Below are 1,099,251 nucleotides of genomic sequence, written 5' to 3'. Positions count from 1 at the left end.
ATTTTTTTCTTCCCTGTTTATCATTTCAAACCAATGGGACATGCTGGCTCTGGGGCAAATTGTGCACAGAAAACGGGGCTGGCAGTGGGGTGCATGGACTGGATGTAGTACTGCAGGAGGGCAGTCTGAAATGCCTCATGCAGCCCGCACCCATAGCCCTGTGCAGTGCTGAGTCCAGTCTGCATGCTGTGGGCAGCCTGTACCCCATGCAAGTACCAAGTGCACAGCGAGTGCTGGGGCCAGTGAATGTCGCATGTGGAGCTGGACTGGTTGCAGAGGGCCAGCAGTGGGTGCATGCTGCATGTGTTGCCCTGTTGGACTGGCCTTCTGCTCTGACTCAACATGGTATGATCCGGGCTGGCCCCAAGGCCAGTGCACAGGGCTGGTCCGGTGGGCCATTCCATGGATCATGCACCCCTTTGCCAGCTGTGCGGGGTGCACAGTACCGGGGCCAACATGGGATTGATCCAGTGACCCATGGGCTCGGTCATACTGTTCCACAGGCTAGATCCAGCCCGTGGACAATATGTTTGACATCCCTGGTCTACATGAAATTATTTGGTAGTTATATTCCAGTCCCAATATAAGTACAAATAAGTATCAAAGCCTTCCAGCAAAATTGGCAGTCCTCCCTGACCTTTATCCCAGGACAGGACTGAAGTACATAGAAGACTGGAACATGTTGCTGTCCATTCTATATCTACTACAAGAATGAACAGATTGTTTGAGTCTTTAGAGCTGTCCGTACGCTACCTTTCCTGACCACTACATTCACACTGTGAAACAGGAATAGGTTTCAAACTGAGGAATTTTCTACACAGAGCCATGTAGGAAAGTTACCACATGTTCTTGCATATAACCTGTCTGAGAATAAGATGCCTACCTTGTTTTTGAAGGAAAAGACATATTTCCATGTAGCTAATCAAGAGGGAACTGAGTTTGCTCATTTTTTTTTTTGCTTCCTGTGGATCTTGTGCAGGCTTTACTTTCTTTCACCCAGCAGAAGCTTAAACAGCGGCAACTGCTATTCCAGTATTTCCTTGCTTGTAATGCTTGCTTCAGTTTTCATCAGCTGTGTTTTTTTAAAACATGTTTTTTGCAAGAAAATACAGTAATCAAAGTTAAATAAGTGTGAATATAAATATATTAAACCTCCATATAGACCCTTGTGCACACTATAATCAATCAAAAGTTATCCCCCTACCATACTTCCCCTTTGTGTGCGTGTCTGTGTGTGTGTGTAAAATACATAACAGGTGATTCTTGCTGCACCTGTAACAAATACTGCAAAACACAGATTTGTAATTCAAATTCACAGAAAATCTCAAAGAGGTAAATGAACTGTAGTAAATGCTGAGAGAAAATAATCTTTTATTATTAATGATGCTATCAATTCTGTTGGTTTGTGGAGCTTAAGATTTTGTTTTTCTTGCTTGTTTTGATGTTATAACTTTCCAGCATCCCAGTTTCCTCTTCTGGCTCTTGTAATGCTGCTTGTTTCCCATATTGGCTATGTGCGTTCTGCTGTTTTCACTTGTTGTTTTTACAGAACACATTTTTCATAGATTTTATAGACTTTAGGTCTAGAAGGGACCTCGGAAGAGGAAGTCAGCAAGGGTTATAGGATCCCAGCAAAATAAGCATCCAAATTTCTCTTGAAGGTGTTCAATGTAGGTGCTTGAACCACCTCTGATGGCAGGCTGTTCCAGACCTTGGGGGCTCGGACAGTAAAGAAATTCTGCCTTGTGTCCAGCCTGAAACGGTCTCACAGTAGTTTATAACCGTTTTGACCTCGTCAAACGGGCGCTCTGGTGAACTGATGTTCTCCCAGATCCTGGTGGTCACCCCTGATAAACTTATAGGTGGCCACCAGATCACCCCTGAGCCTGCACTTTTCCAGAGTCCCACAGCTCTCAACCTCTCATAAGGTCGGTTTTCCTGACCTCTGATCTTGTACATGGCTCTTCTCTGGACTCTTTCAAGCTTCTCCACATCCTTTTTGAATTGTGGAGGCCAAAACTGGATGCAGTACTCCAACTGCAGCCTCACCAAGGCTGAGTACAACGGGAAAACGACATCCTGGAATTTGAGAAGCATCTATGGATGTAAGCCAGCATTTTGCTCACTTTACTAGCTGCAGCATCGCATTGAAGGCTCATGTTCATCTTGTGGTCAGTCATGACCCCCAAGTCCTTTTCATCCATAGTGCTAGCCAGCAGAGCACTGCCAGGCCTATAAGCATGCTGCAGGTTTTTCTTCCCAAGGTAGAGAACCTTGCATTTTTTGGTGTTAAACACCATCAGGTTCTCATCCGCCTATTTCTTGAGCCTGTTGAGGTCAGTCTTGATCGCCCTCCTGTCCTTAGGTATGGACACTTTGCCAACGACACCAAACTTTGGGGTAAACTTGGCCAGTCTGCTTCTGATACCAACATCCATATCATTAATGAAGATGTTGAATAGTGTTGGCCCAAGGACGGAGCCTTGAGGGATCTCACTGATCACAGCACACCACGACTTAGTGTACCCTCTGAGTCCGACTACGGAGCCAATTCCCCAGACAGTGGATCGTGGTGAAGCCAAGGCCGCAGTTGGCCAGTTTTGCTAAGAGGTAATCATGGAATACCAGATCAAAGGCTTTTTTAAAGTCAAGATATATGACATCAATCTCTTCTGCCTTGTCCAGGTGATAGGTCACCTGGTCGTAAAAGGAAATAAGATTGGTCAAGCAAGACCTGCCCACAACAAACACCTCAGGATGCTGCCATCAACCAGTCTGTTTAAGAATGGTCTCTTTGATAATCTTTTCTAAGACCTTCCCCAAGATAGAGGTCAGGCCAATGGGCCTACAGTTAGCCGGATCCACTTTCCTCCCTTTCTTGAAAATAGGCACCACATTGGCTGCCTTCCAATCTTCAGGCACTTCGCCAGAGCGCCAGGAGTTCTCAAAGATCTGTGCCAGGGGCTGAGCTATGATGCTTGCTTGCTCCTTGAGTACCCTGGGGTGTAAACTGTCAGGGCCGGCTATCTTGAAAGTGTCCAGCCTCTCAAGGTGTTCCTTCACAAAGTCAGCATTAATGAAGGGTAAGGAATCACCCTCACCCAGGCGTTCCCATCCTGTAATGGGCAGTGGCGTCCCTTGGGACTGGTGAAAAACTGATGCAAAGTACCCATTTAGCAAGGTGGCTTTTTCCTGGGCATCCGTTGTCAGTTGTCCATCTAGTTTAGCAGAGGTCTAATGTTGCCCTTGCTTTTCCTTCGGCTCCCCACATATCTAAAAAAGGACTTTTTATTGACCTTGATACTTGTAGCTAGTTGGAGTTCAGCTGTAGCCTTGGCTTTTCTGGTTTGCTCCCTGCATGTCTGGACTAGTGCAGAATATTCCTCCTTGGATGTAGAGCCAATCCTTCATCCTTTGTAGGTCTTTCTTTTTAAATGCAGGAGGTCCGTTAGTTCCCTGGACAGCCAAGGGGGCTGCTGTGCCCTTTTACTGCCTTTCCCCCAAGGCGGAATAGGCTTTGCTTGTTCATCCAGGATCACTCCCTGGAGGAGAAACCACTCATCCTGAACTCCACCCCCCCTTTGGGTCATGGTCTCTTAGAACCTCACTGACAAGCCTCATGAGCTTGTCAAAGTCAGCTTTCCTGAAATCGAGGACTTCTGTATTGCTGACTGACTTGCCAGCTTTATGGCGGATGGTGAAGATGATCAGCTCATGGTCATTGTCAGCCAGCTTCCCTTTGATGGTTAGGTCTCAGATTAGGTTGTCCCCTGTCGCCAGTACCAGGTCGAGCAGTGCTTCACCTCTCATTGGCCCATCAACTTCTTGCATCAGATAGAGCTCATCCATGCATGAGAGGAAGCTTTGTGACTGTTCGGATTTGTGTTAAGCAGGAGGACAAGTTCCTCCTGTTTTATTTTCCAAGCTCCTGGCATTTGTGTACAGGCAGGCAAGTGTTCCTTTAGGGGCCCTTGCCTTGCCTACAGCTTATTCTAGGGCTGGGGTGGTAGTGGGTTCCCTTAAGTGCCTTGGCCTGCTGGCTTTCATAGATTCATAGATTGTAGAGTCAGAAGGGACCACAAAGGATTATCATGTCTGACCCCCTGCCCCTGGCAGGAAAGAGTACTGAGGTCAGACGACCCCAGCTAGGTGTCTTATCAAACCTCCTCTTGGAGACCTCCAAGTTAGGTGATAGTACCACCTCTCTTGGAAGCCCATTCCAGATTCTGGCCACCCTTACTGTAAAAAAAAAAAAAAAAAAAAAAAAAAAAAAATCTTCCTAATGTCCAACCTGAATCTACTCTCCACTAGTTTAAACCCATTATTCCTAGTTACTCTTGGGGTGCTCTGGTAAATAGCTCATCTCCAATTCCCTGTTGTCCTCCCTTGATAAAAACTTATAGGCAGCTACAAGGTCTCCCCTCAGACGTCTCTTGTGAAGGCTGAAGTGATCCAGATCCCTCAACCTTCCCTCATAATGTCTTTCATGGAGGCCACTAATCATGCAAGTTGCCCTTCTCTGAACCCTCTCCAGATACTCTGTGTCCCTCTTGAAGTGCAGCACACAAAACTGGACACAGTACTCTAACTGTGGCCTGACCAATGCTGCACAACGTGGGAGCACCACCTCCCTCAATCTTTTGGTCATGCATGACAAGGTGTGGTTGGCTTCGTTACACTGCCAGCTCGTGTTCATCTTGTAGTCAACTATAACTCCAAGATCCCTCTCAGCCTCTGAGCTGCTAAGGAGGGCATCCCCTAACCTTAGGGGTGCTGGGGATTCCTCCTTCCTAGGTGGAGTACCTTGCATTTATCTTCATTGAATTGGTTCCTGTTTCATTCTGCCAATTGATCCAACCAGTCCAGATCAGCTCCCTGCCCTCCAGTGTGTTAACTTTGCCCCATAACTTGGTATCATCTGCAGACTTGGACAGGGTGCTCTCCGCACCCTTGTCCAAACTGCTGATGAAGATATTAAATAACACCAGTCGAAGGACTGAACCCTGTGGAACCCCACTGCCCACCTCCCTCCTGTCCAAGAATGACCCATCCACCACCACTCTGGGTGCGGTCCCTAAGCGAGTTGGCCACCCACCTGACTCTATAAGTGTCCACTCCATGGCCTGCTAGCTTCCCTATGAGAATAGGATGCGAAACTGTGTTGAAGGCCTTCTTAAAGTCCAGGTAGATGACATCAGCCTCAGCTCCTGTATCAAGGCAGTGTGTGACCTGGTCATAAAAAGCTATAAGGTTTGTCAGGCAGGATCTACCTGTGACAAATCCATGCTGGTTTCCTTTCAGCATCACTTCCCCTGCTGGGCCTTCACAAATGTGGTCTTTGATGATTTTTTCCAGTATTTGCTCAAGGATAGAGGTAAGACTGGCTGGCCTAAAGTTACTTGGCTCATCCATTCTCCCGTTCTTAAAAATGGGCACCACATTGGCCCTTTTCCAATCCTCGGGGACCTGGCCAGAGCACCACGACTGCTCAAACAGCCGTGTCAGTGGCTCAGCTATGACAATGGCCAATTCCTCCAGCACCCATACATGGAGGTCATCCGGACCGGCTGACTTGTACCCATCCAGCCCCTCCAAGTGCTCTTTTAGCTAAGTCAGCATTAACCTTTGGTGGTCTGGTGCCTTTTTGACATCTACCTATGTTCAAGATGGGGGAATTGTCTTGGTCAGTACTTAGGAATACTGAAGCAAAGAACTCATTGAAGAGCTCTGCCTTTTTCCTTGCGTCAACCACCAACTGTCCTGATTTGTCCTTCAGGGGCTCTGTGTTACTCTGCACCTTCCTTTTGCTCACTATGCATCTTTAGAAGGACTTTTTATTGTCCTTGATTGTTATAGCCAGCCTAAGCTCCAGGCCTGCCTAATTGAATAGCACAGCAGGGATGTGTATGCCTCCTTGGTGGCTGCCCCCTGCTTTCTTTGCCCCCAGGCTTTTCTGGAGTTCCCTGTTCAGCCAAGGGGGCTTTTTTGTCCCCTTACCTCCTTTCTTATGTAAGGGGATAGACTCCTTTTGTGTCCCAAGGATCACTGCTTTGAGAAACCTCCAACCCTCCTGGACCCCCATTTGCTTGATGCTCTTGAGTTCCGCCACCTCACTAACTAGCCTTCTAAGTTTACTAAGGCCCTTCTGAAGTCTAACACTTTAGCTTCACTAAATATTTTTCCCACCTTTCACTGGATAGTGAAATCTAGCAAGTGGTGGTCACTATCTCCCAGGTTACTGTGTACTCGCAGGTTCCCCACAAGATTATCCCCTATTGCTAAGACCAGGTCTAGCAAGGCATTATCCCTGGTGGGACTAGACACCACCTGCGTTAGGTGCAGGTCCTGCATGCAGTATAAGAACCTACATGAGCAGTTTGTTTTGGCTGTCTGCTCCTCCCAGCAGATGTCCAGGTAATTTATATCCCCCGTGACCACTGCCTCCCTTGCCTGAATGGCCTCTGAGAGCTGCCTGGAGAATACCTCGTCTAGCTCATCATCCTGATGGTGAGGTCTGTAGTAGACCCCACTACCAAGTCCTTTTCCCCTGGCCTTCCCTGGATCCTGACCCACAATGCCTTGGTATTCCCCTCCGCTACCCCCCCTTGATGATGGAAGATGTATACTGCTCCTTAACATAGTAAGCTACATCCCTGCCTTTTTTACCCACCCTGCCTTGCCTCTACAACCCGTACCCCTCAATGCCTACCGCCCAGTCGTGTAGAATCCCACCATGTTTCAGCTAAGCCAACTAAGTCACACTGTGTACTAGCAAGTAAGAGTGTGAACTCCTCCGCTTATTCCCCATAATTCTGATATTTGTGTAAAGACACTTTAGCCCCCCATTGGGTGCTCTTAGTGCCCCTTTGCCTTGATGATTAGTGTGCCCCTTAGTATTTACCTGGTTTGGTCCGGTGCCTTGTTTATGGCTTGCCAACCCTGGGTTCTCATCGACCACCGGTTCCCCATCCCCCATTGAACCTAGTTTAAAGCTCTTCGGAGGAGATCAGCCAACCTGTGGGAGAACAGATGCTTACCTCTAGCTTGGGGATCTTCTCTGCAATGTCTCAGATACGGGCTCCTGAGAAGCAGCAGAATTCCCAGGCTAAGGGGCTGGGGCGGCAGATTGCCTCCTCACTCCCCCTCAGGGTGTCATCTACCACAACAAACACTATTTTGTTTTAAGGAGAGTGGGGTCAGCAACTACAGTTGAGCCTGTGTTGTCTACTGGAGCTGGGAGCTTAGCAGGCTCTGCTGGGGCTGCGAGAGGTTCATGCCTGTTGCAAAGCTCCAGCGGGGTGGGGACCTTGGTGCAGCGGGCCTTGGGGCCCTTGACCACCTTGGTCCAACCCCTTGGCTAGACAGATTGGGAGGTCCCCAAGTCTTCCCTTGTCCTGGAAAGTGACCTTGGTCTACCCTCTGCCTCCAGGGAGTGAAGGACCTAGTAGTAGGAGTCTATCTCCTGCTCACCATCCCTGATGGTGCACAGTCTCTGGGCTGTGGTTTGGAGCTCCTCCAGCTGGTGCGCTAGAGACCCCAAAAGGGAGCAGACCACACAAGGGGAGGTGGCCATGCTCCCAGACCTCAGAGCCTGAAAAGGTGACAGGCAGCCCCTGCAGCCAAGAGCCAGAGGCTTCATCTGTGTGGAGCCCATAACCATGGGCTGCATCTGAGTAGACGCCTCTGAGGAGCTGGGGGGGTGGGCACAGACCCCAAGGGGTGCAGTGCGTGCCCATCTGCATTCTACTAGTGGTAGTCTGGCTAACTGTGGCTACCTACCCTGGGGTGCACTGGCAGGGCTGCGGGCCCTCCCGCTGACCCTCCTGTACAAACACTGTGCGAACTCGTGTGCTGGGCAGACAAGTGCACCTGTTTGCACAGCCTATTCATGAGGCTCTGGTTGCGTGGCTCCCTAGGGGCTGGGCAAAGTAGGAGCTGGGAGGGCGGGGGGAACATGTCCCTCCTCAGCTCTGACTCAGCTGCCCCACAGCTGACTAGGTAGGGGTCCCTCCCTCCCTGCTGCGGGCCTCACCTACCTCTGGCCACGCTGGAGTTCCAGGCCAGGGTCCCACCAGTGAGTCCTGGGGGTCCCTGGGCTATACCCTATGCATCTCTCCCTGGAGCCGGGGACAAGCATATTCTAGGCCGTACTCTCTCATTTATTATCATAAAGTCAAATCTGACAACAATAATCACTGAATTTGAAAGAAAATATAAACAATTTCTCAGTTTTTCTTCACAATCGAAAGAATGATGGTGTTTAATCCATCTCTTCTAACTTTTACTCTTGTAACTGTCTTCTGTGTATTCTCTATAAATCCCAGTTCTTTAGATTTCCACATGTACACAATCCTGCTGCCAACTGCAGTCATCCACTCCCACTTTCCCCCACAAATGTCAGGATCTATCAGTCACAAACCCCACCGTGGGGTCACCCCCCGGCTGTGGTTGCAGAGTTTGTGGGATGTCACAAAGATTTTCTGATGTTTACTTCTATGATGTGTGATCTCATTGGAAAGCTAATGTTACACTGTTATCATTTCTGTCACATCTTTATAATTGTATTGGTTATGTAATGCTGTCTCATTGGAAAGCCAATATTACACTATTATCATTTCTGTCACATTTATAATTGTATGGGTTTTGTTATGCTGTCTGTATAGACCTTTATGATTTTGGATATGATTTAGTCAAGGGACCTGAAAGCTGCATACTTAAGGAGAACAGAATAGGTGTAACTGCCAAACGCCTCCTGCCTTTGTGTGCTGGGACAAGGACAATTGCCATTCCAAATCTCAGACACAAGGGGCTACTGGTGAGATGGGCATTGGGCACCCAAGCTATTGTCTACCCGTAAAGGGAAATGCAGTTGCACAATAGCAACGGTAGGGTAACTGTATGTCTGTCCCACGTTAGCCAGGATAGTCCCAGATTTTAGTTTGGTCCCGGCTGGCTGTTGGGAATTACAATGGGCATCCTGGAAACACAAGGATGATGGGCGCAGTCTGGGCAGAAGTTGGAGGGTGTGAAGTGCTGGCAGGCAGGCACTGCTCACTGCTGATTTATGAGGGCAGGCAGAGGGTGCTCTCATCATCAGAAATCCTGGATTTCACAGATGATGTCCCAGATTTCCAGGATTTCCATATGGTCAGTATAAGCAAAGGAATCTGACAGAAATGGCCCATAGGCCAGAGGAGTGTCAGATGTCCCAGGAAGAGAAGTTTCTGGAGGATTCTGGACACTGGTGAGGAATTGGGATAATGGTAATTGCAGGGCTGGCTTGGAGTTTAGGAGGCTATCTAGGTGATATGCCTGGCCTCTGGATTTTTCCCAGGCTGGAGAAAGGTCCAAGCTCCAGCAGCCAGGGCCAGCAGAATCAGCAGGAAGGCGGGTTCCTCAAGATACTGGCAGGACTCTGAGGGGCAAGGTTGTAGCGAGATGAGGGTAAGAAATTGTACTTGTCTTTTTGTTCCATCTTCCAACTTGTAGTCAGTTTATCTTGCGGTGTTCTTTTCCCCTATCTAATAAAATCTTCTTGTTGTTTGTCTCCTTACTGATTGCCTGTGTGATATTTACCTTAATGGTTTCTAAGTGATATTTCAGGCTAGCCTGTGCTACAGAAAGAAGGACATAACATTTTTCACACCCCAAAGGAAAGGGCACCTAGGGATGGCAGAGATTCCCCTGCTGTATCTTTGAGGTCCAGTACCAGAGCACTGGAGCTGAGGCTTGCAGGGATAAGGAATTGTCCCAGGGCAAACCTCAGTCTGTTCCTTGGGACAAGCAGCAGGACAACAGGGAGAAACTCAGGGCTCTGAGGGCACCTGGTGGATGGATTTATGACACCATGTCAAAACTGACATGCTAAAACTTTCTATAGATAGATAAAACTTGTCTGCAAAGAGTATGATCCAACACTTACTGAAGTTACTGAAAGCCTTTCTAGTGCCTTTAATGTGCCCTTTTATGCAGTTCAAAGAAACATTTTGATATCCATCGAGAAAAGGGCTTTAAAATTGTAACATATTAATATACCTTCCCTGGTCATATTCCCTTCCTCGTATCCAGCTTTGGCTTCTTCTCCATCCTTCATGTGTCACCACTTTTGGTACAAAAAGTGGACCCCTCTGCAGCTCTTGCTAACCTGTCTGTTTTTCTGCTTCATCTGTTCCCCATCTGTTCCCAAATTTCATCTAGTCTCTTTCCCAAATGTATAGCTCTCCATTTCTGCTTCCAGCTCTGCAGTAAATCATAGTTATGAAGCAAAAGTGAAGCCAAATAATGATCTAATTTACTCTGTATAACTCCTATTTACTTAAATACAAGCAGAAACTTAGCTCTGTGTTGTTTCATTCCCTAAACAGTTTAAGACACTATAATGTACAATTCCATTGCATGAAAGCAATCTAGAAAAACACCTATTTTTTTTTGTTCAGCCTGTGAGGGTTGGTGCTTTATAAGCCACACATGGTGACAGTACTTATCTCAGATGCAGCACATGGGGAACTGTAACTTGAGAAGATTATTTTCTATTTTTCATCTTTCTCTTTGCCACGGATCCCAAACCCACTGAAGTTAAGGATCTTGTCCTGAGAAGAAATTGGGGTGGCTGGTAGGCTTGGGCACAGGAGGAGGAAGGAGGGACTTTCCATGAGTAGGGGTATTATGCAATTCAAATATGTTGATGAGGCTGAAACTGATAGTAAGCTTCTCTGAGAGTGGCATGGGGTCAATGAGAGAGAAATCTAAAATGTAAATTGGTCAGGTTAAGTCAGTTGAGGACTTCAGAATGCAGGTGTCTTTCAGAAGGAATTGAGATGTGGTGTTGCTTAATAATACCATATTTGCCTAAATCCAAGATGACCCTGAATTTAAGACAACCTCCCCCAGTAATTAGATTCTATATATGGGCTTTAAAAATATTTTTCCATGGATAGAATATAATTGTTGGAGCCTCATCTTAAATTTGTCTACACACCACTGCAGTAAGGAAAGTGTGTAGAGAGGACAGTAGATGGCCAGGCAATGGGGGAGGCAGTATAGGGCAAAAGGTGGGGAGATGGTAGAGAGCAGGTGGTAGCATAGACATGGGGGAAGCTGGGGGCAGGTGATGGCATCTGGCTCCCCGCAGCTGTCTGCCACCCCTCATAGTGAAGTCCAAGATGAGGAGCCTGTTTCCCATGCTTTTTAAAGCTGTTTCTTAGTATGCTGAATACTTCTACAGGAGCTAATTACTTGTTGATAAGAAAAAGTTTTAATTTGGGTTTTCTTCTGCTTTTTTAATTATGCTGTTCTTTTAAGTCACTTTAGAATCTCTTTGCTTATTTACATTTTTGTGTGTTTGTCATGAAAGAGATTTATGCATCATCCCTATGACTTGACTTTGGATGGTACCACAAAAGGATTGATAGATTCAGAGTAGGCATAGAAACGTTTTTTTTTTCCTCCATCCACCTTTGCCTTAGTTATTTCCATGGCTTTAGAGAAGTAAAAATCCTAGGTCAAAAATTATCACTTTATGTAATACCTCCCAGATCACTAAATTACTGTGTAACATTGCAATATGAGCAAATATTACTCAACCCTGTCCTGTGTAGAAGAGTTGTTGACTATTGATTAGAAAATGAAGATTAGAAAAAACAAACAGAAGTTTAGGAAGACCAAAATTATTGGGGGTCAGATTTTCAAACTGTTAAGAGCAATGGTATTATTGAAAGGGCATGGTGCTTTATGAAAATTCTGCCCCCAGGGAAAAACACCAGAGGCATTTGGTGTTAAATAATATCTCAGGAAAACTGGACCATATTTTCTTTCCATGGACTCAAATAGGAGTTACTGCAAACCTGCAAGCCATTCTAGCAAGGTAAAGTTCAACTGTGAACATAACAGACATTTACTTAGTTTACGTAAGTGTAGCTGATATGGGATATTGTTTGTCCAAGTGAGCTTAATAAATGATTATTCCACAAAACTTCATTTTTTACCAACAACGCATTAGCTGCCAGGATAAAATTTTCCAAAGCATCTATAAGAGACAGCACTAAATCTCAGAGGGGATCTTAGACTCACCATGGCACCTTGTTGCCTAGTGAAAAACCCCCTGTTCTAAGTTAGGCACCTAGGCTTTCCATATAATGCAAGAGGAAAGTTAGATGCTCAAGAATGGAATCCAGATAGGCTAAGCTAGACAGTGAGAAATCTTGTGGAGAAAAATGGAGTCTATATAGACTGCATCTCGGAGACTTCCCTTATTTGGGATTGTCATGTGCTGCATCCTGGCTTTAGGTGCCACATCTTTAAAAACAAAAAGAAACAAACAACCCCCCCCCCCAAAAAAACCCCCAAACAACCAACTTTGGACCTTGAACAAACCTTAGGTGGTCTTTAGATCTGAGTCTCTAAATTTCAATTAAAAAAAAAAAAAAGCCAACAGAGAATGAGGACTTTGGTTGTCTTTACGTGTGCTCTGGGGGTAGGGCTCCAAGAGCTGCTCTAATTAAAGTGCCCACAGCACCTTGTTTATTCAGCATCCTATGCTGCAAAATGGCAGCACAGACACTTTAGCTAAATTTCTTTTGACAAGCTTTAATTAAAGTGCCCCACTTGCATTTTCAAGTGTGGGGACATTGAATACACAAGACACAGGGACTGCTGAAGTGCACAAATTGGCATATTCCAGCAGACTCGATATAACTGATTTTGCTCTGACACATGTAATTACAGCACATGGAACCAGTGTCCCTGCACATGTACAGGCACCTATTGTGCCTGCCTTCTTGTATAGTAACCTGCTAGCTAGAACAATAGGAGGTGGAAGATGTGGATTCAGTCCCTTTCTCATCCTCAAGGGGTTTCAAACCCACATCCAACTGGATCCAGTGCCTGGAATACATTTCTAAGAAAGCTCAGTGTGGGGGCATCCTTTTGCAAACCATGGGCCACTGTACAAAGTTCATGGGTTCAGAAGGAGATTAAGAAAGAAGCAGCACAACTCTATAACTTAGTGGTTCATCTTGTGGGAGCTGGTTATGGATTCCTGGCTTTGCTCCCAGGATAATTTCTATGTGAATTTGTTTTTTAATCTAATGACTGTTTAACGTAAAATGCCTAAACAATCTAGGTTCCAGGACTGGATACCAGGACTACTCTCTCCCAGCTGAGTATCCTTCCTTATCCATTAGGTTACAGAATCTAGTTTCTAGTGGCTATTTTAATTTTGGCCTCAAATCTTTCACTCTTTGCTGAACAGAGTCCCAGCTCCACCAGGAAAAGTGGAGGGTGCCCCTCATCCAGCCATGTCCTCTAGCTGACGGGTTCTGATCCCTGTACTTCTAGGCCGAGTGCAGCATAGAATCCTAGTCTTGCGTCCTGGGCAAGTATATTAAATACTAGGCACTGTGTAAAAGGCAAGTGCCATTACTTCTCTTTTCTCCAGCAGCTGCTGTTAAAAGAAAAGTGAGAGAGCTCACTTCTTTCTAAAATTACTTTCAGGTGCCTGTCTTCAGGAGTAGGTAACTAGATTCTGAGTAAACGAAGGCACATGGGCACATAATTTTGGGGTCTGGATTCTATGATTGGGTTCAGGTGCTTAAACATTAAGTGTTGCAGCACCTAATTTATTCACTTAAGTCTTTCATTATATCTAGTCATAGCCAGATTGCTCTTTTATTGCACAAAACAATATGGCTTTATGTCAAGTAAGATCACCTGTCTCTCACCTCCAAAACAAATATTGTAACCAATAGCCTATCAGGTATCCTGGAATGGATGTTTCTCAATTTGTTGCATTGAAACTGTTTCATTTTGTATAAAGAATTAAATATTCATTAGGATAGAGAGACGAAAAGTGAGAGGGTGACTATAGACTATTAGGGTGCTGTTATGGGAGAGTCAAGTTCAGGTCTGTGGTCCAATGAATATTTAATAATATGTTGAAGCTCTTCCACTTTATATAAGTGATGAAATATTCATTGGAGCAGGGATTTGAACCTGACTTAAATCCCACGAGTGCCCTGATCACCAAGATATAGAGTCTCTTTCTCTGCCCCCCACCCCCCGGTAGCCCAATAAATTTAACTGTTTTTACTTAAATGGAATAGTTTCAGTAAGAGACAAAGAAGGACCTACTTCAGAATACCCTACCATCACTGGTTTGACTTCCCATTTCTCTTGGGAAGCAGGAAATCTGGGTTGTCTGCCAGATTTGGAAAGATAATCAGGGTCCTTTTAAAATCTGAGGAACACTTTCACTTCCACCTTCTCTTTGCACAAAACACAGAGCAAATCCAGTTCAGTGGGCAGATTCTATGAATGCCTACTAGATTGCCCCAGCAGGCAAGGTAAATGGAGGATTTATAGATCTCATGGACATTAGGGCTGGAAGGGACCTTGGAAAATCATCGAGTCCAGCCCTCAACCTGAAGGGCAGGAAGTCGGCTGGGGTCATAGGATCCCAGCAAGATAAGCATCCAATTTACTCTTGAAGGTGTTCAATGTAGGTGCTTGAACCACCTCCACTGGCAGACTGCTCCAGGCCTTGGGGGCTCGGACAGTAAAAAATTCTTCCTTATGTCCAGCCTGAAACGTCTTGCAGGAGGTTATTACTGTTCGACCTTGTCATCCCTTGGGCCGTTCTGGTGAACAAACGCTCCCCCAGAAACTGGTGGTCACCCCTGATAAACTTATAGGTGGCTATCAGATCACCCCTGAGCCTGTGCTTTTCCAGGCTAATGAGCCTCAATTCCCAGTCTGTTGTTGTAAGGTCGGTTTTCCTGACCTCTGATCTTGTACATGGCTCTTCTCTGGACTCTTTCAAGCTTCTCCACATCCTTTTTGAATTGTGGAGGCCAAAACTGGATGCAGTACTCCAGCTGCAGCCTCACCAAGGCTGAGTAGAAGGGGAGAATGACATCCTGGGATTTGCTTGAGAAGCATCTATGGATGCAAGCCAGCGTTTTGGTCGCTTTACTAGCCGCAGCATCGCATTGCAGGCTCATGTTCATCTTGTGGTTAATGATGACCCCCAAGTCTCTTTCTTCCATAGTACTAGCCAGTGTAGCACTGCCAAGCCTATAAGGATGCTGCAGGTTTTTCCTCCCAAGGTGGAAAACCTTGTATTTTTCAGTATTAAACATCAACAGGTTCTCATCCGTCCACTTGCTGAGCCTGTCCAGGTCAGCCTGGATCACCCATCTGTCTTCTGGCGTGGATGCTTTGCCCCAAAGTTTGGTGTCATCGGTGAACTTTGCCAGTCCACTTCTGACTTCAATGTCCACATCATTAATGAAAATGTTGAACAGTATGGGTCCAAGGACAGAGCCTTGGGGAACCTCACTGGTCACAGGGCACCACAACGATTGACTTCTGTCAACCCACCACGCTCTGGGTCCAACCATGGAGCCAATTTCCCAACCAGCAGATCATGGTGGACCCAAGGCCGCAATTGGCCAGTTTCGCCAAGAGGTGTTCATAGGATACTAGATTGAAGGCTTTTTTGAAGTCAAGATATATGACATCAATCTCTTCTCCCTTGTCCAGGTGATAGATCACCTGGTCATAAAAGGAAATGAGATTGGTCAAGCAAGACCTACCTGCAACAAACCCATGCTGGCTATCCCTCAGGATGTTGGCGTCAGCCAGTCCATTAAGGATGGCCTCTTTTAATAAACTTTTCTAAGATCTTCCCCAGGATAGAAGTCAGGCTGATGGGCCTATAGTTAGCCGGATCCACTTTCCTCCCTTTCTTTAAGATAGGCACCACATTGGCTGTCTTCCAGTCGTTGGGCACTACACCAGAGCGCCAGGAGTTTTCAAAGATCCGTGCCATAAGCTGGGCTATGATGCTCGCCAGCTCCTTGAGTACCATGGGGTGCAGATTGTCAGGGCCGGCTGACTTGAAGGTATCCAGCCTCTCAAGGCGTTCCTTTACAAGGCCAGCATTGATGGAGGGCAGGGGATCTCCCTCACCCAGACCTCCCTGTCCCGTAGCGGGCATGGACATCCCATGGGACTGATGAAAGACTGACACAAAGTACCCATTTAATAGGTTGGCTTTTTCCTGGGCATCAGTTGTCAGTTGCCCCATCTTGTTTAGCAGCAATCCAACGTGGCCCTTGCTTTTCCTCTGGCTCCCCAGATCTGAAAAAGGACTTTTTATTTTCTTTGATGCTAGGATAGCCTTGGTGTATTAAATTTAATAAGAAGCTGAAGTTGAATCACTTAGGTAACGATACGTATGCAAACTTAAAGCACATAAAAATCATGGTATCTCAAGAGGTAGATGTCAGCTGAGTCTGATCTTTAAAAATAAAAATCCAATATCATAAAAGACTAAGCCTGTCTGTCTGTTTTATGCTTTATTCGCACTCTGATTGGCTGATGGAAACAGCCAATCAGAATGTTCCAAACATTGGGGAGCGCCACCATGATTCTGAAGCCATGCCAAGGATTGGTCAGAGGGTGGGGGAGCCAAAGCCAGCAGTGAACTTAAGTTTTAAAAATGTGTAGGTCTTCCTCCTATAAAAACAACCATCTGAATTATTTCTACTTAATATTCTAAGTTAACGACACTTTTTAGATGTATTAAAATGGATTTTAAACTGAGTAAGTGGTAAACTGCTGTGCTTTTCATGTGTTAGTTTAAAAGCTATAGCTTCTATTAACATCATTTTGTTTTCCTTTAGCTTTGTGTAACAGGCAGGTTCAGCTTGGTCTTATCACTTTTTCACCACAATTTGTGGAATAACAGTATGTTAAAAGACATGTATTAAATATGCTGTTAAAAGTAGGAAAACTACTGTTTGAAAGTAGGAAGGCTACCCAACAAAATTATATGAAAATAGAAGTTTTGACAGATATTAGAATAGACTTAACTCCACTCTTCTCTAGTCAGTGTGGAAGTATTCAGATACTCAGCTGCACAAACTACTGTTACCCATTGACTAGTTACATTTGATATTGATAGTGGAGAATATGGGAATTAATACAGGAATATAAAATGAATGAGAAAATGGCTAAAGGAGGCTACAGAGAACTTCTTCAACATTTAGGTCTTGGATCAGATCTTATTTTAATATTAATAACCTTGACACAGCAGTTCACATGTGATGATCACATTGTTGACTTGACATGTACCAGGTCAACACTCAGATCTCATTATTTCACTGACAGGAGGGCATGATACAAAATTACACACACACTACACAAACACCACTCTGAGTACACATACAGAAACACGCACAGCATGGACTTCTGTGGCTGTGTGTGAACCTAAGGGGGCGTTTGAGGTAACTTGGTGCTCGGGGTTACTTGAGGTTAATTGAGGCCATGGGGTTACTTTGGGTCACCTGGTGCGGTGGAAGTCAGGGAAAAAGCCCAGTGGCAAGGAGGAGACAGCCAGGAAACAGAGGGTCAGAAAGCTGGGAGATCAAGGCTGCAAATGAGGCAGAAAGAACCAAGGGAGAAAACCAGGAAATCAAGAAGCCAGGAGATCAATAAGACGAAAACCCAAGTTGGGGTTTCAAGTTAACAGTTGTATTAATCAGGCAGCACACTATACAGCCCCACAAAATTATTGTTACGTACACGTAAACTGGTAGCAGGAGAGGAAAAGTTTGGAGGAATTGGAGTCACGGTGTGTGGGGACAGAATCCAGATCCTGTGTTTGGGGAAGGAAGGTGGATGATAGCTACCTATCCTGGGCTGTGAGTTGATGCTCGATGGCAAGTCAGGGTCTTCTCCAGCAGGGTGTTATCCAGAGGGGGTCACTGGCAGGGTCTCTGGGTGGATAGGTTGTGTGGTGAGGCAAGACAGGGATGGAGGCTGGCACGGGTGGCTGGGCCTGCCACATCAGGGCCGGGGAGTGGAGCACTTCCCTGGAGCTGGCGGAGCCCATGCCAGCCTCTCTTGGTGTGCAACCTTGAAAAGGCTGTGCGCAGCCACACTTTTAGTTGTGCCCAGCCCCGCACATGCGCACATTAGAGGGAACCTTGGTGACGACACCATTTGGTCAAAGCTGAGAATTTTAGAAAATTCTACCCATGACTTGCATGGAGTGATTTTTAAAATGCTGCATAATTTTCAGAAGTCTTTTTTAAATTGGCTCTTCTGGGTTGAGGGGAAGGGGAGAGGCTTTTTTTTTATAACTCTTCTTTTCTTCATGCTACAGTCACTGTATGCACCCTGGTTACTCAAGGCAGTAGCAATTTGATCCTCTCTCAGACAGATTGTCTGCCCAAGACTGCAGTATGCATACTTTCTGTCAGTATGCAACAGAAAACTTGCTCCTTATTTTGTAAGCTTAGATTTGAGCAGGTGGTATTAGTTCCAACATGCCTTTTTCTAACTGTTAGTCAAGCCTGCACTTTCTGTGACTAAAAAGTATTTGTCAATGGTTTAAGACACTTTAGGATGTATTTTCTCTAGAAAAGTTGATTTATTCATGTTGTACAGTTACCTTTACAAGGCCCCCATTTCTTCCTTGACTTCCAAGTCATTTTCTTAATTTTGGGGTCTGGTGCTGCACAGCGCTACTGCCTCCCGCAAGTAGCCAGTTATTTTCCATCTCCGGTGCAGCCAAGTGTGAAAGAAGCTTGAAGCCCTTCTGGTTAAATGTGGAACATTTCATGGCAGCATCCATTCAAAGTGGTCCTCCTTGCTCAGCCCCTGTGAGGGTTTCCTGAGGGTGGCAGCAAGAAGGGAAGAACTAAGGAAGGCAAAGGGGCAGCATTCCACTTTCAGATAAGAGACTTTTTGCTAGCTATCTCACCTTCCGAGCAGGGAAGCAGCTTTATGAGAGGTGTGGTTAAAGAGTTTCCTGCAGAGCTGTGTTTTTCATGGGGTTGCTGGTCTACTTCCTATTTTCCAAGAAATAAGAAATGAATATTGGGTGCCCTCCTTTTGTCCTGAGCAATGTTTCCCCTTAAATTCATGCAGCTGAGGGGCAGAGTGTGTAGAATGGAGGAAGATTTTCTTGTATGTTGGACTCTGTATTGTCTTAACCTCATCATTAGAGGCTGAAGCTTGCTTGAAGGTCTCTGCTTCTGCTGCTCTTGGACAACTTTTGAAGAGCTCAGTAACGTGTGCCCCACAGTTGTTGGTCAAATTCTGACACTGATTTTCAGATCATGCACTACTCACTTTTGAACCTCTGGCCATTAGGACCACGGCTGAATCTGTCATATGCTGAGTGCTCTTGGAAATGTTTGGGTGCCTAAGCCAGAGTAGAACTCCGTTGACAAGCTGACCCCAAATAACCTTTGTAAAGACACCGGCAAGAATACTGCTTTCTCTTACCACTCTTTTGCTGCCTAACTGCTCAGCAGATACTATGAGTTAAGTTGGCAGGGGGAGGAGCTATTTATGAAAGAGGAGTGTCTTCTGACCGATTAAAAAGCAATGTCCTATATGTCTGTGGGCCACTTGTAAGTAACTTGACCCTCTGAGAGGGGGTGAGCGGCAAGTGCTGTCCTGGAGAAACAGCTGGGATCAGTTTGAGGGGCAAAAATAGTCAGGACAGATTCGGAAGGAAAGGGAGAGAGAAGCTTTAAAACTTTGCATTCAAAGTGCTTTGGTCTTTCTCAGTTTGTGCAAAAATCAGTGATCCTTCTGGGACAAAGGGCTAAGCAGTCACAGCCTGTTATCTAGAAGTGTTGCAGTTTCTCCTACTGCTCTCTAAATTCAGACCCTCTGCTGATCTGTTAAGATCTTGGACTAGAAGCCATGGCTCCCCACCAGCAGAGGATTTTGATCAAAGGTGGAAGGGTGGTGAACGATGACTGCTCACAGCTGGCTGATGTGTATGTGGAGAATGGAGTGGTGAAGGCTGTGGAACCGCACCTGCAGCCCGGGGCACCTGCTGGACTCCTTGTCATTGATGCTTCCAACAAGCTGGTTCTGCCTGGGGGGATTGATACCCACACACACATGCAGTTCCCTTTCATGGGCACAAGATCCAAAGATGACTTCTATCAGGGAACAAAGGTAAATCTCTCCAACTCTGTCTTGTCTTTCTCAGAAAGAAAACTCTCTACTCAGCTTTCTTGCTAGAGGAGGGGAGTCAGTCATTCTGTCGTATCCTGATCACTTTTCCTTGTTAGAGAATCAGCACAGAAAAAGGAGGGGGATCTCCTCCGTGATTTGCCACCACATCCATTTCTCTATCTCGGATACAATTTCTGTTGGCCAGACACATTCGTTCATGCACTCACTTGCTTAGTTTTGCATTTGGATTCTGTTTGCTTTATCTTTACAAATAAGGTAGATTATATGACCAGGGCTGATGTTGTAACAACTCTTCCTTTAGCAATTATACGTGTTCAAAAATTTTGAGCACATTTGATTCCTTGTGTAAATTTCTGATATTCTGCTTGGCAACTAAAGTTCTCGGTCCATAGAGCAGATTCAACCTTAACTGCTTTTCTCTGCCCAACCAGTTAATTGGTTTATTGCCACCTTCCACTGTTTTCCCTGACCTAGGAGTGTGATTCTGTATCTCATCACAGAGTCCTTTGAGCCATCCTGTTCATCATAAGGTAAAATTGCCATATGCAAACAGAAAAAATTTGGCAAGAAAACAACTCTATCCTCCTAAAAGATATAAACTAAATTAAATCTATATGATATGCAAATATTTGTTGCAGTTTTAAAAATATAAAGGATACCTCCTAATAATTAAAATGTCTAAGAAATGTACATGTTCTAAAAGACATTGTGCTTTAACCACACAATGATAATTAATGCCCTTTAATGCTTGTAGTCCCATCTCCTCCTTACCCCATATTATTACTAGGGTCTTAGCTGGACATTTCCATACTTCCACCGGTTTTCTTTTGTACTTAAAATTCACTCTGAATTTGTATTTTAATGCTTATTTTTATGGTAATTACAGCTGCCTTGTAAAATGCTTTATCCTGGCGTTACTCATATGCACTTAGAATCTCAAGTCCAGTTCAAGTGTTTTTTGTACGCAATTTTTACACTGCTATTTTCTATGTTAATAGAATGCTGCTGCTTCTTAGTATGCCTTAAGAAGTCCTTGTCAACTGTTAAAATAGATGGTTCTTAAAATTAATACAAAACTGATTTTATCCATTCCAGCGGATATTTTCTAGCACAGTAATATAAGTTGTATGACAAACATCATGTTCGTATTTAGGGTAGACATAAAATAGATTAAACTAAATGATCTGATATCTACATACAGTTACACAGATGACCAACTGAAAGTATTTTAAATGTAATCGTAGGGCCTTCTGCAAAATCTGCACACTTCCAGGAATACCTGGTAAGGTGTCCATAAACAGGTAACAATTTACTCCCATAATTTTTATTTACTTTTTCTGAAAATTGTTCAACAACCAACTTTTTGTGAGTTTTGGTTGTTACTTTGGTTGGATATGTGGATCCTAACTAGATTAGTAACCCTTTAGGCTAGGAATGGACTTTGCATTTGTCCCAGCAAAAGTTGTGCCTGTGTTTGTCCCAGAATAGAAAAGATCAAGGATTGGCACATACATGTATCACCCTTCTGATAATGGTTTAGTGAGAGGCTGATGCACTGCCATGTTTCCACTATTGGTTCAATGATGCAAACTTAGAACAACCATCTAGACACAATCATTCAGGGCAAACTGCTATCAGTTCCTATCCCAGGAACCTGTTTAGTGTCTGTCCAGGGACAATGGATATTAGACATCTGAGCTATCACACTGTCTCTGGATAAAACGTTTTTCCCAGGACAAATGCAAAGCTTTAGTAGAATTAGAATAAATTTTCTGATGTAAGTAATCACATTTATGAGTTCAATACTTTCTGTGAGTATTCTTCAATCAATACTTGCTGAAGGCTTGATAATTACCGCAGACTGGTCCACCACAATATACTTTTGAATGCATAGAATTCTAGATGAGAATAAAGAGCTCAGGAGTCTGGCATGGGGCTCATCTGCAGGAACCTGGGTAAAGCTAATTGCCAGAAAGGCACTTAGAAGACCCGAAAAAAATAAAATAGCTGTCTCCAGTCAGGGCATCTCTTTTGTTTACCAAAGTAGTGTCCAAATTACATTGCTGTTGGACTTGGGTCAACTTCTGGGTGGTTCCTAGGACCAAAACACCTTTACCCACCTATGGACAACTAAGTGACAATCTTTTCCAATTAGGTAAGGATCTGGGTATGGGGGAGTATTGTAACAGGAGGCTTGTAACACACTGATCTTAGAAGTTGCAGTGGTTATTTTATTCAGCAGTCCATCTGCTCATAGAACAGCACAGCTTCATGGGTGTTTTAAGGCTAGGAAGTCCATTATGTCATCCTGTCTGATGATGCAGGTTCTAGAACTTCAGACCATTACACCACTCTCTGGAAAAGTAACTAGACCCAAGCTGAAAACATCCAAAGACAGAAAATCTTATGGTAGTTAAGTCTACATTCAACCAGATTTATCTCAAAGCAGTTTCAGCCATTTTCAAACTAATTTATGTGCACTGAACATCTGTTCTGTTACAGGTTTAAACCAGTTTCTGATCACTTAAACCAGCTTATGTGTAATGTCTGTCCCTATCCCTATCTATAACTTGGGGGTTAGGTTGCTGTCCTAGTTTGGATTCCAGTGCAGAACAGCAAATATGTTCTTGGGGCCTGGAAGGTATAAGTTGAGGAAAGGCTGATAGAACGAGGGTTATTTAGTTTGGAAAAGAGAAGACAAGGAGGGATTTAATAACAGTTTTCAAATACTGGAAGGGTGATTACAGAGAGGATAAGAGATGTGTTTTTGTCTGTGTCTGCAGGGGACACGACTAGGAGCAATGACCTTAAGCTTCATGGAGAAAACCTAGGTTCTAAGCTTTGGAACAGACTACCTAGAGAAATTGTAAAACCTTCATCCTTGGAAGTTTTTCAAGAGCAGGTTAGACAGACTCTTGTTTTATTGAGGGATGCTACCTGCCTTGAGCATGGGGCTAAATTAGATGACCTTGTGAGGTTCCTTCCAGACCTACTTTCCAATGAGCTTAAGATTCTTTTAAGGATGTTTCAGAGTACTGTTCAATATTATCACTGTTAGATGTGCAAACTGCTATACACAAATCACAAGATAAGCCCAGTGATTTCAAATAGAAATCTATGGCTTTGACAGTATTCTGACCTGTTGTGCAACAGAAGAATTGCATGCTGTCCACATCCTTTTTAAAGTGTGGGGGCCCAAAACTGCACAGTATTCCAAGAGAGGCCTCATCAGTGCTGACTGGAGCTGAAGAATCGCTTCCCTAAATTTTTCAAGTGATGGTCCAATTCATACAACCCAGTCTGCTGTTGGCTTTTTTGCAACAAGAGCACAATGTAGGTTCACTTCAGCCTCTGTGATTAATCTGTCCCAAGTGCCGGACTTTTCATTTGTCCTTGTTGAATTTCATCTGATGGATTGTGGACTGCTTCTCCAGATTTTCCAGGTCATTCTGGATCCTAGCCATTAGAGCTGTGCGAAATGCCTGCATTTCATTTGGGCTTTGGATTCAGCATTTTGGAGGGAAAGTGTTTCGTTTTGGTGTTTTGTAGGGCTGTCAAATGGCTGTTTCGTTTCATTTTGGATTTGTCATTTCAGAATGATTTGTTTCGGTGTTTCAAATCACTGTCCTGTTTCATTTTGGCCAAAACTGTTTCAGAGCCATTTCAGAATTTTGATAGTGTTTTGGCCATAGGCTATAATGGGGAATCACAAAGCTTCCTATAACTTTGTTGTTTCCTGTCTGATTCAGATGAAACGTGCAGGGATGCTAGCCCCTCCTGAGGCCATGAAGCCTGCCAAGCTTCAAGGAAATAGGTGCAGGGGTTTCTGGGAAATTGCACCTCAGGCTGTTGACAAGCAAAACCCATGATATGTGGCTTTGTGTGTGTGTAAGACGCAGGAGAGTGAAAACTGCAGGGATGGTAGTCCATGTTCTCACCCTCACAACTCCACTGCAACCAGTAAGCCTCAGGCCTTTCAAAAATCTTACAGCTCTGGGCTTTCCCCAGCCAGGACTGTGTGGTGGCTAGAGGTTATCAGGTACCTACCTGACTTTCACCAGGGAGGTTCATGGTCCTGGCATTTCCTAGGGCTGCCATCCCACTGGCAGTCCCACCTATGTCTCCTGACCCTGGCAGGGTACAGTTTTAGGTCATGTCCAGGATGATGTGACCTCATCATCGCATCATATATGGGACCTCCTCCTCCCCATATAGCCCCAGCCCTTATTACCTCCAAGTTCTTCCTGGCATGGGAGCTCAGTAGGAAGATGTTCTTCCCCTGCTGTGCTGGTGAGAAACTAAACTGCCTTCTCCAACTCTGACAGGGGCATTAAATGGCCTCCCTCATTAGCACTTGTCCTGGCACATACATAGCCCCTCGTGCGGGCATGAGGGAGGCCTGCCAGGTTTCAGGCAGAGTGGTGCAGGGGTTTTTTTTTTTTTTTTTTTTTTTTGAAACTGCATCTCAAACTGCTGAAAGCAAAACTTGTGTCGTGTGTGTGTTAAGGGGTGTAGGTTGTAGCTGTGTTAGTCTAAGGACATAGCCCAGGCAAAGTTCTTAGGGTCAATATAATATCTTTTATTAAATCAACGGAATAGTTAGAGAAATTCTTCTTTGCAAGCTTTCAGGTTTAAACACCCTTCATCAGGCTGAGAAAACATCTAGTTGGTATGTGTGTGCTCTTCCTGGATGGAAGGAATACTAAAGAAGCCAGAGGCTGGCATGCAGTGCAGGCAAAGGAAGCCAGTCAGTAAAAATGTAAATTGAGGCATCAGAGGGTGAGAGACAGTCTGGGGGTGGGGGAGCAGAGGGAAGGGGGATGTAGCAGGTAAAAGTGGAAAGTTACCTGCTGCTACCTGGGGAGTCAGATGTCAAGCAGGCTGTAATGTGTCATAAATCCAATGTCTACACTGAGTCCATGAGTTTCTGTATCTAGGAGGTTGATGAAGTGTGTTTGTAAATTCAAACAAGCACCGAACCTTGCTAACCTCATCACCAGTAGCCAACTTCCTACACTGAATGGATGCAGACCATGCCATGACAAGAAATGCAAAACCTGCCAACATATCTCCAGTACCCCCACAAATTGTACACCAGAATCTATCAAAAACAAGAATACCCAACTACCTGTGGGGACACATTTCTCACAAAAAAAAACAAAAACCAAAAAACAATAGTGTCTCCAGTCTCTCAGTCCTGATCCTCAAAGGGAAATTATAAACCACTTCTCACAGACAGGCCTATGAACTTCACTACATCAGCCTCCTAGATGCAGAAACTCATGGACTCACATTTGTTCCTGGAGCACATTTGTAGTTTCTGAGGCTTCTAGTCTTTTGTCATAAAGATCTCAAGTTTGTTACAAGGGTTTGTGGTGCACAGGTCATGGGGGCAGAGGGCATGCATTTATAAACCCAAGTCTTACATGGTTGCCTACATTTTAGGGTGCTGGACTTAATCCTTTCTGACCCCATGTTCCCTTCTCACATCTGTATTGGTCAATTTAGTGGTATAGGAATTATCATATTGAGTTGGATCCAAGGTGCATCTAGTTCAGCTTAGGTTCAATGCTCATCAGTTAGCAGCAGCTTTGATTTCCTAAAGTTTAGTGATGCAATTTAAGCCAGAAAAAGCATAATTTCCAAAGAAAGTTAAATTGAGAAACTCTGTTACAAAACTATTATAATTGGTTGCTTTGGAAACTTGGCAGTTCAAGTAGTACTGCATTGTTTGATGTTCCCAATACCTTGGACTGGTTGCTGAATACACATCATTTTTTCTAGGAAGCTTAAATTAAAAATTTGCTGATGAGCTGATCTTACTGCTGTTGTCCATATGTACAAGCTGTGGGACTGGATCGTTTTACTACTGCCCATCTATAGCTGATTCATCTGGTAGCATTTATTATGGTTATAGTCAACAATAAACAGTCATTTATTTTATAAATATGAAAAATATTTTGCAAATTATAAAAAGCAGAAAAATAATGTTCTTATTGCAAATGTCCGCATCTTAGATGCATTCTAGTTGGGAAAAGGCCATTGTATCCAAACACACATTGCAAAAAAAAATGAATGTTTTAACAGGTGCATAGAACATAGCAACTTCTCTCTCTCTCCCTCTTAAAGATGTTACTCAGTAAGACTCATAGGAATGCTATATACACCTATATATCAAGCTGTTCTTGATATATCCGAGAAGCCCCAGGACTCACTGCTCCTGCTGGCAAGGAGTGATCCCTGCTGCCCCCCTGCGCCATGTGGGGTGCTCTGCATGAGCCCCCAAAGCCCCGATGCCACTACGGGTGCAGTGAGTCCTGGGGCTTTTCTCTGCTTTTTTTTCTTAAAAGGCCAGAGCTGACCTGGGCAGGGCATCCATGGTGGAGTAGGGGGAGTGAGGGAGGGGATGGGGGGGGCTTGTGGGAGAGCCCCCCATGCAGCAAGGGGCAGTAGGGGTTGCTCCCTCCAGCTGTACCTGGTGAGCACTGGGGCTTTTTTTTTTTAAAGTACCGGGAGCTGGGGCGGGCAGGGGCAGCCATGGGGGGCGGGGGCTGGGGGAGCGGGCAGGAGTTGGGGGCTGGGGTAGTGGGGGGGTCAGAGGGCCAGTGGGGTCCCTCAAGGCTCTGTCCTTGGACCCATACTGTTCAACATCTTCATTAATGATGTCAGTAGTTTACGGGAGCAGGCCTTTAAGACTGCAGCACTAATACAGCTATCAGCCAACTGGCTTTTCTGCAATCCTGTGCCAAAAAATGTGTGTGTGTAGTGCTTTAAAATTATTCCTTGCTGCAATTTTTTGGATGATCTGACAGCTGGGAAAAAAGTCAATAATGCCCCAGAAGCCACAAAATAATACTAGAAATGAGATTGTGCTGTGTGTTATTCAAATATCGAGCCAAAAGACAAAGTGCAGCTTCTCCTGGTGAAAGGGGTTTGTCAGATGAGTTTTTATCTAAGCTGCCTATGGAATTTGCTTTGAATCAGATGGTGTTATGCAATGAGCCACATGATTGTTTTATCTTGTTGGGTATTTTACAAATGACTTTTCATTTAGTAAACTGTGAGAGAGACACTGAAGAGCAATTTAATTTGCTTACATGGGTTTTGAAACTAGAGCAAAGCAAGGGATCTTCATGACTAAAAAGAAATCATGCAATAATCCATAAATTCTATTTAAAGCATATGCATCAGGGAGCAAGAGTGGCAAACACATGCAGCAATACCAGCATTTCCTGAGTGCCTTGAACAGCAGAGGGTCTCCATAATGAGCAAAGTGATCATATAATCCATCACTAACTTTAAAGTATGTGCACCAGGGGGCAGACTAGAAAGTGTATGTGCAGCAAAACCTGGAGCTGCTGTGCCAGGCAACCATATCATTCTCCTGATATTGCCAAGAAACATATTCCATACAAAATTATATTATTTTGTGTGTACTTGTGCATGCGTTTGTTGTTAAAAGGTTCTAACCAGTGCTTAACAAATACTAATCATCATAACTTCCCACTTAGGTTAGGAAGTATTTTTATTTTCATGTCACAGATAAGGGAGTCTCTGGGCACTCAGAAAGTTATATACTAATTGTGTGGCAGAGAGGAAAATGAAACTAAGTCTCTTGACTTCTCCTGAACTAGCATCTGTCTCCAAGAACAAAAATGGCAAGATTAAATAGTTGATTGCCACACTATTTAAATATCACTATAGAAAACAGTTGCTTTTGCTGACTTTATCTAGTTGACTGAAAGATGGTCTACTGGGATATAATTAAGAAATGGCTCCAGTAAACCACTTGAATTGAAAGATGCAAGTCAAATTACCGCAAAGAGAAAACAGACAACATCACTTTAGGGAGGAAGGTGGTTGTTTTTAGTTGGGGGGTTTTTCACCCTGAAAATAAATCCCATTTTGTAGTGTACCTGACATTAGGTATTTAATAGGATTTAAAAGGTACAGACTGAAGCTTGCCACTACATTATTGGGGTTTGTAAATAACCAACCAGGAAAACTCAAGCTTACCAAATGTCAGTCTCACTTTTCTAATTCTAGTCCAACTTGCACACATCCCGATCAGTTCTGTGGGAAATGCACGCTGCTTACAAGGGCAACCTCTAGGTTCTTAAGCTTTATGCACTGGTGTTTCTTCATATTTTTTCAAAGCTACTTCCAGATGCTTTAAAATGAGATTAAATAATCGTGCCATTCCTGAAAAATACAATCTCCCCTTAGGGCCTCATTTTTATATATTATAACTGCTTTCAACTAGTGCACCTTTTTACCTGGTTTGCCCAAAAGTTCTCTAAGTTATAGATCCTTGGTACAGAGCCATGACCCTAGGAGCAGCCACCAACATCTTCCCTTTCTTTATGTTGGAGTGGGCTGATTCTTTTTTTTCCCTCCTGTTGTGACCTGAGGTTGCAGTAATGGAAATTTTGAAAACCATTGGCTTAGGTCAATATTAAGCAACCAGATCAAAAAGAAGAATAAAAGTGGTCATTCTGAGATCATAATTATTGTGAAATATAAATGATTAGCTAAGGGGATTAAATGATTGCCATTTTGGTTTAATAAATAAGTAATACATAAGTCTATGTGCATATGATGGGGGGAGAGGGAGGGAACATTTAAGGACAGAGAAAAAGCATGGAAGCACACCACTATTTTTTTAAGCATACAAATAAAGTTTTATTGAATTTTATTTAATGACTTTTCTCTATATCAATAGACATTTTCCATTTTTGTCAAAAACAAATTTTTACCATCAAATAAACACATAAGCATACATGAAAAGATATATTATCATGATAAAAATAGTTGGCAAAAGACCTGGCTGACTGTCCAAAAGCAACCTGAATAGTGACGGTGATTACAGGCTTTTTTGGTTTGGGAACCAAACAGGAAAATGAGGGGAAAAAATTACTCAATTCAAACTGAAATTAGAAATATTTGGGAGTTTTCAGCATAACCAATAAATAAATAATTTTAAGTCAACCTGAAATTTTATATTGAACCTGAAATTAATTTTTTATTTCAGTTTTGTGTTGTTTAACTATTTTAATGCACTTTAAAAAAACGTTATTTAAGTCAAGTTAAAACAGAAAATGCCATTTAGAAATGAAAAATGTGCTCTCTCTCTCTCTCTTTCTCAAATTGTTCTTTTCAAATTTTTGTCCAGATTTTTAAAAGAAAATAACTATTGAATTCCTAAATTTATGACTAGCTTGGACCCACCTGAATTTTCAGCAAATTTGCAATTCCTATTTTTGTGTGTGCTATTCCACTTCTAATTCTTATTTTAAGCATTTTTTCCTTTTTTTCCCTACCCCCCATCTACAAAGATAAACCAAATAGCTGTTGCTGCAAAAATTCTGTCAGTTCTGATACCTATACAGTGGTAGGCAGAATCCTAAAAATTGTTTAAGAAAATAAATAAATAAATAAATAATAAAAATTAGCTTCATAAAGAAAAAACTTTACTTAAACGTGGCAATTTTAGCCATAAAAGTTTTATGAAAGGAATCAGACTGCATGAGATGAATAAAGGAAGACAGTGTTGTAGTAGAAATGTGCTGCTCCTAGTGTATTTTTTCTATATTAGCTATGCAAGGAACACTGTTCAGCGGAGTTAAGGTTGTTTTGTTATTCTTGCTTATTTTGGCTGTGACTACCAAATCACAAGGCAGGAATTACCATATCGGATCACATTGGTGCTTCAGTTAGTGCAGTATTCTGTTTCTGAAAGATGATGGAAGATGCTTCAAGGGTGTGAGTTAGACAATTATGAAATAAACTGCCTATAATGAAAATGGCATTTTTTAACACCAGGCATGTAGGGCATTTATATATGTGCTTTAGGAGTTGGTGGGGCCAAGGGGAGGAGGAGGGTAGGTTTTAATTAGAGCAGCTCTGAAAGCTGCTCTAATTAAAGTGCCCAGAATGTCACATGTATCAGTGTCCCCACACTGAAAAATGGCAGCAGGGCCATTTTAGCTAAAAGCTCATCGAAAGTGCTTTAGTCAAAATGTTCCCACTGCCATTTTTCAGCATGGGGAAACTGATGCACCTGACAGTGGAGCATGGTAATTACTGTGCTCTAGCAGACTTGATTAATCAAGTCTGTTCCAATGTGCTGTAATTACAACGTGTATAGGTGCCTATAGTGTTTGGCTTCTGCCTGAAGCAGGAGATTGTATCTCCCAACTGAGAGATGCAATAATCAAACATGCAAATAAAAACTTTAATCTAGCCATGGCTATTCTCCTGAGCTATAGTGTGTTTTGCAGGGGGTGCATCTGCACCCCCTAGGCATTGCCAGTGACTCCTTGTGCTTCTTTGTGTTTTGAAACAAAGGACTGATTCCTCTTCTTTTGTAAGAAAGGACTTCAGGCATTTAACTCCAATGGAGGTTGAATCTTGAGTAGAGATAGGGGCTCCCTTTCAGCCCAGATTCAGAAATCTTATGCCACAGGAGAAGAGAAGTTTAGGTTCCATCTACTCACTATGTCCCAGCATTTCCTGTTGTCTAATGTAGGCAGGTCCCTGGACAGCGCTTGGTTCCGTGAATCCCAGATTTAGCCATGTAACTTCCTCTGCACTGCAAAAGGGAGCCTAGACACCGAACTCAACACTTGGAATTCTACAAGATGGTGGGGCACCTTCAAATTTGGTATCGCAGTGCTGATATCTGCAGTACCTTTGTCCCCCTTGTGAATCCAACCTCAGGTCTTTTCCCATGTGGTTACATTTAAAGTAGGTCCTGATAGGGTGCTGCTTTGTGGATATATTATTCCATACGTATTGCTACTGAATTCTACTTGCCTTCATGCAGCCCTTTTATTAGTTTTTCTTAAGTCATTCTCAATCCTGTGTCAACACCTTCACTAAGCTTAATAATTTAGTATTTCCTGTGAGTTTTGTTATCTCACCCATTTATCTGCCTTTCCAGGCCATGAATACATGCATTTTTAAAAGTACTTGATGTCCCACAGGACTTAGATTTTTAAACTGTTCTATATTGCATGTGTAATAATTCAAAGGCATTGTTTCTGTCTCCATTATTGTTCTGCTGATGCACAGTTTATTTTTCCAACTCAGCAGGCACTGGGGAAACATTTTCCACTTTGATTATGTGCCTAAGTTTCTTCAGGCATTTTTTTCTGTTTCATGTACCATCTGGCTGGGAAGACTCAGTGGTGCATGAGTGCTGCATACATTCCCTCTCAAAATCTTTGGTGCATTTCAGGACCTGTGGAACAAACCTCCTTCCCTCCTTTAATTTCCCAAATTCCTCCAGAGTGCTCATAAGACTTCAATCCTTCGCATTACTTCATTCTGTGCATTTCTGACACATCTGAGCTGGGAGTTAACATTGCACTTGCAGGAAAGCAAGTAGGTCTCTACAGACTCCCACTGTAAACAGATTTCACATAAGACACCTTAGTTGTCAATGGCTTTCCAATGCTTGGACAAGGGCAGGCATGAAGAGGAAAAGATGGTGCTGTTCAGATCTTAGCAATAACAGGGAGGGAGAGAGTGGAAGGTAGCTTGCCATAGTTTTTTCACAGATTACTAACTACGACTCTTGTGTTTTCAGGCTGCGCTAGCAGGAGGTACCACTATGATCATCGACTTTGCAATACCTCAGAAAGGAGGTTCTCTTATTGAAGCTTATAACACATGGAGAAGCTGGGCAGATCCTAAAGTCTGTTGTGATTATGGACTGCATGTGGCAGTTACGTGGTGGAGTGATAAGGTAGACATAATATTATAATAACACTAGTTTGGGTTTGTAATTGTCTTAAGTTGAATTACCTGTGATTAGATTTGAACTGAATTGAAATCATTAATATTGTTTATAATTAACCATATTTCCAAAGGAAGGACTGTTCTAAATGAATACAGTAATGTTGTTTAATCTGTGATTTTGTTAGAATTCAGATACAAAATGAGGGCTTCAGTTTCTGGAATAAGAGTTCTCCAGGGAAACCCAGCTGATTTCTGGGTAGATTGGACCTTTTCTGGAGAAGTGGTAGGGTCCTGCCCATTACCGTAAAATTCCATTGAATTCAGCAGGCCTTTCAGTCGCTCCCCACCTCTCTAAATTGGGCCCCCATTGCATGAAGTTCTTTGGGATGCAATAGGATATGAGGTACTGTATTGATTCAAGATACTGTTTTACTGTTAACTAACAGAATATAAATGGCCTCTTCTTACTCCCATTTTTAACTTCCTAGCTGTGTACACTAGTGCCTCCATTACATAAGTGTTCAAGGCACAAGATTCTGAGCACTGAGTAAATACTGCATCAGCTCCAGATTTGTAGTTTAAAACACAGACATAAAAGAAATTATTCAATAAAGCTTAATGCATAAACATTTGACGTTCAAGCTTATAAAAACAAAACTTGCTAAAGATGGCAAATGTAGTCTGACAGAGTGAGGAATTTAAGCCAGGAATATGAAGTGTTGTGATGTATCTGTGACTAATGACACAAATCACAATTGGCTGTGAAAAATATGCAAGCTTCTGATCAGAATGTATCCTAGCATGGGGACGGAGGAGAGTTTAAAGTGGCTCTCCAGATGACCATATACCCTGTAATTTTGCTAAAGCATCACCTCAAAATTATGATTATCTTTGACTCAAATATGAATTCAGTCACCCAAAAAATAGTCAGTGGCTGAGTGTGGAAATCCTTACATTACTGCTTTCACTTTTTGTACTCCCACTTCTAAGTAATCCTGAGGTCATGTTCAGACATGCATTTGTAGTGCTACAAGTGCCACAGCTTTTTGAAGCACTGCAAGAATATGGCACTATAAGGCATGGACACACATGCAGAGTCCTCCGGCTGGAGCACTACCAGGTCACTGGGAAGGCATTCAGTGGTGTGCTTTCCAGCCAGGGAATGCTACGGGCTTGCTTGGCCCTGCAGTTCTGCTTCCCCTGACACTGAGGAGGGCAACATCAGTGGTGAGCCTGATCCCTAATGACCTGCCCTCTCCCCTTCTGGAGAAGGAGTGGGGAGGGGAAAGAGATAGGCAGCCTGTCAGTAATTAATGGTCATCCCAGGCCCCTGCTCTGGGGGCATCCCTGGCACCCACCTGCTGGTTCCTCACTGCAGGGCAGGGGAGCAAGACTGGCTGTCAGGGATTGTTCGGAGAGTGAGCAAGCTGCATACCCACCACTGGACGGGAGCCTGTCTGAATTTGATCACTGACAACCTACTGCCCTGCAGGGTGCTACAAGTAGAACTGCTTGTAAATAGATGATAAATTGAACAGTATTCTGATTACATGGCAGGGGCTCTTTCTGCTAATTTCAGACATCTGTATAAGTCTAGGGTTTTGCTTCACTATCTCTTACAAAAATGTGCTCTTTTGAAATTGCTTTGTGCCTTGGATGTATGTTGTGCACACAGGGTGTACAGTGTGAATTAAAAACAAGCCAGAATCTTATCAAGGGATAAGGCACAATGCTGCATTATTGGAACATAAAACATGCAACATAAAAAGAATAAAGAACAGTAAGGTTATTTGCTTTACTCACTCCCATGCATACTCATTTATTCATTTATTTAAAAGAGAAAAGCACGCACACACAACTAGACCATTCTGCAAAGGTTAAGGTGTTACCAAGTTTTAAAGTTGCTCAGGAGGGCTCAGTCTGGTGGGTGGCCACATTGACCAGAGTGATGGAGTTAGGTCTTGTTGGACATGCCCAAAAACTCCTTCTTGCTGGTGGAAGAAGACCCAAAGCCTTGTCTTTGTGTTCATTCTTTATAGTCACAGCTGTCCATACAAGCCTGTGGATTCTGCGGAGTCAGACATGAACGTCATCATCCTTGGCCTGTTAAGGTGCAAAAAGCTATTTTTACCTGCTTCAAGAGGACTGTTTTCCTTCATGTTACCACATACATACATCATTCACTTTTTTTTTTACACATGGCAAACATTCCTAAAATTATGATTCTGATTATGAGTGAAAGAATGATTAGTGGGTGCAATGCTATACAGGCATACCTCGGAGATATTGCAGGTTCGGTTCCAGACCACCTCAATAAAGCGAATATCGCAATAAAGCGAGTCACACACATTTTTTGGTTTCCCAGTGCATATAAAAGTTATGTTTACACTAGTTATGTAGTCTATTAAGTGTGCAATAGCATTATGTCTAAAAAAAAATGTACATACCTTAATTCAAAAATACTTTATTGCTAAAAAATGCTAACCATCATCTGAGCCTTCAGCGAGTCGTAATCTTTTTGCTGGTGGAGGGTCCTGCCTCGATGTTGATGACTGCTGACTGATCAGGGTGGTGCTTGTTGAAGGTTGGCATGGCTGTGGCAATTTCTTAAAATAAGACAACAATGAAGTTTGCCGCATCGATTGACTCTTTCTTTCACGAAAGATTTCTCTGTAGCATGCGATGCTGTTTGATAGCATTTTACCCACAGTAGAACTTCTTTCAAAATTGGAGTCAATCCTCTCAAACCCTGCCGCTGCTTCATCAACTAAGTTTATGTAATGTTCTAAATCCTTTGTTGTCATTTCAACAATGTTCACAGCATCTTCACCAGGAGTAGACTCCATCTCAAGAAACCACTTTCTTTGCTCATCCATAAGAAGCAACTCCTCATCCGTTAAAGTTTTATCATGAGATTGCAGCAATTCAGTCACATCTTCAGGCTCCACTTCTAATTCTAGTTCTCTTGCTATTTCCACCACATCTGCAGTTACTTCCTCCACTGAAGTCTTGAACCCCTCAAAGTCATCCATGAGGGTTGGAATCAACTTCTTCCAAACTCCTGTTAATGTTGATATTTTGACCTCCTCCCATGAATCACAAATGTTCTTAATGGCATCTAGAATGGTGAATCTTTTCCAGAAGGTTTTCAATTTACTTTGCCCAGATCCATCAGAGGAATCACTATCTATGGCAGCTATAGCCTTACAAAATGTATTTCTTAAATAATAAGACTTGAAAGTCAAAATTACTCCTTGATCCATGGGCTGCAGAATGGATGTTGTGTTAGCAGGCATGAAAACAATATTAATCTCATTGTACATCTCCATCAGAGCTCTTGGGTGACCAGGTGCATTGTCAATGAACAGTAATATTTTGAAAGGAATCTTTTTTTCTGAGCAGTAGGTCTCAACAGTGGGCTTAAAATATTCAGTAAACCATGTTGTAAACAGATGTGCTGTCATCCAGGCTTCTTTGTTCCATTTATAGAGCACAGGAAGAGTAGATTTAGCATAATTCTTAAGGGCCCTAGGATTTTTGGAATGGTAAATGAGCACAAACCTTCAATTTGTAAAAAAACGCAATATCTGCGAAGAGCAATAAAGCGAAGCACAATAAAATGAGGTATGCCTGTATTTAAAATTTCTTCTGCCATGGGTGATCACCCAAAATGTTTTTCCCACCAAGAGTGTTTAGTTATGTCACAGGAATGAGTGAGGACATCTGTGATTTGTTTACTGTCATGAGAAATGGTGTAAGTTCTGATCTTTATATATTCCAAATCCCAAGGTGAAACTGTGTTGGACAACCTTATTCCAAATATAATTTGTCTCACCCATTTAAGGCAATCACCTGGCATAGGCAAATGTTGCCATCAGGAAAAGTTAGATTATACCATTATAACCTTACTATGGTACATCAGGTTTTTAGGCAGACGCAACCTTTTTCGACATCAATAAGAATGGACTTATATTGATCAAGTTGTATAGCATATTGACATATGACACTAAGATGTGGGGGGATGTGGGTGCACTAGAAGGGTGCAATAGGCTACAAGCTGACCTTGACAGGTTGCAACGGTGGGCGGATGAGAATAGGATGGGGTTTAACACTGATAAGTGCAAGGTGTTGCACATGGGGAGGAAGAACCGGCACCACACTTACAGGTTGGGGAACTCCCCTCTTGCCAGCACGGAGATGGAAAAGGATCTTGGAGTCGTCATGGACTCCACGATGAACATGGGCCAGCAGTGTGGGGAGGCAGTCAAGAAGGCCAACTGTACCCTGTCATGCATCCACAGATGCATCTCGAGCAGGTCCAGGGAGGTGATCCTCCCCCTCTATGCGGCACTGGTCAGGCCGCAGCTGGAGTACTGCGTCCAGTTCTGGGCACCGCACTTCAAGAGGGACGTGGACGATATGGAAAGAGTCCAGAGGAGGGCCACTTGTATGATCAGGGGTCAGCAGGGCAGGCCTTATGAGGAGAGGCTACGGGACCTGAACCTGTTTAGCCTCCACAAGAGAAGGTTAAGGGGGGACCTTGTGGCCTGCTACAAACTGGTCAGGGGGGATCAGCAGGTATTGGGGGAGTCCCTGTTCTCCCGTGTGCTGCCAGGAGTGACCAGGAATAACGGTCACAAGCTGGCGGAGGGTAGGTTTAGATTAGATATTAGGAGGTGCTACTTCACAGTCAGGGCGGCTAGGGCCTGGAACCAGCTTCCAGGGGAAGTGGTGCAGGCTCCTAGCCTGGGGATTTTTAAAAGGAAGTTAGATGAGCACCTTGCCGGGGTCATCTGACCCCGGTGCTTTTTCCTGCCAAGGCAGGGGGTCGGACTAGATGATCTACCTAGGTCCCTTCCGACTCTAGCTACTATGAAACTGTGAAACTATGACATACCCCATTGTTCTCACTGAGACATACAGAGTCTGGTTGCAGCATATATTCCAAACAAATAAAACCATCTGAGTGGTGTTCACACATGCTGGTGGATACAGCTTCATATCCATCTGCAGTTTTCGAGCCCAATGTCTTTTTACTTGAAGTAATATAGTTCCATTAATTCATGCTCCTAATACAAAAATAGGAAATGCTAAATCCTTTTTTGCTTTTACTATAGCTTCAATTTGAAGAGAGAAAGCCATAGTATCAGGATCATATTTGAATTCTATTAATTTGTTATAAGGCCATAACCATGCTGGTTGCTTGGTAGTATTCCAAATTAAATTTCTTAATTTCACAGGTATATGCCAATTTGCTCTTTATTCAATTAGACTGAGAACTACACCCAGAAACCATAACTGTGTTTGTATACACATTAAAGCAACGGATACATTTTCCTTGAAATTTATAGAAACATTAGCCAATACCCGGGTATCAGTTCTGCGTTCCTTTTCCACTGTTTTTACTATGTCAGCCAATGACATCTAGAATAATGTGATTAGAGCTAATCTTTTATCAGTAGGACCACCTAAGTGAAACAGTGTGATTTCAAAAGCATTTAATTTATTCATCAGTATTTCCTGATCAATGGAACTGAAAATTTTCAATCCACACTCAGCACTGTGTCCCATGAGATCGTTTAGCCCTGCGATTTTGATTGATTTTTTTTTTCAATGCTTTGTCCATTTATTTCATCCCCGTGTGAATGGAGATGGATATCTGATCCATCTGGGTGTGTTATTAATATGTTATTAGGCTTTAGATCTACAATGATTTACCATCATAGTTTTATAACTTAGTGCTGCTGTTATCTAACTTATTTTGATAGCGTGTGGATAAACTTTTACTTTGCTTGATTTTCATGAGCAGGCTTTTAGAACCATAGAACATATTGTGGGTTCATATTTTTGGAACTACCAAGATTGTGTGTGACATTTCCCATAGAACCTGTGTGTCTTTTTAGATGGGGTATATACCATTAAGGGGGTTCTTTCCCAGGTACTTGCCAATTCATAGTTGATAAATCATGTAATAATTCAAATTACAAAAGGCAGACCTACCTTCCAGTCTGTTGCAGCTGCCCAAATGGCACTGCACCATCGTTGAGCCAAATTTAATTTTGTTTTCAACTATCATTTTGGCACATGGGTTCCAGGTTTAGGGAAGTTTTGACTCCGTATATTCCTGCTTTCTTTAAAACAATTGGTTAATGATATTTTTCTCACACAACCTGGTAAGTTAACATTGTGCGTGTGTGTGTGTGTGTGTGTGTGTGTGTATATTACATGTAAATACCAATGAAATTTAACAAAAACATATATATAACCACAGTTATAAAGAATACACATAGTACCATAGTGCCTTTTAACCTGGAATTTCCATATAAATTGTTACTTTTTACTTTAAGGAGCAGGACATCCTTCCAGTCCAAGTTGGACAGAAGTGTCCTGGTTTGGGATCTGTAGACGAGTTTAATTTTTAGATGGTATATTCCCCAATAATTTTTATTACATCTCTATGATATTTATATCCATTTAAACTTTTAGGAACTAAATAAACTAAACGAGAAAATGAACAACAGCAAAAAACAGATGAGACAATCTTCATTTTTGTAGAAAAACCGTGGCTTATGTGAAGGAGATGCTGCTGATGGTATCGAGGCCTCATAGGTTATCAGTTAGCATTGTTACTGAGTTGATTACACTGTGGGTTCTGTAAAAGAAAACACACAAATCAAGCCAAGGAAAATTCCTTGCAGCAAAATATTATTCATGTTTATAAATTTACACTGCTGATGAGCAGTGGCAATGCACACATTATTGTAATTCTGGGGGGGAACATATATATACACATATTCCTTTACATATTAAATGAGGATAAAACAATACTGTTGTTGGGTTTTTTTTATTTTTTTATTTAAAATTACACTAGCACTTCTTTGCCGTGAAAATGACCAAAACCCCCACTATATTAGCCAAATTTAACGCTAAAACTCATGTTACCCCTTTTGCTATAGCTGCTGGAATTTTAGGGTATTTTGCTGTCAGGAGCTATAACAGTTATTACTTCATTCAAAGCTTTGAGGTTCATTGTTAGTTTGTAGGGTCTTGTTTGTTTTTAAAATGGACTAAAATTTAAGAATTCTCTATACTAAACATTTATACTATTATTTTTAAACTTAAGTTATTTATTATGAATTATAATTTTATTTTGGCTTATAGTGAATTTTACACTACTTTTGTGAGGAGAAAGTTTAATGTCTTCAGGCTTAATTTTTGTTATAAACATTTACATAGTTTTTAGGACAAAGTCCTCTCTGCTACTGCCTTCCTATCAAACCAGCAATAGAAGGCATTATACATAACCACAGCATGATCTTAGGTATTTTGAAATTAGGTTATAATTTAGAGCAGGTTTTTTTCCTTTAAATTGCATTTTTACTTTTTCTTCTGCCCCCTCTTATATACAAATTGTTAATTTCTTTACTGTCCTTTTTGTTTTAAACACTTTTTACATTTCTTTTTGTATAATAGCTGCCTTACTGTTTTCATTTTTCTCTGTCTTTTTCTAAATGGCACATTTCTTGTGGAAAAACAGGTTCAGTTTTAACACTGAATGTCACTAATCTATTTTTTACATTAGGGGAAGAGCTGCCAAACCTTTTGGATTTATTCTTTTTTTTAAAAAAACAAACAAACATGAATTTAATCAAATTACCCACAACATAGTGGTTTCCTTTTCTTGGCAGTTTTACTGTCACTGTGCCTCAAGGCTGTAGCAGTCTAAAGAGCTTTTGTAGCTACAACAGAGAACTGTACTTTATATTTATTAACATTTTTTTTCTTAAATTACTTCTATATATATATATATATATATATTTTTCAGCTGTTTTGAATTAAATTTGTATAGTACTTTGCAGCCTTTCAGAAAATTAAAAGAGCTTCTGTTTTCCTTTTCTTCTTAGTTACTTTTGGTTTGGTGGCAGTAACCAAAACATTAAATGCCTTATAAGCCTGCTTTAAGCTATCATGTCCCTGAAAGGCACTCAGACTCCAGGGACGGGTACTTTTTTCTTGTTCCCATTGTTTTAATAGCGTTCATTTCTCTACCAGTGTCTGGTCTCTATACTCCCTAAAACCTCTTAGTTATAAACCACATCCATTTCCATTCTTTTAAAAACTGTCGGCCACAAGCCACTCACCTCTCTCTCCCTTCTGACAACTTATCAAGCCAACCTGCCCTGAGCTTGCCGGTTTCTACCTGTGCTGAGCTTTTATTTCTAGCCTTGCCAGTCACAAACCCACACAAACTTCCCCACTCTATGCCTGTCACTGAGACTGGACTTTGAACCTTCCCAGTCTAAATCACACAGCTGGTCATAAAACCACACTTCCTATCACTTTAGAATAGGCTACAACCAAGTGCTATATTTTGGTAGGCTGAGATTGGTAGGACATGATCTTTTGGCTTTGTGATGTGCAGTCTTCAGGAGGGGCCGTTGCTTGCAGTCTTGAGCCATCAGCGTGAAGTGTGTTTCAGTATTTGGTAATCCTTAACTGCTGACTTGACATTGCTGCAGCCTTTAACTGTTAAACCACAAAAGGCTATTTTCACCTGCTACAAGAGGACTGTTTTCCTTCACATTATCACATACGTACAACATTCACTATTTTGTTACCTCTTTCCACATACGCCAGACATTCCACAAACCCTACACAAGCATTTTCCATATAGCAAATTTAAGATTTAAAGTTATGAGACCAATAGGTCAAATACGTTTAAAATCATGGGACCAATATGTCCAATATATTTATGCTAATCAATAAGAAATTTAAAATAGATGGTTAATTCCAGAATAATAATGACTGATTAAATTATTATAAAAAGTAAATCATAACAAGATAAATTTTATCTTAATGGTTAATTATTTCATTATATAAAAAGAAAAATAACAATGTAAGCAATCAAAGCAATTATAGTCACTGCAATACTACATGTACTTTGGATGTCTGCATTGCAGTAGCATTGATGTATATTGTTTATGAAGCACTTTGATACAGAAGGCATTATATAAATCATCCCTGAAACATTTAACATTCTCTACTTACTTGGACTGAGTGTGTGTGTGGGTGGATGTATTTGATAAGCAAGTAAAATATATAATTGGCTGGTTCATTTTCATCATTTCTTTCTGGCCTTTTGGCTAGGCTAGTTGAACTGGCAAATACAACTTGTATTTTTTTGTAGTGCATTGTAAGGATTGTTGACACTGAGCTTCTTCCAGGTCAAAGAAGAAATGAAAGTTCTTGCTCAGGACAAAGGTGTCAACTCTTTCAAGATGTTTATGGCCTACAAAGATCTATATATGGTTGGTGATAGTGAATTATATGCAGCTTTTTCCCAATGTAAGCAAATTGGAGCAATTGCTCAAGTCCATGCAGAGAATGGGGATTTGATTGCAGAGGTAAGTGTGTGACTCTCATATAATACCTGTCTCTCTTAGGAGCTTACGTTGGCCCCATTACCTAGTATTTGAACACCTGAATGGATTAATCCTTGTGATAAGACAGGCAAATGCTTTTAGTTTCATTTTACTTATGAGGAACTAAGACCAGGTGCCCTGCCCAAAGTCAGACGGAAAGTCTGTGGTGGGTCAGGGAATCAAGCCCCGGTGTACTGAGTTCCAAGCTCTTGCCCCAAACAGTGGGACTACTGGATTATGTACAAGAGATCTAGTGATGCCAAGATACCTGCTTAGTGTAAAATGGATAAACAAATTCTCCTAGGACCTGATCCAAACCAATTGGAATCATTCTACTGAATCACATCTGTAGGGCATGTCTACACTGCCAAAGAATGCTATAATTAAGCAAGCACCCCAAAATGTATGCACAGTGGCATAGGCACATGTATGTAAGCTCATATTGTTGAGATTGGTTATTGGTATGCACCCAGCATAGCTCTGAGGTGGCTCCATCAGCAGCCATGGTATGCTGCATTGCAGTGCTTCTTAGCACTGTTTGCTTGGATGGTACAGGCAGGCCCTTCCTGTTTATATAAAGGGAAGAGGGGAATTTCAGCAACAGCTGTGCCCAAGGGGAATTCTAATTGTGTGATTGTTTATTCACTACATATTTTGGTGTCCCTAAATTGCTTTAAAAGAAAAACACAGGCAGGTAAGAAAAACACAGGCAGGTCCTGCTCCTTCAGGCTCTTCTGGGGCAACTGCTCTTGCCCCGTTGGCTCAGCTCTTGCCAGCTCTTTGAAGCTCCTTCCTTGTGGTCCCTCGCTGGTCTCTCTGAATCAGCCGTGCTGCCCCTTTTATCCCCCTCCAGGTGACCCAAGGGGCCAATCAGGGGACACAGAGGGTGTGTCTCTGGGGCCTGATTGGTGAGGAAAGGGAATCCCAAGCCCTCCAATCATCTTTTACCCCTTCAAAACCCCTGGGCTAGGTCACTGCCAGCCAGCCTGTCACATTAACAACAGGACTTTTACTTTTTGTGTCAGTGGAAAAGGAATGCTCAGGGTTGTTGAAAACCCCATCTTAAGCAGTCTGATTTGACACCACAAGTTGGCCCTGGTATCTGGATTGGAACCCAAGACATCTGACTACTTAGGGCCACTACACCACTGCTGAGCTGAAATAAAACTAAAACAAGAGTACTAATGCATGTATACTTGCAGGGTTCAAAGAAGATTTTGGCACTGGGGATAACTGGCCCTGAGGGGCACGAGCTGTGTCGTCCTGAAGAAGTAGAAGCAGAAGCCACATTGCGAGCAATCACCATAGCAGACTCAGTGAACTGCCCCCTTTATGTAGTTCACGTAATGAGCAAATCTGCAGCAATGGTGATAGCTAATGCACGAAGAGAAGGTAACTGTTGCAAATTCATGCTTGAATTAGAGGCAGGGTTTGAATTACGGCAGAGCGTGGGGGGTTGAGACCCCTCCCCCCCTCCCTGAGACAAGAGCCACCCTGAAAATCATAACCTGGGGAGGTCTTCAATTTTATTATGGCAATGTCCTAATTAGCCCAATTTTTTGCAGATTCCACCCCCCCGGAGTCAAAGTGTAATTCGAACCCTGGCTAGAGGACTTTGCTACACCAAGTCTGAATCAGGAATTCCCCTTCTCCCTATAACCATCATTTCCTCCTCCACAAAATATGACCAAGGGCCAGAAAAGGGCAGATGGAAAGTTGCTGCATTAAGTACAATGTTCTTCCTTGGAACCATGAGCTCAGCAACAAATTTATGTTGTCCAGGCAATGTGCACTCTGTAGCTTCCCTCCCTTGAACTGTGGGATGTGAGCCTCAAATGTACTCCTGAGTCTTTGTGAGATGTGCAAGGCAAGACATACTGGGGCAGAAACCAACTTTTTGTTCTATTTGTTCATGGGACTATGACTGGGGTCTTAGGCACAGTGGTAACACAAATAGTAATGGCAAAGGCAAAAGGGCTCCAAAAACCTGGTTTCTAGCCATGAAAAGATTCCCCCAGTCAGGCACTGCAGAAATCATTAATACAGATGCCTTCTAAGGACTACCCTGAAAACCCTGATAGAGTCTATGTCAGGTTAGGACTTGGGGTGAGAGCTGTGAGTTAGAGCCAGAGTCTCAGTACCTAGTTTGCAGAAATGCCAAGCACCTAAGGATTTCCAAGTAATAATTCGAAGTCCCACTGGGATGTCTGTTCCGGGTCTTGGGAGTAGCTTAGCACCCTCTCATAGGCTAAGCTGAGTGCAGTTAGGCACTGTCAAATACTGATGGGGCAGGGGGATATCACAAGGACACATGGGAGGTGGTGGCTATTTAGGCAGCTGGGCATGATTTATGGTGTAGGAGGCTCCAGTCTTTATGGACCCCTGCTCTTTTCGATATGTATCTCTCTTGGTCCAGCTTACCTCATTCTTCTAGAAGCTTTGAATGATATACCTACCTTGTAAACTTGATTTCAGTGCAGTATCAGATGGAAGATGTATTGTTATATATAAGGCTGATTTAATATTTAATCCTATTTTGAAATATATAGATATCAGGTGTAACCAGTGTGTTGTGTTGTGGTCATTTGACCGGAAGCACTTCTACTGATGCCAGATGCATAAAGGAATCCTTTGCCTATACCTTATTTAATACCAATGGGTGCCTATACACATGCTCCACTGTCATCTAATTAGAATGCATCAGAGTAGACGTGATTAATCCAGAAGCCGCTCTAATTAAAATGCCCCCTCCCATCCCTCACCCTGGAGAACATGTATAGACACCCATAGATTTTCGGTTCTGTGCTAAATTAAATTTGTCCACTGGATGTCACTGTTGCTGGTAATGTTTATTGTATGTAAATGTTTGTCTTTCTAAATTCATCTGAGGCACATTGTCAGATTCCATTATAATAAACTATAAAATCAGTCAAAATATCCTGGTGAAAGTAGGCATTTTGACAAGCAAACAAAGAGCTGGGAGAGAGAATGGTATTTTGTAACATGTCGAGACCGTACAAAATTCTGCAATCATGGCAAATTCTGTAAAACCTGGATGTTTTATCAGAACACAGAGGGTGAATCTTTGTGCATGCCATGTGAACAAACCGCAGTGCATGTATCTGCTTTGAAGTGTACGAGACCAGACCAGTTGCAGTCTATTTTCAATTTACCAGATACACAAGCACAGATCTGGAATGACTGAAAGGTCAGAGGGGAACTATTTTCAACATCTGCTCTGACCTCCTCCATAACACAGACTATAAGCACTCCCTGAATTCATTCCTATTTGAATGACAGTCTGTCTTTTAGAAAAGGCTCTAATCTTGGTGTAAGATTTTTAGTGGTGTAGAATCCACCAAGAAGCTGGTTAAAACTAGTTCCGTTCAGTACAAAGTCTGATTTGCCTAGGATTAAATTTTCATTATGAAAAAAAACTCTCACAAGAAATATACTGTTACTAGTTTCAATATGATATGCAAACGTTTTAATTTTCAGTTAAAAGAGTACCTCTTAAAATAGCCTTTGTCAGACTGAGGAAGCATCCAGAGTTGGTGTGTGCTTTTCCTGGATGGAATGAATAGTGAAGAAACTAGAGGCTGGTATGCATACAAGAAAGCCAGTCAGTGAAGACGTCAGTTGAGAAGTCAGTGGGTGAGAGACAGATTGGGGCGGGTGCACAGCAAGGGCATGTCTCGTTGAACTCTAGCCAGTCTGCAGAATAAATCTGAACTAAGGTGCTTTACTTAGTAAAGGACTCATTTAAGTGGAAGCAACCACTGCTAACTGATTTCAGCATTTCATGAACAAGTAACTAACTTACTTCAAGCAACTTATTCAAGCAACCCAGGCTGTGAAGTACAGCAAAATGGGCAAAAAGACAAAAAGGGGGCCTACTTTATATAGTATTTATGTTGAATGCAAGAGAACATGACTATCATAAAGAAATAATTTACCATTGCATAATTCCAGTTTTATATCTACAAGTATAAGCGGGTTGAACTTAGAGACCCTGAATGCAGAATTCTTGCATGTTGCATTAAAGTAGTCTTCCTTATTTTACTACCAGTAAATACTATTGAGTCATGGTCAGAGAAATTACAATAAATAAATCAGCAAAGTTGTCCAAAATTAATCTGTCAAAGTTGCAGTGTTCCAGAGTCAAGCCGTTGCAGAAAATGGTTTGTGTCCTCATGGGAATAGAGGAGGGTCATGAAAGTGAAGTTTTGAACACAGATTGGTGATGATATATGAGCCCGTGCAAATCCAGGCAGACTGTCCCTGCCATGCCAGGGTGACTTTAGAGGAGTAACAGTTAGGAGAAATCTCTTTGTGCCTGTAAGCTGTGATATTGACCTGTAAAATAATTCACAGGCAATGAACAGGGGCCCCTGTTGTATCATTTTTACAGTGGCTGTTATCCTAGCTCTCAGTGAGGCTCACTTTAGGATCCTCCTTTCTGCTGTAGATCCAGACCCAGTTGGGAATCCTCCCAGCACACGTTTGTGCAAGATGCTTTCCAGTGTCTTTGGAGGACACCATTACAAGCCCAAGCCTGTGGGGTCTGGAAAGTGTGAGAGGCATGTTAGACATGAAGGAGTAAGAGGAGATGTCACTCGGGGTCTAGTTTAAGACAACAGAGACCAAATTTGTTTCTCGACCTCAAATCCACAAGTTCTTTTCAGGAAGAGCAAAAAAGAAAGATCAAGAGTACAGACCCCCATTTTCAGGTGCCCCATTTTCTATTGCCGGTGGCCCACGGGGGGCTGATGTGTCCAAAATTTTGTCTAGATACCTTTCATTCCCCCACCCAAATGACAAGGTCCCCTTTGACAGATGACATTGGGAACAGCCTTCAGAATGAGTTCACAGTCTTAAGCTCATGTCTACATGGCTGTAGAGAGGTACTGTAACAGCTCTGCTGCCCCACCCTCCTGAAGAAGATCATTAACGGAAAATAAAAAACCAGCACTTAACAGTATCTATTCCTGTAAAGGCCTTTCAATGATTATTTCAATGTCTTCATGATTTTTAGGCAAAGTAGTGTTTGGAGAGCCCATTGCTGCTGGTCTTGGTACAGATGGCACTCACTACTGGAACAAAGAATGGCATCATGCTGCAGGATATGTTATGGGACCTCCCCTGAGGCCAGACCCTTCAACACCTGATGTCCTCATGAACTTACTAGCCAAGTAAGTGATTAATAAGCAGTGACAAATCTTATGAGAACCCCATTTATTTAATTTATTAATAAGCCAGGACCACATCATTCTCTCATTTGAGTTCACACAACCGCATTCCTAGAAGACAGAATTAAATCCGGTCTAAAGCACCCATGAAAAGCATCAGTTTCTAGTTACATCTCTGTTTAGAAAGTGTTTGTATTTCTTTGCAGTTTGGGTGTTCCCCTCACCACTGCTTGGCCTTCACCATTGAGTCTTGCTACTTGGGCGGGGAGGGGGGAGGCCAGAATTCTCTCTGCTGCTATAGTAGATAAAATTGCAGCAGGTTTAATAGGACTGCAAGGTTGCATTTTGGTGGGAAAGGTGCAATAAATTGAGAGTATCTATAACAAAGCAGGGATTCATGGGGCTCCTGTTAATTCCTTTGGTTAGTATCAGGGCTGGATCTGGGTAAAGCAAGGTGTGGGGAGGGAAGAGGTGGTTGCACCCTTCTTTGATGCCTCAGCATGGCTTAGTTTTATTGGTATTGGTGCCATGCTATGTAGGGTACGCATAGTGAAGTCTCTGCCACCTACCATCTGTGCCCCTATTTTCAAACTTTTCAAAATCCTACATCTGCTACTGGTTAGCAGGATTTTGAAACCTGCCTCAAACTGCTGGTAAATCCTGCTAATGGTGTGGTGCGTGTGAGTGTGATTTGGTCTCTCCAGACACATGACCTTCCTTTAAGAGAGAAGTAGGGCCAGAAATGAAAGAGGGGAGAGGGGGCTGCAGGACTCTCTAGGAAACCAGTTATAGATCCCAGTTTAAGATTTCTTCTCATGTTTTGTTGTTGTTTCAATGAGAAACAATGAGGGAGAGGATATATTTGGTCCTGTATAACATGGGCAAGGATGGGGCCCACCTGATTCTCTTCTCACTGATGCTGGTGAAATTCTTCCTAGAAGGAAGGGACTGATCTGCCAACTGGAAGAGGCTAGCTGAGCATTGCCAGCTTTCCACAAACTCTCATGTGTATCAGGACAGTTGTCAGACTCCTCTTCATGTTATATCTTGTTTCTTTATAGTGATGACCTAACTGTGACAGGGACTGATAATTGCACCTTTGACATCTGCCAGAAAGCGCTGGGGAAGAATGATTTCACCAAGATCCCCAATGGGGTGAATGGTGTAGAGGACAGGATGTCTATCATCTGGGAGAAAGGAGTGGTAAGTACTTTTAATTAAGATCTAGTCAACATTTAAACAAGGAAACAATATATTGACTCTAACAGAAGCTAACATAACTACTTACAAATATTGGCTCTTGTATCAAGTACCTGGTTAATCCACCATTGTGGTTGGAAACCAATGCAGTCCTTTGTTTGTGATGGCTAACAGTGGAGATGTGGATTCTCAGGGCATCAGGAAGCCATTTCCCTTGTTTGTTCATATTTGAGAGACTGTAGTGTTACGTCCTTATCTAGTATTTGGTAGGGCTGTGCGACGCTTTGGTCGCTGATTCGATTCAGAGGAGATTCGGCCTGATTCGGCAGCTGAATCTCCAAATGGAATCAGGAGACCCTTTAACCTCTCCAAATCAAATTAGAAGCTTCTGAATTCATTCGGAGAGATTTGACAATTCTCCAAATTGACACAGATTTATATGTTTTTTGTATGTACCTTGAGGTACCAGGAGTGGATCATCATGAACGCTAAGATGGTGGGGAAGATGAAGCATCCCATGGGAATGCAGGACTTCCCCCCTCCCCCCCCCCCGCATGCTCAGTGGTAGATCCCTCCACCCCCTGGCTTCACAACTGGTGCCTCCTGCATCTGGGGGGGGGGGGGGGGGGGGGGGCACCAGGGATCTCCCTATGGCCAGTTGCTGAGCTGGCGGGGGTGTGGGGGAGAGGGTCCCCTGTGTGCTCATGATGGACCTGGAAATGGACCAGAAGCACTTCCAGTTCACTTCCAGGTCCACTGCCAAGTACGCGGGGGACCCCCATGCACTCCTGTGGGATGCTCCATCTGTCCCACCATTTCAGTGTCCATGAGTTGAGCCTGGTACCTCAGAGTACGTAGAAAAAACATATAAAGCTGCATCTGTGGCAGAATCATTGAACCTGTAAATCAAAATCAAATCTTCAGATTCAGCTGAATAAAATTGGGACAGTAATCCGAATCAGTGAATCAAATCACCGTCCCCCAAATCAGGCTGAATCTGAATCAAATACTGCCCGCTTCACACACCCCTAGTATGTGGTACCTCAAATTTATTAAAAACACATTTATCACTCTACATTATTCACTTATTGAGCTTCACTTATTGAGCATCCTTTTTTTACCAAGACTTTGTATCACAAAAACTACATATCCAGAAACATACAACTACATATATTAAACCTTTAAACAACATACATCAACATCAACTTTCCACAAAACACCCTCACAGATCTCTTTCTCTTCATACAGGAGTCCATGAAAAACTATTACCTTAGTAACCACCTGAAACTTTGTCCCTCCCATGAGTCTTGTCTGTTGGTTCAGTGAAACAAGTGTGTCCAGTTCTTTTTCCTCTATTTCTCTGCCTCTTCTTCTCTGGTATCTTCCTTGTCCTGATCAACATAGTATTTCAGTTCATGCATCCCCAGCTTCAGTGAAAGCCGACCCTTTAAATATATTTCTTACTTTCCATAAGCTAGTTTTGACACATGCTAAGAAAATCCTTAATAATGTTTCCTCCAGTCCCATTGGTATAGGTCCAAATAGTACCATCTCCTGTGATAACAACAGGTTTATTTTGGTGACACTCAGAAAACAACAGGTTTATTTTGGTGACACTCAGAAAACACCCTCTTTGCAGATGTACGTTCTTCTTTGTTGCATTCCATTGTTTCTTCTTCCCCGCACCTCTCCCCTGGGCAACTTTTGATGAGCTTGTCAAGTTCCATCTGCATTGCACTGCTCTCACTGGCAAGATATTACTTATAACCTTCCACGCTAGGTCAGCATGTTTCCCTTTTTGGTTGTTTGGCTGCCACTGCTCTTCACACCTTGTTAACTTGTCCTTCTATGAAGTTTCCCACCAGTGCATCCTGTCCCACTTTCATCAGTTTATTATGATCCTTCAGGACCTTCTAGCCTTACCTTCCCTATTTTATACTTCTGCATGAAATCCTGATGTAACAAATTGGTGGTTGTCATGCTCTTCAAAGAGGTCTGATGTACCTCCCATTTCCTCAGAATTGCAGCTGCATGAAATCAGGTGATACGTACAGCTTTCCCCTCTCCCTTGGTTACCGTCTTGCATACTTCACTTACATATTTCACATAAATAAACAATCCCAAGTGTAGCATCCCTCATCCCCCCCATCCTTCTCGTTTCATACAGTTCAGATCTAGCCAACTTTTCTCTTTTGGCATTCCAGAAGAACACACACACATTTCCCTCTACTTCTGTTATTTACTTTTGCTATCTGCTGCCATGGTGGTAAATACATTTCCATATATAGAATAATCAGCAGTAGTACAGCTTTAACCACCGCTACATTTCTGGCAAAGGACATTGTCCTTCCAGACCATAACCAAAGTATCTGATATATCCTTGCTGTCACCTTTTCCCATGCTGTATTACCTTTCCTCTCAGCATCCATCAGGATCCCTAGCACTCCAGTTTCTCTCTCTTTCATTTGAAGGCCCAGCTTCTTCAAGTCCTTCCAGTTCCCTACTCCTATTATGGTTCTTTTCAATCTATTTAGTTTAGCCTCCGTCACTTCTCCGTGCTCTGATAGACCCTTTCCATCGCAAGGCTATAGTTTCTAGGGTCGGAAGGGACCTAAGTAGATCATGTAGTCTGACCCCCTGCCATGGCAGGAAAGATTACAGGGGTCAAACAACCCCAGCTATCTCTAACTACTACATTTATCTCATCCAGGTATAAGCATCCCAGTATTTGTACTCCACTTATGTACTTTGTCTTTTCTTATTCTTTATGCCAATGGTTCCATGCCACATACAAATAGTAGTGGTGACACGGGCCACCCTTGTCTCACCCCTGTAAGGATTGTTAAAGTCCTCCTTAGATGCCCATTAATTTGGACTTGATTCTCCACTTCTCTAAACAATAACATTATCCGGCATATACATTTCTTTGGGAACTCCATTTTTCTTAGAACTTCAAATACGTAATCATGATCCACTCTGTCATGTGCTTTCTCTTAATCTAGGTTTGCTATAATGGTGTTTATTTTCCTCTTTTGGATGTGGGACAGTGCATCTCTGATTACTCTTGATCATTTCAGAGATCCTTCTATGTGTTATGTATTATCTTTTGAAGGTTTTTCCCCATCCTCAAAACTGATGTTTTGGCTATTATAGACCATATTAAGTAGAGGTGCACCAATGCGTCAGTCCAATATCAGATCAGTACTGATATAAAGAAAATTATCTATATTGGATATCAGCCTTAAGTGGCCAATAATTGAACTGATAAATGCCTGTGCTTGCAGTAAATACACAGCTGGCAATGTGGAGAGCTGCCTTCATCTGGTAAATTGGTGTGGGGGAGGGGAAGGAAGTGTGTGAGGGGGGGTCAGCTCAAGGCCCAGTCATGAGGGAGGGAGAGAGGCAGGGGCTGGAGCTGGGGCAGGGGCAAGTGCTGCCTGGTCGGGGAGGGCAGGGGACAAAGCCTCAGTTTGTCTGGGGGTGCAGGGCTCATCCAGGAGGCATCAGGAGAGGGGGAGGCACAGGCAGCTCCTGCCGCCATGCACGGCTCGTCCACCAGCTACCGTCACCGCTGCTGTCACTAATCTGGAGGGCACCAGGGGGCATGTGCCCCTGGATCTGTGCTGGGTGGGGTGGGCTGGGGCCAGGCCTGTTCCCTGCAGAGCCTGGGGCATGGCGTGGGTGGTGGTGCTGCTGGGAGCAGGGGGCTATGAGGGGGCTATGGTGAATTTTGGGGTGGCTGCAGCTCCCCCTATAGCTCCCTCCCAGTGGTGCTGCCTGTGCCCCACCCAGCCCAGGCTCTGCTGGGAACAGGCCCCAGATCTGTGTGGGGTGGACTGGGACAGGGGCAGTTCCCAGCTGAGCCTCAGATGGGTGGGGGGGCAGGGTGTGGGGTGGCACCACTGGGAGCTGCAGCGGGGGCTGCAGCCACCCCAAAATTTGCCACAGTCCCCCTCATAGCCTCCTGCTCCCACGCCCCATCCAGGCGGCCTAGGCTCTGTGGGGAATAGTCCTGGCTCAGCCCATCCTGCCCAGAGCAGATCCAGGGCCACATGTCTCCCTGTGCCCTCCTAGATGACTACAAGTGACAGCAGCAGTGGTGAGAGCTAGCAGATGAGCTCCCAGGCCAGCCACTTGTGGCAGCAGGAAACACCTCCTCCCCCCACCTCTCTTATTTGGATAACCCCTGCTCCATCCCATGCCCCCCCACCCCCCCCGACGATCTGTGGCTTCATCCCTGGCCCACCCTCTCCGACTGGGCAGTGCTTGCCCCTGCCTCCCTCCCTCATGGCAGGGCCTCAATCTGCTCCCCCATGTCCCTTCCCTTCCCCCCCCCCTTCCTTCTACCACACCAGACTTCTTTGCTGCAGGCAGTGTATCGGATATTGCATTGGTATCGGCCGATTATGCTTCCATAAATATCAGCTATCGGTAATGGCCTCAAAAATCCCTATTAGTGTAGCCCTAATATTACGGAGTATAATCAGTCTCCAGTGTTTCAGGAGTTCCTTCTCTCATTCTTGAAGAGTAAGATCACAATGTCTCATGTAAAATCTTTCCCTGCCTATCTTGTTCCTGCTATTTCCTCAAAGACTTCTACTATATCCCTTCCTTACCCATGCCCAAAATTCCATAGGTAGTCCATATGCTCCTGGTGATTATTTTTAAGTGCTCTTCTACTTCCGCTAAGCTTATCTTTTCTTCCATCATCTCTGCTTCCTCTGATGCAAAATTACTTCTCCACTCAATAATGACAACAGTGCTGAGCTTTTATACAGCAGCTGAAGTAAGCCTAAGACACAGAATGAAGAGTGACTTATTACGCTTTCATACATGAGTGACCAATATGGCAACAGAGCCCAGATTTCCTGACTTGTAGGGCCCATGGGCTTTTAGCTCAACCGAAAAGTGTCGGGGCCATTCATAGTTTTTTCCACCCAAGGTGCTTGTGCTAAAAACATTCTCTCTCTAAAGAATTCTTCCATTTCTTCCATCTTCTTCTTCACCATCATCCACCAGTCTCTGGTACTCTTAAAATGTTTCTTTAGTGTCCTCCACCCATCGTACTGCCTCATGTATGTTGACATATCTCCTCATTTTGTAGCAGTTGCACGTTTAACTCCCACATTCCCATCCTCCTACAGGGCTCTAACCAAGACTCAGTTCTGCCTTCAGCATCCAGTGATTGCTAAATGTCACAATTACGGGTTTTTTCTTCCTTATCTCTCTTTCTTTTGAAATGAACACAAAATCAGTTCTTGATAGTTTCTTTTCACTGGGGTGAGTTTTAGTACAAATTTTCTCCCCTGTCCACACATCTATTATTGACTCTTCTTTTATTATATTTGCTAACAATTTGGATGAACTGTTTAAAGTTCCATCTCCTCCTTCCCATGTTCTGTCACCTGCTTCTGTTATGCAACTGAAGTCCTCCACTATTACCTGCTGTCTCTCTCCAACCACATAAACTGCTACTTTTCTGAGCACAGCCTTCCTTCCCTTCCTCTCTGGTGGTGTGTATATATATTGAATTCTGCTCCCCTGATTGATAGTATCATTTTGTTTGGTTTGCCACTGATGATGTCTTCCACCTGCTTTGCTTTCATTTCTTGAACAGTATTGCCATTAGTATAGTATAATATAGTACACTGATAAAGATTTTCTTGGCTGATACTGATAGCCGATTATTAACCAGCCACATCGGTTACATGTGATGCCAGAGGCTGCTGGAGCACACTAAAAAGAAAGGTTTATTTATGTCAGTACCAGTTGACCTTGTATTTTTGATGACAGGAGCTTTTTTCATTCTTTCCTTACAAAATTAATGTTTTGGCTTTTCTGCACTGTCTTGCAGCACATGGGTAAAATGGATGAAAACAGATTTGTAGCTGTTACCAGTACAAATGCAGCTAAAATCTTTAACTTGTACCCGAGGAAGGGAAGAATTGCTGTGGGTTCTGATGCTGACATTGTCATTTGGGATCCCAAAGCTACAAGGTAGGATCTGAGCGGGTAAATCTGGTCTACCCAAGCTTAATGCTGGAGAGAAAATCTGAATACATTTGTAGTAATAAAACAGAACGGTGGGTTAATGTTCCATTTTAACAATGCTCTACATTTGTTGTTTGCAGGCTCTTTGGCTCTTACAATAGTTTAAGAGGAGGTCTTTGACTTCCAGAGCAACTTCTAGTTATGGATTGCTCACTATATACAAAAATAAAGTTTGTCCGTTACATGTTCTGGTGCCCCAAAATAAAAAAAAAATGCTTATATTAAGTGCTAATACTATGGTAAGTGCAATTTCATTTCAACCCTCTATCATAAATATCACATTCTTTTCTACACGGTGGCCCCCTTTCAACAATTGGTTGAATTACAGAATACAGCCTAATCTGTAATCTGGTGATTAGGGCACTTTCCTGGGACTGCTAGCTTTGAACCTCTTCAGGCTGAGGATGCCATTAAACTTGGGTCTGTCTCACTTCCTCAGCAAGTGCCTTCATGACTAGCTCAGCGATCCTCAATCAGCATGCCACAGCATCCGCTGGTGCCTTGAAATCCTTTCAAGGGTGCCATGCAATATTGGCACTATTAGGTGTGCAAAAGTGATTCACAAGATAAACCCAGAGATTTTAAACAGGAATCCATAATGTCAAAAACATTCTGACTTGCTGTGGTCTTTCTGGGTGGCCTTGGTTAATGTTATCTGCTCCAACTAAGCAGGGAGCCTGGGCCACTGCAGGCATGTGGTTGCATTTCCGAAATAAAATATACCTCCTCACTTGGTCATTGGTTCAATCAGCACAGTTGAGACTAACCTGCCAAAATTTAATTGATTCAGCCCCAGGTTTTCTGACTGTCTATACCTAGACATTAACAAAAGGTGAGTAGCACCACTATAAGCCATGCTTTAATTGTAAAGAATAGCCTTTTGTTGCAAAAAGGGACAATTTTAGATGTGTATATTCAAGAAAATGTTCAGTTGACACCTCAGAATTATAGGGAGGCTCCAAATTTTGTGAAAAGGAAGGGATTAAGATACCTGTCTTTTTAGCATTCCCTATTTCGCCAGCTTAAGGACCTGCCCTGCCCCATACACTGTCTATTGTGAATTCTGCTAACTGTGAATATCACTTGCCTCTTCCCACACACTGTAAAATGAGCGCGGGCACCAAGCTCAGGGATGAGGATTCCATTCCCAGAGTCGCATACCTACAGGTTAGGTGTTGCTGTGCCAAGTGTCACAACATTTGAGTCGCTCAGTGGATATAGCTTCAAATCGCCAAATCCTAAGCCGCTGTACCTTCAGAAAGAGTGCTGTCACAGTAGGGCTACATCTCACATTTTTCTTGAGTTGCACAATATTTGAAGTCTCTTAAAGCTCCTACTCATCGAATCAAGAGAGAATCTCATGCTTTCTTCTTAGAATGGTTAAGTTTTGCAAAGAAGGGCTTCAAAATATGACCTGAGTGTACCCAAAATGCTTAGACATCAGAAGCCAAAGAAAAAGAATTCAGAAGTTTCTTGTTCAAGGATCTCGGGTCAAAAAAGGTGACAACCTTATGAGTTGTGGGGCAGACTTTTATGGGTTTGAATGCTTGGTGTTGACAGAATGGTTACAGTATACACATCACAAGTGGCAAAATCCCATTAACACAATATAAAAATCCTTTAGGGTGTGTACATGCCATGGGGCTTACTTCGGTTTAATTCTCCCTAAATTGAAGTGGTGGGTCTTTAAAAACACTGCTTCAATTTAGGGCAGAATAAACCCCTGGGGCATGTACACAAGGGTTGGGCCTGACCCTTAGCTACCTCTCTGGCAGCAGGTGGGGGGGTGAGCTGCTGGTGCTCCCCCTGAGGCATCGGCACCACTCCTCAGGTGGCACCTGCCTGCAAGCACCCGGCCTGAGCAGTCCCAGAGGGCACCGCAGCTGAGGAGGGCAGTACCGTACTCCCACACAGCTCAGGCAGACAGGCAGGCTTCAGGGAGAAGGAAAAAAAAAAAGCTCAGGCTTCCCGTTTTTTGGGGGTTTTTTTTCCCCTTTCAGTGCAGCCTGCCTGCACAGGCTGCCACCGGCTGCCTGCACAGAGCTTGAGATGCACCAGGCCCAGTGCTTCCCTCCGCGGCAAACTAAACCACCTCGGAGATGTTTTATTTTGCTGCATCCCCAAGTTATTTAACTTGAATTACACCACCGACATATGCAAGCAGCCCACCATTAAAGCATATTATGCTGCCAAAACGTGCAAACAGCTGCACCATTAAAGTGGTGCAAAAGAGCGTTAAGCCACTTTAAAGGCCAATTTTGTGGCATGTACAAATGGTCTTAGGCTTCTGTTTTGCTGAAAACATGGGGTTACTGTTTTAAAAACCTAAATTGTATGGAAGTCCCTACTCTCTTTGAATTGCCTGGTTAGAGTAGAGCTCCTATAGGGTGCCAGGGACTGTGTCAAAAATTTATTTTAGTTTATTTTACTCACCATCTCCCATTTACTTAGCATGAAAGCCCACACTCTAATGTATCTCTTCTCATTGCTTGTGTACTTTAAGCTTTCTGGCATCATGAGCAAAACACATTCTGAGATCCTGGCTGTGAGTTGTTTCAGGAGAGTGAAGATGTGATCTCTGCTGAGGAAGCTGGTTGCTGCTCTTCTGAGTGTATGCTGTCAGGAGTAACTGGAACATGAGGAATCCCATAGTTAGACTATTGTTTCCAGTTTGCTTTGTCCAGCCCCTAAAATTATTCATGTTTTCTCCATTTCCCTCCAGCACATTTCTGCCTGCTTTAATTGCCTTTTGTTGTAAGTTTGGGCTCCAACTTACTGATATGTTTTCAAGCAGCAAACTTCTGTTTCCTTGTGGAACAGACATATTTTCAATTCAGATTTTTGTTTGCAGTCTGATCCTACTCCCATTGCTTGTAACTGGAATTGTAATTTTTAACTTTGACTTCAATAGAAGCAAGGTTGTCATTCGCAGTGGTATGTTACATATATCTAAGTACAGATAGTGCTGTGTTTTTAGTGCTACTAGTGACATCGTTGTACATTCCACTAAAAATCCTGAAGAGGGCAGGCATGAGCTACAAGAAAAACTAAGCCCATGAACTTCAACCACTAATATACAAGGATCAAACAGCTTTTTGTGCTTTGGTGCATTTGGCAATGGTTTGGAATTTCCCTTCTTCCTCTTATTCATTTATTTTGTTGCCAGCATATTTAAAGCCAAACATTCGGGGGGGTGGGGGGCGTGTATCCATCCAGTCCCTGCAGTTGGAGGTAGTGGTGCTGTAATCTCAAAATGCCTGATGATTGCAGTCTAAAGAACTGCACAAGTGCTGCTGATACATCACTGTAGGGAACTGGGGGGAGGAGGTCTGTTGCGGAGATCTGACATCCCTCTGAAGGGATGAGAGGAAGGGGGAATAAAACAAATAAAAGCATGAGATCACGTGAATTGGCCTCACTGTGTCACGCACAGTAGCAGCAAAGTGGGTGGTTTCTGTACATTGGAACTGTTTCTTCCCCTTTTGGTTGTACGAATCTAGTGGTTTCAGTCTGATAGCTCAGTGAGCTAGTAGCTGTTGCAGTTGATACAGGTTCCCATTTCCACCATTCTGCCCATTTAGCCAAGACCTTTGTTTTAAAGGTCCCTTTCACATTGAATTCCTTGGACTTCTTCTGTAGAAATCACTATTGTTTGTGCAAAAAAGCAGTGCACTGTGGTGCACAGTTCTCAGTTGTGTGCGAGTATTTCAAGATCCTGTTCTACTAGCTTTCAAGGCCTCTGTGCAGTGTGAGCAGAGAAATGTTAAATGTACAAACTCATTAGGAAATATCTTAGAAAAGATAAGTTAAAAGTTACTTGAAAGCTCCAGGAAGAAGTAGTAGTATAGCTTTTGCAAGGTTAGAAATTTTTAAGAGCTTCTCTTCTTAGGTATTTCTTGAACCCTACGTAGATGCCAAAGGATCTAACACCTTATTCATGTGCTCCAGGATGCATTCCTCTAGACCCCAACACAACACTGCACATGATTGCAGGTATCCAATATAAGAGACCTTTGAGAAAACATGCATGCATGCTTACCAAACTTGTTTAGTCCATTCTTTGACCAAGAACATGGGATACATTTCATTATAACCTCCCTGCTTGCTCCCTGAGTCGTAATGCATCCTAGCAATAAAGCAGTGAAACAAGAGCAGTCAGTGATTCCATCCAAAGCAGAAAGTGGAGCAGAGCAGGCTGTGTGTGTATGCAGGATGTGCCAGGGTATGCACAAATGCACTTATTGTTACCTGACCTGTAGCTGGCACATTTTCTGCCTGAGACACTAGCAGGCAGCACTTTCTAGACCTCATTTCAGGGAGGCAAAGAAAGGAATCTGAATGCTATAGCAGCAAAGGGTCAATCCTGCAAAGGGCTGAGTACCACCTTTAAGATCAATGAGGAAAGTCCTAAGCATTTCCATGGACATGCTTAGTTCCTTGTGTGTTCAGACATGAAGGGCTTCATCAAAAACCTACAGAAATCGACTGAAAACTTTCTATTGACTTCAGTAGGCTTTGGATACAACCCAAACTGCCTATGGCATTGAACAGACAAAACGGTTATACCAATTTAAAAGGAAAGGCTCACTTGAAAACCTGTATTAGTTCATCCCATTTGAGTGCATAGTGTGTCTACCCCTATCCCGCTTTAACTGAATCTCAGCTGAGTCAGCTTATCTTGGAAGGAAACAGCTGCTGAATTACCTGAATTTAGCTTCCACTCACTGAGAGAAAACAGATGCATAAATAGTTGTATCAGGTCAGTCATTCCCCTTCCCACCCACACTTTTCATAGGATTGGTTCATCTGTCCACAGCAAGTGTGAGTATTTGATATTGATGGGCAAATCTGCAGAATTGTAACTTTTCCTGTCTTTTCTCTTTTTTTCCCCAGCAAGTCTTATGTTTCTCTTCTTCTCTGAATTAGAGCTTCCACGTGTCTTTTATGCAGGTACAGGGCTCTCTACTTTTCTTTCCTTTTTTTCTTTTCCATTTTATCTCCTGCCCTTCTCCCAGCATATCCCATACCCATCCCATCTCCATTATGAGTGATTAGAAACAGAATTTCTGTGGCTAAGCGGTTGATTTCCTTATCCTAATGAGAAACGCTTTCATCCCTTGCTCCTCTTTTAATTTAATGTTTTAAAGAAGTGCAATTACATAAGATTCAGTTCCTCAGCAAAGTCATTCTGAACACTGATCTTCTAAATGCTGATTTTTCAACTTATTCTCACAGTTTCTCTCCTCTTGGTTTATACCATCTACATCTCTCATCAGTGTTATCTGCTTTCCTAATTGAAGAAAATTTGCTTTTGGGGATATCTTTAACATGCTTGTGATTTGTGTATGCAAATATTTATACAGTGATATGTGGGGTTTTGTAATTGCAATAGCAAACCACATATTTTTTGCTTTCTAGTTTTCATTCTAGGCATATAACAAGCCTTCCTTAGATCTTTGGGTTTTTTATAAATCTGTCTGTCTAGTGTTAATGTAGCTTTACCTAATAATCTTTACAAAGGAGTGGGCAGCTTTGGGCTGTAGCAGAAGAGAAACCTGCAAGATTTGCTTTCTGCTAGATTTTAGCAAAATAAACTGGCAATGTGGTTAGCTGGCTTCATGGAGTATGCTAAGGGGAGCTATGAGGAATCATGCATAAAGTGCACTGGGAGAAAAGAGAAGATGCTCCACCCAGATGCTGGTTTTCTATAAAAGCTCCCGGGTGAGAAAAGGTAATTGTTTTCTCTTGGGCAGTTAATGTTGAGTCAGTGCTACTTTAACTGCTATTACTGCCACCTTATCACTTAGCTGTTCAGTTCTAAAATCTACTCCTTCCAGCTAGTGAGACAGAGCAACTAATCTTGCCTTTAGAAAGGAAATTCCTCCATGTTTCCCTTGTCTTGGATTTTCAAAGGAGCCAAAGGGTGCTAGAAACCTTATTCCCTTTGGAAGACAATAGTAGTTTTGCACTCCAATCTCTTAAATTCCTTTGAAAATACTAACGTTAGGCTAATGAAATACTAATGAAAGATCAACTCTAGAGACAAATGCAGCTGAATGTTCATGTTCTCTTTCTGTCAGCACAACCTCATTCCCATATGAGTATCAACGTACATGGGTCCTCAAAATAAATACTGCATTTCTAGTTTTACTTCCTTCTACATTATGCTCCTGTATTATATTAACACATTGTTTACACTCAAAACTCAGCCTAGGCCAAAATGGTAACAAAATATTTTAATGACACAACCTACTCATCCTACCACCTGTGGGCAGATCTAGAATTTTGAAAGGGAGAGTGCTGAGGTTGAGCTGTATGATCACATAGGAAACAATATATATTTTTCTCCAGTTAAAAAGAAACTAGAAGCTTTACTAATATTCCAGGGAGCTAGGTCTGTTTTGCAAAAGAAACAAATATAACTTCATTATATAATGAGTTAAAAAAAAGCTGCAGGGCTGTGAAATAGGATCTTCATACCAAGAGCAGCTAGCAGACAGCAGAATTGCAGAACAAAGGATAGTTTGATTGGTGGAACATCAAAACAATTACGAAGAAGAGAGGGTCATTGACATGAGTGGAATGAAGAGTTTAGAAGAGATCATGTAGATTATAATGAGCCATTAATTTAACTGACTCTGGCACTGCCAAGCAGTTGGTTTTAAACTTTGGGTGGACCAGGAATCAAAGAGGCGTGCAAGTGATACCACTTGAGAGAGCAGCACACCCACTGAAGACCTCAAATAGGCCTCACCTGGAGATGGCTGCTTTGTTGATTGTCTGTATAGGGTTAGATTTTACTCCAGCACCTTCTATATTTGACTAATCTGAGGTCCTTTGTGAAAGTTCAAACTCAAATATAATTCAGGGGTATTATTTTGGGTGTAGGTATAAAATACTTCCTTCCCAGGATGCAAAAGAGATGGATGCAAGGTGCTACACCTCAGGAGAAATAATAAAAAAATACAAATATGAAATGGATGGTAGCAGGATGGAGAAGGATCCAGGAGTCTTGATCGATCACAGACTCTACGTAAGTCTTTACTGTGATGTAGTCACACAAAAGGCAAATGCAGATTTGGGATGCATCAATAGGAACATTAGGTGCAAGACACAGGTGGTTATAGTGCCACTGTACTTGGCACTAGGTAGGCTCCATCTAGAGTATTGTGTGCAGTTTTGGGCTCCACATTTTAAAAAAGAAGTGGAGAAGTTAGAGCAGATCCAGAGGCAGGTGACAAAAATAATAAAGCACTTCGAAGGAAAGTCATATGAGGAAAGGTTGAAGGAGCTAGGTGTGCTTATCTTGTAGAAAATGTACTGTAAAGGGAATGTGATAGCTGTCTTCAAATACTTGAAGAGATGCCATAAAGAGAGGGAAAAAACTGTTTTGGTCTCATTGCAAAGAATAGGGCTGGGGCCCATGGCTTGAGGTTCCAGCAAATTAAGTTTCGGTTAAAAAGCAAGAAAAACTTCTTCACTGTTAGAACAGTGAGGCAGTGGAATGGACTGCCTTGAATCTCCATCATTGGACATGTTCAAGGCATTGTTTGGGGATGATATAGGCTAGCTATGCCCATGTTCTGCTGTGAGTATTTCCCATGGTTTTGGGCTTTATTACTTGTACATGGGGCTGGGGGAACCCAGCATCCTGACCTGGCCAGGCAGCATCCCCTTGCAGGCAGGGTGGCTGCATCCCATCTCTGTAGAGTTGCATGGACCAGACCAGACCCTACCTTGGGTGCTGCTGGGCACCCCCACCCACCCACCAGCCAGCTGCAGCATAAGCCCATGGAGCTCCAGGGCAACCCCACTTCCTGCCTGGCCCCCTGCTTCCCAAGGGGCCAGCCTGCCTATGGTGCCTCCCCCCATGTCTGCTTCTCTGCGTGCCTCCCAGACACTGCCCTGATGCTGCCACCATCCAGGTGGGACAGGGCATTCATCTGCCCAGGCCCTGGCACCACCTACCTGCAGCTCCCATCCAGGGGCCAGGCTGGGCTGGGGTGTGCACCCTGGGGACGGGGGGCGTGGTCAGCAGAACGCAGACCACATCCCTGCCTATGTTCGCCTGACTCCACCCCCAGCACATGCCACAATGCTGGCACCTGTTACTGGAGAGCCCAGAGTAGCAACTTAAAAAAAATTAAAAAATATTTTAAACAATTTCCTCTCATACCTCCTGGCATGCTGGAGAAAATGTTTCTGTGCCACTAATTGGCACGTATGCCAGGGGTTGCCTATCCTTGTGCTACGGTGATCAGCCAATAGTGAGTAGGAGAGGGTTCATTCAACTCCTTCCCTTGTGCTTGCAGTCACAGTGAAGTGGCAGCCATCTTGAAGCAAGCAAATGCTATCTGTTCCCCCTGTTTCTGTTCCAGCAAAGAAAAATCAGGTTCTCCATTGAAAGCACGCACCCCAGTTTTTGGAGGCTGATATGGGGGTGGATAGGGAGGGCATGTGATATACAAGTAAATACAGTTTTTAATGCTCTTGTATTTTTTTTTTCCTGTAAGCTAGGTCACTTGGTTTACAACATAAAATAACAAAAGGGCATCACTTCAGAAAGGCTTCTTTGCTCTCTGGTGCTCTAAGGGATGCTAGACCAAAAATCTCTTTTTGTATTAATATAAATCAAAAGAAACTGGGCTGAAGTTGAGGTTATTTGGAAGTAAGCTAGAGAAGAGCAAGGCCTAAATTCTTTCCAAAATCCTTCCACTAAAGTCAGGGGTGCTGAACCCTTGGCCTCTGGGCCAAATTGGGACCTATAACAACTGGCCTTATGGGCTCCCCATGGGCTGGGAAATTTAGCAGCAGGGGGCAGTGGCAGTTAATGTTGCTACTCCTCCCTGCTGTCAATTTCCCAGACCCCACATAGCCACATCGGGGCTGGGCCATGACCCCTTACTCCTCTTCATGGCCAGGCTGGACCTGCCTCCCTCACCTGCACACACACACACACTCCTCTCCTGGACAGACAGATCAGGGCTGGGCCAGGATACACCCCCTTTTCCTGCACAGCTGGGTTGAGACTGGGCCAAGCTCCCTTCCCTCACACAGCTGGATTAGGACTGGGCTGCCCCTCACCCCGCTCTACCTGACCAAATCAGGCTCCATCATACACCCACCCCTGCCCCAAGGATGGGGCATCTCCAATCTGGCTCATGGGACACGAAGATTGAGCTCTAAAGGGGCTCTAAAAGTTGTCATTCTGATTTTCTCCACAATGCTTGTTCTCAGGTTGCATTTAAGGAAGGGTAGTTTGAAACAAAAGTGTAACCAGAGCAAATCTATCAACACACTCTTATTCAGGGTTTGGATGCTTGAAGTCAGATCACACCTTTACACTACTGAAATCCTGCTGATTTCAATGGAGCTGTTCTTGGTGCCTAGTCTGACTAAGGGTGGCAAAACCCAGTCCTTGAATTTTAACTTGGCAGCAGCAATCCAGATACTACTGCCATTAGTTTGGGTCATCAAAAGCAGTGAAATATTCCAAGGAAACAGTAGAACCCTCAGAAGTTTCCTAGGACCATGGTTTGGTGATGATGTCAGTCATCGCCTCTCATGCGTTGAGGCATAATTTTAGCAAGTCATGCTCTCCAGTTCCATCTGGTTCCTTTTTAATCTAATGATCACTCATTCTTCCTACATTTGCAAGTCTGAGATGCTGTAACTGTTGTGGCTGGTTTTCAAGGATTCATGGGGTCAAACCTAATCATAGACAGTTTTTTTTTTTTTTTAACAAGAGCTATTAAGGAGTCTGTACTTAGATCACACTGTACTTTCTGAAGATTAATGCTTGTTTCATTAAACTGCTACAAAAGATCTTGGTAGAAGTTTGTCCTTAAGGCAGCCTCCAGAAGCTCCATTTTGTCATGTGACAAGTTGTGTGTGTGTGTGTGGGGGGGTTAACTACCATTGGATATTCTTTTGACAGATACTATATCCCATGTCATCCTTTTGTTTAGGGGTATATTTATTTGGAATGACTGTCCTAGTATGCTTGAATTGCCTCCAAACTGGTTCTAAGGAGTTTAGCTTTCCTGAGGGTTTTTCTTTTTTGACACGCTTTCAAAAAGAAAATGGAAGTCTCCTTTGCAAACTTTAGTGTCCCAGTGCCAGTGAGTGATTACGGATTAGATATGATCTCTCTTCTGAGGATGATGAAGATAATTGCATTGTGATCACAGCTGTACCTGTCCAAGTAATGCAATAAGCTGGAAGAAAGCTTTTCACAGACCAAATCTGTCAAGTTGTTATGCCTCTGGATAAGCTGATACAAAGTTACTAGCAGGTTTGAGAATATGAGGGAGGCTTAGATACCGTTGTTTTTACTTCAGCCTCTTCAGTCTTAGAGGTACAGATAACCAAGACTCTAGAAGTCGACCTTTACATAGAGAAGTGTGTACAGGTGAGCATATCTGTTATCTATTCAAAGCATGCTAAATAAGGAGCAGGTTTTTCCCATGGGCAGAATGGGACTTGAGAAAACTAATAAACTGTACAAATAAACTGGCCACACCAAATGAAAACCTCTCGAACCCAGTCCTCATCACTTTCCTGCTGCAGCAGATTGTGCAAAGCAAAGATCAGGTTTATAGTCACCTACGTACCCATGTGACTTAGCCTCACCCCCTCCTTTCTCCTTCCTTTCTCTCTTTTCTCCTTTTTCCTTTGTTTTCTCCATTTCTCCTGTCCCTTTCCCATTTCTTTTCTCCCTCCCCCCCGCCCCAGCTGGATGTGGTCGTCTTTGCCTGTGAAGGAGAAACAACACAAACAAGTTCCTGATAAAAATTGGCTGTCACTTAGATTCAGATATAACATTTAAAGTGATTTCTTTTAATTCAGTCTTTGTTTTGTATATCAATATGGAAGACACATTCTTCCAAAAGCTCTGGAAAAATCTGAAAACAAAGCTTTGGGGAACTGGGGGTTGGACAAAATGGAGCTGCCTGCTGCATGGCCTCCCCCAGCTTGCCGACACAGGTCTTGGGGGGTGGGGCATCTAAGGCTCACATAGCAAAGGAGCGTTGTTCCCTTCCCCCACCTTCCCCAGCCTCCGGACAGCTGCAGCCTGGAGCCATGTGCAGCTTTCTGCTGCACCAGGAACTAGGGGTTGGCGGGTGGAGGAATGGAGCCTTCCTGCCATGTAGGCTCCCCGCAAGTGGTAACTCCCATCTTGGGGATGGGCAGGCCAGATCCACATGCCAGGGGAGGCTTCATTCCCCCACTTGCCTGGCACAGTAAGAAGCTGCTTGTGGCTTTAAGCTGCAGCCGTCAGGAGGCTGAAGTGGGTGGGGGTGGGAATAGAGCCCCCTGCTCATAGTCCTGGCTCCCACCCCAGCCTCCCCAAAGCCTGAGCCAGCGAATTGATAGGGGAGGCAGTGTGGCTCTGTTCCCCCACTCCCCACACACACACCACACATATAACCATGCAGGGAAGAGACAGAGTCTCTTCTGTCTTTTCTCTGTGACAGCCCTGGGGATGAGGAGTGAAGACGAGCACCAGCCGAGGCTAGCAGGCCACCCAGTGAGGGGCCCCTGGAGTGCCAGCAGACTGAGGCCTACCTCGACTCATGATGGGATCTGATACAGCCGTTCAATAAAGCACTTTAATCTGGTACCACATCCATCCATGGCTAACTCAGAGCGGGATCCGCCATTTTTAAAGTACTCTGTGCTGAAAGCATCTGTTCAGTTACAGCTGTAGAGCACTGTCTGTGTGCTTATCACACAATAGGTTTAACATCTGTATCTAGTCTTAAGGTTTTCGTGCATGGGGAAATTTGACTCTGATAATTATTTTTAGAGTAAGAAATACACAAAATGTGTCTTGGAGTAAAGGAATTTTTTTATGGATTCCAGGTGGAGATTTATTTTGGACAGTTCATTTCTTCTTATAGACAAGCTGTTAATATCGCAACTATTCTCAATATTCATTTATAAGCTAGAAATAACAATACTTCTCTACCTCAGAATCTTATTATGAGGCTTACATTTCTTTTCGTCATTGCAGGAATTTTATTAGAGATGTTTATAAGGTGCTAGTTGTTGTTGTTGTTATTCCTAGGTAAAGCAGTGCAACAGAGGTGGAGTTGTGGTTCTTGATCATCAGTTCAAATCCAGTCTAAGTTAAAAGTGACTTAATTTCAGAATTAATCTGCTGAGTATGTTGTGAAATGTGTTGTGGTTTATTCATACCTCAACTTCTTAAACAGACCAAGTTTTTCAAAGATTAGATTTTTACCAGTTTTATGTAATTCTGAATATTTAGATATATTTGTTAAAGATGTATATAAAAAAAGTCATATTATTAAAAAGTAAGGAGCTGTTTTTCACATTTTAAATTTTTATGTTTATCTTTTTTGCAGTGGAAAATTCTGTATTTTAAGGCTTCATAGTCCCTTCCATTTGAATCCTCCTTCAATCTTTTGAAATGCGATTACTTTTCAATGAAATGTTAATGCTGTGTTCTATTTTTACAGCTGCTTTCATGATCTACAGGGCAAGCTTGTAGTTTAATAATGCTGCTACATTTTCCTTCCCCCTCAATTTCATAGTTCTTTATGTGGAAGTTAAAATATGAAGACCATACTAATGTGGTGGTTTGTTTGTTTTGTAAACACAGGACTATATCTGCAAAGACGCATCACCATGCCAACAACTTCAATATATTTGAAGGAACAGTCTGCCATGGGGTTCCAGTTGTAACCATTTCAAAAGGAAAAGTGGCTTATGAAAGTGGAGTTTTCAGTGTCGCAGCAGGAGATGGAAAATACATTTCCCGTAAACCATTCTCTGAATATGTGTATAAACGAATCAAACAGCGGGATCAGGTTAATTAAAATAATATATTTTCCTGTAATACATTAAGCCTTTATGAAGCACAAGAAAAGCTGTCACTTGGGGCTTTTTCTGGGATTCTGTGGTTATTTCCCTTACCTTTGTGATCAAAATGTGCCAAGGTAGGAGGAAACAAGGCTGTTTTATTGCTCTTCCTCATTGCACAAAGAATCTCACATCAGCTCTGTTGCTCAGCATTTATCATCTTGACATCAGGTTCATTGGCCATTGAAATTTTGATCCCATGTGGGTAAACTGGTCTAATCATGAGAGGCTTGGAGCACTATTGGCTTTGCAGAAAGCCATAGATGCCCAGTATTTCTCATGATATGATCCTATTTTGGGGATGAGAGACCAGCAATTTTCTAATTTTTTGGGGAAACGGATATTTCAGGTTGAATACTATGAATCTTACTTTGGCCTTGATCCAGCCAACTACAGCAGAGTTAGTCTTAGTAGTGAAACTACTCAGATCTTAACATTAAAGCATGTTCTTGTTGTATTTGTGGATTAAACTAGTGCCCGACATTTTGTATTTTCTGTGTAGCTCTTTCTATATAAATAATAGGGCTGTGTGGAGCTTCGGTCCCTGATTCGATTCACTGGAGATTCAGCCCGATTTGGTGGCCAAATCTCCAAATCCAAATTGAATCAGAGGACCCTTTAATCTCTCTGAATCAAATCGGAACCCTCGAATTGATTCAGAAAGATTCGGAGATTCTTAGAGCCGGCTTTAAATGTTTTTTCTACATACCTCTACATAGCAGGGGCTCATGAGTGCTGTGATGCTGGGGTGCATGGAGTGTCCCACAGAAGCAAAGGGGGGTCTCCGTTGCGCTTGATGGCAGACATGGAAGTGGACCAGAAACATTTCCGGTCCACTTCTGGGTCTGCTGGGGAGTGTGCTGAGGAGCCCCCATGCACCCCCTTGGCTTGGTGACTGGTGCCTCCTGGGTCTGGGGGGGCACCTGGGGTCCCCCTGTGGGTGATCACTGAGCCTGGGGAGTGCAGTTCCTGGCAGACCCAGAAGTGGAGTAGAACTATTCCTGGTCCACTTCCAGGTTTGCCACCAAGCACGTGGAGAGCCCCCACACTCCTGTGGGATGCTCCATCCGCCCCAGCATTGCAGCAATCATGAGCCATGCCTGCTACCTCATGGTATGTAGGAAAAACTTTTAAAGTTGTGTCTACGTCTAAATCGCTGATTCTCTGAATCAGCATCGAATCTTCAGATTCGGATTCAGCGGAATCAAATCAGGGACAGTGATCCGAATCAACGAATTGAATTGGTGTCCCTGATTCAGGCCAGATCCAAATCTGTATCTAATAGGGCCCACTTTGCACACCCCTAATAAATAGTTATAGAAGAATTTTGTGAAACACTTCAAGATTGACTTTCCTATGGTCGTTTATCACACCCAACTCATGAGAAGCAGTTTGCTGCTTTAGTATTGCTGACAGTAGATGGGATTTTCAACAGCCTTTAAATGATTTTTATTCCCAAGTCACTAAATCATTTGAAAATCTGACCCCAAATCAGGAAGATTTATGACTTTTTATTGAAATTGAAACAGATCAACACACAAGTGAGCATTTGCTATTTGAAAGCTTCTAAACTAATTAATTTGCTTCAGTGCTTCCTTCATGTTGGACTGTTGAAAGGTATGCAGTAACATTTACAGTAACTCTTTCAACTCCATGCCCTCTCTGAACACTGCATTTTCTATAAGAACTGGTGGCCTCTTTGTTATAGTAGAGTAATTTGGAGGCGAGAGAGATGTCTGGATCACCAGCCCTAGGCATCAACTTGGTAGAGAGTGCCAGAATGGTGCCCCCAACCCAGAGACTGCTCCCTAGCAGAAGCCCCATAAAACTGCTGTTGCAGCTACAGCTGTGTACAGGGATACTCTGCAGCTGCTGTAGCAATAAATACTGAGGCAGGCAGTCCACAATGGTAGCTGCAGTCATGGACTGCTTTTGTGTCCCTGGAGCAGCTCATCACCACTTTCCAGCAGGGTTTGCCCAGGATGCAAACCCTGCTAGTTATGCCTCCTGTTTGTTATTGTCACACACATGGTTACAAATGGTTACAAAATGCACTCTCCTCTTCCTGCCAGTTCCACTGAAGGAGCATATGTTCATTTTTACTGAGAATTAATAACAGACAAGAGGCCATATTTTCACTAAGAAGATGATAGGCACCTTGTTTTTGAAAGGCAAAATGAAGAAGAAAAAAAAGATCTTTCCTTGTACTAAATGACAGAGTAACAGCAACTAGGAAGCTGAGTCTGTACCCTGTTCTGTTGCCTGTAGGTAAGGTGCAGTTACTTTTGATTTTACCCAACAGAAGCAAAAAGGCAGACATTTCTGATACGTTATTTCCTCACTTAGAATTCACACCCCAATTTCCAGGACCTGGCTTTTAGAAAAAAGGTGTGTGCTGTATGTGAGAAAATATGGTAGGTAAATAAAGGTCTAGCTCTTAAACTGGTATAGAGTAGTGTACATTGGAACTATCTTCATTACATCATATAAGAAACTGCTGTATAAATGCCTTATAAATGCCTGGTTTCAAGTTAAATATATTATATTAATTTGCCACTATTAATGGGAGATTAGTGATTGCATGCCATTGTGTCCATGATGAATCTACACTGTTTATTCCAGCAATTCAAAATAAAAGAGACTCTCTTTCATAGTTTCATAGTTGGTAGGGTCAGAAGGGACCTGAGCAGATCATCAAGTCCGACCCCCTGCCTGGGCAGGAAAGGATGCTGGGATCAAATATCCTCGACTAGGTGATTATCTAGCCTCCTTTTGCAGACCCGGAGGGTAGGGGCAAGCACCACTTCCATTGGAAGTTGATTCCAGATCCTAGCCACCGTGACTGAGATGTAGTGTCTCTTGATGTCTAGCCTGAACTGCTCTCAGTCAACTTGTGGTCATTATTCCTAGTTACTCCTGGTAGTGTTTGGGAAAACAGGGACTCTCCTGTTCCCTGCTGGTCCCCCCTGGTGAGTTTATAGACAGCCACCAGTTCCCCTCTCAGCCTTCTCTTGTGGAGGCTGAACAGGTTCAGGTCCCGTAGCCTCTCCTTGTAGGGCCTGCCCTGCTGCCCCCTGACCATGAAGGTGGCCCTCCTCTGGACCCTCTTGATGCTGTCCACATCCCTCCTGAAGTGCGGTGCCCAGAACTGGACGCAGTACTCCAGCTGTAGCCTGGCCAGTGTCGCATAGAGGGGGAGGATCACCTCCTTGGACCTGCTCATGACGCATCTGTGGATGAATGACAAGGTGCGGTTAGCCTTACTGACCATGTCCTCACATTGGCAGCCCATGTTCATCTTGGAATCAATGATGACTCCAAGATCCTTTTCTGCCTCTGCACTGACAAGAAGGGAGTTCCCCAGCCTGTAGGTACACTGCTGGTTCTTCCTCCCTAGGTGCAGTACCTTGCACTTGTCAGTATTAAATCCCCTCTTATTCTCATCCACCCACCCCTGTTACCTGTTCAGATTTAGTTGTAGCCTGTCCCTCCCTTCTAGCATGCCCACTTCTCCCCACATCTTAGTGTCATCTGCGAATTTGAACCAAGGTGTTTTTCATCCCCTCGTCCAAGTCACTGATGAAGATGTTAAACAGTGCGGCCCAAGGACCAAGCCCTGGGGGACTCCACTACCCACATCCCTCCAGGTCAAAAATGACCCATCCACTACCACTCCCTGGGTGCGGCCCTCTAACTGATTTGTGACCTATCTGACATCTGATTTGTGACCCATCTGTAGGCGTCGATGCCAGTTGCCTAATTTTCTGATGAGAATGGGGTGAGCAACAGTGTTGGGGTTTCACTTGAAAATTTTCACTTTCTTGGGTTTCACTTGAAAATTATAGTAATTTGGCCTCTTTTTGTGAGGTGCTGCAAGCTTTCTTTTAACTCCATTGGGGGTTAGGGGCATAATACTTTACAAGTTTGGGCACTTTCTTGATCCTTCTCTCTATCTCTGACTGTATGGGTTTTTATTGGAAAATAAAAGGGTCATTTTATGGTGACCCTGGCTAACTACTGGAACCACATCTGGAGCCATGGTACATCAGTGTATATTTGGGATGTTCATCTAGACGAAAGTGAAAGATTTGTTATTTATTTAAAACCTAATTAGAATCTCTTAGCAGAGCATCCGAATTTTGGCATCCATGCCAATGCAGCAGAGACGGATACTAGTAACCATATTGGAAAGTCAAAAGGACAAAAGTGGTTTTTCATAAGTCTGCAGGGTTTTTCTCATGAGAGACTCTCAGCTGAATTAGGAGCAGCCATGGTAATCACAGTATGACTTGAAATGCCACAGTAAAAATGGAAGTTTGTTTCCTATCAGCAGGAGCTGAGAATTTTTCTTGCTCAGTTTCATAATTTCATAGATGTTAGGATTGGAAGGGACCTATTAAATTGAATCTGCCTACCTGCCCTGGGCAGGAATGAGTGGTGGGGTCAGATTACCCCAGCTAGGGGTTCTTTTAAACACCTCCAAGGAAGGGGACAGCACCACCTCCCTTGGAAGGCTATTTCATATTTTGGCACCCCTCACTGTAAAGAATTTTTTCCTGATGTCCAATCTGAATTTGCCCTCTTCCAGTTTGTGGCCACTATTTCTAGTTACCCCAATGGGTGCCCTGGTAAACATTGTATCCCCTATTTCTTCCTCCCCCCCCCCCCCGATGAGTTTGTAGGTGGCCATGAGATCACCTCTTAGCCTCCTCTTGCAGATATGATTTCAACCAAGCTGGTATTCTAATGATTGCTAGAAGTGCTTGGTACATGGCACATATTGCTGGGGAAGGAGCACTCTGTTTAATTTCAATCCTCTTGCCATTCTTGCTTATAGTTAGAGGAGTATTCATTAGCTACAGAGTGACCACTTTCAGTATGCTCCAGGCCCTGTTTGGACTGAGAGACTAAAGTGGCAGTAAAATGAGAAGGAAGGAAACTAGTTGCATTTCAAAAATGATGTTAGAGTTGGATTTTCACATCCCCTAAAGGAGCTGGCCTCCTATATCCTATTGCAGCTCAGAGGGAGTTGGACATAAGCCCTCTTAAGTACTTTGAAGCTGTATAAAGTGAGATCTTTGAGACAGACTTGATGAAAACATTGTGAGACGTTACAGCATGGTGCTGGGAAAGACAGGTTGCTACTTTGATTTTGTTATGATGTGCAATTTCTGGGGGGAAACAAAAAAGAGTAAAGGAAATTAAATGTTCTGTTACAGGTCTGTCAACCTGTCCCTGTTGAGCGAGCCCCATATACAGAGGTGAGCTCAGCAATGTTTGGCATGGGAAGAAAATGAAGGCTTGGCTCTGGCAGGTAACTCTTCCTTTCTGTTAGTAAAAAAATGTCTTTCTTTACAGTACCTTTCTTAAAAATTGTGGGAAAATACCCAGCAGTCCTAGTGCATAATACATTGGTTTGGCATGAGGCCTCCTGGAAGGTGGGATGTCTTTTCATCTTTCATTTTTGTGAGAATGGGTTTGGATGGCAGCCTATGCATAGAAGCCATCTTCTTAATCAAAGCAGCAGGTATCCTGTTGGATAATTGAGCAAGATTCTGCCTGGTTTAAGCACTTGAATGAAATGTAGACATAAAATGAGGAGGTGGAACTAAGTCCATTGTTGAAACAATACATCCCTATTTGAAAGAACCTTGTCTGAGCAAGGAATGAGACCAGTATAGAAGTAATAGCACAAAATCCAACGTACTGAAAATAACCTGATTTTAAAAATTACTTGATCTTGTATTTGGAAAAAAAATATGATCACCTACCTCATTCATAACCTCTCTGAGGATTGTAACAGTTCTATTATGCACTCCAGTTTGCACTGAAGGGACACAAGTAGTTTCAACTCTAACAGAAGTATTCTAGTTGACTCAGGATTCAAGATAAAAGAAAGACTTTAATGTTAGGTCCCTGATTGTAAGGCAGTGTGTTGCCCCAGTGGTAGAAAAGGGATGTGCGTTCTGTCTCCAGTTCTTTGATGTATTCACTGTGACTTTGTGCAGGTCATTTTTTTGCTTAACACCTCAAAAGTATTATGTTGATACAAGTCTTTGGTCATGGAAGGTACTGCTCAAATGCCAAATATTAAGCTGATCAGAGACATTTCATACTCTATAGTGAAGATCCTAGGCAGGGATATTTATTAGGGCTATGCAAAGCTTCAGTTCCTGATTTGATTTTGTGGAGATTTGGCCCAATTCAGTGGCCAAATCCGCTAAACCGAATCGAATTGGGAGACCATTTATTTTTCACCAAATCAAATTGGAACCCTCCAAATCAATTTGGAGAGATTCGGAAAGTTTTGATGATTCTGATATAGACACAGCATTAAATGTTTTCTCTACATACCTCAAGGATGATGCTGGGGTGGATGGAGCATTCTACAGGAGTGTGGGGGGCTTTCCAGTGCTTTTGGCAGCAGACCCGGAAGTGGATGTGGTCAGGCAGGAGTGCTTTTTATTCACCTCATACTCAGACAGTGCATTGGGCCCCCCCCATGTCCCCCTGGCTCAGTGACTGGTGCCTCCTGGGTCTGGGGGGGAACCTGGGGTCCCACTGCATCCTATGACTGAGTCAGTAGAGTGCAGGGGCACACCCCGTGCACTCCCTGGTGAACCCGGAAGTACTTTCGGGTTCACTGCCAAGCATGCGGGAGACCCCCCGTGCTCCTGCGGGATGCTCCATCCACCCCACCATCATAGCGTTCACGAGCCACACCTGGTACTTCAAGGTATGTATGAAAAACATTTAAAGCTGTGTCTATGGCCAAATTGCTTATTCTCTGAATCAGCATCGAATCTTCAGATTTGGATTCAGGAGAATCACATTGGGGACAGTCATCTGAATCAATTAATTGAATCACTGTCCCTGATTTGGGTCAAATCTGAATCCAATAGGGTCTGTTTCTCACACCCCTAATATTTATGTTATGTACATTACTAAAGTGAATTCTATTAACCATATCACCATTCCTTAGTATTCCTTAGTATCCTGCTTAGAGTCTAAGTTGACCTATGCTTATTATCTTCTATTCTAAATATAAAGAAGAAATACAGGATTATTGTTGATAGCACTTTGTGACAATGGTTTATGACCAATAGTGGTCATGGTGGCCACTATAGCACTGCTTTAGCACTTATGTCAAGGGGCTAGGGACAGAAATTACACACAAACCTGTATAAGTGATCAGAAACTGGTTCAAATTTGTAACACAAGAGAAGTTCAGAGTACATAAACTACCTTCAAAATAGCCAAAAACTGGTTTAAGATGAACCTGGATGGATTTAGTATCAGACTTAACTGGTTTAGGTTAAATTGGTTTATTGAACTTCTGTCCCAGATCCCCTCCAGATTCAAGTTTAGTTCACATTCCCTAGCATTCCAGATGTTTTGCATCTTCCCCATTCCCCCATGACAGGGTAGGCGTGCTAGCTTTGGCCTAAGCTGTCTGCTCCAACAGAGCAGAGAGCCATGCTCTAGTTCTCCCCAGCTTCTGACCTGGGCCACTGCAGGCTTGTGGCTGCATTTCCAGAATCAAAATGTCTGTTCACTTGCTTATCAGTTCAATTTATGCAGCTTAGACTAACCTAAGCACTCATGGTGCTCTGGTGTGGTGCCAGAGGACTGGAAGAGGGCCAGTGTGGTTCCCATCTTCAAAAAGGGGAGGAAGGAGGACCTGGGAAACTATAGGCCAGTCAGTCTTACCTCAATCCTGGGCAAGATTTTTTTAGAGAATTATTCTGGCACATGTCCATGAAGGGCCAGCGGGAGAAAGTATGCTTAGGGGCAACCAACCTATGCTTATTATCTTCTATTCTAAATATAAAGAAGAAATACAGGATTATTGCTGATAGCACTGTTCATCAGTGGCAGGTCCTGTCAGACCAACCTGGTGGCCTTCTACAACCAGGTCACCAAATCCTTAGATGCAGGGGTAGCAGGACTTTCGGAAGGCCTTCAACACTGTCTCTCACCCTGTTCTCATTAAGAAACTGGGGGACTGTGGTGTCGACACCTACACAGTCAGTTGGGTCGCCAACTGGCTGGAGGGCCGCACCCAGAGAGTGGTGGTGGATGGGTCATTTTCGACCTGGAGGGATGTGGGCAGTGGGGTTCCGCAGGGCTCGGTCCTCAGGACTGCACTGTTCAACATCTTCATCAGCGACTTGGATGAGGGGGTAAAAAGCACCCTGTTCAAATTTGCTGATGAGACTAAGATGTGGGGGGATGTGGGCACCCTAGAAGGGAGGAATAGGCTGTAATCAGACCTAGACAGGTTACAGGGGTGGGTGGATGAGAATAGGACTCAACACCAACAAGTGCAAGGTCCTGTACCTGGGGAGGAAGAACCAGCACCATACCTACAGTCTGGGGAACTCTCTTCTCATCAGTACAGAGGCAGAAAAGGATCTTGGAGTCGTCATTGATTCCAAGATGAACATGGGCCCGCAGTGTGGAGATGCAGTCAGGAGGGCCAACCACACCTTGTTATGCATCCACACCTGCATCTCCAGCAGATCCAAGGAGGTGATCCTCCCCCTCTATGCAGCACTGGTCGGGCTGCAGCTGGAGTACTGCATCCAGTTCTGGGCGCCGCACTTCAAGAGGGATGTGGACAACATGGAGACGGTCCAGAGGAGGGCCACTCACATGATCAGGGGGGAGCAAGGCAGGCCATACAAGGAGAGGCTACAGGACCTGAACCTATTCAGCCTCCACAAGAGAAGGCTGAGTGGGGGATCTAGTGGCCTCTTACAAATTAGTCAGAGGGGACCAGCAGGCACTGGGGGAGTCCCTATTCCCCCAAGCGCTACCAGGAGTGACTAGAAATAATGGTCACAAGCTGGCAGAGGGTAGACTTAGGCTAGATATCAGGAGGCGCTACTTCACAGTCAGGGTGGCTAGGATTTGGAACCAACTTCCAAGAGAAGTGGTGCTGGCTCCTACCCTGGGGGTCTTTAAGAGGAGGCTAGACAATCACTTTGCTGGGGTCGTTTGACCCAGTACTCTTCCCTGCCATGGCAGGAGGTCGGACTCGATAATCTGCTCAGGTCTCTTCCAACCCTACCAACTATGAAACTAAGTTAGTTTAACCTAAAATTGAATCAATTCAGCCTCGGGCTTTGATTGTTTGTACTTAACCAAGGAGTAGGTTCCACTGGAAAGGTGTTATCCTTTTGCATGATGCCAGCGAGAGAGGAGCAGAAGGAACTAAATCCTAATGGATACTCTATAAGGAACAAACCTGCAGAGGGAGTATGATGGAGCTACCTTTTCTATCTTTAATTTCTACGATTCTGTGAAAGTCTCCAGCAGAGTGAAGCTTCATCCAGAACATCAGTAGCAGCGACAATGAATGTCATGTCATTTATTGTCCTTTGTCATAATGAAGAAAGGTTTTGTAATAGAAAGGAACAAAGGCTAAAGCCGCAATAGAGTAAGGGAGCTGTAATCATTCTTTCCAGCTCTTAGAACCTTTCCCTCTATTATTACCTCTCTTGGTGACAAATTGCAAAGTAGCAAATCTTTCTTTGGAAAGATTACATTATAGTGTCTTCCTCTTGTCCTTGTAGATGAAACCAGATGAAAATGACCTGATTCACCCAGCCATGGAGTGCATCCTGGCCCTACCAGTGAGCAAGGCCTGTATCAACTTCTCAGGAGCTCTTATGTGCCAGCCTGAAAAATAACCACTGAAGAAGTCAATGTACTTTAATCATTTTAATCATTGCTTTGAAGAAATGTAGTCAATTGAACTGAATACTGGTTATAAAAGTAGAATAACTAAAAAAGGAAACAGCAAAGTTATGTTATTATAGCAGCTATTCTGCAAGATTATAAAATGCTGATTGTTGGCATGGTATTTCTTCATACTTTACTTTTGAAAAATATCCATTAATGCATCAAAATAATAAAAGCAATACATTTTCTTCCAGTATCTACCTGAGTTTCCTATATTCATTCCCTGTAGAGCCACAATAGCTTAGGCATAATTCTCTATATTAAGATTTACTCTATATTAATGGATTAATATATTAAAGCCAGAATGTACCCCTATGATCAATCAATCTGACCTTCTGTATAACCCAAGTCACAGATTTTACCAAGCAACTTCTGCATCCAGTCCTACAACTCATTGAACTATGGCTGTCTATTTTAGATGGAGAGTCGATCCTAATGCCAGGTGCTAAATTTGATTTATCCTGCTTAGAAACCAAAAGGTTCCAATCCAGTAGCACGGTCTCTATTCCTTCTGTCTGTGCAACTAGTCATATTTGCACCTGGGAGAATAAAATGGTTCCCTACTAGCCCTGGAATCACATTTCAACAGGTCCGGTAGGGCCCTTGCTTTACTTGTCCTCTGGGCTGTGTGGTAAAAGAGCAGATGATCCTTCAGATCTTGGAGTTAAGAACATGAATCCTGAGGTTACTGTGAATAAGCCCAGCCTTTTCGTGTTGTCCTTTCGGCTCAGGAATTTTCTCAGAGGCCCTGCTGAAATCAATGTGGCACAAAAGTTGCCAGATCATTATGGCCCAAAAGAATGAAGACAGATAGCTTGATCAACAAGTCAGAAAGCCCGAATCCAGAACCTATAATGCAGTTTATTGAGAGTAGCAGCAACAGAAGGTTTTCTACTAGGGAGTCACTGTTGACTGTCCTTGCTAGCACACACATTGTGAGGGCTCCAATTCCTCCAAGTATCTTCCAGAACAGACAAATGTAACAATGTATAGAGCTCTCAAAGCTAGCTGTGCAGTATTTTTTCTAAAACCTGATGTTTTCCTAGGATGAGAGAAACAGCAGTTTTGTAAGTTATATAAGCACTCAGTAGATGAACTGAGAGCTCTCTAAACCAAAAAAGTACTGATACGTTATCTGTGAAAAAATATATAATCTTTCTAGGATCTCTGCACAAATTTTCTAGCAATGCAAGCAAGGAACCTACTTTTTGTATCTTTACCACAGAACTTCCCATTACCATTGAGGTATTTTCTGCTTTACATCATGGCTTCCTCTCCCTAGAGGGGGAGTCCTCAGGCTTTAATCATTAAGGAAGAGATGAGATTTCTGTTCATGCCTTACCAGCCTGATTTTCTTCTATAATAAGTCTATAGGCTCCATGGAGGGGGAAGAGCAGTGGATGTAATATACCTTAACTTTAGCAAGTTTTGACTGTCTCCCATGACATGCTCATTAACAAGCTAGGGGAATACAGACTAGATGAAAGTACTATAAAGTGGAGACTAAACTGATAGGATCATTGTGCTCAATGAGTTGTCATCAATGTCTAATTGGGAGGAGGTATCAAGTAGGATTCCTCAAGGGTCTGCTCTAGATCCGGTATTGCTTAACATCTTCATTAATTAGAGAAAGATGCCAAACTGGCTGGAGTTGCAGTCACTCTGGAGGGTAGGGCTAGGATCCAGAAACACCTGGACAGACTGGAGAAATGGGCAAAAATTAATCAGAGGAAATTCAACTTGGACAAGTGCAAAGCCTTCTACTGACAAAAAAATGTGTGCACAAATACAGACTAGGAAATGACTGATTGCAGAGAAGGACCTGGGAGCTAAGGCTGCTCTGTGGCTCCTTGCCACCACTGCTGCTACCACCAGCAATGCCACCTCCGGGCACCCATGTGCCCCATGGAGAAGAGCCACAGGGCAGCCCTGGCACAGGCTCCAGGCAGCTGCAGCAAGAAAGCTCCAGCAGTGGTGAGGGGAAGGTGGTTGTGCCCATTGCCAGGTCCTGCTTTTTCCTGGCACCCAGCAGCAGCTTCTGCCCAGCTCTGGGCTGAGCGCACAACCTCAGGCCCAGCCCTGAACTCTGCCCTGGCCTTCCCCACTTGGGGTCCCTGCATCGGCTGCTCTGGACCTGCCTGCCCCAGCCATGATAAGCAGTGGTAGCAGTTGGGCAGAAGTGGCTGCTGGGCATCAGGAAAAAGCAAGACGTGGCAGTAATGGCTCTCTTCACCTCACCTGGGGCCCTTCTTGCTGCAGCTGCCCAGAGCCCGCACCAGGGATGTCGTGTGGTTCCTCCCTATTGCTGCCCCACCAGGTGTGGGAGCCCTGGGCAGGCCAGAGGTGGTGACAGTGGTGGAGAGGAGTTGCAGGGAAGCCCTGGCACGGACTCCAGGTAGCCACAGTGAGAAGGATGGGACTGCGTCTGCCACCAGGTCCTGCTTTTTCCTGGCACCTACCAGTAGCTTCTGCCTAGCTGCCACCAGTCATCATGGCTAGGGCAGGCATGTCTGGGGAAGGTGCTGCAGAGACTCTGACCCTCTGTGCAGGGCAGGCCAGGGCTCAGGCCCTGCCCACATGGGTCCTGGCTGATTTTCATAGGGACAGGGCCAACTGTGGTGGCAGCTGGAAGGAGTCGCTGCTGCCAGGGAATGGATTCCAGCTGTGGAGCCACCCAGGGGCCACAGTCCTGGTCTGGATGGCTCCTGGATCTGGCCTATGGGCCATATTTTGGCCACCCCTGCAGTAGACCATATAAGCCAACAGTGTGCTCATTTTGACAAAAAAATAAAAATAATGGTGTACTACAGGGTTGTATTAATAGGGGCATCACTTGCAAATCAAAAGAAGTGATCCTTGCTCTCTACTCAGAACTTATGAAGCCTCACTTGGAGTACTGTGTCCAGTTCGGGGCCCCATACTTCAAGAGGGATGCAGGCAGATTGGAAAAGTCCAGCAGAGAGCAACAAAAAAGGCTAGCATCCTGGGAAGTATGACTTATGAGGAAAACCTGAAAGAACTAGCATTATTTAATCTAGAGAAAAGAAGACTGAAGGTGTATTTGGTAACAATCTTTAAATACTAGAAGGGTAGTTATAGAGAGGATGGAGATTTTTTTCCGTGGCCATAAGGGACAGAACCAAGAAGAAGGGCCTCAAGCTTCAGCAAGGAGAATTTAAGCTGGAAGCTTCTTACTGTGAAAGTGGTAAAGCATTGGAACAGGTTTTCTAGAGAAGCTGTGGACACTGTCACTGAAATGTCTGAGAACAGATTGAACAGGCACTTAGGTGGATACTTTAGTCAGGGATGGTTCTGCCTTGAGCAGGGAACTAGATTAGATGACCCGGTGAGGTCCCTTCCAGCCCTACTTTGCTGTGATCTATTTATTAATTGTAATGTGTCTTTTAGTCAGTGTACAGATGTAATAATTACTAAACTGTGCACTTATCCACATGCTTTGCATAAGGATTTATCCCAACATATTGTTTAGTACAAACATTATAATAATTTAAAGCCTGTGACACTGTGGGGAATGGTGATTTTTTTTTTTTCCATAGCATGTGCAGAAACTAAAACATCAGTTCCATAGTGTGGATCCTGTGGCTGTATCTCATTCCTCCTATCCGTAGCATCAAAGCTGTAATGGATTCTGCTGTGTTGTTCCTGTCCTCCGAAGGCAGTATTTGCAGTCTGCCCAAATGCTGCAGGGTTCTGGTGACCACTGGGAACTACCTACCCCTTTTTGAGGCTCTCAAATCTCACGCTCAATCCCTTAGATTCCCAGAGGGCAATAAAATGGTAGTTAAATGTCCTCAATAGTGTAGTTGGACACTGAAAATTCATTAAGCCTTTTGCTGAGAGAAGCTTTTGGTTTCTTTGTCGACTCTGCCCTAATGCACCATGCGTTTTAATTGAAGAATGCCATTGCTGTACCATGGCATGATTTCAGCAACTGAAGAAGCAAACCCTTCTTTTTTTACTGTTACTATCCCTGACATTTAGCACTCCTTTCATAAGCCTGAAACTAATTTGTTTCCCTCTGATTTTGAGAGTTGTCCATGGACAAGAGGATTCACCCATGCTTTCACAGTAAACAATGGCTCTTTGTTACAATATTTGTACTGGTTTCCCTGGACAGACCAAATGTCAGGCACATTAGATATCCCATCCATGCTAAATGTGTATACTCTATATGCATCAGCAAAGACAGACTGGATGTTGTGATCCTGAAATGAATATCCCTCTGCCATGTGAATCAAGGGAAAATCCCCACTGCCAAGAACAAGCGTTGAGGTGTTTATCTTTGCTGGGCCACTAGAGGGTACATCTGCTACTGATTCTCACAGTAGGAACCCCATTACATACTTCCTGATGCTTTAAAGGCTGTTATGATCACTCACACCATAACACCCCAACTTTAGGTTTATTTCAACAGCAGTAAACAGTAAGCCATTTACGTTCACTATTAGTACTATACAAAATGTATATAATATAAATAGATCTGGAGATTTTCGATAATTTGTAGTTTCTTGGTATGTAACAGCATCTAGGCAATTTCAGTTGTGCAGAAAACAAAGCAAGTCAGCATGTCACAATATTGACAAAGCAGAAGCAGAGTAAAAGCTAGTTGTAAACCCTGCGCCCTCCTACCTACAATACCCACCCACACACAATGCAGCAACAACATGAATGATGAAACAAAGCCTCCAGTCTCATCCTAAAGCTAGTCAAAGCTGGAGTGTGACATATTTCACAGTTTGGGAAGGGGAAGAGAGGGGAATAAAGAGACACTACTTTTTCTGCCAAAATCTTCCTTCAGTCATGTAGCCTGAACATCAGGACAGTCAGAAACACTCCTGTCAGTCTTAATTGTGTTCACAAGACAACCAAGTCAGCTTCACATTCATTTTGCAAACAGGAGTTGATCTGATTTGGGGCTTTTTCACAGTAAGCCAACCACTCTCTTCACTGGTGAAGGCTGCCTTAAGAGGAAGTCAAACATTGCAGTTGAGGCAGAAGAGGAGGGACAGATGAGTCAAAGGGCATATCCAGACTTCTCTTTCCTCCTTTCATTCTGCATGCTTGCTAGCTGACCTTAATTTCTGGCTCTAGCTGGAGAGAGAGAGAAAAGAAGGCTGAAGAGAAGGCAAGCACAGGCAGTGATGAGAGAAATGCTGAAAGAGAAATTGGCCCCAAATAAAAGATTTTATTTTCAGGTTACAGTGAGCTACCTGGTATTGAGCTGAAAAAAATGCAAATTCTTTCATCTGTGAAAAAAAATAAAAAGAAAGGTAGCTAATGCTTTGCGGGTGATTAAAACACTGAAAACTTACAAGAAAATGGAAGAGAGGGAAAGAAAATAATAACTTTCTGTTATGTTCAGAAGGGAGAGAGGGCAAGAAGAGAAACAGGAATGGTCTTCTGCTTGGGAGCCAGGAGCACTTCCTAGCAGACCTCTGAAGTGGCGAGAGCTCACAGAGACGGCCAGGATTTGAATTTGCAGTCAAATAGGATCTGCATATAAAAATAGTTGTATAAGAAGTTTGTGGTGTGATAGTAGCAGTAGTGGAAGGAGTCTTTTTGTGTAGCTGATAGGCCTGTGCGAAGCAGCTAGTATTTGCTTCAGATTCAGATTTGGCCGATTCGCAGGATAGTGATTCGATTCAGTGATTTGAATCACTGTCTGGAGTCGATTTGGTCAAATCTGATTCAGAGATTTGGCTCCTGCCAAATCAGCCAAAACTCCGAATCACAAAGACCCCAGCCCTGCCCAGTCCCAGCACCTGGCTCTTTGGAAAAAAAAAGATCCCACTCACTGACTCCTGCCTGGTGGGGAGTGAGCCCTGCTGCCCCCCATTGCCCCACACCACATGGGGGGGCTCTGCCACAAGCCCTCCCAACCACCACCCGCTCTCCCAGGCCCCCCATAGCTCCCCACCCACCCCAGCTCCTGGCCCTTTAAAAAAAACAATCCCCCCAGACTCACCAGTTCCTGTCCACCACAGGGGCAATCCCCACTGCCTCTCACTGCCCTGCACTACATGGGGGGGATCTGCCACAAGCCCCCAGAAGCCCCGAGACTGCTGCAGCAGCCTATGAGTCCAGGGGTTTGGTTTTGTTTTTTTTTAAAGGGCTGGGAGCTGGGGTGGGCAGGGCAGCCATGGGGGGCCAGGAGAGTGGGTGGAGGTCAGAGCCCCTCAGTGGCAGCACCCGATGAATGGGTCCATTTTTTTAAACAACCAGGAGTGGGATTGGGCAGGGCACCCATGGTGGGGGGAGGCTGGGGGAGCAGGCAGGGGTCAGGAGGCAGTGGGGGGGGGAAGCACACGTGGAATGGGGCCTTGTAGGGGTCCCCTATGGTCCCCCCCCTTCTAGCCTCCCCTTCCCTGCCCCCTAATTACCAGCTCAGAGTCTGTCATTCGGACCTTTTAATTGGTCTCCTGATTCAATTCGGATTTGGAGATTTGGCCACCGAATCAGTCTGAATCTCCTCCAGATCAAACCAGCACCTGAAACTTTGCAAAGACCTAGTAGCTGATGCTTGTTATCTACTCTCATCTCTACCCTTTGGTTTGCCTCTCTTTCAGGTTACCCACAGAGTACAGGTACTGCCAGTGATTCCTTTGATTTTTTTTTTAATAGCCCTTTGCAAGCAAATTAACTCTATAAAAGGAAACAAGTCCATGCAGGAAACTCACCCCTGAACATTTGACCACCCACTAGAGAAGGGAAATAATTCACAAAGTAGACCAGAAAAGAAGAAAACCCCAAACTTACCCAACTCAAAGAAAAACAGGAGAAAGGTCTGGAAGTGTACCATGCTCCAGTAAACCAAGCAAGAGTGACCTGCTGACAGATGGTTCAAGATTTCTAGAGGGAAGATTTCAGATCACTAACGTTCCCTGCAAGCTCCCAAGAGGGAGGAGAGGGAAGAGAGAGGTGCACGCACATAAAGGGGTGATGGAGGGAAGGAAGGGAGACTCCAGTGAAAACTAGGTATATAGATTTGATTTCTGTTACCAAATTCAGCATAACTCTTAGCTCCATATACATACATTAGCATAACTCCTTCTGTTTGGTATTTTAATCAATCTAGAGAAGGAAATGTAAAAAAGGAGTCCCCATCGATCCTGCTCTAAGACCTCTACTACAAGGAGCAAAACTGGAATCACACTGGCAATAAGTGTGTCAGTACGTGGGCAATATGTTAATAATAAACTCTCCGTGATTATTCATTCCTGTTCTTCCATCTGCTGCCACTCCCCATGGAATATCTAGGGAACTGAAATATGTCCCCTCCACATTTCCTTTTCTTTTCAATATAAAGGAGCCCTCTCAGCTTCAGTTTTGAGGGCTATTTGGAATTTTCTTTTTCCCATTCCCAAATATTTAATTTTCTCTTTCCTTTCCTGCTGCTCTCATCATGGCATTGCTTCTTTTTGCCCTATCATAGATTCATAGATGTTAGGGTCAGAAGGGACCTCAGTAGATCATCGAGTCCCACCCCCTCCCCTGGGCAGGAAAGAGCACTGGGGTCAGATGATCCCAGCTAGGTGTTTGTCCAGTCTCCTCTTGGAGACCCTCAAGGCAAGGAAGAGCACCACTTCCCATTTCAGATTCTGGTAACCCTTACTATAAAAAAGTTCTTTCTAATGTCCAACCTAAATTTGCTGTCCATCAATTTGTGGCCATTGTTTTACTCCTAGTAAATAAAGCATCTCCTAATCTCCTATTCCCTGATGCCCTCCCCTGATGAATTTATAGGCAGCCACAAGATCACCTTTCAGCTTTCTCTTGTGAAAGCTGAAGAGATCTAGGTCCCTCAGTCTCCCCTTGCTGGGCCTTGCCTGCAGGCCTCTGACCATGTACGTGGCCCTCCTCTGATCCCTCAAGATTCTCAGCATCCCTCATGAAGTGCAGCGCTCAAAACTGGACACAGTACTCCAACTGCGGCCTGACCAGTGCCTCAGAGGGGAAGTATCACCTCCCTCGACCTGTTTGTCATGCATCTGCTAATGCATGATAAAGTGCAGTTAGCTTTGTTGGTCACTTCATTACACTGACGATTCACGTTCATCGTAGAGTCAACTATGACTCCAAGATCCCTTTCTACTGCTGCCTACTGAGAAGGTCATCCCCCAGCCTGTAAGTCTGTTGGTGGTACTTTTTGCCCAGGTGCAGCACTTTGCACTTGTCTTTATTGAACCACATCCTACTTCATTCTGCCCATTTTTCCAACCTGTCCAGATCCACCTGGATCCATTCCCTACCCTCTGGTGTGTTAACTTTGCCCCATAATTTGGTATCATCTGTGAACTTGGACAGGGTGTTCTCTACGCCCTCATCCAAGCCACTGATGAAGACATTTAATAGCACTGGTACAAGGACCAAGCCTTTGAGGGACTCCATGGCCCACATCTTTCCAGGTCGATATTGACCCATCCACTATCACTCTCTGGGTGCAACCCCTAAGCCAGTTTGCCACCCACCTGTAAGCATCTACGTCACAGCCTGTCAGTTTATTTACAAGACCAGAATGTGATACTGTACCAAAGGTCTTCTTAAAGTCTAGGTAGATAACATCTACCTCAATTCCTGCATCTAAGCATTTTGTGACCTGGTCATAAAAAGAAACAAGGTTAGGCAGGATCTACCTGCAATGAACCTGTGCTGATTTCCTTTCAGCATTATTTCCCCTGCTGGGCTCCCACAAATGTGATCCTTACTGATTTTTTCCAGAGTTTTCCCAAGGATAGAGGTGAGACAAACTGGCCTAATGTTTCCCGGTTCCTCCCTCCTCCCCTTCCTGAAAATAGGGACTGCATTGGCCCTTTTCCAGTCCTCTGGGACCTGACCAGAACACCATTAGTGCTCAAACAGCCGTGCCAATGGCTCTACTATGCCACTAGCCAATTCCTTCAGCACCCTTGAATGAAGTTCATCTGGGCCTGCTGATTTGAACACATCCTGCCCCTCCGAGTGCCCCTTCGCTAAGCCTGTGCTAACAGTTGGTGGGCTGGTGTCCCTCCTGTGTCTATCTACAGTCCAATTGGGAGATTTGTCTTGGTTTGTGTCTAGGAATACAGATGCAAAGAACTCATTGAAGAGCTCAGCTTCGTGTGTTCCCCCCCTGGTCACCAATTGCTCTAGTTTGTCCTGTAGGGTCCTATGCTACCCTGCACCTTCCTTTTGCTCCCTAAAAACCTGAAAAAGAACTTGTTAGTTACCTTCCATCAATGGCTTGATATACGGGATGTAGAAGTCAAGCAGAGATATTAAAGAGATGCAGCTCCAGTGACTGATGCTTATATTATGTCAAGCATGCCAATGAGAGAAGTGACTGAATCCTACCTGGAGCGCAGCATCTCTGACAGAATTGCGGTAAGTAGCAGATAGATCTTCTGATGACTCTCTTACTTTCCTCCAGCTATATTACCTCTCCTCTTTCCCCACCTGGACTTCAAGGTCCAATATACTATTAGCTTAAGTAGAAGGGCATCTCAACAGTACATGGGGCCCTTAAGGTAGCTAGAGTTACTGCAGTATTAATAAGGGTGGTTGTTGCAGCCACAGCATGTGAAGAATAGATTTTATTCAGTCTGTCCCTTCTGCAGCTTACTCTCGTGATCAAGAATGCATATTTCTAGAGGCAAAAGGCTGTCACTAGTCCACCATGCCATCGACATCTACAGAGGATTAAATTGTTCTCACATTGAGTGGGTAGAGACAGGAACTCAAAGGACCAAGGGACACTTAGCTTGATGCTTTACTCTTTTAAAAAAAATAACAAGAGATCTAAGATATTGAAAGCATTTAGTAATAATGGCTTAAAGTGTATGTCAAACTTCAAACTTGTTCTGTATTTTCCACTTGCCTTGAGGAGGTAGTTCCACGCAGCATTCTGCATCAGATTGTGAGTAGTTGATGATGACTAATTCTGTTCAGATTTACTTCTCTATACTGCTTTGCGCTACTTTCATGCTGACTCATAAAATCCTTGGTGGGGAGGAGGGGATGACAATCTGCATGGCGTGGTGTAGCTGGTACATTTATTCAAACCTTTTCACATGGGCTTAACCTAGTCAGAACAGGCTAGAACAGCAATATCTCATTGCAACAGTTGCAACTTGCCTTTGGCAATCTAATGCAAGTATTGTAGAGAGTAGCTTCATATTCATTTAAGTGGAAAGTAACTGCAGACATTCAATACTGGAAACTTTAAATAAATCTTTATTACTTTACACTGGGGACATTTGTGTCAATGACAGACTGGGGTTTACACAAACATTTCAGAGTAATTGTGTTTAGCTGCTTTTCCCCTGTAGCCGAGAGGGAGAAAACGGCGTCTGGCTCAACGCATGCACTGGGCCGTATATGCCATGTGTTCCATTCATAGTTCTGGAGTGAGTTTGTTAAACCATACACATCTCTGTGTCTGGGGGTGCATCCAGGATGTGTGGATGAGTGCAGTGGTGCAATAGCACTCCTCTTCGATTCCTGTTCCACCCAAGTTTTAAAACCAGCTCTCTGGGAGGGGCAGCAGAATTTCTATTCAGGTATTCAGGCAGTGCCAAGACAGTCAACTGACTTTATGGTTCATTATTATCTCCTTCATTCCTGCTAATCTCTGAACTCCCTGATGCTGTTGCAGGGGGACATAGTCCCCACCTGGGCTCAGCCACTGGAGCCCGTCCCAACAGCAGGGAGCTCCCAGGGGTAGGGAGTAATGTCCTGCTGCCTGCTGCCCAGCTGACCAGTAGCAAATTAGCTCTTGGTCGGCCATCTACATGTGCCTTACTATGCAGTAACTACTCAGCAGGTAATTTGTTACCTGGCTGAATTAGGATACTGGAGAATAATCCAAATATTATTAGCAAATTAAGTGCCAAGTAGTTACTGCACAGTAAGGCATGTAATGTAGGTAACAATTTAATTGCCAAGTAGAGCACAGTACTGCACAGTAAGGGTCTACACACAGACAGCGACATTTAACGCACGGTAGTTCGCTCTACTTTGCAGTAATGTGTCTCATGTTCATAACAGACTATATCTCAGTCTATTATGAACAATCCCCTTCCTGTGTTTGCCAAGTTCCCTGCTTCACCACAGTTGTAGGTACTGGTCTTACTGACTGCTGACACCTCCTGAATGATGGGCCCTGGGGTTGGATAGAGGCCAGAGAGGGAAACTAGGACTGAAAACAAGTGCTGAGGGCTTTGAGGCAAGGAGTCTGGGGATGGGATGAGAAGCTTGGATTTGGAAAAAGATTATAGGGGATTGAGCAGAAGGGGTCAAGTGTGGGCTGACTTCACACACTTACTTCTAGAACCAAGAATAGAAAAACAAGACTCCTTAGGCTTCACCAACCTTTGCTATTAACAAGTGAAACCTACTAGCACATGTCTCATCCCTTTCTGATTAACTGGTATCAACATGATGCAATTTCTGGGTTTCTTTCCCCCCTAGCTCATTTGTTTTTGTTTTCAGGCAAGGAGCTGTATTAAAAGACCACAGGATGCAAAGTGAAGCACTTTTAAGTTAGGAAATGCCAGGATTCAGGTCACCTATGCAACCTCATAAGTAGTAGTGCCAATAATTTCAGAGGGAACCTCACATGCTTAAAGTTAAACCCATGATTAATGAGTTTGATTGATTTGAAGTTTTCATGTACAGTGAAATGACTTTATGCTCATCTGTTAAAAGGGCCACAGAGTCAGTGTGATAATTACAGAGCAAGACTCCCAGAGTGGTGTACCATGGCCACAAAATTAATGAGTATCAGGCCCTAAAGGATTGCACAAGTGCCAGACGTTGCCAGGAAATCTCAAGTGCTATTTCGTATTGCTTGCTTGCAACTTCCTAGCATTGCCAAACAACTGTAGGCTGCTGTCCTGTGAGAGCTATGTTTACTTCTTTAACATTTAAATATAATATGGAAATTAACTGACAGTACTTTACAGAAATATTTTTAAAAGCAGGAGCAGTACAGGTACAATATGCAGGGACCTGCTGCACAAAAAACCTTGAGCTTATCCAAAGAGTTATGTGGCCTCTTTCAAACCTTGTTTTCATTTATCATGTCTTTTTCTTTCTTCCTGATTGTCCCCATTGCCTTGAATATCGGGAACCAGAACTGGAGCTAAGAAGACAGAAAAATGGATCAGATTCCAACTGAGTACCAGTCTTTCAACAACACAGTCACCCAGCACCTTAAATCTAATTAAAGCACCCACAGCGTCTCATGTATTCAGCATTCTGTGCTTCAAGATTGTGGCAGTGCTGCTTTAACTAAAGTTTGTTCAATTAATCAAGTCTGCTCCAATGTGTGCTAATTAATATGTCTTGAAGCAGGCATCAGGCACATGTATAGGTGCCCCAATAGACCACTACCCCCTACATATTTTAAGGTGGACTTTCATAGATATGCCTTGAGCTTTGGCATGTTTTGACAATCTAAGGACCTGATCCTGTTGTCCATGTGGGGTCCTCCCCACCTGGCCACAGGATTGGGGCTTATGTGATTTGTGTGTGATATGTGGAGAAGAAAACAGCTGACATAACTCTGTTCATATCTTTCTGGCAGGCAAATTATCTCTGAATTGGGGACAGAGATAATTTGCCTACTAGAAAGATTTGAACTTGTTTGTTCTTCAGGACAAACAAAAAGTGGGAAGACTAAACCATCTGGACTTTGGCAAAGTTATCATCTGAACCCAGATCTGAATCCTGCAGCTACCTGTGGAGAAAGATTTGTTTTTTCATAGTATTTATGGCTTACCGTTTGAGCAAATGAGTTAAATTTCCTTTTCACATTTTTCTGTGGAGGCTTTTCTCTATATCTCAGTAATTTTGAATGCAGGTAATGGATCCTTGTCATCTCTATGTTGGGATAGAATGAACTTGACACAAGTACTTTAAGCTGAACCAAGATACTGGAGAATAATCCAAATATGATCAAGAAAAAGGTGATGACTCCAATCTGGATCCATGTTGAGAGCAGAGAAAACTCTGGTTTAGGACTGCAGTCATGTTTAAACAGAGGAATCTTCAAATGAAAATTATTTTGAATGACTTTTCCTTTATTGATAATGAAATTGTCCTCATTTTTCTGCATGGGAGAAATACAAAACATAGTTTTAAAAAAATTGTGTTTGCACTTCAGATAAGCAGAATTACATTTGTGATATACAAATGCTCTATTAATGATCTAGTCCTTTCTGTGTCAACGCAGGATTCATCATAACTGTATGTATGTTGAACCCTTGAGGGGTTTTTTGAGATGTGCTAAGTAATAGGATTTGTACTACTCTTTGGGGACAAAGTCCCACAAACTTGGGACGCATGCTATCAGAAACTCTCTCTTGATATTGGTGATTTTATTTATTTTTAAGTTTTCCCACCTCATGCTTGCTGATTTTTCTTCTCCTTTTACATTCTTCAGATATTTAAAGACTTTTTGTTGGTTTCTAGACTAAATTATATGCTCCTTTGTCCAGATTTACATTACTGTAACTGAAGACATAATTTGATGCATACATTTTCCTTAGAAATTACTTTCTCTGCTTCTGTACTAACCTTTTTTCCTGTTTTTAGAACTCTCCAATGGAGTTCATTCTAGAATTAAGAGGAGTGGAGGAAATATACATATGAAGTAAGTCAACATATAATTGAGGTAGTGTAGAGATTCAGTATCAAATATGGGTTCAAAAATGGGCCAGAATGTACAACCCTTTGCTTGGAATAAATCTCTCCTGAGACTGCATAGTTCATTCTTCCTATCCAGTTTTTGGTTTGCATCTCTGAAATGGACAACTCTTGCATCCAGTGTAAGCAGGGGTGTTTTTTTAATGTGGACAGCCCCATCTCAGGCACTTGAACCAAGGGAAAGACCCAAATTCCCCAGACATGAAACTTTTTAGATAAAGGCTGGAATTTTGCTGCTGGGATTTGAATCTACTAGGAGCCGGGGTTGTTTCAGATATTTGAGAAAACTGTACGGTAATTAGATGACAACATCCCTCAGAAAATGTGTCTCGAGAGCCTCCTACTCTCTGCTGATTGTAACTTGGGCCCCTCTGGATCACTGTGTATGTGTAGCTTGGCCCATTATTAAGGGTCAGAACTGCTGAGTTGCCTGTTATAAGTAGAACTGGGCAAAAATTCAACTTTCTGTCTCATGGGAAATTTAGATATTTTGAAGTTTAAGTCAAATATTGACTTTTCAGAAATGAAAAGTTCTAATGAAATGAAGAAATGTTGTATTTCAGCTCAGTTCAGTACTAGAATGCATTTACCTGAACTTCCCCCAACTCTCAAAAAATGGTATTTCAGGTACCTCATCTCCCTTCTCACCTCTGCTGCCCAGGCCTCCCACACAGACTACATTTCAGTGATGTATTATTATCATGGGAAGCCTATAGTTTCATAGTTTCTAGGGTCGGAAGGGACCTGAGTAGATCATCAAGTCCGACCGCCTGCCATGGCAGGAAAGAGTACTGGGGTCAAACAATGCCAGCAAGATGTTCATCTAACCTCCTCTTAAACACCCCCAGGGTAGGAGCTAGCACCACTTCTCTTGGAAGCTGGTTCCAGCCCCTAGCTGCCCTGACTGTGAAGTAGCGCCTCCTGATATCTAGCCTAAATCTACCCTCTGCCAGCTTGTGACCGTTATTCCTGGTCACTCCTGGCGGTGCTCGGGGGAACAGGGACTCCCCCAGTGCCTGCTGATCCCCCCCGACTAGTTTATAACAGGCCACAAGATCCCCACCCCAGCCTTCTCTTGTGGAGGCTGAACAGGTTCAGGTCCCGTAGCCTCTCCTCATAGGGCCTGCCCTGCTGTCCCCTGATCATACGAGTGGCCCTCCTCTGGACCCTCTCCATGCTGTCAACATCCCTCTTGAAGTGTGGTGCCCAGAACTGGACACAGTACTCCAGTTGCGGCCTGACCAGTGCCACATAGAGGGGGAGGATCACCTCTTTGGACCTGCTCGAGATGCATCTGTGGATTCATGACAAGGTGTGGTTGGCCTTCCTGACTGCCTCTCCACACTGCCGGCCCATGTTCATCTTGGAGTCAATGATGACCCCCAGATCCCTTTCCACCTCTGTGCTGACAAGAGGGGAGTTCCCTAACCTGTAGGTAAGGTGCCAGTTGTTCCTCCTGAGGTGCATCACCTTGCACTTGTCTGTGTTGAAACCCATCCTATTCTCGTCCGCCCACCCTTGTAACCTGTCTAGGTATGATGCACTGCACTGGTTCAGCAGCGTATTCTGGAAATGTAGTTAGGCCAAAGAGAGCCAATAATGAAAATGTGGTCATGAAGCAGGCAAAATATAAGTCCCATGCAGCACCAGAGCAATCAAGAAGTAATAGAGCAGGAGTGTCAATCTGGTTTGACCCCCTGAGCTGGATCTGGACCCTGCGGCTCCTAACAGGTCAGATTCAGACACCTCAAGTAGCAGGGCATGGGGATTAACATAGCCATCACTCACCCCACACCACCAACACATGCCCCAGTGGGCCTCTGCCCCTGAATTCCCAACCCCTCTAGGAGCCCTGTGGGCCAGTGACATGGCTCCATGGGTTGGATCTGGTCACAGACCATTTTTTTGACACCCCTGATTTACAGTAATGTTGAACTGACCCAAAATGAAATATTTTAATTCAATTTGACCGCAATTAAATGTTTGAATTTGTGGAATACCTGCCCAAAGTGTTTTATTTGGATTTCCCCCCAAATATTTTGTTTTTGTTGAAAATACAATTTCCAAAGGAATAAAAAAGAACATTGTGCTAGAAATGCCCTGACCAGCTCCAGTTAAAAGCTTTTTGAAGTTAACAGAGATCCTCCTTTACATTGATAGGAAGAAGATGGCTTAGGGTTACATAAAGGGAATCGTCTCCTAGTAACCCCATCCCCTTGGAACCTCACCGACGTATTCTCCTGAAGTGATGTGGGGAAAGGAAAGGGGCACAGAGCCTGCTGCTTGTACTGCTGTAGAGGGGGATGCAAGCAGCTACATGGAAAAATAACAGGGGCATATGGGGCACAAAGCCCACTGTTTGGGAAGTCTGAGAGGTTAGCCACCCCCAGAAAGACCCAAGGCAGAGCAACATCCTCATACACAATGCTTGAGGGAGCCCTCCCATCATTCCTACAGACCCTACTGATCTTGTAGGGAACATCCCCCAAGGGGCCTTTGTGTGGGTACAAGCTGCCACCTACTGAGATGACTGGGTTGCCCCCAGTGGAGCCCTCTGCTCAGAGGTTGGGAGCACCCTTCAGAAAGGACACTCTCCTGGTTGGGGCAGGTGATAACATGAAAATCACTATAGAGAATGCTTTCTTTAGGGATGTTCAGAAGTTAAAAAGGTGTCAGACATCTTTGCTTAGACACAGAATAGGTTAGGAAGGATTCCCAGGCCCTATCTTTGGATGGCTAGGATCTCACACAGACCCCTGTTTGAGTTGCTATGAGTCCAAATGAACAGTAGGTATTGTCTGGAGCCAACTCTTTCAGGCAAGGTGCCTGTCTCAGTGGAGATGAGGGATTGGAGATCCCCCCCGCCCCCAATGCTTGCTATGAAGATCTGAGCTGCTATAGCTCTTTTATGCTGAATACCCTAGCTAAAAGGTTGGGACTTACTGTGTGCTTTCCCTGCTTTCTCTCTTTGGCTCAGTGAAAATGTATTTATTATATCCAAAGCAGAAGAGCTTCAACATGAAGAAATGAATGTACCTGAGCCTAGAATAGTCTACAATATGATGACTAGGGCATGCTCCCTGGAGGTGAGAGAGATAAATTTAAGGCAGGCAAAAGGAAGGATTTGAACTAAAGTGTGCCACATCCCTGGGTGAGCAGGGAGCTATTGAGCAGTATCACCTTGTTAGAAAGTGCTGCCTTAGGGGAAAAACTATAACAAATAGATAACTCAGCCCCTAAACTGAAGTAAAGTTGTCTAATTGAGTGGAGAATTATCCCAAAAAGAATCAGGGGAAAAACTATTGATTTGGGTTTCATCTGTCTGAATCCATCTCCGAGTAGCCATTTCCTAAAGGCTACTACTCTGGGATAACTACATTTCTGTCCAATACTAATCTGATGTAGTTTGTTTCAGCATATTAAACCAATGTAAATTACTCCAGGGCAAGTCTTGTCCGTCCATGGCCTCTATTTCAGGAAGCTGTCTTCCTGAAATAGAGCCACAAATCTCCAGTGGAGAGATTCTTACAGGAAAGACACAGACACCTCCCTCAGGAGGTCAGAAGGAATGAATTTGAATTGAGTCATCTCTGAGATTTGAAGTTGAATTTCTTCTCTACTTCCTTTATCAAGGGGCCATCATTTTAATTTTATTTACTGAAGTGAACTATCTCATCCATGAGAGAGTGGAGGAAACTCTCCTTCCCAAATCAAACACTATATTTCTGTTTGGTTGTAATTGGAAGCCTAGTGCTAGATACATTACTCATCTTAAGAACCTTGCTCTCCAGAACACCTGGGATTTTTATAATTGCTCCTGGGATAAATTAACTTTTTGGGGGAAAATGAGTGCTCAGCATAATCAACTCTAAGAGGAAGTAATAGGAAATGCACTTGTTAAGTAGCAAGAAATTAACACAAGAAGAAACATGTGCCACCCTGCAGGAATAATCTTATAATCCCTTTGAAATGTTTAGATACCTGAGATACCAAGGGGCATTTCATAGAGGCATTTCAGGCCCTGATGCTGTGACATACCCTAGGTAGACAGACCTCCTACAAGGCCTCATTTAAGTCTACCTGACTCAACACAGACATAAGGATCTAATTCCATGGAGCAACTTGAGAGATCAGGGGCTTTGTTTTGGAACTTGATGATAAAAGGGTGAGTCCAAGAATATCCATTTCACACAGTTATAATGTGAAATATTAGAAAACTCTAGAACATTTAGGTAGAGATTTCTTCCTAACAAAGAAGCTACTAGTGTGCAACTAGTTAATTAATAACTAGGAATGTTATTCCTATAGGTAAATCAAAATGGAATAGAGTTCATAATTGTCCCCAAGACACAGAAGAGCAGGAATCTTCCTATCTTTAAAAATAAATTCCAGTCATCATAAAGCTCCTACTAAGCAGAAAACCACATTTCTCATCTAAGTCTGATCTCTAGAGAAACAAATGTGGCTTCCTGTTGTGTCCAAATGCTGGGTCCTATTTTGAAATATTATTTGATATCAGTCTCTCCCCTAAGACATCTTCTTTTAATACACTACACTTGCAGAAATCTCTAATTAAGCATTAAATGATGCCCATGGTAACTTGCTACTAGGTAGCTTATGATAATTCTGTTCAAGTGGAGCAAGCTAAGAAGGGGGAACTGTTATGAACAGAAGCAGAGTGGGATTACAAATTCCTTGTGGAAGCTAAGACCTGGAACTTGGTCTTTGGACTGATTCTGTCTGAGGCACTTTACTTTAGCTTACTGTGACTGACTGGGCTGTTCTTATTGATGGAAATCCTTCCTGTACAAGGAATGATCATTTAAAAAGTAACGAGATTGTCTTTCTGTTTCACTTATGAGGGAAGCTGCATTGTATATATACATAAATATTATTGCACAATATACCAGTGGAAAATTGGAAGTGAGTAAGATTGTTTTAACATCTGTGTGCTATGGTGTTGCTTTAAATGGTGTAATCTTTGTGCAATTCGGCTAACACCAAGACATGCCCTCTGTCACTTTCCTGGTGTTATTTTAAACTATAAACGTGGTGTCCAACAAAGACATCATAACTGACAGACTTCCAGGGTTAAGCTTTAATCAGAAAAGTCTGCGTGGAACTCCAAACCATAGGCACCATCTCTTTGGCAAGTAATGATAGTCATATCTCTCTGTGCACTTTCACCAGGATAAAGCACTGTATTGAATGTCTGATAATGGTATCCCTTCTGTATCACTTTTGATTGAAATATGATGAACCCCCCAAAAAGCAGATAATTGTCTGGTCCTATATAGCAATGTTATTTGAATGACTGTATTTGCTATGGAGGGACTATAACAACAGCCCTACTAGAAATACCTTTTTAGATAGATCATAATGCTTTTTCTGACACGAAATAACTGGAGGTATGCTAGCTATAGACCCAATCAAGCAACCATTGAAATCAGGGGAAGTTTTTCTATATTAACATTTATGGGCAATATATGAAAATGATATTATAAGCAAGGAACTTACTTGGTAATAGACTTTCAAATGAACTTCCATCTCTGGTAATTCTTGAAGATGCTTGCTCACTGAAAAAATTAGCCAATAAAGCATATAATCTATTGCTGCAAACAGAGCCCAGATACAAAGATTAGTAAACACAGGGAGAAAAAAACATCCTATGTTTTTCTTTTCCTTCTGTGTTAGGCTGAGGGATGGGATGGTTAAATACACCTTCCTTTCTTTTTTATTGAGTGGAAGCACAGATGGCTTTTGTTGATTCTTTTGCTGCTCGTCAAATTCAATGAACCGCTTTGTGATATAAATATTCTTAAACTTTGCACTCTGAGTGCTCACAAATTTTCTGATGAAGAGGTATGTACCAAGAACAATTAGAATAAATCCCATTAAAGGAAGCAGTCTCTGGCTTATGTAGGGCTGTATTGCCAGGATAGAAGATATATAGCTAGTAACACTTTGGATTTGTTGTTTGGTGGTATTTAGCCTCAGTTTGAAACCTTCATCAGAAATGATATAAAAGGTGTTGAATTCATCACTCAGTGACACTATATCTTTAAAAGGGTTATTTGAAAATTTGAGCTGATTATAAATCCATTGGATGGCTTCAACATAGTGTTTTATCAAGGCAAAATGCTCAGCTTCTATATTGCAAGTTATACTGTCTGCCAGTACTTTTATGTTGTGAAAAATACTTTGGATGTGGCCAGCTGCCACTATGCCTGTGCCAGCAGTAAGAAGAGCATTTCTACCTTCACGCAGCCCACAAGAAAGAACAAACAAGGCTGCAAAGCAACGCACACACTTGGAAGAAAACAATGCAATAGAAAGGGCAATCCAGACAGATGCAACAATTGCTAAGGTAACCAAAGGAAAATTTGTTAGGGACGAATACAAGCCAAGAAACAAGAAACTGCTTGAGATGAAGCTAGCTGTACAGCAAACTGCAAAAAGCTGTAACAGCTTCTTCCAGCCAGGCTGCCTCTCTGATGTGAAAAGTCCCCAAACATGCTGAGTTAGTGAGGCAAAACTTCTCATTTTCTTCTTAAAGCCACAGTGATCCTCTGATGGCTCAAACTGGAAATAAAGGAAGACAAACCTGCCATTAGTCCCAGTTAGTTGCAATTGATTCATAATGTGCATTTGATTGATTGATCAATAATCCTTTTTCCCACAGGTCTGATTCTCACATGAAGGTCTAATCTTCTGGATGTAGAACTCAGATTGGAGGGAAGATAGCCAGAGAGCTTCTGAACTGGAGCGCGCGCGCGCGTGTATATAAAAAGGGAAAGAGAGAACAGATATTTCTGTGCTCCTTTCTCTGTACAGCTGCTGGACAATAGTTCAAGATAACGTGAAAGAAGGACAGAAATGTCCTGCTTCCTAATGTGAGCAATGGAGTGAATTGAACCATGGTTCTCTCCCCACCAGTATACCAGTCAATACAGCTGAATCAGTACCAATGTACACCTCACCTTGTCCCTCCATGCTGAACAACTGTATATGAGGAACTGCCCTTTTCAAAGGCGTAATTCTTTCTTGGGATAGCTACATAGATATAATAGTGTTCATAGACATTAGGGCTGGAAGGGACCTCACAAGATCATTGGATCCAGGCCCCTGCCCAAAGGGCAGGGAGTCAGCTGTGGTCAGATGAACCTAGCAAGATAATCATCCAAACACTTTTTGAATGTTTCCAGAACAGGTGCTTGCACCACCTCTGAGGGGACTCTATCCTAGACTCTGGAGACTAGGATGGTAAAGAAGATTTTTCTTATGTCCATTCTAAAACAGTCTTGTAGCAGTTTGTGACTACTGGACCTTGTCATCCCTTGGGGCGCTCTGGTGAACAGGCATTCCCTCAGATCCTGATGTACTTATTGGCTACCACCAAGTCCCTCCCTGAGCCTACGGTTCTCCAGGCTGAAAAGTCCCATGCCTCTCAGCCTCTCCTCATGTGGCCTGCTCTCTTGACCTCTGATTATGCATGTGGCTTTCCTCTGGACTCTCTCAAGCTTCTCCACACCCTTTTAAAACTGTGGAGCCCAGGACTGGATGCAGTACTCCAACTGCGGCCTCACCAAGGTTGAGTAAGTTGGGAGGATGACATCTTGGGTCTTGCTTGAGATGCATCGGTAGATGCAAGCCAGAGTTTTATTTGCTTTGCTGGATGCTGCATCACACTGGTGGCTCATACTCATCTTGTGGTCAATCACGACCCTCAAGTCTCTTTCAGTTGTGGTGCAAGTCAGTGTAGTACTGCCGAGCCTATAGGTATGATGTGGGTTCTTTCTCCCAATGTGGAGCACCTTGCATTTCTCCATGTTGAATGTCATCAGGTTTCGATCCACCCATGTTGCAAGCCTGTCCAGGTTGGCCTGAATCCCCAGCCTATGTGCTAGAGTGATTGCGCTTCTCCATAATTTGGTGTTGTCCGTGAACTTAGCCAGTCCAATTCTGACACCTGAATCCAGATTGCTTATGAATATATTAAAGAGTACTGGTCTGAGTACACACTGAGTCTTATACATAGTTGCCCTTGGAGGTTCATGCTCACCTATTACAATCTTATTTCCTCTGTGACACTGTGTGTGTGCATTTGTTTACCATTAAAGCAGGATTTACTGTTTGCTGGGGAAAAATACTTTCCTTCCCCATCTTTTACAATATGTTCTCTACATTAAGAATTATCAACAAGTACAGAACTAAGTTATATGCATATTAGTGCTTTAACATCTTATGATAAATCAGATACCAATTACATAAAATAAACTATTGCAATTTTGTCTTGTAATAGGAAGCTCTTGTCTGTACAAATACCACTGGAAGATATTACATTGTCTATTTTTTAGCTGGAACACAGCAGGATATCAGTAATTAGACTAGTATTTTATATACTTACAGTATTTTACTGGCACTTGATTTTATGAGTTCACTTAGCATTTATTTTACTGTTTTCCTCTTCCTCTCTTTATTGTTACTGATTTGGTTTTAGCATTACCAATTTTGCATCAAGTAAGAGCTGAAAGTAATTCTAGCAAGGGGATGATTCCAGCAGTGTTTCAGTCTTCGTCTCCTATGGTTGCTTCTGCCACTGGCTCACTCTGGGCCTGAAACTTCCCGGTGTTGAGCTTATCCTAAAGGCTGCTGAGTGCTCTCATGGACATTAACTTCTGTAGCATGTAGAATATCAGGAGTTGCTGTGCCTGGGGTAGCAGCATCACACCCTTTGGGACCCTGGGGTAGTCATTTACATACAATAGCTCCATTTATCCATTTGTAAAACGAGTATAATAGCAACTGCTATTTACAATATCTACCTTATAGGATAAGTGTTATAAATTCACATTCGCAAAGTAGTCTGGGGTCTTCAGGGGGTAGAGGCCATGTCAGTGAATTATCGAAAGACATTTCATTACTTTCACATACCTGTTAAGATTGGGGTCTAAAGTACTAGAGGACTACTACAATCCAATTCCCATGCAAGAGTTTGTTATAAGCTCTACTGGGGCTGGATATAAATCTAATAGATAGATAAATAAATAACAAAGCGGGTGAGATTTATGAATTCAGCAACACAAACAGAACCATAACCCGGGATTACAAACTCTACTGGTAAACTCAAATTTACTTCATCAGACTATATACCAATTGAGGCTCTGCCCCTACATACTGAAAAAGCTCAGGATTTTGGTTCTTTAAGGAACTATTAGAGAAATGACATGCTAAAAAAATCTCATGTTAATGCAACATTTAAGGCAAGTGGTTATTAAGATAACAACAAATATTACGGTTTCTCTCGCAGTGTTAACTCTGCCACTTTATACAAGCATAATTTGTAATCCCATTTTTCTGATTTCCCGTTCACTCTCTTGCACTGCTATTTATTAATGTTGATGTTACTATTTAAATATGTAGGTGACAGTATGTGCACAGGAAGTTGGAAGGATTCTCAGACAAGATCAACCGGATGAGGCAAGTTCTTTAGAAAAGACAGATAGAGGGAAAGACAAATAGAGACATATAAAATAAAGCTGCCAGCACAAGAAAAGCACAGCGTCTGAATAGTGGTGGCTTAAAGACCGTGCATAAACCTTGAAAATAAATGCTGAGTGTCCAATTTCTAGGAAGGCTCTGCTGTTGCTAAGAGTTACAAAATTGATAATTCCACAGTTCAGCAATTAGGGGGCAGATTGTCCCTGAAGTTTGCTTGGATAGTTGGTGAGCAGATCAAGGAGCAATCAACAATCAGATCCTCCTTTCCACAGTTGCTCAGAAAGTCTGTATGCTTGCCTTCAATCTGAGAAGTTTGAAAAGGGTTTCTTCACAATACCTTCCCAAGTGCTTTCTGAAGCCGTGTAGCTCAGCCTTACCAATTCTGTTCAGAATGGCTGTGGACATAAGTTACACATAAACTGGTTTAAGTGATTAGAAACTGGTTTAAACCTGTAACAGAACAAAGGTTCAGTACACACAAACCAGTTCAAAATGGCTGAAAGTGGTTTAACATAAACCTGGCTGAATCTCAGGTAGTAACAGACTTAACTGATTTGGGTGAAATTGGTTTATGAAACTTCTGTCCCAGACCCCTTCCTGCTTCAAGTTAAATCACAGTCCTCCAGCATGGCTTCTAGCCCTGAGCTGGGCTGTCTGCTCCAACAGAGAGGGGGTGGGGTAGAGGGCAGGGTATGGGACGGGGGGGCGGGGTTAAGCCTACTACTGACTGTCACTGTGGACTACAAATCCCAGAGGTAACTGGAAGCAGGAAGAGGAAGTGATGAGCAACTCTACGGAGTTCTGCAGCTGTGTTTCTGGACTTCAAATCCCAGAGACCCTGGGGGCAGCGGGAAGAGAAAGCAAACACGCAGCCCATGCTGGCTGTGCACCTGAGAGCGGTGCTGTAGTGGCCCCCAGCTTGTGGTCTAAGCCGCTGCAAGTATGTAGCTACATTTCCTGAACTAAAAGTGAATGCCTGTCCAGTTGTTTCTCAGTTTAATTTTTGCAGCTTAGACTAATCTGCAAAGACTGAGCCAATTCAGCCTTGGGCTTTTTTACTGTCTGTACTTAGCCAATAGGTCCAAAATTACATGGTTGAGATCATCAACTGAATCCCAAGTGCTCAGAAGCTATTTGTGTTACTCTTCTATTACCCTGCTAAAAAAATAAACAGTTATCAATGGCAGCAGTTCCTCAATATTGCAAGATTTCTATAGAGAGTGAACACTGGACACTTTTAAATAAAAAAGGTTTGGAAGCCAAATTTTATTTGGAACTGCACCAGCAATTCACTCCTTTAAGCAACTGATTGTCCTTGGGGCTACAAAATGACACCTTTGTTCAGAATTAGAAACAGATCAGTGTTAAATGGTTCGGCTAAAGAAAATGATTAAGTCCTTAAAATAAGTGGTAAATCTTCAGAGCTTTCTGGAACTTTGAATATTGAAAATGTAAATCAGTGAAGCTCTGTTAATGTTGTCAGGTGCAAATGCACTGTTGGGTGGGAGGGAGCAGGGAGAAGTGAGAGGTTGTAAAGAACAAGCCTTTTATTTCCACTGCAGTCTGAAACAAAGAATCTCCCCCTTTCCTCTGTGGTCCCTAGTGTCAGAGTACTTTGCCAGGCAAAGGAGATTCACTTGCATTTTTGCACCAGCCTTGGGTTTGGGGCGTTGTCAGTGAAAGAGTATGCTTGTTCTGGATTCATACAAATGTAGGGAACTATTAATATTATACATGGAGCAGAGAGATCAGTGCTGGAAAGCAGTTTGCCCATTAGATGTCTTTTTGTTTTACATCTTTAGATTGTTAAGAGAGATGGGATCTCATGGTTGGAGCAAAAGTAGGAAATCTTGATTCTAATCCTGATGGTGAGCCTGATTCTTCTTCTGCCAGATGCAAGACATGCATGCCGTGTCTCTACTGCCTCTCTGCCAAGCCTATGACTGATGCCAGGAAACAAGTTTCACTCACTTGTACTATGTGCATGGCCAAATTCAGCAGTTAGACTTTAGACAAAGCTTAGTGGGATCCTGAGCACGCATCCCAGCAGGTCAGGACCCCTTCCCTAATGGCTGGGCTTGAATAGGCAAGGAGCAGGAGTACTCACTTAGGCTTGGCAAGAATTTCATAGATTCTATAGACATTAGGGCTGGAAGGGACCTCACAAGATGCAATATAGACATGGCCTCAGTCTGTCTGTGCCTCAGTTTCTCCTTCTAATGTATCTGTTTATAATAGGAATTATAGTTATCATCTACCTCTTTTGGTGCTGGGAAAATTAACTATGGTGATGAATTCTTTACGTGAGTTTTGCCAGTGGGGATTTGATGCAAAATACTTAAAAACTGTGCTATGTTTTTACAGCTTCTCTCTGGGAGGCCCAATAGATGTAAGGACTATGTGCTTTAAGAGCAGCATGGTTATTCTAATTCCATTCCTACGTGGAAGACAGGAATCATGTGAAAGGAATTTTGAATGGACTAGATTGCAATCTGCAGACGCTGGCTGCTGTTACTGGAGCTCAGTGAGAAATGGCTGCACAATACCAGAAGTCCAAAGACAGTTTCTCCACTGCAGCGGTGCATCCTCTGCTAGCAGCAGTTCTAACAACCTTGTTTGATGTACTTACTTGTTACAGCCCACCTTCACTGGCTGCTACAGGATCCTGAGCAACAACAAACTTCCACCTCACAGAAATACTAGCTTTACCACTGGTCCAGGACCCCCCAACTTTCTCTGGAGGACTGCAGGTCCAAGGGCATGCTTCTTGCATTCTGTCCCCCTTTAGCTATTATATGTCACGTTCGAATAGAAACATGTCTGGAAATATTTGTAAACACTTTTACTCTGCTATGTGCAGGTTGTGGTGAGTACTGTATTGGTGATATACAGCTTCCCTACCCTGCTCTGAGTTCATCATAACCTTTTTATTTACCAACTTTCACCTTGAAAGGAGCATGAAGAATTGTGTGTCATAAAAATGCACAGCGAGATAATTAATGGAATTTGCCAGATAATGTAAATTAGTCTCCACAAAATATTTGGATTGTCTAATACAAATCATAAGTCAAACTATGAATAAGCCAGTATATTCAAAAGGCATGACTGCATCTTGTAAGTGCACAGGTTCAAATTCTGAAGTCCTTATTTCATTTGGCACTGTCCTAACTCAAGCTAAACCTGTGTTGCAGTTCTACCTGATCTATACATGACCTATGTGATACTATTGAAAAAATACTATGTAATGCTGTAATGCCAGCTTGCAATATCCCCCTCTGCTATGTGCCCATATAATCAATCCAGTCTGCACTGCTATTATTTCAATAGAAAATCTAGTATTGGCAAGGATTTGAGATGATTATTACCTTGGTGAGGACACATCTGGAGTAGTGTGTCCAGTTTTGGGCCTCCCACTACAAAAAGGATGTGGACAAATCAGAGAGAGTCTAGTACAGGGCAATAAAAATGGTTCAGGGGCTGGGGCACATGACTTCTGAGAAGAGTCTGAGGCAACTGGGTTTATTTAGTTGGCAGAAGAGAAGACTGAGGTGGGATTTAATAGCAGCTTTCAACTATTTGAAGTGGGGTTCAAAAGAGGATGGAGCTATACTGTTTTCAGTGGTGACAGATGACAGAACAAGGAGAAATGGTCTCAAGGTGAGGCAAGGGAAATTTAGGTTAGATATTGAGAAAAACTTTCTCACTAGGAGGGTAATGAAGCACTGGAACAGGTTACCCAGAGAGGTGGTGGAAGCTCCATCCTTGGAGGTTTTTAAGACCTGGCTAGACAAAGCTTTGGCTGGCATGATCTAGTTGTGGATGGTACTGCTTTGAAGAGAAGGTTGGACTAGATGACCTCCCGAGGTCCCTTTCAACATTAGTTTTCTATGATTTTATGATTATTCACAATTTTAATGTCTGAATTATAAATCTTTGTTCCGTTCTTATATTTTCACACAATGCCCATTTTATTACAACTCCAAGGAATAATGTAGGCTATTTGTTTATATGAGATCCCATTTAGTACTAAAGTCTCTTTTGCACTGCAGTATTACATCATAGACTACATTTATATTTTGTATTTACATTGTCTGCATTTTTCTTCTTTTAAGTCAATAAGATGCACATAGAAGACAGAATAGTAGGGGAAAAGACTGGAGATGGGAATCCAGACCAAAGTATTATTTTATAGCCATTTCAGCTATAAAAGAATAGTTTTATTTCATGGGTTGGACAATGAGAATCATTTTACTTTCTTGGAGTACCACCAGGAAATACAGGGATGTTTCATGGAGAGAAAAAAAAATGAAATATAGAGAAGTCGGAAAAAACTTCTTTCTGTTTGCTTGTTAAGTGAGCTATTTCTCAGAGAAATTAGAACTTGACCCCAAAATCCAGTGAAGTTAATGGAAATATACCACAGACTTCAGTCAGACCTTTGACATATAATATATTCCTCATATATTATAAGCCTACTTGGGGTGGATAACGGCAAATGGAAAGAAATTTAAAATGCATAATCTTAAGGCTATAAATAAGGAACTAAAATAGAAAAGCATGGAAATACAAAGAAAACTGTGTAATATAAATACAGCTAGATAGACAAAAAAGAAGTATTTGAATGAGTTCAATAAAAAAAGCATAAAGCTTTTTTTCTATGTATTTGACCCAGTGATGATAATAAACATTGTAAGACATTATGGATTTCCTTTATTCTTTAGTCCTGTACATTTCCCCATTGTAAGCATGTCTGATACTTGACTGATTTAGATGCTCAGAAGGTGATTTTGCCATTGGGCAGATTAGAAATCTTTCTGTTAATGGACGGTAGGGGGTGGGGGGAATCAATTTTTGTAGTGTAAACATTGCTATTGACAATATTAAGAATAGATGGTCTCATGCTCTTACATATGGCTTAACTCCAAGGACATATGTGAGACTTTGCTGGGCTGTTAATTGTTGGAAAACCCCAAAGGTAACTTGCATTTTGACTCAAATATAAATGTACAGTCCTACCGCATATGTTCATGAAAGAGCATATAAATGAATCGTGTTGCTACCATTTATGACAGATCCTCAACTTCTGCAAATCACTAACTCTAATTTCAGTATCAGTACTCAATCACTACCAACAGCAATTAATTGATTTTCCACATCTAACATCACTTTTAGAAACACAACCCTAAAAAGTTACTTACAGGCTCTTCTGTAAAGTACGTGGAGATTTGTCAGTTTTCCATGTCTCTTGGTGCTGGTAAGAAACAGGGAATGGAGCTAATAAAAAAGTTTCACATGAGTCATTTATTTCCCCTGTCCCTCCCCGGCTGAGTCAGGCATACCACGTTTTGAAATTATTCTGGTTTTGACAAAGATAAATGAGGATGTAACTAATGCATAAGACCAAAATAGTGCTTAATTTGCCAGTGCCATTTTTAACCTTTCTCCTGTCAGAATAATAGATATCAGCAAATGAGTTTTAGGGCCAGAGTTTGATATCTTTAACTGGTATGGTGTCTTTGGTCCAGATATTCAAAAGTATTTAGATGCGTAATTCCATTGAAATCAATGACTCTTAGAAAAATGTGTCCTTTATTCCAGAGGATGCTCCCATTCTGTCCAAGTTCTTGTAGAATAAGTTGCTGCTCACTGCAAATATGAATATTGGAACGTGGCTATTCAAAATATGTAAGATATTTTGTTAATAACAGACACCCTAAAACAAAACTTGGATTATGTAAAATGTAAAATTGGATAGTCCTTAAAAGTAACAAGGGTTTTGTATAAACACTCAATACCAGACCCGCGCCATGAGATGGTAACAGTCATAATGGAGGCTGGCACAAGAGTGGATGAGGATGGTGAAAGCAAATCAAGAAGAACAACCAGTTGCTACACTGGTCGCTGCAACCCACTAGGCATGGAGTTGGATAGGACTCAACTCTCTACTGTACCCAAGCCTAAAAATAAGAGTGGTGGCTCCTCAAGGAGAGCCATCAGGGAGGAGATTGTTGGCAAAGACCTGGCACAATCATCACATGTGTATGTTGGAGACAGAGCTAAGGGAGCAGGGGAGGGTCCCAGACTGCTTAGGCTGTTGTGACCAACGAAAGCAGAGGACTACATACACATTTCAAAGCAGAACCTGTAATTTGTTGGAGGTGAGAGACTGGAATACACTGTATGTATGTTAGGTGTGGCATGACAGGCATGCTATATATGACTATGGTCAAAGCACCCAAGAAAGAGAGGGAGGTGCAGATTTGCCTATAAAAATCCAAGCAGAGATAAGGTCTGTGAAACCTAAGAATACCTGCGGATTCCCCAGAAGGACTACCTGAATCCCTGGCTGTAAGGAGACCCTTTGCCCTTGGGACTGCATAAGACTCATGCAAAATCTTTCTGTTGTCTTTTTGGTTTATTATATTGCATTTTAAATTAGGCTAAGTTGTGTGTGTTGTCACTGTGTCTTACTGGGCTGTGTTTTAGCTTAGGTGAAGTTTTCTTATGATCTTTGTCATATGCTTGAAGCTGAGAATTGTTGTGCTCATGCTCAATAAATGCTCTCTTCAGAGAATGGTCTATTCTTGTTCAAGCATTTATGAATTAAGTGCCACTACCTCAAGTCTAATATTAAATCTGGTAACAGATTTTAATATTATCTAATAAAAGATACAAAAATGTTATATAATTCTAAAATTATCTAATAAAAGATATCACTTCTACCCAAAGAACCTTGTCTGCCTATGTCCTTAGACCAACTTGGCTACAACCAACAACCTAATGGCTTTTGTATGCAGTTTTCAGTTGCACTTATATAAACATTGCTTTAATGAAATGAGAGAGAGAATAATACCAAAACTGAGGGAGTGCTTCACATGTTCAAGGTTATCTATACATATTACCTGAAGCTCATGATGCCTCTGAACTAATTAATTGTGTGAGCAGGTGCCTTTCACAGCTTGCTGTAAACACATCATCTCAGATCCTATTATTAATATTTATTGTTTGTATTATGGCAACATCTAAGGGCCTTATTCATGAATCAGGGGTTATATGCGCTAACTACTGCACAGATATACAGCACAGAGGGTCCTCTGTAAGTCTGTCAAAAACAAAGGGTGGTTACAGCAAACAGATGAGGAGAGCACAAGTTCTAATCAGCAGGCTAGATGGTGATAGCAGCACACCAGATGCCCGGTTACAGCCAAGTTTCTTGTAGATGTCAGGACAAGGTAAGGAGGGACTTAAAGCAGGACACTGCAGTAGTTTTGGAGATTTTAATAGTGACATTTTGCTGTCTTGAGATACCAGCATGAGAGAGAATATGCAGGGAGTAACTAAAAAGTAACCAGATAGGGGATGAAGCCAGAGCAGTGTTGAGCATCAATATCTCAGCAATGTAGAAGAAATAAGTTATGGTAAAGAAGGATCTTGGACTCTGTCAGTACCACAGGGAAGCAAAAAGGCTTTAACTAGCCTTTATACAGACCTAGAGTCAGTTGAGGATAAAAATCAATTTCTGGTGTTGCTTAGGGCTGAATGGTTGTTTACAGCCCCAAGAGACCATATTGGCAGGCCGGCCTTGCCAATCTATCAGGATGCTTCCCCTTCCTCTTAGGCTTGTCATTAGATCAGGTCTTAATCTCTGAATAATTGCCATACAAAGGGAAGAAAGTTACAGAAGACGGGTGAGAAAACCATTGGCTTTTAACTTTTTTGTGTCCTCAGACCAGTGCAAAACTGAGTTGAGTCCAGAATCTGGCCTGCAGCTCAAGCACAGGGTAAAAATGAATCTGGCAGTCTGTCTGATAAAAAATTGGTGTGGGTTTTAATCTTTATGGATTACCTAATGTCTGGTGATAAAATCATATGTAATAGAGTGAGCAAAGATGATGTACTGCTATCTTGGTTGGCTTTATATTTTTGGAATTTAAATGCAGGACTCAAAAGCTTTGGATGGGTGTCCTTTAGCATGGAGTTTCTTTTAGACTGAAATATATTAATTCACCTCTTTATTAATCAACAATACAATATTGGTTATTCAAATATTCTCAGTTGCTCACAGGTTTACTCCTTCAGGACTGCTCTGCTTACCCTCTATGTCCTCTCAGAAAAATCACTCCTGTTTTCTTTTTATCAAGGCAATCTTTTAAGTCATCTGCCTCAGTGAGCCAGGAGAATCAATTTAGTCTCTTTTAGTCAGGAACAGTATCAGCTAAGAGAGCACAGTGTTTCAGACAAACATACGCAGACCATAGGCAAATCCAGTATTAACTAAATGGGAGGTGCAGAACACCACCTCTCAGCCCATAGGCGGTTAGAAACAAGGTGTGGTTAGAGCCCCCAGGTCGACAGGGCACATTAGGGAATGGGGCAGGGAGCCCCAACCCTCCCCATACTGTTGCCTGACTGGATCACCTTGTGGGGTGGGGAGGAGGGAAGCCCAAAGCCACTCCTTCTCTGCTCCCCAAGGAGCAGGCACTGAAAAGAGGAACCTGCACATCACTGCTACTGCTGCTGTCCCCTGCTGAGCCTGGCAGCCTGCACAGCTGCATCTTATGACTGGAGGGAGGCAGGAGTGACTCTGCTGTGTGCACCCAGATCAACTGCCTCCTTGAATCCACCCCAGACCCAGACTCATACAAGGAATTACCATTCTTCTTTTGTACAGATGAATGGAGATCAAGTAAAAGATCTGCTTCTGCCAGCCTAACATTGATTAATATCTCACTCTGCAAGCAGTAAGATTTGCAATCCTGAGGACTGGTTCTTGACTAGGATATTATTCAACATGAGTGAATATTAATAAATATCAGGCCTTAAGTGACTTGCCCAAGACCACAAAGGGAGTCAGTGCCAATAGCGCAATTTAAATCACAGCCCTCAGGAGAACTGCCTTCTTATCTGTTGTGTTTTGTATGACAGTATAAAAGTGATGTTGTAGCATAACTGGCCAGAAATTATGCAAGAGGCAAGGATTTCTTACAGCAATATCTTTTACTGGACCAACTATGTAGGTGGGATAAAGTTAGACACATTTTTTAATGTAAAACATTCTTCCTCACCTCTCTGATTATAGGAAACTAGGCACAGTAAGTTAAGCACAGCATAGGGGAGGGGTTGAAAGAAATTATCAGATGTAGCAGACACACAATTAGAAAAAAAAGAAGCTGTGTACTGGGAGATCAAGCCTATCAAGAGGGGATGAGAGCCATCAAGTTCACTTTCCTTGTTTGGAAAGTATTCAGGAATTGGATAAATTATAATAAGCCATAAACCAATATCAATGTTTAGTCCTTGGTGCTGAGTGTTCACCTAGGTTATGAATTTTTGTTCCCAAGTTCGCCTTTTAAAGGGGTTGGGTAGATTTCTCTTGAGCACAAGGATAGTGAGGTCAGAGATGGAGTGGTTGTTCTGTGAGAAATGTGCTCCTTATGGTGTGTGTATATCTCCGTCCTTAATATTTTTTCTCTTGCATAGTTGCTGTTTAGTTGTACCCACATAGTTGCCATGAGGGCATTTGGTGACAGGCTGAGAGACACGGGACTCTTTAGCCTGGAAAAGCACAGGCTCAGGGGTGATCTGATGGCCACCTATAAGTTTATCAGGGGTGACCACCAGGATCTGGGGGAACGTCTGTTCACCAGAGCGCCCCAAGGGATGACGAGGTCGAACGGTCACAAACTCCTGCAAGACCGTTTCAGGCTGGACATAAGGAAGAATTTCTTTACTGTCCGAGCCCCCAAGGTCTGGAACAGTCTGCCAGCGGAGGTGGTTCAAGCACCTACATTGAACACCTTCAAGAGTAAATTGGATGCTTATCTTGCTGGGATCCTATGACCCCAGCTGACTTCCTGCCCTTTGGGCAGGGGGCTGGACTCGATGATCTCCCGAGGTCCCTTCCAGCCCTAATGTCTATGAAATCTATGAAATCTATGAAGCAGGGACTTCATGACTTGGCATTCTTGTCTTAGATGTCCTACAGCCTTTGTAATGTGAATAAACTGTCATACAGTCTGCTGTTCTCCAAGAGAAAATATCTTCCCTGCAGAGGTAGGATAAGTTAATTTATTTAAGGTGGCAAATGAATATATTCCTTGTTCATGATGCTGAGAACAAAAATGTGAGAAGTGATAATTTGCATCTAACTTGTGTCATGAGGACAGAGTTGAAAAATCTGGCTTCACAGTCAAACAGCAGAGCCATGTATTAACCACTAAATCATGCAGTTACCAAATAGCTTCACATATTTTGCATGTGGCAAGAAAATCAGCAGAGATTTCCAGATGACTTTGATTTATGTTGTACATGAATCTTCCGATACGTCTATTTGATACTCCTGGTCTCTTATCAAGTGAATTTGTGCATGTTTGTGTGTATGAAAGACAGAGAAAGAGAAAGACAAATAGATATATATTCAGATCCTACCATCCAGCCCAGATGTGTATCCATTTCAGTAGCAAGCAGTCTGCATCAGTATATGTTGACGAGGTCATCTTAGCACTAACGCTAGTGATTTACCTTAAAACAAAATTAAAACTAAGATTTTTCTTTACAGGGACCTTGTAACAATTATAAAAAGTGTTTTACATACCCTTTCCCCCCTGCCCCCAGGTTTCCACCACTCAAGCTCCTTTGTCAGTCTCATTTCACTGGTAACTGGCTCTAATACTGTTTCTTACTGTTCCCTTTAGGATGGAATTATTATTAAAGTTTTAATGTATTTGTTAGGTACATTGGAGAAGGAAATTGCTGGCCACAGAAAGCTTCAGTGTGTTCAAACGTGGAGTTCTGGTTTGGTCCATTGTAAAAAATATGACCTGTAAAAAATTCAGGTCTAGATTTGGGTGCACTTTCCAAAGATGCAAGGTTTTGATTTGGGCCGAACTCTGTTAAGGCCAGTTACTCAGTCCACTCAGCAATTACAGAATTGCTGACATGAAAATTATCTGGTTGCTTCAGGGACTTGGACCTGACTGTAATTTTCTGGACAGCTGGTTTTCCAGCAGGTACTGATAACACTGGAGCAGCAGGTCACACTGGCTCACTATTGGAACAGACTTTACATCCATAGCGTGGCCATGCCCCTGCTGGTTTAATGGCATCTACTGAGCTAGGCAGGCAGCAAGATTAAGATAGCACAGTCTCTGAATTATGTACAATGTGAAAGTATAATTAAACCCAATGCAAAAGACATGCTATATGTAACTGGGAGCCTTTTTGGAACAGAAATGAATGAAATAAAATATTTCAACAGAGTATATTCTGAGTAGAATTACAGTGGAGGCATATATGAAATACTGTAAATGGAATATAACATGCAGTACATTGCATACAAGCTGGAGAATGTAATGCTTGCCTCCCCCATAAAATGGCTAAATGCAACACTTGCCATAAAAGTGCCTAACTGATAAATCCTAGGTCCCTGTGTTTCCATAAAGTATATGGCTATACTGTGCTTTCTTAGTGACTTAGAAACTCTAAGGGCCATTCTAATTACAGTGCTCACAGCGTCTCGTGTATCAGCATCTATGTTTTAAAATGAAGCTTATTCACTGCCATTTTGAAGTGTAAGAACAGTAGGAGGACCTGAAGACTGCATTAGAAATGGGCCCAAATGAAAATCTTGACTCTAAACTTTGACCAAGTTTGGAAATGAAGCAGATGACTAGAGCTGGTCTTCGTACTACCTGAGCAAGTGTTGCTTGAGATGCTGTGGTGAGGCTGAATTTACCATCCTTTTGAGACATAATGACTAATGGCTTTGGACAATGCATATATGATTGTAACAGATCAGTATGCAAATAGACCATGCAAATGATAGGGGAAGAGGATTGCTGGGAGTTGCAGTACCCAGACATGGGATGTGATGGAAAATGGTTAGTTGATTAAACATAATCTAACTGCCTACTGGGGACTATATAAAAAAAAGCTTGTGCCACAGTTGTGGCAAAATTAGGATGAGAGAGGCCATGAGGGTCCTGGCAGGATGCCTGCTAATACCCAGAAATACCCAGGAAACTACCTGAGGGGAGCTTTCTCTGATTTCCCTCCCTATCTGAAGAAACCTGGAAATGCCTTTCTGTTGCAGGCATCTTGTGTTATTTTGATCTTGTCATAAAATCTCTTTTAAGTTAATAAAACTGCCCCAGAGAAACAGGACTTCCATGGAAACAGAATCTGTGCCTTATTTTAATTCTGTGTCTCTGTATCTACCTACTGGTATCCAATCCCCATAACTATTGTCATCCTGCTTCAACTATCACTACCCTGTGCTGGAATTATCTGGGGTTTCCCCCCTCAGCTGGACTGAGATGCCCCAATGCACTGTATATTTGCTTGGTTTCTTGACTGATTAAGAAAAGTAGAGGTGTTTTCCAAGGATAGTCTCTTTCTGGTGCCAAAATTATACATCAGGCACAATAGATTCTGCAGATCACTCTTCTTTCTGTTATGATTTAATTATTAGTGGAATTGCTAACACTGTTGAAGTTTAACTGTTATAACAGGGCATGTTAGGGGCTAAGATTTTGAATTTCCTCTGAGACACAGCTTTTTGTCCTGGGATCCTACAGAGGGACAAATCCCCGCCCCATGTTGCAAAGAACAATGTTTCTGCAACTATTTAGTTGGCCTAATAAAAGATACCACCTTTACCCAAAGCGTTTGTCTGCCCTTGTGCTTAGACCAATATGGCTACAACCAAGATCCCTGTCCCATGTTAAGTATCTGTGAAGTATCCAGATTTGCCCTGGGGAAAATTTTGGTTAATTAATTGTCATTCAAGCTGCAAGTATAGACAACTGTGCCCCCCCACCCTCCAGCCCCCCCCCCCGGGTCTCCTCTGCCTGCTTTAATGTGAGTCAACGTCCAGGACAGTCAGGCCTGATCACCCCCAACTGCCAGTTAATACTTTACTGAATTGAACTAAATCATAGAATCATAAAAGTAGGGTCAGAAGGGACCTTGTAGATTTTAAAGTCTGACCCTCTGCCTGGGCAGGAGAAAAACTGGGCTCAGATGACTTCAGCCAGGCAGGCATCAAGCTTCTTCTTAAGGACCCCCAGGGTAGGAGCCAGCACCACTTCCCTAGGAAGTTGGTTCCAGGTCCTAGCCGCCCTGACCGGGAAGTAGTTCTTACGGATGTCTAATCTAAACCTACTCTCCAACAACTTATGGCCGTTATTCCTTGTTATGCCAGGGGGTGCTAAGGGAAACAAGGTGTCTCCCAAACCCTTCTGGTTCCCCCTAATGTGTTTATAGACAGTCACCAGGTCCCCCCTCAGCCTTTGCTTGTGAAGGCTGAACAGGTTCAGGTCCCACAGTCTCTCATTGCAGGGTCTGCCCTGTAGTCCCTGGATCATGTGGGTGGCCCTCCTCTGGACCCTCTCAATGTTGTCCACATCTCTCCTGAAGTGGGGTGCACAGAACTGGACGCAGTACTCCAGCTGTGGCCTGACCAGTGTCGCATAGAGGGGGAGTATCACCTCCTTGGACCTGCTTGAGATGCACCTGGGGATGCACAACAAGGTCCGGTTAGCCCTGCCAACCGTGACCTCGCATTGTCGGCCCATGTTCATCTTGGAGTTAATAATGACTGCAAGATCTCTTTCTGCTTCCGTGCTCTCAAGAAGGGAGTTTCCCATCTTATAAGTGTGCTGCTGGTTACTACTGCCCAAGTGCAGCACCCTGCACTTGTCAATATTGAAACGCAACCTGTTTTTGCTAGCCCACCCCTGTAACCTACCCAGGTCTTGCTGCAGTCTTTCCCTCCCTACTAGCGCTCTCACCTCACCCCAAATTTTGGTATCATCAGCAAATTTAAACAGGTTGCTTTTCACCCTGTCATCCAAATTGCTGATAAAGAAATTGAACAGCGCAGGGCCAAGGACCAAGTCCTGGGGGACTCCGCTGCCCACTTCTTCCCAGGTTGAATGTGACCTGTCCACCATGACCCTCTGAGTATGACCCTTCAGCCAATCTACAATCCATCTGACTGTGTAGGCATCAATGCCGCAGCCGCCTAGTTTTTTTAATGAGGATGGGGTGGGAGACGGTGTCAAAGGCCTTGCTGAAGTCCAGAAAGACTACGTCCATGGCAACACCTGCATCCAATGCTTTTGTGACCTGATCATAAAAGGCAATCTGGTTGGTCTGACATGACCTGCCCCTAATGAAACTGTGCTGGTTGCCCTTCAGCATCATCCCTAAAGCCGGCCCATCACAGATGTGCTCCTTGAGGATCTTCTCAAAGAGTTTCCCTAGGATGGAGGTAAGACTGACGGGCCTATAGTTGTGTGGGTCCTCCCTCCTCCCTTTTTTAAAGATGGGGACCACATTGGCTACCTTCCAATCATCTGGCTTCTGGTCTGAGCACCACAAATGCTTGTAAAGCCATGCCAAGGGCCCTGCAATAACCCCTGATAGCTCCCTGAACACCCTGGGGTGGAGAGCATCTGGACCCACTGATTTGAACATGTCCAGCTCCTCCAGAAGCTCTCTAACCAGTCCTCCCCAACCTGAGGTTTGGAGATGTTCCTTTCGAGTCCATCTTGCATCATGGTGGGGAAGTCCCAGTCCCTGCCCAAGAAAACGGAGGTGAAGAAGTGGTTAAAGAGGTCTGCCTTCTGCTCTGGCGCAACCACCAGCTTGCCCAGAGCATCTTGCAGGGGCCCCACATTTCCCAGTACTTTCTTCATCCTCCCTATATATTTGAAAAAGGATTTTTTATTATCTTGGTTCTTGGACGCTAGTCCTAGCTCTATGTCTGCCTTAGCTTTCCTGACAGCCCCCCTACAGGCCCAAGCAGAGGACGTATACTGCTCTTTGGAGATAGCACCCCCCTTCCACTGGTTGTACGCCGCCTTTTTGGCAACCAGGCATTCCCGGATGCCCTTGGTGAGCCGGGGAGCTTTTGGGCACTCTTGCCCCCCTTGCTTCTTGTTGGGATGGTTACCCCTTGGGCCCTGAGTATCATCTCCTTAAGGAATGACCACTCATCTTGGGCACTGAGTTCCCCTACTCTCGAGAACCCCAGTGCCTCTCCCACTAATCTCTTCAACTCGTTGAAGTTGGCCCTCTTGAAGTCTAGGGCTACCACCTTGCTGCTGGCCCTTGACACCCTGAGCTGGATGGTGAATTCCAAAAAGCGATGATCACTATCACCCAGGTGGTCAAGAACCTGGAGGCCCCTTAGCAGGTCCAACAGGGCATTTCCTCTGGTGGGACTGTGCACCTCCTGAATTAAGTGGAGGTCCTGTATCTCAGCCAGGAACCTCCTGGAACGGTCTGACCTGGCTCATTGTTCCTCCCAGCGGATGTCCGGGTAATTTAAATCATCCATGACAACTACATCCCTTGCCTTAAGTGCCTCTGCAAGCTGGCCCGAAAATGGGATAATTTACATGTCTTGGCTTGTTTACAGCAAGGTGCCTCAGCGGTCACAGCAGCCTTCAGAATGACTTGACTTAACGTGTCTTGCAGCTATTGTTTCAGAGTGTTTACAATTTCAGAGCATGACCTTATTATAGGTATAATAGGTATAATTTATCTACTCTCAGGTTACTCCTTCATAGTTTACATCAGGGTATCAAACTCACCCCACCCTCAAGCCTGGGACCTTTTTACATGCTCCATGTAGCAGCTTAGTGGTATGAGAGGTAGTAGGGCAAGCTGCTGCAATGATTGTGAGAGTCACTCCAGCCATTGCTCACTCCTTGCAGCTGAAGCAGAATTTTGGTGGTGATCACTGGCCCTTATCGCTCTGGCCCTAAATTCCTAGGCTCTCTACACGCCCCATGGGCCAGATGACATTTCTGTGTGAGCCAGACAGAGCCCACAGGTCATAGGTTTGACAACCCTGGAGCAAATGATTGAGAATGTCTTTATTGAAAGAAGGGTTTGCTGGCATAGGGAAGCAATTGTGACTTAATTTGGGATGTAAACTTAAAGCACAATTGTGATTCCACATGATCTCTTTGTGTGAATACTCTTTTCCTGCACTATGCACTTTCAGTTATTGGTATAGTTTAATCCACTTTCAAACTTTAATTACTCACAGAGACAAGTCTTAACACTCAAGCTGCTGTGTCCACTCAGCATTGCACTTTGCTGTGTCTGAAACTTTTAAGATTTTTTGGGACATGCCTTATGGTTCTTTGCATTTCACTGAGATGAGCTGTTCTATGAGCCCTTTCCAGAGACCCATATGAGAATTTGCCTATTCTTTCTGAGTCTAAGGGGCATTGTGGAGAAGCTTTGGAGGACTGTCTACAGTGCTGCATAGCTGAATTAGCTGACAATTATGCTAATGTTAGCTCTATCCTGTACCATTATGAGTCTGCCAACCTAAGTTAAAAGCACCCTGACACTTGAGTTATGGGTTTTTGTTTGTGAGTGGGATTAGGAGTAGGGAAAATATTTAAATTTTAACTCAAGTTAATTTGTAGTAAAAAGAAGCCATCAAGAACATTGGTTATGGCTCATCTTGATCTTCAAAACCAAAGGGACTAAAGGCTTTTTTATCCTTGAGAATATATAGCATTGAATGGAAATGTAAAGGAGTTTACAGGTTTACTGTATAACTGCATAACCTCCTTAAGCCTTATGAAGATACATAAGGGGATGTCTATACAGCACAATGTAGGATTAGGAAAAGATACCTGAGCTGGGTCTGAACAAGCTATATTATTGGGTATTCCAACCATACTAATTACCTCTATGATAATTAAAGTATATTTGCCTAAGTGGATACCCAGGATAATGTGCCTACACTGCTTATTGTGTCTCAGCTAGTTTGGGTGTCAGCACAACACTGTGGTGTGCTGTACAGATTTACACTAAGGGCTCAATTTTACTTTGCCATCAAGATGTCTATGATCTACTCTCTGCTTTTTCCAGGCTCAGAGAAAGGAGTCCCTTGGCCTGTTTAGATGCACAGTTCTCTTACAATTTCAGTGGAAAGCTAGTGTACCTTCTGAGGTGCATTTACTCTGGTTTTCAGTCTCCCACTTATTTCACTGGGTACCAGTGAGACACTTCAAATAGATATTCCATTGACAGGAAGAAACAATGCTTTCAGTTTCAATGGAGAGGTTTAATCTGTGCTAAAGCAGGTCAGATTTCTACTTCCCCTGGACCACAAGTCATAAATAGTTCAGAAGTCCTGTTAAGCTGAGTAGCAAGGTGGCTATGTGAATGACTGCATCTGCTTAATAGACTGCACTGACTTCAGAAGACAGCTCCTCCTCCTTGTGGAAAAATTGGAAGATTGTGGGCTTACCTGCTCAACAGTTCAGTGGGTGGAAAACTAGCTGCATGGTAGGACCCAGAGAGTTCTCATGAACAGATCTGTGGCTTCCTGGCGAGAAGTGGCCAGTAGTGGCCCTCAGGGGTCCATACTTGGACCGGTACTTTTTAACATCTTTATCAGTGATTTGGATGTGGGGGTGAAAAGCTCACTGACCAAATTTGTGGACAACACCAAGTTATGGGGGAGCGTGGTCATGCCAGGAGATAGGTTGCAGATACAGGTGGAGCTGGACAGGCTAGAGAGCTGGGTGGACCAGACCCAAATGAAGTTCAACACTCAGGAGTGTAAGGTGCTCCAACTGTGGGCAAATAATCCCCAACATACCTACAGGCTCAGTGGTGACAGTTTGACTTGTACCACGGCCAAAAGGGACCTGGGGGTAGTGATTGACCCTCGCACAAACATGAGCCAGCAGTGCAATGCTGTGGCCAGCAGGGCAAACAACACACTGGCATGCATTAATAAGCACTGCATCTCATGCAGAACTAAGGAGGTGATACAGATGGAGTACTGCGTTCAGTTATGGGTGCTACACTTCAACAAGGATGTGGAAAAACTTGAAAGGGTCTAGAGAAGAGCCACCCATATGATCAGGGACTTGCAAGACAAGCCATACAAATAGACGCTGATGGACTTGGGTCTCTTCAGCCTACAGAAGAAAAGGCTGAGAGGGGACTTGGTAGCAGCTTACTGCTACATCAGGGGAGTATATCAAGAACAGCTGTGAGCACCCTGTAGCCTTCTCTACTTGAAGCTGGTCCTGTGGGCAGCCAAGAAGAAACAAGTCATGGGACCAGAAGGTAAGCAAGCAAAAGGGGGTCTCACTCTTTGACCCAAGAAAGGAGTCCTGGGTTCTGGCCCAAGAAAGCCACCTATACTTCATCCAATAACTATTCAATACAAAATACATCATGTGAATTCCTGGAAATCTGGAGCAGTGGCCCTGTAAATCATGGCATGGTTCTAGGTTAGACTCTCCTAGCAGAGGACAGAATTTGGACCAAAGGAGTTGCTTCAGTGAGAAAGGACTCTGGCCTGTATTGTCCTGGATAAATACATAAATGTATCTCCAATAAAAACATAAATATATCCCCAATAATTAGTATGCTCCCTCCATCCTCCAGTGTCAGGTGGATGCCTAGTGAGAGGTGTCACAGGGGATGTAGGATTTCCTAAGAGATTTGACAGTGGTGAGTGTCAGTCAGTGTCCCATACAGTGGGATGGGCTAATGACAGAGGGTTGGAGAATGACTATTTTATGCATGTGGGCTTTCCTTTTTCTGAAAAGATTGTAAGACATCTTGGCATTCACTACTATCAACCAGCCAGGCTTTATTTTTCTCTCTCCAAACACAGGTACATCCCTGCTAAGGATCTGAGTTAGTCTGCCAACAGGCTTTCCTGCTTAAATACTGTACTGAGGACTGCTGCTAGGCAGCTTTCTAAATAGTGCAGTATAGGCACATATTCAGTTCCCATTGAGAGGAAGTTTCAAGCAGGTGGTACACCATAAAAAGAGGCCTGCTGTCTGCTCACAGTGGGTGCCTGTAGACAGCGTGGAGGCTGCTCTGACATGCTGGAATTTCAGCACATTAGAGCAGACTTGATTAATCAAGTTTCCTTCCCCACTCCAGCAGCCTCCTCTGTCTCGTGTATCAGCATCCCCACATTAAAAATGGCAGTGGGGGTGCTTGAACTAACACTTGTCAAATGAGCTTTAGCTCAAGTACCCCCACTGCCGTTTTGAAGCGTGGGGACTTTGATACAGGAGACACGGTGGCACTTTAATTAGAGCTGCTCTATTAAAGCGCCACCCCTCCCCCAGAGCATGGTAGAAGTGCCCAGTGGTGTTTAAGCAGTTTCCTCCCAATAACCATGTGATACCAGTCATAGAAACAGCATTGGATGCAATAACTCATTCCCTCCCTGCCAAGCAATGTCCACTTCTCTGAGCCATTGAATCAGGTCCCCCTCTCATTTTTCTCCTTCTGTCACCAGGACGCTTTCCCTTATACTTGTTTATCAGCACGAGCAGTGTTACAGTCACTTGCATGTTCAATTGTCTGTATTTATATATCTCACTTGAGGTAAATGGAATGGGATGCTTCTGTCACTATAATGAATTTCTTCTGATCATGTGCAGTAGGACAAACTTGAGTAAAAAAGGCAGACTATATGGACACAGAAGAAATGTAGAAATATTTGGCATGATTACAATTGCTGTGGGGCAAAGTAGAAAACTGGCCTTGTGATTCCCATGTTCGACTTAAAATTTAACAAGGGTAGTTAGAATGCAAGTAAACACAGTCAAGCAGTTTTGCACGTATTAAATGCCCCCATGGCATTGTAAAGTTGCTCCCTTTCAGGTGATCTCTTAACAGGTGCTAACCTTAATAGATCACTACATTGCAGTGATTTGTAAGCATTGCAAGGGAACATGTGACAAGGCCCTTAGACACTCAAAAGCTGCAGAAGTCCTATATAGATGTCCTAATAGCAAAGCAGAATTTTATACTAAGTACTTTGTTGGATCATGGCTTAAATGCAGAATTTACAAGTGTCAGGTCACTGCCTTTATTACAAGAATATCTTTCCTGCACTTTTAGCTAAGTGTCTAATCCTGCAAGCTGGTGGGTACCTTCTACAAGGTACTTACTGAGCCCTTAATTTCCTTTGAGTTCAGTGAGGATACTCAGCGTCTATCCAGATTCGCAGGACCAGGCCCCAAACTATGTCTCAAGAATAAAGGGCTACATCGATAACGTTTTAAAAATTATTTTACTGCTTTCTGATTCTTTTTTCTTTTGTTTTTCCCCCAGTACTTTATTCTGTGTGTACCATCATCTCTTTCACCAATGCAGTGGGCACAAGACAGAGGAACTGATTGTACTGAATGAATCTAAAATGAAAGCAAAAGAAATACAGTGCAACTGCAACAAGGTTCTGCCCGACACTTGCATTTAAATGAAATATCAGATTGTTGCAATCTAATTGTTACACAATGTGTTCAATTTCAGATATCTAGACTCAGCATCTCTTCAGTGAAAAGGCATACACAGCACAGAGTGCCAACGTGATACAGAAAAAGGTTAAATTAAAAAAAATAGAAAAATACAGTAATAGCTTTTGATGGAGCATGTTTGTACATCTACCAGGAAATCCAATATATCACTAATAAATTACCTCCTGCACACTATTAAAAAGATCAATAAGATACGGAAAGAAATAATTTATCTAAAGGGCAGTAAGTAAGCAGTAATTTTTGCTTAGAAATAAAATTTATAATGGATTCATCAAGGCATCTGGAAATGCTTCTGTGAAGTATTTCTTTGTCTGTTGGTGTTTCTACCTTTATCTATTAACTGCTCCCTCAGAAGCTAATAACTTGATGTTTGTTTTGGTGTGGGACCAAAGAGCACCCACTGACCACCGGTCACAGGCTTACGCAGCAATACTGGGCACTGTTCCTTCCGCAGCTGTTCCCTCTCTGTGCTTCTGCCTAGTTTAGATAGCATTTGCTTATGGAAAAGACTGAATTCTCTACTTGCCTTACTCCCCACCCAAACTAGAAAACTGCAATATTAGCAACATCTTTTACCTTCTCATTATCCACCACTGATTACCACAGGCCTAAAATTTTATAAATGAATGAGGGAATAGAGGAGCTTGCTGTGAAAATCAGCTTGAGGCCTGCAAGCCAGTTATGGCTCACTTTGCTGGAGCGGTGAGTATGCAGAATGGTGGAACATTAAAGTAGCTGCTTAGTAAAAGCAGATCAGATGTGAGCTAACTATGGAATATAAGCAGAGACTTCAAGAACTGGATGAAAAAAAAAAGGATTTAAGCACCTAAATTACAATGTCAAATGTAGGAACCTTTGTCCAAGTGAGCAAGCCACCGAAAAAACCTTTCTAAATGTCTGGGCTATAAATGTCTATGTTTTCACTGGAAAGTCACATAGATAGCTACAGTTCTGCTACTGCATGTGCCCAAAGGTACCACTATCTTGAATGAACTGAATAACTCAGCAAGCATTTATACCTGGGATTAACGAACGAGGTGTTCCCTGCCTGTGTCCCCCTGACAGACCCAATTTGATAGGTGTCCTCTGAGCATACTTAACACACAATGGCAGCATGGAGTTCAGCAAAACACAGCAGAGTTTCATTCAAAACCTAGCAGACAGTGGCGCCCATCTTTTTATTTAAAATCATATAGTGGTTAGAATATTCACCCAAGAAGCAGAAGGTCTCAGTACTAAACCTGCCTCAGAGGGCTCGAAGCCACAGCTCCTGCCTGCTAGAAAGGTGCCCTAAGCTGCCAAGCAGTAGATTGAGCCAGGCTGGGGACATGCTTTTCAGGTAACGTGTTGAAACTAGGTGACTCTGCAGGCAAGAATGGAAGATTCATAGTGCTAGAGAGAGGGCAAGTAAAAGGAGCATGGGTACAGTGCTGTGATGCTCTTGCTCCCAACAAACTTTTCATATTTTATCCAGTGATCCTTTAATGCAAAATGCATGAGCAGTCCCTCAACATCTGGTCAGCTCTCAATGCAGATATATAGCGACTGTAACAGTAAGTGAAGAATAAGAAGCAAATGGTGATCAAGTAAATCAGAAATTGCTAAAAGCATTTTAATAATTCAGTCTAGATGGGGCTATGATATTCTGGGCATCAGAGAACCCAAAGGAAAAAAGAACTAGTCCAGCTGCCAGGGGGTACACTTACTAAAAAAGGTTGAAAACCCCTGTACTAGGGGAAAGAGTTATGATAAGGTGCGGTAGACAACTTTGCCTTTTATGGAGAAGTAACAGTCCAGCTATGAATCTGTAACCCAGATCCTCTGACGTGTATTTTTTTCCCTAGAAATCACCTACATTAACTTGGGAGGGAAAAGAGTGAAGCAACATGTTTGTATCTTTTATTACTAACTGGAAGTGAATTTTCATGACATTCCTGAAGTAGATGAAGTGAATGAATCAGAAATAGAGAAGATAAATGTCCTATTAATAAATATGTTGAAGTGCAAGTAAGACAGATGGTACCATAACTGTCTTGTTTGTTTTTAGTAGGTTGCAAAATTATCTCTCAAGTATGTAGCCTTTTTAGTAGCATAGTTTAGTTTCCCTCTTTAGAGCCTGATATAATTATGTTTACAAATTAACCATCACTCTGAATATTAATACGAATTGAGACTTAAGCATAAAAGAGCCCTTCCGAAGTTTTAGGTATTGGTAATGAGAATGGCCTTTTACATCTGTATTTGTAAGTAGAGAATGACTTGATATTTAAAGATTTTGTGTTGGATTCATTTATACATGATGATATTTTAAAACCATTATTAGTGCTTTTATAATATATGCAGAATTTTAACTGCGAATTTCTTGTGGTGATACTGAACATCATTAGGAGCTGGATTTCTAAGTATATTTAAAGATTTGGTCATTGTTTTTTGTATGTTCATCCTGGTTGTGGCTTTTTAAAAGTAACTTAACCATCTTATCAAGAATCTCTTTCAAGACATTTCCCAAGGCATGCTAGACACTTAAGCCAAAGGTCCACTTTGCAAACTAGATACATGTCTCATATAGAGTGGCCAGCAAAGTCCTGGCTTATGCAACCAGGAATGGGAGGCACTCTATTTAATCTGTGTAGGTGCAAAGGGCTCCTGGACTTCCAGTGAGGAACTAGTATGTAGCTAGTGTTTCTCCAGAGGTGCATTCTGTGCCTGCAGAAGCACACAGTTAATCTAGTCATATCAGTGGGAAGCACCTAGATGCCTCCAGGGATGGACCCTTCGTTTGCACAGGAGATGCTTTGCTTTCTGTTCCTTCCAACAGGAAATATTAATTTCTGCTATGGTACACCTGTCTGGCCAGAATTCTTCTTTCTGACTGCTTCTGATCTGAACACATAGTCATCTATGTAGAAGGATGAGGGACTGGGGAGAGGGAGGAGGGAATCTTTGAAAGGGGGAAGCAGACAGAGGAAATATTTCTTCTTCCCCTGGCCCCCTCATGTGAACTTGTGACACTGCTATACCCATATTGAGTCCTTCTGCTTTCCCCCTTTTCTCTACTCAGGCTGTTTCCATTCTTTTTCTCCCTCCTTTGTAACATCAAGGAGAATAAGATGGACAAGGGAGCTGGAGGAGAGACAGCAAGTATTCCGTCCACCTGAAAGCAGCTCCCTGTGCCACTGATGGCAGCCAAATACAAAAGGAGCAGACAGGGTACCCAGGCCAAGGCAGGATTGCTGAGTGTCTTAGAATTAGCTGCAAGAAATATGGTCACATGCAAATTTGGGTACAAAACATAACATCTGAGCTCTAGTGGACTTTTTGTTAGTCATATCTTTGTTAGATAACTCCTGCTGCAAAGACATCATTGAATTTAGTATTTGTCAGCCTGTTTTGTGCATGTGTGTGTGTGTGTATGCATATAGAAAAGAGAGGGAGCAAAGGGCAGCTTTACAATTTAATTTAAAACCTCCTATTGCCACTTGTTGAAGGTGTGCACGGATGGAAAGAACAAAGCTTTGCTTCACCACACTCTTACATATCTCCTTTGTGTTTCAATGGCCATTTCCTTTTCTGTTTAGTACCCCTGCTCTCTGCAAGTCCATTCATAGCATCTGATACAGGAGGCTGTAGCCCAGTGGTTCTCAATGTTTTTAGATCCTAGACATCACTTCATAACCTTTTAGAATTTTTTGGCATCCTATAGTGCTTCTTGTACTCTATGGCACCCTTAAAGGGATCTTATAGGGTAGCAGCACTGAGCAGGGCATCCCTGAAAACAGGGCAGCAGGGGTATGCATAGTGTTTGGTGCTAGGCAGGGAAACTTGGAGGTGGGTCATTGACCCCTGCAGGAGGCAGAAGGTGGGGACAGAGGCTGGTGCCAGATGAAGGTGGTGGGGTCAAGAACCACATAACACCTTAGGGCACCACAGAGACCTGGTGGAGAGCCAGTGCTATAGCCTATGAAAGCTCATATCTCTCTGAATTAGTTTGTAAGGTGCCACATCACCCTGCCTTCTGTCTTACATTCCACAACGTGTCCTTTTCAACAAGATGCCTATGGGGCAGAGAAAATCAGGGTGTTTGTAGTTTCCAGCCTGACATCTTTTTTTTAAATTAAACCTCTTTTGCATCCCTTTTAGTGCTTGTGGTAGTGATTCTCAATTTTATAGTACAGAGAGTGCCTTCCTAATGGAAATAATTCACAGTAATTCACTCTGAGGTTCTTTGCTCCTGCTACCAGTTCAGGAAATGCATTTCACAATTACTGCATTTGTTTTGCCACTGGTGACAGAAGTAGTCATTTTTGTTAATCTAGACAGTGCAGACGGAAGGAACAAAGCAACCCTGTTTCTTGGTGAATATAATGTGACTATTCAAGGAAGCAGTAATGGGCTAGAAATGTATTTGAAATGTCTTGTTTGCCATTGTGTGGCTGTTGTCAATTCAAATGGGGATGAAATGTATAAATCACTGAGGGACAAGATCAGATGATCTAAATGCATGGTTCTCAACCAGGGTGATGCAGCACGCTGGGGTGCCACAAGATGTTTTTAAGGGTGCCACAGGGTGCTACACTATATTACTGTACACAAATCCAAGATTATCCTGAATTTAAGATGACCCCCCATAATTTGATTTTATACATGGAAAATTTATAATTTTTAAAATAATTTTTCATGTATGAAATCAAATTATTGGAGAGCCATTTTAAATCTGTGTCCCTGAATCACTGCGATGGGGTAAGTAGCAGCAGGGGGGCAGTGGTAGGAGGTAGGTCGGGGGGAAGAACTGGGGGGGCTCATGGGGCTCCAGGTAAGGCAAGTGGGCAGGCAGAGGCTATGGGGATGAGAGGCTGAGGGACAGAGCTGGCAGGGAGGGGGCAGGAGCTGTGGCCCCCACCTCCATCTTGTTCTTGAAGCCAAGGCAAGGGACTTCCCCTCCATCCTGGTTAAATGGAAAAAAAACACCTCCTCTTGGATTGAGTAAATCTAGTAACAGTGTTAAGTGCGCAGAAACCTACATGTGATTCACAAGACAAATCCAGACATTTCAAATGGGAATCCACGGTGTCACAAACAGTCTGACTTTATAGTTTCACAGTTAGTAGGGTTGGAAGGGACCTGAGCAGATCAAGTCCGGCCCCCTGCCATGGCAGGAAAGAGTACTGGGGTCAAACGACCCCGGCAAGGTGTTCATCTAGCCTGCTCTTAAAGACCCCCAGGGTAGGAGCCAACACCACTTCTCTTGGAGGTTGGTTCCAGATCCTAGCCACCCTGACCGTGAAGTAGCGTCTCCTGATATCTAACCTAAACCTACCCTCTGCCAGCTTGTGACTGTTATTTCTAGTCACTCCTGGTAGTGCTCGGGGGAACAGGGACTCCCCCAGTGCCTGCTGGTCCCTTCTGACTAGTTTGTAACAGGCCACTAGATATCCCCTCTCAGCCGTCTCTTGTGGAGGCTGAACAGGTTCAGGTCCTGTAGCCTCTCCTCGTAGGGCCTGCCCTGCTGCCCCCTGATCATACGAGTGGCCCTCCTCTGGACCCTCTCCATGTTGTCCACATCCCTCTTGAAGTGCGGCGCCCAGAACTGGACGCTGTACTTCAACTGCAGCCTGACCAGTGCCGCATAGAGGGGGAGGATCACCTCCTTGGACCTGCTCGAGATGCATCTGTGGATCCATGACAAGGTGCAGTTGGCCTTCCTGACTGCATCCCCACACTGCCGGCCCATGTTCATCTTGGAGTCAATGATGACTCCGCGAGCCTTTTCTGCCTCTGTACTGAAGAGAAGGGAGTTACCCAGCCTGTAGGTATGGTGCTGGTTCTTCCTCCCCAGGTGCATCACTTTGCACTTGTCAGTGTTGAATCCCATCCTGTTCTCATCCGCGCACCCCTGTAACAAGTCTAGGTCCGATTGTAGCCTATTCCTCCCTTCTAGCATGTCTACATCCCCCACATCTTAGTCATCAGCAAATTTGAACAGGGTGCTTTTTACCCCCTCGTCCAAGTCACCGATGAAGATGTTGAACAGTGCGGGCCCGAGGACTGAGCCCTGGGGAACCCCACTGCCCACATCCCTCCAGGTCAAAAATGGCCCATCCACCAGCAACTTGTTGTGAGCTTTCTGAGTTCTTTGCTAGTCAAAAAAACAAGTGAAAGCTGAGAGCTGCAATTTTCTGAGAGGTGCCTTGAGTCTAATGAAGGGGGCGTTGAGTCTGTCAGGAGGTGCCATGAGTCTGTTGAGGGGCAGCTTGAGTTTTAAAAGGTTGAGAACCCTGTTCTGAATTCTAAAGATTTTTCAATCAGTCCGTCAATCAGTCATAAGTCTATCATGGATTTCAGTGGGAGCAGGCCTGGGGGCTTAGGCCCAAATCCAGCTTCCCTTTTGATGAGTAAATAGTGTAACATTAGTGACATTTACCCACCACCTCACTGCATAACTCTCGTTCATGAGAAAGCTATTTTAATGAAAGTGAGAGCGGGAAGAGAGAAGGAGGCTGGGCATAGGCTCTGGCAAACAGACAGTATGGGGAGCGGGGGGGGGGGATTATTGGTGATCTGGGGGTTAAGAGAGACAGCTGCAGCCACATTCCCCTGTGCTTAGCCTTTCCACCCTTTGCTATCTATGATGTGTGCTGAGCTCTGTACTTTGTGCCCATGCACCTATGCCACACAGAAGGCCTGTGCCAGGCACCTTTTCTACACACCCGAGTGCCAAAGGCACAATTCTGATGGAACTAATCCAGTGAGCATGACTGGAGGTGGCCAGGAACCGCTGTGATGCCATGGCTGTAATAAACACTCCCAGAGCCTCCTTCATCTCCTGCAGGAGCTGCATCTTCCCTCATTGCCTCAGGTCCCTTTATTCTTGCAGCAGTTTCCAAGGTGGCTATGCTCCATACTCTTCTGTGTCATCTGCCTTGTTGGAACTGAGAAATCAAAATCTTTCATGACTTGAAGCTCCAGGGGAGTGAAATTAGGCAGAATTAAGGAGCTTCATAACTGCCCTCTCTGCCTTGGCAAGAATTGTGGAAGCTCTGGAATCCAGCACAGGGCTAGCTGCAGCCATTGCCTTACACAAGGATTGAGACTGGCTGGGCAATTACTTCTCACGGTCCTCTGGGCATCCCTGCACATCCAGCCAATCTGCATACCTAAGGCTTAACCTCCCCAGTGAAGCAGAATTAACTGTAGGTCTAAGCATGCCCAGGCAACCCCAGTCCCCCCAGTTATTCTCTGTTCTGATTGTATCCTCCAGAGCAGCTAAGTGAGCCAGGACATGGTTAGGAGCCAGGACACCTGGGCTGCATCGTGCTGGGGGAGGTGGAGCTGGGAATGGTATATCCTGGGATGCTAGTGGACTGCTAATCGTTTGTTTTATTGGAACAGACTGAAGTTGCCCTAATACCGTAAAAATCCTTTTATCTGGCATTTAAGTAACTGGAATACTTTATTAACCAGAATTTCCGACCGGCCAGCCAGGCATGAGCGGGGGGGCCAAGCTCACACATGGCGACTGCTGCCACCCCTCACCACCCTGTGCTGCAGCCGCTCCACGTGCAGCTGCCACCACCCCTGCCCCCCATCCTCCCTGCTCCGCATGCAGCCCCCACCACCCCAACCCCTCCTCCTCCCCCACCCACCCCCCGCTCTGTCTGGCCAAAAACCGCTGGCCTCAGGTAAGCGGCATTTTTAGATACCCGGCACCCCCCATTCCCAACTCATGCCAGGTAACAGGGATTTTACTGTACAAGCCAAGTAGCACAACCCGGAGTTAACTCTTGCCTGAAGCAGTGTAACGCTGAGATGCTCAGAGGGCACTTGGCATGAGTTAACAAGCTTTAATATTCAGACACTTAGGTTTTAGCTGACATTGCTAGCTTCTCAGAAATGTGTTGTAACCACCAGAGCACAGACTGATCATTGCCAAAGCTACTGTCCAGCCATTCAATCAAAACTTACCTGCCAGGCAGACTCAGAGGAAACGAGCAAGCCAGAGATGATGTGGTTCGGTGAGATGGACAGTACTTGAAGGAAGGAGTCTCTGAGTTCTGGCCCTTGCCTCAGAGGAACAGCTGACTTTCTACTAGCTATCCAATGACTGCTAAACACCAAATGCAGAAGTGCCACTGGGGTCAGGACCTGGGACCAGAACTTATGAAATGTGTGTTTATCCAACATCCACATGCATTACTTGGTCCTGCACCAGACACAGCTTTATGGTTAGGTCCCATTAAGGCATTGGGCTTCTGAGTCCTGTTTTACATTGTGAACAGGGATTTAAACTCATTCCTCCATAGAAAAATTCCAGCCTCTCTCTCCAAGTTGCAGCACTGCCCTTTGACTACAGGATGAATTTTCTGAAAGTTTTCACATAATTACAATGAAGTAAAAAAAAAAAAAAAGGGTCCTTTAAGGCATTTAGTCTTTTCTTTGCCTTGGATACTCACAGACCCTCCAAACTTTCCATATGCTTAACATTCAGTGCTTTTTTTTTGCCTGAGCTATCTTTGAAGATGTTAAATTGTATTTAAATGAAGCTCTTAATGACTCTATCTACTTGTTATGACTACTCAGACTACAGACAGGGTCAGGTCAAATGATAAGAGTAAATTGCGAGTGGACTTATTGTGAAAGAAGACATGGTTGTGCCGCCTCAACAACCAGTCAGTCTGCAACATTGCATATGATGAATCACAGTATAAGAAAGACTGGCCCAGAGGACACTAAAGTTCCTTAAAATTCTGTGCTTCCTACTCACTTGGCTAGTAGTGACAACCCTCCATAACTTTTTGGAATTTAGTGGCAACCCCATTTCAAAAAATGAAATTTTACTCATTTTTTTGAGTACAGTAAATTAATAGAACAATTCCTTTATTTGGGAGACCTCAGAAAGAACACAGCAGGTCAGACTGTTTTGACACCATGGATTCCTATTTGACGTCTCTTGATTTATCTTATTAGTCATGTGTAGGAATTTCCAAATTAACAGTGCTAATTGTGCCAGCACCCCACAACATCTTTAAAAGGCACCCCAGCTGAGAATCCCTTACCTAGCTGCTTTTTCCTGCTCTAAGTCTGCCCCAGGAGCAACTTAAAACATATCACATGGTTCTGTTTGCTCTTTGTATATGACATTTAAATTAATTTTAAAGAAAATTATGTTAAGGTGGAGATAAGACTGAGGATGTTACCACACATTGCAAACCATGCATTACACATCCAGAAAACAGAACATTTCACTTAAATCTGAATATATTCAGGTAAGAAATAAACCATAAGGCAAGCAGACAACCTTAGTTCTGCCCAACAGTGGAACCATGTAGGCAAAAACTAGGAAAAATATGTGTGTTTAAAAGCAGTTTAATCTAACCTGGGCTTACAAATACTAATAGGCATTGATTGAAATAGTTGGGTTTTGCATGGGATCACTACAGGACAGAAATACAGTTGTTCAGATGCTTTTCTTGCACAAAGGCGGTTCATTTCCCTGGAGGCAATGCAGAGATCACAGACACACAGACATCAGTCGGCACAAAAGGATGTATTTGTTTGCAAACAAAGGTCAGAGAGTGGAGCTTTGAAGCTCAGATCACCTCTCTGGCAAACTAAATGCGTTTGCAAGAGGAATTTATCTTCTCTCTCCTGAGCAAGTGTGCAGACACAGGAATTCTTGCAGATTACTTCCGTTTCATACAAACATACATGTAACTACATCATTACATACATCGCATGTATAGTATAATTAGCTATTTGAGTATACGGGGCGGAGAGGTAAATATGCAACAGCTCATTAAGCATGCTCAATGCTACAAGAGTTCAAAAGTTTATACCCCAAGGCCATACAGCTAAATTCCAGTCTCTGTAATCAGTATGAGAAAGTTTAAGGAGGATGGGGGAGAGGAGCCTTGGACAGTATTTCTTTCTTATCAGGAGCAAGATGCAAGCTGTGCATTTCTAACACTTTAATGGTATATTTCAATGTGTTAAGGCAGGGCTATCCAACTTCTAAGTGGCTGGGGGACAAAAACCCTGCCAGCTGCACTAGCAAGGACTGCGTACCTGCAGGCCGCACCAGGACAAGCAATAGCACACCCCTGCCCTCCCCCAAACCACATGCTGTTCAGGTGTGTCCCCCGCCATATAATTGCACCATGCACTCCCCCACTACACTGCACTGTGCTGCCTGACCCCTGGGACAGGCATAGGCAGTGAAAGCCAGAGGAGGAAGGGTTTGCCCAGAGACTGTCTTCTCTCACAGCCAGTGCAATGGGGAGAGCTGTGGCTGGGCAGAAGCCCAGGGAACACAGCTTAGCCCATTGTAGCCTGCTAGTTGGACAGCCACGTGTTAAGGTGTTTGGATTTCTCTTAAACCTAAATTAAATTCTGAGTTTCCTGGGTTTCATGCAGTGTTTTATATCTTGATGGAATTGATGTCAGATCGGTGTCCGTTCAGTATTTTCCTTTCTATTTATTACCCCTAATCTCTGCAGGTCCATTCATAGCATCTGACAAAGTAGGCTGTAGCCTATGAAAGCTCATGCTTCTCTGAATGCGTTACCTGTGTCACCCCGCCCTTCCTTCTGACAGCTAAGTAACTCTCTCTACCATCACCAAGTACTTTCAGACATAATTCTATCTTAAGGTAGTTTTATATCTAGAAAAAAATCACTAAATATCCCATGTCTGATTTTTCTTGGACTGATGTTTTAACAAGTGTTTAATAAACCCATAGTTACTTCTGAATAAAGCTGCTTTACAGGCATTTAATTTCTTAAGGATTGTCTTATTTTAAAAATCCTTGAGATTCTAATTTTTTGTAATTAAGATTGCTTTACTGAAGTTGGATACACACCCACACACAGGAAACCTAAACATTTCTGAGCAGAGAAGAATTAGGAAAACTTCCTGTTTCCTAGATGAATTATTACCCTGTAATCTTACAGTAGTGTTCTTCTGTGCAAATGGAAGTTCCACGTGTACCAGGGAAAATGTAATGACTGAAGCCAAGCTCGCTACACTGATTCAAATGAATCTGTAAATACTACTCCACAAAGCCTGCTAACACACATGCATGTAACACTCGAGAACATATATGATCTTCAACATGCAACTACTGCTTGAGGGCTCAGTTCTTATTGGGTTAGATGGAAATACAGTGCACAGCACACAGTTAATATACTGTATGAACTGCAGTTATGAGAATTGGTTTCTTGATTGGTTGTAAACGATCATATTGAATTAGTTGAATGCTGAAAAACACAATACTTCATAGTGGCTTTGTTACATTGTTACAGAGTTATTTCAGGATAAGGTGCTAAATGCAAAGCCCAGTAATTTGAGGACATACATTTTGGACTTGAGCATATCCAGGGCTAGTTAGTTCTCCTTCACAGCAGGGTAAATTGGACTGCCTGGAGCACCATGCCGCTCCTGTACTGCTTCCACTAGCTCAGGTACCTGTGCTGCAATCTGCAGTACATGCATATCTCAAAGCTCTCTGCTTTACAGAGATAGCTCTGGATGCCTAACTTGGAGGACCTGAGTTTACAAACTTTGACCTGCATGTAATATGCCCTATCATCATGTTGCAGCCAGTGATGACCTGCTGAGTAAGTGAAGAGGAAGGCTGAATGGGAGACTCATCTTTTCTGGGCATTGCAGCATATTGTTTCTGGCTTGTTTATTTTGAGCAGGATCCTTCCCAGCTAGCTTTTCAGTTCTACTGGGATCCACAAAACCTCTTGAAAGGGCTGATCTATATTCTGGTTCAGTTAGGGACAGACTTAGCTGAGTTCAGTGGGAATTGGATGAGGACCCAGATGTACAGTGCCCCCATGCAAGTAAGAAAGCCAAAGGGCTAAAAGCAGAGGGGATAGTTTCATAGTTGGTAGGGTTGGAAGGGACCTGAGTAGATCATCGAGTCCGACCCGCTGCCATGGCAGGAAAGAGTACTGGGGTCAAACGACCCTGGCAAGATGTTCATCTAGCCTCCTTTTAAAGATCCCCAGGGTAGGAGCCTGCACCACTTCTCTTGGAAGTTGGTTCCACATCCTAGCTGCCCTGACAGTGAACTAGTGCCTCCTGATATCTAGCCTGAATCTACTCTCTGCCAACTTGTGACCGTTATTCCTGGTCACTCCTGGCAGTGCTCGGGGGAACAGGGACTCCCCCAGTGCCTGCTGGTCCCCTCGGACTAGTTTGTAACAGGCCACTAGATCCCCCCTCAGCCTTCTCTTGTGGAGGCTGAACAGGTTCAGGTCCCGTAGCCTCTCCTCATAGGGCCTGCCCTGCTACCCCCGATCATGCGAGTGGCCCTCTCTGGACCCTCCTCATGTTGTCCACATCCCTCTTGAGGTGTGGCGCCCAGAACTGGACGCAGTACTCCAACTGTAGCCTGACCAGTGCTGCATAGAGGGGGAGGATCACCTCCTTGGATCTGCTGGAGATGCAGGTGTGGATGCATGACAAGGTGCGGTTGGCCTTCCTGACTGCATCCCCACACTGCCGGCCCATGTTCATCTTGGAATCAATGATGACTCCACGATCCTTTTCTGCCTCCGTACTGATGACAAGGATGTTCCCCAGCCTGTAGGTATGGTGCTGGTTCTTCCTCCCCAGGTGCATCACCTTGCACTTGTCAGTGTTGAATCCCATCCTGTTCTCGTCTGCCCACCCCTATAACCTGTTTAGGTCCAATTGTCACCTATTCCTCCCTTCTAATGTACCCACATCCCCCCACATCTTAGTGTCATCAGCAAATTGGAACAGGGTGCTTTTTACCCCCTCATCCAAGTTGCTGATGAAGATGTTGAACAGTGCAGGCCCAAGGACCAAGCCCTGGGAGACCCCACTGCCCACATCCCTCCAAGTCAAAAATGACCCATCCACCACCACTCTCTGGGTGCGGCCCTCCAGCCAGTTGGCGACCCAACTGACTGTGTAGGTGTCGACACCACAGTCCCCCAGTTTCTTAATGAGAACAGGGTGAGAGAGAGTGTCGAAGGCCTTCCAAAAGTCCAGGAAGACTATGTCCACTGCTACCCCTGCATCTAAGGATTTGGTGACCTGGTCGTAGAAGGCCACTGGGTTGGTCTGGCAGGACCTGCCTCTAATGAACCAATGTTGGTTGCCCCTAAGCATAACCTCCCATGCTGGCCCCTTGTGGACATGTGCCAGAATAATTCTGTCAAAAATCTTGCCCAGGATTGAGGTAAGACTAACTGGCCTATAGTTTCCCAGGTCCTTCTTCCTCCCCTTTTTGAAGATGGGAACCACATTGGCCCTCTTCCAATCCTCTGGCACCACACCAGAGCACTGCAGTATAATCCTCCCTGGTTATGGCTCCTCCCTTCCATTGGGTGTACGCCTCCCTTTTAGCTAAGAGACATTCCCGGATGCTTTTGGTGAGCCATGGGGGCTTTTGCGTCCTCCTGTCCCCTTGAATCCGTGTTAGGATTACCTCTCTTTGGGCTTGGAGGATTGTCTCCTTAAGGAGCAACCACTCTTCTTGGACACCTGGCTCCCCTCACCTCCGGGACCTCAGTGCCTCCCTGACTTTTCTCCTTAGCTCATTGAAGTCCGCCCTCCTGAAATCTAGGGCTGCTGCCTTGCTGCAGGCCTTTGCTGCCTTGATGCAGGCCTTTGCCACCTTGAGCTGGATGGTGAATTCCAGCATGCAATGATCGCTGTCGCCCAGGTGGTCAAGCACCTGCAGCCCCCTCACCAGGTCATTGCTGGTGGCCAGCACCAGGTCCAACAAGGCGTCTCCCTTGGTGGGGCTGTGCACCTCCTGGGTTAGATGGAGGTCCTGCATTCTGGCTAGGAACCTGCATGAGCAGTTAGACCTGGCTGACTGCTCTTCCCAGCAGATGTCTGGAAAGTTCAGGTCACCCATGATGACCACATCCTTTGACTTAACTACCTCTGTGAGCCGACTTAAGAATTCCTGGTCTAGTTCTTCCCCTTGGTTGGGTGGTCTGTAGTAGACCTCCACCGTTAAATCTCTTTCCTCTCGACTGCCTTGTATTCTAATCCAGAGCACTTCAGAGTGCCCCTCCTCTGATTCTTTGCTAATTGATGCGGATGTGTTCCTTCTTAATGTAGAGTGCCACGCCCCCATCTTTCCTCCCTGTCCTGTCCGTCCTGTACAGCCTATAGCCCTTGATAGTCACTGCCCAATCATGCGTTGGGTCCCACCATGTTTCAGTGATCCCCACTATGTCTGGGTTGGTGTCCGCTAGCAGGAGGGTAAGTTCCTCTTGCTTGTTTCCCATACTATGTGCATTTGTGTATAGGCATTGGAGGCCTCCTGTGGATGTGTGCACTGGCCCCCTACTTTCAGCATTACCCTGGCCCCTGTTGCTTACCTGTGTATATGTTCCGCTCGTCGGCCTAGGCTGGGCTGTACTTGTGGGTGTTGCTTGGTTTGGCAGTCCAAGGCTTCCTCCACCCCCATCCTCCCCTTCCCCCAGTGAGCCTAGTTTAAAGCCCGCTGGAGGAGATCCGCCAACCTAGAAGAAAACACACACTTACCTTTAGGAGAAAGGTGGAGCCCATCCCATCTGAGCATGTCTCTTGTCGTGATGTGCAGGTCATTGTCGAGGAAACCAAAGCCCACTTCAAGACACCATTCCCGAAGCTGCCAGTTGGTGTCTGTGATGCACATCGCATGCCATCTTCCACGTCTGATCCCTGGTAAGACAGAAGAGAAAACCACCTCCTTCAGCACGCCCCCCAGAGCATGGTAGTCCACCATCAGGTGATCAGGGCTTCTCCGGCTGCATCATTAGTACCCACATGGATTAAGACCATGGAGTAGTAATTGGTGGGCTGGATCACGGCCTGGATCATCCCTGTCACGTCCTGAATCTTTGCTCTGGATAGGCAGTAGATGTCACGTGTTGAGGGGTCCTGGCGAAAGATGGGGCCCTTTGTACCTCTCAGGATGGAGTCGTCTATGACAGTCACTCAACGCTTTTTCCTCTGGGACTGCTTAGCTCCTTTGCCCTGCTCGGATCGTGGAGAGTGTGGAGTTGCCTCCTCTCCAGTTGCCTCCTCTCCCTCCTTCTCCTCCAGAGTTGCTGGGGCCTCATACCTGTTCTCCAGCCGGACTGGAGGAACTGGTGCTGCTGTGTTACGAGCAGCCCTGGTTCTGGAGGTGACCGTCTGCCACTCTGCAGTGGAGGGCACCTCCCGAGGTGCATCTTCCTTGGGTGTGTGACCCTGCAGGGAAAGGAAATAGCCGTCAATTTCTTCCTCTGCCTCCCTGATTCCCCTCAGCCTGCTAACCTCCTCCTGGAGCTTCCTCACCTGTGCCTCTAGGGCCCTAAGGCAGGTGCCTGCAGGACAGGTGGGGGGGTCCCTAATCCCTGCCCCCCCCGGGCCTTGCTGGGCAACTCCCACAGGCCAGGGGGTGGGGGGACACCAGCCCCCCCATGGGCTCTGTCTGGGTAGAGGCCTCAAATGAGCCCCAGGTAGGCTGTGCCCCCTGGGCAGGGGTCCTGGCAGCACTCCATGTCCACATCATTGTAGGAGTTGCTGCTTGTTTATGGCTTAGTGCGGTGCTTCGCCCTGCCCTAGTAGGAGTCTCCCTCCTGGCCCTTCCTGCTCTGTTCATGTGGCGCGGCTTGGGAGCGTGGCTCCCTACCGGCTCAGCTAAAAGTGATCCGGGGAGCTTCCCCTCCAGCTCAGCTGTGTCTGGTCCCTCTGCCTACTTACCTTAGGGGGATCAGCTGCTGCTGCCCCCCACTGCTGGCTCTGCTGCTGCTGCGTTTGCCTCCGCTTCAGGATCCCCACTAATGTAAACAGAATCATAACTGAACGTTTCTGACTGGGAACATCTACAAGACCCTAACTGCGCAGTAGCTTAATAACACTGCGCAGTGGCGTGCCGGGCAAAACCTGTGTTAATACACTACTGTGTATTAGGCTACTGTGCAGTTAGCACCCGTGAAAACCCATGCCCTGGCACTACTATACCATAGCACTATTTACTGTGCATTGATTTACTAACTGGTTATTAATGAATGTGTAGGTATACCCTCTGCCTGCACTTCCTCTTGTTTGGGTCTCTCAAATACTACACTGAGGGGTGCTTAACATATCTCAAAGCTCTAGGCTGCTGAAAACTGTGAGTATTGGGACGGGAGGCCTTCATACGTCTCCAGTGTTACAAAGTTACTGTTTTCTTCTAGGTGTTGCAATGACATGCATTTGAAGGATCAGTTCTCCAGTACTGCATTTCATCTGTGCCCAGCACTGGGAGTGAACAACACTTTCAATGTGAGCAAAAATGTGGGGATGCAAATCTGTCTGCATGCTTTGCAACATCGTCGGGGCTGACAAAGGTAACTGTAGGCTCTGTCTACACTGTGGGTGTTATTACTGCTTCATCTACAATGACAGGACTACGGCAACCAGGGCCTCTGCAGGACATAGATCTGCCAAAACGAATTCTTCAGTCAAAGCTACACCAGGGTCTGACAGAGCAGAAGCCAGGCATCCACCTGTGTGGGTTATTCTGAGAACTGCATCAGCTGCTATGTTTCTGCTTTTTCTTCTTAGTCTTCTTGTTCAGTTTATGGGACTTCCCATTACGTTAGCATGGCTGGAAATGGATACTTTACAGAAAGGGGGAACCTGAGAGTCTCTTTTATATAACCTCACTCTCGTAGAGTGCAGCACTCTGTGCCTTCGGGCTTTGTGGGCTCCAAAGCAGCTCTGGCAGGTTCAGACGTTTGTCCCACATTATGCCAGTTTCAAACATTCACCGAAAGGGTTTCTGTGAGTGAATCCCTAGTTTTTCATTATACCTTGTTTTCCATAGTCATGTCTGTTGCGTGCCTGGATCACAGCTGTATAATACAGGAAACCAGGCCGCTAATGCCTTGACTGGGAAAATAAAACCTCCAGCATCTGGAGGTGCATGTAGGAACAGGAGGCAGGGCAGGGCTGGGCCAGAGGGGATCAACAGATCCAAAAAGAGACGTAGTTATTGTAACTATGGGGTGTCTTGCCCCCCAGAGTGGAATCCAGAGTCCAGTGAGGCGCCTAACCTCCCTCTATGGAGAGTTAACTCTCCGAGGGCAGAGCAAGAGACAAGTCCGATGCTAGCAAGGAGCCACACATAGCTGGCCAGTAGGAAACACCTCAGGGAAGAATAGGTCCTTACAGCACCTTCCTCTTGGTGCAGGGAAATCTGGAGGCTTCCCCTGGAGCTGGCACCTGTGCTTTTTCTTTCAAAAAGCATAGGAAGTATCACTCTTTGCTTTTAAAGCAAAACCAGAGGAGGTGCTACTATCCCCCAGCCCCCACCTCTTCCGTACAGTAATGTAATGTTTAGAGCACTTGCCTAAAGAAGCCGTGGTTCAATTCCCTTCACTTGCAGCTGTGAAGAGTCCTGTCCTGTGCCTGTTATACTCAGCATGTTCTAGGAATATCTGTCAGATCAAGCTACTCAGGCAACACTAAATGTAGGAACACCTGCTTTCTGGCTCCTAATCAGGCTGAAGCATAAATTAGGTGCTGAGTTGCTCAGCCCTGACAAGATTGAAAGCCTTTTGGGCATAGGTAAAATGCAACTCTGGGCACCCAGGGAACATTAATATAAAAATAGTAAGGGGACTATGGAATTTAGGCACCTCCAGGGTTAGGCAGTAGCTGAACAGGCTTTAAAGACTGCAATTTCCATCTGAGTCACCTACATTTTACCTGACTCCTACATTAGGGGATCAACCTCCCTGCTACAGCAGGTCCTTTGTACCTGCCCTTATAATAGGGTCTCTGGGTTGTCCTAAATTGTACCTCTATAGAAAAGGCTCCTCTGAAACTTAGAAGAGGTGCAGAATAGTTAGGTACAGCTCTGCTCCTGGCAACACCCTCTCTTCTCCTTCTGCTATTCCCTTGCTGGTCTGCACTGGAAAGCCTGAGGTTTCTGTATAGATGGTGCAGTGCAACTAGTTTCTCCCTCTGAGATGGGGAGGGAGGTCTTTGGCACATTCTAGCTACAACAATGCCCCATGCCTGTTGGCTTTGTAGTGGTAAATAGTTGAAGCAGGCTGCACCCAACAGATTTCATAGATTTCATAGACATCAGGGCTGGAAGGGACCTCAGGAGATCATCGAGTCCAGCCCCCTACCCAAAGGGCAGGAAGTCAGCTGGGGTCATAGGATCCCAGCAAGATAAGCATCCAATTTACTCTTGAAGGTGTTCAATGTAGGTGCTTGAACCACCTCCGCTGGCAGACTGTTCCAGACCTTGGGCTCGGACAGTAAAGAAATTCTTCCTTATGTCCAGCCTGAAACGGTCTTGCAGGAGTTTGTGACCATTCGACCTCGTCATCCCTTGGGGCGATCTGGTGAACAGACGTTCCCCCAGATCCTGGTGGTCACCCCTGATAAACTTATAGGTGGCCATCAGATCACCCCTGAGCCTGCGCTTTTCCAGGCTAAAGAGTCCCGTGGCTCTCAGCCTGTCATCATAAGGTCTGTTTTCCTGACCTCTGATCATGCGCGTGGCTCTCCTCTGGACTCTCTCAAGCTTCTCCACGTCCTTTTTGAATTGTGGAGCCCAAAACTGGACGCAGTACTCCAGCTGCGGCCTCACCAAGGCCGAGTACAAGGGGAGAATGACGTCCCGGGATTTGCTCGAGAAGCATCTATGGATGCACGCCAGCGTTTTGGTCGCTTTATTAGCCGCAGCATCGCACTGCAGGCTCATGTTCATCTTGTGGTCAATGATGACCCCCAAGTCTCTTTCTTCTGTAGTGCTAACCAACGTAGATGATTCTGTAGCACCAGTGAGATGCCTTCAGAAAGGTAATTAATGGAAAAGTGCCAGCACACATGGAGGGCATGTTTAGTTGCTGCTTATTCTAGTTGCTCTAGTAAAATGTTCTAGTAAATGGTTAAGGTAATTCTATTTAAGTTCTCCAATGTAATTCTACTAAAATGCTCCAAAGTTAATGCTGCTAAGTAGAAAATAACAATAGATATGACAAAAAGTGTCCATATCCATGAGTAATTACTTAATAGGGCTGATGCTAGGCTGAAGCTGAGGAATCTGGACAAAATGGACCTGACCAATATGTCCTTGCTGGACCTCCTAATGATGGTAAAACTCTTGCTGAACTCGTAGCCTATAACAGCAGTGCTCAACCCAACCTTTTTGGCTGGGGGGCTAGATGCAGAGGACCTGATCCCTCTGAGGGTCAGATCCAGCAGGGCTCCACCCATCACCACAGAGTAGGGAGGGGGCAGCCTATTTCCAGTCCAACTGTGTAGTGGAAGGGGGCTTAGGCCAGCCCCAATCTGGCCCCATGGCAGGGGAGGAGCTGGGACCCAGCCCTGATCCAGCCCCACAGGGGGAAATGGCAGCCCAGACCCAACCTGGTTGGATGGAGGAAAGGGGCCATGGTTTGGCCCTACAGTAGAGACATGAGCTGGCCTCTATCTAGCTGTGTAGGGGGAGAGGGCATGGCTCAGCTCCAACCTGGCCAGGTGGAGGGAAGGGGCATGGCTCAACCCTGTGGGTGGGGGTGAGGGCATGGCGTAGCCTCCTAGGGAGAAGGGGGAACAGTTCAGTGCTAACCCAGCCATGTGGACAGAAGAGGGCATGGCCCTACCTAGCCACTGTGGGGGGAAGGTCATGGCTCAGCTGCAACCCACCTTGTGGGGCATGGAGTTTTAGAAGCTGAGCAGGGTGGCAGTATTGACTGCCACTGCTCCCCCACTGCTGAATTTCCTGACCTGTGGGGAGCCCTGTGTGGGGGTGAGTGGGGCAACTCAGGTGCTGAAGCGAAGGGGCGCCAACAGGCACTGCTCAGCCAGGGTGGGGTGCAGGATGGAGCTGTGAGCAGCTCATTTGGAGGTGGAGTAGCGGGGATAGGGGGAAAGCAGCTCTCGCTGCTGTGTGCACTCCTGGCCAAGCATGAGGGGGCATGTGCCCCTCAATCTGTGTGCAGGGCAAGTGTGGGCTGCTGCTGTGGGCTTTGCCCTGAGCACCAAACTTTCTTGCCACAGTACTGAACCAGGGCACTGCCTTGTTGCTTAGTCTCAATACAAGCTGCTGCCACATGCCTGCTTTGAGAACTCTTTTTAATTAAGTCCCCTCAGGAAGGCAGAGTTGAAACAAAAAATGCTAAAAAAATTATGGAACTGAGCTTCTGACAGTGTCACTAAAAATAACATGGCTTTCCTTGAAAGCAGATGATGCTCACAGTTTCATTATTGAGGAATGACTGGCTGATGTTCATTCTTTCCAGCTCATGACTCTTAGCAAGAATTGCCATTGGGAGCTCAGTCCTACAGAACTGTGCTGAAAAGTCTTGTGGATTTGCTAGGTTGTTAGTCTATTGGCATCAAGGGTTTGTGCTACAATGTCACTCCAGGAAGCATTTTGCAAAGGCACAAAGAGCTCTGTAGAATCATCTAATAGTAATAGGGCAACCTCTGTTGTCTCCCACCTACTGGGCCTTGATCTTACCTTTAAGTCAGTAGCAAAACTGCTAACTAATTTAATGAAATCCTTGTGATAAACTGGCTAGTAGATGTGTACTGCTGCACTCTAGTGGATAAATTACATGGGCACATATATTTCTGAAGCTGGCTCTGCATGGTGTTAGTTTGTAATGCAGCACATGGGCACGTTACATACTTTCTTCGAAGAGTCCCAGCATTCTGAACCTGTTCGTCTTATCGCCATCTGTCATTTTGTTGTTTACAGTCTTCCTTGTTCACACCGAATAGCTATAGCCTCCCCATATAATAGACTCGAGCAATAGTGACTTAAAGGAAGGGCATTACTAGTAAAGTGTGTTAGATGGCTGTGCATTTCCCCAGTATGAATAAGATCAGGTTGCTTTGAACTTTTGAGCTCTTGCCTTCTCCCTCTCCTCTCTGCCAATCTGAAAATCTAGAGAGACTACAGAACCAAAATGAAGCCAAAAGTCAGTATTAAGAATTAGAAATGAAGCACTCGAAATCAGGAAATGTGACTGGTTAAGATCTTTTACTACTCTTTCCTACTGCTATTATTGTTAAATGATGGTAGCACCTTGAGACATCAATCAACCTTGGAACTATACACTCCACAAATCTCGGGGGAAAAATACTCCCTGAGTGTCAGACCAACAGGACAAAGGACCAAGCTGCCCAGGAAAGCTGGAGGAGTCAAACTACCATCTAGGCAGGAATCAAACTTACCTGATCAGAGTCCCAGGCTAGTGCCTCAGCTACAAGCCTATCTTTCCTCTTTGGCATAGCACTTTAATTCTGTGGAAAGTCAGTGCAAGGATTTTTATTGTTAGTTTTATTTACTGTCTTGTATTAAAGTATTTGATGTCATAGAGATGACAGCTTTGATGTATGAGTCAGTTCATGGTTTGTGTGCAGCCTTTGGAATTGTATTTGGTATCTTCAGCTTAAGAATTTATACAGGCCACTAGTCCACAACAAGTCCCATCTACCACATATGTTCAACTTCAGGGGGGCTCCACGAGACTCATTACAAGTTTGGTGTGTAAGCTGTTTAAAGGATAAGACTTAAATACCAAGAACACGGGATTTAAGCAGATTGATGTGCGGAGGCAGCAGAGAGAGACTTGCGTTCCAACATCTGCCTCTTTGGATAAAGAGAAGGCTTCAGAGCCCAGGGCACTCAATCCAGCCTTAAATTTACGTTTTGTTTTTAAGGAAAATCATCTCCAGCAACTATAGTTCAACTACTTCTATGGAAAAGAGCATTTGTTAAATGATGGTGTTAATTGCTAACACATAACTAATCAGAAGAATGTGCTCACGTCAACCCCCCAAACCCTTTTCCATTTTCAGAAAATATATTCATGCATCAATATTTTTTTGTACTAAAATGCATAATTTAGAGTTTGTTTTCTGAGCAAACATTGTGTTAATTAAGGTCAAATTCCTGCCAACACTATGGAGATTGCATATTTATCAGTTTGAATGATGCTAAACTCTCATTAATTTAATATCCACATTATGAATGCATCTCCGAATTATTTGACAGCTGAGCACCTGGAACATTATGGCAATCCTGAAGTCAAGTCTAATCAGGTTAATGATTTACATTATGCACAAAAATCTCTGATCATATGAATCTGGATGACACTACCTAGGAAGCAAACCCAGGTGTCACAGTTAGCAAAGGTCAGTAAGGGTGAGCTAATCACATAATGCTTGTGGTGTGAACACTGAGTCTCCACACTTTTGGGCTTTCCAAATGAATAATTGAGCCTTCAGAAATGTAACTCGTGCAGAAAATTCTTCCTTTGTTTTTTTTCCTGTTTCTGTTTCTTTGAAGTCTAATTTGTGTTTTCAAATAATCAAGCCACTTTGAGAACAGACCTAGCCTGCAGTTACAGTCACCAAGCCCTAAGCTTCCACTACACTCCTCAGATATAGGCTTAAATAAAATTTGGGCACCAGATAAGCAAGTACAATGATTATGATTGGTTTATGCTAGTATTAAGTTTGGTGTCTAATATACATTTATGTAGGGGTGTAGTGACAGGGTGGTTAAAGTGTCTTGCGATGCCTTCATAAGCATGACTGGAGTTGGGCCAAAGGCTGTCTGTAGGCAACCCAGATGTAGACAGGTACCTGGTTATTTGGGTTGGGGAATTAAAGCTCTGATTAAAGCACTTTTTTATGTCGGTCTTAAACATGCTAGTCCTATAGGCTACTAGGCTTGAACTTTTTTTTGATACACTTATATGCAGAAAAGTAATTCTCAGGAGAGAAGGTAAATGATAGCAGAAAAATCCAGGAAAAAGTTGGCTGTGATCTGCTGGAGCCCTATGTGAAATAAATGTTGAGAAGAGACTGTACAAATGCTCCAAGTTAGCTGAAAAGACAGTGGCTGAAGCATACTTGTGTGGAAGTCTTTGAAGTGAGGCAGCATAATGGCTAAGCCTGCTGCCGGAGGCCCTCTCTCCTCATGGGGTGTAGCACTTGAACAGTGGTGTTCAACTTATCTGGTCCCCAGGCTAGATGAGGGGCATAGAGCTGGTCCACAGGCTGGATCCTGTGCACGGGGTTGGTCCACATCCAGTTCCAGCATGGTGTTGGTGGGTGGTGTTACTCTGCCTGCCCAATCCTATGTGTGAGATCTGTCCACAGAACAGCATTGTGAACTGGCCAAACCCCAGCCCCATGTACCACATGATTCAGCATACAAGGAAATGTCATCCAGCCCTTGGGGTCCCCGCAGGTTTGGAAATTTGGCAGCAGGGGAGCAGGGGCACTTTTAATTTGCCGCAGCTCTAGAAGCAATTAACACCGTGATTAAGGATGCAGTGCTTTGCAGCAATTAATGCTGCCCCTGCTCCCCTACTGCCAAATTTCCAGACCTGTGGAGAGAAAGCCCTGTGAGGTGGATGACATAGCTCTTAGGCTGGATCTGGCCCATGGTCCACACTTGAAAGTTACACCCAGACCTGAAATTCCACTTTGTACTGCTCATCATGTGCCTGGGAGCGTGACTGCTGTGAACTGCCGCATGCAGGCTGCAAAACATAGCTTGGGTGCAGCATGTGTTGGAAGGAGAAAGGCTGCTGGAAGGCTGTGGTCTTTGTGAACTCAGCATGTTAATGTAAGCACTGAAAAGCCATGTTTGTTTGGCTTTTTTCTTCTAAACATGTTGTGGTCTGCAGTGGTATAAAAAATTTGGTGTAAAACATTATCCTTTGCAAAGTCTAACAGAATAGCCTATGCTCCTTCTCCACAGGCAGTGCAGATTCCTCAGCACTAATTAGCAGAGAGCAAGTTGTATAGCACAGTCTTTTTGGTCTGTTTCCTGAGCCAATGAAAGACAGAAAGATCCAGATCAACATCAACATGAGGATTTGTTGTAAGGAGCCCATTGACATAGGAAGTGGGAGGTTACATCCAGGAGAGAAAACCCTTACAATGTTTTCACATTTAACCCAGCCCAAATATCTGTAATCTCTCTCACATTTCCTTATGCTTTACAGAATCCTTATAGATTCAGGCAGCATAGCTTGCACTCAGTGCTAATAGCCTTATATATCAGTCACATCAGCCTACTTCAGGATGAATGCTTTTTCAGGAGAGCTCTGCTTCTCTGAGGTAGTTTTTATTTACATTTGCTAAATTCTGTAGACTCTGGCAGAGAAAATACATTATGTTCAGCAGTTGTTGTACAGGGATTTAAAAGCAGGTAATAAAACTTTTATGGAAGTGCTTTCTGTCCTAAACCAACACAAATGATTTAAGTGATGCTTCTGGCTCACTTAGGCCAGTGCAACATGCTGACACTACACAATGATAGAATGTGCTTCTCTGGTTCAACACGAAGGTGTTGGGTTGCAGTGGGGGCGGAAACCATTCCCACATACCTTTCCCTGGCAAAGCTCCCTTGAAGGCAAAATAATGAAATTCTAGGTAAATTATTGCCCTTCCTAAATATACAAATGATATCCTGATTGAAAAATTATGGAGCAAGTCCTCAAGGAAGCCATTTTTGAGCACTTGGAGGAGAAGGTGATTAGGACTAGTCAGCATGGATTTACCAAGGGTAAGTCATGCCTGACCACCCTGATTGCCTTCTATGATGAGATGACAGGCTCTATGGATGCAGGGAGACCAGAGGATGTGACTAGCAGGGCATTTGATATGGTCTCCCACAACATTCCCACAGGCAAGCTAAGGAAGTATGGGCTGGATGAATGGACTGTAAGGTGGATAGAAAATTGGCTGGATCATCAGACTCAGAGGGTAGTAGTCAAGGGCTCAATGTCTGTTGGCAGTCAGTATCAAGTAGAATGCCCCAGGGGTCAGTCCTGGGGCCAGTTTTGCTCACTATCTTCATCAGTGACCTGAAAGATGGGATGGGGTGCACCCTCAGCAAGTTGGCAGATGACACCCAGCTGGGGGGAGTAGTAGACACACTGGAGGGTAAGGCTAGGACAGAGAGACCTTGACAAATTGGAGAACTGGAACAAAAGAAATCTCATGAGGCTCAATAAGGACAAGTGCAAAGGCCTGCAGTTAGGACAGAACAATCCCATGCAGGCTGTGGACCAACTGGCTAAGCAGCAGCTCTGGAAAAGGGACTTGGGGTGACAGGGGACAATGAGCTGAATATGAGCTAACAGTGTGGCCTTGCTGCCAAGATGGCTAACTGTATATTGGGCTGCCTTAGTAGGACCATTGCCAGCAGATCAAGAGAAGTGATTCTTCCCCTCTCTTCAGCACTGGTAAGACTACATCTGGAGTACCATGTCCAGTTTTTATTTGTAGATGTTAGGGTTGGAAGGAATCTCAGTAGGTCATCGAGTCCAACCCCCTGCCCTGGGACCAGACGACCCCAGCTAGGTGCTTGCTCAGTCTCCCCTTGAAGAGGGCACCACCTCCCTTGGAAGCCCGGTCCAGATTCTGGCAATCCTTACTGTGAAGAAGTTCTTTCTCATGTCCGACCTAAATCTACTCTCCATCAATTTGTGGCTATTGTTCCTAGTTAGTCCAGGGGGTGCCCTAGGAAATAGAGCATCTCCTATTTTCTGCTGCCCTCCCCAGATGAATTTATAGGCAGCCACAAGATCATCTCTCAGCCAGCCAAGTTCCTTAGTCTTTTATATGCAGCCCAGTCATCAGAGGAGCTGGCTACCTCCCTAAGGACCTGCTGCATAGCCACAACCATTCTGGGGTGATGCTGGGCAAGGCCATTGCTCCACTGGTTCTAGGGGGTTCCCTAACATCATCTCTTCCCAGTGCCTGGGACATGTTTTCTCCCTGCTTGACTCTGTTGGGGTATACAGCACTTCACAATATTAAGGTCCTGCTAATAAAATCCTGGATAAGCCCCCAAAATGTAGCTCAGGTATACACAAGTTTGTACTCCCTCTCTAGTTGAGGGAATTATTGGCAGGGCAGTGTGCTGGGGAGGGACACAGCTGCCCAGAGGCCATATACATGTTTACTTTTACAACAAAACCATTAAATGGGAAGAATATAGTTTTTTATATATATATACACATATACACATATACGTATACACACACACATACACGTATATAAAATGACTATGTACAAATTTACAAAACAATAAACCCCATACAATATATAAACATTCAATTATTATTCAAAATGCAAATGAACAATAGAACAACCCAGAACAAAGGATATTGATTGGGCAGCCTTAAAATCCTATTAATATACAAACTAATACTACAACTTAATCATATAAAATATAAGATGCAGTCCACAAATATAATAATCAATCCTTAGACTCCCTGGATACCATCTGTGCTGCCTCCAGCCTGGCCTGGGGCCACATGCATTGCCATGTGTAGCTGAATCGTGCCTTGGCCACTTGCTAGGGGTTGCAGACCTGAGGGTTTCAGCTCCATGCACTGTGCTGCGCACCAAATGGCGCTGAGGCGTGGGTCCCAGTGAGCGAGTCTTCGGGGCTCTTCAGGGCAATGAGAAAGACCCACTGGGCAGCTGTCTGCCGGTTCTTCTCTGCCCCTTCTCCTCTGTCCCCCTGACGTCCCCGTGCATGCTTGCCACGCAGCTCCTTTTATTTGCTTCAGAGGCTCCGCCCCCAAAGTCTTGTCAGATCTGCAGAACGCAGGTTTCAGTCAGGTCCCAGAGGCTCTTTTGCCCCCCACCCTCTGAGCAAGGGCTGGGGCCAGCCCCACCCTGCCCTTACCTGATTGGTGGACAGGTTCCACCAATCAAAATGAAGATTTTCCGAGCTCATTTGAGGTGGCTGAATTGGTAAGCTTGCCACACTTCCATATAAATCAAAGCCTATCAGTTAGATTAGAACAGCATCCAGTCTGGCTCTAAACGGCTTGAAGTGATGGACATTCCAGCTCTTTGGTAAGAGAGTTTGTCCAGTGACTGACTATTTTGACTGCTAAAAGTGAATGCATTATGTCAAGTCTGATTTTTGTCTAGCTGGCATTCCAGACATTTGATTGTTTGTGCCTTTTTTTCTGCTGGGCTAAAAATTAGGTCTGTTCTTCCTTGGTGAGTATTTAGCGAAACAGCACCATTTTGTTTTGACTTCCATTTTGACTGTACCTTATTCTGTAAATGGTCCCCACACACAGCTTGAACTCCTCTCAAGAGGAGAGTCCAGGACTCTCCGTTGTTGTGGATATATATATATCCCATTCTGCACTCTCCCCTACATGCTACATGTTACACATGTAACATGTTATACTCTCACCTACATTTTTATTTGTGCCTCTGTGGTGCTACATGGTCTTTGGTGACTAGGCCACTTTCCTGAGATGTGAGAAATAGGTTTGAATCCATACTACGTCATTTGGAGAAGGAGCTTGATGAACTCAAATTTCTTTCTGTCTCTTTTTGGGGGGGCAAGGACAGGTTTGGCTCAAGGGCCTAACTCCAGGAGACAGTTTACAGCTAAGAATCAGGAGTGGAATTAGGCATTTTCTTTGAATGGCTGGGTTTGGGTCCCATCCCCTCATTTCCAATGGTCAGGATAAGTAGGTCCCAGCCCAGCTGGCTAGAGCTCCATTCTAGGCACCTTGCTCTTTCCGTGCTGTGTATACATTGTGTGACAGGATATCTAAGTTAAAGCAGGTTTAAAAAATTAAATGTGCAGATAAAAATTCTAACTCAAAAAAAAGACTTTAGAAGGCATTCCTGCTTTGTTTGTTGCTTACAAAACAGTCACTTACAATGTGACACTCCTGTACAGAGAAGAGCACTGTATGAGCACATTCACTGCTAATGGAAAAATTCAGGAGATTATTCCATAGAACTTATAGTTAAATGGGACCCAAAAATGCTTCATGGAGGGAGAAAATACTACATTTTTGGAGGGAAACCCAACAACTGATAGCAAAAGAAGAAAAGGAAAAACAGGCATGGAGGGAAAGATATATTTTCAGATGGGATTTGACAACAATTTGAGAGAGGCTGACGTGCAGACAATACAGGCTGATGGAATACAATGATTTTCTAAGTGACCAGGAAGAGAGAGAGGGAGGAATACACTTCTGTAGCTTCACCCTGGAGACAGGAGTCCTGGACTTTGTTCCTGGTCCTAGGACTGTTCCTAAAATTGCATTTTATCCAATTACTGAATTATCCAAAGTACAGGAGTGATCCTGGGAGCTAAGACCAGAATCCAGACTTCCCACCTCCTCTGTAACTTGAGCACTAGGCAATAGCATAATACTCCCTCTTGTGCTCTCTTTCTGTCTGATCTCATAAATTTTGAGTTCTTTTCCGCCAAGTGGAATAAGGCCTACAGACCTGGTGAGAACCCCGCTGACCCAGCCTGTAACTTGATGGCTGGCTAGTGCACTGTCATGGGAGGAAGGGGACCTGGGTATGAGCCCTCCTCAAACTAGGGAGGCATGGAACCTAGGTGCCACGCTTCCTGGGTGAATGCTCTGACAGGCTGTTGTGCAAAGATAAGAGTGAGACCCTTGTTTAGGTCTTTGAAAGACAGGTTTTAGGCACATACCTTTTAAAGAGTCTTCTCCAGGCTATGGATCCCAAGCAGATGGAAGTGCCTCTTTCAGGGCCGTAGTCAAGTCAGTCCCAGGGATTGATGGGATTTCATGCACCTTCCTGTGCACTCTGCTTCCTACTGGCTAGCTCTTGGGATCCAAATGAAGCTCACAAGGGAGCAGCCATTTGGAAGTACTAAACCCATAAATCTTACATGTCTGCTTTAGGGATTCTGGGTGGTGTTCCTAGACTACCCATCTAAGGACAGGTTATCTCAGTGCTCCAGCAATCTTGAAGGTGCTCGTTCCTAGTCTTATCATGGTAGAACCTAAGATGATGGTGTTTCAAGACTCAGGAGAGAGCCCATCACTTTTCCTGGGCATTTGCCTAAGAGCAGGAAGTCCTGTATGGAGAAGATATGGAAAACAAGACAGTGTCTTGTTTTTTGTTCAGTCTGTGATGTGGCATTACAACCATGCTTTGTTTGTTGAATTTTCTGTGTACTTTACAGAGTAAAACAAATCAAAGTGCGCATTAGAATTCACCGAGGCATGGTGTTTAGATGCAACTAATCCAAGAAACAGATTACTTACTGCTGCTGATTTTAATTGTAGGGTCAGTATTTACATACATACATGCATACATACAATGCCAAAACAATGGCATCAACAGGGAATCAACATAATGGCAATCTCTGGTGTTGGGGATAAGAGACCCAATTACAAGATTAGAGGCCCATTGAACTGCACTGACGCATACTGCAAAGTTGTGTTTAGGTAGGAAGAAGAAAATCTGTCAGATGCTCATGAGTCTGTTGCCTGAGGCAATAATTCACATTTCAAGTGTGAAACAGACACACATTAGCTGTGGCAGCATCACGTGGCTGGCAGTACAGCACTTTGCCCAGTCTGTGGCTCATCACCAAAGAGAATAACATGAGGAAAAGTGCTGCCTAGGCAAAACTGAAGGGAAATAATCAGCAAACACAAGGGCTTAATTGTAGCACTGAGTAAGCAAGTGAAGTTAGCACTACAGCTCTGCAAATAACTGCATTTTCCAGTGTTCTGGCCAAGCCATAGGGGGAAAAATCCTTTTAGGTCACCCTGAAATTAAAATTTTCCTCAATTTGTTCCCCCTTCAGCAACACGCTGAGTCAAACAATTTTGCTAGGTCAAAGACATCTTGCTTCTGTGGGTTGATAACAGTTGTCTGTTAAGCTGAAGTGAAGCTACTAATTGGCTGTTAAGCAGAGACCTGTAATAGCAAAGCTCCTGGTTGTTTTTACAGATCGACCCCTCAGTGGCTAAACCTTGGGCCTGATTCCCCAGTTGAAGTCAATGGGAAATAAGAACCGGGGAAAGGATTATCTTCTTCTTACCCTCCCCTGTGTTGCACCACCATGGGTCATGCTTATTTCCTATTTAAAATATAAGCCTGTTGGAGCAGAGCCTAGATGATGTTTGTATGATATGAGACTCCCTGGCTGGAAGAGCTGCAAACTGCTGATAGAAATGCTAATAGTGCTGTGCAGAGTGGCACAGGCAGTTGGGGCACCTTACAGGTGAATGAAAGCAGAGAGGTGCACGGCTTTCTTTCAGCTTGCTCAGTGGGGAGTCCCATGGTAAGAGGTAGGTGCCTTTAGGTAGGTGCTGGGGGTGTCTCTTTTTAGAGGAGAGAGCTTGACAGGGCTAATTTGGGGAGCATTGAGGGATGGGAGACTGGAATAATTGTATTTAGTAATGCCTCAGTGCAGAGTGCTAAGGGTTAGGGGCTTTGGTAAAGAACATGGCTGATAAATACAGCTGTCTAGAGCTCGGGTCACGTCTGCTGTGCTCCACTTAGGATGTGGAGTGAAGGACAAGGTATTCAGCCATCTTGGTAGCCCCCTCTATTTGGGTGCAGAGCCATTCTCTGTGGCCAGCAGGGGATCATGCCACATGGCAAGAACCCCTATCCTTTGTTTCAGCAGCCACAGAGCAAGGCGGTAGGGAGAGATCCCCTGACTCCAGTCCACTTCAGTGTCATTGGCTCTTCAACAAGAATGGTCAGGGGCCTACTGGCTTCCTCCCTCCTTTGTGCCAGTGTAAAAGAGCCAGGGAAAAGAGCTGATACGTTTGTTCTCAGTTAGTTCACAGCCAGGATACAGTATAATAATTCCTGAGTGATCAGGCTGCTACATGTTGTACATGATGAAACAGTTAAGTCCTCTAAAAGTCCTAGTGAAAAAAAAATTACAGTAAATCAAGCCTTCAGCTCAGAAGTGCATGTGTCACTGGTGTGAAGTCGGTATGAAATCAGGGCAGAGCCAACACATATGGTACAGGAGGGAAAGTGTTACTGTTTCCAACATATGGCCGGCCATAGAAAGAGCTAATATGTAAATCAAATCAAGATGCTTGAACCAGGAACTAATTGCTTCCAAAATGGTCCCCTTGATACTGAGCCATGTAAAAGAGGACTTCTTATTGCACTGGCCCTCCTCAACAAGACCCCTTCCTTTTTCAGCTCAAGAAAGGCATGGCTAAATTTCTAATCACTTGGAAAGAAAACAAGGGTGCGAGGCATGTATTTGCATTGTCTGAAGAACTTTCTTGTTCCCTACCTTTTACCTGTCTTTTCACACAAACGCTTTGAGGTGGAGCACAGGCTATATCTACACATGGCACAATTGCATCTCTCTTTAGTATAAATAAAGAAATATTTAGTATAAATGTTGAAACATTGACCCTAAGTATTGGGAAGATCTCACTCATGATCACTGCATCTGGAAAAGCCCCATCCATACTGGAGCTATGGTCTATCAGGGGAGGAGAATTACTGATGGAGAGCAGAAGCACAAACAGCATGAATCTTGCAACATCTGCTGTTGATCAAGCAACCCAAAGTGGCATCTCTTGCTCAGTGTGCCACAGACTGTTCAAAGCACAAATTAACCTTATCAGTCATTCACATGCTCACAGAAACCAAACCAACCAGTGATGTCATCAAGACCATCTTCAACATGGAAGGACAAACAACAACAACAACAGTATAATTAACACTAATTAAAACAACTGCCCTTCCCCTGACCCCAATCTTGCTTAGTGCCTAGTCAGACTTGCAGGTAGAAGGCATTTGGATGACTCTGTTCTTTCAGTCTGCTGGAAAATTTTTGTGGATCTTCCAAGGGATATCTAGAAGAATCTACTTCTTCCATCTCCAAGAGAGACATTTGTAGAGACATCTGGACAGGTCTCTCTAAGCTGTCTGGACACAAGAGTACTCCTTTTGCTCCCTGAGCTCATAACCAGAAGCAGTATGAAACATGCTTTAGAAGGAACATTACAACCCAATCTTAGCAATAGATGCATTCAGGAATGACAGCCTTTTTGACTGTGCCCCCTCAGACCACCAGTGTGGCTAGCAGTTTCCTTATAGAACTAGGGACATCTTTCCATCTGCTCCAGGGGTGGCAGGGGAGCTGATGGCTGCTTTCAGTTGATCCAGCTGTATATGAGTTCCTGGTTATCTGGGTGGGAAGTTAGAGGGGTTTAGGAACTCTGTGGAGGCTGTTGAGCCTTAATCATGCTAGGCTTAGTCAAACTACAGCTGCCTTTCCCTGGAGAAGTGGAAGGGCAATGTTTTAGTGACTCCCAGTTGTAGTCCTGCCATAGCCATGACTTCCTCAAGCAATTGATTACCAGTTAGATGACATGACCAAAGCTAATAATTATACAGACACTTTAGATAGGATTTCTTCATATGAAGGATGTTTAACCTATGCTGGGAATTACTGAAAGTATTGTACTTCTTTAATTCTAATTAATAGTTACTAAATGTGGGATAAGCCTTATGGCTAAGTACAGATATTAGGAGGGCATTAGGGGGCTGAGGCTGGGGCTGGGGCCAGTAGCTGGGTTTTTCCCAGCTCTGCAGCTGCACAGGGAAAGTGGACAGAAGTTCCATGCACTGGTTTGATCCAAAATAAGTTTGATACTACATAGATCCAGGTTTATCTTAAACTAGGTTCTGCAATGTTTATACTGGCTTGTGTGCAGAGAACTTCTGTGCAGTTACAGGTTTACACTAATTGCCAGTCACTGAAACCAGTTCCATAAGTGTAAAGTTGGTACCAGGACAAGGTAAGTTTAAATAGGGCAAACATTTTAAACCCTATTTAACCTCCCCAAATCAAATGTCTGTACTTAGCCTATGTGGCAAGGCATATAGCTTTTCTCACCATACCTGTCTGTTGAGAAGACCAGCTGTGTAAGTCCTTCAGAACAAAGGAACAGGAAAGATGGTTACACTTGAATGATTTTCTAACATTTATTATTCTTGTGCCTCCTCTAAAAATAGAAAAATATGGTACATATTGAAACTCCTGTAATGATATTTATGTAATTTTCCAAGGCAGTTACGAAACAGCAAAATGGCTGCCCATGCTGTATGTCTGCAAGAAAGTGGGTACTTCAGGGAACAGTGAAGACAGCATTTTTTAAACATACCCATTGTTTTGCATACACACTTTCCAGTATGTGACCATAGTAAACATGCAAACAACATGGCTACACAGCTATTGGTGTGCACCAAAGAAAAATGATGTTCTGTCATTTGGGGGGGCGGGGGTGTTGTCCCATGTTGTGAAATTCACTGTAGGATTATGCCAGTATGGTCAGAACTGAGTGGCTCAATGGAAGGTTGAGGGAGAAGGTTGGTGGGTAGAGAAAGTTGAAGGAGTGAGTAGATGGAGAAGTTAAAAAATGGCTGCATGTCCACAGTGAACAAAACCCAGGCAGGACCCCCAACACAGCTACAAAGGAGAAGGAAGATGTTGCCAAGGTCAAATCCTCTGTGTGCACAGGTGAGTCAGCATGCCTGAACTAGTTTCATAGTTTCATAGTTTCATAGTAGCTAGAGTCGGAAGGGACCTAGGTAGATCATCTAGTCCGACCCCCTGCCTTAGCAGGAAAGAGCACCGGGGTCAGATGACCCCGGCAAGGTGCTCATCTAACTTCCTTTTAAAAATCCCCAGGCTAGGAGCCTGCACCACTTCCCCTGGAAGCTGGTTCCAGGCCCTAGCCGCCCTGACTGTGAAGTAGCGCCTCCTAATATCTAATCTAAACTTACCCTCCGCCAGTTTGTGACCGTTATTCCTGGTCACTCCTGGCAGCGCACGGGGGAACAGGGACTCCCCCAATACTTGCTGATCCCCCCTGACCAGTTTGTAGCAGGCCACAAGGTCCCCCCTTAACCTTCTCTTGTGGAGGCTAAACAGGTTCAGGTCCCGTAGCCTATCCTCATAAGGCCTGCCCTGCTGACCCCTGATCATACGAGTGGCCCTCCTCTGAACTCTTTCCATATTGTCCACGTCCCTCTTGAAGTGTGGCGCCCAGAACTGGACGCAGTACTCCAGCTGCGGCCTGACCAGTGCCGCATAGAGGGGGAGGATCACCTCCCTGGACCTGCTCGAGATGCATCTGTGGATGCATGACAGGGTACGATTGGCCTTCTTGACTGCCTCCCCACACTGCCGGCCCATGTTCATCGTGGAGTCAATGACGACTCCAAGATCCTTTTCCGTCTCCGTGCTGGCAAGAGGGGAGTTCCCCAACCTGTAAGTGTGGTGCCGGTTCTTCCTCCCCATGTGCAACACCTTGCACTTATCAGTGTTAAACCCCATCCTATTCTCATCCGCCCACCGTTGCAACCTGTCAAGGTCAGCTTGTAGCCTATTGCACCCTTCTAGTGCACCCACATCCCCCCACATCTTAGTGTCATCAGCAAACTTGAACAGGGTGCTTTCTACCCCCTCATCCAAGTCACTGATGAAGATGTTGAACAGTGCAGGCCCGAGGACCGAGCCCTGCGGAACCCCACTGCCCACATCCTTCCAGGTCGAGAAGAACCCATCCACTACCACCCTCTGGGTGCGGCCCTCCAACCAGTTGGCGACCCATTTGACCGTGTGGGCATCGACACCACAGTCTCCCAGCTTTTTGATGAGGACAGGGTGAGAGACAGTGTCGAAAGCCTTCCGGAAGTCCAAAAAGACTACATCCACAGCAACCCCTGCGTCTAATGATTTGGTGACCTGATCGTAAAAGGCCACCAGGTTGGTCTGACAAGACCTGCCACTGATGAACCCATGTTGGTTGCCCCTGAGCATGCATTCCCCCGCAAGGCCCTCCTGGATGTGTGCCAGGATAATTTTTTCAAAGAGCTTACCCGGGATTGAGGTCAGACTAACTGGCCTGTAATTTCCTGGGTCCTCTTTTTTTCCCTTTTTGAAGATAGGGACCACATTGGCCCTCTTCCAGTCCTCCGGCACCTCGCCAGAGCACCACGAGTGGTCATAGAGCCGTGCCAGGGGTCCCGCAATGACCTCAGCCAGTTCCTGTAGAACCCTAGGGTGAAGATCGTCCGGACCAGTGGTGGAAGGAGACCTAAATACTGGCAGTAGCCATGCCATTTTGCATGATTGCCTGAATTACTAGAAAGTGTACGTCCATTGAGTGCCAAAGTAACTGATAAGGTGTGCATAAACAACAGCCTGGGGAAGCATGTAACCAGCTTCTAGAATATGTATTGGACAAAGGTGAGGGGTTCCTCTCATGCTTCTTCACAAGGACAGTGTCCATGAATATAATCTCAAGAACGAAAAGCAGTGCATGTAGTGGAAATGCATATCATTGCTGCTGTCCCAACATTTTTGCACTTGATCATCTGCTAGCATGGTCTTGCTCACCCTTGTGATTGCATGAGACCATGCTTTGTCTACTTCATAGCACATGAGTATATCATCAACACCACCTACTGCCATGTCGTCCAAAACCACCTGAAGCCAGCTATTTAAGCAAGGTGTTATTTTCTAGTATAACAGTGCACATGTGACTGTTGAGACTAGGCTTCGAAATCTTACCACATCTGCTCTACAGTCCAGATATTCCACCCAGTGAGTGGTGACTCTGTAGAGAAGTGATGTAGTCCAATGAATGACTGTTGCACACAACATGGTTTTATTTTGAAATTCCATTTGTTTCTGAAACAGCCTCATAAATTTTAACTAATTTGAAACCCTGTGTGGCAGGCCAGTAGGAGGTGCTCCTGCATTGAGCCACCAATCTCACTGCCCCCAAACCACTTTCCAGACTCCAGGTGCTTCCCTGGGGGTGCCTCACATCCAGCCAACCCCCTTCCTGGAGCACACCCACAATCCTAGGGGTAACGCCACCACCACCCAGAGTCTGGACTAGCCTAGGACCTGTGCCCTCTGGAAAACACAGGCCTAGTTCTCTTTTAGTACTTTACCCACTGCGAGAACATGGGGTGCTTCCCTCAGTCTGGGGCACAAATAGTGGTCTCCCTTACTCAGCTGAACCAAGGGGACCTCAAGGCATAATCTAGACCCTCTCCCAATAAGTCTCCCATTCTAGGTACAAAAGAGAACTTTATCAGTTACAAGGAGTAGGTTTGAAACAGGGTACAAGGTAGAACAATATCAGAAAAATACGTTAGAGTAAACAGTGCTATGGTAGCATTTGATCGCACATCTGAATTACTGCAAGCTATATAACTAGTTAGAGCTCAGGTAGCTTACTCACGAGTATCATCCAGAGGCAGGCAGTTCATTGATCATGAGTTTCGAGAGAGAGAGCGCGAGTTTCAGATGGTCCAGCTTCTCTCTGTGAGTTTTCATCATGGCTACTGCCCTTCTTCCTGGGCAGTCCTTAACTTATAGGGATCTTATGACCTCATTTACCTGATCCAATGAAGGCCACCAACTGATGGCTGCTAGCCAACCAATTTAAAATGCATCACTGGTTGCTGGGTAGACTGGCAGGGTCCTTAGCCCCCTCCCACTCATGTTAACTTTCCTTAGAACAATAGGGAGCTTAAGTCCTCCACCCAGGTATGTGATGCCAGTCACGTAGACAGAGGGAGCAGGTTTCCCCTTTCCCTCAGGAATGTATCCAGTGCTGGTTACAACTCAGGGTTACCTGAAGCAGATGGGATCAGTGGTATCTGCCCTCTGCAGTGACCATGGTAACCAATAGTCAGACAGCAGAGTTTGGAGAGAAACAGAGATGGTATTCTGCCACATCCTGCAATGAAGATACATGAAACAGAAAAGTGTCCCAATTAAGGTGACATAGCACTTATGCTAGGGTTTTCATCTGCAGAGTGCTTTTCAGGCAAACTAACAATGTAAATCATGAGGCAGGATGCTGGAGGAAAAGGAACAGAAAGTAGTTACAGCAAACACAATGACTCACTCTACACAAATCAAGGAGCATTTTTGACAAAGTTGCATGTTGCTAACCCTTTTGTTCTCAGCAGTTAGCCAATATTTTCGGGGGATGGAGGGGGTGCTTTTGGGCTATTTCTGTAAGGCGAGTCATGGTTTTTTTGTGCAGAATCCTGTTTATTTACAGAGAATGAACACAAAGGACTGTTGCCCTAAATACAGTAGAAACAAGCAACAGGATGGGCACATCCACATCAGCATACATGTACATTTCCCTGGGGACAAATAACAGCAGCACATAGTTGTACCACTGCTACTTGTCCCCAGGGGAACACCCCTGCATGTGCACTCTGGTGCGTGGCCAGTTGCCCCAGATGGGGTAGGGGAGGCTAGGGCCAGCATTTGGGATGGCCCCAGCAGCCTTACCTCTGGTCCTGGAGACCTCCTGGGGCTCTAATGGTGGCAATCTGGCAGCAGGGAACTTGGCTGGCAATCAGGGTATGGCTCTATCCATCCAGGCTCTGGTTTTGGGCAGTGCATGCTGCCATCATGTGTGCTCCCCTTTTTTGTAGCATGGATTTTGACACCAGGATCTCCCAGTGTCAACCCTCCCCCCGCGCTGCAAATTAGCAGCATGAGGGTGCCTGCATGAGCAGTGTGTGCAGTGGGTAGCACCGCAGACAGGTCTGCAGCACTGCATCCTGCATGTGTGCTCTCATTTAGACATGCCTGATATGGGTTCTTTGCATCCAGTTCCAAGCCTGTCTTAAAGCTCTTTACCTTGACTTCCTAGTGCTATGCTACCTGTTCTTCTTTCATTTTCTTTTGCCTTTCTACTTCTGACACATGCAGTTGCCACCCAGACTGAATTCACCCTACTCCCTGAATTTCCAGTGGGTCCCCAAAGCACCTCTCCTTATTCTGTGTAATATAGGCCTTGCTCCTGCTTTCCTTGGGGATAGTGCTTCAGGTGGTTGCTGTTAGTGTTTCAGCTGCATCACTAAGGCTAGGGACAGACATTCAAAAAGCCTGAGCCTAAATTGATTAATTCTTTGCAGGTTAGTCTAAGCTGCACAGCTTAAACTGATTAATAACTGGACACACATTAAACCAGGAAATGCAGCCACATGCTTGCAGTGGCTCAAGCTAGAAGCCAAGGGATGCTAGAGCATGCCTGCCAGCCACTGTCAAAGGAGAGGGAAGAGAGATGCCCTCTAAGGCTCTCACCCCTCCCTGCTGGAGCAGAGGTAGTATGGCCAGGCACTAGCTTGGGACTACCAGGACACACAGCATGGCAGCCACCAGCTGCAGGGGTGGGAGTTGCTGCCAGACTGAGGAGTGGGGATGGGGAAAGAGTCCTTTCTCTGAAGCAAGCATGTATTGAACACAACAATTTGCAAAGCATACAACAGGGAACTACCAAAACTCTTCACATCAGCTAAGATACAGCCCAGTAAAACAAAGCATACACAACTTACTCTAATTTAAAATGTAAAGCAGGAAGACAAGATAAAGCTTTGCATAAGTCTTATTAATCCTGAGGGCAGAGTGTCTCCTTATAGCCAGACATTTAGAAAGGCTTTGTTTAGGTTTGACAGATTCTGCTTTATAATGTAAATGTAGCTCTCTGTATTCTTTGGTCTGCAATTTCCAGTCAGAAGCTGTCTGCAACTTCCTTTAACTCCATCTCCAGCACGTTTGTGTGATAATGATTGTCAGGTATTTGCCAACACTTCCCACCTCTCAGTCTGGTCCTGCAAGTCTTAGCTCTGGGCTCACAGGTGCAGGTCTTGCCTCTCTTCCCCCTCTGGGACTGCTGTGGAATTAACCCCCACCCTGGCTACAGGCAACCTAGACATAGGGAGGAATTAACTCTGTCTCTGGCTGGCTGCAAGAAAGCCATGGAGGTGCAGCTGGGGCTGGCAGACCCCAGCTGCAGTCCACAGGGCAGTGGCCGGGGGATGGGGAGAGGGGGACAGGAAGGGAATGGAGGGTGGAATTTGCCTCAGGGGCCATTGTCTGGCCACACCCTTACCTCTACTCTGGCTAGAGACCAGAGGGGAGGGGCCAGTCCTGCTCTGGAGCAGAGAGCCCCACACAGCCCAGAGAGCATGCTGTGATGCTGGGGGGTCTCTGATTTAACTTAAACCAGCAAGTGGTCTGGGACAGACATTGCATAAATTGGTTTGAGCCATATCAGTTAAGTCTGATACTACATTCAACCAGGTTTATCTCAAACCAGTTTCGGCCATTTTCAGGCTGGTTTATGTGCATTAAATGTCTGTTGTGTTACAGGTTTAAACCAGTTTCTGGTCACTTAAACCAGTTTATGTGTAATGTCTGTCCCTAGCCTAGATGTAGAAATTCTAATGATTCCCCCCCCCACCCATTTAGCCAAAAAAAAAAAAAAGGCCATTAGCATTCCCATCGGCTTCAGAGGTCTACTGCTACCCTTAGTGTAAAGACATACTGGCAGCTATCAACACCATTCCTTACAACAATACATATTCTCAATCCCTGGCTCACAATTAAAGTGGATCATCTAAAAACAAAAGAACCCCTTCCCCCAAAAAACCGTGTTTCCAAGTTCATAAAGATAGTATGCAACTATATGCCGAATAAACAATGAAAGCACTTAGTAAAACATATAGTAAAACACTGGAACAGGTTACCCAGACAGGTGGTAGAATCTCCATCCTTGAAGGTTTTTAAGACCCAGCTAGACAAAGCCTGGGCTGGGATAATTTAGTTGGCATTGGTCCTGCTTTAAGCAAGGGGTTGGACTAGATGACCTCCTGAGGGTTTTTCCAATACTAATTTTCTATGATTCTATGAATCCCTTTGGGAAGTGCTTCATTCCTGCCTCACTGATGGTGTCACATACAGTACAAACCTTGTTACAGCATTGTGCTAGGCTTTGTGGTAGGGAAATAAAAGGAAAAGGAAGTGCTGCAGCAGGGGAGAGAGGAAGGGTGTTCTTTGCAGGTTCAGATAATTCTCCTGCTCCTATCCCAGCCAAGCCACAATAAGAACTCCCCATTGCTGCCACTGCAAATTTAGAGCAGTCAGTAGTGTTATCTCACCTCGCCACTTCTTTTCAGGGGATTTCTGGCCAAGATCCACATAGGCCAGGAAACACTAGGACTCTCCACCCCCACTTCCTACCCCCACTCCCCTCCCCTCCCCACCCCATCCAATTCCTCAAGCTGCTGTGCAGCTGTGTGAGCCAGATCAAATGGCTCCTTGTTTTATCTCAGTAATGCTCAACTTCTTGCCCATGGAGCCATGTCATATGACCATTGGAGCTCCCCATGGGTCTGGAAATTTGACAGAGGGGACAGTGGTAGCCATATTGCTCTCAGAGCCTCAGCAATTAACACTGCTACACTACTTCCCCATCTCTGAGGAGTCCTGTGTACCAGATCATGCTGACATATAGCTGTTCTTCAGCTGGATGTGCCATGCAGGGCTGGGCTTGTGGTCAAATGGGGACCAGGCTGCAGCCAGATCAGGCACATGGGATCACACTCGAGTGCTAGATGGCACCTGTGGGCTTACCCCATGCAAGATCTGGCCTGTAGATTCACCTTGCACACAACATGTGGCCTGTATACTGTCCCTGCCCCACTCATTTGGCCCATCCAGCTGTAGAGACCGAACACTCCTGATCTAGCTAGACACTCACTTTCTGTTCCCAGTGTGTGCACTTGATTTCTCTTCCCTAGCTGCAGCACTTCCACTATTTTGCTGGATTCCATTCAATTATCTAGTGCCAAGTGCTCCAATATTAAGATCCTTTTGAACTGAAGTCATTAATTAAAATATTAAAGAGCATTGGACCCAGAAATCTAGATCCCTGTATAACTCTCATCACGCATTCTGCCATTCTAACAGAGCTAATTATAGTTACTCTGCTTGCAATTATTTACTCAACTTAAGTATCTATCTAACAGTAATTCTACATAGTGTATGTTTCCCCAGTTCTCTTATGAGAATGTCATGTGGGACTGTTTTCAAAAGTCCAAGTATATTATTCCCACTCCATTCTTTTCATCCACCAAGTTAGTTCCTGTGTCAAAGGATGATATGCTCCAAAAGAGTGCTGTTTTTCTGAGATATTAAGGGATAGCTATTAGGGCTGTTAGAAGCTTTGGTCACCGATTTGATTCGGTGGAGATTCTGCCCAATTCGGCAGCCGAATCTCCAAATCCAAATTGTACAGTTAAAAGTTCGCTACTATAGCCCAACCACAAGAAAAGTTCTATTTCTAGCAACTCACTGACATCATTATCCTGATAATAATAGTTTTATTGATCTTTTATTTTGTAGTGTGATAATCCATGAAGATCACATCAGGAATGGAGCAAATCATCCTGCTTAGGAAAGAGACAATGCATAATGTACACATTCTGTAAAGAAAATGTTTTATTTAAAGTGTTAAATACCATCACCAGAATGAATTTGATTTACATTAGTTGGTGTTCATTACAGGCCTAATCTGCCATTTTTTTCCCCCAACTGTAATTCCTTTTAACTTTTAAAATGTACTATGTACAAGACAGCAGTGATCACTGGAATAGTGCTATTTACATGACTAAATCATAAGTAGAGTTGCAGACCTGAAAATAAAAAAAAATTACATTAATTTTTAAAATAAATACTGCATAATGACAAGTATGTACAAACCTTCTGTATGGTCACATCCTTCATTTTAAAAATTAGAAATAATTTATATAGGAATATGCATACAAGAATGTGTGACCATCTCACAGTATCAGAATGGTTATGTAGCTTTTGTTTTAATCTAGGGGATATTGTCTGTATGTTTTTTAATATCTATTTGTTGCTGGTACATAAGTATCTAAATTATTTCAATAAATATTTTTTATTGGTCTGTTCATTAACTTAACATTGATCCATTATATAATCTCAGGATGACAAGACACAGTCTTGATGTATATTATATTGCACCAAAACGTAAAAGGCATTTTAAGTGTTATCTATTGATGTTTCTGCGCTCTTATGAGGCACAGACAGTTTTCTAATGGGAAAAATAGATTTTGAAACAAAATCAGAAGAATTCTGTTCTGTATGGCCTAAATTTAAAGATAAATGTTATGTATATTTTAGACGTTATTGCAAGGTTTCAACATTAAACCTTATGTATGAATTAAAGACATACAGAGACCCAAAAGAGGGACAGTTTTCATTAAATGTTAGCCAGTTACATTCCCTTTAATTAGAAGTTAATGAGAAATCTGAATGTGCAGCACCACCCAATGGTAGTAACTGCCTGTTACATTAGAGACAAGTATTTTGAGATCTGTTGACTCTGCACTGAGGCTTTTGGTGATGGTGTTAAATAGCTGTTCGATTGTTAATATTCAAATTTCTTTAAGGCGATTACAAATGAAAGTTTGACATTTTTATGGCAGACTGATAATCCCTAATTGTCTCTGCCATCACAAATATTAGTTCATTAAAAATTGAACTTTACAGCAGAAGAATTATTAGTAGCAACCTTTGCTGTTTCTTATATGTCCAAATAGGTAGCAATTTATTTGTCTAAGTGCAAATGAAACTGTTGAAATTTAGCTAATGGAAATCAGACTTCCAGTTCATTTTTTTCTCTCTCCAAAACCTTCAAGAATGATCGTTCAACCCTTGAATGAACAATGCTGGTGCTGAAAACAAATTTATTGAAGACATCTTACAATGGCCACATGATTCCAGTATTTTGCTGTAGAATTCAATTTGAAGGTGAGAAAAAATGAAAATAAGTTACCATGCACTGTACAATAAACTGCAAAAAGTTCAAATATTTTCTTTATCAAATACATGCTGAATTACTTTAATGTACTCCCAAGCCATGTTGCAAAATCCTTTTCAACATGCTTGAAAAAAGTAAGTTCTTAAACAATATTTTTCTCAAAGAATTCAGGAATGCAGAATAATCTGCAACCCTGAACCAATAATGGGGCATAAGAGTAAGAGTAAGTCAAAAGGTAGCTGTTTTGAATATGATAATCCTGGGAGATGGGAAGGGGGCAAAAAGCAAAAGGAAAAGGAGTTTGGGAGGAGAGATAGAGAAAGAAGGGAAAAGAAGTGTACAATTTGCACATAATGTTGAACTTTACAAGGCTTGTACCTTTTACATTTAAATAAATTTAATATATTACACTTATTCCTTGTCACATAAACAGAATTTTAAATATTTGCTAGAAATAATTTTTTATTTTTAATATACGTCTGCAAAAACACAGACCATGACTGGTTTAAAGAATGATAAACGTGGTGTGTCTTTGTATCACCCTGTTGCATTCTCTCCCCTTTAAAACCATGCACTAGTGAAATTTATTTTTAAAAATAATATAAATTGTTGAAAATGGCTGATTTATTCTTTTTTTTTTTTGCAAGTTGCAGCCCCAAGAAAATAATTTAAGTGTTCAGCTAAATCTGTGTCCATGCAAAAAAGTTTCTTTAATTTCATACAGTACAGTATATCCACAGAATTTATTTAGAGTCCATTGCGTCTGGGGTTTCACTGTAGCAATAGCGGGAGCTATGAAGCCTGCCACTTTAAGTCTTGAACCTTTCTAGTATGAAGTGTTTGCTCTGGTCATAAATGACTGTTCCAAACAGCAGCTGACTTTTCTTTTCCAGCGGCTTTACAGTCTTCCACTGTTCTTCTCATGTCTGCTATTCCACTGACTTGTAACATGGCTTCATGGGAGGGTAAATTCCATTTCTGTGGCATAACCAAGCTTGGGGGGGCAGATAAATAAAGAAAAGGGAGCAACAAAATAGATATGCCATTGAAAGGGGCTTTTGTTGCATGAAACAGATTGATTCTTTTAGTTTAATCCATGGCTTCAGATTGGACCAAAACTGAGCGTCACTGAACTCCAAACCCATTAGTTCTTTATAGCTCCACTCCTTCACCTGAGGGCCTTCTTTAGGGCACAATGTGTGCAACTTCCTCTGAGAACACAGGATCGCTTTGTAGCCCTAGAAACAGGCTCAGAAGACACAACATTAAGCATGCAGTGTTACCAGGGTTTGCGACCTGTAAATTTTTTTTTGTAACGCTGGTTGCTATGACAGTTTCACAGCTGCTATGAGCGAGCATAAGAAGGTCCTGTTGAACTTTCAAGAGATGATTGGGAAGCTCTTCTAGTGAGAGGGGCTAAGGTTGGATCTACTAAGGAGGAAGGGGGGAAGAGTTTGAACCACCCAATCACCATATTGGACAAGTCCAGTTCGTCTAAAAGTATCTGTGCCACTCCCATAAAAGATTTGTGATCCATACGTCCATAGTCTCCCCAAACAATTATCTGTTGGTAAAGAAAATAGAGATTTCAGCATCAAATAAGAAAGAGTGTGATCTAATGCAGCTAATTCTTCAGATACACCCAGTTACTTATTAAAAGATAAGCAATTCTAATGGAAGATAAATTTTCACATGATTTAGCTTTCAATCTGTTATAGTGGTACAGAAGTAAATGTAACCCGGGCTGTAAACCCATGCAACTGGATAAAAAGGAAGCAGAAAATTGAGGTGTACTGTGAAATGGAGCCCATACATTTGGTATAGGTGACATATACTAGTTTGAATATAGTATTAATATGCACAGAGCACCTCTTTACTGGCTAAATCATCAATAGAGCGTAACAGATTGCCATGGTAGCAATTTGCTCAGTAAGGGTTTGAAATAGAAAGACTCACAGAATAAGTCACAGAAGAACCCTGAGCTCATTCAGTGACAATACAAGTGAAACATGTTCAGAGGCACAAGAATATTCATGAAAATTACCTGTAAAACTTTTCCTTGGGGACTTTCTTCAAATGACAAAAGTTGCTGGTAAAGAGGTTCCAGCGTTTTTCTTGCTACTTTTGTTTTCTTTTTGGCTATACAGACCCCATTTTCTAATAAATACACCTTTACGTATGGTGCTTAGGAAGAGAAAGAAGAAGAAGAAGAAGAAGTGAAAGGCAAATGCAGACTTTTGCACACTAGCTTCAATATTTAATACTATAGAGATCTGTCATTTTGTACATAAATACATTAACTGTGCAAGGCTTTGCACATAGTATTTATTAACACTTATTCCCATTTAACATGTTTGTATCTTTTGGATAACCAGCCTTCTCTACATTACTCCCTTATTTGTAATCTATATTTGATAAAACAATTCAATTTTTTGAACTGAAACGATACTGGCAATTCTTCAGCATACATGGTACTAAAAAGTACTACATGTCCATTTGGTCCATTTGAAAGAGGAATAAATTATTGGAAAGCATGCACTGACTTTATTGAGTTTTGAAGTAAGCACCTAAACAGTTCTTTTGAAATAATGTACAAGGGGAAAAGTTATGCCCCTGAAATGCTATCTATTCTGGTAGGACAGCCTGGTGAACATACTTCCAAACTGTTCCTTTTATAAGCAGCTGTATACAAACACAGTAGGACAATACACTTGATAAAGAGAACACAATAAGTAGCATGTTCCTACCTTTTTCAAGGTGGGGACCTATTACAATGATTTGATTAATTTTCTCCTCTCCCACAATTACTTACATCAGGCCTTTCCAACTTCTGAGCAGCCGGGGGTCACACCTATGTGAGCCGCAGTCCCAGTGGCTACATAAGGTGCAGGCCACAGACCAAGGACTGCTAATGGCACAGGGCGGCACACTCAGGCTTTCTCTGACAGCCCAGCCTGTTCCCTCCCCACCATGCACAGAGCCAGGCAGCCTGGCTCCATGCCCCCTGGGTGCATGTGTCAGACAAGCAACTCAGCTTTCCACCCCCACTGCAGACACAGAATCCCCCTTCCCCTCTTGACCATGTAACCCCCTACAGTGTAGGCAGCCCAGCTCCAGCCTCCCTCATGCACAGCATGAGGAGCCCATCCCCATATCCTGCCACACCACTGCTTCCCCAGCCTGCCAAGGGCAGGGGCAGGACATAGAAGCCAAAAGAGGGTCGGAGAGCCTGAAGAACCCAGCTGTTGTGGCAGAAGCAACACTAGGGTGGGGGAGGCAGTGACAACCGTGACAAGAGCCTGTAAAGTGCATACTAACCCTTCAGGGGTCACTGAAGCCACCACCTGTTGAACAGTCCTGACTTATAGCTTCAAAACAGGTTTAATTTGCTATAGAATAATTTTTGTCCCTATTAAATTGCCTAGAATACATAACCACTATTTTTGTGAAGATGGAGTTGAAAATAAACACTTAGATTTACTGTAGTCTTTAATACCAGCTCCGTACTTTTTTACAACTATATAACCCACTACATTTTCTAGAGAACTTCGTGTTTTAGCATAGTATTTCTATTCATGTAAATCAGATAGTTTTTTCTTACCTGGCAGTGTCTTTGAACCTGGTTTTACAACAAGGCCACGGGCTCGTATTATTTCTACCTCCAACTGTCCTTTTTTGTCCATCATTCCTACCTGGATATCACCTGAAAAAGAAAATCTCCATGAATTGCAAATGAAAAATATCCAATTCTATTATAACTTGTGACATTATTATGTAATTAATGTGTGACAATTTGCATCCTTCCCATGAAATGAAAATTTTCAACAAGGATTTAAATAATCTTTTATAATTGATGTTATGACTTGTACTTTTCACTGGTACTATACATGCTCACTTGACCTTTCTTGGAAGTAAATCAATTTTCTCTTTATAAACTTCTGTGAGCACAGAGCCACTAAAAGTACAGTTAGAAAATGCATTTGTACTAACCAGCACTTTAATACTGACTGAAAAATGCTACATAAAGGTAGACAAGTATTAAAATATCCATTTTACAGACACAGAAACAGAGAACAGAGATAAAGGTATAAACGGTCAAAACTGACCCTCTAATTACATTTTCTAATAAATGCAGACTTTTACAGTGTCTCTGTATTTCAGTGTCAAACGTTAAGTACCTAGACACTGATTTTAAGAGTGTTGAAAGTCACCAACTTCATCCATGAAATTAATCAACTTGATCAGAAGTTGAACCCAGAGTTCAAGCAACTTTTGGAAATTTGGCTCTGAGTGGGGCAAGATTGTATGGCAAATCCAAGGCAGAGCCAGAACTAAGAACTAAAATCACTTGATTCCCAATTCTGTGTTTTGATAATAAACCAATATTATTATGCTGAGATCACAGGTCGCATGCTTACCCATAGATGGTGTTGCCAGTGTCTGGCGTCCTACAAGTTGGGCAGGACCAAGTCCATCCAGAAAATCACTGAACTGGCTGTCTGCAGCCAACCGCACACCAGGGAAAATCAGACTAAAAGAAATGTATCACAAATTATCAAAAGAGTTTTGGCAGAGATGCTTAAATTTACTCTTTGCTATTTTCCACCCTTTTTCACTTTAGTGACAATGTTGATATGTTTGCCAATCATGTCATAAAAACTTACTATCACTGACAAGACTGTAACAGCTTTATAAGCTACCCTATTGTATTCAAACAGTAGCAACTCAGGATCCCATATAGTTGAATAAGTCAAAGCAGCTGTAACCCAATCGTTCTCTCACTCAGACATTTCTCCATATTCATATGGGCCTAGACTGAGCCAGGCACATAAGCAAGTGATACCTGAAAGCTTGTGAACATTAACACTAAAGTGAAAGTTTTCAACAAATACTATTCACATTTCTAAGGAAAGTTATTCTGTTTCCTTTCTAACTGTATTCAAGCAAGTGAGTGCTAATGATCCAATGATTTATGAAACAGTGAACTGTCACTGAATCTTGCACAATATTAATAGAAACAAATTTAAATATCAGTCATGGGTATAAGTTGTAGCCATGTTGGTCTAAGGACATAGGCACATGAGATTCTTTGGGTAAATCCAATATCTTTTATTAGACCAACTCAAATAGTTGGAAAAAATCTTCTTTACAAGCTTTTGGGTACAATTACCCTTTGTCAGGCAGAGGAAGCATCTGCAGATCAGTATCAGTCATGGGTATTTGAATCTGAAATCTCACTATGAGGCTTGGGAAACAACTCACATTTCAAGCACAAAGCCAGAAATTGCTTTTAAATAGCTACAGGTAAAAAAATTTCACAGAAACCATTTGGCCAATAATAGTTTAAAAAAAAAATCTTTTTTGTGGACAACTGATTAGAACTTTCTACCTACGCAGTGGGCACCTTCCTACCTAGGCAGTGAGCAGTTCCCTCCATGCACTGTTTTATTCAGGGAAAACTCTGTGGGAAAAGAGTTTAAAATAGGAATTTACCCATGCAGGAACTTTAAGATTTAACTCGCAACTTTTATGAAGACCAATTTGGCAGAGAAACAAAAGAGAAGATTATATAAGTAGCAATCTTTCTTACTTTCCTTCAGAGCTGTAGCTATTCATGCTGCCATCTGTAGATTCCCGGCTGGCCTGACGAGTCATCCAGTTTCTCATCTCCACAGCCAGTCCAGTTTCTGTGCTTCTCTGAACTGTGCTCCGCAGTTTCTTCCCACCTGCTTCTGTGGAAAGATAACAGAAAAATCGGTTGTCTCATTAGAACAAATGAATATATTTAGAGGAGGATAATACAGATAAGTAAGTACTCGGTTTGTGGAGAGAGAGACAGTAACAATTTGCAAATACATACCAAATTGTATTTTAAAAACAGTATGCACATAAATTCCAGCAATAGACAATTTGCTAGAAAAATCAGCAGGCTTATAATGTTATAGATCTTTTAATTATATTATTTTAGAGCACTACTGATTTTCATGGCAGTAATGAGGCAGAGAAAGCACATAAAAACCCTTGGATCTTAGAAGCATATGCAGCTTATAGAGGTAACCAGACTTACTACGTGCATAACTGAGTGTACTTAAAAATATAATGTCCTTGGATAAATACATCTCCTCCAACTCTTCCATTAAATTAAAACTTACAATGTCTCAGGAATGCTCTCATGCAGCTGAATTATTGCGTTAAAACAGATGTGGCCATGATTAGTTAAATGAAGTTATCTACTAATGAAAGCAGAAAACAGCAAAATAAGAGTTCTTCTTTAAATTTCTCCTTTTTCTTTCCTTCTCTCTTTTTTTTAGTTTTTTTATCTAGGTATCACACAAGAAATATAGCCTATGCTTAATTTTCATGAACAATCCCTGGTAATTTTTAATTTCTGAAGTAGTAATCAGTGGAAATATATGTAGCATTTAGCTTTAGGTATGAAGACATCCATAAAGATGAACCGATGGACAAGAGGGAAAAAAGCCCTAATGAAGTAGGAATTTTGATGTGATGATTTGTTATTGGGAATTCTGATCAAGTCCCAGACGATATAGAGGTTGTCAGCTTCAGCCCCAAAATTTACAATGGAAGGAACGTGAAGCCTGGACTTCCCTATTCCAAAACTATAGGTATTCCTTTCCAGCCATGCCTGAGATGCAACGGTATCTTTAAAGCCATACAGCTGTGCAGGAAAGCTTATATTCCAGTTTTGTGTACCTGTTTTGTGAATAAAGAAGTAGAGCCTATAAATTAAGGCTTTTACTTGTCATCATTACAGTATACATGAGCAACAACAGAACTATTCACTTTACTGCAAAACCTGAGCCACTTACCTCATTTTTCTCTAAACCAAAGCTAATTAAGAGTCAATCCATCAATATAGAGATAATAAACATACAGGAAAGAAGCTAAAAACTTGATACTATCTTTGAAAAGCAAGGGGGAAAAGCCAAAAAAAACCCCCATTCATTTATCTCTGCTTGCACTGTTCCAAGTGTCTGCTGTGTTTATAATTTAGATTAAACTAATGGAAACTGACAGCTCACTTCCAGCACTGTTCCCGATCTTATCAAAAATCCAATCAATTCGACAGAAACAAAGATATATATTTTACATAGCTACCTGGCCAAATAGGCATCTTTTGCACATTGTGTTACAATACAATCCACATAAAATGCACACAATACCAAAGCCATGTTTCATTAGGGGACTAGTTATATTGCATCTTTTGTATGTATTCATTACACCACTCTGCTAATTTTTGTTCAGTTTTGGCTTTATTGCAGGTCATTTCCAGTTCATTGTTGTAACATTCTGACACAAACATGACACATCACTTCCATGGTGCAAGATTCAACACAGCAACTAGACGTCTTTAGAACTCATCTTTATTATGTATGCAGTTAAGACCAAGCCTAAATGCTTTTACCTGAGTAGATAAATATTAGTTAGTCACGTAAAGACAGTCTGTACCAACTGGCAATTCTAAATCTCCACACTTTAGACTCCTCAACAAAACTGACATTAAAAATGAACACTTATGTTGCACAATGATTTGCTGAGCAATTAAAGCAAACATACAAAAATCAGCAGACCAACATCAATTATACAAAAATCAGCAGACCAACATCAATTCTGGGCTCAGCAACACTTGTTTCACCTGCTGTTTTGAATGTTGCTGTTGTAGTTTCTGATTTTTAAATATTCTTCCTTTCCCACATTCATTTTATTTGAGACAAGTGGTGTTGACTCAGATGAGATGGGTCAGACGGATGGCTGGAAACAAGGTGCAAATTTGCTATACCAAACAAAAACTAGCTTTCAGCTCTGGATGGATACAAGTTCCTAGTTTACAATGTCTGACCCCTCCCAAAGCCTTGGGGTGAGGTTGGAGAAAGCTGTGCGCACAAGTGCTCAACAGAAACCAAGCTAGAGCTGTTTTATTATGATCTCTGCCCTTTCAGCTGCGTTGTGGCTAGTCACGAAGCTTATGCTTCTTGAGTACAAGAATATAGATGAAAATTTAAAGGGGAATATAGTTGTTTTTAATAAAGATATAAAGGAAAGCGTCAACTGACAGATATGTCTCTTGTATCACTGTGTCAGGGAAGCAAGAATATGTTTGGCATAAACTCTTTTAGCATAAATTGAATGGTGTTGGGAATGTCAATACTTGATTCCCTTAGGCACCACAACTGGGGAAATGGAGCTAAATTAACTAGACAGGCAATCTAATAAGACTCACACAACTCATCAGGCTAATTAAAAAAGGACAAGTTTTTCTGTGATTTATGAACTTTGTTTCATGAAAATATGAAAAAGTATTAAAAATACTAAACAAATCTATTAGTATGAAAATGCAAAGCAATTAAAGTAATATTTAATGTTAAAGTATAGTGTTGATCTAACAAACAGTGTTTGAGAGGAGCCAGTTTAGATTATTATTCAGAACAATGTATTATATAGTTATGTTAACTTCACATACAAAGGGAAATAATTTTTTTAAAAAACTTTCAAAAACAAAACAAGGTAGAAATTAGAAGATTTTTGCCTGGGGCTTGCCAAATACATTGTTATCCCCTCAATATTTCTGACTATATTACTATACTTTTACTAAAGAAAATTGAACATGGCATCTATTGAAATAAATTGTATCTAACTGCCCTAGAAATAAGCAATATGTCATGTCTGTGTTGTAAAATACAGCACAAATTATTAGAAAAAAAGGAGTTCAAATTCTTGTGGCCATATAGTAGAGTGGAACAAATTACCAGAAATTACCAGAAATAACTGTTTTGGCATTTATGAGGGCACATTCATTCTTGTGGTTAATCACACTTTTAATATAACTAATGTATTTACTATAAATAGATTTAACACGACACATTTTCTAAAACTGCATGCAAAATTATTTGTGCCTACGTTTTCTTATTGAAAATCATCCATAAACTGAATGCAAGAGAAGCCTAGATGAGGCTGATTTGAAATTGTAACTCATTGGAATATATTCTTGCCTGAGATCTGGAACCTGTCCAGCTGAGAACCCCCCAGTGGGAGAGGGGAGCTGTTCGCTGATACAGAGTCATTTGCATATACATTTGCAACAACTTCCTTGACTCCAGCATAGAAAGACAGGTGCAGAGAAAGACAGTTTTACAAGTAGGAAACCATAACCAATAGCTTGAGTACCGTCAGCTCCCACACTAAGCAGAATCTAGCCAAGGGGTGGGCAAAGCCTGGCCCGTGGGCCGGATCGGGACTGTAGCAGACTCAATTCCCATGGAGACCCCAGCAGTGGTGGAGCTGTGACAGTGCAGGACCAGGATTTCAATGGAGACCAGCCCCATAAGTCCTGGCAGGGCACCCATTTGGGTGGGGAACTGCTCCAGGGCTGGGATCTCGCGGTGATGACAGCATGGTCCAGAGCCAGGGCAGAACCGTGACCTGCTGACAGCATGCCCTGGGCTAGATTTCATTTTGTAGCAAGAGAGGGATTTTTTTCTTTTTCTCAGAGGTTTGTTCTATTTCACCCCTTACAACAAACTGGAAACCTGGTTCATGGTGACTGATTATGGGCGCTGAACTACTGACAGTAACTTCATTTGAATGGAACACAAAATGGAAGTCTTGAGCGCTTGTGTTCATAAAAGTTCTCATAATATTTTTGCAAAAGTAGAGATGCTAACTGAATTTTCTGACCAAAATTCCAATGATATTATGCAGTTTTTGCCTGTCTGGAATCCCTCTGCCATCTGGATTAGATTATCATCATTAATAAAGAATGACAGGTCTTCATGTTGCTTTTAAGACATACCAAAAGCCAACAGAGACCAGTTCAAAATGATTTACTATCACCTTATCTTCATTTCCTGTTCTACAGAACTGTCTAATATTATGGAACAATGTTAAACAGCTATTCTTGCTCCTTATACAGGGCCAGGGAAAAATGTCTGCATGCATACATATATGTATCAGAGAAAATCACTACATGATTTTTTTCTATATAGAGGTTGTACACAGTGGGGCAAAACTCCTCCAGATAATAGATTTACTACCAGCACACTGGAAGTCAACCAGAAGGAAGAGCCTTCCTCCATGATGTTACCTCCGCAGGAGCAAAATCAAAGGTCTCTGTTAGCTTGAGGAAGTGGGAAAACCTACTCATTGAGATTGACATACCTAGTCATTGAGAGTTTCGCTGTTAGGCCTGGTCCTATTTGAGAGGAGACCTTGTGTCGCGGGGCACTCCCGCACCCCGCTCCTAGGGAGGCTCAACCCCGGGAGGGAGAGACGTGTAGCAGGGTGCTTGCTACTGGCATTGGTGATGCAGATTTAGCTGTCAGTCAGCAGGGCAACACAGCCGGGGGTTGCCTAAGCAACTGAGTGGGTCAGCTGACTGAAAGGGGGCAGGGCCTGGCCTTTATAAACAGCCAGGCCGAGGCCAGAGTCAGTTCCCCTCTGACAGGCTGAGAAGCAGGAGCTCTGCTGTAAAGCAGAGCAAGGCAGAGCTGCCTGAGTGCTTGAGCATCCGTGTGTTGATGGGATGGAGAGGCCTCTATCACGGAGGCTCGATGGAGAGCCAGGGTGGCGCGGAATGTTATAGCCGGTAGGCTGATTTTGTGTTACAGCCGATGGGCTCAGGGCTTTATGTCTGTTGTTGTGATGTTTGTGTAACACCGGAGGACTGGGTGAGGCTATAAGGGGATGGTGGAGACCTCATTAGGGTCTCCCCAGTGATGTGGGGTGTTCCTGGCACCACAGAGGGTGCAGTGTTTCGGGGTGTCCTAACCCCAACCCCAGTGGGGCAGTATTGGAGAGGGCCCAGCTGGGCAAGACCCTGGAGAAGGGTCTGGGGCCAGGTAAGGCTTGGGCTGCCTGAGCCCCAGTTGAGAGAAACCTTGAGAGGGCATAGTATCTGGGTGCCAGAGGGAAGGCACAGCAGTGTGGTGCCGGGGTGGCACTGCATTTGGGGGTGTGTTGACCCCAGCCCTGCGTGGGTGATAACTGGAGAAGCCCGAGCAGGGCATAAGACCCGCGGGGAGGGTCAAGGGGGCCAGGCACAGCTACACGCCACCTGAGCCCCAACCACGGGAAGCGCGGGCGACGAAACCCCAGTGTGGGGAACCTACCGCGGAAAGCACGGGCGACGAAACCCCAGGGGGGGTAATCGGAGCGTGGGAAGCACAAGACAGAGACCCCAGTGTGGGCAAGCACAAGAGGTGCGAGCATAGGCCCCAAAGAGGCGTGAGTATACAAGGCCGCGGGGAACACGGTGAGACAAGGCCTGAGTACGGGCAATGGGAGACAGGCCCCAGTGGGGCACAGCCCACAAGGGAAAAGCCCCAGGGGGCGGGGGGGGGCAAACCCATTGAGAAGCCCGAGTACAGGTGAGTGCGCGGGTAAGAGCCCAGTGAGGGCGGACACACGGGTAAGAGCCTGGAGAGGGCGAGGTACACAGGGAAGTCCCAGAGGCAAGCCCGGTGAAGGCGAGCACGTGGGTAAGAGCCCGGTGAGGGCAGACGCGCGGGTAAGACCCTGGAGAGGGCAAGCCACCGAGGGGAGTCCCAGAAAGAAGCCCCAGGAGAGGGCGCGTACAGGGAGAAGCCCTGAGAAGGGAGCAAGCCCATTGAGGAGCCCGGTGAGGGCGAGGGGCACGTACAGAGAGAAGCCCCAGGAGAGGGCGCGTACAAGAGTGAATGGATTGAGCCCAGTGAAAGTGAACATTAGGGTGGAGGTCTTTGGCAGGACCTCTAGGGAAAGTATATAGGCAAGACGTCCGGAAGAACCGCGAGGCTTGGGGTGTGCTACAGGGGAGGTAGGAGGCACGTGTAGCCCATAAGGCTGGGGTGCATCGGGTCACTCCTTACAGGACGGACCAGTACAAACTTCAGTACCGTGTCCAAGAGTACAAGGCAGCCTCCCTTAACCTAACATAACAGCGAGACGTGGCGGGCGAGACTGAGGGTGCTAAACAAGTGGTTTGGCACGGTAGGGGCACTAGCGAGATCACGGCCGCTCCTAGGTCCCACGCCGTGACACCTTGCTTTACCGTAGGTTCCTTTAACAGACACGTTCTTTCCATAAGGGAATCAACATCTAACACAGCTCTTGACAATGCCAAGGAGTATAGTACATTTTAGCCTCCTTTGGGGAAAATGACACTATATAAACAAAGGAACAGTTTAAAATAAATTTATCAGTGCAGCACGGTTAGTTTCATAACTCAACCCCTTCCTATTTTCACAGTTAAATTGCTGCTGGCCTTAAGAAACTCACTGCTTCTTAAGGTGCAGCAACTGTAAACCCCACAATGCAATCACTAGTTATCTAAGAGAATCTAAATGAAACAATTAATAAAGCAATTATGCCATATTGTAAATGACAAAAATACAGTATTTCTGACCTTCAGGCAGAAATATATACTAAAAGGAAGTTGTTTGCACTGTATCTTTAGTAGCTTATTAGGTCAAAATAAAATAAAAACATCCCCACTGAGGGATAGAACACTTCCTTAAATCTCTGCCTACATATCTGTGGAGTAATACTGCATACATCATTCTGTAAAAAAAAAACAGAAAACATTATGACTGCTGACTTGGGAATATACTGATTTTGAAAACCACTCACTGGGGAAATATTCCAACCTAATATGCATGAGATGTTCAAGTCCAGCCTGATTTCATATGCTTTATTTTCTTGCACATTATACGCCTCCAAATAAAACATGCACTTTGTTTGGGAAGGCATAATGAAGAAAAAAGGATTGGCCATGGGTGAATACTGATCACAAAGAGCAGGGGCACAATTGGTTTTTCAGGGTCACTCACCCTCCTCTAGCTGCTCAGCCAAAAGTTAAATTTTTAACCGTCTCTTAGTCACTGCTGATTTGGTAGCACCCATGACAGGATTAAAACTTTAGGCCTAACACTGAAGAGCAGACTGTCCCTGGAGCGGACTCTGCTGGCTGGAAGTTAGGCACAGCCCATGGCAGCTATTCCAGCGTCTCTGTGCTTCAATTCCAATGCAGAAATCAGCTACTTTGCTTAAAACATATCCCCCAGTTTTGTAGGGCTAATTTTTGGAGAAAAGCTGCATGTAAATATGAAAGTAAACATAGTAATTTAGAAAAAGATCAGAGAGAACCGCTAGTATAAAACATGCTAAAGCTAATCACAATTTATGATATGTGTTCTTTCTCTTGCTACTAATTGTGTAACCTTGTTATGGTTATTACTTCTTTGTACTGTTAAAGCATAACAGTAGGTCAGGCACTGAAACCAATGGCATGGATTATATATTTTAGGACAGCAAATTTCATATTTAGGACATAAGCAAATTCAAGATTATTAAAGTTATCCTAATCCACTTTTATTTCCAAACATACATTTCTTGCTAATCTGATATACAGAAAACCCTCAGTATTCATGGATTCAGCATTCGTGGTTTCAAATGTTCGTGAATGCCAAACCTGCATTTTAAATACATTTTAAACACTTACCAGAGCTCCTCGGGAGCTCCACGCTTGCTGCTGCTGGGCTCCTACCACCGCCACCAGGCTCCTGCTGTCACCGCTACAGCCGTGCCCCCCCCCAGCCACCGGGGACACTGCATTCATGAACGCTGACTGCATTCATGAATGCAATGCCCTTTTCACAGATTTTGCCATTTGCGGAGATCATGGGAACATATCCCCCACGAATGGCGAGGGCTGCATGTAAAGAGAGGTACACTTCTTCACAGTAAATCAAATCTCCTGGGTTATTTTCCAGAGCTCCCTTCTCCCAGCCAGCACAATTTACACACCCTCCCATCTTTACATATTCAGACTAATATTCTCAAACTGCAGACAAATCTGACTCCCCATTGTTTTGTAGCTGAGCAATCATCTACACCTGTTCACAATCAATGTAAAATGCTACCATATAAGAACGTAGCATTTTCTATTCACTTTGCATTCTCCGTAAACAGATGTAAAATGATGACAAAATGTGAAAAGCAACAGGAAATCAGGCCTACCTACAAAATATTAAAGTCCTTTAAAAAATGAACGAGTTATTATAAGGATTAAGATCTTATTTTATAAATGCAAAGCACAGATTTTAGGGGTGCAAAGATTTTTTTGCCTGATAGCCAATTATTAACCAGTCGTATCGGCTGATATCAATCTGAAAATCAATTTACAGGACTGCAGCCTGGCAGTATGGAGACCAGTGCCCTGCTGTAAGTCCATGGGTGTCAAGTGGTGTGGAGGAGGCAAACTGAGGCCCCTGTGATGAGGAGGGAGGGAGTGGGGCAGTGACTGGGGCTGAGGCAGGAGCAGGCACTGCCCAGCCCAGCCCAGCCAGGGCAGTCAATGCAGTCCTGGGGCCGGGAGCAGGATGGAGCTGCAAGTGACTTGCCCAGAGGCATGGGGGGAAGCGGGGTGGGCAGCTCCCCACTGCTGCCTGCAAGCCTCAGGGAACAACGTGTCCCCCTGGATTTGTGCATAGGGTGAAGGCGGGCTGCCTGTTATGAGCTTGGGGCTAGAGGCTGCTCTAGCCTCTTCCCACCGGGAGGGAGGGGAAGGGGCTGGGCAGAGGTTATGTGTGAAGTGGCGCTGAGAGTGCCTATGGGGAGGCACTGAGTGAAGTGGCTATGGGGAAGCTACAGGGAATTTTGGGGTGGCTTTCTTACACAAGAGAGAGGCAGGGGAAGCCCCAAGCAGAGGCAGCACTAGGGGAGGGCTTGGGGGGCTATAGCCACCCCAAAATTCCCTGTAGTCCCCCCCACAGCCACCCCACCCAGTGCTGCTGCTGCCACCACCCACTGCCACCCCGGCTGGGAAGAGGCTGGAGCAGCCCCTGGTTCCAAGCCTGCAGCGGGCAGCCTGCCCTTGCACCGCATACAAATCTGACGGGGCACATACCTCCTCAAGAGGTATGCATAGCAGCAAGAAGCCACCTTCCCTCCCCCTGCCCCATGCCAACCAGCTTTATTCCACTCCCAGCCCCAGGTGGCATTCACTACCCTGGCTGGGCTGGGCAGGACCTGCTCCTGCTCCTGCCCCTGCCCCTACCCACTCCCTCCCTCACCATGGGGGCCTTGATCTGCACCTCCCCATGCCCTTTTGCCCCTCGCAGCCTTACCAGCCCAGACACTGCTTTACATGCTGCCAGACTGCTTTCCTGGCCACACGCATGCTGTAGCTACACACATGTACATGGCATTTATCAGTGACATTATCAGCTATACCCACCCAAAAACTATGATGGCCAATAAAATCATTTTTTCTTTTATTAGCACTGATTCAATATGCCACTGATATATTAGTGCATCTCTAATAGATTTGATTAGGGATGTACTCATCACTCAAATCTGTCCACTACCAGTCAATTCTGACAGAGGTAACATATCAATCATACATAAGTAAAGATAATTTAAGTCAGGGAGTTTCAAACTGTGGGTTGCAATCCCTCTGGGGGTTGCAAGCAACTTAAAAGGGGGCCGCAAATTTCCCAGGGGGTATGCACTGCGGTGTGGGGAAGCAATGTACGGTCGCATGGAGTGGTGGATGGCAGCAGTGGCAGCTGCCGTGTGCAAGCTCCCCACCACCACCATCCAGCACTCAGGGTCACAGTATCACAAAGTTTGAGAACCCCTGGTTCAAGTGATATTTCATTTCCAACTTATATTGTTTATGCATATAGACACTTTATACAGTATAGTCTCATGTCCTCGTTAATAACAATAAGAATTCTGTATAATGTCAAGTTTAGTATACATTCTTTAAACTGTAAATGTAGTACATATTTAGAAAAAATCCTGCCTTTTAATAATCATTTTTTGTACTTATATTATCCAAATTTGCAAATGATATATTCTAAATATTTAACATTCACAGTAAAGCCAACCTCTAGTTAAATATTGTTTATTTGGGGACTGCAAAAGAGCACTATATCACATTAATGCCTGGGCCCATGTAACATTTTTTAAATGATGTAGCAAACATGTTGATAGAATTCACTCTAACTGATATACCTTAGACTTAGAGAGACAGATCTAGGCAAGTTGCTGAATGGCACTACTGGGATCTCACCAATTAAACAGTTCTGAGGCCTCTTTTTGCAACAAAAGAGATAACAAAGGAATAACTATATTATCCCAACAAAAAGAACATTATTTCAACAAACCCCTTTTGCCATAGTTTAATTCTCAAAATTCTCTCATGCTCTAGTGCAGGGCTGACTAACCACCTTATACTGTTATCTCAATTTGAAGCAGTAACACCTTTTACGACTCTGACTATGGGATATGTCTAACTTTAGCTAGCTTGGGTAGGAAGAGCAGCAAAACTCGTGATGGCATGGTGTCAGTCACACAGAGTCCTTGGCAAGTATTCACAAGTGGCATCCAAGCTTCTATAGTCACCACTTCTACTGATGGATGAAGATCCACTATAGATCTCAGAGCCTCTTGCGGCAGATTCTGGAGCCTCTTGGATTCGATCCGAGGCTGAGGTGAGGGGCTGAGAGTCCACGTGCATGCATACATGTGCCCCAGCCCAGCAGGTCAGTCTGTGGGGGGGGAAAGGGACAGGGGCTAGATCAAGGGCCCCATGGTGAGGGACAGTGTTGCAGAGGCAGGAGCAAGGGTAAGTTGAATGGGGCCCTAGCTGGGTGCGACTTACCTGCTGGGGAAGCGTACACCCAAATATTTTTTTCTCCCTATACCTTGATCTGCTCCCCACCCTCCCCTCCCCATAGACTTACCTGCTGGGGAGGGGGCAGGGAGGGCAGCGCACGGTAGGTCTTGGGTTGCTTTTAAATGCCAAAGGTGATCTACTTAAAAAAGGAGACCACTGTTCTATAGCATCACTGCTCTGTTATCTGAGCAAGCTCAGGCATAACTACATGTATAATAAACACATCTCTGGTTATAATACAACCATGGTCCAAATGTCATCTAACACAGACAAAGAAAAAAGGAATACAGTCTTAGAACTTTCTTTGGGCATATTAGAGTCAAGTTGAAGTATACTTGTTGGAGTATCAGTCAGAGTCAAATTGAGTTTATGATCCTGAGAAAAGAAAGGAAGGAGAACAGCAGAGCAAGGACTCTGGACTTCAACTTGCTCAGAGAACTGATGGGCAGGATCCTCTTGGAGGCCTGTCTGAGGGAGAAAGGAGTCCAGGAGAACTGGCTGTACTTCAAAGAAACCTTATTGAGGGCACAGGAAGGAACCATCTCAATGATCAGGAAGACTAGCAAGTATGGCAGAAGACCAGCTTGGCTTAGCAGGGAACTCTTCAGTAAGCTACATTACAAAAAGGAAGCTTACAAGAAGTGGAAACTTGGACAAACAACTAGGGAGGAGTATAAGAGCATTGCTCAGACATGCAGGGATGAAATCAAGAAGGCCAAAGCACAATTGGAGTTGCAGCTAGCAAGGGACATGAAGGGCAAAAAGAAGAGTTTCTGCTTTCTACAAGTATGTCAGCAACAAGACAAGGATCAAGGAAGTGTGGGTCCCTTACTGAACGGGGGAGGCAATCTAGTGAGAGATGATATGGAAAAGGCTGAAGTGCTCAATGCCTTTTTCACCTTAGGCTTCACAGGCCAAGTCAGCCCCCAGACTACTTCACCTGGCAGCACAGTTTAGAGAGGAGGGGAATAGCCAAGAGTGGCAAAAAAACAGGTTAGGGACTATTTAGAAAAGCTGGACGTGTACAAGTCTATGGGGCCAGATGCAATGCACCTGAGCGTGCTGAGGGAGTTGGGCAATGTGATTGTTGGGTCACTGGCCATTATCTTTGAAAATTTGTGGCAACTGGGTCAGGTCCCAGAGGACTGGAAAAGGACAAATATTAGGGGTGCACTGATAAAAGATTTTCTTGGCCAACCCTAATACCCAATGATTAACCAACCATATCTGGCCAATTCTGATCCAATAACCAATATTTAGTAATAGTGCAAGGCATTTTAAACTACTGACATTAATAAACCTTTTTTTTTTTGTTTGCCTTACATTTATAAACACACACACACATTCCTCCTGCCTCTGCCCCCAGTGAAAAAGGTGGCGACCACCTTATTCCCACACATCATCCGCTCACCCACAGCTCCTACCCACAGCCCGTGCTGCCATCCTGGACAGGCGGGGTGGACTCTAGCGTAGACAGTGGTGCCAGGCACTTTGAGGTGCCAGAGCACACCGCTGCCTCAGCACCCATGGGCCCTGTGTAGTTGAGTTCCCATGGCAGCCAGGGAGAAGCTACTTTTGCAAAGGTGCCTAGTACCCAGCAGACCAGAATGCCTCTCGCACGGCACTTTACCTGCCTACGCGCAACCTGTCTCTGCAGCAGCCCTGGCACTCAGGCCCCTGCTGTGTGCACAGAGTATCCCACAACATTCTCACAATTAAGCAGGAACTACAGATTGGGTGAATGGTCTGGAAGGTGGACAAAGCACTGGCTGGATTGTCAGGCTCAGAGAGTAGTAGTCAATGGCTCAAAGTCTAGCTGGCAGCTGGTATCAAGTAGAGTGCCGAAGGGTCAGTCCTAGGGCTAGTTTTGTTCAATATCTTCATCAGCAATCTGGAAGATGGATGGAGTGTACCCTCAGCAAGTTTGCAAATGAAACCAAGCTGGGGGGAGTTCTAGATATGCTGGGGGATAGGCTAGGATTGAGAGACCTCAGAGGATTGGACCAAAAGAAATCTCATGAGGTTCAATAAGGACAAGTGCAAATTCCTGCACTTAGGACAGAAGAATCCCATGCACTGCTACAGCCTGGGGACTGACTGGCTAGGCAGCAGCTCTGCAGAAAAGGACTTGGGGGTTACAGTGGACAGTAAACTGAACATGAGGCAGCAGTGCGCTCTTGTTGCAAAAGGGCTAAGCATACTGGGCTGCATAAGTAGGAGTGTTGCCAGCAGAATGAGGGAAGTGATTCTTCCCCTCTATTCAGCACTGGTGAGGCCAGATCTTGAGTACTGGCTCCAGTCTTGGGCTCCCCACTACACAAAGGAAGTGGACAAATAGGAAAGAGTCCAGAAGGTAACACACATGATTAGAGGGTAGGGCAGATGATTTCTGAGGAGCAGCTGAGGGAATTGAGCATATTTAGTCTGAAGAAGAGAAGACTGAGAGAGGATATAATAGCAGCCTTCAACTACGCAAAGGGTGGTTCCATAGAGGATGAAGCTGGACTGTTCTTAGTGGTGGCAGATGAGAGAACAAGCGGCAATGGTCTCATATTGCAGCAAGGGGGGGGGGGGTTAGATTTGATACTATGGAAAGCTTTCTCACTTGGAGGGCAGGTAGTAAAGCACTGGAACAGGTTACCTGGAGAGGTTGTGAACTCTCCATCACTGGAAGTTTTGAAGACCCGGCTAGACAAAGCCTTGACTGGGATGATCTAGTTGGGGCTGGTCCTGCTTTGAGCAGGGGGTTGGACTAGATGACCTCCTGAGGTCTCTTCCAACCCTTATTTTCTATGATTCTAGGCTCTGCCTCTAACATTCTCAGCTTTCAAGCAGGCTTTTCTAATTGTCTTCATTGGTTCTTCTTCTAGATGTGCAAGTTTTGTTCCAGTCACACTTCTAGTTTGGCTAGAATCCATAAAACTGTTTCTTAACATCGTCTTAAAATGATCTATCTAGCCATCTAGACACCCATCAAGATAGTATCCAAATATACTTGGGGATTGAGGCAGAGCCGTAAACTGCCAAACAAGACCTCTGTCTTGGAGATATCAAGAAAACTGAAATAGTCATGAACACTGGGGCGCTAGATCTTGAATAATGGAGATATGTACTGATTCAGTGCTTCTGGGTACCCTGTAACAACACTACAATGGTGCCCCAGGTATAATTTAAAGGTCATATAAACCCATTCAAAGCAAACTCCCCTTTTGCAGCAAGTGACCCACTGTTACAAGGGATGCAAGGTGAACACCTTCTGACTGACATGAGCTGCAGTTCTGTATTTCTACAGGTTTGCAAAATAAAGCTCTCTCTTTCATATCTGATAGCTTTCTCACAATGGCTGTGTTCCCTTGTTACATTTTCTCCCTTGATCATTTCTACAGGCATTCTCCATAAGAAATATTATTCCTATTATGATGGCCCAAAGCTATTCCAGTTCCTCCAGGAACATGCATCTTCCTCACTGCTGTCTACTCTCGCTATTCCCCTGCTCTTTACAAGAGGATAATTTTAAAGTATAGATTAAGTCTGAGTCAAGATTCTGTTTCCTCTAACAATTGTTATGTAAAATGATTTTTGGTTGTTCTTTCATTTTCCATTTCTGTTTGAATTATCCTATTTATTATTGTGTCCTCCACAGACAGAGGGAAGGGGAGCACCCTATACATAAGAATATGATCTAAGACTTGCACAGTTCTAATCCCAGAGAATTTACCAATGTGTGAGCAATGGCACTGAATTCAACTGGGTTCCTCAAGTGAGTAGTTATTCATTTATTCAAGTGATGCATGAGCCTTATCCTACTCTCACTGTCAAAGTCCATGGTAGCACTCCCACTCTTTTCAACTGGTGTTGGATTGAACCAACTGTTCCAAAAAAGCTGTTCTTGTTCAATGCATCCCTTAGTAACACTGCTCTGGACTCCGATCATATTTTTCTAACTTTCTATAACATTGCATTTCATTTGAAGACATAAACCTTAAAAACAGTGATAAATCTTCTAAGTTAACACAGCTAATTCATACTTTTTTTGGCAAGGGTGCTTTAGGCAGAAGAACATTTTGTGGCTTTTCTAAATTGCCTTTTGTTTTTCAACATACTGGGTGACAGGGAGGCTTTCCAGTTCTTTCTGAATTAATTTACATCTAAAAGGATAATAAATTTTCTCCTGAAATGCTTTAAGCATTTGCATGGAGCCTGTGTGAGAGAGCCTACCTCCTTTAATGTTAAGTTTCATTATTACAGAAACATCATTCCTATAGAATACAAAGATACGTAGGTGAAAACTTTGGCGATTTTCTTCAACTGGGAAGCCATTGTACTTCTAATTCTTCCCTTTTGGGGGCTCACATCTGTGTGGGTGAGGCTGCAAGTAGCATGTCTATGGCTGAAGTTCTGAAAACCCATGCCACCATGCCAATGCAATTCAGAATATGATGCAAAAGTTCAGCATCCAAAGTAAATGCTGGGGGAAAATGTACTACAGGTAAGGAGAACAGAATCTGGATAGGCTCTGACTTAACAATCTTCTCTTCAAAAAAGTGCCATTAATGAGCCAAAACTGTCTGTAATGCTGTTTTTCTCTCACAAAGACATGTCAGGCAGTTGCCATTCTTCCTATACCATTCCTGTACATAAAACAAACATTTATTCTATGACATCACTCTCTAAACGTACCTCTTCACACAGGTGATATTCTTCTGTGCCTATATGCTTGGTGACACACAGAAATATACACTTCTACAGGAATTAGGAAGTTAAATCAATAGAGTTTGGGTGCATGGTTGCCCAGAAATAGCCGTAACCTGTCATTTTTACATCATGACAGAATCTCACACTGTGACACGACGAGCCCCTAACAGAGGCTAGGTACAGACATTCAAAAAGCCTGAGGAGGAATCATCTAAGTTACACGGTTTTCTGTATGCAGCATAGTTTGGGTCAGTAGCAAACAGAACACATGTCCCCCCTTTGGTGGGGGGAGCAAATCTTAGACCAGGTTCCACCGTTTTTAAATCAGGCTGTGTGTGCTGAACATCTGCTTTGTTATGGGTATAGGACTGGTTTTATGCACTGAACTTCTGTTCTATTACAAGTATAGATTGGTTTCTGATCATTTATACCAGTAAAAGTGTAATGTCTAACTGGCCAAGATGTCTAACAAGCTGAACTCACAGAATTAATTTTTCAGTCCTTTGAAATCAATGGAAATACTCTCATTAATTTTAGTTGGGCCAGAATAGTAACCATAAAGTTTGGGTTTGGCAGCTAGATATGAAACTAGAGCACACAGCTACCTACACTTCACTTTTCCTCAGCATTATATGTGATTTAATTTTATTCTAAATATGAATGACTGCTAGGCTTCATATTGCAATAGAAACTACCTTTTCCTGTCAGTGAATGTGACACAGTAATGCTACAACAATTCCTTTGATAAAGTTGCCGTATTGTTCATCCTTTGTTCTATTACTGTATGGATCTCAATTCATGGATCTCTATTCATGCATACGTATCCTGCAAACATTTTTCTTCCAATTGGTCTAACCTAGAACTAGCTTCTACTTTTTTTAGTGAGCTGTACCTTAGATGAGAATAATGAAAGTCAAAATAAATAAGGGTGGCTCTAATTCCGGGGTTCACACAGATCAGTAACATATTACAGTTTATGGAAATATAAAGTTCTCTATATACTGTAAAAGCTGCTCAGAATCTCATATCTTATTTATGTCAATCACAATAGCTCAGCAATATATTTTATTTGTTAAGTACAAACCGAGGGCTAGATTTTCCAGTCTGCTAAGTAACACACAGCAACTTTCCTTGCATGTGAGAACCTGGAGCTGACAGAGACAACTACACCAGGTATTGTGACACAGAAATGTTGGGGTAACACAAGAAAAGGCAAAGTGAAGCACAGCTTTGCTACATGCAGTCCTTCACTGGTATAAATTCCCAGTGATGTAAGTTAGGCTGCCCACCGGTAGGATTTCAATTACACTGGGGGTCAGGTACCTTTGAATGAGCTGCAGTTGGTTCCCATTCTCCAGCCTTCTCCACTACCTTTCAGCACAGCCGAGTCAGGGTCTAATTTTATTTTTCTACAAATTATTTTCATTCTGCTGCAGTTTCACAAACATGGCACTTAACAATTTATAACAATTAATTAGAAATAATAATGTTAAATGATACTAATTTACACTTTGATTCCTTCTGAAAATACTTCCAAATTAGAGCCATACAGACAGAGCAACCATGCGGGTTAGTCAGTTCAGTTCAAAGATATGTAGACTAAGAATACACCAGAAAGGACATTTGTGTGGGTTTGTCATCCTAAGAGGGAGACTTCCTATTTGTATCATTTATCTGGAAAACTCCTGGGCTAGGCTAAGGGTGGGGGATGGGATTGCTCTCAGGTCTCTGGCAGCAGTTTTCCTGAACCTGGTACCTTTTCCATTAAGTGCACCTATGCCAAGCATGAGAGCTAGTGCTAACTGTAGCAAGCGCTGTGTGTATATGTATGCACTTGATATTGAGAATATATGATGTACACATGAATATGCCTGATGCATATTTGTTTATTAACCTTTAAGAAATGCGTCTCTTAATTTTATACTTCTATTGACCTATCAAAATTGACACTTACTATTGTTCAAACCCTTATAGTCTTCTTGAAAAAATAACAACCATAATGCAAATTTGTTCTTCATGTGAAACTGTTAAAATGCCTTATGCCAATCTGTCTTCAGTGAAGGCAGATTTGGTATTGCACTTAAGCACATATGCTTTTTCTGTACCTACACTCAAAACGCTAACTGACTTCTGAAAAAGCAAAAAAAAAAAAAAGCTTGATTTTCTGTTATACTAATCTTGTTTTAATCACAATCAAGTGTGAGCTGGATTTAATACTATTGCTATTTAAGAAAATGCATTTCTATTACTTTTCATGTAAAACTCTGAGGGGAGAACAGGATAAGAGTTTGCAAAATACTAAATGGTGAAGAGACAGTAACTAAGGATTTACTGTCTCTCACACTACAAGATCTAGGGGTCATATAAGGAAACAAGTACGTAGCAAGTTTAACTAATGCAAAAAAGTGTAGAAGTCACCACCACCTGATATTATGGAAGCTGACTATTTAACCAGATCCAAAAAAGGGATTGGACAAATTCTTGGGGGAAAGGGGCTTCATAAGTATTGACCATGGGATTAGTGGTACAGCCTCTGAATGAGACAGTCCTAGACCTTAGCTGCTGGAGGCTGCAAGTGGCAGAGGAACCGGGGCAGCCCTTTGAGCCCCTGCTCTCTGCCACGGGGTGACCCAGCGTACTGGGCAAGATGGACCTATAGTGCCAGTAACATACACGAGGCCACCCCACGTATGCAAATACTGTCGTTGAATTCACTGGACTCCGGACCTCCGCAGAAAGGATCTGTCGGAGTCGGGACCTGCTGGCTTTATCTCGCCTATCCCCGTGCTGTCCAGGGGAGGACGTCAAGCACAGGCTTTAAACCGGATCCCTGCTGGTCTGAAATGGAGGGGCTCAGACCAGGAGGAGGAGGGGAGGCCGGCACTGCCCTGGGAAGCGCCAGGGGTGCCGAGGCCGGGAGCAGGAGCTCGAGGCGGCCGGCGCTCCCGGGAGGAGTCGTCCTGTCTACGCGGGGCCGGCCCCGCTCCCGGCCCCGCGGCTCAACTTCTCGGCGCGCCCGGCTCGGCCCGCGGGGACAGACGCAGCCGCTCACCTCCGTCGTCCTCCTCCAGGGAGTTCATGCAGGGGAAGTAGCCGGCGAGCGCCTCGAAGGAGGCGGACAGGCTGCTGCGGCTCTGCGAGCGCTGCACGCCGCGCGCCCCGGCCCCGGCCCCGGCCCCGGCCCCGGCCGCGCCCTGCCGGCCCATCCTGCCGCCGCCGCCCTTGGCGCGGTACAAGAAGCGCGGCGTCTTGGCGGTGCGGCGGGGCCGGCTGCTGCCCGCCCGGCTGTGCGCGGCGCCGGGCTCCGGCTCCGGCTCCGGCTCGGGCTGGGGCCTCCCCCCGCACGTGGCCGCTTGGTGGGCGGGGCGGTCACGGGGCGGGGGGGCTCAGCCCGAACCAGAGCCCCCGGGCACCTCGCCCGGCGGCCCCGCGAGCCTGGAGAAAGGGGACGGCAGCCCCTCGGTCCCCGGAAGGATGCAGGTCCTCAAGCAATCCATCTGAGCGCTGGGAGAGGAAGGCGGTACGAGTCAGCATGGATCCCAAGCCACGTCTGAGCAACCTGATGAGATGAATGGTTCTGGCAAAAACAGTGGACATGGTCGACCTTGACTCGATCACGGCTTTCGGCACAGTCTCTCACAGCATTCTCGCGGGCAAGCTACAGAAATACGGGTTGGATAAGGTAGCTAGAAAACTGGTGGGATCCTCCAGCTTAAAGAGCAGCAATTAATGGCTCCACATCTAGCTGGCAGCCAGTCTCAAGCAGAGTGTCCCCAGGGGTGATCCTGGGGCCGGTTTTGGTCAATATTTTCATAAATGATCTAGAAGATGGGATGGATTGCACCCTTACCAAGTTTGCAGATGGCATCAAGCTGGGCAGAGCACTAGATATGCTGGAGGGTACAGCTAGATTCGGGCAACCTACACAAATTGGAGGGTTGGGCCAAAAGGAATCTCATGAGGTTCAACAAGGACAAGTGCAAAGTCCTGCACCAAGGCTGGAACAAACAATCCCATGCACCAGTACAGCCTGGGGAGCAACTGACTACACAGAAAAGGCCTTGGGGGTTACAGTGGACAATAAGTTACCAGTGTGCCCTTACTGCCAAGAAGGCTAACAGCATACTAGGCGGCATTAGTAGGAGTGTTGCCAGCAGATCAAGGGAAGTGATTATTCTCCTTGGGGCCACATCTGGAGTACTATGTACAGTTTTGGGGCCCCAACTACAGAAAGGATGTGGATGAATTGAAGAGTCCGGCAGACATCAGTGCAAATGGTTAGGAGGCTGGGGGACATTACTTCTGAGGACAGGCTGAGTGATTTGGGCTGATTTAGTTTGGAGAAGAGAAGATGGGGGAGGGAAGGGGGTGAATAGCAGCCTTCAGCTACCGGAAGGGTGTTCCAAAGAGGATGGAGCTGGTCTGTTCTCAGTGGTGGCAGATGAGAGAACAAAGACCCAAGGTCTCAAGTTGTGCCAAAGAAAGTTTAGGTTAGATATTAGAAAAAGCCCTCTCTCACTTGGGGTAGTAACCCACACGGGGAGAGTAGTAAAGCACTGGAACAGGTTACCCAGAGAGACTGTGGAGTCTTGGAGCTTCTTAAGAGCCGGCTAAAAGTCTTTGCTGGGACGATCTAGCTGGGGATGGTCTGCCTGGGAGTAGGTGGGTCGACTAGAAGACTTCCCGAGGCCCCTTCTAGCCCTAATTTTCTATGAACCACTTAGCTCCAGAGGTGCTTCCCTGCCCTATTTCGCCAGGGCATTTGAGGTTGGCCCTGCTGAGGTCTGTAAAATGTTCTGACTTCTCCAAATGCAAGTGACTGCAGGAGGTACAACACAGTCACCAATATGTGCCTAGTTTAGGTGCCTGCCTCACTCTCTGTACTTTGCAGATAAAAAATTGGAACTGAAGAAGTTACACAAAATATAAGTTTTATTCCCTTAGTAGCATCGCCAAGTTTCTCCTTATGGCCTGCTCTTGCTGAGAGTGTTAGCAGGGAGCAATCTGTGGTATGAAAGATCAGTCAAGTTCTCTTCTGGGCTCCAGGAGCCAAGAGGAGATGCTTTAAAGGCTTTTCAGAAATCAAGTCACTCCCAGTTTCTTGCCTATATGTGACTTCTGTGGCAGATACTTGTTTAGTAAAAGAGTTTAGATGTGCTTGGAATTATTTAGTTTTATGCTGCAAGGGACAAATCCTGCAAGAGACCGGGGGACTAGATCCCTAACAACTATGAAATTATGAAATTTGCCACAAACCCTTAAGTACAGACCAAAAATGCTCCACAGTCAAGGTGCTGAACAGAAACACTTGGGTCGTTATTGCAATTTGTCTGGCTATTGCATATCTTTTTTATATGCTAGTCAATTTTATTTTCAATATAGTTTTATCACAGTAACTTAGTTTTACTATTCTTTCCTTTTTTGTCAATGTTAGTTATAATGATGTTAGTACCAGGATATTAAGCACAACCCCCCCCAAACAAACAAATGCTGACTACTGCTTGAAAGGGCTATTTACTGTTTTAAAATTCCTTTACAGCATTTAAGGAATTCTGCTACAACACTTTGTGACAATGCAAAAGAGGCAGAAAACTGAAAAACACAGCAACATTTCAACTCTCTAAATGCTATTAATTCTCTAATAAAAGACTATTATTATTTAGAGGCTGAATGCAGAAGTCCTCTGTACAGAAGGCCTGTTTGAAGCCCATTGAAGTTTTTCATGAAGAATATTTATAGGATCAGGCCTTGGAGTACATTGCATGGAGCTGTTTAATGGAAAGCTCTGCTAATGATCAAAAATTGTAAATTCTTACTCTTCCATTTTGTGAAAGAAAGAAAGAACGCTAATACAAAAAACCTTCAATACTTTGGATCTATGTACATCTAGAGAAAGTGATTTCCCTATATTCACTCATTTACAACTATGGACCATATACAAACACTAATGTCAGGGAAATTTCATTCTATCTGTTCCAATTATGTTGATTCTAATTCTTCACAATTCTCTAATTCCCATCTTTGTACACTAAATTTGGCCCAGAGTAAGCTAGTGCAACTCCAACAAATGACTGCACACATTGGGTACATCCCCATGAGCAGCCTTATCTGGGGTCCTGGGGGTCTCCCAGGGCTCCAGTGATGGTGATACAGGTGAATGGAGCCTGGTTGGCAGCTGAAGTGGCTCTAGCCACCACCCCACTTTTTTTCTGGCGCTGTTTTTTTCTTTTTGACACTAGGATCATCTGGTGTCAAAAAACCCTGCCACGCTGCAAATTAGCAGTGCAGCAAATGCCTGCATGTGCAGTGTGTGTGGTTTGCAGTGCTGCAGGCCAGATCTGCGGCGCCACAAACCACATGTTGCACGCTCATCTGGACACACCCATTGGGGCCAAATTTGATCCATGTTTTTTCTGTATTAACTGTACAGAATTAACTATATGTCTGAATGCTTCTTATACACTGAAATGGATACTTTGTTACTATAGTATGGGGGAAATTAGCATTTCCCCTTCATTTAAAACATACAAGGACTTAAAGAAATTGTTATTTCTCCCCTAGTATATTTAGTTACAATCAGGTCCTGGTAGCTATTTTTCTGGCATGTATCACATTTTCATTTCAAAATTACATTACTCTTCTATTCCTATTACATTATATATGACAAAGTTAAAAGAGAGCATCTGAGAAACAGGAAAAGACATGCACTTCTTGGTCAAGTGACTCATGCAAAAACAAGAAAAACTTGCATTCAAATTTTCAAAATAGTAGAGTTGAAAATTAAAATGCCCTCAATGAAGCTACTGGTCATGTACAGGCATTACATTTCTACTGGGAAATTGCTGGTCTCCTGAGAGAAACCACAAGTGTACTGGTGTTCATCAAGTCTCTCCTGCCAAAAAAAATGCCTCTGAGAATTTTCTACCACCAGAAATGAATGCCTTCGTCACTGTAAACCATGTCTGTTACTGTGCATTGAACTGATATATTCGTTTAACTGGCAACTAAAGGCAGAAATATCATACAGTATGCTATATATCTTGTCAGTGAGAACCCATTTAGGCTCAATTCTAATTCTTAGGTCCCTTTACACCACTCTGGCTTTGTAAAGGACTTTTTATCTAGGTGTAAAGTGTCACTTTACTTTAGTAAATCTATGTATATTTAACTGTTATGATTAAAATCATTCAGAATATTTGAGGACAAATTACACTGCAAAATAAAGAGTAAGAAAAAGTGTGCACGTTGCTCGTTCTTGGGATAGCAGATCCAATTTACTGACAGAATGCATTAGTTAGCACTAACAGCTACTGAATTTCTTATCTAGCCAGTCTTCTCTGTTTGGACATATTCTGCATCACATTCAATGACTTTCAGATTACAGAACAACTTGTTTTTAAGTTGAAACATGAACATTTTACTTTTTTTTCTCTCAAATTTAAACTAGCAAAAGATGTAAAACAGTGTGCCTTTAAATAACAAAAATGTCTGAAATACAGTAATGAAATTACAAACTACAAGCTTCCTGCCTTCAAATATATGGTAAAAAATGTAAAATGGTCTTGATGGTTACAGACATTCCACCCATTACTAAAAACTAAATGCACTAAAATCCATATTTCTGTACAATACTGCATCAGTGTAAATACAGCATATTTATACCAAACAGTGTATTTTGGGAAGGGGAAGGGGAATGTCAAAAACAGTAAATATTAGTTACACTTTAGTTGAACTCCCAGAGACTTTCATAAAATCAGTGGAATAATGCTGAAAAGAAATATGGTAAGGAGATAGAAGGACATGCAAGAAATGGTCAGGCAAGTAACAATTTTTTTACAGGAGAATGGCAAACGGGACAAACGGGACTTTTAGGAAAATGGCAGATTTGTACCATTGCCTTATGAATTTGTGATTCTTCTCTTATAAGTGAACTTATAGTATATTCTTTGTATTACAGGAAAAAAAAGACAGTACAGGCTACTGAAGAGTGTAGGGGGTCTGTGAAATAAGAATACTAGAGTCTAGTCCTGAGTTTAGCACGGACTCACTGCATATCTTGGGCAAATTATTTAATTTCCCTCTGTAGGAATTATCTTTTCTATTATATTAAGTGAAAAGCAAGTGAAAAGCATAATGAAAATCATATTATATAGTCCAGATCCAATTCCAAAATTCTCCTGAACTCTGCTAGCCTGGAACTGAAAGTTGAATAGATACATTCAGAACTTCTGTGTTAATGTATCATGCTACAAGCTTAGGCATTCAGCCACCTACCAGATTTTTCTTAAAATTCTCAGCTCTTTTGATCTCACCTAAAAATAGATTCAAAATCAGGTAAATGAAAACATCAGAGGAGAATAAACAGGATAGGGATCAGTTAGGGATCCATATTCTTGCTACAAATGTCAACCCATGGATTTTTGAGGGGCAAGGTCATAGCAGGTAACTACTGCATTATATAAATGGGCCAACTGGTGTTTCTTTATAGCCTTACTTCATCCCTAGAGAGCCAGTGTTCTGTACATGAGGAACCCTGGAACAATGGGTTCCTCAATGCAATGCAATGAGAATGACTCACCAGCCCCAATTATATTCAGGTGCACTATGCTGGTCTTCTCATATAATGCTTACATGCCAAATGATGTACATACTGGCAAATGAATAGTTTTCCTAGCAAAGTGAACTGAACTGCATATACGCATCCAAAATCAGAAATCAACCCAAGAAGAAAAACAAAATGCTTCTGCATGCCATATTTCGTTAGCATTTTTTAGTAGTTTGTTGCAAGAAACACTCTAGCAAGAAACCAGGTCAAACAAATTCAGCTTAAATATCTGTTATAAATGTATTGATGCCCTGAGGCACTTCTATTTGTAGAGAATACTCTCTCATGAATATTTCTGGAACGCAGCAACAGACCTATGAAAACAACAGCTGAATTGTTCTGTGTTGGAGACTCTACATTTCTTGTGCAATCCTTCCCTGACTAGGATCTATAGGAAAGCATCATGGGGTTTATTATGTATCAATTACTGTAGGTCAAATTATCTTTTTTAACGGCAAGGGTAATTAACCACTGGGACCAAGGGGAATGCTGCATTCTTGATGTATTCCCATCAAGACTGGATCCCTTTTTGGAAGGCATGCTTTGGTCAAGTACAAAAGAAGTTACTGAATCTGTGAAATTTATTGGCCTGTGATGTACATGAGGTCAGGCTAGATGATCTGATGATCCCTTTTGAATAAGTCTGGGAAAATATATATAAAATGCAAAGCAAAAGTTTGTTCTTAATTTCTAAGTCCTAGTCCTGAAAATATATTCTGAAACATGTTTAACTGGACTCAAAGGTATTTGAGTTTAGACCTTTTCATTCAAGTTAATTACACTCCAGTCAAGATCCTCAAGTCTGCTATCATGCCCTGTGCTCCAGGCAAAAGAGCCAAAACAGCCTACAGGATTTGGAAAGGTCAAGGGAATGGCCACAGCATGCACTGTTAAGGAGATAATGGGCAAGGCCGCAACCCACAAAGCCTATCAGAACAGCTGCCAAACTTAGGTGGCTACAGTAGTGCTGGAATTGAAGAGGTATGACTAGTGTTTAGGAAATCATAAAATCATAGAGAAGTAGGACTGGAAGGGACCTCTGGAGGTTATCTAATCCAATCCCCTGCCTGATGCTGAATTAATGCAGCTGGCTAAAATCTTATAGTTTTAGGAGCACATTAACCCATCCTTTAAATAAAAAAAAAAACCAAATAGGAGGAGCTCTGAGAGAGGAAATCACTGTGACTATGTCATCCACATCATTTAACTGAGGATACTATGTGCAAATCTAAGGTATCTTGTAAGCAGCTGCTGCCTTCTCCCCACAAATTCTGGACATCTTGGAAAACCATTTCCATTGAGATTGGAAAGAGCACACTAAGTCCAGACCTGGCATATTTCTCGTCTACTCATTTTCCATCATGGCAATAGACCCATCCCAGTGAAGAAATTTCTACAGTCTGCATATGCTAAAAGGAGATGGTGAACAGCTGTAGATGTGTGTTGATGTTCCTGCCAGTACCTAGAAAGCTCTTGTGTACATTTCTGGAGGGTCTTGCTTTTCGATTCAGGGTCAACTGATTGCTGAATTTGGGCTCAGGAATTTTTCCCCTTAGACAGAATTGCAAAGATTATGGGTATTTCTGTAGCACGTTCTTCTTCCTCTGACCCTCTGAGCATATACTGACCTGACGACTTCTCTCCTATTGTGTACTGGCAGTGCCCTTCTTTATCCTACTTTCTACTTGTGGCATATTGTTAGGTATTTTGGTTTTGCTTGTATAATATCCTTTGTGGCTGTGGTATATTAGAATGGGCTCTGGACACTGGATTAACCACATGGTTTATGAATACAATGTGGGATTGGGCTCAATGGCCCATGAGGCCCCTTTCAGTTCTAGGCTCCTGGAAATGTAAACTTCAGGGAATGGGTCTCCTTCAACATGTGGGAGGGTCCTATGAAGCATAATCCAGACAACAGTTTTTATGTTTTAACTAAGTATTGGCTTGCCAGCCTACTGTCTATTATAGTCTCAACTTGGTAAGCAGAGACTGCCAGGACAATTGCACAGGAAAGAATTTGGCTCATAACATATAAAAACATTTGATAAAAAGCTACAATAGGTTTATCAACTAATTTAACAATGCCATTAATAAAACAAAGAGGTGGTTTATGAGCCTGCATTTATCTTATTCTGATGTCAGAACAAAGGACTGACTACATTATTTTCATTGGAAAAATATTAGCTATGAAGCGGAATATTGTATCAATTATGTAGTTAAATATAGGGAGCAGCTACAGATTTTTACAGTTGTCTGTCAAAAGTCTGCCTCTAGCCTGTCCAGACGTATTATAGCACATACTGGGTGCATCTATATGTGATATTAATGTGACGCAATTAACTCCTGCCAGCCCGGAGCTTCTCCCCCTGCCTGGCTCAATGTGCTGTGGAGGGGCTGACTGGGGCATAAGGGTGCTACAATGTGGGGCTAGCTGGCAGGCAGGCCTTGCACTGTATCACTCTTGTGCCCCAGCCAGCCCCATTCACTCTCTACATGTGTTGCAGTGGAGTAAATAATTCCATTGTAGGATAGTACCAGTGGGTGCGTCTGTTTGCTGAAATGTTTGCTGCAGTTGCCTAATTAGCTCTGCAGTAAATGTTTCAGTGTCTACACATAAAATGTTTCCCGTATAGAGAGAAACAGTATTTTATGTGATCAGTGTTCCCTCTTAATTGTGTGGTGGGCACAGCCTGGCAGCACAGCATGCTTAGAGGGAATGCTGTATATGATCTGTACTGGGCAGCTTTTATACTGAACAAGACCCCAGCACATTTTCGCTTAGATTTTTGTCTAAGAAACACAGTGCCTGAAATACCAGTGGAAGCGCTCCATAGCAGAAGATTAATAACAGAACTCAAGAGTTCTGAACAAGTTCTTATAATATATGAATTCTGCTGATCACTGGACAAAATGTAAATGCTTTCTTTGTTAATTGTACCATATAATATTGCAAAGAATTTAGTGAAGTCATAGTACCAGTGTGCACCCTGTACTCCATGTGACAGATTAAGGTTCTTTCCCTCCCTGCCTGGTCAGGTGAGAGATTCTATTGTTCTTGATAGCCTACATTTTTTTCACATTAATATTTAAACTACTTATTTCAGAACAGAAATGTCATCTTGCTAAATGTGACCATTCAGTCTTGCTAGACCAAAAGAGAAATAAAAATAAACCAAAACCTGACTGCCATCCAAAACCAGGTTCAGCAAGATCTTGCACCATGCAAAGGACCTTGCAAGACTGAGTATGCCTTTGCAGCCTACTGGTTAGGGCTCTCATCCAGAAGAAGGGAAGCCTGGGTTCCAATACTCACTCCACAGACTGGCTTTTACGTAATAACCATTGAACATAAAATACAGAAAGAGTACTGGGAGCATGGACTAAAATCCTGGTCTCCCATATGAGTGCCCTAACCATTAGTCTACAGCTTCACATTAATTTTCACGTACTCTTTCTCTGCCCAATTCTCATGTACTCTTTCTTTGATCAATGAATTCCCTTGCAGTTGAGACACCTCATGGGAGATGGTTTGAATCTCCTCAGGCAGAGGAGAGACTTGAACCTGGGTCTTCTTTATTCTAAATGAGTGCTCTAACTACTAGACTATTGTATAAAAGCAAGGAAACCCTGGAAAAAACACTAAAATGTGGGGAGAAGTGGGTACGCTGGAGGAGGGGGACAGGATGCAACTAAAACTAGACAGGTTACAGGGGTGGGTGGATGAGAACAGGATGGGATTCAATACTGACAAGTGCAAGGTATTGCACCTGGGGAGGAAGAACCAGCAGCATACCTGCGGGCTGGGGAACTCCCTTCTAGTCAACACAGAAGCAGAAAAGGATCTTGATGTCATTATTGATTCCAAAATGAACATGGGCCGACAGTGTGGGGACACGGTCAGGAAGGCTAACCGCACCTTGTGATGCATCCACAGATGCATCACGAGCAGGTTCAAGGAGGTGATCCTCTCCCTCTATGTGACATTGGTCAGGCTGCAGTTGGAGTACTGTGTCCAGTTCTGGGAGCCGCACTTCAGGAAGGATGTGAACAGCATGGAGAGGGTCCAGAGGAGGGCCACTCGCATGATCAGGGGGCAGCAAGGCAGGCCCTACGAGTGGAGGCTGTGGGACCTGAACCTGTTCAGCTTCCACAAGAAAAGGCTGAGAGGGGATCTGGTGGCCACCTAGAAACTGGCCAAGGGGAACCAGGAGGCTCTGGGAGAGTCCCTGTTCCCCCGAGCACTACTGGGAGTTCCAAGGAATAATGGCCATAAGTTGACCAAGAGTAGATTCAGGCTAGATATCAGGAGGCGCTACTTCACAGTCAGGCAGCTAGGAGCTAGAACCAACTTCCAAGGAAAGTGGTGCTCACCCCTACCCTGGGGATCTTCAAAAGGAGGCCAGACAATCACCTAGCCAGGGTCGTTTGACCCCAGCATCCTTTCCTGCCCATGGCAGGGGGTCAGACTTGATGAACTGTTCAGGTCCCTTCTGACCCTACCAACTATGAAACTACGAAATGGCCACACTGCCTTCTTAGTATGTTACCCCTGCTCAATTTATTGAAAGAAATGGTGCAGTCAAACTACAGGAGGGTTGTGGTCTGTGCCCCTCTGCAGCCATAAGTGAGGAGACAGAGGAGGTAGTTTTAAGGCCCTCATCACTTCCTTGGTGGCTAGTTCTAATCAGCTGCAGGCTGAGGTTTCTGACTTCAGGTGGCTCCCTGATGAATATGCTGGTTGTTTTGGATCCTATACTGAGGCACCTAACTCCTCCCATGTACTTTATAGAGGGGCTATGTGACCTAGAGCTTTGGATTCTACTTTAGGGCCCAGGCACCTAAAAGCTGGGCATTGTAGCACCTAATTTTTATTGGACCTGACCTTAAGCAATGTGCATGAGGCTAAACTGAAGGTATGGCTTGCAGAACCACTGGATCTGGTCCATGAAGCTGGGAGGGGGAGCAGAGTTGTGGGTATTTGGTGGAGGGGAGTTTGATGATGCTGTGGCAGGTCCAGTTGACAAGGAACTGTCAGGGCAGCTGGGAAATACAGCCATGATACAGCAGGGTGCTGGGGATAAATGAAAGCAGGGAAAGCTGTGGCAGAGGATGTGTTGGGACACCAGCCCACCTTAGACTCAAGCCGAGGTATTCCAGTCCACAGATCTGAAAAGTTGCCGATCTTTGTGCAATAGTCAATGGTATCTCAACTGAGATTAAGTTAGCCCTGGGGAGTGATCACATGAAAATCCTGATTCCTAATTTTCTGTTCTGACAAACAATTATTTGAAAAAATGAAAGTGATCTCTTGTGTTTTCTAAAGAGAAGCAGCAAAAGTCTCAAATTCTAAAAGTGAACTAAAAAGAGCCCCAAAAATACTCAATGGAAAAATCACTCAAAGTTTTATTTTTCTTCAGGGACAGGAAAATACAATCTAGCATTTTAAAATCCTCATAGTTCCTAGATGATATTAGATTTTAAAAGCAACATAGCAGGATGGCTGGTTCTCCATATAATACTCTTGTCATATGTTATACATTAATGAACATTAAAGACCTTTGTAAAAGGTCCCTCTTGGTTTAATCTTAAACTTGGCCAAACTTGAAGTCTGATGATCTTATTTAAATAAAATATTCTCATCATTCCCTCTGGTATTTATAATGCAGTTACAAAAATAGGCTAAGTCACACTGTATGATTAACATACAGAGTTGTTAAAGGTCTATAATGCATTGATATGTTGTATATAGGTCACCAATAGTTAAGGCTTCTGAACCAGAGCAGGATTTCTTAAAACAGTCAAGTCATTTCTGTTTTGATTAAAATAATTTTGCACCTTCAAGATCACAAGATAATTGGCTAAGTGTGAGGAGTTTCACAGTTCAGCAAAATATATTACTGAATGATGTTTTCATCTAAGAAGGAGAAAGTAATAGAATGGAATATAATTTACCTTCTGTTTTAAAAAATATATTTTTGAGAAATGAAACAAACATGAAACAAGATTTAAATTACACAGCGATACACAGTGATTTAAAAAATGTCCAAATCATAGAGCCTATTCAAAGAGCCTATTACTTATCTCTGTTTGACACTGCCTTTTCCCTCTTGAGCAGGGAAATTTAGAAATCAGAGTTTGTAAACTCTCAGAGTCATCAAACATTTCTACCAGACTCCAGAGATTCAACATATCTTAACATATCCTAGATGAGGACAGTGCAATTGAATTTGGTTTTTGAAGTCATGTTTTCATAAGAAATTATTTGTTTCCATTCACACACAGTCTTCAGTTCAGATATGGCAGCAGTTATATAAAAATGTTGCCCCAATATGGACCTGTGGTGCATGCTAAAATGCATGATCAATACATAAGGTTATTGTAGCTGTGTTAATGCAGCAGTCTATGTTATTTATATATATATATATATATATATATATAGATAGATAGATGGAGAAGCACTTTCTGATCTTTATGCTGGTATTTTTGACAATGAAAAGTAATTAGCCATGTTTGTCTGAAATCAGGCAAAAGGCAGGGTAGATATATGGTGAAGTGAGTCTGGGCTCATGGAAGCTTATGCTATATATTTCTGATTTAATTAGACTATAAGGTGCAAATCTACCCTGCCTTCGCATTTCACAGTAGCCAGCTACAGAAACTAGTTCCAGAAAAACCTGTTGAAAATAGTATACGTAGATGATAAGCAAAAACAATATTGTGAGAAAAGATGACAAGGAAACTGAAAAAAATGTAGATGTCCCACCCCGCTTCCCATTTCTGCAGTCAGAAACAGTTATCAAATAGTACATATAAGATTTTCTGTTAGATTTGCTGCTCAAGTCTGTGTTCAGTCAGCCATGACTCTCCATGATCAGAAAATTGCATTATCATCAAGCAATGAAAGCTTTTGGAGATTCCAAATGTCAGCACTTAAATGAGACATTTGATTTGCCCTCATTGTTACATTACCTTTAGAAATAAAAGTCTAATCACAGGGCTGTCTGCAGTGTTTTACTGAGAGAGGCTTTGTGTACAATAATAGTTCATTTTCTTGTGCCTCATAGATTGTGTCTGTTGAAAATTTTATGATACCTAGTGCATCGCTTCACAGTTGAGTTATCAAGCACATTCTCTCTAAGATTTCTTTAGGTACAGAGGGCCTTACATGGATTCACAGCATTCATTTAATTTAGGGCTTAATTCTGCAAAGCAAATGAACAGACTTCAATAGGCATTCAGTCAACAGGCAGTCAGCATCTCTAAAGAGTGATTCACAGGATGCGGTACTGAGCCCTTAACCACTGAAGTCTACTGACTTCAATGGAGCTCAGCTTTGGCACAAATGTCCATAGGGTGAGCAGCAAACGCAGAATTAAGCCTTTAATGTGAATCTTACTGATCATACCAAAAGTGAATCTTACTGATCATACCAACTGTGCTAGGTTGGCCCAAAAAGATCAAAAACAGAACGAGAGTGCTTGAGATTTTCATTGACAGTTTAGAACAATAGGATAAAAAGTAGACTATGTTACAAGATTTAGCCATGAATGCCAAAATACTAGATCATTTAGGCATTTATGGCTAAAATGTTCAGGTAAGTGCACAAGTATTGCTATATTATCTATTGCTTCTGAATAAATTGTGTTATGCTTTGTAACACATTTTTAATATTTTATATATTGTTATATATAATTTACTCTGTGAATTATAGGCACTTTGTTTTCAGAATGGTCAACTTGAGCACTAAATTGTCAGCACATTAAAACCCCAGTAATATCTATGACAGCTGCACTTACTCTGCCTAATTTCATTCATGTAGAAAGAAAATCAGATGAGGCAACAATTAATATTGCTCACCAAGCAGAAATCAGACATTTCTGTCTGTCACTTCAAACTGAACATAGAGAGAGATGATTATTAAACAGAGAATAAAAATAGACTGACAGTACATTTCCATGATAGTTAGTTGATGCAGTGGACTTTGATACTTCAGGTTATAGAGTACTTTAGCCAGTATAGCTTTACCTTCTCTGTAACTTAGTAATAGATATCAAATAAATAATGAGACCAACTAGCATACACAACAACGAGGACAAAGACAGTTTAGACAAACGCAGTTCCCAGTGGGACTTCACACATTAGACAGGGCCTACTTTTAAAGGGCTAATTTGAAGACATTTACACACTAAATTGTATGGCACTCATTTTAGTGGCCTCAAAAGAACAGTGGGATAAATCAGCTCTTCTGAGTAGAGTCAACTGGTGGTGCTCTGAGTTGAGATGTTTGGAACTTCAAACTTACAGAACTCAATGATCCAATCTTGGATATTTATGCTTTAAAACTGCTAGAGAAATATAGTCAATGCCTGGCTAAAGTATAAAAACAGTAAATAATTACTGTATTTGTTTGATTCCAAGATGAAGTTTTATCCCTCATTTAACATGGGGGAAAGCCCCTCAACTTGGAGTCAAGTATGAGGTGTGAATGGGGAGAGAGGGGAAGAAGCTACTGCAGTTCTAGCTCCAGGCCCAAGTGCAGGTCAGGGCTGGAGCCGCAGCTGCTGCCTGCCCCCCACTGCCTCTGCACCCTGCCTCTACTCCTTCCTCGCAGCCTCAGGCCCCCACTGCCTCCTGTCTCTGCTTCCCTGCCCCCATCTCACCATTTCCCCCTGCACCACCTCTGTCTACCCCACTTACCTTTGCTCCAGCACTAGCAGGCTTCATCCCTGCAGCAGCCCAGAGTACAAAGCACAGCCCCAGTTGGCCCTGTAGCAGCAGTGCTGCCTCCACACTGCTGCTATGGGGCTGGGCTGGGGCCATGCTCTGTGCCCCAGGCTGCAGTGGGGATGGGACCTGCTTGTACTGGAGCAAAGATAAGGGGGAAGGGGCAGGTTGGGGGGAAAAGTTTTTGTGGGGGGGAGGGGAATGGAGGGTGGGACTCTGAGGCCGTAAGGGCCAGAAGCAGCTTGGAGGAGAAGGGTGGGGTCCATGGCTGAGGGGGACAGACACAAGGGGAGTTAAGGGATAAGCAAGCAACAGGGGGCAAGCTGCCTGCCACCCACCTCTGCCCTCTACTGTTCCCTCCACTGCTTGTCCCCTTACTACATCCCTCATCACCTGCCCTGCTGCATGCCCCTACCACTTCCCTGCTGCTTGTCCCTTTACCACTAGCCTCATTACTGACCCCCTCATCACCTGTCTGCCCACAGCCTGTCATAGTGGGGGGGCACATTTAAGATGATCTTCCAATAATTAGGTCCCATGCATGGAAAACATAAATGTTCTATATTTATAATCTAATTAGTGGGGGTTATCTTAAATTCAGGGTCATCTTGGATTTGCATAAATACGGTATAAAGCTTTTTTCAGAAGGGAACGCCACAATTTGATGACAACACTGAGGACACTATTTAGCTTTCAAGCCTTTCACATCTTTGGGGTTTTTTTCCTAGAGAAGACTGTTGGTGAGAAAGAGTGTGGCTATAAATTGCCATATTTCATTTTCCATACTAGGTAGCTTCGTGTCAAAGGATACACTTTCAGCAGTTATATCTGCTTTTCTCCTCACTCCCAGTCTCTCATGGACATGTACATATAAATGTTTTATATAAACCATTAGTACCCCAAATTCACCTGCAAGCTGAATTTCAAAAGCATACATACAGAATGTGTACAATATCTTACCAGTACAATTTAGGTGGCTATCTACAGTTTAAAAGAAAAAAGATTACAGGAAGAGATGTGTCACTGATGCATTTTACTTTTCCATCTTCTTTTGTTCATGTAAAAAAACTGCATTTGTGTATGCAAGAGAACAAGTTTCACATTTGTTCAGATCACTTCTGTGTGCAACCTAAGTTTTCAGGAATAAATTTGTTTATGCACCTAGAGTGGTGCTACCATGCGTATTCCTGTAAATTTGGCTAAACTGAGCATCTGGCATGGTGCTGGGAATTCAGAAAGACCTAAGAGCTGTGAGGGGGTGATCTCAGAGATGTTCTTATAGCACATCTAATACATATTGAAAACAATGAGTTCAATACAAAGCACAACAGTCATTGCCGCTTCCATTAAAAAACACATCCAGAGAAAAAGTGGTGGTGGTATTGTCCATTTTTTATCTAAGACCCTAGTGGTTAGAGTACTTTCCAGGAAGAGGAGAACCAGGGTTATAGATCCTGTGAAATCTGAGCAGTTTAAACCCACATCTCCCACTCGCCAGAACAGTGTCCTAGCCACCAGATAATGAGTTAGTTCAGATGAGGGCACTCTCTACTCCTTCAGTTTAGAATAAGAGCAGGAACCTTAATTTAGGACTCCCTTATTTCTAGGGAAATATTCCATCACTGGATCATAGAGTCAGATTCCTTCTTGCTTGTTCTCCTTCTGGCCCTATGAATCCTGCATCTGGACTGCACAATGGCCCAGCTTCAATGGGAAGGATGCATAGAACCCAGAACCAGACTAAAGGAGAGGGTGACAGGCACTCTTTAAGAAGCAGGATGTGGGATGAACTCCATACTGATGAGGACCTAAAACTCATGGTTCTCACCTCCTAAGTGAGTGCCCCAACACCATGAGGTTATTACCTACAGGTCACACCATCATCAACACCTGTTTCTTGAAATGTGTATGCATTTTGCATTAAATAGTTATTGCATAAAATACATAAATAGGAATGGGTGGACCATAACCCAGCCTTCCATCCTAAGAAATGCCCACCTTACCAGGTTACGGAGTCAGGTTCTTGGTTTTTTTTCCTCTTTGTCTCCAAGAGATTTGCATTCTTTCTGCATTGTATCTCAGCTCCATCTTTACGGTGGAGGATGCTCTCAGCTCCATATAGTCTATATTGAGCCTGGGGATTAAGACACTCTTTTGGGAGTAGGAAGATATGGATAAGAATCCCCACAGGCTGCAAAGGACATCAAATCAAGGCTTGCCAATAGCATACTAGCCAATAAGTTATTATGCATGAGGTGAGCACCCATTTCCATTCCTGCTTGACTTGCTCAGTCTTCCAAACATGAAGGGACAACTTGGGCATTTAATTCTAGGTGGGTACTACAGGCTCTGAAACAAAGCCTAACACAGCTTCCCACCTATGGGTAGCAGGGAGATGCCTACATTTTGGAGAGAGGAAGACATACTCCTTTCCAGTGTTTCTATAGGTTTCATTATGTTCTAAGTTCCATTATGTCCCAAGTCAAATGATGCTTTTGTAAATATCGCAATTTCATTGTAGCAGAAATCAATCTGAGTGATAATAAATGGAAGAAAGAAAATTCACTGCTGGAAAGTTAATTGAACTGAACAAAAGGAAACTTATAATCTTACTTAGACTCAGTTTTGGGACTATCTATAATCACATAAATATAAAAGGTCCCAAGGCAATACAGACAGTAAGAGTTGATGGGATGGACTGAAAATAGATTTTAGGGCTATTATTCATATCTGTGTACTATTTTGGAGAGATACTTGTATTTGTATGCACTTTCAACACCAGCAAATTAAAAAATAATATTAATATAATCAGTGAAAATAAGGTATCTGTAAAACTATATAATTGTCCATGTATTTAAAATCAGAATGCATCTTGTTTCATAGAAGAGTTGAGAATCTACTTATTTCGGTGGAAGCTGTTGGGAGTTATGGGTGCATGGCATACTGAAAAATCAACTACTTTTTCGCCCCTCTCTCCTCTATTGTTTTGAGAACAAAAGAAACAAATATTTTGTAAATTAAAATTCTGTTTTTGCCACATGAAGCTTTAATTATTGTTACTTTCTGAAATAGTCTTTTGTGGATTTAACAAATGCCAGATTCTTATCAGTGTTGTGAACCAGCACCCACCATGTTTAGAAAATTCTACAACATTCAGTTAGAATACATTCAGCCCCACTAATACAAATGAGTTATTTGAATACAACCTTCCTGCATCTGCCTATTATAAAATGCATTGAAGAGGTTTGTTTTTTTTTAATATACAAGTTTGGATTCTTTGTTAATGTTTCACTACAGCTTCTATCAACTTTTGTAACTTGTTCTACTTAGCATTAAAATCTAGTCTGATTATATCTAGTAACTTTGTTATGCTATTATGCATCTTGGGATAGCCATTCATTTTTGGATCATTTAGTATAGATGAGTTCACTAATGTATGCATGACAAAATGTTCTCTGGGTCACATGTGGCAAATTAACTTTAACTTGAATTTAGTCTACAGTCTGCCAGTATAACTGAAAGAAAAAATATCCTTAAGTAAATGTACTCCTTGCAGTGGTTTTCAATTCCCAGTTCTAGATCCTGAAAGAAGCAAGAAGAGTAATAGATATTTTTCTAACTGAATTCATGCAGACAAAACAATCAAATGGTTTAGCCTGAAACCCAGTTGGGATGTGCAGGGGAGAGAAACTCAGTTTTATGGACAGGCTACTCAGTTATCTGGTCAACTTCTGATGCTACCAGCATAGGGCCAGCTTCTGATCTTGATTACATAGACTTAAACCTGAAGCCACTTTATGGACTTCAGCAGATTTTCAAAAGATAGCAAAGCATCCAACTAAATATTCAGTTTGCAATGAATATTTACACCTTTGTGAAGAGAATATTATAGACAACTGACACAGCAAGTCACTGAAACGAGAGAAATGGTTCAGTAGAGATAAAAGTTACAGGCCTCATCTTTCTCCCGTGAATTTCAAGTGGGAGCAGGAATGGGCTCTTTATTATTGAGGAGAAAGCTGAGAAGAGGAGTCAGTGGAGTTAGAAGCTTAACTCCCTTAGGCTGGTTGAGAAGGAATTAGATCAAACTTCCTTATTTAAAGCAGATTTTACTAAGGTAGCACATTATGCTTTCTGGACACGTTGCAGAATTAAGCATGAGGGAAAAATTTAATGTCCCCCCCTCAATATATTTTTATTAGGAGCTTCACTTCAAAGAATCTGAATAAATGGAACACTCTTTTACAGACCAGTGCTCTGGGATCCTAATTTTAAACCATGGGTGTTTAAGTTAAGTTTTTGATCCTGATGCTGCAGGCCATCTTGAACATTCATTGAATGTCACTAATCCCAAACTATTAATTTAAATGGGATCAGGAACAACCAGTTTACAAATCCTTTCTCCTAGGCAGCTTCCATAATTAAGCAAGCTTTAAAGTCTTAGTATAGAAGGATGCAAATGGGCCTGTTATTGAACATATGGGCAAAGGAATCCATCCAGAAAACCATTCCTTCCACCCAACATGGTACTACACAGGCATAAGGTTCTGTGCAAATCAGGGAGGAAGAGGGTCTTAAACTTCTTGTTTATAATATCTGGTATAGTTTAAAACTTGACTATTCCTAAGATATACCAGATAGACATCTATCCAGCCTATCCTTCTTGAAAACTTCTAATAAAGGAGTTTCTACAACTCAGCTAAACAGCTTGTTCTGCTATCCTACCATCCTTACAGCTAGGAAGTTTTTTTTCCTGAGATTCAATTTAAAATTGCTTTGCTATGGTTCAAAACCATTGCTTGGAGTCCTACCCTCTGTGACAAGGAAGGATATTTTTGTTCAGTTTTACGGCAGCCTTTCAAACAGTTGAAAACTGCTATGATGTTCCCCCTTCAAAACTAACTATACCCAGCTCCTTCAACATATAGTTTGCTTTCCAATTACTATAGCATGTCATTGAGAAGACGAAGGGGATATAAGTTGTAGGCCCTGTCCTCCTCTTTTTGATTTCAATGTTAGGAGAAATAGGCCCTGTCTTATATAGGAAGAAAAATTCTGGACCAAGAAAAAAATAAATATGAGAAGTATGGTGCAGGTAAGGGAATTTAAGATACAACATGTTCATCAGGCAGCTGGTAAACCATGAAACTTTTGGGCTTAGTCATCTGCAACATGTAGATAAACTTCTGCTCTGAGTCTATCTTTGCATCTTGACAGTGTCTGTAATGAAGCTACAGATGGCAACTGATATTCGGTCTAAAAAAAGGCTGAAGTTATGCTGCTGGACTGGGGGAAGCTAATTGAGAAAATGACAGCGAAAATGTTCATCCTTTTAATTATGTTGAAACCTGGAGCCCTGTTACATTGCTCGGTGCCATGCTGCTTGTACAGCCACACTAACCAACATCTCTTTATTCACTTGTTCTTGGCAAGACTGATTTTTTTTGTGCTTTTCTTACCGCTAAAGTGGATCAGTTCAAAGTGCTGCATGTGTGGGTTCACATGAAAGCTATTCAAAAACTTCAACTGGTGCAAAATGACTCCTTGCTTATCAATATTTCGTGCAGGAAAAAATATGCACTGACTTCCAGTTTGGTTCCAGGTCCAATTCAAAGTGATTGTTTTAATTTATAACGTTGTAAATGGTTAGGATCATGGCAATTTTAATGGTGAAACAGATAGCGTTCTGTAAGAGAACTGATACATCTTAACTCTTAATTCGCTGCCTGAAATGGTCAACAAATGGCAGTGTACATGGGCCAGACAACACTGCAAACCTTTCAGCCATTAAAGTTACGCAAAGGTGCTCTATTCAGCACCAATGAAGCCTCACATGGAGCACTGTGTCTAGTTTTGTTTCTGTGCTTCAAGATGTACACAAATGGGAGAGGGTCCAGCAGAGAACAACAAAAAAAATCAGAGAACTGGGAAACATGATTTATGAGGGAAGGATGAAAGAAATGAAATTATTTAAGCTGGAGAGAGAAGATTGAGGGGAACGTGATAGCCATTTTCAAAATAGCTGAAGGGTGTTTGTAAAAAAGATGATAATAGCCTATTCTGTTGGCTCCAGAGGACAAGATAAGAACTCTTAAATTGTTGCAAGGGAAATTTAAATTGGATATTAGGTGTGATGAAAAACTCACTCACTACTGGGGGGGGCAGAGGGGAAGGAATGGGACCGGCTACCCAGAGAGGTTGTGATATCATTCCTGGAATTATTTAAGAGTACACAAACACTTGCCTAGAATAATTTTAATCAGGGATGATCTGTCCCTAATTAAGGGTTTAAACTACATTACCTCCTGAGATTCCTTACAGCCCTACTTTTCTATGGTTTAATATAAAGTTAAATGTAGATTATCTTGTTACAGAAAAGTAATATTTACACAAATAAAAGTTAAAAAATAAAAGCAAAGTCAGATCATGGCAATATCTGAACTTTACCAGTACAGGACATTTTAAAAAGACCAAATCCAACAGAGGAGGACACATTTATCCTTCTTCTGACCTTATATTTTACAGACACATGGTAGACACATTTTTAACATTATCTTTAACCCTCCCTCAAAATCAAAAGATAATTCGAATGGACTCTAGCACTCAGAATCTTAGAAGTATCACCTCTGGTGCAAAATAGAATTGCCTTATTCTTTTTACTGTTCCTAAAATGTGTACTTCTATTGATCATTCACTTTCATTACCAATGGAAATAACATCCTAAGTACCCATCTGTTTCAAAAGAGACACGTGGCATTTACTTGCATCAAAATTTTCATTAAGCAGCTTCATTTGGTTCATACATTATTCTCTTCATGATAACCATTTTCTAGTAGTATGCTTATACTGTCTTCCTATTACTGCAAGTTACATCTTTAATAGACAAATGCTATGTTGTTTTATAAGTATAAGGAAATCTTGCAATTCTACTATAAATTGTTATGACTACATTATAGAAGTGGTGGGCATTATGGCTGCTTGCAGATGTTAAAAAAAACAAAAAACCAAACCACGTTTTACTGGAAGAAGCAGAATGTTACTTTAATCTAAAGCACCTGTAAAGATTGGGTGGTTTAGTGTGGCTTTTTGGAGTTTTTAGCTAAAACTGATTCAAACAGCCATTAGATAAAAGTGCCAAAAAAGCCCCTCTAAAGTGCCCAATCTTTACAGATGCTACAGACCCGGGTTGAAGTAATGCGCTGCTTCTTCTGGGCATGTACGGGGCTTGTCACAGCAACATACCAAGTTTAAAGCAAAGCACTGTTTTTGTGGTGGGTGTTAAAGTCTGCAAGTGCCCTATTTGTTGCAAATGCTGATGTAATTTTAGGACCAGGCAAAAATTGATAAATAAAATACTGTTCTAAAAGGTATCCAAGCATTAGTGTCATTAGATTAATACCAACATGTTAATGGCTAGATAATGAACAGTAGCAATGTAAGATGAAATATGAATATGAAAACTTACAGGATAGAAGTGACTGGGTTTATTATCAATGTAAGTTCTGACATCAAGAATGATGGTTTGCATATTTTTAGGAGACATCAAGAGCTGCCTGGAGTTGGGCAGAACCAGATTTTTGACATACCAAAGAGGGAGCTGAATGAGCGACTGAGGTATAGAGAGTCCAGTATTATTTGAACATTATATATACATAAGCCACACAAAAATCCAGCATTATCATTAGAATAATTTTAGTTATGCTTTCACAACCTACTAAAGGCCTATTGAACTCTACCATGTTCTCCAACTTCTTCTCATTTTTTCACAATTGATTAGGTGAATCCAAACTAGTCACACTACCTAGTCCACCATTTCACTTCCTCACAGATGCTAAATAATGTCCTCTTTTTCCACAATCACACTTTACAGTTTCTCCATAGACATATCAAACCATTCTTCTATCCCTCACTGAGCATTCTCATTTCCTCTCTATGACAGCATATTTCCCCTTGCATATGTAGGTACAACAGATTGAATTCACACTCCTATGTCTCATTTTCCACCCACTGAACAATCATGTCTTCCAAACCTTGGGGCTTAAAACATATAAAAGGTCATTGGACATAACATCTGCCTTGGATTAGGGGAATGCAAATTTGCATTTATAATGAAAAAAAGAATTTATGAATATGTACTGTCTACACAGATATCGATAACAGGGGTATAGATTGTAGCTGTGTTGGTCTAAGGACATAGGCAGACAAGGTAAATTGTCAAGGTGAATATCTTTTATTAGACCAACTCAAATAGTTGGAAAACATTTTCTTTGCAAGCTTTTGAGTATAAATACCCTTTGTCAGGCTGAGGAAGCATCTGCCGTTGGTGTGTGCTCTTCCTGGATGGAATGAATAATAAAGAACCCAGTATGCATGCAAGAAAGGCAGTCAGTGAAGATATAAATTGAGGAGTCAGTGAGTGAGAGATAGGTTGGGGTAGGAGGGACTGGGGGAAGGAATAAATCTACATGGTAAATAGTGGAGATATATCTGGGAAGTCAGATGGTAGACAGGTTATAATGTATCATAAATCCAAAGACTATATTTAATCCATGATTTTATGCATGTACGAGGTTGATGAAGTGAAGTTCATAGGCCCATCTGTGAAAGGTGTTTTGTAAATTCCCTTTGAGGATTAAAACTGAGAGATTAGAGAGACAGTGGTTTTCTTGTGAGAAATGTGCCCCACAGGTAATTGGCTCTTTTTGTCTTTGATCACTTTCCGGTGTGTGTTCATTCTGGTGTGTAGTTGTTGTTTGGTCTCTCCTAGATATTTTCCATCAGGACATTTGGTGTATTACATTTCTGGATGTGCAGCTGTAAGATCCAGGAATGCTGATGGTTCTCTTATGGGGTATAGTAACTGTGGGCATGATGGAGATGTGTTGGCAGGTTTTACATTTCTTGTCATGGGATGGTGGGGATCCATTGAGTGCATTTTGGGCTGTAGGAAGTTTGTGATGAGGTTAGCAAGGTTCAGTGCTTGTTTGAAGGCTAGAATGGGTGGTTCTGGGAAAATCTCTTTAAGACTTGAGTCTTCTTCCAACATGGGTTGCAATTGTTTGAGGATTCTCCATATAGGTTCCAGGGAAGGGTGATATGCCATAACCAGTGGTGGGCGATTCATAGAGATTTTCCTTCAGTACTGCAGCAATTCTTCACATGGTATCTGGGTGGTTCTTTCAGAAGTGCAATCTATCTCTCTGGCAAACTGTCCTTGTTCAGTGAAAGCTTTTTTGAGATTAGTGAGATGGCAAGCATGGATGTTCTTCTCAGTGCAAATTTGGTGGTATCTGAGGGTTTGGCTGTATATTATAGCTTTCTTGGTGTGTTTAGGGTGATTACTGTTATTGTGCAGATATGTATGTTGATCCGTGGGTTTCTTGTATATTGTGGTCTGTATTTTACCATTCTGGATAGTGATCATCATGTTTAAAAAGGAGATGTTGGTGCTGGAGTATTCAAGAGATATTTTGATGGAAGGGTGACAATTGTTGAATTTCTGATGGAACTCAATCAGAGATTGCAGGTTTTAGTTCAAATGATGAAGATGTCATTGATATATCTTAAGTATAGCAAGGGTTTGATGGTGCAGTCCTAGATGAATTCTTCTTCCAGGTGGCTTATAAAAAGGTTGGCATACTGTGGGGCCATTTTGGTGCCCATAGCTGTGTCCATGGTCTGAAGGAAGTATCAGAGTGCTTAGGGTCAGAAAGGACCTAAACAGATCATCAGGGCTGACCCCCCCACCCTGGGCAGGAATGGGTGCCGGGGTCATATCACCCCAGCCAAATATCTGTCCAGCCTCCTCTTGAACACCCCCAAGGTAGGACAGAGTACTACCTCATTTGGGAGCCCATTCCAGAGTCTGGCAGCCCTAACTGTAAAGTAATGTCTCCTGATGTCCAGCTTGAACCTTCTCTCTAACAATTTGTGGCTGTTATTCCCAGTTACCCTGCGTGGTGCCTGGGGGAACAGAGTCTCCCCCAATTCTCACTGGTCCCCCCTGGTGAGTTTGTAAATGGCCACCAGATCCCCACTCAGCCTTCTCTTGTGGAGACTGAATAGGTTCAGGCCTGTTAGCCTGTCTTCATAGTTCCTGCCCTGCTGGCCCTGGATCGTGCGAGTGGCACTCCTTTGGATCCTCTCAATGCTAGCCACATCCCTCTTGAAGTGCAGTGCCCAGAACTGGACACAGTACTCCAAATATGGCCTCACCAATGCCGCATAGTGGGGAAGGATCACCTCCCTGGACCCGCTTGTGATGCATCTGTAGATGCACGACAAGGTAGGGTTAGCTTCCTCCCATTGGTGGCTCATGTTCATCCTGGAGTCAGCAGTGACTCCAAGATCCCTTTCTGACACTGTGTTGACAAGAAGGATGACCCCTAGCCTATAAGTGTGTTGCTGGTTCCTTCTCCCTAGATGCAATACCTTGCTCTTGTCTGCATTGAATTCCATCCTATTCTCATCCGCCCACCTCTGTAATTTGTCTAGATCTAGCTGGATTCGGTCCCTCCCCTCTAGTGTGCCCACCTCACCCCACAACTTGGTGTCATCAGCGAATTTGGACAGCATGCATTCCACACCCACATCCAGATTGCTGATAAAGATGCTGAACAATACAGGCAGCAGGACCAAGCCCGGGGGACTCCACTGCCCACATCTCTCCAGGATGAAAATAACCCATCCACCACCACTCTCTGGGTGTGACCTTCTAGCCAATTTGCCACCCATCTGACTGTGTTGGCATCAATGCTGCAGTTACCAAATTTTTTTAAGAGAATGTGGTGGGAAACCATGTCAAAGGCCTTCTTAAAGTCCAGGAAGATGACATCCACCCCAACACCCTCATCCAAACACTTTGCGACCTGATCATAAAAAGAAAACAGGTTAGTCAGACAGGACCTGCCCTCAATGAACCCATGTTGGTTGCCCCTGAGCGTTATCTCCCCTGCTGGGGCCTTGCAGATGTGCTCCTTGATAATTTTCTCAAAGGTCTTCCCAAGGACCAAGGTAAGACTGATTGACCTATAATTGCCAGGGTCCTCCTTTCTCCCCTTCTTGTAAATGGGGACCATATTAGCCCTTTTTCAATCCTCTGGTATTTGGCCAGTGCCTCACAAGTACTCATAGAGCCGTGCCAGGGGCCCTTCTATGACCTCTTCCAATTCCCTCAGCACCTGTGGGTGAAGAGCATTGGGACCTACTGATTTAAACACATCCATCCCCTCAAAAGTTCCCTAACTAGGTCATCCCTGACCCTAGGCATGGTGGTGCCTCCCCTGGGTCCAGTAAATGTTGGTTATTGACACTGAAGCTGTTGTGAGTGATAATGAAGTGTATATCATTTTTCTCTTGTAGGTATGTAAGGCAGGCTTTGATGCCATCCTGGTGTGGGATGTTGGTATATAACCAGGTAACATCCATGTTGGCTAGAAAAGTATTGCTGGGAAGGTGGTCTATGTTTTTAAGTTTTCATAGAAAGTATGTAGTGTCTTGGACAAAACTTGCTCTTTGGGTGAAAAAAGGTTTTAGGATTGATTCAATGAAACCAGGTATTTCCTCAGTTAGTGTTCCATGGTTGAATATAATGGGTCTGCCAGGGTTCCCTTGTTTGTGGATTTTAGGGAGCATGTAAAAAGTCCTTGAGGTAGGTGTTGGGGGCATCAAGGTCTATAGCTTTTTTTGTAATTCTGATGGAAATGATTTGATGGTAGTTTTGAATTTCAAGGTGAAAAGGGGAATAGGATCTTCCTGTAGTTTTTTGTCAGAGAGTTGTCCGTTGGCTTCTTTTATGTAGTTTTCATGGTTAAGAATAACGATGGCTCTTTCTTTATCTTCTGGTTTTATTACCCTTTGGTGGTTAGATCTTGGAGATTCTATGGCCCTTCTCTTGGAGAGGGAGAGGTTGTTATGGTGGTGTGGGTTGTTGATTATTTCATTGCATATTCTTTCCCTGAAGCAGTCAATATAGTGATCAAGGTTAGAGTGTCATCCATTGTGAGGTCCAATCTAATGTTTTTTGGGGGTGTTGGGGGTTGGTCTTTTCCCCAAAGTTGTCAGAGAATGAATTGTTGTTAGAAGTGGATTCATTTTGGTTGTGGAAATATTCCTTGAGGCAGAGGCATTGGAAGAATTCTTCTAGTTCTCCACGTTGAATCTTTACTATTCATTCCATCCAGCAAGAGCACACACCAACTTCCTCTTCCTCAGCCTGACAAAGGGTATTTATACCTGGAAGCTAGCAAAGAAGAGTTTTTCCAACTATTTGAGCAGATCTAATAAAAGATATTAGATTTACCAAAAGAAACTTGTCAACCTAGATATTGATAACACATTCATTCCCATGATCTGCTTAGGAACACTGGAAATATAAGTATTTATTTTAGTCATTTTTATTATTTGCATTGAAGTGCTACCCAAACACCTCAACTAAGACTGGAAAATTATTTCCAGGTGCTTTACAAATACATAGGAAGAGATGGCTTCTGTTCCAAACAGTGAAGTCTAATTTACAATGCAATATATGGGTGTAACAGGCAAAACAGTAGGAAAAAGGAAGGACTATAAGAGTAAAAAATTTACATTGTTACATACCCTCACAATATGTGCATCTAAATGGTTTAGAATTTGTCACACTTTTTAAAAAGCAATATATAAATCATGCTAACACTAATATTCAACCTAGCCACTACTAATTGTCTAATTACCTGAAGAAATCACAGAAAAAATTAGTCTTGAAGAAAGATTTTGCAGGAGGAGAGTCCACTGTTCCTACCAATTAATTCATGCAGGTTGGTCATCAGGTAAAGGTATTTCTTTTATTATGCTACAGGTTGTTTATTTTTATTCTTTTCCCTTAAAAACATTAGATGGTGCAAGAAAATCTTTGCACTGTTTACTGTGGGTGCATCTACATAAGACATTTACTGCGGAGCTGCCTAATTAGCTCTGCAGTAAATGTCTCCTTGTTTACATGTGCAGGCCCTATTAGTTATGAAACTAGTAAATTCCACCACAGGTTAGTACTTGTAAATGCAAGTACTAGTCTGTGGTGAAGTTTCTTCATGTGCAGCAGCATATATGTAGATATGGATCTGGATGACTGGGGCACAAGGGTGCTTCAGTGCAAGGTTGCCCCATGCTCCATCCAGCCCTTCTGCAGAACACTGAGATGGGTCAAAACAGCCCCAGGCTGGCATGCTGACTCCTCCTCTCCCCCCTAAGCCCCTGCCAGCTGAAGCTGCTCCACCACAGCTCAATAAGCTGTGCTCGCAGAATCAATAGACTCTGGAGCGATAAGCTCCAGTGTTTTTCCATTTGCATTAATATGCACCCTATTTCTGATAAAAATGGGGAGTGATTGCATGTAAAGCTGTGACATTCTGGGAGTTACATCTGAGATTCAGTGAAGTAACTAAGAGGCATCTAACCCAGTCTATGTAGCACATATAACTGCTTTTCATATGATGTTTCCTTCCTGGATTATGTATATACACCTATTAAATGGTGACTAGCATTAAATATTTGAAGTGACATTATATGTGCATTTTTAACCACTGTTGTTCTCTCATGTCCTGACATAATTAATTCACCCCAGCTTCATCCAGAGAGGTGTTGAACATCCACAGTTCATGTGGACTCCCAAACACTTATCACCGGCACTATTCCTTTCCACACATGTACTACATTTTTTGAAAATGGGTCAAAGCTGTTTTACAAGTATAAAGAGGCTTATAAACAATTAGAGCCTTCTGGTATAGGCATCAGCTCTAGCAGTAGATATTAGGGGTGCACAAATTAAGTTCTTTTAGCTGATACCGATGGTCAATTATTAACCAGCCGTATTGGCCGATACTGATCTGATATGCAGCCCATAAACTTGGAGAGCAGAATCTGCCAGGTCTGTGGGGGGAAGAGGTGTGGGGTGGAAGACATTTTTAGGGGGGGTGCAGATCAAGGCCCACACAGTAAGGGAGGGAGTGAGGAAGAGGCAGGAGCAGGTGCTGCCTAGTGGGGCAGGGCGGGGTGGGGGGGGTAAGGTGAGGCATGGGATGGAGCTGTGGGCAGCTCATCCAGGGTGTGAGGGGGAATGGAGAGGGGGTGCAGCTCCCCACCACTGTGTACACTTCAAGGGACGCATGGGGGGCATGTGCCCCCCAGATCTGTACACGGGGCATCAGAAGGCTGCCTGCTGCAAGCTTGGAGCCAGGGCCTGTGCTAGTCTCTTCCCTGTAGGCGGGGCTGGACTGGGGCTGTGCTCAGGGTGGGTGGCAGTGGCACCAGGAGGGGGGCCTACAGTGAATTATGGGGTGGCTCTAGCCCACCCCATAGCCACCCCTCCCAGCTCCACTGCCACCTGCCCAGCCCTAGCCTAACCCAAGTACAGCTCCAGCCCAAACCCCTCCACTGGGAAGAAGCTGGTGCACCCCTGGCCCTGAGCTTGCACCGGGCAGCCTACCCATGCCCCACATATAAATTCAGGGAGCATATGCCCCCCATGCCTCCCCTGGGGTGCATGCAATGGTGGGGAGCCGCACCCCCTTCCCACCCCCCATGCACCTGGGACAAGCTGCCCGCCTCTCTGTCCCATGCCCTGCCCCTCCCTGGCTGCGCAGCACCTACCCCCGCTGCCTTCCCCATCCCTAGCCCCACTCCCTCCCTCACTGTGGGGGCCTCCATATGCCCCCCCTTCTTTCCTCACCTATGCCCCTTCTACCCCATAGACTTACCAGCAGAATGCTGCTCTCCAAGCTGCTGGGCTGCATTCCTAGCCACATGCATGCTGCAGTTGTGCACTTGCATGCAGCATTTTTTCATGACATTATCAGCTACACAAGCCAAAATGCTGATTGCTGATAATATCAACTTTTCTCTTATTGGTGCCGATCTGTAAAAATGCCCCTTGTGCCTGTCCCTGCTCTATTGCATTAATGATGACAAATAATCACTTAAGTAGTTAGAGAAATTGTACATAAACTGGTATAAGTGATCAGAAACTGGCCTAAACCAGTAACAGAACATACGTTCACTGCACATAGACTGGTTTAAAAATGGCAGAACCCACTCTGAGACAGACCTGGATGGATGTAGTATCAGATTTAATTGGTTTAGGTTAGTCTGTTAAACTAACTAATCAGTTGGTCTATTCATAGTTTCATAGTTTCATAGTAGCTAGAGTCGGAAGGGACCTAGGTAGATCATCTAGTCCGACCCCCTGCCTTGGCAGGAAAGAGCACCGGGGTCAGATGACCCCGGCAAGGTGCTCATCTAACTTCCTTTTAAAAATCCCCAGGCTAGGAGCCTGCACCACTTCCCCTGGAAGCTATTAAACTTCTATACCAGATCTCCTCCTGACTCAAGTTAGGTTACAGTCTCTCAGCATTCCAGGCACATTTGTGGCCCTCAACTAACCCCCTTTTCAGGGTGGGAGGGCTAGCTTTCGTCTGCACTTGTTTGCTTTAGCCAAACTGAGCTGTCACAGAGCTGAGGCAGCAAAGCCTGTCTCCTGCCTGTGCCTGTAAGCCAGGCCAGGCAGAGGAGTGGAGGAAATGGAGGCCCCCCACCTCAGGCTCCCCAGAGCACTGGGGTGGGGGCTGTCTTTCCTGCTCACTGACCCAGCACAGCTTCTTTCACAGATCTACCCCTCACCACAGTTAGCAGTCAGGGGGGAAAGAGGGAAAAGAGGGAAAGTGGAGACCCCTGCCCTGTCCCACCCCTGAAGCCAGCCAAAACACCTAGGGGGCACACAGTGGGGGTTCCAACCTCCCCTGCTTACTGGCTCAGTGTGGCTTCTTTCCCTAGGCCTGCCCCCTGCCAGCTGTTAGTGACTGGAAGGAAAGAGGGGAAAGGGAAGAAAGCAGAGGCCCCTGTCCCTGTCCCCCCCAGACCCAGCCAAAACAGCATGTGGTGGGGTCTTTTCTCTCCTCTGCTGACTAACTCAGCATGGCTTCTTTACCCAAGCCATACTGGGCCAGTCTGCAGGGGAGGGGGGAAGACTCCACCACATACCCTGCCCCCCCAAGCTATTCTGGTTGGGTCGGGGTGGTGGGGGAGAGGTGGGGGCATCTGCTTTCCTCCCTTTCCCCACCCCAGCAGCTAACAGCTGTCAGGGGGTCAACCTGGGGAAAGAAGCTCTGCTGGGACAGTCATCAGGGGAGGAGGAAGCCCCCACTGTACACCACCACCAGCTGCTAACAGCTGGCTGCTAACAGCGGTAGGGCGGTGGGCCTGGAGAAAGAAGCCAGGCTGTGCCAGTCAGTGGGGAGAGGGAAGCCCCCATCATGCACCCTCCTCCCTAGCTGTTCTGGCTGGTTTTGGGAAGGATGAGTCCACGTGGCAGGGGCCTCTGCTTTCTCCCCACTTCCCCACATCATTGATGCTGGCAGTCAGCAGCTGGTGAGAGGCGGGGTTCAGGAGGGATTTTGTGTGTGGCCCACCAGTCAGATGCATCTGGCTACCCTTAGCAGTCTATGGCATCCTGGGAGGAATGAAAGAGTGCCTCCAGTCTGCTGGCCTTGGCCAGTGCAGGCATATGCATGTCCCTCCCCCCACCCACCTCGACTAAAGGTTGACTGTGCATTCTCTGTGTTCCTGATCCATTCTTCTATGCAGGTTAAAGAAACCCATGAAGGTTTGACTGATTCTTTCTCAGGCTTTTTAATTGTCTGTACCTAGGATTAGTCCTAACAGATTAAATTTATCTGCATCTAATTTTACAGTTTAGGAGGGGTGTTAGTTGATTTATCCAAATTAAACAGCTAGTCAGTGGTAACACCAGGTATCTGTATTCTGAAACCCATCAACTAGATCTCACTCTGTCTAATATATATCCCAAATAATCATATTTAGACAAAACCTTGCCCCAGAATATTATGTTATAAATAATAAATAGAGTACAATAAAACATAGTTCAGACACTAACTAGTGGTCAGTTCTCTCATTTTTCCATTCCACTTTTCCACAACCCTTTCTAGGGGTCAGCCTACTTCACAAATTTGAATTTCTGAGAACTCCCTTATCAGCAAAAGTTATTATGCAGATCACACTGCTGCCTGGCATTTGAAGACTGTTAGATTAGAAACTTTGTTTTGGCAAGCACTTGCTTTCTTCAAATGCCAGGCAGCAGTGTGATCTGCATAATAACTTTTGCTGATATTTTATTACATACTACGTTGACTCCCCAGTCTATTTTGTAATACTTTCCTAGTGGTGCACAAGAAGAAAGCAAGTGCTTGCCAAAACAAAGTTTCTAATCTATTTTGTAATACTTTCCTAGTGACCACAAAATAGGGTTTTCCCTATTTGGACTGTTAATAGATGCTTCAAGGATGATGCATAGATCCTTATCCCACTTGAACCACAAACAAAGCTCCATGTAGGTGCTGTGGAAACTGCTGACCCATTTTAGGCAGTAAAGGGGAGGTCCACTTGCAAGTGTGCTCTTCTAAAACAAATTTCTGGAGAAATGATCTCCTACTTGGTTGTTCTAGACAAGGGAGTTCTCAGAAATTCGAATTTGTGAAGTAAGCTGACCCCTAGAAAGGGTTGTGGAAAAGTGGAATGGAAAAATGAGAGAACTGACCACTCAATCCAGAGGACAATGATCAGAGTGAAAAATCAAACAAAATATATCTATGTAACATACCATTTTCAGTTGTCAGAATTATAGAGATTAGAAATAAAAAAGCTCAGATAATCTATCTCAGTGCCAATGCAACACTGGCTCCTACAGGATACATACTCCGTGCAATACAAGACAAAACACAGGACAGTGACAGTGAACACTACATTAGCCGAAAAAACCATGAAGCTGATAGCAACCTTTTTTTTTTTTTTTTTTGGCACCGGTCCTGGAAGCACTGCTATACCAGGTCAATGCATGGAGTGGACGGAGCACGCTCCGGTTCCACCAACCAATACCAAAAAGAATTTGCTCGACATGAGCGAAATGTGGGGAGAAGCTGCAGGGCCTGGATAAGAGCCCACAAGGAACAGAGCAAAGTTGCTGATAGCATTTTTTTTTTTTTTTTTTTTCTGTTTTTTTGCACCGGTCCTGGAAGCACTGCAATACCAGGTCAATGCATGGAGTGGATGGAGCACGCTCCGGTTCCACCACCCAATACCAAAAAGAATCTGCTCAATATAGACCTCCTATGGAGGACATATCAGAGACAAGTACCCTGGGGAGCTCGCCTACGTGGTCACGCTGCTTCCCCTGCCAGGTAAGTCACTGGCCAGTTCAGTCCAAGCTACTGATAGCAACCTACCACAAAGACAGGTTAGTGGAGCCTATCTGAATAAGATACGGTAATGGCCATTGCTCTCACTCCTCCTCAGCTCTAACTCTTTTTAAAGCCATGGTGAGCCACTACTCTCAATCCATTTCAACTTTCTTTTCACCCCCACAGCTGAGCTGCACCTCTCTTTACCATTAACAATCATTCCTGGGGTTTTTTTAACCAGCCTTAAATATCTGGCAAACATGGAATGGGGCGACCTGCACAGCTTACCCAGAATCCCTCTGTTGCACCCTTTCTCAGTGTGGTGCATTAGTGCATCCCTGCCCTCCTTAAGATGGAGCCAGACCAAGCTGCCCTGTGCCTCATCTGCTTATAAATTTTTGGAGGATCGTAAGACTTGTGAGAAGAACACCTGGTTCCAGTCATGACTAGGGGCTAATAAGCACATGGATCCTTTGTGAAGAGTATCTGAGGTATACACACATACTGAGCAGTGCTGAGCTGTTTTGAAATACTGTTGTCTCTATGGGGACCCAGCCCAATGAACTATATGGTAAATCATGAGCCTTTTGGCTTTGGATTAATGTCATGCATAGTACCTGAGCTATATCTTGCAGCCGTTACAAAAGAAGTAAACTTCATCAATTCTGGATGATCATCTATGGGTACCTGTAGTAATTTTCCTCTATGCAAATTACTAACAGTATGTTTATTTCAAAATCAGTGTTTTCAGATTTGCTCTTCACTTTCATGTGTTCACGGAGAGCAGGGTCTGACAATAAGGAAGGGGCTACAGAGGAAAGGGGGTGGAACAGAAGGCAAGGGGGGCATCTGACCCCCCTGGATTTACCTTCCCTGCTGTAGCAGTGGTAGGGGATCATCTTATATTCAAGGTCAATACAGTCATCCCTAAGACTAAACTGTACACACCATAACCCTATTGATCCTTCTGTCCCCCACACCTCTTGCCCTCCTGTAGTTTTTCCTAAGCACTGGCTTAAAAAGTAAAATAAAAATGCTACAAGTCAAGGCTGAAATACAGTAAATAATGATATATTCTTATACAACTAGCAGTGTTAAGGGGACCAAGCACTGTTTTGCTAGGTCCTATGGAAATACAAAACAAACAAGTGATTGCAATACCACAGAGCAAACAATTTACTGTGTATACATGAGAAGAAACTTTAATCAGTGGCTTTAATCAGTGTTGCCAACCCTCATTTTCATAAACTCTAAACTTTATCTTAGACAGCTACCGCATAAAATGGCTTTCACCTTGGTATCTCACATGTTCAGACAACATGGCCAGGGATAACCCTAAGAATTCTCTAAGTTACTTTTAAACATGAAATGAAAATAATTACTTAAAGTATATAAACTAGGCCTGGAATGTTTTTCCTTCTAAAAGAAAAAACTATCTAAAGTGACACTGTCAACACAAAGAACCAAAGCTTTTCTGAGCAAGTGCATATCCTATGTCTAAAAAATTATTTTTTGATCTGACAAGAGATTGACACTCCCTTTGGTTCTCCACTCAACCTACTCCACTATTCCCTTCTATTGGCTTAAGTTTGTTTCTCTAAACAACACCTGAAATGACACTGCCAACTATCCATTCAAATGACTGAATTTGGGCTCATGGCCCCCTTTCACATAACAGAGCAATCATTATTGAATAACTATTTAAGTAGGATTTTTCCAAGAAACACTGGTGGTACTTACTTAAAGATGATGTGCAATTGCAGAAATAAGAAAAATATTTAATGAAGTTGCCTCCTTTTTATTTACTGCAGGCTGAGTTTGGGCTTGTGATTGTATAATATGATTTTCTAAATTGACAAGATAGTGATGTCTTAGCTGCTGTTCCCATTAATTATGAGCCATCAGGCACACCTGTAAGTACTGGAAATTAAAAAATGAGCAATTACAGCACAAATGAGGCAGGAACTCTTAATGCTTACTGAGCCAAACATCACTACCAAATTAATTAAGGGATTAAGGTTTTGAGTATATTACATGACAAGTGAGAAAAAATAATGGTACCTCACAGAGCAGGGATCTTTGCTAATCAGTTGCCTGCATGGCCGTAGGTAGGCATCTTAGGTAGGGAGCTCCTCAAGGAACTGTTCCAACTCACTGCAGCTGATCTGGTTTAAACCCTCTGTTTACCTGACTTGGTCCATCATCAAACTCTCTTTCTCTCTCTCTCCCTTTCTGTGACTATTGCCTGGTCACTTTCAGAATGGCCCAAAAGTTTCCTCCTGTTACCTGCCTTTTGTGACTTCCATCCCATCAACACTAGATTGGGTGATTTCGCATGTGCTTTTAGCCAGCACTTCTCTGCTCTGCCTTCCCTGATACAGTTGTTGATTCTGTCCACACTTCACTTTCATCCACCCCAGAGGCATAGCTAGCTATTTCAGCACCTGGGCAGAGGGATAAAGGAAGAACTGTGCTGAGCAGTGGAGAGGAAAAGGTGGGCCACAGTTTTACCTTCAAAGCATGGGCTGACCTTACTCTGGTTTCTGCTGCTGTGAGGCAGGCATGGGTTTCTATGGCTGTGGGAGTACACATCAGCTGCAGCAGCCCTGCTTTCTCACCCCTAGTTACACTACTGTTCCACCCTTGAGTCTTTTTTCCACCTGCCCCAGCACAGCTGCAAGTTCCCAACTGTGTCCCCAGATTGCTCTTTTGCTGCAGCACAAGTTAGGTGAAAATCCCATGATCTGGCTAACTTCCTCCACCCTCTAATCAGACAAGAAGAGTCCTGCATCCTAATTTTGCTATTTCTTCAGAGGTCTCATATGTCATTTTTTAACAGAACCCACTTCCCTGTAAGCAAATGCTTTCAAAAGAAGCAGGACAATCATCCAGGTCTGACTTTTTATTTTTCAAGACTTTTTCCAGGCTCCTGATGGTGAGGCTACAGCTGGTGTACTGCCTGGCAATTTCCAGTGAGATCTGAACTCTCTCTCCATTAAATCCTGGCCCAAACACTGAAAGCATCAATGCCTGTCCCTCTGTCTTTTTTGTGAATACTGGACAGAGTAGTAAAGAATGATGAATAAAGCTGGATTTGGAAAACTCTGCTGACTCAGCACTGAACATGTGCAAATATGGTGGCCACAAAATGTATTTAAAGGTGTTGAATACCTAGCAGCCAGCTGATGTGGTTTCCATTGACTACAACATTAATGATCAGCAACACTTTAACACTGAATTAATCTAGTGTGCTGCATGATTTTTATCTGCATGGTCCTACCTTCCAGTCATACTTTTACTTCCATTATCTCAAACATATTGAAATTAAAAAAACCAAAACATTTATAATTAAATATAGAAAGTTAAGGCTGTGACCCTAGGGACAGGTGATGACTCCAGAATTTAAGCTCAGTAAGTTCTACAGAATACAACAGCTTCCTCCACCCGATATATGCTTTAGTGTGGAAGCCACAATAGAGAACTACTGTGGCAGTGTGGTTCATGATCTCATGTTTACCTTGAGTGGTACAAATTGCCAGGCCTGGTCCAGTTTCTAAAATATCTTGGGAACTTTAGGAAGTAACATATAGATGTGTGTCAAATGCCCACTTCATTTAATGCAGAGCTTCATCTGACCAGAATTGATGTATACAATATTCAATGATAGGGTATAAAAGAGGATCACCTCTTTGTCAGAGGAGAATCTGGTTGATCACTGCAGGGTCTATTTCAGTCCAGAACTTGGCCACATATGTTGCAAACTTCCAGTCTTCAGAACATCCCTTAAACCAACTTCAGACAGGTTCAGTTGAGACAAAGTCTAAGTGACCTGGCAGTTTGTGGCTCTTTGAGATCTTCAGGACACCCCAAGGGGGACTTTCCCAATTATGATACTCTTCACTCTTATAGGATGCTTCACAAAACCAGATATAGGTACAGAAGGGCACTGGGGAAGGGTTAGGGCACAGGACATTTCTCCCTTGATCCAGGGAAGGTGAGAAAAGGCAACAGGCACACTTAAAGATAGCGGTACTTGATTACTAATTAAAAGGATTATGTACAGGAGCTGATCCAGAGAGGGTACACTGGTATACTTGCACCCTGCTTTTGATTCCTGCTCCAAGAAAAGTTTAAAACCAACTGCCTACTAATGGCAGTAGACTTTCTAGTCAGGCACTTCATGGCTCATTGTAATCAACCTGATCCCTTCTAAACTCTAATTCCATGGGTGCTAACCACCCTCTCTTTTTTAATGGTCTTGATGTTTCACTAATCATGCTGTTCTTTGTTTTGCAATGTTGTTGTCTCTTAGCTGCTCCTGGTAATGAAGCTCCTATTTCACAGCCCTGCAGATGGTTTTTAACTATTTCCAATGATGTTATATTTGTTTGTGCTTCAATCTGAAACTGAATCAGACAGCTATAGGCCCTTAGAGTATTAGAAAAATTTCTGGTTTATTTTTATCTGGAGAAAAATATGTGTTGTTTAATATGTGATGATGCACCTCAACATCTGCACCACTCTTTTCATAATGCTCTAGATCTGCCCATGATTATATATATATATATATATATATATGGAATAAATCTCTGGCAAAGGAAGACTGTTCCCTAACTCCCTGTTTCTGTGCCCAGAATGTGAAATTTTGAAGGCATATTTTTTTCATGTGCCTTTCATTGTTATTTATTTTTATTAGATTACAGGCTGCAAGTGTGTTCAGGATATGGGCAGCTCAACTGGTTTTCGGGAATCTTATACAGTGTGTGTGAAATGCTCTCTAACAGGAGACATTAGAACAATTTTCTTGAGCAATCTGTGGGGAACCAGAGCCTAGGCCAAGTGCAATTTTTACTCCGTCAGTCTTTTGGATTTCACTCCCCTAAATGCAATTTCTGTATGATGAAACTTGCTAGCAAATGTTTAAGCTCATCCCTCAGTGAAAACAGCAAGCTATAGTGGCTTCCATAGTGTATATCACTTTATAGAGACATTCCCTTAAGAAACATGTAAACTCATCAAAATCACTGCTCATCAGAATCATTATTCAAACTCACCTTCACATTGCTGCTGTTGCTAATGTCTGTTCTCCGAGTGTTGAATGAGCTTCCATACTGACTAACCAGGAATACCTTTAGAAGAGACTCCTGAACTGGAAGTATGTTCAGTCAGCATGTAGATACAGAAATGACATGGTAAACAGGTTCTACCTGGTCAGAATGGTCTCTTTTGCCTATCTGTACTAGTTTTGTTAATTGTACCCATGGGAGGCCCTGAAACTTTGCCTGTTCTGTTTAAATGTCCTTAAATGCAGTTTAAATAATTATTCTGCATGCGCTACATTGAGAAGCTCTTATTCATGTTTAATGAAATAAGATGGATTTTGCCAGAATGAAGACTGAAAAGAAACTTTAGTAGGACCTCAGAATTTGGCATTTACTGAGTTCAGTCTTTTAAATTATCAGCCAAACAAGAAATAGATATTCCTTATTATTGCTAAAACATGATTGGTCTAAGTGACTCAATCACCATATTTCATGTTATTGTGTACTGTCAAATACAGGAGAAAGTCTGTCACCATATATACTTCTAAGGCAAATGCTTATCAACATAGGCCCATTCCAGAACTCCATATATACCCAGTCCAAGATTCCTGTTTATCAGAAAACTTGAAAATTCAGTGACTTTGGCCATACTACAGCAGTAATTTAAAAAAAGTTCTTTTTCCGTATCCATGAAGAATTATAAATAATATATGAATCATGTTTCTTGGACTCTCTCCATATGAACTCTTGTCCAATAATGAAACAGATTCAGTTATGTTGTACCCTTCTTCACCAGCAAGCCTTATACTTCATCTTAACTGTACCTTTTTAAAAAAAAGAATGAGGTTCTCTGTTTAATGGGGATTTCAGTCTCTTCCTGGAAAATGTACATCCTCAGTTGCTGCTTCAAACGTCTTTTATAAAATATGATATCAAAGGCTGCCAAATGGTCTGGAAGAAACATCAGTCAGGTCCATGCTAAATGCTGACTGATAGTAATAAAGTAAATCAAATAAAGTATGGCTAAATTTGGCTTCACTTGAAGGTTCAGGACAGATAGTAAGTACAGAGGCTGTTAAGACCCAAAGCTTTTTTTGACCAAGTACCTATCCTAAGTCCAAAACATAATCTTTTGATTTGACAAGCAGTGATTGACACTCAGGTTGGTTCTCCATTGAACCTGCTTCAGTCTTACTCCATGTTGGCCTAATTTAGTTTCTTTAAAGTACACTCATCATTCAATCAAATTTCCCTGGATGCTGAATAAGATTTTATTCAAAAGATTAATTTAACACTAAGACATGATTTATATTGAATTATCAGGTTAGCTAAAGCTGCTTCTGAAGTAACAGGGGCAATAACATCTGTTTTTTAAAACTGATTTGTCCCAAAACCTTAGCTTAGCCAAAGTGTGAAGATTTGAGATATCTTTGTACAGCTTATAAATGTATTTAATACTAGAGACTCCTTATGGATAACTTTGTCTGAATGTACAGATTATCTACTGTCTCTGCTCTCAATTTACAAATTTGACTGAAATTCCCAGGATGTGGGCCCAACACAAATAACCAAGAGTTATTTAATTTTGATAGTCTTCAATTCACATGGAAGCTCCCATCCTATTCAAGGGTCCAGCTTTCCAAGTGTAAATCACAAAAGGAAGCAATTATGCAACAGAACACCTGCTGGGATATTTTGATTACTGATGAGGTTGATGCCCACTTGGCAGACGAGACTGGATGTTATCAACTACATGGGGGAAAAAGAGAGGAAGCAGATGTAGAAAAGTAGAGGTGCCTCAACTTGAGGTGATGAAGTACAGAAATAAAGGAAGGCTCCTTAAAAGGACTTTCCTGTATGCCCAAAGAATGCTCAAAAGAGCACAAAACAATCACAGATGCTTTCTGTGCTTGAAGAAGGGTGTTTGTACCCAAAAGCTTGCATTGAAGAATTTTTCCAACTATTTTAGTTGGTCTAGTAAAAGATATCACATTTACCCAAAGAACCTTGTCTGCCATCAGTAGTAAGGGATATGTACAGGCAACACCCACTTAATGCTGTTTTACTTATCACTAATTCTCTATAATGCTCATTTTAAATTGATACATGATTTCACTTAGTGCTCAGCAAGTTTCATTACAACTTGCTAGATGGCCCACTGAGGTCCCTTCCAACCCTAGAATCTATGAATCTATAAACCCTCACGGTCACCATCTTGGGTCATTAAAACAATTGTGGTCGCCTTCTTGGGTCATCAAATACTTTTGGTTTCACTTAACACTTGTTTCGCTGAATGCTCGGTTTTACAGGAAGCAATTAAGAATGCTAACCGTGGGTTGCCTATATAGGGAAGGGATATATGGCTCTCTGAATATTGTATTTCTTGTACTAGCTAAAAAGTATGGTAACTATAGTGTATTTCTTGTGCTCACTAAAGGTTTTTATAATGCCTGTACAAAGTCCAGTTGTCTGGTTGTCTTTTTGCTGCCACTATCACACATTCCTGATGAGGTAAAGTATAAACCCAGTATAGCAATAAAATTAGAGGCCTGGAAAAGGAAATGTCTCAGCTACTGAGGAATTGGGAAGTAAGTGCTGGTACATGGAAAGAGACCCCTCTGGAGTCCACTAGATCAAGGTAAGCTTAAAATATGCACTGTTTAGCATGCCTAGCTCTAAATGTAAACACAGCTGCCTGGTGAGCATCCAGTTGGAGGATTGTGTGACAACAGGTTTTCTTGTTTAGCCCTGTCACTTGATACTGATTTGTTTCTAACAGTTCTAGTGGTCAGGTCAAAATAAATAATACCGAGAAGAAGGAATGGGTTGTTATAGGTCAGTGACAGCTTTACCATATTTGGGAAATATATTATCTGAATTTATGATCTTCAGGAGAAAACCTTGCTTCACTTACAGTTTTTCCTACTATATTTTTCAGAATTCATTAGCAGCTACAGCCAAGCACTCTTCCTTTCCTTGTAACATATACAACTTCCAAGATTTATACGCTACTGCATCCCTTTACTTGTCTCTTAAGTCTGATATACATGTCAGATAACCTGTGTTAGCATCTGCTTATACAGTTCACCTGACATTTTAAACATTTGCAAAAGACAATGTCAACCCATTCCAAATAAATCTCAGTTGTTGTAGCTCTTTTTTGTCTTTCCTCATAAATCCCTAATTATCTTCTACACTAGCTCTAATACATTTTTTTAGAAACTATTTCTGGTAGTTATCATCCAGAATTAAACGATTTTCAAAGACTGGCTATACCAGAGGCAAAAGGAGGCCTGGAGAACTACAGTACCTTCCTGCTCCATGACAGCTGTATGTATGAAGTCTCAGACTGAACTGCCATATATGCCACATTGTACACTCAGAGTCAATGGGTGCATCTACATGTGCATATTAATGCAAAGCAATAAACTCCAGTGCTTATTGCATTGGAGTCCATTGCTTCTAGACACATGTTTACACATGCACCTGGGATCGTAGCACCCTGAGCTGTGTTGGACTAGTTCCAGCTAGCAGGGAGCCTGGGGGGTTAGCATGCTAGTCTGGGGCTGCTTTAGCCTGGCTTAATGTGCTGCAGAGGGACTGGCTGGGGCACAACAGTACTTCAGTATGGGGCTAACCAGCAGGCAGACCCTGAACTAAAGCACCCTCATGCCTTGGCCAGTCAAGACAGCATCTGCACATGTGCTGCTGAGGGTTTTTTTACTCCACAGCAACTAATTTACTCCTGCTGTGGAGTAAATTAGTTTACTCTAGACTAATAGGGGTGCATGTATTTCCTACCTATGGGGACTTTTTACCATCTTGTACCATCTACACTTTTCCCAGAGCCTGACGAAGGGGCTTTGATCACGAAAACTTGCAGAAAAGGACAATTTTCTTGCCATTTTCCAGCTGGTCTAATAAAAGGTATCATTTTGGAACCAAGAGTTCTAGTTTTTTGTATGTCTTTTTGTCTCAGACCAACACAGCTACCAAGTACACTCCTATATAGACACGTGACACTTACTGTGCAACTAGTCAACTGCACAGTAAATGTAACATGTAGATGCACCTACTTTATTATTTTATTACTTCACACTTTACTACTCTTACATATCTTCTGGTATTTTTGTTGTGTCATTTTTCAAGATTATCAGTCTCTTTGAATATTTGTGTTTAAATTCGTTTTTCAAAGATTACTAGGATTACCTTTTCCCACTAATTTTATTAATAGGGTAAACCTATTAGACAGCTCAGAATGTCACTTTTCCTCTCTCTTTTACAAGACCTCAATCTCTGAAGAATTAATTTACACAACTGCTTCCGAACAAATAATAATTTATTGTTCTAGCAGCCAAACCTGGCTGCTTTTGGGATTATAGTATATTAGCATACCCATTCTGAGCTGGCAGGGGTTGAAGTAGTACAAGAGCAACACACTGGCCTATCAAAACTTTTCAAGGTCCCTGTGGCTTTCAGGATTATCTAAATGCTGAGCATGATGGTAATATGCATAGTCTGCAAGCACAAAAAAATACCAATTTTTTTTGTTCAGCTGAATGAAAACCATCTGCTCTAACACTGAATTTTAACACTTGCTGCTAGCAGTAATCTTGTTCCTTTCCTTGTGAGGACGGAATGAAATATTAAAAATATTCTCATTCAAACAGCAAATCTTCCACGAACAAAATAAAAATGACTTTAAATCATGGCATTCTGTCCCATTTCAGGAACGCACTTTACCTGTATGCTTAACAATAAACGCAGTTTTAAGTCTCTTTGAAGTGCTAAGCTTAATCATGTGCTTAAGTTTTTTCCTGTATGGCAGCCATAGGCATTAATAGCAGTGAAGCTCTTCAAGCATGGGCTTCGACAACTAAGTAAATACCCAATGTCACAGACAGGCTTATCCAGCCTGAGCTGGAGCTCCCCCATGCTGCTGTTTCATTTCTGTTGGCACCTATGCCAGCCTTGGTATGCCTATATGTGTAGCACTTCCACCATGGACTTTAATACAGACACAGTCCCTTAGAAACAAAACAAGTGGTCAGTAGCAGGAAAATGAGCCAGAGCTCCACAACTGGCTTAGTTCTGAAACAAGATTAAAGGATCTTGGATACATGTATGGAGGACAAACAGAAAGGGGAGTTCTGGCTGCCCAGTAATAGGGTGCAATGTGTGGAGTTATGCCTGCTGCTCCCAGGCTGTAGAGCAGTGGTCTCCAACCTTTTTAAGCACAAAATCACTTGCAAGGAGCTGGGGCAGAGCCGCGATCCCCTGCCTGTTTGCCCCTGCCTGGAGCATGCAGGCTACAGATCATGGCTTTGCCTTGACTCCGGAGCAAGCTGCCCCCATCCCAAGTTCCCAGCAGCTCCAGAGCAGCCCCCTGCACTGCTCTGCCATGCAATGTGGCTCAGGTTGGTCTCCATGGCAACCCCAGTCTGAGCTTTCCTGCACAGGTCTCCATGGAGACCAGCCCAAGCCATAAGGGGAGGGGCTGCTAAGAAATGGTGTCTGGCTACTGGCTGGATCAGCCATTTTGCCCACCCCTGTTTTATGCCTGACTGAAACCAACTGTCAGAGGCTCCACAGTCAAGCAGTTGATCGTGATCTACCAGTGGGTGACTACTGCTGCTGAGTATAATCAAGGGTATTTGGTTTACCTATGTTTTGGTGGTTGCCACATGGGGCCAGGAAGGAATTTTACCCCTCCTGCTGCTGCAGGTGTGTGGGGTTTTTTCCCACCTTCCTCAGAAGTACTGGGTATTGGCTGCAGCCAAAGCTGGGGATTTTGACTGGGGCGTGCCAGTGCTGCTGCTAGGACTAAGACCTGGAGGTTCCTGGTTAGAGCGTCTTGGCCCGCCGTTCAGAGTCCAACTAAACAACACATACGGGAGAAGGAAGGAATTTTACACTGTGGTCACATTGGTACAGACTATTTTTCCCTTCCTCTATATCTTGGAGTGTGGACCTCTTTCTTGGATCTTTTGAGTGAATGTTAACAGCCTTTGCAGCCACAGGACATTGACTGCCATTGTCCTGCTTTAACTGGGGCAGGTTAAGGTGCTTTCGGTGTCTTCAGGCAAGATGCTTTGTAGTTGTGTGATAGGGCTGACTGTGTAGTTTTAGTAGTAGGTTAGATAAGGAATTGCATGGGAAGTCTAGATAGGGATGATCCTGCCTCAAGCAGCAGCTTAGATTAGATGACCTCTACGGGTCCCTTCCAGCACTGCTTTCCTAGATCGTAAGTAAGTGATCTTGACTGTGAAGAAGTGAGGAATCTCCGTTAGTCCTAGAAATGTATATCTGTGCACCACACAGAAAAATGTAACATATTTTGAGTGCAGGCAGAAAATAGATAGTCATTAAGCACATTCTGCATCAATTACCATATTTATTTGACTACATGATGACTCTGATTATGAGGCAACCCCCCTCCCCTCCAATAATTAGACTCTTGATATAGAAAATTTATAAATTTGTTATTATTTTCCAGGTATCTAATTCTTGTGATTTTAATGTATTCCCTCCTCCCCCCCACTGCTACAGCAAGAAAAATAAATGGGGGGGGTCAAGTAGCCCCCTTCCCCTCTGTCTCCCCACAACTTCTTCCCCCTACAGCCCCTTTCCCTCTCCTTACTGTCAGACCCTGCTCTCCCTGAGCACACGGAAGTGAGAAGCAAATTTGAAAATACTGGGCATGTACATGAGACATTTACTGTGCAATAGACTAATTAGCTCTGCGCTAAAATTCTCACATCTACACATGCGGCCCTATTAGGCTACAGGAAACTAATTAACTCCACAGCAGGGTAGTACTTGTAAATACAACTGCTGTGGAGTTTTTTTACTCTGCCCCACCACATGTGTAGATGTTGATGCAGCTGGCTGGGGCACAAGGGTGCTTCAGTGCAGGGGCTGCCTGCCAGCTAGCCCCACACTGAAGCACCCTTGTTCCCCTACCAGCCCCTCTGCAGCACACTGAGCCGAGTCAGGGCAGCCTTGGGCTGGCAGGCTGACACCCCTAGGCCCCCTGCCAGCTGGAGCTGCTCTAAACTGGCTCAATGTGCTGCAGTCCCAGGCACACATTCGAACAGCATGTCTGGGAGTAATAAACTCTGGTGCAATAAGCTTCTAAAGGTGGAGTTTGTTGCTTCTAATTAATTGCAAGTATAGACATGCCCAGTGACCTTCAAATAAACATACCTGCAGTAATCTGCATATACTACTCATAGACTGAGTTCATCTAGAATTGATACATGATACTTTTTGGAAACTGCTGCAAGTTTTAGTGCATGTACTACACAGGCACTTTTAAGCTGTACTTTGGTACCTACTTATATATAGTACAAACTACATGATATTAGTCCAAAGCCAAAAGGCTCATGATTTACCATATAGTTTACTGGGCTGGGCCTCAGCAGGGTCAACAGCATTTCAAGCTATGGTGGCTCCACAGCTAGCACTGCTCAGTATGTGTGTGTATACTCCAGATACACCCCGCTCCCCTGATCCATGTCCTAATTAGCCTCCCCCCATGACTGGACCTGGGTGTTTTTGTCATGAGTCCTGAGGTGTTCTAAAAATATATATGCAGATGAAGTGCAGAGTAACTTGGTCTGGCTTCACCTCATGGAGGGCACAGCCACACAAATCACATGCACCAGGCTAAGAGAGGGGGCAACAACAGGATTCTGGGTGAACAGTTTGGGGCAGCATTTGGTGATGTTTGCAGACATTTAAGGCTGGTGAAGAAATAGGACTCATTGGAAATGGGAAAGAAATGTGCAGCTCAGATGTGTGAATGAAAAGGAAGTTAGAATATATGCGATGTGGCAGGTGGCTCACCATGATATCTTGAAGGCAGAGAAAGGGATTGACTAAGTGTCGGAGAGTAAGAAGTGGAGAAAGAGAGACCCAAAGCTCAAACAATGGCGGTGGTGGCAAGTAAGCATGAAGTGCAAAAACATTTGAAGAGCAAAAATGAAGGTCTGGAGACAGATGGAGAGTGGACAAAGGTGCAGAGGTGGGAATGAAAGAAGGAGATGGCTGGAGAAACAGCAGAAGCAACAACAGCAATGACGAAAAAGGAGGCAATGATGCCAGAGAAAAGACAGGAGGAAAGGAGAGCAGGCAATAGGAGCATCAGGAGAAGGGTGGGCAAGAGACGGAAGACAGCAAAAGCATGATGGAAAGCCAGCCCACCTGGAGTGGAACAGCAGAAAGACACAGAAGATGTGATGTGAGATGGCAAGGAGGACTAGAAACTGCAGATAAAGGCAATATAAATCAGTGATTGACAGAGATGGGATTAGTCTTAAACAGATACGACTTTTTGGAAAAGGTACTGCTTGAAATACTGGAGGTGCAGCTGGAGCACCTGAACACCTTAATTTCTTTTGCAAACAGAAATTCTTGGTAAATCACTTACTAGAATGAAAATGGGCATGAAATTTTTCGGAAAAAACATGCAGAGGGATGTGGGAGGGAGGAATTAAGAGGGATAAGGTTTAAGACAAGGGAACGAGTGAGTATAGAACAAATGTAAAGGGATTTATTAATGGAAGAAGACATAGAAAGGTGGTTGGAATTGCATGTTCAAAAAATAATGAGCGTAGAGAAAGTGAGAGACAAATATAGTATTTGGATGGGGTCCTGGAGGGTATGAGTAGTGTTACATGCAAATGAGTGGAGCCCAGGTGGAGTGGAACACCTCCCATCTGTAATCTAGCTGGGGGAACACCGGGGTTTTATAATATACCATGGGCAACCAAAACAGTCCAGCAAATGCAACTAGGAAAGGGCACCTGTCTGCACATTGCACTCACATAGTGTGCTTCAGGTGTCAAGGGAAGGGGCACAGAGTGGCAGAGTGCCAAGAGCCCCTAAAATGTGTTATTTGTGGCAGGGAGGAATGCTTATACTAGAGGTGTCCAATGACCTTTGTAAACGAAGTCAGATGCCCCAAGGAACAACTAGAATTGGAAGGGGACAGAGAAGGAGAAGAGGAGGATAAGATTGATATAGAAATGGTGGAAGAGACTCCACAAGGGGGAGAAACAGAGAAGGGTGGGGAGTGGAGTTTCATAATTGAGGCAGCACAGGAGGAAATAGGAGACAAAATGGAAGGGAAGTGGGAACAGCAAATATCTCAGACCTAGAGATGGAGAAGGAGAAGGAAAAAACCTCACAGACACTAGAGGTTTTCCTTGCTGGAGCAAGGAAAACAGCCAGAGTGACAGGTAGGGAAAAGGAAGATGACACAATGGCTGAAAACCAGGAAAAGGAAACCTGATAAAGAGGGAGGTAAGTCAGAGTCAGACCTGGCAGCAGCTGCCTACCACTAATGCCCCTGGACATCAGCCCAGAGTAGAGTGAGTAGCAGGAAATGGCCAGGAGGTGGGGAAATGGAAGTCTTCCTCAATGCAACTGCAATCAGGCTGCTTGCAAAGGCAACTGGAATGCAGTGAGTGAGTGGGGAGGTGGAGTCACCCACAGCCAGCAGCCATACCAAGAAGCCTTAAAGAGACAGGTGCATTATTTTTATAACAAGAGAAACAGTACTGTCAGGAGTGTTTTAACAGGAAAAGGATGGGAACATATTGAATCAGTGTTGCAAAAAGTAAGGGCAGATAATCTGCCTACAAGAATGTGGTATACCAGGGAAGGAGTATAAACACTTTGAGAAAAGGTAGAGATGGGAAAAGGTGTCATGGTGGTCAGGCACAAATGAGAACAAAGTAGCAGAAGTAATGATACTTTTCAAGAACCCAGAGTTGAGTGTAAAACAGGTGGAAGACAATATCAGTGACTTGCTACGATTAATGATACTATCAGCTGGGGAAGCAGAAATCTTCAAATATATGCACCGCTAGAGTGGGAGGGGAACTAGTAGTTTACGTGGTTGGAGGGGGACAGCAGATAATAGTGGGGGACTTCAGTTGCATAATAGAAGGGGGTGGCAGAGCTTTAGACAGTTTATCCAGATTGTTGACAAATATAATAAAAGAAGAGTCACTAAGAGATGTGTGGGCAGGGGAGAAAGTTTTCACTAAAACTGAGCTCAGTGTAAAGAAACAATCAAGAATTCACTTTGTGTTTGCATCAAAAGAAATAAAGATAAGAAAGAAAGAAACCATAAGTGTGTAACTTAGCAATCACCAAGTGCTGAAGGTGGAACTGAGTCTTGGAGTGCTGAAGGTGGAACTTCCTCTCTGTATGAGGAAGGGGAGTGTGGGAATTCAATGTGTGACTGCTTAGCAAGGGTTGGAAGGATTCTGAGATCATCTCTGAGTGTTGTTGAGAGCTGGATGGAGTTGAGAGCACTCCCATCAACAGCAGTCTTGATTCAAAATGTCTTCAAAGGGCTCCTTCCAATGGGCATTGATAGCTCCCCTTTCCTTGATCAGGTCTCTTCCACCCTTAGGTCTTAAGGGAGTTGGTCCCTGAGTGCTCAGACCAGAGGTGGCTTTGGTGGCACTAAAGAAACCACACATATTGTGGATGCAGTGAGATTTTGAATCTCCTTCACCTTGTCTTCCCACCATCTGTTTTTCATATTGCAGGTCCTCCTTTGGACCTCTGCCTTGGCTTCTTGTCAATTCAATTTCTTTCACTTGGAGTTGGTGTCATTCTGCCAAGCACAACAGGCCTGAAGCTTGTGGTTGATCAGCTTTTAGATCTCCTGGTCATTCTCATCAAACAAGTCTTGGTGTTTCTTGGTAGAGATTCCAAGTGTCTCTTTGCAGATGCTGATGACAGTGAACTTGGAAGTACCCCAAAGGCTGCTGCTATTCTCCCATTGTTGTTGATTGGAATTCCCTGGCTTTTCATTGAGGCACTGGTGGAAGATTTCATAGAGGACTTGCTTGCTTAAGTCCTTGAGTCCTTCAATGTTGAACTTCTGTTGGCACTGTTTCTGCTGCAGCCATTGTTTGGGAGCCAGTCTGAGTGACATAACTGAGTGGATGAGTTGGTGATCAGTCCAGAAACTGTCAGATTCTTGCACAGTTCAAGTGATGTGGACATCTCTGCAATCTCGGGCACAAACAATGACACAGTCAATTAAGTACCCATGCTTAGATCACAGGTGTTGCCATGATGTGTTGCCATGTACCTGTTTTTTTGGTGTAAGAGGATGTTGGTGTTGGTGATGGTGAGGCCACGGTCTGCACATTTGGTCAAATGGAGAATGTCACTGGAGTTAACCTTTCTGACTTTTTCCTTGCCGATGGGTCCATTCCTTGGTTTTGTTGGCTACCATGTTACTACCATGTTGTGAAAGAAAAAGGTTTCTAAACCTCTTTCCTATCTAGCCAGAAAGAAGAAGGAAGGAAGTAGTGACATGGCCATATTTAATTGTTTGCATCCTCCATGTTGACTCACTGACCCCAAAGTTTAAACCCATTTTAGATATGTATTACCTATTGAAATGTACAATATACTGTAAAAAATAACTTTTTAAATTAGTTGTTGTTCAAACAAAATATAGGTAAGCGTGCATTAATAATTGAAAAGATAAATACAATTGGCTAAAATTAGAGTACTTTCTAAAATTACTTCCAGCACCTGTAAATAAATGTGTACACCAAGAGATTGCCATAGGTGCAGTTGAAAAAAAACTCTCACTCTCAGGATTATACATTGCTTCTTATGAAGAGGGACCTTTTGGGTAAAATTAATAATGAAATCTCTAGTAGAGTTTGGCTTTTAACCATTTGGGAACAACCCCCTCCCCCTGCCTCGCATCTGCTTACAGTATTATGTGTTTTGTTGATATGTTTGTTTCAAGAATTTGGTGGGGGGAGTGAGGAATATGGGAAAACATGGGATGTAATGTTATGAATATCACTACAGCTGTAGTAGAAAATCTGAAAAAAAGACTTTACAACATTTCCTGGAGACAGTGAGATATTACATTTGCCTCATCACATTTAGCCTTTAAAAGTTGTTATGGAACTACATAAGCACTTGTTAAGAATTTTCTGCCTAATTATTTTGACAAGCAGACTGATGGAAATGTATCCTTACAGTAACAGGTACAGTAAATCATGGTTGACACAATACTTCTACCCATGAAGTTATGGGGGAAAGTCTCTTATTGTTTTGACAGATGCATAGTATAGCTCTATTCAAAGTACTTTATAAAGATTCAAAAAATATTCCTAGAGTAATTTGCATTTGAATATGTTTACCAATATGTTGTATTTCAATTCACAACATTATGAAAGGATTGTTTTTTAATTATTTATATCAATTCTAATAGATGGGCATCTAACCTTGAATAGCTCTGAAAATGCTTCAATCTCCGTTTGCAGTTTGGCCCATTAACCAGGGCCCCTTCTAATTATACTTTTTCTCTTTAATATTAGAGCTACATTTTCTTTGTTGCACATGAAATCCATTACTTCTTGTTCTATTCCTGCAGATTGAATAGTTGCTTCCTGTTCTTTACATCAAGTATTTTTAGCATCCAGTTAGAGGTATACAGGTTCCAGTGCATAGGGCTGGGACACAATCCAGTGTGTGAAGCTGGTCTGGCTGGGGCTCCATTTAGTGCACAGAACAAGCCTGACATGTAGCCCCAGCCCCACACATTGTATTGTGCCCTAGCTCTGGCCTCAGCCCCACACACCCGATCAGGCTTCACGACAGAGGGAAGATGACATGTGTCCACAGGTTGGATCTGGCTTTCAGTTGGATTGTGCACAACTGAACTAGATCAAATGTAATCCCTTGCTTCTAGCTCAGTGCATTTCAGCTTATCATAAGCTAGCCAAAAACAGTAATGCAGCCCAAGAAATAGCTTGTGCAAGCCAACCAAAAAAACAAAGCAGATTTTACGCCGGCATTTTTTGAGGACATGCATAAAGCAGGATATAAGAAGGGGAGCAAAATTAGAATACAGAAAACAAGAGATGGAGATGGGGGGAGAAGAGGGGCAGTGCTGGAAAGAGACAGGCAAGCAAGTGGTAAACCCAAAGGCACAAAGTAGTCACAGAAGTTAATTCAGATAATGGGTAATGTTTATATTGGCCAGACTGGGCAATCCCTGTGTAACAGAATAAGTGCACACAGTTTGAACATCAGCTGTAGAAAGACATGCAAGTGTCCGTTAGAACACTTCAACCTCCCTGGACACTCTGTCACTGACCTGAGTGTGGCTGTTCTCAGACAGCAAACTTTAAAAACTAATTTGAATGGGAAATTGCAGAGCAAGAACTCATCCACAGATTGAACTGTGTGAAGCAAGGTTTAAACAGGGGCCATGGATTCCTATTCTTACCTCGTGTGACACACACGCGCGCGTTGGTTAGTTTATAAGGTGCGAATCTACCCTGCCTTTTACTTGAATTCAGACTAACATGGCTAATTATGTCTCTGCTGAGAGAATACAGCCTGGAGGAATGTGATGCCATAAGCAAAGTCTCTACAAAGTCAGTTCCCCTGTCCCAGTGCAGAAGCTAGGCAAACTTTTGTTTGATTAAAAGGTAATGCTTTTAATTAGAATTTCAAGTTCAATGGTGATTATACTTTAAAGACCTTCTCAGTCTGCATGAATTTTAACGAGATAAATTATTCCAATTACTGGATATGAAGCTTGCTCAACACTAACCAACCCTGCTCACTCTTGACATTACTGAAAAAATTAAAAGATGATTAACTCATGTCAAATGTCAAATTATAGAACACTGACATTTAAATCAAGTGAGTACCGTATTGCACACATGTCTATTATAGGAGAACTTGTATTCGTGACTGATACACTTAATCCATCAGTAGGTGAATGCATACAATATACAACAGACCTATAATTTTCTTACACACTAGCACAACTTGGTGCTATATAATAACATAACTACACTTGTTAAAATAAAAATGTTAGATTCTATTTAAAATATATATAATAAAGAATATCTGAAAACGTCACTTTTTAAAAATACTGTTACCATGTTATTTGATGTATGCAATATATTACTTAGTCATTGTCATTGTCTAAACCAGTAAGCCCAAACCATGGCTTGTGGGCAGTATTCCTTCTTGGAATGCTCACAGCCACAGTCAGTTCTGCTTTTCACAGATATATATTTCTTCAAGTTGACAGCAAAAGGAAAGTATGAAGTTGCCAAAAATGCATTACTTACTGAGTATTATTCCATATGTACTGGCTTCTGCCTAATACAGGAAGCACACAATTCACAGTGTGCCTCAGTTTCCTTGATGCCTACAGTTCTACTTTTTTGCATGCCAGGGACTTCCTGACTATTGAGAGAACTGAATAGCTGGGAATTAATCTCATGCCTAAACTTCCTCAAGTGTTCCTTTGTCAGCCTCCCCTGCAGGGCTAAACCCTGGAGGTGTGCTTTGACAACATCTAATACACTCCTAGAGGGTTAGTTTCAGCAATGAAAACACAGCTGGCAGCCACCTTCTTTTATAACACAGCCAGAGGAGTGCGGGATAGTTGGGTTTGTTTGCCACCACTGCCTGCGGAGAAAGTCAAGTCTACATCTCATTTTCCTGGACTGTGTCCTGATCCTAAAACATTCTCTCTCTGTAGACATGGGGAGAAGCTCCAGGTGAAACTGTGCCATTAAGTCACTGAATGAAACAGAGGGAACTTGAGTCCCTAGTCTAGTGGTTAGGGCACTCACCTGGACAGGACAAGTCCTGGGTTGTAGCACCTTCTGTAAGGAATGTTTTCACTTTTTATATGAAGCAGTCATTGCAGGTAATGGGAATCTAAATGTCAGCACCATTGTTAATTTCATTCCCTTTCTGAGAAAGAAAAGGATGGTCACAGTTTTGCGCATTTTACTGTGACAGGTGGCATTTGGCAAAGACCACCATGATCCTTCCTCCTGTCAAGAAAACAGCAACAACACAAGGAGCCTAGCAGAGTCCCTGGGAACACTTAAGCCCTAATGAGGGGAAATTAAGCTCATGGGGTACATCCAGACAAGCACAGCCATGTGGTACGTGGCACTGCAAACATGTTTGCAGCGCCACATACCCACACAATCCAGTGTTCTCCAAGCCGCAAGGGCATGCTGCATGTTTCCATGGGTTTTTTTGACCCCTGGATATTCAGGGGTCAAAAATAACTGCAGGAAAAAAACCGGAGCAACACATGCTTGGCCAGCATGTGCTGCTGAAAAGTGGAGCCAGGCCTCCTAGAGCTGCACGCCAATGCCAGCCAGGCTCTGGGCCCCAGGTAAGGGCCCCAGGTAAGGCTGCTGGGGCTGGCCCAGCGCTGGCTCCAGCTGTCCCTACCCCACTACTTGTCCCCAGGGAACCAAACGTCCATGAACATCTAGATGTGCCCATGAAGTCCAGGAAAGACCAGCAATATATACAATCGCATTCTGTGTATCTGCATGACCTACAGTGAATAGCAACTTGCAGCAACTTGAATATCAAGTTGAATGAGTGCTACAGCCTCCCCCACTCCATCAATCTCATCCTAGAGAAGGTATCAGGCATCTCCTCTCCTATATTAGGCCACTATAAGAAAAGGGAAGGGACTACTCAAACCTGAAATATTTTCCTTGTTAGTAAAAAAGGAACAACAAAGTTTTTATACTGCAACCAAAGTACCACGTACGTGGGCAGAGACCAGCAGAATTGTCTGGAAATGTTTTGCAATGTTGTATTTCTTAGGACTGTCCTTACAGTTTTCAACTGAGCTCAATTATCTTACAAATTACTTTTTCTCCTTAGAAACAAATCCCTGTTTACCATAACACCATTATGGTATCTCTAACAGCACCTCTGTGATTAATGTAATTTCATTCTTAAAATTCAATTTGCTTAAATAATATTGCACTGTTCATTCTTTGTAAGTACAATGAATTCCTTGGCAACATAAAATGTTAAGTTAAATATGCCACCCAATATATATGCTTTAAATTATCAAAAGAATGCTACAAAATATATGCAGAAAATAACTCAAATTTTGAACATTGCTTAAAAAGTACATGAAATGAAAATTCAAATGTTGAAACTTGTTCTAGTTGTAAGAACAAGTTTCTGATTATATTCAGATAGAAACAGAGCCTGGAGCTGCTCCTAATAAAAACTCAGTAGCCCTCTCTACATTTGCCAACTTGGAACTGAAGCACGCTGGCTGAATACAGACAGTCAAAAAGCTTGATGCTGAAGCGATTCAATCTTTGCAGGTTAATCTAAACTGCATAGACTGAACTGAGAAGCAAGTAAACAGACATTCACTTTTAATTCTGGAAATGTAGCCACATGCCTGCAGTAGCTCAGGGTAGAGGCTGGGGGGCACTAGAGCAAGTTTTCCCTTCCCTTTGGCAGTAGCCAGAAGGGCTGGAGGGAAGTTGGGAGAGAAGTCCTCCAGGCTTGTCCCTGCTCCAGCATGGCTGGGCCCCAGCAGTCCCACTGAGTATGACTGGGGGGAGGCTTAAACCCCCACATGGGCCTGCACAGACCCTAGCCAGGGTGTGCTTAGAAGGGGAGGGGAGAAGCAGCCTATGCCAGGCTTCTCCTATGCTCCCAAGTGGACTGGGGGCTGGGGAAGGGAAGCCATGGCCAGACCGCAGTCAGGCTGGCATGCTGAGGGGAAGTGGGGGGGTGTCTAAGATCCCTCCTGCACCTGCACAGGACACCAGCTGGGGTCTCCTTGGTAGAGGCACAGCAGCCCCTGCCTGGCTTTTCTCCACTTGCTACTCCCGCATCTGGCCGTGTCCCGCCTCCCCCCACTGGAGTGGCAAGTGGGGAAAAGACAGGCAGGGGCTGCTGCCCCCCTCCATCCAAGTGGCAAGCAGGGAAAAGCTTGCCAGGCAGAACCCAACTGAGGTTCTGTGCAGGAAGGGGAGGGGATTTAATGTCCCCTCCCACCCTCTGCCTCATTCTGCCAACCTGGCCTGTGGTCTGGTCAACCCCCAGATCTGCTCCAGCAACAAGTGGGAGAAAAGCCTTTGGGGGGTTGCTCTGCCCCTGCCAGGCAGACCCCAGTTGGGGTCTGGAGCTGAGTTTCCCACCCCCACCCCCTTCTCAGCAGCCAGAGCATTGATAGTGCTCCTGCTAGGGAGCAGGGGGGCACAGCCAACCCCACTCTGCTGAAGCAGACAGCCCAGCCTGAACCAGGTTGCATAGGATTTTGAGGGACTATGAGTTAACTTGAATTAGGAAGGGGCCTGGGACAGAAGTTCCATAAGCCAGCTGGACCTAAGTAAGTTAAGTCTGATGCTACATTCAACCAGGTTTATCTTAAACCAGTTTCAGCCATTTTGAAATCAGTTTCACTAAGGACAGATGTTACACAGTCTAAGTAATCTGAAACTGGCTTAAACCTGTTGCAGAATAGAAGTTAAGTGCACATAAACCCGTTTCAAAGTGGCTGAACCTCGTTTAAGACAAACCTGGTTGTATGTAGTATCAGCCTTAACTAATTTATGTCTAAACCAGAAGCAGGCAATTATTTCGGGTAGAGGGCAGCTTATTGAGTTTTGGCAAGCCATCGAGAGCCATATGGCAGGCAGCCAGGGGCAGATAAATATTAATTTTCTAAATTTTTAGGGGTCCCATAGGCCAGATAGAATGGCCTGGTGGGCTGCACCTGGCCCTCAGACTGCATTTTGCCCACCCCTGCCTAACCAGTTATGAAACTTCTGTACCAGACCCCTTTTTGGTTCACGTTAAATCAGTCCCCCAGCATGCTTTTCATCCCTGGGCTATGCTATGCTGTTTGTGCCAGTACAGAAGGGTTGGGGGGAAGGCATGGACTGTCCCCTTCCCCCACCCCAAGCAAACCCTGGGCCAGAGGGGGGGGTTAAACTTCCCTTACCCAAGAACAGAGCTGGCCTGCCCTGCTCTGCTCTGCTAAAAACTTACTGGTGGCTGCGACTGTGGACTACAAATCCCAGAGGCACCTGGAAGCAGGAAGAGAAGTGATGATCAACTCTGGAGAGTCCTGCTGCTGTGAGTCTGGACTGAAAACTCCACAGACCTTGCAGGCAGCAGGAAGAGGCAGCGAACACACAGCCCATGATTGCTATGTGCCACAGAGCCATGCTCTAGCATCTCCAAATTTCTGGCCCGCACATATTTCTGCATGATGTGGCTGCAGTACCCGAATCAAAAGTGAATGTCTGTCCAGTTGTTTCTCAGTTTAATCTCTGCATCTTAGACCAACCTGGAATGACTGAATCAATTCAGCCTTGGACTGTTTGACTGTCTGTACTTAGCCTTTATGTGTACTGAGCTTCTGTTCTGTTACAGGTTTAAACCTGTTTCTGATTAAACTGGTTTACGTGTAACATCTGTCCATAGCCACTATTCCTCCACAGTGATTCACTGAAAGTACTATGTAAGAATGCTTCCTACAAACAAAATGTGAGTGATTGAATTTCATTCTTCTTGAAAACTCAGGTAGTTTTATACCAGCAGGTAATTTTTTACTTTTTACAGTGGCTATGAAAAATGATGGAAATACTGGAAATACTACTCTATCAGGAAACAAGGAAAACCAAGCCTATTCCCCAAAGTATAACTGTATACTGAATAAATACACTGCATAGTAATCTCAAATATAGATAGGTCTTTTGGGAATTTTAGGTCAACAGAAAAAGTGAATAATAACTAGAACAAAAGCATGAAAGTTGCTTATAAAGCTATTCGTTTTGTCCCTAAGATTTATCAGAAGGAAGCCAAAGTTCCTTTCTGCAGAATATCTATTCAGAAATGTAGATGTAATATATCACGCACCTGCAGAAGGATTGGCACAGGCTTCTTCTTTCACCTCCAATTGCAGCTTCTCTATGAAAAGTCCAAATTAGTTTGCTTAACAAACAAAAAAAACCACAGCTCTGGCAGAATTTGATTATACGGAATTGTCATCGGCTTTTCTTATGTAACACCATTTTAAGCAAACCTGTTCTATTATAAAAATAGATATAAAAAAGCTCTAAACTTTATTTGATGAGGTGTGTATTTTTAAGTAGAGCTTCTGGGTAATCTGTGAACTGAAATATATTTTACCATATCTTACCAACAATATTATAGTACATTAAGGCAGAAGGGAGGGCAGAGTGGCACCTTACATGGTAACTTGTTCATAGTGGCATGAGCTTCTGTAGGCTACAACAGGTTTCGTCAGATGCCACGAAAGAACTCGGAGAGAGCAAGGGTGCTAAAGAGAAAGGGGTAAAGTAATTTAAGTACAAAGGATAGGAGAAGGGAGTGGAAAGAAGGGGGTACTGCTGAAAGAGGTGAAGGTGAGTTGAAGAGATCAAAGGGGATAAACAAAGTAGTTACCTCATTGAGGGACACAGGAGTTATAAAAGCTAGTTCAGGTAATGAGATAAGAACCTATAGTCTTTGTTAAGAGCCTAATTAACACAACCCAGCCTGTGCATAATTTCTTGTTCTACCATTCAAGCTGGGTTTTAAAGTTTTCTTGTTTAAGAGCAGCTGCTGTGAGGTCAGTGCTGGAATGTCCAGGGAGGTGAAAGTGTTTTGCCTGTGACCTGTGGCAGAACACTTCAACCTCTGAAAACTCAGGCCTCTGTGAATGATAGTCGTAAGGTGCTGCCCAGCCCTGCCTTCTGCATAACTTCAGATTAACTGCTTCTCTCTACTTAGAGTACTTTTAGTCAGACTGCTAATTACAAAAGGAAAAATCTGGTAGGAGGCCAAGCTAAGACTCATCTTTTCACTCATGCTTCTTTTCCACTTTGTGTTTGTTCATTCCATGTTTTGTTTTAAATAAAACAATAAAAACACAGGTCATTTGTTTTTTAAGGAAAAAGTTGACAATACTGAAAGACATTCACAGAAATATCACATGGGTTTATCAGTCCATAAGATACTAAACTGCTGACAAAATGAGGGTTTCAATTTGGACCATCAAAATCAGTGGGAATATTTATGTGTATAAGTGAACCATGTGCTTATGTAGACTGAGGCTGAAATATTACAGGACACACGTTAATGAATGAGGCCATGATTAAAAGAGCTTGATTGGCTTAGGTCAATGGAAATGCTTCCATTGAATTCAATGGACTTTGGATCTAACCATTTGGATCACCCCAAATGAATCAAAGGCTGCTGTATATGGGGTTTTAAATCCAGAACTAAAATTGACAATTCAGCTTTCAGGGCAGGGGTTCAAAAGCCCCCATGGGAAGCCCTCATGCAGCCCCCATGGGAACCGCAAGCAAGGGTCACACAGTGCTGTGCACCAGGAAAGCCTTCCACCACCTCCCCAAATAAGCCTAGGAACCTGAAGCACACTCTCATGGAACACACCCAAGGAAGCACAAGCAGAAGACCACACAGTCCCCACCAGCACCTGGCAACCCCTTCACTCCCACTCCCCACCTCAAATGAGCAGAGAAGCAAAACTGACACAGAAACTTTCTCCTTCCCCACTCCTGTGGCCTTTGTATGCAACAGATGTTTGGACAGTAGAATCACAACTATATTACAGAGCAGCTCTTTGCCCTGCATCTGTTTCAGATGTGGGTGGTGAGGAGTTCTGCAATTTCGGATGCATTCGAGGACTGATCAGACACTAGGCACAGAATGTTCTGTGCCCACACACAATATTTCATAGATTTCATAGATTTCATAGACATTAGGGCTGGAAGGGACCTTGGGAGATCATCGAGTCCAGCCCCCTGCCCAAAGGGCAGGAAGTCAGCTGGGGTCATAGGTCCCAGCAAGATAAGCATCCAATTTACTCTTGAAGGTGTTCAATGTAGGTGCTTGAACCACCTCCGCTGGCAGACTGTTCCAGACCTTGGGGGCTCGGACAGTAAAGAAATTCTTCCTTATGTCCAGCCTGAAACGGTCTTGCAGGAGTTTGTGACCGTTCGACCTCGTCATCCCTTGGGGCGCTCTGGTGAACAAACCTTCCCCCAGATCCTGGTGGTCACCCCTGATAAACTTGTAGGTGGCCATCAGATCACCCCTGAGCCTACGCTTTTCCAGGCTAAAGAGTCCCATGGCTCTCAGCCTGTCATCGTAAGATCTGTTTTCCTGACCTCTGATCATGCGCGTAGCTCTCCTCTGGATTCTCTCAGGCTTCTCCACATCCTTTTTGAATTGTGGAGCCCAAAACTGGACGCAGTACTCCAGCTGCAGCTTCACCAAGGCTGAGTACAAGGGGAGAATAACGTCCCGGGATTTGCTCGAGAAGCATCTATGGATGCAAGCCAGCCTTTTGGTCGCTTTACTAGCCGCAGCATCGCATTGCAGGCTCATGTTCATCTTGTGGTCAATAATGACCCCCAAGTCTCTTTCTTCTGTAGTGCTATCCAACGTAGCACTGCCGAGCCTATAAGGAAGCTGCAGGTTTTTCCTCCCAAGGTGGAGAACCTTGCATTTTTCGGTGTTAAACACCATGAGGTTCTCGTCTGCCCATTTGCTGAGCTTGTCCAGGTCAGCCTGGATCACCCGCCTATCTTCTGGCGTGGATGCTTTGTCCCAAAATTTGGTGTCATCGGCGAACTTGGCCAGTCCACTCCTAACTCCAATGTCCACATCATTAATGAAGATGTTGAACAGTATGGGTCCAAGGACAGAGCCTTGAGGGACCCCACTGGTCACAGGGCACCATGATGAGTGACTGCCATCAATTACAACCCTCTGGGTCCGACCACGGAGCCAATTTCCCAGCCAGCGGATCGTGGTGGAGCCAAGGCCACAACTGGCCAGTTTGGCCAAGAGGTGATCATGGGATACCAGATCAAAAGCTTTTTTGAAGTCAAGATATATGACATCAATCTCTTCTCCCTCGTCCAGATGATAGGTCACCTGGTCATAGAAGGAAATGAGATTGGTCAAACAAGACCTACCCGCAACAAACCCGTACTGGCTATCCCTTAGGATGTTAGCCTGGGCCAGTCCATCAAGGATGGCCTCCTTAATAAACTTTTCTAAGATGTTCCCCAGGATAGAAGTCAGGCTAATGGGCCTGTAGTTAGCCGGATCCACTCTTCTCCCTTTCTTGAAGATCGGCAGCACATTGGCCTTCTTCCAGTCTTCGGGCACTACACCAGAGTGCCAGGAATTTTCAAAGATCCGTGCCAGGGGCTGGGCTATGACGCTTGCCAGCTCCTTGAGTACCCTGGGGTGCAGATTGTTGGGCCGGCTGACTTGAAGGTATCCAGCTCCTCAAGGTGTTCCTTCACGAGGTCAGCATTTATGGGGGTAGGGGATCCCCATCACCCGGATCTCCCTGTCCCATAGCAGGCATGGGCATCCCATGGGACTGATGAAAGACTGACGCAAAGTACCTATTTAATAGGTTGGCTTTTTCCTGGGCGTCAGTTGTCAGTTGCCCCATCTGGTTTAGCAGGGGTCCAACATTGCCCTTGCTTTTCCTCCGGCTCCCCACATATCTGAAAAAGGACTTTTTGTTGTCCTTGATGCTTGAAGCTAGTTGGAGTTCAGTTGCAGCCTTGGCTTTCCTGGTTTGCTCCCTGCAGGACCGGACCAGCGCAGAATAATCCTCCTTGGAGGTGAATCCCGTCCTCCATCCTTTGTAGGCTTTCCTTTTTAGCCGCAGGAGGTCCGCTAGGTCCCTGGAGAGCCAGGAGGGCTGCTGTGCCTTCTTGCTGCCTTTCCTCCATGTTGGAATAGATTTAGCTTGCGCATTGAGGATCGCTTCCTTGAGAAGCAACCACTCTTCTTGAACTCCCCCCTCCCTGGGGTCATGGTCCCTGAGGGCCTGACCGACAAGCCTCTTGAGTTTGTCAAAGTCGGCTTTTCTGAAGTCAAGGACTTCTGTGTTGCTGACTGACTTGCCAGCTTTACGGCGGATGTGAAGGTGATCAGCTCGTGGTCGCTGTCACCCAGCTTCCCATCGATCACTAGGTCGCCGATTAGGTCGTCCCCCGTAGCCAGTACCAGGTCGAGCAATGCTTTGCCTCTCGTTGGCCCATAGACTTCTTGAGTCAGGTAGAGGTCATCCATGCACGAGAGAAAGCTTTGCGACTGCTCGGATTTTGCTGAATGATCTTCCCACAAGATGTCCGGGTAATTGAAGTCACCCATGACAACCAAGGTCCTGGAGCAAGCGGCCTCAGTCAGTTCCCGGGCGAACTCCTGGTCAAGCTCAGGACTTTGAGTTGGAGGTCTGTAGTATACTCCCACCATTGTGTCTCCTGTGCTATATTCCCCATGAATTTTTACCCAGAGGGTCTTTAGCTGTCCATGCTGGTTGCCAGCATCAGCTTGCAGGGACATGTAGCTTTCCTTCACATAGAGAGCTACACCCCCGCCCCTTTTTTCAACACGATCCCTCCTGTACAGGGTATAGCCCTCTATACCCGTGGTCCAGTCATGGGTGGAGTCCCACCAGGTCTCTGTTATCCCAATGACGTCATAATTCGTCATAATTCTTTGCATTGAGCAGGAGGACGAACTCCTCCTGCTTGTTGCCCAGGCTCCTGGCATTAGTGTACAGGCAGGCAAGTGTCCCCATGGGGGCTCTTGCCTTGCCCACAGATTGTGCCAGGGCTGGGGCAGGGGTGGGCTCCCTTAAGTGCCTTGGTCTGCTGGCTTTCCAAGGGTTGCTCAGTGGGCCAGCAGTGGCAGTAGTCCCCCCATCCCCCAGCGGGCTTAGTTTAAAGCCCGGTGGAGCAGGTCAGCCAGCCTGGCTGAGAAGAGCCTCCTCCCCAGGGGAGAGAGGTAGAAGGCATCTCTTCCCAGCAGCTTGCTGCCTCTCTCACCAAAGAGCGGGCTGTGGTCATGGAAGCCAAAGCCTTCCTGATGACACCAGCTCCGCAGTCTTTGGTTCACTGCATGGATCCTCCTCTCCTTCCTCAGCCCATAGCCCGAGACTGGGAGGATCGACGAAAACACCACCTGAGCTCCCAGACCCCTAAGCCCCTGGAAAACTTGCTCATGGAAAACCAGCTCAAATGTAGTGCTTGATTTTCCCAAAGTGCTTTTGAAAAGTGCCTGCAAGTTTAAATGGATCTTAAGTGGTATGCATGCCTAGACACTTGGGCTTTAAAGTGCATTTAGAACGTTCTAAGCATTACAACTGCCCACACCGACAAAGTCCCCAGGGTGGTACACACAGGGGACTCCAGAATACAGGACCTTGGAATTAACAGCACACTCAGAGCCAATTCACTTTACTTGAAACTACTCTTTTGGTTGTCTGAAAAGTCAGACACTACTGCAGTAGCTATCTTAGATTAGGATTTCAAGCTTTTCTTCAGAGCTATGACAGAGATTTTGATGTAATAATACAATTCCAGAAACTAGAACAAGCATGAGCTGTAGTACTTACACTCTAAGAGCTCGTGGGTGTACAGGATAGATAGTGAAACAAGGGAATGATTTCCTCACACTGCATAAATGGCTGGAGAGAAATTGGCAAGACCGATATCACTAGACTTGATCCTTTCTAATAAAAAAATGCTGCTTCCTTTATCTTCTAGCATTTAAATTTTTCATTTAATGTTATGAACAGGGATGAAATACCAAGTGGCCATTTGCACACTTTTCTTTTTTTACAAGTACGTGTGGTAATATACATTTTTATAAACACTTTATATAAGAGGCAAGGATTGCATATGATCTCTTTTATTAGACTAGCTGTACAGTTGGGAGGGGTATATTTTGCAGCTCCTCTTTAAGCACAAATGGATAGCAGGAGGTGTGGGCAGGAGTTGGTCTTGGGGGGTTGGGGGGGTCTTCAAATTTTTGTATTTTCCTCAGCTTAACTTTAGCATTAATTATTCTTTGTTTTCATATACAAGACATATGGTGCTCCACAGAACAAAATAAGACCTGAAATACATATGCGTTCGAATGTCACTCAGATTCACTGTATGTACATTCACTGACTGTACATACAGTCCCTTTTAAGATCAACTGAAAATCAGGTCAGTGCTTAGTAACTATTTTAATGAGGTTAGATTCTGAGAACTGACCGAATCATAATGCTGTCCTAGTAAGTTATTCTTGATGGGCTTGGTCAGCAGGGTTACTAGGCTAGCAATTTATCATCTTTGAAGCATTGCAATGTTGTGTTATTATCGCTCTAAAGAGAATGCAGTATTTCTTATCCAAGCCTTTGTTATATTTCAGATGGATTATTGCAAATCCCTCTTTGGAGGACTTCCAACACAGACTATAGCTGAATAGATTCAAAACATTTTTGTCAAGATTGAACATTAACTGACTAAATATCTTTCCACATTTTACTTGTACTGATAAGATGTACTAACGTATTGTTAAATTATTTTAAATGCAAACAGTTACATTTAAAGGCACTTATTCAATGAATGCATCCTGTCTTAAAGATTTACCATATTTTCCTTCCTATCCTGTATCCTGTTTTATCTATTTAAGAGTTCACCATGACTGTATATGATCTGTGTCCTTTGTCCTTAGCTGAGTTGGTCATGAAGGAGTCTTAAGATGGTGATAAATTTCCCTGGACAGCCAAACTTCAGTAAGATCTTCCATAAAGCCTCACAGTTAACAGAGTTGAAGGCTTTGGTCAAATCAATAAAGGCCATATACATTTTCTGGTGTTCTTGGCATTATTCCTGGATCTACCAGACCACAAAAAATCATGTCCATTGTACCTCTCAATGGTACCTTCTGAAGCCACATTGACACGAGATGCTAAATGCACAGCAGACTCATTCTACTGCACCTTAGTGTGTCACGGCAAAAGCCATGCTAAAGCACAGCAGAATTAGTCTACTGCACATTAGCGTCACTAAAAAGGTGTATGCTTCAAACTCGGGAGGAGAGTGAAGTAATAGAAGTAGACAGCAGTAACCAAAAGAGGGAGTGATTTTCTCCTTTCCTACATATTTTCTCCTCTGATGTTCTACCATCCATTTTTAACAAGCATGATGATTTGGGAGGGGATGCTGGCTTGGAGTTCACTGCCAACCCCTCATGACTCAACCCTCTCCCTACCCCCCCTTGTCATATGCTGGAGCACATGTACGGGGGCATGCCCTGGGACAAAAATCAGCAACACATTGTCCTGTGGGAAACATATGCCCCTGCACAGGTACACTCATCTGGATGCACTCAGAGATTTCAAATAGGAATCCATAGTGTTAAAAACTTTCTATCCTGTCTTGTTCTTTCTGAGTTCTTTGCAATAGAAGAATTGTTCTGTTATATTTCTGTAGTGAAAAACTGAGGGAAAAGTAAAAGCTGGCATTTCCAGAGGGGTGACTTGAGTCTAAAAAGGTTGAGCATCACTGTACTACATAGATGTTGAGGTGATAGGACTGAGTCCTGAAGGACCACACTGATAAAAACCCCTATATGGAGGAAGCAGCAGCTACCCATCATGAACAGTGAGAAAGAAATTAGAAGGACTGTGTGGTAACCCAGACATGACAAGTCTTATAGATATCAGCAGTACCTCATGGTTTGTGCTGATAAAGGCAATTAGAAGATCAGTGTTTAAAGTCCTTAAGACAGCTGAGTGCTCACAACTTGTAGCTAAAGGTATTCACTTTCTTATAAAGCAAGAACCTAGAGAATAGATGAGCTGGACATATAGAACATTAGCATACTGAATGAGACTGTGAAAAATAAGCAGTAGCGTATTGAGGTGGGAGAAGAGCTTTCCCTTGGGATGAATGTTTGCCATGATTTTATTTAAAATAATTAATAATGATCTCACAAAAGAGGCAAAGATCACATTAAATACTCAGATCATACTAGCTTGGGAAATGTTACAGACATAAAAACAAGGCACCTACAGAAGTTAGAAAAAGCAAAAATATGAAATCCGTATTTGTAATATTGGGGTAGGATAGGATATAAATAAATAAAATATGCAAAGTAATGCACCATGGATAAAGCGATCAAACAAATTCACTGGAGATTTGACACTAGAAAAGCTGAAGATATTAGATAGTGAATTGCCTATGCAAATATGCAAATATGGTATGCATGAAAAAAGGCCTTCATTTGAGTTTGGCTTGCATATACATATATATATATCACATGAAGGACCAGTTTGCAATAGTTCTTCTTGTTTACAGCACTAGTATAACTAGAATACTACGTGCAGTTCTGGATCAGTTCAACATCAGAAAGAGCGAACAAAAACAAAATATGATTAGGGAAACAGGCAGGTATTGACTTACGTGATGACTACAAGTATTTGAAGGGTATAAATTACAAGTGAGAACTGAAATTGCTTAGATCCAATATGGTTTCATATGACCTACTAGGAAAACTTACCTTGTCAGGTAAGTATTATTTCTTGCTCTGCCTTTAACTGGAGGATCAGTATGGGAAGGAAACAGGCAACAGGAACCATTTTAAACAAACCCAAACCCTATCTACTAGCATCATCATCCCAGGATAACATTTTTCGTAGTCAGGAGTGACATCTTGTAGAGTAAGAGGACCTGAAAAATAGTGCAAGACCTTAGGCCTTTCACTATATACAGAAGATTTAGATCTATTATAAGCTTTTCCCACCTAAAAATGCCACAAGGCCTGCAGACGGAAGAGGAGGCAGAGAATGGAGCTCAGATGTTGCCTAAACACTCAAACTTTTCATACAAAATCATAGAATCATAGAAAGTTAGGGTTGGAAGGGACCTCAGGAGGTAATCTGGTTCAATCTTCCGCTCAAAGTAGGTCCATCCCCAACCACATCATCCCAGCCAAAGTTCTGTTTAGTCGAGTTTTGAGAACCTCCAAGGATGGAACTTCCACAACCTCTCTGGGTAACCTGTTCCAGTGGTTTAGTACTCTCCTAGTGAGAAAATTCTTCTTAATATCTAACCTAAATTTCCCCTGCTGCAACTTGAGACCATTGCTCCCTGTTCTGTTATCTGCCACCACTGAGAATAGTCTAGCTCCATCCTCTTTTGAACCCCTTCAGGTAGTTGAAGGCTGCTATTAAAATCCCCCCTTAGTCTTCTCTTTTCTAGACTAAATAAGCTCACTTCCCTCAGTCCTTCCTCATAAGTCATGCTCCCCAGCCCCCTCATCATTTTTGTTGCTCTTTGCTGGACTCTGTCCAAATTGTCTACATCCTTTTTGTAATGGAGGGGCCCAAAACTGAACATAGTACTCCAGATGTAGCCTCAGTAATGCTGAAGATGGGAATGATCACTTCCCTTGACCCACTAGTGAGACACCTACCGATGCAGCCCAGTATGCCATTAGCCTTCTTGGCAACAAGGGCACACTGCTGGCTCATATTCAGGTTATTATCCACTGTAACCCCTAGGTCCTTTTCTGAAGAGCTGCTGCCCAGACAGTCAGCCCCCAGCCTATACTGGTGCATGGGATTGCTCTGTCCTATGTGCAGGACTTTGCACTTGTCCTTACTGAACCTCATGAGATTCCTTTTGGTCCAATCCTCCAATTTGTCTAAGTCACTCTGAATTCTAGCCCTAGCCTCCAGCATAGTTTCACAGTATGTAGGGTCGAAAGGGACCTGAGTAGATCATCAAGTCCAAACCCCTGCCCTGGGCAGGAAGAATGCTGGGGTCAAACAACCCCGGCTAGGTGATTATCCAGCCTCCTTTTAAAGACCCCCAGGGTAGGAGTGAGCACCACTTCCCTTGGAAGTTGGTTCCAGCTCCTAGCCACCCTGACTGTGAAGTAGTGCCTCCTGATATCTAGCCTGAATCTCTCGGTCAACTTATGGCCACTATTCCTCATTACTCCCGGTAGTGCTCAGGGGAACAGGGACTCACCCATTGCCTGCTGGTCCCCTTTGGCCAGTTTGTAGATGGACACCAGATCCTCTCTCAGCCTCCTCTTGTGGAGGCTAAGCAGGCTCAGCTCCCGTAGCCTCCGCTTGTAGGGCCTTTCTTGCTGCCCCCTGATCGTGTGAGAGGCCCTCCTCTGGACCCTCTCAATGCTGTGCATATCCCTCCTGAAGTTCGGCTCCCAGAACTGGATGAAGTACTCCAACTGCAGCCTGACCAGTGTCACATAGAGGGGGGAAGATCACCTCTTTGGACCTGCTCATGATGCATCTGTGGATGCATGACAAGGTGCAGTTAGCCTTCCTGACTGCATCCCCACATTGGTGGTCCATGTTCATTTTGGAATCAATAATGACATCAAGATCCTTTTCTGTCTCTGTGCTGACGAGAAGGGAGTTCCCCAGCCTGTAGGTATGCTGCTGGTTCTTTCTCCCCAGGGGCAGTATCTTGCACTTGTCAATATTGAATTCCATCTCGTTCTCATCCGCTCACCCCTGTAATTTGTCTAGATCTAGTTGCAGCCTGTCCATTTCTCCCCACATCTTAGTGTCATCCACAACTTTGAACCAAGGTGCTTTTCACTCCCTCGTCCAAGTCGTTGATAAAGAAGTTGAACAGTGTGGACCTGAGGACCGAGCCCTGGGGGACCCCACTGCCCACATCCCTCCAGATCAAAAAAGACCCATCCACCACCACACTCTGGGTGTGGTCCTCCAGCCAATTTGAGACCCATCTGACTGTGTAGGCATTGAGACCACAGTAGCCTAATTTCTTAATGAGAATGGGTTGAGAGATAGTGTTGAAGGCCTTCCTAAAGTCCAGAAGACTGCGTCTACCACGAAACTTGCATCCAAGGATTTTGTGACTTGGTCATAGAAGGCCACCAGGTTGGTCTGACAGGACCTGCCTCGAATGAACCCATGTTGGTTGCCCCTAAGCATGATCTCCTCTGCTGGTGCCTTGCAGATGTGCTTCTGGATAATTTTTTCAAAGAGCTTCCCCAGGACTGAGGTAAAACTAATGGGCCTGTAGTTTCCTGCGTCCTCCTTCCTCCCTTTTTTGAAAATGGGGACCACATTGCCCTTTTCCAGTCCTCCGGCACTCCATCAGAGCACCATGAGTGCTTGTAAAGCTCTGCCGGGTGTCCCACAATGACCTCTGCTATTTCTCTCAGTACTCTGGGGTGGAGATCATCAGGACCTGCTGACTTGAACACGTCTAGACACACCAAAAGTTCCCTGAGTAGGTCCTCACTGACCCTGGGCCTGGCAGCATATCTATTGCTGTATTTTTTGGTGATCTCCAAAGTATTATACAGTTGTATCTGGCACATCTAAGCAAAAGGCATTTTTACAGTTGTGGATTATTTGCAATACCTACTTCTCAGTGCCTGAAAGTCAAAAGTTCTCAGGTGTTTCTGGAAGCTTTTTTTTTGTTTTTTTCTATAACTAAAGGAGATCAAATACAAAACTGTAGACAATTGTCAATTCTTATACCTAAAGAGGAATCCCTACAATATGACTCATGTAATAAAATATGAAGAAACATACTGTCAGCTTTGAACCTGATCTGGGGATAAATAACAGATCTTAGTTTTTAGTGTTCCCAAGCAAGTTACTGAGGCACAAAAGAAGTTTTAAAACCAAAAACTGAAAATTCTTCACATAGAGTTCAGTCCTTTTGCCATGCCTTGCCTTCAAACCCACCATCTTAAACCTCCTCTTCTTTCATCTTGGTTGTTGCTCTCTCTAACCAACCTAGTTTCAGCTTTTAGAGTATTCTGTTTCTTTTCTCACAGGCCTTTGTGTTTCCTTCCATGCTTGGAGTGCCCTCCCAAAGCCTGTTTGTTAAGTCACCTGACTTCTACTTCCAGATCTTTTCCAAGCACTCATATAGCTACAAAGCTGTTACGAAGCAGTGGAGGAAGGGGAATATTAACATAACTGAGCCACAGAGAGGGCAACATGGTTTATTAAGCAGCAATGTATCATCATCATTGCTATCACTATCTCTTTACCTGCTTTGGGGTCAAACCAGTTTATGCAATGTCTGTCTCATACCCCTTCCTGGTTTAAGTTAAATCAGAGTCCCCCAGCATCCTGGCATGCTGTCTGGGCTGGGCTGGGCAAGGCTGTCTGCTTTATAGCAGAGCTGGCCCTTCTCCTCTGCTCCCTGGCTGGAGCTCTGGCAGAGACTGCAGGCATCTACCTGGCTTCCCCTTGCTCCCCCCACTCCACCACTCCCTGCTAAGCAGGTATCTCCCATCCCCTCTGCCTTACACAGATACCTCTCAGCATTAGCTAGCAAAGCACCTGCTGGCTAGATCCATGCTGTGGGAGATGGGACAAAGGGAGACAGGACAGGTTTGGGGCTCTTTAGAGCTAATCAACCGGTAGTTGGTAATGTCCTTCCTTCCTTGGAATAAGTTGTTTAAAAAGAGCTTGAACTAATGGGAGATCCTTTTGTTTTGGTAATGCAGTGATAAATGCTGTGTAAAACCACTGCTAGTTCTCTTGCTGATGAGCAAGGGGGCGAACCCCTCCCTAATCAGAGCCTCCTGTTGGGGCCTAGCCATTGCCCCCCCCACTCCTACCTCCACTCAGCTCAGCATTGAGGAGGGGAAGGGAGGGCTGCTTTAGCACACCCTAGCTTCTAACCTGAGCCACTGCAGGCATATACCTGCATTTTCTCAGACCAGAAGGGATTCTGTGCAGTTACAAACTGATTCAGTCTAGGCAGGTTATACTAACCTGCAAAGATTGACTCAATTCAGGCTCAGACTTTCTGAATGTTTGTCCCTAGCCTATGTGGCCTTGTGTTCGATGAATCCAAGTTAAGTTCTGTGTGCAGGCTCTTCCGAGTGAACAAAGTTATATGGGCTATCTATAGTCAACTAATTTGATGCCTCATTATTAAACTAATTTGATGCCTCCCAATAGACAAACCTTATTTTCCACATATACCTGTACTCTTGCATTATAATATATACAAACACTTTACTTGCTTGCCCCCTGTTCCCAGGTGAACATGTATTTAGCATTGTTTATACTCAACTACAGATTTTCTAGAACTATACACCAGAAATCTATCACCACAGTACCCCAGGCCTCACGTGACCCCATCCATTTTACAGCAATGTGAACATGGGGAGAATCTGCTGAGAGACTGCAGGTTCTGGAGTTAGAACTTAACAGCCACTTATAAATTGCAAGCTTTCTGAGACAGAATTTTTGAAATTGTCCTGAATGTCCTGGGTTTTGACCCATATCAAAACATAAGAAGCACAATCACTTTCCTAGATGCTTTATTTCTCCTCTGCCATTATGTGGCAAGCAACAACACACAGCCTGACAAGCTTGTCTCAGAAATGTGTCACAATAACCTTAAAGACACTTACCACATTCTCTGAGAAAAAGCACCACCTGCATACTTCACAGGTATATAGAATCATAGAAAATGAGGGTTGAAAGAGACCTAAGGAGATCAAGTAGTCCCTGTTCAAAGCAGGACCATCCCCAAGTATATCATCCTGGATCTTAAAAACCTCCAAGGACAGAAAAGAGGTAATCTGTTTCAATACTTTCCTACTCTCCAGGCCTACCTACATATGCGTTTATGCTGGCTTAAATTTACTGTGCAGTAAGTGGGAATAGGACGGTGTTTACAGGTACAGACATTACAGCACATTAAATGCTGTGTGTGGACTGACTTGAAACTAAAGCTAGTCAGAAGTCAGTTCACACACACAGTGTTACTGCACAGTAAGATATCTACATGTGCGTTACTGTGCAGTAACGCACATTAGGTACAAAATAGATATCTGCATGATACAGGTATCAAATTTATGCTCAAGTTGGCCATATTTACTGCATAGTACAGGCATGCATGTGTAGATGCGTGCCCATACTGCACAGTAATTTCGGTTACTGCACAATAGGGCTGTGCGACGCTTTGGTCGTTGATTCAATTCGGAGGAGATTCAGCCCTATTCAGTGGCCAAATCTATGAATCCGAATCAAATCAGGAGACCCATTAATCTCTCTAAATCAAATCAGAAGCCTCCGAATCAATTCAGAGAGATTTGGAGAGATTCGATGATTAGGCCATAGACACAGCTTTATATGTTTTTTCTGTATACCTCAAGGTACCAAGTGCAGCTCGTGAATGCTGAGATAGCAGGGCAGATGGAGTATCCCATGGAAGGTCCCGGAAGCAGACCAGAAGTATTTCCAGGCCACTTCTGGGTCTGCTGCAGAGTGTGCAGGGTCCCCCCTTACCCCCAGCTTGGCAACTGGTGCCTCCTGGGTTTGGAGGGGCACATGGTGTACCCCCACAGCTGATTGCTGAGCTGGAAGGGCACAGGGAAGTCTCAGTGGTGACCCGGAAGTACTTCCAGTCCACTTCCTGGTCCACGGCCAAGCACGCAGGGGACTCCCCCGCACTCCCATGGGATGCTCCATCTGCCCCACCATCTCAGTGTTCACGAGCCGTGCCTGGTACCTACAGGTAAGTAAAAAAATATATAAAGCTGTGTCTATGGCCAAATCGCTGATTCTCCAAATCAGAATTGAATCTTCAGATTCAGCCAAACTGAATTGGGACAGTGATCCAAATCAGTGAATTGAATCACTGTCTCCCAAATTGGGCTGAATCTGAATTGAATACTGCCCGCTTTGTACACCCTTACTACACAGTAAATGCGCACATGCAGTTGTGCCCTCCTAGTACGAAAATTCTTTAGAATATCTAACCTAAACTTCCCTTCTGCAACTTGAGACCATCGTTCCTTGTTCTGCTCCATTTGAAGCAGACCACCTGTAGGATCCTGGCACAAAAGGCTTTCTTTCAAGGGAAAAGGCTATTGACTTGTTGACCATTGTTAAACACAATGAGGATCTTATTTCAGGCATTGCCATAAACACAAATAAATAATTTCTTCATATACATATGAACAGAAATGGACACACTTAAAAAAATGGTAAAAATTGCATACAAACTTTAGCACAGATATTAAAAAGTATCCTAAGTACACGGTATCCTGAATATACACTTAAAACTCATGTGGATGCATTGTTTAAATGCAAATAGCCATTTTCCTTTGCAGTGACACAAGTTTTACCCATTGTAATTACTAATGGTAGCTTTTCAGAGTGCATTATATGGATTGGGTTTTTTTTCCAGATGAGATATGAAAAATAAATATAAAGGATAATATGTGACTTGGGATGTTCAGAGTGTCAAAGCAGTAAATACCTTCATCTCTGTTTCTGTGGAACTTTTAGGTAACAAATTTTAACTGGGAACTGTAAAAAGCAATGAGAAATTTTTTTAACTGTTGGTAAATATACTTGTAGACTGAAAACAAGGGAAAGAATGAGTAGTCAAAGTGTTGTACTAATACAGTAAACAGAAGATACCACACCTAGGTCAGGAACACTTCTGTATCAAACCTTCTGCATCAAAATATATTTAGCATGTTTAAACATAAGAAAAAGGAGGACTGAAATATATAAAGAAAGTTCACCACACAAGAGAAGAAATTCTGCACCTGCATTTCAACGATCCTTCACAAAACATTAATAAAACACGCCAAAACATAAACACAGCAGCTCACATTGGTTCCTGGGAAGGAATGGAATTATTGCATTAAGTGTGCTCTAATAAGCAAAAAAATAGAAGCTTCAGTCCAATCTGAAGAAAGATGATTGCTAAAAGAAGAAAAAGTTTAATAAAAGTTCAGACAGATCATATCAATCTATTCTTTTCTCCTGGGATTATTAACTAAGCAACTTCAACACTTCACTCATATAACTACATTATAATATATATATATTCTACATTTTTAATGGCAAAGTATTGAAGAAAAAGCAAATCTGGTTCCTACCAGTTTGGCTGAGTTGGGAAGTGCTGCGGCTTTTTCGTGACAGACCCACAATTGCTACCATCTTTGCACCAATGCTGGAGCGTCTTTTTTTGCCACCGGTGCCCACAGTGCCTACTGCTGTGTCAGACTGGCTGCCATCATTCTTCTCTAGTGTGTACATGTCCCCACCGATGCTGGTGCTCTTAGTCATGTTCTTTCCTGAGGCGCCCATCTGTCTGCTTTGCATTTTGGATGTAAAGACACTGTCAGCCGACGAACGGATAAATAGTGCAGACAAAAGAAAAGGAGAAAAGGGAAGACAGAAAAGGACAGGTTTCAGATATAAAGTTTTGGGAAGCTGTAGGGTCAAAGCAGCTAAATCATACAGATGGGGTTTGGAAGTAAGGAGAAACAACTTTAATTGTCAAGCTCTTAAGTTTTCCTTACCATGTAATGGACATGCCATAATTTTGTTTTTAAATTATCTGAAGCTTTCCTCCTGTTTAGTACATTTTTAATGGAATACAATTTCCCCACTTCAGGTGACTTTATTTGTTTTCCCCCAGTGGAAACAGAAAAGCCCAGTGAACAAACTAGATCTGAATGATCAAATGCTAAATATATTTGTATTTGTAACAGCAAGGAAATCATTATGTATTTCTCATATACAGTTCTTGCTTGTTTTTTATTATTCCAATATTATCTTTCCAAGTTTAAACCTTGGCTAATCAAATTATATATATCAGTTCCTCTAAATTACCACTAAGTAGATTCTGAAAACTGGTTAGGTAGAAATTGCCTAGGTCTGGCAAGAGTGGCAAAACAAACAGAGTATAGAAAGTAATATTTATAATGTGACTTTTCTGAACTTAAGATTCGGTGCTGCAGAGTCCCTAAATAGATAAGGAGATTTTTAATTTTTTTTGCTTGAGTAGGCTCTTTTATGCAATTAAATATTTGCAGTATACTGGCATTTAGAGATATTTTCCTATAAATACATGTGCTCAGCATCTCATGTATATCAGCACTTTTCAGGCCTCTTCATACTTCTGATCCCTTGGTGAGAGAATCTCGCAAGAACAAAAATCACTTCCAGCCTCCCTGTCCGTATCCTACACTATCCCCAGAGTAACTATGGTGCTTGATTACAATACAAGAGCAATCTAAGGACACTAGTAAAGAGACCACATGAAAATAAGATCACTTGAGTACAGTGAGCGCATATGATTTGTTTCTTTCCCTCATTCCCATTTTGTTTCTCCGCTGAACTTCAGTTGGGCTTTACACTAAGTAATGCCATATTACTTTTCTTGCATGCAGACCCACTATTCTGTGTAAAGGACAATGCAATTTGTTTGTGTGTTCTATGCTTGTTGTCCTCTAATGGCCAGTAAAGAAATACCCAACACCAAATGTCCTAAAGTGGCCCCACAATTGAAGAAAAGAGTTTGATTTTGTTGGTGGGGGTTGGGAAAGATGAAGAATTGCTTGGACTTAATGCTGCTTTCTGGTTTACTTGGTTAAAGAAATACTGTGGAGACCCTAAATGCCCCTAACCTGAAAGGTAGTAAATGCCAAACCATTACTGCAGAAACAGCTCAGTGACAACACAGAAATTCTCCATTGACCACAATTTGAGAGATCTTTGTCACTGCCAATATACAGTTTGATGAAAGTGGGAGGGACAATCTGAGAAACACAATACAGGGGTATCAAGGAAGCTACAATCCATCTTTCAGACAACAGAAATACACAGAATGCTTTACAGTATGGCAGTGTGTGCTAACTCTGGGTCTGATTCTATAAGCTCCCCATGCTGACCTCAGTGAGACTTCTTCTTGTGTAACAGTTGACCTTTTACTACTTCCATTTTGTAAAATTCCACTTTGGGTACGACACTAGACAATGAAAATAAATGGCTTGAGTAGATGAAACAGTTATATTAATGCAACTGGTATTACAACAGTGTAAGAAATAGAGGATAGATTACGTAAACTTGTAAACCAAGGGAACTTTGGCCAACCTGATGGAGAGTTACCCTGACAGTTACATGGGTTAGGTTTTTACTATCTGTATTTATCCTGAACCATTTACTAAAGGCTATTGCCTGCTGCTTTGTTGTTTAGTGGGATGGTCTCTAGCCATGGCCCTATATATTTAATTTTCTGGCACTCCCCCTGTTGCTTCAGGAAGTCCAGCACTAGACTATCAAAATAAATGGCTTGTGGAAAATAAATAGTATAAATAAATGTACTATGTGGAAAGCCAGCTCTACTGGCCTGTGAAAAGAATTGTTGTCACAACTATACTTCCTTCCAACTACCTTGGAAGTGAATATAGGACTGTAAAAGTGTTCACCCCTACTGGGGCTAACTTTATGACAATTCATTACTTGTGAAGCTAGCTACTCATAGATAATCTGTTTTGTATCCATTTTGAAGAGTTATAAAGGGTAGCATTTCTTTCAGCACTTGCAAACATATTGTTTATTATTGTTTACAAGCTCATCAGTTATTATAAACTCATACAAACCTACAATTTCTACTCTTTGGATGACATAGTCTACCCCCTCCGCAAAGATGGGAAAAACCAGTGAACAAACCAGACGTAACTGAACAAAACAATTGTTACATCAACATGTGACTGCAAATCTGCTGACATTTTGGTACCTACTGCACAAATCAATCTGCAGTAGTGATCTAACAAGACATTGCTAGATATTATCTATAAATGCTAAAGGGCAAATATGTGGAAGAATACTGAATACATTTGATTGTGAAAAGTAAAAGCAATACCATACCTTCCATACCTACAAGAGATTACCAAGAATGGCAGGGGGCATTAGTAGACTTGTGTTAGGTAAACCCAATCTTATAATATGCACAGCTTCTCCCTTCTAGGCAAACACTATCTACTGGAAGCATGCATTGATTGGCTTTGACACTCTTCCTGAAAGGCTAGCAGGACTACTGAGGAAAAGTAGGTGGCCAAAACAGTTTGGAAGAATTTCCAGGGTAAGTTGTTTGCCTTGAGGCAGGAGGAGAAGGAGCCTGAGGAAGAGATGAACAGGGAAGAGTGGACACAACTTAAAGCTTAAGGTGAGCATGTCTGGCATAAGCCTTGTAGGAGAGACTGAGTAAAAATGAAGGGGGGATGGGAGGGATCAAATTTGGCATGAATCTGCCACTGAAGAAATTTGGAATACTTTTTGCCATCCATTGACTGCTGCATGAGGAAAAGAAAAAAGTAGTCTGCCTGGGACCAAAGGAAAAGATGAACAAAAGAAATGGCAGTGCTAGGAGTGAGTTTTTTTAAGTAAATACAATTTAGTTAAGAGAGAAAAAAGTCTTCAGTCTGGAGAAGAACGAAGAGAGATTTGAGACTAGTTTGTAAATACAAAAGGGTGGTTATAAAGAGACTAGACTACAGATAAAAAGGTGATGATAGGCTCTTCTTTGTGGCTGCAGGGGACAGGACAGCGAACAATCATCTTAAGTTGCAACAAGAGAATTGTAGGTTGGATACTAGGAAAACTTTCTTCCTATAGAGAAAAATTGGAATAGATTACTTAGAGAGGTGGTTCCCATCCCTGGAGCAGGTTAGACGAACACTTCACTGGGGATGGTTTAGGTAGGGATGATCTTACCTAAGGAGATGATTGGATTTAAAAAGATCCCTACTTTTCAACTGTTCTATTATTTTTAAGGCTTTTAACCAGCAAATATGCTTACTCAGCATTCATTTGATCTTCAAAACTATAAAAGTTGCCAATAAAAAGAGAAATTTGAAAGCATGTAAATTTCTGATTTACAAAAGTGTCTTAGACAAAAAAAACAGACTTACAGTAGGATCTTTGATAACTGCTTCTCCACATTACACAAGAGATGAATATTAAATAGGAAAGAAACATCTAAAAATCAGGACCCAGTTATATCCTACATAAGAAAATTTCATTGTTGGCTTAAGAAACTATGTCCACTAACTTGCAGATTTTTTTACTCATGGTCTTACTGTTGGATTCAACTTTAACTTGCCTTTGGAGTGAACAGTTTTGGTCTCAAAGGCTGTTCTAGATACAGTGTTAGTACAGAGTGATCTCAAAACATTGGAAGGAAATCTTACAGTTACTAGGGATGGAACTGGGTGGAGAGGGTAAAAATAAATCTTTTCTAAGGTCCCAACTTTGTACCACAGGGAAACACATGGGGAGTCTGAGTTAGCCAATCAGGGCTGTCCTATGCACTGGTGCCATCTGTTACCAGCCAGACTAAGGGAACCTGCAGAGCATGCTAAGATGTGTGCACAGAGGCCTGCTGGCTGGTTCTCACTTTAAGCTCTCTACTCTTCAGGGCCTTAGCATTTAAATGTCTGTACATGTAGCTTTGGGTAAGTTATTCTACCTGAAGAACAAACCTGGGAAAATTCTCCCAGATTATTTGAGTGTGTATACATAACCTTAAGCTATTTAGGTCCCCTTATGTGCAAGCCCTCAATGTGCTTAAACTGTTGTCATGCAAACAAAATTACTATAATTTCACTAGACAGAGCATTATTTCTCCTTAACAAAGTACAGTACAACCTCATTATAACAAACCTTCATTGGACTGAGAGAAAAGTTAATTAAAAGAGGATGTTCACTGTAATAGGGTTAGTCAACTTGCTGCATCATAATAAAGAAAAATTGATTCCTACTGTTGAGATTGTTAAAAGCGAGGTTTTGGTACAACAAACCATGATCATAAGGAATCTGTACCTATTTGAAAATGTGGCTAGTTAACCAAGCTCTTAACTGCAGTGGTGAGAACATATGGAAACAATGTTCTGCTATATCTATGTACGGACAGTGTAAGTGGATGTTTTCCGAAGCTAATTAGAGTATAAACAAGCTCAGCTGCTAAACTGTATGAAAGGTTTCAAAGCATAAGTAAAAACAACTGGTTTTGAAAGTATACTTGGTTTGTAAATGTAGGCCAAAACCTCCTAATTTTTACCAGTATTGGATTTTCTTTTAGAAGTTTGCTTTATGTAAACTGCCTAAAGACCAGTGGTGAGAATGTTCTCGCAAGAATCACAGTAATAGACCTAGGTCCTAATGAACACGAGAGGGGAAATAAGAGTATTATTTCACTTTCCCCAGCCAGTAGTGTATTTTTTTTTTTTCCTTCTTCATAAGTATAAATTATAGGTATCTTTCACAGGATATTATGCTTCTGAACAATGACCTCTTAAGTCAGTCTGTGTGAGGGTTTTGTAGAAGTCAGCTGGCTCTTGCAACGGCTCCCTCTGGAAATAAAAGATCCCTTCAATTCCATTCTCAGAGACCTATAATCAGAGGTGGTACATATATATTTCCTGGAAGGGTCTCCAGGTATGTTATGGGCACAACCAAATTATCTTTGTATGGCATTGGGAAGGGATTATTCTCAGGAGGTCAGAGTTACCATGTCAACTTGAGTTCACCCATGGCACAGTAGGCACAGTCTAGTTTGACATACCAAATAAGGAACTTCCCTCTCCCTACCCCACTGCCTCCAAACACAAAAGGGAGCCCATCAAAGTTTTGTTGTAACTTGCACTGGGAGTGAGTGAGTGAACAGCTTCAGGGGTACAGTTAAGCAAAGGAGATTGATGCCATTGGTACCAATCTCACCTAGTTTGGGAGTGCTGTGCACATTCTCATTCCCCACCACAAGATCAAAATGTCTGGGATTCCAGCAGGGGCTGAATCACAGACAGAGTTTTTGGGGGTAAGGCTGAGTATCATTTTACCTTCCTCTTGATTTCATAGATTTCATAGATTTCATAGACATTAGGGTTGGGAGGGACCTCAGAAGATCATCGAGTCCAGCCCCCTGCCCGAAGGGCAGGAAGTTAGCTGGGGTCATAGGATCCCAGCAAGATAAGCATCCAATTCTCTCTTGAAGGTGTTCAATGTCAGTGCTTGCACCACCTCTGATGGCAGGCTATTCCAGACCTTGGGGGCTTGGACAGTAAAGAAATTCTTCCTTATGACCAGCCTGAAACAGTCTCATAGTAATTTATAATTGTTCGACCTCATCATCCCTTGGGGCACTCTGATGAACAAACGCTCCCCCAGATACTGGCGGTCACCCCTGATAAATTTATAGGTAGCCTTCAGATCGCCCCTGAGCCTGCGCTTTTCCAGGCTAAAGAGTCACTCTCTCAAGTTTCGCCACATTTTTTTTGAATTGTGGGGCCCAAAACTGGATGCAGTACTCCAGCTGTGACCTCACCAAGGCTGAGTACAAGGGGAGGATGACGTCCCAGGATTTGCTTGAGAAGCATCTATGGATGCAAGCCAGCATTTTGCTCACTTTACTAGCCACAGCATTGCATTGAAGGATCATGTTCATCTTGTAGTCAATGATGACCCCCAAGTCTCTTTCTTCCATAGTGCTAGCCAGCGTAGCACTGCTGAGCCTATAAGGATGATGCAGGTTTTTCCTCCCAAGGTGGAGATCCTTACATTTTTCGGTGTTAAACACCATCAGGTTCTCGTCCACCCATTTGCTGAGCCTGTCCAGGTCAACCTGAATTGCCCTCCTGTCTTCAGGTGTGGATGCTTTGCCCCAAAGTTTGGTGTCATCAGCGAACTTGGCCAGTCCGCTTCTGACTCCAATGTCCACATCATTAATGAAGATGTTGAACAATATGGGTCCAAGGACAGAGACTTGGGGGACCCCACCGGTGATAGGGCAGCATGACGATTGACTTCCACCAATTACCACCCTCTGGGTCTGACTATGGAGCCAATTTCCCAGCCAGCGTATCGTGGTGGACCCAAGGCCACAACTGACCAGTTTCGCCAAGAAGTGATCATGGGATACCAAATCAAAGGCTTTTTTGAAGTCAAGATATATGACGTCAATCTCTTCTCCCTTGTCCAGGTGATAGGTCACCTGGTCGTAAAAGAAAATGAGATTGGTTCAAGCAAGACCTACCCAGAACAAACCCATGCTGGTTGTCTCTCAGGATGTTGGTGTTGGCTAGTCCATTAAGGATGGCCTTTTTGATAAACTTTTCTAAGACCTTCCCCAGGATAGAGGTCAGGCTGATGGGCCTACAGTTTGGCAGATCCACTTTCCTCCCTTTCTTGAAGATAGGCACCACACTGGCCTTCTTTTAGTCTTTGTGCACTACTCCAGAGCACCAGGAGTTCTCAAAGATCCATGCCAGAGGCTGGGCTATGATGCTCGCCAGCTCCTTGAGTACCCTGGGTGTAGATTGTCAGGGCCAGCTGATTTGAAGGTATCCAAACTCTCAAGGTGTTCCTTCATGAGGTCAGCATTGATGGAGGGCAGGGGATCTCCCTCACCCGGACCTCACCAGGACCTCTCTGTCCCGTAGCAGGCATGGATGTTCCATGGGACTGATGAAAGACCAATGCAAAGTACCCACTGATTAAACTGGATAGTTTAATTACAGCAAAACCAGATAACTGACTGGAATTAAGAGGCTAGATTTTCTACCACAGAAATTTAAGAGGGGATTTAAGGTAAAAGAGAATCAGCACCGCAATCCTTTTTTGTTCTCTTAACAGGAAAACAGAAAGGATTCTTCTAGAGAATCACTTTTTCCCTAAAGAAAACAAAAATATTTTTCACTGTTTCATAGATCTTCCTGAAAGTATTTCATGGCTACATGATTATAGGAGTGCATTTACTTTTAAGTTGAAATCCCCATGTACAGTATTTGCACCAAGGGTACTCTGTACACACCAGTCTAAATGTTTAAGCCTGAGAATGATAATATACATTCATGCTTTTCTTTTGATTGCTATTCTAAAGATATTAGCATGTCAGATACATTGTACTAACTCAGAATATCCAAAATATGTTAGGACAGAATGAAAGGGTTTAATTATTACTGAGTAAGTGTAGTTCAAACAGTAAAAGAGAACTGAAAGTACAGCTCTCAAACTGCCACACATGTCCATGTGGATTAATAATAAATACCTAACCACAGAATTTGTAGGCAGATGGGAAAAGCACCCAACTAAAAAATGTTTAAAAAACTGAATTATACCATACTTGTAATCAAATCACTGTAGTGGAACACATAATAAAAACAAAAACTAAAACAGAAGAATAAAATCATTAGGTCAGCTGTGATTGCCTGGCAAGCAGAAGATGATGCGGGCAGAAAAATAAACTTGCTTGTTATCAGACAGGCAAGCTTCTGGCTTCCATTACAAAACCATGGATGTATTGATTTACCAAGAAGTCCAACCTGATAGAAGCTCAGAGAAGAAATGTGTGTCCTCACTTAGATTCAAGAAAGCACTTGAATATCTGCTGAAACGTAGGCATATGCATAAATAAAATGGGTTAGAATCACGTAGTTAATTGTAGCCACATGCATAAATATTTTGTTGATAGGGTTTTAGTTTCTAGTGACAGTGACTGATGTGCAAATAAGGAATGATTTCTCCATCTGGCCTTCTGCTTTGCTGAAGTTCCTTTCTAGCTTTCCTCATGTACCTTTTGAAAGCACTAAACATTTTACAGCATGGAATTGTATGTTAACTCGGCCTTATTCTAGAACCTCTTCATGCTGACCTCAGTGAGAGGTCTTCTTGCACAACAGTTGGCCTTTTATTACTTATATGCAACACCCTGCTGTACTGTAAAATCCTTTTAAGAGCATGCTGCTCAAAATTAGCAGTGTTACATGTACAAACACCTACAAATGATTCACAAGATCAACCCAGAGATTTCAAACCTAAATCCATAGTGTCAAAACATTCTGAGTTGTTGTGGCCTGAGTTTTTTGCCTCAGAAGAACTGCTCTATTATTTTTCCATAGTCAAAACATGAGAGAAAGCTAAGAGCTGCCATTTTCTAACAATGCCTTGAGTCTAACCAGTGGTATCTTGAATCTAAAAAGATTGCCAATCATTGAGATAGGAGATGGAGCAAATAGGAGTTAATCAAACCTGTTGTTGGTTTTTGCCACTTTTTACTTTAGTGCACGCAAAGAAGCTAAGAACTTTCATCCCTTTCAATGTTCTCAAATGGGAGTTTTTTCCTCTTCATCTGCTTCTGAAGAACACGGACTTTCAGCTGCCTACTTTCCTGTTCATTTTTTAAGAATGGATGGTGCCCATTTACTCAACAGTTGGTTAGATCCTTGCCTCAGAAAATAGGTTTCAAGCAGAAATTGTTTTACACAAGCAAGCTTCTAAACTTCTGCAGGAAGTCTTTCACTTACATCAGAGAAACACTGATGATACCACTTGTCTCCTTATGTTATCAGACCTACTGAGACATACAATATGTAACAAACCAACAAGAATAGTACTGAAGGACTAAAAGAAAGTGAGTGTGTTTACACATTCATTAATGCACTGTAATTACAGCACATTAAGTTTAGTACCTGTAATAGCAGGTGACTTAATGCACCATAAGTGGTGCTGCAAGCAACCCCCCTTAACGCTGTCTCACTTAGCACTATTTCGCTATAACGCTCATTTGAAATTGATACGTGATTTCACTTAGTGCTCAGCAAGTTTTGTCATAATGCTTGCGGTGGCCATCTTGGGTCATTAAAAACAATTGCTATCAGTATCTTGGGTCGTCAAATACTTCTGGTTTCGCTTAACGCTCATTTAGCTTAACGCTCAGTTTTTCAGGAACCAATTAAGAACGTGAAGCCGGGGTTGCCTGTACTGAACATTAGTACAGTTGAAGTTTTCTGGTGAGACTACTGCACATTAGACTAGATCTACTGTGCATTAGCATGGGATTTGCCCACTGCACGAATGTACAGTACAATTAGTCTTCTGTGCACTAAGCGTTTCATGTAGACACACCCACTGAGTTCACAATTAGGTTTCTTAAGGACTCATTAAACTCATTAATATTTCTGTGGGCATCATAGTGTCATAGTTTCTAGGGTCAGAAGGGACCTGAACAGATCATCAAGTCCAACCCCCTGCCCTGGGCAGAAATGAGTTCTGGGATCATAATACCACAGCCAGATATCTACCCAACCTCCTCTTGAAGACTCCCAAGGCAGGGGAGAGCACCACCTCCCTTGAGAGCCCATTCCAGAGCCTGGCAGCCCTAACCATAAAGCAATGCCTCCTGATATCAAGCCTGAACCTACTCTCAATCAATTTGTGGCCGTTATCCCTTGTTATCCCAGGTGGTACCCAGGGATAATCTATTTCCTGTTGGTCCCCCCTGGTGAGTTCGTAGATGGCCACCAGATCCCCTCTCAGTCTTCTCTTGTGGAGGCTGAATAGATTCAGGCCCTTAGTCTATCTTCGTAGGGTCTGGCCTTCTGCCCCCTGACCATGCGAGTGGCACTCCTTTGGAACCTCTCAAGGTTAGCCACATCCCTCTTGAAGTGCGGCGTCCAGAACTGGACACAGTACTCCAACTGTGGCCTGACCAGCGCTACATAGAGGGGAAAGATCACCTCCCTGGACCTGCTTGTGATGCATCTGTAGATGCATGACAAGGTGCGGTTAGCCTTACTGACTGCTTCCCTACATTGGCAGCTCATATCCTAGAAAAAGTAAGGATACTCTCTGGATGAAAGCAATCTAATAGAAAGCTACAAATGTAGAAAAAGCAAATAATTCCTATTTCATATGCAGGAAATGTAATTGCTTAGCAAGATTATGAAGCCTAACCCCTGAAATAAAAGCAAATGATGCCTTTTCACATGGGACAAAAAACAATGAAAAAATGCTTGTTTCCAAGACAAATACCCTGGCTGGGAGGGTATGTGTGCAGACTGTAAGACAAATCATCTGTTACTGAACCACAATCTTTCCATGAACATGCACACCATAACATGGTCATATTTGCTGCAGCATCAGACACGATGATTGCCTTGTTTTACATTCTCTGAGTTCTCAAAAATGCAACACCTTTTTTTTTTTTACCTATAATCTATTACAATAATATCACAGGTCAACTGTCAACTTAATCAAAACAAGTCTTTTTTCAACTTAAAAGTCCATTGCCATACCTTAGGTTCTGATACCCGACAATTGTTCATGCCCTTCCCTCTTACAACTCCTGTTTTCCTCTAGGTAATTCAACCTGGATCTCTGCCCTTGGCTTGTGTTCCGTTCCCCAACATTTCCAACTCTCCCTCTTAGCCCTACACAGACTGTAGGCTAACTGAGCTACACAGACTTCCTTCTCTCCGTCTCAAAATGCATCATCTGAGGAGGCCATGCCCAACTCCCTCAAAGTTCAAGTCCACATAGGTCAATACAATGATCTACAAACATACTTCAAATACATCTAAAAATTGCCTATTTTCTAATCTTTACTTGAAACAAATCCAAATCATATATCCTTTTAATCTGATGAAGTAATCACTTCAGTCAACATCTAACTACATATACCAGTCTCCAAGTGTCAATATTTATCAATATTATAGCACAGACCAGCTTCCATATAAGGATACCTGCAAGCTATGTGATTTTTAATCCCCTGTTATTCATTCGGTGCTGCTATAGTTCGGTTTCTTAATCTTCCTGGCCAGTGACTGGAGTCAAATTATGAACCTTTACTCACAGGGAATCATGCTTTAGCTCTACACCAGAGTCAAAGGACAACTAGTGGAGCAAAGTATTAAGAAAGGTGAATGAATATATCTATTGGCATCTGCTCCTGAATGAAGATTATCCATGGCAGGTAGCAATACAGTGAGTTTTGCGCATGTTACAGTGATAAATGGGAAAATTGAATTTTGAAGGTCAGTAATTGCATATCAGCTACTTAGAAAATATTCAATCTATATTTTCTTATACCAAAAATAATGAAACTTGTATCATGCATGGTCTAGAAAATAATTACCAAAAATGATGAGCTTATTTCAATTATTATTTTTTTTATAACTTAGGTGTGGCACTTACGTGTGCAAGGTGATGCACCTGGGGATGCACTTAGGTGTGCAAGGTGCTGCACCTGGGGAGGAAGAACCAGCAGCATACCTACAGGCTGGGGAACTCCCTTCTCATCAGTGCAGAGGCAGAAAAGGATCTTGGAGTCATCACTGATGCCAAGATGAACATGGGCCGGCAGTGTAGGGGTGCAGTCAGGAAGGCCAACCATACCTTGTCATGCATCCACAGACGCATCACGAGCAGGTCCAGGGAGGTGATACTGTCCCTCTATGCGACACTGGTCAGGCCACAGCTGGAGTACTGCGTCCAGTTCTGGGCACTGCACTTCAAGAGGGACGTGGACAACATGGAGAGGGTCCAGAGGAGGGCCACTCACATGATCAGGGGGCAGCAGGGCAGGCCCTATGAGGAGAGGCTCAGAGATCTGAACCTGTTCAGCTTCCACAAGAAAAGGCTGAGGGGGGATCTAGTGGCCATTTACAAACTAGTCAGAGGGGCCAGCAGGCATTGGGGGAGTCCCTGTTCCCCCAAGCACTACCAGAAGTGACTAGAAATAACGGTCACAAGCTGGCAGAGGGTAAATTCAGATTAGACATCAGGAGGCGCTACTTCACTGTCAAGGCAGCTAGGATCTTGAACCAACTTCCAAGAGAAGTGGTGCTGGCTCCTACCCTGGGGGTCTTTAAGACAAGGCTAGACAAACACCTTGCTGGGATCGTTTGGTCCCTTCCAACCCTACAAACTATGAAACTATGAAACACTTTGTTAAGAGCCTGATCACCAAAGAGGATTTTTTTTCTGTTTACATTATTAATAATACAAATACTTTTTGAAAATATAAGAAAGAGCAAGAATATAATTCTTTATCTAGTGATGTCATTGAAAATATTGCATCTTGTAGGAGCTTTTAGGATTTTGTTATAGTTCTGTCAATTATTGTCCTGCATACCACATTAAATTGAAAAATATCAGTAGGCCAGGAGTATAATCCTGCCATTATGCTAAGTGTAAATCAGGGCTGTTGAAATCATCTGGACCATGGCTCAAGACTTGCTTGTTTGCGGTTTCAGTGAATGGTGCAGGGCCAATTTGGCCATTAGACACCCACACCCCCCACATGCCAGATTCTTGACTGTCTGCATACAGCACCCACCTTGATTGGATTGGGATGGGATGGGAGCAGCATGTGGCACCTGCTCCTACAGGTCTGGAGCAGACACCATGTCCAGTGCAGGTCCCAGACCACCTGAAGAGGGCACTGAATCTGGCATGTTGGAGACCCATGGAGTCCCCACCTCCCCCCACATGCCAGATCCAGCACCTGTGATGCACACTTTGGGACCTGTACTGCATTTGGTGCCTGCTTCAGACTGACTAGAGGGGCACCACACGCAGCTTACATCTTGAACTGGCCAGAGTGGATGCTGGATCTGGCATGCAGGGGTGGGCCTGGACAGGCCCTGCATGGGCCAGCATCAGGGTCATTGGCAACATGTAGGGGGTACATGCGGATGCACATGCACCCCCTGAGATCACCATGCACGCCCTGGATGTGCCAGCTGCAAAACCAGAAGTGCCAGCAGAACTGCACTTCTGGTTTACCTGTTGGCTCAGCGATCGGCCACTGGGCCCCCCACCCCGCAGCTGGCAATCAGCTGCTGGGGGACTCCCCAATCCCTGGCCCTTCGGTCAGTGATCTGGTGCCCCCCCAGACTCAGGAGGCACCAGTTGCCCATGATCAGGGTCCAGATAATGAGACTCCACAGGCCAGATCTGGCCCACAGCTGCATCTCAGACACGCCTGGGGTAAACGTTAGAATCCAATTTACACTGAAATCACTTTTTTCCCCCAATAAAAATACCCAAATTAATAAAAATACCAAAATTAACTTCTTTATATTTTTTCTTAATTCTTTCACTAATTATTTTTAATAGTAAGTTTAAAGTGTTACTGTGGTTGTGGTGGTGCAGGAAATGAACAAGAGATGAGGATTTTTTTGTGATATCTTTTATTCAACCAATCAATGTACAGTTGTGGGAAGAGTTAGACAAGGTTTTGTCTAAAACTGGCCTTCCTCAGGTTGCGGTCCTAATACTGTCTTTGCCATTCTATGGGGAAAGTAATGAGCTGATGTGCTGTGATATTTTAAATCACAAATGACTCCTTATTTGTGATAGAGAAATAGTTCAGCACAAAGTCATTAGACTTTTGAAGATTTCCTCATATACCTTTTTTCAAGTGGGACAGGAATTTTAATCTAAATTTTTAATAGAAATGTAATAGATGCTTCCTATTCAGAGAGGCTTTTATTCAATTAATTTGCTAAAGAACTTGTACAATAATAGTATTTGGGGTTGATTTATGAGTTATATTTCTATGGCAACTACACTTCAGGCCAAGACAATTCATCAGTCAATTCACAAAGACACTACAGGTATGAAATTATGACTTCATCCTTCGACTCCTCACTTGGCCAAAAATAATCAAATTGACTCATTTGCTAACTATTTATACAACTGATGTAGGCAGCTATTAAGTTAATTTAATTTAATGATAATTAGTATAGCTTGACCACAGAGGCTGGGGTGATGTGGGCACTAAGATGCATGATTGAGAGCCTAGAGGTCGCAAGTTTGAGGTCATAGCAGAAGTACTCACAGTATGGCCTGTTGAATTGCAAAAAAAATAGTGAATTCTGCTAAATATCTTGTCACAAGGACGTGAAAAAGGAAAAACAAAAACAACTGAGCTCATAAGTAATATTTCTTATAAAAAGTGCTTTCAAGATACATTTTTGTCTTTTTAAAGAGAAATTCATTAGTGAATAAATAGGTGATTGCAATTTGCTTTGTTATATGCAGTACTCTTTAAGCAAAGCATATATATGTATTAGTATAAAAATAAAAAATGATAAGCAACATCTAGTAATAAGGAAAGTATATATCCAAAGTTTCTTGTGATAGCAAAAACTACAGACACGGCCCACAAATATTTAATCAATGTAAAAATGCAGTGACCCCAGTGGATGTATGTAGACTCACTATGACTGCAGTCGTGTGTCAGAGGTTAGGTTCTGGTTATAATGATACACTTTAAACATATATACATCCTCTGATAGCAAGGCTCCTATGGGCTTCTCAAACAAGAAATAACTTCAAAATAATTTGTGGTCACACTGCTGAGAATACATATGGTACTGCTGTCACCAGGACTGGAAAGGAAAGAGAAAGAAAAGAAAGTTGCAGTGCATAGCCTCCTCAAAATGACCATCAGTGTTGTTTTTTACAGAAATGAAGTGACTTTTAATAAAAGATTTCTCCCTCCCTTTAAAAGGAAATAATTGATTTGTATTCAATACATACACATTAAGAGGATTTTTGTATTGTTTGTTTGTAATTCTTCCAAATTAAATGCTGGCAAGAATCAAAATCAGGTTTAAATTTAAAAATTGCTGGAAGATATGGTGTAGATCCAAATAAGCCTTCATTCAGCAAACTGAAGCATAGGCAAAGCAATAAACTCCAGTGTAGTTTACACAGGAGCAATCTTCTCCCAGGTACAGCATCTTACATGTGCATCTGAGACAGTAACATTTTGAGCCTGGGTGGAGCAGCTTGAACTGGCAAAAGGTATGGCCAAGGTGGAGCAGCCCTGGGCTCTGAGTAGTGGTATTGCGCAGAAGGGAGGCAGGCTGGGGCACAAGAGTGCTGACCCTGCAGAGCCGTGTGGCTAGGTGACAGGCAAGAGTCTGGCCCTTGCCCAATCACCATTTCCATGTGTGTTTCAGTACAGTAAATGATGCTGTAGGATAGTACCGTCTCTGAGCTAATTAGTTTAGTGCACCCTAATGCACCAGGTACACATGTAGACTGTGATGCTTTACTGTAGAACTAATTACTCAACTCTGCAGTAAAGCACATATGTAGATTCACCCAAACTGTATGAAAACTGTCACCACACAGCTAACTACAAGCCAAATAAGTGATGAGAAATGCTTGCCTACCACATTTAGGTTATGAAATATGCTTATTGTAAGAACAAAGTACATATTAATTTTAATATTAGGCCTCAATCTCAGGCCTCCCAGTTCAGATCGGAAGTCAAAGAAGTTCACAGTTTGGATGTTAAGGGCCAAGCAGTTATGAGTGAAAGCCCACTCTTGGCTTGCCCTAAAATCTCCTTTCCATTGACCCAGTTGTAAATGAGTACCTGGCCTTTTAATCAGGGGAGTCAAAGCCAGGCAGATGCGATGCTAGCCACCTGACTCGCTTGAAGAAACTGCTGAGCTTTAGCCTTACTGTCCCAAAGGGCCGCCTAAATCCAGGCGGACTTTTGACCTTAGTGATGGGAGAAGTCAGAAAAGGATCCTTTTGCTCTCATATGTATTAATGTTAAATCATAAAATGCACCCATGTTGCAAGATTGCCTAGGGCTAGCCAGATATATTCCTTGAAAGTAAATGTGGAAATAAAGAGCAAATAGTGACTCTATTAAATGCACCCTGACTCTGTTGTACATTCCACTACTAGAACCAACAGAGAAAACATTAAAGCACTCACAAAAGTAGGAAAAATCATGATGAAAACACAGATATTCTCCTATTCTTTCAGAATCAGCTGTCAGTACCAGCACCACAGAGAAGTCTTGAACTGGCTCTGGTGTAGTGCAAACATGGTTCTTAGGAGCTGCAAATATGGGGGGTAAGGGTCTTGAACCAGCCCCAATGTGGTCCAGGGGCTGGAACTAGCAATTAATGAGCTGTGTACAGGATCATGTTAGAGACCATAGTAATCATTACCTTGTAACAGCTCAGAGAACCCATTGTCAGGTTTTCTGCGATCTAAATAAAATATGTGCTAAGTGTCCTGAGTGACAAGGCCCTTAGGGTCCATGGAGATATGGGGATACTGCTTGCCAGTCTCTAGTATTAGGTTCTATCTGACATACTCAGAGACAAGAACTGTTATTTAGCTTATATGAATAAAGTTCCTATTACAGTGTATCAAATGACTGCTCTCTGTCCCAACCTTGCGGAGTCTTCAGCCACACAGGCTTCGAAGTGCATGGAGACAGGGGGAAGCTTACAATTGCCTCACACTTAATTCCTAACACAGTAGCACAAGAAGACTCAGGGTAAAAGTGTGTCAACAATAGACACTGCTATTTACAATAATCCAATTGCATAGGCAGGAGGTTGAGATGCCCACCTGCTGTGGGAACCATACTGAATACATCATGAAGACCCATAGTTATGGTAGGGTTTATAATAGTTCTTTATTACAAGACACCTTCTGCTTAAATTCCAATAGTCTTTGATGTCCTATTCCTGCATAATAGACTTCAGAAGCACTTTTTAGCTCCTGGTATGTTTTCTAATTATAGATTTCTTCTTTATAGATTAGGGGTCAGCAATGTTTTTGGGTTGAGTGCCAAAAAATCCCGCAACCTGGATTTGGCATGTCAGAGGCAGACGGCAGGGGAGCTGTAAGGAGCCCAATCTGCTGTAGCAGTGCAGCTCTGACCCCTTCCCTGCTCTGTCCTGAGGTGCACAGGCAGCTGCTGCCTGCAACAAGCAGCCTGGGCATTCGGCAGGCCTCTGCTGCCTTCCACAGACCCCAGGTTGCTAGCAGCAGGCAGCCATGAGGCCTATTCTCTTGCCCTCCGATCATGCACATGGCTGTCCTCTGGACTCTCTCAAGCTTCTCCACATCCTTCTTGAATTGCGGAGCCCAGAATGGAGCCCAGAAATGGATGCAGTACTCCAGCTGCAGCCTCACCAAGGGCGAGTACAGTGGGAGGATGACATCCTGAGATTTACTTGAGAAGCATCTATGGATGCAAATCAGAGTTTTATTTGCTTTACCAGCTGCGACATTGCATTGGTGGATTAGGTTCATCTTGTGGCCAGTCATGACCCCCAAGTCTCTTTCAGCAATGGTGCTAGCAAGCGTAGCACTGCTGAGCCTATAAGTATGTTGCGGGGCTTTTTTCCCCCTCTAGGTGGAGTACCTTACATTTATCAGTATTGAACGTCATCAGGTTTGTATCCGCCCAGTTACTAAGTTTATCCAAGTCAACCTGGATCACTAGCTTGTCCTCAGGTGTGGACGCTATGCCCCAAAGTTTAGTGTCATTGGCAAACTTAGCCAGTGCACTTCTGATACCAATGTCCACATCATTGATAAACGTGTAAAAGAGAACTAGTCCATGGACAACCTTGGGGGATGACACTGGTCACGCAGCACCATAATGATTCACTACCATCGACCACTACTCTCTGGGTCCGACCTCGGAGCTAATTTCCCAGCCATAAGACTGGTGTAGCTGAGACCACAGTTGGCCAATTTTTCCATGAGGTGGTCATGGGACAGCAGATCAAAGGCTTTTTTAAAGTACATATATATGATGTCAATCTCTTCTCCCTTGTCCATGTGATATGTCACCTGGTCATAGAAGGAGATAATATTGGTCAGGCAAAATTAGGAGGAACGTTCTGACTATGAGATGGTCAGGCATTGGAAAATTCTGGAATCTCCACCCTTCAAAACTTTCAAAAGCAGGTTAGACATACACCTGGCTGCAATGGTTTAGTCAGGGGTAATCTTGTCTTAAGCAGGGGGCTGGATTAGCTAACCTTGTGATGTCACTCCCAGCCATATTTTCCTATGAAAGGAAGCATGTGGAGGTCCAGCCATGAGAGCTGGAAGCTTGTTGACCCTCCACCATGAGACAAGTCACCAAAGGACGAATCTTAAATGATGTACTGAACAGCCAAACAGAGGCTTAAATTAGTGGCTCCAGGAGAAGGATGTTAGAATCCCTATTAGAAGTCAAGTTTTCAACAGATTAGTAAATTTTCTGGAGGCCTTGGAGGAATCTTAACTTAATATCATTGAATGGAAGAAGTCTGACAATATCAGAGCATGATACGCTGATACTGCAGCAGGGATGACTTGAAAGATCCAGCCTGTTTCAGGAGCAACATATAATCCAAAAACAGTACCTCAATGCCTCAGTTAGGTCCAGATTATGCTGGACTGCCTGTATGGAGAACCATCTACATTTGGATAAGCAGGTCTTCCTAATCAGCATTTCTGTTCTGGATGAGGAGTTTCTGAACTTACTATTCTGAACTTCTGATACAAACTAATCCACACTTTTGAGATTTGTTCCATCTCTCCTTTTCTGCATTTCTACAGTGTTTTCTGATCCTTAATTTAACCTTGATTCTTTCCATTGTTCATGTAAATTGTTCTATTGTTATATTGTTCCTACTGAAATGGAGCTGGTGCTATTCTGCTAGCCTCTGTCCTCCTTGCTTATGGTTTCTGTTTAATTTATCCTATGTACTACATACCTTAATTTCTCTTTAGGTTTCAACTGGTGAAGGGGAGCAGGATCTAGCAGCTTAAGATGGTAATCTCTTTGGAAACTGCCAAATACATAGATTTTTCATTATGATCACCTCATCTGACATTGTGGATAATTTAGGACATGTACTTTCACTCAGCGAGTCTTACATCAAGACCAAATCATCTGACTGAGCTACAATACATGTTTAAGTAATACATCTAATCTTTGTTTATAGACTTCCAAAAAGGTTGAATCCACCTATGCGCTTGAATATTATTTAGCAAAATAGGACCCCAGTCCAGCTGAGGCCTCATCATACTACCACATTTTAAGCAAAAAAAAATAATAGCATCAAGTATCTATACTGGGCAAAAGTCACTTGTACTACACTGAAAATGTTTTCGTTAAACAACTGAAAGAAATTTAACTTTTGTTTACTATAAGTCTGCTTTTAAAACACACTGGGGACGTCTACATGTGCAATTAAAGCAAAGCAATAAACTCTGGGGGCCCAGGGGTCAGCCTGGTAGCTTAGGGCTGCTCCTCCCAGCTCACCATGCTGCAGTGGAGATGGCTGGGGCACGAGGCTGCTCCAGTGCAGGGCTAGCCAGCAGGCAGCCCTTGCTCTGAAGCACCCTTGTGCTCCAGCCAGCTGGGGCAGCATTTACACATGCACTGCTATGGAGAAAAAAGCTCCACAGCAGGGTAGTGCTTGTAAATACCAGTAGTTTTTACTCCAGCCTAATAGGGCCACATGTGTAGACATGCAATGTTTACTGTGGAGCTAATTAGTCTACTCTGCAGTAAATGTCTCATGTAGATGCACCCACTTATTTTATTATTCTTGTATTTCTAAACATTCTCATGTAGAAGATTCAGAAGGGAAAGCAGGATATTTTCATTCATATCATTCATCTATTCAGTTTAAATAGAAAAAAAATAGAGAGCACTTGAAAATAAAACGTGTCAAAGATTATTCACAATTATACCAACATATACTAGTAAAGTGGAGCAGTTCACAACACAGCAGTGAAAATCCTTGATGCCTGGTGCTTTAAGATTCTAATTTAGAACCATAAATGCTCAAGAAGCACTGATGGGTCATCTAATTTATCTCCCAGTCAATATGCAATTCTGTTGTAGTAGGTTATATTGCAGCAGCAGCTAGAAGCCCCAGTCATGGTCATCTGCTATACAAACATGGAACAGTCCCAACTCCAAAGAACTTTTAATGTATAGTCCAGTTCTACCACTTCACTTATCCCACCTATTTACACTGCCATTCAAGTAGGTACATCACCAATTTCCATTCCTCCAATCCTTTTTACAGCATTGATATATTTTTAATTAATTTTAGGGGAAAGAAGGAGGCAACCCCTCTGCACCAGCATACAGCTGCATAGGGTTGCAGCTAGGCATCCGGTGGCCAGGGGCAGCAGAAACTTCCAGTTGCCACCATGACTGCAATTGCAACCCCATGGCTGCTGGCAGCAGCTGCATTTTATCGACCTCTGCTGCCCCTAGTCAGCCCTCAGAGAGGTGCAAGTGAGCCTGGTGCCAGTGACCATTGGCACCACCTTTGCTACAGTACTGCCAGCATAGACCTGACATTTCATGGAGAGGAACTGCAGGCTACATGTTATATAGAAAAAGAAAACAAAGTAAATGAGCCAGAAGGACACAAAAAGGTGGATGAAATACCCTTTATCTTAAAAACCAGTTCCTCTGCTCTTGCTTTCACACTGAGGGGAATGTGCTGGAAACCATGTGACCAGACTGACTTCCTCCACTACAAATTCACTCTCTCCTCCCCCACATTCCTAACTAAATAATTTTACTTCTCTAATTTCATTGAATCCCATGTCCACAATCCTAGCCTCCTCTTAATACATCTGAGACCCCTCAAATACTTCTCTCTTCTTGTCTTCACTCTTTCCCTACATAGCTTCTAGAAAATTTCTTCCAAAAAATGGACCAAATACAACACTTTGTCTCTTTACATAGCAATTCCTTCCCTTTTACAACGTTTTCCTCTTTCTCTCATATTACAGAAGCAGTAGTTTGTTTTCTGCTTTCGGCCTCTAATCTGGCCAGCAGTCCCAGACAGCCCACCCCTTTCAATTACCTGTTCTCTCACTCTCTTACTCCTCATTTATGTTTTACCTTAACTTGTCACTCTCTTCACAATACAATCAATCTCTGGTTTCTCCTTTCTTAAAAAAGATCCTTGATCCCACGGTTCTCTCCCAACACTATCCCTGTCTTCATTCTTCCTTTCCACCTACCTAATTAAATTAACTAATTACAATCACTTTTTGGAGTTACTGATTCCAGCTGAGAAACTCTCTACTATATTCTCCATCATTTGCTCTCACTAGAAACCACTCTTGACAAAGTCCTTATAGACCACTTCTAAACCATATCTCAAAATGAGTATTCCATCTCCATTGTCTTTGTTTTGTCAGCTGCCTTTAAGACATCCAGCCATGGTCTTCTTTTAGTCTTCCCTTGGTTTCCATGACCCTTGTTCTCTCCTGTTTTTTTTTTATACACCTCAATCAATCTTAATCATTCCTTCAACATGTGCTTTGGTGCATTTTCTTTACCCCATCCCTTTTGTTTTCTGACAGGGTCCCACAGGACTCTGCTTTGTTCTCCTTTACTTCTCTCTCCACCTTATCTCTGGATAATTTAATTCACAAGCAGATATTCAACTCCTTTCTCTTTGCTGATGATTCATAGATCCTCTCTAGTCCAGGCTGCTCCAAACCAAAATCTCAGTCTCTCGTTCTGACATTTCCTTGCAGATATCTAGTTATCAGTTTAGCTGAACTAGAACTCTTCTCCCCAGTCACTCTTCCCTACTATATTTTCTCTCAAGCATAGTGGAGAAACACCATTCAGCCTGTCACTGGACCCTGTAACCAGATGCGTAATGATGTGGCCAGGCACCCAGGGCACTAGCTACACACAGGGGCTGCAGAAACTTCCTTTGTTACGATTGTGCAGCTGCAGCAGTAGCTACTTATTTCTGCCCCCTCAAGTCAGCACTCAGGGTGGTTGCCCTAGTCACCCCACCCCACTTACACCACTACTTATAACCTAGGCATGAACTTCAACTTGGATCTCTACAGGCCTTTGCATCCAGGCTACATCTATAACTTGAAAAATAATTTTAAGCTATGGTATCTTCAGTCCATTCACTTGACTAAAACTCTTGTTCCTGTGTCTCAGTTACTGCAACATCCTTTTCTCTGACATTCATGGTTACTTCTCGTGTTGCTCACATCCATTTGGAATGCTGCGGCAATGATCATTCCCTTGACCTGTCACTTTGACCATGTTAACAATTTTTATGTATCACTTTTGGCTTCTGCTTCTATTTCTCATCAAAAATATCTTCTCTTCCAAAGCCTATGCCCATCCTAACTATCATATCTCATTCTCTCCTAAAAGATAAGTTCTCACCTCCAGTCAGTATGACCAACCTGTTATTTTTTCAAACAAGCTACTTCATGCTTTCTCCCTTTGTACTCAAGAGCAGCTTCTCTAAATGTCTGAAAAGCCACCCCATTATCCTCCTTCGATCTTCTTTAAAACTCTCCTTTCCCATGACACATACAAAAAGCCTGGTACAGTTAGGCTCCTAGTGTGATAGGACTACTGTCCTTCATGATGACCAATATTATTACACTAGCCAGTTGACTGTCAAAAATGATGGGAGGGGGACTGGGTGGGGATGGAGCCCTGTTCTCTGCCCCACCCGTCCAGGCCTGCTTTCCCCTTCCTTCCTGCTGCTTGGAGTCCGGGCCCATTCCTACCCTCCCTGCCACAGCAGCAGGTGTAGGGGAGGAGTGGGCCCAATGCGGGGGAGGACCAGTCCGAGGGTGGGGAGAAGCTGGGCTGCTGCGGTAAGGGGTGGGAAGCAGTGGGCCTGGGCTGACCCAGTGGCAGCAGGGGCATAGGAGGAGCGAGCTTGAGGCTGACGCGGGGCGGGGGAAAAAGTGGACCCAGGCCCGATGCAGGGGGAGGAGTCTCACTCTTCCTCTCACCCAGTCACTGCCACATTGGGCCACGCCGGGCTGAGCCTGCTGCTCCCACCCCCATCGCAGTGGCAGGTTGGCTTTTCCCCCAGCTTGGGCTCACTCCTCCTCCCCACCCTGCATTGGGCCCAGGCCCACTCCTCCCCTCCCCCCACTAGCACTGGCACCGCCATGGTGCACCCGCTCTTCCCCCACCCGCATCCTGCTTGTACCTCCACCACTGCCACATCAGCCCTGCAGGCAGTGACAACGGAAGGGGGGAGGGGTAGGCTGAGGCCAGTGCCAGTAGCCTTGGCCCCCTGTGGTGTCCTGACCCTGCTCCCCCCCACACCACTGCCGCTGTCACCTGCAAGGAGGGGGGGGCGAGGCCAGCTCCGGAGCTGGCCTTGCCCCCCCTTCTCTCCAGGGAGCAGGGCAGTGGGGTGCGACCCACTCATCCCGTCCACTTCATTGCCACCACCTCCAGGGAGATCCCATCCCCTGTGTCCCACCATCATGACAGCACGCTGCCACTTGTCCGAATGCTTCTTCACACTTTGACTGGCTGTTTGTCAGCCAATCAGAGTGTAAATAAAGCATTATGGACAGATAGACAGATTAAGGCTTTTATAATACTGGACTTGTTTTCTTGTGATCACCTGTCTTTATTGATCTGTTCTCTATAGTCTTATGCAAAGCCTGAGTACAGACTTTCAAAGAGCCTGATGTGGAATTGATCAAAATTATGTGAGTTTCTGTAAGAGGTGTAGGTTAGTTCTGAAGCAAACAGAACAAACATTTGCCCTTTGGTGGTAGTGGGTGAGGGACATGCAAGTTACCTAGCTAAGGCCAGCTGGTTGGGGGCACTCCTGTACACTTCCCAGTGAGCTCCCTGGGCTGCCGGAGACTGTTGAGGGCAGGTAGTAACCAGGCCTTCCTTAGTTGGCTGCCCAGATGGGCTTAGCACCCCTTCCCTTGGCACTGTCCGCCACAGGCATTTCAGCTGCAGTCAGGCAATACAGGCATCTATGGTTCCCTTCCTCTGCAGCCTAGTGGTGTTCCCTGGGGCCACAGCTGGGGTTGCTCGGGGGGGGAAGGGGGACACAGAGGTCTGTATGTGGGCTCCAACATACCCCACTGAGGGAGCCCCATGCACTCCAAAAGTGGGCATCTCCCCAGGGAGCACCACCAGGCTATAAGGCAAGAGTGAGCACCCTGTCCCCATGCTCCCCATCATCATCAGCCATTATGCTGACTCAGATCTGTGAGACCCAGGGGGCAGGACAATCGGCCAGAGCAGCTGAGTGCGGGGCAAGTGGTTGCATGTCTCCTTGTGAGGGCGGGATAGCAGGGAACCACAAAGGTGCCTGAGATGCTGGTGGACAGCGATCTAACATGAATTGATAAGGGATCTGGTAAAGCAGTTTAATTCCCAGGTCTAACCTAAAGCAATTAAGTTTGAGTGCACATCAGTCCAGGTCTATTTTAGACCAGGTTCCACCATTTTTAAACCAATCTATGTATGTCAATCTTCTGCACTGTTATGGGTTTCACCTGATTTCTGAACACTTATACCAATAAAAGTGTAGGGCTCACATGCATGCCATTATTTTTACCCTTTCATGCACTGCAACTGTGTGTCTGTTTGCATAAGTAGGATTTCCTAATGCTTTAAAAGTCTTTCTTGTACATTAAATTAAAACTCCTCGGACATAGTTTAGTTTGGCTCGCTGGGAATTAAAGCACCACTTCCATGGTTTTGTAGTATGCAAACATAAAGGCATTCAAAGATGTGTAATAAGCCTCTTTGTCCACCAGATGCTGCTGCAACTTTTTTGTAGTTCACCCCTTCAAATTGCTTTCACTTCTGAATTGCTTCCCTTTATTTTTCTTTTTTCTTGTGTGGTTTACTGGTTCCCTGCTTCCACAGCTGTGTGGCACAGCACAGGCATGGGGTGGGCGGTAGGGGCTGGGTGGGCGGGGGTGTAGGGGGGCAGCACTGGACCATCCCACTCTTCTGAGTCACTGTCCAGAGACGCATCTTAATTTGTTTGAAAACGTAGTGCATGTAAACACAGATGCGACGCTCCAAAATAAACAAGTTTAAATTTTATAAACCTATTTAATTTAATGAGGATTAAAAACCCATGGTGTGTACAGGCACCCGTAATGTCCATACCCGGCTTTAGAGTGTAAACTCTTTGGAGAAAGGACTGTCTGTTGTGCATATGCTTACCTAGTACAAGACCTAATTCAATAGGTTCCTACTTCATTACTGAGATATCCTGATCCCATAGAAATACAAATTGTAATAGCAACAATGACAACAAGTACAACCACCATCTTTCAGACTGATATTCAGAGTGATGTTCAGAAAATAGCTTTTGGCTAATTTGACACAGCTTTTCTGCAATAATTATAATAAACTTACAAAAATAATTAATCATTCCTTAGGCCTAAAGGCTCTTGGAGTTAATATATTATTACAGTATTATTCACAAGAGACCTTAAAACAATGCATATTTCACTCAGGCAAAATGACATGGCAGCATGGGCACAGAATAAAGGAATACTAGAAAAATAAGATTAAAGAAGCTTCCATGCTAAGCTTATGCTACCATATATTGCCTCAAAACCATGCTATTATGTTTAGCTATATATCAAACATATACAAATCTTTTGTTTCATAATGTTTAATCATGGCTATTTCTCCCAAGAATATCTATTACCTTTCTATGCTTAAGTGCTACAGTAACGAATACAATGCTCTGGCAGGCACGTAGTCTCTTTGGCTGGCATAAAATACACGACTTGCCCTCTGATTCTGCCATCCTTCTCTTCATGATTTTTAATTTCTAAGTCCCACCTTCTCAGCTACACTTATTTTAAGTATTAAAGTTACACTTATTAAAGCAAGCAGCATGACTAGTCAGAAACATTATCAGCACTTTGTGTATTGTTGGGAAGGGGGTTTCTAACTTCCTAGAATCTTGCAGTCTGACGTCTCTTCAAGGAACCAGTTTCTGATGACGTGTTTGTCAGCAGAACTTTGGTCTCCAAATTTCTGTTCTGTGGAAAAGGACTGCTATTCAAGTGAAGATGCACTTGTATACCAATAACACTGGGGGAAAATTCCAGTCTGGGTTCTAGTCTTCTTTTAGGATTCAAACTATGATGGTTAGATTGACAAATGATCTCCTGTCCTTCTACATTGAGACCAGTCAGTTACTTTGGTCACATGGATCTCTTAAGCAGCTTTTGATATAGATGACTATATATAACTGTTTTTTGATGAGTAGTGAACAGTGAAACTATGTCTGAAACATTTCTTGGGTCATTCACCATGTCATACAGTTATTATAGGCAATGGTAACAACAACAATCCTGTAAACAATGTGCAATGAGATGACTTCTACAAAGTTTAAATGTTAAGAAGATTACGACCTTATTTACTGATTTTAATTTATAAATTTTATGAAATGAGATGTCTACCTGAACTATCTAAACAACATATTTCCTGAACTTCTCAACAATTACGGATTTGATCTCTCAAGGCAACCTTTGGCCCTACCTAATATTTTGTCCAATATTTATATGAGGCATCTTAGCTTGGCCATTTCTAATTTTGATGAGACAACTAACATGATGATTACATAGAACTATCTATTTATTGGTTTGTTGACACGTTCATTCCTGAGACCACTTGGACTATACTGAAGCAGGATTGTTGCTTCTGTGTCTTCCCTAACCATAAAAAACCATAAAGTTACTTAGAGACATAATCATCAGTCTAACCTATCATCTTTTCTATCACTAGTGACATTTTTCTTAGAACGTACTAGACATTGTTCTTATATATCCTGCAAATGAAGGAACTTTGCACCTATGTGGCACATCCAGAAGAGTGCACATGTGCCCCTTGTGCACATGTGCCCCTTGCAGTGTCCCAAACCAATTTGAGATGCTGCAAGTGGCATGCTGCAAATGAAAAAATGTTCCCTATGCTGTATATTTGCAGCATGGGCTCAAAATTTGATACCTGGAAATCCAGGTACCAAAAAAGAAAGAAAAAAAAAAGCAGGGGGGAAAAAGCAAGGCAGGGCACAGTCCTAAACCATGCCCTGAGGTACCCCAGAAGCTGGTCCCACAAAGAGACGCTCTGGTTCCTGGCAGGAGCATCTCTATGGTTCTTCTGCTGCCCCAGCATACGGGGCATGCACCCTTAGTGTGCTGGGGCAAGCAGAAAAGCAGGGCAAGGCTTGACTGGGATCTGGGGGCTGTGGCAGGTAAGTTAGGGATGCGGGGGTGCCGGGGGATGTGTGGTCTGTGGATGGGTTTGTGGAGGCGGTTGAGGGGGGGCTGCCACATGCATGCCCTGCCAGCTGCCCCTTGCAGCCCATGGTTGCATGGCACTGCCTGATGTGGGCTCTATACATGCTGAACAGACCCGGCCTGGCCTGACCCAGTAGCACACAGCTCTGGAAAGCCGCGTGCTAGGGAGCCGGACTAGGCTGGGTTGGTCCAGTTCCATTCAGCACAGAGCCTGCATCATACAGCACAGCACCACACCGCTGCGGGGCTCTACCTACAGCTGGACCACAGCCATGCTGGCTACTGCTGCCAGCACTGCAGGGAGTGGGTGAGCAGGCATGTGGTGACCCCACTCGAGCTCCTCCACAAAGCACACATCCTCCCACACCACACACACCCAGCACTAGCAGCCAGCTGGGCCATGCTGGTGGCAGTGCTGCTGTACCTGCGGCCTGTGCAGAGAGAAAGTATGTGGTAGGACCCGACCCGGCATGGTCCACTAGTATGCCTTTGCATGAGCCCAGGAGGTGTGGCTCCAGGACGTGCAGCTCCTGTGCAAAGGTGTGTTAGCTGGGTGAGCTGAGCCAGGTCACGTTGGGCGCATTCTCCATGATGCTCAGGCAGAAATGCACAGCCACGGCGCTGTGCCTACAAGAGGCCATGGCACATTGGTGCCTGAACCTCATGGAAACACCCGGCCAGCCTAATGTGACCCAGCCCAGCCCAATGTGACCCAGCCCAACCCATGCAGCTAGCGCACACCTTTGCACAGGAGCCATGCATCCTGGAGCTATGCCTCCCAGGGCTGTGCAAAGGCACACTAGTGGGCCGGCCAAGTCAGGTCCCACTGCACATTTTCTCCCTGCACAGATGGTGGGTCTGGCAATGCTGTCGCTGGCATGGTATGGCTGGCTGCTAGCACTGGGTGTGCACAGTGTGGAGGGATGTGGAGACAGAAACCAGCCTGGTGTCACACCCGGTCCCTGCCAGCTGCACCAGGCCCTGGATGATAGCCCAAGCAGCCTGAGGCTGCCTGAAGGTTGACTGGGATCTGGGGGCCTGAAGGTTGACTGGGTTGGACCTGCAACAAGTGGCACAGGTGGCACTGGTGGGGCCTTTGGCCACAGTAGGCCCTGAGCACCCAACAGCCACTGCTGCTGTGTGTGTGTGTGTGGTAGGGGGGAACGGACGGACCACTGCGGATGGCAGGGCAGTCCCTGAGCTAAGGGGTAAGGGCAGCTCTGATTTTTCTATGGCAAAAAGGAAATGCCAAAGCATATATTTAAAATGTATTTTATTATGATGATAGAGGCACTGGTAGGCTTCCAAATTACTTTAAACTTGTTAATACGTGGGACACATGAAGTGGCTGACCTCCTGGCTATTTGGGGCCAAGAGGACACAGTTTGACAGTTCAAAGCGGGACACTGCAAGGAGCACATCTTCTGGGCGATAGCTGCCCAGATGGCATAGCAGGGGCATCTCATCTGGGTCTGGCAGGCATGCAGCCATGGGGCCTCAGGCCCAAGGGAATGGATGCTGTTGCAGATGGCAGCAGGTCACAGCCAGGCAGCAGCCCCCACTGCCATACTGGGGACTGGCCAATTGGTGCCTGGGGACACTAGCTGCTTGTGCCAGCTGGACTGATGAAGCAGCCCTAACCTAGAGTTCCCTGCACCCTCTATCCTGCTGAAAAACCTGCCATCCTGGATATGATCTGTTGCCACCTGTGAGGGCATGTGGCCCCAAGGCTGCATGCCTGCCAGACCTGGACAGGGACCGCACGGCCACAGCAGAGGCTGGGTTGGATCGGGCCTGGCCCATTCTCCCCAGACAGACTGTGGATCAGGCAACACTGCTGTAGGCATAGCTCAGCTGGTGCTGAAGGGGGTGGGAGGGCGGGGTATATGGTGGCCCCCTTTGAAATTCCCACAAAAATGCCACATCCCTCTCACAAACCCCCTGCCACTTCCCCCCTCACACACAAGCCCCCCCAGGAACCACACAGTACCCCCACCCTGTCTCTGCTTACCTGGGACAGTGCCTGGAGCCAGGTCCTGCTGCAGCCTTGCCCTACTTCTGTTTGCCCCGCACGCTAAGGGTGCATGCTCTGGTGAGGGACCGGAGGACTGGAAGAGGGCCAACATGGTCCCCATCTTCAAAAAAGGCAGGAAGGAGGACCCAGGAAACTATAGGCAGGTTAGTCTTACCTAAATCCTAGGCAAGCTGTTCGAGAAAATTATGCTGGCACACATCCAGGAGGGGCCAGCAGGGGACTGCATGCTTAGGGGCAACCAACACGGGTTCATCAGTGGCAGGTCCTGTCAAACCAAGCTGGTGGCCTTTTACGATCAGATCACCAGATCATTAGATGCAGGGGTAGCAGTGGATATAGTCTTCCTGGACTTCCAGAAGGCTTTTGACACTGTCTCTCACCCCGTTCTCATTAAGAAACTGGGGGGCTGTGGTGTAGACACCCACACAGTCAAATGGGTTGCCAGCTGGCTGGAGGGCCGCACCCAGAGGGTGGTAGTGGATGGGTCCTTCTCAACCTGGAAGGACGTGGGCAGTGGGGTTCCGCAGGGCTCGGTCCTCGGGCCCGCACTGTTCAACATCCTCATCAGTGATTTGGACAAGGGGGTAAAAAGCACCCTGTTCAAATTTGCTGATGACACTAAGATGTGGGGGGACGTGGGCACACTGGAAGGATGCAACAGGCTACAGTCAGACCTAGACAGGTTACAAGGGTGGGCGGTTGAGAATAGGATGGGTTTCAACACAGACAAGTGCAAGGTGATGCACCTCGGGAGGAACAACCGGCACCATACCTACAGGTTAGGGAACTCCCTCTTGTCAGTACAGAGGTGGAAAAGGATCTGGGGGTCATCATTGACTCCAAGATGAACATGGGCCAGCAGTGTGGGGAGGCAGTTAGGAAGGCCAACCGCACCTTGTCATGCATCCACAGATGCATCTCGAGCAGGTCCAAAGAAGTGATCCTCCCCCTCTATGCGGCACTGGTTAGGCTGCAGCTGGAGTACTGCGTCCAGTTCTGGGAGCCGCACTTCAAGAGGGATGTCAACAGCATGCAGAGGGTCCAGAGGAGGCCACTTGCATGTTCAGGGGACAGCAAGGCAGGCCCTATGAGGAGAGGTTACGGGACCTGAACCTGTTCAGCCTCCAAAAGAGAAGGCTGAGGGGGGATCTTGTGGCCTGTTATAAACTAGTCGGGGGGGATCAGCGGGCATTGGGGGAGTCACTGTTCCCCCGAGCACCGCCAGGAGTAACCAGGAATAACGGTCACAAGCTGGCAGAGGGTAGGTTTAGGTTAGATATCAGGTGGCGCTACTTTACAGTCAGGGCGGCTAGGATCTGGAACCAGCTTCCAAGAGAAGTGGTGCAGGCTCCTACCCTGGGGGTGTTTAAGAGGAGGTTAGATGAACATCTTGCTGGGGTCGTTTGACCCCAGTACTCTTTCCTGCCATGGCAGGGGGTCGGACTAGATGATCTGCTCAGGTCCCTTCCAACCCTAGAAACTATGAAACTATGCTGGGGCAACAGAAGCACCATAAAGATGCTCTGGCCAGATACCAGAGTGTTTCTGGAGGATTCACCAGGGGGTTGCCTCAGGGTATGGTCCAGGACTGTGCCTTGTTCCGCTTTTATTCTGTGGGGTTTTTTTGATACCTGGATTTCCAGGTATCAAATTTAGTCGGAGCTGCAAATATGCAGTGCGGGAAACATTTTTTTGTTCCTAACTTGCCTCTTGTGGTTTCTCAAACTGCTTTGATACGCTGCCTGAGGCACATGCACACTCATCTGGATGCACCCATGGTTACCCTTATATAGACCTTATAGTCTTTAAAAATATCATGAGGTGCTTAACTTACATTTCCTCTTTTACACGTGCGAATTCCCTCACTTTTTGTGGTAAGAAAAGTATTCTCTTTTAATTCCTTGTTTAGTTTTTTAGTTTCCCTATGTTGTTAATGACCATATTTCTCTGCTGCAATACATGAAGTCCACACTTCTTTTTAAGTATACAGTATAACCTCATAAATCTAGATATAAAAAATCCAGAATTCTCAAAAATCTGGCACTTTTTAAAAATACACTACCACTGGGAAGTAGTGGCAGCGGTCCTGGAGCAGTGCAGGAGGAAGCTTGCATGTGGCAGCTGCTGCTGCCATCTACTACCCCGCACCACCACTCTGTGTGCGGCCACTGCTTTGGGACCTAAAGACCCCCTGCCCCATGATCAGTCACCGCTCTGTTTTAAAAAATCTGGAATTTTCACATATCCAGCAGGTGCTCAGTCCTGAGCAGGCCAGATTTATGAGGTTATACTGTATAGAATTTGCACCTCATCCCATTTACCTTAATAAGTTATGTTCCTTATAAGGCCTATGATATTAGGTTCTGTGCGAGTGTGGTGGCTGTCTGCTTATATTTTACTGCTTTTCTTAGGTTCAAAATTTCTGTTAGCCAGCACTGAAGAAGAACATTGGTAAGACACAACATGAAGATACACATTTTATTTTTTAAGTGGGATACTACTTGTTAGCAAGATACATTTTGCATCTCATAAAACTAAATTCCTGCACAAACTGCAGGATATGATTATCTAATAGCAGACATCTTGCCTTTGATAAGGTTATGAAGATTCAATTAGATAAGCACAATGCAAAGTCTTCAAACATTGCCTTGAGACTGTAGTATGAAAAGCCATAATATTTTAGAACTGTGGCAACGTAACCCCAAATAATTAAAATTACTATTCTGTTCACTAAACGCACTGGATAGAAATGTGAACAATATACAGGTATCTTTACCATTCCTGAGTACTCTTGCAATTGGAAAAACCTGCTGTCCTATTTACACATCTCTAACACATACAACAACTGTTGCTTTTCCCAAACCAAAATAAAAGCTAATTTTATTTTTACCAGTGAAGAAAAACAAATCTTTTGGGGCCAGCTTAGTTAATTTGTAAACTATGCTCTTTTGAATAATCATAACACACCAACCATGGAAACCCTAATATAATGTTTAAACATATATGTTTTCCCTCTGCTTTGTTCAGATTATATTCAAAACAAACAAATACTATATATATAGTAGAATGCTTTGTGTGTAACTCCTTCTTGGGAAAAGTGCAGGATATCAAGGGATGTAACATGAAAGTGGAATGGACACTACATTAGTGATCCTGCGGCCAGCCCTTTATAGTCCTGGTTTAGAGTGGAGTACCCTTAGGGACATCAGGCAACTTTGGATAGCAGAGTATTAGCATGCATTGTCGTCCCCACACCAGGACATTCCTCCGTTATCCTCTGGCTTGTATGGTGATTTGGAAGCTGGCAATAAAGTGAGGCCACTGAAGGTTTTCCCATGCTAGAGGACTCCTCAGTTTGGAGATGCAGCCTATTTCCACCTCCATGCATCACTGGGGCTATACAAAGGCCAAAGAATGAATCAAAGAATCTGGCCCTATAATAACTAGAAACGAAGAGAAACAATAAAGGTCTTATATTTTCTGAAATATGGAAAATATAATACAAGGTCAGTGACAGACCCCTGCCTTTTGGATCACTCACAACTGAAGAAAGAGAAATTTCAGAGCAAAGGTAAGAGCTTTCACCAGTTGGCTGGCCACAGGTAGTAAGAAAAAAATCTGAACTGTTCTTGAACACGTACACAATTTGAAAAGCCTGTCATCCTCATGATACACATCCAACATATCAGTCTGCAGTTTGTTGCACATCCTATTGTATGTGAGCACATATTTATTTTGAAAGAGTGACAGTTGTACTGTTCCTTTAAACTGAAAGCAAGAAGCAAAGCAAGAGAAATTGGATAAAAATTCTAAGCAGAAGTTTGCAGTAAAACAGAAAGGGTAAGACAGCCCTGCTGGTAAAAATGATTGTCCTTATGCTAAAAAAAAATCTATGTTCAGTGTAACAAGGGTAACTTCTTTTTTTTTACCATTGTTACATGACAAAAAGGAGGTGCAAAAATATTCAGTTAGTCAAGAAACACTTTTTACTAATGATAAAATCAAATACAGAATATTGCATTTGCCCTTGCAAATTAAGTGGAAGACATAAGAAATATACATATTTAAAATCATCATTTCAGAATAATAGGCTGTAGTTCTTGTGTAACTCTGTGCAGATGTAGAAATTTCATTGATAAAAGTATATCTAATGGTACTAAAAATGTTTCGAGACACAGAACAGCAGCACAGCTATATAACTCTCTACCACTTTATAGCACACCACACCATTTAGTCACAGGAGATGAAAGGAAAGTCTTTGATTATCTATGTGTACAGCTGATCCATATATATATGGAACAAGATAACATAACTGCAGTATAGTAGCACCTTTGCTGTTACTATAAAACCCATTAATGTATTATGAAACTCAATTTCTAATTTTGCTGTGGCCACAGGTATTAAAAGAAGACATCTGTGCTAATGAGATATCATCCAATAAAAGATAATTTCCCTGAATCTCTATTATCTACTGAAGAAAAATTTAAACTGTTAAACAGGTTAAAAGAAATAAAATGTTGCAAGTACATGCATATTAATGGAACAAGTTAATGTGTGTCTCATGTCTTTGGATGAAGAGCCACCACATTTAAAGTTAAAAATGGGATTTGCTTAGATATTAGAGAATGGTGGTTGAAGGTGAAGGGAGGGGAGAGGGGGAATAAAGACTATAAACACATATATATAATATATATAATACCAAATATAAAAAGAAAGAAAGAAAAAAAGGTACGGGAAAGAGAACTATAGGACTTATGGCAGCTATCTATGAATGGAAATAGATTTTACCTGACATCCTCTTGGGAGAAATGCCTTTGTATATCCTCTTTTTTATCCTGTTTTTTCTCTTTCCCTTCCTCAGTTTCAGCATCTTGGATTTTTTCATCATCTCTTGACTCTTTATTTTCCTCTTTATCACAGTTTTCTGTCACCTCTTGCCCTTCCCCCTTCTCATTAACTTCTTGTTCCTTTGCTTTTTCCTCATGTTCCTGTTCCTTCTCCTCAGGAAATACCTCCTCATGCTCATCCCCTTCCTGCCCTCCCTCTTTTTTCTCCTCTATATCCCTTGACCTTTGGAAGTCAACACAAATTGAAGAAGGCATGCAAACAAAAAAGAAAGCAAAGCAGTTAGGGTTGTAGGAAAAAAGTACACGTGCAATACAGACAGCAAACTTTAAAAGAAAAGAAATGAACTAAAAAGGAAAATGAAGTGAGAATTAAGAGCATGCTGGTTAATTTCCCAGTACAGTATCAACAAGGATTAAGATGGGATCGTTTATCCTGGACAATCTAAAGCACTGAGTCTATGCAAATTTACATGCCAATAAACCACACACAAAAAAGGCCGTACATATTGTGGCGCTACAGACAATACCAGACCTAGAAACTGAGATAACTTAAACCTATCCTTTATTTAAATATCTCATTTTTTCTGGGAGGGAAGCCTTCCCAGCATTAAGTATTCGTGACAAATATACTTGTCAAATAAATACACGGGATCTGATCTTGTTTTCATTGTATGCAATATCTCCTTCACAGTTTGATTGGCAGTTTGGGAGTACAAAGACGGAAGGTAGGCCCAATTCTTCTCTAACATAGTCAGCCAGTAAGTATTTTGTAAATGAAACTACCCTTGAAACTGTTGAGTATTTTACTAAACTCTGTCTTTAAAAGATATAAGTTGAGGTGTCACAAATGCTTTCTGACAAGCAAGTGACATTTCATGATTCTAAACTTTTCCATATGAAAAACATTCTATTTACTTTTAAAAATAAATAGCATAAGAAACTGAAGGAGCATTAAAAAGAGAACCCCAAATCCTGTATTTTGCAAGCTCCTTAAGTATTATTAATATTCCATACATTAAAGTTTAGGAACATAGTTAACTCATACTTTTACCAGGAAAGGGTGTTCAAGTCACTGGAACTTTAATTCAGAGGCTAACATTACAGCTTCCAGCTACTCACCTTATTTTCTTGTTTCCCCTTGGTCGTTCTGACTGGACAGACATGTAACTTGTGCTGCTGAAACGAGAAGCACTGCTTGTCCTAGAAACAGCTGACACATCACTGACATCACTGTCTGAAGATTTATTGGAAATGTTGTCTGAGCCTCGCTGATGATCTCGTCCTGACCGATACTGTAAAATCAGAACAACAAAAATAAAGACGTTGTCCGTGAGATCACCACAAATTAACTGCTGGGTATATTAAATGCCTGCATCACTAAATTCTTCATTCTTACAATGAAGTTTAAACTCATTATATTGTACAGCTTACAAATATCCTTTCCATATACACATGTATATCACCCAATTCAAGATGTAAAACTCAGGTTCCTACTCTGGAACACATGTAGAGTAAGTTGTCTAACAACTTTAACTGGAGCATTTCCAAAACCTTTGCAAAGTCTGAAGTCTCCTAAAACCATTGTGGTATAGTTATTAGGGCTGTGCAAAGCTTCAGTCCTTGATCTGATTTGGTAGAATGGAATCAGGGACAGTGATCTTAATAAATGAATCAAATCACTGTCCCTGATTCAGACTAAATTCAAATCTGAATCGAATAGGGCCCACTTTGCACACCCCTACTAGTTATTAATACACTTCATTTATAAATGGTAAAACAGAAACATGGAAAGAGCACATGACTTACCCCAACTTGCTTAACTACCGAAAACCTGACTTGGAATAAAACCATTTAATTCTCTAAATGACATTACCTTCCTAGGACATACCATTTACCTTCACAGATATGTCTGGCTAATAAATATTAAAATAAATGGACACCTGAGATTATCAAAATAAAATTAGAAACACAACTGTATTTGTGCAATCACAAACACAACTTGTAGAAATGTTTAAGTTAGGCATTTTAAATGAATTTTAAGGGGCAAGAAGCCAGATTTTAAAGGTAAATGCCTAAGTTACATGCCTATTACATGCTTTTAAAAATTTGGCCTTCAATACTCAACTTGCATTGGCATTGGTTAAGAGTAGACCCCTTAGAAAATCCCAGATACAGCTATCTTGTTCCATTAAAAAAAATCAGGGTACAGATACAGGTATCCAATATATTCAATAATGAAACTTGTATGTTCTAATAGGAACTACCTCAATCCCAAAACTAAATGGTTAATCACTTTCCTTTGGGATTTAAGTTTTGCATACTGAATTCAGACTCGTACTGATTTTTTTTCTAGGTATAGGCTTACTGATTTATAAAGGCATATCATATTTAAAAGAGTTAAATGTGTGGCGTGTTAGCAGAGAGGATTGAATTTGGGATTGCAGAATTTTGTAATGAGCACCTCTACTGCCTGACCATAAAAGCCCAGCTTTCTCAATCATAGATGTAATAAGTTCATCAACATGCCTCTGATCTGCACAGAACAATGCAGGGCTATGCAGATGCAGCCTGGCTAACTCCAAATAAGCTACTCAGGAGCTGGAATCAGTCTTGTTACATTAATATGGCACTCACCCAGGCTATTTAGTTCACTTGAGAGACTAATTAAGAGACAACTTAGATATCTTCGCATAACACTGCATTGTGCTGTGCAACCTAACTCTGTGATTATGACTAAGCAGAATGCTACAATGGTCATTTAATATTATGGGCACTGAATGATAATAGGACTAAGGATTATTGACAACAATCAGTGGCCTGAGCCCTAAACAGTTACTGAGAGAAACATAGCAGCTGCTCCAAAGAGCTTACACTTTAAATAAAAAGGTGCATTGAATTACCAAATGATAGCACAGTCTCTAAGTGGGGCAGATATCTCTTTTTTTTCCTTGTTTGCATATAAAAGTCTGTTTTCGTTTATGGGCTAATTTAGACTATTTTGGTAGAAAAATATGTGTTTTATGGCATGATTTGAAGGAAAAACTGGTGTCCCAAACAATGAACAAAAGAGGGAAGGGCTGCTAAAAAACATAGGGGCATCATAAATGAAGGCTGAAGAACAGTATGGGAGAAAGTCATAACGTGCTACAATATGTTTAGTACCTGAGTTACAGGCCACAACAACAAGTCAGATGCACTGATGAAAGAGCCTAAAAGCTAAAGGACCAATCTGTGATAGCCCTTGCATGCCTGTGCAAATGGAGAAGTTTTGGGTGTCTGTACAAGATACTTCTCTCCTTTTTGCCCCCTGTGAAGCACAAGGACCTTTTATTCCAGCTTTCCTGCAGGAAGCAAGTAACAAAAAAGGGCACAACAGAGAGGGGCCAGCACACCAGCAGAGATAGCTTAGGGCAGGGATGGCCAAACTGCAGAAGGTATGTCAAAAATGCTACAGGAAGCCTATGTGTGTGATGGGTGACAGATTAGGGAGGGCACATGCAACACAGTATTAGATAGGGTAGGGAATGGAAAGCACAGCAGCAGATTGGGCATGAAGAGCAGGAGGGAGGAAAAGGCACAGCATCACATGATGCAAGGGAAGGAGATCAGAGTGGCACTTTGGGAGGGTGCAGAGCTAATTTGTGGCATGCTGTCCAAAAAGGTCAGCCCCTGTTGGACTCTGTGCTTATGTAGTAGCTTCAAGAAAGATTGTATCTGCCCGTGATTTAGCAGGTGCAGCTTTATAGTATTTAAGGCTAGGTATAGACATTACATATAAACTGGTATAAATAATTGGAAAACAACCTAAACTTGTAACAGAACAAAAGTTCAGTGCACATAGACTGGTTTAAAAATGGCAGAACCCAATCTAAGATAGACCTGGATGGATGTAGTATCAGTGGATATACTTACACGTGAAATTAGGGCACCTGAATAAACTCCGGCATGGTTCGGACTAGAGTTTGCTGCTCCTGAGACCACAGCATGTTGAACTGGGATGGCACAGCCCCAGCTGGCAGGGGACCTGAGAGGTCAACCTGCCAGCCCAGAGCTGCTCCCCCTCCACCCAGCTCAACATGCTTCAGTGGGACTAGCTGGGGCATGAGGGTGCTACAGTACAAAGCTAGCCAGCAGGCAGCCCCTGCACTGTAGCATCCTCATGCTCCAGCTAGCCCAAGTCACCATCTAAATGTCTGTTGTGGTGCACTAAATAACTTTGCTATAAAATAGTACCTGTGTTGGGCAGTACTACCCCACAGCAGAGGTAGTTACTTTACTGTGGCCTAATAGCACTGCTTGTGTAGACGATGATGCTTTACTGTGGAGCTAATTAGTCAACTTCACAGTAAAGTGTACATGTAGATGCATGCAGATTTAATCATTTTAGGTTAGAGTGGTCTATCAAACTTCTGCACCAGATCCCTTCCTGATTCAACTTAGGTCACTGTCCTCCAGCATCCAAGGATCCTCTGTGGATCCCTTCTAACACTTCTTTGCAGGGCAGGAAGGCTAACCTCTGCCCATACTCCTCTGCTCCATCCAAGCTCCAAGCCAGCCCTGCCCCCAGGCTGTCACAGAGCTGAGGCAACAAAGCCTCTGCTCTCCAGCCCTGCATCCTGTTTGCATCTGTAACCAGGCAGGGCAAAGGGGGTTGGGGTAATAGAGGGGGGTGGAAAATGAGCTCCCCACCTTGGGCATGGCTCTCCCCTTGGACTGGGGTCTGCACAGCTTGGGGGGGCCTATTCAGTGGGGCTTTCCCCCTTGCTGCCCCTGCCCAGCTCAGCTGACCACCTGGGCCAGCCTCCACAGTCCTACCCCTCCACGAGCTGCTGCCTCTCAGCAGTGGGGAAGAAGGGGTGGGTGAGCAAGGAACGGAGCTTCCTGCCCTGGCCCTCTCCCCACCCCAGATGGGGTCTGTACAGCTGGGGTGCTCCGCGTAGTTGGGGGTTTCCCCCCTTGCTACCCCTGCATGGCTGCTTGGCTGGGCTTGCCAGTTGAGCTGGTCACCTGGGCAAAGCCAAGGAGGGGATAAGCCCCCGCCATGTAAACCCCTCCCAGATGTGCAGACCCCAACTCTAGGTGGGAACTGTGTTTCTCCCCCTTACTTACGTCCACTCCCCTGCTGCTGAAAGGCAGCGACTTGGCGTGGGGGATGGAGCTGTGGAGACCAATCCAGCTGGCCAGCCGAGCTGGGAAGCTTCCCTGTTCACTCCCCACCCCGCCTGCTCCATGGTGCCTGCTGGCTGAGCCAGCAGCTGCAGCTGGCAGAAGGGCTGTGGGCTGACAGAACTGAAACCTCCATTCCCACCTCCTCCATTGCTCTGAGAGGCCCAAACTTTACATCTGTGGAGTGCCCCCTCCCAGTGCCACCACCAGCCAGGCTGCCAGGCATACCATTATGACCTGCTCTGGAAGCCTAGGGCTGGATACCGCAGTGACAGCAGGGCGTTGAGGCATGTGCCTGACAGCCAGTCATGGATGGCCCATGCTTGGCTGCATTTGGCTGCCCTTGACAAGTTCTAGCACAGAAGGAGGCATCCAGGAGCATCCTCCATCTGGCTTTACCCGGTGCAGGCATCTGCCTGCCTACTCCCCACCAAAGGGCAAACTTATGTTCCATTCACTCCCATTCCAATCTATGCAGTTTAGAGAAACCTGTGTAGGTTGGATCAACTGAATGTCTGTCCTTAGCCTAAGTGTCTTTCTACCTTTAATGTTAGCCTCACAATGACCCATTTATCCAAGGTAAGAAACTCTTATTCTCAGTTTATGATTGGGAGGGTGAGATGCAGGATGGATAAGTGACTAGCTCAAGGGAACACAAGGCATTTGTGACCAAGAATTAAGCATGGGGTTTCTGAGGCTGGATCCCAAATCTACTGGATCATCTTTCTAACACTTCTACTAATGCAAGGCTATGGCATAAATTCCATAATCTAGCCACAAATTGGTGTTAGGTCTGCATTCTTATGTACAACTAAACTGGTTCAAGAGAAAAGTAAAGCTATTCTCTGAAACTTAGGATGCAGGACCAAAGAAAGAAAAAATGGCCTTTCTACCTATGTAGACTCCAATCCAGCCATTCTGTTGCTTCAGACTTTAAAAGGATGAGATTTTAGGTAGTTGGGTATAAATCATAAATTTGGATTCTGCAGCACTTATTGAAAAAGTCATTAAAAACCTTAGAACTGCCTGATAAAGAATACAATAAAGATCTCTTTAGTTGCAAATCCCAGTGGAAATAGAAACCTGACATTTAAATAGCTCTCCTGATCATTAGAGATACAGGAACACATTGCAATAGAGGATTCACTAGTTTAAGAGATTATTTTCAAAAGAAGGAGCATAAAACATGTTAAGGAGAAATATGACAGCAGGGGAAATGTAAAATGTCACACTTTTGCTAAACTTTCTGAACCCTATGTTGCTGTGATCACATTATCATCAGTAGCTGACCTAGCTAGCTTAATGTGAGTCAGACAGGTCTATGTGAACTACAGTGACCCTTTTGGCTGCAGCACATAAACACACTTAGCATTCCACAACCAACACAGCTAAGCTGCATGGAAGTAAGTAGGGGTTGTATATCTGGATGTAAATCATCACCAGAATTCTTAACTAATTACAGAATACATAATTACTTGCAGTGATGCATGAAATAACACAACTTGATTTACAGATCCCATAATGAGCTTGAAGCACTTAAGAGAGAGAGAAAAAAACCCTGATAAAAATAAATATGATTATTACTGTGGCAAACAATGTCATAATTTTAATAGTCACTCTACTATGTAGTTTAAAGTATTTAAAAACAATAACTATACTTTATGTTTTTCAGTCACCATCCCTTCTGGATATATAAAGTAACCTTATGTCTTAGAAATTCTCATATATGTTTGGAAAAAAAATTACTGCAATATCTCAAATTGGACATTTTCCTTAATAAAATAATTTCATTCTTTTCCTGTCTTTCCAAAACATTTAAGTACTAAGACGCACATTTATGTTGAAAACAATGTTATGTTAAAAAGAATTATCTGTTGCTGTATTGTATATAAGCATTAAACCTCATTAAATATTACATGATTAGCTTACAATATAGTTAAGCATAAAGAGAATCGATCATTTTTATTTCAGAGTATTGTGAATCTGGGATGAAGGATCGTTTTAGTAGAAATAACTTATTATGCCCTCTCTCAAAGTCTTAATATAAGCTACTTTGTTTACTAAAACACATATTCAAGCATATCTTCTCAAATCCAGTCTATCAGGATCTCTTAACTGCCTAGCACAATCGTGTCTCTAATCTGAAACTTCACTGTCTTGCCATTTATCTAGAGTAAGGTCAAAGGCCTCATCCTTACCTTACAGGCATGCACACAGCTGCTCAAGTTATTGTTCTGCCCTTGTTCTGTCATAACATTGCTCAGAAATTCTGCCATTATTCTGCTCATGTATCTGGACTATTTTGATTAGAACAAGTGTTATAGCAGCAAGTGTCCTGCATATCAGAGTTTAAAGACCTGGCATACACTACTGAGGTTGACAAGAATCTTTCCACTGACCACGTGAAAACAGTATCAAGTCCTAAGTCCACTGTAATTCTATACAGGGAAGCTTCTAATATCTTTCTCTGGCCTGTCCCTATACAATACACTACCCCTTTAGTTTTGTTAACATAATAGTTTTACAAAGATAGACATTTCTTGGAATGGATCCTGATTTGCATACTTTATTTATATTTGTATGAGGTTTTAAACATTAGCCTAGACATGCCAATATCATCCCTCTTCCACAATTTCCCATACCTCCTTCTTCTGAATGTTTTTTAAAGTTTATATTTAGGGTTTTTTAAATAATTTTCACTTCATAAATCACAAGCACAGAATTTATCAATAGTTGTTGATAGTTATCACATACAGTCTGACAGACTGTAATTATTTCCTAGCCCAGGCAGAAGACAGGATTGTGTAGGATTATGGAAATTCCCTTTAAATAATGTGTTTTTTAAAGGTTGTATGGTAGAGGTACTTATGTGATCTAATACAATGCCTTCTGCTGTCTACATCAGACAGTAATCTCTGTGTGTAAGAATGAATGAACACCAATCTGACATCAGCTTTGACACCAATCAAAGACTCAAAAGGCTGTGGCAGAACACTTCAACCAATCTGGACACTCTATCCTAACTTTGGAATTGCTGTTCTCAGGCAAAAAAAAATAAAAACCAATTTGAATGGGAAACTGCAGAACAAGAAATCATCCACAAACTGAACTGTATAAAGTATGGTTTAAACAGGGCCTACAAATTCTTATTCATTACCTGGATTAGGTTTTTTTTGAACCCCTAGGGTTTTATTGCTGATTTGCTTTTCTCTCTTAGCACTGCTCCCATTATCCCCCTCCCCCAACGGGTGACTGATACCTCCTGAGTCTGGGGGGGGCATCAGTGGGGAATAACCGGGGGGGGGGTCCCTCAGTGGCCAGCTAGCAACTGGGGGTAGGTTCACCAGCTAGTGACTGGGGGGGAGGAGGTGCCCCAGTGGCTGGTTGCCAAGCACACTGGTGGCACAGCACTACCGCCAGTGGAGCCAATTTCAGGGGGGGCACTAGAGCTCTCTATGCCTCCCTACCACCTGAAGCACTCACTGTCAGGGGGGGTACCAGTGCTCTCAGGGGGGCACATGTCCCCCCATACCTCCCCATGCATTGCCTATGCCTCCCCACAATCTCTCTCTCTCTCACCTCCCTTGTCTTTTGTATTCTAATTGTTATCTCCTTATACTCTCCTTTCTGCATGTACTTTAACAGCATCTGATGAAGTAAATTTGGGTTCATGAAAGCTTGGGCACACACTCTCTCTCTCACTCTCTCTCTCTATATATAAGTATAATTTTGGTAGTCTAATACTGTTTGACCTAGGTTTATTAGCTCATTTGAAAATTTTACTTTTCATCGCATGTTCACAGGTCACCAAAAGCATCCAATCACTTCTTTTGCTTCCCTTTCAGCTATTATATATATTCAACACTGCTGCAAAACAGGAGCACCGGTTATGGTGTTATTTTTTCCAAGACCTCAGTCTCAGAAAAAAGAATAAAGTTTCATGATTATATCAGCCAAAGCATAGTATCAGACACCAAACATCTGAGATCTCCGTCCTTTGTGCTAGTTAAAGTACCCATGAGATTCTAACATTCATATTTAAAAGCTCATTTGATTTCTGATTACTTTGCATTGGCAAGGAAATATTTTTTCCATGGTAACAACTCTTACAAGAGCCTTATTAAATCTAGAAAACAAACATATTCTATTTTCTATTACAACTACCCTTCAGCAACAGTGCAAACATTTCTCGTATCTCCAGGAAATGTCATTATGTAAGCACATGGCTACATGGAATTCTAATTTTTTATACATATTTCTATGTTGGAGCACATAGTCTAAAAATAATTGTATTGTTGCTCTTATTTATATCGTTTTAATCTAGCATTACCAACCTATCTTGAACTATCACTAAACTGTTTAGGCAATTAAAAATTTCAGTGATTTCCAAATCGCTCCTGTTTGATGAGCATGGTTTCTTTCTTGTGTTCTTTTCATCAGTTTAAATTTTTTAGCATTTATATTGGAACATATTGATCTAATGTGTTCTCTCTCAGCAATCTTTCTATTGCACCAAAGGATCAGAATGCTGAGGGGCTGCTACGGACTAAAGTATGTTGCTCCACCATAGCAAGAAACTTTCTAACCTTTTGCAATTTAAGCAGGTTGAATATGTCTCTGTTATTGCTGAGCTGATAGTATCTCCATGAGCACTTAGGGCTCAACAACTCAGGGACTGCTTCATGATTTGAATGGAAATTTCTACCCCATTTTGCAGCCTCAGAGGGCTGTATAAATTTCAGCTGCAATACAGCACTTTAATTATTCTCATTAGATTTTTTTAATTTAATACCTCAATAACAACTACTCCATGAAGCAAGCCAACAAAATTAAATAAAATGATAACAGTGATAAGAACTAACTCTAACAATGACAATAAAATTACGTTTATATTGCACCATTCATCATAAAAGTTCCAAACTGTTCTACAGACAAACATATACAGATAAGAGATATACCAAAAAGATATGTATAGTGTATACTCACCAAAACTAAATTAATGTTGTGATAAGGCTGTATCTTGCTCATATCGGGCACCTGTACACACCATGGGTTTTAATCCTCATTAAATTAAATAGGTTGATAAAATTTAAACTTGCTTATTTTGGAGCGTCACATCTGTGTTTACATGCACTAGGTTTTCCAATGAATTAAGCCAGGTTCCTGGCCAGCACCACAGGAGAGCAGGATGGCCCAGCACTGCCCCAGGGCCCCCCACCCACCCTGTACCCATGCCTTGCCACACAGCTGTGGAAGCAGGGACCCAGCAAACCACAAAAGAAAAAAAAAGTGGAAGCAATTCGAAAGCAGCAGCAATTCAAAAGTGTGAACTACAAAAAAGTTGCAGTGCCATCTGGTAGACAAAGAGGCTCATTACATGTCTTTGAGTGCCTTTGTGTTTGCACGCAATGAATCCATGGATGCAATGCTTTAATTCCTGGCAAGCCAAACAAAACTCTGTCTGAGGAGTTTTAGTTTAATGTGCCAGAAAAATCTTTTAAAGCATCTGGAAAACTGGCTCATGCAAAAAGTCACACAGTTGTAGCACAAGAAGGGGCAAAAAATGTGGTGTGTACATATTTAGACATCTAAAAAAGGGTTCTGATTTTCAGGGGTTCTATGCCCCACCAGCTGCTATTTACACAAATGCTAATAGTATGTGCTAAGCTATTCTGAAAAATCACACCAATAATGTAGATACATAAATAAGCTTTCTGATAGTACAGAACCTATGCATATATTTTCTCCAAACCTTTGGAGGAAATACTATTTTTTTCAATTGCCTCTGTACATTCTTACTTGGGATTCTGATATCCGTTGCTTACCAGCTCTGATCCTGCATTTAGGTATTAAGTACATGATTGTCTTGTCTGAGAAGTCCTAAACCAAAGGGAAGCCATAAGGAACATGCTTCCATAACCTGATTGAGACCGTCCTACTGTTTGGGAGCAACAGAGAACAGCACTGAGAAAAAGCATGAGTCAATAGACTCCAAAAGCTGATGGACAGATTGCAAGCTCAAGGCTTGCACACCTGCCACTGAATTTACCTCTGCAGCATCATCTGAGGAGAAGAGCAATTCTAGAGGTTGAGCTTCTTGGCTAGGGACAGACATTATACATAAACCGGTTTAAGTGATCAGAAACTGGTTTAAACCTGTAACAGAATAGACGTTCAATGCGCATAAACCAGTTTGAAAATGGCTGAAACTGGTTTGAGACAAACTTGGTTGAATGTAGCACCAGTTTTAACTGATTTGGGAAAAACTGGAGTATGCAGTATCTGTCCCAGACCCCTTCTTGATTTAACTTAAACCAGAGCCTCTCAGCATCCCAGATGCTTTGCAGCCCTGGGCAGGGCTGTCCGATCCAGAGAGCTGAGCTGGCCCTCCCCTCTGCTCCCTGGATGGAGCTCCAGCCAAGACTACAGGCACAGCAGTGTCTGCCTGGCTTCCCCCTGCCCCAATCCCTCTCTCACCACTCCCTGCTCAAGCAGGGATTCCCCCGATCCCCTCTCCCACAGCATGGGCTGTAGCAAGCATGTGGTGTGCTAGCTAATGCTGAAAGGTATCTGTATAAGGCAGACAGGACAGTGTCCACTTAGGGCTTTTTGAAGCTAATCAACAGGTAGCTGGTATTGTCCCTCCATTCCCTCCTTGGAGAAAGTTGTTTAAGAAGAGCTTGAACTAATGAGAGAGCCTTTTGTTTTGTTTAGTTGGGTTACAAAATGTTGTGTTATTAACTCCCTGCTGGACTGGTCAAGAGCAGTGTGAAGGGGCACCCCTCCGTAATCACAGCATCCTGTTGGGGCCTGGCCATGCCCCACTCAGCTCAGCATTATAGAAGGGAAGGGAGGGCTGCTCTAGTGCCCCCCAGCTTCTAGCCTGAGCCACTGTCCAGAGAGAATGTCTTGTATGGTTACAAACTGGTTCAGTCTAGCCAGGTTAGACTAGCGTGCAAAGATTGAACCAATTCAGGCTCAGGCTTTTTAAATGTCTGTCTCTAGCCCTAGAGGTAAGCCAGAAGAGTACCTTTTGCTTTCTGGATGCAGAACAACAATGTAAATAAAGATAAAGCAGCACTATAGGTGACTCTGGGCCTATATTAAGTAGAATAACTATGTCCTAAAATAAACTCAGAAGTAGGGAGATTCACAAACCCTACTGAATTTAAGAATTAGACTGTCAAATCCAACTATTCAAAATAAGTTTCAATACATGGAATAAAGTATTGTCCCTGCTTTGCTTCCCCACAAAGAAATTATTTTTGGAAGAATAAAGACAACCCTAGCTCCAGCTGTACCAGAACCTCTTTTTTATGCAAAGAAATCTAAAATCTAAGGCCAATTCAAATCCCATTCACACCAATTTTCCACCAAGACAATTCCATGTAGCTCTATTCCTTTTTACAAAAGCATACTCTTCCTTAGAGCTAGAATTTATGAATTTTGAGAAAACTTTCTCTTGAGGCTTTTGAAGTTAGACCATAGTTGTTAAGAAAGGAATGGATGCCATTTTAATCTTCTGCACTCCTGTACACAATTCCAGTTACAATTGATAAAATACAGAACAAAGATTAAAACATGGTAAAAATGCCAGAAACTTGGCATCATTTTAGGAATTTCCATTTTAGGGATTTACCTGTCAGGAAAGAATCTGCTGCAAAACAATCTTTTTCACCTGGGTGTGTTATAAATCTGAGTGAAGTGATAGATTATAGTGACCAAGGAAGCAATATTTCATCAAAGGGCTTCCAGGTCTGATGGAAGCCCTCAGATTACCAGAACAGAGAGAATTTCAAAAAAGTCCAATAGGAACTTCCTTAATAATACTGGTAATCAGAAATGTCAGCTAAGGACAGTAGCCAGGGTAAAACTAGGAAGTCACTGAGTAGCAGTAAAGAACTTTAAAACCTGAGACAAGAGAAGAGTTCAGATAAATAGACAGGAACTTCAGAAGAAAAAACATTTACTTTCAAGAAAAAAAAAGAAGTGATTTTCTTGATCTTACCAAGAAAAATTAAAAAGTAGAAAAATATGTACCTTCAGTGCAGCTTCCCTTGCCACATTACATAGTAATAAAGAAAGGCAGGAAAAAGAAAAAAAAAACCAAAATGGACTGATTGATTTTTAGATCTTTGCTTTCAGGTTTAATTACTTAAGGGAACTGCATTTGTGAAACAAGTGGACTATATTGTCTCAGCCAACTCATAAATTCCTGGAAATCTCTGACCTGATTTATCATTCATTTGTCTGTTGCTTAATCATTATTTTAAGCATGGACGTGGACATACACAAATCCATATACACAACCCCCTTGGTTTGTGCACTCATGTAACTTGCATTGAGATTAGGCATGCAAACAGACATGCAGCTATCCCAGAGCAGTTTACACTGTAGACAGCTATTACTGAACCATGCCACTAGGCAGCAGGGGAGCAAAAAATAGCTTATTTGCATTTAGCAAGTGACTATCCTGGTATGAATGCAGACAGGTAGAATCTAAACTGGTATTATTTCCCCCAGGAGCATCTTAGTATAATTCTTTCCAGGGGAATTTTCTACTGGATGGGGTTCAAGTCATAAGCCTGCTACTTATTTATATTTATGTAATAGTAATAATACTGGAGAAAAAAATTCATCAAAACATATCATAACTTACTTTCCTCACTACATCTCCTAAATACTTTACCTCCTGGTGAACCGAGGCATGCTTACTACAGTTTACCATTAAACCAGTAAACCCAGTTAACACAGTAATTTCCATTTCTGATTATTTTTAGTCTTCTTTCACAAATAGAGTTGAGTTTAATCCCTTTACCTAAAATTCTTGTGCCCTCAAGATTTCAGTATCTCCGGAGCAGGTAGGCAAGCTTCTATAGGTACATGTGATATCTTTTATTAGACCAGCTGAGTAGTTGGAAAAAAGTTGCTTGCAGATGGTTCACATGCTATGTCTACTGCTTCCTAAAGCTATTATACATTAGCTAAGGATGCTATATTACCAAAAAAAAAAAAAAAAAAATCTGGACCTTGTAAAGTCCTGCTGCTTTGCCAACTATTGACCACAAAGATAGTAACAAAAGAATCTCTCTTTTCATTACAGTATAATTTTCTGTATGGTTGTGCCTTCTTCCAAATGTTTCTGGCCACATTCATGGTATGTGTATAAAAATCATGTCACGTATCTGCAGGATGTCAACACATATCTTTTTTTTAACATTTATGACCCAACAAATCTTTCAACAAGATTGCTGGTTGGAGGACAGCAGGGTGAGGTTATAATCACTTTAATCTTCAATTCTTAATATAAAAGTTTAATTGTGCCCTTTAAAAATCTGTCCCAGGACCTTGTCAATATCTTCAGTGAAACTGCTGCCAAATAGAACAGCTGTATCTACACATGGACCATCTGGTGAGTTTTTATTCCCATTAGTGGAAATGCCTCAGGGCAGTAAGAGGTACATTTGCTCAAGAACAAGATTTAGTTATATCTTTGTAGGTTTCCATGCCAAAAGTCCTAGGACTTTCACAGATATTCTTTCAAACACAGTTCTAAGTATAAGATTACAGAGGCGCACACAATTTTTTCCCAAGTCTCTATTCTTATTGATGCTCAGAAGAAACCTTGCAGGACTCCTACAAAATTTACCAACTTACTATTTTTCTAGATTGTTCTGATGAATAATGTGTAGAAGCAAAAGGATAAAATCAGGAAATCAGCAAAAAGTTGAGTGTGGCCATGTCCATATGAGGCACTTTACTGTGCAATAGACTAATAAACTGTGCAGTAAAGTAGCAAAGTCTATATGTGAGGCAGCATTTACTGCACAGTAAATTTGGCTACTGCATAGTTAGCTAGTACCTCTAAGTACAGCTACTAGATACTACTACACTCGTAGATGCTGCCTGGGAGCAAATTTGTTCCTGGTCAGCCTAGGCAGTAGGGGACCACATGGGATGTATAGCTCTCTGTCCCCAGTCGTGGTGCTGCTCTTCTGGCTCCTCTCAGGAACTGATCAGCACCAGGACTGGGGAGCTCTCTGCCCCCATCCCAGCATGGCATAGAGAGGGACTCCAGGGAGCGAGTGGGGAACCCAGCTCTTTGGAGCAGCTTGGTGTGGTGTGGAGCTGGGACTCCAACCCCTGCTCTCTCTCTGGAGTTCCCCACTATGTGATGCACAGACTTGCTCCAGGGAAAGGGTAGGGCTGGCAAGAAACTGTCCCACAAGCACGGCAGCTGCTGGCCAGTCCCCTGCTGAGCAGGAGGGCATGGGGCTTGCTGGCAGCTGCCCTGCTTGTGGGACAGTTCTCAGGTAGTCTTCTGCTGAGTGGGGGGACCTGGCCAGCTGGAGGCTCACCAGTAGCTGCTCCACACCCAGGACAGATACTGGTGAACCTCCTGCCAGGCAGGGAAGTCCCACCTGGGAGGGTCTCACTGGCAGCTGTGGGTCCCAATTAACACAGGGCCAGGAAAGCTCTGTTGGCTGCAGCAGCAGCAGCTTTCTCCTGCACTATACACACAGGTTCCAGCTCAACACACACAGGGCCAGGAGACAGCTGCCACTGCAGCTGCCAGAACTTTCCTGACCCTGTGCACATTGGGATCGGCCCCCTGCCAGCCCCTGGGTTAGCACCTGGGGGAGTCTGGCACTCCACCTGGCTGCTGCAGAGAGGCAGAGCAGGGCAGGAGCATCCCTGTACCAGGCTGCTCCCATTGGGAGCAAATCTGTTCCCAACAGGGTGCATGTGTTGACATGCTCTCAGGGAAGGTTTACTGCATAGCATTTTACTGTACAGTAAGCCTAAAATGTATAAATAGCACGTGTGGATGGACCCAGTTTAATCTAAGTACTCTGGGATGCCTGGATGGACAAGATACAATTTCCTAAATAACAAAGCTGTTTCCCTGCAAACAGATTCCCTTAATACCAATAATTATTTTACTTTGGGAACCTGAGGAATAGAGCTACAGGGAAAGATTGTGTAGATCTCTTTATCTGTGAGCTGAAAAAGTGGTCAATTCCCTATGCACTCTACCTCTGGATAAGAAAGAAATCAAGAGAGAGAGACAAAGTGTTTACTACCTTGGCTGGTGAAATCCCTCTAATATTTTGCAAATATTGTAATAATTTGAATATTTTATTTAACCTCAAGCTCAAACTGTAGTCACTTTTTATAATTAATCTAAATAAGCAACATGCAATAAATAACTACCAGGAGGAATAACTGTTAATTTCAACCTCTGCTTTAGGTTACATAAAACAGACAACAGTGCTGTTATAGAAAACAAAGCAACAGTACACAGCATTGTAAGAAATAAAGACTGTTATATCCAGGTGAAACTGCACAAAGAACTTAGACCACCTCAGAAAAATAATTCATAATAGAATTTTACTGAAATGCTGAGTTGATACCCTTTTAAAAATATTTAAAGATATTTATGACTTCAAAAGGTAAGACTCTTAGTTATAGATGTCATTTAAAGACACACTTTTATTTGCACAGCTTTTCCTTATACTATGCCAGGGAATTATTTTTAAACTCCACCAAGATTACTTCATTTCTGTTTACCAATTCCATACCATCCTTGAAACCCTGAGATGCTGTCTGCTTGTAAGAATTCAGTTTATCTTTCCTGGAATTTAGGAAACAGCATATCATTTTATTGTTATTGTTTTGAAAAGCACAAAAAAGTAAAATCTATTTGGGAATTAAGCCATAAATATTTGTTACAAAGTTGGTACAAACTCATATTACTATGTTGAGCTCTGTAATAAAAATGATGTAGGTTTGCTTGACACACGATTTTTTTTCCTAAGTGGGATAGCTCTTTCAAAACATGTTTTCCATGTACAACACAAAATGGTTTGTAGATGAAAAATCAAATAGTCTTTGAGCTCCCCTCCAAACATGCAGATAAAAGCATGATAGGATCTAATGCACGATTCACACCATGCACCTCCTCCCAGGCAACATGTGCATGGCAGGAGGAGCAATTGTGGGATTGTGCATTATATCTCATCATGCCTTATGCAGGGGAAGCTGATCCCAGACTCACCTTGAACTGTCAAGAAGCAAGTTCCTGCAGGTGGGAGCCTCATGCACCCCAGTTGAAGGGTACCTAGCCAGGTAATACCCTATGCACCCCCAGGGCTGAAGGATCACCACTGTGGTGATGTCCCTACCCCGCACCTCCTCCTCAGTGTATGAAACCCCCAGAGCATGGGGGACTCATTGTAGGGACAATCCCCCCTGTCTCAAGGCTGTAGAAAACTCCTGGGACCATAGGACCACCGTAGAGGCAATCCCCCCGCCCCACCCCAGGAGTGCAGGAAGCCCCCAGTGCCTGAGGATAGCTGCAAATGTAATCTCTCCACCTTGGGAGTGTGGGTAAACCCTCAAGGCCAGAGGGCAATCCCTCTGCACCTGGGGACAGACGATCGCAGTTATCCTGCAGCCCTAGGGGTTTCCGATACCCTGGAACATTAGGGTTCATGGCAGCCATGATCCCCAGGGGCTAGGGATTTCATGCAGCCCTGGACCCTGGGGATCATGATTCCCAGACCCTGGCAATTGCCATGAGCCCTAGAGCTTGGGGGTTTTATGTTGGATATGGTGTACCCCTGTGTCTGGGAGCCCCATCAGCTGACACGGGTCTGAGCTGCAAGGAAGACCCAGCTACATGTGCAAATTAAAGCTCAATAGCAACCAACTATGAAATGAGTACACATTTTCAAGGTCTAACTTGATAGCTGGTTGGAGTTTTTATTGTATGTTAGCTACTTTGCATGTGCACCTGGTCTCCAGGTAATTGTGCAATACCTGTAACACATAGAGGGGAGCTAAGGTAAGGAAAAGGACAGAAGAATGTTTTTAATGAATATCTAAATAAATTTTTTTGAAAAAACTTTAATTTTATTCATGTCTTTGAGCATTCCCTGTAGTTTATCTTGATTATTGATGAATTACGATTGACTTCACTTGGTAGTTCTATTATACATTTAATTTTACACTGCATCATGGAGTTCTAATGGATTATTTTATTTCATTTCAATAATCCAACCCTTTTATAATTCAGGTTATAAATATGTATAGCTCTTTATTACTTTTTAAAAATAATTGTACCTCTATCCACATTTAGAACTTTTCACCACACGATACATTTTTCTTCTTCTTTTGCTGGTTTTCTTCACTGAACACAGTATGCTCCTACTGAAGTCAATGACAACAGTCTGATTTTTTTTCACGTGAGCCATGTGATATCCTTCCTGATTTATTATTAAATAATGTGTTATTTAACATTAAACAGTGAATTTTCTTAAAAATGAAAACTTTCTTTTCCAGTGCTTGATCTGATGCTGAAGGTAGGCAGAAGTGTCACATTTATAATACCATATCTTAGTAGAGTTCTCAAAAAAAGGAAGCTAATGGAAAGAACTACATAGAATAGGTTTCCTAGATCCTTATCTTGCTCTTTGATTTCAACAATATAGGATCAGATTCCAAGAGAATACAAGTAATGTATGATTATTCTCATTGCTGATGGGCTGTTAAATGTCCTTGATACCTTCAACGCAAATGTTAAAAGTCATGACAACAGTCTCTTTGCATACCTCTAAGGAATAATACATTAACAATATTCTTGGAGGTAATGCAAAATATGGAATACCGTGGAATATCTGAGAGAATTCCACAGTTTTTATTCTTGCATAACAGATGGCAAAGACAGGATATAGGGAAGAATAAGATCTGCTCTCTGGAAAGTCTGATGAAATGGCAAAACTCCCACCATTTTCAGTGTTGGGCCCAGCATTTTAGCAGCAACTATATTTCTTCCTTCATAAAAATAAAGTCTGTGATAAAATGACATCATATAGTTCTTAGAATCATAGAAAATTAGGGTTGAAAGGGACCTCAGGAGGTCATCTAGTCCAACTCCCTGCTCAGAGCACTATCATTCCCAACTAAATCATTCCAGCCAAAGCTTTGTCTAGCTGGGTCTCAAAACCCTTCAAGGATAGAGATTCCACAACCTCTCTGGGTAACCTGTTCCAGTAATTTACTAACCTCCTAGTGACAAAGTTCTTCCTAACATCTAACCTAAACTTCTCTTCCTGCAACTTGAGACCATTGCTCCTTATTCTGTGATCTGTCACCACTGAAAACAGTCTAGCTCCATCCTCTTTGGAACCACCCTTCAGGTAGCTGAAGGCTGCTATTAAATCACCCCTCAGTCTTCTCTTCTCTAAACTAAATAAGCCCAGTTCCCTCAGCTTCCCCTCATATGTCATGTTCTCCAGCCCCTCACCATTTTTGTTGCCCTCCACTGGACTGTCTTCAATTTGTATACATCCTTTTGTAGTGGGGGGCCCAAAACTGAACACAGTACTGCAGATGTGGCTTCACCAGTGCTGAATAAAGGGGAATATTCACTTCCTTTGATCCACTGGCAACACTCCTACTAATGTAGCATAGTATGCCATTAGTCTTCTTGGCAACAAGGTCACACTGTTGGCTCACATTCAGTTTTTGTCCACCGTAACCACCAGGTCCTTTTCTACAGAGGTACTGCCTAGCCAGTCAGCCCCCAGCCTGTACTGGTGCATGGGACTGTTCTGCCCTAAGTGTAGAACACTGCACTTGTTCTTATTGAACCTCATGAGATTTCCTTTGGTCCAACCCTGCAATTTGTCTAGGTCTATCTGAATCCTAACCCTACTCTTGAGTGTATCTACTACTCCACCCAGCTTGGTGTCATCTGCAAACTTGCTGAAGGTGCACTTTATGTCATCTTTCAGATCATTGATGAGGATACTGAACAAACCAACCCCAGGACCAACCCCTGAGGTACTCCATCTGATATCAGCTGCTACCTAGACATTGAGCCATTGACTATTACCCTCTGAGCCCAATGACCCAAACAGTTTTCTATCCACCTTACAGTCCATTTGTCCAACCCATACTTCCTTAGCTTGCCTGTGAGAATGTTATGGGGGACCATATCAAAAGCCTTGCTAAAATCAAGGTATACCACATGCACTGGTCTCTCCACATCCACAGAGCCAGTCCTCTCATCATAGAAGACAATCAGGTTGGGCAGGCATGACTTGGCCTTGGTTACCCATACTGACTGTTTCTAATCACCTTGTTCTCCTCCAAGTGCTTAGAAATGGTTTCCTTGAAGATCTGCTCCATGACTTTTCCAGGGACTGAGGTGAGGCTGACCTGTCTGTAGTTCCCTGAATCCTCCTTTTTCCCTTTCTTAAATATGGGAACTATATTTGCTCTTTTCCAGTCATCCAGGACATCTGATTTGTATGAGTTTTCAAAGATGATGGCCAGTGGCTCTGCAATCACATCAGCCAACTCCCTCAGCACTCTCAAGTGCTCCCCAACCAGCCCCATGGACTTGTATATGTCCAGCTTTTCTAAATAGTCCCTAATCTGTTCTTTCACCACAGCTGGCTGCTCACCTTCTCCCCAAAGTGTGCTGACAAGTGCAGGAGTTTGGGAACTGACCTTGCCTGCAAACAGTGAGGTGAAAAAGGCATTGAACACTTCAGACTTTTCTACATCCCCCATTCAGTAAGGGACCCACATTTTCCCTGATCCTCCTCTTGTTACTGACATACTTGTAGAAACCCTTCTTGTTACCCTACACATCCCTTGCTAACTCCAACTCCAATTGTGCTTTGGCCTTCCTGACTTCATCTCTGCATGCTTGAGCAATACTCTTATACTCCTCCCTAGTTGTTTGTCCAAGTTTCCACATCTTATGAGCTTCCTTTTTGTGGTTACCTTACTGAAGAGTTCCCCACTGAGCCAAGCTGGTCTTCTGCCATAGTTACTAGTCTTTTTGCACATCAGGACAATTTGTTCCTGCACTTTCAGTAATGTGTCTTTAAAGTACAGCCAGTTCTCCTGGACTCCTCTCCCCTGCAGTCTGGCTTCCCAAGGGATCCTGCCCATGAGTTCCCTGAGTGAGTGGAAGTCTTCTTTTCTGAAATCCAGGGTCCTTACTCTGCTACTTTCCTTCCTCCCTTTTCTCAGGACCCTGAGCTGAATCATCTTGTGGTCACTGCTGCCCATTTTGCCATCTGCTATTTCATTCCCCACCAATTCTTCCCTGTTTGTGAGCAGGAGGTCAAGAAGAGCACAGTCCCTTTTGGCTGCTCCAGCACTTCACAAAGTTCTTAATTCCAAGAAAATTGGCTTTTGTGAATAATCCCAGTTCTAAACCTAGACATTGAACTAGATTTAGAACCAAGGACAGTTCTACTAATGCTGGCTTGTAATTTACAGCCATGTGTGAGTACCACAATGCTGTATAAATTGTCTTTGATACATGAGGCAAGGGGTGAAGAGTAAGAAGTTAACTATGTACCCCCCAGATAATTATTTGGCATCAACAGAGGATCTTTTCCACATCTCAAACACATCATGCTGCTATCAAGGACCACATTTTCAAACCCATAAATTTTAGTAGATTCCATGTACTTCTCAAATGATTTCTTGATCCTCACTTTATACTTTTGCTGACACAAGTTAATGCCTGAACTGACCTCTCTCAAGGAAAAAAAAAAACTGAATTCCTGTTCCTGGCTTACCTAATACCTTAGGACTGTATTCAACCAGTGCTCTGCCTTTGCTGGTCTTAGTTAAATGTCAGTAATTTTCTTTCTCCATCTGTTCTGTCTGTCATAGCAACTAATTAGGACTAAATGTTTCCAGACTAGATATGCAATATTCGTTTTCCTGTTTCTTTATATCCCCACCCCTTCATCCATTCCATTAAGTTACTAAATTAATTTTATTGTTTTAAGAGGCACGTACATCAGCACTCAAATATTTATCAAAATATCACCCACCTACTTCTATTTCTTGCTTTCCTTTGGGAGAGGTAGTTAGCCCAAAGCACTACCCCAAACTGCCTTCTGTCTTGCTTTTCTTAGTTTTTCTTCAAACAAACAGGATACTATTTTAATCAAAATAACCATAATCATTGTGTGCCTGAGACAACTGAAACAACTTTGGCCATATTTTGTTTTCAAAATAATCATTAGTTATTTGCATATAGAATCTTATACCCCTAAACATTTTACAGATTAAACTGATATAAAAATACACACTGATATAATTTAGCCACTTACGGGCCAAAATATATTAACAGTTTATAGCACTACTATATAGTAACTTTGGATAGGAAATGAAAACACTTTTCCAATGAAACTTTCAGAAGGAATTCAGGAAGGAGAGCTGTTAGACCGCCTTGTTCAAAGCTCAGTCAGAACAAGAGAATTAACACCTATAGATTTTCTGAAAAGTAACATGAGCTCGTTAACAAGGCCAGTCAAAATTTTTCTCTTGAAACTATTTTTGATAGAAAGCTGAGTATTTAACAAAGCAAAAATTTCAATTGAAAGTGTATGATTTCTGCAGAAAATGTCGATTCGTTTTGTAATATTAAAACATACACTTCAGTTTCCAGTCCAGAACTTTCCTTTTTATTCAGTTTTTCAATAAAAATGAATTTTTACATAAATAAAACCTCCATTTTCTGACAATAATTAACCAATGCATATTCAAAACCAAGTTAAATCTTTAGTTTGGTCTCTCATCTTTAGGAGTGCTTACCAGCATCCTAGTGTCCTTTTATACTTTGAACATGGAAAACTTTGTATCTCTGTTTCCCAGACATATAATCAGCAACAGATGCCAAAATAAAAACTAGAAGAATCTAAGATAATTAAAAAATGTTCTTGCACAAAGATAAAGACATCTAGCCTTAGTCTATTTAATTTCTTTTGTACTGCACCAATGGCCCCACTATCTGAATGAATGCAACATCTGAATATTATGTTAGTCATAGTACCTATCAAGTCTACAATACATAAAATAAAACAGACATTCAAAATTTGGAAATAAATTGGCGAGCAGTAAATATACAAAACAATATCATATTCTGTGCAGAAAATAAAGTACAGCTAATCAGCTTAATGCCACAGTGTTAAGTAAGAGTTAAGTCTTCACAGCTGGTGGTGGAGACCAATCAGCGCAGCACTAAGCACCCTGATGAGCTGGTCAGTCCCAGCTGATGCTCAGAAGGTACCTGTCTAGCCAATTTGTCTAACAGCCATTGCCTCAGACTGAAGGGAAGTCCAAGCAGCTGCACACTTGGCCACATAGTATATCCCATTCTGCCAGTAGCTTTCTGACCTCACAGATCTCTAGTACTGATTCTCAGATCCTTTCTCAGCCTTGCTCTCTACTTCTGTCCTAGCACAATTTCTTTCCTGCCAGCCTGCCTCCAGCATCCTGGACTTTTACTGCTATATTGACTGTTTTCATGAACAATGAAATAATCAACAACACACACCACCATAACAACCTCTCCCTCTCAGAGAGAAGGGCCATAGAATCTTTAAGATCCAACCACCAAACAGTAACAAAAGCAGCAGATAAAGGATGAGCTAGTATATCCCCTACCTTGGAGACTACATTAAAAAGGCCAACCGACAACTCTCTATCACCACCTGCTACAAAAAACTAAAGGAAGATCCAACTTTCCTGTTAACCTTAAAACTCAAAACCACCATCAAAGCATTTCCATCTGAACGACAAGAAAAACTACAGAACTTGATTCCCCCACTACCTAACCCTGGGACTTTTTACATGCTCCCTAAAATTCACAAACAAGGGAACCCAGGCAGACCTATAATATCCAACCAGGGAACTAACTGAGGAAATATCAGGTTTCATCGATTTCATCCTAAAACTTCTTGTGACCCAAAGAGCAAGTTTTGTCCAAGACCCAACAGGCTTGCTATGAAAACTTAGAAACATAGACCACCTTCTCAGCAATACCCTCCTAGCCGCCATGGATGTTACTAGCTTATATACCAACATCCCACACCACGATAGCATTCAAACCTGCCTTACATATCTACAAGAATGAGTTTACAACTCAGAGTACAGAACTAAAGACATTTCTGAACTTATACACTTCATCGTCACACATAACAGCTTCATTTTCAATAACCAACATTTCCTCCAGACCATGGCCACAGCTATGGGCACCAAAATGGCCCCATAATATGCCAACCTTTTTATGGGCCACCTGGAAGAAGAATTCTTCAAGAACTGCACTATTAAACCCATGCTATACTTAAGATATATAGACATCAACTTTATCATTTGGACTGAAAACCTGCAATCTCTGATTGTTTTCATCACAAATTCAATAACCATCACCCCTGCATCAGACTATGTCTTGAGTACTCCAGCACCAACATTTCCTTATTAGATACTATGATCACTATCTTGAATGGTAAAATATAAACCACCATTGTGCCGGAGCAGCTTTAGTGCTCCATTACTTTAAGGGCTGGAGCAGGCAGCTACCAGGTGGCTGATTGCAGTGCCCATTTTCAAACATCAGCCAGAAAGGCAGCAGTCAGGGTTGAGCAGTCCAGGAGGTAACATCAGGCTGAGTCCTGGAACACCTGGAGGTAAAGGCAGGAGCTATGGGGATGGTTTGGAGGCTCCTGGTCCTGAGCGTGATGTAAAACTGCACCCTGCCAGGATAGGGAGGCCTGGTGGGACTGCTGGTAGTATAGCAGGCCCCATGTAAATACTAGGACTGAGAACCTCCCCGGTATAAGGTGGGTAGGGGCACCTAAACCCCAGCCATCTGGTGGATTGAGAGAGTGTGTGGTAGCAGTTAGGCCAGGTAAGCTTCTTGAAGTGCCTGAGCCTGTAGGGGTGGATGAACCTAGTGAACTGGGCCAGACACATTTCAAGAAGCACCTGAGCCTGTAAGGATGGGAATCCCAAGCCCTGTGAGGGAAAGGGAAGAGTTGTAGAGCCAGATAATCTTGTGAGAAAGTGGCTGAGTCCAAGGGGGTCTTTGGCCCCAGGCCCCAAACGAAGGAGTGGAGATTTGGCTCAGGAAGGGACATAGACAGCTGGTGAGGGGCCAGGGCAGAATGAGCCCAGAGTTAGGTAAATCAGGCAGTCGCCACTCAGATGAGGGCCCGGTGTGTGCCCCAATAAGCTAGACTAGGGCTGCTTAAGGGGTGAGAGTGAGTGAACCAGGCAGCTGGCACTCAAATGAGGGCTCTGGGAGAGGCCCAACAGGCTGGGCTGGGGCTGCTTGAAGTGTGAAAGGACAAGCCTAATAATCTCCATGGAAGTAGGGTGGTGTGTATGCAACCTAGAGGACTGAGTGAAAGAGGCCCTTGGGGAGGGGGTGCTGAGTGAAAGAGGCCCCTATGAAAGGGAAGCCATATGTTGGAGACCTTACGAAGGTCTGGATTTGGCCTGGCTGTGAGCCGGAGTGGTTTATCATAAGAGCATAACATCTGTGAGATATAGGACACGTAAGGGGTGGTTGAAGCGTGTAGAGCGTTTCCTGTTACAACTGGAGCATTTGAAGGGCAGCCTCCCACCTATTTAACATCCTAATTATTTAACAACAAGGCGTGGCAGGAAAGCAAGGTAGGTGGTTTTCTCAGAGACAGAGATGGGCCTGAACTAACATCAGGCCCAGAAGTTGCCCTTTTCACAACCATATAAAAGAAAACCACAGACCAACCCATATCTGCCCAAAACTAGCAATCACCCTAAACACACCAAGAAAGCTACAATATACAGCCAGGCCCTCTGATACCACAGAATTTGCACTGAGGAGAATACCATCAATTGTCACCTCAGAAATCTCAAAAGGCCTTTCACTCAACAAGAGCACTGCTCCGGAGAGCTAGACTGCACTTTTGAAAGAGCCACCCGGATACCACGTGAAGAATTGCTGCAGTACAAGAAGAAAATCCCCATGAATCGCACACCATTAGTTATGACAGTAGTTTCCAACCAGTGTGCCACGGCACACGGGTGTGCCATCAAACATTAACAGTTGTGTCACAGAATCTTGGGGTGTGTGGCTCTGGGTGGGGTGTGGCTCCACCCTGTGCTGCAACCATGCCTTGGCCAGCCCTGCACCACCACCTCCCCCATTCTCTTGTTCCATAACTGGCTAGTGTGCCATGCGATGGAAAAGGTTGTGTAAGTGTGCCATCGGAGGAAAAAGGTTGGGAAACACTGAGTTATGACATACCATGCTTCCTGGAACCCATATGGAAAGTCCTGAAACAACTGCAGCCAATACTAGAAGAAGACCCAATTCTTAAAGAGATTTTCCCAGAACCACCCATCCTAGCCTTAACAAGCACTGAAACTCACCAATCTCATCACCAGAAGCAAACTTTCTATGGCCCAAAACACATCAAATGGATCCAGACCATCACAGAATAAGAAATGTAAAACCTGCCAACATATTTTCATTACTCCCACAATAACTACACCCCACAACAGAATGATCACTATTCCTGGATCTTACAGCATAGGCCCCAAAAGGCAGATCCTTACTTGGTATAAATTTTCATAGCTCCATCAAAGATTTGCTATATCTCCTATAGCACATAGCTACAAAAGGTTTCACCACTCTGAGGAACACAGGATAAAGACTACCAGCATCTGGTGTATGAATATGTGAGAAGGGCTTGAGCTTTGAAGTTTTAGGAGATGAACAACTAATACATATATCAGTATATAATTTATATTGGTTTTGTATGCCAATATAAATAGCACTGGGATATGAATCAAACAGGCATGAAGTTATCCTGGGGTAGCTGCACACAGACAGCTATTACATCAGTTAATGGTGAGAAGAGCAGGTAAAAAAAAAACCTGTTTGTCTTGAGTAAATAAGACCCTAGAATAAATAAATAAGACCCTATAATAAGCTGTGAACATACAACCCATGCATCACTGTAAATTACACCAGTGTAGTTTCTCTGCCTAATCCATGGGTAGGGCTGGATGGCATGTGTTCACTCAATTTTTACAAAGGTATGAAGGCTGATTACACTGGTGTATCAATTGCCTGAAAGGAATAGATCACTACTCTTCTGGTAATTTCTGCTGTTGGCACTCATAAGACATGCAATTTTTTTTGCCAACAACAAAATACAAGAACAGGATAAAACCCCCAAAAAAGAGAGATACAAATTTTGCTCCATTACAAAATTAAATTAAATGTTTTAATATTTTCTCATAACAGCACAGCTCAGAAGGAATGCACAGATAAATGCACAACTTAAGCAAAAAGCTCAAGCAGTAAAAAGAAAAAAAGATAGAAACTTTAGAGAGTGAGATGAAATAATACATTGTGAAAAGATTGGCAGTGAATGATGCCTTTGCAGTTTAGAATCTTTCCCTATTCAGTTTCCCAAACTAATTTATTTCACCCAAATGTATACATATAGAATGTGTGTTCTATATGGAAGTTTGCTGTTCAGAATTTAAACTGGCCTGACCCAGTTAATTTATGATGAGATTGCAAATCAACATCTTGCTGTAGTTTTGATACTACTACTTTCCCAAATTAAAGGGTCTTGGTTTCTAAATGTGTTTTGCACACAACTTTTGGAAACTACAAGACTTAGACCATTGTTATATATTAACTGAAATTATACTACTTTTCAAATATAAATAGTATATATTATATATATGGTTTATAGGGGGGTTGTTAAAATATGAACATCAACTATATCATCCAACTCATTTTCAGTAAAAATTATAGAAAGCAGAGCTGTAAAAGACCTTTTACATCTTTCAGTATATCCCCTTTCTCATGTAAATTTGCTATCCTATAGATTATACCACAGTTGCTTCATTGGACCCACTAGAATCCCAGTCTTTGCTACTTGCCTCACTACTCTTATACTTTACTTCATTAATGCTAAATAATACTACATCCAGTGCAGTTACACATAACTAAAGATCTACGTTCATCTACAGACCACACTTCCCCCTATTTTAAGACAAAAAGCAAAACAATACAAAATGAAACTAATCACCATAATTTCACCCTTGGTCACTTACCATCTAATCACCAATATGTCTTTCACACAAGATTCTGAAGAAAGTACTCTTTTCTCTTCTGATCCCTCTTGGAGGATACAGTTCCCAAAAGCTTGGCTTTTAACTATTTCATGATACTTAGACCATCCTTTTTTGAAACAGTGTATTATTTTTACTACTTGCCTCCACTTACGATTATTCTTTTTTGTTATTATTGGACCTAATTGTACTTTTAAGGTGACTGATCACTGGGTTTCTTAAGTTCCATGAAAGTAAACCATGTTTCCTCCATTATTTAGTTTTAATGTGAATCTTACTATTTCTTTCTCAATAATAACAAAGCTTGCTATTCCCATTACTTTTTTTTTATTATACAATGCCCTGAGGCTCTTTTCTTGGCCTTTCTCTCTTCTCTATATATCTCCTCTACCGCCTCAAAATAATACAGTCCTGTTTCTAGGTAAAACTTTATGGTTATTTCATCTGGAGAAGAGAAGCCTGATGGGGGATTTGATAATAATCTTCAAATAACTGAAGTGTGATTACAGAGAGAATGGAGATGGCCACAGGAAACAGGACTAAGAATAATGGCCTCAAACTGTAGCAGGGAAAATGTAGGTTGGAGATTAGGAGGAACTTTCTGATTAAGACGTAGTCAAGCATTAGAACAGACTACCTGGAGAAACTGTGGAATCTCCATCCTTGGAAGTTTTCAAAAGCAGGTTAGATCAGTGGCACTCAACCTTTTCATCCAGTGTGGGTGGGCCAAGCTCACAACTGGGGGTGAGCTAAGGTCACAATTTAGGAGGCATGGCCCAGCCCCAGCTTGGCTGGGTGGGGGGAAAGGAGGCATGCCCTGGACCTGCAGGGGAAAGGGGATGTAGCCCAGCCTCAAACCAGTTATGCAAGGGAAGGAGTATGGCCCACCCCCAACCTGGCCATTCCCCCTTCCCATACAAGGAAAGGGGGCATGCCCCGCCCCAAGCTGTGGGGCATGTGGCCTGGCCACAACTTGGCCAGGCAGAGGAAAGGGTCATGGCCTGGATGGGGTGGGGGAGGGGAAGTGGGAGTAAGGCAGCCCCAAAGCAGCTGACAAGAGGAAGGGGGGATGGCCCTGGCAAGATCAAACCATGCAAGGGGCATGCCTTGGCTCTGACTCACTGCATGGGGCTTGGGATGGTCCTGCTTTGAGCAGGGGATTGGACTAGAAGACCTCCTGAGATCCCTCTTTCAACCTTAATTTTCTATTATTCTATCATTTTGGCAGTGAGGAGGGGATACCACTGCTCCTCTGCTGCCAAATTTCCTAATACATGGGGAACCCCCATAGGCTGGATTCCTAGGTTCCTCAGGCCAGATTCTAAAAAGGATTAGACACGTATATGAATAATAAATATCCAGTTACACCAGTTAAAAGAAATATATATATAGCAGCATTAAAATTGTACTCCCCTGAAGGGATAGGAAGGGCTGCCCTTCAGAGGGACAGAGTGTGAAGAGACAAAAAGTTTGTCCCAGTAGGGACATCGTTTGCCTTGATGGTAAGTGAAGCTGCTTTGGAGGCAGCCCTCTTTTAAGTGGGAGGAATGATGTAGCCCCCGCAGGGGTTTGAATGAGAGGAACTTTAGCAAAAGCCCAGAAAGAGTCCTAGCCAGAGATTGGCTGAGAGGGCTTGTTTAAAAGGGAAGAGCAGTTTTTCCAGCGGAGGAGAACAACAAGAGGAGAGCGGGTAAAAGACAGGCTGAAGGCCAGGAAAAGGACCTTGCCATGGCCGTTCCTCAGACAGCCCCTATCAGAGTCCTGCAGAGGTGGCAGCTAGCAGCTACACCAGAAAGAAAAACAGTGTATCCTTTCTTCCTCTTGTCCCACTTGCAGCCCTGCCGGAGTAAGCACAAAAGAGGATCTGCCTGTCAGGAGACTCCGAGTCTGAGAAGCCCTCCTACAAGCCCCTGTCTGGAGTGGGTTAGCATAGGACAGGAGGGGGACACAGGACTTGGGAGAGACTGCTTGAGACTACTATGGTTCTCTCTGTAAGTGAGAAGGCACTGGGGAGGGGCACCATCACTGGGTTATGTTGTGTAACATTTTTTGCTTTATTGTATTAGTTATATGTTATCTTGTAAATAATTAAAATAATTTTATAATGGTCTGCAAGGTTGTTTTGATTGTAAGGAAAGGCTCTCTTCTTGGGGACCCTGCAGCAGCTACCCAGGGAGCTGAGCAGGACCACCACCTACTGGGTACTTCAGGATCCCATTATTCAGGTGAGAGCACAGGTGGCATCGTGCCCAGGGTTACATATATTAAAAAGTCAACTTCAATCTTCAGCAAACTACTAAGAGCCACTGCGTTAGGAAAAAAACCCCTTTCTCTACATACTTGTTAAATATTGTATAATTGTCAATGATGGAGGTTTTATATCTTTCTTAGAATAATTTTATACTGAACTTTGCATAGACAGGACAGGACAGTATGGGCCAATGGTCAGGTTCAGTATGACTTTTCCCACTGTCCTATTTATGTTGTTATAACTTGTAGTTCCATAGCAATTAATTGGTTATTTTTCTCACCTCACAGCTGTTATGAGGGAATCTCTTGATGGTAATTTCCAACAAAAGAAAGAAGCAAAATGGAGATATAGCAGGTTACACTGTACTTGCACGTCCTCCACGGCTTAGTTAGAGATGCTCTAAGATAAGACATCACTTCACCTCTCACTTGTGCTAGACTGAAGATCAGACACCTGTTCTATGCACAGACCATGAGTTTATCCACATCAAATCACTAGTATAAAAGATGGTTGATAGAAACCAGTTAATCAATAACATTTATTTTGTCTCCATGTAATATTATCATTTAACTAAGAAAAACTGAACCAAGAGTTTTTGTTAGTTAAATGATAATACTTAGGAAGAGAATATAGAACACTCTCAAAATTATATTATTAGATCTTATAAGATTAATAGAATCATATATTCATAGATTGTTAGGCGCTAGAAGAGCCTGCAGATCATTGGGTCTAGCCCCGCTGCTCTAGGCAGGAAGACAATTGGGGTCAAGAGACCCCAACAAGGTGACTGTCCAGTCTCCTCTTGAAAACCTCCAGGGTAGGTGACTGCACCACCTCTGGAGGGAGTTCGTTCCACAGTTTGGACACCCTGACCATGAAGAAGTTTTTCCTTGTATTAAGCCTGAAGCGGCCTTCCAGGAGTTTATATCCATCGGTCCTGGTCTTCCCCAGGGGTGCCCTAGTGAACAGATATTGACCATGGTCCTGATGCACTCCTCTGATATAGCAGTAAGCCACTACCAAGTCCCCCTCTCAACCTTCGCTTCTTTACGCTAAAGAGGCCCAGGTCCCTCAGCCTTTCCTCATATGGCTTGCCTTGCAAGTCCTTGATCATAGGGGTGGCTCTTTTCTAGACCCTCTCAAGTTTTTCCACATGCTTAGTGAAGTGCGGCACCCAGAACTGGATGCAGTACTCCAACTGCAGTCTCACCAGGGCTGAGTACAATGAGAGTATCACTTCCTTAGTTTTACATGAGGTGCATTGGGCAATGCACGCCAGCATGTTGTTTGCCCTGCTGGCCACTGCATTGCACTAACAGTTCATGTTTATACAGTGGTCATTACCCCAGGTCCCTTTCAGCCATGGTGCAGGTCAGGCTGTCACCTCTGAGCCCGTATGTATGTTGAGGGTTATTTGCCCCCAGACGGAGCACCTTACACTTGGAAGTGTGAAACTTCATCTGGGTCCAGTCTGCCCAATTCTCTAGCATGTCCAGGTCTACCTGTATTAGCAGCCTGTCTTCTGGCGTGGCCAGAATGCCCTGTAACTTGGTGTAATCCGTGAATTTCACCAGCGAGCTTTTATCTCCCACATACAAATTATTGATAAAGATGTTGAAAAGCACTGGTCCTAGCACAGACCCCTGAGAGATACCACTGGCCACTTTAAGCCAAGACAAAACAGATCCATTCGTATTATATACTTACAAGTATATAAGTATAAAATTATATTATTAGATCTTATAATAATAAAAATTATATTATTAGATCATTCTATGAGTTTATATTATTGCATACTCAGAGATCATTTTGAGTGTATGACTTTTCCTGAACTATCTGGTATGGGAAATCATTCTATTTTAAATATTGGAATGTTAACACTTGCAGGGAAGTAATATATCCTATACATTTCTGGATATGACTTATGTAATTAGGAAAGTATTATCGTTTAAAATAAGGTCCATATCACCTAACATCATCATTCCAACACTATCAATTCCATATCAGACTTTTCATCCCAATATGGTTGTCATCCATGTGGGGACGAATGACGTGGTCAGGGGCAACCCTGACCACATTATGAAGGATTTCAAGGCTCTGGGCTTAAGGAGATGAGGCCACAGATGGTATTCTCCTCTCTTCTTCCAGTGAGTAGGCGGAGACTGTGACACAAGGCCTGCATTGGTGAGGTCAACCAGTGTTTACGCAGTTGGTGCCACCAGGCAGGCCTTGGGTTCTTTCATAATGACCCATGCTTTCGGGTGGGGGGCTTGCTGGGGTAGGATGGGCTTCACCTCTATCCTAAAGGCAAGCACATCTTCTCTTCCAGGTTGGCTGATCTCGTACGGTGAGCTTTAAACTAGCATCACCGGGGAAGGGGGCCGCAGGAAGTTGAGGAGACACCACCTGAGCAAGACACGTAACAAATGCTAGGAGTGCCCAGGTAAGAAACAGGGGTCCAAACAGTCTCCCAAATTGGGGGGTGACACATGCAGCTAGTCAGGGCCTTAAATGCCTATATACCAATGCTTGTAGTATGGGGAATAAGCAGGAGGAACTTGCCCTCAGAATAGGCAGTTCAGACCCAGACATAATAGGGTTAACAGAAACTTGGTGGGATTCATCCCACAACTGGGCAGTTAGCATTAGGGGCTATAGGCTTTAAAGGTGTGATAGAGAAGGAAGGAAAGGCGGGGGTGTGGCGCTCTATGTCAAGGAGCAATACATATCCTCTGCCAGCAAAATGGGATCAGAGGAGGGGCAAGCTGAAGTGCTCTGGGTCAAGATACAAGGGGGCTGTGGGGAGAGGGATTTAATGGTGGGGGTCTACTACAGACCCCCCAACCAAGGGAAGGAGCTGGACTGGAAATTTTCAGGCCAACTTGCAGAGGCACTTAAGGCAAGGGATGTAGTTCTCATGGGTGACTTCAATTACCCGGACATCTGCTGGGAGGAACAGTCAGCCAGGTCGGACCATTCCAGGAGGTTCCTGGCTGAGATAAAGGACCTCCACTTAATTCAGGAAGTGCACAGTCCCACCAGAGGAAATGCCCTGTTGGATCTCGTCCTGGCCACAGGCGACAACCTGGTAAGGGTCCTTGACCACCTGGGTGATAGCAATCATCGCTTGCTGGAATTTACCATCCAGCGCAGGGTGTCAAGGGCCAGCAGCAAAGCAGTAGCCCTAGACTTCAAGAGGGCCAACTTCAACTAGTTGAGGAGATTAGTGGGAGAGGCACTGGGGTTCTCAAGAGCTGGGGAACTCAGTGCCCAAGATGAGTGGTCATTCCTTAAGGAGACGATACTCAGGGCCCAAGGGGTGACCATCAAAAAGCAAGGGGGGCAGGAGTGCCCAAAAGCCCCCCTGGCTCACCAAGGGCGTCCGGGAATGCCTGACTGTCAAAAAGGCGGTGTACACCCAGTGGAAGGGAGGTGCTATCTCCAAAGAGGAGTATACCTTCTCTGCTCGGGCCTGTAGGGGGGCTGTCAGGAAAGCTAAGGTGGACATAGAGCTAGGACTTGCATCCAAAATCAAAGATAACAAAAAGTCCTTTGTCAAATATATAGGGAGGATGAAGAAAGCACTGGGAAATGTGGGGCCCCTGTGAGATCCTCTGGGCAAGCTGGTGGTTGCGCCAGAGGAGAAAGCAGACCTCTTTAACCAATTCTTCACCTCTGTTTTCTTGGGCAGGACCGGGACTTCCCCACCATGATGCAAGACGGACTGGAGGGGAACGCCTCCAGACCTCAGGTTGGGGAGGACCAGGTTAGAGAGCTTCTGGAGAGGCTGGAAGTGTTCAAATCAGTGGGTCCAGATGCTCTCCACCCCAGGGTGTTGAGGGAGCTAGCAGGGTTTATTGCAGGGCCCTTGGCACGGCTTTACGAGCGCTCATGGTGCTCGGGCCAGGTGCCAGATGACTGGAAGGTAGCCAATGTGGTCCCCATCTTTAAAAAAGGGAGGAGGGAGGACCTGGGCAACTATAGGCCCATCAGTCTCACCTCAATCCTAGAGAAACTCTTTGAGAAGATCATCAAGGAGCACATCTGCGATGGGCCAGCCTCAGAGATGATGCTCAAGGGCAACCAGCACCGTTTCATTAGGGGCAGATCATGTCAGACCAACCTGATTGCCTTTTATGATCAGGTCACAAAAGCCTTGGATGCAGGTGTTGCCGTGGATGTAGTCTTTCTGGACTTCAGCAAGGCCTTTGACACCGTCTCCTACCCCATCCTCATTAAAAAATTGGGCGACTGTGGCATTGATGCCTACACAGTCAGTTGGATTGCAGATTGGCTGAAGGGTCACACTCAGAGGGTGGTGGTGGATGGGTCATATTTGACCTGGGGAGAAATGGGCAGCGGAGTCCCCCAGGGCTCGGTCCTTGGGCCCTCACTGTTCAATCTCTTTATCAGCAATTTGGACAATGGGGTGAAGAGCACCCTGTTTAAATTTGCTGATGATACCAAAATTTGGGGTGAGGTGAGCACGCTAATAGGGAGGGAAAGACTGCAGGAAGACTTGGATAGGTTACAGGGGTGGGCTAGCAAAAACAGGATGCGCTTCAACTCTGACAAGTACAGGGTGCTGCACTTAGGCAGTAGAAACCAGTAGCACACTTATAAGATGGGAAACTCCCTTCTTAAGAGCACGGAGGCAAAAAGGGTTCTTGCAGTCATTACTGACTCCAAGATGAACATGGGCTAACAATGTGAGGTCACGGCTGGAAGGGCTAACCACACTTTGTCATGCATTCACAGGTGCATCTCTAGCAGGGCCAAGGAGGTGATCCTCCCCCTCTATGCAACACTGGTCAGGCCACAGCTGGAGTACTGTGTCCAGTTCTGTGCGCCCCACTTCAGGAGAGATGTGGACAACATGGGGAGGGTCCAGAGAAGGGCCACCCTCATGATCCAGGGACTACAGGGCAGACCCTACATTGAAAGACTGTGGGACCTAAACCTGTTCAGCCTTCACAAGAGAAGGCTGAGGGGAGACCTGGCACCACCTATAAACTCACTAGGGGGGACCAGAAGGGTTTGGGAGAGACCTTGTTTCCCCTAGCGCCCCCTGGCATAACAAGGAATAATGGCCATAAGTTGTTGGAGAGTAGGTTTAGATTAGACATCCGTAAGAACTACTTCACAGTTAGGGTGGCTAGGATCTGGAACCAACTTCCAAGGGAAGTGGTGCTGGCTTCTACCCTGGGGTCTTTAAGAAGAGGCTTGATGCCTACCTAGCTGGGATCATTTGAGCCCAGTTTTTTCTCGTGCCCAAGCAGGGGGTTGGACTTGAAGATCTATAAGGTCCCTTCCAACCCTACTTCTATGATTCTATGATTCTAATATAAGGGTACATGCAGACTTTTGAGTAAGTTAGGGGGAGGTCAGATTGAGTTTTAAATGACCACCCAATCTAAGAATATAAGGAAAATCAGGATGGGGGAGCTAATGGGAAGCGGGCTTAGGAGAAGCCTCCTTCCCACTACAGATAGTGGGAAAGGGGCTTGGAAGGATTGAGGGGCAAGTGCAGTCTGTGCGGGAGACTGGGTGGGTAAATGGGGTCTGTGGGTGGAGGGGATTGGGAGGATCGCGGAGCCAAGCTGGGTCCTCAGGGAGGTATCAGGCATGCTAGCAGGGTCTACGGGTGGGATGAGGGGATCAAAGGTAAAAAGGATCTGTGGAGGGGTTGGAGGAATTAGAGGACTAGTTGGGTTCATAGGGGGTTTGAGGGATTGGAAGGCAAGTAGAATTTGTGGGGGGGATTGGGGGAGGAAATGGGTTCTGCAGGGGGGATCAGGTAGGCAAGTGGGGTCCATGGGGGGGACTTGGGGAATTGGGCAACCAACTGAGTCCTTGGGGCATTGGTGGGGTCAAGGAGGTTTTGGTGGGAGCAGGGGGGCTAGTGAGGTCCACAGAGAGGCTTGGGAGAATGCAGGGTAGGTTCTCACCTACCCCAGGACCAGGGGCTATTTTTAGCCCTTAGACCCACCCGCATTCCAAGACAAACAAGGTCCCCTAGCTCAAGGCCCCCAATACTGCTCATCCCTCCCCCGACCCTGACTTGCTTCTTCAGCTCCTAGCATCAGTAAATTCTGGTAAAACTGGCACTGGGAGAGGCTTGCAGGAAGGGATATGGCAGGAGAGTGGGGGACTGGCTGGTCTACAGGGGATAGGGGGAAGGGCCACAGAGCTAAGAATAGTTCAGTGCCAGGTGGGTGTAGGAAAAGCACAGCTGTGGAGATGGGGTGAGCAACTAAGCTTTCCCAGCCCTGGGGCTATCCTGGAAACTGTATAGAAGTTCAGTTAGATAGGTCTTTCCAGACCTGATTTACGTGAGACTACCTCTGGGGTACAATTAACTTAGATCAGGCTGGCCATTTTTGGACTAATCTAAACTTCCTGGACTTCTGCACAGTTTGCACTTAGATTCACCTGACTAGGTATCCAAGAGCACAGACAAGAGTGACAATTTTCACTGGATCTGGCCACACAGAAAACAGTTTACAGCTGTGATCAAATACAATTGCACATCTGCAGACAGCTTCAAAAATGGCTGATTGAGTGAAAATCTGACCCCTCATTACATGAGGAGTCAGATGAAAATGTTTCAAAACAGGGCATCTTCTGTTTGCTTGCCTGCCACTGTTCTCAGAATGGGAGTGGGGAAAGGGAACAGAAGAAGTTCAGTCCAGGGGTTTTCAGCCCTAACTGGAGCGTGGGGAGGGTACAATGGAGTTCCACCAAGATGGGTGAGGGGAGGAGGCTAATTCACCCATTCCACCTGCCAGTACTGGCTGGGAAACCTCTGCTTCATTTCCCTCCTCCCATTCTGAAAACTGTGTGGCCTTGCAGGGAGGAGGGGCCATTTTTAGGGGAAACCAGCTGCAGACTGGCAACCAGCAATAAGATTCCCCCCCCACTGGAGCAACAGTGAACTTCTGTTTGGTATGGGTCATCATTGTAACTCAGAATGCTTCCTGCAAAGCTTTCTCAATTACAGTGGGGAGCTGCACTTCTGCCTGCTCCCTCAGGGCAGGGTCTGCACATGGCCAAACTAAGTTAGATCAGGTGGCCATTTTTAATGTGATCTGACTTCCCCCAAAACCTTTATGTAGCCTAAAAGGAGAATTATGAAAACAAACTCATATACATGGGCACGTAGCAGAGAGTAAGGCAGAAGGAACTGAATGTGAACGAGAGAAGAAAGAGGCAGAGGGAAGGAAGGCTTCTTTGAAATTAAGATATATTGAGTTTTCTTTGCAAAATTCTTATTACTCCTCAAGTAGTTTCAGTGCTGTCTTTTGAAGTGAGGAACTACACAATGAGTACATCTACACATGATATAAATGCAAAACAATAAACTCTGGTGCAGTTCACACTGGAGTTTATTGCTCCCAGGCACAGCATTTACGTGTGTACCCAGGACCACAGCACATTGAACCAGGGTGGTGCAGACCTAGTTGGCAGGGGACACAGGGGCCAGCTTGCCAGCCTGAGGCTGCTCCCAACTAGCTCAACATGCTGTGGAGTGGCTGGCTGGGGCATGAGTGTGCTACTGTGTGGGGCTAGCTTGTGCCCCACACAGGTCCGGTCACTGTCTACACGTGTATTATGGCAGAATAAATAACTCCAACAAAGGATGCTACTTGTGTTGAGCAGTACTTTCTACAGTGGAATTAATTAGTCTACCCCAGCCTAATAGAGGCACACATGTAGATGGTGACGTTTTACTTCAGTGCTAATTAGTCAACTCTGCAATAAAGTGTCTTGTGTAGATGCACCTAATGTGACTAATGATGACATTCAGCTACTAAGCAGGAGAATTGTCTGAATAAACTGTAGATAGATTCTGTGCATTCACTGTACTTCTAAACTGCATAGGATCATAGTGGTTCTTATGGAAAAGTGCAATTACAGTTCTAAATCCATCCATGTAAAAAAAACCCCATAGTGCCTTTCAAAAGTAGCCATAGTATAGAAATTTAGAAATTATGTTTCCATGTAACTCCACATAAAAATATATTAGAACCCAAACCTCTTCTACGTGTTATTACAAGGCCATGGATATTATATGGTGGTGCTCTGGCCAGGTGCTCTCTCATGGTGCTCTGGCTAGGTGCAGGATGACTGGAAGAGGGCCAATGTGGTCCCCATCTTCAAAAAAGGGAGGAGGGAGGACCTGGGCAACTATAGGCCCGTTAATCTTACTTCAATCCTGGGGAAGCTCTTTGAGAAGATTATCAAGGAGCACATCTGTGAAGGACCAGCAGCGGGGATGATGCTCAGGGGCAACTAGCACGGTTTCATTAGGGACAGGTCCTGTCAGACCAACCTAATTGTCTTCTATGATCAGGTTGCAAAATCATTGGACGTAGGTGTTGCGGTGGACGTAGTCTTTCTGGACTTCAGAAAGGCCTTTGACACTGTCTCCCACCCCATTCTCATTAAAAAGCTAGGCGACTATGGCATTGATGCGTACACAGTGAGATGGATAGCAAATTGGCTGAGGGGCCGCAATCAGAGAGTGGGGGTGAATGGGTCATATTTGACCTGGAGGGATGTGAACAATGGAGTCCTCCAGGGCTCGGTCCCTGGGCCCGCACTGTTCAATTTCTTTATTAGCAACTTGCACGAGGAGGTGAAAAACACCCCGTTTAAATTTGCGGACACCAAGATTTGGGGTGAGGTGGGCATGCTAGAAGGGAGGGACAGGATACAGTTGGGCCAGGACAGGTTACAGGGGTGGGCAAATGAGAAGAGGATGGGATTCAATACTGACAAGTGTAGGGTGCTGCACTTGGGCAGTAAAAACCAGCAGCATACCTATAGGATGGGGAATTCTTCTGAAAAGCACAGTGGCACAAAGAGATCTTGGAGTCATTATCGATTCCAAGATGAACATGGGCCACCAATGCGAGGACACAGTCAGTAGGGCTAACTGCACCTTGTTGTGCATCCACAGATGCATCACAAGCAGGGCCAAGGAGGTGATCCTACCCCTCCATGTGACACTGGTCAGGCCACAGTTGGAGTACTGTGTCCAGTTCTGGATGCTGCACTTCAGGAGAGAAGTAGACAATATTGAGAGGGTCCAAAGGAGAGCCACTCGCGTGATCCAGGGACAGCAGAGCAGACCCTACGAGGAGAGGCTACAGGACCTTAACCTGTTCAGCCTTGACAAGAGAAGGCTGAGAGGGGACCTGGTGGCCATCTATAAACTTACTAGAGGGGACCAGTGGGGAATGGGAGAGACCTTGTTCCCCTGAGCGCCTCCCGGAGTAACAAGGAATAACGGGCATAAGTTGTCAGACAGTAGGTTCAGATTAAACATCAGAAGGCACTACTTCACAGTCAGGGAGGCTTGGATCTGGAACCAACTGCCAAGGGAAGTGGTGCTGGCTTCTACCTTGGGGGTCTTTAAGAGAAGGTTTGACGATTACCTAGCTGGGGTCATTTGAGCCCAGTTTTCTTTCCTGCCCAGGGCAGGGGGTCAGACTAGAAGATCTGCAAGGTCCCTTCGAACCCTATATCCATGAATCCATGAATCTATATGCTATGCTATGCAGCAAATAAACTGGATTAAATTTTCTACATGTAACAATGTAGTTTTCTTGTTGTTTCACTTAATTCTAATTCTTTTTACTACTCACAAGGCATTTATTTCTCTCACAATATGTATTTTTCACCATTAGGAATCACATTACTAGAAAACAAGTTACTAAATTAACCAAAATTAACTATAGAGCTAATAATACTGCCTAAAATTGGTGGTTTCTTTGCTTTCACATTCCAAACACCTTATTTTTGTCAGTCTTCATTAACATATATGTCTACAACAAAATTATTTTCCTCTGCAAGCTTTCATTTGTCAGAGGTCTGTTTTTCTCATAGTCTTACCCTAGAACTCCGAACTTAATGAAGTCTTACAGAAGACACTAAATATTTTTTCCTATAATGGAATTTAAAAGAATGAAAATATTTTAAATTTAAATAATACATGGTATGTGACTACCCAGTTTCCAGTAACAGGAAATTTTAGACAATAAATGTATAACCTACTACCATGAAAACAACTATTTTTTGGCAAATTGTTACAATTAAGTTGGAGTCTTGTTTACTGATATGGTGGGTAAACATATCTTTCGAGTAGCTAAACTTCACTAGACAAATTAAAAATTCTGATGTCTGCGTCTTCTTCAGAAGGCCAATATAACTTTAAATATCAATTGGAGTAGCTGATGCAACTGCTAGCTCTTCAGTATGAAAGTCAGGCATAAGTTTTAGTACTTTTTATACTGAGTTATAATTCTAGAATCTTTCTGTTACTTCCTTTTTATCTTTTATTATCTTGACTCTTATATCTATTCCACCAGAAATTTTTATAGCCAATTTTTCACTTTTTGAAGTCAATGAACACTGCCTTTCATCAGTTAACTCCTATTTCTTAAACACAAGTTATTATTATGTTTTTGTTAGTTGTAGCATTATTTAGATTTATGTTCCATGTTATAAAACTTTACATATTTTTGCATCTCTTTCAATGATTTAGAAGAAACATGTAATAACCTCTTAGTAAAATAATAAAATTCCTATACAAGATTCACAGCTTGGTTTATGGCTATTTAGAAGAGTAGCAATGTGTTGGATTATCGTATCTTTATGCTTTTCAAAAAAAAAAATCTCCCTTGCCTTGGTATGATAATCTTGCTCCAGCCTGGAGTCTGATCCTGCTACCTGTTTGTACTTGCTCATTTTCATTTGGCGATTTCTCTCTTCTGCATCCATTCCACCTGTCAAGTAAACAGAATAAGTAAATAAAATAAACACACCTGTTTTTCAGTCCTGAGATTAAAACATAGTGTATGAAATTTCTAATGGAAGAGATACAATCTTATTTTAATTATTGTGTATGTACTTCTGTATACATTAAACTCTCTTCAAAATTATAATTTTGTGGAAAAAATGAGAGAAAAGCCATAACTGCAGGAAATTAGTAGTATATTTTATTATTCTAACACTATTTTAATAAATATTTTATTATCTACACAATGCAAATTAAAATAATTCTCATATGAAGAAAGAATGTAAATGGAGTAGAATGTTTTCACCAGGTTATTACTGTTACCAAAAAAAGGAAAAAATAAAAACTTTTCTTTAAAAAAAATCAATACTAATGTGAAGGCAAACGGATACAGCCTTTTATGGTGATATTCAGTTTATATCAACTAATAGGACTGAAGCTGCTATCAGTAAATAAGATTGACTAGATATACTCTAATTGGCTGTAATGTTTTTCATTTACCACAATTTTATAATAAATACATTTTAATATACATTTTGAAGAATTGCACAGTGGTTTTACTGTATCACTCTGCAGTGACATTTAGTTTCAAGAATGATTTCATGATTTACCTTCCTGGATCAAAAGAGACCAAACACATGATTAGTCTCTGTAAAACAGGTCCTAGTTTTATCCCCCAGGAAGCATCCCTCTTCAGTCAATCTGCACTGCAACATCACACTCTACTTTAATGAAATAATAACAAAAGAAAGTACCAAAGTAGATGGAGAGGTGCAAGTGAAAATGAGAAGTTAATGGTCTCAGAATAATATTGTGAGCAAATATCTGACCAAAAAGGGGCTATCACCAAAGAAAAAATATGCTCACATTGTTTAGCCAGAAGGCCTGATCCTCCTCCCATTTAGTTTAGTATAAATCAATTTAGTTTCATATAAATCCATTGATATCAATAGACCACCAATGTAAATGAATAGAGGGGACTAATGAATGCCAAGTTTCTATCTGAAGCAACATAATCAACAATATTCATTTTTCATAAGGTTTTGTGGCTAATAGTTGTGTTGATTAACCTTTCTAGGATACTACATTTTTTTTTGAAGAACACAAAAGATTTTCAATGAAATTTTTTAATTTGTAAATTGAACCTGCTATTTACTTAGTGCTATTGAAAATCTGGCCATTATTTCTGGAATTAGAAGCTTAATTTTACATACCCTATAATTAATATCTTATTTAAATCCTAAGCATCGGTTCTATGGGTGAATTAACTGTAAAATAAAGCCTTGTGCGTGGCCTCTGTATGGGGCTTAGGATATCCTTGAGAGTCAGTTCTGGTGATAGCACTACTTACTACAAAAGATGTATGTTAATTATTAATAGGGATCCGGGTTTTCCATTTCCCATAAGAAATGAAGAAAAATGTGGATATCCCCCTTTACCCAAGAAAAACATGGAATTCTTGTTTTAAAGGAAAAACACACAGATTTTGCACATTTGCAAAGAGCTCTCTGTAAGCTGGCAGAGTTCCAGCCTGCAAGGGGAATGGAAGGAGGGTGGTTAGGCAGCAGGCACCACATAAATGTATATGCACATGGCCATCAGACAACCTGGCCAGCAGCTCCCCCAGGTAAGTATGGTAGTGGGGCGGGGGGATTGAGGCCCCCATAGAGCGGAAAGGAGGGAGTCGGCCACAGCTAGTTTCATAGTATCTAGGGTTAGAAGGGACCCGAGCAGATCATATAGTCCGACCCCCTACCTGGGCAGAAAAGAGTACCGGGGTCAAACGACCCCAGCAAGATGTTCATCTAACCTCCTCTTAAAACCCCCCAGGGTAGGAGCCTGCACCACTTCTCTTGGAAGTTGGTTCCAGATCCTAGCTGCCCTGACTGTGAAGTAGCGCTTCTTGATATCTAACCTAAACCTACCCTCTGCCAGCTTCTGACCGTTATTCCTGGTCACTCCTGGCAGTGCTCAGGGGAACAGGGACTCCCCCAATGCCTGCTGATCCCCCCCAACTAGTTTATAACAGGCCACAAGATCCCCCTCAGCCTTCTCTTGTGGAGGCTGAACAGGTTCAGGTCCCGTAGCCTCTCCTCATAGGGCCTGCCCTGCTGTCCCCGATCATGCAAGTGGCCGTCCTCTGGACCCTCCCCATGTTGTCCACATCCCTCTTGAAGTGAGGCGCCCAGAACTGGACACAATACTCCAACTGTGGCCTGACCAGTGCCGCATAGAGGGGGAGGATCACCTCTTTGGACCTGCTCAAGATGCATCTGTGGATGCATGACAAGGTGCGGTTGGCCTTCCTAACTGCCTCCCCACACTGCCGGCCCATGTTCATCTTGGAGTCAATGATGACTCCAAGATCCTTTTCCACCTCCATGCTGACAACAGGGGAGTCCCCTAACCTGTAGGTATGGTGCCGGTTGTTCCTCCCCAGGTGCATCACCTTGCACTTGTCTGTGTTGAAACCCATCCTATTCTTGACCACCCACCCTTGTAACCTGCTGCCCAGCTGGGTAATGCATGGGGCTTGGGGCCTGAGGCTGGAATGTATGGTGGGGAGCGGGACAGGGCCCGGGACAGGGCCATGAGCTCATCCAGAGGGTAGGAGGGGTGGGGCCAGCTTCCTGCCACTGCGCATTCTCCCTGGGGGGCATGGGGGACCTGAGCCCTGCAGACCTGTGTGCAGGGCAGGGTGGGCCAGCCATTGTGGGCTCGGGCTCCCTGCCCTGCTGTCCTCCCCAAGGGCCTCTGCAACCCAGCAGGCAGGACCCAGGGCAGCAGGGCAGAGCAGGGCCAGGCTGGGAAGCTCACTGATGCTTTGAGTTCCACACTGCAGGGGACATGTCGTCAGGGTGGCACAGAGCTCACAGTGGCAATGAGCTTTGCTACCCAGCCCTGCTTTGCCATGCTGGGTCCCACCTGCTGGGCTGAAGAGGCCCTGGAGGAGGCAAGACAGAGACCCCAGGCCTGCAGTGGGCAGCCCACCCCCCCCACAGATCTGGGGGGAATGGGTCCTCCCCACCCCCCCCAGGAATGCATGCAGTGATGGGAAGCCAGCCCCTCCTCACCCAAGCCCACAGCATGCAGCCTGCACCCATCCACATTATGGGCTCTGCTCTAGCTATGCTGCCTGCAGGGGAGGGGGAGCTGGGCTCCATGCTCCACTTCACTGCAGCAGCTGCCATCTCCCATGGGTGGCAGCTGGGGCTTGGGCACTGCTGTGTGGGGAGGAGGCTGCAAACCCAGGTCCCTGGCCCTGTAGCCCTGGACACTAGGGGCCCTCTCCAGTGGCGCTGGGGGGTCGGGGGGGCAGGGGCCTGTGGATAGGGGGCAAGGGGCACCAGAAGGGCTTGGGGGTGTGTGGGTGGGGAGTGAGGGGCACCAGCAGCTCCAGGGGGTTGTGGGGGGGAGTGAGAGGCACTAGGAGGGCTGGGGAGCTATTGTGGGGAATGATAGATGCCAGCAGAGCCAGGGGACTATGGTGTGGGAATGATGGGCACCAGCAGGGCTGGGAGGGTTGACTTGGGAGTGAGGGGCCTAGACTTAAATTCTGCAAGTGAAGGGGGCAGGCAGAGCTCTGATTTACCATGATAAAAACCCCAAAATCAAATACCAAAATGTATAGGTATTTAGAATTTATTTTATTACAGTTACTGAGGCACTGGTAGGCTTCCAAAATGCTTTAAAATTTAAATATATCTATAAAACGTTCTGTTCAATTGATATCTATATACATATATAGTGGCATTTCATTTTAATCATGGACTTTGAGGTTTTTACCTGATAATTTGCATTTTTATCAGAGAATTTGAGATTTTTTTTATCAGAGAAAACCAGGATCTCAGAGTATAAAACCTGTCTCTTTCAGCTAGAAAATATGAAGATGGAGGTAATAGGTGTAGAGTAGGGGTAGGCAACGTTTTTTGGCTACAGTGCTGGAAAAAAACCACAATGTCTACCTTGGAAGGTGCCAGAGTGCCGACATGCCGGAGCCCAGAGCAGCTGTTAGCAGCCTCCCGGCTGCAGTTGGCTCACGGACCCTGGTCTGCTTGCAGCAGGGCTTGCAGCCCCCAGCCATCTGCTGGGAGCAGCCCAGGTTCCGTGGCTAGCAGCAGCTGCTTAGAGCCTCAGCTGGCGGTGGTGTGCCAAGCAAACTGACCTCACATGGCATGCTCGGCATGTGTGCCTGGGGTTGCTGACCCCTGGTACAGAGTAAAGACGAAAACTTTATGTACTATCAGCAGCACACCTTCCTGACCTCTGCTTTCCTTTAAATTACCTCAAAACAAGTCTGATTGTATAGGTTTAGGAATAGGTTAGATAAGGGATGTATGGGATGAATTATCCTGCCTCCAGCACAGGATGACCCCCTGAGGTCCCTTCCAGCCCTCCTTTTCTATGAATCTATGAATTCACCAGAAATCCTAACCCTGGGGAATTCAATGTCAATGGGAAAAATTAATTACCCATAAAATGGAGTTTTAAGAAAAAAGCAGCAGGTGAAAAAGCCTGTAAGATAAATCAAATGTATCACACCCATTTTAAATAAAACATTTTATATATCTGAGGCAATAGTTGGCAGATACCAACGGGTCACAATTATTCTTTTGTAACTTTCAATTAAATTTAAAGTTCTTTGATAGTGATTAATTTTCTCTGTTCAATAATAATGCTATTTCTTTATTTGAAATAGTAGATGCAAGTGCTTTGATAAAAAGGTTGAAATGTGGCTGAATTGCTTGGTAACCTTTGAAAGGCAAAGTACCTATTCACTGCTCTTTTATGATCTGTGGAGCAATACAGATAAATATAACCTCACAGACAATTTAAAGTGAATTGTAATATTTTTTCTTTTTTCAGTAGCATAAATATTATAGCAGTTTCCTTAAACGGAAATGAAAATAATATTAGTACTCCTGGTTAAAAAGAACAACAACCCATATTTCCATTAAAATTAGGATATTTTACAGATTTTCTGCCATTTTTAATTTTAAAAAATGGATTTTCATCAAAAAGAAAGGGACAAATGATGAATTTGATCCCTGTAAGCTTGTACTATGAAATAATTAACCCTAGTCAAATTTGAAAAAGTCCATAATTTGGACATTGTGTTATGAAAAATTGAGAAAACTGCAAGAAGTGGAAATATATTAGAAAAAATCTTCACATATTTTCAAGAATATATATTTTTACCTACAATCTTGTAAAAAGTAAAAGCAGATGTTTTGTTGCAGTTCTAATTTTTCCTATCTTTCCAATACTGTCAGAATGTAATATTATCTGATAAGGAACACAGCATTTGTGCTGAGGATAATATATCTAATGAAGGATGTTGTTGCCTACAAAAACTCATGCCTCTCTGAACCAGGCAGTCCAACGTGCCACCCTGCTCTACCTTCTACATATCTGACTTCAAACTAATATGCTTTACATGGTTAAGCAGGAGTTAATATTATTCCTGAATTACTTGGATAAGCAAGATTATCAATATAAATACACATAAAAAGATTTTGTTTCAATTACTATTAATGTTTAAATCAATTTAGGCACAGTTGTTTTACTATGTGGTATACTCTTGGTTTGTTGTAGAAAGATCTATGCAGACCTAGATTTTTAATAAATTCTATCCCCCTCCTCCTCTCTTGAATTACTGAATTTTGAATTGTTTTACAGTTGTTGGTTGTAGCCATGTTGGTCTAAGGACATGAGTAGACAAGGTTTTTTGGGTAGATGTGATATCTCTTTATTAGACCAACTAAATAGTTAGAAAAATTGTTTTTTGCAAACTTTTGGGCACACACCCTTCTTCAGGCAGAGGGAGAGTTTGCTAGTGTAATGTGTGCTCTCCTGGCTAGAATAGAAGCCAATATGCAAAATGCAGGTCTGTAAAAATGCAAATGCATGGCAATGAGGATCAGAGGGAATGGCAAACAATAGATATGGGGCAGGTAGCTGGCGTGGGGAGGGTAAAAGGGGAATGTTGAACTGGTGATAGAGTATAGCTGGTAAAATGCAGACAGGTTACCTGGGGTTATCAGATAGCAGGCAGGTCATAATGTGCCATAAATCCAATGTCTATATTGAGTCCATGATTTTATGTATCCAGTAGATTTATGAAGTGAAGTTCATAGGCTTGTTTACAAAAGTGTTTTGTAAATTCCCTTTGAGGATTAGAATTTAGAGATTGGCGAGAGAATGGTTGTTTTGTGAGAAATGTGCCGCCACAGGTAATTGGGTAGTTTTATGTTTGATAGATTTCTGGAGTGCATTAATTCTGGTATGCAGTTGTTGTTTGTTTTCTCCTACATATTTTCCATCAGGGCATTTAGTGCAATGGATGGGATATATTACATTTCTGGAGGTGCAGGTATAAGGTCCAGGAATAGTGATGGTTCTGTTGTGGGGTGTAATTATTGTGAGGGTAGTGGAGATATATTGGCAGTTTTACATTTCTCATCCTGACATGGTCTGGATCCATTTCTACCTCCAGCCCTCCACCACCTACTTGTCTCACACTTACTGTTCCCCATTCCCCCTGATCCTCACTGCCATGCATTTGCATTTTCACAGACCTGCATTTTGCATATTGGCTTTTATTCTACGCAGGAGAGCACACATTACACCAGCAAACTCTCCCTCTGCCTGAAGAAGGGTGTTTGTGCCCAAAAGCTTGCAAAGAACAATTTTTCCAACTAATTAGTTAGTCTAATAAAAGATATCACATCTATCCAAAGAACCCTGTCTGAATTTTTAATTGCATCCTCCAAGACCTTAAAATCTTATTTATAAGTAAAATAGAATTCTACAATTCCTACTTACGCTCACCCATATTTTTGAACCTGAGCTAATGCAAACCAATCAGTGAGAATTGACAGCCATTTTGATATATGTCCTGCAGGAGGGAAATGTGAGATGGCTGAGTCCCTATATGTCAAAAATAAAGACAGCTCATTGTATTTCATAAGAAGAAATATTTTCAAAATTTGAGTACAAAACTTAGAAAAAACTCAAAAAATAAATTAGATAAAAATAGTTTTGAAAAGATGGTTATAAGATGACATTAAAACACAATCTGAGAATTCCATTAAACTGTTTTACATTTTATGTAATATTAAAACATCTTAAGTTAATTCAGTTGTATGAAAAAAGAGGGAATCCTGGGGGCAATGGAAAGCTCATAATGCAGCAGCTCAGCTGTGGTTCTGCAGTGCGTGGAACTGACATGCAGAAAGATTGTTCAAGGTTACTGGGTGCCATAAGTTATCATCAGTTGCATCCCCCTGTATTTGGGCAATCAAGTAGGAAACAGCATTCTTAGTGTCCAATAACTGTTGGAGTTTACAGGTACAAAAAGACTTATATAGGCAGAACACCACCCATTGACCACTACTTCTAAACACAGCTTGCACAAATATGCAAGAATTGTTTAATGTAAACCCTGATATCACTCTATGGCAATTGGGTGAAATGGAATATATGAAGGTATACCCAAGCTATCTTAGCTACCAAGAACAGTGTAACTGCAGCAGCATGAACTTCAACCTGGGTGGGATAAGCCTGCTTGAAGCCTTGGTATTTACATGGATTGCTAAACTGTAGCAAAGTCTGTTATTATTAGTAGTCAAGATGTGACCTATCTGTGCTTGCTATGTAACAGTCAGCTCAACTGTGTGCATACAAGTAGCACGCCTATAGACACCTTTTTTTTTACCTTGACAGATGTGATTACATTTCCTGATAGATTTCTTGTGCATCAGTTTTCAGAATTTTACTCTAACATATAAATATATATACATCATATCCAAGCTTTGCCTGTGTTAAAAGCTGTTTTGCTACACAAAACCTGCTGAAAGTTCATTTACTTAACTACTTGAAGTTAACTTGGGCACAGGAGACTTTTTGGATAGTGAAGAACCACTGTAACTGGCTTGTTCTTATCCGCTCCCAATCCTGACAGTGTCCCCATGAAAAGGTGATGTGGCTGGAGTGCCACCACTAAAATTGACTAGCATCAGAATGTAGTACTGTGCCTCACCATAGTTCACAGGAGTGCTTAGCTCTAACTTGTACTGGGCTAGACTGGTTCACACTGGGCACCAGAATCACTGCTGCAATACAATTAAAAATGTAGCCAATCATTTCCTAGTTTATATTTACATTATTCTTGAATTCACGATGCAACCATTTTAATAGGTTACTCAACTTTTTTTATTATTACTTAGGGAAAATTAAATATTTTGTCTTTTTTAAGAGGGTTTAATTAGTGATGAATTTTATTCTAAGTGTGACTCTTCACACAGTCAGATATATGGAAGAAGGTAAGTCATTCAAATTGGAGTGGAAATGTGTGACTTTGGCTACTGAAGTCAAACTAAGGTTATTTTCTTCATAAAACCCAAAACGGTTTTGCAGCATCTGTTTTCTAATATGAGTACCACATTCCTCAAAATGCACTGATATTTTATACTGACTAAAGGACTCAGACACATTGCGTAATACCATAGCTCAACACAAATGGCATAAAGACCAAGATATTTTGAATAAGCTGCCCTACCTGCATCCTCATTCTCTGGATCTGCTTTCTTTTCTTCTACAAATGAATGAAAGCAACATGTAAACCAAAAAAAAAGGGGGGTGGGGAAATGAAAAAAATGTAATATAAATCATACATTAAAAAAGAAAAATGAATTAAAATCCACCAAATGCCTTTAAATTCTTTTACATTTTTACGTCAACCAACCAAATTAAATACTCTACTCAGAGGCATATCCCCTGCATATTACTGTGTACATTTTTGCACCCTTATTACAGGCTTATTGCAAGGAACCGGTGAGTACTTGCACACTTTGAGCCTCCTTAATAAAATCTATAGAAAAGGTAGCAAGACAGGTGTCAGATGCAGTTAGCCTGTCATTCTTTTGAATAGGTTGACATGTAAGGGAAAGCCAAACATTTGATTGTGCTATATTCTTTATGCAAAATATATACAGTCAAGTGAGTCAAAAAAGAAATTTAAATGTTTTAGGTATAATTTGGTAACTACATTAAACCTTTCTTTGCATAATCGAGTCTTGCAACTCCCTACTGTTCAGCAAGTTTAATAATAGTGATTTATAACTTGCCCTAGAGCTGGAGTACAATGAAAAATAAAAGATACTGGAAGCACTATATAGCCTTTAGTTTGTGCAGATAATTCCTACTGACTCATGTCAACATAGATTATGAATGCAGATCAAGGGCTCTATATGGCCTTAGGGAATCTTGTCACAAGAAAAAGAAAATGCAGTGCATCCCTATCAAATAATTTGACAGCACACACATTAGACTCTGAAAGCCAGGCGTGATAATTCATATGCAAGCATTTTAAATCAACATGAAATTTTAATTAGAAATACATTTATTCCTCAGCATTCCCTCTCTCTCTCTGTAAGCCAAAATCATATTAATTTTGATAAATGTAAAACCAGTGAAATGTGGAACAAAAAACCTTACAAGTGACAAAACTAAACTACAGTATGCTAGTTAAATTAAATATCTTTTTTCAAGAATTACTGCTTATTAGAGCATTTTCTATATGCTTGTTTTTATAATTTACAGTGTACAGGCTGCCTCTCTAGCAAAACGATAATACACAAAAAATAAACTTGAGGTGATAAACAAATTTTAGTTGATTACAACAGAAAAGGCTAAGTTTCATTTAAGATACAGCTAAAGAGAGGCATGGGATACAGGGGCATCAGAGAAAAACAGATTCCTGAAATGCAGGAAGAACACTAGTCTTGACAGATGGGGTGGGACTTTTGGGGACTGAGTTCTTCAAGTCAGTGTGGAGTGCATATGGCAAGCCACATTCTATTGCCCATGTACTAATTTAAGCAAGTCAGTGGATATCGACCTAGCCATATGTTGACATGGAAGGGTTGTTGAGAAAATTGTGCCAAGATCTTTGGGCAGCCTGTCCTACAACACTTATGGTAGTGGGCATTGCTATTGTAATAGTCAGAAAATATTTAGCTATTTTTTGTGCTTTCAAGAATGTTAACGTTTTCAGTTATGTCATATTAGATTTCATGAATTGTTTCATATAAGTCCACGGCAAAATTATTGCTTCCTCCTAACTGAATAGGTTGACAAACCTTCCATAGGGATACAGGGAACCCTTTGTTCAATACAAAATCTGTGAGGGGAAGAAACATTTATTATAATATCCTTGATTTCTGGCAAAGAATACTTTAAAATGTTCTAAATTGCTTTCACATAAATATTACAAAGAATTTTCCGTTCTATCTGAAATGGCATCTAATCTAATTCTGCTGTTATTTGTGAGAATACTTTTTTATTAATATGTTTCAGATGCTTTTGAAGGCCATGTTTTTTCAACTACCTAGATCATAGGACTTTTGAATAACGGAGCTTTGCATGGGGGATACAATTATTAAAAAGATGAGCACCTGAACCAGATTAATTTGGTCTACTCTTGCTCACTTTTCTAATAAATTTGTAAAAAACCTCTCTGTGTGAAGTAACAGAACACAGTACCACAGTGTAGGTTGGTGTTAAAATTTTGTTGGTTTGTTATACCTTAAAACTTTAGTTTAAATTATCTGATACTAATTCTAAATAACTTGAAAAAATACACTGTTTAGATTTTTAAAGAAGTAGTAAACAGCATTGGGGTTCATTGGCCAGTTAGGAAAATGGACAAAATAGAAAGGGAGAGGAAAAGATGGAGGGAGGGAGGGAGACAGATCTTGGGAAACAAAAGTGAGGGATAAGTTTATATGCTTTTAAGAGTGTTACTGCCCAACAAAAATTTGAAAATAACAGAAATGACAATGTCTTATCATTAAAAGTTTCCAGAATACTGGATCATCCTCTCATAAATAAAAATCAGTCAGCTGCAGAATCTCTGACAGCCTGGTCAAGATTTTCAAGTGATCAGTGGTTTTGGGTGCTTCATGCTAAAGGAGACTGAAACTCAAAGACTAGGAACAGACATTACACAAAACCAGTTTAACTGATCAGAAACTGGTTTAAACCTGTAACAGAACAGACATTTAGTGCACATAAACCAGTTGAAAATGGCTGAAACCAGCTTGAGATAAACCTGACTGAATGTAGGATCAGACTTAACTGATTTGGGTCAAACTAGTTTATGCAATGTCTGTCCCAGACCCCTTCCTCGTTTAACTTAAACCAGAGTCCCTCAGCATCCCAGATGCAACAGGTCAGCTGGTAATGTCCCTCTGTTCCTTCCTTGAAAAAAGCTGTTTAAGAAGTGCTTGAACTAATGAGAGAGGCTTTTGTTCTGCTGATGGACTGATAAATACTATCAACTCCCTGTGTAGCTCCCTGCTGTGTAACTCCCTTCTGGCTTCCTTGCTGGTCTGCAGCAAAGTGTGTGGGGGGAACCTCTCCCTAATCAGATCATCCTGCCAGGGCCTGGCCATACCCCATCCCACTCCCCCAGCTCAGTACTATGGAAGGGAAGGGAGGGATGCTTTGGTGTCCCCTGGCTTCTAGCCTGAGCCACTGCAAGCATGTACCTGCATTCCTTAAGTCCAGAGGGGATGTCTGTATGGTTACAAACCAGTTCAGCCTAGCCAGGTTAGACTAACCTGCAAATATTGAATCAATTCAGGCTCAGGCTTTTTCAATGTCTATCCCTAGCCATAAGGTCCTAAACAGTCTGGGCCCTCTGTACCTAAGGAATCTCCTTTTCCCTCATGTCCCATCACAATCCCTATGGTTAGCTGAGAGCAACAACCTACAAAAACAACCAATACACCAAGTCCTTTTGGCAAAAACACATGGTAGGTTGTTTGCTCTTACTCCTCAGCTCTGGACCTCCTTCCCTATTGAGGCTGGCTAAAGTCTGAGCCTGGACATCTTTTAGTAACTGCACTACAAGAGTTTCCTATTTTGCAGGCATGTACCCAACAAAACTAGGATAAGGTGTCTTTTTTCTGGGTGGGGGGAGAGGGTCTCTGCTGTATCTTCATGTTTTAGTTCCCTTTTAAGTTGTGCTAGTGCACTTGTTACACTTGTTTTTAAGTTATTCTGTTGTCTTTATTGTAAGAATAACTCATAATATGTTCTGAGCCTTTGTTGGGAAGGGTGGCATATAAATTAAATAAATTCTTCTTCTCTTTATTATCATGTATGAAAAAGAACAGTTTTATCAAGTTTGTTTCCATGTTGAAGAGGCTAACTTTGATGTTTAATTGTGTTATTGTTTCTCAATATTCTTTGTGGCCATTAGTTACTCAAATTACAGCTATTTTATAAAAAACTAATATCAGAAAATTGCATTTGTTGATATTTTTGTAGTTTTGGTTTTCTATGAATGGGGAGAGCTAAATTACAGCAATTAGTCTAACTGGCTAAGGAAATAATGAATAAGCTGGTTAAAATGTCAAAGTTGCACTTAGCAGCAATTACGAATTAATGCCTGAAATATTTGATTGTTTTCCTTTTAAGCTTGTTTTTATTTTAATCTATTAATTAAACTAACTTGGGAATATCAGATCATTTTCTAATAGCAAATAAACTAGCTGGCATATTTGCCCTGATGCTCTGATACAGGCTATTTTAAGGGGATTCAATGAGAGCATACTGTCCTTATTACTAAGGAATCAAAAAAATAGAGACACTGATATATCAAGCTTGTCATTTAGCACTGGTTTCATTCCTAAAACAGTGTTTGATATCTTATAGCACATGAAAATCTTTTATCATATCATTTAACATACATCTTTGATAAAATATATATAATAACGACATATTATATGTCGGTATGTTGTTTTTGATTGTCACTGCAGTTTCATCACTTATGAATGCAGCCAAAGGATAAAGTAAGGGAGTGGATTGTAGATGGTTCTTTTTCTATATCACACTCTTTTAACCTCTAATTATGATGATTCCAGGCACAGACCAACACAAACTTTATAACATACTGTACTACCATTTACTACACACATACAAAAAGGACACTAGTACTCCAATATAACTGATTTTTCATTAAACATATGCTATGCAACATTAGCTAGGTAACTGAGATGAATAGGGAAAACTTGGTTTATCAGTGTTTATTAGTATCATGCTCGTAAAAGAAAAATAAAAATAAAAATGTTTACTTCTGGATGTGGCTGTTGTTTCAATACATTAAAAGATAATATTAGTTAAAATATAAAAATAAACAGGAGACTTCAGCAATGTTTGGCAGTCAGAGTGGACACATGTTTACTAGAGTACAGTCTGTGTGGTACCAACAATTAATTTGATTTACAATCAAACAGTAGAAGCAGATGGCCAAATGCTCTGTGTGGCAAAAAACAGGTCTTTTTCTGATTAAGAAAAGAGCAGCAAAAACACACACAACGTATATTTTTTTAAATATCTGTCTAAACGCTAAAGCAGAATTAAATTATGTAAGTATGATAATTTAATTATACTGGAGTCAAGGTAGCCCCTGTATCTATATGTAAAAATGTTATTAAAATGGCCTGAGTTTTAGAAGTTTTGGGCCTCTGAAAATCTATTTTATTTACATGCTGAAATATGTGAGTTGGGGGTGTGTCTTTAGGTATAAACATTTAAAATGTTAGCCACAACTGCTATAGTTGCATTGCTAATTTCCAGACAGTGTAGAAAAGAGGGAAAAGGAACAATAATAGTGGTTTTCTTAGATGTTCTTTTTCAAGACTTCACCTGAAAATGTTGTGTTTAATTTTGTAGTACGTGACTTATGGTTTGAAAAGTTAAGTTATAACTTTCAAAGTGAGTGGCAGGCCCTTTGTGAACAGAGGGTGTATCTAAACATTCATTAATGCACCATAGTTATTGCACATTAAATTTAGCACCTGTATAATCGAGTACTAAATTAATGCGCAGTCACCTACATTCCTACACAGTAGCACCAGTGCACACGTTTTTAGTGACATTACTGTGCAGAAGCTAATAATATTGCGCAGTAGCACATTAGCACTGTTTGTACTGTGATATACTACTGTGCAGTTAGCATCACGTAGATATGCCGTGTCACCTTTTACCATATACATACTAAATCCTGTGAAAACTGGGGACACCCTGGAGCCAACAGATGGACATTCTGAGAAGAGCAAAAAGGTATGGGGGATATTTTGTTGTCAAGGCAACACAGGGGAAGAAGGAGATGCAGATCTTCTATAAAAATACAGGCAAAGATGAAAAATATGGGACTGCCTTCACTAACGGAGAAGAACTGTGGATCCTCCAGAAAGATATTCTGAATACCTGGGCTGCAAGGATACATTGTGCTCTCAGGATTCCATAAGACCTGTCCAATCTTTCTGTTGTCTTTTTTGGTTTATTATGTTGCATTTTGACTTATGCAGATTTTCTCTTGTTCTGTGGCTTAGTGTTTAGCCAAGACAAAGTTTTTCTTTTGTTTCTTTGTCTTATGCTTGAAATTGCAAACAGCTGTGCTCCATAAATACTCTCTTCAGAGGATGGACTATTCTTATCCAAGCATTTTATGACTTCATTGCCCTCAGTTAAAGTCTAATATTAAGACCAATAACAAGTACAAAGAAGCTTGAGTAGCTGGTGCAGCAACAAATTACAAATTATATTCCTGTATAAGAAAAAACATAGAAGGCAGGATAGAGATTCATCTTATAGACTAACTGAAGTCTAACTACTCTCTCTGCTCTTATACTTCTCTCTGCTCATGTATGAGAAATAAAGTGATTTTAAATAAGATATGGCTTATTTTTTATGAGTGAAGTATCAATCACAGTCCTCAAAAGAGAAAGATCAGAAGAAAATTCTTCAAGTCAGCTGCATCCTTGGAAGGAGGGCATGTCCCTGTCTGTTTTCTTTTTGAAAATTAATTAACATTTTTTTCTTGTCCTCAGACTGATGTATCAAAGAACTCTTTGATATCAGAGAAACCTTGTGTATATTTCTCACCATTTAATTATTTTTTGACACAATGCCTGATCCATGAAAATTACGTTATATTAAACTGATCAACATTTTCAAAATGATTGGCCTCCTTTAGTAAAAGGATCAGGACTCATAGTAGAAGTGATATCTTTTATTAGATCAATGAGATTTTTGCAAAAATATTCTTTATTTGCAAGCTTTTGGGCACATACACCCTTTCTTAGGCGTAGGAGTAAAGATTGTAAAAGCTATCCTAGGTAGAAATGAAAGTTCATATTTCAGACGACTGAAGGTGTGGTAGAATCTTCTGTTTGTATTTATGCAAATTAGGATCAGAGAAAAGTTGGAATGGTTTGCCTCAAAGTTGTTTGGTGGCAAGCAGGATGTATAGTCATATTTCTTTTTGATTATGATGCTTCATATTTCATGGAAGAGTAAAAACATGGAATACTCCTCTGGGCAGGAATTTCTTATGTGTTAAGGTATCTCTAGGCTCTGTAATAATACAAATTGCCCCGAGCAAAGGCAGGAGCAGGGTCTCAGGTTTCAAGTGGTAAAACTTGCTTTGTCCTTGTAAAATTAAGAAGATTTCATTTTTAAAATTGGCTAAAATTCAGTATCTTCCATATGGCTATAACCTGGATACCTGACCCCCTTAGTAAAGTAACTGAAGGAAAGTGATTTTGTGATCTGAGCTTTAGAACAGAAAGTTCAAGAATCTTTGGTTAAAAAGAGCTGGTGAAGAATTCAGACAAGATCATGGTGCACTGGCTTCTTGGAGAAAAAACACACAACTAACTGTGAGATAGAAAGGGATTATGAAACTAACTGGCAAATCCCTAGTGGTAATGATACACATTACATCTCATGGGCTTTGCATTTAATAAAACTGTATAGATTATAAAAGATATCAGGAATTTTAAAGGGAGCAAAGAAGAAGACTAAAATGATATTCTCACAGGTCTCTCTCATTCTGTGAGCAAGAAAAGGGAGAAAATACTAGTGATGAACTACTGGCTACATCATTGGCCTGGCCCTGAAGGTGATTTGTTTGTTTTGATGTGTTCCTGTTTATTTCTTTCTTTGTAACACACTGTCCCAGATTCCAGTGGGAAAAGAGGCTGTCCGAATGGCCTGGCATACATTTCACTGGTAGCAGCAACTTATTTTCTTGGTTGGAGACTGGCTGAAGCAAATAGGAGGCTGTCAAACATATAACGCAAAGGTGCTAAAATACAAGTATGGCACAAACTCAACATGTCAAAAAAGGTTTGAAGAAATAATAGTTTAATTGAACACATACCAATAGTAAACATCTGGGTAGCAAGCAAAAGGAATCAGAAAATCTTGTTTATGTGAAAATATTTAATATAATTGTCTGAAAATAGTGGGAAAGGAATACAGCCAAGAAAGGATACCACTGATGAAACTAGAAAATTACCATCTGCTGATGTGGAAAGAAAAACTGCATTGCTATTGGGAGCTTCATATTAAGAGACTTTGGAAATTCGAGGTCTATGGAAATCATCACAAGCATTTCTAAAAGTACCAGATGATAAACATCAACTTCAAACGTTAAAGGTATCACACCCAAGATTACATAACTCTTTTGAATCGCAATGTGAAGAATAAAGATGGACTGATTAATCAATGGGCTGTGAGTTGTGGTTGCTGAGGAAACAGTGAACATGATTGTATTAAATATGGAGAAAGTACAGTCCCAAGGGCCAGGTACAGACATTACACTTTTACTGGTATAAATGATCCGAAACTGGGTATAGACCCATGACAGAACAGAAGTTTGGCACACACAGCCTGGCCTAAAAATGGCTGAAATCAGTTAAACATTTCATAGATTTCATAGACATTAGGGCTGGAAAGGACCTCGGAAGATCATTGAGTCCAGCTCCCTGCCCCAGGGGCAGGAAGTCAGCTGGGGTCATAGGATCCCAGCAAGATAAGCATCCAATTTACTCTTGAAGGTGTTCAATGTAGGTGCTTGAACCACCTCCGATGGCAGGCTGTTCAGGCCTTGGGGGCTCGGACAGTAAAGAAATTCTTCTTTATGTCCACCCTGAAAAGGTCTTATAGCAGTTTATGACCGTTCGACCTCATCATCCCTTGGGGCACTCTGGTGAACAAACGATCCCCCAGATACTGGTGGTCACCCCTGATAAACTTATAGGTGGCCATCAGATCACCCCCAAGCCTACGCTTTTCCAGGCTAAAGAGCCCCATGGCTCTCAGCCTGTCACCGTAAGGTCTGTTTTCCTGACCTCTGATCATGCGTGTGGCTCTTCTCTGGACTCTCTCAAGCTTGCCCCTCACACACACCCGTCCCAAAGGGCATATGTATGTTTTGCTTGCTACCAACCTAAAACATACTGCTTAAGGAAACCCGCATAACTTAGATCAATTCTGCCTTGGACTTTTGGAGTGCCTGTACCTGGCCAAGATGTATACCTAGTTCTTTAAAAACACCAAAAGTTGTGGAAAATTATGAACAAAAGCAACTGGGATATAAAATTTGGATAGAAACATATGAATAACGACATCAAGAAACAATCCACTGCTGGCACAGCTAAGGACAAAATGAATGAGCTTTTAAAATATGGTAGAATTAAATAAATGAAAGACACACCTCCCACTGACATATGGAGGTGTTGATTTTTTAATAATGATGTGGAAAAGGCAGACATGTTCAATAAATATTTATTTTTTTTACTTGGAAAGAACCAGAAAAAGGTAGTTAGATAATATGTGAATGTTGAACACTTTCTTAGAAAGGAGGATGTTAAATAGTATCTACAAGGGAGAAACATTTTCAAATCAGCACACCCAGATCATTTGCAACCAAGAATCCTGAATCAACTGGGATATCTGAACACCTGATGTTAGTTTTTTAACAAGTCTTGGACTACACAGAAAGTTCCAGAAGCCTGCAAGAGTACCAGTGTTGGAGCATGACCTTTGTCCTGGGAAAAGCAGTGGAAAAATGGTATTCAATATGATAAATAATGGAATAAGAGCAATATAATTAATTCTATTCAAATAGTTTTACGGAAAAGAAGTCTTTTCCAATAAATTTGATTTCATCTTTTAATGTGACTATAAAACTTTTTGATACAGGCAAATACATAAATGTAATACATTTTTGTAAGGTGTTTGACTTTATGTTACACCATGTGATGCAATTCTAAGAGAGCATATGGTAAATAGATTAAGGACCGGTTAACTAACAGATTTCAAAAAGTAATTGTCAATGGGGAACCTTCACTGAATCGGATTCTACTGGGATTGTTATTAGGCTCCCTGCTTTTCAATATTTTCCTAATCTAAAAATAAAAATAAAATCACTGATGATAACGTTTTCAAATTAAACTAAATTAAATTATCGTTTCAGCAAATGGTTCAGTCATACAGAGTGATGTGAATCACTTGTTAAAATGGGATGATTCAAATAAAATGTATTTTAATACATAAAAATGGCAGGAACACAGGAACAAGGAATATAGGCACAAGAAATAAAGGCCTACCTACATAATCATAAAATCATATAAAAATGGCTTGAAGAGGCCTCAGGAAGTCATCTAATCCAACCTCAGGGTAGGCTCATCCTTGACTAAACCGTCCTAGACAAATGTCTGTATAACTGGCACTGCAAAATGTACAGTGTTAAAGATTCAACAACATTTCTAAGAAATCTGTTCCAGTTAGGCCACATTAAGAGCACTTAAAACTTGAATGACTGCAAATTAAGTAAGAGAAGGAGAAATTGTAATTGCAGAGTATTCAATTTGGGTTTCTTCCTCTTTTAAAAATGTAGGAAATACAAAAACCAATTTAATATAATGTATTTGCACTGGTTAAATCAAGCTCTCTAAATGTAGGACATACCAGAATTATGACTGCTTAGGCCACTTAACTTCTGCCTCTTTAAGCGTATGTTATGGTACACAACATTTTTAATTATGTAATCTTTAATTACATTTTTTTCTATAGGATCCCTGCCTTATTCTGGATAAATAGTACTTAACCTATTGGATTTTTCTTTAATTTATCATGAACTATATTAAAAACATATTTTTAAATAGATCACAGGCAATGAAGTCATCAGAAATACAGGGAACTCAGAGCATTTGCCAATTTAACTTTGAAGAGACTCAAATGTAATCTATTTTTCAAATCTCAATGTTAATCCTCTACAGAAAAATGAATTATTTTTATGTTTAGGCACATAGCTTCAGATCCTTGTTACTGTCCTCCTCTGACCGTTAAATATAGGAGCACTGAACAAAATTACCAAAAACAAAATTAACCTAGAGTATCACCTAATCAAAATGTGTGCTAAAATGTTACTCCTCCAGCCAGGAGGCTTTATCCTCATTTATTGTGAAAAGTGTGTGGTATAGTGTTGATCTGCTCTCCCTACCACTAGATTAACAAGATTACAAAATACTTTACTTCCTAACCAAAATATATTAAAAGAGATCCACTGTATTGAATCGTAAGAAGCTCATTTAATACTCATTGATAAGAACTATTCAAAACAATTTGTTTGTACTACGGGTTCTCTGATTTTCCTAAGCATTAAATTAATACTCTGATATTTCTTCTTCCATGGGTCTGTCTGTAGGCTCCTTCCATGCTGTTCTTGCCAATCCTCAGGGTTGCCAACTCTCCCAATTTTATCATAAATTTCATGGTACTTTGTTTTGGTTTCCTTAACCCTAAGCCCCAGCTGACAGCTTATCACATGAAAACCTCAGCGTTCGTTTAAAAAAATACATTTCTAAACATTTTTGTCCCTTATGATGGCAAAGAAAAACTTGAAATCGAAACCTTGTTGGCTCAAAAAACAGAAAATACACAGAAAAGAAGATACCACTTTTTCTTTTTCAACCTCTCTTCTTAATATTCATGCTTTTAAGCAATTTTTAAAATTTTGGGTCATGGCTCATCATTTTTCATGGCTTGGAGAACATCTGGGCAATTCTACATTTTTTCTTCCTTTCCCATCTTAAAAACAGTGTCACAAATTGTCTGGCTTTAACTATGGTGCCATCTTTTAATTCCTTATGAACTGCCTCTCATATCAACTTTTCCATGGTTTCACCCAAGTTTAATGCCAAGTTAATTGGCCTAGACTTACCTGGGTAACCACACATCCAAACAAAGAATTTCATTTTATGAAACTGAAAAATATTTCCTACCACTTAAACTTGGAGGACAAAATTAGTGCCTGTGGCAATTTGTTCACAGAAATAAGTAAGAAGAAAATAGACATGGGATCAAAACATCTTTACTGCTGGGCAAGGTAACACAGACAAGCTTACACTGCTGTTGCCTGTCTTATGAATAGGCACTGAATATGTACTATGGATGAACAGCAGGATACCAGTCCGAGAGATTTCACAGCCATGAAATCACACAAAACATTTTAATGCATTTATAAATTGCAATTTTTGAAAATATTCTTTACGCCATTCATGGCTACGCTTTTTATTTGCCCAAGGAAGAAAGGGCATAATAATTAGAAACATCCCATTTTACCATCAGGTCATGTCATTTATATCAAGATCATTTAAATTGTTCCTTAGTTTCCTTATCTTATTTTTGGGACTAAACCACAAGACTATAAATCTTGTTAACCTGTATAGGATTTTTCCATCTGTCAAAAATTCACAATTTGTTCCTAAAGTAAAATGTCCACATTTTTGCTATGAAAATTGGTTCTTTCCAGATGCATTTTGGTGATACTGTACTTTGGGACTCAATACAATTTTTCAATATCCATGAATAATCTTTTATAGGCGAATATTCAAACCAATATTGGTTTCAAAGAGCATTACTTTATTTCTAACAGAATCCAATGCCAATAGTCCACCCTTAATTCTAAACATTTATAACACCTGAACATTTGGTAACACAGGAAAAAAAAATCCTAATTATATTTGTAAATGGATGACCAAAATTTATAACCCAACCCTTTAATCTACCATTTTATGCAATGTTTAATGCGATGAAAAGACACTTGCTTTTTGAAAGTGTAATCCATGTACTATACCATATGCATGCCTGTTCACGCTGAAAGCAATGTTTGCAAACTACCATTTAGTGTTCTGTAAGTGCACTTTTGAATAACCTTTTGCTTTTTTGTACTCAGAAACCACTTTTCCAAATGCCTTGTTTACTAAACAAACTCTCATAATATAAAAAAGTGTGCTCAAAACATTGCAAACCAACATAAGAAGCCAAACAAGGTAACAATAATAGAAAATTAAACCCTTTCTCATAGCTGTTCACACAAGCCAACACAATAAAAGAAAGCTACACTGTGTACAAATATTTGTTTCCTCTTTGAAATTTCAAAATGAAGTAGCAAAGGCATAACACAGATTTAAAAAATCAGTTATACATTTCAGTACTTAATATAGCAAGTGAATATATGCCAATGTCGTTCTGAGGCACCAGTAACCATTTCTCTGGTCTGATTTCTTGTGAACCTCTAGAATACAGGCTCTTAACTGTAAGAAGCGTTCATAACTTAGGTCTGGGGAAACTACTTTTCCTGGAGAAATATAGAGAAATAGGAGGAGGGCCTCAAATACGTTTTCCTGCATGATAGAGCTTAAGAAATACTAATTTAGAACTAACAGAATACCGCTAGAACATTGCATGTCAATTAATATTAGCCTTCCAATGGAATAAATGATTGATTTTTAACTTGAGGAAGGGTACCTGAGATATCACAAGAAAGCTTGCTGCTCAGATATTTTATTACAGTCATGGTTTACATAAAGATATATTTTGAATACCATCTGTCTAATTCCTAGCTTGCCTTCTCCATCCAACCTCTACTTCAGTTGTGATCTGATTTGAATGACTGCTATTTTGATACCTGTTACATAAGGAATCAGTGATTGAAGGACTGGCAAACTTAGAATCCCAGGCTTCATAGATGGATATGTTAACCATCTCTAAGGGATTGTACCAATGGAGACAAAGATACTGTTAGTTTAAAAGGAATTACCTATGCTTACAGTCCAGAGACAACTATTTGATTATCATTTAATCATATTGGGCTGTTGTAGACCCCTTCTGACTACATCATCAGTAACTCATAATGCTGGTTAGGAGCTTAAATGGTAACCAAAACACTCCTCTATATTGTTGGGTGGAGGAACCATACCAGAGGTATATATAGTGAATTTCCCACAAATGGTGAGAATATTTTAATAAATTAAGGAATACATTTTTGATTTAGGGTCCACTATTTTATGCCATAGTAGGGGGTTTGACTAGTAGGAAAAACTGGAACAATTACTGGATTTTCAGGGTCAGACTATCATCTCAAGTATTCATTCCATGCTAAGGATCGGAGCAAATGTGTTTTGATCCCTCCTTAAGTCTCAACAATTAAATGGAAAATTCATTAAAATGACAGACTAAACTTTGAGATGAGCAGTGAAATCTCCAAATTAATAAAAGCAACAAAGCCTAAAGGAAAGTATGAAACACTACTTAAAACAGGGGTCCTTCAGTATTTTGTAATCTTTTTTCTTTCATCATTACATCCCTATGTATTCTTTACAATATGAAAAAGAAAAAAAATTGTTAAAATATCTGAGTTTCTATGACCTCTGTATTTATTGTCTAATACTGCGATGTACTAAGATTGCAGGCCATCATCAGTACACAACATGAGTCGATTCAAAGCTTAGAGGACACCATACAAAGAAAAGGGGTATAGGAAACTAACACTGAGCTTAAAAAAAAGCAAAACCTGTAATATGTAGTTTGCAGAGTAAGATAGGTATTCTGACACCATTCAATTTAGTGCTTTAGCAGTTATTATTTTTGGTGGAGTACATATTCTACAACAACTGGTAAAAATGATTACATAAAATTAATATTAAAATGTATAATCCTCTAGCATTCAAAGAAATTGAGGAAGACAATATTTAAAAGTATGTGAGATGGGATATGATAAAATCTACAGGACAAATTAAATGAAAAAATAACACAGAGAAAAGCAATAGAAAAGACAGACCTGAGTTTCTTCTTCTTGATGATTCCACTTCTTCTGTGACAACATCGTGTAATGGACAGACATAGACAAAGGAGATGGGCGTGAGTGGATGTACTCAGAAGGTAAAAACTGACACTGAGGGAAAGGGCCAAACATTGTTTAAGAAAGAAGCTTTCAGTGCACAGTTAGTAGATGGGGGAAAAAATAACAAAATAGACACCAGAAGGAAAAAGGAAGACTGAGAAAGAGCTAGTTAAATTACTGTAGATGAAAAAAAAGAACGAGAAAAATAGGGTTAGTGTAAGATCTGACGAAATAACAGATGTTAGAATTGACTGCAATTGTAGTCCAGACAGCGAGACTAAGGAAAGACTTGGATAGTAAAAGATAGGTTAACTAGCAGTTACCATTTTGTGAATGAAATTGGTTATTCAGCTTTATGAAATAGTACCTACTTGAAGTCAAGTAATTTTTTTCTTTCTTTAATAAAACATAAATACAACAAAACTGAATTATTTAAATATCATCACTGGAAACTGTACTTTCCAAGTATTTAATATTGCCTTTTTAATTAAGCTGAACCAAGCCTTTGTATACACAAAATAAATAAAAAGGTTATCTGGAAAAGGAGTGAAACAGCCTGTTTTCCAGAATCCACATAACACACTCTGGAAAGGATCTTTGTTGCTATACAATTGTGCTACTGGCAATGTTATCCAGACCAAACTACAGAACATGATACAAGACATAAAGAAACAGAATTGATACACACTGCAATCAGTAGATAATAGTCACTGTAGAGCTATTTATTTCTAGTACTTCTATACCGTATACATCTGATTTAGAAGAAATATACACAAGCCAATTGCTGTATCTGATATTAAAATGTAACATTGAAACCACTCACTGCCATTTAAGACACGCAGTTTATCTTGAGGAGAGCTTCACTAGAGAATTAGAGAGTGGAAGGGTATCATCTGGAAAGGTAGGAGAAGTTACTAAAATAAAGTCTGAATTTACCAACATCAGTAAAATAAATTCATTCTTGTCTTCAAAAAATAAGCAAGCAAGAAATCAAGCAATAAAGAAAGAAACCCTGTGCTAGTGCCAAATTGCAATTCACTGTGAGGCTTAGAACTTTTCAGATATTCAACACTTAATCATAATCCATTTTCAGTGCAGGCACTATATAAAAACAGTCATAAAAGCTTGAGCATTACAAAAGCTTATTTATTATTTTAGCCTCTAGTTTTTTAATCAATATTGTGATTCAAATTAAAACACAGCTGCACAAGTAAATAAACTGAAATACAGCTAAATAGAAACAAATAATTTTGTTGGCAAACCATGATATTCTAAGCCCTTTGAATAATATTTCTTACTTTATGCTAGATTAATCCATGGCTGACATATTAAAAACCACCATATACTGGCAAATGCTAAGGATCTGAAAATCTTCTTTAAAAGAAACATATCTGGTGTATATTTATAGATTACTGAATAGCAACTTATTAACATTATGAATGCATATCTAGTTGCCACATGAAATAAGAACATAAAAAAACATTTACACACACACATATACATATACATACACATATATGTGTATATATGTGTGTGTGTGTGTATATATGTATGTGTGTGTATGTATATATATATATATATATGAAGCCATATCAGATACATATATATATAGCTGAACAGCTGAAAGTTTTGATAAAGGGTAGGTACTGTTTATAGTTAAAGTGCCAGTTAAAGTGCAAAGTTAAAGTGCCAGGATAAAAATGCATCCTGAGAGATGGACATGAATGTATATATCATAAACAAAAATAGACGTAAGTAAATACAGAAGTTTTTCTTTTCATTGAATATACATATTCTGTTTTGGTAAAATGTAGATATGACTGTTGTAACTATACAAAAAAAGTGAAATACTGTATTATTAAACTCTTTGCATGTAATTTATGCTGCACTCCCACATCTGTGATAGCAACCATTTTACATTATCTAAAGGTGTTACTAGAAAGTGTCACAATGAACACCTGTCTCTCCAGAACTCTATGTTTTTTGGTTATTTTTAATATCCAGCAGTATGCTTAACTTAGAGAAAGAGATTTGCAATTGGCTCTATCAGCCTTTAAGATAAAGTCAAAGTTCTAAAATTAAACTGAACCATGAAGAGATCCACCAAGGCCCATAAAAGCCCAAAAGATAATGGATCGGGGTTCTGATGCATTAACTATCTCAATTTCTTTTGATATATTAAATTAAATCTTTGTTGATACAAATGTGTTAGCCTCAAAATTATGGGATAAAAAAGCGTTACATTTACACAGTATCAATTGGCATTCTGTTCATTTTCAGTCATTGCTTTGTTGTTAAACTAGTACTTGTTTGAATGTATTGTTCATTTAGAAGTGGGACAAGTATAAACACTTATCATATAGTAATTATGCAACTTGAGCTTTTATTGAAGATTTTTATGAAGAACATTTATACCAATTATTAACAGCACCATTAAATATAACAAACAATACAGAATATTCTTTAAGGTTGCTCCAACACTGAATCCTCTAAAGCTTTTTCTTGTAAATACTTTAATTATTATAGGAAAGTACTTATTTAAAGGAACTGGGTGCAGCATACAACATGCCATATTTAAAACTTTACATGTTACTGGCATCAAACATTGCAACATGGTAGGACAACTGTTCTTGTCATATATGCTTGGAATATGCTTGAATGGTAGTACAGAAGATAGAAGCATTAGTTAATCATTTCTCCTAGCAGGACAGGTCTTAATTTCCTCAGATAGCACAGATATCCCATTGTATCTAGGAGCTCAGCACTCTATGGATATCAGCTTTGCAGTACTTTATTGCTTGACGCATAATGTGAACAGCATAAGTACAGTGTCACATACAAATCCTAAAAAGTACAGGAGATTCTAAGATTGGGATGTTCCAGGAATTTATATACTCCATAAATTCATTTGCCTAAAAGGGATACAATTGGGCTAGGAAAAGAGAGGGAAGTGCCACACCACCTCCTGAAGTCAGGAGAAGCAGGTGGTCCAAGGGGCCATTTGAACAGTGCTTCCATTATTTATTATTAATGGAAGCAGCTTAGATAATAGGGGAAAGGTTGCCACCCATCTGAATATCACCTAGACAGTCTGCAAATTGAGGGTCTTCATCTAGTGTCCAGTTGAATCTGGACTTTCACAATGCCTGGGAACTGAAACTTCATGAGGTAGAGTTCAGTTTCTAAAATAAACCAGTCACTTTAAAGAGCAGACTATATAAAGGTCTGCCCATACCTTGTGCCTCATCCTCCCTCCTTCATCTCTGCCTCCCTGCAGCAGTCACAGATTGGCTCAGCCAGTGGAGTACTTTGGACTGTTGTCTACAGGGAGTTAATGGCAGAAGGAGCTTGTCCAGGAATGGCTTTAGAAAAAGTTGGCAACCCTAAGTGTTAGTGATCCAAGAAGAATATGCGGTAGTTACAAGCAGGGAGATTGGGTGGCAAGAATAGCTAGCCAGTCAACTATTTTGAAGTGGGGATAAAAATCAGTGGAATCTTTCTCCTAAACAGAGGCAAGGCCAATAAACTAAGTCACTTGACCACCTCGTTGCAGGTACACCGATGCCCAAACTCATACACCTAGTTTTTTTCCAAATCAATATTGTGTAGAAAATCCCTATGGAGAATACAGCATTCTTTATTCTTTTGTAGGAAATACATGATTTGGTAAAAATGGAGTAGGAATCTACAGACACATGTTCACTTATCCACAGTTAAGGCTAATTGCAAAGAGGTGGGAAAACATACATGAAGACACAGGCTCTAAATAATCTGAATAACATTGCCTCTATGGATCACAAAAAATCCAGCATGTGTCAAAGTTCCCGCTTTATAAATCTCAAGAAATAAAAATGATCTTAGAATACAAAAATACAAATGAGAAATGCAGTAAGATAACCGTTATGATTCCATTCCAAACTCAGATGATATGTTTATGTGAAAAAATACAGTTAATAAAGCCTAAGCTGAAAAGATGGTAAAGGAATCCTACAAATAGATCAGCTTATATAAGTATTTTGCCTCATAAAACAGATCCTTTAGAGCATGCTATCAGAATTTACACATAGGTTATATTACCTTTTCCTGAACCACAATACCATATTTACTTGAATATAAGACAACTATGATTATAAGATGACGCACTTCCCCCCCCGGAATTAGATTGCATATACAGAAAGTTTATACATTTGTTATAATTTTTCAGGTATGGAATTTAATTATTGGAGGTTTATCTTGAATATGTTTCAATGCTACAGCAGTAAAAATAATTCTGGGGCATCAGGTAGCCCTTTGCTCCCCTACAACTTTTTCTCCCATCAGCTCCTTCCTTCTCCCCTTACTGTCAGACCCTGTTCTCCCTGGGCACATGGAAGTGAGGAGCAAATTTAAAACAATAACCTTGAAATTAAATATGGCTGTAACAATGTGCATAGAGTACCCATAAACTTAGTTACTCCAGAATTGATGCATGTTACCTCTTTTTGAAACTGCTGAAAGTTTTAGCACAGGTGTTTCATAAACATGATTTTAAGTAGCATTTTGGCACCTATTTATATCCAGTAAAGGTCCTGGGTATGATCATAAACTGAATCTGACTAGAGGGCCTACTGGCAATATGGGAAACTTGTGGTATGGTAGCTCCTACAAAATACCACAATGTTATAACCTTCCAAGCAAGGCGAGTATAGCATGCCTCAAAACCCTAGCCCCCACTGCCTTGTGGGTAATTCTTGGTTGGAATAAGGCTAAGGGACACCACCCCGACAAAAATGTGCCCTAGCTGAAGTGTTAGGCTGTCAGAAGCAGCTCTAATGTGCTGTTCTCTGGCAGAAGCCACAACCATTGAGGAGCTGAACATCTGGACTTGGTCTGGCCTTTGGACTCTGTCTGAAAGATCTAAAGGGAGTGGTGGGTCTAGGGCAGTCTCTATTCTTCCATACTCTTGCCTAGGGGTAGACATTAAAGGCCTTGGTGTGATGGTCGCAGGACTCCATAAGAAACCTGAGGCAGCTATCAAGGTGTCCAAGGAACCGTATTCGGGGTGGCCTGCTTGCCTCTCTTAAGGAAGGCCTTAGAAAAGGTGGGCCAAAAAAGCCATGCCCCAACCCAATCTATCCTGGCCAAAATGAAATAAAGCAAGCTGTATCGCTCTCAATAGGTTGGCTACAGGTGGATTCACTGGGCACCTGGCTGGACCTTTTGTGCATATACCATGATCTAGAAGATTGATGGATGCCTATTATATCTAGTTTAAATGATGCAGATCATTAGTCAAAAGCCAAAAAGTTTACTTCATAGTTCACTGGGCTGGGCCCCATCAGAGTCAAAAGCATTTCAAACCACAGTGAGCCACAATACTGCATACAATTCACCCAGATTCCCTTTATTACACCGTCTCTCAGCCTGATACATATGATTAATGTGGCCTCACCCTCCACAGTGACCCCACAGCTCAGTACTGCTCAGTATGTGTGTAGTCTCCACAAAGGATCCAGGCCCTAGTTAGACCCCCATTTATGACTGGAACCAGGTGTTCTTGTCACAAGTCCTGAGGTGCTCCAAAAATGTATATGCAGATGAGGTGCAGAGCCACCTAGGTTGGCTTCATATAATCATATATCTCACCAGGCTGAGAGAGGAGGTGACAGAAACAACAATGTTGTATCTCACTATGACTTGAAAAAAAGTTGGCAGTGAAGGGGATTGTACTTAGTGGGCAATAGCATATATACTATTCAGATGGGTGGTACTAACCTATCCTTATGGCAGGTTCCCATCAGCATCTTGGCATTTTGACTGGATCAAGCATTTTTGGCACCAATGGGAGGGTTTCAGGGCTGGCTCTGGCCCACCCAGTGCTGGCCTGGTATTGCAGTACCTCCAGGCCCAGTGCCAGTTCCCTGTAGAGGGAACACCTGCCCATTTTTTTTAAGGACCACACAAAAAAAAGCATGTTTGCCCAATCTGGGCCACGTGTTTCATAGTCATATTCAGTGCTGGCTGTATTTAATCAACTTCATAGTTGGTTTCCATTGCTGAGCATGTTTTGCTTTTGGCAGCAATTTAATGATAGACAATATATTTCATGAGAGTCTAGTGTGTGCAATTATAAGACAAGGGACTTTTGCCCCATGCCATTTTGCGGGGAGGACCAGGGGGGGCCCTTATCTTGCATTTGAGTAAACATGGTAATGGCTCTCAAAAAGTTAGTCTTTCCACTTTCATTGATGTGAATAGATTTAACTATTGCAATCAGGATCTCTATGTGCCGAAGTGAACTGACATCCTAAGCATTTTATCCAAAGTTGTGGCAAGCAATGATGTAAAAAAAAAAAAAAAATCACACAAAAATAATATGAAAGAGAACACTAGATTACCCATTTGTCTGTCATGCATCCAGACATCACTATGCTATTTGAGGTATGCCTCTGTCCTATCCAATAGTATATCTCTTGAAATGAGCTTTTAATCACCTGCATTAAAACGAAAGCAAATGGAGGGCAGTGCTTTTCCCAAAAGAAGTTCTCAACTCTGAACTCATATTCCTGCTTAGTCTGCTAGGGCCTAAGTTTCAAATGTAGAGTGACCATGCAAAGCAAACTTTCTTATCTAGACTTCTGAAAAAGTTTGTATATGACAGTTCTAGGGAGTTCATATGAGAGGGGTCTTAGATTGATTTTTCCCATTTTTTTTCTAAATAACAGTTTATACTAGAGAGTTATTTTGCCTTTTGTGCTGTTGCTGTTTAAGTAAAATATAAAATCTAAAACAATAAAAAAATGGTGTATTTGTTTCAAATAGACTGCTCGTTAATTGCATAGAATGTCCCTGGAAAGGAAGAACAAAATAATATATTTTGATTAACACAAGACTTTCTGAATATTCTAACAGAAGCAATACTTCCTCTTCTCACATTAAATGGTACTCACGCATGTCAAATTGCATGTAACAGGCAAAACCTACCCTAAATTCTAACCATCACCATTGCCTCTTCTGAATTTTATCATAATCTCTGATAACTATTCTTACTCCCCTAACGTAACCCCAAAGACCAATGTCACCAATAAGCTCCTCTTCTTTATTTCCCCCTTGCAATTCCAAGTTCATACTTCTTCCTTTTCTACCTCATCTCCTTCAAAATCCAGTCTGTTCTACATTGGTTCGTCTACTCTAAGAGCTGACCCCTAAGAGAGGATTGGTCTCCATTTTGCTTCTTCTCCAGTTTTAATGCCTGGCTCTTTTTCTCCTCATTATCTGATAGTTTCTGCTAGGTGAGCCTGGTTTAATTACCCATGATCCATCCACTTTCTCAGCCTCTCCACTTCCTTTCACTAAACTTCTCATTTAGTTGCCAATTTTGGGCTGGTATGTTCTTAATATGATTATTAATCAGACACTGCTGTATTATTTCTTTCTATACGTGCATTTTTTCTCATCAACATTTGCTCTTTTTCAATTATTTTTCACTCCTAGCTTCCAATCGTATTGTTCATTTGCATCCTATGGGCTACCACACCTCCTGATTTTTCTGCTGTTCTCTGCTTGCTTTACACATTTCTCCTGCTCTTCACCCTTCATTATCCTTACCTCTTTTACCTCCCTTTTACAGAAATCTCCCACTAGTTTCAATTCCAGTTGACTTCATTCCATCATTAACTACCTCCTAAAATACTAAATACCATTGCACAAAGGTCTATGGCTATGCTGACATCCTTCTTTTTAAGATAGTCCTTTTTCAGTCAACAACCCATTCTAAGCAAAAGGAAGCATCTGCATATAGGTCTGTATTCTTAAATGGTTCCTCCATGGGGGAATACATATATCTTCATTTTATTAATATCTTTCTGATGGGCTTTCTGTATGGGTTCAAGAAGGGGAAATGATGCACAGAGATATCAGACCACCTCCTTCCATATATGCAAAATTTACATACACCTGGATCCTGAGATGAATAAGGATTTCAGGATTCTGTCAATTAAAAGCTAATTCTATACTTTCTTAATGTGACAAATAAACATTGGATAAAACATTGGTATGATATTTATTGTACCATTTCCATCTTGTTTTAATGTATCCTGGGGCTGGACTCGATGATCCTCCGGGGTACCTTCCAGCCCAAATGTCTATGAAAATCTATGAAATCCTATTGACTATGTTTATTATTGCATATAAACAATGGCCATATTTAAAATAATTCTGCAGAATTGGTGAATATGTCCAAACCATGAAAAAATTATAATACATTCATTGTATGTACAGAGCTGTTTGTAGCTCCTTTGACGTTCTCACCTCATGGCATTTTAAGTTCTGAGCCAATCAACATATGAAAAGTATAGATAATTATTATAAGTCTCATTACCTTCTACGACCACGTGACCTATCACCTGGACAAGGGAGAAGAGATTGATGTCATATATCTTGACTTTAAAAAAGCTTTGATCTGGTATCCCATGATCACCTCTTGGTGAAACCGGCCAACTGTGGCCTTGGGTCCACCATGATTCGCTGGCTGGGGAATTGGCTCCGTGGTCAGACCCAGAGGGTGGTAAATGATGGAAGTCAATCGTCCTGGTGCCCTGTGACCAGTGGGGTCCCCCAAGGCTCTTTCCTTGGACCCATATTGTTCAACATCTTCATTAATGATGTGGACATTGGAGTCAGAAGTGGACTGGACAAGTTCACTGATGACACCAAGATTTGGGGCAAACCATCCACACCTGAAGACAGCAGGGCAATCCAGGCTGACATGGACAGGCTCAGCAAATGGACGGACGAGAACCTGATGGTGTTTAATGCTAAAAAATGCAAGGTTCCCACCTTGGGAGGAAAAACCTACAGCATCTTTACAGGTTCAGCAGTGCTACACTGGCTAGTACTATGGAAGAAAGAGGCTTGGGGGTCATCATTGACCACAAGATGAACATGAGCCTTCAATGAGATGTTGTGGCTAGTAAAGCGACCAGAACACTGGCTTGCATCCATAGATGCTTCTCAAGCAAATCCTGGGACATTATTCTCCCATTGTACTCAGCCTTGGTGAGGCTTCAGCTGGAGTACTGCGTCCAGTTTTGGGCCCCACAATTCAAAAGGATGTGGAGAAGCTTGAGAGAGTCCAGAGAAAATCCACATTCATGATCAGAGGCCAGGAAAACAGACCTCAAGATGACAGGCTGAGAACTATGGGGCTTTTTAGCTTGGAAAAGCGCAGGCTCAGGGGTGATCTGATGGCCACCTATAAGTTTATCAGGGGTGACCACCAGGATCTGGGAGAATGTTTGTTCACCAAAGCGTCCCAAGGGATGACAAGGTCGAACGGTCATAAACTACTATAAGACCTTTTCAGGGTGGACATAAGGAAGAATTTCTTTACTGTTCGAGCCCCCAAGGCCTGGAACAGCCTGCCATCAGAGGTGGTTCAAGCACCTACATTGAACACCTTCAAGAGAAATTTGGATGCTTGTATTGCTGGGATCCTATGATCCCAGCTGATTTCCTGCCCCTTGGGCAGGGGCTGGACTTGATGATCTTCCAAGGTCCCTTCCAGCCCTAATGTCTATGAAATCTATGAAGTGTACATTACACACTTTTCTATTTTACTAAAATTCATGAAAATGACAACTCGGACACACCCTTTTTGACATTATTCTGAGAGTCAGTAACTCATTTCAGTTCCCATCGTTATTTGTATTGCTTAATTGCTCCTTGTAAATTATGAATGCTTGTGGCAAGGTCAGTATCTTTGATTAAATGTTGCAATTTTCTCAACAGGCAAAGATGAAAGAAACTATTCTAGCTATTTCAGTTAATTGACAAAATACTAGCTGACTTAGATGCAATGACACTCTGCACACCTTCAGAAAAAGCAGGGAAAGAAAAAATTATTAACCTTTTCACTTCATCTGTATATTTTTTGTCATCTGCATCATGTCATGAACATAGATGCACCTAGTTTTCCCCTAAACTATACTTTAGTAAACAATTTGGCAAGACTTGGATGTCAGAGACACTACCTTGTGTCAGCATACTGTGTCTAGTGGCTAAAATTGATCCCTGGATAGCTCCACTCATACTCAGCTTTGATAGCATGGGTAGGGTCTGTCCCCATCCTTGCAGTGCAGAAGAAAATACAAAATATTAAAAAAATTCTTCCCTGAATACTTGACCTATCACAGCTCATATGTCGGGGATATTTAGAGCAGAAACCATTGTATGAAATGTTCAGGACAAACGGAGAGTATTGGATTTCATCTGGTTTTTGGCACAGTGTATGGGCTGTACAGCTCTCTCTCAGCATGCTGAAACCATATAAGGAAAGCTTCCAAACTAGCTTTGAATTGTTTCAGTTTTGATGATATAATACTTATCCATATCAATATTTCTGCCATTTTACTCATTTCCTTCCCAGCTTTAGAAAAATATCATTCATGTTTGGTGATTAACTGCACATCAAATATTCCAAATGCCTCATAACTTAATCGATCTTGATGGCTACTAAGAAAATACTTTGATTTTTCCCTTTTCAGATTAATTTTGGATGGTGAAAACTGGACAATGACATTCCTTTAAGTTCTTCATTTCTTAATCAGTTGTAGTGTCCTCCAATATCTTTGCCGATGCAAAATGCGCTCAGTCCATTCACACACTATGCTTCTAAAATTACTTCTTTTCTTATCCTGAACTTTTTTCCATCATTTTAAAATTTTCGTTTACAATTTGCCCTTAACAGATTCTGTGTTCTTTATTTAATGTACAGTTTGAGCAGGTTTTCTACATTAAAAAATGCTCTATAAGCTGTAATAGTGCCACAGACTTTTTTAGGTAACCACATCAGCAGCATGCTCTAAGCACAAGTTAGACCTAAAACTGGAATTGTCAGTATGCCAAAAAAGAATATGACAGAGGGCCCTTACAGAAACTAGCAAAGCATGTGTGTGGCAGGGAAGGGAAATGGCAGCAAAGTCTTGTTAACTGTCCAATACTGCTGCAAAAGTAGACAGTCCTAACCTGTATTACTACTACATTTCTTTTTTCCCCATTGTTACCAGTGAAAGCAAGTTTCCTAAAGCATTCCAGGTAGAATATAAAGTTGCTTCTATCCAGAGAGCAAATCCCTAGCTATACCATGTCGCAGAATCAATTCATTTGGCCTTTTCAAACTTACAACATTGTGGAGATACTTTAGCAGCATATGGCATGTACCACCTCTCCTCTAGTTGCTCTGCAGACAGTTTACTTTGAAAATCAAGAAAGCACTCCCAGTACCACATGGCTTTATCTAGCTGCTATTGGGTGCATCTGCATGTGCACTTTACTGCAGAGTTGACTAATTAGATCTGCAGTAAAGTGTCACTGTTTACACATGAGGTTGAAGTAAATTAATTAACAATACTTGCTGATACAAGTACTGCAGAATTATTTACTCTACCACAGTGCATATGTAGATGGTAACTGGGGCTGACTGAGGCATGAGGGTGCTAGAGTGTGGGGGCTGCCTGCCAGCTAGCCCTACACTGTGGCTCTCTCCTACTCTAGCCAGCCCTTCTGCAGCATGCTGAGACTGGTCTGAGCAACACCAGGCTGACAGGAGACCCCCCCCCCCAACTCCCCCGCACCACCCCAGCTCAACATGTTGTGGTCCCGGGCACATGTGTAAATGCTGCTCCTGAGAGCAATTAACTGGCACCAACTGCACCAGAGTTTATTCAGCTGTGCTAATTGTTCTCACTGGGGTATTTTTCAAATAGGAAAGTGCTCTATAAGGAACAGCTCCTTCTTATTCATTCCCATTATCTGAAGTAATTTATTTTTCCTAAACATTTAAATATACATGCAGATCTACTGTACAATTGACATAAAAAGTCGCTATATTTCTAAATTTATTTCAAAATATTTCTACACAAACCCATTAGTGCATACAAGCACTAATGTGTCCTGCTTATCTCTGTATATGTTATGTTATTGTCAGGGGTTTTTTTCTATTTCAATCTCAGTTTCATTTTTTTTCTTTTTAGTTGCTGTCTGCATTAAGTATTCCCGTATCTATAATTAATTGTTCTAGAGCCTTGGTCCTAAGAAAATTATTTCTAATGATGTAGGTACAGCCTGAGAAATTTATACAGACAGCTACACATTACAGTGGATGAGAAGGAACCTTTATAAACCATTTTTCATTGTTGTTCTTGATATATTTCTGTTTCAAGTTTATTAAGAAAGAAGGGTGAAGAACCAAAACAAAATGATGTTTAATGATCCAGTATCCTCATGAGAAAAAACCACTTCACTTGTTCATACTACAACTGAGATGTCTTAATCCATATCCATTTGGTTGGCATAAGCCAAATGAAGGATGCACTGCCTGAGACGATCAGTCAGAAGGCCCAGTACTTTGCATGATCCTGGGTGTTTGCTGCTTCAAACTCTGTCCCTTACGACAGGATTTAGTTATGGGGCCGAGTGTTTTATTAAAAAATAGGCTTCTATAGCTGTGCAGAAATATGTCAATATGAACCAGATATAAATGGATGCAGTGTTGTAACAAGAGTATACTTAAAGATAGTACTGCAAATCAAAGTATCAGAAAACATAACTAGTCCAGGGTCTAATCCCCTGATGTCCCCTGGACAAATGCTGCAGTAGAACCACATACTACCAATAAAAATGCACCTCTTGTCAAAGGTGAGGCTTCAAAATACACATAAATTGTTGTGGGGAAAAATTAGACTGAGTATACAAAACACAAAACATCTAATTGAATACAAACATCTTTTTTTTTCTGTATTTTAAGCTCAACTACTACTTTCACATTTCTGATATTTATATCAGTACTTCCCTGACTATCTTCTCAGCTTCCTTTGACCAAGTACATTTTTGGCTACATCACAACTTAGATAAGGTAAGTTTCAAAGACTAAAGAGCTTTCCTGACAAAAGCAGTAGTTTCAATTACAATATACCATATATACTATCACACCATATCACACCAACTTTTTCTTAAAAATCAGCCCTCCAAAATTGGGGTGCATATCTCAAATGGGGCAGTTAATTTCTCTTTACTGGAATAGAAGCATGGCGATACTGGGTGCATTTACACATGCTGTTAATGCTATAAAGGCTTATTGTGCTGTAAAATACTGTACAGTAAGCCTTTCCTGGAGCACATCTACACAAGTTCCCTGTTCAGAGCAAATCCACTCCCAAACAGAACAGCCCAGTATAGGGCTGCTCCTACCCTGCTCTGCTTCAGGTTCCTATGGGGGTGCTAACCCCAAGGCTGGCAGGGAGCACAGGGCTGGTTCCCATGCTCATGGGGCCATGAAAGCTTTGCTGGCTGCTGCTGCAGAGTTCTCCCAGCCCTGTGCACATGGGGACAAGCCCTGTGCCCAGCAAAGCCACCACACACAGCTTGGGCCTGGCTGGGAGCTGTCCTGCTACCTGGGCAGCTCCCAGCCAGTCCCACACTGGCTGTGGCTTTTCCTGCACAGCCAGGGGCTGGCCACTCCCGAGCTGGACAGCTTCTGACCAACCCCCAGTCAGTCTACTGTGCAGTAAAGCATTTTGTATAGACACACTGCCTGTGAAGTAATGGCTATCATTTCTTTCAGGCAGCAAGCAGCCAGGTCCAATATTAATCCTCTCATAGCTGCTGCTCATTAGCAAAATGATGCTGCCAAGCAGCCAAAAAATGCTGCCAATTTAGCAATGGTTGTGAAAAGAGTTAACACTGTAGTGTTTGCCAAGTCTCACTAAGCTGGTTGAGGATAAAAGAAATCCTGCATACACTCAGCTCTTGGGCATGAGTCTGCAGCAATCCTTTCTTCCACATTTTTATCTCGCAGCATGTGGTATGTGAGAAAATATGGTATATTATCTCTCCTCCTCTTCAGTTCAGATTTTTTGGGCTTTTATTTCTACTGCTGCAAATTTCTAGGAAATATCCTGAACTTCTAGGAAACTTGCACTAGGTGGAAATCTGCCTGAGAGAGGAAGTGTACAGGCACCACACCCTGCACATGACCTCTCTCTTCTGTTCCCCATGCCTTCCCTGGATTGGAATGACCCCAGTCAAGGGAAGGTTGACAGAGCAGCAGCAGCAGCAGCAGCAGCTAGAATCCTCCCAAGCACAGGATGAAACCAGCTGCAGGGAAATGATCTTGCACCTTCCAGTCTGAGAAGGCTGGCAGGGGAAGGTGCATCTGGACAACTCTGTATTTAGGAGTCATCCATTTGCCGTTGCTCTCCATGTCTACCCCAGACTGGGTCTTAGGAAGGCTCAGGGGTGGGTGAGGAGGCAGTAGCAGCTCAACTGCTCCCCTGATCTGGAGCAGTAACACTGTAGGGAAATGTTCCTGCACCTCCCCAGACTGGAGTCTTTGGTCTGGGGAAGGCATAAAGGAAGATGCTACTCAACTCCTCCCAATCACAGAGGACCCAAATATTTCCTTCTATAGCTCTCATTTATGGCTTAAAACCTAGCAGATTGGCAGCAATGCAAAATAACCAGTCTCAAGGTTGTTTGCACATGCACCTCCTGAATTCCCCTTCGTGGTTCCTCCTTTTTTGACCACCACAACTCTTTTCTCTATGCCAACTTGAAGTCCCAGGTCTAATGAATCCAGCACCACAAACTGCACTTGTTCTACATACAAAGAAACATAACTGCATCATTGTCCTGTTCAATAAGAGTTTGTATGCCCACTCATGACAGGATCCAGTTCAAAACTTCCCTTGGTTCTGGATCTTCAATTGCAGTCAATAAGTAGCTGCAAATGGTGCACTGGAGCAATAAACCCTCTCAAGGCTGCTGTAACTAGTATCAATTCTTTGCCACTATTCTGGCAGTAAGAGATGTTCAAGACATGAGGTTCCCAAATACAGCCCTAGACATGTTCTTCTATGGCAGGATAATGATATATCTGGTTTCAGTATCATACTAGGATTCCTTTACGCAGAGGGAATCTTAGAGGCTGGATAAGGCAACTTTGCAATTGCAGAGCATGCATCCTAATTTCTGGTCCTACTTCAGATTAAAAACATCAAAGACCTGAAACTGATACTGTATTTGCTCCACAAGAAGATGGGGCTTTTCCCTCATTTAACATGATGCAGAAAAAGCCCTTTGTCTTACAACTCTGCTGCTGCTATGGAGCTGGGCTGGAACATGGTTACACAGCTGGGCTCAAGCCTTGCTCAGTGCCACAGGCTGCAGCAGGGACAGAAGCTGATGGTGCAAAGTGAGGTAAGGCAGGGAGATGAGGGGCAGGCAGGGGGGTGAGAATTCAAGGTGGGGAGATGAAATGAAGGGGTGTGGGGACCTGAGGCTACAGGTGGCAGAAGTGGTGTGGAGGGGGGAGGAGGGAGGAACAAGGGAAAGGGGGAACAGGGCAGCCAGAGGCTGCAAGAGGAGGGCAAGCAAAACGGGGAGTAAGTGGGCAGCACAGGCAGTGGAGGCCAAGCTTCCTGCCTGTCTCACTGCCTGCCCCCCTGCCTCCACAATGCTTTCTCCTGACACATGCTCCCCACCACACCTGTCTGCCCCTTTACTGCCTCCACCTGCTGTACCATGTGCTCCCCCTACTGCTGCCCCACCACCTGCCTTATATGCATCTAGTTAGTCTACACTAAGAGTGCCTTGGGGTTATATAGCCTGTTGCAGTGTAACTTAGGTGTCATAAATTAAAACAGTGCTCTTGTTGCTTTAATTATGTTAGTGCTGATACAGACTAAGAATAGTGCTCTTGCACCCCAATCCCAACTACTGAGGAAACAATCTTAGCACAGGAAAAATCTGGTCATAGATATTTTGGATTGGATAGCTAGTAGTTGCTTTTCCATCTGTAATATCCACTACAAACATGTAATCGTATTTCACAGAATAACAACCTACTGGTCCATGGTTATATCTTCCAAACAACTTAAACTATTATATACATCTTTTTGATGTTCAGAAGACTGAGACGGTTGATGTGTAACTGGCATCTGCATTGAGACCCCTGGGGAGAAGCTAAAAATTCTACACCAAGTTGATACTAACAGTTGGTACTGAAAAATAAGAATGACAGCTCAGCCCTATTGCTCAATGTTTCAATTCGATAAGATTGCGTAACACATGCAAAACACATTACTTGTAAAGAAGTAAAGCTCTTTTTTTACATAAAACTTGAAAATAGGTGAAGTAATATATTTCAGAATTTTTAATCTTATTCAGAGCCTACAGAAATAAACAGAAAAAATCCCATTGACTTGAATACTGTGTTTATCAGGAAGCTGCAAACTAGGGCCCATTCAATTCTATTTTCATACCACGTGCATCAACATGGCATCAGAATGGTTTTAAGCTGTGCATTAATAATGTGACTGTTATACATTGTTTGTACTCTCCTCCTCTCACAAACAGAAGATGTAAATGAGGTGGAAGGTCTTGGTTTTGTTTTCATTTGTGGGTTTTTTCTTATTGTTTGTTTGTTTGCTATTTTAATATCATTTTGCTACATATGTATGCTAGGGCAAGTCAATGAATAAATCTTACATGTGGAGTGGAAGCTGCCGAAGTTTGTCTTTAGTTTCAGTGAAAATTCATCTCACAGTTTTGGACTGGCCCCCAACAACATTCTGTCCCTGGAAAAACTAGCTTCACCCTTATTGTAGACAAATCTCACAAAGACTTGAGCATATGTTTAACATTAAGTATGTGATTAGTCCCATTGAGCTCAATGTTTAGCATATACAGAAGTCTTTGTAGGATTGGGTGTTAAATTTCCCAATTCAAATATAAGAGTTTCTATCTCAGAAGCATGCAAGACAGGGCTGATAGTGCCTTCTTTGTGTCTTAAACAATGTCTGACATTGTAGGAAGGATTCATATTCATCTCTTGAGGAGCTGAGTCTTCATCCCTACATGCAGTTTAAAGCTTGATTAGAGTTAATCAAAATAAATACTGGCAGAACTCGTAAGTGTCCTGAGGCTTGCATATGTATAAGTCAAAACAAATTCAAACTAATAAAGCAAGCTACTTCTAATAGTAAGCCAAAGTATTTCTTTTTCTATTGCATGTGCATTCTAACACAATTGCTTACACAAGCAGATCTATTTTTACTAATCTAAAACAGAACTGTGTACAGCACTAATCTAAATGGTCTCTACATACTAATTTCACACCAAAAGTGAAAAAAATAAGGTACATCAAGCACACACTCATTACAAAAGCATGAAATGTAATGCTTGTATAGTCTCATGCTTTCATGTGGTTTTCCAAACCCTGACAAACCTGGCTCAGAATGGTGTTTCTTTTTCGGCAATGATTTGTCATCAGTTACTGTACCATTCACCTTTTTCTGCTGGTCCTCCCATGTAACTTCTAGCATAAACCAAAAGAAATCAGAAACGTTACGTAACTTCCATTATAAAACACCTAACATAATTTGGGACAACTTAATCTATACAGATAAACTATTATTGACAGGACAAAACTTTAGTTCATGTCTTTGATAAGTTATTGTTGAATGCTTTCAAATACAGAAGAAGACATATAATGTATATCAATCCCCATCTCAACCGCCACATATTTTTCTTGCTCTCTTCGCTGCACTTAACATTTTGAATAGAAAAAGTGAAGTGTTATTTGGAAAAATGTTTCTTCAGTTTTCAAAAGATCCTTACATTATAATGACAGATTCTAATGGTATGATTATATTTCTGTACATTAAATAAAAGACCCTTACCAAAATGTTTGGTAAAAGATGCTTTGCAGATTTATAATCCAAACAAATAAAGCAAAAAAGACACTAAACCATCAGGCATGCATGTTTCTTTTTAAACCAACAAATAATATTATTCAAGTTACAAATATATGCTGTGTTTATTGAAATATCTAAACCAAAAAGAGTCCAGATTTCCATTTAAAGAGCTCTACATGTCCCACGTTTTAATTTATAGATTATAGTCAAATATTGTTCTTTTCTTTCATTTACTATTTGAAGGATAGTACGTTAATCAGTTACAACACTTATATGCCCACCCCTCTTTAGGACCTTTTTAGAAGTACTGTATATTGTAATTTGTTTTCTTTTTTCCTCTTTTTGGCTATTATAATGTTTTAGGCCTAAGTTTTACCTTTTATCTTTTGCGAAAGTTCAAGTAGATGGCTGACTCAACTGTCCCATTTGACTTACAAATGTTATAAAGGTATCCCAAGCCCATTAGGCTCGCAGCCTTATTAAGCAGGAATCCTCATTCTATGGTAACATACTCTCTAAATTCAGCTTCTCAAATTCCCTGGAATACTTCTTTCATGGAAAGATCTTCCCACGTTCTATGTGTTCGTACCTTATAAAAAGAGACTTCAGCCCAGACACTATTTCACGTATTAATTCTAAAGAGTTAGCCTTTGCTCACCACAGAATTATTCATCTCTTTCAGGAAAGCAATCCTATTCCACTTCTAACACGCTTAAGGGCATGTCTGTATGGTAAACCTGCTGTACCTGGCAGCACTACTCTCAAGTATGCTGCACTGCTCCAAGTTTAGACTTCCTACTAAACTGGATGAGAGTAGATACTGCGACAGTTGAGTTCATTAGATTGGGGGAGGACTAACTATCCACTATCACTGTCAGTATCACTCTGCAACACTAATTATCCTGGTCTCCTGGTCTCCACTCCTGACATACAAGACACATGGGGTTATGTCTGACTCAGAGCTGTGTATTACTTTGTGATTCAGCTTTCCCTATAAAAGAGGATGAATAGAACCCACATACTTTCTAATCAAAAGCTCAATGGTTAAAGCACTTGCCCAAGAAGTGGAAGGTCACAGTTTTAGGCCCCATACCACCTGAGGGTGTTTGAATCTATATCTCCCACTTACTAGGAAAATGTCCCGACTCAGAAGCTAGGTGCTAGGAGGACAGAGGGTATCTTGTACCCTCTTGCTGCTGATCTACTGTTTGACAAGTAATTCAGAAACCATGGGATGGATGGAGAGAAAGCAACAGGGAATGTGAGTCTAGACCAGTGAGATAGGTACTGTTCTGGGAAGTAAAGAAAGCCTGAGTTCTATTCTCTACTGTCAACACTTTTGCAACACATACTTATTAGGAAAAAAACCCAAAACAAATTAACTGCAACAGGAGTTGACTCAGACTCCAATTTACACATATTCCTGCTATCATCATGATCATCAAACCTGTCTGCCTAGTCATCCAGTTTCAAAAGCAGAGTTTGTTAGTCATGTTCACCCCATGGCACGGTGCTTAGGGCACTATCAAAGGAAATGGGAATTGTGGGATTAGATCTTTCAGGGTGAGGCAGACTTGGCACACAGGTCTCCTAAGGTAGTGCAACATGTTTAGCTTCCTTTTTACTTAGTGCAGTTAAAACACAAGCAGATGTACGTTCAAGCAGTTTGGCATATTTAAGTACCCCCATAGTACTGCAAAGTTGTTTCCTAAATTTAATACATCACAACATTCTAATGATTTGCAACTGTTGCAAGAGAATATATGATAAATCTCCTGCTTAATAAATCTTCTAGGTGAAGTTACATGTTAAATTTAGACCATATTAATCTGTGGAATAAGCAGTTGCACGTTAAGGGATAATACCATTTCTTGCCTGCAAAGCCCTGACTTGCCAACAGAGGGCTGGAGAGTAGGGGTGTGACTAAGAGCTGGGATTCCTGGGCTCTTTCTCTGCTGTGAGTCTGGGGGTGGGGGAGGTGACTGGGATCAGTGCATCCTGGGATGCTGGAGGACTGCACATTGCTTGGTTTATCTCTGTGAAGCAGATGGAAATTACTCTAACATGAGCTAGGTAGCATGGCCCAGAGTTAATCCTTACCTGAAGTGGCATGACTTTGAGAAACCCAGAGGGCACAAATTAATGAGCTTTAATGTGCAGATGTTCATGTTATAAGCACTCTTAGTATGCCTAAGTGTAATTTGTAATTTCACCCGTATTGGACAAGTGCCTTAACTGGTGACAAAAGAAGGATACTACTGTTTATGTGTCTGGCTTTTTGGTGGATAAGGATTTGCAGATTTAGAGAGATTTCATGCACTTTCCTACATGGACCTGCATTATAGTATATAGATTAAATGGAGTTATATACCTAGGTGACTGTACTAGATTACTACAAGTGCCACTTATATTTCTTAGGAGTAAAAGAGGTTCTTTGCCTTAAACTCTTAAGTAAAAGCATACGTGTAAGATTTATAGTACCACCTCAAACTACCAATTCATGCTGATAGGAACTAATCTTATTAAAGTTTCTGTTGATCCTTATACACCTTGTGGAATGAAGAATAAGCTATCATGTAACCCCTTGTTATCACAAGCAGATGGATGTTGCTACACATCCTAGTCCAATACACTACATGTAGTTAGATATTGTGCATGCAGCACTAAGAAGTTTTCCTAGTTTGCAAACAATCTGATTATGCAATAACTTTAAAACTGATACTCAGGATATATCTGGATTAGGAAAAAAGGTAGTCTTTTAAAACATATTCCCTAACCTGTCTCTATAAACCTGATTTTAAACAGAACTTTGCATCTAATGTAACCAGGGCAAGTCAGATAATAAACTGAGGTAGCTAGTCAAAGTTAACCCTGCTTTCTTAGTGTAGACATGACCTATTTAGCAGATATTCCATATCCTCTGGCTATTCCTCTTTCAAACTATTAAACTTTACAAAGGCAGTTTCTAAAGCTTTTTTAAACAGAGATGCATAAACATTCTCAAAGTCATATTATATATATATTTCAAAGTCATTAAAGTCATTTATTTTTGAAAATGTTAGCACAAGTTTTTAGTCCTCAAGAGTTTTGTTAGCATATTTCTTAGATGGAACCACTATGATACCATTATATAGGACCAAGATTTTCTCTTAGTGGAATGACTAGGCAGATCCTATGCAGCGTTAGAGAGGGCTCAATCACAAATAGGGCATGAGTGAGGCATCCATATCACTTGGACAATCTAGTAATGCAGCATCCATTGGATCTGTGTCTGGTTTGAACCAAGAACATACATAGTTTTCTTTCAGCCACATTTTGGACTCCTATTAAGCTGTACAATATTTTCCATTGACTCTCTAAATGCTTGTCTAGGTATCTGTTTAATGCTAGCATTAATCACACCAAAACTAATGATAGTTCAAACAGATTTACGCTATTTCATTCAATTACCAAGTCTATTGTTGCTTGACTAATCTCTTATTCTCCAAAGAGTGTTTACCAAGTATAAATTATATGTAATATAGTTTAACCAATGAGGACCTTTATAGTCCTATAACAACTGTTATTGTACATATCAGGTGTGCCTACACCTTCATTAATGTGCAGTAGTTTCTGCGCATTTAATTTAATATTTGCTAACTAAATTCCAGCTAAATGCACACTAACTAGAGTTACTGTACAATAGCACTGGTGAGTGACTTTTTAGTGATGCTATTACACAGTAGCCTAATAATACTGCACAGTAGCATATTAGCACTGTCCATGCTGTAGTGTGCTAATGCACAGTGTTATTAGGCTACTGGGCATTAAGCATCTCATGCAGATGTGCCCACAGTGTAGTATAACCTTCACTTAGGGAATAGGCAGGAGGCATTGTCCTGCTACTCTACGCTGCTCCCAGTCCAGAATAGTCTGGGGAATAGGTAGGGAATTTTGCTCCACTTCTCCCTCTGCTCTGCTTTGCTCTGCTTTGCTCTGCTCCTGGAGACACTCAGGCTTTCCAAGACTTGAACCAAGCCCTCTGTGCATTCTCTGTGCACCAACCAATCTTACAACTGAGGTGGGATGATCCACCAAAACTGCAATAATACTTTCTGGATGCATCTACACATTCATTAATGTGCAGTGCCTACTGCGCATTAAATTAGTACTTGCAAAAGGAAGTACTAAATAAATGTGCAGTAGGCTACCCTACTGTGCATTACCATGATTGAATACTTTTTTCATGATAGTGAATGCACAGCTGACTAATACTATAGAAAACCCTCAGTAGTCACAGGTTCAGCATTCGCGGGTTCAAATATTCGCAAATGCCAAACCTGCATTTTAAATACACTTTAAACACCAGAGCTCCTCCTCCACACTTGCTGCTGCCGGGCTCCCGCCATCACTACCAGAGCAGTGCCCCCACCAGGCATGCCCTATTTGAGGATTTCACCATTTGCAGCGATCACGGGAACATATCTCCCATGAATGGCGAAGGTCATGTGTACTGCATATTAGCGTGATAGCATGGTTTTGGCATGCACAGTCAATTAGTCTACTGTGCATTAAGTAGACTGTGTAGACACACCCTCTGATAATGTAGCAAAATTCCTGGGTCTATAGATGCAACTGATTTTTCCAAAGCAAGTCCTCCTTCTTTCACTTTTTTCAGTGGAAGTAAAATAAATATCCCTTATTGATTTAAAACTATAAGTCAATTAACTGCACAAAACCTTTTTTATAATTTTTATTTTTATCTGAGTTTGCAATATGTTAAATTAAATTAAGTCAGGTTCTTTTTCAGTATAAAAGACTTCTCTAAATCAATTTTTTCATCAATTCAGTTCAAATGTAATTAGGTCATCATAAAATCTTCACTTTTCTGATTAGAACAAACTTAATTAAGTCACTTTTCCTTACAAATGAAAAGCTAGAGAATGCTACTTCTGTAAGATGGGTTCTCAGAAAGGCATTACATTGTCACTAAAGTAGGGAGACAACTACTGTAAAAATTATTCAAGAGTGACTCTAGCTAGTGCCTTTTTAAATAAAAAATGATACAATGAAATCCTTCTAATGCCATGGGGTAAACTACCAAAACCTGAAAAATTACATTTAATGCTGAATGTTCACGATCTTTAACCACGCATTAAGAGAGCAAAGAAAGAATAATGTGAATTAGGAATAGATTTAAGTTATCTAAAATGCCTGGTCCATTTTATACAAACGTATGCTTTACAAATGAAAGTTTTTTTTCAGTATCCAGAAAATAAAGAAGTCACCAGTCTGACTCTCAACTCCATCAAATTTCTAGTTGACACAACTATGGGGGACTGGCAAAAGTGGCTGTTAACTGAGTTAACTAACTAATCTGCCCCACTGCTTATTTGAGACACTGAATCTCCACCTAAATCCCAAATAAACTATAATTGCTCATATAAATATAATTGATTTTGACAAATATTAAGTAACACTAAATAGAGCTTAGAAAGGTATCAGATTAAGAAATGTGAAGAAATACTATGACTGGTAAGCCATAGTTTCAAACTGGATAAAAATACTTAAGCCACAGCAAAGAGCTGGTAGTTATAAGCTGACATTAACCCTTTTTTCCAAAACTATTTTATTTAAATATATTGTAGTCTGTGTTTAAAATATGACAGTTTTGCTCCCTCCCGCTATAAACCCATAACACATTAGAAAAAATTGATACAGCCTGGCTCTGTAGGTCTTACGTGACTAGGCCTACTGGAATCACATCATTTACTCTTTTAGATAAGCATTGGAAGATCAGACCTTAAGTCAACAGGGGCTTGGGATGGGTTTGGGGTGAAGCAGAGTGTAAAAGCCATCTTCAGAGTCTAACCATGCAATCCTAACTCTTATGGAATTCATGAAAATTACTGCCTAAATCCAGAGACCAGAGCAAGGTGAATGGTTTCTCTCTGAAAGGATAAGAATGATTGTTTTCAATGATGAAGGAATTTAGCAGGCTTTTCAATCAAGAAAATTACAGGACATGGCCAAAACAAACACAGAGCGTAATTTTCCCTTCTGTTCTGTGGATCTCTATTGCATTGTCTACATTAGGTTTCCATTCAGAACTCCTAAAGATGTTATTGAATGTTCCATGTACAGCATGAAATCAAACTGCGAATGTAGAAGGTTCTACTTCATGCAGATAAATTTTAAAATTATAGTACCAACGGGCACAGTATATGCGGCCTGTACAAACAACATAAAGAATAGGTGTAATCCCTTTAGGAAAATTTTTCATGTGAATTTTGAAAAAAACACTGATTCATATATTATCTGTGTATCTACAAATGTATCTGTTATATAGCTTTTTGTTATAGATGTAAATGTATACACATATATTTGGAATAGAATTATTGTTATACAATACAATTCTGCATTTTTAATGCCCATGATTAATCTGTTGGATGATTTTTATTGTAAGATCAGTCACAATGAGTAAGTTAGAAATTTTGTTCAAACAGAGTTTAAAATATAAAACTTTAGCTTAAACATGCTATTCCTTGTTTACTAGGTTATTAAGATTTTATGTAATTATCATACAGTATATGGTAATGACTACAAGATCTCATTTAAAGCAACATTGAGCAAGATAGCAAATTTTCTCATCTATAGTACTTTCTTCCTAGATCAATGATATTTGCATATAGTAAGGTGCTGCTGCTTTGCTGAAAAGGTATGTCTTTAATAAAGCAGTCAAGTCTAGCAAATTCCCAAAGCACAGAAAAATTATTAAAATTGATCACTGCATGACAATGCAAGAAAATGCACTACAGGAATTTTTACCTCTTGCTTTGCAGTTACAGTCAAACCCTTCAGCACAATACTAAAATCAATAAATCAGTAAACAAATGCTCAGGAAAACCAGTACAGTATGTAGTACTAACTAATCAAGAAATAATAGCTTGCTTCTACAAAGGTGATAAAAGTATAGACTGTTTACCTAGAAAGCTATGGCTACTTCAGCATATCAAAGTTCCCAGCTACTAATTAACAAACTGGCTATTTTTATTATTCAAATTTACACCCAAACCTATGTGTAAAAAATATCATTTCAGCAGCCTGGTTTATAAATATTATTCCTGAAAAGCATTCTCTTGAGAATGACAATACCAAGCTAAGTTGATAGGGTGACATCTTTTCTGGCTGGATGAATTTTAGACATGCTACATTCAGCTGTGATGCAACCGGGAAATACACCACCTCAGATACTTGATGCATTCCAAATGAGTCTGTTGATGTTTGGGTACATTTGGGTAGCTGTTAAGGAGACTTTCTCCCTAACTTATTTCTAGATAAATCATTACGGCTAGGTCCAGTTAAAAAAGAAAACCTGAGATGACTAAAATGAAATTTAGGCAGAATTTAGTCCCAAATATAAGATCCAATAAGCCCATACACAGCTGCCACCTAATAGTGGAGGTACCTATGTTCTATAAATATTTTCATTTTTGACTACAAAGGTCCCAGAACCATGCCAGTATGAACAGTTCAGCATATAGGTCGTGAATAAGCCTGTTTGGATACAGAAACGAGACACTGCTCTGTTTTATCTCTATGAGAAGAAGGAAGTATTCTCAAAGTACTCCTAACACAGACATATAATATTGGTCCCACACAGAAAGTAGACATAGAGAGTTGGAGGAAGTAAAGGTGTTCCCTTTCTTATATGAGAGGGCATTTACTGAAGGCCTTGATACCAAAACTCCTCCCAGAGAGGAGTGCTTGAATTATTAGGCCATACTTCCTTGTATGTCCTCTCTCTGTCTCAGTAAATCTGGAAATCCTTGCTGCACATCAGGTAGCTTCATCAAGAGAAGAATAAAAGTGTCCCCAGGATACCCTGTAACCTGAGGGATGGGGACTCTGGGGAACTGAGAGAAGTTGTCTTGAACTCCTAGATGTTCAGGGGCAACTTGAACACAGATTTATCACTTCTTGGGTGAGTGTTCTAATCATTAAGCTATTACCTAAAGTAAGTTAGACTGTAGCACCACCACAAATCTTAAGAGGCCCTAATTAGTCCTCTGAAAAAAAAAGTTGTAGGTGGATAGCTTCTGGGAAAAGATTCTGGTTTTAGATCCAAAGAGGATGAAGGCACCTAAACCTCAGAAAGCAGAGAAAGATAGGTCCACTCAGATATCGTCTTTCTGACCAGGTGCAAGCAGATGAATTTCATACTCCAGGTGATCAATCCACTCCATTCTACATACCATACAGCCTAGTCTGAGAAGACCTCTAAGAAATTGAGGAACCACCTTATCAGTGTTTTATACAACAAACAGGAACAGAGTTCCAGATCTAACAAACAGCATACAGAATCACCCAGACCAATAATAGTGACTTACCAAGAGTAAATCACTGCATCCAACCATAAAGCTTAGCATAAATACATTCACTCCTTTAACAAGGTGAAGCAAGTTGAACCTGAGAGAAGACTCTCAGGCCAGATGAGGTGTCTGTACTATGTGGTGGACTTTCTTTCTGATCCACTATACCAGGAGTGCTCAATAGGGCTGTTTGAACCAGCACCATTTTGTTTCGACTTCCATTTCATCATTTTGAAGGCATGGTGTTTCATTTCACTGTTTCAAAGCACTGTTCTGCTTTGCATCATTGAAACTGTTTCACTGTTTCAACGCTGTTTTGATGCATTTCAACATTTCGCCCATAGGTTATAATGGGGAATCATGAAAATGCCTATAACTTTATTTTGTGCTTGATTCCAATGCAAAGTGCAGAGGTGTTAGGCCCTTCTGAGGGCATGAGGTCTGCCAAGTTTCAAGGTGATAGGTGCAGGTGTTTCTGGGAAACTCCACCTCAAGCTGTTCAAAGCAAAACTCATCACTTGCTAGCAGTGACAGCCTGCTGTCATCCCACACACAGATCCGGGAGCCTGCACCTCCAAGGAGGGCTGTGGGGCTGTGCCAGACTCTTCTAGAGGGGTCTGGCACAGCCCTGCAACCCTCCTGGGAGGTGTGGGCCCCCAGATCTGCACGTGGGATGACAGCATGCTGCTGCTGGTGGCTGGGGAAATAGCCCAGAGCTGCTATCCACTATCATTCCAGGGCTCATACCACCTAGAAAGAACTGAGGGAAGCAATCAGAGAGCTGGGGGAAAGATCAAGGAGTTGGGGAATCAAACTGGGAGCTCTCTGATCATTTCCCCAGATCTTCCTGTGCGGCACAGGTCTACACACAGATCAGGGGCCCATGACCACTGGGAAGAGCTGGGGAAATGATCAGAGAGCTGGGGGATGTGATCAGAGAGCTGGGGAATCAAACCGGAACCTCTCTGATCGCGTCCCCCAGCTCTCTGATCATTCCTCCAGCTCTTCCCAGTGATCAGGGGCCCCTGATCTGCATGTGGGCCTGCACCCCCCAGGAAGAGCTGGGGAAATGAGCAGAGACCTGAGGAATCGAACAGGGAGCTAGATGTCAATATCAGAGCAGTCCTTCCCCCATCTTCCCCCTCCCTCTCCTTAGTTTCTGTTTAGGTGGTACCAAGCAGGGCCAGGCCAAGCCTCCTTCCCTCCCATTAGGGCCTGGCCACAGCCCCTTATCTCCTTCTGGGGCCTGGCCATGCTTCCTTCCCTCCCATTCCCCCATCCCCCCAGGCCAGGGCACACCCCTTTTCCTCTCCACAGGGCTGGTCAAGCTCCTTTCCTCTGTGCTGTCCTGCCCCCCTGCCTTCCAATGGATTTGTGGGTGGGGCACCACCAATCCAGCCTGCTGGGCAAACAGGTTGGGCACCACTACACTACACAACTCAATAAGATGCATCTGTATGGAGTCCTTAAGGCTTTTTTTCCAGCACCTAAGACTAAAAGAATATTTCCATGACAAGGAGTCATGTAATGATCAACCCACCACAGACCTAAATCTCAGTAACACTGAAAATTTAGTGTTTTTTCTGACTTGCTCTAGGCACTAGGAACATCTATACATGAGTACTGAGGTTGCTACAATGCACTGTAATTATAGCATGTCTTAACTAATTAAGTCTGCTGGAGCGTGGTAATTACTGTGCTCCAACAGCCTTCAGTGTCTCATGTTTCAGTGTCCCCATGCTTAAAAATGGAGTGGGGGTACTTTATCTAAAGCTTGTTTAATGAGCTGTAGATAAAGTGCCCCATGGCCATTTTTAAGCATGGGGGCATTGATACACGGGATGCTCTAGGCGCTTTAATTACACTGGCTCTCGGAGTCAGTCTAATTAAAGCACTCTCCCCAAAGCGCATGTATAAATCCCCTAGCATGCTAAGGGTGTCCTGACTTTAGATAGCTTCTTGCCCTGTGAGCTGGTTGATTTGGATCTGCCTAGCTTTTCTGTGCACCATGCAGGGACCCCAACGCTGGGTTCTAGTTTCTACGCTGGGATCCAAGAACTTAAAAGTTGGTCCTGAAGCGCCTAGCTCTTAGGCACTTATCCTTTATTGGATCTAATCTTTGATCCTTAAAGACAGTTGAGTATTTCTTGTGCTCTGTGCCACAAAAAAAGAAAGTCCAGTTACAGGTTTCTCTCACTTTATGCGAGTTCTGTATGAGCAAATTCACGATGATCCTTTTTATACCAAAAATTCTTTATATGCAAGGTAAATTCACTCTTATACGATCAGTATGGTAGAAGCCCACAATTAGCTGCTTTGTGCAGTGCATGGTGAGAATGATATGCACCAAAATATAGCCTCCTGTGTGGATCTGTGCTCCTCACTCGTTGTCTGAGACATGTGTTTCTGTAGTTGCTATCCCCATTATGACAGTGGCCTGTGGTTGTATGTACTGTCTGATGTTGGCGAGTACCAAAATTGTCTTGTAAATGTGGTAGAAATGGGTGTGGGAGTCAGTAGAGTCAAGGTCTTGGAATGTATCCCTATTTGTTACATTATAAAGTGAGTTCCCTTCGTGTGAATTCAAGTTATGCACCATTTTCCAGTAACATATGTACAGCATAAAGCAAGGGAAACCTGTACATATGTATAAGTAAAAAATGTAATATTATAGTTCAGATTTTTTGTAGCCATATCATACATAGGTTGATAAAGACAAGCTAAGTGCAGGTTGGTGTGGAAGCAAAACAACAGAACTCAGAGGGACAGTTTTTCCACTTGATTAAAAAGCGGAAGGAAAACAAAGATGGTGGAAATAGGAGGCATAAAAGTGTGTGAATATGGGGGTAGGAAAATCAACTCCATAGCATTCTCACCTGGAATCCTGAATATACTATTCAGCCTTTACACACTATTAAGTCCTGCTGGGACTGCTGTTGGCTGCTATGCTGCTATAACAGCATAGCTTTGCTGGCATACTAAGGCTGGATCCACTAAAAGGAGATGCGCATCCAAATGCTAAACACTGCGGTGCCAGACTTTTAGCCTTTGTGCTGCCTAGTGGAATGTACAGTGATAAGTTAGATTCCTAGGCTACTTATACAATGCAAAGAGTGTTTTAAGGGCTTAAGAACAGGAGCCACAAAATGCTAAGGGGAAAGATGCGTAATTTAGCCAGTTTAAAATGGTCAGCAGTGGGCGCATCTGCACATGTACTTTAATGAGCAGTAGCCTATTTTACTGAGCATTAAAGTGACATATAAAAAAACATGCTGTCACACTTATGCCCAGTAAAAAAGGATACTGAGCATTAAGCATCACCTAAAATGCATGCGCTTGCACTACTGCAAATTAGCACAGCCTAATGCACGTTCATTTACTATCTTACATTGGAGGTACTAAATTTAATGTGCATTAGGAAACACACATTAATGCACATTTAGATGCAGCCAGTAGGCATGTCTACATGAGACACTGACTGATCAGTAGCCTGATACTACTGCACAGTAGTATCACATGACAAAAAACATGCCTACACACTAGAAGGTCTGGATAATTGGGAAAACTGCCTGACTCTATTTCCACCAGGATGTGCCAATTAAGAAGATTCTGCTGTATTCAGATAAGTAAAAATATGCCAAACTTGTAAAGTATAAAGTCTGTTTAGGTAAATATATGATCAGAACTGGATGACAGTGTAGTCTATTCTGCAAATTACCCAGTCTCTTAGGACTGGGGATTGCTACCTCTTGTATCAGGACTAATAGAAAAAAACAACTCTTAAGAAGTAACTACACGTGACTACCCAAATAGGTCATGTAAATTCTGTTTTCAATATGACGTAATAAATAAAGATAAAGCATGTTGGAACTTTTAGTTCCCGTAAAGATTTTATAATCACACAGATAAAAATAATTCTAAAAGATGTGCAAGAGAGACAAAATATCAAGGCTGAAAATGGCTTTAAGTTAATGTAAGGAAGGAACACAGTCACATGTAATACAAAATACAGTTGGTAAATCTCCAGACACCTATATCCATTAACTATGTCAAACACTTGCCTTTTCTCCCATTAACAGGTGCATTTTGATGTTTTTCCTCATAATCTTTGTGATATTAAAAACAGACAATGATGATTAATAATTAAGACTAATGTTAATATGAAGAAAATGTAATCATTTCACACAAGATGTTTTTATAAACATTATGAACACAATTTCATGCACTATTTTTGAGCTACCACAAAACTGCACACAAGTGAATAACACAGACATGCACAAACACAAACATCATAACAAAAAAGAAAAATGTAAAATAAAACTAAATGAAATACAACAAGCATTAATGACCACAAAAACACGTCACTCTACTAATTCCATTGTGAAATTACACCACTGCTATCAGATCAAAGACTATATTATTATTAGAAGTAAATTATTTGTGAGATGAAATTTGGCCTGAAAATTGTAGTATCTAAATATATAATTACTGTGTTTATAATGCATGTAACTATGCATTTATATTGTTTTAACGCTATTTAAGGAAGAGTTTTGAAAGCCAGCTTCCAAAAGCATAAACGATTGAAAAAAGTGAAATTGCATGTGAGTATTTAGGAGAATTTTTTTAATGTCCTTATCATGTGCATCTTTTTTTTTTTTTAAAGGGACAATGTCAACTACACAAGACTTTCAAATTTTGGTTTCTAGTTTCCATGGGCCAAATCCCCAGCCCTCTTCTTACAAGTAGGATTAGTGCCTTTTTAGGATAAGAACAGACACTGTCCCTGGAGTGGGATCAGCTGTGCCCGGATATGTCCCAGAACAGATGATCCACTTCAAGGTGTGACATAGATGTCACCAGTTGTCCCAAATCATGGTGCACCAGCACGATATGCACACCTGGGGAATCTCCTGCCAGGCACAAGCCTCTGCAAGTGGGGAAACCAAGGTAGAAACACCCAGGACTTCAGAGCTCCGTCCTGCAGGGGAATTCCTGGGTCATGTAGGATCAGGCCCCTGGAGTCCTGGGAGTATCTGCCATAACACAAACTGATGTCTATTGCAAAAATGCAGTACACATTTTTACCACCTATTGTAACAGCCACAGTTATGTGTATTCATGGCACAAGAAGGGGCATGAATATCTATCTTCTTAGGCTTTGTGCTGCCATAAAAATAAAGTTATGGCACAAAAGCTATGTCTGTTTCTAGTTTTAAAATAAAATGCTTCTTCCTATTTTTGTACTTAGCAATCACTGATCTCCTACATGGCTGAACAACTATATTTCTTGTGGGAAACAAAGCAATATGATAGATTCTTGTTTATTTCTTTGTTTGTCAAGAACAATGGGGAACAGAGCTTATTAAATAACTTATGTTTACTCAGATGACTGGATGGGTATTCCTGCAATAGCATAAGAAAAATGTTGCCATGCATTTAGTAAGCATTGCTCTTGGAAACTATATTATATAAAAATGGCAAGCCCAATGACAAAAATACAATAATTTCAAAAGCTGAACTTATGGTTGCAGAATACTTGACAGCGTTCCTTTAATCTTTTTAATATCCTTAGATCATATATGATGCACTGTTTTATTTTCCTTGGACTTAAATGTAATGTAATTTTATTGCTATCTGGCTTTTCCTAATATATTTCCAAGAACACTAGGAAAGCTTGCTTTTGTGCTTATGGGAAAACAGATCTAAAAGGGATATGCACATGTGGCCAGACAGACCTGCCTCGACTTCTGACCCCTGCTCTCCAATATGTTTGTTTTCTTCTTCTTCTGCATTTGTATAAGCAAGATGAGGGAAAAAAGCAAAACAAAAACATGCGGGCCTTGTTACAAGCCAATCAAATAAAAGATAAATGTCAAACAAAAGACATACAGAATAACATAAACATAAGATTTCTCAGTGTTTAGCACAAATGACTTTTTGAGTGAATTAATGAGAAAATCTTGTGTATGCAAATTGACATATATCATCCAGCAAGAAATCCTGTTAGTGTTTTTTCTGCGCAATTTTCATTTACTTCAATGAGTGCTTTTTGGAATGAATGATGGTTGGGTGTGGCTTTTGATATTTCTGGCATGGTAGTGTTTTAATTAGCTACTGAAGCAAAGGAAAGAAGACAGTAATTAGCAAAGTGGAGAAAACCAGGCATATGATAATATTTAAACAGAAGCATCTATTGTCTGGTTTTGTTTTTGTTCTTCTTGTAGTAAAAGAAGCTGATTTAAATTTTTGCATAAACCATCCTTAAAAATGTGAGAGTTACCTGGTTATGTCTACAGAAAGCAACACAACGCAAAAAGAGTAAATCTCCAAAGTTATAAATTGCAAAGGAAGAAAGGAAGGAAATAAAATATCAATTTGCAACAACAGAAAAATTTAGCTGAATTTCTGAATAAAAAGAGTTCAGAAAAAAGTAATGTAATTGATTTTTGTCAGAACTTATAGTTAAAATTAAACTATGAGGATCAGTTCATGAATATATTACTGAAGCTTGAAATAATGTGATAGGTTTAGTAAAATCTACACAAGGCTGTATACCACTTAAAGATAAACAACATAAAATAAAAACTGTATTTGATTACTAATTACTGTCCTGATAAATACACATAAAAAGAACCAGAAAAACTTTTCTATGTGACAAGACTCATCTAAGGCCACTATAGTTACAATAATTAACAAGTAAATATAATAATAAGTTGAGGTGTGTCTACATGAGATGTTTACTGCAGAGTTGCCTAATTGGCTTCACAGTAAACGTTCCAGCTTCTACCTGTGCAGTGTGCTATTAGGATGGAGCAAACTAATTAACTTTGTAGTAAGTTAGTACTTGTAAATACAAGTACTACCCTACTACGGAGTGTTTTACTCTGCAGCACCATGCATGTAGATGCTCATGGGGCTGGCTGGGGCACAAGGGAGCTTCAGTGTGGGGGCTGCTTGCTGGATAGGTTCACACTAAAGCACCCTAGTGCCCCAGCGCAGCATGTCAATCCGGGCCAGAGCAGCCTTGAGCTTGCAGGCTGACCACTGGGGACCCCTACCAGCCAGGGCTGCTCTTACCTAGCTCAACGTGCTGCAGTCCTGGGTACATGTTCAAACACGGGAGCAATATGCACAATAAGCGCCACAGTTTATTGCTCCACATTCATTGCACATGTAGATTTTCTCATCTTTTCACAAATCAGGAAAAAATACTTGTAACTTTTAAACTATTTTAATGCAAACACATTAACACATTATACTTTTATATGTTGACAGTTCTTTGTGAAATTATTAAACAAATGTTTTCTTGGTGTTGCATTTTGCTTCTGCACTGATTTTTGATATTCTGTATTTCTACATTTTTGTCAATTATTTCACCACTGCCCAGACTGATTAATATTTTACTTGTGAATATATTATCCAAACAACTAGATCACTATACCTGTTTACACTGAGATTTTAGAGTATGCATACATGACCTGAAGTTTCTAATGGATTAATACCAATAGGAAGAGATGTTTTTGCCATGTATAACATCAGTAAAATAGAAAGTGACAGGTATTTGTTTTTTCTCTGTAATGTCACAGTAAACATATGATAGTACACATTATTATTAACATATTACAAAGGAGTCAACAATTATACATGTTATGTAGTCAGCCTGCTCCTGGTACCTATAGGAATAAAATCTTCAGGTCTGATATTATGTTAATGGAGATGCAAGGTTGATTCCATTAGAAGTTTGCAGAATAGAATTATTGTGTCCCTGTATATTAATAGATCCTCTGATGTGGCTGTCATAAGTAGGACTGGTTAATTTTTTTTGGTCAATGATTCTATTTTATTCTAGCTAACAAGAAACTCTGAGTGAATTTGGCTTGAATTTGGTGAATAGTTTTGGTCAAAGAAAAAATGAAGAACATTTCTAGAAATTTTCAGAACCAGATTCACAGGGAAATTTAAGCATCAAAAACAGGGAACAAAAGCTATGATATCCTAACACCTTTCCTATCGTGCACTGGTTAGGTACTCAAACGAGATATAGATGGCCTGCATCAAATTCTCTCTCAGCCCAATTCAGAACAGAGATTTAAATTAAATGATCTTATCTCTATAAAGGCCTAACCACTAGGCCCAAGGACTGGGACACAGATTCCCACCTCTCAGGAAATGCCCTAACCACCAAGCTATAATATCATTCTCTCTTTCTTTTTGGCCCATTGGATATGTGTTTTATACAGAAGGGAACAGATTAAACAGGATCACTAGAGATGCTCACCACATAACCTATTGCTGAATGTTTGAGGGCTTCCCAAAATATGGAAGACCTAGGCACATACCCCTGCTCAGCTTCATGAAGAGAGGGTGTTTTAAGCCAGATTTCCCATACCCCTGGATTAGAAAATGTAAGGAGGGGAAGAGACACAGCCACCTTCTCCATGGTTTCCCAAGCCCCTGGTGAACAGAAACCTTTGTTTTTGGTTTAAAATGGCCCAAACTAAAGAAAACAGTTCATATTTCATTTTGAGGCAAATAAAAGATTCAATCTGACTCAAAATAGATAGTTCTGACTCACCAAATAGTCTCAAAAAATTGTTAGGGGAAAATCTTAAATTAATTCTATTGACTGGTTCAGCTACCCAAAAATACAATTGCTTGCATAGCCCTGCTCAAAGTCCCAAGTCAAAGTCCCAAGAACCATATTGTCACATAGCCTGATAAGCAATCTGGAATCATATACCAGCTGAGCCACTCTGTTCTTGAAGTGTGGCTGAGTAGTTAACATGTGTCACTACAGCTTCAGCAGCATGAGTTTGAGTATCACTCTAGAACTGAGGTCAGCAATATTTTTGGGCAGACTGTCCAAAAACCTCACAACCTCAACATGTAAGACAGAGCGCCAGGGGTAGATGCTAAGGGATCTCTGAGGGCCTGATCTTTGTTATAGCAGTGCAGCACCACCCCGCCCCTTCCCCACCATCTGCCCAAGGCAAGTATGCACTTGCCACCAGCAACAAGCCTGGCCTGGGCTTTGAGGACCATGGTGCAGCTTCTTGCAGCCAGCCCTGGGCCTGGGCACATCCCTGACACCCACCATGGAGCCCAGGTTGCTCTCAGCAGGCAGAGCAGAGGCTGCACACAGCTGCACTGGGGTCCACAGAGTTCTAGCCTAACTAGTTGCTGGCAGCAGGTGCATGTGCACCCCAGGGCAGGCAGCAGGGAAGGGGTCAGGGCTGTACTGCCACAACAAGGATTGGGCCCCTCACAGCTCCCTACCAATCCACTCTGAGGCATGTGTGCCAAGAAAATTGTCATCACATGCCATGCTCTGGCATGCATGGGGGGGGGGGTGCCACCCCCTGCTCTAAACTGATGTCTAAAGCTGATACCAGTAGCTGGTCATCTGGCCTAGGGAATCAAGGACGGCTGGTAGTAGTGTGAATCACACTACTTCTTTGAGTACCATTAGCATGATATTCCTTAACTATGGTATCTCAATGAACTATTGGACTCAAGTAATTTCCTTGTGCACATACAAATAGATATTTTCTTTTATCGTATTATTGTGTACTGTATGATTGTTTGAACATATCATACATCTTCTAATTTATACATACTTTGAACCATCTCCTACAAAGGGAAATACAATTATGTTATCTTAAAAAAGTAAAACAAACCTATGTTGAAAGAACATTGACTCCAAGATGAACATGGAGCGGCAGTGTGGAGAGGCAGTTAGGAAGGCCAGCCGCACCTTGGCATGCATCCACAGATGCATCTCGAGCAGGTCCAAAGAGGTGATCTTCTCCCTCTATGCAGCACTGGTCAGGCCGCAGCTGGAGTACTGCGTCCAGTTCTGGGCGCCGCACTTCAAGAGGGATGTCAACAGCACGGAGAGGGTCCAGAGGAGGGCCACTCATATGATCAGGGGACAACAGGGCAGGCCCTATGAGGAGAGGCTACGGGACCTGAACCTGTTCAGCCTCTACAAGAGAAGGCTGAGGGGGGATCTTGTGGCCTGTTATAAACTAGTCAAGGGGGATCAGGAGGCACTGGGGGAGTCCCTATTCCCTCAAACGCTACCAGGAGCGACTAGGAATAATGGTCACAAGCTGGCAGAGGATAGATTTAGGCTAGATATCAGGAGGCGCTACTTCACGGTCCAACTTCCAAGAGAAGTGGTGCTGGCCTGGGGGTGTTTAAGAGGAGGCTAGATGGACACCTTGCTGTGGTCATTTGACCTCAGTACTCTTTCCCACCATGGCAGAGGGTCGGACTCGATGATCTGCTCAGGTCCCTTCTGACCCTACCTACTATGAAACTATGGAATTGAGACCCAGAAAGAATGAGGGCTATCTATACATAGAGTCATTCCTAATTAACTATCCCAGATTAACCTCATCTGTTGGCACTTTTATTCCAGAATAGTTATTTCCAGAGTAGTTGTCAAAGTGTAGACAAGCCTTGACATGACTTGTCCCAAAAAGTATGTGATTGTTAACTTAAAGATGGTATCTTTGTGCACATGTGCAAGCAAGACAAATTAAAGGAGAATAGACAAGTTTACCACTTCTGTTTCCTAACTTCCATGCTCTTTACTTAACAATCTTAATGTTCTTTTAAACATGTAATTTTCCAGTGTTTTTAAGAGCAAATGAAAAAGATCCCACAAAATGTAATATATTAAATCATATTAATGCCCTGCTTCCAGTACTGGTAATTAACAGAATTAGAAACCTGCACCTTTAAATCCACAGTATAGAACTGTATATACTGAGTTAAAGGATTCACAAACCACACCATGGGATGCAACACACTTATTATCAGTATTCTATATAAATATTTGCTCAACAGAAAAAAAAAGTTTGGAATTAGAAATCCAGAGTTCAGTTCCTCACTACTGGGGATTGTTCAGTGGCTGTCCTATTAATATTTAGTATATTCACTCTTAAAGGCAGTGAAGCTCTGTCCTGTATGCTGGTCTTGTTTCCACCAGAACTGACTCTAGGCAATCTCTGTTGCCCTTTGTGTAAAATGCAGATCTGATATTGTTAAAGGAGAAGTCTAAATCTTTACACAGTAATGGAGTCTGTAAAATGATAAGAAATAATTTCAAACAATGGGAAGACTGAAACTCTTCTAGGTTCCCAATCTAGTGCACCTTTCTCTAAGCCAGAGAAATACCTAAAAGCACTGCATCTTGTTTGGAGTTTCTGATCTGTGCTTAACACAGAGAGAATTCAGTTTCCTTAATCCAGAGACAGCATCTAAAGAACTAATAAAGAAGACAGAATGTAACCGGAACCTTCAAAAATTTCAGCAGCTTCTTTATGACAAGTGATTTGGAGCATGTGTGAATGCTCACATCTTGCATGAATCTGTGAGTAGATTTTTCTAAAGACTTCAAAAGGATTTGATTCCAGGACTGTCTTCCTACAACTTCTAGAATTTCTAGAGCTCTACACAGAAACAGTTTGGAAATATTTTACTAACTGAGAAACTACTTATTTTTTACTCATTTCATTATCAGAAACAGCTGAACTATTTTCACTAAAAATGAAAAAAAATCAGTAAAAGGCAAAGAACATACACAATGCAGTTACTACTTAAAAGTGGTTCAAAATTGGAAGCCTTATTGCTAACATTGAGTATACTATGCAAGACTAAAATGTAGGAGACTGGGAAGGCTGGTGTTCAAAAGTAGTTTTAGTGAACTTAGCCGGTACCAATTAGAATCAAGGAAAACATTGTAGCCATGTATAATGAAAAACCTTTTCTTTTTCTTATGTAACCCTCACACAATAGCTAATATCCTAACATTAATGTGCTTTCTTCAACTCTAATAGCCACACAAAAATTTAGGAGGTCTATTTCCAATTCAGTGCAAACAACAGGTGCTATTTAACACTAAAAGGGTGCATATAGCTAAAACTCAGGAAAAATACTGGGTTAAATATATAAGGCAAAATCTCCAGCTCTAAAATAACATAAAGATATTTTTTAAATGAAGTAAATGGAAAACATCATTCATGTCTCTAACCAGTAAAAAATACACATAACAGATGAAGGAAGGAAGGAAGGAAAGAAAGAAAGTGTTTTTCTACATTCCACCCTGAAAATGACTTTGAAAATTATATAAATAAAACCAAAAATATCCATTTTTCCAAAGTTAGATATTTAGGGCACACCCTGTTTAAACAATGCAATGTTGTGCGGGATACACAGGATAGCTCTGAAAAAATTACCTGCAATACTGGAAACAATATAGCTGTGTTAGCTATACTGGGTTAGTTAGTCTGGTGGAAACGCACCTGTAGGGCATGTCAGCACCACAGCTTTACCATACCAGGCAGCAATCTGCTCAAGCATACCAAGCTATTTTTTGCACACTAACTCCCCAACCAGCAGCCAATTAGGACTGCTGAGTCAGTGCAAATTATACTGCCTACAGCATTAGAAGAACATAACTAACCTGCTTCTGCTTCAGTTAAAAACCTACACAGAGCAGCCTGGTATGTTTCAGCATACTCAGCAGACTTTCAGCATGCTGGCTTATTAGCATGATGAGGTTGTAAGCATGGTAGATTTAGTCAGCCATTGATTTTCTCCAGTTTATAGTATAGGGCAACAAAAAATTGTATGGCTTTCTGCTTATGAAAACCCCAACTGCTAGAATGGACCCTGGCACAGGCCCAGAGGCAGCACTGTCTAAAAGCAACATTTACTTAGGCCATAGCAAACCTGCCTTATACCAGCCTTCCCAAGGAAATAAAAAACTGCAACCTCGTAACATAATCTCTTGAATCAACACATATTTGCCCAAATCTGGAAATTTTTACTATGGTTCCAATCCAGGATGTTTTTTAACTTGGGCCAAGTAGTTTCTTCAGACTCTCTATTTGTGCGCAACTGTGCTGAGGAAGTTACCTTCAGGCGTTTGCATCAAAGCTTTCTGTTAGAGGGCAACCCGTTGTAATCATGGCACAATTCTGAGGACTGGACTAAAACTAAAGGAGCCTCAGGGCCCTACTACATTTTCAAATTAAAGCTGGATAGAAATCAGCTATAGGCCGCATCCACATGTGGTGTGAACATTTGGTTCCCCAGGGACACCTAGCAGTGGTGCACCTTGCCATGGAGACACCCATGCCATGCATGCTCTGGCACACAGCAAGGTACCTCAGGGCAGAAGGGGAGGCTGGGGCCAGCCACAACATGGCTCCATGAGTCCACTGTGCAGAGCCTGGTTGGCAGCCAGAGTGTGGCTATGGGCGACCCAGCTCTACTTTTGAGCAGTGCACACTGCCCATACATGTGCTGCTCCACATTTTTCTCCACAGGTTTTTTCGACCTTCTGTGCTGCTCCCTTGCAGTGTGGTGAACAACTGAATGTGTGGTGTGTTAACATGGCCGTGCTTGTCTGGACACCATAAAGTTGTTACACAGTTTCAAGTACTAACTTTATAGCTGGTTGGCTCTTTTTATAGCTGGATAGTCATTTAATGGTATGATAATTCATTTACATGAGTGGCTGGTCTAAACTGATTGCACAATTAACCAGTTAATTGCATAATATATGTAATGCATAGCAGAGGCCTATGTTTACAAACAGCTCCTTTACTTTCCATTAGAACCCTAGAACTTCTAGTATGGTATTCTTCAGACATGAGAAAGTTTGTCTCCTTCCCATTCACATTTAAGTCATTCTTTAAAGACCACTATTAACTTGCCACTTAGAATAAATCTAAATGACTTGCATGAAAGAAGTCCTACCTTGCTGCTCCCTCATCTCTAATTTTTGTTTCTTTGTCTGATTATGGAGCTCTCAGCAGCATCAGCAATTCCATCCTGAATGAATAAGATGCCTATAGTACTATGGATGTTGTCCTAACTAAATAGATAATTACAATAATGTGGGTACTGAAAGAGGCTATACCGAGTGAGTAGAAATTAAAGTACTTATTACCCTAAGTCTTTCTAGTTTAAATGATTGAATTTACATTAGCAGCTCTTAAAATCAGTTTAAGAAGTAACTCTGGGCCAGAATGTCTTTTCCTTTAAAAAGAAAAAAAGAAGCTGTGGAGTTTGGCTGAAGAGGAAGAAGCCCCACCAGAAAAACATGCAGTGAAGAGTATACTTTGGGTATAGTGCATTTCATTGTCTGCTTTGCGGGATATGACTACTGCCATAGAAAAATTAACACTCGCCACCATCAACTTGATGGATACCTTAGGATCCATGGGGTCTATATGTTTATCAGGAATCTCCTCCTGTTACAGCTTCCTGGCACTTCTGCAATCACTTTTTGGGCTATGACATTCATAGCTTCACAGATTGTAAGGCCAGAAGGGACTTTGGAAGACCATCAGGTCCAACCCCCTGCACCAAGCAGGAAAGATAACTGGGGGGTCAGGTGACCCCAGCAAGGTGACATAACCAGGCTACACAGAAAACAATACTTTTCCTAAGATCCAGTAGGATGGAAAGGCGAGAGAGACTGGCCCTTGTCTGCCCCATTGGCTTTAGAATTTCTGGTCATTTTAGTCCAACCAGTAGCTAAAATGACAGAATTGCTACTGGGTTATATACAGTAGTATGACGGAGATAATCTACCCTCTCAGGAAAGAAAATAAGTTCAAACTAAAGAATCTATAATTGTTGTTCTTCTGAGGGTGGCTTTATTTTATACCTAATGAAAACAGTGTAATTGTAAGATAAAAAAGAAAGATCTAAGTTTCTTCTATTAAACTGAATTTTTGTTTGAGATAAACCTAAAGAGTTGCTTTTTCATCAAAAATATGTAACTTGTCTGGATAGCTACATGCTGGACTCTTCCTTTCCCCCCAGTTGGGCAACTTATTTCAGTGGGGCTCCTATATGGATAATAAGCCACACTAATCAATACCAAAATTTATGCATGTGTCTATCTTTGTGTGTTCTGAATAGCCCTACTGATGTAAGCAAAGGTATCTACAATGGTTACAGGGTAAATGCAGGATGGTATTTTTCTAGAGGTCAGTACAGCCCCTAACGCAAATTTCTGAGCCTTGACTGCTTTATAGCACTTTCACAATAAATATAATGTTAAATAAATAATACATGGAATACCCATCCAGTTTCAGGCATTATTTTCTATTTTTCTTTAACTTTGTTCTCTTACCTCAATTTTCTGTTCAGTTATGTTAATTAAGTAACTTGCTGACTTTAGTTGATATTTAAGGTTCCACTAGTTTTAAGTTAAGTTGATGCAGATACCACGAGCCCCTTTTATACTTATAATTACAAATGCATACAATATTTTTGAGAATGCAATCTTCCTCTCCAGTCCAATCACAAAGAATGACAATACAGAAAATGCACCTTTGCTGAGTCATTGGCAGAGCTTACTTACCACTCACTGTAATTTGTCAGGAGTATGGCCTCTGAACAAGCAGTGACCACCCCAAAGAAGAACAGAATGAGCCAATCAACAGGCACTCTTGGTTCATGAATAGAATGTCAGCTACTCATGACATATAAAAGAAAACTATATAGAAGATTGAGTCTAAGATTCCATGGCTGAACATTATGAAATGTGAATTATAGTTTATAAAATTAATACCTTTATATTTATTATATGGATTTCATTTAATAATATTACACTTTTCTTCACAAATTACAAAAAGAAAATATGCACAAAAATTATGGTGCTATACGTTTAGCCATTCTGACTTGAGCATGTAATCATACTTTGCTTGCATAGTAAAATCTGATATCTATGCATTTTACAGCTTTCTGGAAACCAGATTTTATGAAAATCTACTTTGTAGCTTCCTGTACAGTAATCAAATAGCTCTTTAAGTTTTTATACCAACAATTTGACTTCTCATGTAACAACAGTACTTACCACATTTAGGAAATCTAGATTTCTCCTAAATACAGTATGTTACAAATATTTATCATGATTTTCATGGAGATGACTAGGAGCAGGGCTCCGTCATGTTAGGCACTGTACAAACATGAAACAAGAGACAATCACTGCCCCGAAGGACTTACAATCTAAACAGGTAAGACACACATAAGGTAGGGGAAAATAATAAAATGTATAAGCATAGTGATCAACGGCAACAAACGTTATGGCCAGGTACAGACATTGCACTTTTATCAGTCTAAGTTATTGAAAACCAGTCTAAACCCATAATAAAACAGAAGTTTGGTGCACATACCCCAGTCTAAAAATGGCAGACCCTGGTCTAAAATAGACCTGGATTGATGTGCACTCAAACATGATCAATTTAGGTCAGACTGACTGGTGCATCAAACTTTACTCCCAGTTCCCCTATTTATTCAAGTTAGGTCACTGTCCACTGGCTTCCTAGGCTCCTTTTCAGACACCTGCTGCCCCTGCCCTGGGAGGCACACTAGTACTACCCTCACCCCATCACAAAGTACCCCCAATGTAAATGCAGACCTGACACTAAGCCCAGGAAAACCCCCATGAGTGGACGTGACCCCATGGAGCCTGGCTGGGCTATTGGGCGCAGGCGAGCATTCCCCCTCCCTCTGCCATGTCATCTTGCAGGCAGGTAGTGCAGTGGTAAGGGGATGGGTGGCAGGGTGGGAGGAATTGCTTGCCCATGCCTAGCAGCCTCACAGATCTGCACCTGCTCGCAGGGGCTCTCCTGGACTTAGTGTCAGGTTTGTGTATACATCATGTGGTGCTTTGTGATGGGGTTCATGCAGGGACACTAATGCCACCCTTTTCCCCTCCCCCGTGCTGCCAGCCTGCAGCTGACAGATGCCTGTGGTTGACAGGCAATGCAGCAGGGGGAAGGGGAAATGTTCGCCCATTCTCAGCAGTCAATCAACAGTGGCCTGGCTGCTTGGCTGTGCCCAGTAGTCTCTGGCAGCCCAGGAAGCCTGCAGGGCCTGCTGGGAGATGTGCAGGACTGCCCCCAACGTGCTGGCCTTGGCTAGTGCAGGCAGCCTGTATGCCCCCCCACCAAGGGATGAATGTGCATTCTGTTCACTACTGATCTAGCCTATGCCACTTACAGAAAACAGTGTAACTTAAATTAATTGCACCTCAAGCTTTTTGAATGTCTGTACTTAGCCTATGTTAGTATATTGGAGTATCTCCTGGCATGTCCAGATTACATTTAATATAAGCACTTTCACAACACAAAACTCGATGCAGAAAAGTGCATCATAGGAAGATGATCCCAGAAAACACCGTTTTCTTTATTAATGAAATTCTAATTCCAAATTGATATAAGGACCATAAGCACTAAATAAAAAAATCTGATGAGACAGGTACAGTAATACTACATATAAACCTTCAGTGACATAAACAAGGACTGCAATTGATATCTTTTAGTTCATCATGAAGGAACTTAGATGGGGTTAATGCAATTGGTATTCCTTTTTTTTATCCCATATGCATTTGAGATTAATTCTCAAAGAAAAAAGAATGACTTTTTAAAACACATCTACCCTGATTCAAGAATTATTTACTTCTAGCACCAGTGGGTGTGACAAAAAGCTCAGCAATTACTTTAGACAACAAAATAACGTTGTGTTGCTCTTTGCAGCACACAGTAAGGCATCTTGTAAAAACTTACATGTATGCCTAACATCCTTACATATATGCATATCATTAAGCACACTGAGTCACCACACTGAAGTTAAAAGGATTACTCAAAGTGCTTAAATTTAAATATGTGCAGAAATTCTTGATCATGAAAGCAGCAATATAGATACTTAACCAAAGTGCTAGTGCATCAGTCATTAAGGTCTCTAAGTGAGATCCTATTCCAGTATGTTCAATTCCTTAATTAAACCTTAGCACACTCACTTTGGAATGCACCTTCATCTTAGCCCTTACACTAAGTCAAAAAAAACAAACAGTGAAAAGGAGAAGGAGATTTCATATTAACATTTTTAGGGGGACTCAAGCAGGGTGGAGTAGATTGCACTTTAGACACTTATATGCCAAAGTGCCATTTAGGTGCCTAATGGGATTTGGCCCTTTACATTTAACATCTTGTAGGTGAGTTGTCAAGTTGCCTTCAATTGGACAACTAACAGAAGTAAACATACACATATGTAAATTTGTGCAGGATTAGGGGCTAATTTAATAGAATATGGAGAGCTCCCTATTACAATATAGTACAGTATATCATAATATACCGTAATATATTACCCCTGATTCAGTAAGGTATGATTCCATGTATTTAAGTCTTCTCATATTTCAGTGTATCTACTCATGAGCTTAAAGTCAGGTATATATGTATCTTCTTGAGTCAGGACCATATCTACATATTGTTTTCTAAAGCAAAGTTGTAAGTTTTTAGGAGAAACCACTGTAAAATTTGTTTAATACAGAACTGAAAATTATCACAAAAATCCTTCTGCTGATCTAAAACAAGTCTATGCAACCAAGCAACATCAATTGCAGTTGGATTTATTTTTTGCTTATATAGTCTCCCAAAAAGACTTTCCAGCAGAAAACAAACCCTCCTTTATGTACAGACCTTCAAAAGGTTCTATCTCCTTGTCTCCATTGTCTAGGGAAAATAAAAATAAAACAAAAAAGGGAACCAAAGCACAGGGGTTAAAAACAACTGAAATTTTATAAAAGGTACAATATGCATCTTTGTATGAAAAAACCAGTGAATATGGTCATTGGTGGGTTTTGCAAAGCACATTTAAGTACTATAAATAGAAAAGATGAAATCACATTTGATGGCAAAAAAAATTATTTCTACAATTTATAAGACTCTGTAATATTATTTTTTCCCCTGACTGAATGAGGTTTTCATTGAAAATAAAAGCAATGACAGGTTCAGTACAATGTGCATCACCAAATATCTTACTGGCATTTTTTTAATTACCCTTTTTAATTGTTCCTTATTGTTTCAGGAGGCAGTACCATATTTGTGCATTTGATAATCACCCTGTGTTTTGGGTGATTTTTATTTACTGTGCACATGCTTTTTACTTATCAGCTAACACACATTGATCCTGACCCTGCAAAAGATTCTGCTATGCTGTTAACTTCCAGTATAGTGAGAATTTTATTAATAAAATGCTAAACAATATGTATAGGACTTTCTCTGGCTCATACTGAAATTAATAGAGTAGGAACAGGATTGAGTCAGTACAGAATACATTTTGGTCTCTGTTTATTGTGTTGCTTTGATAATATATATTAGTATCATTTAAGACAGTAAGAGATGATGAAACAGACTAAAAGTATCAAATGACAATATAAAATACAAAACAACTGGAACTCCTGAAATGATCCAAAGAAGAATTTTAAGTTCTATTCCCTCAACAGTAAATCATAACCAATCCTCCCTTCATTTTTTAACTCCCCTAGCAATTCTGAGTCACATTAAATGAAAACACACTTACTTCTCTCCATTGTCCCTTTCGGTGGGAGCTGGGGTAACTGCCTGCCTCTTCGTCCTGCTACTGGAGTGCTTGATGGGCTTGTCTGGACAGACCCAGTTCGGGGATGTGACCTACAGGACACACATCAAAACAAACCATGGCCATTAAAAGCCCCATTCATTGTTAGATACCCATGAGAGTTTATAAAAATAAGATTGCTTTTGGTGCGCTTGTGATACTGTAGTGAAACTGTTGTCTTTTTTCACACAAAGACCTGATTAAAAAGAGAAATTTCTGTTTGAAAAAAGCCAAAATAAAACTCAACATCAATAAGATAGATGTATATATAGCTAAATCTGCATATTGTCTTCATGTGAATATTCATGCATACATGAATATATTGCACACATATGAACAAAACCATCTATAAGCCAAATTGTAATATCTTTACTCAGTTTATACTCAGGTAAGCTCCTTTTGAATAAACAATGAATTCCTTGAGCCTGACTAGGTAAAAGTGAAATAACAAAAATAGAGGAATGACATCAGGATTAGGGCCTGAATATAATTCACTTTCAGAAAACAAAAAAGCACATTTCATGGTACTAGAATAAGTTTAATTCAACTTCCTACTCAACCAAATTAACTCCATATATATATCTGTATAATCTTTACTTTTACTAATGTTAACTTACAGAAATTATTACATACTTCATCAATAAAAATACTCGAAACAGAAACAAAACAGACTATGGCACAGTAAAATGTAGTCAGAGAAAATGGTGGTTAACACAAAGTTAGTACAATCCATTTAAAGAAACTTTTTTAAAAAAAAATAGTTTCATTTAATGTTATGATGGTTGTTCCATAAGCGATGTCTAATGGACACAAACAATTTTTCATTCTGTAAGAGAAGAATATGATAGTTATGAAGTGCTTTATGTGGGAAACCACCCAGGATTCCTGATAAATGAGAAATCACAAAACAAATGTAGTTAAATACTGTTAGTAAACAAATTACAATGGCAGCCACACCATTATATCCACAGCTGAATATAAATAGTGTGTTGGCACTGACAAGGTTAGTATCTACTGCTACTAGTGATCAGCCAAGGATGGAAGGCGATACCAATTAGCTACTGGGAAAATAAAATGGTGAGTTGGTGGGGCAGAAGGGGATTAGTCTGATTGATTTGTCTGTTTCACCTCGATAAGGCAGGTGAAGGAGGGGCTGATCTTCCAGTCATTAATGAAGGCATCGACCTCATGAGGTTTGAGTCAGGACGCTCTGTGGATCGGGAGCGGGAGTTGGTCCGCTCTAATACAGGACGTTGTTCTGTTGATCTGGATCTTTGATATGGCTGTCTATCTGCTGCTTCACAATTCCTGTAATGTTAGTCAAAAAGCATCTCAGTTGACCTTTAGCTTTTCTATTAGTTATAAAATATGCTGCATTATGGGTACTGGTTTGGAGAAAAATTATTGTTAAATACATTTTGAACAACTTTTCTGAGTTCGCTTCTTGATAACATACAGATTCAAACTATTGATAAATGGGCTGAAATGTTTTCAATGTCTCAGTAATGATTATACATGCTATAGCCTGTTATTGTGCAATTTCTGGGTAAAAAAAAGTATTGTTTTCTTAATTAGTGCACCAATTCTCTAATAAAAATATAAATTTGATTACAAATTAATCCTAGTTAAAGTTAATAAAATGCCTGATTCTGAATTCCCACTCACATGAGTAGCTCAGTAGCTCTTACGGACTACATCAACTTTAATAATACTACTCGCTTAAGCAAAGGTTTGCAGAATAAGGCCCACGGTAAATTATGACAACCTCAATACGTTCTAATTATAGTCTATTGATATCAGCTGTAATAGTTAACTTCAGCAAAAAGGTCATGGATATAGGCCATGAACTAAGGATGGCTTCATACAATTGAAGCAGACAAATTTCTGAGTGATGAAGAGGTGTACAGCCCAACTAGCCCAGGGTGAGAATGCATTTATTTCTAACATTTGTGCTGTTAGAAATACTGTGGAATCATAGGCTATAAAATATTTGGCTCTTGGAATAGAACAGCAGAAAGTTTAGTTAACAAAAATACACTGATTCAAAGTAAACCTAAAGATTTTCTGTAAAATAGTTTCCCTTCTTTTAACCTAAATTATGGCACCAACATAATGACGGAAGGAGGAAAAATTAGAGAATTGACACAAAGAGGATTGGCCAAAGTTAAAAGGCAGTTTAAAAACAAGTTACTCCATTAAGATACAGAATAAAATTGTTAGAAGGACTTAAGTTAATTTCTACTTAAATCTTTACTTGGTTTCTGTAGCACATTTGTATTTTAAGAACAGCACTAGAAAGGATCTTCTGGATTATCCCAGGCACACTCATCATAAAATTCATACCATAAACTGACCATCACCACTTAATGTCATAATCTTACTTTGCAGTGTTTCAAAACAGCCAGATAGGAAAAGAGGAATAACTTGGATAACAGTACCCTTACATAAAACTATCAATAAGAAATTTTAAAAAATGAATTTTATACATCGATTCTGTTATAACTGACACCCCTCCAGCAACAATGGAATTGCCACAGAATTGTACAGCATTAACCTAAGTGGAAATGGAATTTTTAAGCCACTACCTATAACTAAGTCCTATATTTTTCAATGAAATTAGTTAAGAAGAAGAAGGAGTCAATGGTGATTAAATGTAACAAAAAGCCAAATTTTAATTAGTATTAAAAGAGAGAGACCTACCAGAGGCAAACTCATTATGAAGAGTCTTATGTTATTAACAGCATTAAACTTCTAAAAGACTGTATTGAGACAAAGCAAAGTTTTCTCTAGGGCTGAAAACTTAGCCACATGCTTTGATAAAGAGTCATTAAAATGAATGTCTGTTCATGCCTTCCATGAGGTAGTAATTGGATTTCCCACAGACTCCTTCAGAATAATACTGACCACCAACAACCTACATCTACAGCTCCTAGCAAGCAAACACACTACAATAAGATACATAAAGGTGATTATAAACTGAACACACTAAAAATCGGGGGAAAGGTACAACTAGCCTGGCACAAAACCACAAGGATTACCTCAATTCTTCTCCTGGCTCTATCAGTTCAGTTTCTGAATGGGAAGCTTGATCTGCCAAAACATCCATTGTCTCGCTTCTTTAACATTGTGGATAAACAAAGAAGTGTAACCTTAGCTTTGCAATAGATGTTACTTAGCTTAGATAACCATTTAAGAAGGTTTCAGTGTTACAAATGGTGAGAAAGGGAATCACGCATCCATATGTTGATGAAGAAACAACTTTTCTTTGACCATAAAACAAATTCTAAGGAAAGAATTCCTCCCCAAACTTGAAATCTAAAAAAGTGCATGCCTACGGGCCATGGGCACATGTGGAAGAAAGAGAGCAAGCCCAAGGGACTCTGCTTGAGTTCTCTCTCTTTCTAATCCTTTTGTCTTCCACACTGGGGCCACGCACATTCCCTCCAGTGCACTTTCTCAAGTGGGAAAATGATTGCACCGTGGGTGAAGAATAGCCAACAGAAGGAGGGGGGTGAAGTCACAATGTGTAATGTAGGAATTGTCAAAGGTTTCTCCTTCCCACTGGCCAGTCAGAGGGACTGGGGAGCTGATTCATCCTGAGCACCCATCCACTAATTGAAACTGATTAGTCTGTATTCCTCCTCATGTACAATTCACTGAAATGCTTGCCCAGGAGTCTTGAGTCTCTTGATCTGCCTTACTGCCCTTCCCTCAGTCTCTTTAACTGTCATTTAAGTGCTGTGTTTTTAGGATTCTGTGGGTCAGATTGTTTGGTTTTTGTGTCAAGAAATGTTTTTTTTCAGTTGATGCCAAAATTGGCTGAGGCTTTTTTTGGTTCTTCCTCACAGCATCAATTACACACAGCTAGATTAAAGTGTGAAGGATAGGGTCAGATTTAACTGACCTCTAATGCAACTAAATAAGACCAAGGCAGAAAATAAGCATCTAAATCACAAAGAGTAATCTAAAATGACCCAACTCTCTACTTGTCTTTAAAACAACCTCACAAAATCCTCCTAAAAATCACTTAGGCTAAGGACAGAAATTACACATAAACTGATATAAGTCATCAGAAACCAGTTCAAATCTGTAACACAACAGAAATTTAATGCACATAAACCTCTTTCAAAATGGCTGAAACTGATTTAAGATAAATGTTGATGGATATAGTATCAGACTTAACTGATTTAAGTTAAATCTGTTTATTTAACTTCTGTCCCAGATCCCCTCCAAGTTCAAGCTAACTCACAGTCTCCCAGCATCCCAAGATGCTTTGTACCTCCCCCACAAACCATCCCTCACAGGGTGGGCAGGCTAGCCTTGGGCCAAACTGTATGCTCCAGCCAAGAAGGGAGGCATGCTCTAGCTTCCCTAATACTGGCTTCTAGTCTGGGTCACCACAGGCATGTGGCTGCATTTCTAGAATCAAAAGTGAATGTCTGTTCACCAGCTTATTGGTTCAATTTATGCACCTTATACTAATCTGTGAAGTTTGAATTGATTCAGCCTCAGGCTTTCTGACTGTACTTAGCCTTAGGCACACAGATTCTTATGGTACTTCCACTTTATTCTGCAAAGACCTCTCTGCACCTAGACTTCAGCTATGGTGCATGCTCAAGAGCAATTCAGATCAAGCACCTACGTACACAAAAAGTAGTGCTGGGAGGCACGTAAACTCTGCTCGAGTCCTTAGTTCCTTAGACCATGTGAAGATCATGACAGATGATGCTAAGTGACTGCTTGATACTGAACACATTATACAAAACACAGTCCCTACAGCAGAAGGTGGTGCTGGTGCCCACATACTATTCAATAGCCTGATGGAAAAAAAACCTTGCCTAGGACATAAGATAACAGGTTCTAGTCCCTCTATACTTTGACGGGCTCCAAAACTACATCTCCCATTTACTGTGCCCTAGGTGCCATTCCTCTAAAAAGACTGGTTGTGGAGCTAGGGCTACTCTACATCCGGTGAAGCTGGCCAAAAGGACAGCCAAAAGTGAAGAGTCATGATATCAAAAGGAGAGCAAGTGAGAGGAAGTGTGGCAATAGCACTGCCATTAAACAGTGCTAATTATCTACCCCAGCACCTGACAGAGGGTGCGCCTACACATGCATTTACTCCAGCCTAAATTTACTGAGCAGTAAGATACTGCAAAGTAAGGGAATTTAGGTAGGTGTCTACACATGCAGGGATTAGGGAGAAGATTTCCTCCCAGATCTCTGCAGTCCTGCAATGGCCCCCTGCTGTTACCAGCAGGAACTAGTCCGGCGGCTAGCAGAGATCAGTGGGCCAGGAGACAGCTATCTCCTGGCCCTGGAAGGCTGCCTAATGCTGGGGCAAGGACAATGTCCACCTGCCCCAGCAAAAGGGAGCTCCTGGCCCTGGCTTCCCAATCAGAGGTCTGGGGATTGGAAAGAGCTGCAGGGGTGGGGCAGGTCCCAGCCCCCTGTCCCAATATGCCAGTGAGGCAGTTAGCTCACTGCTAGCTGGCCCACCAACATATTGGTGCAGAGGGCTGTCACCTACCCCACTCCTGAAGCTGTCTTCAAGCCCCGTGCCTTGATCACTCAACTGGGGCACGGGGCTGGGACCTGCCCCTGCCTGGGACAGTTCCTGGCCAATCCCAGGCTGCACAAGGAAGTCAGCATGTGCAGCCTGGAGCTCACTGGGGATTGCCTGAAACAGTCCCCAGCCACCTCCAGGCTGCATGTGCTTCCCTATGCAGCTTGGGGCTGGCTGGGAACTGTCCCAGTAAGAGGCAGGTCCCAGCCAGCTCCAGACCGGGCAGGAAACTGTCTCTGTGCAGGGAGCTCCCAGCCCCTGCTCCACGATCACAACTGCAATCGCAGAGTGGGGGCTAAGATCAAGCTCCTAGCTTCTTCCCAGCCCCAGCTCCATGACTGCAAAGTAGTGAACAGGGGCTGGAAGCTCCCTGCTGCTAGGGCAGGAGGACATTTTTCCTACCCAGGTATGCAGGGTGAGGGCTGGGCAGCTTGTTCCCCACCTAGCTGCCCTACCCCCACCAGCAGGGAGCTCCCAGTGCTGGTTCCACAGTCATGGGGCTTGGGCTGGGAGACCCTTATCTCCCAGCAGCAGCTCTGTGACTGTGGAACCACTGCTGGGAGATGCTTATCTCCCATCCTGAGCTCCATGGTCATGGGGCTCAGACTGGGAGAGAAGGGTCTCCCAGCCTGAGCCCCATGACAACAGGGCTCAGGCTGGAAGACACAGGTCTCCCAGCCTGAGACTCAAGGTCAGGGAGCTCAGGCTAGAAGATGTGCATCTCTCAGCAGTGGGCCGCTGTCATGGAGTTGCTTCTGGGACATAAGGGTCTCCCATGCCCCCACTCCCCAATCATTATGGCAACACAGGAGCTGGGAGATAAGGTTCATGATCTGTGATCAGGCTAGGAGCTCCCTGATGCCAGGGCAGGAGGACATAAGCCCTGCCTGGGCTCCTGTGAGGAGCCTGCCCTGGCAGCAGGCAACTCCCATGGGCAGGGAACTATCTCCTACCCCCTAGTGGACGGCTGATGGGGAGCAGACTTTTCCTGGTCAGGTGTTTATGTGAGCTCTACGGTACCATTACTAATACCGAGTAAATTTGCTACTTGTATTTGCACATAGCAAATTTACTCAGTACTAGGGAAATTTACTGTGAAGTAAGCATGTGTACATGTAGATGTACATGCTTACTTTGCAGTAAACTATGCTAATGCGAAGTTAAGCATCTCATGTAGAAATGTCCAGAAGTGATTTAATTGATTGTGGTTTAGAAGGCAGCCCACTCGAAGCACTACATTGTGTTTCATAGTGCTACTGCTGATGATGGTAGCTTAGCGCAAAAACATGACCTAAATTACTTAGCATATGTTTATACAGGCATTCAGCCCTTACCATAGCCCTTACTTGGCATACATCTATGTTAAGCTCATTTCCCTCAGCAGTTCTTTCTGCCCCCAGAAGTTTCCTAAGCAGCAGTTGTTGAAGCTGAACTTTCCCCTAGCTGGGTCTTTCCTGAAACGTGTTCAGCAGTCACCTACCTAAGCATGAAGATACATGGGGAATCCACCAGTTTCTTCTAAGCCTCTCTTCCTGTCTCTACTTCCCCGAATAACATTGAAGCACAGAAGAAGAGACCAATAATTCATATAATTCCTAAAAAGACACTATTTTCAGGGGTTTTTTCCTTTATGGTGGATCTCTTCTCAGGAATCACTCCACTCAATATTTCCTTTTAATGTGTGTAGAACAATAAGACAATATAGATAAAAGTGGGACAGCTTGTGCAGCTCATATTGTGAGATGACAAACCCAAGACTTGTCCTAAATATTGATAGAGACTTACTTACAGGAGGAAAAGTCCTGCTTTTAAATTACTTTCTGTGTGATTTTTGCTCCCAAATTAATTAACTACTGCCGAAAATCTCACTCAAAATGTAATCCTAAATTAGTAGGTAGGAACTCTAAAAGCCATTCCACTGGTTAAAAAATTCAATGTATCCAAAACCCATGGAGTTACTTAAAGTGATTTGAAGCTCCTTTGCATTGCCAGCAACATTTCTGCAAATGTTTTTATTTATAAAACTAATGACATATCGGTGTGGCCTCCCACTCCTTCATTTCGTATTATCTACTTCACCATCCATCATCCAAAGGAAAGATGAAGTAGACAAAAGGGGCGGGGGCGTAGCTCTCTATGTCAAGGAGAGCTACACATCCCTGCTAGCTGACACTGGCTACCAGGGTGGATGGCTGGAGACCCTCTGAGTTAAAATCCATGGGGAACATGGAACAGGGGACACAATGGTGGGAGTCTACTACAGACCTCCCACCCAAAGTCAAGAACTTGACCAAGACTTTGCCAGGGAATTGGCTGAAGCTAAATTCTGTGTCTCAGATCATTGTAAGCCACCATACAGAGCAACTCTGTGGCTAGTCTAAGTAAAAAATAAACACTTCAAATAAATACTAAAAATTAGAATGACCAAGATGGTACATAGAGAGTCCCATGATACCATTTTTTTCAAAATTATTTATACTAATATCTAATCCAAGGGGCTATAATGACTTTTGTTAACTACTAATTTATCTATATTTCTTCATCCTCATAACCTGGGATTTCCCAAAGCTAGTATTTTTCTCAGTGCAGAAAGTTGCTCTTCCTCATTTATTCAGGATTAACATCACTTAAGAAAGAATATTTACCATATAAATAAATGGTATTTATCAAACCCTATTCACACAGAAAGTCCTACAGGAGGTAAGCACTGCACAAAAGTAAGCCGTTATGAAAGCTTACAACACAAGCACACACACAACTTTTGTTTCCCAAAACAATTGGAAGCTCTTTTAGTTGCCATCTCATGTACAATATTCATGTTACTGGGTTCAATACACAAAAAACAAGTTATAGTGGCAGGACTGTTAAAATATAGTTCATGCAGGACTGTTAAAATTATAGTTCATTCAAAATTTCAAAGGCATTAATTATGTCCTTGTAACAATGAAAAAATTAAAGTATAATTTGAGAAGAATCCCAGTAGACTATGCTTTAATTTGAGAAGAATCCCAGTAGACTATGCAAAGGTTTCTAGGGCAATGGTAGTGACCATATCAGGCTTCCACTACTTCTGGAAACACTGAGCACATAACAGGAGGAATACTAAGGTACAATATCTAATAGTCACAACTTCAAGTACATGCCAGCTATTATCCAATGGGAATACCTGTCAGTGTCTGTGGAAGGTTGCTGGATTTCAATCCTTGGACATGTTGTTCTTCTACTAGCTATAGGAATTTTGCTGTTTAGCCATAGACACAAGAGCCTCTGTTAGTATAACATAAATATGTATGCCTGCAAACAACTAAGATTTCTAGCACCAACTGAATTTTGATCCATTTCAGACAGAAATGTTCAGATATAAATAGAGAATATCAGTTGTTAAGATGTGAAGAAGCAGTACTCTGTGACAGCACAAAGCAATCTTCGGCTAGTACCAAAAGTTCTAAAGTCAAATAGCTGTACAGAAACATAATATGTTATAAAACCATTAGGTGTTAAGAAATGTTAATGGGAAAAAAACAATTCAATTCAAAATAAACATCAACCCAAAAAATGAAATATAATTTAAGGTATCTGAGTATTGAGTCAAGTAATATATGTCATAACTGGGGTATGTGCAAGAGTGAACAACTTAGATAATTACAAGGTATATCTACACTGTACTTACCAAAGCCACTGCAGAATAGTTTAGAAACACTAAACTTGGCTTGAAACTAGCTAACTTAGATACTGATAGCAGTCTAACTCACTGCACCATGTTGTCAATGAGTTCAGCATGAACTAATTTACCCAAGACCATACTAGACTTCATGAAATCATGGCTAGACTTATCAGCCAGTAGGCAAAGTAGATATGCACCTTATAGATTAACTACAAAAGATACATAGACAGCATAAGCTGTACTGAACTCAAACTCACTTCACCAGATGTGTAAGAGGACAAGCATCTCTCTCTCTTACTATATATATATCTTAGGCCTCCTCTACATGTTACAGGTATCATGCAATTACCTTATATGACCAGCTACATGTGCAAAGTACTTAGCACACAATAAAAGGCTATTTGAGCACTCATGGTGCTCCAGCCAGGTCCCTCAGGACTGGAAAAGGGCCAACGTGATGCCCATTTTTAAGAAGGGGAGAAGGGATGAGCCGGGTAACTTTAGGCCAGTCAGTCTTACCTCTATCCTTGGGAAAACACTGGAAAAAATCATTAAAGAGCACATTTGTGAAGGTCCAGCAGGGGAAATGATGCTGCAAGGTAACCAGCATGGGTTCATCACAGGTAGATCCTGCCCGATAAACCTTATAGCCTTTTACGACCAGATACCATACTGCCTTGGCACTGGAGCTGAGGCAGATGTCATCTACTTAGACTTTAAGAAGGCCTTTGATACTGTTTTACATCCTATTCTCATAAGGCAGCTAGCAGGCTGCGGAGTGGATGCTTACACAGTCAGGTAGGTGACCAACTGACTTAGGGATCACACCTAGAGAGTGGTGGTGAATGGGTCGTTTTTGACCTGGAAAGAGGTGGGCAGTGGTGTCCCTCAGGGGTCAGTCCTTGGACCGGTGTTATTTAATATCTTCATTAGCGATTTGGACAAGGGTGTGGAAAGCACCCTGTCCGAGTTCACAGATGACACCAAGTTATGGGGCAAAGTTAGCACACCAGAGGGCAGGGAGTGGATTCAGGCTGATCTGGACAGGTTGGGTCAATGGGCAGAACAAAACAGGATGCAATTCAACAAAGATAAATGTAAGGTACTCCACATAGGGAGGATAAATCCCCAGCACACCTATAGGTTGGGGGATGACCTCCTCAGCAGCTCAGTGGCTGAGAGAGATCTTGGAGTCATAGTTGACTCCAAGATGAACATGAGCCAGCAGTGTTACAAAGCCATCAACAAAGCCTATCGCACCTTATTGTGCATTAGCAGATGCATGACCAACAGATCGAGGGAAGTGATGCTCCCCCTCTACACAGCACTAGTCAGGCCGCAGTTGGAGTACTGTATCCAGTTCTGGGCACCGCATTTCAAGAGAGATGCAGAGAATCTGGAGAGGGTCCAGAGGAGGGCCACTCATATGATTAGTGGCCTCTGTACAAAACCCTTTGAGGGGAGGTTGAGAGATCTAGATCTCTTCAGCCTTCATAACAGACATCTGAGGGGAGACCTTGTAGCAGCCTGTAAGTTTTTCAAAGGAGGACAACAGAGAATTGGAGATGCGCTATTTACCAGGGCACCCATAAGAGTAACTAGGAATAATGGGTACAAACTAGTGGAAAGCAGAGTCAGGTTAGACATTAGGAAGAAATTTTTCACAGTAAGGGTGGCCAGAATCTGGAACAGGCTGCCAAGAGAGGTGGTACTATCACCTAACTTGGAGGTCTTCAAGAGGAAGCTAGATAGGCACCTGATTGGGGTCATCTGACCTCAGTCCTTTTCCTGCCTGGTCAGACACAACGATCCTTCAGGGTCCCTTCTGACTCTACAATCTATGAAAAGTTTCAATCAGCTATAATGTTAGACCTTGCAAATGTGTATTAACTTCATCTGGTTGCTAATGAGTTTAAATTTGCACATGTAGCAGGGTCTCCCTTGGAATGGGGAGCTCTGTCAGTTGATTGGGCTCCCAGCCTCAGGGGTGCACCATGCCCAACGTGAAATTCCCAGGCTTGAGTGATCACGGCTGCTGCAATCTCCCAAGTTCTGGGGTGCGTGAAACCCCTGGGACTAGGAGACTGCAGCAGCCATGATGCCCAAGGTTGTATCTGTAGTGTAGTAGAAGGCATGACTGTGTTGATGGCATATTAGATCCCATCACACCTTTATGTACATGAGTAGGGGAGGCCTTATTTAGTGAGTTCAATTTCTAAGGGGCTGGGAACTGCACTAGAGGGGGCCATGGGCCCCAGGAGCTGCAAACTCCCCTGCCTCACTGCATCTGTGTGCTGCCCTACTGATCCCTACTCATCACCCTGCAACCTCACTGCACCAAACACTGCCCCACTAGTCCCCGTGTCCCTCTGTTACTGTTCTCCACTGCACTGCATGCCCCCCTGCTGCACTGAGAGCCCCCCTGCCTTCTCATTGTACCACAGGGCCTGCCACTGCTGTTCTCCATACCTACGCAGTGTAACACACAACCTCCCACTGCTGCTCTCTGTGACTCCCCTCTGCTCTCTGTGCCCCCTTGCTGCTTCTCATGTCTGCCTCCCTGTGAACTCCAACTCACATTTAGGTCCCCAACTGTGAACCTCCCCCCCGACCCTAGTGCATCACCAGGCTACAAATTCCCCTGGCACTTCAGGCTGTGCCATGCTGCACCACCCTGATCCCTAGGGTAGGAGCAGGGGCATGAAAGGGAAGCCAGATGTATGCGGAGCCTGAAGCCTCTAGCTGCTGCTGCAGCTGGTACAGAAGGGGGTACAGCAACCAAGTGGGAACCCAAAGGCCACAATTTAACCTCTCAGGGGCTGTATGCAGCATGCAAGCCACCAGTTGGACAGCCCATATCTATAAAGCGTATATCTACCTTGCCTTCTGCCTGACTTCAGACTAACACAGCTAACTACCTCTCTAGACTTATCATAATTAGTTACCTAGTTTCAAACCTGCTTGTATATTTCTTCACTACATGTGTAGTGTCTTACATGTAGACATACTCCCTATAAATAGAACATATGATGTCACAATATAGCCTACATATTCTCATTGGAGCTACACTGATTTGCACCTGAGGAAATCTGGCTCCTCACTGATATTCGTAAAGGATAGTTGCATTATTTATGAATAGCAATGCTACAGTTATACTAGTCATCACCATGACATAACAGACAATACTATCATATTACCAGTTCATGTTAGAACAACTAGCACAGAAAGCTTATAGAGTGCTCCCAAGAATTTATTTCCTGCAGTATTTCCTTTCTCTTCCATTTCTAAAGCCAGACTGTTAATATGAATCCAGTTATATATGCCTGAGAAGAAAAGAAAACATGACTAATTCATGTTTAAAAAATCTAAACATCATCTAACTTGTTTTTCTTTAGTCGATATGAAAATTTTAATATAAAACTCTCAGTCTAGCAAGGTTTGATACAACTGGAATATGTACTATGGGGAAAGAGATTCTTGACTTTCTATGTGTGTAATATCCAAGCATCATAGATCATCTTTAATACCACATTGGGATGCAAGTTGATTGAGTACAATGAAGTATTCAGTTTATTAGCTTGATGTTAAGGATCATACTTTCAAATTTTAGACTATAAGATAATTTCTCAAAAAAGAAAAGAAAATATTTCTGTGTGCCAACAAATACACCAATGGCCCGTGAAGGTACACACTAGCATATATTGCTGTTTTTATTTCAGTATGGTTCATTCCATTTTAAATGTCATTTAAAAAAGCTTTTGAAGAACCAATTTATGGGACAGGACATTTATGGAAAATATACTTTCGTTATTCATATCAAAATATAAGACAAGAGTATAGATTTAAGCTTTTGCTATAGTTTTGACTACATTTACTGTAGAATGTATTTTTTATTGTAGGCTGCTTATACTCATGGAGCATTTTATCACTCCCCTCATTCATGTCATGAACCCAGCGATCTTTCAGCAATACATTATATCTCAATAGCCATTTTCAGCTCTCACTTCCTACTAATACAAAAACTAAACTAAAATATGTGAAATATTAACAATGGACAGTTCAACTCTTAGGTTCTATTTCTCATTTCCTTACTGTTGTCTCATCCTCCCCAACAGACCATTCCAAGAGCTGAGAATACTACTAATCATTAAAAATAATCACATAAAGATTAATAAAATGCCCCAGGTACCCAGGTATACAAGCTTAGAACTGAGCCTTATATTATAGCTTTAATATACAATTCTTGGAGATTAATATACAATTTCAGAACACATTGATTCACCTGCTTGCTAGAAAGCCCTGTAATAACGAAAGATGCATGTACAATAAAAGCCATTTTCAAAACTCTGTAAGGAATGTATAATTTATGAATGAACAGAAAAATGTATGGAGGGTAGTACATTCATAAACAATGCTCAGTCAGGTTTAGTCCTCGAAGATGGGGAATGCTCTAATCCAATCCAGAAAAACACTTAAGCACATACTTATAGTCAGCTATCTCAGTATTTCCACAGATTTGAATGGGATTCTTAATGTATTCAAAATTATTCAAAATTAAGCATGCATTTATCGGTAACTGTTGGATTGGGCTAGAGTGGTAAGCGCTGTATAAGAGTGATTCCTCTCACACTCTTATACACACACAACTGAATCTAAAAATAGTTTACAGCCATTTCAACCTCTCTTCTTGGCATAGTTTACTTCCAGATCCTATATGAATGGGTTTCAACCTTTTTGGACTCAAGGCACCACTCCATATCTTTTGTGCATTGAAAGGCACCCAATTTCAAAAACTAAATGATCTACTATGGTGCTTACTTTCTTGCTAAGGAGCATGCAGTGGGGGACAAGCCTGAAGCACCATTTATCTGCTTAACACCTCACATCTTTCAGCCCTGGAACCCTGGTTGAGAATCACTGTCCTATAAGTTACTGATAACAATTTTTTTATTTAAATCTCCTTTCATTTTCAATAAACTTCTATTTTAAAGGAATGAGTCCCTGAAAGACCTTGTATTAGTAGAAGTCTAGACACAGGTTCTGATTTTGCAAAGATTCATGCACTTGATACACTTTGTGCACTATGTGTAGTCTCTGAATTCTGATCTCACAGAAGCCTATTTGAAGTTGGCCACTGACTGTGGCCAGGATTTCAGTCTGTGAGGTTAAACAGCTGTGCAAATCTTTTCTGAATCAGTGCCACTGTTTAATCCCCTATAACAGAGATATCAAACATATGGCCTGCATGCTGCATCTGGCCTGTAGAGCTGTATGATCCAGCCTGCGTTTGCTGGACCAACACCACAGGTTGTCCCAGGCCCCGTGTGCTGCATGTGGTGCGCAGGTAGAACCCAGAGCTGCACACCCTGCACACAGTACAGGGGACCAGCATGGGGCATGCATTGCATGCTAGATTGGCTTAGTATGCTGGCTCTGGGGCTGGTTTGGATGGGGCAATGCCGGAACCAGTGCACAGGGCCAATTGGGTAGGGAGCTGCAAGCAGCATGTACCCTGTGCTGGCCCCTGTGTAGTGTGCAGCACATACAGTCAGTCCAGCCCTGTGTGCCACGTGCAGCACACGCCAGCCCCAGAACTGGCTGTGCATATGGGGCCAGCATGAGGTTTGTGCTGCCCACAGCAAACCGGCTGGACCCAGCACTGAAGATGGCACAGGCAGTTCTGGGCATGGGCTGCATACAGTATCCTGAACTGACCCCTATCCTGCCTTCCAGGTGAGTCTGACACCCTGCCTTATCACATGAATATATCTAGGAGAATCCTGATTCTTTCAGAGCTAGTAGGCCAAGTTCATCCTTTCAGTGGCTTGCATAATTAGAGACTTTTATAAAATGTACACAATATTCTTTATGATCTGTTGAAATGACATCTTGGACACAAAACCTTTTTCCACCCTTTTTTTGGTCTCAGCTTTGCAGAACCTTACTTCAACTCTGCACACAAGTACTTACACAGACAGCTTGCTTTCCTGAATTGCAAGGCTGGGTTATTTCCCCCCAAGTACCTAATGATATCAGTTTCTATCATGTACTAGGATTAAGAAATGTCAGGTAAAATTCACCTGTTATAAATTTCTAGTGAAAAAAGCACTCTGGAATTACAATTGCTTTGTACTCCATAGCATAATTCCACATTTGAAATTGGCTAGATGTATATTTTTCTAATTTAGAGAAAAAAGAAGCTGGGGCCAACTATGTCAGTACTGAGCAAATATATTGTTAATTATGCTATAAACTGCTGAATAATAAATTTTATACAATATTCAATCACATCATTGCAGAAGTACTAATTGAATCTTGTACTGAAGAAAAACTATCAATTTGAAAACTACATCATCAACTAAATGGGAGAATGTATGCATAAGTAATAGCTTAAATGAGTACACCAGAATGAAGAAAACTGTCCCTCTCCTTTTAATGTTTAGTTGGTACATCTGTTTTGTTGATTTATAGTACTTTTGTTGAGCATACTGACCCACTTGCTCCTGTACAGCTCCCAAAGGGAGCTGACATGCATTCTCTTATAGGACCGCAAAGGGACATAAGTAATAGAAAAACCAAAAATGAAGAGTCAGTAACCAAAACTGTATGCAGAACCTAAGTACAAATGTTCATAAAGCCCCTGGCCAGAAGCACTCTATCACGCTTTACTCAAAGTACTGTAAGTTAGAGTAAGACCAACTGAACAGATATTTAGGCTCGGAGCCTGCCTTCACTGGTCAAGGTCAGCAGCCTGGGAGTGCTGTTGCACACCTCCCAGGAGGCTACTGTACCCATCTCCAAAGCCCCAACCCCTCACCAGCAGGTGACTGTCATCAGTGGCTTGGGGAGAGGGAGCCCCTATGCCACACAGTGCCCCCCCCCCCCAGATTGCTGTGTTGGGTCTGGGGGGCCAGGCCAGGTCTGCATGGCCCAGCCACTTGACAACTGCAGCCAGGAGCTTAAGCATGGGGGAAGGGATACATGGGACACACCCAGATTGCTGGGTTAGGTGTTGTGGGGGGCCGACGGGACTGCACTGCGTCTGCATGGCAGGAGGCTGCCTGGTTCGACCTTTTGCTACAGCGGGAACTTAGGGTGAGGGAAGGGAGCCCTCCTACTACATGGACCTGGCCTGCCTCCCCCCACTAGACCTGGAACAGCAATCTTGGAGGGAAGGGGGAACATGGCACAGGGCTGCCTTCTACCTCACCCCAGCCTGTTCACAGCTGAAGCCAGGAACTGCAGCATTGGGCTGCCTGGCATCACTAGGAACTGGCAGTGGGGGAAGGGAGCCCCTCTGTTCTGCAGACCTGGCCTACCCCCACCCGACCTAAGCACTGGGGGCAGAAAGAGCTGTTGGCATGGGGGGGACTCTTCCCCCATCCCCATCTATCTGTCCAAAGAGGAGATAGCCTTTTCTGTGACAGCCTGGGGGAGGACCTGGAGAAGATGAACACCAGCTAAGGTTATCAAGCTGCCCAGAAAGGGGCCCCTGAGTTGCTGGGGGAATGTGACCTACCTTGACTCTCAACGGGATGCTGTAGAAACATTCGATAAAGCACTCTAACCTAAAGCACTTTAGTCTGAAATCCATCATTTTTAAAGCACTTTATGTGCAGTAAACAACTGTTCTGTTAGAGCTGTAAAGCACTTTCTGCCCACTTAACGCATAATAAGTGTAACATCTACAATTAGCCAGAGAGAGAACAGGCTAAAGGTAAACCCACATAACACTGATAGGGTTGTAATGGATTAAAGAAACAGTTTTGTAATGGACTAAAGAAAAATCATAATTTTTACCTGAGAAATACACAAGATTTTCCAAAGGCCAATTTATTAGGATCAATTTAGCTCTTCTTTACTCTTACTTCCTAAAACTAGAAAATTTATCTTGTAGGCTAGTACACACAGAACTAATACTGAATACTTTATCTTAAATATCTTTCGGGCCAAAGATAATCTCTAAGGGATCTCTAATCCAAATATTTTTATTCCAACAACTATACAGCTGTAATATTCAGGTACACATACACATGACTGTTTCTGCAAAGTTAAACATCTACATTGTGCTATCACAGAAAAGTGATCAAAATAATTTTAAAACTTATGTCAGAATTAATTTCACTAACAAAATGGAGATATAACTTTGTACTATTTTAATATTCATAGATATGTTTCTATACTATTTAATAGGTTATACTTTGGCATTATAATTGTAGTAGTTTAAAGATCTTCAGGCTCTGCTTTGAATAATTTAAAAACCTGGGGGAGGAAGGATCATAAATATAATATATTACAGGATGGGAGATCAATGGTCACTTTTTTCCATGATGCTGTTGTATTTATCCTAAAATAAATGTAACAGCTTTTTGCCAAAAAAACTTCTTAAAGACTTTAGTTAGACCTTTCTACCGCAAATTCCCGGTAAACCAACTGGCATTTTGTCTAAGGAAATACTTTAGGATTGGTCACCGTATGCACTACACTACATTAAACTTACACTATATACTTGCTTCCAAAAGTCTGTGCTCTATATATATTGAAATGTATTGCTCACTAAGGTAAGGGTTGACAGTAATCAGACATTAGTTTATTTAAATCCACTTTCTGGTACTAAACAGTAGTTTATATCAAACTGCTTCTTCTTTTGAATTCCTTTCCCTCCACAAAACAACCCAGAACATTAAAAAAAGATTAAAATTAAAAAGTTCAAAAGATTAGTATCAATCAAAAATCACCCCTGTTTTTTCTATCCTCAAACTAAAATGAAATATTTTAATCCTGAGAACAGACAAATATATAAACATGCATTTTCAGGTGTGTAAAGAAAACTGAAGGACATAAATTATTTTTGTACAGTACTACAATAAATCAAACTACATTAAATTATGAATATATTCCTTTCAGGTATATTCTGTAACACTATGCTCTTTACTTACCCATAATTTTCATCTGTACCATTGACTACATGATCTGCCCATGAACTTGCACCATTGTAACACCTTTACAATGCAGTTAAAATAAAGAGGTTTTATAAAAATATATTAATAACACTATAATTCATATGACATCCACTACTAACTAATCTGGAATTTTTCATACGTTTTTAATACATTTGCTGAAAGAAAAATGGACCCCTTTTTTGAAAATGGTTATGTATGTTTTTTCCTAATTTAATACTCAACTTATTTCAGTAAATCAACTCTATTATTTTCAACAGTTATCTTAACTATCAACTTGTACTCTAGGAATGTCCCTAATTTTTCCCCATACAAAACTGCCTACAATTTATGCTCTTTGTGTGGAATAATACTATTCCTAATTAACTTGAAATCTATATACAGTATACCATATACACTATAAAACAACACATTTCTTTATGTACTAAAAGTTCCTCTAAATATTAAAGCAAACACTTTAAAAACTTTTTTTCATTTTTTCTATTTAGTATTTCCTGTGGTTTATTATATTTGTTTATTTTTCAGGCAGAGGGGAGATTGTATTCAGTTCAATTTGAACAATAAAATATAAATCAATGAAACTTCCTATTAATATTATTCTATGCAATATTTTATTAGCTATATAGTCGAAATATTTGTAACATGATTTTAGCAAAATTAGTTGAAGACAACATCATGGATGCATCCACACATGCAGGCAGGCGTACTTGCAGCAGCTCAAGTACCAGCGGCACAAATTTGTGCCAGAGATTTTGTGCCCCAGCACATGTGTCTGAACATGCACTTTGGTATGGAGCAAATTGTGCCACTTGGGGCAAACTGACCCTGCCTAACTGACCCTTCTCCTGGATATTCATCTGGGGGAGCTAGAGCTAGAGCTAGAGCTAGAGGCTGGGACCAGCGCCTGTGCTGGCCCCAGCAGTATAAAAAGCTGCCCTGACAAGCAACTCAGGACAACTTGCCTTCAGGAGCTTCTAAGGCCCAGCCAGTCGGTACCTTGGGACACTAGCCCCTTGTGCCAGCTGGACTGCTGAAACAGCCCTAACCTGCTGCCTCTGCACCCTCTACTCACTGCAGCAGTCTAGCAGTGGGAGCTGCTTCCTGGTTTGTGACCTGCTGCCACTTGCAACAGCATGAGGACCCTTGGACCTGTGGTCCCATGGCTGCACACCTGCCAGACCCAGACAGGGGCTGCATGACCACTTGGGCTGTGATATAGGCACTTCCGCAGAGCTGCCTACACCCAATGGGCCAGGGGGGGACAGCTGGCCTTCAAGCAGCACTGCTGTCATGTCCTCTTGTGTCCCCACTCTGCCATCTGGGCAGCTGTCGCCCAGAAGATGTGCTCGTTGTGGTGGCCAGATTTAAACTGATCCCCAAATAGCCAGGAGATCAGCCCCCTTCATTCATTAGGATGTGGAGCTAGCTGCAGCTGGACCCACAGCTGCTTTGTAGCACTGAGCAGCACTGATATGCTGGTGTCCTGCCCCTACCCATACCCTTGCCTCTCACTTCCAACCCACAGCCTTGCCAGTGCCCCTCACTCCTGACCCCACTCTCTCATTCCCAGCAGCAGCTCCATTCCAGCACCACAACATGCGTTCAGGTGCAGCAGTCCTACCAACTGCTTTGTAGCTGTAAGCAATGCCAGCCCTTACTGTTCTGCTCCCTGTGCCTATGCCAAGGTCCCAGTGATTCCAATGCTGGGTCTGGGAAGCCCTCAACTGGAGCTTAGGAGCTGGGCTGGGCAACCCCCTTCCCTTCAAGGCCAGCTTCCCTCTGCAAAGGCTGCTCTAGGGGGTCTCCAAGCCCAGCTGTAGCAGCCTCTCCTACCTGAAGCACTCTCCCATCCCCTACCCCATCTCTCTCTCTCTTTCACACACACCCTTGCTGCCACCCGTGGCCCATCATATATACCCATAGACCCTGCTGCAACCTCAGTTACCACTCTGCCCACCACCACACAAGCCCCCCAACTAAACCTCACACCCATCCTCCTGCTGCCACCTCCACCCCTCCCCCCAGCTCACCACATACCCCCAAGTGGTTCCTGGGACCAGGGCTGCATGTCTCAGCACTGGTGTAGGCAAAACGTAGGGGTGCAGTGTGGCAGTTGCCCCTACAGCCATGGCTCCTGCCAGCAGGTCCCATTCCATTTGGTGACTGGACATGCAGGGTGTGAGATTTGTGGTGGGATGTGGGGGAAAGGTGTGGGGTTTGTGGGGGGTTGGGGGAATTGTAGGTCGGTATAGGAGTAGGTGTGGAGGTTTGGGGTGGGTGTGGGTGTTGGGTTTGTGGGACTGTGTGTAGGGGGTTATGTGGAGTTTGTGGGTGGATTGTGGGGGGTTCATTGGGTGTGGGGTTTGTGGATGGGTATGTAGGTGGTGTGGGGGTTTGTGCAGGTGGTTTGTAGGCATGGGGTTTGTGGGTGGATAGTGCAGGCTTTATGGGGAACTATGTGAGGGTGGGGGTAATTTGTGGGACAGGTGGATCCCCCCACCCACCACCTCACGGCACACAGCCCCTGCTGCAGCAGCCAGCAATGCGCCCTTGGGGCACTCATGGCCCATTGCAGGCAGAGCCCCCAGCAGAGCATGGCGCTGCTTGAGAACTGGGGGTTACACATGGCTGCCAGAGCTGGCCTGGTTCACTGGCATGCACCTTCAATCAGAACCACGCCTTCCTCCACATGGTAGGCATGTGTAGGCAGCAGCTAGCCCAGCCTGATGGTGTGCAGATCCTGCCTGCAGTGCCAGGAGCCCGGGGTGGTGGAAGGAGCTGACCCAGTTCTGCTTGAAGTCATGCACCAGCGAACTGGGCTGGCTGTGCACATGTAGTCCCTAGGTCTCAGGCAGTGCTACACACTGCCAAGGGGTTCTGCCTGCAGCGGGCCATCAGCACCCAAAGGGCCCACTGCGGTTGCTGCAGTGGGTGCTGTGCACCATGCGGGGAGCAGATGGGGGACCCACCCCTCCCACACAGTCCCCCCACCCCAATACAGTCCCCCTACCCATACACAGTCATTTCCCCACCCCCACATCCCTGCTCACCAGGGCAGAGCCTGCATCCCAGCCATGCCCCACTTCTATTTCCTTCAGCATGCTGAAGCAGTGTGCTGGAGCAGCAGGGGCATGTGGCAAATGTAGAGATACACTTGCTGGGTGTTAAAGCATTTCTTTGGAGAACCCAGCCTCCAGTTGCTTTGAGACAAGCTCCAACAGCGTGCCCTGTGCCATTTTTTTCAGCGTGTTTTATTTTGATACCAGGATTTCCCAGATTTCCCAGTATCAAACTTAGATTCCATACAGCATATTTGCAGCTCAGGAAACATGTTTTTTGTTCAAGGCATGCCTTCTGTGGTGTCTCAACCTGCTTTGAGATGCCACAATAGACACATACTCACTCATGTGGATATGGCCCATGAAGTATTCAAATCACTCCATTTGATATATGGAAATGGCAAGAGGAAAAGAGATGTGGAGCAAATGTGACCGCTGAATGAAACATTTGTCATTCTTCCAGAAACCCCATGATAACTACCTTAACATGTACTATTCTACATCTCTGGGAACACATTTAAATCATAGAACTGAGTTACAGAGATGGTGATATTGACTCAAATATAATAATATCTGGAGTAATAGATTTACTATAACGTGTTTGCAACTAATACTCCACTGGTTTAGCTGATTAATGATCTCCTCATGACAGCGGATGTGAACCAAGGCTGAGATTCACAGATTGTTCTGAATTTAAATAAGCACTATTTGAAGTGCCCTTTTAATCTAGATACCATGATCTTATCCAATTCAGAATTCTGTTATATGGTAAGTATACTTAGTCTGTAAGTATTCTAAATACTATGTCTTATCTATTTCTATTATATAAATGAAATACCTTTCTGGAGTATGAGTAGTGTCGTCATAATATGTATTAGGCACTCTTCTCTCCTGCCTAGTCCTCCTAAATATGAAATAAACAGCACAAATATTTTAGACATTTGAATACTGCCTGCCTTACTCTGATTTTCCTCACTGCATTATAACCATACTGATGTACATATTGTAGATAACATGATTGATGTACAGCAATATCTACCAAAACAAATATTAATAGCTAAATTCATTAAAAATACATTTTTACATTCAAATAGTGCTCTGCCATGATGTATTCAGGACTTGTGACACATTCAAATATGTTTTTTAGCAGGCCAGAGTCATATGAGAATGTATGTGCATTTAAGTGAGGAATTCAGGAAATTTTAGAAAAATTAGGGGATGGACTTTGAGAAATCCCTGATTGGTAACATCAATCAAAATCTTGTATATTCTTAAGTGCAATGCAAGAGAACATCAAATGGCATTAAAGCACAATCCTTTTGATGTAAAGAAAGGAAGATAATAAGAGGAACATAGAGGCAAATTAAAAGAATAAGGAATTATGTAGTGTCCTCAGAAATTGAGTGGGGCTTTGAGATGGCAAAGAAAAGAAACTAAGTCCAAAAAGACTTTGATAGAGTGTAAGTAGTGAGTACTGGTATACTAGATTAATGGAATCATTTCATGTTCCAATATATTTGTGTTAGAACATTTGTACTGTTCTCTAATTGTAAGCACATCCAACTGCCAGTGCAATTAAATGGGGTGTTTGTGGAGATATGTCCTGAGGTCTGAACCGAAATAATTGTACTGAACTTGTGAATTGGGAGAGGTAAATATAAGAGGGAAGCAGCCAAATGATTGGCCAACGTTTAAAAAAAAAGACAAGATAATGAAAAGGAAATGATGCTCTGTAAGTAAGGGTAACTGAAATTATGCCTAAAATGAGTTGGGTATCAGCACTACCATATTGGCAATTGGTACTACCATGTTTGCTACCACAGTAAACAAGGTCAAGTAGAATTTGAGTAGGTTACTGGAAACCAAGGGGTTCTTTAGTTCGCACAGTGTATTTATAAGAACAGGCTCCAAGCAAAAGCCATTCCACAGCAGTAGCGAAGTCTACAAAGAAAAGCTGTGAAATGGTCTAAAGGCAGTCTGATATTAGACTTTTTATAAGCACAAGGCGTACACATACAGGAAATTCAAACAAATTCCTACTCTGGAAAGGAAGTTCAATGACACTGAAATGACTAAAAGATAAATAGAGAGCAAATGGAATGACAGGAGAGATATAGGAAGCTGGAAATCTGGATGGCTGGGAGACACAAGATGGAATAAAGCTGAAGGATACAGTGTCTAGGAAGACTAGAAGCCAAAGGAAGAGCAGTATGAAGAAAATGCATGCAGCTATCCAAAACTGATGTTCCCAACAGGTATTCCAGCTCAACAAAAAAGAAGATCCCAAGAAGGAGACTGATGAAGGTATGTGGCTGAATGACGGGAAGTCACTAACTTAGAAACAGTAACATCAAAAAGAAAGCAGCAGCAAGTAATACATTAAGGAATGTAGAATCTTTTTATCAAGATGAAAATACATCTTTGGTCAAGATGAAAAAGATAGGACTTTTTCTTAAGTTGTAATACAAGGAATATTACAAAATGATGCTTGTTATCCTGATAAATAGTATAAAATCTGCAAACATTATCGTGTGTAATACAAATGACATCTGTGAAAGAACATTTAATATAATCCTGCAAGATTTCATGGACCTAGGAAAGGAATTGAATTTGGGGTGATGTAGGTGATCTTTTTAGATAAACCATGTTAGGTAAAAGGAGGTAGAAAATGGTCAGGAAAAAAAAAAGAGCAACTGACAGAGCTTGGATTTAGGAAACACTTCTGTTGTAAGAAGACTCTGAGCTAGTAAAATTTGGCAACTCCATTTTTTAGCTACACTGATTTACACCTTCTAATTTGTCCTGAAATCTGAATCGGAGAAAATACCTTTTTACTCTTATGTAAAAATTAAGTATGTAGCTAGACATATGAATTGCCTGATTTCATCTCATGTTTTCAAAAGTACTTTACACAATGATTTTGCCTGAATTATTTTTTTTAATTTTGCCATATTCACTTAAAGAGATCTGACTGTATTAAAAGTACATGACTATTATTCAGAAGATATGAAATCAGATACTCAGTAGGTATAAATCAGCATAGTTCCACTAGCACAAATGAAGCTAGCACACTTTTTGGCACCTAAAAATTTGGCCCCAGGAATATACAGCTTTCATGGAGAACTGTTCTGATACCTCAGACAACTTGGACACCATCTTGCTCTAGGCCTCTGTTTCCTCATCTCTAAACTGTTAATAGCCATGTTTACCTTCCACGTGGAGGAACAATGTGAGGACCAATTAATACCTGTAAGCAGCCCTGAAGTCTTCAGATAAAAAATGCTTTAGAGATTTTAATTTATTACTACTATTTTTGTCACCCTTCCAGTTACGTACTGATGACTGAGGTACCTTTTGATTTTTCTCTGCAATTTGGATATTATGCAAAATTATTGTTTCTGTTACTTCCTGAATGAAGTTGAGTGACTCTCCCTCTTATCATTCTCATCTAAACTACTAAAAAGCATGGCTTTTTTCAGGTTAAACCTCAGAATTATACCCATAAAGCAACTTATCTTCAACAGAAATATTCTTCCTGAGTTTAAAGGGAAGGAAGTTCAAAAGGTTTCAAGACTTTGACATTATAGCCAATTGCTATGTCAAGGTTTAACATTATAGCCAATTGCTTTAGCACTGATCAACAACCTTTTCAGGCTGTAGGACAGAATGACCAGCTTAGGTCAGAGAGGATAGGATGGTATTAGGACCCAGCTGCCATTGCTTCTCCCCATCACAGCACCATAGAGATGCTTGTCACTGAATATGCAGAAGTCCAACACCCATGGACCAGATTCAATGGCTCCATGGGTCAGATCCAGCCTGCAGGATGTAGGTTGCCAACCCCTGCTTAAGGGGAAGAGTCCTGTGGGACTGAAAGTTCTGGTTACTATTTTGCTTTTGTCTCTAAAACCAGCTTTATTGCCACTTAAACAGCTTTTATTCTGTTTTATTATAAATTGAAACTTTAAAAAAAATCTGTGAGGATTTGTTCCTAAATCCTGTGAGGATTTGTTCCTAAATTTTAAAACAACACGGCCATTTTAGACTGTCCCTGGAGCTCTTAACCCCTGGATTATGCTGCACATAAATACCTTTAAATGTCTTAAAGCACCTATTATGATGCTCAAAGTTACGTCACTCCAAGGCAGGATTATCTCTGATCTGCATAACCTTGTTCCTGTTCCATTAATGTGTGGCCACTCCCCACAGCTGTGCTGCCCAAGTAGAAGTCCTCCAGTATCCCAGGATGCAGTGACCCCTCCCCCACATGTTGTTTCTGCATGCAGCTGAAGATAGCGACAGTCTGAAGCAGGTCAGGGTCAGTGGGGAGTAAAGGGGAGGGAGGGTGAGGCATGGAAAGCTGGAGCCAATGCACCAAGATACTACTGCAGGGCAGACAGAGTGTGGCCCAACATTAGAGAAAGAGGAAAGGTACATGCGGCGGTGTTGAGGATGCAGATGGTGCTGCAGAACGAGTCTCTGGTATAGGCTCTGCTGCCCAGCATGGCTCCATTGCTGCCTGTCTCAGGAGCACTGCATGGTGCCACCCTGCAGGTTTCCTCCCACAGCACCATGCCATGACTGGTAGAAGAATTTAACAGCCGCAGTGGCAGCAGGGGAGAGGAGGAGATGAAAGTAGAGGTGGAGTAGGGGGAAGGGGTAGGGGAACCTCATCATGGTGAGCCAGCCCATGACAGGCTCCAACGGAGACAGGTAACATGGACAGTTACATGTTCCCACCCCTCCCCACAACCTCTCTCTCTCACTTCCCTGCCCAAAGAGCAGGGCTAGAATCCTGTCCTGGTTCACCAGCCCTCTACTGAAAAGTCACAGCTGTGTCAGTGGGAAAGAAAAGTTTTTAGCTTTAATGTGTGACTGCACCAAACTCCAAGCTAGCACTAAGCCAATCAACATTTGTGCAGCATATTTTATATAAGCTATTATTGACTAAACTTCCCTCTGCATGAACTTCCTTGTTTGTAAATAGGGACAATGACGGGACTTGTGAAACTAAATTTATTAATGCATGTCAGGGACTTAGCAACTAGAGAATGATCATTACATAAATACCTATAACAAAATATTCATTACTCTATAAGTATTCAAATGAACCTCTACCAGAATTTATCAGCTAAGCAGAGTGGAATTTTCAAAAGACTTAGAATTGACCAAACTCTATTTACTTTGAAGTTAATGGAAATTTTACCATTGATTTCAAAAAGAGAACAGTTAGGGCCAACAATGCACACTTTTGAAAAATCCTAACAAAATGTAGAAGCTATAAGAAAAATCCATATATTCATTGATATAACCTACTTTCTGAACTTGGTTGTTTTTTGTTAGCAAATCTTTTACTTTCTCTTAGAATTTAAAGCTGCAATTATTAGCTCTGCATAATCACTCTTAAATTAACATATTTATCAAGTAATCACAATAAATTATGCAGTATTTTTATTGTACAGGTTTAATGCATAAAGCATGGATTGCTTCATTCTGAACCTGAATGATTAAACTTTAAGTGGGAGAATAAATACTCTGCACCAATTATACCTCTCAAGATCATAGTAAGCACCCTCAGAATAGGTACGGCACATCTTACGGGAACGAAGTAATCTGATTGCATCTTCACAAAACAGAGGATATATAGTATGATCCTTGCTGCCAAAACATAAATAGTAAACACAATGAAAAGCAACACAAAGATGAAATGAGGGCAGACACACAAGAAAAGTAGGAAACTTTAGAAAGGGGTTAACAGAAACAGAACTCAACCAATATAAAGCAGAAGGAGAAGTAAGAGTATTGAAGAATTTAGTAAAATCACAAGGAAAAAAATTAAGATAAATTAACCTGCAGGTAAAAATATAACGATCATGCTTTGGAATTGTCTTTTATTAATGTCTCATACTGTTTAAGAAAGAACTGCATATGACATCTGCAATTCCATTATATGCTGAGGCTAGTTGATTTTATATAATTTTAATGGACTCCTTCAAGACACAATGGAAACAGTACAATATAGTTTCATTTTTATTTTACCACATATGGACTTGGAAAACTAAAACATGTAAAGAATAAAGCCTTGGTATCTAAATATGTACCACTTGATAGTACATATGTTTTTTTTAAAATTATATTTCTTATTTTGATACTAAATTCAGTGCTTCTTACTTTTATCTTCTAGCACTATACAATGATTTTTAAAGAGCCAGGGGAAATGTAGGTACACACAGGTACATGCAGCATTTATCCACAGAGTCACACAGAAAAAATATATACCTGGCATCTCTGTGTTGGTGGTCAGTGGACTGAGTATATCGGGACCGAGGTAGAGTGAGATAGTGACTGAAAGCATGGCAGAAACAAAAATACAAATGAGACAATAAAGTGAAGATGGAATAATGCATACAGAAAATAAACAAATGTTAGAAAGCATGATAACAGAGCAGCTTTAAACAAATTGCCTACAAATACTGAAATAATTACTGAAATGGCAAATTTGAAACAAAGTAATAAAAATCAAAATTAAGTAAAATACTTGCACATTTTATTATATGAACATGTTAACAGCATGTTACCCCTTTTGACCTGAGTAGCTACTAAAATTCAGGGTGTAGTAAATTATTCCAAGTAGGAGGGGAAACTGGTAACCAAATCAGCTATTTATCACAGAAATCACAGAAATGTGTCTGGAGGGAAACTCAGTTCCCCACTCTGAAACAGGATTAGCTATACCTAGAATAACTCTGACAGATGTTTGTCTAATCAGTTCTTAAAGGTCTCCATTGCTAGGCATTCAACAGCTTCTGTTCCTAACCTAATTCAGAGTTTAATTATATTTAAATAAGAATCCTCGGTTCCTTCAAACTTCCATTACAGGTCATGTTTTCTAAGCCTCTTTTGATTCTTGTTTTTACATCTTGTTTTTACATCTTTCTTAATGTGTGGTGCTCAACTGGGCAGATTTTTCCAGCTGAGGCCACGTTAGAGACAAGCAGAGCAGAATAATTATCTTCAAGACCCTATATATGGCCTACCTATTAACACATTGCAGCACTGCATTGCTGACCTATATTTAGGACGTGATTCACTATAAATCCAAGGTCCTATTTTGCAGTAGGTGCTTATTTATCATTTTGAATTTGATCATTTGATGTTACTTCCTGAGAGTAATTCTTTACTGTTATATTACTGAATTTCATCTTATTACTAAGGAGAAATGCTCCATGGGAGCACCAATGACTTGGCTGACACATACTCTTAAATGAAGTCCACAAGTGAAACCTACCATTTTCACCAAGGTTTATGTATAACAACATTTGGAGAAAACAAAGGTATTCACATACTAATTAGCCCCCCGCCCTCCACAATGATTGGAACCAGGTGTTCTTGTCACAAGTCCTGGGATCCTTCAAAAATTTATATGCAGATGAGGCCAAGGGCATCCTGGTTTGGCTCCACCTCACAGATAGTGGGGCCCCATTAATCATATGTGACAGGCTGAGAGGGGGAGGGAGGGAGGGTGACCAAGGGATTCTGGGTGAATAGTTTGGGTCCCTATTTGATGATGTTTGCCAAACCTTTAGGGCTAGTTAAAAAACAGGACTCACTGGAAATGGGAAAGAAAGTTACAGCTCAGCTGTGGGAATGAAGGGGAAGTTGAAACGTATTCAATGTAGTGGCTCATCATGATTTGAAATCGAGTCAGTGCATGCGCATTACCATATATCTTATTAAGATGGGTTATATTAACTTATCCTTGGGGTTGGTTCCCATTATTATGTTTGCCCCATATGGATTATATGTTTTATAGTCATGCTCAACATAAGCTGCATTTAATTAACTTCATAGTTGATTTCCATTATTGAGCACATGCTGATTTTGGCATAAGTTTAATGACAAACAAGGTATTTTGAGAGTTTCCTTTGTAGATGAACATAATCGAGGGGCTTTTCCCCCCATATTTTTTAGGGGGGAAAACCTCATCTTACATCCAAGTAAATACAGTAAGTCATGGTGAGTGGGGGCGGGATTAGCAGTTCTGCAGGTGTTAGCAAGTCATGGTCAGCTGGCAAGTCTGTAGGGAGGTCAGTGAGCCTATGGAGGGGGCTGGGTTTTTCCATGCCATATATGTGTTCAGTGATTGGCCAAAGGTTAGATTAATCTATGTAGATCACCTCATAGATGAACTAAACTTAAATTGGGCCAGGCATTTTTTTGCCCAGTCTAACATTCCAGAACATCTATACTGTTCAGTACTTAGATTAACCTAACCCCTAGATAGGTCAATCTGAGAGCAAATACATGTGCTATTAATGTGATATAAGTTTACTGCACAGTAACATATTGCTCAGTAAGTCTTCCTCAGGAGCACATCTACATGTGGACCCTGTTGGAAGCAAGCCTATTCCCAATGGGAGCAGCCCAATACAGGGCTGCTCCTGCCCTGCTCTGCCCCACTGCAGCATCCAAGAGGAGCTCCAGGCTCCCTCAGGTTTCTGGCCCAGTGGCTAGCGGGGGGCACAGATATGATCCCAATGTGTACTGGGGCCAGAAGAGCTCTGCTGGCTGCAGTGGCAGCTGTCTCCTGAACCTGTGGCTGAGCAGGAAAGCAGAGAACTCTCCAGTCCCAGTGCTGCAATGACGCTCCTGGCACTTTTAATTAGCATGGATCTCAGAGCTGCGCTAATTTAAAATGCACCCTCTGCTTCCTGAACCACATCTATAAACTCCCTAAGATATTGTGTGCTCTGGTCCTCCTTTCCTAAGTGTTTCATTCCTTAAGTGTTTTTGGTGGTGGCAGATGACAGAACAAGAAGCAATGGTCTCAAGTTGCAGCAAGGGAACTTTAGGTTAGATATTAGGAAGAATTTTCTCACTAGGAGGGCAGTAAAACACTGGAACAGGTTATCCAGAAAGGTGGTGGAAGCTCCATCCTTGGAGGTTTTCAAAACCCAACTACACAAAGCTTTGGCTGGGATGATCTAGTTGGGGCTGGTCCTGCTTTGAGCAGGGGGTTGTATTAGGTGACCTCCTGAGGTCCCTTCCAACCCTAATTTACTATGATTCTATGACCTTTATGACCATTTACAATCAAGAAAATAAGCTTTTACTGTATTCCCTGTTAGTCGCAACTAATTATGTAGTGAGATCCCAAATAACTGAATTTCATGGGATCTTACCTACGGATGAAAATTTCAGAGATTGTTACTACTGTTCTGCAATGGAGAAAATTAGCCATTTTTTAACAATCTGAGACAAATGTTCCAAAGAAAAGTACACTAACAGACAATGACAAAACCATAATACATTATTATCCTATCATTAAACTTTTACCAACATTATATTTTACTGTATATAAATGCGAAGTGACAGATACGTAGATGTTCTGAATTAGGGGAGTAATTAATTTAGGCTGTATTTTCTTTGGCAAAGAACAGACTCTTTGTATGGGTGAATAAGATGTTTATGATGAAACAGTTTTCCATCAGAAAATACAGTTGTGTTAATATTGATGTATCAAATGTATCAACGCTAATGGTTTTTAGCAAGAATTGAATTAAAATTAATCATGTTAAATTTTTCATTCCATGTGTTAATGTTACAAAATTTCATTTAAGTAGGGTAAAAAATTGCATACTGACAGAAGTTCATTATGTCAGAACTTCATCTACTTTTCAAAAATATGTACCTTTTAAAAATTCAAAATTTCATCATGATGAGGGATTTTTCCAGTCAGGCCATGTAAGTCAGAGTGTACATTTGCATGTGCGTGTGACTGTGTGTACACACACGCACATGCTCAGACCCCTCACTGCAACTCAGTATATGTAATTCCAGATTTTCCCAGTCACCTGTACTTCTGTCTCTCGACCTCTTTCATAAAGGCGTGATCAGTAAGCAACCTCAATAAATATGCAGTGCTACCCTGCTGGCAGTGGTATATACATGCTGACAGTATCAATCTAAGCCTAAGAAAAGGAAGTGACTTGATTGCAAAACAGCATGATAGCAATAAACCGTGTTTATAAATATTTGGTTAAACAAGTACAAAAATACACAGAAATAACATAGAATTAAACACTGCAATCAAAATCTGAAATCTAATATGATCACAAGTCCTTTATGCTTCATTAATGCTCATATTTAAGAATGAAGAATAAACAGTAAAACATTAATTTCTTGAAATATTTATGTTTCTCCAGGTGCATCTGCAGATGCATTACTGTGCTTTTCCTAATGCATGTTAAATTTAGTACCTCCAACGTGAGGTATTCAATAAATGCACATTAGGCTGTGCTAATCTACAGTACCAAAAGCACATGTTTTTGTGATGCTTGATGCACAGTAGCCTATTTTACTGCGCATTAGCATAACTGCACATTTTTTATGTGATGCTTTAATGAAAAAATAGGCTACAGCATTAAAGTACACATGTATATGCGCCCCCTCAGAAGTTTCTTGATTCTATCAAGAATAAGTAAAGGTGTTTTTAATTCAATCTACGTCTTTCACAATTTTATAACACAGCATAACATAATTACATTTTTTGAGTTAATAACTATTTGAGTGTAAAATGTAACATTGAACTGCACATTCAAAATTTAATAACAAAGACAGACAAAAAAGTGCTGCAGATCTGACTAGTTAAATACATTGATGCACGTTCTGAAATTTAAAATTTTTAAATTTACTATTAAATATTTATCATTAAAAAAGAAATGAGCAAAAAGGCTTAATGACAATGCCTTATTGTGATTTTAAAAGCATAAAGGATAAGGAGGAAAGCAATTAGTTTTTCTAGATAACAATCAAATTGATTTATAAGTAATGCTGCCAGTAGTATTAAATATGGTCATGCTTTCTAGTACCAGATAAAGCAAACATCCCTTTGCTAGGAATCATTCTAGTGAGTGTCTGTGTTTTCACTGAGATCAGATGTTTAGTTCAATTTTGGAAGGTGGAAATAGATAAAACTAGATTGTTCCTGTTCGGTGCCAGCCTAACCAAGGTGACTCCCCACCCCCAATAACACTGTTTTATTTTAAAGCATGGACAAAGTTATGGATCAGGCACTAGTCTTTCATCTCAGGAATCTCCTCTTGGCAGTTTCAGCTAATTCTATAAAAGGCAGCAAGCAGCCTTCACCAGAAACCAACTACATATAATTTAGTGCAATGCAGCATGATTTGCAAGTCTCAGGAGAGACTCACAATTAAAGCTTGCATAAAGACTGCACTATCTTTCACCCCACAGGACCTGGTTGTCATATGACAGGAGAATGTCACCTCATTATATCTGGCTTTTAATAAAATGGAGTAAATTGCAAGTCATCACTCCATCAAAAAGTGACATTGAAAAGATTCTTTAAATTGGGTTTCCACATTAATAACACATAGTAAACATAGTACAAAATTCAGCCCACTAACACAGGCCATTTTTATAAGCAATATGGAAAACAGTATTTCTGAATTCTATGGAACTTTTCTGTTTGCATTCATACATTTCTCAATTTATTTTTCTAAATTACTGAGCACTAAATACACACTCATTATTGGCAGTTCTACTGTAGTCCCATATCATCTTATACAAATATTTTGCCAGGTGTTTGCATTCTGATAAAGCAATAAGATAAAAATATGCCACTGGCCTTAATTTCATATTTAAAAGTACCTGTCTTTTTGACTGAATACAACACATGAGATCTTTGTATTCAGGTCTGCCAATCATATACAGATAAAGCCATAAATCAAGAGTTTGTAATCAAAGTCTCTCAACCTACAAGTTACAGTATGCAACTAGAGTGATATATTCATCCAAAGCCCTTCTGACTTCACTGGGCCTATACCTGAGCATAGCATACTGAAAATTGCAAGTCAGCACCCTAAAAGAAATACATCAGTTATAACAACTAAGGACATGTCTACAGTAAAGACTCCAAGGTAGCATAGAGATGTCCAAGCTAGTGTGATGGTAGAGACTGTACACAGCTGCCAGGAACCCTGGCTGACCCGGAACAGGCTGGGCTGAGAGCCCTGGGAGAGTACTTACCTAGAGGGCAGGGAGAGTCAGAACTGAGGCAATGAGCAGTGCTGCTGTGCTGGTTTATAAGCTCGCTGTCAATCAAACTAGGAGGTACCCAGCTGATGCCATCAGCTGCAGGTGCCACCATGGGGAGTTTAGAAGGCACTAATATTGCCAAAGAGAGGGACCAGGTAGCTGCCACTGGGCCAGTGGAGGCTGGGACAGAAAGCGCCTTGGGATGCCAAGGCAGTGGGACAAGGTCACAGGGACCCAGTTAGAATGGAACAGGAAAGGCCCAGCAGGCTGAAGCGAGGATTCTGGCTCCAGCCTTGTTCAGGGGCTATCTCCCAAAGGAGGGGAGATAAAGAATATAAATCCAAAGGGGTTTGCTGAGCCCATTTATAGATAATTCCTTTGTAGTGGAGGCTTTCTTCTTTATTTTCTTTGATTATCATTCTAAGAGGCCCATTGGGCCAGTATCCTTGTGGTCTTTAGTAAGGACCAGCTTCGGGTGTAACACCCAGAGAGCAGGGAAAAAGCAAGTGGCCGGGAGGGCACTGTGTAAACTTCATCAAAATCTGGCAGCAACCCACTGAAGCATCAGAAGACTGGACATAAGTTGACAACTGCCAAGTAGATCTGAAAAGGCTGAAGCTGCTGTAATAGATCATAAAGCATCAACACCTGCAGCTGGTGTGTGGCTGGGGTATAGGAGAGGCAGGGCCCCAAGGTCAGCCACATTCAAGCCGTGAGCACCCTTAGTGGGGAAACATTTATCTACACCTCTGAATCCCTCCTTAAAGATTCTGATAACATCAAGATATGACAAGTGAGTTGGGCGGGGGGGGGGAAGAACCTGCTTTGGGTACTCCCGAGATGAGTTATCAATTGAGCAGTGTTGTAACATATGCTGTAATAGATGATAAAGCATCACCACCTATGGTTGGCGTACGGATGGAACCTCAGAAAATTCTCTAATCTAACTCCCTAGTCAACTTGTTCATAAAATCTTCCAAGGATAGAGATTCCACATTTTCTGTTGCCTGTTCCAGTGCTTCCTTACCCTCATGGTTAGGAAGTTCAAATTAGCCACTAACCCTTAGCAGAGCAGGATCTCTCTAATAAAGCAGCTTAACTCTGGGAAAGGGTCAGAGATACAAGACTCCAACAAATGGTGAAAAAGGGAAGCAAGTATGTAAAAATGCAAAATACATGCAGTGCATACATACAGGTGCAGGAACTATGGGGAATAAGCAGGAGGAGCTGGAAGCTGTAGCTGTGAAATGAACAAGATCTAATTAGCATCACAAGAAGTCTTGTGGGAGAGCTCCTGTGACTGGAATGTCAGCATTGAGGGTTACACTCTGTTTCAGAAGGACACGGTTGGGAGAAAAGATGGTGATGTTGCCTTGTATATCAAACACACACTTGTTCCCTGGTTCAGGAGGAAGAAGACAGCAAAGCAGAATGCATCTGAATGAAGATGAAGGGTGAAAGACACAGCACAATGTAATGGTGGGGATTTATTTATAGGTCAAAGCACACTTCAAGCAGGTGATAAATCTATTCAAAAGCTATGGGATGGTCCCAATAGGAGACTTAAATTTTTCAGACATTTGCCTGAAGAACAATGTGGCCAAACATAAAATGTCAAGCCATTTCCTAATTTGCATGGAGGACAAATTTCTGCTCCCAAAGGTGGAGAATACAACTAAGAGATCATCTATCTTGGATCTTGGCTTGGCGAAGCTAACCAAAAGAATTAGTGGAATGCCATCACAGTATGATGGCATTCCATTTTCTGAGACAGGAAAGGCATAAGGACAGCAAAATAAGGATACTAGATTTTAAAAGTGTGGATTGTATCTGGCTTGAGGAGTTAATAGGCACAGTGTTATGGGATGACAGTCTGAAGGATAAAGGCACCCAGCAGGGTTGAGAGCTTCTAAAGGGCGCAGTACTGGAAACCCAACAAAAAAAAGTCTAGACACAATGGAAGTACAAAAAGAATGGCAAGAGATCGATATGGCTGCACAAGGAGCTTCTAAAATGCCCATATGCAAAAGGAAAGCATACAGGCAATAAGAGAATGGGCAAGTCACCAAGGAAGCATACCAGAAAATAGCAAGAACCTGCAGGGACAAAATCAGGAAGGCAAAGATAAGAACAAGCTGCACCTGGCAAAGGAGGTTAATGACAACATGAAAAGGTTTTTTAATAATGTTGGCCAAAAAGGAAGGACCAAAGAAGCTGTGGATCCTCTGTTAACAGGCCAAAGGGATGCTGACATAGAGAGCTTTTTGAGCAAATGTGCAGACAACACAAAACTGAGAAGGATTGCAAACACGTTCGAAGATGCAAGCACAATTCAAAAGAATCTCAACCCAACAAAAAACTGTCCTGACACAAGAAAGCTGGGATAGAGCTAACAGGATGAAGTTCAGTGCAGAGAAATGCCAGGTGCTAAACCTCAGGAAGGATAATAAAAAACACAGACATAAAATGGGTGACACCTGGCTGGATGGCAGCACTACGGAAGAGGATCTGGGAGTCTGGGTACATCACAGACTCAATATAAGTCTGCAGTATGCAGCTGCATAGAAGGCAAATGTGGTTTTAAGATACATCATTAGGTACAAGATATGGGAGGTGCAAGTGCCTCTATACTCAACACTGTTTAGGCCTCATCTGGAGTTCTGCGAGCAGTTCCGGGCTCCACATTTTAAAAAGGATGTGGAGAAGTTAGAGTGTCCACAGGTGGGCAACAAAGATAACCAAGGGCTTGGAAGGCAAGTCATGCAAGGAGAGGGCTGCCATGAAGAAAAGGGAAAGCATCTTTTTTCTCTTGCTGCAAAGAGAAGGATGTGGACCCATGGCTTCAAGTTGTAGCAAAGTAAGTTTAGATTGGATATTGGAAAAATACTTCATTGGTAGAGTGGAGCAGTGGAATAGACTGCCTAGGGAAGGTGTTCAAGAAGAGGTATTCATCTCAGTGGAGGTGCTCACCTCAATGGAGATGTTCAAGAAGAGGTTGAACAGCCACTGGTCAGAGGTAATCTAGGCATAGCTATGCCTCTTTTCTACTATCGGTATTTTCCATGTTTTTTTGCTGGTTGCCTCCTCTCCCTACTCTATGCTACATCTGTCAGGATACAACACCACTCCACCCCTCCAAAGCAGTAAACGCACAGAAACCCAAACATACTATTATGACATTTTTGTTTTTGAAAAAGTCATTTTATGCACACATATAGCTTTTGTGTATTTGATAGTGATGGTGTAAAAACAAGTATTAAGATTTGGGAATCTTTTAAGAGCAGACACAGGCCCTATTTCTTTAACTGCTTTAGCTTTACAATTTTTCACTATGCCATTTTTAAATTAAATCTTTATGAGCTACGTAACAATGATTGGTTAATACTTTGTGATGTTTGTCAAAGTGATATTTGAATATGATGAAAATGGAGACTAACAGATTTGGGCCACATTCTTGTCAGGTAGACAAGAGTATGCATTGTGATATGTGCAGGACATAAAGAATACACAGCAGGAAATTACTTTAAGTATGCTCAAGTGATTAAATAAGCAAGATAAAGTCATGCCTATAACCTTCATAAATCTGACCCTTCATTTTCACAGGCATTACTCTTTGTGAAAGTCTGTGAAAAAACAAATACATCAAGCAAGAAGAAATCCCCTTATCTTTGTATCTTAGTTCCACATATGTAACCAAATACTGTATAATGTTTTATCATATGTGAAAATGAACAGGAAAAGACTGTAAGTCTTATAATTTCCTGGACCCACTTTTCTATTGACATACTAATCTTTCTATATTTTTAAACGGTCTTTCTTCATATACTTCACTTCTTCATACTGGTTCAAAGAGCCAATAACGAAACAGAAATCATACTATGTGATTTGGGTGACCAGGAACACAACCCAAATACCAAATCCATATTCTGACAAGTCAACAGATGAACTGCATACTCTGGAGTGCTCATCCCCCCTCAAACTCCAGACTTGAATGCACAAAAACAGGCATCAAAATAAAAGACTGCACACTGCATTGACAATCTTTCTCATTTTCTTACACTTCAAAGATTTCTCTCCTAACTTTTACAATATATATTCCAACAGAAGGTCAGAATCTTTAGAAAATAATGACTCTGTCAGTGTCTTCCTCTGTCACCAGGCCCTGTGGAATTGGCTAATGATCTCAACCTCACACCAGCATGATAGGTGAGTCAGGTGTATGGTTATAGTTAAGAAGCAGAATTGAAAAACTGCTTGATTCTGATGATTCTCAGAAACTCCCTTAACTAGCCCCAGAAACTGGGTACAAGCCTTAATAATGGCATAAATCTAATAATCTTCTCCATAGAGGCCTGCAGCAAACAGAACCTGGCCAGACTTGTAAATGTTCACCACTGGCATATTGTTGATCTGATTTTCAAGATTTTCAAGTTTGTCACCTAATCAAATAACATTGGTGAAATTAGAATCCTCCAATCTTTGTAACAACTTATTTTTTTATCTTTACTTTTGCAAATAAATGTTTGGCAAATTAAATATATAACTATTAATATGTCAAGTTATTGATATGATACGTGTAAGCTTTTCAAAAAATTCACGTAAGAAATCCTTATGAGATGGCCTGACCAATGGAGCTGGTGCTTTATAAACATGACTTCAATGCTGGTGGCAAGTGAGATGACCTATTTAGGATCCACTCTGCTCACCCTGTAAAGGGAGGGGGCTAGAAAAGGTACCCTAAATATAGCGTGTCTCATTTCATATGGCATCCCTCTATCTGTGGCCCAAATCAAGTGATGATGTTTGCAACCTGGAACATCCTCACCCTGATGAACAACTGTAACAGTGATTGACTGTCATGAAGGACTGCACTTGTGGCTAGAGAACTTTCACAACTGGATCTTAACATCACTGCATGTAGACAAGTCATGCAGAAGAGAGGTAACCCACAGAGCATGGTGGTGACTACACCTTTTTTTTGGAAAGGAAAAGCTGAAAAAAGACACATCTGTGGCACCAGGTTTGCTATGAAGACCAAGATTGTTATTCAGAGGCTAGATTATAGCTTCAACAAGAGCCTCATGACCCTTTGTCTTCCACTGACCAACAGACAACATGCAGTAGTTATTACTGCAAATACCCTGAACCTTGATGCAAATGACACAACAAAACACGAATTCTATTCTAAACTCAACCAAGTCCTGTCATCTATTCCCCAGGAGATAAGATAATTCTTCTTGGTGATTTTAGTGCTAGAGTGGACAGGCCTCTGAGCTATGATAAGGAACAGTTGAAAATTAAGGGGTGGAAGAAGCTAATTCAAATGGAATTCTTCTCCTGAGCACGTGTTCTTCATTACAAACTCCATATTCTACTGAAGCAACAAATGGAAGACCATGGATGCACCGCTTCTCAAAACACCAGTACAGTGCATGCCTGGGACTGTTGCCATGTCTATTTCATCATTTTGTATATTCCATCACGTCCATTCATATTGGTCAAAACCAATGTAAACAACGGAAGCAACCAAGAAAGAGGTTCAATATCAAGTGCTTGAAAGACCCTGCTAAAAACAGTCATCTCTAGCAGTGCCTCATAGAGGATGTTCTTACATCTTACAGTGTGAGGTGCACAAATATTGATCTGTGTTAGTGCTAGCTTGAGTCTGAAGAAGTCATATATTCAGGCCAGCAGGGACTTGGAAGACTGCAAGATAAAAATCCCCCCTCCTCCCACCCTGGGCTTCTCCTCCCAGGGCTCTCCTGCCCCCACATCCAGCTACTTACTTGTGGTTGTGCATGCTGTCTGTCCCAGGAAGCAGGCAGGGAAGGGTTAATCAGCCTGCCCAGCTGCCACTGTCAGTCTACTGCTCTTCTCTAGACTAAGCCCAGCTAAGAGAGCAGAAGCAGTCCTGGCAGTGGCTGAACAGGTAGGTTAACTGTTCCTTGCCTGCTCCCCAGGGTAGACAGCATGCATAGCCACAAGAAGCAAGGGGATGGGGAACAGGAATCCAGGGTGCTGATGAGATTGGGGAGGGGCAGCAGGCCAAGTCTGGGCTAGCAGGGGAGGAGAGAACAGTGGGATGTTTCCACTAAGGTGTATCCTAGAGTGGCTACACCTTAGTGTACCGCGAGCTGGGTAACATAGATCAGAGATAATTCTGCCTTGGAGTGACATAACTTTGAGTGGCATAATGAATGCTTAAAACTACTTTCAGGTGTTAATGTGCAGACAATTGAGGGGTTAAGAGCTCCAGGAGCCACTCAAAATGACTGTGTAACAAGGCCCTCAAATTTTCCAACTTCTCTGATTATTTTGATACCACTGATCATTGGGAGAGCCTCAAGAATAGCATCCATGAACCATGCGAAGGATCTCGAGGCTTCTCCACAAAGAAACATCAGGACTGGTTTGATGAGAATGATAGGGAAATTCAGGCTCTCATTGATAGAAAAAGGAGAGCCTTTAAGACTTGACAGAATGACATCAACTCCGAATAGAAGCAATACTTTTATCACCACATTAAAGCTGAGACCCAGAGGAAAATTCAAGAGCAATAGAACAAAGCTAAGAAGCAAAGCAAAAGAAATCCAAAAATCTGCTGACTGCTATAATATGTGTACACAGATGACTGGTGGGGGGGGTATGGGGGACACATGCCCCCCTGAGACTGGCCCCTGACTTAGCACTGATCAGGATGGGGCAGTTTTTTTGCCACGTGGGCCAGTGACGTGTTGGGGCGGGGGCACTAAGCTGCGGCACAGAAGTATAGGAGTGGATATGGTGCTTTTGGCCCACCCCTAGGCCTGCCCACAAATTTTGCACTGTCCCAGACTCAGGAGGTACCAGTCACCCCTGTATGTGTAGTTTCTTCAGTACAACCAAAGCTATCTATGGGCCAAGCACACAAGGAGCCATCCCTCTGAGGTCCAAGGATGGACTAACATTCTTCCATGACAGCACTACCACCATCGGTGCCCTGTGACAAGAATGCTTTCAAAAGCTTCTGAATCAAAATGTTAATATCAAAGATAACACCATCAAAGCCATTTATGACATCCCATTGAGGAGCACCATGCAGACCCAGCAACCTATCAAGAGATCTTGAAAACCATTGAGCAGATGAAGAACAACAAAGCATGTGGTCCTAATGGAATACCGGCTAATATCTATAAGCATAGTGAAGCAAAGCTCTCTCATGAACTACATGTTATGATCATTGTAGACATGAACAGATAGAAGTCTATCAGCCATGGATGTTAGAATCATTACCATATTGAAGAAAGGAGGAAGACTGGATTGCATTAATTATCGTGGTATTGCACTTCTCTCCATAGCTGACCCCTCATTCTCCTCAATAGACTCTCTTTCCTCACTGGGAAGATTCTACCTGAGTTCCAGTGGGGTTTCAGATCATTCAGACGTACAATAGACATGATCTTTGTTGCTAGACAGCTGCAGAAGAAGTGCCATGAGCAAGATGGATATCTTTACATGGCCTTCATTGATCTGACTCAGACCTTTGATTCAATCAACAGAGAGTCCCTATGGAAGATCCTGGAAAGATGTGAATTCCCACCAAAATTTCTTACCATCATCAGACTTGCTCATGATGACATGATAGCAAGCCATTCTAAGCAATGGGTTCCCTTCACTACTGGAAGTGGAGTCATACAAGGATGTGTGATTGCACAAACATGTGTTTCCATATATATCACAGCTATTCATCATCTTATTGCTGACAGACTTCCATCTGAAATAGGCATCCAGTATTGCATGGAATAAACATCAAACGGTTGTGTTCCGAATCCAAGATAATCAATACCGATCCATTACTAATCTTCATTAAGTTGGTGTTTGTATCATTTGTGCCCACTCAACTGAAGAAATTCAAGTCACTCTGGATTGCTTCAGTGAAGTATATGAAATGCAGGGACTGCTTGTCAACTTCAAGAAAACCAAGATCTTTTACCAGCCCACCCCAAACCAACCAGCAGTTTCTCCACTTATTACAATTAGAGGGAAATCCTTGGAGAATATTGAGCATTTCCCCTACCTGGGTAGCTCCCTTTCCCATAAAAAGACAATGATATTCAACACCAGATAAAATCTACACTGCTCCCTCTGGATCTCTGAAACTGTGTCTTCAATGATCATATCAAGACCCAAACTAAACCTCTCATCTATGGGGCTGTTTATATCTCTATCCTGTTGTATGGGTGTGAAACTTGAACAACATACCAGAAATACCTGAAAGCTTTGGAATGTTACCATCAGTGATATCTTCAGAAAATCCTCCACATCAGTTGGAAGGACAGAAGAACAAATGTCAATGCCATTAAATGTGTACATGTAAATACTTAATAAAGGTCCATGCTGTTCTTGGGATTATTGCTTATATAATATAACTGGGGTGATTCATCCTCTGAATAAAAAATCCATTTTAGTTGTGCTAATTTTATCCTGAGTAACTTCATTTTGCAAAAACAGCACATCTCAGAGAGAAAGAGTATAGTGAAATTGATCCTTGCTAGTGAATATCTAAATTTCTTATGGCTGTGGTCTGAGTATAACTCTTTGTAACATTAATAGAATTTCCCATTAATTTCAGATACACTAATCAGGAAGTAGTACAGTGACTCAGTTTTAGCACTGCTTGTTTAACCATTGGACCTATACTAATAATTTGTATTGATTCCTTCCCATTCATAACCAGACTTTGTGCCTTTGACATGAAGTTTTCCCTGAGATTGATTTCAGAAACATGGCATCATATTCTGATTGTTTCTAACACATTTCTGTGATTTGAGAAACTGAGTTTGGTTTCTTTTCTCAAGATAGATTCATCTGTGTCTTTTAGTCTGGACTGAAGGAAATATTAAGAAAAAATTTAAATTATAGGTGATGCCATGTTATATCAGTATGGATTCCTATAAGTGTTCTGATAGCATACCTTTATTATTGATTTTTATAAATTAAATTAGTTTTATATAGTAAAACAGGAATAAACTGCAGTACAGTTTCCTAAGGAAAAAGAGGGTGAAGCCTCATCTCCAATCTCATGAGGGGCATAGTGAATGCAATTTATATTATGGTCAGAAAGTGATCAGAGCGTTTATAAAACATATATTGCCATGTCTTGAGAATTAAAAAATAGTTGCTGAAAAAAAGAGAATTTTAAATTTTAACTACTAAGTTCATGGTTTCAGGGCTTGCCTTAAGGCTGTGCCAGCTAGCAACCAAACAGAGTATTTAAGGTGTCTATGCACATGCTCTGGGTGGAGGGAGAGTACTTTAATTAGAGAGACTCTGAGAGCACCTGCAGTGTCACATGTTTTCAGAGTCCTGTGCTTCAAAACAGCAGCAGGGGTGATTGAACTAAAGCTCATTTAACAAGCTTGTTCAACGAGCTTTAGTTCAAGTGCCCTCGCCACCATTTTGGAACACAGGGATGCCGAACATACATGATGCCGAGGCTGCTGGAGCATGTTAATTAGCATACCCCAGCAGACTGGATTAATCCCTTAAATACTCTGTTCAGTTGCTAGCTATTACAGCCATAAGACAAGCCCTGAAACCATGAACTTAATACAGTTATAATCAAGCAGATATCTGGCACACATATAGGTGCCTTAAGGGTCTAACTTTTCTCCATTCAGACAGTGCTATAGCAAATGGATCCAAATTCAGATTTATGGTTGGGTTGCTGTTTCCTCTTATAATCACCAGGGACTTCACTTATACCTCCTCTTCAGAACCAGTATAAATTTAAAAAAGAAAAAAAAAGAAAAGGAGGCAAGGACATGTATCAAGGAACATATGTCTGTGTTTATCCTCTCCTTTTAAAAAACCCCACAAATTGTTAGGAGTGTGCCTTCAGTGTACTTTTTGACATGTGTTTTCTATGACTGTACAAACCCCACAAACTGGTCATGTGACAGCAGGCTACACATGTGTTCCAAACATATCAAGTTTTTACTGATATCAGTTTGCAAGAGATGAGCTTCTTACAAAACGAGTGAAAAAAATATGTTTTGGACTGCTTAACATATGGGCATTCCAGGATACACAGTTTATATAATTTTACATTTTAGTATGCCATATTTTCTTGCACACAACATAACTTTCCCCCTAAAACCAGCTCCCCAAAATTGGGGATCATGTTGTAAGTGGGGAAGCTATTTTCTTCCTTAGAAAAGCAGCACTCTGGGAGGCACTGTGCATTAGGCCTGTGTAAAGCAGCTAGTATTCGCTTTGGATTCGGATTTGGCCAATTCAGGGGACAGTGATTCGATTTGGTGATTCAAATTGATTCAGCTGAATCTGATTTGGAGATTCGGCCACTGCCAAATCAGCTGAATCTCCAAATTGGCCCCTTCCCCTGCCTACTCTCAATGCCTGCACCAGCTGCTCTCCCAGCTCCCACCTCTTTAAAAAAAAACCACACTCACCAGCTGTTGCCAGGTGGGGGGGCAATCCCCACTGCCCCCCACTGCCCCATGCCACGTGGGTGGCTCTGCCAGGACCCCCAGACCTCTGCCCACTCTCCCAGCCTCCCCATGGTTGCCCCACCCACCCCAGTTCCCAGCCCTTTAAAAAAAAAAAAAGCCCCCACTCACTGGCTCCTGTCAGGTGGGGGGATGAGCCCCACTGCCCCCCACTGCCCCACACTGTGTGCGGGCTCTGCTATGAGCCCCCAGAAGCCTCAAGGCAGCTGAAGCAGCCAGTGAGTGGGGGCTTTTTTCCTTTTAAAGGGTGGGAGCTGGGGCTGGGCAGGGCAGCCATGGGGGGGCTGGGAGAAGTGGCGGGGGTTGGGGGATTCATGGCAGATCCCCCACATGGTGTGGAGCAGTGGGGGTAGTGGGGATTGCCCCCACCCACCTGGCAGCAGCTGATGAGTGGGGGCTTTTTTTTAAAGAGTCGGGAGCTGGGACTGGGTGGGGCTGCCATGGGGGCGGGGGGTGAGAGAATGGGCAGGGGCCAGGGGGCACTCAGGGGGACTGGGGGAGGAGGCAGGGGATGGGGCCTCGCAGGGGTCTCCCAATGGTCGTCCTCCAGCTGCCCCTCTCTTGCCCCCTATTTAGCAGCAAAGAGTCCAGGTCCAGCTTTGTGCAGCAGTGAGCAGGGACTGCCCAAATCGCTGAATCATTCCAAATCTTTCCCGAATCAATTCAGAGACCTTTGAATTGATTCAGACCTTTTCATTGGTCTCCTGATTCAATTTGGATTCAGAGATTCTGCCACCAAATGTTCTCTGAATTGAATTGGCACCTGAAGCTTCACACAGCCCTACTGTGCATGCTATGCAGCTGCTAAGATGCTAGTAAAGGTGGTCGAGTCCTATATTAACCTTTTCACAGCCACTGCTATTGGCTGAGCCCTGGTGCTTGTCTCTGAAGCAGCAAGTGAGTTCCTAGTAGTATCTTGATGAGGCTTGTGATGTGGAAACAATACTTGATTTACAACCTGTATTAAGAACTATGGTACTTATGGTAAAGAACTATGTGCTTGCAAGGGTCTGGGGCCTAACCTTATAAGATGTAGAGTAAGCCCTCCTGGAAACTGACCCTAAAAGATAGATCTTAGCAGCTTTTCCACAAAATGTCCCTAAATTTTACCTTTGTTCCTTCTGGGAATCCAACAGGTATATTATTCTGACTGCTTTTTCAGCTACTAAGGGAACAAAAAAGAAAAAAAAATACAACCTGCCTAATTTCTTTTCTTGAAGGATTCTAATTGGCTGATTCTGACTTTTTGTCCTCTAAGCTTTTCTCTGACTGTAATATCCTCTGGCTTAGTCTCAGTATTATAATTTTTACTTGGATTTCTTCATTTATTTTTTTGTTCCCATCCTTAATCAATTCAAGGATATCTGAGGACATTGGGGCCATCAGTGCTCTGGTCCTGATTGTTGAAGTGGGATTCTCACTGAGGGTATTATGCAAAGGTTAATAGGATCCAATCTATGATCATGCAGCTTACTTTAGACATTAGCTGGTGTGGGGAGTCATACCAGGAACATGATCTAAGTAAGTTGGAGTAGGGGAAGGGGCAGGTGAAAGGAGAAGGGGTGGATAGTGGGTTTACGTGGGGCAGTTGATAGGTCTGGGAGAGTTTGGCAGGTCTGTAGGAGAGGTTGGTGGGTCTGTGGTGGAAATTATCCATACAGAGAATCCATGCAAGAATTTACTGTAAACATACAGATTATAAAGCACAAGGGAGCATCTGCCATATCCCCAATATTATTTATTCTAACTTGTGACTTATCTTCCTATTCACATTTATGTTGTTACATATGCAAAAAAAATCAACTGGTTAGTCTGAATCTTTTCTTCTTTCCTTTTTCTAGTAGCTCATAGCCATTAACATTTCAAAAGTACATTTAACAATAGAGAATTTATGGTCAATACGTTGATTGATATTAATAATACCACGTAATGCATGCACAGATATTTCAATATATGAAGCATTTGTTCAGAGGGGAAAAAAATCAAGTAAAAATAACTATTAGAAAAGTGTCTGTACATAAAAACTCAAGAATTTCATGAAAAAGAAGAACAATTAATCCCGGAACTTAGAAATCCACAATGTGAAATAATGGAGCTCCACAGAGTCTTGAGGAAAAATATTAAGGAAAAAATACTGTGAAATTCTATTACTGTATTTGCTGCCTGCACAGAGCATAGTGCACAATTTTATCTGTCCAGTTTTTGGAATGTATGTAGTGGCACCAACGTCTAGGCATTTTTTTTATCATTTGACATATTTCTGCCATACCTTTTAACAAAATGTCTAATATCTAGCTGGTATCCCAAGCTGAGTGGAGCAGGAAATATTCATATGAACTGATGAGGAGCATTCTAGTGGTTCTGTTCAGTATACCATACACTAGGGTGTATGTTATAGGGAAAGGAAAGATAGTAAAGGGAAAGCAGACTTTGCAAAATGTGTATGTGTTCCAAAGGGCTACATACAAATCTAAATCCACCATTTTAAGGGTTATTGATCTAAGTTTATAACTGTTGCAAGGATGCTGATTTATTTTAAGTGAAAAAATAATCAATTAGATTTCTCAATTCACTGTTTTATGACATTAGAAATCAGTAAATTGGCCTCACTAGCCATCTAAGTAACATCTCTCCTGTAGTAATGGTATGAAAGTAGCAAAGATTTTAACACAAAATATATTGAAAAATAACTACACAGCTATACAAACTACTTACAGTTTAAGTGATACAGTTAAAATATAAGATGAAAATATTTTGGTTGTATTTCATTCCTTTTTTCTCTCTTTCCCCCCAACCAGCTTATGGGTTTGTTCTGTTTTGGTTACTGTAATGCTTTTTTCTAATATGAAGTACTAAAAAAATATAACAGTAAAATATATTATGAACTGCAGTCTGTTTAAAGATTTTGGTGTCTCACTTGCATTTATTAACAAGACAATTAATCTTTTAAAACACAATTATCTTTTCCATTCAGTATATCAGTAATTGATATCTGAAAATAAGAAGTACTGTAGGATTCAGCAATCTTACTTGTATAATTCTAAGGGAATACTGCCAACTTGATATATAAAATGGACTTATAAATGAGGCATATTGCAAACAGAAAGGTTCTTTATATGATCTAGAGTCAATGAGGTAGAAAACACCCAATCTTTATTTGTAACAACTGACAGAAAATACCCGAGGTAATGCAGCAAAATTAGGTATTTTAGCCAACTATGACCTGTGACTCACTTCTGCTCCATTAAAATTCCAATAGGTTAGTACATCTCAGCTCACAATTTACAAAGTTCTGTTAGGCAAAAATGTTTATCATGGTAAGATATGAAAGCTAAGCACACAGAATTCAACTCTCATCTCAACTACAGTGCCACTGCAGTTGATTTTATTAGTAAATGGTTCCTAAAGCTAAGAACAAATAAGAATGGTTAGTGTCATATTCTACTTTTCTTATGTGCATTTTACTTCAACCATTTTGCACCCTAGAGAGTTCACTCCAGCTTACCTTTATCTTTCTAGTAAGGATTACATTCAGGAAGTTGATGTCTAATTTCACATAATTCTATTGTCTCACAAGACAGACTGATGCCTACTACTCAATAGTAGTTTTACATAAATATTGAGTTCAAAGTATGTCCTTTTTATGTTCTTTATATAGATCATCAACTAAGACTAGTGAAACATATTTTTCAAAAGAGCCATCAGTTTAGAGTCCTTAAAAATACAGTAAACACTGTTGTTAAAAAATAAAATAGTTAAAATGACTATGGGCGTATGTAGACAAAACGGGGACCCTAAATTGAAGTGGTGGGTTTTTAAAAACATCACTTCAATTTAGGACCAATTAAACACCCGCATCATGGATACACCCAACTTACCTGCCTCTCCGGTGGTGGGGAGGGGAGAGCGAGCTGCTGGCAGGCAGAGAGGTCCCTGGGCTGTGGCGAGGGGGGCTAGTGCTTCCCTTCCCAGCAGCTGCACCCCCCACACACCCATCCAGGTGGCACCCATCCAAAGGCACCCAGCTCAGGCAGTCCCAAGGGGCACTGCAGCCATGGATGGATGCACTGGACCCCATGCAGCTCAGGCAGGCAGGCTCCAGGGGGGGAAAAAGAGAGATCAGGCTTGCCACCTTTTTTTCCCCTCTCTTGGGCAGAACCTGCCTTCCTGGGCTGCTGTCAGGCTGCCTGCACGAGTTTCCTGCAGAGCCCCTGAGCTGCAGAGAGCCTGGTGTTTTGCTTTGCAGATGGTAGGTAGGGCAGCAAACTAAAACTCCTTAAAGGCTGTGCCCCAAGTTATTTAAGGTGCATTACGCCACCTAATGCACAATGCACCACCGAGGTGTACAAACACCAACACCTTTAAAGTGGTGCAAAAGAATTTAGCCCACTTTAAAGTCTTGTGCACATATGTACCTTGTTTCGTCTACACACGGCCAAAATGCAGTGAATCTTTTTGCCTAATAGAATTTTCTTAGAGCTGCATTTTCTCCTCCTCAGAAGAAAAATAACATGACAGTTCTGAAAGTCATGTGTACACTGATTTTTTGATACATTTATATCATACCAAACCAAAGCAGGGTATTTGTATTATTTACTTTAGTGTACTTAATTTTAGGAATATTATAATGCATTGAAATATTTTATTTTTTATGACTATCATATAAACTTATTTCTAATTCCTGCACTATATTTACCTCTCTCTGTCTGGGGAGTAGTGGTCATCTAATCCACGATGTCTATCCATTCGGTTCATGGTATTGTAATGTGCAGGAGTAGATCGTGTCCCTCGAGTTCCCTGTTCCACATTCCTACTGAGGAAACAAGCGACATCAAATGGAGGGTAGTGAACCATGTCCTTTTTACTGACTTATAAAATTAGTTGTTAATGAAATGTCAGCCATAACATGCATTAACGTAACTGTCTTGTATTGCCACACAATTTTAAGCCTCACAGTGAATTTCTGGCATAATGGCTTTCACTATTTCAGAGAAAAAATACATCACTATTGCACCAGAAATATTGTAATTTTAGTGGACAAAGTGATTTGATCCATTATATTTGTCAAGATGACCTTTGCTGACAGAGTGGTACAGGCTTGTACCTAGCACAACGGGACTCAACCAAGTTGTAGTATTCACAGTATGAATTCTTAAGAGTAATAAGATTTCTTGTACTTTAAGCTAAAGGAATAACTGGAACCATAACAGACTCTTATCCCGTATATGAAAACGCAATTAGACAACAACATACTTTACCATATCCCTCACAGACATTGAAGGTATCTCATAGAAATGTTAGAAGGCAGAATACAAAGCTCTATTCTTGACCTTTTTATAGCACAGCCTATGGTATAAATATGGCAGAACAGACTTTAGTCTACTACATTATAGATTTTTGTTCTAAACCCCCTTCTACCAGAAATAACCATACACACTTTCTCAGGGAGAAGAGCTTGATCAGGAATTCTTGGGTCAGCTCACAGAAGTAGTGAAGGCTAAGGATGTGGTAGTCATGGGGGACCTGAACTTCCCAAACATCTCTTGGGAAGAGCAGTCAGCCAGGTCTGAATGCTCACGTAGGTTTTTGGACAGAGTGCAGGACCTCCATCTAACCCAGGAGGTGCACAGTCCCACCAGGGGAGACTCCTTGTTGGACCTAGTGCTGGCCATGGGTGATGACCTGGTGAGGGGGCTGTGGGTGCTCGACCACCTGGGCGACAGTGATCATCGCCTGCTGGAATTCACCATCCAGTGCAAGGTGGCAAAGGCATGCAGTAAGGCAGCGGCCCTAGATTTTAGGAGGGCAAACTTCAACGAGCTAAGGAGGATAGTTGGAGAAGCGCTGAGGTCCTGGAAGGGAGGGGAGCCAGGTGTCCAAGGAGAGTTGTCGCTCCTTAAGGAGACGATCCTCCAAGCCCAAAGGAAGGTAATCCCAATGAGGATCAAAGGGAGTAGGAGAGCACACAAGCCTCCGTGGCTCACCAAAAGCATCCGGGAATGGCTCCTTGCTAAAAAGGAGGCTTACACCCAATGGAAAGAAGGGTTCATCACCAGGGAGGACTATTCTGTAGTTGCTTGGGGATGTAGGGGGGTAGTTAGGAAGGCCAAGGCAGAGATGGAACTGGGACTAGCTTCCCAGATTAAGGACAATAAGAAGTCCTTTTTTAAATACATAGGGGGTAAAAAGAAGGTCCCGGGTAATGTGGGGCCCTTGCAGGACACGTTGGGAAATTTGGTCATCACACCAGACGATAAAGCTAACATGTTTAACGAATTCTTTACCTCTGTCTTCCTAAGTAGGGACCAGAACAGCCACCTCCCTGCTGGGCCCCCCTCGGGCTCCGGGGGAGGCACACCTGAACCATGGGTTAGCAAAGATTTAGTTAGGGAGCTTCTGGAGGTGTTGGACGTATTCAAGTCAGCCAGTCCGGATGATCTCCACCCTAGAGTTCTAAAGGAACTGGCCAAGGTCATTGCAAGTCCCCTGGCACGGCTTTACGGGCACTCATGGTGCTCTGGTGAGGTACCGGAGGACTGGAAGAGGGCCAACGTGGTTCCCATCTTCAAAAAAGGCAGGAAGGAGGACCCGGGAAACTACAGGCTAGTTAGTCTTACCTTGATCCTAGGCAAGCTGTTTGAGAAAATTATGCTGGCACACATCCAGGAGGGGCCAGCAGGGGACTGCATGCTTAGGGGCAACCAACACGGGTTCATCAGTGGCAGGTCCTGTCAGACCAACCTGGTGGCCTTTTACGATCAGATCACCAGATCATTAGATGCAGGGGTAGCAGTGGATATAGTCTTCCTGGACTTCCGGAAGGCTTTTGACACTGTCTCTCACCCCGTTCTCATTAAGAAACTGGGGGGCTGTGGTATAGACACCCACGCAGTCAAATGGGTAGCCAACTGCCCAGAGGGTGGTAATGGATGGGTCCTTCTCAACCTGGAAGGACGTGGGCAGTGGGGTTCCACAGGGCTCTGTCCTTGGGCCCGCACTGTTCATCATCTTCATCAGTGATTTGGACGAGGGGGTAAAAAGCACCCTGTTCAAATTTGCTGATGACACTAAGATGTGGGGGGACGTGGGCACACTGGAAGGATGCAACAGGCTACAATCAGACCTAGACAGGTTATAAGGGTGGGCGGACGAGAATAGGATGGGTTTCAACACAGACAAGTGCAAGGTGATGCACCTTGGGATGAACAACCAGCACCATACCTACAGGTTAGGGAACCCCCCTCTTGTCAGCACGGAGGCGGAAAAGGATCTTGGGGTCATCCTTGACTCCAAGATGAACACGGGCCGGCAGTGTGGGCAGGCAGTTAGGAAGGTCAAACACACCCTGTCATGCATCCACAGATGCATCTCGAGCAGGTCCAAAGAGGTGATCCTCCCCCTCTATGCGGCACTGGTCAGGCCGCAGCTGGAGTACTGCATCCAGTTTGGGCGCCACACTTCAAGAGGGATGTCGACAGCATGGAGAGGGTCCAGAGGAGGGCCACTCGTATGATCAGGGGACAGCAGGGCAGGCCCTATGAGGAGAAGCTCGGCTCGGTCCTCGGGCCTGCACTGTTCAACATCTTCATCAGTGACTTGGATGAGGGGGTAGAAAGCACCCTGTTCAAGTTTGCTGATGACACTAAGATGTGGGGGGATGTGGGTGCACTAGAAGGGTGCAATAGGCTACAAGCTGACCTTGACAGGTTGCAACGGTGGGCGGATGAGAATAAGATGGGGTTTAACACTGATAAGTGCAAGGTGTTGCACATGGGGAGGAAGAACCGGCACCACACTTACAGGTTGGGGAACTCTCCTCTTGCCAGCACGGAGACGGAAAAGGATCTTGGAGTCGTCATTGACTCCACGATGAACATGGGCCGGCAGTGTGGGGAGGCAGTCAAGAAGGCCAATCGTACCCTGTCATGCATCCACAGATGCATCTCGAGCAGGTCCAGGGAGGTGATCCTCCCCCTCTATGCGGCACTGGTCAGGCCGCAGCTGGAGTACTGCGTCCAGTTCTGGGCGCCACACTTCAAGAGGGACGTGGACAATATGGAAAGAGTTCAGAGGAGGGCCACTCGTATGATCAGGGGTCAGCAGGGCAGGCCTTATGAGGAGAGGCTACGGGACCTGAACCTGTTTAGCCTCCACAAGAGAAGGCTAAGGGGGGACCTTGTGGCCTGCTACAAACTGGTCAGGGGGGATCAGCAGGTATTGGGGGAGTCCCTGTTCCCCCGTGCGCTGCCAGGAGTGACCAGGAATAACGGTCACAAACTGGTGGAGGGTAAGTTTAGAATAGATATTAGGAGGCGCTACTTCACAGTCAGGGTGGCTAGGGCCTGGAACCAGCTTCCAGGGGAAGTGGTGCAGGCTCCTAGCCTGGGGATTTTTAAAAGGAAGTTAGATGAGCACCTTGCCGGGGTCATCTGACCCCGGTGCTCTTTCCTGCTAAGGCAGGGGGTCGGACTAGATGATCTACCTAGGTCCCTTCCGACTCTAGCTACTATGAAACTATGAAACTATGAAGCTACAGGACCTGAACCTGTTCAGCCTCCACAAGAGAAGGCTGAGGGAGGATCTTGTGGCCTGTTATAAACTAGTCAGGGGGGGTCAGCGGGCATTGGGGGAGTCACTATTCCCCCGAGCACCACCAGGAGTGACCAGGAATAACGGTCACAAGTTGGCAGAGGGTAGATTTACGCTAGACACCAGGAGGTGCTACTTCACAGTCAGAGCGGCTAAGATCTGGAACCAGCTTCCAAGAGAAGTGGTGCTGGCTCCTACCCTGGGGGTCTTTAAGAGGAGGCTAGATGTACACCTTGCCGGGGCTGTTTGACCCCAGTATTCTTTCCTGCCATGGCAGGGGGTCGGACTAGATGATCTGCTCAGGTCCCTTCCGACCCTGAAACTATGAAACTATGTTCCTATGCTACTTAAATAGGACTTCAGGGGGATATTTTTTGTCTGTTAGCATGAAACATTGTTCAGTTATAAGCATGGCAAAGTATACATAGTTATTAAAGTGAGCCAGTGGAGGAACTGAAACTATAACTCTTGGGTATTAGTAACTTCTGCCTCTGAATCTTGTGCCAGACCTCTAGTCTACGATGTAGGCAACTCATTACAAATGTCATATAAGGAGTTATTCAAGTCTATACGATGATCAATGGAGACAGAATGATCTTAACACCAAAACTAAACTTGTAGTTATCATATGCACATGGTGATAATCAGAGGCTAATTATTTGGACAAATTAGACTCCCATTAGGCCATCAAAAGACATCTCTTCCACACCAGGACTGTGCCTCTACCAAGTTTTGAGTTCCAATTCCAAATCCCCTAGGCATTTAAATATTTAAAAAAAAATAGGGAAAATAATGTGTAAAACTACATATTTTATTCTAAACTCAATCTAAGAAATGGCTGAACCATTTTTGCTGAAAGTGTTAAAAAAGACAACCTGAAAGACAGCAATCATGAAAATAGTTCAGATTAAGAAGTTAATCTTGGGCAAAGCTATTAGCAACTGAAAAGAAGATCTTATAATGAAAAGTTTCAAGCAGCCTTAACTACAGATCTACCCTACAGCTCTGGCTAATGAATATACAAACATGCAGAGCCTGGTTCTGATTACATTTATGCCTCTGTAAATCAGAAGTAACCTCACTAAAGTTAACAGAATGATACTAGTTTAATATGGCATAACTAAAAGAAAATTAAGCCCCTGTCTGCATGTATTTAAAGACTTACTAAGTAAGGTTTTATTTATACTACTGTCATATCTCTTTTATTGGATCTTTATGTGCAAACCTAAAATCAGTTACTTTTGTGTGATGGTGTATAATAGGGCTGTGCAAAATGGCTATGTCTCATTTCAATTTTGGATTTGGCCATTTTGGAGGACAATGATTCGTTTCAGTGTTTTGGATCACTGCTCTGTTTCAATTCGCCTGAATCTGTTCCAGAATTTTGACACTGTTTCAGAGATTTGGATCATCCAGGGAAAGGCAGGCACAGCTGGGCTGCTGAAGGTTCTCCTGCAGCTCCTCCAGCTGTGGCTGCCTCTTCCCAGAGAGTGGGGGAGAGCTGTGGTAGAAGCCCCCATGGCTGCCTTGCCTGGCCCCATCCCCCGCCCAGCCCCGGCCTTGTTCCGGCAATTAAAAAATAAAAAGCCCTACAGTCACCAGCCCTGGCAGTGGTGACTGGGGCCTTTGAGGGCTCATAGTCAAGTCCCTCTGTGCAGTACAGGGCAGTAGGGGGCAGCGGGGATCTCTCCCCCACCTGCCCCATGGTGTGGGTGCAGTACAGCTCAGCAGGGCACTGTGCACTATCTGGGAGCTGGTGAGTGTGGGGCTTTTTTTTTAAGTTCTGAGATGCTGGGGCCAGGTGTGGGGGGCCCATCAGTGGCAGGACTGGGTAGGGGGGAGATCAGGGAATGGAGGCTGTACAGAGGTGCTCTGCCATGTGGCCCCAGAGCTCCTACAGTCCCTCCTACATCCAGTGAGTGTGGGGCTTTTTTTTTTTTTAAGTGCCAGGAGGGTGATGGGGCTAGTCAGGGCAGCCATGGGGGCTTCTCCTGTGGCTCCCCCAGCTGTGCTCAGGGCAGGCTGCATTGAGCAGACTTGGGTGCACTGGCAGCATGCTGTCATCCAGTGCACAGATCCAGTGTCCCATGCCCCCCAGCAGGACTGCAGGGTTGTGCCAGACTCTTCCCCATGGGTGTTGGCCCCTGGCTCTGCAAGCAGGATGACAGCAAGCTGCTGTCTCAACCCCAGAGCACTGGGACTGGAAGGGACCTCAGGAACAGGTTGCAGACACTGGCCAGCTACAAATGTCAGTATCAGAGCAGTCCTTCTGTCCCTCTTCTTAGTTTCCATTTCCCTGCAAGCCCAGCTCTGAAACATCCAAAACCTCTGAAATGTTTTGGATGGCTTTGTTTCATTTTGGAGATGTTTCAGAGTCTTTTGTTTCATTTCGGAATTGGTGTTTCAGGTGCCTCAGGCTGAAACACCTCTGAAACAAAATGGCTGCCGAAATTGCACACATCCCTAGTGTATAACAACTCATATGATGTTACCTGCCTATCAGTAATTGGGAGGAAAGTAGTCTGTATTGTTAGTGAGGAAAAAAGTGAATCATTATATAAAGGAATAGGATATTAATACGTTAAAATTAGTTTAAAATGATGAAAATGGATAAAATGGAAAATAAAAATGAAGAAAAACTGCATGGCTCTAGGAAGAAAGCATACATATATCTATCTCTAACTCCAGCTTCAGTAGAGCTCTGCTGAATCACACCAGCTGAAGACTGGTCCTAGATATTGGTAACAACAACAAAAAATCCATTTTACACATCCAATTTTCTGTCTCCTAAAGAAAAACTCTCATGAAGGTAATGTCTGTCCGTGCTGAACCAGATTATTCTTTAAGAGTATTTTGAGTCCTCTAGAGTCCTCAGGTTACTTTTTCTCTACTCCAGCCATTTAAGCTTATTCATGCATAGAGACAGTAGTAAAAAATAGCCATTACCAAATTGATTTAAAGGACAAAACGATTAATCATAAACATTCAACCTTATATACCTTTCCAAAGCAGAAAATAACTTTTAGAAACCCCCCAAAACCCCACTCATTTCAGATTGTATTGTATTGTACTTCTGATCAAACCAATAACAAGAAAATATGACTTATAAATTAGTATAACTTATAAAATAGTATTAGTTCATAATAGCAAACCAATGCATCTGCCACTCACTATCTTTGTACAGTGCACCTTTATCTCTGATATCTTCACAGATTCCAACAGCACTTCATTTTATGCCTTGTAGGCATCAAACCTGTGCAATGATTTACCTTTGTGGAGGAGGGACACTAGGAGACCATGACCTAGTCCGTCCTATACTATCTCCACGATGAGGGGACCCTGACCGAGAGCAATGATTGGATGACATCACTTGTTCTGGCACTGATAGTGTTGAACTCTGAAGGTCTCTCCCATTATGTCGGTAATCTAAAAGGAAATATAGAAGTTCAATGTAACTGAAATGACATATGAGCTCCTTTGTTTATTTCCTATTTTAATAATCATGTAGCACATATAGAAGATGCCCATAAAAAGCACATTCTAGAGCCCAAATGATGTTTTAACCATTTGTGGTATGTCTGTTTTAAGAGGTGATAAAAATGCGTGGTAGTTTCCACAGGTATTATAGAATCCATTTTAAGTATCCAAATAGGCATGTGATTTACCATTTATCTGTGAAGAGTATGATGCATTGAAAACATTCATTTAAACATCATTTTTTGTTAGAACAAATATAAATGCAAAATGGGTTACTGTGTTTTCTCACAAACTCTGTTGCAGTGATTATAAAATATAATATAATAACTGGTCACATGGAAGAATTTTGCTAAGTTGAAGCCCTTAAATTTGGTAATCCTAAAGAAAAGCACACATTGTAGGGACCCAATACAGCAGAAAGGGTACTACTCCACTACTCCTCCTCTCAGGCCACGCATGCTGCCTGCCACCCCATCTCCCCTCTGTGGTAAAGCTGCAGCCGGAGGGGAGTGGCAGCAGTGGCTGGGACGTGGTGGCGGGGTAGAGACACAGCCCAGTATGCAAGTGACTGGCAGTGGGAGGAGGTGAGGACAGCATGCCCCCAGTCCCATCTGTTACTCCTCATGCTGCTGGCAGCACAGCTGATGCAGGGGTCCCAGTAATGGCAGCAACGAGTCTCCCTGCCCCACCCTGCCCTCCTGTGTTGGGTCATGCCCACTGGGTTGCAGAGGTGGCTACCCATGCCAGTCTGGCCAGGCTGCAACCCTTTGCCTGCTGTGGGTGCACAAATGTGGGGGGGCACATGGCCCCACAGACCCCCTCCTAACACAATGCCTGTGTCCACCCCCGATCCATTGTCTATGCCCCACCCCCTGCCTAGATTTACCTATAGGGAGCTGCAGGAGCTGCTCTCCATGCTGCCTGGCTGCTATGTGCATGTGTGCTATGTGTATGTGTGCATCCCCTGCCTGTGCATGCATGTGGCATCCCCTGCCTGATTGCCCTCCACCTGCTCCCCCAGTGCCACTCGACCAGTCTGTAAGGGAAAACCCACAGTTTCCCACATTTTTCTCCTTTAAAGGAGAATCCATTTTTAAAGTTTGTTGATCCATTTTTTTTAAGTTTGTTTGTGACCCTTTCATATATTGTTGTGACCCGCTTTTGGGTCGCACTCACAACCCGTGGGTTGAGAAACACTGATCTAAATGATAGTGACTACTTTGTAAATATATGTAAGCAGGACTATGCAGATGACATATGCATAATCCATCCAGCTGATGGATTAATATATATATATCTGAAACTAACCGCCTCAAGGGTCAGTGTGCTAAACAAAAAGACATAATTAAAGGCCTACTAAGTAACAGTACAAAGTGCAATTACATGGGATTTTGCATATGATCAAGAGAGAGAAAAGGAATGAAAGAGACAGATTTTCTAAGATTGTTCTATGCACAAAAAGGAAATCCCTTTAATGGTAGATGTATGAATGAGGATCTCACCAGAATGGCTCTATACCAGAAATTATAAAGAAAAAGTTGGCAAGTCCCCAAATTTAGACTTAATGGAAGATGACAAAAAATAGCAGCATCTTGTGTTTAAATTTGCTAGTTCTTCAGACTGAAGTTGCTTCTATTTAAGTGCCTTCTATTTAAGAAATATGAAAATGCACAAGGCTCTGAAGAAGCTTTCATCAAGTTTGTCAGGACTACATTAATATCAGCTGACATGGAGGTTTGGACTATAAGAGAGAGAGGAATTTCAAAATTGTAGCCAAAGACAAGATACTGCAGACTGTTCTTCAAACAGCTTATGACAGACCTTAATATTTGCCTAATAAACATCAATTTAATTGACTTTTCATTCAAAAGAAAAGTTGTGGTAGTGCGATGTGTCTGACTTCACTACACTGTAAATTGTTTCCAGATAAAATGATAAATCTTTCTGGTAAATACTTCTGAAATACCAGGAGGGCTTGAAATACAGCAGAATGATGGAAATCTACTAATCTGTCAAGAGCCAGCCTTTTCCAAACCAGGGCTTGTAGCATAAGAAACAGTAAAACGATCTAATTCTGACCAGTTATCTCTGGGACTGGTCACTGGTAGCTGCAGCAGTGCTGAGAAACATACAGATCTCCATCTATATGGGACTGCTAGGAGAACCAAGCTCCTATTGTAATGAGACTATAGCACCACATTTATGTCTTACCTGGTATATTTAGTTTATCCGAAGATGTGGTTAGCTATCAGTGGTGCAATTTTTTAGTACTTAACATAAACCATCACATTACATGTTGGTACTGGTTGCTCGATAGCCTCTTTGTACTCTCAATAACATGACTAGCAGAGTTATAAGCAGTGGTCCTGCTTTTCTATGTTTAAAAATTCCAAATTCTCTGATTAACCCCCCACCCAAATCAATGTTTTTCCATGATCAAAATGAAACGTTACTATATATATATAGGTATCAGTTAACACAATGTTTTATTGATATATTTACAGTTTTAAAGCAATTTGGAAGCCTATCAGCCCTTCAATCATTATAAGAAAATAAATTGTAAATACAGTAAAAGTTCTGTTAACTGTCATCTTACAACACGGCATGCTCAATTAACCAGCATGACAGCTTGTAAGATAAAGTGAAACCAGAAGTGCCTACTGTGGCACTTCCGGTTTCTCCATGTTCCCATGGATTGGGGCAAAGCAGCTTGTACTGCCGAGCCCCCATGGCCCAGGGGCATAACAGGCTGTGTGGGGCCCGCCTCCTTGTGTGGGAGGGGTGGCAATGCAGCAGGAGTGTCAGCAGTGCTGCAGGAGGGGTGGTGAGACACTCCAGATGTGGCAGGAGAAGCGGCGGCCCGGGCCGCTTAATTAACCGGCATATTTTGTTATCCGGCATCTCCCATTCCTGGGGGATGCCGGATAACAGAGCTTTTACTGTACCTGCAAATTTTGGCATTTAATTTCATTTTTTTTATCCTGGAAAACCAGATCTCTCTGTGTCCCCTTCACTTACCAAGATGCAGATCCAGCTGCGGCTGTCCCCCTGCTGCTTTGTGGCACTAAGTAGCCCTGATATGCCATTGCTCCTCATTCCCAACCCACAGGCCCATGTCTACACTGGTATCTCTCACTCCTGATCTGCAGCCCTACTACTGCCCCTCACTCCAAACCACAATTCTCCACTCTCTCCAACCATGCCCATGCCCCTCACTCTCAGCCTACAGTCCCCCATCCCTCACAGTGTCCCTGACTCCCAACCCACAGCCCCTGGTCCTGCCAGTGCCCCTCACTCCCAACCTACACCCCTCAATGCTCCCACCCCTGCTGGTGCCCCTCATTCCAGACCTGCAGCCCCCTGCCCCCCATCAGACTTCCCAGAGGGGGCCCCCAGGTGCCGTCCACCCTGCCTGATCCTGTCCTGCCCGGACACACAGCATGGTTGTCTGTGGGGACATGGTGGGGACAGCCTCCAACATGAGATGCATGCAGCACACCTCATGCTGAAGCACAGGCAGCAGCTGGGGCACCACATACTGCCCCACACCACCACCTGTGGTTGGGGCTGGGGCTGGGGCTGCGGCACAGTGGGGAGGGCCAGCACCATGCCCCACAACAGCAGCATGAAACAGAGTGTGGCTCTGCCTCAGGCCATGCTGTGGGCAGCAGGAGGAGGACAAGGTCCATCCCACCTGGGCCAGAGTATAGTAGCTGTACCAGCTGCAGCTTGTGAGGGCAACAGCAGAGCACACAGGCTGGAGGAAGCAGGAAGGGATGCCTATGACAACTGCACCCACCCCCCGCACTGCCCTGGGCTGGGGCTCCTGCACTGCACCAGGCAGCCTGGGCATGGTACCTAGTAATAAGTACATAATTATGAAATTAGTTTTATTTAAAATATATTTTAATACATAATAAATTATTCTTTATTACTTATATAGAGTCATAGATATATATCAATTTACTAAACAAATAAAGCTTTCCCCGCAAAGGTATAATGAACAGAGGTTAATTTGTCATTAACAGACTAGGAATTTCTAATGACAGCAGGGGAAGGAAAGGTATTTGTAGAGGGCATCTTTTTCCTTGCATTCCATCTTCCAATAGACATATAAGGCTGGGTCCTATTCCATATATTAGATGTGTAAGTGGATTTGTGTGCTAAATGACAATTTTATTCCACCTGCTTCAGTCCCTAAAACTCTACAAATGCATCCACATTTGTCACTGTTGTCTTAGCCTTAAGACTTAGTCACAGAAATACAGAGGGGGAGAAAATGTATCCTTTGTATCAATTTTTTTCCAGGTACTTGAGCAGAGCGGAATAAGATTACACTTAGATAGATAAAAGGTGGAGTAAGATCTGATCCCAAGATTTTTATTCAGGATCTCTGGAATCAAAGGAGCTGGAAGGCATGCCCTACAGCATTGTCAGTCAGCTGATGGATTAAGCCACATACAAGTGGTGTGTGACTGGACAACACTCATGTGGCTCCAAAGTTGGAGTCCATGTACATGACTGTGGTAAAAATGTTACTGACTGAAAAGTTGTATGACAAGGATGGGGCAACTGTTGGCATATGGCAAACCAGTGACCATCTGCTACATCACGTTATATCTACCTGGCAAACTTACTGTGCCAAGTGGCAGTCCTTGCAAACACACCATGCTGCCTTCTGAACCAGAATCAATCCAGCCATATCCACATGGCATTGCCAGTGGCTTTATTAGCATGGGGGTGGTCTAATTGGTACTGCCATTTAACAGCAATAATAAACCCATCTAAAGCAGATTCTTATTTCACTTTACATATTCAAATGACACTTAGGCAGCAGCCAAAGTGCATTTTTGACACTTACACAGTTTGTGGTCCAACACCATGCACAGTGTGGCTGCATACGTTTGCATGGCTATTCAGCAAACACAGTAGTCTGCACTCTGACTGGACATGCACACATTTCTGTATTTGCATACCTTGGGGAGTGTAAATCCCAGCACTCTATATGGAAAAAAATCATGACTAACAGGAACTAGATGTTGAAAAATGAGGAAGGCAGATTCAAGAAGAGGCCTGGAATAGAGACTGGGTAATGTCTAACCTATGTACTAGTGGTTAGTATATGAGGCAGGAATGTTCCAATGCCCTCTGGGTGTGGGGGCCCTACAACCTGTGTTTTCTGTTTCCTGGGTGAATGCTCTGGTCACCAAAATGTTGGGATAAATTACGGGAGAGCTTCATCTTCTCTGTTTTTGCCAAGCTTCAGTTTTAGGACTTCCATTTCAGGCACTTGTGTACAGACTCATGTATTCTCCTGGCCCAAGCACAGCCTACTCTGCATGCTTAGAAGCTTTGGGGACATTTTCCAGGCCTGCATTGCATATGGAATAGGATAAAAAAATTGTTAGCAAATGTCATATATGGCTGGGGAAGTGTTATTTGGGTATGCAAATGAAATAGGATTCTTTCCTTCATGTGCTGTGTAGAAATGGCTATCTATGCTGCTGCTGTTCAGGAAGTAGCCCATGGAGAGCTGTGGGGTGTGCTTGAGGGCACCACTGCTGGGCAGAAGAAGTCTGCAAACCAAACATGGCCTCAGAGGGAAAAGTATTGTGAGCTACACTGGGGATATATGTTCCAGAAGTAAGAATTATGTGCATAATATATTGATTGGATTGAGTAGAACTACTGTAAATGGTCTCATACAATATTTTTTATATTTTGTTTTTTTAATTATTAAGAAACTAGGCCGTGTATACATTTGCTCAACAAATTAAATGGCACTGTGAAAATATGTATTAATGATCTAAGATAGGGCTGTCCAACTGGCAGCTCGTGCCCAAGTGAGACCCTTGGGTTCTCATTTGGGCACTGCTCCCCACATTGCCCTGACTGCAACTGTGCTCAGAGTCTCTGGGCTCCAGCTCCCTCCTCCAGTTGCTACAATCAGACCTACACAGTACAGCAGTACAACAGGGAATGCAGTACAGATGGGGGGAAGGAGGTGGGGGTTGGGGTGGCCTGCATAGGTATGCAAGGCAGGGGTAGGGAGCATCCATGCAGTAGGCAGCTTGGTAAGCTGTGGCCCATACAGCATGCAGCCCCTGCTGGTGGGGACCCCAAGGGCTGAAAAACTGGACAGCCCTGATGTAAGAGTTAAAACCATTTCGCTGTTATCCTCCCATATTCTGAAATAAAATGACAAGTGAAAAAAAGGTTATAATGGTAATGATAGACTGACACAGAGAACCTGGAATAATTAAAATGGACTTTAAATATACTAATTTGTAATGTACTACAGCCAGGATGCTTGCAGTGCACCTTCTCTAGTGTCACAGGGATCCTGCTAGCCCTGGTAATATTTAACATCTTCATTAAAAACCTGGAAGAGGGGATAAGTGGCATGTTAATTCAATCTGCTGATTATATTAAACTGGAAGGTGTTACATCATTAGGGAAGATAGAAATAATAAAAAAGTCCTAAGGGATGCCAGAAATATGGAGAGCGTGAGATTAAACCTGGAGAAAGTCAACTTAATACATCTGGGGAAAATAATCAGTGAAATATTCAGAGAGAAGCAGAAACCTGGGAGGTCTTAATGGTGAAAGAGACCTAGAAATGATTGTGAATATCAAATCTGATATAGATTTACATTGTAATGTGATGACAAAAATGCTGATGAGATTTTGTTCCTGCATGGACACAGGCACAATGTAATGTATCAGAACATGATAGTCCTGTCCTTTATCGTCTTAGAGATGCCTTTTAAGATGCTGCATACACATATGGGAATTATTTGAAAGTGGAAAATGTAAAGAGCGATGAAATGTAAGGCACAGAAAAAAAAAACAATATATGAAGAAAGGTTTTAAGAAGCTTAATTATTTGTAGCTTAATCAACAATATTTTCCAATCAGTTATTTTATACAATATTTAAAAACTATGAATGTTTAAGAACAGTAGAGAAAGAAGTAGTGTAAATGAAATATAACTAGAAGGAACAGAAAGAAATTAGCAGAGAAAAAGGGAGGCAAAATAATTTGATTTTTTCCTAATAGTGAGATCAGTTAAATTGAGTCTATTAATATGTTAGAAACTACATCTGTAGAGCAGATCTAATAAGTCTTTCCCCATCTCAAATTTCTGCAATTTTATTATATTTGACCAGACCATTTTTCCATGCTAAAACAAAAGATAGGACATCATAATTAAATTTGCAAGTAAAACAATGATCTGGAATGTTCTACATTGAAATGTAGGTAGACTTTATAATGCTGCTTAATAATATTCCCTTATAACAATTTTAAAGGAACTGCCTCAAGCTCACCACTTCATACAAGTTAATTATAAGTAAGCCATAAAATAGGCCAGTTATTGCTCCAAGACTGAACTAATATGTCCTATGCCATTTTTCCAAAAAATACACTTAGTAAATTCATAATTCATTTGAAAGAATAAGCCTTGTTATAATAACTATAACCCTTAACAATTTAACAAAACAATGATGCACTAAACAGTAACACTGACTGTAACATTTCACCTTAGGAGTTAAATGCACCCAACCTCTAGTATAACCTATGAAAAAATTCCACTAGCTTCAAGCCAAAGCAACACACCATACCATGACTGGAAAGAAAAATAGGGCAGGCTTCTACTGCATATACTTTTCTATCAGCATCTGTAGGATCCATCATTAGTATTCAGCTAAAATGGATATTCTCTACTGTTTTAAACATACAAAACAATTATAATTTTAGTGTGGAGATATGGAAATACAAGGATTCTGAGACATATTAATAACTGGCCTGTGGTATGTTTGGAAACGGATGACTTTCCACTCATCACTGACTTGTATTTTTTATAGTTAAATATTTTGCAAATGTCTTCAGTTCTCTGGGGATTTATGACATCATTGGAATTAGTTTTCCATAAAATTTTGTTTTTTACAATAAGGATATTCAGCTCATTAAATGTACATAAGTAATATGGATATGGATATTAATTTTTCACCCCTTATACTCAAACTGACTCCAGACACCTTTAATTCATGAGAAAGATACTAGTCCATTAGGTCTCAATAACCTGCAATTTTCTGTATGCCGACAACTGTCCAAGTTTGAGCAGCTCAATTTCTGTCTTACCTGTAAGTCTGAGGTCATGGTTAGACAATAATTTTGGTTGGCTCCTGGAACTTTTAACCCCTGTACTGTCCACATGTCAACCCCTTAAAGTGGTTTTAAGCACTTACTATGTGGCTTAAAGTTACATCACTCTAGGGCAGGATTCTCTCTGATCCACGCATATGTGCTGCCCAATTTGAAGTCCTCCAATATCCCAGGATCTGTCACACCCCTGCTTGTAAAGCAGGGATAGAAGCCTGTCCTGGCTCACCAGCCATATAGTGACAAATCACAGCAAGAGCTCCCTGTTCAGGCCTCTAGTGGCAACCCACAGCTGTGCAGATGGGGGATAGTCAGAGAAGGTTTCTAAAGTAAGGGTGTGACTGCTCCAAACTCCAAACTAGCACTAACACTGATCATCATTTGTGCAGCTTCTATCCCTGCACTACAGGCAAGGGTTTGAGAGATCCTGGCATACTGGAAGACTTCAACTTGGGCAGCACATCTGTGGGGAGTGGTCACACCTTAACAGAACAGGAGCCGGGTAGGGATGGTTTGAATATACCTAACACATATGGAACACGAAGTATCCTCACAAAAATATACATGGTGGGTTCTTCTTAAAAGATGAGAGAAGGATGGTGGTGCGCACCTCTTCTATAATAGGCAGGTCAGAGCATTATATGGGATACAAGATACTTGGGTTCAATAGCTTGACCCATGCAGGAGAGTGCTGTAACCACAGAGCCATAAGCTACTTTGGAAGTCTAGAGTGTGGCCCACCCAGTTCAGAATTGGGCCCCTTCAGAGATTTAGGACCTAGTTTCTGGATCTTAGTCAGGCCTTTTTTAGACCTTACACTGTGAGCTACACAAATGTTGATCTGGTGCTGTTACACAGTAATTCTGGGTGGTTCCTGGAGCTCTTAACCCCTGGACTGTCTGCATATTAACACCCTAAAGTGGTTTTAATCACTCATGTAGCCCAAAGTTATACCACTCCAGGGAAGAATTATCTCTGATCCTCTCTACCCAGCTCCTGTTCTGTTAAGGTGTATCCCAGGATCTGTCACATCCTTGCCTGTAGTGCAGGGATAGAAGCTGCACAAATGATGATCTTGTAGTTAAGGTAGGTTCCTGGACACCTAAGACTTGACATTGGACTCCACTCCTGAGGCCAGATGCCTAAAAGTTAGCTTCACTTTTAGATGTTTAAGTCTTTTTTTTCAGGATCCAGTTTGTGCCTACAGATTACATTTCAACCAAAGTTAAAAAAGTAGTTTTAAATTTGAGAAAACAGCATTGTTATTTAGCATCTTATTTTGTAGAAGTATTCTTCTTATAGTTTTATTCTTCTGTAAAGTGATTCCACTACCTTTGCTGTAATAAGCTTCTGCTGGCTAGATAGAATACCACTGCGTGTGGGAAATGTGCGTCTTTCACTGTTCCCTTCGAAAATGCAGAGGGAGAAGTTAGGATGTGTCTGGCTCCCTTGCTGCTGTTAAAGATGAAGGGAGAGAGAAAAAAGTGTCCAGATCCTTTGTTGGATTCACTATAGCTATCTTTATTTCAAGCTTGGGGCTGTAAAACAAGCATCCCAGCCCATCTTTTGGTGGGATATGTAGTAAGGTATTTATTACCAACTAGTACTAGCCATGGATAGAAACAGAAAGTTGTCCAGATTAATCACACGTTGTGGGCAACACTTACCCAAGGCTCCTACATAATCCAAATTGTATTCAGAGCTGCTAAGAACTGGTCACAATGGAATGAGATGCAAAAACTGCCTGCTGGCTCTGACCTGGGGAATAAATCCCCTCTAGGCAATTTGTTTTTCCAGGAAATACAATATTCAAGCCTCTGATATTAGGACTGACATTTCTAAAAAGTATTATTTTAAGACCTTCATCTTTAAAAAATTACTATTTGTCTGCAAAGCTTTAAAAAAAATCTAGTGTAGCATGATAACAGGATGAAAAAAGGAAAAAAAAACTTATTTTGTGGAACTTTATGAGGACAATTAAAATTAGGATTTAAAATGAAACTCAGCTGAGGAACTAATATGAAGCAAAAGCAGACTAGTTAGTTCCAGAAGGACTGAAAATACAGATTGTATTTGAATCTGTTTGCAGCTATAACTGGGAGATCATAACCATTGAGCCAAAGGTCCTACTAACTGTAATATTCATCTCCAGGCAACACAAGCAGCACACAGGTTATGATCTGGAAAAGCGTTATTGCCAGAATTCTGCAGACATTTACACACATTTTTAAGACTCACTAGAAGGACACTGTCAATAAAGTAACTGATTATTCACATATTTAAAATAAGGTAAGTACATGAGTGTTTGCAAGATCAGGACCATAATAACTTACCTAAGTATAAGCAAATGAATATTTCCAATTTAATTAATTGTGGTAGAGAATAATCTGTGACGTTACAGAAGTACAAATGTGCTTAAAGCTATGGATATGCTAAAATCCTTTGATGAATAAGGGTCTTTAAGCTGCCTGTAATAAAGACTGAGGCCACGGACAGATATATATTTAGGCTAGGGACACACATTCAAAAAGCCCAAACCTGAATTGATTCAATCATTGCATGTTATTTTAACCTGCAAAGACTGAATCGATTTGCAAGTAGACAGACATCCAAATTTCATTCTGGAAAGGCTGGCACATGTCTGCAATAGCTCAGGACAGAAGATCAAGGGCACTAGAGCAACCCTCCCTTCCCTTTTGCAGGGAAGCTGAGCTGGGGGTGGGGGGCATGGCCAGGCTCCGGCAGGCCTGAGTATGACTGAGGAGAAGTTAAACCCCCACCTTGGCCTGTAGGGTTTTACAATCTGCCCTGGCACATGGGGGGGGAGGGGTGTAGAGGAGGAGGAGGAGAAGAGTCCCCCTCTGGGACTGAGGAGCACTGCACAGAGCCCTGCTCCTCACCCCGTGAGGAGGGGGGCAGGAGGGGAGAGGAGCACGGGTCTGTGCAGTGCTGCTCAGCCCCAGATGGGGACTCTTCCCCCTGCACTGCACAGAGCCCCCTTCCTACCTCATCTCCTCCTCCCCACCTCTTGCTGCTCCATCAGTGGAGGTGTGGCCTGGTACCATCCCAGCATGGCCCCATGAAGGCAAAGGGGGCAGACAGGAGGATTCATTCCTCCCTCTTTCCCTTCTGCCCACCACCCAGACCACCTCCTTCCCTTCTGCTCCCCCTCCCTAGGTCTGCCAGCCCCTGCCCTACCTCCACCTTCACCTCTGCCTCCCCAGTTGACCCACAGACAGGCAGAACCTGGCTGCAGTGGAGGGGAAGGAAGGAAGAATTAACTCCTCCCTATCCATTTTGCCTTAACAGGGCCATGCCCAGACACATGGCAGGGGGACTTCCTTCCCCCACCCCAGTTGCCAGGTGGAGGGGGTTGAGGCTAGGGAGAAGGACACAGTCCAGCAACCTCTTGGGAGGCTGCTGGTATGCCCCTGCCTGCTGGCCTCAGCCACTGCAGGCAGGCTTGGCGTCCTCCCAACCCCCCACCCAAAATGTGAATGCCCTTTGGGTTCAATGGCACTGTAACTCATGGTGCTTTGTGTAAAGCACCATGAGTTACAGCACCTCCCGAACAGGCCACCTGAACCTCTGTACACCGTCTTAGAGATCACAAGTCCTTTACTGAACCTCACCCCTACATTTTTTGTTTTCATTCCTATCTATTTTTAAATTTTCTGTGAATTCTAATATCTTCAGTACAGACTAACACTTAGATGTTCATGGTTGCTAAATACTTTATAAAATAAATGATTTATAAATGCTATTGGCTAAGCTTTAAGATAACAAACATTTAAAAACTTTTCTCTATATCATGAAAAGAGTAATTTGAACATAACCATTTTACACTTTTCAATACATTTTTGTTCAAACATTTTTAAACTACAGCAAGAGTGAAATGAAAGCACATTTCAAAAAGTACTTATGGTGCTTTCACCATATTAATCACTGTATGATGTGATTAATATTTTCTACAATGTGCCAAAAGTCTTCAGCTCTTATTGAAACAAATTTCAGTGCCAAAGGAATGCCCACAGATAATGTTCCTTCAATATCAATAGATTGTTTTTAAAAAAATCAATAATACTTTACCCCACAAAACTTATTTTAAAATCAGAATATTACTAGCTACCATTATTTTGATTTTGTATTAGAAAGTATGACATACTTTAATTTTCTTTCACATATGCAAAATGCTGAGTCCTGTAATTATTTGCTTTGAAATGCTTTGTAATCTAATTTGTGCTTCTCAGGAACTATGATATAATTTTAAATGATCTGTTTTTCTTGCAGAGGCACATTCACAAAGAACTTTGCAAGGTTCATAATTTCATTAAAAAGACAAATAACACTGGATTCTTCCTGGCATAAAAATTCCAGAAGCAATACAGGAATAGAAGTGCTATATCAACCCTTTTAGAAATGCCTGATTATGGCAGAATCACCTATATATGTGCTTAACGGGGGGAAAAAGTTAAATATATAGTCTGGATTGGCAACAAATGTATTTAGTACTTTGGTCATGTTGGAAACAGACAGAAATCAATATCTGAAATGTATAGATTTGACAGTTATCGGGATCTTTTACTCAGCTATGTCTGAAAAGGATAGTCAATGAAAAACATGATTGGAGAGAGGGATCTGTAGGGTTACAAGATGTATACCATAGCTAGTAAAAAATTGTGAAAAGGAAATTTTGTCTTATCAGCCCAGCCAGAATTCATTTCTTCATAAATAGTCCATACTCCTTTCCCAGTCCTTTGCATTATCTAAAATATCTGTATCAAGAAAATGGAGATAACATGTCTGAATACATAAATATGATAACATGGTGAACTATAGATATGTTGTGGGAATCGGTTAGGCTGCATCAAGGAAGGGCAGAAGAGGAAGGGAATTTTCTCTTGCACTCCCACCATGTCCTACAGAAGAAACAACTGGGGCATGTAGCAACCATTCTGTTGTTGTTGCCCCAACTATCCTGCCCTATCATGAAGTTATAATTTGAATTGTATTTCCTAGATGCTGCAGATCTGGCCATTCATCAATTTTACAGACTGAAACAGATTTTTTCTTTTAATGCAAAACTGGCAAGGTATGCAGTGAATTTCTGCACCTCTTAGAGTAGTAGTTCCCAAACTGTGGGTCGTGACCCCAAATGGGTTTGCAACATCGGTAGATGGGGTCACAAGGGTGGAGGGCTGTGGGCTGGGAGTGAAGAGCCATGCTGAGGAAATGGGGTCTTGCTGAGGAAAATGTTTAGAAATACTGTCTTAGAGCATCCTGGTTTTAAATTAGGAGGGAGTAAGGGCAGGATATAAAGTATGGAAAGTTATAAGTGAGTTTGTATTTAGCTGCAACTAGCAGCTGATGTACTACCAGGGCATGGACAAATGTACACTAGGAGTGATTTCAGAGGAGGAGGGGGAGCTGCTGCCTAGGAGTTAGCAGCAGCTGTTACCTTGTAACAGCTACATGTAGACAAGCTGGGAGCCATATAAATGTAGCAAAAATTACTCCAACTTTAACCCTGCTTCATCCAGGGCAAGGAAGGAGTGAGAGACTAGGAGTGAAAAGTGCAGTGAATTCTAGGAACGAAGCGGGACAGGGATAGCCTGTACAGTGCTTATTAGACTTGGAGGCCATTTAATATGGTTCCTGACCCAAGCAACTACTTCAAACAAAATCCAACTTAACCTGCTATGTCAGTTCTACTTAGACATTTGCCATCCTTGGCAAAATCTTTGAGAAAATCATCAAGGCTCACATTTGTGAGAGCCCGGCAGGACAAATTATGCTGAGGGGAAACCAGCACGGGTTCGTGGCAGGTAGATCGTGCCTGACCAATCTAGTCTCTTTTTATGACCAGGTCACAAAACGCCTCGACGCAGGAGGAGGGGTGGATGTCGTATACTTGGACTTCAGGAAGGCCTTTGATACGGTATCCCACCCCATACTGGTGAACAAGTTAAGGGGCTGTGACTTGGATGACTGCACAGTCCGGTGGGTGGAGAATTGGCTGGAGGGTCGCACCCAGAGAGTTGTGGTGGATGGGTCGGTTTCGACCTGGAAGAGTGTGGGCAGTGGGGTCCCGCAGGGCTCGGTGCTTGGACCGATACTCTTTAATGTCTTCATCAGCGACTTGGACGAGGGGGTGAAATGTACTCTGTCCAAGTTTGCAGATGACACTAAGCTATGGGGCGAAGTGGACACGCCGGAGGGCAGGGAACAGCTGCAAGCAGACCTGGACAGGTTAGACAAGTGGGCAGAAAACAACAGAATGCAGTTCAACAAGGAGAAATGCAAAGTGCTGCATCTAGGGAGGAAAAATGTCCAGCACACCTACAGCCTAGGAAATGACCTGCTGGGTGGCACGGAAGTGGAAAGGGATCTTGGAGTCCTAGTGGACTCCAAGATGAACATGAGTCGGCAGTGTGACGAAACCATCAGAAAAGCCAATGGCACTTTATCGTGCATCAGCAGATGCATGACAAATAGGTCCAAGGAGGTGATACTTCCCCTCTATCGGGCGCTGGTCAGACAGCTGGAGTACTGCGTGCAATTCTGGGCGCCGCACTTCAAGAAGGATGCGAATAACCTGGAGAGGGTCCAGAGAAGGAAATATGGAAATATGGAAGGAAACCACTCGTATGGTTAAGGGCCTGCAGGCCAAGCCCTACGAGGAGAGATTAGAGAAACTGGACCTTTTCAGCCTCCGCAAGAGAAGGTTGAGAGGCGACCTGGTGGCTGCCTATAAGTTCGTCAGGGGGGCACAGAAGGGAATTGGTGAGTATTTATTCACCAAGGCGCCCCCGGGGGTTACAAGAAATAATGGCCACAAGCTAGAGGAGAGCAGATTTAGATTGGATATTAGGAGGAACTTCTTCACAGTTCGAGTGGCCAAGGTCTGGAACGGGCTCCCAAGGGAGGTGGTGCTCTCCCCTACCCTGGGGGTATTCAAGAGAAGGTTGGATGTGTATCTAGCTGGGGTAATGTAGGCCCAGCACTCTTTCCTGCTTATCCAGGGGGTCAGACTCGATGATCTATTGAGGTCCCTTCCGACCCTAGCATCTATGAATCTATGAATCTATGAATCTATGAATTTAAGTCCCAGACAAATTCTGTTCTTCCTCCAGGACTTATAAGTCACTCTCAGAACCATTCACTCTAATACTATGACATATTTCATCCTGTGCATCTAGGCATAGCCAACTGCACATGTTCAGAAGCAATCTACAGCTCAACAGCCTAATTAGGACCCTTGTCCAGGGAGTGGGATATACAGGATCTAGTCCCCTTCCCCTCACCACACCAAAAAAAGTGTCCTAATAACTAAGTCATAGGTGAGTACCTTCCTGATTTGTTTCACATTGTTGCACTAAATGACATTCCCTTCATAAATATCTGTACTACCTGATGTAACTATGTAATGCCCTCTTTATTCTTAACAATGACAATGTTTGAGCTTAGAGTAGGTACCAACTAAAAATGGTTACATAGTCAAGTTGTCAGAAATAATTAAGATGCCAAAATTTGATACATGAACATGTTGGGCCCTGGCACAGTTTCATTTAATGGCACAATTGGGATGTGATACCCAATCCCAACAACTGTGCCACATGTGCATGGGAGGAGGCACAGTTTTGGGATAGGGGTTCAGATCTCAGTCTCCCCACCAGTGCTTGCCAGTGTTGTGAAAGTCTCTCTTGTGCTGGGTAACTTATCCAGAACTGCCTGGATGGGGGTTTAAAGTCCCCAGTATGGGAAGCCTCATCTCCCCCATGCTGGGAGTTTCTGTTTCCCTGAGCCAGGCAGCCTGACAGAGCTACCTGGTGTGGGGTTTGAAGTCCCTTCCACCAGGCTGTGGCTAGGCCAATAATCAACTGATTGTCAGTCCCAGCTCTAGGACCATATGGCAGCCATTCACGACTGATGCCAGGAGCTGTTAACCATGCCCTGCCATGCAGCTAGAATCACTCTTCTGTAGATGCAAACTCATGCTTAATGATAATTTGAGCATCCAGTGAAGAATCGTTATAGCCTATAAAAGAACTGTGATAATAATGAATCATGTACATTGATTGATATGATTAATATTTTCATGCATATTAAGCACATTGTAAAGGTTTGATTTATTGTGCTGAAATATACTGAATATAGAGAAGTAACATGAAAGATTGATAACGAAAAGAAAGAACTAATGCTATATAACTACCATTCGTTAAAATATATTGTCTAGCTATATTATTGCATGTGTGTCTAGCATATTTGAGACAATTTATTTGGTCAGTGGTGTCCACTGGGACCATGCCTCGATACTGAGAATCCATGAACTTTCTACTGAAGAGAAAGGAGGATGGAGTTGACCCAACTACCTCTCCATTTGCACTGTACAGAAATGGTCTCTTTAGTAGCAGGACTGCATATATGAATAACACATCTTGAAGTACCAGAGTTACTGTAATGTAATTAATTCTTCTTCCTTGTGTGTACCCCCACACATATTCCACTGTTGACAATTTCCAAGGAGCTGGGGATCTAATTGGAAGAGGTAGGTACTAAGAATTCACCAAATAATGACCACAGGACACCTGGACAAAGTTTGTATTAGAGCTAGACACCACAGCAATAAAATAGGACTGCATATATTTTCTACCAGCTACTCTGCAAATGTCATTGATGGGTTATTTTTTTAGAGAAGTGACAAAAATTGCTTTCACTCTACAGAAATGAGTTATAATCCTCAATGGTAAGGCTATTTAACAAAAGGTAGTAAAGGTTAATGTATGCCAACAACTAGTTGGAGAGCATCTAAACTGACTTAGCCTATTGTCTAACAAAGTCTCCACAGACTCTGAATAGTTTGGGGGGTGCTCATGATGGCTTCATTTTAGCAACACAGAGAAAAACTCCCAAAGAACACCTCCTCCTTAATCGAATGTGATTGTGGGTCATCATTAGAGGGCTAGACAGGAGCTGGGAGACCCAGGGGTACATGAAGGAAGAGAGTGAAGGACAGGAGCTAGAGTCCAAGTTACCACATTTATGGAAGAATTCCAGAGCCAAAGTCCAAGTCCTAAACCAAGTCACAGTTCTGGAGTCAGGGATGAAGTTATCAAAACCAAGCAAAACTGCCAAAAGTCAGTCCAAAAGCAGACCCGAGCAGGGTCAGAACCCAGAAAAGCAAAGAACACAAGATCCAGAGAGACCTATAAAGCAGACCTTCAAATACAACTATGGACTGGCCTGCAGTATGCTGCCATAGATGGACTTAAAATGGGGAATCTACTGTCCCCAACAACCTAACAGTAAGGAGCCAGCTGTTTCTTCATAACAAAAAGACATACCAGGGAGAGACTCTATTTGAGAAATAAAAATCAAACTATGTCATTATTTATGGGCAAAGTGGCATAGGAAATGCTCAATAAGTGATTTCAAGACAAATGCACAAGTTTAAAAAATGTATGATTACATGACAATGGAATGGATCTTTTTTTGCCATTATATAGTAACTATTCTGCCATTCATGCCTTTTCCCCACTTAGGCCATTGAAGCTAGAGAGGAAAACATGGTATATTCAAAAGAACACCTCCTCACTCCAGGATATTTATATGAAGTCTTTCCTTCTGAGGACTGCATATCCCCAAATATACAGATTGTCAAAGTGGGCTCCCCAATTTAATGTGGAAGCACCTGTCACCAGGGTGTTTGATGCATGGGAAGAAACTTTCTCAAGGACTTGTATCAGACTCCTTAGTTACTTTCAAGATGACAGGATTCAGGGTGAAATGTGCAGTAGCATGTTTACTTTAAGTGTATGTGGCAATTCTGGATGAGACAAGAGACTGGGTGAATCTAACATCAGGCCCAGATGCAGAAACCAAATTTCTTGATGTTATAAAAGATTAATTCCTGAAGCAGTTAGTCCTGAAACCTACAAGAGGAAAGGCAATTCTTGATGTAGTCTGAAGCAGTGCTCAGGATTTGGTGTAAATGGTAAGTGTTACTGAGCCACCTGGCAATAGTGACCGTAATGGAGTCCATGTAGGACAGGAGACAAGAAAACCTACTGCAGTAGCCTTTAAATTTAAAAAGAGAAACTACACCAGAATGAGGAAGCTAATTAAAAGGAAGTTAAAAGGGTCCCATAAAGAGGTGAAGATCTTGCAGGCAGCATGGGTATTGTTTAAGAACACCATACTGAAAGTCCAAAGGAAATGCATATTGAAAATCAAAAAAAGAAAGCAGATTGAAAGAAAGCTAGCATGGTTTTACAGAAGAGTTGTAAAGGCAGTGAGCAGATAAAAAAGCTTCTTTCAAAAAGTGGAAGACAATCCTAATGAAGAAAATAAAAAAGAGCATAGACACTGGTAAAGCAAATGTAAAACTGTAGTAAGACAAGCTAAGAGAATTTGAGGAGAAACTTGCACTTGCTAGAGAGACAGAAAGTAATAATAAACATTTCTTTAAGTATAGTAAAAGCCTGCCAGGGAATCAGTTGGGCCTTTGGATGATCAGTGTGTAAAAGGGGTGATAAACGATGACAGGGCCATTGCCAAGAAACTAAGTGCATCCTTTACATCTGTCTTCACTGTGGAAAATGTTAGGGAAATTCCCTCACCAGATCCACTCCTCTCTAGGGACAAGCTAGTGGAGCTGACCCAAATTAAGGTTTCAATAGATGAGGTCATAGAGGAAATGGATAAACTAAACAGTAGCAAATTACCAGGACCTGACTGCATTTACCTTACAGTCCTGAAGCAGCTCAGATCAGAAATTGCTGAACTCCTAAATGTAGTTTGCAACCTATCATTAAAATCAGCCTCAGAACCAGAGGACTGGAGAGCTGCCAATGTGACTCCTATACTTAAAAAAGGCTCTATAGGGGATACAGGGAACTACAGACCAGTGAGCCTAACTCTAACTTCTGTTCCTGGAAAATTGTTAGAAACAATAATAAAAAAAGAAATGTTCAGCACATGGATGAACATAACTTGTTGGGGAGGAATCAACACAGCTTTGTCAAAGTGAAATCATGCCTCACCGACTACTAGTTTTTGGAAGGTGACAATAAACCAGTGGCTCAAGGACCTTTGACAAAGCCCCCCATGAGGGGCTCTTAACTAAATTAAGTAGACATAGAATTACAAGGAATATCCACTCATGGATTAGAAAATGGCTCAAAGCTAGAAAGCAGAGTATAAATGGTCAATTTTCAGGATGGAAAGAGGCAAACAGTGGGGTCCCCCAGGGTTCTGTGTTGGAATCAGTGTTGTTTAACATATTCATGAATAATCTGGAAAAGTTGGTGAATAGCAAGGTGGCCAAATTTGCAGATGACAAAATTATTCAAATTGGTAAAGATCAAGGCAGACTGTGAGGAACTACAGAAGGATCTGGCACAATTGAGCAAATGACCAAATAAATGGCAGATGCAATTCAAAGTATATAAGTGTAAAGTGATGCATCTGGGCAAAAATAACCCATACTATATCTACACTATGATGGGCTCTACATTAGCTGTTACTACACAGGAAAGAGATCTGGAAGTTATTGTGGGTAGTTTACTAAAAACATCAGCTCAGTAGGCATCAAAAAGATATTAGGGATTATTGAGGGAACTGTAAACAAAATAGAAAGTATCATTTTACCCCTTTATAAATCTGTGATGTATCCATACCTTGAATACTGTGCCCAGTTCTGGTCCCCACACCCAGGGGCATCCCTAGGGGAGACAAATTGGGGCAACCGCCCCATGCTTTGGGGGGCCCCACAGAGCCAGGCAGAGAGGCCATGGCTGTCATGTTTGAAGTTTAGCCCACCGTCCCACCCAGTGGGTTAGACATCTCCTTGCCTGTTCCAGCTGGAAGTCCCAGCTGCCACCCCTCCTGCCGCGACTGGTTTGCCGGGGCTTTCACTCCCCGGCATAAGTGTGCCATGGGACAGGGAGGAGAGCCCCGTGCAGGCTGCTTCACCCTGCTGGGATCGTCTCTGCCCATATCTCAAAAAGGCTAAAGAAGAACTAGAGAAGGCACAGAGCAAAGCAACAAGCATGAATGCCACTCCACTGTACGGAGGGTCTTCTACATGAGGAAAAACTAAAGAACCTAGGCCTATTCAGCTTAGAAAAGAGATGCTGGAGGGGGGAACATGCTAAGGGTTTACAAAATACTAAATGGTGAAGAGAAAGTAAATAGGTATGTATTAAATACTCTCTTTTACAATATAAGAAACTAAGGGTCACAAAATGAAACTAGTAGGTAGTATATTTAAAACTAACAAAAGGAAATTATTTTTCACACAGCATGTAATTAAAGTGTAAAACTCATAGCCACCAGATATTCTAGTTTAGCTAGATTCAAAAAGAGATTGGACACATTTTTAGAGGAAGGGGGCATCAGTAGTTATATAGCACTGGAGTTAGGGATACAGCCTCTGAATTAGAACTTCCTAGCCTTAAATGCTGAAGGCCGCAAGTGAGAGAGGAACAGTGGGAAGAAAACCCTGGTCAAGCCCAGTTCACTCTCCCTTTCAGCATCTCCTCTCTGCCACTGTGCGATACAGGACATTGGGCAAAATGGATCTGTGTGTGACCCAGTAAATGGCAATTCTTAACGTTCTTATGACACATTGTAGCAGGACATGGTACTGGCATTTCAGTAGGTGGCATTATCCCCTCTAAACTCACAGTGTCCTACTGTTCTGTAGGTTGTTTCAATGTTCTAAAGAACACCAAAACCTTTTACCTAACCATCTGAGACCATTAGATTTCAGAGCACTTTCTTGAAAAAACTTAAAGATGTTTGATTAGATATCACTGGGCTCTGCTTTCACTTACTCTAGGGCTGATTGTGGCTAGAACACTTTGCAAGGGACACATTTTCAGCTAAAACTCCCTAGTCCTGAAGCATCATTTAGAAAATGATTTACATCTCTCTGGAATGTGGCTTGCTTCTAGAGATGGAAAGCATCACTTAAAGACATTGCCACCTTACACAAAAATGAAGTCTTAAGACATTTCCTAAACTCTGTTGAGAATATACCCCAGAGAATATAATCGTAAAGTCTGTCACAGAAAGATGAAAGGCAAAAATGTTAACTACCCAAAGACCTGTAATAATTATCTGCCTCTTTACCAATTTTTACAATTTAAGAGAAAGACCACATGGTGTTTGAAGATGCTGGGACATGGCAGGATCTAGTTCATGGGCACAAGAAGTGCAAAGGGACTGAGGAAAGTTTAGACTAGCCCTGTATTTTATACTTTAAGTCCTTACTTGGAGGAAAAAGTGCATTCATGGTACAAGCATGGCCCCAAGAGACAATGCTAAGCAGAAAAATCCATCTGGCACATGCATATCAACAGTAAAAATACATATGGACACACATTTGAGGAAGATCAATTGTTAATGTTAAATGTTTACAAGCAACGTTAATTTTCCTTTAACGGATAAATATAATCTAATAAATTGTCTCGTTAGAAGATCCACTGAACAAGCACACTAACACAGAACAGGAGTCACTTTCCTATTTATGCTTATGCATTAAAGATCAATTAAAGATCTTGATAATTCTAGAAAATAAAAAAATTGGTTTAATGTAATTTTTGTGAAAATAATTTGAATTCAAATCTTAATTTGATTTATTTTAACAGTGGAATTGTAATTTTTATGTTTATTAAATCAAAGGTTACTTTGTACATATGGGCTGCATCCAAACGATTGTGTGGCTCTTGTGGTGTCTCAAAACAGTTTAAGATGCCACAGGAGAAACACTAGGAATGAAAAAAATCTTCCCCATGCTGCATACCAGGAAATCCTTGTATAAAAAAAAACCACTGAAAAAAAACAGTACAACATGCACTCCTGGAGCATCCCCTGAAGCAACTGGAGGCTGGGTCCTCCAGAGAGATGTTGTAGTACCCAGCAAGAACATCTCTATGCCTGCTATGCCTGGCCCTGCTTGTGTTTGCCTACTACAAGGCAAACACAAGCAGGGCCAGGCTGGCAGCAGTGGTTCTGTCCCAGATAAGCAGAGACACAGGGGGGTGGAGAGGGACTGCGGGTGGGAGGACTGTAGGTGTGGGAGGACTGTGGGGTGTGAAAAACTGTGTGGGAGGGGTGGGTCCCCCACCCGCCCTGGCATGGTGCACAGCCTCTCCCCCCAACAGCAGCAGCACCAGCCAGCAGTGGGGCATCAGGGTGCTTGTGTCCAATGGCTGGCAAAGACCCCCAGTGGTATGTGAAACTGCCTGAAACCCAGGAGTTCCATGTGGCACATAGTGCTGGGCCAGCCCACTGGTACACACCTTCAAACAGAACCAGGCTGGCTCCTCCCGCAACCCAGGGCTCTTGACACTGCACGTAGGAGCCACACGCCATGAAGCCAGGCTGGCTCCATGGAGGCAGGAACCAGATCAGCCTGATGGCATGCAGCTCCTGCCTGTGGTGCCAGGAGTCCTAGGTGGCAGCAAGAGCTGGACCAGTCTTGCCTGAGGACATGTACCAACAGGCCAGACTGGTGCTGTGCACTGTATGGAGCCCGCAGATGTCAGACAGTGCTGCGTGCCACCGGGAGTTTCTGCCGGGAGCAGGCCACAAGTGCACCAATGGTCCTCTGCTGACTGCTGCTGTGGGGAGAGGGACATGGAGGGGGGGATCCACTCCTCCCATACAGTCCCCCCACCCCACATTTCCCCTACACCCACAATCCCCCTACCCCCACAAACCCCCTCACAAAAGCGCAGGCTCAGGGGTGATCTGATGTCCACCTATAAGTTTATCAGGACTGACCACTAGTTTCTGGGGGAATGTTCACCAGAGCGCCCCAAGGGATGACAAGGTCGAATGGTTATAAACTACTGCAAGACCATTTCAGCCTGGACATGAGGAAGAATTTCTTTACTGTCTAAGCCCCCAAAGTCTGGAACAGCCTGCCATTGGAGGTGGTTCAACACCTTCAAGAGTAAATTGGATGCTTATCTTGCTGGGTTCCTATGACCCCAGCTGACTTCCTGCCCTTCGGGCAGGGGGCTGGACTCAATCTTCTGAGGTCCCTTCCAGCCCTAATGTTTATGAAATCCATGAAATCCATGCACAAACCCTCCACCCCAACCACATACTCACCCACAAACCTCCACACAAGCCCCACAACTGCTCCCACAAACCTCACCCCCACAAGTCCTATACCTACCCACAAATCTCACGCACTCCCAGCCCTGCAAACATCACATCCCTGCATAAATCTCACACCCTGCATGCCCAGCCACCAGATGGGACAGGACCTAGTGGCATGAGCCATGGCTGCAGAGGCAGCTACTGCATCCCTGACCCATGCCCACACTGGTGCTGGGACATGAAGCCCCAGCCTGGGGTGCTCCTGGTCCCTGGAACCACTTGAGGGTGTGATGGGCTGGTGGAAGGGGTGGAGGTGGCAGCAGGCATATGTGTGCGAGAGAGAGAGAGAGAGAGAGAAAGACAGGGTAGGGAATGTGGGAGTGCTCCGCATAGGAGAAGCTGCCAGAGAGGGGCTTAGAGCCACCCTAGAGCTGTCTGTGCAGGCAGAGTCTGGCCTGAAAGGGAAGGGGCCTGCCCAGCCCAGGCCCTGAGCCCTAGTTGAGGGATTCTGAGGAACAGCATGGGGATTGTTGGGGCCTGGGCACAGGCTCAGGAAGCAGAACAGCAAGGGCTGGCACTGCTCAGAGCTACAAAGCAGTGGGTGAGACAGCTGCAGCCAGACTCATGTCCTGGTGCTGGGACACAGCTGCTGCTGGGAGGGAGCTAGTGGGGGCACGCGGGGCTGTGGGTCAGGAGTGAGGGGCACTGGTGGGGATGTGGACTGGGAGTGAGAGACACTGGCATCCCAGTGCCGCTCAGCACCCCACATCCAGGTAAGTGAAAGGGCCGGGGCAGCTGTGATTTTTCTAAGATAAGAAAAACCAAAAGCAAATGACAAACTGTACAAATATTTAGAATTCATTGTATTATGATGATAGAGACACTGGTAGGCTTCCAAATTGATTTAAAACTATAAATATATCAATAAAACATTACCCAACCTATCTCTCTCTATATAGTGGCGTTTCATTTTAATCATGGAAAAACACAGATTTTGGGTATTTTGATCATAGAATTTGCTATTTTTAATCATGGAACACCAGGATCCCTGTTGGTGAGGCAAGTGGTGGGACCCAGATAGGGAAGCCTGCCCAGAGCTAGCTGGAGGGCAGATGAGGTGGCTAAGCTCCTGGCCATTTGGGGCCAGGAGGACACACTTCAACAGTTCAAAACAGGCCACTGCAACAAGCACATGTTCCAGGTGATAGCTGCTCAGATGGCAGAGTGTGAGCACTAGAAGACATGACAGCAGTGCCGGATGAAGACCAACTGTGCAGCCACCGACCACTGTCTGGCCCAAAGGTGCTGGAAGCTCTGCTGCAGCGCCCATGCTACAGCCCAGGTAGGTATGCAATTCCTGTCTAGGTTTGGCAGGCACACAACCACGGGTCCAAAGGGCAGATGCTTTTGCAGGTGACAGCGAAGCAGGATACCCCCCGCCAGACTGCTGCAGGGGGTAGAGGGTTCAGGGGCTACTGTATGTTAGGGCTGCTTCAGCAGTCCAGTTGGCACAAAGGGCTAGATACCAACTGGCTGTGCCTCAGAAGCTCCCTAAGCTGCTTGCCAGGGCAGTTTTTTATACCGCTGGGGCCAGCACAGGTGTTGGCCTGAGACTCTAGCTCCCCCTGACTGAAGATCTGGGAGGAGCTGGGCAGGGTCAGTTTGCCCACAGTGGCACAATTTGCCCTACACCAAAGTGTATGTTCAGGCATGTGTGCTGAGACATAAATCTCCAGGCACAAATTTGTGCTGCTGCTATTTGAGCTGCTGCAAGTGCACATGCCTTCATGTGGGGATATGCTCATGATTACTTCAAGTTAGAGAAATTATTCAAAGTTAAAAGCAAAAGAGATTTAAAAAAAAAAAGACTGCAATGCAACCTTGAAAACAAGAAAAAACCACAACTAAAGTGTGCTTGAATAAAATGATAAATACAGTTTACAGACATCTTTAAACATGGTTACTACAGATTGCAAAAATAAAAGCATGATTTTTTTAGTCAACATTATGAAAATTTTAGAAAAAAGATTAGGATCTACTGATTAAAGAATTGTAACGATTCTTTGCATTGTTTTATCATTAAAAAGGGAACTACAATTAGTGCTCAAATCTTAACAATATATGTACATATGGTATAATTTAAATAAAACTGTCCTGTAACAATACCAACAAAATAAATGTACCTAAATTAAGTTGGGGGTAAAAAATAAAAGAAAGGCCCTGCTAGAGTTTAGCTGATATCTACAAGAGGAAAATGAATACAACTCCAAAGGAATTCTTAGCAGCAGTATCTTGAGTCAAATAACTTCCAGTTAAGTTCCCCTAGGGAACTATCTACTAATGTAATAATAAAAAGGGATAACTCACCAAAAATGCTACATAGAAGATGCAAGAGCTTTTTTAAAGAAATTTCTTCAAATTCCATTGGCAGAGAAAAGAAGTTGACATTTTCTGTATCGAAATCCATCTCAGAAAGAGTTGGATAAATTTTCTAACTCTCTAAAATATGCACAACTATCTGGAAACAATTAATTATTGACTTGCAAGACAAGAAAGAATACTGATTACCATATTTACTTGAATCCAAAAAAGGGGGTTTGCCTGCCCCTCCCCCCTAACCCCCCCATTCAACATAGAGAAAAAAGCCTTTTGTCTTGAATTTGAATACATGGCAGGGAAAGAGGGGCAAGCAACTCTTGCAGCTCTGGCTCTGAACCAGGCTTGGGATCAGTCAGAGCCTCAGCCTTTGCCCCCTCCCCACCTCTTTCCCCCTGCTGTCTCTTCCTCCCTCACTGCGCCATGCTGCTTCTGCCCCCGATGCTGCCACCCCGTGCCCTCTGTTGCAGCTCCAGTTCTGATTCCGGTTCTGACTGTGACTCTGCTTTAGCCTGCGGCATGGAGCATATGGTCGCTCTAGTGTCTACCCAGCAAAAGCAGTGGCAGTAGTGGGAGATTCAGCTTCTTCTCCAGCTCCAATCTGGTCTGGACCAGAGGTGAGGGCTGGGGCTTGAATTGTCACTGCCACAACCGCCACTGCCTGGCCAGGCAGGGACTAGAGCCGCCATGTGTTCTGTACCCTGGGTTGGAGTGAGGCTGAAGCCAGAGGCATGACTGAGGATAAATGGTACAGGACAGTAGGTGCTGGGGTGAGGGAAGGTGGGTGCCAAGCACCAGGGGAGTAGCAGGCACCGTGGTACACAGGATAAAAGGGGGTGGGCAAGTGGTGAGGGAGAAGGGGAAGAAGGGGGAAAAGTGTGGGGGACATAGGACAGAGGTCAGGCCACTTGACTTTCCCACTGCTTGCCCCCCTACTTCCTGCCTCCTGAAGCTGCTTGCATCTCTGTTGCTGCTTTTCACGCTATACTGGTGGGTTGATGGAGTGGGGGCAAGTTCAAGATGACTGGACAATAATTAGGTTCTGCACAAGGAAAATTATAATGTTTATTAATTCCCCATATATAGAATGCAATTATTAGGCCATTTTCTTAAGTATGAAGATGTCTTGGATTTGGGTAAATATGGTATAGTTGATAAATCACTCTGGTCATGGACTGATTTTTAAAGGAATTTTGATGGCACTTGCAAGTTATAAAGACTTTCTTTTATTAGTAATTACATAATTTCCATCATTGGTTATTTAGCCTTTTACTTCACTGAGATAAATATAAAAAGGAGTTTTCTTATATAGGAGAAATACAAGCCCAGGAATTGTGTGTTGCAAAATTACAGAGACAAAATCTATTCAGTAATTAAAAACAAAGTATTTCTAAGTAATAAATACTCTCTGGGCGCATCTATATATGTGCATTTACTGTACAGTAACCAAAATTACTGCACAGTACAGTTGCATGTCTACACGTGTGCCTGTACAAAGCACTAAATATGGTAAAGACGGTAAAGACTTACACCAACTTGAGCGTAAATTTGATACCTGCAGAATAAAGGTATCAAATTTATGCCCAATTAGTTACTCTGCAGTAATGCACGTGTAGATGCCTTCCTGTGCAGTACCACTGTGTGTGTGGCTGCCCACATCGTAAAGGTTAAACTGTAGTAAAGGTTAAACTACCTGCCCAGCAGTTGTCACTGATGCCAAGCTGTTGCTCTTTTGGCTGAGCCTGCCCAGATAGCAGCAGTGGTGGCTAAGCAGGGAGTTTAACCCTTCCCTGCATGCTCCTGCCTGAAGCATGTAGACTGCAGATCATGGCTCTGCCCCAGCTCCAGACCATGCTGTCACCACAGCAAGATCCCAGCCCAGCTGCGAAGCAGCACCATGTCCTGCCGTGCACCCTGCCAGCAGGGGCAGCAGTAGGGAGGGGCTTGGTGGGCTATAGCCACCCTAAAATTCCCTGTAGCCCCAAGTAGCCATCCGTCCCAGTGCTGCCGCCACCTGTCCTGCACAGGCGGCAGCACCAGAGCCTGCCCTGATCCCACCCACAGCACAGCCCTCGCCCTAGTCCTTCACCAGGAAGAAGCTGATGCCACTGCTGCCTGCCAGCATTGCTGGGGCCAGTCTCTGTGGAAACCCCAGTCCCACACTATCACAGCATGGCTGCTGCTGGGGTTTCCATAGAAACTGGCCCCAGACACCTGGGCAGGGGCTGCTGGGAAATGGAGTCCACTGTGGGCCAGACTTTGCTTGCCCCTATTTTAGTTTATCACAAGCTGAGTAACATGGATCAAAGAATCCTGCTCTGGGGTAGCATAACTTTGAACCACCTAACAAACATTTAAAACTAGTTTCAGATGTTAATGTGTGGACAATCCAGGGCTTAAGAGCTCCAGGAACCACCCAAAATTACCATATAACAAGCTCTTAAAACTAGATAAAATGTAGCTACAGTAGATAAAGTGCAACTGTCATCTATTGGATAATAATAGATGCATAACTGAATTAACAAAATGCTTAATGCATTTTCTCATGTTTTCATAGTATTTATTAATAAGAATGAAATACAGACTAACATCAAAGGAGGCCCTTGTCTTCAGCAAATTGGAAAATACCCTTGCTAAACTGACACTGGATTATACTTCAGGACAACCACATGGGGGACAGACAAAGGTAATTGCCTCTAAGCATGGAAACAGGCTGACGGAAAGGTTAAAGGCTTCTGCAGACCTAGGTAGCAAGTGCAATGCTTTGAATAAGCAATAATTGTTATGGAAAGATCAAGACAAATACTTGACAGATGTTAGCAACCTCATCTGAAGTGATACAGTATTTATATGACAGAAGGGGAAAAGAGCAAAGTAAAGTGTCATGTTAAATAAAACCTGAAAACACAAAATGAAAGAATTGGGACAAGGAAGAAAAGAACAAAAAAGGGAGAGAAAACTAAATGAAATATTCCATTTGATGAAGTGAAGTCAGATATTTAAAGCAAGATGACATTGTGATGAGTTGGCAAGCTGAGTACAAGAACATTAATTGAGAGATGGATATGAATGGTAAGACAAGACAACAAGGAAAAAATAAAAAAACAGTTCACAGACTGATAGCAGTACAGAAAAGGGGCAATAAAATAGACTTTTCAAAATCACAAGAACATTATACCTTTCCCTCCTACACAGACTGTCTCAATTACCACGCAATCAAGACAGCAAATTGTCAGTAGAAAACCAAAAGCTAAAAAGTACCAAAAGAATAGGCTGAGGCATACTGCAAACTTAAAAAAAATGAAGAACAATCTTGTTAATCTTACAGGTTACAGAGTCTTTCAACATACTGCATACCACATTGCATAAGGAAAAAAAATCAATGCTATAGATAAATGAACACATTTTAGATGAAGTCGGTAAGTGATTCTTCTTTATTTGAGAATCAATCCTTAAAAAGCTCCACAGCAATAATTTAGCATTTTATAAGGTTTACCTTGTTTTCAAATAATATTTAAAGGTAGAAAATTGCAAATGTTACCAACACCTTAAGAAAAGGAGTGTTACAACCATGTGAGATAAAGGCCTGGTCCCAGCTTTCCCAAACCCTAGCTGCTACTGAATGGACTGCTACTATGCTAAGGAATTTCAGAGTCAAATTATGCCTTTTTTCTCACACAGTATGCAGTCCCAGTATCCTTTTTAATTAACACATTACTCTTTGATAGTCTTGGAGGGCTGCCGCAACTGTGACAGTCCAGGAAATATGTGAGCCAAGGATTTTAATGAATGATATCTTTTATTGGACCAGCTGCACAGGGGTGGGGGGTATGAGACAAGCACATAGATGAGCTTTTGAATCTGAAGAAGACTGTACTTCATTCAAAAGCTTGTTTAAGTCTATCCCAATCATGCAGTTGGTCCAAAAAAACTGCACCCCACCACTCTTTGATATAGCTAGCTTGTTCCTACTCCACTCTCTTCTTTGCTGTAGGTGAAACTGATAATTTCCTTAGCACCTTATATTACTATCTTAATTGAGTAGATTCAACTCTGAAAAATTACATTCTACATAAAATTTAACTGGTGAGTTCAATTCACAAATTACTACTGTATCTACCCAAAACCAAGACAGTCTTAAATTTAAGATGACCCCCCCAAAATTAGATTCTATACATGAAAAATCTATAAATGTGCTATGATTTTCCATGTAGAAAATCTTATTAGGAGGTCATCCTAAATTAATCCCCATGCCAGTGTAATGGTAGGGAGGCAGGCATGGGGAGGCAGGGAGGCAGATAGTGGGGGAGGCAGGAGGTAGAGGAGTGGGAGGGGCAGATGGGGGGCAAGCAGTGGGGGAGGCAATAAGGGTGGCAAGGGTAGCAGTGGGGATGGGCAGTAGGGGCAGCAGGTAGTAGGGGACAGGCAGTTCAGAGGCAGTGGTGTAAGAGGCAGACAGCTTGCCCTCTGCTGCCTGGCCACCTCCCCTTATTGAGCCCTTCATGTGTCTGATCCACCCTTCAGTATCAGGCCCTTCCCCCTCTCCCCATTCCACCCTGCAGGCTCTACCCCATGCAGCTTCCCCACTACCCTTGCTCCAGTCTAGCAGGCTCCATCCCCACACCAGCTTGTGGCCAGGAACATAGCATCACCCCCAAAGAAACAGAGCAGAGCCAGCACCACTGCTACTATGCCAAGCTGGGGCCATGCTCCATGCCCCAGGTTGCAGTGGTGATGGAGTCTGCCAGCACCAAATCAAGATTAAGGCAGGAAGAAGCACAAAAAAGAGATAGAAAAGCGGGGAGGGCAGTGGCCTGAGGCTGCGGGGTACAGAAGCGGTGTGGTATGGTGGGGAAGAAGAGGGTCTTAAAAAACTTCCATGGATAGAGATTCTACAACTGTGCTGGGTAAACTGTTCCAGTGTTTTATTACCCTCCTAATGAGAAGGTTTTTCCTAATATCTAACCTAAACTTCCCTTGCTGTAACTTGAGACCATTGCTCCTTGTTCTGTCATTTGTCACCACTGAGAACAGTCTCTAGCTTCATCCCCTTTGGTATCACCCTGTCAGGTAGTTGAAGGCTGCTATTAAATCCCCTCTGTCTTGTCTTCTCCAGCCTCAATAAACCCAGTTCTCTCAGCCTCTCCTCAGAAGTCATATGCCTCAGCCCCCTCACCATTTTCTTTACCCTTTGCTGGACTCTCTCCAGCTAAAAGCTGATGCAAGTGGCTCCCTGACTTCCTGTACCAACTGCTCATCCCACTCTTGGTGAAAGGAAATGGAGCTGAAATTTCAGAAGCAACTATTTCCTTGCAGCAGTAACTAGCAATGGGGTCACTTGGTTGGATGCATTGACTCAATACAGTGTATATACCGATGTCCTCAATATACTCAAAATGAGCTTGGATAAAGTTGAAAGCTCTTTCAAAACCTTTTTTTCTGTAATGAGAAACTATTAACCTGGCCCATATCAGAAGGGGTTACTACCAGCAGTTTAACAAAACTAAACTGCTCTTGATTGTGGGTCTCAAAATTCTTCCAGCTATATATTCAAAATTATTTATGTGCCTAAATATACAGACAGGTGTCCTGTAAGCTCACCAAATGTTTCTAAGCAGGTCATGTGCCAAATTTCTATTTTAGACACTTAAATACCTTTAAAATAGTCTATGTAATCACATATAGTCTCACACATATCCATAGTCACACAGACATTTATGAAATAATAAGTCTGAACTCATTTCCAACTTCCTGCCTGGCAAAGAACATCCACAGATGCAGATTCTGGCCCTAAGTCAGTCAGTCCTCTGAGTCTTAATTCTTTGCGTACAAAAGAGGTCTTAATTTCTGTATGATTCCTTGATAAACAATAACTCTTCTAATTATGAATAAATCACATTTCCCCCCTTTCCTTGGCCCTTGAAGAGGACAAGTAGAAAATCTAGTTCACAAAGTACTTGAGTCATATGCAAATAAAAAGTAATGGCTATAACTATGCCTACTATATATCAGAAGGCATGTGTAAAAGACAGGGAGATTAATGGCTTGATCTCAGTAGAAACTACAGTTCACTTGAGGAGTTAAAGACGAACTATTAGATGAATACCAAATCATCAAGCATAACTTGTGAAGTAGCTAGCTCCCCCATTCTCCTAGCTGAAGTAAAAACTTCCAAGGAAGAAGTTAGTAGAAAACAAACAAAAACAAAAAAAAAGAAAGCTAATATTAATATCTCAGTAAGGGGACAACAGACCTAATAAAAATGAAATTAAGCACTGCCTTTGTGGAAATGAAGCTTTGATTAAATATTTTAAGCTCTCTTAGAATTATTATTGCTGAAGAATGTGAATCCCTGGTAAATGAAAATGGAACAGGAACTAGAACATAACTTCATTCTCTAATACTTTTGTATTCACCATAGCAGCCAAATATAAAGGGATGTTATTCTGGCTGCAGTGAACATCTAGACTGTAGCAAGCTATTAGAAATCCTCATAATCCCCAATAGCTTTGAAAGGTTTTCCTTTCATTTATATACAGTTTATCTATAAAAATGACAAACACTAGATCTTTGATTGACAGTGTCATTAACTCTGAATACCATGACTAAGAAGGGGATCCTCACACTATTGAATGAGTCCCTGGTGGCACAGACAACACGCATGTAGGGGGGGCACATGCCCTCACCTGAGGTTGGTTGCCACCAAAGCCACTGCCGGCTTCTGCAGGAGGTTGCCACCCGCATCCGCGCCCCCCCCACCCCAGGCTGGCGAGACCAATGCTGGTGGCTGAAGGCAGTCCCCACTTGCCACTTCCAGCCATGGTTCCCCCCCAAGTCTTGGGAGGAACCAGTTATTTATGCCTGTATGTGCATCCTGTTCTTTCAAGGGACCAAAGGCATCAATGGGAAAAGATGAATTACATATATCACCAAAGCCTCTTCAGCTGACTGAGAAGGCTTGGATTGTCTTAATTTAAGATTTCAAATGTCCTAACTACAGAATCTAAGAATCTCAGTGTGTGCAGGCCCAAAAAAAATCATTGCTTAGGTAACCCAGTATCCAGTACTGGATCCTTTAGAGTGGATATCTATTGTCTCACAGAATGCTGTGATGAACCACAGATGTTGTCCACCACCATGAAAAAATCAGTACTTCCTCTACATATGTCCTACTCCTGATGACTCCTTGCTTACTGATATAAATAACTACTGTGATGTTGTTTTTACAGGACAGGGCTATGAAATTCAGAAATCAGTATTAAAAAAAGCGAAACCTCAGCTTCCTGCTGATCTGGAGAGTTCTTTTCCAAAGAGCAAAAGAGCCTAGCCAGACTAAAAGTGATTTCTCCCCATCTTTTAGGGAGAAAAAACCTTTGAAGTTTTTTTGATTCTGCAGGTTATGTAGTGGTAGCACTTTACAATTGACAAAAAATACCTGGTGACCAAAAAGTGACAATAAGATTCTCATGGGTAAGTCACTATTTTGGGATTTCTTTTCCACAAGGTTTCCCTTGCAAAGGTTATAAGCAGATTTTCTGGGCCACAATTAGAAAACTTATAGACTACATTGTGTGTTGGAGCTGAAGCACCAACTGTAACTGAATGATTCAGGCTCCCCAGAGATGAACTACCAGCCTTAAGGATTCTTTCCTGAGAAATTAAACTACATCTGATGTCAAGTAAAATACACATTTCAGGATCTAATAAGGAACTGGCTTTGTGTTGTCACTACATTATAAATCCCCAGTATTTCAGAGTAAGGCCACCAGTTCTCAAATAAAATAATTGTAAAACCTTCTGTGATCCTAGGGCCTTCCCAGAAACTTAGATGAGGATATTAAATTTTCACTGCCAAGAACCATCTACGAAAGCATTCTGGATGTTAACAACAAGTCACAGGGTTCCTGAGAATTAAATAGAAATAGTCTGATGCGAATGAGCAACTGGGATATGAAAACACCTTTAAGAATGTACAGAGAAAAGGATGATTGCCAGGTCTTACTGCTGTGACAATTCAGTATACACTAGAAGCTGAACTACTTCAATCTAAACTAAACAACCATACTACAGGAAATAGATTTGAGAATTACTGTCTCTCCAGCAGCAATGTAAAGCCTACTTAATCTCCTCTCTGTTTTTATGTATAGGAATATATAGGAGGAAGCCTGGCGAGAAATGTACAAAATCTACAATTTTTCCTATGGGAATCAACAAACAAACCTAATGATCTTATCAGAGCTTTCTCCATTGCTATTTAAAGGTGGATAGAAGACATCTCTCAAAAAGGAGGTGTCTCAAGGGAACGGGCATACAAAGTTTTCTGCGGCTTAATTTGCAAACTCTACCAGTTTGGACATGTTCCTGGGAACTATTCCCTGGTGAAATTCATGGAACTTTATTCTGAAGAGACTGCAGAGGCAGCCAACAGAAACTTGAATGTGCTTTAAGCTGTAAAGGTAAGCATGATGTTTGGGGTCACTGGGACAAAATATTTGTTACCATGAAGTCTATGGGTATGTACAGGCATTCTCAAGGTGTGGGGAGCGGCAGGTGGGATCACAAGGAGTAGTGGGTCCACAAAGGGATTGGCTGTTCCAGTGGGGAGGGTTGGCAGGACCAGGTGGAGGAACTGGCAGATCTGCACAGGAGGCTAGTAGATCTGTTGGGGGGAGGGAGGGGGGAGGGAAGGAGGGCGGGGCTAAAAATAGCTCAGTCAGAGTCCTGGGGTAGAAAGAAGGCTGTCCCAGGGCTACATTCCAAATGTGTGCAGACATTTGCTGGATCAGGTTAACTAATTCCCAATCTGAGTTAGTTCACCTACTTAGGTGAACTAACTTGGATTGGGCCCACCATTCTTGGCCCAATTTAAACCCCCAAATATCTGCATAGATGGGCATTTAAATGTAACGTCTGCACATGTCCTATATTATCTTTCTAAACTATCTTATCCCCTAAATGGGCTGGCTATAAAGCCCGAATTCTGCTTTCCAAAAAGGTTTCCTGCTTATTCAATTGCTGGTAGGCAAAAGGTAAGCAAAAATTCATCAAGCCCAAAGAATCATTAAGAAAAGCTGACTTCCAGTCATGTTTATTCAGAATTCCTCCACAATTTTCTCAATGTCCTTGTGGATGGGGAGGTAGGCTTACAGCAGGGGGAATTGTATGGTCTTTTGGCCATTGTGTCTGGGACCAGGAACTTCTAAAGGACACCTTGTAGAGGGAGAGCTAATGCCATGCAATTATCGCCTTGGTCCTCCCAAACATACAGGAGTTCAGGGGGAGAGAAGAACAAGGATTCCTATGTCCTTGAAAGCTGAATTTAAATCAATGGTGGAGGGATTTATCTGGGATTAAAACTTTTCAGTTTATACCTCAGGCCCACTTTTGTTAACCTTTTCTCAGGTCTCTGTCTTAATCCTGGTTCATCTCATGGAAATCAAGGTGATTATCTAATATCTTTCTAAGGAGGGTGACCTGAATGAAATTTCCTCTAAAGAGACATATATGATGGATGCACAGAAGACCAAAAGAACAAAAGATGTTACCCACAGATGGAACCATACCCCAGCTGCAATCCCACCAATGTGCATCTCCAAAGGCACAACTATAGCTTGGTTGTCTCTGTAATGGAGCTGAATTACCTCTCAACAAGTTGTCTAAATTAGGAAAACATAATTTTAGAAATATGTTAATTTATAGACTGTTAAACACTACTTAGCCCTTAGTGTAGACAAGGAAAAATTTTGTTTAAAAATTTGTTCTCTAACCATGATTGTAGGGATCCCTAAAGTTAAATCACAACTGCTGAACACACTAGCAATCTGATTTGCTCCATCTACATTAACTGTTATGTTCAACAGATTGTTAATTAATAGGTAATACAGTTTGCAATATAATGAATTTTCCGGATATGGATATGGTCTCAGTTCAGGAAAAATGAAGAGAAAAGCACTGAAATGTGGGGTTCAGCAAAGGATGAGAGGTAGGTGGGAAAAGTCTAGGAATATAGGTCACAGAAAGAAGTGCAGTTCCCCACTGTAACTCAGAACAATCTGCAGAAAATGTACTGAGTTACAACAATCCTTCAGGAAAAAACAGAAGTTTACTGCTGGTTCCAGGGGGAAGGGGTATCTAGCTGCTGGCTGGGAGACTGCAGCCGGTTTCTCCCAGCAATTGCCCCTCCTCCATGAGTGCCTGTTCTGTTTTCAGAATGGGAGGGGGAAAGGTTGCAAAGGGAACTCATTTGAAGGGTTCCTCAGTCAGCACTGGAGGGTGGGGTGGGTGAACTGGAGGCCCTACCCTGGGGGGCTCCAATACACCCTTCCCACACTCCAGCAGGGGCTGGAAACTCCCCAGACCAAACTCCCTCCACTCCCTTTCCCCCCTCCTTTTCTGAAAACCGTAACAGGCTGGCAGGGAGAAGTTACAGAAGATGCTCTGTTTTGAAATGACTTCATCTGACCCCTCATGCAATGAGGGTTCCAATTTTCACCCAATCAACCATATTTGAAGCTATCTGAAGCCATGTGCATGTGTTTGGTAACAGCTATAAACCACTTTCTGTGGCCAGATTCGGTGAAAATTGCCACTTCTCTCTGCGCCCATAGAGGACTGAATTAACAATCCAGACACCAAGAAGTGTATTCCATTCCCAAATAGTGCTACCTCTTACAGAAAAAAGAGTTAAAGGATTTCATATTCCATTTACATAATATCCCTAGCTGCTTCTGTGTGGCCATAAGACATGTAGTGCATAGAATATTCTTATTATTATTTTATTATTTTTCAAAAAGAGTTGGGTTTTTAAATATTTATTCTTTATCTTAGGATGTATCTACACCACAGTCATTAGTACTGACAATAGTGCAATTAACTAATGTAATAGCAGCTGGTAGCAATCTAGCAGTGGCAGCAGCATGGTCTCAGTGCAGGCTGCAAAACCCATTTGAGACACTGACTAAATTAGCCAGCACTAAACTCCATGTTGCCATTGCCATATTGGTTCTGGCTTTGAAACTAACAAGTTTAAAAGTAGCTTGGGTAAGTCTATACTGATGTCATGGCAACGTAGGCATACCCTTTGAAATATTAAAAAATATGAAGTGTGGTCTTTGATTTTACTGCTGGACCATCCTGGAGATCTCAGCAATAATTAGTCTTCAGTCTTGCATCTGAATAAAAGAATTACTTTTGTCTAAAATATAAGTTGAAGCATTTAAATATATCTTACCAAAAACAGGCTAACTGCTGAAATAGTTTTCTCCTCTGAAGTGCTCTGCTTTCCCTTACTCTTGTAATGTTGCTATTTCCCCATCATTTCACCAAAGAGTTTTCCATAATGAATTATGCCTCATTTACTAAAATAAATATCATATTTACTTGCATACCATATATATCTTTCCTCCAAAAATCAGCCCTCCAAAATTGGGATGCTAGTCTTATGTGGGAAGTGGTTTCTTCTTCATTGGAATGAAGTGTCTACGCATGGAATTAATGCAAAGCAATAAACTCCATTGCTTATTGCTCTGTAGTTTTTTGCTTCTGGGCACACTGTTTGAACATTCGCCCAGGACCACAGCACCGTTGAGCCAAGTCAAAGCAGCCCCACCTGACAGGAGGCCCTGGGAGTCCGCCTGCCAGTCTGGGGCTGCTCCCCTGGCTCAACTTGCTACAGAAGGGCTGGCTGGGACACAAGGGTGCTCCAGTGCAGGACTAGCCGGCAAGTTGCCCCTGTGCTGGAGAACCCTCGTGCCCTAGCCAGCAGGGCAGTGTCCACACATGCACTGTTGTGAACTAAAAAACTCCACAGTGGGATAGTACTTGTATTTATAAGTACAACCCTTCTGTGGAGTTAGTTTAATCCAGCCTAATAGGGGCACATGTGTAGATGTGCAACAAATACTGTGGAGCTAATTAGTCTACTCCGCAATAAACATCTTGTGTAGATGCGCCCACTGTATTTTACAGACTGCCAAAAGGGTTCCAGATTCTCTCTAACTCAGCAACTGGAAAGAGCAGAGTCCAACATTAACCCTCTCACAGCTGCCCTAGCAGAAGTCACAGTAATTATTGGTTGAGTACTGTATCTTGTGCCTGAAGAAACAATTGAACTGGCTCAAGGCAAATGAGTTGCTGCATTCAGGCTATAGTATCTTGATAAGGCTTGTGGTGTAGAACCAACACTTCTTTATTTATAGGAACTTATATAAAGAATTATTTCCAGTAAAGAAATTGTGGCAGAAAGCCACCTTGGTTTCTCCCCAAAAGCTCTGCCCTGTGGCAATGTGATAAAATCTCTGTGCTGTGACCATTTGAGTAGGGTGGGCTCAGCAGAGGAGACCACACCCTTACCCTGTCTCTTTAGGTAACCTGAGCTGGCTGCATTCCTGAGGGAGGGGGGAAACCTGCTCCCTCTGCCTACGTGACTGGTACCTGGGTGAGGGGCATCTACCTGGTGGGCTGGAATCTGCCCCGTAACAGGTGATGTATTTCAAATTGGTTGGCTGACAGCCAACCGGGGCTGGCCTCCACTGGACCAGGTGAATGAGGTCACAGGGGCTATATAAGTTAGGACGGGCGAGGAGGCAGTCTCCTCAGCCATGAGGTGAGGCAGCAGCCATGTGGGGGACACAGAGAAGCTTTACCATCTAAATTGGCTCTCTCCCCCAAACTCACAAGCTAGAAACCTCCTGCCTCCAGAGGGGAAACTTCACCAGCCTCTGGAAGATGCTTGTGAGTAAGCTACTCAAGATCTGATTAGATATCTAGCTGGCAGTAACTTAGATGCGTGATCAAAAGGCTACCTCAGCCAGACTGTTTGCTCTTTAGGATTTCTAGGATATTGCTCAATCTTGTACCCTATTTTCACTCTACCCCCGTAACCAATAAAGTCTTCCTTTGTGACTGGTGTGGGAGACTTATTGAGGGGTGGGTCTAAATTAAGCCTAAGCAACCCCTTAGGTCTGCAGACTAAGGGAGACTTTACTTTTTGCCCCCGGACTTGGGGAAGTGCCCAAGTGCCTGTAATGGGTCGAGTACCCATAGGACATTAGCCCTGTGTTTCCCCAAGGACACAGGGCCGGGAGTGAGTCCATTCTTGGGGTAGTGGCGGTGACGTTACCCCCAGGCTAGTGTTTGTGCTCCAGGAAGGGGTCGGGCCAGACATAAGGCACCCCTAGGGAGGCATTCGGAGCCTGGCAGGTGGTCGAGCACAGGGAGGTGGGCGGATCAACGGAGGAGTGCCCCCTACTGGCCCACCACAGGATTAACACTCTTTCTACTGCCCTTGCAAGAGTCTGGGATCTAGCCTTGTTGCTGTCCTGCCATACCAGGATGTTCCAGTTGCCCCACCCAGACTGTCTCCTGGAATCTCACTTCCTGGACACTCCTGTGTTTACAGAAGGACTTCCTCTATGTCACATGCATCCATCCATCCTTCTAGTTGTTATTGTTTGTTTTTTGTCAGGGGTTATTTGGGATCCCATGTTCTAAAACATTATTTTTATACATCAAAAAGAAGCATAAAATAACTCATCGTTCTTTCCCTTCGCAGGATGCACATAAAGTCAAATGTGTTAAGAAAAACATTCTTTGGCTTAATTAGAAAAATACATATTTAGGGTCAATTTATTTTATAGAAGAGCACTATTAAATTCCATCATCGTAAATTATAAATTATAAATAAGAAAGCTCTTTATGAAACACAGAAGTATGCATGTAGGAATTCATACCTGAAACTACACCAATTCCATCATCACAGTCATAGTCAGAAACTTCACTGTCACTTATTCTTTTGGACCCTGTCAAAACAAATAATAGTCACAAACGCATCATTATTATTACTGCAGGCTGAAACTGCTCCCTCCTAGGCAATAATAAATTAAGAAATAAGATGCCACAACTAGGCATAGATATATATATATGCCTAGTGTGAATATGTATATATATATACACATACACATGCAAGGGAAAATAATTATAGGAGTTTTGGGACAGAATTGTATATATATTATAGCAAAGGTTATTACTTGGTGTTGCATTAACTATTTTATAACTGTAAGGTAATAGTTCAGGAAAGAAATAATGAAATATAGCTTTTAAATCACAGACATTATGCTATGTTTGAATATGTTTTGGTGCCTATTTGCAATATGTCTAAACATATACATATAAACACTCAGAAGATTAATTATAGCTATTATATTCAACTAACACTATGCTTTCTAAGGGGCATTGATAATCATTATTATGCCCCATAAGTTTCATATGAATAGTATGCATCATGCAAGACAAATTATAGGTATAAAGGCTCAAGGGAAAAAGGTATTTTAGTGCTGTTGCAGCAAGCACAGCATTTCTTAATATGGTTAGATCTTAGCTGGCAAAAGCTGGCTGTAAGTCCAAAATGTATATCAGGTAGAACAAACAAACATGTTAGGTTCTGTTTAGCTTAATTTTACTTATCACTTTCTTCTCTGGTATCTTCTAAGCAGCAGGAATGGAGCATGTGCTGCTCTACATGTTTTATTACGGATGACAAAATGTTAGAATCTGAACAGTAGCTTGTTGGTTATACTACACACAAAAATATGTACTTTGTGAAAAACAGGACAAGGAAACTTTAGATGTTGAATATTCCATAACAAGATATGCAATGCAAATACATTAACAAACAGTAGGTCACAACTGTGTTCTGCACTTTTGCAGTCAGCCGATAATATGTCACTAGCTATCAGATTTAACTTAAAATTTCCAGGCCTTGAATTGTTTACAAGGTTTTGAATATATAGGAAAGGGATGACGTATCCTTCTGAAAGACATTGATAATACCAGTTTTGTTCAGTATAGTAAAGACACGGGGACTCTGAAAAGAGTCATAATTAACACTTTGTTCTGTTGACAGGGAATAATGATAGTTCAATGTCTCCTGGCAGGAATGTTAACCCTGTCCTCCAAACTTGCAGACAACCTTTCTGTACAAGAAGTAGGCGGTATTGCAGGATTTCAGGATCCCAAACTGGGCATGCATACTTTCTGAGTATAGTATACCACTGTACAGGGGGCAGGGGATTTTGGAGGATAATGCAGGTAGATTTGTGATGATAGTAGTGTGCTGAGTCATTGTACAACTCAACTCCCCTATCTATAATTCAATCCTCAACAATACATTTAGAGTAAGGTTTATTTTTTTCAAATAATTAAGACAGTTTTCAGCTAAAAAAACCTGTTAGGAAATATTTGAATCAAATAATAATGAATGAATGAGTTTTCTCTTTGGACAGAAGATTACAGACAGATATGAGAGCAGTTTTCAAATATTTGAAAGCATGCCTTAAAAAGATGAAGAAACATTACTCTCCTTTACTGCAGACGACAGGATGTACAGAAGTACATTTAAACAGCAGTGATGCACATTTAGACAAACTCTCACAAAAAATCTTTCTAATTGTAAAATCAGTAGGAGAACTGAACAAAGTGTTTGTAGAAGCTGCAGAATCTGTTTCATTGCAGGATTTAATAAGGAGTAGTCAAATATATACCTTGGTTGCTTTAGGAAATGTATATCCTGCATTTGGGCAGGGGCTGAAATAGATGGCCCTGGAGTTCCCTTCCAATTCTATCAATTACTAAGTTGAAAGCTGCTTAACATGAAAAGGTGCTCACAAAGGTATTTTTTGTTCTTTAAATATTGGAATATTCACCATGATTTATTACTTGGCGCTATATGTACAATGTAGGATTTTTTTAATCATACTTGTCTGAAAATTAATACTTTAAGAAAAGCCATAGCTAGTCTACTGAGATGTTAGCATCTAAGACAGTGTATAATTAATTAAACTTTGAAATTAATATTTCAAATAAATTATTTGAAATAGCTGTGAACTGTAATTTGTTGTCTTTCTTTTGAAGTTCCATGGATCAGATTAAGAAAAGGAGAAACAACAAGCAGATTATTAAAAATTTACCACTAGGGAAGGCCTAGTGATGAGACCATGAATAAAAAGAAGACTTCTGCTCCTTAAGGATATGCTAAGAATAAAGGTCATTAAAGTAATAAAGTCAGACTTGGATCAGATAATTTCCTTAATTGTAATGGCATTTAAGGAAAGGCATCTGAGGACCTCAATGAAACTTTGTCCTGCCCCACAGGGTAAGGTGATCAGTCATACCCATAATATTGTCCCTGATGCTTTAGACCAGTAGAGAACCTTCTACTGGGTCAGACATATTCATGGCAGAACATGAAAGAGACAGGAGACAGCTATGAGCACACAATCCAGCCTTACCCAAACAATATTTAGGAAAATCAGTCAAGTATGTCTCTAGAAGACCAACTTTGTCCTGAAGATGGAGATGTCAGGAGGCAGAAAAGAATGACAATACAGGGCCCCAAAATGTTGTGTACTTGCCCCTGGTATCTTACAAATCCTAACCTGAACTTGGTCTGATTTCATAGACATTAGGGCTGGAAGGTATCTCATAAGATTTCTGATACTGTGGAGCAGTGGTTCTCAACCTTTTGGCTAGGGACAGACATTACACATAAACTGGTTTAAGTGATCAGAAGCTGGTTTAAACCTGTAACAGAACAGATGTTCAGTCATGTAAACCAGTTTAAAAATGGCAGAAACTGGTTTGAGATAAACCTGGTTGAACACAGTATCAGACTTAACTGATTTGGGTCAAACCAATTTATGCAATGTTTGTCCCAGACCCTTTTCTGGTTTAAGCTAAACCAGACACCCCCAGCATCCCAGCATGCTCTCTGGACTGGGTGGGGCTCTCTCCTCCACAGCAGGGCTGGTCCCTCCCCTCTGCTCCCTGGCCAGAGCTCCAGTAAAGACTTTCAGACACAGCAGGGTCTGCTGGCATCCCTGTGCCCCCTTCCTTCCTCTCACCTACATCATGGACTGTAGCCAGCATGTGGTATGCTAGCTAATGCTGTGTAAGGCAGATAGGACAGTATCATCTTAGGGCTTTTTGGAGGTAATCAACAGCTCAGATGGTAATGTCCCTGCATCCATTTCTTTGGAAAAAAGCTGTTTAAGAAGAGCTTGTAATGAGCGAGGCTCGGTTTTCTGATGGGGTGTTAAATGCTGATAACAGAGCTATGCCTGTACTGTATTGCTGGTCTTTCTCATGGTTCTAGGCTTTGCTGATTACCATATGGAGCTGGAAAGGAGATTTTTTTCTCTTCCTCAGTGAAGTGATGTGAAAGCTTCCTCAGAAGCATTGAGTGTTGGCCGCAGCTAAGACAGGGGATTTTAACTGCTATGTGCCAGTGCTCCTGCTGGCACCTAAACACAGAGGTTCTTGGCTAGAGGGTCTTGCCCCTCCACTTAGGATCAGACCAATCATCAAAACTGGGGTCAGGAAGAAATTTTACCCTATGGCCAGATTGGCCAAGACTGGGGGGAAGGGAGTTGCCTTCCTCTGTAGCTCATTTCTGTGTAGCTAAAGATAGTGGAGAGAGGTTGTAGTGGAGGCTACAGCTGGACCATCGCAGTTACAAGATCCCTCCAATGCCACCACCACATGGAGAAAATCAAAATCTGGCATATCTGGTGATCTTCTGATGTTTGTGGATAAAAAGGGACATGAGGATAAAAAGGGAATTTTTCTGACATCTACTACAATTCTAGTGCAGTAATATCTGCATACTAAACCCATTTTTTGACAAATACATGGCTGCATCCCAGACAGGATTGTCTTATCTACTATAAATGGAAAAACGCCTTTGTTCTGAGGCAATCAATTTTACCTTCAAAAGATTTAAATGTAAGAAACAGCACTAATCAGGATCCAGCATGAAGATACTGGAATACAACTTGCTAACAAAACATTTCACTCTAGGGCAAATGCTGTCATTCAGTTGATAACTGTGGTACCAGATGGCAAATGATGACTCCTGAATGTCTTGTGCTGTAACTTCCACTGGCATTAATGATTATTGCATTTATGTGTTGACAGTAAAATAAAGCCCATCACAAACCATTAGCCAGTACAGACTTCAAAAACTCCCTGATGGCATTACTAGCCTAGCCCAAAGCATAGAAAAGTCAGTGGCAATAAGCTTATTGACTTTAATGATCTGTGGACCATCTAATAGTGATTAGTTACTAAAATATCACAATACACCTTTGAAAATAAGTGTTGAATAGAAAAGTGGCTTGGTAAATATGGTCTCTTATTTCTGTAAATGTTAGATATGGTTAATAAGTTTATACCAATCTTTCTCTATTTTATAGCTTAATATGCAAACAATATATCTGAAGAAAAAGCAAGCTACTTTATTTGGCCCTGGGCATCAAATACAGATGAGTTTCTTCTCTGGTCAGTTATGTCAGAATGTGCTGACCAGGTTCGTGTTAAGACAAACCGTTTCTGGTTTGCATCTGAATGAATGTGATATGGAAATCATTAAGGAAAAATAAATGCATCATATCTAGACATCAGTTTTAGTTGGTCACATTTCTGGCCATCATTAAGTTTTAAAGACTATGTGTTTTTCAAAACTTGAAGCAAACCCTCTTTCTCCATAAATATATTTATATAAGACAATTTCTGGGTTTCAGAGCATTCAAGATCTCAATTTACACTGCATATAGGGCAAAAAAAATTGACAGTTACTCAGAGAGAGAGATCTCTTCAGAGTTCTACCATTAATAAATGAGGGAGCCAATTCTTTCACAGAAGTATATCATAGGGTTTTAAATGCTGTCCATTGTCAGATATGGAAATAGGCTTCAACAAGTTAAGTATATCACAGAGGAGTTTAAATTTGAGGAAAACTCTAGGCAAAAACCCCCATAGTCAATCCCTAGACAATATAACTACAGAAAAAGAATGAGATAATAGAGAACAGAAATTAAGACTTTATATAAACCTAATTTATATATGCCCAAATGCCAATGCATTGATTATAAGAGGTCAGATTCCATGGTCCATGTCTTCTCTTTGTGTCACTGAACACAAAACAAGTAATAGCAAATGGATCTCCCCTACTGGGGACTTTGCCAGCACAGGGAGTCCCTAGTGGGAACATACATAGCTTGCCCAGTCTGTTTTCAAACTGCCTACCCCATCTCTCCTCTCCTAGCCCTGGGAGTAAAGTTGAATGTACAGAGAGGAGAGGAATAGGGGGAATGCTATGCTATGGCAATCAAACGGGCAGGTAGCTTTTGGAGGGTATAGTCCAAAAATTAGCTTCAGACCCTAACATCTCGTTCTGGCAAAGAAGATGGACACAAACACTAGAATTAGGCAGACACAACTGGCTGCTTTGTGTACCTCCCCCACATTGTGCAATAGTATATTTGGCCATAGTATTAGCTGTGACCTGGGAAAAGTCCCACATGAAAAGTTATGATCATCTCTCCCTTTCTCAGATACAGCAACATGATTTGAAATTGAAGAGCCATAACACAGCTATATAAAAATGAATATTTAAACCATTCAATATTTAAACCATACTTGAACTAATATTAATAGTATTTTACTTACCATATTTCCATTTTGTTAAAGTATTTCAGAGAGTTTACAAAACAGCTGCAATATAGCTGTCTTCAGTTCTAATGTAGCTCTGACCAAAATATTTAACATTACTCTGCATAGTTACTAAAGCATATTACAGCTTAACTACCAAAGCTTCACCTCAAATACAGACAGACAAAACAAATGTAGTACTTTGGAAATCATTCGAATTTTAGCAAGGAGCTCTTAATACTAAGATGCTACAAATGTAGAAACAAAGCCAATGCAAAGGGCTACGACTGAAAAGCAGACAAGGAAGCCAGGGAACTCTAGCAAATTAACATATGCACAATATATAGCATAAGCACATCAGGAGAATGTCAAATTAAACTGTGCATATGTCTGCAAGCAACAGGTACTTCAGGCATGCTAAAAATTACCTGAATTATATGAATAAAAGCCTTTATCTGGAAAACAAATATTAAAATGAAGTGATGTCAGGAAAAAATATGTAAAAGCTAGACATGTAACAGGGGTGTTTAGAATTTGTGAACAAGAGATTGCTTTTGTCAGAGTGAAGAAGCAAATAATGTTAATCATACTAATGCTTAAAGAAAATTAAAACAGAAAATTGAAAACCCTACTAATTTAGTGGAAATTAAACCATAAAATGTTACTTTGGCTGCCAATTGAAAGTCAGCTTTAATATTTGGTAGCACAGATATTCCAGAGATATGCGAGGTAGTTCCTATTCTGAAATACATTTGCGGAGTCACTGTAGATAAATGTGTGCCTTTTAATAGCAACCATCAAAGTGTTGAACAAATATATAGTGGGATACACATTAACACAAAATTACTATCTTTTAATAGCTGTATAGTACTTTTTGTTGAAGGGGTCACTAATAGAATGTTATTAGCAATACTCAAGTACAGGCTGTCATGGGATGATTTCATAAATTGTGTTCTAAATTCAGTGGGAAAATGATGTCTGTGAAACTTCTGGATTTAGTAACTCATTAGCCCTAATTCTGGGAGCATTTTTATCTGTGAATAACTCTATGTATCAGTATTCCCATTAAGTTTAAGACTCCTGATGTATGTGAAGTTATTTATGTGGGTAAGCACTTCCAGGAATTTGATTGCTGTTTGTATGCTCCAACGCTTTCCCATGTAACAGCTGAGTATACCAAAGCATTAATTTAATCTAGCTAAGATTGGGGGTTTTTTTTATTAAATTAATTTGTGAACCTGAACTAGTTTTCAAAATTTCAATAATGTTGAAAAAAATTACGTATGTCAAAATTGCTGCTGTCTGAACATTTGTGGAAAAAATGGAAAGTCACTTCTATATTTTCATATTTTGTAAAAATAGCCTGAAAGGTGCTATCATTGTCTGCATAAGGATTGGGAACCAGGATACCTCAGTTATTTTCTGCCTTTGACAAGCTGTCATATTTTGTCTATGAATAGCAGCTTTAAAATACTAGTTGGGCCTCACAGCACTGCAATTAAATTGTTTAATATAACTGTCCCCATTTGAGACCTCAGGAACTGAAATTCAGTGAGGCACTGATTTGCCCAGATGTCAATGTCATTGTCAAGATCAGAACTCAAAACTCCTTACAATAGTCCACTATATCACACTGCAGCATAAGTCAGTTTACCCTCTGTTGGTCTTGATTTTACAGTATGATGCCCTTTACCTACCTACCACTGGCATTTTTTTCATTCTGCATATTAGTATACTTTGGTTTTAGTAAAAATAGTTAATTACTGGGTACTCAGATCAATCCATTGGAGCACATGATCTTAAGGACACCACAGCTGCCATGGCCAGGAATTCTTATAGATTCTTATAAATTCCATGCGTGTCAACTTTAACTTCCCTAAGGGTACATATAGACGTTTGGGGAGCTAGGGGGAGATTAGACTGAATTACAAATGGCCACTTGATCTATGGTAAATTGGGATGTGGTGGCTAATAGGGGGGCTTAGCCAGATTTGGGGGGCTAGTGGGACTACAAGAGCAGTTGAAGGGATTGGGAAGGCAAGTGGGGTCTGCAGAGGGCCTTGAGAGGATCAGGAAGGGGTTGGCAGGATCAGAGCAGCTCTTGAATCCTGCCAACCCCCACAGGACCACCCAACTCCTGCCCAATGTTGCCAAACTCCCCTGATCCCACAAACTGCTCCCAGAGACAGCTTTACCAGTGTTCACCAGTTCCTGGAGCCTAAATGAAGTCAGTTGGGGTGAGGGAAGGCGTTGGTGGATTGGTGGCGCTGGCCACTCCTTTGCGGGGTTTGGCAGGTTAGGAAAGCTCTGGTACCAGAGGCTATTTTTAGATCCCGAACCCTACCCCACATCCACATGAACAATCCCCCAGCAAACTAATCCCCCACATCTTGTTCCCCTCCCCCCACCCTGACTTACTTCCTTGGCTCCTGGCATTGGTGAATGCTGCAAAAATTGGCACAAATAGTGGCTTGTAGAATGGAGGATCTGGCAGACATGGGAGGGGGAGCTGGCTGGTTTATCGGGGGGAAGTTGTCCATCTGGGGACGGGGCAAGGGGCCAGGGCGCTAAAAATAACCCAGTACTGGGGAGATAGGAAAAGTTCAGGCCAGCCACTGGACGCTCTCAGCCCTGGGGCTATGCCAGGCACTGTACAGAATTTCCGTTAGATCAGTCTCACTGGACCCCATCTAAGTCAGACTACTTCTGAGGTACAGTTAACTTAGACCAGGTTGGCAATTTTAAGGCCAATCTAACCTTCCTGAACTTCTGTACTGTTTCTATTCAGATCAACCAAATTAGGGGTACAGACAGACGTGACAATTTTCACCCAATCTGGCCACAGAAATAAGTCTATAGATGTGACCAAACACAAGCAGACAGCTTCAAAAATCACCAGTTGGCTGAAAATCTGGCCCCTTCTTGAACGAGGTATCAGATAAAGATGCTTCAAAATGGAGCATCTTTTGTGACTGGTGTCTGCATAGCTCCCAGCCTATGGCTGTTTCCAAAATGAGAGGAGGGAAAGGGAGTGGAGGGAGTTCAGTCTGAATGTTTTTCAGTCGCTCCCCCCAGAGGGTGAGGCAGGTGTACTGAAGGCATCCCCCCCACTGAGGTTGTGGGGGACCCAATTCATCCACCCCAGCCTTCAGCACTGGGGGGGAGCCCAAGACCTAGCTCCGGCCACTGCCTTTCCCCCCTCCCATTCTGAAAACAGCAGGCACTGGCAGAGAGCTGTGCCTGTTGCTATGGGAACCTGGCTGTAGGCTCCCAGCCCCAGCTACATCCCCCTCCCCCCTGGAACCACCAGTGAACTTCGGTTTGGTCTGGGGTAAAGTGGCAACTCAGAACACTTTCGGAGTTACAGCTGGGAGCTGCACTTCTATCTGCACCCTAGGGATCTAAGTGTAAGGTCTGCACCTGGGGAACTAAATTAGATTGGATGGCCATTTTTAACATGAGTAAACCTCTGTACCTAGCCTAATTTGTCTGCTGCTCAGTGGAAATAGCTTTCAATACTAACATTTCATGATAACTGTCAGATTTGCAAAATATGAAAAATAAACTGGAAAAAGTTTTCCAAATAACCCTAGCTCTAACCCAGATATTTTAGGTAACTTTTTTAAAGGCCATCTAATTTTCTAGCTATATGGTGAGAAACTTTAGCATCTAAATTGATTTAATGTTGTATGAAAAAACTAATTTTTCTGTTTCTATTTGTCCCATCTGAAACAAATCAAAATTAAATTATTGTGAAAGCAACACAGTAACTTGATTATATTCACTAGTCAGCTCCACAGAATGATAAATAAAAACCATATTTATGTTCACTTCTTTCAAAACTTTTCAAAAGGCCTGAAATATTTTTGTGGTTTAATTTTAATATTTCAAAACAGGAAAAAAATCATTGCTAAACATTTTTCTCATATGAAAAGATTTGGATGATTTAAGGCATTTTCAGACACCCCTGTATCATGTCAAATACCTTTTTGTTAAAGTATTTTGTTAAAAGATCCATGTACAATAAAAGTGTAATTCTGATATTGATATACATATCCCATGACCAAAACATTCATACATGCAAACCAAGTTAACATGCCCAAGGATTGTGTTCCATAAAAAAAAGAGAAATATTATGCAAAAAGCATGAAAGACAAAAAAATGTTTTTCTTATTAATTAGTTAACTATTGCTTCTAGAAAATCCACTTTGGGTCTGTGCTTCTTTACATAAAATGCTCCATATTATAATATTTTAAAAGTGTTTCAGTGCTTTAGCCAGGGCAAGAGATTTTTGTGAGATCTTTTATTGGACCCAGTGTATCACTGTGAGAGATTCTGCATAAGCTTTTAGGCATATAGTGGCCTTCATCAGGACTGAGAAAAAAGCAGACACAGGCAAAACTAAATGCCATATTTACTCACACACCACATGTATCTTTCCTCAAAAATGAGCCATCCCAAGCTTGGATGAATGCCTTAAGTAGCAAAGCTGATTTTCTGCCCAAAATGGAAGCACTCTGTTTTGAATTCTGTTCCATCCAAAATTTAAAACTAACAGCCCAGAAGCAGCAGTGGTATTTGTGCTCAGGAAGCTGAGGGAGTCGACTGACTTAATGGCTCAGTGATTTCTACTCCAGGTGTGTCATCAACCATCACTTCTTTTTAATGGTCTAGATGTTCCATGAATCAAACTAACCTTTCGTTCAGCAATTTTGTGGTCTGGTAGCTACTCCTGGTTTCTTGTCTCCCATTTCATAGCCATACAGACTTTTTTTAGGTTTTTCAAATTTGCAGATCTGCCTGTGCAGACTAGTTTTCAGCAGCAGCTACATTTCAGCTTCTGGCAGAGCAGGAAAGGGTTGAATCAGTTGACTCAGTCCCTACTCTATGCCTTTTGCTTTCCCAAAAACAAGGAGCATGTCTTACAGAGGGAGGTGAAGTATAAAAAGAAAGTGTCTTATGTTTTCTTAAACTCCTCCTTGTCATTCAGATTAAGCAGGTCAGATTTTGAAAAAGTATATTCCATATTCAGATGTCTTCTATAACATTTGGCAGTACTCAATCCTTGTCCCCTTGATCTGAAACACTTACGACTATGATTCCTTGCTGGGGTTTTAATTTGTATAACATTTTGGAATCATACAGCTTGGTAACTCACGTCCAGCACAGCAATTCTAAGGATGTACAACATGAAATTCTCCATCAAGGAAATCTAATTGATAATTTAATTTTTCCAAGGCATTTTGAAGACCCTAATTTGATGTTTTAAATACTGAAAACTCATTTGGCAGTTGTATTCATTTTCAACTGTTTTGGGGGATGACAGTTTAGTCCACTTTCTGGACTTCAAGGAGTTGATTTCCAAACATTGCTATTTCTGAAAACTTCTAAATATTTCTTCAAAGGTGAGTTTATCTGACATGTAGACATTTTCCCCTAGTCACTGTGCTCACCATATAAAACTTTTTTTTTGCAGTATCTCAACCATATTGTGCATCCTCCAGAAGTCTTCAGGTTTTCAGTACTAGAAATCCACAGGGACTGAAAAATCTTGTTTTATTGGTTGTATACATTTTTTACTTTAATGATATTTTACCCTTATCACTGCTATCCATCCATCCTGTGGTTAGTGGATCTATAACTCAGAGCAAACTGGAGTTTTAAAGCTAAAATAAATTACTTTGAAACCAGGAGTCAGCTGTCTTTACAATAAATAAATATTTTGAATATATTTAAAAATAAATATTAATAAACAAGGGAAATATGGTTCTAAAACAGAAGTAGAACTAATACAACTTTTTTTAAAAATCACTTTTCCACAAAATAGGTAATAACATTACATACTCCATCTAATAATCAGTACTAACTTATATGGGTCAAATATAAAACATTACAAGTGGAATTCTACTTTCATTGGGCACCTAAATGAGTTTTTGAGCTACGTATTTGGACATTTTTGCTCCTACCTCTGCACTGTGGATGCAAACCCTTCTCCAGTGCTCCAGTACCCAAAGCCTCCTTTTGTCCCAAGCAGCAACCATCCCAATGAAGAACATACCCTCTGGCTTGTTTTCCTTATCTTGGCCCCACATATCTGCCTCCCTGGCCAGCCTGGGAGCAGGAAGCAACTTCAAAAAGAGTGCTGGACAAGGATCTGGATAGTGCTCAACCTATGCTGTAGCAGCTTAAGAACTGTGATGGGAAGTCACAGAGATGTATATTCAAACCCCTTCTGGGTAAGGAAGGCCTTAACCTGAATCTCCTGGTTCCTGCCTCATTAACTGAGTGTCCCAAACCCTCAGTTACTGGGGCTAAATTTCGGGAGGGTCTTCTGGAATCTAACGCACATTTAGTCATGGATTTATGGCCAGCTACTTTTTCATGACTTAGACACTACAGGAATACACACATAGCCATGTACTTCTCTAGCCAGCACACAGTCAATGGCAAATGCTCAATATAGGGTCAAAAACACCACCTGCAACTAGAAAACTGCCATTTGGATGAAGAAAGTATGACAATTCTGCCTTACACTTCTACAATCTGCAACTAACTGTAAAACATACCAAAATATCTTAAATTTCAATATGATAAATACTATACACACCCACAGATAGGTATACAGAATTCGGATTCATATTTGTAAGCCTACAACTGGGGGTTGAACTAGCTGCTTTCTGAGGTCCTTTCCAACCCTAATTTTTCTACGAGTAATACCGAAAACTGTCTTTACAGCATCCCAAGATTAGACACAAGTAATTTGCTTCACTACCACTGATCTTAGCTGCTTAATTTGCAAAACCAGACAATAACTGCTACTTTTTTTTACTTTATTTACATCATAAGCTATCCTAGTTGCAAGAATAACAATAATATCACATTCAAATTCTTACTGCATTTACTTGAATAGAAGACAAGCCTGCTTATAAGACAATTTCCCAATAATTAGATTCTATATAAGGAAAATTTATAAATACATTACAATTTTCCAGGTATAAAATCTAATTGTTGGAGGTCTGCCTCAAATTTGGACCCCTTCCCCCTGCTACAGCAGCGAAAAAAATCGATGGAGTCAAGTAATCCTTTGCTCTCTGCCTCCCCCCAACTTTTGCCCTTGGCAGCTCCTTCCCTCACTGTCAGACCCTGCTCTTCCTGAACACATAGAAGTGAGAAGCAAATTTGAAAAATTAGACCTGTAGTAATTGGCATGTAGTACCAATACATTTAGTTCATTCTTAGCAAAATTTATATTCAGATGAGGCCCAGGACAACTTGGTCTGGCTTTACCTTATGGCAGGTTAAATATATGCAACAGGCTAAGAGAAGGGGAGATGGAGGGATTCTGGATGAACTGTTTGGGGTCCCATTTTGTGATATTTGCCAGACATTCAAGGCTGGGAAGAAACAAGAATCATTAGACACTGGAAAGAAAGGTATAGCTCAGCTGTAGAAGTAAAAATGTATGCAATGTCATGGCTCACCATGACTGGAGTCAGTGGTGAGAGGGATTGTACTAAACAGGCACTACCATTTCTCTTATTCAGATGGGCTGTACCAACCTGTCCTTGTAGTAGGTTACCATCAGCACTGAAAGCTTGATCTACATCTTAAAGATAGATAAATGGATTGACACTACAGAGCATTTGGAATGTAAGGAGTGGAGGAGGGAGAACTGAAGCTGACAAAAAATGGCAGTGGTAGCAAGTAACCATGAGAAGAATGAAGAGTGGGAATGAACTGCCAGAAACAGATAGAGAACGGACACAGGTGGAGAAGTGGGGAAAGAAGTCAGTGAAAGGGAAGGCCTGAGCAAAAGTGAAAGCAGTGATAACCAGAGCAACAACAGGGGTGATGATGAGAGAGGGAAGACAGGAGCAGAGGAGAGCAGAAGACAGACCAGAAGCATCAGGAGAAGGGATGTCAGGCAAGAAGCAGAGAACAACAGAGGCATGACGACACGCTGGCCCACTGGGAGTGGCATAGCAGGCAGACATGAAAAATGAAATAAGAGGTGGCAGAGAGGATCAGAAACTGTGGAAAAAGGCAATATTAGTCAAAGATGGGACAGGGATGGGAAAAATGATGAACAGATATGACTGTTCTCAGTGGTGGCAGATGACAGAATAAGGAAAAAAGGTCTCAAGTTGCAGCATGAGAAATTTAGGTTAGATATTAGGAAAAGCTTCTCACCAGGAGGGTAGTAAAACACTGGAACAGTTTACCCAGAAAGGTTGTGGACTCTCCATCCTTGAAGGTTTATAACACCCACATAAACAAAGCTTTGTCTGGGATGATCTAGTTGGGGATGGTGCTGCTTTGAGCAAAACTAGATGACCTCCTGAAGTCACTTCCAACTCTAGTTTACTATGATTCTGTGAGTTTTTGAAAAGGTACTGTTTGAGATATTGCAGGTGTAGGCAGAGCACCTAACCGGCTTGATCACATTCCAAAACTAAAAGACCTGGGAATTCACCTACTGGAATGAAGAAAAGTATGAAAATTTCTGGAAGAGAAATGCAAAGGAAAGTAGGAAAGAATTAAAAAATCTAGAATCCATAGCAGGAGAAATGTCAGTGGTGAGGGTGATTGTATATAGATTTATTATAGGCAGAAGACATAGAAAGGTGGATGAAATCGTATGTTCAAAGAGTAATATGGGTAGAGAAAGCATGGGATAAATATAGTATCAGAATGGGGGCATGGCAGGTATGATTAGTGTAAAAAAATGAATGAGTGGAGCCCAGGTGGAATGCAGCACCTCTCATCTGTGATCCTGCTGGGGTAACACCAGAGGTTTATAATGTATGATAGGCACCTGAAACAGTACGGCAAGTGCAGAAAGGAGGGACACCTGTCTGCACACTGCCCCCATGCAGTGTGTTTCAGGTGTAAAGAGAAGGGGCATAGAGCAGCAGAGTGCTATGAGTTCCTAAAATGCACTAGGTGGGGGGGGTGGTGAGGGAGGGATATCACTTATATCTAGAAACCTATTCAAATCATGATTTTATGTGAAATCGGTCAATGCCTGCAAAATTTGGGGGGAAAAATCCTTACTGGCAGTATCTAAATGAGATGCTACTGCAGTAGCACTGGTGTGCACCAACTGTGATGTGATGCTACTGCACAGTAGTAATGAGCAGTAGTGTAAGGGAAAAAGTGTGTGGGGACCTCCTTAATGCTGGTTACTGCAAAGTACTTTGTTATGCAAGTACTAAATGACCATGCAGTAACAACTGCTCAGTCTGCCACTCGTGTAGATGCAGCCAGTGAAAATAAAATGCTGGCCCCCCCAGAGGAAGCCAGCAGTCCTCGTGGCTGCTGCAGCTTGGTCATGCAGCCCACCAGGGGGAAAAGGAGAAGTGGGGTGCCAGTTGAAAGGGGAACCCAAGATGGCTGCTGCCCCCACTCCTTACCACTGACTGGCTGAGACAGCTGCCTGTCATGTAGCCCCACCCCTGTCCTCCAATCAGTGGTGAAAAATGGGGCTGCATGACAGACAGCTCCCTCAGGGACAGCCATCAATCAATGGCAAGGGGTGAGGCCACCGGGGCCCCTTGGCCAATCAGAGGCATGGGAGAGCCCCACTATGATAAGCCCACAGGAATGGCAGCTGGACCCACAATCTGCCCACAAAATTGGCCAGCTGCCTCCTCGATTTGAGAAGCTCCCTACTTACAGCACAGATGTTCCAATGCCTATGCAAGTAAGATCAGACCTCTGAGGAACAGCATGAATCAGAAAGAGGCAGCAAGGGACAAAAGAGGGTGAGAGCAAGGTAAAAATGGTAGAAGAGATCCTGCAGGAGAGAAGAACGGAGAAGGGGGGAGAGAGACTTATGCAATTTAGGTGGCATAAGAAAAAACAGGAAAAGAAGGGAAAGAGGGAACAGCAGAAAGCCTAGACATGGAGGTGGGAGAGGGCAAGAAAGAAGAAACCAAACAAGCAGAAGAAATGGAGGTGGGGCAAGTAAAAGAGCCTGGAAGTCGGGGGGGGGGGGAAGAAAATTCAGAAAAAAAAGAGGGAGAAGAGTCAGAGTCAGAACTGGAGAGCAGCTTCCCACCATTAACTCCCCTGAGCTCCAGCTTGGAGTGGAGAGCAGGAGGCAGGAAATGGTGGGAAGGCCAAAAAGTGGAAAGCTTCCTGAGTACAAAAGCAATCAATCAGCTTGCTAATGCAGCTGGCATGCAAGTGGGGGAGGGGGTGGAGTCAACTACAGTGAGCAGCAGTACTGATGAACCTTAAAAGGACAGACACACTCAGTTAAAGCAAGCACAAAAGCATTGATAATAGCATTGATTAGTGCCAGGAGTCTTCTTAACAAAGAAAAGATGGCAAAAGATTGAATCAATTTTAAAACAGATAAGGGCAGACATAATCCGCCTACAAGATTGTGCTATATTTGGGGTGAAGCAGTATAAACCTTTGATTAAAGGTGGAAATAGGGACTGTCTTGGTGGTCAGGGACAAATGCTAACAAAGCAGCAGGTGTAGCAGTACTTTTCAACAATCCAGGGTTGAAAGTGAAGCATGTGGAAGATATTGTCAATGACAAACTACAGTGAATGATACTGCCAGCCAGGGGAACAAAATTAGCTATTTTATATATCCAAGGGATGATGAGGTCGAACAGTCACAAACTCCTCCAAGACCGTTTCAGGCTGGACATAAGGAAGAATTTCTTTACTGTCCGAGCCCCCAAGGTCTGGAACAGTCTGCCAGCGGAGGTGGTTCAAGCACCTACATTGAACACCTTCAAGAGTAAATTGGATGCTTATCTTGCTGGGATCCTATGACCCCAGCTGACTTCCTGCCCTTTGGGCAGGGGGCTGGACTTGATGATCTCCCAAGGTCCCTTCCAGCCCTAATGTCTATGAAATCTATGAAAAGCAGTACAGACAGAAGTTGGGGCTTGAGCAGAAATGCAGGAGGAGGTGCTGGAAATAAAAAGGAGAGTCTATGAAGAACCATAGCAGGAGAAGGAAATAAAGAGAAAGAAAATGTAGAATTTTTTGTAAGAGACTGAAGAAAAAGTAGAGGAAGAGGAGATACAGAAGATAGTAGAAAAGATAAGTTTAAAGGAAGTGGAGGAGTGCTTAAAACCTTGAAAAAGAGGAAAATTTCCAGGAGTAGATGGTCTACCCATGGAATTGTACAAAAAGTTCTGGCCATGGGTAGGGACAGATATAGTAGAGGTTTTCGAATAAATAGAGGAAAAGGGAGAAGCAAGAAGGACTTTACAAGTGGAACAGCAATTTTATTATTCAAGAAAGGGGAGACAAAGCTTCTGAAGAACTGGAGACTGATTACCCTGCTAAATACAGATTACAACTTGTTAGCAAAGACTGTGGCTTTGAGAATACAGAAGAACCTGAAAAAAGTAATACATGAAGAGCAAACCTGTGCAGTCCCAGGCAGGAGGAATTCTGAGTTGATTAGGCTGATAAGGGATACACTGACACACATTCAGGAGAGGAAATCAAATATGGCAGTAGCAAATTTGGATTTGGAGAAAGCATATGATAGAGTGATTTTATATTTGAAGTGTTAACAAAAATGGGTTTCTCAGACAAACTGATAGGATGAATAAGACTGCTATATAGCGAGGCAGAAAGCCAATTGCTAATAAATGGACATCTGAGCAGAACCTTTAAAATCCAAACAGGGGTAAGACAAGGGTGTCCACTGTGACCAATATTGTTCCCATGTGCAACAGAGCCACTGGTGCAAAGAATAAAGAAAGATAGAGTCATAAGCGGGGTAATAATACTGGGAAGGGCAGAGGTCATGTGTACAGTCTATATAGATGACATCAAGGTAGTGGTTAGAGACAAATTATCAAATGAAAGGATACTGAAACATACAACAGAGTATGGTGAAGTGACTGGAGATAAACAAAACAAAAACACTATAATGGGAGTGGGAAACTGGAGGGACCTAAAGAAGCTTGGAATACAAGTAGTAGAGGAAGAAGTCAGTTTTAGGGAATCCCAATCAAGGTAGAAGGGAAAGGAAATAAAGTGTGAGAAAAGGTGACAGTGAGGGTATGACAAGTATTATGGGTGTGCACAGGGAGGACACTGTTCTTTGCTGGAAAAGTGGTAACAGTTAAGGCACTGTTACTGGTGATCATTTTGTACATCAGAACTGTGTTTCCCCCATCGTGGCTGTAGTTAGTGAAAGTACAAAGGGAAATGTGTATGTTCTTTTGGAAAGTGAAAAGAAAAAGGCTAGCTGGAATGGAACTACAAGAGCAAGAGAGGTGAGAGGAGAAAGGAAGCTGGACATAGGGTGGTTCATTTACACAAACTGAATAAGTGCAGTGTGTAAACTAGCAGTGAAATGGGAAGGGAGAGTCGTATGCTTTAGCCAATTTTTGGCTGGTACGTTCTTAAGATGAGGAATATATGGGGGCTCTTGGAAGAAGCCATGGGTGTTGCACCATGCTGTTCATTACATAAGAATGGCAAGTTTTATAAGGATGCACAAAATAGGAGAGGTGGCACTGGAGGTCCTGAAAGATTGCAAGTGGCTGACAAAAAAGGGTAAGACAGAGAGAGAGAGAGAGAGAGAGGATGGCATCAGTGGGGTACCTTAGGGTAGTGAAAGGACAAGTGAAAAAGGTGTGGAAGAAGGTGGCTGATGAATGACATGAAGGAGAACATGCTGATCTAGTGTGGCTGATCATAATGAAATATCTTGTTGGTGAGGGAGATACAACATAAATGGAACTTAGCAAGAACAGTAAAGTGTCCAATGGAGAGATGCAGAGATGAAGAAATGGTGGGACATTTTTTGGGAGTATACATATGCAAAGGTTGTGTGGGAAAGTGTACATCATTTGTTGAAAGTGTTATGAAAATAAGTCAGTCCTTAACACAAGAGATGGTGTTGTATAGGCTCATACCAAAGGGATCTGAGGAAACAATATTAAGAGTAGTGTTAGCAAGTGTTACAACCAGTGTATGGAAAGTAAGAAGCCTCTGGGTTTTTAAGAGGTTGGCTTTGACTGAAAGAGTGCCTGAAGCTGAGGAATGCATGAACTAAAATACTACATTGATCAGGACAAGGAAGAGATTGGAGAAGAGGAGGTGGAGAAGTGAAAAGCACTAGACACACTTGTTTCACTGAACCAGCAGTGAGGACTGATGAGACGGGGTGGAGAGTTTCAGGTGGTTACTGAGGTAATAGGTTTTTTGTTGTTGTTTTTTCAAAGGAGATTAATTGATATTCCTGGGGTTCTGCACCAGTTTAAATTCAGCACAATTAGAAGACAACTCCATCTGGTCACCATCTATTTTGCATTCAGTGACATGAATGAAAACAGACTAAAGGTTTAGACCACTTTCTAGTGGATGTATCTACAATATAACATGTTTTTTCACACTGAGGAGGGGAAATTTGATGTGGAAGGTCTCTCTATTAGAATTGGTCTCTGAAAAACAGCATATGGGACACTGTGGGAAGCTTGCATTACACACCATTGGCTGTCCATAAATACAAGATTGCATTCTTCAGGGCTGTCATTCTGGCACTTTTCATGAGCGCTAAAATTCACTGAAGTGAAAAAGAAACTAGAAAGTACCTTAAGTCAAATTAAACATCTCCAATTCCATCAAGAAAGGCAAGCAGTAAGTGTAGGCGGTCCTATTATACTGTCTTCAGAGAACAAAAATTAAGGGGGGTTTTATTGTTCTTTTATGGTACTTATTTATAGGTAGACCTACACTCCTGGAGACAATAAAGCCCAGATTTGTCTGTTTAAGGAAAAAACAAACAGCCTTATATTTCATAATATCTTTTCCTTCGAAAAATAAAGATTGCTCAAAAAAAAGAATATGCCTATATCTTTTAAAACAAGAAACAATTTATTTTTCATAGTAGCTATTTTTATATGCAGGAAGTGAGGCACTTCTTATTGCACACTATTGTACATATCCTATTGCATATATTGCGACCACAGGAAAGAAACAAGATAGACCTACTTTCTAAGGGTTTACTCCAGAATAAAACAGGGGACCTTTAAATGATCTATCCACTCAGACTTCAAAAAAATTGGAACTCAACTTCTGTACAATATGAATTAACTGACAACAGCAATAATATCTTCAAAGTAAAAAACGTAATCTTACAAGTATTTGTTTGCTCATGATAAAGTGTTATAATCTGAGATCTATATTAATATTCAGTTACCTAGAAGACTTTGTAATGATGGATGTATCTAATGGAGGACCTTCATAAAGAACAAGAGAGAGTGATTTTTTTTTTTTGTTTAATTTAATCTTCTGTTGAAATCCAACAAAAAGGACATACACCACATTTATCTTCACCCGTGTAATGCTGTTAGTATTCTATACAGATTTGTGCATTCTGTCTCCTCATTGCTGCTATGGCCACTCGCATTCCTCCACAAGATACTTGTAACTTTCAGTTCAGGGCTATGGCAAATGAATATAACACAAGTATTTTACAGTTCAAGGAAGCTTTTTATCAAACTGCTAATTCGTGTATTAGTTGTAAGATTTGTTACTGATCAATGGAGTTTCTTACCTATCTAGCTTTAGTACTACAGTAGCTACTAAAAATCAGTTTGAAGGTTTCCCCAGAACCAAATCTAGGGTATCATTTTCAAAATATATTGTCTTTCAAAATCTTTTCCTATTTAAATTGGGAAGAACTTACATAACTTGAAAACTTTTGTGAAATATGTACAGTCCTACAACCCTGAGGTGAAACTGTGGGCTATGGGAGGGATTATGTTTGGGTTCGAAATACTTCTGAGTAGGCTCTTCAGCTAAGTTTGGGTGTGTATCATTCCAAAACTGTGCAAATCCTTATACCACAGGGAAAACTGAGAGAGTTCCATCATTTACCAGGAACACAGAAAACTTCTTCTTGTCTTTGGTGTTTCAGAGCTTCTGGAACATTTTGTATGTGCACAGACATAACATTTTGGATATTTCTAAGGGTAAGAAGTTTGGAAACATTTTAAAAATGTCCCATTTCAGGCAATAGAGAGACAGACAGTCCTTGTTGCACCCCCTGCCTGAAGCACTTCAAAATAACTGCAGTTGCATATGGCAGGATGCTCTCCGGCTAGGGGAGAAACAGGATTGCAGTGACTTGTGCCTCTGTCTGTTCCCACCTTCCCCCATAGAGTAGGGGGAGTGGAGGGAACTGCCAGTGCTGCTCTGCAGCCCTTTCTCCTGGGGCTGCACTGCTCTACTTCCATGGGGCTGCAGTGTGGTGAACAGAGCCCATGTCAGTGAGTGTTTTCCTGACCTTCTGCCTCTGCTCTCCTGCTGGAAGCAGGAGACTGGACACCCTGTGCCACCCTGCCAGAACCAAGAGACCAGAAGCCGACAGGCAGGCAGGGACGGGGAGCTAGAAAGCCACAATCCTGGCTTCAGTGGGAGGAGGCACAGGGATCTCCCAGTGTTGGGGGGGAGGAGTACAGGGAGTCACCAATTCTGGCAACAAGGGAAGGAAAGAAAGAGGGACCAGGGGGCCTCTGGGAGAACAGAGGTGAAGCAGTAGGACAGATCCCACTGACAGTTTGGGGAGGAGTGGTAGAAAGGCACTTTGGGATTCTGGAGGACTCAGGAATCTCCCGTAAGCATACAGACATATAAAGAAACAAAGCACTTTGAAATAGTATCACATTCTAACAAGTCATATTTTGGAGCACTGCAGCCATTTTTTTCAGTGCTTCAAAGAGTATGTACATCTGTATGGCTCTCCCTTTGAAGGGCTTCAAAGGATGCATTTTAACATCTGTACACCTGTACGTACCTTTAAAATGCAACATCTGTACATACCTTTACAATGTTTATGTACTACTTTGGGGCTAATCAGAATAAGTTTAATTTTTGCACAAAGTCCATATATCTCAGCAGAGCAAATATTTAAGTGTACAGTGTTTGATAAGACCTTCCATGACTGTTTTCAAAGTTACAAGACTGTTCAAATGACTCCAGGAAAAAGCAAGCTATTCCTTTGGGGTCTCAACATTTGAGGCAAAATCTTTGAATAAATCCTGAATCTAGCATCACTATAATCTTCCCCAAAACAAAGCAACCAGTTGTGCTATTCATCACTAATGGCCAACACTTGATTGAACAGATGGGAAATACTAAAAGCCAGTGGGGTTCCTTGTAGGGATTTATTATTTTGTGAAAACTGGAAATAATTAACTAATGCTAAAAACAAATGGACCCTAAAAAGTAAAGCTGCTCTACCACACTATCCATGATTATTTTATTAAAACATTTCACAAAAGTTAATAGCATAAAGCAAAGAAGGAAAGAACTTAAATACCATAAGAATTTATCCCAAGCAGGATCCAGGGCATTGAAAAATGCTGGATTGAAAGACAGACCCTCATCTTTTAGAAAGAAAACTCTTTTAGAAAGAAAGAAGTATCGATAAAGCACTGCTACAAGGTTATAAATCATAAACATGACTCATTTAATTAATTTCAAAATATTATGATATGGAGCATTCTACTTCCTCTCACATTTAAGTGTAGTAACCCAAAATCAGACAACTATTACAAACACTTACCTGTGTAAATTTATTATTAGAGAACCCATGTAGAATTTATAATAACTAGAAGTTAACTGATCCCCCATGCCCCAACATTTTAAAGAATTCTCTGCCCATTTTGTGCATTTGTGTGCATCTATGCACATGCACACATAGACATGTAGTCCATTTATTACATATAGTATAATTATTTGTATTATACCAAATGCTCATTCAGTGAGATAGAGAAAGGAATGCAAAAAATCTTAGAAATTGATTTCTAATGTTTTATAAAATAACATGTAGGAATTATAAAGATTTTCACAATGTCTATAGACATCTTTAAGGTTACATCATTGTAGCACAGCTTTCAATTCCTAATGTTAGTGGGTAATTTAAGCAGTAGAAACAAAGAAAGTGATGGTAAAATATGATTAATTTATAACTATCACATATTCTGTCTTAAACATCCAATTCTACCAACACAATGAATATTCCATTTAAATATTTCTATTACTTACTCTACCACGAATCACTTACACTGAAAGGTGCAAAATATTACTACAAATCTAACTTCTGTTTACAAAATGTTCATGTTGCCCTGGCACATTGTTTGACAATGCTGACTTCTCACAAATTTAAGCAAATGTAAAGCTGTCTTTCTTTCTATTATGGCAAGAATCTGTCTCTCTGTTATAGCAGCATCAAAAGACAGTAACAAGCCACTGTATTAAATTCATTATTAGTCAATAGTTTTCCTTTAAAAAAATAGGCTGAAGTAACTACTTTCTCTTTGGATTGTGCAAGCAAATAACAAACATAAAAGAGGGACCACACTGTAAGCTGACACAAACTTATACCATTGCCCACTGACTAAATTCCAGGTTGGAATGTTTATTTTAATGCATTTTAATACAGAAGCAAATATGATAATACTTTTTATTTTCACTGTTAGTATTTTGAGCACGTCAGAATCTCAGAGGTAATCACAAAAGATGTGCTTCATAAGAACAGAAAACAGACACATACAATGTCAGGTACTGCTCTTACAAATCTTTGGCCTAGAAGTAGGATGAAGTACACAAGAATTCAGATAAAATATATGCAACATTTGTAAAATTATCAACTTACTTTGTAGCCTCCGTGTGGGGCTCTCCCCATGTAGCTGTCTGCGTGGCAAATATGGTGAGGGGTGTGGAAGTGGCAATGAAGAGACATCATGCGTCTGAAGTTTGTACCAGTGAGGTTCATCATCTAGCAATGCTGTCTCTAACTCAATAAGAATCTACAAAGGAACATGCAAAAGCATTATACAGTAGAAGCGTATTTTAAAATAGTCATTTCCATATGTTATTCTATTCATTATCTTACTGTGAAAATACAGATTTTGGAAATAAAATGAAAATTATGTACTTACCGGCCACGTCTACATGAGACACTGACTATGCAGTTGCCCAATACTACTGTGTAGTAATGTTGCATGGCAACAACCATGACACAGAATTACTGCTCAGTAGTATTAGGCTACTCAGTAGTAGCATCATGAAAAAGGCGTTTGTCAGTGTTACTGTGCAGTAACTTGTTTATACAAATATTAAATGACTGCACAGTAATGACTGTGCAGTCAGAGTCTCATGCAGATAGAGCCACTCAACCATACCTCTTATGGGCATCAAACCATGAGTCTGAATAAGCTAGAACTACTTAGGGTGAGATCCAGTAAAGCACTTGGGCAACCAGCTCCAGGAGTGGAAATCACAAACCTGTATTATGGACCTACATTTCCTATGTAGCAAATGAAGAGAGTCAAGTGACTAGGAAGAGGATTAAGAAAAGGAACTAGCCAATAGGAAATGCTGAAGAGATGGATGTGTCTGAATTCCTCCTGGATTTTGGTGACTACCTGTTTAGGCACTTATGTGAAACTGAGATTCATAGTCAAATACCCCTCTAAGGCACCTGGGTTGTCCCTTTGAGTACAGGGGATTGGCTTACTCTTCTCTATAAGACACGGATGGAGGTAGAGGTGAAGATGATGCCAGTGTCCCTTGTCTATGTAATAGTTTAATGACTTAGAGCTCCCACCCAGGAGTTGGGAGACTGGCTCTAGACCCTCTTCAGTCTAAAGAGTTTCAAATATACACCTCTCACCTCCCAAGAGAGAGCCCTCAGCTGGGGTAGGGCACTCTCCACTCCTTAGGCTGTAGTTGGTCACTTCTTAGAAAGGAATGCAGAAGACATGGGGTGAGAAAGTAAGCAGCATAACTCTGTAGCTCAGTGATGAGGACACTCAGCTTGGGAGTGGGAGGAATTCTGGGTTTGGTCACTGTGTCCAGGACTGTTTAGGCATTAGTCTTGGGTTATCCCCTAACCACTAGATTGTTATATAAAAAAACAGTAGTCACATCACTACCAGTTCCTTTCTTTGTCATCCTCTTCATCCTTCTGCTACATTTTTAATGGAAGTCGCTGTGGCTCTTATGCTCTATACTGAGCTTAATGCTCTTGCAAAATGTTAGATGTACTTAGAAGATGCTTACCAAATCAGATCCCTCAGGGTAGTCACTTAAGTCACCTAAGGTGGCAGCAGTTCTGGGCATATGCAGTTACATAACTTTAGGCGCTGAACTGTTCTGGTGAACTTAAAAGGCCTAAGTTATACTTTGGAGACTTTCATCATTTTTAGATTGCCTCTTATAGCTTTAACACCAATCTGATCACCTTAATGACACTTAACAATGGCTAAGCATCTTAATGACAATTAAATAGCAATCTTATTCCACTCTCTTCTATAAAATTGTACCAGGGACAAAAATAGAATCTTAAGAATAATCATCAAAGAAAATGAATTATTGAAGATATATGCATTCTAGTATTTCTGAAGATAGAACAATTATAATCTGGTATCAGCATCACATGGTAAATGTCAGTTTGTTAGAGTCACCATTACACAATGAACTACATATATATATGTCAGCTTTTAATGTTTTCATTTTTTAAATCAAATTTGAGAAAAGGACCTGCGGGTTACAGTGGACAATAAGCTGAATACGAGCCAGCAGTGTGCCTTTGCTGCCAAGAAAGCTAACAACATCCTGGGCTGCATTGGTAGGTGTGTTTCCAGTAAGTCAGGGTAAGTGATTCTTCCCCTCTATTCAGCACTGGTGAGGCCATATCTGGAATACTGTGTTCAGTTTTGGGCCCTGCAACTACAAAAAAGGATGTGGAGAGAGTTCAGAGGAGGGCAACAAAATAGTGAGGGACCTGGGGGACATGACTTATGAAGAAAGACTGGGGGAATTGGGTTTATTTAGTCTAGAAAAGAAGAGACTGAGAGGGGACTTAATAGCAGCCTACAACTTCCTGAAGGGGGGTTGAAGACTGTTCTCAGTGGTGGCAGATGACAGAACAAGGCACAGTGGTCTCAATTTGCAGCAAGGGAAGTTTAGTTTAGATATTAGGAAGAATTTTCTCACTTGGAGGGTAGTAAAACACCAGAACAGGTTACCCAGAAAAGTGGTGGACTCATCCTTGGAGGTTTTCAAGACCTGACTAGACAAAGCTTTTGCTGGGATGATTTAGTTGGAGATGATTCTGCTTTGAGCAAGAGATTGGACTAGATGACCTCCTGAGGTCCCTTCCAAACCTAACTTTCTATGATTCTACGATTTTATTCAGAAGAGTCAGACAAATCACCATCCATCCACGTGCTACTGGCATTTTGCTCACTGATTATGAAGAGTCAAAACAGTTTCAAATACCTCTCCTAAAAATTCACTTTCTTCCTCCCGAACTCGGGCTTGGTCCCAAAGTGTAATCTCCAACATTCGTTCTCGAAATTCTCTCCGATGAACTGGAGAATAAATGAATGTTTGATTCCATTTGGGTTCCAAAGTTTTCTTTACTGTTTTTGTTCTTCTTTTGTTTTTATCACTGCAAAGGACAATTAAAATTAAAGACTTGCAAAAGCCCTTACATTGTTCTACGTGTTTTATAGCAGGTTGGATCTCTTATACTAGGACTAATTTGAAATACTGACAAAAACCCTCCACCCTCTTCCCCTCCTCCCCTGCCCCCAAAAACCCTGTGAGGCAATTATGGTAAACTAAAACTGTAGGATTTGTATGGAGGTAAGTCACTGTTTTGTTAGCCATGACTAGAGCTCATCAAAACTCTGAGTTTTTATTTCATAAAAAACACTGGCATTTTGAAATTTGGTTCTGTTCCAATTCAGGGTAAAAGCAAATATTTAGAAATTTCCAGCAAAATACAAATGTTGATTAAGTTTGTTCTGAAAACATCAGTCATGGCGTATTCAAACTAAAATGTGCTCCCTGGGACCCCAGCAGTCTTGTTAATTTCACTCAGTTTCAGCCATGACTTCCATTACCTGCAGTTCCCAGAAAGCCTTGTTTCCAGATTCCTCAATCACCAGGCTCCCCAAGCTGTCCAAATCTCAGGGTGCCTGCTCCCCATGCTATGAAGTTAGCCAGCCTGGCAAGCCAGAGGACCAGTAATCCAGAAATCTTGGAATCTAAAGCCTCATTGCAGCCCACATGTTAGAGCTCCCCTGGAACAGTCTGCATGATTAGGCTGCCACACAGATGCATACCCTGGAAGCCAGTCTCAGGAATTTCAGGGAATGACAAGGAGTCTGGAAGCCTTGAAAGCCCCAGTTAGAGGTGGCGTTCCCAAATTACTGAGGTTCCCAGCTGGACAGTGGCCACATCTACGCAAGATGCTGACTGCATAGTAGCTCAATATTACTGTGCAGTAGCATCATGTGGCATGAAGCGTGACGTGATGCTACTGCACGGTAGTAACAAGCTACTATGCAGTCAGCATCACGAAGAAGTAATTCAGGGATGCTACTGTGCAGTAACTCTGGTTGCTGTGAAGTAATTTAGTACTCGTGTATGGAAATACTTAATTAACTGTGCAGTAATAACTGTGCAATCAGCATCTTGTGTAAATGCAGCCAGTGAGCAGCAGTGCCACAGGACAATGGACCCTGAAATTTGGAGTTCACAGCCTCTGCACAGGGTGCACACAGGGCTGCCATGCTGCCCTACATCCTGAAGCCCAGGAGCCTGTGCAAGCCTCCAGGTAAGCTGGTTCCATGGGAAGCTTGCCTATGACTTGAGAAAAGTTTGTTGAACTCATTGTTTCTATGAAACATGTCTGTCTAGATGAATCAGCTTTTTCTGACAATATCACATTCCAGCAGAGACTTCCCAACCAGTTCTGTTCACAATAATGAGTGTGTCGTGAACTGTCAAACTTCTTAAATTTAAAGGTTTTTGCATTGTGTACTGCTGTACTGATTCATGGTTTAAAAGTAGTATAATGAGATGCTGGCATATTTGTAAATGCTCTTAACTTTAACATACTACCTATATTGATAACAATTGAAGTATTTGTGGGCTTCTGCTAGCTACAAGTTGAAGGAACATTTTAACTACAAAGCTGCATTTTATCCAGATTCTACTTATTCACTCAATCATTCATTCAAGCATTCATTCATTCATAAATACAATTTCCGTGCTGGATTATTAAAACAAATAACTTAAATATTTATTTTAACACTAAGGATTTCTGTGGCCTAGAGAACTAAAATAAGTTAAATTGGACAAGTTTTTTCCAGTGAAATTTATTTAGTCAGTGAGCATCCTTTTCTCACCTAATTAAATCCTTGATTTATTTAATTGTACTTTACTTCTAGCATATTACTTTTTCTTATACAAGAGATTTATTTTTCTCCACTAGGCTTTTGCTTCTGATAAAAGAAAAAGCACTTTAGCTGTCAGAAGAAAACTAACTCAGTAACATAACCTGCTAGGGTTTTTATGTGTATAAAAGGAAATGTGAGGAATAATTAAGGGGAAAATTCTATATTCTTTGCATAAAAGAAAAAAGGGTGACTTGAAATTTTTATTTTAAAACAATATAAAATAAAATATTTAACTTTTTCAATTCATAGACATTCTATATTATTTTAATAATAAGGTGCTATTTATCTAATTTCATAATATTCTAGCTTATGGTGTAGGGACTTTGTGCAGGGATCCGACTGCATGACAGGGGCTTCAATCTGTTTTTTGTACAGAAGTAGGGGAAACCAGGGACTCTGAAGAAATGTTCAGTCAGGAATGTCATGAGCATAAACCCATGAAATTTGCGATCCACTCCACAGAAATAGCCTGTTCATAACAATAACAATCTTTACAAATAAAAGGTCCTCATGCAATTCAGGTAAGTCTACCTTTTCTCTGTCATCCAAATACATTTAACAGAAAGTGTGTAAAGAAATGTCTATGTAAAACATTCCTTTTTGTTACATAACATGTTTAATTATGAAATGCCATCTTTAAAACTAATCAAGAAGGTATGCATGACAAGTAACAGATAACAAACTTTTATCAACCCTGAATGCCTTCTGATTAGCTAAATTCATTCTAACTCAAAAGTCCCTTGACCCTACCTTCTGTCTGGAAGAAAGTAAATTTTAACATAAGGATTCCTTGGCCTCCCATCTTCCCTTGAAGGAAGATCCTTTGCTCCCAATATTGTGACTATCAACTGGTGACCAACCTTGTCGTACCACAGCTTTATCTGTAAAGACAGAATATCCATTAGTCAACTAATTTCTTCAACTATGTAACACATTATTCCTAAAGATCAATTTTACTGAAAGTTGATGATTTTATGGATTAATATAATATAATCATCTATGCTGCTCTGTTTTATAAATTAAAATGAGGCAGAAAATGAAAGGATATACTGTAATAACTTCAGTGTGTATCAAAAGTAATTGCACTAAAAATCTAAATATATTATTTCACTTTCTTTGCCTTCCAAATGGTGGCTTGCTCAGGAGAATGTTCCTTTTGTAGTCGTGTATACTACTGTATAGTATTCATATGTGTTCATTAAACATTCTACCATATTTAGGAATTCTGTTAACAATAAATGAACAGGACTGTGAACATTATCATTCTGTTCACAGGACATTCAGAAGAGCCATGGAGGCATATGTCAGATTCAGAAAAGCCTTCCCCAACCAAGTGGCATTTTCACCTAACACAATCTTACACGAATTATAATAAATCAAAGAGGAACAAGTTATGTTATTAATTTATATACATTCTTTTAGAATTAATGAATTTCAGAATCAGATTAGCTATACAGTACCTTTAACTACAGGGATACGCCAGTTATCCCTATAGAAGTTTATAACATGTTGCTATTTATACATTCCAGCTAAAGCATGGTTGCTATTTATACATTCCAGCTAAAGCAGGATGCATTCAATTATATAGTGTTCAAATAGAGGTCATTACATTAGAGTATAGCACTATGGAACAAATAGTGCCACTATGTTAAGATTAAGCATTAAAAATAATTATTTAATAATAAGATTGTGTGATGTCATTACTATGACATCATTACTTGTAAGCTGAAAAAGCAGCCAATTTCTAAGAGGAAATCCACTCTAGACAGAAGTGAAAAAATTGCTTTTAGATGAGGTGACTGTTATTCCCTGAATTCATGAGACCCAGGGAAGATAGTATTCAGACCTACCACTGCATACCCACTCAGTCATAGGTATGTTCCAACTGTGATAAATGTCTTGATTTGAAAGGTGCTACTGCTATTGATTCCAGCTCAAAGTCTGCATAGGCTAAACAGATGAGGTCCTTAGTGCCCATCTTTAGCTACCCCTTCCCATAAAGAAGCTTTGGGTACTCCATTCCCAAATACAGAGCTCTGTGGGTAGGGGCAGTTCTAAAATCACCCTCCTACATGGAAGGTATTGTACTGGTAACTATGATGCTCTCACCACCAAAGGCTAAACAGAGTGCAGAATGATCACAGACTAGAGCTAGGAGAGGATATAATCCAAGAAGTTCCCTAACACTAAATGCACAAGGCTCTGTAGGAAAAAGTGCTTTCCTCTCACCATCCAAATAGTGCTTTACTGGTTTCTGAGAAAGCACATCCAGAACCATTTGTGTCTACAACAGTTCACTCTGTCAGTATTAACCAGCCTGATGCAATATTTTGAGACAAAATACTTATTCCAACTATTGCTGAAACTATTGTGGTGCTCTTTTCATACTTTCAGCATGACCCTCTATTTGGTATCATAGTAATGTGTGTGTGTGTAGAGAGAGAGAGATAAACATATATAGATATATAGGCTATAACTATATATATATAGATTTATATTATATATACATGAAAAGAACATCAGAATAGTTTATATATATGTGTGCGTGTGTGTGTATATATACTCTCTCTCTCTCTAAAGTTAACATATATTTACATATACATGCATTGTGCATACATACAGATCTTAGGCAGGGCTGGTATAATAATATAGTATTAGCATTAAGGGTTCCTAAAACTTTCCATTTTAAGGTTGTTTTCAGTCGATTATACATTTGCAATATTTTACCTATTTTGCCTAAAAAATTCTGTGCCAGGTATCTGAATCATGCTGAAATATTTTCGGGAAATTTCACTCAAAATGGTGCACTTATTTCGATATTTTGACCATGTTAAAAATTGGGCAACTTTTTCTATGAGTTACTTTAGGATGCCCACATTTTGGAGCAGGGACTTGAAACATGTTCCCGATACGTACTTTCTACTCTTCCCCTGAAAACCTGCCCAAATTTGGGCAAGCTATAAACCCCTGAAAAGGTTTTGGTTTTCAAATGCTCAGAAAAGTACTCTTAGAGCTTCTCTTCTAACAGTTCTGAAAGTTCTGTATACACTGGGCATGCTCTAGCCCAAGGCTAAATACGATATTCCTTGATATTTCAAGCCTGTGTTTCTGTGGACCAATCCCAGCACTGGAACTGTGAGCTGGGAGCCTGTCTCTCCTTTTTTTCTCAATGTTCAGCCCCCTTTTTGCTTGGTTCAAGCACTGTGAAGAAAGAAAATAGCTGGCCTGAATGCAAAAGGGAGAACAGGGACTAGAACAGTGGACCGGGACAAATAACCAGCTGTAGCTAATAGGAGTGAATTAAACTGGAGGCTGGTGGGACTGAAAGAGGGTGAGGCTGTGCAAATAGAGTGATACTGGGAGACCATGAAAGAAAGAGATTATCAGGCAGCATGGACATTGAGACAGGCAGGGTCTGGCAGGACAAAGAGACTAGGACTAGAGACCAGTGGGGCAGAGAAACAGAGAAGACATCTGATGAGAAATAAGAATGACAAAGGAGAAGTGGAATGAGCTGGGAAAAGGGAGAGAGACCAGGAGCTTGATTGTGAAACAATTTTGGACAAAGAATCAGGAAGAGGGTCTGGGACTGGAAACAAGGTGGGGTCGCAGTTGACAACTGGAAGACACATAGGGTAAGGAGAAAGATAGATTAAGAGTAAACCCTAGCTGGAAAAGGAAACTGGAGACAAGAAGGCAGAGAACTGAGAGGAACTGGCAATGATGAGAGTGAAGAGGGTGAAGAAGAGGGAAGAGTGGCACACGTGGGAGTGGCAGAAAGGTCACACCTGGAAAGATGGAAGAGAGCCCACTGCAGCATGCTTACTTCCAGAACCTCAAATGAAGCCAAAAGTTCCAGAAGCTCAGTATTTTTCTTCTCTAAGCAATTATCTGAAAGCTGCTGACAACGTGCCCCCAACTCCATGTAGTGCACATAGAGCATAACAATATTGTACTGTTAGCACTTGCTCTAATAGGTTAAGTGAGAGAAATCTGTGTGGTACCTTTAACAGTTACAGCCTTGTTGATGACCCTCCTTGGTGTCAATATAATGTCACATGATAAATTTTGTCTTTTTCCACAGTTAAAAATGTGTTTAAAAAACAGAAGGTTATAAAGTAAAGTATTCACAAGTTAGGAAATGCCAGAAGTAAAGTTGTTTTTGCTGCCTTAATTCTGGCTGCCTTGTGCATGTGCATTATGATATAGCCTGAACACAATTACATGTTATTTTTCCTTAAAACCCCTGCCCCTGTCAATGTGCAGGAAGAGAAAGGGTAGTGTCATGGTCAATGCAGCAGAGTGCTGTAGGAAACTGGATTCTATACCCGACTGTTCCACAAAGTTTCTGTGTGATGCTAAATATGTTACTTAAAACTTTCAAAAGGTATTCAGTGATTGTGTGGTCTCCATTTTCTAGATGCCTGACCTGAGATACTGTAGTTTAATTTGCCAAAGTGCTGATTACATCAAGGTTAATGCAAATAACTTTGAAAAACCAAGTTGTAGATGTCCTCAAATTGGGCAGTCCAAACTGGCGTATTTTTTTTACTTTAAACTCTCTAGGTGCATCTACACATGCTATTAATTCAAAGTAGGATTACTGCACAGTATAAATACTGCTCAGTAAGCCTACCTGGGAACACGTCTACATGTGCTCCCTCCTGGGAGCAGATTTACTCCCAATGGGAGCAGCCCAGTGCAGGACTACTTCTGTTCTGTTCTGCCCCCCTGCAGCAGCCAGGGAGAGCTCCAGGCTCCCCCCCTCACCACCGGTCCTAGCCCAGGGGCTAGCATGGGGCATGGAGTGGTTGCAGTGAGCACAGAGCCAGGAGAACTCTGCTGGCTGCAGCGGCAGCTGTCTCCCAGCCCCATGCACATTGGGAGGGAACCTGATATGCCTGGAGCCATAAGAGAACTGCCCCTGCAGCAGGCAGAGCTCTCCTGCCTCCATGCTCATCTGGACACACAGCTGCCCACAACCCTCTGCCAGGTTTGTCTGACAAACAGGGGATTGCTGGGAGCTCTCCTGAGTGTGGGGCAGCTGCAGGCGAGCCTCCTGCTAGGGGGAGAGAGGGGGATGGGGCTCACTAGCAGCTGCCCTGCTTGGCATGAAGCCACCTGCTGCGGGGGGTGGGGGGTCTGGGAATCCAACCCTCACCTGTCTGCCACAGCAGCTAGCTCCATGTGGACTGGACACAATCTTATTATTAAATAATTATTTTTAATGCTTAATCTTGACATAGTGGCATCATGTGGAGTGAACTGCTCTGAGGAGTGTGAAGGGGCTGAGAATCCAGCCCTCACTTGTGCCCAGAGCAGCCAGCTTCATACAGCGCACAGCTGGCTGCTGCAGGGGACAGGAAAGGGCTGGATTCCCAGCCCCTCCTCACTCCCCAGAGCAACCAGCTCCACTCAAGGAGCTGGGACAGGGGGGCAGAGAACTCCCCAGTCCTGGTGGTGATCTTCTCTCAGTTCCTGGAGGGAGCCTGGGAGCTGAGAAGTGCTAGAAGCAGGGACAGAGAGCTCCCTGTACCCTATGGCCTCCTGCTGGTTAGGCTGACCAGGATCAGATTTGTTCCTGGCCAGTGTCTACAAGTGTGTTAGTGCACAGTATCTACTGTGCAGTTAGTTTACTACCTGTATTTATAGGTAGTCGCTAACTGCACAGTAGACTAATTCATGGCACAGTAAATGTGAGCATGTGTAGATGGTGACACTTTACTGCACAACTAATCTATTGCATAGTAAAGTGGCTTGTGTAAACACATGCTCTGAGTCCCAGTTTACCATCTGTAAATTTGAAATAAAATCTCCTCACTTCGCAGGAGTGTTGAGAAGAGAATATGCTTAATGTTTATGAAATACTTGGATATTAAAATAAGTCCCATAGGAAGGCCCATGAGAAAATTAAAAATCTTTTCTTCACAGCTCATTTTGAATCAAGTGCAATAAACAAGGTGAACAATCAGAAGGCAAAAAAATAATTGAAGTGCTATTCATTAAATGATTACGATCCATCCTGTACACTGGATGGGACAGGCATCCTCTAGAAAAAAGAGGTATGTTATCCTGTAATTGAATGCTGCATCCTAATATATACATTTAACCTATGTTCTGGCATTTCTTAACTTTTGAGTGCTTGACTTATCAACCATAATAATTTATTTTTAATGTAGCTTTTTGAGTCACTGATATACACTTGTAGCTTTCATATGTAAAAGGAGAAAATATTTATACCAGGTAATTTTATGATCTATTTTATTTCTTTAACCATCTATCCCAATGACTGCTGAATATGTCTAATAGAACAGGCGGACAGGGTCACAAAATTGTTTGCAGAGAATGTGCCAACCATTTTCTGCACATTGCCAGGAAAACTCTGTCTCAAGCAAGCTATTATTAGTTCTTTGGACACTGGGTGCTTGTACAATCTTGATTTCTTTCTTTTTTTTCCTTTGTAATTTTTGGCATAATTTTTGTAAATGTTTTTCTATCAGCAGGAACACATGATACATTTGTTCTGGAGTAGTTTCAATTTACTCCGGAAGAAAAATGGATCAGACACACGACACAAAGAATTTGTTTCAGGTAGCTCTGATTTTCCATGATAAAAACCCAAAATCAAATACTAAAATGTATAGGTATTTACAGTTTATTTTATTATAGTGATTGAAGCAGTGGTAGGCTTCCAAATTGTTTTTAAAGTGTAAATATATCAATAAAACATTGTTTTTGTATGCCAATAAAATGTCTCAATTAATAAATTGATCAATATTTGTCAAATGATAAATATATCAATAAAGCATTGTGTTCAACTGATACCTATATAGAGAGGTATTTCAGTTTAATAACAGAAAAATGAGGATTTTAGGTTTTTTAATCTTAGAATTTGCAATAGTGGTTTTATCAGAGAATCTGTAATTTTTAAACAAAGAAAACCAGGATCCCTGGTCATAAGATTGCACCTTACAATACAGTAAATTTATTGCAGAGTAAAATTTGAGATACATTATCCTAGAATAAATGTGTCTTTTGATTGAAACATATAATTACAATGTTTTGCAGCTAAAAGAATGCTTTCATTTCTGTTTTAGGTCATTCTGAAGCAAATGATGACTCAAAAGGATATTTAGTTTGTTTGATTTCTAAAAAAAGAAATAAAATAATCAAAATCTTATTTAGATTAAGTTTCTATATATACTGATGTTACTTCACTGGTGTAGGCAGGATGAGTTTTGGCTACTCTTAATCATTAACCTATGAAGTGATACCTACTGAGTGGGTGTATCTACATAAGACGTTTACTGTGGAATTGACTAATTAGGTCTGCAGTAAATGTCTCACGTGTACACTTGCAGGGCTATTAGGCAAGAGTAAACTAATTAACTCAGCAAATGCATGTACTATACTGCTTCAGAGTTACTAATTAAATAGTAAATCCTAATTAATTCAGTAAATACAAGTACTATCCTGATTCCACAGCAGCACATGTGTACAGGGTGCTTCAGTGTGGGGGCTGCCTACCAGCTAGCCCTATGCTGAAGCACCCTCATATCCCAACCAGGCCCTCTGCAGCACATTGAGCTGGATCAGAGCAGCCGCAGGCTGGCAGACTGACCCCCCAGATTCCCTGCCAGCTGGTTCTGTTCTGCCTGGGTTCAGTGTGCTGCACACCTGCATACACGTGTAAACGTGGTACCTGGGAAGCAATAAACTCTAGTGTGATAAGTGCCAGACTGTTTCTTCTTAATTGCACATGTAGACATGCCCAGTCTAGTATAAACTAAATTTATACTGTTTGGCTGTTTTCTGGGCCCCAGGAACAATATGGGAGGAGGCTGTTAAGTAACAAAGGATAGATAGATCCATCACTCAATGTTGAGCAAGTATATTGTGATGCTGAAACAGAAAGTTCAACTTCATGGGTTAAGCTGCATAAACTATATTTCCTTTCTATATGCACAGTAGAATGGTAGGAATTAAAACTGTTGTGAGCACAGATGTTACAAGATTTACTTGGAGATAGACATGTGCTTTGTAACAGTGCAGACAGGAAATTTGTCTTCTGGCAATTTACTCACACAAAAAGCCATTAAGATTAATGCCCATCTTGTGCACATTTGATTTTACTCAGGCATAACTGCTAGGAAATTTCGGAATTATTGAGGCTGCTTATAAGTACGGCGTAAGTAAAATGCCTTCTTAAACAGGTTCATATAGGCACCGTGTAGCATTTTATTCTTGGTTAAATCTGTTGATGTATGTCAACCAAAACATAAGTGATACTAGACAATGTGAGCTCAAGAAAAACAGGAGTTCAAAGACAATTCTGGCTGCCAGCCTAAATGAATACGAGGAATGTTTAAGACTATATAATATTCCAGGAAAGCACTGCCATACTGTATAATTTATATTCCTCATAAGTTAGAACCCTGTTCACCTGAACTGAGCTGAAGTTCACCTGAACCATGAAATTATGAATAGGTCAGAGTTCAGGATAAGTTTGTACTTTTCCAAGAACTGTGGAACCAGCTGAAATCAAAGAAGAAAGTACAAAGCAAAGGCAACCATGAAACTGATTGCATTTATTGCAATAAAAAATAAATACAACAAAAAAATCTGGTTGTTTTGAACTTAACAGTGTTCAAAGATAAATGTCCAAACACTCAGAAGATAGCAAGGGAAGGAACAGTGAGGCAACCTGATGGAGTAATCAGGGACACCCCTCCCCTCCCATGCCCTCATGTTCAGTTTCAAACTGCACTTTGGGTATAAGCAAGATATAAGCAAAGTAAGAATGGGTGCTGCCTCTTCAAACTGATAAAGCAAATAGAGATTAAAATAAGATGTGGCTGATGTCCGCAGACAATCTAAACTGCAGCCTGAACTTGAGTGTAGAAAAAGTGGAACTAGCTTTAAACAAGCTAACTCAGATATCAGACAGTCTATCTGTGGCAGCATGGAACTCTGAGCAAGCTAATATAACCTGCTTCTTAGATAATGTTATTATCCCTTGGTGTTGTCGCCTAATTGCTCCCAGTACAGGAACTAGCTCATTCACAATACCATGGGTACCTCTACACTACTCCATTTTTTACAGTATATACGTACCTTTAGATTAATTGGTGTAGTGCTAACTATCTTCTCAACTCAATATGGGCATAATGGGAGGCCTGAGTTTTGCTTCATGCTACTCAGGATGTAGTCAACACTACACGGTAGCATTCCCTAGGAATGGTGACAAGCTCCCTCTGGTTCTTTGACTAGAATTATTCTCTACAAAAAACTGTGCAGAAGGTCCCATTAAAGGCTTCATGGACATTGTGGGGATACCATAATTAATAATCAGTATGGGAGGCTCTTCTGGACTTTTGTCATTTGCCATATACTCTGCATTCTATATTATAATCATTTTATTCCTAACAGGATTATTTGATCAAATAAAATTATGTTTTTTAAATGAAAAATACTTTGTTAACAGCATTAGTAAGCTTTCTATCATGATGTTTGTTGTAAGCAATTTCAGTAAAATTATAGAGATACCATGTGTCACTTACTACAATACTGTGTTAAAAACAGCATTTAGGCTGACTTGCTTTTGCATTTGAACACTGAATTGTCAGATTATTTCATACTTTTGAAAATATATCAGTTTAAAACATATATGAGCTACATAAATGATAAATATGGCAGTGGCCAGTACTGCCTTGTATGACCTTCTAACAATTTGTGTTTGAATCTGTACTTTTTCTTTAATTTTAATTATCACTATCAGAAAAAAGCATTCTCAGGTAGTTACATAATAAAGGATATGCACTGAAGTTCTTAGTAGATACCCAGTACATGTAGGTAGCATATGGAAACAATAATTATTTTAATATTATCATCAAGGTTTTTAGTCTTTTAATCTCAATTTATCCTGCCCATTTTTATTCTCAATTTTTACCACTTCAGAGAAATATTATCAAAACAGTAGGCTTCACTTAATGAATCTTAGTCCCAAATAAACCCCTCTTCTGTTGTCTCATATGTATTTCCTCCCAAATTAATATTTTTAGTTTTTCATTTCTACATGAAAATTAAATATCTTAGTGTCAGCATTTAGGACTGTTCATTTCTTTGATCAGTAATTGAGGAAAATAATCAGAATTCACACAACACTTACATAAAAGATTAACATTACTTTAAAATATTTGATAATAAAGCAGGTAATATTCTACACACAAAAAACTGAAAAACATGCAGCAAAGTAAGCATTGTCACATATTAGTACTACCTACATTTGCATTAATCTACAGTACCTTAAGGGTTTCCTAATGAAAAAAGGCAAACAACTTGTACCCAAATAGATCTGTAAAGCCAAATAAATTCAATGGCAGACAAAAATCATTTTTGAAGTTAAGCAACTAAACATACTTTTCAATGTGAGCATTGGTATAAAATATACAAATTTGTTTCTTTAGACAAGGTACAAATTTATTTGCCAATCTTCTACTCAAGGTGCTACTATTACTTGGAAAATGCAAAAAAAGGACATGTTAAATAATGATAATGAATGATTTAAAGAGACAGCAACCTCAGTAAAATGAGATCGGGCATCAACAGTACAAGATTATTTACTACTCATACAATATACATATGCATGTATGGAGTTACATGGCCATTATTACTACTAAAACCTGCACAAGTTTAATGATATATCAAGTAAATAGTAAAACAAAAGCAAGTTGTCTCTTTAAATTTTAATTTAATACTTTGAATCCCCATGCAAAACTTTACAAGCTGCTCACACAATGATATGAAACTTGTTAATATGGTTTGAAGCAACACACTAAAATGGGAAAACGGACTAAAATGTAACGTTTTCCTACTATGCATTTTCCAAAACAAACAAAAGAAAGAAAAACACAACTTTAATTTCTGTCAGGCAAACAAAGCCTTTACCTGAACCCTAGGAACAAAAGGCGTTGTTCTTCTACTAAGGCTTTGGCTCTGGTAAGCAAAATTAAAGAAAAAGCAATAAAACAAAACCAAAAAGGACAACACGCTGGAAACTAAAAGACCAAAAGTAAAAACAAAGACACACAACTATTACTTTAAACACAGCTTTACACCAATTACATTTATCTAAAACAAACTTACAATGCAGTGTATAAATTAAATCTGCAAATATGTTACTAACATGTATCCAAACTCTAGGAGTGAAACTGAACCCTCATGAAGTCAATGAGACTGTTACCACTGATTTCAAAAGATTTCATCCTTTATGTCTCTGGATTATGTTTACAACAGATTAAGATATAATATTAACAAAAGCAATGTCAATACAAAGTGATTTAAAACTATGTTAGAAAATATTATTTCAGATTCAATGTCTCTCAGAAATATTGTAAATGTATATTCAGGGGCTAGAAGACAGTTCATACATTGCCAACTTCACTTCATTTGTGCAACAGGGAAAAGTAATACTAGATTTCCTCTTTTTTGCAGTATAAAGCAGCATTAATAATCACGTACCTCAAACCCTGTAACAACCCTTACTACAAAGCTGGAGTTGTTACACATTAGCAGAGGAGGGAAGGAAAGTGCAATGAATATATTTAATTCTCTAGTGACCATAACAGGAATGACATATGGTTTATACAAAAAACCTCTGTGTGGAATGGGGCTTGCAGAATTTGACTATCCTTAGAAGTCACACCATACACAATTTGGTAACTTGGTCACCCTTATTCATGCTAAGGAATACCTTTCCATGAAGGTACTCTTATGGCTGTCAATGGGACTGTCCACAAAGATCAAGAAAGAATTAAATCCCATTTCAGATCTGACTTAATCAGCCAGGATCATTACTCTTACTAGAAAGTGAGGGAAATAAGAAGCTACTTGCACACAAGAATACTTAAGCAGCTCCATAAGACAGGATGAAGTAATTTAGGATTAGATCTAAATTGATAAACTAGGTGCTTATATGGGACTTAGATGAAATTTAGATACCAAAATCACCAGAGATTCTGAATATTTTTGCTTCATCAACTTCAAAAACCCTTAGGTGCCTAAATTCATTTGGCATGTATACTCTGGCCTTAAACAAGTTGCTACATGTGCAATTAATGCAAAGCAATAAACTCCAGTGCTTACCTGAGTTTATTGCTCCTAGGCACATTGTTTGAATGTACGCCCGGTATCTCAGCATGTTGAGCTAGGTCAGATCAGGCCCAGTTGGGAAAGAGCCATGAAGATAAGCCTGCCACCCCAGGGCTGCTTCTGCCCAGCTCAGTATGCAAAGGGACTAGCTGGGGCTGGCAGGCAGGAAGCCCCTGCACTGAAGCACCCTTGTGTCCCTGCCATCTGGGGACACAACGTGAAAAATCTTGCAGCAGGGTAGTACTTGTATTTGCAAGCACTACCCTGCTGTGGAGTTTATTAGTTTAAGGAGACCTAATAGGGCTTCATATGTAGATGCTGAGACATTTACTGCATAGCTAATTGAGTAGCTCCACAGTAAATGTCTTGTGTAGATGTGCTTTAGAAAACTAAGTGTAAATCCAGAAGCATCCCAGCCTGAGCACCTAGGTTTCTGAACTCTTACTTCTGTGACAAGAAATAGAGTAGTAGCTAACCTCTACCTAAGTCCTCAAAGAGGCCTGATCCATTGCAATTCCTCCAAGAATACCTAAAACACAGTGACAAAATTAAATTCCATGGAAAACTGAACACCCATAACTTCTTTAATTAAAAAAAAATGTGGTGATGAGATAATCACCACAGAGGAAGAGGGAAAAGCTGGTACCAATACCCATTCAATACCCGGTGCTAGGGTTATTCTGTTATTAATCCAATGACAGTCTCAGGCATTAGTAACAAAGGGACCAGAATGCAAAACTTCCCCCACAGGGGACGGCCCATATCACTAGCTATAAAGTAATACTCTCCATTGCATGCTCTCCCATTCCCATGACTGCTGCATTCTTGGCTGTGCAGTAGCCAAGCTACAGCATGAGCAGTGGCATATGCCTCCATCCAGACAATCCTGTATCTTGACATTTAGAACCCTCTCTTGGAAAGTAGGAGATTGAGTCACAATCTCTGAAGACTGAGGACAGCCTAGGGCAGGGGTGGGCAAAATGCGGGTTGTGGGCTAGATGCGGCCCACCAAGCCATTCTATTCAGCCCGTGGGTCCCCTAAAAAAATTTAGAAAACTAATATTAATCTGCCCTGGGCTGCCTGTCATGCAGCCCTCGATGGCTTGCCAAAACTCAGCAAGCGGCTCTCAGTCCAAAATAATTGCACGCCCCTGGCCTAGGGCCTAGATCATGGGTGGGCAAATATGGCCTGCAGGCTGTATTGGGCTCTCAGAGGACTCCATTTCCCAGCAGCCCCAGCCCATGTCACTGTTGCCTTTTTCTATGGAGACCCCAGGAGTGGCAGTGCCATAACAGCGCGGGGCCAGGGTTTCCATGGAGACCAGCCCCAGCTGCACTGGCAGGGCGTACAGCTGGACGTGGAGCTGCTCTGGGGCCAGGGCTGGGATCTTGCAGTGATGACAGCATGGTCTGGAGCCAGGGCACAAATGTGATCCGCTGCCCACAAGCCCTGGGTAGGTTGCAGCACTGCCCCAGCTCCAAACCATGGTGTCACCCTGGATTCACTGTCCAGGGATCCAAGCTGAATAACCCTATCTATCTGGACCACTTTCCTGAAAAAAGGAGGTCTACTTTTTAAGTGTGCTGATGCCAGGAGTAGGTCACTAGTCTTACACCTTGAGAAAAGGGAGCAAAAGAAAAGCTATGAGTCCTCACAATTTGTTCTTTGGTCCTCTCCTGCACCGATCCAATTGCATAGTACTACTCACCTTGGGCAGAATGTGAAATTACTATGTTGCCCAACAGGACTAAGCTTGTCAGAATATGGCCCATTCTACTAAAGTAAGAAACTGGACTTAATTCTGTCAATGACACCTGTGTACTACAATGACATAAAAAAACAGCAAATTTATTATAGGTCTGGTGAGGTCTAACAAGCAATTTTTGCCTCCTGAGCAGTCAGTGGCAGCAGCCAGGGCAGCAGTGCTGATCAGGCAGACACCAGCAGCAGTCATCAATCTTGTACCCCTCCAAATCAGTGCTCAGGGCTTGCCCACCCCTAATTATACTGCCATAGGTCTATGTTGGAAAACAGGCACAATCCTACAACTGAGAGATTGAATAGCTCCTACAATGTGCTTAGCACCCTTTATTCTCACTCACTGCAGTGGGTTCTGAGGGCTTACAGCCTTGCACATTTGAGTCCTAGGTCAACAATGGCATTTCTGCTTTGATTCTTCAGAAACCAGGTAATTAATTTTGAATTACCTTCTATCATTAGAAAACAATTTCACACAGAGATAACTTTAGTTCAAATCGCATTAGTTTAAAAAACATATGAGACTTGAACCAGCTTCTTTTTCCTTCCTCTATTGAACTCAACAAATGATGAAAGTAGTTGGTTTCATATATGATCTAACTTCTTCCCCAACCCTCAAGTCCCTCCCCCACACACAGAGGATATGTGGATCAGCACGTCTACTGCAACTAACAACCTCCCTTTCCTAATATGCCAAAAAGTATGAGAAAATATGTCTTAACTATAATGTTTTAAAAGGAAAATATACACAGTAGGTATAATGAGGCACAAAGGGTTCTGTGCAGGCAAAATATTCCTATGTAAAATTGTACAGGCAAATAATCCCTTAGAATATATGACAGATCACTCTTCCCTGCAGGGTTTCTATTTCCTGAAAAAGCAAGTTATTGTGATTTTATATCTGTTATAATTTTAAATTCGTAAGGTCATCTTTTCAGTCTCAAATGCTAACCAGTGCAGTACTGTCTCTAAGCTATTCTTTTCATGCAGCACTGAAGAAATAGCCAGAATGCAGTAATGAAGCAAACAGCAGCAATGCTCAAAGAATACTGCTTTTTCTGCAATTAAAGAAAAGCAAATAAGTAAGTGAAAAGTAAAGAACAAGGTACCAAGAGAAGCAAATAATAATAAAAACAGTAGTAGCAACAAAAATTCCTCTTACAAAGAGAAGTACCGAAAATAAAGTTTAATGTAACCTGTGCAAAACACAGACGGCATATTATTCAAATCAGTTAATAAATTATAACATCCACAATTCTGTGCAAGTACACAGAATTAATTTAAATGAAATATGCATTTAAAAACAGTAAATATGTATAAGTTCTTTGGTTACACAGGGTAATCTCCTAGTAATCCTTTCAGCCTCTTGGTGGAAAAGCAAAACCAGCAATATGTTGCTAACTGCTGAAGCTGGAGCTACACTGCAGCCTCAAGGGAAACAAACTCTCTTCTGTTGCAGAAAAAAATGGAGACTAACTGATATGAAAGGAAAATGACTGAGGAGAGGAATATACAGAGAAGGGCAGCCCAAAATACTACCGTGGCAGCACTACATTCAATCTGCCTAAAAAAAGTCTTTAATCGTAACCTTTGAGATCTAAGATACAGTACAGTAGACACTAGAAGCACATTGTTCATCTTTAAAAAATACACTCCCAAGATTTTCTTATATTTGTTTGGGAATCAGTTCTTTGGCATAAATGTAAAACTTGAATGCATGAAGTTAGGATCAGAACTCCAAAGACATGAATGCAATGGGCCATAATTTCAAAGGCGGAATGTTTTTATTAACTTCAGTGGGAATGTTTGCTGCTTGGTCTCTTTGAATGCATCTACAGATGTACATTTACTGTGCAGTAACCAAAGTTGATGTGAACTATGGGTGTGTATCTAAATATGGCAACTTACGCTGACTTGAACATAAATTTGATATCTATATCATGCAGGTGTCAATTTGATGCCCAGTTAGTTACTGCGTAGTAATGCATGTGTAGACACATTACTGTGGAGTAACCCAGGGGCTTCCCTGATGGGTCTTCCTAGCCACTAGGGGGCCAGCCTGAACCAAGCCCCAGGGCTCCTGGCTGGCCACCTCTCCTGGCTTCAGCTTGGGACTAAAGTTAGTCCCAAGTGCTGGCAGCTGGCTTCAATTTGGGACTACAGTCCCAAGTACTGGCAGTGGCAGTGGCTAGGGCAGCAGTCCATTTAAGAGTATAAGTCACTTTAAGAATGTAAATTGGGAATATAGGTACCAACATTTATGCACCTAATCCTAAAGCCTTTGAATAGACCTATTGTGGTTTGGTTTTAGAGTGCCTCTGAAAGTTACTCTAGTTAAAATGCCCTAAATATCTCGTGGAGAAGCCAGGTCAAGCCCACAAGGTGAGGGGGCTTCGTTCCCACCCCTCCCCCTCAGCTCTGGCCATTCAAACCAGCCGGGAGCTCCCTCTCTCTCCTTCTCCCTCCCTCCCCCCACCATGACAGCCTGTGGAGTATGACAGGACTGAAAGGGTGGCCACCCCAGCCCAGCCCAGCCTAGCCCAGCCCAGCCCAGCCCCTACTGGCTGACTGCATGAAAATTAACCCTAGAAGCAACACAAGTTCCCTAAGGTGCTCTGCTTTTCAGTGACTTAATGTAATACCTGATTTAACCAATTCTTCACACAACCAGCCATTTTAAAAGAGCTCTGCAGCCATGCATGTGTGTTATGACATGGCTGTAGAATGCTTTCAGGGGTCGAATCACTCAAAAATGTCGCTTCTGTCTGCGCCCTGAGAGGGACGGGGGTAGGTGGGGAGGGAGCAGAGAAAGGTATGCTGGGATGCTACAGGGTAGCATGGAGGCTTCTATCAGAGAATTCTACCAGAGACCACTTCTACTTCATTGAATGAGGTAGAAGTTTCCACCAGATCCACTGTTTTTGGTTTAGTAGAAACTATTTGAATGCTTGTACACTTAAGCTTTCTACCACTGGAACTATGACTGCATTATACACTAATGTCTAGCAATTTTCCTGAATCCTTTCCCCCCCAGGCCCAACATTCTCTTTCCTATCCAGCCACCTTGCCAAACTCATTCCTGACAGCTCTAGGAAATTAGTCTTTCCTTCCCTCTCTATCTTTGGCTCCCTGTGGAATCAGATGACAATTCCAGCAGTCACTAAACTGCCATAAAAACACTGATAAAAATTGAAGGAAAAGTAATTTAAAAAAAACTCTGAAGTCATTTTCATTTATAAGCATCTGTCTTCTTATGGGTACATTTTTAAGTTGAAAAAAATGTACCTAGCTCTATGGCCGAGTACAAGAGCTGCATGGCATATGCTGCACCTTTCTTTACCTATGTAGTCTTTTGACATGACAGGAGACTTCTCCTCCCTGCAAAAGACATGGGCTAGCACAATCCATACCCCATCACAGTTACTGATGTAACTACAGGGCCTCATTGCAAGTCCTGCAAGCCTTGAGGCAGCTGTACAGGACATAGATTATACCAATGCCTGCTGCCAGGGAATACTACAGCACCAAAATGCTATATGGATAGGCTTACTATGGTTATATCACCTTGAAGAAAAGGATATTGAAGATTAAATATATTTTCAAGCAGAAAATTACCTGGTGAAATTTGAAAGGATATTACATTTTACACTAACAAGCTTTTATCCTTAGCTATCTGTCTACTAGTGACAGACAAGAGATACCTAACTTTTCAAATGTGTACCTACTACTGTGAAGCACCTAACTTAAGACAGGTGGGTCTTCATTTATTGGGCAACTTCAGCTTTCATTTCAGTCAATGCCTGGCATTCTGCAAAATGGCTGATTATGGGTTGATACTGTGAAATTATTTCTGGTTAGACAAAGAGAAAGTTAACTTACAGATGAAAACAAAAAGAAAGGGAAAAAGCATTTGTGTGACTTAGAGGATTTTTTTGTCTCAAAGAATGAAGGAAGCTCTGATTATAGAAGGGATTCAAAGGAAAATATGCATGAGTAAAACTTGGGAAATATCTGCACGGCATGATTTGGTTCTGTATTGCATATTTAGAGTTATCTCAGGGACAGGAAGCAGTATATCCACATTAATATAGTATTCTGCATAAGCTAATATGTTCTGCTTCTCAGTGTGAAATGTAATACCCCTCTCAGAAGAAAAAATTAGGTTGGTGAATGCTGCATTAGTATAGCTTCTCTAGACTGAGTTAGCTAGTTTAAAGCTAGTTCAGGTATCAGAAAGGATATTGAATGTATATGCCTTTGTAAGATTTGTGTTTCCTTTACAGAAATCCTTAATTCTGATTAAATTAGAACATAATGCCAGACTCCCTGATCTTAGCCTTAATTATTGCGAAGTGTGATCTTATTATTCTGGAGATTCAAAAATATTTCTCCCTTCTTAAACATCTCATTCTGAGTCCCTGCAGATTTCATAGTTAAGTATAGCTGAGGGTGTTTCTGGAATTCAGAAAGCCAGGAAATCAGTCTTGGTTTGCCCCTGTCTTAAAGACAGCAGTTATACACATAACATTTTTCTTTTCTCCATATAACTGGTTAAGGACTAGATCCAATAAAAGATAAAGGCACCTAGGGTGCCTGTACACATGTGGGCAGGCTTGATCAACTGAGTTTGCTAGAGCATGCTAATTAGCATACTCCAGCCAGCCTCTACATCTCATGTATCAGTGTCCACGCACTTTGAAATGGTGGTGGGGATGCTTTAACTAAAGCTCATTCATGAGCTGTTAAAACACCTCCACCGCCATTTTGAAGCATGAGGACACCGATATATGAGATGTTGAGGGCACTTTAACTAGAGTGATTTTCAGAGCCACTCTAATTAAAGTGCCCTCTCCCCATCTTTACCCCCAGAGCACATGTAAAACCACCCCTAAAATCCATGGGCATGCTCAGTGGTTATTTCCTGCTGAATGCCACTCAAGATCTAAGAACAAGGGAATTCTGCCTAAATACCCTGAGGGGCCTGACTGAACAAAAATCTTCTAAACATACTTACCACTTCAGCTGGATCACTGCTGAGCCTCTCCTGCTCTCTCTCACTCAGTCTGTGGCCAAGCCCACAAATAAGCCAAACCTTGGACCAGTCCTGAACATGGACTCCTGTACCATTCTCAGGGTTTCTCACTGTATCCTCACCAGAAGTGTGTGGACAAGACTATATTTCTTGATGGCAGTCCCAGGGTCAGCAGGAAGGTGTTCTAGAGATGGCATAATTTTCCTGACTTGGTTGTATGCTGAAAGGAGGTAAGTAGGTCCTGGGCACAGCAGCAAGCTAGTATAGACATATTTCATAGTGAGAGGATCAGCCTCTCATGAAATGCCTTGTGGTGTTACACATCCTTTATATATTAAGCCAGAGTTTAGACCTTATACCTCGTAAAAGGATCTTGGTGGTGCCCCCCTTTTCTATAATAGATTAGTCATTATAGAATCATTTTGGAAATAGGAGGCACAGGTTCAATGCCTTCCTCCACCTGAGATATTTTAATCCCATATATTTTACCTCCCAGGAGCCTAACCACAGGATCTGGAAAAGTCTGCCTAGAGAGGGACTCAGTGTTGAAGCTGTGCCACTATACAGAAAGGAATTCAAGAGTTGTTAATCCAAACAGAGAACACCAAAAGTAGCCTGAGTCTAGTCTAGCAGCTCGGGCACACATCTGGGAGAGTTCTGGATCCTGCTCCAGGGACTCATTCTGAATTTTATCTGATAACTGCTTAATGTAACTGGATGAGTCCTTCAACCCTAAGCTATTATATACAGGGTGGGCAGGAGCTCACCACGAACCTTATTTGAAAAAGAATTCCTCCCTAGCCCCTCTGCTCAGAGTTTCCTTCTGGCTAATTCTAGGTGGCTCCCAGCTCCTTGTGCAGCTTGTGCAGGTGTTTTTGTTTGCTATTATTATCGGCTTAGTTCTTCCATGCACTGTATAAGGAGCCTAATTGGCTAATTCTACCTTCTAGGCTCCATTCCAGAAGATAAATGTTAGATGTTGCAGCTTCTAAATTCTAAATATCTAAATACCTTTATTGGATTTAGCTTTAAATTATTTTGTATTTATGTTATCAATAATGCAACTCTTGCAATGCTTGAAAAGTGTATATTAGTACTTAAATTTAAAAAAACCCAATGTTTGTATCTTTAATAGCTCAAATTATATGCATTCATGTGCCCTGTTCTTGTATTTTGAACCACTTCAAATAGCTCCAGAGCCTCAACACCTAATAGAAACTCTACCAAGAAGCTCTTTAAGATATCTATATTCCCAACTCTAGTCTTGCAAAGTGGTACTGGAAATTAAATTAAAATAGTTACAGGTGATTATATCGATAATCCAAACAAGTATCCCATCCAAACTGGTGGCAAACAAGACTCCTGACTGGACTGGAAATAGTATATAGTCTTATCTCCTCTACATATCACATCATTTCTGTGAATCCCATGAAAATTTTCTTTTGACTTTATGTATATGTTCATATCTCCCAAATCATCCTACAAATCAAAACATAAAAATAAAAAGATGGTATTTTCAAAATCATTCATCTCAAATCTAACTGCTTCTACTGAAGTCGTTCCCCACTGACTTTGCAGGGCATAATGCAGCACTTTTGAAAAGGTAGCTCTTTTGAAAATCGCATCTTCATATTCTGAAAAACACAGGAAAGCACAAAAAGCTCCAAATCCTTTAGTTTAGTCCAAAAGCCATATTTTCAGAGAATGAGCTAACAGATGAGTTCTGGTTGCAGTGAGGGTAAGGTGAGTGAAAGTGAATAACATGACAGATCAGTGGAGAGACTACACTAGCCGCAAACAAGCAAAGGAGTATCTGAGGAAAGAGATACAAGGGGAACTGCTATATGATAAAAGAACAACAAGAAAATCTCCATACACTCAAGTGATAAAATTTACAAACTGTGCATGCCTGCATTATTGCTTAAAAGTGTGTGTGTCAGTGTGCCATTTGCACAATGACAGGAGACCGACTTCAGATCCATTTGAAAATTTGACCCCAAGTCTCAAAACACTAGTATGACAGTTTAATGAGCACACACACGCCCACCCCCACCCCCCCAAGAAAGAGAGAGGCTGCTCTTAAAAACATACAGCTCTACCTATACTGAGAAATGCCATTTTCTTCAGTAATGCCTAGCAGGGATATTATTTTATAACTAGCTGGCACTGAGCATTAAAAGTGGGCCACATTATCAACTGCAAAATGATAATATAAAACAAATGTTTACATACTGAAAGTTGTCCAGACAAGAACTGCGGAACATCCCTCAACATGCCAGGACTCATGGGAGAAGTCACTGAAATAGAAGGTCGATCCATTTTTTGAGATTCAAATGAGCTAGAACCTGAAAATGCAAATGAATATACCTTAAAACTTATGTAATGTTTTTTACTCTCAAAGTCCTGTAAAACATTAAGATATACAAAAGGCATGTATATCAAGGTATACAAAAGAGCCTGTTATACAATAATTATGCAGCTTATAGTAATGAAAACTGGCATCCTTGTAATGTATTTAGAATTACCAAATGCCTCACGAGATGCAGAGAAAAATCCAGTTAAAATATGTTGTGAAAATTCATGTCACGCATAAGGAATAAATGGTATATTTCAATATTTGCCAGATATTTCAAAACATGCTTATGTGCTAGATCCCCTCAGATTCCATTGATTTAATTGGGTCTTCAGGGCATTCTGCACATTTCATGAGGTACTCAGAACCTTGTTGAATTAAACCAAATTATCCTGAAATTTTATAAAAATACCTGAAGACAGGTGATAATATTTGGGTGTTTGGTTTGTTGTTCCAAATAGTGGGAGAGAACAGATTTGTGACATTACAGATAGAGCAAGAGGAGGAACCTAAGTTAGTACACAGTACAAAAATGGATATTAATATCCAAAATCTTGCAAAGCACAAGCAAATTTATTTTGAGGCTTGATTCGTCACTAAAGAGTTAGTGTGTTTGTTTACATTTCTGTAATTAACATGTTTATACTTTTAATAATAGTATATATAAATAAATAAACTGTAAAATGGCCACAGAGAATAAATTCAGAATGAAATTTGACATCCAAGGTCAAAGGCAAAGATAAATCTTTATTTTCTTCCCCACAGAAATTTTGGTTTGGTAATTTTTAAGTCATATTGAGAGGCCCAAACAACTCCTATGTTTTTGTTTAATAAGTTTTATTTATTTTCGTTTAATAAATAAAACCTAAACACAGGAAATTAAAAATGAGGACTGCCAACCTGACTAAATCCTCTGACTTCTGATGTGTATTATTAAAGAGTGATCAGCAGCTAGAGAGATACAGAGACAGAGAGATAGCCATCTTTTCAATTTCTCAGTTTGCATTAATGTAAAAGAAATTTACTACCAAAAAAATGAAACTTACTGGACTCCAGTTGTGCATGTGTACTGTCAGGTATTCTGGGAATATCCCTGAAATCATGAAAAGCAAGACAGGCTGATCCTTTATCTAACAGTAATATAAAAGCTTCAGTCAACTATAAAAATGTTCAAAATCACCACAGAATACCTCAAGAAACCATGTTATACATGATTATATATCTGGGCTGCCCTCAGCCAAATGGGAGATTTACTCCCACCTAAATTCATATATGCAAACATAACATATTTATAGTTCAATAACAAGTAACAAACAGTATAATGAATGCAGCTAAGAACATATAAAGCCACAGATAGACAAGTACATTAAAGAAAATCACACAATCATTCAAAAGTTCAACATAGTCTGGAATTGTTCAGAGACGACCTTGTTATGACAACATAAACCACTTTTCACATGTTGGTTCATTGCCAGCGCGGTCTATGTTCTTTGCTGGCAATAGATAGTCAATAAGGATACAAAGAAACTTTTACTCTTTCTATGGGACCACTAAATATGAGGTTTGTTTGACAACTGGACAAAAATGAGCAGCCTCAGTATTTTCTATTATGTGATAACTATTAGCAAGCTGGATGGGAATACAGCAGTAGCATAACTAAGAGTGTGGAGAGTACTGGGATGTGGTCGGTGGGAAGGGGAGTGTGCCTCCCCCTCCCCCTACCTTCCACCTTTTTTTCAGCCAGATGCAGTACACATGAGAGATGTGAGGGGAGTGCAGAGCAGCCACTACACAGTTGGCCCTGGCCAGAGGTTTCCTTGCAGGCAGAGCTGCTCCTGCAAGGGGAGGTGTCAGTTAATCTTCTTTCCTCTTTTTTTTGCTGCAGAATTTCACCTTTTAAATTGCCTCTCAATATACAATTCAGCAGCGGCTTCCATGTTAACCCCTGAAGCAGCACCACCTTGCCCAGTTATATCTGCTGCTTTTGCTCCCTGCATTGCATCCCTGGGTACAGAGCTGTCAAGTCATGCCTCTGGAATGCAGATAATAAACCATGTAGGTCACAAATAAATTTAACACTAAGGACTTGATTTGAAACCCTCAACACAGGCTATTTGTTGTTCCGGCTAAAACAGCAGACATAACCATTTAAAGCTCTAGCATATTTCTACTAGAAGATGCAAAGCATATGGCTATGTCACTTTGAAGCATCCATGTTCCAGTGACTAAGCGCCTCATTAGGCCATGGGTGCACAACAAGGACTGTTCTCCCCAGGCTACCCATGTATAGTTTCCATTAACAATATGTTGGTAAAAACAAATAGTGCTGTAACGGGTATCTGGGCACAATGAGGTAAGAATAGGGACTTCAGCTCTGAGTCAGACTAGAAACAGCCTTTAAAGTAATTATTTGTGCTTAAATGTGTTTGTTTTTTGAGGGGGAAGGGAAGGGGCATGCTAATAAATCCTTCTGGCAATACAATAAAACAAATCTATAGAATGTATATATATAAGCTAATCTAGTACAATGCAAAAACAATTTGATGAAAAAACAGTTCTCGATGAGATGTGGATCATTAGAAAGATACCTTTGTTTAATGAATGGAGGAATTTTTCCAAGTTCAGTGGTGCTGTAGTATTCAATAAACCAAAAGTTTCAAAAGAGATACAGTTGGCATAATAAAATGCAGTGACTAAGGAACTCTTATTTCTGTCATCTTAATACGTAAACATATGTTAAAAACCTATTGGGGCTACTGCATAAAGACATATTCAGGGCTTACCTGTTTTACAGATACAGAATTTACAGAGAAATCCATTACTTGCCTACCTCTTGGGAAAGAAACATGATCCAGAATCTAAGCTATTATTTTTTTTAAGTTTTTTTCCTAGCATATGTTTATAAAGAAGCCATCAAAAAGATGTACCACTGTGAACCAATGAAATAATTTCTTCTTGGTGTGTAAGGAGCTAAAGCCTTCCGCTTGAAAGACGTGATCTATTCCATTCATCCCCCTGAAACTATAGCTAACAAATATTGTGTAATTACATATGTGATCATTCTTACAGATGAGAGTCGTTAAGTTCCCTCACTTTCAGTCACAAGTTAGAAAAGTGTTCTAGGGTGAGTAAATGAATGAATCTGAAAATGTCTGTGGTTTATAGGTGCTTCTTGGGGTTGTATCACTGAGTGAATAACCAGCCAAGAGAGGATAGCAATATGAGGGGATACCTGAATTGTAAGCAGCATCTTGGGAATTATGTGGGCTGAAGAGTTTAGCTGAGGCCAAAAATGGACATCTCAAAATATGTCCCCATTGGCCATTACTTCTGCACATGGATTCAGAAAGGGAAGTGGCTGGGCAGTAGGTGAAGAGACAAAGAGGCTGCTTGCCAAACTGTCTCCACAGCAGATCTCCACAGGAAGGAAGAATAAATGCAGGGAAACCCCTGAAGTCTACCTGACTTCGTGAGTATCTAGGCAGGCTGCAGGAATGCAGGGCTTTGATGCATGTCAAGGAAAATGTGTGATACCTGGGAGCCCTCAACAACTAATGAGGCCAATTTGTTTCATTACCTAAAATGCTATCGCTACTTATGTGCTTATCCCAAACTATCCCCAATGTCTCCTCAGGTTCCAAAAGTCCCAAATGTCCCCTACCAACTGACTAAAATCTTCTGTTCAAGCTTGAAAGAATCTACAATGCAGGTACATACTGTGAAATGAAAGGTTTTTGACACACTGAACACTAAAAATGAAGTAACACTGTAAAATAAACAATATAAAAGACAGCATAACAGGGATTACTGTAGTGTTCTTTCATTTCCACATTCAGTTAAGAACTCTTTTTAGGTAGATTTATGATGTCTAATGAAGTGCACCAAGATGCTGTGAAATCTAGCATGCTAATTGCAACTTCCTTTTTCCTCTTCATCCTCCTCTAGTACCTACCCTGGAGCATCCCCAAATAGAATACAGGTCAGTTCCATCTTTATTACAACATCATCATTATTAAGCAAACAATCTTTTTTTCTGCTGGGCTTTTAAGTTGTCATTAAAAGCATGTTTCACTATAAGAATATTTGATAGCATACTTAAAACATGATATTATTCTTTGGTATGGGTCTTAACTGTTTAGAACAGCTAATATATATTAAAACTAAAAAACAGCTAAAAAGCTACATAGATGAGGAAAAGACCATTCATTCATTAAAATTCATTTTAAAACAATGAGAGGGGAAAATTGTATGTGAAGAAATTACTAACTCATTTCATTTTTTGAGGAAGATCCTCCAGGATCTACCATTTCACCCTCCTTCTTACCTGTTCCTATCACCTTCAGTTTTCATATTAGACAACCCACAGTACAGTCAGAAAAAACTGACTTACTAGAATTTGTCAATGTATTTTGAATGTCAGTGTCACATGAGAGTGACACAATATGCTTTTGTGCTTTCTCTCTCACAGAAGACAATTTGCAGTCTCAGCCGGTTTGGAAAGCTCTAGGTTGAACCAGAGCCTAAATATAAGCTTTCCAAATGGCTCCACAATGCCTTGACATAGTATATAAGAATAAATGGTGGGATGAAATATTAGTTATCCTAACTGAAATAATGACTTCTGTTGATTTGACCAAACATGAATCCTTCAGAATTTTAAATGGTTTGACATTTGATTTCTTAGGCCAAAACCTAACCTAAGGCTATGTCTGTCTAGATCTAAATCAGTAAGATGCACTGCTTCCAGCCCAATTTTAGCTGTGATTTGGAATATCCTGAAGCCCAGTGATACTGCAATACATAGGTGCATCCAGGATTTTAAAAAGGGGTATACAGCTTGACCATGGAGGGAATTGGAGGACAGGGGCAGGTGGGCCCCCAAGGCTGGCACGAGAAACTGGGTGGAGGCTGGACAAGGAGCAGGAACCTGCCTTCTGTTGCCACTGTCTTTGGTAGAGCATTTCACAGCTGTTCATTGCAGCTGGAGCCCCTGGGCTGGCAGAGGACCCAGAGATGGAGAAATAGAACAGGACAAGAAAAGGGAGGAACAGTTGCCTCTGCTGTTGTCCCCAGCTGAACATGGCACCTCATGAAGCTGCTCTCTACCATCCCTGGCTGGAGTGGGACAGCCACCCCTGCAGCGAATGGTCCTGTGGTTCCTTTCACAGCTGGGTCAGCCAGGGACAATGGCAGCAGTGTTGGGAAAGCTCCCCCATTCCAGCATCTGTTCCTGGAGATTCCAGCTGTTGGGAGCAACTGCACAGGGTGCTGGGCTCTGCAGCAGTGACAGTGGATAGATCCCTGCTTTCTGCACCTGCCCCCCATTGTCCTCTGCTGGGCTGGGGGTGGAGAGTTCCATGGGCTACTACTACATGTCCCCTGACCGGCCCCTGCTGCAATAAGTTCAGCATATCAAATGGAACCTCATCAGAAGAGATCCTGAGCTTTCAGTGCTACCAAAACTGAACTCTTATTAGTCTCAAACCACAAAGAGTAACCTGGATCCCAAGACAGTTATCTTTAAATGAGACATAAATTAAATATACGGAGGGCCAAGTAACAGCTGTGCAAAGGGGAGCCAAACATTTTCAACTGGGAACTCAGTTATAAGTCCGTTTAAGTTAGCTACTGGAGTTGGAAGATAAAAACCCTCACTTCTTTGACAGCCTAGCAGGAACACATCAGGCCAGAGTAAAGGGATTATGAGGCCCACATGTAAAGCAGGCACCCCCATCTCTGCTCCTGCTTATTTCTTCACCAGTAGGGCAAGCAGTTGGTGATACAGAAAGTGGAAACTGCTTAAGAGCCTGTATCACCTTTTTCACTGCAATTACAGAAAACCCGCTATAGTGACAACAGTAATGGCACAGTTAAGAAAAGGGAGATCATGGAAACAGGGAGTAACAGAGAAGAGATGCTAACACGGAAAAGAAAAACAATGAAGGCAGAAATGAAAAAAATAAAAGATGAAATAAGACAATACTAGGATGGGGATCATCACTGAGTTTCTTTTGTCTTTATGAGCTAAATAGCTTGTTGCAAGAATCTAAGAAATAAAATTTACTGGCATATAAAAAACATACTTAATCTTCCTCATCTCCTCACGTGAAACTTATCATTATTATAATATTTACAGCTCCCATAAGCATTCCACACTTTTTTCCCAAACCATATGGTAAGACTTGGTTCTGCTCGGAAGAGCTTATTAATATCAACATAAGAGACAACCCCAAGGACAAGACCCACATTAAATCTTTGAACATTATCTTCACCTTCAATGCTTCAGAATTCACAATTTTAATCATACAAATTCTATAATGTTAAATTGAACCCACCATCAAATATCCCCATTGGAATGGCCTATACTAAACTTAATTTTTTTCTTTAGAGTTTTTGGTCATTGGTCACCATGATACTCAGGGATCACTAATTGTATTTTGAAGCTACAGCAATTTTATAGTTATACATATCAGGGTCAAACTCACTGGGCTTCATTCACCCAGTTCGGACTGCAGGGCTTCTCACAGGCCAAATCCAGACCACAGGGCTTGCCATAAGCCAGATGACCTATGTGTGGTGGAGAAAGCATTAATTCTATGGCTGCTGGAGCTGCTGTTTCAGTTCTGCCTCCAAACCCCAGGCTAGTTACACCACTGTGACTCACTGCCCCCTCCCCCCGCCACCCTCCCTTCCCCTACTGCTGCCTTAGTTGCAACGGTGTTAACTCCTTGGGTTCTGGAGCCATGTTGACACAGCAGGAATTAATGCCACCACCACAGGCATGCCCAGCAGTTGCATGGGTCAAATCTGCCCCATGGAAGTAGGTGTCCCAAGCTATAAGAAGCCCCAGGGGCTAGATGATCCAACTCTATGGGCTAGATCCAGTCTGCAGGTCATATGTTTGCCATCCTTGATATATACTATATTTTAAATACTTCAGAACCACAGATGTATCAAACACATAGGGCTATACACAACAAAATAATGCAAAACCATACAACTATGGAAAGAAAATATAAATGAACTAGGGAAGTACTACTACTAATGTTTGTCTTCACAGCCCTACTGTGACCACACATCGAACAGTGCATACAGAACTGGGACCAACGGGTTGAAAAATAGAAAAATAACAGAGAAAATTGAAAGGGCAACAAAAGTTATGCAAGTACTGAAGAAGGTATTAGCTGAGAAAAATGAGTGAACAAAATATATAAAGTCTAGGAGGGAAAACGAACATGACCAGTACCTTTAAATAAAAATATAAATGAAAGGAATTATTCATAATCTCAGAAGACAGCAGAACAAGGAAAAAGCCTAAAACTGTAGAAAAAAAAGTTTAAAATAGAAATAAGCAACCACACCCCAAACATAAGAGCAACTAGACAATATAATGGAGTAAAAGCAAAGTGGTAAACAATTTAAGACATAAGTACAACGTTTATGGTCAGTTCAGCTAATGCTTCATTAAGGTATACTATGTTCCAGATGCTAACCAACAGTTGATTAGTCTTTTCACTTACAAACAAGAAAAAAATTGGATTTCATACACAAAAGAATCACCCTTTTTATGAGAATATGCATTATATTAATACAGTATATATTTTGAAAAAAATAATTACATTGCATATCAGCAAATGAGTCCAGGTTGATTATGAGCTAACTGACCTGTATGTAACTATGAGTGGCATGCAAGGGATAAAAAACAAGTTGTTTCTTCTGAAGAAAGGTCACCTGTTTCACCATCCAAGGGATTCACCAGCCCTTTTACACTTTCCCATGAGTCAATAATAGCAGTTGTGCTCACTCTGTGAACCAGGAAATGCCTCCTGAACCTCTCTCAAGGGATATGAGATTCCACCCCACCACGAGTTTTGACCTGTGCCTAACAGACTGTGCTTTTTTATTACAAGTGATATACCATTTTACATTTTTTACAGTCTCTGTGAAGCTGTTTTATATGTTTGAGGCTTAAAATAAAATCTAATGACATCTTATTTTAAGCAGTACAAAACAACTCACCCAATTGGCCTTGAAACTACAAGCTCCACTTGTGGCTCAGGCTTGGATTCTAAAATGATGTTGTACACCTCCTCAAAGGTGGCACCTTGTAATAGCCTTCCATTCCACTCTAACACTTCATCACCTACAAATGCAGTAATAATAGTCTGCTTAGGAAGGAAAACTTATCCTATGACCAGCCTTTACAACAACAGCCTCACCATTCTACTACAAGTTTTCTAAATTGTACAATCTGTACTGTAGAACAAAAATGTGTCAAATACACAAAAAATCAATGAGAAGCTTTCCATATTTCAGCTTTGATTGAATAAATATCAAGGACATACTAATATTGGCACTTAATCCATCTAGAGCCAAATCCAGTGTGGTGTCAGAGGTATCTAATTTAGGTACTTACCAAGCTCTGTGGCTTATGGGGTGGGGCCAAACGGGTACTTTTTGGAATTTAGGTACCTAAATTCCACCTGAGTCCTACTTACTGCCCCCAGTTGGGCCATTACCAATGTCAGATATAGCTCTTTACTAGTGTTTGTGGGGGGAGTCTTTTTCTAACGTGAGTTGCTGTTTTGAAAAGTTCAGGTCATCACAGAACAGCCTTAACCAGCAGCTTGAAGCCTTACTTGCATTGTACAGTCTTTCCATGAATCCTAAATCTATTCTAATATTAAAATATAATATTTCTTGTAAATTTTGCAAGGTAGCAATCCTTAGCAGTTTTAAAGGGGGCTGGATTGCATACAGAGGTATGGGCAGAATATAAAATATAAACATTTCTTTGATGTGCTGGATCTTTAGAGCAGATTTGGGGTGGCTTGGTTTGGGTCTAATATTAAAATATACTTCAGATAATGAGGAGACAAATATGCATCATTGAAGACACACCACAGTCTTAACTACTGGCAACAGTGGCATGGGAGGAAAAATGAAAACTTGATTTTAAAAAAATGTGAGACTTGAGAGTCTGCTAGAGTGATAATGTGGTTAATCTAGTTACTGAATATAAGACTCATTTTGAACTTTCTAATTTGTCATACATGCTCATCACATTTAGTGGACAGAGGTACTTCAGCTAAACTTATCAGGATTTGTTTCCTTGTTGTATAATAGCTGAGTTGGGTATTTCTGAAACAAATACATACCTGGTCTAAGGTGCCCCACTGTATCAGCTAAGCTTCCTTTTTTTACTTTGGTAATAAATGCACACAGTCGACCTGATTCAGTCATCTTTCCTCCTACAACCTTTTTTGAAAGGGGAGAAAGAAATTAGAATAATTTTTAGACTAAGACTTTTTGGCAGTATACAATAATTCAGTGATTAATTAATAATGCATAATTTTACTGATTAATAATTTATTGCTATAATCTAGAGGAGACAGATACAGATATGCATCCAAAAAAACATGACCAACATTGGCTGGGAGACTAAGTTGATAACCACTCTGGGTATTCATCTGCCTTAAAGATAATCCACATACATAATGGTAAAGGTTTTAAAATTTATTATTCATCTCAATAGTCTAAGTGCACTGTTTCACAGAAATGGGAGCTGTTAAAAAGCATTAACATACCACTGAATAAGCTGCTTACTTCCTTAAAAATTATACCCTCGCACCTGCAATTTAGAGTAAAAAGAAACTCTTCACAGTGTATGCTGATTTCATTATAGTCAAATGTTTCCAATTGCCCTTAAAGGAGCTTCAGTGCAGGTACTGTGTGGAGATCATACTTCTTAATTAGTAGTTGACAGGCAGAAAACTCATTGCTACTAACTGAAGAAGTAATCATCATCTTAAAACATTTATCTACAAAAGAAACTACTTTCAGAAGTTTATTTTATACCCTTATGTTTCTCTACATGGGAAATATTGTAACTGTCAACCATTACCAAAAGAAAACAAGTCTTCAAAATGTACTATTTTTATTAGACTTTCTACTAGCCTCAATAAAAATCTCCCTTCTCAACAAAAATCTCACAGAAGTCACAAACAGCAACATCTTTTAGTGCTTCATTTGGCAAAATAGATAATCTTTTTCTGTACTCTCTAGTGTTTTTGGTTTGCTTCTCCTCAGCAATGAAAATAAAGCAGTTTCATGAGAAACTCTATATGAAAATGATCCTTTGTTTTATTTAAATGTAATGTGAAACCTTGATTGCATAACAATAGCTTTTGTGCTTTTAACTCTCTTTGCTGCTTGCATTATTTCCCTTGGATATAAATCTCTGCCTTCAAGAGATAAGTGCAGTAATTTGTAAACTCATGTAACCACACAGAAGAGTTTATTCTAAGGAGTAAATTTCTTAACTATTCAGTCAAATCAACTATGGTTTGGCATGTCTGAATACATTTCATATTAAGGATTTGCTCTGTAAGGACAGCAAGCAGATTTGACCTTATTAAGCATATCTCAGAATCAGAAGAGAGAATATTATAAAGGTTAATCTTAAAATTCTATATATACTTGACATTTCTTAGTAGCCTTCATAGACTCATAGGGAAGTAGGGCTGAAAGGGACTTCACAAGGTTATCTAGTTCAGTCCCCTGCTCAAAGCAAGATCATCAGTAACTAAACCAACCCACCCAAGCATCTGCCTAACCCAGGGGTGGGCAATTATTTGTGCCTGTGGGTCACATAAGGAGTTTTATTGAGCTGTTGTAGGTTGGATCAGACCCCCCAGCAACAACTCACCAAAACTCCCTACATGAGATGGAGCCATGGTCGGGTGGGGAGCAGCGTTCAAGAGCAGGATGGGGCAAGATTGTGGGGCAGTGACAAAGCAAGGCAGGGGCCAGGCAGAGAGCCACAACCCGCTGCCTGCATGCCCCTGTGACAAGCATGGGTTCAGTGGGCAGAGGTGTGCATCATCATCACCCCAAGATCCCAACCCTGGCCCCGGACCCAGCTCCTTATCTGCCCATGCGCCCCACCAAGATCATGAGGCAGTGACAGCACAGGGCCAGGGCAGAGCTGAACGCGCTCCCCACACATCCCTGCCCCCAGAACAGGGGCTTAACCCCAACCCCACAGGCTAGGTATTCCAGACTATGAGAAGCCCTAAAGGCTAGGGAGCAGATCATGGCTCCACCTCCACCCTGGCCCCGCACTGTCACCCCCGCAACATCCCAGCCCTGGCCCTGGGCAGCTTCCAGCCAGTCTCCAAGGAGACTCTTGGATCTCAGGGCAGTGACAGCATGGGGGCAGGAAAGAGCTGTGATGTGCTCCCCACATGCCCCTGCCCACAAAACCAGGGCTCTGTCTTGATCCCGGCTCCATGTTCCCAGGATCTCCATGGAGATGTGTGAGAAGGGCTGAGAAGGGCTGGCAGCTGGATGGATAGGAAGCTGCATCCACGGCCAGAGCCGGGATCCTGGGGTGGTGACAGCATGGGAATGGGGCCAAGGCCAGGGCCAGGACAGAGCCATGATCCACTCCCCACATGCCCCTGCCCGCAGAACCTGTGCCCGTTGCAGGGACATGCAGGCAGCAGATCACAGATCTGCCCTGGCCATGGCCCTGAGCTGTCTCTACCCCAAGATGCTAGGGGTCTCTCCAGCTCCATCACTCATCCCACTCCAGGACACTGCTTTCTGCAAGTCCATGGCCCCATCCCATCCACCTGGTCATGCACCCTGCCTGTGCTGGTCCGACCCCCAAAGGTGGGTGCAGGGTAAAGGGGTCAGAGTGCCTGGGCAGTGGGGCCAGGTCTGGCAGTGGCAGCTGGGAAATGGAACCTGGGTCCCAGCTCCACTATGCACCCAGGGGTGGCCAGGCCAGCTGTCGCACCATGGCTCAGGCTGTCCCTGTATCTGGATTCAGCAGGGCTCTGGGGCCCTGCATAAGCCAGGCAAAATCACTGTGCAGGCTGGATCCAACCCACAGACCATATTTTCCCCACCCATGACCTAACCTGCTCTTGAAAACTTCCAAGGATGGGGATTCTACAGTTTCCCTACGTAGCCTGTTCCAATGCTTAACCACACTTATAGTCAGAAAGTTCTTCCTAATTTCCAAACTAAATTTCCTCTGCTGCAGCTCAAGGCCATTGATCCCAGTCCAGTCCCCTACAGTCACAGAGAAAAGCCCATCTCCATTCCCCCTGTAATCACCTCTCGAGTATTTGAAGGCTGTTATCAAACCCCTCCCAGTCTTCTCTTTTCCAGGCTAAAGAACCCTACTTATATCAATCAGCTTTTCCTCATAAGTCATGCTTCCCAAGCCTCTAATCATTTTTTCATTCTCTGCTGGACTCTTTCATATAATCATAGAACATTAGAGCTATAAGGGACCTCAGGAGGTCACCTAGTCCAACCCCCTACTCAAAGCAGGGCCATCCCCAACTGGGTCATTCCAGCCAGCGTTTCGCCAAGCTAAGCCAAGCCTTTCCAATCTTTCCATATCTTTTTTTAATGTGTGAGGCCCAAAACTGGACACAGTATTTTACATAAGGCCTCACCAGTGCCTAACAGAGCAGAAGAATCATTTCCCTTGATTTACAAGAAGTGCCTTTGTTAATACAACCCAGTATGCTGTTTGCTTTTTTTTACCACAAAAGCACATTGTTGACTCATGTAACCAACCCCCAAGTCCTCCTCTGCAGTAGTGCAGCCTAGCCAATCATGTTCCAAGTCTGTACTTGTGCATGCATTTATTCCATCCCAAGTGCAGAACTTTGCACTTGCCCTTGTTGAATTTCATCTGATTGATTTTGAACCAATTCTCCAATATATACATGTCAGTCTGGATCCAGCCCGGCTCTCCAAAGTGTCTGCAATTCCACCCACTTTGCTATCACATACAAATATGCTAAGCGTTCACTCAATCCGATCATCCACATCACTAATGAAGATATTAAACAATGTTGGAGACAAAACAATGTCAAACACATGCTGGAACTAACACTATATCAAATATGCATCAACATTATAAAGAAAAACCTGATAAAATCAAATGTTGTTTAAGACAATTTTGGAACTATTATACATTGTTATTAAAACAGACATTATTTGATCTCATCAAAATGATAATGTATTTCACAAAATAGAGTTCAGCAATATAACAAAATGTACAATACAAAAATATAATCATGTCTAAAAAACACTATTCTATTCTTGAGCTTTCTGGATCTGAACAGTGAAATATATACCAGTGCTTCAAGTTTCCATGTCCACTGCCCCTTCTCCTCATAAGGTAACCTTTTAAAATGTAACCATAAAAAATCAAAATATATTCTAAATGAGATTAATATTGCTCTTAATTAGTTGGGTTGGTATAAATCTTATTTATAATATACAACTAGTTAAAACAGTGCACTTGAAGAGAAGCCAGTATGATGCCAAAAGAAGAATATTAGGTTAATTTAACTTGTTGATAATTTGCTATAATGAAGAAATGTATTCAAAACAAATGACAGGCTTCTTTGCATTCTATGTTACCTTTTTCTACTATCATTCTAGAATTGCAAACCATCATATGAAAGTCAATGAGACAAAAATATAGTAACTAAATCACAATTCATGAATGAAATCCTAAAAGATGGTATGAACATAAAATCAAATTCCAGAGATTTATTTTCTTAAGCACATCTAGGACCCTGAAAAGTAAACATTTTAGTAAGCAGAGAAAAATTCATTATTCAATATATCTGTGTATAATAATTTTACCTTGCATTTACTGTACTGTAAATGGCAGTACTTGACAGGAAGAAATTGTCCATTACAAACCTTTAATCCAAGCATTGCTCCTGAGTCCCTAGGCACACTTCCGTCTTTGAGTCGTTTATTTAACAAAATCCGACCAATTAGGCGGTCTCCATCTTTGGATGGTTGCCAGGTCACAGGATGCTATGATATAGCGTTAACAGAAAATATAGTGAACATTCCTTTTCGGAAATTCTCTTATCATGTTTCATTTCTAATTTTTAGAACACCATGAAAGCACTATGATTACACCATTATTAATTACTAGATTCATAAAAATTAGTGTTAGAAAAAATCCACAAAGACAGTTAATCCATTCCTAAATACCATATTTACTCAAATATAAGACAACTGTGATATAAGATCCTCAAATAAGTAGATTCTATATATGGAAAATTTATAAATGTGTTATAATTTTCCAGATACAGAATCTAATTATTGGAGGTTTGCCTTGAATTTGCCCCCCCCCCGCTACAGCAGGAAAATAAATCTGAGGGGATTAGGTAGCCCCCTTGTCCTCTGTCCCCACAACTTCTTCCCCTTGCAGCTCCAACTTCCACCCTTACTGTCAAACCCTGCTCTCCCCCAGCACGTGGAAGGGAGGGGAAAATTTAAAGATACTGACTTATAGGCAAATTAATGTGCGTAACCACAGACTTAATTCATCCAGAATTGATGCATTTACCTTTTTTAAAACTTCTGCAAGACTTAGGACAAGTATTCCATAAACACACTTTTAAGCACCACTTTTGTACCTACTGGGTATGTCTACATGAGACACTTACTGTGCAGTAGCTTAATAACATTGTGCAGTAGCTTGCCAGTCAAAAAATGTGCTAATATGCTCCTGCAGAGTGTTATGAGATGACTGTGCAGTAAGCATCACAAAAACACCTTGTGTCAGCACTACTGCACAGTAACTGTAATTACTGGACATTTAATTAGTACTTCATTAGGCAAGTACTAAACTAAATGCATAGTAACTACTGCGCATTAATGAACATGTAGACATGCCCACTTATACACAGTATAAAATATGCATGATATTAGTCCAAAGCCAAAAGGCTCATGATTTGCCATACAGTTCATTGGTCTGGGCCCCACCAGTCAACAGTGTTTCTAGCCATGTTGACTTCATAGCTCAGTGGTGCTTAGTATGTGTGTGTACTCTGGATACCCCCACAAAGTATTTATGTGCAAATTAGCAACCCCAATAAATGACTGGAACCAGGTGTTCTTGTCATGAGTCCTGGGATCCTCTAAAAATGTATATGCAAATGAGGCTTAGGGCAACCTCTTCCCATTCCACCTCATGGAAACCAGAGCCACACTAATCATATGAACCAGGTTGAGAGAGGAGGTAACAGAGGGATTGTGGGTGAACTGTTTGGGGCTGCATTTGGTGATATTTGCCAGACATTTAAGGCTGGTGAAGAAAAGGGGATAATTGGAAATGGGAAAGAAAGGCACATGCTGCTTTTGGCAGCAGTTTAATGACAGAAAATGTATTTAATTAGATGTCCTTGTATGCAAATATAAGATGAGGAGAGTTTTTTCTCCCATGCTGATGGGACGGGAGGGGAACCTCCTCTTATGTTCAAGTAAATATGGTATTTCTAAAGATTGAATAAAAATCTTCACTTAAAAAAATTATTGCTAATACCAATTGGTAAAATCAAATCATCTTTGTTTCTTGCTAAATCAATACAGATATTTATACAAGTACATATAGTATGTACATATATTATCACCATTGAATAATGTCAAAAATAGTTGAAATCTAACAAAACAATCCTGATGCTAAAAAGGAAATATAACTCAAAATTTAATCAATATGATATACTGATATCAGTTTTATTTTCAGATTATATACCAGATTTCTCAGAATCCTTTAAGATCCAAAAAAATAAAAAGAAATAAATTATATTAAAAGGCATAGTAGTATATATACTCTCTTTTGTCATATTTTTAGAATAGAATTGGATAGATAATAGTTAATGCAACTATTTGCATTAACTAACTGGCGTATTTGTACTGAATATTCCATCATTCCATTAGTGCATGTTGTTATAATGTGATGAGAAATATTCTAAATAATCTTTCTAGATTTTGTGTAATCATACCACTTTTTTCCCAGATATACGCTAGTTTCATGCTTTATTCCATGCAAAATAAGCAGGCACAAGGACAAATACTCTCCCATTACATCTAATAGTTCTAAAAAGATTTGTCACAATCCCCACCAACTAACAGCAAAAGTAACAAATACCAAAGCAGATGGCAAAGACTTCATACTACACAACACTGCAAAAAATGGCATGACGACAAAACAAAAGAACCAACATGACAGTGAAAGGGAAAAAAGAAAAACAACTTTGCTGTGCAAACAGACCCAATTTTCTTCCCTTTTTACCTGGGAATTAAACTATGGAATTAATTTCAGCCCCAGGAATACATATATGGGAATCAAATAAGCCAATCCAACATAATCTTTACTGATAATCACTTTGTTTTTAATGCAACACCACAAAGTACTATTATTATGTGACCATAAGACCAAGCATTCCTTTGTGCCTGAATAATTTTTTTCTTTTGCTGCCAAACAGTAAAAGCGGCAAAGCATGCAGTCATTTTTTATTTTGTTTTTCTTTTCTGCACCTTGAGAAATGCTACATTGTCTCTAAAACACCCTGTCTTTATTTTATGTACTGCTTTAATGAGTGACAGAGAGCAAACAAAGACCAAATGAGCAGGTTAAAATGCAGGCTCCACAATCTCAGTACCTTCTCACTATGGCTATGCTCCTCGTTTAGAGTTGTGCTACTGCACGTATCTACCCCAGAGTCTTTAATCTGAGGCTCAGACCATTCCAAGTCCTCTTCCAAAGAGTGGCCACCAAAGCACACCATTTTCTTTTGTTTCTCAGACAAGGTGTTAGAATCCGACAAAACTGCCTGCTCACTAGTTTTTCTTTTTCCCCTTTGACTGTTCCCTACAGGTGCAGGATAAAAAAAAAGATACAAAAAATAAAACATGCAAAGGTGTAAATAAAACAAAGGAAATGTGAAATGATAAAGGAAACTGAATGGTAAGGCTCCACATGTCTCACCAAAGACATTGGGGATGCCTCACTGCTATGCCAAGACGTATGGTCCAACCAGTTGTAATCCATGTCTCCTGTGAGAATCAGACAGACAAGATAGTGCAGTAAAAGAAAAGTGAAAGAAAGAGATAAAAAACTTTGTAAGAGTTTTGGTTATCCTGTCTGACTCAGAACCTTTGTTAGTAGCACTTGTTTCAATGTATCCAAGAAGTTGACTCCAAAACAATGGGATACATGGAATGCAGAGAGAGAGAGAAAGAGAGAGAAGAGAGTATACATTCAATATAGAGAGTATAGAGTGATTGATTCAGTGAACTTAATAGTTGCTTCAAATATCTTTTGAAAATACCTACAGTATAGCCAACTATATGACAACATAATATGTACAAACTGGAAACTTTCTGGCAGGAAACCAACTAAGTGTTCCTAACATCTAGAAAACAGGTATGCCTGGTTGGAAGAGACTTCTTGCCTTGTTCAGAACAAAATAATGACATTTCTCTTAACTGTTGCAATGCAACCTTTCAAACAATGTAACATTATATCCCACTATGTTATAATATTTTTCAGAATGTCAAAATACCTGTTAAGAGATGATAGATTAAGAAAAATAAAAAGTATGTTAATACCATTACAAAAAAATAAAATAATTTTGCAAAAAATGCACATTGATAATCACTTAGTATGACATAACATTTATCCATTTACATAGGCAGAATTATAGTCAATATTAAACATGGAATCATTGGACTGTATTTTGCCATACTAATCTTTAAAAACATTTTCATATAATTTAAATGCAATTTTTATACTGGAAAGTTGATGGTGTATCTAAATGGAAAGATATCCATGCTTTTGAACAGTTGATCCAAAGAATTAATGCTATTCCTGAGAAAAATGGCTGTGTGTTTCTGAGCTAGATAAATATTTGGGAGGACTAGGGCATACACTAGCTCAGACATTGTCAACCGGGGTTACATGTAACCCTAGGAGTACTTAGAAGGGCTGTAGGGGATATGCATGGGTGGGTGGGTGTGAACACAGTGCACTCCAGGGCATGGTGGTGTCTCCCCCGGCACCTTTCCATACTTTGCTTCTTACCTGGGAGAGGGGGAGTGGGAGTGGGAGGGATGCGCCGGTACTGCCAGCCCCAGCTCACTCTGTGCCGACACCCAGGAGCAGGGCCAGGGGTCAAGGGCAGCGGTGCCCCTCTGTGGGCTGCGCACATGTGCCTGGCCAGCTGTGGGAGGAGAGGGGGAGGGAGGGCTTGCTGCCACCACTGCCATCACTACTGTCGTCGCCAGCACCTCTGTCACTGCCCTGTGCTGCTGCCACGCCCCATACTGCTTTCTCATGGCTGGTCTCATGTGTGGCTCCATGGGCTGGTGATGGGCGGCATGCAATTGGCTGGGCGCAAAGCCAGTCACCAGCCTGTGAAGCTACACATGCAACTGCCTGTGAGAAAGTGATGTGGGGCACAGCAGCAGCAGTGGCCTGGGAGTAGTGTCTGGCCATCTGGGCAGTGCGTGTGCAGCCCACCACTGCCCTGCCCCCCTGGCCTTGCTCTAGGAGTGGGTACAGAGACACACTCCCCCCCCACCCTGCCATTCTTGATTTGGCCCCAACCCACCCATTCCCTCCACACACGCTTACCTGCTGGGGGCGAGGGGGGCGTGTCTGGGTATGTTTCTGCTTCTGAGTGTGTCTGTGTGTGTGTGTCTGTCTGCATCTGCATGTGTGTGTGTCTGTGTGTGGCTGCTCCCTCTAGAGAGTTATGCAGCTACAGTGAAGCCCACTGAGCACATTCTGCAGGGAAATGCAAGGTAAGCATAGTAGCATGGAATTAAAATTATGCATAAGTGCCAAAAATTGCAGTTATATAGCTATGTAAGTCCTACTTCGGTACATGAAGGTAAAATAGGATTTAGCCCAGTGCGTCTTTCTTCCTGATTGGTAGCCTAGCATATTTACTTGCAATCTGAAAGTGCAACTAAGTCCTGTGTTGGTCACACAGAAAGAAAAAAGAGATGTAAGAAATGTGATTTAATTAGGCCATAATTTTATAACTCATCTTTTTTCTTTAACAAGCAAGAACCTATACAATATAGGTCATTATTCATTCCTTGGTAATTCCTACCTGTTAGGAAGGGCTGCCATAAGCCCTCTCCCTTAAAAACTTGTCCCAGCCCACTGCTGAGACCATACTACCTTCCACTTCTCTGAGGATGAAAGCTACTGAACAAAAGAAACAGGATTAAACCTTGTGCCCCCTCTCTGAAAGCCCATGAAGTGAGCTGTCCTTGATACATTTCTGGTTGAGGGATGGGAAAGGGCCCTTTGCATTCCAGAGGTATAACTAGCATTTGATGACTGGGGAAGCTGCACTAGGTGCCAACCTGTAAAGAAGGGCATCAGAAGAAAATGGCTACTGCCACAGCTGCAAAATCATGCCAGAAGTGCAGCAACAACCAGAAGTTACCACTGCCTTTGCATGTGGTAACTGTCCTGGGCCCCTGGCTGGTACGTGTCTGTGCATTCCTATAACCCAAAAGACAAGAGGAAATTTAAAAGAGTCATGACTCTTCTCTTCCTGCTCACAAGATAAATCCCCTTGTATGTGAGCCTCCAGGAGCACATTTAACCAAGATATCAATTATGGAGGCAATAGTGGCAACTTCATAGTTAACGTCAGAGTTGATTTCTGCATGCAAAACAAGGAAGCAAGACTTTATTTAGGGTGCCCTTTTACCCAATTAATAAAATAGTAATCACAGCTGAATTTACAGTGAAAGTCTAACTAGTGATGTTCTGTTGACCTATTTAAGCATGTAAAGTTTCCTTTGATTTCATAAAACTAGTGTTAAAAAATCTAATGGAAAGTATGTGGAAATTTAAGTTTTCCAAATATTTAACTTTTCAAAGTTGGGAGCCTGTCATCACTGTAATCATTGGGAGTTTTGCTTGATTTCTCTGAAAGCAAAACAAGATCCCAAATGAAAGACCCCCCATCAAACTCCCTATGGTTTGTCACATGCATTAGTTATGTTTTAAAATAAATGTTTCTTTTTTCCCATTTTACTAAAAAGTAGAATATTTAAAATATATCTGGTACTCCCACAATGAAAAATCATTAAATATACAAATATCCTATTCTTAAATTAAATTAAAAATTTAATTTAATTTAAATTTCCTCAGAACATTGCTTCTAGTATTCAAAAATTATTTTCTGCATAAACCTGTAGCACATTCCTTTTTAAAGTATGCAGTGTTGCTCTACCTCTGGTATCAATGACAGGGTTTCAATGCAAGCAGAGGTAAGTCATAAATGAGCCCTAGAGAGTTTTACCCTTATTAAATAAGTATATAGCTATGGCCTTCTGTAAATGATCATCCTTACTAACAGGAAAACAGGAAAAGCTCCTTCCTAGACCATCTGATCTCCCTTTTAAACCCTAATGTAGAAGTATATTACAAAGCATTTTAACATGAAAGGAAAATTAATTACATTACACAATCAAAGATGTTAAGACTCTCTGCAAGGGTTGTTAACCCTGACCCAGGGAGCCATGTAATCTGGCCTGGGTCCAGACCTGTGGCAGCAAGGGAGCAGTGGCTCTTAACGCTGCAAGTACCCTCCCTCCTTCCCCAAACCCAACCACATTTCCAAGCCCCATGTAGCCAACCCTTGCTGAGCCAGCTTCACACAGAAGGACTGGAACCCATTCCTACACAGCTGAATTGAGCCAGGGCCTGACGCAGCTACACAACAGTGGTCCAGCTCTGCAAGATCAAGCCCCTGCCAGACCACTTCCTTGAGGTTTAATTAGGTCCCAGCTGGGCCACCACTGCACTGTGCAACTGGATTGGGCCTCCAAACCAGATCCAGCCTGAGGGGGAAACAGGCACCAACCATCTAGCCTACAGGCCAAAAATGTTGGGCACCTGTGCCCTAATGCATGTATTAAACTATTGACTAAAAGTATGATGGAATATACTGCTTTCTTCACAGCATTTTCTCCCTTGAGTCCCTAAATCTAGGCATTTAAATCCAGAAGGAGCATTTAAATATAACTGGCATTATTTTCAAGGTGCACTGATAATTCTTACCAGCTTCTTACCAAAATACAGAGCTGCTGTTGCTCGGTATTTTTGACAACCAGGTCACTTTCATTCTGATAACTAGTTCAGATGTAAATATCGAACATTAGAGAACCACATTTAAACTCATTGGTCCAGGTGAGGTTTTAGAACTTAAGGCACCAAATCACAGCTTATGTTTATCCCAAAATGATGTCACTGGAAGAGGAACCTTGAGGCACACCTGTTGGGTGCTTAGTAGACCACAGCAGACAGTACCAGGGGGGTGGTCTTCATTCATACATAGGTATCCCTTTACTTTAGTTATGCCTCCTAAACCCCCTCCTAGTACAAATGCAGTTTGTGGTGGTTACACTGGCACACTTAAGACTGAAATATACACAACCTGTATTTGCCCCATTTTTCAGAGTAAAACATAGATGCCCAAATTCCTATCTGTTAAAACTTTTACTTGTAAACATGGGTCTATGCAGGTAAATAATTTGAATATTTTTAAAGTTTTATTTGTCACAGATACTTACATCAGCTAAGTAATCTGTATTATGTGATTACCTGAGTGAAAAAAAATCTTCACTTTCACATCTCTAAGCAACATCATAAACACAAATGGTTTCCAATCTTTGTTGGCACTTTGACCTCTCCAGTTTTTATCAAGCTGATGGAAACAGTTTCTTCCTAGGGCCTTTTAGACATGTCATTTATTTTTAAGCATGAGAAAATTTTCTATATCCAATTCATAATACAGTAAAATTGCTTAACCCCCTGCAAAAACGAGGATTTTCCAGCTAACCAGGAGTAGAAGAGAGCATCAGCAAATAGCTGCACAGAACTGCTGATAAGCTCCAACTGAGTGGAGAAGCAGTGCCCTTTGAAGTAAAAGCCTCAGCAAACAGCTGAGTTGCTTATGCATCACTGAGCAAGCCACTGCAAATTAAGCAGATTGTGAACTAAGCAGATAAGAAAGATCCAGGTTCCACTCTACTTGAAACTGGGCATTCTTGTGGACACAGCACAAACTACTGGTAGATATAGCAAAGAAAGAATCAAAAGGCACCTATACACGAGCAGTGAGGCTGCTCCAATGTACTCAATTTATCAAGACTGCTGGAGCATGGTAATTACTGTGCTCCAGCAGACTCCAGCATCTCACATATCAGTGTCCCCACACTTAAAAATGGCAGCTTTAGTTAAAGAATCCCCACCACCATTTTTAAGCACAGGGACACTGATACATGGGACAACCCAAGAGCTCTCAGGGTTGTTCTAATTAAAAGTACAAAAATAGCAAATTCAGCAATCAAAAAAGATCTGTACACACACTACAGGGTGGGGGGTGTGGAGTTTTAACTAAAGTGGCTCTGAGAGCCACCCTAATTAAAGCGCCTGCAGTGTTATGTGTGTTTAGCATCCCACACTTCAAAATGATGGCAGAGGTGCTTGAACTGAAGCTTATTTGATGAGCTTTAGTTCAAGCAGTTCCGCTGCTATTTTGAAGTGCAGGGATGCTAAATATATGTGATGTGGAGACTGCTGAAGTGTGCTAATTAGCATGCTCCAGCAGACTCGATTAATCAAGTCTGCTCTGATGCATGTTAATTAGCACAAGTCAAAGCGAATATGCAAGGGTGTATAGGTGTCCAAAAGCTTTACTGGAATGTTTTAATATAGACAGAAATGTCTGGTACAATTTTCAATACACCATTTAAACATGTGTACTTCACATTTATGTTAAAACTGTAGCAACAACAATTATTCTTTAGTAAGTTATAAGTAGAGAATCTAAATTTGCACTAATAATTATTTCATGCGCCCCCTAGTCAACAAGATATATTTGGTATAAAGTCAACAGAGATTAGTCTTCCCACAGCCAAGCAGGATTCCAGTTCCCCAGTAAAGACAACAGCAATCAGAAGTAAAAACTTCATTTTGTTGATTCAGTTTGTCCCTGTAGCTTGTAAACAATCTTTCCCAATAATTCCACCCTGTATTTTGACATATAATTTGTCTGGCTCTGTTCTCTCATTACTGCTGCTTTTCTTAATCCTTCCAATAGATAATTCTTATTCAGACAAAATGTCTGTTTCAGGTAATTACTAGTAAAATGGAAACAAGAGAAACAGAAATAGAGAGAGGAGGTTATTGCTGGCTCCTTTAAAACCACTCACAATTCACCATCTATTTTTTTGTTCTTTCTTTCTACTGTTATAATCCCGGACTTTTCTGAAGCCAATTGTTTCCTTCTCAGTTTAGTCTGGCCTCCTACAGTGAGCACAATGTTCACTAAAATCTCAACACCTCAAACTATGAAAAATAACAAGCAGCAAATCCAACCAGAGAGTCTTCTTCTCATCATGTATGCCCTGCTGTTTTTTACTTTCTTCCCATAAGCATACATGCAGGGTGATCCTATTCTGTGATAGCTGGGAATAGGAATTAAAACATGCAGCTCTCCATGAGAGTCTGAAGAATGATCATAGAATTAAGGGATGAAAAAGACATTTTAGGTCATCTAGACTTTTCCTTTATCAGTGCAGTATGAGTCATCCAAACAAAAGCTCCAAATATTATGTAAATTAATGAAATGGACTACAATTATTATTTATTAGAAAATATAAACTAATAACCATATCCCTACAAGTAGTGTCTGAGACACTATGTGAAGAAAAATTGTCCATTACCATAAGAAGCACTTATCGCCATATACACCCACGCTGATTTTGAGGTTCAGTGAATGACTTCAATAAAATGACTAGGAGAGACAGATTTTGCACAATTCCATCAATATTAACAACTTGATTTGGGGTATGATTTATGATTACTATATGAAAAAATAACACTTGTTTTTCTCCAGGAAAGCCTTTTATAGCACTAATCTTTGCCTACGTTCAAGCAGCAGTCAACACTGTTATTGGTGAGACTTCTTTGTCCTGATTTCATAGATTTCATAGACATTAGGGCTGGAAGGGACCTCAGAAGATCATCCAGTCCAGCCCCCTGCCCCAGGGGCAGGAAATCAGCTGGGATCATAGGATCCCAGCAAGAAAAACATCCAGGTTTCTCTTGAAGGCATTCAAAGTAGGTGCTTGAACCACCTCCAGCGGCAGGCCATTCCAGACCTTGGGGGCTTGGACAGTAAAGAAGTTGTTCCTTATGTCCAGCCTGAAACGGTCTTGTAGGAGTTTATGACCATTCAATCTTGTCATCCCTTAGGGTGCTCTGGTGAACAAACATTCCCCCAGATCCTGGTGAGCACCTCTGATAAACTTAGAGGTGGCCACCAAATCTGCGCTTTTCCAGGATGAAGAGCCCCATGGCTCTCAGCCTGTCATCGTAAGGTCTGTTTTCCTGACCTCTGATCATGCGCGTGGCTCTTCTCTGGACTCGCTCAAGCTTCTCCACATTCTTTTTGAATTGTGGAGCCCAACACTGGACGCAGTACTCCAGCTGCGGCCTCACCAAGGCCGAGTACAACAGGAAAATGATGTCATGGGATTTGCTTGAGAAGCATCTACGGATGCAAGCCAGGGTTTTGCTCGCTTTACTAGCCGCAGCATCACATTGATGGCTCATGTTCATCTTGTGGTCAGTCCTGACCCCCATATCCCTCTCGTCCGTAGTCAGCACAGCACTGCCGAGCCTACAGACATGCTGCAGGTTTTTTCTCCCAAGGTGGAGAACCTTGCATTTTTCAGTGTTAAATACCATCAGGTTCTCGCCCACCCATTTGCTGAGCCTGTCAAGGTCAGCCTGGATTACCCCACTGTCCTCAGGTGTGGATGCTTTACCCCAAAGTTTGGTATCATCGGCAAACTTGGCTAGTCTGCTTCTGACGCCAATGTCCACATCATTAATGAAGACATTGAACAAAATAGGTCCAAGGACAGAGCCCTGAGGGACCCCACTGGTCACAGGGCACCACAACAATTGACTTCCATCAACCACCACCCTCTGGGTCCAACCACAGAGCCAGTTCCCCAGCCAGCGGATCATGGTGGAACCGAGGCCGCAGTTGGCAAGTTTTGCCAAAAGGTGATCATGGGATACCAGATCGAAGGCTTTTTTAAAGTTAAGATATATGACATCAACCTCTCCCCCCTTGTCCAGGTGATATGTCATCTGGTCGTAAAGGGAAATGAGATTGGTCAAGCACGACCTACCCACAACAAACCCGTGCTAGCTATTCCTCAGGGTGCGCTATCAGCCAGTCCATTAAGAATGGTCTCTTTCATGATTTTTTCTAAGACCTTCCCTGGGGTGGAGGTCAGGCTGATGGGCTGGTAGTTTGCCAGATCCACTTTCCTCTCTTTCTTGAAGATAGGCACCACATTGGCTCTCTTCCGATCATTGGGCACTTCACCACAGCACAAGGAGCTCTCAAAGATTAGTGCCGGGGCTGAGCTATGACGTAGGCCAGCTCTTTGAGTACTCTGGGATGTAAGTTGTCAGGGCCAGCTGACTTGAAGGTGTCCAGCCTCTCAAGGTGTTCCTTCATGAGGTCAGCATTGATAGAGGACAAGGAACCACCCTCACTTAGACATCCCTGTCCTATAATGTGCAGGAGCATCCCTGGGGACTTGTGAAAGACTGACGCAAAGTACCCATTTAGTAAGTTGGCTTTTTTCCAGGGCGTCGGTCATCAATTCTCCCTTCTGGTTTAGCAGGGGTCCAATGTTGCCCTTGCTTTTCCTCCTGCTCCCCACATATCTGAAAAAGGACTTTTTATTGTTCTTGATACTTGTAGCCAGTTGGAGTTCCAGTGCAGCCTTGGCTTTCCTAATTTGCTCCCTGCAGGTCCAGACCAGTGCAACATATTCCTCCTTGGAGGTGGATCCCATCCTCCATCCTTTGTAGGTCTGTCTTTTTAGATGTAGGAGGACCCCTTGTTGAGCCAAGGGGGCTGCTGTGCCCTTTTGCTGCCCTTCCTCTGCAACAGAATAGCCTAAGCTTGTGCATCTAAGATCGCTCCCTTGAGGAGCAAGCACTCTTCCTGGACTCCCCTCCCCTTGGGGTCATGGTCCCGTTAGGGCCTCACCAACAAGTCTCCTAAGCTTGTCAAAGTCAGCCCTCCTGAAGTTGAGGACCTCTGCACTGCTGACTGACTTGACAGCTTTTCGGCAGATGGTGAAGGTGATCAGTCGTGATCAGCTGATGACAGACCCAGTCCATTTTATGGCTAAACAGTCAGAGCAGAGAGATTAAACAAAGTGATTTATGTCATGATTTCAATAAATATTCATTCTCAGTGGTTAGTACAATCATCAGAACACGTCTATTTAGAGCCTGTATTATACTGAATTCCTTGTTCATACTTAGGAAGGTACACTAAAACTATTTACATCCATTAAAGCAATTATATAGCATAATATTTTCAACTCCTATTTAACTTTTTTTGTATGTTAGAAAACAAAGAATGATATAGTACATATTTACTAGATAATTTAACTTTTTGCTCAAGAAGCTGCATTGGGTTGCTAACTGAAAATTATACAAAATAGAATATAAAATTTTAATTAATTAAGCAAAACAACTTGAAATGTTTTTGATGCACAAACTTACCTTATAAAAAGATGTTTCACCTTTTTTGATCAGAGAGGCTAATTGTAATCAGTTGATGAAAATAATTACTTCATGTATGATAGTGCAAAATCAAGTCTTTTTCTTGTATATTGTGTGGGGGAGTGAGTGTGTGAGGGGTGTGGGGTGTGTGGGGCATGCACATGTGTATATGTGGGAGGGGGACTGTCTGGGTGCTAGGTCCTGGGACCCAGCTGGGGTTGGGGGAGGGGAACAGGGGACACATGCAGCAGAGGTCTCCTGGGCTGTGCAGTCCAGGTGCAGTTTGCAGCTGCCCTCATGCTGCTCCACATGGGGCCAAGCCCTGCCCACTCCTGCCCAGGGCAGCCCATGCTGCATTCTCAACCATGCCTGCAGGCCCTGGCCCTAGCCCCAATCCCAGCCAGCATGCACAGCTTCCCATTGGGTTGCTCCCAGTGCAGCTGCAGCCACCTGGATGCTGCTCAGCTCCCCACACCTCCAGTGGCTCCTCCTCCAGCCCCTGCTGTGCCACTCCAGGAGGAAGGGAAGACCTGGGCAACTTCTGCCCCTGCATGTGGGGCTTCAGCTTCAGCTCCCAGGCCCTTCCACCCACTCTGGCCACCTGGCACAATGAGCAGCCACCTGTGAGCAGCCAAGGGGGCGGAAGGCAGCTGGGAGCTGGATCTGCAGCCCCATGCACTGGGGCAGAAGCCACCCAGCTCCAGCTTTGCTCTTGCCCAGAGCAGCACGGGGGGGGCAGGAGGAGCCACTGGAGATGTTGGAGTAGGGAGGGGGGGAACTGAGAAGCACCCAAGTGACTGCAGTTGCACCAGGAGCAGCCCCGTCAGGAAGCTGTGCACTCTGGATAGGGCCGGGGCCTGGGCCAGGGCTGGGGCCAGGGGGCATGGGTGGAACTGTGGTGTGGGCTACCTTGGGCAGGAACAGGTGGGGCTCAGCCCCATGTGAGGCACCACAGGCTAGACCCAATCAATTGGTGGGTGCCCCCTCACAGGCTGGATCTGATCAGTTGGCAGGCTGGATCTGGCCCATTGGCTGTATTTTGCCCACCCCTGGATTAGAATGCTGTTGCAGCCATGCTGCCTCAGGAAATGTGCAAAGAAGCAATGGTTTTTTGGTAATAACTTTTACTGAGCTAACTGTATAGTTGTGAGGGATGTTAGACAAGCTTTTGGGTACAAAATGCCTTTCCTTAGACTATTTCCCTTGGCTGGTGCTGCTCACCCAAGCCTCAGTTACACTACTAGATCAACCTCCAACACAACAATACTACATATTTTATATTATTGTTCTTTTAACTGAAGGCAATCTTCATTGCAAGGTTATATTTATTGAGTGAAATGCTATATAATTTGATTTGTGAAATCAAGGTCAAGGAATTATATCTAGTCTTTGAAATCAAAACAGGAAAGATCTAAAGTAGCTCCTGGTTCCTGTGGAAGTACTTCAGAAAAGGAGCTTTGTCTTTGCAATTCCAATATTGCCATATCAAAATCTTTCCCCTGAGTGTAAGCTGATCCTGCAAGTATCCCAAGTGCAAGTCACTTATTTTTACCAAAATCTTCATGATGTTGCATCTTTCTGTACATATCAAAACCAGCTACTCAAACACGGCAATTCTCTTTAACAAAGACACCCAGACATGATCTGGATACATGAAGCTGAATACATACATGCAGCTATGATACACAAGAGTCATATCATAGTTTCCCACAGAATTAGTGGCAAAGAGTTAAAGAAAACCTTGAAGTTCACTTAATACATTTTCCATTTATGCTCCCCACCCCCCCCAGGACAGCCTACCGTAAATGTTTCAGAAAAGGCTCCATTGTAGTATAAATCTGATTTTCTTTTGGATTTTTAAGGCACAATATGCATTTAAAAATCTCTTGACCATCCTCATAACTTTAAAATAAAAGTGGAACAACTTAAAGAAAAAATATTGTAAGAAAATGAATTATTTGGTCTACCCTTAAACCAAATACAATGCTTGCTTCCATAAACTACACGTGTAGCTCACTTGTAATGTAAAGGCTTCTGAATCAGTAGAATTAAATGGGTTCCATTGTTAATTTTCACTTTACCTTTTACCTAGAGATCTTTAACATCAGTGTTCAGAGTTCTGGCATGGCATTCTGCAACTGCTTTCTTATGTGTGCTTTCCCAACAGGGTTTCGACTGCAGGCAACTCATTTGAAAAATTAATTTTCATATATATTTCTATATCTAAAGTAAGTTAAAGTCAGTCCATCTCTCACACAGATTGTGATCAAAGTTTTACTAGGAATGAAAGTAAGGGAGACATATCAAACTGGAAAACACAATTTGTATGATTTGCAATGGCATGCTGGTAGGTATTTGAACCAGAGGCTTGAGTAAGAAAAAAGGGAGGACAGGTTCAATATAAAGGACCATACAAGCCAGATCCTAATCAGTCTTTAAAGCAAGGGTTCTCAACCATTTTAGTTTCAAGGCACCCCTCAGAAAATGCCAGTTCTTAGCTTCCACTCATTTCTTAAGTGTGAAAAAAAAATAGAGTAACTCTTCTATTACAAAGAACTCATAAAGACTATAACTGGCCATAATATTTTTGACACTGTGGATTCCTATTTGAAATCTCTGGGTTTATCTTGTGAATCATCTGTAGGGATTTGTATACCTAGAAGTGATTATACTGATGGCAGCCATTATAGGATATTGCAGCACTCCATGGTGCTGCAGCGCCCTGTTTTTGAATCACTCCTCTAAATCAGTAAACTAAAATTAGTTACAAGAGCTATCTAAATTGATACCACTTAAGAGCAACAAAGCTGCTTAGGTACTTGAATTAATTAGGCACCTCTATTTTGCCCTAAAAAGATCCCTAGGGGCATCTATATACGTGCTTCAGGGGTTGGGGCATGCTTTAATTAGAGCGGCTCTGAGAGCTGTTCTAATTAAAGTACCCAGAGCATCTCACGTACCAGCATCCCCACACTTCAAAATGGCAGTGGGATTGCTTTATCTAAAGCTCATTTGACAAGCTTTAAATAAAGTGCCCCCACCACCATTTCGAAGCATGGTGATACACAAGATGCAGGGGCTAACTGGAGTGCAGTAACTACCATGCTCCAGCAGATTTGATTAATTAGAAGGGCCTGTACGGTCCTTTATATTAAACCTGTCCTCCCTTTTTTCTTATTTGATTAATCAAGTCTGCTCCAACACACTGCAATTACAGTGCATTGGAACAGACTCCGCACTCATGTATAAGCACCCGAGATGCCTAGATTTGGCCTGCTTTGCATGCTCAGAAGCAGTACAGACCAGCTACTGAAAACCTAACTCCTGATGACACTCTGTTTTAATCCACTCCGTCTGGGAGACTCATAAACTCCACTTAATCCCAATTCCTTAGATGGGGAGTGGTCACACTGCATGGTTGATACTGACAAGATGCATGTAGTTCAAAAGAAGACAATGTGATGGTGACACCCACATTGTATAGTGGCCCAGTGACAAGATTTTTTTTTCAAAACAAAATGAAAGACCTAGGTTCTAGACCACTGTTGTCCTGAGAGAACCCACATCATTCACCAGCAGAAGGAAACAAGTAACAGCCACAGCACAGGCCAGGGGAGGGAAAAGGAAGAGGGCCAATAAAGACTCACTCCAGTAAAGAATGTCTGTAACAAGGAACCCTTACCCTGTTACTGAATGTAAGGGAAAGAAAGAAATGGAGGGCAGAGAGGAGAGGAACTGAGAAGTGAGAGAGAGACAAAGGGTAGGAACAGAGGGCCAGTCTCTAAAAATGAAAAGGCAAGCAGCAGAGCAGTAGTGTAAGGGCTCACAGATTAAGTGATTAGCAGCTCATTCACAGGTGCTCAGATTTGAGCCCAGGAGAGGGGGAAAAAACAGCTGGCTACATAAACCCCAACCAGAGGACCAGAAAGGGGGAGGCAAGAGTATCCAAGCAGGACTGGAGTTAACATCTGTGGAGAAAGGTAGAAGGCACAGCTTGGGCTTCCTGAAGTGAAAGCATGGTGACACAGATGCAGGGAAGCTGAGATAAAGTTTGCCAAGCAGCAAAAGGCAGCCTGCTGGTGAGCCTTTAATACCAAAAGAGCGACTATCATTAGCAGGAATGCTACTTCCAATTTCTGGGAGTTTTTGTTTTGTTTTGTTTTGTTTTGTTTTGTTTATTGGGAGGGAGGATATGTATCATACCAGAGGCTGTTGCTAAGTGGACCCTTAGCTCATTCCTTCTCATTGCTCCTTTGTTTATAAGCTAGCCCAGTGCTTTGTGCTTGGGACTGTTGGGAAGGTAGAGGTCTCAGTGGTGCCTGAGGAGGATCAGAGACAGGGCCCAAGGGCTCAGAGGCAAAACAGTGCCTGAGAAGGGCAGAGACAGGGCTGGGGCCCAAGAAGCTAGGACCAGAACAGTGGATCTTGAGCTAATGGCTCAACACTACCAGACTGAGACTTAAAGTTTACAGGTACAGGAAGGTTTGACAATCGATGAAGGAGATAGAAAAATGGACCTGAAAGTGAGAACCTGCCCATGAGTTCAGGACAGAGGAAGTAAAGGGAGAAGCCTGGCAAGGCCACAGGAGGCCTCAAATGCCTCTACACAAACGCTCGTAGTATGGGCAACAAGCAGGAGGAACTCGCCCTCCTGCTGGCTGACACCAGCCTGGACATAGTGGGGATTACAGAAACGTGGTGGGATGCAACGCATGGTTGAGCGGTGAATATCAAGGGCTATAGGCTGTACAGGAGGGCAGGATAGGAAAGAGAGGTGGGGGCGTGGCACTCTATATTAAGGAGGAATATACATCCTCATCAATTAGCAAGGAGTCAGGGGAGGGGCACTCTGAAGTGCTTTGGGTTAGAGTACAAGGCAGTAGAGGGGAAAGAGACTTAACGGTGGGAGTCTACTACAGACCTCCCAACCAGGGAAAAGAGCTTGACCAGGAATTCTTGGGTCAGCTCACAGAGGTAGTGAAGGCTAAGGATGTGCTAGTCATGGGGGACCTGAACTTCCCAGACATCTGCTGGGAAGAACAGTCAGCCAGGTCTGAACGCTCACATAGGTTCTTGACCAGAGTGCAGGACCTCCATCTAACCCAGGAAGTGCACAGCCCCACCAGGGGAGACGCCTTGTTGGACCTAGTGCTGGCCACGGGTGATGACCTGGTGAGGGGGCTGCAGGTGCTCGACCACCTGGGCGACAACGATCATCGCCTGCTGGAATTCACCATCCAGCGCAAGGTGGCAAAGGCATGCAGTAAGGCAGCGGTCCTAGATTTTAGGAGGGAAGACTTCAACGAGCTAAGGAGGATAGTTGGAGAAGTGCTGAGGTCCCGGAGGAGAGGGGAGCCAGGTGTCCAAGGAGAGTAGTTGCTCCTTAAGGAGACGATCCTCCAAGCCCAAAGGAAGGTAATCCCAATGAGGATCAAAGGGAGCGGGAGAGCACACAAGCCTCCGTGGCTCACCAAAAGCATCCGGGAATGTCTCCTTGCTAAAAAGGAGGCTTATACCCAATGGAAAGAAGGGGTCATCACCAGGGAGGACTATTCTGTAGTTGCTCGGGAATGTAGGGGGGTAGTTAGGAAGGCCAAGGCAGAGATGGAACTGGGACTAGCTTCCCAGATTAAGGACAATAAGAAGTCCTTTTTTAAATACATAGGGGGTAAAAACAAGGTCGCGGGTAATGTGGGGCCCTTGCAGGACGTGATGGGAAACTTGGTCATTACACCAGATGGCAAAGCTAACATGTTTAACGATTTCTTTGCCTCCGTCTTCCTAAGTAGGGACCAGAACAGCCACCTCCCTGCTGGGCCCCACTCAGGCCCCAGGGGAGGCACACCTGGGCCACAGGTTAGCAAGGATTTAATTAGGGAGCTTCTGGAGGGGTTGGACGTATTCAAGTCAGCCGGTCTGGATGATCTCCACCCTAGAGTTCTAAAGGAACTGGCCGAGGTCATTGCAAGTCCCCTGGCACAACTTTATAAGCACTCGTGGTGCTCTGGTGAGGTACCGGAGGACTGGAAGAGGGCCAACGTGGTCCCCATCTTCAAAAAAGGCAGGAAGGAGGACCCAGGAAACTATAGGCCGGTTAGTCTTACCTTGATCCTAGGCAAGCTGTTCGAGAAAATTATGCTGGCACACATTCAGGAGGGGCCAGCAGGGGACTGCATGCTTAGGGGCAACCAACACGGGTTCATCAGTGGCAGGTCCTGTCAGACCAACCTGGTGACCTTTTATGATCAGATCACCAGATCATTAGATGCAGGGGTAGCAATGGACATAGTCTTCCTGGACTTCCGGAAGGCTTTCGACACTGTCTCTCACCCCATTCTCATTAAGAAACTGGAGGGCTGTGGTGTAGACACCCACACAGTCAAATGGGTCACCAACTGGCTGGAGGGCCGCACCTAGAGGGTGGTAGTGGATGGGTCCTTCTCAACCTGGAAGGACGTGGGCAGTGGGGTTCCTCAGGGCTCGGTCTTTGGGCCCGCACTGTTCAACTTCTTCATCAGTGATTTGGACGAGGGGGTAAAATGCACCCTGTTCAAATTTGCTGATGACACTAAGATGTGGGGGGACGTGGGCACACTGGAAGGATGCAACAGGCTACAATCAGACCTAGACAGGTTACAAGGGTGGGCGGACGAGAATAGGATGGGTTTCAACACAGACAAGTGAAAGGTGGTGCACCTCGGGAGGAACAACCGGCACCATACCTACAGGTTAGGGAACTCCCTTCTTGTCAGCACAGGGGCGGAAAAGGATCTAGGGGTCATCATTGACTCCAAGATGAACATGGGCCGGCAGTGTGGGGAGGCAGTTAGGAAGGCCAACCGCACCTTGTCATGCATCCACAGATGCATCTCGAGCAGGTCCAAGGAGGTGATCCTCCCCTTCTATGCAGCACTGGTCAGGCCGCAGCTGGAGTACTGCGTCCAGTTCTGGGTGCCACACTTCAAGAGGGATGTAGACAGCATGGAGAGGGTCCAGAGGAGGGCCACTCATATGATCAGGGGACAACAGGGCAGGCCCTATGAGGAGAGGCTACGGGACCTGAACCTGTTCAGCCTCCACAAGAGAAGGCTGAGGGGGGATCTTGTGGCCTGTTGTAAACTAGTCAGGGGGGATCAGCAGGCATTGGGGGGAGTCACTGTTCCCCCAAGCAGTGCCAGGAGTGACCAGGAATAACGGTCACAAGCTGGCAGAGGGTAGGTTTAGGTTAGATATCAGGAAGCGCTACTTCACGGTCAGGGCAGCTAGGGTCTGGAACCAACTTCCAAGAGTAGTGGTGCAGGCTCCTACCCTGGGGGTGTTTAAGAGGAGGTTAGATGCACATCTTGCTGGGGTCTTTTGACCCCAGCATTCTTTCCTGCCATGGCAGGGGGTCGGACTAGATGATCTGCTCAGGTCCCTTCCGACCCTAGGAACTATGAAACTATGAAACATGCCCAGTAAGAGAGCACCCCATCTTTGCTACTAGCCTCCTGAATTGAAGTACAAAGAACAAAGGCATGGCAGGTGAGAAAGGAGGCACAGCAGGGACCAAAGTTTTGTGAACAGGAGATTCCCGCTCATAAACGGCCAGAGAGATCAAACAGGCTGTTTTCTTTAGCCTGGTCAAGATCCTTGGACACCATCTAATATTCAGTTTAGCATTTCCCTCATTGGCAACACAATGACCCCTAAAATAATTTAATAACTTCTCAGATGTCATCTACATGGAAACTTAACTAGTTTGAGAGTTAAAAAGGACTCACTTCACAACCGGATCCCATTTAATGTCTGCTAAGCAGTGGAGAGTTTGATTCCGATGACGAGTTGGGCAAAATAAACTCTCCACTACTCAGAACAGGCAATAAATGGGACACAACCATTTTTTTAACAATAGATACACAACCTGTCAACACATTTCCACTGCCACTGCAATCAACAGCCCCCGCACAATGAAGCACAGAATCACATAACACGAGACATAGCATCCTAGCTTGCCACAGGTAAAGCATGGGGTCCATGATGACCAATGTCTTGCTTCTGTAAGACATTGTTAACATATGTGCAAGAAATCCCAGGAAGAGGAACCTGCCTACCACTACAGAGGAAGGCCAAAACCCCTACAGTCCATACCAACCTGACCAGGGGGTAAAATACTTTCCTGACCCCAAAGAGGGCAGGACCCTCTAGACAGGAACCTATAGCAATGCACTATAGCAAGGGAGAGTATTGCCATGGTAACGTAGCAGTGGCATCATGTTTTTTTCCTGCAGATGCTACACTGGCATAGCACATTGCTACAGCGATGTAGCATCATGTGTAGATGTACCCAGTCTTTTCTTCTCTAAACTAAATAAACCCAGTTCTCTCAGCCTTTCCTCATACGTCATATGCCCCAGCACCCTCACCATTTTCACTGCCATCCTTTCTGTAGCGGAGGACCCAAGATGTGCCCTCACCAGTGTTAAACAGAGGGGAATAATAATTTCCCTTGACCTGCTGGCAACTCTCCTACCAATGCAGCCCAGTATGCCATTAGCCTTCTTGGCAACAAGGGCACACTGTTTGCGCATAGTCAGCGTATTGTCCCACTGTAACCCCCAGGTCCTTTTCTGAAGAGCTGCTGCCCAGCCAGTCAACCCCCAACCTGTAGTGGTGGCATGGGATTGTTTTGTCCTAAGTGCAGGACTTTGCACTCATCCTTATTGAACCCCACAAGATTTCTTTTGGCCCAATTCTCCAATTTGTCTAGATCACTCTGAATTCTAGCCCTAGCCTCCAGTGTACCTACTACTCCCCCCAGCTTGGTGTTATCTGCAGATTTGCTGAGGGTGCACTCTATGCCATCTTCCAGGTCATTGATGAAGCTATTGAATAAAACCACCCCCAGGACTGACCCCTGGAGCACTCCCCTTGCTAGCAGATGCCAACTAGACATTGAGCCACTGATTACTATCCTCTGAGCCCAATGCTCCAGCCAGTTTTCTATCCCCCTTACAATCCATTCATCCAGCCTGTACTTTCTTATCTTGACTGTGAGAATGTTGTGAGAGACCATACCAAAAGCCTTGCTAAAATCAAGGTATACCACATGCACTCCCCACAACCACTAAGCTAGTCATCTCATCATAGAAGGCAATCAGGTTAGTTAGGTATTACTTGTCTTTGGTGAATCCCTGCTAACTGTTCCTAATCACCTTCTTCTCCTCCAAGTTCTTAGAAATGGATTCCTTGAGGATCTGCTCCACAGAAATCTGAAGTATCTGAAGACTGCTATCATACCCTCTTAAGTACATTTTCCAAAAGCTGAATGTCTTTCAGCCTTTCCTTGTATTATTTTCTTTCCAAGCCCTTTATCATTTTTATCACTTACCTCTGGACCCTCTCTAACTTTTCCATGTACTCCAGATGAGCCCTAACCAGTACCAAGTAGACAGACACTATCACCTCCCATCTGTTACATTTAATGCTTCTATTGATGTATCCAAAAACCTCATTTGCTTTTTTTACAACTGCATCATAGTGCAGGCCTGTGTTGTGTTTGTGATCTACCTAGACTCCCAGATCCTTTTCCATAACGCTTTCACCCAGCCAGGTATAATCCACTTGTATTTGCATTTTTGTTATTCTTCCCAAGGTATAGCATCTTGTATTTGCCAGTATTGAACTCCATCCTGTTAGCTTCAGAGCAGCTTTCCAATCTACTGAGATACTATCAGAATCCATGGCTCTTACACATGCCATCCCCCAAATGTGCTATGACTGATCAAATGAACCAAATTCTCTCGTGATAATTGTATGGATGAAACTAAGAAGCAACTACATGCCAGAATGAACTTTCACAGAAAAAAATATAAAGGACAGAGACGTACACATGTCAGTAGGAGCACATTTTTCACAGAACAACCACTCCTTTTCTGACCTCACTATCCTTGAGCTCAAGGGAAATCTACCAAACACCTTTAAAAGGTGAGCTTGAGAACAAAAATATATGAACTTGCTAGTCATTAGAAACCATGGACTGAACAACAATATTGATTTTTATGACACACTATAATCTACTTGATTTATGAAACTCTTCCTTCACAATATAGGTGATGATAACCTTTTCATTCCATAGGTCTTAATCTTCCAGTATCAAGCTTCTTTTCTGCAGGTAATTGTTTGTCTGCTACCCCTGGGAATTTTTCCTCCCTCCAAGTTCAGAGATCTACCTACTGTTCTTAACAGTTCCTCTGCTTGCTTCCTTCCTCAGACCTGATGAAGAATGTCCTGCATTTGAAAGTTTGTCTAACTTTATCCCAACCATGCAGTTGGTCAAATAAAATATATCACCCCAAAAACCCTTGCCTCCCTTTGCTTAAATGTTTATCTGAAGGACAGAGAATCATATCTACATGTAGATTTACAAGGCTTTAAAGTTTGTATTATTTCTACATACGTCCAAAAAACTGTGATAAGCATGTATGGAAATTAAAAGATAAAATCATTTTAATAATGAGTCTTTTATACTTGTATTCACCAGTTGTGCTCTAGCCAGCTTGATTTCTTTATCTCTCAGCAAAAAAAAAAAGCTATTAAAAAAGGAAGACTGAGAATAATGTTCCCAAGTGTTACTCCTGCTACATACTACAAAAGCATACTTGTCTCTTAGGTTCTATAACTGCACAGGAGCATTGTGCACTGATTGTGGTGAAGACTAAGGATGGATTTTTAGAAGTGTTATAAGAGCCTCAGAATGAACCTTATTCATCCTATGGTATTTGTTTCTTTTTAGATTTTTCATATTTATTAGCAATTTTCCATCCCTGCTGTGAGAGGTTGCACTAATCCAAGGAAGAAAGAACAGGCTTTAGAAAAACTTAAAATAAAATAAAAAAAAATTAAGAAAGAAACAGCAGCAAGCTGATCTTTTGTTCTGTTCACTCGACACATCTATGCGTGATATTAAAGCAGCTGAATAAACTCTGGCACAGTTCACATAGGAGTTTATTGCTCCTGGGTGCAGCATCTTCATGTGCACCTAGGACTGCAGCACATTGAGATGGGGTGATGCAGCACCAGCTGACAGGGGGCCCAGCGGGTCAGCCTGCCAGCCTGGGATTGCTCCTCCTGGCACAGCATGCTGCGGAGGGGTTAGCTGGGGCATGAGGGTGCTACGATGTGGGGTTAGTCAGCAAACAGACCCCATTCTGTAGCACCCTTGTGCCCAGCCAGCCTGGTCCCTGTCTACTTGAGCACTGAGGTGGAGTAAAGTACTCTGCCACAGGCTAACACTGGTTTCTGGCAGTACTATCCTGCGGCATAGTCAATTAGTTTACCCCAGCCTAATAGCACTGCTCATGTAGGTGATGTTTTACTGCAGAGCTAATTAGTAAACTTTGCAGTAAATGTCTCATTTAGATGTAGATGAGTGCGGTGGAGAATCTTTGGGGGTGCTCGCCACTTGTGGACTTTCACAGGCTCCAAGGGGAGCCTGCTTTGAAGAAGCAGAAGGGGAACCCTCCCCCAGATACCATTTTAAGGGGGAAGGTGTGTGGCAGGGCCCTGTTGGTGCCTGTCACTTTAAGACCTAAGCCAAGCAGCCAGCAGGTCCCCAATTGTGGCAGCCATTTTAGATTCAAGGCTGCCTATATAAGCAGAGTATTTTGCTGCCAGCAGGGGAGGCAGCAACATTGCCTAGCTGCAAGGCTTCATGGAACATTCCTAGAGGTAAAGGAGGAGCTGTAGAGGATGGTTTAGGAGGCTTCTGGTCCTGGGCATGACCTAAAACTGCACCTTGCTGGGAGTGGGTGGCCTGGTGGGGCTCTCAGTTGCGTGGGAGCCCCCAGGAAATGCCAAGTCAGTAATCATCCTGGTGAAAGGTGAGAAGGGGTGCCTTAAACCTAGCTCACCTTTGGGTGGGTCTGGTAACACCGGAGGTAGCTGGGGGCCAGGCATAACTGCAGCCACCTGAGCCCTGTGGGGTGCAAGACCCTGAGGAGGGAGAGTGGGGGCCTGGCACGGCTGTGGCCACCTGAGCCCTGTGTGGGGTGTAAGACCCTGAGGAAAAGAAGGTGGGATCAGCCATGGCTACAGCCATCTGAGCCCACTGGGGCACGAAGCCCCATGGCCCTGAGTGAAGGGGGGCAAAGACGAGTAGCCCTGAGTGAATGGGGTGGTGTGGAGCTCTGAGTGAGGGGAGTAGGCCAAAGTATGCTTCTAGATGCCAGAGGCTAAAGGGGGCTCAGCCCAAGAGCGGGGGGGATGAGTCCTGACCCCAGTAAGTCCTCCACTACTGAGAGGCTGAATGTGGGTCAAATGCTTTAGTGAGCACAATGACCTGCTTCTCCAGGGGGAGAGTGACAGTCCCCATGAGACCCTGGAACACCAGTCATGATGTAAGTTACCTCAGCTCCCACAACCAGGAGGGTAAGCCCTAGTAGGGGCCAGAAGGCAGACCCAAGAGAGTGGGGCTAGAGGTTCAGAGGCCTGAGGTACAATTCCCTCAACAGGTTAATGTTGGGGCCAGGACCAAAACAGTCAAAAGGGCCCAGGGCCCACTGCGAGGGACGCCCAGAGCTGGAGGCCTGGGGTTCTGACTGGCCTTGGAGGTGAGGCCAGGGCCTGTGTGGCCAAAGGTCCTGGGCGGACCACATCCGAGAAGGGAAATGGTTTCAGGGAGCTAGACAGCCTGAATGAAGGCGGGGTAGGCTGCCTGAATGGTGGGCTCTTAGAGGGGTCCTGATTGGAGAATTCTGGGGCCCAGTGTGGGGCTGGTGAGATCAATAGCTGGATGCCATCTGCGAGGCAAGGACTGTGGTGTAGGGGAGGTACGGAGACGCAGATAGCACCCCCCTGGCAATGGGGAATGAATGGACAGCCTCCTGCCTTAATTAACATCTTAATTAAGAACAAGGCATGACAAGCAAGTTATGTGTGTGGTATGCCCAAAGTGGGGAACCTAGCACTGTAGCTAGGTGAGGAGCCCCACTTTGCCACAATGAGCCTTATATAAAATAGAATGTAATTGGAGAATCTAACAGAAGCCTTGAAGTAACATACTAGTGAACTGCCCATGAAGAATGACATGGGGAAGGGGGTGTGGGCAGGGATCAAGCACCGCCACTCACCAGCCCATGCTGCCACTGTCTCGGGGTGGGGGGGAGAATACCCCGCCTTCCCTCCATCACAGTTCCATGGTTGGCAGAGTGGGAAGAGACCTGAGCAGATCATCAAATCCAACCCCCTGCCAGGGGCAGGAAAGAATGCTGGGGTCAAACAACCCTGGCTGGATGATTATCTAGCCTCTTTTTGAAGATCCCCAGGGTAGAAGCAAGCACCACTTCTCTTGGAAGTTGGTTCCAGATCCTAGCTGCCCTGACTGAAGTAGTGCTTCCTGATATCTAGCCTGAATCTGCTCTCCATCAACTTATGGCCATTATTCCTTGTTACTCCCAGTAGTGCTCAGGGGAACAGGGACTCTCCAGCCAACTAGTGACCCATTTAACTGTGAAGGCATCAATGCCATGATCTCCTAATTTTTTAATGAGAATGGGGTGAGAGACGGTGTCAAAGGCCTTCCTAAAGTCCAGAAAGTCTACGTCCACCACAATACCTGCATCCAAGGGTTTTGTGACCTGGCCATAGAAGGCCACCAGGTTGGTCTGACAGGACCTGCCTCTAATAAGCCCACGTTGGTTGCCCCTAAGCATAAACTCCCCTGCTTGCCCCTTACAGATGTGCTCCTGGATAACTTTCTCAAAGAGCTTCCCCAGGACCAAGGTAAGACTAACAGGCCTATAATTTCCTGGGTCCTCCTTCCTCCCTCTTTTGAAAATGGGAACTATACTGGCCCTTTTCCAGTCCTCTGGCACCTCACCAGAGCACCACGAATGCTTGTAAAGCTATGCCGGGGTCCCGCAATGACCTCTACTAATTCCCTCAGCACTCTGGGGTGGAGATCATCAGGACCTGCTGATTTGAACATGTCCAGTCCCACCAGAAGTTCCCTGGCTAGTTTCTCTCTGACCCTGGGCCTGGCTGCGCCTCCCCTAGGACCACTGGGGATCCTGGTGGGGGAGATGACCTGGTCCCTGCTCAGAAAAATGGTGGCAAAGAAATTGTTAAATATATTAGCTTTGTCATCTGGTGAGACCACCAGATTTCCAAGCATGTCCTGCAGAGGCCCCACATTACCCAGAACTTTCTTTTTACCCCCTGTGTATTTTTAAAAAAAGTTTCTTGTTATCCTTGATCCAGGTTGCTAATCCCAGTTCCATTTCTGCCTTGGCCTTCCTAACAGCTTCCCTACAATCCCGAGCAATGGAGATATAGTCCTCCTTAGTGATGGTCCCTCCCTTCCATTGAGTGTACGCAATTATACTTCACTAATTGAAGAAAATATTAATAAGACCTAGCTACAGATTTACAAGACAGTTTATAACTAGATAAATGTTCAGTTCATTTATGCCAGTTCAAGTCTAATAGCAGAAATAACAGAAGGTCCGAGTATCAAAGATATATATATACTTGATACTCAGAGCTTCTGTTATTTCTTCATTTATGCCAGTTCAAGTCTAATAGAACTGAACATTTATCTAGTTATAAACTGTCTTGTACATCCTGTAGCTAGGTCTTATTATTTTCTTCAATTAGTGAAGTATAATCTTTTTTAAAGCAAAAAAGCAATATATAAATGAAGCAAAATAAATTAATAAACACAGGGTTTATGTCTCTCACTCTCACTCTCACTCCAAATTAACAACAGTGGAGAATACATATGAGATGTAAAATAACCTCCCACACTAGCTGTTTATATACTTCAAATTGTTATTAATTTACAATCAACACTAATTAATTACAAAAAATAACCTAAATCATGTGGAACCAGAATATCCCTATTGTAAATAAGACTCAAAAGCTTCAGGCTGCAGACAGGAGGGAATCAGTACACTGCGTAAGGGAATGGATTTGTCTCCTTTATAAGAAGTTATCAAAGGCACTAACAAAAACACTTTAAAGCTGGCTTTGAGTTATATTGTTGATAACTTTGTATTAATTGTAATGACAAAATGATCAACTCTGAGCAAGGATTAAAAGGTGACAGCAGGGCTACTATCACAAGCAGAAGAAAAGTTTGCTTTGAATCAATATTTGGAGTCTGTATTACAAATATATTAATTCATAAAAGCTGCCTGTATTTTTATCCCTGAAGACTTAAGATTTCATTCTAATGAAAAGAGACAGTGCTAACATGATGATATCTCCTACAGTGGGCACATCATCCAAAATCAATTCCCATCTCTAACATAATGGCTGTCTATCCACCATGACTGAAGATCTGCTAGCTGTTTCATGGATCAAACTTGGTTTCCCCTTTTCCCCATCAAGCTCGATGATCGTTTGCAACCATATGGAGAAGCATGGATGACATGACTTAGCTCTGTACAGTAAGCAATGAGCAAACTAAAAATATGCATTTATAGCAATTAAAACAATAAAAATTCGTTGTCCAAATATACAGCTAAATTAAGTAGTATGAATCTGAATCATTTTCAGAAGTGAAGGTCTGCACAATTTCTAACAGAAAACACTAACAAGTAGCCTTATTGTCTTCCAGCTCATTGCCACCATTGGTGGATCGCTTGTTAATTGTTGCATGGTGATTAGAAAAGGTCCTATTCTCTTAGCCCTTTACATAATTATACTGGCATGAAGTCAGGTCCTGAGCACAGAAATCAATAAACTGTCAAAGGGCCCAAGTCTATAGGATTATGCATAGTATTTCCAATAAACTTAAAGAGTAATCCCCAGATGGTAGCTGCAAAAAAGAACTCCGTATTTACTCTGTGTGGCTTGGTGACTGGAACATATAAATTATTTTATTACAGAAATACAAATAGAAATAAAATATTCTGTAACATATTTTAATAGGTAAAGTATACGGACTAGCAATTTCCTGTCTAGTATTTATTTATGTTTACGTAATTTCCTGCTTATAATTTGCATTTTATAGGAACCCATAGGTAAACTTAAAATTCTACCTAACCAGGAGGATGGAGATGGACACAACAATATATATCATCTGGCCAAGGGGAAGCAATTCAGAACGGATAAAATGCAGCATTCAAATAGAAATCATACCACTCTTTCCTATATTCTCCTTCAGGCTATCTAACATTACACTAATAATATCCTAAAACACTAACTATACTAATACTATGGAATAATAACAATAGCTTTCCTAAATGCTTAAGCAAGGATAACATTTAATTAACATGAGGTGTCAGTTCCTAAAAATGTGGTTTTGAAACAGGAGCAACCATAAAACAAGCTCACTTCTCTGTTAAAATGGCATGGTATGAGAAGCAGGAAGCCCATCACAGCGGTAAATGCAAAGCATCATCTATCCCTGATAATACACTTGTCCCACACACTGCCTGAAAATAACACAGTTCATCTGCTGATTCAGTAAACTCTGCGCCAATGAGTTTTTCATCACTTTGACACCTCAATAAAAGCCTCTGTAAACTAGCAATTGGAACATTAATTATTGATCCTCCCCTTTAGTAGTTGCCATAAAAGGAGCAATTTGGTATATTTAAATAACAGTTCTTGTCTTGAATTTGGTTACATGTTATTTTGTCAAGCCTGTTCATATCATAGAATCAATGAGTGGGAAGGGACCTAGACAGATCATCTAGTCCGACCCCCTGCCATGGGCGGGAAGGAGCACTGGTGGTGGGAGGGGTCATAAGACCCCAGCCAGGTGCCTATCCAGTCTCCTTTTGAAGATCTCCAGGGAAGGTGAGAGCACCACCTCTCTAGGAAGCCTATTCCAGGCTCTGGCCACGCTTACAGTGAAGTAGTTCTTCCTAATATCTAACCTAAACCTATCCTCCCTCAGCTTGTGGCCATTGTTCCTGGTGACTCCAAGGGGGGCCCTGGTGAACAGACTTTCCCCAAGTCCCTGCTGGTGGCCCCTGATAAGGTTGTAGGCAGCCACAAGATCCCCCCTCAGTCTCCTCTTGCAAGACTGAAGAGATTCAGGTCCCTCAGCCTCTTCTCATAGGGCTGGCCACGGAGGCCCTCGGCCATATGAGTGGCCTCCTCTGGACCCTCTCCCGGTTCTCCACGTCCCTCTTGAAGTGCGGCGCCCAAAACTGGACACAGTACTCAAGCTGCGGCCTGACCAGTGCCACATAGAGGGGGAGCAAGACCTCTCTGGACTTGTTAGTGATGCCCCCGTTAATGTATGACACGGTGTGGTTGGCTCTGCCTATTGATTTGTCACATTGGTGACTCATATTCATCCTGGAGTCAATCCTGACTCCAAGATCCCTCTCTGCTTCTGTCCTGCCGAGAGGGTCAGCCCCTAACCTATAACCATAATGCTGGTTCCCTCTCCCCAGGTGCAGCAGTCTGCACTTGTCCTTGTTGAACCGCATCCTGTTCAGATCCGCCCACTTCTCTAACCTATCCAGGTCTGCCTGGATGCGGTCCCTGCCTGCCAGTGTATTCACTTTACCCCACAGCTTGGTGTCATCAGCGAACTTGAACAGGGTAAGTATTTCCTTAAAGACTAATAGCAGAAGCAGCAAGACCGAAAATGAAGCTCCTTTGAATTTCAAATAATAAAAATAATAATGACAGCAACATTTTTCAAAGGTGGCTTTATATAGATAAGATAAAAAATAACATTATAGCTATGATTACAACATATTGCAGGATAGGATTATAAAATGAAGCACCCAAAAATTAGTAAAATATGGGATTTAAGGTTGTCCACACAACATTAATTTAGCCCCTAATATACAAATGTTTTATAATACAGTCTTTTACCATATGATTACATGCTATTTTTTTCAGTACACAAATTAAATCATATCCACTACTGGGAGCTATTCAATATTTCCTTTGATCCTTATCAATGAGTGAACTCATGCATTATTTACGACACATCATCTAAATACTGCACAGAATACAGAATTATTTATTTCCTCAAGTGATTTTCTATGGTGGTCTCATTGTAGCATATTAGTTCTTTACAATAATTCTTCTTCTTTTTTTTTTACTGTATACCTCAGAAATGAAATGACACCAGTCAATAATCCCCATTTTACATATGTGCTCAGGCAGACAGCTTAAAGCCAAAATTGTCAAAAGTCCCAAGTAATTGGGGGACAAATTTCAGAAGCCCAGAGCCTGACTTTCCAGAGTGCTTAGCATTTTATTGGACAGAGAAGATTTTTGTGGTATCTTTTATTGGACCAGCTGAATAGTTCGGAATAGCTCTTGGACAAGCTTTTAAGCATCAAATATCCATCTTCAAGTCCCAGGTTTTTCTCAGAATTGAGGAAGGGCACTTGATGCTGAAATGCTTGTCCAAGAGCTACCAAAAAAAATATCCTTACCTCTCACAGATTTCCTGGACCATTACAGCTACAACAACACTCCAGTCCTACTACATCACTATATTACAATTTAAATGTTCAGAGTACATCTTGTATTTATTTCAGTTTGTAAATCTTATATTCTCCTTTATAGAGAATAGAGTTACCCCGATGAATCAAGTTCAGTATATACAAGAGGAAGAACACACAGTAGCCATCTCTGAAAATGCTGTGCATCTAATTTGCCCAAAATCGTATCAGAACTCTGTGGCAGCCAGAGAATCAAATATAAATAGCATTCACCTTTAATCGCAATATCATCTTATCTCTTCCTACAGTTTTTCACTTATTCACTACACAGCTTCCAGCGTTTAAAATAAATAAGGCAGAGGTTTTACAGACAATAACTTTATTTAGTACCCAGAGCAAGTCCATGACAAGGACACAGATCCACAAAAACACTCACATGTATCCACTGCAACTTGGGTAGAATTTGAACTCTTAAAGCCAAGTTAGCAATCCACAAAAATACCACCTAACTTAAGATATGTCTACTAGGGCTGCGCAAAGCTTTAGTCCTTGATCTGATTTGGAGGAGATTCGGCACAATTTGGTGGCTGAATCTCCAAATCCGAATCAAATCAGAAGACCCTTTAATCCCTCCAAATCGAATCGGAACCCTCCAAATCGATTCAGAGAGATTTGGAAAGATTCAATGATTCGGACATATATACAGCTTTAAATGTTCTTTCTACATACCATAAGGTACCAGGTGGCTTGCCAGTGCTGAGATAGTGGGGCAGAAGGAGCATCCTACAGCAGCGCGGGGGAAGGTGGGGTTCCCAGTGCACTTGGCAGCAGACCCAGAAGTGGACCAGAAGCACTTCCTTGGATCCACCAGGGGAGTGTGCTGTCCCCACCCCCACATCCCCTTGGCTCATCAACTGGTACCACCTGGGTCTGTGGGGTACCTAGGGTCCCTCCACAGCCAATCAGATTCCAGTCCACTTCCAGATTCGCTGCCAAGCATGCGGGGGCACCCGCCCCCCTCTGCGCTCCTGTGGGACGCTCCATCCACCCTTGCATCTCAGCATTCACGAGCCACACCTGGTACTTTGAGGTATGTAGAAAAAACATTTAAAGCTGTGCTTATGGCCACATCACTGATTCTCTAAATCAGCATCGAATCTTCAGATTCGGATTTCACCGAACCGAATTGGGACAGTGAACTGAATCAACTAATCGAATCACTGTCCCCAGTTCAGGCCAAATCTGAATCTAAATCAAATATGGCCCATTTCACACACCCCTAATATCTACACTGAGGCAGCAGTGTCCCAAAACATGCCCCACCCATGTAAATCTACTTACACACATTACACCCAGAAAAGCAATGGTGAGACGTCTGTCCAGGATCGTCTCTAGGCAGTGCTCTCAAATGCCAGGTGGTGCCATCATCTCAAGGTAGATTGTAGGGAATACTCCTGGAGTGGCTTAATTAAATTTGAATCTTAATGATAAAAATACTACTTAATACTAACTTTCAATGTATTCTTGGTTTCAAAGGAATTCAGAACAACACAGGAAGGTTTAAAAAAAGCAGTGCTGCTTATTGTGAGCTATGTAATTATTTAATTTAGTCAAATTTATAAATAAGCATGGTGCTCAGACACTTTCGTACTGTCACTGTGAACAACTGCCATAATTATAGCCTTCATGGTAGTGAAAGCTAGAGTAAGTGTTGCACAGGGATTTCATCTCAACTCGCCTGTTTTCATATGCTCATAACTGTCTAACAATGTACCTTTGAGACTACATTTCCCCATAACTGGTCTTAGCCAGAAGTCAATATTTTCAAGTCTAAAGAAAATCCTTTCAATAGCTTTAAATTATTGGAAACTGAAAGGAAAAAAAAAACTTGCACAGAATTTAAATTTTATTTCAGCTTACTATCAAGCCAAAAATAAAAGAAAACTATAACCTATTCATGGGTAAAAATTGGGTGCTGGGCTGTGCACCACACCAGTTGGACAACATGGCCCTAAATCCAGTGTATCCAGCCATAAAATGACCACACCAGCAGGGGACTTCCATGAGGTATACAACCAGTGAGGTAGTTCCTATGTTCCTCTTCCCTGCTTCCCTCTACTATCAATCATGTCAATTGTTGTGGTGTGCTGTGACCAGTGGGGTCCCTCAAGGCTCTGTCCTTGGGCCAACACTAATCAATATCTTTATTAATGATGTGGAAATTGGTATTAGAAGTGGACTGGCCAAGTTCGCCAATGACACCGAACTCTGGGGTAAAGCATCCACACCTGAGGACAGGAGGGTGATTCAGGCTGACTCTGACAGGCTCAGCAAATGGGCAGATGAGAACCTCATGGTGTTTAACACTGAAAACGTAAGGTTCTCCATCTTGGGAAGAAAAACCTGCAGCATCCTTATAGGTTTAGCAGTGCTATGCTGGCTAGCACTACGGAAGAAAGAGACATGGGGGTCATGACTGACCACAAGGTGAACATGAGCCTTTAGTGTGATGCTGCAGCTAGTAAAGTGAGCAAAATGCTGGCTTGCATCCATAGATGCATCTCAAGCAAATCCCGGGACGTCATTCTCCCATTGTACTCAGCCTTGGTGAGGCTGCAGCTGGAGTACTGTGTCCAGTTTTGGGCTCCACAATTCAGAAAGAATGTGGAGAAGCTTGAGAGAGTTAAAAGGAGAGCCACATGCATAATCAGAGGTCAGGAAAACAGACCTTATGAAGAGAGGCTGAGAGCCATCGGAAACTTCAGCCTGGAAAAGCGCAGGCTCAGAGGTGATCTGGTGGCTGCCTATAAGTTTATAAGGGGTGCTGACCAGGATCTGAGGGAAAGTCTATTCACCAGAGTGCCCCAAGGGATGACAAGGTCAAACGGTCACAAACTTCCCCAGGACCATTTCAGGCTGGACATAAAGAGGAACTTCTTTACTGTTTGGGCCTCCAAGGTCTGGAATAGACTGCCACTGGAGGTGGTTCAAGCACCTACTTTGAATGCCTTCAAGAGAAATTTGGATGTTATCTTGTTGGGATTCTCTGATCCCTGCTGACTTCCTGCCCCTGGGGCAGGGGCTGGACTCGATGATCGTCCAAGGTCCCTTCAAGCCCTAATGTCTATGAAATCTTTTAAGTAATCTCAGTTGACAAGTGTTAATGGAACCCAATTGTTTTTGACATTCCAGCAGCCAATTTTCCATCTGGAAAATGTTCATTACAAGAATTACAATTTACAAATCAGCATAAAACTGAGTTTCATAGGTCCATAGGTACAAGGCTGCTGAGCAATTTACAGGAGAGGAATTGTTAATTTCTCACTGAAAAAACCCCAGAAAAATCCTCCAAAACATGCATACTCTTAAAATTGATCTGTATCACACATATGAACTCAGCACAGCCTGAGTCACTTTTGAAAATGGCACTTAGCCTCATAAAGCATATGCATTAGGGCTGTGTGAAGCTTCAGTCCCTGTTTCGATTTGGCAGAGATTCAGCCGAATTTGGTGGCCAAATCTCCAAATCGGAATTGAATCAGGAGACCCTTTAATCTCTCGAAATTGAATCAAAACACTCTGAATCAATTCAAAGAGATTCGGAAATATTCGGCTATTCGGCCATAGACACAGCTTTAAATGTTTTTTCTACATGCCTCTAAGTATCAGGTGGCTTGTGAATGCTGCAATGCTGGGGCACACGGAGTGTCCCACAGAAGCATGGGGGGCTCCTCAGCATGCGCTGCAGCGGACCTGGACGTGGACCAGAAGCACTTCCAGGTCCGCTACCTTGCATGCGGGAGGGCCCCCTCCTGTGTCCCCCCAGCTCAGTGACTGGTGCCTCCTGGATCCGGGGGGGGGGCACTCAGGGTCACCCTGCAGCCGATCGCCAAGCATGGGAGGTGCTGTGGGGCCACCCCGCATGTTCGGCAGCAGACTTGGAAGTAGACTGCAAGTGCTTCCGGTCCACTTCTGGGTTTGCCACTGAGCATGTGAAGGCTGCCCCCTTCCCCCCCCCCACTCCTGTGGGATGCTCCATCCACCCCAGAATCACAGCGTTCATGAGCCACACTGGTACGCCAAGGTATGTAGAAAAAAAATGTAAAGCTGTATCTATGGCCAAATTGTTGATTCTCCGAATCAGAATCTAGTCTTCAGATTCTGATTCAGCCAAATCAAATCAGGGACAGTGATCCAAATTAACGAATTGAACCACTGTCCTCAATTCAGGCCGAGCCTGAATCGAATATGGCCAGCTTTGCACACCCATAATATGATCTCTAATTCTGTTATTCTGTGAGCTGTATCTCTATGCTGCTTTTGCTCTTAGACTCCTTTCTTATGTGTTTTTTTTAACATTTTAATCCAAATATTGGCATATCCAAGATGGATATGTTTACAGTTCTACCTATTCTATAAAATACAGCAGTGCTTTAAATGTGTTGAGTCTTTTTATTGCCTGGTCAAACAACCTGCTAGTATTTGTGGTTTGAACAAGATCAAAGTTACTATCCTTTCTTATTGCTGCTGCCCACATCAGTAATTTTCAACTTGTTAAGCCAATATCACAGGAAAATATATTTATCTAAACTACAGCAGTACCACAGGTGCGAATACTGTCTCCAGCCCAGCCTCTTCACGATCCTGTGACCTTACCTGCTCGGCACCTTGTTTTTCTCAAAGAGCTGTAAAGTTGAAAACCTATTTGGGACAACATAATGAATAATACGCACAAGTCGTTTTCTCTCTTTGTCTTACATTAATAATGCCTGAAAGCCATCTGTATTAATTCAGTGAGTTATGTACAACAGAAATATCTTAATCTTATGAAAAAAATGTTAAGAATAAAATAGCTCACTTGGTGGATGAAGTATAGGAGAAGCTGGGCACTGACAGCTTCCTTTCCCCTGTCAGTTGTTTCCAGCATATCCACAGGGCAATGGCCATGTCCACACAAGACGCTGACCACACAGTTGTTACTGCAGTCATTTAATACTTGCATACACAAGTACTAAATGACTTTGCAGTAACCAGAGTTATGGCACAGTAGCATCCCCAAAAGGCTTTTTGGTGATGCTGACTGTGCAGTATCTCACTACTACTGTGCAGTAGCTTGTTACTACTGTGCAGTTGCATTGCATCATGCTTCATGCCATGTGACATTACTGCGCAGGACTAACAAGTTAGTAACGTCTTCTGTAGACATGGCCAGTGAAGCACAATGGAGATGGCTGTGGGCCCAGTTAGCATGCCCAGTTGGCCTTCAGAGACTTGACTGGGATTCCAGCAGAACTAGGCCTACTCCTCTAATTTTGTTTTAGCAGCATGCACTTGAACAAGCAGCCACTGGTCCTTTCAAATGGAAGGAATATTTTTAAATGTAAAGGCTGCTCAGCAAGCTTTTCACAGAATTTCCTGAAGCATTCTGCCTCTCTGCTATGCACACAGACAGCATTTTTGCTCAGCTCTGAAAATGCTGCAGTCATTTTCCACCCACACAAAACTTCTTGATAAAACTAAGGTCATAAATTGAATTAATACATAATAATATAATTCAATTAATAAATTGTAATTAATTCATTATTTACAAAAGTGTTTTCTATCTTGTGGTTACCCAGTTCCTTCATTAAAAGAGCTCCGGCATGTTTTTAAATGTATTTCTAAATCTATGTATATTGCTGAGATTTTAAGCATTTCTATCTGCAATGTTCTTTTGCAGATAAATATTACAGGATCATAGGAAAGCAGGGCTGGAAAGTATCTCACAAGGTCATCTAGTCCAGCCCCCTGCTCAAGGCAAGATCCTCCCAGAATAAACCGTCACAGCCAAATGTCTGTGTAACCTGCTCTTGAGAATTTCCGAGGAGAGAGACCCTGTAATTTCTCCAGGTGGCCTGTTCCAACCCTCATAGTCAGCAAGTTCTTCCTAATCTCCAGCCTAAATTTCTTCTGCTGCACCTTCAGGCCATTGCTCCTAGTCCTGTCCACTACAGCCCCAGATAAAAACCATATCTATCCTCTCTCTAATTACCTCTCAGGTATTTGAAGACTGTTATCAAAATCCCCCTTCAGTCCTGTCTTTTCAAGACTAAATAACCCTAGTTCTTTTAGCATTTCTTCATAAATGTTGACACCCTCCCCCCTTACCCACCCCCCAAAAAACCCCAAACCTGCTAAACATTTTTGTTGCTCTACAACAAAAGAAGGATGTGGCCAGACTAGAAAGACAGACTGCAGTCTTTCCAATCTATACACATCCTTCTTGAAGTGTGGGCCCAAAACTGGACACCATAATCTAGGTGAACCTTCACCAGTGCTAAATACAGTGAAAGAATCACTTCCCTTGATTTTCAAGTGACACTCTTGTTAATACAAGCCAGGATGCTATTGGCTTTTTTTTTGCAACAAGAGCAGTTTATGATCCACAGTAATCCCCAGGTTCTTCTCGGCAGTACTGCAGTTTAGCCCATCATTCCTCAGTCTGTATTTGTGCATGCAATTATTCTGCCCTAAGTGCTGGGCTCCTCACTTGTCTTTGTTGATTCTCATCCAATTAACTGCAGATTATTTCTCCACTCTATTCAGGGCGTTCCAGATCCTAAACCTACCCTCTGGAATGTCTGCATCTCCACCCAATTTGCTGTGGTCCATAAATTGCTCTCCCCTGGGCCACTAAGCCTGTCACCATATCACAAAAGGAAATCAGGTTGGTTAAGCATGATTTGTTTTTGGTGAATCTATGTTGGCTGCTCCTGATCCAGGAATCCTAGTTTTCTCTGTTTAAAATGCATAAATTCTATGATAAAAACTGCAAGTTCTCTGATTAAAAAACCCAAAATCCACAATTAAAATGACACTATATAAGGGAAAGTTAGGTTAGATATTAGAAAGAATTTTCTCACTAGGAGGGTTGTAAAGCACTGGGACAGGATGCCTGCAGAGGTGGTGAAAGCTCCACCCTTCAAGGTTTTCAAAACCTAGTTAAATAAAGCTTGGTCTGAATGATCCTGCTTTGAGCAGGGGGTTGGACTAGATAACCTTGTGAGATCCCTTCCAACCCTAATTGTCTATGATCCTATGATCAATTGAACACAATGTTTTATTGATTTATTTACAATTTAAAAGCAATTTGGGAGCCTACCAGTGCTTCAATCACAATAATAAAATACATTCTAAATATCTATAAATGTTGGTATTTGATTTTGAATTTTTTATCATGGAAAATCAGAGCTCCCCCTGCTCCCTTTGCACACCAGGATGCAGGTCCAGGCCCCTTACTCACAAGCCACAGCCCCCAATCCCTGCTGGTACCCCTCACTGAACACTTACATCCCCCGGCCCTGCTGGTGCCCCTCATTCCCTACCCAGAGCCCCCTGCTCCTCCCCAGTCCCGCTACAAGGGGCCACCAGCTGCCACAGCTATGGGCCAGAGACCTGGGTCTGCAGCCCTCTGCACCATGCAGCAGTGCCTGAGCCCTGGCTGCTGCCCATGGGAGAAGGTGGCTGTAGCAGTGAAGTAAGATGCAGAGCCTGGCTTCCCTTCCCCCAACAAGCAGAATGGCCAGAAGGAAGCCTATGGGTGGGGGCTCTGCCAGCTGCGGGCTTGGGCTCTCCACCCTGCTGCCCTCCCCCCAGGGGCCTCCGTGGCCCAGTGGGCAGGACCCACCCAGTGCAGCAGGGTAGAGCAGGGCCAGGTGGGGAAGCTTGTTGTTGCTGCAACTTCTGCGCCACCCTGGTGAGGTGCCCCCCGCCCACCCAGCAGCAGCAAGGGGTACTACACTGCACTACTGCCCCTGGTGCTGCTAAGCGGTGAGGAGGTGCCTCACCAGGGTGGCGCAGAGCTTGCAGCAGCAATGAGCTTTCCTGCCTGACCCCACTCTATCCTGCCATGCTGGGTCCTACCCAGGGGAGGGGAGCAGGGCTAGGAAGCCCAAGCCCACAGTGGGAAGACCAACCCCACCCTCCATGCACAGATCTGGGGGGCAAGTGCCCCCCCTGCCCTTCCCAGAATAGGCACAGCAGTGGGGAGCCATCTCCCTCCACCCCCCAGATGAGCTGCCTGAAGCTCTGTCCCACTCCCCCACTGGGGCCCTACAGTCATGCATGGCCTCAGGCCCCAAGCCCCAGCTGGGCGGTGACAGCAGTCCCAGTGCCAGCCCCAGCCCTGCCCAACTCCCTCTCTATGTGGGCCTCAACCCCCTCCCACTAGATTTACCTGTGGGAAGCTGCTCTCCAGGCTGCCTGGAGCTCTTTGGAAAAGTGGAAAATCAGCATGTTTCTCTGTTAAAATGAGAAATCTGCATTTTTCTCAGTTAAACGGGAAAATCCACATTTTTTTCCACTTTTCCATGGGAAGCAGAAAACCTGGATCTTTACATAGAATCTTTAAAGACCCACTTCATGATCTTTCCAGGTATCAAGGTCAGGTTTACCGATTTTATAATTCCCCAGGTCCTCCTCCTTCCCTTTCTTAAAGATGGACACTGTATTTGCTCATATCCAATCATCTGGGCCTAATTCCACCTCCTTGAGTGATCAAAGAGGATGGCCAATACCTCAGCCTTTAGTACCCTAGAGAGCATTCTATCCAGACCTGCCAACTTGAATGCATTTAGCTTCTCTAAATAACTCCTAACCTGTTCTTTTACTACTCTAGCCTGTTTGTCTCCTTCCCTATCTTTGCTGCCTACTGCACTCATGATCTGGTTCATATATTTATGAAAGCAATGTTGGACTGTTTGGACCTTTTAAAGGAAAAGACAATTACAATAAAAAGGAACTTGTTTAATTGTTCCATCAAATGGCAATACTAATATTTGTGAGAAGAAAGAGTACCTGTGCATGAGGTAAGGATTTTTTGTGGCTGTGCCTTCCTCATCACCAAATGAAAAGAAAAACTCTTTGCACTAGAAAGTTTGGCTACGTTTATCCCACCTACGCGGTTGGTCCAATAAAAGATATCACCCAAAAAATCCCCTTGCCTCTCATATAATTCCTGGACCACGATGGCTACAATATCATTCTAACTCTACTATTAACATTTAATATTTTATATAGTTCATGACTATGGTCTTTCAAATGTGGTGACATGAAAGTTTTTAGCAGTAGTAAGCCTGTCAATGGCATTAGTATACTAATGTAAACAACACATCAAGCAGTTAATGACCTTTTACATGACGTTGTTGCTCCTGCCAGTTTTTTTATAGATTTTCATTTCATAGACATTAGGGCTGGAAGGGCCCTCGGGAGATCATCGAGTCCAGCCCCCTGCCCAAAGGGCAGGAAGTCAGCTGGGGTCATAGGATCCCAGCAAGATAAGCATCCAATTTACTCTTCAAGGTGTTCAATGTAGGTGCTTGAATCACCTCCAATGGCAGGCTATTCCAGACCTTGGGGGCTCAGACAGTAAAGAAATTCTTCCTTATGTCCAGCCTGAAATGGTTCTGTAGTAGTTTATAACTGTTCAACCACATCATCCCTTGGGGCGCTCTGGTGAACAAACGTTCCCCCAGATCCTGGTGGTCACCCCAATAAACTTACAGGTGGCCATCAGATCACCCCTGAGCCTGCGCTTTTCCAGGCTAAAGAGTCCCATGGCTCTCAACCTGTCATCATAAGATCTGTTTTCCTGACCTCTGATCATGCGCGTGGCTCTCCTCTGGACTCTCTCAAGCTTCTCCACATCCTTTTTGAATTATGGAGCCCAAAACTGGACGCAATACTCCAGCTGAAGCCTCACCAAGGCTGAGTACAAGGGGAGAATGACGTCCCGGGATTTGCTCGAGAAGCATCTATGGATGCAAGCCAGCGTTTTGGTTGCTTTATTAGCCGCAGCATCGCATTGCAGGCTCATGTTCATCTTGTGGTCAATGATGACCCCCAAGTCTTTTTCTTCTGTAGTGCTATCCAACGTAGCACTGCCGAGCCTATAAGGAAGCTGCAGGTTTTTCCTCCCAAGGTGGAGAACCTTGCATTTTTCGGTGTTAAACACCATGAGGTTCTCGTCTGGCCATTTGCTGAGCTTGTCCAGATCAGCCTGGATCACCCGCCTATCTTCTGGCGTGGATGCTTTGCCCCAAAGTTTGGTGTCATCGGCGAACTTGGCCAATCCACTCCTGACTCCAATGTCCACATCATTAATGAAGATGTTAAACAGTATGGGTCCAAGGACAGAGCCTTGAGGGACCCCGCTGGTCACAGGGCACCACGATGAGTGACTGCCATCAATTACAACCCTCTGAGTCCGACCACGGAGCCAGTTTCCCAGCAAGCAGATCGTGGTGGAGCCAAGGCCACAACTGGGCAGTTTGGCCAAGAGGTGATCGTGGGATACCAGATCAAAGGCTTTTTTGAAGTCAAGATATATGACATCAATCTCTTCTCCCTTGTCCAGGTGATAGGTCACCTGGTCATAGAAGGAAATGAGATTGGTCAAACAAGACCTACCCGCAACAAACCCATGCTGGCTATCCCTTAGAATGTTAGCCTGGGCCAGTCCATCAAGGATGGCCTCCTTAATAAACTTTTCTAAGATCTTCCCCAGGATAGAAGTCAGGCTAATGGGCCTGTAGTTAGCTGGATCCACTCTCCTCCCTTTCTTGAAGATCGGCACCACATTGGCCTTCTTCCAGTCTTTGGGCACTACACCAGAGCACCAGGAGTTTTCAAAGATCCATGCCAGGGGCTGGGCTATGACGCTTGCCAGCTCCTTGACTACCTTGGGGTGCAGATTGTCAGGGCCGGCTGACTTGAAGGTATCCAGCTTCTCAAGGTGTTCCTTCACGAGATCAGCATTTATGGGGGGTAGGGGATCCCCATCACCCGGATCTTCCTGTCCCATAGCAGGCATGGGCATCCCATGGGACTGATGAAAGACTGACGCAAAGTACCTATTTAATAGGTTGGCTTTTTCCTGGGCGTCAGTTGTCAGTTGCCCCATCTGGTTTAGCAGGGGTCCAACATTGCCCTTGCTTTTCCTCCGGCTCCCCACATATCTGAAAAAGGACTTTTTGTTGTCCTTGATGCTTGAAGCTAGTTGGAGTTCAGTTGCAGCCTTGGTTTTCCTGGTTTGCTCCCTACAGGACCGGACCAGTGCAGAATAATCCTTTTTGGAGGTGAATCCCGTCCTCCATCCTTTGTAGGCTTTCCTTCTTAGCCGCAGGAGGTCTGCTAGGTCCCTAGAAAGCCAGGAGGGCTGCTGTGCCTTCTTGCTGCCTTTCTTCCGTGTTGGAATAGATTTAGTTTGTGCATTGAGGATCGCTTCCTTGAGAAGCAACCACTCTTCTTGAACTCCCATCTCCCTGGGGTCATGGTCCCTGAGGGCCTGACCGACAAGCCCCCTGAGCTTGTCAAAGTCGGCTTTTCTGAAGTCAAGGACTTCTGTGTTGCTGACTGACTTGCCAGCTTTACGGCGGATGGTGAAGGTGATCAGCTCGTGGTCAGTCACCCAGCTTCCCATCGATCACTAGGTCGCCGATTAGGTCGTCCCCCATAGCCAGTACCAGGTCGAGCAGTGCTTTGCCTCTCGTTGGCCCATAGACTTCTTGAGTCAGGTAGAGGTCATCCACACACGAGAGAAAGCTTTGCGACCGCTCGGATTTTGCTGAGTGATCTTCCCACGAGATGTCCGGGTAATTGAAGTCACCCATGACAACCAAGGTCCTGGAGCAAGCGGCCTCAGTCAGGTCCCAGGCGAACTCCTGGTCAAGCTCAGGACTTTGAGTGGGAGGTCTGTAGCAGACTCCCACTGTTGTGTCCCCTGTGCCGTATTCCCCACGAATTTTTACCCAGAGGGTCTCTAGCTGTCCATGCCAGTCGCCAACATCAGCTTGCAGGGACATGTAGCTTTCCTTCCCATAGAGAGCTACACCCCCGCCCATTTTATCAACACAATCCCTCCTGTACAGGGTATAGCCCTCTATACCCGTGGTCCAGTCATGGGTGGAGTCCCACCAGGTCTCTGTTATCCCAATGACGTCATAATTCTTTGCACTGAGTAGGAGGACAAGCTCCTCCTGCTTGTTACCCAGGCTCCTGGCATTAGTGTACAGGCAGGCAAGTGTGCCCTTAGGGGCTCTTGCCTTGCCCACAGATTGTGCCAGGGCTGGGGCAGGGGTGGGCTCCCTTAAGTGCCTTGGTCTGCTGCCTTTGCAAGGGTTGCTCAGTGGGCCAGCAGTGGCAGTAGTCCCCCCATCCCCCAGCAGGCTTAGTTTAAAGCCCGGTGGAGCAGGTCAGCCAGCCTGGCTGAGAAGAGCCTCCTCCCCAGGGGAGAGAGGTGGAGGCCATCTCTTCCCAGCAGCTCGCTGCCTCTCTCACCAAAGAGCGGGCTGTGGTCATGGAAGCCAAAGCCTTCCCGATGACACCAGCGCCGCAGTCTTTGGTTCACTGCGTGGATCCTCCTCTCCCTCCTCAGCCCATAGCCCGAGACTGGGAGGATCAACGAAAACACCACCTGAGCTCCCAGACCCCTAAGCCCCGCTCCCAACTCCCTGTAGTGCCTCATGACCTGGCTGGGGGTGCTCCGAGCCGTGTCATTGGCGCCCACATGAATAAGGAGCATGGGGTAGTGGGCTGTGGGCCAGAGGAGCTGCGGGATCCTCTCCGCAATGTCTTGGATGCGGGCCCCTGGGAAGCAGCAGACTTCCCGGGCTAAGGGGTCGGGGTGGCAGATTGCCCCCTCAGTGCCCCGCAGGATGGAGTCTCCCACAACAAACACCTTTTGCTTTGACTTGGGGAGAGCGGGGCCAGTAGCTGTGGTTGAGCCTGGGTTGCCTGCGGGAGCTGGCAACTGAGCAGGCTCTGCTGGGGCTGCAAGAGGTGCGAACCTGTTGCTAAGCTCCGGCGAGGGAGGGGCCTTGGTGCGGCGGGCCTTCGGGCCCTTGACCACCTTGGTCCCTGCCCCTGACTGGACAGAGCGGGAGGTCCCAGAGTCCTCTTTAGTCCTGGAGGGAGACGGTGCTCTACCCTGCGGCTCCCGGGGGAGAAGGGCCTGGCAGTAGGAGTCTCTCTCCTGCTCGCAGTCCCTGATGGCACGCAGTCGCTGGACTGTGGCCTGGAGCTCCTCCAGCTGGCGCGCCAGAGACCCCAGTAGGGATCAGACCCCGCAAGGGGAGGTGGCCATGCTCCCGGGCTCCAGAGCCTGAAAAAGGGACAGGCAGGCCCCGCAGCCAAGAGCCAGGGGCTCCGTCTGCGTGGAGTCTGGAACCATGGGCTCCGTCTGGGTGGCCGTCTCTGAGGTGCTCAATGGGGGGGCTGAAGAGCCCGAGGGGACCCTCGGGGTGCGGCGCATGCCCATCCATGTCATGCCTCTGGTAGGCTGGCTATGGCTGGGGCCGACTACTCTGGGGGGTCGCAGGCAGGGTCTCGTGCCCTCCCGCGCCCTCTCCCGTGCGAACTCCACACTAACTCAAGCACCTGTTTACGCAGCCTGTTCGCACGGCTCCGGTCGCGGGGCTCCCTGGGGGGCTGGGCCAAGTAGGGTCCTGGGCGGGGGCTTGACCTGGCCCGGCACCAGGCAGCGGCCTCCTCCCAGGGAGCGAGGAGTTAACCCCTTCCCACCACGAGCCCGCTTACCTCCGGCTGTGCTGGGGGTCGGCAGGGGGCTCTGCGGCTGCTGAGGGGGTGTCTGGGGGGCTTCGGGGGAGCGGACTTAACCCTCTGTCAAAGCCAATGGAGAACTGGCAAATGTGACATACTTTAGGAATAACAACTTTGGCAAGCTGCAGGTTTCAACTAACATTTATAGAATGTAACTGTTTCTCAGACACTGTTTAGTCACCTTATTTACTTTGTTCTTTTCAAATGAAATTGTGTTTAAAAGATTTTCATGTATGAGTCTGGGTTCTTAAGGAAAATACCCAGTGATTTTTTTTTAGCAGCAAAATTCATTGTAACTGCACTGAAGTAAGTAAAATTCATCTAAAAAAATATAAATTGCTTGTTGCTTTTTCTAAAACACAAAGATTCCCAACCAGCCTGCCCTTCCCAGACAACAAGAGAGGGTCTACAATAGGGCTATGCAAAATAGTATCATTTTGTTTCAACTTCTCTTTCGCCTTTTTAAAAGAACAATGTTTCACTATTTTGATGCATTTCACCATTTCATCCACAGGCTATAATGGGGAATCATAAAAATTCCTAAAACTTAGTCATTTCTTGCCTGAAAATTGCAGGGATGGTAGCCTCTTCTGAGGGCATGAAGCCTGCCAAGTTCCAAGAAGACAAGTGCAGAGGTTTCTGGGAAACTTCACCAACTGTTCAAAGCAAAACTCATGACACTGGCCAGCAACAGCAGCCACCTCTCAACCTGTATGTATATCTGGGGGTGTGCACCCCCAGAAGGAGTCCCGCACAGCCCCACAGCCCTCCTGCAGGTGAGACCCCTGGATCTGCATGCCAGATGAGAGGCTGCTGCTGCCTCCAGGGAAGATTGCTGTTGCTGCTGCCAGTCCCAGGCAGCAGCAGCAGCAGCAGCCTCCTGTCATCCAGCATGCAGATCTGGGGGCCCATATCTCTGGGAGGAGTCCAGAACAGCCCCACAGCTCTCCCAGGGGTGTGCCCCCTGGATCTGCACACCGGATGAGAAGAGGCTGCCACTGTTGCCTGGGACCATCACTGGGCACAGCCCACACCCAGCACTGGGGAAGATTGCTGCTGCCACCTGTCCCAGGCAGCAGTGGCAGCCCCCTCTCATCTGGCACACAGATCCAGGGGTCGCACCCCTGGGAGGAGTCCAGCACAGCTCCACAGCCCTCCCAGGGGTGTGGGCCCCTGGATCTGTGTTCTGGATGAGAGGAAGCTGCCACTGCCACCGCCACTTGGGACCAGCGCTGAAGCTAAGTAAGCCCAGCTTCAAAACTCGAAACATTTTGAAACTTTTGAAATGTTTCAAGTGCCCTTGTTTCATTTCAAAGCGGTTTCGAATCCTTTTGTACCATTTCAATTTTGCTGTTTCAAGGTGTCAAAACAGCTTTGAAACAAAACACCCAGCAAAATTTTGCACAGCCCTAGTCTACAATGAGGGGGACAAAAGTCTCAAGTGGAAAAAGAGGCTTCCCAGAATGGAAATAAGTTTCACTACTGCACTCCTTCATTTTGAAGGATATTCTTCCACCAGGGGGGTTAGTGTAAGGTTGTCTACATTACTATGCTGCATGTTAATTGTCTGATAGGACTGTTCCACATCTTTACTATCATCTTTAAACACAAGAACAACACACATGGGTGTCAGAACAAACCAAAGTCCTATACACAAGTTGAAGTTAACCAATAGAACGATGTGTGCCATGATTTTCTAAGAGTATATAGTAGTTTTCCAGGACTGATAAACATCTTGTTTTTTCCAATTCAGTTTCAACATGATTTTAGGTCAAAAAGGGTTAGGAAATGTTTCAAAAGCAGAAAAAACAAATTTACCAGAGTGATGATTTTGAAGGACTCTATGATCAGTTGGTGTAGGTCATATGCCATTTGACTTTAATTGAACTATGATGATTTATTCATCCTGAGGACAAGAGAGTCAGCCAAAAGATGACTGTCATCTAATTTATTAAATTACTTGCCACATTTTTTGTACTTAAATGCTAAATTCAAATTGCCTCTGTATCTTTATTAATCTTCAAGAAAAGTAAATTTGTACTTGGGTTGATGCCATTTTCTCTTCCAGTAAACCCCAAGATGTGTTTTGAGTCCTAACTTGCTACTAATGGCAGATCCAAAGTGGGGTCCTGTGGTACAGTCATACCCATCTTTGTTTGATGCTCAGCAGCATCAGCAGCATTTCTCTGGCAGTAGTGATGGAGTCAATTGACTTCGGGGTTCATTATAATTTACCTGATTCCTGCTAACTGCTCTTTACTTCATAGGTGTTAACAACCTTTCCCTTTTTAATGGTCTTGATATTCTACTCAACAAGTAATAGTAGAAAGGAATGGTTTCCCTTAACAACTAATTCTTTGGTCTGTTAGCATCTCCTGGTCTCTCTCCCCCTATTTCACAGCTCTGCAAACTTAGTGTTTTTCAAAACCCTAGATCACCCAGATCCACTGGGGTCCAGTGCTCAGCAGCATCAGGAGCTACAATTTTAACTTTTGGCTGAGCAGGCAAGAGCTGCTGACAATCCAGCTGTGAAAGGATCAAGACCGTAGCTTTGCCCTGAGCATGTAAAGGAGGATGAGCGAGATGAAGATTAAACTTTACTTTTGCTCTATGCAGCCATAACTCTGGAACACTCATGCTTCTTCATTTTCCCTTCCCCAAAACAAGTTTTATTTCTTATTTGGAGGTATGGGTTATGTGAATAAGTGCTTATTTTGATCAGAGGTGAGGGCAGGTGTGATCCCTAACCACCATGACAACAACAGTTTCTAATATAGATGCAGGTATAAGCACAATCTCAGCTTTACTGGTAAAGCTTGTTTCATTCAGTCAAAAGGGTTGTGGCCAAGAAAATATACATGTAAAAGTACAGCTTTTGTACATTTTTTTTTTAAGATAGAATACCAGTAGGTATTTTATCTCTGCAGAGCAGACTGAAGTTACCATAACAAGCTGGGTAATGTGGCCAAAGTTACCCCGTGCTGAAATGGCTTCACATTGAGATGCTCAGAGGGCATTTAGCACAAGTTAACAAGCTTTAATATACAGATATTCATGTTTTAAGTGCCCATGGTATTGTCTAAGTGTAACACATAACTTCACTCTAAATTTTACTGTCATTGGTTCTTGTTAGAAAAAAGCCTTTGCCCTACAATCCATTTTAGGAAGTTCTTACATATTTTGAACATTATACAGATAGAAATACTCAAGATATTATCATCATTATTATTATAATTAACAACTTTTTCTGACTACTTTGAACAGTACATAGAGTGCAGTACATAGAGGGGACTTGCAGCACCTCTTGACTACATTTAAGTGAGCAACTACCATCATTTATAAATTATTCTTTCAATCTCTTTATGAGAGGCTCTAACCACCTCACTGTTTGCAGTGGCTTTTGAAATTTGTCATGGCAAAAACCACCAAAATTTGATTTTTTTGGCCCATGACATTCTTTTCAGGTGTGACTGAGAGATGCCAGGAGGCACTACTTCACTGTCAGGGCAGCTAGGAGCTGGAACCAACTTCCAAGGGAAGTGGTGCTTGCCCCTACTCTGGGGGTCTTCAAAAACAGACTAGACAGCCAAATAGCTGGGGTTATTTGACCTCAGCATCCTTTCCTGCCCATGGGAGGGGGTCAAACTAGATGATCTGCTCAAGACCCTACCAACCCTACCAAATATGAAACTATAAACTTTTTAAAATAATCAGTTACCATTTGTTGTCTGCATTGCCATCAAAGTTGTGGCAAGTTGCCAGTACAGTGTCTGGAGATAAATATTCTAAACAGCTGGAGTAATATTGCTGCCAAAAAAGCACACACTCCACCAGGAACCTGTAAGCATACAGATGCTTCCATATGGGGAAGAGAAGACTGAGCTGGCCCTCACCCAGAATTACTCTCCTCTGAACCAGCACATAGCCTCAGTGACTCATCCACCTTTTCTGTGGAAGTGGAGAAAGCCAAATCAGGTCAGACTCTTGATTCAGGAGTTTGAAATCAAGTGATCCTATGTAATACATCTGACTCTGCCATTGTCACTGAAGACAAAATGACTTCAGGCAAGTATCTTTGTCTCAGTTTTCCCATCTGTAAAATGGAGACAAGAAAATTCTCTTGTCACCATAGAGATATCTGAATTGCAGTGTATTCAGTTCTACGGTGTAGAACACCCAGAAAGACTATCATGAAATTGGATGGCTGCATTAAATAAAATGCTAACTGAAAGATAATGACGATAAGACTAACCAGATGCCTCATTTCCTGAATACCATGCATCTTCTATACTCAATCAGACGGAGGCCTTGCTGAAAAAAAAAACTTTTGGATTTTGTAATTGAAGATGGATGATAAAGCACATGCACATAGAGTCAGAAGAAAGGTTCAAATGCAGTACAGAGTCCTGAAATTTATCATCTGATGGCTGTTTTGTGACACACAGGAAATTAAGCAGCAGACCCAGGCAATTCTTAGCAACTTTAGTACACATGACAATTAGGGCTGTGTGAAGCTTTGGGTGCTGATTTGATATGGAGGAGATTCGGCCCGATTTGGTGGCCAAATCTCCAAATCTGAATCAAATCAGGAGACCAATAAAAAGGTCTGAATTGATCTGAAGCTTTCTGAATTGATTTGGAAAATCACTCTGAGTACTTCAGAGTGATTTGGAGATTCGGGCGAATCCCCACTTGCTGCTGCAGGGAGCTGGACCTGGAATCCGTGCCAGTAAGTAAGGGGCAGGAGAGGGGGGACTGGAGAAGTGGGGAGGGGACCATGGGGGGACCATAGGGGGACCCCTGCCAGGACCCATTCCCTGCCTGCTCCCCCAGACCCCCTGAGCACCCGCCAACCCCTGCCCACTCTCCCAGTCCCATCAATGGCTGCCTACCAGGCCCCAGCATCCCAGCTGTTTAAAAATTTTTAAAAAGCCACACTCGCCAGCAACTTCACCAGCCACTGGGGCTTCTGTAGGCTCATAGCAGAACACCCCCACACATAGTGTGGGGCAGTGGGGGGGCAGTAGGGATAGCAGGAGCTAGTGAGTGTGGCGGCTGCCGAATCTCCAAATCAGGTTCAGCCAAATCATTTTGGGACAGTGATTCAAATCACCGAATCGAATCACAGTCCCCCAACTCAACCGAATCCGAATCTGAAGCTAATACTAGCTGCTTTACACAGGCCTAATAACAATAAGAACTAATGTTAACAGTCTAGATGGAAAACTGGGAAATGGAAGGGTGATGTTTGCCAAGTGCTCATCCTAGTCAGCGCAAAAAGGGGAAATTAGTTTCAAGCCTGTACTCAGAAAAAATTTTAAATTTCTGCATCAAATGTCTAAACCGGCTAATATAGCAAGAGTAAAAGGCAAAGCTTGCAAATAATTATTGCCACTATACACTTCAATGCAGTAAAAAAATTAGAGCCAGAAAAATCAAGCCAGAACATCTGTCACCTATATGTGTTGCTATTTGTTAAAGCATACAATGTATACATATAATGGTGGTGGAAAGACCTGGAATTTAGACATATCTAGTTATCTAACCCAATTTAATATAATATTTATTATAATATTAAGTTATAAAAGAATGTCACATTTTATTTAACAACAATAAAAAATTGCTTTCACTCTGCATTGGACATCAGCCCAAATGTACTCAGCTGGCAAGGCAAGAATTAACGTAAGCTAAAACTTGGTGAGAATTCTCAACACACATTAATAAATTCATTATTTTGTTACCATTTATCTTAGGAATACTCCTTTCATGCTATGAATTAATATGCATTCATTTATCCTCTAAGATGTACAGCTATAAGTACTGCTCACTGGCCAGTGCTAACAGTTGCTTTTTATTTGACATATTAAAAAGTGAGAAGCTTACAAGCAAAAAAAATCATGTTCTAGCTAATAAAAGGCCATTAAAAATTTAAAACCTGAAACAGATTCCTGGTGTGTTAACAACAGGGGAAATGTATTTCATACTTTCAAAAGTGTAAAAGTAGAATTTTAAAAAGGACTCTAGAAACTGAATTGCTATGTTTTCTTTCCTTTTCCCAAGTTCAATTATTTTTAGGATTTAAAAAAGGTATGCCTTGGGTAAACAATATCATGTGATATTAACTGAGCTTATAAAAACTATAAAGAATTAAATTACAAGAAAAACCTTCTTTCATATTAATGATCCCTTTTAATCTAGTTAAATAATATACTTTACTATATAAGTTTAAGGATGCTAAAAAGTGATTCTGTAAGCCTCTCAAGTCAAAACCCAGATTTACAGTTAAGAAAACTATTAATGTAATAGATAAAGAACACTAGTTGGTATGGCATTAAAATTAATAATAATGTCTCATATATTGATAATGTGTTCTACTTGTGTTGGACTTGGTAAATTTGTTCTATTGATTTGCATGGATGTGGTCATAAAGTAAGTTACTGAACTAAGCTCAGGACAAATGAATTTAAAAATCTCATGCACAGATTTTTTAACAGTCAAAGGAGAGAAAAACAGCCTCTAGTTAATCTACAAGTGATATCTGTCTATTGTATATTGACTGTATATTACACTATTTTTTAAATACATTCAATAGTAACATTCTGAATTTTAGTTATTCTTTACAGTATACAAACAAGTCCCCAAATCTATGCTTCATATATTTTATCATAGCTGGTGCAGAACATAATACAATTGATAAAGAAATATTACTGGTATTACAGTTGAGCATTACTGTTACTCTGCATGCCTACACATTCATTACCACAATGTAATTATGGAGCATTAACTTTAGTACCTGTAATAACCAGGTGTGCACTGATAAAGATTTCTTGGACAATACTAATAGTCAATTTAACCAGCTATTTAACCAACTAATAACCAGCTATATTGGCCAATACCAATTTGATAGATGATTTACAGGAATGCAGCCTGGCAGCTTAGAGAGCAGTGCCCTACCGGTAAGTCTGTGGTGGGAGAGAGGGGTATAGGGAAGGGAAAGCACATGGGGTGGGCAGATTGAGGCCCCCCTTATGGTGAGTGAGGAAGGGGGCAGACACTGCCCAGCTAAGGCAGCACATGGGACCCTGGGGTTAGAAGTGAGACGGAGCTGTAGGTGGCTTGTCCGGGGCATGCAGGGAGGGGGTTACTGTGTGCACCCCTTGGGGAGGCATGGGGGGCATGTGCTGCACCAGATTTGTTTGCGGGGTGAGGGAGCTCTGCCCGCTGCAGGCTTGGGGCCAAGTGTTGCACCACCCTCTTCCTAGCAGGGGTGGAGGCGGGACTGGGGCTGCAAGCAGGGCAGGTGGGTGCAGGGCAGGGGGGAGTGGTGGCACTGGGAGGAGTGGATACACGAGGTTACGGGGAATTTTGGGGTGGCTATAACCCCCCAAGATGCCCTCCCAGTGCAGCCCCTGCTCAGTTCCACTTTTCCTCAGGAGCCCCCTTCTGTGGGGTGGGCAGGGGGTGTGCAGGTGGTCCAGGGCTCCGAGGGTAAGGCAGCAGAGTGGCATGCCCCAAACAGGGGTCACAATGGAGGAGGTTTGGGGGGGGCTATAGCTACTCCCAAATTCCCCATAGCCCCCACATAGCTACCCCTCCCAGCACTGCCACTGCTGACCATCCTGCTCCCAGCCCCACCCCAGCCACCCCACTGGGAAGAAGCCAGTGCAGCCCCTGGCCCCAAGCCCACAGCCTGCCACAGCCCGCACACCAATAGGGGGGAACATGTCCCCCATGCCTCCCCAGGAGTGTGTGCAGCAGTGGGAAGCCACCCTATTCCCCAACCCCTTGTGCCCCCCAGACAAGGTGGCTGCAGATCCATCCCACACACCCCCCTGGGGTTGCATTCACTGCCCTCGCTGGGCAGCCTCACCCCAAACCCCAGCCCCACTCCCTGCCTCAGTTTGGGGGCCTCAATCTGCCTGCCCCATGCCCCTTCATAGATTTAATAGATTTCATAGACATTAGGGCTGGAAGGGAGCTTGGAAGATCATCAAATCCAGATCCCCACCCAAAGGGCAGGAAGTCAGCTGGGGTCATAGGATCCCAGCAAGATAAGCATCCAATTTACTCTTCAAGGTGTTCAATGTAGGTGCTTGAATCACCTCCAATGGCAGGCTATTCCAGACCTTGGGGGCTCAGACAGTAAAGATATTCTTCCTTATGTCCAGCCTGAAATGGTTCTGTAGTAGTTTATAACTGTTCAACCACATCATCCCTTGGGGCGCTCTGGTGAACAAACGTTCCCCCAGATCCTGGTGGTCACCCCAGATAAACTTATAGGTGGCCATCAGATCACCCCAAGCCTACACTTTTCCAGGCTAAAGAACCCCATAGCTCTCAGCCTGTCATTGTAAGATCTGTTTTTCTGACCTCTGATTATGCACATGGCTCTCCTCCAGACTCTCTCAAGCTTCTCCACATCCTTCTTGAATTGTAGGGCCCAAAACTGGATGCAATACTCCAGCTGCGGCTTCACCAAGGCCAAGTACAAGGGGAGAATGACATTCCGGGATTTGCTTGAGAAGCATTTATGGATGCAAGCCAGTGCTTTGGTTGCTTTACTAGCCGTAGCATCGCATTGCAGGCTCATGTTCATCTTGTGGTCAATACTGACCCCCAAGTCTCTTTCTTCCGTAGTGCTAGTCAGCGTAGCACTGCTGAGCCTATAAGAAGGCTGTAGGTTTTTCCTCCCAAGGTGGAGAACCTTGCGTTTTTCAGTGTTAAACACCATCAGGTTCTCATCTGCCCATTTGCTGAGCCTGTCCGGGTCAGCCTGGATTACACTCCTGTCTTCAGGTGTGGATGCTTTGCCCCAAAGTTTGGTGTCATTGGCAACTTGTCCAGCCCACTTCTGACTCCAATGTCCATATCATTAATGAAGATGTTGAACAATATGGGTCCTTCCCCCCAATATGGGTCCTTCCCCCCCACAGACTACCTGCAGGGTATTGCTCTCCAAGCTGCCAGCCTACATTCCTGCCTGTGTGCATGCTGTGGCTGCACATATGCACGCAGCATTTAGCAGTGACATTCTCATCTACACCAGCCAAAAAAGGCTGATGGCCAATAGTGTTAATTTTTCTTTTATTGGTGCCAATCCAATATGTGACCGATATATCAGTTCACCTCTACTAATAGGTATTAACGTAATGCACCATAATCAGTGCTACTGTGCATTAGCACAGATGAACACTTTTTAAGTGATGCTTAATTCCCACTGTACTATTCTACTGTCCATTATCGCATTCACACAGTTAGTTCCCACACACCCACACAGGGACCTCTATGACCCTGTGAATGGTGGAAGCCCTAAGGTTGCAGGGGCAGCCAAGCACCCATCCTCTCCACCCTAGTCATCATCAGCCACTGTGCTGACCCAGCTTTGTGAGATCCCAGGGATGGGGCCAGCTGGTGCTTGGCCACAGCAGCCAAGAAAGCACAGGGTAAGTGCTAGCATACCTCACTGCAAGGAGGATGGAGCCTCACTGTGAGGAGGAGCCTGGGAAGCTGGAGGACAGTGACTTAACTTATCATAGAATCATAGAAGTAGGGTCGGAAGGGACCTTGTAGATCTTCAAGTCCAACCTCCCGCCTGGGCAGGAGAAAAAAAAACTGGACTCAAATGAGTCCAGCCAGGTAGGCATCAAGCCTCTTCTTAAAGATCCCCAGGGTAGGAGCTAGCACCACTTCCCCAGGAAGCTGGTTCCAGCTCCTAGCCACCCTAACTGTGAAGTAGTTCTTGTGGAAGTCTAATCTAAACCTACTCTCCAATAATTTGTGCCCATTGTTCCTTGTCATGCCAGGGGGCACTAGGGGAAACAGTGTCTCCCTTAAACCCTTCTGGTCCCCCCTTGTGAGTTTATAGACAGTCACCAGGTCTCTTGTGAAGGCTGAACAGGTTTAAGTCCCGCAGTCTTTCAATGTAGGGTCTGCCCTGTAGTCCCCGGATCATGCGGGTGGCCCTCCTCTGGACCCTCTCAATGTTGTCCACATCCCTCCCTCAGTGGGACGCACAGAACTGGACACAGTACTCCAGCTGTGGCCTGACCAATGTCGCATAGAGGGGGAGGATCACCTCCCTGGCTCTATTTAAGATGCACCTCTGGATGCACGACAAGGTGCGGTTAGCCCCACCAACCGTGACCTCACATTGTCGGCCCATGTTCATCTTGGACTCAATAATGACTCCAAGATCCCTTTCTGCCTCCATGCTCTCAAGAAGGGAGTTTCCCGTTCTATAAGTGTGCTGCTGGTTTCTACTGCCTAAGTGCAGCACTCTGCACTTGTCAGTATTGAAATACATCCTGTTTATGTTAGCCCACTCCTGTAACCTATCCAGATCTTGCTGCAATCTTTCCCTCCCTACTAGTGTGCTCACTTCACCCCAAATTTTGGTATCATCAGCGAATTTAAACAGGTTGCTTTTCACCCCATCGTCTAAATCGCTGATGAAGAAACTGAACAGCGCAGGCCCAAGGACTGAGTCCTGGGGGACTCCGCTGCCCACTTCTCCCCATGCTGAATATGACTCGTCCACCACCACCCTCTGAGTACGACCCATGAGCCAATCTGCAATCCATCTTACTGTGTAGGCATCAATGCCACAGTCGCCTAGTTTTTTAATGAGGATGGGGTGGGAGACGGTGTCAAAGGCCTTGCTGAAGTCTAGAAAGACTATGTCCACAGCGACACCTGCATCCATTGCCTTTGTGACCTGATCATAAAAGGCAATCAGGTTGGTCTGACATGACCTGCCCCTAATGAAACTGTGCTGGTTGCCCTTGAGCATCATCCCTGAAGCCAGCCCATCACAGATGTGCTCCTCAAGGATCTTCTCAAAGAGTTTCCCAAGGATAGAGGTAAGACTAATGGGCCTATAGTTGCCCCGGTCCTCTCTCTTCCCTTTTTTGAAGATGGGAACCACATTAGCTATCTTCCAGTCATCTGGCCCAAGCACCACAAGCGCTCGTAAAGCCATGCCAAGGGCCCTCCAATAACCCCAGCTAGCTCCCTCAACACCCTGGGGTGGAGAGCATCTGGACCCGCTGACTTGAACACATCCAGCCCCTCCAGAAGCTCTCTAACCTGGTCCTCCCCAACCTGAGGTCTGGAGGCATTCCCCTTGAGTTCATCTGGCATCGCAGCAGGGAAGTCCCGGTCCCTGCACAAGAGAACGGAGGTGAAGAATTGGTTGAAGAGTTCCGCTTTCTCCTCTGGTGCAACCACCAGATTGCCCAGTGTACTTTGCAGGGGCCCCATATTACCCGGTGCCTTCTTCATCCTCCCTATATATTTGAAAAAGGATTTTTTATTATCTTTGTTCTTGGACGCTAGTCCTAGCTCTATGTCCACCTTAGCTTTCCTGACAGCCCCCCTACAGGCCTGAGCAGAGGAGTTATACTCCTCTTTGGAGATAGCACCCCTCTTCCACTGGGTGTACACCGCCTTTTTGGTAAGCAGGCATTCCCAGACACCCTTGGTGATCCAAGGGGGCTTTTGGGCACTTTTGCCCCCCTTGCATCTTGTTGGGATGGACTCCCCTTGGGCCCTGAGTATCGCTTCCTTAAGGAATGACCACTCGTCCTGGACACTGAGTTCCCCTGCCCTCAAGGACCCCAGCACCTCACCCACTAGTCTCCTCGACTTGTTGAAGTTGGCCATCCTAAAGTCTAGGGCTAGCATCTTGCTGCAGGTCCTTGACACCCTTGAATGAATAGGAGAACTAGTACAGAAGTTCAATGCACCAGTCTAACCTAAATTGATTAAGTTTGAGTACAAATGGATCCAGGTGTATCTTCCACCATTTTTAAACTAGTTTGTGCACACCAAACTTCTGTACTGTTATAGGTTTAGACCAGTTTGCAAGCACTTGTACCAGTAAAAGTATAATGTCTGTACCTGGCCTTGGAGAGATTCTCACTTTTATTCCAGGATCTCTTCCTGGGGACACATTGTTTTATATTATTTACATATTTGTATAGGGAGTAAGTTGTGGGGCTAAATATGTAAAACAATTCATTATTTAAACTGCAGGATTTGATTGCTCTTTAACATTTCATGCACTGAGAAAGGTAGTATTAAGCTATGTAAATACCTCCAAACGAAGTAGAGAAATTCTCAATTAAGGACTTGTACTTGTTGTACTTTGGTAGGCCATGCTCTTTATTCCTGGCTGAAAATACTGAATTCTAATTTATACTAGTATGTCCAAATGAAAAATGAATTCAAACTTTTATATTCCCTTCTGCCAGAGAAACTGTATACACCACATGACTAAAATTAATTTCTACATGAGTGCACCAAAATTAATAATCCTTTCTGTGAGCAGATTCTTCACTTTTTGGCAGAGTCCTCTGGGTTTCTAAGCTGGATCACTTGGTTTGGTTTGTTATAGTCATTTTGTTTGCATCAGTTTGAATAATTAAAGAAGGTGCATAACAGCAAAGAATCAAGCATCGCATCTCCAATACCCCTGTCAGACGAAGAGCAGTGAAAACACTACTCATTTCCCATACTTCAAGCTAGAAATGCAACTAGCCAAGATTCTGGAAATGGGAAAAAAGAGACTGTCCCAGGTAAAAAAAGGAACATTGACAATAACATCACATTAAAGCATGAATTTACAAGTGTATTTCCACTATTAACTTTGTGATTTACACACCAAATATGCCCATTCTACACATAAAAGAGATTACTTGTTTCCCTTACTGCCTGGCCTGCCAAGTCAATTTGCAATTTGAAAGATAAGCAGTCTTTTCTAGAACATGCATTTTTAACAAATCATTTTGCAACTGGAACTTTGTTAGCAATTCTGTTAATGATGAGGTAGCCAGGACAGAATCCATCTCATTCTCTCTGATCTATGTTACCTCTGCAATATAAACAAGCAGTATAGTAAAACTATCAGCTCACTGAGATGTGACTCTGATAGCAGGGGTACATACAGATGTTCAGGGAGGTTAGTGGGAGGTTAGATCACATAAAAAATGGCCACCAGATCTAAATCAGTTTGCCCAGGTGCAGACCTTACACTTAGATGATCCCTAGTTAGGTGGAACTGTACAGAAGTTCAGGAGGTTTAGATCAGTCTAAAAATGGCCAGCCCTATCTAATTTAACTACCCTGGAGGTAGTTTAAATTAGATCGGATCCAGTGAGACCAAGCTAACTGAACTTCTGTACAATTCTTAGTATAGTCCTGGGGCTGAGAAAGGCCAACCACTGGCCCCAGTCCTGGGCCTAATGTTTTCCTCCCATCCAGAACCAGGCTATTTTTAGCCCTCCCTGCCCCCAGCACCTAGCCTCCCCAACCCCGAACAGACAACACCCCTTGCAAACCTGTCGGCTCCCCTCCCCCTCAAGCCTACCAAACCTGCTATTCATTCTACAGGGAAGCCCTGTGCTGGAAGGGAGAGAGCACCTGTGGATGAGCAGCAAATTTCTTAACTGATTTCATAGATTTCATAGACATTAGGACTGGAAGGGACCTCAGAAGATCATTGACTCCAGCCCCCCACCCAAAGGGCAGGAAGTCAGCTGGGATCATAGGATCCCAGCAAGATAAGCATCCAATTTGCTCTTGAAGGTGTTCAATGTAGATGTCTGAACCACCTCCGATGGCAGGCTGTTCCAGACCTTGGGGGCTCAGACAGTAAAGAAATTCTTCCTTATGTCCAGCCTGAAACAGTCTCGCAGTAATTTATGACTGTTCGACCTCGTCATCCCTTGGGGCGCTCTGGTGAGCAAACATTCCCCCAGATCCTGGTGGTCACCCCGATAAACTTATAGGTGGCCATCAGATCACCCCTGAGCCTGCGCTTTTCCAGGCTAAAGAGCCCCATGGCTCTCAGCCTGTCATCGTAAGGTCTGTTTTCCTGACCTCTGATCATGTGCGTGGCTCTTCTCTGGACTCTCTCAAGCTTCTCCACATCCTTTTTGAATTGTGGAGCCCAAAACTGGACACAGTACAGACATTTAGGGAGCCTGTGTGGAGGTTAGATCAAGTTAAAAATGGCCACCTAATATAAAGTAAGTTGGGATGGGGGCTAATGGGGAAAGGTTTGGAGTGGGGGGAGGATCAGGTAGATTGGGGGATCAATGGGGGGTTGATGAGTCACCAGGCTGCTCTCTGTTTTCCTCTTTTGCTATGGGTACTAGTCTCCCTTGTCCCTTCACCTTCCGCCTCCCCACTTCCTCACTCCCTCCCTCTTGCCTGCCCTGCAACCCCCCATCTACCACAGACTCCACTAGCCCCCCTAATCCCATCAAACCCTCCCAGACCCCACTAACCCCATCTGAGACCCCACTATTCACTCCTAATAACTCCATGGACCCCACTAGCACCTTCTGTGTATCCCACTTGCCCCCCCATTTCCCCTGATGACCTTGCTATCCCCCACAATTCCCTCAACCCCCAATGGACCCCCCAGTCTACCTAATCCTCCCCCCACTCCAAACCTCTCCCCATTAGCCCCCATCCCAACTTACTTTATATCAGGTGGCCGTTTTTAACTTGATCTAACCTCTGCACAGACTCCCTAAATGTCTGTACATACCCCAGGTATCTCAAGCAGAATAGTTTCAGTTTTACACAGTCACTTTTCACAGAGAAACACATTTCTAGCTCTGTATGGAGAAGATTGCACAACTTTTGAGACTTGTGATGTACAGAAGAAACAGCCCCATAAGCTTTATGAACATGTTCTTTTTTTCCCCAAAATATCTGCACAGAACCTGGGAGGAAAACCTTAATCAAAGTCCTCACGAACATGGCTGTAATTAAAATAAATAAAAATAAATAATGAAAAATAATAATGAAAGGTTCAGGTTGAGAAGTCAAGCACTGAAAATCTATATGCTAAAAGCTTCAGGTGAATGTCCAAAACCCAATTCTGTCCTTTGCTCATAATCTTTAAAACATGGTGCCTGTACAGTCAAAAACAGTACACAAAACTGAGAATCAATGCTACAACACATACAGGGGGACACAGTGTATGAGCCATGTCCTAGTATTAGGTGACAAATTCTGAATCTTACCCTATATCTTGACTGTTTAACAAATGATAAGTATATATTTACAACTTTCATAGCATGTAAACTTCATCCCATTGCTTTGTTCAGATTTTCAGTTTCATGTTCTGTCATTTCCTTTTTTCAGGCACTGAAAACTGTATTTACATGGAGACATGCAAGTACATATTGATAGCCCAACATCTTAAATAATTTACATAATATAATGATACACAGGTGATACATGGAGACAGATTCTATTACATCAGACATGTAAATAGAGTTATGCATCTAAATGTGATCCTATTTCACCCTACTCAAATCCCTGAAAACCTGCTTATGCAAGAAGTGGGTGGGTCCTCTTCCTAATTTCTGGGGGGACTGGGGATTGGTTTTCTTTTTTTTGGAAGGGGGAGGGGTTGGTGGAACGGTTGTTACTCAATCCTGAGAGTAAGATAATGCTGTTGCAAAAGTAGATGCATTAATGGTTTTAAGAAACTTGAAAAGGGTGGAACAGAATCAAATTAGAAATCCACTTACATGCCCAATAGATGGAACAGAACCTAGTCTATAGTTCGCAAATTACTGGTCTCTTCAGATACTGTTAACTTTCAGCATCTCTATTACCACTTGCCAACATCAAGTCATATTTCCAGCATAAAAATACAGAGCTTAGGAATGACTTTCTAGGATTTCCATCACTAAATATATTAAGTACAGCTACCAAAACCAAAGACAAATAACAATTTTATTCCTCTTCCCGCCTTTATTTCTTAGCGTAAGCAGGTGTTATATAATGATGTCTGAATTTTTTAATGTAAAGCATTAAAACAGGTTCAGAAACTATAACATTTTGTGACACTGGCTTTCCAATTATGATATTTTAAGTGCCCATGTTCTTGTGTCTGCATAGCTGATAATACAGTTAACTAACAGTTTTTAGATTTAGTAAATACTATTCTAATTTTAAAAAGGGAATAAAGGAAAAGGAAAAAAAACAGAAGCTGAAATTTTTAGGGTGCCTACACAGAACATAGCAGTGCCATCCAGAGGTAGCTCTGGAAACAGAAGCAGCTTAGCTGCATTACTATAGCGCACTTTTCAGGCCCGTTAGATTTGCTGAGAAGCCAGGGCCTAGAACCAAGCTAATGCAGCTATACTGCTCCACTTCCAGCACTGGCACATGCAGAACAAGCTTGGGTTACCCCTGTGCAACACTGCATTATGCCATGTCTATATACCCTTTCTTTCCTTTATCTTTTGAGAATAAAATCTCTTGGAGGCAGGTACCCTTAAATCCAGGCTCTTAGATTTGGCCATCTGTATGCGTATTATCACTATCTGCCTGTAGTGTTTTCTATTCATTCCTATCAGCATTTTATGGATGGGGAACCAGCAATTACATACAATACTGGAATGAGCCTCCTAGAAATATATAATGCATTATAAAATCACACAATAACACATTTCAGTTGCTGAGAATGTTAACATTTCTTGCCTCTGTTATAAGCCATCTTTTCAAGTAGTTGAGATTATATACCATTTTTTTAATTAAAAAATAGTGGCAACCCAGTCAGTGCAAAAGATTTACATACACATTTTTCATAAATCATTACTCCCACAAGTTTTGTCAAATCTTAGCCAAAAAGGAGGAAAGAGATGTGTAAAGCATGTATTCATTTCTTCTTGAGCATAGTTAAGTGCCTAATTAAACATGCATAGTTTTGTTGTTATTTTGGGAAGTCTATTTCATTCCGCTTGTAAACAAATATTATATAAATATTCAGACTGGAGATATATTCCTTTCCATAACAAGTCCCTGTATAAATTACAATTTATACTGTGCAACTTCATATTTCTAAACCAAACCCCTGCCAAATTCCAGGAAATTCAAGAAGTTGAAAAGCTGATACATACTGGTATATAGTAAAATTGAAAAAAAAGAATAATTTCAAAATTAAACTTGACAGAGTTCCTTTAAGTAATAACACAAGGGGAAAATAAAAATACTGAACTGTAGCACAAACTTTTAAGAATTCAGTAGGCTTTAAAAAACATCTTTTAGGATAATCAAGTAAGGATAGGAAACACGTTCAAAGACTAATATATGGCCAATGTTTATGGAAAGTATGGACACCACAGACATTTCCATGAATAAGTTGTACAGAATGCTAGAAATCTTTTTTAAATATAGTACATATGAAAAATGTGGTCATAAGGCTGGTACTTGTAAGCAGAGTAACACAGTGGTTAACCTAAGAAACTGTTTTATTTACTTGAAGGCCTTGGTTCCTATTTAGGTGGATGACAAAACCTGACCACCTCCTCATTCATTTCACAGCATATCACTAATCTTTAATGCAAAACCAGAACTAGAACCATGATTCACTGAGCCGCTTCCCAAATCTGCAGAAACGCCAGTCATATTATCCTTTTAGTTCTGTCCTTCTTCCAATTTCTTTTTCAGGGCTGCCCTCTCCATGCTCTCTCCTTTTTCTGTCGATGCTGCTTTCCACTTGTTTTTGCCGTTCTTTCTAATGCCATATCAACATAGCCAAAGGCTTCCTCTGGGCTTTCGCTGTTTCTCCTCAGGCTGGCAGATGCACTGTAGAGTGATTTCACTGCCCAGTGCTTTTCACTGCCTTGGCCCATGCTGGCTTCCCTCTAAAGAAAGTATCTGTCAGACCTATTATTAATAAATGCTCTGAAGAACTGAATCCAATGTGCTATTGAGGAGGGTAACACAACTCATGGCCCAGGATAGCTCCCGTAGCTGGGTGCATTGTTTTCAACTCCATCTATAGTTTTCAGATTGTACAACCCAAATTTAAACTCTATACACATGAAGAGCTTGCTTCTGTTAGATTTTATCTAGTACCCTCATGGTTTTAAAAAGTTCACTCAGGTCCAGCCAACTTCACTTCTTTTATAGCAACAAGCTTCAGTTTCTATGTCTCTATTTGTAATTTAAATGTTGAAAAAGCAGACTAGAATTTTTTTTGGCATTATTACATAAATCCTACAGAATGTCTATTATATTAAAAAGATTGTCTCCTTGAACAACTTTAAACAATATTTATGGTAAAAACAGCAGACACACAGAGAACAACACAGTGATGAGTAAAAATTAGATTCAGATTAAATTAGATTCAGATTGAATAGATTTAGATAAACTGTGTTTAATTTCAAACAGAAAATTCTTAACCATCATGAAGATCCTATAAGGATAGATGCTTTGATATTCATGCTACAGAGTATAAATATAGAAAAATAAGAGATAAGTCACTGCATCTGTAGTAACTACAAATCTAAAAATCTCAAAACTGCTAAAAATATAGAAATTTCAAATTCTAGAGTGCTAGGTAAATGCAACTGTGAAGGTATTGCAGGATTCCTGGATATTACTAATATTTGGTTATTTCCCCCAAATACTTCTGTCTATCCTAAATACCATACTGCAGTTGTAGCCTATGGTAAATTTTGGTGATTTCTATCCATAACAACAAACCTAAACACTAAAAAGAAATAAGATGTCAAAGAAAAGGTCATAAGGAGTAGACAGATTATCTTTAAATTCATTTCAATGCCCTGTTCCCCACATTATCATCCCTGTCATTCAGTCCTTTTTTGTTCTTCATAAAAAGCCTCTCACTCGTAATTTGCCTCAAGGCCCTGATTTGACAACCCATTCCATATCATTTGTTAATGTAAGAATGAGGAAAGCCAAACAAAGGCTAATGGCATGAAGTTTGTGTGCTAATAAGCTTCATGAAAAACTTAGCTAAGGGAAACAAAGGTTTCTTTTAAACATCTATATCTACTACTACAATCAATTTTGGGGCCAGAAAATTAGGGATATACTATGGATCGAACAGGTTTCTATCACAATATAAAGCTTTCACTGCATTTTGGTCTGAGAATGACATTAAATATTTAAAATCTAAAATCGTATTCCTGGCTTTATCAGCGTTAGTAATGTGTTGATGTCAAAAAATATTTTTTGTTCTGTGGCTTGTCATTTATGTAAAGAAGTAAAACAGATTGCTTGCTTTTCCTTTTTTTTTTCTTTTTTTTTTTTTTGCTTATTTGTTCCATGAGGAATGTACGACAAGGAAGTAGAAGACGTATATTGGAGGAAAAGTACATCTTGGCCCCATTCAAATCAATGGCATCTTTCCTACTAAGTGGCTCATGGCTCTAGAATACTGATTTTTAATCAGGGTACTGGAGTACCCTGGAGTACCATCAACTATTAGTACTGTTAAGCATGCAAACATCAGTGCATGATTCACAAGATAAATCCAGAAATTTCAAAAAGGAAGCCATAGTGTCAAAAACCTTCGGGCAAAAGCCAGGATAGATTTATAAATTACAGCTAACTACACAAGAGATGTATAACATAAGCTTTCATGTGCCTGAGCTCACTTCATCAGATGCTGTCAAATGAAACATCTCATGAAATGTCTGATGAAACGTTCTGACCCGTTGTGGTCTTTCTGAATTCTTTGCAACAGAAGAATTGCACTATGATTTTTTTATAGTCAAATAATGAATGCAGGATAACAGCTGGCATTTTTCAGGCAGTGCTTTGAGTGTAATTTGAGTGTAAAAAGTTTGAGAACCACTGCTCTAGAATTTCACCCAAAGTGATCAAAATTAAAAGAAGAATATCTTAATCTACTGCATAAAACAATCTGGATGAAAACTAAAATAGATGTAAAAGAAACAGTGAAATTTGCTCACTTGCATGAAAATATGGTAGTAAGGTAGATCCCAGAAGTTGTTATGGAAGCTAAAACTTAGCATAGAAATAAAAATTATTTGAAATAAAAAGATGTGGTAATATTTGGATTATAGAAGCCATCTAGATTGGACATTTTGATGAAATTTACGGTTGGCCATCTCTTTCTAGACATTTAGAATGAATTCTGGCTCTAGTAAAGTCAGCAGCAAAACTTCTAGTGATTTTAATGAAACCAGGACGTTGCCCATTGTTAGACACACAGAAGTGCCATCATGCCTCAGGGACCTTCAGATCAAATCAACACCTTTGCCTTTGGAACATTTTTACTTCCATAAATTCAGGCCACAAATGCCTTGTTGCACTGCTACAGAGGCCAGCTCAGAAACCAGTGAAGATATCTACTTGGCTGAGACCTGAACAGCCTTCAGAAGCATGGTTTTTCTTCTTCGTTTTGCATGACATTTTAAGACTACAATATTCATAGATTAATATCTACATTTGATAATCATTTGACTGCTTTGAGGGTAGCTTCATGGATTGATTTTAGCTTGCCATGAAACAATCAAAATGGGCAATCATTCACAAAGTGTTACAGCATCTGAAAACTTGCACCACAGTCGCAACTCAGACACTGTTTGATTCTCTATTTATGGAGTTGGTGTCCCATTTTCAGGAAGTGTCTTTACTCCTTTATCCATCGACCATTTTATTAAATCTCTCTTTCTTTCTCGGCTTTCTTTTTCCCTTTCCAAGACTGACCACCTTTTTGGAATCTATAGCTGTTATACTACTACTATCATAAGCTGTAATAAGAAACCTTTTCCAAGGATATAGAGAAGTGGTAAGAGGGGAACACATCAAACCAAAATGGTGTCACCCTAGACGGGAAAGAGAGCTCAGGTCCAGATATTAAAGCATGCTTCTTCATGAATAACCTCTAATCTACACCACATGGTAAAGTAAATACCAATAGATAGAAAATTTTCTTTTTCATTTCCTCTTTCCCTCTTTTGTTTGTCATCATTTTCTACGGAGCAAGAATAACATTACGAAAAATAAATATGATAACATTCAATCTTGCAGTGCCTCTCTTTTTCCCAAAAAGCCATTCAGTAGTAAGAGAACTTTAAAAATTATTTTTCCCTCTGTAAGAACCTATTGAATACAAAAGAAAGTACAACATTATTTAACACTTACATTCTAAAGATTTAAATATTCCATTTTGTTTGGATGTGTAATAAAGGCTTATAGGAGCACTAATGGTGTAGTTTTATAGTAAAAGACCAGAAACCTGTCACATAAATCCTGCAGGCCACAGTTATCTGTTTTGCTACTGCAAGAGTAAAACAGGAGTAATGTCTTCATATGTATTATTGCATCCTTGCAATAGGCCTGTAAAGTGGGCAGGGCTAGCTGTAAGGAAATGTAACCCAGACATCTATAGATGGAGTAGTTGAGGATCTGAACACATGACTCATTAATACCAGAGTAATTTAAACTGTTTCTGTAAATTATCCCAGTATCCAGGACAGGCAGATAAGCAACTGTTACTGGAAGCTAGGCTTGCTATTACAATGCCTCATCACTAGGAACAGATAATATCTTGGTTGCCTATAAAAAATGGATACATTGGACAGCTCTGGACACAAGACCTTTGACACAAAGGTAACTCACAGCCATGAGGTTTAACCCGATTTCTCCAAGGTAATTCTGTACCAGACTGAAGTATGTTACATTGGCATAGGATTGTCTACGCCTTGTTTACACCAGTGAAAGCAATTATTACATTGCTGTAAGCATGTTGTACATTTGAGACCTCAATATATGACCTGAGAAGCTTTAATCAGAAAAGCACCTACAAAACCCATGGCCAGTATTTATTTCTATACTGCCCTCCTCCCAAACCTGAGTCCCTGTTTTGACACAACTTCACCCAAACAGGTGTGAGTTCCACCCCTCTGTCATTTGGAAATTAATCAGATTTGATAAAGTAATGGAATCAAATTAATTTGTTAAGACTCTGCTCTATCCAATGTTCTTTGAATACAACTAGCTGGCACAGAGTGAGATACTGTAATGCTCTATATAAGATATTATTATTAATGGGACACCAACTCCTGGAAAACCTACAAGGTACAGGTGGTAGAAAATGCTGCATGAAAAAATAGGTTCTTGGAGTACTTCTTCCATGTGTAATTAAATTCTGAATGAGAGCTTGAATCACTGTAGGTTCTGCACTCTCAGAAATGCTGGGCACTATCATTTATATAAAATCTTTTTGATGTAGGTCAGAAGTGTTTCAAAGCATCTGTGAACACTGCTGTACCTGGGGCGGGGGCTAAAGGTGACTGATGCTTCATAGAAATAAACACTGCAGGCCAAGATGCTAGAAAAATATGCCAACCCAGCACAACTTCTCATCCCTATAAAGAGAGCATACATGGGGATGTATATCTCCTTACAGAAAGACCTAGCAGTGGGGGGAGATGGGGAGGGATCATCCAGGCAGGGACAAGCCTGAGCCTGCACTTATCTGCTTAGCTCATCTGCTTATCTCCTCACACCTTGGGGCACCCTTCAAGAGATCTGGTGCCACCCCAAGGTGCTCCAATACCCTGGATGAGAATCACTGTTCCCTCTTTGGTATTTTGCTTTCAGTTATCAGCTCTATCCAGTCCTTTTTGTTTTAAATGTACACTATACTAATCAGAGAACTAACAGCATTGTCTGCAGCACTTAGATTTGCATACATATGGTAAAAGTATGATGTTAAACCTCAGCCTTGAGTTACAAATTAAGTAATTCTATCAACAAATTATTTCCTTTGAAGTATACATTGAATCTAAGAGGCTGCAGACATTTTAGACTCCATGTTTTCTTCTAATATTACTGCAGCAACATCTCTTCCCATTGATTTTAAATTCACTTTGCATATTTCCCTCACAAGATGAGTGGATAAGTGACAGCATAATATTCTATTATCACTTCTGATTTCTGAAGTTAGCCTTTTAAATGTCAGTATAATATTAATCACACTGGTTAAAATAAACTAAATTAAAACAATTTAAACATTTGCTATGAAAAATTCTTTACCTAGTTTCTGCATAGCCTGTCTGAGTTCATTCAGCTGGATTTACCTTTGTCTTTAAATTTTTTTCTTAAAAGAAAATTAATCCAATTATAGGGTGACTATCACAACATGCAAACATACAGAAAGCATAAACATTGGAAACTGAATCCAACCAGCCAAATCCAGTAGACAACCAAACAAAATACCACTATTTTCTTCAGCAATATTTTTTTACCTGATACAAAGCAGTTCCTTAGCCATCCCCTCCCTTCCTCTTCCCTCTCCCCTCCCCTTTCCCCCACAATTTCATTTCAGAATTACTGACATTAAGTATTGAAAAATGACTAGTTAAAAGATAGCTAGCCTCAGTCTGTTAGAAGATATGGTTTACAAATCAAACTAAAGATTTCTCATTCTTTGAGCTCACTGCTTTGAGCTGTCATAATTAGTGAATGGTCATCCAACTAGTGGATGATAACCAATTCTGACAACACAAATCACGTTTTTCCACTTTATAATAGTTTTCTTCTCACTGATCACAGAGGCACGAAGGTTAATCCCTACCCCTGATTCTCCAAGCTTTAGGCCCTGGACAAAATACCCATTTAAAGCATAAACCAGTCTGGATTGGAACACAGACATCAGGTGCAACAGCACCTAAGACAGCCAATCTCAGATCCAGGCCCAAAGGTGGATCCCAATAGCGGTTGCATCCCCCCTTCAAATCACCTCACAGGCAGCAGCTGAAGATGGTATTTTTTTTAAGTCCCTAAACAAATATGAAACCCCTCTCCCTTTTCCTCCATTCTCTACAGCACACCCCCTCCCTGCTGTCTAGGGCTGACCTAGGGGTGGGAAGCTCCAGAGCTTCTCCTGCCCCACTTCAGCCAGAATGTATAGGGAGCAGAGCTCAACTGGAGACAGCAGCTGTGGGCAGATAGATCCTACCTGCCTAGTCTCTCTGGGCATTCCCTGCCAACCCAGGAGAAGGCTCAGGTAGAGGAAATTCACCTGTCCCTGCCACTGCTGCCACTGTCCCTAACTGAGCCCAGCTTCCCACACAGCACAGCTGGAAAAGAACAGAAATGGCTTTGGAGGCCCTCACTTCCCGGGTCAGCCAGGTACAGCAGATGGCAGGGCAGAGAGGAATTGGAGGGGCAGGGACATATTGCTAATCAAAGAAGGTAAAGGAGTGGGTGCCAAGAGCAGATGGGGAGGAGGGGAAATCTTACCTGCTTCAAGACTTTAAAAAGCTCCTGTCTACTTTTCCTATGGTGTTGCCTGCTTGCCTTAGTGGGGGTGGGCAGAAGGGGAGCTGGGAGCAGAAATACAACCACCCCTGCAGCACTGGTCACTGCTCCCACACCCCCCTGCATAAAATCCTGGATCTGGCTGTGTCCAGGGACACCTTCTGTATGGACCAGAATATCACTCAGAAGTGCAGTCATAGTACTGGGATTATATTTTTGTCATAAGTAGATCATATACATAGTATTGTGGAGTTTAGTGCAAGCTGTTTAATTTTTACAGGGGCTGTCACAGTTACAGTACATTTAAGTAGAAATCAAAGAGGCCAAAGATTACTTTTGCTCTCAGACAGTAGGAAAAAAATTCAGAAGCTTAGCAAATGTTTTCGCTCGATCTGAGCCTTCAAGAGACCGAGAAGTACTACACTGATTTCCTCTTCCTACCTCGCATTCTCTTTGTCCTATACGAACTTGTTTTCCATGTAAATCTTTAACATTTAATTTAACACACTAATTACTGGGCCAAATCCTTCACCCTGAAACAGATCTTTTGTTCCACCCCTCAGCCACAAAAGAGTAGCTAAACAGGATTAACAAGCTAGCTGATGTTTTGCCAGATTGAGAGGTGGCAAATCACTGGGTGGCACAGACCCAGCAAAGCCAGATATACTAGCACCTGGCATGGAGCTTGTGAGATGGAGTGTTTTTGACCTTCCATTAGCTTTGACTTCCAAAAGTCAAGTTTTGCTGCCATCTGAGGAGGCCTCAAGTTGATCAGTATCAGCAAGACTGGAGGGAGGTGTGAGAAAAAGTTTTTGATTGTGAACGCTGCCAATGCTGGAAGTTGGTTTGACTATAAGCGGAAAATTCCACAGCACAACCAGAGCTGCCCCTTGTGTGACCTTTGAGGCTGTCAGTCAGTCATGACCTAGTTTCTAACTCGCACATGCTCAGAATGTGTGTGGCTTCTGACTGAGCACAGGCTCAGAGAGAACTGCTCTGATGTAATTAGACCAGAACTTTCTAGCCAGAAAACGATTTGATTGGCTACAGGTTTGGGATAAAAACCCGTGAGCCCCTCAGAGGGGGTTGGAGTTGGTTTAGGGGAGTTGGTGGTGTTATAACAGCTATTCTGTTTTAAAGTGCTTTGATTTGGATATGTGTGTAGTACAGTACTAGTTAGCAGTTAGTAACTTTAAGTTACTAACATTTTAATAGTTCAAAATGTGCTATTCTTTAAATACAAGAAGACTGAGTTTTTAATCTGCCTAATTGATACACATTTCAAAATATCCTTGTTAGCCTTAATAAATATATTTTCCCAAGTGTTAGAGTGCCCTAGTCTTCACTTTGTCTGTGGTAATGACAGGCCGTGTCTACATGAGATTCAATTAGGCCTATGTAGGAAATTTTCAGAAACAAAAATTGTCAAAAAGAGAAAGTTCTCTATAGCTATTAGGCTTGAAGTTGCCACAAAGTAAGTTTGTGTTGGATATCTGTCATACTGAAATTCTTAAACAATATTTAACCCATGAAAAGTAAACAAACAGGAAAAATATCACTGCATTTTACACCTCACCCTGTTCATCAGCATTCTGATTCAGAATCTCCCTCTCTCACCCAAGCATTTTACAGCACATTAGAAGTCTGCTTGCCTTCTCCATTCCTAACCTGTTTATTCTGGATTAAACTAAAATTTGAGGAGAGTGATAGGAAATAATTCTGCTGCTTGAAATTGAATGCCATTGATTATATGATGGTAACGTGTTTTTATTATTTGGTGGGAGCGAGTCACAGTTCCTGGCATTAGGAGATGCAAATTGTGTCTCTATACTGTGTTGACTCCTTTTGTTTGTGGGAAAAAATTATTCCAAAGGACAATAGTTTATGAACATGTAAGAGCTTGATCTAAGTACTGAGTTTTTGTGTAATAAGAGGGCAATTTATTACATGTACTGTCTAAATTTTAAGTATAATGACAGCTTTCTCAGGTGACAAGATAAGCATCTACTAAATAGTTTGTGGTTGTGTTCTAAATTAAACACAAGGTCACTAGCAGGGAGTCACTTTTTATTCCAAATATCAGAAAAAACAGGGTACAGAGAGAGATTCAGAGTGTAAGGCAAAAAGATACCATCACCCCATGTAATGTGACCACCCATAGCTCACAGGTCTTTAAAACTCCCATGTGTTGAGCCTAATAGGTTGTTTGCCTAAAGCATATCTTGTGTTTTCCTAAGCCACATAAACTTGTGGCTTCCTAGGCGTGCTGCACTGAGGCGTGGAAATTTGGGAACCCTGAAGACCTTGCTGAGGAAGTCGAGACCTGTTATCCAGAGACATCTGCAGATGGGTAAAGCTGCTAGAGGCATATATGTCAGAGCTGTCACCACATGTGCATGTGCAGGGGGATGCTGGACCCCTGGGCACAGCTGAATACTGGCCTGGTCCATGCATTGAATGTGCGGGAAATCCTGCAGAAGGATTCCTGCCTCCATCTAGATTAAGGTCAGCCCTCACCTTAATAACAGACCAAATGATACATTATTCTGAATTTCATATTGTATTACCTACATAGCCAATCACTGAATGTCCACTGCTAAAGTGGATGAGAAAACCCCTGTCAAAGCAAATATATCAGAAGATGACTTACCTGGTAGCTCCACTGCAATAGCAGACCTCATTCTCAAAAACACTAGGCATTGTTCCAAGGTGATACAGCTTTTAGTCAAAACCTTTGTTTTATCAGAGGTATCAATGTGAAATGTGTAAAATAAAAGCCATTACAATTAGTTTGCTCTACTTGTGACTCGTGCCCATTATCCTTTATTAATTCTATAGCCAGTGTTTCCAATTTTACCTCCAGAAGTGACTATAAATTGTGGCATATGCTAACATTTGCTCAATCACATACCTTGCAAAAGTCTTTCTCCTTATGCCATCAGACCAAAGATGCTGTCACTACAATTTCTGTATAAATACTTTGGTTATTATGGTGTACTGTAGCTGCATCAGCATAAAGCTGAGAGCAACATAATTGCCCAAATAATACCCCAGCTTCTCAGGGAAATATATTGCTCAAACAACTTTGTTACCAGTAAATAAGAGTGCTGATTTAAAGCAAACTCAAGTATGTCTAAATAAGTGGAGTCATACATTTAACTGCAGCATAGCCATACCCTTCATTAAGATATTTCTTTTGATTTTAAGAAAACATAATTTCAGGCTAGCAATGAGCTCCCACATATCTGTTTCATTGCCTGTCAGGCTCCACCACTTTGTACTTTTATACTTTTTGCCTATAACACCTGGTCGAGTTTGTACATGGTAGAATTATCTGCCATTTAAATCAGAAGACTCAGGATTGAACATCCTCAGTTCCATTCCCTGCTCTCCCTGCCATGTAAGTCATTTAAAGTGATACCATCAATTTGATATCAAGTCAATTTTAAAAAAGAATTGAAAGTAATTGAAATCATGGCACCTAGCCTTAGTTCCTTAACAGTTTTGTGGTTTTTCAATCAAAATCCCTATTTTTAAATGCCTCATCTTTCCATGCATGAAAGGCATACACAAATAATAGAGAGTGAAAAGAAAAACCAACTATCTCTTTCTTTCTTTCTTTCTTTCTTTCTTTCTTTCTTTCTCTCTCTCTCTCTCTCTCTCTCTTTCTGTGTAGGCTTTTTCCCTCCATACTCAAGGATACTAACCTACTGAGAATAGTAATCTTAGCTGTTACTGAATCCATACAGAGTATAATATTTTTGGGGAGAAGTTTCATTTTCATGTGGATACAGTTCCTTTAACCATTCCTTCCCTGTTTATTAACCTGTGAAGTGAACCACATTTACCAAAAGCCCCAAAACTTCCTTTAAAAAGTTTTGTTTTCCTCAACTGTAAGGCTGTATGTAATTCCAAAACAGGACCACACAATCAGTAAGAAAGATGTAGGTGTTAGAAATAAGTAGTAGAAAGTAGTGGAGGTTTTATTGTATTTGCAGTAGCAGAAGAGTTGCAGAGTCACAGACAAGTCAGACTGGAAGAGACCTCCAGAGGTCATCTAGTCCAACCCCCTCCCTAAAACAGGATCATCCCTATCCAAACTATCCCATACAACCATAATCTAAGCTTATGTAGCTAAGACTACCCTCAGCCTTGACACAACATAGACCTAACACCCTAGCTTGCCACAGGTAAACCAGGAGAACCATGGTAGCCAACATCCTGTTTCTATAAAATGTTGTTAATATTTGCTCAAGAATTCCCAGGTAGAAGGCAACACCCCATGCTACAGAGGAAGGACCTCTCCTCTCCTCCCCTCCCCCCCCCCGCCCCACCAGTCCATACTAATCAGACCAAGGATAAAATTCCTTCCTGACCCCAAATATGATGATTGATCTGACCTTGAGTGGAGGGGCCCTCATGCCAGACACCTCCTGTTTTGCTCCTATCAGGAGAATCAACACACCCCAGTTGAAGTCCCCAGACTTAGCTGTAGCCAGCACCCAATACCTCTCAAGAGGCTTAAAAACACCCACACACGTGTAGCAGAAAAGGGGGAGGGGATCAGGGACATCCAGCAAAGCCCAGAAGCATGGGAAATACCCATGATGGAAAATAGGTATAGCTACACCTAGATCATCCCCAACCAGGGGCTGCCCAACCTCTTCTGCAACACCTTCAGTGATTGAGAGTCCAGTTTCCCTAGACAGTCTATTCCACTGCCTCACTATTCTAACAGTGAAGATTTTTTTTTCCAGATATCCAACACAAACTTACTTTGTGGCAACTTCAAGCCACTCTTTCAGCTCTACCCCAACTTTTCAATCTGTCAAGATCCTTCTGAATCACACTCACATCCTCCAACATCTTCACAATCCTACCTACTTTCATGTCACCCGCAAACTTGAGCAAGAAGTTTTCTTTTCAAATCATTAATTGAACAGCACTGAACATTGAAAAGCACTGGGCCAGAGAGAGACTCTTGTGGGACTGCACTCAAAACCTCCTGCTATTCTGACTTGGAGATATTAATAATTACTCTTTACTTGTGGGTATTGCACCAGTTATTTATCCATCTTTATCCAGTCCACATTTCTTTAATTTGTTTATTAAAAGGTTGTGCAAGACCTTGTCAAAAGTCTTACAGAAGTCCAGATACACTATGTCCACAACATTCCCTTCATCCACCCAAACAGTTAGTTTGTCAAAGGAGATCAGGTTTGTTTGACACAATCTGTTTTTCAAAAAATCCATGCTGGCTACTTGCAATCAGCCTTTCCTCCTCCAGGTGTTTGCAAATGGCCTTCTTTATGAGCCTTCCCAGCTATTGACATGAGGCTAACTGGACTGTAGTTCCCCAGGTCCTTCTGCTTGCTTTTTTTTTAGAGGGGCATTATATTGGCCCTTTATCTGTCTCTGATACTTGGTCCATCTCTGATGACTTCATGAAGATCATTGCCAAGGTCTCCTTGATCTCCTCTGCCAGTTCCCTCAGGAACCTGAGATGAAGCTCACCTGCCCCTGCAGACTTGAATTTATTCAGACCCAACAAAAGCTTTCTGTTTCTTTTATCTCCTCTTTCAGCTTTCCCCATTATCCAGATAATCCCTATTAGGTGTCTGGCAGCTTCATTTTTTTGTGAAGGCTGAGGCAAAATAGCTGTCGAGTAGCTCTGCCTTTGCTTCTTCAGTGGACCCACAGCTTTCTTCTTCCTTCTTTTCTGGCCAACATACTTATAAAACGTCTTCTTGTTGTCCTTAACTTCTTTTGCCAGGTGCAGCTCATTTTTATCTTTGTCATCCTGATTTTGTCCCTGCAGGTTTGTGCTATTTCCTGGTATGCATCCTTGGTGACCCACCCATTCTTCTGTTGCCTGTATGGTTTTGCATTTGAGGCATTTTTAGAAGCTTCTTGTTTCTTGACAAAATCTTCATGTGCTTCCATTGTGTTGGGACAATTTCTTGTTGGGCTTCCAATACCATGCCCCTTAGAAGCTCCCAGCCCTTGTTGGTGCTTTTATTCTTCAATCTATTTTCTGAGGGCACCATGCTTATTAGCATCTTGGAGTCAAAATAAATCCAGCTATTAGAAATCTAACACCCTAATTTTGCTGATCTCATGCATTCCCTGTCTCAGGATCTGGAATTCTAGCATATTGTGATTGATTCCTCCCCAAGTTACCGATCACCTTCACATCCTCAACCAATTCTTGCCTGTTAGTCAAGGAAAGATCCAGGATAGATGATCCCCTAGTTGCAGCCTTTACTTTCTAGAAGAGAATGTTGTTCTCCACACAAGTTAGGAAGCAGCTTGACATTTTATGTTTGGCTGCACTATTCTTCAGGCAGATTTCCAGAAAACTGAAGTCTTCCATCAGTGCTATCCCACAACTTTTGAATAAATTTGTCACCTGCGTGAAGAGTGCCTCATCCACTTCTTCTTCCTGATTAGGAAATAAATGTCCACCAATATATTGGTGCCATATCTTTCACCTTTCATCTTCACCCAAATGCATTCTGCTTTGCTGTCTTCTTCCTCCTGAACCAAAGAACAAGTGTATATGTTTTTGACATACAAAGCAACACCACCGCCTTTTCTCCCAACCCTGTCCTTCTGAAAGAGAATGTAACCCTCAATGTTCACATTCCAGTCTTAAGAGTTGTTCCACTAGGTCTCTGTGGTGCCAAGCAGATCATAATTCTTTTCACAGGCTGCAGTTTCCAGTTCATTTTGTTTATTCACCATGCTTCTCGCATTTGTATACATGCATCAAACATACTTTGCATTTTGACCTCCTCGCTTCCCTTTCATGCTACTTGTTGCAGTCCTGTAGGTCTCTGACCTTTTCCCAGAGTTGAGTTGCTTCTTTGAGTCCTTTCCTCTCTGGACTACATACTTTGTTAATGAAAGGTTTTGATAATCATCCCCATGGAACCTAGTTTAAAGTCCTCCTTACTAAGCTTGGCCAGACAATGCACAAAGATGCTCTTCACCATTCTTATCAGATGGATCCCACCTCTTGATAGCAGCTCTCCACCCAAGGACATCTGCCAATTGTCAAAGAAACCAAAGCCTTCGCACTGACACCACCACCTTACTTATGTGCTCACTTTCAAGATACAACAGTCTCTGCCTGGAGCCCTGCCTTCCAGGAAGGATCAATGAGAACATAACTTGTGCTCCAAGTTCCTTAATACTCCTGCCAAGAGTCTCATAGTCACTTCTGTTCTGGTCACTGTCATTCCTGGCAGTATTACCGGAGCTTACATAGATAAACAGGAAGGGGTAGTGGTCCGAAGGCTGGATAAGCTTTGGCTAATCAGTAAGCAGAGAGCAGTTTCTCTGGGATAAGCAGCTCAGGTGTGGGACTCATTTGAAGAGGCTTTTCTCTGTGCTAGTGACTTGAGGTGGCTAAGTGGTAGTTGAGTGTTTGCCTAGTGCCTGGTATATTTTTGGGGAGTCTCCCCCCAAGGTATGTGATTTTTTTTTCCTCTTTCTCTCTCCTTCCTTCTTTCTCTCCTCTTTTGATTCTTTTATTTCCTTCCCTCTTCTTGAGTGACTGAGTGAAAAGGCTTGCTCTGGGTGCAGCTAGTTTAGGTAATTGAGGGGTGGAGCTAAGCTAGGCAGACTTATAAAAAGGCAGCCGGTAGCAAACAGGGAACAGAGGGCAGCAAACTGAGAGGGAGTTTGCCAAGGGAGTTTGCTGCCGGAGAGAGCCACAGGTGAGAAGACTCTGTCTGCCTGGGGGGGGAGGGGCAGGGAGAGGTGGATAGGTGGGTGGCCAAGGGACCTGGTGCATGTGCTTGTCATGAAGGCTCTTCTGGTGCATCTCCCCCCTCCTTTTTTTTTTTTTTTAATTCTCACAGCAGGGGTGTGCTCCAGGGATTTAAAAAGGTACAAATGAAGTGTGGGTCAGCTGTTATGACCTGCAAGGGATATGCCATATTCGTGTTCCTCCCAGAGAGTCTGAAGCACTTCATGTGCACCAAGTGTAACCTGTTGTCTGCCCTGAAGAAGATCCACAGATTGGAAGTCCATATATTGACGCTGCATTGCATCCAGGACCAGGAAGATTATAGGGACAAGAGTTACGAGCAGCTGGTAATGAAGAAGCCAAAGGGCTATGAGAAGTGGCAGCATGGGAATTTTTTATATGTGTTCCTAACACGGTGCCAAGTGCTTCTAATTAGCATGGCTATCTAATTAAAAGTACTGCAGTGCAGTGTACCTCTGCACTTAGAAAATGGCGGTGGTGTGCTTTGAACTAAAAAACATCAAACATGTTTTAGTTCAAAGCGCACCACAGCCATTTTCTCAGAGCTGAGGTGTACTGCGCCGCTCATACACACAACACGCAAGGATGCCAGAGCGCATCAATTTATGTGTTCTGGCATGATTCAATTGATCAAGTCTGCTCTGACACGCTGGATTTCCAGCGCATCAGAGCAGGCTCCCCACATGTGTGCAACTGTGACTATTCGAAGAAGACAACCCCCCAGAATTGAAGAGGAGCAAACTAAAGTCTGCAACTACTTTAAGGCACTCTGTGGTGGAATTGCTGAGGAAGAGGCAGAGGAGGTAGCAGCCTAGAAAGTAGGAAGTGCAAGGCCCCAAAGACAGGGGCTCCAGGACTATTGCACCAAGAAGAAAGAGAAAAGTGGTGGTGGTTGGTGACTCCTTTCTGCAGCTCACAGAGACACCATTTTGTTATCCAGATTTGGGGGCCCAGGAGGTATGTTGCCTGCATTGAGCCCAAATTCAGGATGTGGCAGGCCAGTAGGGGGTGCTCCTGAGTTAAGCCACCCACCTCACTGTGCCCGACCACCTTCCAGGCTCCTAGTGTCTCCCTACAGGCGCCTCACATCCAGTAGACCCCCTTCCTGGAGCACACTCACTAGCCTGGGGGTAACGTAGCTGCCACCACCCGGAGAAGGGACTGTCTCAGCCCTGTGTTCTTGGGGAAACACAGGCCTAATAGTCCTATGGGTACTCGACCTAGTACAGGCATTTGGGGCACTTCCCCAAGTCGGGGGCCAAAAAGGAAAGTCTCCCTTAGTCCACAGACCTAAGGGGCCTCCTAGGCATAATTTAGACCCACCACTCAATAACTCTTCTACACTGGTCACAAAGGAGAACTTTATTGATTACAGGGGTAGGGTGAAAATAGGGTACAAGATAGAGCAATATCATAGAAATCCTTTACAGCAAAACAGTCTGGCTGAGGTAGCCTTTTGATCATGCATCTGAGTTACTGCCAGCTATATATCTAACCAGATCTCGAGTAGCTTACTCACAAGCATCATCCCGAGGCTGTTGGAGATTCCCTCTGGAGGCAGGCCATTCCTAGCTCATGATTTCTGGGGGAGAAAACCAGTTTCAGATGGTAAAGCTCCTCTCTAAGTCTGAGTCCCCCACATGACTGCTGCCCCTTCCTCCTAGGCAGTCTTAACTTATATAGCCCCTGTGACCTCATTCACCTGGTCCAAAGGAGGCCCACACCTGTTGGCTGTCAGCCAACCAATTTGAAATACACTAGCTGCCGGGCAGACTCTAGCCCACCAGGTAGATGCCCCTCACCCAGGTAGCTGATACCAGTCGCGTAGGCAGAGGGAGCAGGTTTCCCCACTCCCTCAGGAATGTAGCCAGCTCAGGTTACCTAAAGAGATAGGGTAAAGGTGTATCTCCTCTGCTGGGCCCATCCTAATCAAATTGTCACAGCACAGAGATTTTGGGGAGAAACAAGGGTGGCTTCCTGCCACACAGGACATCACAGAAAAGCCACCAGAGAGAATCTGTACTGTATCCGGGCTATATTGGATAGAATTAATCAGGATTGTTATTATTGACCAGCCTTGGCTCTACATACTAGACAAATTGCTTGGTTTGGAACTAATGAGATATTCTTAATAAAATAAGAACTTTTAGCCTGCCAAAATATATTTTTATATACTGTAAATCCTATTTTTACTGATCCCAGTTCATCAAGCTGAGGTTTGACTGTATATTTGGTGGTCTCTTTCTAACATACGCATTCAAGGAACAAAAGTAATCTCTTACAATTTAGCAATATATAGGTTTGAAAAATTAAATAATATTCATTTTAATTATTTGTGTTTATAGGTATATCAGACTTGCAAGACAAAACCTCAAAAGCCACATTTTTAAAAGAGCTTAGCTCCCAAAAGCTCCCAATGAGACAGTCAGATTATTAGAACAGCTTACTGCTTCACATTCTGAGGGTTTTTTGACAATCTGGCCTAAGTGTGCTGAAAGGAATGTTAATATCCTAAATGACAATAGAACTTCTGATATCCATGACATAAAGTCATATCTGTAATTATATAATGGATTGTGCATTATCTAGTCAGCATGCATAGGTTGCCCAGGCACCCACAATTATTTGTCATATACAGGGGCCTTCCATTGTTGTTATGGAAACCACCTGATGTATGTGGTAATGAACTGGCACATAAAGTAGAAAATTATCATAGCTATGTGATAGAAGCTGCTATTTCACTTTAATTTATATTACATAACTGATATCCACATATTCTCTTCTTTCCAAGTAAACACATTATATAACTAGGGCTCCAAAAGAGAATCATAATCCAAATGTTCAGTAAAGCATCTAATGTGCTACTGGACCTATTTTTCAATGAATTTTGCTTAAGAATTATTGATCTATGTAATGTCCATTAATAATTACTGTGCCACTCCAAATCTGGACTAATTTTCAATATGGAACTCAATTATTTTCATATCCACATAGTCACTAATTTAATTTATCTATATAGCCATGCAATAGTCAATCACTCCATTTGAATGCACACAGTGTTATTGTTATATTAATATAAGTTGCTGAAGTGAATTAATCCATTGATATAGAATGGGAAACACAACTTAGAAAATGCACCATCATGTACTCGAGATCAATGATTCTCAACCAAGGTACCACTATACTCTGGGGTGTCTTGAGATGCTTTCAAGGGTGCCATGCAATATTAGCACTGCAAACATGATTAACACAGAAATTTCGAACAGAAATCCAGTTTTAAAACATTTTAACCTATTGTGGGTTTTCTGAATTCTTTGCAACAAGAGAATTGCTCTATTATTTTTCTGTAGTCAAAAAAAAAACAAATGAAAACTACGAGCTGTAATTTTCTGAGAAGTGCTTTCTGTCTACAGAAGAGTATCTTGAATCTAAAAAAGTTGAGAACAAAGGTGTGACAACATGGCCAAGCAGTCAAGGCAGCAGCGAAACACAGAAACAATAGTTACTTCTGGTTGCCATTGTCCTGATCATGTGGCTGCAGTGGCAGCCATTGTTTCTTCCCCCTCTCTCACAAAGTCAGCACCCAGGACAGCTGCCCCAGTCACCCCACAAGTAACTTGTTGAGAACCATCGCTTGAGAGTAACCTGAAAATCTCCCTGTAGTTAAGTAGTGCTTATTGGACTGGTTTACACTTTGACACTTAATGTGCACTAGCCCAATTCAAGGTGCATTAAGGGTATGTGTCTACACATGCATATCCAAGCAAGCTGCCTCTCCTCCTCCAGGGCTGAGCTGCTGTCTGGCAGCCCCTACCTGTAGGCTATAAAACCTTCCAGCCATTTTGTGCCATTTGGCACATAGCACAGGGAGCCTGAAGGAACCAGTGCTCTTTGCAGGAACCCACCAGGCCCCATGTGCCCCCAGGACAGAATCCAAGTAGCATCTTTCCATCCTGTCCCTAGCCAGAGCTGTTCCATGGCCACAGGTGAGTGTTGCAAAGGGCTACAGCCTGCTACATCCCTTGCCCAGCCCTGAGATTCTCTCCATGGCTGCTGGCCTTACTGTCTATGGCAGCAAGAACAGCACCTGCTCCCTGCTCCTGCTCAACCCCAGCTCTCTTTGCAGGCACTGTGGTGAAGTGCCTCTGCTGAGTGACTCCCTATCCCTAGTTGTGCCACTGTCCTGGGTGCTGCTGGCAGCCCTCATGGCCAGCATTGCAGACAGCTTGAAATGTCCAGCACATCGTCCCTGTCAAGACCTGGCTCCACCACCATGCCCAATGCCCCAACTGGACCTGGAAGGAGGTGTGAAACCTTGTGGCACTCTGAGGCAGGGCCAACATCAAGAGACAGTTCATGCAGGGTGGGCACTCAAATGTACCATTTTACAAGGGCATTTCAGCTGGGATGCAGATGCAAGATCACTAGCAGATAGCAGGAGTGCTATGTGATGGCCAAGGTCTTGTGGGCACAGTGGATGGCTGTGACCAACATCATTGGTCTATTGTGCCCAGAAGACCATGACCTTTCTGTGGGAACTGACACATATTTTGGTGCCCTGGGAGACAGGCCGCATCCCTGTGAGTATCATCAGCAAGGGCAGCCTGCCTTCACCTACACCCCACCCTGATGCCTCCGGTGATGTGTCACAAAGGAAGGGACCCCAGGCCTTCAGCACCCTGCCCTGCCCACCTCCTCAGATGCTGCATCCACTGGCAACTGAGACAGTCCTGTCCAGGAGCTGCCTTGCCCTCGGCCCGCCCCACACCCTGCCATGAGGAGCTGTGAGCTACACCACTACCAGCCACCATCAGTGCTAGATCCTTCCTGTGGGGGTGCCCTGGGTGCCAGCCTGCTGCTCACCACAGGCCATGGACACTGGGTGCAGACAGATGCCATCACTGATGGGGAGCCTCATTCTGAGCCTCCAGTTTTGCCAGCCCTAGACACATGGTAAGTCCTGCACTGAGGGAACACCCTCCCAGTTCCTGGCCCTGCCCCTGCCCCAAGGTCCCCCTCTACACACACCCCCACCACATAGGATGCAGAGAGGTGGGACACAGTTCAAAATTTTATTGAGCAGCCCATGATCTCACAGATGGGTGGGCACAGGCCTCTCACATGCCAAGGTGTTGATGCCATTGGTAATGTCCTCCTTGCCAGTGGGGGGCAGGGTCATGTAACGCCGTGACAGGTAGCCCTCCAGGTGGCAGCAAAGGTTGTGGGGAAGCCCCAGTTTGCCCACCACGTCTTCGTAGCTCAGGGTCAGGGCACCAGCAAGATCATCAGCAGCAGGGAGTAGTGGCTTAGATTGCCCTCTCCCTGCACAGACAGCTCATCACACACCTCCCAGGGCACACACAGCAGGGGCATGCTTGGGGCACAGTGGCAGGATGGGGGGAGTGTCTCCATGGCACATCCCTGGAGAGGTCCCATGTGGGGAGGGTGAGGCTGTGACCAGCCCCACACCCCAGTTGTCTGGGAATCCCACGTGCCCTGAGCTTGGTCACCGTGGGCTGGGCAGCAGCATAGCCTAGTGGTTGGCCTGCAGCGAGGCAGGGGCAGGTGCTGCCAGCAGCCTTGCCTGGCCTGCCCTGGAAAGCGGGCAGGTGAGGCAAGCTGCCTGGGGCCAGCACCCAATGGGCTGCCAGCCCCAAGACAGCAAGTGGGGTTGGGAAGCTGAGCCAGCAGTTGCCTAGGCCAAGCCCTGCTAGACAGCTTACTCTGGTCCCTGAGCACCCGCACATGGCTGACCTCCGATCTAAGCCCATGCAGCACAGGGCCCCTGGTGCAGAGCGTCTTATCTCTGCAATGTTGCAAACTCACATAAAAGGCTTCTGTCTCATGCCTCAACAGGTCCAACATCTGGATGTGGGACAGTCTGCAGGGCACTGCAGGAGTGCCACAGCAGGGTCACCGCCACCCAACGCTGGAGCCGCCTACATGCTCTGGCTGCACCAGTGACACACCAGGGACTGGAACCTCCTGCTCCAGCAGCTGGTAGTGGTGGTTGAGAACTGGGCACCATGGGAGCAGGCACAACAGCAAGTGTGGGAGATATGGTGGCCTGATGGGATGAAGACATCACCTGGGAGACCATCTGGGAGGAGGAACAGGACTGGGTACAGCAGACACACTGAGCCCAGCTAGAGGCCCTGGAACAGTGCTGCATAGAGCTGCTCCAGCAGCAACAGGCCAGCCAGGGCCCCTGAGTCCCACCCACAACTTCTTAGTAGGCCCCTGCCTGGGCCTTGGAGGAGGGCCTCTACCACCTCCCGTCCACAGGAGCCCCTGGTGTTTTCCATATCTCCCAGAACAGTGGGAGTACTGTCCATGGCCAGGATGCTGTCTGTCAGATTCTGCACTTTGGGCATCCCCACCGCACAGCCCCAACTCCAGGACTCAGATAAAGACTGAGACTGAAGTATATAGTTTGGGAGGAAGGGTTTTTATTGTTGGTGGGAAAGGGTGGTGAAGGGGCTCTGTGTGTTGGTGAGGGAGGGGGCTCTGTTATAGTTTCACAGTTTCATAGTTAGTAGGGTCAGAAGGGATCTGAGCAGATCATCAAGTCCGACCCCCTGTCATGGCAGGAAAGAGTACTGGGGTCAAATGACCCCAGCAAGGTGTTCGTCTAGCCTTGTCTTAAAGATCCTCAGGGTAGGAGCCAGCACCACTTCTCTTGGAAGCTGGTTCCAGATCCTAGTTGCCCTGACTGTGAAGTAGCGCATCCTGATGTCTAATCTGAATCTACCCTCTGCCAGCTTGTGACCATTATTTCTAGTCTCTCCTGGTAGTGCTCAGGGGAACAGAGATTCCCCCAACACCTGCTAGTCCCTCCTGACTAGTTTGTAACAGGCCACTAGATCCCCCCTCAGCCTTCTCTTGTGGAGGCTGAACAGGTTCAGATCCCGTAGCCTCTCCTCATAGGGCCTGCCCTGCTGCCCCTGGATCATGCGAGTGGCCCTCCTCTGGACCCTCTCCATGTTGTCCACATCCCTCTTGAAGTGAGGTACCCAGAACTGGATGCAGTTCTCTAGCTGTGGCCTGACCAGTGCCACATAGAGGGGAAGGATCACCTTCTTGGACCTGCTCGAGATGCATCTGTGGATGCATGACAAGGTGCGGTTGGCCTTCCTGACTGCATCCCCACACTGCCGGCCCATGTTCATCTGGGCATCAATGATGACTCCAAGATCCTTTTCTGCCTCTGCACTGACAAGAAGGGAGTTCCCTAGCCTGTAGGTATGGTGCTGGTTCTTCCTCCCCAGGTGCATCACCTTGCACTTGTCAGTGTTGAATCCCATCCTATTCTCATCTGCCCACCCCTGTAACCTGTATAGGTCTGACCTGTTAGTTGAGGAGGGAGGTGGCGGGGATGTGGGTTGTAAGGGGAATAAAGGTTTTCATTACAAACTTGTCTGTGTCCTGGAGTGGTGCTGGGGTATAGACATGGGGTAGGGGGTGTGTTGACAGCAGGGCAGGTGGGTGTCAGTGGGGATGACTGGGCTGGGCTTCATGTCCTGGAGCTCCAGCTGGGCCTTCAAAGGTGGTCTGGGTCATATGGAAAGTGTTGACCCAGTGGTCATTGTCCCATTCTGCAGCACAATGGACTGCCATCAGTCCTGACTGGTGCAGCAGACCCAGAGGTGGCAGGGCTAGGGTGAGCTTTTAAGATGGCTGCCAAGTGCTAGCAGCTGGCTCTAGCTTCAGCATGGCTGCCAAGTGCTGGCAACCATGTGGCCAGAGGCTGGAGCTCCCCCCAGTCCCGCCACATATAGACACCTGCCAAAAAATGCTTAATGCACATTAGTTTAATGTGTATTAAATTTAAGCCACTTAAATTCACATGTAGACACGCTGTGAAGGAGTGCAAGAAAGTAAACAAAGCCCCTGGGGTGCTTTATGTACCAGGCAGCTGAAATGAAGGGAGGAAGAGTGGCTGGCAGTGAGAGAGAAGGAAAATAAAAGTAACCAGAGCTTACAGCATGAGCAGCCAGCAAAGCTGCAGCTGGAGACCAGAGAAAATGAATCACAGCAACACTTACAGAGCAGCCTCTCACTCTGGATTGCAGGAGGGAAGCTGCTAGGAGGTACCTGGGGTCCCAGAGAGGGGCAGAAAGGGTTGATTCCCTGCTGGGAGGAGCTGCTGAGCAATCCTGGAGGGAGGAAGGGAAGACTTCCTTCCAAGGTAAAAGGCACCCTGGTAGGTCTTTGTTTTGCTCGAAAGAGAGATCCTACCAAGGGACTGTGTTTGCTCACCTGTAGACCTATGTGGATCTCTAATAAGCACAATTAGAATAATCAGTTTGGAATATGAGAGACTGATCCCAAGGTAAAGGGGACACAGACTGACTCTAAAGAGAGAGACACTGTACCAGCGAAGTTGTGGCAGGTGAGAAAAATAAGATCAGTCTGCTGGCAGACTGGGTGATCCAAGATTAAGGTCCACCCTGTCACCACCTGTATGTAAACAAAATCTCAGCAGTGGCTATAAGCCCCACAATACCTACAGTCGTCACAGACACACAGCATATACTTGAAAATTAATCATTTTTCAAGGTTGAATGGGGAATCTTATACACATAAAAAACTAAACATACACGCTAATATAACAGCAAATTTCAGTACAGTACACTCAGGAAATATTACTTAGTCAATATTTAACTAATTTACCCTAAATGGAAGTCTACTACTATACAGCACAAATAGCTCCTAAAGGAATTCTTTCTCTTGCTCTTCTTATCTGATATCTTTAAATACAGTGCCCAAAGATGTGAACCCCCTATTTTTTTTAAAAAAGAAACACAACGGCTATACTTCAGACTCAGTACATCTGAGTTTAAGGCACTTAGATAGCTATTTTACACCAGAAACTGATACACTTTACAGAAACTTTTAAAGAAATATAATAAATTAGAGTTGTCACATACACTTATTTTTCAATTTCAAGTCAATGTGAAAAAGGGTATTATATTTAAGAAAGTGATTTAGATATTATTGTTCCATAAAAGCTGATATGATTTGATCAAACAAACAAAATCAAAAGAAAAGCAAAGTAATGCTAGATATAGCCCCCATTTTTTTTAATGTGTCTTTATTTTCTCTTACGCAAGTTTACATTACTCTGTCCTTAACATTTCCATGACAAAAAGGATTAGATCAGTAGGAAAGCTAAAAAATGTTAGCACATCATATTTAAAACTTCACATTCAAAGGTAATGTCTGTGTCTAATACATGTCAAAATAAATTTCTCTATGGAACTTTACAACATAACTGCTAAACACAAATTTGATAAAATACAGTATCTCAATTTTATCCAATACATATCTGAAATGTTTTTCTTTTCTTTCTTTAAAGAAGACATAGCAATTATTGCAAGGTTTGATAGTATTTTTCCCCCTAAAATAATATTAATTTTATAGTTCCATAGTTTGTAGGGTCGGAAGGGACCTGAGCAGATCATCAAGTCCAACCCCCTGCCTTGGCAGGAAAAAGTACTGGGGTCAAACGACCCCAGCAAGGTGTTCATCCAGCCTCCTCTTAAAGACCCCCAGGGTAGGAGCCAGCACCACTTCACTTGGAAGTTGGTTCTAGATCCTAGCCACCCTGACAGTGAAGTAGCGCCTCCTGATGTCTAGTCTGAATCTATCCTCTGCCAGCTTATGACCGTTATTTCTAGTCAGTCCTGGTAATGCTTGTGGGAAAAGAGACTCCCCCAGTGCCTGCTGGTCCCTTCTGACTAGTTAGTAACAGGCCACAAGATCCCCCCTCAGCCTTCTCTTGTGGTTCTTCCTCCCCAGGTGCATCACCTTGCACTTGTCAGTGTTGAAACCCATCCTGTTCTCATCCGCCCACCTTTGTAACCTGGCTAGGTCTGATTGCAGCCTATTCCTCCCTTCTAGCATGTCCACATCCCCCCACATCTTGGTGTTATCAGCAAATTTGAACAGGGTGCTTTTTACCCCCTCGTCCAAGTCACTGATGAAGATGTTGAATAGTGCGGGCCTGAGGACCGAGCCCTGCGGAACCCCACTGCCCACATCCCTCCAGGTTAAAAATGACCCATCCACTACCACTCTCTGCGTGTGGCCCTCCAGCCAGTTAGCGACCCATTTGACTGTGTAGGTGTCGACATCACAGTCCCCCAGTTTTTTAATGAGAATGGGGTGAGAGACAGTGTTGAAGGCCTTCTTGAAGTCCAGAAAGACTACGTCCACTACTACCGTGCATCTAAGGATTTGGTGACCTGGTCATAGAAGGCCACCAGGTTGGTCTGGCAGGACCTGACTCTAATGAACCTGTGTTGGTTGCCCCTAAGCATAACCTCCCCTGCTCACCCCTTGCGGACATGCACCAGGATAATTCTCTCAAAAAGCTTACCCAGGATCGAAGTAAGACTACCTGGCCTATAGTTTCCCGGGTCCTCCTTCCTCCCCTTTTTGAAGATGGGAACCACGTTGGCCCTCTTCCAATCCTCTGGCACCACACCAGAGCACCACAAGTACTTGTAAAGCCATGCCAGGGGTCCCGCAATGACCTCAGGTAATTCTCTCAGCATTCTGAGGTGGAGATTGTCCATACCAGCTGATTTAAATATGTCCAGTCCCTCCAGAAGTTCTGTGACTAGATCCTCACTGACCCTTGGCATAGATGCGCCTCCCCTGGGGCCTGAGGGGGTCCCGGTGGTGGGGATGAGTTGGTCCCTGCTCAGGAAAATGGAGTCAAAGGAGTTGTTAAATAGGTTAGCTTTGTCATCTGGTGTGATGACCAGATTTCCTAGTGTGTCTTGCAGGGGCCCCATGTTACCCAGTACCTTCTTTTTGCCCCCTATGTATTTAAAAAAGGGCTTCTTGTTGTCCTTGATCTGGGTAGCTAGTCCCATTTCCACCTCTGCCTTGACCTTCCTGACCGCCCCCCATGCAGCCCCAAGCAACCTCAGTATAGTCCTCCCTGGTGATGGCCCCTCCCTTCCATTAATTAAAAGAATGAACAATGTTGGATGAAATACTGCATGTATCCTATGAAATAATACCATTCTTTTGCAACAAAACTAATAAGTGGTCTGATTTTCAAAAGTACTGAACTTCCAGGAGTTCCCTTTGCTTTCTGCATTTTCAGCATTTTTGTATTCTCAGCATTTTTGTATATCAGGCCACTTATCTGTGTGTCTAATTAAAGATTTAGAAACCTAAATTTGGGCACTCATTTGTTAATATTTTGGCCCAAATGAAAAATAAAATGAAAAAAACCCCACCCTTGTGTTTTCTAAGTAAATTCATGGTTTTGTTGGTCTGTTTCATGATTTCTTAATGAGTGAGGTTTACCATACCCAAAAAGACAGAAGAAATTGGGCCTTTGTGAGGCGAACAAAATACTTTCTATTTTTATCACTACTGAATTAACTTAGAAAAGATTTAGTTACTCTGGTGAGATATTACACACCACTCAGGAGACTCAAGTGTAATTCAGATTGAAATATCTATATTTGTATACAAGGAGAACATAAATACTTAATGAAACATTATCTATTTAAAAGTCATATTTCAACAGTTTAAACATATTGTAGTTCTTTGTAAATCTTAAGGACATGTTTACACTGCAGATTTACTGGGCAGGCGATGGTATTGTCAAACACTGTGGCTAGTTTGCCTACCAGCAGCATTTCAGAAATACAACTACACAGTTTCCAGTTTGATTGATAGAATATTTCAGCACATGCAGATACTGCTGGGACCCAATCTGTGATAACATAGATTACTTTAAGTCACGTGATCATAGATCGGGTCTTCATTTGTGCATACATACACTGGTGCCAGAGGCCACACCAGGAATTCGATGTAAGTCAGGGTTGGGGGAAAGGCAGGTGAGACCAAGGTGGTGGGGGAGTTGTGATGTGTCCATGGGGAAAGGTTGTCCATCTAGGCGTGGGGGTTGGAGGGCTAAAAATAGCCCTATCAGGGGGAGAAGGTGTAGGAAGTGCAGCCCCAGGACTGAGGTGAGCAGCTGGGCTTTCCCAGTCCTGGGGCTGCACTCCAAAAGTGTATGCACATTTGGTTAAATCAGGCATGGCTTCACCTGATCTATGTACTTCAAGAGAGATGCAGAGAATCTTGAGAGGGTTCAGAGGCAGGCCACTCATATGGTTAGAGGCCTGCAGGCAAGGCCTTATGAGAAGAATCTCAGGGACCTAGATCTCTTCAGCCTTCTCAAGAGAAAGCTGAGAGGTGATCTTGTGGCAGCCTATAAATTCATCAGGGGAGGGCAGCACGGAATAGGAGATGCTCTATTTACTAGGACACCCCCTGGAATAACTAGGAACAATGGCCACAAATTGATGGAGAGCAGATTTAGGTTGGACATTACAAAGAACTTATTCACAGTAACGGTTGCCAGAATCTGGAATGGGCTTCCAAGGGAGGTGGTGCTCTTCCCTACCCTGAGGATCTTCAAGAGGAGACTGGACACACACCTAGCTGGGGTCGTCTGACTCACCCACCCATGGCAGGGCGTCAGACTCAATAACCTACTAAGGTCCCTTCCAACCCTAACACCTATGAATCTATGTTGTCCACCTCCTCAGGTGAACTAAGTTAGAACAAGCCAGCCATTTTTTGCCAAATCTAAGCTCCTAAAACATATGTACCACTACATACTCTAAGATTACTAGAACTGAAAGAAGATAGCAAAGAAAAAAGATAATTTTCTAGGACTATTTCCAGTTTCTTTACTGTTTGTATTTGATAGCACTTTATTATACTCTGTGTCACCATTCCCCAATTAGCCTGCTCCTTGATTAAAAGACCATTAAATAATAGAAAAGAATTAGAGGAGTTAATTAGGTCCCTGGCAGATGTTAGACTTAAGACGAAGGGAATTCATCAGCTGGTCTGGGGTCCCAGATCATGGGAAGCTACAGGGCACAACACAACCTGGCTTGGCACTTGCCTATAGAGAGCATGGCATGTTCAGGTGCTGGATCACAGCGAGCTGCAAGTCTCACCATGACTTGGTTGCCTTGCCCCACAACTACTGCAGCAAAGCACATTCTGATGTAGGGTCACAGTGAGCCTGTGACCTGGCAGTAGGTGGGATTGTTGGGATTAGGGATCAGACCCCATCATACCACTAAATAACTGTGTTCTGGGCTTTAGAAGAATCAGACCCTACTACAGTATAACCTCATGAATCCGAGCACCTGCCAGAAATGTGAAAATTCCAGAAAACCAGAGTGGCAGCCAGCCCCAGAGCGGAAGCGGGAAGGAAGGATGGTGGCGTCTGGTCCCGGAGCAGTGGCCACACATGGAGCGGTGGCATGGAGTGGTGGATGGCAGTAGCAGCCACTGCATGCAAGCTTCCCCCTCTACTGCTCCAGGACCGGCTACGGCTACTCCCTGATGGAATATAGTTTTAAAAAGTGCTGGATTTTCGGTAATTCCATTTTTTTGATATCCGAATTGATGAGGTTATATTGTATTTGCACAGTGCTGTCTCATTAAAAAAAAAAATCACCCGCAATTAAAACCCTCAAACTCTCCAAAATCCAGATTTGTTTTAAGCTAGGCAATTAAACAATTTGTTAGCTTTTAAGACTTCCTAGCAATTCAGCAACATTACAAAGAAAATCTGTTTAAATATCTTGCAGTAAAGCACCGAAGTTATTTAAAAAATGCCACTAAAACTGATCTACTTATCTAGCAATGAGATACGGATTTTAGTGGAGTATTATAGTTTTACTGGAAGAATAACAAATTTGCCAAACTACAAAGGAAATTATAGTACCAGAAATACAAACATTATTCTGCACAAACCACATAGAATGTTTATTACCATTATAATTTACATTATTGAAGCCATAGTCTAACTTACAATTCAATAATATTTAATAAAATGTTCAAAACACTCTGAAATAAATTATATGATGACTTTCACTCTGATTAACTTAATCGTAAAATGTACAGAAAATAATCCATTTGTCTTATATCTGCAGTCCCATGATAATAGTCATATAAAACTAAGAGCACAATTTCCAAGTTGTGGTTTGTGTTAAATACAAATAGTGAGTAGGGATTAACTACTATTGCTTTTATTTCCTATTTATATTGGGGTGAAAAGTCCAAAAATGAGCTAGCTTCTTTCAAACCCTAGAGAAAGATACACATGCCACACTTAATAGCATATTATAATGTTACTGGAAGAATTAAAAATTTGCCAAACTATGAAGTAAATTGTAGTACTAAAAATGCAAAGTTTACATATTCTGTAGACACAAAATGGAATTCCAAAAGGACAACCCTTTAAAAAAGTAATAAATACAGTGAGAAACAAAGCAGGTTACTACATATCAAAGGTCAAATTTTACTTTAACATAATTTAAAGAGTTTCTTTTGAAGTTACAACGAGAAAATAAATCTACTTTGCCTTCAGAGTAAATGTACAATTTTCTGACCTAAATAATTTTCTAGTAATATGCCAGAATAGAGCGCTATAACAAAAACTAGTTATAATCCTTAGCCCAAAGAAGTCCCGTGAAGAGAAAGAGATGAAAAATATTACTTTTACTCTATCCAAATTTTCAGCAATTTCCCAAAGCAGAACTAAGGCACTAGCGTAACTAAGGTAGGGTGATTGAGGCAGCCAGCCCACATACTGACTCAGGAGGGGGTGATAAAACACTGCTACCGCAAGCTGCACAATAGTGCTAGTTTCACAGGGACAGCCAGAAGTCACCAGTGCTTCTCTGTCACAGCTGCCCAGGGACCCCCATTGCATTCCTATGCCTCTGAATAGGGCGCAAAGAAGTTGGCAAAAGCTACTCTTCAATCACTGCAGCTTTTCATTTTTCTAACTTAGCATAATCTCAAGCAGGCCATTTCACCTTCTCCGCATGCAATCCAAAGCATCTTTTCTAAGCATTTTCTTTAAATTGTCAGTTCTAAAATGTTATATTATTAAATTGCTTTCCAGATTATTTCCAGAATTCTTCCAGTAATTCTTTTTAATTCTTCCAGTCACATAGTAAGCACTTTACAAATATTAGCGATATGTGTTATAGCCATATTGATATACAGGCAAAGGAATCAGATCTCTGGGAAGAGGTGATATCTTTCAGTAGATCAACTACATATTTGCAAAAAAAAATGAAGACGTTTTTGTGCAAATATATAATTGGTCTAATAAAAGATATCACCTCCACCCAGAGGTCTGATTCCTTTTACAAATATTAATGAATTATGACTCAAACATGCCTGAAGAGGAAAAGAGTATAATTTTACTTATTTTACAGATGTTGAAAGTAAGTCACGCTGCAGTTAAGAGATTGGCCTACAGTCATATAAGGAATCTGTAGCAAAGACAAAAATAGAACTCAAATCTCCTGAGTTCCAGTACTTCCGTGTAATCACCATACTGTCCTTTCATATACTGAAATATCAGAATACATAAGATTCATTCTTGCAAGGGAGCATCCTTCACCTATATCCATCTTCTGCATAATTGTAGAATTAAACAAAAAGTGAAAATATAGAGACTTCTTTCAATTAGCACATTACACTGAACCTTTGAAACACGCCTGAGGTATTCTCACATCTTCAGGGATGCCCTTCAACTTCAGACCCTCTCTGTTGTCTGTGCTTGACTGATGAGAATAGACTTGGATGCTCCAAATGTCCCCTCATCTTTATCAGCCTCAGCTGGGTCCTGCCAGCTTCTCACTGAAGGGATTTCACCAGCTAAAAGAAGCACACCCTAGTCCAGTTGTGTGTTCAGAAATTTTAGATCCCCCACTTTTCAGTGAAGAGGCCTGCCTGTGTGGTTAAATACTCTGAAATCACACTTACCACTGAAACTAAAGTAAGTTATAAAAGATAACACAAACATTTATCATAAAAAAACAAGAGCAGTCATAAGAAATCAGTAACCATATGTTGAGATACAAACAGTCATACATAAATAAACAAAGAAGAAGAAATATCAGAAAGGTGATCTAACCTTGAACCTTAAACCTGATAATTCAGCTTCTGCTCAGCTCAACAGGTTAGACTACTGTCTCTGATCTTCCTATCATGGGCTCCCTGAAAATTCTCCTGTCAGTGTATTTCACTCAGCCTGCTAGCTAAGGACCTGAAGTCATTCCCTAGTCCCAGGAAAAAATGAAAGACAAAGTTTGCACCCAGGGCAAGGATTAAGTATGGGTTCTTATCTGGCTATTGATATACATTATGCACTGGATTCTTGGGAACTGACATTACGCATATAAGCACCCTCTTCAAATCTGCTGATGACACTAAGATGTGGGGGGATGTGGGCACACTAGAAGGGAGCAATAGGCTGCAATCAGACCTAGACAGGTTACAGGGGTGAGCGGATGAGAACAGGATGGGTTTCAACACCGACGAGTGCAAGGTGATGCACCTGGGGAGGAAGAACCAGCAGCATACCTACAGGCTGGGGAACTCCCTCCCTTCTCATCAGTGCAGAGGCAGAAAAGGATCTTGCAATCACTATTGATGCCAAGATGAACATGGGCTTACAGTGTGGGGATGCGGTCAGGAAGGCCAACCGCACCTTGTCATGCATCCTCAGATGCATCACGAGCAGGTCCAAGGAGGTGATCCTCCCCCTCTATGCGGCACTGGTCAGGCTGCAGTTGAAGTACAGCGTCCAGTTCTGGGCACCGCACTTCAAGAGGGATGTGGATGACATGGAGAGGGTCCAGAGGAGGGGCACTCGCATGATCAGGGGGCATCAGGGCAGGCCCTACGATGAGAGGCTATGGGACCTGAACCTGTTCAGCCTCCACAAGAGAAGGCTGAGGGGGGATCTAGTGGCCTGTTACAAACTAGTCAGAGGGGACCAGCAGGCACTGGGGGAATCCCTGTTCCCCTGAGCGCTACCTAGAGTGACTAGAAATAACGGTCACAAGCTGGCAGAGGGTAAATTCAGATTAGACACCAGGAGGCACTACTTCACGGTCAGGGTGGCTAGGATCTGGAACCAACTTCCAAGAGAAGTGGTGCTGGCTCCTGCCCTGGGGGTCTTCAAGAGGAGGCTAGACGAACACCTTGCTGGGGTCATTTGACCCCAGTACTTTTTCCTGCCAAGGCAGGGGGTCGGACTTGATGATCTGCTCAGGTCCCTTCCAACCCTACAAACTATGAAACTATGAAACTTCCTATCTACTAGTGTATCTGTTTACCAGACTAGCCCAAGTACAGACATTCAAGACTGAGGCAGAGTCAATCTAAGTTACAGTTTTCTCTAAGTGGCATAGTATGGATCAGTGAAGAGAACACACATTCGCTCTTTGGTGGGGGGGTTACATTTTAGATTGGGTTCTGCCATTTTTAAACCAGTCTGTGTGTGCTGAATTTCTATTCTGTTCTGGGTATGCACTGGTTTTGTGTGCCAAACCAGTTTGTTGCATTACAGGTACAGAAGAGTGCCTGATCGCTTATGCTGGTAAAAGTGTAATCTCTGTACCTGGCTCCAAAGTCTTTCTTGCTTCAGTTATGACAGGGGGGTAGGGCAGAAGGAGTATTTACATCCTTTCAGATGTGTTCTAAGGCTACTGTTTCTAACTTAATTTCTCCAACTGTAAGCAATGTCCTTCCTTGAATAGCCAGGTGTTACTCTTGCTACAGGTCTCTCGTTTTAAAATATAAATTGATCATTATCTGGAAGGTCTGTCTTAGGACTAGCAGTTAACCCTACCCATATCAGATGCTAATTCTCAGTGATTACTTCTCTCAGCCACCTAAGCTGCGACCCTCTCCAAGCTACAAAACCCATCATTTAAGGAGCAACACCTAAAAATCATCATAATGTTATACAAACCTGGTCCTACTGTAAATATTCTTGCTGTTCATCCTTCAAATTTAAAGATGACCATAACATCACTGGTTGGTTTGGTTTCTGTGAACACGTGAATGGCTGATCAGGCCAATTAGTGCTTTGAACCATCTATGGCACACTGAGCAAGAGATGCCACTTTGAATTGGTTGATCAACAGTGGATGTGCTGTTGTGAGATTTACGCTGTTTGCGCTTCTGCTCTGCCTCAACAGTTCTCTGCTCATAGACGGTAGCTCCAGTATGGATGAGGCTTTGCCAGGTGGAATGATCATAAGGAAGAGCTTCCCAAGACTTCGGGTCAATATTGAAATGTTTCAAGGATGACTTGAGGGAGTCTTCGAAGCATTTCTTCTGGCCTCCCTGACAGTGCTTTCCCTCCTTCAGCTCACCATAAAAGACCTTCTTTGGTAGTTGCTCATCTGGCATCCTGGTGACATGGGACCTTGTCTTGCCATCTTATCCTCATCAGTTTCCTCAGATAGCCCATGTAAAACTGGTTCAGCTTCACAGCATAGCATCTATACACTGTCCAGGTTTTGCATGCATACATTAGGACTGGCAACACAGTGGTTTTGTAGACCTTCAGTTTTGTTTGTTGACTGATGCCCCGCGCTCCCACACAATTGCACATAGTCTGTCAAAAGCCATGCTTGCTTTAGCAATCCTAGCATTGGTTTTACCATTGATGTGAACACATGACAGTGTACTGACGAGATAGGTGAACTTGTCCACTGCCTGAAGGGTTTAGCCATTCATTGTGATGTTAGGCTTTATGTAAGGCTTTCCTAGTGCAGGCTGCTGCATCACTTCTGTTTCCTTAGTGTTGATTGTGAGACTAAAGTTGTCACAAGCTGAAGAGAAACGGCTCATGCTCCATTGCATGTCAGACTCAGATTTGACATTCAGGGAACAGTTATCAGCAAACAGAAGATCACAAACAGTCACTTCCTGTGACTTCATCTTTCCTTGTAGTCTTCTCAGATTGAAGAGTTTGCCATCAGTCCAGTGTCTGATGTCAATCCCAGTGTCACAGTCACGAAAGGCATCTGTAAGCATGGCAGAAAACATCATACTGAAGAAGGTTGGAGCCAACATACAACCCTCCTTGATGCAACTGGTGACTGGGAATGGTTTATATGGTTCATACGTCATCCACACTGCAGGCAAGCATGCCATCACAGAATTGCCGAACCATTGCAATGAAGTTCTCCAAGCAACCAAATTTTGCCATGATCTTCCAAAGGCCCCCACAATTGATTGTATCAAATGCTTTTGTCAGGTCAATAAGAATAATGTACAGGTTGGAGTTCTGTTCTTGGCATTTCTCCTGAAATTGAATAGCTGCAAACACCATATTTATGGTCCCATGTCCTTTCCTGAAACCACACCGACTCTCAGGCAAGAGCATTTGTTCAATGTGTTGCACAAGGTGATTCAACAGAATTTTGGTGAGGATTTTACCAGCTATTGACAGGAAGGAGATACCCCAATGCTTGTCACAGGATTGCCTATTGCCTTTCTGCTTGTACAAGAGGACGAAGGATACATCCTTGTATTCCTGGGATGTAGTAGCTTGAGTCCATATTGACTGGAAGAGTTCAGTTAGTTACAATGCCCTGTGGGAGCCACAAGCCTTGCAGACTTCTGTTGGTATGGCATCTGTTTCAGATCCCAATCTTTACCATTTGACAGCAGGTTAGTTGCTTTCACAGTCTCAGTCAGCACTGGAGGATTAGCAAGAGATACGTTAATGTCTACCCAGGGCAGTTGATCAGGTGCCTCCTCATTAACAGATAATTGTTGATTGAGAATGTTGTTGAAGTGTTCTGTCCATTTCTGCAGTATCTTTCCTTGGTCAACGAGCAATGTGGTGCCATCAGCACTTAGTATTGGAGAGGCTCCTCAAGACCATGGCCCATAGATTGTCCTCAGAGAAACACAGAAGTTCTTCATATTGTTCTTGTCTGCGTAGGACTGAATCTCATCTGCCTTGTTGCTCACCCATGAGTTTTGCATCTCTCCTGCATGAGTTGGACAATCTCTTGATGTTATTGAAGGCTGCCTTACTAGATGTTGAAGTGCTGTCTGTCTTCTAATCAGGCCTTATGGAGCCAATGTTTCTCGTTCAGTAGTCTCCCTATGTCAGCAGTGTTTTCATCAAACCAATTTTTATGTTTGTGTGTGTTAAAAGGGTATTGGATGTATCCAAGTAGACACAGTTTCTGAAGGATACCCAATTTTCCTTGATATTACTGGAGTTTATATCAATTGTCACTAGATGGTTATGTAGTTCTTCAACAAATGTCTGTTTCACATTTTCCTGTTTCAATTTGGAAACATTGAGCTTTTTGCCCTGGTGTCATATACTAGGATGTATCTGGATATTCAGCTTGGAGACTATGAGTCCAGCATTCTGCACTTCTCATGGCCTTCATCACTCTGACAGCCTATCACCCTGTCACTCTGACATGTCCTGATGATGATATAATCAATAAGATGCCAGTGCTTGGAGTGTGAGTGCACCCAAGGTGTCTTGTTGTGGTTTGGCAGTGGAAGATTGTGTTGGAGGAGGTCATGTTCTGCTCATTGCCTCAGCAGGAGGAGCCCACTGCTGTCACATTTCCCAAGGCCATTCTTTCTGATGATCATCTTTCTGATGATGCCTAGCCTAGCCATGATTTTAATGTGCCAGCATTAAAGCATTAAGGTCATCAAGGATGATAAGCGTGTATCCCATTGGCACTTCTGCGATTAGAAACTCCAGATCTATGTAAAATTTGTCTTTAATCACATTTGGGTTGGTTGTAGTGGATGCATAGACACTGATGATAGTTGCATATCTTTGCCCAGACAGTGGGAGTTTCATTAGCATGAGTCTGTCATTCATTCCCTTTGAAAGATTTGTAAGCTTGCTGACTAGCTGTGTTTTGATGGCAAACCCAACACCAGCTTCATATCACCCTTCCTTACTACAGCCACTCTAGAAGAAGGTGTAGCCAGCTTCTTTTTCAGTTAGTTGTCCTTCTTCAGCTAGGTGAATTTTACTCAGGGCTGCTATCTGAATGTTGAATCTGGCCAGTTGTCTACCAACTAGAGTTGTTCTTCTTTCTGGCCTATCTGCAATTGTATAGTCCATTCATGTATGCACATTCCAAGCACTGATGGTGTCACCTTTGTCTTTTTTGGCTGCTGAATTCCACTGCTTCTCCAGCCCAGTGAGAAGTGACCCCATGCCCTGAGTCACCTGTGTGCAGGTCTACAGCTACAGCTCTCAGTGTATTCACACCTGCTGTTCTGCCCCAGCTTGGCTAGCAATCTACATGGGTGGCCCCGGAGGGCACCGTCACCATGGAGGGAAGGACCAGGGGCCCTTGCAGCTCAAGGACTGCTTGACCTGCTGGCAGCTTGTCCCCTGGTTGCGGGCAGGCTTTGACTCAAAAAAAAATTTTTTTTAAAGGATCGGTCCCTTCAGCATAACATTACAGAAAAATTGAAATGGTTTAGTCCTCAGGGTTTTATTCTATACCACACCATTTCATTTTAGGGGCCACAGAATAAAACCTTGAGAATTAAACCCCTGTCATGTGTACAAGTGCCCTGAAACTACAAGAAGGTATAATCCTGTGTTTTTATATGCTTAAACAATCTTTACTGTTAAATTCTAATGAAATTTTAATTATCGAAAGAAAATAAGGCCATAGTCTGTAGAACTCAGGTTGTGTATATAGCAATGTATGTGTGCAGGACCAAAAGTTAGTACTTAATTCCTTACTACTGATTGCACTTGGTTCTTTACACTTTAGATAAGTCACTTAATTTCCCTTACTTTGTAAAATGTGAATAACAATAATCATATTGCTAAATGTGGTAAGGCCACATTTCTTTAAGTTCACCACCTTTAAGTTCAACGTGATTGTTTGACTGAAGGTATATAACAGAAATACAAAGTATTATTGTAATATATTAGTAAAACAAAACAAGGGCAGATGATCTTTGTGCTACCTAGGTATAACATGAATCAGCACAGATGCAAATATCTGCTCAGACAGAACTGATTGTGAATCTAGGCCTCATTTTGTACTGAAGTTCTGTACTCTTTCAAAATTAAAATTAATCGTCTAATAAAATCCTGACACAGTGTAGTTATCAGTAAAATAAAGTACACTTGGAAACATTTTGCTATTATTCATTCAGAAGAAAAGCATGTATTTTTAACATGGAAGGATACTGCAGGAGCAATAAATGTTTTTCTCATATAAACAGCAATAGGAAACAAAATTGGAATATTAGCATAGCACTCTTGTTATAAATCCACAATATGTTGAGGTGTTGAAGGAATATCATGCATGTTTTGTAAATTTATTTTACTGACTTGTAGTCTACAGACAGGTAGCGTCAAGCTGTTTAGCCATATCATTCTTATGTTTACACGAATTCTGATATCTGGTATACATATATTTCTTACATGTTGTAGATATACATGTATAACTATATATTATATATCTATATATATAATACATAATACATATTATATATGTATTATATATAACTATGTATATTATGTATAGATGTATTTCTTATATGTTATAGTGAGTCCTGGGTATGACCAAAAACTGCACTCTACTGGAGTTTGGGGTCACTGAGATGGAACAACTCATAGCAGAGCAGCCCCTAGAAAGTGCCACCAGGGCCAAACCCCAGGGAAGGAGAAGTCTGGGGTTCCCTAAAACCCCAGGCCCCATTGCCTTATGCAGGGAAAAGCTAGGGGAGCTGACCTTGAAATGAAAGTAATGGGAAGGTCTAGACTGTTGACCAATGTAGACAGCCACTCCTGGCCAAAGTCCTCTCTAGTGGATCAGGCGGCTGAGCAGATATGCTCATCTCTCCAGATGTGAAGGCAGATGGTAAAAGCTGTGTAGACAGTGTAGGGCATCAGTTCAGGTGCTGCAACACCTACTGGCCATCCACTGCATCCAGACTTGTCTCCAGATGTCTTGATTCTGTCATGCTACTGGATTTAGACAGGCTTGGATGAGAGAGTGAGGGTGACTCCGTGCAACTTTTCTTCACTTACACCCAACTCATGTGCAAGTCATGACATTGCTATAGGCCCCCTTAGACATACTCAAGTCCTGTGGTGATGGGCGACCACAGCACCCAGCTTACCAGCAGCCCACCCGGGCAGCCCTGGGGGGTACCGCTGCCATGAAGAGAAGGACCAGGGTTCCTGCAGCTCAGGAGCCACTTGCTCTGGTGGCAGCTCACCCCCTGGCTGCAGGCAGGCTCCACCAAAAAAAAAAAGAAAAAAGGATTGGGCCCCGTGCCTGCTGAAGGCAGAAGCAGTAAGAGCCTGGTACTTTTTTCAGCACAGCCTGCCTAATAGGGCTTCAGTAGCTGATTCAATTTGGAGGAGATTTGGCTCGATCTGGGGACCGAATCTCCAAACCCAAATTGAATCAGGAGACCAGTTAAAAGCTCTGAATCTATTTGAAGCATCCGAATCTATCCAGAAGAGCTTCAGAAAAGATTCAGCCACTTCAGAGATTTGGCCATAGACTAAACGGGCAGCTGGTAAGTTTGTTATGGTTCGGGGAGGGGGGAGGGATTGGGGCTGGGACGGGGACAAGCTGGCCAGCCGGGATGGGGGGGCACGTTACTCGGGGAGGGAGGCACAGCAGAGCTGGGAGTGGGGGCTCTGCCCTGCTGCTGCTTGCCCAGCTGGGGCAGGGGGGTGGGATGCGGGCGCAGCTTGCTCCAGGCAGAAAGGGGCTAGTAGCAGCAGGACATAGCCCCCACTCAAAAGTAGCCCCCATGGCTGCCCTCCCTGGCCCTCCCTGGCCCCATCCCCCACTCAGTCCAGCCTCCCAGCACTTAAAAAAAAGGCCCCGTACTCTGGCAGCAGTGATTGGGGCTTCTGGGGGCTCATGGTAGAGTCCCCCCCATATGGCACAGGGCAATGGGGGGCAGCAGGAATTGTTCCCCCACCTGGCACCTGTGCAGCACTTGCCCCATGGCGCAGTTGCACCACCGCTTGGTAGGGCACTGAACACTGTCTGGGAGCTGGGGCAGCTCCACCTGTCAGCTGGAGCCCAGTACCGCTCAGCCCCAGCAGTCCCAGCTCCTAGACAACGCGTGGCGCCCTACTGAGCTGTGCTGCACCTGCACAATGCGACAGCTGCCGTGTGGGTGCCAGGTGGGGGGTAATCCCCACTGCCCCCCACTGTGTGGGGTGGCTCTGCCATAAGCTCCTAGAGGCCCCAGTCACCACTGCTGCAGCCAGTGAGTGCTGGGCTTTTTTTTTTTTTTTTTTTTTTAAGTGTCAGGACTAGGCTGGGGCTGGGTGGGGGATGGGGCCGGTAGGGCAGGCATGGGGGCTTCTCCCACGGCTCCCCCCACCCGGAGAAAGGCAGGCACAGCCAGAGAAGCTGTGGGAGAACCTGCAGCTGCCCAGCTGTGCGCATCTCTCCCTGGCTGATCCGAATCACCAAATCTCTCCAAATCAGCAGCAAATCTTCCGAAGCCAATTCAGCCAAATTCTTTTGGGACAGTGATCTGGATCTCCAAAACAAATCACTGTCCTCTGATTCAGCTGAATCCAAATCCAAATCAAATACTTCCCTATTCACACAGGCCTACTGCCTATGTCTCCTGCAGCGGAGGGACAAGTGACCCCTGAACTGTGGGGGGCCCCCACTCCTTACCTCTGCAATGGCAGTATGCCCTGGGGCTGCCGAAGAGGGCTGCTAGTGGGCTGGGTGCTGCCCCAGCTCAGAGGCAGCAACCAGCCCAATCCAACTCTTCCCTGACCCAAAGCTGAGGCAGCAGCTGGCCCAGCACCTGCCTGTCTTTTCTACATTGAGAAGGATCCAGGCTGAGAACTGACTGCAGCTCTAGCATGATGTTCTGAGGAAAGTGAAATACTGCTCCTATACTGCTCTTATATAAATTTCTAACAGCATCTATAGTAGGATCCAACTGAACCCTAGACTGTGAATGAAGGTGACAAACCATTTAAAATCTCCTCACCCTTCAAAAGATTCAAATGGCCCCATAGTAGTAAAAGGTTAGAGTAATAGAAGTGTCCACCTCACAGCACAAATCTTGTTTTGAAATTTTGCAGGTGATGTATTTCACTGTTCCATTCTGAGCAATTAATACCATATCTACCTGAATATTAATACCATATCTACCATACCTACCTGAATACAAGATTACTTCAGATTTAAGATGACCCCTCAATAATCAGATTCTATACATGGAAAATTATAAATTGATTATAATTTTCTGTGTATAGAATCTAATTAGTGGAAGGTCCTTGAAAATCATCAACCCCCATTGCTCTGGCAGAAAAAGCACCAGGGGTTGAGGAGCCAGACCCTTGCCCCTTACTCCATGTCCCTTGTCCCCTCCATGCCTGTCCCACACTGCCACCTTCCCTTTTGTGCCTGTGCTTCCCCGTCTGCCCCCAGCCCCTATGCCCCTTGCCCCCATGCTTGTGCCTGCCCCCTTGTCCCTGCTCCCCACTACAACCTGTTCCCCCACTCCTTGCATCCGCTGCCTGTCCTTCATTCCTTTCCCACCCCTACTCTTACCTTCTGCTGCTGCTCCTCTGGGGCAGTAAGCAGCAGTACGGGCCCAGCCCAGCCTAGCCCCTGCCTCCTCTACCCCCTGCTCCCTTCTGCAACCTGCCCCTCCACCACTTTCCCCCCATGTCATGCCTATGCCTGCCCCACTCACTCCCTGTTCCCCACCCGTTTCTTCTACTGCACTTCTACTCTGGCTCAGGCTCTGGGGTACTCAGCAGCAGCTTGACCCGAGTGCAGCCCAGCTAGGAATATGTGGCAATAGCTCCTAAACAGGCAGAGTCATGGCTGTAGGGCCCAGCTGAAGGTAAGGGGGTGAAGAAGCAGGTGGGGGAGTGGAAGCAGGGGATTGAGGGGGCAGGCACAGACATGGAGGGTAGCAGGCTGCAGGTTGTTTCCTCCCCAACCAAACAAGCTATTGCAGCCCACAGCTGGTGGCGGCTCAACTCCAGCTTCAGCCTGCCCAGGGCCTGGGGCCCAAGCTGAAGCTGATCTACTACCTGGCCGCTGGTACTCCAATCCAAAATGAGGCATTCCCTGCCACCTCATCTTGGAATTCAAGTAAATATGGTACTGTGACAACTTTATAAGTGCATGCACCTCAGGGGGTTGTGACTAGGCTCTGAAAACTGCTGGAATTTTGAGAAAGATTTCTGTGGTTTTCAGCTGTTTTTTAAAAATCAGTTTAAAACAAAACTTGGAATTCACTCACAAATAGAATCACAAGCAAAAATAAATAGTTTTCATGTTGAAGGTATTTTTTTTCTTCTCACCAATGACTGCTAAGCACATTGACATTTCAACTGTCATTTTTATCTAACTGGTTAAGAGCTTTTGCTCCTGTAATTTTAGGGGATTTATAAACAGGCAGGATATTTTGGTTTCCATAGTTGCTGATGTACATATTCTTTTTGTTCTATTTATACTGTCAACTTAAAACTATACAGAAGGGGGTGCTTCCCTTCGGTTATAGACATCAGACAGCTTGCCACATCATCCCTCAGGACTGACAGCAGTGTTGAAAAGGGAACTGCAGCCTCCCAATCTTGCAGACTTGACATCTGCAGAAAATGAGAATGAAGGTCCCATATATCAAATACAGTGAGCAAGTCACAGAGCCACATACTGAAAAGGTAGAAAAAATAAGAGTGAATAGTCGCTCATTAAATAAGAACTGTCTGTGCAGTGTGCTCAGTGAAATGATAGCTCTCCAGAAAAAAACAGAACATTGTCACACAATCAAGACTGCATCAGAATGCTTATATACAAGAAGGACAAATTCATGTTGCACAGTCTTAATTCTGCCATTTCCAATTTTACAGTAATTGACTATGTAACTTTAATGAAGTAGTTTTCACCAAGGGTGTTGTGTTTGCACATGCATTCTTTATTACCAGGATTTTTTAAAAAGTAAAATGAAAGAAACACAAACTTCATCATGTGGCATCATCTTGAGTGCATTGACACAAGACGTTTACAAAGGAGCTGACAAATTAGCTCTGCAGTAAATGTCTCAGCATCTACACATGTGCTCTATTAGGGTGCAGAAGCTAATAAATGCAGAGTTTTTTTGTGCACAGCAGTGCATGTGTAGACGCTGACCCAGCTGGCTGGGGCACAAGGGTGCTTCAGTGCAGGGGCTGCCTACCAGCTAGTACCATGCTGAAGCACCGTTGTACCCAAGCCAGCCTCTCTGCAGCACACTGAGCCCAGCTGGAGAAGCCTGTGGCTGGCAGGCTGACCCCGGGGACCCCCTACCAGCCAGGGGTGCTCTAACTGGGCTCCACATGATGCACATGAATAAACTCCAGAGCAGATTGCTCTCTACTTAATTGCTCTTGGGCACTCCTTCAAATAGCATGCCAGGAGCAAAAAACTCCAGAGCTCATGCTCACTAATTGCACATGTAGACACTCCAATTGACACCCACATGGATGGAACATTTAGATCCGCCATACTGATCTCTGCTACCTACGTTCATAGAGTTAAGTGGAGCAGAATTAAGTTGTTCTCCTTTGTATGGTCAAGCACTAGAGGAACTTTTTTGGCATTGGAATCTTGGCTTGCATTCCAAACTCTAAGAGGAAATGTGCCCTAGTGAACTCTCTCTAGTGAAATGGCCTCTCATTCACATCCAGCCTTCTCACTTGTCAACCCGAGTCTCTGCTCCTCAGGCTTTTTATCTCAGTCTCAATCTCTTTGTTCCCCCTACAAGACATCCTGTCTAGTTCCAGTCTCGGAGTGTGCTTTGCTCTTTCACAGTTTCCTTTGTGCAGCCATTCCCAGTGGCTTAAACCTGGCTCTTGTTCCCCTATAGCTGAATCAAAAAAAATCCTCCTCTATACTGTCTATCACCAGAATAGTCACTGTGATCGCAGAACAGACATTATGAACTAGGTATTCACTAAGCACCCCTGTCTACAGCAGTTAGAAGTAAACTTCAGAGAGAAAATTCAGCTTTGCTTCTATTTCTCCAGGTTAGAAGATGCACGCTCATTTAATGTGCAGTCCAGATACTCACAGGAACTAAGGGTAGAGTTGTAATGACCCCCTTACATAAGGCTCCAATACATAAGAAGGGGAGAAAAGGAGACAATTTCTTTAAGCGTCGGTGCAAACTAGGCCCTGACCCTTTTTGGCTAGCTATATAGACCCACAGTCAGATGAGCTAGACAGCTGCCTGCAGGATGGTAAAGGAGAAGGAACCCAGACAGAGTAGGAGCCAGACCTAGCTGGAATCAGGGAAGCCAGGGAGATGGAGGGCAAATCCAGGAGCTAGATAATGAGTGCATCAGAGGGCAAACTGGAAACTATTGGTTGTGAACCAGGGGGAGAGCACTAGCTTGGGACTATTGCTTGTGAACTAGAGGGAGGCTTGCAAGTCTGAAATTGAGTATTTTCCAGACCAGAGGGCATTGGTGAGAGCTATTAGTAGGCAACAAGGCTAAAAAGACCTGCTGGACGCCCGGGCTGGCTCTTGGTAATTTAAGTTATTGCAACTTGCCCTTTAACTTCTGTGGGCTGTTTAAAGACCTCAGAGGATCTGACAAAAACTAGAGGAAGAAGACCCACTGAAGAGGAATCTGGTTGGGAGCAGCAACCCTGGGGAACCAAACCTATTTGGATGCTGAAGGGCACTCAGTGATGAAAGACTAGATATAAGGCACCAGACTGCTTGCTTCCCTACCTGGGACTGAGGGACAATACTTTTCCATCATCAAGTGCCCAGTCAGTGGGACATAGCAAGCTAGGCATGCAAGTGAGCAGTTGAGACCCCAGGGTCACCCAAAGATTGAGGAGTCTTGCCCCAAAGCCATTACAGGGTATAGTATGCACAGTCTCTGTGTAGGGATGGTACACATACAATTTGGTTAGCACTAGGAGCTAGGAGAGGCTTGACAATGCTTGCTGAGAATGAAACATTGACAAATTTTAGCTGTTAAACTCTAGCAAGTATCTACTGCTGTGTAAACTGTGATTTTTTTCCAAATTTTTATGATTCAGCCATGATTTGGTAGGTTTTCACAGGGATATAAACACTCCCATCATCTATGGCCTTTATCAATTTACTTCTATTTTCTGTCCCAGTGTGTGAGACCCTTAGCTAAAGAGATCTTAAATCTACCCTGAGGGGATAACTAACTCTGGTTTTGTTGGAGGAGACAAGACACTTAAAATAACTATTTGCTCTTTGTAAAATATTGCAATAGATACTGCTACTGATGGTTACTGTGTATTCTGGGATTTTATTGGCAGTGTTAGTTTTACAGAAAAATCTCTACAACAACTTCAACCTGAGTGCAGGTTACTTTAAGTCAAAAGATACTGCTTGCTGTTCATGACAATGAAACACATTATTTAAGCTGTACGCTATAAAATAGGAAACTCTGGGTACATCTACATGAGATGCTACGTTGTCATAGCAATAAACTACAGCGACATACCTCATCACTATAGTGATGTAGTGTTGGCAAGCGCTAACCATGACCCCACCAGTATGTTGCCATAGCAATGAGCTACTTTGCAGTAGATCATCACTATGGTGATGTAGGGTTGGAAATGACTCATGCACTACTAATACTAAAAGCTAAAGCAAGTACTAATTGGCTGCTCAGTAACAACTGGCAGACAAAGTTCTTTGTGTAAATCTGATATCTTTTATTAGACCAACTCAAATAGTTGGAAAAAATCTTCTTAGCAAGCTTTTGGGCACAAACACCCTTCGTCAGACTGAGGAAGCATTTGCAGATGGTCTGTGCTCTTCCTGGATGGAGTGGTAAAGCAGCCAGAGGCCAATATGTATGCAAGAAAGCCAGTTAAAATGTAAATTGCGGTGGTCAGTAGGTGAGAGATAGGTGGGGGTTACGGGAATGAATGTAGTTGTAGTTAAAGGATGAGAGACAGGAGGGGAGGGGAGAGAAGAGGATGAGAATAGTTGGTAAAAAGTGGAGGGTTTACCTGGGGAGTCAGATGTTAGGCAGGTTATAATGTGTCATAAATCCAATGTCTGTACTTAGTCCATGATTTTTTGTATCCAGTAGACTGATGAGGTGAAGTTCATAGGCTCGTCTGTGAAAGGTATTTTGTAAATTCCCTTTGAGGATTAGAACTGAGAGATTGGAAAGAGAGTGGTTTTCTTGTGAGAAATGTGCACCTACAGATAATTGGGTATTCTTGTTTTGACAAAGGGTGTTTGTGCCTGAAAGCTTGCTAAGATTTTTTCCAACTATTTGAGTTGGTCTAATAAAAGATTTCAGATTTACCCCAAAAAACTTTGCCTGCTTATGTCCTTAGACCAACATGCCTACAACCTACACCCCAGTACCAACTGCACAGTCAGGGCCAAGTGTAGATGAGCTCTGTATGGTGTTAACTCAAACAGGTCATCAACACGTAAAAGATTATTTTTCTTACTCCATTTTTCATAAATTTTTCACAAACATTAAAAACACACTCAGTTTAATTTCAGTGATGAGCTGCCCCAGTTTTCAGCCTAAACCAGCAACTGTTACTACTATTCCTACTAGTAAAATAACAACAACAATTATTATTATTATTATTGCTACATTTTCTGGATGATCAATACTTAAGAACTGTCCAGATTCCTCAGAGTATTGTAACATTATTTTATATCACATTTTCTACATTAAGTTATATTTATATGTATTCTTCATTGAAATTTTCATTCATCCTAGCCATAGGCCTTTTTCCTATTGTCATAAAAACTAGCCATGAAACCATGACCCCATGAAATCAAAAGCAGAACTCTCATTGATTTCACTGGGGCCAGCATTTCATCCTAAGAATCTGAATTAATCTGTACCCAACTAACTCTGGTTCAGATTTTACTTGCAGTTACACATATGTGTAAGCTCCAGAACTAGACCTAGACGGATGGAACTCTTGGTTTCCATCTGTGAAATGGCCTTGAGTGCCACTTCTGACAGCTGGCTGTATAAATCCAAATATTTCCAGTGATACCAATATATAATTCAGATCTTTACTTAGCCACTGTACAAGAGGAAGCAGATAATAGTTAGAAGAAAGCCAGCCTGTGGCAAATACGGTTGGTGTTTTCCTGTAGTCTCCAGGAAGTGTACAAGAGGCAAGGATCTTTTTATGATATCTTTTATTGGACCAACTGTATAATTAGGAGAGATGTTGGATAAGCTTTTGGGCACTCCACGTTATGATGGTGTAAAGGCAGAATGTACTGGTATAAATTTGTTGCCTGTCCAGAATCTTTGATTCCCAGTCCAGTTCTGGGAGCTACCTTGGTTTCTGCATCAACAAATTAACTGAATTAACTTGGTTTCTGCATCAACAAATTCTAATAATTCTAGTCTGTAATGTTTTCCTGTTACAGGAAATATTAGCTTTTAACAGATTTAGGATTGCATCCAATTATTTTGACCTAAGGAATCCTACGTGACAGCACAGCCCAAATACTTCAAAGAGTTAATGACAAGTTTTCAGCAGGCACAGTTTTCCCTTCCAAAATGATCAGCATTTTCAAAAGCACTTACAGTCTCCAGTACTCTTCTCCATGTGATTCTTAGTGCAATATGCCATTAAGAATATTACAATATATAAAACAAAGGACTACCCCCCCTAAAATTCAGTATGTGAAACTAAAACTTGCATGGGAACAACTGTAACACCTATCATCTTAATCAAGTATATTAAATAATTAAAATAGAATGGAATAAAAATTAAATGATATCTATTTCAATCACATAAAATGAGAACTCTTACCTTTTTCACTAACGCTTTCACTTTCAATCTCTACATCATCACAGCTCGTATATTCTGGAGTAGAAGCCAACTCTTCTTCTGAGCTGCTCAATGAAACCTGACGCATTTTACCTCCCTTTTTTGTTTTATGGGGCTTTGGTGGTGGAGGCCTAACAGATTCAGATTGGTCTGAGCTGAGCGAATCATTCCTTAACATAGTTTCCATTTTTTCACGTTTTGTTCTCCGTACAGCAGAATTAGGATCCAAATGCTGTTGCTTCCTTAATGAATCAGTGCGTCTCATATCAGGCCTATCCAGAGGAATTGGACTCCTCCTAGGAGTAGGAGGACTATGATTTGTGGTCCTCTGACGATTGGGACTTGGTCCCTGAGCCTCTCGAGTTCTTTCCATAGAATATGAACGCTGATTTTCCATGGCAGCCCTGCGCTCAGATATAGATCTTTGTCTTGATGGTCGTTCCATCCTCAGCATAGATATCCGGGAATCTTCCAATTCAGTGTTTGCCAATGAGACATCACTATGTCTTCGTTCATGGCGTGCTCGGGACACTTCAGCATGGATACGCATTTGTTCCTCATATGGTTGTGGTTTGACTGGATAACGAGCCAAATTAGGATCACTTCGGTATCGTGCCTGATATTCCTCTTCCCGCCTCTGCCTTTCATATTCCTCCCTGTTATGCACATCATCATCTTCTACAGGGTACTCTTTGGAACGTCTGCGAATTCTTCTGTTGGGATCTCTGTAGTCACCATGTTCTGGTTCTTCATATAGCTGAGGCCCACGTTGTGATCGCCTATCTGTATAATCTGATGGTGACCTTGGCATTGCACTGTCTGATGTTGCATGCTGTGAATATTCGTCCCTCTCGTCCCTTTGGTCGTATCTTCTGTTCTGATCTCTTGATATTGATGGGCTTCTTTTCCTAAGAAATCAAGACAAAAAGAAATAAAACAATTCTGTCAGCAAAGCATAAACACATCTGCTACCAGAAGTTTATTAAGAAAGTACAGTGTTCAGCTGATTAAAAGAGAATAATTTTGTTGGCTCTTCCTAATATTGTGTGCTTGCACATTTATTTGTACTAAAGGGAATATGCTATGCTGCATATCAATTAATGGCTAATAATCACTTCAGCAAACAATAACTTTATGGAAGAAAACATTTTAATATTGCAGTAAAAATATATGTTTTTAAATTTACAATAAATACTAACACCACTGTTACTGTTTTTGCACTCATCCCATAACAATATATGTATTTTATAACTCCTGGAAAAATATTCAAGCTAATTTAAACTGACCTTATGCTGTTATTTCATAAACTTCATGGAAATGAAGGCCAGAAGAGATCATTTAGTCTGACTACCTATTTGTAATGGACCATTAAGTATCACTCAAATACCCAATAACAAGCCCAAAATTACTTATTGCTATGAAAAAAATGTCAATCCTCCTAGACTTGAGTGTGTACCACAGAAGACCAAGTTACAGCCAACATGCAAGTCCCCTGAACTGGCAGGGAATTGGTTAGGTGGGATACACCCAAATGGTCCCAGCAGGCATGCAGAGGAAAGCAATAAAAATCCACAGACCCTGGCAATCTGACCAAAGGGAAAATTCTTACATCCTTACACCTGATGCTCATTATCACTTTTGAGCATTTAAGCACAACAAAGAAGTTGGGATCTTTTTGCCAAAAAACCCTGTTTTCTTTGAGGCCTCTCTCTCTTCACCACCTCTCATGTGGTCTGTCTTACCACCCTTTTGTGGGGCCTCACTCATACCACCCGTCCTTTCCCCGGGGCCACACTCACCCTGCCCTCACACAAGAGGGTCCTCGGGCTTGCTTCCCTGCACTCCTCGGCCAGCAAGCACCTGGCCTCTTGGGCATCTCCCACTGCCCTCATCCAAGTGAGCACTGGGCAGTTTGCAAACCACTGTTTTAGCTCTGGTCTCTCACTGGGTCCTTCACCCAGATGCTCTCAATCAGGGGTTCTTGACTCACCCAGTTGCTTGTCTGTGGCACTTCCTCAGCCACCCCACTCCATTGGCCTCCAGTCTACCTGTGGCCTCAGGTGCCCAAAGGCTTAACTGGACTTCACTTGGCCCCCATATTAGCAGGACCTACTCTCAAGCCCCTGCTCACTGAGGCCCACTTCATGCCCCTTCCTCACAGGGCCTCATCTCAGGACCCCCTGCTTGCAGGGCCTCATTACTCCCACTCTCTACTCACCCCTCTCTCCAGGGCCTCCCAACTGCCACTCTGATGAAGGCCACTAGGTGCCCCTCTGCACCCCTACCTCCACTGAAGCACCTACTCCGCCCCCTACACTGGGGCCTGGGGTTGTATACCCCTGCAGGCTCAGGTGCCATTCATTAGCATCCCTGGCCCATCCTTCTCACTATCCAGGGTCCTGTACCCCCCCATCCACTCTCTTGGGTCTTGCACCCCACACAGGCTCACGTGCCACACCAGGGCATGTCTGACCCTCTACTACCAACAATGATAAATAACCCACCCAAAGTTGGGGGCTGGGGTTAAGGCCCTCCTCATCTTTTACCAGGGAAATAACTGGCCTGGCATTTCCTGGGGGCTGCCAAGCCACTAGGACCCCAGCAAGCCACCCTTCCCTGGCAGGTGCAGTTTCAAATCATGACCAGGACCAAGAGCCTCCAAACCTTCCCCATAAGCTCCTTCCCTCACCTCCAAGTTGCTGCAAGAGCAGCAAGTCCACCAGGTGATGTTACTTTGATGGTGTCAGGCAGCAAACTGCTGCCTCCAGTTCTGCTGGCCTGGATATAAAATGGCCACTCAGAACTGGGGCAACACCTACTCCCAGATCTAAAAGTGGCAGACACCCACTGTGTTCTGCCACCAACCTTCCCCCTTAAAATGGTTCTTGGGGGAGGCTTTTCCCTGCTGCTCTGCAAGCAAGCTCCCACAGAGCTTGTAATAGCCCCATAATGGTGAGCACTCCACCACATACCTTCCCCCTTAAAAAAAATGACTCTTGGGGTATTTTCTGGCTGTCTTCACTGCTAGCTATAGATATAGTTTGTTGTGAGTACTGACAATATCTACTACATACTGAATTTGCTAAATATGGTATCCATGTTTTAAACGCCCAAAACAACTGAAACATTTTAGCATCTATAGTACCTATGACATTTGTAGCCAAGTCATTTTTATTACAAAGCTGCTGTTATTTTTAGATCCTAGAATAATTCCCACTGACCATCATGAGCTTCTGTCTAATCCATTCCTTACTGTTAACTACCTCTTAAGGTGTCTTATAAAATCCTTTCATCACACTCCATGAACTAGATGCGCCAAGGAAAATCATTATTCATGCCCTTGAAGAAGTTTACTGGCACATTCAAAACTGAAAAACTTGGAGGATGTGCCAACAATGTTGATGTACAACATGCAACTTTCAGCTCAACAATGCAATATATGTTAGTTTTCAGAACAACTGCTGAACTTCTTGTAAAGGTCACTTAATTTTAGGCTTAGCAAAGCTGCTTTGATTTCTGCTTCTTTGAATCAGTGATAAAAATAAATAATATTTATACAGCACTTTTCAACTTCCAATTACTACAAAGATATCTTTACTCTATGCATGTAAATGATAATTTATATTATAAAATATATAAAAACTATAAATAAGAAAGCAGTTTTACAGATGTGGAAACTGAAACAAAGAATAAACATGAGCAGCAAAGAAACCTAATCCATTATGATTTTCAAATATTGTGCTCACATATTTTAGACTTTTTAATTCTTTGTTTTTATTTCTATATGCATATGTAGTTTTTTGACTCACCTTTTACCTTTGTTTTGGGAAAAACCTTGTTTACAGTGCAGTAATGACATCACTAGTATTATAGAAATACAAGCAGTCCACTGTAATGTGCATGTTATCTGTTCAGATAGTCAATTCATGAAACTCTCCAGCCTCACTTCATGTTAGAGGATAAATTAAGAACTTAAAACAAGGTAGAGAAGGCAGGGATAACTTTTCCTGCCTTTGTGGACCATAATTTCAGAGGATAGAGCCTTAGCCTGCCGAGATTCTCCAACTTCACTTGGATTCCAGAAAATAAAACCTAAAGTTCTATTTCCATATTAAAAAACCAATGCAGGAGTTCATGGAGAAACAAAATATGTTGAGAGTAATTTTCATCAAATTGGAAAAATACCTTGCAGTTTATTAAACCTTTAACACAAATGGTATCCATGTCACAGTCAAACTTGGTTTTCAGCTCTTTCTGGATCCCAGTTCTGTTCTCAAACCAGTAGAATGCAAATCAATACAACTGCTGTCATATTTGTTTGCACTGCATACACAAAAGTAAATGTTCAAGAAGTTGTGCTATGTGTGTAAACAGGAGAGATATCCAATTTTATCTGTATATACTTTCAGTTTTCATACACTTGAACTGTTAATTTATGGCAAAATAATTTAGTAAATAAATAAATACTTGTGTTGGCCTAATCAAGTATTTGCAAGTACAATAATAACTCACCTAATGGATGGTGTAGGACTTAGAAAAAAGCATTTTAATGCTTTGATTTCTATTTCCTATTAAACGTATTTGAAAATTAAATTTTAAATATTCCTATCACATGAAATGTAAGAGAATTTGAAAAGTGATGGGTTCACCCTGTTAGGGATTTAAGCTGTGTACTTGTTTTTGTGAAAAACTATTTTTCTTTTGATTTTTAATGATGGTAAGTGTTTCAGAATTATAAGCATGACAAACTCTCTTTAATATTTATGAAGCATAAAAAGGAATTTATTGAGAAAGCTCTTTATGTTGACAGTTGTCTCAGCATTAGTAAAACTAATCTCACTTTTTAGTTGTACAGATCATTATTTTGTATAAAGGGAAAAAACTTATTCAGAGCCATGTAAACAAAGCATCATAAATGAGAACATGACAAGTAAAACATTGCATACAAGTCATAGCTCATTATAAAATTATGTACAAAAAAAGCTTTTAACTATTTTCAAAATGTGATATTTTCTGTACACAAATGAGTCATTCTGAAGTGGTATGAAAATTATACTTGCTAAATATTTTCCACTGGCAATCTACTGTGCAAGCTGTAGGAGACAAAGCTTATTATGTAACCCAGTATAAGGGACCACCCAGGGAAACCCTTAATATAATGAGCACAATTCTTCTTTTGCCTTATTAGAAAATTTCTTGTTAGAATATCTATCTCAGTTGGTACTTTGACAGATCATTTTAGAATGCTTCATTTCATTCAAAGATATCCAGATAACTAAAGATGGAGACAAGTCACTCATTGGATTTTTAGAAGCACTATATACAAAACTTTAAATCAATGGGATTGAGGGGAAGGATAAGGCAATCACAAAAGACATCTAAAAAGGGCCGAATCCTGTGAGAAGTGGGGCTAGAGAACTCCAAGAAGTTGTAGTTCAGGATCCTAAAATGAGAAAACAGGTGGTCACTAAGCAATGAAGGGCTAATTACACAACTAAGGTGCTGCATCCCCAGAAGCCAATGACAGGCATGGGATCTGAGAGGGCTCAGAATCCTACAGAACTAGACCTCAGATTTGCAGGACTCTGCCTAATACAGATCAGGCTGAATGATCAATCTGTTCGATTCTTTGATTACAGGATTCTTTCATTAAAAAAATTCTTTAGATTTTCCTCTCACCAGGGCAAGTCAGCAAAAGTTGGCAGTTCCTTACTGTTAAGTAGGCTGGGTCTCTACTGTTTTACTCTTTTCCTTCTGTTCTGCAGACAATGCTCGTGGAATGCTGAGTCACACCCCACGTAAGCAACCATTTTGTACACGCTTCTAAAAACAGACACTGTTTCAGTGTATTCAGAAAAATAAGCTTTTTTTTGCTTTAATTCCTTTCATTTATTCTGCAAAACACCTCTTACAGTTCTCACACATCATGCAGTACTCCAAGGTATACAATGTTTCCTGGTGTCTTTGGTTTCTTACTCCAGAGAAAAAAGAAACAGGCAGCTAGTTGACCCTGTGCTTTCCATGCTAAATCACTTCAGCAGCCTACTCTGTATTACACAAGAGAATGCATCGCAGGTATTGACTGTAGCCATGTTGTTATAAGGACATAGGCAGACGAGGTTCTTCGGATAAATCTGATAGCTTTTATTAGTATTGCATTTCTCAGGCTATTTTACCCAGTATTTCCTCAAAAGCACTACTTAAAGTACGTCTAGAATTCAATTGTGTAAGCAATTCATTAAGTGAATTATCTGAAATATTGCTTGATTTCTCCGTAGTAGTATAACAGGGGGAGAAAAGGGGGATATAAGGGTCAATTCAGAGCAGGCACCAGCCCATAGCCCAGCAATTGCAGACAAGCAGGGTGCACAGAACCAACTCCAGCCCTGGTCCAGCAAAGCAACGATCCAGGCAGCCCCCAAGAATCACTAGTTATGCCTCTGTTTCTCAGTACAGCAATCTTTGTACACATTACAGTACTATGCATCACTTTAACACTTGCCACCTAAGTATTACTGAGCAATAATTAAGGAAGACTACAATGCTTATAAAATATACTGAAGCATCAAGAATCAGACTGCAGATGTTAGCTTCAAATGGTATGTAGAACAATACTGACTGTGGATTTAGTCTGATTTCAGTGGCGGGAATTTGTGGTAGCAAAATCATTATCATAATGAAATTTACCACTGATAAAAACTTTCTTTTGAACTTGGTGTGATTGCAGAGATATAAAATAATATCATATGCTTGGAATCACACAGATCCTAAACAATCAATGCAGTCCAACACAAGCATAACACCACCTATTTTGTAACGGTAATTAAGGATGTATGAGAGAGCTGGCTAAATCACTGAATAACAGAAACCATTGCCTAGTAACTAAAATAATGAACTAGTCTGTCATCTTTAGTTAAAGAACTCAAATTATTTGAAATAGTCCTTGGTTAGTCTACAAATCTTCTAATACAGATATATGATTCCTTTTTGTTTAAAATCAGTTTTCAGGTAAACAATTTATTTTATTTTCTGCTTGAAGAGCATTGAATGTGCAAAGTAATTTCTGATAACAAAAGACACTTTAGCCCTTGTCATGGGAGTTTTTTAAAGCAAATGTTGTTAAATGTTTAACTGTTTAATACACAGGATTTTGAACACATTTGGTCATAGCAAAAATGATCAGAAAGTCATAATTATGAAAGGCAAAGTTAAGAAACTGTCCTCTTTAGAAAATGTTATGGCAACTATGAATTGTAGTCCAGTAACTGGAAATACACAAACATTTCTCAGAGTTTGTGGAGCAAAAAATTTCAAAAATATTAACAGATATAAAATACAAGTTAAACTATTTTCATCTGAAAGCTATTCAGTCATCTTAACAGATGAATGGTTACCATTCTTAAGAAAAAACTTTCTAAAACTTATCTTTTTTGGATTATTTTATTATATTTTCAAAACTACTGCCTTTTTTTAAACATTCTACATTTAAAAGCTGTGTAGAGTGCAGTCAGCTGACCTACTTTTCCAGTAAAGCCTTTTATTCAATGTATTGAACAGAAACAATTGTAAATTACTAAAATTCTTTCACTCAATTAACTAGATAGTATGCATATTAACATCACTTGTTTTAATCCCAATGATCCCAATGGAATCAATAAAAATAGAGGGGTCTCTATCAACCATTGTACCATAGTATGCAAAATGCCTAAGGTAAAAAATGAAGAATGTGCTAAACAATAAATAAATGGGAATAGTATAAGAGAATGGGTAAGTAAAATGGAAATATACCCGATATATAATACAATGAACTTCAGGAAATAGAGTTCTAGCCAAAAAATCACCATGATGTTGTTAGTAGAATTCCAAAAGTCTGCAACTACTACTATTAAAAGAAATCCTGTATTTGAAATAAAGTCTAAGTTGCAAATAGTATTATTCAAGTTAAAATAATGAATTAAAAATAGCATGCATACATGGCTTTGCTAAAGGCACAACAACTACAGTCCTGTACCTAATGCTTAGTAAATTATTTTCCAATCCCTTCAACAAACCGTTCGCTTAAAATAAAAAAAAAATCTTCCTAATCTTTCAAAAGAATAACAAATGCTGAGCATAAAACACTGTTTTTACAAAACATATGCAGTACACATCTTCCTTGCTTTACCTTTTGATCAGCCATTGCACATCTGGGAAGAAGGAAGCATCATGTTCATGAGAATACATCAATTTCTGTTCTGCCTAGCACTGTCATTTAATCCTTCTAGCTTCAGTGAATAGTCTCTTAATTAGGAGAGACAAATTCCTAAATGTTTCTTTGTGATCCCTTCCACTCTCCAAAATACAGTTACAGAATATAGGGCATCTAGAAAAGGGTGCAGTACATAGAACAACACTAATATAAATATTCAAGCCAGACAGCTGACCCAGTGGAGAAGCTATTGAGAATATGGGAGGAGGGTTACAGTTTAATGCTGTTACCATGTGCTGTATATAGCTGGAGGTCAAGTAAGAATTTACCCTGTAAGGAGGATTATGGTACTTAGCTGATTAGTGCCCTGCTACAGTAGTATTGACTGTAAAATGTACACTCTGGCCCCAGGGTTTTTTTTTAAAAACGATTCTTAAAATTGCCTAATTCTAGTATTTGTACTTTACAAACTGGTAGGCATGTTCAGTCTTCTACATTGTGTTATGACAGGTCTCAAATATAACTATTCAAGATTTATTGTTTTAAAATATTCACTGGGCAAACTTTGACATCACTTTCAACAGTTTAGGTTAAAGCCAGCTACAGAACCTACTTCAGTTTGTGCTGAACATATTTCAGAATTGAAAAGTGTCATGCTGTCTCTTTCTTCAAAATATAAATATAGGGAAAGTATTAGTGAAAATCAATGTACTGATATTTATTCTAGTGACAGGTAAGCACCAGAACTCACATTCAGAAAACAATGTGAATGAAGTAGTAATATAAAGCAAATATATGATAACCTCATTTACATTCTAAAAAAATACCCACGGACCATTATTTACTTATTTCATAAGTACAGCTCCATTTGTCTGCTAAAAATAGATTGCTTCAATTTTTGTATGTTTCTCAGTTTAAATCTGATTTAAGAAAATATACAACCCATGTCAATTTGGTATTTCATGGGAAAGCTCAAATTCAAAAACAATTCTTTACTTCGGACTGCTGAGTGGCGTAGACAAAAAGATGCTTGTAGAAATTAAATTTACATATCTCAATTCTCTTTGCAAACATAAATGGGAGCATATTGTCATAGGCAGTGTACACACATTCAAATAATCTAGGAGAATTCTCCTAGGTTTGTTCTCCTGGCAGGGCCCTATGCACACATGTCACTATGATCTGCAGGCTTCCTTAATCTGCCTGGTGACAGACAGCAGTAATGCACAGGGCAACCCTGACTGACCTGCCTCAGGCTGCCCTTGGTCAGCCTGTGTTTCCCTGCATCACAACATGGAGATTGTGAAGGGGGTGTATTTTGATCCCTGCTTGAGGAGCAGAGTCCAGCAAGTAATACACTTTCTCACTAGGGCAGAAGGGGATGCTGGAGGACTGTGACATTCAAAGAATCTGGAAGACTTCTCTCAGGTTTGTTCTCGTGGTAGAGAAACTCATGCAGAGCTGTGTGTACAGACATTCGAAGCTGAGGCACTAAAGAATGGAGAGCTTGCAGTGCTGATGACACTGTACAGCTATTTGGGGGGGAAGAGCAGGAAAGGAGCTGTGCACACATCTGAACGTCACTGTAGACTCCTTTAGTCTACCTTGTGACAGATGGCAGTAGTGCTTAGGGCATCCCTGACTGGCTGTCCCAGACTGCCTATGGTCAGCCTGTGTTTCCCTGAATGTGGGGATTGTGAAGGGGTGTGTTCTGCTCCCTGCTGGAGCAGCAGAATCCAGCAATTGACATACTGTCCGCTGGGGGGATGCTGAAGGGTTATGTTCTAGGGTTACCATATTTCCAACTCAAAAAAGAAGATATCTGTGGGAAGGCAGGGGGGGGAGGGGGTATATGATTGGAGGGGGGTGGGGGGATGATATGCCCATGCCCTGCCCCTACCCCTCACTCCCAAGCCACAGCCCCCCAGCCCTTCTGCTGCCCCTCACTCTCAACCCACAGTACCCTACCCTCCAGACCATGCTGGTGCCCCACACTCCTAACCTGCAGACCCCCTATCCCTGCTGATACCCCTTCACTCCCAACCTGAAGTCCCCTGCCCCTCCAGCCCTGCTGTCCATGCAGCTCCCTGCTGCCCCTGAAGAACCCTCCCACCCCTTTCCTCCACCTCCCCATCCTGCTGAAGCTGCAGTACCAGTAGGCACACACATGCCTACACAGACTTACCTTCCTGCACCTGCCGGGGCCCATGCACAGACCACACGATGGCCCAGCCTCTAATCACCTTCCTCCACTGCCCCCAGCCCAAGCAACTTATTGCTGGGGCAAGCTTGGAAGCGTCAGGAAAGCAGAGGCAGAGCAATATCCCAGACATTTGCTAATAATTTTTAAAAGTGACCCAGACAGAGATGGGAGGACCCAAAAAGAGGACATGTCCAGGAAAACCCAGATGTATGGTAACCCTACTTTGTTCCTTTCTGAGAAAAGCCACAGCATATACAGATGTTTGCTTTCCCAAGATAAACTCTCCTTGAAGTGCTTTAACTTTGTTTTTTTCCAGGTTGTTGGGGTTTTTTTACACCTGAAGTTGCCATGTTTACCCTGAGAGAAAAAGTTTAAACAACTGTACACTAACAGTTTCTTTTGGGAGAGCAATGATTCTGTATGGCCATGTCTACATGAGCAGGAGTGTGCGCTTGCAGCAGCATAAATAGTAGCAGTATAAATTTGCATTGCTACTTTATGCTGTAGTGCACATCCCTGCTTGTGTGCTTTACAGTGGGACACATTGTCTCGCTGTCCCATGTGCTGCAGGGCAGGGCTGGCTGGGGCACAGGGTTCCTCAGAGTGGGGCTAGCCAGCAGACACCCCCATGCTGAAGCACGCTGTGCCCCAGCCAGCCAGGCAGCAGCTTGTGGAGATGGGAGAGCAGCCAGCCCAGGGCTGTCTGGTCCCCTGCCTCCACATGCTGTAGAGCCCGCACGCTGAGGCACCCCGCACCCCAGCAAGCCATTCCCTGGGCTGCCTGCTCCCCTGTCTCAAGGCACTCTGTGCCCCAGCCAGCCATGGAGCAGCTGGCTAAGGTGCATGCTGGCTCAGCACAGGGGCTTTCAGCATGCAGAGATGGGGTTTGTCCCACGTTTGACCCATTTCTGCATTTGTCCCAGCTACTTTGGTATACTTTGCACCACTTCTTTCTTCCATTTTTCTTTTTCTACTGGGAAATCCCAGTAGCAATTTTTCTAGCCCCAGCACTGCAAATTAGCAGTTGCCATGCATCGTTTAATGTGCAGCACGTAAGGTCTGTAACACTGCAAAGAGGTTTGCAGAACCACAAACCACACGAGTCTGGATCCAGCCTGTGAGGCCATATATATTTACAGGCTATTTTCAGTCTGTGAGGTCAAAAGCCTTGAGATGTTTTACAAGCAGAACCTCTGTAGATTTTCTCAACCTTTTTAAAACACATTGTTTGCGAAGGCTTCAGAGAAATCCTTATTGTCTGGTGAAGAGGCTAATTGCCCTTCCAAAGAAATAATCCATTTGATGCAAATTTATTTCACAATCAAAAAAATGAAAGAAAAACATTGTTTCAGTGGGCAAACCAGCTGCTTTGCCTCGAAGTGTTTCTATAGCCTGATTGTGGCCACTTACTTCACGAACTTTTAAAATTACTAAAAGGCCTGACTACATGCAAGGAACAGTATTTAGCATGACAGCAGACATGCTCTTCATGCAATGTGTTTGGCTATTTAATTCCCATGGTACCCACATTTAAGAAAGGGAGGAGAGAGAGTAAGTCAGGTGAAGGGAAATCAAACAAGAAACAAGACGTGATCTGGAGCCTGCAAATGTGCTCAATGGTTATAGGATTTGATACTGCAAGGAAATAAAGATGTAAGTCTCAGACTTGAATGCTATTTTGAGCACTCTAGCAAGGAGAAGGTTAAATGCCAAGCAGGTGGAGAGAGGCTGCTAGCAACATGCCGGCAGACAGCCAATAACTGGGAAAAGTAGCTTAAATACCCTTATGCAGCTATATTGTAGCACAGCATATGACACTTACTGCTAGAGCATGGTTCCACAGCATTTTCAGGCTGATTAGGTTAAGAAACTCTATCAGCATTTCCCATATGGGCTGCACCCAGATGAGCACGGACATGCAGTATGTGGCACCCATCTATGGTGCCACAGACTGCACATGAAGGAGTTCCCTGCACTGCTATCCTGTAGTGTGGAGGGATGGTTTGACGGCAGGAGATCCTGGGCTCATTTTCCTCTTTGGAAAGGAAGCCTGTGCTCCCTCATTATAGCATGCCGCTACAGTGACGTAGAACCTAAAAATACCTGTGCATGGCCACCATGGCGCAGTACGGGGTGTACACTGTACCATCATTTATTAATTCCAAAAGGCAGTACTGAATGATGGCGCAGTAACATCAGCACTATACAGCCATGTGTGGATGCGCCCAGTAGTTAGGAATGTATCTAATCAGTTCTTAGAGCAAGAAAATCTAGTGCGAAGTGGAATTGGTGTCCCAAGGAGAAATACTTAGTGCAACCAAATACCAAATAATATGCTTTAAAAAAAAAAGATTGCATGTAATGTAACCAAAGTATATATGATTTGCCATCCCTGTGGAGATGAACTCTTACATTTTGGGAGTTTCTTTTGCAAAGAGAAAGGCTCAGCTTGCCTCACTGCTAACTAAAAACAAAACAGACGACTTTTCTTACACCCTGGAAGCATGCCTATTCTGTACATCTATTTTTACCTCTCAGTCATTAAAACAGTATAAAAATACATCAGAAATAATTCCAGCTTACAACTCCTGTCACTAAAACACCTTTTATTTCCTGACAAGCTGGATATTTCATAATCATCTGGTCTACAAAGGATGTTAAAGATCTGAGATCTAATTTCTGTTCTCAATCATTATTTTTTCCTATAAGCTAGCTCTTTCTGGAAGTCTTCCAAGAGCAATAAAAAGACCAACCAAAGCCATCAAGAGGCCCAATCATCTGCTAGAGAAATATAGGTAGGAAGCTTGTTCAAGTGGCACAGTTGGTAGCTTGTTTTATGCTTATCATATAGTCAACAAATGAAGTGAACGGAATATTGTACTGTGGTTTGGCCTCCCAGTAGAATACGAGCCATCAGTTAACAGAAAATGATAATTTCCCTGAGAAGCAATGAGATGAGTTAAATCAGTTTGTGAAAATGCTGATGACAGCTTTTAAAAGACTAGTGGTAAGTTTCAAACTTACCTATTACACGTGAACAAACACCAGTTCAGTTCTGGAAGGTGTAATCATCTATAAAAAGTTAGCCAGTACATTCATTGTTAAGCTGCCAACATGAAGTCCTTTTCAGCATGAGATTTGCTGGATGTTTGATTAGAAAATGAAGACAGATCAACTTAGGATAGAGCCTATAAAAGACCATCTGACCTCTGGAACATTTGAGTTGACAGATGAAGCAAAAAGTGGGAAGCAGGCTTCAGATGAGGCATCTGTTTTACAGTAAAGGAAGCCTACAGGGATTCTGAATAATTTAAATGCTTTCTAACTGATAAAAACAATCAAAAGATTTGATGGTTACAGTCTGCAAAGAATGCTTCACAATAAATATAGATTTTTTTAAATGCACATTTAAGTGAACCAATAAAACGCAGGTATACGATTCAGAGGTTCTAAGACTAGAAGGGTTAACCATAATCATCCAGTCTGACCTCCTGGAGAAACAAGACAGATTTTTTTTCCAAAAGTTATATTAAACAACACTATGCTGGAGAAGGAAAATGTACTGAATTAAATCCATAATACTTGGTCTATCAGTGGCACCAAAGTACCATCAAGGTGATTTTCCCCTAACCAATAGTATTAGATTACTCATTTTTAGATGGTGCACTACTAATGGCACAGCCTCAAGATGTTATCTTTCCATTGCAAATTAGTAGCTATTTCCTTATTAGCACAGTTTGACTAGTGAGGGGTGACTGGGAGCAGCCACCCCAGGTGCTGACTTGGGGAGAGAAAAATCAGTTGCCAGTGCAGACACCCAATTGTATTAGCAGCAGCCAGAAGTCACCACTGTCTCCATGCATCCTACTGCCCTAGGTGCCCAGCCGCTTCATCATGCCTCTACTTGTTAGGACTAGTGGTTAATCAAAAAAAAAAGTTTTGCTACTTTGAGCTTTGAATTTTGGAGATTGTCAATTTCATTTACTTATCTGTATAATTCCCAGGGAGATACTGGAAATAATTACAGCTATGTCAAAATCATAACAATGATATAAACTCTTAAGGAGTGTCAGGTAAGCATGTGGGAAAACAGCCATCATCACTACCTATCAGGTAATATTTTTTATAAGCAGGGCTGCCAGCATGTCTATGTTAGGAGAAGAAAAAGGAGAAAAAATGGCTTGACAAAATTAGAGTTTTAGGAAAGGGTAGGAAAAATCTACTGAAGTCACAAATCTAGTGGAGGTCAAAAAGGATGCTCCTTTAGGCTAGAGACAGACATTACACATAAACCAGTTTACATGATCAGAAACTTGTTTAAACCTGTAACAGAGCAGATGTTCAGGGCAAATAAACCAGTTTGAGATAAACCTAGTGGAAAGTAGTATCAGACTTAACTGAATTGGCTCCAACCAGTTTATGCAATGTCTATCCCAGACCCCTTGCTGGTTTAAGTTAAACCATACTCCCCCAGCACGATTCTGGCATGCTCTCTGGGCTGGCTCCTCCCCTCTGCTCCCTGGCTGAAGCTTGGCAGAGACTGCAGAAATCTGCCTGGCTTCTCCCTGCTCCCCTACTCCCCTCCCCACTAAGCAGGGATTCCCCCGTCCCCTCTGCCTTACACAGACACCTCTCAGCAATAGTTAGCAGACCACATGCTGCCTATGGTCCTTGCTGTGGCAGACAAAACAAAGGCAAAATCAACAAGTAGTTGGTAATGTCCCTCTCTTGTTTTTTTATGGGGTGATAAACACAATTATCAATTCCCTGCTGAACTGGTCAGGACAGAGGGAGAGAACCCCTGCCTAATCAGAGTGTCCTGCTGGGGCCTGGCCACACCCCCCTCAGCTCAGCACTATCAGAAGGAAGGGAGGGCTGCTCTAGCACCCCCCAGCTTAGAATCTAGCCTGAGCCACTGCAGACATGTGCCTACATTTCTGGGACGTCTATGCAGCTACAAACTGATTCAGCCTAGCCAGGTTAGATGTTTTGGACTGTTACTTTCCCCACTCATAATTTTGGAGACAGTTTTTCCAATGCAGCATTAGAGAACCTCTCTAATGAATGCCTTAGATAAGGTTACTGGTCAACAGTGAAGGGGAAACAAAGCACAAGTGAACCAGCATTACCAATTTGGAAGCCTCTACCAGCTTCTAAAATTATACCATTAATTCATGCACTGATTTTGAAAGCTAATTAATACAGCAAAAGCTGTGTTAACTGGCACTTTATTAGCCGGAACACTCTACTAACTGATATCTGAGGAAAACGGCAAAAGCAAAACCGGAAGTACCACTTCCAGAGACTTCTGGTTTCACCGCTGCGGGTCAAGTTTTTCTTTGTCATTTCTTTGGCCCACAGCCCAGGGCAAAGCAGCCTGTGTAGGGCCTGAATATTGGCAGTAAGACAGCCAACAACAAAGGGGTTAATACCACCACTGCTCATGACACCGCAGCCAGAGGTGTCCTCACTGGGAATCTCAACCTGGAAATTCTGCAGTGGTGCAAGCTGTGATGGTGTTAACTCATCAGATGCTGGCCCCACTGACACAGTGGTTCAGGCTAGGGTTAATGATGCCACCACTCACCCCAGTGCAGAATTCTGAGCCCTGAAGGCCATGATTTAACCAGTTCTGCACTGCATATGACCCATGGGCTGCTATTTGGACAGCATTGATTTAGACTTTAAAAGGTGAAGAGCCCTCTGCTTTATTTTATGCCTTCATGTTACAACAAGGTTCATATACCCTATAAGGATGCATCTGCACTGACAGTAACTATCTGTAACCAACTGACAGATCAGAGACACTGTACTTTTGCTATTTTCTTGTTATATCCACATGCATTACTTTTGTCAGGTATTACAGCTGTACTGGTCTCTATGTACTCATCCCACAACTTCAGGAACACCTCCTTAAAACAGTAATTCACAAGGAGTATTTTAAGTGAGCGTGGAAAATATAAGAACAAAATTGAAACAGCCCTAACTCACTAGGAAATGTCACACTTTAGCAACACATTCCCCAAACACTAATTTACCTAAACAATCAGACCTTGCTCAAAAGTCAGAGAGCCAATATTTTACTACAAATCATGAACATTCTTTGTCAACAGCTATCAAAGGTTCAAGATCACAGGGAGACTGCTTCAGGAACACATTCAGAGACTTGGAAGCAAAGACCAATGGAAAATGGAATTCATACTGTAACTCAATGAAAAAGCTCTTGTATTAATGTTATTGTCTCCGTAAGTGAATGGAAGAAGGGATTTACTGAGGTGCCACGCTCCTCTTGGATTGGGTCTTCAATGCCATCCTGGTGGGACCATGTTGATCTTAAAGTCTTGGAGAAACAGCAATTTGGGTGCAGAAAGTCTGAAGGAGGAAGGAGGCCTTTATCTATGTGGGGAGGTTGACCTGACCTTTCAGTGCTAGACTATCAGGAAGATGAGATCTGGCCACCATGGAAAAAGGCAACAAGAACATTATTAAAACATGAAAATATATCCAATGACCGTGCAATCCACATGAAGTATATATATATATATCTCCTGTTATGTTCTACACAGCATTCATGAAAGCAAAGACGATATATTTAAAAGACTGTGGAAGCCACAGAAGTTAAAGCAATTTATTCACAGTTAGGGAAACAAACAGACGAGACTGACACGGTAAATGCTGCAAGGATCAGGAATATGTACTTGATCAGTAATTCTGTGTTATTTTGTAAATTCACAGAACTCTAAGCTGACAAATTCAAACACAAATGAAGCAGCCAATAAAGTTTTCATTGATTATTGTTATTTCAGATGTTTTTCTTCATAGGTTTGACCTTAGACAGTAATAATTTGATTATACAACATTTTGGCTAAGGAACATTATGGAATAGTAAAGAGTGAAATAGCCACGCACAAAATAGAATGAATGAGATGGTACTTGGAAGGTTAATAATTTTTTCCTACTGACATCCTGACAGAGGTAAAAGCTGAAAACAAATTCATTTAGCACAAAGTGCAGACCAGCTGCAATAAATTATAAAACCAAGAAAAAGGAGAATCAAATACAATGCAAGAAAACTATGCATGAAACAAAATACGGTCCTATGCAAGTGTTCCAGTACTGGGCACTGCTAAATGGAAATGCTGAAAGTTTGGATTGCTGTTCTCCAATCTCTGTGAGTTTTGAGTGAAATGCTCTTGAGGGACAAGTCAGTGTAGAATACTGTCATGGTGCTGAATTCAGGAGCTGGCACATGCCGTGTGCTGAAGTACTTATGTGGAAATAAGCTGTGTTACTGTAGTTTGTCTTGTTATCTATACGTATTCCCTGATGAACTCCTATTCCCACGTCTTTTCTCTGTCTTGACATGTGTTCCATTATGGCATTGTTATCCTCAAACCTGGTGATTCAAAAAAGACTTCCGTTTCCTTGTTGTCCTCAAACTTTTAGCTCTTGCACTTGATAGGCTGCCTCCATCTGCTCTCCGTGGTCTTAAACTCAAGAATGACTGTCCTGTATTCTCCTTTTCTTGGCATTGATACCATGGGTATTCAGTCTCTTGATCTGTGATGGCAGAGCACTAGCGCAGCTATGGGCTGTAAACTAAGAAAGAAGGAGAAGGTCAGCTGAGGAACAAATGCATTAACCATTCTTATAATACACAATATGATAACATTGGTTTAAATTCACATTTTAGTTCTAACATTCAAAGGAAAGCAGTATGATGGGCGATTCAAGATGGCATGAATGTTATCACCTATGTTCTCCTATAATGTATTTGTCGTTAATTAACCTGATTAAGTTTGAAAAGGAGAAGAAGTACTGGAGTTTGAAAAGGCAAAGCTTCCATATTTACTTACTTGTGAATGAAAGGTGCCTTAAGAACTTCTCTCAGAAAAGTACATCATAAAAGGAAGGAAAAGTCCTGTTACAGTGATGGTGGGTCAAGGCCAATGACCTTAGACAGTCTCGGGAAAACAAGACCCGTAAGTTTATTTTGATAGGGGATGAGAGAAAAGTAGACTTAACACCTGATTTAACTGCTAAACTCAAATGCTGACTTACTAGCGATGGGGTTTTTTTCAGAGCACTTCCAAAAACTGAGGCAAAATTAGTCCATTAGCTTGGTCTTCTAGATGTACTGGCTAGTGGCTACCAGAAGACAACTTCAACAGATGCCTTGTTTCCCCTCCTGTCATGCCTTCTTCTGCCTTTTGCTAAGCAGAGGGTTATCTAACAATAATTATGCAAGTGTTTCCCGAGGTTAACAGGAAAGCAGAATGAAATGTGATCCCACTGGACAGTTGTCCCAGGCTAGCTGCATGACAGCAACAAACAACCCAGTTCAGACAATGTTATCTACAAACTGAGTTTATTAAATGCTTGGCTATAGACATGACTTTAGACATAAACATTTTCCTCACTAGGCTGTGGTACTGACTCTGGTCACATGGTATGGAATATCACATCCAACTGAGATTTGCAGTCTGCTTTGTGAAAAAACAGAACAGGGAGAATGCTGCTACTTACACTGCAGTAGTAGAGTCAGGAAAGGGAGTGGATGAAGTCTCCACCTTCTTGCAACAATGCACCTGCCCATTTAACCACAAATGCATTGACAGTACAGCCCAAAAAAACCACCCTCAACACCCATACATGCAAAACATAATTTAAAAGCAACATACCTTATGAAGAAGAATATCTAATCTCCTTTACTCCTCTGTCTCAACTTTGCGTTTCCTTTTCTTGACATTAGCTGAGACAATGTCTTGCGATCATAGCACATTCTCAGCCACATCCTCAGTTTTACTTTAAGTACCCTGCAGTGATATCTTTCGCTCTCCTTCTTGTTTCTGAACAACACAGTATGGTGTGCCGCACTGTTGTCCACAATTAAACCCAGCTCCCATATCAAGCAAGTCATCTCTAAATCCTTGAAAAAGGGAAAGGCTCTCTCTTCATTAACACAGCATTTTGTGTTTGATGTTTTACAGTAAAAAATACATATTGAAACACTTCCGGGAATGTGTCAAGTGGCCACAAGGCCTTGGAGAATCAGTTGTAAAGATCCCCAGTTCTGAAGTGGGTTGTTTCAAAAACTAGAAATTCAGATGGGATTGTTTCTTCTCATCTGAGCCAGGTGTATGGAGTCATAATCCAAAAACAGCTTGGGAAATCGACACTGAAACAAGCTGATTTCACAGAAGTGGCTGCAATATACACAGTGAAATCTAAGAAATATAATTTATACAATGAGCAGTTTCCAGAGTATTTGATCCTGGGTGATGAGCAGAATACAAAAAAATCAGCCAATGAGACCACTGAAGGAGGAACTAATACAAGGAGAGGTGATGAGATGAAGAATGTTCCTATGCTAAATTAATACCAATGATTTGGGAGGCAAGGTTTTCATGTGATATCTTTTATTAGCCTTTCAAGAAAGGGCACGTGATGCACATTTGGAATATCTACATCCTTTTCCTGAGCATATACTTGCACACTTATTCTGATGAACAGTACACACTTACTTTGATTCACTAGTATAATTTCTATGCACATAGAATTTGAATTTGTCCCTTAGCTGTTAGAATAGAAGAAAAAAGGGAACTGGCTCCTTAAAGAAGAATAATGCTAAATTTGGAATTAACTGCATAATGAAAAGCAGGAAAACAAAACACCGCAACTAAGTCAAGTTGGTGGGGGTGGTGTAGGTACTAAGGTGCCCAGTTAATGACTCAGTGATCACAAGTTCAAGGCTGTTGCAGAAGTGTACATAGTGTATCCTAACAGATTCCAATAAAATCTATGAATTCTGGTAAATGCTTTGTCACACAAGGCCATGAGGAAGGAAGGAGGTAAATTCAACAATAATTTTGGTACCTCTAGGTATCGCTTGAAGGACAGGATATAGCTAATAAAAGCAGCAATTTTGCTTGAGTAGTGCTGTTTAAGAACAACAACAGACACATGACTATGGCCTAGTGGTTTCCAAGCCCAGTGCCAAGCTATGGCAAGTTGGCTGCCAGGCCATGGCTTCTACCACTAGCAGTCACATACAGGCAGGCAGTGAAGCAGCCAGCTCTGTGTACCCTGTACCACCCCCTCTACCATAGCCATGCCTGGTGAGGAACTGCTGTCAAACCAGATACCAGGACCTGCACCAAACTAGACAAGATCTCTCAGCTGCACCCATGGCTGGTTGCGGGGGGATGCAGGGAGGGAAATGCCTGCAGGAGAGGGTGGGGAGGTGGCTCTGCTGCTTGTTCCTAGGAAAAGCATCAGAGCCCCTTCTTCCCAGGCAACCCCATCTAGGTCCCACTGGACCACCACCTGCACAGCTGTATCCCCTCCAGAGTTCCCCAGTGCCCCAACCTAAGCCAATCCTCGCAACCCCGCCTCCCCCCATGTAAAAATTAAATTTAAATATGCAAATTAAATAAAAATATGAAAATTACATGGTTTGCCAGTCCACAGAATAAAAAGGTTGGGAACCCCTGGACTGTGCCATGGCAACAATAAACCGGTTATAGTAACATGATTAAAGCAAAGGCAACTAATTCATTTACAAGTATTATCTAACTGGAGTAACCATCCCAAAATACCTAGGTAAACTGTTCTGATATGATTTTCAGTGGACATAAATTGACTTAGAGTCAAGTGAAAGTGAAGGCATACCTCCTCCATACCACCAAGCCTGGCTAGAGGCTGCGACATGGAGCTGGAGCCCCAATCTCCTCTCCTCCTCTAGATAAAGTTATATATTAGTATAACCCTTACCACATAATGATTGCTCAGGAACAGTGCCCAGGCAGCCCACTTGGTTACAGAGAGCACAAGTGGGCACTTTACAGATTACTAGCTGCACTATAAAAGGCCCTTAGCCATAAAGGAAGGTAAAGCCAGAGGCATGGATGAAATATTCATAGAATTCTAAACATTCTGTGACACAAAAATTATTCAGTGGCTAGCTAAGTTTTTTACCAATATTTTGGAAACTGGAAAATTACCAGCTTTATTTAAGCGGACACAAATAATAACAATAGTAAAACCTGGCAAGGATTCCAATAAAGCTGAGAACTACTGCCCAATGGCTTTATTAAGTGTAACTTACAAATTATTAGAAAGACTGATATATAATAGAACTTTTCAGACCATAAATGTACATATTCCCCCTAAGTAAAGCAAGGCTTAGACCAAACAGAGGATGCTGCAATCAAATTATGGCCCTGACTACCAATAGGAAATGGCTTTGAAATGTCACTAAAAAGTGTAGCTGTCTTCCTTAATCTCCTGGCTGCATATGATACAGTCTGCAGGCAAGGACTCATCTCAAAGTTTTTGGAAGTCATAACTTGCTTTAAAACTGCTCATTTGTTAGACAACATGCTTAGCGATAGATGGTTCCAGACTTTTTCTGATAACAATAAGAGTAAACCACATCAATTGAACAATGAACTCCCACACAGATCAGGCCTTGAATCTCTGCTGTTTAATCTTTACGTTCATGATCTCCCAGGCATCGCCTCAAGAAAATTCATATACAGTGATGACATAGCCCTGGTTACACAACAACCTTTTTTCTGCAAAGCAGAAATAATACTCATATCTGATCTGAATACTTTAGATACCTACTTTAAACAATGGCATCTGCACTCAAACCTCGGGAAAACTGAAGTGTCCTGGTTACACAACAACCTTTTTTCTGCAAAGCAGAAATAATACTCATATCTGATCTGAATACTTTAGATACCTACTTTAAACAACGGCATCTGCACTCAAACCTTGGGAAAACGGAAGTGTCTACATTTCACTTGAATAATAAAGAAGCTAATTATCAAACCATTATAGTTTTTAGAAACCAGCTTCTACGTTATAACAGTACTCCTAAATATTTAGGAATCATTCTAGATAGAACAGTGCCCTATAAAAAATCACTTAACTATGACAGCAGCTAAATTAAAAGCCCGTAATAATCTGTTCCAGAAACTCACTGAGACTTCTTGGGGAGGCAATACCAGGCCACTAAGAACAACAGTTTTAGTACAGGTCTACTCTTTGGCAGAATACTGTGCCCCAATCCACTTAAAAGTGCTCGTACTAGCAACCATGACATACAACTCAACCAAGCAATGTGAATCATTGCAGCAAGAATCTGATCCACCCCTCTGCAATGGCTCCCTAGTCCTAGTAACATACATCCTCTCCCATTAAGAAGAAAAAAATGCCTTAACTAAATTACAGACTAAAATAAAAAATAACCCACAGCTGCCTATACATAAAGATCTCTTAGACCCACTACATCCAGAATTAAAATCTAGACATCCTGCTTGGAGAACAACAATTCAACTTGAGCAAGACTGCTCAACTCACCCCTTAATACAGAATTTATTATTACAACTCTCACCATTAGACCAGCTGGCTTTGATCTCCCTCAACATCTTTGGTCTTCTTTAAAATGAATCAGGACAGAACACGGAAGATGTGGATTTCTGTTACAAGATGTGGGGTTGGACTAGATCACTGAACTGTGACTGTGGCACCCCTTTTCAAACTCCAAACCACATAATCTCTAAATGCCCTCTCCATGAATTTAATGGAACTCTACTGGATTTGTACAATACTACACCTGAGGCAATCAGCTGGCTTGAAAATCTGAACATAAACTTGTGAATTGTGAATTCTTTGCTTTGTGATCAAATGCCTAAGAAAAAAATTTTAAAAACCACTGTACTGGACTCTGGCATATTTTTTCAATTATTGCATTTATCTGCCAAAAATTAAACCTGTGGTAAACTACAGTACTTTGCCAATTTTGCCTTACGGATAAAAGCTTTTCCTAAGCCCGCAACTTGCCCAAGCATTACCAACAACACAGCAAAAATATTCAGGGTAGGAAAAATGAAATTGAAGCACAGAGCGCATAGTGGCCATTGGTTTAAGTGTACCAAAGTACTTAATCTCTCCATGAAACAGGAACTAATCACCTGGTTCTGGGGATGGGTGGGATAGGTCCCAGAGCCTTAATGTATACATGAGAACTCACCAATCCCAGCAAGGTCCATCAGAGAGAAGGACAGCTATCCTTGCAATATGGAAGATATGTCTTTGAACAAGTTACTAAAAGAACGGACCCAACAGAAACTGAATTCTTTGGAAGCCACCTTTTAAAGAGGATTCAGGCTCAGAGGCTGTGTCTACACATGCAATTAATGTGAAGCCATATTCTCTGGAGTTTATTGCCCCAGAGTTTATTGCTGTTAGAACATGTGCCTGGGAATACAGCATGCTGAGCCAGGTCGGAACAGCCCCAGCTGGCAGGTAAGTTAGTTTAGTCTAGCCTAATAGGGGCGCACATATAGACACCAAGATGTTTACTGCACTGCACAGATAATTAGTGTACTGCATAGTAAACATCTTCTGTAGATGTGCCCAGTGTGCTTTTAATGTTGCCCTCAACTCCTCAAATTACATTGCCACCAGCATGGCCATAATAGGACTTAAACTATATTTTTCTGCTGGGAAATCTTAGCCAAAACTAGGATAGGTTTTATTTGATTGGTATTTCTTCTTCCAATCTTTGTGAATATTTTAAGCTTCATTTTTTGCAAATGTTGATAATTACTAATTAGCCATGTGAATTCTTGAAAATCTAATTAGAAAGAATTTCAGGGTGAAGTTACACTTAAGGTCATACTAAATCTGTGAAATGTTAAGTGATGTTAAAGTTAAAATGTGCTGTGAGCCATGTTAAGGGTTCATACCATTTCTTGCCTGCACAGCTGTGACTTGCAAGGAGAAGGCTGGTGAGCAGAGGGTGTGCTAGAAGCCAGGACACCTTGCCTCTCTCTCTGCTTTGGTGGTGGGAGGGGGCAGTTCTGGAAGCTGAGATGCTGGAGAACAGCAAATGGCTCATTTTATCTCTGTGAAGCACACTGAAGTTACTTTAAAATGAGCTAGGTGGCACAGCCCAGAGATAACCTAACCTTAATTGACACAATTTTGAGATGCTCAGGGGACACTTAGTATGGTTTAACCAGTTTTCACATGCAGACTTTTGCATCTTAGATGTCCTGGTCTAAGTGAATGTGTCTGGTCTAAATATAACATTCAACTTCACCCTGAGAAAGCCATTATAGTATAATTCAATAAAATTCAAAAGAAAAAAACAGAAAAATGGTGCCAAATATTCCAAAATAGAAAACTGTATATTTAAAAAATAATCTCACTACCAGTTTGGGAAAGCCATTATTTTTTAAACAAGTACCGCTGGCAGATAAAGATAGTGATTTGGGGATATTTTAATTAATTTAGATGCATCCTAGCAAACCAATGTAAATAGTAGTCAGCCATTGAGAAATCCAAGTGAAAATTTGCTATGAGCAAAATATCTTTTTAAAATAAGACACTGTCTCTAGTAAAATAAAAAATCTACTGATGTAGTTCTCATATGGTCAAATACTGTTAAGACTACCTGACTTATCATCCTCATTTTGAAACATTGAATATGGAGTATATGAAAATTAGGAAAGCAAAAAGAAAATGTTGTACAGTCAGTCTACACAGCTAAGCAAATGGTTATATGATTAATGTCATTATATACTTTTTAAGATTTTATTTTATCCCATATGATCAGTGGACTGATATCTTATCTATTCTGGTATCACATGCTTGCACCACAAAAATCATACTTCCCTGAACAAACCTTGGAGGCTTAGCATAGCTCTCTCAAGAAAAAAATGCCTACACTCTAGTGTTTGGTAAAACAATGCAAGCTAACATATTACCCAGTCAACTACTTTTCAAAGACTTATTAGAACATATTCACAGATCCCCTCAGTCTCTTCAAACTTTAAAATTGGGATCACTGTTTCAACAATAAAATAAACTTGTCAGGTATTAATAGTGTCCTAATTGTTGCCTTCCTTGTCAGGTGTGATTGATGTGTTGTTAGTGTTGAGGTCTCAGGAACTGCAGTTCTGGGGAAAGCATTGGCTAGGAGATCCCAGCACCAATTTTGTTTTAAAGAACACCCACAGGCTTGGTTTGGTGGCAAAAATTCAGCCAGGTTTGTCTACAAACACAGCCCTAACATGTTTTGGCCTAACAAGTACAGCAGGCCAGGAGATGAGGCATTTGTACCCGTGACAAAGTAGCTGGCACAATATCACACAGGCTCCCTTAGGCCGCTACAAAGTTCCCATACTTTCCAACCCTCCTTTTATACAATGATCAAATACTTACTGCATTCCATCTGTATCTTGAATGTCTCAAATCATTCTGTACCATGGGCTTGTTTCACATTCTACCTGGGTGATCCTGTTCTAATCTTATCATGCTAGCACTGGACTATCCTACACCTTGTACAGCAATCTCCCCCACTCATCTTCTGGCAGGAGTGCCCACATGCCAATTTTTGCTTATGTAAGGAGTTCATCAGTCAGATTTGCTGATCAGGCCTACTCTGGCCAAAGTTTTAGCAAAACCTTGGGTGAGCAGCATATATTGATCAATGTTACAGCAAAGCCTACAGGACTGAACTGGAAATAATTATTCCATTGTTCACTGGACCTTTTACACTCCAGACTAGAACTTACAATTTGCTTGATTTTGTTGCTGGAAGTAAAAGCAGGCTGGGAAAAAAAGATACTGGGAAAATCATGGTATAATTCCATTCAAAACAGTGGCTGAACACCTTTTACTAGGACCTCTGCCAAAAGTTTTGACAACTCTTAAAGATATTCTAATTCCTATATACTTAATGCTTTTCTACACAGTTATCATTACACCTGCAGAAAATTACACAGCAAAAAAACTATCCCTACCTTTTTCTTGTCTCCTTCTTTGATAAGACTAAACTTGGCTTACACAGAGATCCTGATAGTTTGGTATATTTTGAAATATTTAGTATCCAAACATGCAAACCCCTGATTGTGACTCCAGGGATAGACAAAGATACTACTAGATTTTCTGTATATAGAAAGATATATGCCTATGAGATGAAAACTGGCTGAGACAAATGAATAATCATGTCCATAAAGTACTGTAATGTAAACGTAATGTGTGTAACAGCAAAAGGAACCAGGAGGCAGTCTGCAGAGCTGTGCTGACTAGGGCTATGCGAAACTTTGGCAGCCTTTTGGTTTTGGAGGTGTTTTGGCCTCTTTCAGCACCCAAAATATCGAATCCAAAATGAAATGGAAGGCTCTGAAACATATCCAAAACTAAACAAAACCATCCGAAACATTTCAGAAAATTTTGGAGCCGGGCTTGCAGGGAAACAGAAACTAAGAAGAGAGAGGGGTTAGATGGGGGAAGGACTGCTCTGCTATTGACATCCATAGCTGGCCAGTGTCTGTGATCTGTCCCTGAGGCACCTTCCAACCCCAGTGCTCTGGGGGAGGGATGGCAGCCTGCTGTCATCCCGCGTGCAGATCTGGGGGCCTGCACCCCCCTGGGAGGAGTCTGGCCACAGTCCTCCCACAGGGCACGGTCCACAGATCTGTGTGCAGGATGACAGCATGCTGCTGCTGCTGGCAAATGATATGAGTTTTGCTTTGAACAGTTTGAGGTGCAATTTTGCAGAACCCCCTGGACCTATCTCCTTGAAACTGGGTAGGCTTTGTGCCCTCCAAAGGGTCTACTATCCCAGCAAATTTCATGCAAATAAGGCAAGAAATGACAAAGGTATAGACATTTTAGTGTTTCCCCATTATAGCCTGTGGCCTAACTCTGAAACAGATTCAGCCGAATCGAAATGGAACAGTGACCCAAAATGAATCACTGTCCCTCCAAAACAGCTAAATCCAAAACCAAATTGAAACATAGCTGTTTCATACAGCCCTAGTGCTGACTGTTAATTTAGACTGCAACACCCAGAAACCCCCAGGGACTGAGGGCCATGGGAAAAGGAAGAAGCAGCTTGAGGCTGGAGTAAGAAAGAGCAGCATGAACTGGCCAATGGATCCTGGACAGCCCTATGCAGAGGAGTGCGCAGTGGACCTGAAGATCTCACTGGCTTGGTCAGCCAGGACTCTGGACTGAAGGAGCTGGACTCAGACGTGGGGGCCGCTGCAGGCTGCTGTTTGAGTGCTGCAGGGGCAAAAGGCTTACTTGGGGATACCTTCAGAGGTGTGGGGGAGAAATTATGGTGCTGAGTGTGTTACCACAGTGTTGGTGTTTCTTTACCTTTACCTGTTCCTTCCCTCTGGCCCATTGACTTGTGACCCTAACTCCTACGATTTTCTATATAAAAGTGGGAACTTCCCCTTGCTTCCTGTGCCAGTTTTTGGGGCTGCAGGGTTGGCACAGTATCTTTTACCTGGAGGACTGCTGACAGTCCTGCTAGATACTTCCATCCTACTCTAATTTCCAGTTGTGAAATATCTAAGATCATAAATCTACAATGAATTATCAGTGGGTGAACCTTTATGCCCTTGCAAAGTTCCATATTAATAAGTGGAAATCCATGCAAATATATAGATCTGTCTCTGTAGATCCAAATGTGAGATTAAGAGCTACATTTCTACCACTTCCTCCTCTGCAAGACAAGGTGCCCATCATATGCTTAAAGATAAGTATGTAAGGAAGGTATATGAAATTAAATAACCTTTAGAGTATAAGTTCCTCCCTTGCATACTAGAATAAAATGTTTTTAATGTAACAAATTACCTTATTTTTTTGAAAACCATATACCTGGGTAATATGAAGTTATCTTCTGTACAATAGTAAATACAAGATAGCACTGCTTCAGCAGCAATCTTAACAGTATTAGTATGAACGACAATTCCTATAATTCAATGTAGAGTGAAAGTTCTGTTAACTGGCACCTTACAAGCCGGCATGCTCTACTAACCAGCATGCCAGCTTGTAAGAGAAAGTGAAACTAGAAGTGTCCACCATGGCACTTCCAGTTTCTCAGAGCCCCCACAGCCCGGGGCAAAGCAGCCTGCACTGCCAAGCCCCCACAGCTTGGGGACATAACAGGCTGTGCGGGTCCGCCTCCGCAAGCCCCACGGGAGGGGTGGCGATGTGGTGAGAGGGGCAGCAATGCCATGGAGGGGAGGAGGGACACCCCGGATAACACAGCTTTTACTGTATTTAGAACACCTAGAAAAAAATATATAATATCTTGTGCTATTTTGTGTTCACTATTGAACAAAAGATAGCTTCCTATTGATCAGGTTTATAGTTTTCAAGAAAAGAAAAGGTGATTATTTACATAAGAAACATTTTATTCGCTGATCCATGTCTTCAAGGCAAATGAGATGAGGAAACCTTTCTCATAGTATTGGGCCAGGAAAACAAAATGCTCCATGTGAAAAGACTAAATGTTTGTAATATTTAGATATAAATTGTTGGAGATTCTGTCGGTTAAAATAGCTCTAGCAATATTATCATGATTTCAGTATTTCTGGCATCTATTATTGAATTCCATTTTTACCCAGCTTTCATAGGATTATCATCAGTGGCAGGAAATTATTTTGGGTGGAGAGCCACTTACCAAGTTTTGGCAAGCCCTCAAGGTCCATATGGATAACTCTGCCCCTTGACAGGTGCCCCACCAATTGGTCACTATCTTTGGACCAAAAATCCTACCCCCTAACCACTGACCTTTACCAATAGAAATCCCTTCCCTTGCCCCCCAGATGTACTCCTCTCAGCAAGGGGGTTTGCTATCTTGGAACCAGAAAAATACCAATTACATTTTAAAAATCAAACATGCACTAAAACATTCATAAATTTAATTTCAAAAAATATTTTTGCTCTGATTTACATGTGTTTTAGGGCTGGGTGAAGCTTCAGTCTCTGATTTGATTCAGTGGAGATTCAACCCAATTCAGTGGCCGAATCTCCAAATCTGAACTGGATCAGAGGACCCTTTAATCTCTCCAAATCTAATTGGAACCCTCTAAATCGATTCGGAGAGATTCAGAAAGATTCAGAGATTCAGACATAGATACAGCTTTAAATGTTTTTTTTTACATACCTCAAGGTACCAGGCAGCTCATTAACGCTATGATGCTGGGGCAGATGAAGTGTCCCACAGGACACTTGGCAACAGACCCGGAAGTGGACCAGAAGACCCAGAACAAGACCCCCGAGCTGGGGGGATGCGGGCCCACCCACGTCCTCCCAGCTTGGCAACAGGTGCCTCCTGGGTCTGGGAGGGCACCTGGGGTCCCCCCACGGCCAATCGCTGAGCTGGGCAGGTGCAAGGGGGGACCTCCAGCGTGCTCCCCAGGGGACCCAGAAGTGGACCCAAATCAAATAGGGCCCGCTTCGCATACCCCTAATGTATTTGTGTAGTATATGTAGCAGTGATAGTATAATAGCTTAAAATGAAATCTTACTTTTGTATATTATGGGGGCATGTATGGTTAGCTGGGTATAGGTTTGTGGGTGTGCGGGTATATGAGTGTAGGGGAAGGTGTGGGCGTTTGTTTGGTATTTGTGGGGGGGTTGACAGGTGTGGGGGGTGTGGGTGGGTATGGGGTTTGCAGAGGGATGCAGAGCCCCCACCAGCAGTCCTCCAAGCCCAGGCTCTGCGCTCCTGCTGCTTCTGGCCCCAGGACACCATCACGGGCCTCATGCTCCCACTCACCACCACCTCCCCCTCCTGTCTGCTACTACTGCCTTTCTTATGCTGCTTCCCTGACACCCCCCACTCACCACTCTGGCCCAGCCAACACCACACACAGCCAGCCAAAAGTCATGGGGGCCAGGCTGGCTCCTGCTGAGTCCTGCAGCACAACCAGGAACTACATGTTGCCAGAGCGGCGGGTTGAGGGTGGGGTGTGGAGGAGAATGGCAGCATCAGCAGTCAGGAAAATGGGGAAATGGCTGTGGCAGGTGACTGCGGAGTGGCAGTGAGTGGGTACATAGAGCCCAACAACAGCTGGGCAGGAGCATAGCGCCCGTGTCAGTGCACCGAGGCCAGCACCAGCAGTGTCCCAGGGTGGGGCAGCAGAAGCATGGATCCAGGCTGGCAGGGGATCTATGGAGCCATTCTGGGCTGCGTCAGCAGAGAGAGTGGGGAGCTGGCATGGCTCCATAGAGCCCCTGCCGGCCCATCCCCACAGTCCTGCTGCCCTGTCCTGGGCCCTCACCAGTACTGGCCCCGGGGCACTGGTACGGGCCCTGCACTCCCGCCCAGCTGTCACTGCAGTCCCATGCATCCACTCATTGCCATTCCCCTGCCACCTGCCACAACCATTTTCCCGCTCCTCTGCCCCCCTGCCAACCACTCCAGCACCACATGGTTCCCTGCTGCAGTGCAGGGACCACAGGAGCTGGCCCTCACAAGATCATCTACTCCAGCCCCCTGCACAAAGCAGGATCATACCTAACTAACCTATTTTTGAAAACTCCCAAAGACAAAGATTCCACAGTTTCTCTAGGTGTCCTGTTCCAATGCTTGACAACCCTCATAATCAGAAAGTTCTTCCAAAACTCCAACCTAAATTTCTGCTACTGAAGCTTGAAGCCATTGATCCTAGTCTTGTCCCCTACAGCCACAAAGAACATCTCCATCTTCTCTACAATCACCTTTCAGGTATTTGAAGACTGTTATAAAAATCCTACTCTGCATTTGCTTCTCCAGACTAAATGACTCCAATTCTTTCAGCCTTTCCTTGTAATCTTGCTTCCCAGGCCTCTAATAGTTTCTTCACTCTGTGCTGGACTCTCTCCAAAGTGTCCACATCCTTCTTGAAGTGTGGCACCCAAGACTGGACACAGTACTCCAGGTGGGGCAAACAGAATGAAAGAATCACATCCCTTGACTAGTAAGTGACACTCCTGTTAATGCAGCTAAGTATGCAGTTAGCTTTTTTTTGGAATAAGAGCATACCATTGGCTCGTATACAGATTCTTGTCTTGAAAGACCAGGTCTTTCTCTGCAGTATTGCAGCCTAGCCAGTCACTCCCCAGTCTATATTTCTACATGCAATTTTTCCAGCCCAAGTGCAGGACTTTGCATTTGTCCTTCTTGAATCTCATTGAATTGGTTGTGGGCCATTTCTCTAGCCTATTCAGGTCACTTTGGATCCTGGCACCTACTCTGCAGAGTATCTGTAATTTTACCTAACTTCATGTTATCCACAAATTCAGTTAGCACGCACTGGATCCTCCCATCACCACATCATCAATGAAGTTATTAAACAATATCAGACCCAAGGCAAACTGCTGGAGAACCCCACTTGATACCATCTAAAGATTGAGCCATTGGTGACTATGAAAAGTTTAGAAGAATGATGGAAGATAAAGCGAAATCATATTGATTTCTATGTGAGAACAAAGTCTAATAATCACTAGTTGCTTTTTTACACATGCAAACGCCACAGCACCTAGCACTTTGAAAAGTGTCCAGCACTGTGACACACGCAGTTGTACAAGCATCAGCATAAAGAAAATAGCGGTGGTGTGCTTTTGAACTAAAACACCTCAGGGGTGCTTTAATTCAAAAGTGCACTGCCACCATTCTATATGCTGACACACGGCATGCTTATACAACTACACATGGCACAGCGCAGTGTACGTCAGCTCGCGTGCAGAGCAGACTCAATTAATCAAGTCTGCTCTGAAGTGGCGGATCTCCAGTGCATCACAGGACAAAAAGGTAAGTGTATACATGTCCTAGCAGATCAGGTACAGGAGGTATTTCTTGGAGTACACAGTATTTTTTCCCATTCAAAATGGAACAAGAAATGAAATCTCCTGTTAGAACCCCCAAAATAAATTGAGAACAGCATATAATTATTTTATTCTGGTCTATTTCTGGGCAAATGTATGAATTATTCAAATGTTTTTGACCAAGTTGGGAAGCATTATTAAGCATCAGTTACACCATGAACAATGACCATATATGGTAGGTTCAGTACTGGAGTATTTTTAAATTCTATTAATGTATGTATTCTTGGAAAAGTTCAAAAAAAAATTTATTGAGGAAAAGGATAAGGTTTTTAAAATAATAACAGCAGTTAGCCAGCTTGCTCTACCTCTACATGCTTTTCATGACATTACCAGAACACAGAGTACATGCTGAGACTGAATGATACTCAAACAATTGAAGGAATAGGAAAACTGCACATTTACTCTGATTTTCACTAAAAAAAAACTTAAAAAATTCAAAAAACAACCAGCTTTTTTTAAAAAGGTTCACTCTCAGAGATAAAATAAAAATGTAAACGTAAGATCCTTTCAGCAAATAACAGCTCCTGTATTTAGTTTTTGTTGACTCTCTTACTGCACATATAAGATGTCAGAAAATACTAGGTCAGTGAATATACAAAATGTAATTGCATGCTTCATATTACAAAGGCATGCTCTTTTAGAGAATCTTTTAATAGGACGTACCCTGCCAAAACAAAATATGCATTTCATTCTACTGCATATGCCATTTCAATCCAAGAATATAAATGATGCAACTCAATCTATATTTCTATAGCTTTAAAAATGTAATCCGTTCTCCAAGAGAAATTATTATTGGGGGGTATTCAGTGTACTGCAGACTAAAACAATGTTTTAGCAGAGGCCTCACAGTGAGCCAATGGAAATAAAAGCACCAGAGGAAAAAATATTGTAGCATCAAAGCAGTTTGTTTTAGGCTTCTTTTCCAAACTGCAAATACTCAGAAGCAATAGCTCCAGAAATCAATGCACATTTTCTTGAAGTGTTTTTTTTTCTATGAGGAAAGAACTGCATTAGTTACACAGGGGCATTACATTCCAAAAATGATTCACGTGACACTGGATAGAAAGCCTTCCAAGGAAGATTCTGAACACTTACAAAAATTGATGCTACTTAAATCCTCTAAATAATTTTGCAGTAGTACCAGGGATAACATTTGATACTCTGACTAGTAGTAATTAAGATTTAATTTACCTAATGCAAGGGGGCTGCATACAGACATTGCAACCAGAAGTTTAGGGTGTGGGGTTTAGATCAGATTAAAACAACCCCCTCCCTCTCCCAATCTAACGTATTATTAGACAGGTGCTGGGAACTTGAGCTAAGGTAAGCCAGAGTGGGGGGAAAGGAAGGCAGGATGTGGGTAATAGTTGGAGGGCCTGGGGAGAGTGAAGGGGATTTGGGGGAGGGGGCTAGTTAGGTCTGTGGAGAGGTTTGGGGGAGATCAGGGGGCTAGTGGTGTCTATGGGGAGGAGGTTTGGGGGAGCTTAGTGGAATTGGTGAGGCTCTCTGATCCTGCCAAATGCCTTAGGACCCCCCAGCCATTCCCCCCAATGGCGCCAAACCACCCCCCAACCCTGGAAACTGCTCCCAGGGTCAATTTTACCAGCATTTACTGGTCCCAGGAGCCCAAATGAAATAAGTTGGGGTGGGGGGAGGGAAAGGAGAATATGGGGTTGGCAGCTTCATGGGTGGGTTTCATGGAATCAGGGGGGCTGGTGGCTCTGTGGGGTATGCTGGCAGGATCAGAGGGTCTCTCTCCCCCTACATCCAATGGCCATGTTTAGCCTTCCCAAACTCCCTTTCCCCAAATGAACAACAGGCCCCAGTGAACCAACTCCCCCAGTGCTGCCTGCCCCTGATTTACTTTGATCAGCTCCTGGCACCAGCAAATGCTGCTAAAACCAGCACCTGGAGTGGCTTATAGAAACAGGATTTGACACACTTTAGTGGGGAGGGGGCTCTGGCTGGTCTGCAGAGGGAGGTTCTCTACCTGGGGATAAGTGGAGAGGCCAGGGAGCTAAAAATAGCCCAATAAAAGGCTGGGGTAAAAAAAGTGCAACCCTGGGGCTAGGGCCAGCAGCTGGACTTTCCAAGCCGTAGGGCTGCACTCCAAACTTGTACAGAAGTTCAATTAGATCTAACCTAGTGCACTTCCAAGGTACAGTTAAATTGGGTCAGTGATCTTTTGACTCATCTAACCTTCCAGGAACTTCTGTATAATTTGCACTTACATGAACCTAACTAGGAAGGTAAGCGTAAGATCTGTATGTGGATAAACTAGGTTAGATCAGGTAACCATTTTTAACACAATCTAACTTCTCTCTAACCTCCCCAAATGTTTGTATGTACCCCAAGAGAGACAGAAAATATAAGTGGACAAGCAAAAAGATTTTTTTTTTTCAAAAAGAAAAATACTCTTTAATGAGAAAAAATGGTGTTCATTTTCACCAGGAGATTCTGGTTTTAGCTATAACTTAAAAGATTTTTTGAGAACAATATGCTCTTTGCTGCACACAATGCTGGTGAACTTACAATGACTATGAGGAGAGGCTAGACATCTGAACATCTGATATCTTCTGGGCATTTAATATGTGCTGAATTATGTAATTCAGTACGTATCAGATGACGAGAAGATCAGTCCATCACAGACTGTGTCTGTTTATGTATTTTAATGAATGCAGCTGCACTTATTAACTGGATGATTAATGTCAGTAAACTCCATGGAAGAATATCAATGTATAGCAGAAAACTAAGTTAAAGCTTAAAAGAGACACTGTCAACCTAATTACACTTCCATTTGACATGTTGACCGATTACTGTTACCTGGAATACCTAACATTATTAAATATGAAAGGGAATATAAAACTAGAGAGAATAATTAGCTTACAGTAACACCGGTTCTTTAAGGTGTATTGTTCATACATATTCAACTATGGGTGCACATGCACCCCACGCATTCAAGAACATAATCTTATAGCCAGCAGTGTCTGTGTGCTTTTACCCTCCCCAAGACCCAAAAGCCATAAAGGAGTGGGGAGAAAGGCCAACTATCCCTCAGAGGTCTTTTACCAATACAGAATCCATGTGGACAATACATCTCAAAGAACCACAGTAGCTCCTGTTTTCTGAGTGATTGTCTATAGCATTTGAGTCTTGATGACTCACAAGCAGTAACACAAAGTATAGGAAGTGGGTGTTTTTAGTCTACCCTAAGTATTAACTGTAAGACAGCTCTGCCAAACTGGCGTGTCACCTATGTCTTTACAAAGGAACAGTACCTGACAAATGTATGTACTGAATATAGTAGCTGCTCTAAAGATATCATAGATGAGAATGTATCTGAAAAAAATCACAGATGATGTCTTGAGACAAAAGAGTAACAAGTCCTCCAAAGCAGGTTAACTTCCAGAGGTGTTATGCTGGCTTCTAGGGCTGTGCAAAGCTTCAGTTGCTGATTCAATTCAGCGGAGATGTGGCCCAACTCGGCAGCCAAACCTCCAGATCCGAATTGAATCAGGACACTCTTTAATCTCTCCGAATCAAATCAGAACCCTCCAAATCAATTTGGAGAGATTCGGACAGATTCAATGATTTGGCCATAGACACAGCTTTAAATGTTTTTTCTACATACCTCAAGGTACCAGGTGGCTCATGAATGCTGAAATGCTGGGGTGGATGGAGCATCCCATAGGAGTGTGGCAGGGCCCCCAGCGTGCTTGATGGCGGACCCAGAAGTGGGCCAGAAGTGCTTCCAGTCCACTTCCAAGTCCACCAAAAGCAACAGGGGACCTTCCCCCCACCCCCTGCTCAGCAACTGGTTTCTCCTGGGCCTGAGAGGGCACCCAGGGGACCCCCCGTGGCTGATTGCCAATCCAGGGAGGTGTGGGGGGGTGGTCCCCTGTACAGCAGTGGACCCAGCACTGGACTAGAAGTACTTCCAGTCCACTTCCAGGTCCATCACCAAGCACATGGCCCACCACCCCCCCTGAACTCCTGTGGGATGCTCCATCCACCCCACCATCACAGCAATCATGAGCCACACCTGGTACCTCAAGTTATACAGAAAAAACATTTAAAGCTGTGTCTATAGCTTAATTGCTGATTCTCCAAATCAGCATCAAATCTGCAAATTCAGATTCAGCTGAATTGAATCAGGACAGTGATCTGAAACAATGAATCGAGTCACTGTCCCCCAATTCAGGCCGAATCCAAATCGAATACGGCCCATTTCGCATACCCCTACTGGCTTCATTATTTGGCATATCTCAGGTCTCTGGCATATAGGAGTAGGGAGTTCCCAAAAGTGACTTGTAGAACCTCAACATAATCTGAAAACCCTGAAAAGGTTTCTTTAACTGCAGGATGAAATACAGTGTCAGGAATTCTGGCTTCCTCAGATTATAAAATGATGGCATCTGGTATAGCTGTGTTGTTTGTTCTTGCCTATTAGAAATCAACAGCAACAGAGTGAAAGCTGCTAGCTAGTACCAAAGATGTTAGTATCAAAAGCTTTGGGGTTGACACTGGGAGTCCCAGAGTCAGTACTGAGAGTTCTAGTGATAACACCACAGTTACAGAAATGGATCACCTTTAAGCCGCTACTTATCTAGTGTCATAGCTTAGTGACCAAAGTCCTCGGGGTGCCAGCAGGACTTTTCTGAGGATGTTTGCTACCTCTGATTATTGTGAAATTTGATTATTTATTTGTACATAGTTCTGTCAGAAATGACTTATACCTGTGCTGTTTCGTAGAACAATGGTATCTCCCATGCCTCCTGGTGGTCAAGAGGGAAGGCTTTTGGGGAGGAAAAGCAGCACAGATCTTTTTAAAATAAATGTTCACACACAAACAGAGAAGTCAGTGCTCACTAAAGCACTCTTCAAAGATTATTTTGCTTCATGAGGGTCATACTTGCATACACCCACTGTCAGTCTCATTGATCTGTCTAATTTTAAAAGGTTGTAGGCAAATTTCCTTTGCCTTCTGCATTTGTGCTGAAAACACTATGTACCTCACACTTTCAGTGATCTACTCCTCTCCCTAACAAAATAAATATCTACTCTGCCCATTATTGTGGGTCACAGCCATATCACAAGAGGATAAAAATTTAGAATAGGGAGATATGAAGTCAGACATATAGAAAGGAATGGTGGAAGGATTTTTGCCATCCTAGGCACATGAAATTTCCCACTTTCCCTTGTAACATACCTGCAACCTGACAGAAATACACGCAGTCCTTGACTTAAAATGTTTTCAGTTACAACTTAAAATGTTTTGCACTTATGTTTATAAATTGACACCCTATTTCAACTTTGATGTCAATTTTGACTTTACAATGCTTGATCCAACACCACGCCAGCAAACAAGCTTGCTGCATCACCCATCTCCCTGGAGAGCATCTGTCCAAACTTCCTTGGACACTTCCTTTAAGAAAGCAGACAAGACTCCAGAAAAACCAGGGAGCAAACCAGGAAAGCCAAGGCTGCAACTGAACTCCAACTATCTTCAAGCATCAAGGACAACAAAAAGTCCTTTTTCAGATATGTGGGGAGCCGGAGGAAAAGCAAGGGCAACGTTGGACCCCTGCTAAACCAGATGGGGCAACTGACAACTGATGCCCAGGAAAAAGCCAACCTATTAAATAGGTACTTTGCATCAGTCTTTCATCAGTCCCATGGGATGCCCATGCCTGCTATGGGACAGGGAGATCCGGGTGATGGGGATCCCCTACCCTCCATAAATGCTGACCTCGTGAAGGAACATCTTGAGAAGCTGGATACCTTCAAGTCAGCCAGCCCTGACAATCTGCACCCCAGGGTAGTCAAGGAGCTGGCGAGCGTCATAGCCCAATCCCTGGCACAGATCTTTGAAAACTCCTGGTGCTCTGGTGTAGTGCCCGACGACTGGAAGAAGGCCAATGTGGTGCCGATCTTCAAGAAAGGGAGGAGAGTGGATCCAGCTAACTACAGGCCCATTAGCCTGACTTCTATCCTGGGGAAGATCTTAGAAAAGTTTATTAAGGAGGCCATCCTTGAGGGACTGGCCCAGGCTAACATTCTAAGGGATAGTCAGCACGGGTTTGTTGCGGGTAGGTCTTGTTTGACCAATCTCATTTCCTTCTAAGACCAGTGACCTATCACCTGGACCAGGGAGAAGAGATTGATGTCATATATCTTGAATTCAAAAAAGCTTTTGATCTGGTATCCCATGATCACCTCTTGGCCAAACTGCCCAGTTGTGGCCTTGGCTCCACCACGATCCGCTGGCTGGGAAATTGGCTCCGTGGTCGGACCCAGAGGGTTGTAATTGATGGCAGTCACTCATCGTGGTGCCCTGTGACCAGTGGGGACCCTCAAGGCTCTGTCCTGGGACCCATACTGTTTAACATCTTCATTAACGATGTGGACATTGGAGTCAGGAGTGGACTGGCCAAGTTCGCCGATGACACCAAACTTTGGGGCAAAGCATCCACGCAACAAGATAGGCGGGTGATCCAGGCTGACCTGGACAAGCTCAGCAAATGGGCAGACGAGAACCTGATGGTGTTTAACACCAAAAAATGCAAGGTTCTCCATCTTGGGAGGAAAAACCTGCAGCATCCTTATAGGCTCAGCAGTGCTACGTTGGATAGCACTACAGAAGAAAGACACTTGGGAGTCATCATTGACCACAAGATGAACATGAGCCTGCAATTGCGGCTAATAAAGCGACCAAAACGCTGGCTTGCATCCATAGATGCTTCTCGAGCAAATCCCGGGACGTCATTCTCCCCTTGTACTCAGCCTTGGTGAGGCTGCAGCTGGAGTACTGCGTCCAGTCAATTCAAAAAGGATGTGGAGAAGCTTGAGAGAGTCCAGAGGAGAGCCACGCACATGATCAGAGGTCAGGAAAACAGATCTTACGATGATAGGCTGAGAGACATGGGACTCTTTAGCCTGGAAAAGCGTAGGCTCAGGGGTGATCTGATGGCCACCTGTAAGTTTATCAGGGGTGACCACCAGGATCTGGGGGAACGTTTGTTCACCAGAGCGCCCCAAGGGATGACGAGGTCAAACGGTCACAAACTCCTGCAAGACCGTTTCAGGCTGGACATAAGGAAGAATTTCTTTACTGTCCGAGCCCCCAAGGTCTGGAACAGTCTGCCAGCGGAGGTGGTTCAAGCACCTACATTGAACACCTTCAAGAGTAAATTGGATGCTTATCTTGCTGGGATCCTATGACCCCAGCTGACTTCCTGCCCTTTGGGCAGGGGGCTGGACTCGATCTCCCGAGGTCCCTTCCAGCCCTGATGTCTATGAAATCTATGAAAACCTGCAGCCAAGACTCCTGAGAAGACTCCAGTCAAGAGCCCTTCAAAAAGTCCAACAAAAAGCCCTTCAAAAAGTCCAGCAAAGTCACCTCAAAGAAGTCCTTCCAAATCAATATGATTGCTATTAACAATATAAATACATTAACGAAGCTATATTACTCATCTATAATTGAGTGAGTACAAAATTCTGGGTTATTTTTGGTGAAAATAGGGCATCGGGCCTTGGTTCAGGAACCAACCCCCATTTATAACATTGTTTCCTACGGAAACATGGTTCTGAATTCGACTTTAGATGCAGTTTTCAGGAACCAATTGTGTCATAAGTCTGAGGACTGCCTGTACTCAAGTAAAAACCTATGAAAACCACTTATACACTAACTACTATACGCAGCTAATGCAACTTATTTTCACAACCACAGGAAATAAAGGGGAAACTGAGGGGCATCTGGTCCTCCTCCAACCTTTATATCTTTGTTAGAAGCTGGAAGGGTGCAAAAAAGACCCTCAGGGTGAAAGTAGACTACAGCAGAAAGAGCTGACCAAAATATTCCTCTCTTGAATCATGGGGTCCGTACGCACCAGTAAATTATATTAAGACATTGATTCAAAGAATAAAATGTTATTGTTAAGCTACAAAAACTGGCAGGGAAGCCTGCTGAAAGACAATTAAGGCAGTGTATAATGATGTTATTATTATCTGTAATTTAAAATAATTAACCTGAAAGCTACAAATTGTATACATCATCTGTGTAACTGTGATTACTGTCAACCTCGTATGCATGCTACCTTCTCTACAACCTCATCTACTCTTAATTATAGACTTGACCCTGAAATTCAGCCAGGGAGCTTTGTGCCTGTACAGATCCTAGACACCAACAGTGCCTACAGAGGCACAGGGATGAACCTTCGTGGATGAGCTTAAAGGATTGGAATCTTCACTTGTAAGATATGCAGGGCAAAGGTCCCAGTAGGGCCCAAATTTACTTGAGTTTAGAATTGATTCATATGTATTCATAATACAGTAAAAGCTCTGTTAACTGGCACCTTACAAGCCGGCATGTTTTATTAACCGGTGTGCCGGCTTGTAAAGTAAAGTGAAACCGAAAGTGCTCACCACAGCACTTCAGTTTCTCCGAGACCCCACAGCCTGGCCAGCCTGGCCTGGGTCATGCCGGGCCCAGCCCAGCCTGGAAACAGCATTTGGAAGGTTGGGGTGGTTGGGCCTGGCCCCAAAATGGTGGCAGGAATGTGGGGACAGGGGTGGGCAAGGCCCACAATGGCAGCAGGGAGGTTGGGAGGCCCCAGGCCCAGCCCCACAGAAGAGTGGGGGAAAGGAGGAGTGGGCCCAGCCCTGAAGTGGGGGGAGCCGGACACAGGCCTCTGTCCCTGCTCACACCCCTACCCATCATTCTTGACAGGTAATTGGCTAGTTATCAATAAATACCTGACACTACTACTAACTCTGTTACTATTTCATACATGTCTGTAATAGTCTGTATGAAACCAGGACCTTCCCTTGATATTGTAACCATCATTTTGAAAAAGGTGACCTACATTATGGATATGTAATTGTAACTGAAGAAGCCAAGCACAAGCCAAGGCATCTCATTATAATGTTTGACATCTTCCTGAAGCAATAAACACAACAATCATCAACAATAATTTTCTTAACAAGAGGTTTATTAGAAAATGGCTGTACTCTGGGAAAACAAAGAAAGAGTGACTGGGACTCCCCACCTAACCAACTGATTGAGGCTCTGAAGTTCATTAGTTATCTGATAGACAAATAGAAACCTAAAAGACATGATCTATTCAGGCTTTCCCCTTCTCTCATTAATTAACTATTGCTTAACAAGGCCTGCAGGAGGCCTATCCTCACAAGATAGGTTGCACAGATTAAGGGAACAAAGCATATGGATTTGTCTAAAGATTTGTAACTCTTACATGCTTTGAAGATAAAGATTACTGAAGTTTTTACTGTTCAAATCAATGTTCTTTACTTTCCCTGTCATAAGGTTCCAAAGAATAAAATTAAAAATCAAAACATCTATGCAGCTGAAATTCTGGAGTTCTTGGGGTGGTAGAGAAGGGGGTGGAACCATGCACAGAAGACTAGACATCCTTATCAGAAAAATACACTGGTTTTAAGGCTTATGGTACTTGGTCTGTGCAGTACCATATTCCAAACAAGATAGCCTGAACAAAAAGCCTGAACCCAAAAGGGTACCTTACATCTCAAAAGAGAGAAACAGTTACTGGACTCTGCCCAGACACAGATGGCTTAGAAGTACATGGGATTCAATGTTTGGGTTCAAGTACAACAAACTGGTTGCTATCCATTAGGAGAATTAGGGTATGTAAAAATCTCTCTTAAGAAACATGAGTAGATTTCAAGTTGATAGAACCTCTATAATATGTAAATACATATCCATTTTATCTACCCTCACAGGCTTACAGAAAACATTTATGTTTTCTTATCTTATAGAAGAAATTCCACATATACTATACATAGGGCCCTGAGAAAAATCACAGATTTCTTGGAGAAAATTCTATTAGAAAATAAACCTTGATGGATGTAATATCAGACTTAACTAATTTAGGTTAAATCAGCTTATTGAACTTCTGCCCTAGATCCCTCCCCCCCCCCGCCCAATTCAAGTTAACTTACAGTCCCCCAGCATCCCAGGGTGCTTTACACCTCCCCCACAAACCTTGCCTCACAGGGTGGGAAGACTAGCCTCAGCCCAAGCTGTCTAATCCAGCCAAGCACAGAAGTATGCTCTAGCACCCCTGGCTGCTGGCCTGGAACACTGCAGGCATGTGGCTGCATTTCCATAATCAGAAGTGAATGTCTGTTCACTTGCTTAATCAGTTCAATCTACACAGTTCAGACTAACCTACAAAGACTGAATCAATTCAGCCTTGGGCATTCTGACTGTCTGTTCTTAGCCTTTAAGTCCTGGGAGAAGCCCTTCAGTGGGACGAAGCCATTGCTGGGCTCCTTCCTGGAACCTCTTCTCTTTCATTCTACTGGGTTGCTTTGTCCCTCATAACCTCCCATGAAACCAGCGTAGGGCCCACCCCACACCTGGAGATCCCTGGGGAGCCATATCCATCTGCAGAGATTCTGGAAATCAGTATTATTAGACCTGACATCTCACCTCTGTATTTCAGCTTGCAAGAGACAGTGGGCATATCTACACATGGTGCTACATTATTGTAGCAGCGTGCTATGGAAAGCTATCATCAGAGGGCACAAACCATGATGTCACAATGTACTCCCTCGGTATAGTGCATTGCTACGGCAATGTAGTGGCTAAAAATAACTGTGCGCCACCAGCACAGCACAATACGGGCTGTTACTGCACCATTATTTAGTACTTCCACAAGGAAGTACTAAATGACAGCTCAGTAACAACGGCAGCATAAGGACACGTGCCCAGTATGTTTCTCCCAGCTTACAGATAGTCTCAGCACCTTCCCTCCAGGCCCTGAAGCCTGAAAGCACAGCATTAAGAACTATCCCTTAGTCCAGTCACCAAGGCCTCATTTTAGGGAGACCAGAGGGAGGCCTCAGAGACCACAATAGGGGTTGGGAACTGGTTCATCCCAGTTTCCAGGCAAGTTATACAAAACACACCTGCTGAGGGTTTCCCTGTAACAGGTGTGATCTTGGCCTGTAAGAGTGTTTAAACAGACAGAAATAAATAACTGGAAGAGCGGGACGCTAATACACTGTTTTTGAACTGGCGGCAAAATTAAAAAGTGTACAATTTTGCCTTATTTCTCTTTACCCTAATACAACATAAATCCTAACAACTAGGAATTATGGGAAGAGTTCTTTTTTAGGATTACACCTCTTATTAAACCTTGTGCATGATAGATCATAGGAGATAAGATGTGATCTTTTGATAACCTAGAAAATAACTCAATGAACTCATGTCTATTAAAATGTGAATATAATCAGTTTTCTGGATCTAATATATTAGAAATAGAAACATATATGCTGCTAGTCTAGTTAATCAATCATTTAAAATTCCAATGACTCAATGTCTTGGATAAAGAATGAACCCATACTCAAAGAAACAATTACTATAAAGAAAAATATTAAAGTTAATCTTCTAATCTGAGAATTTAGATCCTAGTAGGTTTATCTTCAACTAATGCATTTCAGACTGAGATATATACTGGAATATTAAAATTGCAATCCAGCAGAAGATATAAAAGCTCCCAACATCTCTTAGTACTTTATCTTTGACAAGATATTTCCTTCTACTTATGTCACTTAAAAAGAGAGAGAGAAAAATGGTAAAATTAATTTTAATGATTACATGAGAGCATTTATAATATAATTATAGGGAAGCATTTTTTTTCTTTTAGAGTTTGGCTCAAAAGCAGATTTTACATAGATTTTAAAGTTGTGAAGATGACATTATAATTTTTCATCATTTTGTTAGCAACAAACATTATCCATATGACTTAATTGAGCGTGTCTTCTCATGCACTAATTGGGAGCATCCAGATGAGCACACATGTGCCTCTTGCAGCATCTCAAAGCCCGTGTGGGAATAAAAAAAGTTCCCCTGCAAATTTGCAGCACGGGGGCAAAATTAGACCCCTGGATATCCAGGGGTCAAAAAATATCCCAGGCAAATAAAACAGGGCAGGCAACTGGAGGCTCGGGTCCTCCACAGAGATGCTCTGGCAGCCAGCCAGAGTGTCTCTAATGCTGACACTTGTCCCACTGCTGAAGCACGCTGCCTGCCCATGCGGGGCAAGTAGCGGTGCAGGCTGCAGGGAGCTGGACCCAGCTTCGTGCCAGGTAAGTAAGGGGTGGGGGGAACTAGAGGAGAGAAGGGACAATTTGGGGAGGGGCCCACCTGGTCCCAGGTCCTGTTCGCCCCCTTGCCTAACCCCATCCCTGATCGCCCGGCTCCACCCAGCCCCAGCAGTCCAGGACTCCAAAAAAATCCCCTGCAACCATCTGGGTCTCTGGGGTCTCCTGGCAGAGCCCCCCTGCACAGCATAGGGCAGTGGCGGGCAGCGGGGACAGGCCCCAGCTGCCTAGCATCCACACTGCTACTGCCCCATCGTGCAGGTGCAGCCCAGGTTGGCAGGGTACCGTGGGGCTCTGTACACTGTCAGGCAACTGAGGCCGCTCAGGCAAGGCAGTGCCAAGCCCTGAGGGACAGCCACAGCAGCCCCAACTGCCTGACAGCACACAGAGTCATGCAGTGCCCTGCCAACCCAGGGCCACACACTGTTTTTTGAGTCCAGGACTGCTGGGAAAGGACAGGAGGGCGATCAGGGGTGGGGCCAGGTGGGAGGGCTTTGCCAGGAGGCCCTAGAGGCCCTGACAGCCGCTACTACAGCCAGTGAGTACAGGGCTTTTATTTTTTGCTTTTTTTTACAGTGCCAGGAGGCTGGGGAAGCCATTGGAGAAGCTGGGGGAGTGGGCAGGGGGCACAAGAGCCCTGTGGAGGAGCAGTGGCACCTTATGGGGGATGTGACCCCTCTTGGGGGGGCTGTAGCCCCTGTGAGAAGGTAGCCTCTGTGGGGGGGGGGGGCATGTGGCCCCTGTTGGAGAGGCTGTGGCCCTCTGGAGGGGCAGACTGTGAGCTTTGCAGGGGGGATGCACTCTGCAGAGGGCAGGGGACCCACCCCTCCTGAGCATCTCCCTGCCCCTCCGACCCCACACCATCCACCCACATCTGAAAATCAAATCAAAGAGGAATCAATCACATATACATGGAACTCTTTGCAAAGACCTTGAGAAATTTTAAATTTCTGTTTCTGACATTATCAAACTACCTACTCAAATAAATAAGTCAAAAAGATGCTTTGATAATCATGAAAACAAAACAGTATGAAGACCACATCAATTTAGCTTCCACAGAAAGGCTGCATTTTTTAAAATTCATTGTGAAAAGGGTGTTAACAAACATGCTTTACTTAATATACTTAATAAGACAAACTCACCAAATACATACTAAGAGGCCATAAACTAGAGGTGGAAACAAGGAAATGCTAAGAAGTTCCATGAAGCATAGTTGTCATCAGAAAGACAGAAGAGAGATAGAATTTAAGTATACTTTCTGTACCACTTCATAAAATACAAAGGAGCAATAAAAATTTCACAAGAAAACGTAATAAGAAAAACCTATAATTAACTCCTGGACTGAGAGGGCAGAAGTGGACTATGCACTGTATGGTAGCAAGGATGGATTGGCAGGGGGGGTATAAAGCGTAAAGTGGTGCAGTTGTACCCCATTTTGATTCCTATTCCATCCAAATTTTAAAGGCATTTGCCTGGGAGGGGCAATGGCATTTCTATTCAAGTAGCTCTGAAGGAGCTAATCTTAAACTGAATAATATAGTACTAGACCCCTAGCATATTAGTAAAGCATCTAGTTTCTCTTTAATTGGAGAAAAATATGTATTGTGTTGTATGTGATGATGTACCACATCATCTGATCCCTGGTTTTCAAAATCCTAGATCCAGCCATTTATGGTGGGTCACGAATGGATGGATATGGGACTGAACTTAAACCACCATGTAACCCTAACAATTGTGAATAGTAGTTAGAGATCTGTCTCATCTACACTTTGGCAGCACTTGTAACTGTTCAAGTCATAAAATTCTCAAAGAAATGAATTTATACTGAAGCAATCCATTAAAGGAATCTATGACTCACAGCCCTAAAGTTTCTGTTTACAGAAGGTATGTCTCTGTTTTAGACATCCCTCTCATTACACAGAAAGTCAGTAACTGCAACTCAATCTAATACCACCACCAAGATCTTAATTGGCCTCACTGATTATTGACCCAATATCACTGATGTTGTTATTGTCAGTGAAAGGTTTCAGAGACTGTACTTGCCACTGAGAGAGAACATGTGGTTCCCTATGAGAACTGAAGAATCTCACCAGCTTCCAGGTACGGACAAATAGTATGGCACATAATAAAACCTAGGATATTTTCTTAATCTTACCAACCCCAACAGAGATGTTGAGGAAGCCATCTTTACTAAGTAGAAAAAAAGGAATGACAAGGTGTTGTATGGAAACACATCAAAGAACTGGAGTATGGAGTATTTTATTAAAACAACAAATAGTTTTAAAGCCATATGAGACCAGTGCATTTTATAATCTTAATCCCATTCCTAATAATTTTAATCAAAATACAGTCCAGAAAAGATGATGTTTAAAACAATGATAGCCCTTGGTCTGGTGGACAAACAACTCTAGAACTGAACATCCTGATAGGAAGAATTGGATAGGAAGAGCATCCTGATAGGAACAAATTTAGAATTGAACAATCTGATGGTTCGTAACAATGTCCGTAGTACTTCTTTCCACAGAACTGCCTTTTAGAAAAAGCCTAAAAATGGAAGGAAGCGCTGCATCCAGTTCTGGGCGCCACACTTCAGGAAGAATGTGGAGAAGCTTGAGAGAGTCCAGAGAAGAGCCACTTGTATGATTAGAGACCTAAAGAGCAAACCATACGAGGAAAGGCTGATAGATATGGGACTATTCAGAGTAGAAAAGAGAAGACTTTGAGGGGATTTGGTGGCAGTGTAACAGGGGACTTTCTTGGGGCCGGTCTGTCATTGGCCCACCCACATGTTCTGGGCCAACCGCTCACCTCCTTTCCTGGCCCACCTTGTTGTTTCTTAATTGGTTTTAATAAGGCGGGAGGCTGCCCATTTTTGCCCCGATGCCAGGGGGCACTATCTTCAGCTCCATTCTTCCCTTCCACCGCAGCCCAGGACCCACAGATGGCATCTGGATGACACAATGCTCCTGGCATAAAGCCTGACCAAGCTTACCCCATTGTCAGGCCTCAGAGACACACACATTCATACCGCCCTCCTCTCACTAGGGCCTCTCACAGCATCTCTTTTACACAGAAACCCCTGCACTTTTCTCTTTGAAATCTGGATCCTTTTACCCTGCATTCATAACTATTTTGTTGTTCTACAGATGCTATTTACATCTATATTTCTTTTCTCCTTCATCTCACACTTCCTCCTCAGATGCCATCACCTGAAAAGAATGGACTCAACTGGCATGCAAGTTCTTTTGTCTCACCATGATGAGTAATGACTAAGATGATTTCAGTGCTTTCCAAATGTCTACATTACATTTCCACACAAAAAGAGAACTGATTATAACTTGTGATTCCTGATGCAATGAAAAGTCTTCTTTTGGGGTCACTAACTACTTTTCTCAGCATTTGATACTTTACAAATTTCTTTTGTGATTCGAGAATCACTATCATCTGTACTCTGAAGCTATACCATCAACCTAATAAAAATTTTGTTTAGTACTGATAATTTTCAATTAACAGCTTTCAAAGATGCCATGGTTTCACAGTCCATATTAGACAGGCTTTAAGGCTTCGGTATACTCAAATAAATTTCCCCCCAACATTTTTAGCCAGTTTTCATGACGTTTCAATTGAAAAAAGTCTAAAGAAAAAGCATATTGAGTAAACTGAAATGAAAATGATGAGTGGTAATAATCCCTGTCTGTACCTTTTCATTTCATAAAACGAAATGGGGTCACCTGACTCTTTGCTTGGGGTCACCTGACCCCCAGTTACCTTTTCTGCTTGGTGCAGGGGGCTGGACCTGATGATCTTCCCTTCCGGCCTTACAATCTAGGAAACTATGAAAATGCTGTGGCATAAATTAGCTTATTTTTTGTGTATCTGTTTCATTATTCTTTAAATAGGGACACTCCTAGGATAGTGATAAAAAATGTTAATTCCTTTTAAGTGGTTCCAAAATTTGGCTAAGAGTCTTCCAATATGTTACAGAGAGTTATCATGATTATCACAAAATGGATGCTCAGGGAAATAGCTATTTTTAATAATATGTTTCAGTGCTATATGAAACATGAAGATCGATTATACTTATTAAATGGAGGCCACGTTTTCAAGGATTTAGGTGAAATTCCAAACTCTTTGGCAGATAAAGAACACATTGTGCTCTGTGTTGAAGTAGAAGATTCTGGCAGTATTCCACAATTACATCAGAGGCTAACGATTGTCCCCGATTTGAGTTGCTGCAGCTATTCTTGTACCTATGGTATTTGTGGACAGACCATAGCAAAGACAGTGCCAGTGGTGCACTGGCACTGGGCACCCTCACACAGAGGTAGCCAAATCAAATGGAAGTAATGTTACTTAATAGCGAGTAGTGGGGAACTGTGAACATGACATGCGCAGACACCAAAGTGCTTGACTATGGCTGTCTGTGGACCCCTTTCCTCATCTGTTTAATCTATTAGAATAAGGTAACTTAAATATCTCTACAGGAGAAAAAGACCCAAGCCATTTACATACTACAGCTCCATATCACCACTCAGAAAACCTCTTTATTCTTTCATGTTGTTCTCTAGCAAGGACATGGATAGATGGGAAATTACAATGTTGTACTTGGCCTGTTGTTAAAAAGTAGGGGAGACATTGCAAACTTCTAAGCTAGGGTAACTTCACTGAGGCTAGTAAGAGAATTAACTCTGAAAGAATTAAGGATGCTAAAGGTGTAAGTTACACTGGTTTAGGTTTTGCTTGTTTACACCCATCCCAACTAGCTGTTAAAGGAAAACAGACTACTATATGCTCCTCTGCTACTTAATGGTGGAGAGCTATAAGGGCCACTTACAATAGGAGCTACCCTGGAAGAGTTGCACATCTATCCATTCCCCAATCCCAATGTAATTTATATAAGAATAAAAGGTCATTTTAACTCCACCAAAGCAGTTTTCTCTTTGTCTTTTCTCTGAATCAGTCCCCTTTTACATATGTACCATTCTTCTCTGTGCAGTTTGGCAACATGAACACAGACTTCTGAGGATGAGCCTGATGTGATCAGCAATGCTGCACACCATGTGTGTCATTTGTGGCCAATGCACCCCACATCTCTACTGTTCAAGGAAAAGATGAAAGGAGTGTAAGGAGTTGTTGGTTTACCATATGTGAAAGAGCAGACTATAAACATAATTCAGCCTTGTTTATTCACTCAGTCCAAACATTCAAATTTGGAGATCTTTAAAAGAATGTAGAAACCAAATTTCAGCACAGTTCTTTGTAACCTTTATAATCAACACTGATTCATGAGACTGTGAATGTTCATGTGTTTCAATAATCATTTGATTTTAAAAGGATAAATGAACTTTTTTGTGGTTGTAATGAACAGGTACATATAAACAGAGATGCTTCCGTTCAGAAAATACCAACCTACTTAAATATAATGCAGCCAGATTCATTGGCCAAATCATTCAGCTAGCTCTTGTTAGAAGATGTTTAACTGAAATATGTACAGATTTAAAATATTCTGAATTTTGATTATTCTTCATAACCAACAAATTTGTGCTTTTTCATCTTACCCTAATATGATTACCTAGAGCACTCTTACTTTTAGGGTCCAATTTTCCATCCCCAAACACCATAATCTATTTTAGTTGACATTTTAAATAATCTACGTAATTTCTGGTGTAACTTTTCTTACAGTAGCCTATAAATAGCTAATAAAGCACTTAAAACACAATACAAGTATAACAACATAATCCTTGTTCTGTAATTAGAAAAATTGCAGGTACTTGGCTCTTTAGCATAAGTAAATCATATACCATATAAACATTTTGATTTAATATGTCTGCTACCATTCAGCTATTCAAAAATAGTGTCATGTAGCTATTTAAGACTTACATTTTTAAGGGTTAAATGTCTTTATGCAATGCATTTAATCTTTTTGTCCTTCATCCTGTGAGTCATCACGTGAATGATTTCACCTTTGTGATAAAAATATAAATGCTAGAAGATAAAATTAAAATTATCCCTGACTTATTCATATCTCTATGTAAACAGTATTTCCATATGAAGAAATATTCTTGTTCAAACCAGAAGCTAAATGAATACCTTATCAAGCATAAAACATGATGAACTAATTAATGTACAATGTGTTCTCATTTAAAAAATCAGTTCCTAAAAACACTGGCAGAGCAAACAGGGACTATTGATACTTACCCATATTTACTTAATAGCTATATGAACTATGTGCTTTTGGGTAGTTTATACAAAAAAACAAGATAGAAGGGATGGAAGACATGATGTACATCCTAAGCCTGTGTATGATATCATATAAGTATGACAAGTTGCCATTTAGCCAGGTAAATGAAAAAATAACAGTCATAATGTGAATTTCTTTAAAAAATTAAACTATAGACCAAAGCTCATGATGCCTATGGGAGCCAATTATGTGGCCTTCAAAAACAGTTAATATACATGTTTAAGGACACCCTGAGTAAAAACAAGTATATACAAGTGTAAAAATTACTGTTTATCAACTAGTTGATCTCTAATCAATTTAGAATTTTAAAGGCCAAAACTATTATCTACTTGCACTGTGGGAACAAACAAATTGCCCTTTTTTTTTTTGAGAAGCTGTAATGTTGAAAACTAAGATTCAGCTTTCATGTAACTATAAAGCAGGTCACGTACATAAGAAGTAACAATATTAAGCCAGATTCTCTATTCTTTTTCACTACAGTGACTTTACTGGAGTCAACAGATTGGCAGTAATGTAAAACTAGAATAACATGGTAGAGAATCAGGCTCATTAACTTTTGAATTGTATTAGCTGTAATGTTGTTCTTCAATATTCAAGTACCAAATGTGACCCTGCCAAGAAATGCACATTTAACTGAAGAATGGACTACTGTATTCATTAAGCACAAGTGTGAGCAAAACTGTTTTATATACTAACTATTAGGGCTGTGTGAAGCTTCAGTCCCTGATTCGATTCAGCAGCGGTTCAACCCAATAGGGCTTTTAAGGTGGTGAGCTTGTTATGTTGCATATCAGCATTCATGATACTACTTCTTGTGAACCTCACAGATCGTAGATGACTTCAGAGAATTCAGAAAGGTGCTAAATGAAAAGAATGTTCAAATGACCTTCTCAAAGATCTTTTCTGACCCTTGAGCAAAAAGAACTATTCTGGAAGTGAACTATTAGTGAGCTAAATGTTTTGAGGGATAGAATTCTGGTTTTGTGCAACATTGCTGCACCTCCTAAGGAGAGCAGGGGCTATCCAGAAAACGAACTGACCTTTTATGGAATGGCTGTCTAGAATAGTTGGAAGGAATTTAATTTCCAATAAAAGACATTTTTAAAAAAGAGGGAACAAATTAATATTTGTATAGCACAGTAATCACAATACTGAAAACAATATTAGCCAAGACACCAGGGACATCAAGGAAAGAAATGCTTTATTAGCCTACACATCAATGCTAATATCCTGAGAGTCCTTATATGTGACCGGCAGTCAGAACTCTTGTGGTAGAGGCAATATCTTTTACTAGACGAACTAGATAGTTGCAAAGCTTTCGGGCTCAGGGGCCCTTCAGGCAAAGGAGAATGGAAACACTGTAAAATTTCTCCTAGGTAGAAATGGAACTTCATATTACACAGGAGAACTGGAGGATGGTATAAGTTCTCCTGTGCAGAAAAGTTCATTTTATGCAAATTAGGCTCAGATAAAAGTTGGAGCAGTCTGTTTACCTCAAAGGTGTCTTATAGCAGGAAGGATGCTGAATTTTGTTTTTTTCTTGTTAAGTTGTTTCATTTTGCACAGGAGGATTGGTGATGGAATGTGTCTCCTGGGTAAGGAAGTTCTGTTCTGGTGAAGCTGCTCTGCAAGTATGCAAATTCAGCTCAAACAAATGGCAGGAACAGAGGTGTTCATTTCCAGGTCTCAGACTGTTGAATTTTGTTTCTTTCTTGTAAAATTATGAAGTTTTCATTTGAATATGTATGACCATGAATTTTACTTTGATTTAATATTAAGGAAACCAGGTAGAAACACTTGCATGTTAAACTCATTGTTTGGCAAGAAGTGAGTGCGCAAAAAGGGCAGCGTATGTGAAAAATAACGTTATCTGTTTCTGAGTCCCTGATGACACAGAAGCAAATAATCTTGAATATTTATGAAGCAATGTCTTAACATAAAGCACAGGGTAGCTGCTACAAGCCATCAAACAACAGTAAACAAAACAGCCAGCTTAAACAATTGTAGGTATTTACCTATACTATGTAAGAAGAAAAACTGTATTATCATGGGAGACCCGATACTAAGTCATGTTTCAAGCTGCCAATCCTAAAATATCCTCAGAATTTGTAAGCATTATAAATGTCAGCTTTGTACCTCAAAAAATGTTATATTTAACACTAGGGAATTCTTTATTAGATCTTATCTTGACAGATAAATGGAGTTCATCATAGAACTAAAAATTACTGGTTGTTTAGGCGCATGTGATCATGATTTAACTGTATTTGTTATATAAATGCAACTGATAATAGCTGCATCTGGTGCTTTAAGAGAGCCAAGTTCACAAAGCTGAAAACAATTGAGCTAACACACCCAGGAGAAGGAATTTATACAGAAAAAATGGTTGGAAATGGTTACAGAGCATTCTGCTAACTGTCCAAAAAGCAACATGCTCAAAACTGAAAGAGATGGCCAAATTGGTCCAAAACCAGCCTGGCTTAGAAAGGAAGTGAAATCAGATATAAAATGTAACCAACTGAAAAAGTGAAGTAGAAGCTAACAATTTTAGAAAATTGTAAAGGAAGGAACAAAACCTTTGGCCAGCAGAAGTATGTATGTTAGGATTAGAAAAGGAATTCTAACAATGATATGATTCCATTTCTAAATGTCTACGGTAGAATTGCCAATATTAATGCAGAAAAGGCAAAAAATAAAAATAAAAATTGATAAATATTTCTACTCTGTATTTTAGAGAAAAAGCCAGATAACCCTTCTCAGATTATGATAATGATGAAATCTTTTCCATTTCAGCAGTAAACTAAGGAGAATGTTAACTAGCAGTTACTAAAATGAGACGTTTTAAAGTTACTGGGACCTAATAACTAAAAGGTCTTTTAAAACATCTGGTCAAGGAATGCTCAAAACTGATATTACTGGTTTTCAATGAATCTTGGAACACTAGGGAAATTTTAGAGGACTAGAAGAATGAAGGGCTAATTTGGGGCCAATATTTAAAGAACGTAATCTGGATTGCCTGTGTAATTACATACCAGTTAGTTTTATGTAAATTACACAAACAATTTACTTGGGCTATCAGCTGAGGGATAGGCTCAAGGAAGCAACATATGTTTCTATACAACCAAACATAAGGTCCTAGTGAAAGAATAAAACAATGTAGGCCACACTTACAAGATAGAGGACTCTCCAAAATTACTTGGGCTACCAGTGACAGCCCAAAACACCTTTCACAGGACAAGATCTACCTTTAAAATCTAACCAGGGGACTAGAAACATATACCACACACACAGTGATTGTTAAGACAGAACTGCCTGTCCTGTCAGATCCCTTCCATAAACTGAGCCACTACAACCTTGCAGAAAGGTAGTTAGCTGTGTTAGTTGGAGGTCAGGCAGAAGGTAGGGCAGGATGACACCATAGGGTGCCTGTAGTTGTGCAGGGATACTGCTCTGACGTGCTTACAGTGCATTGGAGCAGACTCAATTAACAGAGGCTGCTGGGGCATGCTAACTAGCATGCTACGGCAGCCTCTGTATCTCATTATTCAGCATCCGCACACTTCAAAATGGTACAGGGGTTACTTTAACTAAAGCTCATCAAATGAGCTTTAGTTAAAGGACCCTCACTGCCATTTTGAACTGTGGGGCACTGAATACATGAGACACTGTGGGCCCTTTAATTAAAGCAGCTCTCTGAGCCACTCTAATTAAAGCACCCCTGCCCCACCCCCAGAGCATGTATAAAGATCCCTATGGGAGTGGAGACAGAATCCCCCCTCCCAGCATGTCCCAGGACCCCGCCCAATGAGCCCCAATACTTACCGCAGGGGCCAGGATGAGCAGCAGCTGGGAGAAGATGCTGATGCAGGTTCAACAGCTCCACAACTGCCTGAGCCTACGGATCAGCAAACCCTGGAGGCAGAGCCTGAGAGCAGTGCAGGCTGCTCAAAAGGCAGCTGTGGAGACACCCAATTGCCGAGAGGGGGAGATGGAGGCTGCCAGCATGAGGCAGGCAGCAGAGCTGAGCAGGGAACAACAGGATGCCGGCGAGCAGGATCAGGACACCGGTGAGGAGCCCTGGGTGGCAGAGACAAGCAGAAAAAAGCAGAGTGCCAATAGGGAGAAGCAAGACACCAGTGAGGAGCCACAGGTGGCGGAGCCAGGTAGGAGCGGCGGAGCAGGATGCAGGGCGAGAAGCCCCAGTGTCCGACAGGGCAGCCCAGCAGAAAACCCCCCAGGGCTGAGCTCAAGGAGCCAGAGTTGGCCAGAGAGGCACAGCAGGGAGAGGAAGCTTGTCCCCACAGTCACAGGCAAAGATCAGGCTCCGCAGGAGTGGCCAGGTATCCTGGTGGAGAAGGGCAGTGAGTGACGCCAAGACTTGGCGGGAAGCCGGGTGAAGAAAGAGAAGCAGGTGGCAACTGGCCCAGAGCCTGGCGGGGAAGGGGTGACTCCCACCCAGTGGTGGGAACAGGATAATTAGCCCCTAACCTGCACATCTCTGGGAAGAGTAAGCAGAGGGAGCGATATCAAGTCTCTCTCCCACCCCAGGGAGGCAGAAGGGTCCAGGGAGCTGGAGTCCCCTGTACTTCGTCAGTAGATGCCTAATGCCTTTGGTGGGAGCGAAGGACCTTTTGAGTTATCGTTAACCCAGGCTCAGGTGTGTTTAATTTTTGTTTGTGGGTTGGCCTGAAGATTAAGAATCAATCCAGTGGTGATTGATGGCCGCACACCCGACCCCACTTGGGGCAGGCCTCATGGGTGAGAAGCGATCACCCTGGGGAAAGGTACAAGGAGGCTCAGCTCTCCCAGGCTGTGGATGTGGTAAGGGTGGGGTAAAGGGGAAGTTTGGAGCCCCACAAAGAAAGACCCAGGGCTACGACATCTCTGGGAACTGCCTCCCCATCTATCAACATCAAAGTTGTAGCAGGTGGGTAGGGGCAGCGCTCAGAACCATCTAGGTGACCCTAGGGTGCAGTCTCACCCTGACGTCACTAGAGAGGAAAGCGCCAACCAAAAAGGGGCTGCAGCCATACAACACCCACCAGTGACAATCCCCTTAGAAACTGACTGGTTCATAGGGACACCAGTTATCACATTCAACAACCAACTTTCAATTTGCTTACGAAATTGTTTTTGAAATAAAATTATAATGAATTAATATTTCCTAATTGAGACTTTACATTAATATCTTCATATAAAATCCTTTACACACATTTTACTGTGCTATGAGTTTTAAGATCTACATTGTTTCAAAACAAAATAGGTTTTATTCCAAAACAGAGTAGGTTATTAAGTCATGACCAAATTCTGAAGTGGAGCTTGATTTAAAAAACATGCTCTCAGGTAAGTTTGATCAAATTTATTTTATACTAGGTTTAATTTGAAGTTGAAAACATTCTTAAGCATTAACAGACATATTTTAACTATTTTTGATAAATATTATAGAAGCAGTTTAAATTTAAATATTTCCCTGACATTTGTCTGCAACCCAAACATTACGTTATGGAATTAGTACATGACAAACAGAAAGCCAAACTAAGATTGCCAGTCTACTTTTATTGTGAAAGTGGTACAAAAAGGAAAATGCCTCAGAAATCATTCAAAATATTATTTCTATTTCAGTTTTATTAATTTAGTATTTTAGCACTAACATTAAGTAAATATATTTTCTTCAAAACTTATGATATTTTACCAGGCTACATCAATTTAAATGTATATCATTTGCTTTACCTTTTATTTTTAATGTTGCAGACCACTCAATGAGCCTATTAAGTATTCACTACCATGACTTTACACAGTTTACAATCTAAATAAAATTTACATTATTTAAAGGACATTTTATCATTTTGCTGGATGACTAAGCTCACAACTGTTCAGAAAAATCATTCCATTTCCAAAAAATGTGTAATAATATGCCAAAAAAAGGTCAAAAAATCATATTGTCCAAAACATCTGTGCCTCAGATTCTGTTCCTGACCCTTGCCTGTTTTATGTGTTTGGACAGGAAGATGGAACTAGGAACGCTTAATTTGTGTGATCAGTTGATGTTTCTAAAAACTACCAGAACAGGGAATACCAATATTTGCAGATTCCTTGTGTCATCCTCTATATCAAGAATTTCAAACACATGGCCCATTGGCTGGATCCAGCCCAGGGAAGTGGGTCATTCAGCTCACAGATATTTTCACAGGCTGGAAACCAAACCCTGCAGGCCTCATCACTGTGGCTATAGGAGCCCCCTGCAATGGCAATATTAATCCCCAGAGCTGCTGGAGCTGCTGTTTCAGGGAATTAACACCACTTGCCTCACTCCAACCCTTTTACCCACCACTGAAATTGGGGATTTTAGTCTCCCCTGGTAAATAAATTGGCCGCAAGGGAAAAGAGGGAGTCACCAGCAGTGACATGAGCTCCCTGGGATCCAGAGCTACACTGATATAGTGAATCTTGCAGCCACAGGGATTAATACTGTACCTTGTGGGTCATCCAGCCTGCAAGAAGTCCCTCCATCTGGATCTACCCCACAAGAAACCCCATGGTCTAGATTCAGCCCACAGGGCCAAACGACCTTTACACCACAGCTCTAAACTATGAAAAGTTTTCCGAAATATGTTATGCTGCTCTGAAAATTCTCTTTGTTTCTATTTCCATACTATTAAACAATCAGCCAGGTACATTTTGGAAGGGGACAGCTGTCTTGTGCTCAAGTACCATATACAGGCCAATGCTAAAAGAAGGATACTACTTTTCTGGACTTCAGAAAAGCAGACTTCAACTCACTTAGTGAACTCATGGGCAGGATCGCCTAGAAGGCCAGTCTGAGGGGGCAAGAAGTCCAGGAGAGTTCGCTCTACTTTAAAGAAACCTTACTGAGGGCTCAGGAACAAACCATCCCAATGTGCAGGAAGACTAGCAAGTATTGCAGAAGACCAGCTTGGCTTAGCAGGGAGCTCTCCAGTAAGCTAAAACACAAAAAGGAAGCTTATAAGAAGTGGAAACTTGGACAGACAATTAGGGAGGAGTATAAGTGCACTGCTTGGGCATGAAATCAGGAAAGCCAAAGCACAACTGGAGTTGCAGCTAGCAAAGGATGTGAAGGGAAACAATATGGATTTCTATAAGTATGCTAGTAACAAAAGGAAGGTCAGAGAAGTGTGGGTCTCTTACTGAATGGGGGAAACAACCTAATGACAGATGATGAGGAAAAGGCTGCAGGGCTCATGCCTTGGTCTTCACAGGCCAGGTCAGCTCCCAGACTACAGCACCTAGAAGCACAGTTTGGGGAGGCGGTGAGCAGCCAACAGTGGTGAAAGAACCGGTTACGGGCTATTTAGAAAAGCTGGATGTGTACAAGTCCATGGTGCCAGATGGGATGCACCTGAGGGTGCTGAGAACGTCAAGTGATGTGATTGTAGAGCCACTGGCTGTCATTTTTGAAAACTCATGGTGATCTGGCGAGGTCCTAGGTGTTTGGAAAAGGGCAAACTAGAGCCCATCTTTAAGAAAGGGAAGAAGGAAGATTCAGGGAACTACAGACCTGTCAGCCTCACCTCAGTGCCTGGAAAAATCATAAAGGTTCTTAAGGAATCCACTTCTAAGCATTTGGAGGAGAAGGTGGTGATCAGGAACAGTCAGCATGGGTTCATCTAGGGCAATGACTAACCTGATTGCCCTCTATGATGAGACAACTGGCTCTGTGGATGTGGGGAGAGCACTGCATGTGATATATCTTGACCTTAGCATAGCTTTTGGTACAGTTTCCCACAACATTCTTGCAAGCAAGCTAAGGAAGTATGGATTGGATGACTGGACTGTAAGGTGTATAGAAAACTGATCATGGGGCTCAGAGGGCAGTAGTCAATGGCTCAATATCTAGTTGAAAGCCAGGAGGGCTGTGCAAAGCTTCAGTCACTGATTTGATTCAGCAGAGATTCAACCCAATTTGGTGGCTGAATCGCCGAACCCAAATTGAATCAGGAGACCCTTTAATCTTTCCAAATTGAACTGGAACCCTCCAAATCAATTGTGAGAGATTCAGAAAGATTCAACAATTTGGACATAGACACAGCTTTAAATGTTTTTTCTACATACCTCAAGGTACCAGGCGGCTCATCAGCAGTAAGATGGTGGCGTGGATGGAACATCCCACAGGAGTGTAGGGGTGTCCCCAGTGTATAAACAGCACACACAGAAGTGGACCAGAAGCATTTCTGGTCCACTTACAGGTTTGCCGGGGAGCACGCAGGGGTGTCTCGTCCCCCCCCGCCCCGCATTCCCCCGGCTCGGCAACTGGTGCCTCCTGGGTCGGGGGGGTACCTGGGGTCCACATGTGGCCGATCACCAAGCAGGGGGGCCCAGGAAATACTTCCAGTCCACTTCCAGGTTCGCTGCCAAACACGTTCCACCCCAACCCCGCTATGCTCCTGTGCGATACTCCATCCACCCCACCATCGTAGCATTCACGAGCCACACCTAGTACCTCGAGGTTTGTAGAAAAAACAGTTAAAGCTGTGTCTATAGCTAAATTGCTGATTCTCTGAATCAGCATTGCATCTTCAGATTTGGATTCAGTTGAATCAAATTGAGGACAGTGATCTTAAACAACTAATCGAATCACTGTCCTCAATTCAGGCCAAATCCGAATCCGAATCTGAATCAAATATGGCCCACTTTGCACACCCCTGACAGCCAGTATCAAGTGGAGTGAACGAAGATTTGTTCCTGGGGCTAGTTTTGTTCAATATTTTCATCAATGACTTGGAAGATGGGATGGATTGCACCCTCAGCCAGTCTGCAGATTACATCAAGCTGAGGGGAATAGTAGATATGCTGGAAAGTAGGGCTGAACAGCCAACAGGGCTAGGATTCAGAGATATCTTGACAAATTTGAGGAGTGAACCAAAAGAAATCTCATGAGGTTCAAAAAGAACAGGTGGGAAGTCCTGCACTTAAGACGGAACAATTCCATGCACTGGCCCTGCCAGTGCCTGACCCCCAGTCCCCTGTCCCTCCTCCCCCAGGCCATGCTGGTGTTCCTCACTCCTGACTCCTAGCCCCCTTGGGGTCCAAGCAGAAGTTGTGCAGATAAAGACAGTGGAAGTATGCTGAATATGAGGCAATAGTGTGTCCTTGTTGCAAAGAAGGCTAACAGCATACTGGGCTACCCTAGCAGAAGCGCTACCCGCAGATTGAGGGAAGTGATTCTTCCCATCTATTTAACACTGGTAAAGTCACATCTGGAGTACTGCATCCAGTTTTGGACCCCCCACTACAGAAAGAATGTGAACAAACTGGGAGGAGTCCAGTGGAAGGCAATGAAAGTGGATGGGGGGTTGGGGCACATGACTTCTGAGGAGTTCTCGATACAGGTTGTGGATTCTCCATTCTTGGAGGCTTTTAAGACTCAGATAGACAAAGCTTTGGCTGGGATTATCCACTTGTGGCCGGTCCTGTTCTGAGCAGGAGGTTGAATTATGGCCTCCTAGGTCTCTTCTAACCTTAATTTTCTATGATTCTAAGATACTGTGTCTGAACCACCATTAGTCTTTCTGGTACAGAAAATCCTATGTCATACCGCATATCCCAATCCTATGTCTGGTCCTATGCTATGTATTGAAAATGATAAATCTTCTTTCACACATTTGTGTTCCTAAATATGACAAATATTATTGCTATATTGTACGTTAGCTAACTTCCAAGTAATTTTCTTTCTATCCACTCTTCCCCCTCTCATCTCATCCTTTATTTCTTCCCTTTGACTCCATTCCATCTTCCTATAAGCATAATATTGTCTTCTCTCTAATATGTGTTTCTCTAGTTACAGTCCTGTCTCCTTTATACCTTTCCTCTCAATCCTTGGAAAATACCATTTCTTCTACCTGTATTGCTTTTTCTTTCCACAGTAGTGTCTGTCAACCCTATACATTCATAGATGTTAAAACCAAAAGAGGACATTTCTGGTTAAGCAGTCTTGCCTCCTGAATAACACTATCTGTAACACTTCTTTCATCAGCCTTACAATTCAACGTTGAGCTGCAATATGTATTTCAGAAAAACATCCACTTGGATTTACAGACTTCAAGTGATGGAGAATCCTCTTATGCCCAGGCTAAACTTGCACCTTACTTCTAGTCTGAATATGCCTAGCTTCTGCATATAACCATTAGATTTTGTTAGATTTTCTAGCCTACTACCTTTCAGGGAGCATCTACTATCTTCTTCACATGTTGGTATTTAAGGATCATCACCTTTTAACCTTTTCTACATAATTTGACCCCTTCAATCTTTCACTGTAAGGCAGGTGTAACAGAGCCCCTACCCCATTACAAGACAGGGGAAAGGACTAGGGATGCCTGGTCCTTTCTTCCATGACAGTTCATCACATTTGTTGTTGTTTTCCTTTTTTGTTGTTTTTACCTCCCACCCCCTCTTTTCTTCCTTTTTACTCAGGCTTCCTTTGAACTAGCAGGCAGAGAAGCCTGAGACAAGATGGCCACCAAGCCTAGATACAGGCAGCCTCTCATGGCCCAGGAGCAGAAGTGGAGGGTCAGGTGACCCAGAACATCCTTTACAAGCCCAAGTCTCAGGTCAAAGAGGCAATCTGGCTGTAGCAGCCACAGGGAGCAGAATTCCAGACAGAGGAGTCCAGTGCTGAACCTAGGCTGTGAAAGAAGGACTTGAAAGGAAGGACTGTGACATAGATGATTACATGGTCAGGTGGGCAGCAAATTGGCTTAAAGATTGTACCCAGAGCATGGTGGTAGATGGGCCAGTATCAACCTGGAAAGGTGTGGGCATTGGGGTCCCCCAAGGCTTGATCCTTGGACCTATGCTATTCAATGTCTTCATGAGCAACTTGGATGAGCACATGGAGAGCACTCCATCCAAATTCTCAGATGACAAAAAAGTATGGGGTACAATAAACACACTATTGGGAAAGAATTGAGTCCAGGTGGACCTGGACACATTGGAAAAGTGGGCAGAAAAGAATAGGATACAGTTCAACAAAGACAAGTGCAAAGTGCTTCTTCTAGGGAAAAGGAATCACCAACCTGCTCATGGGTTAAGGGATGACCTTCTCAGCAGCACAGTGGCAGAAAGGGATCTCAGAGTTGACTCCAAAATGAATATGAGCCATGAATGTGATAAAGTAATCAGTAAAGCTAACTGCACTCTATCATGCATTAGCAGGTCCATGACAAACGAGTCGAGAGAGGTGATATTTCACCTCTATGTGGCATTGGTAAGAGTACTTTATCTAGTTCTGGACACCACATTTCAAGAGGGATGTGAATAACCTTGAGAGGGGCCAGAGGGCCACTTATATGGTTAATGGCCCACAGGTAAGGCCCTGTGAGAAGAGACTGAAGTTTTGTGGCTGTTTACTTATTCAACAGGGGGGGGGGGGGGGGGGGGGGGGCGCAGTAAGAAATATGAGATGGTCTGTTTACCAGGGCACCCACTGGAATAACCAGGAACAACAGCCACAAACCAACATAGAGCAGATTTAGGTTGGACATCAGAAAGAACTTCTTTACGGTAAGGGTTGCCAGAGTCTGGAATGGGATTTCAAGGGAGGTGGAGCTCTTCTCTGCCTTAGGGGTCTTTAAGAGGAGACTGGACAAGCACATGGCTGGGGTCATATGACCCCAGCACTTTCCTGCCCAGGGCAGGGGGTCAGACTCAATGATCTATTGAGGTCCCTTTTGACCCTAACAACTATGCAGCTATGAAAGGACAACCAGATTAAAAGGAACCTAAGAACCCTTACTGGGAGTGAGATAAGTATTCTGAGTTGTTTCTGTTTTGCTTTGCAAGCACTGCTGCATGGTAACGCTAATCCATGTGGGGTAGTTGTTTGACCCAGAGCAGGCACTTGTGTTTTGTGGGTTTTGTTTCATCCCGTGGATCGGTTGTGCCTGTAGGGGAGGTGGAGACCACTGAAAGAGGTACCTGGGGACACCCCGGATCTCAGAGTCGGTGTTAAGAGGACAAAAGTGGTGTCAGAAGCGGACTGGCCAAGTTTGCTGACAACACCAAACTCTGGGGTAAAGCATCCACACCTGAGGATAGGAGGGTGATCCAGGCGGATCTGGACAGACTCATGAAATGGGCAGATGAGAACCTGATAGTGTTCAACACCAAAAAATGCAACACCAAAAAATGTTCTACACCAAAAAATGCAAGGTTCTCCACCTTGGGAGGAAAAACCTGCACCATGCTTATAGGCTCGGTAGTGCTACACTGGTTAGCACTACAGATGAAAGGAACTTGGGAGTCATGGTTGACCACAAGCTGAACATGAGCCTTCAGTGTGATGCTGCTGCTAGTAAAGTGAGCAAAACACTGGCTTGCATCCATAGATGCTTCTCAAGCAGATCCCGAGATGTCATTCTCCTGCTATACTCCGCCTTGGTGAGGCTGCAGCTGAAATGCTGCATCCAGTTTTGGGCTCCACAATTCAAAAAGGATGTGGAGAAGCTTGAGAGATTCCAGAGGAGAGCCATGAGCATGATCAAAGGCCAGGAAAACAGACCTTATGATGAGAGGCTGAGAGCAATAGGGTTATTCAGCCTGGAAAAGCACAGGCTCAGGGGTGATCTGGTGATAAGTTTATCGGGGTGCTCACCAGGATCTGGGGTTCACCAGAGCCCCCCAAGGAATGACAAGATCAAACGGTCACAAACTCCACTGCGACCGATTCAGGCTGGACATAAGAAAGAACTTCTTCACTGTCCGAGCCCCCAAGGTTTAGAATAGACTGCACCCACTATGAACACCTTCAAGACACATTTGGATGCTTATCTTGCCAGGATCCTATGATCCCTGCTGACTTTCTGCCCCCGGGGCAAGGGGCTGGACTCGATAATCCTCCAGGGTCCCTTCCAGCCCAAATGTGTATGAAATCTATGAAATCTATGAAAAGATAGAGTATGTGAGGAATAAAGCCTGCCAGAGACTGAAAGGCAGGGTTAGAACATGTGAAAGTGGGACCCATGGCCCTGGAGCCTGTGTAAGGGCCACATGGAACCTAGAAGTTGAAATCACAAGGGTGCGACTCAAAATGAGCCAGAAGCTTGTGGCCCTGAGCAGTGGGCACCAAGCTAGAGGGCACAGCCAGAAAAAGCAAGACAAGGCAAAAGCAGGACAAGGCTAGAGGAGCCGTGGTCTAAAGGCCCACTACTCAAAGCTCTCTTTGCCTTTAGGGCAGCCTCTCTGTCAATTTGTTACATGAAGGTTGGAAGGTGAGAATACGAAGGGGGAGAGAGACCCCAAGGAGACAAGGGGTGCTTGTGAGTAGAGGTCTATAAAAGCAGTTGTACCGTATTGATACCAGCAGCAACTCTACAGCAGGTTTTTCAGACTGACTCATTCCTATAGATTTTTGAAGCCCTTCTGACTTGTCAACATTCTTTTGGAAGCATGGGCCCAGAATTGGATGATGTACTTTGTTACTGGTCTGACTAATTTTATGTATAAAGATAACAGTACCTTCTTACCACATGAGTACATCAAATTATATCCTGGTCACACTTTTCACCTGGGGTTAACACTTTTCAGTTTGGGTTTTTGTTTGTTTGTGAATGGAAGCTTAAATTACAGAACAAAAATCACAGTCATCACATATCACACACACGTACTTATTTGACTTATCAAACTATTATGAATTTACTCATTTCAACTCTTGCTGCCACAAATAAAATAAAACAGGGTACAGAATCTATACCAGGTATTGATTGTGGTCTAATGTCATTTTTAAGACTATGTTCTGCCCTTAGGCTGACAAGACTGGACAACACTCGTCTCTGTACTATGCAATATTCATCTCCCTGTTTCATCACTTCACCATTTAAAATCTGTGATGTTTGAAAGTAAACTTACTCTTAAAAAAAAATACCTCCAAGCAGCACACTGGATCTTGCTTAACATGCTTAGTAGGGCTGTGTGAAGCTTTGGGTGCTGATTTGATTTGGAGGAGATTTGGCCTGATTCAGCGGCCAAATCTCCAAATCCAAATCAAATCAGGAGCCCAATCAAAAAGTCTGAATTGATTCAAAGCTCTCCAAATAAGGTGGTGGTTGATGGAAGTCAATCGTCATGGTGAGCTGTGACCAGTGGGGTCCCTCTAGGCTCTGTCCCTGGGCCTATACTATTCAACCTCTTCATTAATGATGTGGAAATTGGTATCAGAAGCATACTGGCCAAGTTCGCCAATGACACCAAGCTCTGGAGTAAAGCGTCCACACCTGAGGACAGGACGGTGATCCAGGCAGACCTTGACATGCTCAGGAAATGGGTGGGCAAGAACCTGATGGTGTTTAACCCTGAAAAATGCAAGGTTCTCCACCTTGGGAGGAAAAACCTGCAGCATCCTTATAGGCTCGGCAGTGCTACTCTGGCTAGCACTACATGCAAAAGGGACTTAGGTGTCACGATTGACCACAAGATGAACATGAGCCTTTAATGTGATGCTGCAGCTAGTAAAGTGAGCAAAACCCACCCATAGATGCTTCTCAAGCAAATCCCAGGATGTCATTCTCCCATTGTACTCGGCTTTGGTGAGGCCGCAGCTGGAGTACTGCATCCAGTTTTCGGCTCCACAATTCAAAGAAGATGTGGAGAAGCTTGAGTGGGTGCAGAGGAGAGCCATGCGCATGACCAGAGATCAGGAAAACAGACCTTATGAAGAGAAGCTGAGAGCCATGGGACTCTTCAGCCTGAGAAAAGCGCAGGCTGGTGGCCACCTGTAAGTTTATCAGGGGTGACCACCAGGATCTGGGGAAATGTCTGTTTACCAGAGTGCCCCAAGGGATGACAAGGTTGAACGGTTACAAACTCCACTGTGACCGTTTCAGGCTGGACATAAGGAAAAACTTCTTTACTGTCTGAGCCCCCATGGTTTGGAATAAACTGCCACCAGAGGTGGTTCAAGCACCTACTTTGAACACCTACAAGAGACGTGGATGTTTATCTTGCTGGTATCATATGACTTCTGCTGACTTCCTGCCCCTGGGGCAGAGGGCTGGACTCGCTGATCTTCCAAGCTCCCTTCCAGCCCTAATGTCTATGAAATCAATTCCGGAAAGATTCAGACAGCTTTGGAGAGTTTTGGGCAGTCCCTGCATGCCACCACAAGGAGCTGGACCCAAACTCCATGATGGTAAGTAAGGGGTAAGGGGGGCTGGAGGAGGGGGGAGATGACCATGGGGGAACCCCCACCAAGCCCCTTCCCCTGCCTGCTCCCCCAGGCCCCCTGAGCACCCCTCGAGCCTCACCCACTCTCCCAGCCCCATCAATATCTGTGCTGCCCGGTACCAGCATCCTGGCTCTTTGAAGAAAAAGAAAAAGCCCCATACTCACTGGCTGCTGCAGCAGCAGTCAGGGCTTCTTGGGGGCTCATGGCAGAGCCCACACATACAACATGAGGCAGTGGGAGACAGCTGGGATCACCCCCCGCACCTGGCAGGAGCTGGTGAATGTGGGGTTTTTTGTTTGGATTCTTTTAAGAGCTGGAAGGCTGGGGTTGAGAGAGTGGGTGGGGGATGAGGACTCATGGCAGAGCCCCCCATGCAGCTCAGGGCAGTGGGGGGCAGCGGGGATTGCCTTCCTGCCTGGCAGGAGCCAGTGAGTGCGGGGCTTTTTTAAGAGCTGGGATGCTGGGGCTGGGCAAGGCAGCCATTGACAGGGCTGGGAGAGAGAGTGGGGGATGGGGCCTGTTTGATTTGAAGATTCAGCCAATATGGCAGCAGCCAAAACTCCGAATCAGATTTGCCCAAATCAATTCAGGACAGTGATTCGAATCACCAAATTGAATCACTGTCCCGTGAATCAGCTGAATCTGAAGTGAATACTAGCCGCTTTGTACAGGCCTAGTGCTTAGCAACCTTATTTTGTGCAGTGCAGAGCAGTTGTGGGTTAAACAGTTTACAACCTGCCTAACTACAGTTATTAAAATCTCAACAATTCATGACATGACCAGAGAATATAAATAACTATGCATCCGTGTGAAACTGATTAACTGATAAATTATTGAATATACAGTCTCTTTATACATCTACAATGTCTTCTTTTATATTGCTTCCAATTTTAGTAGTACCTTGCAACTACATAATGTTTTTAATCATTCTTTGTTTTTTGAAATTCTGAAAGTCTTCATCTGTTAATTTTTAAAGAAATGGAAAATAGTAGCTGTAATACATACCTGCTTCTTATCTATTCTTGGGCATTTATGCATGTATGGAAACATATATGCAAATAAATATTGCATGTAAGACCAAACAAGTAAAATTCCATGTTCCCAGCTTTTCTAATCATCTATCTCAGTTGAGAATCAAAAGACACACTGGCTGTGTCCAGACAAGCAAGCGTATACCTGTTGCAGTGTCTCAAAAAGCAGTTTGAGACACTGCAGGAGGCATGCTAGGAATGAAAAAATATTTCCTATGCTGCATATTTGCAGCATGAACTCTAAGTTTGATACTGGGAAATCCTGGTATGAAAAAACCCAACAAAACACACCAGAAAAAAGTGGTGCAGGGCGTGCTTCTAGAGCATGCTTTAAAGCAACCAGGGGGCTGGGTCCTCCAATGAGATGCTCTAGCACGTGGCCAAAGCATCTCTATGCCTGTTGCATGTCCCCATTGCTCCAGCAGGCTGACACTGTGGGCTGAGGCCAGGGCTGCACCAGGCTCTTCCAACTCGGGGTGGGGTGTGCGCTGAGGTCCTGGGAGCTCCATTCCCTCTGGCCCAGCAGTGCAGCCGAGGCTGGCTCTGCTCTGCCTCCCAGCTCCAAGCCCCCTGAAGCAGTGTGGGGCTGGAGCTGGGGCTGGAGCTGGGGAAGGGGCAGCTGTACAGGTACAGCAGGCCCTGGCACCCATCCCAATCCTGGGCCTGGCTCAGCTCTGCTCCCTCCCAAATCCCTGCCTGGTCCCAGCCCAAGCCCCATTCCATCCTCCCCACTTTCTTCCACAGACTTTCCCACCTGGGGGCGGGGGGCATGTGCATGCATGCACGCACACATTCAGCTTCCCCCCATAAACAATGTCCCTGTCCACCTATGGGTGAGGGGGAATGTGTGTGTGTGGGGGCAGAATCACCGCTGCTGAAGCTCCGGGAGGCCCCCAGGGTGCAAGGTAAGGCTGCTGGGCCCAGCCCAGTGCTAGCCCCAGGCTCCCCTACTCCATCCAGCATAACTTGCCATGCACCAAAGGGTGCGTGGCATGGGTGTTCCCTAGGGACAAGTAGCAGTGGTTTGGTTCCCCGGGGAACCAAACATCCACACTATGTGTAGACATGGCAATTAAGTTTTCCAGGAAAAAAATGGAAACTTTAAGAAGAAATAAATCTCCTTTTTCTACTTTCCCAGGTCTGGTATGCAAAAATTGGAGATCTGGGGGGCAAATAGGGAAGAAACGTTTAGAGAGGCCAGAATTTTTGGGGTAATATCTTTAATTGAACCAACTGGTTTACTGGGATAGACTTAGACAAGCTTTTGGGTATCAAAGTACCCTTCTTCACAGAGCCAATGACCATGCAATTGGTCTAATAAAATATATCACACACAAAAATTCTTGCCTATCACAAATTTCCTGGACCAGCACAGGTACAACATCACTTCAGCATTACCAAAGAAATTTTACATATTCTTGTTCTTTCAGAATAAACAGTGAAAGACTGTTTGGAGAAATGCTTAAGTTGTTATTGTTACTACTGAAATAAGTATTTCAAATGAAGTATTTAAAAAAATACTCACATTATTTGGCAATATAGTAATTCCTGTGTATTGTAGGCCTACATACAATGAAGATATGTATTACTTCCTGCACATATTAATACAGCCCTCAGTCACCTTTACTTAGAGAACAGGAGTGAGTACAGGGTCCCTTCTGGCAGATTTCTTCTTTCCTGCATGAAGTGACTTCTGTCCTAGCAGTGGAGTGTGTTGTGGAGACCTAAGCTAGGTACAGACATTCCAAAAGCCCAGGCTAAGTTAAAAGGTTTTCTGTAAGTGGAACAGTTTAGCTCAGTAGAAACAAAACACACATTTGCCCTTTGGTAGGGGGGAGGGGAAGGGAATGAGACATCTTAGACTGGATTCCACCATTTTTAAACCAGTCCATGCATCCTGAACTTCTGTTAAGGGTATAGACAGGTTTCCAATCACTTATACCAGTAAAAGTGTAATGTCTGTACCTGACCCTAGTAGACAGAAGATGTCGCACTAAACTTGCTGTCTTCCTAACTGGCCTTACTGAAGCCTATTCATCCCAGGTGCATCACCTCTCCTCAACAGACTCAGATGTTGATACCCTCTGTCCTTCTGCCCTGCAGGAACAAAGTCTGCTGTTTACCAGCCTCTGAAGTCACTGAGGCAAACTATACAGGTAGGCAGGAGGTGTGGCTCTTCAAGTCCCTGAAGAATCTTGAAAAACTAGAATGGCTCTTCAGTCCGAGTCTTAACCCTGAGATCCACAGGAGGGACCAACCATGTGTGGCACAAAGCAGCTCTTATGATTTTTTTTCTTCTCCCTCACGAAAGCATGGTTCAACCAACCTCTAACGTGAATGCATTTCCATACTGCAAGTCATTCAGACAAAAAGAGAACCACATTTTGCAAATACTGTCAAATGCAATATACGTTTCCAAATGCCACTAGAATAAGCAAGCACATCCTCATAAGTAAAGTCCTCCAGACTGTAAAAAAAAATCATCCATGAGTGAAAATGAAGGTCAAAAACACTAGGCAGATAACACTAATGATGTTTTCACTTTCAACAAATGTTCTTGATCCAGAAATCTGTGTCATAACCATCTGGAAGAGCTAAACACTTAAGCTCAACTCTTCAATCAGCAGGGACAAAAAAGAGCCACATCCCATCTATCTATACCCAAAAGATTCCCAAATATAGCTTCCTAAGGAGATGAAATCTGAATATCAACAGACAATTAACCCATCTCTTGGAAGAATAATGCACAGTTCTGTTGCTCGATTATCAGTCACTGGAAACAGTTATTGGCAGGCAGATTTAAACTACCATACTAGCTCCCTTGACATTCTTTGGGCAAGCCTCATGTACAGTCAGAATATGCAAACTGTGCAAGAAAAAAATCAGTGAAGCACTTTGTCTGGGGGTACTTCAGATGTAGGAATATACAAGGGAAAGGACTCATGAACTTCATTTTAAAATTGTCTCAGATTTTTACAAGAATTTTGAAACAGCAAAGAACAGACGTACTGTACAGCATCTTAGTAATGCTACACATAAAGTTCTAGAAATTATTGGAAGCGAAAAAGATATTCACTCTGTTGACTAACAATGTCATTAATGGGGAAGCAGTTTTAGACATAACAGAGAAACAGCCATATATTACTGCAATATAAAGTGCTTCTCAAAGTCTAAATTTATTTCTTAATGGTTCTTCTGATCACCCTGTAAAAGAACAAAATAGATGACAAAATGCAGGAAAGCAACTCATATTGTAGCTACAGAAAGAAACAGTTGGTAAATCTAAAGTGGCAAGACTGATGTTTTCTAGCAAAACAAGATATAGAAGCATATGGATGCAATTTAAATGTTTATTAAAACCTGAAGAAGTTCTTTGAGAAACAGTGATAACTTATGACCTTCAAGAAACAGACAATGGGCCTACAAATGCAGGCACATATGCTTGCAGCAGCTCAAAGAGTAGTGGCACAAATTTGTGCCAGAGATTTGTGCCTCAGCACACATGCGTGAAAATGCACTTTGGTGTGGGATAAAATATGCCACTTGGGGCAAACTGACCCTGCCCAGTTCCTCCTGGATCTTTAGCCAAGGGGAACTGGCCCCAGCAGTATAAAAAGCTGCCCTTCCCTGAGCAGCTCAGAGATACTTCTCCTCAGGAGCTTCTCAGGCTTCACTGGTTGGTATCTGCACTAGCCCCTTGTGCCAGCTGGACCTGCAACAGCATCCACACCCTGGGACCTACAACTCCGTGGCTGCATGCCTGCCAGACCCAGATGGGGACTGTGTGACCACCTGAACTGTGGTGCAGGCACTGCAGCAGAGCCTCCTGTACCTCTGGGCCAGCTGCAAGCGAGCCATGGCTCACAGTTGGCCTTTGGGAAGCACTGCTGTCATGTCTTCTAGTGTCTCTGTTCTGTCATCTGGGCAGGTATCGCCCAGAAGAAGTGCTCATTGAGGTGGCCGTCTTTGAACTGTTGAAGCATATCCTCCTGGCCCCAAATGCCCAGGTCAGCCACCTTGTCTGCCCTCCAGCTGGTTCCTCAGTGCAGGCGCTAGGCAGGCTCCTCTACCTGGGTTCCACCACTTGCCTCACTAGCAGAGAACCTAGCGTTCCCTGTTTAAAAATTGCAAATTCCCTGATAAAAAACCCAAATTAACTTATTAACATTCCCCAAATCCATGTTTTTCCTCAATTAAAATGAAATACCACTATAGGTAAAGAGATAAGTTGAGCAATGTTTTATTGATATATTTACAATTTTAAATCAGTTTGGAAGCCTACCAGTGCCTCTATCATCATAATAAAAGAAATTTAAATACCCACACACTTTGACATTTGCTTTTGGTTTTATCATAAAAAAATCAGAGTTGCTCCTGCGTGTTTCACTCACCAGGATACAGGGTGCTGAGGAGCACTGATATGCCAGTGCTCTGCCCTTGCCCCTCACACCCAACCCACAGTCCCGCCACTGCCTCCCACGCCTGACCCACAGTCAGCCCAGTACACGTGCCCATGGGCAGAACCAGGCCAACTCCTGCTGTCACCCAGGACTTCTGGCACCACAGGCAGAAGCTGCATGCCCTCAGGCTGGACCAGAGTGGGTCTCACCTGCATGGAGCTGGTCTGACCCAATGACATGTGGGGCACATGGAGGCAAGATCCAATCCAGCCTGAGGGCACACTGCCTGTGGCGCTGGAAGCCCCGGGTGACAGCAGGAGCTGGCCCAGTTCTGCCCATGGGCCCCACTCCTATTTACCTAAGCACTCTGTGGCAGCATGCTGGTGCAGCAGGGGCATGGGGCAGCTATAAAGATGCTCTGGCCAGGTGCTACAGCATCTCTCTGGAACACCCAGCCTCCAGTTGCTTCAGGTTGTGCTGCTTTTTTCCAGAGTGTTATTTAGACTTCACACTGCAAATATGCACTGTGCAGAACATTTTTTCATTTCCAGAATACCTCTTGCAGTGTCTCAAACCGCTTTGAACATGCATGTGCTCGCTTGTCTGGATGCAGCCCTTGAGGACATATTCTGTGTTTACCTACAGAACTATCTAAAGCTCTCTAAAGCTTCTACAGTCTATTGTTTCTGCAGTTACTGAATCTTAATCCAACAAAGCATTTTGTCAGAGATTCCTGAACTCATGGCCAAGATAAGGTCAACTGTTTTTGAACATCTAACTAAATCTCCACTCATGAGTATAAAAGTAGTAAAAGTGAAGAACTTGATTTAATAAAGGGAGGAAGTTTGCTGGCTACCAGTATACATTGTAGCAAATTAAGTATATACAAGGTTTAAAGGTAACAATACTAGTTATTGTTTCACTCCCAAACAAAGCAAAGTACTTTTGAATAGTTCAGAATACAGAAGCTCTTCAGGTACTTGGTTAGGAAGTGAAATCTGGGAATTTATGAAGCACATTGCTCCTACAACATGGTGACAAGGCCTTTGTACTTCCCTTGCTACTTGCCTACTTGGATTCCTCCATCTCTTGAAACATGTGAAAAAAATCTGGTTGATACGTACAATTTGTACACAAAGTCAAGAAACAGATTAACATTTTAAAAGTTTAGAAGCTTATTTCAATATATGCAAATTTCCAGTTTCATGAAGTTCATGTAGAAAACAGAGAAAGTTCAGAATCAAAAGCTATGGATCTTTCACAAGAAATCATAAGAAAGACTTGAAATATATTAGTATTTCCAAGAATATAACAGTAACCAAACTGTTTAAATTATATTATATGTGTGTATGGGATGACTAGTTTTTACCTCCAAATGGCACTCCATATATTGGATGCTCATGCTTTGTTCAATAAGTTTTTTTGTTTACTATCAAGTTTAGATATACACCCAAACCTATTACTGGTCCTTCATCTTGTGCTATATTAACTACTTTAAAATGAATATATATAGACATATTCATTTTCCAAGCTTTCTTCTGTATCTTCTGTATCTGTATTATACATCAAGTTTCTATTTCCATCCTATTTCTGAACTCTGCCTTTTAATAACTTTTCTTTTTTTTACAAGTAAACATTATTGATACTTTTGTTTTCAGCATTTTAATTTTTTTTTATTTTGGAGATATATCAACAGACAAAAAATGCACTTAAGTACCTTAGTATTCAGCTGCATCTCTAATCCAGCATTATTCAAAAGTAAAGGATTTATGCCTTCTACTATGTATCTTGCAATACCTTCTGTGTGCTAAATATTACATAAATGCCTTGTTCTTAAAGAAGTAAGCGATGTTTAGTTTTGCAGATAGTTCATCATTTCCTCTGAACATTCACTGTAGCAGGATTTTAGTTACTTGATATGTGAAAGCTTAGGGTACATCTAAATTGATAGTAGGCTCAACCTTGAAGTTGCCCGCAAACATCCTAAGTCATGTATGCTGCCCCTACATCCTACTTCAAACTTCAATTGTTTTGGAGGTGTTACTTCGATAATAAGTGTTTCCTGTGTTGGAAGTTGGTATGAAAGCAGCAGCAATTAAGGAAGCTGAGATCAGATGAATGATGACTAGAAAAAGGTATTTAGAGGCTGGAAATTAGCTTATAAGTAAAGCAGATCTCAATTAGAATAATGATCTGGGCAACAGCGAGGGTTAACTGATTTCTAAAAAGTCAGGCCATGAGAAAGTTTCTCCATGGCCTGCTGTGTCTGATACAGGGAAGCAGCAAGCAGACTTCCCACTCACGCTGGAAAATTGAAGGCATGTTCCACACTGCTCCATAACATGAAATAAGGTGGAACCAGGTCACAGAGCCCAACTGAGAGCCCTTGAGCTTTCCAGTTTGGATGTACACACCAAACTAGCAAGATACTGGGAAAGCCCAAATTAGGATGTGTGCATGCGATCGTTTGTGAAACAATGGATTATGCTGACAGGACAGAACATAGACATTATGGTGACCACAGAAAGACCAACCAGCAATGCCCACAGATGAAGAGACATCAGAAGGGGGAAAGAATACAAACAAAGGGATTTCAGAGCAACAAAGGGTCCCCAAGAGGGGAACCTGAGGCATGATGGACAGAAGGCATACCACCAGCCTGTCTCATTCACCCCACTGGGGAGATGTGGGCCTTGGCCTTTGACCTCCAGGCAGCTGACATGTGACATTCAAGAGAGAACCTCACAGTGAAGCCTGCATCCTGGCCAGATGTACCTTGACTCTGATGACAGGCCTCGAACTGGTAGATATATGATTGCTTGTATTATTCTTATCTGCTATCATTGTGTGCCAGTAAAATTTGCCTATTATTGAATGGAAAGGTCATGGTCAGTCTGAGGGTTTGGGTCTGCCCAGAACAAGGTATCTGGGTCATCAATCTAATGCTAACAATGCAAAGAGAAAAAAAGGAGGTCTTCCTCTGGAGATGGAGAGTAACTATCAAAATACTTGTGTTAAAACTGTATAACTAAATTGGTAGAACAGATATAGGTGACATTCTATTGCACCAAAACTGTTGAGTTTAAGGTGTAACTTCTTTGTAACTCCATTTCCTGATCATTTCAATAAAAGACAGTATCTGAGATTTTTCTCTAGATTGAAGGAGTCATATTATCTCTGTCATGAAACAGGGATTTATATACTTTAACTGTATATAAACTTTTAGTGAAGTTCAGACAATGAAACACCTAAAACTCAAACAAACAAGTGCTCTAACTGAAAGAAAGCCAATGGTTTATTTGGGTGTGGTTTACTCGAATCCTTCATTGATAATCCAAAACTCAGAAAAGTGAGAAGGGTTGAGGAAAGGGGCCAACTACGCTTCTTGAAACAAAACTCTTATAGAAACCCGAGTTCTCACTCAAGGAAGCAATATCTAGTCAGCTAGCTAGCACTCCAGGTGCATCAGGCAAAAGCCCTGAAGGGGAAACCAGAGACAGAAACTAGAAACAGGATACAAGTATTATAAACCAAAACAGTAGGATATGATAATCAATATTAGAAAGACAGCAACTGACAGAGATGGGTGAAGGTACTTCTTTGTAAGTCTCACATACCATTCAGGACACTAAGCAACCAAACTAGCAAGTGATTGGTTCCTACACAGAGACCAATGTGGGCTCAAATCTGAGCTGTGGGGATCTTATTCAACAAAAAACTTAGGATCAGCTTATATACACGTGCCACTTTATTCTGCCAAGATGAAATCCTGGCCCTAATGAAAGCAATGAAAAACTTTCTGCTGTCTTCAGTGGCAGGAATTATAACTGTGAGTAATTCCACTGCACTCAAATTTAAGCAGGTATCTGTTGGCTCAAATACGGGCTAAGGATTTTAAAAAGAGAAGGACATTTTCATACCTCTGCAACTTGTTCTAATAGTACTGGCTACAAACAAAATTTCAATCTCCGCAAGCTGGAAGCTAAAACAAAATTGCAGTTTATTAACCTTTTATCACTAGCTCTAAAATGCTGCAAACTGAAAATGTTTTACTTGTGCTATAAGAATACAGAGTATAACCTTGTCATTCTACAGAGCCCCTTTGCTAAGAATAGGACTAGTTAAATGAAGAAGACATTTATCTCTGACCAGAGACCACACTGCAACTATTAAAAGGAAAAGAAGGCTTGGGATTTCTTTATATCATTATTCAGGTATGTTCCCTTAAAAATATTTCTATTTTTCTTCCAATCTGGGTAGCAAGAACAGAAAACATTTGGTCTAAGGCAAACAGATACAGAAAGAATACTTGGTGGGGGGGATTAATCTTAAGTAAAGCCTTTTTAAATCTTTCCTGTTTTCCTTAGAGGTACACCATTACTGAAAGTTTGTATGTTTTGCATTAGCAACCTATATCATCATAATATAGGTATGCATACTGCCATCCTTCACTGATCTGAGCTAACGGTAAACTAAAACTTCACTTATAGTACTCAAACAACCTATTTAACAAGAATATATATTAAATTAACATCTATTTGGCTCACATTTGTCTGAGACTTGCACTAAATTTTAGAGTACTTCAACTTATAGGTGTTTAACTTTATAATTACCATTAATTGGTTAATATTTTTATTATGCTTTTATTATGCTTAAATATATACAATTCTATAAAAGTGCTTATTATTATTGTAAAATTTTGAGCTAATTTAGACACAAAGTGGGGTATCAGGGTGCAAGAATCTGCTCCGGGAATAGCAGCCCTTGCACTCAAGCTTCTTTATAAGTACCAGTTACCCCTCAAAAAGTACAACCATTTCTATTTCCATTGGCCAACATTAGAGAAGCAGTGGTACAGGAATAGGCATATTTTCCTGGTACCTGTGAAAGGGATGAGTGACAAAAATGTCTCACAAACATGCTGAAGTGTATCTTTATGATGGTCCTAGAAAGTCCTCTTAAACCCAATTCTGGCATGTAATTCATCCCAACTAGGTTTTGTACTTAATATAAGAGATTAGATTTCCCACCTTTACGGCTGTTACTGTTTGCTTTCAATAGCCCTGTATTAACTGGTGCCCCATGGGCTACATGCAGCCCATAAGGGGTTAAATTTTAACCCCGGTTCCTTCCTGCTACTGATCACCCCTAGTACCCCAGCTACCACAGCAGCCAAAGACTGTAGGCTCCCCCTCCCTTCCCCAGGTGCTGCTTCTGCTCCTGTGCCAAGGGCAAGGCCGTGGAGCAGCACAGGGAGCTGAGGGTGAGCCTGGGGTGCACAGTACAGTGGGTGCAGGGGCAGTTACAGGGACTATCTGAAGAGGTGGGGGGCCTGCATGGGCACATGTGTAGCAGGAGGGATCACAGATGCATGGTGCAGTGAGCAGGGAAGTGTTTGTGGGGCATGCGGCCTGAGACCTTAGCTAAACCCAGTGTGGCCCGCAGGGCATGCAGCCCCTGCTGGTGCTGCTCATGGGGTGTGCAGCACCCAACTGCTTCAAAGGTTAATGGTCCTGCTTCATGGCTTTAGGGCAAGATCAAGAGAAGCAATTTAGGTATAGAAATCAGAATTTTGGTGAAATTTAGGCACCTAAATCCAAAAGTGCTCCAGAAAACCCTCTCCTGGACAGTCACAAAACTAGGGAGATACTTAAATTCATTTGGCACCTACATTTTGGACCATAAAATCTCATAAGTGCTTACAAAGATTTCTGCACATACACTGAAATTCTCCGGTCTGAGCAGCTACATTGCTCTGCCTAACCTCCATTTTGATCCAGGTGCAAAGCAGAAGAGCATGTAAACTCTGCTCAGAGCCTCAGTAGAGCCCAATCCAATAGCTGTTCTGTAAACACAGATCTCCTAGTAACAGCCCTGGAGTGAAATTCAGGTTCAGGAATTGACCCACACCCTCTAAACTCTATTGTTAAAATTTAACAATATGATGGAAAAATCGAAGCAAAAAGCGGCCTCCAAGAATTATTACCCCATAAGTATTTTAAAATTAACTAATCAAAGGTTTCAACAGAAGAAGCCAATGCTACCAAAAACTATTAGCTCAATCACATAAAAGTGATTTGCATAAGTTACCTTGAGCTAAGTCACAGCCCAAGAACAGTAAGAACATTACGTGCTAAGAATTACTATAATGAGGCACTGTTACTATTAAAGACTATTCGATCTTTTTTATGAAATTCATTTGCATGAGGACTTCTGAGTTAACCAAGGAATAAGCATTATGCAGAACAAATGGAGATGAAAGAGAAGGGGAAATAAGTTACACATCATCCCTTTTATTGTATGCTAGCTTTTCTTTTCCCATCCTACCAACACAGTCAGAAGAATGTTATAGCTGCATGTTATAGCTCCTACTACAAGAAAGGAGAAAAAATGTCAGTCAAGCCCAGACTCCTTGCAAACTTTCAATGTAATAAATTAAATAGCAGATAGGAAAAAGTAAAAAAGATGTCACTTTTACCAGATGTCAGACAGAAGAAAGAGTGGTAGTCAGGATGGGAAAGTCCATAAGAATAAAAGGAATTACAAAATTATCAAATCATGGAAAAATAGGACTGGAAGGGGCCTCAGGATGTCCTCTAATCCAACCCCCTGCTCAAGGCAGAATCACCCCCTGTGTTTAAACTGTTCCAGGCAAATGTTCTTACCTGTTCATTAAAATTTCCAAGAATGGGGATTCAAAATCTGTCTAGATAACCTATCCCAGTGTTTAACCACTGTCATAATGAGACATGTTTTCCTAATATCCAATTTAAATTTATCTTGTTGCAGTTTAAAACTTGTTTCTTGACCTGTCCCCTATGGTCAAAGAGAATAGTCTATTACCATCACGTTTATAACCACACTTCATGTATCTGCAGTTTTCCTGCTAAATCTGTTTTGGCCTTGTAGGCCAGATGACTGGCACAGGAGCAGTCCACAGGCCAAATCAGGCATCGTGTTGCTCCTGAGTGCTAGGATCAGGCCACAGCCATATCAATTCTGCCCAGCCAGAACCTGATCCCAGCCAGACAGGGGCAGCACAGTTCCAATCCTACCATGCAGGGCAGAGGTGGCGTGAAGCTCTGTGTTGCCCTCATCAGGCTAGGATTGGGCTCCAGAGATTGCATGTTGCCACTACTTGGCCAGGATCAGGCTCTGGGGTCCTGCATTGCTGCTGATCAGCCCCTGTGGACCAGGATCATGCCCCATGCACCCAATCTAGTGCTCAGGGTCATGGGCCCTGGGGCTCCCTCAGAATCCAGGGGTAGCCCCATGAGCTAGATGACATGGCTGAAGGGGTTGGAACTAGCCTACAAGGTAGGGGTTGAGCACCCCATTCTAAACTATATTTTCTAGATATATAATGTTTTTTGTTGCTCTCCATGGGACTCTTACTTGTCATTTTTACCAGTGTCCTTTTCTTATTTAGTCTTGCATTACTTGGCTGTACATATTTATTAATAAATCCCTCATGCCTTTTGTTAATTTCTATTGCTTTACTCTGAAATCCTTCCAATTCGTCTTTGTCTTTGAACTCCCTCCAATTTGTCCTCATGTCCAGAATTGAACACACATTCCTAGGGTGATTATTTCGAGAATCCTATAGACACAGTCTAGACTGAAAAAAAAGATTTTTTTTTGGGGGGGGGGGGAAGGGGTGTTGTATGTTAACTAACGTTGTAATTGAAACATTTCAAGATACCATTCAGTATCTCAAGGAGACAGCTTAATGCCTTCATTATGCTGGTCATGGTCAACTAGGGGAAGCTTATAACTGAAGTTACCACCTTTTCATAGGTGCTAAAATGTCTATACCAGTTGCTCACAGTGGTTTAAAACAGCTAAACTATTTTTTTATTCTTTTTTTTAAAATGTAATAGGGACCTCCAAATCCTGTGTTTCAAAACATTCTTTCAGATATAGATTTTGTCAATGCTACTCATACAGCCATGATCTCCATGCTGGATTACTGCATTGTTCTACATGGAATTGCATTTTGAAACATTAGCTACTGCAGAACACAGCTCCGGAAGTGTTTCTCCCATGGAACACATTTTACCTCTGATCCAGAAGAGGCATTGATGTATAGCTCATTCTAGCTGCAATTCATTGTGAAGGTATTAAATTGTAAAGGTCGTTATGATTTAGACACCAGTTTCTGTCCATATTGCAGTGATGATTCAGGCTTTATCTTCAAGTCCTCATAGTCTTGTAGTACCTTCCTCTAAACCCTCCCACATACTCAGCAATATAGATCTCCCTTTCCCCAGTCATTTACTGGAAAAACAACTCCTCTTACTGAAATATAAAAGAACCAGAAAATATGCCCTGGATATTCTTGTGACATATGGACAGGGCAGCACCACTAAAGGCACACTAACTCAGGGAAAGCTTGTAATGTGACTGCTCACACCTCCATGCCAATCACCTTAACTAATTCTGTTTAAAATTAGTCCATGCTGGAAATACCGTGGTATCTTTAATTTCTTTATGGAGTAGATAAGAATCCTGCTTTTAAAGTATTATCTCCCATGACTATTGTACTAGTTTCATACTGGCAATATTTGATTGCAGTCAGGGTAAACTGCTTAAGAAAAAGTAACAGGTTATTAATACAGGTGTGTGAAGCTTCGGTCACCGATTCTATTCAGAGAAGATTCAACCTGATTTGGTGCCCAAATCATCAAATCCAAATTGAATCAGGAGACCCATTAAAAGCTCTGAATTGATTTGAAGCATCTGAATCAATTTGGAAAAGATTTGGTGATTCAGAAGGCAGTCTGATGGGGAAACAGAAACTGAGAAGAGGGGGTGTGGGGGAGGGGGAGAAGACTGCTCTGATATTGACATCTGTAGCTGGCTAGTGACTGTGATCTTTCCCTGAGTGCCCTTCCAATCACAGTGCTCTGGGGAAAGGACACAGAAACAGCATATAAGGCTCTGTATGAAGCCTTTCTCTTCCTTTTGTGAGCTGTCTGCCTGGAGGCAACAGCGTGTCAAAGGTACTGGCACCTGATAACCTCCAGCCACCACATACATGCCCAGTCCTGGCTAGAGAAAGCCATCTGCGAGGCATGGGCTGCAGTGTAGGGAAGGTACGGAGCTGCAGAATGGATGTCATCCCCAGACATCAGGTGCCTAAATGGGCAGCCTCCCACATGAGTAACATCTGAATCAATTTTCTGTCAAGGCATGGCAGGAGAAAGAGGGGTGCATGGTTGGCCCACAAACAGGTGGGCAGACTAAGATCTAACCAGCATTGGGAAGGCCCCTTCTCACAGGCTACCATCCTTGCTACATTCATCCCGCTCTGCCTTAACACACACAAAGCAGACAAGGTTCTTTGGGTCACTCTGATATCTTTTATTAAATCAACTCAATAGTTGGAGAAATATATCTTATTCATCTCTTAGCAAGCTTTCAGGTTTAAAAACCCTTCGTCAGGCTGAGGAAGCATCTGCAGTTGCTGTGTGTGCTCTTTCTGGATGGAATGAATAGTAAAGAAGCCAGACGCTGGGCTCCAGGCAAGAAAGCCAGTCAGTAAAATGTAAATTGAAGCATCAGGGGGTAAAAGACAGGTAGGGAGGGGAGGGGAAAAGGGGGATGTAGCAGCCAGGTAAAAGTGGAGGTACCTGAGGAATCAGATGTCAGTCAGATTATAGTGTGTCATAAATCCAATATCTATATTGAGTCCATAGGTTTTTATACCCAGTAGATTTATGAAGTGAAGTTTGTAGGCTTGTCTACAAAAGGTGTTTTGTAAATTCCCTTTGAATATCAGGACTGAGAGATTGGAGAGCAAGTGGTTTTCTTGTAAGAAATGTGTCTCCAGTGGTAATTGGGTGTTCTTGCCTTTAATAGATATACAGTGTGCATTCATTCTGGTGCGCAGCTGTTGTTTGGGCTCTCCTATGTGTTTTCCATCAGGGGATTTGGTGCACTGGATGAGATATATAACATTTCTGGAGGTGCAGCTGTAAGATCCAGGAATGGTGATGGTTCTGTTGTGGGGTGTAGTAATTGTGGGGTTACTAGAGATATGTTGGCAGGTTTTGCATTTCTTGTCATGGCATGGTGTGGATCCATTTGGTGTGTTTTAGGCCAAATCTATGAAATAGAATCTCTGAATCCAATTCAGCTGCACTGAATTGGGACAGTGACTCAAATCACTGGATCAAATCACTGAATCGGTTGAATATGAATAGAACACTCGCTGCTTCGCACAGACCTAATTGTTAAGTATTGTTTTATATTTTTCACCAGTGTACCCAGATCAACTTTCTGTATAAGCAATCTGTATACAGATATGATAAACTAGGTTTGCTGGGGGATGGAGCCATGAGGTAAGCGGTAAAGCAGGTGAGCTGGAGGAAACACAAGCAGGAGGGAGCAACAGAGGAGGCCTTCCCATTCTTCCTGATAAAGTAGGGCAGTTGTCTAGTTACCTCAGGTGTCTGTACATGAATGCAAGGAGCCTGGGAAACAAGCTGGAAGAACTGGAAGTCCCTGCACAGTCACAAAACTGTGATGTGATTAGAATAACAGAGACTTTGTGGGATAGCTTGCATGCCTTGAGTACTGTTATGGATAAGTACAAACTGTTCAGGAAGGACAGAAAGGGCAGAAAAGGAGGAAGCCTTGCATTTTATGTAAAAAAGCTATAGATTGCTCAGAGCTCCAATATGAAACTGAAGATAGGCATGTTGAAAGTCTCTGGGTTAGTATCTGAGGGGAGAGCACAAGGTGGTTATATGCTATAGATCACCAGACCAGGTGAATGAGGTGGATGAGGCTTTCTTCATATCTAGCTAGTAGAAGTTTCCTGATCACAGGCCCTTATTCTCATGGGGAACTTAAATCACTCTAGCATCTGCTGGGAGGGCAATACAGTAGTGCACAGGCAATCTAGGAAATTTTGGGGGATTGTTGAAGACAACTTCCTGGTGCAAGTGTTGGAGAGGCCAACTAGGGTCTGTGCTCTTTTTCACCTGCTGCTATCAAACAGGGAAGAATGGGTGGAGAATGTAGAAGTGAATGGAAACTTGGGCAGCAGTGACCACAAGATGAGTGAGTTCAAGATCTGGAGCAAAGGAAGGAAGGAGAGCAAGAGAGAAAGGACCGTGGAATTCAGAAAAGCAGACTTTGACTCACTCAGGGAATTGATGGGCAGGATCCCCTCGGAGGCCAGTCTGAGTGGGAGAGGAGTCCAGGAGAACTGGGTGTATTTTAAAGAAATCTTAACTAAGGCTACAAGAACAAATTGTCCTATCATCCAGGAAAACTAGCAAGTATGGCAAACAACCAGCTTGGCTTCACAGGGGGCTAAAACACAAAAAAGCTTACAAGAGGAAACTTGGACAAACAACTAGAGAAGAGCATAAAAGTATGCTTGGGCATGCAGGGTGAAATCAGGAAGGCCAAAGCACAATTGCAGTTGAAGGTAGCAAGGGACATGAAGGGTAACAAGAAGGGTTTCTACAAGTATGTCAGTAACAAAAGAAAGATCAGAGGAAGTGTGGGTCCCAAATCAATGGGGGAGCTAACCTAGTAACGGATGATGCATAAAAGACTGAAGTACTCAATGCTTTCTTTACCTCATTTTCAGAGGCAAGCTCAGCTTGCAGACTACAACATCTAGCAACACTATTTGCGGAGAAGATGAGCAGCCAACAGTGGTGAAAGAACAGGTTAGAGACTAATTTGAAAAGCTGGACATATACAAGTCCATGGGGTCGGATGAGATGCACCTGAGGCTGCTGAGGGAGGTGGCCAATGTGATTGCAGAGCCGTTAGCCATAGTCTTTGAAAACTCATGGCGACTAGGGTAAGTCCCAGACATTTGGAAATGGGCAAATCTACTGCCCATCTGTAAGAAGGAGAATTCAGGGAACTACAAACCTGTCAGCCTCACCTCAGTCTCTGGAAAAATCATGTAGCAGGTCCTCAAGGAATCCATTTCTAAGCACTTGGAGAAGAAGAAGGTGATTAGGAACAGTCAGCATGGATTCATCAAGGGCAAGTCATGCCTGACCAACCTCATTGCCTTCCATGACTAGATGACTTGGACACGATATATTTTGACTTTAGCAAGGCTCTTGATACGGTTTCCCACAACATTCTTACAAGCAAGCTAAAGCAGTATGGGTTGGATGACTGGACTGTAAGGTAGATAGACAACTGGCTGGAACATGGGTTCAGAGGGTAGTAGTCAATGGCTTGATGTCTATTTGCCAGCCACTTTCAAGAGACTGAACTAGGCATTGCTCCTGGGGGTCTTTTTGTTCAATAGTTTCGTCAATTATTTGGAAGATGGGATAGAGTACACCTTCAGAAAGTCTGCAGATGACACAAGCTGGGGGGAGTGGTAGATATGCTGGTGAGTAGGGCTAGGATTTATACAGACCTTGACAAATTGAAGGAATAGAGCAAAAGAAATCTCATGAGGGTCAATAAGGACGGGTGAAAAGTCCTGCACTTAGGAAGGAACAATTTCAGGCACCAGTACAGCTTGGGAGCAATTAGCTAAGCAGCAACTCTGCAGAAAAGGATCTGGGGGTGACAGTGGACAATAAGCTGAACATGAGCCAACAATGTGCCCTTGTTGCCAAGAAGACTTGCCAAGGTAAGTGATTATTTCCCTCTATTTGGCACTGGTGAGGCCACATCTGGAGCACCATGTCTAGTTTTGGGCCCCCCCACTATGGAAAGGATGTGGAGAAATTGGAGTGAGTTAAGCAGAGGACAACAAAAATGGTTAGGGGGTTGGGGCACATGACTTCTGAGAAGAGGCTGGTGGAACTGGGCTTATTTAGTCTGGAGAAGGGAAGACTGAGGGGGAATTTAATAGCAGCCTTCAACTACCTGATGAGTGGTTCCAGAAAGCATGGAGCTAGACTTTTCTCAGTGGTGATAGATGACAAAACAAGGAGCAATGGTTTTAAGTTGCAGCAAGGGAAGTTTAGGTTAGATATTAGGGAAGACTTTCACTAGGAGGGTAGTAAAACACTGGGATGTGTTACCTACCCAGAAAGGTTGTGGAATTTCCATCCTTGAAGGCTTTTAAGACCCAGTTAGACAAAGCCCTGGCTATGAAGATCTAGTTAGGGATAGTTCTGCTTTGAGCAGGCAGTTGGACTAGGTGACCTCCTGAGGTCCTATCTGACCCTAATTTTCTATTATTCTAATTAGTTAATTAAAGAACCATGTCAAAAGTATACAAAACTACATTTGATTCAGATCAGTACACAGAATAGTCTAGTAACACTGCTGATAAAAGTGTCAGTCAGTTCAGAAATCTGCAGTCTGTACTTTGTAATTGGTGTATATTAAGTTTTACTTTCATATGGTTAGAAGCAGTATAGTTTTTCCTGAAAAAGAAAAAAATCCACACTGATCATTAATTCAGAATAATTTAGGAAAACAGAACAAAGTTATTTGTTTCTAACAGACCACACAAGTCAGAAAAAAAAGAAGCCAGAGGCAACAGTGAAACTGGAGAAGAAAAGAATGTACAGAATAAAAGCAGAGGGAGGGGGGAGGAGAAGGAGGTTGCAAATCAGCAGTAAGCACTAAGTACGGCATTCCAATTTTTTATTCTATATCCTTCCTCATACTGTCTTTTTTCCTGAAGCTAAATGTGAGCTTTTTCATTCAAAAGATCTAGTGAAACAACAAACCTTTGCACATGAACCTCTAAAAATGAAAAGCAAATAGATCATGTGGTAGACCTTCACTTTCAAATCTGAAAATTCTTAAGCTCAAACTACAAAACTTGAGTAGTGCATTTATTATATATCTATTTAAGTTTACATATGAGCACTTCATTTTTTCTTACTTCATTTTATTTCAGTTTCAGCTACAATAGCCACAGGACCATCCCTAGGGGGGTCGAATTGGTGCAAATGCCCCAGGCCCCGTGGAGCCAGGCAGAGCAGCTGCAGCCCCTCCTGCAGAGCCCACCTAGTACTGGGGACTCTATGCCACTGCTGCTGGCAGCTTCACTTCTGGCCACTCACCACACCTCCCCCGCCATCCTGCCCCCACTGGCTTCTTCATACCTGGGCCCCGCACAGGCTGATTTGCCCCAGACCATGCACCCTGCTAGGATCATCTCTGAGCATCCACATTCATTTTCACTCTGACCCAAATCAGTTGATTCAACTCCTAAACACTGCTACTAGGATATATTCAGTGGAAGTTTTCTGTAAAATATAAGAACAGTTCCAAATACTTCCCATGTCAACAAAGCAGTACATTTGTTGTCTATATGTTGCATGCCTCAGCAGTGACATGTTTAATTATTATGTCTGTGATCACATGGATTCCAAATTAATATTCTCACTAAGAGGAAAAGAAGATGTTCAGATATCTTTAGCTCTGTCTAGCTGTGGGCAAAACAATATGACATATTCATAATGGATGAAATCTACTGCACCTGCATAAAGCCAAAGTATTCTGGCTCCATGCAGTCAGAATGAGCAGCAACAGGAGAGACATCACTCATCACGCTCATGAATCAGAAGCAGAGAATAGGTTTACTCTGCAGTATCCATGTAGTCACTACTTTAATCACTGGGCTAAAAGACAGGCCATGATCTATTTGTACCAATCGCATGGGAGTGTTGAAGTCATACAATCTATAAAATGCAGATTTAGTCCTTCCTTTAGTCTACCTTTGTGAGACTTTCCATAGCTTATGCTAGGCTATGTGAGTGACTTTCCTGTGACACACCAAGAACAAAATAGACATTCCTGTGCAACAAGTCAACCAGCTGACTACCTTGGTAGTCTACAGGCAGGATTGTAGTATGCCTTGCAACAGACCTGGAAATTTCATTCAGTATAATCTTCTCTACCCTCTTACTAAGAATTTTCTTGCAAACACAGAGCTGATATCTAACTTATCTTTGTTTTAGTTGAGTATAGTAAATGCAATAAAATCCAAATCAAAGAATAAAATAAAAGCGCTTTTATATAGAACTCTCAATCTAAAGATCTCAAAGAATGTTTCGAATATTAATAAATAAGCCTTACAATTCCCCTATGAAGTATTCTCTCTGCATTATGTATGGTAAACTCAAGTGAAGAAATATTAATTTTCTATGATTCCATGATTGAGGGCCAAATCCTAAATGACCACCAAGATGCCTACAGCTACATACTACAATGTTTAAAATTCATTCACTTTTCCCCAGAGGACAATCCAAATCAGTATAATTAGTAGGGCTGTGCAAAATTTTGCCCGGTGTTTCATTACAAAGCTGTTTCGACGCATTTTGAGCTCAAAACAGCAAAATCAAAATGAAACAAAAGCCTTTGAAACAGCTTCGAAATTAAATAAGGGCACTTGAAATGCTTAGAAAGTTTTGAATTATTTCGAGTTTCAAAGCCAGGCTTACTTGGCTTCAGTGCCGGTCCCAGCTGGCAGCAGCAGCCTCCTGTCATACAGCAGGCAGATCGGGGCCTGCCCAAAACCTCAGGAGGGCAGCGGGACTGTGCTGGACTCCTACCGGGGTGTGAGACCCCGATCTGCCTGCCAGATGACAGGAGGCTGCTGCTGCCAGCTGGGAGCAGCCCACACCCAGCACCAGAAAGATCAGTGCTGCCACTGGCCCCACCCGGTAGCACCAGCCTCCTGTCATCCAGCAAGCAGACTAGGGGGCCTGCACCCCACAAAGGAGTCCAGAACAGCTCCCACAGCCCTCCTGGGGGTGCAGGAGACCTGCCGATCTGCCTGCAGGATGACAGAAGGCTGGTGCTGCTGGCTGGGGTCAGCGGCAACACTGATCCAGCACAGAATCAGGGTGGGAATGGGTCCCCACATGAGCTGATTTGCCCCAGGCCCACCTGCCACTGGTCCCAGGCAGCAGCACCAGCCTCCTGTCATCTGGAAGGCAGATCAGGGGCCTGCACCCCCAGGAGCAGTTTGGCGCAGCCCCCACAGCCATCCTGGGGGTGCTGGTGGGCCCCGATCTGCCTGCTGGATGACTGGAGGCTGGTGCTGCTGGCTGGGACTGTGCTGGAAAGATTGCTGCTGCCGCTGGCCCCTGCTCTGTCTGCCAAATCACAGGATGCTGGCGCTGCCAGCTGGGGCCAGCAGCAGCACTGATCTTCCTGGCACTGGGTGGACAAAACGTAGAAACAGCATCAAAACAGCAAAACAGTTGTGATGAAATGAAACAGAACAGTGCTTTCAAAATGAAACTAAACTCAAAACGAAACATTGTTCCATCAAAACAGAAGTTGAAGCAGAAAGATGCTGTTTTGCACAACCCTAATTATTAGGTGCCTGGGCTTCCAAAACAGCAAGCAGGAAGATCTAGATGCCTCTGAAAAGTGATCAAGATCATGCAGTTACTCAGCAAAGAAGCCCTAACTGTAGCCAATAAAATACAAAGCATAAGGATATGTTTGAACTCCCGTTCCTTCTTGGAGCATAGATTCACAAGAGAGGGATTTCCATCATGCTGACATCCAAATTGTTCAGATGCCTAATGAAGAGCAGCACTGAGCTCAGTATAAAGCATGGCACTATATGTTCCTCCTTGAATGGGCCTCATAGTTGTAGTAACTATTCTTTACAGTAAGAGCACATGCCCAGGAAATTGAAAACTTGGGTATCTGGTCTATCTCCTGAAGGGATTCAAATGCATATCATCTCCTCAGGCTAGGGAAGAAAGAGAACTGGTGTCTTGGATTTCCGGGGCCCTAAGCTATTAGGCAAAGGATGATCATCTGCACCAGTCCTTTCTCTGGCTGAATTTTGAATTGATTAGTGTTTCAGCATCAAACAGTCATGAGTCCCCTGACCTCATCTAAGGACCCGGGAACTTAGGCAGAGTTTAGATGTCATTCACGAATCTGTCCACAAGGTACCTGCAGAGTTCCAAGTTTCTCCATCTCTACTGCTGTCCCAAGGAACAGACCAGGCTTTGCCCTAAGATGAGACTCTTTATCTTTGCAAACCTCAGCTCTACTGCCCTTATATGAGATCTCACAGCTTCAGCAGGGGAATCTCTACAAGCTCCAGGTAGATTCCCCTTGGATTGTCAAATACTTTTAGGTCCCTTTAACAGGGAATCCTGGCCCTGTTATTGAAGAGCAGCATGGTCCCTTTAAGGGCAGAGACTTTATAGCACAGGCAGCCAGCAGAATGGGGGTTAAGGGATAGCCCTGTAGTCAGGTCAGCTGACTGGGGTATCACATGACTGGAAGAGGGCTCAGGCCTAAGCTATATAAGCCTACTCCAAGGCTTGACCCAGTTAAGGAGGCCAGACATGAGAATTGCGGAGTCCCTGCCAGCAGTATGGCAAGGGTCCCCAAATCTACAGTGGGACTGGAAGGAAATAGCTCTGCAGCATTGGGAACAAGGAAGAGCTACCCAGGGCAGAGAGACAGAGGCTTGTTATGCCGGCAAGTGGCCTTTATTTTATGTTAAGCCCAATGAGGACTTGGGTGACTAGCAGAAGGATGAAATGTTTTAATTGGTGGCTTGGGTATGGGACTAAAGGGGTGGTTTGGAGGCCCGATTAGTGTCCTAGGGGCACATGATTGTCTTGAGCTCTGCTGTGGGCAGGCTCAAAGCAGAGCGGGTGCTAAGCCCAGAGCAGGGCAGAGTGTGGGGCCGCAGAGGCCAGAGCAGAGCAGAGGCAGGGCCCAAGAGCCCAGCACCTGAGAGTGGCAAGACCAGGGCTGAAGGCCAGAGATCACGTCTAGAACAGTGGGCCTTGGCTTTGGGACCAGCTGTAGTAGTGGGGCCGAAGCTGGGAAAGCTAAAACTCCAAGCAAAGGAAGGCCTGAAGTGGCCTGGAAATGTTGGGACAAGTGTCCCATCTGACTGGTAACTCAAAACATTCTTAGCATAAGACATGGTGTAGGGATGGAATGGAGCCATGCAATTAGTGCTTAAGCTTGGGGTCATTAGTGTAAGATCAGGGCAACCTCCGGTACCTTAATAACAACTTACATCAAGGCGTGGTGGGCAAAAAAAAGATGGATTGACCCGAGAGCAGAGTGCAAGGAATTTGCTAGGCCTCCAGGGGCTTCACGGCCACCCCTGGAGATAGCACCCTGTTACAGTCCCCGTTTCCAAAGAATGGGTTAGCATGGAATACCACTGGCCCTAAATTCACTCTTCACCACAAGCAATCATTAAGGAGACAAAATAATAAAAGCATGTATGTACAGGAAAAAAGAATTATGCAAGAAAAAATGATAATATAGTTTAAAAACAGAACAAACTGGGCATGTCTACATGTGACATTTACTGTGGAGCTGCCAAATTAGCTCTGCAGTAAAGTCTGCGCATCTACACGTGCAGCCCTATTAGTCTTCAGTAAACTAATAAACTCCACCATAGGATAGTACCGGTAAATACAAGTACTGTCCTGCAGCAGAGTTATTTACTGCACAGAAACATATGTGTAGACATCGACAGGGCTGGCTGGGACACTAAGGTGCTTTAGTGCAGGGCTAACTGGCAGGCAGCCCCCTGTACTGAAGCACCCTCATGTCCCAGGCAGCCCCAAACTGACCACCAGGCTGACCACCTGGGTCCCCTGCCAGCCATCTGGCTGAACACGCTGTGGTCCCAGGCCCACGTTCAAAAGTGGCACCTGGGAGCAATAAACTCTGGTGAATATGCATTAGAGTTCACTGCTTCAGATTAATTGCGTGTATAGACACACCCACAATCAAGCTAACAACACCTTGCCCCTCAGAGTCCTGCCACTATTTTCAAAGATCAGCCTTCCTGCTGATCCTGCCAGTCCTGACCACTAGGGACCTAAACTCACCCCCTACCCCAGTAAAGCTTGGGATAAATCCAGAGACCTACACCATCTCAGCGAGAGCCCCTAAAGCCACCCTCCCCACACACACCATCAGCAGTGTCCTTAGTGCTTACGAGTCTCAGAATTCTCCAGAAATTTCTCTCCTCCTTGGGGTATCTGGAATTCCTCCAACTAATGCCTGAAGAAGGGTGACTGTACCTGAAAGCTTGCCAAGAACTTTTTTCCAACTACTCAGTTGGTCTAATAAAACACATCTACTCAAGGAACCTTGTCCAACTAATGGCCCATTACTCTGAGATGCCTTCACTACTAAGGGGTTAATTTTCCCATTAGAGGCAGATAAAACCTTGGGTACCTATCCCAACAATAGCCCCTTCTGCCTGTGCTTTGGAGTTGCAAAAGTTTTTACCACTCAAAAAATAATTTAAAAATATTAAAAAACCCAAGAGGAAATAACCATTGTTAAAGGTAATTGATGAGGTGCTATAGCATGATCATATATGGAATATACAAAAGAGGACTGTAAAAAATATAAAAAGCGCAGGGAAAAACTTACATATGGAAAGCTATCACCAAGCAAGAGAAGAGCAGCAGAGTATAGACTCTAGATTTCAGAAAAGCAGACTTTGACTCCCTCAGGGAACTGATGGGCAGGATCCCCATGGACATCAGTCTGAGGGGAAAGGAATCCAGGACAGTTGGCTGTATTTTAAAGAAATCTTACTTAGTGCACAGGAACAAACCATCCCAATGTGCAGGAAGAATAGCAAATATAGCAGGCATTCTGGTTAACTTAGCAGAGAACCCGTTGGTGAGGTTAAACACAAAAAGGAAGCTTACAAGAAGTGGATGCTTGGGCACACAACTGGGAAGCAGCACAAGAATATTGTTTGGGCATGCAGAGATGAAGTCAGGAATGCCAAAGCACAACTGGGAGTTGCAGCTGGCAAGGGATGTGAAAGGTAACAAGAAGGGCTTCTACAAGTATGTTAGCAACAAGAGGAAGGTCAGGAAAAGTGTGGGTCCCTTACTGAATGGAGGAGGCAACCTAGTGACAGATGATGAAGAAAAGGCTGAAATACTCAATGCCCTTTTTGCCTCAGTCTTCACAAGCAAGGCCAACTCCAAAACTACTGCACCAGGCAGTCCTGGGGCTAGTTTTGTTTGCTATCTTCATTAACGATTTGGAAGATGTTATAGGTTACACCCTCAGCAATTTTGCAGATGACACGAAATTGGGGGGTGTAATAGATACACTGGAGGGTAGAGCTAGGATTTGAATGACCTAGACAAATTGGAGGATTAGGCCAAAAGAAATCACATGAAGTTCAATAAGGACAAGTGCCAAGCACTTAGGACAGAAAAATTCCATGCAATGGTACAGCCTAGGGACTGACTGGCTAAGCAGCAGTTCTGAAGAAAAGGACCTGGGGGTTACAATGGACAGTAAGCTAGATATCAGCCAGCAGTGTGTCCTTGTTGCTAAGAAGGCTAACAGCATATTGGGCTGCATTAGTAGGAACGTTGCCAGCAGAATGAGAGAATTAATTATTCCATTCTGTTCTGCATGGGTGAGGCCACATCTGGAGTATTGTGTCCATTTTTGGCCCCCTGCTATTGAAAGGATGTGGACAAGTTGGAAAGAGACCAGCAGAAAATAACAAAAATGGTTCGGGGCTGGGGCACATGACTTATGAGAAGCTGAGGGAACTGGGTTTAGTCTGAAGAACTGAACACTGAGAGGGGATCTGACAGCAGCCTTTAACTACCTTAAGAGTGGTTCCAAAGAGGATGGACCCAGACTGTTCTCGGTAGTGACAGATGACAGAACAGCAAAGCCATGGCAAGCAAGACTGGGTGGACTGACCCTTTAAGACAGGTGGGCGGGCCTGCTCAAGACCAGCCCTGAGCTTGCCCCCGTCACACAGGGCACACTCACTCTGCCCCTTTTCTGGGCCTCACTCATTCTGCCCCTTACTGAGTCATACTCATGCTGCCCCTCACTGGGCTTCACTCACTCCACCATACTCTACATAGTCCTTCAGGCTCACCGAGGCCCTATTCTACACAGCCCTTTGGGTTACATCTTCCATGCACTTAGGCCTGAGCCTGTGCAGACCTTCAGACCACCCAGGCCCTAGTCTGCACTGGCCTCTAGGTTTACTGCCCTGCACTGGGCCCTCCTTGGCCTCTGGTCCACTGTGGCCTCAGATGCCTTAAGGCATGCCTTTGTCCAAGCCTGTCTCCTCTACAGGGTAACCCACCAGGTCATGGGGGCTGAGGCTTTCTGGTGCCCCACCCTTGCCTTTCACTGGAAAGGCACAGGTGTGGCATTTCCTGGGGGCTGCCACAGCCCACCTCCAGCCCCACCAGGGTGCAATTTCAGGTCTTACGCAGGACCAGAAGGAACCTCCTCCATCCCCATAGTTCTTACATTAACTTCCAGATGTTGCAGAAGCTGTTCTCCTCAGGACTCTGCAATGTTACCCCACTGGCTCCCTAGATGTAACTGCTGGCTTTGCTTATACCTGGCTGTCCAGTCCTCATCCAATCAGATAGCCCCCTTGTGGTCATGTGACCACCTAACTGGCAGCACCTGCCGGCTGCTCCACAGCCTGCTTAAACCTCTTATAGTTACAGGCACCATTTGTGTTCTGCCACACTCCTCATAACTCTTACTTCAAATTTAAAAACACTGTTTCAATTCATAATCTAATTTATATTTAGAACATAAAAACAGAACATTCCAAATAAAAAGAATGACTCTAAATAAAAAGAATGAGCTTTTCTTTTTCGCATCTTCAAAATGTGTTTCGTATCGATTTAAGAAAGGAAAACAATGACACTAAAGCAGATTTCAGTACCTTTTTTACAAAAACATACTCTGAAGTGGCACCAAGGGTTTTAAACACTCTTTCAACTTTGCATCAAACTTCATAGCTAATATTTTCTTGAAGATACTGTCAAACATTACCATTCTTTAACTATTCTGGTTTATAAAATCCTTATAGATTTCTGACCCTAATCCTATTCACCAGTATTCCAATCTCTCTTGGAATTACTTTTCTTAAAGTCTTGTAAATTATGCTAAGGCTTTAAAGGTTCAGTTATTAAAATGTCTTTATCTGTGTTGAAAATTTGTACTTTGTTTCAGAAACCTTCACTTTTCAGATGAAGGGCAACTAAATTCCCCTTTTTATTTCTATGCTTCCCTTTCTCAGGTCAAGCAGTAGTTGAGAGGCTTTTTCTGGCAGGGTTTCCCATATAAAACATCTCTTCCTCAGAAGTACCGCCACTGTCCTACAAAATCAAAAGGGGAAAAAACTAGTAAATTAAAAAATCAATAACTCAGAGAGAACAAACTATAGGAAGTAGTATTCCTGCATCTCTTAGACTACTTTAGCAAGCCAATATTGCAAGCAGAAGCAATTGTACAGCTTTTTCCAGCCAGGCTGCTTAATGCAGAGTACCTTTTAAGGCAATATTTTGTTTAGCTATTGTTTTGAAAAGCAGACACCACTTGATTTGTAACACTTCTGTACTAATTAGAGGTGTGTAGATTTCTTTGTGTACACTATGTTGAACATTTTGTTCTTCTAAAGCAGGAGTTCTCAACCAGGGTATTATGGGACCCTCTCAGGGGTGCCACAAAACAGGTGCTGCTGCTGTATCCAAATAAAACTGCCCCATGTGGGGTAACAATTGTTCACCAGAGCGCCCCACAGGATGACAAGGTCAAACGGTTATAAACTACTGCAGGACCATTTCAGGTTGTAAATAAGAAAGAATTTCTTTACTGTCCGAGCCCCCAAGGTCAGGAATAGCCTGCCATCAGAGGTGGTTCAAACACCTACCATGAACACCTTCAGGAGAAATTCGGATGCTTATCTTGCTGGGATCCTATGACCCCAGCTGAATTCCTGCCCCTCAGGCAGGGGGCTGGACTTGATGATCTTCCAAAGTCCCTTCCAGCCCTGATATCTGTGAAATCTGTGTAGAATCACAGAATCAGTGAGTCAGAAGGGACCTAGACAGATCATCTAGTCCGACCCCCTGCCATGGGCAGGGCTGTGGCATACACACACACTGCTTACATTTGGGTTTTCTTGCAACTCTAAAACTGTCAGAAAAGCTGGCTCATGCTGCTGCCCTTCCTAGTTTGGCTCCCTGGCATTCTCCTCCTGGAAACACTGCCATTTCCACCTACCAGCCCATTGTGCTTCTGTTTCCAGGAGATCCCATGCATGGTCAAACTGGAAACAGCTGTAGCATGAGCTGGGCCTGCTTTAGGCTGATCATAGAGCCCTAATGCAGGCAAAAGTACATACATTTTGCATCCTTTCCTGGTCTGGCTCTGCAGCAGAGGTGGGGGCAATTTTACCTGGCAGCACCATCACTTAGTTGAGAAGCACTGAAGTAAGCTGAGGCAGCACAACAGTGGTTCTCTAATCAGGTGCTATCACATTCAAGGAAGTTGTGGAGGGGTGGGTGCCCTGATTGTGAAAAGGTTGAGAACCACTGTTCTAAAGGCCCAGTGTGCATCACTATGTATAATGACTTAGGCCTGCTTTCTGGATCCAGTGTCCTAAGTATTAAAAAGTTCTCCCAAACTATTATGAAGTCATACCTTTTATGTTTAGAGATGACATAAGTGATAAAAGCAGCAAAGCCTTACGTTAGACCTGGTACTTTGGAAACGAACATTTGAAGCATGTTATATCCAAAATACTATACTCCAAATAGGGATCATTTGATTTCTTGGAGAACCATGTTCCCACAATGCACTACCACTATTATTGCTGAGAAGGAAAATGATAAGAATTGCCATAATCAATCTATATAATTCCATAAATTTAAAAAGAGCTCAGCAGATATAACATCAGTCAAATTCCAAAAAAGAACTGAAGGAAAAACAGAGAGATGTGAAAGAAAAGATAAGAGACAACCTAAGTTTCAATACCAAGTGTGCTTACTAATTGGTGTGTGAACTTGGAGAACTCCATTAAGTTCTCTGACCAAGATTTCACGTGTGGCAGACTAACCAATTCAGCCCGGCTCAAATGGGCTCAGAAAACCTTCATTTTGACTGGGGGAGTCCATCCACCAATCAGGTAAAGGTCGGACTAGATGATCTGTCTAGGTCCCTTCTGACTCACTGATTCTGTGATTCTACACAGATTTCACAGATATTAGGGCTGGAAGGGACTTTGGAAGATCATCGAGTCCATCCCCCTGCCTGAGGGGCAGGAATTCAGCTGGGGTCATAGGATCCCAGCAAGATAAGGATAAGGATCCCCAACAGGACAGAAGGTAGGGCCCTGGATGGCCCCAACAAGGCACCTGTGGCTCCGGGAGCTCCTCCCAGTCCCACCCCTTACACAGAGTGGTGGGGCAAAGAGCCTCCCAGACTTGATTGAAGCCTGCATCCTTCAGGTCCAGCAAGCCTTCAGAGCCAGAGCCTCTGGAGTGAATCAAAGGAGCTGCGTGCCCAGCATTTGGGAGATGTGTCAAAAGACAGAGAAGCAGCAGTAGGGATAAGAAGAGCTGGGGAGAGCTGCCCAGTGGGCAGCAGCTGTAGCCCAGAAGAGCCCCTGATGACTCCCTCAGTGGGACCCGAAACAGCAAGCAGCTTCAGCTACAGCCCCAGCCAGTGCACAGTGCAGTGCATGGGACAGACCCTGGGAGCTGCAGAAGGCAGCTCGGGTCCCTGGATACTCGGTGCACATAGCGGTGCACAGGGCCACCAGACCCTGGGAGCTACACAAGATGGCTTAGGTCTGCTTCCCTCGGCATGTGGACAAGAACCCCGGTGCATGCAATGGTGCATGGGGTCACCTGACCCGCACCTGGTGGTTTGGGTCTACCACCCTTGGTGTGCGGCTGAGGACTCGGTGCACACGGTAGTACATGGCATCCCAAAGTCTGGGAGCAGTGCCAGGCTTCTCAGGTTTGCAACCCCCTCCCCAGCTTAAGGCTGGGCACCCAGAGGCACCAGTGTGGTTTGGCTTAGGTCCCCCAGGGCCTGGGTTTTGAGACCTGCACAAGGCAACCCAAGCCCCAACAAAGGTAAACAGGAGTGATCGTGTGGGCAAAAGGGGTGGGAGAAGGGTAGCTCTCTATGTCAAGGAAAGTTACACATCCCTGCAAGCTGACATTGGCACCCAAGGGGGACAACTGGAGACTCTCTGGGTCAAAATCTGTGGCAAACAAGGCACAGGGGACACAATGGTGAGTATCTACTACAGACCTCCTAGCTAGGATCAAGAGCTTGATCAGGAATTTGCCAGGGAACTAGCTGAGGCTGCACACATGGTTGTCACGGAAGATTTCAACTACCCTGACATCTCGTGGGAAGAGCACTCGGCCACATCCAAACAGTCGCAAAGCTTCCTCGTGTGTGGATGAGGTCTATCTGACTCAATAAGTCTATGGTCTGACGAGAGGCAAAGCTCTGCTCGACCTGGTACTGGCAACAGGGGATGACTTAATCAGTGACCTAATGATCGAAGGGAAGCCAGGAGACGGAGACCATGAGCTGATCACCTTCACTATCTGCTGTAAAGCAGGCAACTCAGTCAGCAAAGCAGAAGTCCTTGACTTCAAGAAAGCTGACTTTGACAAGCTCTAGAGGCTTGTTGGTAAGGCCCTAAGGGAACATGACCCAAAGGGGAGGGGTGTTCAGGAAGAGTGATTGCTCCTCAAGGGAGCGATCCTGAAAGCACAAGCAATGTCTATCCCGTCTTGGAGGAAAGGCAGTAAAATGGCACAGCAGCCCCCTTGGCTCTGCAGGAAACTAGTGCACCTCCTGTGTTTAAAAAGAAAGGCCTATAATGGATGGAAGGCTAGATCCACCCCAAAGGAGGAGTACTTTGCACTGGTCTGTACCTATAGGGAGCGAACCAGGAAAGCCAAGGCTGCAACTGAACTCCAACTGGCTACACATATCAAGGACAATAAAAAGTCCTTTTTTAGATTTGTGGGGAACCGGAGGAAAAGCAAGGGTAACACTGGACCCCTGCTAAACCAGATGGGTCAACTGACGTCCAGGAAAATGCCAACCTGCTCAACAGGTATTTTGTGTCAATTTTTCACCAGCCCCAAGGGAGGGCCCTGCCCCCTATGGTATGGGACGGCCAGGACAAGGGAGAACTATCAACCCACATCTATGTTGACCATGTGAAGGAACACCTTGAGAGGTTGGACACCTTCAAGTCAGCTGTCCCAGACAGCTTACACCTCAGGGTACTTAAGGAGCTGGCAAGCATCATAGCTCAGCCACTGGCATGGATCTTCGAGAATTCATGGCACTCAGGCAAAGTGCCCAAGAACTGGAAGCAGGCCAATGTGGTGCCTATCTTCAAGAAAGGAAGAAAAGTAGATCCAGGGAATTACAGGCTCATCAGCCTGACCTCCATCCCTGGGAAGATCTTGAAGAAAATCATCAGAGAGACCATTCTTGACAAACTGGCTGAAGGCAACTTCTTGAGGGATAGCCAGCATGGGTTTGTTGTGGGTAGTTCTTGCCTGACCAATCTCATCTCCTTCTACCACCAGGTGACATTTCACCTGGACAAGGGAGAAGAGATCAACGTCATATATCTCAACTTTAAAAAAGCTTTCAATCTGGTATTCTACAATCGTCTTATAGAAAAACTGGCCAACTATGGCCTCGGCTACATCACAGTCTGCTGGCTAGGGAACTGGCTTCAAGGTTGGACCCAGAGAGTGGCAGTTGACAGAAGTCAATCATTGTGGAGTGCCATGACCAGTGGGGTCCCCCAAGGCTCCATTCTTGGACCTATCATTTTCAACATCTTCATTAATGATGTGGACGTTGGTGTCAGGAGCGGACTGGCCAAGTTTGCTGATGACACCAAATTTTGGGGTAAGGCGTCCACTCCCAAGGACAGGATGGTGATCCAGGCGACCTTGACAGGCTCAGAAAATGAGCAGAGGAAAACCTGATGGCTTTCAGCTCTGAAAAATGCAAGGTACTTCACCTTGATAAGGAAAACCCGCAGCATGCTTATAGGTTCGGCAGTGCTATACTTGCTAGCACCATGGCCGAAAGGGACTTGGGGATAATGAATGACCACAAGATGAATATGAGCCACCAATGTGATGCTGCTGCTGACAAAGTGAGCAAAACTCTGGCTTGCATTCATAGATGCTTCTCTAGCAAATCTCAGGATGTGATCCTCCCATTGTACTTAGCCTTGGTGAGGCCGCAGCTGGAGTACTGTATCCAATTCTGGGCTCCACAATTTTAAAAGGATGTGGAGAAGCTTGAGAGAGAGCAGAGGAGAGCCACACACATGATCAGAGGACTGGGAAACAGGCCTTATAATGAGAGGCTGAGAGCTACGGGAATCTTGATATTGTACATATTTACCAATACTTTCTTAAAAGTCTGTAAATATGGTTACCTGTGTATTAATAAACCTGTAAATAGTTAAGCTATCCAGGCTGGACTCCATAGACGATTGTGGGGGGAGGGGCTGGCCTGCACAGCAAACCCCTCTCGCAGCACTCCTGCCTAACCACCAGCTGCCTACATCACAGCACGGCACAGCCCAGGAGTTTGGGTGAGCCCAGGCGCAGGGGAACAGGCGGAGCATGGTGCAGCCCAGCAGCTGTAGGCTACTGGCATTGGCTGCTGCTGGGGCCACTGCAGCCGGGGCTGGGATGAGCAGGGCCATGGCCCTTTCCTTTTCCCCCACAGACTTACCTGCTTGGGCAGAGGGGGGTGTCTATATTGATTGCATAAGAGTGAATTTTCCTCACATATAACAAATTATGGGTCTAAATATGCTCATTGCATAACAGCAAATTCACATATAAAGAACCCAAAAAAGTGAGGGAAACCTGTAATGGGTGTTTAAAGTTGTTGGCTTAATATATTATGTAAGTCCTGAACATTATAATAAGCAATGCCTGACCCCTCTTATTTTATCTCTTGATTGGAGATAGAAGCCTACCCAGGCAGACATTTATACTTTCAGCAGTTGATGCCTGAAGAGTAGAGAAAAAAATCCTGCTTCAGATCCTTTGAAGGCACACAATCCTAAGAGATTCAGAGAGTACCTTTGTGCCTTCAAGAAATCTGAATGGACTGGGTTGGAGGACCAGGGAAATTCTACTAAAAATTTTAGAGATAGAAACTGTAGATAGATAACTGGGAAGCACCAGAACCTCTTCCTTACCTTCTGCAATGAAAAATGTGATAGCAAGATAAAGGGATCTTCTTAGAGATGGGATAGTAGATAAGAGGGAGGGGATTGGGAATAGACAGATAGAGGGAATGAGACAGAGAACCTCTCTAAGACTAATAGCCTGATGCCAGGGGATGAGCAGCAGCTCCATTCCTGCTTCTCCCAAGATAAAATGGAAGGCTGGAGGGGTTAAGCGGAGAGGACTTATGTTGGCTATCACACTTGTCCTATAAATGAAACACTGCAGGAATGGAGGGAGGTCTGTAATACCTAATATCTCTGGGTCATCCGTGGCTCAGAGATAATAGAGCAAAACGGCTGCAGAACAGAGATGCAGATGCTGGCTACTGAACCTGAACTCTACCACTACCCTTCTGCCCACTCCTTCCAAGACTACAGACAAAGACAACAAAACTTCTGCCTAACTTCAGATTAACCAGGCTAACTTACTTCTCTCAAGTCTACAGACAGCCATTGTCCTATTACCCCTTATATATTCTGTGAGAGAAGCTTCTTCCTTTTCAGGTACTTGCTTCTGTCCCAGTTGGCCTTACCCCTCTCATAATACAGCAGTGGATCTTAACTGGGCTTCTTCCATAGATTTAGGGAAAAAAAGAAGTTATAGAAAATTAAATGAATGATCATGTAGCCCATCAACTTCCAATAGTCACTATATTGTAGGACTAGCATTAGTTAATTATAACTCAACCCTCATTTTTTTCAAAAGTATAATTTTTGGTAAAACTCTGTTTTCATTCTAGGAGGATGCTTTTTTAAGTCTGGTAATTGTAAATATTTATGCAGCTTTTTTGAAACATGTAAAGTGTAAATGTGGACATTAAATGTTGTTGTCTTTTTTTTTTTTCACACCAGAACTCATCTACTGAACATTACAACATTTTGTTGATTTTAAAACTATACACAGATCTTTATACAAACATTGGCTCTGAATCAGTATCACTGGAACTCTACTAGCTACATGGTACTATAAAAACTAGTTACAACAAAAAGAATAAACAAAAAATTGGTGCATAACATGAATACCTACTGCTTTGCAACTGTTGTGCTAAAGCAAAACAGAGATGTTTTGCTATCAGGATGCTAGCTTAGAGCGCTGATTACCAGGTAAGACAAAAGCTGATAAATTAAAAATATGATAACATTTTACATTCTTGATTACTACCTATTACTTAACAGTATCTACTTTTTTAAGACAGAGAGAATGCAAATAAATACTCCTTTACAGCATATTTTTGTATCTGATAAAGCTGAACAGTCGCAAATTTTGAAAAAATGAGTAAAAACAAACTTCAGCTGATCTAGTAAAGAAGTAAGAAAAATAGAGGTGAAGGAAAAGATGAAAAATCTCAACAATAAAACTATAAAGGAGGATAGCCAAGATACATGTCTAATACAAGTGGAGGCATACTTGGTTAATATTCACTACTATATGTCAGAATACAGACAATATTTTTAGTTCTCATGTTATCATCATATTTTATCTTTGTCTTTTTTAACAATACATTATATATGTGTGTGATTTGATACAGAGTTCAGAGCACACAAACTTTGCATACTGCATACACAGAACTTCAAATTGCTGTTAAATAAGAAAGAGCTCATTTTTGTTTCTTCAGTTCCAAAGTAATTATTAATATAACAAACTTCTATGTCAATAATCCTGAACATCACATGGTAATTTCATTAGAAAACAAACTGGTAGTTAGATAGCTGATAGTTATAGCTAAAAGTCAAAATATGTGGGCTAAAATAGATAACATGCTATTGCTAGAATTATTGTATTTTCAGTATGAGATCTGATTTTATTTTCAGGCCAGCCATTTATATTTTTTAGAAATCAAATTCTAAAAAAAGCAATCACTGTCATCTGTGCTTATCACCTTGTCAAAATCTTGCGAGGCTAAGAATCTCCAATAATTATTTTTTGGTTAAATAAAAGTATACTTTACAGTTTAATGCTGGAATCTTTCTCATATCACAGTATAAACCACAGGCCACTGCTGTGTATCTGAGTCTGTGATAAGAACAACGTTTTTACTATTTTTTCGGGGAAGATGTTAGTCATCTTATGCCCCTATGTGGCCAACCTGAACAACAAATTCACCTTCGCCCTGCTCTAGAAAAAAGAGAGAGAGAGAGAAGTGACAGAGACAGAGAAAGAAAGAAAGCAGTTAGAGGTAAATATTTGGTTTTCCATTCAAAAAAAAAGTTGTAAATATATATAGCGAAAATAGTAACATTTGACTCATTATTCTGTACAGTTTGTATCAATTTTAGTCCCAAAGGATCCTCATCATTATACAATGATGTGGTAATCTGAATATTGCCCAAAGCTATTGTGAACTCCAGTGCAGGACAAAGCATGCTGCTAAAATACAGCATCTGACAGCACAATAGTTGTACATTCAGCTTTAAATACAAGCACAAAATCCAGCTAATGTATCCAATTAATTAAGGCCTTTTATTAAACAGAACTGCTTTCATTTGGTGTCTTTAGTCATCTGAATTTAAAAAGAAATGAGTTAAGTCATCAAAACATTGTAGAAGCCAAAAATCAAAGGGTCCTTTATATTCTTCCCTAAAAATTGGACTGTAGCAAATGCAGGCATTATAATTATAAGGCCATCAGATGACTGTGTAAAACAGAATAAAGCATAAACAGATTTCGTTTTCTGCACTTACTTATGCTGCAAGGGGGGGAAAAAAGCTATAAGGAAGGGGTGCTTTTTCCAGCTACTCACTAAGTACAGAATTTTTTTTTTTCCAAAAAAATTCTAGTGACTTTCTCAAGCCTGAAATTTTATAACAATCACAGTTAAAGAGAAAGTAAACCAGTGTGCAAGTACATAACATTATGATCCACAATGCAAGAAGACCAGAGTTTTGAAATAAACTCTTAGCTCTTACTGCTTCAACTGGCTGCACTTGGTAATGTCAGGGAAGAGCCTTTCAGGCTTTGTGAAAAGTAAATATCAGCATATCAGATTTGCACCCACAATATCTGAAGAATAATGTTTAGATAGCACAGGTGAGCCAAATAGTAATATTGCTCCCTAAGATCCTTATAGCATCTGTAACTCCTATTTAACTCCCATTTAAAAGGTAATATCAATCTAAAAGAAAAGAGGGACTGTTTCATTTGGAGTTTCTACATGTTCCTGCAATAAAAATAATAAATAATAAAAGGCCTGTCCAGTCGGGGTTTCTAAGTGAAAGGATAAAAGACAGCTTTATCTATGGCCTTGCTATAGTACCCTGGGTGTGAGAAGCCAATACTAAGATCATCAGGGCTTCTCAAAACAAAACTGCAGCACCCCGAAGCCTTCCAGAAAAGATTAATGATCCCTAGTTTAAGAACCTTGATCATGTTAAGAAATGAATAGGTATGTGTTTCCTGCTTAAACTATGTGCATTAACTACCTTCCCCTTTTTATGAACCTTAGACTGCATTTTACATTGTATAATATACAGTATTCATATCCTTGTTCCATAGTGGTATTTAATATATTAACAGATGTGGTCTTGTTATGTTTCACGGTAGCAGGTATCTTTCTATATAGTCTGTGTTATTTTAAAATAAAAATTGAAAACTAAATAGAAACAAAAATGGAAACCTGAAAAGCAGGATCATATCTGCTTAATGTCATGAATAGACATTTAAGTATGAAGACCATATTTATATATCTCAAAAGCACAAACTGTTATTTGTTAAAAGTGTTTCCTTCTCCACAATGCTAAAAAAATTAATGGTTAATGCCTGAACTGAGCAATTAGTTTTGAGCAATAGCTTGACACTAACCAACCAAATCTTCCAGTGGGAAAAAAAAAATCTAAAATGAAAGATGCAGTATATAATGGTTTAATTAGAAAATCATTTACTTAAAATAATGAAATAAATAATATAGGTAAGTTATCTCCAAAACAAATATAAGCAGGACCTGTACTTTGGTGACTATTAAATATGACTTCTTTGGAGGCCTATCAAAACAAATTTAAAACACTGTTACTTAGCTAGACAGACCGTATTTACATAACAACATTAAATAACTTTCAACTAATAAAAGAGTTTAAATGTAATTACCACAGTACACATAGCTTAGGTTATCCCTGTTACTGCTGTATACTGTTACAAAACAGCACAACCTGTTCTTTACACCAAGAGCACATCTAGCTTGAAATACTCTACATGGCAGCCTAAAATTATAAACCATACTGAGTTGAAGATTAGGGTTCCTAGTGAGCCTCTCTCATTAACCACTCCTGTGAAATAAACACAAATCTCAGGCATATAAAATGCAATATAATATATCTCATGATTTGTAAATGGTACCATTCGCAGCTTCTACACAAAAACTCACAGGAGCATAAAATAAATCCTTTTATATGGAGCGTATATTTTGATCACTGCAAAAGCAAATATGAGTAAATCAGGAATAGGTTTGTGGAGTATAAGTACAACTGCTTAGGTTTTGGTGGTGGCTGCAGGCCTGAGACTGCACTTCGAGATGTCCACTGTTTTATAAGCACAACTGACAGTACACAAATTATTGCTCTGTTTTGTAGCTCTTCAAAGATGTCAAGGGGTACAAAAAATGCATTTTAGGATAAAATTCTTACCTCTGACACAGAATTTCCTTTGTTTTTGGAAAAAAAATACTTTAATTCTTTAAGTGTATTAATTTTAATTTCCTGTTATATCTTAATTAAATATGTGCCTACATAATTTTGCATGTCTAATTAGGAAATTACCCCTACAGCAATAAAACTTGAAAAGAACAATTTAAAATTACTAGATGAGTACAAGAGATATTAGCAGCCATGATAAATCTTTAAAATAATATTCTATGAAATAAAATAATAATTGTATGATTTACTAAATGTAAAATGGTGGTATTTGAGAAAGGAAATCCCATTTATAGGGGCTTTTCCCACAGAGAGAAAATAAAAATGTTCTCTATATTCTATGCATGATTACTTCCCCTTTTCCAGAATGTTTCCATTAGTGCACTATCATTATAAAAAAAACTACAGAATTCTCCCTTTCCCTTATCTGCCTCCAGGTAGTCTTTCACATAAAATACTTCATTTCTTTCATTTTCAATCTTTAATGCTAATGTGAAAAAAGTTCTAAACATTTACCCAACAATGCAATAAAGATAATGGGTAACATTTAATGGAATTTACCCTGAAAAAATAAAGCTAAAAACCTCTTTATAATTTAACAATCTCATCATAGCAGCAAACAATATTTATCTCTACTATCTCCACTTCCCATAAAACAATAGCTATTTGTAAAAAGAATAGGCTTCAAAACTGACTGAGGTACTGCAAAGCATCTACTGATCATCTATAATATGTCTAGTTAAAAGATTACTGAAAAACACAACAGAGAGATACTAAGTCTTAAAACAAGAGACTGCCTTCTGCATATTTTTGCAATTGTATGCAGGACTGCGATTTTACATCCTCCAACAAATTATCTATGCTTAAATAGACACATCCTTGAACATTTAATCCTTTCACTGCTTCATCCACACAGAAATTGCTTCCCTGGACATATTTGCTTTTGCATATTTAATATGCTTTAAAGATTATACCTAATAATGCTACCTTATAATGATACCTAATGTGTTTCAAAGATACATAGCCTCTTTAAATATATTTTCATTATGCCGCTTTTATTATTGCAGAATAAGTTTAATTTAATCCTAGTATAGAACAGACAATTACAAATGAAATAGACTCAATGCCACAATAAAAATACAAATGTTTTAAAGTATGATTATAAAGGCTGCCTACTGGAGGCATGCATGTAGATAGACTGTCATGACTAGCATAGCAATGAATAAGGATAAATACTTTATTTCTACTTACCTAGCGTTGTTCAGTGTTTGTCCAAAAAGATCATTTTGTAAAATATTTGGAGGGGATGAGAAAACCCCATGAAAATGAGATAAAACAGAATTGCAGACCTGGCGCAATGTCTCAAATTGCATTTTCTTTCTTTCCTTCCCTTCTATTTTTCCTCACCACCTGTCTTAAAAGTCATCTGTTCTGCAGACACCATCAAATGCAAACATGCCAATCAAGTTCCATATTTCTCCTGGTCTCTGTAAAAACTGTGCCTAAATGAGCAAGGGTTGATAGTTAATTGTACAGTCATTATTCTTCTAATTCAGTCGTAGAAGATTTAGTACCCGTGCGGCTTTCTCCTGACTGTAGCAAGAATTCTAAACAGCAGTAAGCTTTTTGGGCATTCCCAGCTGAAGTGTGAGGCTGAGCTGCTTTCATGTACTCTACTCATATTTCTCTAAGCCTATTAAAAACATGCAGTGAATAGATGCTGTCGTCAGGAGTTTCAGCACATCTGGCTGCCAGCAATAAAATCTCAGAAGTAATAAAAATGAAGACAAGGCATCCTCACACTGTTACTACTCTCTAAGAGGAGGAGGATTTCTGCATCTTCCCCTCCTCCTTTCCTCCCCTATAAAAATGACTAACACCAGTGACCGTGTATGTAGGTCTTTTTTCACTTAATGTGGAGGCAGCTGTACAACACAGAAAGACCACTCCAAATAGATGCCATATTCTTCATATGATAATATGTAGTAATGAGAATGTAACAATAGACTTTTTGTCTCTAGTATTTGAAAAGCTACACTGTACCATGTATAAAATATTCAGCTCTTAACCATATTAATTTATGCGCAGTGCACAGGTAAAATGAACAACATACTGTACATTCTATTCTGTTATATGGTTCAATTAGGCATAATACATATAGACATGAGGCACAGATTTATAACATGAATTTAAAATATTCTTTCAAAATAAATGGCAACTCATACACAGTACATTCAAAAACATGAAGTCTGCAGCAGCTTTTGAAAGTTTATTGCATACAATCAGCTATGTTATTAGTGGTCAAAACAATCATTTTATCAAGTAATCCACACCTCCCTAACCCCAAGGAAACCCTGGTCTTAGAAACCTATTACTCTTGTGTTCACACAGTACAATAAGTCAATGAGCAGACAGTAAAACCGTTCATTTTGATGGAACACAGATTTTGCAGTGTAATGTGCACACTGAATGCTGTTTAAAATCTGAAAAATAGGTGTTCACAAAGGCAAAAGATTATTTTTAACTCTTTCTGTTCAACATTCAGGCTTAATTATACCATACTATTGCATTACATCCTATAGCTGCCAAACTAAAGAATAAAAAAAGATAAGATTTTCCCTAGAATATCTCATTTTCTATCCACCGCTTTTAACACTTTGCTCACTAATTACAAATCCTCAAACAAACTAACACAAAATGAGGGCTATTATTAAAGTCCATTAAAGTTTAACTCCTGTGGAAAAGGAAATAAGCAACAGTATAGCTAATTAAAAAGCTGCATTGATGTGCTCAGAAGGGAGTACAGCCCTCCTTAGCCAGAAAGATGGTGCTTACAACACTGAGCTTTTCAGAGGAAAGAGGAAGGAAAGGTAAATGGTAAACAGTTTTCAGGGCTTTAAAGCCAGTCCAGAAGCTTGCCCTCAGACACTGGAGTTAGATCTTTTAAAAAACATAATGGAGAAAAATAGCAAGTGAAAAACGTATTATTGAAGTCCATATTGGGACCTACAAAATACCGTAAGAAATAGTCTTTAGGTTCTATACTTCATTGTATAGCATCATACTGTGTATCACTGAAATATTTGTATTTGAAAAATGTATCACCATAAAAATAGTGAAAAGTAGTAGGCTAGCTGCATGGGGCTCCTCAGATAACTTACGACTCTAGGGCATAGCTTTTATTGATTTTTTCCTCTAAGAAAAGAAACGTTAATTCCTGAAACTAACTAATCCATGTGAGGGGGAAATGGACATTTTTAAGTCCCTCTCATGAAATTAGTCTATCTATATTCCATCAGAAAGATATAAAATTCCACTACATCAGTTCCTCCAAGATGAGTAAAAAGTAGTTCAAAGTACAGTCCCACCACTGCTTCCCTTGTAAACATCAGTTAACAATGCTGTGGAAATATGGTTCATTGATAAGCTACAAAATTGATAGCCTGACATCTGTGTTTTATTCCCTATTTCAGTTATGCCACTACTATCCCCGAGCAACAATGGTCAGATCATAAAGGCCAAAACAGTCATACAGTTTGCACCAGAGGCATAAGGACATGCCCAGACACGTTGAGCAGATGCCGCATGCAGGGGCTGTGGAACTTCAAGTTGCCACCGTACCACTAGTGCAGTTTTACAACTACAATGGCAGCCATTTTTTCTACCTGTTCCCCAAGTCAGTGCCCAAGAAGGATCCCCCAGTTACCCCACTCTAGGTGCACCACTGATTTGCACCTTTTTATACTAGATACTCCATGCCTTCACTTGCAAAATGATAAAATGGAAATTATATGTTTTTTCCTTTCTGAAACACTTTTGAGAATTATCAATTGAAAAATGTGCTATATTCTCTAAAATGTGCTACATTTCTTTTTACTCACAGGTCAGGAATTGACTTACTCTTAAGTTTGGAAAGGTACTGTTCTTCAAAGTGTAGAAAATATCTACTCATGCAAATAATACCTTCCCTAATTATAAGCACTTAAATGGAAAATTCTTCAGGGCACCCATTATAGAGGAGCCTTTCCCAAAAGACAAGAAAGTGATTGGTTATTTCTAGGAAAACACACATGTAAATACTTTTTCATACTTTTGTTTCTTTGATTATAGTACTTATTATCATTTCATTGCAATAACATACACATCAAGTAGAATTTATTCAGTACTAACAGGAAATTTGGTTAATAAGATTAAGCAACAGAATAATCATCACATCTACTCTTCTCTATACAAACTCAAGTTTCGTGACCTTAGCCCTTGCTTCAAAATCTTTCAAACAATATAAACACCTGAGGATCTGTTTTGGAATGACAAAACCATAATTTGTTCAACCTGAGGCCATATTGCAAGGCCTATTTACTCACTGAAGAGAAGGGTGCCTTTTTTTAGTATAGTTCAGCTTACATATTAGTTTGGAATTAGTGTCATATTTTGTAAAAATTTTAATCATATGCTCACCTGAAGAAATGCAACAGTTACACTACAAGACTGAAAAATAAATGTATTTCTGCATGTATTTTAGTTAAAACATTTAAGAGATTGTTACAGAAAAAGAAACAAACCATTCCATCTTCTCTCTGCCTTGCAGCTTTTTTCAAATACTTTTCCTAGCCATATATTACAACTTGTACGATAGTACCACCTACTATCATATTTATATAAGATGACCCTGAATATAAGATGACACCCCAATAATTAGATTCTATATATAGAAAAATTAAAATTTGTTATAATTTTCCAAGTACAGAATCTAATTATAGGAAGTTTGCCTTGAATTTGTCCTCTTCCCACTGCTACAGCAGGAAAAATAAATCTGGGGAGTCAAATGTCCCCTTGCCCTCTTTCCCACTCCCCCCAGCAACTTTTGCCCCCTGCAGCCCCTTCCCTCCCTTCTTACTGTCAGTCCCTGATCTCCGGAGCATAAGGAGTGAGGTGAAAATTTGAAAACACTGACCTTAAAATAAACGTAGCTGTAGTAATTTGCATTTATTACCCATACTTATTTTAATCCAGAATTGACACATTTACATTTTTTTAAACTGCTGCAAGCTTTAGCAGAAGTACACTATAAACACAAAGTTAAGCAATGCTTTTGTGCCTACTTATATATAGTACAACCTATGCATAGTATTATTCCAAAGCCAAAAGGCTCATAATTTCCCATATAGTTAATTGGGCTGGTCAACAACATTTCAAGCCATGGTGATCCTACAGCTCACCTCTACCCTATGGGCATGTATACACAAGCCCTTATGGCACAGTTGTTCCTGAGGTGTCATTTAGTACTCCTTTTGGAAGTACTAAACGATGGTGCAGAAACAGCCTGAACTGCATCATGCCGGCAGTGCACAGTTACTTTTAGCCACTACATCACTGTAGCAACACACTATACCAAGGGAGTATGTTTCTATGGTGACATAGCTGTGGCATCACAGTTTGTGCCTGCCGATGCTAAGCCACTGTAGCATGTTTCTATGTAGACCCACCCAGTATGTGTATGTAGTCCAGATAACCCCAATAAAGGATCCATGTGTTAATTAGAACTGGGTATTCTTGTCGTGAGTCTTGGGATCCTCCAAAAATCTATACACAAATGAGAATCGGAGTGACCTTGTACCTCTCCACCTCATGGAGGGTGGGGCCACACTAATCATATGCACCAGGCTGAGAGAAGAGGCAACAAAGAGATTCTGGGTGAACTTTTTTGGGCCACATTCAGTGATGTTTGCCAGACATTTAAGGCTAGTGAAGAAACAGGAATCATTGGACATGGGGAAGAAAGGCATAGCTTAGCTGTGGAAGTGAAGAGGAAGTCAAAATGTTTGCAATGTAGTTGTTCACTGTGACTTGAAAAAGTCAGAGCTGAGGAGGACTGCGCTCAATGGATGCTACCATATATTTTATTCAGATGCACTGCACTAACCTAACCTTGTGGTAGGTTCGCATCAGTATTTTGCTTATCAGCCTTTTGTGGGCTCAGATCAATCACGGCAGTCTCAGTTAATGACCCTAGAGGCAAGAATAGAGACCTGAGAGATGGCGGTGGCTATGAATGATGGTGGGATGAGAGCAGAGAAGCAAAGATCAGAGAAGGAGAGAAGAGACCAGATAGAGTGGAGTCATAAATTGGAGATTCAGACCAAGAGCTGGAATTTGCTTGGCAGCTGGTGCAGTGATGCATGAAGATGAAAGCAAAAGCAGCTGAAACTGCACAGGGAAAAGCAAGCCAGAACAAGAGTGACAGGAAGAAGACAAAGAGCAGCCAAACCATGCCAAAAAGCAGCAAGAACGAGAGAGCTGAAGAAGAACCATGGAGCTGAGGATGGCATCCCAAGTTAAGGATAACAAAAAATTGTTTTTCAGATATATAGGGAGTAAAAGAAAGGCCTAGGGTGGAATAGAACCACTACTGAATGGGCAAAAGCAATTGGTGACAGACAGGGAGGACAAGGCTGAACTCATCAATGAGTTCTTTGCCTCAGTCTTCCTAAACGAGGGGCAAAGCAAGTCTCACATTGTAGAGAGGCAACAGCTGGGTGCCAGACGACCAAGCGTTGACCCTGAGATGTTGCAGAGTCACTTCGAAGGACTGGATGTGTTTAAGTCGGCAGGCCCAGATGAGCTCCACCCGAGGGTACTGAAGGCACTGGCTAATATCACTGCACAGCCACTGGCAAGAATATTTGAGCACTCGTGGCATACGGGACAGGTCCCGAAGGACTGGAAAAGGGCCAATGTGGTCCCTATTTTCAAGAAGGGGAGGAAGGAGGATTCAGGCAACTATAGGCCAGTCAGTCTCACCTCAATCCTTGGCAAAGTCTTTGAAAAGATTATTAAGGCTCATATATATGACAGCCCAGCAGGAAAAATTATGCTGAGGGGAAACCAGCATGGGTTCATAGCAGGTAGATCATGCCTAACTAATCTAGTCTCTTTTTATGACCAGGTTATAAAACACCTCAACACAGAAGTAGGCGTTGATATTGTTTACTTAGGCTTCAGGAAGGCCTTCGATATGGTATCCCACCCCATACTGGTGAACAAGTTAAGAGGCTGTGACTTGGATGATTACATAGTCCGGTGAGTGGCAAATTGGCTAGAGGGTCATACCCAGAGAGTGATGGTGGACAGGTCGGTATTGACCTGCAAGGGAGTGGGTAGTGGGGTCCCGCAAGGCTCAGTCTTTGGACTGATACTCTTCAATGTCTTCATCAGTGGCATGGACAAGGGAGTGAAGTGTACTCTGTCCAAGTTTGCAGATGATACAAAACTGTGGGGAGAAGTGGACACACCAGAGAGCAGGAAACAACTACAGGCAGATCTGGACAGTTTGGACAAATGGGCAGAAAACAACAGAATGCAATTTAACAAGGAGAAATGCAAAGTGCTGCACCTAGGGAGGAAAAATGTCCAGCATAACTACTGCCTAGGAAATGATCTGCTCGGTAGCATGGAAGCGGAAATGGATCTCGGAGTCCTAGTGGACTCCAAGATGAACATGAGTCGTCAGCGTGACAAAGTCATCAGAAAAGCTAACTGCACGTTATCATGCATCAGCAGATGCATGACAAACAGAACCAAGGAGGTGATACTTCCCCTCTATCGGGCACTGGTCAGACCGCAGCTGGAATACTCCGTGCAGTTTTGGGTGCCGCACTTCAAGAGGGATGTGGATAACCTGGAGAGGGTCCAGAGAAGGGCCACTTATATGGTTAAGGGCTTGCAAGCCAAGCCCTATGAAGAGAGACTAAGGCACCTGAACCTCTTCAGCCTCTGCAAGAGAAGATTGAGAGGTGACCTTGTGGCTGCCTATAAATTCATCATGGGGGCACAGAAAAGAATTGGTGAGGCTCTACTCACCAAGGTGGCTCTGGGGGTCACAAGAAATTATGGCCATAAGGTAGCAGAGAGTGGATTTAGACTGGACATTAGGAGGAACTTCTTCACAGTTAGAGTGGCCAAGGTCTGGAATGGGCTCCCAAGGGAGGTGGTGCTCTCCCCTACCCTGGGGGTCTTCAAGAGGAGGTTAGATGGGCATCTGGTTGGGGTCATCTGAACCCAGCACTCTTTCCTGTCTATGCAGGGGGCTGGACTCAATGATCTTTTGAGGTCCCTTCCAACCCTAACATCTATGAATCTATGAAACAGAGAGGAGGATCCGGGTGATGAAATCTGGAAGTGGGAGGTGAGCAGAGCTGGAACAACGGGGACAAGGAGACCAGAGAAACTTTGAGGCTCAGGGAACATGGGACAATGACTAGGGAGAAGGCATAGGAGAGATGGACCATGGAGAGGTAAGATTTTTTATTACATTCTGACCAAGATTTTGATCGATATTTTTTGATCGATATATTGTCGATATATTATGGGAGAGCAGGAAAATATATTAAAGTATGAGGTTTGGAAGGGCTAGGAATACAGGGTTTGAAAGACAAAAGAAGGATTTTGAAGGAAATCAGATGGAAAGACAAAGTAAATGAGGTGGGTGATTTGTCAGAGCAACAAGCAAGGCAAGTGTGGAAAGGGATAACAGGGGAAGATTTAAAAGAGGAATATGCAGACCTGATGTGGAGACTGGTAAGGAGGGTTTTAACAGGAAGAGAGGTTCAGGTTCAATATAGGTGGGGTTTGGGAAGAATAGCAAAATGCCCATGGGAGAAGTGGAGGGAGCAAGCGGGGGTTAAGAATCAGTGGTACAGCAAAAGCTGTGTTATCCAGCATCCAGGGGAGAATGTGGAGTGCCAGTTAATCAAAAATGACAGTGGTTACCTGACAGGCATCTGTTTGGGCCACTGCCTGTTCAGGCCACTGCCCCTCCCACCACGTCCAGTGTGCCAGGGGACAGGGAGGGAGGCCCAAACAGAAATGATGAGTAGCAAGGAGAGAATTTTAATGAAAAGTTTACTATTACCATATCAATGTGTGCCGGAGGACAGGGAGGGAGCCCCCGCATAGGCTGCTCTGCCCCAGGCCATGGGACTTGGCGAAACTGGAAGTGCCACAGTGGGACTTCTAGTTTCACTTTTGCTGCATCGATCAGCATGCTGGTTAATGGAGCATGCCAGTTAGTAAAGTGCCAGATAGCACAGTTTTTACTGTACATGTATTTTGGGAATGCAACTTTGCACAGGAAGTTCGGAGGACGGCACAGAGATTTTTACACATTTTAGAAGAGAGTTATAAGATAACTTTTGAGACAATGATTTCATAGATTTCATAGACATTAGGGCTGGAAGGGACCTCGGAAGATCATCGAGTCCAGCCCCCGATATATGGATTGGTTAAAAAAGGATGGGAAGAAGGGAAGATATGGGCATGGGTAGTCGGTATTAATGCAGCACTGTGGAAAATGAAGAACTTGCTGATCATGAAGGGAATGGACTTTACTATAACAGAATGTTTACAGCTAGCCCTGTTTGAGCTTAAATATTACATGCAAAGAGATGATGAGAAAGAAGATGAGAGTAAGAGAGATGTGGAGGACAGATAAGAAGAAATATCTATTCACTTGAGGAGTACCTGAGAGATTATGGTGAGAGAGAGGGGAGGGTTAGAAGGGGGATAGTTGTGGGATGAGATAATGTTGGTATTACAAACTGTTAAGAGATGGGGAGGAGTTAATATGTTATGAGCAGGGATCCAGGTTTTCCATTTCCAATGGAAAAACGGAGAAAAACATGGATTTCCCATTTAATCAGAGAAAACATGGATTTCCCATTTTATCAGAGAAACCTGTGGATTTCCCACTTTTGCAAAGAGCTCTGCAGGCTGGCTGAGTTGCAACCTGCAAAAGCTGATTGCAAAAAGGGCGGGAAACCCCCAGCCCTGCCTGAAGCAGGAGAGAGAGCAGGAAAGGAGGGGCCTCAGGCTCTCAGTCAGCCATGGCTCAGCTTAGGCTCACTCTTTGCTCCTGGAGCCAAAGGTGAGTGGGGCTTGCTGGGGGCCCCATCTGGCAGGGCTGGAGGATTGCGGGTCATGGCTGGGGGCACTGACAGGGCTGGCTGAGGCCAGGAGCCAGCCCTGCCCTCCCCTGCAAAGCCAGCAGCAGGCAGCAGCAATGGGGGACCTGGTTCGTGCTCCTTCTGCTGCAGCCTGGGGCCCTGGCCCATTGCCCTGGCAGCTGGGGGCCCGCTCCAGCAGGGCTGGAAGGCAGGGGCTGTGTGTGGGGGGGAGGGGCATAAACAGGGTGGGAGAGCTGTTATGGGGCAAGTGATGGGCACCAGCAGGGCTGGGAGGGGCTTTGCGGGGGAGTGAGGGACAGGTAGCAGCAGGGCTGGGGGGATTTGGGGGTGAGGGGAACCAGCAGGGCTTGGGGGGGCTTTAGGGGGGAGTCAGGGGCACCAGCAGAGCTGGGGGGGGACTTTGGGGGGAGTGAGGGGCACCAGCAGAGCTGGGGGGGGACTTTGGGGGGAGTGAGGGGCACCAGCAAGGCCTGGGTGGGGGGGGCTTTAATGTTAATCATGGATTTTGGGGGGTTTATCAGAGAATTTGCTTCTTTTTTTAATCAGGGAAAACCAGGATCCCTGGTTTTGTTGGATGATATTAGTGTCTGATGTTTGTAAATAAGAGGTTTTGGTTTTTTAGATAAAATGTTGAAGTTTTTTTTTTAAGTTCCCATCATCATGTTTTCCCAGTATAGGCCACATGCTCAGGAAAAACAGCCTCAGTCACTGCACATCCATCAAAATCTGTTACAAATGAGATAAGGATTCTATAGTCTCCTTTTCTACACAACCATGATTCATCCTCTAACGAGGCCCATTCTGTGCACTGAAGGAAGCAAGGGGCATGTAGAAGAAACAATATGTAATCGTGGAATTTAAGACTGTATCATAATGCATTTGCTCAAGAAAATAGATTAGCAGTATGTAAAAAAATTTTACTTCCGGCATTTCCTACTGTAAGATATGCAAATGTGCTCATTAAAATATCAGGAAACTTTTTGTTTTCTGAATCTACTGATGGCAACTAATGCACAGCATTACTTTATATATTCAGTGCTGGCCAGCATGCTAGCACTTTTACTCACACCTGTGCCTTGATTCATTTATTTATGAATACTTTTAAGCAAACACAACACTGACCACTGGAGTGATTAGGTATTTATACACATACATTCTTCTGCTCTGACGTGCCAGATTAATTGAGTCTGCTCTACATGCAAGCTGACACGCCCGGTGCTGCATCACATGCATTTGTATAAACAGCGAAATACGCACCACATTTGTGTTTTAATTCAAAAGCATGTCACTGCCATTTTCTCAGCGCAATGCACATTTCGCCATTTAAACAAATGCATGTGCCACAGCACCAGGTAATTTTCAAAAGAACCTGGCGCTCCAGTGCAACCATGTGTACATATGCTCATTGACTTTACTATCTTAATAATGTTCTTCTAAAGTAATATTTTGTGGGCTTATATAACATACACATATACAAATACAAATGTTTATAAATGCACACATTATTTCTGAAGATAAGTAGTTATAACTTGCATTTAAATATAATTGTATCTATAGATCAAGAAGTTAACAACAATAAAAAAACATTTTTACAGGTGGCAATTCATTCAGCCATTCCAAATAAATAGAGGAACCTGCAGACAGAGCACTGCTGGTATATATAGATAAAGTAGTAAAGACCTCAGGAAAGTTGTACCAGTTTCCAACAATCGTAAATTTGTACTTGGGTATTAATCCTAGAAAATACCTTCTTGTTTAAAATAATTTAGAATAAAAATTATTTAACTCTGTTCCTCAAAAGCTTCTGGATTTTTTCAGTTTACAGAAAACAATATATTTATGTTTGAAAGATGAGATTAAACCTATATTTCAACTTTGATACTGGTATTCAAAAACTGTTTAAGATAAAACGATTATACAATGAAAGCTGATAATATCCACAAATACACTATCGCAAATATTACTTAGAAGCATTACTTACATATTAATGCCATACACAGAGCATGCCAGAAGAAAGTTATGCTTAAGAACACTAAAGTAGGAAACCTCATTACCTCTATGAATTGCAATTCACATGGTATTTAAGATTGTTTCCTTTGATGGACAGCTATATCAGGTACAATGTACGATTAAATTTTACTTCTTATTTATCCAGTATTACATAAAGTATATTTTTGGTTTTTTGTTAGGAGGTGGGAAATGGTAGAGAAGAGATGCTGATTGTCGGCTATAGCAGTTTATACTTTGAAACCTTGCAACAACAAGTTATGGAGAAGTGCGAATGGCAGAAAGTGTATGTCACAGACCAAATCAAGAATCTGGAGCTACCCACCCCACATGGAAACACATGCCTGAGTTCCAGCAGAGTCTGTTGATCTCAGATTGGCCTTGTCAGCCATCTTTGGACTCACAGATAAGACAATCATGGAAGATAACCATCCCCAACTGGGAGGGATTGCCAAAGAAGTGTGCATTCTTTAGGTAAGGAAAATTAAATATTTTATCCCGTTTTATCTGAAGTCTAGATACAATTGGGCAATTTTAAATAAGCTTTCCTTTATTGAATTCATTAATGGATAGATATTAGATATTACAAGAAACGCCCCCAGCTCCTTTTTCTTTTTCTACGTAGACATGTTGAACTTCTAAAGCAGGTTTTCCCACTTCTGCTACAAAAATACAGCAATTCAACTCTCGGTGTTGGGGATATTTGCATATTTCATAGAAGCATAGAATCACAGAAGTAGGGTCGGAAGGGACCTTGTAGATCTTCAAGTCCGATCCCCTGCCTGAGCGGGAGAAAAGACTGAACTCAAATGAGTCCAGCCAGGTAGTCATCAAGCCTCTTCTTAAAGATCCCCATGGTAGGAGCCAGCACCACTTCCCTAGGAAGTTGGTTCCAGCTCCTAGCCGCCCTATCTGTGAAGTAGTTCTTGCGGATGTCTAATCTAAATCTACTCTCTAATAATTTGTGTCCATTGTTCCTTGTCATGCCAGGGGGCGCTAGGGGAAACAGTGTCTCCCCTAAACCCTTCTGCTCCCCCCTAGTGAGTTTATAGACAGTCACCAGGTCCCCCCTCAGCCTTCTCTTGTGAAGGCTGAACAGGTTTAGGTCCCGCAGTCTTTCAATGTAGGGTCTGCCCTGTTGTCCCCGGATCATGTAGGTGGCTCTCCTCTGGACCCTTTCAATGTTGTCCACATCCTTCCTGAAATGGGGCGCACAGAACAGGACGCAGTACTCCAGCTGTGGCCTGACCAGCATCGCATATAGGGGGAGGATCACTTCCCTGGCTCTACTTGAGATGCACCTGTGGATGCACAACAAGGTCCAGTTAGCCCTGCCAACCGTGACCTCGGATTGTCAGCCCATGTTCATCTTGGAGTCAATAATGACTCCAAGATCCCTTTCTGCTTCTGTGCTCTCAAGAAGGGAGTTTCCCATTCTATAAGTGTGCTGCTGGTTTCTACTGCCTAAGTGCAGCAGCCTGCATTTGTCAGTATTGAAAGGCGTCCTGTTTATGTCAGCCCACTCCTGTAACCTATCCAGATCTTGCTGCAATCTTTCCCTCCCTACTAGGGTGCTCACCTCACCCCAAATTTTGGTATCATCAGCGAATTTAAACAGGTTGCATTTCACCCCGTCGTCCAAATCACTGATGAAGAAACTGAACAGCGCAGGCCCAAGGACTGAGTCCTGGGGGACTCCGCTGCCCACTTCCCCCCCAGGTTGAATATGACCCATCCACCACCACCCTCTGAGTATGACCCTTAAGCCAATCTGCAATCCATCTGACTGCGTAGGCATCAATGCCACAGCCGCCTAGTTTTTTAATGAGGATGGGGTGCACAGAGGAAACGTGCTGAGAACATGCACGTTTGCTGACAGTTGTGTTGGAAACATGCACATTTGCTGACAGTTTAACATCAGCACTCAAGAGTGGGATTTATTTCTGGCTGCCTTGCAGGCTAAAAGAATTTGCAACCCCAAGTTAGGCACCTGTGCTTCTTATGCAATGCATAGAGAAAATTATGTACCTATGAAAGTGGGTTCAGTGAAGCTAACAAGGAGACTGGATAGCTGCTTAAACTAACTCATAGGAAAGGAAAGAGTGGAGCACATATTCTCTCCCTGCCAAACAGAGGGGCATGGCTTAAGTGCACCCGTCTCAAAAACTTAGGTGCTTAACTCGAGGCTGTAGAAAGGTGATTGTTTCTGTTCACAATTCACAACAAGGAAGCCTTTCCTCCAGTCAAATGACTAAGCCCTTTTTTCAATCTTTTCTTTCAAAAGATATGTGGAAGTGCCTTCTATAACCTTGCAGGGAATAATTAAATATCCATTGGTCTTTGTAATTCATTAAATATTCATTAAGAATAATGAAGTGACTATGACTCTATAACCCAACAATTTGGGGATTCACCTGAACAAAAAGAGAAGACTTGGGTCTTCCCACAAGTCCTAGCTCTAGTGAATATTTAGATATTTTATAAAAACTGGGAGATAGGAGATGTGGGTTCAAATATCCTCAGGCAGAGGACAGCCTTGAACTTTGGTGCAGGATGAGACATGTTATTGTTGGGCAAATAAAAAGGAAACCACTTCCACTTTTGTAGATTCAAAGTACTGGATCAATCCCCATAAATGATCTTGCCAAGGGAACACCAATTTTCTTAATGAGATGCATAGCACATTGAGATATACCAAGTAGTTCAATGCTGTTTTAGGACCATAGGAAACTAGGTCTGGAAGGGACCTCACAAAATTATCTAGTTCAGCCCCCAGCTCAAGGCAGAATTGTCCCTGACTAAACCATCCCTGCTAAGTTTCTGCTTACCCTGCTGTTCAAAATCTCTAGGGAGGGAGATTCCACAACTTCTCAGATAACCTGTTCCAATGCTTGACAACCCTCATAGTCAGAAAGTTCCTCCTAATCTCCAACTTGAATTTCCCCTGCTGAAGCTTGAGGCCATTACTCTTAGCCCTCTCCCCCACAGCCACAAAGAAAAGCCACTCTCCATTCACTCTATAATCACCTTCAGGTATTTGTAGACCATTATTAAATCCTCCGGTCTTCTCTTCCCCAGACTAAATAATGCTATTTTTTCAGCCCTTCCTCTTAAGACTTAACTCCCAGGCCCCTAATAATTTTTGTCACTCTGCACTGGACTCTTTCCAATTTGTCCACATTCTTCTTGAAGTAGGGGACCCAGAACTGGACACAGTACTCTATGTGAGGGCTTCCCAACTGTAATTCTGTTTAGGTACTGGTAATGTCAAGGTTACCGTTGAGTTGTACACGTGCATAGTGATGGTTGCCCTGGAAAGCCTCTAGGGCTAGGGACAGAAATTACACATAAACTGGTATAAGTGATTGGAAACCAGTTCAAATCTGTAACACAACAGAAGTTCAGTCCACACAAGCCGCTTTCAAAATGGCTAAACCCAGTTTAAGATAAACCTGGATGGATGTAGTATCAAATTTAACTAATTTAGGTTGTTTTATTAAACTTTTGTCCCAGATCCCCACCAGATTCAATTTAATTCACAGTACCCCAGCATCCTAAGAGTTAACTCACAGTCCCCCAGCATCCCAAAGTGCTTTGCACCTCCCCCACAAACACCCCTTGCAGGGGGTGGGGAGGGCTAGTCGTGGCCCAAGCCATCTGCTCCAGCCCAGCAAGGAGGCATACTCTAGTGCCCACACCCCCCCCCCCGCTAACCCCCTCAGCTTCTGGTCTGAGCCACTGTAGGCAGGTGGCTGCATTTCTGGAATCAGAAGTGAATATTTGTTCCTGTGCTTATCAGTTCATTCTACACAGGTCAGACTAACCTGCAAAGATTAAACTGATTCAGCCTTGGGCTTTTGACTGTCCGTACTTATCCCAGAAGAGCTGAACCTTGGAACCATTAACCCATTTAGAAGGGGTGAGCATGCCCAGATGGGTCTGTAAGAGTGCTGGGAAAATCCTGAGGTAAATGTAAGCAACAGCTTTTGATTGAAAGCAAGAAGTATCAAAGTATGAGCTGTAATTGGTTCAGGAAAAAAAAGATGAAAGATTGTAACAACTTACAAGACTGACAGGCATTGTCAGCACATAATTGGCTGACAACAAGGCAGTGAGTTGGAGGGTATTATTGCTATAAAAAATACACTGCAGAGGTGTCTTTGGGCACACCTGGGTGCTCTGTGCAAGTGGTTAGACCATTCCAGAACTGAATCTCTGTGAGAACAAGTTTGGATCCATGTGTGCCAAATCCGTGAATCCGTATACTTGCTCATGTTCTCAGGAGAGCGGTGATCTCCTTGCAGGGTTCTGAAGAAGGAGAATGGTGATTTCCTTATTCATCTTTTGGCTTTGCCTCTGGAAAATGGCAATCTCCAGTAACCTTCACCTCCTATCAGCTCCTTTTCTTGAATCCGTTTTTTTTTCTGGTAGCATACTGACTTCTATTATCTCACTGTCCCTGTTCATTCCAAACTGTATTGAAGCCTATTGTTATTGACTTCCTTTCCCACTAATAAATCTTTGTGGGTTCTCATTGTGATTGTTGTGCCATATATACCAAGTAAACCAAGGTGGGCTTCTGAGCCAGCGCTGTTAGCTGGCACGGCTGGTCACCTTCTCTAGTTTCTAACACTTTAGTCAGCCCTTTCCTGGGCCCAATAAACTTGGGGTCTAATCCCTTCCAAAAATCTGGCCCAACACAAGTGCTAAACAGAGCAGAAGAATCACTTCTCTTGATTTGCAAGTGACACACCTGTTATTACAACCCGGTATGCTGTTAGCTATTTTTGCAACAAGAGCACAATGTTGGCTTGTATTCATCTTATGGTCTACTCTAACCACCAGGTCTTTTTCTGCAGTTCTGCAACCTAGCCAGTCATTCCCCAGTCCATATTTGTACGTGTGGTTATTCCATCCCAAATGCAAAAGTTTGTACTTACCCTTGTTGAATCGTCTCATGGTGGTTGCAGAAAATTTCTCCAATCTATCCAGGTCATTCTGGATCCTAGCCCTGCCCTCTGGAGTGTCTGCAACTGTACCCAACTTGGTGTTGTCTACAAATTTACTAAGTGTCCACTCAACCCTATCATCTAAATAATTAATGAAGATGAACAATACCAGACTCAGGACACATCCTTGAGGAACCCCACTTGATACTTCCTCCCAAGCAGACTTTGAACCAATCATAATCCATACAGTTATGTATCAATGTTACTGTACTTTCATTTAGTTTGTATTTTCTTAGCTTGTTAGTGAGAACTTCTTGGGAAACTGTGTCAAAAGCCTTGTTAAGGTAGGGTGCATCCCCATGAGCAGGAATGCCTGTTTCCCCAGAGACAAACAGCAGTAACACAATGTGAGCAGCTGCTACTTGTCCATAGGGAAAGTCCATGTCACTCACGCTCTGGCGTGCAGCACGTTGCCCTGGGTGATGTACAGGAGGCTGGGGCCAGCGCACACTGCTTTCACATGCACCACCCCACTTTTTTTGGCAGCATGGGGAAAAGTGAGGGATGGGGTCAGCAGCATCTTGCTTGCTCACTTTCATGCCAGCAGCCTGCACCCTCCTTCCTCCTAGCAGGCTATGTTGCCAGGAGGACTGCTAGCCCCCACTGGGGGCTAGCTTTTTTTGGCAGCATGTGCTGCATACTGCACATCCATACTTGTCTGGACATGCCTGTAAAGGTATATTACATCCACTACACTTCCCCCAATCCCGAGACCCTGTCACCTTATCCAAGTAAGAAATCAGGCTGGTTAAACATAACTTGCTCTTGGGGAATCCATGCTACCTATTCCTGATCACTTTTAGATCTAATATACATCCAAACCCGCCGATATCACCAAATTTGCACTGAGATCACCCAAGATCATCACCTCACAAGTCTCAAAAGGGCCATGACATGCCATGACAAGAAATGTAAAACCTGTCAAAACTTCACCACCACCCCCACAATTACTACACTTCATAATAACTCCATCAACATTCCTAGATCTTACACCTGCACCTCCAGAAATGTAATACATCTCATTCAGTGCACCAAATACCCTGATGGAAAATATGTAGGAAAAACCAAACAACAACTGCATACCGGAATGAACGTACAGTGAAAATCTATCAAAGACAAAAATACCCAGTTACCTGTGTGGGCACATTTCTCAGAAGAAAACCACTCTCTCTCCAGTCTCTCAGTTCTAATCCTCAAAGGGAATTTACAAAATACCTTTTACAGACGAGCCTATGAACTCCCCTTCATCAATTTACTGGATACAAAAAATCATTGACTAAATATAGATATTGGATTTATGATACATTATAACCTGCCTAACATCTGACTCCCCAAGTAAACCCTGCACTTTTTACCACTTATTCTCGCCCTGTCCTGCTCACATCTGTCATCCATTGACTACTGCTACATTCATTACCCTCCCCACCCCCATCTGTCTCTCATCTACTGGCGACCTCAGTTTACATTTTAACTGATTGGTTTTCTTGCATATGTACTGGCCTCTGACCACTTTACTACTCCATCCAGGAAGACCACAGACCATCTGCAGATGCTTCCTCAGTATTTGTACCCAAAAGCTTGCAAAGAACTTTTCCAACTATTTGAATTGATCTAATAAAAGATATCAAATTTTAGATTTAAGCACCCACAGAGGCATTTAGGGACTTAAATCACCCTTTGTGAATCTAACCTAAAGCAGCTATCCCTTACCTCCAAACATACAGAGATACAGGACACTAGTCAAGAAAGTATATTAAAATTAATATATTTGATCCATCTACCTAAAAGTGTGTTCTTTCCTTGTTTCTATCCTTGCTGCATTTTATAAATAAACTGATCAATAACTTCAAACCCCTACAAAATGTTTAAATTGTTCATTATATAATTAGAGAAATCAGGACAGAAATCTTAAATTATTTAATTAAAGCCACTAGTGAGAGTACAGTCAGAGTTCAAATTAAGATTCAAGAATCCCAGTCACTTCTTTTCAAATGTATATACTAGTCTGCTGGATTATGTAACTCTTGAATCTACTAAGATTACTCTCCCTTTGACTAGTGGTCTAATCCAAAGCTTTTGAAATCACTGGGAATCATGCCATTAACGTCAGTGAATTTTATAGTAGCCCTCAGGAAAGCAACACACCTATGTGCTGACAACAGGCTTCTGGAAGGGCACTGAAATGAACCTAGAGCTAGCAGATGCAATATGAGTAACAATGCTCAGCCATGAATGGGCCTAAGAATCAGCACAAAAGATTCCAAGGTTTTTGGTGCATTGCCCCCAAACCATCCATGAATAACTGTAAAAACACTACTTATCGTAAGGGGGGAGAGGACAGACTACCAGTTAGTAGTCATTTTGTATCTTTAAGTTAACTTGGCTCTTTTTAACATGACTGTCATTGAGGTATCTGAATGCAACACATGCTATCTTCACAGGGAAAAGGCAACCATTTTCCTTCTTTTTCAAATTAAAGCCAAAATTAACCCTGACATTTATAGATTCCTAAGGAAGTCAGTGAATATAGACTTCACAAATCCCAAAGGCCAACTCTGAAGGAGATAGTCCAGATCAGTCTTGAATGTCTAAACAGAGAGTGCCAATTGTGCCTAATTATATTAGCTGCCTTTGTGTGATGAAACCAAACAATTCACTTCCAAGTGTCCAGTTCCAGTCTTAGAAGTTAAAAAAAAAAAAAGGATTAGCTATTAAACACTGCTTATTCTAGGGTTTTAACTATATGAAAGGTGACAGAATGCTTTTTAAGTACAAGCTTTAACTAATTATTTACCCATTTATTACAATTTGGAAAAAAAAGTTCTATCTTTTGAAAAGGCTCCCTGTCTAGTTCTTTTTTGTCCAGAGTAAAATTTTGTTAAAAAAAGAGAGGACTTGTAAAATATAATTGAAGAGATGTGTTTGAGTAAGGTTTTTTTTTTTAATGTAAATGAATTCAATTTTTTAAAACAAGCAACAGAATTGTGGATCAGATGTTGCTCCCACTGTAGTCAACAGGAAACCTCCTGTCAGCTCAAAAAGGAAAACCTGACAATACGAGACTTGCCTTGCATGAGAAAAAAACTGACCATACCATTCCAGTGTCACTGTCCAAAATGAGGGTGATACAAAAAATAAACAAACAGACACCAAACATGGGAAACTGAAAAATACATCTTTTTAAAACTTGAAATGTTAATAACCTCAATAACAAAGCCAGGGCATTTATGATTTTCTTCCTTTTTGTTTTCAGTGTTCTAATCCAACTTATAAACTGACAAAATTCCACTGTGTTAAAATTACTCCTGACTTATGCTGTTGGGAAAAAGAAACAACATGATAATAAAGGGTGCCTCTGACCTGCTAATAAGCATGCCTTTAAGTTTCGTATATCAGCATCCCCATGCTTCAAAACGGCAGTGGGGGGCACTTTAACCAAAGCTTGTTTGACAGTGCTCCAGGGGGGCAAGTTGAGAGGGCTAGAAGGCACCCCCCGACCAGGATCGCAGCAGAGAAACCCCACCATGACAGCAAAGAAACAGCCCTGAAACGGGACAAAGCTTACCTTTATCAGGCACGGTGGCCTGATAACTTACATTCATCAGGGAACATGCTGCCAACAAGCAAATTGCCCGAGCAGTTCATCAGCCACTTTTCAATACAGCTGGGACTGGTGCATGGTGATGATGTCATTGAAGAACATGAGGCAGCACTAGTAAGAGCCAATGGCAGAGGAAATGCTGGGATAGCAACAGCCAGGCAGCTGCTATTTGCTCCTCCCAGCATGGCCAGAACAACCCAGCACTGGGACCCAAAAAGGGGTCTGAAAGAGGAGTGTCACCCAGCACTCTGACTGCGGTCCAAGCCCGGACCAGGAGGAACACTGAGGGATAGGCCCCTCCAACACATGTGAGACATGTGAGTGGGGAGAATATTATACCTCGCCAATCTTGTTTTGTTTCTTCTTAGTTCTGTGTTAAGTTGCCCCTGGGGCAGCAGGTGAACTCCCAGGTTGTCCTTGAAGCTGAGGAAAGCAGGGCCCTCAGAGACTCCACGCCCAGACATAAAGGAGTTCTAAGTGGCCATATCATAGCCTACAGAGGAATAGTCCAAAAGCACTGATGGGCAGAACGAGAGTGTCCCAGGTCCACTGTAGAAGAGGTGGAAGCACACATCCCGTACCAAGAGGGGAGTGCTGATGGTGGCCTGTCATATAAGAAGCACGAGTTGGGGCCAAGTCAATAGGAACAGTGACTGTTGTACCCAGGCTGACCACAATCTAGCCAAACACTGCTGGCTGGTGTATGGAAAGAGTGTAGGGGAGGTGGAGCCCCAGGAACATCCACCGGTGACATCTCCCACTGATATTCCAACAACAAGGGAGCCTCCCACCTTCAAAGATAACATCTAGTCATGGTGCGTGAGTATCAGTTGTCTCCCTGGGGAGGTGGCACCTGAACAGCAGAAGTACCCAAGGAAAACCATGGGTGGGAGAGGAGCATCTCAGCTGCCATTTTGAAGTGTGGGGACACTGGTACATGAGATGCTGCACAGCCGCTCTTGGAGCTGTCAGCAGTGACTGGGGGGATGCGGGGAGAAAAGGAGTCCCCCACCATAAGAACCCCCTCCCACAATTTGTTGGCTGGAATCTGGGGAGGCAGGCTAGGTCCACACTGGGGGGAGTCTGTGTCCCTGCAGCAGCCCCTGCCAGGCAGTGGCAAGCTGCTGCTACAGAGAGGGACACCCCAGAGCCCTTACCCTGCAGCAGCCCCAGCCAGGCAGCAGTGCTATGAATTAATTAATAATATGTATATTAATAATATAATTTGAACACCAATGATTCTACACTTATATGTTCTATTAGATGTGAATTTGAGGCTGAACCTACACAACATTAAAGGGTATCATCTTAATAATATACCTGTTATCTTTAGTAAATATAGATACAGCAGCAGTGCTGTGCATGCTGGCTGGGGCTGGGGTGGTGCCAGGGGTGTTGCCATCAGTGGGTGCAGGAGGGAGCACAGCACAGGCTGTCCCAGGTCAGAGTAAGTGGGGCTCAACCCCATGTGGAGCACTGTGGGGGCAGCCACAAGCTGGATGGGGTGAGGAGCAAACTGCATCTGCACTGCACCACACTACCCAGGCAAACTCTGTTGCATGTGTCCCCTCCCCTCCACTCTTTCCACCCCTGAGTGGCTCCCAGGATCTATCACATGGCTTACAGACACACTCCCAGACACATATACCCACCCCTCATACACCCTACATACACACCCACTCCATACCCCCGTCCCCTACCCCACCCCCCACATCCACCATATGCAAGAGTAAGACTTTATTTTGAGCTATTATGCAATCACTTCTATATACACTACTCAAAAAACATAAATCAGGACATGCATAATTTTTTGGAAAAAAATTAAAGTATGTTGTAGTAGGTGTTTGATTTTTAGCACATGATTTGTTTTTTATCTAGAATTCATTAAAATGATATCTTCTAAAATATTTTATGTGCTCGGCTGGCAACACCTCATTAAAACTCATTAAGTGGCCCACCAGCTGAAGTAACTGCCCACCTCAGGACTGATACTCCTTAGATCCACTATGATTAAAGACCTATTCAAATCTCAATTTCATGAAAATTGTAATATTGGGCAACCTCCACAAAATCTGTGAGGGAAAAAAAGCTTACTAAAAATAAAATGCTGACACCCCAGTGGGGGCTAGCAGTCCTCCTGGCAACATAACCTGCCAGGAGGAAGGAGGGTGCAGGCTGCTGGCATGAAAGAGAGCAAGCAAGATGGCTGCTGACCCCATCCCTCACTGCTGATTGGCTCAGAGGTCCATCTGTAGTGCAGCTCTGCCCCTCCCCACCAGTCTGTGACAAGGATTGGGGCTGTATGACAGATGGCTCTCTCCACCAATCAGCAGTGGGGAGCAGGGCCACCATGGCCCCTCAGCCAATCAGAGGTGTGAGTGGCCTGCCATGATAAGCCTATGAAAATGGTGATTGGCCCCATGATCTGCCCATGAAACTGGCCTGCCACTTCCTTGAGTTAGGTAGACCCCTAAGTATGATTACCACAGGTGGCCATCTTGCTTTTTTCTGATTTAATTTAATTTTTAAATATTGAACAAAATCCGCTCTTGTTTTAATGTGGTTGCAGCTGTTCATACTACCAGACCTTCAGAGGGGATACAGATAAAATAGATCATCTTGTTTTTCTTATCAGAATAACTTTTGGTCTATAGGATAATGCTCTAGGAGGTCATGAATTCTAAGCTCTTGCATTGTGTTAATAATTCTCTGCCCCTTACTTATTCAGCAAGTCCTTCTAATATAGTTGGAGACAAAAACAAACTTTGAATATGACAGAAGCAGGTCTCATAAACTTAGACACACAGCCTCTTAGAATCAGAAAACTGTATTAATTAGATCATTCCATTTGCAGGATATACCAATTCTTCCATGTGTAACCTATCGTTTCTGTCTTCCTCTGGTTGTTTGTCCATAAAAGATAAAGTTTGCTCTTTCAGACAGCTAATAGAGTTGTTTCTCCAGGTGAGATGGCAGAAGTCTGTGTAACACAACATTTCTTAATCTGACATACCCTAACTTTTGAGTGCTTGATTCTGCAAGCTTAATAACTTTATTTTAAAAGTTTTTGTATACTTTACATGTCCAGTAATTACATATACTGATATATATAATCTAGTTATATATGTGTGTATATATACAGACACATACTTTACATAGTAAAAATATGGAACACACGCATTTATATTAATCTATTATCTTCAAGAGGAGACTTCATCTTCAAGAGGAGACTGGATAGGCACCTGGCTGGGGTCTTATGACCGCTCCCACCCCCAGTGCTCATTCCTGCCCATGGCGAGGGGTTGGACTCTATGATCTGTCTAGGTCCCTTCCGACTCACTGATTCTATGATTCTATACAATTAATTTTCCATAGCCATGCAAGCAATTTGACAGATGCTTTTCAAGAGAATTTGAGGAAACACATATATTACATTGAATGGTGCATGAGCCACAGATGTTATTTTGTGGAAAGAAAATATGCAAGGCAAAATTTGTATTTCTCTTGCTGCAATAAGGCCACCAGTACTTCACAAATAATGTATAATTAGCTGCAATTTTGAATTGTTCTTGGAGGGCTAGCAACATTGTCTCCGAGTTAAAAAAATTACTACTGCTATATTTATTTCATAATATGTGCCCCATATAACTACCAAACTTAGCACCTACTCCTGCTATTGTTTATCAGGCAATCTATCATGAACCATTAGTAGAAACCTTGCTAAAGTTAAGAACATACGTTTTAATCCATAGCAAACCATATTTTAAATATAAATTGAAAGATTCCATCAAGATACATACACACTGATCCAGTGCATTTTGTCATGGGGATTTTTTTTCTGTGATTTTAAAATTGCAGACTTGATATAACATTAGCTAGTTCCTTTTACAATGAATATATATCATAGCAGTAAACACTTTCAGAACAATGTGTGGCAATAGTTTTATGAAGCTGTATTACATTACTTAAAAAACTGCAAATACTTCTGAGCCCATAATGGGCTGCTTCAAGTTAATGGCCACTGGATATCCAGGGGTCAAAAAAACCTGCAGGGTGGAAAAAGCTGAGCAGTGCATGCACAGGCAGCGTGTCCTTGCAGCATGGAGAACATCTAAATGTGCAGTATATGGCATCGTAGACGTGTTTGCGGCACCACATACTGCACAGCCACCCTTGTCTGGATGAATCCTTAGTGTTTATTCTGCCCTAGGTACATTTTGCACTACAGTATTGCTATCATAAACAAATTATTTAGCAAACAACCATTGGACCTCTGCTGAATGAAAGAGAGAAATGATTACTTGGTTGTGGTATTTCTGACATTGAAGAGAGCAGAGGAAATGCTGTAAGCTGTCTCCAGGCTCCATACACTTCTATTGATATTTGAGGCATTGGCTACATTCTAAAATCTTATATTCTCTATGAAACAGTTTTGAGAAGCTGTTTTACATTCTTTGTCTCACATTACAGGAATTATGTTTCTTGGGGTTTCTTTTGCCTTCAGTTTCTGAAACAAAAACAATTAACTGATAATAGGGTGACATTTTACTGAAAAGGGCACATTTCTTGAACAAACTGGGCAGACCCCCAAAGCCTGAGTTTTACAAGTTTGAAACAATATTGAAAGCACTCTCTTTTTGAAAGATTTCTGCTTTACTCTAATATTAGCAATTTTTAAATAGAAATAATGGTTGTTTTATTGCTGGCCTGTAAGCTAAAAGGTTCATATTTTGTTATTTTATAATTGATTGATTTTATTTATGTAAGGCTCTAAGGTGCTTGCTAATGGATGATAATCTAAATTTCAAAATAAATAATCGTCCTTTCAGGAAAAAAATTAAGCTCAGGGAAAACATACCCACATATCACACTAAGTCTTATTTCAACAAATCTGGTCTAAAGGGAAATTTGAGCAGATTTGTCACTTTCATCAGAATTATATCTGAGAATGGTGGTCTTCTAGACCAGTGTATAACTACTACTGTAACAGAGTTCTTGTTTTTTTAATTAGTTGAAGTAGGAATGTTGAACTCATACATCCCTGAGAGCCAGATGAGCAGAATGGGGCTGCTCTCAGGTCTGGATCGCACCTACAGACTGGCCCCATCTGTCAGAGCCAGTGTGCAGGAACAGTCTGCCATCAGCAGCTCGTGTAGTGTTGGTCCCAAACCAGCCCTGTGTGCTGTATGCAGTATTCACTTGTACTAATCTGGGGCTCATACTCAGGGTATGCACTGCATGTGGCGCTTGTGCCAGACTGGCCTAATGCTTGGGTTCTAGCTCACAGGGACACTCTGTGGGCCTGATCAAGCTGCAGAGCCAGCACACAGGGCCGGGGCTTATGTTTGCTACATGTGGCATACAGGTTTGCTCTGAGATCCTGGATCTCTCCCACAACCTGGATTGCTGACACCCAGGACTTGAAGAATTATAGAAGTCAGAAGATTAGCATATCATATTTAATCAATCCAGATCGGTAGTATTTCAGCAATCAGTAAGATACTCTAGCCCTTCACTTTCCAGGGCATCTTTGTTGAAGAGCAGGGTTTGAAAACTACTAGCACTGGTCTTAATATTGCAAGCACCACTGACATGATAATATTCTTGTCTAGCCACTGGACTGAATTCTTTTTAAACAATTTTAACAATTTTATATCCATATGTACCGTGCTTAGCACCATATCTGATTACCTAGACGTACTTTAGAGAATGTTGGCATTGATCCTTCTACATCTCCCAAATTAAGCAAGTTCTAAGATATTTTAACAAATGCCCAAGATAAGTCAAATTTTATGCTAACTGAGGTTTCTAACCTAGAAAGATAGCATCTCTGATGATGATCTATTAAATGAAGCTCATGTTAACTTAGAACACAGGTCACTAAAAATTCCTTAGGACCTTCTGCCTTACTGGCCAACATGTATTTTTTTTATTACAAGTAACAAAACATTCCAGAACAAATATCTGACAGGTAAACCTCGCTGTACAAGATCTGAACTTGAAATAAAAAGCAGGTCTGCTGGGCCCATTGTTGCCTCTGCCAAAGGTGACAAGACTTCTTCTGTGGCACCCTGAGTGCTAAAGTTATTTTCCTCTGGTATTCTGAAATGGATGACCAATCTACCCTTGAAACATTAGGAGACATACCACTGGAGAAGAAATTAGGGTACAATACTGAGGGCAACATAAGAACCTGTTTCTCCAAGTACTGAGCCTGCATCCATTAGAATGACAGGGTAACATTTCCACTAATTTAACTGGAGCACAATCAGACACTAGACCATAACAAAGTTCTAGCCAGTTACTACAGAAGCTGTAGGACATCAGGTGAACTGTGATTCCCACCTCTGTTGAAAGACATGTCTGTCTTCTATCAGAGACAAGTAGCAACTCCCCCAAAACTGTTGTCCCCTTGCTGGCAAACCAGGGACTGCTTTTAGCTAAAAGGTATAAAACGATCTGCATAAACATTCAGAACAGCTGCAGATCTTCTGCAACTCTGGCAGGAGTGTTGCATGTGACCACAGAATTGATGCAAAATAGAAGAGAGGAACACTGGGGAAAGAGAATGAAATAGGCAGAAAAAAACCTGGAGATAGAGAGTAAATTAGAAGCAATCTTCAAAGATGCAGAGGACCTGCCCTAGTCTGTCTTTGAAAACCATTTTTGCATTTGGCCAGAGTTTGGTTGCAAGGAGTCAGAAACAAGTGAGAAGAAAAAGAGGAGGTAAATGCGGAGATAAAAAAAATACCAAGATTAACACAGGATAGCAAGACAAATACACGGGAGGAGTTCGTGCTGAAAGGAGATTTAAAAGAAAAAAATAGGAGTGTTGGGGACAAATATATCAAAAGATACAAGGGCAGAAGAAACTGAATTGAATAAATCTGTTAAAGGTAAGGAGTTAAGAAGAAAACGTCAACCTGACATATGGTAGTTTTATTATAAAAATATGACCATCTTAAACCCATTAATATATTTTATATGCATTTTCCAGGGTGTTTTTCTGTAAATGCTATTGACTAGATGAAATAGATTTAAATCTAGTAAAACCATCTAATCGTGTAATGTAAAGATTAATGGCAATTAAATTATACTACAAAATCAATTGTTTTGTAGCTTCTGTCTACAGACCAAAGAAAAAGAAGTAGTATCAGTAACAATTATTCAGGCTCATAATATTGGTTTTAAATTTGTTTTTTTCCATTATGGTAAATACAGTTAATGGATAGAACCATGAAAATAGAGGAGGGTATTTGGAAAGGCCTACCACAAGTTCTAGAACCACTTTGCTGCCAACAGCCACAAACCATGAGACAGCAGAAAACTGTCAGTTACCTCACTGTACTGCAGTCTGTAGAACTTGTTTCTCTCTTCATCAATTTTTAAAACACACACACAAAGCAGACAAACTTTTTAAATTATTCTGCTAAAAAAAAGAGATTAACCAGTGAAAGTATGGTGCAACAAAGGATTGTGACCACCCAGTAAGCTCTAGCATTTAAACAGGTCAACATCAGTTTGAAAAGATGTGCTAGTTGTGGTGATGGCTCTCTCTTTCTCTGACCTTACAAATGCAAATATAAATTGGGGAGCAACTTGCTAAGCTGCAGTGTTACAGAAAAGGACTTGTGAGTTATAGTGGTTCACAAACTGCAGATGAGTCAACAGAGTTGTTGTTGCAAAATAAGCCAATAGTATAATGAAATATACTAACGTGAGTGTTATACACAAGTCATGAGAACTAACTCTTCTGCACTGGAGAGGTCTCACCTTGAATAACATGTGTAGTTTGAGGCAGTGAACTTCAAGAAAGAAACAGACATATTGAAGAGAGTCTAGTAAAGAGCAACAAACCTGATTAAAAGTCTTGGAAACATGCCCTTTTTATAAGGAAAGATTGGAGGAAATGGGTATATTTGGTCTGGAGAAGAGAAGACTGATGGGGAATTTGAGAACCACCTTTGAACATATGAAGGGCTGTAACAAACAAGATAGATACTAGGGCTGTGCGAAGGTTTGGTTGCTGATTCGATTTGGTGGAGATTCGGCCCAATTCAGCGGCTGAATCTCCAAATCCGAATTGAATCAGGAGGCCCTTTAATCTTGCCGAATCGAATCAGAACCCTCAAATTGATTCAGAGAGATTTGATGATTCGGACATACATACAGCTTTAAATGTTTTTTCTACATACTTCAAGGTACCAGGTGGCTTGTGAATGCTGAGATGCTGGGGTGGATGGAGCGTCCCACAGGAGCATGGGGGGAGGGGAGGGGTCCCCAGCGCACCTGGCAGCGGACCCGAAAGTGGATCAGAAGTACTTCTAGTCCACTTCTGGGTCAGCCGGGGAGCACGTGGGGGATTCCTCACCTCCCCCAGCTCAGCAACTGGTACCTCCTGGGTCTGGGAGGGAGGCACCTGGGGTCCCCCTGTAGCCAATCACCGAGCCAGGAAGTTGTCTCATCATCTATTCCTTCTTTAAGATAATATCCAAAGTAAATCAGTATCTTTATCACAACGCAGTAAAAGCCATGCTTTAGCCTACAGGTCATTAAGCTGTGTTCCTGAAGTAATGAGCTTATAAACACAGCATTGTTTTTAGTCAATGGAACTTAAACACTGCATTGACTCTGGACTACCATGTTACAAATTTGTTTTCTTTTAGGGATAGTGGTCATCTTCCTATGAGCTATTCAATACAAGAATAGAATTAAGAAGCCCCTTTAACTGCACTACAGCAGAACTGACTGTGTGGGTAGTAATGCTATTGTCAAGAAACGTGACAGTTGCAGCATTGATACTTCTATGCTCAGTACAATGAGTAAGAGCAGGAAAAAAGTAAGGCACTGACAGAGCCTAAAAACTGTGGGAGTAGTCATGGGATAGTGGAGAAAGGTTGCATCTACATGAGACAATTACTGCAGAGCTGCATAATTATTTTCACAGTAAATGTCTCTGTGTTCTACACATGCACCCCGATTATTATACTAATAAACTCCAGAGCAGGCTAGTACTTGTAAATACAAGGACTGGAGTTTTGTTCAGCTGTAGCAGCACACATGTAGATGCTGCCCAACTGGCTGGGGTATGAGGGTGCATCAGGGAGGAGCTGCTTGCACTGGAGCACCCTCATGCCCAGGCTAGCCCCTCTGCACCATATTGAGCTTGGATGGAGCAGCCCTGGGCTGCTTCCAGCCAGGGTTGCTCCAACTGGGCACAATGTGCTGTGTACAAATACACTCCAGAGCAATATAGTGCAGAGTTTTTTGCTCCTTGGAACACATTCAAACAGGGCGCCTGGGAGCAAAAATCTCTGGAGCAATAAGCTCCAGAGTTTATTTGATTCACTAATTGCACATGTATATACACCCCAAAAGACCTTTATTACTTTGTATTTGAAGGAAGGGCTGAGGTTGTATTAAAAGAAGCTGTTCTGACATTATTATCTCCAGAAGTATATGGCATCCTGGCATGGAGAGGCAAAGAGCACAGGAAGAAGACAAAGAAGTACTGAAACAGCAGTTTGCTTAAAGATGTAGATTTTATTTCAGAATTCTGAAAAGGGGCGGACTGAGGATAAGCAAGAGAGACAACAAGTGATGGAACCTGATGGAACAGAAGAATACAACAGAAGCATAGGGCAAAATGCTATCTGCGGATACCTGTGTGGAAGCGCCACAAAATTTGATCCCAAATTAGTTCCCAACTACTTGTAAAATCACTGGCAACATTCCTCTGACATTTCCCAGTTTTACCACCTGCTCTAGCACCCACAAAAGTTAATGGGAGTCATCCAAGGCCAGAATTGAGGCCCAAGACTCAGTTTCAAACTCACCTTTGAAAATAAAAAATGCACACTTCAGGAATAAATTAAATAATATTTTTTTCTCAGTAATTAATTTCTTATTCAGTTATATTAAAAAATGTTAATAATGAAATAGTCTTGCATATGTAAATTACACACCTGGGCTAGGGGCAGAGATTACCCATAAACCGGTATAAGTGATTGGACACTGGTTCAAATCTGTAACACAACAGAAGGTCAGTGCACATAAACTGCTTTCAAAATGATCTAAACCAATTTAAGGTAACCCTGGATGGATGTAGTATCAGACTTAATTGATTTAGGTTAAATCAGCTTATTGAACTTTTATCTCAGATCCCCTCCACATTCAAGCTGTCTGCTCTAGCAGAGCAGGGAGACAGGCTCTAGTACACCCCCCGCCCCACCCCCCTAACATCTAGCCTGAGCCACTGCAGATATGTGGCTGCATTTCCAGAATTAAAAGTGAATCAGTAGCTTACAGGTTCAGTCTATGAAGCTTAAACTAACCCAAGAAGACTGATTTGATTCAGTCTCAGGCTTTTGAATGTCTGTACTTAGGCCTACAGACTGAAGAAGGTTTATGGGTGCACCATTTTCCTCATCTAATACCTCTCATTAATTGCTAATGTCTATAAATATTAGAAATACATATGATGCGTTATCAAACTGATTCTTGCATAATATTTCTATAACAATGTGTCTATAATAATGAAAGTCAACCTAAAATCAGGAGCCTGAAATATTTCAATTCTTATTTCAAGAAACATTATACTAAAAATGTTGAAGCATATCTGTCGAGGTTTATTCAGCATGAGATATTTAGATCTTGATTTTCAGGTGTGTTTAGCACCCACAACTCTAACTGATGTCACTGAAGACTTTATCTCAAATCAGGGTCACAGAGAAAAAAAGGCCACATTACAGTATTTTGGAGCAAATGTTTTGGTTACAATAAACTAACACTGATAACCTTCATAAATAACCATCTTTCAGTTTAATTCTTGCACAATATTTTTGTAATCATTTGCCTAAACTCAGGGAGAAATTTTACTGATAAACTCCAGTTAGAATCTCAGGATCCGTCATTTTTAAGTACGAGAAGATGCAATAATATTTAGTAAATTTCCTTAAGATTCATACAAGAACTGCTTGAACCAGTGATTGTTAACAAGGGTGCTGCAGCATCCTGGGATGCCTTTAGATCTTTTCTAGGATGCCATGCAATGTTAATGCTGTTAGACACATAAACATGATTCACATCTTGGTAACAGAACAATTGGTCTATTATTTTTCCGTAGTCAAAAGACAAACGAAAACTGGGGCTAGAGACAGAAATTACACAAAGTGGTATAAGAGATCAGAAACCAGTCTAAACCTGTAACAGGACAGAAGTTCAGTGCACACAGATGGGTTTCAAAATGGCCAGACTCCATTTAAGATACACCTGGATGGATGTAGTATCAGACTTAACTGATTTAGCTTAAATCAGCCTATCAAACGTCTGTCCCAGATCCCCTCCTGACTCAAGTTCTCACAGTTGCCAAGCACTGCAGGATGTTTTGTGCATCACAGAGTGGGCAGGCTAGCCTCCACTATGCTGTCTGCTCCAGCAGAGCAGGCTGGCCCCACCCCTGGGCAGCAAAGCCCCTGTTCCCCAACCTGTGTCCTGCCTGCACCTGTCAGCTTGGAGGGGAGGGGGAGACAATGGGGTTCGGGAAGAAGAGGGAACAGAGCCTCTACCCACAGGTCCGGCACCAGAACCTTGGTCTGTCCAGATGCGGGGAGCCCTGTGCTGATAGTGATTCCCCTCCCATTCCTTCTACATGGTCGGGCCACTGCTCAGCACCCCCTCAGCAGGTGAGAGTTGTTGAGCACTCCCACAGCCTGGTACCAGCCCCCACAGCCTGGCTGTGGGGCCACTGTGACTGCCCATGTCGGGGGGAGGCCCATGCCTCAGTGGATTTCCTCTGCCTCAGCCCAGGGTCCTCCAACCTGGTGCGCCCTGCCCTGAGAGCAAACCCCCCCACCCCCTTCCCCTCCTGCATACAGGGGCTGCTCAGGCCCACTGTTTCTGCACCAACTACCTATCAGATGACACTAAAGGATCACTAAAGTATAATGAACCCAGAGTGAATACGGATTATGCAACACTTACAACAAATTGAACTCTTATTCACTGTTCAGTTGGGAAAGGCAGCCAGATGACTGCACTGGCCCAGACCAGAAGGTGGGGAGTGCTACTGCATGCCTCCCAACCTGCCGGCTATTGCTGAACCCATCTGAGCCTATATGAGTGTGGTCCACCATTCAACTTAGCTAAAAACTAACTTTATTAATATGTTAAGTGTTATCTTGGTAATTTCTAGAGAGAGAGAGAGAGAGAGAGAGAGAGAAAAGGATTTAGTCCAATGGTCTCACCCAATCCCAGATGTTACTCCACTCACAGAAAAGATGGCCAATTGATTATAGCAAGTGAAGGGTGATATGCTGTGGGAAGTCTTTTTGGCTGGCACAGTCAAAACAAATGTTGTTTTCTGGATAGACAATGACATACCCTTAATTTCCTTGCTGCCTCCTTTTATGCTTTTTCTTCAACTTTGCTCCTCTGATTACTTCATTTTCAGGTACTGCTGATTGTTTTCCCCTGTGATCATCATACTGTTCATGTGTTTATCCTGTCAGCATATTCCTTTGCTCCAACAAACCTATCACATGCACACATCTTAATTTGGTCTGTCCACAACACCAGAAATTCTAAGAGCTCTGCAGTTGGGCACTGTCCAATTGGTCTCCTCTTATCACCTTTCATTAACATATCCAATCACTTCATTCCTCTGATTTAGTTGGTTAGTGCCAAGTTCAGTTAATCTGAGCTAGTAACAAGGCTCACATTCTACACATTCTATGTTGATAATGCTAGAACATAAGCTGACTTCTCACACTGATAAAAAAACCATAATGTGAAAGTGCGCTTAAGGCTACAGCTGACAGTGCAGATAGAAAATGCAAAAGAAAAGTTCAGATAATACTGTAATTCACTACTAGGTAGGTGCAACTAAAGCTAAATGTGACAAGCTACCCTAACACCACCCCTGCAGGTGGATGTTGGGGGAGCAATCCCTCAAAGCCAGTGCCTATCCCAGCAGCCAAGCATCTGTTCACAAAGGGAAAGCCACATGCCTCAGCAATTTCTCCTGTCCTGGCCCACTGTCCCCTGAGCCCTAGTCTGCACAACCACTCAGGGGAAGGGGTAGAGGGGAGAATCCCTCTCTGCTCTCACAACAGGGCAGACCAGGGCTCAGGGAACCCCAGGTCAGGGCAAAAGAAACCCCCTGAGGCATGAGGCTGGCCCCACATGGGCAGACACCCGGCTTGTGTGGGGGAGCCAGCATCAACCTGGGGGACTGCTTCCCCCTCCCACCTGCAGAGGCAGGGCTGAACCATGGCCTGACCATGCAGGTAAGTGGGTGAGGGATCCCTCTCTGCTCCCACTGCAGGGCAGACCAGGGCTTGGGGGAGCCTGGACTGGGTGGGAAAAACCGCCTGAAGCCTGGGGCTCCCCCCACATGAACAAATGCCTGGCTGTGGGAGCCTGCTTCTGGATTGGGGGGCTCCTTTTCCCCTCCTGTGGGGAGAGGGCAGCAGGGTGTTGCAGGGCATGTTCTGGGCAGCCAGTCAGGGGTGGCCCACACTCAGATAGGCTCAGATTCACTTGGCAATGGCTGGCAGGCTGGGAGGCATGCTCTAGTGCTCCCCACCTTCTGGCCTGGGCCAGTGCAGTCATCTGGCTCTTTCCCAACTGAAAAGTGAACATGAGTTCAGTTTGTTATAAGTCCAATCTTAGCATCTTAGAGAAACCTGAAAAGATTGAATCAATGCCACCTTGGGTCTTTTGACCGTCTGTTCTTTGCCTACAACCTAATACTTTAGGAATGGTACCTCGAGTATAATTAGGGGTGCTTTGAGTCTAAAAAGGTTGAGAACTACTGGCCTGAACTATCTGAAAAACTATGTTACTGCCCATCATTTGACCTAATTTAAGTAAACTCAAAATCATAAAAGTTCTCATGTTGTATGCAGTTCTGTAAATAAAGCACTAAGCACACCAAAATATGCTTAATAAATAGAATTTTGGTACTCCTTTATCAGCTGTTCTTGGAATAAAATCAACTGCTCTTCTCCTTTATCAAATCCACTTCTCAGAATAAAAGACAAAGGAAAACAGAACAGCACCCAGAGGTTCACTAATTCCTTGAAACACTAAACAACTTGCATTTGGTACTTTGTGTTTTCATGTAATTTGTATATTGACACCTTCCATTTGGCAGTTTTTCTTTTTTTTAATTAATTATTCTGGACAAAGAAATTTAAATTCATCCATATTTTGAGTCCTATTAATTAGTCTTTCTGTCCTTCCTTACCAGATACATGCTGATATTGTTTTGCTCTTCATATCACTCACTCTACTCCAATGTGATGTTACACATTTCTAATACTACTAGAAAACATTTCTGCATCTTGTCAATTTTGAGTTGGAGGTCACTGCAGCTAATAATGTTTGTTTTGGCCCATTCAAAGAGATTTCTCACTGAGCTATAAACTAGAGCTAATACTATATTAGAATTCCTCTTGCAACTCCACTAACAGTAATTATATTTGGGCTATATATAAATCAGTATTATTTTTGTACAGATCATGGGAATGGGTTATTTCTTCTTTATTTAGATCAACATAAATAAAGCTGGATTAACAATGGCATGCCCCCTTATAGTACTCTCATCTCAAAGCAAGCAGACATTTCAACATGGAAATTCTGCCCCCAAAATCTACTTTCTTTACATACATATAGATTCAGGCTCCCAACTTTCATCTCCACTTTTATGATGACTCTTTATAGGTTCAACAATTTAATGAGGTTTGTCTTGAAGATACAGGAGCTAGGCAACAAGGACTTTGCAATAAATCACCTGCATAATGTTAGAAATGCCACCACTTCCTCTGGAAGTCTTGCTTCTGTATGAAATGGAAGACTTGGCAGCACACATTTACGTTGATATGTATTCACATTTGTTTACACATACAGTATAAACTCAAAACAGAGTAGCTGAACAACAGAGGATACAAAAACACTGAACTCATGAATTCTTGTGGCTAATTACATCCTTTCAGAGAACAGGCAAAAAATCTCACAAATATTGGTTGTGGTTGTAATACTGATTTGTGAAATTTGGGATTCAGACTGCTCCAAAATTTAGGAAACTAATTTAGGAGACTAATTCTCCACTTCAAAATGCATTTCTCTCTCCCCTATCAGTTTATTTCCTAATTCTCTTTCAGTACAAACTTACTGTCATTCTCTATTCTATTAGTGTCACACTACTATTTTCTGTCCCCTTCTCTTTTATCCAATATGATCATTGTAGCAGTTCAGCAGATTGCATAACTGCTGTGCTATAGCAGTCTGCAGTTTCCATATCTTGCTTTCTTCGTATTTTCCTTGAGTCAAAGATGATCCAGAATTTATTGCATCCCTCTGTCTCCATGGAAATCTCAGAAAACACAAGATTTTTAAATAGCAGTGAGCTCAACACAGTCTGACATACCTGCTGAGACTCATGCATGTAGTAAAAAGGTTATTTGAAAAAAGAAGACTCTTTGATTTCACATAGGGATGTTTTTTTCTTTGATTTTCAGAATGTTGCTATCATAGCCAAGATTTCAGACAACACTAAATGTCTACATGCAGACAAAAAATCTGTTTCAAGGTTTGTATAGCTTTTGAACCCTATTTTTCTGAATTAGTTTTTTCAGTACAAGAATAATCACCCTTGAGCATATTCAAAGTTATGAGAACAAGAGATAGATTTTTTGCATAGACATTAGGGATGGAAGGGACCTCGGAAGATCATCAAGTCTAGCCCCAAATACTCTGGGTTTTGGACAAGAAGGAAGCATATTGTGAATCTGTGGCAAACAATTCAGACTCAGAAAATCCCATTTAGAAGAAACATCTATATTTGTCATTGAATTCAAATCACTCATGGAGGTGTTCTTACATCTGCTTCTGACTAAGGCTCCTTATGTTACTGAAGAAAAAATATGACCCATTTGCCCATTATTGCTTATCATTTAGTATCCAGACAAGGGACACTTGAGAATGATATAAAAGAGAATGAGGACACGTGTTTTAATCAATATAATTCATAGTTCTTCCTTCTGTTTCTCAACTCCCTTTGTTTTGTACCTGTTTTTTCTCTATTGTCCTTCCCCTCTACCTCCTTTAATTTTTGGCTTATTTTATGTTATCAGAGTCATATTCCATGTGCTGATGTTGGTGAGAAGCATGACTTCTTATCTCACCCTGCCCCGGCCCCTACTTCGCCCAGCCCTCCAGGGAGCCACGTGACTGGAGCTGTGCGAACAAGCTGTGCAAACAGGCGCGCTTGTTTGCCCAGCATGTGAGTTAGCACAGAGTTCACACAGGAAGGCGAGCAGGAGGGTCCGAGGCCTTGCCTGTGAGCCCCCTAGGGTAGACAGTCTCAGCTGCAGCTGGCTTACCAGTGGCATGATGTGGATGGGCACATGCCGCAACCCAAGGGTCCCCTCAGGGTCTGCAGCCCCCACAACTGGCTCCTTAGAGGCCTCCACCCAGATGGAGCCCATGGTTCTGGGCTCCACGCAGACGAAGCCTCTGGCTCTCAGCTGCGGGGGCTGCCTGTCACTTTTTCAGGTTCTGGGGTCCGGGAGCATGGCCACCTTCCCTTGTGAGGTTTGCTCTATTTTGGGGTCTCTAGCACACCAACTGGAGGAGCTCCAGGCTGCAGTCCAGAGACTACACGCCATCAGGGACTGTGAGAAGGAGATCAACTCCTACTGCCAGGACCTTCTCTCCTGGGAAGCAGAGGGGAGACCACAGTCTCCCTCCAGGATAAAGGAGGACTCAGAGACCTCCTATTCTGTCCAGCCCAGGCCTTGGACCAAGGTGGCCAAGGGTCCCAAGGCCCACCACACCAAGGTCCCTGTCCCACTGGAGCTCTGCAATGGGTATAAACCTCTGCAACCCCAGCAGAGCCTGCTGAGTTCCCAGCTCCTGCGGGAACAACCTACTGTAGCTACAACCCCCACTCTCCCCAAGACAATACGCAAAGTGTCTGTCATGGGAGACTATCCTGAGGGGGACTGAGGGGACAATCTGCTGCCCTGACCCCTTAACCCGGGGAGTCTGTTGCTTCCCAGAAACTCAAATCCGAGACATTGCGGAGAAGATCCCTGAACTCCTCCAGCCCACTGACCACTACCCAATGCTCCCTATCTACGTGGGCACCAATGACACGGCTCAGAGTGCTCCCAGCCAGGTCATGAAGTGCTACAGAGATTTGGGAGCTGGGCTTAAGGGTCTGGGGGTGGAGGTGGTGTTTTCTTTGATCCTCCCAGTCTCAGATTACAGGCCAAGGAGGGAGAGGAGGATCCAGGTAGTGAACCAAAGACTGCAGCACTGGTGTCATCGGGAAGACTTTGGCTTCCATGACCAGTCTGCTCTTTGGTGAAAGAGGCAGTGAGCTGCTGGGAAGGGACAACCTCCACCTCTCTCCTGGGGAGGAGGCTCTTCTCAGCCACTGAATCATTTAGCATGTTGAATCATTTAGCATTAAACTTATTGGATTCACTGCTCTTCAGAATCCTACAATATGCTTCTTCCAGTACCTATACTTTGCCCAAAACCTAGTTAAATCTTTAAATGCCATTTTATAACTGCCCTAAGCTAAAATCCCTACGTGTCACAAGGTTGTTTCACTGTCAGATACAGGTTTGTCAGTAACTCAAAGTAATGTTAAAGTATTACACTGAGTCTCATCATAAACTTTTGGTTGTATCTTCTCCATAAATTTATTTAGCAAAAAGCCATGTAAAATATTGTGAGGTGCTTTGGAAATACCAGATATAGACTAGAAATACATTTAATAATGAAAGACTAATATGTTTGTAACACATAAGGCTATCGATCATAAAGATTTTTTACTTCTATTTTTAGCAGAGATGAGCCCAAATTAAAACCCCTTTATTAAAGAGCCTTGGGGAAGTTCAAATCCCAGTTTTGTAGTCCAAATCTATCTCATATTTTTAAAGCAAATTTCTAATCCCAGATCAATAAAACAAGCTCTCCACTCCATTACAAAGTTGTAGCATGGAAAAATGCATCCTGAGCAGTCTTCTTTCACCCCTCCCCCTCTTCCAAGTATCTTCTGACTTGCAAATGGCAGAACAACAGCAAGTGGCTGTCTGGGCAAGCTGTTCTGGCAATCATAGGTAATCTATAGTGGCAGTGGAATTTGCTGGTGCCTGGGAGAGAGAGGGAGAATTCACCCCACTTTTTGCCACTGACGCCTTTCTCCAAAGGGCAAAAAAGTGCTGATTTTGGCGTAAAAATGGAGTCAATTCCCTCCCCGGGAGCAGTGAACTACACTGCTACATAACAAAACTATGATTTCCAGAATATCTTGCGCTCTGTGACACATATTGTTTACAATGGGGGCAAGTAGAGCAAGACAGGCAGCAACAGGCAGGCAGTAGCAAGCACCCTAGTAGCTCCAGAGTGAAGTTCCTCCTCCCCCCATTCTTCTGGCTTCCTTCCCACAGGAGCTCGCCCACCCCATATGATGCTACTGCTCCATTGGTTTGCCCTGCATGTCTACATTGTGTTCACATTCATACCACAGTGTAGTGCCATACATGTAGGCAAAACAGAATGCTAATATAGCTAATATTGAATAGTGTATTAATCAATATTATTACTATTAAAATGCTTTGAAAAATGTGCTAAGTGTCATAGAAACACACCATATGGCTCCCATAATCAAGAACTTATACAGATAAAGAGACAAAGAATTAGAAAAAGGAATAAGTAAAGGAGTGGTACAGAAACATCAGCAACAGCAAGGACAATGTGTGGGTAAAGTGAATGCTTCCCAGGGAAACTCGGTTCCTCACTTTCTGACCACCTAAATTAAGACCTACGGTACTTCATATGCAGAAATGCTAAGCAATGACTATCACAGTGCCAGTAGAAACTGTGGATGTTCAACATAAAAATGGAAAGAGATCTTTAACAACAAACAAAAAGAAAAATACTTATAAGTAAAATTTATCTCTCAAAAGTGTTTTTGCCACACAATGATCCAAATCTGAGACTTTGCTCAGCTACTGAAGGTTAACGTGCCTCAGAGACTCTGACAGAGGGAATGTCAAGACTGTGCAACCCTCTCTATTTCTAATTCTAACCTCTCTACCAACAACTTTCTAATCAGGGGAGAGGTGATCAGTTCAGTTCAGGATCTCCTTCAGTGAAAGGAGGGTTAGCTTGGTGGACATTACCTCTCAACTTCAAGAGGGTATGTCAAACTTATCATGGGCACAACTCCAAGTTTGATATTGTGTGTCTATTAAGTAAGACTAAAACTGAGGGGATGCATAGCAACCATGAACTGATATCACTCTCTTAAATACTTCTGATCTCAGTGGGTAGAAGGAATAATAATTTTAGAGGTAGAGTCTACATTTTTCGCATTGCCCTATTTAACTTTGTACTATATATATTTATATTACACTTAGAGTTCAGATAACAGCATTTTAAAAATCTAGATAACTATAGATTTTTAGATTTAAAGAATCTAGAAAACTTCACCTTCTTGCTCTCAAATATCTGTGTGTAAAAGAAAGAGAGAGAGAGACAGCGGAAAGAGCCTTTAAGAGAGAAATGAATTGCAGTTGAGAACAAAGAACCTGTTTTATTATCAATATTATACTATAGGGGATAGACGATTCCACTTTCTAGAAATAATTAGAAATGATGAGTCTTTCTTTGTCCCATTGTGACCAATGCTCCTTAGCAATGAGTTGAGCTGCCAGTTTCAGTACTATGCAGCTCAGAGATCGTGAATATAATTAAGGAACACTCAGAGACGCTCAGTGCTGAACCTGTCAACTGAGATTGGAGCAAAGGGCAGCAGGCAAAATAAGGGAAGCAAAAAGAGCTTAGATCAATTATATTAAATGTATTTCTAAACCAGGCCACGAAAAAAGAATCAATACCTGTTGAGTTGAAAGAAAATTTTAATTATATACATGTAAAAAAAGGTGAATTTACAAACATTGACTGATGGCATTAAGATGAAAAGGGTCTGAATAACTGGTTTCTTTAATAAAGGGAACTAAAGTTCAAGAAATTGGAAACACTCAAGAAGATTCTATGCTGACACCATCACTCAAAGGCACTGCAATCTCCCATTCAAAATACAAAAAGCACTACATGAAGTTATAATCCAACAGTTTGCTTGACTACCACCTTCCTTCCACCAGCAAAACACTTTCCATAGCCTTATTTTTACACATTGGCAAAAATCACAATACTTATGCCATAAAAATAATATCACACAGTAGTAATGTAATTAGGGGTGGCAGAGGGGGACCACAGTGGCACCAGCTCTTAGGAAGATTTAGGAAGACCACCAAAATCATCCTCCACCCCCATGGAATCTGCACCTCAGCAGCAAGAACAGCCCCACAGCACATTTTTTTCAATAGCAGCTGGTGCACAGGCACTGCACTGATGTTGCTTTAAGAGCAAGAGTTTGGGTGAGCAGAACGTGTAGTAGCAACAGCAGCAGCATCCGCACACCAAGGACTGTTTTGGGTAAGACTCTTGCAACCCATCCCCTTCCTCCCCGCTCCATGTTTGTCCAAGGTGCAAACCCTACCTGTTATGCCACTGTCACACAGTATTGAGGATTACTTCTTTTACACGGCATGGGGGTGAGGAATTGTAAAGGGATGATAAGCTAAGCAAAGGGACTATGAGTACACTGTTAGCATCACCTTTTAATATCTGTAGTGTCATTGTCATTTCTTGACTAAAATACCTTTTTCAGAGAAATAAAGGACATAAAAACCCCCCTCTCTTTTCCCCCTCTGAACATGATGAAAGGCTCCTCAGCTGGTTACTAATGAAAGTAGAATCATAAAACCCTACAATACATAGTTTGTAAATGCAAGCAACTGATGTAATATATATAGCATAAAGTTAAATTCTACAAACTCTTATCAATAAACAAAGGAAACAGTTCCTTACCTGTCTAAAGTCGTGTCACTCGCAACCTGGTGCTTTACTTCTGAACCATTTTTGATTGATTCTTGTCTCATGAGCCCTTGAGATCTGTTTCTGTCCAAAGCTGCTGTAGATGTGTCACCTGAGGGTCCTTGGTACTGAAGCTTTGCTTTTTTCTCTTGAGGTGCTTCCTCGTTTCGCAGCCCTCTAATACCTTCTTGGTCAGGCTGCTGTGGTGTGTTTGATCCACTGTTATAGAACCAGGCTCCTGATTTTGTGAGGATTTCTTGTTGTTTTCGGCACAAGTTACATACCCACATTACCTGTACAAAGATTTAAATGAAAAATGCATTAGTTTTGTCAAAGAAAGCAATGTTAATACATTTTAGCCAAGCATATGCCATTTGACCACTGTTACATGTGGAGGTAGAAAGAGAAATAAAACATTATGATTTGAAATAAAGATTACAAACAAACTACTTATAAACAAAAAAATATGCCTGGACATGTATAGGAAGAAAAGTTTCCTGTAGATGAAAATAATTTTGCTTCCTCTCTAATCTCTTCATTCAGAGCACTCTAAAAAATGGACATAAATGTATTTGCATGGTGTGTAAGAAGAGGAGTAAGGTTTATTATTAAGAGTACACAGAAATGGAATGGATGCAAGAAAATGGAAATAAAAATGAAAATTTCAGAGAATGGATTAAAGTCTGGTTTGGAACTTTTGAAAAGAGTTTCAGGTAGTGTGAATAAATATATATTGACTGCAATATTGCTAGGATCAGTATCTAATTAATTATAGGAGTTTATGGGCTTGATTTTAAAACCACTGTAAATCAATCTCATTTGTAAATAAAGAAATAAAAATTCAATATTTGTGGAAACTAGTGACTAATCCTATTGGTGTTACATTAATAGCAGAATATTCAAATATTTATTGACAGTTCCCACGTGTTATATATCTTGTGTGTAGTTATTAGCTATTATTATTTATAAAATGTAGTTGCCTAGAGGATCTGGGCATTGTCATTAATTACATTAGTTACATGACAAAGCTGGTGAATTCCAATACCCCATTTATGTCACATTCATATGAAGAGTTCCAGTATTTGACAAAACAATGTAACTGTTTTGATTTGTTTTAAAACATGTTCATCTACTATATAGCCACTCTTTTCCTTCCTTCCTCTTTTCATCTGTCTTTAGTTTCTCTAATCAAGCTCTTTTCTCCTTTTGTATATTTCTTTCTACTATTTTATGGACAATGTGATGCTACTTTTATATATCATATAAAAATATGATATATTTCCAGAATATCTATACTGAGCCTTGATTACAGTTAATCATCCCCATGAACCATAACTCAATTAATCATTCATTTTGAACTATAAAATATTCCATCCACGGCCTACTAAAGGCTCATGAACATTCTTTTTAACATAACTAGATGACAATATGACTGTAACTAACATAAAGGTATAACACTCAGCAACTTAGCTAGACAGTGATCCAATACAGTGAAAGACATCATCCTGCAAATTTAGCTCTCATCTCCATAAGACATAGGGCTTAATCTACTAGAAGAGATCCAGTATGAGAAGACATTTACAGAGAAACTACAAAATGTATTTTACTTTTACTCTCCAATGAATTATCCAATGGACAATTTAGGTAAGACTTCCTAATCAAGATTAACAAAAAATGTTTCTACACAAGGCTCATTTTAAGGCTGCTTAGAGTAGAGAGCACCTGCTAAAGCTGGACCGTTTAATTTCGACTCTCATCAACCACCAGACTGCTATTAAAAGGGGGTTTACTTTTCAGCTCACCATAGCAATTTACCTCTTCAGTTATTTCACTTTCAATCTTTAAATACTAGTAGTAAATCTTTAAATAGTAATTTGAAATATTTGAGAAGTTCTCAGCTCTATTCAACCATAGTTTAATGACATGACAAATTATGTAAGTGTTGTCCAAGCTTAACAAAGAGAAAGACCCCAATCAAAGTCATTATTCAGGCACAACAGTTTTGAATGAGTAAGTGTTAAAGTGAAGATTTTGCCATGATGGTCCAGAAAATGTAAATGTTATTGGACCAACTGCATGGCTGTGATAGACACAGATAAGCTTTCAGGTATCACACTACTGTTCCTCAGATCTGTGGGAAAGGAACAGACATGGTAGAGCTTGTCTTTAGGTACCTAAAAAACTAAAACCAAGGACCATATTTACCCAAATCCAAGATTACTTTGAATTTAAGATAAACCCCAAATAATTAGATTCTATACATGGAAAATTATAAATATGTTATAATTTTCCACGTATAGAATCTAATTCATGGAAGACTATCTTAAATTTGTCCACCCCACTGCTGTGGCAGGGAAGAGTGGCAGAGGCCAATGGGCCAGACCCCCACTCCTTGCCTGTCCCCCCTGCCACATTCCTCCCACCCTGGGGCCTGCCTCCCCTGCTGCCTGCCCCCCATACCTTGCCCCCCGGAGTTGTGCCTGCCCCCTCCACTTCCTGCCCCTCCCCTCATGCCTGTGCCTGACCTCTGCCATCTGTCCCCTTGTGCCTTCCTCCTCCTGCTTAGCTTCTGCTGCAGCTCTGCTCCGGCTCTGGGTCAGCCAAGAGCAGCAGCAACTCTGGCCTGGCCCAAACCCAGCCCAGCCACAGAAAAGCAGCAGCTGCAGCTCGCTGCTCGGCAAGGTCGGACTAGAGGGACCAAAGCCAGAGTAGAAGGTAAGGTGAGGAGGAGGCAGCCAGGGAGGGAAGGCTATGCAGCGTCCCCTGCATTCCCCACAAGCCATACAGGTAGTTCTCCCCAATCTGTGAACCCCCTTCCCTGTAAAACAAATCACCCCAGATCAGGGCAGGCAGCAGCTCAGTTCCAGCTTTAGCCCTGAGCCCAGGGCTGAAGCAAAGTTCAGCTGCTGCTTGTCCCAGGAAAGTACTTGAATCCAGGATGAGACTTCCCCCTCCTCTCCCCACCCTCCTCACTCCCGCATGTTGATTGGGCAAAAATTTCATCTTACATTCAAGTAAATGTGGTATCCCCAGTCAAATCACTCTGCATACAAATCCTGAAGTCCTATTTTTGCCTCAGAGGACAACACTTCAAAAAAATCTACTTCCTAGTTCAGCCACTGTGGTTTGCCAAAGAGAAATGTGCAGATTTTTTTTACTTTAATGCCCCTTGTGTTAGTGACTGGCTTCTACAAAAATCCAAAGGTGCTGCAGAGCTGGATAGCTAAGGACTTTGCTCAGCACAGGAAAGCATAATTGAGAAAACAAATTTGATGATAAAATTTTGATCATCTGTTTGTCCTTATGTTTAAAGATATATCCCTATCTTAGTGGGAGATGTACTTCATCATACCTTGCCACTTTATTTCCAGTTCTAAAGTATAGAGTTTATTTTTTCTGAATTGCCACTGTGATTGGATCAAATCCTTTGATTCTTATCACATTTCAGCAAAGCAATTATAATCATATCCCATATTCTTCAGGTCTGAGGTGAAGGGTAACTTTTGCTCAGAAGTCTGTCTAACATCTCTCCCAACTGTGCAGTTGGTCCAATAAAAGATATAACTCCAAAAATATCCTTGCCTCTCACATATAGAAATGGAGAGCACTTTGCTTTTCAGGTACTTTTTGTCATTAAACAGTATTTCCTAAAGTCAAAAATGCCTTTTTTTTTAAAAAGAACTTGTTTTCAAAAAGACTTCAAAGGTAACTCATGAGAAAAAATGTTTTTTACAATTAGACTTTCAGATCACTAAGTGTTAAGTGGTAACAACTGTCTTTAAAAGTAATATTAAAGAGCAAACAAAATGATGCTTTTGCATACATACATATATGTATGCCAACATACAAAAAGAAATCAAAGGAGAACGGGTAATATATTTTATTAGACCAACTAGATATCTGCAAACAATAAAAAGTATCACCACTCCCATGAGTTTTGGAAATATTTATTTAGGATTAATAAATTTTAAAAAATATAGCCTACTCCTTGAGTTTTGATTCCTTTTCCCTTTAGACCAATACAGCTACAACCTGTATATCTGACACAATGTACAAAAAGAAATCAAAACTCATGTATTAGAGTACAGAATTGCCTTCTGTTTATTTTTAAATCTCTACTAGCTCCTATCCTTAAAAAAATATATTTATGACAACATCCACAATATACTGTAATATGTTTCAATAAAGCATAGGCCTGAGGAAATCATTAAAATTATTTGGCAACTGAAATGGTGTTGTATTTCATCTAGCTATTGACAACCAAGCAGTGGCCAAAGATATACTTAAGAAATATTTTATCTACTATATCAACAGTGCAAAGTACAGAAGTGAATTGCTTTAAAGTCAGGAGTAATGTTTGGGTTAAAAGAAAACCTCGCAAAATTCTGCTATCTAATGCTTTTAATAATTATTTTTTTCTGAGATGAGTTTAAAAAAAGAAACCCTGCATCCTAAAGATACTGATGGGCTCCACGGAAAGACATCAATTCACAGCAAAGGTTAACACACCACCTAGTGCCTATTTTAAGAATTGTTGATATTTTTAAAAAATAAATGTTAAGTAATGCATCACAATGGTGGTGTCATTTTCAACTTAACACTTACCGAGTACAATTAAGCACAACAAATGCACATTCAAATAATTTAGTATGTGTTAAGTTCCCTCACAGTATCCCAAAATTGTTCCTTTTCAGGGGAGGGTTGTTTCCTAACATGTACTAACAGGTCACTACACTCCAATGATTTGAAACGTTTGCAAGGGAACATGTAACAAGGAACTAAAACTGTATATAACAGAGAGTGTATTTCCATTCTAACTTTGAATTGAGTATATTTGTTAAAAACACATTTTCTTTTGGTTTTACCCAATTGTTTTTTTCAGGTAGGTAGTGTTCCAAAACAGGACTAGAAATCTATTTCAAATTTCCAACCCATTTTGATTCTTTGTAGGCTGAACCTGTACAACAAGGAACAAAGGAGTTTCAAACATTTTAGCACAGATTCTCCTTAACTTCTTCAATATGGCAGGACATAATGTCATACATGTCTTACTGCTTCTACCCCTACATTTGCAATGTTGCTTTTCCTTAATTAATCATATTCCCTAATTTGACAGAAACTACCCACATATACTTGAGAGGACAAGCAAGATGCTTCCAAACAGAAATACCCATCTAGTCATTCACTGTCTGGAAAATGATAGCAGCACATTTTCAGCAGTCCCAAGCATAGCTATGCCAAGATTCATGATTTAAGTGCACTGCCTTAAACCCCAAATTACTAGAATATATACAGTGACAATTATGAACAACTAACAAATCACATACTATTTTAAATTCAGTCAAAAATGTAAAAATATTGGTTATTTATTCATAACCTATATGCACACATCTCTTTTAGTTAAATAAAATGCATGTAAAATACAAATAGTATTCATTTTAATTTTTAAACTAAATTATATGAAAAGTAATGCTAGCCTATTAAAAAAAAGCACTACTCCTGAGTAATATTACAGCAGGGGTGTCACCACACTTTAATTACATAATTACATTATAAGTCCTATTGCCATTTTTAAATGCTTGAGTTTAATACTATTAGAGGGACAAAGCCAAAAACCTAGATACTGTATTTGATTGCATACTAGTTAAGAATCTGAATGGTATTACAGGTCATAAGCAACACAGCAGAGAGGCATGAGGAGACATGTGCCCCCCCAGATTTCTGCTCCAACAGCGGAGTGTAGGGCATGGGACTGCAGCCTGGCCAGAACTAGGGCCTGGGAACAATGAAGGTGGTGGCAGCAGTGCAATTTCTGCATTAGCAGTGGGGGGTGGGGCTGCAGTCTGGCCAGACCCAATGCCCAGCAGCACTGGGGGTGGCAGCGCAGAGTTGTGCAGCATTCATGCATTGCCTACGCTACAGGTCCACTGTATTCCAAGAATTAATACAACACAAAACCATTCTTAATTTAAACAATACACAGCATGTTAAAAATGGAACTTAAACTAGAAACTTATCCTGAAGGAGCACTTAGCCTCTTGAAACAAAGTCAGGGCCAATTATTTCAATGTTGGCAAAACAATAAATACTCTCTCCCATGCCAGGAGCAGGTTAATCATTAGTGGAATAGTTGCTTGTGCACCCTGCTGTCAGTATCCTGGAGTTTACCAGGACATGGCATTTGTTTTGGGTAAGGTAAAATGCCTTGCACGTTCCTCAAGACATCTGTTGATCATTTTGACAGAGCAAAGCAGGATCAGAAAGAAGGGAGAAAAAGGATATTAATACTCTCACCTCTTTGTCTGGTGTCAGCATCAACTCCACTAATCCCATGTACTAACATTAGTCCTTTTTACTGATCACTGATGCAAGAGAAATCAGCACCATCCTGGAATTTGAAGCCATCCTTTGCAAAAAAGGTTTGAAGAGTTCTACAATCCCTGCTTTGGTCACTACTGGTGACTTGGAAGAGAAGTTGCTGAATCAGTGTTGGTGCTCAGCAACATGAAACAGATGCTTCAGAGTAGTAATAGGAGGATGTCAGAAAAGTCTTTTAAAAATGTTTATGCATATAGACAAATCTATGGCACTTTAAACAATGTGGCCACATTTGCATCATCCTGGTGAAACTATTATAAATAATTTAACCTTTAGTATTTAAAATAGACTTTATGTCAAAGATCATCACTCTTGCTTCTGAAAGGCAGAGGAACCTTTATAACCCTAGGAGGTCTAATTAGAGTGTCTAATCATAGTAAGCATACTGTCCATTGATCTATCTGTTGTCCAACTTCAGCAGTAATTCTAAGAATTATATGTATATTTGTGCCTTATATGTACAATTTTCCCTTCAGAGGTTCAGGTCAAGGTTACAGATACATCCTACGAGGCTACTCGTTTTATTTTTTGAATGTACTCATCCATAATCTTCATTAAGAATGATTTATTCTGAATAACTAAACACTGCTTACACTCACACATATAAACATTGGATCTGGAAAGTAATACACTATGTGCATCATTTTGAATTTTGAAAAAACGATAATTATATTGATACTGAATAACCATGTGGCCTGCTACTGTACCACAGCAAAGAGAGGTTATATTTCATCTTGTATCCATTCAATCATATCTTAACACACAAGTAAGCCAAATCCATCCCCAGTATGACACAATTTACTTCAGAGATACTACACCAGGATGGATTTGGTCCACAAACTCTTTTAAAGGAGAACTGGCTCTTAAAATTATAACTATTCTTTTCCAAGTACTGTACTATACCACTAGTCTGTGCTATTGACCTTTTTATGCAGTAGTGAAGATACAATGATATTAGCCAAGTGCCAAAAATTCTTCCTAGCTTGTCCTATAATCATGTGAATCCATCTGCCCGATTCAAGCCTTAAAAGCATCACCAGAATATTTCATTTGCATACTCCTTCTTCATGCACCAAAGTAATTTATATAAATATTAAATTACTGAAAGACCATCTCTTGAGAAACTCCACTAATAACCTCCATTCATTGCCATCTTCCTTTATAGCCAGTTCCTTTCCCACCCTACAATTCTTGTACTAATTCCTATTTTCTAGGTCTTTAATAATTCCCCATGGGGAGAACATTAATGCTTCAGGGAAGTCCACACACATTACATTTACCATATTCCCTTTAGCTAAAAAATAAGTTTTCATTAAAGAAACAGATCAGATTAATCTGGCACTATGTACCTTTGGGTATATCTATGTTGGGTATAGTTAGTTTCATTTACCTTCATGTCCTTAATTATTCTTTTCTTTTTTCCCTAAGTCTTATATACTACTGAAGTCAGCATAATGGACCTGTAATTGCCTGGATAACTTTTCTTTTCTTGCAGTGACTTCAAAAACTACCTTGCAGCATTAGAACACTACAGCACAAAGTAGGCACCATATCATATATAGTTTCATATTTTTTGTTCATTTAGTGCATTTTATGTCAGGTGCTTCAGATAAAAGTAATTACTATCTTCATTTCTGGTGCTACTGTTTAAATAATCCAAACCACAGTATTGTGTTATCTAATTTGGAAGGATCTACAGGTCTGCTAAGTGCCTTCACAGTATGTTCCAGTGTTTTAGAGTGATCTGATTTTGACAGACTCTATGGTTGCCTGGAGATGTTGATAAATTAAATGAGATGTTATTTATTGCACTGTGGGTTAAAAGTTACATACTTACAGCATTGTTTCATTATGAAGCTGACTACTAAAAATGATGAACTATCTATAACATAGAGGTGCTAAATATATAAAATAGTTTGTTTGTAAACGTGTTTAAAGATGGAAAGCACTACGTAAGTGTTTATATACTCTTTACCATTATGAGTTCTGTCATAAATATCAACAAGAGACCACACCAGGAGGACATTTTTTTGTTTCTGACCGGGCTACATTGAAATGAATGGAGATACGACTACACAGAAATGAATGGAATAATAGACCAGATGTGCGTTTGGCCCTTAATTACATTGACGTACAAATGTGAACAAATACAAGATCCAACTAAAACAAAATGTAAAAGAATTAAAACAACCAAACAAAGGGCGTGTATACCCTACAGTCACTGTTATTTCCAAGTAGCGCCAGCACACACTTTTTAAGCGACACTAATGCACAGTAGACTAATTCTACAGGAGTAAAATCCTGAAGTAAAATCCTCATTCAGTTAGCACACACTATGCTGTATGTTAGCACAACCGTCCTGTTGACAGTACCTGCGCTGGCCAATTTAAAGCTACCATAGGAATGTCTACACAAGCTGCAGTCATACTGTGACTGCAGGGTAGATATATGCTTAAGCTGATACTGAAAAGAACACTTTCAAAAAACATGATTTAAAAAAGATATGGATACATTGTGGGGAGTATTTAATAAATAAATGCATTTATTAATTATAGAAACATTAAATAGAAAATACATCCTCATATGTGGGAAACTGAAAGGGAGCCAGCATCCAGAGTAAAGTTAATTTGCCTTTTTCATTCTAAAGTAGTAGCTGTCTTGAGAAGTAGGTCTGGTAAATGTTCCGTAGTTTTATCAGTCTTAAACAGACCCAACACCTCCTCTTCTTTAATATCTGGAAGTCTAAGCCTTCAGAATTTTTCTTATATACACAAAGCATATTGGAGTTGGACTATTTCCAGTCAGAAACAGAACTTTAAGTAATCTAAATAAATACTTCTCCCATATGATTGGAATAAATCAGTGGGAAGCAAGAGACTGGAGCATACTATTGATGGAAATTATTTGTGTTTCAGTTTGCTTCTCCTAAAACAAGTGGTTCTAGGAACCCAGTTCAAGACACGATTCAGCGGAGATTTGACCCAATTAGGTGGCCGAATCTCCAAATCCAAATTGAATCAGGAGACCCTTTAATCTCTCCAAATTGAATTGAAAACCTCTGAATCAATTCAGAGAGATTCAGAAAGATTCAGTGACTCAGACATAGACACAGCTTTAAATGTTTTTTCTACATACCTCAAGCTACCAGGCAGCCTGTGAACACTGAGAAGGTAGGGCAAATAGAGCATCCCACAGAAGCATGGGGGGGGCGGGCGGGGTCCCCAGTGTGCTCAGAAGCAGACCGGGAAGTGGACCAGAAGCACTTCTAGTCCACTTCTGAGTCTGCCAGGGAGCAGCCGATCGCTGAGCCGGGGGGTGGCACTTGCACGCTCCCCGGTGGTCCTGGAAATAGACCAGAAGTACTTCTGGTCCAGTTCTGAGTTCGCCACCAAGCACAACCCCCGCCATGCTCTTGTGGGATGTTCCATCTGCTCAAGGTATGTAGAAAAACATTTAAAGCTGTGTCTATGGCCAAATCGCTGATTCTCCAAAGCAGCATCGAATCTTCAGATTCAGATTCAGCTGAATCAAATTGAGGACAGTGATCCTAATCAACAAATTGAATCATTGTCCCCGATTCAGGCCGAATCCAAATTGAATACAACCTGTTTCACACACCCCTAGTAAATGACCTTCTACTTGGGAGAACTGATCAGAACAAAGGAGTTTGTGAAGGAGAGTAATGAAAGACGGTAGAGAAAAACAGATTCAAGAAAACAGTACAGGATTAATGGGAAAACCTGGAGAGAGTGATCAAAAGAGAAAAAAAACTAGAACAAAAATGAGCATGGATAGTAGTAACCAGGAATTAATTTTTGTGCATGAGAGTGTGAACAGTAAGATCAGAGTAAAGTGAGAAACTAAAATGGGATAAGGCATATAGAGTTGGAAAAAGATGGAACAATAAAAAGTGTAATTGAGTAAAAGTGCACAAGGAAAGTAGAAGTGAATGAAAAGAGAGGAAGTAAGAATGAGGGGTTAAAAAGACAATGAAAAGGAGGGAAGAAGAAAAGGGACTTTTCTTACAAAACCACAGCTACAATCCAACAGATAATCATGTTGTGATTATGGTAACCTGAAAAGTTATCATTCCTGTGATGTCACTGCTTTTTTAGTAGAAAGAGTGAAAGAAAACTTTTGGGGTTGTTTTTTAATGTATCATTACACTTACTGGTCAATATATACAGATATTAGAGGTGGCTCTCGATAATTATTAAAAGCATACTTTGGTATGCTGTAAGAAGATATTCTTACCTGCCCATGGCAGGGGGTCAGACTTGATGATCTGCTCAGGTCCCTTCCAACCCTACTAACTATGAAACTATGAAACATACATGGAACTAATGAGCAATATTTGAATCAATGGGTATTCCATAAGTTTTGGTGGACATATAAAGCTTTATTGGCAAATTAATAATGAATTGAAGAAATTAAGAACTTTCCAAAATGTTAATATATGCCTCATTTTTTCTTCCTTTCTTTTTAATACCTTGTGTGTTTGATGAAAGTGTGAATTTGACTGGATGTGAGCATGTCTATTTTTGGTCCAATCCTTTTGGCGTGATATTTTTCCTATGAAAATTGGCAGGATAATCACTGCATTTAGGTTTTTAAAAAAAGCTTTGTGGTAAGCATAGGAAAGATTGCCAGACATTCTAAGCTGAAATATCATCTGTATGCTGATAATACTTGTGTCCATTTTTTTCTTTTAATTGAAAAAGAGTTTATTTACCTGTACAATTACTGATGTTTTGTGATGTCTTTTCTGCTTATATATTTCATGCCTGGTGTGCTCAAGTCAGGTAAACTTTCTAGTCAACCATAACTGGCCAGCAATAATATGTACCCTTTACATGTGTTCCAGCTAAACGTATAAAAGATGTCTGTAGATATTGACCCCACTAACCATCACCCGTGAATTACTTAATCCATAGTTATAAAGTAAGAGGGGCCCAACCCAGGATGTGTAGACCACAAGTGGCATGGGCACACTGTGTGTAGCACATGGCAGATTGGGGAGGGGACAGAAGCACAGCAGCAGACAAGGCAGGAAGCAGAAAGCAGAGCAACAGATCCAATATGGGCAGAGAGGATCAGAGTGGCAGTCAGGAAGGTCTGGGTCTAATTTGTACCATGCCTACCAAAAAGTCTGGCCCCTGCTGGTTTAAGAATATATATCTGAGAAAGGCTCAAAGAGCCATGCAAAAGGAGGCTAACTGGTAGGCCCAAGATTTTTTGGCAGAAACTCTGTGATATTCAGAAAGCAGCTGACCAGTGACAGTCATGGAATATAAGGTGGCATCAAATGAGCAAGTGGTCCAATCAAAAAGAAAAAAATCTCAGTTGAAAAACTTAAACAGAAATGTCATTATTATGCATGTCTACACATTAAATTAATTTGACATAATAAACTGGCACAGTTCGCGCTAGAGTTTATTGCTCCTGGGTGCAGTATTTACATGTGTACCCAGGACTGCAGCATGTTCAGCAAGAGCAGAGCAGCCCCAGCTGGCAAAGAGCCCCGGGGGTCAGCATGCTAGCCCGGGACTATTCTGACACAGTTTAACATGCTGCAGAGGGATTGGCCCCATACTGTAGAACCCTCAAGACCCAGCCAGTCCTGGTCAGCATCTACACATGCATATAAGGTGGGAAGACAGAATACCAAGCACAGAAGTACTGAAGTACACAAGACTGACATGCTTAGAAACCACTGTCAAGGAGAAAAGGTTACAATGGATTGGCCATGTCGGGAAAATGGGAGAAGACTATATCCCAAAGAATATTTTGTATAGTGGCATTTGAGGCAGCTCTAGAAAGTGGGGTTATCTTCTAAAGCAGTACCATGATGTGTGCAAAATTATAGGAAGTCATTCAACATTAATGAAGGAAGCTGGGAGGATCACACAAAATCCTGTCTGATCTGGAAGGAATATCTGGCACTGCCCTGGATCAACACAAAGCACCTTTATCCAGAGGATGCTGGCAAAGTGAGAAAGAAAAAAGCAACATACTGTAAACTTGAACTCCAACTCAGACAACATATGGATCTGTGGAGCAAGCTAATGAAAATTTCTATACTTTTTGTTCTAATGCAAGGGTGTCAAATTCACATGAACTCCCCAGACTATAGATTTCATAGACATTAGGGCTGGAAGGGACCTTGGAAGATCATCAAGTACAGCCCCCTGCCCCAGGGGCAGGAAGTCAGCTGGGGTCATAGGATGCCAGCAAGAAAAACATCCAGCTTTCTCTTGGAGGCGTTCAAAGTAGGTGCTTGAACCATCTCCAGCGGCAGGCCATTCCAGACCTTAGGGGGCTCGGACAGTAAAGAAATTCTTCCTTATGAGCAGCCTGAAACTGCCATGCAGGAGTTTATAACTGTTCGACCTTGTTGACCCTTGGGGTGCTCTGGTGAACAAATGTTCCCCCAGATCCTGGTGGACAACCATTATAAACTTACAGGTGGCCACCAGATCGAACCTGAGCCTGCATTTTTCCAGGCTGAAGAGTCCCATAGGTCTCAGCCTGTCATCATAAGGTCTGTTTTCCTGACCTCTGATCATATGCATCGCTCTCCTCTGGACTCGCTCAAGCTTCCCCACATCCTTTTTGAATTGTGGAGCCCAAAACTGGACGCAGTACTCCAGCTGCGGTTTCACCAAGGCCGAGTACAAGGGGAGAATAACATCCTGGGATTTGCTTGAGAGTATCTATGGATGCAAGCCAGCATTTTGCTCACTTTACTAGCAGCAGCATCACATTGAAAGCTCATGTTCATCTTGTGGTAAATAACAATGTGGGGCCCCTGCAGGAGATGCTTGACAATCTGGTGGTTGCACCAGAGGACAAAGCAGACCTCTTTAACAATTTCTTCACCTCTATTTTCTTGTGCAGGGACCGGGATTCCCCTACCGAGATTCAAGACAGACTCGGGAGAAACTCCACCAAGCCTAGGGAGAGGGAGGACAGGGTTAGAGAACTTCTGGAGGGGCTGGACATGTTCAAATCAGCAGGTCCAGATGCTCTTCACACCAGGGTGTTGAGGGAATTGGCAGGGGTTATCGCAGGGTCCCCGGCATGGCGTTATGAGCACTTGTGGTGCTCTGGCTAGGTGCCAGACGACTGGAAGAGGGCCAGTGTGGTCCCCATCTTTAAAAAAGGAAAGAAGGAGGACCCAGGCAACAATAGGCCTGTTAGTTTTACTTCAATCCTGTGGAAGCTCTTTGAGAAGATTATCAAGGAGCACATCTGTGATGGGCCAGCAGCAGGGATGATGCTCAAGGGCAACCAGCACAGTTTCATTGGGGGCAGGTCCTGTCAGACCAACTTGATTGACTTCTACGATCAGGTCACAGAATCATTGGATACAGGTGTCGCGGTGGATGTAGTCTTTCTGGACTTCAGGAAGGCCTTTGACACTGTCTCCCACCCCATTCTCATTAAAAAGCTAGGTGACTGTGGCATTGATGCCTACACAGTCAGATGAATTGCAAATTCGCTGAGGAGTCGTACTCAGAGAATGGTGGTGGATGGGTCATTGTCGACCTGGAGAGAAGTGGGCAGTGGAGTCCCCCGGGGCTCGCTCCTTGGGCCCGCACTGTTCAATTTCTTTATTAGCGACTTGGACAACGGGGTGAAGAGCAGCCTGTTTAAATTTGCAGACAACACCAAGATTTGGGATGAGATGGGCATGCTAGAAGGGAAGGACAGATTTCAGCAGAACCTGGACAGGTTACAGGGGTGGGCAAATGAAAATAGGATGGGATTCAATATTGACAAGTGCAGGGTGCTGCACTTGGGCAGTTGGAACCAGCAGCATACCTATAGGCTGGGGAACTCCCTTCTCCAGAGCACAGTGGCAGAAAGAGATCTTGGAGTCATTACTGACTCCAAGATGAACGTGGGCTGACAATGCGAGAACATGGTCAGTAGGGCTAACCGCACCTTGTCGTGTATCCACAGATGCATCACAAGGAGGGCCAAGGAGGTGATCCTCCCACTCTATGTGACGCTGGTCAGGCCGCATCTGGAGTACTGCATCCAGTCCTGGGCGCCGCACTTCAGGATGTGGACAGCATTAAGAGGGTGCAAAGGAGGGCCACTCACATGATGTGGGGAGAGTAGGGCAGACTCTATGAGGATAGGCTATGGGACCTTAACCTGTTCAGCCTTCACAAGAGAAGACTGAGGGGGGAACATGGTGGCCAACTATACACTTACTAGGGGGGACCAGTGGGGTTTGGGAGAGATCTTATTCCCCCGAGCACCTCCCAGAGTAACAAGGAATAATGGCCTTAAGTTGCTAGAGAGTAGGTTTAGACTACACATTAGAAGGCACTACTTCACAGTCAGGGTGGCTAGAACCTGGAACCAACTTCCAAGGGAAGTGTTGATGGCTTCTACCCTGGGGGTCTTTAAGAGGAGGCTTGTCATTTACCTAGCTGGGATCATTTGGTGAAAGACCAATGCAAAGTACCCATTTAATAGGTTAGCTTTTTCCTGGGCGTCAGTTATGAGTTGCCCCATCTGGTTCAGCAGGGGTCCAATGTTGCCCTTGCTTTTCCTCCAGCTCCCCACATATCTGAAAAAGGACTTTTTATTGTCCTTGATACTCAAAGCTAGTTGGAGTTCAGTTGCAGGAGGTCAGCACTGATGGAGGGCAAGGAATCTCTGTCACTCAGGCCTCCCTGTTCCATAATGGGCAGAGGTGTCCCATGGGACTCGTGAAAGATGGACGCAAAGTACCCATTTAGTAGGTTGGCTTTTTCCTGAGCGTCGGTCATCAGTTGTCCCATCTGGTTTAAAAGGGTTCCAGTGTTGCCCTTGCTTTTCCTCCAGCTCCCCACATATCTAAAAAAGGACTTTTTTATTATCCTTGATCCTAATAGCCAGTTGGAGTTCTGTCGCAGGCTTGGCTTTCCTGGATCGCTCCCTGCAGGTCCAAACCAGTGTGAAATATTCCTCCTTGGAGGTGGATCCCATCCTCCATCCTTTGTAGGTTTTTTTTTTTTAAGACACAGGAGGTCCGCTAGTTCCTTGCTGATTCAAGGGGGCTGCTGTGCCCTTTTGCTGCCTTTCCTCCAAGATGGAATAGCCTTAGCTTGTGCATCTAGGATCGCTTCTTTGAGGAGCAACCACTCTTCCTGAACTCCCCTCCCTGTTGGGTCATGGTCCCTTAGGGCCTCACCGACAAGCCTCCTAAGCTTATCAAAGTCAGCTTTCCTGAAGTCAGGGACTTCTGTATTGCTAACTGACTTGCCAGCTTTACAGCAGATGGTGAAGGTGATCAGCTCAAAATCAGTGTCACCCAGCTTCCCTTTGATTGTTAGGTCACTGATTAGGTCATCCCTGGTTTAAAGCCCAGTGCAGCAGGCCAGCCAGTCTGGCTGAGAAGTCTACTCCCCAGTGGAGAGAGGTGGAGGCCATCCTTTCCCAGCAGCTTGCTGCATCTCTCACCAAAGAGCGGACTGTGGTCATGGAAGCCAAAGCCTTCCCGATGACACCAGCGCCGCAGTCTTTGGTTCACTACCTGGATCCTCCTCTCCCTCCTCATCCCGTACCCAAAGACTGGGAGGATCGAAGAAAACACCACCTCCACCCCCAGACCCTTAAGCCCTGCTCCCAAATCCTTATAGCACTTCATGACCTAGCTGGGAGCGCTCCGAACCGTGTCATTGGTGCCCAAATGAATAAGGAGCATAAGGTAATGGTCAGTGGGCTGGAGGAGTTTAGGGATCTTCTCCGCAATGTCTCGGATTCAGGTTTCAGCAACAGACTTCCTCGGTTAAGGGGTCAGGGTGGCAGATTGTCCCCTCAGTCCCGCTTAGGATGCAGTCTCCCATGACAAACACTATGCGTTTTGTCTTGGGGAGAGCAGGGGTGGTAGCTACAGTACAGCCTGTGTTGCCTGTGGGAGTTGGCAACTCAGCAGGTTCTGCTGGGGTTGCAAGAGGTTCATACCTTTAGTAAAGCTCCAGCAGCGCAGGGACCTTGGTGCAGCGGGCCTTGGGGCCCTTGGCCACCTTGGTCCAAGCCCTGGGCTGGACAGAAGGGAAGGTCTCTGAGTTCTCCCTTGTCCTGGAACAAGACCAGATCCAGACCTGGGAGCTGAATCTGTCTGGCAAGCAGTGTCAGGGAGCTGTGGAGGGTTGATAAACAGTCACTGGCCCCCACCATCACAACACCCCCAACAGGGCTTCATACCCCATATTTCAGCAGTGGTCCCACACCACACACGACTCCTGAATTTTCAATTCCTCCAGGAGCCCTGCGGGCCAGATGACAGCTCTATGGTCCAAATACAGCCTGCAGGCCATGTGTTTGACACGTCCATTGTAATGCATTCTCAAGAAAGTGTTCCCTAAATATGGGCAGGAAAGGAGGGATAAAGAGGTGCAATGGGAGGGGAGGGGATTTATATCATACAAACCATGACTACTATCTCTGAACACCCAATAGTTATGGTAGACGACACATTAGGAAAACAAGCGTGATAGGGATTGGCAGAGTCTAAAGTGAAAAGTAGGCTAGCCTCAAGCAGGAAATCAAATCTGGTATGCGGTATACAAAGGAAGCTTGTGAGACAATGTGGCAGCCATAGAGAATGTTGTCTCCGAGAGACTTTGCAAGCTGTGGGCAGACAGCATGAACAGTATACAGTCAACCTGGTAAATCTAGGGCATATAATGCTTGTGGTTCTATGCTACTGTACAGACACCTAAGGATTACAGTTACCCTTGCATCTTTTAGAATTCTCAACGTATCATCTGCTTTTATCAAGAAACAAAATTCCTTGAGGAAAAAAAATAAAACAGGATAACTAGGAAAGAAAGGCACACTGGTATCTGTTGTCCCTGTTCTGGAAGTTTTAACAGCCACATCAAAAGCAACTGGAAGGGAAGTCTTTTTAACTAGCTGATCCCCTTGTATGTCTGATCTAAATTCTTCTCTGTAAACCAACTGTTTCCTAACACACCAAATGAAGTTGTAGCAAAACCCCCAGTTTTTCTCTTTTTTTAAATTTTGAAATGCATTCCCTCCCTTCCCCAACTATTTCTGATGTTTTCTGTCCCTCTCTATTCCCTATATATAAGTATAGGTATGTTAAAACATATGATAAGCTTTAGCATTTTTGTAGCAATTTTTTTTCCTCTCTCCTTCTTTGATCCACTGTTTTATATTGTATAATTATTATGCTTATACTGTTTTACTGATTTTTACTGCTTTTTTTTTCTATTGATACTATATGATTTAGGCCTACATGTGTAAGTTAGCATAAGTAATGTCAAGTTATGTCAAGTGTCCATTTTGTATGTCAAGCCTCCATCTTGTGTCCTCTGCCCAGTGTAACCTATGACTCAGGTCTAACCAGTCTTATGTAAATTGGTTCCTGAATGAATGGGGATGAATGAGAGTGCTTGAGATACAATGGTAGCAGGCCTCTACTGAATAATCAACTCAATGACTGGACCATCAGCTCAACGACCAGACCATTGCCTTCTATGGACTCACCCAGGAACCAGGGACCCAGCATTTGAAAGACAAAGACTCTACAGAAATCCAACCCACTATTACAACACAGACACCTGGAACTGCATGTCCTTACCTGGAGTGCACATGCTCAGTACACCAGGGCTGACCCTTGCCTAGGCATGCCCCTGCCACTAGGGTCATAGAAGGTCTGTCCTTATAAAAAGGGGTAGCGAAGACAGACCCAGTGGGACGCCCTCTCCATCTGGACCACCACTACACCACGCCACCTATCCACCCAGAGGCCCTGCTGGCGACCTCCTCTGGACAACACCTTGCTGGAAAAGACCCCAACTGGCCATCGAGGATCAACTCACAGCCCAGGATAGGTAACTATCACCCACCTTCCTTCCCCAAGCAAAGGACCTGAACTCTGTCCCTGCACACTTTAACTTCAATCCTTCCACCAAGCCTTTTTCTCTCATGCTACCATTGTGTGTGTGTGTGTGTGTGTGTGTGTGTGTGTATAGGAACCAATAACTTCATGGGGCTGTGTAGTGTGTTGTCTATTTAATAAACCTGTTATTTTGAAAACCCAAGTTGGGTTTTTGTCTTATTGACCTCCCAACCCTCCTTGATTTCCTGGTTATCTCCCAGCTTTCTGCCTCTCAGTTCCCAGCCCCATCTCCCAGCTTTCTGCCTCTCAGTTTCCTGGCTGTCTCCTCCTTGCCACCAGGCTTTTTCCCTTGCTTCCACCCTGGCACCAGGTGACCCCAAGTAACCCCAGCTCCCCTCCAGTCTGCCAGTTCTAATCCCGGCCCTGGCACTTCCACTCTCTTATTTTTTTCCCACTCATCTTAACCCCCATCCATCTCCCTCCTTCCCCTCCTGGAAATCTTTGACCCTTGATTCTCCCTCCCAGTCACCAATCACCCTAGGTACCACAAGTATCCCAAACACATACACACACACCACATTACCCAAGTCAGGAACTCACCTATGTGTATGTGTAGGGGTGGTGTGTGTGTGTGAACGGGCATATATATATATATATCAATCATCATGTGCGTGTTATACGAATTAGTAATCAGTGTATGTGTATTGAATGTGTGGGTACTGACAATTGATTTTTGGCTAACATTGGTGTGTAAAGTGTGTAGGTGCTTGAATTGGTGATCGGTGTCTATGTGCTTAGACTGGTAAACTTGGATGTGCATGTGCCTGAGTTGGTGGTGTGTGTATGTGCCTAGTGTGTGTGCACACGCCTAACTGATTTTTTGCATGTATATATGTGCAATTGTGTCACACCCTCCCATCTAACAGCACAATTTTGAGATCCTGAGAGTTGGCTTGGCCCTACAGGACAACCAAGTGACTGTATTTTATTAGTCTCACCTCATCCATAAGCTGGAAGTTGAATAGGATTTCCTGGCAAAGAGGGTGCAAGAGTTCAGCTCTTTTTTCTCAGAAGATAACCTTTACTGGCCTTGCCAAGACTTCTCATTGGATGTTGCGACTCATAAGGGTCCTAGTACCAGACAAGATTAAAACTGATTGTCCCAGGGGAGAATGGGGGAAAGAACCCCAAACCATAAATAGGGGACCCCCTGGGGCAGGGAGCACATGACAAAAAAGGAAATCCATGCAACGCAGTTGGAGGGAGAGAGGAAACCCACATGGATCATAAGCCACACCTTTATCCAGCTGAAACCGGCCGGTGATGTCACTGGCAATCACCAGTGAGTGGGGATAAAGTGAACTGCTAGGGAAAATGGTGGGAGAAGTGGAGCAGAGACAGGGAAGTCTCTGACACCGGGCACTGCCCGGAATACCTGGAGGGTGAGAGAGCCAGCAGGGGCTCTCTACTACAACAGGAGACAAAGTCCCAAAGAGACAGGGGAGCCAGAAGAGTCTCCCTGCACTGACAGAGGCAGGGTCAATGGAGGGATGACAGAGCCAGAAGAGGCTCTCCTCGCTAACAGAGGTGGGAGCATCAGAGGAGCGCCAGAGGCAAAGGAGGCTTCCCCTCCGGGCAGAGACGTAATGGGGCAGCGAGGGAAGTTGAGGTACAGCCCAGCCAGAGGCTGGGTGTCAGCCCACAACACAAGGAGTGGCCAGATACGTGGAGAGACACCCCAGGATAACAGAAGCGGTGCGCTCCCCACAGGGGAGAAGGACGACAATGGCCCGTGTCATACAGGGCAGAGGGAGAGCTGTAATAACTTGGGGCGAAGGGCCACAGTCTACGCTGACCACAACAGGCCAGACCTCAGCAGGGTCAGAGGGCATGAAGGGTTGACCGTCACCCTAACATAAGGGTAGGGGAAAAGGGCCAATCAGGTCCTCCCATGCTTGATTTTTGTTAGTCTTTCCTTTCTTTAGCAAGGGTTGAGATAGAGCGAGGCAATACAGACAGGAGGGCACTGTATCCTCCATTTTTTTGGTGAAGCATAGAGTGAATTTTGGAGTCCCAGGGAGGGACTGTCCAAGCCAGGAAGGTAAGACTTTCTGTAGCCCTAATTCTGTTTGAGTTAGTCGCCTCAGGAGGCAGGTCCTAGAGTGTGGTTGGGACACATGAGCCAACAGGTCCCAGGGAAGACAAACATCATCGGGGGTATGACCAAGAAGATCTGACAACCTGCCAGAGGTTGGCATGTGGTTGGAGTGTAGGGGAGGTGGAGCTCCACAGACTACCGTTGGGTGATCGCCACGCTGCAGCCGAACTCTGGGTGGCTGGCCCCCAGTGGTGTAACATTCAAAGCCATGGCAGGAAAGATTGGGGGAAGCCACTCAGGGGATAGACGGCAGCCCATGGCCCTACAGGAGATCGTAGGACACCCTCTACTGGTTGCCCGGACGAAGGCCACACAAGACCGGATGTTTGAGGCCCGGTGGGTACACTGATCAAAATAAGTGGCTGATACCTAGTGCTCTCTGCCTGCATATCTCTCTATTACATCCTCAAAAGGATTGTAGTTGTAGTCATTCTCCTTATCATGTCTTGGAAGATTTTATAATCTCAGGTAGAGCTTATCTGATCACGTACCACAGCTTTGTCTGAAAACAAATAAGAAACATTAGCAGGTGCTGGTTGTCACAGTTTCTGAAATTTCTCTGTGGGTGAAAAGATCATGACCCAGTTCTTGTCTGCAAAAGGGAGCTATCTCCATTCTCAGCTGACACAGGTTATTGATCTCCATCAAGAATAAGCTGATTGGGTCTATCTTCTATAATAGGAATGGCTCCAACAAAAACCCAAAATTTACACAGGTATTGAAAATAATAAGATACTAGCAGCCATGGTGAATAATACCAGAACTCTCAAAAGCTATATGAATTTTCTGTAATTTATATTGAGCCTGAAGTTGGGATCAGACGTGACAACAGATCTGTGTGATCTCACAACAGGCAAATGCTCTCTTCCTAACACCTGAGGATGATAAGGAATTGGTAGTACCGTCAAAGATTCCAGTGAAGACTGAATTGTCATCAAGAAGAGGCTGGCATTGATATAGAAAACTGAGTCACTTCTAACCATCCTTGAGGAATGTGTGGTGAACATTATATCAAAATAATGAAGCGGTTTCTGATAGCACAGTAAGTTCTTGGGGCTTATAAGGCTGTCAAGGACTTTTTTTTTCCAAAGTTGAAGATCAAACCAGATGTACCAGAAGATAACCTGAGTTAGGTCTCAGAGCCGATATCTTGGCCACTGATGATTGAAAAGATACCAGGACTGATGCAGTGTTAAATGTGATACCATGGGTAACTGGTGCCTCCTGAGACTGTGGGGGCACAGTTTGTGGGTGGCAGCATTGGCGACTGGGAGGTAAGCAGCGACCACCCACAGAAGTCGGCAGTGGTGGTGGCAGCAGCGGGGGTGGGGGTGGTGGTGACCGGAGGCCTCCCGCATAAGCCAGTGGCAGTGGCCGCAGTGGGCAATCTCAGGGGGGCACATGCCCCCCATTCCCTTCCTACCAGTCAAATATGTGTGATACCATCCAGTAAATTTTATACACCTGGAGGCATAGAGGTTTTATGAGACCTCACAACCAGACCACAAGATGATGGTCTCCATGACTTCTCTTTACGTTCATCATGAGATATGCATTTAGGTGGCAAAACCAGATAAATCAACCAATTTAGCTGCAGAAGCCTTGGTTCTTTTGAACAGAAAGATCAGGAACACAGTCTGGGTACACAGACTGCTCCAAAATAAGCACTCTTATTAAAGACTGTCTGCAGCAGTAGATCGTTTCTGAAAAGGACTTAATAAATATCAGCTTGATAAGACATATGATCTTTACTAAGACAAAATCTACGTCTTGTGCACCCATCACTTACTGACATAATGGCATTGCAGATTGAGCAATGATCACAGCCCAGTGACTGATGTTCAAATATTCCAACTACAGTGTAAAATTAAAATATACATTTCTCAATCGGGAAGAAACTAGCAGAACCTTAACATCATGCTAATTTAACTTACTGTTGCTAACTATGCTATCTACACAAAATATGGGCAATAAAAGCAAATAGTTCAAAGAAGTACATCTACTAGGTATACGTGGTAAAAAGGGACGGAGGAGTGGCCAGAGCAGCTGCCCCCTTTACAATCTTGACAAAATGCATCAGTATGTGAAGGTGAATGCTGTATCCCAGCAATCACTGTTAGCTAATGAATTCTTTGGCTTAAGCATATATACCTGCTAACGAGCAGTAAAAATAAGCCATTGTCCATTAAGCATCACTAAAAAAGCATGCACTTTTGCTATTGTGCAAGAGGGCAGCCATTTAGTACCTCATATTAGAGGGCATTTATACATATATTCCGAGAGTGTTTGGCCCTGGGAAATCCCAGGGTCAAAAAAATCCATGCTGAAAAAAAGTGGGGCAGTGCATATGGTGGCAGTGCACACTGCCCAAAACCAGAGCCTGGCTGGCCAGAGCCATGTTTCAGGTGCTAGCCAGGTTCCCTGCTGCAGGAATACTGTAGCTGCAGCTCCCAGAGGCCCCCAACACCCCAGGTAAGTCTTCTGGGGCCAGGACAGTTGCTGGCCCCCACCTCCCCTACTCTCCTGGGGTATCCTGCCATGTGCCAGAACTTAAACTTCACATGCATTCCCTGGGGACAAGTAGCAGCAGAACTAAATGTTCCACTGCTACTTGTCCCTGAGGAAATGCATGCTGCCTCTTGTCTGGGCACACCCTAACAGGCAAAATATGGAGTTTAAGTAACTAAGGCGCTCAAGTCCAACCTAAAGTCAATGAAATTTAAGTTCCTAAGTCACTCAGTCAATTTTTAAAATCTTTATTCTATTTTCATCACTCTAGAATGAAAAACCCTTAGGAACAAATTTTATAAAGACACAAGTGCCCTAACCTTTACACCACTGACTGTCAAATTCTGTTCCTTGTCATCAAGGATCTCACTATTTTGGATGGGGTCATACTAAGGTGACTCAATTCACTCTTGGAAACCAAACCGATTGCATTAGCAACTGCTCTCCTTTTCCAAAAATGTTAAACTGCAGAATTTCTTGGGGTTCTTTCCTATCTTCATTCCAATGTGTGTGAACAGCATGTGGCACAGTTTAGGTGCTGACAGAATATAACTTAGCAATTATATACTTAATCATAAAATTACATTTTAAGTAGATATGGACCAAAGCTTATACACTGGAACAAAGGACTGGATAGAAACACTTGATCCACTGAATTCAGTCCCCTGTAATCACATATAACTATATAATACACATTAAATCCAAAAGGATCCACAAGAACATCAATTCAGACCACTTCAGCATATCAACAAACCACAAAGCTCCTAATACACTATCACAATCTTTGGGTGTCTATATACATGCTCAGGGTGTGGGGGGTGGCATTTTAATTAGAGCAGTTCCTGGAGAGCCACTCTACTTAAAATGCTGCAGCATCACATGTATTAAGCTCCCACACATTTAAAAGTGGCTTCAGGATGCTTTAACTGAAGCTTATTCAATGAGTTTTAGTTAAAGCGCCCCAGTGGCCATTTTTAAATGCACAGGGGCTTATACATGTGATACTGCAGAAATGCTAGAACATTCTAATTAGAACATGAAGCAGACTCGATTAATTAGAACATGTCAAAGCACACATATAGGCATCCTTTAGTTCCAAAAAGCAGCAGCTTCAAAAATAGCAATGTGCCTTAGGAAGAGAGCAGAAGGGAACATTAAGAACACTATTGCTGCCTTAAGCCCCTGCCTGAAATAACAAGGAATTTGATAAAATATGCCCAGATTATTTTAGGAAGAGGACAGTGCCCCACAGACATTAAAAAATTACAATGGTCCTTGCCAGAATGACCTAGGAGACAATTCTTTCATGATCCCCAACCTGGTGATCAATTTTAATCCTGGGCATTTAAGCAAAACATGTCACCACCTAAGACGTTTCTCACTACCCCTTGCAGCCCATCTACATTATCACCATCCTACTTCACCTTGGTTTCCCATATGTAGATGTGGCCAACTTCCAGAGCTTCAGAGGCAGGCAAAAGCCAAATTACATTTGCAAAAAGAGAAATTTCATTCTAGTCCCTACAGGAAACAAGCAGAAGCCCTGAAGCATGTAATTAATTAACTACAGTATATTTAAATATAATGTAATTACATGCAATCTAATATGATGTAAAAAGTAATACAAGCATATTAAAAGCTCAAGAGGAAGAAGGATATGCCAATAAAAAGGAAACCTAATCTAGAAAGGACAGTTACTATTACCCAGGCCAGCCCTCCTTATAGGTTCACCTAAACCATAGAAATTTAAAGTTAAAGCATGTCCTGAAGAAAATAAGCTCACCCCAAACTCCCTGATATGGCAAAGCTATCACCTCAAAGTGAACAGTTAAACCTCCTCTTTGCCACCAGGAAGCTGTGTCCCACCCTGCAATCACTTTCTTTAGCTTCACCCTATGCCACCAAACACCTATCTTCACCATCAATGGAGGCATAAAGCCCCTAACACCACTAAAAACACTAGAATTTATGTTTGTTCAGCCCACAACTGCATTGGTATATAACTTATCTTAGTTTTAAGAGGTATATGGAGGGCTCTTGTTCCCAATTAACCAAGGATGAAAACTCCAGTGCCACTGCTGATTTTTTTACCAGGACACAAGCAAGTGGAAAAAACGATCAGCGAGGGTGTTCCTCCAGGCATGAAGTTCATGACAGCTGCGACTTCTTCATCACCATGTGACAGACCCCAGCCTTGGGAGAAACTGCCTTACTAGTTGCCAATACTCAATTGATATTTTATCCTGCTGGGCCCTCTTGCTAGGCTCCTAAAACCCTGTAGTTTGATGAGGCAATTAGTTGACCTGTTTCCCTGATACTAGGCAAGTAAGGTGTCCCTAAAAAAGGACAGCAATGTAGTGTTTCTTAAGTGAGTCAGTATAAAAGAAAGAGACAAAAGACACGCACACCTGCAGGCAGACAGGAGATGTTACTGTAAGATTTGGAAGTAAGCAGATGAAATAATGCCTAAAGAGAAATGGGGATAAAGGAAAAGGAATCAAGGATGAAGGCAAAATATATTGAATCTCTCTTGTGACAAAAGGTGAAAGACAGACATTGGAGAAAAAAGGAACTAAGGAAGACATACAGGAATACAAAGAACACAGCATGTGAACTGGAATGTTGAAAAAAGACAAGAGCAAAGAGGCAGGGAAAGTGGAATCCTTAAAAAGAAAGTGTTAAGTGGAGTGGAGAAGTACACGAGAGATTAGAGCTGAGCCAGTAAAGCAGAAGTGTATAAGCCAGGATGGGAATGACAGATATGATAAGCAAAAAGAAAAGAATATGGGAAATGAAGGCTGAGCTTTAAGAGGTAGGAAAAGAGAATGGTAAAATGGGAAGAAATTTGTTTCTTTTAGTACTTTTTAATCATCCTGCTCCAAGGAATCCATTCAAAGCCTTAGTATGTGATCTTTTGGGGTGGACCCTCAATGTACACGACTATGGAAATTCTGGGCTATGGATTACTGTGCGCAATAAGGCAGCACTTAGAACAGGAGTGGGCAAAATATTGCGCGCAGGGCAGATCTGGCCCAACAACTGACTGTATCTGGTCCATGGCTGCCCCCCATGGTGCTCTGCATGAAGCCGAAACACACTCGCTCCCACCTGAGCAGCCCACACCCACACCTGCTCCAGCCCCATCAAATGCACACAGCTTCCTTACAGGGCTACTTCAGCTGCTGTTGCAGCCACTCAGGTACTGCTCGACTCCCCCCGCCTCCAGCAATTCTTCTGCCTCCTTCAGCCCCTGCTATACACTCCAGGCAGCAGATACCATGGGGAAGCAGCAGCAGCAGCCATGGGGGCATGTGCTGGGCACCACACACCCAGCCAGGCAGGGGGGAAGCTGTAGCTGTGTGGCTCCTGCTCCAATGCACAGGGCTCCAGCTCTAGCTCATGGCCATTTTCCACCAGCTCTGCCTGCCCAGCATGATGAACATCCTCCTGCAGGTGGCTAAGTAAGTGGAAGGCAGCCAGAGCTGCACAACAGGGGAGGAGGAGGAGAAGGAACTTCTTGAGGTGGAAGGTACCAAGTAGTGCCTCAGCAGCTGAGCAGTACCCAGGTGGTGGGGGAATCTGAGAAGTACCTGTGAACACTGGCTGGGGCTGGAGCCAAGGCAGTACCACCAGCAGGCATGGGGTGGGAGCATGGGGTGGGCAAGAGCAGGCTGGATTCAGCCCTACGCAGAGTACCATGGGGGCAGCTGTGGGCCAGACAGGGGGAGCAGACTGCACCTGCACCTGCATCCCACTGCCTGGGACAGCTCTGCTGCATGTACCCCCTTCCCCCACTTTCCTTCACCCCTGAACAGCTCCCAAGAGCTAGTTTATTGGCAGCACCCCACATAAACACACCCCAACCCCACTACACACCCATTTCCCCAGACACCCCCACACACATACAATATGCAAGAATAGAACTTTATTTTGAGCTATTATGTATTTGCCTTTATATAGTCTACTCAAAAATAAATCAGAACAAAAAATGTCTTGAATTAAAATTAAAATACAATATAGTAGATGTTTGATATTTAGTATATGATTTGTTTTTGTATCTATAATTTGTTAAAACAATATCTGCTGAAAGATTTTGTGTGTGAGGCCCTTGACAGCTCACCAAAACTCATTAAGTGCCCCACCAGCTGAAATAAGTGCCCACTTCAGACTTATAGTTTCATAGTTTCTAGTGTCGGAAGGGACCTGAGCAGATCATCTAGTCTGACCCCCTGCCACGGCAGGAAAGAATACTGGGGTCAAACGACCCCAGCAAGATGTTCATCTAACCTCCTCTTAAACACCCCCAGGGTAGGAGCCTGCACCACTTCTCTTGGAAGCTGGTTCCAGACCCTAGTCGCCCTGACCGTGAAGTAGCGCCTCCTGATATCTAACCTAAACCTACCCTCTGCCAGCTTGTGACCGTTATTCCTGGTCACTCCTGGCAGTGCTCGGGGGAACAGTGACTCCCCCAATGCCTGCTGATCCCCCCTGACTAGTTTAGAAGCTGTTGCAATTATACTGGAGATTGCTACAGCACAGGATCAAAGTACCAGAGACGACTTAAAAATCTCTCCCCAGACTGTAAGTTTTGTGCAGCTCCAGTCAGAAACATAACAAAGAATCCTACCCACTCCATGTTTTTTATACAATGGGAGAACCTGCTTTGCTGTGTTATTTTGAATGCAGTGGTGATAATTTTATTCTTTTTGTGTATGAATGTTTTTGTTCTATCTGGTGAGAAGTAATGACTGAAATACGGGCACAGAGGACCTGGTACATGTGGGATAGCCAATAACGCAAAGCTATATATCAACATTTAACACTGCTTAAAAGGTCCATCCAAACATTGAACACCGACACACGTGCCTGGCGCCTGCACTGATGCGTGCTAATTAGCACATGTGGGAGCAGACTTGATTAACTGAGTTTGCTGGAGTGTGCTATTAGCATACTCCAGCAGCCTTGAATCTAGTGTATTCGGTGCCCTCACACTTCAAAATGGCAATGGGGGCACTTTAACTAAAGCTCATCAAACAAGGTTTAGTTAAAGTGTCCCCACCATGATTTTGAAACTCAGGATGCGGAATACATAAGACACAGGCACTTTAATTAGAGTGGCTCCCAAGAGTCACTCTAATTAAAGCACCCATTCCCCTACCCTGGAGCATGTGTAAAGATACCCATTGTTACCACCCTGCTAGAAGGAATGCTTGGAGTTTTCTCACCCCCAAAGTCCAGACCCTGTATTAGGGAAAGAGCTTCAAAACTCCCTCTTGATGGCTAGAAAATGATATTTAGAAGTTTACTTTTACTCTAGGTTGGCTAATCTCCTCCAGCGGGCTTTAAATTAGGCTCATCAGGTGAAGGGAAAGATGAGGGCAGAGGAAGCCTTGGACCACTAAAACAAGCGGCACCCACAAGTACAGCCCAGCCTAGACCAACGAGCAGAACAAATAGCCAGGTAAGCAACAGGACCCAGGGCAATGCTGAGATTAGGGGGCCAGTGCACACATCTTCAGGAGGCCTCAAATGCCTCTACACAAACGCTAGTAGTATGAGAAACAAGCATACTTCTCAACAAGCTACCCTCCTGCTAGCTGACACCCACCCAGACATAGTGGGGCTCACAGAAACATGGTGGCACCCAACGCATGACTGGGCAGTGAATATCAAGGGCTATAGGCTGTACAGGAGGGACAGGACAGGGAGGAAAGGTGGGGGTGTGGTGTTCTACATTAAGGAGGAATACACATCCTCATCAAGTAGCACAGTCAGAGGAGGGGCACACTGAAGTGCTCTGGGTTAGAATACAAGGCAGTCGAAGGGAAAGGGACTTAAGGGTGGGGGTCTACTACAGACCACCCAACCAAGGGGAAGAGCTAGACCAGGAATTCTTCAGTCAGCTCACGGAGGTAGTTAGGTCAAAAAATGTGGTCAACATGGGTGACCTAAACTTTCCAGACATCTGCTGAGAAGAGCAGTCAGCCAGGTCTGACCGTTCACATAGGTTCCTAGCCAAAATGCAGGACCTCCATCTAACCCAGGAGGTGCACAGCCCCACCAAGGAAGATGCCCTGTTGGACCTGGTACTGGCCACAGGCGACGACCTGGTAAGGGCGCTGCAGGTGCTCGACCACCTGGGCGACAGTGATCATTGCCTGCTGGAATTCACCATCCAGTGCAAGGTAGCAAAGGCCTGCAGCAAGGCAGCAACCCTAGATTTCAGGAGGGCAGACTTCAATGACCTAAGGAGAATAGTCAGGGAGGCACTGAGGTCCCGGAGGGGAGGGGAGCCAGGTGTCCAAGAAGAGTAGTCGCTCCTTAAGGAGACAATCCTCCAAGCCCAAAGGGAGGTAATCCCAACATGGATCAAAGGGGGCAGGAGGGCACAAAAGCCCCCATAGCTCACCAAAAAGCATCCAGGAACGTCTCCTAGCTAAAAGGGAGGCATACACCCAGTGGAAGGGAGGGTCCATCACCAGGGAGGGCAATACTGCGATTGCTCAGGGCTCCAGGAGGGTGGTCAGGAAGGCCAAGGCGGAGATGGAACTGGGACGAGCTACCCGGATCAAGGACAACAAGAAGTCCTTTTATAAATACATAGGGGACAAAAGGTATCGGGTAACATGGGGCCCCTGCAAGACATGCTAGGAAATCTGGTCATCACACCAGACAACAAAGCTAACCTATTTAACAACTTCTTTGCTTCCATTTTCCTGACCAGAGACCGGATCAGCCCCCCCACCGGGACCCACACAGGCCCAAGGGGAGGCGCAGTCAGGCCAAGGGTCAGTGAGGATCTAGTCAGGGAACTTCTGGAGGGACTGGATGTATTTAAATCAGCTGGTCCTGACAATCTCCACCCCAAAGTGCTGAGGAAATTAGCTGAGGTCATTGCGGGACCACTGGCACGGCTTTACGAGCACTCGTGGTGCTCTGGTGTGGTGCTAGAGGTCTGGAAAAGGGCCAACGTGGTTCCCATCTTCAAAAAAGGGAGGAAGGAGGACCTAGGAAACTATAAGCCAGTTAGTCTTACCTTGATCCTGGGTAAGCTTTTTGAGAGAATTATCCTGGCACATGGCCACAAGGGGCCAGCGGGGGAGGTTATGCTTAGGGGCAACCAACACGGGCTCATTAGAGGCAGGTTCTGTCAGACAAATCTGGTGGCCTTCTATGACCAGGTCACAAAATCCTTAGACGCAGGGGTAGCAGTGGACATAGTTTTTCTGGACTTCAGGAAGGCCTTCGACACTGTCTCTCACCCCATTCTCATTAAAAAACTAGGGGACTGTGGTGTCGACACCTACACAGTCAAATGGGTTGCTAACTGGCTGGAGGGCTGCACCCAAAGAGTGGTGGTGAATAGGCCATTTTTGACCTGGAGGGATGTGGGCAGTGGAGTTCCGCAGGGCTTGGTTCTCGGGCCCACACTGTTCAACATCTTCATCAGTGACTTGGATGAGAGGGTAAAAAGCACCCTGTTCAAATTTGCTGATGACACTAAGATGTGGGGGAATGTGGGCATGCTAGGAGGAAGGAATAGGCTGCAATCAGACCTAGACAGGTTATAAGGGTGGGCAGATGAGAACAGGATGGGTTTCAACACTGACAAGTGCAAGGTGCTGCACCTGGGGAGGAAGAACCAGCACCATACCTACAGGCTGGGGAACTCCCTTTATCAGTGCAGAGGCAGAAAAGGATCTTGGAATCATCACTGATGCCAAGATGAACATGGCCCGGCAGTGTGGGGATGCAGTCAGGAAGGCCAACCATACCTTGTCATGCATCCACAGATGCATCTTGAGCAGCTCCAAGGAGATGATCCTCCCCCTCTATGTGATACTGGTCAGGCCACAGTTGGAGTACTGCATCCAGCTCTGGGCACCACTCTTCAAGAGGGATATGGACAACATGGAGAGGATCCAGAGGAGGGCCATTCGCATGATCAGGGGGCAGCAGGGCAGGTCCTACAAGGAGAGGCTGTGGGACCTGAACCTGTTCAGCCTCCACAAGAGAAGGCTGAGGTGGGATCTAGTGGCCTGTTACAAACTAGTCAGAGGGGACCAGCAGGCATTGGGGGAGTCCCTGTTCCCCCAAGCACTACCAGGAGTGATAGAAATAATGGTCACAAGCTGGCAGAGGGTAGATTCAGACTAGACATCAGGAGGCGCTACTTCACGGTCAGGGTGGCTAGGATCTGGAACCAACTTCTAAGCAAAGTGGTGCCGGCTCCTACCCTGGGGGTCTTTAAGAGGAGGCTAGACGAACACACTGCTGGGGTCGTTTGACCCCAGTACTTTTTCCTGCCATGGCAGGGGGTCGGACTTGATGATCTGCTCAGGTCCCTTCCAACCCTACCAACTATGAAACTATGAATTGGCTGGAAGGTAAAGTAGTCACTGCATTAGAACAATGGTCCAAGGGAATGGCAAGGGTTAATTGGTTTCTAAAAGCCTGTTTGTAACAAAGTTTCCTTCAAGGCAGACACCATGTCTGAGGCCAATGGATAAGCAGGCATAAACAGGCCGGGAAATTTGAACAGTGTACCTAAAACATGAAATAAGGTGGAATTAGGTCACAGTGCTTGGTGCAGAGCCCTTGGGATTTCCAGTTTTGGTGAATGGAGTGAATTAGGAGGCATGGGCATGCCCAGATTAAGATACCGGTAAATGACCACATTGTATGCATGTGGGAAACAAAGGAATATGCTGACAGAACAGAACATGGATAGTATGATGACCACAGGGAAACCAGTCAATGGTACCCAGAGATGAAGAGCCATCAGGAGGGGAAAAGAATACAAAAGGAGGGATTTCAGAGCAACAAAGAGACCCTGAGGGGAGAACCCAAGGCCACCATAAACAGAGAGCACACCACCAGTCCAATTCTCACCCACCCCTCTAGGAGGGAGTGTGCCTCAGCCCTTGACCTCCAGGCTGCTGCTGCTGACATCTGACATTCAAGAAAGAACCACAGGGTGAAGCTTGCATACTGACTAGATGTACCTTCTCTCTGTGAAAACCCTAGAACTAGTAGATATAGAATCATGGGTGGTTATTTTTCTTGTCTTGCCTGCATTATTCTTACCTGCTATCACTGTATATCAATAAAATTTGCCTATTATTGAATGGAAGAAGTTGTGGTCAGTCTGAGGGTTTGTGTTGTGCTCAGAACAAGATATCTGGGTCATAAATCCAGTGCCAATACTTCTCAGGTCTAATTACTACTGTTAAGTCAAGGTAAGAAATGATGGGTTTGCAGAGGAAAGTCACAGGAAAAAGATGTAATTATGTATATCATTTTCCTCTAGCACAGAAATTTACTCTTATGAATTCAGCTAGTGCTGTGACAATTACTCATATTACATGACTGAAATGAACATGACTGTGGATGTTATATAATGCTACATGTTATCCACTATTGGTATGTAGATAATATCCATCTCTTCTTGTCCATGTCAGCAAATGTTTAGGAAACACTGTCCTGAGTTAATAAAATACCTGAAAAAACTGAGCAAATACATTTGATCAAAAAACAGAGAATGATTTTTTGTTGACTGAAAGAAAAGAGTAGATTCAAAGAGTAGCTGGGCATACAGTCTCATACAGGAGACAAGATAAATTATTGAGGCTTATAAATCCATCACTATAGTGAGGGCCACTATTTTATATCTTCAACTGGTCTACAGACTTCATGTCTGATGCACATATATGCAATTACCCACATTCGGTTTATTTCCATACAAAGCTATTGTGAAGATCTCTACACAGAATTATCATGAAGAAACCCCAAAAACTACAGCTGATGTGTCTCTTGAATGAAGCATTTAATGCATGGACCCAAAAACATCTACTTCAAAGTCCTTTCATTTAGCATTAAAGTTTTAACTGAGTCAGAACACAGTTACCTCAGTGACTACCTTGTGCTCTTCTAGTCAGCTGCGCTCAACTGGGATGCCCAAGTGCAAGAACCCATGTTGATCTGCATGCGAGCCAACTGAAGAAAGCACACACTTCTAGATTTCATACCATGAAAGATAAGCCTGAGCCCAAGTCTTCTCACCTTTACCATGTGGGTGTTTCCCAATAACTTCTTGATAATTTATGTTGACAGGGTTGCACTGAGTGGGATAGCCAAGTCTTTTTAAAAAAGAAACCCAGGGGTTTTTTTCCTTAAATGTGTAAGGTGCACGGATACCACAATGATGGACCCACTAAAAATCATTAATGGTCTAATAACAGGTATCATTTGGGAACCAAGAGTTCTAGGTTTCTGCATTTAAGAAATAATAAGAAACATAATCAAAGGAAAGGTCTAAATGGTTTTAAATTGTTATAGTGTAAGATAATATTAAATTCCTACTGCTATAATACAAGTACCATAATACTGTTTAAAGTACAGAGTGGATTTTACATACACTGTATAAAAATGGCCTTTGGCATAATTAAATTACAATAAGTCTAACATTACGGGGTCATAGATTTTTATGATGGAGTTTCATTTGACTAATGAGCTATGTTGACTCCATCAGGATGAATCAGTAAGGAAATTACACAACAATAGCAACCATTAATTTAGAAAGAATCTGCAAACTCAAATTATCACCAAAACCAAATCTAATGCATCCTGTTCAATAACAGTGCACTTTGACATATGGAGATAAAATAAATTGTGTTTTGTAGTTCTTTTTAAATAAGTACTGTATATTGGGTTTAAATAAGTAATATGATAGTTGTTCCTGGAGAAAAAATGGCAAGCTGTTATTATCTATTCCCATAAAAGCATGTGTTTAACTAATCCACAGGGCAACAACATTTTTTTACTTCAAAGAAAGCCAAAACAGTCAATACGCCAACTTTTTTTTCTATCTATTAAATAATCCAGAATTACAAATTAAAAGAGGAAAACTAGGTGAAGCACATTAAGAGAACAAGTCAATATATAAAGAGGGAAATATATTAATGTAGGGAACATAAACCAATTTATCAATGAATATATAATTTCCTCCTATGGTTTCCAATTGTAAAAATGAGCTATAAACTCATACACAAATCAATAAACTATTCCACAAATCCTGAATAAAATCATTTTAACCCACCTCCAAAACAAAAACCACAGTCATAGCTGCATAACTTTTGGGGAAGACACTACAAATATTTTTTATACGTTCCCAATGTAAAAGGTATAGGAAATCTATTTTAAAAATGGTAATGACATCCAAGATAGTCTTTGGTAATCTCATGACCGAAATATCTGGTAACAGGAACACCTTGATTAACTGGGTCATGACTCTAAAGTTATATGGGAATTGTGGAGAAACTGAAAGATGAGCAGATTAAAGGAGGATGTTGATGAATAATACTCAACATGTTCACAAACACTGAAAAATGTGTGGTCGATATGTCTGCATTTAGATAGAAAAGTCATCAAATTTATAGATAATATTTTCATTTCAGTTAATAAATTGACATTTATAACTCCTCCATCATTACAACGTTTGCAGCTACATGGTAAGGTATATTATTCCCAGCCTAACTCAGACTTTTATAAATTTTCCTATATATATGGCTTTAAACATGTTATAATTTCTACATTAAAGACCTACAGTCACAAAAAGCTGATCTTAACTATGCAGAAATGTGTTTACAGGAACCTGTAAACATTAGCACAAGTGAATTGACTGAAATTGAATTAACTACCTGAAATCCAGGCTTCTCCGTTGATCTCCTTTTTCCTGAATGAAGGCATCTTTATAATTATTCAAACCACGGAATTTGTAATTTTCAAATCCTGATTAATTATATTTAGGTGCAAAAACCTTGTTAAAACACAGTATTTTCCCTGTTTACATCTCTCACAATAAACCCATTAAAGTCCAAGATCTGCTAAAGCTGTCTGCATAAAGTCACTTGTGTTAGCTTGGTAACAACTGTCACGCTTGAACATCCAAAATGCAATGTATTTAATGTAAAACAGATGCTTGACACATGAATTCCTATTCTCACACAGCAGATAGAAACAGCAGGCAAGCACATTAACTCAATATTAAATTAGGAGTCTTATTCCAGGTATAAGCTCTTTTTCGTTTAAATCCTCAAGCTCTCAGTAAAGTACTTCTTGTAGACACTATCCAAATAGAGCTCCAAGCAAACTGCTCAGGAAAAAAAGAAAACCTGGGTATGTTTTCTGCTTTACTCTATTACTAGTGATGTCTTCATTATTTATATATATAGGCACTGGTTTCCAGCCACTGAAGTCGAATCTGGCTGATTAAATATTCATAGAGTCCCCTGCTGTGCCATAATGCCCAACTGTGCTCAAAGAATCCTAGGTGTGCTGTTACACACCTGTGACTGAAACAAGGGATTTGCTGAGCTAACTTTGATAAAGGTCTACGCCTGAAACTTAATAGCACTTGATATAGCTTCTGAATACTGCAACAGGCAGCAAAATATAACTTAATGTTCAAGAACTGTTTATACTTCTGGCTTTGTAAAAACAGGGATAAAATGCAGCCTTACTGATGTGGCTATATGATATGTCACATTCTGTTGATAAAATACTTTTAAATAAATGACAACATGTAAACTAACTAGTAAGCAATATATAAACTCGCTAAATCCTGAAGAGGCAACTGCTTAATTAAAGAAAAATCTACCAGTGCCTAGATCTTCTTTTCCTGTCAAGGTAATAGGCACAGTTGTAAATACTAAAGCCATCCTTTTTGATTCTAGAAGCCATAAATCTATGAATTTATGAATAATTGTTAGCCAGTAAGGGCTGCCCTGTGCACTGCTGCAATCTGTTGCTAGGCAGAAGAAGGGAGTCTGCAGAGCATACTGAGATGTGTACACAGCACACTGCCCACCCACCCCTCCCCCACTCCTGCTCCATCCCCTGGCTGCACAGTGTCAGCACTGCCAGCTCTTCACTCTTCATGGCCTCAGTATTCAAATGTCTGTACACACAGCTCTGGATAAATTTATCTACCAGAAGAACAAACCTGGGAGAATTTTCCAAATTATTTGAATATGTGTATGCAGCTCTGAGCCTTCCTTTTTTTTTTTTTTTTGATGGGCTTCTAATTAGACTGTACATTTTCAATTAACTTCTTCAAGAGACAGTGCTCATGGTCTGAATAGTGGGTTCTTATCTTGCCAAACAAAAAAATGGGAGAGGGTTATGGCTCCTTTAGGGGCCTTTTTCCTTCACATTATGCAGGACAGGAAGTATGCATCTCCAAGGCTGGAACTAACTAAAAGTGGCACAGGGTGCACTGTAACAGGAAAAATGGACTAGCATGCAATTACCCTTAAACCTTACCAACAGATTAGGACATGTTTTGTGATCTGCTGTGGGCATTATCTAATCTCCTCCTTTTTGGGACTGAAAAGGACTTTTTCTCTCACTGCTCCACCGATCAACATAGCATTTTTCCCCTCTTTCCCCAAGCAAGTCAGGAAAGGATTCCTCTTAGGCACTGGGTTCTTAAAACTGATGCAATAGTAAGACAATGTCCTTCCACCAGTGCCTTTTTAATAACTCTAATATAAATGGAAGACAACGTGGTCCCAGCAGCCATCTTTGGTTTGAAATAAGTTAGGATTGGTGACAGCACTTTCAAACTAGGTAGAAATTATCAGGGAAAAAATGATGAACTGCACCATCCAATTTATTGCTGGGCAATTTTCCTAGATGAACTAATAAAGTTTCAGGAAAATTAAACCACATCCTTGCATCTCATCTTTCTTCTTGTAGGTCTGGGAAATCTATGAAAGAAAGTAAATGAAAATGAGCCTTTACAAAACTTGAACTGATATATCTAAATCTATGCTGATAAAGATCTACACTGCTAAATGACCATGCTTTGAGACACCATAGCAAAGCATGGAACACATGCTCTATGGAGATTTCACCCTAAGATAGATATAATGTAGCCCCGTTAATATGTCACCATATGTGTATCAATAAACATGCTCAAGACAGCAAGCTTATTGGCAGCGCTTGGCACCACATGAAGGCAACTACATATAAGGGTGCAGTGTGCACAAAACACACAAGGCAAGGGGCACTTTAATCAGAGCAGCTCTTGGGAGCCACTTTAATTAAAGTACCTGAAGCATCATGGGTATCGGTGTCCCATGCTTTAAAATGGTGGCGGGCAAGCTTTAACTGAAGCTCATCAAACAGGCTGTTACACATCTATCAGACAGGCTGTTACACACCTCATTTAACAAGCTGTAGTAAAAGCACACCCACCACCATTTTTAAGCATGGGGATGTTGAATACACAAGACGCTGAGGTTAATTAGCACGCTTCAGCAGACTCAATTAATTGAGTCTGCTTTGATGCACTGTAATTACAATGTGTCAGAGCAGGCATCCTACACAGCTACAGGTACCCTCTGTATTTCACTGCAGCACTCATGCATAGTTTTTCATGGTGTAAAAATGCTGAGAATGTCCAAACCTGTATATTTTATAGGGATACCTTGCTAAAGCAATAATGGTATATTATAGTCAGGAGAGTATCATTTAGTCCCAATGGACTGTATACTCCCAAACATTTTAAGTTGTTTTTGGAGATTTCTTAGATGAGATTGCTTACTCACTTGACTTTTTCCAGAAGCCTTGATAGTTACTTTAAAGCTATTGCAAGTGAGAAGAAATACTGACTTAAATTTACAAAAATGTTCAATCCAAAGGCTCAGATCTACAGCTATATTCATGGTACTTCATTCATTCTCTAATGCTTGCAGCAAAGTTGCATCTTCGACAAATTTTACAGCAATTTCTTTCTCATTTGAACTTTGGCCTTTGGGCCTGTCATGTTTTCAAATATTTAGGTATATTTTCACTATGCTTTTAGTGTGTGCATTTCTTTTAATCCAGGAGATAATATCAAAAATCTAAGCAAGAAAAAGTAGTATCTTGAATATTGGTTTATTTAAATAATTTTGTTTCCGTCAGGCCCAAGTCTGATTTTGGTTTCCTGGGAACATTAATCAGTTATAACACTAATGATGAAGTGTGGTCATGTTAACACAAGACCAGAAAATTCTGTATAGTACTTTTATTATTTTAAAAGAACTAAGCAGTTTAAAAACCTTTAGTTAAACAGGCTATTTTAATTAAGCACTCTATCCATCAACCTTAGCTGTTGTACTTATCAGTGATGGTCCCACACTTTTAGAACATGGAATGAATTACCACAATTTTCACATACAACATGTACCTTTTCCAAAAATTAGCTGCTGGAAATCAGGGTATCTGTTATAAGTGTGGAATTATGGTGGCAGTAGTTTCCAAAAGCAAAGCTGGAAAAAAGCAAAAGTAACTCTGCACATGATCCACAAGGAATAGAACAAAGGCTCAGCTCCCCAGCTACTGCTGCTACTCAGTTACTTACTACAAGGAAAGATCTTTTTCTTTTTTCATTCTGCCTTTCAAAACAAGGAGTATATCCAATTTTGCAGCATTTTCCATGTAAGAAAAAATATGGCTTTTCATTCTCTATATATTTGGTCCTCCATTTCTGCAAACACTTTTCTATACTCTCTGACAAAGGCTACCGTGTCTTGGATTAGTTTTTGCTTTTTAGCTCAGCCTTACTATAACAGTATCATCAATGATATTAATCAGACTTCTGCACATCAACTACAATATCCGGGAAAAGTCATTTTATGCAGGAGGAAGAGCTAATAAAAGAGATAAGTGCAAAGGTAGTCTCTTTATTACACATAAACAATGAAGAAAGAACCATTTTAACAGGTAAGTGCCCCGGTAGATACATCCAAATAACCCACCAGCCACCTGTCTATTTAAAGATAACAGGGACACTGTCAGAACAACTTCCAGCAATACAAAGACTTGCAGATAAATGCTACACACACTAAACTCTGGGCAGTGCCCTAGCCTTCTCTAGAAATCCTTAACAAAAGGCTCTCTACAACAGTGGGCATACTGTACTACCCATCTGCTGTCCACCTCAGCATGGACCTGAATGGTGCAGATAAATCTATGGGAGGAGTTTCCTCATCCATGTTGTTCAGTGTACAATCATTACTTACCCAGATTTCTATAGCTATACTTAAATCATTCTAGGTTCAGTCTGCCATACTGGAGTTACCAAAAATGTCACATGGTCCTTAAATATTGCATTGACATAGTCTTCAAATCCTTAGCATTAGTCCAGAAAAATGAAGAACAACAAATAATACAAAATGCTGATCCCCTGAGAAGTTACCATAAGGTTTAACTAATCTTTTACCATATATTCTCACATAACATATATTCCAAATAACATACACACCTTGTTTTTGGAAGGCAGAACGTAGAAACAATGATTTTTCCAATCATGGCCTAGAGTTAGGGTTGCACCGATAGATATTTTGGGGGCCGATAAAAATAGCCAGTTTTTAAGGAGGCATACCGGCCAATACCGATCCAACTTCTAATATAGCTGTGTGCAGCTGGTAAGTCCTTTGTGGTGGAAGGGGAGGAGGGATGGAAGGGGCGTTGGGAGACAGATCAATGCCCCCCATGGGGACGGAGGGCAAGGGCTGATGCTGGATATGAGCAGGGCAGGGCACAGAATGGAGCTGTGGCTCATCAGTGGGGGCAGCTCCTGCTGCAGCATGCATCCCAGGAGGGAATGGGAGGGCGGGGTGTGTGCCACCAGCGGGGTGGCTGATCTGCAGCTGCAGGCTGGAGCTGGGGCTGTACTGGGCTCTTCTTGGCAGGGGTTGCGCTCAGTTCAGGGGCTACAGAGGGGGCTGCAGCCACCCCAAATTTTGCTGTAGCCCTGCTCCCTGTGCCATGCACCTGGCGCAGCCCCGGCTCAATGTTTCACCTCTACCCACATGCTGGGAAGAGCCAGGGCTGCACCAGGCATGTGGCAGCACTGGGAGGGAGGCTATGCAGTCCCCTCTGAAGCCCCTGAGAAGAGCCCAGCATAGCACCAGCTCTATCCCACAACTGCAGCCCACCCGCCCCATGCAGATCTGGGCCACATGCCCCACGCTGTGCCCTCCTAGGGTGTGCACAGCAGTGGGAGCCACCTCCCTGATGAGCTGCAGCTCCACCTCACACCCCGCCATGCCCCAGCTGGGTAGCACCTGCCCCCTCCCTCACCATAGGGGGGCATTGATCTGCCCCCCCATGCCCCTTGCTTCCCCCTTCCCTTTCACCACACCAGATTTACCAGCTGCACGCAGCTCTCCACATGCTCCTTGCTGCCCTGCAGCTGTGCATACACGAGCATTTATTGGCCAAATTATCACTTACATCAGGCCAATTTCTGATGCAGCCAATTTTCTTTATATCGGTACCTATCCAATATTGGACTGATTTATCTAGGCACCTCTACCTAGAGTGGTGTTTTATGAAGACACTGCTACAAGACAGCTTCCAGCTTCTCTGTCACTTCCAGGAAGCATGAGGGGGCACAGTCCAATGTTAGCCCTATCACAGCCACTCTCAAATGGGTACCAGTTTTTGGCAAGTTTTATCCCATAACATGGTTTTGGGAGAAATGTACTACTGAGGTGACATCTACCACAATGCTCCACGTCTCCCAAACCTTTGTTATAGGATAAAACTTGCCAAAATCTGATGCAACCTAAAAATCAGCTATGAAAGGTTAACACTAGACTGCAACCCACCCCTCCTGCTTTCTGGAAGGGACAGAGAAGTTAGCAGCCATCATGTCTATTCTTCTGTGCCTCCATGCAGTGAAGTTCTAGCAAACAAAATCAACTTACCTACCTAAAGATGCTCTTCAGTTTTGGGTGGCTAATTTTTGGGAGAAAGGTGCATGTAATATGCAAGTAAATATGCCATATTATTAAAAAAGTCAATATTATGTGTGGTAGGGGTGCCAAAGATACAGCCCATGGAGCCATTTTACCTTGTCCATGGGGCTCCTTGAGGGCACGGGAACTTGGGGGGGTGGGAGGCAGAGCCCAAGCAGGGACAGGGCCTGCCACTGAATTCCAAGGTACAGAGAACCATTGGGAATGTATACTGATGGTGGGTGGGGAGGAAGGGAACGATGATGGATAGATAAAAGCAACAGCTGCCTTAACCCCTATGCTACTGCCACTACCAGTGTTCACTCCACCACCAGGTCCAGATCTGGCCCATAAGGAGTTGATCAAATTTGACACCCCTGATGTAGAATATCCATTTTTTAAGATGCTTTTTAAGGAGCTACAGCAACCCTAGTGCCACTACAGAAAACAAGACCAGAACAAATGCTGTCCCCTTCTCAGATATACAAAAGAGGTTATCCCATACCATCATCTCATGCCCAACAAGAATCTGGTGCAAAATACGCATTCTGCTCTCAATCTTCATAACTTCAAAAACTTTAAAACTTCTAAGCTTTCCTTCAAAAAGAAGCCACCACAATGTGTTTATTATAAAACCAGGTACTCAAATAATCTTACCACAGTAATTTCCTTCACTATATGCTTGTTGCTATCTTAGTAATCACTATTTTATTAAGGTCTTCAGAACTGTGGATATTTCCTTTGATTGATCTGTCACCCATGACTTGGGTGCTCTGATAATAATTTTGTTCGAAGAAACATATTTCTAAAGTATAGAAAATACATTGTTTAAAACCTTAATCCGTTCCCAACAAATACAAGTAGCAACTTCCACTAACTTCAAATATAGCCTTGTGATCAGCAACCGTAACTTCTAAAATACAGCATGAGGATATGATAACAACAACAACGACATTCTAGTTGAACAATGGGCAGAGACCAGTAACCTGATGCTGGTACATGATGCTAAACAACCCATTTAACAGTAGCCACTGGAGAAGAGGATACGACCCAGATATCAGCTTCGTGAGCAGTGGAATCAGGCAGATGTGCAAGAAAGGAGTGCTGGAGCCCATACCTAACATCCACAATAGCCCTATAAGTATCATAGGGTCCCCAATAACATTGCAAAACGTCACTTCAACCTGAAGAAACCCAATTGGGAAGCCTTTACAGAGGCAAGGGAAGAATAAGTCAGGGATATTGTGCCTACCCATGAGAATTATAACAATTTTGTGAAGGCTGTGAAGAGAAGTTCCTGCCACTCTATCCCAAGGGGCTGCTGTACAAGATATATCCCAGGCATATCAAGCTCAATATCTGACCTGTACACACACTATAAGAAAGAATAACATCTCAACACCTTCTCAGTATCCACCATTATGCTGGGAGAAATCCTAATAGGCAATATAGGAGTAAAGAGATATAATGCCTGGAAATAGATGATTGAGAACACCAATCTGACACATTATAATAGCCACGAAGATTGGACTATAAGAAAACTAGGAGGTGACAACATCACACCTCTGTTTATATCAAAATGTTCCTGCCACCAAGGTTGCACAAGAACTGCTCAGCAATGGGAAGCTCTTACATAGAAGAAACACCAGAGAACACCATTACTGCATTATACCTTCTCACAAGCAACCACCTAAAGACCTAACCCTTCCATTTACTATGGAGGAACTGACAGTTGGCATAGGCCTACTGAAACATGGGAAGGCAGCAGGAGCACACGTTGTATGCGCTGAGATGATCCAACACCTAGGACCCCTTGATCTATTCAACCCATGCATAAGTAAACAAATACCATTGGAATTGAGGAAGGCAAGAGTCCTAGCTCTGCCCAAACCAGGGGAAGATATTTCATCACCAAAATGTACTGGACTGATCTACCTCCTCAGCATCACCTATAAACTTTAAAAATGTCTTATCCTGCAATGAATTTCACCCTTGGCAGATTCTTAGCATACACAAGACCAAGCGGGTTTTAGACCAGGTCAATCCTGTGCAGGCCAACTACTAAACCTCACACAGCATATCAAAAATGGTTGATCTACTTGTTTCATATAATACTGCCCAACACTGAATCATGATTCACAAATTGTAATTTATGATTGATCACTTAAATCTAAGTCAGATCATTCATAACCTCTTGGAAAACAGGTGCTTCTACATGGAGCTAAATGGCCAGTAAAGTAGATGGATCTCCCAAAAAGCACACTGCTTTACTTACCACAAAACAGTGTGCTTACCCCACTTTTATTCAACATCTACATTAATGATCAGGCACTTCCTACCTCATATCAGCATTTCATCTATGCTGATGATCTCTGCATTACCACACAGCAGAAGAATTTTGAGGACACAGAGAAGATCCTGTGAGAATTTTGAGGACACAGAGATCACGGAGAGAGCACTGAACAAGTCGTCAAGTTATTACCTAAATAATTATCTCAAACCCAACCCTAGTAAAACCCAAATCTGTGCTTTCCATCTGAGAAACTGAGATGTGGAATGACCCCTGAATGTCACCTGGGGTGATCAGAGTCTCAAAGATCAGAAACACTCAGTCTATTTAGGGGTAACACTGGACACTTAGTTACAAAAATCATATATTAAATCCCAAAGCCAAAATCAACATACAAAACAACATTCTGCATAAGCTCACAAATTCCAAGCGGAGAGTACAAGAACTCCACTGGGGCTTTAAAAATTAGGTTTGCTGGGGAATGAAGACTAAAGTCCTGAGGTAAGTGGGGAAGCAGGAAACCTAGAGGAAGAGCAACCAGGAGGGGACAACAGGGAGGTGTTCTCATACTTCCTGAAAAATCAGAGCAATCAATTAGTTACCTCAGGTGCCTGTACACAAATGCAGAGAGCCCAGGAAACAAGCAGGAAGAATTATGAGTCCTTGCACAGTCATGGAACTATGTCATTATTGGAATAACAGAAACTTGGTAGGAGCTTGCATGCCTGGACACTGTCATGGATGGGTACAAACTGTTCAGGAAGGACAGGCAGGGGAGAAGAGGAGGAGGAGTTGCACTTTAAGGCCATATGTAGATGAAACGAGAGACGTGTTCATGACACTTTAAAGTGGGCTAAATGCTTTTGCACAGCTCTAATGGTGTTGGTGTTTGCACGCCTCGGTGGCATATTGCACATTAATTCCAGCTGCTGTAGGAAATTCAGCAGCATAATGCACCTTAAATGACTTGGGGCACAGCAAACTAAAACTCCTTCAAGGAGTTTTAGTTTGCTGCCCCTACAGCCACAGAGCAAAGCACCGGGCTCCGTGCAGCTCCATGGGTCTGCAGGAAACCCTGCAGGCAGACTGGCAGCAGTGTGGGAAAGCAGGCTCTATCCAAAAGCGAAAAGCCTGATCTCTCCCCTCCCTCCCCGCCCTGAAGCCTGACTGCCTGAGCTGTGTGGAGGGCGGTACTTCCCTCCGTGGCTGCGGTGCCCCCGGTACTGCCTGAGCCAGATGCCTACAGTCGGGGGACGCTTGGAGGGAAGCACCAGCCCCCTCCCCCTTTCCCCCACAGCCCAAAGACCGCTCCACCCGTCAGCAGCTCACCCTCCCTTCCCCGCCAGACAGGCAGGTAAATCAGCAGGGTGTGTGCATGACACAGGGGTTTAATCATCCCTAAACTGAATCAGTGTTTTTTAAAACCCACCACTTCAATTTAGGGCTCCCGTTTTGTCTACACATGCCCCAAGTAAAAGAGTCATATGATTGTTCAGAGCTCCAGTATGAAACTGGAGATAGGCCTGTTGAAAGTCTCTTGGTTAAAGCTAGAAGGGAGAGCAACTAGGATGATCTTGTAGTGAGTATCTGCTATAGACCACCAGACCAGGAGGAAGTGATGGAGAAGGCTTTCTTCAAACAGCTAGCAGAAGTTTCCTGATCACAAGCCCTGGTTTTCATGGGCAATTTAAATCACCCTAACATCTGATAGGTGGACAATACAGCAGTGCGCAGGTAATCCAGAAAGTTTTTGAAGAGTGTTAGGGACAACTTCTGGGTGCAAGTGCTGTAGTAGCCAACTAGGGGCCATGCTCTTCTTGACCTGCTGCTCACAAACAGGTACGAATTGGTAGGGAATGTAGTTAATGGATGGCAACTTGGGCAGCAGTGACCAAAAGATGATTGAGCTCAGGATCCTGTGGAAAAGAAGGATGGAGAACAGCAGAGTAAGGACCTAGACTTCAGAAAAGCAGGCTTTGACTCACTCAGGGAAGTCATGGGCAGGATTCCCTGGGAAGCCAGCCTGAGAAGGAAAGGAATACACAATACCTGCCTACAGGAGGTCCGGGTGTTGGGGATCCCCTACCCTCCATAAATGCTGACCTCGTGAAGGAACACCTTGAGAAGCTGGATACCTTCAAGTCAACCGGCCCTGACATTCCGCACCCCAGGGTACTCGAGGAGCTGGTGAGCGTCATAGCCCAGCCCCTGGCACGGATCTTTGAAAACTCCTGGCGCTCTGGTGTAGTGCCCGAAGACTGGAAGAAGGCCAATGTGGTGCCGATCTTCAAGAAAGGGAGGAGAGTGGATCCGGCTAACTACAGGCCCATTAGCCTGACTTCTATCCTGGGGAAGATCTTAGAAAAGCTTATTAAGGAGGCCATCCTTGAGGGACTGGCCCAGGCTAACATCCTAAGGGATAGCCAGCATGGGTTTGTTGCGGGTAGGTCTTGTTTGACCAATCTCATTTCCTTCTATGACCAGGTGACCTATCACCTGGATGGGGGAGATGAGATTGATGTCATATATCTTGACTTCAAAAAAGCTTTTGATCTGGTATCCCATGATCACCTCTTGGCCAAACTGCCCAGTTGTGGCCTTGGCTCCACCACGATCTGCTGGCTGGGAAATTGGCTTCGTGGTCGGACCCAGAGGGTTGTGATTGATGGCAGTCACTCATCGTGGTGCCCTGTGACCAGTGGGGTCCCTCAAGACTCTGTCCTGGGACCCATACTGTTCAACATCTTCATTAATGATGTGGACATTGGAGTCAGGAGTGGACTGGCCAAGTTCGCCGATGACACCAAAATTTGGGGCAAAGCATCCACGCAACAAGATAGGCGGGTGATCCAGGCTGACCTGGACAAGCTCAGCAAATGGGCAGACGAGAACCTCATGGTGTTTAACACCAAAAAATGCAAGGTCCTCCATCTTGGGAGGAAAAACCTGCAGCATCCTTATAGGCTCGGCAGTGCTACGCTGCCTAGCACTATGGAAGAAAGAGACTTGGGAGTCATCATTGACCACAAGATGAACATGAGCCTGCAATGCGATGCTGCGGCTAATAAAGTGACCAAAAGGCTGGCTTGCATCCATAGATGCTTCTCGAGCAAATCCCGGGACGTCATTCTCCCCTTGTACTCGGCCTTGGTGAGGCCGCAGCTGGAGTACTGCGTCCAGTTTTGGGCTCCACAATTCAAAAAGGATGTGGAGAAGCTTGAGAGAGTCCAGAGGAGAGCCATGCACATGATCAGAGGTCAGGAAAACAGATCTTACGATGATAGGATGAGAGACATGGGACTCTTTAGCTTGGAAAAGCACAGGCTCAGGGGTGATCTGATGGCCACCTGTAAGTTTATCAGGGGTGACCACCAGGATCTGGGGGAACGTCTGTTCACCAGAGCGCCCCAAGGGATGACGAGGTCGAACGGTCACAAACTCCTGCAAGACCGCTTCAGGCTGGACATAACGAAGAATTTCTTTACTGTTCGAGCCCCCAAGGTCTGGAACAGTCTGCCAGCGGAGGTGGTTCAAGCACCTACATTGAACACCTTCAAGAGTAAATTGGATGCTTATCTTTCTGGGATCCTATGACCCCAGCTGACTTCCTGCCCTTTGGGCAGGGGGCTGGACTCGATGATCTTTCGAGGTCCCTTCCAGCCCTGATGTCTATGAAATCTATGAATACCTGGCTGTACTTTAAAGAAGGCTTACTGAAATTGCAGGAATAAACCATCCCGATGTGGAGGAAGACCAGAAAGTATGGCAGAAGACCAGCTTGGCTTAGTAGGGAACTCTTGAGTAAACTATATCATAAAAAGGAAGCTTATAAGTAAAAATTTGGACAAATTACTAGGGAGGAGTATAAGAGTATTGCTTGGGCATGCAGGGATGAAGCCAGGAAAGCCAGAGCATAACTGGAGTTGCAGCTAGCAAGGGATGTGAAGGGTAACAAGAAGGGTTTCTATGTCAGTAGCAAGAGGAATCTGTGGGTTCCTTACTGAATAGGGGGTGCAACCTTGTGTCACAGGATTCAGAAGAGGCTGAAGTACTCAATGCCTTTTTTGCCTCAGTCTTCATAAGCAAGGTTAGCTCCCAAACTACTGTACCTGGCAGCACAGTTTGGGGAGAAAGTAAGCAACCAACAGTGGTGAATGAATAGGTTAGGAACTATTTAGAAAAGCTGGGCATACCGAAGTCTTTCAGGCCAGATGGGATGCACCCGAGGGTGCTAAGGGAGTTGGCTGATGAGACTGCAGCCACTGGCCATCATCTTTGAAAACTCATGGCAATCAGGAGAGGTCCCAGATAATTGGAAAAGGGCAAACATATTTAAGAATGGGAAAAAGGAGATCCAGGGAACCACAGACCAGCCAGCCTCACCTCAGTCCCTGGAAAAATCATGAAGCAGAGCCTCAAGGAATCCATTTCTAAGCACTTGGAGAAGAAGGTGATTATGAACAGTCAACATGGAATCACCAACAGCAAGTCATGCCTGACCAACCTGATTGCCTTCTATGATGAGATGACTGGCTCTGTGGACACAGAAGGTGGAGACAAGTGGATGTGGTATACCTTGATTTTAGCAAGACTTTTGATACAGTCTCCCACCACATTCTTACAGGCAGGCTATGGGAGTACAGGCTGGATGAATGAACTGTAAGGTAAATAGAAGACTGCCTGGAGCATCGGGCTTAAAGAGTAGTAATCAATGGCTCGATATCTAGTTAGCAGCCAGTATCAAGTGGAGTGTCCCATGGACTGGTCAAGTGGAGTGCCCCAGGGGTTGGTCCTGGGGCCAGTTTTGTTCAATGTCTTCATCAGTGACCTGGAAAATGGCATAGAGTGCACCCTCAGCAAGTTTGCAGATGACACCAAGCTGGGGGGAATAGTAGATATGCTGGAGGGTAGGGCTAGGATTCAGAGTGATCTAGACAAATTGAAGGATTGGGCCAAATCAAATCTCATGAGGTTTAACAAGGACAAGTGCAAAGGCCTGCACTTAGGACAAAACAATCCCATGCATCAGTACAGGCTGGGGGCTCACTGGATAGGCAGCAGCTCTGCAGAAAAGGACCTGGGGATCACAGGGAACAATAAACTGTATATGAGCCACCAGTGTGCCCCTGTTGCAAAGAAGGCCAACAGTGTACTGGGCTGCATTGGTAGGTTTGTTGCCGGCAGATCAAGAGCAGTGATTATTAGGGCTGTGTGAAATTTCACTGGCAGTTTCGTTTTGACACTGTTTCAACTCGTTTTGAGCTTGAAACAGCGAAATCAAAATGAAACAGAAAGTTTAGAAACAGCCATGAAACGAAACGAGACAAGCTGAAATGTTTTTAAATTTTTGAAATGTTTCAAAGCTCAAGCTGGGCTTGCCTGCAGGGAAACTGAAACTAAAGTAGGAAAAAGGGGTGGAATGGGGGAGGGGGAAAGGAGCGCTCTCATTATTGACTGTGTAGCTGACCAGTGACTGTCATCCTTTCCTAAGGTCCCTTCCAATCCCAGTGCTCTGGGGGAGGGATGGAAAAACTGCATAAAAGGCAGCATTATTTGAACTGCCCTGCTTTCTGCCTTGGTGTCAGTTGAGTGAGGGCACACCTTAACACACACACAGTGTCACCCACGCATGTCACAAGTATCGCCTGTCAGCAGCTAGAGGTGCAGGGCCTCAGAACTCAGGCTCCCCCTGCACCTACCTCTTTGACAGCTGGCAGGCTTCGTGACTGCAGCAGGGCCTAGCAGGCCTGCAGTTTTGACCCTGCTGTGGCTTAACACATACACGCGCCGTGTTTTTTCCTTTCAAAACTTTGGGGTACAGTTTCCCTGAAACCCCTGCACCCACCTCCTTGAAACTTGGCAGACTTCAGGCCCTCAGAAGGGGCTACCAATCCTGCCAGTTTCATCCAAATCAGGCTAGAAATGACAAAGTTATAGGCTGTTCTGAGCTGCCCCATTATAGCTTATGGGCAAAACGTCAAAAAAGGATTGAGACAGCTGAACTGTTTCGATGAAACGAAACAGAACAGCGGTTTCAAATCAAAACAAAATTCAAAATTAAATGCTGTTCTGTCAAAACGCTACGGTGATGTTTTGCATAGCCCTAGTGATTATTCCCCTCTATTCTGCACTGGTGAGGCCACATCTGGAGTACTACGTTCAGTTTTAGGCCCCCCCAATAGAGAAAGGATGTGGACAAATTAGAGAATCCAGCGGAGGGCAACAAAAATGGTTCAGGGCTAGGACACATGACTTACGAAGACCAGGTGAGGGAACTAGGCTTATTTAGTCTGCAGAAGAGAAGACTGAGAGGGGACTTGATAGCAGGCTTCAACCTCCTGAAGGGTGGTTCCAAAGAGGATGCAGCTAGACTGTTCTTAGTGATGGCAGCTCACAGAATGGTCTCAAGTTGCAGCAAGGGAAGCTTAGGTTAGATAGTAGGAAGCATTTTCTCACTAGGAAGGTAGTAAAACACTGGAACAGGCTACCCACAGAGGTTGTGGACTCTCCATTCTTAAGAGGTTTTTAAACCCCATTTAGACAAAATTTGGCTGGGATGATCTAGTTTGGGATGGTCCTGCTTTGAGCAGGATGTTGGACTAAATGATCTCCTGAGGCCCCTTCCAACCCTGATTTTCTATGATTCTATGATACATGCATCTATCCTCCCCACCCCTGCCCCACTCCCAGCCCTACCCCACCCCTGCCATGTGCTACTGCCTTAGCACTTTGTTTCTCTGTGGCTGAATACACCTGCAGCACCTGGGGACCCTCATGTCACAGTAAACATACTAATACTGCACTAAATGATACATGCAGAATTATAACTGGCTACCTTAAACCCACCCCTGTTCCCTGCCTATATGTACCATCTGGCATAGCACTCCCTTACTTCAGAAGGAAAGCAGCAGGCAACACTGACCAACAGGTACAAGAGTCAGATGATTGCCACCTGTTATATAGACATCAACCAGAACACCATCATCTCTCACTGAGAAATAGCTTTTTGTCCTATACCATACCATTGACCACATCACCAGAATCAGCCACAATTACCCTCTGGCAAAAAAAAATGGGAGAAACTAGGCAACAAAGCTGTTGAATGGAGCTGGCAAGGAATTACCCCCAGTGAGGAATTAGCATCGGGCTCCAACTAAAAATGGCACATATGACAAAGCCTGAACAGATTGAGAGTGGGTCTCAGTAGATGCAACTTTCTCATGAAATCAAGGGGCTGCTATGCAAGTGACCAATGTGTTTGACAGGAAAAGCAAATCATAGATCATCTCCTGAGTTGCCCTGTAGCACTATGATACACCATACAAGATCTGACAATGCCAACATCAGAAGCAGTGGCCTGTGCAGAATATTGGGAGTAGACCATATTGAAAGGTTGGACTGGAAGCACAATGAAGAAGACTGAATTCAACTGAAGACTTTGCTCTGTATGCCCCTACATGAACATGTGCAAACTACAAAAAACCTCTTTAATCTGACCAATGGCAGAAATTTAATTGCCAAGAACTAAAGAGTTCTTGCTCCCATATTTGCAGATGGTTTTATAATATGTGACAGTCATCTTCACAGAACAGATTTATTCTACACAGGGCATTTTTATTTGGTTCCAGTTTGTAATAAAATTTCATTCCTTTTGATAAAATCTTTAAATCTGTCCAGGCATATTAATATTCTCTCTAACACATCCTCTCCTAAACATCAATTAATAAATTTGGGTTTTAAGAGGACATTTTCAGTTTCGTATTACCAAAACAAACCAAAAAAATATTTGTAGCATGCACAACTTTTAACATTATTTCAGCATTAGGCTCAATATAATATGTGCACTAGGATTTGTGGATGGCAAATTAATGTTTAGTGCTCAATTTAATTAAAACAAAAATAAGTTAAATAGTAATTGCTAACTTGACTATAAAATTATAGGAATTAGAAAGCATCAAGTAAATTGTTTATTCAGATATTTTAGAACAGATGTTTTCTTGACTTTATTGATAAATGATTAATGTTTTATATTACTGCTTTAAAAAAAAAAATCAAATGACTGAACTGTAATTCCAAACAAACTAGAAGAATAAAAAACCCTACAATTTTAACAACATGTAGTTAATTATACAATCATGGCTACCACTGTGAATAAAGCTGATATTACCAAATTTATGCCATTTGTACTTTTAGCTTAAAAAAAGCCATGAGTACTATACCAGTTATTCATTTTCTTTCTTTCTTTTTTGTTTTTCAACTGTGCACACATCATACTGCAAAATTAAAGTAGAAAAAAATACGTGCATGCTCATAAGACTATTAATACAGAATTTTTCATGCATATAATCTACAACACATTTAAGCTTATATGTTTTTAAGATGATATATTAATAACTATTGGGTCTATTTCTACTCTCACTTAAATGAGAGCAACTCCTCTTGACTTGAATGGGAGTTGCACCTCTGTAAGTGAAGGTAGATCCAGTCTTCAGCATTAAGACTACTCATAACAAATGAATTCAGACAGAAAAAAAAAACTCTAACCACTTTATCCTCCTGGAGGTCATATCCACGAAAGCAAGAGAGAAAGGACAGAAAAGACAAAGAAGGGAAGACAGTTACTTTCATTCTGAAAGCAAGCAGTAATATTTATTAGTAAAATAAGCAAACAAATATTTAAAAATTGACTAACATACAGGCTTTGTTTCTTCTACTTGTGGAGAGTATATGAGGAAAAGGATGATTGGCTTTAAGTTGTTTATGGATTAAATTTTTAAAGAAAGTGTCACATGCAGAAAGAAAACTACTGTCACAAAAAACAATTTAGGAATCAAATCCCTTATCCCTTAATAAAACAGTCAGTTTGCCTTATATTAATAATGAGTACAAAGATTTGGGCCTAAGTGCCTTGAGCCCAATATTTTAAAGGATCAGCAAGGTTGGACACTGTACTATCTTGCACTCAATGACTTGAAGTCAATAAGATCTGGGGGGGCCTGGAGGACACGGAAGAGATTGATTTGAAGGATTATAGTTGTAATGCAACTGGAATAAGAAACTATTAATGACATAACTGTATCTGAATTGTTCAGTACCTCATAAAATATTAGATTTTTAAAATATAGGTGTAATGAAAGACAATTTTCTCAGGCCTTTATTATGCATTGTATAGATTTTCCATTATTTTTAATTGTCTTTTTTTTCTTTAGCTACTCATTAGTACTTCATTTGGAGTTCTGAATATTTCCACTGGTCACTATTTTTCTTGGGGAAAAAAGATTACTTTTTGGCTTTCTAAAACTGCAACATGAAGAACAGTATAGGAGAAAATAAAAAATTATTTAAATCAAAATTCTCAGCCAATCCATCTGTTGTGAGCAGAGAATAAAACTTTTAAAATGAAAAGATCTTCAATTAGTCAATAGTTTCCGCACATCAATATACAGATTAATTAGTATTTAATTGTATTGAAAATCCAATTGAATGCCTAGACAGACTACTTTTTTTTTGTTCTAGCACTCTCATTCAGGTACCTGTATACAGCATTGTGTTTAACACTAGCTTTTGAAAATTTCAGTGTACGGGGGGGTTTGTTTCATAGTTTCATAGTTTCATAGTAGCTAGAGTCGGAAGGGACCTAGGTAGATCATCTAGTCCGACCCCCTGCCTTAGCAGGAAAGAGCACCGGGGTCAGATGACCCCGGCAAGGTGCTCATCTAACTTCCTTTTAAAAATCCCCAGGCTAGGAGCCTGCACCACTTCCCCTGGAAGCTGGTTCCAGGCCCTAGCCGCCCTGACTGTGAAGTAGCGCCTCCTAATATCTAATCTAAACTTACCCTCCGCCAGTTTGTGACCGTTATTCCTGGTCACTCCTGGCAGCGCACGGGGGAACAGGGACTCCCCCAATACCTGCTGATCCCCCCTGACCAGTTTGTAGCAGGCCACAAGGTCCCCCCTTAACCTTCTCTTGTGGAGGCTAAACAGGTTCAGGTCCCGTAGCCTCTCCTCATAAGGCCTGCCCTGCTGACCCCTGATCATACGAGTGGCCCTCCTCTGAACTCTTTCCATATTGTCCACGTCCCTCTTGAAGTGTGGCGCCCAGAACTGGACGCAGTACTCCAGCTGCGGCCTGACCAGTGCCGCATAGAGGGGGAGGATCACCTCCCTGGACCTGCTTGAGATGCATCTGTGGATGCATGACAGGGTACGATTGGCCTTCTTGACTGCCTCCCCACACTGCCGGCCCATGTTCATCGTGGAGTCAATGACGACTCCAAGATCCTTTTCCGTCTCCGTGCTGGCAAGAGGGGAGTTCCCCAACCTGTAAGTGTGGTGCCGGTTCTTCCTCCCCATGTGCAACACCTTGCACTTATCAGTGTTAAACCCCATCCTATTCTCATCCGCCCACCGTTGCAACCTGTCAAGGTCAGTTTGTAGCCTATTACACCCTTCTAGTGCACCCACATCCCCCCACATCTTAGTGTCATCAGCAAACTTGAACAGGGTGCTTTCTACCCCCTCATCCAAGTCACTGATGAAGATGTTGAACAGCGCGGGCCCGAGGACCGAGCCCTGCGGAACCCCACTGCCCACATCCTTCCAGGTCGAGAAGAACCCATCCACTACCACCCTCTGGGTGCGGCCCTCCAACCAGTTGGCGACCCATTTGACCGTGTGGGCATCGACACCACAGTCTCCCAGCTTTTTGATGAGGACAGGGTGAGAGACAGTGTCGAAAGCCTTCCGGAAGTCCAAAAAGACTACATCCACAGCAACCCCTGCGTCTAATGATTTGGTGACCTGATCGTAAAAGGCCACCAGGTTGGTCTGACAAGACCTGCCACTGATGAACCCATGTTGGTTGCCCCTGAGCATGCATTCCCCCGCAAGGCCCTCCTGGATGTGTGCCAGGATAATTTTTTCAAAGAGCTTACCCGGGATTGAGGTCAGACTAACTGGCCTGTAATTTCCCGGGTCCTCTTTTTTTCCCTTTTTGAAGATAGGGACCACATTGGCCCTCTTCCAGTCCTCCGGCACCTCGCCAGAGCACCACGAGTGCTCATAGAGCCGTGCCAGGGGTCCCGCAATGACCTCAGCCAGTTCCTGTAGAACCCTAGGGTGAAGATCGTCCGGACCAGCGGACTTGAACATGTCCAGCCTCTCCAGAAGTACCCTAACTAACTCCTCGCTAACCCTTGGCCCAGGCGTGTCTCTCTCGGGGCCCGAGGGGGGCCCAGCAGGGAGGTGGCTGAACTGGTCCCTACTTGTGATCTGAAGCATTTTCAAAAGTGTGTCATTTCTAGTAGTATATCCTCATTATCTAGAAATGGAGTGTCGCTGAAAATGACAAAGGATTTTAAATCATGAAATTTTTAAAAAGTCACCACTCTGCATGCAAATGCCTAAATTGACTATACTGCAGCAAATCGTCTTTGTCATTTTGTCGGGCCTGAGAGGGGGACTCTGTCTCAAGCAACAGGGGCAACTACTGGAGAAATTTAGACACAGAAAAGCAGAAGCCATGTGGAGTCCTATGCCCCTTATTACCATACACAGCCCAACAAAATACTTCCCCTACTATGGGAGCACAAGCAATAGCAGAAGCCTCTAGTAAAAAGACACAGTGTCTCAGACAGGCAACCTAGAAGTGCCTGACCATTTAGCTGCTCCTCTGTGACTGTCTCAGCCACAAACAAAGAATTCTGGTTGACTAGGTAATAATGAAGATAGACAATGGAGTGGGAATAGATTAAGGCCCAAAACTAATTAGGAACAGAGGAGTGAGAGTGGTAGGTTTCATTTTAAAATCATAGAAACTTGGCATGATTAAAAAATTACCTCCATGGCAGAGTAAGCAAGTTCGTTTAAAAAAAAACAGATAAGGAAAAGTGAATATAGAAATAAAACAACAGACCAAAAATAGAGGTGATGAAGGAAGGTAAAAGGTAATAAACAAAAGCGAAAATAGATAAAAGTAATATTGAAAATGAAAACTAGGCAATGTTTTTTCAAACAAAGGAGGCCACCAGAAAATTTAAAAAATGCAAATGAACAGGGTATAAAACATAAGCAATACTAGTAAAGAAGCAAGAGATTATAAAATATCTAATACAACATATGATCAACGGCACATGTGTTAACTTGCCCATTTCAAATATACTGTTATTCGTTTTTCCTATCTATTCAACGGTGTGACCTGAGGGGAAAATGTTTATTCCCAGTACATTCATTATTATGTTACTAAAAAATAAACAACTTAATTTCTGATTATCTTTCTTTATGCACTAGTACTATGAACAATGTCCTGAAAAGCAGGAGACTGCATCATAACTAGCGCAAATAATATTTCAAGAAATACACTGAAAATTATACTATTTCAGAAGAATTAAGATGACATGGAAGCTATAGTTTATATAAGATATTTGTTCAAATAAACTGATCCTATGCTCTTAGTTATTAAAAATTAGCTCTTAGATTATCAATTTTTGTTATTATTTTCCAAATCTAATCCCCTATAAATATGTATCTACCTCTACTTATGAAGGCTGCGTTGCTACACATCTGGATTTTTTTTCTCACTTCTATTACAGTTTATTTCAAAGGTTGCAAGTGATATAATTTACATCCAGTTGCCGGAATACATTTATGGACAGATGTCTTTTGAGAAAATTTATATACTGTGCTTTCTAGCCTTTAACCTTGAAATATTTCAATAATCCTCTGGTTCACGAGCAGATTTATCATATTTAGTAACTGTCTCTTTACAGAAAGATGTTTTAAAGATTTTGTAAATTCAGAAGGAAAAACTTACAATATACAAAAAGGAATAGAAAAGTTATTCAGATTCAACAAAGAAATAGTGATAAAAAAGCACTTTTAATATGCAGTAAAATTTTAACTTTTTAAATAATTAAGAAACATTTTTTCACCATAAATCTAATTAAATCAGAAATAAAATTCATTAAAGATATAAGATATGCACGAGAAATAATATCCATGTAAAGTTTAAGTTAGTGGGTGTGGTAACCCAGTACTCAAATTCCTCTTATGCTTCTAGTGTCTAATGAGAAACCCCACTGATTAAAAAATTCTACCCTTTTGGTTAACAATGATAGCCAGTTTTCCTTTGGTATACAGCCTGAACTATGTTGGAAAGCTAAGTGTGGGACAGCCAAGTCTTATTTTAAATAACTAAGCAAAATAAAGCATAGTAAAATACAAGCATATAGAATCTAAGAATTCTCCATCTCATAAACATCCCTCCAAATGCACAGTTTAGTAAATTATTGAAAATATTCTGTGGAAAAGAATCATAGGAGAAATTTTCCTGAAACATAACATCTCTAAAGGACTCTTAGTCTTCCTAGTTTGACTGGTATCCCAAAGCAACAAACACTGAAACAGACAATGGGACCAAACAAGAAAGCACTTACTAGTATTTATAATAGAAATTAAAAGGGCAAATGCATACCATATACAAAAAGGAGATAGAAAATACCTTTAAATAAGACTAAGCAAAATTGAAAAGAACCTCAACAGTCTCTAAATTGGGCCAACTCAGATATGAACATCCTTAATGAAACAAAGAACTAGAAGTACTGAGGCTCCCAAATGCCCCACATCCAGTAAGTCACTCTCCAAATGTGCAATAGAAGTCAATGGGACTTCAGATAGACACAGATGCTCATCCAAAGCCATGACAATGAACAGACAGACAGACAGTTGTAGATCATGCCTGCATGGATACCTTTCAGAGTATTATGTACAGTTGTTACATTTGCCTGGGAACTGCAGAGGAACAGCAGAACAGTAGGCAGAGTACTGCTCTCTGAATAAGCAAGTGTTATCATTTTATAAGCTTAACTTCTGGTACCATGTGTAGTTGTCGGAAGACCCAAGGAGTAGGGTACGAAGACAGACAAAAAATTCCAGAATCCCACAGGAATTAAATCTGTCCAGTAGCGCAGCAGAAAACTGGATGAAATTTAAGTAGAGCTTCACCATATATTACGGTCCGTGGAACTATAGCGAAGAGTGATTCACTCAAGGTAACTATTTTTTTAAAATATAGCTGGCCCAGAAACTCTGTCTCTTTATAATAGCCTACAACTATCAGAAGCAGAACAGAAAAGCTATGGCACAGTAATAAAAAACCTTGAGGAATATTGTATACCCAAACAAAATGAAACCCTTGAACAATATAATTTCCACGAGACAGCATTAAGAATCTGAGACAATAGAGGAGTTTGTCAAAGACCTCAGACTGCTGAGCCAGACGTGCAGCTTTGGAGACCTAAGAGTCCATGATCAGAGACCAAATAGTATTAAGTTATACAAGCCTCAGGAAAAGACTGCTACAGGATTCTGAGCTTAATTTGGAAAAGGCAGTTAGAATGTGCCAAGCAGCTGAGATAACAAGTGCCAGGCTGCAGAAGCTGGAGAAAAATACAGAACAAGGTGAACTAGACAGGATTACAAGACTGCAAAAACCTAATGCACCGCACACACAATAAAGAAAGGAGGACCTCCATCTCAGAGGAAAGGCAGCAAGAGGGCACAGCAGCCCCCCTGGATCTCCAGGGACCTAGCAGACCTCCTGAGCTAAAAAGAAAGGCCTACAAAGGATGGAGGACAGGATTCACCTGCAAGGAGGATTATTCTGCAACTGGTCTGGTCCTGCAGGGAGCAAACCAGGCAAGCCAAGGCTGCAACTGAACTCCAACTAGTTTTGAGCACCAAGGACAATCAAAAGTCCTTTTTCAGATATGTGGGGAGCCAGAGGAAAAACAAGAGCAACATTGGACCCCTGCTGAACCAGATGGGGCAACTGACAACAGACACCCAGGAAAAAGCCAACCTATTAAATGGGTACTTTGCGTCGGTCTTTCATCGGTCCCATGGGATGCCCAGGCCCGCTACAGGATAGGGTGGTCCAGGTAAGGGAGATCCCCTGCCTTCCATTAATGCCAACCTCATGAAGGAACACCTTGACTTGAAGGTATCCAGCCTCTCAGCCAGCCCTGACAATCTGCACCCCAGGGTACTCAAGGAGCTGGCGAGCATCATAGCCCAGCCCCTGGCACGGATCTTTGAAAACACCTGGCGCTCTGGTGAAGTGTCTGAAGACAGGAAGAAGGCCAATGTAGTGCCTATCTTCAAGAAAGGGAGGAAATTGGATCCAGCTAACTATAGGCCCATCAGCCTGACTTCTATGCCGGGCAAGATCTTAGAAAAGTTTATTAAAGAGGCCATCCTTAATGGACTGGCCGATGCCAACATCCTGAGGGATAGCCAGCACGGGTTTGTTGTGGGTAGGTCTTGCTTGACCAATCTCATTTCCTTCTACGACCAGGTGACCTATCACCTGGAAAAGGGAGAAAAGATTGACGTCATCTATCTTGACTTCAAAAAAGCCTTCAATCTGGTATCTCATGATCACCTCTCGGCATAACTGGCCAATTGTGGCCTTGGGTCCACCACGATCTGCTGGCTGGGAAATTGGCTCCATGGCCGGACCCAGAGGGTAGAATTGATAGAATTGATAGAAGTCACTCATGATGGTGCCCTGTGACCAGTGGGGTCCACCAAAGCTCTGTCCTTGGACCCATATTGTTCAACATCTTCATTAATGATGTGGACACTGGAGTCAAAAGCGGACTGGCCAAGTTCGCCAATGACACCAAACTTTGGGGCAAAGCATCCACACCAGAAGACAGATGAGTGATCCAGGCTGACCTGGACAGGCTCAGCAAATGGGCGGACAAAAACCTGATGGTGTTTAACACCGAAAAATGCAAGGTTCTCCATCTTGGTAAAGAAAAACCTGCAGCATCCTTATAGGCTTGGCAGTGCTACGCTGCCTAGCACTACGGAAGAAAGAGACTTGGGGGTCATCATTGACCACAAGATGAACATGAGCCTGCAGTGCGATGCTGCGGCTAGTAAAGCAACCAGAACACTGGCTTGCATCCATAGATGCTTCTCAAGCAAATCCTGGAACATCATTCTCCCCTTGTACTCAGCCTTGGTGAGGCCACAGCTGGAGTATTGTGTCCAGTTTTGGGCTCCACAATTCAAAAATGATGCGGAGAAGCTTGAGAGAGTCCAGATGAGAGCCACGCACATGATCAGAGGTCAGGAAAACAGACCTTACGGCGACAGGCTGAGAGCCATGGGGCTCTTTAGCCTGGAAAAGCACAGGGTCTGGGGTGATCTGATGGCCACCTGTAAGTTTATCAGGGGTGACCACCAGGATCTCGGGCAACATTTGTTCACCAGAGCACCCCAAGGGATGACGAGGTCAGACAGTCATAAACTACTGGGAGACCATTTCAGGCTGGACATAAGGAAGAATTTCTTTACTGTCTGAGCCCCCAAGGTCTGGAACAGCCTGCCATCGGAGATGGTTCAAGCACCTACACTGAACACCTTCAAGAGCAAATTGGACGCTTATATTGCTGGGATCCTATGACCCCAGCTGACTTCCTGCCCTTTGGGTGGGGGGCTGGACTCGATGATCTTCCGAGGTCCCTTCCAGCCCTAATGTCTATGAAATCTATGAAATCTCTGAAGCAGGCAAGCAGAGCCCAAAGAGAATTTCTTGAAGAAACATTGGTCAGCTGCAGATGCTGTGGGGGTTACCACAAACACATATAATGGGAGATATCACAAACCCATCCAATGCTTTGCATTTGGTAAGCACTACAACAAATGCAAAAGATGTAATCATTTTGCAAGAGTTTGCATAAAAAAGCAGGATGTACCACAGAAAAACAGCAGATGCATGCTCTGTGCAATGACAAAAAGGAAAAATTCCTCAATGGCACAATGCCAGAAGTTAATTCTTCTGAAGATTGGACAGTCACACTGGACACCAATGGACTAATGGTAACTTGTAAATGATATACAGGGGCACAGGTCACTGTAATACATTATTCAAAAAATAAAAATTAAAGCTGTGTACTATGAAAATAAGAAAGTGAGACTTAGATTACAACCAAGGATGTTTGTGCACTGCATTGTAACATAGTACAAATTTAGTTTGTAGCACTCCCAGGAAAGCTAGTACCAATTACTGGGTTGCGGATGTGTAAAACTCTAGGTTTGATTAAGAGAATGGATGCCACTGAGGGACTATAAAGCAAGAACACATAATGAGAGTATATAATGTGTTTCAAGGCATAAGGAACTGTCAACTGAGTATAAAATAGAATTAAGAGAACTAAATACTCCCACCCATGCTCCAAGAAATGTTCCCTTTGTGCTAACAGAGAAACTGAAAAAGGAATTAGATTAGTCAACATGGATGGACATAATAGGAAAAAGTAGAACAACTAACTGCTTTGGGTTCATTCACTGGTCATAATAGAAAAAAAGATGGATCCTTGAGATTATGTCTGGATCCTAAGCAAATGAACAGGTACACCAAAAGGGGGCATTCTCCCATTCCCACCAGGGAAGAGCTGTTTGGCAACATGGCCAACGCTAAATATTTCTCCACTTTTGATGCTTCTTTTGGATTTTGGCAAGTTCCCCTAGAAAAGAATAGCACTAGATTATGTACTGCTTTTGTATTGCTTTCATAGGCTTCCTTTTGGACTGTGTTCTGCATCTGAAGTATTTCACAGAAAGATGCCACAAATTTTTGAAGGTTTGATGGAATTATGGTTTATATTGATGATGTATTACTTTCAGGAAATATTATGTAAGAACATGACTTGAAGCTAAGAAAGGCACTAGAAAGAGAATGCAGAGCAGGTTTGAAACTGAACAAACACAAATGCAAATTCCAGGTCAAAGAAATAACATATCTAGGAGAAAAGCTCTTTAAGAAAGGAGTGCAAAGTGATTTTGCAAGGGTTAGAGCCTTTACAAACATACCACCCCCTACAGAAAAGGAAAGAGTACAAAGATTACTGGGAATGATCAATTTTATAGGGAAATATCTACCTAATTTAGGAGAGCAGACCAAACCCCCTAGATCACGTCTACAAAAGAATGCTCAATAGATATGGGAACATGAACACAAAGCTGAATTTAAAAACTTGAAGGAAAAAGTAATGAAAGCTCCATGATGGTCATGGAGGAGCCTGTAGCTTGGTGATATCAAGTGGGCATTGACTTATTCATACATGCAGGAAAAAAATTATGTATTAGTGCTGGATTATTATTCTAATTGTCCTTAAACTGCATTGCTCAAAAACACAACAGCAAACCATGTCAATAACTCACATCAAATTGATTTTTCCTAGACATGGAGAACAGACAATGGACCTCAATTCAACTGTCTTGATTTTTAAGAGTTTGCACACAAATATAGATTCTGTGACATCACTTCAAGTCCTAAATACCCACAATCCAATGGTTTGGTGGAAAATGGAGTACAAATAGTGAGGATGTTGAGAAAAGCTACAGATTCACACACCAATGTTTATCTGTTACTTAAATTACAGGCCAACACCCATGAAACATGGATTGTCCCCAGCAAAAAGGATGTTTAACGGGATATACAAAACCAGGGTGCCAGCTTTTGTGTAAGACGCTCATCAGAATTAAAAGCAAAATGTGAAAACATTAAAAAAATTGACAAACTCAAACAAAAATGGTACTATGACAAGGGTTCCAGGGAGTTACCAGAACTGCACAACAAAGACACGGTGCTTAGTCAGATGGACAAACGTGGAACAAAAAACCACTAGCTTCCCATCAAGTAGCTCCCGCATCCTATAAAGTAGTCACACCTGAAGAATAAGTGTTAAGAAGAAAGATGGCACTTACAGCTTATAAACGGGAGAAAAGAAGTAGTATTGCGAGATTCACCCAAGGAAACAGAGATAACATCAAAGCAACAAGAAACGACACAGGAGATTGAAAATGACACAGAAGTAGAGACATCTGAACGAAGAAACCAAACAAGAACTGAACCAATAAGGACTAAGAATGCAAAGCAACTGAGATCACTTAGAGCTAAAAAGTCAACACAAAGACTAATAGAGACGTGTTAAAATGTGTTTCAACTATTGGTTGAACTAACTTCCAATGTTAGTATTACATGGGGATATGTTACATGTAAAGCGGGGAGATGTGCGAATACCTTTAGGAGTGTTATGTGTACATTGTTACATTTGCCAGGAGATTGCAGGAGGGAATAGCAGAACAGTAGGAAGAGTACTGGTTCTCTGAATATACAAGCTTTATCATTCTACAAACTTAACTCCTTGGTCTTTTGAGAACTACACAACACCTCCATTGCCCAGTGGGCTAGTAGCACATTGCTTTTATGACAGCATACACTTTGTTTCTCCTTAGTTTAGTTATAACATTGGGAAGCATAAGGAACTCATCAGTTTATAGATGTCTTAATCTGTAGCCAGAACCAGAAAATAAGATTGTTTCCTGCTCTTGGATTTGGAAAAGAACATCAGTTCTAGTGTGCTCTATTAGCAGAATAACGTGATCAACCACATGATTTGTTTCACCTGCATTATTGCTCTTTCCCACTATGTAGATAGTGACCAGAAATGTTTTATTCAACCATTCTTATAACTTTGAAGCTTTCCAATATAGTGCCTTTTTCCTTTCTAAAACTAAATATAGTGACCTGACTGCTGGTCTTCCTCATCATATTATTTCAGTTGTTCTATGAATCAGGACTATATTTTAGATACTGAGCACCCAAAGAGACTTAATACATATTTATACTATCAACCATCTCTAGTTCCTGAAGAGGCTGAGGTGCGAAATTTATCTTTGTGCACTAACCAAATCAGGATGAAAGCACTGAAAGTTCCTGGAATGTATGAATTTAAAAGCCCATGGATAATTGGAGATCATCACTAGAAATACCCATCAGCTGGAGAATGTCAAGTGCTGCTTGCTTTCACTGGGTCTCAGGTTTCCAGTGAATCCACAAGCACTCATTAAACCACCTCAGTTCATTAAACTGAGGTTCTTTAAAGAGTACAAGTGCCATAGACACGATGAATACATTTGTGGTCGTGAGACCTTAAAATCACTGCATGGTCTGAGAAGAAACCTGCTGGATTGGACAAATCCTTTTCTAGAAGCTTGTAGTAGCCCAGATCCTGTCCTGGTCAGAAAAAAAATAATTGAGCTACATCTTACCAGGATTCATTTGTCTGCAGATGGGAACCCTAATGATTGTCTGCAGACAAATGTAGTGACACAGGATTCTTGGGTACTTCCCACAGTGATGGCTTATTCAGCCAATTGTTTAGGAAACAGAAATACTTCCAAGGCCAGTATGGCCACAACATTTGCCGTGCATTTTGTGAATATGTATGGATTTTAAACCAAAAGTTTACTATATAGTAAACTAGTACTGGTGATTCAAATATCCATGATATAACTCCAGTATTTAGAGGCATCCTTATACAAATGGATGGAGTATTATTGTAACTGTGTTGGTCCAGGAAATGTGAGAGACAAGGATTTTTTGCGGGATCTTTTCTGGACCAACTGTATAGTCAGGAGAGCTGTTGAACAAGCTTTTGGACATCAAACGTCCTTCCTCAAGTCTCAAATGAAAGTAGTTTCAAGAGACAGAAAACACAACCTTCTTGAACTTTTTTTTTAATCACATATTGACTCCCATTCCTGAACTGGAGAATAAAACTGAGTTTTTAAGGTGTTTTTGTCATCAAAAGGTCAAGAAATCTTTTCCATTCTTTTTTGTTCAGTAGCCTGGGATTGATAACATTCTTGCCAGGAGAAATAGATTTCCTGCAGCATCTCTTCCAATTGTAAAGGATGCCAAATATTATTCTTGAGGTAGAAAGGTTTGCTGAAAAATTAATGTAGCAACCCCCTTGACACCAAAGGAAATTAAAAGTGCCCTCACCCTAATTTCAACAGGAAGCTCCTAGCAGACCTGGTATATTTTCCAGAATGCCTCAAAAACATTTCAGGTTTTGATGCTCATATTCTTATAGATCTGGGATAGTTCAATAAACCAATTTAACCTAAATCAGTTAAGTCTGATATTACATCTATCCAAATTTATCTTAAACTGGTTTTGAGCATTTTCAAAGTGGTTTATGGGCACTGAACGTCTATTGTGTTACAGATTTGAACAAGTTTCTGATACTTATACCAGTTTACGTGTAATTTTTTGTCCCTAACCATAGGGATAAGAATGCTTTGGCTGCTGCTATTAGTGCCAACCACTCTGAAAAGGGATACTGGGCATACTTTAATGGTTAACTTGAAGGTTGATTGTCTGGACAATAATTTGTCCCTCCCTCTATAAGTAAAGGGAGAGAGTGACAAGAAGCTGATCACAGAATATCTGCTTCAGAGAGTTGACACTTTGTCTGGTGCCTAATCGATAAAGTTATCAGGGCATGGAAGCTGGATATCTCAAATAGGTTAATTTTTTTCAGCTGCACTACCTGGATACTTTTGGACAATGTCTCATTCAGTGGGTATTTCATTCTTCACTACGTAGTACGTCTGTTAATATACACTTTGCTGCCAAGTAGGGTGGGCATACCTGAGGTTGATTTGGTTTTTAGCATATACTTTATTCCCAAAAATGTGGGTGCTGATCAACCGAAAATTATCCACAAATTTGGGCAGAATTTGCTGAAAATTTCAGCTGAATTTTTTAAAAATTAGAAACACAAAACAAATGAGAATTCCTAACTAGGGGGATTTCACCAGTTCCCATCCACTTTAAAGCATGTGAACAGTAAAAAAAGGAATGGAACAAATAAGCTGCCTTAATATGGATAGTATGGATGTGTTTGGGTGTCTATTACAGTAAGCAGCTACTTAAAACAGTTGTCTCTTGTACATGTTACCAAAAACCTTTGCAAAGTGAGCTCTTGTACTAGGTCATTTATCTGCCTTTAAAAATATCACTATTTTCTCAGTAATAATTGTCTGCACTGTGGTAAAGCTCAAAGGTCACAGTTGGAAAAGGAGTTTCTTTGTACTTGGTTGTGTACATACACATATGAAGGCACTCTCTTCTCCAAAAATCCTTACAATTGGAAACCGGACAAACTTCAGCTAGGAATGAACAAGAGAAAGAAGAATTCTAAGTAATCTTATGATTTTTCATTCCAGATGTTGGTTATAGAGGAAGATACAGAGGCTAGGGAAATGGCAGATGTAAGTGTGAATCAGAGATCATAGGAAAGCAGGTCTGAAAAGGACCTTACAACGTCATCAAGTCCAGCCTCCTGCTCAAGACAGGATTGTCCCCAACTAAATCATTCCAGCCAAGTGTCTGCCAAACCTGCTCTTGCTAATTTCCAAGAATGGTGATTCTACAACTTCTCTAGGTAACCTGTTCTAATGCTTGACCACCATCAGATCACAAAGTGATCTGTAAGTAGGGCAATGGTGAGAGGAAAATCGGGAGAATCAAGAAGTACTCAACTCAAGAAAGGACAGGAGTGTTCCAGCAGTTGGGAACACTTATTAGAGCACAGGCAGAAGTGACAATTTTTGCATTATCTGGCCATAGAAAGCAGTTTATAGCTGTGACCAAACACAAGTGCACAGCTGCCGACCACTTTAAAAATGGTCTATCGGGTGAAAATTTGAACCCTCACTGCATGAAGGGTCAGATGAAGATGTTTCAGAACAGAGCATCTTCTGTAATTTGCCTGCCTGCCTACCAGCCTGCCACTGTTTTCAGAATAAGAGGTGGGAACGAGAGTGGAGGGAGTTCAGTCTGAGGGGTTTTCAGCCCTTGCTGGAGGGGGGCTCCAATTCACCCACCCCACCCTCCAGCCTTGGCTGGGGAACACCTAGAACCAGCTCCCTCTGCTCCCTTTCCCCACTCCCATTCTGAAAACTTTGCAGCTTCATGGGGAAGAGAGGCCATTCCTAAGGGAAAGTGACAGTAGGCAGGCAGCCTGCTAACAGATAGATTCCCCTCCGCCCTGGAACCAACAGTAAACTTCTGTTTGTTCCAAGGGAATCACTGTAATGCAGACTACTTCCTGTAAAGTGTTTTCAGTTACAGGCTGGGTGCTGCACTTCTGTCTGCACCCTTGAATTTTTAAAAAACTGAAAGTTAGGGACAGCTTTAAATTCACCGGGGTTCCAGAAAAGTTATACCAGCTGTAGTCACAGAGGCCAGGTACACACATTCAAAAAGCCAGAGGCAGAATCCATCTAAGTTACATAGTTTTCTGTAAGCAGCACAGTTTAGATGGGCAGTGAACAGACCACATGTTTCTCTTTTGAGGGTGGGGAAGGGGGCGAACTTCAGACCAGGTTCTGCCATTTTTAAACAGGTCTATGTGTGCTGAACTTCTGTTCTGTTACAGATATAAACTGGCTTAGTGTGTCAAACTTCTGTTCCGTTATGGGTATAGGCCAGTTTCCAATCACTTGTACTGGTAAAAGTGTAATGTCTATACCTGGCCTGAATTTACTGAAAGATTTTAGTTTCCAGAACAATTTCAGCATACTCTTCAGGTTTGTTACCATCCTCCATTTCTAGCCACAAGCACCCACTTTTTAAGCTGCATGGGCCCTCTGGGGACACTCCAAGAGAATGGAGGTTGTGTTTGCTTCACAATCCTGCAGCCTCCCCTTAAGATATACATGTTGCCTTCAAGGATCTGCCCTGGAATGTACAACAGCATAAGCTGTTATAAGATGTATGAATTTGTCCCATAGCCTAGAATTACTAAATAGATAACAGAAGAGCTCAAACCACAACAGTTGGAGAACTTTTATTTCTTCAGACAGAATAAATAAAATAATCCAGTTCCACGGTAAACTCCTGTATGGCTGGTTATCAATCATTTGTTAACCATTCCTTAACTGTAAGTACAGCTTCCATCCTCTAATGCCTTTAATAATCAATGTGAAAGCCTTGAAGATACAATCAGGAAAGAGCCAACTGTGGCAGAAGCATGTAGGAGTTGTACTTAGCTCCATAAATATCATACAGTTTGTTATCCATAGGTCTTTCACGAATGACTTTAAATACTATCTGATCTGCATGATCTTTTGCATCAAAGTTCTCACAAAACTCCTTTAAGAATAGGGAAATGTTTCACACCACCTGATTTTTTTCCCCCTTACTACCCACTTCTGAGCATTTTCTATGTGCCAAATGACTGACAGTTTCTGACCTTAAAAGTAACTTCCTTTTATTAATGTTTCTCCATACTGTACTTGACCGGAAAATTCCAGCTAGTTTTGATAACTAGCTAAAATTATCACATCAATGATTGTTTTCTTCACATTGAATACTGCAGTAACATTAATTAGTTATCAAAAGCAGTAATTGCATACAAAATCCTTCAGCATAAAAGGCACTTCATGAATTTTAGAAATATATTTATTACAACTTTCATTACATTCAAGGCAGGTTGATAGATATACACTATATAATCTCTATTACTTTCTGTATACTTTCTGATTTATAATTTGCATATTGAATCTCAACTGTGTCCTTCAGTTTAATGCTAGAAAGAAAATAACTTCTTATCAAGTTTCTCTTATAATTAGTCAGATTAGGAGGACTGCTATGTGCATGTCTAGCAACTGTCTTGCTGATGCAACAAATACATTTTCTGAAAAAAATACTGTCTTAAAAAATTAAGAATATTATTCTCAGTATCATTTCTAGTGACATTCTGTAAATATACTGCATTTTGTACTACTTCTTATGTGAAAATTTAAAAGCAGTTTACAAAGGTCATTTAACTAACTCCACCAACACAAAGAAGTAGATAAATAATAAAATTTCATAAACGCCTAACTTAAGGCTAAAAGGCTAAAAGACTTGTTCAAATGAATCTGGGGCAGGCAGAACTAGAAACAAATCCTTGTTCTATCCTCTAACTATCCTAACATAAGACAAGACAGGTTGGCTTTGGCCTACGAAAGCTCAGGCCTCTCTGAATTGGTAATCCAGAGCTGTCCAACTGGCACTCTGCAGGCAGCCTCTGAGGGGTTAATTTGTGGCTCCCAGCAGCTGGGGTCTCTGGGCTCCCCCTCACTCTGCTGTTCAATCACATTCAATCACTCTGCTGGCTTCTATTTCTTGCCTCCATCCCAGGGGATGGGGTGGTGCAGTGCTGCCCACAGGGCTGGGGGAGCCCAGAGTGTGGTACAGCAGAGGATCCCACGATCAAAGGACTGAGACCGAGTGTGGGGCCGGGGCACAAGCGCACATGCTAAGCAGGGAGTTGCATCCATGTGGTGTGTGACCTGGGGAGCCTGTGCTCATACTGGGTACACGAGCACTCTCCTTATCCCATTGGCTCTCAACCTTTTTAGACTCAAGGCACCCGTCATTAGATTCAAGGGCCCCTCTTAGTTTTCAGTTGTGTTTTTAACTACAGAAAAATAATACAGAGATTCTTCTGTTGCAAAGAATTCAGAAAGCCCAGAAGAGGTCAGGATGTTTTTAATACCATTCATTTCTATTTGAAATCTCTGGTTTACCTTGTGAATCGTGTTTGCACACCTAATACTGCTAACATTACACAGCACCCCATGGCACACTGGAAAGGATCTCAAGGAACCCCAAAATGCCACAGCACCCTGGTTGAGAATCACTGCTGTCTGCTTTGTCCTAACATAGTTATCAAAAGGTAAATTTGTTTTTATTACATACGTAAACCTGGTGGCAGCACTACCTGGAGTCACGTACAAATTTTTGGGATCCTGCGGTGCCAATAGTTTCATAGTTTCTAGGATCGGAAGGGACCTGAGTAGATCATCTAGTCCGACCCCCTGCCATGGCAGGAAAGAGTACTGGGGTCAAATGACCCCAGCAAGGTATTCATCTAGCCTCCTTTTAAAAACCCCCAGGGTAGGAGCCTGCACCACTTCTCTTGGAAGTTGGTTCCAGATCCTAGCCGGATCTCAGTAGGTCTCAGTCTACTCCCACTCCATCTACAGGCTGGGAGCACCACTCTTGGAGTGCTCTCCCGTGGTCCTCCCCACACCACTATACCTATTTACAATAATTGATTATTTACAATAGTAGTAACTGAGAGATTGACAAATTTGACATCCCATAAATAAAAAACAAAATATTTTCAATGAGCTCAATAATAATCTATACCAGCAGATAAAGTGATTACTTATCATATAACAAAAAAATTATGTTATCAACTTTAACACTCAGGCAACCTATATATACACTTAGTCAGCCAGGTCTCCACAAAATCACACTGCCTGCAGCAAAGTAGCTCACTGTGCAGTGGCTGCAGCGGGGAACGGTGCTCACTCTGCCTCAGAAGAGGGGTGGCGATGCCATCATCTGGACAGAAGATGGGGGTGCCTGTCAGGACCTTAGGTGTGGCTGCTCCAGAGACCAAGGTTTCTTCCCTTTTCCAGTCTTTCCTGGGTGCCTGCAATCAATCACACCACTCCCCAGACACTTCCCAAGGCAGCTCCCCTGTGTTTGGCACCTGTCCCTGACTCCCTCCCAGTGACTCCCTGTACCAAGGGATCTTAAGATTGGGGAGGGGAACCTCTTTGCACAACCCCTGCTCCTTTACTAAAGGATACCAGGGAAATCCTGGGTACTCATTAGCTTGTGGTTCCTCTGCCTTTAGTAGCAGCTCACTCAGTCACAATTTCTCTGCTCATCATCCTCTCAGAAGCACTCGTCCTGGTAGCAGCCCCCTCAGAAGCAGCCCTTCTCCGCATAGCTTCAGCTCCCCTCTCCCCAGCTAGTCTCCTCTGTTTTCCCCAGGCTTCCTGCCCTGGAGTTCCAGCTGTTCAATCACATGCATGCACTCTGTGTGCACAGCCTGCTGCAGATCCTTGTCCCAAGACTGCAAACACTGTTTGAGCTTGCAAGCTCTAAGGAAACCCTTCAGCACCTTTACACAGATATAAGAACCCATCCACACGGGCCCAAGGATGCACTTTCATGGTCAGGATTGAAAATTGAAGCATATTTAAAAATGAAAGCAACATGTATTAGTCCACAAGGAAACAAGATTTTAATGGACTTTTTTTGGCAAAGGGGAAAAAAAACCCCATAGATTATAAAATAAATGTAGTTTACTTCTTGAAAGGAAAGCTGTTTAAATAATGAAGGTAAGGCATTGTAAGAGACTCTGAACAACAGATACCAAACTTATTGGCAGGTACAGACAACTGCCATTTTTCAGCGGCTATCTTTTTGCAATAAGAAAAGCATCATAATTGTGGACTAATTATTATAATAATCTTCAAAATACTTCAGTATCAAGTAACATCACACTTTAAAGGAATCAGCATCAATAGAGAAAATCAATCCCTACCTTATTTGAGCGTAAAGACACTCTTCCTCCACATCGCGCACAGAATTTAGTTTGGCAATATGAACAGTTATGGCCACAACCATCGGCAAATTTTGTTTTGTGGCAGATACCACAAGTTGGGGCATCACCCTTCTGCTCTTGCTGCTGCTGTGATTCCTCTCCCATCTTCTTCACCTGCTCCTTATACATTTCAAATTGTTGATGCAATTTCCTACAAAAGAAAACATGAATAAAAAGCTTTTTTATCTGTGCATACACTGACACAACACAACATTTTTCAAAACAAATCAAATAAAAAATACCAGAGTAAACAAAATGAACAGATTTATTTCAGATAGAAATATAGCTAAAAACAAAAGTCAAGGGTCTCAGCAATGACAACATACAATATACTGTAAGTCAACTGCTATAAAGGATAATTACCATATTGACTCAAATATAAGATGAGATTTCCCCCCATCCTCATCTTAGTCATGTACCAGCAACACCCTCCCCAGCCGCATTAAATACATTAGGTATCACTAAACTGTTGCTAGAAGCAACATGTGCTCGAACATGGAAACCAACTATAAAGTTGACTGAATTGACTGAATGCAGCCCATGCTGAGCATGCCCATAAAATACATACTTTCTTTCTTTGTTTCTTTTTTTGCTTGTCCCTTAAAAAATGGGCAGGAGGGAATAAGCACCAGACCTTGAGGTACTACAATACCAGGCAGGCACTCAGAGAGATCAGAGGAAGCTCCAACACCCTCCCCTGGTGCCAAAGATGCTGACAGCAACCTTTTTTTTTTTGGCCTTAAAAAAAAAAGGGGTAGGTGTTCCCTCCCCAGAAAACTGGCACCAGGTCTGAAGGTACTGCAATACCAGGCTGGCACCGAGGGGAACAGAGCCCATCCTGACACCCTCCCCTTAGGTCCCAGAAATGCTGTCTTAGCCAAAAGGGTGGGTTAGTAAGGCTCTTTTGAATAACAAAGTCCTATCCCTTGCCCCCAGAAGAAGGGGTTTTGCCATCTTGGAACCAGAAAAATACCAAATTATATTTTAAAAAACAATCATCTACAGCATTCATTAATTTGATTTCAACAAAATATTTGTGTCCCAATTTACATGCGTTTGTGTAGTGTACACAGAGGTGATTGCACAATAGCTTAAAATCAAATCTTACCCTTGTATATTGTAGAGGGATGTGTGTAGGTTTGTGGAGGGGCTGTGGGTATGTAGGTATATGGAATGTGGGTGGGTATGGGGTTTGTGGGGGGATGTGTGTGGGGGAAGGTGGCTGAGGTGTATGAGGGGGTGTGTGGGTCTGCGTGTATGGCAATGTTAAGGGGGTGTGGGTACATGTGTATGGTGGGTATGGGGGGGTCTGGGTGCATATGTATGGTCCCTGCCCACACACTGCCTCTGCCCCCCGCACACACACGTGTACCAGTGGGGTCCCGTGCTGGGGGTGGGCAGGGCTGGGCTGCTCAGTTCTGTTGAGGGTTCCCCCTGTGTCCTACTGCTCCTGGCTCCTGTCAGCTTTGACAGGCATCCAGGAGCAAAAAATACTCATTTACTAATTTTTTTAGGGGCCTCACAGGCCAGATAGAATGGCCTGGCAGTCTGGATTTAGCTCACAGGCCATATTTTGCCCACTCCAGCGTTACATCAGGTTCCAGTTATGAGCAGTAGGCTAATTAGCACACAGTTCCTTTTTGGGGGGTATCTGGAGTACACACACATACTTAGCAGTGCTAACTGTGGGATCACAATGGCTTGAAATGCTGTCAACCCTGCTGGGGCCCAGCCCAATGAACTCTATGATAAGTCATAAGCCTTTTGGTTCTAAGCTAATACCAAGCACAGTTTGTATGATGTATAAGTTGGTGCAAAAGTGATATCAAAGCTGTGTTGTGAGCTGTATACCCGTGTTAAAATTTGCAGCAACCAACCAGACCCATAGCAGTCTCTTGTTCCCCTCTGCAGTTTCTTCCCTCCTGTCTGTCCCTTCCCCTGCCCCCACTTCCCTCCCTCCCCCCCATATTGTGACATGTAGCTCACTTCCACATTTTGCTTGGAGGGTGAGGGAGAAACAGAGCCAGACAGCAAGCAGTGTGGGGGCAAGAAGGCCACAAGAGGAAGATGGAAACAAGTTGCAGGGGCAGAAGGCAAGGGAGCCACCTTACCCTCCCAGCCACAATTTTTCTTGCTGTAAGAGTGTGAGAGGGATGAATTCAAAATAAGATTTTGAGAAATAGATTCTACACCTGGAAAATTATAATACATTTATATATTTTACATATACAGAATCTAATTTGGGGGGGTCATCTTGTATTCAAGTAAATACAGTAACTTCAGTCTACTGTGAGACCAGCTACTAGTAAACATAATACCCTGGCTGAGATACAAGACTACAAGATAATAAACTTGTCATTATTATGCTAAAGGAAGTCTGACTGATTGACTGATTCTTTCGGAGTGCAGCTTTACCTATTTCTATTATTCAGTACTAAATATACCTAGACTATTTATATTGCTTTTTTTATTCTAGTATGGGACAGATTAATTATTCTTAAACTTCTTATCAAAATCATGCTTTGCCAACATTAGAGTCAAGTTTTATGTAGCTCCCTATTCATCAGATGGAAGTTCTCTCAATATTGCCAACTCCAACAATTTTAGCACAAGTCTTACAATAGGTATTTTTGTTAAAGATACAGGTCCTGGCATCAAAAGTATTAAATAAGAATCCTACCTATAATGTTAAAGAGTTACTTTTCTGGTCCTCATGGTTTTTGAAAAAAAGGCTTGACAATTTCACAGAAGTACATCCTAAAGGCTCCAAAACCAGAAAGCAAATAAGAAAACTACACATTATATTTCTTTAAATCTCAAGATTTCAGAGAATCTAAATCATGACTTTTGAATAAGTGGTCTGGGCAATACTGTCACTTATTCTCTCTTCCCGATTACTATCACTCATTTCTTCCTTCTCCTTGAACTGTGGGAAGGGTACAGAAGGAGACATTGTAACAAGAGGAGCAAATACTGGTCCGCATATGCATATGTATAATACCTATAGTCTGGATCAATTTTTACTCTCCAGACATACTATTAATCCTCCATTTCCTGGAGTCCCTTCAAGATCTCTGCTTGTTTTCATATTAAGCTAAACCAGGCTTGTCCAACATATAGCCCGCAGGCCACCATGCAGCCCACCAGGGCATTTTCTGTGGCCCCCAGTGCTGCAATGGGAAACGAATTGTTCCCGCCCCTTGTCCCTCCCCCAGCCCCTCAGCAGCTTCCTAATGGCTGCTGAAGGGCTGGGGAAGGGACAAGGTTCCCACATGCACCATGTCAACTTGACACTGCCAACGCGGTGCATATGGGAAGAGGAGTGCAGACCCAGCCCACCTCCTCCCGTCCCCAGCACCACAGGGGGAAGCCACCACTTCCTGGCCCAAGCAACTCACTGCTCCCTGCCTGCAGGCAAAAGGCAGCCTGGCTTGGCCACCCGACCCCAGGTCACTGGCGGAGGCAGAGGCGGAGCAGTGCAAGCAGGTGCCTCCTCCCGCTGGGCTGTCGACATTCGCCATGCTGCGTGGGGTGGCCCCAGGCTCAGGCGGAGCCTGTGCTTGCTGTGCCCCGAGGTGCCACCCGGCCCTGGCTCCGGCTCCCTCCAGCCTGGCGCGGTGATGTGGACCCGCAGAGGCAGCGTGGCAGCCAGGCTCACCCTCATCATCTGCCTCTGCCACCTCCTGCCCAGCTGGGGCGCCACACGTAGGGCCGGGCCAGGGCAGGAAGACGGCGCCTCCCCCGGGGCCAGGCCGGTGACTGTGGGCTCCCAGCACCTGTGGAGCTGTGTGTGTGTGTGTGTGGGGGGGGGGGGGGTCCCTGCCTTTCACAGTCTCAACCAAGTGTCCCCCACTGCTCCTACCTCTAGACCCCAGTGTGTGGGGTATGGGGGGCCCCAAGTAGCCCCTTGCAGGCTGGAACTCTGCCACCCCACAAGAGAAAAGCCACAGTTATATGTTTTTCTCCTTTAAAGGAGAACCCACTTTTAAAGTTTTTTTGTGACCCTTTGATATATTCTTGAGACCTTCACTGGTGTCAAAGGTCACGTGACATCACTTCCTGATGTGATACCATTTCCTGTGAGGTCTTTGAATACGGCTCGCCAGCCCACTGGGTGACAAAAGTTCATGATCTGGCTCCACATTCAAAAAAGTTGGACACCCCAGGCCTAAACTCCTTGTCCTCACAGCTTCACTCCTGCACAGCTTCACTCCTACTTGCACCCTGGCTCACATTTCCTCTGCCCAGCACTCTCCTCATAGTGCCCTCTCTTCACTCTTCTTTACATTACTTCAAATTTGACTGAACTAAAGGCCAAATGTTGCCCTGTTATACCAGAGCAGGTCTCATTGAAGGCAGTATTCTCAGTGACACAGAAAGTCACATTTTAACTAATGTATGGATTCATAAGTCGGTCTTTTAACAGTGGTTTGAAACTATGTCCCTTTTCTATTCTGTGACTGTAAGGTACCAAATCCCAGAAGGGGATGGCAGTATGACAAAAATAAGAAATGCAAGACACTTACTCTATTGTTTTGATTTGTATATTGCACTTATAAGACAATATCTAGATGTTTATGCATGCTATTATCACTTTCATTTAGAGCCCAGTTCAGCTCATGATACTTAAGCACATAGGTGTCCCAGAGTCAAGGACCCTTCACAGAGAACACACAGACAGAATTCATGTTTGTAGCATATTGGATCATTGGTGCCAGCTGAGCAATAGAACAATCCTGACAGGTACTTGGGAGTGGATGCCCTATCTTGGGAACAAAGCTGTGGCCTCCATACTTCACCAAATTCAAGTTGTGATAATTTACGGAATCTGGCTATGAAGGATTTACACATTCTGATTTTAAAACTGCTTCAATGGATGTAAGTCATCCATATGCTCTCAGGGCTGATGTAATGTCTTTCTTAGACAAAGGAAAAATGGAGACTCATAAATATGAATAGTTCCCATGGAGCTCAGGACAAGGAAAGGGCCATATCCTTAGTGAAACCAAGTTTCTCAAACATCTTGATAAACAGTTGGGCTTTGATGCATAAGACTTTTGCAAGAAAGGGGAAAAACAAAAGAAGTGAGTCTTGAAAACCACAGAGACTGAGTAAAAAAATAAAATAGGGAATTCACCATCTTGATCTTTCCAATTCAAGGGCGTGCCTTTCTGGAAGATCTGTTTTAACCAAACACAAGTTATTGGGCTTGGTAAAGAAGCAAGATAGTGAAATGCAATGACCTGTGATATACAAGATGCTGGGACAGGAGAATCTGCTGATCCATTATGATTTAAAAGTCTAGAATTATGGGACCTGCTCAGGAAGAAGAAACTGCTATAGTAGGAGGGGGAGACGTACAGAGAGAATTCATCATTTGGAGAAGTAGCTGAGGCAGGGGATGGTGCAAAGGAATTACTGTTCAAGCTGGGAAGGAGTCATCCCTCTGTTATGCCCTTCATTCTTGTAGTGGCTAGCTATGCTTGCCAAAACAAAGCCAAAAAACCAAACAGTGATAATCTGCACAAGCCTCCTGGAGAACTTGTAAATCAGGCTTGTTCCTGATTACAATACTGGATCTTGATCCTGCCTTGTCCTGTGACTTCTAGACTCCAGCTCGTGACCTGGCTTGTTCTGTAGTTTTCAGACCCTGGCTCTTGACCTCAGCTTAACACCCAACTCCGGCTCTTAGCCTTTGCCCTAGACACTGGGACTGACTGCACACATCCCTGTAGCCTGGCAATAGATGTTTAATGATTTTTACTTAAGTCTGTTAATTTCTTATGCTATCTAATAACAAAAATTAAAAGCAATACTGGAAATGTTTACAAAGCCTGTATATTGCGTGCTTCAGCTATCACATACATCCTCAAAGACATAAGTTGTAAGGCACACTGCCACAAGACTCTGGGAAAAGACATGCCCAAGACTTTGGGATATCTTTGGGGGTCCACACTAGTCCTGGAGTCCTATGGCAGCTGAGCTGTAAATTCCCACTTCTCTGACAGGGTAACAGACAAAGAGTCTGTGCCCATTAAAGTGTGACAGGGCGGCCAATAAAAGACACAATGAGGCAGGGCAGCAAATGAAAGATACAGGGCTAGATTATACCCTGATTAACAAAAGCCTACACAATCTATTATGATAGGACACAAACAGCAGCCTGATGTGGTCCAGCATGGGGAGGTATGACAATTCATCTTACTGTTTTCATGTTCATATCAATTCAAAATTGCATTCCTCCTGGGCATACATATTACTGCAGGGGCATCTATATAGATCTGTCTGTCTGTTTATCAGGGCTGTGTGAAGCTTCAATAGCTGATTCGATTCGGAGGAGATTTGGCCCGATTCAATGGCTGAATCTCTGAATCCTCTAATCGAATTGGAAGCCTCTGAATCTATTCGGAAAAGATTTGGCACTGATTTGGAGATTCAGCCATAGACTAAACAGGCAGCAGTCCTTACCACATTGGACACAGCTGCCTCCAGCTGATAAGTCTGGGCAAAGCGGGGAGGGAAGGAGTGTGGCGGTGGGAGGGATTGGGGCTGGGGCTGGGGCTGGGGCTGGGACAAGCTGCCTAGCAGGGGCAAGGGGTGCAGGACTCAGGGAATGGGGCTCCCGCCACTGCACACTGCCGGTCCAGGAGGGCATGGGAGCAGGCTGATCTTTACACAGGGTAAGGGCAGGCTACAATTGCACTCTGCCTGCTCCCCGCCCCCTCACTGCAGCCTTTGAAAGCAGCATGGTGCCATGTGCATCTCGCCACTGAGCAGGCTGGGCGGCAAGGCACAAGGCTCCACTTTCAAAGGCTGCAGAGAGGCACAGAGGCAGGAAGCAGGCAGAGCACAGCTGCAGCCTGCCCTTGCCCTATGCAAAGATCGAGGGCCATGTGCACCCCCTCCTCTTGACTACCCGTGCCGCGGCTCTGGAGGAACCATGGGCTATGATTGTCCCAAGACCCAGCCGGGACCCCATTCATCATGGATGGGGCCCTGACTGGGCCGGGTGATGAGGCAATCAGAGCCCAGCGGCTCATCCAGGGACGTGGCGCAGGGGAGCTGGGGGGAGGGTAACAAATGTGAATGGGGCCCTGGCTGGGCTGGGTCATGGGGCAATCGCCACAGCAGGCAGGAGCAAGGCAGGCTCAGCTGCATGGTGAAGGTTAGCAGCAACACAGGTGGGGAGGCAGGGAGCTTGGACAGGGGTGGCACTGGGAGGGATAGCTACTGAGGGGCTAAGGTGAATTTTGGGGTGCCTATAGGCCCCTAAATCCCTCCTAGCACCACCCCTGGAGAGTTTTCAAATTCATTTAAAAGATAGATACAAAAGGAGCAGTTATGTCTTCAAGTTCAAAGTTTATGTATCACTGGAATCCTCAAAACTCCCACTAAGCTGCTGCCTAACACTGAAGACACTTACAATCCCCCAGTGCCTAAGTGTCTACTGTTATTACCCCCTCAGCATCTACATTTGTACAGAATTACTTATTGTAGCAGGAACCACAACCCAGGTGTCCCCTATGAATGGTAACTACTAGGCTATAGAGTAATCCTCAGTCCATTCCTGGCCCAGTCAATATTTCACTAGTAACACAAAGTGCAGCACCTTCAGCAGGAGAGATTGAGAGAGAGAGACATCCCAGAATACCCAAAGACCTTGAGATTAGGATATTTTCCCGGGAGATGGGATACCTGCCTTGGGTAGAAGCAGATTTTGAATCTCCCACATAGCTCTGGGCATTAGGTTACTGGATAAAAAAGACAACATAGGTGACTTCTGTTTCTTGATTTTGTATGACAAAGGTCTCACCTATCTTAGTTGTCTATCTCTAGGAGAGGCTTCCTAGTTGTAAATCCAAGAGAAAGGAGGTGCATAATCTCAGCCAAATTAGGTTCCTAACCCACTGAGAGGGGCAAGGCTTCAGGGCCAGCCCACAATTTTTGGGGCCCCCTGCAAGACGTAGTTTTGGGGCCCCTGATCCATCAAAAAATCAAAATTGTGGTTAATTGTTGTATAAACTCATTGAAATAAAATAGTTGGGGTCGGGCTGCACACATGTAGGCTACACTGCAGGGGGCAAGAGGTGGGGGCAGAATGTGCTGGGGATGCCTGGGTTTCTTCCCTGGGGCTGGGGCCAGGGCCAGGGCAGGAGTGGAGCCAGGAACTCCTCCCCCACTTGGCTGAGAAGGGCCTCCCTGCCTGCACTGAGCCCTTTAAACATGGCACAGGCAGCAGGGGGCTGGCAGAACAGGGCCCCTTGTCTGCAGGGCTCCCTGCGGCCGCAGGTTCTTCAGGATAGGACAGGCCAGCCCTGCAAGACTTGAAGTACTCCTTAGCATTCCTCAGGCCATGGGGCTCTTTAGTCTGGAAAAGCACAGGCTCGGGGGTGATCTGATGGCAACCTATAAGTTTATCAGGAGTGACCACCAGGATCTGGGGGAACGTTTGTTCACCAGACCGCCCCAAGGGATGACAAGGTTGAACAGTCATAAACTACTGCGAGACCATTTCAGGCTGGACATAAGGAAGAATTTCTTTACTGTCCGAGCCCCCAAGGTCTGAAACAGCATGCCATCAGAGGTGGTTCAAGCACCTACATTGAACACCTTCAAAAGCAAATTGGATGCTTATCTTGCTGGAATCCTATGACCCCAGCTGACTTCCTGTGGGCAGGGGGCTGGAGTCAATGATCTTCCGAGGTCCCTTCTAGTCCTAATGTCTATGAAATCTATGAACGGGGGTGGGAAGGGAGCGCAAACCTGAGCCAGACTACTTAGGTGACTCTGACAGCAGCACTGAGTTCAGCATAGGGCACAGCACCTCATACTCACTCGCAAGCATCATAGTCACAGAGGCAGTGCTCACATTTTGCACAACTGCCTGATAAGAGCACTCAACCAAGAAATAGAACACCTTAGTTCTAGGAATCCTCGGTCTGAGAAAACACAAACCAAATCTACCACTCCCTTGTTAACCACAGCTTAAATACTTAGACTCATAGGGCAAGAAAAAGAGAAAAGAAGTAGGAACCTAACACTGACTCACAGCTGAGGCTACGCCCTTGAAAAGGTGGGGTGGAATCCTGGGTTCCGGCTCCTGCCACCCCAGTTTGCTATCCAATTACTATCTAATGTAAAAAGTACAGTCAATCACCACCAGCTATGTGTTTTAAATGAATGAATGAAACAAATGATTTTAAACAAATGATGCTCTTGGCACCAAACAGCAGCTAGGCATGTGATGTGGCTCTCTATGGAATTACTAACTAACTGACTGGTAATGAAAAGTACTCATGTAAATGTAAATTTGCTTGAAACAAAGGGCTTGAGCAGGGGCATTTGCTTTCAGGTCTCAGAGTGTTGAATTTTGCTTCTTTCCTGTAAAATTAAGAAGTTTTCATTTCAAAATGGCTAATTACAATATCTTCCATGTTTCAGAGATAAAGGGCATGTCTACATGTGACACTACATCACTGTAGTGACATACTACAGCTACATAACATTCACAGGTGTCCAAGCATGACCAGTAGCTACTTTGCAGTAGCAGCATGCTCCCCTGTTATAGTATGCCACTGTGGTAAAGTAGTTGTTAAGCATAACCTCACAACACATGTTTGGAGCAGTATGGGTGGTTACTGTGTCATGCTTCAGTACTTCCAAGAGGAAGTACTAAAGCACAGTGCAGTAGCAACATCGCCATAAGCAATGTAGATGCACGCTAAGAAAATTAGTTGAATCTAGCCCTATATGAACAATATGGACCTAACGCCCCTGCCACACATTACATATATTACACAATTAACTGGTCAACTGCACAATAAATTTAGACTAGTCACATGTGCAAAGTAATGTTCATGCAATTAAGTGGTTAAATGTACAATAAATTTAAACCAGCCACACGTGCAAAGTAATTATCGCACCATAAAAATGTCCATTCCATTATAAAAGAGTCAATCAGCTACAAAGTTAGTGCTTGAAAATGTGTAACAGCTTTATAGCTGTTACATTAATCTATCCAGTTTTAATCTGAACATGTGGCAGGGCCCTAACTTTAAAGTCTAAGGAATAAAAACTATGAAATATCAGAAAGTGTTAAAATAGTATGCTTAGAGAAAAATAAAAGGGGAAAGGGAACTTCATGTTTCTTTATGATGCTTTATCTTTCCCAGATATTTCTGTAGATGAAAGTATTAAAAATTGCCCACAAAACCTAACGTAGTTCAATATAGCTAATCTTCAGGAGGAAATTACATTTGGGAGACCAATTTCCTTAACACTCTTTGTAGACCCTAAATACAAATAACTGATAAAAATACTTTGATCTGAAATGTTCCAGCTCCTTACAAAATAAAATTTTTAATGTACTGTTTCAGATGTTTATATTTAATTCCAGTACTTTTTCAATACATACAGAGATTGTACAAAAATGCAGGCTTCAAATAATCTTAAAAGAAATGGGAAACTCAAATAGCAGACAGATGCAAAAACAACAATCCTAGATTTCAGTATTATTTCCTTAGTATTTCTGAAAGACTCTCCTTATGGCTTAGATGTTAATGTCAAGTAAATCTATCAATTGTTCAATCTAGTACAAGCAGCAATCTTCCTCTTTCTGCACCCCAACAACATGAGTCCAAACAAAAATTATTTACAAGTGTTCTAGAAATGCCAACCTATAACCTACTTTTCAGAGGTGCAAAACATTTCCAGGTTCTCGTTTATTTTAATGGAAACTACAGGTACTCAGCCTAAAATGGGACCAGGATTTCATGTAGGTCTTGAGGCTGCAACAGAAACTGCTCCTAACAAATTATCAAACTGCTATTATGCAATTACAAAGGTAATAGTAACAATGCCAATATGCAAGTGCAAGCCTTCTGTAGCTAATAAAACTTAACAACTTGACCTGACCCTACATATCTTATATGTTCAGAACTCCTATCAACTTCCACAGCAGTTTTTAGTGTACTAGGAATGGGCACTACATTTCTTTATGTTTACTTTATTAATAATTTCATGGTCCCATTTGCTTAAGTTAAAAAGTAACTAATACTCTTTGAAATGTGTAGTCCATCTATATACTGCACCTTTTTGGCAAGGAAAAGCACCTGGACCAGAGATATTTCTCGTCAGCAGCATCTGTTAGGGGGGTAGATGTGCCTTTCATATCCTCATACCTCCAGCCAAGTCTGAGTTCCCTCTCTATCTCAAGAGCCAGGGGTTCAAAGATTTCAAAGTATCTGGGATAAAAGGTGGGTTTTGCAATATACATATAGGCTATTCAAAGAACATTCTAGATCCCTTTTCCTTCTTTGAGTCACTGTCTGTATTCTAATTCTACTACTGGTGACTCCCAAGCAGAGTCTAAGTAAACAGCAAATACAGCACAGAACAGCTAAATTTCAGAACATTTTTTGAAGCTTGCACAAGTTCCTAGTTTTGGAAAATTTACATAGAGGGTGTGTCTACATGAGACACTGACTGCACGGTAGCCTAATAATACTGCGTAGCAGTGCGCCACAGCACAGAGTGCTAATATGCTACTGTGCAGTATTATTAGGCTGCTGTGCAGTAGCATCACTTAAAAGACATTCGCCAGCACTACTATGCAGTAACTCTGGTTACTGCACATTTATTTAATACTTGCTTATACAAGTACTAAATAACTGTGTAATAACCACTGTGTAGCAGCGTCTTGTGTTGATGTACTCAAACTGAAGTATACCCATATTGAATGAATAAACAAGCTTCCCATCAAGTGATTTCCCAGCCAGTTGGTGACACAGCTCAAGAAACTAAAGTTGATACCAGTTCACCTGTGATACCGTTCGCGTGTCACAGAGAAACTTGGGAATTCCTGAAGTGTCCAGATATGACAACATTATGGAGCCTTATGAACATCCCAAGCACAAAGAGTCTGTTCTGTTTTTCCAATGTGTGGCTTTGGAAAGAATGTACGCAAGTGAACAGAAATTCCAATACTATATTAGAAGAAATCTATTTTTACAGTCTTGGAGATTTTTTTCTATATCAATGATAGTATCAGAAAGCTCTATACAATCAGAACATGAAGTTCACCTAGTCTTCTTGTTAAATATTTAAGAGAGAGAGACAGGTAGTTAGCCATGTTAGTCTGAAGTTAGCACAGCTCCTTCAGGATAGGGTAGGGTAGCACAGTGTCCTATAGACTAGCTCAGTCAGAGCAGGATGAGCTTTCACAGGCTACAGCCTACTTCATCAGATACTATGAATTAAGTTCTTTACAGAGACTTATGGAAGAGGACACAAGGCTATAGGGTCAAAGGGGCATCCATTAAATTGGACAGAACTAGATTTAAGTCCTGTACAGATGTAGGTTACCTAACATACAGATAAACTTTGGAGACATTTTAAAAATCTTCTCACTATTGGATAAAAGAATACGGAGAAAACTTGAAACAGCAGATGCATATCAGATATTACACTAAAATGTATTCTCAGAGAATTTAGAGATAACCCAATCAGGTTGAGATACAGCAAACAGTTTAAACTTCTAATCTATTTTGGAAACTAACAGGAACATGACATTGATGCAATCAGATGAAGGATCCTCTTTAATTTGAAAGGTAAGTAGATTGTGTCAAGTCTTTATTAAGTTCTCTCTCATGTCCCTATCAACACTAAATATCCATACTTTTAGATGCAGTGACTATAGACACAAAGGTGGAATTTGTCCATAGCCTTGAGAACTGAACTCTGAAATCAAAGACTGAAGGTTTAAATACATCCTTTGTTATGGCTGAGAAGGGGATAGTAAAACAAAATTGACCATGCTGTGTTTGATGTTCTGAATTGTGATTGGGAGTTGGGAATCAGGAGGAAATGCATAAAATAGGGCAGGCGTACAAAGAATGAAAAATACATGGTACAGTGATAGATGGCTTACATCACATATTAAGCAGATCTGAAGACATTTTTTATTTTCTAGTGTTGTAAGAGACTTAAGTGAGGGAAGCCTTTTTCTTGAATACATTGCAAGACACCGCCTTGTTTTGACCATTTGTGATTGATAATGAATCATCAGCTCAAGTTCATGTTTTATTATGAAGCTTTCCAGCATAATTGGGTTTACCTCTCCACTTGTCTATTTAGTTGGAATACTATTCTTGCACTGTTTCACATCACCTGACATCTACAATATTTTCCTATATTCCTTAAAATGCCTTGCAGATATTGTGGATGGCCCTCACTTCCAGTATATTGATGTTCAGGGCTTGATGTTCTTGAACTATTAGATTTTTCACACAAACCCCTCAGACTTGTATGGAAGTGTCTATTAACATAATCTTCAAGGAGGAATAAGGTTGATGGAAATGCCATCATAAACACCTCTTACATATTTCCACCAAGTTAGAGATTCAAGAACTTTCTTTGGAATCCTTATAGTCATGCCTACAGAGACTTGCTCAGGCAAATAAACTGAAGCAATGCAACTTTGGAGTTGACAGTCCAAAAAAGACTTTGGAAATGAAGTCGTCCATGTTGGATGACAAAAATACAAAACACCGTTGGGCCACAATATTTTTATGTTGATGATTAAAAATGGACTGAATTCTTCCTGTATTTGGTGCTTCAGTCAGTCTACACTGATGTCTAGGTACTTTGTGAATACTCTTGGTGCAATTAAAGAGTCCAGAGGGATACAAAGGGGACGTTAGTGATGTCACGGCCTGGAATAAATCTAGGGAAGTATTTGTGTGCCATATGAACAGCAATGTGAAAAGATAAAACATTAAGGTTGGGGCAACTGACTAGTCCTTTGGATCTTGGGGATCTCAGGGATGTGGTAAGAACAACTAGAGAGACCATTCCAAACCTGGTCTTTTCAATAGAAAATTAAGCTCACATTAAGTTCACTGTGACAAATGCCCTTGGAATGAGAAAATCTCAACTAAATCCTCTTCTTGGTTGAAGTGGTACCTCCTCTACTTGTCTTAACATGACCTCATTAAGTTTTTGTTATTCTGCAAAAGATAGCCCATATCCATATTCCATCTAAGGTACCTGAGCTGGAGGCACAAGTGTGTTTTACATCCTTGTGCTTCCAAGCAAGGGCAGAAACCATTGGAAAGCATACAGAAAAGGACAGGACTAGGAAAGAGATTGTATTATATAGCCCAGGGGCATCAAACTCATTGGGCCATGGGCAAGACGAGGGTCACTGAGCTGGTCTGAGGGCAGGATCAGGTCACACCAGAGCAGAGGGCCTGACCAGTGCGGCAACGCGTGCACCATGTACCCTGTGCCAGCCTCCTGTAACATATGCAACACGCGCCAGCCCCACTCCAGTGTTCACCCTGCATGTGGTGTATGGGTTGCACACTAAATTGGGTGTCCTGCTGGACTAGTCCTACTGAGTAACTCCAGGGTTGGATGCCTCAGGCCATCTGTATGTGCCAGACCCAACATGTAGGGCCAGTCCAGTGGCACATCCCAGGCAGTACATGCCTGATGTACCACTAAAGCACAAGCCTCAGAGCACAGCTGGTACATACACAGAGCTACACTGGCCCTGCACAGCCTGGCCCAGGAGTCAGCACTCAGGGCTAGTCTGGCATGGGCACTGCATGCAGCCCTTGCCCTAGACTGCCGCCCTGTGCTGTGTGCAGTGCCTGCAGTGCTCAGTCCAGCTTAGGTACCAGACAGGCTCCAAACGCAAGGTCAGTTCAAGACCCATAGGCTGGATCACAGAGCTCCACATTTACTGAACTTCAATACTAGAGAGTAAAGATAAATGATACAGTTGAAAAATCTTAGGACACTGGGAGTGTCCCCCTAAATAGGCATGTGCAGTCACTGTAGTGCCTGAATTAATAGTCTGCTGACGGATGGGGAAAAGAAAAAAAGTTGAATTAGAATTGGCAAGACTACTTTACCTGTCTTTTCTACTTACAATATTTAGTACTGAATAAAACTGGGGCCTTTGTTTACTAATCAACCATGTCCACCTTTGCTGGCAGTGCCACTCAGCTGTTGTTTGCAAGTACAATAGTCTGTGTGTGTAAGGCTAGAGGAAAAAGTAAATACAAAGACTAGGACCATATGGCCACTTAAAGATTGGTCCAATTAATCCTATGGCATTTCTCTGTTAATTTACTGGAGTTAAGTTAAACTACATGGAAGCAAAGAAAAAATTAACTTTTCACTGAACCCACTGTTTTCAGTCTTGTTCAGAAAAGCATGTAACTACATATTTTTATTGATTTATTTGGCACTCTGCTCAATCTAATTTTAAAACTATCTTAACTGTTTGCAAGACAATAGCTCAATGACAAATAATTTCCTCCTCCTTTTAAATTAGTATTTTATTAAATGAACTGAACATAGAATTTTTACATTATGTTATATACAAAAAAACCTGAGACTAGATTCAAGTTTTAAAAAAAGCAGAATGTCATAATGAATAAGAAATTATTTTAAAAATGTTTCAGACTTGCTTTTTCAAAATAACATAAGCAATCAAATACACTTAGAACTACTACTAACCCCAGGTAGTGATTTGTGTATGCAAAGTTATATGGGTTTTATATCTCTTAGATGTTCTACTCTGATGCAACTCTGAAACACGTACTCATTATCCATATTCCTCTCTAAATATTTTTAACCCTATTATTTAGCCAAAGGCTCCACAAGTCAATTCTGTATTGTGTAAAAATATTTCATATCTTTTCATTTGCTACTTTTCATTTCTATTAACTGATCCTTATGACAAATGCTCATGGTAGCCTGCTTCACTGAGGAGCTGAGTGTCTTTACTGTCATTATCTTCAATTTGTCCCAGATACAATGAATTAAAATAATCTAGACTAAAGGTGACAAAACACACAGGCCAGTACAGCTATATCCTTTTCAAGAGTCAGATTTTCCTATCAAACTGTAAATAAAATTTTAAAAAACATGATAGCTTATTTTACACTTATGGGATTGCCTTTAGGTAGAAATAAAGTTGAACAGAATTCCAAGCCTTAACAGTGCTTTAATTAACTATGAGTGGAGATTCAATGTCTTCAAAAGAAGTGGAGTACAGAATTTGTCTAGTTAAATATAGCATTTTCCTCTTCCACTTGATTTTAGCTTAGTATTGCTTGGATTTATTGTGAGCCATATATTCTTCAGCAAGAAGCAGATCCCACAGTAAGCACTGTGATATTCTTACGTTGCTGATGGTTTTGTTAGGGCAAAACAAGACCTACTACAGCTGGGTGGAATCCATGTTACTAGCTCATATCAACATTACATCTCATCCCCTCTCCAAAGGTTCTCTTTCAGAGGACTACATCTTTTTGAGATAGGATGACCAGAACTGAACACAGACACAGATTTTAAGTATTAGATTTTTGTTACTTTTAGGCATACATTTAAGTAATTTAGCATAAACATGTTATGGTAATCTAAGAATGGCAGAAATATATTTTTATATTTGATGTTGGCTAAATTCAGTATCCATTTGAATTTTGGAAATCAAGAAAGCTGAGGCTAACCTAGACATGATTTATGTCAATTGGTGACTTTGATATTGATCTAATTTTTTTTAACTATCAAACATTATTTCAAGTGAAGAAACTAAATATCGTACAGAATTTTTCCCCCTGGCAAATTAAGAAAACAGATCTTTAAAATAAACTTCAACCTGTTCATAAACAATTACATTTTATTGCTTTATCAGAGTAAGTTTCCCAAAGTAAAAGGGCTTCAGTTAGCTTTCCATTTTACTTGTTTCAGTAAAATATATTTTTATTTACTTTACACCCTGGTTAAGTTAACACTTCCTATTGAGAGGCATACAATAATTACAAAATGCACCTTTCAGAATTACTAAGTCACTGGCTGTTAAGCACCTTGAAACATTATTACATTTATGAAGAGCATCACTACCAGAGATAATATTTCTTAAAAGTCACTCAAGTTACCTTATTTGCATCATCATTTGATGTACAAATAGATAACCATCAATTACACTCTGTAGCTTGAAAGAACCCAAAATACTACTAAGCTGCTATGCTAAAGGACTTTTTTAATCTTTCCTTGGGATGTTACTTTCTATAAGACTTCATTACATCATGATCAAAATAAATATTCACGAAATAATAGGTCAATCAGCCTTAGCTCCGAAACTTAACACCCCTTGACATTACAGTATCATGATCAGAATGAGTTCATTCCACATCACTTACAACATTCATGAGCATTTTCAATTATTAAGTAACCCCTATCCTTTTACTGCTGTGACAGTGTTGTTCTTATCTTTCTGGTTTTCTTTTTTAATGAACAGGTGGGCAACATTCGAAAAGTTAGTGTAGACAAGGTTCAATTGTATTTACTACTTGGTTGTCTAACTCTGCAGTCCTAGTTGACTTTACTAGTAAAAGAGGTCTGAGTTTTGCCTCCACCAGCATTCCCACAGCTGCACATTGAAACTATACTGATAGAAAATCTCATGAAACATTTAAGTGCAGACGAAGCTTTTGAGTGTCCAAGAAACTGACAATTTTCATATACTTAAAATAATAGAAAGTGGGTTCAGAAACTCACTATTTTTCATCACATTTAACATACATCATCAAGAAAAAAAATAGTAATAGACCTTGAAAGAAATGAAAAACTTGCCTTTCACCATCTAAAATGAAAGGAATTTCAATTTTATATTAGTAAGAGATTAACAGATTGGACAAATTTTGCTCACTTTCAATGTTCAGGGACTATTTGCCTGGGTAAAGTGGAAAGCAACTGGCACTGTGTCATTTATAGATAACGCTGGTCCTTTACATTTTCCTTTTCCTCAAAAGGAACTCATAACGTTATGCAATACAATGAAAATATGTCAGTTGAAAAAGTATGAAAGTACTTCCCCATTTTCTCTTAGTAATTGAAAAATTAGATAATAAAAAATGTGACTATTACTTTGTATCTTTATAGCACAGTATAAATACAAGTTAATCACAAAATATCCCTAAGAGGTATCACTTGCATTTTTCAAATGGAGATATTTAGACATAGAGGTTAAATGTTTTGTTCAAAGCCACAAACACAAAGTCAATGGCAGAGACAGGATTAGAATTCAGTCCTATACTTAATTCACTAACCTCTCAATTAAAGCTTATCAATTAATCATTAAAGGCTCAGTCCTACAGGGGTGTAAGTGAGGGCTGCAGGAGAGTGCTAATGAGGCACAAGCAGGACTGCTGAACATGCTTTGTTACCCATATTCCATTAAGGTGAAATAAGCAGCTAGTAGGAGGCTTTTATCTGCTGCTGGATGATAAAGAACATTGTATGGAGCAAATGTCATGAGCCACTTAGACAACTGTGTGAAATTCTGTTTATTTATAACCTTTAGAAACTTTTCTACCTCAGAAGCTTGATATTCTGTTATTCTGAATGCATCTTTTCACCACCTTCTTCTGAAGCATTTTCTATTTGGAAACAGAGTTAACTGACAATTTTAAAAGCAGAGAATAACTTACGATTTTCATTGTGTAGGCTGCTTTCAAAACACTACGGGTATGGCCATGTTCTATCTTTGCCTGCTCTTTAATCCATTTTTTCTTGCTTAAGAATCCTCACTTCAATATATAATTGACATTTGTTCACATTGTTGAACAGTGCTCATGTCTCTGTACTTTACGTATAATCGTGTAAGCTCTCAAATAGGAAAATCTATCTGAAAAATTTCTTCCTCAAGTGAGGAAGTCCGTGGAACCATTACAATGGGTACCTCAGCCTGTTTGCAGTTTTGGGTCAGAACCAGACCTGGCAGTCACTTGCAGCAGGAACTCCCCACCTCGTGCAAGCAGGGGCGTGAGGGGGAAGGAGGGTGATGGGAGGTGGCTGGTGCAGCAGCCTGAGTTGCTGCCTTTATGGGCAGAGGAAGTGCCAAAGTAACCACCACCAGCAATGCAGCAGCTGGTGGTGCCCTGTGTGGAGCCCACTGCCCTGTTACACCTCTGCTCACTCTCTTCAGTTCCCTCCAGTTGAGATACCTTTCACCACTAAGATAATTCAAATTTACTTTCCTAAACTACAAACTGAATTAAAATATACCTTGTGGAGGAGAAACCCCACAACAATTTTTTCTACTGCAAAGCAGGTAAATCCCATCTAACAATAAGAAATCCAAATCCTTGTACATTAATTCTAATCTTTATTCTAGATGATTCTTTTACTCCCAGAGCAAAACAGATAAAAAAAAAAACAAGGACACCCAAAACAAACTCATTGTCCCAAGTCTCTTGCAGTTAAGTATAACAGTGCCACTACAGGGGGGTTTTAAGTCAAGTGTGCTAGGTGCGCTGAGGACTGTACAGGCCAACATGTGATAAGCACATGAACGACGTGTGCCCCTGGCAGCTGGGGGGGCACAGCGGTGGTGGGAGCATGGTGGAAGTACAGCAGCAGTAAGCGGGAGCTCCCGCAGATGCCATCGGCACTGTGTTGGGGGGGAGGTGTAGCAAGTGCCGACCAGGGGTCAGCAACCATACACAGACACCTCCAGCAGTGTTGTCAGCAGCCAGCAGCAATCACGGACAGCCCAGAGACGCCGCCGCCAGTGATGTCGGGGGCAGGGTGGCAGGTGGCAACCACCCACAGGTGCCCCCAACAGCATCAACAGTGCCTTTTTGTAGGGGGTGTTCCACCATGCTCAGGGGTGCAAATGCACCTGCGTGCACCCCCAACATGTTGCCCCTGGATAAGCACCTTGTAAAAAAAAATTCACAGCATCACTCAGTGTGTGAAGCAATCAGATACTACTGATACATCCTTCACTTTCCACATTTTTTCTGCCAAGAGACATAGTTGCTGTTGAGAACCTTGCTTTTTCTCGCCTTGACAATGCATTCCTGCCTCTTTAGGAGTAAGAGTACAAAAAATTTAGTAGGTTGCACTCAGTCAAATTCATTTCAAAAGGTCCTTAAAGCATTTCCCTGGGCAGCTGTGCTTCTGCTTCCTACACTCCAGTTGATGATTGATCCAGCTGAGCCATGTGTTTCACCCACTGCAGCTGGAAATTCTTTATTAATGTCTCGGTGGATGAGGTTAGCACACCATGGGGCATTGTTTTTGATTTCTTTGTTGTGCCTCATTTACAGCAAGGCTTCGGCTTCCATGACCACAGCCCACTCTTTGGCAAGAGAGGTAGTGAGCTTCTGGGAAGAGATGGTCTCTACCTCTCTCCCCTGGGGAGGAGGCTCTTCTCAGCCAGACTGGCTGACCTGCTCCACTGGGCTTTAAACTAAGCCCGCTGGGAAATGGGGGGACTACCGCCACTGCTGGCCCACTCAGCAAACCTTGCAAAGCCAGCAGGCCAAGGCACTTAAGGTACCCGACCCCTGCCCCAGCCCTGGTACAATCTGTGGGCAAGGCAAAAGCCCCTAAGGAGACACTTGCCTGCCTGTACACAAATGCCAGGAGCTTGGTGAATAAGCAGGAGGAACTCGTCCTCCTGCTTGATGCAAATAATTACAACATCATAGGGATAACAGAGACCTGGTGGGACTCCACCCATGACTGGACCACAGGTATAGATGGTTATACCCTGTACAGGAGAGATCGAGTAGATAAAAGGGGTTGGGGTATAGCTCTCTATGTTAAGGAAAGCTATGTGTCCCTGCAAGCTGATGTTAGTGACCAGGGTGGATGACTAGAGACCCTCTGGGTAAAAACCTATGGGGAATATGGAACAGGGGACACAATGGTGGGCATCTACTACAGACCTCCCACCCAAAGTCAAGAGCTTGACCAGGAGTTCAGCCGAGAACTGGCCAAGGCCATATGCTCCAGGACCATGGTTGTCATGGGTGACATCAACTACCCAGACATCTCGTGGGAGGATCACTCAGCAAAATCCGAGCGGTCGCAAAGCTTCCTATCATGCATGGATGACCTCTACCTGACTCAAGAAGTCTATGGGTCAATGAGAGGTAAAGCGCTGCTCAACCTGGTACTGACTACTGGGGATGACCTAATTGGCAACCTAGTGATCGATGGGAAGCTGGGTGCCAGCAACCATGAGCTGATCACCTTCACCATCTGCTGTAAAGCTGGCAAGTCAGTCAGCAACACTGAAGTCCTTGACTTGAGGAAAGCTGATTTTAACAAGCTCAGGAGGCTTGTCAGTGAGGCCCTAAGGGACCACAGCCCCAGGGAGAGGGGAGTTTAGGACGAGTGGTTGCTCCTCAAAGGAGCGATCCTCAATGCACAAGCTAATTCTATTCCATCTTGGAGGAAAGGCAGCAAGAGGGCACAGCAGTCCCCTGGCTCTCCGGGGATCTAGCAGACCTCCCAAGGCTAAAAAGAAAGGCCCACAAAGGATGGAGGATGGGATTCACCTCCAAGGAGGAATATTCTGCACTGATCTGGTCCTGCAGGGAGCAAACCAGGAAAGCCAAGGCTGCAACTGAACTCCAACTAGCTTTGAGCATCAAGGACAATAAAAAGTCCTTTTTCAGATATGTGGGGAGCCAGAGGAAAAGCAAGGGCAACATTGAACCCCTGCTGAATCAGATGGGACAACTGACAACTGATGCCCAGGAAAAAGCTAACCTATTAAATGGGTACTTTGCGTCAGTCTTTCATAAGTCCCATGGGACGCCCATGCCCACTATGGGACAGGGCGGTCCCGGTGAGGGAAATCCCCTGCCCCCCATCAATGCTGACCCTGTGAAAGAATACCTTGAGATGCTGGATACCTTTAAGTCAGCTGGCCCTGCCAATCTACACCCCAGGATACTCAAGAAGCTGGCAAGCATCATAGCCCAGCCTTTGGCATGGATCTTTGAGAACTCCTGGCACTCTGGTGTAGTGACTGAAGACTGGAAGAAGGCCAATGTGGTGCCTATCTTAAAGAAAGGAAGGAAAGTGGATCCAGCAACCTATAGGCCCATCAGCCTGTCCTCTATCCTGGAGAAGGTCATAGAAAAGTTTATTAAAGAGGCCATCCTTAATGGACTGGCTGACACCAATATCCTGAGGGATCGCCAGCATGGGTTTGTTGAGGGTAGGTCTTGCTTGACCAATCTCATTTCCTTCTATGACCAGGTGACCTATCACCTGGACAAGGGAGAAGAGATTGATGTCATATATCTTGACTTCAAAAAAGCCTTCAATCTAGTATCCCATGATCAGCTCTTGGCAAAACTGGCCAATTGTGGCCTTGGGTCCACCACAATCCTCTGTATAGGAAATTGGCTCCATGGTCAGACCCAGAGGGTGGTAACTGATGGAAGTAACTCATCATGGTGCCCTGTGACCAGTGGGGTCCCCCAAGGCTCTGTCCTTGGACCCATATTATTCAACATCTTCATTAACGATGTGGACATTGGAGTCAGAAGCGGACTGGTCAAGTTTGCCAATGACACCAAACTTTGGGGCAAAGCATCCACACCAGAAGACAGGTGAGTGATCCAGGCTGACCTGGACAGGCTCAGCAAATGGGTGGACAAAAACCTGATGGTGTTTAACACCGAAAAATGCAAGGTTGTCCAACTTGGGAAGAAAAACCTGCAGCATCCTTATAGGCTCGGCAGTGCTACGTTGGTTAGCACTACAGAAGAAAGAAACTTGGGGTCATCATTGACCACAAGATGAACATGAGCCTGCAATGTGATGCTGTGGCTAGTAAAGCGACCAAAACACGGGCTTGCATCCATAGATGCTTCTCAAGCAAATCCCAGGACATCATTCTCCCACTGTACTCGGCCTATTCCTCCCCCACCCCAACTCCACCTCTGCCACTTGGAGTTCGACCCCACTCCTCCCCATCCCCCGCCCACATAGGACCTGAGCCCCCTCCTCTTTGCCACCTCTTGTGGTCCAGGCCCACTCCATCCACTGCCACTGCCACCTGCAAGGAGCTGGGGAGGGGTAAGGCCAGCACTGCTGGCCCTGCCCCCCCATGCCGTCACCACTGCCTTCAGGGAGCAGGGTGGAGGATGGGTGAGGCAAGCAGCGCTGACCTCACCCCCCCACACTCTGTCCCCACTGTCATAGCAGTGCTCCACTGCCACCTCCTGTCCAGAATGCTCTTGGAGCACTCTGGTTGTTTCAGACAACTAATCATAGTGCAAATAACAGACTCTAAGACTTTTATAATATTAGAATTCCGACGAATCTGATGGCTATTTTATACCCGCTATTCAGTCTGAAGTACTTCTGCAGTTCAAAAGCAAATCACAAAACTTGAATTAAGATTGTGGATCCAAAACGAGGTAGATTATATATAAACCTCTCTTTATCTTCCCATTGGAGAGAAAAAGAATGAGAAACCAAAAGAAAGGAAATTTCATTAGCCAAAACTAGATGACAGAATTTGGTTAACTAATGGTTGTTTGACAAATCTTAGCATAGGAGACATGATTATTCTCCTCCTGACCCACAGGTTTTGTCTCTGGTAGTTAACAGAGGAGGCATATTTCTTGAGTTTACCTGGGGAAAGATTGCTATAAGAGTTTTTAGGACCTCTTGTCTAGATTAAAAGTCTGGATCTCCTAAGGAAGAACTCAAACCTCAAATAAGAAAACCTCACTCTTCAGGGAATCATCTCAGAAATGCTGTAAAAAAGGAATGAGGTGGTGTATACTGACCTGGCAGGGTTAAAATAAGGATGATGCCATAGCACAATTTCTGCAATTGGGATTGATACAAAATCTCCTTTTCTTAAGGAACGTTCTATGAATGTGATGATACTGAAATCTGACCTTTTGCTTGGACACTTTCCAAACCCCTCCCTGAAAATGCAAGATACTTTCACTGGTTTACAAAGAAGTTAAACTATGGACTTTGCAAAACTATGGATTGATTTTACTTTGCACCAGTAATGTAAATTCTGATGGTCATGAAATCTTTTGAGGTCTCCTGACAGCAATAATTACCCCAGCCAGATGTGCATTGTAAATCTACTGTTTCCCAGATAGATGATAAATCTTGCAATCTTAGTGGCTAAGTACAGACAGTCAAAAAGCCCATGGCTGAATCAATTCAATCTTTGCAGGTTAGTGTAAGATGCATAGATTGAACCCATAAGCAAGTGAACAGACATTCACTTTTGAGTCTGGAAATACAGCCACTTGCCTGCACTGGCTAAGGCCAGAAGCCAGGGGGTGTAAGAGCACACCTCCCTGCCTGGCTGGAGCAGACAGCTTGGGCCAAGGCCAGCCCACTCCTCCCTTTCCCCCGCCCAGTGTTGCAGGGGAGGTGCAAAGCATCCTTGGATATTGGGGGACTGTGAGTTAACTTGAATTTGGAGGGCATCTGGGACAAAAGCTCTATACACAGATTTAACTTAAATCCAGGTTTATCTTAAAGCAATCTGGCCTTTTTTTATGTGCACTGAACTTCTGTTGTATTACAGATTTGAACCAGTTTCCACTCATTTATACCAGTTTGTGCGTAAATTCTGTCCCTAGCCAGTGAGTCTAACTAACATCATGGTATGGTATTTTCCTCTCTTCTTCCAGTGAGTAGGCGGGGACGGCGACACAAGGCCTGCATTGGCGTGGTCAACCAGCGCTTATGCAGCTGGTGCCGCCAGGCAGGCTTTGGGTTCCTTGATAATGACCCATGCTTTCGGGCGGGGGACTTGCTGGGGTGGGATGGGCTTCATCTCTCTCCTAAAGGCAAGCGTGTCTTCTCTTCCAGGTTGGCTGATCTCGTACAGCGAGCTTTAAACTAGCCTCACCAGGGGAGGGAGCCGCAGGAAGACAAGGAGACGCCATCCGAGCAGGACAGGTGACAAAGGCAAGGAGTGCTAAGGTAAGAAACGGGGGTCCAGACAGTCTCCTTAAACAAGGGGTGGTACACACAGTCTTGCAAGGCCTTAAATGCCTATATACCAATGCTCGCAGTATGGGGAATAAACAGGAGGAACTCGCCCTCAGAATAGCTAGTTCAAACCCAGATATCTTAGGACTAATAGAAACGTGGTGGGATTCATCGCATGACTGGGCAGTTAGCATTAGGGGCTATGGGCTTTACAGGCGGGATAGAGAAGGAAGGAAAGGTGGGGATGTGGCACTCTATGTCAAGGAGCACCACATATCCTCTGCCAGCAGAATGGGATCAGAGGAAGGGCAGGCTGAAGTGCTCTGGGTTAAGATTCAAGGGGACCGTGGGGAGAGTGATTTGACGGTGGGGGTCTACTACAGACCCCCCAACCAAAGGGAGGAGCTGGACCGGGAATTTTCGGGGCAACTTGCAGAGGCACTTAGGGCAAGGGATGTAGTTGTCATGGGTGATTTTAATTACCTAGACATCTGCTGGGAGGAACAGTCAGCCAGGACGGTCCGTTCCAGGAGGTTCCTAGCTGAGATACAGGACCTCCACTTAATCCAGGAGGTGCACAGTCCCACCAGAGGAAATGCCCTGTTGGACCTGGTCCTGGCCACAGGTGATGACCTCGTAAGGGGCCTCCAGGTTCCTGATCCCCTGGGCGATAGCGATCATTGCTTGCTGGAATTCACCATCCAGTGCAGGGTGTCAAGGGCCTGCAGCAAGACGGTAGCCCTAGACTTTAGGAAGGCTAACTTCAACGTGTTGAGACTAGTGGGGGAGGCGCTGGGGTCCTTGAGGGCAGGGGAACTCAGTGTCCAGGATGAGTGGTCGTTCCTTAAGGAAACGATACTCAGGGCACAAGGGGAGTCCATCCCAACAAGATACAAGGGGGGCAAGAGTGCCCGAAAGCCCCCTTGGCTCACGAAGGGCGTCCGGGAATGCCTGATTGCCAAAAAGGCGGCGTACACCCAGTGGAAGGGGGGTGCTATCTCCAAAGAGGAGTATACCTCCTCTGCTCGGGCCTGTAGCGGGGCTGTCAGGAAAGCTAAGGCGGACATAGAGCTAGGAATAGCGTCCAAGATCAAGGATAATAAAAAGTCCTTTTTCAAATACATAGGGAGGATGAAGAAGGCACGGGGTAACATGAGGCCCCTGCAAGGTACACTGGGCAATCTGGTGGTTGCGCCAGAGGAGAAAGCAAAACTTTTTAATCAATTCTCCATGTCTGTTTTCTTGTGCAGGGACCAGGACTTCCCTGCTGGGATGCCAGATGGACTCGAGGGGAACGCCTCCAGACCTCAGGCTGGGGAGGACCGGGTTAGAGAGCTTCTGGAGGGGCTAGACGTGTTCAAGTCAGCCGGTCCAGATGCTCTCCACCCCAGGGTGTTGAGGGAGCTAGCTGGAGTTATTGCAGGGCCCTTGGCATGGCTCTACGAGAATCATGGTGCTCGGGCCAGGTGCCAGATGACTGGAAGATAGCTAATGTGGTCCCATCTTCAAAAAAGGGAAGAGGGAGGACCCGGGCAACTATAGGCCCATCAGTCTTACATCTATCCTTGGGAAACTCTTTGAGAAGATTCTCAAGGAGCACATCTGTGATGGGTTGGCTTCAGGGATGATGCTCAAGGGCAACCAACAAGGTTTCATTGGGGCAGGTCTTGTCAGACCAACCTGATTGCCTTTTATGATCATGTCACAAAGGCACTGGATGCAGGTGTTGCCATGGATGTAGTCTTTCTAGACTTCAGCAAGGCCTTTGACACCGTCTCCCACCCCATCCTCATTAAAAAACTAGGCGACTGTGGCATTGATGCCTACACAGTCAGATGGGTTGCAGATTGGCTCAAGGGTCATACTCAGAGGGTGGCAGTGAACGGGTCATATTCGACCTGGGGGGAAGTGGGCAGCAGAGTCCCCCAGGGCTCGGTCCTGGGGCCTGCACTATTCAACATCTTCATCAGCGATTTGGACGATGGGGTGAAATGCAACCTGTTTAAATTCACTGATGATACCAAAATTTGGGGTGAGATGAGCATGCTAGTAGGGAGGGAAAGACTGCAACAAGACCTGGATAGGTTACAGGAGTGGGCTGACATAAACAAGATGAGTTTCAATACTGGCAAGTGCAGGGTGCTACACTTAGACAGTAGAAACCAGCAGCACACTTATAGAATGGGAAACTCCCTTCTTGAGACCACGGAGGCAGAAAGGGATCTTGGAGTCGTTACTGACTCCAAGATGAACATGGGCCGACAATGCAAGGTCTCGGTTGGCAGGGCTAACCGGACCTTGTCGTGCATCCACAGGTGCATCTCAAGTACAGCCAAGGAGGTGATCCTCCCCCTATATGCAACGCTGTTCAGACCACAGCTGGAGTACTGTGTCCAGTTCTGTGCGCCCCATTTCAGGAGGGATGTGGACAACACTGAAAGGGTCCAGAGGAGGGCCACCCACATGATCCGGGGACTACAGGACAGACCCTACATTCAAAGACTGCGGGACCTTCACAAGAGAAGGCTGAGGGGGGACCTGGTGACTGTCTATAAACTAACTAGGGGGGACCAGAAGGGTTTTGGGGAGACGCTGTTTCCCCTAGTGCCCCCTGGCATGACAAGGAACAATGGACACAAGTTATTAGAGAGTAGATCTAGATTAGACATCCGCAAGAACTACTTCATAGTTAGGGTGGCTAGGAGCTGGAACCAACTTCCTAGGGAAGTGGTGCTGGCTCCTACCATGGGGATCTTTAAGAAGAGGCTTGATGACTACCTGGCTGGACTCATCTGAGTCCAGTCTTTTTCTCCCGCCCAGGCGGGGGTTCGGGCTTGAAGATCTACACAGTCCCTTCCGACCCTACTTCTATGATCATCTGGCTAACTGCAGCCTAGACGTACCATGATCCACTGGCTGAGGAACTGGTTCCGGGGTAGGACCAAGAGGGTAGTGGTCGATGGGAGACAATCATCTTGGTGCGCTGTGACCAGTGGGGTCCCACAAGGCTTTGTCCTAGGGCTTATACTGTTTAACATCTTCATCAATGATGTGGACCTTGGTGTCAGAAGCAGGCTTGCCAAGTTCGCCAATGACACCAAACTCTGGGGTAAAGCATCCACACCTGAGGATAGGAGGGTGATCCAGGCAGACTCATGAAATGGGCAGGTGAGAACTTGATGGTGTTCAACACCGAAAAATGCAAGGTTCTCCACCTTGGGAGGAAAAAGCTGCACCATGCTTATAGGCTCGGTAGTGCTACACTGGTTAGCACTACAGATGAAAGGGACTTGGGGTCATGGTTGAACACAAAATGAACATGAGCCTTCAGTGTGATGATGCAGCTAGTAAAGCGAGCAAAATGCTGGCTTGCATCCATCGAAGCTTCTCAAGCAGATCCCGGCACGTCATTCTCTTGCTGTACTCGGCCTTGGTGAGGCCGCAGCTGGAGTACTGTGTCCATTTTTGGGCTCCACAATTCAAAAAGGATGTGGAGAAGCTTGAGAGAGTCCAGAGAAGAGCCACGCACATGATCAGAGGTCAGGAAAACAGATCTTACGATGACAGGCTGAGAGCCATGGGACTCTTTAGCCTGGAAAAGCACAGGCTCAGTGGTGATCTGATAGCCACCTATAAGTTTATCAGGGGTGCTCATCAGGGTCCGAGGGAACGTCTGCTCACCAGAACGCCCCAAAAGATGACAAGATTGAATGGTCACAAACTCCACTGTGACTGATTCAGGATGGACATAAGGAAGAACTTCTTCACTGTCTGAGCCCCCAAGGTTTGGAATAGACTGCCACTGGAGGCAGTTCAAGCACCCACTTTGAACACCTTCAAGACACATTTGGATGCTTATCTTGCTGGGATCCTATGATCCCTGCTGACTTCCTGCCCCTGGGGCAGGGGGTTGGACTCATGATCCTCTGGGGTCCCTTCCAGCCCAAATGTTTATGATATCTATTAAATCTATGAAGATCTGGTGCTAAGTTAATCAAGCCTAAGGGCCATGCATTCTTCAGACAGAAGGGCTGCAACAACATCTTTGCAGTTCTCTCATCTGTATCTTTTGTATTGTCCTGAGGAATAGTAGATAAGGTAAGAAAATATACCAGAGGTTTTCCTAAGCCTTACAAAACATCATTTACCATCTCAGATCCCAAATGATACTTTACTTACTGTTTCCAAGTCCTAAGAGGTCTATCACGAGTCCACCAATTGACTCACAATGAGTGAGATGCCATATTTGCTTGCATAAAACATGATTCCAAGTAAAGCACAGACCTTGTTTTTAGAAGGCAGAACACAGCAGGAAAAAGATTTTGCTAGAGGTATGGTCGATTGTGTGACAAAGAGCAAGAAGTCTTGGAAACATATAGTGTCAATAAAGTATGACACCAAGAAGTTCCTAGTGCCAACTGCTTCACACAAATACTTCCTGGACACTTGTGTTTCCAGGTGGGTTTACTCGGTCACACAAGTTATGCCCCAAACCCTTGCAGGGGCAGTAGCAAGTTGCTCAGTTCTCTACTGTATGTACTTCTTCATATAGGATCCAATAAATAAACTATTGTTTCTACACCACAAGCCTCATCAAGATACTACCAGCAGCAACATTGCTACTTCAGGCACAAGCTACAATGCTCAGCCAATAGCTATGGCTATGAATAGATTAACACAGGACTCTACCATCTTGGACACTGCATGGCATATACATTGTCTCCAAGTTTGTTTCTTTTCCAGCAAATAAAACAGCTTCCCCACTTAAAACATGCACCCCAATTTTTTAATGCTAAATTGGGGAAACAAGGTGCATGTTATATATGAGAAAATATGGTATTTTTGAGTACAGTAACTACACTGATAATCAAACTTCTACCTTGCAAGTCTTGGTGTTCTTCACCTAACTAGTGGGCAGTACACTTGAAGACAGGAAAATCTGCTGTTTCTCAGAGAAATATTCAGTTCATCTGAGGTGCAACTGAAGACATCATTTATTAGTTGTTATAAAAACCTTATCACACATGACCATAAGTCCGATAGCCGCGGACAGAGCTGAATCACTATGTCCTGGCTGATGGATGCTGGGTTGTTTTTGGATGTTATCCATCCTTGAACTGAACTGGGAATATCAGTACTATAAGAATATTCCATTTCTCTGCAATCATGAGTTGTGGAGGTAGAAAATATACTGTTAGTAGTAAGGCTCTACAAAGTAAATACATGAAGTTATTGGCTAGGTATTGTGAATTCTGGATCATTGAAGCATGCTTATAACACCAGGATTCCCATGAGATCCCAGTAAGAAATGGACTTTTGCTTTTGTGAAAGCACTTGCTTTCCATCACAATAATCTTCATCTTCCATTGACATTATCCTTAGATGAGACTTTGTACCTAATAATATTCATTCTCACCTCAGGCTGCTGATTGACTTGCCCTGGCGCCATCTGTCTTTGTTTGTCCTGAATCCAAGATGCTCCAGGAGCCACAACATTGAAGAGAGGGAAAGCTGAAGCAAATGTACAGAGCCATAGTACAAAAAAAAAGTCCAAGAAAAGATTCATAGATTTCCTTCATGCCTAAAGGTGATATTGTTGCTTCCATGGTTGTGGGAACACATGCAAGATCAGACGACAATGGCTGAAGATGGTAAAAGGCAAAGCTGCTGTCCAACTTTAAAATATAAATATAAAAAAACCCTGTCTGAGGAAAGAGAAATGATTTAAAGACAACCTTCCTTTAGCAATTTTAGATGGCTCAGAAAGTAGATTTGCTTGGCCCTGATTCTATGGGTGTAGAAACAGGCTGAGGAACAGATTGCAATGCTATCTGAGTAAGACAATGGATAATTTCATACATTTTGTAATAATCAGTTTCACTGATTGAGACAAAAATTAAATAATGAATTCCTTAAATTTTTTAACAGATCCCTATATTTTCAGGTATTCCTTTTATTCCCAGATTGAGGGACTAATCTGGAATCTTACTCAAGTTAGGGCTGTTTGCAAGACCTGCTGATATTCTCAAGTTTTCTGGCCTTACTCAAGCTACCACATGCAAAGAGGTATTTTTTTCCTGTTGTGTTTCATAGTTTGAGATTTTTCCAATGACTCACAATAGAGTCAGCTTTCCACAACACTTTCCATTTTATCAATAGTATTTCTGAGAATTGATTTGCCTAAACAGCTGATTATAAGGACCAAAGCCCTTTGTGGGTATTTTGTTTTCTCTTTTTTTATTTTGTTAATATGCTATACAACCTGGTTTTGTAACTCTTCTTTGGAATGCTGGCTTTCCTTTTGTAAATGAAGAATTTCCTGTGTGCATGTATATTAGGGCTCTGCAAAGCAGCTAGTATTCGCTTTGGATTTGGATTTGGCCAATTCGGGGGACAGTAATTCGATTTGGTGATTCAAATCATTGTCCCAAATCAATTCAACTGAATCTAATTTGGAGATTCAGCTGCTGCTGAATGAGCCAAATCTCTGAACCACACAGGCCCCATCCCCTGCCCGCTCTCTCAGCCCTGCCTGGCCCCAGCTCCTGGCTCTTTGAAAAAAAAATCCCCAACTTGCTGGCTGCTCTGTTTTGTTTTGTTTTGTTTTGTTTTGTTTTAAGGGCTGTGAGCTGGGGCAGGCAGGGCAGCCATGGTGGGGCTGGGAGAGCAGGCAGGGGATGGGGCCTGGAAAGGGCCCCCCCCATCATCCCCTCTGCCCTTCTCCAGCCCCCGCTCCCCTCCTCCTACTTACCAGCATGGAGTCCGGGTCTAGCTCCCTGTTTCAGCCAGCGGGGACTGCCTGACTTGCCGAAGCTCTGAATCTTTTCGGAATCGATTCAGAGAGCTTCAAATTGAGTTGGACCTTTTAACTGGTCCCGATTCAATTCTGATTCAGCAATTTGGCCACTGAATCAGGCCAAATCTCCTCTGAATTGAATCAGCACCCAAAGCTTCACACAGCCCTAATGTACATGTATGCAGGAATCTGTACATGCATCTGAGGTAAAATAGTAGCATGTACTTTGATAGAGGAATTAATACATCTCTGTGGCCTTCTGCATTCCTCTTGTTTTTACCTTGCTTTGCCATACTGTAGTCCATGAAGATGAATGAAGAAACTAGATGTTGAGAATGATGTGCCCTAATGCATTCCATGAAAGGGAGTAGGTAGGGTGGCAAAGTCAGACCCCCACCTTTGTCTGTGCAATACTTGTACAGAGAGCTCTCTGAACTCACCAGCATGTCAGTGCAACTCTTGCCAGGAACTCCATATGTTCTGTGAGTTCTGATCTCACTAGCTGAGCAGTGCAGATTCTGGCCAAGGTCTGCGCAGCTCCAGAGCCCAGGAGTGAGCATGACTGCTGTTTGTCCTTCCTTTCCCACCTGCCAACCCCTACCCCTCCACCAGCTCAACAGCAGGGGAAAGGAGGGAATGAGTGGCAGTGGCAGTGCTTAACCCCTGGGCTCCTGAGCTGCATGAAAACAGAGCCTGAGCACCTCAGCCTCCAGTCCTCCCCTCTTTCCCCCTGCTGCTGAATTTGGGAGGAGTGGAGAGGGGAGAGGAGGTGAACAGCAGCAGTGCTCACCCGCTGGGCTTTGGAGTCCTGCAAATGCAGAGACTCCGGCCAGACCCTGCATTGAGCAGCTGGTGAGCTCACAGTTCATAGCAGATGTGGAGCTCTGGGCATGAGCTGCACTGACATGCTGGTGAGATCTGAGAACTCCCTGACATCCAAGATCATGGCACATGTAGTGAAGAAAGCTCATTGCATTTGTGTCACATAGCTAGAAGTGGGGGGCACACTCACCATGCTCATGGATGCACCCGTGAGGGTAGGAGAAACCATGCTGATATTTTTACTCCATTCATTTTTACCCCTTTAGAAATTTGTCTCCATAATCCCGATTCAGAATGGGGAGCCCAGCTGCATTCAGAGATTATTCCAAAATATTTCAAGTCACCGCTGATTCTATTTTTCTTTTTTTCCCCTACGTAGGACCTTTCTGTCTCTTACCAGGAAGGTTCTGGCCTCAAGAATCAGTTCCCCTCCTCTATTGTTTTGGATCTACAAAGGCCAAAGAGGTGTGCATTTCCCCTGGGGGGAACAGGGCCCAAAAGCTTTTCTTGCACTAGATTTCATAGATTTCATAGATTTCATAGACATTAGGGCTGGAAGGGACCTCGGGAGATCATCGAGTCCGGCCCCCTGCCCAAAGGGCAGGAAGTCAGCTGGGGTCATAGGATCCCAGCAAGAGAAGCATCCAATTTACTCCTGAAGGTGTTCAATGTAGGTGCTTGAACCACCTCCACTGGCAGACTGTTCCAGACCTTGGGGGCTCGGACAGTAAAGAAATTCTTCCTTATGTCCAGCCTGAAACGGTCTTGCAGGAGTTTGTGACCGTTCGACCTCGTCATCCCTTGGGGCACTCTGGTGAACAGACGTTCCCCCAGATCCTGGTGGTCACCCCTGATAAACTTATAGGTGGCCATCAGATCACCCCTGAGCCTGCGCTTTTCCAGGCTAAAGAGTCCCGTGGCTCTCAGCCTATCATCGTAAGATCTGTTTTCCTGACCTCTGATCATGCACGTGGCTCTCCTCTGGACTCTCTCAAGCTTCTCCACATCCTTTTTGAATTGTGGAGCCCAAAACTGGATGCACTACTCCAGTTGCGGTCTCACCAAGGCCGAGTACAAGGGAAGAATGACGTCCCGGGATTTGCTCGAGAAGCATCTATGGATGCACGCCAGCATTTTGGTCGCTTTACTAGCCGCAGCATCGCATTGCAGGCTCGTGTTCATCTTGTGGTCAATGATGACCCCCAAGTCTCTTTCTTCAGTAGTGCTAACCAACGTAGCACTGCCAAGCCTATAAGGGTGCTGCAGGTTTTTCCTCCCAAGGTGGAGAACCTTGCATTTATCGGTGTTAAACACCATGAGGTTCTCGTCTGCCCATTTGCTGAGCTTATCCAGGTCAGCCTGGATCACCCGCCTATCTTGTTGCACGGATGCTTTGCCCCAAAGTTTGGTGTCATCGGCGAACTTGGCCAGTCCACTCCTGACTCCAATGTCCACATCGTTAATGAAGATGTTGAACAGTATGGGTCCCAGGACAGAGCCTTGAGGGACCCCACTGGTTACAGGGCACCACGATGAGTGACTGCCATCAATCACAACCCTCTGGGTCCGACCACGAAGCCAATTTCCCAGCCAGCGGATCGTGGTGGAGCCAAGGCCACAACTGGCCAGTTTGGCCAAGAGGTGATCATGGGATACCAGATCAAAAGCTTTTTTGAAGTCAAGATATATGACATCAATCTCTTCTCCCTTGTCCAGGTGATAGGTCACCTGGTCATAGAAGGAAATGAGATTGGTCAAACAAGACCTACCCGCAACAAACCCATGCTGGCTATCCCTTAGAATGTTAGCCTGGGCCAGTCCCTCAAGGATCGCCTCCTTAATAAACTTTTCTAGGATCTTCCCCAGGATAGCGGATGGGAAGAGGGCGCTCGGGCTCCGGCCCGGTGCCTGCCCTTCCCTCCCCACCGTCCTTCCCTGTGCTGCGCGGCCCCCCGCCTCTGAGTTGGGGGGGGCCACCCCTCCCAGGGAAAGCGGGTGGGAAGAGGGCACCTTCAGTAATATGTCTAGTGCCCTCCAGTCATGACTTGGGAGGGGGGAAATGAAATAGAAGGAGTACTGAACTCAGAAGGGTGGCTGCTAGCAATTGCTGCAGAAACTCAACATGATTTTCTTTTTGCAGCACTGCCCTACCAGTTTCACTGCTTCTTGTGGAAATGGGGCGGTGGGAAGCAAGACCTTTTCCAGTCCAGGCTGGTTCCTTTCCTGCCTGGGGGAGGCAGCACAAAGTGACTATGTCAGACTGTGCCATTTCAGAAAAGCTCTGCATAGGGGGATCTGCCTGACCTTCTGGGGTGGCAAATAAATTGGAGGAATTTCTAGGAGACAAAATAATTCCCTACCGCCAGTGATTGGCAGGACTGGTTCCACCTTTAAATGATAGCATAGTGAAGTATCTGTTGTAATAGATATGTGGTGTAGAAGTAATTGGCTTACTTGACAAGAAAAACAGACAAAGACCAGACGTGCTGATACTGCTTAATTCAAATGTTCTGAGATAAGGAATCCGCATTCCTGCATTCCTTGGGTTATCTTGATATCTTGCCCTATGCATACATAGTTGTTTAAGTAAACTTTCTAAGTTTCTGTGTAATTTACTATTGTTTTGTTTCTCCAAGGTGTATTTTTTATCTTTCTCTGTCTTTAGTATAAATACGCTTGTAAACTTAGAGAGTCTGAGAAATCCTTTGAAACAGACAAGTGGGTGATTCCCCTTGCTGTATGGAATTCTCCCTGTGATCACAGTATAGCCTTAAATAAAGAAAAGCTGGCTCTGTCAGTTCTGATTCAACCACAATGCGAAGTTTGATTTCTTCCACAATTTGGTGCCGTGACTCGGATAGAGATGCCCGGAGTGATCAGTTGGGACACAGACATCTCTTCACTGAAGCCCTGATGCCAAAGAAGGTAAGAGACCTTTTGAAATCTCTACTGGGGCTTTTCAGTGAGAGGCTGTCTCTGTGTCTTCCTAATTCACTACCTGAGGCTCACTCTATCCGAACTTTTGCTGCCAGAACTGTCAGACCCACTGTGTAAGTATTAACTGTGAGTAGAAAGAGTCAAGGTTAAGAGTCAAGGTTAAAAGTTAAGACTGTGTTGCTGTTGTCAGTGAAAGTATTTCCCTGTATGAATTGAGTTAAGTTCTGTAAAGAACTGTGAGGTCTCTCTGAGGCCAGAAGTAGAAACCTTGTGCAGCCGCCCCAAAGACAACAGATTTGTTCTGTGTGCTCTTCGAAAGCAAGGGTGCAAGGTGGAAACTCTTAGAGTGTGAATGTTTTTCCATGATAAGCGTTGACCAAGGCTGAGACTAAAGAAATGCTCTTGAACCTCGTGCCTCAATGCAGAAATTCCCTTGTGTGAATTGAGAGTATGAATTGAGAAAAATGAGCCACTGACCAGGTCTGAGACAAGGTTCGGTTCAGCCGCCCCAAGCTGTCCGGAAGGGCAGTTTTGAATGCAAGGGGGCCCAACTGGAACCTCATGACCCAGTGGACAGGTTTACCCTTTCCCCACCCTCATAATGAGCCGTGTCTAACCGTGAGTAACTGCATTGTGTGCTGTTATTGCAGTGGACATTAGCCACAGCATCTCTGTGCCACTAGCAAATCTCACAACCTGACCGGACACCCTGAATAAGCCATTCCTGTATGAAAACCCTGTGTGAATTGAGTTTAAAGATACGGGGAGCGGAGAGTCTAAAAGACATACCGGCTCTGTCAAAAGGGACTCCAGCATTGTACATGTACACACACTATGGCCATAAAAGTTGTAAGTTTCTAGACAAATGGAATTGGTATACCAGAGATGATTTTAGCCAGCAGTTTCCCCTGGAGGGAACATTTGATTTAAGTAAAATTGTTCATCTCCACAGAGACCTTGACTTAAGAAGTAGTAATATACCACAGACTCAGTGGGACACATTTTTTTGATTAATATAAAGAAGCTTCCAAAAGATGCCAAAATAAAATAAATAAATAAAATAGGAAAAAAAAATCTCAAGTTCAGAGTCTTAAAGACTCCCAAGAGAAACTGAAATCTCAGATAAAGGAATTAAACAGAAAGGTGCACCAAAAGGGGGACCACGATCAATAGTACCATCAGCACCAAAACAGCTTTATCCACAAATAACTGAGAATGAATCTGCAGAAGATGTAACTGATTTTCTTAATGTGCCACCCCCATATCAGTTCCAGGCACAATCTGAACTCAAAGAAGTCCAAAGTAACCAAATAGACTCTTCTGGCAGGATTTGACCACCTCACCAAGAAACTATCACTCAACAACCATCACCTGCCCCCGGGGCATGCCCACGTCCACCGAAGACATGGCTTCTGTCTCCTGAAATCTCAACTCTCTTCTCTTGTTTAAGGTCTGGTACCCAGTATGGTCCAGCCCCTTCTTTAAAATCTAAAAAGGCTCAGCTTATGCCTTTACGCCAACTTCCAGGGCAAGGTCCAAATGGGGAAACTACAATCACAGTCCCTGTCCCCTGGACCCCAGGAGATCTCCTAAACCTTGTTAAACAATTTCCCAACATCAGAGAGGAGCCCCAGAAATTTAAAGATGAATTGGAAACTATAATCCATTGTTATGATCCAACATGGGCAGATTTGAACCAATTAATGAGAAGTGTTCTGCCCTCTGAGGTCCGCAACCCCCTCATCGCACAGGCTACTTGGCCTACTCAAGACCCCGGAATTGGAGATCACTTAGTAGATGCCCGAAGATGCCTCCTTGAGGCTGTGCTTAAAATTTGCCCCAAGAAAACTGACTGGGCCAAAAATACATAACAGTAAACAAAATAAAGGAGAATCCCCAGCAGACTACATGGACCGCTTGAAACTAGTATTTGAAAGACATTCTGGTATTGAAAATGCAGCTGAAACTGTCCCAGAAGCAGTTGCTTCCACTTTTGTCCACGGACTTCTTTCTAAAGTCCAGGAACAGTTGTGCACAATTGCTGTAGATTGGCAGACTAAGCCACTTACAGACCTACTCACCATTGCAAATCATTGTACAACCTGCCAGGAAAAGAAAAAGGAATCCACATAAACTAAGTTAATGTCATCGCAATTACAGACTTTAGACAGGGGCAGAAGCCGAAGTTTCCATCAAGGGCAGTTCAGAGGCAGGGGACATGGTCGTGGGATGGGACGAGGAGGATTTCAGTCCCAAAATAATGACAGTTGTCATTATTGTGGCCAACCAGGACACCGGAAGGCTCAATGTCCTCACCGGCCTGGCCAGCCGGGGATGATGTTTAACCCTCCACCACCTCCTCTCACTCAATTCTCTGTCCGGAATCAGGAAGCCTCCTGTTAGGCCAGCCAGAGGAATAGTAACATTATCACAGCCCTGCTTCTCCCACTTAATCAAGATGATCCCTTTGTTTCCTGCGTGATAAATGGCATCTCTACAAAATGTTTAGTAGACACCGGTGCAAGCTGCTCTACTCTTTGAGCTGAAGAATTTTCCACAACTCCCCTCTCCTCTGCTGTTGTAAATGCTGTGGGAATTTCAAATCAAATAGTTCCTCATCCTGTTTCCCAACCATTACATGTTTCTCTTGGCCCTGTTTCTGATCAACATGCCTTTCTCCTTGGTCCTTGTTCTCCTGTTAATTTGTTAGGCAGAGATTTGCTTTGTAAACTCGGCTGTACTATTTATTGTTCTCCCAATGGTGTTTATTTAAATGCCCCCTGTGATAACAAGCTACAATACTTGCTGCTTTAGCTAATTCACCCCTTGAACCTGAGTTCCCTGAACTTTCTGTGTTGCAAGAAGAAATCATAAAAGCTGTCCCTCCATTTCTCTGGTCCCAGCATGCTAATGAAGTAGGACAAATCCATACTGCCCAACCTGTAAAAATTAGATTAAACCCGGCTAAGCCTTTACCCAAAGTTGCTCAATACCCTTTACGTCCAGAAGCCAAAGAAGGGATAAGCCCTGTTATAACTGCCCTTTTAAAGCAAGGTATCATTGTCCCAAACTAAGAGCCCTTGTAATACGCCTATTCTTCCTGTAAAAACCTGAAAAGAATACCTATCGCTTTGTACAAGACCCCTGTGCGGTAAATTCTGCAGTTTTACCTACTTTTCCTGTTGTACCAAATCCAGCTACTATCTTCCTAGTGCTTGTTAACTTGTGTTCTGCATTTTTCTCTATCCCTATACACCCTGATAGCCATTTTCTCTTTGCATTTACCTATCAAGGACTTCATTATACCTAGACACGATAGCCCCTGGGCTATACTGAATCCCCTTCTCTTTTTTCCTCAAAATCTGAAAAAAGATGTAGATGACATAATATTTTAAGAAAATTCTGTGCTTGTGCAATATGTTGATGATTTGCTCTTGGCATCTACCTCCTTAAAGCCTGTAAAAACAAAGAAGGCAGCACATCCCCCACGTTTGTAAATTTACAATTAGATTTTATTCAAATGCAGAAATGTTGTTCTTCTGAATATGTTCTTGTTATTGTATGTATGTTTTCTGGATGGGTAGAAGCCTACCCATGTGCAAAAGCTGACACCATAACTGTAAGCAAAAAGTTACTCAGAGACTTTATTCCAAGGTTTGGTATTCCTTTATCCCTAAACTCTGATAGAGGAACTCATTTTACTTGACAGATAATGAAAGAAGTCTGTAAAGTCCTGCAGATCCAACAGAACTTTCATTGCCCATACCATCCACAGGCCTCAGGTCGAGTAGAACGCCAAAATGGCATTCTGAAAAATAAACTGGCCAAAATTTGTGCTGAGACTCACCTAAAATGGCCAGATGCACTTCCCATAGCCCTTATGAGTATGAGATCTACTGCCAACTGAAAGACTGGGCTTAGCCCACATGAAATTCTAATGGGAAGACCCATGAGGCTCCCCGCCTCGCCATCTGTTGCCTCCCACTTTTCCAATATACATTCACTTGATGATACCATTCTGGACTATTGCAAGGCACCAATGAAGTGTGTTAAGGCTTTTCATTCACAGGTACAGGCAGCTCTCCCCAAAGAACCAGGTGAGCCATGCCATTGTATCCTGCCTGGAGATTGGGTCCATGTAAAAGTCCATCAACAAAAAGTCATCGCTGGAACTTCACTAGAAAGACCCATTCCAGGTACTCCTGACCACCAACACTGCAATAAAGTGTCAAGGACTCCAGACATGGATCCATGCTTCACACAGTAAGAAAACATCAGCCCCATTAGACCTAGAGTCTCCTTCATATCAATCCTGTAATCAGCCTCCACAGACTGGTAGTGAGCCTAGTGCCTGCCAGCAGGAGAGCTCAAGACCAGTAGGGAGCCAAGCGCCTACTGGCGAAGAGGATTTGCCACTACAGAGCAAAGAGGATGTGCCCCAACAACACCACTATGCCCTTCGGGACAGGAAAAAGGCCTCTACCTAGTTCCTGGTTCCTGAGGTAGAGTTGGTTAGTCGTGATTTGGATAGTTCTCAGTATTTCTTTTTGGGCCATCTTATATGAACTTGACTCATCAGTTATAAAAAACTCTGTAAACCAAACTACACTTCTGCACCGACAAAGAAGATCACTTCATGGAAATGTGTTCTTGTCTTTAGTTAATCAAATTGGAATAGATTTAAATGTCTCTCGTTGTTGGATATGTAGTCATGTCCCTATCTATTCTACTGGAGGAATACCCATGATACCGGTACCCTTGTAATGCAACTCAGATGTTAGCCCCTTACTATTCAAATTTTCATGGGAACGAAACCTGGCAGAATGTAAGTTGCAACCAGTCTGAATATGTACGATTAGCTTATGCCACCCCTGGAAAGTTCTGTTGGACCTGTAATGGATCTCGTGTTGCAGCAGGAGTCAGTAAGTGTGAGGTAGAATTTAAAATAATAGTGCTTGGTTTTCTAATAATTCCTGGATATCTAACTACTCCCCTGCAGGTCAATTTTCAGGCTATTATTCGCAATGGATGATGTCCCCACACTGTAATACAGGTGGATATACTGCATTAGCTGGTCACTATTTTGTATGTGGAGATAAGGCCTATAAAAATCTTCCCTCTGGTTGGAGAGGAACGTGCTATGTCTCCGCAGCGTACCCTGCTTTTACTATGAGATCTCGTTTACCTAAAGGGAGTATTCGCAATGTTCGTGAAATTACAGAAAATCAAAGATTTTGGGGTATAATGTTCCCCAGCTATGGCGCAGGCTTAGCTATGTCTGAGATAAAGAAAGTTGCAGCATCTCTGGAAAAGATTGCTAATGCTACTACTGATAGTTTTGATAAAATAAATACAGAAATGAAGGAAATAAGGCAAATGACATTGCAAAACCGACTTGCATTAGATTATATACTAGCCAGCAAAGGAGGAGTCTGTGCTTTAATAGGTAAAGAATGCTGCACTTATATTCCCGATAATTCAAAAGAAAACCAGGATTTAAGTAAACATATTCGAAAAGAAGCAGCTAAATTGCATGAGTCAGATAACTGGAATTTGAATTCTTGGTTTAGTTCTATTTTTAGTTCCTTAGGCTCTACTGTCATTCATAGTTTGTTGATATTGTTTGTTGTTTTTATTGGAGTATACCTAGTGTTTATGATAATACAATGTTGCATAAGCCATGCTGCTAAGCCAATGAAGAACAGACCATCAACCAGAAATGAGGTATATAATTTGTATGTTGAAATAGCAGAAAGTAAAGTAAAAGAAAAACTAGAAGTTGAAAGGCTAATGGCTATAAATATCTAACTTGTAGGGGAAAAAAAATAGGGAATGTAGAAGTAATTGGCTTACTTGACAAGAAAAACAGACAAAGACCAGATGTGCTGATACTACTCAATTCAAATGTTCTGAGATAAGGAATCCGCATTCCTGCATTCCTTGGGTTATCTTGATATCTTGCCCTATGCCTACATAGTTGTTTAAGTAAACTTCCTAAGTTTCTGTGTAATTTACTATTGTTTTGTTTCTCCAAGGTGTATTTTTTATCTCTTTCTCTGTCTTTAGTATAAATACGCTTGTAAACTTAGAAAGTCTGAGAAATCCTTTGAAACAGACAAGTGGGTGATCCCCCTTGCTGTATGGAATTCTCCCTGTGATCACAGTATCGCCTTAAATAAAGAAAAGCTGGCTTTGTCAGTTCTGATTCAACCACAACGCAAAGTTTGATTCCTTCCACAGTGGGTACTATCATGAAGAACAGTATCAATTTCCATTGGCATCATAAAGAGTTGAATATGCTCAACACTTCAGAAAATAGGCAGTATATGCAGCACACATCACATAACTGAGTCAGATGCAAAAATCTCTGTGCCTTGGCACTAATCGTTAGCACTTTGGTTTTGCATCTCTTTAAGCAGAAATCATAGATGTGAAAGGCTTAAACATCAGACCCAGTTTGTGAGATATCAAACATCACTCAATCCTGAAGAAATATGGAATTAAACGACATTCAGCACAAGGTCCATCCCTAAACCGGTAACACTTTTGAGTATTTAAAAAGTACTGCTTACAGGTTGTAAAATTGGTTGCTGAGACTAGATTTCTTTTTTTAGGAGTTTAAACTTACCAAATTTATTGGAGAAGAGCTATTAGAAAAATTTGGAAATTTAAGCTAACTCTCACCATGGTAGCTAACATCTCCCCCACCGTTTTTTTATACTCTCGTTTACCATTTCCTTAAGAACATTCATCACTTTTAGTGCAATAATATTAGAACACTTGTTACCAATATTACTAGTCACTAAAACTATTTCATATGGGTTTATTTGTAAAGACCAAAGCCACAAGACTTTCATCTGTAAAAATGTAAAATGTAAAAATTATCTCCCCATTACTGTTTTTATTCTTAACAATTCAGATTACTTCATGAAATCTGATTCCAATTCTTAACTATTAATATTAATCACTGAGAATCCTGGTTTTCTCTGTTTTGAAACTGCAAATTCTTCAATTTAAAAAAAAAGTGTAAATTCTCTGATTAAAACACCCCAAATCCACAATTAAAATGGCACTATATATATAGGTATCAACTGAATATGTTTTATTGATACATTTACAATTTTAAAGCAATTTGGAAGCCTACCAGTGCCTCAATCATTATAATAAAATAAATTCTAAGCACCTATATATTTTGGTATTTGATTTTGGGCTTTTTTTAGCATGGCAAATCAAAGCTCTTCCTGCCCCCTTTGCTCACCAGGACTTAGGTCCAGGCCCCTCACTTCCCACCCGCAGCCCACCACCCCTACTGGTGTCCGTCACTCCCTACCCACAGTCCTCCAGCCCTGCCAGATGAAGCCCCCAGCTGCCAGAGCTATGGGGCCAGGGACCCAAGTCCACAACCCCCTAGCCCCGACAGCAGCACCCAAGCCCCAGGTGCCACCTGCGGAAGGCAGTTGTTGTGGTGGGGTGGAGCACAAGGCCCAACTCCCTCTTCCCCATGGACAGCACAAGTGAAGGAGAACCTGTGGGAGGTGGGGGTAGGGACAGGGTGCCTGCTGCAGTCTTGGGATCCCCACCCTGCTGCCTTCCCTCCAGGGCCTTCACAACCCAGAGGGCAAGACCTGACACAGCAGGGCAAAGCACAGCCAGGCAGGGACACTTATTGCCACCACTGGGAGCTCCATACTGCCATGGTGAGGTGCCCCCCTGCCCACCCAGCATCAATGAAGGGCACAACTCCATGTCACTACCCCACTACTGCCACGTGGGCAGAGAGCACCTCAGCAGGACAGCACGGGGCTTGCAGCAGCAAGGAGCTTCCCCAGCCTGCCCTGCTCTGCCCTGACATGCCGGGTCCTGCCTGCTGGGCCGCAGAGGCTCTGAGATGGAGGGCAGCAAGGCAGGGAGCCCAAGCCCACAGTGAGCAGCCCACCCCCACCCAATGTATAGATCTTGGGGGCACATGCCACCTCTGTCCCCAGTGGGAGTGTATGCAGTGGCAGAGAGCCAGCCCCCTCCCCCCCGCAACTGCCTCTGTGGACAAACCACCCATGGCTCCATCCTACTCCTCACAGGGGCCCTGTGGCCATGCCTTCTGCTACCAGGCCCCAAGCCCCATGCAGCATCCCAGCTGGGCAGCAGCCTCAGCCCCAGGCTTGCCCAACTTCATCCCTCCTTCCCTCCCTCCCTATGTGGGCCTCATTCCCCCCTCCCCTCATCAGACTTACCTGCAGGAGCCTGTGCAGCCATGTGCATGTGTGACTGTGCACATGCACATGGCAGCCCTTGACTGACTGCCCTCCTCCTACTCCCCCCAGCCCCTTGCAGGATGGAATGCTGCCAGCCTGCAGAGAGCTCTTTGTAAAAGAGGAAAATCTGCATGTTTCTCTACTGAAATGGAAAATCTGTATTTTTCTTGGTTAAAAGGGGAAATCCATTTTTTCCCCATTTTTCTGTGGGAAATGGAAAACCCAGATCCCTATTGATCACTATCCAATTAACACTGGAATTCCCTTATTAGTGTCAACTAATCAAACCCTTAGAAAATGTATTTCCAAAACAATCTGATTTAAATTAAAAATTGTTCCTAGTAATCTAAAAACTTTCCCCAAATTTTATTCAAATTATTTTTAAAAATACAAGAAATGTAATTCTTTACTCAATTGTTTGCATACGTAACAAAAAGCTTTTCTCAATCATTTGGACACATAACAAAGGAAATTCACCAGCATTTTGTTTGTATTTTCTTGTTATAAACAGTTACCAAAATAAGATAGAATAAATATTGTCCCAAGTGTAAGCTACTGCACAGAAAAACAATTCTAAAGTTATTGTATTCTCACTGAAGCTGCACTCACCTATTATGTGTTGGCAGAACTGTTTCATTTTTATTTGGGGGGGAACGGGAAGGGTGTTCTCTCATGTTTTGTTGGTCCCTGCTACACTTTACATATATTACACAATTTACTGGTTAATCACATGATAAATTTAGACCTGCAACACATGCAAAGTAAGGCTGGCCACAAATACAAATTAATCATCACAGAATTAACTGGTTAACTGCACAGTAAATTTAGACGAGCCACATGTGCAAATTAATACCATAAAAAATACCATAAATGTAACTATCCAGCTATAAAAAGAGCCTACAGAAAATTAAAGCTGGTTTCTATTCAGCTTTAATTTGAATGGGAGGCAGGGCCCTTTGTCTCAAAGTAAGTTATGGCACTTTAAGTGTCTTTCCTAGTGAGCTATGGGAGAACGCATCTGTCCTTCTGGGCACATGAGGGAAGTTATGAGAAAACCTATCAGCACTTGAGTGGTTTAACCTGCAGCCTCCCTGAGAAGTAGTTGAGTTGACAACTCAAGCTAAAATTGCACCTAACCTTTAGTCTGCCCCACATAAGCCAACAAAGCTTGTCCAAAGGTATCACTACACTCAGAGTTTTTCTGAGTAGATGGGAGTGGGGACTCAAGCAACACTGAATTAGGTCAGCCCAGGGTAACTCTTCAGTGAAGGTAGGCACTTGTATGTTCACTCAACAGTGTCTCTGTTTTTTATGCAAGTGTTTATTACACATTCATCGTATGTTTACACCAGAATAGCATTAGTGCCTCCCAGGGGGAAAAGAGTCTGTTAGGAGGACACTTGAGGCAGGAATTCTATTCATCAATGCTACAAAAATCTCTAATACTTTTATATTTGGTGTCTCAGACACAGAGGTATTTCTTCTTCATCCCCAGTAAGATGATTTCTCTTGCTTTTAAACCTTGTCTCTTGGCTGAACCTATGAGGTGCTGATAAAATGGCTAAAATTTGGGGGAATGTCAACAGCTCCCACTAATATGAACTGGAGTTGAAGACCTTCAGCAAATCAGAACTGAGTCTCCCAGTTCAAGCCTTATGGTATCTCAGCTCAATTCATTTCAAATTTCAGTCACTGTCAGTTCCAAGATGATATAAAGAAGTCCCTGTCACTATGGAAAAATACAACTCGTAGGAATCAAGTGCTCCAAAGGGTACATACAGACATTAAGAAAGGTATGGGGAAGCTTAGATCAAGTTAGAAATGGCCACCAGATCTAAGGTAAGTAAGGGCAGGAGAACTAGTGTAGGGCTTGGAGGGATTGAGGGGGAAGCAAGTCCATGTAGGAGACTGGGAGGGCAAGCAGACTCTGCAGGGGGGATTGGGAGGATCAGGGGGCCAAGTGGGGTTTGCAGAGGGGATTGGGGGAGCAAGCAGAGTTTGAAGTGGGATTGGGAGGACCAGGTGGGCATGCAGGGTTCTCAGAAGGCAACCAGAGTCTGCAGGGGGGGGATCAGGGAGATGGGGGAGCTAACACAGTCTGAAGGGGGGACTGGCCGGGAGGGGCAAGCAGAGTCCATGGGGGGATTGGGGGAATTGTGGATTAAGCCAGGTCTGCAGGGGGGATCAAAGGGATAAACAGAGTCCACGGGGAGGGGGGGTGGAAATAAGGACAGCAAGCAAAGTCCACAGGGGGATTTGGGGAGATGAGGGAAATCTCTATCCCTTGAGGACCCCGAGTATTTTTAGCCCCTCTGATTCTCCCACCCCCAAGATGAACAATCTCTCCTGGTGAAGCAACTGCCCCCTGATCCCACCAGTCCCTCTGTCCACTCCTCCTTACGATCAGCTCCAAGCACAAGTGAATGCCTGTAAAACTGGCACCAGGAGAAGCTTGCGGGATGCGGGAGGTTGGCAGGTTTGGGGTGGAGGGGTGGAAACAGCTGGTCCACAGAGGCTAGAGGAGGAGTAAAGGCCAGGGGGCTAAAAAAAAACAGTGCCAGGGGGTAGGAAAAGCGCAACCCCAGGGCTGGGGCCAGGCTTTCCCAGCCCCAGTGCTGTGCTTAAAACTGTACAGTTCAGTTAAGTTGGTATCATTAGACCTGATCTAGGTTAGACTACCTCAAAGGTACAGTTAACTTAGACCAGATCAGCCAGTTCTAGATCAATATAAACTTCCTGAACTTCTGTATAGTTCACACTTAGATCTACCTAACTAAGAATCTATCTGCACCTGAGTGAACTAAGTTAGATCAGATGGCTGGTTAAATGGGTAGTTCAGGCCTACGAGCCAAAAAGAAAACCCATTAGTAGACACCTTTAAGCAGGATAACATGAACAATGAAGTCTTTGAACATGAAACAGAGAACTCTCAAGCGTGAAAGGGGTAGCCTAAGTGTTTTCTTCTATTACACTGAATATTCAGAGTACAGGGATATCGTACCTAGGAAAGATTTTATATATATAAACCGAGTCTCCCAGTTTATATATACATAGACACACACATACACACACATTAGGGGTGTGCAAAATGGGCTGTATTCCATTTGGATTCGGATTTGGCCTGATTTGGGAACAGTGATTTGATACGTTAGAAGTTGCTGGAGAATAGGTTCAGGTTAGAGATTAGGAGGCACTATTTCACTGTTAGGGTAGCTAGGATCTGGAACCAACTTCCTAGGGAAGTGGTCCTCACTCCTACTTTGGGTAAATTCAAAAAGAGGTTGGATGAACGCCTGTTTGGGGTCGTGTGATCCCAGCGTGTGCTCCAACCAGTGGCGGGGGGTTAGACTAGATGATCTATTCAGGTCCCTTCTGACCCCTAACTACTATGAAACTATGATCACTGCCCCAATTTAATTCAGCTGAATCTGAATCTGAAAATTTGGTGTTGATTCAGAGAATGAGCAATTCAGCCATAGAGACAGCTTTAAGTATTTTTTCTACATAGCTCAAGGTACCAGGTGCGGCTTGTGAACACTGCAATGGTGGGGCAGATGAAGCGTCACACAGGAGTGTGGGGGAGGTCCCCCACATGCTCAGTGGCGAAGCCCCCTGCACCCCCCTTGCTCAGTGATCGGCTGCAGGGTACCCCAGATGCCCCCCCGATCCAGGATACACCAGTTGCCGGGGAAGCGGGGGGGCCCCCCCACACATTCACCAGTGGACCTGGAAGTGCTTCTGGTCCACTTCTGATTCCTCTGTCAAGCATGCTGGGGACTCCCCCCATGCTCCCATGGGATGCTCCATTTGCCCCACCATCTCAGCATTCACAAGCCACCTGGTACCTTGAGGTATGTAGAAAAAAAATTTTAAGCTGTGTCTATGTCCAAATCATCAAATGTTTCTGGATCTCTCCAAATTGATTCAGAGGGTTCTGGTTCAGAGAGATTAAAGGGTTTCTTGATTCCATTTGGATTTGGAGCTTCAGCTGCCAAATCAAACCAGGAACTGAAGCTTCACACAGCCCTAATATATATTATATTGTGTAAGGCTACAAATCTCTGCTCTTATGTAGCTCTGAGCATCTAATTTACAATATTTAAACCTCTGCACTCTGGCAGAACTCCATGCATATAAATCCAGTAAACATGGATGTTTCCACTTTTTCTTTCTCTCCCTCTCTTTCCACTCCTCTTTTATTCACCAAGAGCCTTTCAGAAGCTCCTACTCCTTTACAACAGCTCGTCTTCCCAGATTATTCCTTGTTCATGAGGGAGCTTAAAACCCCCTTTCTTGCACACTAACAGAATTAAAATTTCTTCTAAATTATAAGCATTCTTTAGGTAAATCTCATGTATTTTATTTGACCAACTAAATAGTTGGGGAAAAAATTCTTAGCAAGCTTTTGGGTTTAAAAATCCTTTGTCAGGCTGAGGAAGCATCTGCAGTGGGTGTGTGCTTTTCCTGGATGGAATGAAGAGTAAAGAACCTGAAAGCTTTTTAAGAAACTATTTAGTTGATCTAATAAAAGAGATCAGATTTACCCAAAGAACCTTGTCTGCCTATGTCCTTAGACCAACATGGCTACAGCCTACACCAGGGGTGGGCAAAATGCGGCCCGCGGGCTGGACATGGCCCACCAGGCCCTTCTATATGGCCCGTAGGGCCCCTAAAAAAATTTAGAAAATTAATATTTATCTGCCCCTGTTGGCCAATCATGTGGCCCTCAATGGCTTGCCAAAACTTAGTAAGTGGCCCTCCACCCAAAATAATTGCCCGTCCCTCACCTACACCCTTGTAAATTATAAGCATTTTAAAGCCCATCGCATTTCCTTTTCTTATTCTCATCCAACCAACAGAACTATGTTTAAGGAAAAAAAGAACAAGATGGATGCAAAGCAATTACTATCCTGATAGATTTATATTATACTGGAAATAAATTTAAAGACTAAATTTATCAAAAAAGTGTTTTTGTAATCAGACAAGGTTCTTTTGGTGAATCTGATATCTTTTATTAGACCAACTTAAATAGTTGGAAAAAAATTTTAAGCACGCTTTCAGGTTTAAAAACCCCGCATCAGGCTGCACAGTTGGTGTGTGCTCTTCCTAGGTGGAGCTGTAGCAAGCTGTGGCTAGGCCATGCCTCGTCCCCACACCCATGTGGCAGGATGGAACTGGGCCATGTGCCCTTTCCCACATTGGGCTGGGCTCAAGCCCAACTCCCACCCCCACCCCTGCAGGGCCAGGTCAAGCCCCTTTCCCCTGTGGAGCTGGGTTGGGGCTTGGCCATGCCACTTTCCCCAACAAGCTGTGCCATGCCCCCTCCCTCCACCTGTGGGGCCAGGTTGGATCTGGGATGCCTCCTGCCTTCTTCCATGTGGCTGAATGGAGCTCTTCCATGCTACAATGGTGGACTGGGACCACCAGCCAAGTCCAGCCCATGGACAGCCTGGGTACTGCTCAGCTGACTTGCTGGCCAAAAAGATTAAGCACCACTGCTCTAAGAGAAATCTTATAAATTCTGAAAATTTCATTTTGAGAACTGAACTTTTTGAGACAGATCCAACATATACTGCTTAAGGTTAAGAGCATTCTTGTTAAAGAAAAGAACATATCTAAAAATGCCCATTTGTTAAGCTCTCAGGGTTAATGAGCGCACTGAGGTCATATAGTGAAAACTGCTCTTTCTGATAATTTCTTACTGATTTTTCACCCCTTTTTTCTAATCAAAGCAACAGCATCTTCAAAGTGAGGAGATGAACAATGACATAATTTGTTGTTACAGACACAGTGCAGGTTGGTTGTATTATAAATATTCAAATTTCCACATTTTTCCACTCTATCCAGCAGCCATTGTATTCCACTAGAACAGAACACACGTGACAGAACTGTATGCAATGAACTTAAAAACACTGCCAGCCATGGATGAAGTGAGCAACACATTATCCTCTGATATGCATACAGAACTTCCTTTAATAGTATAAGAGGGTTACACGTGTGCTGTAAAGAAAATGTTTCCGTACTTCCGAAGATAAATTTAGCCATTAACTACATTATTTTTCATCTATTTCTTTAACCCTAAATGTAACTTTTGGCCCCTTCATATATTTAAAGTTAGTGTTACAATAGTCTTAAATCTAAATTTTAAATCATGCTTGTAGGGAGGGAAAGACTGCAGCAAGACTTGGATAGGTTACAGAGGTGGGCTAGCAAAAACAGGATGTGTTTCAATACTGACAAGTGCAGGGTGCTGCACTTGGGCAGTAGTAACCAGCAGCATACTTATAAGATGGGAAACGCCTTTCTTGAAAGCACAGAAGCAGAAAGGGATCTTAGAGTCATTAATGACTCCAAGATGAATATGGGCCGACAATGCAAGGTCACGGTTGGCAGGGCTAACTGGACCTTGTCGTGCATCCGCAGGTGCATCTCTAGCATGGACAAGGAGATGATTCTTCCCCTCTATGCAACACTGGTCAGGCCACAGCTGGAGTACTGTGTCTGGTTCTGTGCGCCCCATTTCAGGAGGGATGTGGACAACACTGAAAGGGTCCAGAGGAGGGCCTCCCGAATGATTTGGGGACAACAGGGCAGACTCTACAATGAAACACTGTGGGACCTGAACCTGTTCAGCCTTCACAAGAGAAGGCTGAGGGGGGACCTGGTGACAGTCTATAGACTTACCTGAGGGGACCAGAAGGGTTTGGGAGAGACCTTGTTTCCCCTAGCGCCCCCTGGCATAACAAGGCATAACGGCCATAAGTTGTTGGACAGTAGGTTTAGATTAGACATCCATAAGAACTACTTCACAGTCAGGGTGGCTAGGATCTGGAACCAACTTTCAAGGGAAGTGGTGCTGGCTCCTACCCTGGGGATCTTTAAGAGGAGGCTTGATGCCTACCTAGCTGGGATCATTTGAGCCCAGTTTTTTCTCCTGCCCAGGCAGGGGGTCGGGCTTGAAGATCTACAAGGTCCCTTCCGACCCTACTTCAATGATTCTATGATAAATTAAGAAATCAATCATTTTATGAGAACAATAATGCATATATACTAACATTTCAACAAACCAAATATTCATGCACAGAAATAAAATACTGATATTCTGAACATATCTTTAAACAATACATTTTATAAACTTTCTTTTTCTGAAACATTCTCAGTCAAGAGACACTGGTTACAGAATAAATTTCGATAGAACATCAGATAAATCCTGTATCTGACCAGGATTGGGCAATGTGCTAAAACTTTCCTCTCCAGCAAGTGTTTATGCTGTAGCAAGAATGAAATTAGCAACATTGATGCAACAATACATTTCATCCCCCACAAGCCTCAAAACAGTACAAGCAGAGTTTCTACCTCAAAGCAAAGCAAGAGATGCTGCAAAATTCAGCACAAACTTATCTCAACTTCAGGCAGAAGATGCCAAGACTCTATGGCAACAGGCAATAGTACAAAACTTTATGACAGAGAGAACTAGTGTAATGAGCTGCTCCCAAGTTTATGCAATCCCCAATTGCATAAACCCCTCAGAGACCAGTACCAGGCAGAAAAAAAGCTAGTGAGCCAAAGCTAAATTATACTAGTAGCTGAACCCAAAAGGACTGAAATGCTAGTGTTACTTCTAAGGGTCCAGAACGTCACAGTCTATGGCAAGCTGCTTCACAATGAGAATTTTGTGGTGCTACTGACTTGAGTCCCCACCTGGAAAACCAGCAAGTCACCTGTTCTTTCACAGTTCTACTTGTGGGACATTGCAAGATTCTGTTTACTTGTATTTTACATGACATTTCCATTCACTTTTACCCTTTGTTTAGAACTGGTACAACTGTGCAAAAATTACCCATTTCCTTCCTCCTCTCCCTGCTGGCATGGCAGAGCAGGCTTAGGGAGAGGAGGACAGTACAGAACCTTCACCCATACAGTGAGCAACCCAAATGAATGATTTTAGAGGATTTGAGCTTCTCCTTAAACTTCCCTTGGCAAAATAGAGGTATCACCCAAACCAAATAAAAGAAAACTTCTCTCTCTCTCAACAACAACAACAAAAATCACACTTAAAAAAAAGTATGCTTAAATCTATTTATGTTGCAAATAATAAATGAGAAAAATTATCAATTGGGTTTTTCTCCTCCAGTTTTACTAATTTATATCACAGACTACTACTTATGTACATTAAGAAAGTCTACTTCTAGAACATGGTACTTCTAGTTTCAGTAGGTCAATATAGCAAAATCACCATATCCACATAGTCATTTATCTAGAAGTTCTTTACATTCTCTCTCATTTGCTGTCTAGGACCAGCATGTAATAACTGTCCAGATCTGCACATTTGGGCTAGAGACAGACATTTAAAAAGCCTGAGCCTGAATTAATTTAATCTTTGCAGGTTAGTTTAACCTACAGAGATCAAACTGATTTGCAAGTGGCTAGACATTCACTTTTGGTTGCACATGCCTTCAGTAGCTCAGTCTAGAAGCCGGGGGGGCACTAGAGCAAGCCCTCCCTTCGCTTCCACAATGCTGAGCTGAGGGGGCCACATAGCCAGGCTCTGGCAGGACACTATGATTAGGGAGGCCCCCACCATGGCTTGCACAGTCCCCAGCTGGGGTGTGCCTAGATGGGGAGGAGGGAAGCAGCCCTTGGCAGGCTTCACCCCCTCACTCACTGCTCAAGAGGCATGAGTGTTGCCATGGGTGGGGGGGGACTGCTTGTGTGGACTGCATACATATGCTGATGATACTGATCTTTTCAATCTTCAATCTCCCTCTCCCTGCTTCTTCATACTGCCTGCAGCAAACTGACAGGCACTGCATTCATTGCAAACCAGGTCATTTCTCACACCTCTCTCTGTCCCCTGTTGAACACTGACAGCAAGCCAGCAGGGAGCTTACAAAAACACAAAGCTTACCAGCCTATCAAGATAACAAAGCCTCTCTCTCATTAGTTCAAGCTCTTCTTAAATAGCTTTTTGCAAAGCATTTTAAGGAAGAACAGAGGGACATTACCAGCTGACCTGTTAATTAGCTCCAAAAAGCCCTAAGTGGACAGTGTTCTGTATGTCTTTGTTGCAGTGAAATTGGAGACAAACACATAGACATCTCTCAGCATTAGCTAGCATGGGAGCAGTATGACCATGACCAGGTGCCAGCTGGGGTTCATGCCACTGAAGTCCATGCTGTGGGAGAGTGGGGGGATCCCTGCTTGAGCAGCAAGCTGCAAGGGGGGACAGGGCAGGTGGAAGCCAGGCAGATGCTGCTATCTCCCAGCTGCAGTCTCCACCTCCTTCTCAGCCAGCCAGAGAAATGAAGAAAACTAGAGAGTACCATAAATTGCAATGTAATTAAGTACAATACAGAATTACTTCAGATATTAAAATAAAGTTGCAAGTTAAAGCAAAAGTGTAGGTATATGAGAACAACACAGTACATATACATCTTTATAAATAAATATTTGTTACGTGTATCTGTTTAGGAATAAAGTTGTATACTTAAAGACTTAATCATGAAGTCATGAAATATAAGAATTTTATGTTCCTATGTTTCATGGTAAGTACTCATGAGTTACAGCTGATTTTAATTAAAAGTAAATCAACTTAAATACATGCATTTTAGCTAAGACTATAAATGTCTGTCTCTGAAACTACAAGAAAAGTAATAATCTGCATGTCTTAAAATTGCCTAAACCCAAAATGTAAAACCAAAGTTTTCATATAAACTTAATACTTTTCTGCATAAAACAAATATACCAGAAGTAAAAAACTTATGCCTAAATGAAGTTTAGCATTCAGAAAAAATAGGAAATTCAAAATAAAATTATTCTCAACTTTCCTCTTTTTAGAAGTATATTTGCAACTGCAGTATTTAAATTAAATGATAAGATTGACTCTCCTAGCTTTGCCGGGTTCTGTTTAACCTTATTGTTTTCAAATGGCAAGAATGGTTATTTTTTCATACAGCTGCCTTTAAGGAAAAATCATACTGCTTTGGCACTGTAAAAGAACCATGGCTGAAATACTGGCCCCACTTTAGTCAAAATTCCTACTGACTGCAAACAGGCCAAGATTTCTTCTCATATCTCCAAAACCTCAGAAATGTTACATACTTCAGAAAAGCATTAAAAAAATGGTTCAGAATGTTCCTGATCTTCAAAAAGCCCTTATGCTATTAGGTTTATGTTGCTATAAAAATTACATATAGTTGTATAGTGTTCTATGCATGATCTATATCACATATACAGTATATGTGCTATATTTAGACGCTGCAGCGTAACTGAGGAAAGCCAACTGGAACAGCTGCCCCAGGCACTGCCTTTGTTGGGGGAGGGGGAACTGTAAAGATAATCGTGACCAGAGCAGTAGCTACTTGTACCACTGCAATCAGCACCATGGCAGCCAGTGCTGCTCCAGGTATCATATGGCTGCCTTGGGTATGGAACTGCCTGACTATGCCTCTGCATAGATATACTATACTTAATACTATGCTTCTTATCATTCTTATATTACTTTCACTGTGGGGTTTGCATTTTTGAGCACCTACAGAAGAGATCTTAAATGGAACAGAAAGAGTTCCACAAATTTTATTCTAATCTAATCATACACCTGATGGCTAATATGGGTCCTCACTTAGTTTTCAGATTTCTCCTTGCCAATCAAAGGTCATATAGCAGAGGCAGTGTCAATTTGTATAATGAATGCCCTTTTAAGAATTTTATTGATGGGCAACTATTTTAAACATACACTGCAGTATGTTCTAATGCTATAGAGACATTACTTAGGCTACAGAGAGCAGCTTACTTACGTCTGGGGCTCCTTTTCATTTTGTTGTTTTTGCTGTGGTTGAAGAACGTTATTTACCAGCTCAGTGATCCCACTAAAGGGAAACCACCTGTTTAAATAAGCAAATAATGTGACTGAATAACCAAATAAACCACACTAATTTAAATATTTTATTATCTAATAATAATAGAAATATACAGGCGGAAAAGCTACAGCCAATGGGAATGTTAGCTGCAATAGTAAGTCAGCCATTAAGGATGTAAGGGAAATAAACTTTTACACTTAACCAGTTCACAAGCAGGCAGCAAGAAACTACATCCAACTAACATGTGGATGAAGTAAGAAGCTGCAGGCAGCTCTCTTACAAGCCAGTCAGGAAGCAGATGACAAACTAGCTGCAGCCTATTAGGTATTACTGAAAGCTAATACCATCAAAGGTGCAGAAAGCAGAACATGGCAAAGGTAGAAAAGTCAAACCTTCTACACTCTTAAGAGATGTTACTTACTGTGTCAGTTGTGGTTTTTGTTCTTCTTTGACCCTAAAAAGATAAGTTTGCACAACTGAGTGCAATATACTGTAAAACAATATCTACCTACAAATCTATAAACTATATCAAATGGGCCAGAAAAAGTATTTTGTGGTAAAATATACCCACTTAGTACATGCCCATATATTTATAATAAATGTATTCTGTGCTAACTTCCACTAAAACTGAAGTGAGGTAATATAATATTTTGAAGATAAATATTTTCTGTTAAAATAGGTACCCTGATATGTTATAATTAGTTCCTAATTCTTTAGACAGAATAGCCTACTACATCATAACATATTTAAAAATATACTCAAGTACACAATCACAAAGAAAATTGTAAATCATAATTACAAATTTTTTTATACTTTTATTTTTCTAATATATAAAAATAGTCAGGTTGGACTAAAGTTAAATTTTCAGCTGTCTTAATTAAAAGTTAACTTGAACCCTTAAGCAACTTATTTAAAATCTACTATTATGACTCAGTAGCTTATAGCAGAAGTACACTAAATTAGAAGATAAATCCTTATTACATCAATCATATCAATATCAGTTACAAAATACCTATGAAAAATAAAGAAGCCCATTTCTGTTTAAATAAAATTTACTAAAACTTACTGAAAGGAAATAGCTGTGTATTACCACAACAATTTATAAATATCTCTGACAAACATTTCAACTGATCAGTATTCTACCAATATCTAATTCCCCCTCATCTCATAAAGGCCATAAATACTTATAATTAGGGGTCTACCTAACTCGAGGCAGCCAGCTAATTTAACGGGCAGATTCCAGGACTGGCTGCCATTTTCAAGGGCTTACTGTCACCTCTGATAGGCAGAGGGTCCCTGGTGGCCCCACCCCCTGCCACTAATTACTGAAGAGGGCTGTCCATTGTATGCCTCTGCCCCTCATCACTGATTGGCTGAGAGGGCTGTCCATCATGTGGCCATGCCCCTTGCCTCTGATTGGTGGAGAGGGGCGAGGCAAGGTGGCAGCCCCCCTCCCACCTTGCCCCAGTCTGTCTGCATGGCTGGGAGAACTGCTGGCTCCCACTGGCAAGCCAGCATTTTATTTTTATTACTTTTTCCCCCTGGAGACTTCATAGAGATCATCCAATTTCATGATTTCTCAATCTTCTGAGAATTTAATTCCCAAATTCCAACAACTGAAATGACAACATACAAACTCTGGACTTTTGAATGTTTGTAACTTGGAAAAATATGGGCGAACATTGCATGCAGGTAGAAAGCATTTTCCCATCTCCAGAATGAATCTCTCATTTCCATGGTCCAAAGTATAAAGATGGAGAGTTTCTTAGTGGAATCATTGTAAATATATATTTACCCCAGTGCAGCCCATGCCTGCTCTACACCACCCAATTGTGGTGCATCCTAGCACATGTATGAGTGTACAGCCCTGACCCCACATGCTCCGCACTGGTCCACTGTCTGGGCTGAGCAGCAGGAGCCGCCAGGAAAAAACTGTTGCTCAGTGCTGGGGGAAAGTGGCCCCTCTCCCTTGCCACTGCCAGGCAGTTTTTGGTGCATCCATCTGAAGCCTGCACTGTGTCAGGCTGCCCTGTGGCTCCATTGCCACCACCACCTCTGGGCTACCCTGAAGCTGCACTGCACTGTCACTGCTGCAGTGCAGGGCAGCTTAGAGGTGGTGGTAACGGGGTACGACCACTTTCCCCCAGCACTGAGCAACAGTTTCTTCCTGGCACTGCCACTGCTGCTGCTCATGCCAGACAGGTGAGTCCAGAGCAGGTGCTGGAGTCAGAGGTCCCTTCTGGCCCTACATTTCCATGATTCCATGATTTTTGCATTTGATTGTCTCCTTGTGGTACTTTGTACTTGTTCTTACTGAATTTCTTCTGAGTAATTTCAGGGCACTTCCACTGAGTAATTTGCAGTCCACTTTCTTTGGAGGATGGTATTAAGATTCAACCTGATAGTTTGTACCTCACCTAGACTGGTGTCATCTGCATATTTACTAAATGTGCACTCAGTTTCATCCTCCAAGGCTAGGGACAAAAGTTAAACATAAACCAATTTAGGTGATCAGAAACTAATTTAAACCTGTAACAGAACAGAAATTCAGTGCATATAAACCAGTTTCAAAATGGTCAAAACCAGCTTAAGATAAACCAGGTTGAATGTAGTATCAGACTTAACTGATTTAGGTCAAACCAGTTTATGAAACTTCTGTCCCAGACCCCTTCCTGGTTCAAGTTAAATCACAGTCCCCCAGCATCCCAGAATGCTTTGCAGTCCTGGGATGAGCTATGCCATCTGCTTTAGCAGAGCAGGGTTGGCCCTGCCCCTCTGTTCCCTAGCTAGAGCAGTGAGGGCTGGCTGACAAGGGGGTGGGATTGGGAAACCAGAGTCTCCACTCGAGTGGCAAATCCTGAACTCTCCTGCTACCTACAGTAGCAAGTTAGATTAATTACTCACATTCAGAGAAAATAGTTCACTATATTTTTTGATCCATCCAGCCAAAGGTTTTCCTTTCAAACATTCTTCCCCCTCAAAACTATTCCTTTCAACAGTGTTACTTATTCTTTTCTCTGCCCTCATTCACCTCTTTTACAGCAGGTTTCCTGTTCTGTCTTAGGTCTCTGTCTCCACTCTCACTTGAACTGGCATCAAGCAATTAGATCCCAGTGCCCTATGTCCACCCACAGAGGCAGAGTGGGAGAAGCAGCTTTGATTCTTTGGGTAGATGTGATATCTTTTGTTAGACCAACTAAGAAGTTGGTAATTTTGTTTTTTGCAAGCTTTTGGAGACAAACACCCTTCTTCAGGCATACGGAGTGTTTGTTGATGCTTGTGTGTTCTCCTGGGTAGAATAGAAGCCAATATGCAAAATGCTATGTGAACATACAAATGTGTAGCAGTGAGAACCAGAAGGAATGAAAGACAATAGGTGTGAGGCAGGTAGTTGGGGAGGGGGTGTTGAACTGGGAATAGAATGTAGCTAATAAAATGTAGACAGGTTACTGGGGGTTATCAGATGGCAGCTTTCCCTTTCTTTAAAAGGGACAGGCACATTGCAAAGACTCCAGTCCCTCAGCAGCATCAAGTCTATCAGAGCACATGCACACAGCTGAGATCAGGGGGTATGGTCACACCCCGGCCCAGGACCAGTACCATAAGCCAGGCAAGGTGGGTTTAAACCCACTCCCTGACCCTGGATCCCAGCCAGGGTTTGGCGGGGGGGAGGCAGTCCCTCTCCGGCTGTTGTCTCCCACCCCACTCGAGCAGAGAACAGAGGGCATGCTTATGCCCACCCCCCCACCCCCATGCAGGGAGAGTGGAAAAGCCTTGGAGCTTCAGTCCCTTCCCTTTGACAGTGGCTGGCAGGCTGGGAGCCATGTTCTAGTGCCCCGTGGCTTCTGACCTGAGCTACTGCAGGTATGTGGCTGCATTTCCTGAATCAAAAGTGAATGTCTGTCACTTGCCTCTCAGTTTAACCTCTGCAATTTAAACTAACCTACAAAGATTGAATTGATCCAGCATCAGGCTTTTTGACTGTTTGTACTTAGCACAAGTCACTAATGAAGATATTAAACAATACCAGACCCAGGACAGACCCCTAGGGAACCCACTTGATTCCTCTTCCCAGTTAGATATTAAGTCATTGAGGACTACATTTCAAGCATTAATATCCAACCAGTTCTGTAGCCATCTAACAGTACTTCCATATTTCCTTAGCTTACTGATACTTTTATAAGGAAAACAATCAAAACTCTTGCTAAATTCAGGGTATACTGTATCCAGTGCTCTCCTCCCAATCCACAAAACCCTCTTTTACTTGTCACAGAAGGAAATCAGATATGTTAAGCATGACTTGTTCTTGACAAATCCATGTTGGCTATTCTTTATCACCTTGATATCCTCTAAATCTTAGAAATAGATTCATTACTGACATGCTCCAGCATCTTTCCAGGTACTGCGATTAGTCTGTAATTCCCTGAATTTTCCTTGTCCCCATGTCCACTCCCACCCTCCCACCCACCCACCCACTTACCCACAATTTTTTTTTAATTAAAAGATTTGCACTATATTTTACCTTTTCCAGTCATTTAAGATGTTGCCTGATCTCCATGAGTTTTCAAAGATGGCTCTTTGACACAATGGCTCTACAATTACCTTAGCCAAATCTTTGTGTACTCTAGCATGAAATGATCTGTTCCTACTGAACTGAAAACATCCAATTTAAGTAATCTCTGACATATTCTTTTTCTACTACTTAGCTGATTATCTCCTGCTAAATATGCCTGTCATCTGAGAGCTGATATTATTTTTAAGAATGAAATAAAAAATAATAATATTTCAATATTCTCTACATCCTCCCTTATTAGCTGCCTCAGCTTCTCATTCAGTACAGGACTCATACTTTCCTTGTTCTTCACCTACTTCCCTTATTTCTAACATACTTACAAAATCCATTTTTGTTGCCTTTTGTTTCTTACTTGCTGAATCTAAATTTGTGCCTTGGGCTTCCTGCTTATTTCCACATGCCAATATTAAACTGTTGCATTTGTTCTTAGTAATATATTACTAACACTTACCACTTTTTTTGAGACTCCCTTTTCAGTTTCATGTCAATGATCAGTTCACTGTATAGCCAAGCTGGTCTCCTGCTAATATCTTTCCTTCACATCAAGATAGCATGTCCTTGTGACCTTAATATTGTCTCTAAGTACAAAAATCTCTCCTGGACTTCTTTTCCCCATAGGATTGAAGATCTGCTTTACTGAAGACCAATATTTTTATTCTGCTGCTGTCCTTCCTTTTCTCCTTACAATCATGAACTCTATCATTTTATGACCACTATCAGCAAAGCTGCCTTTCATCTGGCTCTCTCAACCAAGTCCTTGCTATACAGAACAGCAAATCAAGAGACTCTATGTACTACTGTTACCTTCTCAGCATGTCACAGTACCTAAAGTCCCTTATAAATACCAAGTCCTGTGATTTAAATATTTTGGTTAATTGTTTCAGAAAAAAACGTTATCAACCTCCTCCCAGTTTGGTAGTCTATAGTAGCCAAATTCTGTCATCCTTACATAATATAATGCCTTATTTTGGGGGGATGTTAATGGGCAAGGTTCCACATCAAATAACATGAAGGAAATTAACCTATTAGACCCAACACTCAAACCTCTGCTTCTCTACTAACAGCATTGTTTCTCTGGTATACAAGACAAATTCTAGCTTGGAACCTTCAAACAACTGAAATGTCTAAATATAATTATAGTTCTATAGTTATAAATAGAGAAGTTAGGATGGCCAAACAGTTGGTTTCCATGATAAAACCCTGATGTGCATGCATTAAGAGCCTGCCTTTTATTCATCCTCTAAACGGTGAACAAATAGAAAGATTCATAGATTCATAGATGCTAGGGTTGTAAGGGACCTTAACAGATCGAGTCCAACCCCCTGCCTAGGCAGGAAAGAGCGCTGGGCTCAGATGATCCCAGCCAGATGCCTGTCCAGCCTTCTCCTAAAGACCCCCAAGGTAGGGGAGAGCACCACCTCCCTTGGAAGCCCATTCCAAATTTTGGCCACCCTTACCGTGAAGAAGTTTTTCCTGATATCTAGCCTAAATCTGCTTTCTGAGTTTGTGACCATTGTTCCTTGTTATCCCAAAAGGCACCCTGGTGAACAGAGCATCTCCAATCCCTTGCTGCATCCCCCTAATGAATTTGTAGGCAGCCACAAGATCACCTCTCAGTCTTCTCTTGTGGAGGCTGAAGAGGTCCAGGACCCTCAGTCTCTCCTCATAGGGCTTGTCCTGTAAGCCTCTAACCATACAAGTGGCTCTCCTCTGGACCCTCTTGAGTCTATCAACATCCTTCTTGAAGTACGGCACCCAAAACTGGACGCAGTACTCCAACTCCAGTCTGACCAATACCACACAGAGCGGAAGTATCACTTCCTTGGATCTATTTGTCATGAGTCTGCTGATGCATGATAAAGTGTGGTTAGCTTTGCTGATGGGAAAACAAATAAACAAGAAGCCTAGAAACAAAAACAGCACTTACATATAAGAAAAAGTATATAGCAAAGTATTTGAGATAAAAAAGTATAAAATAGAATCATGGTTGCTATGAATCAGTGTACTTTTCTAGTAAATGTTTTTGATTGATGTAGCTTTCAGCCTCTTAGCTCTGTTTCAGCTCTGTTTCAGTTCATCATGCCACCTGCTCCTTCCTCAAGTGGTTTTACAGATCATGTGTGAAGTGAACATGAGCACTAAGCAAGCACTTCATTTTTTTTAATTTAGATTGCTAGAAATGTGCCTATCCTGAGCTCCACAGGCTCATACAAATACTTTCTGTACAAAATACTTCCACCATAGATGTCAATTGTAAATCTTTTTAAAGCAAAAACACATACCCTGCAAGATACAAAGTGATTCTGTCACACTACCAAAAGTAAGTATGGGAAAATGACTTACAAAGCCAATGATCCTTCAGTGAATACATCCTACCTCAACCCTCTTGCATTTAAACTGGGAACAAAGAAATGGACCGTTTGCTCAGGCACCCTCCCCCACTGCCAAATTCCCAAACTCTAAGCCCCACACAGCTGGATGAAACCAGATCATGCCCCCTTCTCCCACCACGTCAGCTGGATGGGATAAGACCATGATGCCTTTCCCCTGCAGGACCGGGTTGGGACTGGGCCACTCCCCTTTCCTCTGTGTGACTGAGTCATACCCCCTCCACTTGGTGGAGCAAGGTTGGGTCTGAGCTACACCCTCTTCCCCATGGGGCCAAGCCATACCCCTTTCCTCCCCCATGGGGCCAGGTTGGATCTGGGATGCCCCCTGCCCTCCTCTATGAGGCTGAATTGGGCCCTGCCACAACCACCCCGTGTCAGATCAGGGCCAGCTGGATCCAGCCCAGACAGCCTGGGCACTGCCCATCTGGGCTGCCAGCCAAAAAGTTTGAATACCACCATAATAGGAAAAACAGGACTCTAGATCACAAGATGAAAACATGACTCCCAGGAATTTTGCTGAACAACTCTAGCCAAAATAAGCAGAGGAAATGGACAACTATCCTTCCCATATATTCCTTTCCATATATTCCAAAAAATTCATTCAAAACCCAAGTAATTCTGTCCATAAACATTCTATCTAATTTAAAAATATGCTTTCATATGGATGGGTACAGTACAACAGTACTTACAGCAATGAACATAACAATAATTCGTTCAACTAAGAGGAGATAACCACAAAAACAATAAACCATCACAGTCCAATCAATTTAGATGACTGGGATTTTCAGAATGATGTGGTAGAGTCAATGGAGTCAAAGACAACCTTGTTTACCTCCTATAGTGCTATGGCATTAAGCTTCAAAAATGCTTTCTGCCACAGTTAGTAAGATTCAGACTGAAAGTTATGCCACAAGTACTGCAACCATCACTTTTTCTACTTTATCTCTAATAGTCCCTGCTTCACACAAAGATCTATGATGATAAAGAAGAAAAATTTATCTATGGATCATTGCATTATAGTTAAGGAATAAAGATCATCACAGTGTCTCATACAGCCTTCAAGAAAATCATCTCTCAATGGAGCAACATCCTTTCTGAGCGTCTCATAAATCTAACATCTAAAAGCCAACCAATAAAAATAAGCAATGTGCCCAAAAATAGAGTATTCCTCAAATTCAGAGAAGATAAGAGTTAATCTTTGAAAAGAATATGCCTCCAGCCTTGCACCATTTCTCCTACATACTCCAATCTCTATACAAAACAGATCAATCTCTTAACTATCTCCTGAATAAACTAAATAGACTGGGTCTCTTCAGTTTCTGACAGCAAGTCAGGCTTCCCAGATCTTATGCATTTCACTTGTTTTGACCCATTTCTAATTTGTCAACATCCTTTTTAAAATGTTAACACACTATTCCATTAATGGTCTCACTAATCCCATATATAGCTTCAATAAATATGACTCTACTATTCCCCTACTTACATATCCAAGGATAGCATTTGCTTTCTCATTCTCAACATTATATTGCAAGCTCATAATCTGCTGGTTTTCCACCACGATTCCAAATCCTTTTCAGACTAAGTGCTTTCCATAATGAAGGTCTTGATCTTCTGAGGTCTGCAGTTAGCTGTACTAAAATTAGACCTGGTCAAACCAATTCCAGAAAAGATTTGTTTTTAGTGGAGAAGTTCAGTTTCAACAAACTTTGACAGAACTCAGACTCAGAACTCAGGATTCCTTTGGAGGTCTGCCTAAATTTATTGCCAGCTCCTAAACTGCTCAGCTACTACACTGCCAGGGAGCCAAATGCTTAAAAATCCTGTGCCCCTGGGCCTCAGGATCTGTGACAGCCTTCCAACGGGATTGCCTCAAAGTCTGGATTCCAGGGTCAGTGATTAGCCTGGAGCAGTCTACCAGCCAGACTGCCTCAGAATTAGGGGCCCTAATGCACAGGTCCAGGATAGGCCACCAGATGCACAACCAAGGCCCTGGATTCCATTACCTTTTCCTAAAAATTTCAAAATGCAGAGGTTTCCTTCCAAAGAACAACAAAGCCAGATTTTGAAACACTGAGGCCTCAGCCTCGGCCTCACCACAATCCTCTGGCTGGGGAACTAGCTCTGTGGTAGGATACAGAGGGTGGTGGTTGACCAAAGTCAATCGTCATGGTGTGCTGTGACCAGTGGGGTCCCTCAAGGCTCTGTCCTTGGGCCTATATTGTTCAACATCTTCATTAATGATGTGGACGTTGGTATCAGAAGTGGACTGGCCAAGTTTAACAGTGACACCAAACTCTGGGATAAAGCGACCATACCTGAGGACAGAAGCGTAATCCAGGCAGACCTTGACAGGCTCACGAAATGGGCGGACAAGAACCTGATGGTGTTTAACCCTGAAAAATGCAAGGTTCTCCACCTTGGGAGGAAAAACCTGCACCATGCTTATAGGCTTGGCAGTGCTACACTGGCTAGCACTATGGACAAAAGGGACTTGGGGGTCATGATTGACCACAAGATAAACATGGGCCTGCAATGTTATGCTGCTGCTAGTAAAGCGAGCAAAACGCTGGCTTGCATCCATAGATGCTTCTCAAGCAAATCCCAGGACATCATTCTCCCACTGTACTTGGCCTTGGTGAGGCCACAGCTGGAGTACTGTGTCCAGTTTTGGACTCTACAATTCAAACAGGATGTGGAAAAGCCTGAGAGGGTGCAGAGGAGAGCCACGCGCATGATCAGAGGTCAGGAAAACAGACTTTATGAAGAGAGGCTGAGAGCCATGGGACTCTTCAGCCTGGAAAAGTGCAGGCTCAGGGGTGATCTGATGGCCGCCTATAAGTTTTTCAGGGGTGCTCACCAGGATCTGGGGGAATATTTGTTCACCAGAGCGCCCCAAGAGATGACGAGGTCAAACAGTCACAAACTCCTGCATGACCATTTCAGGCTGGACATAAGAAAGACTTCCTTTACTGTCCGAGCCCCCAAGGTTTGGAATAGACTGCCACCGGAGGTGGTTCAAGCACCTACTTCGAATGCCTTCAAGAGACATGTGGATGTTTAAGAAATGTTATACTGGGCCAGATCACCTTGTCTAGCTATCTTTCTCTCAGAATGGCAGATACCAGATGCTTGAGGGAAAAGTTTTCATTCAGGGCCTATCCAAACTGTTTTGTCCCCTGCTCCTTTCTCTCTGCAGCTTCCAGCATTTAAAAGCCTAGGAATTGCTAATTTTGAAGCTGGTTCCCCCCTAGCTCTCATGTTTAACACCTACTAAAAAAAGAGGCATAAGCAGTCATTTAAACACCAATTTTCAGTGACATAACCCCTTTCAGCCACTACTTCTACGCTGCTTGCTACCATGTGCCAGAGCTGCTGCAGGGAAGGTGCAGGATGTGGCTGAAGAAGGGATAGAGTGAGATGGATGGAGGACAAAAGGATAAAGCAGCTCCTAGCACCATTCTAGCACCCTGCTTAGGAAGCACCCAGGGCTTGTGCCATGCTTGTCCACCCATCATTATGCTGTAGATAATAAATTTGTTCATTCCACTTCAGAACCCAATTAAATTATCAGCTTCCAAAACCTCCTGTGGCAATGAGTTTCATAATTACCATATTTACTCAAATCCAAGACAAGGTTTTTTCCCAATGAACACAGGTGAAGAAAAGCCTTATTTTAGGGTACTTGTACATGTGATGATTGTTACCATGTACACATTACAAAAATGTCCTTTGTATGGCTTAACGGAGTCACACAATTCACATATGTGAGGCTTGGGGGTTTCAAATGAGTTTGCAACGTTGCTCCAGAGGCACACAAATGCAAAAACAAAACAAACAAACAAAATCTAAAAAAAAAACTGAAAAGAAAATGGCAGAACACAAAATCATCCACAGACTGAAACGTATTAACTTTGGTCTCAAAAGGGACCATGGATTTTTATCAATTACCTGGACTAGCTACTTATTCCACTACAATGCTTTAAGTACTCCATGATCTCTACTCAGTTGCTCATCCCTCTTTGTGTGTACTGAGAGCCTCTGGACACCAGTCCAGAAAGGAAGAAGCTCCTATGAATTCCAAGGTGTGGAAACACTTCCTCCCAAGTTCTATCATTCATAGGATAATATGGATGAAACTGCAAAGCTGAAAAGCTTGTTAGACTGATGGCTCAGAAAGTTTAATGAAACACTTACATAACTTGTCCTCAAAGAAAAAAATATATGCTTTGCTAGTGTTGAAATAGTTTGGTTAAGTATAAAGAGAAGAATAAGTATTGTTTACAGAGCATGCACAGTACTCTATTTTCTTTAAAGAAAAAGCACAGAACAATTAGGGGATTTCTTCAGGTCTATAGAAAGCATGTTGCTTTCTAGTTTCCCTCTGTGCATAATAAAGACACTGATCTCAGAGTGTTCACAAAAACAGTTGGAAAGTATCAGAGGTAAACTCCAAATATTTCAAATCTGAGAAAATAATTTTATCTCAAACACAAAATCTCCGGTTATGCATGTGTACCAAGGTACCTGAATAGGTGGTAACCTTTAAATAAATACAACTATCTGTATTACAAGTATCTGACATTACAAAGTTGATTATACTCAGCACTGGCCTTAGGACTTGTGTTTTGCTCTTCTTTATATTCCAAGTTCCAAAAGTCAGATGGTTATGAAAAGCTAGCAGTTAGTTCAAAAAAAGGGATGCCAGCATGCGGGCTCTGAGGGAAACACTTTATTATGACTCCTCTAATTAACTAAATTCTTAATTTCCATGTGTTTTCAACTATCAAATGAACTTTTGATAATCAGGATTGTAATGTCAATGTAAAGATACTGAGAAAACAGAATTTGGAGCTACTATCTTTGAATAGCCTCTGGTGTCATTTAAACTGTCTGCTTCTATGTCCAATGTACAAAATGCAGATACTACTTAGCAAGCAAGCAATTGCAAGCATTGTCACTTACTTAATTTTCTAAACCAGATAAAAGAGAATATCCCCTTGTTCTAGGTTCTAGCAACAATCTTCTTAAATCTTCATTATAAGGAATACAACTCCTATAACAATACTACTGGTAACAAAAGCCTGGCCATAAGAAATATTTTTAAAACTACACTTGCAGTTACCACTCTACCATTACCCAAGCTCTCCAAAAGTCAGGAAACAGAGATGGGACTTACAGTATAATCTAAAAAGAAACTGGATTCACACCTCTGTCTGGGGGAAATGAAAATAAAATGAATGAGCTCCAAATACAAAGCACTCTACCGCTAAATTCTTTATCTAGCAGATTTCTGCTTCAGCAGCTTTGCTGGTCCCAATTATGGCAACATGGCACAGAAAGAGAGACAGTCTTTCAGATGCAGAGGTTGCACCTCACTTGCATCTATCTAGCTCAAAACCCTAAGATCAACATTGAAACCGTCAGCCAATTCTGACTGGAGAATGTATTGTGTTATACTCATGACAAGGCACACTTTGGTCTGCAGTTGAAAGACTCCTTTTTTGAAGCACTTCAAAGTATAGCCCCTGCTGTGTCCCCCAGGTGAAGCATTTCAGAACTGGTGCTCCAGTTGGGGGACAGGATAGGGGACTGTGGCAACCTGCAACTCTCTTCATTCCTGCTCCCCTCCCCCACAAACATGGAAGGGAGGGCCATGTGGAAATTGGAGGACACTGTCAGTCCCCAGTCTTCCAGGGCCTCCAACTCCATTCTTCCTCAAAGGAGGGGTGGGAGGAAGGGCACCTGATGTCAGTGAGCACTCTCCTGTCCACTCCACTTGCGCTCTCCTGCAGTGCCCTTCTGGCAGAACCAAGAGACTGAAAGTCATAGTTTCATAGTAGCTAGAGTCGGAAGGGACCTAGGCAGATCATCCAGTCCGACCCCCTGCCTTAGCAGGAAAGAGCACCGGGGTCAGATGACCCCGGCAAGGTGCTCATCTAACTTCCTTTTAAAAATCCCCAGGCTAGGAGCCTGCACCACTTCCCCTGGAAGCTGGTTCCAGGCCCTAGCCGCCCTGACTGTGAAGTAGCGCCTCCTAATATCTAATCTAAACTTACCCTCCGCCAGTTTGTGACCGTTATTCTTGGTCACTCCTGGCAGCGCACGGGGGAACAGGGACTCCCCCAATACCTGCTGATCCCCCCTGACCAGTTTGTAGCAGGCCACAAGGTCCCCCCTTAACCTTCTCTTGTGGAGGCTAAACAGGTTCAGGTCCCGTAGCCTCTCCTCATAAGGCCTGCCCTGCTGACCCCTGATCATACGAGTGGCCCTCCTCTGAACTCTTTCCATATTGTCCACGTCCCTCTTGAAGTGTGGCGCCCAGAACTGGACGCAGTACTCCAGCTGCGGCCTGACCAGTGCCGCATAGAGGGGGAGGATCACCTCCCTGGACCTGCTCGAGATGCATCTGTGGATGCATGACAGGGTACGATTGGCCTTCTTGACTGCCTCCCCACACTGCCGGCCCATGTTCATCGTGGAGTCAATGACGACTCCAAGATCCTTTTCCGTCTCCGTGCTGGCAAGAGGGGAGTTCCCCAACCTGTAAGTGTGGTGCCGGTTCTTCCTCCCCATGTGCAACACCTTGCACTTATCAGTGCTAAACCCCATCCTATTCTCATCCGCCCACCGTTGCAACCTGTCAAGGTCAGCTTGTAGCCTATTGCACCCTTCTAGTGCGCCCACATCCCCCCACATCTTAGTGTCATCAGCAAACTTGAACAGGGTGCTTTCTACCCCCTCATCCAAGTCACTGATGAAGATGTTGAACAGCGCGGGCCCGAGGACCGAGCCCTGCGGAACCCCACTGCCCACATCCTTCCAGGTCGAGAAGAACCCATCCACTACCACCCTCTGGGTGCGGCCCTCCAACCAGTTGGCGACCCATTTGACCGTGTGGGCATCGACACCACAGTCTCCCAGCTTTTTGATGAGGACAGGGTGAGAGACAGTGTCGAAAGCCTTCCGGAAGTCCAAAAAGACTACATCCACAGCAACCCCTGCGTCTAATGATTTGGTGACCTGATCGTAAAAGGCCACCAGGTTGGTCTGACAAGACCTGCCACTGATGAACCCATGTTGGTTGCCCCTGAGCATGCATTCCCCCGCAAGGCCCTCCTGGATGTGTGCCAGGATAATTTTTTCAAAGAGCTTACCCGGGATTGAGGTCAGACTAACTGGCCTGTAATTTCCCGGGTCCTCTTTTTTTCCCTTTTTGAAGATAGGGACCACATTGGCCCTCTTCCAGTCCTCCGGCACCTCGCCAGAGCTCCACGAGCGCTCATAGAGCCGCGCCAGGGGTCCCGCAATGACCTCGGCCAGTTCCTGTAGAACCCTAGGGTGAAGATCGTCCGGACCAGCGGACTTGAACACGTCCAGCCTCTCCAGAAGTACCCTAACTAACTCCTCGCTAACCCTTGGCCCAGGCGTGTCTCTCTCGGGGCCCGTGGTAGAGTCCCATGCCTCCACCACGCCCCAGCAGAACCAGAAGACTGAATGCAGAAATGTATGTAGGAATAAGGGACTGGAGAGCAGGAATCCTGGTTCTGGTGGGAGGTAAGGGAATCACTGGGCCTCCAGTCTGTCAGTTCCAGGAGAGTAGAAGGGTAGGGAGATACCCCAGGAGAGCAGAAGCAGAAGCAAAGTGGACAGGAGAAAACTCACTGACATCACATTCCTCTCTCCCAGTGCGGGGAGGTGGGGGAAAGTGGAGCCCTGTGGACTTCCTGGAGGAAACAGGAGTCCCCTGTCAAGCATCTGTAAAAGAAAGCATTGAATTTTGAAGCACTTCTAAATAGCACCTGTTTCTTTTAGAGTTAGTTTTGGAGTGCTTCCACCATTTGGGGAAAGCTCTGAATTGGCATGTACATCTTTGAAGAACTCTAAAAGTTTCACAGTTGTTTGAAGTACTTCAAATATTATGTCTGTCTCCAGCCTAATTTAGCAGGAAGAAAGGCACAGAAAACAGTCAGTCAGACAGCCTACATTGGAAAGAAACATTGACTATGTCCTTCTTCACTATAAACATCTACGCTGTCCTCACAGTACTTCGGTTTGCCACTTCTTAATTTTTTTAGTATCAGTTGGGGAGTATAACTAGACCAGGGTAGCTTTAGGATGGTGCAGTCACACCCCACTTCAATTCCTTCTCTTAGTGGCAAAGTGGAGCAGGACCAGGAGGACACTGCCGCAAGAGGAGGTATTGCCAGCAAAAGCCAGGTTAACCCTTCACTGGTTCTGAAGCAGCTGTCAAAATTTAGGGCTTTTGCTCTTCACTTGCTATATAAAACTGCAGTGGCACAGAGCCAGGGCAGGGTTAATTTGGTTTTTGGTAGCAACACCTGCCCCTGCAGCAGTACTGTGCCCTGCTTGACCTTGCTTTGCAATCCACCTTTTCAATATCCTAGATCTGCTGGTGAACCTGACCACTATAAACAAATCTGAGGTAATACTACACAGAAATACTACTACTAATAATGCCACACAGAAATACTCAAACATAAGGAAAGTTATTATCCTTGCAGTCTCCAACTCAGGATCCTCCACTTCAATTTTATTGGGACTAGTCTCAGCCAGTTAGAGACATATCCTATTCCATCTATTAGGCACCTGAGTGAACTTAAGTATCTAAGTGCAATTCTATTCTACCCTGCTCAAGTCCCTGAAAAATCATTAGCACATCTCCTTTTGTAACACATTCTGTTAGCTTTAAGTTTAGGTCACAAAATATATCATGAAAGAGGAAGATCTATCCACCTTTTATGTTAACGGATGTTCAGGAACTAGAACACAATGGAACAGGACCAGGTTCATACACCATATTTACTGGAATCCAAGAGAGGGATTTTCCTCATTTAACAAGGTGGGGGGGTTGGGACTCTCATCTTGAATTGGAGTACAAGGAGGAAGGCAGGTGGCTGCTAAAACTCTGACTCTGGCCAGGACCCAGGCTTGGGGCTGGAGTTGGAAGACTTCCCCTTCCCCTGCCACCTACCCCGACTCTGCCACCACTTACCCTCCATCACAGCACTCACACTAGCCCAGGCCAAAGAGCATATAGTCACTCCAGCCCCCACCCAGCTGTAGAGCAGTGACAGCAGCAGCACTGGCTCCAGCTCTAGCACTGGGGCCTGAGCTACCACCATCACAACCACTGTGAAGTGGGCAAGTGCCAGGGAGGCAAGTGGGGGGGAGCAAGTGCCGAGGGGACAGGCACCACTGGGGGAGGCATAGGCACAAGGCAGATGGCAAATGAAGCAAGTGCTAGGAGGTGCAGGCACCAGAGGAAGGGGCAGGCAGCAGAGGAGAAATAGTGGTGGGTGGGGGGCATACAAGCATGGGAATGCAGGCAACAGGGGGAGCAGGGACTAAAGTATGCAGGCATAAGAGAACAGGCAGCAGAGGGTAGTGCTAGGGAGGACAGGCAACAGGGAGCAAGGGATGGCGGTCAGGCTACTTGATTCCCTACTGCCTGCTCCCCTGTTGTTTGCCCTGCTGCAGCAGTGGGTGCACAAATTTAAAGTGACCCTCCAATAATTAGATTCTATATATGGAAATTTATAACAAATTTATAACTTGTCCATGTATAGAATCCAATTATTGGGGAGTTGTCTTAAATTCAAATATAATACTTAAATCCACTTACATGCTTAACAGGTTGAATAGGACCTGGCCCTTAGTTTTCACCCTTTCCTCAAACTGAGCCAAAACATTTATAAAGGAACCAATATATTCAGGTAATGTTTACACAGCACTGCACACTGCCATGTAGACGTACTCTAATTTAGATTAAATGGAAAAGTAAAACCACACATCATTAACATGTTGGAAGTACTGAAACCCATGACTCCTCATTCATTAATCTTTGTTTAGGCCCTATTTATACATTAAAGAAGAAGAAATAGGATAAAACCCCTCATGAAATTTCCTATGGAATAAAGCAGAAATTACTAAATACAATTTTTTCCTGAACATTCTCTAAGGAAAAATACCTAAAAGATGCCTTACCCACAAGTAGTCCCATCCCCTGCTATGGCTAGTAGGCAACTCAATCTCAAAATTAAGACTGCCCATACAGTACTCCCCATATCTGTATGCATTACAATACAGCCTATAATTAGGTAATCATGTTATTTTTTAACAAGACAGAAACTAAAAGCATAAACTGAGTTGTGTATGTTTGAGACATCAGCACAAAATAATGATTGTTATATTAAATTAAAAATCCTATTTAATGCATCATTCTGGGAGGGGTTCTCTTGAAAAGACAAAAGATCTTGAAAAAGTTAATTTAGATTTTTTTTAAATACAAAAAATACAAAACTATCAAACTGCAGAAAAAAGATAAATAAGTGGAAATAGGCCACTGGGGAAAATCCATTTCTCTGGTTAATACTGGTTGCTGACTGCAGGAACAACTCAAATAATCTTTGGCATGTCCAAAAAAGCTTTTTCATTAATCTATTTATACGCCTACCTTAAGGATTTATACAGCCCCCATTATCAGAGCATCCAAGTATCTCATGATCATTTAAATGTATTTACCCTCATAATATTCCTGTGAGGTAAGAAATGCTCTTATCCCAATATTATGAAGACAGAATTGAGGCACAAAGAAACTAATGTGCCCAAGATGACACAAGAAATCTATTTTGAATAGGGACTTGAACCTAAGTCTCTGAAGTCAATATGGTATGCATCTACCCTACCTTCTACCACAACTACTGACACAGTCAACCTTCCCACAAAGGTACAGCATAGGTGTATCATTCCAAAAGCTGTATACATATAGCATAGCAGTTAATGAAAGCATTTGGAAAGCTCTACAAAAATGGTAAATAGTACCCCCCACTGATTACATATAACTAAAAGTCTCCTTTATCCCACTGTCTGTTCTAGTAGATTATGAAAACAAAATACACAACAGTGCATACGCTCACTCAAGAAGTTTACCAGTCCAAGTAGGAGTATTATAATTCTTCTGTGCCTGTCCATTTCATAGATTATGGGGCTGGAAGGGACCTCACAAGATCATCAGGTCCAGCCACCCTGCACTAGGCAGGGAAGACAATGAGTTCAGTCTCCTGTCCCAGGACCTCCTGATCCAGTGTTTCTCTACTAGTGGGACGTGAAGGTCGTGTAGGTGGGACTTTTCCAAAATAAGTGGCATTCCTGAGAAAGGTAGGGGGCCCAAAATGCACGTGAACATAAAAATACGTTTCTTGGAAAAAAAAGTGGGGTTTTGTTTTTATCATGGTGGGACGTAAGGTGCAAAAGGTTGAGAACCACTGCCCTCGTCAACCTCCTCCTGGCCCAGCTGGCCGTGTACCTGACCAGGAAGGAGGCTTGAGAACCACTGCCCTCGTCAACCTCCTCCTGGCCCAGCTGGCCATGTACCTGACCAGGAAGGAGGCTTTGGCTCTCTGGGGGGTCTGCAGGGCTGCTTTCTTTGCGCCACTTCACACCCGTCTCCGAGTGAAGTATCAGTGGGCAGCATCCACTGGCTCCTTCAATTCATCGGAGGGCTAATGGGTGCTGTCCAGGGTGCTCTGCTCCATGTCCCCCCCTTGGCACTCTTGTGACAAACCTTTGACCCCCACTCCTGTTCCAGCTTTTGATCACCTAGCAATCGCTCCTCCCACTGGGGGAGTCCAGTAAGTTTGAAGCCTAAACCTAGGCCAATAAGCATTATAGACCTTCATTTTCCTTTATCCTTACCTTCATAATATAAGTCTGTTGACATTAATTCCTTGGCAGACAAGTGTCTTTTCTGAGGATTATAATGAAGTGATTAACTCTTCAGGAGTTTGATCACTAATAAAATGAGGGGTAAGCAACCGGTGCTCCAGCCCCAGCACCTGACTTAGAGGGGGCAGCCAATCCAGCCCAGCCCATGCTGCTGGCCACTGGCCAGGTCTCAGACTGGTAGTTAGTTACACCTCTGGATTTGATGCACCTATGTGTATAAATATATATTTGCATACCTAAAGTTTGGACAACATAAGAGACATTTTGCCATAGCATTTAATTATTTCTCTAGAAAAAGGGCTTTTTTGTTTGTTTTACATTCAACAACCTTTTCCACAAATCAACAGGCAAGGAACAGGCAAGAAGCAGCTTACGTTACAGACTTTGGAAAATATGTTTCAAAATCTGACAGGGCAGCATAACTATCTTTACACAAGTTAATATAATACAATTAATCAAACTCTTGTTAAAAATGTTCTGTCTCGGAAAAGGGAACTTCTTCAGTTGAAGGACAGGCAAAGAAAAGACCCTGATAGTATCAAAGGACTGCTCAGTTATTGTCATGGGTAAGAAGTAGTAATTAAAGTATTTAATAAGCTACGTTTGACTCCTAAAATAGAAAGTTAAGCAGGTTAAGTGTAATTGGCACATTTATTGGATAATTGTGAAAGATTTAAATCTTCTGGGCAAACTGAATTGATTAGCCTAATTATGCTAAAAACAAAACAATGGAGATCATCATAAACTTAATTATATTTTTCAGTCAAGTCAACATCATTGTATTATACAGCCATTGAGTCTTTTATTAGATTAGTAAGCATGAGCAGTTGGAATATGGTCCATTAGCTTAACAAGGTTTTCACATTTGGACAACATGACAGCACGTTAGTGCCTTCTCTGAGGTCTTGTTTATAAAAAAAAAAAGCTTCCTTGACAGGCAAGTGATTTCTGACCTGTTCACATAATTAATAAAATACAAAAAAGTGTCACCACAGAACCACATTTGAGATCAGGAGCAATGATAATGGGTATTTGATACTAGCAAACAAGCAGGTAAGGAAAGTTAAGCACTCAGAACAGAAATAGTATCTTCAACACAGCCAGAATTAATTAAAAACCCTTCTGAATTGAAATGAGGCAGTAATATGTATTAGAGATATATAAAGAACAGCATACAGCATTCAAGAGCAAACACTAACCCAACACTAGTTCTTGCTGCTGTACAGTACGGCTGGTTGAATGAACTCCAAATGGACCCTCAAATGACAATTACCTCACAACACAATTGTAAGAAATATAGGAGGAGAACTATTGCAACAAAATCTGAGACCAAAGTTGTTCTGATATTTAGATAACAATTAAAAAAATGAATGGCTTTACCAAAGATTTTTCAGATAAAACAATTCAAGAAAAATAAATTCTCAAGGTGGATTTTTGACAGCAACATTTTTAGAAAATATCTACTAAAAGGTGGGTCATTACAGCTTAATACATAATAGCATACAGCCCTATGTGTGGTATTTAAAATTCTAAGACTAAAGAGATTGGCAAAAAAATAATTTATTTCAAAACCAGACTTACAACTTAATTAGTCTTGGGATGTAAGTTCTTTGGGGGAAAAATGTTTTTTATTCTACATTTATATAGTAACAATATGTATATATTTATTGTCTGAATAATATATTGTATGTGGTACAAATACAGTCATTCTCTACTGTATAGCAACATTTTTTACAAATTGTTTTGGAATAGTCTTTGGTAGAAGTTACTTAGGTACAAGGTCATCATTGGAGCGTCCTAGTTCTGTCATTTGAGAACCAGAAAATATTTATCTCAAAGACTGTGGCAGAAACCTGTGAAGACATTACTGAGCTCCTCTTATTTCATAATGCTGTTCCTCTCCCAGGCTTCTCACTTACAAATCTTCTAGTTTGATCAGATTTCTTCCTTTGAAACTGCATTTTTCATATGAAGCCTTTGAAATACAGGTAAAGCTTATAGGTCAACATATAAGGAAAAGAAGGCAGAGAAACTGCAATAAAAGAAGTTAGACCCACAATACATATTAATTTCAGCATTGTGTGCAGTTTCAACTATTACTTCAGGAACCAAGGGGTGACAGACGTAAGATCAGTCCTCTTTTGCCTATGATTGAAAACCAAGGGCAAAAAGGCTCAATCATGGACATAACACTGAGAGATCAATGTTAGAAAACTATCATTTGCCCAAAATCACCACACTGTTTAATATGAGCTACTGCAAGTTTTCCTTTTTATTTAAGCAAACAAAAATGGTATTTTAGACAGCACAGTCTAAAGTGTGACTTTTTAACTCTGAATATTATAATTGGTTATCATGTGAAATATGCCAGCTGCTTCACACTTGGGCATCTCGTGTCTGGTGAACAAATGATGCAAGTACAAAAACAAGAAAAAAATTGATAAAGCAGTAATTCCTGAATCCAGGAAGTTGCAGGATCCAACTGCTCTACCTAATCCAGAGCAGTTAAAAAACAAGCTAGAATAAAATAAAACAGAACTGACAACTAAAATATTTTAGAATATGAAAAGACAAAGGAAAGTTTTTCATTTTTTCTTTATCCTATGTAAAAATGTTCAAGAAAAACACAGAAGGGGAAAAGAGTTGCTGTATAATTCCAGAAATACTTTTTTTAGACTGCCTCACTTCCAACTCCCATGCAATACTATGATACTTGTTAGATAAATTTGATATAACACACAGTGATTGTAAGCAAAACATTAGGTAGCTTTTAAAAGGTAAAAGCCAGGTACTAGCCATAAGTTACCCAGAAAAATCCATTGTTTTTTGTGTAAGAATTCCAATAGAAGATTCAGTACAAAAAGAGCAGAGAAGTAATTATAAACATCTGAAAGTTTTCAGATGGGCAGCTCAAGAAGAAGAGGCGCAAACAGTCCATGAGCTGTATGAATACTATACCATTTTAAGTTCAATTCTGAGAGCAAGAGACATCAACAACATCTCCTCTATTCTATTGCTAGACTCTTTTTTAGACAACAAAGATAAGCCCTTTTAAATGCATTCAAGTGTTTCCATAAATACCAAATTTCTTCTTCTTACAGAGCCATTGTGTTAGAGAAATTGGAATAGAGATTCTGAATCCTCTGTTCCGTACCACGTTACGTTATACTATTGCCTCTTCAATATGAATTAAACAGTCTTGATTAATATAATATTTTGATAAGCAGAACTTGGTCTCCACTCTGTAGTCACAGGTCTCCACTCTGTAGTCACAGGATGTTATCTTTTAAATAACACAAAGCCATATACATAGATATCCCATTCACTGATTTTTGGGATATTGCTTGGGTGAAACTTTGTAAAAGAAAGGATTTGTTTTCAAATTCTGAACTGGCACAAGAAGCTCAAAGTAAGGAAAATTCTACCCCCCACTTTCACTTTTCATTACAGCTATCAGTGAAGCTTGTTGTCGCTGGAAACAGATGTTACCTTTGTGCCACCATAAAAAAAAAAAGCATGGCAGCACAAAGGCCAAGCAAATGGACTACTATGCTCCTAGTCACACCACAAATGCCCAGCATCATGGCCATAACAATAAGTGGTAAAATTTGTACCACTTTTTTGTGGTGAATGTCTGTTTGCTTCATGGTGGGAAAGCACAAACACCCTGGATCTGCCTGCACTTTCCAGCTACCCCACAGCAGGAAATCCTGGGACTTAAAGGATCCAATCCTGTGTGCCCTGGGAATGGCACACATCTGATGCCACAACAAAAATGTCTCTGTTTAGCCTGGTACTTTCAAGAAACACATATGTACTAGAGAAGTACTAGAAAGTGTGTACTATTTGTTTAGTCAATCAGCTAAATCAAGTAGCTAAATCAAGTATGACCCAGTCAACCTTTTAGACTTTGTATAACGGAGGAAAGTATTTTCAGTCCTTGTTAGAGAAAGTGCACAATGTATGACACTACCCACAGTAGGATGAATCATGATTCACTGTTGGAAAATAAGACGGCAACAGCATATTGATAGTAAAGAACATTGCTCCCTCAATTTTTTCAGAGTTGTTGGCTTCAGGAGTTAGTAAGATTAAGCACCTGAAGCATAATATCATCAAAAATGAAACTTTTCATATGTGTGTATTAAACAGCTGCTTTACAAAATGCTTTTTCAGAACAATATGAAAAAGTTACCAGAATCATTCCTGTAAGTCTACACTCTTTATGAACAATTTTACAAAACTGAACTCCAGCTCTATCAATTAGCTGACAAAAATATACCAGTGTAGGTGTTATACATTTGATTTAAAAAATAAACAACCCGCCACCCCAAAAAACCCCACCATTCTGTATTTGCTTTATGAAAGAAAATTGTTTTACAAAAATGTATATGTAATAAAGGTACAAACAAAGCATAATTTATTTCAAGAGATTTTCCTTTTGCTTCTTGTATGCAATTCTATACAAATAATGAAATTCAAATGAATGGAATCTACTTAAGTTGATATGCATTACTTTTTTAAAATGCTGTTTTTATTTTTAGCTATTTATTTCTTATATATTATTTATTATAGTGTTGGGATAGCATATTTCACTTTCATTGCATTTGCCATGAATTTTTCCTATGCTGCAAATAGTGTCTACCTATTTAGATTTTTTTTAGACTGGGTAAAACCTCTTAATTTTTTTATATAGAGTGTTAAACAAAATCATAAGTTTTAACTTAATGAAATCAAGATAAAACAACCTTAGAGTATTATTTAAAGTGAAATACAAAATGTACCATAGTTAATGTATTTAAAGGTGTACTGCAAGGCATGTATGTGTACAGACTCAAAAGTTATAAATAAGTTACATTATAAAACAAAATACAGTTCCTGATGTAGTTAGATGGCCTCAGTTCAATATTCTGTGCTTCTGTGTTTCTTCTTCAACAGCAGATGGCATTCTAGCCATCCACTGCAGGAAGTACTTATATGTCACCAGCTGCTTCAAGGCATGCCTAGGTTCCTGAACTTAATTCTTATAAGACAGATTCAAGAGAAAATCAATTTTTAAACTACATAATTGATTGTAGTTGCAATTTTAAAAGTCTTCCTATGCCTTCCTTCCTAATGATTCAGGATCTCTCTTAAGTTTTACAATATCACTATACAAGTTTAAAAATATATCAACAGATACTAAATCATCTTATTCTGCTGGTTGAATTTATACATATTAACACTGTAACTACTGCATGACTGTAAGACATTAAATCACTGTTTCTCCGTCTGTGTGGCTTAATTACCAAAGCCAGTGGTAATTAACCTTTTACAGCTGTGGGCCAGAATGAGCCACCTCAGGTCAGAGGTGGGTTACTATGATCCTACCACCGGTGCTGCTTGTCTTCCTGACAGTGCACAGAAAGCACCCTCAGCCAGCACTTCTCCCTACAGTAAAAAAGGAAAAGCATCCACTGCTGGCGTTCCTCCCTATGGCAGCACAGGAAGAGCACCCCTAGAAGGCTCCTCCACTGGCAAATGCCACCAAAAGCCCAAATCCACAGGCTGAACCCAAAGGTTCTGAGAGCCGGATTTGGCTCGCAGGCCCTAGGCTGCCAACCCCTGAACTAAGTAATATTCAAACATCTTTTAAGAGAAGTACAATCATACCCAAGACAAAGAATAACTGCAGAAGAAGTGGTAGAGACAGAATATAATACACTAAGATCAGTCCTGAACAGGAAATGAGTAAAGGTCTTAAATACAAGGAAAAAAAGGCCAAGAATTGATGCAGGAAATAAAGAGCACTACTGCTGTTTACAGCCTCCTAAGAAGTCTTTCTGGGAGTGGGGTTCAATCTTTGTAATGACTCTGTTAATGCATCCAGGGCCAGCAAGGACATCTCCGATTGATGGATAATTTTCTCCACTGAACCAGTTGTAAAAACTGATGGCATTACTTCTGTAGTTACAAGGCGTGTCTACACGAGATGCTATGGCGGCGTACCAATGAGTCACAGTGACCTAGCATCGGCAGGCACAAACCATGATGCCAACACTACTGCACAGTAGCAATGAGCTACTGTGCAGTAGCATCAGAAAAAACCCGTACACCACCAGGACTACGCAGTAATGGCAGTTACTGTGCAGTCATTTAGTCAGGCACACAAATAGATGTGCCCACATAGCAGTTAAGGATAGCCTATTAATAGCTATACTCAGTGGAAAACAAAACCTCCTCATTGAACCAATTGACATAGTCTCTACATGGAAGATAAGATTACAATCTAGAATTTAGACATGAAAAGTGAGAGAGAGGACAGAGGAGAAGGAAGCAATGGAGATAGGATAATGGCACACAACATTACAAAAACAAGATGAAGCAATTTCTCTATTCTAATGCAGAATTTGTGAAAAATATTTTTTGATTAGAATGCTGGATTTGAGGTTGAGATATAATTCCTAAAAGAATATGAACAGGGATGTTATTCTCCTGCAAATATTTCTCTCTGTTTTCACAGTTAAAATCAAATTTTTATCATTGTTTTCAATATTTTACCCACCCCTGCATTACTGCAATTCAGTAGATAAGGTTGGGGGTTTGGTCTTAAAAAAAACAAACAAACGCACAGGTCCTACTCTAATCACAGGTATCAGCCTGCTTAATGCTATAGGCAAGTTTTATCCCTGTACCTCACTTACTGAATCTGTAACAAAAATAATGTATTGGCATATTAATGGACAAAAAATGCTGTAGTAGAGCTAGGTGTAAATAATATCTTTAAAAGTCCCCATGTAGCAAACTACTTTAAGTATGTCCCATTCTGGGCAAAAAAATTAAAACATCTGCTTAAGTATTCTGATGATCAAATCTTAGAACCTATAAAATGCCACATTTAAACTATTGCAATGAGAATAGTCTTGTTATCAGTGCAAGCACAAGGAAACTTTTGTCAAATCTGATTTTAGTCTTAAGGTTTCTTTTATAAATAAAATCCTTTAACAAAACTACATAAGCATCTATACTGGTGGTGCTGTTTTTATTTTATTTTTTATTATTTTAAAATAATGGTGGTTTTGGTAGTATACATAAACCTTTGTTATATGCCTATATTTTCCATTCCCCATGTTTTTCTGTTTAACCCAGTATGCAAGACACAAAAAAGACTTTGTCGTTACAGAGGGTGCATCTCCTTGGGTTTTACTTATGTAATGGGAGTAGAAGCTCCATGAGGTTTCCTCTTCATAAGTTTTCCTGATGCCTGTTCCTCAGAGAATGGTATTAGCACTCTAGCATTAAAACCAGGGAGATCCTTCTCTTAAATAAAACGATGTTTAGAAAACCATGGAAGTACGCAAACAACCATGCAAATGTGCTCTTCCGCTGGCTTATGAAACATCCTGAGTAGTGGGCAAACAGGTTACCAGCCTCAGTCACTGACTTAAAGGGGATGTTAGAATGGCAGCTCCCCTGGAAATAAGAGATCCTGCTGCTGCAGCCGCATGCCACAACTACAGAAGCAGCAGCCAGGTACAGAGATTCTTGACACTGCTCTAGCAGCAGCAGGAGCAACTGCTAGACTGCTCCGTGTTAGCACCATCAGGGGACTTTGAGTTCCCACAGTAGGTAAGACTGATCCCTACCTCCCCCTACCCCCATCCCCACTCTCTCACCGCAGTGTTTTACCCAGGGCACAAAACTTAATATACCTCTGATTCTGAAAGCATAGCCAACAAACCTCTTCTGTGGAAGATCAACCTTAATGCACCTAAGAATGACCCACAGCACTGAGAGGAGGAAAATGCTAGATATCTTGCCTCTCATTTCTTAAAAAATAAAATGTAGTTGTTGTTAAACTGATCAAATGTATGTAATGAATTGTATGTCCTATTTTCATGCAATTTCAGCACAAGTATCACTTTGATTTAAATATAACTGAACTGAACAAAGCAGTGAAGATCTCGTGCCTTATTCAGATGACTGAGTTAACAACTGGAAATAAAACCACATTGCTTGTGTTTTTGTACTCTATTAGATAGCATTTGATTTCAAAAGAGAAAAAAGAAATCAGAGACTTCTGCTGACACATTTACTACTGCTGGTCTGTGGACAAGTGCAAAAATATTATTATTGACAGTTACTGTTTAAAAGACTCTTGAAGGAAGTTACTTCAACACTATCAATACACTCTTGGTTAAGGAAATAGGATCGATAAATATATTCTCATAGAAATATAAGTAAAAGAAAAGAACAAAAGCATAAACAGAAAGCTATTTTGGCCTCAACATCTTGAGTTCTCTGTTCAGAAATGTCTTAAGTAATTTTATTTAGTCACAAACTAATAAGATCTCCTTTGTAGGTCACACTGAAGTATGACCTGATCTCATCCACAGAACAATAAACAAAAGATATGAGAAACAACTATGACACCTATTTACGAATTACACAAGGAAAGCAAAGAGTATTAGACCCAGAAGTCCTGTAACTTGGCTGACTGCCTTTTTGGTTGTAAATGACAGTAAATCCTTATTTCTGAAATGGATGAAATCAGTGAATTGTTGCAGCTTATAGAGGAAAACAGCAATATAGTTATATTAACACATACCAAAAATGTACTGAAAGACAAATGTCCTTTTGCTTTAGAGTCTGTTTTGATATCCAAGTTGGAAAAAAGAAAATTAATCTCTTTTCACCAATTAATTTGCTGCTGCGGTCCACTTTTGCTCATTTAATCATCAAAACTTAATACTGTTTTAAAATCAAATTAAGGTTGTACAAGACTTTGAATTCTACATGATTTTTATAGGCTTTTGATTTCCTGTTGACCCTTGTAGCTTGCATCAAATGCTGTAAGACAGAGGTGGGCAAAATATGGCCTGTGGACTGGATCCGGCCTGTGGAGCGTTTTTGCCTGGCCCATGGCAAATCCCTCAGCCCTGCCCACCCCAGGCACAGGGGCAGCTCTGGGCATGGTGCATGCCCAGGCTCACAGCAGGGTCAAAGCAGCACAGCTGATGGACTCCATTTTCTGGCAACAGTGGCAGCTCCTTCCGGTTACTGCTGCCACCAGACCCAGCCCCATTGCCCAGGCACCCCGGCCTGTCTGCCTCACACCCACTGCTGAGGGTGGAATCCGTGTGGGCAGGGCACTCAACTGAGTGGCCAGCAGGGAGTGGCGTTTGGGAGCAGGACAGGTGGACAGGGCTGGGGAGACACCAGTGACAGTGTGGGGCCAGGGCAGGGCCGCGATGTGCTCAGCACACGTCTCTGCCCACAGAACCAGGGCTCTGCCCCAGCCCTGTGCTGTCACTGCCCCCAGATCCTGGGGGTCTCCATGGAGACCAGCTGGGAGCTGCATGGGCAGGGTGCTCTGCCAAGCAGATGCAATTGGAGCACCCTGCCTGTGCAGCTCTCAGCTGGTCTCCATGGACAGCCCACCCCAAGATCCCAGGGTCTCCATGGAGATCAGCCAAAAGCCACGTGGGCAAGGCATTCCGCTGGGTGGAAATGACTGGAGTACCCTGCCCATGCAGCTCCCAGACAGTCTCCATGGAGACCCCGGGACTGCGGGGCCAGGCCAGGGCAGAGCTACGACCTGTTCTCTGTACGTCCCTGCCCGTGGAAACTGCACCTGTCCCAGAGGAATGAGGCAGCAGGTCATGACTCTGCCCTGGGCCCCAGCCCCACACTGTCACCACCCCACAAGCCTGCCCCATAATTCCAGCCTTGCTTGCCCTTCCTGCTCCTAAACACCACTTCCAGCCTGCCCATGGCTCCATCTCACATACGGAGTTTTGGTAAGTTGTTGTGCAGAGGTGGGGACAGTACTGAAACAGCCCGTGACATCTCAACAAAACTCCCTATGTGGCCCACAGGCCCAAATAATTGCCCTCCCCTGCTGTAAGGGGTAAGGGATAAGGGTCTCTTCGCCAGAGATACTTGAGTATGCTGCTATTAGTAGATTCACAGCCTACATGTGTTCTGAGGTTTGGGAAATTTTGTAGCATCTAGTACAAGGGTGTTCATCCTCCACCTCACAGGCCAGATGCCAGCTGCGGAGTCATAACATATCAGGTCAAATTTAGTAGCTTGGAACAGTGGCAATATCGCTAGTGCTCCCCTGCTTCCAGATTCCCAAGCACCATGTGTGGGTTAAAAGCAAAGCCATGCCTCTTCCCCAGCAACACAACCAGATCAGGGCTGGACCACACACCCTCCCCCTGCAGGGCTGAGCCACACCCCCTTTCCCTGGGGAAAAAAGTTGGGCACCACTGACCTAGTATACTATATAGTCACTAAATCAATGCATCAGTCAGGAGATGATTGTGATACAATACTACCAATAGATTCAGAACTTGAAAGTACTGCAATCCATTTTCAGAGTTTCCATTACACACTGCAGATCAGTGGTTTTCAACCTTTTTTCTTTTGCAGACCCCTAAAAACATTTTGAATGGAAGTGCAGACCCCTTTGAATTGTAAGTGTAGGTAGTCACATACTTTTGACCATTGTTATCTTCTATAGACCCCTTAGACATAGTCTGCAGAACCCCAGGGTCCGCAGACCACAGGTTGAAAACTACTGCTATAGATTAGTTCAACTGTAGGATATAAAACCTGATGTTCAAAAGATATTCCTTGTTTTAAAAACAGAAGTTACTTTAATCTCTGCTAACAGTATTCAAAACAGATTTTAATTCAGCCTGTGAAATTCTTCAAGACAAATAAACTTAACCAAAACGGGTTGTTTTTTTTAAAACATATTCATGAGATTTCCTTTTCCAATAATACATTCCTTCCGAGCAATTTCAAGGCTGTACCCATGCCTTACCTGTGGCAAGTTGGGGCGTTATGCCTTGTGGCTGTATCAGGACTAAATGTGTAATTTTACTAGATTATCTCCAGAAGTCCCTTCCAGCCCTAATTTTCTATGATTTTATAATACCAAACTTTATAAGATATACTACTGGTACACAGAGATAGTATGGTCTGATTTCAGCTGTATATATTATGAAAAACAACTAGAATTTGATTGCTTTGTCCAGATTGCTCCTCTCTTGGTTACTGAGACCTCGTGCTGGGCTTTGTTGATACCTTCATCACTAGTTTCCAGCCAAGCAAAATTTAGTTATCCTTGCCTGATAAACTTACCTTATATACTCCTTTTATTCTCACTACTGGATCTCTGTTCTTCATCAAATTATGGATTCTTGTGATTACCTCCAAGGCCCAACATAAACCTATCCTTTATTTCTTATCCCTTTCTCTCTCTCACTGCATACCCCTTCTCATTCCTTCTGCTATCCCAAAAAACTAGGCCTTGCCTCAGATTTGTCCACTTCTCCCATACATTTTTTCAAGCTTTCTTTTATTCTGGCCACTATGTATGAAAGGGCCGCAAAAATATTTGCAACTGGCCTGCAAAAATATTGTTTCCTCTTCATTTTAGCCCCCATCCTGCAAGTTACTCCAAGTGGCCCCTAAGCCACTCCATGCAAATCTGCAGATGTGGGATTAAGTCACTACTGAAGATCTGTCTTCCATGAAGCAAGCCTACAAAAAAGATGACAAGTGAATCTCCTACTTTATGCGCTGCTGCTGAGTGAGCTGATTACCTCTATTGAGACAGCAGTGGAAAAATACTAGGAAGTATGTTTCTCAGTAGTTGAAAAACACTAGGAAGCAGTTGAAAAACACTAGGAAGTATATTATCCAACAAAAAGACATCGGGTAATCATAGTAGGCGACTCCCTGCTGAGAAGAACAGAGGGAAACATCAGGTGCCCGGATTTCACTGCACAGGAGGTCTGCTGTCTCCCTAGGGCACGGATCTGTGGGATTCCCAGGCTTGTCCAGCCCACAGATTACTCTGCCGTGCTCCTTATTCATGTGGGAACAAATGACATGGCCAGAAGCAATCCAGACCATGTCATGAGTGACTACAAGGCTCTGGGTGCTGGGCTTAAAGGATCAGGGACTCAGGTAGCTTTTTCCTCTGTGCTCCCTGTTGCAGGCCACAGTCCAAGGAGGCAAAAATGCATTGATGAGGTGAACTGCCATCTCCAACGGTGGTGCCATCAAGAAGATTTCGGTTTCTATGACCATGGCGCCCACTTCAAGGGCAGAGGACTCCTGGGGAAAGACAGCATCCACCTCACGCGGAAAGGTAAGTCCCTTTTCTCGGTCAGGATGGCCGATCTCTTAGATAGGGCTTTAAACCAAGATCACAGGGGGCTAGGGAAAACGCTAACTGGAGCCTACCCAGAGAGCAATATACAGGAAAACTCCATCGGCAATGAAACCAAGCAAGCCACTCTTGTGGGAGCCAAGAAAACAGCTCCTCTTCAACGCAGCAGGCAGCCAGTGACCTCAGTAGAAGGACTTAGGTGCCTGTACACCAATGCCAGAGGCAAGGGGAACAATCAGGAGGAACTAGTTCTCCTGATTTCCACTGGGCACTACGATCTAGTATGGATCACAGAGACCTGGTGGGACTCCTCTCATGACTGGAGAGTAGCCATAAAGGGCTATGTCCTTCACAGAAGGGATCGCATAAGGAAGAGAAGTGGGAACGAGCTTTTTTTGATTCAGGAGGTGCACAGGCAAACTAGAGGCAATGCAGTTCTTGACCTGGTCCTGGCCAAAGGGAATGACCTGGTGACCAACTTAAACATAGCCTAGGCGATAGTGACCATAAAGTCATTACATTCACGGCCCATTGCAAGGCTGACAAAACAGTTACCAAGCTTAAAGTCTTAGACTTCAAAAAACACAAATCTGAATAAACTCAGGTCACTAGTGAAGAAAGCCCTGAGAGACCAAGGAACAGAGGTAAAGGGAGCATGAGAAGAACAGCTGTTCATTAAGGATACAATCCTTAAGGCTCAGAGAAAATCCATTCCCTTACAGAGAAAAAGTAGCAGAAGAGTCAAAAAAAACCCCTCTTGGCTAAGCAGGGAAGTTGCAGGCCTCCTACAGAAAAAGAAAGAGGCGTACAAACAATGGAACCTTAGGACAGCCTCTAAGGAAGGCTACTTGACAATGGCCCACACTTGTAGAAAACAGATTAGGCAAGCTAAGGCAGAAACCAAACTAAACCTAGCTACAAGAATGAAGGATAACAAGAAGTCCTTCTTTAGCTACATAACAAATAAAAGGAAAACTAATGGGAGTGTGGGGCTGTTGCTCAGTGCCTCAGGATACCTGGTCATTACCACTCAGGAAAAAAAATGGAAGTCTTAAACGATTACTTTGCCTCTGTCTTTCACAAGACCAAGGGGAACAACTTGCCAGGTAGGGCACAGAATGAGCAGGGCAGGACACTGTTCCCACCAGTGCCATAGAGCTGGTGTATGATCAATTAAAGAAGTTATACATATCTAAATCAGCAGGAGTGGATGAACTCCACCCAAGAGTGCTGCAAGAGTTGTCCGAAGTAATCACAGAGCCCCAGCAAAGGTCTTTCAAAAATCATGGGCCTCTGGAGAAATCCCAGAGGACTGGAAGAGGCCAATGTTGTGCCCTTCAAGAAGGGAAAGCGTGAAGATCCTGGAAACTACAAGCCAATTAGCTTAACTTCTATTCCAGGGAAAATCCTAGAAAAATTCATCAAAGAAGCTATATGTCACAAACTTGCAGAAGGCGTGATACTGAACAACTGCCAGCATGGCTTCGTCACAGGCAGGTCTTGTCTGACCAACCTCATTTCTTTCTATGATCAGGTGACTCATCACCTGGATGAGAGAAAAGCGGTTGACATCATATACCTTGACTTCCAGAAAGTCTTTGACCTGGTATCCCATGAGGTACCAATAAGAAAACTGGAGGATATCAGGCTCAACTGCAGGACCATCAAGTGGGTACAAAACTGGTTGCAGGGTAGGACACAGTCCAAATGAATAGATTGGTGTCATCCTGGCAAGATGTGGGCAGCGGCATACCCCAGGAATCAGTACTTGGCCCAATGTTGTTCAATATCTTCATCAACGACCTGGATGAGGGGGTGAAAAGCCCATTGGCCAAGTTCACGGACAACACCACGACAGGCTGCAGATACAAACAGACCTAGACAGGCTGGCATGTTGGGCAGAGTGGAACCAGATGAAGTTCAACACAGAGAAATGTAAAGTGCTGCATCTGGGAAGGAAGAACCCCCAGCACACCTACAGGCTGGGCATCACTAACCTGACCAGCATTACAAGTGAAAGGGATCTGGGGGTAACAATAGACCCCAGCATGAATATGAGCCGGCAACACAACACAGTAGCCGCTAGGGCCAATAAAACTCTGGCATGCATCAATCAATGCATCTTCAGTAAATCCAATGAAGTGATTCTCCCACTTCATTCAACATTGGCACGGCCGCAGCTGAAGTACTGCATCCAGTTCTGGGTGCCATACTTCAACAAGGACATGCTAAAGCTCAAGAGGGTCCAGAGAAGGGCCACCCGCATGATCAGGGACTTGCATGGCAAGCCATATGAGGAGAGGCTGAGGGATTTAGACTCTTCAGCCTAGAGAAAAGGAGGCTGAGAGGGGACATGTTTGTGGCTTACTACCATATCAGAGGCGTACATCAGGGGCTCAGTGAACAACTGTTCACCAGGGTGCCCTGGGGGAAAACTAGAAACAATGGCCACAAACTCCTGGAAGATAGTTTCAGGCTGAACATGAGGAAAAACATCTTTACAACTAGGGTGTCCAGACTATAGAACAAGCTTCCCACAGAGGTGGTGCAATCATCTACCCTAGACGTCTTCAAGAAAAGACTGGACGGGCACCTGGCTGGGGTCATCTGACCCCAGATGTCTTCCTTGCTCATGCAGGGGGCTGAGCCCAATGATCCTTTGGGGTCCCTTCCAGCCCTATGATTCTATGATTTTAAGTAAAGCTGGAAATTTTTGTGGAAAGAAAAATTCATGTGCTTAAGTAACAAAAAAGTCAAAGACATACTTGATAAGATTTGTGCATAAGTAATTTCTTCTCTTTTAAATCCGCTGTATGTAATATCCTTTTTCTCACTATTCACCTGTATGCACTTCTAGGCACTGGCTGTCTTTCTATTTGTGTTGAACAAAGTCTTATCATGATTTGGATATTAATGTAATTTAAATAATATATTTAAGGACCTCGGTCTTTTTTCATAGTTTCATAGTTAGTAGGGTCAGAAGGGACCTGAGCAGATCATCAAGTCCAACCCCCTGCCATGGCAGGAAAGAGTACTGGGGTCAAATGACCCCAGCAAAGTGATTGTATAGCCTTGTCTTAAAGACCCCCAGGGTAGGAGCCAGCACCACTTCTCTTGGAAGCTGGTTCCAGGTCCTAGCCGCCCTGACAGTGAAGTAGCGCCTCCTGATGTCTAATCTGAATTTACCCTCTGCCAGCTTGTGACCATTAATTTCTAGGCACTCCTGATAGTGCTCGGGGGAACAGAGGCTCCCCCAATGCCTGCTGTTCCCCCTTGGCAAGTTTGTAGGTGGCCACCAGATCCTCCCTCAGCCTTCTCTTGTGAAGGCTGAATAGGTTCAGGTCCCGTAGCCTCTCCTCGTAGCGCCTGCCCCACTGCCCCCTGATCATGCGAGTGGCCCTCCTCTGGACCCTCTCCATGTTGGCCACATCCCTCTTGAAGTGTGGTGCCCAGAACTGGATGTAGTACTCCAGCTGCTGCCTGACCAGTGCTGCATAGAGGGGGAGGATAACCTCCCTGGACCTGCTTGAGATGCATCTGTGGATGCATGACAAGGTGTGGTTGGCCTTCCTGACTGCATCCCCACACTGCCGGCCCATGTTCATCTTGGCATCAATAATGACTCCAAGATCCTTTTCTGCCTCTGCACTGACAAGAAGGGAGTTCCCCAGCCTGTAGGTATGGTGCTGGTTCTTCCTCCCCAGGTGCATTACCTCCCTTTGGGCTTGGAGGATCGTCTCCTTAAAAAGCAACCACTCTTCTTGGACACCTGACTCCCCTCCCCTCTGGGACCTCAGTGCCTCCCTGACTATTCTCCTTAGCTCATTGAAGCTCCTGAAATCTAGGGCTGCTGCCTTGCTGTAGGCCTTTGCCACCTTGCGCTGGATGGTGAATTACAGCAGGTGATGATCACTGGAGCTTAGATTAGCTTCTGGGATTAAGGATAACAAAAAGTCCTTCTTCAAGTATATAGGTAGCAAGAAGAAGTCTCGGGGTAATACTGGACCCCTACAGGGCAGGGCAGGGTAGTTGGTGACGGATGCATGAGAGAAGGCAGAACTCTTTAACAAGTTCTTTGCCTCCATGTTCCTGTCTGCTGACAATGGGGTGCTCTCGGGTGATAGTGTAGAGAGGCCCAGGAAGGATGCGAGTCCCCTGACTGTTAGTTCAGACCTAGTTAAGGATTACCTGGAGAGCTTAGGATTACCAAGTCGGCAGGCCCGGATGACCTTCATCCGCAGGTGCTGAGGGAATTGGCTGGTGTCATTGAGGAGCCATTGGCATGGCTGTTTAAGGACTCCTGGTGCTTGGGACAAGTCCCCGAGGACTAGAAAAGGGCCAATGTGGTCCCTATTTTCAAGAAGGGGAGGATGGAAGAGCCTGGCAACTACAGGCCTGTCAGCCTCACTTCTGGGGAAGGTCTTTAAAAAATTATCAAGGGCCACATTTGTGAGAGCCCTGCAAGGGAAGTGATGTTGAGGGGTAACCAACATGGGTTCATGCCAGGCCGATCATGCCTGACTAACCTGGTCTCTTTCTATGACCAGGTAACAAAGAGCTTAGCTGTGAAGGAGGAAGTCGATGTCATCTTCTTGGACTTCCAGAAGGCCTTCTACACAGTGTCCCACCCAATTCTGGTAGGCAAGCTGAGGGACTGCGGCATAGACGAATGCAGTCACATGGGTGACAAACTGGCTCCAGGGGCGCACCCAGAGGGTGGTGGTGGATGGGTCGATGTCGATCTGGGAGGGTATGGGCAGCGGAGTCCCCCAGGACTCAATCCTTGGGCCGGTACTGTTCAACATCTTCATTAGCAACCTGGACGAGGGTGTGGAGAGCACCCTGTTCAAGTTCGCTGATGACACCAAGCTGTGGGGTAAAGTGAATGTACTGGCAGGCAGGGACCGCATCCAGGCAGACCTGGATAGGTTAGAGAAGTGGGCGCATCTGAACAGGATGTGGTTCAACAAGGACAAGTGCAGGGTGCTGCACCTGAGGAGAGGGAACCAGCATTATGGTTATAGGTTAGGGGCTGACCCTCTCAGCAGCAAAGAGGCAGAGAGGGATCTTGGAGTCAGGATTGACTCCAGGATGAATATGAGTCACCAATGCGACAAAGCAATAGGCAGAGCCAACCACACCCTGTCATGCATCAACAAGGGCATCACTAACAGGTCCAGAGAGGTCTTGCTCCCCCTCTATGCAGCGCTGGTCAGGCCACAGTTGGAGTACTGTGTCCAGTTCTGGGCACCGCACTTCAAGAGGGATGTGGAGAATCTGGAGAGGGTCCAGAGGAGGGCCACTCGTATGATTGGGGGCCTCCGTGGCCAGCCCTATGAGGAGAGGCTGAGGGACCTGAATTTCTTCAGTCTCTACAAGAGGAGACTGAGGGGGGATCTTATCAGGGCCCAGCAGCATGGACTCAGGGAAAGTCTGTTCACCAGGGTCCCCCTTGGAGTCACTAGGAACAATGGCCACAAGCTGAGGGAGGACAGGTTTAGGTTAGATATTAGGAAGAACTACTTCACTGTAAGGGTGGCCAGAGCCTGGAATAGGCTTCCCAGAGAGGTGGTGTTCTCATCTTCCCCGGAAATCTTCAAGAGGAGACTGGATAGGCACCTGGCTGGGGTCTTATGACCCCTCCCACCACCAGTGCTCCTTCCTGCCCATGGCAGGGGGTTGGACTAGATGATCTGTTTAGGTCCCTTCCAACTCACTGATTCTATGATTCTATGCATCCCCACATTGCCTGCCCATATTCATCTTGGCATCAATGATGATTCCAAGATCCTTTTCTGCCTCTGCACTGATGAGAAGGGAGTTCCCCAGCCTGTAGGTATGGTGCTGGCTCCTCCTCCCCAGGTGCATTACCTTGCACTTGTCAGTGTTGAATCCCATCCTATTCTCATCCACCCACCCACATTTTTTAAGGAAAAATAGTATGTTTATAAGATCCACAAACAGAAAATTATTATAAAATTAATGTTTTGCAAATGTATTTAGAACTGGCCATCACACAAACTTAAAGCCTCATGTAGCCTCTTGAAAATCAGAGACTTAGAGCAGATCAGAAACTGAACCTGAATCAATAATATCATAACTTACCTCAAGGCATGGTTTGGGACCATACCCTGCCCCACTCCCCCCCAAGCTATTTTTTGATACCTGGATCTCCAGCAGAAAGAGGAAGTGAACACACCCCATGCTGGTCTAGAGCCCCCCAGGGTTCTGACTTGAGTCACTGCAGGCATGTGGCTGCATTTTCTGAATCAAAGGTAAATGTCTGTTCATTGTTATTTCAATTTAATCTCTGCAGTTTAGACTAACCTGCAAAGACTGAATCAATTCAGCCTTAGGATTTTTGACTGTCTGTACTTAGCCATGAAGACTGTATCTCCTTATACTTGGATAAATGATTTCCTGTGAATGCAGGGAATTGTATTCAGTGGCCCAGGAGGCCCAATCCACTCTTGTGTGTAATGTGTGCAAACTGGCAGTTACCATGGAGCAGATGAAATGTAGCAACTTCCCATCCCTTTTACCTCATGGTTCACAGTCTCCTCATAGCTGACGTTTTTTATCATTATTTTATTTTTAAAATATCCCTATGCTGATATTTAGCTGCCAACACACAAATAAGAATGATTCTAACACAAAAGCATAAATGTCATATTTCTCATACAATATGCACCCTTGTGAACATCACTCCACACACAGATGGTTTATTCAAACCCTTTTGAAGTGAAGGGGTTAAATGTCTAATAAATGAAACAGAAGTCATAGTTTCAGACTGCTTAACTCAAATCATTATTGTGAAGCAAGAACTCACTGTTCTTGTTACCAGCTAATCAGAAGCATTCATTCGTGTCTGTTTGCAGTTGGTGTGCACATAAAATGAATAGGACTGTCATTCATAAAAAAATTCTATGCAAATGGCAATAAGTAAATACATAATGAAATCAGATCAATGGTAGCCCAGATAAACAGTCCAACACAATCATAAGAATGTGGGCATCATCATGTTAGCATCATCCTGTACTAAAGTAAGTGGTAATAAACAGACATAGCCACAGACATGTTTATAAATATTCTTAAACCCATTTCAAATCAGTGCACAAGTGAAAATTAAATTTCTGCATCAATATTTTGACTCATGCTCTCAGGTTAATGAGAAACCTAAGAGATTCAAACGAGGGCTTACACTTACAAAAAAAAAGTAGGTTTTCAAATTCATTAAAAGTAATGAATTTATATGCATTTACTCAGTAAAAGAATGCCAACCCTTAATTCATAGTTACTGTCAACTGTAAACTCCTCAAGGAAAGAACTCATGCCTCCACTTCGTTTTACAGACTGAGGCATTTTATTTGCACACAATCTCTACCATCTGTAATTAAACATTAAAGGCTGAATTTGCAGAAGTATCCAAAGAATGATTTTTTTTTTTTCAAATATCTAGTTGGTCTAATAAAAGATACCACCTCTGCCACGAGTTCTGATTCCAAAAGTACCCAAGTGATTTATGAGTTTGGGTGTACTTTAGTGCTACAGGTACTTTTAAATCATTTAAATATTTCTGAAAAATCCATCCTAAGAATTTATTTTACACGCATAATTTTACACTGCAATGTAATTTGCCTGTATTGCTTACAGTGTATATTAAGAGGCTTCACCTGTATAACCCATACCCCCCAAAGTACTATAAATAGGACACATGCTTATGTTAATGTTGCAATAAGCTTAACATAATTTTCCAATTCGTGCATATGTGTACAATTTTAGAACTAAATCCTAGGTTCAGAAGCAGAAGAAAACTTTATGTCGACCAACAACTAATCTTAGGCTGTGAAGTAGCAAGCATTCATAGCACAAGTGCTGCAGCACGTTACAACACTGAAAGTACGCTGCAATAGGGGGTTGTTCCTCTGCCTCTCTGCAACCCTCCCCACCCAAGGGGAACTGACAGTGAGACTGATCACTGACTGCCTGCTATCTCTCCTGCTGGGCAACGGGGACCACCAGGCAGGCTATTAATCAGCAGGCACTGGGGACTGCTGCTGCCACTGAGAGAGCAGAGTTGCAGCTCCCAGGTCTCTGGGGCAGTAGCAGGCTTTTTAACAGCCCACTGCCCTACATGGGAAGGTGGTGAGGCACGCCTGCTGTTGCCTCAGGAATCACCACTACGACAACAGCTGTTCCCGCCACTGCGGTGATCAGGGCTGCAGCCTATGGGCCTGGCAGGGCGGCTGCTTGCTCCCTGGCAGGCTGTCATAGAACCAGCTACTTTCCCTCCCTTTCTCCCTCCCCTTGTCCCTGGAAGTACTTCTTTTGGGAAGAGGCTTTGCCATCTTAGAACTGGAAAAAAAAAATGATGTACTAAAAACCAAACATCCATAATATATTTTAATTTAATTTAAAAAATATTTTTGTCCTGATTTGTGTTTGTGCTGTATATATAGAAGTGATTACATAATAGCTCAAAATGAAGCTTACTCTTCTATACTGTGTGGTGTGTGGCGGTGAGTAGGGAGATATGGGGAGGTTGTGGAGATGTGTGGATATGGGGTTTGTGGGGGCACCTGTGCAGTGCATGTGTGGTGGGGTGTGGGCATGCAGCAGCGAGCACAGCTGCCCCCAGAGGCACGTGCATTTGTGTGTGGGTACAGTATTTATGCGGTGTGTGACTGTGTGTGGGGAAGGCTGTAGTTGTACGGTATGCAGGGGAGAGTTTGAGGGTATGTGGGGTGTCCATGAGAGCCCCCCTGCACACGCCTCCCTGAGCTGGTCAGCACCTGACCCGCCCAACAACAGCCTGGAGCCCATGCACCCTGGCACCTCCCCGCCATCACCAACAGTGTGCAGTCCCAGCACGCCCCGCAACCACTCCAAATGGCCTCACCATGGTGCATCCTGCCACCTGTGGGCATCCTGCCACCTGTGGGCTGGAGCAGATCCTTCCACCTGCTGCTGCTGGCCCCAACCCTACAGTAGCAGCAGGGATCACCATGCACAACCCTGATCCCGAGCACCCCACACTGGCTTCTGCACCCCTCTGGGCCGAGCAACAGCAACGACAGTAGCGCCAGGCAGGAAGTGTTGCTTGGGGGGGGAGGTTCTTCGCTGCCACCACACAGTTTTTGCTCCAGACACCTGGAGCACCTGCCACACTGGGTTGCAGTGCATCTCCATCACCGCCACCTCTGGGCTGCCCTGCGCAGCAACAGTGACATGTGGAGCAGCTGCAGGGCAGCTGAAAGGTGGTGGTGACAGAGCCGCACTGCAGCCCGGCACAGCATGGTCTCCAGGCAGCTGCACCAAAAGCTGCCCAGCAGCAGCAAGGGGGAAGGGCCACTTTCCCCCATGCTGAGCAACAGTTTCTGCCTGATGCAGCTGCCACTGCTGCTGCTTAGCCCAGAGGGACAAGCCCAGAGCCAGTACTGATGTCCAGGTTCAGCAGCAGTGGCACAGGAAAGAAACTGCTGCTCAGCACAGGGCAAAAGTGGCCCCTCCCACTGCCCCTCACCGGCACTTCCTGGTGCAGCTGCCCAGAGCCCACAGGGGCTGCCCTGCGTCTGCTCTGCACCACCACTGTCGCCCCTGCACGGCCACCACAGCCCTGTACAGGCTTTGTGCAGCTGCACGAGGAAGTGCCCACGACAGGGAGGGGCAACTTTTCTGCCTCTACTAAGCAGCATTTTCTCTCCCATGCTGCAGCTTCTCAGCCCAGATAGGCAAGCCTGGAGATGGCACAGGGGGTCCAGCTCGTCCCCACCTGTACCACGGTGCTGAGGAAAGCAGCAGCAGCAAAGGAGCTGCCATGGCTAGGCTACCTAGAAAGGCAGTCCTGCTGTGGAGCAGCCCCAGTCCCAGCCCAGCTGTATGCCCAGGGGATGGCACCTCAGCCAGGGGGCACCAAGGGACCTGCCATGAGCCAGACAAAGCCCCTCCGCAGGCTGGATCAGGCCTGTGAGCCATATTTTGCCCACCCCTGCATTAGACCCCAAAATGTATTATTATATAAGCTTTATTTCTTATACCTGTAAAGTATACACATTAGGATTTCCCTGAATTTTTTTCACCTGTTTAGTACAAAGACAAACATTTTCTTTCATTTGATTTTTTCCCCTAACGTATGATTTATAGACCACAATATACCAACCGTTTAATTATACAATTAATTTTGTCACTGACATCACTCAGTTACAAACTATTTTTCATGCAGAATTAGAGCATAAGCAGAGCTGACCCTAAACATTATATCACACAAAGAAATCAAATGTCCCCATACATGAGGACAACTAATGGCTAGCTGCACTGACCGGTGTAGAAAGGCTATCTCCCATAATTCTATTGCCCAGTTTGCCTGAAGAATGAATGATCCTCGTAAGTGAAAAGATAAAGAAAATAAACATGTTTCTCACATGCATGAAAGTATCCTGTAAAATGCAATTTATGTTATTCTGCCAGATGTACGAAGGGTGGTAGAATTTTTTTTTTAATTTTTTTTCTACGGGAAAACAGATGCAAATGTGTATACCCTGCAAAAGCAAAATATTTTAGTAATTTGCCACTACTTCATCAAATTCCATTACAAAAGACATCACATCCTTTTCCAAATAAAATTCCTAAGTAGTTTTAAAATGGAGATTCACAAATATTTCTGCAGCTTGAAATTTTCTCAGAAATTTTCTCCAGTAGAAATTTATGGTCAGTATAAGCTAGCTTCTCAATTCCCTTCTCTGATAATACAAGACAATCTGAAGGTCTGTTATAATGGCTTATGAACACAGAAAACAGGCCTGAAAGAAACCTCTTGGGCCATCTTATCCAATACCTTGCTGTAGTATGCAATCATGCCATAAGCCTTTTCATTAAGTATGTCAGAGATGGTGTGTACAGGCATTCAAGTTACAGCTGCCATTCTCCCCCTGGTCTCTGCTTTCCCAAATCTGGGGTGACCCTGGTCTGGCATTCATTTACCTCAGCAGGAACTCTCTGAGGTCGACTTTGAGTCCATTTATTTTTCTCTGGGAAATGCCATTTCTGATGCAGGAGAAAGAGCTTGAAGTTTGCATGCTTTTGCAGGCAAATGGAGATTCTCCCTAGTAGAAAGTAAAAAACTTCTGTATTTTCTAATGATACCTCTCTGCTTTAGTAAACTTTATAGAGAGGTCCAACAGCAAAGATGATAAAAAATTTAGATACACCAACGGTAGTTCCCAACTTCTGTGAAAACTTTATGCAAATGGAAAAGGTTTGTACGTAGAAAACAAGGCAGAATGATTGCTGAGATCATTTTACTTAATGCTTAGAATGCTGCAGTATGTCTATATGGCACAAAGCCACCTTGCAGGAGATGGGCTGTCACTGTGGTGAGAGGCACCATTCTCACCCAACTACCTTGCTCCTGAATTGGAAGTAGTGTAGCCCCATTTCATGCAGCACTGTATGGGCATGTCCCAACAACCGTGCCTGTGTGGTTTGCAGTAACCTTAAATACATGCCACTGCTATTTGTCCCACAGGAAGCGCACAACCCTGCATGTACATGCATGTGGGGACACGCCCTATGTGTACTAATAAGTTCTGCTGAAAAGCAAAACTCATTGTAATTTATTTTAAGTGCCAGGGTTTTCTGTCACACCTCTTCCCTCATCTTTATTATTCTTTGTAAACAAAATCTGAATTCTATACCTGTGTATATAAGAATAAGTTAACAATTGTGAGACTTCAGACTTAGTTAATTCTTACATTCTTCTTCCCACAGTTTCATTCTGGGCTTTAAGAAAGAAAATATATATTTTTAAAATTTCATGACAACCAATTTTGCCTTACTTAAGACTGGCAGCATATCTGTGCAAGACGTACAAAGCAGTGCTCCATCATGAATTATTATTCATGTTGAGCTTCCTACCACTGGAGCTCTTACAGTAGTGGTGCTGTTAGAGTCATGCTGTAAAGATACTTCAAAAATTTTCTTTTCAACATCGTAGTCACAATATGGTAATAGTTCTCCTGCAGATCTATTCAAGGATTTTCACAAATTAATCACATTAAGTGCAATGACAAATACTAGAAAATATTGGGTTTTTAATGGAGACGATTAAACTATTACCAATTCAGCTAGCTTACTTAACAGGAAGATGCATATGAATCCTTAAAATGTACTGACCAACATAAACTAGCTCATGACAGTTCTTTACTTCATCAGGAACTAACTTCAGTGTTTTTCCTTAAGTTTTATTTTCATGAGTACACAAGTACTTAATTCAGTTTTTCCTATTTTGTCTCTGTAGCAGGGCACTGTAGGTGCCTGCGACTTCAAGCTCCTGAGCCAAGCTGCCAGCAGGTGCCTGACTGCAGCAGCCATTTTAAATCTCTGGCTGCCTTTATATCTGCATCAGTTCCCTGCTGGCAGAGGAGGCAGCAACATCGCCTGGCTGCAAGGCCACTGGTACCATCCTGGAGATAAGGGGGGAGCTGTAGGGGATGGTTTAGGAGGCTCCTGGTCCTCAGCATGACCTAAACCTGCACCCTGCCAGGATTGGTGGCCTGGTGGGGCTCTCAGTGGTGCGGAAACACCAGGAAATAGGCCAGTGATCACCCCTGCGAAAGGCAAGTAGGGGTGCCTTAACCCCAGCCCTCACTTTCGGGTGGGTTAGAAATAACATCTAAGGCTGAGCACAATGACCTACTGCCCCAGGGGGGAGTGAGAGTCCCTGGTGAGACCCCGGAGCACCAGTTGTGGTGTGTGCATTGGGAATAAGATCGAAGTGAGGAGTAGAGACCAGGTAAGCTTCAGGAAGCGCCCGAGCCAGTTGAGGAGAGACCCCTTGGGCCAGGCACGCTCCCCAGAGCTCCTGAGCCAGGAATGGGGAACCCCACTCCAGAAGGCCAGGCAGGAGGTGAAGACCCCACTGAAGGACTCAACTGATCAATGCAGGGAACCTATAATAAGCAAGGGACCTAAGGGTCAAAAGGGCCAGGGCACACCACGAGGGACACCTATAATAAGCAAGGGAGCTCAGGGTCCCAACTGGGCCTGAGATGGGATCAGGGCTTACAGAAGCCAAAGGTCCACATGGTTGGGGGCCACAGCTAATGGGTGAAGGCAAGGGTCCAACTAATTGCCTGAGATGCTATCTGTGAGGCTTGGGCCATGGTGTAGCAGTGGTATGGGAGCTGCAGAAATGCCCCTAATATCGGGGTGTAACAGTGGGCAGCCTCCCACCTTAATTAACATTTTATTAATTACCAACAAGGCATGGCAGGAAAGACAGGTGGGCAGCGTGCCCAGAGGCAGGTGGGAAGCTAGCTGCGGCTAGTGAGGGATGCCACCTTGCCACAGTCTCTTACATTAAAATTGTTGTCATTCAAAATGTTGTTCTTCCATTATATTGTGCCACTCAAATTAAAAATCATCCATCCAGTATCAGGAATAAAACTTTTATTGGGACAAGTTTATAATTACATGGAAGTTGTTTTTTAGATATTTGGTCCCATTTTAACAATTTTTAAATCTCCCACAACACATACTGCAAAGCAATACTATTCCTACCCAGACTTTTCTTTTCCCTCCAGCCAAAGAGTTACAAGACTATGCTATATTTTGACAGAGTAGATTCTTCATGGTTATTCTGTAAACAATTATGAAGAATGTGACTGATTAAAAAAAAGGAATATTCATGCTTTTCAAGCAGCCACTATATTTTTCCAAGTTGTACAAGTCTGTAAACTGTGGAAGAATTATAGTGGTCAGTGTTTTTAATGTTGCCCTAAATACTGTTACTTCAGTATTCCATGTGACAGACTATATTTTTTACTGCAAATACTGGATGATACTACCTTCTCATTCAATGGAACTGAAAAACGTTATGAAGCATAACTACATATACAAAAAACTATATTCAACAACACTGGCTTGAATTGTAAGAATACTAAGCATAATCAGTATCCCAAAAGGAGGGAGAAAAAAACCCCAAAAAATAAGTTCTATCAAGTTCTGTGAAACGTAATTATTCCACCCTATTTTATGCAATACCTGAAGACTGGTATCTGATAAGGACCTTGGTTAACAATTCTGCATCTCAGGCACAGTGGAACATTAATTATAAAGATAAATGTTATCTGTGCAAAAAATAGTTTTCTTGTGATTGTCCTTAGTCCAAAAAAACTAGTTTTTTCTGCTCAAAGTTCAAGGTGTATTTGTTTTTGCTTATGTTAAAAGGAGGCAAAGTTAAAGAAGTGCATCTATTTAAAACAAAAGCTCTTCTAAAACAATACATTAGACTGTACACTCAATTCTCTCCCTAGGGAGAGAATGAGAGAGAAAGCAAATGAAACATGACAGATGCCAGTCATGTTGTTTAATGGTACTCATATAGAATCATGGAATCATAGACAATTAGGGTTGAAAGGGACCTCAGGAGGTCATCTAATTCATTTTGCCTCCCCACCAATCAAAGCAGAAGCATCCCCAACTACATCATTCCAGCCAGGGCTTTGTTAAGCCAGGCCTTAAAAGCCTCCAAGGATGGAGATTCCACCACCTCTCTAAGTAACTTGTTCCAGTGCGTCACTACCCTTCTAGCAAGACAGTTTTTCCCAAACCTCCGATGCTGCAACTTTAGACCGTTGCTCCTTGTTCTATCATCTGTTACCACTGAAAACAGTCTGGCTCCATCCCCTTTTGACCCCCACTTCAGGTAGTTAAAGGATGCTACCAAATACCCTCTCAGTCTTCTCTTCTCCAAACTGAATAAACCCAGTTCCCTCAGCTTCTTCTCAAAAGTCATGTGCCCCAGCCCCTGAACCATTTTCCTTGCTCTCCACTGAACTCTCTCCAACTTGTCCATATCTTTTCTATAGCAGGGGGACCAAAACTGGACACAATACTCCAGATGTGGCCTCACCAGTGCAGAATAGAGTGGAATAATTACTTCCCTTGATCTGCTGGCAACACCTCAGCGGGCAGCGAAGCCCAGTATGCAGTTAGCCTTCTGGGCAACAAGAGCACACTGCAGACTTGTATCCAGTTTACTGTCCACTGTAACCCCCAGGTCCTTTTCTGCACAGCTGCTGCTTAGCCAGTCACTCTCCAGGCAGTGCATGGGATTCTTCAGTCCTAAGTGCAGGACTTTGCACTTGTCCTTGTTGAACCTCATAAGATCCCTTTTGGCCTAACCCTCCAATTTGTCTAGGTTACTCTGAATCTTAGCCCTACCCTCCTGTATATCTACTACACCCCGCATCTTGCTGTCATCTGCAAACTTGCTGAGGGTGCAATAGATCCCATCTTCCAGATTGTTAATGAAAATATTTAACAAGACAGCCTCTAGAACTGACCCCTGCACTTGATACCAGCTGCCAACTAGACATTGAGCCATTGATTGCTACCGGTTGAGCCTGACAATCCAACCAGCTTTCTATTCACATTACAGTCCATTCATCCAACCCATACTTCCTCAATTTGTCTGCAAGAACACTGTGGGAGATTCCACTAACAGCCTTGCGAAAGTCAAGGTATACCACATCTGCTGCTTTCTCCACATCCACAGAGCCAGTTATCTTGTCAGAAAAGGCAATCAGGTTGGTCAGGCATGACTTGCCTTCGGTGAATCCATGCTGACTGTTCCTAATCACCAGGGATCCAGGTTTTCCATTCACCATGGAAAAACACAGTAAACCCCAGATTTTCTCCTTTAAAGGAGAAAAATGCAGGAAACGGGTTTCCCCTTGCAGGCTGGCAGAGTTCCAGCCTGAAAGGGGCTGGTGGAAGTGGCAGGAGCGTGGTTAGGCAGTTGGGTGCCATGTGCATGTGAGGATGTACACATGCACATGGCCACCAGGCAGCCTGGAGAGCAGCTCCCTGCAGGTAAGTCTGGTGGCAGGGGGAATTGAGGCCCCCATAGCAAGGGAGTTGGACAGGGCTGGTGCTGCTGTACAGCTAAGGTGGTGCATGGAGCCTGGGGAAAAGGAAAAGGGGGAGCAGGCTATGGGAGGCTCATCTTGGGGGCAGTGTGGAAGCTGGCTCCCTACCGCTGCGCACACTCCCAGAGTGGTATGGGGGGAAGGTGCCCTACAAATGTGTGCATGGGGCAGAGGCAGGCTGCCTGCTGCAGACTTGGGCTCCCTGCCCCGTTGCCTTCCCCCCAGGGCCTCCATGTCTTGGAGGGCTCTGGATTGGGAATGAGACTCACCAGTCAGGGTGAGGGGACTGTGAGTGGGGGGTGAGGGCCACCAGCAGGGTCTAGGTGGCTGTGGGTGGGGAGTGAAGGGTAACAGCATGGGCAGGGCATCGGCATATCAGGGCTGCTCAGCAGTGGGGGAGGACAGGTGCACCTGAACCTGCATCCTGGTGAGCAAAGAGGGCAGGGGGAACTATGATTTTCCATGATGAACTCAAAATTAAACACAAAAATGTATAGGTATTTAGCCTTTGTTTTATTAATCTGATTGAGGCATTGGCAGGTTTCCAAATTGCTTTAAAATTGCAAATATATCAATAAAATATTGTGTTCAACTGATACCTATGTATATAGTTGTGCTTTATTTTAATCATGGAAAAATGCAGATTTGGGAATTCTTAATCAGAGAATGTGCTATTTTTAATCAGAGAATTTGTGATTTTTAAACAAAAACCAGGATCCCTGAATCACCTTCTTCTCCTCCATGGACCTGATCCATGATTTTTCTGGAGACTGAGATGAGACTGACAGGTCTGCAGTTACCTTGGTCCTCCTTCTTCCCTTTCTTAAAAATGGGCACTATATTTGCCCTTTTCCAATCATCCAGGACCTCCCCCAGTTGCCACGTGTTTTCAGAGATAATGGACAGTGACTCTCCAGTCACATCAGTCAACTCCCTCAGCACCCTTGGATGCCTCCCATCTGGCCCCATGGGCTTGTACCTGTCCTGCTTTTCTAAATAGTCCCTAACCTGTTCTTTCACCACTGACGGCTGCTCCTCCCCAAACTGTACTGCCCAGTGCAGCAGTCTGAGAGTTGACCTTGCTTGTGAAGACTGAGACAGAAAAGGCATCAAGTACTTCAGCCTTTTCCCTCATCATTTGTCACTAGATTGCCTCCCCCATTCAGATTACTATAGCCATCCTCCCCACTTTATGCAGTTTTTTATTGTACCTACTTATGACTTCAGAATACAAATGCAGAGACTTTATTATAAGGCTGGCACAAATAAGTCCTTGAAACTGTACCTGAACACCTATATCATTCCTTGAAACAATAAAAAAATACCAATACTAGTTGCAGGGCACCCCCACGACTGGGAGCCCAGTCAGGAAGCATGATTCTATGGATTGTGCTTAAGATCCCATCATGCCTTTACCGGCATGTCTGAAAAGGGTCTAAATTTTCACCAAAAAAAACCAATAATTAAAAATGATAAACATAAATGTTTAAAATAATGTTAATTATAGATTTAATAGCTGTAATTACTTTTAAAATCATAAATACCAACTCCTATAATCCCTACTAAAGAAAGCAGATAAATTTTAAGTGTCTTTATAGTCTATTAAAGTCAGTGGGATTTAAAACATATGCCACAACAAACAGAATTCTCAAAGAGATTATGAATAATCTTAGAAACATTTAATTATCCATTGATTTGTAATTTTGTATTTTTAATTCTGAGATTTTAACTGTCATTTCTCAAAAAAACTGTACAACTGTCTGAAACGTATATCAGAACAGTAGTCTCTCAATAATGATTTTCTAAGAATTAGCTTATTTTGTTATCATTTCCACATATGCAAAGTTAGAGGTCTATTTATGTCATTCAGCTGGTTTTAATTTCAACAAAAGACTTAATAGAGCTATACAGATGTAAAACAATTGAGTAAAGATGTAAATCATTTTAGGTCATTAAAAAAAGCATCAGTCTTTCATAGTAATCAAGTTGAAAAAAATCAATAAAATACCATGCGCATTCTAGGAAAAAACGGAAAATTCCTTACCTGTACTGATTCTCTGAAGAACTCTTCTTACAGGGTTTCTAGTCTTGGACCCCTCCATTAGCTGAAAACTTTTCAGCACACACAGGTAGAGATTATAGCTAATCAGCATGAGAGCTCGGTTAGTCTCACTTAAACTATTTCTACTTCAGCCATAGAATCTCAGTAACTTCTTAAACAGTTGTGCATAGATTCAATCATTTATTTGCATTATGGCACCAGCTAGAGGCCCAACTGAGGTCAGGTCCCAAAAACTTAGAAATTATATGCATAATAAGACAGAACTCCATTCCCTCAGAGGGAGGGATCAGAAATTTATATATATGCTTGAAAGTAAGTGCACATAAAGTCTTTTCATGACAAACGGCTAAGCCCATTATCCTGTACATATTTTTTGCGTATGCTTAATTTTACTAGTGAGTAGTCCCACTGATTTCAGAAACCACTCACAGAAGAAAAACTAAGCAGATATCTGTGATCTTTTGTTTAAATTTTGTCAGCTCCTCTCATTTCTTGTCCATTACGCAAAAATTTCCAAGCTAAAATAATTTAAATTCAAACTATTAAAGTAGCTCCCAGTTCAGTTTCTTACAGCAAACTAACTTAAAAAGCTGTCTCTGAAATACTCGTGCATACTGATTTGCATAGGGAGTAGTGTTTTCTTTCTGAAATACCACCACCACTGTTCCTGTGAGTGTATTTTAATAGGAAATGGCTGCCTCAGCTCCCAGACTAGTATGCATCTTTCTTACCATTCCATTTTTTTTTTTGTTTCCTATTAATTATATTCTCTGTTTAATTATAGTATTTACTACAGTGGTAGTAAATATGCTATGCATATTTTGCACAAGCAGTCAAATTTTAGCAATATTACACCGCATTTCAGCACTCTGCTAGCACATCTTTTTTTGAGATAAGGATGAGGATGCAGAAATAGTTTTGTGAAAAATAAAGAGATTTTCAAATTAAGAAAGTGATAACTTCCTAAGTACTACTGTAAAAACAGCTAAATGAAAAAGGCCATAAGTAAAATATTTTCAAGGAGGTGTAAAATGAAGTTAGTTTTATAATTTTAAATGATGAGAAAATTAAAATCATGTTTAAAAGTAAAATCTACTGAAGTCACTTTTTGGAGATTGTTCAAACATATTCTTATGTATTTCTTACAATGGAAATTTTTTAAACTGGGACAATAAATATTTGAACTAAACCACTTGAAACACACTGCCAGTAAGTGTTCTTACCTAAAACAAAACACACCTCAGCAATCAGCAATACCAAGCAACGTGACAGCTGGTCTGGGACAGATGTCATTGATCTTTCTTTGTTTAATATTGAACAAGCTGTTACTAAGTAACATCATGAACAAAACATACCTAATGTTTGCTGCTCTTCACAAAATGTATTGAGAATGGCAAATGGATAGGGTGAATTCAGCATCAGAAGAACTCATTACAGAATGGTTGTGTTACTCTTCTAGCAAAATATTAACAAGTAGTAAAAGAAATCCCTGAAATTCAAATGATAATTACTCAATGACACTTTAAAAACAATTTGTGGAAGAGATACAAAAATACTAACCTGGTATTGTCACAGGGGTATTTCTACCTCCCTAAGGAGAAGCACTGACACTAATCACCTAAGAGAGTCTTGTCCATGAATCTACACATGAAAGATACCTTATCTTCAGTGTAAGAGTGTTATACTCCTAATACCCTGGACAGGAATAAGTGAGCAGTGAAAATGGTTATCTCTGTCACTTGCTCTTCTCAATTTTTTCAAAGAGCTGCACATAGAAGATAATACAGCTAGGTAGTACATTTTATCCCTCTTAAGGAAACCCTCTGTAACTGCAGCTGTGCAACCGTGAGAATACCCAAAGTAAGGTCATCATCATACTACAGTACTTTAGTGTCAGCTAAATCAATGCAAAGAAGGCATAGAACAAATGTAAATTTCCTTCACCTTGCAAATCTATCCCTGCAGTAAATAACATCATTGCCATAAGGGTCAGAAATCTGAGGTGGGTGAGGATGGTTTGGCTGTGACCACTTTGTTAGAAATATTATTAAAAATGCATTATCAATAGCTGTTAGCTCCCATCAATAGTGTTGTCCTTTGAATAAGCACGGCTGCCAGCCCTCCTTGTCTCCTTAATGAGAGAGGGAAGGGGGGGGTTGGAAACTGAAGGAAAAACTCCAAGAGCTCTCTTTGTTCTGCAAATTTACTATCTCTTTGTTACACTAAATCACACTTTCTTTGATGGCTCCCACAGTTCTTAGGCTAAGATAAGAATAATTGCAATCTTAGCCTTGAAGTTAAACCCTCCATAACCTCCAGTGCTTTCTGGGCAAGCGTAATAACCTAATACATATTAAGCCTATCCGCCCCGCATACTTAAGTAGTTAATTATAATACACATGGGATGCATGATCTGACGTATTCTCATGCATGTTTGTATGAACCGGAAATGAGTTGTAAGAGTTCCTGTTTCTGTACACGTGCCAGAAGAGAGGGGATAAAAGCCTGCTAATGATTGTACTCGGGGGCAGAGGGTTTTGATCTTTTGTCTTCTCCCTCTGACCCTATTTGCAAATATATACCTTTTGTCTCACCAACAATGTGTGCCTAAGGATTTGTTATTCAATGAGCCTCCAAAGAAAACGAACCGAGAGAGAGTTTTTTTTACCTCAACTTCATCTCCCCTCTGATAATGCAGCAAGGCAGAGTCCAAAGTTTATGCAGAAGCAGTTCCTGCTCTAGCCTCATTAAACTAACAATAATATAACACCAAAAGAAACTAAAAATTATAATAATTTAGCAACGTATTATAGTGGTTACTATTATTAAGTAAATTAGATATGCATTCTAGAGGTGCACTGAGATTTTTGGGACAGATACCAATAGCCAATTTTTAAGGAGGCATATCGGCCAATACCAATCAGATTTCCGATACCAGCCCAGCAGCTTGGAGAGCTGTGTGCAGCTGGTAAATCTGGTCTGATGGGGGGGGAAGAGGCATGGGGGGAGGCAGATCAAGGCCCCGCAGGGAGGGAGGAGTGGGTCTGGGGCAAGCGCTGCCCAGCTGGGGCGGGACAGGCACAGGACAGAGCTGCAGCTCGTCCGCGGGGTGCGGGGGGGGGTGCAGTTCCCACCACTGTGCGCTGCTGCTTGTTTAGGAGCCACTGATCCGGCTGCTCGCCTGCGCTTCCTCTGCTCGTCCAGGGGGGGCATAGGAAGGGCCATGTGCCCCTGGATCTGCGTGGGGCGGGACGACATGGGCTGGAAAGAGTCCGGCACAGCCCCAGCCCCAGTCTGGAGCTACAGCGAGCCCTGCACAGATCCCCGCTCCACCCCGCACAGATCCGGAGGCACAGGCGCGCCCCCCCCAAGTGCCCTCCCAGATGAGAGGCAGGAGCCGCTGGATGAGTGGGAGAGTGCTGGACTAGCCACCAGACCAGAGGCTCCCGGACAAGCAGCTCCATCCCCTACCTGCCCCACCCCACCCGGGTAGAGCTGGCCCCAGCCCCACTCCTCCCTCACCATGAGGGCCTTGATCTGCACCCCCATGCCCCTTCCCTTCTACCACACCAAATTTACAAGCTGCCAGGCTGTGCTCCTGGCTAGTACTTGCTGCGCGGGTATTTATCAGCCAAATTATCAGCCACATCAGACCAATTTCCAATATAATCAATTTTCTTTATATCAGTGCCGATTCAATATCAGGCTGATGCATCATGCACCTCTAGTGCATTCTTTTTGTAACAATTACTTTTGTATCTTACGCGTTAGCATCTAATACTGTTAAATTAATAGTCATTTTTAGATTTCAATATTCTTTGGGGCCTGTTCAAGTAAAATATTCATTTCAACACTCTTCATCATCTGGTTATTAGTATTAGGTAACAAGAATACCAGCAATCCCAAAAATGAACAGGGCCCCTACCATGCTGGATTGCAGACACCCATGATAAGACAGAAACCTGGTCATAAAAATCAAGAGAAAAAAAAAATATTTCTCAAATCGGAGAACCCTGGCTTCTGGGTTTCAAAAACAGCAAGGTTTATAAGGTTAAACAGGAAATATGGGCTAGGGAAATGTTTAATTCAAATAATATACTCTTTATACTACTGTTGTTCTGCAATAAAAGATTAAATATATAAAAATATTAATACACTGAACAATGTACATACAAATGCAGTTATAACACATACCTAGAATAATGTGAATGGTGAAGATTATAACTTAGTGAGCATGAGACTCCTGACAGCAAGAATATAATGAGAATATGATTAAGCACAGCTAAAATATTTAAACAGAAGATGGCATGGGACTCTAGAAATGTGTGCAAAATATTTCAGTGTCTGAAAAATTCAGTATGGAAATTAATCAATAAAGTACGCTGACTAATTTTACCAGGAATAAAAACTAAAAAGAAAAAAATATGTTGGTTCATGGATCCTGACTGTATAAGAAGAAGGTACCTGGAAACATCGTTTCTAAAAGAGATGTTTACAGGGACTAATAGCTGAGTTTGTGAGTTCAACATGGCAAAGACAACAGTGTGTATTTAGGTAACATAAGCAGAGACATCACACCACATGGAGACTTCTCCTTCCTAGGCTTGATCCTACCTCCACTGAAGTCTGAGAAAAATGCAAATTTTGGCCATCAGTTTCATGAAAGCAAGTCAGACCTTAAATATAACTCTAGCCTGGGAAATAACCCAAGTAAAGTAAGATCATTTGAAAATGGTTTGCAATTGATAACTTCTCCTGTTTTTCTCTGTGGTCTGTTTGATCAAAATTATAAACATGTCATAATTATCACTTGAATTTTCAGAGTAGTCAGAAAGAGTAAAGAGAAATTATCTCCCTACATATTCCACTCCACTCTAAGTTTCTTTAAGGAAGAAAGATATTCCAAGGAGGATCAAAACCTGTAAATTAAAGAAACCAAAGCCAGCTGGAACAGACACCAACACCTTTGTTGTGTACCAAAGCAGGAACTAATGGACACAGATGGACATAGGTGATGACATTATTTGTTATTGTTTTCTCTTTGAATGTTCTCTGCTGATTGCCTGTTTGTTCCAAACTCTTCCTGCAGCCTACCTTTAAGTCAAATCACCTTAACCTCATCCTGCCTGCCCTTTATAGCTTCCTCTTTTCTTCTTCCCCTATCCTTTCTATGTTCTTAAACCCCTCCTAATAAAACTCCAAAGAATACAATTAAATCAAAATCACCAGTATTCCCTCCCCCTGAAAAGAGGAAAAATAAAATATTATGGCGCTAATACGGCATTTGCAATGCATAATGCAGAGTGCTCTGCTTGTATGTTATACAAGTTTCCCCTACCCTTTGTCAACTTATATTGCAATATCTTTGAGACAGGGACTGTCTATTTCTCTATGTTTGTGCAGTGCCTAACACAACAAGGGCCTGCTCAGTTGATCATTAAGCGCTACCATAAAATTGCTACTGCTAATAATAATGCTAACAGCCACTGCCACTAGGGGTAGAGACAGAAGTTACACATAAACCAGTTTAAGTGATCAGAAACTGGTTTAAACCGGTGACAGAACATAAGTTCAATGTTCATAAACCACTTTAAAAATGGCCAAAACTTGTTTAAGATAAACCTGATTAAATGTAGTATCAGACTTAACTGATATGGGTCAAACTGGTTTATGCAACTTCTGTCCCAAACCCTTTCCTGATTTAAGTTAAATCAGAGTTCCCCAGCATCCCAAATGCTTTGCAGCCCTGGGCAGGGCTGTACTCTCTGCTCCAGAAACCAGGCTTGGCCCCTCCCCTCTGCTCTCTAACCCAAGCAAAGGTGGAGGCAGGGCCAAATGCACAGCCCCCTGAGGCAAAGGAAGCAGGGAGGGGGTTTATTTCACCCCCCTCTACTGGGGGGGACTGAAGCCCCTGTCAGCAATTCCCCCTCTCCCCAATCCAAGAGCAGGAGAGGAAGCATGGCCAGAGCCAGCTGGCATGGCCCCTGCTATCCACCTGCAGCAACAGCAGCTGGGTAGTGTAACAGAAGCAGGAGCTGCAGCTGGAGTTGAGGGGAAAAAAACAGTTCTGCTGGGCCAAGCCAGCTTCCCCTTGCCTCCAGCAGTTACTCACCCTTCCATTCCTGCTGCTGTGCTGCTCTGGGAGGCAGTGGGGGAAGTGTAAGGGAGCTTCAGCCCAGTGGCTTCTCACGTGTTCATGGAGCTCTGGCTGCAGCCCCTGGACGCCTTCCACCCAAATGCCATCTTGGAGCTAGATCCAGAGCTCTACATGCAGGGCAGAAGCCATGTGGCTGAAGCTTCCTGCCCCCCAATCCCTGAGCAGTGTGGCCACAGCGACAGCAGCTGGAGGTCGGGGAGACATAACAGTGGCTTCTGCCCCATGCATGGAGCTCCAGCTGCAGATGCCTTCCACCCAGATGCCCTCCACCTTCCAAGGCTGCCAGGGGCTGCAGCCAGAGCTCCATGCATAGGCCAGAAACTACCAAGCTGAAGCTCTTCCTGCTGCCTCCCAGAGCAGTGCAGCAGTGGCAGAAATGGGAGGGGTAGTAGCCACTGGAGGCAAGGGGAAGCTAGCTAGTTGAAATGGCCAGGCTGAAGGAAGCTCCCCCACCCCGAACAGGAGGGGCTGCAGCTCCTGGATGCTTTCCACCCAGATGCCTTCCAGCTTCCAAGGCATCCAGCAGCTGGAGCCAGAGCTCCATGCACTGGGAGAAGCTGCAAGCTTCCCATGCCCCCCCCACCCCAATCCAGAGTGGCACAACACAGCCATGATAGCAGCAGTTGGGGGTGGAGGCAGAAGAGTCCCCCGGCCCTGGCCAGAACGCTGCTGGTTGTGCAGCTGCAGCCCCAGGTGCTGCATAGGGCAAGGGGTGCAGCATCGGCTGCCGGGCTTGGGGCCTGCCAGCATGTCTGGCTGGGAATGGCCCTACTTCCACAGGCAACCCTGTGGGGCCCTACCCAGCCAGCTGGGGCTCCATGACAGCCCCACCCAGCTTGAGCACAGGCAGCCAGGAACAATCTGGCTGCACAACCCCCATGGCCGCAGCCCAGGCTGCCCCTCTGCCACCACCCTCAGTAACACCTGCAGACTAGCTGGGCTCAGCCCCACAACCCCAGCTGCAGCCACAGCCCCAGCCCTGGGTGGACAGCAGAGTCATGCCAGACATCTCTGGCCAGGTCTCCCATCACCCAAGCAAAACTAGGAGGGAAAGCTGAGCAGACTCTGACTGTGGTCCTGTGCCTGGAGACAGGGAAGTTTAATCCCTATCCCCTGCCCCCTTTGCCTGAGGTGCTGCCCTAGATGGTGTTTGGCCTTGGGGACAAGCCTGGCAAGGGCTGCTTCTCCCCTCCTGCTCCAGGCAGAGCCTGGCTGGGTCCCTATAGGCCAGGGTAGGGGTTTAAACCCCTTCACAATCACACCCCCCAAGTGAACTTCCCTCCAGACTTATGGCTGCTGCAAAGGGAAGGGAGGGCTACTCTAGCACCCCCCAGCTTCTAGCCTGAGCCACTACAGGCATGTGCCTGCATTTACAAAATCAATAGCAAGTATCTATTCACTTGCAAATCATTTCACTCTTTGCAGGTTAGACTAACCTGCAAAGATTGAAGCAATTCAGGCTCCAGCTTTTTTAATGTGTGTCCCTAGCCCAGGAGTTAAGTAGATAGAACATTGTGTAATAGCGGAAGCAACTGTAGTTAAAATTTTTTAAAATAAAATAAGAGGAAAGAGAAAAAGGAGAACTTTTTCTATTCTCCTACTACCAAACCAATGTAGAGAAGAGTTTCCCTCTACAGCAGGGGTGGGCAAAATATGGCCCGCAGGCTGGATCTGGCTCACCAGGCAACTCCATCCTGCCCATGGGGCCCCTCTGTTAGCCCTGGCCCTGAGCTGCCCCTCTACAAGCAGCAGGTCCCTGCAGGAGCTGCGGCTCTGGTTGTTAAGCAGCCAACTCCCCACCCCAGCCTGGCCTGGCCAGCCTCAGCCTCGAGCCAGGGGGTGAGAGAGACAAGAAACCTCTGCCCGGCAGAGGCTTTTGCCTGGCCACCCCAAGGCTGTCTCCTGACCTCCCTTCCTGCTGGAGTGAGAATTCTGGTACAGGCCCCACCGAACTGGGGCCAGGGACTCCCACTGAGGGGTAGGAGCACAGGGAGTCGTGTGCTGTAGAGCCAGGTGAGGCTGGCCCTGCACCCTGCCACCAGATACAGCCAGGGACTAGGATGGGAGCACAGGAGCTGCATGTTATGGAGCTGGCTGGGGCTGGCCCCACACCCTGCCACCATGTGTGGCCGAGGACTCAAGCAGGAGTGCTACAGGGCTGGCTCTGCAAGCTGCTGCCATGTGCAGCCAGAGACTTGGGTGGGAGCATGGGGAGTTGTGTTCTACGGGGCCAGGTGGGGCTGGCCCCACCCCTTACCACTACATGCAGATCCAGTGACTAAAATACTCCAGGGACTCCAAGGACAACTCCCTTCCAAACACACCCACACCCTCCCACACAAACTCCCACCCCCCTCCATAACCCCTCCACACATACCCTCCCACAGCCCCCACCCCCATCCACCATACCCACACCGTGCACACACCCCACCAACAGATACACCCACCCACCCAACCCAGCCCCACATACACCTTCTTACCCCACCATACACACACAGTATACAAGAGCAAGACTATTTTGAGTAATTATGCACTCACCTCTAGATATACTAAGCAAAGTTATATAAAAGATTTTACTTGATAGTTCTAAATCCTCACAATCCATAAACATTGTAGCCAATTGAAAAAGCACTATTGCTTATATTTGCATTTTATATTTCTAACTTTAGTAAGCATATTCATTGCTCCCATACACCTGAAAGGTGTTTACATTGGCTGCTATGGTCCTCCTGCTTTACCTGTGGCAGGTTAGGGCGTTAGTTAGGATTATGTTGCATCAGGGTTAAGGGTAATCTTATGTCAAGTTTACTTTATGGTTGTATGGGATTGTGTGGATAGGGACGTTCCTGCCTCAGGCAGGGGGTTGGACTAGATGACCTGTGGAGTCTTCCAGTCCTTCTTCTCTATGACTCTATGACATATAGGCCAGGGACAAAAGTTACACAAACTGGTATAAGCAATCAGAAACCAAACCTGTGACATAATAGAAATTCAGCACACATAAACTGCTTTCAAAATGGCCAAACCCTGTTTAAGATAAACCTGGCTGGTATCAGACTTAACTAACTTCGGTCAAATCAATCCATCAAACTTGCATCCCAGATCCCTTTCCAGCTCAAGTTATCTTGCAGTCCCCCAGCATCCCAGAATGCTTTGCAGCCCTGGACAGTGCTGCCTGCTCTACCAGCCCCAACCCCAGCTGTCACAGAACTGAGGCAGCAAAGCCTCTGCTCTCTACCCTGCATCTTGCCTATGCCTGTCAGCCCAGTGGGACTGGGGGACAGAGAAAAGGACCCCCAGGCCCTCCCAGTCTGGGTCTTCACCATGTGGGGGTGAAAGCCCCACACCCCAAGGTGTTCTCCCCCAACCCAGTGAGCCCCCAAGCTTGAAAGCCCCAGCCCCGCTCCCTTGCCAGCTGCTGGCCTGAGAAGTGGGGGAAAGAGAATGCACCCTCCTAGTCCTGCACTGCCCTCCACCAAGTAGGGGTCTGCACAGCATGGGGTGGGGGAGCCCCTGTGAGGGGGCTTCTCCTGCCACCCGCACCCCAGTGAGCCAGGCTGGGAAAGTCCCAGCCTTGCTCTCTTGCCAGCCGCTAGCCTCTCTGAGAAGTGGGGACAGGGTTACGTTCTCCCTCTGTCCCCTGCCTCTTAGAGAAGTCAGCAGTTGACAAGGGGCTTTCCCAGCCTAGCTTACTGGGCTGTGGGCAGCAGAGAAAAGCCCTCCAACAAGGGCTTCCCTCCCTCCACGCCATGTAGAGCCCTGCTGGGGGTCCAATGCTGAGCTAAGGTGGGGAGTGTTTCCCACCCCACCCCTGCCTCTCAGAGGGGCTGGCAAGGGGGACAGTCTCTTCCCATCTCCACCCCTTTGCAGGCCACCAGCCTCTCTGAGAGTTGGGGGTAGGTCTGGGGAAGAGCCTTTCTGCTGGCTTTTCCCTTTTCCAAAGCTGAGAGCAGAGGGAGGGGGCGTGTCATCAGCCAATCAAGTTGGGCTGCCAACTCTCTGGGTTTGGCAGTCTTTAGCAATGCCAGCATGAAGGATGAGTGTCCCCAGGCTCCTGGCCTGGGCCAGTGCAGGTTTCTGTCTGCTTTGGCCACCAGAACAGAATGTCAGTTCAGTTCATTATCAGTCCAATCTACGCAGCTTAGAAAAACCTGAGAAGACTGAATCTATTCTGCCTCACACTTCTTGAACCTCTGTTCTTAATTAGTCTTAATGAACGACCTAATTCTATCCAGGAGCATAGTGGTCCTGTCAGTCAGTGTCACATGATGAGAATTAGGAAACATATACACTGGCCAGATCTACACAAGACCACTGACTAGTGCGCAGTCATTCAGTACTTGTATACACAAGTACTAAATGGCTGCACAGTAACCAGGGTTGCTGCGCAGTAGTGTTGCCGAATGGCTTTTAGGTGATGCCAACTGCACAGTAACTCATTACTACTGCACACGCTTCATGCCACATGATGCTACGGCAAAGTAGTAATGAGTTACTGTACACAGTCAGTGTCTTAGGTAGAAATAGCCAATATCTATTAGGAAACATCCCCATTGCATGCATACCATGAAAAACCTATTGCTCCCAGATCTATAAGCAATCTTGACAGCATCCAATAACTGGTTAACAACTCAGACAGAAAAAAGTAAACAAAAAAAATGCTCTAAGATCCCTTGCCATTCTACACAATAGATGGAAGGATATCTGTGCTATTCTAAGTGCCTAGAGTAGGTTTCATGAGAATAGGTCTCCCTACTAGATCAAAAACATTTTTAAACTGAACTAAAAGACAGGTTTTTAAACTAAACTAACCAGAGGTTAGTCCAGTCCAGATAGCTTACTGTCCACTGTAACGCCCAGGTCCTTTTCTGCACAGCCGCTGCTTAACCAGTCAGTCCCCAAGCTGTAGCAGTGCATGGGATTCTTCCGTCCTAAGTGCAAGACTTTGCACTTGTCCTTGTTGAACTTCATGAGATCCCTTTTGGCCTAACATTCCAATTTTTCTAGGTCACTCTGAATTCTAGCCCTATTCTCCAGCATATCTACTATACCCCCCAGCTTGGTGTCATCCACGAACTTACTGAGGGTGCAAGCCGGCCCATCTTCCAAATCATTAATGAAAATATTGACCAAAACCTACTCCAGGACCAACCCCTGAGTCACTCCACTTGATACCAGCTGCCAGCTAAAAATTGAGCCATTGATTACTGACAATCCAGCCAGCTTTCTATCCACCTTACAGTTCATTCATCCAACCCATACCTCCTTAGCTTGTTTGCAAGAATGCTGTGGGAGATTCATAGATTCATATATTCATAGATGCTAGGGTCGGAAGGGACCTCAATAAATCATCGAGTCCGACCCCCTGCATAAGCAGGAAAGAGTGATGGGCCTACATTACCCCAGCTAGATACACATCTAGCCTTCGCTTGAAGACCCCCAGGGTAGGGGAGAGCACCACCTCCCTTGGGAGCCCGTTCCAGACCTTGCCCACTCGAACTGTGAAGAAGTCCCTCCTAATATCCAATCTAAATCTGCTCTCTTCTAGCTTGTGGCCATTATTTCTTGTAACCCCCGGGGGGGCCTTGGTGAATAAATACTCACCAATTCCCTTCTGTGCCCCCCTGATGAACTTATAGGCAGCAACCAGGTCACCTCTCAACCTTCTCTTGCGGAGGCTGAAAAGGTCCAGTTTCTCTAGTCTCTCCTCGTAGGGCTTGGCCTGCAGGCCCTTAACCATACGAGTGGCCCTTCTCTGGACCCTCTCCAGATTATCCGCATCCTTCGTGAAGTGCGGCGCCCAGAATTGCACGCAGTACTCCAGCTGCGGTCTGACCAGCGCCCGATAGAGGGGAAGTATCACCTCCTTGGACCTATTTGTCATGCATCTGCTGATGCACGATAAAGTGCCATTGGCTTTTCTGATGGTTTTGTCACACTGCCGACTCATGTTCATCTTGGAGTCCACTAGGACTCCAAGATCCCTTTCCACTTCCATGCCACCCAGCAGGTCATTTCCTAGGCTGTAGGTGTGCTGGACATTTTTCCTCCCTAGATGTAGCACTTTGCATTTCTCCTTGTTGAACTGCATTCTGTTGTTTTCTGCCCACTTGTCTAACCTGTCCAGGTCTGCTTGCAGCTGCTCCCTGCCCTCCGGCGTGTCCACTTCGCCCCATAGCTTAGTGTCATCTGCAAACTTGGACAGAGTACATTTCACTCCCTCATCCAAGTCGCTGATGAAGACATTAAAGAGTATCGGTCCAAGGACCGAGCCCTGCGGGACCCCACTGCCCACACCCCTCCAGGTCGAAACCGACCCATCCACCACGACTCTCTGGGTGCGACCCTCCAGCCAATTCTCCACCCACCGGACTGTGCAGTCATCCAAGTCACAGCCCCTTAACTTGTTCACCAGTATGGGGTGGGATACCGTATCAAAGGCCTTCCTGAAGTCCAAGTATACGACATCCACCCCTCCTCCTGCGTCGAGGCGTTTTGTAACCTGGTCATAAAAAGAGACTAGATTGGTCAGGCACGATCTGCCTGCCATGAATCCATGCTGGTTTCCCCTCAGCATAACTTGCCCTGCCGGGCTCTCACAAATGTGAGCCTTGATAATTTTTGATTGTTTTAAAAGCCTTGCTAAGTCAAGGTATACTATGCCCACTGCTTTCCCCTCATGCACAGAGCCAGTTCTCTCATTATAGAGGGCAATCAGGGTGGTCAGGTATGACTTGCCCTTGGTGAATCCATGCTGACTGTTCCTAATCACCTTTTCCTCCAAAGTGCTTAGAAACTGATTCTTTGAAGACCTTCTCCATGATTTTTCTGGGGACTGAGGTGAGGCTTCTCCTTCTTCCCTTTCTTTACAATGGGCACTATATTTGCCCTTTTCCATTCGTCCAGGACCTCCCCTGACATTTCATGTCCCCAACTCAAGTAAGAAGCTCCCCACTGCTCATGACATCTCCTCCCTTCCCCTCCAGCAGTAGCTCTTCTCCCCTTATCTTCCACCTTGTCCCTTTCTACTCACTTTGGGCACAGAAGGGATGGCCTACACAGTGCTGTTACTGTCCCAACCACTCCAGGCCTACTTCAGCTGGGGCTATGGGCAGTCACTGTGCGAGTACCCAGGCTCAGCCAGGAACAGTAGTAGCAACAAATGGGTTACCCTGCACATACTTCTGGGCTGACAGGGAAAACCGTAGGAGATGGGGCAAGGAGGAGGAACCTGTTTGCTTCCCTTATTTCCAGTTGAACGCAACTCCCTGAACAGTCTGGCTGAAGCAGGGCAGAAGTGGCTCCTGAGCTTTCCCTGTCCCCAGATCAGCCAAAAACAGTGGCGGGGGCAGGAAGGGCCACTGAGTGAAAGGAGGGGATACTGGGGGAAGGGATTCCTACCTGCTTCAGGGACTTAAGGAAAGTCCCTGGCTGCTGCTTTGGCAGCCTGGTCTGAAAGGGAGGGTGCAACCACATCACTGAACCCCCTCTGGATCCACCCTTGTATAATGACACAATAAGTCATCCATGAATCATAACTACAAATAGATTTTTACAGTCTGAAGGCACAAGGGGCAATCCTTGATAGTTTGAACTAATCAGACAGTAGGTAGAGGCAGGGGTGCCCCTTAGAAACTAACTGGTTCAGCAGCATAACCTTTCATAGGCAGCAGTCTACTTTGTCATGCTATCTGAAAAGAAAACAGAGTTTGTAATACTTACCTTGAAAAAACTGAAGGTCCTATGACTAACATGCAACATAAAAATAAAAATAACATTTTGTCAGCAAATTATACATATCAGTTGGAATGCAGAAGGCCCCAAACTGTCCCTGTATGCTAATGACTCATTAGCTTTCATTGTGCTATCAAAACACTTCGTCCCAAGAACAATGGAAATCAGCTATTTTGCATCATACTCTTGATATAAAATAAGCTACTCAAAATCTATCATTGGTTGGATTCATATTCCCACCCCCTAAATTTTCCAAAGTGATAGCTTCCAATTGCAAACATAGGAAATGGGGACTTAAACGTCAATATACCAGTTTTTAAAAAACCCTCTCAATGATCACAATTAGTAATTTTTGTATATTTGTGAGGAGGAATCTCAGCAAATGTTGACCATATTATCTGCTATTATCTGCTACTCAGAGACAGAATTTTTAAAAGAACCCATGTACAATATTGTTAATAGCCAAATGTCACAGTAAAAATCATGAAAAAAAGTCTTTGTACTATGATAAAATGTGACAGTGAACACTTACACATTCACTTTATTTATGGCAATTATTTACCTCCTGTGTGTATTAACAGTCTTTAGGAATAACTAGGCACTTATCTTAATTATTACAGTGAATAGAGAGCATGACACAGCCCATTTATAGATTTACACTTGATAAACTCCATTGACTTGAGCAGAATTACTCCTAGTCCATACTACCATGATATCAGAACCAAACTCAATACTTAAACAATCCAGTCTTTCAGTAAGCATTACTGAGCCAGTAACATGCAATTAACTCTTGTGTATTCACTGTTTTGAAGTCCTCTTTTTCATACAGAAATATACGAAAGAGGGAGAAATTGTAGGAAAAACATCAGTATTCACCATGAAGGGTACCCGCTATTCATCTAGGAGAGCATGCTCAGAATAGGAGGTTACTGTGGTGTTTTAGATACCAAAGTGATAACTGTGGGTAAAAGAGGATTTTTCAAATTGAACACCATAGTTCACAACACTGTCAAGGTTCAAAAACCTACATTTAGATCTACAATACCACTTGCTTTGGAAAAATGTGCATTTTGCTTTGTCCCTTAGCTTTGGCCATTTGATTCATTCCTATGAGTGTATGAACCCTACCTTTCCAAGGCAACAACATTCTTGTATGTTTCCTTTCAGTACCCTCCCTGGTCATGAAAATTGTGGAGGTCGGCAGAGCCAAGCAAAAGGGCATAGCAATAGCATTCTTGTAATCGTTTATATCTAGGAGGCTTCCCCCAATAATGAATTTAATTGATGGAAAGTGGCAACATTTCATAAAATGCATCAATGATCTGTAGCAATGGATGTTGATAGAAAAAGGTATAAAAGAAAAGACAGAAAGATTTAGTCCCAACCAGAACATCTCTCTCTCTCTCTCTCCCAAAGACTCTCTCATAGACACAAAAATTAAATTGGAAATGAATGGATTAATGTTCCTTTATTGGAAACTAGGTCTGATTGGGTACAAAATAAAGCCACAATGGTTAATCTTCCTGACACACTTTTCAGGACTCTAAAGAGAAGATTCTAATGAGCAGGGATCAAAATTCAAGAACAGTTTGGGAAAGCAACAAGCTCTAACAATATGACTGCTGGCTGCACATCTCCTAGGATTCTGGTATCTTCTGTGACTTGTGATTCACTAGACCTTCATCATCCTCAATCTGAAAGAATCTTTTAGCAGACCAAGCCAGGAGAGGGACTCAGATGATCACCCCCACCAGCTTTGATCACCCCCACCAATCCTAAACGCAACCTAGAATGTGATCCTGGGTTCCTGCTATCATTCTTGTCTCATGTGCCCATTTCCTTCCTCATATTCTATTTAACTTTTCTTTTGATTTCTCTGATTGCCTTCTGCTTGATAAGAAATGGCTAAGAACACTACTTTTGCAACACTGCTGTGAGCCCAGGACCAGTGAGGCAGTGGAAAGCAATAACCCAAACAGCTGAAGACAGAGGTAGTTAGCCATGTTAATCTGAAGTTGGACAAAAGGCAGGGCAGTGGTACTAGCGAAGATTTGGAATGGCTTACAGGACTGTGTTGCGTCTGTGTTTTTCTAGTAGTGAGATTGCAAGTAACAATCAACACAAGAAACTTTAATAATAACAAAAAAAAGTGATTATGATGGGCTGGAGCTATTTTCCTCAAGAGAAAGTTACCTTTAACACTATCTAAAAGAGTGTCAGCCAAGAAATAATGATTTACAGTCCTTATAAAAGTCCTTTTCCCTTTCCTGGAGAGCATTAAGAGATAGTGTTAAAATGAAAGCCTTACTTAATACTTATATTTTTAAATGTTTAAACTGTTTTTCCTCTCTTTCTATTTTATTCTATTCCCTTCTATTTTAATCTCCATTTTTCCCCATGATATGGGTTTCCCTTGCTTTGTGCTATACATGCGTTCCTAGAAAATGGTGCATAACTTGAATTTGCATAAAGGGAACCAACTTTACAATGTAACAAACAGGAATATGTTTCAAGACCTAAACTGTACTGACCACCAGACCCATTTCTACCACATTTACAAGACAATTTTGGTACTCACCAACAGCAGACAGTATGCACAAGCACAAGGCACTATCATAATGGGGATGGCAACTACAGAAACACGTGTTGCAGATGAGTGGGGAGCACAGATCCACATAGGAGGCTATATTTTGGTGTTCGTCACTCCCACAATGCACCTCATAAAGCATCTAACTACAAGCTTCCACCATACCAAATCTCATAAGAGTGAATTTACCTCGCATATAACAAATTTTTGCTATAAAAAGGGACTTTGCATAAGAGCGGATTCACACGTACAGAACCTGCATAAAGCAAGGGAATCCTGTACTAATCAGGCCAAGATCTCTGTACTCAAATCCTTGAACTAGCTTTAACTGCTCAGGTTTCTTAAGGAGTCATGTTTACATCTTCAGTTGTCAGGGGCCACTTATTTCATCAACATAGAATAACAACAGTTTCCTAATCACACTTCAGTTATTCTATCTGTGTTAGGTATTTGTTTTGTGGCAGCATCTCAAATTAATTGTGTTCAAAAGCACAAGATGACACAATCTCTGTCCCAAAGAGTTCAGACATTACACATTTAATAAACAGATGAAGAATGGGAGAAGTAATGCAACAAATAAGCTGATCATGGACAAGGTGAGCTTAGGCAGACACAAAAGTCATTTGAGTTTTACTGTGTACACATTTTCCCAAGCTTATATTTTAATGGACATGATTTTTTTCAAGTAGGATAAATTTTAGAAGTGCAGGTTTCTGCTCAAAGACAGACCCAAGAACAACAATTATTTAATTTCCCTATTTATCTGTTATTAAGCTAAAACTGTATTTTGAATAATATCCTTTGAAAGGGAGAGAAAAAAAGACCAAGTAAAAAGTATTTTGCATGATATACAAAATGTTTAATTATACGTACACATGGAAGGTATGGCATCTATGTTGATCTAGTGCAGGAGTATTCAACCTCTGGCCTGCAGGCCAAATCTGGTCTGCAAAACCATGGCATCCAACCCACAGGGTTCCCCACAGGTCGGAAAATATACCAGTGGAGAAGCATTGGCAATTAATACCAACTCCAACCCCCCTTTCCAATTCCCAGGCCCCATGCAGTTCTCAGAGCTGGGCCTTGGCACCTTTCCCCAGCAGGGCTGGGTCAGAACCAGGTCATACCCCCTTGTCCCCCCAAGGCTGCACCTCTGCCCCCATCTGCATGGCTGGATGGGGCCCCACAACACCCACCCTGGGCACCAGATCCAGCCTGGAGACAGAGTGGGTACAGCCTGGAGACAGATGTTCAGCCAATCAACCAAAAAGGTTGAACACCAATGATCTAATGCAGTAAAAGGGTAGAAGGCATATGAAGCCTAAAATAAAACATCAAAAAAGCTGATAATTTATATTAAGCTTGGGAAACTGGTTCTACAAACTACCTGATTATGTGGCTTTTCATACATCAGCTACTTTCTCACTGCTTTGACAGTTTCACAGTTGGTAGGGTCAGAAGGGACCTACGCAGGTCATCAAGTCCGACCCCTTGCCATGGACAGGAAAGGATGCTGGGGTCAAACGACCCCAGCTAGGTGATTGTCTGGCCTCCTTTTGAAGATCCCCAGGGTAGGGGCGAGCACCACTTCCCTAGGAAGTTGGTTCCAGCTCCTAGCCGCCCTGACTGTGAAGTAGTGCCTACCAATGTCTAGCCTGAACCTACTCTCAGTCAGCTTATGGCTGTTATTCCTTGTAACTCCCAGTAGTGCTTGGGGGGAACAAAGACTCTCCCATTGCCTGCTGTTCCCCCTTGGCAAGTTTGTAGGTGGCCAGCAGATCCCCTCTCAGCCTTCTCTTGTGGAGGCTGAACAGGTTCAGGTCCCGTAGTCTCTCCTCATAGGGCCTACCCTGCTGCCCCCTGATTATGTGAGTGGCCCTCCTCTGGACCCTTTCTATGCTATCCACATCCCTCCAGAAGTGTGGTACCCAGAACTGGACGCAGTACTCCAGCTGTGGCCTGACCAGTGCCGCATAGAGGGGGAGGATCACCTCCTTGGACCTGCTTGTGATGCATCTATGGAAGCATGACAAGGTGCGCTTAGCCTTCTTGACTGTGTCCTCAAATTGGCAGCCCATGTTCATCTTGAAATCAATAGTGACTCTAAGATCCTTTTCTGCCTCTGTGCTGACAAGAAGGGAGTTCCCCAGCCTGTAGGTATGCTGCTGATTTTTCCTCCCTTGGTGCAATACCTTTCTCCTAAAACAACCTGAAGTTGCATTTACATTTTTGGTGATGGCATTACAATGCTAATTCATATTGAATGTGTGATTCACTCTATTCCCCCAGATCTCTCTCAGCAATGCTGAGGTCAACCCCATTCAACCACCCAGCCAGTTATCCCCCATTCTTAGGGTTCTACTTAAAGCTCACTGAGGCGAAGGAAAAAATTGAAGGCCACTCGTGATGCCATTTTCAGAGTCTTTTTGTGGTGAGCACCTCCCCCCGACCTCCCAGATGCTGATCAGATGACAGGGGCTTGTCCAGGGGGGCTGGGTCCCCAATGCTGCTCACACTCCCAGAGGAGATTGTGGGGCTTGTGCTCTCCAGATTTGTGCATGGGGTGGAAGAAGGTTTCCCGCTGTAGGCTCCGGCTTCCCACCCTGCTGCCCTGCCCCCAGAGGGTCTCCACAGCCCAGTGGGTGGGACCCGGCATGGCAGAGTAGGGCAGAGATGTGTGATGCTGCCACCGCAAGCTCCACCCTGCCATGGCAAGGCGCCCCTGCCCACCCAGCAGCAGCAGGGGTGATGGAGCAGAGTTGTGCCCCTTGCTGCTGCTGGGCAGGCAGAGGGCACCTTGCCATGGCAGCACAGGGCTTCCAGCAGTGGCAACAAGCTTACCTGCCTGGCCCTGCTCTGCCCTGCAACACTGGGTCCCACCCACTGGGCTGTGGAGGCCCCAGGGGGAGGGCAGCAAGCCCAAGCCTGTAGCAGGCAACCCACATCCACTCTCTACCCCATGGGCTCTGCTCCAGCCATACTGCCCATGGAGGAGGGGGAGCCAGGCTCTGCACTCCACTGTGCTGCAGCATCCACTGCCTCCCACAGGCAGCAGCTGGGCCTCGGGCACTGCTACAGGGGCAGGGGGCTGTGGACTCAGGTCCCTGGCCCCATAGCTCTTGCAACTGGGGGCCCCTCCAGCAGGGCTAGGGGTGTGGGGGAGTTGTGGGTGGGGGGTGAGTGGCACCAGCAGGTCCCAGGGGGCTGTGGTTGGGGAGTAAGGAGTACCAGCAGGCCTGGGGGGCTGTGGGTGGGGAATGAGGGGCAACGGCATGGACAGGGCACTGAAATATCAGGGTTGCTCAGCACCACAAAAGCAGTGGCAGGGACAGCCACAGCTGGACCCACATCCTGGTAAGCCAAGGGGGCTGGGGAAGCTCTGATTTTCCATGATTAAAAAACCCAAAATCAAACACCAAAATGTATAGGTATTTAGAATTTATTTTATTATAATGACTGAGGCACTCCTGGGTTTCCAAACTGCTTTTAAATTGTATGTATATCAATAAAACATTGTGTTCAACTGATAGCAGTAAATAGAGGGGGAGAGACAGAGAGGGAGAGAGAGAGAGAGAATTTCATTTTAAATCAGAGAATTTACAGGGGGAGGGGGGAATTAATCAGAGAATTTGTGATTTTTAAACAGAGAAAACCAGTATCCCTGGTGACTGGAAACTAGTCTATACCCATAGCAGAACAGAAGTTTGACACACAGGCTAACTTAAATATGACAGAACCTGGTCTAAGATTTGTCCAACCCTCTCTCCCTCCCTTCCCCACACCAAAGGGCAAATGTGTGTTCTCTTGGCTACCAATCTAAAACTATGCGGTTTATAGAAAACTGCCTACCTTCGATCAATTCTGCCTCAGGCTTCTTGAATGTCTGTGCCTAGCCTTAGAAGTTCTTTAGCCTGAGATCAGAAGATTATTCCTACCTTATTTTGTATTTCTATAAAATGAAACACGCTTGCTAAATGGTTAGCCACATACATAAAATTTCATTACTCTGTACTCCTAAATAACATGAAAGAATATCAATTGGACTGCTACATTTACATCAAATGTCAGTTTTACATGGATAAATGACTACCTTTCAGATACAAAAGCTTTAGTAAAATACTCATTCTCCAGGAAAAATACATTTGGCATGCCAAAAAACAGTTTTATTTCAACATGACTAAAATATGATTTATGAAAAGTCACCGCTGAATACCTTTTTCCTAAATTCAGACATACCATTTTGTTGCAACAGACATTATTAACATACTTAGGTTCTCCAGTGTAATAACTACAGCATAGCAGACATGTAAGACAACTTGAATTTAAAATGTCACATCAGCTTTTTATAAAACTACCAACTATTTGAATCCATAGAATTATAACGTAATAAAACAAACATCTTTGACACTGATCACAGAAAATTTTAGATAAAATAGCAAGTTGCAAACTCCAGTTTGCATACTTGTAAAATCTAAGTTGGCGTTGAAAACTATTTATCTCCGATTTCCCACATATCTTTATAAGATCTTGTTTTCAGCTGCCTGTAATTTTGTCAGACTTTAACCATTTGGAATAATGTTCTCTCTTCTAAGTATGTTTTTCAAACTGATTTTATTTTGTTTTGTTTTCCTTTTCTAATATCAGCAAAAACAGTTCAGCTGTTTCCAAGAACAAAGCTTCAGGAAAAATGTACTGTTTTATCAGCATTAAAATATTCTAGTGACATTTTCTTTGAAAAGCTGCGACAGTAATGGCTATTAAGCGAGTAATGAGAAAAGAGTCATACTTGCAGAGGAGTGGAGTGTCCATTAGTGAATAATCTCCTCTAGTACCTGGTATATAAGATTTCTGAGTTTCAACAGTTCTATACTGTAAAAACACGTGTCAGTATAGCACTGGCAAACTGTCTTACCCTTTCTAGAATGGTAACCTAATATTGCTAACAATATTGACAAGAGACAGAGATAAGTACTGTATGGATAAAGATTCCAGCATATCTGATGACCTAGGAGAGTGTCAAAATAATACTGTATGATGTGTGTTGGGGGGGTCCCCAATTTACTTATTATAAAAACCTAGGATATTACAAACACACACACACTTAAAAGAACTATATTCAGGTTCCAAAATAAAAGTGCTCAAAGATTAGGAAATACTAAAATAAAGATTGCTTGTGCAAACTTAATTTGAACTCTTGTGCATATGCATTCTGATACAATCTTTAATTACGTGGGCACATTCTGTTCTTCCACAGGACCCCTATCTCATTCAATACACAGAAATACACAAAATGGACAGTGCTCAACTCACAAGCAGCTATTCAATATTTTGTTTCTAACTCTTGTTCAGCGTGTGGTTCCATGTTTTAATCAGAATATAACACCACCACGCTCTGAAGGAAGAATTACTTATTTTCTTATCAACCTTTCAATGATGCATCACTACCATATCTGAGTCTTTCACAAATATTAAATTTGTTTTCACAACAAATCTATTAAAAAAGGGACATTATGGCCATGTCTATGAAAAAATGAAACACAGAGAAATTAAGTTCAAGAGACTACTCTAATTATGGATACCCCAACTTGAGATACGTATCTGAATTTTCAGAGTACACATTATTATACAGTACTTTTTATGTACAAAGCAGAGCTTTGGGAGTATTCAGTGCTTCTGCAAATCAAGTACCTTTGGTCTTAAGTCAGGCACCCAGAAAATGAGAAGCACAAAGGTAGTGACTACTAATGAAAAGTTTGATTTAAGTAATTTTATCACAAACAAATTCTATGGCAGCATAGCATCAGGGATATAACTGAGCTCTCCAGGACAGAGTACTACTTACTGCCCTTCCTTCAATTCACTCTCTCATTCATCATTACACACCTTCCAACTTCTACAGCCACAGAAATAGGGCTCCTATAAACAGAAATCTTCTTCATTACACAACCCTGATTCAATCTCAGAGCAGGTCCCATCCTACCCAACTTCTCTCCCAAAACCCACATGTGCACTCTTCTGATTTTTGACAACATATTTCTTTTTAATTTCTCTAATATTGGGGACATTTTTAATGTTTTTTTTAATTAAATTGCTTCACCTCAGTTCTGCTGTTGTGTTTGTAGGTACCAAATGCACTTAGTATACTTTCCAGACTTAACTGGATGAATCGCTAACTAAAATATATTACCAATATGCAGAAAGCCAACAGGAATGAGATAAAGGACTAATCAAACAAATTTTGACTTCACAAGTATAAGAATTAAGAAATGCCAAAAGTTAGATGTAAACGCTGCAAATCACAAATATTTCTTCATCCATATGAATAAAAAGAACAAAACAAGAAATAAGGGTCTGACGCAGTAAAAAGGGGGTAGAGATTCAAATAATCTAGGTACAGCCTATAAACTAATCGAAGACTGAGATGACAATACTTACTAAGAAGAACAATAACCATTCTCTAATATAGGGATGGCCCACCTGCCACAACGGACATGGGCAGTCTCTGGGTGTGATATGCAGCATTACAATGGTGGATAGGGCAGGAAGCAGAAAGCAGAGCAGCTGATGGGACAGGGAGCACAGGGCAGGAAGCAGAAAGCAGAACAGTGGACTGAGCAGGGGAAGGGAATCAGTGGCACTTGGGAAAGGTGCAGAGCTAATTTGTCACATACCTGCCAAAAAGATTGGCCCCCACTGCTCTAATACATGCAACAGGAAGTAAACACCAAAGCAGGAAAAGATCTATTCTAGTCAAAGGACAATGTTGATACAAGAACAAATGGGTATAAACAGGCCATTAATAAAAGTGTAAATTAAAATTAGAATGAAGTTTTTAACCAGAGGAATGAGGTTCCAGAAAAAGTCTTTCAATCTAAATAATAGGAGCAAAAAAATCCAGTTTCTTTTACAATGGAACTTGACCAGTTTATTACAGGAAGTATTTACTGCTGTTGCCTAATATAATAGGGGGCTGAACTTGATAACCCAGGAATTCCGTTCTAGTCCTTTGTCCCCAGTTCTTGTCAGCAGCATTAAGGAGAATCAGAAAGACAAACATTAATTTTCCCTTTTAACATCAACATTGGGTTAGAGCTTCTATTTCTAATGTATCTACTAACCCCAGGATGATTCAAAATATGGAGACCCCCAGCAAGGGCCCAGTGACATGACTTAGAAATTCAGCATTCCTGCCCATTCCAACAGCAAGCAGGAATAGTGGAGAGTATAGGCTTTATTTAAAAAAAAAAAGTCGTGATCCAGGAGCTCACAGGTAGGCTATCACCTTAGAGTTCCAAAACTAGTTCTGACTAGTAAACTGAGTCTCTCTGGCTAATAGGTGTCTAGCACATTTTTCAAGTGCAAAGTATGATACACACAAACCATTTTATAAGTTTCCCATGGTGTCAAAAATGTAATAATGCCAAACCTGACAAAAGTTGCAATGAAAGAAATGGAAATTGCTGTTAAAGACTAAAACTAAATAAAATACCAGCACCTGGCGCGAACAACACTCCATCTGTTCTCTTATTTGAATTATGGGGGAGGGGGAGGTCTTACCTGTCCCAAAGTCTCAGACTCCTGCTGCTTTTGCTTTGCTTTGAATCCAGCTCCTACAGCCAGGCAGCATGGGGCTGCTCCTGATGCAGCAAAGATTCCGGGGGGCACCATTCCAGTATCCCCTCTAGCTGGCACTTGGAGCTGGTGCCCCTTTTTCCCCTTCCACCCCACCATCGGTTAAGCTACTGGTTTATGTCATGACTATTTTGGTTATATTGTGCTGGTTATACTTGAAACATGTTATACTACTGGAATGCAAAATATGACCAAATGATTCATAAGAATATAAGATTAGTAATGCTACAGTCAGTGCCTGAAAGTGAGATCATGGCAGGCCCCGGAATTTTTACAATGTTGATGATAAAATATTTTCAAATCTTAATCAGGCCTGCTAACCTAGAAGCTCTTGTGATTTGGGGGAAATGTCCAAATACAGATTTTCAGTGAACTGTGTCAAATGAATCCAAACTGCGTCTAACACTGACTTTTTAAAGAATCCTGGTGGAGGGATCAAGGAAGGAGTAACAGATATCCTCATAGATACAGCTAGTTTCCAGAGGTAAAACGTACACTTCCAGCTGTGAAATGTCTGAGTACGTAAGCCAAAACATCCAAGAGAAACAATATTAAGACTGAAAGGACTGGTCAGCTTTCAAAGACACAAGAAGAAATAGTGCCAAAAGACATACAAAGCTTTACTCTCTTGAGTCTTTTAAGGGAATTTGTCAGTGACATCAAGAACAATACCACAGCTATAAATACTACCTAGGATGAAACCTGATCTGAACTACCTTCTTTCTTACTTTGAAAACATATTACTGCCTCTTGCCAAGATGAGCAAAGAAATCTGTCAGATAAATAGCAGACTTATGTATGCAAATTATCAATTCATTGGATCATCACTCAATAAAAGAAAGTAAATACTGCCCAGAATTTATGTAAATATGTGCTTATTAAAGCAAAGATTATTATCTGCATTATCTGGACTTCAGCAAGTGATAAGCTGGTGAATGCAAATGTAGCAGTTGTCTAGGGATATTGTCACCTTCAAGCGTCTTGAGTTACACTGATCGATAGTTTTATTGATATTAAAATGTCCTATCAATATCTTAGAATAAACCATTATTTTGTGATATGGTTTGTTGTGAAAAAAGTAATTTATTAATTTGATTAACTGATTCTGAATAAAGTTGAGTTAAATTTATTATTTGAACTATTGCAAGGATGAGTAAACAGTGTTTATTTTCATTCTGAACTTCTAAAATTGCCATAACTTTTCATTTTTGTAACTTTAAGCTCAGTTAGCAAGAACTACAAGAACCAAATAATGGTTAATAATTAAAATTATTTACCCTGTTTCTGCTCTACTTGTGTAAGCTTTACAGCAAGAACTCTCCAAATTTAGGATGGCATAGACCATATTTTCAGAAAGAGAAGGTCTTATGGATCAATTTCTTTCTTGAAGAAATTTCTTTCTTGATGCTATTTCACAGGTTGAAATAAGGAAAGGAGTTCAAACCTCTAGGAAGTACTCTGTAAACAAACATTAGTCTACAAATAGAAAATAAGAGATGAGATAGAGAAGATTTTCAACCCCTTATTAGTACACCCATCAGTTGATTCAAGATTAAGTTCTCTTTGCAGGAGTCTTCCTGGACTTCAGCAAAAAGATGAGAACCCTTGTCAAAGAAGGTCTAGGAAGCTGGGGATTCCCTTTAAGGAAATCAGGCTCTTAAAACAATTATTACAGGAACTTTTACCACTGGCACTTGACTCGGAGAACTGGGAATGGGGAGGAAATAAACTTTTTTGGAGGGGGACGGGAGGGTTGGAAGTATCACAGCCAACTAAGTCATTTTGAGCAGTCAGGATCAGACTGAACTTTTCTGCTTTGATTTTTCTTCAGGAGAAAAAGCAAATGGGTATGTGAGAGGAAAGCCACGGATCACTCAAGCCATCTCCTCTTTGTATTAACTGCAAAACCAAAGATGCTTGGCCTCTTGGCTGTTAAACATACACTGTTAGTTTGTCCCATCTCCAGCAGAAACTCCATAGGGACAGAAATTACAGATTTCATAGATTTCATAGACATTAGTGGCTGGAAGGAACCTTGTGAGATCATCGAGTCCAGCCCCCCACCATAGGCAGGAAATCAGCTAGGATCAAGTGACACCAGCAAGAAAAACATCCACGTGTTTTTCGAAAGAGTCCGGAGTAACTGCTTGTACCACCTCTGGGTGGAGTCTGGACACTCGCACTGTAAAGAACTTTTTTCTTATGTCTAGTCCTACTTGGCCTTCCTGGAGCTTATGGCCACTAGACCTTGTTATCCCTTGGGAAACTGTGGTGAACAGGTGTTCTCCCAGGTCCTCAAACGGCCTGCCCTCCAGGCCTTGGATCATATGAGTGACTCACCTCTGCACTCTCTCAAGCTTTTCCACATCCCTCCTGAAGTGGGGGGCCCACAACTGGATGCAGTACTCCAGCTGCGGTCTCACCATAGCTGAGTAAAGCAAGAGGATGACATCCCTGGTTTTGCTTGAGATGCATCAATGGATACACACCAAAGTTTGGTTTGCTTTGCCAGCCACAGCATCTCATTGGTGGCTTATATTCATCTGGTGGTCAGTCAAGACCCCCAAGTCTCTTCTGGTCATTGTGCTAGTGAGTGTAGCACTGCTGAGCCTGTAAGTATGTTGAAGGTACTTCCTACCAAGGTGCAGCACTCTACACTTCTCTACACTGAAGGCCATCAGGTTTTGGTCAGCCCACCGTGACAGCATGTCCAAGTCAGCCTGTATCCCCAGCCTGTCCTGCAGTGTGACCGCCCTCCCACATAAGTTGTTGTCATCCAAAATTTTGCCAGTTCACATCTGACTCCAGAATCCAGATCATTATTGAAGATGTTAAATAGTGCCGGCCCAAGTACCAAGCCCTGAGGGATTCCACTGCAGTCACACTGCACCATGTTGATTTGCTCCCATCAGCTAGTACTTTTTGGGTCTGACCCCATAGCCAGTGGCCTAGCCATTGAACTGTAAGATGATCAAGGCCACAGTTCCCAGCTTAACCATGAGAACATCTTGGGGAACTAGGTCAAAGGCTTTCTTGAAATCCAGATATATGACATCCACATCATCTCCCTTGTCCAGGGCACGTTTTACCTGGTCATAGGAGGAGATGAGGTTGGTCAGGCAAGACCTTTCAGTCACAAAGCCTTGCATTCAAATGCTTGCCTTCCATTAGTCTGGTATTGATGAATCCCTTGACAATTTTCTCCAGGATTTTTCCAGGGATGAACATCAGACTGATTGGTCTATAATTCCCTGGGTCATCCCTCCTCCCTTTCTAGTTTATATATAAACCAGTATAAGTGATTGGAAACTAGTTCAAATTTGTAACACAACACAAGTTCAGTGCACATAAACTGTTTTCTAAATGGCCAAAACCAGTTTAAGATAAACCTTGAAGACCTGCTCCATGATTTTCCAGTGATTGAGGAGAGGCTGACCAGTCTGACCAGTTCCCTGGATCCTCCTTTTTCCCCTTTCTTCAAGATGGGCACTAGGGGCTTTTTTCACATGTGAAAGCACTGCAGCACCAGGCGCTCTGAAAAGCACCCGGTGCTGCAAGTCATACAGTTGCAAAATATAAGTGGCAAAACGTGTGCCAGCACAAAGAAAGTGGCGGCGGTGCACTTTTGAACTAAAACTCCTGGAAGGTGCTTTAGTTCAAAAGCACAGCACTGCAATTTTCTGCACACTGACATGCATTTCACCACTTACACAACTGCATGCAGCGCACAGCAGTGTGCGTCAGTTAGCATGCAGAGCAGACTCGATTAATCGGTGGATCTCCAGTGCGTCATGGAATGAAAAGGTACGTGTATAAATACCCTAGATTTGCCCTTTTCCAATTGTCTGGAACCTCCCCCAATCGCCGTATTTTCAAAGATGATGGCCGGTGGCTCTGCAGTCATATCAGCTACCTCCCTCACCACCTTCAGGTGCATCCCATCTAGCCCCATGGACTTGTATATGTCCAGGTTTTCTAAATAGTCCCTAACCTGTTGTTGTGCCTCAGTTGGCTGCTCACCTTTTCCCCACACTACGCTGTCACGTGCAGTAGTTTGAGGCTGACCTTGCCTGTGAAGACTGAGGTGAAAAAGGCATTGAGTACTTCAGCTTTTTCTGCATCCTCTGTCACTAGGTTGCCTCCCTCGTTCAGTAAGGGACCCACACTTTCCTTGATCCTCCTCTTGTTACAGACATGCTTGTAGAAACCCTTCTGGTTACCTCCTCCTGGAGCACCTGAATGAACACCCTGGCTTTTCTTCTTCCCTTTCTTCCACTTACTCCCAGCAAACTGCTTGCAAATTTCTCCCCTGTTTGCTGTCCCTGTTCATTCAGGGAATCTCCTTTTATACCGTGCTGGGCCTGGACTTATCAGTTTCCCATTCCTCCTCAGTATGTGTTTATCTGTGAGGACAGCCTCATACAGTCATGACCACTTGCAACTATAGATTTCCATCACCAACATTCACTGCATCATGTATTTGTACATGAAATTTAATATTTCTGTTTGTTTAGCTTTCTCACAACAACCTCAGTACTTTCTAAAGCATCTCTGATCATGTTCTTCTATTATTTTGCATGAAATGACTACATCATCCAAATAGACCACAGTACCTTTTATACTGTCAATACTATGTTGTTAGTCTCTGCCTTAATCAGAGTAGAACTTTTCTAGAAGTGTAAACTGCAGGGCATTTAGACTCAGTTCTAATCTGTACTCTACTGAAAGCCTCTCTACAGCATCTCAACTTGTTTTGGTGTCCTGTCCCTGCAAATATGCATTTTTTACACAATAGTGAAAATTTTTTTCCACTGATACTATTGCAGAGGACATTTTTTCCAGTTTAGGTACCCACAAATCTATTTTATATATTCTTTAAGGTAAATACACTCATATTTGTAAGCTCTGACTTTTACCTTCTACAGTCTGTGACTTTTAGACTTAAACTCAGGGTTGAGCAATACAGCTTACTACACTGTCCAATTTTAAAGCACTAAACATTCTATTGGCTTCCAAGTTGACAGCCTACTCATACTGCACTGAAGAGTAGTTCATTACTCCCATAAGAAATGCATCTAAGTTAGCAGTGAAACTGTCATCCTTTGTTCATGCTGTGCACACTCTGCTGAGATTTGCAAATTCTTGCTAAATGATAGGATCAATTGTTTTTCATACATCTTTTTGTATATGCTGGACATTGCCATGGCTTGTATTGGCTGTCAAAGTGCATGCAGCTCCTTGTTCTGTTCTTGTTTACTCTGACTCTGAGATCCACATGCAATTATAACTCATGCATCTTCTCCTGTACAATTTTGGATACATAGATAATATCCAAAAGGTTTCTTGCCTGAATGGATGACTTTTGTTGCTTGGAAATCTCTAAATGCCGCTTATAATTCCATCAAGACGTGGCAGAAGAGTAGAGAGCGGGAAACCTTAAGGAGACTCCAAAGACGCGTCCACATAGGGCGCAGATAATGCAAAAGGTGGTGCTAGGGAGAGCAACCTGTTACAATGGGATTTGATCATTTTCTAAAAGGGATCATTATGCTAGCAGGGGACCAGACTCTGTGACCTAGGAAATCCCAGTTGCCCTGGTCAGACCCAGCAAGCTCAGAGGCAAGATCCAGCTGAAATAAGGGGGAGAGAGAAGTTGTCAATCCATTAAACCAGTGAATGGACAAATTGGTGGTGATTTTAGGAATTAGAATTGATGGTCAGTAACTCGGGACTTATAACTAACAGACTATGATTATACAACTAACCAGTAAATTATTTGGTGATTATATGGGGAACTAATGAATTGTCAGGTGATTAGGCAAGCAGAAGAGATAAGTAACTAATTTAATGCAAGTAAAGACCCTATGAAGTGATGAAAACTGTAAAAAAAAAGTGGTACTGAAAGGAAGAGAACTATTTCTAAAGAGTTTTTTTCCGTGATTAATAACAAAACTTAGTAACGTAAGCCACTTCATCTATTTCTAAGGCCCTTTCAAAAGCCAACTTTTGAAAGAGGCAAGCTGTACTGCTTTGGTTACTAATGCAAAGGAAAAAGGGGGTTGATGAAAAATGCACTTAGTATGAAGCAAAACATTTTTAAAAATCCTACTGGGGTTAAGATGTCAGAGCGCCTTCCTGACTACTTCCTGCTCCTCTGGCTAGCAAGTAATAGGAGTTGGAATAAATATGTGCATGAGTGGACCCAGGATTAAGAAAAAGGGGGTGCTGCAGATACCATCTACTGCCCCTCAGACCATGGGGCAAGGCATGGCTGGAGTCCTTGGGCCAGCAGGAGACACTGCAGGGAAGGAGGGCTAAGCAGGGAGCGGGGACAAGGAGAAGGACTCTGAAGGCCACTACCTACTGTCCCTGCCTCAGGCCAGCTTCCCAAACAGCCTCTTCCCATTGCCCATGGATGGAGTAGGGCAGGAGTAGCTCTGGGGTTCCCCACAACCCCGGGCCCATGTCAGTCAGGGACAGCAAGCAGGGTCTGCACCCTAAGAAAACCCTGAGGGGAAGACAGAGATTTGCCACTGAGTACCAGAGAAGAGGCCTTACCTACTCCAGGCACTCAAAAAAATGTCCCTTGCAGCTGTTGCTGCCCTAATCTGGTCTGTACATCTCAGTTGTTCCTCTAAAAGCAGCAGCACGGTGTTCATGCACCTGGATGCTGCTGCAGTAGCAACAGCACAGAGCTGCTTCTGCTGCTGAGGCACAGACTCTGCAGGGATCAGAGAACCATTCTGGCACCCTTAAGTCAGCACCTTAGGGCTGGTGTGCCACACACTCCCGGTAAGTTACTCTATGGCTTCACCTTTCCTGTGCCTGCTCCCTATTCATCCACTGTCCCCTGCCAGTCTGGGGGCTCCATCCATGCTTTGCCACTCCCTTTCCCCCATGGTCTGACCTCAGCACTTATCTGGAGTGTCCAGGCATCCAGGGCCATAGAGAAATGGAGCTAGCCATCATGACTTCTGAAGAGCTGTTTCCAGCATGCAGTGCAAGCAGGGTACAACTGTGCCACTGCACTCCCTGATCCACCTCTGAATGTATGGTAACTAGAAAAATACTGTGAACATACAAATATCTTGATAAAATTCACAATGAGTATCCAATGCTCCTCTGTGATCTTTTGAACTCTTCCTCAAAGAAACAGAACCTGCTTTTTCAAAGCAAGAAGGGTAGGGAAGACTTACTTATTTGCAACAAAATCTCTGCAGGGCCACTTTAACAAGCTTTACCAGCCTAGGTCTATTCCTTCAGACTATTGAATGATAGGCCTCCAGAACCTTATCTTGTAGGGTTTTTTTTTTGTTTTTTTTCTTAACACAAGTTCTGAAAAGCTTTATCCAAAGCCTGTTTGGTAAGCTTCTCATCTTTTACAGAAGCAATGATGGACATCTGCTTGATCAGATTCTCCTAACATCATGACCTTAACCAGAAGGTCCACCACCTCCCGAATATACTCATAACTATTAGAGAGTTCAGGGTGCAAATAAGGAATCCAGCAGAAAGTGAAAACTAGATGTTGTGATCTACTAGAGAGACTGGCACTGGTGCTTGGGGAGTTAACATCCTGCATCAGGGGTGTTCAACCTCTGGCCCATGGGGTTCCCTGCAGGTCAGGAAATTTGACAGCAGGGGAGTGGTGGTTATTAATGCAGCCATCCTTCCCCCCCCCACCCCCAAATCCTTAAATCCCATTCCCTGCACAGCCAGTTGGAGCCAAGCTATGCCCCCTTCCCCTGTGGGGCTGGACCATGCCCCCCAACTTCTAGACTGGCACACCCGCTTCCCTCCTGTTGGGGCTGGGCTATGCCCCCTTCCCTCTCGGGGAGTAACCTGGGTCCTAGTTATGCCCCCTTCCCATGTCCAGGGCTAAGTTATGCCCCCATCCTTCTCTGCAGGACCAGGTTGGGGCCTTGCCATGTCCCACTTCCTCTGCAGGACTGGGCCATGCTCTCTTCCCTTCCATTAGAACTGGGCCATGCCTCCTTCCTGCCATGGGACTGGGTTGGGGCCTGGCCATGCTCCCTTTCCTGTCCACAGGGCTGGAGCAAGTTTCTTTCTGATGCAGGGCTGTTCTGAGGCCAGTCTGTCCCCTTTTTCCCTTCCTTCTCCCCCTCCATCCCACCTCTACATGTCCAGATAGTGCCTGCTGTGTCCTGCTGGACATTGGGCATTGGATCAGGAGCACCAGCTTGACCAGGAGCACCATGGATGGACTGGGCACTGCCAACCTGGCCTTCTGGGAAGAACATTTGGGTACCACTGTCCTAGATTAAAAGAACTTAACCAGACAGCAGTCTCCAGTTTCTAAGCCAACATGTAATTCCTCTTGAACTTCTGCAAAGATCTTTCAAGAACACCAGCTGACAATTTCAACAAGATGTCTACAAGTAGATTGCACTGACTATATCCCTCTGAGACGCACAGAATCAGAATGTTACTTGGTATAAGTCAGAATCATCTAAAAGACCCTGTTTGACCAAGTATATTCCTAGTTTTCAAAACCAATCCCAGGGCACTGCTGTTTCAGTCAATGTCTACGTAGTAGAACATGTCTTCTTCACCCAGCTAATTATCTCGGCAGTCTTCTTGTTCATGTCCTAGCCGTTTTTCTTGGGAGCAGACTCTCTTGTACTCCCTCCCTCTAAATATAAGAGAATAGGCAGAGCTGTTGCTTGATACTACTAATGGAGGTGGTAGCTGGCAAGGAGTGGATCACTGGAGCTACTGACTGAAGGCGAGTTTGACATGTGAGTCTATTCACAGTGAGCAAAGAAAGCTAGGGATGAGAAACCCCTGCTTGTTTGGAAAACATCTCCTAGCCAAATGATCAAATATTGGAGGTAATGCTACAATGACAGAAGTACTAAATTTAAAGCACTAATGAAAACAAAAGAAGAGATAAATAAGTCCATAAAACCATTCCCACCATAACCTGTTTGAATTTTAGCCAGCGATACATGAAAAAACGAATGTCTGGAATTGGTAATCGCTCGGCACTAGTTCTATTTAAAGCAACTGGTGATTAGTAAAGCTTGAAGTTCTTTAAAAAAAATTATTCTGAAGTGAATATTAGTGCTGAAAGTACATTTATTTACTATTTTTCTCTTTATTGTTGCCTTTTCCTATGTTCACAATGAATCCATTCACTGTGGATGGTTTAAAAATTAATGAGAATACTGATATATGTAACAGAATAATTTTCTTTTTGATTAAAAACTCAAAAGGAACCAGAGTTAGACTTTGACAAACCCCCAAATCATACCAAACACTTCAAATATGACATTAAAAGGGACTGTCCCTGCCCCAAGGAGCTCACAATCTAAATTAGATTGGGTGGAGTGGCAGAAGGCAATGCCAACTTAATTTGATTACTCTTCTCATGTAAGCTTGAAAATAAATTAGTTTTATGAAGGTTTAAATACAGCTTCTCATATGAGATGACTGAGGACCAGATGAGATGACTGAAATTTATTTAAAGTGTTATCAAAAGCTAGAAATATATTTAAATCATTAAATGGTCATGTAACTGTAAATGGAAGAGAATATTTAGATATTATAGGTTTTAAATCATAAGCCAGATTCTGCAGCTGAAAATCTGGTCCAATATCATGTCAGATTCCCATACTGATTAAATGTTGATTTCAGCTGGTGATTTAATTGCAGAGATGACTCACTATCTAGGTAGAATGAACAGATATCATCTGAAGTCATATGTTCATTCTGGGTGAAAGCTTTTATCTATTTACACATGTATGATATAGTTGATAGCAGGATTTAGAAAACCTTCAATTATCAGACAGCACACCTGGGTCAAAATACATGCTTTCTCATTGGATAGAATGACTGCACAAAACTGTTTTACTAAACAACTGAACATGCCAGATTATGCAGACAACAGGCCAAACTGTATTTCATTACACACAAAACCCCCAATCAAATGCAGTGAACTTGAACAAATCTAAACAGCAAGTCAAGTGGTGGTTTCAAAAGTGTTATGAACATAATTTTGCATTTTTCTTTATCATGATGTCTCTCTCAAAGTTATGCTTCCATTACTGATGCCTACAACTAAAAAGTCAAAATGAATAAGTTTTGTTTGGACTGAAATATTATCTTTCAAATCTTGCCATATTTGGGTTTTGTTTCTTTGTTTCCCTAAAATGAATGTTCCAACTCATCATTGTGTTAAGTTGGCAGACATTAGAGGGGACATGCAAAACAGTTGTTGTGGATCAGCTGATGCTCTGTAGTCCTTCTCACGTTTCAAGTTAGCATAATTTGGTAGCTTCTCCATGGTATCTTTATTACATACCAAATCTCCCTTAGTTATGATCACTTACTTCATCAGTGACTTGGATGAGGGGGTAGAAAGCACCCTGTTCAAGTTTGCTGATGACACTAAGATGTGGGGGGATGTGGGTGCACTAGAAGGGTGCAATAGGCTACAAGCTGACCTTGACAGGTTGCAACGGTGGGCGGATGAGAATAGGATGGGGTTTAACACTGATAAGTGCAAGGTGTTGCACATGGGGAGGAAGAACCGGCACCACACTTACAGGTTGGGGAACTCCCCTCTTGCCAGCACGGAGACGGAAAAGGATCTTGGAGTCGTCATTGACTCCACGATGAACATGGGCCGGCAGTGTGGGGAGGCAGTCAAGAAGGCCAACCGTACCCTGTCATGTATCCACAGATGCATCTCGAGCAGGTCCAGGGAGGTGATCCTCCCCCTCTATGCGGCACTGGTCAGGCCGCAGCTGGAGTACTGCATCCAGTTCTGGGCGCCGCACTTCAAGAGGGACGTGGACGATATGGAAAGAGTCCAGAGGAGGGCCACTTGTATGATCAGGGGGCAGCAGGGCAGGCCTTATGAGGAGAGGCTACGGGACCTGAACCTGTTTAGCCTCCACAAGAGAAGGTTAAGGGGGGACCTTGTGGCCTGCTACAAACTGGTCAGGGGGGATCAGCAGGTATTGGGGGAGTCCCTGTTCCCCCGTGTGCTGCCAGGAGTGACCAGGAATAACGGTCACAAGCTGGCGGAGGGTAGGTTTAGATTAGATATTAGGAGGCGCTACTTCACAGTCAGGGCGGCTAGGGCCTGGAACCGGCTTCCAGGGGAAGTGGTGCAGGCTCCTAGCCTGGGGATTTTTAAAAGGAAGTTAGATGAGCACCTTGCCGGGGTCATCTGACCCCGGTGCTCTTTCCTGCCAAGGCAGGGGGTCGGAATAGATGATCTACCTAGGTCCCTTCCGACTCTAGCTACTATGAAACTATGAAACTATGATATTTCTTCTTTTTGTTACACAGATTTTTTTAACTATAAGCTATATTTAGGTATACTGTATTTACTTGCATGCCACACACTTTTTCCCCCCAAAAATAGCCTTCCAAATGTGGGGTATGCATCTTAAACACACAAGCTGATTTTTCTGCCCAGACTAGAAGCATGGAGGCCCTGTAAGATAGCTTCTGCTTCTTTTCCCTCTCTCTCTTCCAACACCTGCATGGAGGGAAGAACAGAGTCCAGCAGGGGCAAATCTAGGTGCGGGTGAGGGGGTGGGGAGGGACATTCAAAGTGGTGTGGTTATACCTTGTTTTTATTCTTTCACTAGCCAAAATATAAAACCAATTACCCACAAGCAGCAGTGACACTGCTATTCAGGCAGTGCTGATGGAGCCAATTGACTTCATTGCTCACCTGATTCCTGTTCTATTACTCTTCATTCCACAGGTGCTAATGCTCCTCTTCTCCTTTTAATGGTCTTGAAGTTCCATTAATCAAACTATCCTCTTCAGCAATTTTGACATCTGTTAACTATTCCTGATTTTTCTTTGCCTATTTGACAGCTCTGCAAAATGTTTTTAGATTTTAAAATCCTAGATTCACCTACCCATGGAGTCACACCAGTTAAGGTTTCAGCTTTTGGGCAAAAAGCTGCTAACACTTCAGCTATGAAAAAGTTAAAATTGTTGTTTTGGCCTGAGCAGGACAGGGAAGGTGAGTGAACTGGGACAAATTCTATTCATTCTGCCTTTCCAAAAACAAGGTTCATGTCTTATTTGGGGCAGCTGACACACACACACACACACACACACACACGTCTCGTAGCCACACAGAAATTCTTTCTGTCCAGTTTTCCATTTCTGATATGAAAACTGAATTTCCTTAGAACAAGTTTTTAAAAAGTATTTCCTTTGTTAGGTGGTGTTTAGAAACTTGACAGTCTTCAAACAGAATAATGTCCATATCTTGCTATCTGGGTATGCATAATTCCTGGAACAGAAGTTGTTTCACAATATTTTGGGAACTTATCCAAAGTGTATTTGTGTTGGATAGCAGCAAGACAATACTTTGTTATGCAGTTTATTAAACAGCTGTGAATAAGTTGCTTTTTATGTAAACAAGAACTACAGCTACAGTTGCTAGAAGTTTCCACTTGTTCTCTGAGCAAATGTCATATACTATCTATCTGAGAGACAAAGATTTTGGGGAGATGATAGCCTTTATTATTCCAACCATGCACTTGATTCAAAGTTGGACAAGGTTTTGAATACAAGACATTCATCAGGTACCTGATGAAGAACATCTTGCATTTGAAAGCTTGTCTAACTTTAGTCTAACCATGCAATAAAAGTTGCCTAACTTTATTCCAACCAACCAAAAGAAAAGATATAAACCCCGCAAAATCCTTGCTTCTTGCATAATTCTTGGACCATTAGAGCTACAACATCACCCTAACAAAGGGTGGGCAAAATGTCCTGTGGGTCATACGGCCATCACCATAAACCTAAGGAGGAAGGGCTGTGCCCTGCACTGCTACACTCTACTGCAGGCAGGGTTGGCTGGGCTGGGCTGTGCAGCACACAGACTCCTCCACTCCCCCTGCCCAGCTTCCTGTTGGCACTGTAACTATGGAGTTCTAGCACTGTGGCCATCAGCAGCTGGGCCTGCATGGGTCAGGACACTACGCAACATGCTGAGTAGCCATCCCACCCACCTGCCATGATAAGCCACTGCACTGCTGCTAGGTGGTGAGTCCGTGCTGGCCATTGCAGGGCTTAGCCTGAGGCAGCTGCCCCCAATTTTTCTCAGTGCAGCATAGCTAGAGTTCCCAACCCTCCAGGATTGCCCCAGGGTTTCCAAGCATTGCATATAAAACTCCAGGAGACTGCTGAGAGTCACCCAGGAGATGATAGGGCATTCATTAAAAGCTGGGCTAGAGGGTGGGGGATGGCGGGGGAGAGGTGAGAGAAGATGAGGCACCAGAGAGCAGAAGAGTCTGTGAGTTTCCTGGCCTGGCCTGGCCCTGGCTGCAGCACAGCAGAGGGGCACAGGGCAAAGCCCTCCCTCCTCAGGCCCCCAGCATTAGCCATTAGGCTGGATAGGATCAACTGGCATCTCCCTGGCTCATCCCCCCTCAACCCTCCACAGCTCACCAGAACTCGAGACAGATTGCCCAGAATCAATTTTTTATTCAGAATGAGAAATAGTTGAACATTTTTAAAAGAGTTTTCTGTCTGGAAGGATAAGACTAGTTACTGGCACTAACTTTTAACAGATTCCAAAATGAATTTTGGTCTTTATACAGACTGCAGATTTTGGCTTACCAAAAACATCAACTACTTAGTCTGCAGCTGCAAATGTGTTTTGTAATTACTGCGTGAAAAAATAGCTTTTTTTAAAATATGTCACTACAAAGTCAATTGGAAAATAACCATATGAAAAGCAAAAAAAATTTCAAAGTATGCTGCTGTACCCTAGAAACATGTAGGTGGTTGACATATTTATTAATTTTTTGTTTTACAATGGCTGCAGAAAACTCTTCCATTGCTTATATGCCATAACTTTATGGAAAATTGTTTGCAATTTTAAAAATCTTGGAATGCTAAATTTCCATCGCAAATTTTTCAAGTGCTTCTCACTTTAAAACAAATGTTTAATTTTTAATTATTATTTTAGAAATGTTTTTGAATTAATTTAACTGCAGAAAGTATCATTATATATTTTGACTATTACATGCTTCTAAATTAAGTAGTAGATTAAATTCCTAAGCAAGGTACAGCCACTTTCCTCCAAAATGAGGCCATACAGATAAGGTAAATTTGCCTTCTCTCTCTCTCCATGTCACCAAGTTATTACAGCAAGATGGAATCATGCTATACAGAAGAAACCTTAACATTATTCCCAAACCACACAAGTCCCAGTTACATGACATGGTTTGATTTGACCCTACAAACATTTATGTGCATACTTAACTTTAAGCATGAGTAGTCCCTTTGAAACCAACATTAAGCACATGTATACTATTTGCAGGCTCACAGCCCAAGTTAGAATAATCATGTTGATGCTTGGTCCCCAGTTACTCAAATAATTAAAAGCCTATCCTCATTACAAACTAACAGTGTAAGCTGACAAGGTTAAGGGTATCAGTGTCTGCATAGACTAAGTTAGGCAATACTGTTCCATAACACACATCAACAAGAATTATAGGACTGAACTAGAGGAGGGAGAAAGATAACTAGCTGTATTCTAAGGTAACCTGTGACACCATAAAAACTTTTTTTTTAAAAAGCTCTGTCCACTTGAGCTGGGGCTGGAGACTCTGCCCAGCCAGGCAGGTGCATGGGACCCAGGGCCTGGGCAGGGATGTGGGGCCTGGCTGGGGGAGCAGGGTGGAGCCACAAGCGGCTCATCTGGGGGACAGAGGCCGGGGCAGCTCTCCACCATTACACACAGCCAGGGAGGGAGGCAGGGGGGTGCACATGCCCCCAGACTTGTACATGGGGTAGGGGCAGATGCAGGCTTCCCACTCTGCTGCCCACCTCCTGGAGCCTGTGCAGCAAAAAGGGTCACTGCTCAGAACCCCCACCAGTTGTGCCACCTTAGCAAGGTGCTGCCTGCCTTCCCAGCAGCATCGGGGGCACAACTCCACACCACTGCTGCTGCCAGGTGGGCAGGGGGCACCTTGCCATGGCAGTACGGCCAGCAGGGGCCTCCCAGTGGCAAGACTGAGCCTCCCCACCCTCCCATGACAGGTCCCACATGCTGGGCCATGGAGGTCCCTGGTGGAGAGGGCACCAGGGCAAGGAGCTCTGTGCCCAGAGCAGGCAACCTGTATCTACCCCCCTGCCCCATGGGCTCCGCTCCAGCCATGTCACCGGTGCAGGTAGGGGGCAGAGGAGGCGGCTGGTTCCATGCTCTGCTCTGGCCACAGCTACCGCTGCCTCCGACGGATGGCAGCCAGGGCTCAGGTAGTGCTGGGGAGGCCAGAAGGCTGTGGGCCCTGGCTCTGGTCCTGTAGCTCTGGCAGCTAGGGACCCCCTCCAGCATTGCTGGCAGGGCAGGGGCCTGTAGGTTGGGAGTAAGGGGGCATGGTGAGGAAATTGGGTCATACTGACGAAACGGTTGGGAAGCACTGCATTAGATTCTATTGTGCCTTTACCTGCACTTGAGAGGCCTTTAGATGGTGCTGTTTTGCATCATATACGTACATTCACAGACATGAGATGGAACATTCTCAACTACAGGTCACCATTTTACAATTCCTTATCAAAAGTTAGACTGAACCTAAGCTCAATGCCCAGATTACAATGTGTGACCCAGCATCCACTGAAATCTTCCTACAGTAATGACATCTTTTCTCAAGGACAAAAAGTAATGGGAATATGGAGGAAAAAGATAAAGACAGAACAAGAGACACATGGTTACCCTAGAAAATGTAAGTACTGAGTGTTTTCTTCTCTTTTAACTACAAGTCCTAAGAAAATGGCAGCATCTAGTTATGTATTCCAGGAGCAACCCATTTGCTCCAAGCTACAAATGTTTGGAAAGGTAGAGCATTCAAATATTAGCTCAACCCATGTACCCCTTCTTTCCCACCCACTGTTCAGCACATCTGGGGACAAGTCCATCCATTCCCATCTGTGCCTAGCAAATGCATCGTACACCTACATGGAAGGAGCAGATGTAGTCCTGCAAAGGCTGCATTCCAGAAGCATACATACCCTTCAGAGTCCATTGTATGGGCACACAAGCTCAGTCATAGTTATTCCCTTAGACTGGGAATTCAGTATTTTGGTACTACAGGTGGCTTTTATTTATAGACCCAGTTTTGTTAACTGGTATACGTTAATGTGGGAAACCATAATCTACCTAAAGCAAAGAAAGCTTATATGCAAATCCTGGAGCAGTGTGAAATTCAGCATGTAGGGAAGTGATTTAAAGAGGCCCAATTTCCTTCCTCCAAAGTATGAAAGCAATAGCAGGTTTTGAATATTTCACAACTATAATGCAGGCTCATCACTACTTATTCTTTTCTTGCAGCCCTATTCCTTATTAGTACTGGGATAATATGCATCTAGAAACACAAGGAAGGGAAGAACAGAAGGAAAGGTATATCTGCTATAGAAATCGGGCCTAAGCTTGGCTCTTAGGCAGGGATGGGCAATTATTTGGGCCCACAGATCACATAAGGAGTTTAATTGAGGTGCCATAAGCTAGGTCAGTATCCCACACCCTCCACACAACAACTCACAAAAACTCCCTATGTGGGATGGGGCCACAGGTCAGCAGGAAGTGGTGTTCAGGAGTGGGAGGAGCAGGAGCAGGGAAGGCCAGGATCACGAGGAGGGGTCACAGGGTGGTGACAGTGCAGAGCCAGGACCCAGGGTCCCTGTAACAGGTGAAGGTTCTATGGGTAGGGGATGCAGGGAACAGAGCACTGCTCTGTCCCCAGCCTGGCCCTGCATGGTCACTGCCCCAAATCCCAAGATCTCAATGGAAACCAGCCAGGAGCTGTGCAGGCAGGGCATTCCAATCACATCTGCCCGATGCCCTGCCCATACAGCTCTCAGCCAGTTTCCATGGAGACCCCAGGGTCTTGGGGTGGGGTCTCCACAGGGACCTGCCAGGAGCCACACATCCACCTAGTGGAGTACCCTACCACAATGCTCCTAACCATTCTCCATGAGGACCCCAGGATCTTGGGGCAGTGACAGTGCAGGGCCAAGGCCAGGGACATGCATGGCTCTGAGCATATCACGGCTCTGTCCTGGCCCTGCTCTATCACCACCCAAAGATTCTGAGGTCCCCCTGGCCCCACCCACCCATCCATCCCACTCCCAAACACTGTGCCTCGCTGGCCCACAGGTCCATCCCAGCCATCCAGCCAAGAACCCTGCCCACATGGGTCCCACCCTTGGTGGCGGGTGTGGGGTGAATGGGCCAGGGTGCCTGGGCAGCAGGGCTAGGTCTAACAGCAGCAGCAGCCAGAAGGAGTTGCTGCCACTGCTGTGGCTGTCAGAAAATGGAGTTCAGCAGCCATACCACATCAGCCACACTGCAGGCCGGGCATATACCACAGGCCGGGCTGCACACATGCCTGGGCCAGGCAGGGCCAAGGAACCCACCACAAGCCAAGCAAAATCATTCTATGGGCCATATTTTGTCCACCCCTGCTCTAAGACATATCTGACAGCTTGAAATTGTGCAAAAACTGGGTTCAAAGCAAGTCAAAAAATAAGCAGAAATTCAACCAGTATCTTCAACTCTGATTGGTGTTGCCACCCGTCTGTCTGTTATAAATAATAAAGAACAGGCCTTCCCTTTGAACTGGTGGTGCAGAAGGTACAGAAATAAAAGTTTAAAAATACCAAACATCAAATGGTGGCAGTATCTCAGAGTTAAATACCTCCTTTTCAAATTTCCGTACTTTGTATCACACTTGACTAAATTAGATGTATTTAACTCCAAATTGGATTCTATTCTTGTCCTTACCACCCATTGAGATTCATTCCTTTAGGGAAAGGCATTCACAGGCTCAACACTAAAGAAAAGCTAAAAGCAAGATATTCGGACAAAGATAATTCAAGGAAATCAAATGCCATTCTTACATGAAGGCCTAATGAAAAGAAGAAAAACAGCATGAGTCAACACTAATGTAAGTATCTGATAATAGCATAAAAAGGGTACTGCAATGTTTTTATGAATAAAAAAGTAAATGGGTCTCCTAAGCAAGATATTATGAAAATATCCACTATCTTCATTGGAAAGGTTGTATGTGCATTCCAGAAGCAAAATGTTTGGCAAGTGCAATGAACAATTTCATTTTTACACGCTTTTTTTTCAAGATATTTGATATTCTGGCTTCACAGTCCAGAATCAGTCCTTTCTTAAAAACCTCCAAAACAACTTATACAAAGAGTGTTTGAGTAATAAAAGTATATAACATCTTCTGGAAGTCTAACTAGTAGTCAGTAGTAAACCTAAGAAGTACTGGATGCAGAAATGTGCTCCTTTCATTTTGGAATCTACTGAAAACTAAGACATATATCACAAATGCAAAATTATGTCATTACTGTGGAGATAGGAATCCTAACTCCTCCTTAACGGTGATTATACTTACTGTATATACAGTATTTCCTGAACTTAGCTTCCAATGTTGTAGCGTTTTTCTGTGCCTCAGTTTTCCCATCTGCACAACAGGGATACCTACATCCATTATAAAGTGCTCTGAGATCTGCTGACAGGGGCTCCTATATAAAAGCTAGGTAGTATTATAATCAGAATTATTATTATTATTATTATTATTAGGGCTGTCAAATTACACAAAATTATACAAGTACTTTGTATGGTTGGGATGTGTGTGTTGGGGGAAGGTTTGGAGCCTGGGGAGGAGGGATTCCCACCCACCCTGGCAGGATGCAGGAGTACTGTGGCTTGGAAGTGAGGGACACACAGACAGAGCCACACCAGTAAGTCTGTGAAGGTGGAGAGGGAAGGGGTAGATGGGGGCATATTGAGGCCCCCACAGTGAGAAAGGGAGTGGGGCAAGGGCAGGTGCTGGAGTGAATGGGACCCAGGGCCAGAGCAGGTCATGGGATGGAGCCCTGGGTGGCTTGTCCAGGGCTTTGGGGGAGGGTGATAAGCGGCTCCCCATCACTGTGCATACCTACAAGGGAAGCATGGGGACATGTGCCACCCGGATTTGTGCGTGGGATAGAGTTGGGATGCCTGCTGTGAGCTGGGGCTCTGCACCCTGCTGCCTTCACCCCAAGAGCCACACACCACCATATTGTGCCTCCCACTGCTGGACACGGAGTGGGGGATGTGCAGCGTGGCCAGTGCATGACTCCTGGGGCAAAGGCAGCAGTGCACAAAGCCCCAGCTTCCCTGCGGGCAGCCCACCTCTGCCCCACATGCCTCCTCCAGAGGTGAGCGCAGAAGTGGGAAGCCTCACATGCCACCCCCCGCAACTCTGGATGAGCCTCCTATAGCTCCATCCCATGACCCACCCTGGTGCTGGGGCCACTCCCTCCCTCAACGTGGGGGCCTCACAGTGCCTGCCCATGTCCCACCCCTTCCTTCCCCCCTCCCCCTCCCCCTCCCCAGACTTCCTGGTGCAACGCTGCTCTACACACAGCATGCAGGTGCAGCTGGTCATGTGCACCTGTGTCCCAGAGGCAACAGAATGTGTCCCAAAGTGTGCCCTGAGGCAGCAGAGTGGAGCCTGGACACAGGCTCCAAAACCATGAGTGTAATTAACACATTACAAAAATAAGCTCAAGAACTGATTAACACATTAATCGCATGTGTTAACTGCGATTCACAGCCTTAATTATTATTTTGTTCAAATAAAATAATTAAGCTCCTTCCCTATGTAAGGCATGTGGTACCACTCCCATGCATACTATTTCTTGAAAGTGAAGTAACAGTCACCTTAATACAATACCATGTGCGTACTAATAAGCTCACTCAAGAGATCTCCAAGAGACAGAAAGATAATGTGTATGCACAAAAGTAAGCAAACACAAGCACTTACTGGTACATTCCCTTGGGGGTAGGAAGATCACATGCCCAAGGACAGGAGGGGGAGCTGGCTTGGAGCCAGAACTGCCCCGTGGGCAGTAAAGTTCAGGGGATGGAGAGTTTGTCCACACAGAACAGGTGGGTAGAAGATAGGGACACTGCATCCTGGGATGCTGGAGGACTGCATCTTGGGTGGCTCATCTGTGGGGAGTGGCCACACATTAACAGAACACAGGCTGGGCAAGAGGGATCAGATAAACCTGCCTTGGAATGGCATAACTTTAAGCCACTTAAAGTGTGCTTAAAACTAGATTTAGGTGTTAATATGTAGACAATTCAGGGGTTAAGAGCTCTAGGAGCCACCTAAAATTAATGTGTGATAAGGTCTTAACATGCTTTTAATGTCATACATGGCACAGACTAAAGGAAAATACATTTATTTTGTTATCCCTTGATGTAGAGAAAGATAAGAGGACAGAGCAAATTATTTGCTTAAAGTTTTGTCCAGTGCATACATTAGCCCTTACATCAGTAGTTTTCACCCTCTTAGACTAAGGGCATCACCAGAAAATGCCAGCTGTTAGTTTCACTTGCTTTCTGACTATGGAGAAAAAAAGAAGAGAGCAGCTCTTCTATTGCAAAAAACTCAGAAAGACCACAACAGATCCGCATGTTTCTGACACCATGGGTTCCTATCTGAAATTTCTCAGAGCCAAGCTGTGCCTCATAGTGAGGGAGAGGGATGAGGTAGGCAGGAGGGGTGGGGAGAACAGAATGTGTAGAGGGGCAGTGGAGCAGTGGTCTAGAGGCTGCTGTGAGTCTGACTGGCTGTGACCCAGACTCAGGGCCAGAGTCAAAGCCCTAACAGCCACTTGCTCCCCTCTCCACTTCATATGCAAATACAAGACATTGAGCTTTTTCCCTATGCTGATTTGAGGGGATGGCAGTGGGGAAAGGGACTTTGCCTTGCATTAGAGTAAATACGGTATTATAATGTGTGAAAAATAAAAGGGATGTTGCCATTATGGAAAAGTACACATCTGAAGTCATTGCTTATATGGATTATTTTTAACTGTGGAACCTTCTATAATAAATAGCTACTTCAAAGAAGTTTTCTATAAACTAACCTGAAAGTTCAATACTATCTGCAATGAAAAGAAAAATCACTATGATTAAAATTATGTAAACTGGAACAAGGTCCATCCTTTTGTTATACACCTACACAGTGGCTAGTACAATAAATTCTTATCAGGTGTTCCTAGGTACTACCTAATATAAACAACAAAATACTTTAAAATTAATTCATATTAATATCCTCAGCAGCCTATGACTTTTAAATGGTAGTTACATACATATATAATTTTTTAAATGTATAAGACTAGTCATTTAAAGTATTTTATTCATAATAATTACATTACAACAAGAAGGTCTGTACATTTAAAATATTAAACATATTAAAAGGAAAAAACAACCTACAAAATTAAAGCTAAAATCATTACATAATTTGGCACAATCAGATTTTTCAGCATCCAGGACTGAAATACCAAAAGAAACTCAGCTTTCTTGTTATCTCAGCCAGTAAACAGATCCTTTAGTTATTCTATCACCTGTGAAAAAATATTAGCACTCACATGAACAGTTACAGCATATTAGAAATTTCCTGGATAGTTACACATTTTTTTCCTCACATGCCCCAGATCAAACCACAAATTGTTAAACAAACAGCAAATGCAGCAATGCAGCTTTCTCTAATGAAGAAGGGAAATCTCCATTCTAGCACTGGCTCTATTGGAAGTTCTGGTACACAGACCACTCCATTTAACTAAGGATTCTTTCTCTCCCAACAAATTCTTCTACCTGAGCTTACCTCTTATACTCCAGGGAGGGTTTAGAGTACATTCTCAGTTTATTAGATCATATAGGATCAAATTTCCAAAAGTGCATAAGTGACTTGTACACTTTTGAAAATTTTACCAGTATTGCCCATTTCCTTTTAGTAAAGAGCCATTTAGCTTCTAGGGACCATTATCAAGTATTACTACAGTATTGTAAAGAGTGAGAGAGAGCGCACTAGCTGTGTTATTGGGAAGTCAGGCAGAAGGTGAGTCAGGGTGACACCTTAGACTAAGTACAGACATTCAAAAAGCCCCTGGGGAACGCACTCTAACTATGGCACTTTACTTGAAGTGCTCTAAGTTAGAGCACGAGTGAATCAAACAAATGTTTGCTATTCAGTGGGGGTAGAGAGAGGTCTCAGAGCCGGCCCACACTGGCCAAGGCCATCAGATGGGGGGGGAGGGGTGCTCTCAAACACTTCCCAGGAGGTTGCCAAAGCAGCCCCTCTCCCAGCCCCACCTCTCTGGCAGCAGCAGCTGGGAAGAGGGGGAGCAGGGGGAAGGGAGCCCCTATGCTTGCAACTCCTGGCTGCAGCTGTCAAGAGGCCCAGCCTGCCCCCCACCTGAAGCCCTGATCCAACAACTGGGAGATGGCCACACAGCAAGAGTATTCCCTTCCTGTGTCCCCATTTCCACATAGCTGGGCATTGTCAAGGGGGCAGTGACTGGGCTGGGTTAATGCACAGGGGGGCTCCCTCCGCCCCACCCCACCCCACCCTCTTGACAGCTGCAGCCAGACCCTGGACTCCTTCCCTGGTATCTACCCCAGCCTGAGGTGTACCACAGCTTGGCCAGTGCACCACAGGGGAATGGGTCCAGGCTCTCACTCCCCATAGTCACCCTGGCCCATGGTGCATTGCAACCCAGCCAGGGAGCCGCAATGGAAGGGGTCTGGTCTCTCTTCTCACATTCCCCTGAGCTGAGTTGTGGCACACCATGGGGCTAGGGCAGCTGATGAGAAAGAAACCCGCTTCTCCCTTCCACACCCGCCCTTCACCAGGTTGAAGCTTACAGCTGGCCAGAGGGAAGAAGCAAGGCTGTGATCAGAAGCTTTCACTGACTCAGCACTGTGGCACCCCGTGGGGAGGGGCTGGCCAGCACTCAGGCAGAGGAAACAAGCTCTGCCCAAAGCTAGAGCACAATCATGCACTGGTTGGTAGCAGAATGCGACAAGAAACATGATGGATGTGGTATAGATGCTCAAAAAACCATTGCAACAAAGTTCTTTAGTCTAATCCTACATCCTCAAGGGCTGACTTAGAATGGGATCCACCATTTTTAAAGTACTTTAAGTGCCGTGAATGTCTGTTCTGTTACGGCTTTACAGCACTTTCTGTACGCTCAACGTGCAATCGGTGTAATGTCTATACCTAGCCTTAGAAATTAAATGGTTCAGAGAGATAAGTGTTCGTAGGCAAAAGCCTACTTCATCCTATAAGGCTTTACCCTGCCTTGTCTACAGCACAATAAGTTAAATGTTGCGCTTACTAACTTAAATAAGCCTGCTCCCTGTCCTGATGCATATACAGTCTAAGTGAGAAAAAACATGAAATAACGATTCAAAAAACAGACAGGTGGGGATTTTGGTAAGGAAGGAAGAAAGAATCATTTCAAAAGGTTGTGTTTAAGCTGAGATTTGAAGGAAGAGAGAAAGAATGCTTGACAGATGATGACAGGGTAAGCATTCCAGGTGACGAACAACATGACAGAAGGCAAAAAGCAGCATAGATAAAGAAAACAGAGAAAAGAGTCAAATGAGAAGAACAAAAACCAGACTAGAACAAAATGAGAACACTTGGCACAAGGCTACTGGACTTGTGAGTGACAAAAATGTTAACAATCAGATAGAATAAAGAAAAAGAAATCTGCAGAGGAATTCAAAGTCTAGGGAAAGAGTTGATCAGAACAGCAGATTTCAGCAACAGCAATCTCAAGAAAATCGAGACAGCAGACAATGGAGAGTTCAACAGAGCAGTCTTGGTTGGCATTGATGTCTATGCAGCAAACGTATCAGTCCCAGCAACAGTGTGCTGAAGCATGCTGCCCTGCTTTGAGTGGGCTACCTCCTTAACCAGAAGTAGTCTGCCAGCATGCTTTCAGCTGCTGTAATTAGGTTGAGGTCTGCTACAATTTGCTTGAAAGTGAACTACCTGGAGAAATACAAGCACTTGATGGCACCACAGCCAGGGACAGTGTACAGTTTACCAAATAAACAGCTCAAGCAGTTATTACAGCAGTCTGCCCTCATGCATAGCAAACGGATAATAAAAGTGTTCAATGTCAAAGCAAGATCCTTACTTCTTTTCTCCTCCTCAGAACTGAAACAGGTGTAAGGTATTAAAGGCCTATGAAATAGATTTGTTGTTTATAGACTTTAGAGAGACAAATCAAGAATTTTTACAGGTGGAGGTACAGAAGGAGTGGGATCAACATTTACAAAATTCAGGATTCAAAACTACTCAGGAATTTGACAAAAATAATGTTGGAACAAGCAAAACCTTCCAAACAAATACTTTGTCCAGAAACAGATCAATTTTCACAAGTGCAGAATATCACAGATGCACATCTGGCCTTACGCCTCTCAGAAGAGAGAGCCTACACATTTGAAGTAGCGAGCAGTCTTCTAGTTAAAATAGGAAATCCAATTCAGACCAAATTTTAGCCTCCCAGTTTCTAAGTGTGTGCTGAATAAGCAACTGGAGTTCTGGAGTACATGCCCTATAGCACTGCCACCTGGACAAAGCTGAGTGTCTCGGTATCTATCTGATGCCTATGGCCATTTGGAAATGATAGATGAGGTATTCCCACCCCTACAGCTTCTGAGATTAAGGCCCAGTTCCATAGGAATGGACTGACCATGCTAAAAGACACCAAAAATTTCAAGTTCAACACAAAGCACAGCACTATTGCCCACTTCCACTGAAAAAACATGATAGGCAGCAGGGGAAGAAAAGGATTAAGTGGTGACAATGGTGTCCATTTCTTATATAATACCTTAGCATTTAAACATGAAGGACCTTTGTTCAGCAGCCTTCTTTCACAGAGGTACAAACCCACATTTTCTAGAAGAATGCCCTGACCAGCAGGTGAGAAACAAGGCTAGTCTCTGTGCCTCTGGAAGAAGCTATATCACTGTGCGGCCAAGAATACAAGATTCATGGGGCCAATGATGTGAGCACTCCTTGGGAGTAAGAGGCACATCAGGGCAGAGTGGAAGTTTGGATGATAACTCTCCAAGAAAAGGAAATCTGTAAGAGCCTGTAGTCATAGCCTAGTGGTCAGCCCAAGGCTTTTGAAGCCCAAGATCCTGGATCCCAGACTCATGACTGCCTTGACCAAAAACCCTCTCAGTTGCTTATACATTTTCCTATGGTCAGAATGGCTGGATGGTCTAAGACTTCACACATCAAACCCATTCTTCTTCCTGTGGGTGTTCTGGTCTGCTGAAGGATGTGTGAGTTCCAATCCCAGCCAGGACACAGGATTTACCTTTGGTTGGGTATGTAGTCTGGGGCCAACCTGCTAGCTTCCCAAACGCAAGTTCTTGGGTTCAAGGCTGTATTGGCCCAGCTACACATACCTTTTTTAAGGAGGATCCAGGGAATTAAAGACAAGTCAGTCAGAGCTTGATACCTGGAAAGACCACCAATCAGATCTTCAGGGAATCTACTGTGAAGCACCTAGAGAATGAGGTGATCAGGAACAGCCAGCATGGATTTACTTAAAGCAAATCATGCCTGACCAACCTGATTTCTTTCTATGATAAGATGACAGGTGAGGTGACTTAGGAGTAGGGACCTACCCAAATCAAAGAGGCAGGCAGTCAATTTTACAGGGAGATCATGGGGCCAGCAACCATTTTTGCAGGTTTATCATGGCAGGGCCCTCCCACACCTCTGACTGGCTGAGGGGCCCTGGTGGCTCTGCCCCTCACCACTGCTTGGAGATGAGGGGCAAGGCCACACAACAGGCAGCCTTCTCAGCTTATCAGTGGTGAGGAATGGGGACAGCAGCCATCTTTGCAGCTCCCCTTCATGCCGGAATCTCCCCTCCCTACTCCCCGCCCACATCCCAGCAGCCATGAGAACTGCTAGCTCCCACTGGGGAGCCTACATTTTATTTTTAGTAAGTTTTCTTTGTCATTAATTTTGTGGACATTGTCCAATTTCACGGACAATGCCCAATTTCGTGATTTCCACAAAATCACAAACTGAGTAGGTCCTTACTTATAAGGAAAGGCTGAAGGAAGTTATGTTATTTAGTCTGGAGAAAGGAAAACTGAGTGGGGATTTGATAACAATCTTCAAATACCTGGCAGGCAGCTATAGACAGAATGGAGATGGGCTTTTCTCCATGACCATAAGGAAAAGGACTAAGAGCAATTGCCTCAAGATGCAGCAGAGGAAAATTAGGCTGGAGATTAGGAGGAACCTTCTGACTTCAAGGGTTGTCAAGCACTGGAATAAGCTACCTAGGGAAGTTATATAATCTCTATTCCTGGCAACTTTCAACAGCAGGCTGGACAGACACTTGACTGAGAAGGTTTAGTTAGAGAGGAACCTGCCTTGAGCTGGTGGTTGAACTAGATGACCTTCTGAGGTCCCTTTGAGCCCTACTTTCCTATCATCCTATGTACTTTTGAATGACTAGGTCTCTAAGGGCGCTTGTACACGTGATGCCATTAACATGTACACATGATGAAAATGTCACTGTGCGACTTAATGACATCACAGTGTACATAAGCAAGATTTTGGGGGGTTTTAAATTACTTTGCACCATTGCAAACTAAAAACAAAACTATTTGCAGATGTAGTCTAGTTTACCATGTTGCAAATTGCAATGATTCAGCTGTTAGCTCACCCCCCGGCTGCAGGAGAGGCAGGCAGGCTCCACAGATAAAAAAAGATTGGGCCCCTTGCTGAAGGCAGAAGTGGCTTTTGGGGGGAGGGGGAAGCGGAGGAGGAGCCTGCCTGCCTCTCCCACAGCCAGGGGGAAGAGCTGGATCAGGCTGGGTGCTGCCTCTGAGCCTGCTAGCAGCTTGTCCCCACCCGCCTTCCCCGCCCCAGCCACAGGCAGACTCACACTGACCCAAAAAAGAAAAAAAAGGATCAGGCCCCTCACTACAACATAATGGAAAAGTGTAAATGGTTTAGTCCTTAGGGTTTTATTCTATGCCCCACCATTTCAATTTAGGGGGCATAGAATAAAGCCTTGGGGATTAAACCCCCGTCACATGTACAAGCGCCCTAAGGTACCACCCTACCCTGCCTTTTGCCTGACTTCAGACATACAATTAGCTATCTGCTGTTCTTGGAGTATAAAAAAATTGGTTCCACTCCATGCTCCCAAAACAGTTTCTGTATTTTACCTGTATTTTGTCAGTACAGCACAAGGCAGCTCCATATCAAGACATATTGCCACTGTCCTGAGATAGCATGCCTGGAGCAGGTATGGTGTATCTTCAGAACTGGACCAACAGGGCTGTATTCATGTTGGCAATATGCCTACATCAACAAATTTTGTCTCTCATCAAAACATATTGAAATCAACAAAGTCTTTCACTAGCACAGGTGCATTACTTCTCATTCAGAAACCAGCATGCACAGAACATGCACAGCCTTAAGCTGTGTTAATATGCCCTTCAATGCAAAATGCATAAGCAATCTCTGGAAGAGAGACCAGAATCTAGAACTATATCTTTGCAGAGGACTTTCTATTTCTAGGTTACAGAACCATGCTCCCATCTCTCTCTATCATGCCATGAATCCTGCACTCTTAACTATACAGTGGCACAGGTTCAACAGAAAGAACAGAAACTTGTCCCTTCCCAACCCTGCCTCCACCCTGGCAAGCAGGGCTGTCTTAGGCTAGCAGGGAGTTTCAGTCTCTGAATTCCAGTTTCACAGACACCGAAGCCTGGGACAGAAGACAGATTTCAGACATACCCCACTCTACCATTTTCTACTGGCTGGAGCAAACAGCCCTCACCTATTGTGCATCCCATTCTCAGATATCTAATTCTCCCCATTCAGTGCATAGGGAAGCTACCGATAGGTGCTTAATTAAGGCTTGTTAATTCCAAAACCAGAGCCAGATGCCTAAAAACTACCAGGTCCCATGTGTCACCAGTCCAAATCCATTTGTGGCTGTAGATCTTAGACCAGGGGTCAACAACATTTTGGGGCAGAGTGCCAAAAACCATGCAACCTCAATCTGGAAGATGTTGGCATGCCAGATGCAGATGGCAGGGGAGCTGCAAAGGGGCCAGTCCTTGTTGTGGTAGTGCAGCCGCAGTCCTTTTCCTGCTGTCTGCTCAGAGGCCCACATGCAGCCACCACCAGCAATGAGCAAATAGGAGTCAGCAGTACAATGCTGTAGCCAGTAAGGCAAATACTCTGGCATGCATTAATCGATGCATCTCCAGCAAAGCCAGGGAGGTGATTCTTCCTCTGTAGTCGGCACTGGTAAGACCACAGCTGGAGTACTGCATCCAGTTTTGGGCACCACACATTAACAAGGATGTGGAGAAGCTTGAGAGAGTCCAAAGAAGGGCCACCTGTATGATCAGAGTCTTATACAGCAAGCCATACAAAGAAAGGCTGAGGGATCTGGGACTCTTCAGCCTTAGGAAAAGAAGGCTGAGAGGGGACCTGGTAGCAGCTCACCACTATACTAGGGGAGTACATCAAGGGCTTGATGAGCAACTGCTCACCAGGACACCCAAGAGGAAAACCAGGAGTAATGGCCACAAACTCCTGGATGATCGATTCAGGCTCAACATTAGGAAAAACTTCCTCACAGTCAGGGTGTCCAGACTGTGGAAGAAGCTCCCACCAGAGGTGGTGCAATCATCTACCCTGGAAATCTTCAAGAAGAGATTGGATAGTCACCTTGCTGGGGTCACCTGACCTCCAGTCATCTTTCCTGCTTGGTGCAGATGGCTGGACCTGATAATCTTCCAAGGTCCCTTCTGGCCTTAAAATCTATGAATCTAGGTGCATGTGCAGCTGCCACCACCACACAGCCAGGCCAGGGCTACCCAGCGCACCAGTTGCAGCCCCCCAGCTGCCTGCCACATCCAGACCAGGCTCAGGGCAGCTGCTGCCTGCCTTGGAGCCTGAGCTGCTTGCTGCAGGGTTTGCAGCCCCCCTATTACCTGCAGTGAGCAGCCCGGGCTCCATGGCTGGTGGCAGCTGCCCACAGTCCAGGCCAGCTGTAGCGTCACAAGCAAAATGGCCTCACATGCCGTGCTCCCACATGCGTGCCAGAGGTTGCCAACTCCATCTTAGACTTAGTTTTATAAGAATAAAATATAAGTTAACTCACATATAAGTAGACTCACTAAGATAAAAAAGGATTATTTACTTGCATAGGCATAAGTGTTTGCCGAATCAAAGCCTAATTAATTAAAGTAAATTTATTTATACATAACAATGCAAAAATGTGTTATTTTAATAACTACAATTAGCCTTTTGAACAGAGTAAAGAAATGTTCCTCAACAGGAAGTGCCTTATTATTTAATAATACGTAAATCTCTGGCAAACTCCTACGCAAATTTAAGATCTCTTCCATATAAAACATAGTGTCTGTGATTGCAACATTTTTCAGATAATTAAGCAACATATTTTTGACAAAACCATACGAACATGCAACAATAATCTACAATGGATAACATATATATTCGTAAACAGCACAACACAAACTGAAGACCCAAATGCTGCCATGTTACCTTAACAAAATCTAGACTGGGCAAAATATATACTAACAATGGAATATCAGTATACATCTGTACACTATTTATTCCATTCAGGTGTAACCACCTGCACAGGCCTGTCTATTGTTGCTAGTCTTGGCCAGGTTCAATGGGCTTAGTCTAAGCTGCAGAAATGTGGCTAAAGCAAATGCCCCCAAACCTGTTTCAGAGTGACTTTCAGAGTGAAGTTTTGTATATAGTACAAGCCTGGTCAGCAAAGCAAAGAGAACAATTAACATGTACAGCTAAACCAGCAGTGAGATCAAATTAAACACAGCAAAAGGCCTGAAAGGAGACATTGTACTAGAAAGCCTTAAAATAGATCAACCAAATATAGTATATGTCTTAACTGTTATTTGAAAATGTTAGTAAAAAAATAATACAACCAAATGTTTTAGATGTAATTTTGGTGTAATATGTTAAGTTTCTTACATAAGCTGTAAAGCCAAAGCAATCTTGTCACTGAAAAGGTGAAAAGAAAACAGGATGGTGGCAAGCAGTATTACAAAATGGTGAAGGAAAGAGACAAGAAAAAATTCCTCCCTTCTGAAACTGTAATTTTAACAAGGATGCAAAAATCACATCTAAAGACACCTTCCAAATCCATAGAAAGATTGGTTCAGTCTGGTTCCAAAAGCCTCAAGGAAACAGAAATTTAAATAAACCAATAAAGAGTGTTTTTTAAAATGAACTATGTATGAATATAGGGTATAGACTGCAGGAAAAGTTGGAAAACTCAACAAAGCCAAGATGACCTTCTAACAGTCCGCATGCCAATCTCTTCCTCAGTCATGGCTATGGACAGAAATGACACAAACAGGTACAAGTGATTAGAAACCAGTTCAGCTCCATATCACAACAGGGCCAGGTGCAGACATTACACTTTTACTGACATAAGTGATCAGAAATTGGTCTATACCCATAACAGAACAGAAGTTTGGTACACATAGACTGGTTTAAGATAAACCTGGATGGATGTAGTATCAGGCTTAACAGATTTGGGTTAAATTGGTTCATTGAACTTCTGTCGCAGATCCCCTTCGGATTCAAATCAACTCACTGTCCCCCAGCATCCCAGGATGCTTTGCACCTCCCCCAAAAACTCCCCCTCGCAGGCTGGCTAAACTAGCCTTGCCTAAGCCATCTGCTTCAATTGAACAGGGATGTGTGTTCTAGTGCCCCCTCACTTCTGGCCTGAGCCACTGCAGGTATGTGGCTGCATTTCTGGAATCAAAAGTGAATGTCAGTTCAATTGCTTATCAGTTCCATCAGTGCAGCTTGCCTAACCTGAAAAGATTGAATCAATTCAGCCTTGGGCTTTTTGAATGTCTGTATTTTGCCCATGAGTCTATCCAAGCAGTACAGGTAAGAATCTATGTTAAGCTGTTGTGGTTAACCAGGAGATGCTGAGAAAACTGTTTATTCAACTAAATAAAATGTTAGACTTATCAGTAGCCAACCTACCCTGTCACCTGTAAGCTAGGTAACACTATAAACGCACATTTTCATCATTCTAAACCAGAATAATCTGGAAAGAGAAGATGCCTTCTTGTTCCCACTGGATCAATAATGTTAAAACATGCTAAACACAGTCCTTGCACACTATCTTGAAATTCCACACTGTTGCTCAATGCCTGGGGAACATTCTCTAAAACTCTCAGTCAAGAAAGCCAGAATGAAGGTTTAAAAAAAAAAATCCATGTTTCTTTGACCCTGAAAGATACAAACTGATAAAAAGATATAAATTACAAAGAAACAACTCCATGACTCCAGGGTTTCTTTTATTTTAAAGCCATTAACTCTGGCTACATTAGCTAATATATATTTATAATCAATAAGCTCAAGTACCTATATATTCAAGGTAATAAGTAACAGAGTTCTAGTTTTTCTCACCATGCTCTTCTGGTGCCAGATATATAGAAATGAATGGCGAGAGAAAAGCTCCTATCCTGTTATATTTAGCTGTGTGAACCTGTTGTTCGTATCATGTGAAAAATCATCAAAGCCCCTTCACATATTTTTTCAATTAATGAAACATTGCAAAAAGCAGAATTTTTTTTTTCAAAAGCAAAACCAAGCAAGCTTCATTCTTGTTACAATAAAACTGAACTCTTATTCTTAAATAGCTTATACTCTTTGTAGCTATAGTTCACTACAAAAAATAAGGATTTTCATTAACTATTTTACCTTCATACAAGACATATCAATACTCTGTAAAATGTAACTCTCAAGCTTCTGAACATGACAGGGATGCACTTTTTCTAGCTGCTACATGCTATCACTTATTGTGCAGCAGTTGGTTGCATAGAACAAAAAGAATCATAATCAAAATGACTAACAATATTAATGAACATAAGTCAAAGGAAAAAAAAACTGTGGTTGGGCTTGATTAAGCAAAAATACATTCAATTTTCCTGCCACACAAGAACGCAGATATCAGAGGGTTTTTTTCTTTTAGACTTCAATAGTATAAAAGCACTGAGCACAGAGTACAGATACTGGAATCAATTCAGTAACATTCACTATTTTAATGTAGTGTTAAGACAATAGGTACCTTACAAAAGCAAGAAATTAAAAGCCTAAACTGAAGGCTCTAACTCATATTGTTATGATAAACAGGCCAATATGTAAGCTAAGGAGAAAAAGGACCACCTTAATTTGAGCTTCCTGGTTACTGAAAATTTATGTCAAGCTCAACCGTAAATTGTTTCCTTACTTTTACTGGTGGAGGCAGAATCTAAAAGAAATCTGTCTCCTGTATATCTAACATTTAATCTAGAGACGTAGCCAGCTTCACCATGATGTTCTGTCCTATAGTGTAAAATATCCATTTCATGACTTAGAAGGTCTCCTTAGAAGGGCACACCATAGCCATCCATAAGCCATTCCAAGTTTTCTTTAGCAAAGAAGCATAATCATATCTATCACATATTCCAGAGTTTATAAGCCAAATTCACTGAAGATTGACTGAATTTGAGAAAATAATATACTAGGTGCCAAGAACAAAAAGGGTTTAGAAAGCAAAATTGTTCAGATTCCGGGGAGTGAGTCTCGGATGCTGAAAATCTGGGCAAGTGAAAAATGCCCTGATGAACAACATCTTAGAAAAATCACAGGAGATCAGGGTCCGCAAAGAGAATTCTGAAGAAATCTGAGGAACCAGAGGAATAAAGGCCAATTTGGAAAGTAATCACTCGAGTGACCTTTGCTCAGATTTAGTTTATCTTCCTTGCCACCCAGGTAATTAGAGGGATGTAGCAAAAGGCCCATGCCAGTGCGTTCACTCTTCAGGCCTAAGGATTTGGGTGGTAAAAACAAATTTTGCTATTTTCTTACTGTATTAAGTAATGAATAGTTCTTCTCTGAATAAAAACTAAGTAATGGTATAAAGGTTCTTCAGTCCTGATTTCTAGCTCCAGATGGTATGAAGGGGTATCATATCAATGGAAAATGTTATTAAAATTAATATCCAATCTAAAATCAGTGTAATATTACAATTCTGAAGGGGCACATCCCTATGAGCAGGAACATGCATTTCCCCAGGGACAAACAGCAGCAGCACATTTGTGCTGCAGCTACTTGTCCCTGGGCACACCCCTGCACACTCACTTTGGCATGTAGCAGATTGCCTCGGGTTGGGTACAGGAGGCTGGGGCTGGGCTGGGGTGGCCTCAGCAGTCTTACCTGAGGCCCAGGGGGGCCTTCCAAGGCTGCAGCAGCAGCAATCCAGGCGTGCAGAACCTGGCCAGCAGCCAGAACATGGCTCCAGCCAGCCAGGCATGGCACATTGCAGGCCTATTTTTTTTTTTTTTTGCTGCATTTGTTTTTTAGATACTGGGAGTTCCCCATATTTAATTCTGCCTACATGCTGCAAATATGCAATGTGGAGAACCCTTTCATGCATGCCACATGCTTTTTGTGGTACCTCAAAGTGCAGGTGCGTGCTTGTTTGGATGCACCCAAGGAGCGCGTCCGCACATGCGCTTGCAGCAGCTCAAAAAGAAGTAGTGCAAATTTGAGCCAGGGCTTTTTGCCTCAGTGCACATGCCCAGACATACACTTTGGTGTGGGGCAAATTGTGCCACTTGGGGCAAAATAACCCTGCCCGGCTCCTCCCAGATCTGTCCCCCGCAGTACAAAAAGCTGCCCTGTCCTGGCCTCACTAGTACAAAAAGCTGCCGTGGCAAGTAGCTCAGGGCTACTCGCTCTCAGGAGCTTCTGGGATCCAGCCAACTGGTACCTGGGGACACTACCCCTTATGCCAGCTGGACTGCTGAAGCAGCCCTGAGAGTTCCCTGCACCCTTTACCCACTGCAGCAGTCTGGCTGTGACCTGCTGTGTACCTGTGCACCTGCCAGACCTAGATGGAGACTACACAGGCAGTAGAGGAATCTGCCCCTCTGGGCCAGCTGCCATTGGGCTGTGGCTGCAGAGTTGGCCTTTGTGTGGCACTACTGCAATGTGTGCCCCCTGCCCAGCCATATCGGCAGCTTGCCTGGAAGATGTTCCAGGTGTGGTGGCCTGCTTTGAACTGTCAAAGCATGTCCTCCTGGCCCCAATTGGCCAGGAGGTCAGCCACCTCCAGCTGGGTCCACCTCCACTTACTCCCCCAGCCCCCTGGACTGCTGCCCTGCCTGGCCCCATCCCCTACCAGCTCCTGCAGCTCCCCCATGGCTGCCCCAACCAGCCCTAGCCCCTGCCGGCTCCCCCAACCCCACAAAGGCTGCCCTGCCTGACCCCATCACCTGCTTGCACCTCCAGCCCCACGATGGCTACCCCCCCTCCCCAGCCTCCGGCACTTTTAAAAAAAGGGGGAAAAGCCTCTAATCACAGAAGCAGGGGCTCTGGGGGCTCTGAGGCCTCCTGGAAGAGCGCCCCCCCAGGCAGGATGAGGCAGCAGGGCCCAGGCTGGGGCCACTGAGGCTGTCACCTGGCCCCACACTGTGTGGGGGGGGGGAAGGGGGGCCCAGTGACCCAGACAAAAGCTGGAACTGAGATGAGTGCCAAGGGGGAGGTTTTTTTGGGGGGGGTTCCTTGCCAGGATGCTGGGGTGGTGGGGGACAGTGATGGGGGGATTGGGGGGCAGTGATAGGGGGGTCAGGGGGGCTCAGGGGGCATGGGGCTGGGTGGGGCAGGCAGGGGATGGGGCCAGGCAGGGCAGGGATGAGGGTAGGACAGGTGGGGTATGGGGCCAAGTGGGGTCCCCCCCATGGTCCCCTCCCTCTTCCTCCAGCCCCCTCAACCCCTTACTTACCAGCACTGGAGCCCGTGCAGGGCAGGCAATGTGCTTCAGCACCAGGGCAAGAGCCAACTATAGAGACCGTCTGGCAGCCAGAGCATCTCTGTGGAGGACCATACCCTGCCCTGCTTTTTTTCCTCTATGGGTTTTTTTGACCCCTGGATATCCCAGGGTCTAATTTTGCCTCTGCGCTGCAAATTTGCAAAGCGGGAAACACTTCCTCATTCCTGCATGTGCCTCTTGCAGCATCTCAAAGGAATTTGAAATGCTGCAAGAAGCATGTGCGGGCCCGTCTGGACATGCCCAAGGTGCCCTTACTGAATTTAGGAGATACAATTATTTTCATCTTCACAGTATTCAGAGGCTATAACAGCTCATAGTTTGATGAAGGAATCAAAATCTATTAAATAGACTGCTCAAATGAATTAAAGAAACAGTAGGAAACCTACTTTCAGTCAATCAGTGACAGATACGAGATGTGTCAGAGGCAATACTACCCTAGGCCTAAAACTCTATGCATTATTATCATATATGTTTCACTGATTCTGAAATGCAGCTTATAATTTCTATTTTGCTTTGCTTTAGTATTGGGTTTTTTCCTAATTCACTTGAAAGATGTAACTAACCATTAGCTTTTGCCTTGCATAGAATATCTGATGTGAGTTTAAGTGGGCACATCTACGTGAGACACTTCCTGCACAGTAGCCTAATAAAATTGTTCCGTAGTGTGTCATAAAAACCATGCTAATAACCTACTGTGCAGTGTTTTTAGGCTACTGCGTAGTAAAAATCACCAAAAAAATGTGCACCAGCATTACTGCATAATAAATATAGTTACTGCATATTCAGTTAGTACTTCATTAAGGAAGTACTAAAATAAATGCATAGTAAATACAGCACATTAATGAACGTGTAGACATACCCACTATGTATTATAAATATACTTATAAATGGTATGCTGTTAATCAAGGAGTCATTTGGTCAAAAAACAAGTCACCAAAAAGATTGTCATCTTAAAGATCAGGATGGCTTCCCTTGTTCAACGTGCCACTTTGGTACAGACAAAAGAAAACAAAACTTCTAGTAAAACTGATTTTTCAAAATAAACCATAAATAACTGTTTTACGGAACAATTAGAAGTAGCCAATACCATGTTTCCAATTAAAGTCAAAATCTTTGTTGTCCCACAAATGCTTAAGATGACACTATCTTCTTTTCATACGTGTATTTATAGGTATGTTGTATCTAAACGAAAGCCTTAATATAATAAACACCCGAAATACTGTGTTGTATGACTAGTCAAATATTTTCTGTACAAATAGAGCCAGGTCATCCGATTTATTAATAAAACAAAATACTATATAAAAAAAGGATGAGTGTAAAAATAATCATGTTAATTACTACTGAATCATTTACCTGGCAGTACTTAAGCAACTTCTCAGGAAGACAAGAGCCACGTGTCCAAGGATAGTTAAAAGAAAGGAAAACGTGTGATATTAATTCTAAGTGTAAAATCTTTTCCTGAACTCTCTAAATGTTGAGGCTATATTAATAGTTGAAATCATGCAGACAGAAAATGTTTTTGAATGTTTATATAGAAAATGTGCTTGGATTCCTCTGAAGCAGAACTTCAATTCTTACTAAATTCTGCTGGAATTAACGGGATATATCAGAACAAACTGAATAAAAAAGTTAACACTCAAAGTTTAAAAACATTCTATAAATTTCTCCTAAGATGTCAAAAGCAATATAAAACTAAAGGATTACAACTCTGTTGTGCATCTGTTGGCAGACTGTATGTTCATAAACTGTAGATGCTACTAAGATTATTCCTGAACCAGTAAAACATGACAGTAGCATCTATTTGAGCCCAGTCAAAAAAAAATTTTAAAAAACCAGAAAAAAAGGTGTGGCTTCCACTTCAGTGACAATAGGAAAAAACCCAGCCAAAACCCACTATAATATAGTGTGTACGTGTTCTCCTAATCTCCTACATTTTTATGTTAACATTTTTACACACTCCTGCCTTGTTTTAAATTTTTCACCATTTTCAGTTTAGTCTGCTCAGCTTGTTCCACCTTAAAGCAAACAGCAATAGTAAGAAGCCACAGCATATTATCAATCTGATAATTCACCAAGACTTTAACAGTGTATGCTACTCATGGAGTTGATAAAGTTTGAAAAAATACTAAGATTAAATTATTCTTGTAATAATTTTAATTTAATGTGTTGAGGGTGGTTGTACCCTCTCCAAAGGAGAAGCCACTCATGAGGAGTAATCTAGGTTGAAAGCTCTCCACACAGACACAGAGAGAAAAGATCATATCCGAAATAACTGCTTATTGCTTGTGTTCTATTTTCTTCTCTTTTTTTTCCCCATTTTCCTACCACCTGCCATCACAGCAGCTGTTGGACAAGAGGGAGGGAGAGAAAGACAAAAAAATCCTTCCTGAAAAGGTAAGCCAGCTAATGTATTAAGGAACCTTCATTCCTTTGTGACTTGGCTCAGGCACAGTGGGGATGGAAGGGAGGTGGAAGATACAGCATTCAGCTTGAAAAAACTCCTAAGGGAATTCTCATGTCTGCTTTAAAAGTGCTTATGCACATTAATACATTCACATGAGTAGGCCCATTGGCTTAAATTTCAAAGTTAAAGCCATTTTATTAGTTTTTTTCCTCTCATTATGGAAAGAAAAAAACTCACTGTAAATAAATTAAAAATTGTTTTCAGGAAAAATACATATTTTAAATCAAATCAGAAGTCTGACAATTTTGTAATTACCTATTTGTTCTGTATAAGTGAGAATTGACAATATGTATTGTCACTAGGCTTTAGTTCAATCTTTCAGTTTTCCCTTGCTTTAAAATGATTTAACTCAGGGACTCACAGTACACTGTTTGAAGCCAGGCTTGATCATCAGATCATTTAGCCTGATGTCCTGTACATCTCATGCCATTGAATTTACTGACTCAAATAGCATAGGTTTGATTAAAACATGATTTGCATTTAAATAAAAAATATCTTCCAGCAAGGCATCCTCTCTCAATTTAGAGCTATCAAGAGATAGAGAATCTACTATTTCCTTTGATACTTTGCTCCAATGATTAATCCTCTCAACGTCATTTCTCATATGAATCTGTCTGGCTTCATCTTTTAGCCATTGGTTCATGCTATGCCTTTCTTCACTATGATAAAATGCCTTTAAATGCAGTGGTTTCTTCTTATGGTGGCCCTTTAACATTGTAATTATCCATAAGTCTTAATTTTGATAAAAAAATCAGATTGAAATCTTTAGGTCTCTTACTAGAAAGCATTTTATCTTACTCTTGCATCATTTTGTGGATTCTTTCTATAGCCTCTTTGATGTTACAATATTCTTTTTTATGCACACACACTATAACAGGATACAATCTGACAGAATCAGAAACACCAATGCAGAAATAAAAACTGCTTCCTATTTCTGCTCTCTACTCCCATGAGCCAGGGATCAATCATATAACCCCTTTTTAACATAGCATCAAACCAGGAGCTTGTGCTTAACTGCTTGTCTACAGTGACCCCTAAATCCTTTTCAGAGTCACTGCTTTCCAAGATATAAATTCCCTGGTATGCAGGTGTGGCCTGCATTCCTGGCTTGTAGAAGTATAACTAAACATTTTGGCTCTATTAAGAATGAAATCAAATGCTTTTTTTATTTCAAATAAAATTTGGTTGACAAGACTTATTTTTTGTAAAACTATATTGGCTGAAATTCATTAGGTTTATCCTTTCATTCCTTATTAATTGAAACCCAGAGCAGCTTTTCCATTATTTTGTCCAGAACTTGGCAAATAAACTACCTACTGCTACTCATTTATGCTGCTTACCCTTTCTAAAAACTGGCACAACATTCATACTTTTTAGGTCCTCTAGAATTTCTCTGGTATTCCACCATCTATTAAACAGTTACATCAGTAGATCTGTAATAAGCAGCATTAATTTTAGTCTACTTCATTTCCAAACACATTCTGCTTAATTGCCAGGAAAGTACTACTACTATGCTTTTCTATACAATACCCAAAAGCATGCTAGATACTTTACTGAACAAACAAATACAGGATCTTCTAGCTGAGCAAACTTGGCTAACTGTAACATCCAGGCAAACATCTTCTACAGTATGAAAACATCTAAATACTTAAGAAGAGCACTAAAGAGTAAAGGGAGAGATTGGAGAGGCAAGGGAGACATTAAAAATTGTTAAAATGAAGGGGAAAATAAGCAAGGCCAGGAAAATAGGAGGAAAAGACAATGAGGCACCAACAAGTGGAAAAAAAAAAAAGAACAGTTCTTTGGGAAGACCAACGGCATATATGGGTTTTCATAGAAGTAGGGCAAAATTTTGAGGGAGCCACTCTATTGTGGAGAGGGGAACAAGAGGGCAAGTCATGCCCTATAGGACTGTTGTCCTGTTGTGGGAGTTAGCATGCACATCTGTGATCATTTTTACATAAAAGGAGTCCTTTGGCAGTTAGACACTCCTCAAGCAACTGGCAGCCTGAGGTAGTGTCCTTTCCTGTACCCTCCTACACAATATTTATACCCCTAGAAAAGAGAAAAGAACATAAGCTAAGAACATAAGAAGTGCCGTACTGGGTCACACCAATGGTCTACCTAGCCAAATATCCTGTTTCTGATTGTAGAAATATTGGACCGTGTAAAAGGAGAGTATTACAGGATACATCTAGAAGTGTGGTTCCAAACTTTTTACACTCAAGACACCCCTCGATAGACTCATATAAGGGCAGACCAAGAAGGTGTGTAGTGGCTCTGTGGAACCCCCTTTCAAGCAGTACCAGACCATGGGAAACTCTGGGGACTTTTTTGATGTCCCCAAAGCACATAACAATCCCCCCTACCTTCACTTCCGTGTTCAAAGGCATGTCCCCTCCTCTGCCTGCCCCATGGTCCCAAAGGTGAGGGAAGCTTCAAAGCCACTCCTGTCTGCTCCAGCTGGGCTGTGTGGGGGCTGGGCCCAGCCAAGAACAGTGATAGCAGTAACGGGCAGCAAGTTCCTTAGGAACAGGTGCAAGGAGGGGAGAGCCCCTACCAGGTAATTGGCACTGCTGCTGCTGTCCCCAGCTGAACCCAGTCCCACTGCAGCCTGGATGTGGTGGGCAGGAGTGGCCTTGAAGCTTCCTTCACCACCCCCCAGACCACAAGAAAAGCAACAGTGGCAGGCAGGGCTGGGGGAGGAGAGAGTATGTTCCTTTGAGCACAGAAGGGAACTGGGAAATTATTCTTACAATGATTGAGGACTTTTTAAAAGTTCTCAGAGGCTCCCATGGCATAGTCTGTCCACACCAGTAGGTGAGAGGGAGGAAGCTGGATACAGGTGACAGCTACCCCTACAGCACAGGTGGCTGCTGCACCCTGCTTAGGCAACTCCTGGGTCCGCCCCAGACTCAAGGTATCTCTCAGAGAATAATCAGCTCTTAGTTTTCAGTCCATTTTTTGTCTACAGAAAAATAATAGCGTAATTCTTCTGGTCCAAAGAACTGAAAAACACCACAACAGGTCAGAATGTCTTTAATAATAAGGATTCCTATTAGAAATCACTGGGTTTCTCTTTTAAATCAGGTTTACATGCCTAACAGTGCTAAAACTGCATGGCACCCTGTAACATCCTTAAAAGGATCTCAAGGCACTCTGGGTTGCTGTGGCACCTGGTTGAAAATTACTGATCTGGAGTGATCTAGTACCTCTTCATTACCTTCCCTAGTATCCACTATCTTTGGTTTAGAGATGCCAAAGGCTACAATTTTGACTACGCTCCATTGGATCAAGATCTATTAATGGATCTATCATCCATAAATTTGCCTAGTCCCTTTTTGAACCTAGCTGTACTCCTGTGCCTCTATAATTTCTTATGGTACCGAGTTCCACAAATTAATTGCATACTGTGTGAAGAAGTATTTTCACTTGTTGTAAATCTGTCTTCTGCTAATTCTAGTGGCTGCCCCTCCAGGTCTAATATTCTGGGACTTCGTGAATAACAGTTTCCAGTTCACTTTGTCCACAGCCTTCATAATCTTACAGATCTCCATCATATCCCCCCATCAGCTTTCTCCTTTCCAAACTGAAATCTCTCCAGGTATGGCAGCTGCTCCAAATTCCTGATCATCGGGAATCTGGATTTTCCATTTCTGTGGGAAGACATAGAAAATCTCCTTTAAAAGGGAAAAGGTTGCAGATTTTCCCCTTTGAAGTGGAAAACTATGGGTTTCCTCTTTTGCAAGCAGTTCTCTGCAGGCTGGCAGAGTTCCAGCCTGCAAGACCTGCTTGCAAATTGGGGAGGAAACCCTAAGCCATGTCCCAAGGGGTACAGGGAGAGACAGGGGGCAGGGGCAAAGTCTGAGACTTAGAGTTAGCCAGGGTTGGCTCAGGATTAGTTTCCCTCTTGCAGCCTTGGGTAAGTAGGGCTTGTGGGGTAGGAGGGCAGAGCTGGAGGCCCCCTCCAGCAAGGCTGGATGGGCCAGGGGGTTGCAAGTGGGGAATGAGGGGCACCAGCAAGGCTTGGTGGGGTGGGGTGTCCTGTGGGTTGGGTGCAGGTCATGCTGCCAGGGCTGAGGCGCGTGAGCTGTGAGGCAAGCCAGCAGGGTAGGTGGGGGCAGATCAGGGAGGTGCATGCAACACTACCAGGGTTGGGGGGGAGGGGGTGCCTTTGGAGAGACCCAGCAGAGCTCACAGGGGCAGAGTAGAGCAAAGCATGGCAGAGCAGGAGTGTGTGGGTGGGGGCTGGAGGAAAAGGGAGGGGTCCACAGGCACTCTCAAGCCAGCATGGGAGAACCCAGGCAGCATCCCCACACTGGGACCCAGCCCTACTGCACCCTGGGTGCTGTAGCACCAGGCGATCACCACACTGAAGGCCAGGGTTGGGGCCAGGTTTTAATGCCCAAGGCTCAACTACTCAGCAGTCCCCTGCCCAAGCCCCTGGCACAGGTGGCAGTGGCCAGCAGGCACAAGCCCAAGCCCTACCCCATCCTGCCCCCCCACACAAGGGGCTGAACAGCCTTGGCCCCCCACAGCCCCTGGGCTCCCCCTGTACTGGTAAGCTGCCTGACAACCAGCTGATTATCAGTTGCTCCATGGGAACCATGAGCCTGTTTGAGTCACTTACTTTGTGGTCCCTGGAGATGGCCAATGATGAGCTAATGATTGGCAGTGGGAGCGCTTGGGGGCTTGAGGATCAGCCAACTGCGAGCACATCACAGCTTGAGCCTGAATGTACTTCCAGTTAGCTGATTGCTGGCAGATCAGGAGCACCCTCAGGCCCCCAAACACAGCCGCTATCCCATAAAATAGATGTCCAGAACCCAGCTGTGTCCCCCTGGGGCCCCTGCTCTTCCCCCTACTCTTCCCTCAGGAGTCCCAGCCCCCACACCTCACTCAGGGCCCCCCATGTCCCCACCCTCAGGGGCCTCTGCCTCCTCTCAAGGGGGCCCTGTCCCCCCACCCCAAGCCCCATATACACTTCCTCAGGGCCCCCTGCCCCCATCCCACTCCCCCTGCCCTCCCCACTACACACATCTCTCAGGGCCTCTGCCTCACACACAGACCCCAGAAACACACACACATGAGTTTCCTCCCCCCAAACACACACACACAGCTCACATCTGATATCCTGCAAGTCTTGCACACCAGCCCCAGCCCTGAGCACCCCTGCCACTACTTTCCTAGCATCCTAACCCACAACTGCTGTGTGGACTGGCAGCGTGTTTGCTTGCAGGGTGCACTGAATCTGCCCCCAGATCCCAATATCATGGAAACTAGATGATAAAGTGAAGAGATCACATGTTTCTTCACCCATTCATATCGCCTGCGACACTGGGGATGAGGCACTCCAATGCTCTACGAAGCTTTTTCTTCCAAAGTCTCCAAAAGGTGTCAAGAGAGGTATATAACCCTTAACATCATAGCATTTTTGCTCTCTAATGCAAAACCTTAACAGTGATCTCAGGCGTTTATATCAAAAGATCAGCTGCAGCTGGACCCACAAACTGGTGAGCAAAGGAGGCAGGGGGAGCTTTGATCTTCCATGATAAAAAAAACCAAAATCAAATACCAAAATATATAGATTTTTTTTATTTATTTTATTACCATGATTGAGGCACTGGTAGGGTTCAAAATAGCTTTAAATTTGTAAATATCAATAAAACATTGTGTTTAACTGATACCTATATGTATAGTAGCATTTCATTTCAATCATAGAAAAATGTGGATTTTAGGGTTTCAGGATTTTTTGTTTAAATCAGAGAATTTGGGATTTTTTAAAAAAACAAAAGGATCCCTGCTGATCATCTTGGTTGCTCTTCTGCATAGGCAACATGTAAGTGCTACCAAGGGGGGGGGCACAACTTCACACCCAGCCACAGCAGCAGGACACAACTCTGCACTGCCGCTACTGCACGCTGGATCCAGTTGGGCTGCAGCCCCAGGCCTGCACCCCACCATCGGCATAGAAATCAGAGCAGGGGGCACATGGCCCCCCCATAACCCCCAACATGTCATCAATGCCCTTCTCTGCACCTTTTCTAATCCTATGATATCCTTTCTGAGATGCAAAGACCAGACAGGGGGAAAAAAAGGAGATTTGTGTCCTTCCTCAAAATCTATTATGTCTTCTACTACCCCTTATACTCCAGTATTTAAAGCCACTGCTCTTAGAGTAATCTTTACCATATGCATATGTTTCACAGCATAAGCAAACAGAAAGAAGCATAACAACCATCTGTTCCATCCTGCACCGTGTACTCAGGAGATAACAATAGAGTCATAGGGACTTTGCCCCTCCACTCTCCCCCATACACACATTTACACTTTGGAGGGAAAAAAAATAAAAAAGAATCATCACCCCCTACCTTTACCCAACAAAATCCAATTTCTACACACACTTAGTGTTTTCCAAAAAGCAGTGGTTAGCTGTGCCTCAATCTCCACAATATTCTTGTGAGACTTACAAATATCAGTCATATTTTACACTGTAGTATTTCCAGAGACCGGCCAACAGTGCAGCAGCTACTGTTTTTGTGCTCATCACAGTCACACACACCCCCCTTAATTATACTACTGAGTAGCTCATACAGAGTTTATGTAACTTGCTCAATATCAGCAGATAATGATTAAAACTCTCTGGCTAGCAACCTGCATGTAATTTGATTCCTATCCCTTAACATTAAATCCTAACTATTTTCCCCCTACTTCTCTAAAGTCAGTTTATTTGTCTTTATTCCTGCCATTGATCTTTCCTACTGAAAATTCCTTAGATCACCTTGGCACTCACTTTACTTCATCCAAAATCATGGCTGTGAAAGTGATATTACTTGCCCAGTGTGCCATACAAATCTATCTCCTCTTTCAATCCCTTAATCATGTCACAGCCCACATTGCATCAAATGAGTAGCAGGTCAACTGAAGTTTCATAGCTAAATAAGATCATTAAACAACCCCGAAAAATTCAAACATACATGTTTCTAGCTGTTTCTCTTGGTTTTACAAAAAATAGGATTTTTACTGATTTTATAGCTATAAAAAGCTATAAAAATACCTAAGGTAGCAACCAACCACTAGTGAAATTGCAAGTAGGCAAGCACATCTGTATAACATAAGCTACTCCCAACTCTGTCACACAATAAAGTTGCCAATCTACTACCCAAAAAAGCACTCCCTTCAAACGAGCTCTGCTACAACAAATCAAATACAGGTATAGGATCAACTTACTCAAAAAAACTTTAATTTTTTTCTAAAGTCTGGGACAACTCTGGCAACTGCCATTAATTCCACTAAAGTCAGTGGCAGTTGAAGGGTCCTAAGAATTCCACAAGACTTGACCTATAAAAGTCACTCGCATAGAGGCTATATTACCTAAAAATCTGGTCACAGGTTTCCATTTCTAGTCTTATCCTTGTAAAACAGTACACATGTATTGTAAAGTAAGTCATCACCATGAAAGTTTACACAAAGTCCCTATACCAACAACAGAAGTTTAAAAAAATGATATTTTTGTAATTTAATTGACATGATATAGTAGAAAGCTATGAAAATGCATTAACTTCCTCTAGATTATGTGCTTTATGTATACTAATACTAAATACTGCTCAAGACCCTTTTCCAAAAGTTGAATTAATTAACTTTATTATAAATATACCCTCTTACCACACTACTTTCACTTCTCTTTCATCCAAATAACCTATTAAATCTCAACATTTTTTGAAAGAAACATTTTTTTAAAAAAGCAGCATTCTATATTTTAAAAACTGGTCTGATGGATAAGACAGTAATGTTTGGCTAAGACAGACTTCATTACTGAAAAATCACAACAATATATATTAGAATAACTTTTAGGTTCACAAACAAATCAGCACAAGCAAGGTATCTTAAATTTAGGCCTCTAACTGATTCAAAATAACACACACAGCAGTGTGAGCCAATTACAGAATATCAGATGTATGAGTCAACTCCAGGAACTCTTAAATCATATCAACATTTCTACTACTTAAATGAAGGATGGGGAAAAAAACAGAAAACATGTTACTTGCAGTCCCAAAACTTTGAGAGAGACTCAAAGTCATGCAATATCCTACCTTTCCTCCCCCTTCAAAACTGTGAAAGCTCCTCCATGGGAACACTGGATGACTACAGCTGTGTACACTTTGGAGTCAGAGCTAACTAGAAGGAGGTAGTCTATTTAGTAAACAGCCACTTTACCTGTCATCTGCTCCTTATAAACCCAGTAGTTCACACTGACCTGGCCAACATGAACTGCTTCAGTTTCCAACTCTGTACCTTCTATCTATATTCCTTTAAAACTAGTAGAGCACGCATAGAGAAGGCAAACATATAAATATAATTTTTAATAATCCACATGTGTCTTTTCTACCAGGGAGAGAAAGGAAAAGGAAAAAAGAAAAATCTGCCTGACCGGTAATAATCACGTTACCTAATATATTTGGAAAGGTGTTCAAATACCATAATAATATAAATTCTGTGTAAGAACCAAAACAGAATACAGGGGGAAAGCACTACTGAAGGGCTAACCATTCACACTGAGGTTTAACCCTCATAAATTCCACAAAGTTTACAGGAAATCTATCCTTACCCCTTTCCACTCCTCAGAAGGAATGTTATCACAACAACTCCCCAAGTGTCTGTTCAAAGTTTCCAGCATAGTTTTTATTCTCCTATGTATTTCCCATTAAATGGACTGATACAACCTTCCATTTCTTATTCAGAGAAATGTGCTTTTAACTTCAATAGGAAACTTCTTTACCTGACACTGTATCACTTCTCAAGTTCCTGTGAACTCCTATTAAGGCATTTCTTTCTCATTGGGAGCAATATTTTCAAAAGCTGCTGCAGCATATGCCTTCCAGAATACATTATGGTATATCTTGTTGCAACCAGAGGAGACTAGGCATGAAAGAATGAGAAACTAAATCCCATGAAATGTAGGATTTATATATATCCAAGTTCTAATGAAGGGCTTGTCACCACCAATCTTTCTTTATTTTGCAATACCATGTATTTCTTTCTCTAGTAAACTTCTTTCTGTGCTGAAAGCATTGTCATATAATAAACAGAGCAAACACCTTTTAAAAAGTATTAGAATCCCTGTTTTTATTTGTAGCCTTTGAACTTAAACCATCTAACACAAGTTTGCTTCCACTTCCATTTCTTAATGTGCTAGGAAATTCCCCTGCCTGTAAGACTTATACATCAATGATATTTTATGAACTTCTACCCCTATAACAACCTTATGTCTAAACTTTTAGGTAACTCGTTACTCCTGCATATTACAATCACAGTTAAAACAGACATCAACAATTTAGCATTACTACAAGAAGTGTGCACTATAATTGGTTATATTTTTTACATGCTTACAGCAAACACAATTTAAAAATCAAGCATTATAAACTCCAAAACAGAGTTGCCAGTATAATGCTACTACAGTGCTCTCACAGCCATATCTAGGCTGAATATTCTGAACTTTAATTCATTGCTAATGGGTGGGTGTTTTTTAACAAAAAACAAAAACTCTCATGTCGATGTACATTCAGAAAAGCAAACAAAATGAACTGTGATCACTGGCATAGTTATCAAGTGTATAACTGCAAATGACTTGATGTGGTGGATTCTTTTGGATTATTTCAATGAAGTGGAAACCTGAGATGTGCAGCTGGAAGTCTCGTGCCGGAGTCACAGCAGCACGCTTGGAAACGTTGACCAAGCAAAAGCAGTGTGAACCAGCCAGATACTGTCCAGGGTTTCAGGAGAGGACTCCTTCCCCCTTGAGGAACTGGTGGTTCGTTTCTGCGGCCAGGCTGGCAGGGAAACAAAGCCCCCGACAAACACACACACGCTCCCATCCATCCATCCATCCATCCATCCCAGCTACTGACTCAGGAGGTGACTTCCCCCTCCGGATCCTGAGGGAGGAAAAGTGCGGGGCAGGGACGGGGCCGAGACAGGATTAGCCCGCTTGGTTTAACTCTTACTCCTGACAGGACAGGACAGGACGGGGCAGTGCCCCGAGGTCCCCTCACACCCCCAAGACGCCTCATTCCCCGCCCCGGGCAGGCTGGTGCGGCACGGACAGCTCCCTGGTGCTGAACCCGGGCCGGGCTGGGAGAGCAGCGGGCCGGGGGGTGCGGCAGCCGCGGAGCCGGGGGAAGATGGCGGCCGCTGCGAAGCCGCCCGGAGACGGCTCCAGCCTAGGCCCCGGCAGCGCGTCTCCGCCCGGGCCCGCCGGGCCCCTGCCCCTGCCGCCATATTGGGCGCCGGGCCCCGCCGCCGCCTCCAGCCTGCCGTCCCCGCCAGCCCCGCCGCGCCTTACTTGAGCACAGACTGCTCCTTCTCCTCCTCCTTCTTCTGCCGGTCCATGACGGCCAGGATGATCTTCCGCTCCTCCTCCGTGAGGTGGCTCAGGTCCGGCATGTCAGGCGGCGGGGGAGCGGGGCCGCCCCGGGGCCCGGCCGGAGCCGACATGTTGGGCAGCGCCGCCGCCTGCTGCCCGGGGACGGAGCCGGCGCGAGGCTGGGGCGCGGGGCGGGCGCGGTCAGCGCAGGCGGCGGCCGAGGGCGGCCGGGGGCCGGGGCGCCCGCGGGCGCGGAGCGGCTGCAAACCCGTGCGGGCGAGCGCCGGTCCCAGCCGTCGCCAGCCGGAGCCGCCTCATCCTCCCCGCCGCCGCCAGCCGCCTGCGGCCGCCTCGCTCCGCTGCTCGCGTGGGGGGGGCGCGATCCGCCTAAGCCATCGCATGGCGCGCGGGTGGGCGGCGCGGGGGTCACGGCCGCGGGCTCCCCATCCTCCCGCCGGGCCCAAGCCGCCGCCGCCTGCCGCGCGCTGCTGGGCGGGGCGGGGAGGGGCGGGGGAGAGAGAGGGCGAGGGCGAGGACTGACTGATTTATTTATTTAGACGCGCACAAAAATGGACGCGATAAAAATCACGCGAGGAGGGACAAGGAGGAGCCAAGCGCCGCGGGGACCCGGCCGGGGCCTCCCGCGCTGCCAACAGGTGCACGGGCCGGGCCGCCCCAGCCGCCCGCCCGCGGCTGCAACAGGTGCCGCCCGAGGGGGACGGGACGGGACGGGACGGGACGCGACTGCTCCTCCTCGTCCTCGTCCTCGTCCTCCTCCTCGCTTCGACTGTCCCGCCTCCCCGCAGCTCCCGCCCGGAGCAACAGGCAGGGGCCGCCGGGCCCGGCCCGCGGCGGGGCTCCTGGGACCTGCGGGCGCGGAAACCAGACTCATGGAGGAGGGGGAAACGCGCGAGCCCTTGTCCCCCCGGGAGGGCGAGGTCGCTCGGGAGTCTCTGTGGCCTCCTCCGCTGCCCCTCAGTCCCACGTGAAGAAGGAAGATGGCCAAGGTAGCCCCTAGCCACAGCCTGTGGCTCCCAGGAAAGGGCCATGCTTAGTCTGTGTCTTGGTTTTCACTAGGTCTAATAAAAAACTCACGTTCTTTGACCTAATGTGTGACAGGAACTGTTTCTGGTTGGCTTTATTACTACTACAAACTCGTATTTATGTTCCACTATGACCCTGGGAAGCTTAAGTTAAAGAACTTAATTTAAAAAAAAAAAAGTCCTGTCCTACAATTTGGCACTTTGTGGTGGAGACTTCCTGAAATCACAATATGTAACTTAAGTCTTTCACTATATGAGCCCTCACCTAAGTGGTGAAATACCTAACTGTCTGAGAGGGGGAGCTGGAAGGGACTTCCAGAGGCCACTTAGTCCAACCCCTGCCTGAGGCAGGATCACCCCTATTCAAACTATCATCTAAACTCTGCATGAGGGGCATTTGTACACATGCTTGCACCACGGCACCAGGTGCTTTTAAAAGCACCAGGCACTGCAGCACATGCATTTTTACAAATGGCAAAATGCCCATTAGGGCTGAGAAAGTGGCAGCAGCCCACTTTTAAACTAAAAGTGCACCGCTGCCATTTTCTCTGCCCTAATGCGCATTTCGCCATTTATACAAATGCATGCGATGCAGCTCCAGGTGCCTCAGCTCACTCGATTAATCTCTGGCATGTTGGAGTAGACAAATGTATGTGTATAGATACCCAAGACTACCGTTTACACCCCAGCTCCCTTCCATCTGCTTAAATCCCACAAAAACGGCTGCCACCCCTGTGGTTTGCTCACAAAATGGGCCAGCAGCCACCTCAAATTCAGAAGACTGCTATCTATGATTCTCCATGATGAAGGCTGATGATAAGGTTTATGTTTCACCTTTAAGTAGCCAAAGGTATCATAGGAAAATCAGGCTGGAAGGGACCTCATGAGGTACTCTATTGCAGCCCCCTGCTGCAGGCAGGATCAGCCCTGCAGGCAGGAGCAGTCTCTCTCATCTGCTCTTGAAAGTTTCCAGGGATGCACATTCCACAGCTCTTGGTAGCCTGTTCCAACACATGACCACCCTTATAGTCAGAAGGTTCCTCCGAATCTCCAACCTAAATTTCCTCTGCTGCAGTTTGAGGCCATTACTCCTACTCCTGCTCCTGCTCCTGAATTCATTCCTTCTGGAAAAATAATGTGCAGAATTACTAACCAAAAAAAATGCCACTAGCATCCATGCATATTACTCCTTTGAGAGAACAGGGGCTAGTGTTCTGAAGGCACGCAGACTGTATGGTCTCTATGGTAAACCTGATATAGTGAGATAGACCTTGAAGTAACTGGACCATTCAGCTGTAATGATATAAACCAGTGCCTGGAAATTCTTCCAGTAAGTCTTTTTGCCATTCTTTTGAGATAAAAAGGGGGGTTTTAGTGCTAATGTGTCTTTTAAAAAATGTAATACAAGTCTACAAATGGTAAAACTGCCTTAATCATAATTAGGTATTGCATGACATCACTACAATGCAGATTTAAGATTATGTCCATTACTCACCTTACCATACTGGAATTTCTTCTGAGTACAAACAACTGAAATGTCTGGGTGTATAATGAATGGCTTTGAAATGACATTATCCTTAAATTATTTACATTATTCTAAACATAAATGTAGAATTTCAAGAGCTTTTTCCTTTATTATCCTATGCCAGTGAATTTGTAATTTATAAATAAATTAAATCAGACATTGGAGCCCAATTCCCCATTACCCTACCCACTTATTTACTCTGTAAGAGAAGCAAAATTCAGAGCAGAAAATATACTATAACTTACTGAGGAAAAGCTCCCCATGATCTTTTTACTCTCCCAAAATTCTACCTCGATTCAGGCACATTTTTTTCTCTTTTCCTGATGCTTCATCTATTTGGGTCTATGCCACCTTGCATAAAATTTTCTCCCATGCTGTTATTTATATAGAAACCTTACCTGAACTTACTATTGAAAGTATGATCAAAGCCAAACTTGTCCCCCCAAACAGTCCAAAGTAATTGCATCAATGTAGTCCTCAATGAACCAATTAAACAACATACCATGACTTTGTGTTAGCAATTATGGAACTAACTTTTAAGAGAAACTATATCAGTAATTCCTTCATTAATGAAGCTTTTATAAATTTAGGCTTGATTTTCAAAGTTCCTCCCTTTTAAGCATGTACAACTTCTTTTTACTGTAACAAGTGGTCTGGATGCTCAACATTTTTTAAAAATCTAGTCTCCATTTTTTTAATCCTTCCATTTGATTGATTAGATTTGTTCACTTACAGCAGTATCCTCAACCTAAATTCACTTCTCTTATGTATCAGAAACATCTTCTAATTTCTTCCGGCAACCTCCAGAAAGGACAAAGCTCCAAGTACCTAATTTTTTACTCACGTACATGCTGGAAGGTATTTAACCAAAGGTTTTTTTCATATCAGCCTTCTTCTACATCTTCATACTGGAATCTAATTATTTCAGCACTGTGGCACAAGAGGAGTTCCAAGGGAAACAGCAGTGTTTCAGCTTGGTTTTACAAACCCTCATAGAGTCTCCTTCAATAGAGGCCTCGTTATGTGAGCTGGTTTCTGTTCCCTACCTTGTAGCAGATGCGTCAACAAAAAGCAAATGAAATGGGTCAGTCATTCAGTTAAGGAAATGACTATCTTGATACTACCTCAATGCAGAGCTGGATTATATGGATCCTTCCATTCTAATGATTCCATAACAATTCTATGTTCAATTCTTCCTTGAAAAGGTGGAGTTTAATACAGATTTTTAAATTTCACATACAGAGAATTCTACTTGTTCTGGTTCTTCCCCTTATTTTTGCAATATCCATTTGACAAAACTTCTCTTCATGTCTGACATGAAAAGAGCTTTAAAGTCTCTATTGTTGGACCAAGTGGAGAAAGACAGATACTCTTATACTCTTGATTGAATATAGTCAGGCTCTTGATGGATCAAATCAGGCATACACTAAAGAAACAACATTATAATATAAAAAAAGGCTTAGTCTGTCTGTGTGTGTGTCTGTCTGTAAAGCTTTTGAGCAACTGCACGTGCTGCCAAGAAAGTGGGCGGTGATTGGTAGTGTGACCTGGGCTGTGTGGGTCCAAGTCTGAGCTGCTGCCAGGGAAGTTTGTGGTGGCAGCAAACATGTCCTGCCTGCCTAAGCAAGACTTCCCCACATCTCCCTGCCTGAGGGCGAAGGGAGAGGATCATGGTGGCAGCACCCCCTGCTGCCTGGCTCCGATGCCCCCCAGAACAGCTGGCAGGAAGCGGGAAGCAGTAGGCAGAGAGGGAGGAAGGTGGATACGGGCTAGGCGGATGCAGAGCAGTGGTGGGGAGGGCACGAGGGAGTAGAGCAGGGCTGGACCTGGAGCAGCCAGGGAGGGGTGGAGCGGCAGAGGCATACAGCAGGGCCAGACCTGGAGCAGCAAACAAAAAGCTTTTTGCCCCTTTAAAAATTGGTTCTTCCCCATACTCAGCCCTCTTCTTGGGCTGAGGAAAAGAGGAGGGCACCTTGGCCGATTACACTGCACTTTTCTGTCTAGTCAAATTTCACAGGCTCCCAAACATCCAAAGCAATTCTTTATAAGCCCATCCCCCTACATAGGTGATATTCTGCACTTTTGGCAAAAGTTTCCTTCATTTCCCTCTTGGAGTTAAAATACGTCTAAACCTTAGGCCATATCGGTGGCCTTTTTTGTGACTTTTTGGAGGCCTTGCAGGATCAGGGACTTATTATTATTTTCCACATTTAATTTATATGGTGTCAGCTTTAGAAGCCATTAATGGAATTGAGTGTGCTGCTTCAGTTCTGAACTCAAATGATAATCTTTTTTTAAAAAGCAACTAAAATCAACTTTAATTTTGGTGGAATAAGAAGCTAGACATTATAGATGTCCATATAAATGAATCCAGCTCATTATGAGAAGTAAAAATTACTCGGATAAAAATCAATTTTTTTCTTACTGTAGCTACAAAAATAATTTCTTGCATGTTTTTATTTCTTCTTTTCTCCCCATTAATAAGTATGGTATGCAAATAAAGTTATATTTTATAAGAATACTACTCATTATTGTAATACATAGCAGCAGCCCAAGGTACACAAAGGGTATGTGCAGACATTTGCTGCATTGGTCTATGATCATAGATTTCATAGACATCAGGGCTGGAAGGGACCTCGGAGATCATCGAGTCCAGCCCCCTGCCCAAAGGGCAGGAAGTCAGCTGGGGTCATAGGATCCCAGCAAGATAAGCATCCAATTTACTCTCGAAGTTGTTCAGTGTAGGTGCTTGAACCACCTCCGCTGGCAGACTGTTCCAGACCTTGGGGGCTCGGACAGTAAAGAAATTCTTCCTTATGTCCAGCCTGAAACAGTCTTGCAGGAGTTTGTGACCGTTCAACCTAGTCATCCCTTGGGGCGCTCTGGTGAACAAACGTTCCCCCAGATCCTGGTGGTCACCTCGATAAACTTATAGTTGGCCATCAGATCACCCCTGAGCCTACGCTTTTCCAAGCTAAAGAGTCCCATGTCTCTCAGCCTATCATCGTAAGATCTGTTTTCCTGACCTCTGATCATGCGCGTGGCTCTCCTCTGGACTCTCTCAGGCTTCTCCACATCCTTTTTGAATTGTGGAGCCCAAAACTGGACGCAGTACTCCAGCTGCGGCCTCACCAAGGCCGAGTACAAGGGGAGAATGACGTCCCGGGATTTGCTTGAGAAGCATCTATGGATGCAAGCCAGCGTTTTGGTCACTTTATTAGCCGCAGCATTGCATTGCAGGCTCATGTTCATCTTGTGGTCAATGATGACCCCAAGTCTCTTTCTTCTGTAGTGCTATCCAACATAGCACTGCCAAGCCTATAAGGATGCTGCAGGTTTTTCCTCCCAAGGTGGAGAACCTTGCATTTTTCAGTGTTAAACACCATGAGGTTCTCGTCCGCCCATTTGCTGAGCTTGTCCAGGTCAGCCTGGATCACCCGCCTATCTTCTGGCGTGGATGCTTTGCCCCAAAGTTTGGTGTCATCGGCAAACTTGGCCAGTCTACTCCTGACTACAATGTCCACATCATTAATGAAGATGTTGAACAGTATGGGTCCCAGGACAGAACCTTGAGGGACCCCACAGGGCACCACGATGAGTGACTGCCATCAATTACAACCCTCTGGGTCCAACCATGGAGCCAATTTCCCAGCCAGTGGATCGTGGTGGAGCCAAGGCCGCAACTGGCCAGTTTGGGATACCAGATCAAAAGCTTTTTTGAAGTCAAGATATATGACATCAATCTCTTCTCCCTCGTCCAGGTGATAGGTCACCCGGTCATAGAAGGAAATGAGATTGGTCAAACAAGACCTACCCGCAACAAACCCATGCTGGCTATCCCTTAGGATGTTAGCCTGGGCCAGTCCAAAACTTTTCTAAGATCTTCCCCAGGATAGAAGTCAGGCTAATGGGCCTGTAGTTAGCTGGATCCACTCTCCTCCCTTTCTTGAAGATCGGCACCACATTGGCCTTCTTCCAGTCGTCGGGCACTACACCAGAGTGCCAGGAGTTTTCAAAGATCCATGCCAGGGGCTGAGCTATGACGCTCGCCAGCTCCTTGACTACCATGGAGTGCAGATTGTCAGGGCCGGCTGACTTGAAGGTATCCAGCTTCTCAAGATGTTCCTTCATGAGATCAGCATTTATGGAGGGTAGGGGATCCCCATCACCCGGATCTCCCTGTCCCATAGCAGGCATGGGCGTCCCATGGGACTGATGAAAGACTGACGCAAAGTACCTATTTAATAGGTTGGCTTTTTCCTGGGTGTCAGTTGTCAGTTGCCCCATCTGGTTTAGCAGGGGTCCAACGTTGCCCTTGCTTTTCCTCCAGCTCCCTACATATCTGAAAAAGGACTTTTTGTTGTCCTTGATGCTTGAAGCTAGTTGGAGTTCAGTTGCAGCCTTGGCTTTCCTGGTTTGCTCCCTGCAGGACTGGACCAGCGCAGAATAATTCTCCTTGGAGGTGAATCCCGTCCTCCATCCTTTGTAGGCTTTCCTTTTTAGCCATAGGAGGTCCGCTAGGTCCCTGGAGAGCCAGGAGGGCTGCTGTGCCTTCTTGCTGCCTTTCCTCCATGTTGGAATAGATTTAGCTTGTGCATTGAGGATCGCTTCCTTGAGAAGCAACCACTCTTCTTGAACTCCCCCCTCCCTGGGGTCATGGTCCCTGAGGGCCTGACCGACAAGCCTCTTGAGCTTGTCAAAGTCGGCTTTTCTGAAGTCAAGGACTTCTGTGTTGCTGACTGACTTGCCAGCTTTACGGCAGATGGTGAAGGTGATCAGCTCGTGGTCACTGTCTCCCAGCTTCCCATTGATCACTTGGTTGCCAATTAGGTCGTCCCCCGTAGCCAGTACCAGGTCGAGCAGCGCTTTGCCTCTCGTTGGCCCATAGACTTCTTGAGTCAGGTAGAGGTCATCCACGCACGAGAGAAAGCTTTGCGCCCGCTCAGATTTAGCTGAGTGATCTTCCCACGAGATGTCCGGGTAATTGAAGTTACCCATGACAACCAAGGTCCTGGAGCAAGCGGCCTCAGTCAGTTCCTGGGCGAACTCCTGGTCAAGCTCAGGACTTTGAGTGGGAGGTCTGTAGTAGACTCCCACCGTTGTGTCCCCTGTGCCGTATTCCCCATTAATTTTTACCCAGAGGGTTTCTAGCTGTCCATGCTGGTCGCCAACATCAGCTTGCAGGGACATGTAGCTTTCCTTCACATAGAGAGCTACACCCCCGCCCCTTTTGTCAACACGATCCCTCCTGTACAGGGTATAGCCCTCTATACCCATGGTCCAGTCATGGGTGGAGTCCCACCAGGTCTCCGTTATCCCAATGATGTCATAATTCTTTGCACTGAGCAGGAGGACGAGCTCCTCCTGCTTGTTGCCCAGGCTCCTGGCATTAGTGTACAGGCAGGCAAGTGTGCCCTTGGGGGCTCTTGCCTTGCCCACAGATTGTGCCAGGGCTGGGGCAGGGGTGGGCTCCCTTAAGTCCCTTGGTCTGCTGGCTTTGCAAGGGTTGCTCAGCGGACCAGCAGTGGCAGTCATCCCCCCATCCCCCAGTGGGCTTAGTTTAAAGCCCGGTGGAGCAGGTCAGACAGCCTGGCTGAGAAGAGCCTCCTCCCCAGGGGAGAGAGGTGGAGGCCATCTCTTCCCAGCAGCTCGCTGCCTCTCTCGCCAAAGAGCGGGCTGTGGTCATGGAAGCCAAAGCCTTCCCGATGACACCAGCGCCGCAGTCTTCGGTTCACTGTGTGGATCCTCCTCTCCCTCCTCAGCCCATAGCCCGAGACTGGGAGGATCAACGAAAACACCACCTGAGCTCCCAGACCCCTAAGCCCCGCTCCCAACTCCCTGTAGCGCCTCATGACCTGGCTGGGGGTGCTCTGAGCCATGTCATTGGTGCCCACGTAAATAAGGAGCATGGGATAGTGGTCTGTGGGCCAGAGGAGCTGCGGGATCCTCTCCGCATTGTCTTGGATGCGGGCCCCTGGGAAGCAGCAGACTTCCCGGGCTAAGGGGTCGGGGTGGCAGATTGCCCCCTCAGTGCCCCGCAGGATGGAGTCTCCCACAACAAACACCTTTTGCTTTGACTTGGGGAGAGCGGGGCCAGTAGCTGTGGTTGAGCCTGGGTTGCCTGCAGGAGCTGGCAACTGAGCAGGCTCTGCTGGGGCTGCAAGAGGTGCGAACCTGTTGCTAAGCTCCAGCGAGGGAGGGGCCTTGGTGCAGCAGGCCTTAGGGCCCTTGACCACCTTGGTCCATGCCCCTGACTGGGCAGAGCGGGAAGTCCCAGAGTCCTCCTTAGTCCTGGAGGGAGACGGTGCTCTACCCTGCAGCTCCCGGGGGAGAAGGGCCTGGCGGTAGGAGTCTATCTCCTGCTCGCAGTCCCTGATGGCACGCAGTCTCTGGACTGTGACCTGGAGCTCCTCCAGTTGGTGCGCCAGAGACCCCAGTAGGGAGCAGACCTCGCAAGGGGAGGTGGCCATGTTCCCGGGCCCCAGAGCCTGAAAAAGGGACAGGCAGCCCCCGCAGCCAAGAGCCAGGGGCTCCGTCTGCGTGGAGCCCGGAACCATGGGCTCTGTCTGGGTGGCCGTCTCTGAGGTGCCCAATGCGGGGGCTGCAGAGCCTGAGGGGACCCTCGGGGTGCGGCGCATGCCCATCCATGTCATGCCTCTGGTAGGCTGGCTACGGCTGGGGCTGACTACTCTGGGGGGTTGCAGGCAGCGTCTCGTGCCCTTCCACGCCATCTCCTGCGTGAACTCTGCGCTAACTCGAGCACCTGTTTACGCGGCCTGTTTGCGCAGCTCCGGTTGCATGGCTCCCTCAGGGGCTGGGCCAAGTAGGGGCCTGGGTGGGGGCTTGACCCGGCCCAGATCCAGGCAGCCGCCTCGTTCCAGGGAGTGAGGAGTTAACCCCTTCCCAGCACGAGCCCGCTTACCTCCGGCTGTGCTGTGGGTCGGCAGGGGGCTCGGCAGCTGCTGAGGGGGTGTCTGGGGGGATTCGGGGGAGCGGGGGCGCAGCGGGCTTTACCCACGTGTCTCTCACCACTCCGGAGCCTAACTCATGTGGCTTACTGTACTCGTAGATTGGGAGTAGCATGTGTAGACATTTGCCGGTGCTGGGAGGCACACTAGTAACCCAGTGCAAGTACTCAGGGGTGGGGGGAGGGGTGGGAAGAAACTAGCAGGTCCATAGGGGACCATCCAGGGGGTGGAGGGATTGAGGGGATAAAAATAGGCCAGGGCCATGGACCTAGGAAGAGCATAGTCCCAGGGCTGGGCCAAGCAGCTGGACTTTCCCAGCCCCTGGGGCTATGTTTCAAACATGTGCCAACATTGACTAGATCAGGCTCACCCATGCCAGATTGAATTTAATACACCTCCTCAGGTGAACTCATTTAGATCAAGCCCATGAATTTTTTTGCCTGATTTAACCTCCCCAAATGTCTGCACAGATCAGCATATAGATCAACCTAACCCTAGTTGGGTGGATGTAAATGTAACATCTGCACCTACCCAAAGACAATATATTATGACCATTGCATTACAATTACTTAAAATGAAACAAGTGAAGATATTGTACTTACGACTGCTGCATAATTACAGGATTTAATCATGCATTTCCTAACAATCTAGCTGCAAATGTTTGATTTCCATAACTAATTTATTTCCGAACAATTGTACAATAGGTGAATCCCTTTATTCTGACAGACATTAGCCATTGAATCATGGATTTTGTTTTTAAAAATTTAGTTTCACTCATTCAGTTTCAAGAAACATACCAATAATATGCAAGATCTTTTCCTTCTAACTGCCTATAGCATTCCTACTACACTAATTCATGAAATTTATCCCAAACCTTTCTGGTACCTCAGTAACTTTGGTTAGTCTATAAAGGGAAAATCTACCCTGCCTTCTGCTTGACTTCTGACATCTAAATATATCTCTCACCTTAATAGTTGTGAAATAATTGACAATTTTAATCAATCAAGCACACTGTTCATATTCAGAAGATATTCAAATCAGAGGCTAATATAATTATTCTATACTATTATAAAAGCCTAAGTTTGTCTGTAATGCTTTATTCATGCTCTGATTGGCTGACAAATAGCCAATCAGAGTGTGAAGAAGCATTTTGACAGAAGGCAGCCCAGCGCCATGATGATGAGGACACAGGGGACTAAGTGGGGGGGATGAGGCCAGCTGTGCTGCCCCCCCCACCGCTCTGCTCCCTGGAGGTGGCAGCAACAGAGCGGATGGAAGGCGGGGTGAGGCCAGCAAAGCGGGCCTTGCCCCCTCACCTATTCCTTGCAGGTAACAAGGTGGGGAGCGAGCCTGGGCCCAACACAGGCGGGGCAGCGGGTCCAGGCCCAAAGTGGGGGGGGGAGTGGGCCCAAGTGCAGGAGAGGGGAACAGCAGGCCCAGCCCGACATGGCAGCAGCCGAGGGAGGGAAGGAGCAGGCCTCCTCCCTGCCCCTCGGGCCCGGGCCCACTCTCCCCCAACTCCCGCTCTCCCACGTTGGCCCTGAGCCTGCTTCTCCCATCCCCTCACCGCCACTGGGCCAACCTGGGCCTGCTGCTCCCCCTCCACCCCTCCGCCATGGCAGCCCAGCTTCTCCTCACCCTTGGGCCCAGTCCTCCCCCACATTGGGCCCAGACCTGCTCCTCCCTTCCCCTCACCGCTGCAGCAGGGAGTGGGGGAGCGGGCTGGATGGGGGGGTGGGGCTCTGTCCCCATCTGCTCCCCCCCATCATTCTTGATGGGCAATTAGCTAGTTCTAATATTATAAAAGCCTAAGTCTGTCTGTCTGTCTCTCCGTAATGCTTTATTCACAGACTTATTGGCTGATGGAAACAGAGTTAGAGTTCTCCAAGCATGGGGGAGCGCCACCATGATTCTGAAGCTGCGCCAAGGTCTGGACAGAGGGTGGGGGAGCCAAGGCCTTGGCTCCCCTGCCCCGCTCCCTGCAAGAGGTAGAAAAGCGGCAGCATGGGACGTTAAGTGGTAGCACTCCATCCCAGCCCCTTTCCCCCCTGCCTGCCCATCATACTTGATGGGCAAATGGCTACTTACTTCATAAAAAGGATGTATCCTCAAATCAACATTAAGGGATCATGTTATTTTGTCACATGATCCTACAATTTATTATGCATCTTGGATTTCTTAGCTTGCCTTCTACCCGTGAATACCTGTCTCCTAGTAATTTCCTAATCCTCATGCTGATTCCAAGAATCACTATTAGTTTTCTTTTTTTCTCCCAGTGATGAAATTGCCCTAAAAAATTCCTAGATTAAATCCAGGATATTCATTCCCAATGCGGTGATATCTTGAAAGTTCAAAATGACATGATAAGAGAAGAGTCCCATTCTTTTTTAGAGTCACCATGTGATTCTGCTCTGTAAACTCCCATTATTATTAGTACAGTAATGCCTAAAAACATCTGCCAAAGACCAGGGCTCAATTGTCCTATACAGAACAGTAACAAAGATGACATTCTTTGTCCCAGATAGTTTACCATCAAAATCAGAGAAGATGCAGCAGGTGTACAAAACAGGCAAGTACAGTGAAGGATAGATTAGGATGAGGAGATAACAATGAAGTAAAGTTAACAGAAAAGCTTAAATCAGAATTCATACACACAATCTGACTAATAGCATATTTGAGAAGGGTAGGATTTAAGGCACAGAATGTTTTTTTCAGTTAATTTTTAAATGTTTTTATTACACAGGCCAAGCCTAATACTGAGTGACAGTAACTAAAATACGAAGCTTTACAGGTGGGACGCAAAACCCTATTACACATTAAGAAAACTGTTTGGAACACATGGTACATAAAAATACATGAAGGTATAGTGTAGAATAAAGATTTTATTGGCCCTTGCTTTGGATGGTCTGAAAAACACATTTATAAATTTCCCTTGAAATTAGACACTTCAAGTCTGTACTAGTAAAATTTTTCATGCTTTGTATTATGCATTTTATTTTGTCTTTTCCTATTTTATATGCATGTGTAAATTGTGCATGTGTATATACAAGTATTATACCAAAGATGATCTTTAAATACAATTAAAGCAATTGAAGGAATAACAAACAGAAATACAAATAGAAGGCAATAAACATGGAACTAACAGGGATTATTCTATAAAAACAGGGATTATTCCATAAAACATTCATAAAAAAATAAAAGTTAGCAAGAGGGTAGAGATCAGATAGGGAAAACACTTGACCAGCACTATCAAACTTCCAGGAAGTTAGATTATATTTAGACCAGTTGACCCGAGTACCTGAAATTACAAACTACCCAGTATTACCAAAATCCAAATCAAGGATTTATACAACATGTTGATCCCAATGCTGAATGCTCTCTCTCTTGTGCAAGTTTTGGAATATTGTAGATCTACGTTGTGGGACTAACAGACATGAATATGACAAACACTATGATGTAAGTGAGTAAACCAGCTAAATGGAAGACTAACTGAAAGGTAAAAAAAAATCTATTTAATAAGTAAATACCTTGGGAATCAATAGTTATATTGAAGGAATTCTATTAAAATAAATATTACATAGTAACTGCCACATATGATTGGCCAGTGGTCCACAGTCACAGACTATTATCCTGAAACTGGCAACAGATAGTACCAGTTGCTTCAGCAAAAGGCACAAGAAACCCCAAAGTGAGCAATTATGCAATAACCTGCTGCTGGTAATTTTCTTTAATCCCCAAGTAGTTAGAAAATGACTTAGGTTTTAAAGCATTAAGATGTCTGTCTCTTCCAGGAGAGATTTTTAAAAATATTCTATCCAGTGTAACTGCGGATGCTCATGTTTGGATTGATAACTTGGTTTCAGTGATAACTTGTAACAAGGAGCTCTGCTGTCCTAAAATGTAGTGTTTAAAAAAGTGTTCCTTTTAATCAGTTTTAAACTTGCTGCCTTTCAGTTGTCAGTAAATGTTACTATATTACAAGAACCACTATGCTTATTTTCTTTGTCATTACATATCTCTCTCTATCATGTTCCTTCTTTAAGACTATTAGTTGGTTTAGAGGGAAAAATAAATCTTTCTCCATCTGGAAGTTTATCTATGTTACTAATCAACCTTCTCACCCCTTCCTTCTCTTTTTCTATTGATTTCTTCATTGAAATAGACTAACCAAAACAGAACCCTGTACTACACAAGAGAACCATGAAATAGCATTACAATATTTTCAATATATTATCTATTGTATTTTCCTTGCTTATATGACTGCAGCTGCACCTGGAGCAGAAGCTTTAATTAACTGATCCACAATGAGGCCCTGTTTTTTCCCCCGAGTTGTTACAGTGGACTTAAGCCAATGGCAGTTAACTCATTCCAGCATGTATTATTTTGTGTCTGTATGTGTATCACACTCAATTTGATCTGCTATCATATTAGAAAAAGACCTAGCAAAGCCGTGTAAGGAGCAGTCCCCCTAGTAGTCTCTGGAATATACTAACATAAATAATTTTGCCACTTTGCTATTCAATGCCATTTCCAGATAATTAAAAAGCTCCCAGACAAAATCTATGATACAATAATGTGACATTCAGATCAAGGGCACATATTAGTTCATTAGAACATAATGCTTCATAAAGGTGTTTTAATTTCACAAAACCAACCATATAAGTCTGGGAAATTCAACAGCTAAGGTTAAATGTAAAGGAAATCTAAAATTACTAGGTACAGAAATACACAGGACATTCAAACAACATTAACTCCGCCCAGCAGTGGCACCACTCAACACTATGGTTATGATTTTGGATTATTATTAAGGGGCTTTAGAGTTTAGGATGCCTGGTTAAATTAGACTGATCTTTATAGAAAAAAAAACTAGGTAATTTTTCTTTTCCCTGGTGCTACTACAGGGCAGAAATCAAAAGGTGCTGAGTACATACAGCTTCTGCAAAGGTCAGTGGGAACTGTGAATACTCAGTATCTGAAGAAAAAAAAACCATTATTTAAATGTCAGATTTATCCACCTACATGTTAAAATTTTGGCCTGTAGTGAGAAGTGAATATTTTTCAGTTTGAGTTTGTTTGTTGTGGTCCAAATTCAGGCACAGCAGCAACGATTTCCAAGATTAACTAGAGAAGGATGGTCATAGAATGGAGAATGCTATCTCTATCTTCACATCTGCAAATGGCTGGAAAATCAATCAGGAACCGTGTTTAATTCAGGTAATATGTAGTGTCAAGATAGAAACATTTCTAAACTGCCACAAGAAGAAAAATTGTGAAATAAACAACCAATTTGATTATATTTAAGTAAATAGAGTTTTCATTGCAATTTTAGTTTTCTTTGCCTTAAGGAAAGAAGGCTGTAGTTTTTGCAGTCACTTTACACTCCAAATACAGGATCCACTAGATTGACATACACTAATATCTAAACTGGGCCACATTTTCTTCATTGTGTGCAGATATCATTAGCAGTCTTTTGACACTTTCTAGTACCTTTTTATGAAAATGGTCCCTGTGGTGCCGGCTGACATACATCAGACTAAAATCAAATAAAAGTGCAGCATGAAAGTTTACAAAGAACAGCATTAATCAACTTTGGCATTTTACTATGCTAAGGGGAAAATTGCATTAGACCAAATTAGTCAGCAAATACATAGTAACACTACAGTCAGTCCCCTCCAGAAGAGAAGTCTGCCAGATATTTATGGAAAGAATCACAGTATGATCAGAGTGAGATTTTACTAAATGGTTATATTTCCACAAAAACAAATGCATATGAGAAGTCAGAAAGCATTCCTTAATATATCTTGGTCACTAGAATCTCAAAATTAATGGGGAACATATATTTTTGGGCATGCTCAATGACAAAAAAAATATTAATTTTGATGATGTTTGATTCTAGTTTATCCTGATGATATAGGGGTTGAGTAAAAAGTTTACTTGAATAAATTCCTTGCATTTATCTCCATGTAGACCTCTATGCTGGGTTCCTTGGAAGTTAAAAATAATAATTTTTATTTTTTTTAATTTCCACTTGTACCCAAAAAGATAATTCAGTTGAGCTTGGTTTCATTAAAAGTAAATGGGTTTTTTTCAGTCTTATTGAAGGTGAAGTTTGTGCCAAGGAGACATTACATTAAACAGTGTCAGCTTTCGAAGTCTGTTCATCCTTTTTGCATTGAATATAAAAGTGTCATGCTTTCAAAATCATCTTTCATAGATTTCATAGACATTAGGGCTCGAAGGGACCTCGCAGATCATCAAGCCGAGCCCCCTGCCCCAGGGGCAGGAAGTCAGCTAGGGTCAAAGGACCCCAGCAAGATAAGCATCCAAGCATTTCTTGAATGAGTCCAGAGTAGGTGCCTGTACCACTTCTGGAGGGAGTCTATTCCAGGTCTTCGGGGCTAGGACAGTAAAGACGTTTTTTCTTATGTTCAGCCTAACACAGTCTTGGAGGAGTTTATAACCACTGTTCCTTGTTTTTCCTTGGGGCACTCTGGTGTACAGACGTTCACCCAGGTCCTGATGTACACCCCTTATGTACTTATAAGCAGCCACCAGGTCCCCCCTGAGCCATGCTTTTCCAGACTGAAGAGTCCCATAGGTCTCAGCCTCCCTTCATAAGGCCTATTCTGTTGCCTTCTGATCCTATGCATGGCTCTCTCCTCTAGACTCCCTCAAGTTTCTCAACATCCTTTTTGAATTGTGGAGCCCAGAACTGGATGCAGTACTCCAGCTGCAGCCTCACCAAGGCTGAGAACAGAGGGAGGATGACATCCTGAGATTTACTTGAGAAGCATCTCTGGATGCAAGCCAGAGTTTTGTTTGCTTTACCAGCTGTGACATTGCATTGGTGGATTATGTTCATCTTGTGGTCAGCCATGACCCCCAAGTCTCTTTCAGCAGTGGTGCTAGCAAGCATAGCACTGCCAAGCCTATAAGTATGCAGTCAGGTTTTTCCCCCAAGGTAGAGTACCTTACATTTATCACTACTGAACATCATCAGGTTTGTATCCACCCACTTACTAAGTTTATCCAAGTCAGCCTGGATCACTAGCCTGTCCTCCAGTGTGGACGCTATGCCCCAAAGTTTAGTGTCATCGGTGAACTTAGCCAGTGAGCTTCTGACACCAATTTCCACATTGTTGATAAAGATGTGAAAGAGAACTGGTCAAAAGACAGAGCCTTGGGGGATGCCACTGCTCACAGAGCACCATAATGATTTGCTACCATTGACCACTACTCTCTGGGTCCAACCTCAGAGCCAGTTCCCCAGCCATCAGACTGTGGTATGGCGAGCCTGTAGTTGGCCAGTTTTTCCATGAGGAAGTCATGAGACACCAGATTAAAGGCTTTTATAAAGTCCAGATATATGACGTCAATCTCTTCTCCCTTGTCCAGGTGATATGTCACCTGGTCATAGAAGGAAATGAGATTGGTCAGGCAAGACCTACCCATGACACACGCATGCTGGCTACCCCTCAGGATGTTGCCCTCATCCAGCTTATCCTTGATAATTTTCTCCAGAATCTTACTGGGGATTGAGGTCAAGCTGATTGGCCTGTAATTCCCAGGATCTACTTTCCGCCAGTCTTCAGGTACTTCACCTGAGCGTCATGAGTTTTTGAATATTTTTGCCAATGGTTGGGCTATGACGCCAGCCAGCTCCTTGAGTACTCTAGGGTATAATCTATCAGGACCAACTTTCTTTAAGATGGAAAGAAAACCAGTAACTCCACTAGAACTTAAGAGACCATACAACAATATAGTTGCACCAACCAACTATAAACCCTTATATCATTATGCAGCATGCTACAATTCAGGTTAAAAGTTGTGGGTCTGATATGGGCAGCAGGTCAAAACAATACATATTGCAAAGGTAGATGTCATAGCCCTTGTATATCGCTGTGATGAACTTCCTGGCAAATTTCCAAGGTTTACCATAGGAAAAATTAAGCATTCAAAATTTGGGTATCAACAAGGAAGTGGCTCTGTTCTGCATTTGGACCTACTGAACCATAAACCTGTTGGGTTATATGAATACAAGGGTATGCGCAATAGTGTTGTGATTCAGCTGTTTGCAGGTACTATAAGGATAAAATTCAGTTCCTCACAATGCCTACATAATTTCTGTTGTATCTCATATACGCTACTGTGTTAGGTCATATCCTTCTGCCCCAATATTATGTGAAGAAAGAAAATATGCCTTCTTTCTCTGGTACTCCCTGAAGTTTTTAGCTTCTCTGCATCGGTCTTTTAGACTATAACAACTTCTGAAGAGGTACCAGTGTCTCACTTGTGCATCTTCTATTGTGCCAAGCATATCAGTAATTAAATAATAAATTAGCAGTATTAATTCTTGGCATCTTATTGGTGACTGTTGTGGATTTAATATATGAGCATCCCTTATGCACTGCTACTGTTAGAAGTATAAAATGCAAACATCTAATTTGTATCATTAGGAGTTCATCATCCACAGAGACTAACAGTATCTGTTCTACACCTAGGCCTGAAAATTACTGAAAAGAAGGAGGAAAAAAAAGAACCCTGAAAATTATATATGGCAATGCAGCCTTGCTGCGTTTTATAATCATTGTGCCCCCAAAGAAAGGTTGGGAACTAGTCAAAAATGGCAAATCAGTTTTTCAAAAAAAGTTTCCTAACGCCACCTTGTTTCAGCAAAGTTGGCAACCTCCCTCCCTCCAAAAACATTAACGATCTACATCAATAATAGGGCCAATACTCCTTGCTTGCTTTCCCTAGCCTTGTGAGACATGAATCCAATTTACAAGTAACAAGATGAAGCATTTTCAGCAAGATCTCTGGCATCTCAACTAAAGCAAAATTAGACAAACCACCAAAAGAGATAAGGTATTTGTCTCCTGCGGTCTGATTTCAAAGAGACTTCAGAGGCAACTAATTCACTCCAGTCTAAATAATGCCATCTATGTTAATCACTCTACCACTACAACAATGTATCTATGAAAATCACAGAGTTAACAAGGTAGGTACCTTACTCACTTCCCCCCAGTACATATGGAATAAAATTTCAAAAACTAAGTGCAGCAGATAACCAAAGTACATCTCTACACCAAACACTAAAAGAAATAATGTATAGCTCATGCATCTAGATACCAGAGAGGAGGGATTGGATGTGTGGCTACACATTTCCCTCTGGTTTCTCTTTTCATTTCTGTTTAATACATTGATGTGGCAGTATGTGCCTAGAATTGTTTCTTTTCATTTTACATTCTTTGCAGCCTTTTGGCTCCCATAATTTATATTACACCGGCCTTGAGTTTGTTTAGGGTTCGTGCCTAATACCAAGTATCCTGACTGCCCCGTTTTTCCTATAGTGGTATGTAAAGTAAAGGATATATTTTAAGGGGGTGTAGACAGCATTATTTTCTAAGCTCATAGAACAACCCAAACTGAGAACAGCCCACTGTTTCCTACCTCAGTGCTTGCTTTTCATTTGACAGCACTGTCTTTTTATATTGTAGTGCCTGTGAGGTCTTATAAGCATCACTGGTATTGCTGTTTTCAAATTCCCATGTTCAGGGGAGAGAATAAAACATTCTGGTTTTGTGCTTTTATCCATTCTCTCTTTTGTTTTACACAACTTCCACTAGTTACATCTTATATGTATTCCTTAACCAGATAGGCATCAACTTCAAACAGTTTTGTGAGCAAAGAAAGATATACACAAAGATTTCTCCCCATATGGTGCAAATGCATAAGAACAGCCACTTACTGGGTCGCACGTAGGTGGTAGAATGCTGGGGCTAGTGGGGCTTAGCTCCCCCAAACGCAGGGCAGCAGGTAAGGCCACAAGGCAGACTCTGGGAGGCTGCAGAGGAGTGGGGAGTGGTGTGCATGCAGCAGTGAGGGAGGGAGTGGGGCTGGGGCTGGGGCAGATGCTGCACAGCCAGGGAGGGGCGGGGGAAGGGGTGGAACAGAGTTGCAAGCAGCTTGTCTGGGGGGCGTGGGTCCTGGTGCTATGCACACCCTGGGAAGGCATGGGGGGTATGTGCCCCCAGATCTGTGTGTGGAGTGGGGTTGGCTGCTGCTGTGGACTGAGATCAGGGGCAGCACAGGAACTTTCCCGGTGGGAGCCTGGACCAGGCTGTGCTCGGGATAGGTGGTAGTGGCACTGGAAGGGGGCTATAGGGCAGCTGCAACACCAAAATTCACCACAGCCCCCTCAACCTCCTCTCCCAGCACCACCACCCTCTGAGTGCAGTGCAGCCCAAGCCACCCCAGTAAGAGCCCAACACAGCCCCCCAGCCCGTAGCAGCAGCCCACCCTCACCCTGTGCACAGATCCAGGGCACGCACCCCCACCCTGCCTCCCATCACTGCGTGCAGTAATGCAAGCCACCACCCCCTCCTTGCGCCGCCCCGGACAAGCCACTCAGTTCCATCCCACGTCATGCTCTGGCTGTACAGGGCCTGCCCCAGCCCCACTCCCTCCCTCACTGCCTTGCGGGGTGGGGCAGATCGAGGTCCCAGTGGTGAGGGAAGGAGCTGGGCACAGGCAGAAGCAGAGACAAGCAGAGGCCCAGGGGGCACGTTCCCCCCACTGATCTGTGTACAGGGTGGGGACAGCTGCCACTGCTGCAACTGCCCCAGAAGTGACTGATGTCACATGTCCCATCTCTGGGCTATGCTGTACTGCCTGTCCACCCCATGTTGTTGTGCAGTTCTCAGGGCAGTGGAGTTTAAAGTACAGCATGCAGCACAGCTCAAAATGCAGCTGCCTCTGCCCTGCCCACAGATTGGGGGAGCATCTGCCCCCCAGGCCTCCGTTTGTCCCACCACCCAGCCCAGCCAGGGCCCCACTCACCCCAGCCCCTGCTTCTACCTCAGCCCCACTCCCTCCCTCACTGTGGGGGCCTTGGTCTGTCCCACCCATGGCCCTTTCCCTTCCCTCTGCCCCTTCCTCCACAGACTTACCTGCTGGGTGGGAGGGCACACATCCACTCAGCCCCCGCAAATAATTTTTTCTCCCTCCACCCATGCGGTCACATCAAAGGTCCATCTTGGCCAGTATCCCGTGTCACAGTGGAGGCCTGGGGGATGGGTACCGCCCTTGCAAGGGACCTGCTCAATATAGGTGAGGGCAGTGGACAGCAGGGCAGCCTTCACCTTCTGGAGTATGTGGCAGGGAGCATGCAGCATGTGTTAGGCAACTACAGATAAATCTGCCCACCCTTGCCTAGTATAGTTTGGAAGGTCTCTGATATGAGTGAAGTTGGCCAATACCATCCTGCAGCACACCCAGGGAACCTCTATTACTGGCATACTAGCTGGAGGGTTTTCAGAAGGGTCGCAGTGAGGAGATTGGTGCCCTGGCTGACCATGGACCTTGGCTCATCAAATAGGCTTGTGTCACAGTGGCAGAGTGTGGATGCTAAAAGGGAGAGTGAACTGGGCCTGACCAGGGATTTTTCCACTGTTCAACATGGAGCAGAAGAGTTAGAATGCTCCTTAACAATGCTGTCTATGACAACAGCTGAGGATAAAATAAGGTTATCTGCCTGGAGAAAACAGTATCACGGAGAATAGAAGCCACCACTAGCATGATTCAGGAAGGAATAGAAAACTGTATGTGACATAGATCCATGAGTCAGATCCATATGTAGCAAATAATCAACATAATTTTTAATTAGCACATACATAATTCCACTGAAATTTTGTAGTACCTTTACAGGATTGGAACTTCATTTCTGTGGTTTATGACATTATTGCAACCTCTTGTTATAGCTTTAGTATTCATAATTTATTCCATCTCAGCCCTTTTGGTTGACTTTTTTGGCATAACTCAAAATCTTTAGGAACTTTTTGAAGGATTAGTTTCAATACCAAAATGGTAAAATTCATTACATTAGTGTCACATTATATAGAAAAAAATTAAAAGATTGTATAATCAGTTTGTTTGTACTTTAGGATACAGATACATATGATAAAAAAGTATGAAGAAAAACATTAGATAATAATCTATAAGGCAAAAATGAAAAAAAAAAATTGCTTTCTAGATCAATTACACCAGACTGTAGGCTGGGTAAGATTTTAGAAACCCTTTATAAGCTAGATATGAATAAATAGTAGGAAGAACTAAATTAACTAGATGTCTTCCTAGGATTTATGCATATAACATTCTCCCCTATAATCTGGTAAGCCATGTAAAGCTCAACTCCTAAAAGGCTGACCTAGGCTAAATATGTTAAAGGGTAGACACCACACAAATCTTCAAGTCCTCCAGATCTGGGAGATGGACATGAAGCTGACAACCTCCTCCTTAAAAAAAACCACTTTGTTAAGGAAAACAAAGGAAAGTTCTCACCAGTCTCAGCAGAACCCTGGGTCAGTGGGTAGTAGCCAAGAAAATCTGTAGGACAGGTACCAGCCAACCCTTGCGTCAGTAAGAAGGTAGTATATTGAAGAGTCTGCTACTCCAGGTCTATTCAATATGCATAAAATGCTACAAGCTGAAAAATAAGCTCGAGTTATGAGAGAGATGGAAAATTACAGTACTGATATTCTTGGCGTGAGTGAGTGCAGATGGCCAGGAACAGATTGTATCAAATTAAAGAAAAATAATAAAATGATGATCTACTCAGGAACTTGAGCCGGATGAAGAAAAATTGAAGGGGGAGTTGTCTTGATCATGAGTGACACTGCAAAAAAAGTTGTACTAACCTAGGAACCAGTTAACAGTCAAATAATATGTGCAAGATTCCAGACGCATGAAAATCACAATTATCCAGTGCAGCACTCCTACAAGTGAGCACAATGAAGAGAAAGATAACAACATCCTACAGGACCTCACCAGCACTCCCACAACATGGCATCCCATTGACAGAACTGTGCAAGTTGGAATGGACTATCATAGACTAGGTACTGTCACTGGCACATATGGAATTGGTACACGGAATGCCAGTTATAAATGGCTTGCAGTACTGTGCCAATTAAATCATCATGTTGTGATAGAAACACTTTTCCTACACAAAGGGTTTAATATCTTTGAGTCCCAGTATAGGCTGGGGACTGACTGACTAAGCAGCAGCTCTATAGAAAAGGACCTGGAGGTGACAGTGGACAGTAAGTTGAATATAAGCCAACAGTGTACTCTTGTTCTGAAAAAGACTAATGGCATACTGGGCTGCATTAGTAGGAGTGTTGCCATCAAACCAAGGGAATTGATTCTTCTCCTCTATTCACCTGGTGAGGCCACATCTGGAGTACTGTGGCCAGTTTTGTGCCCCCCTCCAGAAAGGATTTAGATAAATTGGAAAGAGCCCGGTGGAGGGCAACATAAATTGTTAGGGAGCTGGGGCACATGACTTATGAGGAAAGGATGAGGGAACTGGTCGTATTGAGTATGGAGAAGAGAAGATTGGGGGGGCGTGATTTAATAGCAGCCTTCAGCTAGCTACCTGAAGGGGGTTCCAAAGAGGATGGAGCTGGACTCAGTGGTGGCAGATGAGAGAACAGGGGGCAATGGTCTCAAGTTGCAGCAAGGGAAGTTTAGGTTAGATAACAGGGAAAGCTTTCTCATTACAAGGAATAGGTTAGCCAGGGAGGTTGTGGACTCTCTGTCTTGGGAAGTTTTTAATCTTACAAAAGCAGGGCACTTACACATGTGGAGAACCTGCTCCAATGCAAGGAAATCCAGTGTGTCAGAGCAGACTTGGTTAATCAAGTCTGCTGGAGTACATAAATTGTCACACTCTGGCAGCCTCGCGCATCATGCGTGTGTAGCAGAGCACCAGGATGTGCCTGCTCCTTTAGGGGAGCAAGTCGCCTGAGAGACTGCTTGCAGGTGGCAGAGGGGAGCGAATGGGAGGCTCACCTGCCCAGAAGAAGGCTCAGGCTGGAGCTATGTAAGCCCAGGGCTTGCACCAGTCAGGTAGTTTTTCCCCAGTTACCATGCAGGGAGGAGCTCCTGGCTGTAAGGCTGCAGTGGTTATATTGAATGTTTCTGCAGACGGGGAATTAAGACAAGTGCCCTGGTTGAGAAAGAGTAGGCTTTTACAAGCAAGTGGCCTTAGTTTTGTTAATCCCAGAGGGTTGAGGTGCCCACTAGAGAGGCCCAGAACCCAAGAGGGTCAAGTACATAGTCTAGGGAATAGCCTGGGTGGGAAGATATGCCCAAAAGGAGATAAAGAAAGCTTGCCCTCTTAAAGGGGCAGAGAGAGCTGCTTTAGCTGCTGCAGAGTTTCTGTTATAGTCCAAGGGCTTATAGTTTTGTTACTGTTTAGACCAGTGGCTTGGGCTGGGACTGTTAGGGGTGGTTTTGGAGGTAACATTAGTGCCTGTGAGGTACATAACTGCCTTAAGCTCTGTCAGGGTCGAGCCCAGTGAAGGGGGCAGTGAAAGGTTGCAGAGCAGAGGGGGCCCAGAGGCCTGGTGCCCGCAAGGGGTACAGCAAGATAAGGGCCACAGGCCCAGCATCAAAGGAGTGCAACCAAAGCAGGTCAAGGTCCTGACAGACAGAGGCCAGTGATCCAGAGACTGAAGGAGATAGGGGCCAAAGACCCGGTGCCAGAGAAGCACAACTGTAGCAAGTCAGGAACCTGGCAGACATAGGCCAGAGGCCCAGGGACTGAAGGCAGTAGATGGATGCTAGTGCCTCAAAGCCAGGTCTGATGCCGTGGGCCTAGGCTAAGAAGGCCTAGGGAGAATAAAGGGGTGAAGGCTGAGGAGGCTGAAGCCTTAACAGGAGAGAACAACATTATGATAACGATGAGACTTGGAGCATGGTGTAGGGGAGAAAAAGGAGCCACACAATTTGCCCCTAAGGCTACTGGTGCCCTACAGGGGCCTAGTCAAGCTGGGAGGGAACTATTAGGATTGAAGTTCACTCTGAGGTCTGTTGATAGCCTCCCTTCATCACTTTTGAATAGTAAGATCAAGGCACAGTGGGCAAGCAAACTAGAGGGAGAAGCCACAGAGTTTGAGCTAGACAGGAGCCACAGTTCCACTAGGAGGTGTCACAGCTGCACCAGTGGGATTGCAGCCTGTTACAGTGCATCGGTGATGAAACGCGCCTGCACGCTGAGAAAGTGGTGGCGGTGCGCTTTGAACAAACACGTTTTATGTGCTTTAGTTCAAAGCACACCACCACCATTTTCTCAGCAAGGAGACATGCTGTGCCGCTGATAAATGTGCTCCTGATGTAGTGCTGGGCGCTTTTAATTAGCACGATTTGCTAATTAAAAGTACCCAGCGGTGCATCAGGAATGTGTGTAAAAATGCCCAGATATGATTTTAGATAAACCAGAAGACCTTAGAACTGTTGATAAATTACGTATTCAGGCAGCACTTAAATAGGTTACTGTATCTACAGTATAACAACTTTAGAGCATAAGGTAAGAGGTGCTCTTTGGAAGCTCACTCCAGTATAGAAATCTAACACAGTTAGCACTAACAGTGATTAGTAGCAATATACTAGGCAAAAATCATGGGATGGAGTGGAGTCATGGGAGGGTAACAACTCTATGTAATGGAACAAGTTTCAGCATGGATGCCTGAATTAAATAACTGGAGTAAAATGGTTGCACAGAACAAAGAAAGCTGCAATTAGGCATGACTGCCCACAGCTACAAGTGGACTTACCCAGCATTCATCAAATGTGGCAAAAGAAACAGGCTCCCTATAGACATCCTGTCCTGATGGCCCTAGGCAAAAGAGAGATCAACCCAGAAGGACCCTTTACAACATGATAAAGACCAAAGCAGTAATTTTACAGTTCAACAACTTGAGCAAATGAAAAAGGAACTAGCAACAACTGGTCTCTGCCTTACACACCTGATGGTGCAAGTAAATTGGATTGATAATCTATACATTACTATATTTATAAATTAATGTATATTAAATGAAGGCCTGATTGATTTGCATTTTTTTCCAAGTTGGAAACTCTCAAAAGAGGATTTAACTAGTTATTTTAGCATTCTAATACCAGTATATGTCAACTCTTTCAAGCTTGGATATCAATTTCTTGGTTATTAAACAAAATGACTTTTAGTGCATTTAGTTAAGAAAAATCTTAAGTCTGCTCTGTCTGGGTTTTATACCATGCCCATCACCATAACAACTGAGCTTTGCAGTTTATCCAACTGAATTTTGACCAGCCACAAAATTCATTATATGGACTCTTTGACAACACATGCAGCTTAGTAAGATTATGTTGAGTACATAGCTTGCATTAAAGCCTCTATGAAATGAAGCAGCACGACAAAAAATGACATGCTTGAGAGAGCAAATTAGGTTGTGGCTCCAAAATTCTGAAATTGTCATTGGCCAAATTCCTGCATTTATGCTTTTCATTCCTGAAAAAACCCCACATCCTGAATAAACTCTAATTTCAAATCACATTTACATTTTCCCAATAATTGCATTAAAGTTATTCCACTATTTTACATCAATATCTTAATCCAATTATCTATGCTGTGCAGCTTTCATTTTTGATAGTGAGCATTAACAATTCAAGATACTGTACTGGAGCAACTGGATCCTTACAGACAGCCACAACAGATAGGATTATTTTAAAACAGTTGCTTATCAGGAACATCTTCATATATTTTATTTTAAAGACTCTCTTGAGAATGACGCAACTGCAAATATCGCTGGTGGTTTTGTTTGCCAAGGTTATATTTTGCCTTAAGTGATGCAAAAGAACACGGGCTCCATTCCTGAAATAGCTGGTCTATAAATATGACACCTTTAGTTATCCAGCTGAGTCAATGAATCTTTTTGACCTCAAATTTAAATGCTGGATTATCCATTTTGTGGGAAAAAAATGTAGGCATTTTAGATTATTTCGCCGTATGTCCCTGTGGCAGAAGAGATTCATTTTTTCTGTCACCACAACTCTCACTAAGGGAGAAAAATTTCCAGTATGCTCGTCCGTTTATCTGTGACTTGATACTCCCTTCTCTTTCTATACTCTCACACCCCAACCACTGGCTTGTTTACAAGCAGTAGTGGACAGTGACATCTGAAGGAAAACCACATTTGCAGTGAAATGAGCAGAAACTATTCATTGTAGTGCTCAAACATCAACATTTCTAAAAGAACCGGGGTGGGGAGAAATTTTCAATAATGATGCATAAAAAGTAGATTGCTTTCAGTAAATATGAAAGTAAGATTTTCCAGTAAATCTTTGCATTCAGTATTTAGAAAAATCGAGATGATACAAGCAATTCATTTAACTAGGACAATACTTTCTGGTCCAATAGTAACTTGGGAGGATGTTAAACAACAGCTAACAAAAGTTAAATCTTTTAAAATCAGAAGGCAACGTGCAACCAAGAATTTTAAAATAACTAGCTGTGGAACTCTTTAGAGGATTAATTAATGCTGATTTTCATGAACACTTAGAAGCCTGAAAAGAGTCAGAAACTGAAAGTAAGCTAATGTACAGCAAAAATTGAGAGAGTTAATAGTATGACCTGGGTTATTATAATCTCCTCAGTCTCAGACAAAATAATGGACTAGCCAGTGCTGGACTATACTATAAAGAAGAATTTATTAAAATGTGCACATTTTATTAAATCATAAAATGGATTAAAAGAGGAATATAAGTGAAAGAGTACAACTAATGTTAACATAAGGATGAAAAATAGATCTTGTCAAATTAATATATTTAAAGGAATCCTTAAGAGATCTGTTGATCATTTGGCAGCCTGGATGCAAAAAATACGTATTTCAGTAAAACCAAAATGTAAAGATATGCATCTAGGAACAAAGAATGCAGGCCATATTTGTAAGACAAGGTCTCTGGTAAAAGCAGTGACTTCAGACTTGAGAGATCATGGTAGATAATGGTAGATCAGCTAAACATAAGTTGACTTTTTAAGTTGCCTATTGTCAAAGGAGTCCAAGGGACTCCTTTGTATGTATAACCAACGCAATTTCTTGGTAAAGTTATTCAGGGGCCAGCAGTTATTTCAGGTGGAGGGCTGCTTACTGAGTTTTGGCAAGCCATTGAGGGCTACATAACAGGCAGCTGGGGGCAGATAAATATTAATTTTCTAAATTTCTTAAGGGCCACACGGGCCAGATAGAATGGCCTGGTGGGCCACATCTGGCCCGCAGGCTGCATTTTGCCCATCCCTGAGTTACATGCTACACTTAGACCATACTAAATCTTTGTAATGTTAAGTGCTGTTGAAGTTCAAACATGCTGTGAGCAGCTAGATGTTAAGGGTTAATGACATGTCTTGCCTGCATGGGTCTGATTTGCCACTATGGAACTGGTAAGCAGGGGCATAGCAAGGAGCCATGATACCTGGGCTCTAACCTTGGTTGGGGGAGAGTGAAAGTGCATGGGAAACTGCATCCTGGGATGCTGGAGGACTGCAAATTACTCATTTTATCTCTGTGGAGCACAATTGGAGGTACCCTAACACAAGTTAGGTAGCATGGCCCAGAATTAACCCTTGCCTGAAGCGGCATAACTTTGAGACTTTTAGAGGGCATTTAGCAAGAGTTAACAAGCTTTAATGTGCAGACACTTGCATTTTAAGTGCCCTTAGTCTAAATATAATGTGTAAGTGTAACTTTACCCTCTATTTAGGTGTACAAGCAGCAAGTAGAAAATGGGAGTTGCAAGGTTCCCTGGCAGGGGAGCTGGGCAGGAGCTACAGGGCAAGGCACTTGAAAATGCCAGCTGATGGGGAGCCAAGTTATATGAGCAGCTTTTTGACACAGTGGGCATGTCTAGACATTCATTAATGTGCTGTAGTTACTGTGCATTTAATTTAGTACTTCCTTAATGAAGGACTAACTGAATGGCCATTAACTACATTTACTGCACTACTATGCAGTGTTATTAGGCTACTGTGCAGTAAGTGTCTCATGTAAGTGCACACACTGACTCTAAACTGTGTGCACCTGAGTGATCCTGGAACTGGGCCAGCAATCAGGTGATTGCCAGCCCATCCCAGACTATCCCAGATCTCAGTCTGAGGCTGGGGCTATGCCAGGGCTATGTCTGACAATCATTTGGCTGTTGGCCCCGACAGCACTAGGAAAGGCATGGGGAGTCTTTCCCTACTGCTTCACTCCCTCTGGGGACTGAGAGAAATGAAGTAGCTGCTTTTTCCAAACCTACACTTAAAACTTTTGTTGCCATAGTAAAGTAAGAAAAAAGTGTGATTCTTTGTAGTCTTTTCAAACTGGCAAAGACTACTTTTACCAGGGTATTGTATTTTATTTGGGAAACTGTTAAGAACTATTAGCAGCCAAAGCATTACTTTGTGCTGTGTCTACAACAGGACAGTTTGCCAGTGTTGTATAACCTGTAAACCTTTTCTAGCAGAAAGTAAATCTTAGTTATGCCAGGGCCTTTTTCTAGCCTACAGATAATACCAGGATTGTAAAGACAGAAGGTAGTGTGTGAAATTATCTTGTCTCCTCGCCAGTGATTTCTGCACCACATCTACAGGATACAAACAATCTCTGGCACTGAAGGCACATTATCAAGGTTCTTACTCCTGATTAATATAATCAGTGGCTTGTGGGATTAGAAAGCCATCTGATACAGGATATTACAGGCTTCTTATTTTCCCATGAAGACCAGAGCAAGAGCTTCCAAAGGATAGTGTAAGTTCTTCATTTGACAATGTGATAGTCAAGTGAGACTTGCCAGAGTCCATGACACTTGGGAGTCTGCCACTTTTTTGTGTTTTGTTTTTTTTTTAAAGCATGGACCACTTATTTGGGAAATAAAAGCACTCCCAATTTCACTGACTAACCCTTCCTTTCCCCCCCTCCTTAATCACATAAATACCCTTGGAAACACAGCTAACTCCTATTACAGAAAAGTAATAACATCAAAGTATTTAGCATATTTTATGGCAGACAAGGTTCTTTGGGTGAATCTGATATTGTTTATTAGATCAACTTAAATAGTTGGAAAAAAATTTCTTAGCAAGCTTTTGGATTACCAAGTTTAGGAAGCATCTCACCCTGACAAAGGGTTTTTAAACCTGAAAGCTTGCTAAGAAAAAAAAAGTCCAACTATTTAAGTTGGTCTAATAAAAAAATATCAGATTCACCCAAAGAACTGCGTCTGCTTATGTCCTTAGCCCAACATGACTACAACCAACATCCTTGTAGCATATTTTATTGTACTCTCAAAAACTTTGCAGCTGGAAAAATGGAAAAAAATACTGGACAGTAAGTAGTACATAGATCACAATATGAGAACCTCTGATAAAGATTATTAGATGTGGTTCAATTATTAGTGCACATATCCAACATGGATGCTGCCTTTGTTAGCTTCTATAGACCCTGAACTGGCTCAGGCAATCATATGATTTCAGGTCATTTTATCATGAATTGCTTCTCTGCCTCTTCCTTTTCCCCTCATTCTTCTACACTAATTCCTGACGTTCTCACAGAAAACCCTTAATCTTTTTTTCCTTTAGGTGCCCCCTTAAGCAGAGCAGAAGGTTTTAAAGCTCAAACTAAGCAGCCTTGCTGGAATCATCCTTTTAAACTGGGAAAAAATCAGATGAGTCATAATGAAGCTTACAGCACAATACGTAAAATCTCAAAACTGATGCAAAGCAGGATGTATTGTCTTGAGGTTCGACATGCCAAATAAGAGTACTGTCTGCATATAGAATACCCTTATGTATTCTTACCCAAATGTAATTCTCTTAATAGTGTTATTACTTCCCAAAATAACTGCCCTTTGGTAGTGTGGTTAAATTAAATAACAGGCATAAGAGAAACCTCTATTTAATTCTTTTGTGCAATTAAAAAGCCCGTGAAATGTGTCCATGCCTGTGTATAGCCACTGTGTATGCTATCCATATACTGAAGCCTTTAAAATCTGGGTCTACCGTCAAATGTAAATATTTAAGATTTCGCCTGTGAATTGCCTCCTCCACATCAGGGGTTATTCCTATATTGGTTTGAATTAACTTAATCAATAGTTTTATATTAAGGACCTATACATTCTAAACAAGATCCATTAATATAGATATAATATATTCAGTCTCCCCAGATAATGTTTTCAATTTAGAAATATAAATACGTGTTTATTAATTTTAAATTGTGCTATTATATGTTAATATTTTATAAATTAATTAAATAAGTGAAATGACAAAGTAATCTGATTGGCAAAAAGATGTAGTCCCATTATATGCATTTGCTAAAGGATAATTTTATTGGCTGGAAACCACTTCCATTTCAGATTGTTTCCTCTGCTCACTTCTACTGAATAGTACGCATACAAACCCAAGTGTATTTCAAAGGAATGAACTCAAGAGTCACGATGTATCTTTATTTAACAAAGCAAAGAATAAATTTCCCTATACAAACAAAACTTCAGCTAACTAGTATAAGTATTCCTTTCAAACCACACCCACTTCTAAGTAGAACTCTTGACACTAGGTCAGTCAGTGATCTAAAGGCAACTAAATTTTCATCATCTGCTAACTCTATGCACGAATTCAAATCTTCACCATTCTAATATTATAGCAACCTTAATCTCTTTGTCTGTCTGTCCATAACGCTTTATTCGCACTCTGATTGGCTGACTGAAACAACCAATCAGAGTGCAAATATGACATTGGGACAGGAGGTGGCAGGGACACAGGGGATGGAGGGGGAGCCTAGACTCGGCCCTGCCCCCCTCCCATCCTGCTCCCTGGAGGTTATGACAATGGAGCAGAGGGGGGGTGAGGCCACCGAAGCTGGCCTTGCCACACCCTGCCCCTTGCTCCTTGGAGGTGGTGGCAGCAGTGGCACGGAGGGGAGCAAAGGGGGGGGGCAAGGCCACTGCAGGCTGACATGGCAGTCGTGGGGGGAGGAGTGGGCCTGACACAGGGAGGGGGGAGAAAAGTAGACGTGCCACGGCAGTGGGGGAGGCGGGAAGAGTGGTCCAGGGATGATGTGACAGCAGTGGGGCAAGGGCCAGGAGCAGGCATATTTCTGATGCAGAGTTTTGCCTCATTGATGCAATATTTTTTGTTTCTCACTTGAACTACTAATGTTTCACATTTTGATTGTGTGTGCATAAAAAGTCATAATTTGACATGAACAAACAGAAAAAATCATTTCACTTCTACATGGACTTCCACTGATTTTTACATGATATTCAAAATAATCCTGGTTCCAAAAAATACAAGACATGCCCAGTGAAGAATTTGGTTCAAGCATTTGCTGCGTACTGAAAATCTGTAAGGATTACATATATTTGGTCTGGCTAGGATAAAACAAATTCTACTGACTTGGCTGGAAGTCTGTGCATAAGGAAAATGATCTACCTTGCAAAGCGCTGATTGTGGCTCTTTTGGGATAAATATTTTAGTACTAGCAAATTGCCTGTTAAGAATGATGAGGGGGTGGGCAGGCCTCCCCCCCCCCAGCCACTCTGGGTCCAGTCCCTCTCTACCCCACTCCAGGTCTGGCCCTGCTCCACCCCTCCCTCCCCACCACCCTAGGTCCAGCCCCATTCTACCCCCTTCCCACCGCTCTGGGACTGTAGCAAAACCCCCAGTTTTCTTTTTTTTTTCCTTTTAAAATGCATTCCCTCCCCTTCCCCAACCATTTGTGACTTTTTCTTTCCCTCCCTGTTCCCTATGGATAAGTATAAGTGAGCTAAGACATAAGATAAGCTTCAGCATTTTATGTTGGTAGCAAGTTGTATTTGTTTTGTTTTTTCTCCTTCTTTTTATTCTATAATTATTATGTTTATATTGATTTTTACTGTTCTGTATTACTGTTACTATATGATTTAGGCCTATATATGTAAGTTAGCATAAGTCATGTCAAGTTTCCATTTTGTTTGTCAAGTCTCCATCCTGTCCCCAGGCCTGGTTGTGTAACCCATGACTCACACCTACCCCTCCTATGTAACTTGGTTCCTGAATGAATGGGGATGAATGAGGGTGCTTAAGAGACAATGGCAGTAGGTCTTAAAATAGCTCCCTCTAAATGACCAAACCATCAACACCAATACCTGGACCATCAACCCAGCCCTTGGAACCACCCTCAGCATTCAAGAAACAAAAGATGAGGCAACCCACTATTGTGCCAAGGCTGCACATGTTCAGTAAGAACACCTGGAGCCCTCTGGGACAGGACTGGCCTTGTGGACAGGCCCTTCCCATAGGAGATCAGAGGTAGACTGCCCCATAAAAAGGGGTAGTGAAGACTGACTCCTTGGGATGCACTCTCCATCTGGACCAGCACCATGCCACATGACCTATCCACCCAGACATCCTGCCAGCAACCCCCCTCTGGACAAGGAACCTTTCCAACCTGGATAGGTAGCTATCACCCTCCACCCCATCTTCAACCAAGGACTTGGACTCTGCTTCCCTTCCCTACCTGGACTCCAAACCTTCCACTGAGTCTCTTTCTCCTGCTGCCATTAAGAGAGAGAGAGAGAGAAAAAGAGAGAATGCCAATAACTTCATGGGGCTGTGTAGGGTGTTGTCTGTTTAATAAACCTGTTATTTTGAAACCCTGAATTGGGTTTTTGTCTGTTTCCTGACTGTTTCCTCCTTGCCACCGCTTATCTGCCCCCACCCCTCCAGTCTCTAAACTGTCAGCCTGTTTCCAGCCCCAAGCTCCCAGGTTTCTGCCTTTCTCTGTCTCTCTTTCCTGGCTGTCTCCTCCTTGCCACCACTTATCTACCCCACCCCCCAATATCTCAGCTGTTTGCCTCAGTTTCCAGCCCCAGTCTATCTTAAGTAACCCCAAGCCTCAGTTCCTCAGCCAGCTTCTCTCTAGTCCACCATTAGTCCAGAACTAATCTCAGTTCTGGCAACTTTCACTCCCTACACTTTAACACTCTCTCTCACCTTAACCTTCCCCCAAGTATCCCAGGTACCCCAAGCACACACATATATACTGTACCATCCAAATTAGGAACTTACCTATGTGTAAGGTGGGTGGTATGTGTGTGAACTGGTGAGTGTGTGTGTGCGTGTTTATATCTATATATGTCATTGTGTCTATGATATATGAATTAGTGATCTGTGTATGTATACTGAGTGTGCAAGTATGGACAATTGATTTTTGTCTAACTTTTGGAGTGTATAGTGTATGTGCTTGAATTGGTGATAGGTATGCATGTGCCTAGGCTAGTTTGGATGTGTATGTGCCTGAGTTGGTTGTGCGCGCGTGTGTGTGTGTGTGTGTGCATCCAGTTGATGTGTGTGTTTGTATATGTGCAATTGTGTCACACCCTCCTATATAACAACACAATATTGAGATCCTGAGAGTTGGCCTGACCCCTCCTCACCCTCCCTGCTGGCTTTTCTGGGGGATGTCGGGGCTAGGTGGCAGGTGGGACACCACCACCATGATCCCCTTCCTTCACCCTTAGGCAGGGAGGCATGGAGAAGCCCTGCACTAAGGCGTATTTACCATTGCCACAAACTTCCCTAGCAGTGGCTCAAACCTGGGGCAGTGCATGCGTAGTTGCCCAAAAGCATTACAGACAGACAAACACATGGACAGACTAAGCCTTTTATTATATTAGAATTTTGCTGCTGTTTTATACAGGAAATTACCTTCCACAAGCATATATATTATTTCTTTTATTTCAGCCTCTATCTAGGTTTGGTTTTTTGCTAATATAGGAAAAAATGTCTATTTTTCTTTCTCTACAGTTCCTGCCATTCTATACATTTATAAGCTCTAAAAATATGTATATGTTCCAAAGCCTGGGGACAGGGCATATCAAAAGCTTTTGTAGCCCTAGTAAAGTACAACAATTTGTAGTAAAGTACAACAATTTGTAGACAATTAACATTTATTATCATATATATGTACTTCCATGCATAAGGTCAAATATGTAACCTCTGCTTTATGATCTAATCTGTGAATTTTCCAGGACCCACTTTAGATAGTATAGATTTTGATACAAGTGGTCATTAAAAAAATCCATTATTTTCAAAATTTCTAGAATGCCAGTCGAAGAAATTACACATAGAATAATTTGTGGCCAAGTGCTTCTCAGAATTAGCATCCCCAAATTTAATACCCTCCAAAATACTGTGCAGTAAGCCTTCCCAATAAGCCTTCCCTGGGAGCATATCTACACATGCTCCACGTTGGGAGCAAATCTGCTCCTACCCTGCTCTGGCCCCCTACAGCAGCCAAGGGGAGATCCAGGCTCCCCCGAGGTGGTATCCCAGGGGCTGGCAGGGAGAACAGGGCCAGTTTCCATGAACACAGGGCCAGGAGAGCTCTGCCAGCTGCAGTAGCAGCTGTCTCCTTGCCCCATATACATCAGGGGTAGTCCTAAGGTGAAGGGGGCCAGGAAACAGCTGCCACTGCAGAGCTTTCCCAGCTCTCTGCATATGGGGACGAGCCCTGTGGCCAGCAGGGTTTCCCCATGCAGCTGGGGGTTGCCTGGGAGCTGTCCCACTTCTGGGGCAGCTCCTATTCAGCCCCAGGCTGGGCAAGCATTTTCGCAAGCTGTCTGAGGCTAGCCAAGAGCTGTCCCACTTCTGGTCTCCCCAGTCCCCTCAGAGCTCCCCAGTCCCGGCGCTGCTTGGCTTCTATTGGGAGCCAGGAGCTGAGCAGCACTGGGATGGCAGGGGGAAGAGAGCTAACCCATCCCAGTGCTGCTTGGTTCCTGGCTCCTGTGGGGAGCTGAGCAGCACCAGGACTTGGGGAGTTACCATCCCGTGTGGGCCCCTAGCGTTCAGACTGACCAGGAATAAATTTCTCCCAGTCAGCATCTACACATGTGCTACTGCACAGTAAGTTTACTACTGCAGAGTAGACTAATTCACTGTGCGGTAAATAATGAGCATGTGTAAATGGTAACACTTTACTACCCAGTAGATTAGTGTACTGCATCTCATGTAGACACACCCACCTAGTACCTTTTAGTTGAATAAAACTAACTAAAATCCATAAACTGTGTCACAGTGTTTCTGCCCTGTGAAAACAAACCACTTTTGAGAGGTCCCTGGTGACAAACTGGATGGATGGACTTTGAAGGATGCTCTCATCACTTTGCAATCTTAATTTGTTTTAAACAAGGTTTCACTCTTTTTGGAATTTCCTAATTTAGACTCTGTGATTTTGTAGCTTTTAAAGTTTTGATATATGGGAATAGTAAGATTACAGGGAAAAGATTACAGAATTAATATGACCTGAAACCAACATTCTTATGCTCTAATTTAAATTTCTTTATAAATAATATGTCAGCAAAATGCACTGGAAAAGACAATTGTCCCAGTCTCTCTGTGTGGTCAAAAGCTCTGATCTTGCATAACTAAAATAAATGGAAGCTTTGCCATTGACTTAATTAAGGAAAGGACTCTGATAGGATAGACAGTTGGAAGAGGTAGTATTAGAATAGAACATTTGTTGGTTTTTCTCTTTGATCCAGCCTAAGAGAAAAATCATATTTTCAAACAATTGCATGTACACCATCATTCCAGCCTTCAAGAGCTAACACTTGAAATATTGTGGTATTAAAACTTTTAGTACACAGACCCAAGGTGTTGGATGCTCTAGATGCAATTTCTTTGGGGCACAACAGTCTCTTTGTTCAGCACCCAGCACAGTAGGTTTCTGGCCATGACTGTGGCTCCAAGGCAGAGCTGCAATTAGCACAATACAAGAAGTAACTTTGCAAACATTCTGAATGCCTTTATTATAAAAAGACTCCCAACGACTGAAAAGCTTAAGAGTTTTACAACTCATATATGTTTTGAAAACTGTTAGTGAGATTTAATTGCTGCTGAGAATTGTCTTTGGCTGGAGAGGAGATGGAATCAGGATACATGTCAGCTCTGGTAAAAGTAATCTATCACAAATCCCATGCCAGAACTCAGACTAGAATTCTGGAAATCATGGATCCAAACATACAAACCTCAACTAACTCTAAAAGAGCTTTTAATTTATCAGCTCCAAGACAACTTTCATACCTTTTAAAGCTCCAATCAGCTAACAGAAGGCAACATTCACAAGGACACAAAATCTGACCTTTGTTTTAGGCAAGCGTGTCTTCTCTTCCAGGTTGGCTGATCTCGTACGGCAAGCTTTAAACTAGCCTTGCTGGGGGAGGGGGCCACAGGAAGACAAGGAGACACCACCCGAGCAAGACAGGTGACAAAGGCAAGGAGTGCCCAGGTAAGAAACAGGGGTCCAAACAGTCTCCCACATCAGGGGGTGGCACATGCAGCTAGGCAAGGCCTTAAATGCCTATATACCCATGCTTATAGTATGGGGAACAAACAGGAGGAACTTGCCCTCAGACTAGCCAGTTCAGACCCAGACATAATATAGGGCTTACAGAAACGTGATGGGATTCATCCCATGACTGGGCAGTTAGCATTAGGGGCTATAGGCTTTGCAGGCGGGATAGAGAAGGAAGGAAAGGTGGGGGTGTGGCACTTTGTCAAGGAGCAATACACATCCTCTGCCAGCAGAATGGGGTCAGAGAAGGGGCAAGCTGAAGTGCTCTGGGTCAAGATACAAGGGGGCCATGGGGAGAGGGATCTAACGGTGGGAGTCTACTACAGACCCCCCAACCAAGGGGAGGAGCTGGACCAAGAATTTTTGAGCCAGCTTGCAGAGGCACTTAAGGCAAGGGATGTAGTTGTCATGGGTGATTTAAATTACTCAGACATCTGCTGGGAGGAACGGCCAGCCAGGTCGGACCAGTCCAGGAGGTTCCTGGCTGCGATACAGGACCTCCACTTAATTCAGGAGGTGCACAGTCCCACCAGACGAAATGCCCTGTTGGACCTGGTCCTGGCCACAGGCAACGACCTGGTAAAGGCCTCCAGGTTCTTGACCACCTGGGTGATAGCGATCATCGCTTGCTGGAATTCACCATCTAGCGCAGGGTGTCAAGGGCCTGCAGCAAGGCAATAGCCCTAGACTTCAAGAGGGCCAACTTCAACGAGTTGAGATTAGTGGGAGAGGCACTGGGGTTCTCGAGAGCAGGGAAACTCAGTGCCCAAGATGAGTGGTCGTTCCTTAAGGAGACGATACTCAGGGCCCAAGGGGTGACCATCCCAAAAAGATACAAGGGGGGCAAGAGTGCCCGGAAGCCTCCCTGGCTCACCAAGGGTGTCGGGAATGCCTGATTGCCAAAAAGGCGGCATACAACTGGTGGAAGGAGGGTTCTATCTCCAAAGAGGAGTATACCTCCAATGCTCGGGCCTGTAGGGGGGCTGTCAGGAAAGCTAAGGCGGACATAGAGCTAGGACTAGTGTCCAAGATCAAAGGTAATAAAAAGTCCTTTTTCAACTACATAGGGACAATGAAGAAAGCACCGGGAAATGTGGGGCCCCTGCAAGATTCTCTGGGCAATCTGGTGGTTGTGCCAGAGGAGAAAGCAGACCTCTTTAACCAATTCTTCACCTCCATTTTCTTGTGCAGGGACTGGGACTTCCCCACCGTGATGCAAGACGGACTCGAGGGGAACGTCTCCAGACCTCAGGTTGGGGAGGACCAGGTTAGAGTGCTTCTCGAGGGGCTAGACGTGTTCAAATCAACAGGTCCAGATGCTCTCCACCCCAGGGTGTTGAGGGAGCTAGCAGGGGTTATTGCAGGGCCCTTGACACGACTTTACAAGCGCTCGTGGTGCTCGGGCCAGGTGCCAGATGATTGGAAGATAGCCAACATGGTCCCCATCTTTAAAAAAGGGAGGAGGGAGGACCCGGGCAACTATAGGCCCGTCAGTCTTACCTCAATCCTAGGGAAACTTTTTGAGAAGATCATCAAGGAGCACATCTGCAATGGGCCGGCTTCAGGGATGATGCTCAAGGGCAACCAGCACAGCTTCATTAGGGGCAGGTCATGTCAGGCCAACCTGATTGCCTTTTATGATCAGATCACAAAAGCCCTGGATGCAGGTGTTGTGGTGGATGTAGTCTTTCTGGACTTCAGCAAGGCCTTTGACACTGTCTCCCACCCCATCCTCATTAAAAAACTAGGCGACTGTGGCATCGATGCCTACACAGTCAGATGGATTGCAGATTGGCTAAAGTGTCGTACTCAGAGGGTGGTGGTGGACGGGTCATATTCGACCTGGGAGGAAGCAGGCAGCGGAATCCCCCAGGGCTCGGTCCTTGAGCCCGCGCTGTTCAATTACTTTAATCAGCAATTTGGATGACAGGGTGAAAAGCAACCTGTTTAAATTTGCCATTTTTCCATGGGAAATGGAAAACCTAGATCCTTGGTGATTAGGGAACTTTTCTAAGAAGCCTTTAGAGGAGCTAGCTCTCATACTTCCTCAACTAGTGCTCTACCTACCAGACACCACCTCTGGCAATGTCTTAAAAATGAAGCTTCCCCGACTGCATGTTGTGAAGGGCTTAACAGTGTAAGTGTTTCTTGGTGTGCTTAGATTACACCTACAGGATGGCACTTAGATACCCAGACCACAGGTGCTCTGGCCACACACCAAAACAGAACTGCAGCCACTCTTGGGAGTTTTAGATGCTTCTACAATTTTGTAGTAATTGAGACCTGGATTT

General features: G+C 42.8%; 3 protein-coding genes and 1 pseudogene across 6 annotated transcripts; 1 reads left to right on the top strand and 3 right to left on the bottom strand.

Moving 5' to 3' along the window:
* The first annotated feature begins 19,424 nt into the window (after window positions 1-19,424).
* DPYS (dihydropyrimidinase) lies at window positions 19,425-76,436 on the top strand. The gene is made up of 10 exons (XM_090040482.1): window positions 19,425-19,980; window positions 31,592-31,750; window positions 40,968-41,147; window positions 42,368-42,557; window positions 46,201-46,357; window positions 47,416-47,557; window positions 53,409-53,551; window positions 66,234-66,441; window positions 71,713-71,807; window positions 76,072-76,436. Exons 1-9 carry the CDS (start codon window positions 19,720-19,722, stop codon window positions 71,788-71,790), a joined length of 1,518 nt encoding a protein of 505 aa, XP_089896608.1. The 5' UTR covers window positions 19,425-19,719; the 3' UTR covers window positions 71,791-71,807; window positions 76,072-76,436.
* A 10,053-nt stretch (window positions 76,437-86,489) lies between these two features.
* DCSTAMP (dendrocyte expressed seven transmembrane protein) lies at window positions 86,490-96,504 on the bottom strand. The gene is made up of 3 exons (XM_090037364.1): window positions 95,462-96,504; window positions 89,019-89,348; window positions 86,490-88,379 (listed from the first exon to the last, which is right to left on the bottom strand). The coding sequence occupies exons 1-3, from the start codon at window positions 96,485-96,487 to the stop codon at window positions 88,296-88,298; spliced, it is 1,440 nt and encodes a 479-aa protein (XP_089893490.1). The 5' UTR covers window positions 96,488-96,504; the 3' UTR covers window positions 86,490-88,295.
* A 64,399-nt stretch (window positions 96,505-160,903) lies between these two features.
* RIMS2 (regulating synaptic membrane exocytosis 2) lies at window positions 160,904-1,060,781 on the bottom strand. 4 transcript variants are annotated; one of them, XM_090040478.1, is made up of 31 exons: window positions 1,060,222-1,060,781; window positions 885,144-885,354; window positions 814,886-815,184; window positions 669,600-670,525; window positions 564,421-564,488; window positions 561,336-561,455; window positions 556,754-556,853; window positions 555,615-555,738; window positions 548,642-548,688; window positions 547,475-547,587; window positions 537,249-537,296; window positions 527,052-527,182; window positions 524,332-524,503; window positions 521,702-521,855; window positions 498,294-498,362; window positions 458,703-458,859; window positions 451,541-451,654; window positions 430,556-430,621; window positions 429,827-429,934; window positions 425,115-425,180; window positions 404,156-404,335; window positions 402,971-403,080; window positions 402,088-402,120; window positions 334,331-334,431; window positions 294,385-294,557; window positions 258,807-259,048; window positions 167,842-167,983; window positions 166,670-166,782; window positions 165,853-165,954; window positions 164,296-164,435; window positions 160,904-163,815 (listed from the first exon to the last, which is right to left on the bottom strand). In XM_090040478.1, exons 1-31 carry the CDS (start codon window positions 1,060,371-1,060,373, stop codon window positions 163,597-163,599), a joined length of 4,800 nt encoding a protein of 1,599 aa, XP_089896604.1. In that variant the 5' UTR covers window positions 1,060,374-1,060,781; the 3' UTR covers window positions 160,904-163,596. The 4 variants fall into 4 exon arrangements, with proteins under 4 accessions (XP_089896604.1, XP_089896607.1, XP_089896605.1 ...); XM_090040481.1 differs by lacking the exons at window positions 402,088-402,120; window positions 425,115-425,180; window positions 429,827-429,934; ... (1 more) ...; window positions 537,249-537,296; window positions 564,421-564,488 and adding an exon at window positions 564,095-564,303; XM_090040479.1 differs by lacking the exons at window positions 425,115-425,180; window positions 429,827-429,934; window positions 430,556-430,621; ... (2 more) ...; window positions 885,144-885,354; window positions 1,060,222-1,060,781 and adding an exon at window positions 774,606-775,017 and having other exon boundaries at window positions 451,541-451,657.
* Window positions 218,996-219,150, bottom strand: LOC149869529 (U2 spliceosomal RNA; annotated as a pseudogene).
* Window positions 1,060,782-1,099,251: the final 38,470 nt, after the last annotated feature.

The sequence above is a fragment of the Crocodylus siamensis genome, chromosome 3, assembly GCF_052110815.1.
Source record: "Crocodylus siamensis isolate JL-2025a chromosome 3, ASM5211081v1, whole genome shotgun sequence".
Lineage (NCBI taxonomy): Eukaryota > Metazoa > Chordata > Crocodylia > Crocodylidae > Crocodylus > Crocodylus siamensis.
This window is presented reverse-complemented; position numbering and strand designations above follow the sequence as displayed.

Bases quoted from the DNA above. Each gene is read 5' to 3' on its own strand.
- DPYS (XM_090040482.1), top strand. From the start codon at position 19,720: ATGGCTCCCCACCAGCAGAGGATTTTGATCAAAGGTGGAAGGGTGGTG. The intron at 19,981-31,591 runs GTAAATCTCTCC...TTGTGTTTTCAG, and splicing joins ACTTCTATCAGGGAACAAAG to GCTGCGCTAGCAGGAGGTAC. The intron at 41,148-42,367 runs GTAAGTGTGTGA...GTATACTTGCAG, and splicing joins ATGGGGATTTGATTGCAGAG to GGTTCAAAGAAGATTTTGGC.
- DCSTAMP (XM_090037364.1), bottom strand. From the start codon at position 96,487: ATGAGAAGTTTTGCCTCACTAACTCAGCATGTTTGGGGACTTTTCACA. The intron at 89,349-95,461 runs GTAAGTTCCTTG...TCTCCCATGCAG, and splicing joins ATTTGAAAGTCTATTACCAA to AAAAATGAGGACAATTTCAT. The intron at 88,380-89,018 runs GTAAGCCATAAA...CTGTCTTCTTAG, and splicing joins TTAACTCATTTGCTCAAACG to CTCCAGTTCTGGTTCCCGAT.
- RIMS2 (XM_090040478.1), bottom strand. From the start codon at position 1,060,373: ATGTCGGCTCCGGCCGGGCCCCGGGGCGGCCCCGCTCCCCCGCCGCCT. The intron at 498,363-521,701 runs GTAAGTTGATAA...TTGTTTTGACAG, and splicing joins CCCCACACGGAGGCTACAAA to GGTCCAAAAGAATAAGTGAC. The intron at 425,181-429,826 runs GTATAATTGGTG...TTTCATATTTAG, and splicing joins GCTTACTATGATCTTGAGAG to GAGGACTAGGCAGGAGAGAA.